This window comes from Microcaecilia unicolor, chromosome 6, assembly GCF_901765095.1.
Source record: "Microcaecilia unicolor chromosome 6, aMicUni1.1, whole genome shotgun sequence".
Lineage (NCBI taxonomy): Eukaryota > Metazoa > Chordata > Amphibia > Gymnophiona > Siphonopidae > Microcaecilia > Microcaecilia unicolor.
In genome coordinates, this window is record NC_044036.1 from 210785433 (window position 1) to 211938865 (window position 1153433).

At 46.0% G+C, this 1153433-nt stretch overlaps 5 protein-coding genes across 9 annotated transcripts in view; 3 read left to right on the forward strand and 2 right to left on the reverse strand.

The window, feature by feature from the left end:
• Positions 1-29073: 29073 nt before the first annotated feature.
• Positions 29074-29598, reverse strand: FAM78B (family with sequence similarity 78 member B). The gene has a single exon (XM_030206795.1). It carries the CDS (start codon positions 29338-29340, stop codon positions 29074-29076), a length of 267 nt encoding a protein of 88 aa, XP_030062655.1. The 5' UTR covers positions 29341-29598.
• A 48622-nt stretch (positions 29599-78220) lies between these two features.
• Positions 78221-833080, forward strand: LOC115471985 (histone acetyltransferase KAT2A-like). The gene is given in 19 exon segments (XM_030205993.1): positions 78221-78485; positions 101341-101464; positions 137408-137553; positions 184720-184809; positions 192910-193091; positions 286992-287183; positions 363537-363643; positions 405947-406060; positions 443729-443865; positions 497644-497852; positions 548105-548231; positions 550465-550575; positions 601016-601159; positions 633482-633596; positions 672968-673004; positions 723347-723410; positions 831528-831612; positions 832352-832486; positions 832489-833080. Coding segments are annotated over 19 exon segments (2394 nt in total). The 5' UTR covers positions 78221-78266; the 3' UTR covers positions 832545-833080.
• A 37329-nt stretch (positions 833081-870409) lies between these two features.
• On the forward strand, positions 870410-927362 carry HDHD3 (haloacid dehalogenase like hydrolase domain containing 3). 2 transcript variants are annotated; one of them, XM_030207151.1, is made up of 2 exons: positions 870410-870607; positions 925818-927362. In XM_030207151.1, exon 2 carries the CDS (start codon positions 925837-925839, stop codon positions 926554-926556), a length of 720 nt encoding a protein of 239 aa, XP_030063011.1. In that variant the 5' UTR covers positions 870410-870607; positions 925818-925836; the 3' UTR covers positions 926557-927362. The 2 variants fall into 2 exon arrangements, with proteins under 2 accessions (XP_030063011.1, XP_030063012.1); XM_030207152.1 differs by lacking the exon at positions 870410-870607 and adding an exon at positions 876464-876618.
• Positions 927363-943767: 16405 nt separating this feature from the next.
• Positions 943768-1142961, reverse strand: POLE3 (DNA polymerase epsilon 3, accessory subunit). 4 transcript variants are annotated; one of them, XM_030206000.1, is made up of 6 exons: positions 1142497-1142754; positions 1115879-1115959; positions 1072072-1072157; positions 1043789-1043907; positions 1006777-1006965; positions 943768-943836 (listed from the first exon to the last, which is right to left on the reverse strand). In XM_030206000.1, the coding sequence occupies exons 2-5, from the start codon at positions 1115942-1115944 to the stop codon at positions 1006796-1006798; spliced, it is 441 nt and encodes a 146-aa protein (XP_030061860.1). In that variant the 5' UTR covers positions 1115945-1115959; positions 1142497-1142754; the 3' UTR covers positions 943768-943836; positions 1006777-1006795. The 4 variants fall into 4 exon arrangements, with proteins under 4 accessions (XP_030061860.1, XP_030061861.1, XP_030061862.1 ...); XM_030206001.1 differs by lacking the exon at positions 943768-943836 and adding an exon at positions 1132982-1133027 and having other exon boundaries at positions 1006282-1006965; positions 1142497-1142756; XM_030206002.1 differs by lacking the exons at positions 943768-943836; positions 1142497-1142754 and adding an exon at positions 1142815-1142961 and having other exon boundaries at positions 1006282-1006965.
• Positions 1141049-1153433, forward strand: part of LOC115471989 (tubulin beta-4B chain) — a 123275-nt gene continuing 110890 nt past the window's right edge. Inside the window, exon 1 of the mRNA XM_030205997.1 lies at positions 1141049-1141065. The gene's annotated coding sequence lies outside the window, so the exon portion shown is untranslated. The remainder of the gene's footprint in view (positions 1141066-1153433) is intronic.

Below are 1153433 nucleotides of genomic sequence, written 5' to 3' on the forward strand. Positions count from 1 at the left end.
TTTTCTCCAGAAAAATATATTATATTCCTAAAACAAGAGAAGGAGGGCAAGGCTCTGAGAAAAGTATTCCTGACTTACAAAATATTTCTGATATTCTGGAACAATCCTCGGACATTATAATGAACAGAGCTACATTGGTTGTTTCTATGGTTTTTGAGCAGGACTACAATGCTATTCTAAGACTCTATTTTAGAAATTTGAAAGCTCAATTCTATGGCTCAAAAGTGTGGATATACCCAGACGTCACCAAGTCCACTCAACAAAAAAGGAAATTATTTCTTGCTTTAAAACAAAAGACAATAGATATTGGCGCTTCCTTTTTTCTTGCTTACCCGTGTAAATGTGTAGTTAAATTGGGTCAAACTAAATATATTTTCTTTTCACCGGAACAACTTAAATCATTTGTAGAATTGAAACAAGTGAAATGAAATTGTTTTTTTTTTCTGCAAACATCTTAATATCCTGATTTAATAGGGATATTGGGCGATATGACCCAAGCTGCTCCTTATCCCTTCCCGGTTTGGGTAGTACTATTATTGAGGCATGGGTCAAAGTGCCCATGGACTGACCCAAATCACTGAATGGACCCATTATATGGGGCCCCAGAAGCTTGTAGTACTCAGGACCCAGCCCATCTGGACCAGGCGCCTTCGCTAGTTTGAGCTTCTTAAGAGTAGCTTGAATTTACGTACCCTTTATAGGTGCATTCAGAGTGGACAGTTGGTCTGGGGTCAGAGTCGGGATATGGCGCCCCTGAAAAAAAGCTGCTCTCTGTGCTATGTCACAATGCCCAGAGCCATACAATGATTTGTAAAACTCAACAAATACTGCCTGAATCTCTGACTCCGTTGCTAGCATCTTTCCCAACAAGGACTTAATACGGGTAATCACCTACTGTATTTCTCAGGTCTATTGCACACTAAAGTTGCTAGTAACCTACCTGCCTTATTTCCCCATCTGTGGAGTTTGTGTTTATATAGTTGGATATCTCTCAGGGCCCTTTTGATTCAGGATTTCATTAATTCTAGCTTTCAAAACCTTATAGATGTCTCTCGCTACTGAATCTCCCCGCAAGACCACCACTCTAACACCTTGAAGTTGCTTTAACAGAGTGAGCAGTTCCCCATCTCACTTCTTTTGTGTATGGGCCGTGTATTCTATGATTTTGCCCCACATCACCGCTTTCCCCGCTTCCCAATGTGACTGGGTCTGTGTCCTTAGGGTCGTTATCCCCAAGGTAATGCTGCCATTCCTCCAGTAAGTATGGCATAAACTCAGGGTCCAGATATAATGTAGGGTTCATACACCACCCCAACGACATCTTCCCCTTCAGAACACCCAGATCTACCCATACCATGCTGTGATCTGACACGGCACCCGCTTCAATGTCTGCAGAGCGGGCCGCCAAGAAAAAAGACGGAGATATCAATATATAGTCTAGCCTAACCTGGACCTTGTGCACATAAGAATAAAATGTGTAGTCTCTAGTGTCCGGGTGGAGCACCCTCCAAATATCCACCAATCCCAACTCCTGATGCAGTAAACCTATGCCTTTTCCCTCCATCCCCTTAGACCTCTTTTTTGTAGGGTTGCAGTCAACAAAAGGGTCCGCTGTAATATTAAAGTCCCCTCCCACCATCAAGTGATAGTCGCATATGGGCACCAATGCAGCCAGCAATGAGGAAACAAATCTGAGAATACACATTAGGGGCGTATACAGAACACAGGGCCATCCTTCTTCCCTGCAAAACACCAGCCCATATTACAAACCGTCCTTCCGGGTCTTGTACAATCTTATTGTAATATATGGTAACATATATTAAATGTTTTTTTTCTGGGGCTCTGGGGGGGCTTGTTCCAGGGTTTTTGTGGAGGCTGCTGGCTGGAAAAGGTTTAAAGTTTAGTTTGGGAATTTTTAATGGAGTTAGCTGAAGAAAGTGTGAGATGTTTCTTAAATGTGGTTTTATTTTTCAAGAAATAAACCATGATGTGGTGGGGATTGTACTTTAAAATGTTCCTTTCTGTTTTGGGTACAACTCAAGTCAGGTTAAAATTGACTTTGAAATTCTCTGTATAGGACAGTGATGGGCAACCTTTTGAGCTTGGTGTGTCAAAATTCACCAAAAAACCGAGCCTAACTCAGGTGGTGTGTCACTTCAAGAAAACTCACTGCTACTAGGAACGCCCCCCGGGCCCCCCCTACCCGAGATCGCTGCCCACCCGAGGTCGCCGGGCCCCCCTCCACCCGCTACCGGGCCCGGAACTAACCTTAAAGCCTCCTTTCACGTTGCAGCAAGCAGCAGCAGGGCAGACCTCTCCTCCTTTCTTCTGTGCTCCGCCCTCACGGACGTTACGTCAGGCGAGGTCAGGACACGGAAGGAAGGAGTGGCATGCCCTGCTGCTGCTTGCTGCGACGTGAAAGGAGGCTTTAAGGTTAGTTTCCGGGAGCGAGGAGGGAGGGCGGACCACACTGCGGTGGCACCGCGTGTCATCCAAAATGGCTACGCGTGTCAGTGCTGACACGCGTGTCATAGGTTCGCCATCAGGGGTATAGGAAGTTTTGCATTTACTTCTATGGGGGAGGGAGATTCTAAACAGATCAGAAAAAAAACTGTCTTTCTCTGACAAGCTGATTGGTTGAGTGATGTCAGATCCTCTAGGGGTGGGGGGGGGGGGGGGTGAGTTGCCAGGGAGACTGGAGTGAGCAGAGAGACCAGGGCTGTGAACATGGATTGAGAAAGAAAAAACATATAGTGTGTGTCTGTGTAAAAGTAAGAATAAAAGTATGGATTTTGTGAGTTTAAAAGTGAAATGTGATATTGAAAAAGGGTACTTTAATATTGAAAGTGAGTGAAGGTGAGCTTTGGTGCTGAGAATGAGATCATTTGAGCTTAAAAGTGAGTACTTCTGTTGCAGGAATTGATGCATGAATTACCCCTATTGTTAGCAGAATCTGTGGTACTTCAGGAGTCAAACAGCACACACCAGAATGAGGGAGAAATCTTCTTTATTTGCCAGCAAACAAAGTAGGACATCAGTTCTAGCTCTCTTCTCTCTCACTCAGCTCTCTGGATGTTATGGCTTCTGTCTCAGCTGCTTCTCTTCTTCTGCTGTCTGTCTTCCTTCAGCTCTCCTTCTTCTGTCTGTTCCTTCTGACGTAAGCTGCTTCTGCTCCCACCTATATACCGTTCTATCTCCCTCCTAGCCCCCCTTACTCTCCAGATGGTAAAGAATAGATTAATTACCTTGTTTCAACCAATCATCTCTATACATGTGTTCAAAATATCAGTTACATAGGTTCCAGACATATCCTAAACTGACCTATGACCTGGGGCCTCTCACACTAGACATTGTGGCTCCCATCTCTTACATTTTCATTATGATTAATTTCTCAGCTATAGCTTAAACTGAGTTCATTTAGGGGCTAAGGGACATTCTCATATTCCTAGTCAACTTCATACTAACTGCTAACTGAACTCTGGCATTCATTAAGGGGTCAAGGGCCAGTCTTACTTAATAGCATACAGATATAGTCTGTTATTACTTTCAGGACCATTCCTATACTTAGCTAATCAATCAAGGAGAAGAGAGTTGACTTCTCTGACCTCTTTCACCTATTAGCTTCACACACTGAACTAGCTAGGACTGTGGCTAAGTCAAACCATATGCTGACCTTTTCACTGCAGTCCTACTCAGAACGTAAGGCAAAGAGTTGAACAAACATTCTACACAGAATAAAACATATTCTAAAATAAGCATCCTTATAAGACATATTCTAAAATACACAGAAATCAGAATTCCTTATAACAAAATCTACATATCAAAAATATCTAGTATTATTTAAACAGCATTCAGCCTACTTTTAAACTACAGTATGTCTGGCTCATGCCTTGTTCATAATAGTATACAGATGTATGTGCTAGCATTAGCAATCCATCACTCACAAGGTGTCAAAGAAAGTTTCTGTCTCTGACCTTTCTAACCTTTAGCTTAGCCAAAGCTAGACTTTCTAAGTAATTAAATCCAGCTGGCATTCCTTCACTTGCAGGGTGAAAAAGTTGAATTCAAACACCAAGCTTTTAAACCCCAGATTTTTAAACAGAATTAACAATTAATATGATTTCTTATATATGTATAATTATGCCCATGCCGCCTCACTTCAATAAACAGACTGCCTTTTTCATGATTGTGTTGCTGAATACATGTGGGGGAAAACGGATGTATTTTAGGTGGGAGAGAGCTGTACTAATAGAAAGCTGTGAAAAGTTTTAAACCAAATTTAGTTTGGTTTGGAGTGAAACAGAGGTATGTATGTCCCAGCATGCAGTGAATGGAATGGTTAAGTTCTAAGGGAATTTAAGGTCATGGAAGGTGGAATGAGAGTCTGTAGGCTCAGGTATTAAGTGGACACATGGCTGCCTATTCTTTTTAGAATAGGGGAAAACAGTTGAGACTCAGGTTCTGAGAGACTGTGATTTCTGCTGGTAGTTATACTAAGTGAAAGAAACTATAAGGGTGTCAGGAAAAAGTGTGTAAGGATTTTAACTCTGACACAGGGGAAGGACTGAGAGATGAATCTGTGATTTGAAGAAAGAAGCCATTAAGCTGTGTCTGGGGGGGAAGGTGTGTTGTTTGTGAGAGTTCTGAGTTCAGTGCAAGCAAGGTTTGGAATCTGACTTCAGAATAAAGAAAATCCAGCACTTCTGTTGTCTGAGTGTGCTGTATTCTCCAGATTGATCTGATAGCTGTGAAGGGAAAAGTTATGCTTTTATGTGAAGTCTGTGAGATGGAATGTTGAAGCCTGCTGGATCATTTTAGACTAGGGAAACAACAATGAGAAATAGGTTTTGTAGTGAGAAAACCTTTAACTTATTTTATTTCAATTAGAGAGTTTGGCCACAGTATTGAGAATTGGTTAATAGTCACCAGAGCCTGAACAAGAACAGAGGGAGTTCAAGGGTCTTGCCTCCATTTATTTTCTTTATAAGTGAGGTTTAGGGAGAAGAAATCTGGGGGAGTCATCCTCTGAAGGGTTCCAGATGAGCTCCAACGCAAGAAAGACATCACCTAAATAAATTCAACCACAGCTAAGTGACATTGCCAAGGGTGTTGAAAGAAATATATTATTTTTTTCACAACATTTTAAGGGAAAACAAAGGAACAGACCATCAGATATTAAAAATCCATGAGATCCCTGCAAAAACACCAATAGTGCACACAAAGAGACCAATTTCTACATCAGGAAAGAGAATAACCACAAATATCTGATTTTGATAAAAGACAATTTAAATACTTATCTGAAAAGGTTCTTTTCCGCCTTTTTAAGTGAAACAGACAAAGTTAAGGGTATACATGTAGTTCTACATTTGAATGTTGAATATGTTATTGCAGTTCTATTAAGCTTCACACTAATTGTGAATTTGAGTTTATTTGAATGAAAATTTGCTTGCATTTGTATTCAATAAAGAAAGAGATAATTTGCAAATCTGAAAGTTTGGTCCTTCCATTTCAGGAACAAATCCTAAATTTAGATTCTTTTCCTCCTTTATTCTTTGAGAGTAAAGGACGAGGTTAGTTTATTTGTTCCACTCCCTCGGCTGTGAGTGGGTGTTCCCTGGATATTCGCCACGACTGCAAACATCAGGTATCTGGGAGCACATCACTACAGTCCAGCCGAGAGGGGTGGTAACATTATGGTGAGTAGAATCGAGACCTTTGTTAATCAGTATAGCCACTCCCCTCTGTCTATTGCTAAAAGAAGCAAAAGCAATCTTTTCTACCCAACCCTGTTTCAACTTGGCATGTTCCAACGGGGAAAGATGGGTTTCCTGAACCAAAAGGAAATCCACTTTCAAATGCTTGCTGTATTTTAATATTTTGGTTCTTTTAATTGGTGAGTGGCCACATTCAAGGTGGCCACCCGCAAACTACTCATTCCACCAATCCCCTGCCCCAACTGTGTAGAAATGAGCCTCTGCACATCTCCTCGGGGCAGCGTCCCAACTGAACCACCCCACAGGAGTAGACATTCTGATTTGTTGTTGTAGAACTGTCTCCCATAAGCCACTCCCCATCTGAGTACTCAATCAGCCACTTATTTATTTATTGCATTTGTATCCCACATTTTCCCACCTTTTTGCGGGTTCAGTGTGGCTTACAATATATTATGAATCACCACCCAGCCCCCCTACTTAGATTTGCTCCCAACCCCTGAATGCGAACCCTCTCCTCATCCACCCACAGCTCCCCATCGACCCCCTCCCCCCCAAAAACATCCCACCCCCTCCCTTAGCCCACTCCTCCCCCACTCTCACAACCATACACCAACCAATCAACTCCACACTTTCATACCTCCCCTCACCCCGCACTAAGTATTTCACCTCACCCTCAAAGTATCCCCAGAAACACAACGTCCCTTCCCCCCTCCTCCCTCTCCTCACTGAAACAACATGGCTTGCTTCCTCTTTCACAGCGAACAAATCCCAATGGGTGAGTTAACCAACACAAAACATTTCAAGCTGAACAACATGCCCCAGTACCCAAATGAGCACCGGAGTCATCGTGGTCAACACTATCGCCACACTGGGGCCTCAGTTCACAGCTGCGGGGATCCTTCAAGCTGTCAGTCTGTAGTAGGGAAGAATATCGCCATATTCCCAACCCCTCCAGCCCCCCATAGGACCCCACTCTAACGTAAGTTTGATCCGCAGCTTATAAACAATAACCGTAATTACTGAGATCTACTAACTCCCTACATCAGCAAAACACAGTTCCATTCATAAAACAGAGCCTCAAACCCGCTATAGCTGGATGATTTTGTGCAAATCCTTCCTACGCAGGCGGGATTTTCTCCAAGAATGCTTTTAGCTCTTCCACTTTAGTCAGTGTAACTGTGCGGTTGTCATGAGTGATCCGGATCCGAGCAGGGTACAGGAAAGCAAACTTGATTCCCCTTGCAAACAGCTGGGAGCAGTAAGGCGCCAGAAGTTTCCTTTGTTCCATTACTTGCACCAAAAAGTTTTGAAAGAGCCAGGGCCGCCAAGAGACTAGGCCGGGCCCGGTCAAAATCCGCCCTGCTGCCCCCTGCCGCTCCCCCCGTCGCTGCAGTCCACGGTCTCACCTGCCTGCCTCCACGGCTCTGGGCCCCCTGCATTCAAGGCAGCAGTCGCAGATCACCTCTCTTCTGGCCTTCCTTCCCTGTGTCCCGCCCTCGTCTGATGTAACTTCCGGTTTCCGCGAGGGCGGGACACAGGGAGGGAAGGCCCGAAGGGAGGCGATCTATGACTGCCGCTTCGAATGCAGGGGGCCCGGAGCTGAGGAGGCAGGCAGGTGAGACCAGGAACTGCAGCACCGGCAGCCTAACTCAGGCGCCGGGCCCGGGGAATTTTGTCCCCCCTGCCCCCCCCCCTCTCAGCGTCTCTGGAAAGAGCAACAAATGTGTGCCCTTGTACTCAATCGAACATTGCTTTTGTACAGTTCCAGCAGCTTGGCTTTAATTGCATAATTTAAGTACCCGGCAATGACTGGTCACGATTTCCCAGCCTCATCTCTGCGAACTCAGATCCGATGTGCGCGCTCCACATGTACGTGGCCTACTTCTGAGGAGAGCCCCAAGGCCCGTGGATGCCAACTCTCAGCCAGTTCTCGAAGCTCATTATCAGGCACGCTCTTGGGAACATCAATAATACGTAAGTTGTTTCTGCGGCCCCTATTTTCCTGATCTTCCACTCTGTCGATTAAAGTGTGAACTTGTATTTCCAAGGTTCCAATTCAATTCTCTGCTGCAGACAATAGATCTTCCTGGGCAGAGATGCGTTCTTCCACCTGCTGAATCCGCACCGCGTGGCCCGCGACATTGTTTTTAATCTCCTCCACTCCTGCGTGGAGTTTAGCTAGTTTATCATTCAATAGCTGGGATAAATGTCTCATCTACACTTGCACAGTATCTTCGTGCAAGACCGGTGGTGTCACAGGGAGCTGTGGCGGCGGAGATGATGACGCCTTCTTTTTCAGGGCTGTGTTCCCGCCCAGGCTGCAATGATTTTACTGGCATCCCGTAACCACCGCATGAAAAACACCAAGCACCTCACCACAAACGTCCCCCAATCTTCATGAAACACGAATATTAGGGCAAGCCAAACCATGAGAAATCGTCATTTAAGCAGGTTTAAGGAGAGAAGGGGAGAGGAGACGAGTCAACAGACGTCCGCTCAGGTTGCAACCTTCACGTGACCCCTGGACTCTCCAAACCTTTTTAAAATGCCGCTATGATAACTGCATTTACCACATTCTCTGGCAATGAATTCCAGAGTTTAATTACACGTTGAGTGAAGAAAAATGTTCTCTGATTCGTTTTAAATTTGCTACTTTGTAGATTTATTGCATGCCCCCTAGTCCTAGTATTTCTGGAAAGAATAAACAAGCGATTCACATCCATCCATTCCACTCCATTCATTATTTTATAGACCTCTATCATATTTCCCCTCAGCAGTATTTTCTCCAAGCTGAAGAGCCCTAGCCGCTTTAGCCTTAACTCATAGGGAAGTCGTCCCATCCACTTTATCATTTTCGTTACCCTTTCCTGCACCTTTTCTAATTCCATTATATCTTGTTTGAGATGCGGTGACCAGAATTGAACACAATATTCAAGGTGTGGTTGAACCATGGAGCGATACAAAGGCATTATAACATGCTCATTTTTTATTTCCATTCCTTTCCTAATAATACCTTTCTATTTGCTTTCTTAGCCGCCGCAGCTCACTGAACAGAAGGTTTCAACGGATCATCAACGACGACACCTAGATCCCTTTCTTGGTCAGTGACTCCTAACGTGGAACCTTGCATTATGTAGCTATAATTCGGGTTCCTGTTCCGGGGCAGAGAGAGCAAGGAACCAGCGGAGCCGACGCAGTTCCCAGCAACGACGTGCACTCGGGGCGGAGCGCCAGTGGTAAGAATGTGCTCCGAGGGAGGGTGCGTGTGCCGAGGAGGGGGGTGCGCCGTGCTGCACCCGGGGGGGGGGGGGTGCATAGCGGTGACTCGCCCCGGGTGTCAGCCGCCCTCGCTACGCTACTGCATGTACCAAGACATCCGGCTCCTCCCCAGTACTATCTAAAATCCTATCTAGGTGACGCGTGAGGTCTGCCACCTTCACACCAGGCAGGCAAGTCACCAGGCAATCCTCATGTCCACCAGCCACCCAGCTATCTATATGCCTAATGATCGAATCATCAACTACAACTCTGTCCTAACCCTTCCCTCCAGGGTAGAACTTGGAGACATATCCTCAGTGCTAGAAGATAGTATATCCCCTGGTGTGCAGGTCCTGGCCACAGGAGTACTTCCTACTTTACCAGGGTGATGCTCCTTCTAGGAGACCTCCCTCCTCCAAGGTAGCACAGGGGCTACCAGACTGGAGGTGGGACTTCTCTACAATATCCCTGTAGGTCTCCTCTATGTACCTCTCTGTCTCCCTCAGCAGTACCAAGTCTGCTAACCCTAGCCTCAAGAGAATGGACCCGTTCTCCAAGAGCTAGGAGCTCTTTGCATCGGGCACACACATATAACCGCTCACCAACTGGGAGGTAATCATACACGTAACGCTCAATGCAAAAGACTGGAAAGCACCCCTCTCACTGCTGGACTGCTGACTCCATCTTAGTATTTTTGAATCTTTCAATAATTTAATTTATTGCCAGCTATATTTATGACTGGTTTCCTGCTGGATATTCCTTTTCTGGTTTTGAATATATAGTCTAACTCATAGCGGCTAAATCTGGCAACAGGTATTTGAAGCTGCTATAATTCATATTTGAATGTTCTCTCACTTACTTTAAATTTATTTGACATTTTCTGGCATTATTCTTCTTTCACAGTCAAGTTTCATAGTACTATTCATTTGGTGGGCTATGGTAGGCATTGGGGAGGGATGGGGTTCGAGCACATGATGACTGTTGTGACTGTGGATCACTGTGTTTTTACTGTTGGGGTGTCTTATTGTGTAACTATTGATTCTGTTAGGCATTAGCTTATAATACCTCAACAAACATATGGGGAAAATAAAGCCATTGTCTAGACAAATCAGTGTCTCTGTTAAACTTCCAGTTTAACCTTTCACGGTTTTCAATTTTTGACTGCTATATTTGAGCTACCTGGAATGCAGTATCATCCATGTCTTTTCTATGGTGGCAGTACAACCAGCTACACCAGATGAAAAAGGTGGCAGAGCAGAGGTGGCAGAGAAGACGGCAGCTATTCCTGGCATCTCTCCAGGCATAGCCTCAAGGACAAGCCCCAGCATCGGAGACATAGGTACAAGGCCCACAGGGTGTATGGGCTCAGAGTAAATTACCTCCAGCTTACAGAGGAAGAGGTATTTCAGAGAACCAGGTTAAATACGACCACCATTCCTGACCTCTGTGAACTGTTGAGAATTGATATTGAGGCCCCTACCCTGAGGAGCCATGCCTTGTCCTATCCTACCTGGCAGTTTCCAGCATGTAGTTGGGGTTTCCATGAGCATTACATAATCTGCCACTTGCCATTGTATAGACTCCTTCCTACGAGCTCTGCTCAGGCACCTGTGTCACTATGGAGCTCATTTTCAAAGCACTTACACTTACAAAAAAAGTCCCATAGGTTACTATGCAAAGCCTCTATCCAGCTTATTTTTGAAAGAGAAAGACGCCCATATTTCGACCCAAATCGGGAGATGGGCGTCTTTCTCCCATGGGCGAACAAATCGGTATAATCGAAAGCCGATTTTGGTCGTCTTCAACTGCACTCTGTTGCAGGAATGAACAAAGTGGACGGGGGCGTATCGGAGGCATGGTGAAGGCGGGACTGGGGCGTGGTTATCGGCTGAGGAGAGATGGCCGTCTTGAGGTGATAATCGAAACAAGAAGGGCGTATTGGACGAGAAATTGGTCCGCTTTATTTGGACCCTTTTTTTCAGGTCTAAGTCCCCAAAAAGTGCCCCAACTGACCAGATGACCACCGGAGGGAATCGGGGATCACCTCCCCTGACTCCCCCAGTGGTCACTAACCCCCTCCCACCAAAAAAAACCCCACTTTACAAACTTTTTTCCCCAGCCTGTATGCCAGCCTCAAAAGCCGTACCCACCTCCATGACAGCAGAATGTGTTCTATCCTCTGACAGCCTTTCCCTGGTTCTGATGTGGCTCTCAGGTGAGTGTGACACCTTTTCTGTTATGCGCACTGCAGAGTCACATCAGCAATGCATTGTGCTGGGTGTAGGGTATTGGGCTCTGTGATTCCAGTAGCTTGTGTTACATGCTCACGATGTTGGTAGTTGGTAGGCTCTACTCCCATGGTGTTTTTCCTTCTGCTTACTGGGTCAAAACGTGTCCTGTTTTGTTTCCGGTAGTCCATGAGGTAGTGGCCATTTTTGTAAGCCAGTTTTAGCTCCCTTTCATGTGTTACCCACGTTACTGAAAGTGGGCATTGTACAGCATTCTGCCAGCTCTGACCTACTGCTAATCTCAGTACCAGGGAGACTCTTTGCCAGTGGGGCACAACCTCTGATCTGCAGTTAACTATGAGTAAACGTGCTTATTCCAATAAAGGATGTTTTCGGAGACATTAGTGTTCAGGTGTCAACTGGTGTGCCAAGGTTCTACAGCAGCAACAAGTCCTAGAGGCCTGCGTATATGCAGGTCGCTAGAGCACTTTTAGTGGGTACTGCCGTGCACTTCAGGCAGGCGGACCCAAGCCCATCCCCCTACCTGTAACACTTGTGCTGGTAAATGGGAGGCCTCCAAAACCCACTGTACCCACATGTAGGTGCCCCCTTCACCCCTAAGAGCTATGGTAGTGTTGTACATTTGTGGGTAGTGGGTTTTGGGGGAGGGGGTTGGGGGCTGCATGTGGGAGCTGTTTCTGAAGTCCACCGCACTGACCTCTAGGGTGCCCAGTTGGTGTCCTGGCATGTCAGGGGGGCCAGTGTACTACAAATCCTGGCCCCTCCCACGACCAAATGGCTCGGATTAGGACGTTTTTGAGCTGGCCGGTTTTAGTTTCCATTATTGCTAAAAAAAAACCCGCCCAGCTCAGAAACGAACAAATCCATGGCATTTGGTCCGTACAAGCCATATTTTTGAAAAAAAAAAAAAGACGTCCATTTTTTTCAAAAATATGGTCTGTCCCTCCTCTTCATGTACCCGTTTTCGGACATAGACGCCCATGGAGATAGGCGTTCGCGTTCGATTATGCCCCTCCATGTCACTTTCCATGCACCCCTGAGCAGAGGTAGCAGACCAAGAGGGAGTTTTATGCCATTGCTTAGTTTCTTTCAATGTTGGAAGCAATAGACTGCATGCACATACCCTTAAACCACCTGGGCAGCTGAAGATAGCATACAGGAACAGAAAAAATGTTTGTCTATGAATATGCAGGTAGTCTGCAACACTAGGCTTCTCATAACAACATGTGTGCCAGATTCCCTGCTTCATGCCATGATGCCTTAATTCTGGACCAGTAAAGACTGAGGCCCAGATGCACTAAACCTAATGAGCCAGCAATGTGGTTTTTACACCAGTTCTAACCTGTTTAGAGAGCAAGTAGAAAATGAGTCATGTACAAAAGGGTTCTCCGAGCTATTTTTCTGTCACGGTAGCAGCTAATGAAAATGCAATGCACAGCTGTTTTCTGACCTGATTCATAGAAGCAGCCCCTAAGTTTAGCACTGACATTTTAACTGAAGGTCTGGAGCTGTCGGTAATGCTTGGCTGGAGCTCATTCAGCGTTGGAAATACTGATTGGCTGCTCCACTGTCCACTCTGATAGCGGAGTTGAAAAGAGGCTTTTCCATACCACCTCCCCGACCAAACATTTCTCTGCTTCCTATTTAAACTATAGCTGGGGGGGGGGGGGGGGAGGAATGCTGGGTTGGCACTGCGCACTGGAGGAAACTGCTGGTACTGAAAGAACTACAGCAGCTGCACTCTGCTTGTATCCAGAGCTGTGCTCAAGCCACCCGGAACATTCTTTTATTTTATGGCCGGGAGTTAGGCAGTGACTTTTTAAGTGGATCACTCTCTTTTGCCCTGGGTTCCTGGAGATTTTAAATTAGACACTTTGCCTGCTCTTTTTTTAAATATTTATGTATCTATAGTTTTGCTGGATGGGAGTGACCTCGGGTCTGCTGCCTCCTTTTCTCCGATTGCCAGACAGGACCCTTCACCCAGACACACTCACCAGCTAGGAACCCACTTGCTACTCATCTGGTGCTGGGAGCTACTGAAGCTGTGCTGAGCCATATGCTATGCACTCTCTCCCTCCCCCCCCCTAGGGTTACCATATGGCTCCAGAAAAAGGAGGACGGATTGAGCCAGCCGGGTTTTACTTCTATTGCTTTCAATGGAAGTAATTGAGCCAGCCGGGTTTTACTTCTATTGCTTTCAATGGAAGTAATTGAGCCAGCCGGGTTTTACTTCCATTGCTTGGAAAGCAATGGAAGTAAAACCCGGCTGGCTCAATCCGTCCTCCTTTTTCTGGAGCCATATGGTAACCCTACCCCCCCCCCCCCCCCAAAAAAAAAAAAAAAAGGTAACCTCTGCTTTCATATGCACAGCTAACAGTTGTCCACCTCTAATCTCGCCCATCATCCTGTGCTGCCGTAACAACAGCATTAGTCAACCATATGACACTGGATGGAAGGGTAGGAGAGAAAGAGGAAACATTGTATGGAAGGATGCAGAGAGAAAGAGGGAGAGACAGTGGAAGGATGGAGAGAGAAAGAGGGGAGATGCTGGATGAAAAGGGGGAGAGGACAGAGTTAGTGAAAGACTGGAGAATAAGAGGAAGGGGCATGGGGAGAACAAAAGTGAGGAAAAGATGAAAAGCCATTGGTAGATTAAGTAAAAAGAGGGAAATTAAAAAATGGATAGTAAGAATGAATTAAATCTGGACAGAGAGAGAGAGGCAGAAAAATACATTGAAGAAAACAAAAAGGAGAGAGAAAAATTACAAATGGCCAGGAAACCCTGTGGCAAGAGAAGAGAAGGAAAGCAGAATCAAGAGACTGGGACCAACACAATTAGAAAAAGTAAATGGCCAGACAACAAAGGTACAGAAAATAATTTTATTTTAAATTTAGGATAAAGTAATGTGGTAGCTGAGTTAATAATGCAAACAAAACACAAAATAGAAAATAAGGCAATACTTTCTCTGATTTTAAAAACATTTTTGATTAGCATTCAGGGACCAGCACTTCCTTCCTTGCTTTCAATGGAAAGCAATGGAAGTAAAACCCGGCTGGCTCAATCCGTCCTCCTTTTTCTGGAGCCATATGGTAATCCTAGGAAAGGATACCATAACAGCATTATACTGACCTGACCTGAGGCAGGAGGTTTTGGCCTCTGAAAGCTAAATGAAAAGGGCATTAGGCTATTAAATAAAATATTTTCTGAAATGGCCATGGGATTGAGGTGTACCAGGGGGTGAAGCCATGTAAAGTAGGTGGATCCAAGGCAGAATGGTGCAGGGCTGGGGATGTGTACTAAAATCTCCCTCTCAAAAATTGGGACCCCTTGGCAACTCTGCATTCCTCAACTACCTCTGACAATGTGTCATGCCTCTCACCTGTTCTCTGTAGTCTCCAGCAGCATTCCATACCAAGAAGGATCTGTTTACTTCCTAGAAACCCAGCACTTCCTTTATAGCCCTGCAAGAGGACTCTGGCTATCATCACTTCCTGTCTGGAAATACATAAGGAAGGCCCTGTCTCCCAGCTAGTGCCTGTGCTACATGTCTCCTAGAATTGTCTAGGGTGTGTTGTAGTCTGTTCCAGTTTATTTCCTGTTCCTGCCTGTGTCTTGTTCTGCTCCTGTGTTCCACTTTGTTCATGCCCTGCCTTCCAGCTCCAGCCTTGTCTTCCGCTCCAGCTTGTCCTAAGGCCTGGCCGATAGTGCCTAGTTCAGTCTGTTCTGTGCCTAGCCCAGGTGATTTGCCTGCCACAATTGGGGCCTAGTTAATCCTCAGGTTAGCCAGGTAGCATCAGCTCAGCTGTGGTTCAAGGGCTCACCTTCCCGAGCCGTGGCACATTGGTGTACTATGCCTGCCATAGGAAATCACATGGTGTGAATATATGTAGGGGTATGCAGGGCATGGGTGCTAGGTTCCTACAGGTAACCCACTGTATCATCCAACCTCCCCTAAGACCAATAACTGCCAATGCATATGCTATGTCAAACAATTATTTATTGTAATGGGACCTGATAAATCTGCTCTGCTCTCTTATAGGTGTCCTATAATGCTGCCTATCCTGACACACCTTAGCACTCCAGGTATACTATCTAAGCTGAATACAGTTCTCCACTGGGTGTGGTATATGCCAATGATGAGGCAATTGTGGCCCACAGATGGACCATGCATGTCCATACACTGTGCACTGCTGCTGCATAAATCCCCCGGTACCCATACTTTTGCAGTTCACACAGCCTGCATTTTCACACACCCAAGAAACATGCACATCTATAGGCATGTGCCATCAGTGGCCCATTACCCACAGAAGCTGGGATAAGACATAAGCATCGCCACACTGGGACAGACCAAAGGTCCATCTAGCCCAGCACCCTGTCTCGGACAGTGGCCAATCCAGGTCACAATCACCCGACAAGATCCACGGAGCAAAGCATTTTGTACTGCTTGTCCCAGGAATAGTGGATTTTTCCCTACGTTCCTTTAATAACATTCTATGGCCTTTTCCTTCAGGAAGCCGTCCAAACCTTTCTTAAACTCTGCTAAGCTAACCGCCTTAACCACATTCTCCGGCAACGAATTCCAGAGTCGAATTATACGCTGAGTAAAGAAACATTTTCTCTTATTTGTTTTAAACTTACTGCACTCCAGCTTCATCGCATGCCCCCTTGTCCTAGTATTATTGGAAAGCGTAAACAGATGCTCCATATCTATCTTTTCCACTCCACTCATTATTTTATATACCTCTATCATATCAACCCTCAGCCGCCTTTTCTCCAAGCTGAAGAGCCCCAGCCGCTTTAGCCTTTCCTCATAGGAAAGTCGTCCCATCCCCTTAATCATCTTTGTCGCCCTTCTCTGCACCTTTTCCAATTCCACTATATCTTTTTTGAGGTGCAGCGACCAGAATTGAACACAATACTCTAAGTGCGGTCACACCATGGACCGATACAGTGGCATTATAATATCCTCATTTTTGTTTTCCATTCCTTTCCTAATACCTAACATTCTATTTGCTTTCTTAGCCACAGCAGCACACTGAGCAGAAGATTTCAATGTATCATCAATGATGACTCCCAGGTCCCTTTCTTGTTCCGTGACTCCTAACGCTGAACCTTGCATGACGTAGCTATAGTTCGGGTTCCTCTTTCCCACATGCATCACTTTGCACTTGCTCACATTGAATGCCATCTGCCATTTAGACGCCCAGTCGCCTAGTCTCGCAATATCTTTTTGCAACTTTTCACAATCTTCCTGCGATTTGACGACCTTAAACAACTTTGTGTCATCAGCAAATTTGATAACCTCGCTAGTTACCCCCACCTCCAAGTCATTTATGAAAATGTTAAAAAGCAACGGTCCCAGCACAGATCCCTGAGGGACCCCACTAACTACCCTTCTCCATTGCGAATAGTGACCATTTAACCCTACTCTCTGTTTCCTATCTTTCAACCCCAAATCCCATGACTCTCTAACTTCCTCTGGAGCCTTTCATGAGGGACTTTGTCAAACGCTTTCTGAAAATCCAGATACACAATATCCACCAGCTGGGATGTATCTCTGTCACACAGCAATCTGAAGGCACATTTCACAGTCTCACTTATAGCCAGTACATGGTCTATGCCTAAGTTTTGATTAAATAGGCAATGATAGCCAGTACACAGCAAGAGATGTGCAGTAGCAGGTGAGACAGAACAGTCTTGCTCATGGTAACTTACCAGCCGCCTCAGGCTGTGAGCTGTCGTGTCCAGCTACACTTCTACTGCCATCTCCTCCACGGTAACCAAGATCCTGTGCTCCAGGTCTGTCAGTACTGCTGGGCATCTGGTGGGAGCCTGCCATTATCAGCATGTTTCTTTTTTTTATGTCTGGCAACCCTCTGCTTATTTTTTTTTTTTATATCTTCCACATCCCTGTGATGGTGGTGGCTGGCCTTGACCTCTGTAGTGATGTCCTGCCACACCCCTTTTGGTGGGTATCCTTACTGATGGAAAGAGTGAACACCAGGTCAAGCACCAGTTGCGTCTCCTGGGGGGAGAAATTAGACTTCTATGAGCCTGGCATATTCTGCACCATATAAACAGCTTTCCAACGTAGCAGCTATCATGAACAGATGGCTGGTTAAATTGGGACTAATTAAGTAGTTCTAAGTGGTTATGTTTTGAATATCGGCCGCAGCTGAAATCACTTACCTGCGTGTTACACAGTTAGCACCCTCTAACCGCCAATATACAGAATGCAGCTGTGGATATGGGAACCAGCTATCACTGAATATTGGCGCTTAGTAGTTGGCTCATTGCTTTATGGGACAAGCTGCAGTATCCCTACCACAGTGTACTTTTAGGTTCTCACCAATAATAAATGTGGCATGTGGAAGTACAAAAAATCAGGAGAGAGGGTCTAGATATTACAAATCAGTTGTGAGGATGTGATTGTGATAAATGGCGTTGCTAGACGAGTATTAACACCATATTCCCACAAACCAGACAATTTTCAAGCATAACAAATGTTAGGCAGGGTTCCTCATCGATGCTGATCCCAGATTACTTCAAGGAAATTCAAATTGAATCATAATCTTCATCAGTCCCATCAATCACTTATTTCTTCATTCATTTTGTTCATCACAACTTACTTCATAATCAATTTTCTTATCTGAACAGTTGAATGTCATAGGGGAATCAGTGCCGCCACATGTTTTGCCATAAAGCTGTTTCAAGACGCTCCCCTTTCACCATACGCCACACTGGTTAAGTGATTCCCCTTGAAACAGCTTTATGTGTCAGCACTGATTCCCCTATGGGATTCAACTGTTCAGATAAGTGTTGTTGCATTTTTATTCTAAAAGATAATTGATTATGAAGTAAGCTGTGATGAATAAAATAAATGAAGAAATAAGTGATTGATGGAACCGATGAAGGTTATGATGCCATTTGAATTCCCTTGAAGTAATCTGGGAACAGCTTCACTGAGGAACTATACCTAACATTTGTTATGTTTGAAAACTGCCTGGTTTATGAGAATCTTTATGTATTAACTAGTAAAAGAGGCCCGTTTCAGAGCAAATGAAACGGGCGCTAGCAAGGTTTTCGTCGCCAACACCCCCCACTCCCTCCCTGGCCAACCCCTTCATTGTTCTGCCATAGCTCCACCCCCAACATCATGACGTTTGACGCGAGGGCAGGGCCCAGAGCGATTTCCCACCCAACCCCCCGCCTCCCTCCCTGCCAACCCCTTCATTGTTCTGCCATTGCTCCACCCTCGAGAGTGGGGCCCGGAGCGATTTTGGTGGCTTCACCACCACGAACCTTCGAACCTTTTCAAGGAAGTCAGGGCTTGGCTTTACTGACGTCAGTGTCCTCAGAACATTGAGGGTGAGTTTTATTATAGTAGATATTTATGTATATTTGATCCCTACAACCTCATATATTTCTACTTAAATTTGCAGTTTGTGGATATTGCTAGATGAATGGCATTGCAAACAGCTGAGGCTCAGAAATTAAGGCATGCCACTCCAGGTGCACCAGTGATGCTCACGTCTCACACTTTTCCATCTCGAAGATGTATGTCAATGGAGATGCCGAACCAACATTCATTACCCTGTTGGAGCTGTGAGTCTCAAATTCCACAAAGGAATGAGCTTGTGAGACAGTACAGCATCTCAGGCAGATTACACCCAGGATGTGGAGGACATGAGCAGTGTTTCTACTCTTGATAGCATCAATACTCACTGATGACAGCTATGAGCAATGTCTAAGGTCCACTGTGGTGAACTATGGGCAAAGGTTGGCAGATACTATGTAGAGGTAAGAGCTAGATGTAGAGGTCATCCATGCAGTACACCACCAGTATACAAATGCTGACATCCAATATTGGCCAGGTGTAATGTGAGGGACACGGGATGTGCATATGGCAGCAGAGGTAACACCATATTCCAAACCTGTCATATAGACATATGAGGTTATGTGGGTGCATAACCTCAGGGGTAGAACAGAGGAATGAGGCAGCACAGAGAATCGGAGCTTTGCTTTGGACAAGCCCATGTGTTTCGGGAGTGACATTTCAGGATTCATGTTCCTTTTTGTATAGTGAAGCCTCCCAGTTCACTGAAATCCCTATTGTCCCCCAATGAACAGCAGTCCAATAGCCTTAACCCTTTAGTGTCCAATGTTCCCATAATAAGCCTTATGGGAACATTGGACACTAAAGGGTTTTAATTAAACCCTTGCTGTTGTATGAAATATTAGCAGATAGTACAGTAGGTTATTTATTATTCCAGGCAAGGCTCACACAAAGCCCAAAAATAATAATTTTCAAAACCTTGGAGAAAAGTAGGATTTGAACATGGTTGTTTGCACTAGTTTTTAGACAGCTTCTCTATACAGTTGGCTATATCTGTCTGGGGTTATCAGTGAGGACATTTAAGGCTATGGTAATTAGTTGCTGTCATACTTTGGACATTGTGATTTGTCACACTGGATGTATTGATGCTGCATACAGCCACATCCATGTGTCAGATATTGAAGAACAGGCTATTTTTTGGGAGATTCCTTTAGGGAACTACATGAGGTATGCACTTGCATATGCTGACAACACTCAGCATGAAAATCCATTGTTGAAAAAGTCAGTAAACAGGGACATGGAGGGCTATGTGACTGCAGATGAACGTTCTTTATATATGTGAGCTGCATATGTTTCCATATGGAACTATGCCCTAATGGTAAAAACAGTTGCCATTCACCCAAATCTGTAAAACAAAGGTTGTGGTTTCACCTTCCATCCTTTTTTGAAGGGTGATACTAGCAATTCTTTTTTTGGCCAAATGTGGTAAGCCCTGCATCAAAACTAATGCTACCTACTGTACCCAACGTTTCACAATTCAGCAGTGCTGTTCAGTAATAGGGGAGTGTGCTCAACCGTGAAGGCTCAATAGCCAATCAGATCAATTTGGCACTGGCACTACAATTGTTGAGCAGCTAGCTGACAAACAGCATGGAAAACTAGAAGATGCCTGGTCTAGTGCCAGTGTAGTTTTGGTTTAGTTGAGTTCCATATGCTTAGGTACACTGAGCCCTTGCAGTAAACATAAATCCCTATCATCCATCAATGAACAGCATATCAATAACCTTCACACTTGCTGCTTTCTTACATATTTGTGGACAATAGGTCATTTCCCATTCCATACAGGTCTCAACCCATAACAGAGAGAAAACAATACTTAGAAAACAACCAAGGGAAAAAAGTGGGTTTTGAACCAACACCAGAGGTTCTTCATTGGGGTTTTTTAGGCTGTTGTTTTACCCATTAGGCCACAGCTCCAAGTTCTTAGCTAGGTTTGTGTTTTAGACTATTGATGTTCCTCTGCTGCTACACAGGCCTTCATGTATTCCAGGGGAACATCTGTTCCAAATGTTGAAAAGTGTTCACACAATATCTGAAACGAGCAAAATTCTGTGAACTTTATTTATAATTATCTTGTGCAGAATTCAACCATTACAATGGCTGGCATCTACCCCCAGGTGAGATATGCCCTCTTCCCTACCATGGTGGTTTCCTATGTACCTTCCTAGGGACCTCCAATCTATTTCCATGGCACACACACCTCAACCACCTTTGTCCAGCCTCCCCCCATGCTCCATCCACCGTTTCCTCCAGCCGCCCCCGCTCCCGCCCTGCATGCACAGACCATGGCTGTCTCCCTCCCTCCAAACTCATCTCTGTAGTGAGACAAGAGGAGGAGCAGTGCAGCCACAGGTTGGCCTGCATCCTGCTCCTCTGCCATCCCAGGACCAACTAATCTTTTGAGCCATACAGGCCTCCATGCAACTGCATGGCTCAAAAGAACCATTGAGACCTGGGACAGCAGAGGTGCAGGGCACAGGCCAACTTGTGGCTGTGCTGCTCCTCTTCTTGCTGCTCTAAAGAGGTGAGCATGAAGGGAAAGCTGGAAAAGCTCTGTGCTGCATGACAAGCAGACTACACAGAACTCTATGCAGCAGTGGCGTAGCAAGGGTGGGGCGGTCCGCCCCGGGTGTCGACGCGTGGGGGGTGCTCCGTCCAGAGCCGACAGCTCTCGTCTGCTGCCGCTACCCTGTTTTTTTTTTAATCCATTGCAGCGACGCAGGCAGCGCTTCCCGTCTGCCCTGTGAAGGAGAAAATTGCATCGCTGGCGTCGGGCCTTCCCTCGTTGTGTCCCGCCCTCTTCTGAGGTAACTTCCTATTTCCTCGAGGGCGGGACACAACGAGGGAAGGCCCGACGCCAGCGACACGATTTTCTCCTTCACAGGGCAGACGGGAAGCGCTGCCTGCGTCGCTGCAATAGATTAAAAAAAAAAAAGCAGGGTAGCAGCAGGAGACGAGAGCTGTCGGCTCTCAACGGAGGGGGCACAGGACGAGACCGGCTCGAGGGAGGGGGAAGCTCAGAGGGGAGGAGGGTTCTGAAGCTGAAAAAGGGGGATGCAAGGCATGTGGTGGATGAAGAGGGCTGAAAAGAGCGGGCAGAGAGAGAGAGGGGACAGACCCTGGATGGAAGTGGGGAGTGTGAGGGAGGGCAGACCCTGGATGGATGGGAGAGGGAGGGCAGACGGATTGAAGGGGCAGAGAGAAAGGGCAGATGGTGGATGGAAGGGGCAGAGAGCGAAGACAGCTACTGGATGGAAGGAAGACAGTGAAAAGAAGATGAGGAAAGCAGAAACCAGAGACAAAAAACTGTAAATAAAATATATATTTTTATTTTTTTGCTTTAGGATATAGTATTGTAGCTGTGTTAAATGTTTATAAATAGAACATGTAAATAAGGTAATCTTTTTATTGGACTAATTTTAATACATTTCGACTTAACTTTCAAAGAAGAAAACCCCCTTCCTCAGGTCAGGATAGGTTACTGTAACAGTACTATATTGTATTGACCTGAGGAAGGAGATTTTGGCCTCTGGAAGCCAAATGTATTAGTCCAATAAAATGGTATCATCATAGGCGGTCGGTGGCCCAACTGTTTGGGGAGGCTAAAGGGGGCGGGGTTGTGGGTGGAGCTTACATCCATAGTTGTCTGATAGACCATATGTAGATCCATCAAGAGGTAGTGTGTCATGATTTAGGCTCTACACCCAGTGGTGTGCTGGGAAATTTTTAACAGGCTCTCTTTCTGGGTATAGCAAGCCTTGCAATTTTGGGGGGGGGGAGGGGGGCAATGCATTCCTCCCTCTCCCCTCCCACCATTCAGATACGCAAGGTATACGTTTGCTGTAGGGATGCCGAGCCCCATCAGCCAAATAAATGGATTACTGCCACTCTCTGCTGGTTGTTTCTGGCTCTGAGCAGCATGCCAGGAATTCGCGCACTGAGAAGTCCTGGCATTCTGCTCGGAGCCAGAAACAAGCAGCAGAGAGCAGTGGCAGTTCATTTATTGGCTGGCAGGGCTCGATATACCTGTCAGCAAAGGTGAAGCAGTTCAGAGATGCCAAGGGTGGCCCATCTCAAAGCTGGAGATTTACCTCCACTATGCTGGAGATTGAAGGTCAATGAGTGAGGTTTTTCTTATGAGCCCCAGCCATGCCTAAAACCAGATCTGGCAGACGCACATTAAAAAAACTGACATATTCTAATCAATAAATAAAAAATAAAATTATTTTTTTCTACCTTTGTCTGGTCATTTTATTTTTCTTATTGTGTTGGTCCCAGTCTCTGGTGTCTGATTTCCTCTTTCTTCTCTTAACTGTTTTGACAAAGCCTCCTTGTACATTTGGCACTTCTTTTCTCTTCAAGTCCGCCATCCATCTTCTCTCCCAAGTCCAGCACCTCTTTCTCTCTCCGTGCCCTCTCCCTTCCATATTTCCCCCAATGAATCTTTCTTCCTATCCAGCACCTCTCTTCCTCATCCCCCCCCCCCAATGCAGTACCACTGTCCCTCCTTGCCCCCACCCACAGCACCTCTGTCCCTCCCTACCCCTCCTGATACAGCACCTCTCTCCCTCCTTGCCCTCCCATGCAAAATCTGTCTCCCCTGTGTTGTTGCCCACTGCCCCAATGCATCACTTCTCTTCTTCCTTGACCCCCATCATGCAGCACAAATATCCTGCCTTGCCACCCCATGCAGCACCTCTCTCCCTCCTTGCCCCCCTCCCCGTGCAATACCACTTCCCCTCCCTGCCTCTTGATGCAGCAAATCTGTCCCTCGCTCCCTCCCTACGCCCCGAGCCAGAACCTTAGTGTCTCGTCTTCTCTCTGCCACCCGGTCTTTAAAAAGAAATGTCAGACGCGGTGGCGAGGTGCAGTGCCTCGCATTTGCAAGTAAAAGAAGCGGATCTTCTCATCAGGCCTTCCCTCACTGTCCCGCCCTTGCGGAAATAGAAAGTTGCATCAGAGGAGGGCAGGACAGAGTGAGGGAAGGCCCAATGAGATGATCCACTTTTACTTGCAGACACGAGGTGCTGCGCCTCGCCACCGTGTCGGACATTTCTTTTTAAAGGCCTGGTGCGTGGTGTTTCATTAAGAAGAGGAGCGAGTAGCGGGAGCGGCGGAGCACCCCCCCCCCTCCCCAGGGTCGGTCTGTCAGGGAGCTGAGCTGCTGGTGAGGGAGCTGTAGTGGGAGGGCGCTGCCAGTCTGGGAGCTGAGTCAGGAGGGAAGCAGGGTAAGGTCACGGTTGGGCTGGGGAGGCTTAGCCTCCCCAAGCCTCTTATACGGGGCGCCTATGGGTATTAGAAATAAAACAAATACAGAAAATTATTTGTTAATTTGTAAAGTGGTGATTGGTATTTGTTAGTTTTTTTTTTTCAAATTTACATCTGCTGTCTTTATATTTTGCACAGTACTAGGGGACATTTTCTTGTTTCTGTGGTGTTGCATTGTATGCAGAGTTTGGCATCTTGGGGGTTCAGTTTAATTTTTGTCTAAATAGAAAGTTTATGATTACTTGTTCTATAGTGGATTAGGATGTATGTGTTTGTGAAAAAGACATGGCTTTCGGTTGGCATTGACTGTGCAGGATTGATGATCTGTACTAATCTATTTTCGTTTTACAGTAGGTGAATTGATGTTCTAGTGCTCACTGTAGTGTTTAAGATGCTTTCCTTTTCCTTGTGTGACTCGTACAAATTACTGTTTATGGTATGGTAGAATTGCTCTATAGTTCCTGAGTGTAGTCTCGGAATGCCTAGTACTGGATTTTTTTTTTTTTTTGGGGGGGGGGGTTAAAAAAAAATGACCGGCCGCGGGTGTCAACTACCCTAGCTACGCCACTGCTATACAGTCTGCAGAGGGGGAAATTCTGCACATATTCTGCATTGCACAGTAGTGCAGGTTACCTCAGGTCTATCTCCATGTCCCTGTTTTGTGTCCTTGTCTACTTGGGTTGTGTCATGTTCAGCAAAGGATGTTCCTGGAAGAAATCTGTCAGCAAGTACATTTGGCTAGAACAGGATCTGTCAATATTTATGCTGTTCCCATTCTAAATCAGCTGCACAAGTAGGCACATGGTTGGAGCAGGTGTTTGTGTACCAGGCCTGAAAGGGTAGCAGTGGTGGGGTAAGAGGTTCAAGTCCCACAAATTTTTTTCCTTAACTGTGTTTTCTGGATGTTGAGGCTACCAGGCACAGGCACGTACCTACAGTCATTTTTCTTAGTGTATTCAGTGGAAAACTGCTCAGTAGCAGCACCTTTATTCCTACCTGGAGGTGAGAGATCCCATGTCTAATAACAGACATCCACATCTATTTATTACAAGATGGATGTCTGTTTTCATTCTGTATCTGTGACTGGATATTAATGTTTTTTTGAGGTCCTTCCCCATTCCCATCCAAAGCACATCCATACCAAGCTCTCTTGATATTTGGACTGACTGCTGTTATAGACCTCCATATCCTGATTTCATCACAGGATATGGATCTCTACCCAATATGGTGTGTTTCACATGGCCCAAACAATAATAGAGATAAAATAGATGACTATCTCTCAGGACACAAAATGGGTAACACTATATGTTAACACTGTAAGCTATTTAGAATGGGGGCACACAAATGGAAAATGAGCGCATCACCATTACAGGGATCAAATTGAAACAAGCCATTTGTAGGACTGTGAAAAAATGGCCTTGACACATGAGAAAGACACACCCAAGTTTAAGCAGAAGCCCATTTATCTCCACCTAACTTTGGATCTTTTATCCTTATACTATAGGGTCCAAGGTTTTATGTTGAAACCTTTTCCTAATACCCAAAACAATTACACAGAAAACAGATAGGTAACAATGTAGAAAAATGTATTGCATAAAAATTTTATTTGATCAAAATACAATTTTGGCTATCTTGCCTTGAGGGAAACAACAACACATGATCATTAACTTAGGGGGAGGGGGAATAAAACCAACAAAAAATATATATTAACATATTGGGAGAGGGTGGGGAATAGGGTGCTGCTTGGTGGCAAGATCCTGCTGGATGACATCAGTTAATTCACACACTGCCATGGCCAGCCCATCTACAGTGACCCTCAAGTCCCGCACTTCTATTACCAACTCCCTGGCAACAGAGGGCTGAACTACAGGGTCACTACAAGGGGCTAGACGTGACAGGTGATGGGGTGCCCTTGCCTCTGTTTCATCTTCTCCTTCTGACTGGGAAGAAGAGGATGAATCAGAAACAGGGGCACTCTGATCCACCCCCTGCAGCTGCTGTAGTGGTGGGACTCTGTCTGGTGGTGGTGGTGATGGTGCTGGCAGCTGGGCCTGGCACCGGTCTGCCACCCTCACTGCTGCACCCTAAACTGCAACCTCTGTAGACAAATATGAATGAGAAAAATGTACAGTAAGTGTTTTCATACGATATAGTGCTTTCTGTGAAGGTATGCCCCTTAAAAGCAACTGACCCAGCCTAATGATCCAGGGTTTAACCTGATCACTTGTACCCAATGTGCCATATTTGCACCATTCTGGTCACTCAGGTTGACACATAAGACTATATACCATATACCACACATCCACAATGTAGCTAAGACATCTGTAGTTCAATTCTCACCACAGCTCCTTGTGACTCTGGGCAAATTACTTAACACTCCATTGCCAAGGTACAAAATAAGTAACTGTATATACATATAGTATGTAAAGCACTCTGACTGTAACTACATAAAAGCAGTACATGAAATCCCATCTCTATTCCCTTTAATAGCAAACATACATAATCAGTCTCTTACCTCTCTCCACAGCCACCTATTTCCAGAGCTGCCAGTACAGGCCAGGGTTCTGTTTGGAGACTTTGGACTTGAACACCTCCAACTCACGCTTCACACCATATTGTCTGTGGGGACAAAACAGTACAGATTTCACCCTGTGTCTAGAATCCTGTCTCAATTGTCTGCCTCCATGACTTCTCACCACCTCCCATAAATGTTTGTCTGGTCCACACTGATGAGTGATAGCACTCATTACCCACCATCCCAAGGCTGTACAAAAGGGCTTGATGCCATATCTAGTTGGCTTGTGGCTGATCTGCACATTACAGCACACTGTCATACCTAGTTTGTACCCTTTCTATTTGTGCATATATGCGGTTTAAGTTGGTCTCTCTGCATAGAGGCAGGCACACGTTTGGAATCCACACAGCTTTGGCAAGCATGTACAACACATTCAAAAGATACCTGACCAGCCACACAACTGAGAGGACAACAGTGGTTGAGACAGCAGCAGTTAGCTGACGGCATGCAGGTTCTTACACTTGCACACAACGGCCCCAATATTCAGACGCTGCTGGGTTTGAACATTTTAGCACCCAGGTGCTTATCCTCCATCATTTGGCACTTAAGATCAAGCTGATTTGGGTGCCTGACTTTTCTGCTGCAGTTAATCTTACTTGTTAAAGAGAGGCGAGGATCCTAAATAATCACCTGCCATTTGTAAGCCTACATTTCTGATCCTAATTGATGAGCCAAGTTATACACATCTGTGTTGAGTTCTTAATTTTTCTTCCCAGCCCAATCCCTACCCCTGCTGTGACCACTGTTTAAACTCCTCAATTAGAACGTAGGGATTTGTTTTCATCAGAGGTTTATGCACTCAGGACTAGCCAGTATTCTAAAGGAACAATGTAAAGGCAAATTAGTGAAAGTTGGGAAGGAGATTTGATTGGTCCACCATGACTTACCCAACCTGGGCATTGTGAGGCCTACATGCACACCAGGGGCAAAGGGTGTAGCAATATTTCTTACCTCTCAAGGCGGCTCTGGAACCTTCTCCTCAATCGATTGGAGGTTCACAGGCCAGCCCTCCAGTTTTGGAGTATAATTCCTGCTCATGCCTGAGGGCTAGCCTGCACAGCTCCACTGCCTCCTCCTGCCAGCCATCTTTCTGCTCTGAAGCTCCCAGCCATAGAGGGCGCTAGAAGAAAGGCAAGCAGGCTCTGCACTGTATATACCCAGTTAAATAGCTGATATACCCAGTTTACATATATAGCCGGTTACCCTACTCTTATACATAGTTGGCTGCCATGCACCATGTATGTGGGTGTGATGTCGATGGGAAACCAAGAGGCTGCAGCTGGCTGTTTAAGGTGTGTAGACTTAAACAGGTTGTTGCACAAACTAGTTGTGTGAAGTACTACTTTTGTGATGTGCGATAAACATGACAGGGATGATATTGTTATACCGCATGCTGGAATATAACAACAAAATTTCTAGAGCACACAATACATCTTAGCCTAAAAAATGTTACAGGTGCTGTGTTAAATTCAAATTGTTATTCAATCTCCATGGGCAGCCCAAGCCAGGACAAAATTTCTTAATGTCCAAGAAAAAAAATAATAATATTTTATATCAGGTTTTTCCATGTAGCTGTGCTGTTAATCTCATGACTTTTGAAAAAATAAAAAATAAAAAAAAAGTTAGGAAGCTTTAGAAGTAGTCCACATTATTTTTGTTATTCTGACATTGATTTGATGACATGTAACAAAGGGCCTCTTTTACCAAAATGTGCTAGCCATACGGTAATGCTGACAAAGCCCATTCACTTTGAATAGACTATTAGCATTGCTGTGCAGGAATCACTAGCACGGTTTGGTAAGAGGCCCTAAGTTAACAGCAATAATATAATCTATGAATAATGGCTTTCACATGAAAAAATCTAAATACAAGAACTGCTTTTGTCAAAATATTTGTGATTTATCATGTTTTTGTGCAATGCCCTTCCATTTAGCCAGCGACAGCATTTTTTAAAATGTGAACAGCCACCGGCTGAATATTGACCAACATTTTTAAATTCCAGTGCATTTTATAATCCCCCCAACTACCTCCACCCACTAATTAGTTTTGATACAATATAAAATAATCAAAATAATATGAAAATAGTCACGTGTGTGTCTATTATTCAAACTCAGATCAGATTTCATAATGGAAATTAAACAAATGCTAATTAATCCAGCTGTCTTAATTATTGGAAAAGACAAATAGTAAAATAGTTACTAGAAATTCTCACATCTCTGCACTATTTCCAAAAAAGAAAAGATTCCAATCATTCTGTGAATAAGTTTACTAGTAAAATCAACTGGTAATCACATCTCATTGCTTCTAGCTCAGTCTACAATCAAATTGATCAAAATGTATACCATAACACATGAAAATCAAAGTAAATATGATTTGTTGGATAATGCAGCTAGTGCTATTGTTACCCAGTATTTTAAGATCATTGTATCATGCACTGAAAACAAAAAGGAAACACGTTACTTATTCTGGTTCAGGAGAATGCAGCAAATTAACATTTTTAAAATGTTATTTAAAAGAAACACCCTGGTGGAATTTGACAGAGCCATTCCCTATTCCTAGCCTTGCTTTATTCCAGAGGATATTTAACTAGAAATTGACAAATGCTTCATTGCTTACATGCCCAGGTCACTGTAAGTGTTGAAGAATTCCATTTGGTTGCAGGCTTGGATCCAACCCACCACCCAGGTCTCATTTCTCGGGACTGGAGGCATCACTACCCGGGCTGATGCTTTGAAGTATGGGGTCTTGTACCTTAAAACGATGGGTGAGCTCTCTTCAATTAGTGTAGGGCACTGGTCAATTATAGCACACACATCATATACCACAATATTCTCTCTCCGAATCCGGGACTTGCAGGTGATGCTCTGGATGCAGCCCATCTCTTTGCAGCAGGGATACACCCACGGAAAACTGAACTGGTCATAAATAAAATCTCATTGAAGAACTGTGTTAAAAGTCAAACAGATATTTAAAAAATTAAGACTGTGGAAGAAAGAAAATACAACGCTTTCAGTACTAAGAATAAAAAAAAAATCTTCCTTGGAGACGTCCTTGATCATTTTTGCTGCTGAGAAACCAGGAAAGACAGGCATCCTTTATCCTTCCTCCATTGTCCCCTGCTAAGCCATTGACGGGAAACTGAGCTGCTGGTGTTCCCACCTGTTAGGTCCCAAAGGGCAGGAATCTGACAACCGAGGAAGAAAAGAGCTAGATAGCAGGAACAGCATGGTGTGTGCAGGCAGCGGGGGCAGAGGAGAGGGGCTGAGCTGCTGCAGTGCTGCGAAAACAGTGGGAAAGGCTGCTTTACATAACCTTCCTGTTTACTGCAGCTGCAGATTGTTCAATGATGGTGAGATCTCTCTTTAGCAACAACTAGAGGCAACTCACTCACTGCTCAATATCCAAATGAGGGTGGTGAGTTCTGACATCCCCCACTTTAACCCTGATATTCTTCTGCCAGAACCAAAAAGCATGTGGATGCCTTAGCCCGTTCTGGTGCCATTTGCTGTCCATCTTCCTTCTTTCAGGCAGGAAAATGCACTGCCATACAGAAATACAGGGCCTGAATACTGCTATGTGTTTAGTCTCCCTTGGCCCTTAAGGAGGAGGGCACTTAAATCTTGTGGTTTTGCACTGTCAACTGTTCTTGATTACTCAGCCATAAATAAATCAAAGGCAATTGGAGTAGGGGGTTATTTCAATTGTTCCTGTGTGGAGATCTCTAAGGTTCTATGTGAATAGCAGAAATCTCTAGTGGATCTATTGGACTTTGAGAGGGTGGTGGATGCCTGGAATACCCTTCCAGTGGAGGTGGTGGGGAGAAAAAAAAATATGGAATTCAAAGATAGGTAGGATAAACACAGAAGATACCTATATAGAAACAGGATGGAATCAAAGCAAAACTTAACCTTAGCATTTTAAACAGGGCAGAACAAAACTGAGAATGTTATAATGTTTTAGTATTGCTCCATGGTGCAACTGCACCTCCAATGTGTGCAGTTTTGGTCACCACATCTCCAAAAATATATAGCAGAATTAGAAAAGGTACAGAGAAGAGTGATGAAAATGATAAAGGGGATGGGATGACTTCCATATGAAGAAAGGCTAAAGAGGCTTAGGCTCTTCAGCTTGATGAAAAGATGGCTAAGTGGAGATATGACAGAGGTCCAAAAAATCCTAAGTGAAGTGGAACAGATAGACATGAATCACTTGTTTACTCTTTCCAAAAATACAAGGACCATGGGACATACAATGAAGCTACTATTAAATAGTAGATTTAAAACAAATTGGAGAAAATATTTCTTCACAATGTGTAAATAAACTCTGAAATTCCTTGCTAGAAAATGTGTCAAAAGCAGTTAGCTTAGCGGGGTTTAAAAATGGTTTGGCTAAGTTCAGTACTTCTCAATCTTTTCCTGACTGTGACCCCATGATTACTGCCAAATAAAATTGTGTGCCCCCCCCCCCCAGAGATGTAGAACAACGATGAAACTATGGAGAGCCCACCTAGGTTGTGACCCCAATCTTATGGTTTGTGATCCCTTTGGGGTCCTAACCCACAGTTTTGGAAGCTCTGGATAAGTTCCTAAAAGAAAATTCTATAAACCATTATTAAAATGGATGAGAACATCCACTCCTTATTCCTTGGATAAGCAGCATAAAATCTATTTTATGCTTTTGGGATCTTGCCAGGTACTTGTGACTTGGATTGGCCAGTGCTGGAAACATGATACTGGGTTTGATGGACCTTCGGTCTGTCCCAGTATGGCGATGCTTATGTACTTATGTACATAGAGGGGTGTAACCTGCATTGATCAGCAGATTCAACTCTGGCCACTTTGTTGGGCAGACTTAATATACCATATAATGTCTTTATCTGCCTTCATTTACTATGTTACTATAACTGTGATTGTTATAAAACCACAACTCTGTTTGAATTTTTTGTCTTTGGCTCCTGTATCCTCCGAGTGAGGGGAAGGATCTTTGGCTCTGATACCCTAGCTATTGTAACAAGTTACAGAAAAGGATCAAGGACATGAGCAAGCCCAGCCATGGTGCCAAGAGAAGAAAAGTGGTGAGCAGTGAGCGAGTTGCTAAGGCTTCTGCACTTGCTTGGAGGTGTAAGCTGGAATGAGGAATCAGCCCACTAAGGCTTCTAAGAAGAAGAACGGGGGGGGGGGGGGGGGGGGAGAAATCAACATTCAGTATGATTTAAATGAGCAAGAGAGGCTCCTGCCCGCTTAAATCACACTGATATTCAGCAGCACTTTGGGGGGGGGGGGGGGATTTTCAATGTGAGCTACTATTAAGACATGTTATTTACTGTTAACCCTCGTTACTAAGTAATTGGGTCTGATTGCATAAAATTGCATCCTCATAACATCTGAGTAGCAGCCTGAATATCATTTTGTTCTCCCACACCGATAACCCTCTCATCAGCATTCCCCTCCCAATAACCCATCTAAAGAGCTTACTCCCCTCCCAAAGAGCAGTGCCCCAAGAGCAGCCCTCTCCCAGGCTCCAAGCCGTTGACCCCCCTACCCTATCCTCTCACATCTCCAATCTCTTCCCTTCCATCTCGTCTTCTGAATCTGTCGACACGGCTGTCTCTACCTATAATGAAATTCTCGCCACTGCTCTGGATACCCTAGCACCATATGTCCCTCGCCCCACTAAACGCATTAATCCTCAGCCCTGGTTAACCCCTTGCATCCGTTACCTTCGCTCCTGCACCCGATCTGCTGAATGACTCTGGAGGAAATCTCACACCCTGTCAGACTTCACCCATTACAAATTCATGCTATCCTCCTTCCGGTCCTCCCTATTCCTTGCCAAACAGGAATATTATTCTCAACTAACCAATTCTCTTGACTCCAACCCTCATCGCCTCTTCGCCACCCTCAACTCCCTACTTAAAGTGCCCTCCGCTCCCACTCCCCCCTCACTCTCTCCTCAAACACTAGCTGACTACTTCCGCGATAAAGTGCAGAAGAGAAACCTTGAATTCACTTCCAAGCCTTCGCCTCCCAGTGACTTCTTAACACACTCCCTCCACCAACCTAACCTGGCCTCCTTCTCCTCCTTCCCTGTGATCACCAAAGAGGAAACTGCTCGCCTTCTTTCTTCCTCTAAGGCACGACCTGTTCCTCTGATCCCATTCCCACCAATCTGCTTAACAGCATCTCTCCTACAGTTAACCCCCATAGGCGTAGACTGGGGGGGCGAGGGGGGGCAATGCCCCCCCAAACGACGAGGACGTGGACTGGCGCTAGAATGAAAAAAAAAAAAAAAAAACAAGCAGGCACGCGCTCGTCTCCGTCCGCTTCGCTGCTTCCCTGCCCTCTCTGTCTGCGTCCCGCCTGAAAGGAAATGACATCAGAGGAAGGCGGGACGCACACAGAGAGGGCAGGGAAGCAGCGAAGCGGACGGAGACGAGCGTGTCTATCTACCCCCTCTCTTCCTACCCTCCGGCGCAGGTAGCACCAATCTTCTCTAAGTCTTTCTTGTTCCTGGCAGCGGTAGCGACGTACACGCTGCCTTCAGCTCTGCCCCGAAGCCTTCTCTTCAAGTTCCTGTTCCCGCATAGGTGGGAACAGGAACTTGAAGAGAAGGCTTCCGGGGCAGACCGAAGGCAGCGTGTATACGTCGCTACCGCTGCCAGGAGCACAGAAAGGTTGAAGAAGACTGCTGCCTGCACCGGAGGGAGGGAGGAAGAGAGGGGGTAAACGGAGTCACGATCCTGGACCTCGCGGGGGGGGGGGGCAGCAGAGGGAAGATGAATGGGACGGGGAGGGGGGAGAGCAGAGGGAAGGAGTAAGAGATGGATGGGACTGGGAGGGTGGGAAGCAGTGGGAAGGAGCAGGAGATGGATGGGACTGGGAGGGGTGGGAAGCAGAGGGAAGGAGCAAGAGATGGATGGGACTGGGAGGGGTGGGTGGGGAGCAGAGGGAGGACCAGGAATTGGATGGGACTGGGAGGGTGGGAAGCAGAGTGAAGGAGCAGGAGATGGATGGGACTGGGAGGGTGGGAAGCAGTGGGAAGGAGCAGGAGATGGATGGGACTGGGAGGGGTGGGAAGCAGAGGGAAGGAGCAAGAGATGGATGGGACTGGGAGGGGTGGGTGGGGAGCAGAGGGAAGGACCAGGAATTGGATTGGACTGGGAAAGGAGGTGAGCAGAGGGAAGGAGCAGGAGATGGATGGGACTGGGAGGGGTGGGGAGCAGAGGGAAGGAGCAAGAGATGGATGGGACTGGGAGGGGTGGGTGGGGAGCAGAGGGAAGGACCAGGAATTGGATTGGACTGGGAAAGGAGGTGAGCAGAGGGAAGGAGCAGGAGATGGATGGGACTGGGAGGGGTGGGGAGCAGTGGGAAGGAGCAAGAGATGGTTGGGACTGGGAGGGGTGGGGAGCAGAGGGAAGGAGCAAGAGATGGATGGGACTGCGAGGGGTGGGGGGCAGAGGGATGGACCAGGAGATGGATGGGATTGGGAGAGGTCAGGCACAGCAGAGGGAAGGAGCAGAAGATGGTGAGCAGAGGGAAGGAACAGAAGATGGATGGGACTGGGAGGGGTGGGGAGCAGAGGGAAGGAGCAAGAGATGGATGGGACTGGTAGGGTGGGGAGCAGAGGGAAGCCTACTGGAAAGAAGACACTGCATAAAACAGAAGACACTGGGATCAAAGCGAATAGAAAAACTACATGATCAGACAACAAAGGTAAATAAAAGTTTATTTTATTCATAATTTATTAATTGAAATGTGTCAGCTTTTTGAAATGTGCATCTGTGATATTTTGCCTGTAAATTTCATTTCCTTCCTCCATATTAGCATATTCATTTGCATATGTATATATGCAAATGATATGCTAATATGCTCCACCCATTTTTTTTTTGCCCCCCCCAAATGAAACAGTCAAACTACGCCTATGTTAACCCCTCAATCTGTCACATCCTCAACCTCTCTCTCTCCACTGCTACTGTCCCCGACACCTTCAAGCACGCTGTAGTCACACCACTTCTCAAAAAACCATCACTTGACCCCACCTGTCCCTCCAACTACCGCCCCATCTCTCTTCTACCCTTCCTCTCCAAACTACTTGAACGCGCCGTCCACAGCCGCTGCCTTGATTTTCTCTCCTCTCAGGCCGTCCTCGATCCGCTTCAATCCGGCTTTCGCCCACTTCACTCGACAGAAACTGCACTCTCTAAAGTCTGCAATGACCTGTTCCTTGCCAAATCCAAAGGTCACTATTCCATCCTCATCTTCCTCGACCTATCTGCCACCTTTGACACCGTCAATCATAATTTACTTCTTGACACACTGGCCTCATTCGGGTTCCAGGGCTCCGTCCTCTCCTGGTTCTCTTCGTATCTTTCCCAACGCACCTTCAGAGTATTTTGTAATGGCTCTTCTTCCACCCCCATCCCACTCTCTGTTGGGGTTCCTCAAGGATCTGTCCTTGGACCGCTTCTTTTCTCGATCTACACCTCTTCCCTGGGCTCGCTGATCTCATCACATGGTTTCCAGTACCATCTCTATGCTGATGACACTCAGCTTTATCTCTCCACTCCTGACATCACGGTCGAAACCCAGGCCAAAGTTTCGGCCTGCCTTTCAGACATCGCTGCCTGGATGTCCAACCAGCATCTGAAACTGAACATGGCAAAGACTGAGCTCCTTGTCTTTCCACCCAAACCCTCTTCTCCTCTTCCCCCACTTTCCGTCTCTGTTGACAACGCCCTCATCCTCCCTGTCTCTTCAGCCCGCAATCTCGGAGTCATCTTCGACTCCTCCCTCTCCTTCTCTGCCCATATCCAGCAGACAGCTAAGACCTGTCGCTTCTTCCTCTATAATATTAGCAAAATCTGCCCATTCCTCTCTGATCAGACCACCCGAACCCTCGTGCACTCGCTCGTCACCTCTCGTCTTGACTATTGCAACCTTCTTCTCGCTGGCCTCCCGCTTAGCCATCTATCCCCCCTTCAATCTGTCCAAAATTCCGCCGCACGTCTTATCTACCGCGTGAACCGTTACTCTCATATCACCCCCCTCCTCAAGTCGCTTCACTGGCTCCCAGTCCGCTACCATATACAGTTCAAGCTCCTCCTATTGACCTTCAAGTGCACTCAATCTGCAGCCCCCCATTACCTCTCTACCCTCCTCTCCCCGTATGTTCCCACCGTAACCTCCGCTTTCAGGACAAATCACTCCTATCTGTACCCTTCTCCACCACCGCTAACTCCAGACTCCGCCCCTTCTGCCTCGCATCACCTTATGCCTGGAACAGACTTCCCGAGTCCATACGCCATGCGCCCTCCCTGCCCATTTTCAATTCCTTACTCAAAGCCCATCTCTTCTCCCTTGCTTTTGGCACCTAACCACCTTCCCCAGTCATGATACCTACACTGACTGCATAGTTTGTAACCTTTAGATTGTAAGCTCTTTCGAGCAGGGACTGTCCTTCCCCGTGTTAAACTTGTACAGCGCTGCGTAACCCTGGCAGCGCTATAGAAATGCTAAGTAGTAGTAGTAGTATCTTCCCAAAAGCTCTCCCCCCACAAAGGTCATAGCCACCATTTTGTGTCTGGAGCTGGCACGACAGGAGCAAATGGCGTTTACTCCTGCCTGGCCTACAGTCCTTGACCACCAGGGACCCTAAGGTAGGTATGGGGAGGCCTAAAGAAGGTGGAATCCTCTGGAAGGGGGTCTGCTTTTCGGTGAGAGAATTTGGAAGGGGCTGATCTGGGGGTGGGGTGTTAGGAGGGTCGCAGTTCTTGGACAGAGGGATTCAGGAGGAGGGAAGTGCTCTGGAGGGTTCAGGAGGGGCACCTCAAGAGCATTTCCCTCCTTCTGAATCCCTCTGTCCAAGAGCTACAATCCTCCTGTCTGCTACAACCTTCAGTCCGCTACCCAGTTAGCTAACTTGGTAGGGACCTGAATATCACACCTACATGGTTGCATTTTGGGCATGGGCATAGCTCAGATATTCATTGCTGATACCCAGCCTGCAGTGGTCAGCATTTAAAAAAATGGTGACTGCAACTGGCTGACTTTTGACTGGAGGAGAAATAATAGGGGATCCCGGTCCTCAGAAGCAGGAGGGGTCAGAAAGGTTCTGGAAGCCAAATTTAGGCTCTTAGGTAGAAAGCTCAAATCCAGAACCCATGGGCGTAGTTTGGGGGGAGCGAGGGGGGGCATTGCCCCCCCAAACGCAGGGGCACAACACGCTCTCGGTCCCTACTTCCCGCCATCCTCTCCCCGACAGCCCTCCTCTCCAGGAAATGCGTCATCAAGGAAGGCGGGACACTGTCTGTGTGAGGGAAGGGAAAGGCTGGAAGGGATTCTGCTTGCTGTTCTGGTTTCTTCACTGTCGTCGCTGCTGAAAATAAAAGGTTTAAACGCACGAGGGGGGGGGGGCAGGAAGGAACGGAGAGGCAGAGGAGGGCTGTCGGGGAGAGAGGCAAAATCACTGGACATGGAGGAAAGGGGCAGAGGGGAATTGCTGGAAGGGAAGGGGACAGAAATTGCTGGACATGGAGGGGAAGGCAGAGGAGTGAGGAGAATTGCTGGACAGATGGAATGGAGGGGGCAGGGGGAGAGGACATTTGCTGGATATGGATGGAGGAGAGGGCAGGGGACAATAGAGAGTTGCTGGACATTGATGGAGAGGAGGGAACTAGAACTCAGGGACTGAAAAGGGGGCGCTGGGAAAGTCACTGGATATGGATAGGGGGAGGGTGGGGTCAAAGGAGAATTGTTGGACATAGGGAGAGGGCAGAGGAGAATCGCTGGACATGGATGGATGGAGGGGGCAGGGGAGAGGAAATTTGTTGTATATGGATGGATGGAGGAGAGGGCAGGGGAGTTGCTGGACATGGATGGATGGAGGGGAGGGAAGTCAGGAAGGAGATGCACATGGATAGAGGGGAGGGAAGAGAGGAGAAATGCTGGACATGGACGGAATGGAGGGCAGGGAAGAGAGGAGAAATGTTGGACAAGGATGGAGGGAAGGAAAGACAAAGGAGATGCACACGGATGGAGGGGAGGGGAGAGAGGAAAAATGCTGGATATGGATGGAGGGGAAACTGCTGAATTTAAAGGCTGGATCGGAACACTTTGAGGGCAGATGCTGAAACTTGAGGAAGGATAGGGACAGGGCTACAGATGGTAGACAGGAGGACACAGGAGGATGGTGAGTGAAAAAATATCAAATGGAAAGAAGTCACTGCATAAAACAGAAGACAATGGGACCAAAGCGAATAGAAAAACTAAATGTGTTTTTCATGTGTGATCAAGGTGCAGTATTCTGCTAGTGTGTAGTATTTGCAGCCCTTTTTGTTTTTTTCACTAGGTAGTGTACTGGTGTTTTAGAGCCCGGTGTAATTACAGTGGTGCCTTTCCACGCATAAGGTTGTTGCTCGTTCTGTCCTTGGAATTAGTGCTGTTATGGTTTGGTAAGCTTATGAGTGTGTTTTTGCACAAATTTGTGTATAGTGTTTTGCAGTGGAGAGATTGTGGGTTGGCCTTACTGAGGTGGCACCAAAACATCAGAAAGGGTTTTAGAGTCTAAATCATGACACACTACCTCTTGAAGGATCTTCATATAAAGCTTATGCATTTCTAAGGTCTACACTGGCATGGTATGGGAAAGGGGGTGGGGAAATACTACTGGAGAGGAAGAGGGAGCGCTGGGTAAGAAGGAAGGAAGGGAGAAAGAGCTGACCTTTTTGGGAATAACCATAATGTATATGTATGAGATCTCATACATATTCATTATGGTTATTCCCAAAAAAGCCAGCTCTTTCTCCCTTCCTTCCTCCATATTACCATATTCATTTGCATATATATATGCAAATTAATATTCTAATATTCCTCACCCCATCCTTTGCTCCCCCAAATGAAAAAGTCAAACTACGCCCATGCCAGAACCTCTAGGGTAGCATTTTACAAACTGCTCCCTGTTCCACGTGCCGGGCCCAAGAGACAGGCAGAGCTCCAGAGTCTCAATATGTGGATGAGGCGATGGCGCAGGGAGGAGGGGTTTAGATTTGTAAGGAACTGGGCAACATTCTGGGGAACCTATTCTGGAATGATAGATCCTACCTTAACCAGGGTCAGGGTGGGACCAGGTTGCTGGCATCGGCATTTAAAAAGGAGATAGAGCAGCTTTTAAACTAGAACCTGGGGTAAGGTTGACAGTCGTTCAAAAGCGCATGGTTCAGAACAGGGGCGTATCTGCATGGGGCCACAGGGGCCTGGGCCCCCGCAGATTTTGCCCTGGCCCCCCTACCGCCGTCAACCCTCCCCTCCGTCGCTTACTTTTGCTGGCGGGGGACCCCTACCCCCACCAGCCGAGATCTGCTTCCTCCTCCGAGTCCTACCTTTAAAAATATTTCTTCAGCTGGCGGGGGACTCCAACCCCCGCCAGCCGACCCGAGATCTTCTTTAACTTTCTTCTATCTTCGTCTTCCGCGTGGCCGACGTGTTGCTGCTGTTGTGCAAAGCTGAAATCCAGTTTTGGAGTCTGACGTCGCAGCACGTTACGACGACGTCAGTCAGACTCTGAAACTGGATTTCAGCTTTGCACAACAGCAGCAACACGTCGGCCACGCGGAGGACGAAGATAGAAGAAAGTTAAAGAAGATCTCGGGTCGGTTGGCGGGGGTTGGAGTCCCCCGCCAGCTGAAGAAATATTTTTAAAGGTAGGACTCGGAGGAGGAAGCGGATCTCGGCTGGCGGGGGTTGGGGTCCCCTGCCAGCAAAAGTAAGCGACGGCGGGGAGGGAGGGTTGGCAGCAGGAAGGGAGGGGGGTGTCCGGCAATGGCGGGGAGGGGGGGCGGCGGGGGGGCTAAATGTGCCCCCTCCCTCTGGCTCTGGCCCCCCCTACCGCCGGAGTCCAGATACGCCCCTGGTTCAGAACAAGGTATCTTTCAGATAGGGTATCCCAATAGCAAGGTTGCAAAAGAGACCATAGTAGACCAGGTGTCTTTAAATAAAAATCAGACAAAAGACTGCAAATTAACACTGTCAACTGCTGTGCAAGATGTCAATAGGAACAACGAACATAGTTTGAAATGTTTACATGTGAATGCCAGAAGCCTAAGAAATAAGATGGGAGTGTTAGAATCTACTGCACTAAATGAAAAAATAGATATAATAGGCATCTCTGAGACCTGGTGGAAGGAGGATAACCAGTGGGACACTGTTATACCAGGTACAAATTATAATGTAGCGATAGGGTGGATCAAAATGGTGGAGGGGTAGCACTGTATGTTAAGGAGGGCCTTGAATCAAATAGAATGAAAGTTCTGCAGGAAACAAAACATATCTTGAAATCCCTATGAACTGAAATTCCATGTGTAAAGGAGAAAAGGATAGTGATAGGAATGTAATACCATCCACCTGGCCAGGATGAACAGAAGGATGTAGAAATGTTATCAGAAATTAGGGAGGCTAACAAACTGGGAAATTATAATAAGGGGTGATTTCAATTACCCTGATATTGACTGGGTAAATATAGGGAGGTAAAATTCCTTGACGAAATCAAGGACTGCTTTGTGGAGCAGCTGATACAGGAGCCAATAAGAGGAGGAAAAATTCTAGATCTAGTGGAGCATATGATCTGGTGCCGCTTGACAACAGTGATCATAACATGATTAGATTTGATATTGGCTTTGGAGTAAATACACACAGGAAATCCAATACATTAGCATTTAACTTTCAAAAAGGAGAGTAAGATAAAATTAGAAGAATGGTGAAAAAAAACAGAAGAGCAGCTGCGAAGGTCAAAACTTTACATCAGGCGTGGATGCTGTTCAAAAATACTATCCTGGAAACCTAGGCCAAATATATTCCATGTATTAAAAAAGGAGTAAGGAAGACCAAACGACAGCTGGCATGGTTAAAAAATGATGTGAAGAAAGCTATTAGAGCTAAAAGAAAATCCTTCAGAAAATGGAAGAAGGATCTGACTGAAACAGGATAAGGAATGGCAAGTCATATGTAAAGCGCTGATAAGGAAGGCAAAGAGCGACTTTGAAAAAAAGATGCATTGGAGGCAAAAACACATAGTAAAAAACTTTTTTAGGTATATTAAATGCAAGAAGCTGGCAAAAGAATCAATGGACCACTAGATGACCAAGGGATAAAAGGGGCACTCAGGGAAGACAATGCCATAGCGGAGAGATTAAATGAATTCTTCGGTCTTCACTGAGGAAGATTTGGGAGAAATACCAGTGCCAGAAAAGATATTCAAAGTGACGAGTCAGAGAAACTGAATGAAATCTCTGTAAACTTGGAAGATGTAATGGCGCAATTTCACAAAATTAAAGAGTAGTAAATATCTTTGACAGGATGGTATTCATTCCAGAGTACTGATAGGTGTGACTTGTTTAGAAGCAGAAGCGCATGAGTTAGCTTTCTGAGGCACCAGTAAAAGGAGGAGCGGTTCACATCGCAGGTAAGCCATTATGTATTGAACAAGATGTTATGAGATTGGGATATAAAAAAACATAGTAACATAGTAGATGACGGCAGAAAAAGACCTGCATGGTCCATCCACTCTGCCCAACAAGATAAATTCATATGTGTATACCTTACCTTGATTTGTACCTGTCTTTTTCAGGGCACAGACCGTATAAGTCTTCCCAGCAGGATTCCCCGCCTCCCAACCACCAGTCCCGCCTCCCATCACCGGCTCTGGCACAGACCGTATAAGTCTGCCCTCCACTATCCTCGCCTCCCAACCACCAACCCCTCTTCCCCCCACCTGCTCCGCCACCCAATTTCGGCTAAGCTTCTGAGGATCCATTCCTTCTGCACAGGATTCCTTTATGTATATCCCACGCATGTTTGAATTCCGTTACCGTTTTCATCTCCACCACCTCCCGTGGGAGGGCATTCCAAGCATCCACCACCCTCTCTGTGGAAAAAATACTTCCTGACATCTTTCCTGAGTCTGCCCCCGTTCAATCTCATTTCATGTCCTCTCGTTCTACCGCCTACCCATCTCCAGAAAAGATTTGTTTGCGGATTAATACCTTTCAAATATTTGAAAGTCTGTATCATATCACCCCTGTTCCTCCTTTCCGTAAGATGAGGGAAGCTTGCTACATTTTTTGCATTGTGATTTTTTTTATTTTTTAACATATGTTGTTTTGTTTTTAGTTTAAGTTTTCTTGAGGACACCTAGCAAGGTGAAACATGGACACCATGTAGAGAACAAGGTTGAGGGATTAAGAACAATGTTGAGAGACTACATCAGAAGAAGATAGCAAATAAGAGTATTAAAACACCACGGGATTTTTGGAACACTTGTTGCACATTTTGTAGGATCCTTCTCTGAACATGCACTAATACATTGGAAGACACAGCCTGGGAGTACCATCCCTGCAGATAAGTGAAGTTATTGAGTTTATTATGATCACAGGACATTGTATTTTATTAACATTTGGCAGGCAGGGAGGACTCAGTGCAGTGATGGTTTGAGGAGTGAATTATGGAGGCGCTAGATCCTATATTGAGTATTGAATAATGCACTTGGTCTGAGCACTATTAAAATATTTAAATATATTTTTGTTATTTTTTTTAATATAATATTTTAGTTTCCATAAGAGTTGAATAATATTGGGGAAACTGGACTTTGTTACCCCAGATATACAGTTGTGACTAAATCTCAGTTAACAATTATTGGATAATTCTTCAAGCTTCACTAGATCCTTCCTCATGCCATCCACACCCTCTGGGGTGTCCACCCTATTACAGAGTTTGGTATCATCCGCAAAGAGACAAACCTTACAAGATAGTCCTTCTGCAATATCGTGAACAAAGATGTTAAAAAGAGCTGGCCCAAGGACCGATCCCTGCGGTACACCACTGATAACATCCCTTTCCTCAGAGCAAGCTCCATTTACCACTACCCTCTGTCTCCTTCCATTTAAACAGTTTTTAACACAGTAAGTCACTTTCCAGCTTATTTTCGAAAGAGAAGGCCGGCCATCTTCCGACACAAATCGGGACATGGCTGGCCATCTCTCAAGGCTGGTGAAATCGGCATAATTGAAAGCCAATTTTGGCCGGCCTCAACTGCAGTCCGTCGCGGAGCCGGCCAAACTTCAAGGGGGCATGTCGGAAGGGTAGTGAAGGCAGGACAGGGGCGTGCAGGGGTGTGCTTAAGAGATGGGCGCCCTCGGCCGATAATGGAAAAAAGAAGGGTGTCCCTGGCGAGAATTTGGTCCACTTTATTTGGTCCCTTTTTTTCAGGTCCAAGTCCCCAAAAAGTGCCCTAACTGACCAGATGACCACCGGAGAGAATCAGGGATCAGCTCCCCTGACTCCCCCAGTGGTCACTAACCTCCTCCCACCCTCAAAAAAACAACTTTAAAAACTTGTTTTGCCAGCCTCTATGCCAGCCTCAAATGTCATACTCGGGTCCATCGCAGCAGTATACAGGTCCCTGGAGCCGTTTTAGTGGGTGCAGTGGACTTCAGGCAGGCGGACCCAGGCCCACCCCCCTCTACCTGTTACACTTATGGTGGAAAATGGGAGCCCTTCAAAACCCACCCGAAACCCACTGTACCCACATGTAGGTGTCCCCCTTCACCCCTTAGGGCTTTGGTAGTGGTGTATAGTTGTGGGGAGTGGGTTTTGGGGGGCTCAGCACCCAAGGTAAGGGAGCTATGCACCTGGGAGCTATTTTTATTTTTAATTTTTAGAAATTCTCTCTAGGGTGCCCGGTCGGTGTCCTGGCATGTCAGGGGGACCAGTGCACTACAAATGCTAGCCCCTCCCAAGACCAAATGCCTTGGATTTAGCCGGATTTGAGATGGCTGGCGAAAACCGAGGCCGGCCGTCTCAAACCCTGTCATCTCTGACATTTGGCTGGCCCCAACCGTATTATCGAAACGAAAGATGGATGCCCATCTCGTTCAAAAATACGGTTGGCCCCGCCCCTTCATGGCGCCATCCTCGGAGATGGGCGTCCCCGGTCGAAAATGCCCCTCTTTAGGTCCCATTCCGAGGGCACTCACGAGGGTACTCAGTTTATCAGTTGCCCGTGCAGAACCGTGTCATAGGATTTGCTAAAATCCAAGTACACCACAACTAGCACCCTTTCCACATCCAACTGTTTGGTCACCCAGTCAAAGAAATCAATCAGATTTGTCTGACATGACCTGTCTCTAGTGAAGCCATGCTGCCTAGGGTCCTGCAGTATATTAAATTCGAGAAACTTCACAATCTTCTGCTTTAGAAGCATTTCCATTAGTTTACCCACCATCGAGCTCAGACTGACAGGTCTCTAATTCCCAACCTCTTCCTTACTTCTGTTCTTATGCAGAGGGACCACATCCGTCCTTCTCCAGTCCTCCGGGACCACTCCAGACTCTAAATAAGCATTGAAGAGGTCAGACAGCGGAGCCACAAGAATTTCCTTGGATGTATCCCATCAGGCCCCATCACTTTGTCCACTTTTAGTTTAGCTAGCTCCTCATAAACACAGTCTTCTGAGAATCAGTCTTACTCTACTATACATCCATCCCCATTAGCATTTGTTTTCTGCGGTCCTACCCCCGGCCTTTCATCCGTAAACACAGAACAGAAATAATTGTTAAGCAGTTCAGCTTTATCCTTATCAGCTTCTATATATTCCTCCCCCTCAGCTTTGAGCCTGACAATGCTATTATGGCACTTCCTCCTGTCACTTACATATCTAACTAATGTCTTGTCCCCCAATTTTACTGTATTGTCTATCCTTTCTTCCATTTGCCTCTTTGCTTTCCTGACAACTTTTCCAGCTTCTCTTAGCTTTTCTAGGTATTTTTGCCTGTCTTCCTCTTTCTGAATTGTTTTGTAACGTATGAAGGCTAACCTTCTTTCCCTTACCTTTTCAGCTACTGTGTTTGAGAACCAGTGCGGCCTTCTTTTCCTCTTACTTTTATGTAATTTTCTAACATAAATATTTGTCACCTTTAAAATAGCTCCTTTCAGTTTTGCCCACTGCTGTTCTACTTCCTTCAGCTGTTCCCATTCAACTAACTCTTCCTTGAGAAATTCCCCCATCTTGACAAAAGTTAGTTCTTTCAAAATCTAGGACCTTCAATCTTGAATAAGCCCTCTCCTCCTTTGTCTTAATTTTGAACCACACCATTCGGTGATCACTAGATGCCAAATGATCTTCCACTATAACATCAGAAACATTCTCCCCGTTTGTAAGCACCAGGTCTAGAATAGCTCCATTCCACTTTGGTTCTGTTACTCACTGCTGAAACAATTCTTCCTGTAGAGAATCCAAGATTCCTTTGCTTCCAGACGACCCTGCAGCAGGGATGCCCCAATAGACGTCCGGCATTAAAATCACCTATCATTTGTACTTCCCCTTTTCTAGCTATTTTGTGGATGTCTTCAATTGTCCATTTCTTCTGATTGTGAAGGTGACTTTTATAATACACCAAAATCTTTCCCTTCCTGCCTAGCTCTGATAGTACAGAGGATAAGTTTTTCTAACTGCTTCTTGTCCTACACCCTGCTAACTCTTGCTGTAGCATTCTAACTTTGTGGACAGGTTCTGCCAATCCTAGGCAAAAAAAAGAAAAAAGCAGCCATGGAGGGGCATAATCGAACGCGAACGCCCATCTCCATGGGCGCCTATCTCCGAGGACGGGTACGCGAAGGGGCGGGACAGACCATATTTTTGCAAAAGATGGGCGTCCATCTTTTGCCAGGCAAATGCATTGGATTTGTGCGGATTTGAGCTGGGCTGTATCAGTTTTCAGCGATAATGGAAACCAAAGGCACCCAGCTCAAAAACGAACAACTCCAAGGCATTTGGTCGTGGGAGGGGCCAGGATTCGTAGTGCACTAGTCCCCCTCACACGCCAGGACACCAACTGGGCACCCTAGGGGGCACTTGTAAAAAGTTTAAAAAAAAATTAAAATACCTCCCAAGTCCATAGCTCCCTTACCTTGTGTGCTGAGCCCCCCATATCCCCCCAAAACCCACTCCCCACAATTCTACACCATTACCATAGCACTTATGGGTGAAGGGGGCCACCTAGATGTGGGTACAGTGGGTTTTGGGGGTGGTTTGGAGGGCTCCTATTTACCAGCACAAGTGTAACAGGTAGGGGGGGGGTGGGCCTGGGTCCACCTGCCTGAAGTCCACTGCACCCACTAACAACTGCTCCAGGGACCTGCATACTACTGTGGTGGAGCTGGGTATGACATTTGAGGCTGGCATACAGGCTGGGGAAAAAACGTTTTTAAAGTTCTTTTTTTTGGTGGGAGGGGGTTAGTGACCACTGGGGGAGTCAGGAGAGGTCATCCCCGATTCCCTCCGGTGGTCAGCTGGTTAGTTGGGGCACTTTTTGGGGACTTGTTCGTGGAAAAAAAGGGTTCAAAAAAAGCGGCCCAAATTCTCGCTTCTGCCGCCCTTCTTTTTTCCATTATCGGCCGAGCACGGCCATCTCTCCTTGGCCGATAAACATGCCCCAGTCCCGCCTTCACCACACCTCCAACACACCCCTGCCAACTTTGTTCGTTTCCGCGACAGACTGCAGTTGGAGGCGCCCAAAATCGACTTTCGATTATACCAATTTGGGCGCCCATGAGAGAAAGGCGCCCATCTCCCGATTTGGGTCGAAATATGGGCATCTTTCTCTTTCGAAAATAAGCTGGATAGTCTCCCAACTGGTTATAAATTTGCATTTTACATTGATAAAACTGCTGTAATTAGTGGCAGGGCCACTGAGAGGGAGGGCAGGGGGAACAAAATTCCCCGGGCCTGGGCCTCCAAGGGGGGCCCGACGCTGCAGTTCCACCCGTCCGCCCTCGGCTCCGTCGACCATCCGCCACTGGGCTGGGCCCCGTCTATTCAAATCACAGCACCTCACTACCTCGCTCCATGTGAAAATGCAGCAGCAGCAGTCTGCAGATTGCCTCCCTTCGGGCCCTCCATCCTTGTGTCCCGCCCTCGTCTGACGTAACTTCCGCGAGGGTGGGGCACAGGGAGGGAAGGCCCGAAGGGAGGCGAGCTGCAGACTGCCGCTGCTGCACTTTCACATGGAGTGAGGTGCTGTGATTTGAATTCAGGGTGCCCAGCCCGGTGATGGATGGAGGGGGGCGGCGGTGACAACAACCTCGAGGGATGGTGGTGGTGGTGGCGGTGCCCCGGGTCCGGCCCAGTCTTTCTGTGGCCCTGATTAGTGGGAATATTTAGATTTACTAAAGGAAAATTATACTCTAGTCGAATCTGATTGTTGAATCAAATTGAATTTATCAGACTGTATCATTGCTGACCCCACCCACAGAACTTTGTTTTTGATACAGCACCTTTCTGACTCACTGGGACTTATAGTCCCACCCACCCCAGGGTTTAACCAGTCATATATAGACAAGCCAAAAATCATTAATTTTACTCCTCAGTCACACACAGGCAATCTTGCAGACTGTTAACCCTATCATAGTACACCTGTTCATACCCATTTCAACCAATCAAGATGACTTTTATTGTCTGTAATAATTGTGGTGCTTTAGTTCCAAGGCAAACCATCTGAAGACTTAAGGCTTGTCCTATCTGTCTTCAGCTTGCTAGTTTAAAACAGGAGCTCAATAAACTAAAGCAGGAATTGGATGCACTTAAAGCAGCTTCTATGACTGCACAGAATCATACCAACTTTTCACCACTGCCTCAAAGGATAAAACCACCTGAGGCAGAATAGATGGTTCACAGTAGGCTCAGGAAGACTACGTTATGTAGCACAGAAGCATCTGTCCTCACAAGTATTGCCCGTACAGAATTCTTTTGCTCCATTACAGCACTGTGATGTCCCTGAAAATAGAACTGAGACAGAACAAAATGTGGTGAAGGTGGAACAAAAAGCAATGAAGGTGCCCAAAGAGAAAAGTCACCCCCATAGCACTAATATTGAAACTCATACCAGGAAACTGTTGCTACTAGGAGATTCCATCATCAGAGGCATTAACTTTGAAACACAGTTCAAGGGGCCATGCAAAGTGAAATGCCTTCCAGGCTCCTCAGCTACCAGGAGTACCAAGCAAATAATCTCTATAATCAGAGAAGAAACTAAGGAGACAAACACTGATGTTGCTATCTACCTGGGAACAAGTGACTTGTCCACTAATACCCCACTTGAGTAGAGAGAGCTTTTTAGGAGCTGGGGGAGGGGTTAAACCTTTGGTACAAACAATAGCTTTTTCTGAAGTACTACCTACCTTTGGGAAGAGTGAGAAAAGATTGCAAAGCACTGAAAATTTCAATTGCTGGCTCAAAGCCTGGTGTCACCAAGAAGGATTTAGGTACATAGGAGGATGGGGCAATACATGGAATAATAAAAGACTATATTGTAATGACGGGCTACATCTCACTGTGGCAGGAAAAAAGTCCTTGGGGAGAAATTTAGACAATATGCTTGTAGGCATTTAAACTAGATGGCGAGGGTGGCATATGGAGTCAGGTCACTTCAAGTGATCACCCACCCCCAGCTAAAGCTAAAGATAAGATGTGACACTAGAAAAGAAAGCAATGAAAACAACAATCTTAGTAAATCACTTCTTATCAACACAGCAGAAAGTGAGACTAAACAAAAAACTAAACAGAAGACAAAAATGCCACTGAAATGTAGATGGAAAGCGATGACCACAAATGCTTGCAGTCTAAGCAACAAAGTTCATGACCTGCAAGCCCTGATGTTAGAGGCAGACTTAGACGTTGTTGCAATCACGGAGACATGGCTCAATGATTCCCATGAATGGGATGCAAACATACCAGGCTATAATCTATTTAGGAAGGATAGAGATGGTCGTAGAGGAGTAGCTCTGTATGTGAGAAATGATATCGCAGCGACTGAAATGACAGGGGCCTGGGGAAATGAAGAAGCGATATGGATCATCTTAAAAAGAGATGATGGAACCTCTGTCCACATGGGTGTGGAACTAGGTAAAGATCTGGTCACAGATATCTATAAGTTGGGAAAGAAAAGAGAGGTGCTGTTGCTGGGAGATTTCAAAGAAGCCAAGAGAGAGATACGTCTGGCAAAAGCGCAAGCAGAAGAACAAATGGCTAGAAATGTAAAGAGGGGTGGCAAAAATTTCTTCAGGTATATTAGTGAAAGGAGGAAGACTAAAAATGGAATTGTGAGACTCAAAGATGCTGTGAACCGCTATGTGGATAATGATGAAGGAAAAGCAAATTTGCTAAACAAATACTTTTGTTCGTTTTCACTGAAGAAAATCCTGGAGAAGGACTGTGATTGATTGGCAAAAGTACACATGAGAATGGAGCGGATATAGCACCGTTCACGGAAGCGATTGTGTATGAACAACTTGAAAATCTAAAGGTGGACAAAGCCATGGGACTGTACGGGATCCACCCCAGGATATTGAGGGAGCTCAGAGAGGTTCTGGTGGGTCCTCTTAAATATTTGTTTAATAAATCTTTGGAGATGGGAGAGGTTCCATGGGATTGGAGAACAGCAGATGTGGTCCCTCTTCACAAAAGTGGTGATAGGGAAGAAGCTGGAAACTTCAGGCCAGTAAGCCTCACTTCAGTTATTGGAAAAGTAATGGAAGTGATGCTGAAGGAAAGGATAGTGAATTTCCTGGAAGCCAATAAGTTGCAAGATCCGAGACAACATGGTTTTACCAAAGGTAAATCGTGCCAAATGACTGGAGAATTGAATCAGGAATGTGCTATAGAGGTAATCTACTTAGATTTCAGCAAAGGTTTTGACATGGTTCCCCACAGGAGACTCTTGAATAAACTTGACAGGCTGAAGATAGGACCCGACGTGGTGAATTGGATTAGGAACTGGTTGACGGACAGATGCCAGAAGGTGGTGGTAAATGGAATTCACTCGGATGAGGGAAAGGTGAGTAGTTGAGTGCATCAGGGATCGGTGATGGGGCCTATTCTGTTCAATATATTTGTGAGTGACATTGCTGAAGGTTTAGAAGGTAAAGTTTGCCTTTTTGCGGATGACACCAAGATTTGTAACAGAGTGGACACCCGGGAGAGAGTGTAAAACATGAAAAAAGATCTGCAGAAGCTAGAAGAATGGTCTAATGTTTAGCAATTAAAATTCAATGCAAAGTGATGCACTTAGGGAGTAGTAATCCACGGGAGACGTATGTGTTAGGCGGTGAGAGATATGTACAAACGGGGAGAGGGATCTTGGGGTGATAGTATCTGAGGATCTGAAGGTGACAAAACAGCGTGACAAGGCGGTGGCTGTAGCCAGAAGGTTGCTAGGCTGTATAGACAGAGGTGTGACCAGCAGAAGAAAGGAGGTGAGGCCCCACTTGGAGTATTGTGTTCAGTTTTGGAGAATATATCTTGCTAAGGATGTAAAAAAAATTTGAAGTGGTGCAAAGAAAAGCTACAAAAATGGTATGGGATTTGCGTTACAAAAGGTATGAGGAGAGACTTGCTGACCTGAACATATATACCCTGGAGGAAAGGAGAAACAGGGGTGATATGATAAAGACGTTCAAATATTTGAAAGGTATTAATCCGCAAATGAACCTTTTCCGGAGACGGGAAGGCGGTAGAACTAGAGGACATGAAATGAGGCTGAAAGGGGGCAGATTCAAGAAAAACGTCAGGAAGTATTTTTTAATGGAGAGAGTGGTGGATACTTGGAATGCCCTCCCGCAGGAGGTGGTGGAGATGAAAACGGTAATGGATTTCAAAAATGCGTGGGATAAACATAAAGGAATCCTGTTCAGAAGGAATGGATCCTCAGAAGCTTAGCGGAGATTGGGTGGCGGCACCAGTGGTTGGGAGGTGGGGCTAGTGCTGGGCAGACTTCTATGGTCTGTACCCTGAAAATGGTAGATACAAATCAAGATCAGGTACACATATAAAGTAGCGCATATAAGTTTATCTTGTTGGGCAGACTGGATGGACCGTACAGGTCTTTTTCTGCCGTCACCTACTATGTTACTATCCAACTTATTTTCGAAGGAGATCGCCGGCCATCTTCCGACACAAATCGGGAGATGGCCGGCAATCTCCTGAACCCAGCCAAATCGGTATAATCGAAAGCCGATTTTGGCCGGCGCCAACTGCTTTCCATCACAGAGCCGGCCAAACTTCAAGGGGGCTTGTCGGTAGGGTAGCAAAGGCGGGACGGGGGCATGCTCACGAGATGGCCGGCTTCGCCCGATAATGGAAAAAAGAAAGCCGGCCCTGACGAGCATTTCGCTGGCTTCACTTGGTCTCTTTTTTTTCAGAGCCAAGCTTTAAAAAGGTGCCCCAACTGACCAAATGACCACCAGAGGGAATCGGGGATCACCTCCCTGACAGCAGTATGCAAGTCCCTGGAGCAGTATTTAGTGGGTGCAGTGCACTTCAGGCAGGTGGACCCAGGCCCATCCCCCCCTACCTGTTACACTTGTGGTGGTAAATGTTAAGCCATCCAACCCCCCCAAAATCCACTGTACCCACATGTAGGTGCCCCCCTTCATTCCTAAGGGCTATGGTAGTGGTGTACAGTTGTGGGGAGTGGGTTTTGGGGGGGTTGGGGGGCTCATCACCCAAGGTAAGGGAGCTATGCATCTGGGAGCTATTTTTGAAGTCCACTGCAGTGCCCCCTAGGGTGCCCGGTTGGTGTCCTGGCATGTCAGGGGGACCAGTGCACTACGAATGCTGGCTCCTTCCATGACCAAATGCCTTGGATTTGGCTGGGTTTCAGATCGCTGGCATTAGTTTCCATTATTGCTGAAAACTGATGCTGGCCATCTCAAACCCGGCCATCTCTGACATTTGGCCGGCCCCAACCGTATTATCGAAATGAAAGATGGCCGGTCATCTTTTTTGATAATACGTTTCAGGACTGCTCTTTGCAGCGCCGGCCAAATAGATGGCTGGCCATCTATGTGGCCGGCGCCGCTCAATTATGCCCCTCTATGCTATTATGTTTGCCAATGAAAATAAATTTTCCTTTCCCTCTTACCAGTTTAAACCACAGTGCTTCTTCCTTACTCCATATGTCCTGCTGTTCTGACACTTTAATATTATTCGTAACATATAGTGCCACTCCTTCACACTTTTTCCCTACCCTGTCCTTCTTGAATAGATTATAGCCAGGTATAACTATATCCCAGTCATGTTCTCCGTAAACCACATCTCAGTGACCGCCACTATACACAAGTCGGCTTCTATCATTGCAGCCACTAGATCTAGATATTTGTTTCCCATACTATGGGCATTGGTATACAAGGCTCTCCAGATGCTACTCTTTTTTTTCACTTTCTATAAGAGTATTTGATGTCTTACCTTCCTGAGGGTTATTAATGACTTTGGGGCTTTTCTCACCCATCCCCAGCAAATGTAGTTGATAAATCATCTTTAGTACCTTAGCCATATGCATGCAAGGTCTAGATACATGAATTTAAACACACTATTAGCCATCAAGTTCATACAAAGTTAATTATGTTCAGAGAAAAAAAATCTGTTGGCTGCCTACTATGTGGATATTCCATCACTGTTTCGTGTTTAAGGCATATGCCCTAAATATGTAATACTTGGTAGCAATAATGAAACAGTGATGGAATATTCACAAAGCAAGCAGCCAAGAGATTTAATTTCCACTTAAAATAATCAACTTTGTATGAATTTGGTGGCTAATACTGTGCTGCTTCCTATTTTGTATGTTGGCGGTGTATTGTTTGCTTACATAATAAAATAGCACTTGCATATATTTTTCTGCCAAAATTTTAATTAACAAAAGCTGTTGAAGAAAGGGCTTTGATGGAAACCTAAGCAAAGAACATGTGACAGTTACCAAATTGTGGACTGCAACTAGTATTGTATGAATGGGTTACCCTAACTACCATTAGAGGCAGACATGGTCATATAATTAACATTATAATTGTGTTCACATTTGGGTAATAACTGAGAAAACGCTATTATCAAATCATATTAGGAAGCTTGACGTCAACTTGGTTAACTTCTGCTGAATATCAACCAGCTAATAGTTTTAAGGCTAGATTTTGTTTGCTGAACTCATGCTTACTCATGTCCTCTCCACCAGATTTGTTCCTCCTTGATTAATTTTAAACAAGAAGCTAAGAAATGATTTACTCTGGTCTTAAAACAAGTACATCAGATCAAGTTATGCATCACCATTTGGAAAAATATAAATGCCATTCAGCTCCAACAGTTGTACTGCTGCTTTCCCTTAGCCATAATTTTTTCTGGGACTCATCTATATACAAACACATCTATATACAGCTGGGAAACAAAGATTACCCCCCCCCCCAAATGCCTATTACAATCAAACAGTCTGGAAAAGGAAAATATTTGCACATTTAGATTGACTCTGGACTTCTGCATGAAGGTAGCTCTATCCTCATTATTATAAAATCACTCACTGGACCAGAAAGGAAAAAAGAGGCGGAGGCATAGTGCTCATATACCGATCCCATTTCACCATCAAAACCACAGGTGAATCCATAACAACCCAACTCGAAATAGCCTTGATCAGATCCAACACAAAACCTTACTCGACCACCTAAACTGTGTCCTGTTTTACAGACCACAATGCAATTGGAATGAAAGCCAGTCAAACTTCATGGACTTCATCTCAAACACATGCATACCCAACTCCAATGTAATAGTACTAGGAGACATTAACCTTCACCTAGAAAACCCAAACTCCACCAATGCACGAGAATGCAAAGACTTCCTCCATCTATGTGATCTTAATTGGCCACACACGCAACCAACCCATACGAAAGGGCATACACTCACCCTCATCTCAAACAAATTGGCCACGGACCAGAACCTAATAATTACAGAAACTAAATGGACAGAAACACCATGGACCAACCATTACAAACTATACCTATCCCTAAAATGGCGGGAAAAAGGTTCTCTCCACACACGGAAACACACATCCTACACCACAAGAGGCCAAATAGACGTGGAAACATTCTGGAAGCAGATATACAATAATAATTGGCCAACACAAATGGACTCCATCTACTACCTCTCAGAATGGGACAAAAGATGTAAACACATATTAGACGAAATAGCACCCTTACAAACCAGAACCTCACGTAGACACAACTCGATACCCTGGTTCAACGAAGAACTGAAAAATAATAAAACACAATCCAGGAAATTGGAACATGCATGGAAAAAAATAAAAGACGAACAGAGAAACTTACTGAATTCACGATAAACCTGGAGGACGTAATGGGCAGTTCAGCAAACTGAAGAGTAGCAAATCTCCTGGATCGGATGGTATTCATCCTAGAGTACTGATAGAACTGAAAAATGAGCTTGCGGAGCTTCTGTTAGTGATATGCAATTTATCCTTAAAATCGGGCATGGTACCGGAAGATTGGAGGGTGGCTAATGTAACGTCGATTTTTTTAAAAGGTTCCAGGGGAGATCAGGAAATTATAGACCGGTGAGTCTGACGTTGGTGCCGGGGAAAATGGTAGAGGCTATTATTAAAAACAAAATTACAGAGCACATCCAAGGACATGGACTAATGAGACCAAGTCAGCAGGGCTTTAGTGTGGGGAAATCTTGCCTGACCAATTTACTTCAATTCTTTGAAGGAGTAAACAAACATGTGGACAAAGGGGAGCCAGTTGATATTGTGTATCTGGATTTTCAAAAGGCGTTTGACAAGGTACCTCATGAAAGGCTACGGAGGAAATTGGAGGGTCATGGGATAGGAGGAAAAGTCCTATTGTGGATTAAAAACTGGTTGAAGGATAGGAAACAGAGAGTGGGATTACATGGGCAGTATTCACAATGGAGAAGGGTAGTTAGTGGGGTTCCTCAGGGGTCTGTGCTAGGACCGCTGCTTTTTAATATATTTATAAATGATTTAGAGATTGGAGTAACTAGCGAGGTAATTAAATTTGCTGATGACACAAAGTTATTCAAAGTCGTTAACTCACGAGAGGATTGAGAAAAATTACAGAAGGACCTTATGAGACTGGGAGACTGGGCAGCTAAATGGCAGATGACGTTTAATGTGAAGAAGTGCAAGGTGATGCATGTGGGAAAAAAGAACTCGAATTATAGCTACGTCATGCAAGGTTCCACGTTAGGAGTTACGGACCAAGAAAGGGATCTGGGTGTCATCATTGATAATACACTGAAACCTTCTGCTCAGTGTGCTGCTGCAGCTAGGAAAGCGAATAGAATGTTGGGTATTATTAGGAAAGGTATGGAGAACAGATGTGAGGATGTTATAATGCCGTTGTATCGCTCCATGGTGCGACCGCACCTTGAGTATTGTGTTCAATTCTGGTCGCCGCATCTCAAGAAAGATATAGTAGAACTGGAAAAAGTGCAGCAAAGGGCGATGGGACGACTTCCCTATGAGGAAAGACTAAGGAGGCTAGGGCTTTTCAGCGTGGAGAAGAGATGGCTGAGGGGAGACTTGATAGAGGTATATAAAATAATGAGTGGAGTGGAACAGGTGGATGTGAAGCGTCTATTCACGCTTTCCAAAAATACTAGGACTAGGGGTCATGTGATGAAACTACAGTGTAGTAAATTTAAAACAAATAGGAGAAAAGGTTTCTTCACCCAACGCATAATTAAACTCTGGAATTTGTTGCCAGAGAACGTAGTGAAGGCGGTTAGCTTGGCAGAGTTTAAAAAGGGGTTGGACGGTTTTCTAAAGGACAAGTCCATAGACCGCTACTAAATGGACTTGGGAAAAATCCACAATTTTCGGGAATAACGTGTATAAAATGTTTGTATGTTTGGGTAGCTTGCCAGGTGCCCTTGACCTGGATTGACCGCTGTCGGGGACAGGATGCTGGGCTTGATGGACCTTTGGTCTTTTCCCAGTATGGCATTACTTATGTACACTCAACGCCTGAAAACAATTATAAAGGAAATACAAATATGCAATAAGACAAACCAAAAGTTCATACACAAAACTAAAATAGGGCCGGATTACAAAGACACGAAGAAATTATACCATCTCGTGAACAAACTACTAGACACAATGACGATCACCACAACCAATACTGACCTTCCATCTGCAGACAACCTCACTAAACACTTCAACTAAAAAATTGCAAACCTAAGCAAAACGCTACCTCAGGATAACACAGGCATCGAAAACTTCATCAATGAAGTGGACCCATCCCCTGGTGAACACCCAGCGGACTGAATCTGGTCAAATTTCGCTCTCCTCACCACCGATATAGTTACCCAATTGGACACCTGCCCCAGCTACCTAATAAAATCCGCCCCCACCGCTTCATAACAGACCTCACATCCCACTTAAACTTCATGCTTCAACAAGGTACCTTCCCTAAAGAAAAAGGCAACATCCTACTCACCCCAATACCAAAAGACACCAAGAAAAAACAAATGACATTATCATCTACCATCCAGTAGCATCTATCCCACTGGTAGTCAAATTAATGGAAGGCTTGGTAACCAAACAACTAAATGATTACATAGACAAATTCAAACATGCGTGGGATAAACATAAAGGAATCCTGCTCAGAAGGAATAGATCCTAAAGAGCTTAGAGGAGATTGGGTGGCAAAGCCGGTGGCGGGAGACGGAGATGGTGCTGGGCAAACTTATACGGTCTGTGCCAGAGCCGGTGGTGGGAGGCGGGACTGGTGGTTTGGAGGCGGGGATAGTGCTGGGCAAACTTATACGGTCTGTGCCAGAGCCGGTGGTGGGAGGCGGGACTGGTGGTTTGGAGGCGGGGATAGTGCTGGGCAGACTTATACGGTCTGTGCCCTGAAAAGGACAGGTACAAATCAAGGTAAGGTATACACGAAAAGTAGCACAGGTGAGTTTATCTTGTTGGGCAGACTGGATGGACCGTGCAGGTCTTTTTCTGCCGTCATCTACTATGCTTCTATGTTACTATAGACAAATTCACAATACTACACAAATCACAATCAGGATTTCGTCCCCAACACAGCACCAAAACAGTATTACTTACAATTTGACATGTCCAGTGCATTCGACATGGTCAATCATAATATATTACTAAGACTTCTAGATTGCTTTGGAATCAGCAGAAATACACTCAAATGGATCAAGGGCTTCCTATCCACAAGAACATATCAAGTGAAAGCTAACACAAAGAAACAGGATATTGAGGGAGCTCAGAGAGGTTCTGGCGAGTCCTCGTAAAGATTTGTTTAATATATCCTTACAGACGGGAGAGGTTCCGAGGGATTGGAGAACAGCGGAGGTGGTCCCTCTTCACAAAAGTGGTGATAGGGAAGAAGCTGGAAACTACAGGCCGGTAAGCCTCACTTCGGTTCTTGGAAAAGTAATGGAAGCGATACTGAAGGAAAGGATAGTGAATTTCCTGGAAGCCAATAAGTTGCAAGATCCGAGACAACATGGTTTTACCAAAGGTAAATCGTGCCAAACGAATCTCATTGAATTCTTTGATTGGGTGACAGGAGAATTGAATCAGGGACGAGCTATGGATGTAATCTACTTAGATTTCAGCAAAGCTTTTGACACAGTTCCCCACAGGAGGCTCTTAAATAAACTGGATGGGCTGAGGATAGGACCCAAAGTGGTGAACTGGATTAGGAACTGGTTGACGGACAGAAGCCAGAGGGTGGTGGTGAATGGAATTCGCTCGGAGGAGGGAAAGGTGAGTAGTGGTGTGCCTCAAGGATCGGTGCTGGGACCGATTCTGTTCAATATATTTGTGAGTGACATTGCCGAAGGGTTAGAAGGTAAAGTTTACCTATTTGCGGATGATACTAAGATCTGTAATAGAGTGGACACCCGGGAGGGAGTGGAAAACATGAAAAAGGATCTGGGAAGCTAGAAGAATGGTCTAAGGTTTGGCAATTAAAATTCAACGTGAAGAAATGCAAACTGATGCACTTAGGGAATAGAAATCCTCGGGAGACGTATGTGTTAGGCGGGGAGAGTCTGATAGGAACGGACGGGGAGAGGGATCTTGGGGTGATAGTATCTGAGGATCTGAAGGCGACGAAACAGTGTGACAAGGCGGTGGCCGTAGCTAGAAGGTTGTTAGGCTGTATAGAGAGAGGTGTGACAAGCAGAAGAAAGGGGGTGTTGATGCCCCTGTATAAGTCGTTGGTGAGGCCCCACCTGGAGTATTGTGTTCAGTTTTGGAGGCCGTACCTTGCGAAGGATGTAAAAAGAATTGAAGCGGTGCAAAGAAAAGCTACGAGAATGGTAAGGGATTTGCGTTACAAGACGTATGAGGAGAGACTTGATGACCTGAACATGTATACTCTGGAAGAAAGGAGAAACAGGGGTGATATGATACAGACGTTCAAATATTTGAAAAGTATTAATCCGCAAACGAACCTTTTCCAGAAATGTGAAGGAGGTAGAACGAGAGGACATGAAATGAGATTGACAGGGGGCAGACTCAAGAAAAATGTCAGGAAGTATTTTTTCACAGAGAGAGTAGTGGATGCTTGGAATGCCCTCCCAAGGGAGGTGGTGGAAATGAAAACGGTAACAGAATTCAAGCACGCTTGGGATAAACATAAAGGAATCCTGTTCAGAAGGAATAGATCCTAAGGAGCTTAGCCGAGATTGGGTGGCACAGCCGGTGGCGGGAAGCGGGGATAGTGCTGGGCAGATTTATACGGTCAGTGCCAGAGCCGGTGGTGGGAGGTGGGGCTGGTGGTTGGGAGGCAGGGATAGTGCTGGGCAGATTTACATGGTCTGTGCCCTGAAAAGAACAGGTACAAATCAAGGTAAGGTATACACAAAAAGTAGCACATATGAGTTTTTTATCTTGTTGGGCAGACTGGATGGACCATGCAGGTCTTTTTCTGCCGTCATCTACTATGTTACTATGTTACTATGTAACATATCATCACCTTGGAAACCTGACTGTGGAGTACTGCAAGGATATCCACTATCACCGATCCATTTCAACCTCATGATGACCCCTCTAGCCAAGTCCTTATCCACTCAAGGCCTTAACCCATTCATATATGCTGATGATGTCACAATATACATCCCCTACAAACACAACCTGGCAGAAATCACCAATGAAATCAAGCTCAGTCTGAACACCATGGACTCATGGGCAAACGCATTCCAATTAAAACTCAATACAGAAAAACACACTGTCTCATTATCTCATCCCAATACAACACATACAAACCTACTAACATAAACACCCCAGGATACACCCTTCCTATCGCAGACAGCCTGAAAATTCTCGGAGTAATAATTGACCAGAACCTCTCACTAGAGAACCAAACGAAATCTACCATAAAAAAAATGTTTCACTCATTGTGGAAACTTAAACGTGTGAAACCATTCTTCCCGAGGGAAATATTCTGCAACTTGATACAATCAATGGTACTGAGCCATGTAGACTACTGCAATGGAATCTATTCGGGCTGCAAAGAACAAATCAAAAAAGAAACTTCAGACTGCTCAAAACACAGCAGCCAGACTTATATTTGGAAAAACACGATTTGAAAGCGCCAAACCCCTCCAAGAAAAACTGCACTGGCTCCCAATCAAAGAACGTATTGCGTTCAAAATCTGCACCCTGGTTCATAAAATTATCTATGGTGAAGCCCCAAGATACATGACAGACCTCATAGACCTGCCAACCAGAAACGCAACAAGATCAGCACGAAATACCTAAATCTTCACTACCCAAACAGCAAAGGACTCAAATACAAATCAACGTATGCATCCAGCTTTTCCTATTTAAGTGCACAACTATGGAACGCACTGCCAAAAATAGTAAAAACGTATGACCACCTAAATTTCCGGAAAGATCTGAAAACAAACCTGTTCAGAAAGGCATATTCCACCGACCCAACATAAAAACCTGAGCACCTGCAACACAACATCAAAAATCAAAAATCGTAATGGACACATCCCAACTCCCCTCTTCCTCCCTAAGTTCCCTAATTTACCTACCTTACATGAACCTATTCTACTACAATAACACCTTTGTTTCTTTAATTTTTTTTAATTAGTTTCAATAAACAGCTTTACAACAATCAAATCTTTCAGAAAGCATTGAAATAAACTTTTACATAGTAAAGAATCATTGCGTATACAAGATCTTCATTTCAACACCGGCCCTCCACCCCTCTATCTTTCCCTCTTTGTCCCCCTTCCCTCTCCCTCCCTCCCTCCCAATCTCCCCTTCCCAATTTATTCTTCCCTACCCACCCATCCCTCCCTCCCTCCCCCTTGGTTCATCTATGTGAAATATCTGAGGTAGTGCCAGAGGATATCCACTGTTCGTACTGTTCCCATGTTTTATAATGGGTAGTCAAGTGTCCTGTGCGCAAAGCTGTAAGTTTTGATAACAAACAAATATTATCCAATTTGCTTAGGATTGCCCACTGGTCCGGGAGAGAAGGCCGTTTCCATTTTGCTGCTAGGACCAGCTTGCTCGCAGCAAATCGATGTATTGACATCTGCACTCCTGGGGGTCTAGCATGTAGTAGACAAAAATCCAGCTTCATTGGGTATCGTGTCCCTGTGATCTCCCATAGAAAATTCAACACATCTGTCCAATATTGCTGTGCATACCTACACACCCACCAAATATGGACCATATCTCCTACTAATCCACATCGGCGCCAACATAAATCAGAGCCTTTATGAAACATTTTGACTAGGCACTGTGGCGTATAGTACCAGCTGTATAACATTTTATGTCCATTCTCTACCAACGCGCTGGAGACTGATACCTGAAGTAGTGACCTATATATTAGTTTCCACTGGGGAAGTGTGTATGTCGTCCCTATAACTCTCTCCCATTTAGATAGATAATATTTTACTGGGTTCCCATGTTGTAACACGGCTTTATATATTGTCCATATGCCCCCCCCCGGCCTCCCCCTCCCATCCTACCCTTTTCGATCTCTGTCTCTGATAGGTGAAGGTCCCCCTGTGCCCTACGTATAATAAAATCTTTGACTTGATAGTATTGAAAGGCCTGTAGGGGGGAGAGCCCATGTTCCTGACACAATTCCTCAAATTTTACCGCTGTATTTTCTTCCCACATCTGCCCCAGTGTGCAAAGTCCCATTCCCTCCCATGCCCGATAGGCCGCATCTTGAAGTCCCGGTCCAAACTCAGGAGCAAAGCGAAGATACATATGTTTAAAATATCTTCGTCCAGGAAGAAATTTTTCTCTTAATTTATTCCAGATTCTCAAAGGTCCCTGAATCGGTGTGGGGGGGGGGGGGGGGGGGGAGGACTTCTCCGCATAATCTCTCCTAGCATCTATTTAGGTAAAGGGTATTGCCTGCAATGGAAAGGGACCCATCCACCCCTGTTCCAGTCTTGTCCATAATTTCTCCGTTCCCTGAAGCCATGTTGCTAAGATTCGAAGGTGTGCTGCATGGTAGTATGACTGAAAGGAAGGAACCCCCATATGTAATACATGAGATTGAGGGTCAGCTGGGGATGGAATGAGTGGAATGTTTTGGCTGTAATTATGTGTTGATATTCTCTATTATGGGAAACAGGCTAGTTGTTTAAGGGATGCCAGCACGTATGGGAAAGGCACCTTCAGCCTGTGCAGGTCTGGGGGAGTTATTCTCTGTTATGGGAAACAGGCTGGTTGTTTAAGGGATGCCAGCTTGTGCAAGTCTGGGAAAGGCACCTTCAGCCTATGCAGGTCTAGGGGAGTTATGAGCTAGCTCATCGTCACACGCACAGTTGTTTGTTTCACATTATAAAAGAGGGGGGGAGCACGAGACTTTCTTTAGAAGCTTGCCTGAACATAGGGACGCCTTGTTCAGTGAAGGGTATTTCCCTGCAATCTCTGAGGAGAGCCAGTGCTTCCCTGGTGGTCTTCCGAGATGCTGACTGAATTGCGGGTGCTGTAAGTATCTTGGTGTATGTGTTCACATATGTATCACCAATAAAAGCGATATACCGCATATTGTGTCTGGTGGCTTTTGTGTTGTCATAAGCACAGCGCCCCCTAGTGTTACAGTTTGGCGTAGTCGGCAGGATATCGCATTGTTGTTACGGTGATTACATTTGTGAATATATACTTGTTTTATTGTTTTGTGAATATGTTGAAGAAAGGGAAGAAGAGCAAATCTCATCAGGAGGCTGTGCAGGCACAGCTTCCGCAGCTGTTTGCAATTCCTGGATGGGATAAATACCCATATCAGGCATTGGCAACAGAATGGGCGACAGATACGGGGTTGAGTGAGAATTGGGAGGTATGTTTAGGAGAGGGAACGTGTGAGGATGTGTTGAAATGTTTACAAAATGCCCCTGTGGTTAAAGGGAAAGAGTTAAGAATGGTGGGTCGGAGAGGGTTGATTTTGTTGTCGGCATATCGCCTGATGCACCAGCAGAATCTGTTATTACCACAGAAGCTGTTGGAATCACAGGCTGAGATTCTGACATTGAAAAGCGACTTGGTAATGTCACAGTGTCAGGGCAAATAGATGATGGATAAGTGTACGGGGTACCAGCAAATTGCTGAGCGGGCGGCGGTGCGAGTAGCGCAGTATAAGTATCGGAAAAGGAGAGGGCGTGTGAGTAAGGTAAAGGTTGCAAAGGTGATGGCTACTGCCACACAGAATCCTAACGGATGGGATCCTGAGACGTGGGATGGGGATATCTGGTCTTCCACACCCGAGAGTGAGTCAGGGGGTGAGGAAAGTGCTGCTCCGGAAATGAAGCCGATAATTCGGCGACGAGCACAGTTGGGTGGGGCAGCACCAGTGCGCATGGATTTAGCAGAAGACTATGCGCAACAAGAAACTCTCAATATCATGCAGCAATTCCAGCAGCGTCCAAATGAATCCCTTATTGCTTGGTGTGTAAGGCTGCATGATACTGGGGCAATGGGGATACGGATGGACAATGAGGACTGTTTGAAATTTATACCTTTATCTCGAGAGGCTATAATTCAAAGTGCATTTCGGGAACATAGTTTAGCAATGCCTGATGGGAATGGGTCAGAGGCTACTACTCTGATTGAGTTAGTGGGAACAGGGTGTTGTAAAAAGTACCCTTTAGAATCAGATTGGCCTGGGGATGACAAGCCTTGGTATACTTTGAAAGATTGTATCCAGCGATTAAAGGAAGAGGCAATGAAAGTGTGTATTGTCACAGGACAGATGGATACACTTACCCAAGTGCCTATGTCAGCGGCAATTAGAAACAAAGTAATTAAAGGGTCTCCTCCAATGTATAAACAAGTTATTTTGACTCTGTTGATGAATGAAACAGATAACCCGTTGGAGGGCATTATGGATAAAATCGAGCAATTAGGAGATTTGGGGGATTGGAGTCTGAAGCTGACAGATAGGAAAAATAATGAGGGGCAGAGAATTGGGGAAGGGCCGAAGGGGCAAGGTTCAGAGGTAGAGCGAGTATCTCGTAAGGATATGTTTGCCGCTCTACTACAAGCGGGGGTGGCTCGGGAGAAAATAGATGGAATTCCCACTGGAGAGTTATGGCAGCAATATAAAAAATTAGGATTGGATAAGAGAGGGATGAAACCGGTTCAAAAAACCCGGACAGTGGGAAAAGAAAAACTTCCTTCAGCCCCACCTGTGGAGGGTCCGGACTATTCAGATTTGTATCAAGAGGTCCGTACTCTCCTGCAGAGAATGACACTTCCATCTACTACTACTCTGCCCCCATCTAAAGCAGAAACCAATCCGTTGAGAGAGGATTGACTAGTACGGGGATGCAATGTAAAAATTGATCTGCGTCCCTATATTGATGTTGTAATACAATGGAGTCCGGGAAATTTTCAACAAGTACAAGCTTTGATAGATACCGGAGCAGAAGCAACGATTATAGCTGGTAACCCTTCCAAGTTTAAAGGACCAAAGTGTAATATTGTAGGACTAGGGGGGAAGAGTATTCCTGCAGTGGAAACACAATTGGCTATGCAAATTGGGGATTTACAGCTCCAAAAGTATGCTGTAATGATTACACCAGTGCCAGAATATATAATTGGGATGGATATTCTGAGAGGTTTAAAACTTATTATTGAAAGGGGAAGTTGGCAATTTGGAATGTCTCCCGCAGTTCCCTGGCGTTTGAAGTATATTTCCACTTATAATATTCACGCAGTATTAGTGGGAAAAATTGTTGATGAGCCTCTCACCATACCAGCCGCCACTCAATTAGTTGCACAAAAGCAATATCGGATTCCTGGTGGTATTGCAGAAATTACGCGAACAATACAGGAATTACAAGAGGTAGGGGTCATTGTCCCAGTTACTACCAAATGGAATAATCCAGTATGGCCAGTGAAGAAATCTGATGGATCCTGGCGGATGACAGTAGATTACCGTCAATTGAATAAGGTTACACCCCCGTTACATGCTGCAGTCCCCGACATTGTGACTTTAATTGAGAACATACAAAATAGAAAAGGAAAATGGTATACAGTGATAGATTTAGCAAATGCCTTCTTTACAATAGCCTTAAAAGAGGAATTTTGGGAGCAATTTGGATTTACGTGGCAGGGAAGGCAGTACACTTTTACACGGTTGCCACAGGGATGGTTGCATAGTCCTACAATTTGTCATAGGGTGGTAGCGCAACATCTAGATGCACTATCGTTGCCACCAGGTCTAGAGTTAACCCACTATATTGATGACATACTAATCCAAGGGGATACAGAGGAGTTAGTGGCCTCTGGGCTAGAACAACTAGTACAACACATGAAGAATAAGGTTGGGAAATTAACCCGGCAAAAATCCAGGGACCCGCCCAGACAGTGAAGTTTCTGGGAATTACCCAGGAAATTACTGAGAAAGCACTAAACAAAATAGCAGAATTTCCGGTACCGGTTACCAAACAGCAAACACAGAAATTTATTGGGTTGTTTGGATTTTGGCGTAAACATATCCCACACTTGGGGCAGGTGCTACAGAGCCACAGGCTTTTGACCAAGCCAAGTTAGTAGTACAACAAAGTGTCAGTCTGTGGCCAATACGTGCCAATGATCCAATTGAATTACAAGTATCAGTGCATGCAGAGTATGCCAATTGGAGCATGTGGCAGAAACAAGATGGGAAACGTTGTCCGTTAGGATTTTGGACACGTAGATTACCCGATGCAGCTCAACGATATATACCCTTTGAGAAACAATTGTTGGCTTGTTATTGGGCTCTTGTGGAAAGTGAACAACTAACTTTGGGGCATGAAGTAATTTTGAGACCAGAAATTCCAATTTTAACTTGGATTAAGAGTGAACCACATACCCATAAAATTGGCCATGCACAGGAGGCATCTATTATAAAGTGGAAGTGGTACATCCAAAATAGGCAGACTAAAAGTGGTCCCAATGGGGTCTCGCAATTACATGAACAAATTGCTCAGATTCCCGTAGGTGAGGGGGAGGAAGTATTAGTGTCTGGGGGTGGTAGTGGTAGTGCCACCCATCGTGTTGCTAAATGGGGAGTACCTTACGACCAATTAACTATTGACCAACGTCAGTATGCCTGGTTTACTGATGGTACAGCCAAGTATACTGATGGTAAGCGGGCATGGAAAAGTGTGGCCTACAATCCTCATACACAACAAATATTGCAGAGCACGGGCCCAGATGGGAGTAGTCAATATGCTGAATTATATGCAGTCTATCTGGTACTTAAACAAAATGCGCCAGAGGCATACATATATACTGATTCATGGGCTGTGGCAAATGGATTAACAACCTGGTTACCTACATGGAAACAGAATGATTGGTATATTCATACTAAACTGGTTTGGGGATCACAGTTATGGCAAGAAATTAGTGAATTTCTGCAATCTACTTCTGCCTGTGTCTATCATGTTGATGCACATGTTTCCCCTATAACCTCTGATCATATTTTTAATCAGACAGCAGATTCCTTAGCTACTATTCACACGAATGTCATCACTGGAACAGATGATTCTACTATTCATCGGGGTGAAGAAGAGACCGGTATTGCAAGCTGGGCACATCAAAAATGTGGACATCTCGGAGAGCAAGCCACCTATCACTAGGCGCGGCAGCGTGGGTTAGCATTGTCTCTTTCTACCATTAAAAATGTTATTGCTCACTGTCCTGTTTGTCAACATTTGACTAAACGCCCTATACCACACCCAGTCAAAGGTACACTTGCTCGAGGTAAGTTACCTGGCCAAATTTGGCAACTAGATTATATTGGCCCTTTACCAATTTCGCAGGGATGTCAATATGTCTGTGTTGCCGTGGATACTTATTCCGGATTTTTGCTAGTCCACCCTTGTCGTAGAGCTACAGCTCAGCAGACTATTGTTCTTTTGGAATCCATATGTAGACATTATGGCGTTCCACTGCAAATTCAAAGTGATAATGGCTCTCATTTCAAAAATCATCCTGTTACTGCCTTTTGCGCCCAATTTAACATTGAATGGGTTTTCCATATTCCCTATTATCCACAAGCTGCTGGTCTTGTGGAACGTATGAACGGTCTGTTGAAAACACAGATCCGGAAATTAACTCCTCCTCACACTCTTGCGCAATGGCGCAAATATTTGTACCCAGCAGTTACTATCCTCAATAATCATCCAATAGGGGAGAGTGAAACACCATTGATGCGTATGTTGACTCCCCACCTTCAAGTCTTGCCCAGTACACATGTCACCCTGGGAGTTAAGCTCTTACATCCGAAAGCTGTTATACCACTCCGTCATACGATTGACGCTGCTGGTTTTGATCTTGTAGCCCTCTTTGACACTCTTTGTGCGTCCCGAGTGGTGACAAAATTTCCAGCCGGGTTTGCTTTATCTCTCCCAGCTGGCCATTATGCTCAGATTGTGGCCCGTTCCAGTTGGGCTCTTCGTGGCTTACATCCTGTGGGAGGTGTCATTGACAGAGATTATCAGGGGGAGGTCATAGTCCTTCTGATGAATCACACTGAGGAGGATGTAATGGTGCAGGCTGGGGATAGGATAGCACAATTGTTGATAATTCCTGTCAATTCCTCCTCTTTTACTCAAATTTCTGATTTTGTGGGAGTCACTGAGCGAAGTACACAGGGGTTTGGGTCTACTGGGAGGGGTGTGGGTAGTCGGGTATGGCATCAGGACCCTGCATACCCAGGTCCTCCTCAACCTGCTGAAATTATAGCCCGAGGGGAGGACAATACTGTTACAGTAGTTCAGCCAGGACAACAGAGTTGGACGAATGTTCCTGCTGATCATTGTTATTTAAGGGAATAGGATTTATATGTGTTTCTCTATTTCTTTTTGTTTCAGGGCATACTGTTTCTCTGTTTGGGTTGGGAACTCGATGCCCGTACTCCCGGCGAGCGGGTGCTGGGAGTGACCTCGCGTGTCCACTATTGGTGGAGCAACAAAAATAACTCGACCTTACAGCAAGATAATTATACATGTCATACTGCATGTCCGGTATTGAACGTAACTGCTTCCCAAGCTGTGTTTCATAAAACTGAACAGTGCTTTGTAGTTGTTTCATCCAGTTTTGTGAATGTGACTATCCATAATGCTACGTCCTGGGTTATGTGCATCAGCCTATGGGATTCCGGGACCAGATTTGGAGACTATGGAATCGGACACGCAAAATGCAGTTCCTCCAAACTTGTAACAGCTCTATAGTAAATATTACTTTGAATCGAACTGCTGAATGGATTTTCACTAATGCTACACCAATTGCAAACCGTTTTGCACCCTGGATGGACTTCTTGCATGTGTTGCTTGTTGTTAGTAATATGACTAATCCTGCTCCACTGTCACGCATTCCCACTACATGCAAAAACATGTCTATGCAGTATAGAAAGACAGTATTAACTTACAATGTTACATTTCCACACTTGCCTCGCTGTACTAGGGTACGGCGAGCATGGTATGATACTATTTTGGGGGGTGCGGGAACTGGACTGAGAATTCTGAATACTGTAGATACAGATACTCTGTTTAGTACTTGCATACTGAACTGAATATTTTAGCCACTTGGTTACCTGCCATTCCAGGAACAGGACAATTAATGGTGCCTGCGATAGCAGACATTAATCATTTATTAGCCCAAACTTTTAAGTTTGAAAATTATACTGACACTACTTTGACAAAAGCATTGAATTATACTTGGTGTTCATTACAGACGTTGTACGCTTTGCATCAGCGGGACAGAGTCCAGATGGCTCTACAATTGGGGATGCATACCCAGTTGCAGACCCTTTTCGCTGGATATATTCCGGTTGATAAGTGGTTGTTCCCACATTCAGAGAGTACAGTCTGTACTGATCAATTCTGTACAGGGGTTTTATCTTCATATAAGATTTTCCATACTCATATAGTATGTAAGTATTATATATCTCCAGTATTAGTGAATGTTTCTGGTATCGTAACCTTTTGGGCCCCGCATATGAATGGGGAGTATATAACTGTATATAATGAGACATATAAATTGGATATGTGTAATGAGCAGGGAAATCGCATGATTTGTCCTTTCCAGCCACCACAATTTGAACCTTGCTTATCCCCACGTTTTGGGGAATGCACATTTACTGTTTTCCCTGCCAACTATGAGTTCTTTGTAGAAATTAGTCCGCGGACATTATGTATTTCCACAGCTAATTTCACAACTTTGTCAAATAATACCTTCCTGACCGATCTGTCAGGAGTCAGTTCCTGTTTTACTAGCATATCAGTATTTTGGTGGAAAGGACAAAAGTATGTATTATATCCGGATTTATTTAATTCTGCTTTCATACAGTACAATTATACCTTCTTTACGGAGCCAATTTTAGCTGTAAATTATAGTAAGTTGACCCACATGTTGCATATATCCTCTCTTATTAATCAGTATATTCAAGGTGTGAATCACACCTTAAGAGTCATGCAAGTAGATGCTCAATTTGACAATCACACTGTTCGTATAGTGGCGGAAAATATTCGAAGTAAATTACATCATAATTGGTGGGATCCATTATTGGGACATTCTCCTAGTGCAGATGCTTTCCTAAAATGGATCACTCATCCTTTACTTGTAGTACTATTAGTTAGCATCTTGCTAGTGATTTGGAATTGTATTTTGACTTGTAAAATTTGGAAACGACCTACGGTGGTCCATAGGAGACATGTATACTTCTGTCTCCTCATAAGCAGAGAATATCAAGGGGTGGAATGTAATACATGGGATTGAAAGTCAGCTGGGGATGGAATGAGTGGAATGTTTTGGCTGTAATTATGTGTTGATATTCTCTATTATGGGAAACAGGCTAGTTGTTTAAGGGATGCCAGCACGTATGGGAAAGGCACCTTCAGCCTGTGCAGGTCTGGGGAAGTTATTCTCTGTTATGGGAAACAGGCTGGTTGTTTAAGGGATGCCAGCTTGTGCAAGTCTGGGAAAGGCACCTTCAGCCAATGCAGGTCTGGGGGAGTTATGAGCTAGCTCATCGTCACACACACAGTTGTTTGTTTCACATTATAAAAGAGGGGGGAGCACGGGACTTTCTTTAGAAGCTTGCCTGAACATAGGGACGCCTTGTTCAGTGAAGGGTATTTCCCTGCAATCTCTGAGGAGAGCCAGTGCTTCCCTGGTGGTCTTCCGAGATGCTGACTGAATTGCGGGTGCTGTAAGTATCTTGGTGTATGTGTTCACATATGTATCACCAATAAAAGCGATATACCGCATATTGTGTCTGGTGGCTTTTGTGTTGTCATAAGCACAGCGCCCCCTAGTGTTACACCATACCACCTTGCTCCCTTGTCTGGTACATCATCTCTCTACGAACCCATGGGGGTCTCTTTTTCCAGATAAATGAGAAGATTTTACTCTGCAAGTCCCGTAAAAATTTGTTCGGTAAAGCTATTGGAAAGGCCATAAACAGATATAGAATCTTTGGAAGGAGAACCATTTTTACCGCATTAATCCTTCCTATCCAGGACAGAGTCAGGCCCTCCCACCTATTAAGATCCTTAAAAAGCCTCCTTGTAATTTCTGGGAAATTTACCTGAAACAGCTCTTCAATTTGTTGAGGAATGTTGGCCCCCAGGTACCTAATATATCGGGGAGCCCAGCGAAATGGAAAGGTAGTCTGGAGAAGTATCTTTTGTTGATCAGAGATGTTTATATCTAGAGCCTCTGATTTATCAAAATTGATCATAAAGCCCAATATTATCCCATAAGCCCGCAGCTCTTCCTGCACCACAGGGAACGAGACCAGTGGCTCTTTTAACATAAGCAAAATATCATCTGCAAAAATGAGGACCCGAGTCTCCTGTCCCCCTAATCTCGGACCCCGAATCTCCGGATGTTTTCAAATTTTTACTGCCAGGGGTTCCATTATTATAGCAAATAACCTGGGGGGGGGGGGGGGGGAGACAGGGCACAACCCTGTCTCGTCCCTCTATGTAATCGAAATGGCTGAGACAGGGTTCCATTGACCCGCACCGCAGCCGATGGCCTCTTATAAATCAATCAGAGCCAGTGTACAAATTGGCCCGAAATATCCATCTTCTCTAGTACTGCGAAAAGAAATGGCCAGCTAACACAATCGAAGGCCTTTTCTGCATCTAAAGATAGAATACACAGTGGAATTTTGGCCTCCTGTACATGGTATACCATATGCAGAGCTCGGTGAATGTTATCAAATGTCTGTCGCCCATGGACAAAGCCCGCCTGATCCTCATGCACCAGAGATGGGAGATATCTCTGTAACCGGCCAGCTAAAATTTTCATAAACATTTTATAATCTACTCCTAAAAGAGAGATGGGTCGATAAGAGCCGCATTGCTGAGGATCTTTGCCCTGTTTATGGATGACTGTAATAATAGCCAAATTCCAAGTAGGGGGAAGCTCTGAACTCGCTCCGAGGGAGTTAAAGACCCTCAGCAGCAGCAGGGCCAAGTGTTCACCAAATATTCTATAAAACCTAGTAGTAAAATCGTCCGCTCCTGGGGCTTTACCTGGTGGTAGCTCCTTAATCGCTTATCGCTTCCAATTCGAAAGGGTTTGAGAGATATTTGTCAGCACTCCCAGTAGATAAGGGAGGTCTATGCCCTCCAAATAATTCTCCAGTGCTTCCCTAGGGGGCTCAGATTCCGGAGTATACAATGTCTCATAATATTCTCTAAATGCTAACTTTATGTATTCTGAATCTGAGTGAGTCACCCCTCCCCTATCTTGTATACCTGTTATCATATTCCGACTACTCTTTTGATTCAACTTATAGGCCAAATGTTTACTGGCTTTATTTCCAAATTCAAAGTGGGACTGGTGGACTTGCTGGAGCTTTTTAGCCAAATCAGAAAGTTCAAGATCGCACAACTGGTTACGGATCCTGCGGGCTTGGTCTTGTAGGGATACGGATGGCCAGGTTCCCTCTCTATGTAACTGAGCCTTTCCAGCTCTTCCCTCAGTTTGGCCTCTGTGCATTTTCCTCTTATGCGCGCTCAGTGCAATTAAATGGCCTCGCTTGACCGCTTTGAGCTCCTCCCATAATGCAACAGGGGCTAGGTCTCCATTATCGTTAAATTGAACATACTCTTTAAGATGTTGTTCTAAAGTTGCTACATTAGCCGGATCTTGTAAGAGTCCATCATCTAGTCGCCAAGCTTGTATCCCATTCCGAGGCCTCAGAAGGTTCAATTGAAGAAGAACCAAAGAGTGGTCCGACCATGTACAAGGTAGTATCTGAGTAGTTCCTACTTGACTATTAAGAGTCACGTCCCCCAGCCAGAAATCAATCCTAGAGAATGAACAATGAATAGAAAAATGCATATTTTATTTTTGTTACATTTGTACCCCGCGCTTTCCCACTCATGGCAAGCTCAATGCGGCTTACATATTGTATATAGGTACTTATTTGTACCTGGGGCAATGGAGGGTTAAGTGACTTGCCCAGAGTCACAAGGAGCTGCCTGTGCCTGAAGTGGGAATCAAACTCAGTTCCTCAGTTCCCCAGGACCAAAGTCCACCACCTTAACCACTAGGCCACTCCTCCTTCGTGTAAGGGGATTTAATCTATTAATTGCCACTGTACAACAAATTCCTTCAATTTGCGTCTATCTCTCTTGGCATAGCGTATGTTGTGTGAGGAATTATCTAGATTTGGTTGCAATGTGAGGTTAAAGTCCCCCCCTCCCCCCAAAGTAATGAGCCCTCTATATTCTTAGAGAGAAGACGATCTAGGTCCTCTATGAATTCCCCTTGATTTACATTTGGCCCATACACATTTATCACAGTATAAACCTGCCCTGCTAAGGAAAGGACCACTAATAAATATTCCATGGTTTAGACCCATTAAACATTATCATTACTCCCCTACTTTTATCTGTATTAGAGGCAAAATGTATAATGGAGAAGTTTCTTTGATGACATAGATACTCATGCTTGGGTTTAAAATGGGTCTCCTGTATCAGAGCCACATCCACCCAAAGGCGGAGTAGCTCACGAAACAGGAGTTGCCTCTTCCTGGGAATATTCAAACCCCTCACATTTAAAAGCAATAGCGTAATGTCAGACATAGTGCGTTATCCAGACCACTCTCCGCCTTTGTCCCCACTGCTTACCTTTACCGCTCCCTTTATGTCTCTGAAAGTAACAAAAGCACCTCTCCACCTCCCGCATTCCTCCCATGAACCCAGCCCTTGGTTCCTGTACCCTTTTTTACTCTTTCCCTCCCCTTCCCACATAAACCCTACCCCTCCCCATGCCCTCCTAGGTATTTTAGACTCCCCACTTCTTTTACCGTGGTTAGCCTTTAGAGGAAGTGTTGGCCAAACATCCGTCCCTGGTGACAACCCACAAGTCTCTAAAGACACTTATTTAATACCCGATTTCTCCCTCCCCAACTTTCATATTGATATAAATAACATATCATACAATCTCTAAACTGCATCAAACATAACTTTCAAACCATCTTAATATTGTGCCACTTTCTTCTGTTTCACACCGATACAGCACCTATTGAAAAGGATCAAAATCCCCAACTGGCTCTCAGTTTGCACTTAGGCCACACGGCTAGCCTTGGGTGTCTCAGCATTAATCCTGCTTCTTGCCTCTTCGTCGTCAGGTAATTCGCACTGTTGATTGCTGCCGTTGTAGCCTCTTAGGTCCCTTACCCACTTGCTGCCATTTTGGCGGATCCACTCGAGCGGGGCCACGTAGTCCAGTTGTTGAAGAGCCTGGTGTTGCTGACGTGCCCTCCTCTGGAAGTATCACTCTTGCCTCCGCTATGAATTTGATCAACTGCAATTTTCCATCTTTGTAAAAGGCAAGAGCAAAAGGATGACGCCACCTATAGCGAATGCCCATCTCTTGCAAGCGCCTGGTGACTGGCTTCAATTCTGCTCTTCGTTTCAATGTGGCCATTGCTAGATCCTGATAGATCTCCACTCCATAGGAATCCCATTGAAAATTGCTACTCTGGCGAGTTGCTTTTACTACTTGTTCTTTTATTTTGTAGTCCTGGAAGCATGCCACTATGTCTTTAGGCAGATTAGCACGTGGTGAGCCCATAGCTCTGTGGGTGTCACGTCTGTGGCCGTGACCCCTCTCAGACTCACCTTAGGTCCTGTGGTCAGCTTCTGAGCTGGCTTCTGTCTGTTCTTTGTGAGTTAGTTCTGTCTCTGTTTCTGTGTGCTGGCTGCATTAGATTGTCTGTGTGCTGTCACCCGTTCCAGATTTCAGCACAGACCGGTCCGGATCTTCCAGACTGCCAGACTTGCTTGTTTTGTTTGAACCTGCACAGCACCCTTAGTTGCTTGGTGATTGCTGCAGCTGAGTCTCAGCTGCTGCTGGGCTTATTAGCCATTCTGAAATCTTTCTGCTTTGCCTTTGCATCGCCTAAGGCCCTGGTATGTTGGTGCTTGTGGCACTTCTGCCTAGTTTAGTTTCTGATTCAAGTTCTTGCCTGATTCTAGTTTAGTCTTTGTGTAGCTTCTTGTATTGTATTGCTTGTTTCCCAGTCTTGTTTCTTGTTTGTATGTCTTTGTCTAGTTCTAGGTTCTCTGTGTTTCTTGTTCAGTGGCTGCCTGGCAGCTTTCAGTTTTGTCTCTTGTCTACCAATGTTTGTTCCCTGTTTTAGTGGCTGCTTGCAGTTTTCAGTCCTGCCCTTTAGCTTTCCCTTCCTTGCCCTGCTGCCCCTGTACGTTCCTTTCCCCTCTGACCCTCAGTCCTGGTTCAGCCTAGTGGGTATCCAGTCCTGCCTTGCCCAGTAAGTCCTGCTGGCCACCTGCAGCCAGGGGCTCAACTCTTGGTGAAAAGCGGCCAAGCGCAGGTGAAGTTTAAGTGTGCCTGCTCTGCTTATTCCTGCTTGTTTGCTTCTGCTGCAACTCCAGTCCAGGGTTCCAGTCCTGTTCTGCCTAGTCTCAGGTGTGGGGTGGTTTTGCCTGCCACTGCCACTCCTCGGCAGTGGCCCAAGGGCTCACAAACCTAGTTCCAGCTTTGAAAATGTGACAATGCTTTTAAATCCGCTCTCATTTCTTGGAGCCATTCTCTCCAATCGACGGATCCTTCCTCTCCAGTGCCCCACGAATCTGCTAACGAGGTCTGAGGATCAGTGGCTGCTTGAAGTCTCTCTTGTTCCTCTTGCCGCTTCGCGTCTGCCTCCATTTTGTTCTTCCCACATGGCGTATTTCCACCAGGGAAGGCGAAACGAGAGAGGTCTGCTGCTCCCTGCCTTGCTGTCATCAAGCAGTATCGACCCTCCGCATTTTCGCTGCCCGCTACCTGTCTGCTCGGTGGATGAGGTTCGCTTATTTTGGGCTTGTTGCTGGTTTTCCCCGTGGGCTATCCAGAGCTTCTCTTTCAGGCGGCCATTTTGTCCGACGACGTCACTTCCCCCTATATAATAACACCTGTATTTGTTATTCCGGAACTGGCGAACGCCACTACGGTCCTATGTAAGTCACATTGAGCCTACAAATAGGTGGGAAAATGTGGGATACAAATGTAACAAAAAAATAATAAATAAAATAAACAAATTATTCAATACCTCTCTTTTAAATAGTAGTAATAAAAATATTAAGGGCATTTTTATACTATACCACTGCATTCTACAAAACAAAGGAGTAAGTTCACAGAAACCATATTTCTTTTGATCTAGGCTCAGGAAAACTTTTTTTTTTTTTTTTAAAAGGTCCCAGGTTTCAATCAAATTCATGTTTAATGTGGGATATAAATGTCATAAATAAGTACATAAATAGATAGATAGAAACTCTGAAGGATGAGCACCTGATTCTCATAACATAATGTCTGTTTTAGTGGCCCTTTACAAGGAGAAAGAAAAAATTCTCTGCACGACTATAACACGTGCTAGGGTGTCCCTATAACCAGCCTCTACAAATGACACACTGATTACGATTTAAAACAAATTACTACTCTACCTATAAGAAGTTATTTCGTTATACTTCCTCTGTATACATCCGTATACTACAGAAGCTGGCATGTTTGAAAATATAAGTGAGATTAAATAAAAATGCTACCAACAATAAAGAACGAGAAAGTAGATGCAGCAGCCCTTGCTGATTTCTTACACTTTAAGTTCATGCTGACCTCCTTCCAATCTGCTCTTTTATGCGCCAAACAGGATTATTATATCCAACTGACCAACTCTCTTGGCTCTAACCCTCGACTTCTCTTCACCACATTGAACTCTCTCCTCAAGGTGCCCCCTCCCCCAACTCCCCCTTCATTATCTCCTCAGACCCTTGCTGAATTCTTTCACGACAAGGTTCAAAAGATAAACCTTGAATTCTCTACCTCGCCACCTCTCCCTCCACTAGTCCGTTCCCCTCTCTCTCCTTCTCCTCATTCCTTTTCCTCATTTCCTGAAGTTACTATAGAGGAAACTACACTTCTCCTTTCTTCCTCAAAATGTACCACCTGTTCCTCTGATCCCATTCCCACCCACCTTCTTAATGCCATCTCACCTGCTCTTATTCCTTTTATCTGTCACATTCTCAACCTCTCACTTTTCACTGCAACTGCCCCTACTGCCTTTAAACATGCTGTGGTCATACCTCTCCTTAAGAAGCCTTTACTCGACCCTACTTGTCCCTCTAATTACTGACCCATCTCCCTCCTCCCTTTTCTCTCCAAATTACTTGGCGTGCTGTTCACCACCGCTGCCTTGATTTTCTCTCCTCACATGCTATTCTTGACCCACTACAATCTGGTTTTCGCCCTCTCCACTCAACCGAAACCGCGCTTACTAAAGTCTCCAATGACCTATTACTGGCTAAATCCAGAGGTCTCTATTCCATCCTCATTCTTCTTGATCTTTCCGCTGCTTTTGACACTGTCAATCACAGCATACTTCTCGATACCCTGTCCTCACTTGGATTCCAGGGCTCTGTCCTTTCCTGGTTCTCTTCCTACCTCTCCCTCCACACCTTCAGTGTTCACTCTGGTGGATCCTCTTCTACTTCTATCCCTCTGCCTGTCGGCGTACCTCAAGGTTCTGTTCTTGGTCCCCTCCTCTTTTCTATCTACACTTCTTCTCTTGGTTCGTTAATCTCATCCCATGGCTTTTCCTACCATCTCTATGCTGATGACTCCCAAATCTACCTTTCTACCCCTGATATCTCACCTTGCATCCAAACCAAAGTTTCAGCGTGCTTGTCTGACATTGCTGTCTGGATGTCTCAACGCCACCTGAAATTAAACATGACCAAAACCGAGCTTCTCATTTTCCCCCCAAAACCCACCTCCCCACTCCCCCCGTTTTCTATTTCTGTTGATGGCTCTCTCTTATTCTCCCTGTCTCCTCAGCTCGAAACCTTGGGGTAATCTTTGACTCTTCTCTCTCCTTCTCTGCTCATATCCAGCAGACCGCCAAGACCTGTCGTTTCTTTCTTTACAACATCTGTAAAATCTGCCCCTTTCTTTCTGAGCACTCTACCAAATCCCTCATCCACAGTCTTGTCACCTCTCGTTTAGACTACTGCAATCTGCTTCTTGCTGGCCTCCCACTTAGTCACCTCCCCCCTCTCCAATTGGTTCAAAACTCTGCTGCCCGTCTTGTCTTCCGCCAGGGTCGCTTTGCTCATACTACCCCTCTTCTAGGGTTACCATATGGCTCCAGAAAAAGGAGGACGGATTGAGCCAGCCGGGTTTTACTTCCATTGCTTTCAATGGAAGTAATTGAGCCGGCCGGGTTTTACTTCCATTGCTTGAAAGCAATGGAAGTAAAACCCGGCTGGCTCAATCCGTCCTCCTTTTTCTGGAGCCATATGGTAACCCTACCCTCTCCTCAAGTCGCTTCACTGGCTCCCTATCCGTTTTCGCATCCTGTTCAAACGTCTTCTACTAACCTATAAATGCACTCACTCTGCTGCTCCCCAGTATCTCTCCACACTCGTCCTTCCCTACACCCCTTCCTGTGCACTCTGCTCCATGGATAAATCCTTCTTATCTGTTCCCTTCTCCACTACTGCCAACTCCAGACTTCGCGCCTTCTGTCTCGCTGCACCTGTTAATATATGGCCTGGCTTTAAGGCTACCACTGGAATAGTGATGGCCAAAGCTATGCAGCCTAAAACAACTGAAAAAGTACTGACTAGGCCAAACAACAAGTAAATGATTTAATATTTGAGAATCTGCAAAAAGCAGGTCTGAACAATGAGTCCTGCCACAAATTGGTACAATTTTTAAATCAAATACAGCACCTGTAATGAAAGAATGATGGATCAGATGAATAAAATGGGGCTTATTATTTTTGTATAAAATGATACAGAGGTCATACAGAGTTCATAAGATGGTATGAAAAGTATTGCAACAGGGAGATGTGACACTGGTATCTCAACCGCAAGATAAGAAAAACAACTTGTTCCCAAAACATGCTGATAAGACCGCATGGGAAAGTATCATGTAAGAAATTGAGAGCAAGGTATCTCACCATGTACTTCTATGGAGAGGTTTGTGTATAAAAGAGGGGAGATTTTGCCTTAGTTTCGGAGTCCTCCCCAACGCTTCTCTCAGACGGCAGGGCGCTGTGCAGATGAACCCAGAATCTGTCTGATGTCTGTATTGGTATTAACTTGAAGACTTGTCTTAGGGTAAGGAATAAAATGTACCTATCTATTTAAACCTATCTCTGTCTCTATTTTTATTGATTCTATCTTCTCTTTACCTTACATTTAGCCTACAAGGTAGATCCCATACAAGTGACACTCAGTTTTGGACAGAAAGCAGTAGTTATGGGAATTAGTTTTCAATTACGGCTCCTAATGCCACCCCAGAACAGACCCCCTTGTGATTGGGTGACAATGGAGGTTAGCGAAACTATACAGAACCTGTTATATGAAATAAGTACCTTTAGTCCCCCAGTGTGAAAGGGGCAGAAAGAGGTCTTTAAGAAAGGGACATTTAAACACACCCTACGCCTGGAATAAACTTCCTGAGCCCATACGTTTTACCCCATCCTTGGCCACCTTTAAATCTAGACTGAAAGCCCACCTCTTTAACATTGCTTTTGACTCGTAACCACTCGCCTCCACCTACCCTCCTCTCCTCCTTCCTGTATACATTAATTGATTTGATTTGCTTACTTTATTTTTTGTCTATTAGATTGTAAGCTCTTTGAGCAGGGACTGTCTTTCTTCTATGTTTGTGCAGCGCTGTGTACGCCTTGTAGCGCTATAGAAATGCTAAATAGTAGTAGTAGTGTTAAGTGTACGTGGATGACGGCTGCGCTGGTGAGAGGAAACAGAGAGCAACCTAATTGGCTTCACCTGTTTGACGTCATGACGCCTCCTGTTCTCACTCTAACTTTGTTGCTAGCTACCGAGGAAGTTAAACCTCCTTGCTGCTTGTTACAGTAGATCCCGTGACTATGTGAAAAAAAAATCTTTATTGATATCCGGAAAAACTTGACAGCAGTTAGTTGGCATGGCGGAGCCGGCACAGGCTTTTCAGGGTCGATGTGTGCAGCATCCTCAAGCTGGTGGAGCAATAAGTATGGGCCCCGCTGGTTCTGGCAGCAATAATTGCGACCCAGCACGTCCAGGCTTGAGTCAGCAGCAGAGAGCCAGCCAGAGGAAGGCACAAGTGCGATCCTTCCCCCGAGCCAAGAAGCTGGAGAAACTTGGGGTGTTCTCAGCGTGTAAAGTAAGGAGAACCGGGAGGTGGGGGGTAACTGCCCATTCTCTTTTTTTTCAGTTTTTTAGGAGTTGCCTAAAACCAGAGTTGTCCGGATGCATGCTTTCCGTGGTAGCACGGCCTACCTGGCTACAGAAGAACATCAGCTTCTTTTTAGAGAGCAGGCAGCTGCATCAGCCGGTGGCATGGAAGGTTCAATTTGGACAGGCTTTCCCGCTTTACAGTACTTGAAGAAGAGAAGGTCTTTCTGTTTCCAGGGTTTCAGTTTTGCGGTAGGGCTAAGCCAACTTATTTGCTTCGTCTTCTCGCATCTTTTGTGGTTTTAGCTTCTAGTGTCTGCTGCATTTGTCTCTTTTTATATTTATTTAAAAAAATATACGTTCCGCACAATTCACTGTTCTAGGCGGTTACAATTTTACACGCATAAAAAAATCAAATCACACAAATTATATACTGTATACAGATTATATACAGACACAAACAACTTTCTGATAGCTACTATTCAGATACCACTACAAGTAATATTTATTTATTTATTTATTTGCTACATTTGTACCCCACATTTTCCACCTACGTATTTGCAGGCTCATTGTGGCTTACATTATATTACAAAAGATATTGTTATGAACAGAGTAAGAGGTTTGTTCTAAGTTAACATATTACTATGTAAGAAATAAGGAAGATATGTCTGTAGAATAATTTACATAACACATAATAAAAAACAATAACATAACATAGTAACATAGTAGATGACGGCAGAAAAAGACCTGCATGGTCCATCCAGTCTGCCCAACAAGATAACTCATATGTGCTACTTTTTGTGGATACCCTATCAGGGGCGTAGCTACGGGTGCACCCAAACTATACTCAGGCCCACCCAGTTGCCCTGATAGGATGTGCGCTTTGGCGCCTTTCTGCCACGGCTCAGTTGAGCCTCCAGAACGTGCAGTGTTTCGGTAGCCAGCAGCGCTCCAGTCCTACTCCCGCTCCTACTAGACTTAACTTTTTTTTTCTTAATTCGGGTCCCCTTTCCTGATCTAGACCTGGCCAGTCTAGCGCTACATTCCCACGACGCTACTCACTATGAGGTCTGACTCTATCTTCACTCTGGACTCTGCTGCTTTGCCTTGCCCCCCCCCCCCCCCGTGTGCACGCTGGCGCCGCAGTGCACTGCAGACCCGGGAAGCTGTGAAACCTGTACTCATCCTTTCAGCACAGTGCAGAATTTGCTTAGGTAACTGCTTAGTAAATCAGGAAAATTCCTTTTGAAAACTACCTTAATTTCTGCCTCCGCTTTCTCTTTCTCTTTTCAGAGGCACTTCTATGTTGCTTCTTTCATTTGCAAAGCGACTTGGTGCTTAAATTAGTGTTGCTGCTGCTCCTTTACTGTGCCCTCGCTAGAGCAATATCAGCCTTTTCTTGACCCTCCCCCTCCCCGGCCACCCTCAGCACTGCCGTGTGGCCCCAGGCCAGAACAGGCATAGGAGCCAGCACACACAGAACAGAGCACGGTGCTCGAGTCTGCACTGCCTGCCACCACATGCAAGCCAGCTGTCGTCCTCCAGGTAAAATAAATAAAATGTTTTAATTTTAATGTGTACAGTGTAATGTATGATGACCAATAATGATAATATGGCTAATATAATCAATTCAGAGGGATCAGTAGGTGGTTGGTTTAGCTATAGCATAATCAAGTTCTTAAGGAGGTTTCTTATTTGTAAGTTTTTTTTGAACAAGTGCATTTTCAAGTTATGTGTTATTTTTATAGTGTTCGGTAGTTTGTTCCATGCTTTTGTGCAGAGGTATGTGAAGGTAGATGCATGTAGTGATTTGTATTTGAGCCCTCTACAATTAGGGTAGTGGAGGTTTAGGAAGGTACGTGATGAACTGTTGATGTTTCGTGCTGGTAAGTCAATTAGGTCTGACATGTATGACGGAGCTTCTCCATGGATTATTTAATGGGTTAAGGTGCAAATTTTGAAATCAATACGATCTTTTAGTGGAAGCCAATGCAATTTTTCTCTGAGGGGTTTGGCGCTCTCATTTTTCGCCTTTCCGAATATGAGTCTAGCTGCGGTATTCTGTGCAGTAATAGTTTTTTCTTTGCATCCTGCGAAAATGGAGTTACAATAATCCAGGTGGCTCAGTACTAATGACTGCACCAGCGTACGAAATACTTCTCTTGGGAAAAAAGGCTTCACTCTTTTTAGCTTCCACATTGAAAAAGACAGGTACAAATCAAGGTAGGGTATACACAAAATGTGGCACATGTGAGTTATCTTGTTGGGCAGACTGGATGGACCGAGCAGATCTTTTTCTGCTGTCATCTACTATGTTACTATGTTACATTGCAAAAAACATTTTTTTTGTCACATTCTTCGCATGGTTGTCAAGGGTGAGATTTCGATCAATAGTAACACCCAGGAGTTTCAAATTATTCGCAACAGTGAGAGTGTGGGATGGTGTGTTTATATTAGCGTAATTAGTCTTATTAAACTGTGATGATAAGATAAGACATTGTTTTTTTTTTCTGCGTTTAGTTTAAGTAGGTAGGCATCCGCCCATGAGTTCATAATTTGGAAGCTGGTATGAACTTTATCTGTAATTTCTGATAAGTTGCTCTTAAATGGAATGTATATTGTGACATCGTCCGCGTAAATATACGGATTTAGGCCTTGATTGGATAATAATCTGGCTAGTGGTAACATCATTATATTAAAAAGAACTGGTGAAAGCGGCGAGCCTTGAGGTACTCCACATCCGGGTCTCCATGGTGAGGATACTACTACTATTTAGCATTTCTATAGCGCTACAAGGCATACGCAGCGCTGCACAAACATAGAAGAAAGACAGTCCCTGCTCAAAGAGCTTACAATCTAATAGACAAAAAATAAATAAAGTAAGCAAATCAAATCAATTAATGTGAACGGGAAGGAAGAGAGGAGGGTAGGTGGAGGCGAGTGGTTACGAGTCAAAAGCAATGTTAAAGAGGTGGGCTTTCAGTCTAGATTTAAAGGTGGCCAAGGATGGGGCAAGACGTATGGGCTCAGGAAGTTTATTCCAGGCGTAGGGTGCAGCGAGACAGAAGGCGCGAAGTCTGGAGTTGACAGTAGTGGAGAAGGGAACAGATAAGAAGGATTTATCCATGGAGCGGAGTGCACGGGAAGGGGTGTAGGGATGGACGAGTGTGGAGAGATACTGGGGAGCAGCAGAGTGAGTACATTTATAGGTTAGTAGAAGAAGTTTGAACAGGATGCGAAAACGGATAGGGAGCCAGTGAAGGGTCTTGAGGAGAGGGGTAGTATGAGTAAAGCGACCCTGGCGGAAGATGAGATGGGCAGCAGAGTTTTGAACCGACTGGAGAGGGGAGAGGTGACTAAGTGGGAGGCCAGCAAGAAGCAGATTGCAGTAGTCTAAACGAGAGGTGACAAGGGTGTGGATGAGGGTTTTGGTAGAGTGCTCAGAAAGAAAGGGGCGGATTTTACGGATGTTGTAAAGAAAGAAATGACAGGATACAGTCGACTTGGATATCACTTGATAAGATCTTACAGTTAGGAATTTGTAGAACCAATTCAATACGTTTCCACCTAGTCCAAAGTATTCGAGGATGTTTAATAGAACACTATGGTTAACCATGTCAAACGCACTAGACATGTCGAATTGGAGGAGTGGAACGTTATTGCCAGCTGCGATAATTTGTTTGAATTTAGTTAGAAGTGTAATAAGAACTGTTTCAATGCTGTGATTGGCACGAAATCTGGATTGGGATACATGTAATATTGAAAATTTACTCAAGTAATCATTAAGTTGCTTAGTTGGCTTTCCATCAATTTGACTACTAAAGGGATGGATGCAACTGGACGATAGTTACATTGTTTAATTTTTTCACACAAAACAAACTAGAATTACCCATGCTTCAACAAATAATAATGTATTTTCTCTCTTGAAATCTGCCAGGGTTTTGGTTTATCCGATTTGTTGTGGGATCTTGTTCCACAATATTGGACCTACAATATAGGAAATTCTATTTCTGTAGTCCTCCAATTTAATCATATAAGTTGTTACTTCAAACAAGCATTGTTCTCCAGATCTTAGTGATCATTTAGGCTGCTGCAAATGTAAAATCTTTAACATCTGCCATAAAACTTTGAGTTTAATTCTTTGTGCAATTGGTAACCAATGTGGCTCTCCTAAAACCGGACTAGTGTGTTCAAATCTAGATTTTCCTACCAACACCCTTGCAACCGCATTATGTGCAACTTGCAAGGCTTGGCAGAGCTGGTGGTTGGGAGGCGGGGCTAGTGCTGGGCAGACATATACGGTCTGTGCTGGGGCTGGTGGTTGGGCGGCGGGGATAGTGCTAGGCAGACTTATACGGTCTGTGCCAGAGCCGGTGGTTGGGAGGCGGGGTTGGTGGTTGGGAGGCGGGGTTAGGGCTGGCCAGACTTATACAGTCTGTGCACTGAAGAGGACAGTACAGATAAAAAAGTAGCACATATGAATTTATCTTCTTGGGCAGACTGGATGGACCGTGCAGGTCTTTTTCTGCCGTCATCTACTATGTTACTATGCAACTTAGTCTTTCTTTTTTTTAGACCATTCATTAGACCATTACAGTAGTCAAAATGTGGGGTAACAGTACTCTGAATAACTTTTCTAAAATTTTATTGTTTTAGAAAGGTTTTAAGCCTTCTCAATACATGTAATTTCTGTACATGCCATTTTAAATTCAAAGCAGTCTTATCAATCTCAAATTCTGAATCTTCTGTAAAATCTTAATTTTAGCAGAATCATATATAAATTCTAATGGTACATCACTATCTTTCTTACTAGATAATAAGAGAATCTGAGTTTTTTCTACATTCAATTTTAGGTGATTTGCCTTCATGCAAATCTGAATGGATTGCAGATATGATCTTAACTTTGGCAAAAGTAGTGTCCATAGTAGCTTCAAAAGGTACAAGAAATTGATTTCAAGATATATGCAGATGATATACAATCTTGAAATCATTCAATAATCTATAGAGAGGCAATAAAATAATATTGAACGAGATCGCAGACAGACATGATCCTTTTTGTAATACCTTTCGCATAGCTTAATGGGCAGTATAGTGGTCTGAATACCAAGCGAACGGGGCTCGGTTCCCACTGAAGCACCTTGTGACCTTGGGCAAGGCGCTTAATGCTCCACTGCCCCAGGTACAAAAAACAAACCAAATGAAAACGGATTGTGAGCCCACAACGGACAGGAAAAGTACCTCCTGCCAGGTTTTATCCTCCACTTTCTCCCTTTTTCAGAGTCAATACCTATGAATGTCCAACGAAAACCTGTTTTACTCAGTATGACAATGATTATTATGAGAGCTAATTTCTTCTGTCGTAAAAAGATTATTTGAGCACTGACTTTTTTTCTCTTTTGGGGTTTCAAATTTTCGTCTTGCTTCCTGTTACGTTTGTCTGTGAATTTTCCTATGTTTCTGCTAGTTCAGTTCTGCTCTCTTATTGTTTATGGTTTATAGTTTATTTAAATTTGTTATACTGCCTTTACTAACTAGGGGCCCTGTTTACTAAGGTACGTTAGCGTTTTTAGCGCGTGCTAAATGTTAGACACCCATATATTCCTATGGGTGCCTCTAGTTTTTAGCGCATTCTAAAAACGCTAGCGCAGCTTAGTAACTTAGTAAATGACTGCAGATAAAGACCTGTACAGTCCATCCAGTCTTCCCAACAAGATAAACTCATTTTACATGGTATGTGATACTTTATTTGCATACCCAAGTTTGATTTCTCCTTGGCTTTCTCAGGGCACAGACTGTAGAGGTTTGCCCAGTACTGCTCTTGTACTAAGTTCTGAAGCTAACGTCGAAGCCCCTTAAAATTTACACTCCAGCCTTATCCCTATCTGTTCAGTCACGATCAGGGCGTAGACTGTAGAAGTCTGCCCAGCTCCCGTTTTGTTTCCTAATTACCGGCGTCGCCACCCAATCTCCACTAAGATTCCATGGAACCATTCCTTCTAAACAGGATTCCTTTGTGTTTATCCCACACATATTTGAATTCCATTACCGTTTTCATCTCTACCACCTCCCGCGGGAGGACATTCCACATAGCCACCACCCTCTCCATGAAAAAATACTTCCTGACATTAGTCCTCAGTCTGCCCCCCTTCAACTTCAATTTATGCCCTCTAGTTCTACTGCCTTCCCGTCTCCAGAAAAGGTTCATTTGCGGATTGATACCTTTCAAATATTTGAACGTCTGTATCATATCTCCCCTGTTTCTCCTTTCCTCCAAGGTATACGTGTCCAGCAAGTCTCTCCTCATATGGTTTGCAACGCAAATCCCATACCATTTTTGTAGCTTTTCTTTGCACCGCTTCCAGTCTTTTTACATCTTTAGCAAGATACTGCCTCCAAAACTGAACACAGCACTCCAAGTGGGGCCTCACAATGACTTGTAGAGGAGCATCAACACCTCCTTTCTTCTGCTGGTTATGCCCCTCTCTATGCAGCCTAGCATCCTTCTGGCCACGGCTGTTGCCTTGTCGCATTGTTTCTTCACCTTCAGATCCTCAGACACCAACACCCCAAGGTCTCTCTCCTGAGTTGAGCTTACTAATCTCTCCCCTCCTATCCGGAGGGTAGGAGGGGAGTAAACAGGACCCAAGCAGAACAAGGCAGTTTATAATCCAAAAAAATATAGTACAGGTAGAAAAGAACTACAGTGGACAGGAAAGTGTAAAGAACAGTCATCCCGAACATTCAAAAACTAGGGTAAAGAGGCACAGAAAAGGGGGAAAGGGAGAACGGAGAAAAGGAGAGAAGAGCTAGGGAGCAAATGAAGGACAGTTATGAGTGTCAATTGCAGAAACACAAATCCCTTAGGTATTATCGAATGCTTGGTGAAAGAGCCAGATTTTTAGTGCAGTTTTGAAATGTTTTAACTCTGACCGAATAGGTAATGGAAGATTATTCCAAAAAAAGCAGTGAAAAAGATAGCACAATGCTTCATTGATTATAGTGAGGGATGCTAGATAAGAAGGGAAACACAACTGAAAAGTGCTGAAGATGAGAAAAAGGATTTTAAAAAGAATACTGTTCATTTGGTAGCCAGTGATACTGTTTGAAGTGGGGGGGGGGGGGGGGGGGAACACGATCGGTTCTATGGGCATGACATAACAGTCTAATAGCTGTATTCTGAAGAGATTGAAGTTTCCTCAGGATTGCACAAGAGCACCAGAATAGATCATATTACAGTAGTTTAATCTGGAGACTAAGAGAGAGAGCTAGATCAAAGGAATCTAGTCTGGAGACTAAGAGAGAGAGAACGAGAACAAAGGGGTGTAGTCTGGAGACTGAGTGAAAAGTATGATTACTGATCTGGATACCAGTAATTTAATGTAACTGCTGTGAGGATAGAAACATATGGGTAACTGAGAAACATTATTCTTCAGAGGGTAAGAGTTTTGCTGCTCTTCCTTTGCGCAAATTAGCACTACCATATCCAGCTAGTAGATGTTCAAAAACATCATCCTGGAAGCCCAGGCCAAATATATTCCGCGTATTAAAAAAGGAGGACGGAAGACCAAACAACAGCCAGCGTGGTTAAAAAGTGAGGTGAAGGAAGCTATTAGAGCTAAAAGAAAATCCTTCAGAAAATAAAAGAAGGAACCGACTGAAAATAATAAGAAACGGCATAAGGAATGTCAAGTCAAATGCAAAGCGCTGATAAGGAAGGCTGAGAGGGACTTCATTGGAGGCAAAAACACATAGTAAAATTTTTTTTTAGCTATATTAAAAGCAGGAAGCCGGCAAAAGAATCAGTTGGACCGCTAGATGAGCGAGGAGTAAAAGGGGCGATCAGGGAAGACAAAGCCATAGTGGAGAGATTAAATGAATTCTTTGCTTTGGTTTTCACCGAGGAAGATTTGGAAGTGATACCGGTGCCAGAAATGGTATTCGAAGCTGACTAGTCGGAGAAACTTAATGAATTCTCTGTAAACCTGGAGGATGTAATGGGGCAGCTCTACAAACTGAAGAGTAGCAAATCTCCTGGACTGGATGATATTCATCCCAGAGTACTGATAGAACTGAAAAATGAGCTTGCAGAGCTATTGTTAGAAATATGTAATTTATAGTTAAAATCGAGTGTGGTACTGGAAGACTGGAGGGTGGCCAATGTAACGCTGATTTTTAAAAAAGGTTCCAGAGGAGATCCGGGAAATTATAGACCCGTGAGTCTGACGTCGGTGCCGGGCAAAATGGTAGAGAATATTATTAAGAACAAAATTACAGAGCATATTCAAAAGCATGGATTAATGAGACAAAGTCAACATGGATTTAGTGAAGGGAAATCTTGCCTCACCAATCTACATTTCTTTGAAGGAGTGAACAAACATGTGGATAAAGGTGAGCTGGTTGATATTGTGTATCTGAATTTTCAGAAGGCGTTTGATAAAGTACCTCATGAAAGACTCCAGAGGAAAATGGAGAGTCATGGGATAGGAGGTAGTGTTCTATTTGTGGATTAAAAACTGGTTAAAAGATAGAAAACAGAGGGTAGGGTTAAATGGTCATTATTCTCAGTGGAGAAGGGTAGTTAGTGGGGTTCCCCAGGGGTCTGTGCTGGGACCGCTGCTTTTTAACATATTTTTTCTTGTCATCAAGCAGATGAAGCCATTACGTATGGGTTGTGTCCATCAACCAGCAGGGGGAGATAGAGAGCACTCAACTTTTTACAGTGCCTCATGGCCAGCCAGCTCCACTGCCTCTTCAGTATTCTCTATCTCCCCAAGCAGGGTGGCTGCAGCTTCTTCGAGCTCCATCAAAAATCTGCCTGGGGGTGGCTCCTGGCTTGCCAGTTGTTAGCCGGGGTGTTAGAGGCTATAGCAGCTTCACTTTGAAGGCACATAGGTCAGCCCTTTCCCAGCCTTACCCATGCCCCCGTGGATGTGGACATATTAGCTTGCTTTTCCCTGTCCTTTCCCACTCATCTGAGCTTCTGGAGTTCTCTGATTTCCTCACAGCGTTAAAAAAAAAAAAATAATGGAACAGAGGTTTTTCCTTTGATTCTTCTATGGGACCGGAGCTGTGATACTCGGTCCGGTGAGGTAAGAGTGTTTTCTAACTCCTCCGGGGTGGGCCCGCGATTGGGGCGTTTTTTGCGCGAAACCGCCATTTTGAATTTTCCCGCCGTTTTCGGCGATGGCTGCTGCAGAGAATGTAAAGCGCTGTTCCCGGTGTGGCAAGCGCAATCAGCAGCGGGGCTCTGTAAATCATGCTGTACAGGTGTACGAGCAGGCCCGAGCATGGCGAGCGATGATTCTTCCCGCTCAGAGCTGGCAGCGGACGCCATTTTGAATTCTCCGCATGGCGCGGCCTCCGTAGAGAGAGAGCCCTTAGCCCGGGGGGGGGGGGGGGGGGGCTCGAATTGAGGCTGTTCAGAGAGCGGCTAGCCCCGGACGGGATCTGGGTGCCCAGGGTGAGTTTTTCTCCCCTGATTTTGTGTTGTTATTGCATAAAGCATACATGCTGAAAAGGATCGTCTGAGGCCCCTTCTATTGTCCCCCCCGGTGGATTCTGGCCTGGGACTGCCCGCTGAGGCTATTTTCCCTGATAATTGGCATAAAGAAAAGCGTAGAAGGGCTAATTCCCCTTCAGATTGTGGTGCACCTCCTTCCCCCCCCCCCCCCCCCCCCCGTGGTCGGGCTGTGAGGATTTGGAGAGTTCTGGTAGGCCTTTGTGGTCTAAGGAGCCAGAGTCAGGTGCAGAATTACCACAGGATCTGGATGATCCTTCCGTGGTGAGGATTTTCCACCGTGATGAGCTGCCAGCGCTTATTTCAGATGCCCTACAGGTTCTTTCTATTGAAGAGCCTGACAGTGGCACTGCCTCCTCTGTGAATCCTAGGATGGCTAGTACCAAAAAGCCTGCTCGAGCCTTTCCTTTGCATGACTCCATCCAAGAGCTTATTTCCGCTCAGTGGGCTGACCCCGAGGGACCTTTGAAAGTTTCCAGGGCTATGGGACAATTATACCCTCTGCGTGAGGAGCATTTGGCTTGCTTTGCAATGCCTAAAGTAGATGCCCTAGTCACTGCGGTGACAAAGAGAACTATCCTCCCTGTGGAAGGAGGAGTTGCCCTGAAGGATATACAAGACCATAGGCTGGAAGCAGCACTTAAACGGTCCTTTGAAATTGCAGGTCTTACTGTTCGGGCGTCTGCATGCAGTTGTTATGCTGCTAGAGCCTGCCTGGCGTGGTTGCAACAGGCAGTGGAACAGCCCGGAGATGGAGTGGAGCCCGGAGATGGCTGGAGTCGGCCTTGTCCTTTTTGGCTGATGCCCTTTATGATATTGTCAGAGCTTCGGCTAAACAAATGGCAGTAGCTGTGGCGGCTCGCCGTCTTATTTGGCTATGACATTGGGCAGCGGACATGGCCTCTAAGCAAAGGTTGGTGAAGTTGCCCTTTCATGGCCTTCTCCTATTTGGTGAGGAGTTGGAAAAAATAAAATTGTTAAAGGCCTGGGAGATCCTAAACCCCAGCGCTTGCCCGAAGATAGGCCGAGGCCTTCCTCCAAGGGCCAGGCAGTCCACTCCTCTTATAGACCTTGCTTCCGTGAAGCTAGAAGGTACCGCCCGGGGCGTTCTGCTGGGTTTACTTCTCGTGCCCGTTTTTCAGCAGAGGAACTCCTTTCGCTCGGACAAGCGTTCCGCAGCCACCGGCTCTAGGCCTGGAGTTCAGGGGCGACCCTCTCAATGATTGTGCGCCGGCCCCCTCCTCGCTTCCTGTCATCAGAGGACGTCTTTCCCTCTTTGCCGAGGAGTGGGCCAATATTTCCTCAGATCAGTGGGTTCTGGACCTGATCAGCGATGGCTACAGAATAGAATTCAACGCCCCAGTAAGAGACGTGTTTGTGGAGTCCCGATGCGGTTCTGCCGCCAAACGGGCGGCGGTAGAGGAGACTTTGCAAGGTCTGATTCAGTTAGGGGCCATGTCCCCGGTACCTCCTGCCGAACACGGCTACGGCCGATACTCCATCTACTTTGTGGTGCCATGAAAAGGTGGGTCTTTTTGCCCTATTCTGGACTTAAAAGAATTAAACAAGTGCCTGAGTGTGCGGCATTTCCACATGGAAACCCTGTGCTCCGTCATTGCTGCGGTACAGCCAGGAGAGTTTCTCACGTCTCTAGACCTGAAAGAAGCTTACTTGCACATACCAATTTGGCCCCCGCACCAGAAGTTTCTGAGGTTTGCGGTGTTGGGAAAACATTTCCAGTTCCGGGCCTTGCCTTTTGGCCTCGCCACAGCTCCCCGAACCTTTTCGAAGGTAATGGTGGTATTAGCTGCTTTGCTCAGGCGAGAAGGTATCAGGGTTCACCCGTACCTAGACGACTGGCTCATCAGAGCAGACTCTGTAACAGAGAGCTATCAAGCTACAGCCAGAGTGGTCTCAGTACTTCAATCTCTAGGCTGGGTCGTCAATATGGCCAAAAGTCACCTGACCCCCTCGCAATCTGTAGAATATTTGGGGGCCAGGTTCGACACAGACTCGGGCTATGTATACCTACCCGAGCTAAGGCGGTGCAAGCTTCAGAATCAGATCCGTCTGCTCCTGAGGATGCCCCGCCCGCGAGCTTGGGACATTGTCCAGCTGCTGGGATCGATGACAGCCACATTGGAAGTGGTGCCCTGGGCGAGAGTTCACCTGAGACCTCTGCAGTATTCCCTGCTTCAACGATGGTCTCCAGTATCTCAGGATTATCAGTGCAGACTCTCTTGGCTCCCTGCGGCCCGACTCAACATGGAGTGGTGGCTCTCACAGCATGCTGCGGCGAGGAATGCCGCTGGCGCTCCCCGATTGGTGTCTAGTGGTGACAGATGCCAGCCTGAAGGGCTGGGGCGCACATTGCAAGGGGAAGCATGCCCAGGGTCTATGGACACCCGAGGAGTCGGAGTGGTCCATCAACCGCTTGGAGTTGAAAGCGGTGTTTCAGGCGCTTCTGGCCTTTCAAGTGACCCTGGAAGGATTGGCTGTCAGAGTGATGTCGGACAACACGACAGCAGTGGCCTACATAAATCGACAAGGTGGCACTCAGTGCAGAGCACTAGCCGCGCAGTACGAACAGATTTGCCACTGGGCCGAGCTGCATCTTCAGTTTCTGTCGGCAGCTCACATTGCAGGTAAGAGCAACGTGCAAACCGATTATCTAAGCAGGCATCAGATCGATCCAGCAGAATGGGAACTAGCAGACGAAGTATTCCTGCAGATATGTGCCAAATGGGGCAAGCCCGTGATGGATCTTATGGCGACAAGTTCAAATGCCAAAGTCCCGTGCTTCTTCAGCAGACTGAGAGATCCTCGCTCGGCAGGGTTGGATGCCTTGACTCAGCCCTGGCCTCCGGGCCTACTATATGTGTTCCCTCCATGGCCCTTGATAGGGCGTGTGCTCCTGCGGATTCGGCTGCACCCAGGAGAAGTGGTCCTCATCGCCCCGGATTGGCCCAGGAGGCCTTGGTATGCGGACCTTCGACAGATGCTAGTGGAGGTTCCCCTTCCATACCTCTGGTACCGAACCTGTTGTCACAGGGCCCGGTAGCCATGGAGGACGCCTGCCGCTTTGGTCTTATGGCATGGTGATTGAGAGGGCGCAATTGAGGGACAAAGGCTATTCATACACAGTCATTTCCATTCTCCTGCAGGCCCGCAAGCGTTTCACTTCCGTGGCTTATGTCAGGATTTGGCGCCAGTTTGAGTCTTGGTGTGCTTCAAAAGCGATCACACCCATGCGGGCTCCTGTCTCGCCGATTCTGGACTTTTTGCAGGATGGTGTACAAATAGGCTTGGCCTATAATTCCCTGCGGGTGCAAGTGGCAGCGTTGGCCTCCCTTCATGGTAAGGTTGAAGGCGTGTCTTTAGCTGCTCATTCAGATGTGGCACGGTTTCTTAGTGGGGTGCTTCGGCTCTGGCCTTCCGTGCGAGCACCCTGTCCAGCTTGGAACCTGGGGCTAGTTTTGAAGGCCCTGCAGGCTTCTCCTTTTGAGCCGCTTCGGCGAGCATCGGAGAAAGATTTGACACTAAAGGCCGTTTTTCTTGTGGCCATTACTTCGGCGAGACGGGTGTCAGAGCTCCAGGCGCTGTCCTGTAGAGATCCATTTCTGCAATTCTCAGAGTCCGGGGTCACGGTTCGGACCGTGCCTTCCTTCATGCCTAAGGTGATTTCAGCGTTTCACCTAAACCAGCCTATTTTCTTGCCCTCCTTTTGATAAGGAGGAGTTTCCAGAATCTTTTGGGCAGTTGCACCTGTTGGATGTGCGCAGGACTCTGCTGCAGTATCTGCGAGTTACTATCTCTTTCAGGATCTATGATCATCTGTTTGTTTTGCTATCAGGTCCTCGTAGAGGGTCTCCAGCGTCCAAAGCCACTATTGCCCGTGGCTCAAAGAAACTATCTTTTCAGCTTATCTGCTTGCCGGCCGGTCTCCGCCTGTAGCCTTTAAGGCGCATTCTACCAGAGCGATTTCTTCCTCTTGGGCTGAAACTGGAGCACTCTCTTGTCAAGAGATATGCAGTGCAGCAACATGGGCTTCTATGCTGTCTTTTGCCCAACATTACAGGCTGGATGTGGCTGCTAGGAGGGATGCGCGTTTTGGAGCACAAGTGCTAGCGCGTGGTGTGACCTGTTCCCACCCTATATAGGGATTGCTTTGTTACATCCCATACGTAATGGCTTCATCTGCTTGATGACAAGAAAGGGAAAATTAGGTTCTTACCTTGGTAATTTTCTTTCCTTTAGTCATAGCAGATGAAGCCATGAGCCCTCCCTGTATGATTGTCTGTATGCTGTGAATCTGTTTCAGGTTCTGTTCTTGTTTCCTGAAGTTCCTTCCTTGGGAGAAAGTTGGAAAACAGTCTTCAGGATTCACGTTCACTTATAGGAGGATGAGTCCATTCCCTCCAGTTTGTTTTGGAGGATGAGTTTATTCCCTCCAGGAGGTTGCGTGTATCCCCTCCAGTTATACAATAAGGAGGACAAGTTTATTCCCTCCAGGAGGATGTGTTCATTCCCTCCTTTTGAGTTCATGCCCTTGTTAAGGGGCCATCGTTCGCTGTGAGTTAAGGTCATGTTATTCCCATTGCGGTTTGCCATACCGCTTTGGAAGCTTCAAATACTGAAGAGGCAGTGGAGCTGGCTGGCCATGAGGCACTGTGAAAAGTTGAGTGCTCTCTATCTCCCCCTGCTGGTTGATGGACACAACCCATACGTAATGGCTTCATCTGCTATGACTAAAGGAAAGAAAATTACCAAGGTAAGAACCTAATTTTCCCATAAATGACCTAGAGATGGGAGTAACTAGTGAGGTAATTAAATTTGCTGATGACACAAAATTATTCAAAGTCGTTAAATCGCGGGAGGATTGTGAAAAATTACAAGAGGACCTTAGGAGACTGGGCGTCTAAATGGCAGATGACGTTTAATGTGAGCAAGTGCAAAGTGATGCATGTGGGAAAGAGGAACCGGAATTATAGTTACGTCATGCAAGGTTCCACGTTAGGAGTCACGGACCAAGAAAGGGATCTAGGTGTCATCGTTGATGATACGTTGAAACCTTCTGCTCAGTGTGCTGCTGCGGCTAAGAAAGCAAATAGAATGTTAGGTATTATTAGGAAAGGAATGGAAAACAAAAATGAGGATGTTATAATGCCTTTGTATCGCTCCATGGTGCGACCGCACCTCGAATATTGTGTTCAATTCTGGTCGCTGTATCTCAAAAAAGATATAGTGGAATTAGAAAAGGTGCAGAGAAGGGCGACGAAAATGATAAAGGGGATGGGACGACTTCCCTATGAGGAAAGGCTAAAGCGGCTAGGGCTCTTCAGCTTGGAGAAAAGGCGGCTGAGGGGAGATATGATGGAGGTCTATAAAATAATGAGTGGAGTTGAACGGGTAGATGTGAAGTGTCTGTTCACATGCTCATCTTCCAATGTGGTATATATCATTTGGTGTAAAAAATGTAACGAAGGATGCTATATTGGAGAAACAGGCCAGATGCTTAAGACAAAATTCAATTTACATAGACACAACATGAAGAAAGCTGGTGCCAGTCAGATTCCCACCCCTGTGGGCCAACACATTACAGGACCAGGACACTGCACCAGTGATTTCACAGTAAGAATCCTGAAAGGTAACTTTAAAACAATACAGGAACGTAAGACCTTTGAAGTCAGAATAATTGAATATTTTGACACCCACAGACAGGACTTAACAAGGATCTGGGTTTTCTAGCCCATTATAAACCATAAAGTTGTATTTCTCTGTTTATCACTCTCCTCTCACCTACCCACACCCATCCTGTTAGACTATCAATGAAACGAAATGCTTTGATGTACCTATGCATAACTCCTACCCACCCCCACCTTGCTAGACTGTCATTGAAATGCTTTGAAGCTTCACTTATATATACTATCAACTAATACATTTGCTTATTTCCGATCTGACGAAGAAGGGCAACCTTCGAAAGCTAATCAAGAAATGTATTAAGTTATGTCCAATAAAAAAGGTATCATCTTATTTTCTTTTCCATGTTTTATTTTATTTGATTTCTATTGATAACCTTTAAGAGTGGACTAACATGGCTACCACACCTCTCTACTTAATATTTTTATGTAAACCACTTTAATATGCATGCAAAGAAAGTGGTATAGAAAATTTTAATAACCGATAAACAGTTTTGACCCCCAGCAACTAAAAGTGTTCAGCTGCTCCTGTTACAAAGTGCAGGGTACATGAGCAGCAGCTCTTATACATAGGGGCATATTTTCAAAGCACTTAGTGCTCTGTTTACTAAGCCACGTTATAGGCGCGTTAGCATTTTTAACATGCATTCTCCGAGGACAAGCAGGCTGCTTGTTCTTACTGATGGGTGTCGTCCACGGCAGCCCCTCCAATCGGAAACTTCACTAGCAAAGGCCTTTGCTAGTCCTCGCGCGCCCATGCGCACCGTGCATGCGCGGCCGTCTTCCCGTCCGAACCGGCTAGTGTTCGTCAGTCTTCTTTTGTCCGCGCTCGGGACGGTCGTGTTTTACCGCCGTTTCGCGCCCCTTAAGTTGACCCTCGCGCATCTTCGCGATTTCGCAAAAAAAAAAAAGAAAGACCTCGGTCTTTGTCCCTTCCCGTGTGTCCAGTTTGTTTTCCCCGACGTAAGTTTCCTTTCGCTTTCGGGGTAGGCCTTTTTTGTGGCCTCGGTACGGGTTTTTCTCTCTCCCTTATTTTTGGTGCCCTTCGTCACCATCGCGAATTTTGATTTCGCCGGCGTGATTTTTCCGCCCATGTCATTGAAGTCTTCCAGCGGCTTCAAGAAGTGCACCCAGTGTGCCTGGGTAATCTCGCTCACTGATAGGCACGCGTCGTCGTGTCTTCAGTGTCTGGGGGCTGGGCATCGCCCGCAGGCCTGCAGTCTTTGTGCTCTTTTACAGAAGAGGACTCAGGTAGCGAGATTGGCCCAGTGGAACGTGTTGTTCTCGGGCTCTTCGTCGACAACAGCACCGGAGGCATCGAGTGCATCGATGTCGACAGAATCAAGACCTTCGACCTCGGCATCGACTGCATCGAGGTATCGACCCTCTGCATCGTCGGTACCGAGACATCGGAAGGCGGCATCGGTGGTACCGGGACCTCCGCTGTTGCTGTTGTTGTCAGACGGTGGTGCTTCGACTGGAGTGCAGGTGAGGGCTGTCCATTCCCCTGCTGGTGGCGGTGAGCCTTCGGGTGGGTCTCCCCCTACCCTGAGGGCTCCTGCGGTACAGCCCCCCCGACACCGACCTTCTTCGGCCTCGGCCCCGAGGAAGAGACGGCTGGATTCTACGTCCTCCTCGTCGGTACCGGGAAGCTCCGGTGACATGCTTCATTTGAAAAAATCAAAGAAGCATCGACACCGGTCACCTTCCCGCATTGGTACCGAGAGCTCTGGGTCGCCGAGGGAGTCGGCACCCAGTAGGCATCGGCACCGGGAGGACCGCTCACCCTCTGTTCAGGAGGTGTCGATGCGCTCCACCTTGGACAGCCCGGAACAGCCTCCACGCCTGGAACAGACTCTGACCTCGATGCCTGCATCGGCTTCCATGTCTTTCTCCACAGCCGCTCTGCACGAGAGTCTCCGGGCCGTTCTCACGGAGATCCTGGGAGAGCTGTTGCGCCCTTCCCCTCCGGTACCGGGAGTGCTTGCGCCACCGGTACCGTCGAGTAAGGAGCCGGCTGGCCCCTTGCCCGGGGTGAGGTCTCCGACATCGGTACCACTTGCGGCCGCCTCCCAGGAAGGCTCCCCGACGACGTCGGCGGAGGGAGCTTCGCCGGTGCTGGCGAGGGAGTCTACCTCTCGACGCTCCCACCATGGCTGTGATTCCATGGAGTCGAGTCGGGCACGGCTTCAGACACAGGTCCGTGAACTTGTGTCTGATACCGATGGTGAGGCCTCGTGGGAGGAAGAGGAGGACATCAGATATTTCTCTGACGAGGAGTCTGATGGCCTTCCTTCTGATCCCACTCCCTCCCCTGAAAGGCAGCTTTCTCCTCCCGAGAGTCTGTCTTTTGCGGCCTTTGTCCGGGAGATGTCTACGGCCATCCCCTTCCCGGTGGTCGTGGAGGATGAGCCCAGGGCTGAAATGTTTGAGCTCTTGGACTATCCTTCTCCACCTAAGGAAGCGTCCACAGTACCCATGCATCATGTCCTAAAAAAGACATTGCTGGTGAACTGGACCAAGCCTTTAACTAATCCCCACATTCCCATGAAGATCGAGTCTCAGTACTGGATCCATGGGGACCCAGAGCTGATGCGCACTCAGTTGCCTCACGACTCTGGTGTGGTGGATCTGGCCCTAAAGAAGGCTAAGAGTTCTAGGGAGCATGCTTCGGCGCCCCCGGGCAAAGACTCTAGAACCTTAGACTCCTTTGGGAGGAAGGCCTACCAGTCTTCTATGCTCGTGGCCAAAATTCAGTCCTACCAGCTCTACACGAGCATCCATATGCGGAACAATGTGCGGCAGTTGGCGGGCTTGGTGGACAAGCTCCCTCCTGAGGAAGCCAAGCCATTTCAGGAGGTGGTCAGGCAGCTGAAGGCGTGCAGAAAATTCCTGGCCAGAGGGTTATATGATACCTTTGATGTCGCGTCCAGGGCCGCTGCTCAAGGTGTGGTGATGCGCAGACTCTCATGGCTGCGTGCCTCCGACCTGGAGAATAGAATCCATCTGCGGATTGCGGACTCCCCTGCCGAGCGGACAACATTTTTGGAGAGAAAGTCGAACAGGTGGTAGAGCAGCTCCACCAGCGGGATACCGCTTTCGACAAGTTCTCCCACCGGCAGCCTTCAGCATCTACCTCCTCAGGTAGACGTTTTTATGGGGGAAGGAAGACTGTTCCCTACTCTTCTGGTAAGCGTAGGTACAATCCTCCTTCTCGGCAGCCTGCGGCCCAGGCTAAGCCCCAGCGCGCTCGCTCTCGTCAGCAGCGTGCGCCTCAGCAAGGCCCCACAGCTCCCCAGCAAAAGCAGGGGACGAGCTTTTGACTGGCTCCAGCAGAGCATAGCCGACATCAACGTATCAGTGCCTGGCGATCTGCCGGTCGGGGGGAGGTTGAAAGTTTTTCACCAAACGTGGCCTCTCATAACCTCCGACCGTTGGGTTCTTCAAATAGTCCGGCAAGGATACACCCTAAATTTGGCCTCGAAACCTCCAAATTGCCCACCGGGAGCTCAATCTTACAGCTTCCAGCACAAGCAGGTACTTGCAGAGGAACTCTCCGCCCTTCTCAGCGCCAATGTGGTCGAGCCCGTGCCATCCGGGCAAGAAGGGCTGGGATTCTATTCCAGGTACTTCCTTGTGGAAAAGAAAACAGGGGGGATGCGTCCCATCCTAGACCTAAGGGCCCTGAACAAATATCTGGTCAAGGAAAAGTTCAGGATGCTTTTCCTGGCACCCTTCTCCCCATGATTCAGGAAAACGACTGGCTATGCTCTCTGGACTTGAAGGACGCCTACACGCACATCCCGATGCTGCCAGCTCACAGGCAGTATCTGCGATTTCAGCTGGGCACATGTCACTTCCAGTACTGTGTGCTACCCTTTGGGCTTGCCTCTGCGCCCAGAGTGTTCACAAAGTGCCTGGCTGTAGTAGCAGCGGCGCTTCGCAGGATGGGAGTACATGTGTTCCCCTATCTCGACGATTGGCTGGTGAAGAACACATCCGAGGCAGGAGCTCTACAGTCCATACAGATGACTATTCGCCTCCTGGAGCTACTGGGGTTTGTGATAAATTATCCAAAGTCCCATCTTCTTCCAGTACAGAGACTCGAATTCATAGGAGCTCTGCTGGATTCTCGGACGGCTCGTGCCTATCTCACAGAGACGAGAGCCAACAACTTGTTGTCCCTCGTCTCTCGGGTGCGAGCTTCCCAGCAGATCACAGCTCGGCAGATGTTGAGATTGTTGGGCCACATGGCCTCCACAGTTCATGTGACTCCCATGGCCCGCCTTCACATGCGATCTGCTCAATGGACCCTAGCTTCCCAGTGGTTTCAGGCTGCTGGGGATCTAGAAGACGTGATCCACCTGTCCACGAGTTTTCTCAAATCCCTGTATTGGTGGACGATTTGGTCCAATTTGACTCTGGGACGTCCTTTCCAAATATTTCAGCCACAAAAAGTGCTGACTACGGATGCGTCTCTCCTGGGGTGGGGAGCTCATGTCGATGGGCTTCACATCCAGGGAAGCTGGTCCCTCCAGGAACGCGATCTGCGGATCAATCTTCTGGAGTTACGAGCGGTCTGGAACGCTCTGAAGGCTTTCAGAGATCGGCTGTCCCACCAAATTATCCAAATTCAGACAGACAACCAGGTTGCCATGTATTACATCAACAAGCAGGGGGGCACCGGATCTCGCCCCCTGTGTCAGGAAGCCGTCAGCATGTGGCTCTGTGCTCGCCGTCACGGCATGTTGCTCCAAGCCACATATCTGGCAGGCGTAAACAACAGTCTGGCCGACAGGCTGAGCAGGATTATGCAACCTCACGAGTGGTCGCTCAACTCCCGGGTAGTGCGCCAGATCTTCCAGGTGTGAGGCACCCCCTTGGTAGATCTCTTTGCATCTCGAGCCAACCACAAAGTCCCTCAGTTCTGTTCCAGACTTCAGGCCCCCGGCAGACTGGCATCGGATGCCTTCCTCCTGGACTGGGGGGGAAGGTCTACTGTATGCTTATCCTCCCATACCTCTGTTGAAACTCAAGCAAGACCGAGGCACCATGATTCTGATTGCTCCGTTTTGGCCGCGTCAGATCTGGTTCCCTCTTCTTCTGGAGTTGTTCTCCAAAGAACCGTGGAGATTGGAGTGTTTTCCGACCCTCATCTCACAGGACGAAGGGGCGCTTCTGCATCCCAACCTCCAGTCTCTGGCTCTCACGGCCTGGATATTGAGAGCGTAGACTTTACCTCTTTGGGTCTGTTAGAGGGTGTCTCCCGCATTTTGCTTGCTTCCAGGAAAGATTCCACTAAGAGGAGTTACTTCTTTTTATGGAGGAGGTTTGCCGTCTGTTGTGACAGCAAGGCCCTAGATCCTCGCTCTTGTCCTACACAGACCCTGCTTGACTACCTTCTGCACTTGTCTGAGTCTGGTCTCAAGACCAACTCTGTAAGGGTTCACCTTAGTGCAATCAGTGCATACCATTACCGTGTGGAAGGTAAGCCGATCTCAGGACAGCCTTTAGTTGTTCGCTTCATGAGAGGTTTGCTTTTGTCTAAGCCCCCCCGTCAAACCTCCTACAGTGTCATGGGATCTCAATGTCGTTCTCACCCAGCTGATGAAACCTCCTTTTGAGCCACTGGACTCCTGCCATCTGAAGTACTTGACCTGGAAGGTCATTTTCTTGGTGGCAGTTACTTCAGCTCGTAGAGTCAGTGAGCTTCAGGCCCTGGTAGCCCAGGCCCCTTACACCAAATTTCATCATAACAGAGTAGTCCTCCACACTTACCCTAAGTTCTTGCCAAAGGTAGTGTCGGAGTTCCATCTGAACCAGTCAATTGTCTTGCCAACATTCTTTCCCCGTCCTCATTCCTGCCCTGCTGAACGTCAGCTGCACACATTGGACTGCAAGAGAGCATTGGCCTTCTATCTGGAGCGGACACAGCCCAACAGACAGTCCGCCCAATTGTTTGTTTCTTTTGATCCCAACAGGAGGGGAGTGGCTGTGGGGAAACGCACCATATCCAATTGGCTAGCAGATTGCATTTCCTTCACTTACGCCCAGGCTGGGCTGGCTTTTGAGGGTCATGTCACGGTTCACAATGTCAGAGCCATGGCTGCGTCAGTGGCCCACTTGAAGTCAGCCACTATTGAAGAGATCTGCAAAGCTGCGACGTGGTCATCTGTCCACACATTCACATCTCATTACTGCTTGCAGCAGGATACCCGACGCGACAGTTGATTCGGGCAGTGCTTCAGAATCTGTTCGGGGTTTAGAATACAACTCCACCCCCCTAGGCCCATGTTTATTCTGTTCCAGGCTACACTCTCAGTTAGTTGGATAAATTGTTAGGTCAATCTCAGTTATGTCCTCGCCGTTGCGAGGCCCAATTGACCATGTTTGTTGTTTTGAGTGAGCCTGGGGGCTAGGGATACCCCATCAGTGAGAACAAGCAGCCTGCTTGTCCTCTGAGAAAGCGAATGCTACATACCTGTAGAAGGTATTCTCCGAGGACAGCAGGCTGATTGTTCTCACAAACCCGCCCGCCTCCCCTTTGGAGTTGTGTCTTCCCTTGTCTTTGTCTTGCTACATATGGGACTGACGAACACGAGCCGGTTCGAGCGGGAAGACGGCCGCGCATGTGCGGTGCGCATTGGCGTGCGAGGACTAGCAAAGGCCTTTGCTAGTGAAGTTTCTGATTGGAGGGGCTGCCGTGGACGTCACCCATCAGTGAGAACAATCAGCCTGCTGTCCTCGGAGAATACCTTCTACAGGTATGTAGCATTCGCTTTAAGCATGCACACGTGTTAACTGTGTACGTGTCTACAATATTCCTACAGGTACCTACACAGTTAGCGTGCGTGCTAATTGTAGGCGCGTTAAAAATGCTAATGCCCCTTAGTAAACATGGCCCTTAGACTTACAAGGGTCCATAGTAATCTATGGAACTTTGTAAGTCTAAGGGGGTCTTTTACTAAAGCTTAGTTCAAGTTATCTGCAGCAAGGCCCATTTTATTCCTAAGGGCCCTGCTGCAGATAACTCAAGCTAAGCTTTAGTAAAAGACCCCCTAAGTGTTTTGAAAACGAGCCCCATGGCCTTCTAGTTGGGCAGGCAAATGTGCAGGAAATTATGAATAGTGGTATAGGAAATTGAAATAAACATAAACAATAGCATCAAGTTTGAGGACAAAGGTTGAGCCTTTCTAAATTTTTTTTTACAGACCAGCTGAATGGTATTTGGCCAGAAGCAAAATGGAAGGGTTCCTTTGGCTGTGCAACAGAACTTTTATATTATCTGATTGGTTTCTGTGTGTGTAGGATCTTGAATGGTTTGGGGTGGAGAGACCTATTGTAAATTTAATTGTATTGTCAGAAAAACACTGAAGTAGCAGAAGCTGTGATTGTTGATTGTGCTGTATTGTCTATGTAATTCTCACAAAAAGTAACTGAAATGTGTGTCCATTCACATATGTGTGCATGCGGTTTTATGGTTGTACTTTTGGCATTGAAATGCACATATGGTTTACGCATCCATTTGGTATAAAGACAACCTTTGTCCTTGATGTAAATTTTCTTGGCTTGGTTTTGTGTTGCACACAGCTGGTTGCAATAACATTCATTTTTTATGATATCTTTAGGTCAGTGATTCTTGTAAGTGTAATGGCTGGAAGAATCCTAATCCTCCAACTGCCCCCAGAATGGACCTTCAGCAGCCTGCAGCCAGTCTCAGTGATCTGTGCCGCAGCTGTGAGCATACACTAGGTAATAATTTGTTTTCTCTCATGTTATATTCTTCAATCGATAGTTCTGCATGCAGTACAATAATTTGATATTCACTATAAGTGCTTGTAAACTTCCAAGAGAGAATTTTTGAATTAGCGGATAGATTTCCAGTTCCAGTAAGTGCAGGATCAAGGTGGTAGAGCTCTAACTTTGGAAATAATAGAGGTGGAACGATCCGGATTCTACAAGCCAGTGGCTGAAAATGACAGGCAAAGCAGGGAGAAGGATTAAAAAATATGCAATACAGCTACAGGTTTTACTTTCTACACTCACTCTATATATATCAGTATAACATCACCAGAGATGGGCAAAGGTATAGCTGTGGAGCAAGAAACAGTGTAGTAGCCTGGTCTAGACCTGGTACTTTGTGACATACAAGAATCAAAAGTAGAAATTATGGCTAGAGTGCAGTAACTGTTTGAAGAGAAATTTAAGTCCTTTGGCAACTGTCATACAAGACTCAGGTATACACGCATTCTATTATGTCACATGACATTTTCCTTCTACACTGAGTCAATCTCCTCTGTCCTTATTTGTCCAAACTCAGTTCATCATTATCATTATGCTCACTGTGCTGTATCCTCACTGGGCAGAGCCCCCAGGACCAGTCAGCATCAAACCCAATACCAAGGGCACGAGGATTCGATGTTGTCCTCGTTGACACTGTGGAGTGTTGATGCTTGGCGTTCGGCGAAGGCTAAGAAGCACAAGCATCGATCCCCCTCAATGCAGGGAGCACCAGGGTGCTAAGAGTTCTGAAGTGTCAGTGCCTGGAGGAGTGCTCTCTCTCCATCGAGGAAATGCTGACATGGGGAACTCCATGCAGCCAGGACCAGGCTCGTGCACTGACCCTGATGGTTCAGCAGGCTGTCTCTGACCAGACGCCCCAGACTTTGCCGATATTGGCCCTCAATGAGTGCATCCAGGCTGTGCTTCAGGCGCATCTAGAAGGGCTTCTTCAACACAGTGCGTTGGCATTTGGGGTGTTTGCACCAGCCATGCCTCAGCCTGCTGCTCCGCAAGGCCCTCAGCCTGTGTTGAGGTCTCTGATGCCAGTGCTGCCTGTGGTATTAGTGTCTACAGCCGCCCATGCTGGCACCCCCTCGACATAGATGGAGGAAGCTTTGCCGGAATCAAGGGTGGAGCCTACACCTCGATGCCCTTCCAGACAAAGACATAGTTCTCTCTGTTGAGGCAGTCTCGGCCCTCCCATGAGGAGTTCTTTGCTGATACCAGCACGGAGTGCTCATGGGCGTCTGAGGAGGAACCACTGTACTTCTTGGAGGAGGAGTCCTATCATATCCCTTGTGACACCTCTCCACCTGAGGAAAGGAGAAAATCTCCACCTGAGAACCTTTCATCCCAGCTTTTGTCATGGAGATGGCGGGCTGCTATCCCTAGTCATTTGGAGACTGAGGACGAGCCCGGGGCTGAGATGTTCAAGGTCCTGGACTATGACTCTCCTCCTAGAGTGGTTGTGACGGTCCTGTTTCACAAGATCTTACAAGATATTCAGGTGACGAACTGGGAGTCCCCTCTGTCTGTCCCTGTCCTCCCCAAGAAGATAGCATGTATCGGATCCAGAGTTCCCCTGGGTTTGATAGGCCACAGTTGCCTCATCATTCCCTGGTGGTGGAATCCGTGCTCAAAAGAGCCAGGAGTTCTAGAGACTTTGATTCAGCACCCCCAGGCAGAGAAGCTCAAACCCTGAACTCTTTTGGGCAGAAAATGTTTTGGGCCTCTTTGCTCATATTCCTAATGCAGTCATACCAACTCTGTATGAGCCTTTACTTGGGGAACTTGGTGCACAGTATGACTGATTTGGTGGACTCTCTCCCACCGGAGCAGGCTGAATCTCTTCGCCAGCCAGCCGAGCAGCAGAAGGCATGTCGTATGTTTTTGGCCAGGGCACTTACGATACTTTTGATGTGGCATCCAGGATGTCTGCCCAGAATACAGCATTGCACAGACTGTCATGACTGCGTGCCTCTGACTTGGACCCCACAGTCCAGCAGAGATTGGCACATACCATGTGCTGGGGGAGTGGGGTTAACCTTTTTTGGAGAGAAGGTGGAGGAGGTCGCTGACCTCATAAAAAAGCATACCGATATCATCGATACTCTCCCCTGCTGGATGCCTTCTGCAGCTTCCTGATCCAGGAAGTTTTCAGGTAAGATGAAGAGAGCTCCCTACTACTCAGTGGTGCAAAGTTCGCGCCTTCTTGCCAGGCTCAGAGCCAGCGTGCTTGTTCTTGCCAGCAGTGTGCGCCCTAAGGCGCAGCCGGCTCCCCAGTCAAAACAGGGATGAGTTTGATTGGCACCAGCAGAGCATAGCCGCCTTAACAGTGACCATTCTGGATGACCTACCGGAGGGAGAGAGACTGAGTTTTTTCCAAGAAAGATGGCCCCTTGTAAACTCCAACTGGTGGGTTTTTCAGATTGCCCGATTCGGTTATGTCCTTCATTGACATCAAAGACCACCAAATTGCCCTCCGAGAGCATGTTCCTTCAGTTCTCAGCACAGGTAGTATTTGCAGAGGAACTCTTCACCCTTCTAAAGGCCAATGCAGTAGAGCCCGTTCCACCAGGGAGGAAGGGAAAGGATTCTGTTCCAGGTACTTTCTTGTCCCAAAGAAAACATGGGGGATGCGTCCCATCCTAGACCTAAGGGCCCTGAACAAATTCCTGGTCAAAAGAAAAGTTCAGGATGGTTTCCCTTGGCACCCTTCTCTCAATGATTCAGGCTCAATATTGGCTATGCTCTCTGGACTTAAAGGATAGCTACACTCGCATCCCATGTTGCCGTTTGGTCTCGTGTCCGCTCCCAGAGTTTTAACCAAGTGTTGAGAGGTAGTTGCAGTGTCGCTATGCAGATGTGGGAGTCCATATGTTTCCCTACCTGGACAATTGGCTGGTAAAGAGCATGTTGTAGAATGGTGCTCAGGAATCCATACAGAGAACTGTTCGGGTGCTGGAGCTACTAAGGTTTGTTTTAAACTATCCCATGTCCCATCTGCTCCCGGCTCAGCAATTGGAATTCATTGGAGCCCTGCTAGACACACAGCAGTTATGAGCCTTTCTCCCTGTGTCAAGGGCGGACGCTCTAGTTGCACACGCCAGTTGGGTTGGAGCCAGCCAGCAGGTCACAGCTCAGCAGATGTTGAGGTTACTTGGCCAAATGGCCTCCATGGTGCATGTCACTTCCTTGACACATCTGCACATGAGAACCACCCAGTGTATTTTGGCTTTCCAGTGTTGTCTGGCCTCCGGGAACATAGTAGATGCTATCCGACTAACACCAGAGTTGGTTCAGTCCCTCTGGTGGACAGTTTAATCCAATTTGACCATGGGACTTCCATCCCAAATTGCTCAGCCCCAGAAGGTGCTGACGATGGATGCGTCCTGTCTGGGATGGGGAGCTTATTTGGATGGGCTTCACACCCAGGATGTTTATGGTTTTTACAAACTTGATATACCGCCTTTTCTCACAGAAGATCAAAAAGGTGTACAATAACAAAATGTAAAATAGAAAGGAACGCTATTAATGAAGTGACATTCATACATAGGGGAAAGGAAAAAAAAAAACAAGAAAGGAGGGGGTAGAGAGTAAAGAAGGGAAAAAGTACCGTCTCTGAATTTTCCCAAGGGCCACTATTTAGGGGAAAAACCAAAGGCCCTCTGGAAATAAAAACTTAAGCTTTATTTTAAATCTGGGTATGGAGAGTTTAGATCTAATGTCTGGAGGTAAGCTGTTCCAAAGACAAGGAGCCAATAGAAAACAATGCAGCATGATGGGAGACTTATAGTGGGCTTGCTTGGGGGAGGATAATTCTTGGTCAGCTGAAGAAACAGATCTTCAGATCAACCTTCTAGAGCTACGGGCAATCTGGAATGCTCTAAAGGCTTTCAGAGATTAGCTGTTCAACCAAATTGTACTTATTTAAATGGACGATTAGGTTGCAATGTATTACTCCAGCAAGGAAGGGGGTACCGAATCATACCTTCTGTGTCAAGAGACCATCCAGATGTGGCACTGGGCTGTCCAGAACAGGATAGTTCTCAGGGCCATATAACAGGCGGGCAAATCCAACACCTTGGTTGACAGACTTGAGTTGGGTCATGCAACCGCACGAGTGGTCATTCAGCATGGGCGTTGCCCTTGAGATTTTTCAAGAGTGAATCTTTTTTCCATGTCTTACAAACACAAAGTGCCTCAGTATTATTCCAGGCTCAGAGCACATGACAAACTAGCATTGGATGCCTTCCTCCACCATTGGAGGAATGGCCTTTCTGTATGCATATCCTCCCATTCCTCTTGTGTGGGAAACTTCATTGAAGAAAGACTGGGGAACCATGTTCCTGATCACCCCATATTGGCCCAGGCAAATCTGATTCCCTCTTCTTCTGGAGTTATCCTCTGAAGAACGTTGGAGATTGGAGTGTTTTCTGACCCTCATAACGCAGAACGAGGGATCTCTTCTACATCCCAACCTCCAGTCTCTGGCCCTTTTAGCTTGGATGCTGAGAGGTTAGAATTTACTTCCTTGCATCTTCCAGAGGATGTCTCCAAGTTTTTGCTGGCTTCCAGGTAAGATTCCACAAAGAGGTGGTGGTCTTTCAAATGGAGAAGATTTGCCGTCTGGTGTGAGGGCAAGGCCCTAGATCCTCTTTCTTGCCCTACACAGAGCCTGCTTAAATACCTTCTGCACCTCTCTGAGTCTGGCCTTAAAACCAGTTCTATAGGGGTTCACCTCATGAGAGCTTTGCTTTCCACAAAGCCCCCTGTCAAACCTCTGCCTGTGTCATGGGACCTCAACGTTGTCCTCACTCAGCTGATGAAAGCTCCTTGTTTTTGGTGGCTGTTCCTGCGAGCTGAAGTGTCGGTGAGCTTCAGACCTTAGTAGTGGATCCACCTTACATGAAATTTCATCATAACAGAGTAGTACTCTGCACACACCTTAAGTTCCTGCCTAAATCTGAATGAATCTTTCATCCTTCCAGCATTTTTCCCCAAATCTTGCGCCCATCCTGGTGAAAATGGACGGCACACTTTGGACTGTAAGCAAGCATTGGCCTTTATTTGGAGCGGACTAGGCCCTGCAGACGGTCCACCCAGCTTTTTGTTTTTTTTTATCCCAACAGGTTTGGGGTCGCCCTCGGGGAAACGCATAATTTCCAGTTGGCTGGCAGATTGCATTTCTTTTACTTATGCTCAAGCTGGGCTGTCTCTTATTAATTTTTCACATTTTTATCCCGTTTTTGACCAAAGCGCATAACAAATCAAGCAAATATAATGACATCAGACTAATAACATCAAAGCTGTCTCTTAGCAATATCGACTGAGACACACATGCTCTCTAACTGAATTCTTATCATTCCTCTAGATAAGTCCTGAAGAAAAAAAAAGAGTTTTTAATAAGCGCTCAAACTGTTGAACATTATCGCATGATCTCATATAACTAGGAAGGCTATCCCACATACCAGGGCTAGCACAACTGTTTCCAGCCTCAAGTATTGAGACAGCTGATACTTTTGGGTGTTTTAAAGGGATTGAAAACAAAAATAAGGATATTATTATGCCATTGTATTGCTCCATGGTGCGACCGCACCTCAAATATTGTGTTCAATTCTGGTCGCCGCACCTCAAAAAAGACATAGTGGAATTGGAAAAGGTGCAGGGAAGGGCGACAAAGATGATACAGGGGATGGGACGATGGCAAGATGGCTGACGGACAGGAGCTCAGGTGAGAAGCTCCCGAGCTGGAAGTGCTCCTGGGCTGGCATAGCCCCTGGGCCACAACTTGGAGAGCGACCTGGGTCGTCCATCGGTAGGGAGAAAACAAGGGTGAGCCATAGCTGGTAGTTCACAGCTTTGCGCGGCCACCCCAGAGACACCAATGCCTGGTTGCAGCGCTGCGGGCAACTGTGCCTGACCACGCGGCCACGCTGATCGGACCACCGGACAAGACGAGAAAAGCCGCCGTGCACAAGTCACGACTCCCCTCTCGCCAGAGGTCTAACGCCGCACTGCAGAGCTCGACGTCCGACAACGGCGAAGCCCAGGCAGAGCACGGACCGCCGAGGAGCGTGTGAGAAGATTGAACGGAACGTGGAAGGACGGGCCGTCCCACAGACCTCCATCTCGAACAAACCGCCTTACCCCGCTCCCACTGCCAGATCACACAGTGCGAACTACCGGACCGCGGCACACCGCAGAGTCCACCCAGCCCAATGTCGGAACGGAATCAGCCTTGCCCAGTGCAAGCTCTCTCCCACTCCTGTAGGCCGGCTTGCCGCCGGAAAACACTGTGCGAGCCCACGGTTCCGAGCGCCCAAGCTTAGCGCTTGCCTGATTACCACCCACATACGAGTGACGCTACACTGCCAGCGCTCCACCGAACTGGAGCAACTATCCTGCCACCCAACCACGCGAATTGAACACCTACTAAGCCCCATCAAAGCACTGAGGAAACCATTCTGCGACCTGCAGGGTTATCGAATCTGGCCTTGAGAGTGACCACGCGAGTAAGCGACCGTGCTGCGCAGCCTGAACTGAACAACTACCAGGCTCCATCGGAGCACCGGGTAAACCATTCCACGAACTGCAGAATTGTTGACTCTGTCCTTGAAGGTAACCATGCGAATAAATTAACCTGACCTTGATGAATGTAGAGCGAGCCCAACTAGGCGAGCCAGTGCAAAGGACTCCAATAGCTTCTGCAGAGGACTCGTGTACCTCCTCCCCCCTTAGCAGAGGCCTCTTAAACCTCCTCTCTTCTCCCGTAAAACACCTTTCAGCACAGTATTACTCTGTTATTCGACCTATAATGCTGTTAAAACACTGTATCTGTAGCATAATTTGTTTAAATTGCAGGCTTTGTAGCATGTCTGAACTGTAATTTCATAGCATGCTATTGCTTTTAGAACTGTAATCCGCTTTAAATGCCTGTAATTTGCACCGAGAACTGTTATCTGCACCTAGAACTGTAATCTGTGTATCTTTCATCTCATAGCACCCCATAAGGACTACTACTAACAACTCTGTCTACTCCCCTTGGACCAAGTATCAGGACAACTAGCTCATGAGTTCTACTCAGCTTAGTCCAGTCCGTCCGTTCTAGCTTGTCCCAAGCTGTCTGTTCCAGCTCGTCCCAATCCGTCTGTACATGGCCCCTATTCACATTCTCTTCCTTGCCCTGTCCCTTCCTAACCTTGTCCCCCTCCCCCTACTGCTGCCTACCGCAGGAACTCACTGCCCATCCATGTCCTCTTCCGTCCTGCTCACTACTGCAGTACCCTACCCACCCCTATCCCCCACCACCTCACCATCTCTCCTGTCCTCCTCCTCCTTCCTAGCTCTCAACCTTCAACACCTCCTTCCATATCATCATGCTGATCAATCCATAGACTGGTGGGTTGTGTCCATCTACCAGCAGGTGGAGATAGAGAGCAATCCTTTTGCCTCCCTATATGTGGTCATGTGCTGCCGGAAACTCCTCAGTATGTTCTCTATCTCAGCAGGCTGCTAAGCCTACAGTGGCAAGATGGGTCAAGGAAGCCATTGCAGCGGCTTATGTGGCCGCAGGGAAGGTGCCGCCTATCCGGCTGAAGGCTCACTCCACTAGAGCTCAGGCGGCCTCGATGGCGGAGGCCGGGTCCGTCTCCTTGGAAGAGATTTGCAAGGCGGCAACTTGGGCATCGGCTCATACCTTCTCCAGACATTACCGCTTGACTGTGGCTGCTTGGGCGGAGGCCCGGTTTGGAGCTTCAGTGTTGCGGTCAGGGATTTCTATGTCCCGCCCTGGGTGAGTACTGCTTCGGTACATCCCACCAGTCTATGGATTGATCAGCATGATGATATGGAAGGTAAAATTATGTATCATACCTGATAATTTTCTTTCCATTAATCATAGCTGATCAATCCATAGCCCCTCCCAGATATCTGTACTGTTTTTATTCTGGTTGCATTTCAGGTTCAAGTTTAGTCTTCAGTTCCTGTTCAGGAGGACTTCGTGTTCAAGTTTTTTCAATTGGATTCTTCAGGAGTTGAGACTATTTTGTGTTACAGTGAGCTGCTGCATTCCTCTCCCCTCCGTTTTACGGGGCTGGATTGAGACCTAAATTCTGCCGGCGCTCCCTCCCGCTTCGTGCGGCTGTAGAGCAGCTTTGTACCCCTCTCGCTTCGGCGGTGTTAGGGTCAGTCAGCTCCTCCCGCGGTTGCGGTTGCCTGATAAGCCAGATCCCCCCGCATCGGCGGGGTGGTGTCCCTCCCCCGCTCCGCGGGGATGAGCTGGACGGATTCCCCTCCCCCACTTGTGTGGGGATGAGCTGGGTTAATTCCCCTCCCCCGTTTTAGCGGTGGTGAGCTGGGCAGAGTGTCCCTTTGTGGGTGTAATTCTCTAAGTGCTGAGTCCTGCGGATGGAGCTTTGATATCGACATACTGAGGAGTTTCCGGCAGCACATGACCACATATAGGGAGGCAAAAGGATTGCTCTCTATCTCCACCTGCTGGTAGACGGACACAACCCACCAGTCTATGCATTGATCAGCTATGATTAATGGAAAGAAAATTATCAGGTATGATACATAATTTTACCTTCCTACCATTAACCCCTCCTCATTCCTCCTAAGCGCATCCCGTATTCGTCGCCTTTGTCGCCCCACCTCCCCCACCCTCCTACGCACTTTCTTTCTCCTTCTCCTGCTATCCGCGGGAGACATCAATCCCAACCCAGGTCCCCCACACCTGTCCTCATCTTATCCATGCAAACGATTCCGCGATGTCTCCAATCTCATCTCTATTCCCCTTCTCGTGTGCCCTGTGGAATGCCCGCTCGGTCTGCAACAAACTTTTTCATCCATGATCTCTTCATCTCCCGTTCCCTTCAACTGCTCGCTCTAACTGAAACCTGGCTCACCCCCGACGACTCTGGCGCAGTCGCGGCCCTATGCCATGGAGGTTACCTTTTCTCCCACTCTCCCTGCCCAGTTGGCCGCGGAGGAGGCGTCAGGTTACTACTTTTGCCCTCTTGCAGCTTTCAACCCCTCCTCCTACCGCAGTCTCACTGCTTCTCATCCTTTGAAGTTCACTCCATCCATCTATTCTACCCGCTGCCGCACAGCGTTGCTGTTATTTACCACCCCCCCTGACAAGTCCCTCTCCTCCTTCCTTACCGACTTCGATGCCTGGCTGTCCGTTTTTCTTGAACCCTCATCCCCGTCCCTCATTCTTGGAGACTTTAACATACACGCTGATGACCCATCCGACTCTTAAGCTTCTCAGTTCCTCACTCTGACCTCCTCCTTCAACCTCCAACTGAGCTCCACCACCCCTGCTCACCAAACTGGCCACTGTCTTGACCTCGTCCTCTCCTCTACCTGCTCACCCTCCAATTTCTGCGCCTCAGCTTTTCCTTTCTCAGACCATCACCTGATCACCTTCACACTTCATCATCCTCCCCCTCAGTCCCGCCCAACACTAACCACTACTTTCAGGAATCTCCAGGCTGTTGACCCTCCCACATTATCCTCTAGTATCTCTAATCTCCTCCCTTCCATCATGTCCTCCGAGTCTGTTGACAAGGCTGTCTCCGCTTACAATACCACTCTCTCCTCTGCCCTGGACACCCTTGCACCATCTATCTCCCGTCCCACAAGGCGTACTAATCCCCAGCCCTGGCTGACCCCTTGCGTCTGATACCTTCGCTCCTGCGCCCGTTCGGCTGAACGCCTCTGGAGGCAATCTCGCACCCATACCAATTTCATTCATTATAAATTCATGCTATCCTCTTTCCAAGCCTCCCTATTCCTTGCCAAACAGGATTATTATACCCAATTGACTAATTCTCTCAGCTCTAACCCTCGTCGTCTCTTCGCCACCCTTAACTCCCTCCTCAAAGTGCCCTCCGCTCCCACCCCCCCTCACTCTCTCCTCAATCAGTGGCTGACTACTTCCGCGACAAGGTGCAGAAGATCAACCTCAAATTCACTACCAAGCCTCCTCCTCCTCTTCACCCTTTAACCCACTCCCTCAACCATCCAACCCAGGCCTCCTCCTCCTCTTTTCCTGATATCACCGAGGAGGAAACCGCCCACCTTCTTTCATCCTCGAAATGCACCACCTATTCTTCTGATCCCATCCCCACCAACTTACATAACACCATCTCTCCTACTGTCACCCCTGCCATCTGTCATATCCTGAACCTCTCTCTCTCCACTGCAACGGTCCCTGACACCTTCAAGCATGCTGTAGTCACTCCACTCCTCAAAAAAACCTTCACTAGACCCTACCTGTCCCTCCAACTACTGCCCCATTTCCCTCCTGCCCTTCCTCTCCAAGTTACTTGAACGTGCCGTTCACAGCCGTTGCTTGATTTTCTCTCCTCTCATGCCATCCTCGATCCGCTTCAATCCGGCTTTTGCCCTCTACACTCGACAGAAACGGCACTATCTAAAGTCTGTAATGACCTGTTCCTTGCCAAATCCAAAGGTCATTACTCCATCCTCACCCTCCGCGACCTATCTGCCACTTTTGACACGCTGTCCTCATTTGGATTCCAGGGCTCTGTCCTTTCCTGGTTCTCCTCTTATCTCTCCCACCGCACATTCAGAGTATATTCTCATGGATCTTCCTCCACCCCCATTCCACACTCTGTTGGAGTTCCTCAGGGATCTGTTCTTGGACCCCTTCTCTTTTCAATCTACACCTCTTCTCTGGGCTTTCTGATCTCATCCCATGGTTTCCAATATCATCTTTATGCTGACGACACCCAGCTTTATCTCTCCACACCGGACATCACTGCGGAAACCCAGGCCAAAGTATCGGCCTGCCTATCTGACATTGCTGCCTGGATGTCCAACCGCCACCTGAAACTGAACATGGCTAAGACCGAGCTTATTGTCTTTCCACCCAAACCCACTTCTCCTTTCCCTCCACTCTCTATCTCAGTTGATAACACCCTCATCCTCCCCGTCTCATCTGCCCGCAACCTCGGAGTCATCTTCGACTCCTCCCTCTCCTTCTGTGCGCATATTCAGCAGATAGCCAAGACCTGTCGCTTCTTCCTCTATAACATCAGCAAAATTCGCCTGTTCCTCTCTGAGCACACCACCCGAACACTCGTCCACTCTCTCATTACCTCTCGCTTTGACTATTGCAACCTACTCCTCACTGGCCTCCCACTTAGCCATCTATCCCCCCTTCAATCCGTTCAGAACGCTGCTGCACGTCTTATCTTCCGTCAGGACCGATATTTCCATACCACCCCTCTCCTCAAGTCACTTCACTGGCTTCCGATCAGGTACCGCATACAGTTCAAGCTTCTCCTACTTACCTACAAATGCACTCAATCTGCAGCCCCTCATTACCTCTCTACCCTCATTTCCCCTTACGTTCCTACCCATAACCTCTGCTCACAGGCCAAATCCCTCTTCTCAGTACCCTTCTCCACCACCGCTAACTCCAGGCTCCGCCCTTTCTGCTTCGGCTCACCCTGTGCCTGGAATAAACTCCCTGAGCCCATACGCCAAGCCTCCTCCCTGCCCATCTTCAAATCCTTACTCAAAGCCCACCTCTTCAATGTCGCCTTCGGCACATAACCATTCTCCGAGGACAAGCAGGCTGCTTGTTCTCACTGATGGGTGACGTCCACGGCAGCCCCTCCAATCGGAACACTTTCCTAGCAAAGGCCTTTGCTAGTCCTCGTGCGCCGATGCGCACCGTGCATGCGCGGCCGTCTTTCCGCTCGAACCGGCTCGTGTTTGTCAGTCTTCTTTTGTCCGCGCTCGGTACGGTCGTGTTACGCCGTTCGCGCCCCTTAAGTTGACCTCGCGCGTCTTTTTGGACTTTTCGCTAGTAAAAAAAAAAAAAAAAGGGGAAAAAGGATTTCGGAAGAAGGCCTTTTCGGTCTTTTTCCTCTTCCTGTATTTCCAGTTTTTGCCCCGTTAAGTTTCTTTTCGTTTTCGGGGTAGGCCCTTTTGAGGCCTCGGATCGAATTTTTTTTCTCCCCCTCTTTTTGGTGCCTTACCGCAATTACGAGTTTTGATTTCGCCGGCGAGATTTTTCCGCCCATGTCATCGAAGTCTCCCAGCGGCTTCAAGAAGTGCACCCAGTGCGCCCGGGTAATCTCGCTCACTGACAGGCACGCGTCGTGTCTTCAGTGTCTGGGGGCTGGGCACCGCCCGCAGGCCTGCAGTCTTTGCGCCCTTTTACAGAAAAGGACTCAGGTAGCGAGATTGGCCCAGTGGAACGTTTTGTTCTCGGGCTCTTCGTCGGCATCGGCACCGGGAGTATCGAGTGCGTCGACGTCGACACCGTCAAGACCTCCGTCCTCGGCCGCGACTGCATCGAGTGCATCGAGGCATCGACCCTCTGCATCGGGGCCGAGACATCCGAAGGCTGCGTCGGCGTCGGTGGTACCAGGACCTCCACTTCTGCTGATGTCGTCGGACGGTGGTGCTTCGTCTGGAGTGCAGGTGAGGGCTGTCCATTCCCCTGCTGGTGGCGGTGAGCCTTCGGGTGGGTCTCCCCCTACCCTGAGGGCTCCTGCGGTACAGCCCCCCGACACCGATCTTCTTCGGCCTCGGCCACGAGGAAGCGACGGCTGGATTCTACGTCCTCCTCGTCGGTACCGGGAAGCTCCAGTGACATGCTTCGTTTGAAAAAGTCAAAGAAGCATCGACACCGGTCTCCTTCCCGCATCGGTACTGAGAGCTCTGGGTCGCCGAGGGAGTCGGCACCCAGTAGGCATCGGCACCGGGAGGACCGCTCACCCTCTGTTCAGGAGGTGTCGATGCGCTCCACCTTGGACAGCCCGGAACAGCCTCCACGCCTGGAACAGACTCTGACCTCGATGCCTGCATCGGCTTCCATGTCTTTCTCCACAGCCGCTCTGCACGAGAGTCTCCGGGCCGTTCTCCCAGAGATCCTGGGAGAGCTGTTGCGCCCTTCCCCTCCGGTACCGGGGGTGCTTGCGCCACCGGTACCGTCGAGTGAGGCGCCGGCTGGCGCTTTGCCCGGGGTGAGGTCTCCGACATCGGTGCCGCTTGCGGTACCGACTGCGGTCGCCTCCCAGGAAGGCTCCCCGACGATGTCGGAGGAGGGAGCTTCGCCGGCGCGGGCAAGGGAGTCTACCTCTCGACGCCCACACCGTGGCCGTGGTTCCATGGAGTCGAGCCGGGCACGGCTTCAGACACAGGTCCGTGAACTTGTGTCTGATACCGATGGTGAGGCCTCATGGGAGGAGGAGGAGGAGGACATCAGATATTTCTCTGACGAGGAGTCTGATGGCCTTCCTTCGGATCCCACTCCCTCCCCTGAAAGGCAGCTTTCTCCTCCCGAGAGTCTGTCTTTCGTGGCTTTTGTCAGGGAGGTGTCTACGGCCATACCCTTCCCGGTGGTTGTGGAGGACGAGCCCAGGGCTGAAATGTTTGAGCTCCTGGACTATCCTTCTCCACCTAAGGAAGCGTCCACAGTACCCATGCATCATGTCCTAAAAAAGACATTGCTGGCGAACTGGACCAAGCCATTAAGTAATCCCCACATTCCCAAGAAGATCGAGTCCCAGTACCGGATCCATGGGGACCCAGAGCTGATGCGCACTCAGTTGCCTCACGACTCTGGATTTGGCCCTAAAGAAGGCTAAGAGTTCTAGGGAGCATGCTTCGGCGCCCCCGGGCAAGGACTCTAGAACCTTAGACTCCTTTGGGAGGAAGGCCTACCATTCTCCTATGCTCGTGGCAAAATCCAGTCTTACCAGCTCTACACGAGCATACACATGCGGAACAATGTGCGGCAGTTGGCGGGCTTGGTGGACAAGCTCCCCCCTGAGCAAGCCAAGCCATTTCAGGAGGTGGTCAGGCAGCTGAAGGCGTGCAGAAAATTCCTGGCCAGAGGGGTGTATGACACCTTTGATGTTGCGTCCAGGGCCGCTGCTCAAGGTGTGGTGATGCGCAGACTCTCATGGCTGCGTGCCTCCGACCTGGAGAATAGGATCCAGCAGCGGATTGCGGACTCGCCTTGCCATGCGGATAATATTTTTGGAGAGAAAGTCGAACAGGTGGTAGAGCAGCTCTACCAGCGGGATACCGCTTTCGACAAGTTCTCCCGCCAGCAGCCTTCAGCTTCTACCTCTACAGGTAGACGATTTTTTGGGGGAAGGAAGACTGTTCCCTACTCTTCTGGTAAGCATAGGTACAATCCTCCTTCTCGGCAGCCTGCGGCCCAGGCTAAGCCCCAGCGCGCTCGCTCTCGTCAGCAGCGTGCGCCTCAGCAAGGCCCCTCGGCTCCCCAGCAAAAGCAAGGGACGAGCTTATGACTGGCTCCAGCAGAGCATAGCCGACATCCAAGTGTCAGTGCCGGGCGACCTGCCGGTCGGAGGGAGGTTGAAAGTTTTTTACCAAAGGTGGCCTCTCATAACCTCCGATCAGTGGGTTCTCCAAATAGTCCCGCAAGGATACACCCTCAGTTTGGCCTCAAAATCTCCAAATTGTCCACCGGGAGCTCAGTCTTACAGCTTCCAACACAAGCAGGTACTTGCAGAGGAACTCTCCGCCCTTCTCAGCGCCAATGCGGTGGAGCCCGTGCCATCAGGGCAGGAAGGGCTGGGATTCTATTCCAGGTACTTCCTTGTGGAAAAGAAAACAGGGGGGATGCGTCCCATCCTAGACCTAAGGGCCCTGAACAAATATCTGGTCAAGGAAAAGTTCAGGATGCTTTCCCTGGGCACCCTTCTCCCCATGATTCAGGAAAACGATTGGCTATGCTCTCTGGACTTGAAGGACGCCTACACACACATCCCGATACTGCCAGCTCACAGACAGTATCTACGATTTCAGCTGGGCACATGTCACTTCTAGTACTGTGTGCTACCCTTTGGGCTCGCCTCTGCGCCCAGAGTGTTCACGAAGTGCTTGGCTGTAGTAGCAGCGGCACTTCGCAGGCGGGGGGTACATGTGTTCCCATATCTCGACGATTGGCTGGTGAAGAACACATCCGAGGCAGGAGCTCTACAGTCCATGCAGATGACTATTCGTCTCCTGGAGCTACTGGGGTTTGTGATAAATTATCCAAAGTCCCATCTTCTCCTAGTGCAGAAACTCGAATTCATAGGAGCTCTGCTGGATTCTCGGACGGCTCATGCCTATCTCCCAGAGGCGAGAGCCAACAACTTGTTGTCCCTCGTCTCTCGGGTGTGAGCGTCCCAGCAGATCACAGCTCGGCAGATGTTGAGATTGCTGGGCCACATGGCCTACACAGTTCATGTGACTCCCATGGCCCGCCTTCACATGAGATCTGCTCAATGGACCCTAGCTTCCCAGTGGTTTCAGGCTGCTGGGGATCTAGAAGACGTGATCCACCTGTCCACGAGTTTTCTCAAATCCCTGTATTGGTGGACAATTTGGTCCAATTTGACTCTGGGACGTCCTTTCCAAATTCCTCAGCCACAAAAAGTGCTGACTACGGATGCGTCTCTCCTGGGGTGGGGAGCTCATGTCGATGGGCTTCACACCCAGGGAAGCTGGTCCCTCCAGGAACGCGATCTGCAGATCAATCTCCTGGAGTTACGAGCGGTCTGGAACGCTCTGAAGGCTTTCAGAGATCGGCTGTCCCACCAAATTATCCAAATTCAGACAGACAACCAGGTTGCCATGTATTACATCAACAAGCAGGGGGGCACCGGATCTCGCCCCCTGTGTCAGGAAGCCGGATCTCGCCCCCTGTGTCAGGAAGCCGTCAGCATGTGGCTCTGGGCTCGCCGTCACGGCATGGTGCTCCAAGCCACATATCTGGCAGGCGTAAACAACAGTCTGGCCAACAGGCTGAGCAGGATTGTGCAACCTCACCAGTGGTCGCTCAATTCCCGTGTAGTGCGACGGATCTTCCAGGTGTGGGGCACCCCCTTGGTAGATCTCTTTGCATCTCGAGCCAACCACAAAGTTCCTCAGTTCTGTTCCAGGCTTCAGGCCCACGGCAGACTGGCATCGGATGCCTTCCTCCTGGACTGGGGGGGAGGGTCTGCTGTATGCTTATCCTCCCATACCTCTGGTGGAGAAGACTTTGTTGAAACTCAAGCAAGACCGAGGCACCATGATTCTGATTGCTCCTTTTTGGTCGCGTCAGATCTGGTTCCCTCTTCTTCTGGAGTTGTCCTCCGAAGAACCGTGGAGATTGGAGTGTTTCCCGACCCTCATCACACAGGACGAAGGGGCGCTTCTGCATCCCAACCTCCGGTCTCTGGCTCTCACGGCCTGGATGTTGAGAGCGTAGACTTTGCCTCTTTGGGTTTGTCAGAGGGTGTCTCCCGCATTTTGCTTGCTTCCAGGAAAGATTCCACTAAGAGGAGTTACTTCTTTCTATGGAGGAGGTTTGCCGTCTGGTGTGACAGCAAGGCCCTAGATCCTCGCTCCTGTCCTACACAGACCCTGCTTGAATACCTTCTGCACTTGTCTGAGTCTGGTCTCAAGACCAACTCTGTAAGGGTTCACCTTAGTGCAATCAGTGCATACCATTACCGTGTGGAAGGTAAGCCGATCTCAGGACAGCCTTTAGTTGTTCGCTTCATGAGAGGTTTGCTTTTGTCAAAGCCCCCTGTCAAGCCTCCTTACAGTGTCATGGGATCTCAATGTCGTTCTCACCCAGCTGATGAAACCTCCTTTTGAGCCACTGAACTCCTGCCATCTGAAGTACTTGACCTGGAAGGTCATTTTCTTGGTGGCAGTTACTTCAGCTCGTAGAGTCAGTGAGCTTCAGGCCCTGGTAGCCCAGGCCCCTTACACCAAATTTCATCATAACAGAGTAGTCCTCCGCACTCACCCTAAGTTCTTGCCAAAGGTAGTGTCGGAGTTCCATCTGAACCAGTCAATTGTCTTGCCAACATTCTTTCCCCGTCCTCATTCCTGCCCTGCTGAACGTCAGCTGCACACATTGGACTGCAAGAGAGCATTGGCCTTCTATCTGGAGCGGACACAGCCCAACAGACAGTCCGCCCAATTGTTTGTTTCTTTTGATCCCAACAGGAGGGGAGTGGCTGTGGGGAAACGCACCATATCCAATTGGCTAACAGATTGCATTTCCTTCACTTACGCCCAGGCTGGGCTGGCTCTTGAGTGTCATGTCACGACTCATAATGTTAGAGCCATGGCAGCGTCGGTATCCCACTTGAAGTCAGCCACTATTGAAGAGATTTGCAAAGCTGCGACGTGGTCATCTCTCCACACATTCACATCTCATTACTGCCTGCAGCAGGATACCCGACGCGACAGTCGGTTCGGGCAGTCAGTGCTTCAGAATCTGTTCGGGGTTTAGAATCCAACTCCACCCCCCTAGGCCCATGTTTATTCTGTTCCAGGCTGCACTCTCAGTTAGTTGGATAAATTGTTAGGTCAATCTCAGTTATGTCCTCGCCGTTGCGAGGCCCAATTGACCATGGTTGTTGTTTTGAGTGAGCCTGGGGGCTAGGGATACCCCATCAGTGAGAACAAGCAGCCTGCTTGTCCTCGGAGAAAGCGAATGCTACATACCTGTAGAAGGTATTCTCCGAGGACAGCAGGCTGATTGTTCTCACAAACCCGCCCGCCTCTCCTTTGGAGTTGTGTCTTCCCTTGCCTTTGTTTTGCTACATATGGGACTGACGAACATGAGCCGGTTCGGGTGGGAAGACGGCCGCGCATGTGCGGTGCGCATCGGCGCGCGAGGACTAGCAAAGGCCTTTGCTAGGAAAGTGTTCCGATTGGAGGGGCTGCCGTGGCGTCACCCATCAGTGAGAACAATCAGCCTGCTGTCCTCGGAGAATACCTTCTACAGGTATGTAGCATTCGCTTTATACCTCCATCCAGGATATCTAGACTGCCCCAACTTGAGATTTTGTCCTTTAGATTGTAAGCTCCTGTGAGCAGGGACTGTCCTTCGTTGTTAAACTGTACAGCGCTGCGTAACCCTAGTAGCGCTTTAGAAATGTTAAGTAGTAGTAGTAGTAGATAGGCTGAAGAGGCTGGGGCTCTTCAGCTTGGAGAAAAGGCGGCTGAGGGGAGATATGATAGAGGTCTATAAGATAATGAGTGGAATGGAACGGGTCGATGTGGAGCGTCTGTTTACGCTTTCCAAAAATACTAGGACAAGGGGGCATGCAATGAAGCTGCAGTGTGGTAAATTTAAAATGAATCGGAGGACATTTTTCTTCACTCACTGCGTAGTTAAACTCTGAAATTCGCTGCCGGAAAAGGTGGTTAAAGCGGTTAACTTAGCGGACTTCAAAAAAGGGTTGGACAGCTTCCTGGAGGAAAAAGCCATAGAATGTTATTGAATGGGCGAGGGAATAATACAGTATTTCTGGATGGGTGGGACAAATTGCTTGTTCTTTTGGCCGCTGTCGGTGACAGGGTGTTGGGCTCAATGAACCCTTGGTCTTTTCCCAGCATGGCGATGTTTATGTACTTTATATAAATTCTTGATGGTCATGTCAAGGCTCACAATGTCCAACAGATTAGCTTCTGTTGAAGAGATTTGCAAGGCGGCCTTCATTCCACTCATCTACATCCTAATATTGCCTTGAGCAAGATACCTAATGCGGCATTTGGTTTGGACAGACAGTCTAGAATCAAACCCTCCCCCCCCCCCCCCCCCCCCCCCAGGTCCATTTTGTTCTGTTACAGGCTGTACTCTCACAACCAGTATGTACATAGTTTAGGTTAATTGAGTTTTGAACTTGCCACTGCGAGTTTCTATTGTGCTAATGTTGTTTTTGGTGAGCCTGGTAGCTAGGGATTCCCACATGTGAGAATCAACTGGCCTACTTGTCCTCGGAGAAAGCAAAGATACTTACCTGTAGCAGATATTCTTTGAGGACAGCAAGCCATTAATTCTCTTATACCCTCTCACTTCCTGTTGGATTTATCTTGTTTAGCTATATTACTATACCAGTGGTTCCACACTCGTGAGGCGAGCGGGAAGGCACTTATGCATGCGTGGTGGTGGCACTGCCACAAGCTCTTAAAGCTGTATTACGCTAGGCAGCATTCTATTCCATGGATGATGTCACCTACATGTGAGAATTAGTGGCCTGCTGTACTCGGAGAATACCTGTGTCACGACCCACGGTGAGCCCTTGGGCCGCAGCCAAGTTGACACTGGTTGACTAGGTCCTGATTGACGGCGGGCAAGACACCTCACCGGGGCTGCAGCAAGGCAGGAAGCAGGGCAGGAACAAATCTAGAACACAGAGCAGGGCTGGAACAAGATACAGGCAGGAACAGGAGGCAAACTGGAACAAGGCTGCAACACATACTAGACAACTCTAGGAGACCTGTTGCAAAGGCACTGGCTGGGAGACAGGAACTTCCTTAAATACTACCCAGACACAAAGTGATGACAGCCAGCGCTCTCTTGCAGAGCTATAAAGGAAGTGCTGGGGTTCTAGGAAGTAAATAGATTCTGGGCATGGAATGCTGCTGGAGACCACAGAGAACAGGTGAGGGGCGTGACAACCTGCTACAGTTAAGTATCTTTGCTTTTCATGCTTAAAAGCCTCTCACAGAATTTACTTTAGAAGTATAAGAAGGTAGGTACTTTTATGCGACCTGTATGTAGGCCTGTTTTGGGGGCAGAGTTTGGACAGAGTGTGGGTGGAGTTGTGATTTATACATACTGTTTATGAGATATGTTTGTACTTGTGAACATTTACACCTGCTCCCATAAATGTCTATAGCTTAAATCTAGGTCTAATTTCTGCTGGGGTGTTTTTTTTTTTTGCTCTAGTATTTTATGTTTAAATCCTCTTTACTGTCAATGAAGATAAACTGGACAAACACTGTCAAACAATATGACACACAAAGCAATGATGAAGCATCATATACATCTTGTCATGACCAATATTTTTTCACCCCTCCCCTCTTTCCCCAATACAGCACCTTCCCCTCCCTCTAGAGATACTAAAATAGTCTACTTACGCATTAAATAAACTCAACAGGGGAACACAAGAAAGTGCCACAATCTAAATTTCCAAATAATTAAGAAAACCAGACCAAATCCTAGTATGTAATGTATGTAAATATGGAGTCCATATTTTAAGAAACTGTTTCTTTGCCTTTTGAACTCTATCCTCCATAGAGAGTCATTCTATGCTTAGGAGCTCATGAATCTGATTGCGCCCTTGAAGCAGGGAAGGAGGTTATCAGGAGGCTACCTTGGGACATATGTTCTGGACCAGTTCAGCCATTGCACATCTATGGTAGCAATGACTGAACTGAGGAGTGTATCCATTGGATCATTAGGCATGTTTTAGCTATCCAACAAGCCTTCTGTTAAAAGAGTACAGATATCGCAGTCCATTTTGTAATGCCATCCATAAACAAACAACAATGGGACATGGCTTCCCCGGTGTGAGAATGCATCCAGGTCAGGTGGGACCAAAATGTTTGTCAAATTTGAAAGATCTGGGGATGCATGTACCTGTGTGCCATGATAAAATAAGCACCTACTTATCCTTCACACATATACTACCCTTCAAGAGTTTACAAGCAGGGGCATTGTATTGAGCTACCCTTATGGAGTGCTACTGTCTCATTTGTGATCTTAAGAGCTCTACCTGAGTATCTAAAAAATAACCTACTGAGCGAAAAGGTACCAAAAGTGGGGTTGCAAATAAAAGAGATAAAGACTATAAAAATTTGGAGGGGAAACTTTCATTTTTGAAGGTTTTGTGTTCTATAGGGTCAGTAGAATGAGACTGCAATTTTTTGTACAAGTTTGATGTTTTTCATGTTCTACAACCTAAAAACAGCAGGTACCTAAAGTGAGGTATGTGATTTAGTCCATATTTGAGGCTGAAAGTTTGCAAGATTATACAGTTGATATCCCTCTATTTTATGGTATATATTATGTGTCATCACATGGCTCACTTTCTGTACCTTTTCGTTCAGTGGGTCAGAAATGTAGAAATGATTGTTTGCCAGCTGAATGTCACCACTAAACAGAATTTATTTGCCCACCCTCTCTCCACTGTAATCCCAGCACCTCCTTATTCTGTATGGATAGTGTTGGGACATTCAATCCGGTGTTTGGCTTGGTGCTACCTAATATAGGTTTTGTGATTGTTGTTATATCTTTGCTGGTAGTCAATGAATGTACAATTTCTTTTCAGTGTTGGGTGTGTGTCTTACCAAACCCATTTCATTTTTTAAAAATGTTTTAAAGCATGACTGTTCTGATGTGATGCCATAAGCTTGTTGAAAGTTAGCTTGTGCCTTTCCCACCTTTTAAGAAGATATGATTGGAGCTGGTTAGAATGTATTTAAGGAAACTGGTTTAAGCACTGTAATAGCATTTTGATTAGTTGTACACAGAATAACTGTTCAACTTCAGTTTTTATTTTCTGCTTTATTCCTAGAAGATCCAAAGTGTTTAAAAAGCAGTAATGCACATAAACAGTAAGTCACAGAACAAAACAAACAAAACTGCTGTGAAAGAAAGACCAAGTCATGCACTAAGGCTCTTTTACAAAAACACAAGATCCCTACCACCCCCCCCCCCCCCCAAACTAAAAACCCCTATCCCCAACTTCTATAATAGATGCCCTCCTGTAGTATGAATCGATCATTTAAGATCTGACTGTGTGCTGTTGGAGTGACTATGTTCCAAAAAGGTTCCCAGATGGCTTGAAAGACCATACCCTGCTGAGAAGCTAAGTCTTGAATCTTATGATGATCCAGGGAGAGAATCATAATCATTTGGTAACGCCATAATTGTTCTGAGGGCGCATCTGAAGAGAGCCAGTGTAACAAGATCACTTTCAGAATTATCAAAACAGACCCTATAAAAAAGGCAAAAGCCCCCTCCTCGATGGTCTGGGTGGAGAAAAACTCCAAATAACAAACCAGGAATTAAACAAGTCAGAACCTTACAATTACTGGAGATAAAATGTAACACATTCTACCATAGATGTGCAATGACTGAACTGGTCCAGAACATATGTCCCAAGGTTGCCTCCTGGTATTCACTTCTAGGACAATTGGCATTGGGTCGTAATTTCAACAAGCATGCCTTCCTGGAGAAATATATAGGCGCATAGGAGGAGATTCTGTATATGGCGCCTAAAAAAATCAGTGCTGAAATCTGTGCCAGCTAAGCATATTCTATAATTGACACTTAGATTTAGGCTCCGATTATATAATATGCTTAGTTGATATTTTAGTGCTGATATCTGCGCGTATCCATTTACGCCAACGAAAACTTGGTGTAAATCTTGGCACGTAGGTTTAGGTGCACTGGCCCACATTCTATAACTGTTGCGTCCCTCACCTGAACGGCGGTCCGCGCGGCCGATTCGCCGCTGAGCCTCGTCCTGGCAGCAGTAGCTGGCCATGCGGGTTGTCGGCGGCAGTCCTGTGGGGTCCGGTGCCGATGGCCGGCTATGTCGCTCTGGCCGTGGGTGCGGGTCCAGCTGATTGATTGGACGGCCATCGTGCGGTGGCCGGCCAAGCTGGCCATGCGGTCGGGCAGCGTTCCGGAAGCCATGCCAGTTTCCGGTGCGGGTAGCTCGCATGGCTTGGTTACACGGGATTGGGCGCCTTTTCCCAAGGTTCCACCTTTTCCCTTGCAGGCACCAGTCTGGAGCGTTCGTGGCAGCTGTCCGTGGTTACTGCTGATACGAGGACTACTTGATGGCTTGATGGACCCTTGGTCTTTTCCCAGTATGGCGGTGCTTATGTACTTAAGGCCGGCAGTTCCTTGCATACCTTGCTTCAGCTTCTATGCTTATAGAGGTTTGGTGCTCATCTCGTGCGCTTCATTGCTTGACTGGCTTATCGTTAGCTGACCCTTGGACTGAATCTGGTATTTCTCGCTTGCTGCCTGCCCTGACCTTGGACTGAATCTGGTACTTCTCGCTTGCTGTCTGCCATGACCCTTGGACTGATTCTGCTACTTGTTGCTTGCTGTCTGCCCTGATCCCTGGACTGTTCCGACTCACCCTTTGAGTGTTCACCCGCCTTGCTTCTAGCCTGGTTTGGGCGGCCCAACCCCGTCCGGTTCCCGAAGTCCTGGTGGCCACCTGCACCTGGGGGCTCAACCCTTGGGGAATGGTGGTCGTTTCACAGGTGAAGGTAGGGGTTGTCCGGCTGCGTGACCGAGCGCGGCGCGACTCTACACACCGTGCTCAGTCGGGGCACAAGAGCTCACTGCCCAAGTTCCAACAGGATCATAACAATAACTAGGCGCCTAAATTTTGGAATGCCCATGAAACACCCATAATCACGCCCCCTTTTTGCCTCTGCACGTTAGAAGTTCGGCACACATTGTTACAGAATATGCTTAATCAGTTTGTTAGTGCTCATTAGTGCTTAAGTGCTGTTATCAGCTCTCTTTAGCTTGTTAAGCCAATTAAGTTGTGCATAGTGTTATAGAATCCGTGTCGATTTCTGCACCTAAATCTAAGCGCACTGTATAGAATCCGGAGGGTAGTGAGTTCATATTGCATCTCCGAAAATGACGTGTTATCTGTGTGAGAGTGAAGTCCCTTGACCAGCAGCAAGCCACACCTCCAATGGCACTCCCAGATCAATGAACCAAACCTCCAGTATCTTCCTTAAATCCACATTAGGCCTGTGATCCTGAAGATGTTTATGGTGAAATTTCAGAGGGACCGTCCTTTGTGAATTTAAGGTATATGCCGTTCAGAGCAGTTCCTATTTGTCCGTGTAAATGGCCAGAGGATATTGTAGCTAAGTAATGCTAAGTTGCAGTAAGCATATAGCTCTCATCGGGGTAACTTTAACTTCTCTTGCAGTGAAGCAAAATCTTTCTTCAAGTGTCTCCCATCTGTTAGGACATGAGATAGAAATTGGATTCCCTTAGCCTCCCAAGTTACAAAAAGCAGACGAGTCAATACCTGGAAGAAATGCATCGTTATTTTGAATAGGTAACATCGGAGTCCTTTGTGAATCAAGGCAGTGAAATTTACAGACCCACTTCCAGATCATCCATAAGGGTTTAGCACAAGATGGGGTCCTTGATTTAATAGCATGTAGATAAGCACTAAAAGGTTCTTTATGGAACAAAGCATACTCAAGAGAAGTAGAAAAAAAAAATAGGGGTACCCCTGAACTAGTCATTGATATGCTGCATACGACATCCAATGGTCAAGTATCTTAAATTTAAAAGATCCATACCTCCTTTGTCTTTGGGAAATGCAGTGATTTCAGAGAGAATCATGCCTGTTCCTCTGCAATAAGTCTGTATCAGTTAATGGAGGTGTCTTTCATCCTTAACTTTGAGGTACAATGGTAACATTTGAAAAATATATAACCAGCATGATGTTATTAACATAGTAAATGATACGTCCCATCAATGACAATGGATAAGCTCTCCAAAGATGTAATTTAGCCTCAGTGGATCTTAACAGGGGACTCGTATTTAAGTCATATAAGTCTGATGGAATTATCACTCTCAAATATTTAAAACTACCCTCCTAATATTCCCATACTGCTGGAACCGTTGATAGCTAGTGATTTATCATTTATTATTTACTTAAATTTAAAGTAAACCCTGACAAAAACCCATCGTCTTCTTTGAGTTCAATAGCCATGAACAGTAAACTCTCTGGATGAGTCAGTATTAATAAAATATTATCAGCAAAAGCCAAGGTTTGCAAAATTATGGGACCTATCTGTAATCCATTCACTTGTTTCTCCTGTCATAAGGTACATAAGAAGGGTTCTAAGGTGAGAATGAACAATAAAGGGGGGAGAGGGGGGCATTCCTGTCATTCCTCTGTTTATTCAAAAAGAATCAGAACAAACACCATTCACCAGTAAAGATGCTCTGGTCCAAGTTTACAATATTTTAACACCCCTGAATTCCTGCATAAGATGGATTATGAAACATGAAAGTCCAGCTAACTCTATCAAAGGTCTCTATCCATGCTTACCAACAATGTTATATATATTATTCCTTTGACTGTGCCAAAGCCAGAAGTACCTTACAAACATTAAGGACAGACCACCTCCCCCTGACAAAACCAACTTGATCCTTGTGAATCACTGAAGATAAATGAAGAGACCTTCTGCCAGTATACAAGAAAAATATTTTAAAAGTCCACATTAATTAGAGAGATGGGGCGATACGAATCAGGGATCTCACTGGGCTTTCCCCGACTTTAAAAGTGTAATGACTAATGCTTCATTAGCATACTTAGGAAGTTCCCCACAACTGACAGCAGTATTATAGTATGCCAACAATGGACCACAAAGTTATAAACTCAACATTTTGTAAAACTCATCTGAGTACCCATCAGGACCCGTGGTCTTAAAGTTCCTGGTAATTTTTATCGCTCTTTGGAGTTCCTTTGCCTGCAATGGACCATTCAGGACAGCATTTACCTCTGGAGAGAAACTTGGCATACCAGAATGCTGCAGAAAATCAACAAATTGATCTGTGGAAAAGTCCTATATATCCCTTAAAATAATCTACCAATAACCCCACAATCTCATATAATAAAGTATAAAAACAAAACAAGTAAGCATCTTCAAAAAATCATGAAACATGCAATTCTCCTCCTCCATGCAGCTTTCAAAAAATTAGTGATTGAGGACGTGACAAAAATCGCACATAATAATATTATAATCTTACTAGAGAAGAGTGGGCGGCATTGAAATCTTTAAGAATGGATGACAATATTATCATCTGTAGAGCGGATAAGGGAGGAGCATTGGTCCTCCTGGATAAAACTTATTATGAAACAGAAATCTTGAATCAATTAGCAGATATTTCAGCATACTTTCTGCTAACAATGGATCTGACGGGAGAAATACAAAATATGATATTGGAAACATGCAAAGCAGGTTTAGAGGAAGGGTTCTTAACACAACATGAATATGCTTTTCTGAATAAACAACATCCTTTGGTACCAATACTGTCCCAAAAATTCATAAAAACCTAACTACTCCACCAGGAAGACCTTTAGTAGCTTCCATAGATTCATTGTTAGAGCCACTGTCTCAATATATCGATTGGTTCTTACAATCGCTAGTTCAACAAAGCGATTCATATTTGAAGGACAGCACACATTTTTTGAATATTCTAGAAGCAATTACCAATATAGATTGCCAATTTTTGATGGTGACTGGATATAATATTTCTTTATACTTCACTCCCCCAACAAGATTGTTTACGGATCCTGGAACAGAGTCTAGAAATGAGACCACGTCCCCACCAAGTGCCAACTTCGTTTTTGATCACATTGGCCACAATTGCTTTAACAATGTTTTTTTTCTTTTCAAAGACCAATTCTACCAACAAAACAAGGGAGTAGCTATGGGCATGACCTGTGCCCCTTCTACAGCATGCTTATATATGGTCAGCTTTGAGGAATGCTGGTTAAAAAATAATCCTTGGTCTCCTCCTACGACCAAATGGCTTGGATTTGGTCGTTTCTGAGATGGGCGTCCTCGGTTTCCATTATCACTGAAAATCGGGGACGACCATCTCTTAAGGACGACCATTTCTAAGGTCGACCTAAATGTTGAGATTTGGGCGTCCCCGACCGTATTATCGAAACGAAAGATGGCCGCCCATCTTGTTTTGATAATATGGGTTTTCCCGCCCCTTCGCGGGGGCGTTCTGCAAGGACGTCCTCAGGAAAACTTGGGCACCCTGTTCGATTATGCCCCTCTATCGGTTCAGCTCTTTAGGAAGCACCAGTGAAACACTCTCTCTCCTACTGTTATCCCATTTATCTGTCATATCCTCAATCTTTCACTGTCCACTGCGACTGTTCCTGATGCCTTCAAACATGCCATAGTCACACCACTTCTTTGGACATTACCTGTCCTTCCAGCTATCGCCCCATCTCCCTCCTCCCTTTCCTATCCAAGAAACTTGAACGTGCTGTTCTCCGCCGTTGACTTGACTTTCTTTCATCTCAAGCTATTCTTGATCCACTTCAGTCTGGCTTTTGCCACCTTCATTCAACTGAAACAGCGCTTGCTAAAGTCTCCAATGATCCAAAGGTCTCTATTCTATCCTCATCCTTCTCGATCTATCTGCTGCTTTTGACACTGTTGATCACAGCTTACTCCTTGATATGCTGTCCTCACTTGAATTTCAGGGCTCTGTTTGTTCCTGGTTTTCTTCTTATCTCTCCCAGCATACCTTTAGTATATACTCTAGTGGATCCTCGTCTACTTCTATCCCACTGTCAGTTGGTGTACCTCAGGGATCTATCCTGGGACCTCTTCTTTTCTCCATCTATACTTCTTCCCTTGGTACTCTGATCTCATCCCATGGTTTTCAGTATCACCTTTACGCTGATGACTCCCAGATCTACCTCTCCACACCAGAAATCTCAGCCGAAATCCAGGCCAAAGTATCAGCCTGCCTGTCTGACATTGCTGCCAGCGCCATCTGAAACTAAACATGACCAAGACTGAGCTTCTTATCTTTCCCCCTAAACAAACCTTTCCTCCTCCCCCATTCTCTATTTCTGTGGATAACACACTCATCCTTCCTGTCTCATCAGCTCGTAACCTTGGGGTCATCTTCGACTCCCTCTCCTTCTCTGCACATATTCAGCAGACTGCTAAAACCTGTCGTTTTTCTCTATAATATCAGCAAAATTTGCCCTTTCTGAGCACACTACCAGAAACCTCATCCACATCACCTCTCACTTAGACTACTGCAACTTGCTTCTCACAGGTCTCCCACTTAGCCATCTCTCTCCTCTTCAATCTATTCAAAATTCTGCTGCACGACTAATATTCCGCCAGTGTCGTTATGCTCATATTAGCCCTCTCCTCAAGTCATTTCACTGGCTTCCTATCCGTTTCCGCATACAGTTCAAACTCCTCTTATTGACCTATAAGTGCATTCACTCTGCAGCTCCTCAGTACCTCTCCACTCTCAACTCTCCCTACATTCCTCCCCGGGAACTCCATTCACTGGTTAAATCTCTCTTATCTGCACCCTTCTCCTCCACTGCTAACTCCAGACTCCGTTCCTTTTATCTTGCTGCACCATATGCCTGGAATAGACTTCCTGAGCCGGTATGTCAAGCTCCATCTCTGGCCGTCTTTAAATCTAAGCTAAAAGCCCACCTTTTTGATGCTGCTTTTAACTCCTAACCCTTATTCACTTGTTTAGAACCCTTAATTTATCATCCTCACTTTAATATTCCCTTATCTCTTGTTTGTCCTGTTTGTCTGTCCTAATTAGATTGTAAGCTCTGTCGAGCAGGGACTGTCTCTTCGTGTTCATGTGTACAGCGCTGCGTACATCTAGTAGCGCTTTAGAAATGATAAGACGATTATAGTAATGATTAAAACTACTTCTAACTAAAACTGAACACAATGTTTACCGCATATGAGACTTTGCATCACCCAATTTCATTGCAAGTGAAATCTGCTTCCAAGCACACGGCTCTATGGATTTAAATGCCGGTCTGCTCTGAAAGCACTGTTTACATGAACCTTCACTGCAATTGAAATTTGCTTATAAGTGCACTGCTTTATTGAACCAGATGCTGCTCTGCTCTGAACGCAATGTGTATATTGATCTAAATTCGGCTGAAATAGATTAGTGCACCGCTTACATGGACACTATTGTAGATACAGTGTTAAATTCTACTGCTATATTGAGTGTACTGTTTACAGGGACCCAGCTGTAGACACCGTGCCGTATAGATACCGTACCCTATTGTAGATACCGTGTTAAATTCTACTGCTATATTTTGTGCACTGCTTACAGGGACCCAGTTATAGACACCGTGCCATAGGTGCATATTGTACTCTACATCCTATATACTGTTGTTTAGAAATTGCTGTAGAGTCTTAAAAGCTGATATGAACCCCAGCAAAATACCCTTAACTATCTACTGTTTCATCCTATTCATACACGTACATACAATCCACGATACATATAACAACAACCTCACAACCTACAAACCACACACGTACAAACCATGCCCTTCCAGAACAACAATAAAGACCACAACAAACCTAATACCCACAGACACCAACGAGGGATATCAAAAAAAGAAAATACCAAACCCACACATCAAGAAAACAGACAACTGATAAAAATCACCACAAACCCGAACCCAGGGGAGCAATACCAATTAATACAAATAGGCTACTCTAATGCTAGATCAATAATAAAAAAAACCACATTGATAACTGATTGGATAACAGCAGATCACCTTGACTTCCTTCTCATTAACAAAACTAGGATGAATGACTCTAAGGACTCAATAATCCTAGAGCTTTGCCCACCAGGGTACAAAATCACCCACTGGACAAGAGAAGGAAAAAGAGGCGGAGGCATAGCTATAATTTACAAATCTCAATTCACAGTCACAACAACAGCTGAATCCATCCTCCCCCATCTCGAAATAGCCTCAGTCAGAATCAACCACCCTAACCTGCATGATCAACTAAATATAATCCTATTTTACAGACCCCCGGCTAAATGGCAAGACGCCCAGATACACTTCATGGACTTCATCTCAAATACCTGTATGTCCTCCCAAAATATTCTTATAGCAGGAGACATCAACCTTCATCTTGAAGACACTAACACAAACAATGTACACGAATGCAAGGAATTCCTTCAACTCTGGGAGATCCACTGGCCTAACATGCAACCCACCCACAAGAAAGGACACACATTAGACATCATAACCTACAAATTTTCATCAGAAGCGAACCTCACAATCAATGGTACAAAATGGACAGCCAAACCATGGTCAGACCACTACAAGGCAAACACCTCCCTCCTCTGGAAAACAAAAGAGACACAACAAAAACAAGAAAAAAGAACATACACTACAAGAGGCAAAATAGACCCTCTAACATTCTGGCAACAAATATACACCGACGAATGGACAACAACTACAGACTCACCCAATTTCTACAAGAATGGGACAACAGATGCAAAACAGTTCTAGACAAGATAGCACCACTCCAAACTAGAACTTCACACAGGAAAAACTCAATCCCTTGGTTCAACGAAGAACTGAAGGAACTAAAAACACAGGTTAGAAGACTAGAAAGAGCTTGGACCAAAAAAAAAGACGAACACACACTCAATGAGTGGAAACAGTTACAAAGAAAAAACAAATACAAAATCAGACAAACCAAAAGAACGTACTACAGAACTATAATAGGACCAAATTACAAGGATACGCATAAACTCTTTTCACTTGTAAACAATCTCCTAGACACCACACAGGTCACTTCGAATAGCATAGAAACCCCATTGGCAACCAACCTAGCGAACTATTTCAAGGAAAAAAATCATAAAACTCCGACGCATGATACCAAGCAATACCACTGAGTACACAAGCATCCTTGAATGCTTAGACCCAAAACCCGGGGAATATCCAGCCGATCAATCATGGACCAACTTTGATCTGATCTCAGTTGACGAATTCACACACTGGCTCAGAAAATATGCCAAAACTCATTGCAAACTTGACACCTGCCCTATTAGCCTAGTAAAAGCCGCCCCCAAACAATTCAAAAAAGACCTCACGAACCAAGTAAATTACAGACTCCTAAATGGTCTTTTTCCCACGGACAAAGGAAATATCCTCCTCACTCCACTGCCAAAAGACGCTAAGAAAAGCACAATGGACCTAACCAATTACCGACCAGTTGCTTCTATCCCGCTCATAACAAAATTGATGGAAGGCATAGTGACGAAACAACTCACGGAATACCTAACCAAACACTCAATTCTACATGAGTCTCAATCAGGATTTCGCTCAAATCATAGTACTGAAGTTGTACTAGTGTCTGCAATGAAGTCATTCAAAAAAAGTATTGCAACCGGCAAGAACATACTCGTACTACAATTCGACGTGTCTAGTGCCTTCGACATGGTAGATCATGGAATATTACTACACCTGTTAGAATACTTCGGAATCGGAGGCCCAGTTCTCAAATGGTTCAAAGGATTCCTCACCACCAGATCCTACCAAGTAACAACGAATAATGACAGATCACCACCTTGGACACCGGAATGTGGAGTTCCCCAGGGATCCCCCCTTTTGCCATCTATCTTCAACCTTATGATGATACCACTAGCCAAACTTCTAGCCATCACAACCTCAACCCCTACATATATGCGGATGATGTCACGATCTACATCCCGTTCAAAAGTAACTTAAACGAAATAACCAACGAGATCAACCAGAGCCTCCAAATCATGCATTCTTGGGCGGATTCATTCCAGCTAAAACTGAACCCAGAAAAAACTCAATGTCTAGTTCTCACTTCCCAATACAACACAAACAACTACATTTACCATAACCACACCATACGGCACACTTCCCATCTCAGAAAATCTGAAAATTATTGGAGTCACTATTGACCGAAACCTCACACTCGAGACCCACGGGAAGAATATAACGAAAAAAATGTTCCACTTGATGTGGAAACTTAAGAGAATAAAACCTTTTTTCCCAAGAAACATCTTCCACACCCTAGTACAGTCATTAGTGATAAGTCACCTGGACTCCTGTAACTCTTTATATGCAGGCTGTAAAGAACAGACCATTAAAAAACTCCAAACAGCCCAGAACACCGCTGCCAGACTCATCTTTGGAAAAACTAAATACGAAAGGGCGAAACCTCTAAGAGAAGAAACTACACTGGCTACCACGCAAGGAACGAATTGAATTCAAGATCTGTACAACCGTCCACAAAATCATCCACGCAGATGCCCTACTCTATATGTTAAACCTAGTGGACCTACCGCCTAGAAACGCCAAAAAATCGACCCGCAGATTCCTCAATCTGAACTTCCCCAGCTGCAAAGGAATTAAATACAAACAGGCATACGCTACTACTTTTGCGTATAAAAGCACACAGATCTGGAACGCGCACTACCCATGGCCCTAAAAACTATGGACAATCTAACCAGCTTTCGCAAAGCTTTGAAGACACATCTCTTCAACAAAGCCTACTAAATACATCCTAATAAACCATTCCTCAAACTACTCAGGTGCATCAAAACACCTTTCACAATACCTTACCTAGCACCTTACATCTAAACCATACACCTTCAACCGATTATTGAATGTATTTAAGATAATGTAATGACTGCACCATAACATCAACCTTACATCTAAACCATACACCTTCAACTGATTATTGAATGTATTTAAGATATTGTAATGACTGCACCATAACAGCACTCTGTAAGCCATATTGAGCCTGCAAAAAGGTGGGATAATGTGGGATACAAATGCAATAAATAAATAAATAAGTAGTAGTAGTAGTACCCACTAGTTCAGTGCAACAGCAGCTAAGTGTGAGTTTATTTTCATTATAAAATATAAAACTCGATAAATAAAAATGATAAAAATGAGTTTTGAATATTGAGCATAAAAAATGAGGTTTTTGACTTATGAGGATGCTCGCCAGCTGGTTTACAAAAGAAAAAGTTAAATTTCAAAAGTAAACGCTGAGCAGCGCGGTCCACTGTTCAGTAAAAAACAGTGAGCACCGAGTATCTGAAGTCTTTTCCTCGTGGTTCGCACAACAACATAGAGAGATAATTACTTGCAAGTTGTGGACTTACAATAATTCAGATGAGGCAAAGTCATTGCTTGTACTAGTCTACCTGAGGTTCAAGAGTTAGTTAAATCTAGGAGCACCCCTAAAATTTTCACTGTGGTTTCAAAAAGGATAACTATTCCCAAAATGATTGGATTATTGAAAGATTTAATGTTTAAACTATTTCCCATCCATAATAATTTGGTCTTACCTGCATTCAGTGGGAGGTGGTGGCCAGAGAAGCAAACAGAATGTTAGTAATTATTAGGAAAGGAATAGAGAATGAAAGAAATAATCTCTCATAATGCCTGTGTATTGCTCTATGGTGCGACTACACCTTGAGCATTATATGCAATTCTGGTTGCTACACTTCAAAAATGATATAGTGGAATTAGAAAAGGTACAGAAAAGGATGACTAAAATGAACAAGGGGATGGAATGACTCTCATATCGGGAAAGGCTGATGAGGTTAGGGCTCTTCAACTTGGAGAAGAGATGGCTGAGGGGGAGATATGAGGTCTTTAAAATCTAGAATAGAGTGGAATGGGTAAATGTGACTCAATTGTTTATTCTTACAGAAAGTGCAAAAACTAGGGGACAAGCCATGAAGTTAGTAATAGTTTCAGAACAAATGGTAGGAAATATTTTTCACTCAATTCATAGTTATCTGGAACTTGTTGCCAGAAGATGTGGTAAAAGCAGCTAGTGTAGCGGAGTTAAAAAAAAAAATCTTTGCACAGATCTCTAGAGGTAAAGTCCATAAACGGTAACGGAATTCAAACATGCGTGGGATATACATAAAGGAATCCTGTGCAGAAGGAATGGATCCTCAGAAGCTTAGCCGAAATTGGGTGGCGGAGCAGGTGGGGGGGGGGGGGGGGGGGAGAGGGGTTGGTGGTTGGGAGGCGAGGATAGTGGAGGGCACACTTATACGGTCTGTGCCAGAGCTAGTGATGGGAGGCGGGACTGGTGGTTGGGAGGCGGGGAATGATAAGTTACCTCCAAAGAGCACAGATACCGATAACACCGGGAGCAGACCCGCTAGGTCAACCAGGTGGAGATGGTAACACTTCGGTGACCTCTGGGTTGGAGCTATCGCCCAGCCCCGATGTTAAGAGCGCCTCCCCCGCAACCCTTGGGAACGAGCACATTGACGCCGGTTTCCATTGTGACGCCACCGAAGAGTGAAGCAGTTGAGTAGTCCAAATGCCTCAAGTATCCAGTAGGAGTGGCAGTATGCCACCATTGTCAGGATCAGGATTAAGTCCGCCAGATATTTGTTTCTTGTCCCTGAGAAGCTGAGGAGTCACAGAGCCTGGGAAGGAATTTTCCCTGTAACATTTACTTTGGAGTCCATCTGGCTGGCTATTGTAAAGTAAAAGAGTGGGCCATGTAAATTCAGATTTAAGTGCTCTTACAACCCGTGTGACTTAAATGGAGTCTAGAGTTCTAGACTATGATAACTTCTATTCAACCTTTTTATTATCCTTACCTGTACAAGAGAGACAAGCAAAAATAATACAAGATTGCACTTCATGTCCTAACAAGTGCAAAATGCTTGAAAATAGTTTGAGGAGCCATAATTTGTGAGTGTTAAATTTTCCACAAGTGGTACTATTGGCTCCAAGAGAGCTTTTTAAGAAATATCTAATGGAGGTTTCAAAATCCCTTCTGAGTAGATGATGATGACAGCAGAAAAAGACCTGCATGGTCCATACAGTCTGCCCAACAAGATAAATTCATATGTGCTACTTTTTATTTGTACCTGTCCTCTTCAGGGCACAGACCGTATAAGTCTGGCCAGCACTATCCCTGCCTCCCAACCACCAGCCCCGCCTCCCACCACCAGCTCTGGCACAGACCGTATAAGTCTGCCCAGCACTATCCCCGCCTCCCAACTACCAGTCCTGCCTCCCACCACCAGCTCTGGCACAGACCGTACAAGTCTGCCCAGCACTATCTCCGCCTCCCAACCAACAGCCCCACCTCCCACCACCGGCTATGGCACAGACCGTATAAGTCTGCCCCGCCTCCCACCACCGGCGCTGCCACCTAAACTCAGCTAAGCTCTGAGAGTCTTCTTCCTATGACAAAAATATATTATCTACCATATAAGAAAAGAAAGAAGTATGAAGAATTGGAAAGTGAGGATTTCTGTCTTTCCGGACAGTCTAAATGTCATCAAGCTGTTGGATACTTCTCTGGATGGTGTTGTAGATTGCATGATTCTCCTTGTGTCTTTTGTATTTTCAAATATAAGATATCAGCTTAAGTTAATTATTGATAATAAGTTTCCATTACAGCTTGTAGCTGATGCCTAAGGTTGACAATAAGGTATTTTGCAGGGATTTCAGGTTGAAATTAAAGTTAGTATTGGGTTCTTTTTGATTTTCTTCCTTGCATCCTCAAGATTTATATTTTCTAGTATCCTTCCCTTTTATTGAGGACTTAAAGAAGTTAGTATGGTGGTTTTGGATATTTCTTTGTATTATGATTACTTTTGATTGCTCTGTCCCATACATTCCTATTTCTGTACACGTTTTTCAGCTTGATTATGTTTAAATTGCAAATAAAAATAAGGCACCTCATCTTCATTTTTTCTCACTTTTTTGACCTTATAATATCTGAGTCATAAATTCCTTCAACCTGTTTTAGGGCTGTAATTAGTCTTACTAATTTTATTTTTTTGTTTTAATTTTAAGTTTGGTTAATATTTTATAATTTTGTTGCTGTATATGTTTTAATGCTTATAATCGTGTTTTAAGACTTTTTATTGGCATGTAATAAATTGGTAAATGGTATCTGCTTGGTATCAAAATTGCTTACCTGTAATGGATGTTCTCTGAGTAGAACGGCATTCATACAGTTTACTTGCTTCCTTGACAGAGTTAACTTGCTTAGGGCCCTGTTTACTAACTGTGCTATAGGTGCACTAGCATTTTTAGCAGGCGCTAAAATCGCTAGTGCACCTTAGTTAACAGGGCCCTAAGTCACCTTTGTCCTTCATTTTCAATTTTTTCTTTGTGAAGATTGGCTAAACAATGAACTAAAAAATACTATATGCAGACAGGAGACCCTGCACAGGCAGGGAAAACATTCTAAAAATGTTCTGAATACTCTGGGACCTGTTCTGCATGGTACATGTGATGGTCACCTATCCTAGATAGGTGACTTGTTTTGTTGCTATCAGAGAGTATCTATTATGGGTAAGCAATTTTGTTTTTCATTGGGAAATGAAGGTCCTTTTAATGTTACTGAATTCAGTTGAATAAAGTTAGAAAAAGATCAGCCATCTAATGCCAAAATTAACTAGCTAGAATACTGTTTCTGTACCGGTGGACCTTTGCACTCATTTTATTTGAATGTTTTCACATACAGCTGACCATGTTTCTCACCTGGAGAATGTCTCCGAAGATGAAATTAATCGCTTGTTAGGGATGGTTGTGGATGTCGAGAATCTCTTTATGTCTGTGCACAAGGAGGAAGACACTGATACTAAACAAGTTTACTTTTATTTGTTTAAGGTAAGGCAATGTATAAACTATGGAAAGATGATTAATTAAGGAAATGGTAAGAGACAGTATTTGGTACGTAGAGGATTGGTACTATAAATTAATAACTGATGAATTCATCAGGTACAATTGGCTTGATTTCTGGGTAAGTCATGTCCCTTCCACTTATCTCTTTTGCTATGGACCTCTAGTTTGCCACTGTTCAATGCTAAAGAATTTCCTCTGTTGTGTAGAAATAAGACACCAAGGCACTCATTTTCAAAGCACTTAGATTTACAAACTTCCATAGGTTACTATCAGGCTTATTTTCGAAAGAGAAGGACGCCCATCTTTCGACACAAATCCGATTTTGGGTGTCCCTAACTGCTTTCCGTCATGGGGATGACCAGAGTTCCTGGGGGTGTGTCGGAGGCGTAGCGAAGGTGGGACTTGGGCGTGTCTAACACATGGGCATCCTCGACCCATAATGGGGAAAAAAAGGGGTGTCCCTGACGAGCATTTGGATGACTTTACCTGGTCCAGTTTTTCTTACGACCAAGGCACAAAAAGGTGCCCGAACTGACCAGATGACCACCGGAGGGAATCAGGGATGACCTCCCCTTACTTCCCCAGTGGTCACTAACCCCCTCCCACCCTTAAAAAAGAACTTTAAAAATATTTTGTACCAGTCTCAAATGTCATACTCAGATCCATCGCAGCAGTATGCAGGTCCCTGGAGCAGTTTTAGTGGTTGCAGTGCACTTCAGGCAGGCGGACCCAGGCCCACCCCCCCCTACCTGTTACACTTGTGGTGGTAAATGTGAGCCCTCCAAAACCCACCAGAAACCCACTGTACCCACATCTAGGTGCCCCCTTCATCCGTAAGGGCTATTGTAGTGGTGTACAGTTGTGGGGAATGGGTTTTGGGGGGCTCAGCACACAAGGTAAGGGAGCTATGTACCTGGGAGCTTTTTGTTTTTGAAGTCCACTGCAGTGCCCCCTAGGGTGCCTGGTTGGTGTCCTGGCATGTCAGGGGGATCAGTGCACTACAAATGCTGACTCTTCCCACGACCAAAGGGCTTGCATTTGGTCGTTTCTGAGATGAGCGTCCTTAGTTTCCATTATCGCCGGAAATCAGGGACGACCATCTCTAGGGATGACCTAAATGTCAAGATTTGGGCGTCCCCGACCGTATTATCGAAATGAAATATAATACGGGTTTCCCCACCCCTTGGCCGGGACGTCTTGAGGAAAACTTGGCTGTCCCTTTCGATTATGCCCCTCCACATTACTTTGTACGTCTAAGTGCTTTGAAAATACGCCTCCAAGTAAATTATAGGTCCTGTCTTTTTGATGGACTAATGTAAAACAGGGGTTGGCTTTAGAAGGGTTTGGTGGCATTTGTATATGTAAATAGCACATGTACATAAACAGCAATTTTAGAAAAACCACCATTGAAATGTGTATACTCATGGCAGGCACAGATTTGAATGCATCTTGTCACCATCATGTTTTGGGCAGGTCTTTGAGGAAAAGGTGGCTGAGGGGGAGATATGATAAAGGTCTATAAAATAATGAGTGGAGTTGAATGGATAGATCTGAAGTGTCTGTTTACGCTTTCTAAAAATACTAGGACTAGGGGGCATGCGATGAAGCTACAATGTAGTAAATTTAAAACGAATCGGAGAAAAATTTTCTTCACTCAATGTGTAATGTATTTATTTTATTTATTACATTTGTATCCCACATTTTCCCGCATAGCAGTAGGCTCAATGTGGCTCACAGGTTCCGGAGAGGAGAGTACTAACTCCGGGAATATATACAGAGTGGAAAATAGAGTAACAGTAGGTGCAAGGAAGCTGATAAGGTTCCGGAAAAGAGAAGACAACTCTGGGACGAATAAATAGTAGCATATAGAGAAAAGTAATCCCAATGAGGCTGATAAGTCTCCAGGGATGGGACTACAGCTTCTAGTGAGCAATACAGAGTAGGATAAGGGTAGAAGTACACTTAATTATAACTGGAGTGGTAAAATTCGTACAGTTTGAAGTAATAGGATTATGTGGAAGGGGTATTGTTCATTTCTTAGATCGAAAGATGTGATGCATTGTTCATGAATTATTTCGGGTCTGCTGGGTAGGCTTTCCGAAAGAGGTGACTCTTGAGGTCTTTTCGAAATTTTAGATGGGTGTTCGTAGTTCTTCTTTTTTTTTTTTTTTTTTTTAATTTTAAAGTTTTATTAAATCTTCACAAACCATCTTATACAGCAGTGGGGTATTACCCCTCATAATCTCTTACATTTCCTCATATGTTTCAATTTCTCATCTAATACATCCCCCAACTGACCTACATCCCTCCCCTCCCACCCATCCCCGTATCATGGTGGCGCTGCGCACTGTGCTTGCAAGAGTTCATAAGGTTGCCAGATTTTGTTAAAGGTTCCCAACCGACCTTTTTATTGCAGTCAACTTTGACATTTGATATATATAGTCTGCTTTTTGAGTTACCCCCTGTATCTCCGGCGGCTTTTGCTTTTTCCAGGCTCTGGCTATAGCTAATTTTGCCGCTGACAAGTACTGAATAGCCAGCTTATGCTTTATAGTGTCAATTGAAGCCGGCTTAAAATGTAGAAGGCAATTTTCTGCTTTCCTTGCTGAAGTTATTTGGCTTATCAGAGTGATCACTTCCCTCCAATACTCTTGTATCCTTGGACAGTCCCACCAAATGTGCATAAATGTCCCCCTGGCACCACATGCCCTCCAACAGTCTGCTGATGACTCTGGGTATATACGTTGCAGCCTGTCTGGCGTATAGTACCACCAGTAAAACACTTTAAATCCATTCTCAATCATAGACTGTGCCATGGAGGGTTTAAACAAGTAACGATATCCTCTCTTCCAAGTTTCCTCTGGAAATGTGCTCTGTAGTGCCGTCTCCCATCTGTGCACATAATATACCTGGGGGTCTGTGCGCTGTAGCAGTGCAAGGTACAGACGGGTAACGCTTCCCCTGCCTTCCCCCTTCCTCAATGCCCTTTCCAATGAGGTTTCCCCATCCCTAATTCTTCCCGTGCCCAGGTGAGTATATAATTACGCACACAGCAATAGAACACTTGATCTCTTTCCTGCAATCCATACTCCTCCTGCAGGTTTTCATATCCAATTACCTTGTCATTGTCCCATAATTGGCTCAATGTATATAGCCCCACTCGAGCCCACTGCCTATATAGCAGCTCAGTTTCACCTAGTGGAAAGCCCGGGGCCCTGCATATAGCGGTCTGCAGAAAATACTTTCGCTCTGGGAACCACTGTTTCCTAATTTGATACCAGGTGGACAGTATGTGACTTACGCCTATCGGTACCCTTTGCCCTATTTCCCTCAGGTCCTTTCCCGGTAGCCATAGTACATCCCCCACCGAGCGCATCCCCAGCCAGGCTCTTTCCCAATGCAGCCAATTTTTGTTAATGGTAGGGTGCCAATCTGCCAATATTCTCAGTTGGGCAGCTTGATAGTATGTAGATGTTTGGGACTCCCATCCCTCCCCTCCCCTGAGGTTGGAACAATATAGCTCTCCGCACCCGCAGGGAATGCTTCCTCCAGATAAAGGCAAATAGCTTTCGATTAAGTCGGGCAAAGAAGCTGCGGGGGATTGGTATGGGAAGTGCCATAAAGAGATATAACATTTTCGGGAGCATCATCATCTTTACTGCACTGATACGTCTCATCCAAGAAATATTCAATCCCTCCCATCGATCAAGTTCCGCTAATATCTCCGCTACCATTTTTTATGGGAAATTTGCCTCAAAAAGATCCTCCAGGTGTTCGCAGCTCTAATGTTTCTAGGTAAAGCGTTCTAGAGCTGGGTGCAAATGTAGGAAAAGCTGGATGCATATGTTGGTTTGCATTTTAGTCCTTTACAGTTTGGGTAATGCAGGTTTAGAAACGTTCTTGATGATTCGATGATGTTTCTAGTTGGTAAGTCGATAAGTTCGGTCATGTAGGTTGGGGCCAGACCATGGATTATTTTGTGGACCAGAGTGCAAATTTTGAAGGCTGTTTGTTCCTTGATTGGTAGCCAGTGCAGTATTTCACGTAGGGGTTTAGCACTTTCGAATCTTGTCTTTCCGAAAATGAGTCTAGCTGCTGTGTTCTGCGCAGTCTGGAGTTTTCTTAAGATTTGTTCTTTGCATTCCGCATATACGGCATTACAGTAGTCAACATGTGATAGTACCATTGTTTGAATTATGTTACGGAAAGTTTCCCTTGGGAAGAATTGTTTGATCCGTTTTAGTTTCCACATTGCATGGAGCATTTTCTTCATGGTGGCAGAGGCTTGGCTCTCCACAGTTAGGTTGGTGTCAATAGTAATTCCAAGGATCTTCAGTTTGTCCGATATTGGGAGAGTATGTTCTGGGGTTTTTATGGATGAAGGGAGGTTTGCTTTGTGGTAAGAAGAGAGAATAAGGCAGTGAGTTTTTTCCTTGTTGAGTTTGAGTTTGAATGCCGATGCCCAGGCATCCATTAAACTTAAACTAGTCTTTATTGTAACAGTGATTTCTGTTGGATTAGAGTTGAATGGTATGTAAATGGTGACATAATCCGCATACAGAAAAGGATTAAGATCATGCTTGTATAGGGAATGAGCAAGGGGGATCATCATCAGATTAAATAATTTGGGTGAGAGAGGTGAACCTGGGGGTACTCCGCAATCGGTACTCCATGATGGTGATATGTTTGAGTTTGCTTTTGCTTGATAAGATCTCATGGTTAGGAAACCCTTGATCCATTTCAGTATATTTCCTCCTATGCCTATCTTGTCGAGTATTCTTAATAGTATATAGTGATCAACCATATCGAATGTGCTTGACAAGTCGAATTGCAAGAGAAGTATGTTTTTACCTAATGCGATTTCCTTTTTGAACTTGGCTAGGATGGTTTCCGTACTGTGGAGAGATCTGAAGCCCGACTTTGATTCATGAAGGATTGAGAAATTGTCGATGTATTCAGTAAGTTGTTTAGCTACAATGCTTTCGATCAGTTTGGTTGTAAGTGGGATGGATGCCACAGGTTAGTAGTTGGTGATATTGTTAGTTTTCTTTTTGGTGTCTTTTGGTAATGGTGTGAGTAGTATATTACCTTTGTCTTTGGGGAATATGCCATGCTGGAACAAAAAGTTGAGGTGGGAGGTAAGTTCAGGGATGAATCGAGTGGGGGGGGGGGGGGGTTATTAGATAATTGGGGCAGGTGTCCAATTGATAGTAGGCTGTAGAGATCTTATTTTTTGCTAGTGCTATTGTTGTGTGATCTGGGCGAAATTTGTCCAAGTTCGGTCGGCTGGGTATTCTGAGTGTGGGTCTAGCTGATTAAGGAAGGTATCAAGGTTGGTGTAGTCCTGTGACATATTTTTGCTTAGATTGACAATGTTGCCTTTGAAGTAGTTAGCAAGATCGTCTGCTGTTGGGATTCCTGATTTTGTTGAGGACACTGGTTTTGTGTGTAGTAATTTATCCAGTAGCTTGTATAACTTTTTTCATGTCTTTGTAGTCAGACCCTAGTTGTTCATTATAGTAGTTCCGTTTGGATTTCTTGATTTCATATTTGTATTTTCTATGTGATTCTTTCCAAGTGTTTAGATTTTGATCGTTTTTGTTTTTTCTCCAGGCTCGTTCGAGTTGTCTGGTTCTAGATTTTAATTGTTTCACATTTTCGTTGAACCATGGGGTCCTGTTTGGTTTGTGAATGTTTTTTCTTTGTAAAGGAGCTAATTCATTTAGAACGGTGATACATCTTGATTCCCAATCTGCAAGGTAGCTGATGGAATCAGATGGAATAGACCAATTGTTGTCGTAAATTGATTGCCAGAATGCAGTTGTGTCCACTTTACCTCTGGTTTGGTAAGATTTTTTTTCATCAGCTTTGAGATGCCCATTCTTCAGCCAATGTAGGGTCAGATTTAATTTGAAGTGATCTGACCATGGAATTTCTGTCCATTTGTGGTCAATGACTTTAATGATTTGGTGTGATGCAAATTTATGGGTTAGCAGGTCAAGTGTGTGGCCTTTTTTGTGGGTGGCATTCGGATATGGCCATTCGAAATCCCATAGTTGGAAGAATTCCTTACAATCTTGGACACCAGTTGAGTTTGGGTCTTCTAAATGAAGGTTTATGACCCCAATGACTAGTATGTTTGAGTTAGATGTACAAGTGGCCGATATGAAATCCATTAGGGTTATATATGCTTCGCTCCAAGTGCCTGGCGGTCTGTAGAATAGGACGCAGTTTAGATTGCCGGCTACACTTTTATGTTGCAATCTGATTGAGGCAATTTCTAGTTGAGGTGTGATTGATTCAGCAGTGGTTTCTAAAGTGAGATGGGATCTGTAGATTATGGCAATGCCTCCGCCTCTTTTACCTATTCTGGTCCAGGGTGTAATATTGTATCCCGGAGGGCAAAGGTCCAGTATTATGGGATCTTTTTGGTCATGGATCCAGGTTTTGCAGATGATGAGTAAATCTAAGGTTTCCGATGTGATCCAATCTTTTATAATTTCTGTTTTGTTTACTGTTGATCTGGCATTGATGTAACCTATTTGAATTGTAAAGTATGGATCTTCTCTAATGGTGAAAGTGGGAACCTTTTATTAGTTGTCGTTTGTATGTCAATTTGGATTTATTAGAGCTTTTTTGTGTTGGTTGTGCAGTTTGTGGGATAATGATTTGCTATTGTAAGTTCTGTTGCCGGTTTGGTTGAGGTTGATGTGTCTGGTAATCCTGAATCGGCTGTGTAGTATTGGTATGGTGTTATAATCATTGAGAGGTGTGACTAAAAGTATTTGGACCAATGTTAAGGAGTAGATTCCTAAGAGTAATTTCATTACGTTCATTCTGGCTCCTTTGTGTAATAGTGTGCTTTCGGTTTTGCACTTTCTCAGGGGATCCTATGTGATCTGTTGCGTGTTAAATGACTTTATGTATTTATTTATTTTAGTACATTTATATCCCGCATTTTCTAAGAATGAACTCATGAGGGAGAGTGGAGTGCTGTTAGGGGTAATGTTTTTTATGAAGTGAGGTTTATCTGGACTAAATTCGTGAAGTAAAGAAGGAGTGTGTGTGTAAAAGTATGAGAATGATGAAGGAAGAGGGTATATGAATTTGTGGGTGTTTATTATATGGTACCCAGTTATGCTCTGCTTCTTTTTCTCAATGATGTATCCAGTCGACTGGTAATTGTGCCATTTAGTGTGTGAATGTATGAAGGTGAGTGTATGTTGGAGTGTTGATGTGATTCATGGACTTTGCTCGTGGGTCCAAGGTCGTAGGCTCCAATTGCAACTTGGACAATCCTGCAAGTGTCAGACCTTCTATTTTCAGGTCTTCCCTTCTGTTTTCTCTATGACCTTGGTAGAGATCTGTCCCATAAGGAGTAAGGATCCTGTCCTCTGATTTGGCACTTTTCCCACCTTTTGCAGTATAGTGGTTTCTTTGCCTGGCCTGCTTTCCGATTCGGTTGGGGAGATTTGCTACATTTGATTAGCAGCTTAGGGTTCTTGTATCTTTTTCTCTCACCACTTCTGAGGCCTGTCCCACTATGATTTCACTTTGCTACCTTCATTAGGATGATGGGGGCTCCTCTCCTCTTTCTTTATGAAATGCAGACTCAACTTAATGGAACACTGTAATGTTACAGGAGTCTTCAAATACATTCAAGATATTTCCATATCTATTGCCTTCATATATACATTGCTTTCTTAACTGGGAGCAGTCAGTTGTCCGTAAACCAGATACATGCCCCAGCACTGTCAGATATATAGTATCTGCTTTACAGAGGCCGCTTTCTCCTTGTTCTGAGTGCTGGAGACTGCTCTCCCAATGTACAAAGGAGCAGAGGACTTGAAGCAGGTGAAGAGCTCAGAAGGCAGCACACATTCAAATAACAATGCAGTTAGTGATGTCACCCACCAGTATCTGCTTTACAGAGGCCGCTTTCTCCCTGTTCTGAGTGCTGGAAACTGCTCTCCCAATGTACAAAGGAGCAGAGAACTCTGGAATTCGTTGCCAGAGAATGTGAAAGGGGCGGTTAGCTTAGCGGAGTTTAAAAAAGATTTGGACGGCTTCCTAAAGGAAAGCCCATAGACCATTATTAAATGGACTTGGGGAAAATCCACTATTTCTGGGATAATTAGTATAAAATGTTTTGTACTTTTTTGGGATCTTGCCAGGTATTTGTTACCTGGATTGGCCACTGTTGGAAACAGGATGCTGGGCTTCATGGACCTTTGGTCTTTCCCAGTATGGCAATACGTATGCACTTATGTAAGTATATTTATAATTTCTGTTGACAAACAGAATGTATTTGTCTATCTGCTTGTTTAATTATTTATTTTATGAAGAGATTCACCAGGGTGATCTTCTGGGCAGTTGTATTGGTAGCTAAGTTTAAGTTGTGACATCCTCCCTTGAAGCATTCTCACCTTCAAGGGGAAGGGAGGAGGATTATGTAGGGCAGTGCCTAGGCAACCTTTTTGTGTGCATATAATGATGCCTGACTCAAACGCTTCTATTACTACTACTACTACTAACAAACATTTCCTTGTCATCAAGCAGATGAAGCCATTACGTATGGGTTATGTCCATCAACCAGCAGGGGAGATAGAGGGCACTCAAACTTTCACAGTGCCCTCTTGGCCAGCTAGCTCCACTGCCTCTTCAGTATTCTCTATCTCCCTTAGCAGGATGGCTGCAGCTTGTTGGAGCTCCAGAAAAATCTGCCGGGAGGTGGTTCCTGGCTTGCCAGTTGTTAACCGGGGTGTTGGAGGCTATAGCAGCTTCACTTTAAAGGCACATAGGTTAGCCCTTTCCCTGCCTTACCCATACCTCTGTGGATGTGGACATATTGCCTTGCTTTCCCTGTCCTTACCCACCAACAGTGGATGCAGGCATATAGGTTCGCCCTTTCCCTGCCTTTCCCACTCATCTGAGCCTCCGGAGTCTTCAATACCTCTGCTTTCCTCACAGCTTAAAAAAAAAAAAAAAAAAAAGTCGCGTCACGTTTTTAAACGCAGAGACGCTGGAACAGAGGTTTTTGACCTGATTTTCAGGAGGATCGTAGTTGTACACTAGATCCTTTGAGGTAAGAGTGTTTTCCAACTCCTCCGGGGTGGGCCCGCGATCGGGGCGATTTTGGCGCGAACTGCCATTTTGGATTTTACCGCCGTTTTTCAGCGATGGCTGCGGACAATGTAAAGCGTAGGAGCCGGCCCGAGCATGGCGAGCGATGTTTCTTCCTGCTCTGAGCTGGCAGCGGGCGCCATTTTGCTTACACCGCATGGCGCGGCCTCCGTGGACACGGAGAGACCTGAGCCGGGTGGGGCACCTCGAGATGAGGTTATTTCAGGAGTGGCTAGCACCGGACAGGATTTGGGTGCCCAGGGTGAGATTTTCTCCCCGGATTTTGTGCTTTTGCTGCATAAAGCATACATGATGAAAAGAGCCCTTCTTCAAGGGTCGCCTGAGGCTCCTCTGATTGCCCCCCCCAATGAATTCTGGCCTGGGACTGCCCAGTGAGGCTTTTTTCCCGGATGCTTGGCCTAAAGATAAGCAGAAGGGTTAATTCCCCTTCAGATTGTGGTGCACATTTTTCCCCCCTGTGGTCGGGGTGTGAGGATTCGGAGAACTCTGACAGACGTTCTTGGTCTGAGGAACCAGAGTCAGGTGCGGATTTACCACAGGGTCTGGATGATCCCTCCGCGGTGAGGATTTTCCACCGTGATGAGCTGCCAGCGCTTATTTCAGATACCCTGCAGGCCCTCTCGATTGAAGATCCTGACAGTGGCATGGCCTCCTCGGGTAATCCCAGGATGGCTAGTACCAAGAATGCTGCTCGGGCCTTCCCTTTGCATGACTCCATCCTAGAGCTTGTTTCGGCTCAGTGGGCTGACCCCGAGGGACCTTTGAGAGTTTCCAGGGCTATGGGGCAGTTATACCCTCTGCGTGAGGGACATATGGCTCGTTTTCAAATGCCTACAGTGGATGCCCTAGTCACTGCGGTGACAAAGAGAACTACCCTCCCTGTTGAAGGAGGTGTTGCCCTGAAGGACGTTCAAGACCGTAGGCTGGAAACAGCGTTGAAACGGTCCTTTGATATTGCAGGTCTCACTGGTCGGGCGTCTGCATGCAGCTGTTATGCTGTGAGAGCCTGCCTAGCTTGGCTGCAACAGGCAGTGGCTCAGCCCGGAGATGGAGCGGAGCCCTTCTTGGATGTGGCTCCGCGGATGGAGGTGGCCTTGTCCTTTCTGGCTGATGCCCTTTATGACCTTGTCAGAGCTTCGGCTAAACAAATGGCAGTAGCAGTGGCGGCTCGCCGTCGTCTGTGACTACGACACTGGGCAGCGGACATGGCCTCTAAGCAAAGGTTGGTGAAGTTGCCTTTTCAAGGACTTCTCCTATTTGGTGAGGAGTTAGAGAAAATTGTGAAAGGCCTGGGTGATCCAAAACCCCAGCGCTTGCCCGAAGATAGGCAGAGGCCTTCCTCTAAGGGCCAGGCGGTCCACTCCTCGTACAGACCTCGCTTCCATGAAGCTAGAAGGTACCGCCCGGGGCGTTCTGCTGGGTTCACTTCTCGTGCCCGTGGTCAGCAGAGGAACTCCTTTCGCTCGGACAAGAGTTCCGCAGCCGGTGGCTCAAGACCAGGAGTTCAGGGGCGACCCTCTCAATGATGGTGCGCAGGCCCTCTCCTCGATGCCTGTCATTGGAGGACGGCTTTCCCTCTTTGTCGAGGAGTGGGCCAAGATTTCCTCAGATCAGTGGGTTCTGGACCTGATCAGAGATGGATACAGAATAGAATTCAACGCCCCAGTAAGAGACGTGTTTGTGGAGTCCCGATGCGGTTCTGCCGTCAAACGGGCGGCGGTGGAGGAGACTTTACAAGGTCTGATTCAGTTAGGGGCAGTGACCCCGGTGCCTCCCGCTGAGCAAGGCTGCGGCCGATACTCCATCTACTTTGTGGTGCCACGAAAAGGTGGGTCCTTTCGCCCTATTCTGGACTTAAAAGAAGTGAACAAGTCCCTGAGAGTGCGGCATTTCCACATGGAATCCCTGTGCTCCGTCATTGTGGCGGTTCAGCCAGGAGAGTTTCTCACGTCTCTAGACCTGAAAGAAGCTTACTTGCACATACCGATTTGGCCCCCGCACCAGAAGTTTCTGAGGTTTGCGGTGTTGGGAAAACATTTCCAGTTCCGGGCCTTGCCTTTTGGCCTCGCCACAGCTCCCCGAACCTTTTCGAAGGTAATGGTGGTAGTAGCTGCTTTTCTCAGGCGAGAAGGTATCAGGGTTCACCCGTACCTAGACGACTGGCTCATCAGAGCAGACTCTGCAACAGAGAGCTTACAAGCTACAGCCAGAATGGTCTCAGTACTGCAATCTCTAGGCTGGGTCGTCAATATGGCCAAAAGTCACCTGTCCCCTTCACAATCTCTAGAGTTTTTTGGGGCCAGGTTCGACACAGTCTCGGGCTATGTGTTCCTACCCGAGCTAAGGCGGTGCAAGCTTCAGAATCAGGTCAGTCTGCTCCTGAGGATGCCCCGCCTGCGAGCTTGGGACATTGTCCAGCTGCTGGGATCGATGACAGCCACGATGGAAGTGGTGCCCTGGGCGAGAGCGCACCTGAGACCTCTACAGTATTCCCTACTCCGGAGATGGTCTCCTATTTCTCAGGATTACCAATGCAGACTTACTTGGCTCCCTGCGGCCTGTCTCAGCATGGAGTGGTGGCTCTCGGACAGCATGCTGCGGCGAGGAATGCCGCTGACGCTCCCCGTTTGGTGCCTAGTGGTAACAGATGCCAGCCTGAAGGGCTGGGGCGCAAGGGGAAGCATGCCCAGGGTCTATGGACACCCGAGGAGTTGGAGTGGTCCATCAACCGCCTAGAGTTGAAAGCGGTGTTTCAGGCGCTTCTGGCCTTTCAAGTGACCCTGGAAGGATTGGCTGTCAGAGTGATGTCGGACAACACGACAACGGTGGCCTATATAAATCGACAAGGCGGAACAAGGTGCAGAGCACTAGCCGCGCAGGCCGAACTGATTTGCCACTGGGCCGAGCTGCATCTTCAGTGTCTGTCGGCAGCTCATATTGCAGGTCAGAGCAATGTGCAGGCCGATTATCTGAGCACGCATCAGATCGATCTAGCAGAATGGAATCTGGCAGACGAAGTATTCCTGCAGATCTGTGCCAAATGGGGCAAGCCCGTGATGGATCTAATGGCGACAAGTGCCAATACCAAAGTCCCGTGCTTCTTCAGCAGACGGAGAGATCCTCGCTCGGCGGGGTTGGATGCCTTGGCTCAACCCTGGCCTCCGAGTCTACTTTATGTGTTTCCCCCATGGCCCTTGATAGGGCGCCTGCTCTTGTGGATTCGGCTGCACCCAGGAGAAGTGGTCCTCATCGCCCCGGATTGGCCAAGGAGACCTTGGTATGCAGACCTCCGACAGATGCTCCTGGAGGCTCCTCTGCCGTTACCTCTGGTACCGAACCTGTTGACTCAGGGACCGGTAGCCATGGAGGACGCCGGCCGCTTTGGTCTTACGGCATGGCTATTGAGAGGGCGCAATTGAGGGATAAAGGTTATTCCAATAAAGTTATTTCCACTCTCCTGCAAGCCCGCAAGCAGGTCCACTTCCGTGGCTTATGCCAGGATTTGGTGCCTGTTTGAGTCTTGGTGTGCTTCCAGAGCCATTGTTCCAATGCGGGCTCCTGTCTCGCCGATTCTAGACTTTTTGCAGGAAGGTGTACAAAAAGGCTTGGCCTATAATTCCCTGCGGGTGCAGGTGGCAGCGTTGGCCTCCCTTCGTGGTAAGGTGGAAGGCGTGTCTTTGGCTGCTCACCCAGATGTGGCACGGTTTCTTAGAGGGGTGCTTCGGCTCCGACCTCCAGTGCGAGCACCCTGTCCAGCTTGGAACCTGGGGCTAGTTTTGAAAACCCTGCAGGCATCTCCTTTTGAGCCGGTTCGGCGAGCATCGGAGAAAGACTTGACACTGAAGGCCGTTTTTCTGGTGGCCATTACCTCGGCGAGATGGGTGTCAGAGCTCCAGGCGCTGTCCTGTAGAGACCCATTTCTGCAGTTTTCAGAGTCCGGAGTCACGGTTCGGACCATGCCTTCCTTTATGCCTAAGGTGGTTTCAGCCTTTCACTTAAACCAGCCTATTTTCTTGCCCTCTTTTTCAGAGGAAGAGTTTCCAGAATCTTTTGGGCAGCTGCACCTTTTGGATGTGCGCAGGACTCTGCTGCAGTATCTGCGAGTTACTAACTCTTTCAGGACTTCTGATCATCTGTTTGTTTTGCTATCCGGTTCTCACAGAGGGTCTCCAGCGTCTAAAGCCACTATTGCCCGTGGCTCAAAGAAACTATCTTTTCAGCTTATCTGCTGGCCGGCAGGGTTCCGCCTGTAGCCTTTAAGGCACATTCTACTAGAGCGATTTCTTCCTCTTGGGCTGAAACTGGAGCACTCTCTCTTCAAGAGATATGCAGTGCAGCAACATGGGCTTCTAAGCTCTCCTTTGCCCGACATTACAGGCTGGATGTGGCTGCCAGGAGGGATGCGCGTTTTGGTGCACAAGTGCTAGCGCGTGGTGTGGCTTGTTCCCACCCTTTCTAGGGATTGCTTTGTTACATCCCATACGTAATGGCTTCATCTGCTTGATGACAAGGAAGGGAAAATTAGGTTCTTACCTTGGTAATTTTCTTTCCTTTAGTCATAGCAGATGAAGCCATGAGCCCTCCCTGTATGATTGTCTGTATGCTGTGAATCTGTTTCAGATTCTGTTCTTGTTTCCTGAAGTTCCTTCCTTGGGAGAAAGTTGGAAAACAATCTTCAGGATTCATGTTCAGTTTAAATTTAGGAGGATGTGTTCATTCCCTCCAGTATGTTTTTTTGGAGGATGTGTTGATTCTCTCCAGGAGGCGCGTGTGTTCCCCTCCAGTTCTATAAATAGGAGGATGAGTTCATTCCCTCCAGTGTGTTGGGAGGATGTGTGATTCCCTCCAGGAGGCGCGTGTGTTCCCCTCCACTTATACAATAAGGAGGATGAGTTTATTCCCTCCAGGAGGATGTGCATTCCCTCCTTTATGAGTTCATGCCCTTGTGATGGGCCATCGTTCGCTGTGAGGAAAGCTCTTGTGATTCCCATTGCGGTTTGCCATACTGCTTTGGAAGCTTCAAATACTGAAGAGGCAGTGGAGCTAGCTGGCCAAGAGGGCACTGTGAAAGTTTGAGTGCTCTCTATCTCCCCTGCTGGTTGATGGACATAACCCATACGTAATGGCTTCATCTGCTATGACTAAAGGAAAGAAAATTACCAAGGTAAGAACCTAATTTTCCCTTTTAATTTAGGGTTCAGAGACCCCTAGGTTTTGTCTGGTACTGGAGCTCAGCTGTCCAGTGGCAGAGAGAGCCCCCCCAAGAAGGCTGGCGTGACCTTAAATCTGACTCATCTCTAAAAAGCACTAGTACTGAGGTAATCAAGAAGTTGTGAAGTTCTAAAAGGAATTGCCACTGAGAGAGACGTTAGTCCGCCTCTCAGCACTGGCAAGGGAAAGATACCAGCCTTATGACAAACTGGATTTAGGCTACAGGTTATACAATGCAGCGAGAGAGAGCCTGATAGAGCAGAAGTGGAGGAGTGGCCTAGTGGTTAGGGTGGTGGACTTTGGTCCTGAGGAACTGAGTTCGATTCCCGGCACAGGCAGCTCCTTGTGACTCTGGGCAAGTCACTTAACCCTCCATTGCCTGCCGCATTGAGCCTGCCATGAGTGGGAAAAAGTGCGGGGTACAAATGTAACAAAAAAAAAAAAAAGCATCTATACTTACAGCCTTTGATCATTAAGTGAAGTCCACAGAACATCATTTGGGATAAGGAGTTTATTTGCCAAGATACAAGTCAAATCAGTGATTGACAACAGGCACGTACAATCAATTAATTATAGGAATATAATAATCCAGCTGCAAACAGGTGTTAATTAGTTCCTAATCTTTTATAATTTCTTTTACCAATTAAAGGTTTTACAAGGGAAAGCAATTAGGTAATTTGTCAACTCTGCTGGTCACATTGGTTTCCCTTGGAGAGAGAGAGTGGCAACCCTTCTCTCTAGCTTAAACCAGGAAATACTCTGATTTTTATAGGTGCCCTCAGGATATGGATAATGTGACAGTAGATATACCTGATTGGATCTATGCTAATGTCATGGTTACCACTGATTGGCTCATGCTAATGAGTAGCTTTTATCTTGCTAACATGGTTTTGTCTTTAGCTCGCTTGACCACAAATCTTAAGCAAGACCATGGCTGACCACAATGTCAATCTGTCCTTTGGACCCCCACCTTTGTGTTTCCTGTTGTTCTTTGCAGTGCTCCAACACTGGGAGTTCAAACAAGAGCCACACAGGCCTGTAAGCTTTTCCCTCATTTTAAAGCCTGAACCAAAGTCTAGGCAGGGGACCAAGGCTCATAGCTGTAGCATTTTTATACATCTCCTGTATCACATTCTCTGGCAACAAATTCCAGAGTTTAATTACACTTTGAGTGAAGAAAGATTTTCTCCGATTCATTTTAAATGTACTACTTTGTAGCATCATCAAATGCCCCCTAGTCCTAGTATTTTTGAAAAGAGTAAACAGGTGATTCATGTCTACCCTTTACACTCCACTCATTATTTTATAGACCTCTATCATTTCTCCCCTCAGCTGTCTTTTCTCTAAGCAGGAGAGCCCTATCCGCTTTAGCCTTTCCTCATAGAGAAGTCGTCCCATCCCCTTTATCATTTTCGTCGCCCTTCTCTGTACCTTTTCTAATTCCACTTTCCATATCATCAAGCTGATCAATCCATAGACTGGTGGGTTGTGTCCATCTACCAGCAGGTGGAGATAGAGAGCAAACTTTTGCCTCCCTATATGTGGTCATGTGCTGCCGGAAACTCCTCAGTATGTTCTCTATCTCAGCAGGTGGTGGTCACACACAGCAGCAGCTCTGGCTAGGCCTCCAAGCCTAATTTTTAGGTTTTGTTGAGTGCCTGGGGTTGAGGGCTCTTTTGAGCAAGGGCAAACCTGGTGGTGCCAGGTCCCTCCTTTTCTCCCCCCTCCCGCTGGCTCCGTTTAAAAAAAAAAAAAAAAAAAAATTGTGAACGTCCTTAAAGGCGTTTATTTCGACGTTCATTGCAGCTACTCACTGGGACACCAGATCGTTACAGCTCGGAGCGGAAAGCAGGTAATTTTTACCTTTTTATAGCGGGCAGGGGGTTCCCCGATTTATCTCCACGTGGCATATGGCGTCAGAGGGCGAGGGCGTAAAGAGTCGCTCCCCGGATCGCTTGGGCGCTTTTAGAGGGGATGCGGGGGTCTTAAAGTCTGATTCGCCCTTGTTGGGTGACAGTTTTGTGACCGATGAGTGTCCCGGTCCTTCCTCCAGTGTGGCGGTTTTTCCCGCCATAAACGCCCATCCCCCGCTCCTCGCCTCCGCCATCTTGGCCGGCCACGCGGCTCGGACGGCTTCTTCTTGGGCCGCCCTTGAGGTAGGAGACATTAATGCCATGAACGCCCTTAATTTGGGCGACGGCACAAAGGCGGCTAAAATTAAGCGCCGTTTTTCCCGCGCGGCTCCTTCGCGGAGTGTCGCGCTGGACGCCATCTTGGATGCGCAGCATGTCTCTCTCCCGCTCTTGCGAGCGCCGGTTGAGGGTGCGTCTAGGGCTGTTGCCCAGGCTGCGGAAGTGCACAGTCTGGGGGGTTTCTCCCCCGAGTTTATTTTGCTGCTGCATCAGGCCTTCCTTATGCAGAACGCTGCCCCTGCTCCCTCGTCAGGTAAAGAGGTTGAGGCCCCCGGAGGTAAACGCCCTCGGGTTGATTCCCAGGCCTTGGAGGACTTTGTCTCCTCCGATGTAGATGAGGGCAGCGTATCTGAGTTCTCCCAACGGTCCTTTGCGGATTCCTTGGAGGAGACGGATCCCCGCTCGGATGGAGCGGATGACCCCTCTGCAGCGCTACTTTTTAGCTCAGAGGATTTGCCCAACCTGTTTGTGCAGGCCATGGGCATTTTGAAGATTTCCTCTCCGGAGGACGTCTCTCCCTCAGCCCCTGTTGGCTCTGCCATTATGCTGGGGACGAAACGCCCGTCTAGAACCTTCCACGTGCATGATGCCATGCACACCTTAATTTCGGCTCAATGGGATGTCCCGGAAGCGAGCCTTAAAGTGGCTAGGGCTATGTCCCGCCTCTATCCTTTGCCTGTAAGTGAACGTGAGGCCTTTCTGTGGCCTACCGTGGATTCTTTAATCACTGCGGTGACTAAGAAAACGGCGTTGCCGGTGGAAGGTGGCACGGCCCTAAAGGACGCCCAAGACAGAAGATTGGAGGCGGCCTTAAGGTCGTCCTTTGAGGCGGCTGCTTTAAGTTTGCAGGCCTCAGTTTGCAGCTCCTATGTGGCCAGGGCGTGCCTGACTATGGTGCAGCGGGCTTCCCCCTCGGATCATTCCTTGAGGGCTGATTGGCCGGCCCTGGAATCGGGCTTAGCCTATTTGGCAGACTTGCTGTATGATGTCTTGAGAGCCTCAGCTAAAGGCATGGCTCAGACAATCTCTGCGCGGCGGTGGCTTTGGCTGAAGCATTGGTCTGTTGACCACGCCTCTAAATCCCGCCTGGCTAGATTGCCTTTTAAAGGCAAGCTGCTCTTTGGGGTCGAGCTGGACAAAATCGTGACCGATCTCGGCACGTCTAAGGGCAAGAAGTTACCAGAGGTCAGGGCTCGGGCTAGTACTCGCCCTGGTACCTCCAGAGGACGGTTTCAGGAAGCCCGTCGGTACCGCCCGGGCAGGTCGGGCTCCTCTGCCCCCTCTTCCTTCAAGAGGAACTTCTCCCCCAAGCAGCATTCCTTTCGCAGAGACCGCCGTCCCGGAGGTGCTCCCTCCGGTTCTCCCCCAGGGTCTCGTACCCAATGACGGGGCCTTGGTCCACGCCTCAGTGCAGATTGGAGGACGGCTGTCCTCGTTTATGGGCGAGTGGACCACAATAACTTCAGACGCTTGGGTGCTGGAAGTCATCAGAGAGGGCTACAAGCTAGAGTTCTGCCGACCCTTAAAAGACGGGTTTGTACTCTTTCCCTGCAAGTCTCCGGTCAAAGCTGTGGCAGTGCAGCAGACCTTGGACAATCTGATCCGCCTGGGGGCGGTCGTTCCGGTGCCAGAAAATCAGCTTGGCAAGGGACGTTACTCCTTTTTCTTTGTGATACCAAAGAAAGGAGGTTCTGTACGGCCTATCCTCGACCTCAAAGGGGTCAACTGGGCCTTGAAAGTTCGGCACTTTCGCATGGAGACCCTCCGCTCTGTTATAGCGGCAGTGAAGGCAGGAGAGTTCCTGGCATCCTTGGACATCAAGGAAGCGTACTTGCATATTCCCATCTGGCCTCCTCATCAACACTTTCTGCGTTTTGCAGTACTGGGCCGACACTTCCAGTTCAGAGCCCTCCCGTTCGGGTTGGCTACTGCTCCGCGGACCTTCTCCAAAGTAATGGTGGTCATCGCGGCCTTCCTGAGGAAGGAAGGAGTTCAAGTCCATCCTTATCTGGACGACTGGTTGATCCAAGCCCCCTCTTATGCAGAGTGCGGCAAAGCTGTGAACCGGGTGGTTGCTCTTTTGAGCTCCCTGGGGTGGATCATCAACTGGGAGTAAAGCCAGCTGCGCCCGACTCAGTCCCTGGAGTATCTGGGAGTTCGATTCGACACCCAAGTGGGCAGAGTGTTCCTGCCAGACAATCGGATTGTCAAGCTTCAGGCTCAGGTGGACCAGTTCCTAGTAGCCTCTCCTATTCGGGCTTGGGACTACGTGCAGCTATTGGGCTCTATGACGGCCACGATGGAAGTAGTGCCCTGGGCCAGGGCTCATATGAGACCACTACAACAATCTCTGCTGCTGCGCTGGACTCCGATGTCGGAGGATTATGCTGTGCGCCTTCCCTTGGACCCAGCAGTGCGCAAGGCGCTGAGCTGGTGGACGCAGACAGACAAGTTGTCTGCAGGAATGCCTCTGGTGACCCCGGAGTGGATTGTCGTCACGACAGACGCCTCTTTGATGGGCTGGGGAGCCCACTGCTTGGGAAGGACAGCGCAGGGGCTCTGGTCTCCTGCAGAGGCAAGTGGTCTATCAACCTCCTGGAACTCAGAGCCATTCGGTTGGTGTTGTTGGAGTTCATCCCGGTACTGGTGTTGAAGCCTGTACGGGTCCTGTCGGACAATGCCACGGCTGTGGCCTATGTCAACCGCCAGGGAGGTACCAAGAGCGCCCCTCTAGCCAAGGAGGCTATGAATCTATGCCAGTGGGCGGAAGCGAACCTGGAGCAGCTTTCAGCGGCCCACATTGCCGGAGTCATGAATGTCAAGGCGGACTTTCTCAGTCGCCATACCTTGGAGCCCGGAGAGTGGCAGCTATCTGCTCAGGCGTTCTTGGACATCACGAAGCGCTGGGGCCAGCCGAGCCTAGATCTGATGGCGTCATCGGCCAATTGCCAAGTGCCGCGCTTTTTCAGCAGAGGACGGGACCCTCGATCCCTGGGAGTAGATGCTCTTCTCCAACGGTGGCCGACACAAGAGCTTCTCTATGTGTTCCCGCCCTGGCCCATGTTGGGCAGGGTGCTAGACCGGGTGGCAAAGCATCCCGGCAGGGTAATCCTGGTGGGTCCGGATTGGCCCAGACGTCCCTGGTATGCGGACTTGATCAGGCTCTCAGTCGGCGATCCTCTGCGGCTGCCAGTGGAGCAGGGCCTGTTACATCAGGGTCCCGTGGTGATGGAGGATCCCTCCCCCTTTGGTCTTACGGCCTGGCTATTGAGCGGCAGCATCTGAGAAAGAAGGGCTTCTCAGACAAGGTCATCGCCACTATGCTGAGAGCGAGGAAGCGCTCTACTTCTACTGCTTACGCCAGGGTTTGGCGTATCTTTGCAGCGTGGTGTGAAGCAGGCTCACTTTCTCCCTTCACTGCTCCAATTTCTTCAGTGTTGGCGTTCCTGCAAGAAGGTCTGGACAAAGGCCTGTCGCTCAGTTCCCTGAAAGTTCAGGTAGCGGCTCTGGCTTGCTTCAGGGGCCGCCTGAAGGGTGCTTCCCTGGCTTCGCAGCCAGATGTGGTGCGCTTTCTCAAGGGAGTTAATCACCTGCGCCCTCCTCTGCACTCAGTGGTGCCTGCGTGGAATCTCAACCTGGTGCTAAGAGCATTGCAGAAGCCGCCTTTTGAACCCTTGTCGAGGGCATCTCTGAAAGACCTGACGTTGAAAGCAGTCTTTTTGGTGGCTATCTCTTCAGCCAGAAGAGTTTCCGAGCTCCAGGCACTCTCATGTCGAGAGCTTTTTCTGCAGTTCACTGAGGCAGGAGTGACTATTCGCACAGTGCCTTCCTTCCTGCCCAAGATTGTTTTTCGCTTCCATGTGATTCAGCAGCTCTGTCTCCCTTCCTTTCGTAGGGAGGTCTACCCAGAGGAATACTCTGCTCTCAATTTCTGGATGTGAGATGAGTCATCATCAGATACTTGGAAGTGACCAATGATTTCCGGAAATCGGATCATCTGTTTGTCCTGTTTACAGGTCCTCGTAAGGGTCTGCAGGCTTCTAAGCCTACAGTGGCAAGATGGGCAAGGAAGCCATTGCAGCGGCTTAGGTCTCCGTCTCCTTGGAAGAGATTTGCAAGGCGGCAACTTGGGCTTCGGCCCATACCTTTGCCAGGCATTACCGCTTGACTGCGGCTGCTCGGGCGGAGGCCCGGTTTGGAGCTTCAGTGTTGCGGTCAGGGATTTCTATGTCCCGCCCTGGGTGAGTACTGCTTCGGTACATCCCACCAGTCTATGGATTGATCAGCTTGATGATATGGAAGGTAAAATTATGTATCATACCTGATAATTTTCTTTCCATTGATCATAGCTGATCAATCCATAGCCCCTCCCAGATATCTGTACTGTTTATATTCTGGTTGAATTTTAGGTTCAAGTTTAGCCTTCAGTTACTTCAGGAGGACTTCGTGTTCAAGTTCTTCTTTCACTTAGATTCTTCAAGAGTTGAGACGAGTTTGTGTTACAGTGAGCTGCTGCATTCCTCTCCCCTCCGTTTTACGGGGCTGGATTGAGATTTAAATTCTGCCGGCACTCCCTCCCGCTTCGTGCGGCTGTAGGGCAGCTTTGTACCCCTCCCGCTTCGGCGGTGTTAGGGTCAGTCAGCTCCTCCCGCGGTTGCGGTTGCAGGATAAGCCAGATCCCCCCACATCGGCGGGTGTGGTGTCCCTCCCCCGCTCCGCGGGGATGAGCTGGACGGATTCCCCTCCCCCACTTGTGTGGGGATGAGCTGGGTTAATTCCCCTCCCCCGTTTCGGCGGTGGTGAGCTGGGCAGAGTGTCCCTTCGTGGGTGTAATTCTCTAAGTGCTGAGTCCTGCGGATGGAGCTTTGATATCGACATACTGAGGAGTTTCCGGCAGCACATGACCACATATAGGGAGGCAAAAGTTTGCTCTCTATCTCCACCTGCTGGTAGATGGACACAACCCACCAGTCTATGGATTGATCAGCTATGATTAATGGAAAGAAAATTATCAGGTATGATAAATAATTTTACCATATCTTTTTTGAGATGTGGCAACTAGAATTGAACACAATATTCGAGTAAAACATACTTGTACAGAAAATCGGCCAACCATAAAGATATTACAAAAGAAAATAAAAGAAGAAATGATATATAAATATGGTAACCAAAACAGTCCTCAAAACTGAGCGAGACAAGAGATAATCAAAAAGAAGAAAATATAAATGAATTAGATAAATATTAGTCCACTAAGACAATGAAATAAACCCCTAAAGGCAGGAATTCTCAATACATTTTAGCGAAATAGCTAGTACTATCACAGTTGGGGGTCCTCCATCCTAGAAGTAGAACCCTGACCAGTAGCAACAAACTTATAACTCGAAAACATACCTTCCTGTTTACTAAGCTTCGCAGCAATGCCAGCACAGCCCCTTCAAAGTATATCATTTGAGGATGATATTTCATTATACATTTATAGGGAAATTTAAAAAACAAACAAACAAAAATGTCCCAGAGGCAAGACTCTAGAGTGCATTAACAGAAATTGTGCCTATGATTTTGTGTAGCTTTTGCAATATCAGGAAATATTTGAACTTTCAAGGAACAACATGTGGAAAGACAATACTTAAAATACAGTTTTAAGAGCCAGTCTCTATCATAGTCCACAGTCATTGTAACCAAAAGAGTAGAGGGTATAGCTACCCCCTCTTTTGATGATTCTAAAAAAGCTGTTAAATCCAAGCTGTCCTGAGATACAGGGGACAGGTGGTGTACTCCAACAACACCTTCTTTCTTTTTAAAGCACCTTCTTTCTTTCAAAAAGCCGGTAGGTGAACTCTGGAAACCAGAGGCAATGATTGTGAAGGTACCTTTGATACCTCCAGCATATATCGTTTAAACATTTCTTCAGGGGAGATACCAGGAATTTTAGGAAACTTTTTTTTATCAAACTGATTCCTCCTTCAAACAGAATTTTCTAAGTTCTCAATTTTAAATTTCAAATTAGTCGGACCTTTCACCAAAGAAGCTGACAGAACTTAGTTACTTTCCGTATCCAAACCCTGAAGATAATTCTGTACAATTACTACTACTACTTATCATTTCTAAAGCGCTACTAGACGTACGCAGCGCTGTACACTTGAACATGAAGAGACAGTCCATGCTCAACAGAGCTTACAATCTAATTAGGACAGACAAACAGGACAAACAAGAGATAAGGGAATATTAAAGTGAGGATGATAAAATAAGGGTTCTGAACAAGTGAATAAGGGTTAAGAGTTAAAAGCTGCATCAAAAAGGTGGGCTTTTAGCTTAGATTTGAAGATGGCCAGAGATGGAGCTTGACGTACTGGCTCAGGAAGTCTATTCCAGACATATGGTACAGCAAGATAAAAGGAACGGAGTCTGGAATTAGCAGTGGAGGAAAAGGGTGTAGATAAGAGAGATTTACCCAATGAACAGAGTTCCCGGGGAAGAATGTAGGGAAAGATGAGAGTGGAGAGATACTGAGGAGCTGCAGAGTGAATGCACTTATAGATCAATAAGAGGAGTTTGAACTGTATGCAGAAATGGATAGGAAGCCAGTGAAGTGACTTGAGGAGAGGGCTAATTTGAGCATAACGACACTGGTGGAATATTAGTCGTGCAGCAGAATTTTGAATAGATTGAAGAGGAGAGAGATGGCTAAGTGGGAGACCTTTGAGAAGCAAGTTGCAATAGTCTAAGCGAGAGATGATGAGAGTGTGGATGAGGGTTCTGGTAGTGTACTCAGAAAGGAAAGGGCGAATTTTGCTGATGTTATAGAGAAAGAAACGACAGGTTTTAGCAGTCTGCTGAATATGTGCAGAGAAGGAGAGGGAGGAGTCGAAGATGACCCCAGGGTTACGAGTTGATGAGACAGGAAGGATGAGATTGTTATCCACAGAAATATAGAATGGGGGAGGAGGAGAGGTTGGTTTAGGGGGAAAGATGAGAAGCTCAGTCTTGGTCATGTTTAGTTTCAGATGGCGCTGAGACATCCAGGCAGCAATGTCAGACAGGCAGGCTGATACTTTGGCCTGGATTTTGGCTGAGATTTCTGGTGTGGAGAGGTAGATCTGGGAGTCATCAGCGTAAAGATGATATTGAAAACCATGGGATGAGATCAGAGTACCAAGGGAAGAAGTATAGATGGAGAAAAGAAGAGGTCCCAGGATGGATCCCTGAGGTACACCAACTGACAGTGGGATAGAAGTAGAGGAGGATCCCTAGAGTATACATTAAAGGTTCGCTGGGAGAGATAAGAAGAAAACCAGGAAAGAACAGAGCCCTGAAATCCAAGTGACATGACTCCTGAGAATCCACTAATTGCTCCAGTGCTACAATCCTGATCTGATCTGAGGTCATCTGGACAGTTAGAGATTATCCCAAAGCCACTATCGTGTTCCATATTTCTTGAAGAGAAAAAACTGTGGGTCTTACCGGTGAAAAAGAGGCCAAACTGGCCTGTGCACTCGATACTTCTTACGGGGGAACTAACCCCCTCCTGCATTGTAGTAGCTGTTTGAGGTGTCATGCTGCCGCTGAGAAAACTTTCTGCTTCACTTTGGCCACTGTGTTGTTGGACAGTGGCACCCGCAGTAGTCTCAGCTTCTAGAAGAGTAGTCGATGGAATCATTGCCTCAGAACCTTGTCACGACTTCTTTGACGGCCGTCTTTCTATGCCCAGCTGGATCCAGCAGTGGCTCTTGCAACTTGGGAACAGCAAGATGCTTCTATCCAGGGGCAGAGAAGCAAGCACTTTTACTCCACCCACTCACAGGAGATTCCCAGATGATGGTAATCGCTGTAAAATCCTCCAATCTAGTTTGGATTTATTTATTTATTTATTTGTTACATTTGTATCCCACATTATCCCACCTCTTTGCAGGCTCAATGTGGCTTATAATTCAATTGTGGAGTTGAGATAAGAGGTGCCAAAGCAACCGGAGTAACTTTCCTGCAGCTTTTCTTAGGCATGGTGAAGAAAGATGGAGGAGCGACTAAACAGTCCTGCCTCTAGGGTGACATCTTCCCCCCCCCCCCCCCCCCCCCCCAAAGAAGAATAGTTTTCTATCATTGATAAACCTCATTTCCTAGGCTGGAATGCGACGGGATGATCGATCACAAGAAGGCTGTTCTGTTTCTATAAAATCGACTGCACAGGCCAGAAGAGATCAGATTTGAACAGTTTAAAGGATACTAATAGGAAGGAGAAAAAACTTGGACACCAACAGGAACTTCAGACCCTAGCAGAAGGAACCAAGCAAGCCTGAGTGGGGATAGTTCGGATTGACTGCTTGTCCAGTTAACTGGTGGTCTGTAGAACAGCACACAGACTAGGTGACCATGAAGAGAAGAATGACGAACGTTGACTGCAGTGTGATAGCTGAGGCTTCTGGGTGAGAGACTTCCAGTTTTTTAATGAGCCATTTGGGGGTTGCATAAGTTGTCAGGGAACACAGTGGTTGGTACCTTGTGGTCATATACTCTAGCAGATATTTGTGTGCAATGTACTAACTCTGAATTGTCTATCAATAAATATATTGTCCCAGGGGAAAGCAGTGCCTTCGTGGTATATCCATATGGGAAAGAACCCAGGAAATGTAAGAAGAGGCTTCCTTCTCTTGCAAGTGAGCTCTAGGCCCTAACTGCTGATCCATCAGTGTGGTCTTGCGCACACGTCCTAAGTTCTTTTCTAAGGTAATGTCAGAATTAACCATTCGATTGTTCTGCAAACATTCATTCCTAGATCACATGTCCATAAAGGTGAAAGAGCACTGCATACTTTGGACTTCAAAAGAGCCTTGGCTACTTTTTTGAAGCAGTCTGAAGCCTATAGAAAGTCCACCCAGCATTTTGTTTCTTTTGACCCAAACAGAATGGGGGCTGCCATTGGTCAACACGCTCCTTTGAATTGGCTGACAGACTGCATTTCCTTCACATATGCCCAGGCTTAGAAGATCATGTCTTGGCTCATGATAGAGCTATGTCTGTGTCGGTAGCCCGTTTGAAATCAGCCTGTAGAGTTGCAGAGCTGTAACATGGTCTTCAGTCCATCCATTCACACCTTGCTACTGTTTGGAACAAGACTCCCGAAGTGACAGTCAGTTTTGGCCATAGTTCCTCAGAATCTTTTTTGGGTCTAGAATCCAGCTCCTTCTAGGCCCGTTTCTTTCAGTTCCTGCTGCCTTAAAAAAAAAAAAAAAGAAGTACATGGCAAATAACAAATGTTACTAATTTTAGAAATCTGTTAGCCATGCCGGTGTTGTCCCCTTTTCTTGTTCTCTACTTTTTGTTTGAGGCAGCCTGATTGTAAGGGATTCCCAAATGTAAGAATATATTTTCCTGCTTGTTCTTGGAGAAAACAGTTATTTACCTATAGCAGATGTTCTCCAAAGACAGCCAGGTTAGTCTTACACACCTGCCTACATCTCCTTAGAGTTGAATTCTATAAGCTATACACTAGACTAGCTAGGCCTCACGTGACAGCGGTCGGCAAGAAGGTGTGCACATGCACACTCTAAAGATTTGTGGTAAACCACCTCGTGAACATTTGTGTAGTTCCATCCCTTGCCCCTGGGTAGGGGAAAACACTTCAGCCCTAGAGTCTGGAATAAGAGAGACAATTAGACTTAGGTATAGGCGCAACCAGTAAAAATCTTTGTTGGTATCTCACTAAGCCAATACAAAATAATTGTTCTCTCTGGAGCAGGTTGTCACATGGAAAAGCCAGACGCAAAGACTGAATAACAAAAACTTTCTCAGGTATCATATATATACTGTTCTAGATTTCGTTTCTCCTAAATCGTGTGATTTCTCCTAAACTAACTTATGATCATATATGGATTTTCCTGTTTCCTTCCATTACACATATATGGTAATATTCCGTTATTTTTTATATGTATTCAAAAATGGCAATTTCCTGTATTCTATCATCCTCTCTTGCTTGTGTTGACATGCACACTTAGTGGCTATTGGCTAATCCCTTATCAGTAAAGCGTGCTCCCAGCGTGCCAAAACCATGTAGCAAACTAGTATGAAACACCTAGTGTTCTGCTCTTTGAACACATTTTTCCGGTGGAACATCTTGGACTTTGCAGGGTCCTCAGTCTCTCATCACCATCAAGGTTATATCCATGTGTATCTGCCATATTATGGGCTGCATAGCTTCAGTTCCTCCTGAGTTTGCACTCTGCTTACATGCAGCTGCAGGGAGAAAGTAAAATTATGCTGATGACAGCAAAACTAGGAAATCTGAGGGCTAGCAGGGCCATCTTGCAGGCCCAGTATAGGGAGGAATATACACGTTCCTTTGTGGCTCCATCAGATGATGTCATTCCATATATTAGAATGTTTATGTTTCTGCTTCACTGGAAATCGCTGCAGTCAACGTTCGTCACTCTTCTCTTCATGGTCACCTAGTCTGTGTGCTGTTCTACAGACCACCAGTTAACTGGACAAGCAGTCAATCCGAACTACTGGACTTTATTTCACACATCTGTTTGGCCAGTTCGAACATAATCCTACTAGGTGATCTCAACCTCCACTTAGATCGCTGTAATTCGCCAGATACTATTCAATTCTTAGACTTTCTTTGTCTTTGGGACCTAAACTGCCCATCTCACAACAAAGGGCATTCTTTGGATCTTCTCTCTTTTAAATTTTTAGATGATACCACCTTTCTCCTGCATGACATTAGATGGTTTGAAACTTCCTGGTTGGACCATTACAAATTACATTTCACCTTACGATGGCTAACCTCAGGTCTCCCCCAGCCTCACAAGATTAACAAGTACTATTCCAGAGGTATCATTGACCCCCGTCTATTCTGGAAGTCTTTTTATAGTAGTGACTGGGAGTTGCAAACATGCTCACCCCACTACCTTACTGACTGGGAAGAAAAATGTAAGGTCATGCTAGATTTTATTGCGCCACTACATCTCAAAACTTTCTATATCCGCAGCTCAACACCATGGTACTCCGCTCATCTAAAAACCTTAAAAACCGAGACTAGAAGACTAGAAAGAGCTTGGCGTAAACGAAAAACAGATTTAGCACTAGGAGCCTGGAAAAACTGTCACTGTAAATATAAGGCAAGCAAAACGTGCATACTTTTCATCTAAGTTACAGTCTGCAGGCCGGGACATAAAAAAGGTGTATCAACTTCTAAACTCCTTCCTTGATACCCGAAAGTTAGAAGTCTCTAGTGACGATCTTCCATCTGCCACCCAACTTGTCACTTACTTTAGAGAGAAAATCTTAACCTTACATTCAACATCTGTAAGTAATATTTCTGCTGTGGATGACTTCTTAGAATCCTTGACCATATCTGCGGATTTCTGTCCAGCTGATCGTACATGGACCAACTTTAAACATCTGTCACTTGATAGCGTATCAAATGCTTTACAAAAGTTCTCCAACAAGTACTGTACACAGGATGTTTGTCCGTACCATCTTTTAAAAGTCGCCCCAAAATGCTTTGTTGAAGAATTGACTTGCTACCTAAACTATATGTTAAGCTCTGGAACTTTCCCGCCAGAACATGGTAATATTCTCCTCACACCCATTCCAAAGAACCCTAAGATTAAATCTGATATTATCTCAAATTACCGCCCAGTGGCTTCCATACCATTGGTTACCAAGTTAATGGAGAGTATGGTTAACGTACAGCTCAATGATTTCCTGGCTGACTTTGATATCCTTCACCACTCGCAGTCAGGTTTCCGTGCTCAGTATAGCACAGAGACAGTTCGTCACCCTCTTATCAAACTTCAAACGAGAACTATCTATTGGACAGAAGGTACTACTGCTTCAATTTGACATGTCAAGCGCCTTCGACATGGTGGACCACGACCGACTACTTCATCTACTAGACTCATTCGGCGTAGGAGGGTCTGTTTTACACTGGTTCAAGGGCTTATTGACCATAAGAACTTACCAGGTCACAGTGATTTCTGCTACTTCTGTTCCATGGAATGCCTCTTGCTGGGTACCCCAAGGTTCACCCCTTTCACCAACATTATTTAATATCATGCTGATGCCATTAGCCTCAGCTCTAGCAAAATTAGACCTAAATCCATTCATCTATGCTGACGATAATACCATCTACATCCCCTTTCATACCACCTTATCCGAAATCGCTAATCTCATTGAAGCTAGCTTCTCCACTATTGAACACTGGGCTCAGGTGTTTCGGTTTAAACTGAACAAGGATAAAACTCAATGTCTCATACTCTCGTTCCCCCATCACAAAATAACCGATACAACGCTTCCCGTTAAGGACTATGTTCTTCCAGTTTCCAACAGTCTGCGGCTTTTAGGTGTGAATCTGGACATGCACCTACAGTTAGATAATCACGTGCATTTGGTCTCCAAAAGAATGTTTAATGCTATGTGGAGGCTCCAGCGCATAAGATATTTCCTTACCAGAGAGCTGTTCCATACCCTTGTGCATTGGTTAGTCCTCTCCCACCTAGATTATTGCAGCGGGATATATGCGGGCTGCAAGGTCACTTTATTGAGAAAGTTCCAGACAGTCCAGAACACAGCTGCAAGACTGATTCTGGGGAAACAACGATTTGCGCATGCTCAGCCTCTGCGCCACAACCTACATTGGCAACCTGTAAAGGAACGTATTATTTTTAAAAGCTGCTCCTTAACCCACAAAATCATCTATGGCCTTGCTCCGGACTATATGCTCAACTTGATTGATCTTCCACTAAGGAATGCCACGGTTGCAGCACGGTCATATCTCCAACTACACTTCCCAAACTGCAAGGGCGTCAAATATAAGCTGATTTTCACCTCTTCTTTCTGCTACTGGAGCCCTAAATACTGGAATGCTCTTCTGCAGCACCTCAAAACGCAAATGGACCACATCCTCTTCAAAAATTGCTGAAAACTTACTTCTTTGTTAAAACGTACTCCCCTAGTTCCTCTGCTGATTAATATTTCCACCGCACTCCCCCATCCTGCTTAGTTCCCCATTGTTAGCTACTGCTCCCCTTGTCTATCCTTTGTCAACTTTACCTATATTTTCTCAATTTGTAATTTTTCCTAATTTTGCTGTAAGCCACATTGTGCCTGCATGTGTGGGAAAATGGGGGATATAAATGAACCATAAATAAATATCTTATTGTCCTCAGAACACCTGCAGATTCCTTAACAGCAGTAGGAACCCCTATCATCTCTCCATTAGGATTAAGTTCTTAAAGTTAGAGAGTGGGTAAATTTAAGGGTCCTCAACTGGACAGCTAGCTAGAAGGAGGACCTGGACAGAGAAGAATTCTTCTTTAAAATGTCTTGTTCTTAAAGTGTAACCTAGCAACTTATCCAACAATATTAAAGTGTAACTTAGCAACTTATCCAACAATATAAAACAATATGAAAAAATAAGAAAATATTCTGGTTTTAAAGAATAGCAGGCAGGCAAGCTGTTAAAGTTAGCAAATTACCTCTGTTTGAAATGAGCCTCTCCAAAAAAGACCTTTTCTGTTGTGGGCAGTAAGAAGGCAATTCTAAAACTGGGTGCTTATTGTTATGCATGCCTTGTGCACTTATGTGTGCAAATGCACTACATGGTTTTTTGAAAGGGAGGGTGTAAGTGTTATAGCATTTCTCCGAGGACAAGCAGGCTGCTTGTTGTCATGATTGGTCGTCGTCCGCGACGGCCCAGGAGACCGGCAAAATCTCTAAAGCAAAACAAAAAACTCTTGAGCACGCTCTGGCGCGCGTGGGCGGAGCGCACTGCGCATGCGCGAACAGCTTCCCACCCATGGCACGAGTGTGACATTGTCAGTTTCTTTTCATTCGTGTCTGAAGTGACATGGTGTTCAGCTGTGTTCCTTTTGGCCCAGGAGACTTTTTGCGCGTTACCGCTTCCTTGTTCTTTTTTTTCTTCTTGTTTTTGGTTTTGACAAAATTAAAAAAAACAAAAAAGAAGTTTATTTTCTCTTTATTTCTTTAGTTTTTCTCACTAAAGTTTGTTTCCTTCTTTTTTGCCGCGGCCGTCTTTTAGGCTGCTCGGCCGGGTTTTGTTTTCCTTTTTTGTGCCTTTTTATTGGCATCATCGAGTCTTTTAATTTCACAGCCGCCGTTTTTCCGACTATGTCATCGAGAACACCCAGCGGCTTCAAGCGTAGTACTCGCTGCAACCGGACCATCTCGGGTACCGACCCCCACTCGTGGTGTCTCCAATGCCGTGGGCCCAATCATCTTCCAGCTGCTTGTAAACTGTGTCCTTTAATGAAAAAACGGACCCAAGTGTCTCGGGAGGCTCAACGGGAAAAACATTTTGCTGATCGGTCCGGTCCTTCAACGTCTGCTTCGGTACCGAGGTCGCCGGCGTCGATGTCGAGGGAAGCATCGACTTGAAGACCGCAGGTAATGGCTGCCGAATGACCATATTGTGCTGGGAGCAGCGAGGCATCGAGTGGGTTTCCACCTGTCTCGAGGCCTACTGCTATGCAGGCCCGTCTGACCCGAACCGAGGAGGCGTGAGGATTCCACATCCTCCTCTTCGGTACCAAGGAGTCTCGATGACGGGCGTTGAGCGAAAGCTAAGAAGCACTGTCATCAATCTCCTTCCATGCGCAGTACCGAGAGCTCCGGGGAGCCAAGGGATTCGGCACTCAAGAAGTGTTGGCGTTTAGAGGACCACTCACCCTCTTTACAGGAGGTGCCGATGCGTCCGAGCCCCCTCAGATTCTGCCACCAACACCTGCACCAGCCCCCCCAGCCTTTTCCGATGGAAGCTCTCAACGAGCGCATCAGGGCCCTTCTTCCAGAGCTTTTGGAGGGATTGCTGCCCCAGTCTACTTTGGTGCCAGGGGTGCTTGCGCCTTCTGCACTGACTGTTGAAGCGGCATCTGGTCCTTTACCTGTGGTGAGGTCCCCGTCCTCATTGCCGCTTGTGGCATCGGCGTCGGCTGCCACCCGGGTCTACTCTTCTTCGACGTCAGTGGAGGAAGCTTCACCGCAGTCCAGGCAGGGGTCGACTTCTCGACATCCCCCTTGAGGTAGTCGTTCCTTGACGTTGAGACAGACTCGGGTTCGGGCTGCTCTTAGAGAGCTTTTGTCCGATACCAATGATGAGCACTTGTGGGAGGAAGAGGAATATCCCAGATACTTTTCTGAAGAAGAGTTATATGGGGGTCCCCTCTGATCCTACTCTACCAGTTGAAAGAAGGATGTCTCCGCTTGAGAGTCTTTCTTTTCCCTCCTTTGTTCGGGAAATGTCTAAGGATATTCCCTTCCCTATGGAGGTTGTGGATGAGCCCAGGGCCGAGATGCTCGAGGTCTTGGATTATCCTTCTCCACCTACAGAGGTTGCGACGGCTCCCTTGCATAACACACTCAGTGAAGTTCTTATGCGAAACTGGTCGTTCCCTCTCTCTAATTCAGTGGTCCTCATAAAAGCTGAGTCCCAGTACAGAGTCCATGGAGAGCCGGTAATGGTGAAGTCTTGACTACCTCACAATTCCATGGTGGTGGATTCTGCTCTCAGGAGAGCCAAGAGTACTAGGTACTATGCCTCGGCGCCCCAAGGCAGAGAGTCTAAGATCTTGTATTCTTTTGGGAGAAAGACGTATCAGGCCGCTATGCTCGCATCCAAAATTCAAACGTACCAGCTCTACACGAGCATCCACTTGCGGAACTTGGTGAGGCAACTGTCCAGTTTGGTCGAAGCACTCCCTCCGGATCTCGCTGAACCTTTTCACCAGGTGGCCAGGCAGCAGAAGGCGTGTTGAAAATTCCTGACCAGGAGTACTTATGACGCTTTTGATGTGGCATCCCGAGTAGCTGCTCAAGGTATAGTGATGCGCAGACTCTCATGGCTGCACGTCTCTGACCTGGATCATAAGACCCAGCAGCGAATGGCGGATGTTCCTTGCCGGGGGATAACCTTTTTGGCAAAAAAGTAGAGGATATGGTTGATCAGATCAAGAAGCACCATGATGCTATGGATTCTCTCTTCCGCCGGGCGTCTTCTGCTACCACCTCCTCATCTAGGAGGTGTTTTGGTGGGAAGAGGAGTGCTCCCTATTCCTATAATAGGCGTAGGTACACTCCTACTTCTCGGCAGTCTGTCCAGGTTCAGTCCCAGCGCGTTCGTTCCCATCAGCAGCGTGCGCCTAAGGCCCCTGCGGCTTCCCAGCAAAACAAGGGACGGGCTTTTGACTGGTTCCAGTGCAGCATAGCCTCAGAAAAAGTGTCTGTGCCGGACGACTTGCCGGTCGGAGGGAGGTTGATATTTTTTCACCAAAGGTGGCCTCTCATAACCTCTGATCGGTGGGTTCTTCAAATATTCCGTTCAGGATACACCCCCAATCTGGAATCCAAACCTCCGAATTGCCCACCGGGAGCTCATTCTTACAGCTCCCAGCACAAGCAGGTACTTGCAGAGGAACTCTCCGCCCTTCTAAAGGCCAGTGCGGTTGAACCCGTTCCACCAGGGGAAGAAGGGCTGGGATTCTTTTCCAGATACTTGTGCAAAAGAAAACGGGGGGGGGGGGGGGGGGGGGGAATGCATCCCATCCTAGACCTAAGGCCTTGAACAAATTCCTAGTTCCACAAAAGTTCATGATGGTTTCCCTAGGCACCTTTCTTCCCATGATTCAGGAAAATGATTGGCTATGCTCTCTGGACTTAAAGGATGCCTATACCCACATCTCGGTACTCCCAGCTTACAGGAAGTATCTTCGATTTCAGTTGGAAACTCAGCACTTTTAGTACTGTGTACTGCCCTTTGGTCTCGCGTCTGCGCCCAGGGTTTTCACAAAGTGCCTGGCAGTTGTTGCAGCATCGCTACACAGACTGGGAGTGCATGTGTTCCCTTATCTCAACGATTGACTGGTGAAGAGCACCTTGGAGGCAGGCGCTGTACAGTCCATGCAGATGACTATTCGGGTGCTAGAATTTCTGGGGTTTGTGATCAATTATCCCATCTGGTCCCAGTTCAAAAATTGGAGTTCATTGGACACACAGACATCCCGAACTTATCTTCCCCAGGCAAGGGCAGACAATCTCCTAGCCCTAGTGTCCATGGCTTGAACATCTCAACAGATCACAGCTTGGTAGATGTTGAGACTCTTAGGACACATGGCTTCCACAGTTCATGTAACTCCTATGGCACACCTACATATGAGATCAGCTCAATGGACTCTAGCTTCCCAGTGGTGCCAGGCCACAAGGGATCTAGAGGATGTGATCCATCTCTCCACCGACTTTTGCAGTTCCCTTTAGTGGTGGACCATTCGCTCCAATTTGACCTTGGGACATCCATTCCAAATTCCTCAGCCACAAAAAGTGCTGACGACGGATGCATCCCTCCTGGGGTGGGGAGCTCATGTAGATGGACTTCACACTCAAGGAGCTTGGTCCTTTCAGGAAAAGGATCTTCAGATCAACCTCTTGGAATTACAAGCGATCTGGAGCGCTCTAAAGGTTTTCACAGACCGGCTGTCCAACCACATCATATTGATTCAGACAGACAATCAGGTTGCTATGTATTACACCAGCAAGCAGGGGGGCACCGGATCTCGCCCTCTGTGTCAGGAAGCCATTTGGATGTGGCTTTGGGCATGCTGTCACGGCATGTTTCTCCCAGCCACATATCTGGCAGGCGTAAACAACAGTCTGGCCGACAGATTGAGCAGGGTCATGCAACCTCACGAGTGGTCGCTCAATCCTCACTTGGATTCCAGGGCTCTGTCCTTTCCTGGTTCTCTTCCTACCTCTCCCTCCGCACCTTTAGTGTTCACTCTGGTGGATCCTCTTCTACTTCTATCCCTCTGCCTGTCGGCATACCTCAGGGTTCTGTTCTTGGTCCCCTCCTCTTTTCTATCTACACTTCTTCCCTTGGTTCATTAATCTCATCCCATGGCTTTTCCTACCATCTCTATGCTGATGACTCCCAAATCTACCTTTCTACCCCTGATATCTCACCTTGCATCCAAACCAAAGTTTCAGCGTGCTTGTCTGACATTGCTGCCTGGATGTCTCAACGCCACCTGAAATTAAATATGACCAAAACCGAGCTTCTCATTTCCCCCCCCCCAAACCCACCTCCCCGCTCCCCCCCGTTTTCTATTTCTGTTGATGGCTCTCTCATTCTCCCTGTCTCCTCAGCTCGAAACCTTGGGGTCATCTTTGACTCTTCTCTCTCCTTCTCTGCTCATATCCAGCAGATTGCCAGACCTGTCGTTTCTTTCTTTACAACATCCGTAAAATCCGCCCCTTTCTTTCCGAGCACTCTACCAAACCCTCATCCACACCCTTGTCACCTCTCGTTTAGACTACTGCAATCTGCTTCTTGCTGGCCTCCCACTTAGTCACCTCTCCCCTCTCCAGTCGGTTCAAAACTCTGCTGCCCGTCTCGTCTTCTGCCAGGGTCGCTTTACTCATACTACCCCTCTCCTCAAGACCCTTCACTGGCTCCCTATCCGTTTTCGCATCCTGTTCAAACTTCTTCTACTAACCTATAAATGTACTCACTCTGCTGCTCCCCAGTATCTCTCCACACTCGTCCTTCCCTACACCCCTTCCCGTGCACTTCGCTCCATGGATAAATCCTTCTTATCTGTTCCCTTCTCCACTACTGCCAACTCCAGACTTCGCGCCTTCTGTCTCGCTGCACCCTACGCCTGGAATAAACTTCCTGAGCCCCTACGTCTTGCCCCATCCTTGGCCACCTTTAAATCTAGACTGAAAGCCCACCTCTTTAACATTGCTTTGACTCGTAACCACTTGTAACCACTCGCCTCCACCTACCCTCCTCTCTTCCTTCCTGTTCACATTAATTGATTTGATTTGCTTACTTTATTTATTTATTTATTTTTTTGTCTATTAGATTGTAAGCTCTTTGAGCAGGGACCGTCTTTCTTCTGTGTTTGTGCAGCGCTGTGTATGCCTTGTAGCGTTATAGAAATGCTAAATAGTAGTAGTAGTAGCGTTGTCCACAAGATTTTCTGAGCGTGGGGCACCCCCTCGGTGGATCTGTTTGCCACTCAGATCAATCACAAAGTCCTTCAATTCTGTTCCAGACTTCAGGCCCATGACAGACTAGCGCCTTCTGTATGTGTATCCTCCCAAACCTCTAGTAGGGAAGACTTTGCTGAAACTCAAGCAAGACCGTGGAACAGTGATCCTGATTGCTCCCTTCTGGCCTCGTAAGATCTGGCTTCCTCTTCTTCTGGAGCTGTCCTCCGAAGTACCGTGGAGATTGGAGTGTTTTCCGACCCTCATCACCCAGAACGAGTGGTCGCTTCTACATCCTGATCTCCAGTCTCTGGCTCTCACAGCCTGGATGTTGAGAGCTGAGAAGTTGCCTCCTTGGGTCTTTCAGAGGGTGTCTCCTGAGTCTTGCTTGCTTCCAGAAAAGATTTCACGAAAAAGTGTTATTCTTTCAAATGGAGGAGGCTTGCCGTCTGGTGTGACAGCAAGGCCCTAGATCCTTTTTCTTGTCCTACATGGACCCTGCTTGAATACCTTCTACACTTATCAGAGTCTGGTCTCAAGACCAACTCCGTAAGAGTTCACCTTAGTGCAATTAGTGCTTATCATCAACGTGTAGAGGGTAAGCCTATCTCTGGACAGCCTTTAGTTGTTCGCTTCATGAGAGGTTTGCTTTTGTCAAAGCCCCTGTCAAACCTCCACCAGTGTCATGGGATCTCAACGTCGTTCTCACCCAGCTGATGAAAGCTCCTTTTGAGCCACTGAATTCCTGCCATCTGAAGTACTTGACCTGGAAGGTCATTTTCTTGGTGGCTGTTACTTCAGCTCTTACAGTCAGAGAGCTCCAAGCCCTGGTAGTGCATGCACCTTATATCAAGTTTCATCATAACAGAGTAGTCCTCCGAACTCACCCTAAGTTCTTGCCGAAGGTGGTGTCGGAGTTCCATCTGAACCAGTCAATTTTCTTGCCAATATTTTTTCCCCATCCTCATACCTGCCCTAGTGAAGACAAGTTGCACACCTTGGACTGTAAGAGAGCATTGGCCTTTTACGTGGAGCGGACAAAGCCCTATAGACAGACCGCCCAATTGTTTGCTTCTTTCGATCCCAACAGGAGGGGAGTCGCCATCGGAAAACGCACAATCTCCAATTGGCTAGCGGATTGCATATCCTTTACTTACGCCCAAGCTGGGTTGACTTTGGAGGGCCATGTCACGGCTCATAATGTCAGAGCCATGGCTGCATCAGTGGCTCATCTGAAGTCAGCTTCTATTGAAGAGATTTGCAAGGCTGCGACGTGGTCATCAGTCCACACATTCACATCTCACTACTGCCTACAGCAGGATACCCGACGCGACAGTCGGTTTGGGCAGTCGGTGTTACAGAATCTGTTTGGAGTTTAGAATCCAACTCCACCCTCCTAGGCCCATTTCTATTCTGTTCCAGGCTGCACTCTCACTGAGTTGTTTGTTTTCAGGTCAATCTCAGTTATGTCCTCGCCATTGCGAGGCCCAGTTGACCAATGCTCATTGTTTTGAGTGAGCCTGGCTGCTAGGGATACCCCAATTGTGAGAACAAGCAGCCTGCTTGTCCTTGGAGAAAGTGAAGATACATAACTGTAGCAGGTATTCTCCGAGGACAGCAGGCTGATTGTTCTCACAAACCCACCCACCTCCCCTTTGGAGTTCTAATTCTCTGGTTGTTTTTTTATTAAACTGATGATGTCATGCTCGTGGCGCGGGCGGGAAGCTGTTCGCGCTTGCGCGGTGCGCTCTGCCTGCGCGCCGGAGCATTCTAGAGAGTTTTTTGTTTTGCTTTAGAGATTTTGCGGGTCTCCTGGGCCGTCGCGGACGATGGCCAATCATGAGAACAATCAGCCTGCTGTCCTCGGAGAATACCTGCTACAGGTATGTATCTTCACTGTATCTGCAAGGGGCAGTCACATGGGTAGAGCATGGGTGGGACATGAGCATGATTTTTACTTATGCACACAACTTATAGCATACTAGAAATGCATGTACTGCGTGGAGGGGCATAATCGAATGGGGACGACCATCTCTAAGGGCGCCCATCTCTAAGGACGTCCCGGGAAAGAGGCGGGGAAACCGCTATTATCGAAACAAGATGGGTGTCCATCTTCCGTTTCGATAATACGGTCGGGGACGCCCAAATCTCAACATTTAGGTCGACCTTAGAGATGGTCGTCCTTAGAGATGGTTGTCCCCGGTTTTCGGCAATAATGGAAACCGAGGACATCCATCTCAAAAACCACCAAATCCAAAGCATTTGGTCGTGGGAGGAGCAGCATTCGTAGTGCACTGGTCCCCCTGACATGCCAGGACACCAACCGGTCACCCTAGGGGGCACTGCAGTGGACTTCAGAAATTGCTCCCAGGTGCATAGCTCCCTCACCTTCAGTGCTGAGCCCCTCAACCCCCCTCCCCCCAAAACCCACTCCCCACAACTGTACACCGCTACCATAGCCCTAAGGGGTGAAGGGGGGCACCTACATGTGGGTACAGTGGGTTTCAGGTGGGTTTTGAAGGGCTCACATTTACCAACACAAGTGTAACAGGTTGGGGGGGATGGGACTGTTGTCTGCCTGCCTGAAGTGCACTGCACCCAGTAAAACTGCTCCAGGGACCTGCATACTGCTGTCAGGGAGCTGGGTATGACATCTGAGGCTGGCAAAAAAAATTAAGTTTTTTTTTTTTTTTTAGGGTGGGATGGGGTTGGTGACAACTGGGGGAGTAAGGGGAGGTCACCCCTGATTCCCTCCGGTGGTCATCTGGTCAGTTTGGCACCTTTTTGAGGCTTGGTCATGAAAACAAATGGACCAAGTAAAGTCGACCAAATGCTCGTCAGGGACGCCGTTCTTTTTTCCATTATCGGCTGAGGACTCCCATCTCAACCACGCCCCTGGGACCTTTGGTTGTCCCCGTGACGGAAAGTAGTTGAGGGCGCCCAAAATCGGCTTTCGATTATGCCGATTTGGGTGACCCTGAGAGAAGGACGCCCATCTCTCGATTTGTGTCAAAAGATGGGCAACCTTTCGAAAATGCCCCTGATAGTGAACCTAGGTGTTCCATCTTACGACTGCAATAGACCTGGTGTAAGTAGGCATGCCTAAATGTATTCGAATCTTGGTGTCAATATGCTGTTATAGAATTGGCACTCAATGCACTGGGGTCCCTAATTTGAGGCACCAAGTTACAGAATATATACGATAAGGGATGCAGCTAGCAGTAGATAAATTTTGGATTTTGAAACAAGCTTTTTAGAACTGTCAGTTGAGTACTTATCTTGGGTACTAATTATTGGGGATTAAAAGCATGACCTCTGATTTATTGAAACCTGCTTGTAGACAACTTAAAAAAAGTCCATATAACACCGAACGCAGAAGACCCATATCAAACAATTCAAGTCGGCTACGTCAATGTCAGATCCGTGACAAATAAAACAATAATAATAACAGACTGGATCACGTCAGAGAAACTCGATCTAGTTTTCATCACTGAAATTTGGATCCATAACCAAGAGGACCCAATCATCTTAAACCTTTGTCCTCCAGGATACAAAATCACTCACTGGACCAGAAAAGAAAAGAGAGGAGGGGGTATAGCGCTCATATACCGATCTCACCTCACTATTGAAACCATTGCCGAATCTGTAACAACCCACCTTGAAATAGCCTCAATCAGAATCCACCACACTACCCTGCTCGACCACCTAAATTGTGTCCTGTTTTACAGACCTCCATGCAACTGGAATGAAAGCCAAGCAGACTTCATGGACTTCGTCTCAAACACATGTGTATCCAACTCCAATATACTACTATTAGGAGACATTAACCTTCACCTAGAAGGCCCAAACTCTACAAATGCACGAGACTGTAAGGATTTCCTTCAATTATGCGATCTAACATGGCCGCACATGCAAACAACCCACACGAAGGGCCATACACTTGACCTCATCTCATACAAACTATCCACTGACCAGAACCTAACCATAACACAAACCAGATGAACAGATAAACCATGGACAAACCAGTATAAATTAAACCTATCCCTAAAATGGCGGGAAAAAAGGCTCTCTCCACACACGAGAACACACAACCCACACCACGAGAGGCCAAATAGACCCGGTTACTTTCTGCCAACAGATATACAATAGCGACTGGACAACACAAATGGACTCCATTCACTATCTCTCAATCTGGGACAAAAGATGCAGACACATACTAGACGCAATAGCACCCCTACAAACAAGAACCTCACACAGACACAACTCGATACTATGGTTCAACGAAGAATTGAAAAAATTAAAAACACAATCAAGGAGACTAGAATGCGCATGGAAAAGAATAAAAGATGAACACACACTCAACGCATGGAAACAAATACAAAGGAAATACAAATATGCAATAAGACAGACCAAAAAGGTCATATTACAAAATCAAAATCGGGCCGGACTACAACAACATGAAGAAACTATACCATCTCGTGAACAAATTACTAGACACAACACCAGTCATCACAACCAACACCGACATCCTATCTGTAGACAACCTTGCTAAATATTTCAACGAAAAAATTATTAATCTACGCAAAACCCTACCTCTGGACAACACGCATATAGAAAACTTCATAAATGGGCTGGACCCCACCCCTGGTGATACCCGGCGGACCGATTATGGACAAACTTTGTTCTCCTCAGCACCGACATAGTTAGGCGATTAAAAAATACTCCAAAAGCCATTGTCAATTGGACATCTGCCCCAGCTACCTAATACAATCTGCCTCCCACCGCTTCATAACAGATCTCGCATCCCATCTAAATTTCATGCTTCAGCGGGGTATTTTCCCTAAAGAAAAAGGCAACATCCTGCTCACCCCAATACCAAAAGACACCAAGAAAAAAAACAAATGACATCACCAACTACCGCCCAGTAGCATCTATCCCATTAGTAGTCAAACTTATGGAAGGACTGGTGACCAAACAACTCAACGATTACATAAACAAATTCACTATACTACATGAGTCTCAATCAGGATTCCGACCCCAACATAGCACTGAAACAGTACTACTCAGTCTCCTATCCAGATTCAAACAGGAGATAGCAATAGGCAAAAGCATTCTCCTCCTTCAATTTGACATGTCCAGTGCGTTCGACATGGTTAAACATAACATATTGCTAAGACTCCTAGACTATTTCGGAATTGGTGGTAACACTCTCAACTGGATCAAGGGCTTTCTAACCACCAGAACATACTAAGTGAAATCAAGCACCAACATATTGTCACCCTGGAAACCAGACTGTGGATTACCACAAGGATCACCACTATCACCGATCCTTTTCAACCTCATGATGGTCCCATAAGCCAAAGCCTTATCCACACAAGGCCTTAATCCATTCATTTACGCTGATGACATCACACTATACATCCCCTACAAGCATGATTTAGCAGAAATCACCAATAAAATCAAGCTCAGCTTAAACATCATGAACTCATGGGCAAACGCATTCCAACTAAAACTCAACACAGAAAAAACACACTGTCTCATCATCTCATCCCAATACAACACATACAAACCCACAAACATTAACACCCCAGGATACACCCTCCCTATTAAAGACAGCCTGAAAATTCTTGGAGTAACAATCGACCGAAACCTCCAACTAGAGTCCCAAGCTAAACTCACCATAAAGAAAATGTTCCTCTCAATGTGGAAACTAAAATGTGTGAAACCATTCTTCCTGAGGGAAATATTTCGCAACCTGGTACAGTCAATGGTACTAAGCCACGCAGAGTATTGTAACGGAATCTATGTGGAATGGAAAGAACAAATCATAAAGAAACTTCAAACCGCCCAAACCACAGGAGCACGGCTAATATATGGAAAACGCATTTTGACAGCGCCAAACCACTCCGAGAAAAACTGCACTGGCTTCCAATTAAGGAACACCGCATTCAAAATCTGCACGACAGTTCACAAAATCATTTACGGCGAGGTACTGGGATACAAGACAGACCTTATCGATCTACCACTTAAAAACACCATAAAATCAGCACGATCATACCTAAACCTCCACTACCCAAACAGCAAAGGGCTCAAATATAAATCAACGTATGCATCCAGCTTTTCCTACCTGAGCGCACAATTGTGGAACGCACTACCAAAAACAGTAAAAACCACACTCGACCACATGAATTTCCGGAAAGCACTGAAAACAGAACTGTTCAGAAGGGCATACCCCACCGACCCAACATAAAACCTGGACATTTGCGACGCAACGTAACCAAATATCGTAACGGACTTATCCTAAATCTTCCTTTCCCTCACTAAGTTCTCCCCAATTGTCTTTTACCATACACGTATCTCACTGTACCATAATATCACTTTGATATTACTTGCAACTTGTATTTGTTCACACCGGAATCGGTTAACGCCGATTACAGTACTAGGTAAGCCACATTGAGCCTGCAAAGAGGTGGGAAAATGTGGGATACAAATGCAACAAATGAATAAATAAAGTATTGTGACCATAATGAAAGCTAGTTTGGGGAGGAGTTGAGGAGCCTCCTTCCCTATACCCGCTCTTTTGTCATCCCTGTGCAGTTTATATCTCTCTTCTTTTTTTTTTTTTCCCCCTGTTGTCTCAATGCTTGAGTTTGACTTAATTAGTTTTCTGATTTCTGTTAATAAAGCTGAAGAGTAGTTGGTCAAACAGATGGAAGGTTGTATTGTTATCAGGCTAAAGAGTTAGCAGCTCTCCTCTGTTTTCTTTGCAGTAAGGATGGCATACGTAGACAGCTTAATGCCTAGCCAGCTCTCTCTCTCTTTCTTTTTTTTTTTTTTTTTAACCCAGTGTAACACTGCTGTTTTCCTAGATGACCTGTGAAAGTTAATTATAAGCATTTTGAGTTAGTCTAATATTTTATTTACCATATTTACTGCATTATCTGAAAGTCTAAGTGATGCTGCAGGCTCTTTTTTGGACAACATTCAACCCCAGAATAATAAAAACGTCCTTTTTTTTGCCGTGCTTCACTCAGCTGAGAGACCAGGAAGTCTCTGAGCCAATCACAGCGTGTTTAGCTGGCTGACCACGTTGTGATTGCTAAACACGCTGTGATTGGCTCAGGGACTTCCAGGTCTCAGCTGAGTGAAGCAGTGCCAAAAAAGATGTTTTATTATTGCAAAGGTGGAAGGCGACCAAAATGGGCGCCCATCCAAAAAAAAAACAAAAAAAACGTCTGTTTTGGCCCCCTTAATAATAAAAACGTCTTTTTTGGCAGTGCTTCACTCAGCTGAGACCTGGAAGTCTCTGAGCCAATCACAACGCGTTCAGCCGAGCTAAACATGCTGTGATTGGCTCAGAGACTTCCAGGTCTCTCAGCTGAGTGAAGCATGGCCAAAAACGACGTTTTTATTATTCCGGGGTCCAAAAAAGAGCCTGCAGCATCGGAGCCTGTTTGATTTTTTTATTTTTATTTTATATAGTGAAGAATGTCCATAAAGGACGCTCCTGATGAGCACTGGGCTGTTTTTTGGGTGGAGCACTCCCATAATGGCCATCCATGATGAGCACTTGGCCGTTTTTGCCCCCCCCCCCCCCCCCCCCCCCCCCCCCCCCCCGATTTTTTATTATTTTTTTACAATTTATGAAGTTTTCGAATCCTGCGCAGCCCCAACGAGAGAGGTACAGACCTCTCGTTAGATTTTCCACCGTTTTCCGGCATTAAGGCAATCTGAAAAGGTTAGTGCATCTCATCACAATAGGGGTTTCTACACAATGTGCTCATCTGCATTCCGTTTTCATTAGCTGCACCCATCGTCGGAAAAAAGTATTTAGTGCATGCCAGGGTTTACTACTTGCTCGTTAAGGGCTTGTTAAGTTTAGTGCATCTGGCCCTAAGTCACAAACTGCTTGGGACAGGGTGAGGGCTCAGAGACTGGTGGGGAGAAACACGGATGGCAGCTGTGCAGTTAACCTCCTCTCATTCTCTAATACCTTCTTTCCTAACATAGTACAAGGGGAGGTTCAGAGACTGGTGAGAACAGGGTAGGGAAGAAAGTATTGGGGTCACTACCTCACCAGGGGAACTCTCCCCAAAAAGGGCAGGAAACTGAATTTCAATATGCCCTTGAAAAGAAGGCTGTGTTTTGACAGGAAAACGATGAAAGTCAAATGACAGGCACTTGCTAGATTGATAGAAACAACTAATCAAGAAAATCAACCTAAAAAAATTGATCGGAAAAGAAAGGTTAGTGCTAGGTAGGGATCCAGTCTCCACATTTTCTGATTTAAGGGAGTATTAAACTCAGTGTTAGTCACCCTTTCTCACACACCCCTTCTCAAAACACCCCACTGACACTCACCCATTCTCACACATCCCACTCACACTCATCCATTCTAATACAGCACTCAGCAAAACAACCCCACTCACACATAACAGAATAGCACACCCCCATTCAATTTCATCTGTTCTCACACACCCCTCAGTAAAACACCTCCATTCACACTCACCCATTCTTACACACCCCTCAGCAAAACACTCACTTTCAGTCATTCTGACACACCCCTTGCACTAGACGTCAAACAAAATGTAACAACCATCAAAAACGAGTTAAAAATATATACTTATACAGTGTTATCACACACAAATAAACCTTGCTTATCTCAGTTACAAAGTACTAACCTATCGCTGGGCAATGCCAGCGGGGACAGCTAGTTTATAATAAAATCGAACAAATAAATATGTAAAAACAAAATCTACATAAAAACTAATAATCTAAAATATATAACTAACATAAAGCTGCATTTAAGACTGTAATAAAATTCACAAATTAACCATTTTCTTTGAATGACTATTTGTAAAAATAGGTACATAAGTACATAAGTACATAAGTAGTGCCATACTGGGAAAGACCAAAGGTCCATCTAGCCCAGCATCCTGTCACCGACAGTGGCCAATCCAGGTCAAGGGCACCTGGCACGCTCCCCAAACGTAAAAACATTCCAGACAAGTTATACCTAAAAATGCGGAATTTTTCCAAGTCCATTTAATAGCGGTCTATGGACTTGTCCTTTAGGAATCTATCTAACCCCTTTTTAAACTCCGTCAAGCTAACCGCCCGTACCACGTTCTCCGGCAACGAATTCCAGAGTCTAATTACACGTTGGGTGAAGAAAAATTTTCTCCGATTCGTTTTAAATTTACCACACTGTAGCTTCAACTCATGCCCTCTAGTCCTATTATTTTTGGATAGCGTGAACAGTCGCTTCACATCCACCCGATCCATTCCACTCATTATTTTATACACTTCTATCATATCTCCCCTCAGCCGTCTCTTCTCCCAGCTGAAAAGCCCTACCCTTCTCAGCCTCTCTTCATAGGAAAGTCGTCCCATCCCCACTATCATTTTCGTCGCCCTTCGCTGTACCTTTTCCAATTCTACTATATCTTTTTTGAGATACGGAGACCAGTACTGAACACAATACTCCAGGTGCGGTCGCACCATGGAGCGATACAACGGCATTATAACATCCGCACACCTGGACTCCATACCCTTCCTAATAACACCCAACATTCTATTTGCTTTCCTAGCCGCAGCAGCACACTGAGCAGAAGGTTTCAGCGTATCATCGACGACGACACCCAGATCCCTTTCTTGATCCGTAACTCCTAACGCGGAACCTTGCAAGACGTAGCTATAATTCGGGTTCCTCTTACCCACATGCATCACTTTGCACTTGTCAACATTGAACTTCATCTGCCACTTGCACGCCCATTCTCCCAGTCTCGCAAGGTCCTCCTGTAATCGTTCACATTCCTCCTGCGACTTGACGACCCTGAATAATTTTGTGTCATCGGCGAATTTAATTACCTCACTAGTTATTCCCATCTCTAGGTCATTTATAAATACATTAAAAAGCAACGGACCCAGCACAGACCCCTGCGGGACCCCACTAACTACCCTCCTCCACTGAGAATACTGGCCACGCAATCCTACTCTCTGCTTCCTATCTTTCAACCAGTTCTTAATCCATAATAATACCCTACCTCCGATTCCATGACTCTGCAATTTCTTCAGGAGTCTTTCGTGCGGCACTTTGAAAATCCAGATATACAATATCAACCGGCTCCCCATTGTCCACATGTTTGCTTACCCCCTCAAAAAAATGCATTAGATTGGTGAGGCAAGACTTCCCTTCACTAAATCCGTGCTGACTTTGTCTCATCAGTCCATGTTTTTGTATATGCTCTGCAATTTTATTCTTAATAATAGCCTCCACCATCTTGCCCGGCACCGACGTCAGACTCACCGGTCTATAATTTCCCGGATCTCCTCTGGAACCCTTCTTAAAAATCGGAGTAACATTGGCTACCCTCCAGTCTTCCGGTACTACACTCGATTTTAGGGACAGATTGCATATTTCTAACAGTAGCTCCGCAAGTTCATTTTTTAGTTCTATTATACTCTGGATGAATACCATCAGGTCCCGGTGATTTACTACTCTTCAGCTTGCTGAACTGACCCATTACATCCTCCAAGGTTACAGAGAATTTGTTTAGTTTCTCCGACTCCCCCGCTTCAAATATTCTTTCCGGCACCGGTGTCCCCCCCAAATCCTCCTCGGTGAAGACCGAAGCAAAGAATTCATTTAATTTCTCCGCTACGGCTTTGTCCTCCTTGATCGCCCCTTTAACACCATTTTCGTCCAGCGGCCCAACCGACTCTTTGGCCGGTTTCCTGCTTTTAATGTATCTAAAAAATTTTTACTATGTATTTTTGCTTCCAACGCTAATTTCTTCTCAAAGTCCTTTTTTTGCCCTCCTTATCTCCGCTTTGCATTTGGCTTGGCATTCCTTATGATCTATCCTGTTACTTTCAGTTGGTTCTCTTCTCCACTTTCTGAAGGATTGTTTTTTGGCTCTAATGATTTCCTTTATCTTACTGTTTAGCCACGCCGGCTGACGTTTAGTCTTTTTTCCCTTTTTTCTAATACGTGGAATATATTTGTCCTGAACCTCCAGGATGGTGTTTTTAAACAGCATCCACGCCTGATGCAAGTTTTTTACATCAGTCTTAAGTCTTAAGACTTTTGCAAAAAATTGATCATGATGGAACCTTTCTTAATTCAGATGGTGGTGAATTCCACAACAGAGGCCAAGTAATTCCAAATAGAATATCTTCTTGAATTAAAGAAAAAGGACGGTACATTCACATCTAAGAATCTAGCATTCATAGGTCTTGGCATTCAAGAAGGTTTATACATTATTTAAACTGTGTTGTATATAGTTTTAACACCCTTGTCCAGATTCATTAAAGGTGGCACTAAACATTCAAAGTGCACTGACTTTACTATTGTTCTTAAACGCTGCGTATGCCTTGTAGCGCTATAGAAATGCTAAATAGTAGTAGTAGTAAACTAAAAGACTGGACAAACACAGAAAACACAATGTTTGCTTAAGTGTTTACTCTTAAAACATATTGTCAAGTATGAATACAATGCAGGCTCATTACTGTTAATTAACCTTTCTCACTGCCCAATTTATATTTTAAATGAGGTTTTTAACTTGTATCGTGTGTGTGTATGTGTGTTTGGTTTTTTTTTTAGCTTCTGCGGAAATGCATTTTGCAGATGAGCTGCCCTATCGTAGAAGGCTCCCTTGGAAGTCCTCCATTTGAGAAACCTAATATTGAACAGGTAGTTCTACCAGTAGGAAACTGAACCTTAAATACTGTAATTAATGCTTTTGTTATAATGCAGCTCTTTAACTGTACACTGATTTGGGTAACTTTATTGCCATGACCGGCTACCAAAGAAACAGTATGGTCTTTAAAGAAAAGCGCAGAATCCTGTAGCCCTTGTGCTCTTGTGGGAGTGCATTATACTACTCAGGTGCTGAGAGTGCCTTATTTTGCTATATCACTGTCCTTATTGTTCTCATTTTAAATCCAGATATTAGTGCTATTATCCATGTAGCAGTGCCATTATCCATGTATGCAGTGGTATGATTATACCAGTAGTATAGCAACCATATCGGCACTAACCTGGTCCCAGAGAGAAGGGGACAAGACTTCAGTCAGTGACCTCTATCAAAATTGTCCGTCGTGAGAATTTTATCTTGGACACTTAGGAAATTGAATATTCTCTGAGGACAAGCAGGACTGAGAATTTCCACTCATGCGTAATGTCACTGACAGAGACTGTTGCAGGCCTTCTAAGTTGTGCAAGAATCCTCCAACTGCATTGCTGGCAGTGGGGGGTTCTTTTTCACTATTACATTTTCAATGGCAAGAGATAGTCAAGTTCTGCAGGATTCTAGAGGACATGACTGTCCTTAGCAATTGAAAATATAAAATACAATATTGAAGCAGCACCCTCAACTGGCAGCAGTGTGGTTGGAGGACTCCTAATCAGCTTAGAGAGAACAGTGCTCACCACTCATGCATGCCTTTTCCCATCTGCTGCTGTCTTGTAGGATGAGCAGGAAGAAAGTGTAAGTAACCTCTCTCCGCCTGCTCATCCTAGACTCAGCAGGCTTTCTCGCTCTTGTCCCAGATAACAGAGGGCCCTTAAGTCTGTCTGCATCACATGTTAGAAAAGAGACAGATGAGGGGAGATATGATTGAGGTCTACAAAATCCTGATTGGTGTAGAACGAGTAGAAGTAAATTGATTTTTTTTACTCGTTCCAAAAGTGCAAAGACTAGGGGACACTAGAGGAAGTTACATAGAAATACTTTTAAAACAAATAGGAAGAAATATTTTTTCACTCAACAAATAGTCAAGCTTTGGAACTCGCCGGAGGATGTGGTAACAATGGTTAGCGTATCTGGGTTTAAAAAAGATTTGGACAAATTCCTGGAGGAAAAGTCCATAGTTTGCTGTTGAGACAGACATGGAAGCAACTGCTTGCCCTGGGATTTGTAGTATGGAGTGTTGCAATGATTTGGATTTCTGCTAGGAACTTGTGACCTGGCTTGGCCACTGTTTGGAAAACAGGATACTGGGCTAGATGTACCATTGGTCTGACCCTGTATGGCTACTCTTATGTTATGTTCTTATGTTCACATACGGCTCTCATGGATTTCTACTTCCCAAATGCATCACTTTGCACTTCTTTGCATTAAAGTTTAATGCATTTTTCCATATCATCAAGCAGATCAATCCATAGACTTGTGGGTTGTGTCCATCTACCAGCAGGTGGAGATAGAGAGCAATCTTTTGCCTCTCTATATGTGGTCATGTGCTACCAGAAAAGCCTCAGTATTCTCTCTATCTAGCAGGTGTGTGGTCACACGCAGCTACTCTGGCTTGGTCTCCACGCCTATTTACTTAGGCTTTGTTGAGTACCTGGGGTTGAGGGCTCTTCGTGAGCAAGTGCAAACCTGGTGGTGCCAGGTCCCTCCCTTTCTCCCCCCTCCCGCTGGCTCCGTTAAAAAAACAAAACATAACAATCTTGAAGCAGAAAAGATTTTACTGCAGCTGCTCACTGGGACACAATTCGTTGCAGCTCGGAGCAAGAAGCAGGTAATTTGACCTTTTCCTAGTGGGCAGGGGGTTCCCCCAACGTTTCCCTCGTGGATCATGGCGTCGGATGGTAAGGGCGTGAAAAAGCGCTCCCCGGACCGCGATCGCGCGGCTAGTGGGGAGGCGCGGGGATCGGAGGCAGAGAAGCCCTTTTTGGGCGCCCTTCCGGACTTTGCTGATTTTAGCTGGTTTTTCCTCCACTGGGGCGTCGGCGGCCTTTCCCGCCTTAGGCGCTCATCCCCCGATGTCTGCCCTCCCGACGTCGGCGGCCCATGCAGCTCGGATGGCCTCTGGTATGGCTGCCTTTGAGTTGGGCGGCGGTAAGAAAATGGCGAAGTTTAAGCGCCATGCTTCCCGCGCGGCTCCTTCGCACAGTAACGCGCCGGACACCATTTTGGATGCGCAGCGCGCCTCTCCCCGCTCTATGGAGTGGAGGTTGAGAGTTCTTCTAGGTCTGTGGCCCAGTTTGCAGAGGTGGACAAACAGGGGGGTTTCTCTCCCGAGTTTATTTTGTTGCTGCATCAGGCCTTTCAACTGCATAACGCTGCTCCTGCTCCCCTGTCAGATAAGGGGGATGAGGCTTCCCTGATCAAGCGCCCTCGGTTGGATCTTCAGGTCTTGGGGGACTCTGTCTCCTCTGATGTAGATGAGGGCAGCGTTTCTGAGTTCTCCCAAAGGTCCCTTGGGTATTCTTTGGAGGAGGCTGATCCTCACCCTGATGGGGGACATGACCCCTCTGCAGCGCGGCTTTTTCGCTCAGAGGAATTGCCTAACCTGTTAGTTCAGGCTACGAGTATCTTGAGTATTTCCTCTGGAGGAAGGCCCTCCTTTAGCCTCAGCGGGTTCCGCTATTATGTTGGGAACCAAGCGCCCTTCCAGGACCTTCCACATCCATGAAGCCATGAAAACTCTAATTTCGGCTCAATGGGATTCTCCTGAGGCGAGCCTCAAGGTAACCAGGGCCATGACTCATCTGTACCCTCTGCCAGAGGGTGAACAGGAGGCCTTGCGCTGGCGGCAGTGGTCTCTCTAATCACTGCTGTGACAAAAAAGACGGCTTTACCGGTGGAAGTTGGCTCTGCCCTTAAGGATTCACAGGACAGGAAATTGGAAGCGGCCTTAAAGTTAGCTTTTGAAGCGGCCGCCTTGAGTTTGCAGGCCTCTGTTTGCGGCTCCTATGTGGCCAGGGCATGCCTGATGGTGGTGCAGCGGGCCTCCCCCTCGGATCCTTCCTTGAGGGCGGATTGGCTGGTCCTGGAGTCGGGCTTGGCTTACTTGGCAGACTTGCTGTATGATGTTTTGAGAGCCTCGGCAAAGGTATGTCTCAGACAGTCTCTGCCCGTCAATGGCTATGGCTTAAGCATTGGTCAGCTGACCATGCCTCCAAATCCCGCTTAGCCAAGTTGCCTTTTAAGGGCAAGCTGCTCTTCGGGGATGAGCTGGACAAGATCGTGATGGATCTCGGCAGTTCTAAAGGCAAGAGGTTGCCGGAGGTCAAGGCAAGGGCCAGCAGTGCTCGCCCTGGCTCCTCTAAGGGCCGTTTTCAAGAAGCCCGTCAGTATCGTCCGGGCAAGTCGGGCTCCTCCTCCTCCTTCAAGCAGAGGTTCTCCCCGAAGGTGCATTCCTTTCGCAGAGACCGCAGCTCAGGAGGTTCTTCCTCCAGTCCTCCCCCAGGGTCTCGTACCCAATGACGGGGCCCTGGTCCATGACCCAGAGCAGATAGGAGGAAGGCTGTCCTCTTTTCTGGGCGAGTGGACCAGGGTAACCTCAGACGCTTGGGTTCTAGAAGTCATCAGAGACGGCTACAAGTTGGAGGTCCCTGAGAGACGGGGTCGTGAACTCTCCCTGCAAGTCTCCCCTCAGAGTGGCAGCAGTTCAGCAGACTCTGGACAACTTGCTGCACCTTGGGGCGGTGGTCCCAGTGCCCATAGAGCAGCGTGGCACAGGACGTTACTCCATTTACTTTGTGGTGCCAAAGAAAGGAGGCTCTTCTCGGCCTATTCTCGACCTCAAGGGAGTCAATCAGGCCTTGCAAATACGGCATTTCCGTTATGGAGATACTCCGCTCCGTGATTTGCTGCGGTACAAGAAGGAGAATTCCTGGCATCCTTGGACATCAAGGAAGCTTATCTGTACATTCCCATCTGGCCGCCTCATCAGCGCTTCCTGTGCTTTGCAGTTCTGGGCCGGCACTTCCAGTTCAGAGCCCTCCCGTTCGGGTTGGCTACGGCTCCGCGGACCTTCTCCAAAGTGATGGTGGTCATTGCGGCTTATCTCCGCAAGGAAGGAGTGCAAGTCCATCCCTACCTGGACGACTGGCTGATTCGAGCTCCCTCCTTTGCAGAGTGTGGGAGAGCGACGGACAGGGTCATTGCTCTTCTGAGCTCCCTGGGATGGATCATCAACTGGGAGAAAAGTCAGCTGCGCCCGACTCAGTCCCTGGAGTATCTGGGTGTTTGGTTCGACACCCAAGTGGGCAGAGTGTTCCTGCCGGACAACCGGAGCCTCAAGCTTCAGGCCAAGGTGGGCCAGTTCCTAGCCTCCTCAGCTCCTCGGGCTTGGGATTATGTGCAACTGTTGGGCTCCATGATGGCCACGATGGAGGTAGTGCCCTGGGCCAGGGCCTATATGAGGCCACTACGCACTCTTTCTGCGGCGCTGGTCTCCGGTTGTGGAGGATTACGCAGTTCGCCTCCCCTGAAACCGGCTGGTGAGAAGGGCGCTAAGTTGGTGGATGCTGTCAGGAACAAGTTGTCAGCCGGTATGCCTCTCATGTCCCCGGAGTGGATTGTGTGTTACGATGGACGCCTGCTTGACGGGCTGGGGAGCCCACTGCCTGGGAAGGACAACGCAGGGGATATGGTTGCCGGCGGAGGCGAAGTGGTCCATCAACCTCTTGGAACTTCGGATCATTCGGTTGGTGCTTCAAGCGTTTCTTCAGGTACTGATACTGAGGTCAGTTCGAATCCTGTCAGACAATGCCACGGCCGTGGCCTATGTCAATCGCCAGGGATGGTTACCAGGAGCGCCCCACATTAGCCAGGGACGGCCATGAAGTTATGCCAGTGGGCAGAGGCGAATCTGGACCAGCTGTCGGCGGCTCACATTGCGGGAGTCCTGAATGTCGAGGTGGACTTTCTTAGTCGCCATACCTTGGATCCCGGAGAGTGGCAACTGTCTGCTCGGGTGTTCTTGGAGATCACGAAGCGCTGGGGCATGCCGACCTTGTATGTGATGGCGACCTCGGCCAATTGCCAAGTGCCGCGGTTCTTCAGCAGAGGACAGGACCCTCGATCTCTGGGGGTTCGATGCTCTTCTCCAGCAGTGGCCAGTACAGGAGATTCTCTGTTTGTCCGCCTTGGCCTATGCTGGGCAGAATTCTCGGCCGGGTGGCAAAAACCACCAGGCCGGGTGGTCCTGGTGGGTCTAGACTGGCCCAAATGCCCTTGGTATGCGGACCTGATCCGGCTTTCTGTAGACAGTCCTCTGTGGCTTCCAGCGGAGCGGGGCCTCTTACATCAGGGTCCCGTGGTGATGGAGGATCCCTCCCCCTTTGGTCTTACAGCCTGGCTCTTGAGCGGAAGCGGCTGAAGAAGAAGGGCTTCTCGGACAAGGTCATCGCCACTATGCTGAGAGCACAGAAGCGCTCTACTTGTACTACGTACGCTAGGGTATGGCGTACCTTTGTATCATGGTGCGAGGCAGGATCCCTGTCGCCCTTCACGGCGCCAATTGATTCAGTGTTGGCGTTCCTGCAAGAAGGTCTGGAGAACGGCCTGTCGCTCAGCTCTCTTAAGGTCCAGGTAGCGGCTCTAGCTTGCTTCAGGAGTCGCCTGAAGGGTGCTTCCCTGGCTTCCCAGCCAGATGTGGTGCGTTTTCTCAAAGGGGTTACTCACCTACGCCCTCCTCTGCACTTGATAGTGCCTACGTGGAATCTCAATCTGGTGCTGCAGGCCTTGCAGAAGGCGCTCTTTGAGCCATTATCGCAGCTGTCTCTGAAGGACCTGATGTTGAAAGTGGTCTTTTTGGTGGGCAATCGCTTCAAGCCAGGAGGGTTTCCGAGCTCCAGGCAGCTCTCGTGTAGAGAGCCGTTCCTGCGGTTCACGGAGGCCAGGAGTGTCTGTACGCCCAGTGCCTTCCTTCCTGCCCAAGATTGTTTCTCGCTTCCATGTGAATCAGCAGCTTTGTCTACCCTCCTTCCGTAGGGAGGATTATCCAGAGGAGTATCGTGCTCTCAGATGCCTGGATGTTAGACGAGTTATCATCAGATACTTGGAAGTGACCAACGATTTCCGGAAGTCGGATCACCTGTCGTGCTGTTCGCAGGCCCCCGTAGGGGTCGCAGGCATCTAAACCTACTCTGGCACGTTGGGTCAAGGGAAACGATGGTCGGCTTATGTGGCCGCAGGAAAGGTGCCGCCTATCCAGCTGAAGGCTCATTCTACTAGAGCACAGGCGGCTTCGATGGCAGAGTCCGGGTCCGTTTCCTTGGAGGAGATTTACAGATCGGAGACTTGGGCGTTGGCTCATACCTTCTCACGGATTATCGCTTGGACGTGGCAGCACGGGCCGAGGCCCAGTTGGAGCTTCAGTGTTGCGTTCTGGGATTTCCATGTCCCGCCCTGGGGGAGTACTGCCTTGGGTACATACCACCAGTCTATGGATTGATCTGCTTGATGATATAGAAGGTAAATATGTATCATACCTGATAATTTTCTTTCCATTAATCATAGACAGATCAATCTATAGTCCCTCCCAGATATCTGTACTGTTTGTTCTAGTTCAGTATATTTCAGGTTCAAGTTTAGACTTCAGTTCCTGTCAGGAGGACTTCGAGTTCAAGTTCTTCCACTTGGATTTCCCTGGAGTTGGGACGACTTTGTGTTACAGTGAACTGCTGCTGCTTTCCCCCCGTTTCAACGGTGGTTGGATTCATAACTAAATTATGCCAGTGCTCCTTCCCGCTTCGTGCGGTAGTAGGGTAGCTTTGTTTCCCTCTCGCTTTAGTGGTGATGGGTTAAGCCAGCTCCTCCCGCGGTTTGCTGGTAGCAGGACATAGAACATAGTAGATGACGGCAGAAAAAGACCTGCATGGTCCATCCAGTCTGCCCAACAAGATAAATTTATATGTGCTACTTTTGTGTATACCCTACCTTGATTTGTATCTGTCCTCTTAAGGGTACAGACCGTATAAGTCTGCCCAGCACTGTCCCCGCCTCCCAACCACCAGCCTCGCCTCCCACCCCTCCGGATCTGTCCACGACAGCATAAGTCTGCCCAGGCATTATCCCCGCCTCCCAACCACCAGCCCCGCCTCCCACCACCGGCTCTGGCACAGACCGTATAAGTCTGCCCAGCACTATCCCCGCTTCCCAACCACCAGTCCCGCCTCCCACCACCAGCTCTGGCACAGACCATATGTCTGCTCAGCACTATCCCCGCCTCCCAACCACCAGCCCTGCCTCCCACCACCGGCTCTGCCACCCCGCTTCCCAACCACCAGTCCCGCCTCCCACCACCAGCTCTGGCACAGACCATATGTCTGCTCAGCACTATCCCCGCCTCCCAACCACCAGCCCTGCCTCCCACCACCGGCTCTGCCACCCATGCCAGTTCCCCCCGCGTTGGTGGGTGTGGGTGCCCCCCCTCCCCCCCGCTTCGGCGGTGGTTGGGTGGCGGAGTGTCCCTTTGTGGGTGTAATTCTCTATGTTTGGTGATTCCTGCGGATGGAGCTTTGATATCGACTATACTGAGGATTTCCTGGTAGCACATGACCACATATAGAGAGGCAAAAGATTGCTCTCTATCTCCACCTGCTGGTAGATGGACACAACCCACCAGTCTATGGATTGATCTGCTATGATTAATGGAAAGAAAATTATCAGGTATGATACGTAATTTTACTATACTCACCAATGAAGTTTTCTTCCCCTTAGCAGGTCCTCTCAGTATCCCTTCAGGAGGTTCTCCCCATAGTAACCTGATTTTTGAATGTCCGGTGAGATGGGTATATTTCAGAGGTCATCAGATTGGCTTTAATGAGGGAGGGAGTGACTATTACTTCATAGGTGGCCCTTGATAGGAGCAGTTCTTCAGTGTTAGATATCTAGTCATGTTATATTATTCTTAGTTGGTTTTTTTTTTTTTTTTTTGGAGGTGGGAGAGGGATACAAAATGGGTAAGGACAGACAACAAGTAAAGCAGGTACCCATTCCTGTTAGTAAAATGTTTTATTTTTCCATTGTGTTTTTGTATGTTTTTTTCTCTGTAGGGCGTTTTGAATTTTATACAGTACAAATTTAGTCACCTGCCACCAAAGGAGAGACAAACCATGAATGAACTTTCTAAAATGTTCTTGCTTTGCTTGAATTACTGGAAGCTGGAGACCCCATCCCAATTCAGACAAAGGTCACTGAACGATGATGTTGCTACTTACAAAGTCAATTATACCAGGTACATTTTAACATCTCATTCTAATAGTTACCATTTGTATAGTGACATTGAGAGTACCCAGAGCTGTATAGGTATATGCCAGGTATTGCAAAAAAAAAAAAAAAACCCACAAAAAAAATCATATACTAGTTTGTTGAAGGTGATAGATAAATATAAATAAATTATACAATAAAATTTGTATAATTGATTTTGTTTTAATATTTATTTGAACTGGTGTAGGGTTTTGCTATTTTTTGTTAGACACATGTAAGACAGAGTCCTTGCACTATGGAGCTACAGTCTAGTCAGGATAAAAAGACATTTGCAATAAAAGGTTTCAGGAAATGAACTTTTTAATTTTCTTTTACATTAAGGATAGTTAAATAGAAAACACTAAAACTTAAAAGATCCAGGATTTAAGGTATAAAAGGAACCTTAAGAGTGAAGATTTCTAGCCAGAAAAGGAGCATGGTGTACCAACTAGAAAGCTGTTCGAGGTATACAGCTAGGCAAGGTTGAAAGTGTAAAAATTATTTCTTAGAAACAGAAAATGATGGCAAGTACAGACTATACAGTCATCCAGTCTTTCCATCCACACCAACTACTAAGCTCTAAAATACCTTCCTCTTCCTTGAAGATCCTCTGTACTTGTCCAGTGCTTTTTTAAAATTCAGATACAGTGCTAGTCTCCTCCATTATTGCCAGGAGCGTTCCATGTATCCACCACATGTTCTTTAAAGAAATATTTGTTTAGATTGCTCCTGAATACATCCCTTTTCACCTTCATCCTATAACCCTTCAATTCAGAACTTCCTTTCAACTGAAAGAGGTCTACCTCCACGGTGCCTTCTAAGCAGAGTGGGAGTCCTCCACCAACAGTTCTGCTGTTTACTATCATGTTTTCAGTAGTGAAGGCCAGGCAAGCTCTGCAGGAGTCCAGGAAACCTGCCTGCTCCTAGCAATTGAAAACACAGTATTAAAGCACCATCCTTCACTAGCAGAAATGCAGTTGGAGGACTCCCGCTTAGCTTACAGAGAACACTGCTTGCCTCCTGTGAATTAATACCACAGAGGTGTAAATATCTCTATCATATCTATTCTCTCCCATCTTTCTTCCAAAGAATACATATTGAGATCTTTTGTCTATCCCCATCTGCTTTATGATTGACCACGAACCATTTTAATGGAAGAGAATGGTACAGACCATGTTAATGAAAAATAACAGTATAGGGCAGCCTACTTCATAAATAGAGATCACAGGAAGGGTTGTGAGAGGAATAAGAGGAGGTAATGAGCTGAAGAGTGAAAGCATAAGGAGGTACAAATGAGAAACTTGATATGGAAGTGGATGAGAAGAAATGTAATAACATAAGATTGGGATGGGTTACATGATTATAATTTTGAAAGATAAAGCTGCTGAGATTCACAGGCAGATGATCAAACCTCGGTGCTATTTTAGATAGCACTCTGGAAATACCGCTCTTCCAATGCCGTAGTAGCACGGTGTTGCGCTATGGCATGATCAGAAATTAATGTATGCAGATATATGCAGCGGTGTAGCGGCGCTTCAGCGTAGTTAAATGAAGCTAAGTAGCTGGGACGCATGCACACTAATCAGACGCGCTAGGCTACGAACAGCATGCATGTGCGTAGGGCTGCTTGTCGTTTGTCTTTGCGTCCTGTCATAAAGCGGGGAATAATCGAACGGCACCGGCCATCTGCAACGGCAGTTGAGGACGTCCTTCCCTGTGAAGGCAGTTGAGGACGTCCAAAATGTGGATGTTTGTGAGAAGGACATCCATGCCTGCTATGCCTCCAACACCTGCTTTATTTATTTGGATTTTGGATCACAAGTAGCAGCAGTGGGATTTGAACCAGCCACCTCTGGATTGCAAGACCAGTGCTTTAACCACTAGGCCACTCTGCCACTCCTCCACTCTACTCCACTCCCTTGAAATTTGGCCATCCCTGTGGGGGGCAGTTGAGGACGTCCAAAATGTTTGAAAGAAGGATGTCCATACCTTCGTTATGCCTCCACTGACACACACATACCTCCCCCCCCCCCCCAGGGGTCTGCATACTGCCCCCCCCCACAAGAATGGCCTAATTTCAAGGGAGTGGAGAGGAGTGGCAGAGTGACCTAGTGGTTAGAGCACTGGTCTTGCAATCCAGAGGTGGCCGATTCAAATCCCACTGCTGCTACTTGTGATCCAAAATCCAAATAAATAAAAAGGGTGTCGGAAGCATAGCAAAGGCATGGATGTCCTTCTCACAGGAACATCCACATTTTGGACGTCCTCAACTGCCGTCGCAGGGAAGGATGTCCTCAACTGCCGTCGCAGGGAAGGAGGCATAGCGAAGAATATACTTTAAAAAAAAAGACAAAAGTTTTTGAAGTTTTTTTTTCGGAGTGGGACCTGTGCCACAAGAACGCCAGCTAGGACCTGGCATTATTCTGCGGCGCTGTTTTTCAGCATAGCGGCGTTCAGCACCTCTGTTCATGAGGTACTAGCTTTCGATCATCCAGGAGGAACACGAAATGACCTTATTTACATGAGATTGACTACATTTAAATGTCATGTGTGCAAGTGCCTGGCGCACTTGCAGTTTATGGCGGTAACCACGTTGATCATTCCACGTTGTTAAAAGCGTGCGCAAAAATGGCACTAATGGGCTTGCGCGCTCGCGTTGACTTTTGATCATCCCCCTGTCAGTCAGACTAGTGAATATAGGTGGTTCAGTGATGAGATTGAAGTCACAGTAGGAGATGATTGGATAATGGTTTTGTTAGTATGAAGAAAGAAAGGGATAGATTTTGAAGTGGTAGGATAGAACAGGCACACTAACCACTTCAAGGGACGTATGCAAACTTTTTTTTTTCCAGATTGCTCCTCCTCCAAATTATGCATCTGGTAACCACTTAATTACCTCCCAAGGCACAATTATCTTTAAATTTGTACTCTTGTCATATTGAAAATCTTGAGAAATATCACTATTTCTATGCATTCACACTCCATGGTTACTTCCCTGATGGAGCCTATGTGCTTGAGTTCTCCTTTAGCTCAGAGAAATGAGTCTGAGTAGGGGTTTCCATTTTTCTACACAGTGCCGCCTCCCTCCAATCTAGATCACCTCCCTAGGGTTTTAGATAGATAAAGCTATAATTTTCTAATTGACTATTTAAATAAACTAACTGGGAAAACCTGCTGGGCCCAGTTCAGGGCTGACAGTTGCTCTTTCTATCAAAGCGGCAGAAGCATCTTCTTTTCCAGCAGCAATATTATTTGGTAGAGCACAATTCCCGCAGAACCAGAACAGTTGCTCTTCCCCTACCCCTCCAATTTCAGAAATTACACTTCTTTTAGTCAGCCATGAGTGGTCCAAAAGCAGTTAAACTGTCCTTTAGGCAAGTGTTTACCTGCCCATGTGAACCTAGAAATAGACTAAAAAGAAAACTTCTTAGAAGGCTTCTCAGCTTCAGGGAGACCAGGGAGTTGAACACACAGGTCACAGCATTGGGGGGCTGATACAAAAGCTAGCGCAGACGGGTAGCATGCACTTAGTGTGACATCTGTGCACACGTTTCTGGATCCATGATGTGGAAAGGATTTTGCTTAGAAGCTATGCCTGCATAAAACCTTGCATATGACACCAGTTCATGGCATATTAAAATGAAGGGTATTCAGGCTATTTAGTTGTTCCACCCCAGTGTAGAAAAATGTGCAGAAAACCTTTAGGGCAAATACAATACGAATTTGAATGCCAGGTCTGAGAAACCATAGAAGCAGTAGCATCTGTGAGGATATAATCTAACAATTCTGTGCATAGGTCTGAGCAGAAAAGGTTCTCTACATATACATATATACATATATATATATACATATATACATATATATATATATATATATATATATATATATATATATATATATATATATATATATATATATTTACATAAATACATAAGTATTGCCATGGAATTCGCTCGGAGGAGGGAAAGGTGAGTAGTGGTGTGCCTCAAGGATCGGTGCTGGGACCAATTCTGTTCAATATATTTGTGAGTGACATTGCCGAAGGGTTAGAAGGTAAAGTTTGCCTATTTGCGGATGATACTAAGATCTGTAATAGAGTGGACACCCGGGAGGGAGTGGAAAACATGAAAAAGGATCCGAGGAAGCTAGAAGAATGGTCTAAGGTTTGGTAATTAAAATTCAATGCGAAGAAATGCAAAGGGATGCACTTAGGGAATAGAAATCCTCGGGAGACGTATGTGTTAGGCGGGGAGAATCTGATAGGTACGGACGGGGAGAGGGATCTTGGGGTGATAGTATCAGAGGATCTGAAGGCGACGAAACAGTGTGACAAGGCGGTGGCCATAGCTAGAAGGTTGTTAGGCTGTATAGAGAGAGGTGTGACCAGCAGAAGAAAGGAGGTGTTGATGCCCCTGTATAAGTCGTTGGTGAGGCCCCACCTAGAGTATTGTGTTCAGTTTTGGAGGCCATACCTTGCGAAGGATGTAAAAAGAATTGAAGCGGTGCAAAGAAAAGCTACGAGAATGGTAAGGGATTTGCGTTACAAGACGTATGAGCAGAGACTTGATGACCTGAACATGTATACTCTGGAAGAACGGAGAAACAGGGGTGATATGATACAGACATTCAAATATTTGAAAAGTATTAATCCGCAAATGAACCTTTTCCGGAGGTGCGAAGGAGGTAGACCGAGAGGACATGAAATGAGATTGACGGGGGGCAGACTCAAGAAAAATGTCAGGAAGTATTTTTTCACGGAGAGAGTAGTGGATGCTTGGAATGCCCTCCCGCGGGAGGTGGTGGAAATGAAAACGGTAACAGAATTCAAACACGCGTGGGATAAACATAAAGGAATCCTGTTCAGAAGGAATGGATCCTAAGGAGCTTAGCCAAGATTGGGTGGCAGAGCCGGTGGCGGGAGGCGGGGATAGTGCTGGGCAGACTTATACGGTCTGTGCCAGAGCCGGTGGTGGGAGGCGGGGCTGGTGGTTGGGAGGCGGGGATAGTGCTGGGCAGACTTACACGGTCTGTGCCCTGAAAAGGACAGGTACAAATCAAGGTAAGGTATACACAAAAAGTAGCACATATGAGTTTATCTTGTAGGGCAGACTGGATGGACCATGCAGGTCTTTTTCTGCCGTCATTTACTATGTTACTATACTGGGATAGACCAAAGATCCATCAAGCCCAGCATCCTGTTTCCAACAGTGACCAATCCAGGTCACAAATACCCGGCAAGATCCCAAAAAGGTACAATACATTTTATGTTGCTTATCCTAGAAATAAGCAGTGGATTTTCCCCAAGTCCATTTTAATAATGGTCTATGGACTTTCCCTTTAGGAAGCCGTGCAAACCTTTTTTAAACACCGCTAAGCTAACCGCCTTTACCACATTCTCTGGTAATGAGTTCCAGAGTGTAATTACATGTTGAGTGAAGAAATATTTTTTCTCTGATTCATTTTAAATTTACTACTTTCTTCCTTCATTGCATGCCCCCTAGCCCTAGTATTTTTGGAAAGAGTAAGCAAATGATTCACATCTACCCGTTCCACTCCACTCATTATTTTATAGATCTCTATCATATCTCCCCTCAGCCGTCTTTTCTCCAAGCTGAAGAGTCTTAGCCGCTTCAGCCTTTCCTCATAGGGACGTCGTCCCATCCCGTTTATCATTTTCATCGCCCTTCTGTATACCTTTTCTAATTCCACTATTGGGCTCATTTTCAAAAGATTAAAACGTCCAAAAAATGGCATAAATCTGCATTTGGACATTTTTCTCACAAAAATGTCCAAATTGGTATTTTCAAAACCAATTCTTAGACGTTTTTTTATGAAGACCGTCAGAAGTGTTTTCAAATCACAAGGGGGCTTGTCAGGGGCATGTTAAGGGTGGGAATTGGGCGTTCCTAACACTTAGATGTTTTTCAGCCATAATGGAACAGAAGAAAACCGTCCAAGACTAACACTAAGAATAAGGCACAAAAAGTTGCCCTAAATGATCAGATGACCACTGGAGGGAATCAGGGGTGACTTCACTTTACTCCCCCAGTGGTCACTAACTCGCTCCCACCCCCCAAAAATGTGATTAAAAACATTACTTGCTAGCCTCTATGTTATACTCGGGTCCATTAGAAAAGCATGCAGGTCCCTTGAATAATCTAGTGTTTGGTGCAGTGCACCCAGGTCCATACCTCTCCCTACCTGTTACACTTATGGAGGAAACTGTGAGCCCTTCAAAGCTCACCAGAAACCCACTGTACCCATATATAGGTGCCCCCTTCACCCGTAAGGGTTATGGTAGTAGTGTATAGTTGGGGTACTGAGTTTTGGGTGGGTTTGGGGGAGCTCAGCAGACAAGGGAGCAATGGTGAGATGTGTACCTGGGTGCATTTTATGAAGTCCACTGCTGTGCCCACTTGGGTGCCCTATTGCTTTCCTGGGATGTCTGGGGGACCAGTCTACTAAAAATGCTGGTTCCTCCTACATCCCAATGGCTTGATTTTGTGCGTTTTGTACTTGGATGTTTTTTGTTTGAAAATGGACCAAAAATCAAATCTTCCAAATCACAAAACCTTGTTCAAAACAGTATTTTTGAAAACAAAAGATAGACATTTTTCTTTTTTGAAAATGACCTTCCCTATTCAGATTTTGGATGTTTTTTGCAAAATGTCCAAAGTTGGCTTAGACGTCATATCGAAAATGTCCCTCTACTTCTTTTTTTGAGATGCGGTGACCAGAATTGAACACAATATTCAAGGTGCGGTCACACCATGGAGAGATACAAAGGCATTATAACTTCCTCATTTTTGTTTTCCATTCATTTCCTAATAATACCCAACATTCTATTTGTTTTCTTGGCTGCCGCAGCACACTGAACAGAGGGTTTCAACATATCAGTGATGACGCCTAGATCCCTTTTTGGTCGATGACTCCTAACATGGAACCTTGCATTACGTAGCTATAATTCGGGTTCCTCTTTCCCACACGCATCACTTTTCACTTGCTCACATTAAACGTCATCTGCCATTTAGATGCCCAGCATTATCCCACATTATCCCAGCAACCTAAGTTCAATGTTTTTTTTTTTTTTAATATCTATTGAGTGATAGAGGCAAATACAGTGAAATATAAGGGGGAACATACCAGGCTCCCACAACACATTATTACTGAGAAAGAATTCACAAACGAAGGGTAGGATGACCGGCCCATACAAAGAACTGTGCACTTAAGTGGTACAAAAGCGAAGTCGCCTCTAATACATTTTTACTTTAACTATACAAAAGTGAAATAAAATAAAATAAGGTTCCCCCCTTCACCCCCCTTCCCCCACTGCCCGTCCAGAATAAGATCAACAAGCATCATCTACTAAGCACTCTGTTGAGAGCGAAGAGAGCACGCTACCCCACAAAATTAGAAAACTTAAGGGAGGTGAGCACCCAGCTGACCATCTCCCTCATAACACCATGCCAGTGGGCCATCGAAGGGGGTTCAGGATCTACCCAGGCCTGTAAAATGCATTTTTTAACTAACAAGGTGGCTAGCAGTATGAATTTACACTGGGCCACTCCCAACCCCTGCTCTCGAAGAAAGGATACACTTCCCATCAGCACAGCTGTGTACCCCCATTCTACTGAGCACTGCAAATATTTCAATGGTACCCAACGCATCGGACCACAACAGGAGCAGCATGGGACATTCCATAAAGGAGTGTAAAACGTGCCGAAGTGTCTCTTGCACATATTGCAGATGTCTTTATCCCATAAACCCATGACCCTCCCTTTTTGTTTGGTGATGTGCACTCTGTACAAGATTTTATACTGAATATCCTGTAGTGCTCCGTTAGGGGTCACATGATGGAAATTCTCGAACACCTCCCCCAGTCTCCTCTCTGTTATGGGTTCAGCTGCGTCCACACTCCAGACTCCCATCATCGACCATCAGATAGGGGGCCCTCTTAGAGTCCTGTATCAGCTGATACCACTGTGACAACTTTTTAGACTAGGGGGCAGCTGCAGAAAAACTTGATCCAATTGTGTGAAGGCTACCTGCCCCTTAAGTCTACACTCCACACTTAGCACATAATCCCTTACTTGAAGGTAAGTGAAAAATTGTGATTTAGGGATTGCCCCGTGCACGCTCTGACTTGTTCAAAAGAAGGGAAATCTGTCCCCCCCCAACTGTCTTAAATGCCCCCAGTATCTACACCCCCTACCCTTCCACTGACTGAACACCGATGCCCCCAACCCAGCAGGGAAATGAGCATTGCTCATCAGTGTTAAAAATGGGCTGGACCTTTATATGCCCCTCCATGCTCCCTTCCCACCACATCCAAGTGTGTTGAGGACCCCACCTGGAGTAGTGTGTTCAGTTTTGGAGGCCGTATCTTGCGAAGGATGTTAAAAAAAATGGAAGCGGTGCAAAGAAAAGCTACGAGAATGGTATGGGATTTGCATTACAAGACGTATGAGGAGAGACTTGTTGACCTGAACATGCATACCCTGGAGGAAAGGAGAAATAGGGGTGATATGATACAGACGTTCAAATATTTGAAAGGTATTAATCCGCAAACAAACCTTTTCCGGAGAGGGAAGGCGGTAGAACGAGAGGACATGAAATGAGATTGAAAGGGGGGCAGACTCAAGAAAAATGTCAGGAAGTATTTCTTCACGGAGAGAGTAGTGGATGCTTGAAATGCCCTCCCGCAGGAGGTGGTGGAAATGAAAACGGTAACGGAATTCAAACATGTGTGGGATATACATAAAGGAATCCTGTTCAGAAGGAATGGATCCTCAGGAGCTTAGCTGAGATTGGGTGGCAGAGCCGGTTGTGGGAGGTGGGGCTGGTGGTTGGTAGGCGGGGATAGTGCTGAGCAGACTTATACGGTCTGTGCCAGAGCCGGTGGTGGGAGGCGGGACTGGTGGTTGGGAGGCGGGGATAGTGCTGGGCAGACTTATACGGTCTGTGCCAGAGCCGGTGGTGGGAGGCGGGGCTGGTGGTTGGGAGACGGGGATAGTGCTGGGCAGACTTATACGGTCTGTGCCCTGAAGAGGACGGTACAAATCAAGGTAGGGTATACACAAAAAGTAGCACATATAAGTTTATCTTGTTGGGCAGACTGAATGGATATGCTAGGTCTTTTTTCTGCCGTCATCTACTGTGTTGCTATGTAAGGCTAGGAATAATGGGTTCCCCAATCAGGCCCCCCTGCTTTCCGAAGCCTCCGTGGCTCCAGAACAACGAATGGGTCATTCGGAGTGCACCAGTTGCTCAAAAAATCAGTGGGGGCAAAGAAACTAGCTCGGAGTGCAGTTAATGTATCCCAATGTAGGAGGGCCGCAACATTGTAAGCCCTTAGGTCTGGCAAGCGGAGTCCCCCGTGGGCCCTACTATAAGTTAGTTTAGCAAAAGATATCCTGGGATGTTTAGCATGCCAAATAAAAGAGCCAATCATACTGCGACATATTGTCATCCTCAGGTTGTGAAACCCAGCTCAGTAGCATCTGCAGGGGGTATAGCAGTTTGGGCAGCAAAAACCATTTTAACTAATGCGATCCGGCCCATAAAGCTCACAGGAAGATCCCTCCACTGATGACAAAGCTTTTTGACAGCTTCTAACCTCACAGGCTTGGTCTGCACTGAGATATAAGCAGAGATATTTATGCCCACCCTAGCCCAGGTAGAGGAAAACTTTGCAATGGCAGCGCTGGCACAAGGGCAATTTATAGGCAATGCCTCTGATTTCCCAAAGTTTATATTTAAGCCGGAGAATGCACCAAAATCCTGTATGATAGCCATTACCAATGGGAGGGTCGAGGACGCATTGTCCAGCAGCAATAACATATCATCAGCAAATAGGTTTATACGGTACTCCCTGCCTCCCGAAGAAACTCCCTTAAAAGCTGGATCCTGCCGAATTCTAGCTGCCAAGGGCTCTAAGGTGAGAATGGATAAAAGGGGAGACAGGGGACACCCTTGTCTAGTGCCACCACTCAAGGACAGTACTTCTGTAAGAGAATCGTTAATAATAATCTGGGCCGTGGGATTGCTATAGAGAACCCGAATCCAGTTCAGAAAGTCCCCCTGAATGCCATTAGCGCTGCAACACCCAAAATAGTCCCACACTACTTTATCAAAAGCTTTTTCAGCGTCCAAACTGGCCAAAATTGCATCTCCTGCCTGACGACTCCCCTCAAACAGGATGCGGCTCACCTTTTAAGATGTTGGCGGAAGCAGACCTGCCTGGCACAAAACCCAGTACGTTCAAGTGGGACGCCAGCACTGCTGCCATGATCTTAATGGCTTGATTGAGCAAAGATATTGGTCTATAGGAGCCCACTAACGCTAGCTACATCCTTTCCTGGCTTCGGGAGAACTGTAATGTATACGTGATTCAATGATGGGCCCATTACTCTAGAAGCCTTCAGATCGTCACACATTGAAACAAAGGACGGGAGTAGCAAATCCTGTAATATTTTATAAATTCAGTGCCCAGGCCGTCCGGCCCTGGCACCTTGGCTAATTTCAGTTTCATGATAATTTGTTGTACTTGTTTCCCCTGCAGCGGTGCATTGAGATATGCTAGCTGGTCCGCAGTTAAGGAGGGAAGGTTCAGCTTGGCAAAAAAAATCATTACATTTGTGAGCGGAGAAAGAACCCTTACTATAAAAAGAGGAGTAAAAACTGAACAAATTCTCATTTTATAGTCTCTATCCCCGTGTGGTTAGTTCCCTTCGCATCTCTATTCTGCTGATATATTTTATTTTGCTGAGCTCTGTTTCACCAGCGAAGCGAGTAGCTTGCCCTTCTTATTGCCCCACTGGTGCAACCTATATTCTCCGAGGACAAGCAGGCTGCTTGTTCTCACTGATGGGTGACGTCCACGGCAAGCCCCTCCAATCGGAATCTTCACTAGCAAAACCTTTGCTAGCCCCTCGCGCGCCGATGCGCACGCGCATGTGCCGGCCAGTCTTCTTTTGTCAGTGCACTGGTACGGTTGTGTTACGCGTTCGCGCCCCTTAAGTTGACATCGCGCGTCTCTTTTGACTTTTCGCTAAAAAAAAAAAAAAAAAAGGATTTCGGAAGAAGACCTTTGCGGTCTTTTTCCCTTTCCTCTATTTCCAGTTTTTGCCCCGGTAAGTTTCTTTTAGTCTTCGAGGTAGGCCCCTTTTGAGGCCTCGGGTCGAATTTTTTTCTCCCCCTCTTTTTGGTGCCTTACGCAATCACGAGTTTTGATCTCGCCGGCGTGATTTTTCCGCCCATGTCATCGAAGTCTCCCAGCGGCTTCAAGAAGTGCACCCAGTACGCCGGGTAATCTCGCTCACTGATAGGCACACGTCGTGTCTTCAGTGTCTGGGGGCTGGGCACCGCCCGCAGGCCTGTAGTCTGTGCGCCCTTTTACAAAAGCGGACTCAGGTAGCGAGATTGGCCCAGTGGAACGTTTTGTTCTCGGGCTCTTCGTCGGCATCGGCACCGGGGAGTATCGAGTGCATCGACGTCGACAGCGTCAAGACCTCCGTCCTCGGCCGCGACTGCATCGAGGCAATCGACCCTCTGCATCGGGGCTGAGACATCGGAAGGCTGCGTCGCCGTCGGTGGTACCGGGACCTCCACTTCTGCTGATGTCGTCGGCGGTGGTGCTTTGACTGGAGTGCAGGTGAGGGCTGTCCATTCCCCTGCTGGTGGCGGTGAGCCTTCGGGTGGGTCTCCCCCTACCCTGAGGGCTCCTGCGGTACAGCGCCCCCAGACACCGACCATTCTTCGGCCTCGGCCCCGAGGAAGCGACGGCTGGATTCTACGTCCTCCTCGTCGGTGCCGGGAAGCTCCGGTGACATGCTTCATTCCAAAAAGTCGAAGAAGCATCGACACCGGTCCCCTTCCCATATTGGCACCAGAGAGCTCTGGGTCGCCGAGGGAGTCGGCACCCAGTAGGCATCGGCACCGAGAGGACCGCTCACCCTCTGTTCAAGAGGTGTCGATGCGCTCCACTATGGACAGCCCGGAACAGCCTCCACGCCCGGAACAGACTCTGACATCGACGCCTGCATCGGCTTCCACGTCTTTCTCCACAGCCGCTCTGCATTGAGAGTCTCCGGGCCGTCCTCCCAGAGATCCTGGGAGAGCTGTTGCGCCCTTCCCCTCCGGTACCGGGGGTGCTTGCAGCCACCGGTACCGTCGAGTGAGGCGCCGCGCTGGTCCCTTGCCCGGGTTGGAGGTCTCCGACATCGGTGCCGCTTGCGGTACCGACTGCGGTCGCCTCCAGGAAGGCTCCCGACGACGTCGGCGGAGGGAGCTTCGCCCGTGCGGGCGAGGGAGTCCTACCTCTCGACGCTCCCGCCGTGGTTCCAAGGAGTCGAGCCGGGCACGGCTTCAGACACAGGTCCGTGAACTTGTGTCTGATACCGATGGTGAGGCCTGTGGAGGAGGAGGAGGCAAATCAGATATTTCTCTGACGAGGAGTCTGATGACCTACTTCTGATCCCACTCCCTCCCCTAAAAGGCAGCTTTCTCCTCCCGAGAGTCTGTCTTTTGTGGCCTTTTTCCGGGGAGATTTCTACGGCCATCCCTTCCCGTTGGTGTGGAGGGACGAGCCAGGGCTGAATGTTTGAGATCCTGGACTATCCTTCTCCATCTAAGGAAGCGTCCACAGTACCATGCATCATGTCCTCAAAAAGACATTGCTGGTGAACTGGACCAAGCCATTAAGTAATCCCCACATTCCCAAGAAGATCGAGTCCCAGTACAGGATCCATGGGGACCCAGAGCTGATGCGCACTCAGTTGCCTCACGACTGGAGTTGTGGATTTGGCCCTAAGAAGGCTAAGAGTTCTAGGGAGCATGTTTCGGCACCCCCGGGCAAGGACTCTAGAACCTTAGACTCCTTTGGGAGGAAGGCCTACCATTCTTCTATGCTCGTGGCCAAAATCCAGTCTTACCAGCTCTACACGAGCATACACATGCGGAACAATGGTGGCAGTTGGCGGGCTTGGTGGACAAGTTCCCCCCTGAGCAAGCCAAGCCATTTCAGGAGGTGGTCAGGCAGCTGAAGGCGTGCAGAAAAATTCCTGGCCAGAGGGGTGTATGACACCTTTGATGTCGCGTCCAGGGCGCTGCTCAAGGTGTGGTGATGCGCAGGACTCTCATGGCTGCGTGCCTCTGACCTGGAGAATAGGATCCAGCAGCGGATTCCGGACTCGCCTTGCCGTGCGGATAATATTTTTGGAGAGAAGTCGAACAGGTGGTAGAGCAACTCCACCAGCGGGACACCGCATTCGACAAGTTCTCCCGCCGGCAGCCTTCAGCTTCTACCTCTACAGGTAGACGATTTTTTTGGGGGAAGGGAAGACTGTTCCCTATTCTTCTGGTAAGCGTAGGTACAATCCTCCTTCTCGGACAGCCTGCGGCCCAGGCTAAGCCCCAGCGCGCTCGCTCTCGTCAGCAGCGTGCGCCTCAGCAAGGCCCCTCGGCTCCCCAGCAAAAGCAAGGGACGAGCTTTTGACTGGCTCCAGCAGAGCATAGCCGACATCCAAGTGTCAGTGCCGGGTGACCTGCCGGTTGGAGGGAGGTAGAAAGTTTTTCACCAAAGTTGGGCCTCTCATAACCTCCGATCAGTGGGTTCTCCAAATAGTCCGGCAAGGATACACCCTCAATTTGGCCTCAAAACCTCCAAATTGTCCACCGGGAGCTCAGTCTTACAGCTTCCAACACAAGCAGGTACTTGCAGAGGAACTCTCCGCCCTTCTCAGCGCCAATGCGGTGGATCCCGTGCCATCCGGGCAAGAAGGGCTGGGATTCTATTCCAGGTACTTCCTTGTGGAAAAGAAAACAGGGGGGATGCGTCCCATCCTAGACCTAAGGGCCCTGAACAAATATCTGGTCAAAGAAAAGTTCAGGATGCTTTCCCTGGGCACCCTTCTCCCCATGATTCAGGAAAACGATTGGCTATGCTCTCTGGACTTGAAGGACGCCTACACGCACATCCCGATACTGCCAGCTCACAGACAGTATCTGCGATTTCAGCTGGGCACACGTCACTTCCCAGTACTGTGTGCTACCCTTTGGGCTCGCCTCTGCGCCCAGAGTGTTCACGAAGTGCTTGGCTATGGTAGCAGCGGCACTTCGCAGACTGGGAGTGCATGTGTTCCCTTATCTCGACGATTGGCTGGTTGAAGAACACATCCGAGGCAGGAGCTCTACAGTCCATGCAGATGACTATTCGCCTCCTGGAGCTATGGGGTTTGTGATAAATTATCCAAAGTCCCATCTTCTCCCAGTGCAGAGACTCGAATTCATAGGAGCTCTGCTGGATTCTCGAACGGCTCGTGCCTATCTCCCAGAGGCGAGAGCCAACAACTTGTTGTCCCTCGTCTCTCGGGTGCGAGCGTCCCAGCAGATCACAGCTCGGCAGATGTTGAGATTGCTGGGCCACATGGCCTCCACAGTTCATGTGACTCCCATGGCCCGCCTTCGCATGAGATCTGCTCAATGGACCCTAGCTTCCCAGTGGTTTCAGGCTGCTGGGGATCTAGAAGACGTGATCCACCTGTCCACGAGTTTTCTCAAATCCCTGTATTGGTGGACGATTTGGTCCACATTTGACTCTGGGACGTCCTTTCCAAATTCCTCAGCCACAAAAAGTGCTGACTAAGGATGCGTCTCTCCTGGGGTGGGGAGGTCATGTCGATGGGCTTCACACCCAAGGAAGCTGGTCCCTCCAGGAACGCGATCTGCAGATCAATCTTCTGGAGTTACGAGCGGTCTGGAACGCTCTGAAGGCTTTCAGAGATCGGTTGTCCCACCAAATTATCCAAATTCAGACAGACAACCAGGTTGCCATGTATTACATCAACAAGCAGGGGGGCACTGGATCTCGCCCCCTGTGTCAGGAAGCCGTCAGCATGTGGCTGTGGGCTCGCCGTCACGGCATGGTGCTCCAAGCCACATACCTGGCAGGCGGTAAACAACAGTATGGCCGACAGGTTGAGCAGGATCATGCAACCTCACGACGTGGTCGCTCAACTCCCGAGTGGTGCGACAGATCTTCCAAGCGTGGGGCACCCCCTTGGTAGATCTCTTCGCATCTCGAGCCAACCACAAGGTCCCTCAGTTCTGTTCCCAGGCTTCAGGCCCACGCAGACTGGCATCGGATGCCTTCCTCCTGGATTGGGGGGAAGGTCTACTGTATGCTTATCCTCCCATACCTCTGGTCGGGAAGACTTTGTTGAACACTCAAGCAAGACCGAGGCACCATGATCTGATTGCTCCCTTTTGGCCGCGTCAGATCTGGTTCCCTCTTCTTCTGGAGTTATCCTCGAAGAACCGTGGAAATTGGAGTGTTTTCCGACCCTCATCACACAGAACGAAGGGGCGCTTCTGCATCCCAGCCTCCGGTCCCTGGCTCTCACGGCCTGGATGTTGAGAGCGTAGACTTTGCCTCTTTGGGTCTGTCAGAGGGTGTCTCCCGTGTCTTGCTTGCTTCCAGAAAAGATTCCACTAAGAGGAGTTACTTCTTTTTATGGAGGAGGTTTGCCGTCTGGTGTGACAGCAAGGCCTTAGATCCTCGCTCCTGTCCTACACAGACCCTGCTTGAATACCTTCTGCACTTGTCTGAGTCTGGTCTCAAGACCAACTCTGTAAGGTTCATCTTAGCGCAATCAGTGCATACCATTACCGTGTGGAAGGTAAGCCGATCTCAGGACAGCCTTTAGTTGTTCGCTTCATGAGAGGTTTGCTTTTGTCAAAGCCCCCCGTCAAACCTCCTATAGTGTCATGGGATCTCAATGTCGTTCTCACCCAGCTGATGAAACCTCCTTTTGATCCACTGGACTCCTGCCATCTGAAGTACTTGACCTGGAAGGTCATTTCTTGGTGGCAGTTACTTCAGCTTGTAGAGTCAGTGAGCTTCAGGCCCTGGTAGCCCAGGCCCCTTACACCAAATTTCATCATAACAGAGTAGTCCTCCGCACTCACCCTAAGTTCTTGCCAAAGGTTGTGTCGGAGTTCCATCTGAACCAGTCAATTGTCTTGCCAACATTCTTTCCCCGTCCTCATTCCTGCCCTGCTGAACTTCAGCTGCACACATTGGACTGCAAAAGAGCATTGGCCTTCTATCTGGAGCGGACACAGCCCAACAGACAGTCCGCCCAATGTTTGTTTCTTTTGATCCCAACAGGAAGGGAGTGGCTGTGGGGAAACGCACCATATCCAATTGGCTAGCAGATTGCATTTCCTTCACTTACGCCCAGGCTGGGCTGGCTCTTGAGTGTCATGTCACGGCTCATAATGTTAGAGCCATGGCAGCGTCGGTAGCCCACTTGAAGTCAGCCACTATTGAAGAGATTTGCAAAGCTGCGACGTGGTCATCTGTCCACACATTCACATCTCATTACTGCCTGCAGCAGGATACCCGACGCGACAGTCGGTTCGGGCAGTCAGTGCTTCAGAATCTGTTCGGGGTTTAGAATCCAACTCCACCCCCCTAGGCCCATGTTATTCTGTTCCAGGCTGCACTCTCAGTTAGTTGGATAAATTGTTAGGTCAATCTCAGTTATGTCCTCGCCGTTGCGAGGACCAGTTGACCATGGTTGTTGTTTTGAGTGAGCCTGGGGCTAGGGATACCCCATCAGTGAGAACAAGCAGCCTGCTTGTCCTCGGAGAAAGCGAATGCTACATACTGTAGAAGGTATTCTCTGAGGACAGCAGGCTGATTGTTCTCACAAACCCGCCCGCCTCCCCTTTTGGAGTTGTGTCTCCCTTCTCTTTGTCTTGCTACATATGAGACTGGCCGGCACGAGCGGTTTTCGGGCGGGAAGACGGCCGTGCATGCGCGGTGCGCATCGCCGTGCGAGGGCTAGCAAAGGTTTTTTGCTAGTGAAGATTCCGATTGGAGGGGCTGCCGTGGACGTCACCCATCAGTGAGGACAATCAGCCTGCTGTCCTCGGAGAATACCTTCTACAGGTATTTAGCATTAGCTTTATACAACTTTACATTTTAAAGTGCCCTAGCGTCCAGCAATACTTGCATTTGTTTCTTGCTCTCTAGGTAGGCTTTGCGCGTGGCCTCCATGGGGGAAAGGATAAAAAGCCTTCGGGCATCTCTCAGTTTATACGTGAGGGTCCCGGATTTTAGACTCGCAACGCTTATTTAATGATACTATATAAGCTATGATTTTACCCCGAAGCATGGCCTATAATCGCCTCCCAGTATGTTTCTAGGCCCGACAGAATGCATGTCATTTTCAGCCCACATAATCAAGCAAGCCGTGATCTCAGATATGTAGGGAAAATCTGTCCTTGTATAAAGCAGGGTTCATTCACCATCGGAAAGAGCCCCGCCCTTCCCCCATTGCATGCTGGTCCACACGGGGGCATGTTCAGAGACACCAGTTCCCTATTCCCACTTGGGCACCTGGATCAGTGAGTGGGACAGAGTATATAGTCGAGGCGTGCATGGACCATGGGGATGTGAAAAAAAGTATAATCGCGCTCATCCATGTGGAGGAGGCGCCACACGTCCATCACCTCCATACTCCTAGCTACTAAGTTCACCCCCGCCCATCATGATCTTTGCTAGTCCTTTTAGGGGGTCGACAATCTATCAAAGGGTCACTGGTAATGTTGAAGTCGGCCCCCTAGTATAACTGGGTAGTCGTCGAAGGTCGCTATGTGGGCCGTCAGGAGCGGTAAAGAATCTAGGGAGTAGTTTGTTAGGCGTATAAATGCTACAAAGTGCCACCTTTACTCCTTGCAAAGATCCCACCACAATTACAAAGCGGCCCTCTGGATCCTGAAATAGCCTGTGCATAGTAAACGCAATAGTTTTCTTTATCAAGATGGCTACTCCTCTTTGCCTGCTATTGTAAGCCGCAAAGGAGAGATCTTCTACCCAAGCCCTTTTCAATTTAGATGTCTGATTTCCTTAAAGCATTTCCTGTAGCAGTGCTAGGTCAGCATGCTGTCTCTTAAGGGCTTGCAAAATCTTATGTTCACTTTAGGGGAGAGTGCACAACATCAACATTTAGAGACACTATTTTGAGACTAGCCATAGGCCCTATATCAGCTGAATAGCATACAGGGTAAGTTGGAAACATACAGGCGCCTAGGAGGTCCTCCCAGCGGGCCCCCGGCAGTCAAATAATTATTAGGGCAAAGCACCATACAAATTGCTCTTCCTATAGCAAAAATATTCACACACCCACTTCAGTGGACTAATAGCCCGTAATGAAAATGGATCGGATAGTCCCTCCCAATCCCCCTGACCCCCCCCCCCCCCAGCCTCCCCAACGCAAACTCAACCCTTTCCCTACTGAAATACACAGAACTATAAGAAATACGCATACAAACTGCCCGAATCATACCAGTTCACATCATCATTCCCCCTCAGCACCAACCTCATCGCACTCCTCGCCCCCCCACCCACCCCTACTCAGTCACAACTCCCCCCCCCCCCCCATTGGCAGGATACCCCAGGAGACATTGCTTAATACATGCCCTATAATAGCTGAAATGTACTTGCGAGCGAGAGAGAGAAAAGGGAAGAACAACATGTTATGCTCTGGAAAAACAACACTAGAGCTTCCTGACCCCATGCAACATCCAGAGAGGCACCTAGTCCCTCCAACAGAGTTAGCAACTGGTAGCGCAGGTGCAAAGAATCAGGCCTCTGCTTAAGTTGCAAAGCAAAGTAGTTGAAAAAGTTCTAGGACTTCAAATTCACCGACTTGGTAAGCTTCATCACTCGCAGGAGCTCATAGTGTCACTGTAATTTGTCCACAAAAGTACCCAGATCCTTGGGATCAGTGAAATAGAGCAGCTTGTCATGCAAAACACGCACTTTAGGTATAAAAGCGTGAAACGGATTTCTTTATCGAAGAGGCGCTTGCAATGGCGCCCCATCTGTTTCCGTTGATCAGAACAAGCATGGAATAGTCCTGGAAAAGCAATATTTTCTGGCCTTCATATTCCACGTTATTATTTTCCTCTGTATGCCTGCAATATTTTATCTTTGTTGGAATAGTTAAGAATCCGCGCCAGCACCTGTCACAGCCTCTGTTCACGCTCTCGCGCGGTGCCAACTCTATGGACCCTCTCAACGTGCAACACGTTGTCAGCTAGCTGCAGGCCCAACTGCGCAGGCAACCATCGCTCCAGAAGGTTCCACCGGTCCTTGTCCTTCACTGATTCGAGGACTCCAATAATCCTGAGGTTATTATGCCCGCTTCTATTTTCCTGGTCTTCCACTTTCTGGGCTAGCTGCGTGCATTTCTGCTCCAGCTCTGTAATCCTCGCATTCTCAGTGCAGTCCTCTTGGCGCGATGTGTGCTCCTCAGCTTGTTGTAAACGCACGCACCTGCCACTCCAGAGAGTCACAAATGTGATCCACGGAGGTTTGGAGCTTGGACAGCTTCTCCTCAAGGATCCGCTGAGATCTGCTGGACTAAATCTCTTACTATGTCCGCAGGTAAACTAATCGCAGGTGAGGCCTCGTCCGCCACCGCCATTTTGGACTGCGAGCCTTGTATGCAATGCTTTTTCCCCCACGGGGTCTTCGTGGGCATAACCACCGTTTCCCAGGTTGTTGAGGCTTTACACCCTGCCACAAGGAGCACTCGGGCCTCCTGTCTTCAGCCGTTTAGCTTTAGAGCCTGCTGGGAGGCTGAAGTGCTGATAATTAGCAGATTTTAGGGTGGTAGGAGCGGAGCCAGGTAAAGAAGCGTCCATTCAGCTCACCAGCCTCATGTGACCCCCCACCTAAGTTCAATGTGGCTAACAGTACAGTGAAGTTACATCTAGTAAACATACTACTAGACTATAGTACATAGTTCATTGCAAAAGAAAGAGAAAGTAAAAAAACAATACAGAATAATGAAAACAAAGATTCAGTAACCAAAAATTGACTTGGCAGGGAGATCAGTATCCACACCTAAACAATTTCCAAAGGCGAACGTTTTTAACATTTTACAGAATATTATGTAATCACACTGACCCCTAATTGACTTCTTCAAGGAGTTCCAACATTTCATGCCCTGATAAGCAAATCCCACTGCAAGAACTGATTTGTAAACAATTTTCTTACATCTTGGATAGTGAAACACTAGATAATATCTAGACCCAAGAACATCATTAAGTGGTGAAAGATCAACAAGAGATATAGCAAGGGGCCATACCATACAGTATTTGGTAGATAAGTGCTGGGCAGACTTATATGGTCTGTGCCAGAGCCGGTGGTGGGAGGCGGGGCTGGTGGTTGGGACGCGGGGATAATGCTGGGCAGACTTATACGGTCTGTGACAGAACCGGTGGTGGGAGGCGGGGCTGGTGGTTGGGAGACGGGGATAGTGCTGGGCAGACTTATACAGTCTGTGCCCTGAAGAGGACAGGTACAAATCAAGGTGCACAAAGTTTAAAAGTGACCCTTGCTTTTATTGGGAGCCAGTGCAGCTGAGATAGCAGTGGAGATGCTCTCTCTAAACGTGAAACTTTACAGACAATCCGAGCTGTGGTATTTTGGCCAGTTTGGAGTTTTCTTAAAAGCAGTTCCCCGCAGCCAGCAATGAATTGCAATAGTCTAATTGTGACAAAATGAGCATCTGCACTAAGAGTCTGAAGATCACAGTAGGAAAGAAGGAACTAGTTCTCAGTTTCCATAGGGTTTTAAAGGATTTGGACACAACATTGGATACTTGTGGCTCAAAAGTTAGGTGACAGTCAACAACCACTCCAGTACTCTTAGTGCAGAATCCAACGGATAAGCATTGTGGTTCATCGCAAAACTTTATAAAGGTGTATGATCAAAAGGGTTAGTGAGGACCAGGAATTTTGTTTTGTCCCCATTTAATTTTAATTTGAAATCAGATGCCCAAGATGCCATCTGGTCTAAATCTGATCTAACTACTAACAGAATTTCTTGAGTCTTGTGTAAAAGAGATGTAAATTGTGACATCATCGACATAAATAAATTAATGGAACCCTTGTGCCTCCAATAACCTACCTAAAGGTGCCATCATGATATTAAAATGGGAGACAGAGGAGAATCCTGAGGTACCCCACAGTCAGAGGTCCAGGGGGATGAGAGAGAACCAGACAATTTTACCTGATAGGACCTAGCCCTTAGGAAATCCTGGAACCACTTAAGGGCATCTCCACAGATTCCAAAGTGACCTAGAAAGTGAAGTAGTATGGCATGGTCACTACATCAAAAGCACTTGACATGTCAAGCTGTAACACTAAAACTCTTCTCCCTAAACTAATTTCTTTCCTCAAATTTGCCACAAGAGTGGTTAAAACTGTTTCAGTACTGCAGCATGGTCTGAATCCTGATTGCGAGCTGTGTGAAAGGGAAAAGGTGGAAAGATTCCATGAGTTGAAGCCCAACTAATCTTTCCATTACCTTCGTCGGTAATAATAATAAAAACTTATAGCCCACTCCTTTCAGTGCTCAAGGCAGATTACAAATGTACATACACAATATTTAAAACAATACAAACACATTAAGAGGCACATTTTCAATGCACATAGACTTACAAAGTTTACATATGTTACTATGGAACGTTGTAAGTCTATGTGCTTGAAAATGAACACCAAAATGACATAAATTTCAGCATTATATAGGGACAGGCATGTTACTATGAGATTGATTTGCACACACTACCTTCTTGGTATGCAGATCTATCTCATGTATATTCATTGTGGATATCCTAAATACTTGACTGGCTGGGGTTTCCCCCAGGACAGGTTTGGGAATCACTGCTGTAGCATTTCATGCTCCCACCAGTGGAAGTTGGTACTAGAAGTCCTGAGCACCTACAGTTTTTGACAGATGAATCAGTAGTGGACTGTTCATACCCTAAACTCTTAATGGTCAGTATTCAGTGGGCAGTGGCCAGTGTTTTCTGCTATCAGTTGCTGGCTAAATTAGACCTGAATATCCAATGCCAGGTCATATCTTGGCACCAGCATTGACTATCTGTGTCTGACCACACATGTAATGTCTGCCAGAGCTTGTGCAGATTCCGGCCTGTATTCAGCCAGGACCTGTATAAGAGAATGGGTCAGGTCCCCACAACCTCCTTTCTGTGGTTTAGATCACCTGTTTCTGATTCACCATTTTATTCCCCAACCCTATCCTCAAACATCGTTCTGACCCCTTCCCTGGTTCTAATCTGCTCCTCAATCCTTCTCCCTGGTTCAGATCGCTTACCTACATCCTTGTTCTGATGTGCTTCTCGATCCCTAACCCCCCCCCATCCCAACACAATTGATCCCTTCATCCCCAGGGCATACCTGGAGGTGGTCCCTGGAGTCTAGTGGGATGGGACTGGCATGGTCCACTTTCCACTCCTGCTCAATTGACTCTGTCCTCAAAATGGTGGCACTGACTCCTACTGGTATTCTTTTGGTGGTACAACTAGGGGTCAGTCTTCCATATAAGGGTGGGACCACTCGCCTCCACCTACCCTCCTCTCTTCCTTCCTGTTCACATCAATTGATTTGATTTGCTTACTTTATTTATTTTTTGTCTATTAGATTGTAAGCTCTTTGAGCAGGGACTGTCTTTCTTCTATGTTTGTGCAGCGCTGCGTACGCCTTGTAGCGCTATAGAAATGCTAAATAGTAGTAGTAGGATCAGGGGAGAGGGTTTGGTGGGAAGATCTGGACCAGGGAGCAGGATTGGGGAAACAGATCAGGACCAGGAGGCTTGGAAAGGAGATTGGGTTGGGGGAAGGGTGGGGGGTGGAGGCGACAGATACAGGTGGTATGTTGGGAAATCAGAGCTTTCAGGTAGCAACCTGGAAGTTGTACAGATGCTGGCTGGTAATAGTGCTGGCACCCGTAAAGCTAACTAACCAAAGTTAGGATAGTCTTTTGTGTGGTCATGTTTGGTCACTTAACTGTGAGGGCACCTGCACTGATTATGGCTGGTGCCTGCATACCTCCTGGCGTCTCCCCTGACTCTGCCCTCGAAATGCCTCTCTAGTGCCTGGATTTAGTTTATGTGGTTAAAGCCAATGTTCAGCCTCTCATGCACGGTTAAATCACTTTGATCAATGATCCTTTATATGTTCTAAAGCACTTTTCATTCATGCTCCAGCTGTAGCGCTTCAAGAGAAATAGCTTTACCAGGACTCCAAATCCTTCAAGATCTACAACCTTCTATCTGAAAAACTTTCCCCTGTATCCTTCCCACATCAAGGTGATTAGAGCTCAAATATAAAGTCCTTTTAGTGTCAGAGCATAATCAGAAACAACTTCCTCATCAGTCACTGCTGTCTAAAGTGGCTTTAAAATGAGTCAGTCTTATGCTGCTTGCTTTGTTAAGCAGCCTCACATTGTATTATGCTTGTTTATACTTTTTCAATAAAAAGAGCTTTACAAAAATAAAAAAGTGAAGACATTGAACGCTTAGTGCTACACCCCTCCGGGAAAGGATCAAAATATTCTGGATGGCATGGGTACATAAGTATTGCCATACTGGGACAGACCAAAGGTCCATCAAGCCCAGCATCCTGTTTCCAACAGTGGCCAATCCAGGTCACAAATACCTGGCAAGATCCCCAAAAGTACAAAACATTTTATACTGCTTATCCCAGAAATAGTGGATTTTCCCCAAGTGCATTTAGTAATGGTCTATGGACTTTTCCTTTAGGAAGCCGTCCAAACCTTTTAAAACTCCGCTAAGCTAACCGCTTTACCACATTCTCTGGCAACGAATGCCAGAGTCTAATTACATATTGAGTGAAGAAAACTTTTCTCTGATTCGTTTTAAATTTACTACATTGTAGCTTCATCGCATGCCCCCCTAGTCCTAGTATTTTGGAAAACGTAAACAGACCCTTCACGTCTACCCGTTCAACTCCACTCATTATTTTATAGGCCTCTATCATATCCTCCCGTCAGCCGCCTTTTCTCCAAACTGAAGAGCCTAGCTGCTTTAGCCTTTCCTCATAGGGAAGTCGTACCATCCCCTTTATCATTTTCGTCGCCCTTCTCTGTACCTTTTCTAATTCCACTATATCTTTTTTGAGATGCGGTGACCAGAATTAAACACAATATTAGGGGTGTGGTCGCACCATGGTGTGATACAAAGGCATTATAACATCCTCATTTTTGTTTTCCATTCCTTTCCTAATAATACCTAACATTCTATTTGCTTCCTTAGCCGCAGCAGCACACTGAGCAGAAGGTTTCAACGTATCATCACAGACGACACCTAGATCCCTTTCTTGGTCGGTGACTCCTAACGTGGATCCTTGCATGATGTAGCTATAATTTGGGTTCCTCTTTCCCACATGCATCACTTTGCACTTCCTCCCATTGGACGCCCAGTCTCCCAGTCTCGTAAGGTCCTCTTGTAATTTTTCACAATCTACTACTACTTAACATTTCTAGAGCGCTACTAGGGTTACGCAGCGCTGTACAGAGCAACAAAGAAGGACAGTCCCTGCTCAAAGGAGCTTACAATCTAAAGGACGAAATGTCAAGTTGGGGTAGTCTAGATTTCCTGAGTAGAAGTATAGTGGTTAGGTGCGAAGGCGACATTGAAGAGGTGGGTTTTGAGCAAGGATTTGAAGATGGGCAGGAGGGGGCCTGGTGTATGGGCTCAGGGAGTTTATTCCACGCATGGGGTGAGGCGAGGCAGAAAGGGCGGAGCCTGGAGTTGGCGGTGGTGGAGAAGGGTACTGAGAGGAGGGATTTGTCCTGAGAGCGGAGGTTATGGGTAGGAACGTAAGGGGAGATGAGGGTAGAGAGGTAAGGAGGGGCTGCAGATCAAGTGCATTTGTAGGTTAGTAGGAGATGCTTGAACTGTATGCAGTATCTGATTGGAAGCCAGTGAAGTGACTTGAGGAGAGGGGTGTATGAGTATATCGGTCCAGGCGGAAGATGAGACGTGCAGCAGAGTTCTGAACGGACTGAAGGGAGGATAGATGGTTAAGGGGGAGGCCAGTGAGGAGTAGGTTGCAGAAGTCAAGGCGAGAGATAATGAGAGAGTGGATGAGAGTTCGGGTGGTGTGCTCAGAGAGGAAAGGGCAAATTTTGCTAATGTTATAGAGGAAGAAGTGACAGGTTTTGGCTATCTGCTGGATATGTGCAGAGAAGGAGAGGAAGGAGTCGAAGATGACTCCGAGGTTGCGGGCAGATGAGACGGGGAGGATGAGGGTGTTATCAACTGAGATAGAGAGCGGAGGGAGAGGAGAAGTGGGTTTTGGGTGGAAAGACGTAAGCTCGGTCTTGGCCGTGTTCAGTTTCAGGTGGCGGTTGGACATCCAGGCAGCAATGTCAGATATGCAGGCCGATACTTTGGCCTGGGTCTCCGCAGTGATGTCTGGTGTGGAGAGATAAAATTGGGTGTCATCAGCATAGAGATGATATTGGAAACCATGAGATTGAGATCAGGGAGCCCAGTGAAGAGGTGTAGATTGAAAAAAGAAGGGGTCCAAGGATAGATCCTGGAGGAACTCCAACAGAGCGGGATTGGGGTGGAGGAAGAGCCATGAGAATGTACTCTGAAGGTACGGTGGGAGAGATAGGAGGAGAACAAGGAGAGGACAGAGCCTGGAACCCAAATGAGGACAGTGGGCAAGAAGTAAATTGTGATTGACAGTGTCAAAAGCGGCAGATAGGTCGAGGAGGATGAGGATGGAGTAGTGACCTTTGATTTGGCAAGGACAGGTCATTGCAGACTTTAGATAGTGCCGTTTCTGTCAAGTGTACGGGGCGAAAGCCGGATTGAAGTGGATCGAGGATGGAATGAGAGGAGAGAAAGTCAAGGCAGCGGCTGTGAACGGTGCGTTCAAGTATCTTGGAGAGGAAGGGTAGGAGGGAAATGGGGCGGTAGTTTGGGGGACAGGTAGGGTCAAGTGATGGTTTTTTGAGGAGTGGTGTGACTACAGCATGCTTGAAGGTGTCAGGGACAGTTGCAGTGGAGAGAGAGAGGTTGAGGATATGACAGATGGGGGGTGGGGTTGACAGTAGGAGAGATGGTGTTAAGTAAGTTGGTGGGATGGGTCAGAGGAGCAGGTGGTGCATTTCGAGGAGGAAAGAAGATGGGCGGTTTCCTCTTCAGTGATGTCAGGAAATGAGGAGAAGGAGGCCTGGGTTGATTGGTTGAGGGAGTGGGTTAAAGGGTGAAGAGGAGGAGATGGCTTGGTGGTGAATTCAAGGTTGATCTTCTGCACTTTGTCACGGAAGTAGTCAGCCAGTGATTGAGGAGAGAGTGAGGGGAGGTGGGAGCGGAGGGCACTTTGAGGAGGGAGTTAAGGGTGGCGAGAGAGACGACAAGGGTTAGAGCTGAGAGAATTAGTCAATTGAGTGTAATAGTCCTGTTTGGCGAGGAATAGGGAGGACTGGAAGGAGGATAGCATGAATTTTTGTATGGAATGAAATCAGTGTGGGTGCGAGATTTCCCAGAGGTGTTCAGCCGATCGGGCACAGGAGCGAAGTATCGATGGCAATGGGGTCAGCCAAGGCTTGGGGATTGGGTACGCCTTGTGGGACGGGAGATGGATGGTGCAAGTGTGTCAGAGCAGAGGAGAGAGTGCATTGTAAGTGGAGACAGCCTTATCGACCAGACTCGGAGGACTGATGGAAGGGAGAGATTAGAGATACTAGAGGATAAGGCGGTAGGATCGACAGCATGAGATTCCTGGAAGTAGTGGTTTGTGTTGGGCGGGACTGAGGGGAGGGTGATGAAGTGTGAAGATGATCAGGTAATGGTCAGAGAGAGGAAGAGCTGAGGCGCAGAAGTTGGAGAGTGAGCAGGTAGAGGAAGGACGAGGTCAAGACAATGGCCAGATTGGTGAGTAGGGGTGGTGATGCTCAGTTGGAGGTTGGAGGAGGTCAGAGTGAGGAACTGAGAAGCATAAGATTCGGATGGGTCATCCGTATGTATGTTAAAGTCTCCAAGAATGAGGGATGGGGATGAGGGTTCAAGAAAAACGGAGAGCCAGCATCGAAGTCGGTAAGGAAGGAAGAGAGGGATTTATCAGGGGGGGCGGTAAATGACACAACTCTGAGTGGCAGCGGGTAGAATAGATGGATGGAGTGAACTTCAAAGGATGAGAAGCAGTGAGACTGTGGTAGGAGGAGAGGTTGAAAACTACAAGAGGTGAAAGTAGTTACCCGATGCCACCACCGTGGCCAACTGGGCGGGAGAATGGGAGAAAAGATAACCTCCATGGCATAGGGCTGCGACTGCGATTTAACGACTTTGAATAACTTTGTGTCATCAGCAAATTTAATTACCTCACTAGTTACTCCCATCTCTAGGTCATTTATAAATATGTTAAAAAGCAGCAGTCCCAGAACAGACCCTGGGGAACCCCACTGACTACCCTTCTCCATTGAGAATACTGACCATTTAACCCTACCCTCTGTTTTCTATCTTTTAACCAGTTTTTAATCCACAATAGGACACTACCTCCTATCGCATGACTCTCCAATTTCCTCTGGAGTCTTTCATGAGGTTCTTTGTCAAACGCCTTCTGAAAATCCAGATACACAATATCAACTGGCTCACCTTTATCCATATGTTTGTTCACTTCTTCAAAGAAATGTTGTAGATTGGTGAGGCAAGATTTCCCTTCACTAAATCCATGTTGACTTTGTCTCATTAATTCATGCTTTTGAATATGCTCTGTAATTTTGTTCTTTATAATATCTCTACCATTTGCTCGGCACCGATGTCACTCACCTGTCTATAATTTCCTGGATCTCCTCTGAAACCTTCTATAGGCCTGGAATTATATGCAGGCTTACAGCGCACCTCAGAATTAGAAAACCAAGCGGTGGCGATCCGAGCAGATCATAAGGCCCTAGCACAACGTGGCAGATATGGCAGCTAAGATTGATGACTTAGAAAACCGCAGCCGAAGAAATAATTTGCGGTTAGTAGGTCTACCAGAGGAATCCTAGATAAGGACTTAACAACATTTCTGGAGACCTGGCTGCCGAAAGAATTACAAATCGAATCACACTTGGCGCACTTCTGCCTAGAGAGGGCCCATCGTATAGGACCGAAACGACCGGCAATGACCCGACCCAGAGTGGTTATATTTAAAAGCATGAATTTTTGTCACAAACAACAAATATTGACGGCAATGCGAAATGGCCGCCAATTACAATATCAAGGACAAAAAATTCTATGTTTTCAAGACTACTCCCCGCAGGTACAGCAGATGCGGAAAGCATTTTCGCCGTTATGTACGGAGTTATACCAGAAGAAGATTCGATTCGTATTACTCTACCCCCTAAACTAAGAATTATGGATAACGGAACAACTAGGATTTTTGAGAAAGTAGCGGAAGCCAAAGAATATCTACAAGGGAGAGATGCAACTGAAGCGAGGGAGGATAAAGATCGACCAATTGAGCTGGCGAGAAGACAGAGACTGATTAATGAATCGAAGTGAGGTTGATAAATTGGCAGCCGATGGGCGGCTGCCACATGGAATGCGATGTGAGTAAGGACTTAATATGCAAAGAATGACTGTTTAAGAACAAAGGGTGGGTAAGATCACTTGATATATGGGCACATTGCATAGAGGGGGCAAATAGATAACTAAAGGAAGTATATAATGGATTACACTATGCGATATAGTGATAATCGATGTTGGGGAGATGTGGGTGACAAAGTGCCTCACTAACCGAAGGAATGGGTTGGAGATATGGGAAAGTGGAGGATGGGGGGGAGGGGAGAGACAGAAAGGGAAGGTAGAGAGGTGGGGGGGGCAAGAGGGGATGTCTAACAGATACTTACAAACTAAAATACACTCAGACTGTTGTGCAGACAGGACAGAATAGATATGTACACATGATAACACAAAATGGAGGCATATACGAAAATGCGGGAAGGCTGAAGCTGGGACAGCGGACCGCAATATACTGGATGACTAGGCTGCTAATGAGATATATAAAGAAGGGCTAACATGAAAGGTATGACACTGTATTCCTGGAATGTGGGAGGCATTGGGTCACCCATTAAGCGAAAGAAAGTACTGGGGGGCTGAAAAAGAAAGAGACATCTGTAGCAATGTTGCAGGAAACACACCTATCATCAGAAGAACATGCAAAACTTAAGTCCTGGTGGGTGGGTACATTGATAGAAGCTCCAGCGGTGGGGAAAAAAGCGGGTGGTGATATTATTCCATAAAACATTGCAGGTGGACCAACACTATATATATTGTGACCCCGCAGGTAGATTCATAATAGCGAAGCTGACGGTTAATGGTATAAAGATGCTATTGGTAAATGTATATGCCCTTAATGTATATAGCAAAAACTTCGTTGGGACATTAATAGCAAAAATTCAAAATATCAAAGTACAAGACCCGCATATTAGAACTATAATAGGGGGAAACTTCATATAGTGGCAGACCCCAATATGGATAGATCATATAACTCAGGGGGCAAGTTGGGAGACCAAACGAAAGGAATTCCACTGATATGCGATTCACTAGAAGTAGTAGATGTGTGGCGAATCTTACACCCAGATATTAGAGATTACACCCACTACTCTCGGGCACATCAAACACAATCCCGAATTGATTATCTATTGGTCAATGAAGGAGGAGTTACAGACATACAAGAGGCAGGAATAGATCCTACTATAATATCGGATCATGCGCCGATATTTCTAATCTTTAACAAAAAAGGAGCAACAAAACAATCTAAATGGGTGTTTCCCCTAGAGCAGTGATGGGCAACCTTTTGAGCTTGATGTGTCAAAATTCGCCAAAAAACCGAGCATAACTCGGGTGGTGTGTCACTTCGAGAAAAATCACTGCTACTAGGACCGCCCCCGGGCCCCCCCCCCCAGATCGCTGCCCACCCGAGGTCGCTGGGCCCCCCCTCCACCCGCTACCGGGCCCAGAGCTAACCTTAAAGCCTCCTTTCACGTCGCAGCAAGCAGCAGCAGGGCAGACCTCTCCTCCTCCCTTCTGTGCTCCGCCCTCGCGGACGTTACGTCAGGCGAGGGCGGGACACGGAAGGAAGGAGTGGCCTGCCCTGCTGCTGCTTGCTGCGACGTGAAAGGAGGCTTTAAGGTTAGTTTCCGGGAGCGAGGAGGAGGGCGGACCCAGTGCATTTTTTGTAGAAAAAAAGGTGCCGGTACTCATTATGGTTGGGGTCACCACATATGGCTCCAACCCTATGATAGCCATACCCACATTAGCCACACCCCTTATATCAGCCATGGCGCATATAAACAGACATCATTGAAAATATACTAGTATAGGAGAAAAACAATAACTTGTGATTTTTTTCATTATAAATCATTTCTGTAAGATGTTACAGCTCCAGTATACCCAGTGCAAAATAAGACAACAGATGTAAATTCTGAAATTGGACAAATTCCAAACACTAAAATGAAAATAAAATAATTTTTTTCTACCTTTGTTGTCTGGTGACTGTTTTCTATCCATACTGGTCCAAGTGTCTGATTCTGCTGCTCTCTATCTGTTCTCTTAACTCCGTTTCCAGGGCTTCCTTTCCATTTATTTCTTTACTTTCCTCCTTTCTTCTTCCATGTCCAGCATTTCTCCTCTCTCCCCGCCAACCCCTCCATCCATCCATGTCCAGCAATTCTCCTCTCTCTCCTGCTCTCCTCTCCATCCCTTTCCAGCATTTCTCCTTCCTCTCCTGCCATCCCCCATGTGCATCTCCTTCCTATCTTCCCTCCCCTCCATCCATGTCCAGCATGTCTCCTCTCCCCTCCCCTCCCATGTCCAGTGATTCTCCTCTCTCCCCTGCCCTCCTCTCCTATCCAAGTCCAGCAATTCTCTCTTCCCTGCCTTCCCCTTCCATCCATGTCCCGCAATTCTCCATTCTCCTCTCTCCCCCCTACCCTACTATCCCATCCCTCCCCCCATGTCTAGCGATCTCTTTTGCCCCCTATCCTCCCCCTCCCTTCAATGTCCAGTGACTCGCCCCAGCCTCCACCTGCCCCTGAGATCATTCAAACCCCAGCCCCACTTGCCCAGCCCCCCAGCCCCACTTGCCCATACACACATCCCCCCAGCCCTACTTGCCCACACACACCCAGCCCCACTTGCCCACACACACACACACACCCAGCCCCACTTGCCCACACACACCCCCAGCCCCACTTGCCCCCACACACACCCCCAGCTCCACTTGCCCCCACACACACACCCCCAGCCCCACTTGCCCACACAACCCCCCCAGCCCCACTTGTCCACACACACCCAGCCCCACTTGCTCACCCCCCCTGCTGTTTGCACCGATCCCTGCCTCGTAAAACTTATTTTTTCGCGAACCGGCAGACTGAAAAATAAACAAACAGCTGACAGGCTTGCCTCCTTCGATCGCGTCGGCCGCTTCCTTTCCCTGCATTCTCAGCGTGTCCCGCCCTCGAGGAAAGGAAATGACATCAGAGGAGGGCGGGACGCGCTCAGAATGCAGGGAAAGGAAGCGGCCGACGCGATCGAAGGAGGCAAGCCTGTCAGCTGTTTGTTTTATTTCTTCAGTCTGCCGGTTCGCAAAAAAATAAGTTTTACGAGGCAGGGATTGGTGCAAACAGCAGGGAGCGAGCAGGGGAGCACTGGGCGGACCACACTGCGGCGGCGCCGCGTGTCATCGAAAATGACTACGCGTGTCAGTGCTGACACACGTGTCATAGGTTCGCCATCAGGGCCCTAGAGCTTTACTATGATAGTGCTTTTTTGCAATACATAAGAGAAAATGGATGAACTATAAACAACATAATGAGATACATGCATCAGAACCTATATTGTATTGGGAGGCAGCTAAGGCTGTGCTCCGAGGAGAATAATTGCGTATTGTAGCCACAAGAAAAAAAGTAGAGAGAAAGAAATACTTAGGTTGGGTAAACAATTGATTCAACAAAGACGAAGCTATGGAGATAAAAGCCAGAGTATAGTACGAGAACAATTATTAGCCACACAAGCTAAGCTCAATATGCTAATTCATCAAAGAGCACATAAATCAGCTATATATTATCGTTACCAGTTATATAAATTTGGAAATAAACAGGGCAAATTCTTAGCAAGGCTGATCAAAAAAGGAACAGGGCCTCGGAAAATTGTCTCTCTGCAACATTCATCTGGCAAAGTGATGCATACAGATGATGCAATTAAGCAAATATTCCAGGCCTACTATACAAAACTCTATAGATCTACAACAGAGGATCAACTAGATCCAGCAATGTACCTATTCAACACAACATTGCCCCAAGTAACAGAAGACCAAAAGGCGAGGTTAAATAAACCTATTAATTTAGATGAACTTACTAGAGCAATCAAAAATAGTACACTACATAAAGCCCCAGGACCAGACGGATATCGGGCGGAGTTTTATAAATTATTAGAGGCAGATATAGGTAAACCGATTTTACAATCATTTAATTGGGCGGTGGAATTGGAGGAATTTCCAGTGACATTGAGAATGGCGGACATAGTGGTATTTCCTAAACCAGGGAAAGACCCGGTTAAGCCAGAGTCATACAGACCGATATCCCTAATTAATTATGAAGCTAAACTATTTGCAGGGATTTATGCCAGCCGACTGGCAAGGATACTACCAGATTTGATAGCATCGCCGCAGGGAGGGTTTATTAAGGGCAGACAAATAGTGAAGAACATCAGGGAAATTTTAGCATCGCTAGAATGGGTAGGAAAGAAGAAGGAAGATTCACTACTTATAAGCTTCGACGCTGAAAAGGCATTCGATAGAGTAGACTGGGGATTTATGTTTAGGGTAATGGGTGCGTATGGGTTGGAAGGAATGTTTGTGAAAGCCATCGCCACATATATAAAGATCCAATGGCACGACTTATAGTAAATGGAGAGTATACGACACCGTTAGAGATATGCAGAGGAACACGGCAGGGGTGCCCGCTGTCTCCCCTGCTATTTGCTTTGACACTAGATCCATTAATTCGGACAATTCTAGAAGATCCAGAGATCACTGGGGTTAGCATGAGTTCAAGAACTTGGCCTTTGCCGATGATCTATTAGTGCACTTGACTAAGCCAAGTATAGCACTACCAGTACTACTGGAGAGATTTAAAGAGTATGGATCGTTCTAAGGATTTAAACTAAATATGCAGAAATCTGAAAGTATGCCCACTAATGATAAGGTGCAGGGGAGATGGGAAGGAGACTTTCCTTTGCGTTGGACAATAGGAGAATTTAAATACCTAGGAATAATATTGACGGCAGATCCCCAAAAGCTGTATAGGCGGAATGTGGACAATCTCCTACAGCATACGAGACAAAAGTTGGCTCAATGGCAGAATCTACCGTTAACATTAAGTGGAAGAATCAGTATGTTTAGTATGGTCCTCTTCCCTAGGTGGCTCTATGTTCTTAGGCAATTACCAATATACATACAAAACATAGAACTAAAACAACTAAGAAAGATGATTTCTCACTATTGCTGGAGGGGGAAAAAAACCAAAAATTAAACTAGAGAAACTGTTTGGAGGGTTGCGAATGGGAGGGATGGGGCTGCCTGATTTAAGAAGATATAATTGGGCATGTTTAATGAGACACCTGGCAGATTGGATATTAGGAACAGATGACTATACACCGTGGGAGATGGAAAGAACCTTGTTTAGGCCATATCACCCGTATTATCTACTACATGCAGTTGGTAAACGGATTCCTGCACAGGGAAGAAACATGTTTTACTAGAGTCAATGAGAAGAACATGGTGGTATGTGGTGAAGCTTATGGGGAAAAACCCAAGATCTACTGATATGATTCCACTAATTGGGAATGCTGAATTTGAGCCCGGACTTATATCAACTAGATATGAGAAATGGGCACAAGAAGGGATAGTAGTAGTGGCGGACATAATTCACGACACAGGAAGGATTAGGACTAAAGAAGAGATAGGGATGATAGTGGGGGATAACATTATAGATTGGTACTCGTACTTACAGGTGAGCACCTATGTAACTAGAGTGTTAAGGTCGGGGTGCTCCAAGGGGCTATTCCAGACCCTAGAAACCTTCTTTCTGCCCCCGGGATATCAGCGGGTGACAGTATCAGGGCTATATGGAGCAATAATGAAGGCAACACCACCTAAAAAATACGATGGGATAGCACAAAGATGGGCAACTGAATTGGGAACGGAGATCAGGGATGAAGATATCCTAGCATACATAAAAGAAATTAAAGATAACATACATAGTGCTAAACATAGAGAAACCCAGTATAGAATAATCACAAGAGCATATTTTACACCTAAACAAGCATTTTATGCGGGGCGGATACCGATAAGTAAATGCCCTAAATGTGAAAATACAGAGCCGACTTTGATACATATGTTATGGGAATGCACGCATGTGAGGAAGTTTTGGACTAGGATTCAAAGATACTATGAACATATAATGAATAAACCAGTTTATTTGACACCTCTGCACTGCTTACTAGGTAATAGAGGAAGTAGGAGTAATCTTAGATGACAGGAACGCCAATTTATGTATAAAGCATGTATAATAGGGAAACAATGTATAATGCAATACTGGATACAAAAAGAAGAGCCATCATATTGGCATTGGCGCAATAGCTTACATTTATTAGTAACGTGGGAAGCTAAAGAAGCCAGAGGAACTTTAAACCGGAAAAAAGAATTCTGGGCAATATGGGAACCTTATGTTCAAGCCTTAAGTAGCAGGGCGTGAAGTTTAGTAATGAACACCTTACAAGAGTAGTATAATAATATCATGGAAGTCTTGAGAGTGAATTGGATGTATAGCAGTATGAGGGGAGAGTGAGCTATAGAATATTAATGAGACGAGGGGAGGAGGGGGAAGAGATGAACAATTCTAAGGTATGCAGTTATATAATAAGCTAGATTGTGTAATGTATATATCTGAATATGTTGATATCACTGGTGAGCTCAATGGGGGGGAGGGGGGAAAGGATAATGGTTAAAGTTAATGACGAACTATAACCTCTAATCAAGTGGTCATGACATTTTTTTTGAACATCGATGTATTAAGGTTAATGGAAACACCCCTTTTTTTTGAAGTGTCAATAAAATGGAACTAGGTGAAGGGGGAGGGGTTAAATGTGAAAATTTGATGACTATTAATAAGGATGTGTGTCTGTGGAGTTCATGTTAAACTCTTAATGTTATAGTAAAGTTGTATTTTCTGATTTGACATCAATAAAAACTGTTGGAACTAATTTGCATTCTTTTGTCTGCTTTTTATTTTTTATTTAAGGACACCTGATCTACTATGGTCTCTCTTGCAACCTCACTATCAGGATACCCTATCTTCCCTGTTTTGGTGATGTGATATGTGCTTTTGAGCAGTAGTCTAAACAAGAGATCCAAGGGCGTGGATGAGGGTTTTGGTAGAGTGCTTGGAAAGAAAGGGGCGGATTTTACGAATGTCGTAAAGAAAAAAACGACAGGTCTTGGCGATCTGCTGGATATGAGCAGAGAAGGAGAGAGAAGAGTCAAAGATGACCCCAAGGTTTCGAGCTGAGGAGACAGGGAGAATGAGAGAGCTATCAACAGAAATAGAAAACGGGGGGGGGGGGGGGGGGGGGGGGAGTGGGGAGGTGGGTTTGGGGAGAAAAATGAGAAGCTCGGTTTTGGTCATGTTTAATTTCAGGTGGCGTTGAGACATCCAGACAGCAATGTCAGACAAGCACGCTGAAAGTTTTGTTTGGATGCAAGGTGAGATTCAGGGGTAGAAAGGTAGATTTGGGAGTCATCAACATAGAGATGGTAGGTAAAGCCATGGGATGAGATTAATGAACCAAGGGAAGAAGTGTAGATAGAAAAGAGGAGGGGACAAGGAACAGAACCCTGAGGTACACCGACATGCAGAGGGATAGAAGTAGAAGAGGATCCATCAGAGTGAACACTAAAGGTGCAGAGGGAGAGGTAGGAAGAGAACCAGGAAAGGACAGAGCCCTGGAATCCAAGTGAGGACAGGGTATCGAGAAGTATGCTGTGATCAACAGTGTCAAAAGCAGCAGAAAGATCAAGAAGAAAGATCAAGAGAATCAGTATGTGGTTTAAAAGTTAGGTGGGAATCAAATGTGACACCAAGAATCTTGATAGTCTCTCGGAGAGGAATAGGAGTGCTGTCCAAAGTGGTGCAAGGGGGTGGTGGTGAATGAAGCCATGTGAAAGTGATAGGTTCACAGTTGGAAGTGGTTAAAACAAGTGATTGTCCCTAAGCCACGATGAAACCTTAGACAAACAAGTATTAAGAATAGATGAGGCTGAGGAGAGATTTGGAAGTATGGTTAAGGATCTGGATATCATCTTTGTAATTAAAGGTGTGCAACCTTGCACTTGAATAAGAGTGAAAAAGGGAGAAAGAGGTTAAAGTAGGGACCAAAATGGAGCTCTGAGTTACACCAGTTGATAGACAGGAGAACGGGAATTTTCATGACAGGTCTGGAATGTGTTCAGAGAGAGAGAGAAAAGTTAGAAAACCAGGAAAGGACAATGCCATAAATACCAAGAGATTGGAGATGAGAAACCAGCAGGGAATGAGCTACAATATCGAAAGCAGAGGAAAGGTCTAAGGAAACAACATTGACAGATGCTGGTCAAGAGAAACAAGTATCGCATCATTTAGGGCTACTAGGAGAGTTTCATTACTATGAAGACCGGTGGATGCTGGCTTGATAGGGATGTAGAGCATTGTGTGTCCTAGAAAATTGTCTAACTGAGATGAAACAAGCTTCTCAAGAATCTTTGAAAAGAGAGGCAAATTGGATATAGGGTGGTAATTAGCAGCAGACGAGGGGTCCAGATGAGGTTTCTTAAGTAAAGACGAATGAGAGCGTGTTTCCAGACAGGCGGAACAATACCATTTTAAGAGACTGTTGCAAAGAAGAGGAAGGATGTGAGGAGCAAAAGAGGAAAGGAAGCAAGTAACCAGGTGAGTAGGCCAAGGATCTGCTTGGGAAGAGGTGGGATTGTGTGTCTGTACTATACAGAGTAGGAAGGTTGAGAAGGAAGGTTGAAGAAGTGCTGAGATGTGCATAAAGTTGGGGAGGAAGAAGAAGCAACAAGTAACGGAGGCTTAGGTGAAATGGGGAATTACTAGGAAAGGGATGGTGAATAAAACCGAAAATATTATAATGCCCTTGTATTGCTCCATGATGCGTCCACACCTTGAGTATTGCATTCAGTTCTGGTCGCTGTATCTCCAAAAAAGATATAGCGGAATTAGAAAAGGTTCAAAGAAGATCAACTAAAATGATAAAGGGGATGGAACTCGTCTCGTATGAGGGAAAGCTAAAGAGGTTAGGGCTCTTCAGCTTGGAAAAAAGACGGATGGGGAGATATGATTGAGATCTGCAAAATCCTGAGTGGTGTAGAATGAGTAGAAGTAAATCAATTTTTTACTCGTTCCAAAAGTACAAAGACTAGGGGACTCGAGGATGTTACATGGAAATACTTTTAAAACAAATAGGAGGAAATATTTTTTTCACTCAACGAATAGTTAAGCTCTGGAACTCTTTGCTGGGAGGTGGTAACAGCGGTTAGCGTATCTTTGTTTAAAAAATGGTTTGAACAAATTCCTGGAGGAAAAGTCCATAGTCCGCTATTGAGACAGACATGGAAAGCAACTGCTTGGCCAGGGATTTTTAGTATGGAGTGTTGCCACGATTTGGGTTTCTGCCAGGTACTTGTGACCTGGCTTGGCCACTGTTAGAAACAGGATACTGGGCTAGATGGACTATTGGTCTGACCCAGTATGGCTACTCTTATTTTCTTATGTTCTTATGAGGGTTGAAGATGGTGAGACATGAGGAGGGGGATGGAAGAGACTGGTGGAGGGTAGAAATTTTGAAGAGCCAAAAGTTGGCCAAAGTATTAAGAGGATGCAGGGAAGGGTTATAGGGGAAACGGTATGTGCTAGGGTGAGTTCTTTAAGTACACGAAAAGCAGCCTGTGGACAGTTAACAAAGGCCAAAATGTGTTGAGTAAAATATACATGCTTACAGACAATTTGAAGAATTTAAAATTTTTTTTATTTATAACTTGTTTAGCAATTGACAGAGATAATTTGAAATCCATGATCTTTTTATGCTCTTAAATGCTCTGTTTCTTCCTCTCTTGAATATTCCATATTCTGAACCATGTGCTTCTGAGCTGTTCTGCAATACATTTTGCTTTTGTAAACCCATCAGTGATTGGAAGACGCATCTTTTAACCCTACTTTTCTGCTACCTAGTGTGCACTTCATATGGGTTCTTATGTTCCTCCACTGTGGTAATTTTTTTTTTTCCTGTGCTACTGAGCTTTCTCCCAGTTACAGTTTAAAAATTAGTTTATCTCATGGCCAGGATACTGGGCTGGATGGAACTTGGCCTGACTTAGCATGACTTTGCTTTATGCCTGACTTGTTGATTGAACTGGGCACCTTTAACTTGGCAGTGCATTTGAGCCCCCAAGACCATATAAGGAAGTCTGTTTTGATCTTTCCTATTTTATATACTCTCATGAAGTTAAATGTCTGTTGTACCAACCGGCTTTTGGAATCTTGTATAACTCATAAGGGGGAATTATATGTTGCCAGGGTTAGTAAAGTACCTAAGGGGCTCTACCATTCACATTACCAGATAGTTGTTTTACCCCTTTGGAGTAAGTTCTGGCTAATATATGAAATTAAGTGCTCGTCCTGCCATGGCTTCTGGGATCACACTGCCCATACCCCAGCCTTTAAAATGTCTGGAGGAGAAAATTTTCTCTGAGAACCAGTAGTATGATAGTTTCTTACAACTGAGTGATGTCATACAGAACCTGCATAGGAAAGGCTAAGTTTGTAAGGTTCTAGAAGCTTTGCTTTGAACCTTCCCTCAGTCATTTGTCTTTTGCAGAGCCATTTGGGTTTTCTACCATACTTTCCGACCCCACAGCAGAGACCGTTATTAGAGAAGCGCATTCACAGATGTGAGCCTACATTCTCCTGATGAGGTTTTAGGGTCTTGTTTTATTTTTTTTCTAAACTTTTTTCATGTCTACCTTATTGTTATTGGTGTGGTAACAGGTGTATGGTGGCTCGGTTGGGCAATTTTCTTCCAAAATGGAGTTTTCTTATTGTTATTCTCTTTAAATATACTTAACTGAATCCCCCAGCAGCTTTAAAAAGGTCAAGATGTGCAGCATAATTAGTGCTGTGCTGTGTCCAGATCACAAGGCCTCGGTCATATGGCTTGATCTGTATTGTTGGTTTCAAATATGCATTTAAAATTTGTTTTTTGTAGCTTGTAAATGATCCAGAGTTGCCATTGTGTCAACAAGGCAGTATAGAAACATATGAATAAAATAAATAAAAGGTTTTATGGCAGTAAAATGTAGAAAGGAAGGCTCTTCCGGATTAAACTCAAAGAAGCGAAGAGGGAAATACGACTAGCGAAAGCGCGAGCGGAAAAAAAAAATGGCTAAAGATGTAAAGGGAGGTGACAAGTCCTTTTTCAGATATATTGGAGAAAGAAGAATAGATAGGAATGGAATTGCGAGACTGAAATGATAATGAGAGTGACTGTGTGAGAATGATGATGATAAACTAGGAAAGAGAGGAAGTACAACTGGGTATGACCGGACCCAACAGACGACACCCAGAAAGGTACTCTTAACAACGGAAATTCATCAATGCCTCATTTGCAATAAAATTTACCTAACTCAGAGAGACTGACACACTACCACTACACTACACCACACATACAATCACTACCACAATTCCCAGAACCACAGAGCCACTGGATCCTGGGACAATACTCAACATATCTAACTGGTATTACACCTACATGAAAGACACCACACCATAGGACATCACCACTGACCATCTCCTACCTCCAAATTACAGCGAAATGAATATAACCCAAATACTACTCCTAGCAACATACTCCCCAGCACTAATTCACCTAACACTGTCCATCCCATTCGCAAACAACAACACCATTACCATCCTGCTAACATACCCCCTATCACGGAGCCACCTAACACTATCTACCCCATTCGCAGACAGCAAAACCACATCCATCCTACAAAACCACAAAAAGATGATCAGGCAATCCACACCCCACCAAACAAACAATCACCAAATCAAAGAAAAAACACCTACATACAGACAGCATCTTCAACACAGAATGAAGAACCAAAACAAACAGACACTAATTAAGGAACGACAACTAACAGAAATTCACACATCACCAAATGTAATAACCCCATACCAAAACATTCAAGTGGGCTACATCAACGCCAGATCCGCAGTTAATAAGACAACAACAATTACAGAGAGGATCACATCAGAAAACCTCGATCTTACTTTCATCAACAAAACCTGGATCCACAATCAAAAAGATCCCATAATCCTAGATTTATGCCCCCCAGGATACAAAATCACTCACCGAACCAGGAAGGGAAAGAGAGGCGGAGGTTTAGCACTAATCTATCGCTCCCACTTCACCGCCGAAATCACAGCCGAATCTATAACAACCCAACTTGAAATAGCCTCAGTAAGAATCTCCAATAAATCCCTGCTTGATCACTTGAACTGCATCCTGTTCTACCGACCACCCAGTAACTGGAACGAATGCCAATCTCACGTTATGGACTTCATCTCAAACTCTTGCGTAACCAGCACAAACATACTAATACTAGGGGACATAAACCTGCACCTAGAAGACCCAAATTGTACCAACGCACTAGAATGTAAGAATTCTTCTACTTTTGGGATCTCATATGGCCACACATGCATGCTACCCACATCAAAGGACATCACTATAAACTAAACCTATCGCTAACTTGGCGGAAGAAGGGACCATACCTCAAACAAAAACCACACAGGACAAGAGGCCAAACAGACCCAGCAGCATTCTGGCAAAAAAAATATACGAAAATGAATGGACAGCACGTACGAACTCCACACACTACCTCCCTGACTGGGAAGAAAAAATGCAGAAGTGTACTAGAAGATATAGCGCCCTTAAGAACAAGAACTACAAAAAGACAAAGCTCGATCCCATGGTTCAATGACGAACTAAAAGAGCTTAAAACACAAACCAGAAGACTCGAGAGAGCATGGAGGAAAGTGAAAGATGCACACACTCAACGCATGGAAACTAACACAGAGAAAATACAAATACACAATAAGACAAACCAAAAGATCATACTACAAAACCAAAATAGGGCCAGAATACAAAGACACGCTTAAACCTTTTCAACTCGTGAATAAACTATTTGATACCGCACCAGTCACCACAACTAACACAGACACTCCATCAGCAGAAATCCTTGCTAAATACTTCAATTAAAAAATTATAAAGCTCCTAACCACACTCCCAACTAATACCACTGAATCTCGAAAATTTCATTGATTGTCTGGACCCAATCTCCGATGAATATCCAGCAGACCGAACCTGGACGAAGTTCACGCTACTCACAGATGAAACCATCACCCAAGTGATCAACAGGTTCACCAAATCCCACTGCAAACTGGACATATGCCCTACCACCCTAATAAATCTGCCCCCCAACGCTTCATAACAGACCTCACAATGCACCTAAACTTTATGCTACAACATGGACTCTTCCCTAAGATAAAGAAAATATACTACTCACCCCAATACCCAAGGATTCAAAGAAAAAAAACAGACGACATAACCAACTACCGCCTGGTAGCATCGATTCCCCTAGCAACCAAACTAATAGAAAGCATGGTAACCAAGCAATTCACCGACTACCTAAACAAATTCTCTATACTACACGAATCACAATCAGGATTCCGTTCCAACCACAGCATTGAAACAATACTAATCTCCCACCTAGCCAAATTCAAACAAGCAATAGCAACCGGCAACAATGTACTCCTCCTACAGTTCGACATGTCTAACCATAAAATACTATTAAACATCCTAGAATACTTCGGGATTGGAGGAAACGTACTTAACTGGTACTTTAAGGCTTTCTGACCACAAGAACATACCAAGTAATATCCAAGTCGAACATATCTTCACCATGGAAACCAAAATGCGGAGCACCCCAAGGATCACCGCTCTCACCAACCTTGTTCTACCTAATGATGACACCTCTAGCCAAATCACTATCCAACCAAGGCCTAAATCCTTACATCTACGCAGATGATGATGTTACGATCTACATCCTGTTCAAACATGATCTAACAGAAATCACAGAGGAAATCAACCACAGTTTCCAAATTATGAATTCATGGGCGGATGCATTTAAATAAAAACTCAACGCAGAAAAAACACAATGTCTCATCCTCTGTCTCATCCTCTCATTACAATAAACATGATAAACTCACCACTATATACTCCCCAGACTTCTCCCTTCCTGTCTCAGACAACCTGAAAATTCTCGGAGTAACAATTGACTGAAATCTCACACTAGAAAACCATGTGAAAAATACAACAAAGAAAATGTTCCACTCAATTTGGAAACTCAAAAGAATAAAACCTTTCTTACCAAGAGAAGTATTCCGTAGCTTGGTACAATGAATGGTGTGAAGCCACCTAGACTATTGCAACGCATATATGCTGGATGCAAAGAGCAAATCAAAAAACTCCAGACTGCCCAAAACACAGCAGCCAGACTCGTATTCGGAAAAACAAAATTCGAAAGCGCCAAACCCCTAAGAGAGAAATTACACTGGCTCCCAATCAGGGAACGTACTGCATTTAAGATATGTGCTATAGTTCACAAGATTATTCACGGCGAGGCCCCGGCCTACATGTCAGACCTCATAGACTTACCATTCCTGAATCTTCACTACCCCAGCTGCAAATGACTAAAATATAAATCAACATATGCGTCAAGCTTCTCATACATATGTACACAACTATGGAATGCACTACCATTTGCCACAAAACAATGCATAACTTAACTAACTTCCGAAAAAAACTAAAAACCAACCTGTTCAATAAGGCATACCACAATGACCCATCTTAAATTCCAGTCAACGAAACTTATACCAGAATGGGACATAACCTAACTCCATACACCTGATTGCCATAACGATGGTTACGAATGAACTTTAGCACTACAACACTATATCTCTGATCCTGATAACGAACTCTTTATAATCTGCTTTCCTCTTATGAACATGTATGCATTACCAACTTGTATTTCCTCATACCGGACATGGCGATCGCTATTACCGAATAACGTAAGCCACATTGAGCCTGCAAATAGGTGGGAAAATGTGGGATAAAATGCAATAAATAAATAAATAAAGCGAACATGCTGAACAATTATTTCTCTTCGGTGTTCACGGAGGAAAATCCTGGAGAAGGACCGCGGTCGGCTGCCGAGGGAACGTCTGGGAATGGGGTGGATACTGCGCCGTTTACGGAAGAAAGAGTTTATAAACAGCTTGAGAATCTGAAGGTGGACAAAGCTATGGGGCTGGATGGGATACATCCCAGGATACCGAGGGAGCTCAGAGAGGTCCTGTCGGGACCTCTTAAAGATTTATTTTATTTTTTTTTAATTGTTTTATTTATGTTTAAATCTTTTTATTGGTAATCCAATACATATATTGCAGGTACATATCTCAACACAGAAACAACACATATGTGCTTCAAGATGCCACGTGCTTAAGGATTACATCAAATTTTGCATTCCCCATTTCCCCTCCCCCCCCCCCTCCCCTGTACCGGCAACCAGACAAACTAAACAAGTAGAACTTTAAGAAACCATTTACACTTTATAAGTCAAGGACTAGTTCCACACGTAAGACCAGAGGCTTGGTTCTTATGGCCTCCAGCCCACTTCCCCGACCACTAACGTGGGATAGGACCCTCACAATCGATCTAACCAGATGTATGCACCCCCAATATCAGGACAACTCCCCTGTCCCCCTGTCAATGAGTGGAGCCGACTGCTCTGGAGTCCCCGTCGTCTCCTCCCTCTCCCCTACCTACTCTAGCACAGCACAGAAACCCACTCCCTCTATCCCATCCCACCCAACTCCCCCCCTCCCTACCCATCCTCCCTTCATGCGTGATGATTAAATGTTTAAGATGTAACTTCTCCCTTTAGGTGGCAAGTGTTCCACACTGGCTCCCACATTTCTCTAAACCTGGCGCCTGGAACACTATCCATTTTTGCACCCCACACCTATCTATTCTCATTTGGTGGATTAACTGTGATCTCCACCTCCAGATGTGAGGGCCCTGCGGCATCATCCAGGCTGTCAAGATGGCATGGATGGCGCAAAAAATTGCTAATTGCACGAATCTCTTAAACCCCGCCGGAGGTTGTGTTGTAAATTTAAAGCTATTAAATAGCAGCAAGGGGTCACAAGTGAGAGTACATCCCCACCACAAATCTATAATCTGTAGCACTGTCCCCCAGAAGCTCTGTACCGCCGGGCAGAGCCAGAACATATGCCCTAAGGAGGCCATAACCGCCCCACACTTTGGACAGACCCCCGAACTGGAAATTTTTGCCTTAAATGCCCGCAGAGGAGAGATGTGCAGTCTTAACAAGAATCTATATAGTTTTTCGCGCTGTACTACTGACAAACGCCGCGCATATAATTGTTTTAAGTATGCTTTGCACATCTCCTCCGTCACCTCACAGTTTAAATCTTTGGACCAGTCTGCTGCCAAGGATGCATAATGCAGCTCTACAGTCGTGTCCTTCAATTGCTGGTGATGAAATCTTAATGGCACACACAGCTGAGCTCCCAACGTATAAGCCTCCGAGAGAATGTCGGACACATCCTCCGTCAGGTCCGTCCAGGGTAAAGTCTGGACATAATGTCTTAATTGGAGATACGCAAAAAAATGCCTCGCTGGGATCCCATATGTTGTTGCAAGGTGGCAAAAGGCCGGATCTTACCCTCCTCATCTATGATGTGCACCAAATATATTATACCCTTCTTTTCCCATTGTTGGAACACACTATTTCCCTGACCTGGTGGGAAATCCGGATTATTGCAGATTGAGAGATATGGCGTTACTTTAGCGGAAAGCTGATGACGACGGCAAAGCCACCTCCAGGTCGCTCGCAGGGATCCCAGCAATGGATGGCGTTTCAGCGCCGCCTGAGGTAAGTTACCCCCAGTATGTAACAGGTGACTAAATTGGGTCTCCGGAAAAATAGAGGTCTCTATAGCCGTCAGGGAGAAGTCCGAGGATCCTCGGAACCAATCACTTATGTGGCGCATAGAGCATGCTACCGTTAACGAGCGAAGGTTTAACATTCCCATACCCCCATATTCTCTAGGTGTCAGATCATAGAGAGCTTTAGTCTTGGGCGTTTCCCTTTCCATAAATATGTTTGTAACATTTTCCCCAGTTTATTCTCATCCTTTTTTTTTAGAAAGAGCGGGAGCTGCTGAAAACATAACCCATTTCGGCACTACCAGCATATTGAACAGCGCTATCCTTCCCCACAGAGATAATGGTAGTGCCTGCCATAGCAGCAGCTGTTTTTTTCGTCATCTCCATGAGTGTTCTGATATTTTGTTCGTATAGAAGTGTCAAATCTTAGGTATTAAATCCCTAATATTTTAGCGCTACATCTTCCCGACGTAACGGAATTGACCTCTCCAGTCATGGAACGTATCGTCATCCGGTGCCATCGCACATGACTTTTGAAGATTAAGGGAAAACCCTGACACCGCACCATATTGTTCCACTACCTGTAAAACATATTCTAAAGAGGCTTGGGGGTCCGCGAGCAAAAGCATGATGTCATCCGCATACGCCAGTGCACGAAGCTCCTCCCCCCCTACACTAATGCCCTGTATCTTACGTGTCTTAAGTATCCGCAGCAAGGGCTCTAGAGAAAGGTCAAATAAGAGCGGGGACAATGGGCAGCCCTGCCGTGCCGCGTTGCACTTCAAAAGGTGCCGACCTACTCCCATTCACTACAATCTGCGCCAACATGCCTGAATAGAGCGCCTTAACTGCTCTCAAAAACCCCTCAGGGATCCCCACCCATTCCAAGACATGGAACAAATATTTCCAGTCCACCTGGTCAAAAGCCCTAGCAGCATCTAGACTTGCCACTAGTAACGGTGACTGTGTATATTGCTCTGTGCCATAGCCAGTAGGATTCTGCGGACATGCAATACTGATTGTCTGCGAGGAATGAAGCCCACTTGTGCCACATCCACCAACTCTGCAATCCGGGCAGCCAGTCTGTTGGCCATTACCTTTGCAAGGAGTTTGATGTCCACATTAATCATGAGATAGGCCTGTATGATGCTGGATCTTCGGGTGGCCGACCCGGTTTTAGTATGAGTGAGATGAGGGCTGTATTTTCCCTGCCCCTCCTGTACGATTGCCTGCAGATAATCAAGCAATGCTCCCCCCATAGGAGCCTGCATCAATTTAAAGAACTCTCCCGAGAAGCCGTCTTCACCTGGAGCTGTCAACGGCCGCAATCCCTTAATTGCTTTCTGTAACTCTCTCATCTGTAGCGGCATGTCCAACTCCATTACCGCTTGATCTGACAATCTGGGCATATCCGCCCGATTTAAAAGGTCATTCATTGAGTTCCTATCTGCCCGGTCTCCCCCTCTGTAAACTGCCTGGAAGTGGTCTTGTAATACCTGCAGCAAACGTTCCGGTCGGTTTACCACCACTCCTGTACTATCTTTCAAAGCCGTGATGGTCCGTGTACCCGCTTGCTCTTAACCAAACGAGCTAATAGCCCGCCTGTGCGGTTCCCAAATCTATGAAAGCGGAACTTTTGAAATAACCACCTACGCTGTGTGTGCTCATGCAGCAAAGTATTAATAGACACTTGCAATGCTACATATGCGTCCTTATTAGCTGAGTCGGGGAGTGAGAGACTTAAGAGTTTGGGCCTTCTCATTGTCGTTGTAATTACAAGGCTCGCGGCCATCTTCTTTCGACGAGCCGCCATATATGATATTATCTCCCCTCTCAGGTACAGCCTTCGCAGCACACACCAAAATAATTGGGGGTTAGTTTGATGCTGCCATTGTGGGATACATATTCCTCCCATCGACCCCTCAGGAATTCCTGAATCTTTATCCTAATTAGTATCCGGGAATCTCCAGGTCGGGACAGGACTAAAGCTCCCCGGCGGTTTCCAATTCTACCCAAACAGGTGCATGGTCCGCGACGACCACCTCCTCTATATGGGATGCCATTACACAGGGGAAGAGCACTGATGATACAAATATATAATCTAGTCTGGACCAGGATCCATGGGCCCGGGACCTGTGAGAAAAATCTCGCTCCCCAGGATGTAATACCCTCCAAGCATCTATCAAATCCATGAGACTGCAAACTCCTCCAATACCCCCTGCGCTGTTCTTCCTATATTCCCGTCGCTACGGGAGCCTGTGCAGTCAATCTCAGTATCTATTAAGAGGTTCATATCACCTGCAAGAATAAGGTTTTTACCTTGATATGGTACCAAAGCCCTTAATAGCTCAGGGAAAAAAATTCCTATCATAGGGCGTGGGGGCGTATATTGCTAGTAGATATAACTCTCTACCTTGCAGCCACATCTTTATCAATATATATCTGCCTAAGGGGTCCTGTAAGAGTACCTCGGAAGTGACCATCAACCTCTTATGAAGCAAAACAGCCACTCCGCTCCGTCTCCCTCCCGATGATACCGAGTGGAACCCGGCCCACCCAGGATTTGCACAGCTTTGCATGCTCTTCCTCTGACAATCTTGTCTCCTGAAGACATGCTATATCTGCCTTAAGGCGCCTCAGGTGAGCCAAGATTTTCGTTCTTTTGATCGGGGGATGTGATTCCCCCCATGTCCAAGTTACTAATCTGCAATTAGGAATCCCATCCCAAAGTGGCTGGCGCAAACCAAGGTTCCCTGCTGCTGTGAATCCAGGGGCCCAGCCTCCCCCCGGATCCCATGTGTAGCACAGTTGCCTACCAAAGCTGCCACAAGAATTGACATATATAACATCCCCTTGAAAAGCATAATACACACATGATTCTCCCCCCTCCCCCAACCCCTCATATCCATCTCCGCATCCTCAATGTCAAGATACTATTATTTCCCGCCCCAAGTTCCCTCCTCCCCCCTCCCACCCACCCTTCCTCCCTTCCGCCCCCTCCCCCCCGCTTCCCCCTGCTGTTACCCTTAACTTGAGTGGAACTTTGTCCCATCTCAAAGGTAGTCACTAAATGCTGAGGCCCCCACTCCACCGTCCATCACTCTGTTCTCCAGCCGGTATCAATATTCAACAGTTAAACTTAATGCAGTCAGTGTATTCCCCACCATCTGCACAAAGCAGCAAATCCTCTGTAACGATCTTCTGCCTCACTTATCTGTTATAGGCACCACCTTCCCCGTTGCGATTCAGGAACTCCGTTGCCCCTTGTACCGAATCAAATGAAGACCACGTTCCCTCACGCAACACCTTCAGCGTGGCAGGATACAGTAGCATGAATCTTATTTTCTTTTCTACTAGAGAAGTGCAGAGCGGGTGGAAAACGGCGTCTCCTTTCTTGCACCCCTGCAGAGTAGTCCTGAAAAATCTGGATCTGCGCACCATCGTATTTTAATGTGTCTCTCTTTGCGCGGTACCCAAGCAATATTTCCTCTTTGTGGGGAATAATTATGGATTTTAATGATGACAACACGTGGCTTTTGGTTCTCAGGTTTCAGCCGGCCCAGCCTGTGAGCCCGTTCATGCACAGGGGGCCATAGCTATCAGACAAGGCAAATTCCGTGTTAAACCACTGCTCAAGCAGGAAACTTAAGTTCTTTTCCGGCAACTTTTCCGGCAGGCCTACAATGCGTAGATTACTCCTGCGTGCCCGGTTCTCTAGATCTTCAATCTTGTCTTGTTGTACTCGCACAGTCTCTTTTAGTTGGTCGAGCTCTGGCGCCACGCGGTTCCACGTGTCTTCCATGTCTGAAACTCTCCGCTCTGCCTCTGTCAGCCGCTTGTTGGAATCCAGCAGTAAGGCATCTAGCTTTTCAAACCGCCCATTCAGTTCAACAAATTTGGGCTCCAGTGCCGCTCCCATCGCGGCTGTGATCTGATTCATTTGTTTGGCGGAGAATTCTTCATCCGCGCTCGGCGTTCCGCCCGCCATCTTGGATTCGCTGATGGTCGGCGTCACCTTTTCCTTCTCTGCTTTCGCAGTCTTTCTGGAGCTCCCTGCCGGCATCGGGATAAGATATTGTTCCATACACTGTTCCCACAGCGTATCGCAGGTAAAAATCCCGCCGATTTGGCTGGTAGACGGTCACAATTATCGATATGTAAAGCAGGGGCCTCGGAGCGACGCTGCAACGCACCTTTCACTCTCAGCGCATCACGTGACTCCACCTAATTGTTTTATTTATAAGTTTTAACAAATTATTACAAGAACACTTGTAATGGAAAAATGGAAGAAATTATACATCATTTTCATAGGAAATTCAAAGTCTAAAGAAACTACTTTATCTCATCCATTTCAAGTCCACCATTTGAGAGGAGAAACAAGGTAAAATTCCAGGAATCTTATTCTCATTAATACATAAGATAGAAAAAAAAAAGAAGAGAACATAATATGCCTGTTACTATCCCTATTTACGGAGTAGATGTAGACAGAGCCTGCAAATGCTGACTAGGATTAGCTGCAAACTAGAATCAAGAAAATTGCTCAATTGAGTTGCATCATAGAAAATATATTTAACTGAGCTAACTTTTATCACGCATTTACATGGAAAGTTTAACCAGAATAGTCCTCCCAACTGTAGGACCCTTGGACGGAGCTTCAAAAACGCTTGGCCTCTCTTTTGTGTTGCTCTAGCAATGTCTGGAAATACTCTGATTTTATTATTCATAAAGAGTTCATCTCTATGACGGAAAAATTGTTTAAGGACCCAATCGCGGTCGGGTTCTAACACAAAAGAGACAATCAATGTTGCTGGAATCGTCGTCATTTCTTCTTTTTGAAATTCTTGTGTCAAAGACGCCGAGTGCTTCCTGCCCCTGCTGTAGACCCCTTGCCGGCATCATCGGAGGGCTCCGCTGTTCGGGGCTAAAGGTGATATCGGCCTCAAGCTGAGGGAGCGAGGAACCTCCCATCGCACCCTCCTGCAGCGAGGAATCCTGCCCCGTACCTCTCACAGGCATCGCAAAACGGTCCATTGGTCCCGAAACCACAGCAGCTGTGGAGGGAGTCACCCGCTGCTTGCCCCTCCGCTTCGGCATCTCCAGGTAATAATTGTTAAAGATTGAGGGAAAACGGGTGATGAGCCGTCTGGCTAGCGTTCCCTTCCAGACTCCATCTTGTTTCCCTGGACCTCTTAAAGATTTATTTAATACAGACAGGAGAGGTTCCGTGGATTGGAGACGAGCGGATGTGGTCTCTCTTCACAAAAGGGGAGACAGAGAAGAAGTGGGAAACTACAGACCAGTAAGTCTCACGTCAGTGGTAGGAAAAATAATGGAGTCGCTGCTGAAAGAAAGGATAGTTAACTTTTTAGAAGCCGACAGGCTACAGGACCCTGAGGCAACATTTGGCTTTACCAAAGGAAAATCCTGTCAAACAATCTTATTGACTTCTTTGAGTGGGTGACCAAAGAACTGGATGAAGAATGTGCGCTAGATGTTATCTACTTGGACTTCAGCAAAGCCTTTGATACGGTTCTCCAGAGAAGACTCGTGAATAAGCTGAAAGGGTTGAACTTAGGACCAAAAGTGGTGAACTGGATAAGAAATTGGTTGACCGACAGGTGGCAGAGGATGGTGGTAAATGGAATCTGCGCGGAGGAAAGAAAGGTGAGCAGTGGAGTTCATCAGGGATCGGTGCTGGGGACTATTCTGTTTAATATATTTGTGGGAGATATTGCTGAAGGGTTGGAAGGTGGTGCCCTTTTGTGGATGACACAAAAATAGCCAATAGAGTGGATACCCTGGAGGGAGTAGAAACGATGAGACTGGATCTCCGAACATTAGAAGAATGGTTGAGGGTCTGGCAGTTAAATTTTAATGATTATCATCAAGTACTCCAGATTTTTAAGATTTTATACTTATTTTATTGTAACAACTAACATTGGTACTAATATTATCCTAAAGCTCACTCAGAACTCACTCCGCATTCGTCGCATCATTCAGAAATATACGTCAGCATTGCTTCATAAATTCTTCTTGTTAAATTATGGCATCACATATCATCATATATATATTTTCTCCGAGGACAAGCAGGCTGATATTCTCACATGTGGGTGATGTCACGTCAGCCCCGGAGGATTTTCCGGCAAAAGTCGCCTCCAGAGTGTTCTGTCGCGCGAGAGGATCACACTGCACATGCGTGCGCACGATTTCCCGCTCGCCGCGTGGACACGCTCCTCAGTTGGTTTCTTTCCGCGTCCTGAGGAGACACAGAGTTTCGCTTCACGCACTTCGCGTTTCTTTGGGTCCTGGAGTGAAAGTTTCTTCGTCGAGGGAATTTCGCTTGTATTTTAAAAAAAACAAAACAATTTCCCTTATTTTCTTATTTTTTCTTCGTTAAAGTTTCCTTTTTTTTTCGTTGCGACCGTTCTAGGTCACTCGGTCGGGTTTTTCCCTCCCCTTTTGTGTTCTTCTTTTACTGACACCATTGCGTCCTTTGATTTTGCGGAGGCCATTTTTTCCGCGATGTCATCGAAGACGCCCAGCGGCTTCAAGCCTTGCGCCCGCTGCAACCGGACCCTCTCTGGCACTGATCCGCACTCCTGGTGCCTGAAAAGCTGTAAGTTGTGCCTAAAAATGAAAAAGCGCACTCAGCTTTCTAGAGCGGCCCAAAGAGAAAAGCTTTTTGGGTCCGGTACCTCGACGTCTGCGTCGACATCGGTGACGTCGAGGGTAGCGTTGGCATTGGGAGACTGGTCGTGAAGGCATTCTAGAGTAAGGATTGGGTTATTGCAATAAAAGCATTTATTAAAGAAATGTGAAGGTTTTGTACATGGTAGAGACCAGGTATATTGCTGTGGGCCTCCAATGGGGAACATAAGAAAAATGAGGGTGTGGGGATCTGTTTCTGAAAAATATTTGGAGCTGAAGTACTTTGTATCTACAGAGACAAGGAAGGGTGCTATATATTGGTTAATGTAAAATTTGAAGTCCGCAAGTACACTCTGGTAAACATGCTCCTAATAGCCAGCAGTGAGCATTTTATGATTTAGGGCCCTGTTGACTAAAGAGCTTACATGGTAATGAGCGTTAAAGACGCTAATGCGCCTATAACGCAGCTTAGGAAACAGGGCCTTAGTTTTTCAGAAGATTCTAGAATTTCAAGATGTGATATCTGTCTCACTCTGGACCCAAATTTTGATAACTCACATGGCCATCGAAAATTATGGGTAGGGAGCATGGTAAAAAATGGTTTCCTGGAGACGTTCCATTTAGTGGATGAATGATAGTTGTTATACCCAAAAGAATGAGAATATACTGTTTACTTCCCCAGCCCATGAATCATATTCCAGAACTTGAAATACAAAAGATGCACTTTACAGAAAGAAAACAGCTACAAGAGGAAATTAACTTAGTCAGACAAGAAAAAGAAAACTCATGTAGATCTAAAAACACCCCACTTTCAAAGGAGAAGGGGTGCAAAGAAAATAAAGGAAGTGAGGACTTTGTTTTAAAGAAAACAAAGAAAATCGTACTAAATGGAAGTCAGCAAGACAATAAATTCAATATGCAAGATTCATCCATTCCAGGCTAACTTTGGGAACCATAAAGTATGTAAGAAGTTACTGGGGGGGGGGGGGGGGGGGGGTGTCCTTGTCTTGCTGCCCAAAAATTTTTTAAATGGTCAGAATCAAGAAACATATATCTTATCTTCAAGTTTAACTACATATTTACATGGAAACTGTATAACCAGTAGCTGAGACCTCACAGGCAAAAAAAGCTTTGCATCTGAGCTACATGACCTTAGAGAGGACAAGAAATATCTAATAATCTGACCCAGAAAATTCTATTCTTAAAGTGAAAATATAAATGTTGGAAACAATTTCAGTTGGTCTCCAAATTAAATGTTGCCACTGCTTCAGACCCCTCAAGAAACCCTAAGAGGTCAAAATATTGACCCTAAACCCCTTACCATTATAATGTGTTCCATTGCTTATCCAGTCAACATCCTAGGCTCTGGTAATTGGTAGTATCTAATCTTGAGGAATGTGCAAGTTCTCAATTACTTTTTCAACTTATCCAAGGAGGGGACATCAACAAAGATTAAGGAAAGTTAGGATGCATAAGTTCAAACGCTGCTTAAATTACTCTAGAGCTTCCAATTTCCTATGAGCTGACATATTATTTTTCAAAATAACTACTTAAGTTGATTGCATCCTTTCCAAAGTTTGTTGCATCTCCTTCAGTCTCCTCTCCTGCTTCCCCAAAGTTTCTCCTTTGAGCTGAATTTGATTCTAGAGAGATTCAAGCGCCTCAAACAGATTATTGTTAGAGCTACAAGGACTTCTCCCATACCCCAGTAGCAGACCAAATTTTCCCCAAGGTAACTGTTTTGGTGTTTATCTTCTCTCCAGAGCTGGTCAATATTCCAGATTTTTTTCACCATAATATCAAGTCTGTGTAACTGCCTTCCATATTCTGTAATTTTCAGAGTAGTTGTCAAAGTGGATAAGCCCTGTGTTTGAGATCTCAGTGAATGAAATACCTACCTGGCCAGCTATGCCTGTTCTCATATCTTGGTTTGAGTAGTGGGAGGCAGTTTTTGGCAGCTGAAGTTAGACTTGTCCTCTAATTTTTTTGTTACATTTGTACCCCCGCACTTTCCCACTCATGGCAGGCTCAATGCGGCTTACATGGGGCAGTGGAGGGTTTAAGTGACTTGCCCAGACTCACAAGGAGCTGCCTGTGCCTGAAGTGGGAATCAAACTCAGTTCCTCAGTTCTCCAGGACCAAAGTCCACCACCCTAACCACTAGGCCACTAATTGGCTGCATGCCTTGCATGCATGGAGTCCCACTGCTCTGATGTTTCTGATCTGAGCAAGAGCTGTGTGACTGGCATCCATGCTGACAGTGACTGTCAGAATCCATCTTCTGCTCCATTTCTGTAATCTACTGGGGCTTGTGGCCAAGGAGAGGTGTGTTAAAACGCGCACACCCAGAGCATGAATTGGCTGCCACATATCTGTATGTGTTTGAGTTCATGGGTCTGCCATGCTGGTGATTGACTTCTGTGTCGTCAAATTGGCTTCTTTTGGGTCTGATAGATACTGCTAGGAGAGGACATACTTCCTCAGCACCCAAGACTCTTTCTGAGTCTTATTGCATTTGGACTTTTGCCTGCTCTGTCTCCAAGTTTAGAACATTTTCTTTGGTGTGATGTGTAGGATATACCACTGGGATGTGGCGTACCTGATTCTTCCTGCCATCCTGCTCATCAGCTTCTGTGAGTGCCCTAGCTTGGACATCAGCAACGGCTGCTTTTTCTTTTGTTGCAGTTCTGCCCGTGCATGCTTCTGTTCTGATTCTCACCAGCTTCAGGACAGCCTCATCTTTGTGAATTAGAAATACATTTCACAGCTTTGCATCAGCATGCAATTTGATAGCAACTGCATTCATCTCAGACTGTTTAAGTGTACTGATCTTTGTGATCTCAGAGACCCTGGCATAGATTTAGTGTCATGGGAAAGTTGGCACATGTAATCTGTTATGAGCTCTTTTCCCTTCTCTGCCATTGTTATGGTGCCTGTCATCTGTTGCATACCTGATACCATTCTTGAAGGCATTCTTTAGTGTTTATTAAGGAGCTCATTATTTTTCTGCTCCAAGTTGATGACAATTGTAACTGGCTTGTAAGTGCTCTATGTATTTAAGGTTGGCAGAAGTTTTTGAGACTCTGGTTAGGTTCTTTTCTATGCCATGCCAAAGACAAAGCTTTAGAGGTCAACTTTTATGTTCTCATAGGTCTAGTTTCATGCTGTGACTCACCAAGGTTTGTGTATTCTGTATCTATATTATTTTTAGACTCTATTTCTGTGTTTATTTCCAAATTTTCCTTGATTAAATTACCTTGTAATACATTAATCCCTGCCATGGTGAGGTCTACTTGAGAATGCAGTACTTATAATCAAACTACAAACAAAGAACTAGGCAAACCCAATAAGGGGAAGCTGCCCACAAACGGGCCGAAGGCCAATGAAGACACGGGGTTGGGGGGGGGGGGGGTCGGGTTAGTGAGAGGGACGAGATGAACAGCAAGGGAGCTAAGGTGAGGAAAGAGTTAAAGAAAAGAGGTAGGGGGAAGAAATGAGGAGCGAGGGACGAGGAAAGAAACAGAAGGAATAGGCAATTGGAGATCTGGGAGTGAAGGAAGAGCAGCTCTGCACGGTAGTTCCCCCTGCCCCCCAGCTTCGAACCTACAGGACAAAAGAAGAATACTTGTTCTCTGGTTTTCCACCCTCAGCTCGACTTACCTCATCTGCGGGAGTCCACGCGGTGAACTTCCGGTCTGTAGAGCCGGGCTTAATCGGAGGTGCGGTGGACGTCAACCGGCGATTTAAAAAAAAAAAAAAGATTCCCACTCTCGGCTGCACTGCCTGCCAGTTCTCCTGGCACCCATCTTTAAAAAACACTGAGTGCTTTGTCACTGTGACAGGGTAAATCCATCAGTACAAAGATAGAGAGATCCTGCCAGCATGTAATGGGTGCCAAGCGTCCCATGTCATCGAAGGGGAGGGCCAAGGAACCACACATTTCCGCTACTCCATCCAGCCGCTGATGGGCCTTCCAAGGACAGGAATTGGTGGGTAGAATAGACACAGGGTGCTTAGACGGCACTCCTGTGAGGCAGTAAGAGGTGGCGGGTAATGAAAGCTGTGTACCCAGGCAGGAGCTAAAATGTTAAGAATATGACAAGTGATTTAATATTATACGTATTTATATTCTCAAATATAATGTTAGATGTCCCTGGCTGCGGCCAAAATAAATCCCATTTCCTGTCGAAATGGACTCTTCTGTATTGGTATTTAATTAAAGGAAGGTATGCCTGAGTATGTGCCGAGTGCCCGAGTTGAGTCCCTAAGGATCAAATTCCAATGGTCAGTAAAGAGCAATCCTGAAAATATTGTAGCATTAACAGATAGAATCTAACAAGCACTGCAGGATCTAGTTTAGTATTAAGGGGAAATAAAAGAGAGAGAGAGGGAAAAGCAAGCAGGACCTAGTTTAGTGTTAACGGGGGACTAAAAAGAGAGAGCGAGAGAAAAGCAAGCAACATTAACTAGTTGCCATGGTGTACAAAGCCTTTTCCCATAGTTTTAAACTGAAATTTTCTCTAGAAATAGGCATTTTCCCCATAGTTTAAACTGAAACCTTTTCTAGAAGTAGAAACTAAACAGCCAAAACTCTTGTTCTAAACGGCAGTTATTTTTTGTTCCTTGGCTGCTGGAGAGGTAGCTCATCCAGCAACCTCAATTAAGTGTTAACTAAGATATGGGGAAGTAGAATACTAGCATAGGTTGCTGAATCAGCTTCAAAGAGCCTGTTTAAAAGAGGCCCCTTAGATTCAAAACTATATAAAGAGGAAAGGTCCCACTGAACTTTCTTTCTGAGAAGTTCTGAGAGAAGAGGACATTTCTCTGATAAGTGAATGCTACTTTGCTTTGTGAACTTAAAGATTGGGGTTTAAAGGAGGAATTGTAGCAAAATAAAAAAAATATAAAAAGCAAATTTTAACAACTAATCGCCATAGTCTTTTCCACTTAGTTTTAAAAGCTTTGTACCACAGCATTAACAGATATAATCTAACAAGCACTGCTGGATCTAGTTTAGTCTTCCCACCCACCCCTAGGACAACTCTTCAATTATAGTCAGTTATTGTAATTAGGGTAACAAGCAAGGAGTGCTCTTACAGAGTTTTAAATACATTTCATTACCATCTAAGAAGGAAACACTAAATAAATCATACAATATACTATATAAACTAAAAGACACTTTTATTTTAGGCTAATATCCTTAATACTGTAAGTTTTAAATTATTGAAAAACTCAAAAACACTAAGATGGCGTCAGCAGTCCAGCAGCGAGAGGGGTGCTATCCAGTCTTTTGCGTTGTGTCGCATGTATGATTATCTCCCAGTTGGTGAGATGTCATATGTGTGTGCCCGATGCAAAGAGCTCCTAGCTCTTAGAGAACATGTCCGTTCTCTTGAGGCTAGAGTAGCAGACTTGATGGAGCTGAGGGAGACAGAGAGGTACATAGAGGAGACCTACAGGGATGTTGTAGAGAAGTCCCACCTCCAGTCTGGTAGCCCTTGTGCTACCTTGGAGGAGGGAGGTCTCCTAGAAGGAGAGCATCACCCTGGTGAAGTAGGAAGTACTCCTGTAGCCAGGACCTGCCCACTAGTGGATGTACTATCCTCTTGCACTGAGGATATGTTTCCAAGTGCTGCCCGGGAGGGAAAGGTTAGGACAGCTGTTGTAGTTGGTGATTCGATCATTAGGCATATAGATAGCTGGGTGGCTGGTGGACGTGAGGATCGCCTGGTGACTTGCCTGCCTGGTGCGAAGGTGGCGGACCTCACGCGTCACCTAGATAAGATTTTAGATAGTACCGGGGAGGAGCCAGCTGTCTTGGTACATGTGGGTACCAATGACATAGGAAAATGTGGGAGAGAGGTTCTGGAAGCCAAATTTAGGCTCTTAGGTAGAAAGCTCAAATCCAGATCCTCTAGGGTAGCATTTTCTGAAATGCTACCTGTTCCATGTGCAGGGCCAAAGAGAAAGGCAGAGCTCCAGAGTCTCAATGCGTGGATGAGACGATGGTGCAGGGAGGAGGGTTTAGATTTGTTAGGAACTGGGCAACATTCTGGAGAAGGGGGAGCCTATTCTGAAGGATGGGCTCCACCTTAACCAGGGTGGGACCAGGCTGCTGGCATCGGCATTTAAAAAGGAGATAGAGCAGCTTTTAAACTAGAAATGGGGGGAAGGCCGACAGTCGCTCAAAAGCGCATGGTTCGGGATAAGGTATCTTGCAAGGATACCTCACAAACAAGGAAGATAGGGTTTCTGGATAGTGAGGTTGCACAACAGACCGTGGTAGGCCAGGTGCCCTTAAATACAACCAAAGATCAGATTAAAGATGGCAGATCATTAGTGTCAAATACTAAGCATCATGCAAATAGGAACAAACATACTCTGAAATGTCTATATGCAAATGCTAGGAGTCTTAAGACATAAGATGGGAGAATTGGAATATATTGCACTAAATGAAAAATTGGAATAGGCATTACTGAGACATGGTAGAAGGAGGATAACCAGTGGGACACTGTCATACCGGGGTACAAAGTATATCGTAGTGATAGGGTAGACCAGACTGGTGGAGGGGTAGCATTGTATATTAACGAGAGCCTTGACTCAGATAGATTACAAATTCAGCAGGACACAAATCACACCTTTGAATCATTGTGGGTTGAAATTCCATGTATAAAAGGGAAAAGGACTGTGACAGGAGTGTACTACCGTCTGCCTCGCCAGGATGAGCAGGTAGACGCAAAAAATGATAAAAGAAATCAGACGCAAACAAAATGGGCAATGTGATAATAATGGATGACTTCAATTATCCAAATATAGACTGGGTAAATGTAACATCGGGACACGCTAGAGAGGTACAATTCCTTGATGAAATCAAGGACAGCTTTATGGAGCAGCTGGTGCAGGAGCCGACGAGAGAAGGAAAAATTCTAGACTTGGTCCTTAGTGGAACGCATGATCTGGTGAGGGACGTTATGGTACTGGGGCCGCTTGATAACAGTGATCATAATTTGATCAGTTTTGATATCAACCTTGAAGTATTATACACAGGAAGTCAAATATGTTAGCATTTAACTTTAAAAAAGAAGACTATGGTAAAATGAGAAGAACGGTTAAAAAAAAAACTTAGGGGGGGCAACTTAGAGGGTAAAAACTGTACAACAGGCATGGACGCTGTTCAAAAATACCATCCTGGAGGCCCAGGCCAAACATATTCCGCGAATTAGAAAAGAAAGACGGAAGTCCAAAAGACAGCCGGCGGTTGAAAAGTGAGGTGAAGGAAGCTATTAGAGCTAAAAGAAACGCCTTCAGAAAATGGAAGAAGGAACCGTCTGAAAATAACAAGAAGCAGCATAAGGAGTGTCAAAGCAAATGCAAGGCGCAGATAAAGAAAGCCAAGAGGGATTACGAAAAAAAGATAGCATTGGAGGCAAAAAAACATAGCAAAAATTTTTTTCGGTATATTAAAAGCAGGAAGCTGGCAAAAGAATCAGTTGGGCCGCTGGATGACGGAGGGGTAAAAGGAGTGATCAAGGAAGATAAGACGTAGCGGAGAGATTGAATGAATTCTTTGCTTTGGTCTTCACTGAGGAAGATTTGGGCGGGATACCGGTGTTGGAAATGGTATTTCATCGGACGAGTCGGAGAAACTTACTGACTTCACGGTAAACTTGGAGGACATAATGGGGCAGTTCAGCAAACTGAAGAGTAGCAAATCTCCTGGACCGGATGGTATTCATCCCAGAGTACTGATAGAACTGAAAAATGAGCTTGCGGAGCTTCTGTTAGTGATATGCAATTTATCCTTAAAATCGAGCGTGGTACCGGAAGATTGGATGGTGGACAATGTAACGCCGATTTTTAAAAAAGGTTCCAGGGGAGATCCGGGAAATTATAGACTGGTGATTCTGACGTCGGTGCCGGGGAAAATGGTAGAGGCTATTATCAAAAAGAAAATTACAGAGCACATCCGAGGACATTGATTACTCAGACCAAGTCAGCACGGCTTTTGTTTGGGGAAATCTTGCCTGACCAATTTACTTCAGTTCTTTGAAGGAGTAAACAAACGTGGACAAAGGGGAGCTGGTTGATATTGTGTATCTGGATTTTCAAAAGGCGTTTGACAAGGTACCTCATGAAAGGCTACAGAGGAAATTGGAGGGTCATGGGATAGGAGGAAATGTCCTATTGTGGATTAAAAACTGGTTGAAGAATAGGAAACAGAGAGTGGGGTGAAATGGGTAGTATTCACAATGGAGAAGGGTAGTTAGTGGGGTTCCTCAGGGGTCTGTGCTAGGACCGCTGCTTTTTAATATATTTATAAATGAGTTAGAGATGGGAGTAACTAGCGAGGTAATTAAATTTGCTGATGACACAAAAGTTATTCAAAGTCGTTAACTCGTGAGAGGATTGTGAAAAATTACAGAAGGACCTTGCGAGACTGGGAGACTGGGTGGCTAAATGGCAGATGACGTTTAATGTGAGCAAGTGCAAGGTGATGCATGATAAAGAACCCAAGTTATAGCTACGTCAGGCAAGGTTCCACGTTAGGAGTTACGGACCAAGAAAGGGATCTGGGTGTCGTCGTCCATAATACACTGAAACCTTCTGCTCAGTGTGCTGCTGCGGCTAGGAAAGCGAATAGAATGTTGGGTATTATTAGGAAAGGTATGGAAAACAGGTGTTATAATGCCGTTGTATCGCTCCATGGTGCGGCCGCACCTTGAGTATTGTGTTCAATTCTGGTTGCCGCATCTCAAGAAAGATATAGTAGAAATGGAAGAGGTGCAGCGAAGGGCGACTAAAATGATAGCGGGGATGGGACGACTTCCCTATGAAGAAAGACTAAGGAGGCTAGGGCTTTTCAGCTTGGAGAAGAGACGGCTGAGGGGAAACATGATAGAGGTATATAAAATAATGAGTGGAGTGGAACAGGTGGATGTGAAGCGTCTGTTTACGCTTTCCAAAAATACTATGACTAGGGGGCATGCGATGAAACTACAGTGTAGTAAATTTAAAACAAATTTATTTGCTGGTATGGAAGTCACCTGTTCGACACGGCCATGTTTCAGCTTGCACCTGCTTCAGGAACATATGATGTTACTATAATACAAATCATTCAAGAAATACATAATACATGAATAAAAGTGTTTTGACAAACTCATAAGGATTACCATACTGTATTCACTTATACCTTGTGCTGAATTAGTATTTCAGTGTGTGTGGGGTTTTTTTTTTCCTTCCGGTTTCCCTGGTTAAGAATCATACCTTGCTGCTCTCCCTGCATTACGGGTGATTGGTCATGTGACCAACTTGTTCTCTATGCTGACGTTTCCCTGGTCAAGAATCATACTTTGCTGCTCTCCTTGCATTATCGGCTGATTAGTCACGTAACCAACTTGTTCTCTGTTCTGACGTAAGCTCCTCTGGGTCTTTAAATTTTTCACATTGGCAACATCCCACATGTCTCACTTATACCTTGTGTTGAACTAGTATTTGAGTATGTGTGTGTGTGTTTGGTTTGGTTTTGTTTTTTTTTAACAGGTTTCCCTGGTCAAGAATCATACCTTGTGTTGAACTAGTATTTGAGTATGTGTGTGTGTGTTTGGTTTGGTTTTGTTTTTTTTTAACAGGTTTCCCTGGTCAAGAATCATACCTTGCTGCTTCTTGCATTTCCTGCTGATTGATCACGTGACCAACTTGCTCTCCGTGCTGACGTAAGCCCCTCTGGGTCTTAAAATTTTTCACATTGGCGTCTCATGCTGCCGGCACGCTCACAAGGAGCAATACTTGCTCCTTGGGATGATCTTTGGGGGCAATCCTTGACTCCAAGTATGTAAAAAGTTTTTTCCTTTTTCTTAACTCTGGTTTTCCTTGGGTTTTTTTCTTATTGTTCCACAGTGCTCACTAAACATGGATTCGTTCTGCCAGTCGATCCTTGTTCGTATCACTAACCATCACTTTGACTATCCTGTTTGTTTCTTTTTCTGTAGTAGGACTTGGGGCTCATCTGTGTGTCCCGTTTTCATCTTGTCTCTTTCTCATACCTCTTTTCGATTTGTCCCGGGGTCTGTCCAGCCTACCTCCCCCCTTGACCCCGCTGTTTAGCTCTTTCTCCTTTGGTCTCCTAAACTGCCATTCATTATGGGCTAAAATGTCATTGGTTCATGATCTTTACTGTGAATATTAACTCAGCCTGCTCTGTCTTTCCGAGACTTGGCTGTGACTTGGAGAAGAGTCATGCCTTTTTGAGTCCCAACCTCTGAATTTTCTAAGCGTGGAGGAGGAATTGCAGTGTCACTAGCATCTTCTTTTACTGTTTGTAAACTATCTACTGTTCTCTTCGTATATCCAGAGGTTCTTGGTTTTCATATTTCTGCTCCTTTTTCTCTCTGGTAGTCTTTTACTGCCCTCCTTCAATCTCTGCAGATCAGTAGGATAAATTAATCTAGACTTTATCTGTTATTTCCGTTAAGTTTCCTAACTTATTAATCCTTAGTGATTTCATTGTACATGTTGATTCCTATTCGCCAAGATCATCTTCATTCCTATCTCTCCTTTCAGATCTTGTTTTTTCACAACAGGTTCCTTTTGCAATGTATGTTGCTGGTCATATTCTTGTCTTGATTTTTTCTAGCATCAGTACAGTTTTTCTCTTCACAATTTCTCTTCTGTCTTGATCCAACCATTTCCTTGTTTGCTTCTCTTTTAAGCCTTTTATTTTCTCTTCCTGTATTTCAAGGAAGGATACTACTGTCTCTTGTCTTTCTACATAGTGTAGTATTTCCTTCAATATTCACGCGTTAGATCCTACTACCTGCTCTTCATTTTCATCCAGTTCTGGCTGCTTTTCTAGCCTAAGGAAGGCCGTTGATTCCTACTCTGTCTGGTTCAGTTTTATCATACATTTGTCCTAAATTCCCCTGGTATAATCCAGAACTCAGATCTTTCAAACAAAGATTCAGATGTGCTGAATGTCTTTGGTGTAAGTGTCGTACCTCTGAAGCACATTCTCTCTGTAAACAAGAGCTTCACATTTATAACAACCATCTCAGTAAAGCAAAGAAATCTTATTTTCAAGGGCTTTTGAAATCTCCAGGTAATCCTACAAAAAACATTTTCAGACTCATTTCGGATCTCACCACCTGGCGCTCCAATTTCGACTCATCCCTGTATCCCTCTGCTGTTCTTGCTGTTGCTTTTTCACAAAAGATCTCCTCACTGTTCATTTCTCTCTCACAATCTACTATTGACATAACACTCCTGAAAACACTTTCTTCTTTGACTAGGGATCAGTCTGCTTCTATTTTTACTTCTTCTATTTCCTCATTCCCTGCTTTCTCACTGTCCTCTTTTAAACAGCATTTTTCCAGTACCAAATATACTTTCGGTCCGCTTGATCCTTATCTGTTCTGTCTCCCCTTTTGTTCAACATCTTTTCTTTCAGGGCACACTTTTTCTGTTTCTATAGGATCGTCAATATTAGCCCCATACCCCTTCTTTGTGGAGTTCCCCAAGGTTCTGTTCTGTCTCCCCTTTTGTTCAACATTTTTCTTAGTCCACTTGCATTTCTTCTTCAAAATGGTGCGTTTGTTACCTACCCTTTATGGGGAATCTCAAATTCAATTGTCAAAATTTCAAACATCCAGCAGTGAGATCTAATCAATTCCCAAAAGATACGTAATGCATTAGTTTTTTAATTATTGAAGGGTCATTTTACAAAGGTGCGCTAGCAGTTTTAGGCTGTGCTAATCAGCGTGCGCTAAATGCTAGAGATGTCCATAGAAATATATGGGCGACTCTAAAGTTTAGTGCATGTTATTTTTAGCGTGTGCTAAAAATGCTAGCTCCCCTTTGTAAAAGGACCCCTGAATGGGTTGGGTATTTTCATTATATTCAGGAACATTTGATTTTGTTGTAGTTTAATATAGCAGCTCAAATTCTTACATAATAGCATTTGATAAATTATACAAACTGAACATAAGAAAAGCCATACTGGGTCAGATCAGTGGTCCATCTCCCAGTATCCTGTTTTCAACAGTGGCCAAGCCAGGTCACAAGTACCTGGCAGAAACCCAAATAGTGGCATCATTCCATGCTACCAATCCCAGGGCAAGCAGTAGCTTCCCCATGTCTGTCTCAATAGCAGACTATTTCCACATATTAATTTTCAAGAGTAGGTCTTTAATGCAGTATGGCAATCCTTATGAGTTCGTCAAACTCTTTTATTCATTTATAATGTCATGTGTGATGTATTTTTTCAGGGGCCCTTTTACTAAGCAACAGTAAGCCCACTGCGGGCTTACCATGCACCAATCTGGAGATACTGCCGACAGAAGTTCCATCCCCAGCGCACGGCATTTTCGGCGCTTGCGGAAATATAAAAAAAATATTTCTGCGGGGAGTTACCCGGCGCTAATTGGGCAGCACTGTGCGCTACCCGGTTACCATTGGGTTAGCATGGGAGCCCTCACTGCCACCTCAGTAGGTGGTGGTAAGTGTTCTCTCCTGCATGGCCACGCAGTAAGAGTAATCTTAACGTATGGCCATGGTTTTTCTCGGCCTTTTTACCTGCTGCAGTAAAAAGGGCCTCAGCGCGTGGCAAAAATGGCTCCCGCCATATAGTGCAGGGCCCATTTTACTGCAGCTTTGTAAAATGGCCCCTCAGTTATTATTTTCATTATGTATTTCTTGTGTGATTTGTGTTAGAGTAACATATGCCCCTGAAGTAGACGCATGCAAAACATGGCTACGTCTGGCAGGCGACTTTTTTGTACTAGCAAATGAACTATATATTATTAAAGAAGTTTAAAAAAATTTTTTTAGAGGTCTTGATAAAATACCCAAACAAAAGGAACAATAAAATGAGTATCATTATACAGGATAGCAAACATGGAAATGAACACAATAACAATCCACAATGATACAGCGCAAAGAACAGCTGCAAAATACAACAGAGGAATATGGTAAATGGATCATAAAAGGTTACCTCTAATTATTTGAATTTTTATACACTAACCCCCTCCATCCCCAACCAAACCCCGATCCAATAGAGGAACATACATAGTAACATAGTAAATGATGGCAGAAAAAGACCTGCATGGTCCATCCAGTCTGCCCAACAAGACAAACTCATATGTGCTACTTTTTGTGTATACCCTACTTTGATTTGTACCTGTCCTCTTCAGGGCACAGACCGTATAAGTCTGCCCAGCACTATCCTCGCCTCCCACCACCGGCTGGCTCTGCCACCCAATCTCGGCTAAGCTCCTTAGGATCCATTCCTTCTGAATAGGATTCCTTTATGTTTATCCCACGCGTGTTTGAATTCTGTTACCGTTTTCATTTCCACCACCTCCCGCGGGAGGGCATTCCAAGCATCCACTACTCTCTCCGTGAAAAAATACTTCCTGACATTTTTCTTGAGTCTGCCCCCCTTCAATCTCATTTCATGTCCTCTCGTTCTACCGCCTTCGCACCTCCGGAAAAGGTTAGTTTGTGGATTAATACTTTTCAAATATTTGAACGTCTGTATCATATCACCCCTGTTTCTCCTTTCTTCCAGAGTATACATGTTCAGGTCATCAAGTCTCTTCTCATACGTCTTGTAACGCAAATCCCTTACCATTCTCGTAGCTTTTCTTTGCACCGCTTCAATTCTTTTTACATCCTTTACATGGGAGATAGGCAACAAGTCAACCACCTCATACCTTAAACCATTACCTTAAACCAGTGGCTTCCAAAACTGGTCCTGGAGGTACCCCAGCCAGTCAGGTTTTCAGGATATCTACAATAAATATTCTTGAAAGAGATTTGCATTTACTGCCTCCACTGCATGCAAATCTCTCTCATGAATATTGCTTTTTTTTTTTTCATAACTATTTTATTGATGACATTTGTTCACAATACATCAAACAATATACGATATCAGGTTACAGGCCATTTGAGGAACACCACAAAAGGAATGTCATCGATTTTACAACATTTCCCCCCCCCCCCCCCACTCTATCTCCCCACCCCAACTACCCTACTCTCCCCACCCCCCCCCCCCCCCGAAACCGTCCTTTAACAGTTCAAAATCTTGCTTCTCGCAACGGGCGTTAGGGTGTCCCAAAAAGGTAGCCAAATTTTGCAGAAGTGGTCTCCCCTCCCTGAAGCCAGGTCTCCCACTTTCTTCTTTTCCAGCATACAACATTGCATCATAATTCTTCGCCACTGTGGTATTCCAGGTGGTTCTGGTTTCAGTCACAATTGTAGTATACTCCTTTTACCAATCAGGACTGCTTGTTTCAAAAAGGCTTTAAGGCCCTCCTGCGGTTTGCCGCAAACATTGTAAACATCAAACAGCTGTCCTGGTGCTGGCTGCCATTGCACCTTCCACATTTGTGATATTTTTTGTCTCAGTTCTGCCCAGAATGCGGTCACCACTGTACAAAACCAGAACATATGAGCTAGGGAGGCACCCGCCTGACCACATTTCGGGCAATCATCCGTGGTCCTCAGGGTCGCTCTGTAAGCCCTATGTGGTGAAATGTATAGTCTTATGACAAATTTGTATTTCATTTCCTGCCATGTCACGTTCTCTGTCACCTGATACACACTATTCAAGTAAAGTTTGATCTGTTCTGGGTCAGGTTTCCATCGCAGCTCTTGGTGCCACTGGTGCGACACTTGTGTATAATCCAAAGGTTCCTGCAGATCTCTAAGGTGGCAGTGAAAGTACCGAAGCGGCACTTTTAACTGGGCTTCCAGTCCTAGTAGATCACTCATAGAGTCCCATGTTTTCTGCGTGCGATCTGACGCAGGCAGTGTCTTAACATATTGGCTCAACTGCATATATTGAAAAAAGTCTTTCTGCCCTAGCCCAAACTCTTCACACATGTCCTGGAAAGTTTTGATGGTCCCCGCATCGGACACCACCTGGAACAAATATTTAATACCACAGGTATCCCACTTCTTAAACAAAGCAGATTTACCCCCCTCTGGAAATGCTAAATTGCCTTTGATAGGAAGTAATGGGGAAATCGCTCCATTCCACCCATAAGTCCTACCCAGCCATTTCCATGTTTTGTGTAAGGGGTTCAAAATAAATCCATACGGTCCCAGTGCTGGTAGTTCCTCAGTCGGGGCGTGACGCCAGTAAGCAAATCCTATTGGGGCCATCAGGGAAGTCTCCACCCCAGAGCAAGAAAAAAAACTCTCTCGAGCGAAACCAATCAGACAGGTTGCGCGGGCAGCATGTAGTTGCCATAAGTTTTACATCAAGCAGTCCCAATCCCCCTTCAAACAGGGTCTCGTGATTTTCTTTAAACCGATTCGCGCCCTCTTGCCCTGCCAGAGAAAGACAATGAGGGTTTTGTGTAGCCATCTCCTCCCTAAACCCCAGTGTAGCGGGGATCATCTGGAAGACGTATGTCCATCTAGGGAAGATAAACATATTATACATAGTGATTCTCCCCCTCAATGACAATGGTAGGGCCTGCCATCCCTGCAAAACCTCATGTGTACGTTTCTTCAGGGGCTTCATGTTTTCCTTGTACAAGTTTGCTAGGTCTCTCGGGATATAGTCCCCCTAGATATTTAAGTGCCCCTGTAGCCCACTGGAATGGAAACAAACCTCTCCACTCCAACTTTACCGCCTCCTGTATTGGAAGAGCCAATGACTTCTGCAGGTTTAATTGCAAACCTGAAAAAAATCCAAACTCATCTATGGCTTCTAGATGAATATTGCTTTTAAGCTACTGACTTGCCTGCTTGTTCCCACTCTTCTGACAACCACTGATTGGGAAGAGGAATTTAATACCTGCCCAGGCTGCTTGCTATTTTGCCTTCCTTAAATCTCATCTCTTTAAGTGACTCCCAGATTCATCTATGGAAGAGCTAGTCTTGATAGAACATCACAGTCAGCTTCCTCGGTGAAGACCAAAGCAAAGAATTCATTTAATCTCTCCGCTGTGGCTTTGTCTATGTCTTCCCTGATTGCTCCTTTTACCCCTCGGTCATCTAGCAGTCTAACCAGTTCTTTTGCTGGCTTCTTGATTTTCATGTACCTAAAAATTTTTTACTGTGTGTTTTTGCCTCCATCGCAATCTTTTTTTCAAAGTCTCTCTTTGCCTTCCTTATCAGCGCTTTGCATTTCACTTGCCATTCCTTATGCTGTTTCTTATTATTTTCTGTCGGATCCTTCTTCTGTTTTCTGAAGGATTTTCTTTTAGTTCTGATAGCTTCCTTCACCTCACTTTTTAACCATGCCAGCTGTCGTTTGGTCTTCCTTCCTCCTTTTTTAATAGAATATATTTGGCCTGGGTTTCCAGGATGGTATTTTTAAACAGCATCATTAATAGTTATGTCCTAGATAAACAAAACCAAAGTACCAAATATTGTCTAATAAAATATAATCAGTATCTATTTGATCTACTATATATATGATAATAATATAGATAATTGGGTTACAAGTTGCCTCACCCAACAAATGGAATAAAATCTCCATACGTATCAGATGACGATCCCATCACCAACTGGATGAGCCAAACCACAATCCTCACAACAAACAAGAGACCAAGATAGCAATCAATAGCAAAAAGACAAACCTGAACAACAATCAACACAACCACAATCTCAAAAAAGACAGACCACACGGACAGTTACAAACTGTTAAGCATACAAACATAAAACATGAAAAATACGCCCCAATTCCTATAGGATACATTTAATTACCTCACTAGTTACTCCCATCTCTAGATCATTTATAAATATGTTAAAAAGCAGCTGGCCCAGCACAGACCCCTGGGGAACCCCACTATTTACCCTTCTCCATTCACTGCAAGGTCAGCAGTTTATAAGTCAATGATACTCAGAGATTGGATAGAAACGGAACAACTAGAGTTACTGTTCATAACAGAAACATGGTTCCATCTTGAAGATAACCCAGTACTGCTTGACCTATGCCCATTTGGGTATAAAATAACACACAACAACAGAACAAACAAAAAGGAGGTAGGGTTGCATTAATATATAAAACCTCCACAGTAGATCTAGTTGCTAAACATATAACTTCAGTGATTTAAATCATGGCATGTAAAATCACAGATACAACATTAGCTGGCTAACTATGTTTCATATTCTCTACTGCTCCCCAGGAATCTGGTCAAACGTGCAAGACTATTTCCTGGATTTTGTATCAAACATCTATGCAAACCAATCTGATGTCCTTCTACTAGGAGATATTAATCTGCACCTAGAAAAACAGCACAACACAAACACCAGAACTTTAATGAATTTCCTAAACCAATGGAACTTCAAAATATTACAAGCCACCACATCCCATGCAAAAGGTCACCTATTAGACATACTAGCTCATAGGTTCTCAGTTAACAATAACCATATACTAGGAAATCATAACTGGGAAGAAGGTACTATGGTCAGACCATAAAAAGTTCATATTCACACTTCAATGGAAAGAGAACAACAAGGACAGAAAGACAAGGACAGAAAAACAAGAACACCACACACCTTCACAACCAGAGGAAAGGTGGATAATCACACCTTCTGGTCGACAGCGATAAATGACCAAAGAAACATATCACCCAATAATACCCACCATGAAAAATTGGGATGAAGTAAGCAAAAACATGATGAACAAAAAAGCACTACTCCACAAGAAATTAGGAACCAGAAAACCAATCACGTCCCTCCTTTAGTGATGAGCTCCTAAAAAACTCTGTAGGAAACTAGAATGAAAATGGTCCAAAGACATAAACAAAACCATATGGAGGAAAGCTATAAGAACATACAACAACAACAACAACATTAAAAAAAAAAGCTAAAGCAGAACACCATAGCACATATGTGAACCCAGAACAAATCGGTAATTAAAAAAATATTCAAACTTATGAACAGCCTACTAAAAACACAAACTGTACTAGCATCAAATGAAACACCACCAACTGTGAGTGAACGTGCACTACATTTTGGACAAAAACTAGTAAAAACAAGATCAACCTTGTGATAACACAAACATCCATCACAGAATTTCTACATGACTGTGAAACTGACAATATGCACATCAAGGCAGACAGAATCTGGTCCTCCTTCAAGACACCCACAACCAGCACAGTCAAGACATTACTGATAAAATACACACATGCAAACTGTCTACTAGATAACTGCCCTAATAACAATATGATGAAACAGCCACCAGACTGGTTTATCGAAAACTTTACAAAACACATCACATAGATGTTTTTGAATGGCCAGTTCCCAGCAGAAAAGGGCAACATTGTACTGACCCCAATACCTAAAAACACCACTAAGTAAGATCAGCAGTGTTGCAAGCTACAGACCAGTGGCCTCAATACTACTACTGACTAAAATGATGGAGAGTCTGGTAGCAAAGCAACTGATAGAATACTTGACACAATTTTCAGTCCTCCACACCTCTCAATCAGGTTTCAGACCACTACATTGTACCGAAACGGTTATAACCACTCTGATAGCAAAATTCAGAAGTCTAATATGCCAAGGACAGAAAGTCTTACTACTACAATTCGATTTGTCAAGTGCGTTCGACCTAGTTGAACACACAACACTAATGACCCTGCTCAACAATACGGGTATTAGCGATGTAGTGGCAACATGGTTCAGTGATTCTTTTTATTTTTATTTTTTTTAAGGACCAGATCCTATATTGTAAAGATGTCTAACCAGCTCTCAAGCTCCTGGATCTCTGAGTGTGGGGTGCCACAAGGGTCTCCAATATCACCTATATTGTTCAATGTTATGATGGCTCCACTAGGCAAAAAACTGGAATTAATGGGCTTCAACCCATTCATCTGTGCTGATGACGTTACCATCTATGCACCTTTTAACAGCAGCATCACAGAAATATTGGACAAGATTAAAATAGGTCTGGACCTTATGGAAAACTGGGCCACAATTTTCAAACGTAAGCTAAATAGAGACAAAACCAAATTCCTGGTTCTATCTAGTCCACACAATCCCAATACAATACCAAAAATTTACAATCGACAACAAACGTACAGAATCGAAACACAACTAAAAATACTGGGAATTCTACTTGATATACATCTATCTATGGACAGTCAAGTATTAGCAGTCACAGTAAAAAGCTTCAAAACCCTATGGAAACTGAGAAGGATCAGAGACTATTTTTCTAGACAATCATTCCGACTAGTAGTGCTATCAGTGATATTGTCACAACTATACTAATGCAGCTTCCATATCATCAAGCTGATCAATCCATAGACTGGTGGGTTGTGTCCATCTACCAGCAGGTGGAGATAGAGAGCAAACTTTTGCCTCCCTATATGTGGTCATGTGCTGCCGGAAACTCCTCAGTATGTTCTCTATCTCAGCAGGTGGTGGTCACACACAGCAGCAGCAGCTCTGGCTAGGCCTCCAAGCCTAATTTTTAGGTTTTGTTGAGTGCCTGGGGTTGAGGGCTCTTTTGAGCAAGTGCAAACCTGGTGGTGCCAGGTCCCTCCTTTTCTCCCCCCTCCCGCTGGCTCCGTTAAAAAAAAAAAAAAAAAAAAAATTTTAAACGTCTTTAAAGGCGTTTATTTCGACGTTTATTTAAGCGTCTATTGCAGCTACTCACTGGGACACCAGGTCGTTACAACTCGGAGCGGACAGCAGGTAATTTTACCTTTTTATAGCGGGCGGGGGTTCCCCGATTCTTCTCCTCGTGGCACATGGCGTCGGAGGGCGAGGGCGCAAAGGGTCGCTCCCCGGGTCGCTTGAGCGCTTCTAGAGGGGATGCGGGGGTCTTAAAGCCTGATTCGCCCTTGTTGGGTGGCAGTTTCGTGACCGATGAATGTCCCGGTCCTTCCTCCGGCGTGGCGGTTTTTCCCGCCATAAACGCCCATCCCCCGCTCCTCGCCTCCGCCATTTTGGCCGGCCACGCGGCTCGGACGGCTTCTTCTTGGGCCGCCCTTGAGGTTGGAGACATTAATGCCATGAACGCCCTTAATTTGGGCGACGGCACAGAAGCGGCTAAAGTTAAGAGCCGTTCTTCCCGCGCGGCTCCTTCGCGGAGTTTCGCGCCGGACGCCATTTTGGATGCGCAGCAGGCCTCTCCCCCGCTGTTGCGAGCGCCGGTTGAGAGTGCGCCTAGGGCTGTTGCCCAGGCTGCGGAAGTGCACAGTCTGGGGGGTTTCTCCCCCGAGTTTGTTTTGCTGCTGCATCAGGCCTTCCTCATGCACAACGCTGCCCCCGCTCCCTCGTCTGGTAAAGAGGTTGAGGTTCCCAGAGGTAAACGCCCTCGGGTTGATTCCCAGGCCTTGGAGGAATTTGTCTCCTCCGATGTAGATGAGGGCAGCGTGTCTGAGGTCTCCCAACGGTCCTTTGCGGATTCCTTGGAGGAGACGGATCCCCGCTCGGATGGAGCGGATGACCCCTCTGCAGCGCGGCTTTTTCGCCCAGAGGATTTGCCCAACCTGTTGTTACAGGCCATGGACACTTTGAAGATTTCCTCTCCGGAGGACGTCTCTCCCTCAGCCCCTGTTGGCTCCGCCATTATGCTGGGGACGAAGCGCCCGCCGAGAACCTTCCACGTGCATGATGCCATGCACACCTTAATTTCGGCTCAATGGGATGTCCCAGAAGCGAGCCTTAAGTGGCTAGGGCTATGTCCCGCCTCTATCCTTTGGCTGTGAGTGAACGTGAGGCCTATCTGTGGCCTACCGTGGATTCTTTAATCACTGCGGTGACTAAGAAAACGGCATTGCCGGTGGAAGGTGGCACGGCCCTAAAGGACGCCCAAGACAGGAGATTGGAGGCGGCCTTAAGGTCGTCCTTTGAGGCGGCTGCTTTAAGTTTGCAGGCCTCAGTTTGCGGCTCCTATGTGGCCAGGGCGTGCCTGACTATGGTGCAGCGGGCTTCCCCCTCGGATCATTCCTTGAGGGATGATTGGCCAGCCCTGGAATCGGGCTTAGCCTATGTGGCAGACTTGCTGTATGATGTCTTGAGAGCCTCAGCTAAAGGCATGGCTCAGACAGTCTCTGCGCGGCGGTGGCTTTGGCTGAAACATTGGTCTGCTGACCACGCCTCTAAATCCCGCCTGGCTAGGTTGCCTTTTAAAGGCAAGCTGCTCTTTGGGGTCGAGCTGGACAAAATCGTGACCGATCTCGGCACATCTAAGGGCAAGAAGTTACCAGAGGTCAGGGCTCGGGCTAGTGCTCGTCCCGGTACCTCCAGAGGACGGTTTCAGGAAGCCCGTCGGTACCGCCCGGGCAGGTCGGGTTCTTCTGCCCCCTCTTCCTTTAAGAGGCATTTCTCCCCCAAGCAGCGTTCCTTTCGCAGAGACCGCCGTCCCGGAGGTGCTCCCTCCGGTCCTCCCCAGGGTCTCGTACCCAATGACGGGGTCTTGGTCCACGCCCCAGTGCAGATTGGAGGACGGCTGTCCTCGTTTCTGGGCGAGTGGACCACAATAACTTCAGACGCTTGGGTGCTGGAAGTCATCAGAGACGGCTACAAGCTAGAGTTCTGCCGACCCTTAAGAGACGGGTTTGTACTCTCTCCCTGCAAGTCTCCGGTCAAAGCTGTGGCAGTGCAGCAGACTTTGGACAACCTGATCCGCCTGGGTGCGGTCGTTCCGGTGCCAGAAAGTCAGCTTGGCAAGGGGCGTTACTCCATTTACTTTGTGGTACCAAAGAAAGGAGGTTCTGTCCGGCCTATCCTCGACCTCAAAGGGGTCAATCGGGCCTTGAAAGTGCGGCACTTTCGCATAGAGACTCTCCGCTCTGTTATAGCGGCAGTGAAGGCAGGGGAGTACCTGGCTTCCTTGGACATCAAGGAAGCGTACCTGCATATTCCCATCTGGCCTCCTCATCAACGCTTTCTGCGTTTTGCAGTCCTGGGCCGACACTTCCAGTTCAGAGCCCTCCCGTTCGGGTTGGCTACTGCTCCGCGGACCTTTTCCAAAGTAATGGTGGTCATAGCGGCCTTCCTGCGAAAGGAAGGAGTACAAGTCCATCCTTATCTGGACGACTGGTTGATCCGAGCCCCCTCTTATGCAGAGTGCGGCAAAGCTGTGGACCGGGTAGTTGCTCTTTTGAGCTCCCTGGGATGGATCATCAACTGGGAGAAGAGCCAGCTGCGCCCGACTCAGTCCCTGGAGTATCTGGGAGTTCGATTCGACACCCAAGTGGGCAGAGTGTTCCTGCCAGACAATCGGATTGTCAAACTTCAGGCTCAGGTGGACCAGTTCCTGGTAGCCTCTCCTCTTCGGGCTTGGGACTATGTGCAGCTGTTGGGCTCTATGACGGCCACGATGGAAGTAGTGCCCTGGGCCAGGGCTCATATGAGACCACTACAACACTCTCTGCTGCAGCGCTGGACTCCGATGTCGGAGGATTATGCGGTGCGTCTTCCCTTGGATCCAGCAGTGCGCAGGGCGCTGAGCTGGTGGATGCAGGCAGACAAGTTGTCTGCAGGAATGCCTCTGGTGACCCCAGAGTGGATTGTCGTCACGACGGACGCCTCATTGTCGGGCTGGGGAGCCCACTGCTTGGGAAGGACAGCGCAGGGGCTCTGGTCTCCTGCAGAGGCGAAGTGGTCTATCAACCTCCTGGAACTCAGAGCCATTCGGTTGGCGCTTTTGGAGTTCATCCCGGTACTGGTGCTGAAGCCTGTACGGGTACTGTCGGACAATGCCACGGCTGTGGCCTATGTCAACCGCCAGGGAGGTACCAAGAGCGCCCCTCTAGCCAAGGAGGCTATGAGTCTATGCCAGTGGGCGGAAGCGAACCTGGAACAGCTGTCAGCGGCCCACATTGCCGGAGTCATGAATGTCAAGGCGGACTTTCTCAGTCGCCATACCTTGGAGCCCGGAGAGTGGCAGCTATCTGCTCAGGCGTTCTTGGACATCACGAAGCGCTGGGGCCAGCCGAGCCTAGATCTGATGGCGTCATCGGCCAATTGCCAAGTGCCGCGCTTCTTCAGCAGAGGACGGGACCCTCGATCCCTGGGAGTAGATGCTCTTCTCCAACAATGGCCGACACAAGAGCTTCTCTATGTGTTCCCACCCTGGCCCATGTTGGGCAGGGTCCTAGACCGGGTGGCAAGACATCCCGGCAGGATAATCCTGGTGGGTCCGGATTGGCCCAGACGTCCCTGGTATGCGGACTTGATCAGGCTCTCAATCGACGATCCTCTGCGGCTGCCAGTGGAGCAGGGCCTGTTACATCAGGGTCCCGTGGTGATGGAGGATCCCTCCCCCTTTGGTCTTACGGCCTGGCTATTGAGCGGCAGCGTCTGAGGAAGAAGGGCTTCTCAGACAAGGTCATCGCCACTATGCTGAGAGCGAGGAAACGCTCTACTTCTACTGCTTACGCCAGGGTTTGGCGTATCTTTGCAGCGTGGTGTGAAGCAGGCTCACTTTCTCCCTTCACTGCTCCAATTTCTTCAGTGTTGGCGTTCCTGCAAGAAGGTCTGGACAAAGACCTGTCGCTCAGTTCCCTTAAGGTCCAGGTAGCGGCTCTGGCTTGCTTCAGGGGCCGCCTGAAGGGTGCTTCCCTGGCTTCCCAGCCAGATGTGGTGCGCTTTCTCAAGGGAGTTAATCACCTGCGCCCTCCTCTGCACTCAGTGGTGCCTGCGTGGAATCTCAACCTGGTGCTAAGAGCATTGCAGAAGCCGCCGTTTGAACCCTTGTCGAGGGCATCTCTGAAAGACCTGACGTTGAAAGCAGTCTTTTTGGTGGCTATCACTTCAGCCAGAAGAGTTTCCGAGCTCCAGGCGCTCTCATGTCGAGAGCCTTTTCTGCAGTTCACTGAGGCAGGAGTGACTATTCGCACAGTGCCTTCCTTTCTGCCCAAGATTGTTTCTCGCTTCCATGTGAATCAGCAGCTCTGTCTCCCTTCCTTTCGTAGGGAGGACTACCCAGAGGAGTACTCTGCTCTTAAATATCTGGATGTGAGACGAGTCATCATCAGATACTTGGAAGTGACCAATGATTTCCGGAAATCGGATCATCTGTTTGTCCTGTTTGCAGGTCCTCGTAGGGGTCTGCAGGCTGCTAAGCCTACAGTGGCAAGATGGGTCAAGAAAGCCATTGCAGCGGCTTATGTGGCCGCAGGGAAGGTGCCGCCTATCCAGCTGAAGGCTCACTCCACAAGAGCTCAGGCGGCCTCGATGGCAGAGGCCGGTTCCGTCTCCTTGGAAGAGATATGCAAGGCGGCAACTTGGGCTTCGGCCCATACATTCTCCAAGCATTACCGCTTGACTGTGGCTGCTCGGGCGGAGGCCCGGTTTGGAGCTTCAGTGTTGCGGTCAGGGATTTCTATGTCCCGCCCTGGGTGAGTACTGCTTCGGTACATCCCACCAGTCTATGGATTGATCAGCTTGATGATATGGAAGGTAAAATTATGTATAATCATACCTGATAATTTTCTTTCCATTAATCATAGCTGATCAATCCATAGCCCCTCCCAGATATCTGTATTGTTTTATTCTGGTTGCATTTCAGGTTCAAGTTTAGTCTTCAGTTACTTCAGAAAGACTTCGTGTTCAAGTTTTTTCACTTGGATTCTTCAAGAGTTAAGACGAGTTTGTGTTACAGTGAGCTGCTGCATTCCTCTCCCCTCCGTTTTACGGGGCTGGATTGAGACTTAAATTCTGCCGGCGCTCCCTCCCGCTTCGTGTGGCAGTAGGGCAGCTTTGTACCCCTCCCGCTTCGGCGGTGTTCGGGTCAGTCAGCTCCTCCCGCGGTTGCGGTTGCAGGATAAGCCAGATCCCCCCGCATCGGCGGGGTGGTGTCCCTCCCCCGCTCCGCGGGGATGAGCTGGACGGATTCCCCTCCCCCACTTGTGTGGGGATGAGCTGGGTTAATTCCCCTCCCCCGTTTCGGCGGTGGTGAGCTGGGCAGAGTGTCCCTTCGTGGGTGTAATTCTCTAAGTGCTGAGTCCTGCGGATGGAGCTTTGATATCGACATACTGAGGAGTTTCCGGCAGCACATGACCACATATAGGGAGGCAAAAGTTTGCTCTCTATCTCCACCTGCTGGTAGATGGACACAACCCACCAGTCTATGGATTGATCAGCTATGATTAATGGAAAGAAAATTATCAGGTATGATTATACATAATTTTACCATATGTAGGATGTAAAGAGAACACATTAAAATCGCTACAAACCATCCAAAACACGGCAGCAAGACTGATATTTAAAAAGTTGAAATATGAAAGAGCAACACCACTGCTTGAAATGCTACACTGGCTTCCAATCAAGGCAAGACTTTGTTTTTTAAAACCAGCACCCTCATTTTCAAAATAATATTTGGAATGGTACTTGAATATACGTAGATTTGATTGAACTATCCCCAAGAAATGCAAGCCCAGAAACTAGAAACTACGTACTTCTTCACTTACACAACTGTAAAAACATAACTTACACTACAAAACCATATACTCCATTGCCCCATGTAAGCCGCATTAAGCCTGCCATGAGTGGGAAAGCGCGGGGTACAAATGTAACAAAAAAAAAAAAAATTAGTTATCTGGGCTCCAAATGGTGGAACTTGATACACAAGACTACAAGAAGCATTATTAACTATCTTCAATTCAGAAAAGAACTGAGGGACCTCCCTTTTCAAAACATTCTATAGTTAAATAATGGAATCGATGTCCCATACCACTTTGTAACTGTAATACACAACTGTAACTTTGCCTAACTGTAAATTGTAAGCCACTTTGAACCAAAACCTGTTTTTGGATAATAGTAGGATACAAGAATGCATAAATAAATCTGACCCACAGCTTATAAACCAAACAATTTTATCTAATCCGTGATCTCTGGGAGTTTACATAACCAAACCATATGACCTTTTAGTGACAGCTCTGAACCAACTCTGGTTCCATGCTGGTGGCTGAAATGTGTTGCCTTACACCAGATTTAGTTGATCTGGTATTGGTTAGCAAGCAGAGATGGACAGAGGTGCAGATAATCAGCAAAATACAATGACCAATGATGTCCTTGTTACAGGCTTGCTACCAAGGATGGCAGTTCAGTTAATATTGCCCTTTAATGTCCTGAGCCAAATGCCTGTAGGAAAAGCAAAGGCAGGATGTCAAAACAGCAATACTAGTTCTCGGACAAAGCATAATACTTAAAAGTATGGCAAAAGCATGCACAGACTTTGTCTCTGCAAAACAATTATTAAGTTTTAGTAATTGGTGCTGTTAATCCATGCTTTGAAAACAGTTTTTGTGATTGGTTTGATTGGATCACATTTATGCTGGCAGATCCAATCTGACAGGTGCTCCCACTTAGTATTCAAGGTACGGTGTCTCAGAAATACTATGACAGAGTTCAATTAAGGAATGCAGTGTTGTGTTTCCCACTTCTAGCATGTCACAGATAAAGGCTAGCTTCAGGCTAGAAGTCTCAGGCTGGTTCAAGCCATCACATAGAAGGGGAATAAATACATTATCCATGATCTTTTCTACACAAAACAAGCAGAATAGAAAACTGCCACAGGTCCAAGGTGCTTTGCAGGCAGTAGTGACTCACAGAAGAGACTTCTATCCCCTGAAGACACTGCCAAATCTAATGAGGCTATTTATTTATTTATCTTATTTATAGCCCGCCTTTATCCAATATGGGTAATACATTTACATACATAAAAACATAAACAGTCAAGATAATCAAAACCACAGCAGTCTATTTCATTCTTCAAAGAAGGCCTTTACAAAATAGTGAGTTTTCAAAAAAACATTTAAATTGTTGAATATTTTCACATGTTCTCAAATGTCCTGGTAAAGCATTCCATAATGATGGACCAACAGTTGAAAAGGCATTTAATTTTGTCTCCACCTAATGATATGATTTTGGAGAAGGCAGGCAAAGCTGCTGAGAAATATCATATCTTAAAGCGCATCCTAGTTTATACACCTTCAATACATTTCTAAAGTATAAAAGTTAATTTTAAACAAAGCAAATAAACCTCTCAATAGTATGCTACTGAAATTTATGTTTCTGAAATTTATAAGGAGGAAAAGACTTCAGATGCTCAACCTTCTCTGTTAACGATTAGATTAACTGTATGTGGTTGACGCCTACAGTATTCACCATTGAAGGAGTTTTCTTCTTGAAGTGGATATCGGGCGAGCTCATCAGTCAAAAACCTCCTTGTTAACAGAGAAGGTTGAGCATCTGAAGTCTTTTTTATTTTTTTATTTACAACCATTTAAATTTTTACATGTGATAAAACAACTTGCTGGAAATACAGAGAAAGTAATATGTAGGAATTATTTCAGTCAGGTAATTCTATTCTCTTCCTTAGACCACTAAATAGGGAGAGTGAAACAAGATAAGGAGATCAATTAAACAGTAAACAGAAAAAAAAATCGTGATATTAACCTGATTATCCCCAGATATTACTCGTCTAATTCATTATTCCACATTGATTATCTGGTTGGCTTCTTCAAGGCCAATACGGTGTATAGTCAAATCATTTCATTGAAAACATACTTATTGTTCAATATTAGTTAGAAATAATACATCTGATTACATTCTTTCTCTTTTAAAAACCAGAAGTTATTTAACAATGCATATACTTAAGTCTCTAATTCAAATCCCACTGATTAAAGTAATCCCAGTTTTCACAGGCTTCACTCCTTTTAAAGTAATAATTTGAGGAAATATTTCTGAGGAAAACTTTGAGTCATACCAGGAACTCTGGGAAAAACAATAATCTCGATATTAATCATCTATAATAATATTCATTTTGTTATTCCAAATTTCTGGTCTGTTATCATTTTCAAAATCATAACCACTTGCTCATGTAGAATCATTTGTTATATCAATTTTTACTCTCAAAGGGTTCAGTTGAATTGTCCATGTAACTCTCTAATAAAATTATATCTGAAACAAAATTATTTACTTCCATCGTTAGGTCCCGAAGCGCCTTCCAGATGGTATTCAATGTAACCTCCATGGGAGCCAAAAACTCCAAGTTGATTTCTCATAGGTGTTTAGGAGTGCTTCCGCCATTCGGGTTCTGCTGTAAACGTCCTCCGTTTCAGTATATACCTCTAACTCACTCCTCCACTCCTTTGGGCATGGTGGTTGCATAATTCGGGAGCGATGGAGTTGTTTTTTCCAGGTCCAAGAGCGTCAATGCTCCTTCGCCAGTGCTAATCAAAGGACTCGCCAACCCTTTCATCTGTGGGCAGTTCGTCGCGCAGCGGTCCTGCACTTGCTGCTCAGGGGATAAAACGCTGCCCATTGGAGGCTGACCGCCGGTTGTCCCCTTCCTCTCAGTTAAGGTAACTGCAATTGCAGAGAGGAAATTTACGTAAAGAAGACGAAACTTCAGAGGGCAGCTGGGCCATTGGGCATACGAACTTCAGGTCACCATCTTACCACTCTCCCAGTTTGGGACACTCTCTTTGTTTGGTTTCTCCTCAGAGGCCTGTCTGATATGGGTAACCCTTCAGCATAGCCCTCTGAGTCATTGAAACACACAAGCCCCTCCACCCCTACAAGGTGGTGTCCCTTCGGAGGGGTGAAGTCTTTTCCTCCTTATAAATTTCAGCAACATAAATTTCAGTAGCATACTACTGAGAGGTTTATTTGCTTTGTTTAAAATTAAACTGTGGTTAATTAGCAATATACCATCTGTAATCTAAAAAATATATATATAAAGGTACAATCCCATATATAAAAGCACTTTAAACAAAACTCTGTATGTAATAGGTAGCCAATGTAATTCTTTTAACGCTGGTGTTATAGTTAAGATTTTGAAACTCCTTTAGTTGTTCAGCTTCATTCTGAATGACCTGCAAAACCAGAAGTTGAAAAGATGAAATATCTAAGAACAAAGAATTTTAAAAAATCAAGCTTACTTAAGACCAGGCTTTGCATGATCATTTGGAAATCCTACCATTCCCTTCAATTTACTTAAAACTTGGAGTTGAAAGAAAGATGTAGAAATTACATGATCTACATGTTTTTGCATCATCAAATTATTATCCCCAAGAATTCCAAGACTACTAAAAGATGATTTGATTGCAGTCTTCTCTCCTTTATAATCAAAATTCATCAACAAAGTTGTATCTAATATTCTACCCACATATATTATCTCTGTTTTTGCAACATTCAGAGCCATTTTATGTTTTCATCCAACTCGCAATTTCATCCAAAATTTCCTTCAATTTTAAAGATGGATCATTAGACCCTCTCTCAAGTGGAAAGAAGAACTGTACATCATCTGCATACGTTCACGGGAGAGAGTGTGTATCAACAACTTGGAAAGCTAAAGGTGGACAAAGCCATGGGACCAGATGGGATCCACCCCAGAATATTGAGGGAGCTCAGAGAGGTTCTGGCGGGTCCTCTTAAAGATTTGTTTAATAAATCCTTGGAGACGGGAGAGGTTCCGAGGGATTGGAGAATGGTGGATGTGGTCCCTCTTCACAAAAGTGGTGATAGGGAAGAAGCTGGAAACTACAGGCCGGTAAGCCTCACTTCAGTTATTGGAAAAGTAATGGAAGCCATGCTGAAGGAAAGGATAGTGAATTTCCTGGAAGCCAATAAGTTGCAAGATCCGAGACAACATGGTTTTACCAGAGGGAAATCGTGCCAAACGAATCTCATTGAATTCTTTGATTGGGTAACTGGAGAATTAAATCATCGACGTGCTATAGACGTAATCTACTTAGATTTTAGCAAAGCTTTTGACACGGTTCCCCACAGGAGGCTCTTAAATAAACTCGATGGGCTGAAGATAGGTCCCGAAGTGGTGAACTGGATTAGGAACTGGTTGACGGACAGACGACAGAGGGTGGTGGTAAATGGAGTTCACTCGGAGGAGGGAAAGGTGAGTAGTGGAGTGCCTCAGGGATTGGTGCTGGGGCCGATTCTGTTCAATATATTTGTGAGTAACATTGCCGTAGGGTTAGAAGGTAAAGTTTGCCTATTTGCGGATGATACTAAGATTTGTAACAGAGTGGACACCCGGGAGGGAGTGGAAAGCATGAAAAAGGATCTGAGGAAGCTAGAAGAATGGTCTAAGATTTGGCAATTAAAATTCAATGCGAAGAAATGCAAAGTGATGCACTTAGGGAGTAGAAACCCAAGAGAGACTTGTGTTAGGCGGTGAGAGTCTGATAGGTACTGCGGGGGAGAGGGATCTTGGGGTGATAGTATCTGAGGATCTGAAGGCGACGAAACAGTGTGACAAGGCAGTGGCTGTAGCGAGAAGGTTGCTAGGCTGTATAGAGAGACGTGTGATCAACAGAAGAAAGGAAGTGTTGATGCCCCTGTACAAGTCGTTGGTGAGGCCCCACCTGGAGTATTGTGTTCAGTTTTGGAGGCCGTACCTTGCGAAGGATGTTAAAAAAATGGAAGCGGTGCAAAGAAAAGCTACGAGAAAGGTACGGGATTTGCGTTCCAAGACGTATGAGGAGAGAGTTGCTGACCTGAACATGTATACCCTGGAGGAAAGGAGGAACAGGGGTGATATGATACAGACGTTCAAATATTTGAAAGGTATTAATCCGCAAACAAATCTTTTCCGGAGATGGGAAGGCGGTAGAACGAGAGGACATAAAATGAGGTTGAAGGGGGGCAGCCTCAGGAAAGATGTCAGGAAGTATTTTTTCACGGAGAGGGTGGTGGATGCTTGGAATGCCCTCCCGCGGGAGGTGGTGGAGATGAAAACGGTAACGGAATTCAAACATGCGTGGGATATGCATAAAGGAATCCTGTGCAGAAGGAATGGATCCTCAGAAGCCTAGCCGAAATTGGGTGGCGGAGCAGGTGGGAGGAAGAGGGGTTCGTTGGTTGGGAGGCGAGGATAGTGGAGAGCAGACTTATATGGTCTGTGCCAAAGCCGGTGATGGGAGGTGGAACTGGTGGTTGGGAGGCGGGAAGTACTGCTGCGCAGACTTGTACGGTCTGTGCCCTGAATAAGGCAGGTACAAATCAAGGTAAGGTTTACACATATGTTGTCTTGTTGGGCAGACTGGATGGACCGTGCAGGTCTTTTTCTGCCGTCATCTACTATGTTACTATTCTATAAGAAATTTTCAATCTCTGAAACAGTTTCCCAAGAGACACCATAAACAAACTAAACAAAACTGCCGAAAGAGTAGACCCCTATGGTACTCCTTGTGAAATTGCAGAACTAGTAGAAACTACTTATACTCTTTCATTTTTCTTAGGCTGAGATGATGAAGGTATGGTGGTGGGTTTATTCTGCCTATTTCCAGCATGTTAATTGCATGATTGTTATATAGAGGGAAAATATAGAGGGCGAGAGAGAGAATATTTTGTGTAAGGAGGTGAATAAATGTTTATGAAATTTATGAAGTTTATGAGATTGGGTGGCAGAGCCGGTGGCGGGAGGCGGGGATGGTGCTGGGCAGACTTATATGGTCTGTGCCAGAACCGGTGGTGGGAGGCGGGGATAGTGGTTGGGAGGCGGGGATAGTGCTGGGCAGACTTATACGGTTTGTGCTCTGAAAAGGACAGGTACAAATCAAGGTAAGGTATACACAAAAAGTAGCACATATGAGTTTATCTTGTTGGGCAGACTGGAGAATTCCTTTATTAAATGAAAGCGGAAAATCAAATTTCAATACATTACACTGTGCAGTTATAAAGCCAGCCCCTCTATACTTTTATACAAAAATGCAAATTTTACACAAAAAACCATCCCCCCCAACCCCCCCCCAAACATTCAACTCAACTTCAAGCGTACATGCTTCCACCAAACCCCAAAGGTCTTTACCCCCACCTCCACCCGTTCCCATCGGGCCACTTCCTGGACAGCTCGGACAACGTCCCAGGAGACCTGCTCAGCAGACCTGCACTCCTGGCCCAGGGACACCCCGCAGCGAGCCATCCATAGGCAGTATCTGATGATAACTGAGATTAGAAAGGCGGTACCTGGCTCTAGCCGCCCCGTCTCCCCCTGCCTCCCATACACCCAGTCCGCATAGGTGTAGGACGTGAAGCTGGGGATGGCCAGCAAGGCAGCCACTCTCCGGCAAACCGCTATGGAGAATGGACACTCCTTCAGGAAGTGGTCCATGGTCTCCAGCCGGCCAGCACACTCCCCCCTCGGGCAGTCTCGGTCCTGCTGGTTCCTACACCGAAGGTTTGCCCTAACATACAACCTGCCATGTAGGGACAGCCAAGCAATGTCCCTGTACTTGTGTGGGATGCGTTTGGATGAAATAAACCGCAGGCCCTGCCTCAGCACGGGCTCCGGAGCATCCCTAAGAGCCAGGGGAGAGGAGAAGCGTTGGGAGCGAACCCGCTCCACCCAGATCTCCCTCTGTCCTGCCCTAACTTCCTCCCATGTAATGTCCCACAGCCGAACCAGCTTTACCAAAGATTTATAGTAGCCTACCCCCTCCGGGAACCCTTTCCGCAACCGTCCCACCCTACCTCCCCCCAACCAAGGACCCCAAAATCCCTCCCACCACTGGACAACACTGTGTACCCATCCTGGGGCATTCAGACCCCCCGCCCGCCCCAGGTTAAACTGGATGAAGAGGGAGGAGAATAGCAAGACTGGGTTTACCATTCCCACCCCCCCTTCCTCCCGCGACCGGTAAGTGAAATTACGTCGAACTGGGTTCATCCTGTTCCCCCACAGGAGTTGAAAGAACACGCTGTAAATTGCCGTGAAACAGCGTTCCGGCAGGAGACAGATGTAGCTCAGGAACAGGAACATGGGGACCACCTGGCTCTTCAGCAACCGGACCCGGTCCTCCATGGGCATCCGCCACCCCTTCCAGCGGTCCACCTTCTCCCTCGCCTCCGCTATCCTTTGTTCCCAATTTTCCCGCCCGTAATCCCCTCCCCCAAAATACACTCCCAAACCCTCATTTTCTCTATCCCATCCGGGAACCCTCCACCTAAATTAAACCGCCGTCCCTCTGGCCCCACCCACAAGCTGGTGCTCTTGCCCAGGTTTACCCGAGACCCCGAAGCCTGGGAGTATGCTGCAAGGGTCTCCTGCAGCCTCCTCCCCTCCCTGCGATCCGCCACCCAGACGGTGATATCGTCCGCATAGGCGATGACTCGCAACACATTCCCTTTGCCTACTTCCACTCCTCTGAGCCCGTCCTCCCCCCCCCCTTCCAGCCTCCTCACCAGGGGATCAATGGCGAAAGCGTACAGCAGGGGGCTCAACGGGCACCCCTGCCGCACCCCCGCCGAGATCCCCACCTCCGCCCCCCTCCATCCATTCACCAGGGGAAAGAATCGCGCCCCCGCATACAATAACTGAAGTTGCGCGATCCATTCCCCCGGGAATCCATAGTGGTCTAGGACCTTCCATAAAAAACCCCACTGCACTCGGTCGAAAGCCTTGTCCTGGTCCAAGGCCACGACCAGCCTGCCCTCTCCCACCCGACTACGTTCCAGGCCCTCCCTCACCCAGGCCACTGCCTCTAGCACCCCCCTTCCCGGGACCCCACACCCCTGCGGGGCTGCCAGCACTTCCCCGGAGATCTTCCTCATGCGGGCAAGGAGCATGTGAGCAAAGATCTTCCGGTCGGTGTTCAGAAGTGCAATCGGCCGCCAATTTGCCACATCCTGGGGGTCCTTGCCTTTGCTAAGAAGGACCAAAGCTGATGCCCCCATCGACTCAGGCAAGGATCCCCCTGTTCGTGCCGCCTCCCAGATTGCCAACAAGACTGGCGCCAACTGATCCCTAAACTGCTGGTAGAACTCTGCCGGGAGTCCGTCTGGCCCCGGCGCCGTCCTGCGCCGCAAGGCCCCAATGGCCTCCTGTACCTCCCGCAGCGTCCACGGCCGCAGCAAGGCCCGAAGATGAGGCCCCCCCTTACCCACCCCTGGGGTTTCCTCAATGTACCTCGCCATGGCCTCCTCCCCCAACCGTTGGTCCAAAAAGGCCCGCCCAAAGTGGGTCCCCACCACCTGCAAGATACCTTCCCTAGACTGCTGGAGCGTCCCCCCCTCATCCCTTAACCCCTCTACCACCCTCCTCTCCCTTCTTTCCTTACAGCAGTCATAAGGGTTCGGGCTGAGCAGCTTCCCGAAGTCCCGCTCATAGACGAGGGAAGAGTACCGATTGTATTGTACCCGTTCCACCTCCTGCTGCAAGGCCTCAATGTCCTCCCTCTTCCCTCCCCTGGAAATCAAATTGTCCCTTCGCTTCCTCAGAGCAGTTCCTAGCCGGGTGACCTCCCTCCCCTGCCTCCTCGCCTGACGGAGAAAGAACCCCCTGGTGCGGTGTTTCAAAACTTCCCACCAGTCCCCTAGGGAAGGGAAGACACCCTGAATGGATACCTGGTCTGCCAGAAACTCCAAATACTCCTGGTACAACACCCCCTCCCTCAACCATTTCTGATTTAAACGCCACAATCCTTTCCCCAATCCGTGAATCCCCCCTCCCCCCAGCTCGACCAGCACCATCTTGTGGTCTGAGAAATCAACCTCTACCACCCTTGGTGCCTTCCCACACGCCCCTCCCCGAACTAAAAACCGGTCGATTCTACTTCTACAAGTGCCCCGGGCAAAAGTGAAACCCTGCGTCCCACCACCAAACTCTATGTGCGCGTCCACCAATCCCGCTCCCTTCATGATCCCTGCTAGCCGTACCCCATCGTAACCTACTTGCGCCGCCCTCCTCCCCCTATCCTCCTTCCTCAGGACTGTGTTAAAATCCCCCCCCCAAACTAGCTGCCGTGAGGTGTAAAGGTACGGCCGAATTTTCCCAAACAGTGCTGCCCTTCCCCGTTTGCTTTGCGGCCCGTAGATGTTAATCACCCGCAAAGCCACCCCCCGCAATCTCACATCTAACACCAGACACCTCCCAATTCCCAGCTCCACCACCCTCTGGATCTCTACTTTAAATGTTTTGAAGAGGATGCCTATCCCCCCATACCGTTCCCCTGCCAGACCCCAAATAGAGGGCCCCCATCTCCAGGCCTGCTTTGCCCGCCGAACCTCCTCCAGCGTTCGCAGCCTGGTCTCCTGCAGAAGAAAACAGTCCACCGCCACGGCAGAGAGGCCATCGAACGCCAAGCATCTCGCCCTCTGGGAGGCGACACTAGCCACATTAAGTGTGGCGAATGTTAACAGCAGTCCAGCCATCATTGTGCCGTTCCATACCCCCCGCCCTCCTGGCTACCTTCCCTCTGCTCCATACTACCTCCAGGGATCCCTTCCCCTTCACCCTCCCCTTCCTCGTCCGCCCAGTCCCGGACCCCTAGCTCAAAAAGCCCCCCCCCTTTCCTTACTTTCTTCCTCCCCTTCTTCCTCTTTTCTTCGCCCACCTCCCTCCCTTCTTGGGAGTCGTCCACTGACCCTCCCCCCCCTGCCTCCTCTCCCGCCCCTTCTGCCCCTTCTTCGACCCCCTCCATCAATCCTGCCTCCAGCCCATCCTCCCTCTCCTCTCTTGCCTTCATCCCTGCCTCCTGTCCTACCCTCCTTTTCTCCCCCACCCTCCCTTCAGCCCCCCCCAATCTGCCCCCCACCTCCCCGACCTCCTCCACTACCATTTCCTCCTCTTCGTCCCTCAAAACCTTCTCCCTCTTCTTCTTCTTCCTTTTACCCGCTGTTCCCTTTCCAGCGTCTGCCATGCTTTCCAATCCATCCTGCCGGCTCATCCCATCCTCTCCTTCCTCTCCTGCCAGTTCGTCACCCCCTTCCTCATCTTCCAATCCCCTAAATCTGTTCTCTACTTCTATCCCCATTCCTGCCTCCCCTCCCCCTTCCTCCCGTACCCCCGTCACCTTCCGTTGTTTTTTTGACACCCGCGTCCAACCCTCATCTGCCCCGTCCTGCCGCTTCCGCCCTTCCCCCAACCCTTCCCCACCTCCCACTCCCTGTCCCTCCGCAGCTCCTTTCCCCCCCACCCCGGGAACCTGATCTCGCCCTACATTCACTCCCCCCCTCTCCCTCTGAACTGGACCGCCCCCTCCCATGTCCTCCTCTCCCCCGTTATGGGAGGCCCAAGGGCAAGCTCTGAATGCATGCCCCAGACCCCCACACAAATTACACCGGATAGATGCACAAGACTCCGTAGGATGCTCCTTAGACCCGCACTTCCCACACTGCCGTACTGGGCACGACATACTAAAATGTCTGAATGACCCGCACTTGTGACATTGCCGCGGCTGCCCCTTGTAAAAGCAGAGGATCCGATCCCTGCCAATGAACGCCGCGGAGGGAATGTGCTGGGTCACGTGTCCTGCCTGCTTCAGCCTAACCTGCGCACACCATCCTCCCGCCCACACCCTACTGGGGTCAGGGAGTTTGGACAAGGGGGTACGCAATTCTGCGTACCGCTGTAGCCAGAAGGCCAGGTCCGCCCCTGAAATGGATTCATTTCGGACCAGCAGGGTTACCTGCACCAGGTCAGGTCTGCTGATCGGTACGGCCCTAAAGTTTCTCCAATCCCCTTTCCCCCTTACCCCCTCGTATTTCTCCCAGAAGACCTCCATGCCTCGCTGGGTCAGAAAACTAACATCATACTCTGGGATATTCACCGGGTGGATACAGGCATAGAGGTCCTCTGGGAGAAATCCTAAACCCAAGACCAACTTCAGGGCCTCATCCCTACTTGGCATCCCCCCCTCCCCCACCCACCTTAACTGAATCACATTCCTCCTTTTGGGAACCTGGCCCCCCCACCCTCCCCCCCATCCTTCCCCAATGCTTCCTGCCCCCCCATTCCCCCTGCGCCCGCCCCTCCCACCTACTACCGCCGCAAAGGATGGAGCACCCCCCCACCGTCCCCCTCCTCCATCTCCTGCACTGAGACCCCCCTGCTCCTGCTGCGCCGTACCCCCCCTCTCTCTCTTGCCTCCCCTCTCAGCCTCCCTCCCTTCTCTCCCTTCTGTCAGCAGACTTTGCACATCCCCTGCCTTCACAGTGTGCTTCTGTACCATTTCCCCTGCAGCAAAAAACCTGCCATTGTCCCCTTCAAAACGTTCACTAGAGACAGTGAGAGCAGGTTCCCCTAAATACTTGTTCCCCTCCCAATGCCCCTGACCCCCTCCCCCGCCCACCGAGCCAACCCTCCCCTCCCGGCCCGAACACTCCCCCCTGGCTCGCACCCCTGCAGCCTGGCCAACTGCAAAGTCAAAGGTACCAGTCAAGTTTCCTTCTGGCGCACACTGCAAGGCAAACACCTCCCGCTCCTCCCCCCCTCCTTCCCCCCCGGAACCTGCTCTCTGTGCTGGGTCCCTCCTTGCAACGTGCTGCTCCAGCTTTCCCTGTGCGGGCCCGCTGTTTTCCTGGGAACTGGTCTCCCCTCTGGCGTCCTGCTTCGTTGGGACTTCCTGCTCTGCCGTTTTGCAAAGTAAGAGTGGCTTCCCGCACTCCAGCACCACTCGCTCTCCCAAACATGGGGAATCCTCCTGCGCTGTAGCATTCTCCTCTGCGGCCATCCCTGCTCCTCCAGCCCGATTGGCTGGCGCCTCCTGCTCCAATGTGCTGGGCGGGCATGGCATCCCGCCACCCGGCAGCGCAGTTCCTTGCCATTCTGAACCTTTATGTGGGGAACACTGTGTGGCCTCCTGTGCTTTCTCTATGGAAAACCACTCCTTGTCTTCACCTGCTTTTCTTCCTGCATTCTCCTTTAAGAGGCAGCTCCCTGCAGGAACATCTCCACTTTCAGTCCTTAGCCCTGCTGCAGGCTGATTGGCTGGAACATCCTGCTCCTCAGAGCTTTGTGGGTGAGGCCTCCCAGGCATTTTTTCCTTGCCGTCTGCTTTTACTACAGGCAATGGGAACAGGACAACCTCCTCTTCTCCAGGTAAGTTCTCTGTTTCAACTTCCACCACCACTTCTGTGGAAAAAGGTCTCTCTCCTGAAATTGCAGCCTCTGTTTCAACAATGTGAAAAGTCTTAGTGTTTAAGTTTTTTTCCTGTTCTGTTCTCCCACACTCAGGTGCTCTCAATGAGGCTTCCACAGCCCCACCTTCAGTCCTGCTTACTCCAGAAGCTGCCTGCAGAGGCCCTGACTGACTAGCAAGGTATTGCATGAATTTCAATGTATTTTGGGTGCTAGTTCCTGGCAGCTCCCCTGATGCTTCAATGTTCTGGGGTCCAAAGCCTGGGCTGATTCCCTCCTGCTCTGTTTGTTGCTTCCACTGTACCGAGGCTGACGGGGCCTGTCCCCCCGAGGCCATCCTGTCTCTGTTGATATAGAGTTCTCTCAGAGGATTTCCAGGGCCTTTCCTCAGGGCCCTCAGCAGCTGTTCTTTTCTCTGGAGAAGCCTAAGCAGCCTGGTTTCCTCTTTCATATAGGTTTTGCGATGCTCTGCTGGGGCCAGCTTGCTCAGGGCTTTTGCCATTTTGACTCGCTTCCCCAGGTCCACCACCTCCTTCTCCGTACTTTTAATTCTCTTCACCACTTTAATTATGCCACTGGCCGGGTCCTCTGGATCCTGGCAGTAGTCCACAAGCTCTTCCTCCTCTAGATCGTCACTATCCTCACTGCTTTCCTCCTCCACCTCCGGCAGGGCCTCTTGACAGATCTCCATTACCACTCTTTCCTTCTCAGACCAGCTCTTCTCTAGGGTCTCCGCCAGCTCTCTCTCCCCCTCACCTGCTGGACGTCGTGCGGCCGCGAGGGGGGTACCAGTCCGGCTTCCTCCCTTGGAGTCTGGCCCTCTTCTATCCACAGGGCTCCTTTCCCTCCTCCCTGCGGCACTGCAAGGGAGGAGACCGCTTTTCCTGACCCTCTGGTCCCTGAGCCCAAGAGGCCCCATGGCCTGGGCCTGTCCTGGGGAACGCTCCCCAGAGGCCCTCCACATCCTTGGGGAGGGAGTTAGGCCTCACTCTCCTCCCACTGGAAGTCTGCAGAGCTCTCTGAAACACCTCCTTCCACCTCAGCAGACTGGATGGACCGTGCAGGTCTTTTTCTGCCATCATCAACTATGTTACTATCTATAATAATAATTCTCACCTGGAAACATTTTGAAGCTCACTCTGTGGGAGGGAAACACTTAAGGCTAGGCTCTCAGCTCACTCAATCTCACTCATGCACCACTCACTGTCACTCATAGACCCGCCCTCAGCCATGCCCCTTCCGGACATAATTTGCGACCCCAACGTTCTAAATGAAGCCTCCAAACCGCTCCAAACCGGAAGTGTGAGGCTCTAGAGATATCTGTTTTGCCTATAGCTCAAAAACGGAAGTGTGAGCCGTCCTGTGTCCTGCCCTCCCCTCAGAACGTCATCACGAGGAGGGCGGAGCACATTCCAGGAAACGAGAGGTCCCCCTGCCCACATCTTCTATATACTCACCCTCATTCTCACCCTCAACGTACTATGAAGCCTCAACTGGAACTGTGAGGCTCGGAGGTATCCTTTTTGTCCATCAGGACGGGGAAACAACACGATGACGTCACCGGTGGGGCAGGGAAGGCACAAGCCTCAGAGAATTGGCAACAACAAAAAACAAAATGTCATCCTCAACGGCGGGGCGGGGAACACAGTCACGCAACACGATGACGTCGACGGCGGCCCGGGGAAGGCACAAGCCACGGAGAATCGCTAACAGCAAAAAAAAAACAAAAACCTGTCACGGGGGACCGAATGACCCAAACAACTTGCGCCTGGAAGGTAGTGGGGGGGGGGGGGGGGAGGAAGAAAGCTGCAACTAAGATGACAGGAAGGACAAGGAAAACCTTGCTAGTGCCCGTTTCATGCTTTCTTACTAGTGTTACTGTGTTACTTCTTGAACTTTAACATGAAATGTTCTACCTTGTATATAAAAATGAAACTATGACATCTGCTCACAAATATCAAAATCAAATAATACATTAAGTAAAAGCTGATGATCAATAGTGTCTAATGCTGATGCAATATCTAGTGTAACTATGCAAAAACACAAATTCTGATCCTTACCAATTCTTCCCTAGTATCAAGTAGTGAGGGACAGGAGCAATCTCCAGTTGTTCCTCCTTCATAGGCCTGAGGCATCAAAATGGCACCTCTAACCCCTTGTGTTAGTCTTATGGTACTACTGCTAGTGGTCAAGCTTTCAAATAAGGGCAAGGCTGCTTCTCCCTCAGTGGTAGTACCATGAGGCTACTATTAGGGATCAGAAGCACCGTTTTGATGCTGGCAGGGATAGCCCTGATAGATCTGGGGGTGTTTTTCAGTGCCTGGGGGCAGGTGGGAACTTTCTGGTTAAAGGTGGATGGTGTTTGTTATGGAGTGGTCTCTGATTGGGGATGGGAGTGATTTTTGCTTGGGAGGGGTCAGGGAGTATGGGAATAAATTACCTCTGGCCCCTTTAAAGAATAATGGGCCAGCTTGGGGCAAGCTGTGCTTTATTGAAGCTGGGTTTGCACAATGATTCTGGTTGAAACCATGCCATTTCATATTTACTGTGACAATCTAGTGACTCTAATGGTAAATTATACTGCAGAAAAATGTGATATTTCACTGTAGCTTAGTAAGTACCCCTTTAGATATCATTGTCAATTTTAAAGGATGTATGTAACATTAAAACAATAGGATGCCACTGGCAACAGATATTGCTGTTCTTCCACCACTAGGAGGCTGTATACATAGGAACAGTGGAAACTACTTGGTTCAGACACTAGAAGGTCAAAAAGGTATGCCTATATTTAGGTTCCTATTCTATAAAGAAATGTAGGCACCTACTTTTATTTATGGAACACTAGCATAAGCTTATATGTTTTTAGGTGCGAGCAGTTAGGCTAGCCACAGAGCTCTGCTTAGACTGTGACCATATGAAGGCTCACCTGCAAAATATGCACTATTGAAGATGTATGTATTATTAGAGAATAGCAAGTAGCCGGGTTACTGTTATTTATGCATGTGTGTTCACATAGATACAAAAAATGACTATAATACCAACATTTATGTATGCTTTCAGCACTAACTTTAGGCTGATCCTTATAAAATTACTTCCTAGGTGTCATTTTATATAACAGCCATTAAGAAAGCCATAAAGTTTGTTCATTAGGTTTCATAGTAGAGTTTACAAAAAAGAAAATGAAATACACATTTGAATCATTGAGTCAGTCCACCTGGTATAGAGGAAAGCAGGTGGAGCATGTCTCATGGAATAATTTCCAGCCCCTCTGAGTTTTGTGTGTGTATCTCTGTGCATATGTGCTTGCATGCATGTGCATATGTGTAGATCCCTGTTTTCTCTTTTTCTGTTACCTGATGGGGAGGGGCAGTTTGAATGCAGTAGTTCCCAAACATTCGATTAGTTTGGAAAAAAAAATAAAATTAGACCAAGTGATACCAAGTCATGATAATTTTGAATATTAGATGTCACTGTAAACAGATTTCAAAAATGTTACAGTTTAATCACAGATGCCAGTGTCCTATAGCAACAGATATTGCCATGCTTCTCGATTACTAGGAAGGTCTTATACATAGCGGTAGCTTAGCTGGCTAGCTGAATGGTTTGGTCACTAGGTGGGCTATTCTATAAAGACCCCCTACTTTCTTTTATAGAAGTTAGCACATTCGGATATATATGTGTGCATGTTTAGGAGCAAGCACATAGCCATCCATAGTCATCTATATTTGAGAGAGGTGCACGTTCTTATAGAGTAACCTAAATTTAGATGGGTTCACCATACACTAGTAGGTTTCAGAGTAGAATTTACAGCAAAGAAAATGAAATACACATTTGAATCACAAACAGTTGGACCAGCAGCAGGTTGAAAGATCATTCATAATGGGGAAAATATGCTTTCTCTCATGTAATAATTCCCAAGCCCCCTCCGTGTGTATGCATCTCTCTCTGCCTGTATGTGTGGGTGTTTTTATCTACCCTTCAAATCTCATGCGTCATGTAATCTATTTCTGAGATCTCATCCATTATCCCTTCATTTTCTGTACTATTCAGAAGGTCTCTTATTGAGCAGTAGCACTCATTCTATATACAGTGAGCCAATATCAGATTCTTTAAGCAGATACTTCATAATTCTTTGTATCAGTAGAAGCAGTCAAGGATATAAAGACACTATAGATGAAAGATGGAAATATAAAATGTGATGGCAAATAAGGATCATAAGGTCCATGTTACCTGTCCAGTTTATTTGTGGTGCCATGTTGGTATCAGAATAGTAAATAGAAGAGATGTTTCAAATTACATTGAGGCTGAGTATTCTCTTTGTTCTTAGTGTTATAACTATAGAGACAACCCTCACAAAATTTCTTAGGATATCTAAAATTGACTGCATTGGGTTTGTGTAGGTGGCTGTGTTACTGTCACGTCCCACAGAGCTGTGACAGCCTCCCACGTTATGAGACAACACACATCTTTGGCCGCAGTCTCCTGAAGTCCATCTTTTCAGTCACTCGCCGGCAGCTATTGGAGAAGTTCCGTGTGGAGAAGGAGAAGCTTGTGCCTGAGAAGCGAACACTCATCCTAACACACTTTCCAAAGTAAATTACTTTTCTATTTTGGTAACTACAGAGGGTTTCTGATTGTTTTTTTCATATGATTTTCATCCAGTTAAAGAACTGTATATGCAAGTACCTTAAATGCCCTAAACTTGACAACAGAATGCTTTATATCTCAGTTGAAAACTGTACAGTACAATTATAATACTAAAAATAAACATTATGTCAAAAGATAACCACCTTCAATTTACTAGATAAGGGTGGCCAACTGGTAACTTGTTAGCCACACGTGGCTTACTGAAGGAGAAAATGCAACATGCTAAACATCAGTGGAGGCAACATCATTGGCCTATGCAGGCCAAAGGGAGTGGAAGACTAGTGAGCATGAGAGAGGGATGGGAAAGAGAGACGTGGGGTCAGGGAGGGAGGATTGAAATACTGTAGAAACTCGATAGGGATATTAAGGGGGTTAACAGAAAAAAAACTGCTGAGGATTGAGAGGATGAGACTGATAGGAACAGAGTGAATGAGTTTTATTTCATGTCATTTATATCCTGCTAAATGGTTCAAGGTGGGTAAGAGAAAACATACCAAATCAATGTATACTTAAAGTGAAACGCAATAAACTAAGATTTAAACAACAATAACAAAACTGCTGGAGGGCAGAATGGGAGGTAGGGACAGTGAAGGGTGTTAAATGAGAGTCTGCTGCAGACAAGGAGGGGTTTGAAAGAATATGCAGCTTTTGGTGCTTTCTTTGGAGATAGCACAGATAGACCTCTCCCCTAATCTTCACAAGTTGATATCCCCTCCCTTAAAGATGTGAGGTTCTTTGATACACTGCATTCTGGTATCTGATATAGTGGAAGAAGTAAATGGTGCAAGGGGACAAGTTTTATCACAATCACAGAAGTATAAAAGATAACAAATGATATACCCTTAGATCTTTTTGATATAAGATCTGGTTAGGTTCAATACTGAGGGGTAGATGCATCAAACAAACGTAAAAAAATCAGAAACGTTAAAACCTTTACCGAATCTCAAATAACGAAGCATGCTCCAAAAACACAGCCCCAAAAAGTTTGGTGCGGTATTGCAACCCCTGATTCCCGAAACTTTCGCAAATGCTGCCGTAGCAGCGTACGGAACGCATGCGCACTGGTCTATTCGGAAAGCGTGTGTTGTAGGCGTGGCTGTCGCACGCCTGTGATGTCATAGGCGTGCGTCGATACTGAAAAAGAAGTCGCTGCACAGTTTTGTTTTATGGTTCCTGCCGAGTACTAGCGGAGCTGATTTCACGCAGCTTTTCCTCAGATACAGATTTTCAATCTGTAAGTGTGAAATGTTGTTAGCAAAAATTCAGCTGTTCATCCCATTTAGCAGTGTTTAACGTCTTTTCCTCATGGTGTTTTGTTTTAGGTGTTCTTTGTGTGCCACCTTCCTTCTTGCACGTGTTAATATTTTGGTAAGAAGTTCACATGAGCGTATGGTTCTTTACCAATGTGATTTTATGTCATCCTATTGCTGTTAGGTACTCCGTGTGTGTGGTGTTTGGCTACCTTTCTGTTGTTTTCACCTTTCTGGTTTCCAGTTCTCATTTCTATCGGTGTGGCAGGGTGGTGGCGGATTGATATGTGTTCAATTTCTAGCTCTTAACTTCTCCAAATTTATGTCTGTGGAAGCAATGGAGGATAATGTCTCGTGGCGTGAGGACCAGGAGGCAGTTGGCAGTGAGGGGCATGGTAAGCGGAAGTGTGCTCCCAAATTTACGGAAGAAGAGCTGGAGGTGTTGGTTCGTGGTGTATGTGCCGACTTTGGGAGGCTTTTTAAGAAGGGCAGGCTGACGGTTGGACAAAAGAACAGGATATGGCGGAACATCGTGGCAGAGGTGAATGCTCTGGGTGTGCGTGTGCGCACTGTACAGCAATGTAAGCACCGTTGGCACGACTTCAGGGGCATGGTCAAAGTGAAGGCACAGCGGAAGTGGGAACATGCAAGGGGTACAGGGGGTGGTCCTCCATGTGATGTGGAGCTGACCCCCCCCTGGAGGATGCTGTGTTGTCCACCCTTGGTCAGGCGCAGGTTGTCGGACTTCCTGCTGGTGGCGACACGTCGGAGGATGCCAGTGGTGTGCTGGAAGGTGAGTATGTATAATGTTGCGCAAGCAATGGAATATGTGTGTGTGTGACAACTTCCGTTGTGGACTGTTTGTGTCGACCTCCTCTCTGTCTATGTTTACAGGTGTACCTCTGGAGGAGTCCGCATTATCATGCCCCACGCCAGAGGACACAGACAGTGGTGCGTTGTGCTGTGATGTCCAGCCGGTGTGCTGGAAAGGAAAATAGGTACAAAAGTATTGCCATAGTGGGAGACACTGAGGGCCATTGAGCGTGTGTTCTTTTGTTCCCTGTATTACAGTGTGTGCGAGAAGCCAACCCCCCTCTGCCCCTTCCTGTTCTTTCGGCATTGCTCAGCTAGGAACAAGGAGGGTCACCTCTTCCCCTTCCTCGGCTAGTAGTGACGTGGTTCCGCGTAAGTATTGTGACCGAACTGCTGGTTGTTTCCTTTCCTTCTTTTGGCTTTTTAAGGCGATTGAAGCCTACATTGCAAATTACACCATAGGTTGTAAACCTCTATCATATCTCCCCTCAGCAACACCATGTGCCACACGACGTCCGGTACAGGGAGATTTTACATTCTCAACATTTTCACCAGGGCCTGCAACACCATGTCCCACGCAACCCGATGGAGCGGAATCACGTGTGTAGTTTCTTCTGATTGTATGTTGTGGCAAGATGAGAACATTTGTGTAACTTAGTTGCAGTTCTCCCTTTTCTACTTTCTATTTTTAGGTGTTTGTTTGTTGACGCCGACACAGGGGGGAGATGAGGTGGATGACGATGAAACAGTCACGCTACACCTACTTGATGTCACACCCCCACTGGATGGTCATGCCACCCCCCTTTCTGCCGCTACGCAGATGTCCACGGCCCGTCCGCGCAGAACGCCCATGGAAGAATGGCAGGCTCGTCGTCGTTTGTGGGAGATGCAGGGCAAGTGGAATGACGGGATACATTCTCTGCTAGGAAAAGTGGCAGAGGGTCTCGAGCGTTCCTCTAACGCAATATGTGCGCAGGTGCAGAAGGTGATGGAGAGCACCAGCGCACAATCAGATAAGACCATTGCCCTCTTGGAGAAAATGTATGCCGTTATGGAAAAAAACAACGCCCTTATGGAACAAAGCAACACCCTTATGGAACAGAACAACACCCATCTCCGTGAGCTGTGCATGAGAGAGTATGGCCAGCAGTATCGGCAGGAGCTCGGGGGGAAGGAGCTTGACATATCGCGTGATGACTCTGCATGCAGCTCTCGCGCCGCTGGTGGTATTTTTTCCTCGTGTATTACCCCCCCAAAAAACCCCGGTTACTATGTGTTCATCTAATGTGTCTCCTCTTTTCCCCTTATATCATTTCAGCCTCTACGTCGGGACTGCCCTGGGCTATAAACCATTCGCATTCAGGTAAGTATTGGTGCTGTTTGTGAAATCCAGTCCAATCCTACACATGCATGCGCACAAATGTTACATATAATTATTGTCCAACACGGAGGACGACAACTGTTCCTTCTACGCTCCCTTCCTTGTACAACATGACTCACTCCGCTCATACAGCTCATACCAGTAGTACACCTCTTGAAAGTACGTATAAATTTTCGGTGCTTCTTCTGTTTCTGCTATTTTATTTTTTATTCACTGTCCCACGTATTGTTGTGCTTCCTTTTTGCAGCCGCCGCGGGGCAAACCATTGTCTCGAGGGACCCCTTCCATGAGTAAGTGTCACGCGTTACGATGTGTTTGCCGTTAGCCCGCCCATATAGAATATATACCTCGGTGCGGGGCCACGTTTACTTGACTGTTCAATTATGGTTTCTTAACACAGGCTGTGCCACAGTACGCCACGGACAGGACAACGGGACATCAGGACAATCCCCTTTACCACCCCTGTGTGGCACACACCCTCTCATTTGTAAGTATGGCATACAAATATACTGGAATCTAATGTTCGCCGACTTTAATGTTTCACTTCTTTGTTATACAATTTCTACTGTCCAAATTGCAAGTGTTTGGTATCATAATGTGTAACTTTAACGTTTCTGTTTTACATTGCAAGTTTTGTTTTGGATTTCCCTTGCAGCCACAGAACAGCAGGAGACCCCTTTGTTCCTCCCACGTTTGGCGGGCATACTATGCATGGTGAGTTTCATGTTGGCATCTATTATTTTGTTCCATTTCTATCCATACCATGACACGGCTACCACTGCTCTGTCCTTCAGGTGTACAGATATGTACTCCGAAACAATGTTGAAGAATGCATTGCTCACGTGTAAACTTCTGTGTCCGTTGTGCATTTCCTGGGCGATACTGATGTTCCCATCCCCCTTCCGAACTTCCCCATTAGAGCACACTGAAAAAGTTAGAATTCTTAACATTACTTTTATTTTCGCATAGATGCAGAGAGACAGCAGCAGCATCCTGTGTTCCAGCGCTAAGAACACACCTAGAGGACACACAGTCTACCTGCTTGCCGGTGCATGGGTTCTACCTCGTTTGTAATATGTAGAAATAAGCATTCTCTGTGCTTGGCTTCCAGGCCTTGTATGTGTGGGTAACATCTTATGGAGACGATTTCAATTTTTTTTTGCACGTATGCTGTAATAAAAAATCAACGCCTATTCATTTGAAGGTATTAATTGGTATTGTTGGAATTGGTTTCTTGAATTATGTAAGCATTTTATGTGTTTGGCTTTCTGGCAACTTATGTGTACCTAACATCATATGGACACGATTTTTCTTTGTTGATGTATGTTGTAATAAAGAATCAAAGCTTATTCATTCGAAGGTATTATTTTCCTCCATGTTTAACAGCTTATGTAAAAATTAAAATGGTCACATGCTGACAGTCCGTGGACCTTGAATAAATGGGCAAGCACAACAAAAAAGGGAACATTTGTTAACCGCATATCAGTAGAGACCATGAAGGGAGGGTTTAATGTAGGTTGTGAGAAAGACAGAATAGCTTTCTTCTTGCTCCTCAACATAAGATGGTATTTTATTGCAATTATAGACTAGAGCACATTGTTATCGTGCAAATGTTATTGTTGACATTACCAACAATAAGAACCCAAAAACATTTCCACAGGGCTGCAAGGGCAATGCTGGTTCGGCGTTCACATGTTACACCTTCACGGCGGGAATATAACTTTCACTTTTTAAAAAGTGACGGTAAGGGCATGTGTGACCTGTCCACCAACATTTAAAACATTTAAATGATTAGCACCCAATTCGATGACGCACAAGGATGCGGTTCTCTGCACATATGCAAACTGTTTGTTAAACCATATAACTGTAACGTGGCTACAGTACCTTGCGGGGTTGCGAAAACCATTCCCTGATCACCTGCCTGCGCACAGCATTGCCCTTGCTTACGTCAGATCCGGTGGCCAAGGGGGTTATGTCAAGTTCAGGAGGGACTACAATGTCGATGTCAATGTCAAGGTTATGCCTCAGCGCTATGTTATGAAGCATACAGCATACAAGCACTATATCAGCAACCTTCTCTGGGGAATATTGAAGGGATCCACCGGAAATGTGCAGACAGCGAAACCTGCTCTTCAGTACTCCAAAAGTACGCTCGATCGTACATCTTGTCGAGATGTGTGACTCGTTGTACCGCTTCTCAGCATCAGAACGGGGGATCGGTATAGGTGTCAGTAGCCATGTTTTGGATCCATAACCTGCATCCCCTGCATGGAGACAACAATAAATTGTAATCATGGTAAAAGTTTTTTCTTCTGCATATTTGTTGATGTGCCCTAACATGTCCTAGTGAAAGAGGGTCATTTTAGTTTTGCAAAGTGCACTCAGCAGAATCACGGCTATAGCGCAAGTAGTAGAGACACTGCCATGCTACCTTGAAAATGCAACCACCCTGAACCGCTGACGTGTGTATTATGAATAACGGGCACTTACCAAGAAGCCATCCTTGGGCAATCCGCCCCTCGGCAAACTTCCTCCCCAGCGCACTGTTCGACAAAATGTAGGAGTCATGACAGCTGCCAGGATAACGTGTGACAACATCCAGGATCTAAGGCTAGCATCGCACACCGCCTGCACATTCAACGAGTATCCCATCTTGCGGTTGCGGTATTGCATCTCTTGATCGGCCGGGGGGGTGAAGGCAACATGTGTGCAGTCAATAGCTCCCAGGACGTTAGGCATACCAGCGATCTTGAAAAATCCGGTCTTGATCTTCCTATGCTTCTCTACCCCCATTGGGAAAGCAATGTGCTTACGGACGCACTTTTTAAGTGCGCGCAGAACCTGAAACATATATGTGAAAGGTGTGTATTTGGCAATGCAGTAATGGAAAAAAAACATTTTTTGGGAGGTAGGAGGTGGGAAAGGGAACACATTGGTGGTGTGCAGTGGCTGGGGGACTGGGAATTCCCAAAAGAGTTGTACCTGTGTAAGATGTCGCGAAACAGTGGACTGGTCAACGCCACTGTTCCCCCCTAATACATGCTGGAATGTCCCTGTTGCAAGAAACTGCAGAACAGTCAGCAGCTTGACTATGCCAGGTACTGCGTGAGATCTTGCAGTGGTAGGATCAATATCCTCTCTAATTTCCTGATATAGCTCATAAATGGCTGTTCTTGATAGGCGGTAGTCATCAATGATTTTCCTGTCCGATATCTGATCTAGCACCAGCCGTGTTCGAAACACACGTGGCCTTGGGAGCCGGCGAGGGAACAGTGGGGGAAGCTGTTCAACATCGGGTCCCCTTTGATCCTGTCCCTGCCTGTCAGTGACGTGATCATAAACCATGTCAGGGCAAAAGTCCAACTGTGCCAGGAAAAAACCACCATCCATTTCGTTATTGCAGCGGCACAACAAACAACCCAAAAGAGGATCCACCGTTCGTTTCCGTCGCGCACTGTGTGTACGTCACACATATGCGCCGCTGTGTACGTCAAACATATGCGCCGCAAAGCAACCCTGTCTCACGTGTACACAGCGCACATTTGTGACGTCGCACTTGTACGCGGCCAACCGCAAACAACAAATCCCCAGCTACATAATTCTTACCAAGGAAGCGGAGCACACTGCCGTTTCATTCACCGTATGTCTGTCAAGAACCCCAACACAATCATTATGGTATGCATGACACAGAGGACATAGTTTAAAACACATAGCTTTTATATAACAGCAGATAATATAAATTGTGAACAGAATGTATAAACTAAACAGTGGTAGATTTACAAGGGGTAGAACAAGGAAAAAGACGCGGAGGACAGACCTCAAGGACGCTGCACAAGGGAGGACAGGTACAGGACAACCCGGGAGAGGTCTTCCAATGCCTGCCCTCCCATGTGCAGGGTCTGTGCCATTTCTTCCAGCTCGTGGGGGGGAAGGTTGATCAGGGCGAGTGGGATATGGGGAGATGTGGCCCGATCTTGCACAGTGGGGAGAGTGGTGGAGGTGCTTCGGTCGCGGGTGGGAGTGGGGAAGGTACATGTCCCACGGGTTACAGTCGGAGGAGGGGGCATGGGAGAGACACTGCGGTTCATAGTTTGGGGTGGTGGGGGGGGGGGGGTCGGTAGTGACTGGAGATCACTGTTGTCCTCCCCTGTGAGGTCCACAATGGCACCTGTTACAAAAGACAATGGAAGAACTGTCAGAAAACATCACCACGAACTGCTGTAAAACAGAAACACACAGTGATATGCAATAATAGCCAACATTATTATTATGAACCTTAATAGAGCGCTTACAGGTGCACGCGGCGGCAGAGACATCAGCAAAAAATTTGACAAGTATAACGAGGCCAGAGATGAGTCATGCCGCAGACTTTGGTAACTCACCCTGTTCGTGCATCTGGAACATCTCAAGGACAGGGGTGACTTCCTCTGCGGAGGTGGATGGGACGGCATGGCTTAGGGAAAGAGGGAGGGAGGTCAGATGGGGAGCGTGAAAGGAGGTACTAGGAGGGCTGGTGGGACTATGCGGCGGAGGGGGGGAAGCGGGTGAAACGGGGGCTGGTGGGACTATGCGGCGGAGGGGGGGAAGCAGGGGAAACAGGAGGGCTGGTGGGACTTTGCGCCTGGGGTGGGGTGACAGGGGGACTGGAATGTAGACGGGGAGGAGGAGAGGAAAGGTGGGAAGGGCCATACCTGGGAGCAGGGAGGCGCAAGACAATGGACTGGCGGGATCTCTTAGGGGGGGGGGGCTGGAGACCTGAGGAGGGGCCGGGACGGCAACGGGCATAAGGCAGGAGGTGGGGACCAGGGGTAGGAGTGGAAGGGCGGGGAGGTGCGACAGCAGCCAGGGACCCTCCAACGATGTCATCCTCCTGCTCCTCCTCCTCCTCCTGCTCCTCGTCCTCAGAAGATGACAATTCTGCACGGACAAACATTGTCTATCACATAAAAGCACAAGGCCACTATCAAACCTGTAATGTGGCAGACTCATGTCAAATGAACCAATACCTGGGCTGTTGTCAAGGTTTGCCTTCACCTCTTGTAGCCATTCCGGGTGGTCCTTGCGCAACGCCCGCGCACGTTTTTTTAGCTCCTCAACCTGTAAACCCAAAAAAAGGGAAATCAGATGTACATTAAAAACTGGAAATAGGCATGCACTGTCGATGTCAGTAACTGGACCACCTTTGTTTTTTCATGCACATGCAAAAATCAGTTATATGTAATGAGTGGTGTTCATAGGGGGGGCAGACAACAGGGACGGATCTCCGATGCGCCCTGCCCCCAACGGTGTGCCCCCCCGGCCCCCCACGAACGGACACCCTCTGTGAATAGGATGACCGCCCCCACCCCCTTGGTACGACACTGTGCATAGAGCCCTATATACTGCCAACTTACAGATCTGGGAAAGGAGGAACGCTTATTAAAGAGGCGTTGCAGAGTCTCCCAGCCCTTGTCCATCCTCCCGATATTCCTCCTTCTCCCTGCGCGGGGGAAAAGACGCTTTTCATTTATGATAAAAAGTTGAGCGAGCCAGAGGACATCCAGGTCTGCAAAGTTAGGCTTTCTCCCTCTGGCTGCCATAACTGCTGCACGTAAATTTACTGCGTATGTCATGCACGCGCTATATGAACGTGGTTATGACACGTTTTCTATAAGCTTTATTAAAAGCAAAACAATACAGGTGCAACGTGTTTTGTCCAATCACAGCGCGTCTCGCGTATCGTCTACGCTGCAATTGGTTCTTTTTTGTGTTTCACATTACAGTTCTTTAGCCGGAGAGCCCTAACGACAGGTACAGACCTGTCGTTACATTTCTCGGCGTTGTCTTTCGTTAAACCAATCGGAAAAGGTTAGTGCATGTCATTTGAAAAGGGTTTCTACACTGATTGCTTATCTGCATTCCATTTTCATTAGCTGCTACGGTCGTCGAAAAATGGGCTTTAGTACATGAAACGGTTGGCGATTTCTTTGCAAAATGGTCTGTAAAGGGTTGTTAAAGTTTTGTGCATCTGGCCCTGAGTGAGTAGAGTAAGATAGTTAAAGGGATAGACCTAAACATCCTTGTTATACTTTTCTGTGGTTAGTTTGAGGACAGTATCCTGAACTAACATAAGGATTGCATTTGCTGACTTCTGGGACTAGGAGGATTCAACTCATTTTTATAGTGTGTTTTACAGCAGAACACAGAAATAACTGGAGTCAAAAACTTTTGACAGGTAGAAAGGAAATGTGGGTTGTTGATTTTAGCTCATACCAGAAGCTGCTCAAGGCAAGTTACATTCAATTAAAATAGATATTTTCCTGTCCTCAGAGGATTTACGATCTGTTTGTACCATCTGATGCAATGGACAATAAAGTGATTTCTCCAAGATCACAAGGAAAGACAGTGAGATTTGAACCTGACTTCCCTGGTTTTTGGCCTGCTGTTTTAACCTTTAGGCTACTCTTCCACTTACTGGAGGAATGGATCCTTGCCCTTAGATGAATGATTGAGAAAGGTGGGAAAATACCACTGAAATAGATTTATTTTCAGACTCAGAAATGAAGCACACCTTTTTCTTATTCAAGTGCATAAATGTTGGCAAGCCAGATAAGATATTGAAATACATAATTTGGATTTGAGTGTCTTCTGTTTCTATTGAAGAGAATTTTGAATATCATGTAAACCAAGTTAATTTTTCTAGAAAATAGAATTTTATATTTTTCTTAGGCTGAGATGATGAAGGTATGGTGGCGGGTTTGTTCTCCTTATTTCCAGCATGTTAATTGCATGATTGTATATATAGAGGGAAAATATAGAGGGCGAGAGAGAGAATATTTGTGTAAGGAGGTGAATAAATGTTTATGAAATTTATGAAGTTTATGAGATTGGGTGGCAGAGCCGGTGGCGGAGGCGGGGATGGTTCTGGGCAGACTTATACGGTCTGTGCCAGAGCCGGTGGTGGGAGGCGAGACTGGTGGTTGGGAGGTGGGGATGGTGCTGGGCAGACTTATACAGTCTGTGCTAGAGCCGGTGGTGGGAGGCGGGACTGGTGGTTGGGAGGTGGGGATAGTGTTGGGCAGACTTATTGGTCTGTGCCAGAACTGGTGGTGGGAGGCGGGGCTAGTGGTTAGGAGGCGGGGATAGTGCTGGGCGGACTATACGGTCTGTGCCCTGAAAAGGACAGGTACAAATCAAGGTAAGGTATACACAAAAAGTAGCACATATGAGTTATCTTGTTGGGCAGACTGGAAGGACCATGCAGGTCTTTTTCTGTCGTCATCTACTATGTTACTATGTTATGTATGTTTTTCAAAATTTGACTTGCCAACAATTTATATACTGAAAGTGTGCCACATTTTTTAGTTTGGTTGTTCATGTTTGTATGGCATTTACAGCGTAAACATTTTTTTAAAACAGATTTATATTGCCAGCTGAAAGCAGAAACCAGGAAGCCTATAAAAGATGGGGGGGGTGCTTTTATTACTGTCTGTTATTAATGAAAAATAGATGCATACTTTTCACCCAAAAAACTGTGTACTGAGATTTATACCTGCTATTTAGTGGCATAAATGTTTCAGGGAAAACTGTGCTTTTGAGAAATCAAATATATGTGCATATTTCCAACCTTACCTGGCAATGCCTCTGTTCACTGCAGATACAAGTGTATGTATACAGGCACTGCCACCAACATTTAGAAATAAGTGGGGGTGCCAAACGATGCAAATACTGGTTCCTATACATGTGGAGCTTGCTGAATATTGGGAGGGGGGAGCCTTAGCACTCATAGGCACCCACAGGGCTGGCTCCTATCCATGCAGTCTACATCTGTACCTGTACCATATATTCATACCAGGCAGGCAATTTTGTAAAAGCCCATAGTTTGAAAATTACCCTGGAATGAAAGTGTGATTTATTTATTTATTTATTTTACTTATTTTACTTTATTTGTATCCTGCCTTTTTCCAAAGCAGGTGACAAAATCAACATACATAATAAAACATAAAACATAATTAACAACAAAAAACAAATAATAAAATTTCAGAACGAGCTAATTAAACTAAAGATAAGCAAAGTGATGGGGCCAGAAGGGATACATCTGAGAGTACTGAAGGAACAGGGAAGTTCTGGTAGCTCCACTATCTGACCTTTCCGTGCTTCTCTAGAGTCTGGAGTGGCCCTTGAGGACTAGAGAAGGGCAGATGTGATCCATCTCCACAAAACAAACATAAGGAGGAAATTGGGAACTACAGGCCCTCCGTTAGCCTGACCTCTGTGACAAGTAAATTAATGGAAATATTTCTCCATTGGATTGCAGGACCTGAGACAGCTTGGTTTTACTAGAGGCAGGTCTTGTCAGACAAGTCTATGAAAAGATAGTATCCTGAGATCAGACAAACTGGAGCTGGGATGGTGAAGACAAAGATAAGGGTGCCTGCTGGGAAAAGCAGAGTGCAGCGTGGGACATAAGGAATGAGAAAGTCACCCAGATAATTGGGATCTCCTGGCCTGCTCCTTCAGAAATATGCTCCTCAAATACATTACTAGCACTTTCTTTGTACTGAATCTTAATTGACAAGCATTTTTACTTTACTTTTGGGCTCATTTTCAAAGAGAAAAACGTCCCAAAAGTGGCATAAGTCTGCATTTGGACGTTTTTTCTCACAAAAACGCCCAAATCAGTATTTTTGAAACCTATTTTTAGACGTTTTTCTCTGAAGTCGCCAGAAGTGTGTCCAAATCTCAAGGGTGAGTGGCAGGGCTGTGTTCAGGGCAGAACTTGGGCATTCCTAAGACTTAGACATTTTTCAGCCATAATGGAACAAAACAAAACTGTCCAGGACTAAGACGTTTTGAGCTAGACCTGTTTTTATTATGAACAAGCAAAAAAGCCCTTTTTGCTAAAAAATTAAATGGGCACTAGCAAGGCTATCAATGTAGACCATGTTGGAGTGTCCCTCTGCTTCTCCTCTCTCCCCTGCCTTCCCCTCCATGTCCTGCGATTCTGGCCTCCCCTCGATGTCCAGCGATTCTCCTCTGCCCTGCCCTCCCCTCCGTGTCCTGCGATTCTTCCCTCACCTCCCATCCATATCCAGCGATTCGCCTCTGCCCTGCCCTCCCATCGCTTGTGATGTACAATACGTTGGAGTGTCCCTCTGCTTCTCCTTCTCCCCTGCTCTCCCCTCCATGTCCAGCGATTCTCCTCTGCCCTGCCCTCCCCTCAGTGTTCCTTGATTTTGGCCTCCCCTCGATGTCCAGCGATTCTCCTCTGCCCTGCTCGCCCCTCTCATCCATGTCCTGCGATTCTCCCCTTGCCTCCCATCCCATCGATATCCAGCGATTCGCTTCTGCCATGCCCTCCCATCCATGTCCCAGTGATTTTCCCCTCCCCTTCCCTCCATAGCCATGACTCTGTCCTTCCTGCCGCCCTGCTTTTAAGCCGTTCATCGTACCTGAGGAGTGCAGCGGCTAGCAGGCTGTGCTCGTGTCGCCTCCAGCGGCCTTCCCTTGCCTTCCCTCTCAGTGTTCCGCCCTCCTCTGAAGTCATTTCATCTTTACACGAGGGCGGGACCTGAGAGGGAAGGGAATGCTGGAGGCAAGCTGACGTCAGCATGCTGTTACGAATCCAGCCAGCCAGCCATCCAGGGAAGCAGAGTTACAAATTATTATATAGATAAGGCACAAAAAGGTGCCTTAAATAACCAGATGACAACTGGAGGGAATCAGGAATGACCTCCCCTTATTTCCCCAGTAGTAACTAACCCCCTCCCACCCCCCAAAAAATGTGATGAAAAATTACTTACCAACCTCTATGCCAGCCTCAGATGTTGTACTCAGGTCCATTAGAACAGCATGCATGTGGGAGTAGTCTAGTGTTGGGTGCAGTGCACTGCAGACAGGTGGACCCAGGCTCCTTCCTCCCCTTCCCTACCTGTTACACTTGTGGAGGAAACTGTGAGCCCTCCAGAACCCCACTGTACCCACTTATTAGGTGCCCCCTTCACCTGTAAGGGCTATGGTAGTGGGTTTGGGTGGGTTTTGGGGGGCTCAGCACACGTTAAGGGAGCAATGGTGAGATGTGTACCTGGGAGCAGTTTATTTTGTCAACTGCAGGTGCCCCCTAGGGTGCCCTATTGCTGTCCCGGATGTCAGAGAGACCAGTCTACTAAAAATGCTGGTTCGTCCTACATCCCAATGTTTTATTTTGTGCGTTTTGCACTTGGACGTTTTTGTTTTTTTTCGAACATGGACCCAAAACCCAAAACATCAAAATCACAAAATGTTCGGAACAGTATTTTCGAAAACAAAGAGAGACATTTTTTCTTTTTTGAAAATGACCTTTCCTATTCAGATTTTGGACGTTTTTTTTTTTGCAAAATGTCCAAAGTCAGACTTAGACTCATATCGACAATGCCCCCTTTTGACACTTATACCCCACATATACCTCTAGAGTTCAATGTGCCTTACAAAAACTGGTCAAAAAGACAAAGTAGATAATATATATTACAAAAACAAGTATACAATAGTATAAAAAGTAGATATTAACATTTAGCTAAAAATTTTTATATAAAAAGGATTTCAACATCTTTCGGAAGACAAAAGACTCCTTTGAGGACCTAGTTTCCTGTGGAAGAGAATTCTACCATTTTGCAGATTGAATAAGGAAAAACCAGTAGAATGAATAGATTTATGCAACAACTTTGAATAAGAAGGAAAATGCGGCTTCAGATCTTAAGAAAAAGTTTTTGATATATTTTGCTTGACAGAGATGTTGACCAGGGAAGGGGGATGTTTCTCTTTGTGCAAGCTTGCCAGAGGCCATTTTCTTTTCAAGTAATCAAATTGGCAGGCAGGTAAGTAGGGTTGCTTGTCTTTTCATAGCTCACTCTCCCTTCCAGTTCTCTGGGGCTCTTCTGGTGCAGCTGCAGACAAAACTACTACTTCCACTTCTTTTCTCTGTTGACTTTCCTTATTCATATTCACCTGGTTTTTGAGGAACTCATAAATATATTTTTGCCACTCATTTGTTTTTAATTGAAGATTTCAATTTGCATGCTGAAAATCATCAACTCCTCTTGAAAATGAGCTTCTCAAGTCGTTGAGTTTCATTGGGTTTTGAGCAACATGCTTCATTTTCAACCCATGTGGCAGGTCATTCCTTGGATTTGGTTTTCTCTTCTCAGTCCATCACATTGTCACCATTTTCAAGCTTGCCACTTTTATGGACACTCATTTTATTCCTTGTTCACTGTGTAAGAAACCTGCTCAGAGGATAAAGCATGAAGATTAAGAATATTATATGTCTGACTCCTGAGTCTTTAGCTAGAATCCTTTCTTTTTTATTCAAAGATTTTGCTAACCTTGTTCATGGATGACCAGGGTTTCATGTGGGATGCTGGTCTCCTTAACACTGTAGATAGTTAGTACCTCAAGACAGATAACTATGGTATCATCAAGGTCTGTGACTTCGAAGAGGAAGGCTAGGTAAACAGAGACGAAATGGCATAAAATAGCCTGAAAATCATCTGTTGTTATAGACCAATCTAGATATTATCTCAAGGAAGTTGTTCAGGCCAAGAAAGTATATTTTCAAAACTAATACAATCTAGTAGATCTCAGCCTAAGAGGTTATTAAAAAATAATTATATATATATATTATATTTTTAAATGGATATAGAAATGAACAGCTCCGATTCGAACAGTCAGTCAGTTTAAAGACTGGAGATGGCCAAAGGAAAAGCAGTTGCATGCCAACAAACTTTAACACTTCATCGACCGAATGTGGGCCGTGTTCCGGCAAATTGCTCTGCATCAGGGGTCCAGCAGTCTGAGAAACATAAAACATAGCAAACATTAAATATCACATAAATATAAAAAAAAACCCCTTATAGACAACATTTAAAGCTTTGCATGAAAAACTGAAACTACAACATTAATGAATGTAAAAATAATAAAATATACATCCAATCAAAATGCATCATGATCTGTCCATCACGTGTCCTTTAGATTGTAAGCTCTTTGAGCAGGGACTGTCCTTCTGTGTTTAAATTGTACAGCGCTGTGCAACCCTAGTAGCGCTTTAGAAATGTTAAGTAGTAGTAGTAGTATTAATAAAATGAAACACATTTTTGACTTTCTTATACAAAAATTTTATGTAAGTATCCAAATCACATACAATAATAAACAAAGGCTTAGAATAGACATTATATCATGTCTAACATTTATCCTATAAAAAGGCAAAAAACAAATTTTACAAGGGTATGCCATGAAATCACCATACATAATTCTATGCTATAAAGCCAAACTAGGCAAATAGTTTTATTGCCATTATGAACTGTAACAACATGGGAGTCATTTTAGAAATGCTCTTTGTGATTTACATTGTGAATATGCCACAGTATGCAAGTGTAAGTGGCATCTACATGAAATTTGCTCCTTTGGAAAGTTTATACATGGATAAATTCCTGGTTAGAAAGGTGGCATGATGGGGACGGTGTTATGGGCGGTGTTGTGCTATGTTTGTAGAACCATTTCTATATGCTATCTCTGCATCAGGTATTTTAAGTTTATCAAGAGCCTTTACATTTTTGTTGTACACTGAGCAGCAGTTTTGCCTTTTTATAGTAAAATATTTTTCATTAGCTTTTGACACTTTATATGTAATTTTGAAGTTTTCTTGGCAGAAATCAGCCCTTGGGTTCTTCTTTGACAGTGGGGGTTGACCATTTCCATTTATGGGAAAATCGTCTCTTTAAAGAAATATAGCAGTGCTGCGTTTTTGTTTTAACTCAGGTGAATCTGTGTGATTTGATTAAGTATGCTGGCCAGTAAGCTGGATTTTAATTTTCTGTTTTAAAACAAATCCTACAACAGTCTTATTTGTGGTTTAAGAAAAAAGGTTATTGTCCTTGTTTTTTAGCACGACAAGGAAGCTTTCTGTTGATTTGGTCTCCTTGTGACCAAACAGGTAGCAGAGAGACTGTCGTGTTCATGTACTTTACTACCATTTGCTGACACAGTAAATATTGCTTTTGAGAGTTTGTATTTTATGCTTTTCCCAGATGTTTTTAAAGATGCTCAGGCCATTTTAGATCATGAACATGTTTAAAATACATGTGCGAAGTAACAGCATGTAGATTGGAGCCTTGTGTAGATCTGATGTGAAATTGACTCATTACCACCCCTTGGATTAGAAGAATAAAAAAAAATTGTGGAAAAGATGCACATGCAAGTGTTTAAAGTAGGTAGACTTTTAATATGTGTAAAAGAACCATGTAATGCAGAGGGAGAAAAGGCATTAAGTTTGCGGCAAAACTGAGATAGAAATAGATGTGTAAATGTACATGGACTGTGGTCAGAGACTGGAATGTGTATACCGGAATTGGCGAACGCCTTTACGGTACTATGTAGCCACATGAGCCTGCAAATAGGTGGGAAAATGTGGGCTACAAATGTAACAAATAAATAATATGTTGTCATTTTTCAACAGATAGGCATCTAGGTGGCATGCTGGCTGCTACTTATACATGCTTCCCTGCATTGCATGTGGCCTGGCACAGTGAGCTGTTCGAGTTGCAGTGACATTTTTGGTCCTTCACAGCACAGCTGCCTCTAGTGATTCCTGTTCATACATGATCAACATGGGAGCACAGCATTTCCCAGGATGAGAGTAATCTCCTGCCAGTGCTGATCATAGTCAATGAGGTCAATTTTTCAGCCCAGGTGGGCCAAAGCATGTAGGGTCTGGGGGAGAATCTAGATGGCCCTAGCAAGTAAGTTTCAACATGTTTCTCGATGGCCCCATTTGCTAGTAAGTTAGCAATGGATGGTAGTTAGGGGGATGCCACATAGGCGCACCCCTTGTTGAAAGGCTCTGCCACACTGTGGCATACCTCCCCTACCAAAATACAGTACTAATGTTGCACAGGTTTAGAAACGCACCACCCCTCAAGCAGTGCATTAGGGACTATGTGGTAAGGAACCAGGAGTACAGATGCTACACACATGCTGTCAGCCATCAGCCATGGCTGCCTAATTACCAAGGCTGGTAGCCTAAACCTGTCCAGCCTCTCTCCCCTCTCCCCAACAAAATTAATGTTGATGAAAAAGACATAACACACTGACCTTTAAATACATTGCTGTTTTGTTGTTCATTCATTATAATATTATAGCACACAATTCTTCTTGTGTTTGATTTTTTTGTTAAAAAGAAATAAAATCTTTGGTAAGTGTTTGATCAGGGATTAATTCTGAGATCACACCAGATGAGTTGACATCATTACATGTTTACATTTCTAATATTTTATCTGCAGGCAGTAGAGCAAAGTTTACTCTGCCATTTGGGTAAGTTGAATGCTGAGGAAGGAACCTGTTAGAAATAGTTAATGTCAGCAATAGTGGGGGTGGGGGGGAATTGTGTTGTTGATTCCGGAAAGTAGGACATGGAAACAATGTCTTTTGCTGACCGGAGGCATCCTGGAGTGAGATCACTGATCATTTTGGTCAGCGTCTTTAAGAACATTGCCACGTTTGATGATACAGATAGGTCTTTCAGTTATATATTTAGTACATACTCTTGTGGGATTTAAATTTAGAACTGTACCAAATAGATATTTTTACTATTCGGCTGCATATGAATAATGAAAATATTGTTTGACCAGAGTAATGGACATTGAGTTTTAACGTAACAATAATATAGGAAGCAATGTGCAGTCAGAGGTCAAGTGTTTATTTCAGAAGGGTTTAGCCAGTAGAGCTCTGGATTATTCGTATTCGAATTTAAATCACGGCCGAATATGAACAATGTATTTGGGGCCGAACGAATATGAACAATGTATTTGGGGCCGAATCAAATTGAATGGAAATATTCGTTACAGCCTAGATTTAATTGAAGCATATATTTTGAAGCACTGACGCACCCAAATGCTCTTTTTTTTGGACATATTTTTTTATAACGGTTGGATACTGATGATGATAAATAATTCCTACACTGATACCTGACCCCTTCACGACTCAGTGATGTGATCTGTCTTTTCCATTGTCATTGTAGTGACTCCTTACCAAGCTGGCTAGTCCATGTGAAGTCTCATGTATATCATCATGTTGCATGATTTGTATAGAAGTACCACATGCTTGTTTATTATGGCTTGATATACTGCCTTTCAAATAAAAATCAAAATGGTTTACAATAAAATCAATAAAATTAAAGACAGAAAAGGGAACTACATATCTAGTACAGGATAGTAAGACAGAATGATACAGGAGGGAACATTTAGAGGGTTTTCAAAAATTGCTGCTGCCATGACACGGGACACCGCTGAACCACTAGTTGGATCACACCACAATCCTCTCAAAACTTTTCAAGGCTGATCTAAACTTAGGGTAGGGCTGATACATGTGATTATGTGGCCACAGATTCCATCTATTTTCAGTGCTCATCTGTGATAGCAGTTGTGAGAAACTTGGGCTAAGTACCTAACGAAGCAGTGGATTCTGGGAAATTTTACCCAGGAGTGTGGATGTCAACTGTTGGTCTCCACACATACACAATATTATATCATTAGGTACTTTTTAGGAGATTTTTATTGGATATTTTGATGCTTTATCATTATGCTTACAAGAGCTAGGTCCTTAAGCACTTGCATTATGAACCTAGCTGTTATTGGCACATGGTAAAGGTATGGCCAGGGGTGCAAGACACCAATGCCACAAAGGCAAACCACATGGGCTGTCGGTGGCTTGAACAGGATTTGAACACAGGCTCTCTACATGACACATCTCTCATCTATTAATTATACCAGTAGCAGTCCTTTCCTTTGCCATGCCTTTGTGGAACTCTGATATCTGCTTGGAGGGAGGCTAGGAGCTACATGTGGGAGATGGCTGGGCAGTAAAATGTCAGTGTTTCACGTCTAGGGTGCTTTTGAGTTGAGCGAGACATTGACCAGTGTCCTGGACAAACAGAGAAGCCAGCTTGAATTGTTGCTTCTGGTGCCATCTAGCTGCTACTTGACCACCAAGTGACTGTCACTGACCTGAAAGATGTGACAAAGGCAAATGGCACCTAATGAAAAGGTTAAGAGGACTACAAATTGTTAGGTAGACTCCTGTTTATAAGACAGGAGATGCTACAAATCCTGTATTTGATTACAGAGGGTACACAAAGGGAACTTCACAAAAATGGATGAAAAAGGAAAAGTCCAGAGGGAAGTTTTCTTTGATATGATGCAAGTACTACTGCAAGCATTAGCAGGAGTGAGGTTCATTTTTGTCATGGTATGTGCAAACTATCCCTTCTGGAGATATTGCCTCTGAAAACAACCTATATGGTCAGGCAAAGTCCTTTGCAGACGCAGAGGGCTCCAATTTCACTTGCAATCAGATGAATTGTACACTGACAGTCTCCCCACACATCTCAATAATGTGATCTGTCTTTAAGTTGCCACCTGCCACTGCCATTGTAGTGACTCCTAACCAAGCTGGCTAGCCCATATGAAGACTCATGTATATCTGTCCATGTACGTGTTTGAAGCCCTGTTTAAGGGGGTACCACATATAGTATATGGCCACAGACTACGTTATGTACAGCACACATCCACAAATGTTACTCCAACTTTGAGTCTGGAAAAGGGAGTAGCCAGTGTTGAACCACAAACACATGCACTCATCCCTTCTCTCCAGAACTCATGGAATCAGAAACAATAGCAGAGGACAAGCAGGCTGCTTGTTCTCCAGGTGGGTGCTCCATGGCAGCCCCAGGTCCGGAAACTGTTCCTAGCAAAAAAGCATGCTAGAGCCTCGAGCGCGCGGTGTGCGCGCACATCTTCCTGCCCGTCGCGCGAGAGTCCCGTTTCAGTCTTCTTTTTTTCCGCGGTCAAGAGTGGCTGTTTTACGGTGGTTCTGTTGCCTCAGGAGAAGAAGAGCCTTCACTTCGCCGGCTTTTTCGCCGATTTTCTTCGTGTTCGTTCGTGTGCAGCTCGCGTTTGAGCTGTTCCGTCTTTAAAAAAAAAAAGATTTTCCTTTATTTCTTAGTTTATCCCTAAGTAAGTTTCCTTTCATTTGCATGTGCGGCCTTTTTTGGTCGCCCGTATGGTTTTTCCCCTTTTTGTGCCCTTCTTTTGGCACCATCGCGAGTTTTGATTTCGCCGCCGCTATTTTTCCGTCGATGACATCGAGGATCACCAGCGGCTTCAAGATGTACACTCAGTGCAACCGGGCAATCTCAGGCACTGACCCTCACGCGTGGTGTATCCAGTGCCTTGGGGCCAAACATCGCCCCGACGCGTGTAAGTTGTGTCTTAGCCTTAAAAGTGGACACAGGCGTCAAGACAAGCTCAACGGGAACATCTGTTTGGAGCTTTGCCCGGTACTTTGGCATTGACGTCGATAGCTGGTACCGAGGTCAGCGGCGGTGTCGATGTCTGCACCGGAGAGTGCATCGACCTCAGGAGCGCAGGTAATGGCTGTCCAGAGACCATCTTACGCTGGCAGCAGTGAGCCATCGAGTGGGTCTCCACCTGCTTCGAGGGCTCCTGTGGTGCAGGCCCATCGGGACCGACCCCTTTCGGACCCGACCCCAAGGAGGCGTGTGGATTCCACGTCCTTCTCGTCGGTACTGAGGGGTACCGGTGACGTGTCTTGAGCGAAGGCGAAGAAGAAGCACTGTCATTGGTCCCCTTCTCGTCATGGTACCGAGAGCTCCGGGGCGTCGAGGGATTCAGCAACCGTGAAAGCATCGACGCCAGGAGGACCGCTCACCCTCCATACAAAGAGGTCGATGCGCCGGTCTCCGGACAGCCGATACCGCCTCCTCTTCCTCGGCAGATTCTGGCTTCTACTCCTGCACCGATCCCACAGCCTTTCTTGACAGACACTTGACGAGCGCCTCCGAGCCACCAAGTTGTTTCCCCCGTCGACCATCGATGGAGGGAGCTTCATCGCCGCCGACAGGGGAGTCGACTTCTCGACATCGCCATCGAGGGCATAGCTCCTCGGCGTTGAGATGGGCTTGGCTTCGGACTGCAGTCAGAGAACTCCTGTCCAATACCAAGGGAGAGGGCCTGGTGGGAGACAGAGGAAGACCCAAGATATTCTCTTCTGAGGAGTCCTTGTGGCTTTCCCTCTGACCCCACTCCTTCGCCAGAGAGAAAGCTTTCTCCCCTGGAGCGTTGTCTTTCTCGTCCTTTGTGCGGGAAATGTCTACGGCCATTCCCTTCCTGTGGTAACTGAGGATGAGCCCAGGGCTGAGTTGTGCGAGGTCTTGGGACTATCCTTCGCCAACTAAGGAGTCATCCATCGTCCCTCTACATAATGTCCTCAAACAGGACATTGTACAGGAACTGGATGAAACCATTCTCTAATCCCACCATTCTAAGAAGGTGAGTCCCAGTATCGGATTCACGGGGGACCCGGAGTAGATGAAGTCCCAGTTGCCTCACGACTCTGCGGTTGTGGATTCCTCTCTCAAGAGAGCCAAAGTACGAGAGATTTTGCCTTGGTGCCCCCGGGACGAGAACCTTGGACTCTGGACTCTTTTGGGAGGAAGGCCTACCAGTCCTCTATGCTAGTGTCCAAAATTCAGTCCTACCAGCTCTACACGAGCATCCACTTGCGGAATAATGTGAAGCACGTGGCGGACTTGGTCAATCAGCTCCCATCGGAGCAGGCCAAGCCTTTTCAGGAGGTGGTCAGGCAGCTGAAGGCGTGCGTAAATTCCTGTCTAGGGGTGCTTATGACTCTTTTTGATGTGGCAATCCAGGGCCGCTGTGCAAGGTATAGTGATGCGCAGACTGCCATGGCTGCATGCCTCTGACCTGGAAAATTGAGTCCAGCAGCGGCTTGTGGATGTTTCTTGCCGGGGGGGTTAATATTTTCGGCGAGAAGGTTCGAGCGTGGTGTTAGAGCAGCTCCACCAGCGGGAAACTGCACTCGACAAACCTCTCCCACCAGGCGCCTTCAGCATCTACCTCAATCACTACTATACTACTACTACTATTTAGCAATTTCTATAGCGCTACAAGGCATACGCAGCGCTGCACCAAACATAGAAGAAAGACAGGCCCTGCTCAAAGAGCTTACAATCTAATAGACAAAAATAAATAAAGTAAGCAAATCAAATCAATTAATGTGAACGGGAAGGAAGAGAGGAGGGTGGGTGGAGGCGAGTGGTTACGAGTCAAAGCAATGTTAAAGAGGGTGGGCTTTCAGTCTAGATTTAAAGGTGGCCAAGGATGGGGGCAAGATGTAGGGGCTCAGGAAGTTTATTCCAGGCGTAGGGTGCAGCGAGCAGAAGGCGCGAAGTCTGGAGTGGCAGTAGTGGAGAAGGGAACAGATAAGAAGGATTATCCATGGAGCGGAGTGCACGGGAAGGGGTGTAGGGAAGGACGAGTGTGGAGAGATATTGTGGAGCAGCAGAGTGAATACATTTATAGGTAGTAGAAAAAGTTTGAACAGGATGCGAAAACGGATAGGGAGCCAGTGAAGGGTCTTGAGGAGAGGGTAGTATGAGTAAAGCGACCCTGGCAGAACAGATGAGACGGGCAGCAGAGTTTTGAACGCCGACTGGAGAGGGGAGAGGTGACTAAGTGGGAGGCCAGCAAGAAGCAGATTGCAGTAGTCTAAACGAGAGGTGACAAGGGTGTGGATGAGGGTTTTGGTAGAGTGCTCGGAAAGAAAGGGGCAGATTTTACGGATGTTGTAAAGAAAGAAACGACAGGTCTTGGCGGTCTGCTGGATATGAGCAGAGAAGGAGAGAGAAGAGTCAAAGATGACCCCAAGGTTTCGAGCTGAGGAGACAGGGAGAATGAGAGAGCCATCAACAGAAATAGAAAACGGGGGGAGCGGAGAGGTGGGTTTGGGGGGGGGAAAATGAGAAGCTCGGTTTTGGTCATATTTAATTTCAGGTGGCGTTGAGACATCCAGGCAGCGATGTCAGACAAGCACGCTGAAACTTTGGTTTGGATGCAAGGTGAGATATCAGGGGTAGAAAGGTAGATTTGGGAGTCATCAGCATAGAGATGGTAGGAAAAGCCATGGGATGAGATTAATGAACCAAGGGAAGAAGTGTAGATAGAAAAGAGGAGGGGACCAAGAACAGAACCCTGAGGTACGCCGATAGGCAGAGGGATAGAAGTAGAAGAGGATCCACCAGAGTGAACACTAAAGGTGCGGAGGGAGAGGTAGGAAGAGAACCAGGAAAGGACAGAGCCCTGGAATCCAAGTGAGGACAGGGTATCGAGAAGTATGCTCTGATCGACAGTGTCAAAAGCAGCAGAAAGATCAAGAAGAATGAGGATGGAATATTGACCTCTGGATTTAGCCAGTAATAGGTCATTGGAGACTTTAGTAAGCGCAGTTTCGGTTGAGTGGAGAGGGCGAAAACCAGATTGTAATGGGTCAAGAATAGCATGTGAGGAGAGAAAATCAAGGCAGCGGCGGTGAACAGCACGCTCAAGTAATTTGGAGAGAAAAGGAAGGAGGGAGATGGGTCAGTAATTAGAGGGACAAGTAGGGTCAAGTGAAGGCTTCTTAAGGAGAGGTGTGACCACAGCATGTTTAAAGGCAGCAGGGACAGTCGCAGTGGAAAGTGAGAGGTTGAGAATGTGACAGATAAAAGGAATAAGAGCAGGTGGGTGGGAATGGGATCAGAGGAACAGGTGGTACATTTTGAGAAAGAAAGGAGAAGTGTAGTTTCCTCAATAGTAACTTCAGGAAAGGAGGAAAGGGAATGAGGGGAAGGAGAGAGAGGGGAACAGACTAGTGGAGGGAGAGCTGGTGAGGTAGAGAAAGCAAGGTTTATCTTTTGAACCTTGTTGTGAAAGAATTCAGCAAGGGTCTGAGGAGATAATGAAGGGGGAGTTGGGGGAGGGGGCACCTTGAGGAGAGAGTTCAATGTGGTGAAGAGAAGTCGAGGATTAGAGCCAAGAGAGTTGGTCAGTTGGATATAATAATCCTGTTTGGCACGTAAAAGAACAGATTGGAAAGAGGTCAGCATGAACTTAAAGTGTAAGAAATCAGCAAGGGCCCGAGATTTCCGCCAGAGGCGTTCGGCGGAGCGGGTACAGGAACGTAGGTAGCGGATATTAGAAGTCAGCCAAGGTTGGGGTTTTGTACGCCTTACAGGGCGGGTCATCAAAGGTGCAAAAGTGTCTAAGGCAGAGGATAGAGTATTGTTGTAAGAAGAAACAGCCTCGTTGACAGACGTGGATGGTGCCACAGTAGAGAGGAGGTTTGAAACATGGGAGGATAGAGATGAAGGGTCAATATCGTGAAGATTCCTAGATAAATTAGATAGGATAGGACGGGACTGGGAGGGAGGAGATTTAAGTGTGAAAGTTATAAGATGGTGATCAGAGGAGGGATGATCAGAGGCAAGGAAACTAGAAGGTGAACAGTTGGAGGAGAAGATGAGATCAAGACAGTGACCATTTTGATGAGTGGGGGAGGTGGAGCATAGTTGGAGATTAAAGGACGACGTTAAAGCGAGAAACTTGGAAATATAAGAGTTGGAAGGATCATTAGCAGGAATATTAAAGTCACCAAGGATGAGAGAGGGGGAGGAAGGATCATGGAAGAAGGCAAGCCAGGCGTCAAAGTCACTGAGAAAGGATGAAAGGGACTATCAGGGGGACGATAAATGACCGCTATTCGAAGAGGCAGAGGAGAGAAAAGGCGGATAGAGTGGACTTCAAAGAGAAAAAACGGTGAGATTGAGGTGGAAGAAGGGGTTGAAATCTGGAGGAGGGAGAGAGAAGTAGTCCAACACCGCCCCCACGGCCAGCAGGGCGAGGAGTATGTGAGAATAGATAACCGCCATGGCACAGGGCTGCGACTGAGGCAGAGTCATCTAGGGCAGAGCCAGGTTTCGGTTATGGCGAGCAGATGGAGGTGACGTGAGATAAGAGGGTCCCTGGATATAGGGGAGTTTGTTACAGATAGAGCGGGGCATTCCATAGGGCGCTAGAGAAGTCAGAGAAGAGGAGGGGGAGTAGAGGAATAGAGATGAGGTTAGAGAGGTCACGGTGAGATCTGTAGAGTTTGGATAATAGTTGGTTGAGGAGGGCCAGGATTGGGATTGATGTCACCAGCTGAGAGTAAGAAGAAGGAGTAAAAGAGAGCGGAGGAGAGTAGGCGAGGGTGTGGCCACGAAGGCGTCGAAGGCGATTGTTTTTATGGGGGAAGGAGGCATGCTCCTATACTTAATAAGTGTAGGTACAATCCACCTTCCCGCCAGCCTGCTTCAGGCTCAACCCAGCGCGCTCGTTCACGTCAACAGCGTGCGCCTCAACAGGCCCCTACAGCTCCCCAGCAAAAGCAAGGGATGGGCTTTTGACTGGCTCCAGGCGAGCATAGCCACAATAAAAGTGTCCGTGCTGGACGATCTACCGATTGGGGGGTGGTTAGCATTTTTTTTTACCAAAGGTGACCTCTTTTAACCTCCGAACGGTGGGTTCTTCAAATAGTCTGGCAGAGATACTCCCTCAATTTGATCTCCAAACCTCCAAATTGCCCACCGGGAGCTCAGTCCTTCAGCTTCCAGCATAGGCAGGTACTTGCAGAGGAACTCTCCGCTCTTCTCAGTGCCAATGCGGTCGAGCCGTGCCACCGGGGCAAGAAGGGCTGTGATTCTATTCTAGTTTTCCAAGAGGAGGACATACGGCACAATTTCTTTATGGAGAGACAAACAAAAATTGATTTTTAAGTGGGGCACGATGGAGCTGGGTGGACTCAATAGGAAGTTGAATGGTGTGCCTTTCTGTACATTTTTACCCAAAGCTCCAATAGCGCTGCACAGAATGAGTCTCGTGTCCTCCCCAGGGATTTAAATGTGGGTGGACCTAGGTAGAACTCAATCTGGTGTCTTTCATCGCGTTGAGAGGGTTCCATGAGTTCTCTCTACCCTTCCTCTGTCCATACAGCTATCGTTACATTTGTATTATTTATATACATATAAAATTCAGTTATTGACTGAAGTTTTACATTTTCAGAGACTGAAAGAGATATTTTGAAGTATGTTTATTTGGGTTCCTTGAGAAAGCAAATGCGAAACATGCTCCATGTTGGCTCAGGACCCTTACTGAAGATAAGTACTCTTTACAGTTTATGAATTTATTTTAAAGAGTATTTACTATGGGTGGCATGAATGCAGTGATTTTAAAAAAGTGTGCAATGATTAAACTTATGAGGATATAGTTGACCTTTTGGTCAGTGGCAGTCTTTTGAAAGCCTATGAGCACACCACAACAAATATTTTCACTTATTTTTGATTATTTCTGAGTTTGCATTCTGAATATGATAGTTCTCCATGGGATTCGCTATCTATACTGAGTATTAAATTTTAACTGCCAGACCTTGTGACCATTCGTCTAATTTTGGAGATCTCTTCTCGTGGTTGCTACTTCCTCAGGGGTGTCCACTCTAAGGCTTTGTGTTATCTGCAAATAGACAAACTTTTCCTTCTAACCCTTCAGCAGTGTCTCTCACAAATATGTTAAACAGAATCTGCCCCTGGTACCGACCCTGAAACACTCCACTACTTACTACCTTCCTTTCCTCTGAGCAGAAGCATGTTGCCTGGGATCCTGCAACCTATTGGATTCTAGAAAGTTAACTATCTTTTTCTTCAGCAGTGAGTCCATTATTTTTTCCTACCACTGACTTGAGGCTTAGCGGCCTGTAATTTCGCACATCTTCCCTGTCCCCACTTCTGTGAATAGAGACCACATCTGCTAATCTCCAATCCTGCGGAATCTCTCTCCCATCTCTAGAGATCTATTAAATCCTTAGAGGTCCCACCAGGATTTCTCTGAGTTCCCTCAGTATCCTGAGATGTATCTTATCTGGCCCCATAGCTTTGTTTTCTTTCAGATTTTCAAGTTGTTTATAAACACTTTCTTTCCGTGAACAGTGCAACATCCCACTCCCTTCCCAGATATACACTCGACAGCCGACCATGGTCCTTCACCAGGATTTTCATCTATGAACACCGAAGAGAAGTATTTGTTTACCACGTTTGCTTTATCCTCATCACTTTCCAGATAGTTATTCTCCGCATTTTTCAGTCTACTCTCCGCATTTTTCAGTCTACCAATTCCATTCCTAGCATTTCTCTTTTCCCCAGTATATCTGAAAAAGGTCTTGTCACCTCTCTTTACATCTTAGCCATTTTTTCTTCCTCCTGTGCTTTCGTTAGCCATATTTCCTCCTTCACTTCTTTGTGTTTATTCTGGTAAGCTTTTTCGTGATCCTCTTGTTCTTCTGTACTTCTTGAACGCAGACCTCTTTTGTTCTTTATTTTTTTTTCAGCACTTGTTTGGAGAACCAGATAGGCTTTCCCATTTCTCTTGTTTTGTTTATTTACCTTTTATAAAGATCTGTTGCCATATTTATGGAAGTTTTAAGCTTTGGCCACTGTGTTTCCACTTCTCAATGTCTATCCCTGCCATCAGCTGCTTCTTTAAGTATTTTCCCCATTTTACCAGTAGTATGTCAGAAATCTAGTATTTTGAGTTTTGTGTATCTGTGCTTAGCTTTTGCTCATATATCAAACCATATTGTGTGATCACTGTTGCCTAGGTGGGCACCCATCCAGATGTTGGGAACACTTTCTCCATTTGTAAGCACTAGATCCAGCATCGACCCTTCCCTCTTGGGCTCGGTCACCATTTGTCTGAGCAAAGCACTTTGACAGGCGTCTGCAATCTCTCTGCTTTTTTACAGTTCTGCCGATGGGATGTTCCAGTCCACATCAGGCAAGTTGAAATCTCCCAGCTATAGCCTCTTTTTTCATTCAAAGCTCATGGATGTCTTTGATCGAATCTTTGTCCAGCTTCTCCATTTTTACCAGAGGTCTGTAGATAGAACCTATGGGATACAGGCTCCATCTTCTGTTTCGAGAAACTATCTATATAGCTTCTTCCTTTCCTCAGATCCCCTGCATTTCAGCAGTATATTTTCATATACAGCGCCACTCCTTCATCTCTTTGGTTTTCCCTATCCTTAAAAAGATTATAGCCTTTTCATGAGAATCCTTGATCCATTTCTCTCTGTATTAGCAACAATATCCAAGTCTTCCTCAAACATCAAGGCTATCAAATCTTGAACCTTTTTACTTAAACTACGAGCATTGTGCTCATTGCTTTCCATGTGTTAAGTGAGTGTAGATGGTTTTCTGTATTTAACAGTACCCTTCCCCACTACTGAAGGTGGCTTTCTGAATTCCCTTGCTTCTTATTGTCACCCCTACCCTCTAGTTTATGGGCCTTGTTTAGTAAGCCGAGCTAATGTTTTTGGCACACACAAAACACTAGTCACCCTTATGTTCCTATGAGTGACTTAGCATTTAGCACATGCTAATTATTAGCGCGAGCTACAAACGCTAACGCACCCTTAGCGCTGCCTTAGTAAACAGAGCCCTAAATGTCTAGAATCATGCCGTCTGAATTCGTCCCCAAGGATCCTTTTTCCTGTCACATGAAGATGTAGCCCATCATTACAGTGCAGCCTGTTATTTTTCTATGTACTGGCCTAAGCTTCAAGCCATTTATTTTACTCCTCTGTTTTATGTAGTCTTTCCTCTCCCTTCCCATATGTACAGATAACCAAATGCTTGAGTCCCTCCCCGAGCTTCTGGAATACTCTGTGTTCCAACATTGCTATTGTCAGAAGAATAGAAATACAATAACATATAGTAATCAGTAGATCTCCCAATCAGAGGAAGAAAGTTATTTTAGGTTAAACAAAAAAAAAAAAGTAAAATATAGGACAGAGGTAGTGTCAGCAGATTACAACAAATAATATGAGAAAGAGGGACACATAGGGAAGAGAGCAGTTTAGAATTTATGAAACAGTCCAGAACACAAATTTGAAAATATATACATTTAAAATAGCTTCAGACTTGCACTTTGTTTGAAGATTCCAGCTCTTCAGGAAGCAGCCCCTCCTTGAAAGTCAGACACTTACTAGGTACCAGCTACCATGGGAGCCAAAACAAAAGCCACAGATCTGGAAGTACAGCAGTACAGTACCCTTATTAATCAATTCTGGGATAAAAAATAAAACACAAGGCAAAATTACAGTTATAAAGTCAGAAGGACAGAAATTTAGTAACTTATAAGAACCAGTAGATTGTCGCGTTCTCGAGGACCTTGGCATACTGTCAGGCTTCTTCCCCGGGAGCACTGGGTTCGTGAGTCCTTGGGCCACTACCGTGGAGCGGCAGTGGCAGGCAAGATCACCCTTCAAGGTAGAGATGAGACAAGACTGGACCGGAACCCCTGACTGGAGTTCTACACAGGAATACACGGAACTGGAACGCACTGGATGGGTGCGCACTGGAGTGGAGCCCCACTGGACTGGAACATACAGGAGTGAAACCCGCTGGACTGGAACACACTGGAGCGGAACCCATGGGACCGGAACCCGCTGGACTGGAACACACTGGACTTAGGCTTCACCTACGCTTAGCCGCCTTTCCCGAGGGTTAAGCCCCCAGGTTCGGGCAGCCGGCAGGACTTACAGGAAAGACCGGAACTGGAACTTGCAATCAGGACAGCAGGAATCAGGATCCAGAAGTGCCCCCAGGCACCTAGGCGAAAGCAAGGCAGACAGGCAGAGAATGTCCGTGGTCCGGCAGCAGGCAGGTTCAAAGCAATGGTCAGGTCAAGGAACAAGACTATGGCTGGAGCCTCAGTATCAAGGAGTACTGGCAACAGATTGAACAAGGGCTGAAGCTCCAGAAGCAAAAGAAAACACACACGGAAAACCAGCAGGCTAAACACAAGAAGACTAGTCAAACTGTACATAAGCTAGTAGGAAAGCTATGCCCAAGCAAACCAGTCATACACAAGAAACATACACTAAGCAAACACAGGAAAGCTGCACACAGGCTGACAAACAAAGCTGTGCCCAAGCTAACAAGTCATACACTAGGAACATACACAGAGCAATCTCAGGAGAACTAGTAAAGCTGTACACAGGCTAACAAGCAAAGCTGTGCCCAGCTAGCTAGTCAAACACTAGGAACATACACAGAGCAATCTCAGGAGAACTAGTAAAGCTGTACACAAGCTAACAAACAAAGCTGTGCCCAAGCTAACAAGTCATACACTGGAAACATACACAGAGCAAATTCAGGAGAACTAGTAAAGCTGTACACAGGCTAACAAGCAAAGCTGTGCCCAAGCTAACAAGTCATACACTAGGAACATACACAGAGAACTAGCAAAGCTGTACACAGGCTAACAAGCAAAGCTGTGCCCAAGGTAGCTAGACAAACATAGAAACTCACCAGAGCAAACAATGTAGCAGTGTACAGAGCACTCTACATACCAGGGCCCTTAGACGAAATGCAAAGGCAAGGGCTGCAGGCTCTAAGTGATTAATAAAGCCTTTCAACAGCAGAGGCACAGCTGCAGCAATCTCCTTGCCTCCAAACAGAGGCTTGACACACAGAAGTCAGCCCACAGGAAGGAACAGTGGGAGCCATCTTGGATACTGGCATAGAGGAGTCGGCAGCCATCTTGGAAGAGGTATAGCCCACACAGGTGAGGTTCAGTAGGGCAATCAGCACACAGAGCCAGAGAGAAACTAAGACAAGGAAAAGACACAGAGACAAGCAGAAGCCAGCACAGCCACTGACTCCCAGAAACAGGGTAAGATTGAGGGTGATCCCGGCCACAGACGTCGAATAGATCTCAAGTCAGCAGAAAGGAAGTTTTTTTTTTTTTTTTTTGTAAATATAGAAAGATTACAGATATCTATTGAGAAAGAGAAGAAGAGCAGTTTAGAATCTGTGAAACAATCAAAACACAATTTGAAAATATATAAATATATAAAGATGGATTTTGGAAATTCCACTACCTATTCCTGAGATGCGTAATATAAAGTCTGTTCTTTTTCTCTATATATCTACTTTATTACAAAAAAGTTGTATATCTAGACGTCACAGAGGGCAGACAATTACAAATTGTTGTGAATTCTGCTATTCCAGGGCTACATCTAACAGTTGCTGACGTATTGCCATGCCCCTTCCCAGGCCACAAAGGCACGTGCCATTTGTACTCTCCTTGCTTCATCATTCATACAACACAGGTGCCACGTGTAAAAAAACAAAACAGCACAGCAACAAGAGTGAAGCATGGTAACACCAAGAATACTTAGGGTGGCCCTCTGCAACCTATCAGCACATCATGTTTCAAGTGGCATTTTGACACTTCTCTAGTAGGAGTAGCCATTCCACAGTGCATGATTTTACATTTCAGGTTTATGGACATTTATTATAATGCCCATTTCAAAATCTTTTTCCTTGTATACCACATTGAACTGGTAACTCTGGGAGATTGTGGTCTATAAGAATTATATTGTATTGCATTGGTTTATAATATCAAAACCAAAATAGAATTGTGATAGTAAAAATGTTTATAATATGAAAATTGAAAGTTTAAATAGAGAAGATAGTTAACAAATATAGGGCCCTGTTTACCAAGGTGTGCTAAAACTTGATGTGTGCTAACCGTGTAGATGCCCATAGGAATACTATGGGTGTCTACACGGTTAGTGCATGTCTGAAAGACTAACGCACCTCTAGTGTGGCTTAGTAAACAGGGCCCATAGACATTCATACTAGAATTCATCTGATTTGGAAGCTGCTACAACTTTTCTCAGCCCCCATACATAGGTTGACCTTGAAGTCTCCTAATAAAAGCCAAATCCTCAACGTTCTGAAGCTGACTCCGTGGCTTCAGTGAAGGGTTTGAAGCTTCTGAAGCTCAGGCTCCATCTGTCTGCTCCGCCCTCGCATCAAAACGTCATGACGTTGAGGGCGGATAACAAAAACACACCAAGCCACTCCTATGCCCACAACAAATGACCATCTGTCTGCTCCGCCCTCGCGTCAAAACGTCACGACGTCGAGGGCGGTAATGAGTTATACTGGCATTAAAGAATCGCGCTCCCCAACTTGCGTGAACACAGGCGAGCGCCTTTAACTCCACTCACATAACAACACAAAGCGCGCCTGTGTCTCGCTACAAAAAAAATGCCAATCGAATCCCGAGCCCACAAGCACGCCTGCGCACCGGCTACGATCACTCAGACAGTCCGCTAACGCACAGCAGCAGCTGTCATTTTACCACAGTGGAGCAGAAAAACGGACGGGATTATTTCAATGCACAAAAAGTAGATCATGGTGAGTGCCCACACTCTCCCACACAGACGCTGCTACACTGTCCCCCCCACCCCCCCCCCCCCCACAATCATACACAAACTCTGACAACCTCCCCACCAAACACACACCCCCCCCAACATCATAAAGAAATATCCAAAGGAAAACAGCATCTGGCTGCACACAGACATACATTCCTTCAACCACCAAAACCCCTTCCTACAAGCATCATACAACACTGTGCCACTGGAGAAACACACTCACTCAGACCACCACCACCCACCAACCACCCCACAACAGCAGACACAAACCCTGCCACGCTGTCTCTCACTTACACCCACACACTGCTTCCCCCCCCAAAAAAACAAAACACAAGCTCTACCATGGAAAACCAGCTTATCTCACTCTCACTCACACCACAAACACAACCAAACTACACCACCCCAACCCACACTACAACATACACACACTCTGCCATGGAGAGACAGCATCTCTCTCTCTCACACTCACACACACACTCTCACACACTCTCGGTCTCACACATTGTCGCACTCAGACACACTATGTATCGCACACATACTCTCTCACACTATCTATGTGAAACACACTCTCACACTCACTTTGACTCACATCACTTTGAGTCACATACGCACTCGCACACACATTCATTCAAACAAACACAATCTCATTCTCACACACACACACTCTCTCTCACACACACTCACACCCAGACTCACTCTCTCACACACACACACACACATAGACTCGCACATTCACTCTCTCTCTTTCACACAGACACTCACACACACTCGGCAAGAAATAATCACGAAGCACGCGTGCACACAACATCCTATTTGTAGGATGTAGTATTTCGTAACTTCTTTATACTACATCCTACAAATACAAAAAAAAAACACTACTACAAAAACATAAAAATTAAAAAAAGAAATTGCACATAAAGCACAAATTATAATTATTCATTATCAACACAACACAATTATAATAAAAAACTATTACAACACATTCATGGCAGAAAACAAATACCATGCTAGCGCCCGTCTCATTTGTTTCAGAAACGGGCCTTTTGTACTAGTACGTAATAATACCTGAATACAGCTGCCCCAACCATCCATACACATGGATAAAAGCAGTCTTGTTCTCCCCACAGCTCAAATTTTAAAATAAAACTACTGCCTCACCTTCTTTATACACATGGATAAAAGCCATCCTGGACTGCCCCCTCCCTATTTAAAATACAGCATACATTTTACAATAAAATCACTGCCCACACCACCATATATACATTCATCCTTAAAGTGGTCCTGTGGGGGACCCATGAGGGGGTAAAACAAATGCTTACAGAGAGAGGATCTTGGGAATGGGCTTCTGTTCTTTCTAAGAAAAAGATACAGAAACGCTTGTCAGTTCATCTTATAGACCTCATGTGATACCTACTTCTGTTTCTGTTGGCCTTGACTGGCATGGACTCCCCCACCCACAGTCATTATTTGGCAACGTCACCACCTAGCTGTGTGTGGGAGAGGAACATCATCCAATTAGTAATTGATTCTGTCGGAAAAGACAATATTGACACAGGATTGAGTGGTAATAGGGATCTGATAGTGCTACACAAGATCCAGCAATTAGTAGGTAAGTGCTACCGATGTAGATAGCAGTTTATAGTTTATGACCCATGTTCATCATATACCTGTATAAAACCCTTTTCCATGCAATTAGTTTCCACGTGCACAGCTGCCAGTCATTTTGGAAAGAAGCAAAAACACTGCCTTTTCCATATTGAGAAAGAGGTCATTTTAGATGTCTGTGGTCATTTTAGAAACCCTGACATCTGTGTATCTACACCAAGAGATTTCCAAGCAGCAAACCCTTAACAGAAAGATGAATCCCTTCAGAATTCCAGTAAATAAATAAAAACTACAAATATTCAATTCCTCTGTGAAACCCATAGTAATAGAAATAGAAACTGAAATGCAGGATATCAGAGGTACACGTTGCCCAAAGCTGATATATTACAGTTAATAAATTCAGAAAAAATACTTTTTCTACCATTGTTGTCTTGAGTATTGCTTTAGTTCCAGCGTCTCTCTTCTGCTTTACTATATTTTCTTTTCTTCGCTTTCTTTCCAGGGACTCCTTTCCTTTTGACACTTCTCTCTGTGTCCACAACCATCTTTCCTTTCTCCCTATCTCTCACCTTGTGTCCAGTATTGTCTCTCTGTGTCCCTGTCCCTTCCCATGTTGAACTTTTCCCCTCTCTTCCCTTCATCCTGTACTGTGTCATCCCTGACCCCCCCCCCCCCCAATGGCCCAGCAACTCCCTCCCTCCCTCCATTGGTCCTTCGTCTCTCTCCCTCTCCCCCCACACCCCTTTTGCTTCCCTCTCCAAAGTCCTGGCATCTCTCTCCCTCTCTTCCTCCTCCCATTTGCTCCAGGTCTCTCTCCTCCCCCCTCTGCTTTCCTCCACCCCAGATCTGGCACTTCTCCTCTTCACCTGACCCCCCTCCCCTGCAAGTTCAGCATCTCTTCCTTCTGCCCCACTTCTGTTGCAGGTTCATCTTTTCTCGATTCCCCCCCCCCCTCCAGCATTGTCTCTCTGTGTCCCTGTCCCTTCCCATGTTGAACTGGAGGAGTAGCCTAGTGGTTAGTGCAGTGGACTTTGATCCTGGGGAACTGAGTTAAATTCCCACTGCTGGTCCTTGAGACTCTGGGCAAGTCACTTAACCCTCCATTGCCCCTGGTACAAATTAAGTACCTGAATATATGTAAACCGCTTTGAATGTAGTTGCAAAAACCTCAGAAAGGCGGTATATCAAGTCCCATTTTTTCCCCTTTCCCCTCTCTTCCCTTCATCCTGTACTGTGTCATCCCTGACCCCCCTCCCCCCCAATGGCCCGGCATCTCCCTCCCTCCCTCCATTGGGCCTTCGTCTCTCAACCTCTCCTACCACACCCCTTTTGCTTCCCTCTCCAAAGTCCTGGCACCTCTCTCCCTCTCTTCCTCCTCCCCTTTGCTCCAGGTCTCTCTCCTCCCCCCTCTGCTTTCCTCCACCCCAGATCTGGCACTTCTCCTCTTCACCTGACCCCCTCCCCCGCAAGTTCAGTATCTCTTCCTTCTGCCCCACTTCTGTTGCAGGTTCATCTTTTCTTGATTTCCCCCCCCCCCCCCCCAACGAGCTAGTCTTCCAAACACATAGTAAGTTGCTGGCAGAGGCAGCTCTGAAAAGACACTGCTTCTGGTTAGTCTCACTAGGGCCTTTCCTCCACCATGTACCACCATTCATATGCTGCTTCCTGTGGGCGGGATATTGCAGAGGAAAGGCCCTGGCAGAGACTACCTATTTTCAGTGCTGATTCTGTTGGTGACTCACTGCATTTGGAGGACTGGTGTGGCATGAGGCGGGAGGAGGGCTGCAGAGATGCCAGATACAAGTGAGGGGGGCTGGAGAGATGCCAGATACATGTGAAGGAAGGGAAGGATGCTGGACTTTTGGGAGGGAGGGTTCAATTCCTGCAGCCAGTTCTACCGGGTAGCCCTTGCCATTTTATTGGCTTTCTCAATGATAGCCACATCCCTGCTTGGTTGATCAAGCAAACCTCAGTCCTGTGTTGGCAGCTATCACAATATCTGTTCTGGCCTGCAACTTCTGACCTGCTTGCTGTCGATATGGCCCTTCAGTGTGTTCCATAAAATTGGCTGTTGTGAGTGCTGTCTGACCTGTGGGCATACTTGGGTGTGCAATGGTAAGGAATTGCATTAGAACTGGTTTTTGGCCAGGTATCAAACTACTGCTAGGCAGCCCATGACAGTTTATTTTAAATGCATTGGGAGGTAAATGTTATTGGATAATGAGAGATGGAAGAAAGGGTGCATGGCTATGAACATCTCAGGTCATGTTCTCTGTAGACATCAATTGCATTCGTATAATAATGGTGTTTAACTGTTTCCTTAACTGCAGATGAAGCCATGGTTTCTGATTGAAAGGAGGGTCTGAGCAGCCATCCCACAACACTGGAGGACAGACAATATCAAAGGTTTGCCATATGAGGAGCATCTGGAGGAGGAGGCGGTGACTGGAGCACATGGTACCACAACAGTAGATGTGGAGGCTGCAGATGAGGAGACAAACATTCTTCTGCCACCCCCTTGCCTTTTGAAGACCAAGCAGGAATTTGCAGAAAGTGACATGTGGTATAGGAGGGGAATTCCAATATGCACAACGATGTAGCCACCTGCGAGCAGAACAAGCAGCCCATCAACCAGTGGAAGTTGTAAATGTAGGAGCAGTTACTTGCATTCATTGAGTTCAGGTGGAACTGAGTAAGCAGAGAGTGAATGGGATGTGCCCCCACACCCTTGAGGACCTGGCCATTCATGAGAAGGTGAGCAGTCAGTGGAGGGAATATTTGAGACACCAGATGCCCCACTCCTCCACCTGCTGTCTGTTTTGCCTGCATTATCAAGAAGAGCAATGTCTGCTGACTTGTTCACCTGTCAGAAAACAAGCCTTCAAAGCTGTGCCAGGCACCTCCTCTAGCTTCCTGCTGCCCGGTATATGACCCCCCCCCTCCCCCAGCATAACAGTCACTGCCAGCACTGTCCAGTGCATGCATGGGACTGCACGTTGTTCTGGACTGCTGAATGATGCATCATTAAGCTCATCTGAATGCAGTGGCCTCCTTTCTAGCAGCACAGAATATCACGTTGAGTTTGCAAAAGGTGAAGAGTTGGGATAGGGAAGGGGAAAACAGTAGTTTGTTTATATGTGGGGAGGTGGGATGGGAAGAATGTAGAGCACAGCTGTCTCAATTAAGATGGGGAATGGAATGATGAGTATTGTATGTACCATTTTCTTAAAATATAATCACATATGCTCACTGAAAATGCCTGTGTATGAGTTGATTTCTTTCTATCAGCCCCTGTTGATATGGCTGGAACAGCCTGTCCTTTGTGCTTGATATGGTATCCTCTGTGTCCTGGTCTTTCAACTCTGCACTCTCTGGAAGGGGTTGTCTGTGCCAGATTATATCGTTTCCTGAATTCTGTGAATATCTGACATACTTGTATGCCTATAGAGCGGTTCTCTCCCAGATTAGTCAAGAGAAGAGAAGTAGCTTTTGAGTAGGCCAGAGGTCCTCTCAATGGCCTCTGTTGGCCAGCGGGCCCTGTTGTAGTGCCTTCCTCCATCTGAACCACTTCCTTTGAGGGTAGCCTCTATCACCTATGTGGGATGAAATGAAGCAGACAACGGCAATAATGTGTGAAAGACTATGAGCTGTGGGATTAGTCACTGCCAGGATTCCTCTGTTTACTGTGGGTTTAGAGAGGCAGCAGGGACCTCATCACTTGTGCACACACAGTTGTTTGTGTGTATATGTGCAGGGCTTACTGAGCAGCCAGCCACTAGTGATCTGGCCACTTTCAAACCTCTCGTAGATTGCAGAGTGTGAGAGGATGCAGGAGTCATGACAGGAACCTGGGAAGCAGAGGAAGACATCTGTAATCTTTCGCTGAGCATTGTAGATGACAAACCTGCAAATTGAGGGAGTGAAAGGCTATCCTGTTGAAATAGATGGCCTCTCTCCCTCTTGGGGGCCTGATGGGTACACATGAGGGAAGGCTTGTATGCTCAGAGGCTGAATGAGAAAGACTGTGGAGGAACTACATGATGCACTGATATGGCAGACTGACTGAGGCCCACAGTGGCAACCGGTACAGACTGGAAACTGCCAGTGGTGAAAAAGGCCAGGGCAGAGGTGACATATAGGTGAATGGCACAGTTTGCCCCCTGTGTATGATAGACTGGAGGAGAGGCTCTAGCTCTTGGCAGAGATGGTGGATAGTCTTATGGAAACAGAGCCTGGTAAAGCACTGCTCATCTGTGAGGTCTAGGAACTGGGTCCTGGGCCTATATATCCTTTGATATAGGTGCCTTCTGGTAGTCCTCCTTTCTTCATGTGTGCCTCATACAGTTTGACCTGCACAGCCCATTGGTTCAAGTTAGATATGACTCTTGGCTCCCACCACCAGCATTTCATCAGCACACATACACTTTGCAAGAGACCCAGGCAAGCGAATACTGACACACACACACACACAGACAGACAGACAACAAGCAGAGCTGGAGAATACCAGACAGCAGGGCACATTTACATACAGACTGGGGCAAGTTAAGCTCACAGATGGCGGTTGAGATGACCACAAGTGGGTTGGGAGGGGGGAGGCAAGATATGCGTAGAGCTTTGCAGGACGATGATATGTTACTGAGAGGGTTAATACCCAGTGCAAGGCAATAGAGAGTGAGCAGTGAGTGGAGGAGTAGCCTAGTGGTTAGTGCAGTGGACTTTGATCCTGGGGAACTGAGTTCGATTCCCACTGCAGCTCCTTGTGGCTCTGGGCAAGTCACTTAACCCTCCATTGCCCCTGGTACAAAATAAGTACCTGAATATATGTAAACCGCTTAGAATGTAGTTGTAAAAACCTCAGAAAGACGGTATATCAAGTCCCATTTCCATTTCCCCTTTCCTTATGTGGACAACAGACAATTGGAACATAAAAATAACAATACTGGGTCAGACCAGTGGTCTGTCTACCCCATTATCCTGTTTCCAACAGTGGCCATGCCAGGTCACAAGTACCTGGCAGAAACCCAAATAGTGACAACATTCCATGCTACCAATCCCAGACCAAGCAGTAGCATCCCCATGTCTGTCTCAATAGCAGACTATGGACTTTTCCTCCAAGAACCTGTCCAAATCTTTTTTAAACCCAAATGCTCTAACTGCTGTTACTGCATCCTCCGGCAAAAAGTTCCAGAGCTTAACTATTTGTTGAGTGAAAAAATATTTCTTCCTATTTGTTTTAAAAGTATTTTCATGTAACTTCCTTGAGTGTCCCCTATTCTTTGTACTTTTGGAACAAGTGAAAAATTGATTTACTTCTCATTTTACACCACTCAGGATTTTGTAGACCTCAATCATATCTCCACTCATCTGTCTCTTTTCTAAGCTGAAGAGCCCTAACCTCTTTAGCTTTTCCTCATATGAAAGGAGTTCCATCATTTGGTCATTTTTCTTTGAACCTTTTCTAATTCCACTATATCTTTTTTGAGATATGGCGACCAGAACTGAATGCAATTCTCAAGGTGAGGTCACACCATGGATTGATACAGTCATTGTAGTATTTCCGGTCTTATTTACCATCCCTTTCCTAATAATTCCTAGCTCCTGTTTGCTTTTTTGGTCACTGCCACACACTGAGCAGATTATTTCAATGTATTACCTACAACAACACCTAGATCTTTTTCTTGGGTGCCGACCCCAAGGTGGACCCTAGCATCAGGTAACTATGATTTAGATTATTCTTTCCAGTGTGCATCACTTTGCATTTGTCTACATTAAATTTCATCTGCCATTTGGATGCCCAGTCTTCAAGTTTCCTAAGGTTTTCCTGCAATTTTTCACAGTCTGCATGTGTGTTAACAAACTTGAACAGTTTTATGTCATCTGCAAATTTAATCACCTCACTTGTTCTGATTTCCATTCATTTATAAATATGTTAAATAGCACCGGTCCCAGTACTGATCCCTGCAGCACTCCACTATTCACCCTCCTCCATTGAGAGAAATGACCATTTAACCCTACCCTCTGTTTTCTGTCCAATAACCAATTCCTAATCCACACAGAACATTGCCTCCTATCCCATGACTCTCTTTAATTTTCTCAGGAGTATCTCATGAGGAACTTTATCAAAAGCTTTCTAAAAATATAGATACACTATATCAGCGGGCTCACCTTTATCCTCATATCCTCGGACAACCTCAACAGAAGGGAAACAAAGGTCATAATAAACCCACACAAACAAAGAAACGACAACTGACAAGAATCCACATAACACCAAACACAGAAGACCCATACCAAAAAATTCAAGTGGGTTACATTAAAGCCAGAAACGTAGTAAACAAAACAACAATAGTAACATATTGGATCATGTCAGAAAACCTTGATCTACTCTTCATCAATGGAACCTGGATCCATGATCAAGTCGACCCTATAATCCTAAACCTATGCCCTCCAGGATACAAAGTCACTCACTGGACCAGAAAGGAAAAGAGAGGTGGAGGCATAGCACTAATCTATCGATCCCATTTTACCACCGAAACCACTGCCGAGTCCATAACAACCCAACTTGAAATTGCCTCAATCAGAATCCACCACAAAACCCTGCTTGATCACCTAAACTGTGTCTTGTTTTACAGACCACCAGGTAACTGGAACGAAAGCCAGTCGAACTTCATGGACTTCATTTCAAACACTTATGTAACCAACTCCAATATACTATTATTAGGAGACATTAACCTTCACCTAGAAGACCCAAACTCTACCAACGCACGAGAATGCAAGGAATTCCTCCACTTATGGGATCTTAAATGGCCATAAATGCAAGCAACCCATGTGAAAGGGCACACACTCGACCTCATCTCACACAAATTGTCCACAGACCAGAACCTAATAGTAACAGAAATTAAATGGACAGAAACACCGTGGACCGACCACTACAAACTAAACTTATCCCTAAAATGGCAGAAAAAGGGTTCACACTGCATACAAGAATAAACAACTTACAGCACAAGAGGCCAAATAGACTTGGAAACATTCTGGCAACAGATATACATTAACGATTGGGCAACACAAACGGACTCCATATACTACATCTTAGAATGGGATAAAAGACGTAGAAGCATATTGGACGAAATAACACCCTTACGAACAAGAACCTCGCATAGGCATGACTTGATACCATGGTTCACCGAAGAACTGAAAGAAAATAAAAATACAATACAGGAAACTCGAACGCGCATGGGAAAAAATAAAAGATGAACACATACTCAACACATGGAAACATATACAAAGAAAATACAAATACGCAATAAGACAGACCAAAAGGTCATACTATAAAACTAAAATAGGGCCAGATTACAAAGACACGAAGAAATTATACCAACTCATGAACAAACTGCTAGACATCACCTTGGTCACCACAACCAATACAGACATCCCATCTGCAAACAATCTTGCTAAATACTTCAATGAAAAAATTGCAAACCTACGTAAAACGCTACCTCAGGACAACACCGATATCGAAAACTTCATCAATGGCTTCGACCCAACCCCTGGTGAATACCCAGCAGACTGAACTGGTCAAACTTCACTCTCCTCACTGCCAAAACAGTTACCTAGGCGATTAATAGGTTCTCCAACACTCACTGTAAATTGGATACCTACCCCAGCTACCTAATAAAATCAGCTTCCCACCGCTTCATAGCAGACCTCACATCCCACTTAAACTACATGCTTCAACAAGGTATCTTCCCTAAGGAAAATGGCAACATCCTACTCACCCCAATACTAAAAGATACCAAGAAAAAAAACAAACAAAATCACTAATTACCACCCAGTAGCATCTATCCCACTGGTAGTCAAACTGATGGAAAGCATGGTAACCAAACAACTTATGGATTATATAAACAAATTCACAATACTACGTGAATCACAATCAGGATTTTGCCCCCTCCACAGCATTGAAACAGTACTAATTACTCTCCTAGCCAAATTCAAGAAGGAAATAGCAACGGGTAAAAGCATACTTCTCCTCCAATTTGACATGTCTAGTGCGTTCGACATGGTAAACCATAAAATACTACTAAGACTCCTAGATTACCTTGGGATTGGCGGAAATATACTTAATTGGATCAAGGGTTTCCTAACCACTAGAACATATCAAGTGAAATCAAGCTCAAACATATCATCACCGTGGAAAGCAGACTGCGGAGTACCTCAAGGATCACCACTATCATCGATCCTTTTCAACCTAATGATGACCCCACTAGTCAAGTCCTTATCGAACCAAGGCCTTAACCCTTACATCTATGCAGTCGAAGTCACAATATACATTCCTTACAAACATGATCTGGCAGAAATCACTAACAAAATCAAGCTCAGCTTGAACATCATGGACTCATGGGCAAATGCATTCCAATTAAAACTCAACACAGATAAAACACACTGTCTCATCATCTCATCCCAATACAATAAGAACAAACCCACAAACATAAACACCCCAGGTTACACCCTTCCTATCTCAGACAGCCTGAAACTTCTGGGTGTTACAATCGACCGTAATCTCTCACTAGAGAACCAAGTGAAATCTACAACAAAGAAAATGTTCCACTCAATGTGGAAACTCAAACGTGTGAAACCATTCTTCCTGAGGGAAACATTTTGCAACTTGATACTATCAATGGTACTAAGCCATGTAGACTACTGCAACGGAATTTATGTGGGATGCAAAGAAGAAATCATAAAGAAACTTCAGACCGCTCAAAACAAGGCAGCCACACTTATATTTGGAAAAACGCGATTTGAAAGCACCAAACCCCTCCGAGAAAAACTGCACTGGCTCCCAATCAAAGAACTTATTGCTTTCAAAATCTGCACCCTGGTTCATAAAATTATCTACGATGAAGCCCCGGGATACATGACAGTCCTCATAGACCTACCAACCAGAAACTCAACAGGATTAACACGAACATACCTAAATCTCCACTTCCCAAGCTGAAAGGACTCAAATACTAATCAATTTATGCATCCAGCTTTTCCTACATAAGCACACAACTATGGAACACATTACCAAAAGCCGTGAAAGCAACGTGTGACCACCTAAAATTCCAGAAATCACTAAAAACTAACCCGTTTCAAAAGGGCATACCCTACCGACCCAACTTAAATGCCTGAACCCTGTAACACAACGAAACCAAAGCTCGTAATGGACATAACTTCTTCCTCTCTACGATTCCCTAATGTGTCTGTTACACATGAACTTTATTCTACCACAACATCACTTTGTATTTGTTCATACTGGAATTGGCGAACGCCTTACGGTACTATGTAAGCCACATTGAGCCTGCAAGTAGGTGGGAAATTGTGGGATGCAAATGTAACAAATAAAATAAATAAAATGTTTATTCACGCCTTCAAAGAAATGAAGTAACAACATGCAAAAAGCTCTCCTCCACTCATCACCAATACAAGCAGTCCTAAAAGACATATGGAATTGGTGTTTGTATATGTTTTATAGCAGATGTAAATGCCAATATTTGTGCTGTTCGAATAAGATGATACAGAACAACCCATGCCATGCTCCTAATATGCCTACTTCATACACAGGGGCTTTTGCATTTTGCCAGAAAATCCATATGTAATCACAGCTCTTCCAAAATGGAAATACACACATGGATGCCACTTAATATGGATATGCCATTGTATCTTCTGTGTAAATTGTAAATATTATGTCTAAAATGACCCTCATATTTCTTTTTAGTTTTATTGTTGTTATGAAGTATATTTGTTTTTAAAAGTGTTTTCCTTTTATATTAAATTTTTTTATAGATCACGATGCATTTTGATTGGAAGTATGTTATTGATGATTTCAGTTTTCATGAAATGTTTTTTCCCCGAGGAAAAGCAGGCTGCTTGTTCTCAGATGTGGGTCGACGTCCGCGTTGGCCCGGGATCTGGCATTTTGGAAGCAAAAAATCAAAAAAGTTTGTCAGAGCCTTCTGGCGCACGAATCGCGTGGACAACTTCCCACCCGTCGAATGAGCGTTCCCGCTCAGTTATTTTTTCTCCACGGTGAGGTGTGGTCGAGATTTTTCCCTGCTCCTCTCTGACCCGGGAAAGAGTTCTTCGTGTGGCTTTTGCCTTATTTCTTTTCTGGTCGGGTTGTTCCCTTCTTTTCATGCCCTTTTTTCTTTTAGCAGGCGCGATCGCATCTTTTGATTTCGCCGAAGTCGTTTTTCCTTCCATATCATCGAAGACACCCAGCGGCCTCAAACGTTGTACTCTGTGCAACTGGACCATCTTGGGTACCGATTCCCACGCCTGGTGTATCCTGTGCCTTGGGCCCGACCATAGCCCAGCCGCTTGTAGTCTGTGTCTTTGCATGAAGAAACGGACTCAAGCGTCTCGAGAGGCCCAACGAGAGAAGCTTTTTGGGGCTTGGTCTGGTCCTTTGACATTGGTACCGAAGTCGGCGGTGTCGACATCGAGGGACCCATCGTCATCGAGAGCAAAGGTAATGACTGCGGAGTGACCAACTCGTGCTGGGAGCAGTGAGGCATCGAGTGGGTCTCCACCTGTCTTGAGGCTTTCTGTTATGCAGGCCCCCCAGGACCGACCTTCGTCGGACCCGGCCCAGAGGAGACGTGAGGATTCCACGTCTTCCTCATCGATACTGAGGAGTCTCGATGATGGGCGTCGAGTGAAGGTGAAGAAGCACCATCATCGTTCTCCTTCGACACATGGTGCCAGGAGCTCCGGGTCGTCGAGGGATTCGGCACCCGAGAAGCGTCGGCGCCGAGAGGATTGCTCTCCCTCTATTCAGGAGGTGCCAATGTGTCGGTCTAGCAGCCCGGTACCTGCTCCCGAGCCTCGACAGATTCTGCCACTGGCTTCTTTACCGACCCTGCAGCCTTGTCTGATGGCGGCTCTCGACGAGCACATAAGGGCCTTGCTTCCAGAGCTTCTGGAAGGGTTACTGCGCCAGTCTGCTTTGGTGTCGGGGGTTCTTGCGCCGTCCGTACCGTCTGCTTCATCGGTATTTGGTCCTTCGCCTGTGGTGAGGTCCCCGACCACGGTGCTACCTGTGGCATCGGTGTTGGCTGTCACCCACGTCTACTCCCCTTAAATGTCGATGGAGGAAGCTTCACCGGAGTCCAGGCTGGCGTTGACTTCTCGGCACCGCAATCGAGGACGTCATTCCTCGACGTCAAGGCAGGGTCAGTTTCGGACTGCTCTGAGAGATGTCTTGTCCGATACTGAAGATGAGCGTTCATCTATGGAGGTTGAGGATGAGCCCAGGACTGAGATGCTCGAGGTCCTAGATTATCCTTCTCCGCCTAGAGAGGCTGCAACGGCTCCTTTGCATAATGTACTCAAGGAAGTCCTTATGCGAAACTGGCCGTTCCCTCTGTCTAATCCCATGATCCCGAAAAGAACTGAATCCCAATATCGGATCAACAGGGAGCCTGGATTGATGAAGTCTCAGCTACCTCACAATTCCATGGTGGTGGACTCTGCTCTCAAAAGAGCCAAGAGTACTAGGGATTATGCCTCAGCGCCCCCAGGCAGAGAATCTAGGACCTTGGACTCTTTGGGGAGGAAGGCGTATCATGGCTGCTATGCTTGCTGCCAAGATTCAAACATACCAGCTCTTCACGAGCATCCACTTGCGGAACTCAGTGAGGCAACTGTCCAGCTTGGTTGATGTACTCCCTCCGTAGCAGGCCGAGCCTTTTCGCCAGGTGGTCAGGCAGCAGAAGGCGTGTCAAAAATTCCTGGCCAGGGGTACATTCGACACTTTTGATGTAGCATCCAGGATTGCTGCCCATGGTATAGTGATGCGCAGACTCTCATGCCTGCATGTCTCTGACCTGGATCATTTGGTCCAGCAGCAGATGTCGGATGTTCCTTGCCGGTGGGGGGGGGGGGGGGGGGATAGCTTTTTTGGTGAGAAAGTAGAGGATCTAGTTAACCAGCTCAAGAAGCACAATGATGCTATGGATTCTCTCTCCCACCGGGCATCTTCTGCTTCTACCTCCTCATCCAGGAGATTTTTTGGAGGGGGGAGGAGGAGTGCTCCCTATTCCTATGCTAGGCGTAGGTACACTCCTGCTTCTCGGCAGCCTGTCCATGCTCAGTCCCGATGCGCTCGTTCTCGTCAACAGCGTGTGTCAAAGGCCACTGCGGCTCCCCAGCAAAAGCAAGGGACGGGCTTTTGACTGTCTCCAGTTCATTATAGCCTCAATAACTGTGTCCGTTCCGGACGACTTACCGGTTGGGGGGAGGTTAATGATTTTTCACCAAAGGTGGCCTCTTATAACCTCTGACCGGTGGGTTCTTCAAATTGTCCGGTTAGGATACACCTTCAATCTGGAATCCAAGCCTCCAAATTGCACACCGGGAGCTCACTTCTACAGCTCCCAGCACAGGCAGCTACTTGCAGAGGAACTCTCTGCCCTTCTACAGGCCCAAGCAGTCGAACCCGTTGCACCAGGAGAAGAAGGGTTGGGATTCTATTCCAGGTACTTCCTTGTGCAAAAGAAAACGGGTGATGCATCCCATCCTAGACCTAAGGGCCCTGAACAAATTCCTAGTCTTTTAAAAGTTCAGGATGGTTTCCCTGGGCACCCTTCTTCCCATGATTCAAGAAAATGATTGGCTATGCTTTCTGGACTTAAAGGATGCTTACACCCACATCTCGATACTTCCAGCTCACAGGAAGTATCTTCGATTTCGGTTTAGGAACACAGCATTTTCAGTACCGTGTACTGCCTTTTGGCTTGGCGTCTGCGCCCAGAGTGTTTACCAAATGCTTAGCTGTTGTCACAGCATCGCTACGCAGACTAGGAGTACATGTGTTTCCTTATCTCGAAGATTGGCTGGTGAAGAGCACCTCGAAGGAGGGTGCTCTGGAGTCCATGCGAATGACCATTTGGGTGCTAGAGCTACTGGGGTTCGTCATAAATTATCCCAAGTCCCATCTCACCCCAGTCCAAAAATTGGAATTCATTGGAGCCCTGTTGAACACTCAGACAGCTTGAGCATATCTTCCCGAGGCAAGGGCGGACAACCGTCTGTCCCTGGTGTCCATGGTTCGAGCGTCTCAGCAGATCATGGCTCGGCAGATGTTGAAACTTCTGGGGCACATGGCCTCCACAGTTCATGAAACGCCCATGGCACATCTACATATGAGAACAGCTCAATGGACCTTAGCTTCCCAGTGGTTCCAAGCTGCGGTGGGATCTAGAGGATGTAGTCCAACTGTCCATCAGCTTTCGGAATTCTCTTCAGTGTTGGACAATTCGATCCAATTTGAACATGGGGTGCCCATTCCAAGTCCCTCAGCCAGAGAAAGTGCTGATGATGGATGCATCTCTCCTGCGGTGGGGAGCTCATGTAGATGGACTCCACACTGGTCTTTTCAGGAAAAAGGTCTGCAGATCAACCTCCTGGAATTAAGAGTGATCTGGAACACTCTAAAAGCTTTCTGAGATCGGCTGTCGAACCAAGTAATCTTAATTCAGACAGACAGTCAGGTTGCCATGTACTACACCAACAAGCAAGGTGGCACCGGATCTCGCCCTCTGTGTTAGGAAGCCGTCCAGATGTGGCTTTGGGCACGCCGTCGTGGCATGTTTCTCCAAGATACTTATCTGACAGGCGTAAACAACAGTCGGGCCGACAGGCTGAGCAGGATAATGCAACCTCACGAGTGGTCACTGAACATTGGCGTAGTCCGTAAGATCTTCCGAGCGTGGGGCACCCCCTCGGTGGATCTTTTTGCTATTCAGATCAATCACAAGGTCCCTCAGTTCTGTTCCAGGCTTCAGGCCCATGACAGACTAGCGTCAGATGCCTTTCTCCTACATTGGGGGACAGGCCTTCTGTATGCATATCCTCCCATACCTCTAGTAGGGAAGACTTTGCTGAAACTCAAGTGAGACTGCGGAACCATGATCCTGATTTCACCCTTCTGGCCGCGTCATATGTGATTCCCTCTTCTTCTGGAGTTGTCCTCCAAGGAACCGTGGAGATTGGACTGTTTTCCATCCCTCAGAACGAGGGGTCGCTTCTGCATCCCAACCTCCAGTCTCTGGCTCTCACGGCCTGGATGTTGAGAACTTAGAATTCGCCTCCTTGGGTCTTTCTGAGGGTGTCTCCCGAGTCTTGCTTGTTTCTTGGAAAGATTCCATAAAGAGGTGTTACTCTTTCAAATGGAGGAGGTTTGCCGTCTGGTGTGACAGCAAGGCCCTAGATCCTCTTTCTTTTCCTACACAGACCCTGCTTGAATACCTTCTACACTTGTCAGAGTCTGGTCTCAAGACCAACTCCGTAAGGGTTCACATTAGTGCGATTAGCGCTTATCACCGTGGTGTAGAGGGTAAGCCTATCTCTGGACAGCCTTTAGTTGTTCGCTTCATGAGAGATTTGCTTTTGTCAAAGCTCCCTGTCAAACCTCCATCAGTGTCATGTGATCTCAACGTCATTCTCACCCAGCTGATGGAAGCTCCTTTTGAGCCACTGAATTCCTGCAGTCTGAGTAGTCCTCCGCACGCACCCCAAGTTCCTGACAAAGGTGGTGTCAGAGTTCCATCTGAACAGTCAATTGTCTTGCCAACATTCTTTCCCCGTCCTCATACCTGCCCTGGCGAAAGCAGTTTGCACACCTTGGACTGCAAGAGAGCATTGGCCTTTTACGTGGAGCGGACAAAGCCCTTTAGACAGTTCGCCCAGTTGTTTGTTTCTTTTGATCCCAACAGGAGGGGAGTCGTCATTGGAAAACGCACAATCTCCAATTGGCTAGCAGATTGCATATCCTTCACTTACACCCAAGCTGGGCTGACTGTGGAGGGCCATGTCACGGCTCATAATGTTAGAGCCATGGCTGCGTCAGTGGTTCACTTAAAGTCAGCCTCCATTGAGGAGATTTGCAAGGCTGCAACGTGGTCATCAGTTCACACATTCACATCTCACTACTGTCTCCAGCAGGATACCCGACGCAGCAGTCAGTTTCAGCAGTCGGTGCTGCAGAACCTGTTCGGGGTTTAGAATCGAACTCCACCCCTCCAGGCCCATTTTTGTTCTGTTCCAGGCTGCACTCTCAGTTAGTTGTTTATGGTTTCAGGTCAATGTATGTTACGTCCTCGCCACTGCGAGGCCCAATTGACCAATGTTTATTGTTTTGAGTGAGCCTGTTTGCTAGGGATACCCCACATGTGAGAACAAGCAGCCTGCTTGTCCTCGGAGAAAGCAAAGATATATACCTGTAGCAGGTATTCTCTGAGGACAGCAGGCTGATTGTTCTCACAAACCCGCCCACCTGCCCTTTGGAGTTGTTGTTTGTTTATTATTTGCTTTTTGATTAAACTGAGTGAGAAGTCATCTGCGCATGCGCGGTTCGCGCACCAGAAGGCTCTGGCAAACCTTTTTGATTTTTTGCTTGCAAAATGCCGGATCCCAGGCCGAAGCGGATGTCAACCCACATGTGAGAACAATTAGCCTGCTGTCCTCGGAGAATACGTGCTACAGGTATGTATCTTCGCTATATGTTCTCTCTGATTTTTTTTTTTTAGATATATTTTTTGTAGTGGGTTAAATTTGCCCAAATACTACTGTGTCACTTTGTTAACATAAGAGCATTAGCACTGCCATACTGGGACAGACTGAAGGTCCATCAGGCCCAGTATCCTGTTTCTAACAGTGGCCAATCCAGGTCACAAGTAACTGGCAAGATCCCAAAACAGATTTTATGCTGCTTATCCTAGAAATAAGCAGTGGGCTTTCCCAAGTCCATCTTAATAATGGCTTATGGACTTTTCTTTTCAGAAATTATCCAAACCTTTTTTAAACTCTGCTAACCTAACTAATTTTACCATATCCTCCGGCAATGAATTCCAGAGATTAATTACACATTGTGTGAAGAAATATTTTTTTCTGGTTTCTTTTTAATTTACTACTTAGTAGCTTCATTGTGTGCCCCCTAGTCCTAGTATTTTTGAAAAGAATAAACAAATGATTCATGTCTACCCGTTCCACTGCACTGAGTATTTTATAGACCTCTATCATATCTCCCCTCAGCCATCTCTTCTCCTAGCTAAAGGACCCTAGCTGCTTTAGCCTTTCCTTTTAGGGAATTCATCCTATCCCCTTTATCATTTTTGTCTCTCTTCTCTGTACCTTTTCTAAATATGTTAAACAGTGGTCCCAGCACAGACCCCTGGAACAACTCCACTATCTACCCTTTTCTATTGAGAATACTATCCATTTAACCCTGCTCTCTGTTTTGACTAGTTTTTAATCCATAATAGGGCATTACCTCCTATTTCATGACTTTCCTATTCACTCAGGAGTTTTCCATGATGTACTTTGTCAAATGCCTTTTGAAAATTTAGATATTGAATATCGACTGGCTCAACTTTCTCTACATGTTTGTTCAGCCTTTCAAAGAAATGTAGTAAATTGGTGAGGCAAAATTTTCTTTAACTAAATCCTTTGTCTCATTAATATATGCTTAAGTGTATGCTCTGTCATTTTGTTTTTTTATAACAGTGTCTACCATTTTGCCCTGCACTGATGTGTGAGACACACCGGTCTATAATTTCCCAGATCACCTCTGGAACTCTTTTAAAAAATTGGCGTTACATTGGGCACCTTCCAATCTTTTGGTGCCATGCTTGTTTTTAAAAATGATTATTATTATTTATTGCATTTGTATCCCACATTTTCCCACCTATTTGCAGGCTCAATGTGGCTTACATAATGCCGTAATGATGATTGTCATTTCCGGATTGAGAAATACATAATGGTTCTTAAGTGATAGAGTAGATTAAGCAATCAAGTGTAGAGAGTTTGTTTCTGGAATGAGAAGTCGAGTGGTATAACGATAAAGTTCATTAGTGCCAAAGTACAGTTAAGTAATCCAGTGTCGAGAGTTCAGTTTTGTCCCGTTCTGGTATGGGTTTTGTTGTCTGGTATTTAGGATGGATCATTGTGGTATGCCTTTTCGAACAAGTTGGTTTTTAATAACTTTCGGAAGTTTGTTAGGTCGTTTATTGTTTTGATGGCAGTCGGCAGGGCATTCCATAGTTGCGCGCTTATGTAGGAGAAGCTGGATGCATAAGTTGATTTATATTTTAGTCCTTTGCAGCTAGGGTAGTGAAGATTCAGGAACGTGCGTGCTGATCTTTTTGCGTTTCTGGTTAGTAAGTCTACGAGGTTTGTTATGTATACCGGGGCCTCGCCGTGAATAATATTTATGAACCAGGGTAAGGATTTTGAACGCAATACGTTCTTTAAGTGGGAGCCAGTGTAGTTTTTCTCTTAGGGGTTTGGCGCTTTCGTATTTTGTTTTTTCAAATACGAGTCTGACTGCAGTGTTTTGGACGGTTTGGAGTTTCTTAATGATTTGTTCTTTGCATCCAGCTTAGATTGCATTGCAGTAGTCTAGGAGGCATATTTTCAAAGCACTTTGGGAGGCTAAGTTCCATAGGTTTCTATGGAACTTTGGGAGGCTAAGTGCTTTGAAAATGAGCCTCTAGGTGGCTTAGCACCATTGATTGTATCAGGCAGCGGAATATTTTCCTTGGGAAGAAAGGTTTTACTCTTTTGAATTTCCACATTGAGTGGACTATTTTCTTTGTTGTATTTTTTGCTTGGCTTTCTAGTGTGAGATTTCAGTCGATTGTGACTCCGAGGATTTTCAGGCTATCTGAAACAGGGAGGGTGTAGTCTGGGATGTTTATGGTGGTGGGTTTGTTTGTGTTGTATTGTGACGAGAGGATGAGACACTGTGCTTTTTTCTATGTTGAGTTTTAATTGAAATGCATCTGCCCATGAATTCATGATTTGGAGACGGTGTTTGATTTCATTTGTGATTTCAGTTAGATCGTGTTTGAACGGGATGTAAATTGTGACATCGTCTGCGTAGATGTAAGGGTTGAGGCCATGGATAGATAGAGATTTCCCTAGAGGTGTCATCATTAAGTTGAAAAGGGTCAGTGAAAGCGGTGATCCCAGGGGTACTCCACATTCTGATTTCCATGGTGGTGATGTGCTCGAATTTGATATCACTTGGTATGTTCTTGCGGTTAGGAAGCCCTTGATCCAACTTAGTACGCTTCCCCCGATCCCGAAGTATTCTAGGATGTTTAGTAGTATTTTGTGGTTTACCATGTCGAACGCACTGGACATGTCAAATTGTAGGAGAAGTACACTATTGCCAGTTGCAATTTCTTGTTTGAATTTGGTTAGGAGAGTGATTAGTACTGTTTCGGTGCTGTGGTTGGTTCGAAACCCTGATTGTGATTCGTGTAGAATTAAGAATTTGTTCAGGTAGTCAGTAAGTTGCTTAGTTACTATGCTTTCCATTAGTTTGACTGCCAGAGGGATAGATGCTACCGGGTGGTAGTTGGTTATGTCATTTGCTCTTTTTTTTTTAGTCTTTGGGTATTGGGGTGAGTAATATCTTTCCTTTGTCCTTAGGGAAGAGTCCATGTTGTAACATGTAGTTGAGGTGTGACGTGAGGTCTGCTATGAAGCGTTGAGGGCGGATTTTATTAGGTTGTTAGGACAGGTGTCCAGTTTGCAATGGGATTTGGCAATCTGTTGATTGCTTGGGTGATGTTTTCATCAGTAAGTAAAGTGAAATTTGTCCAGGTTCGGTCTGCCGGATATTCACTGGGGATTGGGTCCAGGCAATCGATGAATTTTTTGTCTTCGGTGGTGTTAAGTGGTAACGTGTTTTGTAGCTTTATAATTTTCTCGTTGAAGTATTTGGTAAGGTTGTCTGCTAATGGGGTGTCTGTGTTGGTTGTGGTAGACGGTGTGATATCTAGTAGTTTATTCATGAGTTGGAAAAGTTTGTGTGTGTCTTTGTAGTCTGGCCCTATTTTGGTTTCTCTTATTGCATATTTGTATTTTCTTTGCATTTGTTTCCATGCGTTAAGTGTGTGTTCATTTTTTATTTTATTCCATGCTCGTTTGAGCCTCCTAACCTGTGTTTTTAGTTTTTTCAGTTCTTCATTAAACCATGGTATCAAGTTGTGACTTCATGGGGTTCTTGTTCGTTGTGGTGCTATTCTGTCTAGTATGCTTCTGCATCTGTTGTCCCAGTTTAGGAGATAGTGTTTTGAGTCTATTTGTGCTATCCATTCATTCTTGTAAATCTGTTGCCAGAATGTTACAGGGTCAATTTGGCCTCTCTTGGTGTAGGTTGTGCATTCTTGTTTGTGGTGCGGGCCTTTTTTTTGCCATTGTAATGATAGGTTTAGTTTGTAGTGGTCTGACCAAGGGGTGTCTGTCTATTTTGTATCTGATGGTATTAGGTTTAAGTCTGGTGATGTCAGGTTCTCAGGTTCAGAGCCCGCGGGGACGGGCTCTGGAGCAAACGTGAGCCCTTGGGCTGCTGACGAGGAGCGACAGCAGCAGGCAAAACCCACCAACCAACACTGGGCTAGCACACCGGCACAGGCAAGGACTGCAGGCACCGCCCAGCGAGCCGGAACACATGGACTGGAACCCCCTGGACTGGAGGACACTGGACCGGAACACACTGGACTGGAGTACACCGGACTGGTCCGCACTGGACTGGAACACACCGGACTGGAACACACTGGACTGGAGTACACTGGACTGGTTCGTACTGGCCTGGAACACACTTGACTGGAACACTCTGGACTGGAATACACCTGACTGGTCTGCACAGCTTCACCTGCACTTAGCCACTGACCCCCCCAGGAGTTGAGCCCCTGGGTTCGAGCGGCCGGCAGGACTTACCGGATACAGGATAACACAGGGACCAGGATACTAGAACAAGCTTGAAACAGGAGTGCTCCTAGGTACTGAACTTAACAGAAGTGCTCCTACGCACTAAACTAACAGGGGTGCTCCTAAGCGCTACACTAACAGAAGTGCTCCTAACAGTAAATCAACAGAAGAGCTCCTAGCAGTAAACCAACAAAAGTGCTCCTAAGCACTGAACTATCAAGGGTGCTCCTACTACTACTATTTGGCATTTCTATAGCGCTACAAGGCGTACGCAGTGCTGCACAAACATAGAAGACAGTCCCTGCTCAAAGAGCTTACAATCTAATAGACAAAAAATAAAGTAATCAAATCAATTAATGTGTACAGGAAGGAGGAGAGGAGGGTAGGTGGAGGCGAGTGGTTACGAGTCAAAAGCAATGTTAAAGAGGTGGGCTTTCAGTCTAGATTTAAAAGTGGCCAAGGATGGGGCAAGACGTAGGGGCTCAGGAAGTTTATTCCAGGCGCAGGGTGCAGCGAGACAGAAGGCGCGAAGTCTGGAGTTGGCAGTAGTGGAGAAGGGAACAGATAAGAAGGATTTATCCATGGAGCGGAGTGCACGGGAAGGGATGTAGGGAAGGACGAGTGTGGAGAGATACTGGGGAGCAGCAGAGTGAGTACATTTATAGGTTAGTAGAAGAAGTTTGAACAGGATGCAAAAACGGATAGGGAGTCAGTGAAGCGACTTGAGAGGGGTAGTATGAGTAAAGCGACCCTGGCGGAAGATGAGACGGGCAGCAGAGTTTTGAACCGATTGGAGAGGGGAGAGGTGACTAAGTGGGAGGCCAGCAAGAAGCAGATTGCAGTAATCTAAACGAGAGGTGACAAGGGTGTGGATGAGGGTTTTGGTAGAGTGCTCGGAAAGAAAGGGACGGATTTTACGGATGTTGTAAAGAAAGAAATGACAGGTCTTGGCGATCTGCTGGATATGAGCAGAGAAGGAGAGAGAAGTCAAAGATGACCCCAAGGTTTCGAGCTGAGGAGACAGGGAGAATGAGAGAGCCATCAACAGAAATAGAAAACGGGGGGAGTGGGGAGGTGGGTTTGGGGAAGCACCAAACTACCAGAAGTGCTCCTAAGCACTACACAACATAAGTGCTCCAAGCACTAAAAGGAAAAGCAGGGGAGCCACAAGGAAAAAGCAGGGAAGCTAAACACATCGACTAACAAAGGTGCTCCTAAGCACCAAGCTTCATCAGTGCTCCACAGCACTAAATTAACCAGGGGAAAACAGTGGAGCCACGGGGAGAAAGCAGGGAAGCTAAACACATAGACTAACACAGGTGCTTCTAAGCACCAAGCTACAGCAGTGCTCTACAACACTAAACTAACCAAGGTGCTCCTAAGCACCAAGCTACAGCAGTGCTCTACAACACTAAACTAACTAAGGTGCTCCAAAACACCAAAACTACAGCAGTGCACTACAGCACTAAACTAACAAAGGTGCTCCTAAGCACCAAACTACAGCAGTGCTCTACAGCACTAAACTAACAAAGGTGCTCCTAAGCACCAAACTACCAGAAGTGCTCCTAAGCACCAAACTACCATAAGTGCTCCTAAGCACTACACAACAGAAGTGCTCCTAGCACTAAAAGGGGAAGCAGGGGAGCACAAGGAAAAAGCAGGGAAGCTAAACATATAAGTCAAAAGTGCACACTGCACCAACACTCACCTGGACCTAAAGCAGAACGGAAATGCAAACGCTGCAAAGGCCCCGAAGGGAAGAACACAACTTCCTTATCAAGGCCCTACCTGATGATGTCACAACTACCAGACACAGGCAGCCAGCATACTGAAACACAGAGAGGCTTAACCCACACTGCTGCAGTATAGTGAAGCAATTAGAGCCATGCTTGGAGCAGCCAGCACACAGAGACAGAGCTAACTCAGGCAACCCACACAGGTGCAGTATAGTGAAGCAATTAGAGTCATGCTGCTGGAAGCAGCCAGCACAGAGAGACAGAGCTAGCTCATAAAGGACAGACAGAAGAAACAGAAGCAAGCACAGAAGCTGACCCCCAGAAATAAGGGGGGGGGGGGGCACGGCCACAGTCATGACAGGTGACAGTTTTGTTTGTGATAAGTTCGAGTGTGTGTCCTTTTGACATGGGTTACTTGCATATTTGGCCAGTTGAGGTCCCATAGTTGGAGGAAATCTTTGCATTTGCATGCATTGGTTGAGTTAGGGTCTTCTAGGTGTAGGTTTATGTCCCCTATTATAAGTAGATTGGAGTTAAATACACAGGTATTTGATATAAAGTCCATGAATTGTGATTGGCATTCGTGCCAGTTACCTGGTGGTCTGTAGAATAGGAGAACGTTTAGGTGGTCAAGCGAGGTTGTATGGTGGATTCTAACTGATGCGATTTCGAGTTGGGGTGCTATGGACTCGGCTATTGTTGTTACTGTGAAGTGGGATCTATGGATTAGTGCTATGCCCCCGCCTCTTTTTCCTTTCCTTGTCCAGTGGGTGATTTTGTAGCCTGGGGGCATAGATCTAGAAATATGGGGTCCTTGTGATCGTGGATCCTGGTTTCACTGATAAGGAGTAGGTCTAGGTTGTCTGCCGTAAGCCAGTCTGTTATTATAGTTGCTTTGTTGATCTGGCATTTATGTACCCCACTTGAATTATTTGGTAGGGGTCAGTTAGGTTTGAAATTGTGTTGATTTTTGTTAGTTGTCTATTCTCTTGTAGTATGGGTTTGTTGTGAACTTTTTCCTTTGTGTTGGTTTTGTCTGCGTATTGTAGGTCTTCCATTGTTTTGATGTTATTTTGGTGAGATATGTTGTATCTGAATAATTTGGTGACCTTGTGTATTGTGGGTATGTTGTTGGTACCTGTGAGTGGGGTGGTTAGTGTGTGGTGAATTAGGGATAAGGAGTAGATTGTTGGAGTAGTTTGGCAGTGTTCATATTGGTGTTGGTTCACTTTTTGGATTAGCGGGTTCCATGGTTGTGTTGTTGGGCCTTGTTCTTCGGATGGTATCTATGTGGTCTGGAGTGGTTTTAATGCTCTGTGGTAATGGTGAGTGGTTTGATTGGTTAAGAGTGACTAGGTTTACTTATAGTTAGGTGTACATATATTTTCCCATGGTACTAGAGGTAGAGCTGTTTCAGTATTTGGAGGCAAAATCCGTTGGAGAGGTTGTTTTCTGCCGATCCACTGTGTCGGTTGAGTTGTTCCATCAGGCGGTGACCGGTGATGGGGGTCAAGGGGCGGCCGCTACCGATCGCCTCCGCTTCGTGCGCTTCTTTCACTCTGCTGCTCCGTGTGGCCAGCCACAAAACAGCCAGAGCCCAAGCAGCTCTTGAGCTCCAACGCATGAGATCCCAGCACAGCAGTTGTTAAACAAATCCAGTCAGAGATCCTTGGTGGAGACTCCTCTTTCCGGTTTCCCCTGCCCTTCCACTTGTAATCGTTTCTCCAAGGGAGGATCTACTAGGGCAATTGCGGTAATTCCTTTTTCCCCTAGTGCCGGAGATTCCCTGCAGCTGTAGCCGCGTGACACTGCTGGCCGTTTGGCCTACCCCTCTGCGGCACTCGAGCAGCGACACCGGTTCAATCTGCGGTGTCGGGGTCTGGAGGTACGCTGGCGTTAGGCCAGGGCCGCAGACGCCGTCCCCAGCGTCTGTCCTGGGTTGTCTCGAGGCGTCCCGGCATTGCCAGCTCGCCACTAAGATTGGGGCCGTGTACGAGTGTCGAGCCTGATCCGATCTGTGTCACGGGGTCTGGGGGCACGTTGGCGCCTGGTCAGACGCTGTGTCCTGCGTCTGTCCTGGGGATGCCTCAAGGAGTCCCGGTGCGGCCAGCTCACCTCCGGGCTCCAGCGAGGTCGCGCGCGGGTACGGGGTCCGATATGGGTAGTGCCGCGGCCACAAGGCAAGGTGGGGAGCTGCGTCTCCGGTGCTCAGTGACGACCCCCTTGTGCAGATGCTCCGAGGCGTCCCGGCAGGGTCGTTCATCTCCGCCACACGGATGCTCCGAGATGTCCTGGCAGGGGCCGTCCGTCTCCAATTTTCGGTGAGGCCCTGTGTGGATGTTGGGTCAGCCAGGTCGTGCCATGGCCACGAGGTGAGTGTGGAGCCACGTTCAGTTCTTGCACTGAGTCTCCAGCACCGAATTCCTCACACTGAAGCTCCTGGGGTGCTGCAGCGCAACCCGCACTCCGGTCCTTGTGGGTGCGGGATAGGCAGTTGCCCAGTCTTGGCTGTGGTCGTCCTTCGTCCGGGGTCACTGGAGCAGCGGCTCCGTGAACCTCTGGTCAGCGGCCATCTTACAGTAGTCAAAAATAAATTGCATATTACTAACAATAGCTCTGCAAGTTCATTTTTCAATTTTATTAGTATCATGGGACGTATACCATCCAGTCCAGGCGATTTGCTACTCTTCAGTTTGTCAGATTGCCCTATTATATCTTCCAGGTTTACAGAGATTTGTTTCCATTTCTCTGACTCATCAGCATTGAATAACATTTCTGGCACTGGTATCTCTCCCACATCTTCCTCAGTGAAAACCAAAGCAACAAACTCATTTAATCTCATTACTGTGGCTTTGTCTTCCCTGAGTGCCTCTTTTACCCCTTGGTCATTTAGTTTTCCAACTGAATCCTTTACTGGCTTCTTGCATCTAATACTGTATACTAATTTGTGTTTTTGCCTCCAACACAATCTTTTCAAAGTCTCTTTGCCTTCCTTATCAGCGCTTTGCATTTGACTTGTCATTCCTTATGTTGTTTCCTGTTATTTTCAGTTTGATCCTTCTTCCATTTTCTGAAGGATTTTCTTTTAGCTCAGCTTCCTTCACTGCATCTGGGCTGGGCTTCCAGGAAGGCAATTTTGAATTGTATTTACACCCAATATAAATTTTTGATCTTTGCATCTGCTCCTCTAATTTTTTTTGACCATTCTCTTCTTTTTATCAGTCTCCTTTTTGAAATTTAAATGCTAATGTATTGGATTTCCTGTGTATACTTAGTCCAGAAATTATATCAAATCTGATCATGTTATGATCACTGTTATCAAGTGGCCCCAGCACCATTACCAAACAAACCAGAGCCGACCACTATATTGGAGAAGCTAAAATTTGTTGGCCAAAACTGCCCGACGTGGCCCCATTTTGCCTTCCAAGAGGCTGCATCAGGGGCTACATTGTTCAGTCAAAACACATATATATTAAAATCATATAAACCATTCTCAAGATCAAATGGATTAAACCATATACATATAAATGTTGAACATACAAATAAATGGACAAATAATAGATCATTTATATTAACTCATAAATCAAATAAATAATAAAGGTGTTAATACACATATAAGTTAGCCAATACTAAATGAAAAGCATAAACCTTAAAAAGCACACCAAACCAAAACAACCATGAATCAAGATAAAGGTTAATACATTTAAAAGATAAATAGAAATCATAAATCTAAGAGCTGAAACGTAAATAAATTAAAAAGTCATACTTAAAGATACATATAAAAGGGCACTTACACCTAATAGTGAGTATAGTAGTCAAAACAAATAACAGCAATATCTCAGCAGTTCCTAAAAGCAGCAGTCATGGAGTAGTTTTAAAAGAATAATTGTTTAAAAGAATTTTTAAAAATAACATAGAGCCAATAGTTTTTTTTTTTCAGAGAAGTGGAAAGGCAAGTAGTTAAAGACAGCAGCAGACACTCTTGACTTTCAGAGTTCCTCCTCTCTGATGAGCATGTAAGCAACTACATAGTAACATAGTAGATGACGGCAGAAAAAGACCTGCACGGTCCATCCAGTCTGCCCAACAAGATAAATTTATATGTGCTACTTTTTGTGTATACCCTACTTTGATTTGTACCTGTCCTCTTCAGGGCACAGACCGTACAAGTCTGCCCAGCACTATCCCCGCCTCCCAACCACCAGTCCCGCCTCCCACCACCGGCTCTGGCACAGACCGTATAAGTCTGCCTAGCACTATCTCCGCCTCCCAACCACCAGTCCCACCTCCCACCATCGGCTCTGCCACCCAATCTCGGCTAAGCTCCTGAGGATCCATTCCTTCTGATCAGTGTGTCATTTGGAGGGGTTAGTTATAGGGACACCCTAGTATGTATTATATTCGTTCAGACATTTTTTTCCCTCCTGGTAAAGGCCCACTAAAACAGACATCATGTTATGAGAATCAGGTGCTCAACATTCAGAGTTTCCATCTATTTATTTACTTATGGCTTTTTATTCTACATTAAACATCAATTAGATTGGAACCTGGAAGCATTTAAAATCTTCTTTTTTTTTTTTTTTTTTTTGCTGAAGAGAGTAATGCATTGCCCCCTCCCCCATGCTCTCTCCTTGGGTATAGCCAGCCCTGCAATTTGAGGGGCATGCAGAGGCCTCGTCCACCTCTGCATGCTCCCCCGCCCCAAATTGCTGGGCTGGCTATACCGGGGGAGAGAGCCTGTTGTTAAAAATTTACCAGCACTGTTAAGACTGAGTAGTGAGCCCTTGTGCCACGACTGAGCACGGTGGATGAAGAGCAGCGCCGCACTCGGTCAGGCAGCCGGACAACCCCTAGCTTCACCTGGGAAGCGACCACCGTTTCCCAGGAGTTGAGCTCCCAGGTGCAGGTGGCCACCAGGACTTCGGAATCCGGACGGGGTTGGGCAGCCACTGACCTGGCTAGTGGTAAGAGCGGGCGTAACTTGGCGGGTAGTCAGGTAGAGTTCAGAGATCAAGGCAGGCAATGGAAGTAAAACCCAGCTGGCTCAATTACTTCCATTGAAAGCAATTGCTTTCCATTGAAAGCAATGGAAGCAAAACCCGGCTGGCTTAATCCGTCCCCCTTCCTCTAGAGCCACATGGCAACCCTACAGGCAGCACTACAGTGGGAAATCAGGTATGGTCCAAGGGTCAAAGCAGGCAGCAACACAGTGGGTAATCAGGTCCGGTCCAAAGGTCAAGGCAGGCGGCAACACAGTGGGTAGTCAGGAACCGTCCAAAGGTCAAAGCAGATAAAGCAGACGAGTAGTAGTGAAGCACACGATACGAGCACCAAACCTCTAAATCAATAGAAGCTGAAGCAAAGAGGGTGGCTCAGGCCAGCTCTTAAATAGGCCTCCAATCAGAGGATCCTGGTCTCAGCTGTGAGGCAAGAGCTCCCATAGGGCACGCCCAAAAGATACTCAAGATGGCTGCCTCCTAGTGAGCTACCTAAGATGGCTGCTCCACGAATGATCCTTCCAAGATGGCTGCCCCTCAGATGATCTTCCCAAGATGGTTGCTGCTCAGATGATCCTTCCAATATGGTCGCCGCCAGAAGAACAAGGTAGGGTTGCAACAAGCACATCACAGACCCTCATGGACCATTTGGTCTGACAGAATATGGCAGTTCTTATGAATTCAAATGTAAACAAGCTCAGCAACCAAAAGCCCTATCTTCCTATCTGCCCTATTTCCCCCCAATAATAGGTGCAGATCAGAACTAGCGTATTTCTCCATGGAAGTTACCATATAAAAAATATTCTGATTCTCATGTCATCTGAGTAATAACAATATAAATCTCTCCACTACCAGGCACATTGCAATATAAAACAAAACCTGAAAAATTCCTAACATGACATACATGTATTAAACCTACCATATAGCAGTAGCATTAATTCTGATCCAATGAATAGGCAGCACTACAAATACTACACTGGGCCTTAAAATACCAATACACCTACTACTGGTAAAACAGAACAAGTGGAACTGTTACAGAACAGTGTTCTACAAAGAAACTAGATACAAACAGGAAACCACACCTCAGTCACACACAAACCACAGACAGATCCAGTGGCGTTCCTGGGGGGGGGGGGGGGCGGTAGGTGCGGTCCGCCCCGGGTGCACGCCGCTGGGGGAAATACCTGTTCCGGGGCAGAGAAGAAGCATGGAACAACGGAGGACAGGGCGGTGTGCATCCGGCGGGGGGGGGGGGGGGTTCCTTCATGGGGGTGTCCTTTCGCCGGGGGGGGGGGGAGTCCGCGCTGCATCGGGGGGGGCGGGGCGCATCGGTGATCCGCCCCGGGTGCCAGCCCCCCCAGGAACGCCACTGGACAGATCCTCACCAAATACAGAAGAAGTGATCACAAATTAGAAACTGAAATACGAAGACAAAAACTGAACAGGGAACTCCAACTACATGTGAACAGGTTTAAATGCTTCAGTGCTGAGATCAAAGGTGCCACAATTCGATTTCATTAAAAAAAAGCTTCCAAAATACCATATAAAATCACAAAAACAATAAAAAGATTTCAGTCAGAAACCAGAAGGCGCAGTTCTTCAAAAATTAAAAATTATGCTGATTTTGAGACATTTGATATCAAAACGGATCTATCCATATAAAATTTTAAAAACGCAGAACTGATGATAAAAATCACTAAAGCAACCTCTTCTATTTATTTTTTATCTTGATTTATGGGTTCAGTTTTGATTGGTTTGGTGTGCTTTTTAAGGTTTATTCTTTTAACACCTTTATTAGTTATTTATGAGTTAATGTAAATGTTCTAATTATTTGTCCATTTATGTGCATGTTCAACATTTATATGTATATGCTTTTAAATAATCCATTTAATCTTGAGAATGGGTTATATATTTTAATATGTTATGTGTTTTGACTGAACAGTGTAGCCCCTGATGCAGCCTCTTAGAAGGTGAAATCTGGCCATAGGCAGGTTTGGTCAGTAAATTTCTGCTTCTCAAATATAGTAGTCTGGTTTGTTTGGACTGTCTATGTACAGATCGCCGCCTCTGTTCTAGTGCATCCCAGCACCATTACCTCCTATGCCAGATCATGCCATCCACTAAGGACTAGGTCTAACATTGTTCCCCCTCTTGTTGGTTCTGAACCAGCTGATCCGTGAAGTAATCCCTGATTTCATCAAGGAATTTTACCTCCTGAGCATGCCATGATGTTACATTTACCCAGTCAATATTGGGGTAATTGAAAATTGCCCATTATTATTGTTTTTTAGTCTCCCTAATTTCTGATGACATTTCTGCATTTTGTGTGTTCATCCTGGCCAGGTAAACGGTAGTACACCCTATCACTATCCTTTTTCCCTTTACACATGGAATATCTATCCATAGGAATTCCAAGATGTGTTTAGTGTCCTGTAGAAGTTTTAGTCTATTCGATTCAAGTCCTGGCCCCTCATTATCTTTTAGTGCTGCTCCTCCATCAATTCGATCCACCCTATCACTGTACTATAATTTGTACCCTGGTATGACAGTGTCCCATTGATTATCTTCCACCAGGTCTCAGAGATGCTTATATGTATCTTTTCATTTAGTGCAATAGATTATAACTCTCCCATATTATTTCTTGGGTTTCTGGCATTTCAAACAGTGTTTGTTCCTATTTACAGCTTGCTCAGCAGTTGACAGTGATAATGTGCAGTCTTGAAAATCTGTTTGCTCTTTATTTAAAGACATCTGTGGGCTCATTTTCAAAGCACGTAGACTTACAAAGTTATTTAGGTTACTATCGGGCTCATTTTCAAAAGAGAAGGACATCCATCTTTCGACATAAAACGAAAGACGGACATCCTTCTCACAGAGACGTCCAAATCGGTATAATCGAAACCCAATTTTGGATGTCTCCAACTGCAGTCCGTCGCAAGGAAGTCCAAATTTCAAGGGGATGTGTCGGAGGCGTAGTGAAGACGGGACTTGGGCATGCCTAACGCCTTTGACCCATAATCTAAAAAAGCAAGGACATTTGGACGTTTTCACCAGGACATATTTTTTTTTATGAATAAGGCACAAAAAGGTGCTCGAAATGACCAGATGACCACCGGAGGGAATCTGGGACGACCTCCTGTTACCCCCCCCCCCCCCCAGTGGTCACTAACCCCCTCCCACCCTCAAAAAACATTTTTAATAATATTTCGTGCCAGCCTCAGATGTCATACTCAGGTCCATGACAGCGCATGCAGGTTCCTGGAGCAGTTTTAGTGGGTACTGCAGTGCACTTCAGACAGGCGGACCCAGGCCCATACCACCACCCCCACCACACACACACACCTGTTACGTTTGTGGAGGAAACAGCGAGCTCTCCAAAACCCACCACAAACCCACTGTACCCATATATAGGTGCCCCCCTTCACCCGTAAGGGCTATGGTAGTGGTGTACAGTTATGGGTAGTGGGGGGTTTTTTTTTGGGGGGGGGGGTTGGGGGTTCAGCACACAAGGTAAGGGAGCAATGTTCCTGGGAGCATTTTATGAACTCCAGTGCCCCCTAGAGTGCCCGGTTGGTGTCCTGGTATATCAGGGGGACCAGTGCACTAGAAACGCTGGCTTGGACGTCTTTGACTTTTGGCGATTTTTGAAACCAAAGATGTCCATGTCTAGGGATGTCCAAATTTAAGGACGTCCTTGGATTTGGATGTCTCTGACAGTATTTTCAAAGCGAAAGATGGATGTCCATCTTGTTTCAAAAATACGGCTTTCCATGCCCCCGGATTTCGACGTTTTGCAAAGACATCCAAATCACAACTTGGACGTTTCTTTCGAAAATGCCCCTCTATGTAACTTTGTAAGTCTGAATGCTTTGAAAATATGTCTTCTGGTCTTACTATGGTTTCATTTTCAAGCTTGCTATTGGGATTCCCTGTCTTCCCTGCTTTAGTGCTATCTTTTAAAGATACCTTCCTTGTCATCAACAGCAGATGAATCCATTAACTGATGGGTTGTATCCGCCTACCAGCAGGTGGAGATAGAGAACACTGAAAACACATGTTGTTCCTGGACGCCCAGCCCCCCTCTGCCTTCAGTATATCTCTATCTCCCAGCAGGTGTGGACGTCTCTTTCTCAGCTCCTGGATTTCTGCCTGGGGTAGCTCCTGTGTTTTGCCAGTAGAGCGGGGGGGGGGGGGGGGGGTGTTGTGGCTGGTGGTGCCCACTTTAAAGGCATACTTGGTTTTCCCTGTCCCTGCCTTATCCCATTCCCCCTCCTCTCGGAGTTCCTCTGTGGCTGCCTGACTCTAACTTTCCTCACAGTAAAAAAAAAAAAAAAATCTGAGGCTTTCTCCAGAGCTCCTGGTTCGGTGCAGCTTGACCGAAGCTTGTTTGATTCGGTCTCCTGAGGTGAGAGTGGTGCCCAGCTCCTCCGGGGAGGTTCCCGCTGACAGCGCTTTGTGCAGGGTAAGTTTTGGTGCGAAGGCGCCATTTTTTTTTTGTATTTGATGGCTGCTGAAGGGGTTAAGCGCTGCTCCCACTGTGGGAAGCGCAGATCAGCAGTGAGGCTTTGCAGCACATACTGCCTAGATGCTAATGCTGGCACGAGCATGGCAGATGGCGATTCTTCACGCCCGACGGAGATGGCAGCGGGTGCCATCTTGGAGGCGCCGCGTGACTCGACCCTCGTGGTTGCGGGGGTATCTGAGTGCAGGGGAATGCCTCGTTTCGAGGTTTCTAGAGGAGCTATTGTCTCCGCTCCCCCCAACGTGGGGGCGGATGTACAGGGTGAGTTTTTCTCCCCTGAATTTGTGCTGCTGATGCATAAGGCTTTTATGTTAAAAAGAGCTCTGTCTGAGGCTCCTGACAATTCCTTTCGGACTGGATTGCCTCCAGTTCTTGATAGCCCAGCGTCTGCAGGGGACTTTATTTCTTCCCCCGACCTTTTGGCTGATGCTAAAGGTAGACGAGTGAATACCCCGTCTGAGGAGGACTGTTCTCCCCCGTGGTCTAGTTTCGGGGAGTCTGAGGGGTCTGGCAGGCCCTCACGGACTGATGATCCAGACTAGGGTGGCTGCAGCGGTTCGGATTTTCCACAGCGACGAGCTGCCAGCTCTCATTTCTGATGCCTTACAGGCCCTTTGTATTGAAGAGCCTGACGAGGGCTCTGCCACTTCTATTAATCCTAGGATGGCTAGTACTAAGAAGCCTTTTCGGGCTTTTCCTGTGCATGCTTCCATCCAGAGCTTATTTCAGCTCAATGGTCTGACCCTGATGGTCTCTTGAAGGTGGGCAGGGCTATGTGCCACCTTTACCCTTTGAGTGAAAGTCAGTTGGCCCTCTTTGGGGTGCCTAAAGTGGATGCGTTAGTCACGGCTGTGACTAAAAAGACTACTCTCCCGGTGGAGAGAGGGGTCGTTTTGAAAGAAATGCAGGACCGGCGGCTGGAATCCACGCTGAAGCGATCCTTTGAAATCTCGGACCTTTCCTTACAGGCGGCTATTTGCAGTTCCTATGCAGCCCAGGCCTGCCTTTCCTGGTTGCAGCAGGCGGTTGAGCAGCCTGCCGATGGAGCGGGGTCCCTTGCTGAGGTCGGCCAGCGTATGGAGTCTGCCCTGTCTTTTTTGGCTGATGCCCTTTATGATCTGGTCAGAGTTCAGCTAAGCAGATTTTGGTGGTGGTTGCTGCCCGCCACCTTCTTTGGCTCTGGCATTGGGTGGCTGACATGGCCTCTAAACAAAGGCTGGTGAGGTTACCCTTTCGGGGCCTTCTTTTATTTGGGGAGGATTTGGAGAAGATTGTTAACAGAGAGTTAGGGTTAAATGGTCAGTCTTCTCAATGGAGAAGGGTAGTTAGTGGGGTTCCCCAGGGCTCTGTGCTGGGACCGCTGCTTTTTAACATATTTATAAATGACCTAGAGATGGGAGTAACTAGTGAGCTAATTAAATTTGCTAATGACACAAAGTTATTCAAAGTCGTTAAATCGTGGGAGGATTGTGAAAAATTACAAGCGGACCTTACGAGCCTGGGAGACTGGGCGTCTAAATGGCAGATGACGTTTAATGTGAGCAAGTGCAAAGTGATGCATGTGGGAAAGAGGAACCCGAATTATAGCTAAGTCATGCAAGGTTCCACGTTAGGAGTCACGGACCAAGAAAGGGATCTAGGTGTCGTCGTTAATGATATGTTGAAACCTTCTGCTCAGTGTGCTGCAGTGGCTAAGGAAGCAAATAGAATGTTAGGTATTATTAGGAAAGGAATGGAAAACAAAAATGAGGATGTTATAATGCTACTACTACTAACATTTCTAAAGCGCTACTAGGGTTACGCAGCGCTGTACAATTTAAACATAGAAGGACAGTCCCTGCTCAAAGAGCTTACAATCTAAAAGACAAGAGACAATAATGCCTTTGTATCGCTCCATGGTGTGACTGCACCTCGAATATTGTGTTCAATTCTGGTCGCCCCATCTCAAGAAAGATATAGTGGAATTAGAAAAGGTGCAGAGAAGGGCGACGAAAATGATAAAGGGGTTTGGGATGACTTCCCTATGCGGAAAGGCTAAAGCGGCTAGGGCTCTTCAGCTTGGAGAAAAGGCGGCTGAGGGGAGATATGACAGAGGTCTATAAAATAATGAGTGGAGTTGAACAGGTAGATGTGAAGCATCTGTTCACGCTTTCCAAAAATACTAGGACTAGGGGGCATGCGATGAAGCTACAGTGTAGTAAATTTAAAATAATCGGAGAAAATATTTCTTCACTCAACATGTAATTAAACTCTGGAATTCGTTGTCAGAGAATGTGGTAAAGGTGGTTAGCTTAGCGGAGTTTAAAAAAGGTTTGGATGGCTTCCTTAAAGGAAAAGTCCATAGACCATTATTAAATGGACTTGGGGAAAATCCACTATTTCTGGGATAAGCAGTATAAAATGTTTTGTAGATTTTTGGGATCTTGCCAGGTATCTGTGACCTGGATTGGCCACTGTTGGAAACAGGATGCTGGGCTCGATGGACCTTTGGTCTTTCCCAGTATGGCAATACTTATATACTTATGTCACTGACCTATAGGTTAAGTTAAGCTGGCCCAGAGCTTACCTGGTGACATTGCATGTGCAGGGAAAAAAAAAAAGAAGAGCTAGCAACCCCCTTCCTCTTTCTATCTCAGTTCACCTTCCTCCATCTACCTTTAAAGGCAGTTTTCTTCTGCCAAACATAGTGTTTCACCTAACATTACCCACATCAGCCCTGGTGTCTTCCTTCTGCTGTGCCCCAGTCCCTCCTTTGACATAACTTAATGTTTCCACAGGGGCGCGGCAGAGGGAAGAAATGAGTTTATCTTGTTGAGCAGACTGGATGGACCATACAGGTCTTTATCTGCCGTCATTTACTATGTTACTATGTTATATTAGACAGGGGCTGATGCGGATAGCGTTAGGTGAAATGCTGTCACTATTCAAGATGGAGAGACTGCCTTTAAAGGTAAGCCGTCAGGGAGGATGGCCTGAGGGGAGGACATTCAAATGGGAGGGCACCAAATCAAATGTTGGCTTAGGGTACCAGAATCCTTTGAACTGGCCCTGGCAGCGGGTTAGTGAGTACAAGGGGGAGGGATGAGGTAAGTATATGAGTGAGATTGGAAGGAGGAGCCAGAGTCCATCCAATTTGAACAGTTCAAGTTTAAAAGTCTCCACCATTTTCCCTCACTCACTGCTCAGCTGCACTTATGGATGAAATGCACCCTACTTTAATGCAACTTAATGCAAACCTAATACACCACACACTCACACACCCTTCCAAGTTAATATCTATAAAATCTCACAGTCACATAACTCACCCGTCCAGTGAGATGCCTAGTTGCAATGCATCTGGTATACACTTTATTTAAAACGTTTATATCCCAAATTATCTTAGAATTCTAAGCAACTTACAACACTAACCCAATATTAACACAAAGCATAAAAATACTGCTCCTATCATGGGGGTCCTTCTACTAAGTGTAGTACTCCATGGAATAGGTATTACTAGGGTGATAGATTTCTCCAGAGCCCTGGAGGAAGGGAGGTCCTTGCCCGAGGGTTGGCGTGGTAGGGTGTTTCTGGGTGGGAGGAAGCCCAGCCCATGGGAAGTAGTTTGAAACAGAATACAGAGAAATAGTGCCCTGATACTGAAAAGTTACTGGGGGGTGGGAGGGGGAGGAGTTTGGAAGGCGATAAAGCTGAAGTTACGCCCTTTAGTGGGTCTTTGGTTTCCTGCAGGTCTTTGGGTTGCCTGATGGCCCCTGCCAAGAGACCAGGAGGAGAAAAGGTAAATCCTAAGGCGGAGTGAGATCACTGGATGTAAAGGAGGGTTGTGGCTCCTGAAAGCGACAGCCGGGATACTGTGTGTGCTACAGGTGGGCAGAGGAGAGACCCAGCTTGGGAGCAGGGGATTGGAGTGAGGGAGATCTTAGTCCCAGGACTAGGGTAGATCCAGAGGGGGGGGGGGGGTCACTTGCTGGAAGAGGGTCAGACCAGAGGAGGGTCTGACCCTGCGGAGACTGAATATGTGCTGAGAGAAAGAGAAGCAACCATTGAGATTAGCACTTCCTTACAGGATAGGCATGGATAGGTACAGTGGGGGAAATAAGTATTTGATCCCTTGCTGATTTTGTAAGTTTGCCCACTGACAAAGACATGAGCAGCCCATAATTGAAGGGTAGGTTATTGGTAACAGTGAGAGATAGCACATCACAAATTAAATCCGGAAAATCACATTGTGGAAAGTATATGAATTTATTTGCATTCTGCAGAGGGAAATAAGTATTTAATCCCTCTGGCAAACAAGACCTAATACTTGGTGGCAAAACCCTTGTTGGCAAGCACAGCGGTCAGACGTCTTCTGTAGTTGATGATGAGGCTTGCACACATGTCAGGAGGAATTTTGGTCCACTCCTCTTTGCAGATCATCTCTAAATCATTAAGAGTTCTGGGCTGTCGCTTGGCAACTCGCAGCTTCAGCTCCCTCCATAAGTTTTCAATGGGATTAAGGTCTGGTGACTGGCTAGGCCACTCCATGACCCTAATGTGCTTCTTCCTGAGCCACTCCTTTGTTGCCTTGGCTGTATGTTTTGGGTCATTGTCGTGCTGGAAGACCCAGCCACGACCCATTTTTAAGGCCCTGGCGGAGGGAAGGAGGTTGTCACTCAGAATTGTACGGTACATGGCCCCATCCATTCTCCCATTGATGCGGTGAAGTAGTCCTGTGCCCTTAGCAGAGAAACACCCCCAAAACATAACATTTCCACCTCCATGCTTGACAGTGGGGACGGTGTTCTTTGGGTCATAGGCAGCATTTCTCTTCCTCCAAACACGGCGAGTTGAGTTCATGCCAAAGAGCTCAATTTTTGTCTCATCTGACCACAGCACCTTCTCCCAATCACTCTCGGCATCATCCAGGTGTTCACTGGCAAACTTCAGACGGGCCATCACATGTGCCTTCCGGAGCAGGGGGACCTTGCGGGCACTGCAGGATTGCAATCCGTTATGTCGTAATGTGTTACCAATGGTTTTCGTGGTGACAGTGGTCCCAGCTGCCTTGAGATCATTGACAAGTTCCCCCCTTGTAGTTGTAGGCTGATTTCTAACCTTCCTCATGATCAAGGATACCCCACGAGGTGAGATTTTGCGTGGAGCCCCAGATCTTTGTCGATTGACAGTCATTTTGTACTTCTTCCATTTTCTTACTATGGCACCAACAGTTGTCTCCTTCTCGCCCAGCGTCTTACTGATGGTTTTGTAGCCCATTCCAGCCTTGTGCAGGTGTATGATCTTGTCCCTGACATCCTTAGACAGCTCCTTGCTCTTGGCCATTTTGTAGAGGTTAGAGTCTGACTGATTCACTGAGTCTGTGGACAGGTGTCTTTCATACAGGTGACCATTGCCGACAGCTGTCTGTCATGCAGGTAACGAGTTGATTTGGAGCATCTACCTGGTCTGTAGGGGCCAGATCTCTTACTGGTTGGTGGGGGATCAAATACTTATTTCCCTCTGCAGAATGCAAATAAATTCATATACTTTCCACAATGTGATTTTCCGGATTTAATTTGTGATGTGCTATCTCTCACTGTTACCAATAACCTACCCTTCAATTATGGGCTGCTCATGTCTTTGTCAGTGGGCAAACTTACAAAATCAGCAAGGGATCAAATACTTATTTCCCCCACTGTATACTGTATATATGTGCCCACAAAGTATACCTATAAATATATCTGAGAGGAGAAGTAGTATACGAGTTCCCCTGAGGAACACCAGAAGGATTAGATCTAAGTTGGAGTTTATATGCTGTTTGCGTTGTTTGATAAAGGTTTGAAGTACTGCCTGTTGCAGAGTTAGAAGAAATAAATGGTTTGAGTTTGCATAAGCTTTGACCACAGTGCATCCTTGTGCACGAGGGTGCAAGTGCCTCCCAAACCTCTGGATCGCTATTCCAGACCATAGACCCACTCTCAAGCTCAACTGCAGGTGATCTGGAACGGATGAGTGAGGTGAGAGTGGCCCTGAATATGAAACTGAACTGAACTAATCTGCTTTGTGGCTCGGGGCCAGAGCTAACGCAAGGGTGAGACGTGGTTACACAAAAATGGCGCCTAACAAGGAGCCTCTGGGAGACTGAAGTGAAGATCATCATTACCAGTAGATTACAAAATTTGGGGGGGGGGGGGGGTCTGTTACTAAGCCGCGGTAGTGTTTTTAGCTTGCGTTAGAAATCAGCTGCTGGTAAACTCTGAAACACCCATTATATTTCTATGGGCGTCTCGATGTTTACCACCAGTTGATTTCTACCGCAAGCTAAAAATGCTACTGCGGCTTAGTAAAAGACCCCCTTGGTGATTTATTATTGCGGCCGGAGAGAAAGGACTCTCCATGTGAATTACAAATACCTGAAAAGCTGATTTTTCAGACCTGGGATTTACATTTGTTATTTAAATCCGGGAGTAAGATTGTTGGTATCAACCCAGTACAAGTTTGAATTTTCCTGCCCAGTAAAAAGACTGTGCAAATGGATCCTAGAGAATCCCGCCAGAACTGTCAGTACCTAGGAAAGGGTGGGAAGGAAGTGCTGAGTCATCATGGAAGTGGTTCCCTCGCCAGCTGGGGAGGACAAGGCTAGAATACTTCAATAGAGCGCTGCAAAGAATTTTGGGAGCAGATTTCCATTGAACAGTTGGGATGTCTGATGTCACACACCCTCGAGAGCAGAGGGCACATGCATGGGTTGGATGCAGGCCCCCACCATAAAAAAGGAGAGGAGTACCTGCCTGGAGATTTGTAGAACGTGGTGGATGAGTTGGAGAGACAGCTAGAAAGGATGGCTCACCATCTACAAGTGATTGCTGAGTTGTGCGTGAAGGAGAGTACAGTGGTGGGGTGCATTGTTTGTCTGGATGCCCTTACCGGAGCGAGCCAGCGCTGGTCAAGTTATGCTGCCCAGCTTTCGGGACTGGGTTTTACCGGCAAGAGGGGAACAATGTGTCATCTGGCAGCATGAGCCCATTGCCATTTAAGAAGGGGGAGACATGACCCAGGAGGTGAAGAGCGAGGATTGGGCTAAGTCACCAGAAGGTTTGGTTGAAGGACCAGCTGTGGAGGACATCTCGGGGGAGAACCCTGGGGCAGAGCCAGAGGTGCCAATTAGTCCTGCAACTACCGGGGAGACCTCACTGGATATTCCATTTGAGGGGTTGCCAAGGCGATTCCTGAAGTAGAGGCCCCATCTACTTTGGAGCCGTCCAGAAAGGCTGGGGGAACATGGGTGAGGACGAACCAAGTGATAGTGCTTCCACCACGTCATCTTCCATATCTGAGAGCAGCCTCGAGCCCCTGGCAAGTTGGACCCCTGCCCAGGGATGAAGACAACATACTGTGGATGCGGAAATAGTCCTGGCCTGGGAGGGGAACCACTGTAATATCAAGGAGAGCTGCGCCAGTGCCCAAGTTACTGAGGGGTGGAGGTGGAGCCCCCGAATAAGCCTCCGGAGTTCCTGCATCCTCGTTGGAACTTCCTGATGTGGAAAGTACCAAAAGATCTGGAAACGGGACTGCCAATGCAAGCTTTGATGCTGGACTTCTTATGCTTAGCTACTGGAGAGCTGGATGCCAGCATACCAGTGAATCTGGACTCCGAATGGAACAGTCTGGCTATGTGAATTCAGGGGAGGGTGATGAGAGACAGGGATGGGGCTGACTTTGTGTGTGAGAGGAGGGAGCAGAAAAAGATTGCAGATAAGTGAACAAGCTGGCTTTGTGTAGGGGTGGGGGGAACAGGCTGGACATGTGCACATGTGGAACAAAGGAACGATTTTGTTTTACTGCTTTATGTAGTAAATCCTGCCATGGATCTTACACTCTTCTGTACACTTTAGTTTAAAGTGCATTTTCTGACACTTCACAGATATGTGAACAGTGCCCAATGACTAGCAAATTTGACAAATTTGTGAAATTTGGTTTAGTGTGCCACGAGGATCAGGTGAGATTGAAAGTGTGCCCCAAAATAAAATTAAAAAAAGGTTGAGAACCACTGATTTAGGGCATTGCCTTTTTGTAGATAGGGTCTTCGTTTTAGAAGTTGGTGCTGGCATGGTAGATTTGATCTAGGTTCTGAGTGACTTTTTTGTAGAGTTATGACTTCACAGTATGCGTGGAAATGAGAATGTTTTTGTTGATGTTAGCAAAATTACACTAAAATCAGAAATGTTTCTATATGGTAAGTTTTATGGGGAAATTTTCTATCTCTGCACCCATTGTTGGGGGAGGGCCAAGGTGGTTTTGTGGATGCAGAACTTGTTTGGCTTTATGGGATTGTGTCTCTTTGCTTCACCCATCAAGGTGGTGCTGTCACACAGCTGATAGCATGTTTTGGGAAGGGACACTGTGGGCTTCTGGGACTGATTTTCTGAAATTGTTTTGCTCTTAGATACAGAATAGGAAAAGAGTCTTAGGGCCCTGTTTACTAAGGCACTCTAGCGTTTTTAGCGCATGCTAAAAATTAACGTGCACTAACACTAGAGACAACCATATATTCCCATGGGTGTCTCTAATGTTAGCGCACTCTTAAAACAGTGCACCTACAGCATGGCTTAGTAAACAGGGTCCTTAGTTAATCATTTTCTAAAAGAGCGGTTGCTGTTCTGGCAGGGGATTCTCGTTCCTCCTTGCCCCCCCCCCCCCCCCCCCCCCCCCAGAATTCACTGTGAACAGTATTGGAGGGGTGTTGAAGAAGAACCGAGAGAGGTCTTGACTGCTGGCTCCTAAGTTTTAATAAAAATTTGTCAAGGCATGCTTTAGTATCCTTGGATATATGCCATCCAGCCCTATCACTTTTGCCACCTTTACTTTAGCTATCTCCTCACAAACATGGTCTTCTGAAAATCGTTCAGAGTCCACCACACCTCCATTCCTATACTGCTTTTGCACTTCCTCCTATCACTAAAATATCCAAGGCTTTTTTTGAGGGGGTACTTGGGGGTATTGAGTACCGGCACCTTTTCCATTGTCTGCTAAAATTGACCCATGGTCACCAAGTTTTAATGAAAGAGCTCAGGCTCTTCACAACAATTCTGCCTTGCCATAGATTCTGTGACTGGTTGCAGGGGGCCTGGCTATTGTGGGGTGGGTTCCTCTTTCTGTGATCTCTTGTACTTTATGAAGGCTAACATCTTTTTCCTACCTTTTCAGCTACTACTTATCAGGGGCGTAGCCAGACAACAGATTTTGAGTGGGCCTAGACAAGAAGTGGGTGGGCACCAAGTGTTCTCCCCTTCACCCACCACCAAAACAAAATCTCAGCTGGTGGGAAAACGCTTCTTTCCACCTTAGCAGTCTGCTGCAGGCATGCGCTGAAAACTGAGCATGCACAGATGCTGGTATTGTGGAGAATAGCGTTTTCATTACCATCAGGGGGAAGTCTTCAGCTAGTGGAGCTTGGGATCCCCACCTGCTACCACTAATACGTGTGCTACTGTTGGGTGGGCCTGATCCCTAATTGGGTGGGCCCAGGCCCACCTGTGGCTACACCACTGCTATTTATGGGAACCAAAGCAGACTTCTTTTCCACTTACTTTTATTTACTTTCTTTACAAAAAGGGTTGTTGCCCTTACAATAGCTTCTTTCAGTTTTGCCCACTGCTTTCCACTTTGTGACGTTTAGTAGATCTTGAATCACCACACGGCTACGTGGAGTGACAATAGGTGGAATAAGTCCATGTTAGTTACAGTGGGTGCTGACGGGAGATAAAAAAATGCTGTGATATTATGCGGAGTGTGATTTTAACTGAAGTGACATTAAACGGGTTTTACTGTATTTGGAGGGGTGCCTAGCAGTATCATTTGTGGCAACAACATGGATGAGCAGCACTGGATAATAGTCATTAGGCTTGATGAGCTTTGGCATGTTTTGGCACCTGGCAGACACTTCCCAGGACATCATGACTAATCTGTAGATGGATGCCTCTGTACCCCTCAGAAGGGAGTTCCCAACCACCACTACCATCTGCCTCCTAGTGGTCATTGTTCCTGCAACTTTGGTTATATAGATGTTAGTGCAGTAATGCCCACTATCTGCCCATGACACGCACTGGAAAAAAAAATTCTGCAGCGCACAGTTAGCATTTGTATGTTTTGAAGTTATTGCAGGATGCCTGACTGCATCCCACAGTACTCCACTTTTAGCTGTGTTAGAGAACAAAAATAAAAACAGCAACCATCTCCATCATCATTATTAGATTTTTATCCAAACTCTTGAGCACCTAGGCACCAGCAGGAATTTTTAGAAACCAGGTGGATACCCAGTGAAAGTTTTTGAGTTTTGCTAGCTGGCCAGATTTTTTTTTTTTTTGGTTAGACAACCTATGCAAATTTGCCTGGTTAATGGATCAAATGTTTACAGACATATTTTATGAATATTTATATTGGAAATACTGAATACCAGGTAAACCTGTTCATGCATCAGCCCTGCATAGGTTGGGAAGAAACAAGTCCTGCCTCGCCAGGTCTGCTTCTGTGAAGTGAGGTGGAGAAGTACAAATACAGAAGAGTCTGCCCATTTTCAAGCTTGGGCGCCCTCATAGAGGTTTTAGGTAATTGGGAATTTGAGAAATTCCATCCCAGCAAATATTTATTTATATGTAGAAGGAAAGTTTTATGCATTCCTGTAAGGTGGCTGTTTGATGACCTTTTAAAGTTCAAGTTTTGTAAGATAATTTTTGGGATCCTTCTGTCACAACTTTTTATTAAGAATCAAGGCATGCAAATTAATTTGTCAATGCTGTTATGCACATTTGGCCATGGTGCAGGGTGGGCAACCCTGGTCCTCGAAGGACACAACTCACTCAGATTTTCAAGATTTCCAGAATGAATATGCATGAGATTGATTTGCATGTAGTGCTTCTATGGTATACAGATAGATCTCATGCATATTCAATATGGAAATCTTGAAAACTCGACAGGGTTGTGGCCCTCGAGGATCTTGGATTCCCACCCCTGGTTTAGGGGCTAGAGTTGGTTACTCCATCCATGTGTTAATTGATATATGTCAACCCTCTGTTTACATAGGTTCCTTTCCATGTTGGAAGAAGAAATTTATGGTGAGAGCTCTCCAATCTGGGAACTGGATTTCAAAGTGCCTACCACTGAAAGCACACAGCTAGTGTCTAATCCAGGTATTGTACTTCATTGTAATGATATGTGAGGCATCGAAAAGCCAGTTACTAAATGCCATTTATCTAAGCCAATGTCGTTTTACATAGGTAAAAGAACTTTTTGAAAATTGCTCACCCTGTGTATGTGGGTAAAAGTAGATGTGTTCCGTAGTGTGCTTAATGTTATCCTTATGTTTTGGACCTAAGTGGGAATAAGCCAAGGAAAGCAACAGTATATGTAGTTATGCATTTTCAAAACTATGTGCATTATTTTGGCTAGAGAAAAGGTTCACAGAAAAGCAGATACAAATCTCTGTGGCAGTTTTTGAAGGAAAGGTATGCATACCCTTCATTTGAGAATTGGGTAAAACTACTCAGAAGCTTTGCATATTCCTAAACAGATTTGAAAATTGTCTGGTATAGTTGCTGAGAGGAGTTTGTAAGAAATGTTATATACACAGATTTATACTTTTTGTGATTTCCCTAAAATTTAACCTGAACAATTGTTTCAGAAATTAGAAAGAATTATGCAAAAGAGGTCTAAAAATGTCTGTCTGTATGGGGACAAAATTAAATGAAAATTAGAGTGGGATGAAACTTGGCCTTGGGGAAAACATAAAAAGATAGATCACGTTCAAAAATGGTATAGATCAGTCTGCTGATTCCAGAGAAAAAAGCCTCCTGCCCCCCCCCCCCCAAAGGTCCAGTGCATTTCTATAGGAGAAGTAGTTTCAGATTCTGCAACATAAATGATCATCGTTTAGTTATTTCAAATCCCAAACAAGCCCAGTTAGAATTCACTCGCCATTGCACTTTCTATTTCCAGGTATCTTTCTGCTGGAATACTCTCTACTTTCTATCTGCTCGGAATTTTTGAAGTACTTAGATGGGCAGAAAATCACTTATACAGTAATTACTCTGGACTCGTTTGCTAGGAATATGACAGTACCTCTTAGGTGGCACTAAGCTCGGCTGACAGGCTGCACCAATGAAAGGAATAATGCCACAATGGAAGTATATTTATTATATATATAAAAATAACAATATGGCAAAATGGAAAGCAAATTACAAAAATAGACTTTGCACTACAAAAATACTGATTACCAATATATATATATATATATACTAGTAAAAAAGGCCCATTTCTGTATGAAAGGAAACGGGCGCTAGCAAGGTTTTCCTCCCCCCCCCCCCCTCGCTCTCTCCCTCTGTCCCCTCCAAGTCCCACGGTCCCCTTTCCTCCCCTCCAAGTCCCACAGCTTCCTTCCTCCCTCTGTCACTCTCCTTCAGTCTGTCCTCCCTCCGAGTTCCAGTCCCCCCTCCCTCCCTCCCTCTGTCATTCTCCTTCGCTCTGTCCTCCCTCCGAGTTCCAGTCCCACCTCCCTCCCCCCATCCCCCAATGTGCACATCGCCCCCCTCTCCCCCTCTGTAACCGGGGTCCAGGCGGCAGCATTGAAGAGCGAGCAGGCTAAGCGACTCTGCTGCCTTCCCTTCTCTTCGCTCTGAGCTCTGACTGGTCCCACCCTCATTTCCTGTTTCAGCAAGGGCGGGACCAGAGTCAGAGCTCAAAGAAGGAAAGGCAGTAGACTCGCTGAGCCTGCTCGCTTTTCAATGCTTCCGCCGGGACCCCGGTAAGAGGAGAAGGAGGAGGGGGGTAGGGAGCCTCCTGCACGCAGGGACGCTGCTTCCGACAGTTTTGTTTTTCGCTTGTGTTTCAGCTGTTCCGGTGGTGGCAGGACCACAGGAACAGCTGAAACAGAAGTGGAAGAAAAGGCTGTCTGTAGCGGTGGCGTCCCTACGTGCAGGAGTTAAGAACTTTTAAGCAGGTGGCTGTTAATGGAGGGGAGGGCGAGAGAAGGGTGGAGTGGGAGTGGTCTGCTGGGAGCACATCAGAATGCAGCCAGTGACGTCAGTGTGATCTACTGCACCTAGCAGACCACCTCCAGCGGAAGCCACAGTCCCAGGCAGCTTCAGAACGTTGGAGGTGAGAATTATTATATAGGATACACCACTATAATATCCTAAGAAGATTACACACTTAGCAGCAAAGTTAGGCTAATCACAGATCCTGTTATAACCAAAGTTGCAGGGAAAAACCATAAACTCGCTAAACCAGAATTATAAGGAAAATTCTGCTTCTCTCACCCTTTGCAATCCGTATGTTCCAGACTTCCAGCAATGAATCAGATTCCCCCTTCTAGACTCCAGTAGAGTACCTACTACTACTACTTATCATTTCTAAAGCGCTACTAGACATACGCAGCGCTGTACACTTGAACATGAAGAGACAGTACCTGCAAGTCTATCCCCTGCTCAGGAATAAAGTCCAAGGTCTTTGCTCCGTGCACCAGTTACACAGTCTTTTGGGAATCAACAGAGCTGCAGCTGAACTAATCTTGTCAGCTTTTACTGGTGTTCAGGTCAAAAAGTCAGCCTCTAACTCCTCTGAGACAGAACCAGTAGGCGAGGAGGTCGACTGAGAAGGACGCACAGTGAGGAGCTCCGCTGAGAACCACCGAAATCGGTCGTCCCAACGCTCCCACTGCCTCATTGCCGTAACCCAACCTCGAAAGATCCCTAGGCAAGGAATCCCCAGGAACGGAATCACTCTTGAGCACTGTCCTGGCCGAGCCTGAGGACTTACTCACCGCCAATGCACTCCCCAGCAGGAACGGCCCAGGAACGAATCAGCGCGGAGAAGAAAAGATCCCAGCAGAGACCTCGGAAATCAGGAATCTAGCGGCACCATCGGGACAACCGCGCCAGCACCGAGCGGGTAAAGAATACATAGAACCCACAGCCCCCAAACGCAAACGTCCTGTTCGTGCAACGATAGGCCCGGACCGAGGGAACGACTCCTCCTGGTAAAGACGCCAAACCTCCAGCTCACCCGACCGGCTACAGCGCACACTGGCCCCTCATGCTGTCCAGGAGGACTAGGAAATGGATGGTCGGTGACGCGAATTCGACGACCTGAACTGATTTGAAAAAACCTGGCCGGGTGGATTGAGAGGCCTACCCTAGCGAAACCTTCCCAGGCCTAAAAATCCGGCGCCTCCAATATCAAGTGAGCCACGTGGACGCGACAAGCACGCCGTATAGAACCGAAGCAGGCCCTTCCAGTAAAAATTATGAGACCAACCCGTCTTAATTTACCTCGGACCTGATCGAGTGCTCCCTCGCCAACCAACATCACACATCTGAGACCGGACACCAACGGAACACTCTACAACCCAGACGCCGCCGAACAACTAAGAATCTTCGCTGCACAGCAACTGCGGCCAAAACCATAACTCACAACCTGGAGGAACATCTATGAGAATTAAGGGACAGTGCACGAAGACACCAGAGGAGGTAGACTCAGTCTTCTTGACCAGAATAACAGCACCACAACACACCAAAATGTGAGTAAACCACTTGTTTAGAAAAAAAAAAAAAAGATCCTCCCCAAAAGAACTGCTCCAACAGACTTGACGACAACATAGGAGATTGAAAACAAAGACTGGCAAAAGCCAAAGCCACTCAGGCCGGTCTAAGACCTCTAACGCCTGAACAGCTTTTGCTGTGATCTTTTGAACCTCTAATTCCCATGCTCTTTCTCATAATAACCTGCTGCATCGTAGCAAAAATTACTCTGATACTTGTATTGCATTCTGATACCTGTAATGTATTAACAGCTTTGCAACGAACTCTCTAACACTTGAACTCTCGAATTACTCTGTTACTTGTACTGTATTCTAATACTTGTATTGTATTATTAACAGCCTTTGCTGTGAACTTTGAACCTCTAATTCCCACACTGTATCTCACTGTATCTGCACTGTAACACCGAATTTTTTCTGATACCTGCATTGTATTACTAATTATAATTGTAATATTGAATTATCCTAAACTGTTATAATAACTTATACTGATCTCCTCCAACCAACGACCACTGTAAAGACACCCTATCATACTTCACCATACTGCACTGCTGACCGTAAAACTTCGTCAGCTAACACCGTCACACACCGCCAACCAACACTCTTAACCAGATTACTGTACTACGCTAATCAATACCAACATGAACATTAACAAGCTGCTTTTAACAATCTATTTTCTTCCCCTAATCTACTACGCCTGGACAACCCCCCACACAGATAATAATCTACCCACTGCACACAAAACCTTCAGACAACTCAACCATAGTACGACAGGACAAAAGAATAACAACCAATTAAAAGGAAAAACAACCATGCACAGAAATAACCAACAGAAAGGGAAGAAAGGAAACAACAAAACCAAATACCAAGAAAACAGACAATTAATAAAAATCAACACATCCCCATCCCAAACCGAACCCTACCAAGCTATCCAGCTAGGATATATAAACGCTAGATCAGCAGTTAACAAAACAACAACAATAGACTGGATCACAACAAACAAACTCGATCTCCTACTCATTACTGAAACCTGGATTCATGACCTTAAAGACCCCATAATTCTAGATCTATGCCCCCCAGGATACAAAATTATCCACTGGACAAGAAATGGAAAAAGAGGAGGAGGAATAGCCATAATCTACAGATCCCAGTTCACCATCACAACTATAGCCGAAACCATGCTGCCCCAACTCGAAATTGCCTCAGTTAGAATCAACCACCCAAACCTAATGGAACACTTTAACATAGTCCTGCTCTACAGACTGCCAGGTAATTGCCAAGACTGCCAAACACACTTTATGGACTTCATATCGAACATATGTGTCTCTACCTCAAACGTACTTATAGTAGGGGATATTAACCTACACCTTGAAGATCCTACCTCAACAAACGCCCAAGAATGTGAAGAATTCCTTCAACTATGGGATTTTCACAAGCCAACTACGCAACAAACCCACTCTAAAAGACATGCACTAGATATCATCACACATAAATTCGCCCCTGACTTAAATATGGCACTAAAGGATATAAAATGGACCCCCATACCGTGGTCCGACCATTATATAGCAAACTTCTCCCTTCTATGGCAAATGAAAGAATCAACCTACAAACAAGAACGAACTACCTACACTACGAGAGGAAAAATTGATCCGTTAACATTCTGGCAACAGTTCTATGATAATGGATGGTCTACAGAGGCAGATACAAACCAATTTCTCCAAGAATGGGACAATAGAAGCAGAAACAGAAACACACTAGACAACATAGCTCCACTTCAAACCAGAACCTCACACAGAAGGAACTCAATACCATGGTTCAACGAAGAACTGAAAAAACTAAAAACGCAAGTTAGAAGGCTAGAACGAGCATGGGAAAAAAAAGAAAGACGACTCCACATTCACTGACTGGAAGCAAATACAAAGAAAATATAAATACACCATAAGACAAACCAAAAGAATATATTATAAAACTAAAATTGGACCAGACTACAAGGACACACACAAACTCTTCCAACTAGTGAGCAAATTACTAGGTACTACACCAGTAACTTCAAACAGCACAGATAAACCAGCAGCAGACAATATCACAAAATACTTCAATGAGAAAATCACAAAACTACGTCTCCTGATACTTGTCAATACCATAAATTACGCAGAACTCCTTGACTGTCTAGACCCAAACCCAGGTGAATACGCAGCGGAGAGAACTTGGACCAACTTTGAGACGTTATCAGAGAACAACATCTCCCAAAAGCTCAAAAGGTTCGCCAAATTTCACTGCAAACTAGACATATGTCCTAACAACCTAATAAAGTCTGCCCCTCAACAATTCATTGCAGACCTTACGGAACACCTGAACTATATGCTACAAAATGGTCTCTTCCCTAAAGAGAAAGGAAATATTTTACTCACCCCTATACCCAAAGATGCAAAGAAAAGTGGAAGCGAACTAACCAACTACCGCCCAGTAGCATCTATCCCTCTGATAACCAAACTAACGGAAGGAATGGTGACCGATCAATTCACCAATTACTTAAATAAATTCTCCATACTGCACAACTCCCAATCAGGATTCCGATCTGACCACAGCACCGAAACAGTACTAGTTACTCTCACGACTAAATTTAAACAATTAATCGCAACTGGCTATAACATACTGCTTCTACAATTCGATATGTCCAGTGCTTTCGATATGGTTGATCATGGAATATTACTACACATCCTTGAATACTTCGGAATCAGAGGCAGCGTCCTCAAGTGGTTCAAAGGCTTCCTAACCACACGATCTTACGAAGTGATATCTAACTCGACCACCTCAGACACATGGACACCTGATTGTGGAGTCCCCCAAGGATCCCCCCTCTCGCCGAGTCTCTTCAACCTAATGATGACACGCTTGGCCAAATTATTATCCAATCAAAACCTCAATCCATACATATACGCAGATGATGTAACGATTTACATCCCGTTTAAACATGATTTAATGGAAATTACCGATGACATCAATCAAGGTTTCCATATCATGCACTCATGGGCGGATGCATTTCAGCTGAAACTCAACGCAGAAAAAACGCAATGCCTTATACTTACCTCCCAACATAACACGAGCAAATTAACCACCTTAAACACACCAAAACTATCCCTTCCCATATCGGACACCCTGAAAATTCTTGGAGTTACCATTGATCGACATCTTACACTTGATACTCATGTGAACAACACAACTAAAAAGATGTTCTATTCAATGTGGAAACTAAAAAGGATAAGACCTTTCTTCCCAAGGATCATCTTCCATAACCTGGTACAATCAATGGTGCTTAGTCACCTAGATTACTGCAATGCACTCTACGCTGGCTGTAAAGAGCAAATCATTAAGAGACTACAAACCGCCCAGAACACCGCAGCTAGACTCATATACGGAAAAACAAAATATGAAAGTGCTAAGCCCCTGAGGGAGAAACTACACTGGCTTCCACTCAAAGAACGTATCACGTTCAAGGTATGCTCTCTAGTTCATAAAATTATTCACGGAAATGCTCCTGCCTACATGTCAGATCTAGTAGACCTACCACCCAAGAACGCTAAAAGATCATCCCACACATTCCTTGATCTTCACTTCCCCAGTTGCAAGGGCCTAAAATACAAACTAGTGCATGCATCCAACTTTTCTTACCTGAGTACACAGTTATAGAACGCATTGCCGCGTAACTTAAAAACTATTTGTGAACTAATCAACTTTCGCAAATCCCTGAAGACCCACCTATTCAACAAGGCATACCAACAAGATCAGTAACTATAAATGTAAAACATCGCAACCTTACCTACTATCAGCAATGTTTTTTGCCCACATCTACTTGTTCGAATTTCGATAACATTATCTTCTATGGCATCTCCACCATACCTATTATCAGAACTGTTTTTTACTTATATCTACTTGTTTAAATTTCGATTATGCAGTTCTTTTATGTAACACTAACTGTTATCTCTCATTCTACTATCTACTATTAACGACACATTGTAAGCCACATTGAGCCTGCAAAGAGGTGGGAAAATGTGGGATACAAATGCAATAAATAAATAAATAAACCATACACCAGGCAAATCTTCTTCTTCTCCTTTCTCCTGCCTTCATTCCTTTTGATTTCTCTCTCATCCCTTATCCTTGGCCCTGCTCTCGGTCAGGTTACACATGGATATATCACCAACCGGGTATCTCTGTCCAGCAGATAACCCACGGTCATGACAAAAAGGGCTTGTGAGTGTCCACCTAAAATAACTTATCAGTCATGAGTCTGATTGTAGCAAGCTCCCCTCCATTGCTCACAGTTGTTACTGGAGACACTGTTCCTGAGAAATTCACTTCTCTGCATGCTCCCAGGAGCCAAGATGGACGGCCAGTGCACATAGACATGTCCTTGATGAAGTCAGCAGCACAGCTGTGCCAAAAATTAGTTTTCCTTAGTAGAAAGCTAGTTTCTATTGTATTCAGGCCACAGATTGTAGAATCCATAGTAGCTCTTCAAAAGATGGTTCAGGCTTGAACAGGCCTCTGACCAGCAAAGGTGAGATATTAGGAAAATACCCCTGCAGCTCCCCCCCTACCCCCGGAAGTGGAATTAACTACAAGGGAATCCATTCCATCTCCAAACTAACTAACAATACAACTAGACAGGTTAGAACCAGCACTCATGGTCAAGACTATAGAGGTGCATCAAAATATGAATATAACAGCAAACTCCAAATTAACACTCTGAATAATTGAAAACTAGAAGCATATACTTCATATAGCAATGTTCAAAAGTAATTTCAAAAATGCTAATACAGCAGATGAATGAATACTAGAACAAATAATATTGTGTTAGTAAATTGTCTTAACACATGAAACTATAGCCAAAATCAAATCATATGGTACTACTTAATGCATGGCATAAGCATCAGCAAATTAGTACATGACATAGTACTGAAAACAGAGACAGCAGGAGTGGATGAGTGGTCTAGTGGTTAGAGCACTGGTCTTGCAATCCAGAGGTGGCTGGTTCAAAACCCACTACTGCTCCTTGTGATCTTGGGCAAGTCACTTAACCCTCCATTGCCTCAGGTACAAACTTAGATTGTGAGCCCTCCTGGGACAGAGAAATATCCAGAGTACCTGAATGTAACTCACCTTGAGCTACTACTGAAAAAGGTGTGAGCAAAATCTAAATAAATAAATAAAATAAATAAACAGAGACAGCAGGAGGTCACGTGATGGTCTGAGAAAGGAAGTCGCGTCTTTCTTCTCTCTGGGGTTCCCCTTCCTTTATCCCCAGAAAAACGAGTGAAACCCGAACGGAACCATTCCGAAATTGAAGGCTTAACTACTGTTCATCGATGGATCCTTTTGTTACAAAAGAGACTCGGGCATCCGCGCTGAAATCCGGGAAAAAAAGCGCCGATTAACAGCGTGGAACAGGGGAAGCCAAAATGGCGCCTGACCCGACAGCGGACTCCCCTCCGAGATTCCACCCGCTACAGGTGCAGCAAATTACAGAAGCCGTGAAAGCGGCATTACAGCCTGAGCTAACAAAACTTTCTGCACAGATGGCGGGTGTGGAGTCGCTGCTAGGAGAAACAACTAGAAGAACGGGGGAACTCGAAGTGCGTGTGTCTGAGTTGGAGGACTCGAGCAGGGACAGAGAATCCGCGGTACAAGACCTGCAGACAATGCTGCGAATGCAAACAAAACACTTGGATGACTTAGAAAATAGATCTCGGAGGTCTAACCTCCGCTTGATTGGGATTCCGGAGTCGGTGTCTGATCGTGCCCTACCTACCCAGCTGGAGAATTGGTTGAAATCAGAGTTCGCGCTTTCGGACAGCGTTGGCCCGCTGTGCCTGGAGAGAGCGCATCGCCTGGGTAGGAAGATTGTAGGAGGCAACCGGCCAAGAGTGGTTATAATTAAAATACATAACTTCCTGCATAAGGAGGAAATCTTGAGAGGGGCCCGCTCCAAATGGGATTCATTGTCATTCGACGGAGCAGCTGTAAAAATTTTTCAAGATTATTCTGCGGCCCTGCAAGAGCGCAGGAAGGCGTTTGGGCCAGTGTGCCGCCATCTGGCATCGAAAAATCAAAGATTCATGTTACTATATCCGGCCCAGCTTGAAGTGCTGGAAGCAGGAGGCTGGAAAATGTACCACTCGCCAGAAGAGGCTCAGGGCCTATTAAGGGAGAATTCTCCCTCTCCTCCGGGACAAAATGGCTGATGGAAATCACAGAAGGAGGGCCGAGGTGGAGCCCGAGGATAGGTAACAGTTGCACATTGACAGTTGGTAAATGGTGCACCCAGTTGGCATATGTTATGTTATATTGCCATTGAAACCAGTTTGTTTGGGGACTGTTATGTATTATGCACAAATTGTATTTGAATGTAAGGGTAAAAAGGAATGGATGTTACAGGTGCGAGTGATGGGGCGGGGAAGGGGACCCCTGCCATCAATAGACCAGCACTCTTCTGGTAGATGTTGCGAAAGAAGAGGGCATGGGTAGATGGGAGGGGGGGAATTAAGGGAGGGCGGGGGGAGGGCAAGGGTGGGAGGAAGAGGGGGGAGGGAGGGATTAAAAAACATCAGTGGGTTAAGAGTCAGGGAGTAGGCATAGGGCCACAGGTTAAGATAGAGGGAGACTCAGGTGGAGCTGGGCGCCTGGGCTACCCGTACGTTATTAGATATTTTACTTATGGAACGTACTATATTGATGACCAAAGGGTGCCCGGACTAGATTTATAACTTGGAATGTAGGGGGCATAACATCTCCAATTAAGAGGACAAAGATCTTGCAGGCTTTAAAGAGACACAGGGCTGATGTGGCCTGCATACAGGAAACGAGATTATCACAGGAGGAACTGAAGAAATTGAAACGTGCTTGGGTAGGAGAGGTATACGGGGCAGAGGCTGAAAACAGGAGAAGTGGGGTGGCAATTTTAATACGAAGGGGGGCAGTGGCTAAGGCGCACTTGGTGGGTAGTGACCCTGCGGGGAGGTATGTGGTGGTACGTCTTTGGCTCCATCATGTTGAATATTTGGTAGTAGCGCTATACGCCCCCAACCAGCATGGTAGACCTTTTTATGACCACCTGCTCCAGTTGTGTCTTCCACATAGATCATTACCTTTACTTGTAATGGGTGATTTTAATCTAGTAGCCGATCCCACTTTAGATAGCTCCTCCTCTGGGAGGGCTACCCGGAGGGGCCCAGAATCACGAATTTTAGCTCAATTCATGCAGGCTCTTGAAGTGGTGGATTCTTGGCGTGTTTTACACCCAGGGGAGCGGGATTATACCCACCTTTCGAGGGCTCACGGGACTCTCTCCCGATTGGATTATATTTTGGTAGACCGAAGGGTATTCCCGCATGTGAGTGCAGTAGAGATTGGCCCGGAAGAAATATCGGATCATTCTATGGTCTGGCTGGACTTAGAAGACCGAGATCCAGGGGTGGGGGGAAGAGGGTGGAGGTTTCCCACATACCTGGCTACTGACCCTGCGTTTAAACAGTATTTGTTAAAGAGCTGGGGGGAATACGTACGATTTAATGGGAGACACAAGGATGACCCTACACTGTTCTGGCAGGCAGCGAAAGCGGTTATACGGGGCGCAGTGATTGCATTTACGGTGAAGCGGGAACGTAGAATTACAGGGGCGATCTTTAATTTGGAACGTAATTTGGGGAAAGCTAAGCGTAGGTTCGCCGCGGCCCCAACAAATTACAACCGGGAACAGATGAAAATAGCCCAAATAGCTTTAAACTCCCTATTACATGAAAGAGCCTCCAGAGCTTTAGTGACCAGAAAATTTCGTTTCCAGAGATACGGGAATAAGGCCGGAGCAATGTTAGCAAGGGTGGTTAAGTCCTGGGATGGGCCTAGAGTGGTAGTGGCGGTAGAGGATCAGGCTGGCCACATTCAAAATGGGAGGGAAGGAGTGCAACAGGTGTTCTATAAATTCTATAGGGATCTATATAAAAAGCTCCCCTCCCCATCCTTAGTAACTATTACAGATTATTTGAGAGAAGCCGGCATGCCAGCGCTGACGGCATTGGAAGTGGAGGAACTAAACGGCCCTATTACAGGAAAGGAACTGCAGGGAATTATTCGGACTCTCCCTTCAAATTCAGCTCCAGGCCCGGACGGGTTCACTAGCGAATTCTATAAGATTTTGAGTCCGCACCTGGTGGGCCCCTTACATTCATACTTTGAAGAGGTAGTAGCTCAGGGGCAATTCCCAGCTTATGCTAACGAAGCCCTAATAACATTATTGCTTAAGCCAGGGAAATCCGAAAATCAAGCGGGCTCATACAGACCGATCTCATTAATTAATATAGATGTAAAAATTCTCGCAAAGCTGCTGGCTAATAGATTGCAGGAGTGCCTACCTGGGCTCATTGGCCAGGAGCAAGTGGGATTTGTCCGTGATAGACACTCAGGAACCAATGTGCGGCGATTGTTATTGGCCCTGGCTCAGACTCAGCATGCGGGCTGCGAAACAATGTTGGTCAGCCTGGACGCTGAAAAAGCGTTCGATAAGGTGGGATGGGACTATATGTTTGAGGTACTACAGTTCGTGGGTGTGAGAGGCTGGGCCTTAGGGGCCATTAGATCACTGTATTCTAACCCCAAAGCAGCTGTGCTGATTAATGGAGGGAGAACTAAACAAATAACTATAGAGAGAGGGACTAGACAAGGATGTCCCCTGTCCCCACTACTTTTTGTACTTGCTATAGAGCCATTGATTAGAAGCATCCAGCGGGGGGAAGGGGTGGCAGGGGTGTCAGTGGGAGGAGCTCGGGTAAAGACATTTGCCTTTGCAGATGACTTGTTGATCATTTCTACAGATCCAAGGGTAGCCCTACCAGCCCTCTTGAAGGAGATAGAAAGTTTTAGTGACATATCAGGATTTCAAATTAATCGGGAAAAGTCTCAAATGATGAGGCTGCACGATCATGGAGATGGCCCTTTCCCCAAGGATTTTTCACTGCAGAAGGCGGGGTCAGAGATGAAGTATTTGGGAATATTAATTCCTCGGACATTAAGCTGTCTATATGAGGTGAACATTCGAAAGCTAATGAGGGATACAGCTAGAAAACTGGAGCAGTGGCGGGGTCTGCCAATTTCCCTTTTGGGGCGAGTCGCGCTTTATAATATGATGGTTATCCCATGCTGGTCATATATGTTTCAAACGCTACCACTACACTTTACTAATAAGGATGAAAGGCGATTGAATAGTTTGTTAAGGAAATTTCTGTGGCGGGGAAAGAAACCTAGATTCCCATTAGACAAAATGTATGTTCCCAAAGAGTATGGAGGGCTGGGCTTGCAAAGTGTGCGACACCTGGCGGTTGCAAGTGCTATGAGACATGTAACGGACTGGTTCCGTAACACTGTGGATTTTTCAGCAACAGCCATGGAATTGAATTTATTTGAACCAATTCATTTCAGTAGCTGCCTCCATGGGAGTGGGGGGGCTTCCCCGCTTTTGACCATTTCCAACATCCTGCCCCAGGCGCAGAAGGCATGGCACTGGATATGCAGATTGCACCACTTCTCACCAAAGGTTACTCCATTGCTGCCAATGTGCGGGAACCCGGAATTTCCCCCAGGAATGATGTATAACATCTTTAAACAATGGAAAGAGCGAGACATTACTTACTTGCAACAGATTTTAACCAAAGAGGGGAAACTACAATCATTCCAGGAATTACAAAAAAGAGGCCTATTTCACCCTAAAGACTATTTCCATTACTGGCAGTTACTACATTATACAAGGAGCCTACCATGGGAGTTGCTGGCGGAAGATGTACAAGAGGAATTGTCAGGGGCATTTACCTTAGGATCACAACTAAAAGTCCCATTGAGATTCCATCTCAGACATATCAGAGATACAATTACAGAACCGGATTTCGGCAAATACGCAGAGGCTTGGAGCAGAGACTTATCGGTAGAGGTGTCACCGGGCTTACTCAAAGAACATGTGTTATCACTGCATGGAGTGTCTTCCCTGGCGGATCATTGGGAGCTACAGTATCGATTTGCTTTCCGGATGCACATGCCACCCAGACGAGCATTCTATGCAGGGGCCTCTCCAGATGGGAGGTGCCCCAAGTGCTATGCTGAAGGGGCGACATTAGGTCATATGTTTTGGGCCTGTCCAAAAATTCAGAACTTTTGGACGACTCTGCTTGCAGGGGTCTCGGCTCTGTGGAGAACTCGGTGGTCTGGCTCGCCGCTCTTGCTGTTTGGGAAGCCTTGCTTAAGTAACCCAAGGTCGAAAGGCCTCACTAGCTTTGTTGGACGAGTTATTTTGATCGCCAAAAAGTCCATTCTTGCAGTGTGGTTATCGTCGGAAGGCCCATCTCTTCAAAGTTGGCGAATGCGGATGATACAATGTCTGCGAACTGAACGTATGATGATAAAAGAAGGTGACATGAATGAGTTTGAAAAATTTTGTCTGCGCTGGGGCCCGTTTTTGGACTCTTTGCCCCCTAGAGCGAAAAGCTCCCTTTTGAACATTTGACTGATAGAATAACTCTGACTGTTGTCCTATTGACTTACACCTAGTGTTTTGGCGGGGAAGGGGAGAGTAGAGGGGTGGGAATAAGGGATAAAGTGTAGACCTTGGGGGGGGATCTCGGGGGGCCATCAGAGTACAGGCTCTTCGAGCTACTCTCTTGGTAGATGTTGAGTGTTATAACAGAAGAAGGGGATGGGAGATAATGAAGGGGGGAAAATAACTGATGACAATGACTTTAAGAACTAATGTGGTATAACTTGCATGCTTATTGTGCTTAGTATTCAAATGTTTCTTATCTTGCTATAAGTGAATCTTTTACTGTGGATGTTCATCAATAAAAATTATTGAAATATAAACAGAGACAGCAGAAATCATGCAATCTCAGAGTCAATGGTGATGGACCGTCACGAATGATGCAGCGTAGATAAACTTCCCACACAAAAAAGATAGCAAACAGGAACAAGATGGTCTACAAGATGGTGATGATAGAGAGAGTCTTAAAACATAAGGACTGGACACAATTCAGGAATAATGTCAATAAGATGTCCATGAAACACATCCAGTACGTCAGTTTCAGGAACAACTGGATCTGTGTCAAGGTAAAATAGAGAAATCTCCCCAACATGAACGTCAAAATTCTTGGGAAAAGGAATCCGAGAGTCAGAGCTAGACCATGGAAAAACATAAGGGATCAAGGGAAACAAATGTTCAGAAACACAAGTGGACTGAGTATGCCGAAAGTGAGGAACATCTTGAAAACAACACCAGGTATGAGAACAGGGTCAGTCAATTTGGGAACTGTTCCAATGAACATGGAAACCAAGAATAGAATCTGCAACATTCGTTTCTCTAGCTGAAAAACAAAAGAAGAAGAAGCTATTCTGCTTCATGGTTAGTTTGGGCTATGCCAACAATTCGTACATCTGGGACAAAGTGACTGGAAAGACACGGTCTCAAGATTGATGTGGACCCATGTAAGGGAATCTTCACCTTGAGAATTTTTCATTAGGCAAATTTGGTAAGCCACAGGTGAAGCCTACAAGGGAATGGACCATGCCAACAGGGCACAATTTTCATTTCTTTAGCCTTGTTTCTGGGCAAAATTGAAATAGAATACCTTGTCATCAATTTGGTATTCCTTGGAGGTAGTCCCTTGATCATAGTAGGCTTTTCTACCTCTAGCGCTACTGTCCAAATTATTTTGGGCAAAGGCAAATGCACTCTGCAAATGTTGGCGTCAATGGTGACGTATTCATGGGAGGTAGTAGCACTGGATAAGTTCAAATCATTAGTCCTGTACAACAAATGAATAAGTAACAACACTTCTGTGGAACAATTGAGAAGTGGCAGAAATGGCCATGAGGTCCAACATTAACTTCATACTCGATCCTTGTCAGAAGGTACCAATACTTCATCAGGATGGTAATGATGGTATGGTTGGCAATGATGGTAACATGCAGGTCAATAAACCTACAATCATAGGAGATCCTTGTACTGGTATAACAAACAACTCAGTCAAATGTGCCTTCTTTTCTTCATCAGTAATACAAGCATCAGCCTGTTCAAACTGAACTTTTACCATGGCAGCAAACTCAGAGAATGGCTGGTTGAATGGAATCTCCACTTGCTCTTCAGTGCTCTTCTGAAGAGTTGAAGTTGCAATGGAATGGACCATACTAGGAGTCTGGATTAAAGACAACCTTCTAGATAAAATCATAAAGTCCTCCTGAAGAGACATTTGTATCATATGGCCTGACTAACTCAAAAGAGCTAAGGCCTCTGGGAAAGATAAAATCACAGTCAGGTGTCTCCCCCCCCCCCCCCCCCCCCCCGGCAGAAGTCCTAAGAGGAAGGCAGTCTGTCACTGATAGACAAACTCACCCCTACTGCAGGTAAGGACTCTCCCACCGGAAATCCAAAAGGTTCTCCCAAAGAAAAAAACAACTTCAGGCTGAGGATTGGTGACCAACAAGTGAAAAGAGGATGTAGTCATCTCCAGGCATAGCAGAGCATCAAGAGACAGGCTCAAGTCCCAGAAGTGTGCATGAGGAGTGAAGAACACCATCTTGTCTAGGAGTCTGGCCATGTTTCAGGCAGAGCTTGAGAGAAATGTCTTCCACCTTCCCCAGCATCCAAACATCTTCAGTGCACATCACCTCACAGATCTGAGGTTTGATCAGTTCAGACTTCAGGCTGGCACCCGCCTTCTGGGATTCCAAAGGGGAACCTTGTATACCCTCCCAAAGGACGTGACTCACCAAATCCACATATACTCCCTGTCTGAGAAGGCAATCCAAACCCAAACATGAGGTCCATTGCAAGCCTCGGACAATAGAGAAGTGGTAGTCGAAAGTTGTTATACCCACGGTTAAGGGTAAGCTGCAGATCCCCATGAGAGGCGTGGCACCTTGCCAAGGTACCTGCACAAAAGTGGAAGGACACTTCACAGATGGAATCTGCACAAACTTCACAAGACGTCAGTAAAGTGGTTCACCAATCCAGGAGATGTCACTGAGTAACAGCAGATAGGCTTAGAGAGGCTGAGTTTCATCCAAATGGACTGTGACTATCAAATCATCTCTCTCTGTGTGAAGGTTGGCAATCTACTACTACTACTTAACATTTCTAAAGCGCTACTAGGGTTACGCAGCGCTGTACAATTTAACATAAAAGGACAGTCCCCGCTCAAAGAGCTTACAATCTGAAGGACAAGTGAATAGTCAGTTCGATAGGGGCAGTCAAATTGGGGCAGTCTGGATATCCTGAAGGTAAGAGTTAGATGCCGAAGGCAGCATTGAAGAGGTGGGCTTTAAGCAAAGACTTGAAGATGGGCAGGGAGGGGGCTTGACGTAAGGGCTCAGGAAGGTTGTTCCAGGCATAGGGTGAGGCGAGGCAGAATGGGCGGAGCCTGGAGTTGGCAGTGGTGGAGAAGGGTACTGAGAGGAGGGATTTGTCCTGTGAACGGAGGTTTCGGGTGGGAACATAAGGGGAGATGAGGGTAGAGAGGGGTAGTGAGGGGCAGCAGACTGAGTACATTTGTAGGTAAGAAGGAGAAGCTTGAATTGAATGCGGTATCGGATTGGAAGCCAGTGAAGTGACCTGAGAAGAGGGTGATATGAGTATATTGGTTCTGGCGGAATATAAGATGTGCAGCAGAGTTCTGAACAGATTGAAGGGGGGATAGATGGCTAAGTGGGAGTCCGGTGAGGAGTAAGTTGCAGTAGTCAAGGCGAGGGGTAATGAGAGCGTGGACGAGAGTTCGGGTGGTGTGTTCAGAGAGGAAAGGGCGAATTTTGCTGATGTTGAAGAGGAAGAAGCGACAGGTCTTGGCTATCTGCTGGATGTGTGCCGAGAAGGAGAGGGAGGAGTCGAAAATGACTCCGAGGCGGGCAGATGAGACGTGGAGGATGAGGGTGTTATCAACTGAGATAGAAAGTGGAGGAAGAGGTGAAGTGGGTTTTGGTGGAAAGACGATGAGCTCAGTCTTGGACATGTTCAGTTTCAGGTGGTGGTTGGACATCCATGTAGCAATGTCGGTTAAGCAGGCTGATACCTTTGCCTGGGTCTCGGCGGTGATGTCTGGTGTGGAGAGATACAGCTGGGTTTCGTCCGCATAGAGATGATACTGGAAGCCATGAGATGGGATGAGGGAGCCCAGGGAAGAGGTGTAGATTGAGAAGAGAAGGGGTCCAAGGACAGATCCCTGGGGAACACCAACAGATAGCGGGATGGGGGTGGAGGAAGATCCATGAGAGTGAACTCTGAAGGTGCGGTAGGAGAGATAGGAGGAGAACCAGGAGAGGACAGAGCCCTGGAAACCCGAATGAGGATAGTGTGGCAAGGAGTAAATCATGATTGACAGTGTCAAAAGCGGCGGATAGATCGAGGAGGATGAGGATGGAGTAGTGGCCTCTGGATTTGGCAAGGAAAAGGTCATTACAGACTTTAGAGAGTGCTATTTCTGTCGAGTGTCAGGATGTGTGTCATGTCAGGATGTGACATGTCGGGACTGAAAAGAGCAGATGAGGGCAACTGAGGTATGTCCTTTTCAGCATTCGGCAGATCACATGCAGCAGGCAAGTCTGTCAGAACAATCTCCCAATTGTCAGCCTTAAGAGCATTTTCAGCCATCAGATTATTCTTGACTCTGATTACTTCCATATGCTCCTCCCCACCACCCCAGACGGAGCTGTCTGCACTCAGAGCTCCAAAAAATTGTGGGTCTGCTGAACGCTGAAAATGTATTCAAATGGAAGTATCCTTAAGCTCTATGGAGCTAGAACCTCCAACTCTGCACAAACATTTAACTCTCCCATAAGGAATTGGCCAGTTAACTTGTGACCAGACCACTTCCTGGCCATAATCCAAACTAGGCCATAGCCAAGTGATCATTTCCAATTAAAAAGTCTTCACGTGAACTTGTGGTGATGATGACAGGGTGTGTGACAGTCCTTGTTTCAATCTGTAAAGAAATCCAAACCTGATCCACTGTTCCAGTGCTCTTATTGCCAAAAGCCGTAAGTGACATATCACCAGGTATATCCTGGTCCCCACCCTGGAAAGCCTCAAACTTCAGACACCTGCCCTGGGTAGCGAAAGTCATCCCAGAGGCTGTATCAAGCAGACTCTGATGTGGGAACACATGTCGGAGCAACAAATGCAATACATACCTGGGGCCCCTAGGCATAAGGTTACCTAGCAAATACTTGTGTTCCCTGATGGAGTCAATTGAGGAGTCCAATGAAGGAAGCCACTTCTGGTCTGTAGACAGGGTCCCTGCGAATGCAGCAAGAATTGTCTGAATGGCAGCAGATGTAGTACTTACTTGCACAGTAGAGACACCAGCCTGTGAAAACAAAGGAAGAGCAGTCAGTTAGTCCATGTCCTTCTCTGAAGAGGACAGAGTGACCACCTCTACAGAATGGACACTAGGCCCCGCAGGAAGGTTGGGCTTAGAAGATTTATCCTCTGGTTTCTGGAATTTCCTTCCCCTCTTCTGTGAAGAGGGCGGCTTCTACTGGGAACTAGTGTCAGAAGTATGTTGTTTTGCCTCTAGTTGGGCACGCTGTGCTTCTAGAGTTTGGAGCTTCTCTAAAGCCCAGTTCCTTATGTGGGAACACTTCTTTTTGGGTAGATGCAAGCCATCCCCTTCCTTTGGGGTAGCTGTGCCTGCAGGCTGGCATTTTGGGAGATATCCAGCAGGAACCTGTAAAGAAAATACTGAAACATTATTCTCAAAAGACAGAGAAGATGGAACAGCACAAGCACTCTGATGATTTTTCTTAGGCTCAGCCTCAGGAGTAGACATAATAGTAAGCTCTGCTGACAGTCCAGTAAAGCTATCCATTGCTTGCCCAAGAAGTCTGGGAAAAAGTGCTTTCTGTTTTTCCAAACCATAATATTTCTCATTGGCTGTGCCACATTTGGGAAGTCCAAAGATAAAGGATCTCCCTGTTGTGGTGGCTTGTGGGAACTGTGCTCAGGATAATAAAGCATCCATCCATATTTACTGACTCAGGGTATGGCTTGATATCAGGTTTACAGCCAAAAGCAGGAAATGCAAAACTAGACCATGAAGGGTGTGGTTTGAGGTCTGCTGCCATCCTATCAGGAGAGGGTAAGGTAAAACCTTCATAGGAAGGCACCATCCCCCACCCCTTCCAGGGAAGCGACCCAAAGGCAGCTGAACATGGAAAACTCAGTGTAGCTCCAAGACAGAAGGAGACTGCAGAAGAGACGATCCCCTAGAAGAGACAGGAGCTGACTGAGCAGAAAAATCAAGGCAGGCAAAATGAGAACCAGGACCATAAGCACAATGCAGGCGCAGAGTGTCAAAACCCCCCACAGAGACAGAAATGCACAAGGCACAACTGTAAGCTCAGAGCCAAAAGCAGGTGTCATGGACTGTCATGGAGTCCGGAGTAGTGAGCCAAACAGGAAGTGAGGCTGAATACAGACAGGCTGGTACAAGCAGGACCAGAACTAGCAGGATGGGAACTGAAGCAGTAGATGAGCAGGGCTGGAATAAGCAGGACTGGAACAACCGGATTCTGGAACGAGCTTGGCTTGGCTGGAAATGGATTCTGGAACCGGCTTGGCTTGGCTTGACTGAACCAGATTCTGGAACGGGCTTGGCTTGGCTTGACTGGAACCAGATTCTGGAACAGGCTTGGCTGGAACTGGATTCTGGATTCTCAACCAGGATTCAGGATTCTCAAACAGGCTTGGCTGGAACAGGATTCAGGATTCTCAAACAGGCTTGACTGGAATGGAAGCTGAAAGCAGACAAGGTTGGAACAAACAGTGGAGGAACTGAAGCTGAAGACAAACAGGGCAGACACAAGCAAGATTAGAACTGAAGCTGAAGGCTTGCAGGGCTGGAACAAGCAGGGTTTGGAGTAGAAGTTGAAGACTGGCAAGACAAGAACTAGCAGGGCTGGAACTGCAACAAACACACACAGACGAAAACTCATCTGAAGAGATGATAGAACCTCTGTCCACGTGGGTGTTGTCTACAGACCTCCGACACAATTGGAGGAATTAGATAAAGACCTGATCGCAGATATTCAAAAGTTGGGAAGCAAGAGAGAGGTGCTGTTGCTGGGAGATTTCAATCTGCCGGATGTAGATTGGAAGGTTCCATCTGCGGAATCGGAAAGAAGTAGAGGGATCGTGGATGCTTTCCAAAGTGTTTTGCTCAGACAAATGGTGATGGAACCCACGAGGGAGGGAGCGATACTGGATCTGGTGCTCACAAATGGGGATAGCGTGTCAAATATCCGAGTGGGTGCCCACCTGGGCAGCAGTGACCATCAAACGGTTTGGTTTGATATAACAGCTAGAGTGGAGAGCGGCCACTCAAAACTCAAAGTCCTGGATTTCAAGCATGCTGACTTTAGTAAAATGGGGGAATACCTGAGGAAGGAGATAATGGGCTGGGAGGAAGTACGAGAAGTGGAAGGACAGTGGTCCAGGCTGAAAGAAGCTATAAATAGGGCCACGAACCTTTATGTAAGGAAAGTAAATAAAAGCAAGAGAAAAAGGAAACCGATATGGTTCTCCAAGCAAGTGGTTGAGAAAATAAAGGCTAAAGAGTTGGCTTTCCAGAAATACAGAAAAACTCAAGAAAAGGAACACATGGAGGAATACCAGATGAAAATGAAAGAAGCCAAGAGAGAGATACGACTGGCAAAAGCGCAAGCGGAAGAACAAATGGCTAGAAATGTAAGGAGGGGTGACAAAAATTTCTTCAGGTATATTAGTGAAAGGAGAATGGCTAAAAAGGGAATTGTGAGACTAAAAGATACTGCGAACCGCTATGTGGAAAATGATGAAGAAAAAGCAAATTTGCTAAATAGATACTTTTGTTCTGTTTTCACAGAGGAAAATCCTGGAGAAGGACCGCGATGGACTGGAAATAGTACAATTGAGAATGAAGTGGATAGAGCACCATTCATGGAAGAAAGTGTGTATCAACAACTTGAAAAGCTAAAGGTGGACAAAGCCATGGGACCGGACGGGATCCACCCCAGGATATTGAGGGAGCTCAGAGAGGTTTTGGCGGGTCCTCTTAAAGATTTGTTTAATATATCCTTGCAGACGGGAAAGGTTCCGAGGGATTGGAGAATGGCTAACTTCTGATTTGCGGCTAAACTGATTGAATCCATTAGTCCACATTCAATTATTCAACTTTACCAGCAAGACCCATGTTCTTCATCCCAACCAAACTGCCTTCCACCCACATCACATCATGGAAACAACTCTCTGGGTCTTACCACGTTCATCTGTTCTCATCTAAGCCAAGGTAATTCCATTATTCTCCTTTCTGTTGACCTTACAGTTGCTTTTGACATGATGGACCATTCTCTTCTGTTACACAGGCATTCTCAGATCGGGCTGGAGGGCAATGTTCTTACCTGGTTTTCTCCCTATCTTATCGACCACCCTTACACTATTCACCTTCAAGACTCTCAGTCCAAGCCTTTCTGTTTAGCTTCTGATGTACATCAGGGCTCGATCCTTTCCACTCATTTGTTCAAAATCTTTTTAGCCTCGCTGCTGTTTCTCCTTCAATCTCTTGATTTTGTTTCTTTTGTATACTCAGATGATATACAAGTTCTTAGTGTTATTGATCCCTCTGACCTTTCATAAATAAATTTAATTAACCAAAAACTCGCTGCTGTTACTTCATGGCTTGAAAAACATAAACGTCTTCTGAATCTTGACAAGTCACAGGTAGTGTTATTCACTGCCTGCTCCAAAAAGATACTGGCTACATCTGTTGTCCTTGGCTCTGCTTCTATCCATTTAGTTGATAGTATGAAAATACTAGGGGTCATCATTGGCTTTTTTACATTTATCCCCCAAATATCCTCTGTGGTGCACTGTACCTTCTATCAGCTCAGACGGATCCATTCGATCAGATCTTTCCTTCTTCCTCTTGCTTTGAACATTCTCATTCATTCTTTCATCATTTCTCAGGTGGATTACTGCAATGCCCCTTATATAGGAATCAACCAACGAGAACTGAAGCGGTTACAGCTTATCCAAAACATGGCCATTAAGCTGATCACAGGACATAAAAAGTACAATCACGTTACCCCACTTTTGAAGGACGGCCACTGGCTATTGCTTTCCCATAGTATAACCTTTAAACTTCTTGTCCTGCTCTACAAAATCCACCTTACTGATGAACTCTCCTTTCTCTCATGTCTCCTTACACCGTACCACCTGTCCCGTGCTCAATGTTCATCACGGCAAGATTGCCTTGTGGTTCCCTCCTCCCATCTTTTCATTTCAAGGCCTCATTTCAAGGCGCATTCGACATGGTGAACCACCAAATACTCTCAAACATCCTAGATTACTTCGGGATTAGAGGAAACGTACTAAGTTGGTTTCAAGACTTCTTAACAACAAGAACATATCAAGTGATTTCAAACTCAAAAACGTTGACACCATGGAAACCTGAATGCAGAGTACCACAAGGATCTCCGCTCTCACCAACCCTCTTCAACTTAATGATGACACCTTTAGCCAAATCGCTATCCAATCAAGGACTCAACCCGTACATCTATGCAGACGATGTCACGATATACATCCCGTTCAAACACGATATAACAGAAATCAGAAATGAAATCAAACACAGCAACCAAATAATTAACTCATGGGCAGATGCATTCCAACTAAAGCTAAACACAGAAAAGACACAATGTCTCATCCTATCCTCACAATATGCGACCGCACCTTGAGTATTGTGTTCAATTCTGGTCGCTGCATCTCAAGAAAGATATAGTGGAATTGGAAAAGGTGCAGCGAAGGGCGACTAAAATGATAGCGGGGATGGGATGACTTCCCTATGAAGAAAGACTAAGGAGGCTAGGGCTTTTCAGCTTGGAGAAGAGACGGCTGAGGGGAGACATGATAGAGGTATATAAAATAATGAGTGGAGTGGAACAGGTGGATGTGAAGTGTATGTTCATGCTTTCCAAAAATACTATGACTAGGGGGCATGCGATGAAACTACAGTGTAGTAAATTTAAATCAAATCGGAGAAAATTTTTCTTCACCCAACACATAATTAAACTGGAATTTGTTGCCGGAGAACGTAGTGAAGGCACTAAGCTTAGCAGAGTTTAAAAAGGGGTTAGACGGTTTCCTAAAGGACAAGTCCATAAACCGCTACTAAATGGACATGGGAAAAATCCACAATTCCGGGAATAACATGTATATAATGTTTGTACATTTGGGAAGCTTGCCAGGTGCCCTTGGCCTGGATTGGCCGCTGTCGTGGACAGGATGCTGGGCTCGATGGACCCTTGGTCTTTTCCCAGTGTGGCATTACTTATGTACTTATGTACTTATAAACAAACCCGTAACTATAACATATAGTAACATAGAGGCATATTTTCAAAGCACTTTGGGAGGCTAAGTTCCATAGGTTTCTATGGAACTTTGGGAGGCTAAGTGCTTTGAAAATATGCCTCATAGTAACATAGTAGATGACGGCAGAAAAGGACCTGCACGGTCCATCCAGTCTGCCCAACAAGATAACTCATATGTGCTACTTTTTGTGTATACCTTACCTTGATTTGTATCTGTCTTTTTCAGGGCACAGACCGTATAAGTCTGCCCAGCACTAGCCCCGCCTCCCAACCACCAGCCCCTTGATTTGTATCTGTCTTTTTCAGGGCACAGACCGTATAAGTCTGCCCAGCACTAACCCCGCCTCCCAACCACCAGCCCCGCTTCTGCCATCCAATCTCCGCTAAGCTCCTGAGGATCCCTTCCTTCCGAACAGGACTCCTCTATGTCTATCCCACTCATGTTTGAATTCCTTTACCGTTTTCATCTCCACCATCTCCCGCAGAAGGGCATTCCAAGCATCCACCACTCTCTCCGTGAAAAAATACTTCCTGACATTTTTCTTGAGTCTGCCCCCCTTCAATCTCATTTCATGTCCTCTAGTTCTACAGCCTTCCTATCTCCGGAGAAAGTTTGTTTGCAGATTAATACCTTTCAAATATTTGAACGTCTGTATCATATCACCCCTGTTTCTCCTTTCCTCCAGGGTATACATGTTCAGGTCAGCAAGTCTCTCCTCATACGTCTTGTAACGCAAATCCCATATCATTCTCGTAGCTTTTCTTTGCACCACTTCAAATCTTTTTACATCCTTAGCAAGATACAGCCTCCAAAACTGAACACAATACTCCAGGTGGGGCCTCACCAACTACTTATACAGGGGCATTAAAACCTCTTTTCTTCTGCTGGTCACACCTCTCTCTATACAGCCTAGCAACTTTCTACTTACGGCCACCGCCTTGTCACACTGTTTCGCCACCTTCAGATCCTCAGATACTATCACCCTAAGATCCCTCTCCCCGTCCGTACCTATACCCTAGACTACACCCTTCCGGTCTCAGGCAGTCTGAAAATTCTGGGAGTCACAATTGACCGAAATCTCACACTCGAAGACCATGCAAAAAATACCGCAAAGAAAATGTTCTACGCAATGTGGAAACTTAAAAGGATCAAACCTTTCTTCCCAAGGGAAGTATTCTGCAGCCTGGTACAATCAATGGTACTCAGCCATCTAGACTACTGCAATGCTATCTATGCCAGATGCAAAGAACAAATCATTAAGAAGCTTCAAACCACACAAAACACAGCAGCCAGACTCGTATTTGGGAAAGCGAAATACGAAAGCGCCAAACCCCTAAGAGAAAAACTGCACTGGCTCCCATTAAAAGAACGAATTGCGTTCAAAGTTTGCACCCTGGTCCACAAAATCATTCACGGGGAAGCCCCAGCCTACATGTCAGACCTTATAGACTTGGCTACTAGGAACGCAAAAAGATCAGCACACTCATTCCTCAATCTCCACTACCCCAACTGTAAAGGGCTAAAATATAAAACCACATACGCAACCAGCTTCTCCTACATTTGCACGCAACTATGGAATGCACTACCGAAGGCCATAAAAACAACGCAAGACCTCGCTATCTTCTGAAGGCTACTGAAAACTGAACTGTTCAAGAAGGCATACCAATAACACCTATCCTCAAAACTAAATAATAAGATTGCACATGAACTAGAATAATCGGACTTTTTACCACTTGAATAAGTAACCTCTCCGTTAATAATGATCAAGCACTATCACTTTAATCCTTATGTCAAATAAGGTCTATCTATAGTCGATGACCTGATGTATGTTACAATCCTATCTATCACTCAGGAACTTATAAGCTATACCATAACGTATTCTTCTTTCTCCGAGGACAAGCAGGCTGCTTGTTCTCACTGATGGGTGACGTCCACGGCAGCCCCTCCAATCGGAACACTTTTCTAGCAAAGTCCTTTGCTAGCCCTCGCGCGCCGATGCGCACCGCGCATGCGCGGCCATCTTCCTGCCCGAACCGGCTCGTGTTCATCAGTCTTCTTTTGTCCGCGCTTGGTACGGTCGTGTTTACGCCGTTCGCGCCCCTTAAGTTGACCTCGCGCGTCTTTTTTGGCTTTTCGCTAGAGAAAAAAAAAAAAGATTCGGAAGAGGACCTTTCGGTCTTTTTCCCCGTCCTATATTTCCAGTTTTTGCACCGTTAAGTTTTCTTTCGTTTTCGGGGTAGGCCCTTTTGAGGCCTCGGGTCGAATTTTTTCTCCCCCTCTGTTTGATGCCTTACCGCAATTACAAGTTTTGACTTCGCCAGTGTGATTTTTCCGCCCATGTCATCGAAGTCTCCCAGCGGCTTCAAGAAGTGCACCCAGTGCGCCCGGGTAATCTCGCTCACTGACAGGCACGCGTCGTGTCTTCAGTGTCTGGGGGCTGGGCACCGCCCGCAGGCCTGTAGTCTTTGCGCCCTTTTACTGAAAAGGACTCAGGTAGCAAGATTGGCCCAGTGGAACGTTTTGTTCTCGGGCTCTTCGTCGGCACCGGGAGTATCAAGTGCGTCGGCGTCGACAGCGTCAAGACCTCCGTCCTCGGCCGCGACTGCATCGAGTGCATCGAGGCATCGACCCTCTGCATCGGGGCCGAGACATCGGAAGGCTGTGTCGGCGTCGGTGGTACCGGGACCTCCACTAGTGCTGATGTCGTTGGATGGTGGTGCTTCGACTGGAGTGCAGGTGAGGGCTGTCCATTCCCCTGCTGGTGGCGGTGAGCCTTCGGGTGGGTCTCCCCCTACCCTGAGGGCTCCTGCGGTACAGCCCCCCCGAGACCGCCCTTCTTCGGCCTCGGCCCCGAGGAAGCGACGGCTGGATTCTACGTCCTCCTCGTCGGTACCGGGAAGCTCCAGTGACATGCTTCGTTTGAAAAAGTCGAAGAAGCATTGACACCGGTCTCCTTCCCGCGTCGGTACCGAGAGCTCTGGGTCGCCGAGGGAGTCGGCACCCAGTAGGCATTGGCACCGGGAGGACCGCTCACCCTCTGTTCAGGAGGTGTCGATGCGCTCCACCTTGGACAGCCCGGAACAGCCTCCACGCCCGGAACAGACTCTGGTATCGACTCCTGCATCGGCTTCCATGTCTTTCTCCACAGCCGCCCTGCACGAGATCCTGGGAGAGCTGTTGTGCCCTTCCCCTCCGGTACCGGGGGTGCTTGCGCCACCGGTACCGTCGAGCAAGGCGCCGGCTGGCCCCTTGCCCGGGGTGAGGTCTCCGACATCGGTGCCGCTTGCGGTACCGACTGCGGTCGCCTCCCAGGAAGGCTCCCCGACGACGTCGGCGGAGGGAGCTTCGCCGGTGAGGGAGTCTACCTCTCGACGCCCACACCATGGCCGTGGTTCCACGGAGTGGAGCCGGGCACGGCTTCAGACACAGGTCCGTGAACTTGTGTCTGATACCGATGGTGAGGCCTCGTGGGAGGAGGAGGAGGACATCAGATATTTCTCTGACGAGGAGTCTGATGGCCTACCTTCTGATCCCACTCCCTCTCCTGAAAGGCAGCTTTCTCCTCCCGAGAGTCTGTCTTTTGTGGCCTTTTTTCGGGAGATGTCTACGGCCATCCCCTTCCCGGTGGTTGTGGAGGACGAGCCCAGGGCTGAAATGTTTGAGCTCCTGGACTATCCTTCTCCGCCTAAGGAAGCGTCCACAGTACCCATGCATCATGTCCTAAAAAAGACATTGCTGGCGAACTGGACCAAGCCTTTAAGTAATCCCCACATTCCCAAGAAGATCGAGTCCCAGTACCGGATCCATGGGGACCCAGAGCTGATGCGCACTCAGTTGCCTCACGACTCTGGAGTTGTGGATTTGGCCCTAAAGAAGGCTAAGAGTTCTAGGGAGCATGCTTCAGCGCCCCCGGGCAAGGACTCTAGAACCTTAGACTCCTTTGGGAGGAAGGCCTACCATTCTTCTATGCTCGTGGCCAAAATCCAGTCTTACCAGCTCTACACGAGCATACACATGCGGAACAATGTGCGGCAGTTGGCGGGCTTGGTGGATAAGCTCCCTCCTGAGCAAGCCAAGCCTTTTCAGGAGGTGGTCAGGCAGCTGAAGGCGTGCAGAAAATTCCTGGCCAGAGGGGTGTATGACACCTTTGATGTTGCGTCCAGGGCCGCTGCTCAAGGTGTGGTGATGCGCAGGCTCTCATGGCTGCGTGCCTCCGACCTGGAGAACAGGATTCAGCAGCGGATTGCGGACTTGCCTTGCCGTGCAGATAATATTTTTGGAGAGAAGGTCGAACAAGTGGTAGAGCAGCTCCACCAGCGGGATACCGCTTTCGACAAGTTCTCCCGCCGGCAGGCATCAGCTTCTACCTCCACAGGTAGACGTTTTTATGGGGGAAGGAAGACTGTTCCCTACTCTTTTGGTAAGCGTAGGTACAATCCTCCTTCTCGACAGCCTGCGGCCCAGGCTAAGCCCCAGCGCGCTCGCTCTCGTCAGCAGCGTGCGCCTCAGCAAGGTCCCTCGGCTCTCCAGCAAAAGCAAGGGACGAGCTTTTGACTGGTTCCAGCAGAGCATAGCCGACATCAATGTGTCAGTGCCGGGCGATCTGCCGGTCGGGGGGAGGTTGAAAGTTTTTCACCAAAGGTGGCCTCTCATAACCTCCGACCAGTGGGTTCTCCAAATAGTCCCGCAAGGATACACCCTCAATTTGGCCTCGAAACCTCCAAATTGCCCACCGGGAGCTCAGTCTTACAGCTTCCAACACAAGCAGGTACTTGCAGAGGAACTCTCCGCCCTTTTCAGCGCCAATGCGGTCGAGCCCGTGCCATCCGGGCAGGAAGGGCTGGGATTCTATTCCAGGTACTTCCTTGTGGAAAAGAAAACAGGGGGGATGCGTCCCATCCTAGACCTAAGGGCCCTGAACAAATATCTGGTCAAGGAAAAGTTCAGGATGCTTTCCCTGGGCACCCTTCTTCCCATGATTCAGGAAAACGATTGGCTATGCTCTCTGGACTTGAAGGACGCCTACACGCACATCCCGATACTGCCAGCTCACAGACAGTATCTGCGATTTCAGCTGGGCACACGTCACTTCCAGTACTGTGTGCTACCCTTTGGGCTCGCCTCTGCGCCCAGAGTGTTCACGAAGTGCTTGGCTGTAGTAGCAGCGGCACTTCGCAGGCTGGGGGTACACGTGTTCCCATATCTCGACGATTGGCTGGTGAAGAACACATCCGAGGCAGGAGCTCTACAGTCCATGCAGATGACTATTCGCCTCCTGGAGCTACTGGGGTTTGTGATAAATTATCCAAAGTCCCATCTTCTCCCAGTGCAGAGACTCGAATTCATAGGAGCTCTGCTGGATTCTCGGACGGCTCGTGCCTATCTCCCAGAGGCGAGAGCCAACAACTTGTTGTCCCTCGTCTCGTGGGTGCGAGCGTCCCAGCAGATCACAGCTCGGCAGATGTTGAGATTGCTGGGCCACATGGCCTCCACAGTTCATGTGACTCCCATGGCCCGCCTTCACATGAGATCTGCTCAATGGACCCTAGCTTCCCAGTGGTTTCAGGCTGCTGGGGATCTAGAAGACGTGATCCACCTGTCCACGAGTTTTCTCAAATCCCTGTATTGGTGGACGATTTGGTCCAATTTGACTCTGGGACGTCCTTTCCAAATTCCTCAGCCACTAAAAGTGCTGACTACGGATGCGTCTCTCCTGGGGTGGGGAGCTCATGTCGATGGGCTTCACACCCAGGGAAGCTGGTCCCTCCAGGAACGTGATCTGCAGATCAATCTTCTGGAGTTGCGAGCGGTCTGGAACGCTCTGAAGGCTTTCAGAGATCGGCTGTCCCACCAAATTATCCAAATTCAGACAGACAACCAGGTTGCCATGTATTACATCAACAAGCAGGGGGGCACCGGATCTCGCCCCCTGTGTCAGGAAGCCATCAGCATGTGGCTCTGGGCTCGCCGTCACGGCATGGTGCTCCAAGCCACATATCTGGCAGGCGTAAACAACAGTCTGGCCGACAGACTGAGCAGGATTATGCAACCTCACGAGTGGTCGCTCAATTCCCGAGTAGTGCGCCAGATCTTCCAGGTGTGGAGCACCCCCTTGGTAGATCTCTTTGCATCTCGAGCCAACCACAAAGTCCCTCAGTTCTGTTCCAGGCTTCAGGCCCACGGCAGACTGGCATCGGATGCCTTCCTCCTGGACTGGGGGGAGGGTCTGCTTTATGCTTATCCTCCCATACCTCTGGTGGGGAAGACTTTGTTGAAACTCAAGCAAGACCGAGGCACCATGATTCTGATTGCTCCTTTTTGGCCGCGTCAGATCTGGTTCCCTCTTCTTCTGGAGTTGTCCTCCGAAGAACCGTGGAGATTGGAGTGTTTTCCGACCCTCATCACACAGGACGAAGGGGCGCTTCTGCATCCCAACCTCCAGTCTCTGGCTCTCACGGCCTGGATGTTGAGAGCGTAGACTTTGCCTCTTTGGGTCTGTTAGAGGGTGTCTCCCGCATCTTGCTTGCTTCCAGGAAAGATTCCACTAAGAAGAGTTACTTCTTTCTATGGAGGAGGTTTGCCGTCTGGTGTGACAGCAAGGCCCTAGATCCTCGCTCTTGTCCTACACACACCCTGCTTGAATACCTTCTGCACTTGTCTGAGTCTGGTCTCAAGACCAACTCTGTAAGGGTTCACCTTAGTGCAATTAGTGCATACCATTACCGTGTGGAAGGTAAGCTGATCTCAGGACAGCCTTTAGTTGTTCGCTTCATGAGAGGTTTGCTTTTGTCAAAGCCCCCTGTCAAACCTCCTACAGTGTCATGGGATCTCAATGTCGTTCTCACCCAGCTGATGAAACCTCCTTTTGAGCCACTGAATTCCTGCCATCTGAAGTACTTGTCCTGGAAGGTCATTTTCTTGGTGGCAGTTACTTCAGCTCGTAGAGTCAGTGAGCTTCAGGCCCTGGTAGCCCAGGCCCCTTACACCAAATTTCATCATAACAGAGTAGTCCTCCGCACTCACCCTAAGTTCTTGCCAAAGGTTGTGTCGGAGTTCCATCTGAACCAGTCAATTGTCTTGCCAACATTCTTTCCCCGTCCTCATTCCTGCCCTGCTGAACGTCAGCTGCACACATTGGACTGCAAGAGAGCATTGGCCTTCTATCTGGAGCGGACACAGCCCAACAGACAGTCCGCCCAATTGTTTGTTTCTTTTGATCCCAACAGGAGGGGAGTGGCTGTGGGGAAACGCACCATTTCCAATTGGCTAACAGATTGCATTTCCTTCACTTACGCCCAGGCTGGGCTGGCTCTTGAGGGTCATGTCACGGCTCACAATGTTAGAGCCATGGCAGCGTCGGTGGCCCACTTGAAGTCAGCCACTATTGAAGAGATTTGCAAAGCTGCGACGTGGTCATCTGTCCACACATTCACATCTCATTACTGCCTGCAGCAGGATACCCGACGCGACAGTCGGTTCGGGCAGTCAGTGCTTCAGAACCTGTTTGGGCTTTAGGATCCAACTCCACCCCCCGAGGGCCCTGTTTGTTCTGTTCCAGGCTGCACTCTCAGTTAGTTGGTAAATTTTTTAGGTCAATCTCAGTTATGTCCTCGCCGTTGCGAGGCCCAATTGACCATGTTTGTTGTTTTGAGTGAGCCTGGAGGCTAGGGATACCCCATCAGTGAGAACAAGCAGCCTGCTTGTCCTCGGAGAAAGCGAATGCTACATACCTGTAGAAGGTATTCTCCGAGGACAGCAGGCTGATTGTTCTCACAAACCCGCCCGCCTCCCCTTTGGAGTTGTGTCTTCCCTTGTTTTGTCTTGCTACATATGGGACTGACGAACACGAGCCGGTTCGGGCGGGAAGACGGCCGCGCATGCGCGGTGCGCATCGGCGCACGAGGGCTAGCAAAGGACTTTGCTAGAAAAGTGTTCCGATTGGAGGGGCTGCCGTGGACGTCACCCATCAGTGAGAACAATCAGCCTGCTGTCCTCGGAGAATACCTTCTACAGGTATGTAGCATTCGCTTTACTAGTTATGTATGCACTTTAATGCAATGCCTTTGTAACTCTGCTACCCGGAAATGTCAACCGCCATTACGGCAAATGTAAGCCACATTGAGCCTGCAAATCGGTGGGAAAATGTGGGATACAAATGCTACAAATAAATAAAAACTATGGAACGGACTCCCAAATGCTGTGAGAACAATCCGTGACTACTTAAACTTTAGGAAAGCACTTAAAACTCACCTCTTCAAAAAGGCCTATCCCAACGATTCAACATAAATCCCAGCACCCAGCAACACAGCATAACTAATGATCGTACTGGACAACTTATAATCTTCATTTCCTTCGACCCCTTGATGCCTGATCCACACCTACCTCATCTGACCACAATATAACTTTGTATCTGTGATCAACCGAATTGGCAAACGCCTCTACTGTACTATGTAAGCCACATTGAGCCTGCAAATAGGTGGGAAAATGTGGGGTACAAATGTAATAAATAAATTATTGGAATCAACTGCCACTTAATCTTAAGATTCTCTCCTCTTTCACCCAATTTAAAGCAGACTTTTCTCTTGTTACGTAAGTACATAAGTATTGCCATACTGGGACAAGCCCAGCATCCTGTTTTCAACAGTGGCCAATCCAGGTCACAAGTACCTGGCAAGATCCCAAAAAAGTACAATACATTTATCCTAGAAATAAGCAGTGGATTTTCTCCAAGTCCATTTTATTTTATTATTTTTTTATATTATTTATTTATTAATTCAGTTTAATCAAATTTATACAACATCTTGATTGGTAAAGCATCATAAAAATAAAATTTGTAACAATTGAAATTAACATTCATTTAGGTAATTATTGACACTCAAGTCCATAAATAGCAGATTGAAAATTTAGGACTTCAGGGAGAAAAAAAAAAAAATATCAGTATATATAAATGGCAAGTGTCGTACTCACTCGCAAATGCGCAGTAAAGACCCTCTCTGCCCCGCCCCCGCGTCAATAAGTGATGACGAGGGCGGAACAGAGAGGGTCTCTACTGCGCATTTGCGAGGGACACCGCAGTCGCTAACGCTCCTTCCACCCGGAGTCACCGCCGCCGCCGCCACTCACCTTCCACCCGGTCGAGCCCTCGCTCCGCTATTGAAACAGTGAGGGCACACAGCTCTGCTGAGCTGCCATCGGCCTTCCTTCTTCTTCTCTGCCTGTGTCCCACCCTCGACGACGTTGCGTCACACGAGGGTGGGACACAGGCAGAGAAGTAGGAAGGCCACGGCAGCTCAGCAGTAGAGCTGTGTGCTGCGTGCCCTCGCTGTTTCAATAGCGGAGCGAGGGCCCGACCGGGTGGAAGGTGGGTGGCGACGGCTCCGGGGGGGGGGGGGGGGGGGAGACGAACTCATAGTAGATGATAGCTGAAAAAGACCTGCACGGTCCATCCAGTCTGCCCAACAAGATAACTCATATTTGCTGCTTTTTGTGTATACCCTACTTTGATTTGTACCTGTGCTCTTCAGGGCACAGACCGTATAAGTCTGCCCAGCACTATCCCCGCCTCCCAACCACCGGCTCTGGCACAGACTGTTTAAGTCTGCCCAGCACTATCCTCACCTCCCAACCACCAGCCCTGCCTCAGACCGTACAAGTCTGTCCAGCACTATCCCCGCCTCCCAACCACCAGTCCCGCTTCCCACCACTGGCTCTGGCACAGACCGTATAAGTCTGCCCTGCACTATCTCCGCCTCCCAACCACCAGCCCCGCTGGAGGGGGAGTGTCAGCGGCGAACTCGGCGACGGGGTGGGGGGCCTTTCAACCCCCCCTCCTATACTAGCCCGTTTTTACGGGCTGAACGGCTAGTATATATATAAAGTATTAATAAAGGATAACGCAAACTCTACTAAGGTGAGTTAATTATTTCCTTATTGCTTGTCCTTTTTTTGCCGAGGCTATCAGAGCCGATGCATGTGCTGGTTCTGTGAATACATATTTCTTCTCAACAAGTCTTACTATGCACTTGCAGGGGTATCTTAAGAAAAAGGTACCCCCCCAAGTGCAGTACTTCGGGCTTAAGGAGCAAGAATTGTTTCCTCCTTCTCCGTGTCTCCTTGGAGACATCAGGAAATAGTAATATTTTATAACCCAAAAAGGGTTTATCTTTATTACGGAAAAACAGACGGAAGATCCAATTTTTATCAGGTAATAATGCAGCGGTCGCTACCAGAGTTGCGGCCGTTGCAAGTTCAGAATCAGAAGTCTCAAGCAAAAGAGATACATCCATTGAAGTTTCAGGCATTTGATTCAGTTCCTTTCCTGGGATATAATATGCCAAGGTAAATTGTGGTATATTCTGCTCTGGTACTTTCAAAATGTCCTGCATATAACGTTTTAACATATCCAGAGGAGCAACAGTCTTTATCCTGGGAAAATTAACAAATCTTAGATTATGATTTTTAGTATAATTATCAAAGATTTCCATTTTTTTCCTAAAGATTTGTTAAATCATTTGTCATTAAAGGTTGTAATGTTTCCAGTTTCATAGTTCTTTGATCCATTTTTAAAATTTTGTCATCAATAACTTTAATCTTTTCCTCTGTCTTTTGTAGGTTATTTTCTAATAAGTTTACTTTAGATACAATTTCATTAAACTGCTTCAGGAAAGTTTGACCGAAGTTAGAAACTAAGTCCCATAACGCGTCCAGTGTTACCTCCTTTGGTTTAATCACCAATTCCTTCAGTATATCAAACATCTCAGAAGTCTTCACTTGCTTCTCACTCTGTCCTTCGGCTCCTCTCTCCTCAATCTGTGGTGACGTCTCTTCTTTCTGTGATGAAAATGAGTCCTCAATTCGACACTCTTCTGGGACCATAGTACCTTCACAGGGAGGCCCCGTCGAGTCAGCGAGAAAAGAGCTTGCACCTACTGGTTGGGGAGGTGGCTTGCGCATAGCGGGGCTCAAGGTGGTCCAGGCCAGGGGAGACCAATTCTCCCAAAATGCCGGAACTCCCTACTGGCAGCATTCCGCTATCTTGAGAAACTCCCTGTGGTCTCAAACATCGATCGATAGGACCAGGTAAGGAGGGAGTTAGCGGCGAGGTTCTGACCGCTAATCTCCCTTGACGCTTTGGCATTTTTTTTGTCTTCAAGGAATACGAGACCCGCAGCGTCTCAGTAGAGTGCGGCCATCTTGGATCGTAATGCTCCAAGTCCATTTTAATAATGGTATATGGTCTTTTCCTTTAGGAAACCATTCAAACCTTTTTTAAACCACGCTAAGCCAACGGCTTTTACTACATTCTCTGTCATAAAATTCCAGAGTTTAATTACATGTTGAGTGAAAAAATATTTTCTCTGATGATTTGTTTTAAATTTACTAATTTGTAGCTTCATTGTGTGCCCCCTAGTCCTAGTATTTTTGGAAAGAATAAACAAGCGATTCACATCTATCCGTTCCATTCCACTCATTATTTTATAGACCTCTGTCATATCTCCCTCAGCCATCTTTTTTCCAAGCTGAAGAGCCTAGCCACTTTAGCCTTTCCCATCCCCTTTATTGTTTTCGTTGCCCTTCTCTGTACATTTTCTAATTCCACTGTATCTTTTTTGAGATACAGTAACCGGAATTGAACACAATATTTGAGGTGCAGTCGTACCATGGAGTGATACAAAGGCATTATAACGTGCTCATTTTTGTTTTCCATCCCTTTCCTAATAATACCTAACATTCTATTTGCTTTATTAGCCGCCGCTGCCGCACACTGAGCAGAGGGTTCCAACGTATCATCAACGATGACACCTAGATCCCTTTCCTGGTCAGTGACTCCTAATGTAGAACCTTGCATTATGTAGCTATAATTCATGTAGTACACAAGAAGTAGAGGCTGACCACAGACTAGACCAACTCGGGGGATGATTTTGAAAAACTTTATTGATAATTCAAGGGACCCGACATGGTCCGTGTTTCGACGCACAAAGGCGTCTGCCTTAGGAGTCACACAGTATGTTCACAGAGTACCCACGTTAAGCAGAATTATAAAGAAAGGTGAACTCTATAAAATTCAAACCAAGTATCCTGCACATATCAATTCTACTGGTAGAGAAGAAAACCAATATTGACTAGCTCACCTTTATCCACATGTTTGTTCACCCCTTCAAAGAAATGTAATAGATTGGTGATGCAAGATTTCCCTTCACTAAATCCATGTTGGCTTTGTCTCATCAATCCATACTTTTGAATCTGCTCTGTAATTTTGTTCTTTATAATAGTCTTTACCATTTTGCCTGACACCGACATCTAGCTCACTGGTCTATAATTTTCCGGATCTCGTCTGGAACTTTTTAAAAAATTGGCATTACATTGGCCAACCTCCAATCTTCCAGTATCATGCTTGATTTTAAAGATAAATTACATATTACTAACAATAGTTCCGCAAGTTCATTTTCAATTCTATCAGTACTCTGGGATGAATACCATCCGGTCCAGGAGATTTGCTGCTGTTAAATTTGTCAAATTGCGCCATTACATCCTCCAGATTTATAGAGATTTCATTCAGTTTCTCTGACTTGTCAGCTTTGAATACCATTTCTGGCACTGGTGTCTCTCTCAAATCTTCCTCGGTGAAGACAGAAGAAAAGAATTAATTTAATCTCTCCTGTACGGCTTTGTCTTCCCCGAGTGCCCCTTTTACCCCTCAGTCATCTAGCGGTCCAACTGATTTTTTTGCCAGCTTATTGCTTTTAATATACCTAAAAAAATTTTACTATGTGTTTTTGCCTCCAACGCAATCTTTTTTTTCAAAGTCCCTCTTTGCCTTCCTTATTAGCGCTTTGCATTTGACTTGACATTCCTTATGTTGTTTCTTATTATTTTCAGTCGGATCCTTCTTCCGTATTGTGAAGGATTTTCTTTTAGCTCTAATAGCTTCCTTCACCTCACTTTTTAACCATGCCAGCTGTTTGGTCTAATCTAAGCAATGGGGGGAGGGGGGTTACCAGTGTTGTTTACAGTACTAGTCCAAAGAGAAGTCTATAAGTCTTTGAGCAGGGACTGTCTTTTTTGTGTATGGTGTACAGCACTGCGTATGCCTTGTAGCGCTATAGAAATGATAAGTAGTAGTAGTAGTCATTATTAAAATAGACTTGGGAAAATCAACTGCTTCTGGGATAAGCAGTATAAAATATATTGTACTGTTTTGGGATCTTGCCAGGTACTTGTGACCTGGATTGGCCACTGTTGGAAACAGGATACTGGGCTTCAGGACCTTCAGTCTGCCCCAGTATGGCAACACTTATTTACTTATAATGGTGTGGCTGGGACTATTGCTGCTGAATAGCCTGTACCAAATCAGGAAGCTCAGGTTTGTCTGACAAACTCATGGCCTCAGCTATCTGTCATGGTCAGTCAGAGTCCATCATGATAGTCACGGTGACAGCCACCGGTTGTGAGCCCTTGTACTGTTTCAAGACCAGAAGTACCATGCCAAAAAGTGTGAATTCTGTTCCAGGACTAACAGTTGGAAAGTCCAGTTCTTTGCCTGCGATGACCGCCGTTCGCCAGCGGTTGAGCCCCAGGATGCTGGCGGCCGACAGGACTTGAGGATGGTCTGGGCAGGATAGTCTACCTGGAAAGGTGCCAGAGACAGGAGTAGTCTAGGCAGCAGAGGAGCAAGACAGGGCAGTTACCTCAGCCGGAGGGCAGCTACCAGTAGAGGTAGGCAGCAACAGAAGGCACAGATGGGCCCAGGCTTACAGGATCAGACAGGCAACTGGCTAGCAGAGAGTAGAGTCAGGTTCAGGCTACAGGTTCACGCAGGCAGCTAGCAGAAAGCAGAGTCTTCAGACCTACAGGTTCAGTTAGGCGTCTAGCAGAAAGCGAAGTCAGGTTCAGGCAAACAGGTTCAAGTGGGCAGCTAGCAGAAAGCAGAGTCAGGTTCAGGCAGACGGCTAGCAGAAAGCAGAGTCAGGTCCAGGCTAACAGGTTCAGGCAGATGGCTAGCAGAAAGCAGAGTCAGGTCCAGGCTAACAGGTTCAGGCAGATGGCTAGCAGAAAGCAGAGTCAGGTTCAGGCTAACAGGTCCAGGTGGGCATCTAGCAGAAAGCAAGCAGAGTCAGGTCCAGGCTAACAGGTTCAGGCAGGTGGCTAGCAGAAAGCAGAGTCAGGTTCAGACTTACAGGTTCAAGCAGATGGCTAGCAGAAAGCAGAGTCAGGTCCAGGCTAACAGGTTCAGGCAGGCGGGTAGCAGAATGCAGAGTCAGGTTCAGACTTACAGGTTCAAACAGATGGCTAGCAGAAAGCAGGGTCAGGTTCAGGCAGGCAGCTAGCAGAAAGCAGAGTTAGGTCCAAGTTATCAGGTTCAGGTAGGCGGCTAGCAGAAAGCAGAGTTAGGTCCAAGTTATCAGGTTCAGGTAGGCAGCTAGCGGAAAGCAAGCAGAGTCAGGTCCAGGCTAACAATGTTAGACAGCCGCAGAATCAAACGGGAAGCAACGAAAGAAGAAACACACCATTGTAGCCAACATGGAAGTAGCTGAAGCAGTGAGCCACGAGCTGGCTCTCCCGTAAAAGGTGAGGGCATCTGTCTTCAGCAGTAGCCGCGCTCTCACCCGGTGTAGAGAGACTCCAGAGAGGGAGGAGACAAGTGTGCTGCGTCAGTATCATTGTGGCTGAACGGTCCCAGGGATAGGTTGAGCCATGTTCCTCTATGCTGGCATGTCGGGGAAGGAGGGGCTAAGTGCACTAGTGCCGTTGGGGCTGCACACGCCCGGTGCGCCGTGAATGACCCCGGGATTGTGACACCTTCTCTGAGCTTTGTCTGATAGTGTATCTCAGGTTTGTTTGCTTCTAGAAGAGCATCGATTGTGAGGTTGTATGTTTTTAAATGGAAAAGATTTGCTGTCTGATGTGAGGGCATGGCCTTAGATCCCTTTTCCTGTCCCATACAAAAACTGTTTGAACACCACCAACACCTTTCAGAGTCAGGCTTCAAGACCAACTCTGTTAAGGTTTACCTTTGTGCAATTGGATCTTATTGAGTAAAAGGTAAATCCATCTCTGCACAGCCTTTAGTTATTTGATTCATGCGGGACTTGGGTTTTTTTGAAGCCTCCCATTAAGCCACCCATAGTGTTGTGGGACGCTAATGTTGCTCTCACCCAGCTGATGAAAGCTGCTTTTGAGCCACTAGGTACCTGCCATTTGAAGCAAAAAAAACCTGGAGAATCTTAGTTTTGCTGACTGTTACTTTAGCTCGCGGGATTAGTGAGTTCCAGGCTCTAGTAACAATCCACCTTACATAAAGTTTTTCTACAATACAGTGGTTCTGTGTACCCATCCAAAGTTCATTCCAAAGATACTGTCAGATTTCTGTCTTAACCAGTCAGTAGTCCTGCCAGTCTTTTTTTCCACAAAGATGAAAAGCATACTGCATGCTTTGGACTGTATGAGAGCCTTGTGGTCTTCTAACTGGAGTGAGCTAAAGCCCATAGAAAGTCCATCTAACTTTTCATTTGTTTTGAGCTTAACAGGATGGGGGCTGTTGTTGACAAATGCACACTCTCCATTTGGCTAGCAGACTGCATTTACCCAGGCAGGTCTAACATTAAAGGGACATATCACAGCTCATAATGTCAGAGATATGGCAACATTGGTAGCCTACTTACTACTACTACTTAACATTTCTAAAGCGCTACTAGGGTTACGCAGCGCTGTACAATTTGACATAGAGGGACAGTCCCTGCTCAAGGAGCTTACAATCTAAAAGACAAGTGAACAGTCAGTCAGAAAGGGGCAGTCAAATTGGGGCAGTCTGGATTTACTGAACGGTAAGAGTTAGGTGCCCAATGCAGCATTGAAGAGGTGGGCTTTAAGCAAAGACTTGAAGATGGGCAGGGAGGGGGCTTGACGTAAGGGCTCAGGAAGGTTGTTCCAGGCATAGGGTGAGGGGAGGCAGAATGAGAGGAGCCTGGAGTTGGCGGTGGTGGAGAAGGGTACTGAGAGGAGGGATTTGTCCTGTGAACGGAGGTTTCGGGTGGGAACGTAAGGGGAGATGAGGGTAGAAAGGTAGTGAGGGGCGGCAGACTGAGTGCTTTTGTAGGTAAGAAGGAGAAGCTTGAATTGATTGCGGTATCTGATTGGAAGCCAGTGAAGTGACCTGAGGAGAGGGGTGATATGAGTATATCGGTTCTGGCGGAATATAAGACGTGCAGCAGAGTTCTGAACAGATTGAAGGGGGGATAGATGGCTAAGTGGGAGACCGGTGTGGAGTAAGTTGCAGTAGTCAAGGCGAGAGGTAATGAGAGCGTGGACGAGAGTTCGGGTGGTGTGTTCAGAGAGGAAAGGGCAAATTTTGCTGATGTTAAAGAGGAAGAAGCGACAGGTCTTGGCTATCTGCTGGATATGCGCAGAGAAGGAGAGGGAGGCGTCAAAGATGACTTCGAGGTTGTGGGCAGATGAGACGGGGAGGATGAGGGTGTTATCAACTGAGATAGAAAGTGGAGGAAGAGGAGAAGTAGGTTTTGGTGGAAAGACGATGAGCTCGGTCTTGGCCATGTTCAGTTTCAGGTGGCGGTTGGACATCCAGGCAGCAATGTCGGATAAGCAGGCTGATACCTTTGCCTGGGTCTCGGCGGTGATGTCTGGTGTGGAGAGATACAGCTGGGTGTCATCAGCATAGAGATGATACTGGAAACCATGAGATGAGATCAGGGAGCCCAGGGAAGAGGTGTAGATTGAGAAGAGAAGGGGTCCAAGGACAGATCCCTGGGGAACACCAACAGAGAGCGGGATGGGGGTGGAGGAACTCCCATGAGAGTGAACTCTGAAGGTGCGGTAGGAGAGATAGGAGGAGAACCAGGAGAGGACAGAGCCCTGGAACCCAAATGAGGACAGTGTGGCAAGAGGTAGACCTTCATAGAAGAAATTTACAGGGCTGCAACTTGGATTTCAGTCTACAGATTCACTTCTCATTACTGTCTAGAATAGGATTCCTGATAATGATGATAGGTTGGCTAAACAGTTCTTCACAATCTATTTGGGGTCAAAATCAAAATCCATCTTACCCTTCAAAAAAATAAAAATTAAAACGTATAAAATAAGACTTGTTGCTGTCTAAAATACTTTGTTGCAGCAACCTCTCGGTTCTGTTTTCCCCATTTTTAATGTGGAAGGCAACATATAGCTAGTTAGTTCCATATATGAGAATTCAGCTATCCTGCTTGTCATTGGAAAACACAGTTAACCTGTGGCTGGTGTTCTTTGAGGGCAGCAAAATAGGAATCATCACAACCCATCTTCTGTCTGTGGAGTTGTATTCTAAGAGCAGGTGGGAACAGGCACACGTGCACGGTGAGAAATTATCCAATTTTTGGAAAGTGCTGTAAAAACAACTTCTTGGGTGAGCGCCATCGAATGACATCACCTATATGTGAAGATTCCTATCCTGCTGTCCTCAGAACACCTGCTACAGGTGAGGAACTGTGTTTACCCACCAAAATGGGCTTTTTGAAAATTGACCATCTATAGGTAAGTGCCTGTATGCGCATAATTGAAGAGGTATCCTGACTACAGAATTTGATCGGGGTCCCACCTATGCGTGTACTTACACACACATTTCTGAAAACATATATTTTTCATTCAGAAAGCTATGTGTACACATTTAGCAAGTGAGGCATGTGTAACTTTACTTTGAAAATTAGTGTACAATTTGTGGGTAAAAGACACAGGTGTTTACAAAATTCTCACCTAAAGTACCAAATAGCTGCAAAGCTTGTATATACTTTTAAACCATGGACTCTAAATCAATTTTCAAATTGAAAGTACAAATATATTACTAAGCCATGCTCTAGGCACACAAACATTTTAGCGCACGCTAACGATAGAGACACTCACTATGGATGTCTCTATCTTTAGCATGCGCTAAAAAGTGCGTGCCTACAGCACGGCTTAGTAAACAGGGCCCAAAGCTTGTTGATTTGAAATGAAATCACATATGTACCCTTCTCTTGAGAAAAGTATGCTCTTCATCCCAATAACCACCTACCTTTTACCTGGCTAAAAGTACGTATGCTGTTGGGCCATGTTATGTTCTTTTAACCAGGTAATAGCTGGGCACATTAGACTTCAGTTTACCTGGATAAGTTGGTAATTACCCCTGTAAATAACTTCTTAAAATTACCCTAATGGCATCCTACACAGTTCCATCTAAATCTGTCTTACAGTAAGTACAGCACATGGTAAGTAGTATACTATACCACTTTGTATTGTTATCTGAATATTTTTACTGCTGTAATTGTCTATTGCTTATGTTTGATTTATTCTTACTGTACACTGTCTTGAGTGAATTTTTTTAAAAAGGTGGTAAATAAATCCTAATTAATAAATAAATGGTGGACACTGGGAAAAAAAAGCATATTTACTAAAAACCTGTTTTCTGATTATTATTTCTAAGGTCTTAATTTTTATTTTCTTATCTAGAAGTTGTGAGCACGGCCACAGTACCTAGTACTCCTTTGTTCAGCAAAACCCTCAGTAATGGTTCATCTTTAACCTCCATGAATATTGATACCAGTGCTTCAGAACCAATGCCAGGTATTGCAGATTAAACATAACTGTTGTGTTTCTCAGAAGACAGAGATTGAGCTGCACTTAGTTTCAGTTACTAGGATTGGATTTTTCCCACCAACAATATCAACTTTCTCAAAGTAGTAAGTACCTATGGGCATAACTGCAAGAGGAGAACATTCACCAGGATTGCTTTTCCCTGCAATTGTTGCAGTCAAAAACAGTAGTATAATGTATGGGATAAGCACAGAGATTTCTGAATGGAAACCAGAAATGAACCAAGGGCTAAGCACTGAAAGTTGGGTAGACTGGAAGGAGGTTGTTTGCTATCATATTCTCTGCTTCTTTGTGTCTTCTGCCCTTTTCAGGTGGTACCTTATTCAGTCTTTCATCTTCCAATATAAAGAGCCTGACCAAGGGTATCTGTTGCCCTAAGCGAACCATGAGCTGTGTGGCGTCCACCCCCATGGTCCATTTCCTGTTCCCTTCTCCTATCCTCCCCATAGTCCAGCATCTCCCCTTCTTCTCCCTCTCCCTATCTTCCCTCCTTCCCATAGTTCAGCATCTCCCCATCTCTTCCTCCCCTTCCTCCCAGTTGGCCTGCTTCCCCCTTTTCACTCCCTACCCTTCCATCCCCCCAATCCCATGTTCACAATCTCCCACTCTTTCTTGCTTCTACCATTCCTACTTCTTACTGGATCTGGTCCAGCATCGCAAACACTGAGCGCCAGTGTAGGACGTTTAGACACAGGTTCACATTTGTGCTATTGTGTCCTGTCTTCTCCCCGACACAAGAGTTTTTCTTGTGCTTAGCCGAGATTGGGTGGCAGAGCCGGTGGTGGGAGGCGGGGCTGGTGGTTGGGAGGCGGGGATAGTACTGGGCAGATTTATACAGTCTGTGCCCTGAAAATGACAGATACAAATCAAGGTAAGGTATACACAAAAAGTAGCACATACAAGTTTATCTTGTTGGGCAGACTGGATGGGCCGTGCAGGTCTTTTTCTGCAGTCATCTACTATGTTACTATGTTGTGTGAAGGGTGGCATACGGCAGTTATGTGAGCATGGGCCTGCATTTAAAGGTCCCATGCCAGTGCTGAGTGTTGCTACATCAGCCTGGATCCAGTAACAAGCAAAGTTGTGATGGCAGGAGCAGGAAAGGGGGAAATGTTAAACGCAGGATATGGGGAAGGGAGGATAGGGAAGCGGGGAAGAGATGCTGCTATCTTTCTGCCCATCAGATGCTGCTGCCATAAGTAGATGCCTAACCTGCTTAATGGCTGGGCCAGCCCTGACAATATGTATGTTATGGTACATTCCCCAGTAGTCCGGATTATATGACCCATGCCTTTTGGGAGTGTAATAGACCAAGAGAATGCAAGAATTTGAATTGCATTAGTTCCTGACAGGGGTTCTTCTCTTACTATCATCTAGTCCAATACTTTTCAGACCTCTATTGGAGGCACATCTAGCAGGTCAGGTGTTCAGAAAGATATGCATATATTAGAAGCAATACATGCACATTTATTGCATGGTTATTCATCATTGTAACCCTGATAGGTTAGGTGTGCATCCAACAGAGGATTGAGAAGCACAAGCACTTATCTGTCCCCTTCCCCAGTCATCTGCTGATATCAGCTGGGCAGGACATTCAACAGTGAGCTAGCATGTAAGTGTAGGAGTACTCAGACCTGTTCAGAGCAGCCGCATCTCTCTGATTAGTGCAGTCCTAAAGGGGGGACCAGGTAGAGCTGTCCCTTCTCCCAGTTTTGTTGGAAAAGTTTCAGGCTGTGTACCTGTGGGCATTACCTTGGCCCCCATTATTTTTTTATGCTGCAAATTGACAATTTTCCTTTGCTGATGGTTTTATATTGTGCTTAGAGGGGGTCTTTTACTAAGGCACACGTTCTTTTTTTAGCTCGCAGTAAAAATAGGTGCGTGCTAAATGTTAGAGACACCAATGCATTCCTATGGGCGTCTCTAATGTTTAGCGCATGCCCAATTTTAGGGCGCTCTAAAAACATGAGCGTGCCTTAGTAAAAGACCCCCAGAATTTTTATGCCAGTCCAGATTCTGAACATAGTTGGTACTTGTGTCAGAACAGTGTGTTTTAAGCCTGTAAAATTGCCTTTATTAATTCTGAAATGCATTTCCTTAGTTTGGCCAGCAGGCGGCGCATATTTATGTTAAAGCTGTTGTAGAAAATTGAATGTCCCATTTCACTCAGTGAAGAAGTGAATCTACAGTACTTTGAGCAGTATACTTCTAAAACTTGTTGACCGGGCTCTGATTGGCCTGGAGTTTGAAATTACCCAGCAGCTGTTGCTGGTTGTTGCTTCAGTCTTAGCCCGGGAGAAAAGAGAGACAGATCTCTTTGCTGAGGTTGGCGAATTATTGGTCCTTATCTTCCCAGGCACTGTTTAGACTGTATGCAAATGTTTAGTTAGTGTTATAATTGATCCATATTTCAGTTACCTGTTATTGTTTGTTAAATGCACTTTATTTGTTCCACTGTTCAATTTTTAAGACAATAAACAATATTTAGTTTATTGTCTCTCTGTCTGGACTGATGAAGCATCCTGCTGGTTTGTGTATTGGGTCTGTGAGTGCTTTCTGGGAATTGAGGGACCATTGGGAGTGTGGCCTCCAGGAACCTAGAAATCACTGGGGATAATTTGGGAGTGGGACACTCGCCCAGAGGCGGTTGTGACCCAGTTAGTGGGAGGAGGGTGCTAGTGTAGAGCACAAGTGGCAAGTACAGACGGACCTGAGCTGTGCTGGGGATAGACCTTCTAAGTGGCCGTGGGGTAACCCCAGGTGGGTGGCTAAGACATTGCCCTTCTTTTTTGGTGGCAGCATGGTGGGATTGTCAGACTCAGTGTGTGGTTTGAGGGTCACCATCCACTGAGTGGTTCAGAGTCTCTGTAACTTCCATACACAGAGCACAGTGAACAAGTGCAGCACTAACAGGGTCACTTTCCTGTTCAGTTTTTTCTTGGTAGTGTTAGGAGATTAGCAGCATGCTGATGGAGACTAGTAGCAGCCCGCAGACACTGGAGATGCCTGACCTAACACAAGGGCAACCGGATAGCCTCAGTGGTGAGGACCTGCAGAACTGGCCTGCGCAGAGTTCTCCTGTGGGGAGAGCAGACCCCTTAAGGGCAGAGGCCTGGAAGTTAGCAGGGCTGGACGCCACACTAGCTGAAATCCAGCAGATCTATATGCTAGAGTGACAGTGGCTAGATGAACAGCAGTTGCGAGAGCGATAAGAGGAATGGGAAGAGCGACAGTGGCGAGAGGAACGGAAAGAGCGACAGCGGCAAGAGGAACAGGAACAGCAGCTTAAGGAGTGGGAGTTCCAGCTGCAGAAATTAAAGGTGGAGATCGAAGTGGCTCGTATCCAAAGCTCCAGCCAAGCCCCTGTGCCCGAGGCAGGATCCACAGCCTAGTTCAGGCCCAACTTGTTTTCGCAATTTGATGATGTTTGAGGTGACACAGATGGATACCTAACTGCCTTTGAAAAAATTTTCCACCTCAGTGAGATTGCTCAGAAAGACTGGGTGTGCTATCTGGAAGGAAAGTTCATTGGTAGAGCACTTGAGGCATTCTAAGGACTGTCCATGGAGACATGCTCCCAGTTTGAGGAGGTGCACAAAGCTTTATTGAACCATTATGCCATTACCCACGAGACCTACGGACTAAATTTTTGGACTTTGCAAAAAGGGGGTGGATGATACAGCGAGTTTGTGATTCAGCTAATATACTAGCATCAGTGGTGGCACAGTGGAGCTGAAGTTAAAAACCTGGAGGACTGCCAAAACCTGATGGCCCTGGAGCAGTTTCTTCAGTGTTGTTGTCCAGTAGTGAGGGAACATGTTCAAGATCATCAGTCCCAAACTCCAGAGAAAGTGGCTGAGTTGGTTGACCATCTGTATGGCTAACCGTCACCTAGATAGGATTTTAGATAGTGCTGGGGATGTAAATAATGAGCACAAGTTATGCATTATGAAATAGGTTAAAAGGTTAGAGATTGATAAAGTCTGTACAACTCTGGAGTCCGTCAGAGATGTATGACTCTGAAGTCTGTTAAAGATTGATGAGCCTGCATGATCTCTGGAATTTATGGTATCCCTACAAGCAGGCCTTGGGAAAAGAAACTAGTGTAAACAAGAGAATGTAAATTTGGCGACCTGAGGGAAAATTGATGATGAGAACAGAGAATCTGAATGATCCCTGAAGAAGATAAGTGCTGAAGCCTTGCTTAACACAAAAGGTATATAAACAATTGAACTAGAGCATTACGATGGGGAGAGGCAGAGGTAAACCATATGTTTGGGTCCCCTGCACTCCCCATGAGAAACTAGCATTTGTAATTGTAACTTACTCTTGGTAATTAAAGAATTGCTTTTCTCATATGCCGGCCTTCCTAGTCTTTTATCTCCCTAAATTGTGGGTGGCTGGTGAGTACTAATTTGGGAGGTGATACAAGCAGCCTAAAAACAGGGAGGAGCTGGCTGTCTTGGTACATGTGGGTACCAATGACATAGGAAAATTTGGGAGAGAGGTTCTGGAAGCCAAACTTAGGTTCTTAGGTAGAAAGCTCAAATCCAGTACCTCGTTGGCCGGCCTTCCCTCAAGTCCCGCCCTCTGATGTAACTTCCGCAAGGGCGGGACTTGAGGGAAGGCCGGCCAACGACGAAGCAAGTTTTCTTCCCTCAGACGCGAGGCACCGGCACCGCCGCTTGGAGGTTTTTTTTAAATGCTGGGTCGGGTCAGGTGAGGTGCGGGCGACAGAAGAGGGTCGTTTGGCGGGTTGGGGAGGGGGGGTCAGACGGGAGATGTCTCAGGTGGCTGGAGGGAGGGGGAGCAGCAGGGGAACGAGGAGACTCGCGTTGCGGGACATGGGTGGAGGGCAGGGGGGACGGGGGGGGTGTTACTGGACATAGGTGGATGGCAGTTGGGCAGGAGGGTCGCTGGACATGGTGTGGATGGAGGGGAGGAGGGCTTCTGGACATAGGGGGATGGCAGGGGATTGCAGGGGGCACAGGAGGGTCACTGGACATGGGTGGATGGCAGGGGAGGGCATAGGGGACAGGGGGGTTGCTGGACATGGATGTCAGGGGGGACAGGAGGGTCGCTGGACATGGGTGGATGGCAGGGGAGGGGGGTTCTGGACATAGGTGGAGGGCAGGGGGCACAGGAGGGTCGCTGGACATGGGTGGATGGCAGGGGAGGGGGTTTCTGGACATAGGTGGATGGCAGGGGAGGGCAGGGGGCACAGGTGGGTCGCTGGACATGGGTAGATGGCAGGGGAGGGCATAGGGGACAGGGGGGGTTGCTGGACATGGATGGCAGGGGGGACAGGAGGGTCGCTGGACATGGGTGGATGGCAGGGGAGGGGGTTTCTGGACATAGGTGGATGGCAGGGGAGGACAGAAGGGACAGGGGGGTTGCTGGACATAGATGGATGGCAGGGGGGACAGGAGGGTCGCTGGACATGGGTGGATGGAGGAGAGAGAAGAAATGCTGGACATGGATGGAGCGAGGGAAGAGTGAGGAAGGAGATGAGGTGAGGGAAAAGGAAGAGAGAAAAAGTGCACATGGATATAGAAAATAGGCAGAAGCTGGATCCACTGGACAGTCAAGTCTGCAGAGGACCCAGCTTTTAATTACGGATGTAGGGCAAGAAATGAAGAAGAAAGGCGGAAAGTAAAGAAATAAATGGAAAGGAAGCCCTGGAAACAGAGTTAAGAGGACAGATAGCAGCACAATCGGATACTGAGCCAGCATGCTCGCCTACCAGCAGAGGGAGACTGAGAACACTAACTTCAACTATGTACATATAACCTGTGCCCATCCCACAACAGCCAGTATACACTTAGCAAAGCAGAGAAAAACCCCCTGCAACCTGAACTCTGAATCTAGAAAACCCCTGTACCTGGAAAACCAATAGTCAACACCAACAGTGTGCTCAGACAGACGGAACGACAAGCGCCCCACGCTGTCAAGTATTATGGGCGAAGAAAACTCTCCGGCCCAAAGAAAGAAAAGGAATAGTCATAGCAGAACACGGCTCAAATACTTCTGATACGAACAAGATCTCTGAAAATCCATAGGGCGGGCTCTTGACCGGTCTGGAGGGTCTAGAGGAAAGAAAATTAGCAGGTAAGGCCTAATTTCACCTTCCTCAGCGACCCTCCAGACCGGTCAAGACGCGCGGGAAGTACCAAAGCAGTAGAAACTTAAGGGTGGGACCCTCGAAACGCAGAAGACAGCACAGCCGCTCCAAAACATGCATCCTCCTTTGCCTGAACGTCAATCCTATAATGCTTCACAAAGGAATGAATGGACGACCATGCCGCTGCCTTACAAATATCCAGCGGAGGAACAAAACTACTCTCCGCCCAGGAAGCAGCAACCCCCCGAGTTGAATGCGCCTTAAGTAACGGGGGCACCGCACGCCGCCTCAACAAATAAGCCGAGGCAATAGCCTCCTTCAACCACCTAGCCAGAGTCCCCTTGGAGGCCGCAGCCCCTCTCTTGGGACCTCCAAACAAAACGAACAACCTATCCGAAGCCCGGAATTCTCTCGTTCTGCTCAAATAGGACCGCAAGGCGCGCCGAACATCCAACTTAGCCAACCGACGCTGAGAGGCATCCCCCGAACGATCCCCCAACACCGGTAACGAGATCACTTGATTTACATGGAACGCTGAAACCACTTTAGGAACAAAGGAAGAAACCGTCCTCAAAGTCACTTTCTCTTTCGCAAAGGACAGAAAAGGTTCCCTACAAGACAAGGCTTGCAAAACAAAGTCACCAGACAACAAAGGTAGAAAAAACTATTTTATTCAGGATTTATTAATTGGAATATGTTAGTTTTTGGAAATGTGCATCTGTGATATTTTTCATGTAAGTTTTAATTTTTGTAGTATTGCTACATACTGAGTCTGACTTCTTGAGGTAACTTTCCAGTTCAGTATTTTGCATTCATGTGTTTTTCAGGTGTGATCAAGGAAGGTGCAGTATTCTGCTAGCGTATAGTTTGCAGCCCTTTTTGTTTGTTTTTTTTCACTAGGTTGTGCACTGGTGTTTTAGAGCCCGGTGTAATTACAGTTGCCTTTCCACGCCACGCATAAGGTTGTAGCTCGTCCTGTCCCAATTAGTGCTGTTTATGGTTTGTTAAGGTTATGAGTGTGTTTTTGCACACGTTTGTGTATAGTGTTTTGCAGTGGAGAGATTGTGTGTTGGCCTTACTAAGGTGGCACCAAACATCGGAAAGGGTGTAGAGCCTAAATCATGACACACTCTCTCTAAAAGGGTGTTTTGTGGCTCTACATGAGAATTGTGATATTATGATCCCTTGCTAGCTTCATATTGTTGATAATCTGCATTTTCCGTATGGCTGGTATATTGGTGTATAAGGTATTAATTGTGACTTTTTTTTTTTTTTACTTATTTTTTTCTGTGTGTTGTCAGACAATTATGGATGACAGAGTCGGAGTCTTCTTGAGTCAGAGAGTTGTGGTATATATTTTAAAACAATTTTAATACCTTGGTGGTCTATATGTTTTTATATTGTACATTATATTTTACATATCACTTAATTTTATTGTATATCTTTTCATTTCATTTTTATTTTATTGCATATATGGGTTACAGAGTAATAGGGGAATTTGAAAGTACTGAATCTTTTCTTAATATTTTTCCTTTATTCTCCTTTGTTATGAGAATTGGAACTACTAATTGTAGTGGACTTGAACTGAATAATTTCTGGGGAAGGGAGGTTTCATGATAGCATTGTGCTTATTATTTCAATCAGTTTTTTGTACAAGTTTAGCTTCATTTGTCTTTGACTGCCCCGATCGGACCGACCGTTCACTTGTCTATTAGATTGTAAGCTCTTTGAGCAGGGACTGTCTCTCTTTGTTAAATTGTACAGCGCTGCGTAACCCTAGTAGCGCTCTAGAAATGTTAAGTAGTAGTAGTAGTAGTAGTATTTGAAATTTCATAAATAAAAAAATGTTCTAAAAATGGAATAATTTTATCAATGGGGTAGAGCTAGGGTGGGGGCGGGGCTATGGTGGGGATGGGGCTAGGATGGGGCCCCACCAAATTGGTCTGCATAGGGCCCCGCACTTGCTAAGACCGGCCCTGTTAGAGGCTCTGCAGATAACACGAGCTGCAGTGTTCTGTATCATCTGTAAACATTTTATATTTATCTTTGTAAGACCTGCATAAATACTATTACAGTAGTCAAAGCGTGTTGTGATATATGCATGTGTTAGTGTGCATAGTGAGGCTTTATCAATTGAATTTCTAATTGAGCGTACTTTTCGAAGATGTTAGAAAGAGTTCCTGACTACCACGGATATTTGTTTGTTAAATGATAAAGCTGAGTCAATAATGACTCCTAGATATCTAAACGATTGTACTGTTGGAATCGGTTTATCAAATAAGGTAGGTATAACAGCGGGAATAGTATCACGGCCTGTTATCCACGATGTAACATAGTAACATAGTAGATGACGGCAGAAAAAGACTTGCACGGTCCATCCAGTCTGCTCAACAAGATAAACTCACATGTGCCATTTTTTGTGTATACCTTACCTTGATTTGTACCCGTCCTTTTCAGGGCACAGACCGTATAAGTCTGCCCAGCACTATCCCCGCCCCCCAACCACCAGCCCCGCCTCCCACCACCGGCTCTGGCACAGACCGTATAAGTCTGCCCAGCACTATCCCCGCCTCCCAACCACCAGTCGTGTCTGGATTTAAGACTAGATGATTTGATTTAAGCCAACTAGCTACTACTTTGAGATCATTCTGAATTTGCATAAGTTGAATATCTAGTGGCTTGACATAATGGATCAGGAGAAAATCATCGCCGTAGGAGTAAAAACTAATACCCAATGATTGGATAAGTGAAGCAAGAGGGCTGACATATATGTTAAACAGAATTGGTAATAAGACTGATCCTTGCGGTACCACACATGAAATGGGATACATTTTTGAAGTAGAACTGTTTTGGACTACTTTGAAAGACCGATTTGCAAGGAAGGAGGCAAACCATTCATAAATTGTACCTGCAATACCAATTTCTTTTAGCCGATATAATAAGAGAACATGATCTATCAGGTCAAATGCAGCTGATAAGTCCAATGAAATAACTAAAGCAAAGTAACCCTGCTGTAGTCTAGCGTGTATTTCACTTAGAAACGAGGTATTAACCGTTTCAGTGCTATGTCCCTTCCTAAAACCTGATTGTCTAGGGTGTAAGATGTTTTTAGATTCAATATAGGATTGAAGTTGATTAAATACAACCGTTTCTAGTACTTTTGATAAAAATGGAAGATTAGAAACCGGTCGATAGTTCCCAGGAGAAGATGGATCCAAGGTAGGTTTTTTCAAGATAAGCTTTACCAGTGCCTCTTTAAGTGTTGTTGGAACTGTTCCTTCTGTAAGGCTTTTTATAATGTTTAGATATAAGTGCACTTGTAGTTTTACTGAAGAACTTTTCAGCCAGTTAGATGGAATCGGATCTAAAGCACTGTATGTTGGTGAAATATGTGATATCAGCTTTTGAAATATTAATGATGGGATCTCGAATTGATGCCATGTTCCTGATAGGGCTAGAGGTGAATTTAGAGCAAGTAGTTCTCTATTTTATTTTGGCTTATCAAACTGCAGCCTTAAGTCATCAGTCTTTGAAATAAAGAATTTTGCCAAAGTTTCAGATTCTATACATACTGTCTCTGTATGTAAACCTGGTTTGGATGTTAAGTATTTCAGAATACGAAAGAGCTGTTTAGATGAGTTTGAGGCATCCTGTATTTGTTTTGAAAAGTAATTTGTTTTTGCCAATTTCAGCTGCTTGATATAATAGCGTTGGCATTTTTTACATTTATCTTTTAATTCTATTGTTTGTCGTTTATGCCATAGTCGTTCAGCTCTTCGTACTTGCTGCTTGCATAATTTCAGCCCAGAATGATACCATGGTTGAGATCTTTTTATCCTTGGTTTCATTGTTTGCAAAGGGGCAATATTGTCAAGTGCCTCTGAAAGAACCTGATTCCAGGTAGTAATTTGTTCTTCTAGATCTAAATCAGGGAAAGATAGTGGGAATCTTTCTGATAAAGAGGGCAAAGTAGCAGGATCTATCTTTTGTAATCCTCTCGTTTGAAAGGTCTTCACAGTTAATCTCTGAATTGGTCTAGGTAGTATTAAATTAAATAGACAAAGGAGTGATCCGACCAGGAGACTGGTACTGTTTTAATCTGTGTACATGTGAATGCTTGTGGCATACACATCATAACCAAGTCCAGTGTATGACCAGCGTTAGGAACTGGGCAACGTTCTGGGGAAGGGAGAGCCTATTCGGAAAGGATGGGCTCCACCTTAACCAGGGTAGGACCAGACTGCTGGCATTGAGATAGAGCAGCTTTTAAACTAGAAACTGAGGGAAGGCCGACAGTCGCTCAAAAGCGCATGGTTCGGGATAAGGTATCTTTCAAAGATATCACCAAAACAGCGAAGATAGGGTATCCCGATAGTGAGGTTGCAAAAGAGACCATAGTAGATCAGGTGTCCTTAAATAAAATAAAAATCAGACAAAAGATTGCAAATTAATACTGTCAAGTACAGAGCATGATGTAAATAGGAACATAATTTGAAATGTCTATATGCGAATGCCAGGAGCCTAAGAAATAAGATGGGACAGTTAGAATATATTGTACTAAATGAAAAATTGGATATAATAGGCATTTCTGAGACATGGTGGAAGGAGGCTAACCAGTGGGACACTGTCATACCGAGGTACAAATTATAGCATAGTGATAGGGTAGATCGAATTGGTGGAAGGGTAGCATTGTATATTAAGGAGAGCCTTGAATCAAATAGATTGAAAATTCTGCAGGAAACAAAACATTTCTTGGAATCACTATGGATTGAAATTCCATGTGTAAAGGGGAAAAGGATAGTGATAGGAGTGTACTACCGTCCGCCTGGCCAGGATGAACAGACGGATGCAGAAATGTTAAAGGAAATTAGGGACGCAAGCAAACTGGAGAACACAATAATAATGGGTGATTTCAATTACCCCGATATTCAGTGGCTGAATGTAACATCGGGGCATGCTAGGGAGGTAAAATTCCTTGATGAAATCAAGAACTCCTTTATGGAGCAGCTAGTACAGGAACCGACGAGAGAAGGAAAAGTTCTAGACCTAGTCCTTAGTGGAGCGCATGATCTGGTGCGGGAGGTAATGGTGCTGGGGCTGCTTGATAACAGTGATCATAATATGATCGGATTTGATATTAGCTTTGAAGTAAGTATACATAGGAAATCAAATACGTTAGCATTTAACTTTAAAAAAGGAGACTATGATAAAATGAGAAGAACGGTGAAAAAAAAACTTAGAGGAGCAGCTGCAAGAGTCAAAAATTTACATCAGGCGTGGATGCTGTTCAAAAACACCATCCTGGAAGCCCAGGCCAAATATATTCCGCATATTAAAAAAGGAGGACGGAAGAGCAAACGATAGCCGGCATGGTTAAAAAGTGAGGTAAATTAAGCTATTGGAGCTAAAAGAAAATCCTTCAGAGAATGGAAGAAGGAACCGACTGAAAATAATAAGACACAGCATAAGTAATGTAAAGTCAAATGCAAAGCGCTGATAAGGAAGGCTAAGAGGGACTTCGAAAAAAAGATTGCGTTGGAGGCAAAATCACATAGTAAAATTTATTTTAGGTATATTAAAAGCAGGAAGCTGGCAAAAGAGTCGTTTGGACCACTAGATTGACTGAGGGGTAAAAGGGGCAATCAGGGAAGACAAAGCCATAGCGGAGAGATTAAATGAATTCTTTGCTTTGGTCTTCACCGAGGAAGATTTGGGAGAGATACCATTGCCAGAAATGGTGTTTGAAGCTGACGAGTTAGAGAAACTGAATGAATTCTCTGTAAACCTGGAGGATGTAATGGGGCAGTTCTACAAATTGGAGTAGCAAATCTCCTGGACCGGATGGTATTCATCCCAGAGTACTTGTAGAACTGAAAAATGAACTTGCGGAACTATTGTTAGTAACATGTAATTTATCCTTAAAATTGAGCGTGATACTGGAAGATTGGAGGGTGGCCAATGAAATGCCGATTTTTAAAAAAGGTTCCAGAGGAGATCCGGGAAATTATGTTATAAAGAACAAAATTACAGAGCATATTCAAAAGCATGGATTAATGAGACAAAGCCAAGATTAATTTAGTGAAGGGAAATCATGCCTCACCAATCTATTATATTTCTTTGAAGGGGTGAACAAACATGTGGATGAAGGTGGGCCGGTTGATATTGTGTATCTGATAGATTTGGATGGGTGGAGCCTTCAGGGGCTTCAATGACAACTTCAGAAGTTTTAGAACAAGGACAGTGCCAGGTACATAAGTATTGCCATACTGGGACAGACCAAAGGTCCATCAAGCCCAGCATCCTGTTTCCAACAGTGGCCAATCCAGGTCACAAATACCTGGCAAGATCCCAAAAAAGTACAAAACATTTTATACTGCTTATCCCAGAAGTAGTGGATTTTCCCCAAGTCCAATTTAATAATGGTCTATGGACTTCCTTTAGGAAGCCGTCCAGACCTTTTTTAAACTCTGCTAACCTAACCGCCTTTACCACATTCTCTGTCAACGAATTCCAGAGTTTAATTACACATTGAGTGAAGAAAAATTTTCTCTGATTCGTTTTAAATTTACTAATTTGTAGCTTCATCGCATGCCCCCTAGTCCTAGTATTTTTGGAAAGCATAAACAGATGCTTCACATCTACCCGTTCAACACTCATTATTTTATAGACCTCTATCATATCTCCCCTCAGCCGCCTTTTCTCCAAGCTGAAGAGCCCTATCCGCTTTAGCGTTTCCTCATAGGGAAGTCGTCCCATTCCCTTTATCATTCTCGTCGCCCTTCTCTGCACCTTTTCTAATTCCACTATATCTGTTTTGAGATGCAGCGACCATAATTGAACACAGTATTCGAGATGCGATCGCACTGTGGAGCAATACAAAGGCATTATGACATCCTCATTTTTGTTTTCCATTCCGTTTCTAATAATACTTAACATTCTATTTGCTTTCTTAACCACAGCAGCACACTGAGCAGAAGGTTTCAACACAACAACTAGATCCCTTTCTTGGTCTGTGACTCCTTACGTGGAACCTTGCATGACATAGCTATAATTCGGGTTCCTCTTTCCCACATGCATCACTTTGCACTTGCTCACATTAAACGTCATCTGCCATTTAGACACCCAGTCTCGTAAGATCCTCTTGTAATTTTTCACAATCCTCCCGCAATTTAATGACTTTGAATAATTTTGTGTCATCAGCAAATTTAGTTACCTCACTAGTTACTTCCATCTCTAGATCATTTATAAATATGTTAAAAAACAGTGGTCCCAGCACAGACCCCTGGGGAACCCCACTAACTACCCTTCTCCATTGAGAATACTGACCATTTAACCCTACTCTCTGTTTTCTATCTTTTAACCACTTTTTAATCCACAATAGAACACTACCTCCGATCCCATGACTCTCCAATTTCCTCTGGAGTCTTTCATGAGGTACTTTGTCAAACGCCTTCTGAAAATCCAGATACACATTATCAACCGGCTCACCTTTATCCACGTTTGTTCACCCCTTCAAAGAAATTTAGTAGATTGGTGAGGCAAGATTTACCTTCACTAAATCCATTTTGGCTTTGTCTCATTAATCCATGCTTTTGAATATGTTCTGTAATTTTGTTCTTTATAATAGTGTCTACCATTTTGCCCGGCACCGACGTCAGACTCACTGGTCTATCATTTCCCGGATCTCCTCTAGAACCTTTTCTAAAAACCAGTGTTACATTGGCCACTCTCCAATCTTCCGGTACCACACTCGATTTTAAGAATAAATTACATATTACTAACAATAGCTCCGCAAGTTCATTTTTCAGTTCTACCAGTACTCTGGGATGAATACCATCCGGTCCAGGAGATTTGCAACTGTTCAGTTTGTAGAATTGCCCCATTACATCCTTCAGGTTTATAGCAAATTCATTCAGTTTATCCGACTCCTCAGTTTCGAATAACATTTCTGGCACCGGTATCTCACCCAAATCTTCCTCAGTGAAGACCAAAGCAATGAATTCATTTAATCTCTCTGATACGGCTTTGTCTTCCCTGATCGCTGTCACAGTTGTGGCCGTGCTCTTATGTTCAGACCTACTGTTTCTCTGTATCTAGCTCTTTGACCTCTGCCTTTTTTTCTGGTGTTGTTCTTCCTGTTAGCCAAGCCTCACTTTGTTGTCCCTGAAGCCAAGCCTCACTTTGGTCTCCCTGCTTCTGCTTCATTTCCTACTTGTGAGATCATCAGCCTAATCCTTTATAAGGACCCAGGGAGCTTTCCTGCATTGCCTTTGCTTCATGTCTATTTTTCTTTTTCTTGTACTTTTGTATGATTCTAAGGGAACTGGTCTTCTTGTCATGCTATGCCTTTGGGCACAGGCCTGAGCCCTGTGTGAGTGGTTTTGGTTTGAATCTGTATGGATTACTTTCCTGTTAGGTTTGCTCTCAAGCAAAGCCCTCTTTTGTTTCTTTGTGTGTGTTGTTCTGCTTTAAAACTGTATGGATTACTAACTTTACTTCCAAGCAAAGCCCTGTTCTGTTTTTCTGAGTGTGGTTCTGGTTTCAACCTGAATAGATATCTTCCTTCCTTGTTATCTAGGGTCTCCAGCATAAGCCCTGTTTCCTTGTGTGGTTTCCCTTGTTACCTTTCATTGTTCAGAGAGCCGGTTGTTGCCAGTCTAGCTTCTTTCCTCAATTACTTTGCTTCCACAGCCTAGCTGCTTTTCTTGATTACCTTGCTCCCATGCAGCTGGGTGTACTCTGTCTCTGCCTGCCTTTTCGTTCCCTGCCTGGCTCTGTGTGCTGGCTGAGTTCTGATAAGAACATTGTTTTTCCCTTTGTTTGCTTTAAACCTTTGACTGCAGTGTAAGCCCTGCTTCTTGCTGATTTGTGTTTTAGAAGCAGCCTTTCCCTTTACCCTGCTGTAACCCTTTGTTTGCTGTGTCTGTCTCCTGATTCTTGTGAGCATTGCGCCTTATATGATTTATGTATGTAAAGGTAGCTTTCCTTGTTTGCTTACTTTTCCCTTTGTCTCTAGTGTCTGTTATTTGACTCTGTGGCACAGCCTTGTGTATTCTTATGAGTGGCTTCCTTTTCTCCGAGGACAAGCAGGCTGCTTGTTTCACGACTGGAGTTGACGTCCACGGCAGCCCCCACCAACCGGAACAAAAACTTTGTGGGCGGTCCCGCACGCAGGGCACGCCCACCGCGCATGCGCGGCCGTCTTCCCGCCCGTGCGCGACCGTTCCCGCTCAGTTTTTTTTCGATTCCGCGCTGGAGAGAGACGTGTTATTGTCTCTCTGTCAGCCCAGGAAACCGGATCGCGACCTAGCCGCGAGTTTTTTCTCTTTTCGTGCGCGTTCGCGCCTCTTTTCTTTCCTTTTTCTGTTAAAAAAAAAAAAAAGAAGTTTGTCCCCTCATCATCTTTAGCCGCGGGGGCGCCTCGTTGCGGCCTTGTGGCCGCGCGGTCGTTTCTTTTTTTCGGGTGTGCTTTTCACCGCCACCATTGACGACTTTGACTTCGCCGACGTGATTTTTCCGTTCATGTCCTCGAAGGTCCCAAGCGGATTCAAGAAGTGTGGTCATTGCGGCCGGCAGATCTCGCAAACCGATACCCACGCTTGGTGCCTCCAGTGCCTTGGGCCGGAGCATAATACCAAGACGTGCACCTTGTGTCTCGGTTTGCGGAAGCGGACACAGGTGGCGAGGCAAGTTCTTCGGGACTGTCCTTTTGGAACTTGCGCTGGCCCCTCGACGTCGACGGCATTGGTGTCGACGGCCGGATCTTCGGTACCGGTACCGATGTCGATGAAATCGGCACCGACGATGGCACCGACCCCTTGGAGTACAGGTACCGTTGGCCCGCCGGTCCACCGGCGACAGCGGGGGTGAGCGGCCGCAAGGGCAATCGGCCCCGGCCACTCCCTCTACCCAGGGCCATCGGGACCGAACCCTGTCAGACCCGATCCCTCGAGGCCGGGAGGGGGGGGGGTTCTACCTCCTCTTCATCTCTGCCGCCGAGCGTCGATAACGGGCACCGAAAGAAGACAAAAAAGCACCGTCATCGGTCGCCCACAGCGCAAGGGACTACCAGCTCCGGCGCCTCCAGAGATGATTCGACGCCGAGCAAGCGGCAGTGCCGAGAGGAGCGTTCCCCCTCGGTTGAAGAGGTGTCGATGCGTCAGTCCATGGGTACTTCGGTACCATCTCCTGGACCCGAGCAACTTCCAGCACTGACACCCACACCGGCCCCCCTGCCTTTCCCGACAGCGGGCCTTGACGAGTGCCTCCGAGCCATCCTTCCAGGGATTCTGGAAGGGCTGATGCGCCAGGCTTTGCCGGCACCGGGGGTGCTTGCGCTCCCGGCGCCGTTGATGGAGGTGCCGGCGTGCTCTAGCCCGATGCCGAGGCCTCCGACGCTGACGCCGCTTGCGGTACTGGTGTCGACCGCCACGCAGGTGGAATCCCTGTCGACGTCGATGGAGGGAGCTTCATCCCCGCCGGCACGGGAGTCCACCGCTCGACACCATCATCGAAGACATGGTTCTTCGCAGTCAAGACGGGCCCGGTTCAGGTCTGAGCTGCAAAAGCTCATGTCTGACACCGAGGAAGAGGCCTCGTGGGAGGAGGAGGAGGACCCCAGATATTTCTCCTCAGAGGAGTCTGAGGGCCTTCCCTCCGACCCCACTCCTTCACCGGAGAGGAAGCTCTCGCCCCCTGAGAGCCTCTTCTTTGCCTCCTTCGTCAGGGATATGTCTATTTGCATTCCCTTCCCCATGGTCTCTGTGGATGAGCCGAGGGCTGAGATGCTCGAGGTCCTCAACTATCCATCACCACCTAGAGAGTCTTCCACGGTGCTGTTGCACAATGTCCTCAAACACTGCTTCGGAACTGGCTGAAGCCCTTATCTAACCCCACCATCCCCAAGAAAGCGGAGTCCCAATACAGGATCCCCTCTGACCCAGAGTTGATGCGGCCCCAATTGCCTCATGACTCGGCGGTCGTGGACTCTGCTCTCAAGAGGGCATGGAGTTCAAGGGATACCGCCTCGGCGCCCCCGGGGCGGGAGTCTCGCACTCTGGACTCGTTTGGGAGGAAGGCCTACCAATCTTCCATGCTCGTCACCCGCATCCAGTCATACCAGCTCTACACGAGCATTCACATGCGGAACAATGTGAAGCAACTGACGGACCTGGTCGACAAGCTCCCTCCGGAGCAGTCCAGGCCTTTTCAGGAGGTGGTCAGGCAGCTGAAGGCGTGCAGAAAGTTCCTGTCCAGGGGTATCTATGACACCTGTGATGTGGCATCTCGAGCTGCGGCCAAACGTATAGTGATGCGCAGACTCTCCTGGCTGCTTGCCTCTGACCTGGACAACCGCACCCAGCAAAGACTGGCGGATGTCCCTTGCCGGGGGGATAACATCTTTGGCGAGAAGGTCGAGCAGTTGATGAACCTTGAGCTACCTCTCTGTGTGATTTCTGTTTGACTTAGTTAGGATTATTCGTTTATAGCTGTGGTTCTAAGCCCAGCCCTGTGCTGCCTCCCTGTGTGGTTTTCTTATCTTTTACTTGTGGTTTCTACCATGTGAGTCTAAATGGGGTTGCCTTTTCCCCTTCAGTTTCTTTGTGCCTGTGTGTAGGGTCTTTTGACCCCTTATTTGTGGCTCTGTTTAGTGCAGTGTGTGTGCACTGCTTGAGTAGTACTTGCTCAAGAGATTCCTTTCTGTTTCTTTTCCCTTCCCTCTGGCATGATTCGGTTCCAGTTCGGCCGTGAGGCCCGTACGCTTGGACTCTGTATGCGTGGGTTTCGGATCGGCCGTGAGGCCTGCCTGAGTCTTCTATCTCCCTTTTCTGCTGATGCTTGTCTTGAGTGTGCTGTCTATTTCTCATGTCTGGTAACCTGTGTGTATTCAGTGCCTGGTTCGCCTCTGCTCTGCGCCTCTCCAGAGAACTTGTCTGATGCAGCCCAAGGGCTCACCATCCCGGGTAACGTGACAATTGCCCCTTTTACTCCTCGGTCATCTAGCGGTCCTGTTTTTATTATACCTCAAAAAGTTTTTACTATGTGTTTTTGACTCCAACACAATTTTTTTTTGAAGTCCTTCTTAGCCTTACTTATCAGAGCTTTGCATTTGACTTGACATTCCTTATGCTGTTTCTTATTATTTTCAGTCGGTTCCTTCTTCCATTTTCTGAAGGATTTTCTTGTAGCTCTAATAGCTTCCTTCACTTCACCTTTTAACCATGCCGGCTGTCGTTTGGTCTTCTATTCTAATTTTTTTAATACGCGGAATATATTTGGCCTGGGCTTCCAGGATCGTGTTTTTGACCCTCTCAGCTGTTCCTCTAAGTTTTTTTTCACCGTTCTTCTCATTTATCATAGTCTTCTTTTTAAAAGTTAAACGCTAATGAATTTGATTTTCTATGTATATTTACTTGAAAGCTAATATCAAATCCGATCATATTATGATTACTGTTATCAAGCGGCCCCAGCACCATTACCTCCCACACCAGATCATGCGATCCACTAAGGACTAGGTCTAGAACTTTTCCTTCTTTCGTCTGCTCCTGTACTAGCTGCTCCATAAAGTTCTTGATTTCATCAAGGAATTTTACCTCCCTAGCGTGCCCTGATGTTACATTTACCCAATCAATATCGGGATAATTGAAATTCCCCATTATTATTATTTTGCACAGTTTGTTTGCGTCCCTAATTTCCTTTAACATTTCTGCATCTGTCTGTTCATCCTGGCCAGGCGGATGGTAGTACACTCCTATCACTATCCTTTTCCCTTTTACACATGGAATTTCAATCTATAGTGAATCCAAGAAATGTTTTGTTTCCTGCAGAAATTTTCAATCTATTTGATTCAAGGCTCTCCTTAATATATAATGCTACCCTTCCACCAATTTGATCTACCCTATCACTACGCTATAATTTGTACCTCGGTATGATAGTGTCCCACTGGTTAGCCTCCTTCCACCATGTCTCAGAAATGCCTATTATATCTAATTTTTCATTTAGTGCAATATATTCTAACTGTCCCATCTTATTTCTTAGGCTCCTGGCATTCGCATATAGACATTTCATATTATGTTTGTTGTTCCTATTTACATCATTGCTCAGTACGTGACAGTATTAATTTGCAATCTTTTGTGCGATTTTTATTTTTTATTTAAGGACACCTGGGTGATACTCTCCTTCTAGGAGACTTCCAAGGTAGCACAGGGGCTACCAGACTGGAGGTGGGACTTCTATACAACGTCCCTGTAGGTCTCCTCTATGTACCTCTCTGTCTACCCTTAGCACCACCGAGTCGGGTACTCTAGCCTCAAGAGAGTGGACCCAATCTCTAAGAGCTAGGAGCTCTTTGCATCAGGCACACACATATAACCGCTCATGCACTAGGAGAGAATCATACATGTGACACTCAATGCAAAAGACTGGATAGCACCCCTCTCACTGCTGCACTGCTGACTCCATCTTAGTATTTTTGAGTTTTTCAATAATTTAAAACTACTACTACTACTTAACATTTCTTGAGCGCTACTAGGGTTACGCAGCGCTGTACAGTTTAACAATGAAGGAAAGTCCCTGCTCAAGGAGCTTACAATCTAAAGGACGAAATGTCAAGTTGGGGCAGTCTAGATTTCTTGAGTAGAGGTATGGTGGTTAGGTGCCGAAGGCGACATTGAAGAGGTGGGCTTTGAGTAAGGATTTGAAGATGGGCAGGGAGGGGGCCTGGCGTATGGGTTCAGGGAGTTTATTCCAAGCATGGGGTGAGGCGAGGCAGAAAGGGCGGAGCCTGGAGTTAGCGATGGAGGAGAAGGGTACTGAAAGGAGGGATTTGTCTTGAGAGCAGAGGTTGTGGGTAGGAACGTAAGGGGAGATGAGGGTAGAGAGGTAGGGAGGGGCTGCAGATCGAGTACATTTGATGGTAAGTAGGAGAAGCTTGAACTGTATGCGGTACCTGATCGGAAGCCAGTGAAGTGACTTGAGTAGAGGGGTGATATGAGTATAACGGTCCAGGCGGATGATAAGACGTGCAGCAGAGTTCTGAACGGACTGAAGGGGGGATAGATGACTAAGTGGGAGGCCAGTAAGGAGTAGGTTGCAGTAGTCAAGACGAGAGGTAATGAGAGAGTGGATGAGAGTTCGGGTGGTCTGCTCAGAGAGGAAGGGGCGAATTTTGCTAATGTTGTTGAGGAAGAAGCGACAGGTCTTGGTTATCTGTTGGATATGCGCAGAGAAGGAGAGGGAGGAGTTGAAGATGACTCCGAGGTTGCGGGCAGATGAGACGGGGATGATGAGGGTGGAGGGAGGGGAGAAGTGGGTTTGGGTGGGAAGACAATGAGCTCGGTCTTGGCCATGTTCAGTTTCAGGTGGTGGTTGGACATCCAGGCAGCGATGTCGGATAAGCAGGCCGATATTTGGCCTTGGTTTCCACAGTGATGTCTGGTGTGGAGAGGTAAAGCTTGGTCTCTTCGGCATAAAGATGGTATTGGAAACCATGAGATGAGATGAGGGAGCCCAGGGAAGAGGTGTAGATTGAAATAAGAAGGGGTCCAAGAACAGATCCCTGAGGAACTCCAACAGAGAGCGGGATGGGGGTGGAGGAAGAACCATGAGAATGTACTTTGAAGGTATGGTGGGAGAGATAAGAGGAGAACCTGGAGAGGACAGAGCCCTGGAACCCAAATGAGGACAGTGTACCAAGAAGTAAATTGTGATTGACAGTGTCAAAAGCGGCGAATAGGTCGAGGAGGATGAGGATGGAGTAGTGACCTTTGGATTTGGCAAGGAAAAGGTCATTGCAGACTTTAGATAGTGCTGTCTCTGTCGAGTGTAAGGGGCGAAAGCCAGATTGAAGCGGATCGAGGATGGCATGAGAGGAGAGAAAGTCAAGGCAGCGGCTGTGAACGGCGCGTTCAAGTATCTTGGAGAGGAAAGGTAGGAGGGAAATGGGGTGGTAGCTGGAGGGACAGGTAGGGTCAAGTGATGTTTTTTTGAGGAGTGGTGTGACTACAGCATGCTTGAAGGTGTCAGGGACAGTTGCAGTGGAGAGGTTGAGGATATGACAGATGGGGGGGTGATAGTAGGAGAGATGGTGTTAAGTAAGTTGGTGGGGATGGGGTCAGAGGAACAGGTGGTGCATTTAGAGGAGGAAAGAAGATGGGTGGTTTCCTCTTCGGTGATATCAGGAAACGAGGAGAAGGAGGCCTGGGTTGGTTGGTTGCGGGAGTGGGTTATAGGGTGAAGAGGAGGAGATGGTTTGGTGGTGAATTCTAGGTTGATCTTCTGCACCTTGTCGCGGAAGTAGTCAACCAGTGATTGAGGAGAGAGTGAGGGAGGGGTGGGAGGGAGTTAAGGGTGGCGAAGAGACGGCGAGGGTTAGAGCTGAGGGAAGTAGTCAATTGGGTGTAATAATCCTGTTTGGCGAGGAATAAGGAGGACTGGAAGGAGGATAGCATGAATTTGTAATGAATAAAATCAGTAAGGGTGCGAGATTTCCTCCAGAGGCGTTCAGCCGATCGGGCGCAGGAGCGAAGTTATCGGGTGCAAGGGGTCAGCCAGGGCTGGGGATTAGTACGCCTAGTGGGACGGGAGATGGATGGTGCAAGGGTGTCCAGAGCAGGGGAGAGAGTAGCATTGTAAGTGGAGACAGCCTTGTCGACAGACTCGGAGGACATGATAGACGGGAGGAGATTAGAGATACTAGAGGATAAGGTGAGAGGGTTGACAGCCTGAAGATTCCTGGAAGTAGGGGTTAGTGGTGGGCGGCACTGAGGGAGAGGGTCGTGTAGTGTGAAGGTGATCAGGTGATGGTCAGAGAGAGGAAGAGCTGAGGCGTAGAAATTGGAGGGTGAGCAGGTAGAGGAGAGGACGAGGTCAAGACAGTGTCCAGATTGGTGAGTAGGGGTGGTGGAGCTCAGTTGGAGGTTGAAGGAGGAGGTTAGAGTGAGGACCTGAGAAGTGTACAATTCGGATGGGTTATCAGTGTGTATGTTAGAGTCTTCGAAAATGAGGGATGGGGATGAGGGCTCAAGAAAAACGGAGAGCCAGGCATCGAAGTCGGTAAGGAAGGAAGAGAGGGATTTATCAGGGGGGGCAGTAAATGACAACAACTCTGAGTGGCAGCGGGTAGAATAGACGGATGGAGTGAACTTCAAAGGATGGGAAGCAGTGAGACTGCGGCAGGAGGAGAGGTTGAAAACTGCAGGAGGGCGAAAGTAGAAACCCGACGCCGCCACCGCGGCCAACTGGGCGGGGAGAATGGGAGAAAAGATAACCTCCATGACATAGGGCCGTGACTGAGGCAGAGTCGTCAGGGGTGAGCCAGGTTTCAGTTAGGGCGAGCAGTTGAAGGGAACAGGAGATGAAGAGATCATGGGTGAAGGAAAGTTTGTTGCGTTCTTGGGTACTTGTTGCGCTGTTATCCTCAAGGTGTAGGTTGATGTCTCCTATTATGATGAGGTTTGAGGAAGAGATACAGGTGTTCGAGATAAAGTCCATGAAGTGTGTTTGGGAGTCTTGCCAGTTGCCTGGTGGTCTATAAAGTATAACTGCGTTGAGTTGTTCATGCAGTTTTGGGTTGTTGATTCTTATTGAGGCAATTTCGAGTTGTGGCAGAATGGATTCAGCTGTGTTTGTGATTGTAAATTCAGATTTGTAAATTATGGCTATTCCTCCTCCTCTTTTGCCATTTCTTGTCCAATGGGTAATTTTGTATCCTGGTGGGCATAACTCTAAGATGATAGGGTCGTTGAGGTTGTGTATCCAGGTTTCTGTGATGAATAGGAAGTCAAGGTTATCTGCAGTGATCCAGTCTATTATAGTCTGAGTTTTGCTTACCAAAGATCTGGCGTTTGCGTATCGGTTCCGGACGTAGATGTATTAATTTTTATTAGTTGTCTGCTTTCTTGGTATCTAGTTTAGTTTTGTTTTGTCCTTTCTTTCCTCTCTTTTGGTTGTATCTATATATGTTTGTTTTTCCTTTTAGTTGGTTATTATTCTTTTGTTCTGGTGAGTAGTGCATATGTTGTATGTAGGGTGTGTGCATTGTGGGTAAATTGGTATTAGTGTTGAGAATAGTCCATGCCTAGTGTATTAGGGGGAGGAAGTAGATTATCATGAGCAGTTTGTTTGTATTCATGTTGGCTGATGTGCCAAGATGTGTGATATGTATTTAGAAGTAAGTGGCAGATTTAAAGCATTTAGAACAGGGTATCTAAGACCGTTAGATTGTTTAAGACATCTATGTTTAGCAATTCATTTAAAGGTATGGCATTGGAAAGCATTTAGAAGCAAAGCATTTACAAAGCTTTAAAATGTTTTTAAAAGTAGCGTTGCATTTGAAACATTTAAAGGCATGGTATTGGAAAGCATTTAGAAGCACAGCATTTACAAAGCTTTAAAATGTTTTTAAAAGTAGCGTTGCAATTGAAACATTTAAAGGCATGGTATTGGAAAACATTTAGAAGCAAGCATTTACAAAGCTTTAAAATGTTTTTAGAAGTAGCGTTGCATTTGAAACATTTAAGCTAGCAAGTTTTCTCAAGAGTTCACTATCACTATGTTTCAAACCTCCCTCAATCGTTCAGAGCAGTCTCTCATGCGACCTTCTCGCTCCGCGAGGTGTCGTGGCGATAGGCCACGAGCTGAGTCAGTCCCAGGAGACTCGATGAGGTCATTGTTGTTGCGATCGGGTATGACCTCCCTGACAAATAACGCTTCTCTTCGCTCCTGGATCTCGGCGGCACATGCTCCTGGGTCTCGGCACCACAGGCTCCCCGCAGGTTCCCCACTGCGTCCAACAACAACACTGGGAGTTGTGTCTGGAGGGGGGCTCTCCGTGTTCCCGGCCAACTTGGGGAACCGGTGGTCCGGAGCCCGTTTGGATGCGCGGCGCCTCACTCCGCCTCCTCGGACCACGCGGTCGGCGCTTCTCCTTTTTCTCGTCTTCCGGGCGCGGCGATGCCCCAGTGGCCTTTTCAGTGTGCTGAGCCTGATCCGTGGGAGCGTGACCTCTTGGCAATCTCCGCCAGAGGCCATCAGTTAGGGCGGTCGATCGGCCTTGGCACGGTTTCGTCACGGCTGGTCTTCCACTCGGTCGGGTCAGGCCACAGGCCTTCCACTCGGTCGGATCGGGCCACGAGGTACGCCGCGCAAACAGCCGTGATCAACTTTGGAATCGCTCAATCGACCGTCCTTAGTGCGGCCTTAATACGGCTAGATTTCCACCGGTTGCGGATGGGTCGAGGCCTCAAGATGGGCAGACTGCTGCATTTGGCTTCGGGTTCTTTCACCTGTGTGCGGGATCTATGAGGCTGTCGCGGTCCAGTATTCCACTGGTCTGTTTTGAATTTGTTCCGGTCCGTTCCAGTCCGGATAGAGGGTCACTCAGATGGCTTAGGTGGGTCTGTTCCCTTGGGGTCCCAGGAGCTCGTTGCTGGGCTCCTTACCTGTCGGCCATCTTAGGAGATAAGATATATCTTGCTAAGTATGTAAAAAGAATTGAAGCGATGCAAAGAAAAGCTACAAAAATGGTATGGGATTTGCGTTACAAGACGTATGAGAAGAGACTTGTTGACCTGAATATGTATTCCCTGGAGGAAAGGAGAAACGGGTGATATGATACAGATGTTCAAATATTTGAAAGGTATTAATCCGCAAATGAACCTTTTCCGGAGACGGGAAGGCGGTAGAACTAGAGGACATGAAATGTGGTTGAAGGGGGCAGACTCAAGAAAAATGTCAGGAAGTATTTTTTCATGGAGAGAGTGGTGGATACTTGGAATGCCCTCCCGAGGGAGGTGGTGGAGTTGAAAATGGTAACGGGAATTCAAAAAAGCATGTGATAAACATAAAGGAATCCTGTTCAGAAGAAATGGATCTTCAGATGCTTAGCAGAGATTGAGTGGCAGCACTGGTGGTTGGGAGGCGGGGCTAGTTATGGGCAGACTTCTACAGTCTGTGCCCTGAAAATGGCAGATATAAATCAAGATCAGGTATACGTATAAAGTAGCACATATGAGTTTATCTTGTTGGGCAGGCTGGATGGCCCGTTCAGGTCTTTTTCTGCCGTCACTTACTATGTTACTAAAAATGATCAGACCAAGGGATGGGGTGTGCACAAGTAACTCAGAACAGCATGAGAGGTGTGGAGAGGTAAAAATAAAATCAAGAATGTTACCAGCCTTATGGGTGGATTGAATCATGTGCTAAGTAAGAGACAGACTAGATGCTAGAGTGAGGAAGGTTTCACTATTAGAGTTTGGGAGGTTAAAATCTCCAAGCAAAAGGAGAAGATAAAAGGATGCGGAACATTCAGAAATAAAAGCCAACAGTTCATCGAGGGAGATCGTTGAAGGAGGTGGAGGATGGTATAGTATGGCCATAAAGATTGACGATGGTTTGAGATAAACACGTAGGATCAGAACCTCTGATATAGCAAGAGGCTTAACCAGAGCACTGAGTAATCCATAGCAAAGCCACACTACCGCCTCAATGTGCGGGCAAGGGAACATGAAAGGCATGAAAGTTTGGAGGACAAGTGTCCAAGATAGCGGCCATGTCACTTGGCTGAAGCCAGGTTTCCATCTCAAAAATAAGGTCTAAAGAGTGACATGAGAAGGTTGGCCACAAGCGGGGACATGTAGTGGAGTGAGCATACATTAAGAAGGCGAATTTTCAAAGTATCCATTGCAATGGTGGACAAGTGATAGGACAGCTATGTGAGATTGGGACAAAAGTTCTAGAGGAGGACACCATATTGTAGGGGGTCAGGGGTGAAGAAGGACAAGGATAGGCAAGGGAGAGGGAAGTGAGTCCAGGGCAGCCATAACACTGAACGGAGCACTAGGGAAGGTGAATGCATGGAATTGAAAATAAACCATCAGAAAAACGAAAAGCAAAAGGACAGGGCTACCAAGGAGGCTCCCCAAGGAGTGCACAAGGATCATGACCTGCTCCTTGGTTGCGCTTCTTCAGTGTGCACCAGCAGCGGAAGCACCTTGCACCAGGAGCAATTAAGTAGAGGCGGGAAGATGATGTCACCTTGTTAGCGATACTGTAGCAGCAGGGAGGGTTTGGGGATAGTAAAAAGTTGCTAGAAAAACCTGCAAACAGAGGGCAGAGACAGAGGAGCATCAGAGAAGCAGTCCTACACATTACAGAGATTACAAAATTAGAAGCGTCTTGCACCAGGAGCAATTAAGTAGACAGGAAGATGACATCACCTTGTTAGAGATACTATAGCAGCAGGGAGGGTTTGGGGATAGTGGAAAGTTGCTAGAAAAACCTTGTTAGCGATAGTATCGCAGCAGGGAGGGTTCAAGGATAGCAGAAAGTTGCCAGAAAAACCTTGTTAGCGAAACTATAGGAGATGAGGGGATGGGTCTTGATAATACCACCTTTTCTGTGGTTACAGCCAAATCGGTTTACATATTATATTTATTTTCTACCTGGGGCAATGGAGGGTTATGTGACTTGCCCAGAGTCACATGGAGCTGCAGTGGGAATCAAATCCAGTACACCACTGCACTAACCACTAGGCTACTCCTGTAGCAGCAGGGAGGGTTCGGGGATAGTGGAAAGTTTCCAAAACAACCTTGTTAGCGATATTGTAGCAGCGGGGAGGGTTCGGGGATACTACTACTACTACTATTTAGCATTTCTATAGCGCTACAAGGCGTACGCAGCGCTGCACAAACATAGAAGAAAGACAGTCCCTGCTCAAAGAGCTTACAATCTAATAGACAAAAAGTTGCTAGAAAAACCAGTGAACAAAAGGCAGAAACAGAGGAGCATCAGAGCAGGAGTTCAACATATTACAGAGATTACAAAATTAATCAAAACTATTCAAAACAATAGTTTGTATTAAAGAGTCAGATGCTGGTAGGGAAGGTTTTAATTTACTTAACATTCTAAGTTTGAAAAAAGAGTTCCTTATTAGAGAATGACTTGGGGATGGGAACTCATGGTAAACTGCGGTAATAGAACAAAATTTGGGCTGTTTATCACGAGTGTAGGAGCAAAACTTTTTACTGTCCTGTGGGAACGGTAAAAAGCCTTGCTCACATGAAAAAAAAATTGCAGTTACTGCTCCAGCATCTGTACCTTCCTCCACCATCACCCCTCTCTACCATATGGAGCTGACAGTGATCCTCACAGGCCTGCTCTGGGGCCTTCCCTCTGTCAGTTTCCGCCTTCTGATGCAACTTCCTGTTTTTGTGAAAATAGGGAGTTGCATCAGAAGGTGGGATGGGCAGCCAGCCAGCCAGCCCACTTTAATTTAGCCCCAATATTGAGTGCTGGTGCCTGGACATGGTCCAGCATTGAATACTGGGGGATAAAGTAGCTGGTGTAGGTGTTTAAAATAAAAGCTCACCAGAGGAATCACATGGTTTAATGATCTGAGGAACAATATTTCCTCTGAGCTCCTGATTCACTCCATTTAATCCTACCCTGAGTTGCTTTGATTGACCTGAGCTTTGCCTTGTATAATAATCTATTGGTTCAGCTTTTATGGACAAATTTGTAAGTAAACTGCCAAGAGATATGTCCTCTAAACCTGGGAAGCTGGAGAAAGAGAGAGTGTTGTAAGCTCTTTGAGCAGGGACTGTCTTTCTTCTATGTTTGTGCAGCGCTGCGTACGCCTTGTAGCGCTATAGAAATGCTAAATAGTAGTAGTAGTAGTAGTAGTGTGGCCCTCAGCAGATTCTCAGAAGGCAACTGGTGATCCTAAGCAGGCAGAAATGTTGGATCACATGCTGTCTCAGCTTAAAGCTATTGTTATGGTAGCTTTGGACGTGTGCTTGACCCCTATCGAAGACATCTTGGTGTACTTAATCGGTAGCAAATTTTAACAAATGAGTAGTTGAGATGGAGACCCTGATTAGTGGGACCGAGGACAGCGTGACGGATGCCATGGATGAGTTATGTTGTCTGCAAGGTTTGGTGACTGCTTGTGAAAGTATACTTGATGGCCTAGAAAGCAGATCGCACAGGAATAATCTTTGATTTGTACGATAATCTGAGACCCTGAATGAGATGAACTGCTCGGAACCTTGGAAAAGAGACTTACCATAGAATTTTTGCAGAGCAATCACCTGAGCCTCCTGAGAATTGAGCGTATGCAACTGGCTGGGAAGAGCTCCAATGGAAGGCAGTAGACCCAGGATTGTGATAGTAAGGATCCTTAACTTTGCTCAAAAGGAATTTATTATGCGGCAGTATCGTCAAAAAAAGAGCTCACATTTGGTAACCAGCGAGTGCTGATATTGCAAGGTTATTTTGTCACACTTGTGGAGAAGCAGCTTCGTTTCACATTGCAATTTCCTGCCTGTCTGAGAGTCTATCAGGAGGGTAAGATGGTCTTCTTTGACTTTCTGGAGGCTGCAGCAGAGGCAGTGTGATCTTGATTTGCAGTGTCTTCAGACGTCAGTAGCGGTCCATGAACGGCGGGACCTTGTTGGAAATCTGGACACGTGCAGCGGCTTTGTTCTGGATTGTGCTCATGGTACTTTGAGATGGTATGTTATTTGCAGTGTAGATTTTTCACTGGCCTTGCTTTTTTGTTGATGGTGCAGACACATCACAGTTGGCTGTTATGTCTGGAGCTGCGCTGCCCAGTTGGTTCAGGTAGAACACCTACTGTATGAGGGAAGTGTACCATGGACGCTGTGGGCCTGGCTCTGTTATTGGGGCCTTCTTCAGACTGGTACATCCTTTCTGTGGAATCACCTTTGAAAGTTTTGTGGTGTCCCTGGCGACTTTAGTATCTGGCTACTTGGACTGGTATGTTATTCTTTGGTGTCTGCCCATAGTTGATTGCGTATGACTGGAGACTTGGAGTTGCGCCCTGCTACTGTGTGTGGACAGATGAGACTTTGTTACTAGGGACACTTTTCATTTTGTTAGACTCACAGGGTTTCTGTGTGTTCTTGTACTGTTTATTCTTGTTGAAGTTTGGATTTTTGGTGTCTGCGGGGTTGTTAGGCCTTATTCTTCTTTATTCTTATTACTATTATTATTTGAGGGGAGAAATGGATTGACGGTATGTGCTAGACGTAATCTATGGGTGTGAGTGTGAGAGATGATGATACTTGGACAAGTTACTAAGGATAGGGGTGTTCTGGGGGAATTTTGATAGGAAGGGTGGAGGGAGGGTTGGGTTTAGAGTGGTTGAGGGATGGCTGGATAGGATGAGGAATGGTGATCCATTTACTTGCTGGTAGCACTGCTGCTGCTTTGCTGAGATGGTGGAAGTGAGGGCTGGGCACTCCTGCTGTAGTGCTAAGTATGGAACTTATTTGCTATTGTGAGCCTTTATTTTTCTGTATGACCATGGCTAATATAGCTTTAAAAATCTCTTTTTGGATTATGTCTGGAATCAATTCCCCGATTAAACAAACTAAGATTCTACAGACACTGAAAAGATATAAATTTGATATTGCCTGTTTACAGGAAACCAATCTCTCCTCACTGGAACATTGCAAATTTAAAATAAGTACATAAGTAATGCCATACTGGGAAAAGACCAAAGGTCCATCGAGCCCAGCATCCCGTCCCCGACAGCGGCCAATCCAAGTCAAGGGCACCTGGCAAGCTACCCAAACGTACAAACATTTTATACAAGTTATTCCCGAAATTGTGGATTTTTCCCAAGTCCATTTAGTAGCGGTCTATGGACTTGTCCTTTAGGAAACCGTCCAACCCCTTTTTAAACTCTGCCAAGCTAACCGTCTTCTCTGCGTTCTCCGGCAATGAATTCCAGAGTTTAATTGTGCGTTGGGTGAAGAAAAATTTTCTCCTATTTGTTTTAAATTTACTACACTGTAGTTTCATCGTATGCCCCCTAGTCCTAGTATTTTTGGAAAGCGTGAACAGGGCTAGGTATGGGTAAAGCATTGTTATTATGCATCCTCCCCTAACAAGAAGTTGGGTACTGCTATTCTCATAGGTAAAACAGTAAATTTAAAACTTCACAGGGTAGTACATGATGTTGAGAGGAGGTATGTAATCCTTCATGGCTTGTTGAACGGTACTTTGGTAACAGTTGCCTCCATTTATGCACCTAACACAGCGTATAAAACTTTCTTTCAATCATTGTTTCCTGTGTTGTCTACATTTATGGGTACCCTTTTTACTCTGCAGGTGATTTTAATTCGGTCTTATCACCTGACCTGGACACTAGTGCAGGTTCCTCCAGGGTTCATCCCAGATCAGATATAGGTCTGAAGCTATCGTTATGTAGTCTGGACTTGGTGGATCCTGGGAGACTACTTCACCCTCAGGAGAGGGACTGTACTCATATCTCCAAGGTACAAGGGGGGGGGGCAAGGGGAAGGAGGGGGATTAGGGAGGTAACATTGGAGGATGGAGTATATGATTGTTTGAGTGATGTGTGTGAGGGTGATGAATGGAGGGTATTTCTTTAAAAAAAGGTCAGGTGGATTATGTTAGCAACGACGTGGATTATGTTCAGTTTATAAGTCTTCCAAACTTAAGATGGTAACATGTAAATTGGTACCTCTTTATTTCAAAACGGATGTTTCATGGGTTAGCCGCCGCAGCCATAGGTACCTTGGTTATATCAGATCACACTTTATCAATTTCAATTTTTTCACAAGCATTTACATCTTGAATAAGTAAAGTGGTACATATTAAATAATATAACCATAAATAATAAAGCAAAAATTGTATCACTTGCATTAGACCACCATGAGGTGGGGGGGTTAAGCAGTTACTCAGGAGATGAGATTCAAATTAAGAAAAATAGTACAACATAATCTCTAACAGAAAGGCTTAGCCTAATTTAAACCAGTTATTTACGTTGTGTCTCTTTAGATCTATTACTTGAGGCAAATTATACCTGTTAGTCACAACATGTATTAAATTATCTTTTTCTGAGCAATGAATTGTTTTAAATGTTCAGGATTTAAGAAAACATATTTAACCCCAAGATATTTGATGTTGCATTTGCATGGATAGTTCAGGTTGAAAGAGGCTCCTAGAGCCAATGTTGCAGTTCGAAGTGCCAAAAACTCTTTTCTCCTGGCTTGCGTCTGCTTTGTAACGTCTGGAAATACCCAGATTTTGCCCCCATAGAATGGGATTTGTAAGTTTCTCAGCGCAATTTTCCTAACATTTTCCAAGTCCTGATGAAAAATAAATGATACCAGAAGAGTTTGGCGCTCAGTTAACTCTGTTAATGAAGATTCCAATAGTTCTGATATGTTGAGATCATTTCCCTCCTGTTGAATATCGCAATCTTTTTCCTTCACTTTTTTCATTGGAAGATAATATATTTTATTCAGGGGAGGTATTGTCTTCAGAAAATTTCAAATTTTCTATTACATATCTTTTGAAAATTTCATGCGGTGGGTAGATTGGAGTCTTGGGGAAAGTCAAAAAGCGTAGGTTTAATTTCCTATTAAAATTCTCAAAATATTCCAACCTCCCATGTATCAAAGTATTATCTTGTATTAATTTTACAGTGGTTTCCTTCAACTTAATATTTTCTTCAGATAAATGATTTATCTTATCTGCAACATCGTTTTTCATAGTAGTAAGAGATGAAGTCAAAGTCTGAACATTTACTACTAAAGATTCTATCTTATTTGTTGATGCCAAAACAGTCTGGAGCGTCCCCCATATTGCCTCAAGTGTTACCGGCGCAGCTTGAGCCTCCGATGGTAGAAGGACCTCGGGAGAGGTTTCAGCTATAGGGCCCAGATGAGATACCAGTCCTCCACTTTCGTGGGTTCGTGATTCACCTCTAGAGCTGATCTCTGCCAGTTGCGGCGGAGGAGAACGCGTTGGGGGGGGGGGGGGACAACGATATGTTCTGGCCCTGGAGTACGGCTTCTCCTTGCGCACGTTGCTCTGTGGGAACTCCCAACGCCTAAGTGGTTCTCGCGAGATATCCCTCGATTGTTTGCTGGGTTGGTGTCAATGTAAGAACCGGCTGGGCTCCCGTTCTAACAAAAGCCTTTCTCTTAGTATTAGGCATCGTGGCAAACAAGTAAGAAGTAAAACATTGTTTTAACAACAGTAGAAACACTTGAGAAAGGTTTAACTCCGGCAAAGTTTCTCGTGGTTATTCGCGGTAGAGTATTGCGGTCGCCATCTTGCTTCGCCCCCTCCCGATCACACTTTAATTTTCCTAGACCTGGAGGTTACGGACCCCGGGTTGGAACAAAGCCCAGATGGCGTATTTATATCAGGATAAGGGATTTGCTTCTTATTTAGCTAGGAAATAGAAAGAGTATTGTACCTATAATGAAGAGCATATGAGTAATCCGCTTTTATTTTGATATAGTGCAAAGATAGTTCTTCAGTGTGATTTAATCACCTGTGTTAACATGAGGAAGAAGCCGGTTGCAAGCCAAATTGTGACTCTGGAGGGTTTGTGCAGGAAGTTAAAATCTAGGTAACAGCAGTCCCCAAATTCTACTAATAAGGATTAATGGTTTTGAGTGCAAATGGTGCTAAAATCCATGAGCAACGATAAAGCTTTGTGGGATCCTTCATTTTGTAAATTTAAATTATTTAAGTTTGGTAACAAGCCGGGAAAGCTTTTGGTGAATTTGACTAGGGCTTGGGGAGGTCCCACTGTTATCACCACAATGAAGAAACCAGAGGGTGCTCTTACATCTTCCCAAGTAAAGTTGTCAATAGAAATCAAACAAAATAAAACATGGAAAAGAAAATAAGATGATACCTTTTTTATTGGACATAACTTAATACATTTCTTGATTATATCTTTGTTAGACAATGTTAGGCCAGGTTTTGATAAGGGAAATAAGTTTTTGTTAGTTACCTTGGATATTTCTGCAGCTTTTGATACCATTAATCATTCAATTTTGCTGAATCAGTTACAATCGATTGGATTATCTGGTATTGTGCTATGTTGGTTTAAATCTTTTTTGAAAGATAGGAAGTTCTGTGTGTTTGATGCAACAGAGAAATCCGAACTTTTGGTTTGCCCGACAGGAGTTCCTTAAGGCTCCTGTCTTTCAGCGGTTCTATTTAATCTTTTTCTTTTACCATTATGTACATTGTTGAGATGTCTGGGGGTGCAGTACAGGCGGTATGCTGATGACATACAGGTTGTATTACCTCTTGAGAACTCTTTTGAAGATACTGTTGTCAAATTGAGATTTTAGCTTACAAAAATAGTTCAATGATGGAGGGAAATCGTTTGAAATTGAACATTTCGAAAACTCAAATTCTTTTCCTTTCTGGTAGAAAAGGAGTGGATTGTCCAACAGGTTAGAAATTTGGGGGTGCAACTTGACACTACCTTCTCTATGAAAAATCAGGTTGGAAATATAATAGCGAAGGTTTTTTAATTAAGGATTATGAGGCGTATTAGATCACTGGTTACAGTTGAAAACTTTTGTAAAACTGTCCAGTCTGTAGTCTGTCCATTGTTAGATTACCGAAATGGTTTGTTAATGGAAATTACAGGTAACTTGTTGAAGGTGTTGCAAGTTGTTCAAAATTCCATAGCCAGAGTGATTAAAAGAGGATCATGCAGCTCCAGTTTTGAAATTGTTGCATTGGCTCCCTATAAAATTCTGTATTGAGTTTAAAATTAAATTAGTTTTTAAAATATTGAATGGTAATATTTCCCCAGCACTCAGTGCCTCCTCACCCCCGAGATCATCTCAGAAACAGCTACTTGAAGTGTCTTCATTTCATTAGGTCTATTTGGAAGAATGTAGATCCTATTTTTTTTACATCAAATTCCGAAATTATGGAATGCATTGCCCATTTAATTTTGTTCAGTACAGAACATTGTTCATTTTTAAAAAAGCTTTAAAATCTTATTTATTTTTTCAGGTTTTTGGTTCCTTTAATGTATGATATTATTTTGCTGTTAATAGCTTTTGAATTTAATTTGTAGTATGCTTTATTTTAAGAGTAACACAGCAAATTACTGTATAGCATTGAGGAAAGAAATCATTTTTATTGTTATGTTTTATTGTATTGTGTATGTGGTTTGTTCCCCGCTTAGATTTTTATAGATATAGCGGGCTATAAATAAAGTTTTGTTATTATTATTATTATTGAAGTCTGTCACGGTTGTGCCCAGGTTCCTTGCTGTCAGTCACCTTGCCCCCTGGTGGTTAGACCTGGCGGCTGCTGTGAACTGATGGCTTGCCGTTTCCCATGTTCCAGAAGATATGCTGGTCCGGTCCAGACCTTCCAGCCTTCCAGATTGTTTTGTGAGTTTTTTGGAACTAAGCAGTACCCGTACCTGGTGAACTCCCTTGTATGCTGCCTTTATTAACCACCTGGGAAGGTTTCTAGTTTGCCTTGCAGCAGAGGTCCTCAGAGGAGTTTCCTTTGGTGAGAGTTGTTGCAGTGCTGCTGTGCTATTTCCTGATTGTGGCTTTGACCCTGCTTGACTTTTGGTTTATTCTTCTGTCTGCTGCCTGCCCAGACCCGGCTTGTTTTCTGGTTTGTTCTACTACTTGCTGCCTGCCTGGAACCCCGGTGTGTTTTCTGGATGTGTCCTGCTGTCCACCGGCCGGCTGCTGTTCCTGCAGTTCTGCCTTCTTGCCCTGTCCGGTAAGTCCTGTCGGCCGCCTGCAACCAGGAGCTCAACTCCTGAGGAATGGCAGTCAACTGCAGGTGAAGTTTGGGCTGAATTCCTGTCCTGCTTGCTCCAGCTTGCGTTGCCTCGGCTGCAGTCCTCGCCCGGTAGTTCCAGTCCTGAATTTGCTGGTACGTCTGTTCTGCCTTGTCTGTGTTTGGGTGATTTCTCCTGCTGCTGCCGCCCCTCGGCAGTGGCCCAAGGGCTCACTAACCCCGAGGTTCCACGAGAAGCGTGACAAGTCTTACCGCCCCATCTCCTTTATTAATGTGGACTTGAAACTCCTATTCTGCATTATGACAGAATGGCTGGTTCATGTTTTGCCTCAGTTTGTGGGGGAGGAGCAGGCGGGATTTGTAGCCGGAAGACAAGATGTGGTCTATGTCAGGAAATTGGTTTTGGCCCTAGAGCACTGCAATGTGATTTCTACACCTGTGTTGGCCATCAGTTTTGACTGAGAAGGCCTTTGACAGGATAGAATGGTCCTTTTTGTTTCCGCTCCTGGCCAGGTATGGCTTATGTGGATTTTTTGTGGCTACCTTTCATTCCCTTTATGCTGCTCCTACCGTAGCAGTCTTAGTTAATGGGAACCTCTCCGAATCTTTTCCACTTTGTTGGGGTACTAGGCAGAGACATCCTTTGTCCCTTCTGCTCTGTCTTCTAGTTTTAGAATTCCTGTTGCTTTGGCTTAAGGAGGATGATAGGATTCTGGGTTTATCATTTATGGGGAGATCTGTTAAATGTGTTGCATTTGCAGATGACATTATGATAGTTCTTACGGAGCAGATTCAATCTCGCTCCATGGTGCGACCGCACCTCAAATATTGTGTTCAATTCTGGTCGCCACATCTCAAAAAGGATATAGTGGAATTAGAAAAGGTGCAGAGAAGGGCGACGAAAATGATAAAGGGGATGGGATGACTTCCCTATGAGGAAAGGCTAAAGCAGCTAGGGCTCTTCAGCTTGGAGAAAAGGCGGCTGAGGGGAGATATGATAGAGGTCTATAAAATAATGAGTGGCGTTAAATGGGTAGATGTGAAGCATCTGTTCGCTTTCCAAAAATACTAGGACTAGGGGGCATGCGATGAAGCTACAATGTAGTAAATTTAAAACTAATCTGAGAAAATTTTTCTTAACTCAATGTGTAATTAAACTCTGGAATTCGTTGCCAGAGAATGTGGTAAAGGCGGTTAGCTTAGCGGAGTTTTAAAAGGTTTGGACGACTTCCTAAAGGAAAAGTCCATAGACCGTTATTAAATGGACTTGGGGAAAATCCACTATTTCTGGGATAAGCAGTATAAAATGTTTTGTACATTTTTGGGATCTTGCCAGGTATTTGTGACCTGGATTGGCCACTGTTGGAAACAGGATGCTGGGCTCGATGGACCTTTGGTCTTTCCCAGTATGGCAATACTTATGTACTTACTAGTAAAAAAGCCCCATTTCTGATGCAAATGAAACGGGGGCTAGCAAGGTTTTCTTCAGAGTGTGCATGTGGGAGTGTGTGTGTCCCTGCCCTCTGTCCTCTCTCCCTTCCCCTGTGCTGTCTGTCCCCTCTGCTCTCTGTCCCCTCCCCCCTCCCCTCGGAGTCGAGTCCTTCAGTGTTAAGTTTCCTGCTGTGCTGTGTTTGTGTTACAGAGATAGTGAGGGCTTCTGCCCTCTCTCCCCTCCCCCCTCTGAGTCCTTCACTGTTACAGAGAGAGTGATTTGATTTCGTGCTGTGCTGTGTTTTCCTTCACTGTTTGTGTTACAGGGAGAGCGAGGGCGGGGCAGAAACTCATGGGGAAACCGGATATCTCTGCCGCTTCACACTTCCAGCTGGAGGCTTCATTTAGAACGTTGGTGGTGCCTTTTATATATAGAGATGTACAGGTAAATAATAATAATAAAACTTTATTTATAGCCCGCTATATCTATAGAAATCTAAGCAGGGAACAAATCACATACACAATAAAATAAAACACAACAATAAAAATTATTTCTTCCCTCAAGGCTATACACTAATTTGCTGTGTTACTCTTAAAACTGTCTACTTTTGAGGGCTTTGGATCCATATCCAGCTTAAAATTAAGTTTAGCTAAATTTGAAGCTTTACCTTTAGATGTGGAGGTGGTGAGGAGGTGGATCTGCTTTCCTTTGAAGGCGGCAAAGGATCTATCTACTATTTGGAGGTGAACATATGAGCAGAATCTCGCTCACTTTATGGGGATAATATTGCACCCCTCCTGAAGTCAACCCTGGAAAGACTTCAACTCTGGGAGTGTGTATATTGCCTTTATAGATAAGCATAACATAGTGCACCTTCACTGTCTTGATGTCCTGTTATAGAATTTCCCCATCACCAACCTGAAAATCAGTGTAGAGTATGTAAGGAGCAATATTCAGCCTGCAGTGGTCAATGTGTTTTTAAACGCTGGCTGCTGCGGGTTGCTTTATACCTGGATACTCAGTGCTGGGCCATCCCCAGATATTGGTGGCACTGATTATCTTGGTTATGTAGGCACCAGAATTTATCTGAGTACTAGCAATACTGAACCCAGTCTCTGGATAACTAACTGGATAAAGTTAGGGCAGCCATTTGCTAACTTTGTTACAACTTCATCGTGATAGTTACCTGCTTATCAGACTGACAGTTGCTACTAGCCAGGTAAATTTTGGCTCTGCCCAGAGTCTTCCCCTGGGCCACCCGAGCCCTGCCCAGATAGCGCCAAGGCAGTCTGCCCAAATATTACTACTACTACTACTAATCATTTCTATAGTCAAAGCTCTTTTTAAAATTTTCTGTGTTGAAAGTTGGTATACTGCGGTATTTGCCTGAGTAAGAAAGGGAGGGAAAGAAGTCTTTATTGATGATATGATGCCAGGGGAGAACAAAACCTGCCGTTGAAAAAATTTTCAGCGCTGTTGATTATGCTCTTAAATCACTGAACAGGAGAGAAAAGGAAGTTGCCTGAAGGCTTAACACTAGAGGATGCAAAGAGGATCCGTGTGATGGGTGATATTCCAGTGGAGTTGGTCAATGAAGTGATGCTAACAATCACAGATCCAGCTGCTATGCTGGGACCAGAGGTAATGAAAATGGCATGATATGGATATAATTTATGCACTGTAAGTCTGCATATTCCTTGGCACAAGGAACTTCTGTTGAATGTCTGTTGCCTTATAGTCTCTTCTGATCTAGACTTATTTTTCCTTGACTTCTGTTCCATAACCATTTTGCTGGAAGTTTTCTTTTGGTTAATTCACACTTTTGCATGTTTCATGTTTTGAAACCCTTTTACCTTTCCTTAAAAAGACAGAGGGACAGAAGATGTGAATTTGGACATCCCCTCTGCAGAATCAATAGCAGGCAGATGTGTTATTTTTCAGACCAATGATTCTGGAACATGTGAGGAAGGAAGTGATAATGGGCCGAGTACTTAGAAATGATGATAGTATTATAATGTCCAGGTGTGTGGTTACCTGATTTCCAGTGAACATTGGTCAGTGCAGATCAATGCAGGAGTCAACACAGAGAGGAGACACAGAGAAGTTAAAGTCCTGGACTTGGAGTATCAGCTTTTTTGAAGCAGTGATATTAGTGGGATACTAGCACAGTGGAAAAATTCTTATGAGGAAGAACAGTAGACTAAGAGGAAATCAAATCTTTGGTTTAAATTTCCTTTTTATTTATTTATAATTATTTTACATTATTTATCAAGCATTCCACTTCAACAGAAAGGTACTTCATCAAGAAAAGGAACAAAAACAAATACATTCGTTTAATTTTAAGGTTATAATTTATCAGATTTAAGTACTCTCAAGTCCTCAATTAATGATCCAAGAATTTCACATGTGGAATATTAAGGAAAAATAATACGAAGACTTATTAAACCTGTCTAAACAAAGAGTTCTTACTTCATTCTGGGCTCTATTTCTGTTAATATTATCTCACTTAACATATAGTCCTCAAGATCTTCTGGCAGCAAGAAATTCTGTAAGTTGTGAGGATTCATAAAAAACATACTTCGCTGACTGGTAACAGATTACACACTTGCAGGGATAATGCAAGTAGAAAGTGGCTCCCAGCTGGAGGACACCTGTCTTTAAAAGCAAAAATTGTCTGTGTCTTCTTTGTGTTTCCTTAGAAACATCAGGAAATATGCATATTTTTAATCCCATAATTTCTTTGTCTTTATTTTTAAAAAATTTTCTCATAATCCAAATTTTATCCGGAGGAAAAATAACTGTTACCAACAATGTTGCTGGGGAAACTAATTCCACAGTTGGAGCCTCTAGTATTGCGGAAACTTCTAACGATTGATCCACCTGTTGAACAGGATCAGAAGAAATTCCGGGCGCCTTAGTTGGTAAATAATACGCCTAAGTTAAGGGAAGAAGAGAATCCTCCGGCATCCCCAGGGTCTCTTTTAAATATCTTTTCAACAGTTCCCTAGGAGCAGTTGTTATTGTCCTAGGGAAATTTAAGAATCTCAAATTATTAGCCCTCTGAGAGTTTTCCAGAAATTCAATCTTCCTTCTCATGTTAATACAGTCTTTAGTTACAGTTGTTTGTATCTCCTGTGTTTTCTCTATAAGTTCCAGTTGATTCTTTATATTTTTTGATATTTCTTTCCTTTCATTTTCCGCAATTACTACTGTTTCTTCTAATTTCTTTACTCGGGATTCTAATACTTGAACTTGAGGACATAAGACTTTACCTAAATTGACTATCAAAAGCCACAAATTTTCCAGGGTCACTTCTGCTGGTTTAACTTCTAAAAACGCAAGAGTGTTTAATGTCTGTGCCCCTTCAGCAAAAGTACTTACTGGTTGCATTCCTGTTGCACTCAGAAGATCTCCCGCAGGCAAAGTTGTAGACTCCTGGGCTAAAGAAAGGCTGAAGCTTCCTTCAGCACTTTTATTCTCCGGTGAGCTTTCTATGTTCCCCTGTAGCTCCACTGCTGAAACACTTCCTGGTTGCAGTGGAGATGCCGCCGCCGGCGGAGAGAGGACGCCCAAGGGCTGCGGGGGATGAGCACATAGGTCGGGACTCAGGGAGATGTCATGCACTAACGACGTCTCAGAGCTTCCACCTATTCCAGGCGTCGCAAGCGTGCTATTCTCCGACCTCAATGGAACTCCGGATCTCTGCAAAAAGGTATCTAGCGTACCCGATGTCAGAGTGGTAGGTCGGCTTAGGGGAGCTGCGGCTGCCGATTTCCCTCTGCGTTTCGGCATAGCGGACAATCATGGAGCGTGGAGATCAGCGTCAAGTTCTTTCCGCCATCTTGGATCCTGAGCCTAAATTTCCTTTTATATAACAGAAGGAAGTATATTTTATAGACCAGGGGCTCATTAATTTCCCATAGATCTCCTCTAAATATTGGCATGGGGGATAATAAATAAATAGAAATCAAACAATAAAAGAAAAATAAGATTACATCTTTTTATTGGACTAAGTACATTTCTCGACCAGCTGAAGGCCAGAACTCCTTCCTCAGGTCAGGACAGTGTGAGCAAAAGAAGCCAATTTCAGACTATTTAAGCAAAATATGAAACATTCCAGTGAGAGTCTTAAGGTGAATGGTAGGGGGTGAGTGATCAGACGGTGAAAAAGCACTGTAATTTTATGGTTTATAGTGTAATAGGAAGTCCAGATTTATGTTAAGAGTTATTTTGTTCATGTCAAAGTATTTAATCATCTAAAATTCTTATATTTTTGAATTGTTTTTAAATTTCCTTTTCTGTTCTGACCATGAACTCATTAATGGAGTGCTCTGGTCCTGAAAACTTTTAACCCACAAAGGTGTCATCTTGGTTTGTTTTGGGGACAATGAGGGACATAATCAAACAGGGCTGCCCATCTATAAGGGCGGCCGTCTCTGAGAATGGCGCCGCGAAGGGGTGGGGCATCCCGTATAATCGAAAAAGATGGGCGGCCATCTTTCGTTTCAATAATACGGTTGGGGCTGGTCAAATGCCTTGGATTTAGCCGGGTTTGAGATGGCCGGCCTTGGTTTCCGCATTTGGTCATGGGAGGAGCCAGCATTCGTAGTGCACTGGTCCCGCTAACTGAATGGAAAAAGCCCTTCCCTTACCGATCCGGAAGGGAACGGGCATGCATGATGGAAATTGCATGCAAATGAGCTGCTTGCTGTTAGCTCATTTGAACATGATTTCCTTCCTAAGGAGGGGAAGCGATGCCAGTTGAGGACGTCCTTCCCTGTGACGGCAGTTGAGGACGTCCAGAATGAGGATGCTTCTGTGAGAAGGACATCCATGCCTTCGCTATGCCTCCGACACCCTCTTTATTTGGATTTTGGATCACAAGTAGCAGCAGTAGTGGGATTTGAACCGCCACCTGGCCACCTCTAGATTGCAAGACCAGTGCTCTAACCACTAGGCCACTCTGCCACTCCTCCACTCTATTCCACTCCCTTGAAATTTGGCCGTCCCTGTGGGGGGGGGGGCAGTTGAAGATATCCAAAATGTTTGAAAGAAGGACATCCACGCCTTCGTTATGCCTCCGCTGACACATACATACCTCCCTCCCCCAGGGACCTGCATACTGCCCCCCCCCCCCCACAGGAATGGCCAAATTTCAAGGGAGTGGAGAAATTTCAAGGGAGTGGAGTGGAGTGGCAGAGTGGCCTAGTGGTTAGAGCACTGGTCTTGCAATCCAGGGGTGGCCAGTTCAAATCCCACTGCTGCTACTTGTGATCCAAAATCAAATAAATAAATAAATGAAGAGGGTGTTGGAGGCATAGCACAGGCATGGATGTCCTTCTCACAGCAACATCCTCATTTTGGACGTCCTCAAGTGCCGTCACAGGGAAGGACGTCCTCAACTGCCGTCGCAGGGACGGAGGCATAGCAAAGGACATACTCTAAAAAAAAAAAAAAAAGACAAAAGTTTTTGAAGTTGTTTTTTTCGGGGTGGGAGGTGGTTAGTGACCACTGGGGAAGTCAGGGGAGGTCATCCCCGATTTCCTCTGGTGATCATCTGTCAGTTCGGGCTTGGTTGTGAAAAAAAATGGACCAGTAAAGCTGGCCAAAATGCTCGTCAGGGACGGTTTTTTCTTTTTTCCATTATCGGCCGAAGCCAGCCATCTGTTAACCATGCCCCTGCCCCGCCTTCACTACCCTGCCGACACGCCCCCTTGAACTTTCGCCGGCTCCGCAACAGAAAGCAGTTGATGGCGGCCAAAATCGGCTTTCGATTATACCGATTTGGCCGGCTTTAGGAGAAGGCCGGCCATCTCCCGATTTGTGTCGGAAGACAGCCGGCCTTGTCTTTCGAAAATAAGCAGGAATGTCTCTAAATGGATTAGGGAGTTTTTGATTCACAGATATTATCCTGTTAAAATGAACAGTAAACGTTCAGCTCAATGGGTGTCTCCTTGCTTTGTTCCACAAGGGTCTCCCCTTTCCCCGACGCTGTTTAATCTCTATATGACTTAATTTTGTCACAGCTTTCTTTCTCTGGGGGCTAAGGTTTTTTCCTATGCAGATATGTTTTTGTTATTACCCGTAGAGAAGTATATTGGTTCCATGGTGCCTAGTATTATATCATGTATGGAAAGGATTGAAAAATTAAGTGTTGCATATGGTTTCAAATTAAATAAAGACAAGATTTTGAGTTAGGGAGTTTAGGGACAAGTTCTGGTTTCGTTAATAAAAAAAAAACATAGTAACATAGTAACATAGTAGATGACGGCAGAAAAAGACCTGCACGGTCCATCTAGTCTGCCCACGATAAACTCATATGTGTATACCTTACCCTGATTTGTACCTGTCTTTTTCAGGGCACAGCCGTATAAATCTGTGCAGCAGTATTTCCCATCTCCCAACCACCAGTCCCTCCTCCCATCACCGGCTCCGGCACAGACCCCGTATAAAAAGTCTGCCCTCCCCCATCCTAGCCTCTCAACCACCAACCCCTCTTCCCCCTGCCACCCAATTTCAGTTAAGCTTCTGTGGATCCATTCCTTCTGCACAGGATTCCTTTATGCTGTCCCACGCATGCTGAATTCCGTTACCGTTTTCATCTCCACCACCTCCCGCGGGAGGGCATTCCAAGCGTTCACCACCCTCTCCGTGAAGAAATACTTCCTGACATCTTTCCTGAGTCTGCCCCCCTTCAATCTCATTTCATGTCCTCTCGTTCTACTGCCTTCCCATCTCCGGAAAAGATTTGTTTGCGGATTAATACCTTTCAAATATTTGAACGTCTGTATCATATCACCCCTGTTCCTCCTTTCCTCCAGAGTATACATGTTCAGGTCAGCAAGCCTCTCTTCATACGTCTTGGAACGCAACTCCCATACCATCCTCGTAGCTTTTCTTTGCACCGCTTCCATTTTTTTAACATCCTTCGCAAGGTACGGCCTCCAAAACTGAACACAATACTCCAGGTGGGGCCTCACCAACGTCTTATACAGGGGCATTAAAACCACCTTTTTTCTGCTGGTCACACCTCTCTCTATACAGCCTAGCAACCTTCTCGCTACGGCCACCGCCTTGTCGCACTGTTTCATCGCCTTCAGGTCCTCAGATACTATCACCCCAAGATCCCTCTCCCCGTCCGTGTCTATCAGGCTCTCCCCACCTAACACATACGCCTCCCTTGGATTTCTACTCCCTAAGTGCATCACTTTGCATTTCTTCGCATTGAATTTTAATTGCCAAACGTTAGACCATTTTTCCAGCTTCTTCAGATCTTTTTCATGTTTTCCACTCCCTCCGGGGTGTCCACATCTGTTTGCAAATCTTGGTGTCATCCGCAAAAAGGCAAACTTTACCTTGTAACTCTTCGGCAATGTCACTCACAAATATATTGAACAGAATGGGCCCCAGCCCCGATCCCTGAGGCACTCCACTACTCACCTTTCCCCTCCTCCGAGCGAACTCCCATTTACCACCACCCTCTGGCGTCTGCCCGTCAACCAGTTCCTAATCCAGTTCACCACTTCGGGTCCTATCTTCAGCCCTTCTAGTTTATTCAAGAGCCTCCTGTGGGGAACCGTGTCAAAAGCCTTGCTGAAATCTAAGTAGATGACGTCCATAGCCCGTCCTTGATTTAATTCCTCCCGTCACCCAGTCAAAGAATTCAATGAGATTCGTTGGCAACGACTTCCCTTTGGTGAAACCATGTTGTCTTGGATCTTGCAACTTATTGGCTTCCAGGAAATTCACTATCCTTCCTTCAGCATGGCTTCCATTACTTTTCCAATAACCGAAGTGAGGCTTACCGGCCTGTAGTTTCCAGCTTCTTCCCTATCCCCACTTTTGTGAAGAGGGACCACCTCCGCCGTTCTCCAATCCCTCGTAACCTCTCCCGTCTCCAAGGATTTATTAAACAAATCTTTAAGAGGACCCGCCAGAACCTCTCTGAGTTCCCTCAGTATTCTGGGGTGGATCCTGTCCGGCCCCATGGCTTTGTCCACATTTAGCTTTCCAAGTTGTTCATATACACTCTCTTCCGTGAACGGTGCTTTATCCAGTTCATTTCAGGTGTACTTTTGCCAGTCCCTCTCGGTCCTTCCCCAGGATTTTCTTCAGTAAAAACAGAACAAAAGTATCTATTATGCAAATTGGCTTTTTCTTCATCATTTTCTACATAGCGTTTTGCTGTATCTTTAGTCTTACAATCCCCTTTTTAGTCTTTCTCCTTTCACTAATATACCTGAAGAAGTTTTTGTCTCCCCTCCGTACATTTCTAGCCATTTGTTCTTCCGCTTGCGCCTTCGCCAGACGTACCTCTCTCTTGGCTTCTTTCAGTTTCATCCGGTATTCCTCCCCGTGTTCCTCTACTTGAGATTTTTTGTATTTCTGGAACGCTAACTCTTTAGCCTTTATTTTCTCAGCCACTTGCTTTGAAAACCATATCGGTTTCCTTTTTCTCTTGCTTTTATTTACCCTCCTTACATAAAGGTCTGTGGCCCTGTTTATTACTTCTTTTAGCCTGGACCACTGTCCTTCCACTTCTCGTATGTCCTCCCAGCCCCTCAGCTCCTTCCTTAGGTATTCTTCCATTTTGTTAAAGTCAGCTCGACAAGTTCTGGTTTCGTTAATAAAGATTGTCTACAGGTTATATTAACCATGTATAATACAATTTATGGCGATACGTTCTGTTACAAGGAAATGTATTGGTATTGTATGCTAATATCATTATATAACTGTGGAAGAAATAACATACCTGAGGAGGGGAGGAAATGGGATAGGGGGGATGGGAAAAAACTTGTTAAAAATGCAAGACTGGTGGCTGGTATGTCTTTGATTCAATTCTGGTTCATGAGAGGATGTCAGCACTTTATTCAAATCAGCAGTTGTATGTTTATCAGTTTTTTGTCATCAATAAAAATATTGAAATATAAATAAAGACAAGACTAAATTATTATGGTTAATCAGTGGTGCATCCACTGCTGTTAAGCTTGTATTGAGCAATGGCTTAACATTGGATGTAGAACCAGTCTTAAGAGTGTTGGGAGTTTATTTGGATACCTATCTTTGGTTGCCCAGATTAACTCTGTGGTTGTCAGTTAAGAAACATTCGAAAAATATTTTATGATTCTGATTGTCTCATCTAGATTATTGTAATAGTCTGTACTGTGTTGCAAGATCCCACAAATACCTGGCAAGATCCCAAAAAGCACAAAACATTCCATACTGCCCATCCCAGAAACAGTGGATTTTCACCGTCCATTTAATAATGGTCTATGGACTTTTTCTTTAGGAAGCCATCCAAACCTTTTTTAAACTCTGCTAAGCTAACCGCCATTACCACATTCTCTGGCAACGAATTCCAGCTCTGCGTGCTCTCCCTTTGTTCCTGGCCTTTCACTCACTCTCCTAGGCCCCCAAGCACCCCTCCCCCTTCCTTCCCTCTCTCCCCACACGGTCCGGTGTCTTATCCCCCACTCCCAGCCCTGCCAGCTTGCTCTGTCTCTAAACTGTCCTTAAGTTTTTGCAGCACCAGCAGAAGCCTTACTCACTGGCCTTCTCCAGCATGCACCAGGCCATTCCCCTCTGACCTTTCCCCTCCCCCCCTTTTGATGCAACTTCCTGTCTTCAGAAGGGGCGAGACAGGTCAGAGGGGAAATTCCTGGTTTATGCTGGAGGCAGCCAGTGAGTAAGGCTGCCATTAGCATAGGAAAATGTATTTAGGAAAATGTATGGGGGTATAATCCGTTGGGTTGGTCGTGAGCCCTTGGGCCCTGGCCGAGGCCAGCAGGGCGCCGACCCAGGCCAAGGGGAGACCGACCCACCACCACACACCCCAGCTACACAAAGCCCCTAAGCTACCCCTCCCCGCAGTCCCTCAGGAAGAAGGGAAATAGGCATACAGGTGGGCCTCGCGGCCGAACCGGAACCCACGCACATAGAGCCACTCGTGTGGGCCGAACAGGAACCCAGACACACACAGGGAGGGGTGAAAGAACCCAGAGGGCCCCCCCGGGACCCTAAGATGCCAGACACGCGCTGAACACCAGCAATAGGGCAGAGGGAGAAACAAAAAAGAACCAGGGCGGGCCACGCTCACCCAGGGGACTAGCGCAGGACAGGGAACTACCACAGCAGCCCCCAAAAGGGTAGGAAGCCCCCCAGGCAGAACCCAGAGGAACCAGCACAAAAAGGAAGGCAGGAAGCCTATGCCTTACTCCCACAGCAGACAGAGGTACAGCACACAAAGGGTTAAGCTTGCAGGGCCAGCACAGGAGGGAGAGAGAGAGAGAGCTCCTATAACAACAAGAAGCTCCCCGCAGAGGGGAAGCACAGCCCTACTAAACAACACACCGAAAGAGACAGGGACACAGCCCACACAGAACACAAAGGGTTACTCACTGCACACAGGGAGAGAAATCCTTCAAACAAACAAACAATGGAGATAATGCTCTCACTCAGCCCAGAGCCCCGGAGGCTGAACAACGCCCAGCCCCCACTAGCAAATGAGCAGCTGGCCCTGATTACAGAGCTACACACACACACACACACACACAAAACACACACACACACACACACAAAACCACACACACACACACACACAAACACACACACACACACAAAAAACACAAACACAGATCCCTGTCAGAACCCGAAAAACACAAACACAGATCCCTGTCAGAACCCAGAGCACGTTCAAAGAGAAAACTATCCAGAATTGAAACAGGTGGGAAATCAGGAGACGAAAGGCAAACTTTGGTTCCAAACAAGGCAACTTTATTGCTAGCAAGTGAACAGCACCGAGTAGTCTCGGGACACTGTGTGGTCATAAATCATCTGACACTTACATTTATACTTCCCTACTGGGCCTGCGCATTTGGCCCGTACACATCACACTGGCATGCGCAGTGAACATTTGTAGTTCTTACAGTACAAAATGTAGTCCCAGTACATACTCACGTCATAACACTGAAATGATACTGGCAAGAAAAACGAAACTTAGCAGCTTATTCTTCACACACACACACAATGCTCCTTTCTAGCACAGGAGATAAGGTTCGGCTCAGGAATGCAGGGGGTGTCAGCACCCTCCAAGGTCGCGTTGCTACATGCAAGCTGGTCTTGTATAGGCCTTGCAAACTACTGTTACAAGCATATGTCTAATAGTCCTGCATTCTGTCCTTACATTAGTAAACAGCAACCTTCTTTCGTTAGTAACAGTAAAACTGGATAAGGCACAAATGTCCAGTGCAGTAATAAGGTGTGGCTAACCAGCCAAAAGCAGAGGTAGAGTGCATAAGTATACGTCCATCAGTAGGCACAAAAACATGAGGTTGTCCTGTTGTTCAGCAGTATTCGGGTAGTATTCGGCGTTCCACTCCTTCATTCCCCCCTTTTGATACTTGAACATCCATTCTGGTGGAGAGTATCACCTCCATGAACCCTGAAAAGGAAAGAAAGGACAAGGATAGTCAGCGAGGGAGGCAACAAGCGAGCCCTAAGCCCTTGCGCAAGCCGTTGGTTGCTTCGCCGGGTTGAGACGGAGGGTCCCTAGAGGAATCCCCCCCCCTTTGTAGCCGGTCTTTGCTGGCACAAGGGTAATGGCCCATGAAGTGACTCAGGGGGTTCAAAGTGCACATCAGCCACAAGTGCTTCATCGTAAGCTTCATCAGACTGGGAATGGGGGAATACATCTGGAGAGCCATGAGCTGGGCAGCAGCCCGGCGGTCAGCGATGCTCTCCATGGTGGAGCGTAGACACCTGAAAACAAAGGGAAGAGATAAAGGAATTAGTAAACAGGACAACAAAACAGGCCACCCATGACAAGGAGGCCTTGCAGGCTCCCGGAGGTTGGCAACCAGCTGGTTAGGGAGGAAGTCCAGTCCCGCGCGCTGTTCCAGGTCTGGACGGGGACGTGGGCTAATTTGACCATCCGGTCAGTTATCTCTTTGATGACATGGCTCTGGTCATCAATCTGTAAGCAGCAATTACTGAGGTTAAACTTGCCACACACCCCGCCCTCTTGGGCTAGGAGGTAGTCAAGAGCCAAGCGATTTTGGTAAACTGCGGTAATGAGCTTAGTGTTTTGTCGGGCTAGGATATTGAGGGCAAAGGCCGAATCGTTAGTAAGGATTTCGAGCACGGCCTGTAGGCGAATAATGCGATTCAGCATATAGATAGGGGTTCGGTACCCGTATGTACCATCTTCAGCCCATGTGGCCGGTCCATAGTAATGAATGATGCGTTCTGGCGGCCACTCGTTGTCTTTCCAGTCTCCAATTTGGACTTTGGGCTGGTATTAGAAAGGACCGTTTACGTTCTGGAGGGTTATCTGGCCCCTTTTCCACGTATAGGGGGATACCCAAAGTTTCGCCAACTCGCAGGGGCAGAAGGAAAAAGCTAGGTCGAACAGTGCCCAAGAGACAGGTACCGTACCAGCGGGCCGGGAGCTGTTCGTAGGCCCTGCGCCCGCAGATATAGTAGTAGCCCTCCGGGGCTACCCACTTGAGGGAGGCGTTTCCTCCGCATGTCATGTCGTGTCAAGGTGGGTTCTGTCCAAATAGGCTCCGGGGCGGGCAGGTTATCCGTTTGCCACCAGGTCGTCCGGCTTCCATTATACTGAAGGACCCCCGTGCAAGCAGAATCTCCCACTGGTACAGAGTACCGCTTCGATGGCGCTCGACTAGCGCAGAGGGTACCTATGATATTTGTTTCTCAGGGCCCATTCGTACGGCTTCGGCCGTTGGGGAAAGGTAATGTTAGTGGTGTTGAGTGCATCCCATGTTTGCTGTCGGATCTCTCTCGCTTCCCAGGGCCATTGTTCACCCATGTCGGTGCCTCCACAGACGAAACAGGTTGGCAATTCCCAGGGAGAGGGCAATGTTTTCGGCCAAGTTGAGGAACATATTCCGGGCTTCTGGGAAATGGGGAATTTAGTCTCGGTCGTTCAGCACGAGCGATTTCATCGAATACCTCTTGGTAGCCGACGACAGTAGTCTGGTAGTGCGTAGGAGGCTTTGTTTCGAGGCTCTGATATATGGTAATATATGTCAACGGATCCATTCCTCCTCCGTCAATGCCAAGGCCCCACGTCCCTCTCCATGGCATATCGTGTCCTCGAATGGGCCAGTCTAGGGACACATAGTTACCAGAACCTCGACGAAACTCGCCCAGGCCGGTGCATCCGGCATATCCTCCACCCGTATAAGCACATACTCGGTCCCAGCCCGAGGCTCGAGTGTCACCGGCACATGGGAGCCAAACCCACGGAGAGCAGCATCTCATGTCTGGACTGAAGGGGCAGACATACTTGTGGTCGTTCACATATGCCTTACGCCAACTCTGGCTGCCACATTTGCGAGACCAAGGGTGTTTGTCCATGGCGACACAAACGTCGAAGGTTAGGGTTGCTACCGTTTGGATGCCACCGACAAGGATGCGAGTGGAATTTATGTAATACAGAATGCCATCTCCCTCGACTCCCGGAGGCCCGGCCACATACGCAGGGAGTCCTACGCTGAGGGTGACATTGTAGTATCTTGGCTTGGTAGGGCTATGGCAGATAGTGAGATTGCCTTGGAGGCATCTGTGGAACTGTTGGAGGCCATTCGGGGTTATGAGGGCACAAGTCGGGAGAAGCCGGCAATCGCCTTCCGGGGGCTGCGTCTGGTGAATGAGGGTGGTAACCAGGTGATATCCTCCCTCTATACGATGGCGCACCAGGCGCAAACATTCAGTGCAGTTCAGGCTCAGGGTGGCAGGATAGCTCGGGACTGCGCACAGGAGAAGGAAGATGCTCAGCATTATAGATTTGGTGGGAGGTATCCGAGTTTTTGCAGCAAGAAGATAATGAGGCCTACAATGAAGGCTGCGATAAACAGGGAGCCAAAAACGCAGTGGGTCCAGAAGCTGAGTTCCTGTTGCTGGGCAGGCATGAATCTGGTGGTTCACGTCTTTCTTAAGGTCAGCCGTAATGGAGCGTCTGGATGGTGATGAGCAGTCCAACGCTTCGGGGTGCTGTTAGTGGGAGCGGCAGGTTTCAGTCGGGTCCAATGTATCCACACCGAGCTTCCTGCAATTTTAACAGCGGTTGGGGTCGTTAGGAGAACAAGGGAGGGCCCCTTCCATTTGGGCTTTAGACAGTCAGATTCATCCCACTCTTTTACCCAGACCTCATCTCCTACCCTGAACCGATGTGTGGGATTGGTGAGAACCAAGGGAGCTACTCTTTCAGTGTATTGCTGGATGTCTTGCACTACCTCGTGTAATGCTTTCATCTGTCTCACTAAGGAACTCTCGCCCTGTACCTGCAAGGAGTCGGGAAAAGAGGGTAGTGGTGGTGGCCTAGCATACATCATCTCGTAAGGAGTAAGGCCGGTAGCCTTGGGGGTACACCTAAGATGTAGCAAGGCCAGTGGAAGCAGATCGGGCCATTTGGCTTTGGCTTCTTGGCATAGCTTGGCTAGCTGGTTCTTCAGGGAACGGTTAGCTCTCTCCACTATTCCACTGCTTTGGGGTCTCCAGGCACAATGTAACTTCCAATCGAGGCCCAGTCTCGTACTGAGCTGTTGAGTTACTTCACTGGCAAAGGCAGGACCGTTGTCGGAGTTTATCTGCTTGGGGAGACCGTATCTGGGTAAGATTTGATGAAGCAGTAGGGAGGTGACTTCTTTAGCCATTTCCGTTCTAGTGGGCTGGGCTTCAATCCATCCGGTGTAGGTACACACAGCGACGAGGATAGCTTTGTAGCCCCGGGCCGGGGGCATGTGTGTAAAGTCAATCTGGCAGACTTGGAAAGGGCTAGTGCCTCGGAGAACATGTCCTGGCATAGGACCGGGCCCCGTTCGAGGGTTGTTCCGGGCACAAGTTGCGCATCGGCTGGAAGCACTTTTGGTCCACAGGGACAGTTTGTTGATGTAGTAAGTTTTCTCGAGTAGGCGCCCCAGGGCGTCCCTGCCCAGGTGGGTGCGATCGTGAGCCTCCTTGGCCACCGTCCAGGCCAAGGCTTCGGGTATCCATATGCGCCCATCCTGTAGTACCCACCAGCCATTGCGTGACTCCAGGCCTTCTTGTCGGGCCCATTCCGTTTCTTGGGAGGTGTAGATGGGGATTTCTGTAGGGAGATGGACGACGAGTACAGGGTCAGAAGAGTGAGTAGAGCAAGGGAGCAGACTTGCCCTTTTTGCGGCATCATCCGCTCGTTGGTTACCGCGGGCAATAGGGTCCGTCCGGCCGGTGTGGGCCCTACAATGCATTACAGCTACTTTCTTTGGCTTCCACACCGACTCGAGCAGTTGGCAAATCTCAGTGGCATTTGCAAGTCCTTTTCCCTCAGCGGTCAGAAATCCCCTCTCCTTGTACAAGGCTCCATGCACCTGGAGGGTGAGGAAGGCGTATTTGGAGTCAGTGTAAATGTTAACAACTTTTCCTTCAGCCCACAGGAGGGCTTTGGTGAGGGCGATCAGCTCCGCTTTCTGGGCTGACGTTCCGGGCGGCAGGGCCATAGCCTCGATCACGTGGTCCTCAGATACAACAGCATAGCCAGCTCTTCGACTTCCCTCTATTACTTGGCTACTTCCATCGGTGAACAGGGTGATGCCCCCTTGCCAGGGTTGGTCCTTGAGGTCAGGTCTGCTAGAATGCACTGTGGCCATTACCTCCTCACAGTCGTGTAATGGCGGTTCAGGGGCCGGGAGGAGGGTGGCAGGATTGAGGTTGGTCGTGTCCAGGATCCGCACCTCCGGATTTTCGCACAGGAGGGCTTGGTATTTAACCAATCGGGAGTTGGTCATCCATCTAGGTCCGTGGCTCTCGAGTAGGCCGCGGATGGTGTGGGGTGTGGTCACAAAAAGTGTTTGGCCAAACGTGAGTTTATTGGCCTCATGTATCAGCAGACAGGCCGCTGCAATGCTTCGGAGACAGCCCGGCCATCCTCGTGCCACGTTGTCCATGCTCTTGGAGAGGTATGCTACAGGGCGTTGCCAGGTGCCGATCAGTTGGGTGAGGACTCCAAGTGCCAGTCCCTTCTTTTCGTCGACGAACAAGTGGAACGGCTTAGTCACATCTGGCAGTCCGAGCGCTGGTGGGGCCACAAGGGCCTCCTTGAGGTCCTGAAGGGCTTTCAGTTCGTTTTTCTCCCACTGGAGGTTTTGGCCCTCGAGTTCAGGTCCTTTTAGCTTGGCGTACAGATCATGGGTCAGAACAGCGAAGTTGATGATCCATATCCGGCAGTATCCAGCGGCTCCGAGGAGTGCTCGCAATTCCTTCTTATTCACAGGGGTGGGTTGATTGCGGATAGCTTGGGTTCGGGGGATACCGAGCCTTCGGGTTCCTTCTCGGAGGCGAAACCCCAGATACTCGACTTCGATCTCGCATATCTGGGCCTTTTTGCGACTGGCCCGGTACCCCTGGGCTTCCAGGGTTTTCAAGAGGTAAAAAGTAGCTTCTGCACAGTCCGTGTACGTTTCCCGGGCCACCAACAAGTCATCCACGTATTGGACGACCGGCCCGTACTCATCTTGGTACATTTTCAGGTCCTGGGCGAGCTGGTCACCAAAGAGGGTAGGGGAGTTCTTGAATCCCTGGGGGAGTCGGGTCCAGGTAAACTGCTGCTTATTACCAGTCTGTAAGTCTTCCCACGTGAAGGCAAACAACTTTTGGCTGTCGGCAGCAAGAGGGATGGAGAAGAAGGCGTCCTTCAAATCAATGACACTGTACCACTTGGTCTGGGATGGCACTTGGGCTAGGATGGAGTAGGGATTCGGTACGAGGGCAACTATGTCGGCCACCTGGTTGTTAACTTTCCTTAGGTCCTGGACGGGTCTGTATTCGGATGTTCCTGGCTTCTTAACGGGCAACAATGGGGTATTCCACGCGGATCTGATCGGTTTAAGGACCCCTTGTTGGAGGAGTTTCTGTAGATGAGTTTGCATACTATGCCGGGCTGCATAGGGGATGTGGTATTGTCCTTGGTTGACAACTTGAGCATTTGGTTTGAGTTCAATCCAGATGGGGATAGCGTTAACGGCCAGTCCTCCGGGGTTCACTTCTGCCCATACATCAGGCACTTCATCCATTATGGCTCGCCTCTGCTGGGCAAAAGGGGTATTCTGGTCGTAACGGCAGCTGCCAAGCCCTACGGTTGGGGGAGCGTGTAGTCTCCATTCATCCCTTACCGGGCAGATAAGTGTCACTGGCCGATCTTCAAAGCGAGCTTCCACTTCACCCGTGGTCTTGAACTTCAAGGTGGCCTGGAGCTTACAGAGTAGGTCTCGACCAATCAAGGGGACTGGACATCCAGGGATGTGTATGAACTGATGAGACACCATTGTCCCTCCGATCTGGACTTGGCGTTCCTTGAGGAGGGGGGCTGCAAGGGATTTCCCGGAGGCTCCCACAATTGGTATAGTTTCTTTCGTGGCTGGGGCTATGGCGGTGGTGATAACAGATCGTTGGGCCCCCGTGTCTAGTAAGGCCTTCATAGACTCTGTCCCCACCCGAATTTCCACCAGAGGGTCAGTGGGGACTCTGCCCTCCCGGTCTCTTCATGCGGTACTGTCTCGGGTAGCCTCCATAGCCATCTGCCATTCCCTCCGGTCATCCCGTCCCCTGTCTCTTCGACCCCGGCTCCGGCCTCGTCTGGGGGCCCCTGCACGGTCGTCCGTCTCCTCCTCTCTGGGCTGGTCCCATGTTTCTTCTTCTCTCGGGTGGTCCCGTATCTCCTCTGGGCAGTCAGCCCACCAGTGCCCTTCTTTTCTACAATTTGCACACTGGTTATGTCCTATGGGGGACCGTGCTCCTCTTGTCTTTCTGCCCCTCCCCCTTGGTCTAGACCTCAAGCGTTCTTCCAGTACCGTGGCCAACACATCTGCCTTCTCCCGCATCCGTCTAGTCGACTCCTTCCGGGCCTCTGTCTTCTCTTCTTGGTCGCGATACCCGAATACGCGGTCAGCTATAGCTTTTAATTGGCTGAGGCTCATCCCTTCAAACCCTTCCGTTCTCTGCAGCTTTCTTCGTATATCCGGTGCTGACTGGCTAACAAAACTCATAACTACGGTTGGGAGGTTCCTGGGGTCTTCGGGGTTTATCGGGCTGTGCCTTCTAAATGCCTCCATAAGCCGTTCCAGAAAATCCCCCGGACTCTCGTCCTTTTGTTGGACCACACTGTGAATTTTCCCCATATTGGTAACCTTCTGTTTCCCCTTCTTTAAGGCGGCCAGGTACGCCTGCTGGTATCGGCGGATAAGGGTTTGGCCTTCAGCGGTTCGGTAGTCCCACGCAGGGGCAGCGAGGGGCGCCTCCGTCTCTATTAGATTCTGTAAGTTGGCATGGGTGGGGTTCGCATCCCGGACAGCTTGCTCCATATTTTGTTGTAAAAGGCGGCGTTCTTCAGTGGTCAGGATGTGGGCGCTCAACTGCCTAAGGTCTCCCCAAGTCGGATTATAACTGTATATAATGCCTTCCACCAGCTCCACCAACTGCTCGGGTTTCTGGTCGTAGGACGGCCCATGCAATTTCCAGTTATACAAGTCGGCGCTCGAGAAGGGAACGTGGCTATAAACTGTTGATTCAATGGGCTGGCCCCCCCCTTCCGCCGGGTTAGGGGTATAGGTGGTAGATTGTCGAACTGGGAATAGGTTAGTGGCTCCCTCTTTCCTGCTCGAAGGGAGGGCATTGCGCGGACTCGATTGGGGGAACCGAGTAATGTTCTTCACAACCCGTTTACTCTTCCGTATGGTTGTGGGGCCCGGTGACTCAGGTGAGTCTGGACGGGACGTCTCTCCGGCCTCCGACTCTGACCCGGAAGCATCAGCGTTATCCGGGCCCTCCTCCAGGCTCGCGATGTCGGGGTATATCGGGGCATACGGCGGTGGCGCGATGTCGTCTTCGTATGCTTCCGCCGTAGCAAGTATCGGGGCCTTTGGAGGCTTCTTTTTGGGCAACCCCTGAACTTTCCCTAGGGTTTTCTTTGGGGGTTTCATTCTAGGAAGTGTGCTGGTCGTACTGGGCGTAGCTCCTACCTTACCAATGGTAGCAGGGGGCGTGGTCTCAGTGGCTTCAGCGCTAGGGGCGGTAGGCCGTATGGGGGCGGTCCCTGCGGCCTTCTGAACGGCAGCGGTTGCCGAGCTTTGGAGAGCAAAGGCATGGGTCGGCAGGGCCTTAAGTTTAGTTTTCCGGCCCTTTCTCTGCTTTACCACCATGAGGGCGGCCTTTTCTACCTTCCGTTGGGCCCAAGCCGGCGGGTCCCGGACTACATCCAACCACGCTTCTATGTATGGGATGTCCTCGGGACAGCCTGGGTTTCCCTCAACTATAACAATATTCATGACCGCCGCCACTTTTTCATACTCGAATGACCCTCCCGGGGGCCATTCGGCAATTCCTAGCCCTGGCCACATAAATTGACATCTCTGTATCATCCCGGCCCTGCTACATTTATCTTGGTCGAACACTTCGCTAAAGTGTTCCGTCATTAAGTCTAACGGTGAAGACCCACCCCCGCCCATCCTAACCTGAGTGCCAAAGGACAGGTGACGGACAAAGGGGGAAGGGGCGGTGGAGGAGTAAGGGGTCTCGTTCCACCAGACACAAAAGGGTCAACACTCGGCCTGACCAGGACGCGGTCGCCCGGCCTGGAACTGCAAGCCCATCCACACACTTTCATACGCCACAAGAAACCCTCCCGTTCGCCGCTCGGTTTCGTCGCCGGAGCCTAGTGAGTTTCGGGACCTAGTCGTATACCAATAGTCCGTATTAGTCACTGGCTAAAAGAGGGTGATCACGCCTCTTCTTCGGTCCTTACTGGGCCGGTCACTACGTAGAGTATACTCGCCTGTCCGCCGGGGGTCGCAGGCTGCGCCGTCGTACGCTTCTTTCTGAAATAGAAAAGGTGCCTTGCCGGAACCACACAGCCCCCTCTACAGTCAGGCGGAGTTGATCGACCCTCCTCCGGGAGATGGACGCTGAAATCAGCGGTGGCCACTCACCACCTTCTCGGGTGGGGATCGATAACCCGACTCGACCGCAGTGGGGGAGGGGAAGAATATAATCCGATTCCCCTTTCTACTTCTGTCCCATCTGGGTCGCCAATGAAACAGGTGGGAAATCAGGAGACGAAAGGCAAACTTTGGTTCCAAACAAGGCAACTTTATTGCTAGCAAGTGAACAGCACCGAGTAGTCTCGGGACACTGTGTGTCATAAATCATCTGACACTTACATTTATACTTCCCTACTGGGCCTGCGCATTTGGCCCCTTACACATCACACTGGCATGCGCAGTGAACATTTGTAGTTCTTACAGTACAAAATTGTAGTCCCAGTACATACTCACGTCATAACACTGAAATGATACTGGCAAGAAAAACTTAGCAGCTTATTCTTCACACACACACACAATGCTCCTTTCTAGCACAGGAGATAAGGTTCGGCTCAGGAATGCAGGGGGTGTCAGCACCCTCCAAGGTCGCGTTGCTACATGCAAGCTGGTCTTGTATAGGCCTTGCAAACTACTGTTACAAGCTATATGTCTAATAGTCCTGCATTCTGTCCTTACATTAGTAAACAGCAACCTTCTTTCGTTAGTAAACAGTAAAACTGGATAAGGCACAAATGTCCAGTGCAGTAATAAGGTGTGGCTAACCAGCCAAAAGCAGAGGTAGAGTGCATAAGTATACGTCCATCAGTAGGCACAAAAACATGAGGTTGTCCTGTTGTTCAGCAGTATTCGGGTAGTATTCGGCGTTCCACTCCTTCAGAATCATAACAGGGGGAGGAGGGAAAAAGACATTACACGATGTGAAACCCACAAGCAAGCCTTCTCCAGAGTAGCCTTCACACTCTGGAATGTTCTCCCTGAAAGGCTTCACTTAACACAAGACTATCTGTACTTCAGGAAGCAGGTGAAAGCTTGGCTCTTCAACCAGGCTTTTAGTAACCTTATTTTCTAATTCCTCTTATTCTCTTACCTATCTATATGTTCCATCTTTGCTTATACCATATGCTGTCTATTAAAATGTTCTAATATCATACTGTATTGACATTATAAGTAGTTTATTATGCCCAGTGCTTTTTTTTGTGCCGGTACACTCCAGTGCGGTGTACCGGCACCTTTTTTACCTAAGGCCAGCTCACCTGCCCGCCCTTTGCTCCCCAGCTCTGCTTTCTGTTCCTGCTGCCCGTGTCGCATTTAAATCTGTTTTTTTTTTTTAATCTAGTTGCAGCACTGGCATTAGTGAAAGGACCAGGCTCGCCTCCTCCAGCCTTCCCTTCATTCCCTCTCAGTGTCCCACCTTCCTCTGACATAGTTTCCTGTTCCCGCGAGGGCGAGACACTGAAAGGGAACGAAGGGAAGGCTAGAGGAGGCAAACCTGGTCCTTTCACTAACGCCGGCACTTCATCTTCAGGATTAAAAAAAAAAATTTTCTAATGCATTGCGGTGTGGCAGGAACAGAAAGCAGAGCTGTCGGGGAGCTAAGGGTGGACACTGGGCAGGTGGGGCTGGGGTACTGGAACTCGACGGGGGCTTAAAGGGGGGCAGGTGGAGGCTGGGGCGAGTTACTGGACATGGAGGGGAGGATAGGGGCAAAGGACAATCGGATATGGAGGGGAGGGCAGATGAGAATCACTGGACACCGATGGGAGGGCAAGGGAGAGAGGAGAATCACTGGACACAGATGGGAGGGGAGGGCAGAGGAGAATCTGGACATGGATGGGAAGGGAGGGCAGGGGAGAGAGCAGAGTTGCTGGACATGGATGGATGGATGGAGGGAAGGGCAGTAGAAATTCTGGACATGGATGGAGGAGAGGGAAGACAGGAAGGAGATGCACATGGATGGAGGGGAGAGAGGAGAAATGCTAATCATGGATGGAGTGGAGGGAAGACAGGAAGGAGATGCACATGGATGGAGGGGAGAGAGGAGAAATGCTGGACATGGATGGAGTGGAGGGCAGAGAAGAGAGGAGAAATGCTGGAGGGAAGGAAAGACAGAGGAAGGAGATGCACACGGTTGGAGGGAGAGGGGAAGGGAGAGAGGAGAAATAGTGGACAGGATGGAGGGGAGGGAAGAGAGAGGAAGTGAGATGAACATGGATAGAGGGGAGGAGAGAGGAGAAATGCTGGACATGGATGGAGGGGAGAGGAAAAATGCTGGACATAGATGGAAAGAGGAAGGCTGCTAATCACTACTAAGGTAAGGCGCTCAGTTAAGGAGCTCCTCAGGTCAATAGGTAACAGACCTACCTGAACCATCCAACGCCGTCCAAAACCCGACCGAAGTGGACCAGAACTAACCTGGAGCCGACGAGGGAACAGCAGGAACTTCGGGGCAGCATTGCTGAGCCCGAGACCGGCTGAGGCGATCTGCCTGTTGTACCACGAGGCTGCGCCACATTCCCGGACCAGACTAGACCACACGTGGGCCTAGCTGAACTTCCCAGGTCAGCCTGAACCATCCGGGCTGAACCAAACTAGAACGGGGCTAATCCGAGGATCCCGGACCCCGCAGCATTCTGAAGCGAGCGAGCAAGAGCTCCCGAGGCTGACCAGAGTTTAACTGCCGTAGCTGCCTACTTGCCACATCCTAGACCGGACCGACCGAGCTGCGCCGAGACCGACCAGCCTTACCGAGCAACGGCGCTCACAAGAAGCCGCTGAGGTAATTAGTGCTCCCTCGGTCCGAGTCCGGTGCACCACTGAAGCCGCTTGGTCCACTCGAGTTCTGGGACGCCAGGGAGAGTGGAGAGACGCCGATAGCCTGAATTCCAAGATGGCCGACGGGTAAGGAGCTCCGAGACTGAGCTCCCGAGGTCTAGGGTGTTTGTCTGTCTGGACCGCGCCGCACTGTCTCCGGTCGGGCCGGAGGGAGCCGGGGGCCGACCGGCTGCTGGGTGGGGGACCGCAGGTTCGTGGCGGCCTGGCTGGACTCTGCGCTGCATGGCGGTGGGCCGGGTCTGGTCGCGGGGTCGGTCAGGGTTGATCGCGGCAGCGGGCCTGCTTCGTGGTCGCGCTGCATCCCCAGCTGCCTCTCCGCCGTGGTCTGATCCCTCCGGGCAACCCCCAGTGCCGGGCGGACGGAGATCCGGCGCGTCTCAGTGTGCTACCACCGCACTCCCCGGCTGGAACGGCCCGGGCGCGGACTCACTGAACACGGATCGGGGGCGCACCGTCGCGGGAGGATTGCCCGTGGGACCGGACCAGATCGAGGTGAGCCGTGATAGCACCTTCTGCGCCCATAGGCCGACTCCTGCGGCGTGGCGGATCACCTTGTCTGACCAGACCCGACCACGTTATGGCGTCATCCAGGGCCTGAGGGTCTGTCGTTGGGCCCTCCTAGCCTCGCAGCCCATGTCTGTGCTGCAGTTCCTGTGTGCCCCAGATTGTCCCAGCCCTGCTGCTCGGCTGCTCTTTCCCTGCTCTGGCTGCTCCGGTCCACCTGACCCAGCGTGTCCCATATACCTTGCCCATTCTGTTTCAGTGTGTTACAGTCCACCTGTCCCCGCCTGTTCCAGTCTGCTTGACCCAGCTTGCCCTAGCGTGTTCCAGCTTCTGCAGTCCATCGGCCCCAGCTTGTTCCAGCCTGCCTGATCTCCAGCTTGTTCCTGTCTGCCGATTCCAGCCTCTTCCTCCAGTCCAGTCCGCTGATCCGGCTTCTCCCTGCATGTTCCAGTCCGCTGATCCGGCTTCTCCCTGCATGTTCCAGTCCGCTGATCCGGCTTCTCCCTGTTTGTTCCAGTCCATCTGCTCCAGACTATACCAGTCCATCTGCTCCAGCGTGTACCAGCCCGCCTGATCCAACTCTCCAGCTTGATCCTGTCTGCCAACTGCAGCCTGTTCCTGATCCAGCTTCTCCAGCTTGTTCCTGTCTGCCGATTCCAGCCTGTTGCTCCAGTCCAGTCCGCTGATCCGGCTTCTCCCTGCATGTTCCAGTCCGCTGATCCGGCTTCTCCCTGCATGTTCCACTCAACCGATCCAGCTTCTCCCTGTTTGTTCCAGTCCATCTGCTCCAGATTGCACCAGTCCATCTGCTCCAGCGTGTGCCAGCCCGTTTGATCCAGCTTCTCCAGCTTGTTCCTGTCAGCCGACTCCAGCCTGTTCCTGATCCAGCTTCTCCAGCTTGTTCCTGTCTGCCGATTCCAGCCTGTTGCTCCAGTCCAGTCCGCTGATCCGGCTTCTCCCTGCATGTTCCAGTCCGCTGATCCAGCTTCTCCCTGCATGTTCCACTCCGCTGATCCAGCTTCTCCCTGCATGTTCCACTCAACCGATCCAGCTTCTCCCTGTTTGTTCCAGTCCATCTGCTCCAGATTGCACCAGTCCATCTGCTCCAGCGTGTACCAGCCCGCCTGATCCAGCTTCTCCAGCTTGTTCCTGTCAGCCGACTCCAGCCTGTTCCTGATCCAGCTTCTCCAGCTTGTTCCTGTCTGCCGATTCCAGCCTGTTCCTCCAGTCCAGTCCGCTGATCCAGCTTCTCCCTGCATGTTCCAGTCTGCCGATCCAGCTTCTCCCTGTTTGCTCCAGTCCATCTGCTCCGATCCGGCTTCTCCAGCCCGCCTGATCCAGCCTCTCCAGCCCATCTGATCCAGCTTCTCCAGCCCGTTGATCCAGCCTGTCCTATCCGCCTATCAGTGCGTCTGCTCCAGGTTGTTCCTGCCTGCCTGCTTGCCTGCTAGCCAATCAAACCAACCTCCAAAGTGCTACAGCCTGCTCCAGTCCTGTCGCCTGCTCCAGTCCATTTACCTCAGCGTGTTCCAGCCCATCCGTTCCAGTTTACTTCAATCCGTCTGCTCCAGCTGACTCCAGTCCTGCTCCTGCCTGCCTGCCTCCCTGTTAACCCACCAACCTGCCTGCCTGCTTGCTACCTTGTCAGCCATTGACTTACTTGCCTGCCAACTTGTCCTGCTAACTCAAGTCCTGCTCCTGCCTGACTGCCTCCCTGCTAACCCACCAACCTGCCTGCCTGCTTGCTAGCTTCTCAGCCATTGACGTACTTGCCTGCCAACTTGTCAACCATTAACTTAACCGCTCTCCAGTCCATCAATTCCATCAACTCCAAGCCTCCAGCTTTTCAGCTCTTTCTATCTGCTTCACACCTCAGTCACTACACATACACCTGTTACACCTCAATCTCTACTTATGGCCCCTGTCCACATTCTCTTTCTTGCCCTGTCCCTTCCTAATCTTTATCCCCTCCCCCCACCGCTGCCTACCGCTGGAACTCATTGCCCACCCATGTCCCCTCCCATCCTGCCCGCTACGGCAATACCCTACTCACCCCCTTCCCTCACCACCTCACCATCTCTCTTGTCCCCCTCCTCCTTCCTAGCTTTTAACCTTCATCGCCTCCTTCCTGCCATTAACCCATCACCGTTCCTCCTAAGTGCACCCCGTCTTTGTTGCCTTCGTCGCCCGACCTCCCCCACCCTCCTCCGCACTCTCTTGCTCCTCCTCTTGCTATCCGCAGGAGACATTAATCCTAATCCAGGCCCCCCTCACCTGTCCTCCTCCTATCCATGCAAACGATTCCGTGATGTCTCTATCCCCCTCCTTCCCCCCTCTTCCCTCCCCTTCTCTTGTGCCCTCTGGAATGCCCACTCGGTCTGCAACAAACTGCCCTTCACCCACGATCTCTTCATCTCTCGTTCCCTTCAACTACTCACCCTAACGGAAACCTGGCTCTCCCCTGACGACTCGGCTTCAGTGACGGCCCTTTGCCATGAAGGTATCTCTTCTCCCACACTCCCTGCCCAGTTGGCCGCGGTGGAGGCGTCGGGCTAGTACTCTCGCCCTCCTGTAGTTTCCAACCCCTCCTCCTACCGCAGTCTCACTGCTTCTCATCCTTTGAAGCACACTCCATCCGGCTATTCTACCCATTGCCACTCAGAGTGGCAGTCATTTACCGCCCCCCTAATAAATCCCTCTCTTCCTTCCTCACCGACTTCGATGCCTGGCTTTCCGTTTTTCTTGAACCCTCATCTCTGTCACTCATTCTCGGAGACTTTAACATACACGTTGATGACCAATCCGACCCTCACTCAAACATCCTCCTTCAACCTCCAGCTATGCTCCACCGCCTCGACTCACCGAGACGGCCATTGTCTTGACCTTGTCCTGTCCTCCTCCGGCTCCCCCTCCAATTTCCACACTTCAGCTCTTCCTATCTCGGATCATCACCTGATCACCTTCACACTTCTTCACCCCCCACCTCAACCCCATCCAACTCTAACCACTACCTCCAGGAATCTCCAGGCTATTGACCCTCCCACCTTATCCTCTTGTATCTCCAATCTCCTCCCCTCCATCTTGTCCTCCGAGGCTGTCGACAAGGCTGTCTCCGCATACAATGCCACTTTCTCCTCTGCTCTGGACACCCTCGCTCCATCCACCTCCCGTCCCACAAAGCGTACTAATCCCCAGCCTTGGCTGACCCCTTGCATCCGCTACCTTCGTTCCTGTGCCCAATCTGCCGAAAGCCTCTGGAGGAAATCTCGCACCCATTCAGATTTCCTTCACTACAAATTCATGCTATCCTCCTTCCACTCCCTATTCCTTGCCAAACAGGACTATTACACCCAACTGACCAATTCTCTCAGCTCCAACCCCCATCATCTCTTTGCCACCCTTAACTCCCTCCTCAAAGTGCCCTCCGCTCCTACCCCCCCTCACTCTTTCCTCAATCACTGGCCGATTACTTCCGCGACAAGGTGCAAAAGATCAACCTTGAGTTCACTACCAAACCATCTCCTCCTTTTCACCCTTCAACCCTCGACCAACCAACCCAGGCCTCGTTCTACTCCTTTCCTGACATCACCGAGGAGGAAACTGCTCGCCTTCTTTCCTCCTCGAAATGTACCACCTGTTCCTCTGATCCCATCCCCACCAACTTACTTAACACCATCTCTCATACTGTCACCCCCTCCATCTGTCATATCCTCAACCTCTCTCTCTCCACTGCAACTGTCCCTGACACCTTCAAGCATGCCATAGTTACACCTCTGCTCAAAAAACCATCACTTGACCCTACCTGTCCCTCCAACTACCGCCCCATCTCCCTCCTACCTTTCCTCTCCAAAATACTTGAGCGTGCCGTTCACAGCCGCTGCCTTGATTTTCTCTCCTCTCATGCCATCCTCGATCCACTTCAATCCGGTTTTCGCCCTCTACACTCGACAGAAACAGCACTCTCTAAAGTCTGTAATGACCTGTTCCTTGCCAAATCCAGAGGCCACTACTCCATCCTCATCCTCCTCGATCTATCCGCCGCTTTTGACACTGTCAATCATGATCTACTCCTTACCACACTGTCCTCATTTGGGTTCCAGGGCTCTGTCCTCTCCTGGTTCTCCTCCTATCTCTCCCACCGCACCTTCAGAGTTCACTCTCATGGATCTTCCTCCACCCCCATCCTGCTGTCTGTTGGTGTTCCCCAGGGATCTGTCCTTGGACCCCTTCTCTTCTCAATCTACACCTCTTCCCTGGGCTCCCTCATCTCATCTCATGGCTTCCAGTATCATCTCTATGCGGACGACACCCAGCTGTATCTCTCCACACCAGTCATCACCGCGGAGACCCAGGCAAAGGTATCGGCCTACTTAACCGACATTGCTACATGGATGTCCAACCACCACCTGAAACTGAACATGTCCAAGACTGAGCTCATCGTCTTTCCACCAAAACCCACTTCTCCTCTTCCTCCACTTTCTTTTTTTTTAAATTCTTTATTTATAAGTTTCAATTTTACATTCATGCATTAAACATAAATATATGGAAATATAGAAATTTACAAATACACCAATAAACAAAGGTAAATTATCCAATAATTAGTCCCCAATATGATCCAAGTACAAAGAAATTAATAAGAAAAAAGGTTAGCAAAACAATGCTAGAAACAGAAGCATGCATTTTGAACGCGGCCGGTACATAGTATATATTATTCAGGTATTAAGAGCTCGCTCTTTACTACAAATAAATTCAAGTAACTTTACTGGGTCAAAAAAAAGATAATTTGAGGAATCATATACTATCATACAGCGGCAGAAAAGTTCCACTCAAATTATCTGAGGAAATAAGTAAAACTTCCATTAGATATTTTCTAAACATGTCCAAGGGTGAAATCATTGGAGACTTTGGGAAGCCTAACAGCCTCAGATTATTCCTTCGTATCTGATTTTCCAAATATTCAGTTTTGCGGGACTGGAAATATTTGTCCTTAGCAACAACTGCTGAAAAGTTTTTAAAAGTCTGTATTTCATTTTCCAGTACCTGAACTTTGGTTTCCATAGTCTCAATCCGAAGTACAGCTTGTTCCTGTGTTTGTTTAACCTCCGCCATTTCTCCTCGCATACTAACCAAATTTTGCTGAAGAGTGAGTGAGACTCATACCTTGAATTGCTTCCCAAATACTGTCAAGGGTTATCACAGCCGGTCTTTTTATCCCTCGAAATTCTTCGGTGGTTTCACCCTGTTGTGGAAGCGGTAAGGATACTAAATTCATATCCTGTCCTCCCGTTTCTGAAGATCTCACAGGGGAAGAAGTGGCAACGGGGCCTCCAACACGAGCGGCCAGGGCTAAACCACTTCCGGGTGTACCTGGTTGCTGCTCCTCCGATGCCTCTCTTTCGCCGCTGGGTCGCGGGGGGGGGGGGGGGCCTGTGTGCGAGGGAGGACTCAACGTCGCTTCCTCTACACTATGTTCCCGATCTTGTGGGTTTACCGAAGCGTTCAACGTGGATGCCGGCGCTCGTAGCACCATCGTATCCAGAGTCGCCTGTCGCATGGTTGAGGAGTCTATGCGGCCTGAGGAGGTAGATACCGCAGACTTTCCCTTCCTTTTCCCCATCACGGGATCCAAGGAAGCCCCAGGCTATTGGTTATTGGTAGTCAGGAGCTAAATGAGCGCACGTCTGTTTCAGACGCCATCTTGGATCGCGTTTAAACCACTTTCTATCTCAATTGATAACACCCTCATCCTCCCCGTCTCATCTGCCCGCAACCTCGGAGTCATCTTCGACTCCTCCCTCTCCTTCTCGGCACACATCCAGCAGATAGCCAAGACCTGTCGCTTCTTCCTCTTCAACATCAGCAAAATTTGCCCTTTCCTCTCTGAACACACCACCCGAACTCTCATCCACGCTCTCATTACCTCTCGCCTTGACTACTGCAACTTACTCCTCACCGGACTCCCACTTAGCCATCTATCCCCCCTTCAATCTGTTCAGAACTCTGCTGCACGTCTTATATTCCGCCAGAACCGATATACTCATATCACCCCTCTTCTCAGGTCATTTCACTGGCTTCCAATCCGATACCACATTCAGTTCAAGCTTCTCCTTCTTACCTACAAATGTACTCAATCTGCTGCCCCTCACTACCTCTCTACCCTCATCTCCCCTTATGTTCCCACCCGAAACCTTCGTTCACAGGACAAATCCCTCCTCTCAGTACCCTTCTCCACCACTGCCAACTCCAGGCTCCGCCCATTCTGCCTCGCCTCACCCTATGCCTGGAACAACCTTCCTGACCCCTTACGTCAAGCCCCCTCCCTGCCCATCTTCAAGTCTCTGCTTAAAGCCCACCTCTTCAATGCTGCCTTCGGCACCTAACTCTTACCTTCAGGATATCCAGACTGCCCCTATCGAATTGACTACTCACTTGTCCTTTAGATTGTAAGCTCTTTGAGCAGGGCCTGTCCTTTTATGTTAAATTGTACAGCGCTGCGTAACCCTAGTAGCGCTTTAGAATTGTTAAGTAGTAGTAGTAAGGAGATGCATACTAACGAGATGAGGGAAAGGGAAAAGAGGAGAAAAACTGCACATGGATGGAGAAAATAGGCAAAAGATGGATCCACTCTATACCTCCTCCAGTCAAGTCTGCGGAGGACCCAGCTTTACCTATGGGATGTAGGGAAAGAAATGAAGAAGAAAGGAGGAAAGTAAAGTTATAAATGGAAAGGAAGCCCTGGAAACGGAGTTAAGGGAACAGAGAGCAGCAGAATCAGAGACTGGGACCAACATGATCAGACAACAAAGGTAGAAAAAATCATGTTATTCTCATTTTAGTGTTTGGAAGATGTCCAATTTGAAAATTTATATCTGCTGTCTTATTTTGCACTGGGTATACTACTAGAGCTGTAACAGCTTGTAGAAATTATTTATAATGAAAAAAAAATCACAAGTTATTTTTTTCTCTATGCTCTATGCTGGTATAGTATTTTCAATGATACTGCTTATATGCGTCACGTCTGGTATAAGGGATGGTAGCTACTGTGGGTGTGGCTACCATAGGGGCGGAGCCATAGATGGTGACCCCGCCCATAATGAGTACCAGTACCTTTTTTCCTACAAAAAAAGCACTGAGTATGCCATACTTTGTATTGTTATTTGAATATTTTTACTGCTGTAATTGACTATTGCTTATATTTGATTTACTCTTACTGTTCACTGCCTTGAGTGAATTCTTTCAAAAAGACGGTAAATAAATCCAAATAAATAAATACAGGGCAGGGTATAGAAAGGGAGAGAGAAAGGCTGCGTAGTAAATTGACAGGTGTGATGGGTGCGAGAGAATGATGACAGGATGATTTCCAAATAGTTAAGTCCATTCCCACCTGTAGTCTGCCATAAATGCTTTTTCCCTATTCCAAGTTTATTCAAGTTTATTTATTTATGCATTCCTGTATCCCACTATTATCCAAAAACAAGTTTTGGTTGAAAGTGGCTTATGATTTACTAACCCATCCAATAGTGCAAAACATCTGGGTGGTGCACAGACTGAAATAGTAGAAAAAAAAACGACAGTTAGACATTACACACAAGGCAAAGAGGGTGAACTACAATTTTAATAGGATAGAAAGGTAGAGAAAAAAACATGAAGGTAAGAACATAAGAATAGCCATACTGAGTCAGACCGGTGGTCGATCTAGCCCAGTATCCTTTTTCCAGCAGTGGCCAATTCAGGTCTCAAGTCCAAAAGCTCTGTGGTGGAATCAATCAGGTCTCTAGACAGATGGGTGGATGGAGGAACCTTGTATATGACGTACAATTAGGAATAAGCATCTTCAAATAGGAAAGATTTAAGTTCAGTTTTGAATTGGGCCACAAATGAAAGCTGGTGCAAGTGTTGTGGGAATAAGTTCCAAAATGCTGGGCCCTGCACAGAGAATATAGTGTGTCTAGAGTGTTCATGAATAATTTCCCTATAAGTTGGCACATTTAAATGGTGAAGTTGCGCTGATCTAAGAGCTTGAGGGGTACAGTAAGGTACCAAATGTCTTAAGAGATAAGCTGGTTTTTCCTTAGCAGCAAATGAATCCAGGAACTGTTGGGTTGTATCCGCCTACCAGCAGGTGGAGATAGAGAACACTGAAGAGAAAGCAGTGACTTTGGACATCCAGCCCCTTATCACTTCAGTATATCTCCAGCAAGTGGTGGACGGATTCCTTCTAGCTCCTGGATTCTTGGAGGGGGGCTCCTGGGCACTTCTGCCAATAGAGCTTGGGGTGTTTGGCTGATAGTGCCAACCTTGAGGACATATTCCAGACCCCTTTCCTACCCCATCTCCCCCTGCTCTCTGTGGGCTCCCTGGACTTCCTTTTCCAAGCTGCTATAAAAAAACAAAAAAGAGAACTCCTCACAACGTTGCAGCTTACAGCCGGCAAAAAAAAAAAGTAAACTCTAGGAAGAACTGTTTGCTCTCTTTGGTAAGAGGCTGCCAGGCTGTGGGGTCGGGAGCACCGTTTGGGCTCCCTCTGAGAGCTGCCGCTGCGTTCAGGGACTCCTTTGTAGCCCTGGTGAGTAAATCTTTTGCCTTTCCTATTACTAGGTTGAGTGTTTGGTTCCAGTGGGGTGGACTGTACTATGGCAGCGGAAGTAGTTGAGATGTTCCCATTGTGGCTCTTGCCGTTCCACAGCGGGTGCATGCATAGCTCGGTGCGCCGACACAGTCTCTGGTACTGAGAGGCCTAGGGATCCTATGGGGGTGTCTTCCCGCGCATCAGAAGGTGCTACTCACGTCATGGTAGCCACGCCTGAAGCAGTTGTGGAGCCTGTGCCTTTTTCTTCTTCTGAACCTTCCCATCTTTCCAGTTCTGCAGGCGCGGGTGTCTTCAGCACAGGGGCGACTTCTGGTACTGTTTTTGATTCTTCTGGCGCTGGCATGTCAAGCATGGATTTCTCCCCAGATTTTATCCTTCTCTTGCATCAAGCTTATTTGATGAAGAGGGGATTTTCTTTTGTGCCCCCCCCTTTCCTCAATCGTCCTTGGAGGGCAGAGAGACCCTTGCTAGTCAGCGTGACTTTGAGTCATCTCTACAAATTGAGGACCCTGCTGTAAAACGCAGGAGGTTAGCTTCTTTACCTGAGGGAGGGTCTTTATGTTCCCATTCTCCTCCACCTTCCATTTTGGCGGGATCTGGGGACTCAGCACACACTTCTAGGCATGATGAACTAGAGGATGGTGAACTTCTCCAAGGTGAGCAGGATGATCCGATGGTGGTTTGGATTTTTCATCTTGATGAGCTACTCTCTCTGATTTCAGAAGCCTTGGAAGCTGTGAATATGTCAGACATGGAGGAACAAGCTACAGCTTGTATCAAGATGGCGAGCACGCAGAAGCCATCTAAGGCCTTCCCGATGTATGAATCCATTCAAAAAAAATCTCCGCTCAGTGGTCTGACCCTGAGAGTGGGTTGAATGTGGCTAGACACAAGACTCCTTCTCTTCACCTAAAGTGGACGATTTAGTTACTGCAGTCACAAAGAAAACCACTCTTTCGTTGGAAGGGGGAGTCACGCTTAAAGACATGCAGGATAGGCATCTCGAAGCCTCTCTTAAACATTCCTTTGAGGTGGCGACCTTGGCCTTACAGGCCTCCATCTGTAGTTCCTATGCAGCCAGAGCTTGTCTTTCCTGGTTTCAGCAGACTTTGGAACAGGACTAGGATTCAGCTTCTATTTTGGTTGCTGGTGCTCTGATGGAGTTGGCTCTTGCCCTGTATGATTCGGTCAGGGCTTCTGCTAAGCAGATGACTTTGGCGGTTTCGGCTTGCCAACTATTGTGGTTGCACCACTGGTTGACAGACATGGAGGGGGATAATCGAACGGGGATGACCATTTCTAAGCGTGCCCATCTCTAAGGACGGCGCTGCGAAGGGGCGGGGCATCCCGTATTATCGAAACAAGATGGGTGTCCATCTTTCGTTTCGATAATATGGTCAGGGATGCCCAAATCTCCACATTTAGGTCGACCTAAGGAGATGGTCGACCTTAGAGATGGGCGACCTCAGATTTCGCCGATAATGGAAACCGAGGACGCCCATCTCACAAACGACCAAATCCAAGGCATTTGGTCATGGGAGGAGCCAACATTCGTAATGCAGTGGTCCCCCTCACATGCCAGGACACGAACCGGGCACCCTAGGGGACACTGCAGTGGACTTCACAAATTTCTCCCAGGTGCATAGCTCCCTTACCTTGGGTGCTGAGCCCCCCAAACCCCCCCAAAACCCACTCCCCACAACTGTACACCACTACCATAGCCCTTAGGGATGAAGGAGGCACCTACATGTGGGTACAGTGGGTTTGTGGTGGGTTTTGGAGGGCTCACATTTACCACCACAAGTGTAACAGGTAAGGGGGGGGGATGGGCCTGGGTCCGCCTGCCTGAAATGCACTGCACCCACTAAAAACTGCTCCAGGGACCAGCATACTGCTATGATGGAGCTGGTTATGACATTTGAGGCTAGAAAAAATGTTTTTTTAATTTTTTTTTTTGAGTGGGAGGGGGTTGGTGACCACTGGGGGAGTAAGGGGAGGTCATCCCCGATTCCCTCTGGTGGTCATCAGGTTAGTTCGGGCACCTTTTTGAGGCTTGGTCATGAAAAAAAATGGACCAAGTAAAGTCGCCCAAATACTCGTCAGGGACGCCCTTCTTTTCTCCATTATCGGCCGAGGACGCCCATCTCTTAAGCAAGCCCCCGTCCCACCTTCGGTACGCCGCCGACACACCCCCAGGAACTTTGGTCGTCCCCGCGACGGAGTGCAGTTTAGGGCGCCCAAAATCGGCTTTCGATTATGCCGATTTGGGCAACCCTGAGAGAAAGACGCTCATCTCCTGATTTGTGTCGAAAGATGGGCGCCCTTCTCTTTCAAAATGCCCCTGATGGCGTTGTATGAGGCTTCCCTTTAGGGGAAAGTTGCTTTTTGGCGAGGATCTTGAAAAGAGTGTGAAAGCTTTGGGAAAATCAAAATCCCAGCATCTTCCAGAAGACAGGCCCAGGGTTAGTGCAAGGCCAAGTTCTTCAAGCCTTGTTTCTGTGACACTCGCCGTTATCGCCCTGGTTGTAGTTCATCCTACTACTACTTAACATTTTTAAAGCGCTACTAGGGTTACGCAGCGCTGTACAGTTTAACAGAGAAGGACAGTCCCTGCTCAAGGAGCTTACAATCTAAAGGACAAATGTACAGTCAGTTAAATAGGGCAGGCAAATTGGGGCAGTCTAGATTTCCTTAATAGAGGTATAAAGGTTAGGTGCCGGAGGCTACATTGAAGAGGTGGGCTTTGAGCAAGGATTTGAAGATGGGCAGGGAGGGGGCTTGGCGAATGGGCTCAGGAAGTTTATACCAAGCATAGGGTGAGGCGAGGCAGAAAGGGCGGAGCCTGGAGTTGGGATTTGTCCTGTGAACGGAGGTTTCGGGTAGGAACGTAAGGGGAGATGAGGGTGGAGAGGTAATGAGGGGCAATGGATTGAGTGCATTTGTGTGGGGTAGGAGGAGAAGCTTGAACTGTATGCGGTACCTGATCGGAAGCCAGTGAAGTGACTTGAGGAGAGGGGTGATATGAGCATATCGGTCCAGGCTGAATATAAGACATGCAGCAGAGTTCTGAACGGATTGAAAGGGGAATAGATGGTTAAGTGGGAGGCCAGTGAGGAGTAGGTTGCAGTAGTCGAGGTGAGAGGTAATGAGAGAGTGGATGAGAGTTCGGGTGGTGTGCTCCAAGAGGAGAAGCAGATCAAGGATGGCACGAGAGGAGAGAAATTCAAGGCAGCGGCTGTGAACGGCGCGTTCAAGTATCTTGGAGAGGAAGGGTAGGAGGGAGATGGGGCGGTAGTTGGAGGGACAGGTAGGGTCTAGTGATGGTTTTTTGAGGAGTGGTATGACTACGGCGTGCTTGAAGGTGTCAGGGACAGTTGCAGTGGAGAGAGAGAGGTTGAGGATATGACAGATGGGGGGGGTGACAGTAGGAGAGATGGTGTTAAGTAAGTTGGTGGGGATGGGATCAGAGGAACAGGTGGTACATTTCGAGGAGGAAAGAAGGTAGGCAGTTTCCTCTTCGGTGATATCAGGAAAAGAGGAGAAGGAGGTCTGGGTAGGTTGGTTGAGGGAGTGGGTTGAAGGGTGAAGAGGAGGAGGTGGCTTGGTAGTGAACTCAAGGTTGATCTTCTGCACCTTGTCGCGGAAGTAGTCAGCCAGTGATTGACGAGAGAGTGAGGGGGGTAGGAGCGGAGGGCACTTTGAGGAGGGAATTAAGGGTGGCGAAGAGACGACGAGGGTTGGAGCTGAGAGAATTAGTCAATTGGGTGTAGTAGTCCTGTTTGGCAAGGAATAGGGAGGACTGGAAGGAGGATAGCATGAATTTGTAATGAAGGAAATCGGTGTGGGTGCGAAATTTCCTCCAGAGGCATTCGGCAGATTGGGCGCAGGAGCGAAGGTATCGGATGCAAGGGGTTAGCCAAGGCTGGGGATTAGTACGCTTAGTGGGACGGGGGATGGATTCCAGAAGGACCTTACGAGACTGGGTGGCTAAATGGCAGATGATTTTTAATGTGAACAAGTGCAAGGTGATGCATGTTTGGGAAAAAAGAACCCGAATTATAGCTACTTCATGCAAGGTTCCACGTTAGGAGTTACGGACCAAGAAAGGGATCTGGGTGTCGTAGTTGATAATACACTGAAACCTTCTGCTCAGTGTGCTGCTGCGGCTAAGAAAGCGAATAGAATGTTGGGTATTATTAGAAAAGGTATGGAGAACAGATGTGAGGATGTTATAATGCCGTTGTATCGCTCCTTGGTGCGACCGCACCTTGGAGTATTGTGTTCAATTCTGGTCGCCGCATCTCAAGAAAGATATAGTAGAATTGGAAAAGGTGCAGCGAAGGGCGACAAAAGTGATAGCGGGGATGGGACGACTTCCCTATGAAGAAAGACTAAGGAGGCTAGGGCTTTTCAGCTTGGAGAAGAGACGGCTGAGGGGAAACATGATAGAGGTACAGTGGGGGAAATAAGTATTTGATCCCTTGCTGATTTTGTAAGTTTGCCCACTGACAAAGACATGAGCAGCCCATAATTGAAGGGTAGGTTATTGGTAACAGTGAGAGATAGCACATCACAAATTAAATCCGGAAAATCACATTGTGGAAAGTATATGAATTTATTTGCATTCTGCAGAGGGAAATAAGTATTTAATCCCTCTGGCAAACAAGACCTAATACTTGGTGGCAAAACCCTTGTTGGCAAGCACAGCGGTCAGACGTCTTCTGTAGTTGATGATGAGGTTTGCACACATGTCAGGAGGAATTTTGGTCCACTCCTCTTTGCAGATCATCTCTAAATCATTAAGAGTTCTGGGCTGTCGCTTGGCAACTCGCATCTTCAGCTCCCTCCATAAGTTTTCAATGGGATTAAGGTCTGGTGACTGGCTAGGCCACTCCATGACCCTAATGTGCTTCTTCCTGAGCCACTCCTTTGTTGCCTTGGCTGTATGTTTTGGGTCATTGTCGTGCTGGAAGACCCAGCCACGACCCATTTTTAAGGCCCTGGCGGAGGGAAGGAGGTTGTCACTCAGAATTGTACGGTACATGGCCCCATCCATTCTCCCATTGATGCGGTGAAGTAGTCCTGTGCCCTTAGCAGAGAAACACCCCCAAAACATAACATTTCCACCTCCATGCTTGACAGTGGGGACGGTGTTCTTTGGGTCATAGGCAGCATTTCTCTTCCTCCAAACACGGTGAGTTGAGTTCATGCCAAAGAGCTCAATTTTTGTCTCATCTGACCACAGCACCTTCTCCCAATCACTCTCGGCATCATCCAGGTGTTCACTGGCAAACTTCAGACGGGCCGTCACATGTGCCTTCCGGAGCAGGGGGACCTTGCGGGCACTGCAGGATTGCAATCCGTTATGTCGTAATGTGTTACCAATGGTTTTCGTGGTGACAGTGGTCCCAGCTGCCTTGAGATCATTGACAAGTTCCCCCCTTGTAGTTGTAGGCTGATTTCTAACCTTCCTCATGATCAAGGATACCCCACGAGGTGAGATTTTGCGTGGAGCCCCAGATCTTTGTCGATTGACAGTCATTTTGTACTTCTTCCATTTTCTTACTATGGCACCAACAGTTGTCTCCTTCTCGCCCAGCGTCTTACTGATGGTTTTGTAGCCCATTCCAGCCTTGTGCAGGTGTATGATCTTGTCCCTGACATCCTTAGACAGCTCCTTGCTCTTGGCCATTTTGTAGAGGTTAGAGTCTAACTGATTCACTGAGTCTGTGGACAGGTGTCTTTCATACAGGTGACCATTGCCGACAGCTGTCTGTCATGCAGGTAACGAGTTGATTTGGAGCATCTACCTGGTCTGTAGGGGCCAGATCTCTTACTGGTTGGTGGGGGATCAAATACTTATTTCCCTCTGCAGAATGCAAATAAATTCATATACTTTCCACAATGTGATTTTCCGGATTTAATTTGTGATGTGCTATCTCTCACTGTTACCAATAACCTACCCTTCAATTATGGGCTGCTCATGTCTTTGTCAGTGGGCAAACTTACAAAATCAGCAAGGGATCAAATACTTATTTCCCCCACTGTATATAAAATAATGAGTGGAGTGGAACAGGTCGATGTGAAGCGTCTGTTCACACTTTCCAAAAATACTAGGACTAGGGGGCATGCAATGAAACTACAGTGTAGGAAATTTAAAACAAATAGGAGAAAAGTTTTCTTCACCCAACGCATAATTAAACTCTGGAATTCGTTGCCGGAGAACGTGGTGAAGGCGGTTACCTTGGCAGAGTTTTAAAAGGGGTTGGACGGTTTCCTAAAGGACAAGTCCATAGACCGCTACTAAATGGACTTGGGAAAAATCCACAATTTCAGGAATAACTTGTATAAAATGTTTGTACGTTTGGGTAGCTTGCCAGGTGCCCTTGATCTGGATTGGCCGCTGTCGGGGACAGGATGCTGGGCTCGATGGACCTTTGGTCTTTTCCCAATATGGCATTAGTTATGTACTTATGGAATGATCAGTAAGATATGATATAAACTGATCAAGGACAGTGTCCTTGATAACAATCTCCTATAGGTGCTAGATAGCAGGTCCAAACAAATACCCAGAAACAATCTAATACAGGACCATTGTAAAAGAGAAAATGACAGAATTCCCCTGGTTGTCACCTAAAGCTCCTAGGTATCAAGGATCTACAACCTATCCTGAACAATGTCACCCTCTCACAGGCCTTGGTGGCACTCTTATCCTGGCATACTACAGCTCTCTAACCTCAAACAGAAACTCACCAGCAACCACAGACTGTCTAATAACTACATCCACTCACGGACTAGACCCTACCAAGAATCTCAGTTGCCAACTCTCTTCCCACATTCAATCAAGTAATACTATAACAGAACCCAATAACATCAAGTACAGTAGCTGGGTCTCATTTACCTTCTGTTCCTCCTATGTAATATATGGGTTAGAGGTCATGGATGTCTCTAGTGGGCTCACAATATAAGTTTTTGTACTTGAGGCAATGGAGGGCTAAATGATTTGTCCAGAGTCACAAGAAGCTGTTCCCCAGGTTCTTAGCCTACTGCACGCCATCTGCCAACAATGTCCTTCTGCTGTTTACATAGGACAAACAGGTCAATTACCACGAAAAAGAATAAATGGGCACAAATCTGAGATTAAGAATAGTAATATTCTTGAACATTTCAACCTTCTAATACACTCTGACCTTAGGTTTGACGTACTCCTATACAGCAGTTTCAAAGGGAAACTCCAGTGTGAAACTGCTGAATTGGAATTCATCAAAAAGCTTGATACCACCTCCCTACTGGTGTGAATGGACTTATTCTGAGATCATCCTGTTTTTGTTCTCTCATCCACCACAACTGTTAACTAAACTGTGCAGTTATTATCTCTCCCTTTGCACACCCTGGCCTGCACATTCCAATATTTTGACCCTCTCCCTCCCCCATACATCTTCAAGTATATGTACACACACTTCTGGTTGAGCTGCCGGCCAAGATGGCTGCAACACGCTAGAGCTCCGGGAGTTTCAGCCTGGGAAAAACCCCACGCCTCACCCCACGAGTTTACCTGGCAGAGCAGGGCAGTCGGGACTTATGCTGGCTCAGTGGGGAGGAGGAACGGCTGCGTTTTGGACCCGGGAGGTGATCGCAGAAGTGGCGGTCGGAGAAGACTTCTGGCGGCAGCGGGCCTCAACGGTCGAGCCGAGCCATGTGTAGGAAGGGCTAGATTGTGGAGGTTTCGCTGCCCTGCCTTCAAGATATTGTTCGGTGGCGGGAGGCAGTCGTGTGAGGCTCAGCATTGGTGGACCGGTAGAGAGAAAGTGCCTGCAGTGGCTGGAGCGGAGGCATGACGGTAGTGGCAGGTGGAGCGGACCGGTGTTGTCTGCCCTCCCCCCCCCTCTCAGAGGACATTGTGGAGAAACGGCGGGGATGGTTGGAGACGGAGAGGAAAGGTACCCGAACTGTGGACAGAGTGCAAACAGGGTTGCCAGGTAGAATTTTTTTTTCCAGCCCAATCCGGGCCAGAAACCAGCCCAAAACCCGCCCAAACACAAACCCCGCCCCTGACACCCCCACCCCCGCGTCACCGGCCCCGCCCCCGCCGTCACCGGCCCCGCCTCCCACGTCATCGGGCCCGCCTCCCACGTCATCGGGCCCGCCTCCCCGTCATCAGCCCCGCCTCCCCGTCATCGGCCCCGCCTCCCACGTCATCGGCCCCGCCTCCCACGTCATCGGCCCCGCCCAAAACGTCACTAACCCCGCCCAAAAACGTCACTAACCCCGCCCCCCGCGGCCGAAAAAAATCAAAAAGCCGCCCAAAAAGCCGCCCGGAAGCTTAAAAAACCGCCCAAAAAACCGCAACCCGCCGCGGGCAAAAATTTCCCGCGGCGGGTCGCCGAAAACCGCCCAATTGGGCGGTAAAACCGCCCACCTGGCAACACTGAGTGCAAAGTGTGGCATCGGGGCTGAAAGTCTGTAGTGCATGCAGTTGAGCAGGGGAGGGCAGAAGCTCTGAAGCAGAGTGAACACGTGCTGAGTAAAGACGTGGAGGAGAGGGGAGATTTGATTTTTCCAAAGCCTTTTAAAATTTACGGGACTGAGAAGAAGGTTTGACAATTGGCCTGAGAGGTAACGGATTGGGGAGAATGCTGCCGAAGAAGGGATTAGAGAAATTTAGTTTTACATCGGTACCTAGCAAAAAATTGCCTGAGCAGGATGGGTCTAAAATGGCTGCGGCTGTGACGGCATCTGTGACGGACCAAGTAGAAGTCGGGGCAGAAGAGATGGGCGAGTTAGTCCAAAGTGGAGGTGGTAAGCTGGTTTAAGGATTTGAAAGCGGACTTGGCCGGGGTCAGAGGAAAGATACAGAAAACCCTTAGAGAAATACGAACGGATCACAGAGACTTGGGGATGCGTGTTGGAGATGTTGAGGAGGGCATGGAATCCCTTCAGCAGGACATAGGAGCTATTAAGAAATGATGTGGTGGAGCTGCAACAACTCAGGGATCAGGTGGAGGACCTGGAAAATCGGTCCCATCGTAATAACCTGTGGTTTAAAGGGATTCCAGAACTGGATCTGTTCAGTAATATTGATGCTGTGATTCGTGAGTTATGCGGATATATATTACAGCCAGATGAAAGTGGTCTATTGCCGGACTCGGGTATCCAGAGAGCACATAGAGTGGCAGGTCTGCAAAGGGGAACAACTCCAAGAGATATAGTGGTGTATTTTGCGGACTACTTTGAAGGAGAAGATCTTGACATGGGCGAAAAAGCATAAGGAAATTCATTATAAAAATTGTAAGATAGGAGTTTTTCAAGACCTAGCATGGACTACTTTACAGAAACAACGTTCCTTCAGAGAGGTTACACTCTTTATGCAATCGAAGGGGATGCGATACAGATGGCTCTTCCCCTTTGCGATGTGGCTTACGATGGAGGGGAAGTCTCGTAGAGTGAAGACTTCAGGAGAAGTGTGGTTGGCGTTGAAATATCTGGGGTGTAAAGGGATTCCGGATCAATCGGAGGCATCAGGAGAGGCATGTGAGATCCAGAAGGCGTCGACAGGACAGACGGTGGAGTTTCGCAGGAAGCAGTTGGCTCAGCAAGCTACTTGAAGGACAATTGAAGGGTGTTAGATTGTCTATTGCACTTATGTTTGCTATGGGCTATTTACAGTTAAGGGAGTTGACCGTATGGGATGGATGTGGGTGGAGTGGGGTTTGGGGGTGGGCTGAAGGGGGCCTTAATTTGGCCTTAATTCCGGGGGCGTGTGGCAGTTCTTGGAAGGGTGGCTGATCTCGTGGGAGAGGGGTCGGTAAGGGGGGAAGGGGGTGGGTTTAATGGAGGGGAGAGGGGGAGACAGGGTGGGGTTGGGGGGGAAGGAGTATAGGGGACATGAGGAAATTCGGTCAAGAAGAAGGTATGGGGGAGGGGTGGAGGAGAGGGGGATGGGGGACGAGGCTCTTGTAGTGGGTACCTGGAATGTGTATAATTATAGTACAGCAAGAGGCCCTCACTGGATGCCCACCGGAAGGGTGGAAGGCCAGATTTTAGGACTCAGGCTGTAAAAATACCAGCTAGGTTTAAAAATCTATGACTGGCTGAGCAAGGACTTGCTTTTCCTGCAAGTTAATATGCGTTCTAGTTTAAGATCTATCCACTGGAATAGTGGTGCGCCAAGCTACATAGCTTTGTACAGCTGAAAAGCACTGACTAGGCCTGATAACCTACTAATGGCCTTATAGATGAGTCTTAACAAAATCAGATACAAATTGAATGTAGCACTTATTAAAAGGGAGTTTGTCTTTCTATAAGATGAAACTGAGATCATAAGATGAAAAAAAAAAGAGGAAGTGAAACTGATATGCTAAAAATAAGATGTTCTGGCAGAAGAGAAAAACATGTTGACAAAAGAGGAAATTGCGAAATAACTTGCAATAGCTAGAACGGAAGGAGTTGGGTACAGATGTACATCTGGCCGGATGCGAAAGTATGATCTCAGAAATTGAGAAATATTAGAAAAAAATGTTCCTCACAATTGACTTCTATTGAGAGCTGTGGGTATAAAAGAAGGGAAATTTTGGCTTAGTTTCGGAGTTCTCCCCAACGCCTTGGAAGCAGCGAAGCTCTGTCCGGTTATATCCAGAATCTGTCCAACTTCTGTACCTAACTGAAGACCCTACTTGGGGTGAGCTGTCCTACTGAATCTGTAATTTGTACCAACTTGAAGACTTGTGTTTGGGTAAGAAATAAAATGTATTTATCTTCCTAAAACAGTGTTTGTCTTAATTTCTATCTAACCTTCATCTCCTACTAATTCTACAAACTAATCTACACATATACCTGACACCCATTCTGTATACAGAATACTTTTATATTCTAATAGAATATATGTGGGAACATAAATTCCCCAAGATTCACCTAGATCCTAATAGACAGAAAGCTGTGGTCATGGGAATAAGATTTGAACTACGCCTTCTGATGCCTATATTTGAAGACCAAACCCTCTGTACACCTCCGTGTGGAAGGATCCCACGGGGGTCTATAGAGGGGTGGATTAAACATTGGTGACCCCGACGTGATTCGAACACGCAGCCGATGGTTAAAGAAATTACAGGACATTACACTGGGCTCCACCTTGTCAGTCGGTGATATGAAAGCGCTTTTGGGCAGAACCCCACACGCCAGTGTCACTGACATATTCACTCAATCAGGCTATGCCAAATTTGTAACCGATACCCAGTATGATGGCAACCCTTTGACAGAAATTCAGACCAAAGTATTTCAGGAAATCCGGACCATGTATCCGGCTCTTAAAGATTTTTCTGTTATCACTTCCCAAAGATGGGAAATGGATTCAGAGCCTATTGAGGCGTACTTGCTCAGACTCCAAGATCTCTTTAAAGAAGAGACGGAGGAAAAATTTGACTCTGATAATGCCCTTCCAGTGTTCTACCATTTACTTAAGGGAACATTACCTGCAGAGATTAAAAATAAACTGGAGAATACAGTTGGTCTCCAATTGGAAAAATGGCCAAAAATTCGTGAACACATCCTTCATCATTGCAGACGGCTTATTAAAAGCAAGCAAGATGAAGCTCAACATCGTAAGACAGTACACACTAACTTAGAAGTGCTACAAACTGAAGATCTCAAAGAGAAAAGAGCATCCAGGAGCTCTGACACAGATCCCACAGGTCCCAATACCCCCGAGACCTCTCCCCCTGTTATTGTTATGTATGCTGACCAACGCTATGACAATAACACCCGAAATCAGGGCCCACGGCCCTACCGCCCAGACCGTAGAAATGATTACCCTGAAGAAAGAGGTCGTCGCGCTCAACCTCAGCGAGGTCCCCCAAGGGGCCCGCCTGATTTCAATAGACGACCAAGAGACTACCGTTCCCGGCCTAGTCCTGATCGCTTTCCTGATGTCCTATGCTTCCGCTGTCAGGAATACGGTCATTATGCACGTGAATGTCCACAACCACTACAAAACAGGCCCCGACATGTAGTACGGCAAGAGCGGCAAGAACGGCAGTCATTCCCTTCGTGAACCCAGATCAACGCCGTCCGCAGTGACCACAGCCCTAGGGATCAATATTACCCACCCCATAATGACAAGGTGTAATCCGAACCCGATCTGATTTTGTTGCTCTCAGTTACTCATACTACTCAGCTCCTCATTTAGTATCCAGAAACCATTTCTCGGTATATGTGTTCGTGTGGTGTTTCTGTTTCTATTACAGGTGACATGTTTTTATTTTATATTTCTCTTGGTTTCATTGCATTTGTATATTTATGGTACCATACAAATGACCTAACTAAGTCAGCAAGTTATTTATTTGCTTCTATGCATACCTTCCCTGGGGAGTTCTTATCAACTGCAGGGATGAGCGATCCCCAGAGGGTGTTCATTTTATGTTTATTTTTATATATATATGAACTGACTTAATTATGCCATTTTACTTTATGCGGGATCCCTTTTAAATAAAAGCTATGTATTGCTCATTGTTCAAATGTTTACTGCTTTGATTGTTGCGCTATTTAAATTGATGTGATATTCACTTCTTTAGTTTTTGTCATGAATATAAAGCCTTTATTTTTGAAATCTCTTTATGGTATGTGTGATATCTGAAAGCTTCTCATTATTTCCTTGTCTAAGAAAGAAGCAATATTTAATAACCATTATCCGTTATATGGAATAAATGCGAGAAATACTCCCTTGAACTGGCCATTTAGGGGAAGCATTTTGCGCTGATCATAGAATTTGTAGTATTCTTGAACGGAGAATTGGTGAAGCTTTCAGACATAAATAATAAAAATTATGCACTCCACTTTTTAATTCCTTTGTATTTAAAACAGGTTATCACAATAACCCCTGGAATGCCAACTATTGCACTTTTTATCTCTCTGTCTTTAACTGCGAGTGCTAGTGAAAAAAACTGGTGTAGATTATTTGTGTGCAACGGTCCTGGAATTTATGCTTTCTGTATTTAATTAACACCTTGCTTCAACTAACTCTTGCCACGTAGTGCTTTTGTCTTGAAGCGATATGCTTCTTCCTACTTTTTTGATTGATTGAAAAGGGTTACTTAAACTCTATGTGAAGGTCAATCAAGGGTGGCTGCACTTTTGAAAGTTTTTTCTTCAATTTATCTTTTTCAAGGAACCTTTTTCTTGCATTGCCATCTGAATATGCCTTGCTGCAATTCAGATGTATAATATTTTGTTTTATTTTTATTTCTTTTTATCCTATTTTTATCTTACACCCCTCAGGGTGGGTTTTTTTAAAAAATTTTTCATTTTCGATGCTTTTTCATTTTGGGACGCACCATACTTGGGATACACCTCACGGCCCTCCTCTCTGATGCTCTACCGACTCTTGCACCTTTTTATTTTGTTCCCTGCCCTCCTCTCTGATGCTCTCCTCTTACATAATTTATTTATTTTCCTCCTTCCAATTGCCCCTCATATCCTCCTCCCTGGCCCCCATTTATACCCACGACCCGCCTCCTAACCCCTTGTCTAATTCTTGTATTTACGCAATGGTTCTTCATGACTCCCGCTAGCATTATGACTTCTTCCAATAAATTAACCGCATTAATTGCACTACTGGTCTATTTAAGTTTTGCCTTTCCCCAGATGGATACAGGAATTCCGTTGACGTCCCTCACCGAGGAGACGACTGCTAGCAAAGAAGAGCTACCCGATAATGTATCTGATCTGAAGGCTATATTGCAGCAAAGAATCACTAGATTGAAGGACAGATGCACAAACCCCAACATTACCCGGTGTGAGAAACGAGACATTATTGAGCATGAGTTTCAACAGATGCATCAATTGGTCCATGAGCGAAAAAGACAGGCTCTCCACTTACTGGAGTTGCAAGAAGCTTTGGCCTCTACCCTTCTTTCTGAATCATCTAACTCGTAAGTCCTGCTGGCCTCCTGCAGCTGAGGGCTCAACCCTTGGTGAATGGTAGTCAACACAGGTGAAGATTCCATACCTACTGGACATAGATTGCAACGCATTATCCGTGCCTTTATACTATTTTTGTTCACCATATTTTTGACCCTCCATACATCAATAACTCGAACAATCAATTTTATTATTGTTAGTTCATTTGTACTCTTTTCGTTTGTTCCATATATTTTACCATAGTTATTTGATCATCTCTTTGTGATAATTACCAATCTGTCTTGCACATTATGCAAGCCAGAAGTGGGGATATATTATGCAAATCCCAATTCCTAGTATTAAGAGGGTTTAAGTTGAAGCTCTGACCCCTACCAATCAGGAGATATTATTTCATATATACTATTGCTATTTATGTAAATTGGCTTTTCATTATTGAACCCTTATGGTTTCGCTTTTGCTTTTGCACTTAATTAGCACTGTTTTCTCCATGTTTACATTGTCTTTCATGTCTCTTGACATCTATATATTATTTTTGCTGATTATGCCCACCAAGATAAAGCAATGTATCATTCAGGCATACAGTCATTTTGCTTATTCCTTTGCCAAACTCTGACTCTTGATGGACTAATTATGATTGTGCATGCCTAGAATAAAGACTTGGAAAGATCCAAGTTTGTACACCACAAGTAAGTCTTCAAGATCTATCCAGGCCCAAATGATGTTAGATCCCCAAGGTTGTGGCAATGATCTTTACACCTTGCAAACTACTGGACCACAAGTTTTGGGTCCATGTGACAGATATACGGGTTTACTCAGCCGCAGAACCAGATGTTACCAGCCTAACCATCTCAAGACCGGCCACTTCCTTCAGCACGCCAGCCTGAAAACCCAGATCTCCGTCCAGATTCTTCAGCGCTTCCACCGCCTCAACCATGATCGATGAAAGAGACTTTAGAACTGATACTTAATTTGAGAATTACTGTTGCTGTTTATGGACATTATAGATTCATATTTTGTTTTATTTTCAGTTTAGCAGTAATCCTGTCTATATATTGAAAAGGTTTTGTTTTTATTTTCCTATTATGTCCTTTATTGTTCTAATTGTTTTTCTAAGAGTTTCCCCGTTATTTCTGTTTATGTAATTTAAATTGAAGTTGATATTGCTCAGATACAAGGGTAACATCAAACCCTAATACTGGCTATGATATCATAATGTAGGTATAAACCCTGTTAGTATCAACCACATATGCAATTGTTTAACTTTGGTGTAGGCTTATTTAAGCTGCATGTCTTTCTGTAGGTTTGACTGAGCTCCAAGTGGGGTAACGGATATATAAAATGCTTCCCATACTTCCAGGTCATTATGCATATGTCAAGATCCATGCATGACCTTTGTTAATATAAATTTTCCTAGGATTGACCCTTTTTGCTGTATAAGACAACCTCATACCTGTTTAAGGAGTATGAATACCTACAACCTGAAACAGTCTGCAGTCTGAGTGCTAACCATATATTTGTTGAGCCACCATAACAATGCTTAATCAAAACCACTATTCCTTCCGAGGACTACTGAGATAGATACATTAGATTATCTCCCCATGTGCTATGCAACAGATATAATAGAAGCCATAGAAAGACCTGAAAGTGTTTATTAGTATGATCCACCTGAAATTGCTATTATCCATATATCTATACTTCATGAGATTTTGTAGAAGAACTCATGGATTTGTCCTATTCATAAAACCTCCCTCACTACGGGTTTGAGTAAGTCTCAAGAGAGATGACATCAGGATAAAGCCCAAGGGGTTGGGTAATATAAGGGGAATTCCATATGCCCAAATAATATATCACCTGAGGATGAAGTTTCCTATCTTGTACCATACCTTCTAACAATTTGTAAGACCAAAACTCCCCCTCTCGTTTGATAGCTTACCACCTTCTGGAATGGATGATGACAAGTTCGACGAGCTTTGTGTCACCCCTCTCCAGAGGGGGTGACAAGTGGGGAATGTATAATTATAGTACAGCAAGAGGCCCTCACTGGATGCCCACCGGAAGGGTGGAAGGCCAGATTTTAGGACTCAGGCTGTAAAAATACCAGCTAGGTTTAAAAATCTATGACTGGCTGAGCAAGGACTTGCTTTTCCTGCAAGTTAATATGCGTTCTAGTTTAAGATCTATCCACTGGAATAGTGGTGCGCCAAGCTACATAGCTTTGTACAGCTGAAAAGCACTGACTAGGCCTGATAACCTACTAATGGCCTTATAGATGAGTCTTAACAAAATCAGATACAAATTGAATGTAGCACTTATTAAAAGGGAGTTTGTCTTTCTATAAGATGAACTGAGATCATAAGATGAAAAAAAAAAGAGGAAGTGAAACTGATATGCTAAAAATAAGATGTTCTGGCAGAAGAGAAAAACATGTTGACAAAAGAGGAAATTGCGAAATAACTTGCAATAGCTAGAACGGAAGGAGTTGGGTACAGATGTACATCTGGCCGGATGCGAAAGTATGATCTCAGAAATTGAGAAATATTAGAAAAAAATGTTCCTCACAATTGACTTCTATTGAGAGCTGTGGGTATAAAAGAAGGGAAATTTTGGCTTAGTTTCGGAGTTCTCCCCAACGCCTTGGAAGCAGCGAAGCTCTGTCCGGTTATATCCAGAATCTGTCCAACTTCTGTACCTAACTGAAGACCCTACTTGGGGTGAGCTGTCCTACTGAATCTGTAATTTGTACCAACTTGAAGTTTGGGTAAGAAATAAAATGTATTTATCTTCCTAAAACAGTGTTTGTCTTAATTTCTATCTAACCTTCATCTCCTACTAATTCTACAAACTAATCTACACATATACCTGACACCCATTCTGTATACAGAATACTTTTAGATTCTAATAGAATATATGTGGGAACATAAATTCCCCAAGATTCACCTAGATCCTAATAGACAGAAAGCTGTGGTCATGGGAATAAGATTTGAACTACGCCTTCTGATGCCTATATTTGAAGACCAAACCCTCTGTACACCTCCGTGTGGAAGGATCCCACGGGGGTCTATAGAGGGGTGGATTAAACAAATGTTAACGGTTTGAATAACCAGGGAAAACGTAGTAGAGTGTTCAAGGAGTTGGGTAGATTGAAATGGGATGTAATTTTCTTGCAGGAGACGCATTTGAGACCAAGAGACACCCATCTGCTGCATAGGAAAGCTTTTCGGGAAGTGGTGGTACATCAGGGAAGGGGGGTAAAGAGGATGGGGGGTGGCAATTTTGATATATCAAAATTGTGGGTTTATGATTGAAAAGGTGTTTCGGGATACTAGTGGGTGGTGTGTGGCGCTTCAAGGGGGGTTGCAGGGTGCAGAGGTCACCCTGGTAAATGTTTATGCACCAAATGTGGGGCAAAGACAGTTTTTTCATAAGCTCAAAGAGGAACTTGGGGGATTTACTAGAGGGCAGGTAATAGTGGGAGGGGATTTCAACATTGCCCCTGAGGCTCAGTTAGATCACTCGGCAGGAGGGGGGCAGAGCAGTAGGCCTGGGAGGAAAGCTCTGTTGCAATTTCTGAGGAGCTTGGAGGTGGTGGATTGCTGGAGGTTGATGCATGGGGTACAGCGGGATTATACATACTACTCACACGCAGCACAGACATACTCTAGGATAGATGGGATATGGGTACATCGTAACGGGTGGCCTCTGGTGGAGGCTGCAGAGATAGAAACAATCTGTATTTCTGATCATGTGCCTATGTGGATGAAACTTAAGGGGGTGGGGCACCGCAGAAGGAAGGGAGTGTGGAGACTTAATGAGTCGCTGCTTGGGGATGAAAAAGTGCGGGAGGATGTTAAACATAGTATTCAAGAATACATTAGCTTTAATGATAATGGGGAAGTTTCTGATGGAGTGTTATGAGATGCGTTGAAGGTGGTGGTAAGGGGGATTCTGATTAAGTGGGGAGCACGCAAGAAAATGGAAAGGGGGAACCTCTCATTAACCTTGTTTTGGAAGTTGTTGTATATGGAGCAGATGCATAAACAGAACCCCTCCCCTAAGAATTGGGAGGGCCTTAAGCAAGTGAGAGGGGAACTTGCTCAGCTTCAGATGGAGGAGGTAGAATTTATGAGAACTAAGCTGAAGCAGCAGTATTTTGAATTTGCAAACAAATCTAGTGGATTGCTGGCCCGTTATTTGAAGGTGAGGAAGGGGCGATCCCTTTTTCAGAGGTTGAAGAATGAGGGAGGGGATTGGTGTTATACTGATTCTGAAATTAGGCATTTAAAAATATTATCAGGAGTTATATAGTGCAGCTGAGACTAAATCGGATGCTGATATTGCCTGTTATTTGGATCGGATCTCATTACAAAGTTTGGATGAGTCTGAAAGAGTGCAGCTTGGGGGGCGCATTAGATTGGGGGAGGTTCAGGGAGTGATTAGGCGGATGCCCAATGGAAAGGCTCCTGGTTTAGATGGGTATTTGGTAAGATTTTATTAATGGTTTGTAGAAGAGTTGAGAGATTTATTGGTGAGAGTGGGTAATGGGGTGCTGGAAGGTCAAGGTGTACCAGTTTCTATGTCTGAAGCTGGTGTTACGCTGTTACCTAAGCCGGGGAAGGATCCCACTGTTTGTGGGTCCTATAGACCTATATCGCATATGAATGTGGATGCTAAGATTGTGGCCAAGATGTTAGCTAACCGGCTGGCTAGGGTGTTAGATAAATTGATCCATTTTGATCAGTCAGGTTTTATACCCAGGCGGCAAATGGGGGATAATATTAAGTGCACCCTTCATTAACTCTGGGAGGCACAGAGGTCACGATCTAGCACAGCTTTGTTGGCTATCGATGCGGAAAAGGCATTTGATAGGGTTAGTTGGAGGTTCCTATGGGTGGTGCTGCAACGTATGGGTCTTGGGGAGAAATTTGGTGCGTGGTTGGCAGTACTTTATGATAATCCGACAGCTTGCCTCAGAATTAATGGGGGTTATACTTCCTTTTTTTCAGTTGGTAGAGGGACTAGGCAGGGATGCCATTTGTCGCCTCTCCTCTTTGCCTTATATATGGAGCCTTCGGTGGAACTGATCCGTCATCATCCGGGGATTAGAAGAATCAGGGTTGGGGGAGAGGAGCATCGTATAGCACTGTTTGCTGACGATGTGTTACTCTATGTGGCGGATCCTGAGCAGACGCTGCCTAGTGTGATGGCGGTCCTTGGGGAGTTCGAGGATTATGCTGGCCTAAAGGTAAACATGGATAAAAGTGAGCTATTGGGGGTCCTTTTGAGTCAGGAGGAAGAAAATAGGTTAAAGGACCACTTTACATTCAAATGGGCAAAGCATGACATCAGGTAGTTGGGAATTCAGATCCCCAGGGACTTGGGACGGGTATACAGTCATAATTATGGGAAAATAGGGGAACAGTTAAGGGCGGACCTTTCTAGATGGAAGGTACTGTGGTTATCTTGGTGGGGGCACATGGCAGTAGTGAAGATGAATGTGCTGCCTTGGTTACTATTTTTGTTTCAGGCGTTACTGGTGAAGGTGCCGAAAAGAGTGTTGAAACAGCTGCAGGGATCTATTTCCCAGTTTATTTGGGAGGGCAAACATTCTAGACTGGCAGAGTGGGTGTTGTGGGGGGGCTCCTGAGAGGGGGGGGGGGGGTAGGGCGGTGCCTAATGTAGAATGGTATTACTTGGCAGCTCAAGTGCGACTCATTATGGATTGGGAGGGGGAACATCGAAACCAGCTGTACAGGCGGAGAGGTCCTATAGTCCTCATAGGCCTCTGGGTTCCTATTTGTGGACTACGGATGGGATGGGAGGTGTTGTGGGTGGGGTTCAGAATCTGTTTATGAAACATCTAATGGAGTTCTAGGAAGGGTTACGAAGGAGGTGGGGTCAAAGAGACAAGGTTTCTACATTGGCATCTTTGCGCTGGGAACCGAAATTTGGTGGAAGGAGAGAGAATGCAGAATTTGGGAGATGGGAGCGGGTAGGAATTCAGAATTTCAGAGCTGTGCTGTGTGGGAGTAGGGTTAAAGAATTTTGAAGTGCTGTGCTCTATGTATGGCCTGCTGGAAGGGGAGGGCATTGCCTATTTACAGATTAAGCATTTTGTGGGATCTGTAGGTTGGTGGGGGGGGGGAGCGTCCTCAAGAGCGGGAAAGTTTGGAGAATTTGTGGCTCTTATTAAAGAAGGTGCCAAGACCTATAGCAGTAATCTACAAATTCTTTAGGGGTAATGATCCTAGGTCTTACGGTTTTCAGGGGGCTTGGTGTAATGGAAGTGAATTTTAAAGATTGTTTTTCAACTCTGTCTTGAACGACTAGTGCACTCGGGATCTGTATTAGAAGTAATTCTGTTTAAACATGATTGTTTAAGTGTTACCTTAAAGGATTGCTTCTCAATCCTGCTTTTGTCCGATAATGAACTCTGAAGTCTTGCCTTTGACCAAAAGTAACTTTTCTTGTAAATACAAAGACAAGAGGCTGGAATGCTCTTGAAGCCAGCTTGGGGGGGGGGGGGGGGGGGGGGAATGCAGGATGAGCTTGAGGTTCAGGAGGAAAACCACCTGGCCAGTGTTTTTTGTTGTCTGAAACCAAGAGCATGTGACTGCATCTTCCTGTTCATTCTGGTAATTTTCCTCTGCTCTGAAATTTCTTTAAAGGAGGTCATGCTGCAGCGAGAGCTTTGAGGTCATCTGCAAGCAGACGTGCTGTGCAGAAGTAGAGATCAATGGATCCATTCCTGTGTTCAGACTTCAAGCTCTCGCTGAACCTGGCTTCCCTAGCTGATGATAAGAGCCTGAAATTCCTGACCAGTGATGATTGTATGTATATAATGTATTGTTTCTTTTCCTGGTCTAATAGATGCAAAGACCAGTGATGTAATTAATGATTGTTTATAATCATTGTGTTTGCTCCTTTCCTGGTCTAAAGAATTCTTTGCATGGCTTAGATGTAGAGACCAGTGATGTAATTACACAGTTAATAATTGTGTTCGCTTCTTTTCCTGGTCTAAATAGAGACCAGTGATGTAATAATTGTTTATACAGCTAATCTTGTATATGTGCTAACCGTTATATCTATCTATACTATCTATACTATATATATATATATCTATATATCTATCTATACTCTCTCTCTCTCTCTCTCTGTATGTATATATGTGTATATATATATATAGATATATAGATATATATATATATAGTAACCAGGTACCTCTCTTGTGCAGCCAAGGATAGAACAATCTCCTTCGGCCACAGGCTCCCGGTACAATGAAGAAATAGATGTCCACCAGTAACTTCAATCTTAAGGACTTTTATTCCATGCAGGTTTCTAGTACACAGTTCCAACAGCAGCATAGCACATACCAGGATTCAATACATGCTTACAGGCTCCAGTCTGGGCTCTTTATCCAGTGCACAATAAACAGTAATTCAATTCCCAAGACAAACTTCTTTCAGTTCATCATCACAGTTCAGTCCCCAAGCAGCATTTTCTACCTTCTGTCCTCTTTACCTTCAGGAGAGTTCAATATTTTAGGGACTGCTTCTACCCAAGGGTTTTCCCCTGCCTCAGCTTCACAGTGAATTCAATACTTTTGGGTCTTCCTCTCACCCAAGGAATTTCAGCCCGCTTGAGTACTTTAGGGACCTCCCTGCCCAAGGATTTTCAGCCTGTAACTGCCAGTACTTTAGGGACCTCCTTGCCCCAAGGGTTTTCAGCCTGCAACTCCTTCTCTCCTTCTGCTTCTCTCTCCTGAACTGAACTCCACTGTTGGGACTCCTTCCCACCTGCCTAATCAATCCCCGGCTTCAGCTACCACCACCAATCATTCTCCTTCCATTAGCTTCCTCACACCCAAACCAGCTGAGTTAAGCATTAGACTAATGAGACCAATGATGAGCTCCTGCACACAGGGTTTCCTAACTCTCTTTCTGCCCAGTGGCAGCCACTCTACACAACCTGCCAGCTTAAACCCATGTCTTCCCTGATTGCAGCTAGGAGTCCAGTCTGGGTTCTTCATCTCCCCCTCTGGCTCCTTGCCTGCAATGCCTTCTGGGACTTGTATTTCAGACTGAAACTTTCTTAACCCAACTATCCTGGAGGTGACTTTATAAAAAAAAAATATATATATATATATAATCTGTATTATAGCTTTCTTTTAGCTAGATGGTTTAATTAGTGTGTATAGCTCCTAATTTGACTCAATCAGCGTGTATGTTTCTTAATTATTGGATAGACTGAAGTAATAATGATTTATACACTCTCCATTTGAATAAAGAGTTTCATTTACCCAATACGAATCCAAAAGAATCTGCATTATTTCATTCTTTGAGCAGTCTGTGGTAATTAGGTGAGCAGGCTGCAATACCAAGGCAAAACACTTGGGAAATAGATTTGCATTGCAAATTTTCTGATCAGGAATGGGGGGCTATTTGTGGGGAGATTTATCAAGCTTCGGTCTGTGTGCTGGTGCAGGAAAATGCTTATAAGGTGCTGATGAGATGGTACTACACTCCGGACAGGTTGAAGCGCATGTTTCCGAATGCGTTGGATTTGTGCTGGAGGTGTGGGGCTCAGGTGGGAACCTTTTTACACATTTGGTGGGCATCTCCTAGGGTGGTGCCCTTTTGGCAGGAGGTTATGAAGGCGTTGGTGAAATTAACAGGCCGGTCTCTGGTGTGCAACCCCCTGGAATGTTTGTTGGGTTTACATAATGAGAGGGAATCTTGGGAGGTGAGCAAATGGTTGCGGTGGGGTTTGGCAGCGGCTAAATGTCTTATAGCTAAATGCTGGAAGAGTCCAAACCCTCCGACATTGAATTATTGGAAGTGTAAGTTGAGTCAATTAATGCAGATGGCGTGTCTTATGAGGTATCGCAGGGAGGGGACTAGGCAGCATGAGGGGGGTTGGCTTCGTCTCAAGGACCGATTAACATGTATTTGAGCTGTAGGGGTCCAATGGGTTAACGGGGAAGAGGTTGGGAGGGAGTGTTGGTAATGGGGGGGAGGTTGGGAAGAGTTTATATATAGAGTTTGGGGGTCTCCCTAAGTTTGGAGGGGGGTGGTTGAGATGGGAGGGGAGGGGGTGATATAGTGTGTTTTATTTATATTGTAGTTTGGTTGAGTGGGTGGTTGGTTTTGGGAGGGGGAAAGGGGTACATCTGCATATGTTGTATTTTTGTTATGGGGTCGGTCAGGTGGGTTTCAGTGTATGTGAGCTTATAGTTTAAAAGATTCTCACCCCCATGTGGGACAAAAGGGAATTGTTGTGTTATGTATTACCAATCTGCCTGTTCTGATATTGTGGTTATAAATAAAATAAATTTAAAGTGAAAAAAAAAAAAGTATATGTACACAATTCTTGAACTTCATGTCATGCATCTGACAAAGTGAACTCTGGGGTTCAAAAGCTCATGCCTCAATAAATTGATCATTCTATAAGATGGCACCTGACTCTGTCAGTTTTGTTGTGCGAAACTTACATGGCTACCCCTCTTAAAATAATTATGCATTACTAATGAACTCACTTTCCTTGCATTTTTTTAAATCAATTAGCAGTTTGCATTTTATAATTGCTATATGATGTATTTAGACTTCATCACCATTAGGTTAAGGCTAAAACACAGACTCCTATCAGTCTTCAGTACAGAGGTCTCCTTGTAATATCTAATGAAGGATCTCCTCTTCCCTTTGTAATTCATAGACCAGTTTATTATCCGCTAATGCTGCCAGAGATGAGACAGCTCGCTTAGAAGAAAGAAGAGGAATCATTGAGTTCCATGTGATTGGAAATTCCCTTTCACAGAAATCAAACAAGAAGATTCTGATGTGGTTGGTAGGATTGCAGAATGTCTTCTCCCATCAGCTGCCTAGAATGCCGAAAGAATACATCACCCGACTAGTGTTTGACCCGTAGGTAGCCCTTTTATATCTCTGATTTTATTATGTGTATGTGCATGTGAAAAACAAAATATTTGAGTCAGCATTCAAAAAGAAATGTCCATAATTACATCAGTTATCTGGATGTTTCCCTTAGCTACAGCTATCTAGGGATATTTTATTTATTTATTTATTTATTTATTTGATACATTTGTACCCCACATTTTCCCACCTATTTGCAGGCTCAATATGGCTTACATTATATTGCAAAAGATATAGTTATGAACAGAGTAAGAGGTTTGTTCTAAATTAACATATTACTATGTAAGAATTAAGGAAGATATGTCTGTGGAATAATTTACATAACACATAATAAAAAAGAAAAAATATGATAATACGGCTAATATAATCAGTTTAATATAATCAGCAGTGCTGTTGAGATAGTGCCACTTAATATTCTTCTAGACATCCTTGGCACTATCCGGAGTATGTGAGTGTGGTCTTGGCACCTTTCCAGTTAATGGCAGTATTCAGAATAAGTACTGTCCTAACTTTTTTTTGTGTGTCCCTGTATATTTACCAAACCCACAGTGTTATCTCTTGCATTTCAGTTGGTTTACTATTGTTAAATGCTACTTTCTCCCTTTTTTCTTCATAGCCAACTTTTCAAAATGATTGGGGGTGCTTTTTTTTTTTTTTTTTTTTTTTTTTACAGGTGGTGCATTTCCCCCCTCCCCCCTCCATTCATATCCAGCAATCTCTCCTCTCCTGCCCTCTCCTCCATTTCATATCCAGCAAACTCTCCTCTCTCCCCTACCCTCCCCTCTCATCCATGTCCAGCAAATTCTCCTCTCTCCCCTGCCCTCCCCTTCCTCCATCCATGTCCAACAAGTCTCAGCTCTCCCCTGCCCTCCCCTCCATGCCCAGCGATTTCTCCTCCCTCCCCTCCATGTCCAGTAACTCGCCCCAAACCCCACCTGCCCCTTTTCAGCCACCCAGTCTGCTCTGAGTTCCAGGCCCCCCTTTCCTTTGACTACTACAACTTGATCATTTCTATAGCGCTACAAAACGTACGCAGCGCTGTACACTTGAACATGAAGAGTTCCAGGCCCTCCTTCTCTTCTGAGTGCCAGTCCCAACCCCAGCTCGACCTCTTCTCCCACAACAGTCCTCCGTCCTCACCTTCCAGCCGCCCAGAATTTAAAACTCATGTTACCTCGGTCCGGGCAGCAGTGAAAGGCGAGCAGGCTCGGCTTCAGCCTTCCCTTCTCTCTCAGCTCTGGTCCTGCCCTCATTTCCTGTTTCCGTGAAGGCGGGACCAGAGCTCAGAGAGAAGGGAAGGCTGAAGCCGAGCCTGCTCGCCTTTCACTGCTGCCGGGACCCGAGGTAAGATGAGTTTTAAATTCTGGGCGGCAGGAAGACGAGGATGGAGGACTGTTGAGGAAGAAGAGGTCGGGCTGGCTGGGGTTGGAACCGGAACCGATGGCGGGTTAAAATATTGGGGGTGCTCGAGCACCCACAACACCCATGGAGTGGGCGCCTATGATCTATCCTTCCTGAATAAATACTAGACCATTATGGCTACCTCCCAGTCTTGGGACTCATGGATCCACACCTCTGTGTGTCAAAAAATGTTGTCTTTCTCTTTGAGGAAAAGCAGAATAAAATCAACCACAAAAATAGTAACATCATACAACAGCACCATAGTAACATAGTAGATGACGACAGAGAAAGACCTGGACAGTCAATCCAGTCTGCCCAACAAGATAAACTCATATGTGCTACTTTTTGTGTATACCTGACTTTGATTTGCATCTGCCATTTTCAGGGCACAGACCGTAGAAGTCTGCCCAGCACTAGCCCCACCTCCCAACCACTAGCCCCGCCTCCCACCACCAGCTCTGCTACCAATCTCCACTAAGCTTATGAGGATCCATTCCTTCTGAACAGGATCCTTTATGTTATCCCACACATTTTTGAATCCCGTTACCGTTTTCATCTCCACCACCTCCCACAGGAGGGCATTCCAAGTATCCACCACTCTCTCTGTGAAAAAATACTTCCTGACATTTTTCTTGAGTCTGCCCCCCTTCAATCTCATTTCATGTCCTCTAGTTCTACCGCCTTCCCATTGCCGGAAAAGATTCGTTTGCGGATTAATACCTTTAAAATATTTGAACGTCTGTATCATATCGCCTCTGTTTTTCCTTTCCTCCATGGTATACATGATCAGGTCCGCAGGTCTCTCCTCATATGTCTTGTAACGCAAATCCCATATCATTCTCGTAGCTTTTCTTTGCACCGCTTCAATTCTTTTTACATCCTTAGCAAGATACGGGCTCCAAAACTGAACACAATACTCTAGGTGGGGCCTCACCAACAGGGCATTAAAACCTCTTTTCTTCTGGTTACACCTCTGTCTATACAGCCTAGCAACCTTCTGGCTATGGCCACCGCCTTGTCACACTGTTTCGTCGCCTTCAGATCCTCAGATACTATCACCCCCAGATCCCTCTCCCCGTTTGTACATATCAGACTCTCACCGCTTAACACATACATCTCCTGTGGATTTCTACTCCCTAAGTGCATCACTTTGCATTTCTTCGCATTGAATTTTAATTGCCAAACCTTAGACCATTCTTCTAGATTCCGCAGATCCTTTTTCATGTTTTCCACTCCCTCCCGGCTGTCCACTCTGTTACAAATCATAGTATCATCTGCATAGGCGCCCCGTATAAGAGGCTTGGGGAGGCTAAGCCTCCCCAGCCCAATGGTCTACTTCCGGGTGTTCCGCCCGCCCTACCCGCCCCCCTCGCACGTGCGGTTTAATTGTTTTAGTTCCGTGGCAGCGATGTCATTGACGTCGCTTCCACGGAGAATACGGAGGTCAGCTCCGCCCTCTTGGCAGCGACGCAACGTCATTGACGTTGCTACGGAGGTAAGCTCCGCCCCTCCGCCCCCTTGGCAGCGACACAACGTCATTAACGTCGCTACGGAGGTAAGCTCTGCCCCTCCGCCCCCTTGGCAGCGACGCAACGTCATTGACGTCGCCACAGAGGTAAGCTCCGCCCCCTTTAGCCTCCCCAAAACAGTTGGCTACCGACCGTCTATGATCATCTGCAAAAAGGCAAACTTTACCTTCTAACCCTTCGTCAATGTCACTCACAAATATGTTGAACATAATCGGCCCCAACACCGAGCCCTGAGGCACTCCACTACTCACCTTTCCCTCATCCGAGTGAATTCCATTAACCACCACCCTCTGGCGTCTGTCCGTTAACCAGTTCCTAATCCAGTTCACCACATCGGGCCCTATCTTCAGTCTTTCAAGTTTATTCAAGAGCCTCCTGTGGGGAACCGTGTCAAAATCTTTGATGAAATCTAAAGTAGATTACGTCCATAGCACGTCCATGATTCATTCTCCAGTCACCCAATCAAAGAATTCAGTGAGATTGTTTGGCATTTACCTTTGATAAAACCATGTTGTCTCTGATCTTGCAACTTATTTGCTTCCAGAAAATTCACTATCCTTTCCTTCAGCATCGCTTCCATTACTTTTCCAGTAACCGAAGTGGGGCTTACCGGCCTGTAATTTCCAGCTTCTTCCCTATCACCACTTTTGTGAAGAGGGACCACCTCCGCCGTTCTCCAATCCCACGGAACCTCTCCCATCTCCAAGGATTTATTAAACAAATCGTAAGAGGACCCCCCAGGACCTCTCTGAGCTCCCTCAATATCCTGGGGTGGATCCCGTCCGGTCCCGTCCACATTTAGATTTTCAAGTTGTTCATACACACTCTTCCGTGAACGGTGCTCTATCCACTCCATTCTCATTTGTACTTTTGCCAGTCAATCGTGGTTCTTCTCCAGGATTTTCTTCTGTGAAAACAGAACAAAAGTATCTATTTAGCAAATTTGCTTTTTGTTCATCATTATCTACATAGCGGTTTGCAGCATCTTTCAGTCTCACAATTCCCTTTTTTGTGTCCCATAATCATTTGCATTGTTCAAACGTAGTTTCAAAAGGCTAATACAGCAAACTACTAATACTAGAACACTCTTAGGTGTTAGCAGCTATGTCTTAACACATGAAATTAGAATCAACATTAAATCTTCATGATACTATAAAATGCATGGCAAAAGCATCAGCAAAATTGGTACGGAATATGAAAATGTATACTAAGATGTTGCATAGTGGAGTTACTCATGGTTGACCTCCACAAAGTCTAACAAAGTCAATAGTATGAGAGTCTTTATTTTTTTTTTTGTTACATTTGTACCCCGCGCTTTCCCACTCATGGCAGGCTCAATGCGGCTTACAAGGGGCAATGGAGGGTTAAGTGACTTGCCCAGAGTCACAAGGAGCTGCCTGTGCCTAATGTGGGAATTGAACTCAGTTCCTCAGGACCAAAGTCCACCACCCTAACCACTAAGCCACTCCTCCACTGTAAAAATGGCATAATGTCCAAACCAAAGTCAATAGGGTGGACCATGATGAATGATGAGGTGTAAATGGACAACTTCTCACATCAAGAAGACATCAAACAGGAACAAAATGGTCCACGTAATGGTGATGATGAAGAAAGTCTTCAAACATAAGCATTGGACACAGTTCAAAAAGAAAGTCAATGAAATGTCCCAAACAGACAAACACATCCAAAACTTCACTTTCAGGAACACTGGATTGGTTGAAATAAAAATAAAACCAAACAAATTCCCCCCCAGCAAGAAGAATGATTCTTGGGCAAAGAAAATCCAACAGTCATGACTAAACAATGGAAATCATGAGTAACAAGGGGAAGGAATGTTGAAAACCACCAATGGATTAGGAAGCAGGGCGTCAGGAACATCTTGAAGAACGACATCAGGAACGGAAACAGGATCAATCTGTTTGGCAACTGCACTGAATCTTCAAGGTTTTGTTTTTTCTCTGTAGCTGAAAAACAAAAGAAAACGAAGCTATTCTGCTTCACGGTTAGTTTGGGTCATTTCAACAATGCATGTATCTGGAACCAAATGACTGGGATGACATGGTCTCAACTGATTGATGTGGACCCATTTAAGGTTATTTTCACCTTGAGAATTTTTCCTGAGGCGAATTTGGTAAGTCACAGGTGAAGCTTTTTCCACTATAGGGAAAGGACCATGCCAACTGGGCAGAAATTTCTTCTCTTTTACCTTGTTTCTGCCAAAATTGAAATAGAATACCTTGTCGCCAATTTGGTATTCTTTGGAGGTAGTCCCTTGATCATAGTAGGCTTTTCTACCTCTAGCACTACTTTCCAAGTTCTTTTGGGCAAAGGCAAAGTCACTTTGCAAATGCTGACGCAAATGGGTGATGTACTCATGAGAAGAAGTAGCACTGGACAAGTTCACATTATTAGTCCTGTAAAGCAAATGAATTGGTAACATCATTTCCCTACCTGTCATCATCTCAAAAGGTGACACTCCTGTAGACCGATGAGGTGAGGCACGGATGGCCATGAGGACCAATGGTAACTTCATGTCCCAATCCTTACCTGAAGATGACACATACTTCTTCAGAATGGTGACGATGGTACAATTAGCTCTTTCCACTTGTCCTGAGGACTGCGGTCAGTAGGCAATGTGTAGTTTACTCTTCACTCCTAGCATCTTCCACATGTCTTGGATCACTTCTGCGGTAAACTGAGATCCTTGGTCTGAATCCACTCGCATTGGCAAACCCCACCGGCTGAACACATGATTCAGTAGTAAGGTAGCCGTAGTCTCAGCGGTGCAATTGGGTGCAGGTAGGCACTCCACCCACTTGGTGAACATGCAGGTGACAGTAAGCATGTACTTGTTGCCTCGGGTAGATCGAGCCACAGGTCCAACCCAATCAATCTGGATATCTGACCAGGGCATAACAATACCCTTCTTCCTGGGGGGGTGCCCGATGGGATGGTGAAGATGGTTGGAAACGACAACCGGTCAGGCAACCTCGAGTATACAGCTGCACATCCTGACGCATGTGGGACCAATACGTGACTTGCTTCAAGGTCTCATAGGTGATGCCTTCACCTCTATGTCCTGCACATGGTTCATCATGAGCATGTTGCAACATGATGCCATGATACGTCTGAGGCACAACCCATTGCTCAATGCCATGCTTACTTGTCCGAATAAGCAGGTCCTGGCGGATCTCAAACTTCTCTCTAGATGTATAGAGTATCCTCAGTTCTTCAGTTTGACACTCCTCTTCTGTCAATGGATGTTCTTGCGGGTTCTGGATGTACTCATAAAATCTTCCAACCACCGGATCTGATTTCTGAGCCGTGACAAGATCAAAGGATGGGACTTCACTGCTCCACTGTAACACTGGAGTCTCACAGAGCTGTTTAGTTTGCCGTCGGGTGACAGCCTGAACTGCCAATGTATCAGGTTCTGAGAACCGCCATAGTTCTCCTGTGAGCGCACCTTCCTTCGCGAGTAGGTCTGCCAGATCGTTCCCTATCTTGTCAGGACTATCAACTTTTGCATGACCCTTGACCTTCTTCCAATAGATGGTCATGTCATGGTCCCGTACCAGTTGATCCAGAGCCAGAATCAAATTTCCATGATGTACTGGTTTTCCCTTAGAATTTAGCATGTTGTTCTGCTTCCAAATGGGCAGATGAGAGACAAAGTTCTGTCTCACATAATCTGAATCAGTGCATATGACTAGTTCCCTAATTCCTCTCTGAACTGCAGACTGTACGGCCACCAGGGCTGCAACTATCTCAGCATACTGGTTTGTCTGAGAACCTAAGCTGTGCTTTAAAGTCTCTTCAGGAATGGCTGGATTCCATATCACTCCCACACCTGCAACCAACTCATGGTCTGTGTCCCGGCGGTAGGCACAACCATCCACATAGACCTTGGGCATTGTATCACAGATCTTCTCATCATACAGATGGTGCAGATGAGGTTCTCTCTCCTGTGGGGGAACATCTGTTTCAGAAATACCTGCAAGGGAATCATGTCCTGCACAGTCATGCAGCTCAGCCATACCTTGGGCTACTACATTATGATGTTTCTGAGCATACCTCACCTCTAAAGGCCATCCTTGGAGAGCCAATGTCCAGGATACTATCCTGCTGTTGGACACCCGACCGGATTTGATTCGGTCGCTCCCCAGGAAACTGACAATTTGATGACACGTTTCCACGATTAGCTTCTCACCTTGGATGTAACTCCGGAAATGTTGCAGAGTCCATACCGTGGTCCACAAGGATTTCTCAGTCTGAATACTTCTTTTCCACTTCCAATAGGCCTTTGCTAGCATAGGCCACAACCCGCTTATCAGAGTCATATTTCTGATACAGGACAGCACTCATGGAGTGATTGGAGTATCCCAGGTCGACGTAGAACTCACGACCCCCCTCAGGGTACGCGAGGCATGGAAAGCAGCTAAGCTGATCCTTCAGCTCCTGCAAAGCAGATTCCTGCTCTGGACCCCACGCCCAGGGTGTATCTTTCTTCAATAGCTTGACCAAGGGTCGGGTGATCTCCGCATAATCAGCTATGAACTGTCTGGAATAATTGCATATTCCCAGAAAGGAACGAAGTTCTGTGAGATTGGTGGGTTGTTTCAGCTGTTGTAACGCCTGCACTCGCTTCTTCTGAGGTCGCAGACCCACCGCAGAAATTTCATGCCCTAGGTAATTCAGCGATTTCCTGCACCATTGTCCTTTGGCTAGTGTTAGTTTAGCTCCAGCATCTGTCAACTGTCTGAAAACATGTTCAATCTCTGCCACGTGATCTTGAAAGGTAGGGCTTTTGATCAGAATGTCATCCACGTAGACCACAGTTCCTCGAGCTTCAGCATCTGGAAGTGCTTTATGGAGGAAGATGTTGAATTCAGCAGGTGAATTGAGAAAGCCAAAGGGCATTCTGTTCCACGTATACTGTGTCTTCCCAAAGGTGAAGGCCAGTTTATACTGATCATCAGGATGCACAGGTACGGTCCAAAACCCTGATGCCAAGTCTAAGCTGGTGAAATATTTCGCCCCTTTAATGGTAGCAAGACTCTGATCCAGCGGAGCCATCGGCCACCTGGACAACGGCACACGCTTATTCAGCTGACGGTAGTCCAGTGCAATTCTCCAGCTGTTGTTCTTCTTCAGGATGGGCCACAGAAGGGAGTTGTATGTGCTGTTGCATTGCCTAATGATGCCCCTGGCCTCTAATGTGTTGAGAATCTCTTGCACAGATTCATAGGAAGCTAACGGGATCTTGTACTGGCGCACAAAGACAGGCTTACTATTTGGGTCTGTAGGCACTCTGGTGACATGCAGGTCTGTAAGGCCACAGTCATACGAGTCTACAGCAAAAAGTTCCTTGTATTTGTACAGCAACTCAGTCAACTGCATCTTCTCTGTGTCAGTAGTACAAGCATCAGCCTGTTCAACTTGCTCTTTCACCATAGCATCAAACTCTGAGCAAGGCTGGTTGGATGGAATTTCCACTTGCTCCTCTATCTCCTCCTGCAAAGATGAAGTTTCAACAGAATTCACCAGTCTGGACTTCTGGGGTAAAGGTATCCATCTGGACAAAATCAAGAAGTCGTCTTCCAACTGCACCTGTGAATCCGTTGCATCATATGGCCACATGAACTCCAGAGATATGAGGCCTCTGGGAGAGGTAAACAGACAGTCAGTTGTCTCCCCCCCCCCCCCCCCCCCCCTGGCAGGTGTTCCAAACTTAGGGCAACCTGCCAATAATAGGCAAACATACCTCAACATCAGGAAAAGACGCTTCCACCAAAAATCCAAACGGGTCTCCTTTGGACACCACAACTTCCTCTGACTGCAAATTGGTGACCAACAGGTGAAAAGGAGCATCCGTTGCCTCCAAACATGGCAGAACACCGGTGGACAACCCTAGGTCACGAAAATGTGAATGAGGGTTGAAAAACACCATTTTATCCAACAGGCGCTGTCCCTGCGCAAGGCGGAGCTTGATGGAAAAGTCCCTCACTCTTGCCGGGATGATCACCTCTTCTTCACAATCTACTTCACAGACCTGGGGTATGGTCTGTCCAGATTGTAAACTAACAGGCGTTGACTCAGATTCCACTGGGCTGCCGTCCAGTCTGCTCCACAGGACAAGATTCACCAAGTCCACATAAACTCCCAGTCGCACAAGGCAATCGGAGCCCAGACATAAGGGCTGTGGTACGCCTTTGACCACAGAGAAGTGGTGGGTGAACGACTTCTGTCCCACCGTCAAAGGAAGACTGCACTTTCCCACTAGCGGCCTAGCACCTAGTCCAGGTACTTCTATCGAAGTGGAGGAACTCTTGCTGAAGGGAAGTGGCATAGACTTGCGGAGACGGTAAACAGGGTGTCCACTGATGAAGGAGACGTCACTAGGCACCAGCAACTTGGACTGGAGTGTTTGGCTGTCAGCTATCTGGACCAGAATGGTGTAAGCAGCATCCTTCAGTTGGATGTCAGTCAACCTGGTCTCCTGGCTTGAGTCGCATAACAGAGGCCTTTCCTGGTCCACGGGCTGGGCATCAGCTTTGGGCAACGTGGGCTCCTCACGGACGGATGATAGAGCATCTACATGAACAGTGGGCATGTTGGTAGGTGACGCCGGAGCCAAGCCTAGTCATGCTGTTTCTACTTCTGCAGACTCGGGTGTTCCAAGATTTCAACGGACTTGACACTGGGCCCGGTTCTGAGTGGTTGGACCAGGAACCTGGTCCTTGTTCCTGGGTAAGGGTTTCCTCTCTTTGAGAAGATGAGTGATATTGCGAGGCTCCAGAATTTGAACCCTGCTGTTTAGCCCACAGTGCTTTTATTTGGCCTTCTAGGGCCCTAATCTTCTCCTCAGGGTCGGGACTCCGATGCTTAGCTATCGTTTGATCAAGCTGTGCCTGCAAGTTCCTGATCTTCTCCTGAGCCCACTGTCTCTGATTATTACGCCTCCTCCAATAATGGGGTTGATCCTCGTGAGCAGTAGGAGGCGTTGTGTCCCTCGGCTGGTGTGGTTGGTTACTGCCCGCCACGGGACATGGGCAGGTGGGTTTGCCACTTGTTTTCCAGAGGAAAGTGTGGAGGTAACAGCACAAACACTGGGTTGGGCCCCCGGGCTGCGGTTCTTTGATGTGGGTCTGGGTGTCGCCCTGTGGGTGCTGTGCGACACATATCAAAAACCTCCTCTGCCCCGCTTCAACAGAACGGCGAAAGGTTCTTTCTGGTAACCTGCTAAAGACACTTTCACGTGGTTGGGCAGGCCTTTCACAAAAAGGGTCTTAAAATCACCAATTCAAGGTCTTTGGTATCTGGGTCCGCCCCCCCCTTCATAAAATACCTCCTTCAGGTGATAGGCCCATTCATGTGGGACTCTCATTTGGGCCACAGCACATATTATATGCTGCCCTCTTGGCCTCTGTGGGATCCCGTGAACTGTCCATACCGCTTCTTCAGGGCCTGTTCCACTGTGGATAGATCATTATGCTCGGCCAAAATAGCTTTTAAATATGTTTGGCACTCAGCCGCAAATGTCCAGTTCAGTAGAGCTCTTTTATCTGATTCGGCATGAACCTGTAATTCGTCAAAAAGGTCACACGCTATCCAGGTGAGCGTGTATGGTTACGCCTGAAGACTCTTTAAAAGGTACAATCATAGAGCGAAGTGTTCTCATTGTTTGGTTGTGCTGATCTCTAGATAAAGGAGTAACTTTGGGAGTCTGAGTGGAATTCCGCTGTTCACCAGTAGGGGTAGTGTACAGGGATGCGGGTGTGCTGCTGATGTCATCAAGTATGGCCGGGGGCTGTGACCTCCTTGGGAGAGGCACCAGCCCACGCTTACTGGTGACCTCATCGGATTGGGCAGAGAGCTGTGCCCTTCCTGGGCGGAGCATGTGTGTAATGGTACCGGTGTCTACCTCAGATAGTGCACTAAGCTGTGTCCCTCTTGGGCGGGGCATAGGTGTCTCCACCCTGTGGGCCTCACCAAGGGATACAGTGTTCCTTGACCGGACTGGGCGGAGTCTAGGCTCCTGCATGCCGTAGTGAGTCTTAGGAACTATGGTACTGTACCGGGGAGGGGCTGACTTCGACTGATCCCTGGAGCCTAACTGGAAGCTCTGAGGGTCCAGCTGCTGATCATATCTCGGGTACCGATCAGGCAGTCTGGCCGGTTCCAGCGCAGGACTGGGGAACTGGGAATCATCACTGTCTAACAACCCAATAGGCATTACAGTAGATTCATAGTGCAGACTATCTATCACCTTACTCATAGCATCCAACTCTCCTTTGTACAATTCTAAGGCATTAACACAGTCATCAACTGAGCTTCTCATTTTCCCCCCCAAACCTACCTCCCCGCTCCCCCCGTTTTCTATTTCTGTTGATGGCTCTCTCATTCTCCCTGTCTCCTCAGCTCGAAACCATGGGGTCATCTTTGACTCTTCTCTCTCCTTCTCTGCTCATATCCAGCAGATTGCCAAGACCTGTCGTTTCTTTCTTTACAACATCCGTAAAATCCGCCCCTTTACATAAGTACATAAGTAGTGCCATACTGGGAAAGACCAAAGGTCCATCTAGCCCAGCATCCTGTCACCGACAGTGGCCAATCCAGGTCAAGGGCACCTGGCACGCTCCCCAAACGTAAAACATTCCAGACAAGTATACCTAAAAATGCGGAATTTTTCCAAGTCCATTTAATAGCGGTCTATGGACTTGTCCTTTAGGAATCTATCTAACCCCTTTTTAAACTCCGTCAAGCTAACCGCCCGTACCACGTTCTCCGGCAACGAATTCCAGAGTCTAATTACACGTTGGGTGAAGAAAAGTTTCTCCCGATTCGTTTTAAATTTACCACACTGTAGCTTCAAATCATGCCCTCTAGTCCTAGTATTTTGGATAGCTGTGAACAGTCGCTTCACATCCACCCGATCCATTCCACTCATTATTTTATACACTTCTATCATATCTCCCTCAGCCGTCTCTTCTCCAAGCTGAAAAGGCCCTAGCCTTCTCAGCCTCTCTTCATAGGAAAGTCGTCCCATCCCACTATCATTTCGTCGCCCTTCGCTGTACCTTTTCCAATTCTACTATATCTTTTTTGAGATACGGAGACCAGTACTGAACACAATACTCCAGGTGCGGTCGCACCATGGAGCGATACAACGGCATTATAACATCCGCACACCTGGACTCCATACCCTTCCTAATAACACCCAACATTCTATTCGCTTTCCTAGCGCAGCAGCACACTGAGCAAGAAAATTCAGCGTATCATCGACGACGACACCCAGATCCCTTTCTTGATCCGTAACTCCTAACGCGGAACCTTGCAAGACGTAGCTATAATTCGGGTTCCTCTTACCCACATGCATCACTTTGCACTTGTCAACATTGAACTTAATCTGCCATTTGCACGCCCATTCTCCCCAGTCTCGCAAGGTCCTCCTGTAATCGTTCACATTCCTCCTGCGACTTGACGACCCTGAATAATTTGTGTCATCGGCGAATTTAATTACCTCACTAGTTATTCCCATCTCTAGGTCATTTATAAATACATTAAAAAGCAACGGACCCAGCACAGACCCCTGCGGGACCCCACTAACTACCCTCCTCCACTGAGAATACTGGCCACGCAATCCTACTCTCTGCTTCCTATCTTTCAACCAGTTCTTAATCCATAATAATACCCTACCTCCGATTCCATGGCTCTGCAATTTCTTCAGGAGTCTTTCGTGCGGCACTTTGTCAAACGCCTTCTGAAAATCCAGATATACAATATCAACCGGCTCCCCATTGTCCACATGTTTGCTTACCCCCTCAAAAAAATGCATTAGATTGGTGAGGCAAGACTTCCCTTCACTAAATCCGTGCTGACTTTGTCTCATCAGTCCATGTTTTTGTATATGCTCTGCAATTTTATTCTTAATAATAGCCTCCACCATCTTGCCCGGCACCGACGTCAGACTCACCGGTCTATAATTTCCCGATCTCCTCTGGAACCCTTCTTAAAATCGGAGTAACATTGGCTACCCTCCAGTCTTCCGGTACTACACTCGATTTTAGGGACAGATTGCATATTTCTAACAGTAGCTCCGCAAGTTCATTTTTTAGTTCTATTAATACTCTGGGATGAATACTATCAGGTCCCGGTGATTTACTACTCTTCAGCTTGCTGAACTGACACCATTACATCCTCCAAGGTTACAGAGAATTTGTTTAGTTTCTCCGACTCCCCCGCTTCAAATATTCTTTCCGGCACCGGTGTCCCCCCCAAATCCTCCTCGTGAAGACCGAAGCAAAGAATTCATTAATTTCTCCGCTACGGCTTTGTCCTCCTTGATCGCCCCTTTAACACCATTTTCGTCCAGCGGCCCAAACGACTCTTTGGGCCGGTTTCCTGCTTTTAATGTATCTAAAAAAAAATTTTACTATGTATTTTTGCTTCCAACGCTAATTTCTTCTCAAAGTCCTTTTTTGCCCTCCTTATCTCCGCTTTGCATTTGGCTTGGCATTCCTTATGATCTATCCTGTTACTTTCAGTTGGTTCTCTTCTCCACTTTCTGAAGGATTGTTTTTTGGCTCTAATGATTTCCTTTATCTTACTGTTTAGCCACGCCGGCTGACGTTTAGTCTTTTTTCCCTTTTTTCTAATACATGGAATATATTTGTCCTGAACCTCCAGGATGGTGTTTTTAAACAGCATCCACGCCTGATGCAAGTTTTTTACTCTGCGAGCTGCTCCTTTCAGTCTTTTTTTCACCATTTTTCTCATTTTGTCGTAATCACCTTTTCTATAGTTAAACGCTAGCGTACTTGATTTCCTAGTTTCACTTCCTTCAATGCCATATCAAAACCGATCATATTATGATCACTGTTATCAAGCGGCCCTCGTATCGTTACCCCCTGCACTAGATCATGAGCACCACTAAGGACTAAGTCTAGTATTTTTCCTTCTCTTGTCGGCTCCTGAACTAGCTGTTCCATGAAGCTGTCCTTGATTTCATCAAGAAATCTTATGTCCCTTGCGTGTACATTAACCCAGTCTATATGCGGGTAATTGAAATCCCCCATTATTATTGTGTTGCCCTTTCTTTCCGAGCACTCTACCAAAACCCTCATCCACACCCTTGTCACCTCTCTTTTAGACTTCTGCAATCTGCTTCTTGCTGGCCTCCCATTTAGTCACCTCTCCCCTCTCCAGTCGGTTCAAAACTCTGCTGCCCGTCTCATCTTCCGCCAGGGTCGCTTTACTCATACTACCCCTCTCCTCAAGACCCTTCACTGGCTCCCTATCCGTTTTTGCATCCTGTTCAAACTTCTTCTACTAACCTATAAATGTACTCACTCTGCTGCTCCCCAGTATCTCTCCACACTCGTCCTTCCCTACACCCCTTCCCGTGCACTCCGCTCAATGGATAAATCCTTCTTATCTGTTCCCTTCTCCACTACTGCCAACTCCAGACTTCGCGCCTTCTGTCTTGCTGCACCCTACGCCTGGAATAAACTTCCTGAGCCCCTACGTCTTGCCCTATCCTTGGCCACCTTTAAATCTAGACTGAAAGCCCACCTCTTTAACATTGCTTTTGACTCGTAACCACTTGTAACCACTCGCCTCCACCTACCCTCCTCTCTTCTTTCCCGTTCACATTAATTGATTTGATTTGCTTACTTTATTTATTTTTGTCTATTAGATTGTAAGCTCTTTGAGAAGGGACTGTCTTTCTTCTATGTTTGTGCAGCGCTGCGTACGCCTTGTAGCGCTATAGAAATGCTAAATATTAGTAGTAGTCATCATTATCCTGTAGGGCTTGGTGTAGCCTCTGCGTGAGCTCCCTATTTTTCTCTCATAAATCAATCACTTCTAGACCAGCTTTGTGCTTCTTCTGCTGGGCAGAACTAAGGCCATCTGTTTCCTGCTTCAACTCTAGCCGCAGAGCAGTGAGAGACTCCTGGGAGTTTACTGTCTCTTTCTGGTAAAGAAACTGAAGCCAGTCTATCTCTTGCTGCCTCACGCCCAACTCGTGACCCATATCAGCTACCCGCTGAGCTTGAGAGCACAGAGAAGACTCTTTCTGCTTAAGTTCTTTACGCAAGGAGAGGGCATGTTTCTTCCCATTTCAATTTTTCAATCTGAATAGCAGAGCATTTTTCTGTGAGCACAACACATTCGAGGCATGCCTGATCTAGGGTGCCTTCCGCACCTCCCTTCTGCTTATCAGCTGCCTGTGCAATTAACTCAGCCTTCTCCCATTGCAGACCCTCAATCGAGTCCTGCAACTGTTTTAAATTCGCACGGAGGGATAGACGGAGGTGTGAGTCATACTCTTTAATTGCCAGGAGGATACAGCTTAATTCAGCTAGCTCTGGGACAGTGAGGCGGGCTTTATTTGTTATGACCCGGTTAATTGCTGCCGAGTAAACTGCTGAACTGTTTTGATCCTCTTTATGAAACAGATTAATGCTGTAATGGTCAAGTCTTGTTTTGGTTTAGTTTTCACCAAAGGAACCAGAATTTCCAGAGCTTGTAATTCAACTTCACTTAACGTAAGTTTAGGAGCTGTCATGATAACTGCTGTGTGAGCGAACGTAACACTCTAAGATTTACTGCTCAGCTTCAGCAGATAGACTTCCCACAGAAACCTGATCCAGCCAAGATTTATTGCACTGCTTCAAGTAAGCAGACTTCTCTCACAGAGAAATCTGACTCAGCGTAGCTTCTCCCCCCCCCCCCCCCCCCCTCCTGCACGTCTGTGAGAAATACTTTAACAGCACAGTTCAGTGAAACAGAGAGGAGAGAAAAAAAAATCACAGTGAATGACTTCAGCTTGAAATACCAGAGTTCAGTGAAATTAGACAGACAAATATGCACAGAAGCAAATCTCTCTCACAGAAGAAAAACAAACCGGAAACTTTTTTCTCAACTTTTAGAGATCCCGTAGGGTCGAGCCCCCATATCTGTAGGATCGTTATCATAGACAATAAATTATCTGCGTCCAAAATTCCCAAACAACGCTATCTGCAGACAGACTGCTCAGCACTTGGTCTAGGGGGCGGGAACCTTGGATTAGAGCCTATACAGTTCTTCCGAGAGAAAGGAATGCGACTAGAAAAGCAAGCTGAATATATATATATATATTACATTTATTATGGTATATCAGGTAAGAAAATAGAGCTAAGGTATATAAAATAGAACTCTGCAAAGCTTTGGCTGAATACAAAATTACTGGCTGATAAAAATTACACTCATACGTCACACTACTAAACACTAATTCTTATTGGTTACCAGATAAAATTACACCACTGATCAGTCACACTTTGTTATGAGGTAGTACAGTTATTAGCAGCTTTTCCTGATCACAAGTATGACGGCACCAGCCTTCTGCTCAGGTAAATACCACTAACTAGCCCCCGACTGATAGGGAATAGATCACTGTGTCTCTCACCAAGCCGACCTTTGTGGCAGTCTCTCAGGATTTGCACAGGATACTCCTCAGACTCAAGCTGGATTCACAGCGAGTCTCAGTCACAGCTGGAAGGGAACTCTGCAGCAGATAAGGAGGTCACAGGTCACTCAGGGCAGGTACAGCTGAACCACCATACTTTCCTCCAGATACCCAGTTCATCAGTTGGTGGGCCTTATTAGGTCTCACTGGTCTTATTTTCACCTCCACCTTCTTCCAAGGCTTCCGAATAACTCCTTTCTTTGTTCCCACTCTCCCCGTACCTCTTGGTCCGGTGACTGCAGGAACCAATCTGCATCTTCCTCGGTTCACTGCATGGCAAGAACAGTTCGTTGTTCTTGACCTTCAAGTTGTTACATTTTGGTATGCATTTTCTGTTTCTCACCCGCCTTGCTGGAGCCAGCCTCTCAGGGAGATAAGGGGGCCTGCTTTGGCCACACATGTCCTTGGTGTTGAGCTTCTGCTGTAATTTTCCACAAGCTGCAAAGCTGTTTCTTGCTGACACAGAGATGTGTGGGTCAGAGTTTACAGCCTCCATTTTGCTGTCATAGGATTATACAGGCCAAGGCCCGCAAGGTGAGACACACAGGGAAATACTCCTACAGTGCATTTGCCACACTGGGAATTGCTAGTACAGTTTAGTAAAAGAGGTCCTTAGTTTGTAAGTTCACCTTAGATTTGTCCAGCCTAAATGGGGAGACTGATATTCTAGTTTCCATTCAAAAAGTAAATGGTGGATTAGATAGCCCATTTTAAATAGAATCCTCTGAATTTCAGGCAACCAGTGCAATTTTCCAAAAATAAAGAAGAAAAGTGTTCTTTTAACAAGCATTTCCCAAGTGGTCTTGCTGCTGTGTTCCTGATCTGAAGCAATCTTAACACATTCTTATGTAAACCTAAGTATAAGAAGTTAAAATAATCAGTTTTACTTAATACTATTAATTGTAGAAATAAACAGAGTAAGTCTCAAAGCTTATACAACACTCACAGTTGGAAAAAAAGTTAAGTGAACAGTCGAATTAATCCACTCAATACTTGTAAGTTAGCTATCATTCCTTTTTTTTAAGTTCAAATATTTTATTGAACCTTTTTGAATAATACAAGTACATAAGTACATAAGTAATGCCATACTGGGAAAAGACCAAGGGTCCATCGAGCCCAGCATCTTGTCCACGACAGCGGCCAATCCAGGGCAAGGGCACCTGGCAAGCTTCCCAAACGTACAAGCATTCTATACATGTTATTCCTGGGATTTTGGATTTTTTCCAAGTCCGTTTACTAGCGGTTTATGGACTTGTCCTACAAATAATAGTAACAATAACACAGCACAAAATACCGTTGAATGGGCAGCAAATAATACATAGAATCCAGGGAGAAACACAATATATATTATAACAAAAAAACATGTGACACCAGTGAAAAAAGCAAAACTTAATATGAAGGTATGATGACACCCCTATACATTTGTAGATTATAGTTAGAACCTGTAAACATTTATAGGTGAATGTTGTTCCCTGGATAAAGTGGCAGGTTTGGGTGTCTGAGTGTAGTCCCGCCACTCACCAGCAGGAGGCGAGAGCCGTGGCATGGATGTGTTGCTGAGGGCAGCAGGTAGTACCGTGTTTTGTGTCCTGAGTGGGTGGAGTCTGTGCTCCGGCCTACGGTCGCAGGCCTCAGAAGCTAAGGAACTATACCGGGGAGGAGCGGTCAGGGGGCGATTTTGAGGACTGAGCTTGGACCTGCTAGGTTCCCACACAGGGCTAGAGGGCCTTTCCTCATCCCCTGTCTCTCCCTCACCGTCGCTATCTATAGGCTCAGGGTCATCACATATATTCTGCACTTGCTGACGCATGATGTCTAACTCCCCTTTGCAATGCTGTAAGGTCCAAAAGCAAGAATTTTTCTCTTTTAGAGCCTGATCTAAGCGCTGCAGGAGAGATTTATTCTCCTCCCCTATCACATTCAGCTCCTCCTTGGCGCTGTGCCATGTCTCTTGGGCAAAGCTGCATCTCTCCTGCTCTTGCTGTAACTCTCGTCGTAGAGCAGACAGAGAACCCTCTGATCTATCTCTCATTGTGTGCTGGAAAGACTGTAATCTAGCAACTTCTTGACACCTTAGTTCAAGAGTTTCTTCAATGTCAGCCAGCTGCTGAGTTTTCAAACTTAGATTGGCCTCTTTCATCTTTAACTCACACTGCAGGGAGCGGACATGTTTTTCACACTGGACTATCAGATCCTCTAGAGGGGCAATTTTCTCTCTAAGTACAGGGCAATCAACACACGTTGCCTGACCTTGGGTGCTGCTTCTCAAGCCTTCTCTTACAGCGGTTGCCTGAGCCAGTCTGTTTTCCCACTTACGCTGTAAATCAGCTTTTTCTGTGGTTAGAACAGTCAGTGATTCGCACGACCTCTGCAAGGCTACCTGAAGCGAGGCACATCATTGTCTTTAATAGCTAGAAGGGTGCAAACTAACTTTGCTAGATCAGTTAGAGCGAGCTTAGCCTTGCCCTGTACAATATTGTTCAAAATTGTGGTATATGTCGCTTGGCTATCGGCAGATTCTTTTTTAAACAAGGCAATCCATGATTGAACTGTACCATGCCTCTGAGACTTGCTTTGAGCAGCCTCAATAAGAATTTCAAAGACATCCAGCTGTAGCTTTGTGAGCTACTGGTGAGTGATGTCATCCTACCTGAGCTGCCTGCAGAAACAGCTAATGTAAACAAAACCAGCAATAAAACTCTTGCCTCTGCTTATAAGTGAGCTGTAAATCTTGAATAGCAGCTTCAACCTGACTCCTTTAAGTTCCTCCCCCCCTGCAGTCTCTGAAACAATGTCAGAGAGACAGCAAGGAAACGAATTAGTGAATGGATACAGACTTTAACAGCATGAGAGATCACAGGAAAGCAGGGATACACACAGAGACCTTCCTCTAGCAGTTCTCTATACAGAAAACAATCGGATTCTCCTCTCAACTCTCTGAGATCGCGGCACGAGCCCCCACTTATGTAAGCATTTATAGGTGAATAACTCTTCTGGGCAAAGCTACCCAATGAGTAATTCCCAGGTTCCGTTTACAGAAGTCTGGCTAAACCAACTTCCTAGCTCTCTGTCCAGGGGTGGTTATTATAAAGGAACCTGGCTGTTCTGGGCCTACACCAGAACTTTTCTTCTGTTAGAGAGAACTGGAATAAAGCAAAGTCACTGCTGAAATATATTAATTTATTATATAGGTAAGAAATATAAATAATACACCCTACACTACGGCTTAGCTGTACAAATGTAGCTCCCTTATGCTGATAAGCAAACTATAGAGTGTATTGTCTAACTAAAACACTGATATCACTGGTTACTAGGTTATTACACAATCCTGATTAGCAATACTGACTAGGTCATGAAGTAATACAGTTAGCAGCACATCTTCCTGATCACAGTTCTGACTAACCCGCCTTTGCTGAGGCAAGAACCTACTAGCTAATCCCTGACTATTAGGAAATAAACCTCTGTAATCCTCACCTAGCTGACCCTGGGTGGTCGCTCAGATGAAGTGGACACCGGTTTTCCTTTTAGACTCCAGCTGTCTTCCACAGCGAGTCCCCGTCTTAGGAAACAGCACAGGCTCCTTGCAGCATGCAGGATTACAGTCCCTTTGGCCGGTACAGCTGAACCAACAGGTACTTTCTTCAGATGGTCAGGTCACAAGGTTGTGGACCACTTCAGGTCTCGCTGGTCTGCTTGCCAGCTACCCTTCTTCCAGTAGAACCAGACAAATTCTCCCTTTCTTTCTTCTTCCTTCTCTCTCGTCTGTCCTTGTTCTCTGTCCTTTTTTTGGTTCCCGCTCTCTGGCCCCTGATTCCCAGGTGACCAGACAGCAACTAATCAGGATCTTGTCCAGCTCCTTCCCTGAGCAAGAAAAACCTTTTTGATCTTCCAGTTGTTACATTGTGGTATGCATTCCTGTCTCTCATCAGACTCGCTGGCACCATGGCCTTACCTCCTGTAGCTCATCAGGGAGGTGCAAGGGTCAGGTAGCCCACTGCATATCCTTGAGTTTTTCCAGACCTGCCAGTTATTTACCACAAGCAGAGCTCTGCCACAAACAGAAAGTTGAATCTGCTTGGTCACTGAAGTGCAGGGTCTTAGTTCACAGACTCCATCTTGACATAGTTGTATACACAGGCTGAGACTAGCAGATTGAGGCTCACAGGGAAATAGCCCTACAAACCTAAGCTGTTTATGTACATCCTGGAACACTATTAAAAAAATGGAAGATACAAATCAAGGTAAGGAATACACAAAAAGTAGCACATATGAGTTTATCTTGTTGGGCAGACTGGATGGACCGTGCAGGTCTTTTTCTGCCGTCAATTACTATGTATGTTACTATGAATAGGTAGATATTGTCACATCTGTGGTCGTGACCACCCTCAGACTTACCTTGTTTCTGGGGGTCAGCTTCCTAGCTACTACTACTACTACTATTTAACATTTCTAGAGCGCTACAAAGTGTACGCAGCGCTGTACAAACACAGAAGAAAGACAGTCCCTGCTCAAAGAGCTTACAATCTAATAGACAAAAAGTAAAGCATTTAAATTTAAAATATTTAAGCAGTCAAGCACAAGAGAACAGTCACAGAAGGACAGAAGATGTTGAAGGGTGGTCAGTGTGATTAGGTGTAACTCTGGTTGGAGTAGTGGGAGAAGGTGATAGAAGAATAGAAGCTGGCTCCTGTTTCTTCTGTCTGTCCTTTCCGAGCTAGCTCTGGCTCCCTGTGCTGGCTACATCCAGCGGCATTACTACTACTACTACTATTTAGCATTTCTATAGTGCTACAAGACGTACGCAGCGCTGCACAAACATAGAAGAAAGACAGTCCCTGCTCAAAGAGCTTACAATCTAATAGACATGCTAGCAGTCTCCCCATTTCCCCCAATATACCCCCCACAGGAGGCCGCGACCCCTCCACCCCAAGCCAGTCCCCCCAAGCCCCCCCCCCCCCTAGTTCACGAGGGGCTATGTACCTTTGTAAAATAATAATTTGCTCAGTTGGAATAGATTTCAAGCGGGAGCAATCAAACACTATATATTAGAATCCCAGCACTCAACCAATTTTTGTCACTCTCGGCACTTAAGAATTTACACAAAGTTAAACCCAACAGATGTAGCTTTTTGAATCTTCTGAGCCATTAGTGGCAACTTGTTTTATATGAGTTATTACTCATAACCTGCCTTACTCTTCATTGGCTCCTAATTTGGTTGTTGTGCATATTTAAGATAAGTGCCTTGATGATTGGTTTTATCTAGTTGTTTTAAGAAATATGCAAAAATGGTTATAGATAGTGAAGATTAAAAGTATATTTAAATGATAATCAGGCTTATTTTCGAAAGTGATCACCGGCCATCTTCCGACATAAATCAGGAGATGGCCTGCGATCTTTCAAAAGCGGCGAAATCAGTATAATCGAAAGCGGCTTTTTTGACACCATCGCCACTTTCCCGTCGCCGCCCAGCAAAAGTTCAAGGGGGCGTGTCGGGAGCGTAGCGAAGGCGGGACATGGGCGGGCATGGGTGTGGCTACCAGATGGCCGGCTTTCGCGGATAATGGAAAAAAAAACAGCGTTAATCAGTATTTCACCGGGTTTACTTGGTCCTTTTATTTTCATGACCAAGCCTCAAAAAGGTGCCCCAACTGACCAGATGATCACCAGAGGGAATGGGGGATGACTCCCCCCCCATACTCCCCCAGTGGTCACCAACCCCCTCCCACACTAGAAAAAATAAAAATAAAAACCGTTTTTTACCAGTCTGTATGCCAGCCTCAAATGTCATACCCAGCTCCCTGACAGCAGTATGCAAGTCCCTGGAGCAGTTTTTAATGGGTGCAGTGCACTTCAGGCAGGCAGACCCAGGTCCATTCCCCCCCCCCCCCTATCTGTTACACTTGTGGTGCTAAGTGTTGAGCCCTCCAAACCCCCCCAAAACCCACTGTACCCACATGTAGGTGCTCCCCTTCACCCATAAGGGCTATGGTAATGGTGTAGAGTTGTGGGGAGTGGGTTATGGGGGGGATATCAGGGGCTCAGCACCCAAGGGAAGGGAGCTATGCACCTGGGAGCTATTTGTGTATTTTTTAAAAATTTTTTAGAAGTGCCCCCTAGGGTGCCCGGTTGTGTCCTGGCATGTGAGGGGGACCAGTGCACTACAAATGCTGGCTCCTCCCATGAAAATGCCTTGGATTTAGCCGGGTTTGAGATCGCCGGCATTTTTTTCCATTATCGCTGAAAAACAAAACCAGCCATCTCAAACCCGGCGAACTCTGGCATTTGGCCGGGCTAAACCGTATTATTGAAAAAAAAGATGGCCGGCCAGCTGTTGCGCTGCCTCCAAAATAGATTGCTGGCAATCTATTTTGCTGGCGACGTTCGATTATGCCCCTCAATGTGAAACAAGTTTCCACTGATGGCTCAGAACATTCAAAAAAGGTACATGTGTTAGGTTTAACTTTTGTGTAATTAAGTGTTGAGAGTGATAAAAATTGGTTGATCACTGGGATTCTAATATATACAATTTGTAAAATAATAATGCACAAATGCCAACATATTTACACCTGCCTGTAGGTCTAAAAGTGTGTATATACTCTACACATGTACCCAGGTATTTTATAAACTAAGCATGCACTTCACAACGCTGTCTCCACTCTGCTCAAGCTACGCTTTGGGGAACACTTAAGCATGACAAACATAATACATGTGTGTAATTGTTTTAGGCACGCATACATTTACATGCATAAATGGCCATCCAGTTTTATACAATGCCTTTTCCATGTATAAAAGCAACTTTATACATAGAGAAACCTTTCTAAATTTACCTCTGAATTAAGTAAGTATAATATTCTTATGTTCTAAAATTACCTTAACATATGTTCTATATGGATTACATATCGAGAGGCTAGGCAATCCTTGGGAATTAATATCAACATAGCAAAAAAACAATTTAAATAAACATAAGTAATATTTTCTAAAATAAAAAGCTTTAAGAGCTTTTCTAAATAACACATAGTACCTAAGAGTTCTATTTGACTTAGGAGAGAATTCCATATCTGAGCTGCTAAATCTTCTTGAAGTTGGAAACCTTTAGGATTAGGAAATCATAATAATAGCGGGTTCCACAGTCTGGTTTTTCCACATACTATTAGGTTAAACAATCAAATCTAACATATATTTAGGAGCTTGACCATGAAGTATGTTGAAAACCATTACACATAGCTTAAATTGAATCCAAGCTTCTGTAGGCAGCCAATGTAATCTAATAAATAGAGGCATGACTCTATCCATCTTATGGGCAGAAAATATCAACCACACTGCCGTATTCTGGATAATCTGTAACTTTTTTAAATAGAAATTTAAGGCAACCTAGATAAACTATATTGCAATAGTCAAGTTGAGTCAGCAAGAGATTCTGCACTGTTATTCTAAAAGCTGAAACCTCCGGGTATCCTCTTATCTGTCTCAACTTTTTTAATAATAAAAAATATCTTTTAGTGGACTTGCGGTTTGGTAATGGAGGAGTGAAGACAGAAGTTCGAGAGCTCCAGCCTACTGTGCTCTAAAGTGCCTCCGCTTATAGTACTACTACTACTACTTCTTAACATTTCTAGAGCGCTACTAGGGTTACGCAGCGCTGTACAGTCTAACAAAAAGGACAGTCCCTGCTCAAAGGAGCTTACAATCTAATGGGCGAAATGTCAAGTAGGGGCAGTCTAGGTATCATGAGTAGAGGTAAGGTGGTTAGGTGCCGAAGGTGACATTGAAGAGGTGGGCTTTGAGCAAGGCTTTGAAGATGGGCAGGGAGGGGGCCTGGCGTATGGGCTCAGGGAGTTTATTCCAGGCATGGGGTGAGGTGAGGCAGAAAGGGTGGAGCCTGGAGTTGGCGGTGGTGGAGAAGGGTACAGCAAGGAGGGATTTGTCTTGAGAGCGGAGGTTACGGGTAGGAACGTAAGGGGAGATGAGGGTAGAGAGGTAAGGAGGGGCTGCAGATCGAGTGCATTTGTAGGTTGAGGAGAAGCTTGAATTGTATGCGGTACCTGATCGGAAGCCAGTGAAGTGACTTGAGGAGAGGGGTGATATGAGTATATCGGTCCAGGGGAAGATAAGACATGCAGCAGCGTTCTGAACGGATTGAAGGGGGGATAGATTGCAAAGTGGGAGGCCGGTGAGGAGCAGGTTGCAGTAGTCAAGGTGAGAGGTAATGAGAGAGTGGATGAGAGTTTGGGTGGTGTGTTCAGAGAGGAAAGGGCAAATTTTGCTAATGTTGTAGAGGAAGAAGCGACAGGTCTTGGCTATCTGCTGGATATGTGCAGAGAAGGAGAGGAAGGAGTCAAAGATGACTCCGAGGTTGCGGGCAGATGAGACGGGGACGATGAGGGTGTTATCAACTAAGATAGAGAGTGGAGGGAAGACAGTAAGCTCGGTCTTGGCCATGTTCAGTTTCAAGTGGCGGTTGGACATCCAGGTAGCAATGTCGGATAAGCAGGCTGATACCTTGGCCTGGGTTTCTGCAGTGATGTCTGGTGTGGAGAGATAAAGCTGGATGTCATCAGCATAAAGATGATATTGGAAACCATGTGATGAGCTTATCGGCTTAGTTCCTGCTGAATGTCGATCCCGAACCATTTTGGCATTGTTTCCCCCTCTGAGAGGATTCAGTCTCATTTTGGAAGCCAAATGGCATATAGATCTGCAAAAAAAGACCGTGAGAGAAGCCATGCGCCAGACCCTATAATGGCGGATAAGAGTGCGCCTCCGTCTCCATCACCAATGAAGAAAAGGCTAGACGAATTTTACATTTAATATAAAATGTTTATTCACCTCTTAGTTCACAATTTACTGTATAGCATCAATGGTCTATACAGGAAGCATATCTGCACAAGCAAGAAAATGTACAGGCAAAGAAGTCAGAATGCTTGCTACATCTTTGTTCTACCCTGCTTATATACTGTTTTTCTTTGCTATATGATTAATCTTCTCCTGACATCACGTGCATGCTGTACCATACCACAAATCCTTTAATCTTGAGCAAACATGCTTCGCCTGTTCCCCTTCACCTTTTCTTTTCTCACAGACAGTCAGGCGCCTTGCCCTTTTTTCTTCATACTTCAGCACATTCTTTCTCCAGGCATGGGGGAGGTTGCATTATTCACTGTCAGCACTTCCTGCTGCTGTGACCTTTTCAACTCTTTCCACTTTATATTTCTTACAATCCTCCCTTGAGACCTGCGCTGTCAGGTCTCACACTCTCTTATGTGCGTGCAAGTATTTTATTTCATTCTTTTGGGTCTGGTACTGGCTTCCTTTTGTCTGCGAGATTAAAAAATGGGACATTCATATACACACCTCTTCTAATCCTCCCCCTCATTATTTGTGGTATGTTGTGCCTGCAAGCTCTGTCTTTCCATCATCTTTATCATACGTCTTTCAATATTTTCTGCTGACATATTAAACTTCTGTTCATTTTTGATTTGAGTTACCATTGTCATTTTGAACGCACCTTGACACATTTTTCTAAAGCAAGCTAGTATGCATGGTACACAACCTAGGATAATACAGATCGTTTCTTTCGCGTCCCCAAATTTGAATTATTCAAAGGAATTATCAAATTAAACAGATTTAGTTGCACTAAGGTGCAAAATTTATATCCCTTGGCAATGAGGTATATAACTTATAATCACACCACAAATAATCTCCTAATCGTAACTGATCCAAAGAAGTGAGATTTGAATATGGACAGTGAGCTTCATCAAAGGGAAATACACTGTCGTTCTTAGTTTTCATACATGAGCAATTATAAGGGTAATGACCAATTGCATTAGCTGAGGTGGCATTAAAATTACACAAATTAAAAGCATATTCCAAGGTGCTAACATTCATTGAATCAGTTGTTACATACCATTGAGTTAAAGTCTTATTGCAGCTTGTTTTATTGCCACACTTTTCTTTGGTGGCTGTGACATTTATAATCACTGTACTTCCTCCTATAGACCAATTACCTGTTACAACATCGTGCATGTAATTGCACTTTATCGGGGGGATGTTTCCAGTCGTCGTACTATTAATCAGACACCAAAATGATGTCTGTGGATACTTGTCCATAAGCAAGGCTTGCTTATAAATAGTCTCATTTGTCCAATGAAGGTTTCCATCATCCCTTACACAGGTATTATTGGGATAACAGACATGGTGCCCACCCAACTTTATCATTGTAGTCCCATATATCATAGCTGGCAAGGACAAGGATGATGTCAGTCGGTGGGCACATATGATACAATCAGTCAAATTCAACATCTTGGCCGCTGTAACAAGTCTATTCTCATATGTGTTCATTGTCCACCCTACTGAGAAGATCAACAAGCAACAACATCCCAATACCATCATGTTTAGGGACATGGTGTTTGTTTATTCTTTGTCCACTTCAATATTATTAGTTCGTCGAATATCTGATAAATGTATCCAAGAAGTATGACCTTCCAGACGGGCAGCGGTCTGAGTAAGGGCCGTAATAGCAAAAGGCCCTACATACACAGGATCCTTCCACGTTTTATGTGTAAAGTTCTTTCGTAGTACTAGATCACCTACTTTAAAAGCACAAACATCATTATCATTCCCTACCTGATGTGACACATTGGTACGAATCATGTCACTGGTCAAATTTAGCATTGGTTGTAGTTTTTGCCAATACTGCGTAGTGTTTTCCACATCTACAGTTTGCATGGGAAAAAATTGACGCCCCGTCTGTATCTGGAATGGGGACAATTTTGTACGCCCATTGGGTTGGGCCCTTATTGTCATTAATGCTAATGGCAATACATCAAGCCATGTATATAATTTTCCCACCATTTCTTTATTGAGAGATTTTAGTAAGACTCTCAACTTTGTTTTTAAAATGCCATTGTAGCGCTCCACCAAACCATTGGAGGTGGGGCGATACACTGATACTTTCCTGTGTGTTAAACCCATAATCGTTTCCATTTCTTTCAAAATACTGTTATTGAAATGTGTCCCGTTATCAGAAATTATTCTAGACGGACACCCATGTCTTGGCATAATGTGAGTTACTAGGCATTGTACCACCTCATGTGCTGTCTCCCTTTTACATGGAAATGCTTCTATCCACCTTGAGAAAGCATCCACCCAAACTAACAAATATCTTTTTCCCTGCACTGGAACAATCATATCAGTGAAATCAATGTACCATTCCTTAGCTGGGCCTTCTGGTATTGGAAGTGTCCCAGGCGATATTTTAGGACCTCTTTTAGGTATGTTAATATTACATACCATGCAATTCTGCACAACCTGTTGAATCAAGTTATCAATTTTCAAAGACCAAAATTTTTGCTCAAATTGTTGTTTCATAGTTTTTGTTCCAATGCATGGTTGCATGCCACTCAGTCAATACCCTAATCACCTGGCTCATTGGCATGCAAGGTAATCCTTCTTCCTCATTAAACCATTCACTTCCCAATTGCATACATCCCTTTTTCAACCATTTGTCACTTTCTATCTTCTCTGGTTGCCACATTTCTATTTTACCTACATCCGTAGGCGGCCCTTCCTGTTTCTGCCTAGTATGATACAAGATCTTTTCACTTTGCTTAACCACCTCCGTTGCTGCTGCATCAGCCATTGCATTACCTAGTGCCTCAAAGGTTGGCCTTTCAGTGTGGGCCGGGGTCCACACAACTGCCGTTTTCCTACCTTCTCGTTCCCTTCTCGCCAAAATTTCAAACAGCAAATTCCAATATGTGTAATGTTGTAGATTTTTACCTGCACTGGTTATCATCCCCCTACGTTGCCATTTTAATATATGATACTGTAGTGAACTTGCAACGTAACCACTATCAGTATATATGGTGACATTTTGAGTCATATCAGTTTGTTGTAAGGCCGTAATAACGGCCAATAGTTCAGCATGCTGTGTAGTATGGCCAGGAGGGGTTTTATATTGTACTTGTGTTATCTTTGTTAGATTCTCATCCACCTGCACGCAGGCAAAGCCTGCAACAGTCCTTTCACAAGCTCCATCTGTAAACCATATCAACCCATCAGACAAGGGTTCAAAAGTAAGACAGTGAAATGTAGGGATTTCTATAGTATCGATCTCAACCTCTTGATTGACAGGAAAAAGCAGATCTATCTTATTTCTCTGATCTTTGGTTAATGGTATTATTCTTATATCTTGTCCTAAAAGTACTGCTTGATATTTTCCAAATCTAGTGGCTTTCAATGCCGTCTGGCTAGGGCTCAACAGCGTTTTAATCGTGTGGTTGGTATGTATTATAATAGGAACAAAAGGCATTTGTGCCCTCCATTTGCCTACCGCAGCCACAATAGCTGTCAATAACTTTGGTATTTCTTTCATTCCCTTTTCCACATGATTAAAAGAGCCTGATAAAAAAGCTACTGGTGTATTTACTTCATTATTTTGATTAATCATGGCTGCCCAACTGTTTCCCATGTCTTTTACCCATAGATGCACAGGTGATTGGATATCTATTACTGCTAAGGGTCCTGGGGATAACAAATCCTTCACTATCTTAGCCAGTACTATCTTATCCTGCTCTTCCAACACAATCAGTGTATTCTTTGGTGTGGCTGCGGGCAGTTTCAAATGTTTATAAAGTCTCATTACTTTTTGTGTATAATTTGGTATCCATTGTCTACAGTAATTTAACATTCCCAAAACAGCACGTAACTGGGTAACTGTTTGCGGTACCGGGGTCTCATTCAAAATAGATATAACTTCCGGAATAATGACCTTATGTTCTGCTGAAACATTTTGTCCTAAAAAGGTGACAGTAGACTGAGCTACAACACATTTCTCCTTATTACATTTATATCCTAACTCTCCTAACAACAAAAATAATTTTCTAGTCCATTCTAGGCATTCTGCTTCAGTCTCAGCAGACAGTAGAATATCATCTACATAGACAAACAATGACACCGTGTCAGGCAATCGACTCATGAAATCCTTTAAATCCATCATTATTTGTTTCGAGAATACCGATGGACTATCAGTAAAGCCTTGCGGCATCCTAGTCCACCGGTATGCCTCATTCTGTACTATAAATGACGTCAAATCCCTAGACTCTGGATGAAGAGGTATTGAAAAGAATGCATTAGACAAGTCAATGACAGTATTGTACGCATATATATTCTGGGTATGCAAAAGAGTAGCGGGGTTCGCACAAATCGGAAATTGATTTTTTGTAACCTCATTTAGCTCTCTTAAATCATGTACTATCCTTACATTGTTTCCCCTTTTGGGACCGGAAACAATGGGGTATTGTACGGGGATACTGAAGGTTCAATAATACCACATTTCAATAATTTACCAATGTGTTCCAGGGTTTTGGATACTAATTTAGGTCGTATGGGGTAAGGGTCTTGCTTCGGCCCCTGTGCCCCTTCTATTAATTCTATCTTATGGGGTTTTGCATTTACGGCTAGTCCATATGGTGAATCACTTGTACTCCAAATATGTTGCGGTAATTCTTCCATAACCCTTACTTTATTTTCATTATTCAACTGTTGGACCATGGTGAGCAAACTTGGTATTTCTTTATCTCCAAAATCTAAACACAGTCCTAATCGAGACGACAAGTCTCTACCACACAAATTTACTGGGCAATCGGGTGCCACTAGGAAGGGTACCACAACCTCCCTTGAACCGTGCGGTTGGCATTCCAGGCGCACCAGAGTCGGCTCCGTTAGCCTTTTTCTTTGTTCTATCCCCGTAAATCCCACTGTTGTTCTATACTGATTTGAAAGCTTAACTCCCTGTGGTTTTGCACATAACACAGAGGTACTCGCCCCTGTATCTATCAAAAATCTCACAGGAGTTCCATATTTTCCAATTGTCAATGTAATAAAGGGCTCCCTTGTGTCTAACCTGAAAATCATTCCCTCTTCCTGACACGGGTCCGCTTCCAGTCAATAGCATTGGTCTGGAGTATTCTGCCAAGTTGGAAAGGCATTCACAGTGCCCTGTCCCTGTACTGCCGCCCCTGGTCCCTGTGATTGCGTCGCCGGCTGCTGTATTGCAGTCTGCGGGGGCACTCGCAGGTATCCCTACTACTTGGGGCATCAATCCTTGCTGCGTCTGCATTTGCACTTGGGGCATTCCTGTATTCTGATAACATTCTGAGGCATAGTGACCATATTGCTGACATCCCCAACATTGTACATGTGCCCTCCTATTAGGTGATGGTCCTGATCCTTGCATCCCTCGACCTCTACCCCTTCCTCTAACCATGCCTCGTCCCCTTGGTTGGTACGGCCGGCTATATCCCGGTTGTACATAGTAAATGACCTGTGGAGGTGGAGCAGAGGGCGTCACAATTGTTTCCTGTTTTTTGTTTCTATCCTGTTCCTTGTTTTCCAAATCCTTTAACTGCATAGTCATTAACTTAGAAGTTAATTTGGCCTGTTCTTTCTGTGGGGTCTCTCTCAGTTTACGATGCACATTACTAAAATGCATCAACGTCTCTCTTATTTCTGGCCACGGCTTTGAGGACAGGGCAATGACAGCGTCTAAATTCTTACGCATATTATCAGGCAGTGTGGACATGAATAGGTGTAAAAATACTGCTACATTATGGTCCACATCCGCATCTTGCCCTGTTTGAGCCTTATACAAATTTATACATTTTGTCAAATGCGCCGAAAAATCAGTTTTAGGATCCCATTTATTTGCCGTTATGGCTGAAAAATCAATCGGGGTTGGATACATCACATGCAGAGCTGCAGAAAGAGCAGCCTTAATATTCCCTACGTATACATCCCCATCCGCCGTATGCGACGGCAGGCGCTGATATCCACACTGCACTGCCAGTTGAGATATACTAATACCTGATGCCGCACACAGGGCTTTAAAATCTCCAATAGTCAATTGAGTTCCTGCTGTTGCCTGTTCTATTCCATCCAACCACATACGGGCTCCCTTCACTATACTGGGAATTTTTGCAACTAAAGTTGTAACATCTACGGGGGTGTATGGTTTGTAATGCCGGACTCGATTGCCGGCTGCATCCAAACGTGTCATGACTGGGAAAGCATCAGATTTAAGACTGGAGTCCACAGTGCCCCATGCCCCCTGTTGCTGTTCTTCTTCTGTCTCAGCCTTTCGTAAATTGTGGAACCACATATCCCAAAACTCCAACCCAGCCTTAATGAAATTAAAACTACCCATTTGGGTACCGAACTTGTCTACTGCCCTTTTTATATTCTGTATATCTTCAGATGAGGTTGGTCCATCCTCATCACAGGGTAAAGGAAGTCCCTGTACTTGCAATACATTCTTTACAGCTCCCCACCATTCTAGTCCATAATGTACTTTGTCTTGTCGGACAAGTTCAGCAGCCACATGTGTTCCTCTAAAAATTGCCTTTGACGGTCTGGGTGTCAATTTGGGCGGTGTTTCCCTGATTTTAGACGTGGGTGTCTGAGGATCCATTTCAATGGAAGGTTCAGGGGTGGCTCGGTACATAGCCGAAGCCGTCCCTCAACCGCAAATTGTGTGGCTTGGTCATATTGCTCTGATGTAATTAACGTTTTCAAATCAGGGTAAGTGCCTGATTTTGCACAAGATTTTCCTTTTTCTTTCTGTCTCACCCATTTTCCCTCCTTTTTTTGTTCCTTAGTCCCTACATCACTGACCTCATTATCCCCTCCCTTTGAACCGTCTTCATCACTGGAGGGGTCGTCTAAAGCAGAAAATCCCTCACACGGTATAGGGCGCTTCTGCTCTCCTTTCAATCCTTTGTCCCTTATTGGGCAAAGGGTTTCTCGTGTAATTCCGCCACCTGACTCATAAGGAAGTGGCCGTTTTTTATAATTTTCCTGTTCTTGCTGTATTTTTTCTACATCTGCATGGAATAAATCAGCCTCGACTGAAATAATAATTCCAAATAGTAAGATGTTTTTCTAAACTTTCTGCTTTTTCTTATTTTCTTGTATGTATCTCAATAGAGACAACAATTTTGGGCGATCAAACGATCCATACTGAGACCAGCTCAAAAAAGGATCTTTTGCATCATATTTGACCCATTTCACATGTGTTTTTTCAATCTGTTTTTTGTCTAACGGGAATAATTCTATGACGTGCTGCAAAGGGGTGCATTTTTTTGAACTATCTAAATCTAAATACAAAGTGTATACAGGGGGCTTTTCTTTCTTATCTGCCCTTTCCCTTCCATTTTATTCTGACTATTACAATTTCTCCGATATAACCACAACCTACAAAAATATACTAGGGTGCTTAAGCAAAAAATATATACAAAAAAGAGAACTACAAAGGAAAACAAATATACAAAAAGAAAAGTCAGTGTGCACTATTACTCACGCGTCTTCTTATTTCTTTTTAGCAAGCACAGGAGTCGTCGCCCGTATGTCCACTTCAGTAGGTTGATCACTCCCACGTCAGTGGTGCACAAGAAGTCAGGCTAGACAACGCTTGCTCTCAAAATCCTGTAAAACTTTCGTTAACAACAAACACTTAATTTGTCATTCGTCTCGCCCTTTCGTTCCATGTGCGGCATAAGTCCTGCCGCGGTCGCCACTTTGAAGAATAGGCTAGACGAATTTTACATTTAATATAAAATGTTTATTCACCTCTTAGTTCACAATTTACTGTATAGCATCAATGGTCTATACAGGAAGCATATCTGCACAAGCAAGAAAATGTACAGGCAAAGAAGTCAGAATGCTTGCTACATCTTTGTTCTACCCTGCTTATATACTGTTTTTCTTTGCTGTATGATTAATCTTCTCCTGACATCACGTGCATGCTGTACCATACCACAAATCCTTTAATCTTGAGCAAACATGCTTCGCCTGTTCCCCTTCACCTTTTCTTTTCTCACAGACAGTCAGGCGCCTGCCCTTTTTTCTTCATACTTCAGCACATTCTTTCTCCAGGCATGGGGGAGGTTGCATTATTCACTGTCAGCACTTCCTGCTGCTGTGACCTTTTCAACTCTTTCCACTTTATATTTCTTACACCAAGCTCCGTGTGTGCTGCAGAAATAGTGTCAGAAGTGAGCGCAGCTATGGAATTTTCCATGGAACACCAATTTCAATTTATTTATGGACAAACTGGACACTATGGAATCAATTTTGCTACCATCACTAAAGATGTCCAGATTACTGCCGCAGCAGGTGAGTGCCGTGGAGGACTCGGTGAGGGCTTTGGAGGACTGCCAATGCAGTTGGACATACAATACCTCAGTCTCAAAGCTAAGTTGGACAAACTGAAAAATCATTCTCGAAGGAATAATCTCAGTTGGTCGGCCTTCCGGGACAATGGCGTGAACCCTCAACACGGCAAGAGTGGTTATAATTCGTCTACTTAACTACATGCACAAAGTAGAAATCTTAAAGCATACATTCAGGAAAACAGCTCAAATATGAGGAACAGTACTCTGTTTTCAGGATTATTTGGCGGAGGTTTCCTCCGCAAGGAAAGCATTTGCCCCCATCTGCACAGACGTGGTGAAACGCTGTATTAGATTCAGTTTTGCGTATCCAGCAAAGCTTAGGATCTTCATAATGGAACCACACATGTTTTTCAACTCTGCAACGGAAGCCTCACGATTCATAGCGAGGATCTCAACTTCTTCTTCTCGCTGCACTTGCAATCTGGAACCCTTGTGCTATTCTGGAGTTAATATTGGTGGAGCAGTGAAGTGACAGATGGTGAGGATCTTTTAGTTGTGTTTGGTAAATCATCCAGGTTTTATGCAGCAGACAGACGGGGAACTGGATATTATTAACTTTATTAACTGTGACCTGCCCTACTTTAGTAATTTGAGTTACATCAACCTATGTTTCTACTTATTAGGCTTTAATAACTGGTAACCCCTTGGGGTCAGCAACAATACAAGGGGGCACTAGTATTTTACCATTCCATAGGACTACTTGACTTTTTCTATGCAAATATCTGCTGGAGGAAGAAGAGGACGGGTTGGTGGGGGTTATAGTGGTTGCTTGGTTGAGCCTTGTAAGATGTTTTTTACATTTAGAGTTCTCTTCAGTGTCTCTCTTATCAGCCCCTTAATAAGTTCCCAGTATGGACTATAATTAATGCTCTTAAGATATTGGGGAAGGGGCGGAGAGGTTGATTTCGGCATCATATTGTGGGTGTTGTGCCCTGGGTGGGGTTTGTTTCACAAGTAGAGTATATATTGTTTTGAGTTACTGGTTTCACACCATCCTTGTCTCCTTGGAGGGGCAGCTATTGGCAACTGACCTGGACATCTTTGATACATTTGACCAGGTCAAGGAGAAGTGGGATCTGGCAAATAACAATCTGCTGCAATATCTTCAGATTAGACATTACTTGTCCTCCCTGAGGGCAGAATATGGGGAGGCGTGGACATGGGGTCCCCTAGACAAGATTCTCCTCAAGATCCCATACCAGCTAAATGGCCTGTCAACCTGGTACAAAGTTTTAAACATGAACAGACAGGTGGGAGAGATGGACACGCTGGCAGATAAATGGAATGGGGACTTGGGCACCACCTATACTAGCCAAACGTTTAGGATGCTATTCTCAACATTATATGAAACGGTTAAGGCGGCTGATTTGCAGGAGACACAATATAAGATCTTACATAGAGCATACATTTCCAAGGCGAAGGGGGTACACATGGGACTCTGGGAAGATGACAGATGCAACAAATGCAGGAAAGGGGGGGGGGAACGTTGTTCCACTCCTTTTTAGAATGCCTGGCTCTGGTGCTGTGGAATGAAGCCATTCAGGTGATCAACACTGTCATACAGAGGACAATAGAGTGGGACTATATAACTTTGCTGTTAGGGGATCAGTCCCTTTTAATAGCACAAGGCCTGTCACAACCTTGCAGGAGGTTGGTGTATGTCTCACTCCTGTTGGTCAGGAAAACCATTCTACATTTTTGGATCTCTGAAGAGGGTGCATTAGGAGTGGTGTGGAGAACGAAGATGAGGGAAGTAGGCACACATGAGAAGCAAATCTATTCTAAGACCATTAGACCAGACAATAGGCAGTATGCCATGCTGTGGACAGACTGTTTGAATGTGATCACCTAAGTAGAAAAGAGAAAGAGAAGACGGGGAAGGAGAATGAAGGGCTGAATGGGGGGGGGGGTTCGAATGATGAGACTGGGAATGGAGAGTCTTGAGAAGTGCAAGGTAGAATGAATGGGGGGGGGGGGGGTTAAATAATTAAAATACTTTAGATCCTCTTATTCGGGAGATTGTAACTCACCCAGAGATACAAGGAGCGCAGTTTCAATCCCACACCTTTAAAATTTTGGCCTTTTCTGATTATCTATTAGTTCATCTAGCTGAGCCACAGCGTTCACTGGCGGCTTTGCTTGAATTATTGCAGGAATACGGGGGCTATTCCAACTTCCATCTCAATTTCCAAAAGTCTTTAGCATTTGCTTCTTCCGAACAAGTTCGCAGAAATTGGGTGGGATCGTTTCCCCTGAGGTGGGCACCCCATTCTTTTCGTTACCTGGGGATACAGCTTTCTATGTGGCCTATGGAACTATATGACCTTAATGTTTCTCATCTATTGGACTCTACTATAGGTATATTGAAGGGCAGGCAGGCTTTGTCTCTTGGGCTTCATGGGTGCATTTGTTTGTTTAAAATAGTGGAATTCCCAAAATGGTTATATATGATGCAATTATTACCTCTTAAACTGAGGAGGAAAGACCTTCATGCTCTAAATCGGTGCATATCTAGATTTTGCTAGGGGAAGAAGAGACCCAGGATCTCGTTGGTGTATCTACTGGGCCCTTGGCGGACTGGAGGAATGGGTCTTCCTGACTTATATAAATATAACCTGGCTATCTTGTTTAGACACCTGGGAGACTGGCTTTTGGACCAAGATTATACTCCTTCTGGGGTAGAAAAGGAATTTTTCACCCATACCATTTTAATTATCTGCTTCATTCTCCCACCAAGACATTGCCAATGCTAGTGAGGAATAATGCCTTGCTAAAGCCCCTAAGAGATCTTTGGAGGATCTTTTCAAAGGCATGGGGTGTTTCTCCATTCACTTCCCCTCTATTACCGATTCAGGGTAATAAGCAGTTTTTGCTGGGTCAAGAGAATATTACTTTTCAGAAATGGGCGACACTGGGATTTTGCGATTAGAGCATATTCTAAATCCGGATGGATCTTTGCTTTCTTTGAGAGATCTGAGGAAGAAGGGCAACCTTCGAAAGCTAATCAAGAAATGTATTAAGTTATGTCCAATAAAAAAGGTATCATCTTATTTTCTTTTCCATGTTTTATTTTGTTTGATTTCTATTGATAACCTTAAGAGTGGACTAACACGGCTACCACACTCCTCTACTTTGAGAGATCTAGAAGAGGAGATATCCACACACTTAGCAGATCAGTTTGCTTATCATCAATTAAGTCATTTTGTTTGCTCCTTAGATAGAACTGCTTTGACTGCAACGCTTTTGGATCGATTGCTCTCTTTCTTCGCTTTGGAAGATCGAGACTGTCTCTCAGTATCCTCTCTCCATAAGGTCTTATTGCAACTGCTTCCCATTAGTCCTCATGAACAGGTGAAAGGCAGATGGGCAGCAGATTTACATAGGTCACCGGATTCATTAGATTTGGTAGCTTTGGTAGCCCGTATCCCACAGGTAACAACAGCAGCTTTAAAAGATTGTATCGTTCATATATCTCTCAGACTCAATTGTTTCACATAGGTGGCATTGGTATGAGGTGTTATCTTTCCAGAGAGGAGGCCAGCAGAGATTTCTCCGTAAGGCAATACTAATAGGCAGGAAGGAAATCCTTAAGGTTTGGACCACCTCCACTCCCCCGTCCTTTTGGGGATGATGGGATTTGCTACACCAGCATATGTTATGGGAACACAGAATGATGGCACATCCCTTAGATGCAAAAAAGAGTTTCTGTCCATCTGGGAGCCTTATATTTTTTCCTTGGGTCCTAGGGTGCGTAGTTTTATCTTAAACTCTTTGTAGAATGCTTAGGCTTTAGGGGGTCTCCCAGGAATTTTTTTTTTTTTTTTTGGTATAGGAGGTGGATTTTCATCTGCTGTTTGACATCTTAGCTTCTCGTTGGAGGAGGACTATAAATGTCTAGGCTGCTCCCCCCTAAATTAGACTTATTTTAGTGTAATCACATTGCCTTTCACTTCAAGGGTGGTGTATTAGTTGCTATCTTGTCTGACTGTAAGTGGGAGGGAAGGGATGGAAGGATAAGGGGTTGGAATAGGTGTTGGGTTTCAGACTATTACATAGCAGAGTTACATTACAGTATAACAATTGTTGGCATTCTCTCTTTGCAGTTTATTTTGGTCAGAAAACAGAGGGTTGAGAGAAGCTAAGGTAGGGAGGAAGGGGTTATATTTCCGAAAATGTTTGGTGATGGCAATTTGTATCCTGCATTGTTTTTTTCTGTACCTGTTTCAACTGCAGTTTTGTTTGTTATATTAACAGAGTGTACCCTTACATATGTACATAAGTATTGCCATACTGGGAAAGACCAAAGGTCCATCAAGCCCAACATCCTGTTTCCAACAGTGGCCAATCCAGGTCACAAATACCTGGCAATATCCCCAAAAGTACAAAACATTTTATACTGCTTATCCCAGAAATAGTGGATTTTCCCCAAGTCCATTTAATAATGGTCTATGGACTTTTCTTGATAGAATTTATGGCCTAGGGAACTCATAAGGATATTAAACAGTGCTGGAGATAGGGGGGGATCCCGGAGGAACTCCACCAACAGGCTTTCAATAATCTGATTGAGAAACGTGAGATTTCACCTTATGTGATCTTAAAGACAAGAAACCCCTGAACCAACTTAAAACATTTCTGGTAATACCAATCTCATTTAAAATGAATAATAAACTTTCATGGTCCAGTAAGTCAAAGGCACAGGATAGATCAAACTGCAGCAAGATAGCCCTATGTCCTTTATTCAGTAAAGATCTTCCTTCTGACAGTAAAACTTCTAGTACCTTTTCTGTATTATATTGTTTACATAGACCAGATTGTGTAAAATGAATATTAAGCGATTCCAAATATAATTGTAACTGATTTGTAACTAAACCTTCCACAATTTTAGTAAATACTGGTATTGATGCAACTGTTCGATAATTTGTAACATCATGTAAACCCATGTTAGGATTTTTAGGAATTGGAGTTAACATTATTTCTCCACCATTTATAGGAAATAGGCCTTGGGAAAATAAATGATGCATCCAGGACCTTCTAGAACTTAAGAAAAATTGAGGAACTGTTTCTATTAAATATGGAGGGCAAGTGTCCAAAGAACAAAAGGATGAATTATACTTCTTAAAAGCTCTGGTTATCTCTTCTTCAGAGCAAAGACAAAAATCTGTTCAAAATCTATCCGCAGGGATTGCATCTACATTAATGAATTCTGTATCTTGATTCTATATGGGTAAAACTGTTAATAAGTGCCAATGAATAGTTAAGACATTTTCTGTAAAATATGTACTAATGCCTTTGCAAAGGGAAGAACTATCATTGTTATTTCCAGTAATTGAATTAATTCTTTCTAATGATTTATTCATTTAAAATCTGAGAATAGTACTGCTTTTTATCCTTCAATAAAGTTTTGTATTGATTTATAGCAATTCTCCAATTAGTTCTATATTAGTATTTTCTTTTCGCCACTTCCTCTCCAAGCTCCTACAAATTTGTTTCTGGATTTCCTTTTCCAACTACTCTTGTCCTTCATTTCATCAGAGCCAGGTCATGAATACTGGCAGAGCTGATCGAATTCCAGTTATCTAACAATGTGATAGAATCATTTTGTTCTCACCACAATTCAATCCTATTCCAAAACTCATCCAAGGCTATTCTACCCCTTGTTGAATACGTACGTTTAGATGGTGGTTTTTTGTTATTTTTTCCTTCCAGTTCAATGAGAAGTCCAACATAAAATGCTATGACCAAACAATAGGTTGCCAATTTATATTTTCAAATATGAAGTAAGTGAAGAATTAGAACATGCTGGCAGATCTAAATGATGGCCCAATACATGAGACTTTTGAGAGGAAAGATACTTAAAATTAAGGGATTGGAAAAAGTCAAGTACATCAATGATCTTGGGATCTGACGAATCTTCAAGGTGCAAATTTATCAGCAGTTAATAGAAAATACTCATACACCATTGTAACCTTAGCTATAAAGTAGAGAATCCACAAACGTGGAGAACTCAGCGAAATCCCATGGATAATCTCAATAATACAGGGCAGTGGGTAAAAAACCAGGAGTCCCAGAGTGAAGATGAACCAAATTTTATTAATCACTATATCGACTCGACACAACGCTGTGTTTCGGCCAAAAGGCCTACATCAGTCAGGAGTCTAAAAATAAAGACCATATATAAAAATAATGTAAGCAAAATATATAAAAGACAGATAATGTGTAAAAACAGTAATAAAACAAAATACATATATAATCTGGAATGTAAAATGAGGACCAAAACAGCAAAAACATACATATTGTAATAGTCATGTGTATGAAAAATAAAACAAATACATTTTAACAGTCACTAAACTTTAAAACATTTATATGAGAAATTAATTAATATCTCTCTATATAAAACGCACCTCCAACATTCTAATGAAGCCTCACTTTCCCAACGTTCTAAAGTGAGGTGGCAGAGACCACTTTTTGAACATCAGTGTTTGCCCCGCCCACGCGCTGCTGATTGGCTGTGCCTCAGGTGATGCACACAAAGTACGGTTCCACCTCCCAAACACTCACATGGACTTAGAAACCACCAAGCCTTTGAATGGGACCGGTGCTGCAGAGGAGCAGGAGTGGGACAGCGAAGAAAATGCAGCGGCGTTCAGGAAAAAAAAAAAAACACACACAAGTCCCACCCCTTCCTGAGGAGGGGGTAGCTACCAGCACGGGGACCAACCGCGAGGAAAGCACGGACGAAGAACGCCACTAAACAACCACTACATTGCGGACCTTACTCTGCAAGCTGTTCATGCGGTGAGTCTCCAAGCCGGCGTTCAGTGCCTACAACAGAGACTTCCAAACACATGCGCCCTCAGCCCCGCCCCCCCTACAGAACGCCACCCACATTCCACACTAAAACCAAACCAACCCCCCCCCCCCCCCAAAAAAAAACCACCCAAACGGAAACCTCCGGCGCCCAACCCCCCCTAAAAAAACGGATCACAGCCCACCTGAGTGCCCACCTGAAATCAGTGCCTACAAGGAGACCTCCAGACACATGCGCCCTCAGCCCCGTCCCCTCCAACAGAACACCACCCACATTCCACACTCGAAAAAAACCCATATCTACTCCTACTGCCTGCCTGCAACGGATCCCTCTGGTTTCAACAAAAATACAAGTGCCTACAAATACCACATCAGAGTGCCCTGCTGAATTAAGATTACTGTATCACACTCACACGCAGAGAATCACCCCCTACCAACCACAAAAAAAACCCACATCTAATATGGACAATCAGCATCACTCACTAACACACATACATACAACCAAACTGCCCACCACCCAAAATGCCACACACTGCCATGGACAGACAACATCTTGCTTTCACACTCATACACACACACTCCCTTCCCCAACCCCCTTAATACAAAAACTGAAACAGTAAAAACCTATATCTCTCTCTTACAAACACCCACAGAATCCCATAATCCCCCCCCCAAAAAAACACAAACACTCATACAGAACAACCCTACCCCACAAACACCCCCCCACAAAATGGCACACACACCCACAACCCCCCTCAAAACCACAAACACTCATACAGAACAACGCTACGCTACCCCACAAACACCCCTCCCCCCCCAAAAAAATAGCATACACCCATAGACCCCCACAACCCCCCTCAAAACCACAAACACTCATACAGACTTTACAACTTAAAAAAAAAAAACTCTTTTCCTTTAAAAAAAAAAAATATATCCCTTAATATCAAACAGAAAAAGAAAACAAAAACAAAAAAAACACATGCTAGCGCCCGTTTCATTTGTTTTGGAAACGGGCCTTTTTTACTAGTATATATATATTGTTGATAATAGCAATCACAACGGTTAATGAATTATGAAACATATATATCTAAAATTACTGTGTCCAAAAAAATGATGTTAGATATATAAAATATGAATAAACGCTAACTGCTTTTTGGAATAATGCGCAGAAACAGAAAATAATAAATAACAAAGAAAAAAACAAACCTAGATGCAGGAATGGAAATTGATCACAATGATCCTGATTCAGGCAATATTGGAAGTTGCAATCTGTTTTGCAGAGGTCTGCAAGAAAGGCATACTGTAGTAACTGAACAGAACAAAACAATGTAGCTGAACAAAGTAAATTGACACTATAGTGTAAAGTCAGTGGTGTGCTGGTAAATGTTTAACAACAGGCTCTCTCCCCGGTCCCCCTCTGCGCCCCCCCACCCCAGATTGCAGAGCTGGCTATAGCCGGGGAGAGAGCCTGGGGGGGGGGGGGCAATGCATTACTCCAGGAAAAAAAAATTAACTGATCCCAGGTTCCAATCTAATTCATGTTTAATGTGCGATAAAATGCCATAAATAAGTAAATAAATATAAACTTTTAATGTTGAGCACCTGATTCTCAAAGTGGACATATTCCAAGCACTATAATGAAAATAAAATGATTTTTTTTTCTACCTTTGTTGTCTGGTGACTTTTTCTGATCATGCTGGCCCAGTATCCGATTCTGCTGCTATCTGTCTCTTAACTCCGTTTCCAGGGCTTCCTTTCCATTTATTTCTTTCCTTTCCTCCTTTCTTCTTCATTTCTGGTCCTTAGGCTTCTGTCTATTTTCTTCATCCATGTGCAGTTTTTCTCCTCTCTTTCTTTTCCCTCATCTCATCTCCTTCCTCACGCTTCCCTCCCCTCCATCCATGTCCAGCATTTCTTTTCTCTCTCCCCCTCTCCATCCACCCATGTCCAGTGACCCTTCTCTCCCCCTGCCCTGCATGCACCCATACCCAGTGACCCTCCTCTCTCCTGCCCTCCATCCACCCATGTCCAGCAGTGACCCTCCTGCCTCCTCTCCCCTGCCCTGCATGCACCCATGTCCAGCAGTGACCCTCCTGCCTCCTCTCCCCTGCCCTGCATGCACCCATACCCAGTGACCCCCTTTCCCCTGCCCTCCATCCACTCATGTCCATCAATGACCCTCCTGCCTCCTCTCCCCTGCCCTGCATGCACCCAGCCATACCCAGTGACCCTCCTCTCCCCTGCCCTCCATCCACCCATGTCCAGCAGTGACCCTCCTGCCTCTTCTCCCCTGCCCTGCATGCACCCAGCCATACTCAGTGACCTTCCTTTCCCCTCCATCCACAAATGCCCAGCGACTCCCTTCTCTCCACTGCCACCTCCTCCCGAGTTGTTGGCAAATTCTCCTCCCCTGCTCCCTCCCGATCCGATTCGGTCCCTCCCTCCCGATTCCTCACGTCACCGACCCGACCTGACTCTTCGCATTCTTTGAGGCACCCGCTGCCAGAACTGACTCTCCCCCGCTGGCGCTGCCGGTTCACGCTTCAAAATGGCCGCCGAGACTTCAGCAGAAGTCTCGCGAGGCCGCCTCTGGAAGTCTCGGCGGCCATTTTTAAAGTGCGAACCGGCAGCGCCAGCGGGGGAGATAGCCAGATCACTCGTGTGAGCGTCTTGGCATTGAAACTGAAGAAACAGCTGATATGGGAAACAAACCTTTTGTACTGGAGCAAAAAGGGGGAAAAACGCGGGAAAGGCAGTTGAAATACCTAATTGGTGACGTGGGTGGCCTAGTACAATGATTAGTAATAAGTCATCTGGACTACTGTAATACTTTGTATGCAGGCTGTAAAGAACAGACCATTAAAAAATTCCAAACAGCCCAAAACACCGCAGCCAGACTCATCTTTGGCAAAACTAAATTCGAAAGAGCAAAACCGCTAAGAGAGAAACTACACTGGCTACCACTCAAGGAACGAATTGAGTTCAAGATCTGCACAACTGTCCACAAAATCATCCACGCAGACGCCCCTCTCTATATGTTAAACCTAGTGGACCTACCACCTAGAAACGCCAAAAGATCGGCCCGCAAATTCCTCAATCTGAATTTCCCCAGCTGCAAAGGAATTAAATACAAACAGTCATACGCTACTACTTTTGAGTACAAAAGCACACAGATCTGGAACGCACTACCCATGGCCCTGAAAAAAATGAACAACCTAACCAGCTTTCGCAAATCTTTGAAGACACATCTCTTCAACAAAGCCTACTAAGGACATCCTCACTAACTATTCCCCAAACTACTCAGATGCATCTAAAACACCTCTCACAACACCTACCTAGCACCTGCATGTAAATTACCTACCTTAGCTTATTATCGATTGTATCTAAGATCATGTAATGACTGCATCATAACAACACTCTGTAAGCCACATTGAGCCTGCAAAAAGGTGGGATAATGTGGTGTACAAATGCAATAAATAAATAAATGATTGGAGGACCGACAGATGGTGAATGACAGTTCCACTCTAAAAAGTATACAGTACAGACGGAAGAAACCGCCTGATGGGTAATGTGTGCTGTAGAAGAAAGCGAAACTAAAAAATAGATTCAATCCAAAAAGATCAATGGGATAAAGAGATGAATGTTGAAAAACGCATATTAAAAGGGGCATGTATAATAAATGTACAGCATATTTACAAATATGACGTCACCGGATACTAAAACCAGCAGATGTATTGGACGCGCACTGGACCATTTCTCCACCGCGTCTGGAAAAAAAGGGGGGGTTGGGCCGGGAAATGGGCATGCGGCAAAATGAAAACCAGCACATGTCTATTTATGCCCTGAGCCCTTAACGCCATCCATTGACTTAACAGTAAGGGCTCACGCATTACCCACGTGGTAACTAACCAGTGTGCACCAACTGCCAATTACCGCCGGGAATGCCCTCGCGGTAGAAAATAGAAAATTATTTTCTACCATGTGTTTTTGGTGCGCACCAAATGCGGAATTACTGCCCAGGGCACATGGTAGCCAGGCGGTAATGCCAATTAAGTGTGTGCTGCACAAGTGTAGGTCCTTACACACCTTTGTAAAAGGGCCTCTAAAAGCATTATTTGAAATCTCACATGCTAAAATTTGAAATGCAGGACTAGAAATAGCGTCCAGAAATCTAATCAATAAATTAGAGCAATACCCCTTCCCCATTAGCCCTCTCTATGTTTACATACTATTTTATATCCTAAAGGACATATATTCCTAATCGATAGATCATCATATGTGGATAATCATGTTTCTGTAATCAAAGCAAATCCTAACTGAGCCTGTCCTATCCAGTCCCTGATTATGTCTGCCTTATCTCCTACTGATCTGGTATTTACATACAAGAAAGGAATCAGAGTATAGTTAACAGGAATTAAATGTGAGTGATTAATGGGGACCAACTGTTTGGTTCTGTTTTTTTACTGCTGAAAAATAATGATTATGTTTCTGCTTATATAATCTACTTCTCTGATTAATCACCTAAATTTCATTAGGCAATACTTTATTCAATGCAGAAATAGTTTTCAAAATTGCCCTTAATGTGTATATCTTTAAAATGTGTACCCTACATTTTAGTTTTCCAGATTTATTTTATAATCCTGACATTTGCATATAGACACCTTAACATGTTTTAGGCCAGTATTCAGAAGCATGTATCCAAACAACCATACCTGCTATTCAAATAAGTGCTGCTGACGGGGATATTCAGAGGTGCTATTTGAATAGTGCCTCTGAATATTTTTGCTGACCATCTCTGCACTATGTGGATAGTGCCTCAGCAGAGTGCTAGTGAAGCCAGGGTGGTTCTGGAACTTATCCAGATGTTGGCAATATTCAGTCATCTATTTGGTTAACTTAGTATAGATAGAAGGCTATCCTAAGTTATCCGAATAGCAGAATGAACATTGCCACTATGCGATTAAGTTTTAGTGCTGACCACCTTATCCAAATATTCAGCGCTGACCACTATCTGGATAGTGATGCTGAATATCCAGAAATATTTTTATTACTGTAGCTGATGTTTAAAAAAACAAAAAGTGACTGCTGAGTTGACCTGTTTGTTTATACTGTTAACTGTCTGCTTGTTATTAATAGTTCAGGTAATATGAAATCATTTTTATTTTTCTGCTCTTCATTTAAGTCCACCTAAACATCTTAGGTTTTTTGCACATCCTTTCAGGATATTCACTTTCTTTGAGGACAAGCAGAACAGCACTTACTACATATGGGTGACATCATCCAACGGAGCCCGACATAGATACTACCTAGTGTTCTAGGTCTTTATGAACTTTTGGCAACACTGTACTGCACATGCACAGGTGCCTTTCAGCCTGACATGAGTATGTAGTCTTTTTTTTTCTTCTATGGAGCTAAGCAGTTGAGTTCTGACTAGCTCTCTTCAGCACGAGATACTTTATTTTTTTCTAGTGCCTTCTCTTGGTACATGGGATCTTCTTACATATTTTTCTTCATTTTTTGTTGTTCCTCAAATTCCATTTTATTTTCCACAGGCTTTTCAGCCTCTTAGGCCTGAGCACCCAGTCGGGATCTTTTTTGTTTAAAAAAATAAAATAAAAAATTAATTGAACCATTTGATTTCACTTCAGCTATTTTTGCCCCGATGTCCCTTAAAACTCCCAGTAGTTTTAAGAAGTGTTCTACAGGTAGCAATGTCATTTCTGTGACTGACCCTCACAATTTGTGCTTGCCGTGCCTAGTACTTGACCACAAGGCCTCTAATTGAGTCAAAAGGCCCAGCACAAGAGACTTTTTTGCACTTCTAAGTCCAGTCCATCTGCATCTAAGGCATCAGTCCCCATGGCTGGTGAAGCTGCATTGGACAGTGGAGGTGCTCTTGGCATTGAAGGATCTTCCCCTGCCTCAACATGAGGCACCAATAGGACACCATTGGACCAACCAGCATCAGAATCAACACCACAGATGCATCATGTTTGACATCAGCCTCATTGGCACCGAGGGATCCAAATGAAGGCGAAGGAGCACAGACATCAGTCCCACTCAAAGCATAGTGCCAAGAGTTCCAGGTCATCAGCACCTCCAACCGAGAAGTGTTGGCACTGAGAAGACCACTCCTCTTCCATGAAGTTGGTATTGATAAGCAATCTCCTTGATCCTGAGACTAGCCTTCCAATTTGGCTTCATCATCGTCACAATCTATTCCCATATTGACACCGGCCCCACCTTTGCTGATGCCTGGGCCCTGAAGAGTGACTCCGGGCCCTCTTGCACAAGGAGCTGGAGCGGATCATGGCACAGTGCAATGCCAAAGCCTCAAATGTGTCAATGTTGACCGTGGCTCTGCCCCAACCAGTCCTCGAGGCCCATGCCCTATCTGTCACCCATTTATCAGCACTGTTGCCTCAATGGGTTCTGTCACGACTGTGGTCATGACTCCACTTTCAGTCTCACCTTGTCTTCTGGTGGTCAGCTTCAGAGGTGGCTCCAGTCTGTTCTTTTCCTTTGCATTCTTGCCCCTTCTGCCACTTCCTGTGTGTTCCAAGCCTCATTCTGGTGTTCAGGGTGTTTCAAGCCTCTTTCCTGTTGTGCTTCCACTTCCTGTATGTTCCAAGCCTCACTCTGGTGTTCAGTGTGTTTCTTGCCTCTGTCCTGTAGTTGTGACATCATCAGTGAGGGCCTTTATAAGGAAGTTGAAGACATTCATTCAGGACCTTTGCAAAGCCAAAGGTCTCCAGGTTTGTCGGTGTGCTTGTTAGCACTTCTGCCCTGTTTCCCATTTGGTGTGCTTGTATTTCGCCTCTGTCCTGTTTCCTAGTTAGTGTGCCTGTGTGGCACTTCAGCTTTAGTTCTTCTGTTTGTGTGCTAGGGTTAGACCTTCTGCTTAGTTCTTCAGTCTGTGTGCTGGGGTTAGCACTTATGCCTGTGTTCTTCTGTTTGTCTGTGTGCAAGGCTTAGCACTTCTGCCTTAGTTCTTCAGCTTGTCTGTGTGTTGATGTTGGCACGTCTGTCTTGGTTTGCCTATTTTTCCTCTTGTGTATTTGTGTGGCCATGTAGCCCAGCCTTGAGCTCTGCCTGGTCTGTCTCACCTTGAAGTCTACCTAGTCTGTCCAGCCTTGAGCTCTGCCTAGCCTGCTTGTCCCAGTCCTGCCTGCCTACAGCTTCAGCTCCAGTCCTGTTGTTCCAGTCCTGCCTGCTTTCAGCTCCAGTCCTGCTTGTTCCAGTCCTGCCTGCCTACAGCTTCAGCTCCAGTCCTGTTGTCCCAGTCCTATTTGTTCCTGTCCTGCCTGCCTACAGCTTCAGCTCCAGTCCTGTTGTTCCAGTCCTGCCTGCCTACAGCTTCAGCTCCAGTCCTGCTTGTTCCAGTCCTGCCTGCCTTCAGCTTCAGCTCCAGTCCTGTTGTTCTAGTCCTGTTTGTTCCAGTCCTGCCTGCCTACAGCTTCAGCTCCAATCCTGTTGTCCCAGTGCTGCTTCTTCCAGTTCTGCCTGCCTACAACTTCAGCTCCAGTCCTGTTGTTCTAGTCGTGCTTGTTACAGTCCTGCCTGCCTTCAGTTTCAGTTCCAGTCCTGTTGTTCCAGTCTTGCTTATTTAGTCCAGTCCTGGTTGGAGGGTTTTGCCTGCTGCTGCCGCTTGTTGACAGCAGCCCAAGAACTCACATTGTTCCTGAGTCCGTGACAGTTTGCTTAGAGCCTGAGACCGTGACAGGTTCTAGTATCGGCATCAGAAGAGAATAGTGCTCCTCTCTAGCTTATTGAGAGATGAAGCTCCCCTAATGTCCAAGAAAGGGCCTGTTATTCGGCTCTCTCGCTTACATGAGTCCAGTAGATTAGGGCAGACACAGACTCGGCTTACTCAGGAGGAGTATTTTGTTCAGTCTGACTTAGACCCCTCCCCACCTCAAAAACGTCTTGGATACCTTCCACACATTTCTGAGTCTGGTCTCAAAACCAACGCTTAAGAATTTACATCAGTGCAGCTGTTGCTTACCATCACTGTGTAGAAGGTAGGCCCATCTCTGTACAGCCTCTAATTGTTTGATTTATGAGAGGTTTGTTTTTGACTAAACCTGCAATTAAACCTCCCATCGTGTCATGGGACCTCAATGCCATCCTCATCTATCTGATAAAAGCTCCTTTTGAGCAGCTGGACACTTACCTGAAGTTCTTGATCTGGAAGGTTTTGTTTCTGGTGGAGGTCACTTCAGCATGCAGGGTTAGCAAGCTTCAAGCCCTAGTAGCTGATTCACCTTACACTAATTTTCATCATAGCAGAGTGGTTCTTCTGAAGGTCAGGGTCAGATTTCCACCTTAATTAGTTAATTGTTCTACCAACTTATTACTACTAATCCTCATGCCCATCCTGGCAAAAGTGCACTGCACACCTTGGAATGCAAGTGAGCTTTAGCCTTCTGTCTGGAGTTGTCTAAAACCCATAGACAGTCCATCCAGCTTTTTGTTTCTTTTGACCTAAACAAAATGGGGGCAGCTGTAGTTAAATGCTTTTTATGCAGTTGGCACTTTATTCCAGAAGCCTGCTCTGTCGTCCCTCACAAGCACCACCTGGGGCAGCCCACATTGCCCTTCTGCTCAAGGATCCCCGGATAGAGGAAATAATAGATTTGGCATCCAACATTCCAGTGCCCAAAATTCTTGTGGGTATAAGTCCTGCACCCTAACAGAGGTACTGATGTGGTGATGTCAAAACAGCAACAACCAAAAGTTCAGCATCAGTCGGGTAGGAAGGCACCTGCTCATGTGCAGTACAGCTCTGCCAAAAGCTTCAGAAAGTCCTAGTACTTTGGGTAGCATCCATGCTAGGCTCTGTTGGAAGTTGTCACCCATATATGATAATGTGTGTCAGAGAACACCTGCTAAAGGTGAGTAGTATAGCCATACTGGGTCAGACCAATGGTCCATCTAGCCCACTATCCTGCTTCCAGCAGTGGCCAATCCAGGTCACAAGTACCTGGCAGAAACCCAATTAGTAGAACCATTCCATGCTACCAATCCCAGGACAAGCAACGGCTTCCCCCATGTCCATCTCAATAACAGACTATGGACATTTCCTCCAGGAACTTGTCCAAACCTTTTTTAAACCCAGATATGCTAACCGCTGTTACCACATCCTCCAGCAACGAGTTCCAGAGCTTAACTATTCGTTGAGTGAAAAATTATTTCCTCCTATTTGTTTTAAAAGTATTTCTATGCAATTTCATTAAGTGTCCCCTGGTCTTTTTACTTTTTGAATGAGTGAAAAATTGATTCACCTCCACCTGTTCCACACCACTCAGGATTTTGTAGACCTCAATCATATCGCCCCTCAGCCATCTCTTTTCAAAGCTGAATAGCCACAATCTCATTAGTCTTTCCTCATATGGGAACAGGTCCATCCCCTCTATCAATTTGGTCGCTCTTCTTTGAACCTTTTCTAATTCCGCTATATTTTTTGGAGATACAGCAACCAGAATTGAATGCAGTACTCAAGGTGAGGTCACACTATGTAACGATACAGAGGCATTATAATAATTCCTAGCATCCTGTTTGCTTTTTTGGCCGCCACCCCACATTGATTAACTTCGCTTTACATTGTATGAACAATGTGCAACTCAGTATCTATTGCATTCCCTCAGAATCTAAATTAGAAACTGCTGTAATAAAATTCTTGAAATCTGATTCAACTACCCATGCCTGGTATTAAGTAATCATTTTTATTTTTATTTTATTTTATTGGTGATGGGGCGGGGACTTAAGCAAACACAAGACACTTGCTCTGATTAAAGATGGTCGAGTAATTGGTGGCATTTGCTTCCGAATGTTCCCGACGCAAGGATTCACAGAAATTGTGTTTTGTGCAGTGACATCAAATGAACAAGTAAAGGTAAGCAGTTTTTCTTGGAATGCTGTTCTTCCTTTGCTATAGAAAATAATGTTCAAAATTATGCTGGTGCCTTTTATACACAGACTTTGCACCAGTTCTAAAGAGAAAAAATATCTAGAGAAAAAGTACCCACAGAGATTTTTAGCTACTTTTTATGCATGAAAATGTAAAACTACCTGTTTTGCTTCCTCCAATCAACCCAGCCTTGGAACCCACCTACTTTTCCCATGAGTAAAAGTATATGAATTATTTTCCAAGTATAAGTACATAAGTACATAAGTAGTGCCATACTGGGAAAGACCAAAGGTCCATCTAGCCCAGCATCCTGTCACCGACAGTGGCCAATCCAGGTCAAGGGCACCTGGCACGCTCCCCAAACGTAAAAACATTCCAGACAAGTTATACCTAAAAATGCGGAATTTTTCCAAGTCCATTTAATAGCGGTCTATGGACCTTATACTTGAGGGAAAAGGTAGACACTTTTTTCCTTTAGGTAAATGGCTGTTGAAAATTACCCCCAGATTTCTCTGTGACTGTTCTTTTGTCTTTTGAGCCATTATATTTAATCTGTTTTTATGGGGGGGGGGGGGGGGGGGGGGTCCATAATCTCTTCCCATTTATAAACCTAGAAGTGTCTTTTTTCATAGAAGAAACTGATGTTTGTAAAAAACTGATGAGCAAGCTTGCAAATCAGGTAGTTGGAAGACAACTTTTAAACCGGGCAAGAAGTTAATTGAGCAACAAGATTTAGAGGGTAATAGTCAACGGTTTATCCTCATGCAAAGAGAAAGTAATTAATGGGATAACCTCTCTTCTCAGTGTCTTTATGAATGATGTTAGAGATAGGTGAGAAAGAAAATTGTGCCTTTTTGGAAGTGATGTGAAAATATTAGAATCAGAGTATACATCCTGGAGATGGTAACTAAGAAGACAATTTAAAAAAAAACTGGAAAAAGATAAATAAATGTGGCAACTGTGTTTAATCCCAAGGAAATGTAGCCATTAATCATTAAAGAGATCTGAAGGCTGTTATCTCTAATCCTACAGTAGCCAGTCAGTATGATAAGGCATTTGGAATTATAATAGACTCAGAAAGCTAAAGATGTACTCTGAAGAAAGGCAACAGTAAACTATGGTACAAACATTCACATACCTAAGAAGCTGCAATAAAGTCCCAGAAGGTATCATTTTCCATATAATGAAAAGGTCAGTGACAAGGAATCATCACTTGAAGCTGAAGGGAGATAGGTTTCAAAGGAATATAAGAAACCTCTTCCATTAAAATGGTGATGAGCACCTGTGCCTGGAAAAGACTTGCAGCAGAGATTTTAGGAGCCATAATAGTGGTAGAATTCAAATATGCACGGAACTAGAACAAAGGGACCTTAGTGACCAAGGGAGGGAATAAACCACAAATTAATAGAACATCTGAGAGCACAGTAGAGATGCACAAGTAGGCAGACTCAGTGGATGAAGTAGTTCTTGGTGGCTGACAAAAATAATTTTTTAGAGCAACATGTAACTCACTAGGGAATTGCATTCATTTATGTTCTTTGAAGAATAGGAGATTTTCCAATTTGTGGATAAGGTTTTTTTTTTTCTAGGTATAGGTTTCTAGCTTTCTGTTCTCTAGTGAAAATGTTAATCAAATAATCATACTGGTTTTAGGAATCTTGACACTTTCTAATGATTGCTGAAATTTTTTCCCAGCTTGATATTGTAAGCATAGAGGTCAATATTGAAAATGATTTAGCCAGGGAGGAGAGGCTCCTGCCTGGTTAAATTGCGCTGACCAGCCAAAGAATGGATATGCAGCAGGATTGAACCAGACAGTGCCACCGAATATCTATTCTGACCACCATGCTTTTAATGCTGGAGCGATCCAGGGGTGTAGTCTGTGTGGAAATAGAACTAACTATGCCCAGTTAGCTATCGTACTGAATATCAGCCATACCTGGATAGCTTCCATGCACTGCCAGACGCTTGGATATTCCGTCCTACTGCCCAGCACTGAATATTCAGGTCTAATTTAACTAGCTATGTTCAGAATTTAAAGAATAACTGACTGCCACCATCTGAATAGTGACCCAATAGTTTGACCAACTACCTTAATGGGAACCTGCAGTCATGGTTTTATAAATATATCAGGGGAAGCAAAATAGTAAATTGTGATTAGAACAGTACAAATGGTGCTTCTTAGCCAGTACCTGACCTGTATATTTTATTCCTCAAGGGCTATGGCACACATCTGATGAATCACTTAAAGGAGTATCACATAAAGCACAATATCCTGCATTTTCTAACCTATGCTGATGAGTATGCTATCGGCTACTTCAAGAAACAGGTAAATATCTTTATTTAATTTATTTATTTGTTACATTTGTATCCCACATTTTCCCACCTATTTGAAGGCTCAATGTGGCTTACATAGCGCCGGAGAGGTGTTTACAGGCTCCGGGGTAAAACAATTACAGATTTATGTTGAGGTAGAATAGGATCATGTGGTATAGCCACATAAAAGATTCGTTTAGCTGATGAGTTACGATCTTCAGTCATGTTGTGTCGCAGGAATCAGTCATTTATGTTGGGTCAGAGGGATATGCATTTCTATTACCTTTCTATTCTACTGGCTTGCTCACACTTTTGCCTTAGATTTAGCTACAGCACTGATTTTACAAATAAGTTGTACGTCTTTTATTGTATATCTTTTTAAACTGAAAATCTCCTTCCAGATAAGAACTCTATTGATGAAAAACATAAAGTGTAATGCCAATATGGAGTTGAAGATAGATGTTTCTGTGGGGAGCCATTTGGGATGTTTCTGGAGCCCAACAGAAGAGTTAGCAGTGTGACTGGACCTGCTGAGGGCAGTGCTCTGCCCTTTTTGACATCATCAGAGGCACAGGCACTAGGAGTAAAATTCACCTAGTTTCCCCACGGTGCAGCTGTGGGCTCTTTGAGCAGGGACTGTCTTTCTTCTATGACCTATAAATGTATTCACTCTGCTGCTCCCCAGTATCTCTCCACACTCGTCCTTCCCTACACCCCTTCCCGTGCACTCCGCTCCATGAATAAATCCTTCTTATCTGTTCCCTTCTCCACTACTGCCAACTCCAGACTTCGCGCCTTCTGTCTCGCTGCACCCTACGCCTGGAATAAACTTCCCGAGCCCCTACGTCTTGCCCCATCCTTGGCCACCTTTAAATCTAGACTGAAAGCCCACCTCTTTAACATTGCTTTTGACTCATAACCACTTGTAACCACTCGCCTCCACCTACCCTCCTTTCTTCCTTCCCGTTCACATTAATTGATTTGATTTGCTTACTTTATTTATTTTTTGTCTATTAGATTGTAAGCTCTTTGAGCAGGGACTGTCTTTCTTCTATGTTTGTGCAGTGCTGCGTATGCCTTGTAGCGCTATAGAAATGCTAAATAGTAGTAGTAGTAGTAGTTGTGCAGTGCTGCGTACGCCTTGTAGCGCTATAGAAATGCTAAATAGTAGTAGTAGACCAAACGTAAATGTCCCTTTGGGGCTCCTTCAGTACCACTGAGGTTCCCTTGGCTGCTCAAGTCTATTGGCAAGTGGATGGTCCTGTATGAGAAAATGAAGATGAAAAGCAAAGCCTCCATTGTAGATTTAGGTACTGTTCCTAGTGTTCTGATGGGCAAGTATGTTTGACCTTTACCTTCACAGCATAATGCTGTATTGTTTCTCCTTTACTTTCAGGGACCTTTCTATGTCCCACTTCAAAGATCCCTCTGGTTGCAGGGAGCATTTGAAGGTCTGGCTCCAGGGATAGGGCAAAACTCTAACTTTCTTAGTATTCCTACATCATCTGTCCTCTTAGCAAACACCCCTTTGAGTGAGATTGTCCCTCCCCAGAGTGATTAATGTTTCTGGAGTTAAGCTCAGTTCTGAGAATGCTATAGGGACTGAAATGTCTCTTAATGACATTTAGTCTGTTTCAGATACCAACACAATTTTTCAAGGTTTTTTTTTTTCAACTGTCTCCTCTTTCTCACAGGAGACAGTTAGTAAACTATCTGATCAGGACTCTTAAGGTTGTGCAGATAGAGCCAAAGACATTATTACTGCTGTTTCTTACATTAAAGATAGTTTGTGTCTTTGTAGACAAGATGATTTCTGGAGAGTATGATTAGAGAAAAAAGCTTTTGAACAGAGGAACAGTCTACTCCCTGATTTATCAAGAGTAACTCAAATTCATAGGCAACAGTATCTTCAGTAACATAGTAACAAAACATAGTAAATGACGGCAGATAAAGACCTGAACGGTCCACCCAGTATGCCCAACAAGATAAACTCATTTTAGATGGTATGTGATACTTTATATGTATACCAGAGTTCAATTTGTCCATGCCTTTCTCAGGGCACAAGACCGTAAAAGTCTGCCCAGCACTGTTCCTTTACTAAAAGTTCTGAAGCTAACGTCGAAGCCCCTTAAAATTTACACTCCAGCCCATCCATATCTATTCAGCCACGATCAGGGCATAGACTATAGAAGTCTGCCTAGCATTGGTTTTACTCTCCAATAACCGGCGGCACCAACCAATCTCCACTAAGATTCTATAGATCCGTTCCTTCTAAACAGGATTCCTTTGTGCTTATCCACGAATGTTTGAATTCTATTACTGTTTTCATCTCCACCACCTCCCGCGGGAGGGCATTCCATGTATTTACCACCCTTTCCATGAAAAAATACTTCCTGACATTACTGGTGAGTCTGCCCCCCTTCAACCTCAATTCATGTCCTCTGGTTCTATCACCTTCCTGTCTCTGGAAAAGGTTAGTTTGCGGATTAATATCTTTCAAATATTTGAACGTCTGTATCATGTCACCCCTGTTTCTCCTTTCCTCCAAGGTATACATGTTCAGGTCAGCAAGTCTCTGCTCGTATGGTTTGAAACACAAATCCTATACCATTTTTGTAGCTTTTCTTTGCACTGCTTCCAGTCATTTTACTTCTTTAGCAAGATACGGCATCCAAAACTGAACACAATACTCCAAATGGGGCCTCACCAACTACTTGTAGTGGGGCATCAACACTTCCTTTTTTCTGCTGGTTATACCCCTCTCTATGCAGCCTAGCATCCTTCTGGCCACAGCCATCACCTTGTCACATTGTTTCTTCACCTTCAGATCCTCGGACACCAACACCCCAAGGTCTCTCTCCTGAGTCGAGCTTACTAAACTCTCCCCTCCTATTCGGTATCTCTCTTTTGGGTTTCTGCACCCCAAATGCATCACTCTGTACTTCTTGGCATTAAATTTTAAATTAGTCCTAATAGGGGATATGCATACAATAGGAAGTACCTAAAACATTAATAGCAAATAGTACTGTTTGCTATTAAATTTTAACTGCCAGACCCTCAACCATTCTTCTAACTTTTGGAAATCCCTTCTCATCGTTTCTACTCCCTCCAGGGTATCAACTCTACTGGCTATCTTCGTGTCATCTGCAAAAAGGCAAACCTTTCCTTCCAACCCTTCAGCAATATCTCTCACAAATATATTAAACAGAATAGGCCCCAGCACCGACACATGAGGAACTCCACTGCTCACTTTCCTTTCCTCCGAGCGGATTACATTTACCACCACCCTCTGCCACCTGTCGGTCAACCAGTTTCTTATCCAGTTCACCACTTTCGGTCCTAAGATCAGTCCTTTCAGCTTATTCACGAGTCTTCTGTGGGGGACTGTATCAAAGGCTTTGCTGAAATCCAAGTAGATTACATCTAGTGCACGTCTTTCATCCAGTTCTTTGGTCACCCAGTCAAAGAAGTCAATGAGATTTGTTTGGCAGGATTTTCCTTTGGTAAAGCCATGTTGCCTCGGGTCCTGTAACCTGTTGGCTTCTAGTAAGTTAACTAGCCTTTCTTTCAGCAGCGACTCCATTACATTTCCTATCACCAACGTGAGACTTACCGATCTGTAGTTTCCCACTTCTTCCCTGTCTCCACTTTTGTGAAGATGGACCACATCCACTCATCTCAAATCTCACGGAACCTCTTCAGTCCCTAAAGATCTATTAAATAAATCTTTAAGAGGTCCCGCCAGGACTTCCCTGAGCTCACTCAGTGTCCTGAGATGTATCTCATCTGGCCTCATAGCTTTGTCCACTTTCAGAGTCTCCAGCTATTTATAAACTCTTTCTTCCGTAAACGGCGCAGTATCCACTCCATTCCCAGATATTCTCTTGGCAGCCAACTTCGATCTTTCTCCAGTATTTTCCTCCGTGAATACTGAAGAGAAGTAATTGTTTAGCACGTTTGCTTTATCTTCATCACTCTCCACATAACCATTGTCATTATCCTTCAGTCTCGCAATTCCATTCCTATCTTTTCTCCTTTCTCCAATATATATGAAAAAAGTCTTGTCACCTCTCTTTACATCTTTAGCCAAGGTGTTATTGCTGGAGGATTCATTTTTTCGTAGGTTTTCTTGCAAGTGCGTAATGACTCATCAGGGGACTAGATGTGTGTTTTTTGATAACATAAATTCATAAGTGTTGTCCTACTGGGTTAAACAAAAGGTCCATCTGGCCCAGTGTCCTGTTGGCAACAGTGGCCAATCCAGATCACAAATACTTGGAAAAGTCCCAAAAAGTAACAAGATTCCATTCTAATTAACTTCCGAGATAAGCAGGGAGTTCCCAAGGGCTGTGTTAATAATGATTTGTAGACTTAGTACATAAGTACATAAGTACATAAGTAGTGCCATACTGGGAAAGACCAAAGGTCCATCTAGCCCAGCATCCTGTCACCGACAGTGGCCAATCCAGGTCAAGGGCACCTGGCACGCTCCCCAAACGTAAAAACATTCCAGACAAGTTATACCTAAAAATGAGGAATTTTTCCAGTCCATTTAATAGCGGTCTATGGACTTGTCCTTTAGGAATCTATCTAACCCCTTTTTAAACTCCGTCAAGCTAACCGCCCGTACCACGTTCTCCGGCAATGAATTCCAGAGTCTAATTACACGTTGGGTGAAGAAAAATTTTCTCCGATTCGTTTTAAATTTACCACACTGTAGCTTCAACTCATGCCCTCTAGTCCTAGTATTTTTGGATAGCGTGAACAGTCGCTTCACATCCACCCGATCCATTCCACTCATTATTTTATACACTTCTATCATATCTCCCCTCAGCCGTCTCTTCTCCAAGCTGAAAAGCCCTAGCCTTCTCAGCCTCTCTTCATAGGAAAGTCGTCCCATCCCCACTATCATTTTCGTCGCCCTTCGCTGTACCTTTTCCAATTCTACTATATCTTTTTTGAGATACGGAGACCAGTACTGAACACAATACTCCAGGTGCGGTCGCACCATGGAGCGATACAACGGCATTATAACATCCGCACACCTGGACTCCATACCCTTCTTAATAACACCCAACATTCTATTCGCTTTCCTAGCCGCAGCAGCACACTGAGCAGAAGGTTTCAGCGTATCATCGACGACGACACCCAGATCCCTTTCTTGATCCGTAACTCCTAACGCGGAACCTTGCAAGACGTAGCTATAATTCGGGTTCCTCTTACCCACATGCATCACTTTGCACTTGTCAACATTGAACTTCATCTGCCACTTGCACGCCCATTCTCCCAGTCTCGCAAGGTCCTCCTGTAATCGTTCACATTCCTCCTGCGACTTGACGACCCTGAATAATTTTGTGTCATCGGCGAATTTAATTACCTCACTAGTTATTCCCATCTCTAGGTCATTTATAAATACATTAAAAAGCAACGGACCCAGCACAGACCCCTGCGGGACCCCACTAACTACCCTCCTCCACTGAGAATACTGGCCACGCAATCCTACTCTCTGCTTCCTATCTTTCAACCAGTTCTTAATCCATAATAATACCCTACCTCCGATTCCATGACTCTGCAATTTCTTCAGGAGTCTTTCGTGCGGCACTTTGTCAAACGCCTTCTGAAAATCCAGATATACAATATCAACCGGCTCCCCATTGTCCACATGTTTGCTTACCCCCTCAAAAAAATGCATTAGATTGGTGAGGCAAGACTTCCCTTCACTAAATCCGTGCTGACTTTGTCTCATCAGTCCATGTTTTTGTATATGCTCTGCAATTTTATTCTTAATAATAGCCTCCACCATCTTGCCCGGCACCGACGTCAGACTCACCGGTCTATAATTTCCCGGATCTCCTCTGGAACCTTTCTTAAAAATCGGAGTAACATTGGCTACCCTCCAGTCTTCCGGTATTACACTCGATTTGTAGACTTTTCCTCCAGGAATTTGTTCAAACCTTTTAAAAATCCATCTATATTAACTGCTTTTACCACTTGCTTTGCATTGAGCTCCAGAGCTTAACTACACATTGAGTGAAAAATCATTTTCTCCTATTTGTTTTACATGTGCTACTGTGTAATTTCATGGAGTGTCCCCCTAGTCTTTGTACTTTTTGAAGGAGGAAACAATCGATTTTGCATTAACTCATTCCACTCCATTCATGGTTTTATGGACCTTTATCATAACACCACTTGGCTGTCTTTTTTTCAAAGCTGAAGAGCCCTAAACTCTTCAGTCTTTCATCATTTGAATCATTCCATCCCCTTAATCATTTTGGTTTCTTCTCTGCACCTTTTCCAGTTACACTATCTTTTTTGAGATGTGACAACCAGAATTACACACAATACTCAAGATACAGTCTCACCATGGAGTGATGGGTGAGATGGCACTCTCATTCTCCCTGTCTCATCTGCTCGTAACCTTGGAGTCATCTTTGACTCCTCTCTCTCCTGCTCTGCTCACATTCAGCAGATTGCCAAAACCTGTTGTTTCTTTCTCTATAACATCAGCAAAATCCGTCCCTTCATCTCTGAGCACGCTACCAGAACCCTTATCCACACTCTTATCACCTCTCATCTTGATTATTGTAACCTGCTTCTTACCGGCCTCCCTCTTAGCCATCTCTCTCCTCTTCAATCAGTCCAAAACTCTGCTGCGTAACTCATTTTCTGCCAAAGTCGCTATGCTCACATTAGCCCTCTCCTTAAGTCACTTCACTGGCTCCCTATCCGTTTCCGCATTCAATTCAAACTTCTCTTACTGACCTATAAGTGCTTTCACTCTACCGCTCCCCAGTACCTCTCCATTCTTGTTTCTCCCTACGCCCCTCCTCGGGTACTCTGTTCTGTTGATAAATGTCTCTTATCTGTTCCCTTCTCCTCTACTGCTAATTCCAGACTCCGTTCCTTTTATCTTGCTGCACCTCACGCCTGGAATAAACTTCCCAAGCCTGTACATCTAGCCCCCTCTTTGGCCGTTTTCAAGTTCAAACTTAAAGCCCACCTCTTTACCACTGCTTTTGACTCCTAACCACTGCTCACTTGCCCTATCCTTTATCCTCACCTCTTTATTCCCCTACCCTTAATTGTTCTGTCTGTCTCCTGTCTTATCTAGATTGTAAGCTCTTTGAGCAGGGACTGTCTTTTTGTGTATGGTGTGGAGCGCTGCGTATGCCTTGTGGCGCTATAGAAATGATAAGTAGTAGTAGTGATACAGAAGCATTATGATGTTCTTTGTTTTATTTTCTATTCTTTTCCTAATTCCTAAAATTCTGTTTACTTTTGGCTGCTGCACATTGAGCAGATGTTTTCAATGTATTGTCCATAGTGAGACCTAAATCCTTTTTATCAGTGGTGACTCCTAATGTAGAACCTAGCATCATGTAGCTATAATTTGGGTTATTCTTCCCAAAGTGCATCAGTTTTCATTTGTCTGTATTAAATTTAATCTTCCATTTGTATGCACATTTTTCCAGCCTCCCAAGGTCCTCCTGCAATTTCTACAGTCCATATGTGATTTAACAAATTTTAATAGTTTCATGTAATTTGCAAATTTGATCACCTCACTCATTGTTCCCATTTCTAGATCATTGATAAATATGTTAAAAAGCACCAATATCAGTACAGATCCTTGCAGCACTCTACTATTCACCTTTCTCCATGTGGAGAACTGGCCATATAAGCCTACTCTTTGATTTAACCAGTTTTCAGACCACAGCAGAAAAGTGCCTCCTATCCATGGCTCTTTAATTTTCTCAGGAGTATCTCATGAGTGACTTTGTTAAAAGCTTTCTGAAAAATTAGGACACTACATCAACTAATACTACTACAAATGAGATAGGCCTTACCTTTAAGATCGACACTACAACAAAGAATCAAACCAGGATCCATATTGAAATATCACTTACATGCATCACATGTTCACTGTTGGATCAAGATACTGGACTAGATAGACCATTCGTCTGACCCAGTATGGCTATTTTATGTTCTTATCCTCAGGTATACGATGCAGCAAACTCTCTTCTTCTTACCATTTCTTACCTGAAAAGCATTCTAAAAACTTAAAAACCAACCACTGTACAATCAATAAAGTTTTTTTCTTCCATTTATATACAATTTGATAACCTCCTCCCTGGATATTGGTACATTCCCACAAGTATGGGAACCACTATAAGACCAAACATCATCAAAGAGTTAAAAATTGAATCAACTACCTTATCAAAGTACCAACCTGTTGCAAACCGACCATTCATATCTAAATTGGCAGATCAAAATGTAGCAGACCAACTAACAAAATTTGTGGAAGACACTGACTACCTTCACCCACATCAGGCAGAGTTCAGGCCACATCACAATACAGAAATTACTCTTTTTGTCATTAACACTTACAATATATCCATACTAACATAAGAACATAAGCATCACCACACTGGGACAGATCGAAAGTCCATCAAGCCCAGTATCCTGTTCCCAGCAGTGGCCAATCCAGGTCACAAGTAGCTGGCAAGATCCCAAAAGAGAAAAACAGATTTTATGCTGCTTATCCCAGGTATAAGCAGTGGATTTTCTCAAGTACATCTTAATAAAGGCTTATGGACTTTTCTTCTAGGAACTTGTCCAAACCTTTTTTTTTTTTAACCCTTCTATACTAACCGCTTTTTCACATTTTATGGCAATGAATTCCAGAGTTTATGTTTCAACGGTTTTTATTGATGACAAGTCAAAAAGTACAAATCCACCTTAACATGGCGGCATCAATGCAGTTTTACAGAACTCAGCGAAGTAACATTTCAAGAATACAGCATTGTGTACAGTCATCAAATTTTTATATATAACTTTTATCCCCTCCCCCTTTTTACTGTACTCTATATTTAACTTTTAATATTTCAACAATTATTATTGATGAGATCACATGGTAGACAATTCTGTATCCATCAGCATAAATCTAATAACAAATAATTCCGTCATATATTAATGAACCTAAAACTTCTATCATCCAATATGAATTCCAGAGTTTAATTACACATTCATTTCATGTCCCCTAGTACTTGTATTTTTGGAAAAAGTGAACAAGCAATTTACATCTACCCGTTCCTCTCCACTCAATATTTTATAGACCTCCAAGCTGAACAGCTCTAGCCTCTTAAACCTGTAAGTCATCCCATCCCCTTTATCATTTAGTTGCCCTTCTCTGTATCTTTTCTAATTCCGCTAGATCTTTTTTTAGATGTGACCAGAATTACACACACTATTTGAGGTGTAGTTGCATCATGGAGAAATACAAAGGCATTAAAATAACCTCATTTATGTTTTCCATTCCTTTCTTAATTTTATTTTATTTTTGTTACATTTGTACCCCGCGCTTTCCCACTCATGGCAGGCTCAATGCGGCAGGAAATGGAGGGTTAAGTGACTTGCCCAGAGTCACAAGGAGCTGCCTGTGCCGGGAATTGAACTCAGTTCCTCAGTTCCCCAGGACCAAAGTCCACCATCCTAACCACTAGGCCACTCCTCCACATTCTATTTGCTTTCTTAGCCACTGCTGCACACTGAGAAGATAAAACAGTGGCCCTCATTTCCCTCAATCTGTCTTCAGCATTAGAGCTTGTTGACCCATTCGCTTCTGCTCAGTAGGCTTCAGAAGATAGACACAACACATGCCTGGGTCTGCTCATACCTGAATAAGGGTCATTTACTAAGTTGTGGTAAAAAGTGGCCTTAGCATACCCTTATATGGATGACGGCAAACAGGAAGAACCTCTAGGACAGCAGCACAGACAGGAGAAAGCAGAAGCTGGCGAAAGGACTGTCCTTCTTAGGAAATGTTACTTAAACACACTTTATTCACAGCATCAGGTTAGGGATCTGATATGCTCTATATTTCAGCGGAACAGACCACCTGCCTCAGGGCAGCCAGGAAACAGCCACCTTGTCATGTCATTTATTCCTAAGTGACGAGGTGGCTGTTTCCTGGCTGCTGTTTTATTTATGCTGATTGATTTTATTTGCTTCCCTGTGTTTTACAAGCATTTGTGCACCAGCATTTTGTATACCTTTCTTGCTTTCAGAAAGTATGATTGTGACCCCTGAGGCAGAAAGTCTGTTCTGCCGAAACACAGACTGTGTCGGGTCCCTAAACTGGTGCTGTGAATAAAGTATATTTAAGTAACATTTCCTGTGGTGGATCATCCTTTGCCCAGCCTCTACTTTCTCCTGTCCATTCTCTAATGTTGCCATTAGCAAGTATGAACTTACCAACACCTATTTTGTAGTTTAAAATATTTTTTAGCGCATGGGTACTGCACACAGATTTGGAAACTACTGTAGGATACTTGAGCGTGTCCCACAGTGTCACAGCCATGGCCATGCATGGAAGTGCCAACTTGCCTCCCTTATCCCAGGACAGGGTCCCGCAGTTTCTTTGGGTGTTGGACAACCCTTCCCGCTGAATGGGGTTGCAGACTTGATCGTCCCCAGCATTCTGGAGTGCTCTTTGGCCTAGCGTCCTATCTTCAATGCTGCTCTGGTGGGGGTTTACCCTACTAAGCATGTGCGCACAGGAAGCCCTACTTTTAAAGAGCCAGTGACATGAACCTCTGGGACACCTTTCTTAGACTTCTGAGGCAGTACCCTTGATAAGGGGGTCTAGGACGCTGCTACCTTGCCTTTGCAACAGGTCACTTGAGTCTTCTTCTACCTCCAGCCTTGCCTTGCCTGTTTGTCTCCAGCCAGCCCTGCCTGCCTGTCTCCAGTTCCAACCTTGCCTCCAGCTCCTGCCTTGCCTCTCTTGTCTCCAGCCAGCCTGTCTCTAGTTCCAGCCTCGCCTGTCTTGCCTCTAGTTCCTGCCTTACCTCCAGCTCCAGCCTTGCCTGCCCAGTCTCCAGCCAGCCTTCCTGTCTTGTTACCACTTCCAGCCTGTTCTCCAGTTCCTGCCAAGTCTGTGCCTAGCCCGGGTGATTTGCCTGCTGTCATTCTGGACCTGGCTAACCCTTGGGTTGACCAGGCAGCACCAAACCAGCTGCGGCCCAAGGGCTTACCTTCCCTGAGTCATGACATGCAGTAAGCCATTTTAAGGTGTGGTAAACTCGCACTAGTGCTTGCTTCAGTTTAGTAAGAGGACTCCTAATGGACCCTATTCAATGCTATTTAAGAGCTAACTATCATCTCCATAGTCACTCAGCTGCGGTATTCCTCAAGGCTCAATACTGCCCCTCCCACACACACACACACAAGCAGGACACATACAAACATTAAGATTTATCATTGTTCATCCACGTATACAATATAAAAATATTAACATTTGACCCTACACAAATGCTCAAGGTTTTGGCAATCAATAAGCAGCTCACTATCATTGCAAACTAGTTACAGTCTCACAAACTTAAACTACATCAAGCTAAGAAAGTGCTAATTTTTTCTCAACAATCTAGAATTGTGTTTCCTATCCCTCTATCCGTAGCCAATACAAGAACTGAACTCACTGAGTCATTAAAGATATTAAGAGCACCTTTAGATCAGTGAACCTACTAGCAACAGCCTCATTTTGACAAAAAAATCTCTGCAAATTCTAATCCATTCCCTCATATTAAACCAACTTGTCTACTGTAATGCTCTTTTTCAAAGTTTGTGGGTCACTGATATCAAGCACCTTCAATTTATCCAGAACACGGCATTCAATCTCTTAACAAGTGCACATGAATGAGATCATGTCACCCCACTTTTAAAACAAGAACACTGGTCACCAGTCACATCCAGGATTCCAGTTAAAATTCTGACCCTGGTCTATAACATACAAAATTCTGGTCTTCCACCATTTTTATCAATTCTTGATTCCTTACCAACTTTTAAAATCTCTATGTTATCAAAATCAACACCTTTTACTGGCCCCCTCTTTCTGTCAGAACCAGTACAATTTTGTTTGCAAGTTCTTTAGTACTGTAGGCCTATAACTTACCACTACTGTACTTTTACCTTGAATCCTCGCTATTAAAATTCAAAGCAAGTCTAAAAACTTATTTTTTGGAAAAAAAAACTTCCAATAAGAAACCCTATTCTTTTTTTCTTTTTCTACCAAAATGACAATGTGGTCAGATTATGGGATTGGAAGACTGATGCTTAATATTAAATCTAACCTGTTCTATTTTCCCTTTGTTTTGTCATTGATACAATGTAACATCTCTGCTTGTAGTCTACCCTTTTTCCCTATGCTCATTTTCCTTCTATAACACTCTGTATATTTGTTTTTATAATGACTGTAAACCACTTAGCTGAGCTGGATACCTTATCGGTGGTGTATCAAAATAAATTAAAAAACTAGAACTGGCTCACTTTTATCCAAATTTTTATTCATGCCTTCAAAAAATGTAGAAAATTGGTGAAGCAAAACTGTTCCATTAAACCATGTTTGCCTATATTATAAGTAACATAGTAGATGACGGCAGAAAAAGACCTGCACGGTCCATCTAGTCTGCCCAACAAGATAAACTCATATGTGCTACTTCTTGTGTATACCTTACCTTGATTTGTATCTGCCATTTTCAGGACACAGACCGTAGAACTCTTGCCCAGAACTAGCCCCACCACCCAAACACCAGCCCCACCTCCCAATCTCGGCTAAGCTTCTGAGGATCCATTCCTTCTGCAGAGGATTCCTTTATGTTTATCCCTTGCATGCTTGAATTCCGCTACCGTTTTCATCACCACCTCCCGCGGAAGGGCATTCCAAGTATCTACCACTCTCCGTGAAAAAATACTTCCTGACATTTTTCTTGAGTCTGCCCCCCCTTCACTCTCATATCATGTCCTCTCGTTCTACTGCCCTCCCATCTCCGGAAAAGGTTCGTTTGCGGATTAATACCTTTCAAATATTTGAACGTCTGTATCATATCACCCCTGTTTCTCCTTTCCTCCAGGGTATACATGTTGTTCTGTCATTTTGCCTGGCAGTGACTTGGGTTTACCAGTGTGTAGTTTCCTGCATCAGCCCTGGAACCCTTATTAAAAATTGACATCATGTTGGCCTCTTTCTTTAGGTATCTTCATAGATGATCCAGTCTAGTTGATTTACTGCTCTTTAACTTGTCAGTTTAGCTTATTACATCTTCCAGGTTCACCTAGATTTGTTTCCGTTCCTCTGTATCATCACCATTTCTGTCCCAGATAGATATCTTACATCTAAAGCAAAGAATTCATTTACTCTGTCTGCTATGGCCTAGTCATCCTTGAGTACAGCTTTTACTCCTTGGTGATCTATTCGTCCAACCAACTCCCTCAAGGGCTGTCTGCTTCTAATGTACCTGAGAAAGTTTTTACTATGAGTTTTTGCCTCTATAGCAAGCTTCTTCTCAAATTCTCTTTTAGCGTTCTTTATCAATGCTTTGCATCTAAATAGGAGATAGAGCAGCTTTTAAACTAGAAATGGGGGGAAGGCCGACAGTCGCTCAAAAGCGCATGGTTCAGGAAAAGGTATCTTGCAAAGATACCTCACAAACAGGGAAGATAGGGTTTCTGGATAGTGAGGTTGCACAACAGACCGTGGTAGGCCAGGTGCCCTTAAATGCAACTAAAGATCAGACAAAAGATGGCAAATCAATAGTGTCAGGTACTAAGCATCATGCAAATAGGAACAACAAACATACTCTGAAATGTCTATATGCAAATACTAGGAGTCTAAGAAATAAGATGGGAGAGTTGGAATATATTGCACTAAATGAAAAATTGGATATAATAGGCATTACTGAGACCTGGTGGAAGGAGGATAACCAGTGGGACACTGTCATACCGGAGTACAAAGTATATCGTAGTGATAGGGTGGTCCGGACTGGTGGAGGGGTAGCATTGTATATTAACGAGAGCCTTGACTCAGATAGATTACAAATTCAGCAGGACACAAATCACACCTTTGAATCATTGTGGGTTGAAATTCCATGTATAAAAGGGAAAAAATCGGTGATAGGAGTGTACTACCGTGCGCCTCGCCAGGATAAGCAGGTAGACGCAGAAATGATGGAATCAGAGACGCGAACAAAATGGGCAATGTGATAATAATGGGTGACTTCAATTATCCAAATATAGACTGGGTAAATGTAACATCGGGACACGCTACAGAGGTACAATTCCTTGATGAAATCAAGGACAGCTTTATGGAGCAGCTGGTGCAGGAGCCGACGAGAGAAGGAAAAATTCTAGACTTGGTCCTTAATGGAGCGCATGATCTGGTGAGGAACGTTATGGTACTGGGGCCGCTTGATAACAGTGATCATAATATGATCAGTTTTGATATCGACCTTGAAGTAACTGTACACAGAAAGTCAAATACGTTAGCGTTTAACTTTAAAAAAGGAGACTATGATAAAATGAGAAGAACGGTAAAAAAAAACTTAGGGGGGGAAACTGAGAGAGTAAAAACTGTACAACAGGCGTGGACGCTGTTCAAAAATACCATCCTGGAGGCCCAGGCCATACATATTCCGCGAATTAGAAAAGAAAGACGGAAGTCCAAAAGACAGCCGGCCTGGTTGAAAAGTGAGGTGAAGGAAGCTATTAGGGTTAAAGAAACGCCTTCAGAAAATGGAAGAAGGAACCGTCTGAAAATAACAAGAAGCAGCATAAGGAGTGTCAAAGCAAATGCAAGGCGCAGATAAAGAAGGCCAAGAGGGATTACGAAAAAAAGATAGCATTAGAGGCAAAAAAACATAGTAAAAAGATTTTTCAGTATATTAAAAGCAGGAAGCCGGCAAAAGAATCGGTTGGGCTGCTGGATATCCGAGGGGTAAAAGGGGCGATCAAGGAAGACAAAGACGTAGCGGAGAGACTGAATGAATTCTTTGCTTCGGTCTTCACCGAGGAAGATTTGGGTGGGATACCGGTGTCGGAAATGGTATTTCAAGCGGAAGAGTCGGCGAAACTTACTGACTTCACGGTAAACCTGGAGGACGTAATGGGGCAGTTCAGCAAACTGAAGAGTAGCAAATCTCCTGGACCAGATGGTATTCATCCTAGAGTACTGATAGAACTGAAAAATGAGCTTGCGGAGCTACTGCTAGTGATATGCAACTTATCCTTAAAATCGAGCGTGGTACCGGAAGATTAGAGGGTGGCCAATGTAACGCCGATTTTTAAAAAAGGCTCCAGGGGAGATCCGGGAAATTATAGACCGGTGAGTCTGACGTCAGTGCCGGGGAAAATGGTAGAGGCTATTATTAAAAACAAAATTACAGAGCACATCCAAGGACATGGATTACTGAGACCGAGTCAGCACGGCTTTTGTGTGGGGAAATCTTGCCTGCCCAATTTACTTCAATTCTTTGAAGGAGTAAACAAACATGTGGACAAAGGGGAACCAGTTGATATTGTGTATCTGGATTTTCAAAAGGCGTTTGACAAGGTACCTCATGAAAGGCTACAGAGGAAATTGGAGGGTCATGGGATAGGAGAAAAAGTGCTATTGTGGATTAAAAACTGGTTGAAGGATAGGAAACAGAGAGTGGGGTTAAATGGTCAGTATTCACAATGGAGAAGGGTAGTTAGTGGGGTTCCTCAGGGGTCTGTGCAAGGACCTCTGCTTTTTAATATATTTATAAATGATTTAGAGATGGGAGTAACTAGCGAGGTAATTAAATTTGCTGATGACACAAAGTTATTCAAAGTTGTTAAATCGCGACAGGATTGTGAAAAATTACAAGAGGACCTTATGAGACTGGGAGACTGGGCAGATGACGTTTAATGTGAGCAAGTGCAAGGTGATGCATGTGGGGGAAAAAAAAAACCCGAATTATAGCTACGTCATGCAAGGTTCCACATTAGGAGTTACGGAGCAAGAAAGGGATCTGGCTGTCGTCGTCGATAATACGCTGAAACCTTCTGCTCAGTGTGCTGCTGCGACTAGGAAAGCGAATAGAATGTTGGGTATTATTAGGAAAGGTATGGAAAACAGGTGTGAGGATGTTATAATGCCGTTGTATCGCTCCATGGTGCGACCACACCTTGAGTATTGTGTTCAATTCTTGTCGCCGCATCTCAAGAAAGATATAGTAGAATTGGAAAAGGTGCAGCGAAGGGTGACTAAAATGATAGCGGGGATGGGACGACTTCCCTATGAAGAAAGATTAAGGAGGCTAGGGCTATTCAGCTTGGAGAAGAGACGGCTGAGGGGAGACATGGTAGAGGTATATAAAATAATGAGTGGAGTGGAACAGGTGGATGTGAAGCGTCTGTTCACGCTTTCCAAAAATACTAGGACTAGGGGGCATGCGATGAAATTACAGAGTAGTAAATTTAAAACAAATCGGAGAAAATTTTTCTTCACCCAACGTGTAATTAAACTCTGGAATTCGTTGCCGGAGAAAGTGGTGAAGGCGGTTAGCTTAGCAGAGTTTAAAAAGGGGTTGGACAGTTTCCTAAAAGACAAGTCCATAAACCGCTACTAAATGCCATTTCCTCCCCTCACCCTCCCCACTGACAGTTTGAACTTCGTGGGTGTGGCTTGGATCTCTTTCAGGGAGAGAAAACTAACAACTTATAGCAGCAGCTTCAGAGAGCATTTTCCATCTCACAGATAGGCTGCAGAGAATACCTTCTCCTGCTTTAGACTTACCCCTCTACCCACCCACCCCTAGAGTGACATGTCTTATATAACCTCCCTATCAACCCACTCATTACTTTACCTCACCCATTTCTATTCTTCTATCACCTTCTCCCACTACTCCAACCAGAGTTACACCTAATCACACTGACCACCCTTCAACATCTTCAGTCCTTCTGTGACTGTTCTCTTGTGCTTGACTGCTTAAATATTTTAAATTTAAATGCTTTACTTTTTGTCTATTAGATTGTAAGCTCTTTGAGCAGGGACTGTCTTTCTTCTGTGTTTGTACAGCGCTGCGTACACTTTGTAGCGCTCTAGAAATGTTAAATAGTAGTGTTAAATAGTAGTAAATGGACTTGGGAAAAATCCACAATTCCAGGAATAACGTGTAGAATGTTTGTACGTTTGGGAAGCTTGCCAGGTGCCCTTGGCCTGGATTGGCCGCTGCCGTGGACAAGATGCTGGGCTCGATGGACCCTTGGTCTTTTCCCAGTATGGCATTACTTATGTACTTATGTACTTATCCAGTGCCTATGCTGCTTCCTGTTTTCTTCATTTGGAAGCTTTTTCTTGAAAGATGTTCTTTGTCTCTAATAGCCTCTTTCACCTCACCTTTTAACTATACTGGCTATCATTTGTCCTTCCTTTTACCTTTTTTTAATACGTGGCATACATCTAGTCTGGGCTTCCAAGATGGTATTTTTAAACCATGTCTGTGCCCAATTTAGACTCCTGAATTTTACAGCTGTTCCTTTTAGTTCTTTTTTAAAAAAAACATTTTCTTCATTTTAGTTGCCCTTTCAAAAGTTAAATGTTGACTTTAGCTTTCCTTAGAGTTTTCACTCCAGTTTAACTTAATTGTGATCTTGTTATTGTCACTGATACAAAGTGGTCCCAACACCATTATCCCTCACAGTAAAACTTGCATTCCACTAAGGATTATTCTAAACTCTCCTTCTTGCCAGTTCCTCAACTAGCTGCTCCATGAAGCAGTCTTTTATTTCATCTAGAAACTTTACCTCCCTAGCATTTCCTCTTGTGACATTTATGCAGTCCATATTGGGGTAATTGAAATCACATGCAAAGTATTGTTTTTTTGTGACATTTTTTCTGCCTTATTCCACATTGCTGATCTCAGAGAAGAAGTGGAAAACTACAGGCTGGTTAGCCTCACTTTGGTGGTTGGAAACTAATGAAGATGCTGCTGAAGAAAAAGTTATTGAACTTCTTAGAATGCGACTGGTTGCAAGATCCAAAATATCATGGTTTTACAATGAAAACTGTTCCAAACGAATCTTATTGATTTCTTTGACTGGTTTACTCGCTTTAACGTCCTCCTTTAATCTCCAGCTATGCTCCACCTCCCCCACTCATCAAAATGGTCACTGTCTTGATCTCATCTTCTCCTCCAACTGTTCACCCTCTAGTTTCCTTGCCTCTGATCTTCCCTCCTCTGATCACCATCTTATAACTTTCACACTTAAATCTCCTCCCTCCCAGTCCCGTCCTATCTTATCTAATTTATCTAGGAATTTTCACGATATTGATCCTTCATCTCTATCCTCCCATGTTTCAAACCTCCTCTCTACTGTGGCACCATCCACGTCTGTCAACGAGGCTGTTTCTTCTTACAACAATACTCTATCCTCTGCCTTAGACACTCTTGCACCTTTGATGACCCGCCCTGTAAGGCGTACAAAACCCCAACCTTGGCTGACTTCTAATATCCGAAACCTACGTTCCTGTACCCGCTCCGCCGAACGCCTCTGGCGGAAATCTCGGGCCCTTTCTGATTTCTTACACTTTAAGTTCATGCTGACCTCCTTCCAATCTGCTCTTTTATGTGCCAAACGGGATTATTATATCCAACTGACCAACTCTCTTGGCTCTAATCCTCGACTTCTCTTCACCACATTGAACTCTCTCCTCAAGGTGCCCCCTCCCCCCTTCATTATCTCCTCAGACCCTTGCTGAATTCTTTCTCAACAAGGTTCAAAAGATAAACCTTGCTTTCTCTACCTCACCACCTCTCCCTCCACTAGTCCGTTCCCCTCTGTCTCCTTCCCCTCATTCCCTTTCCTCCTTTCCTGAAGTTACTATTGAGGAAACTACACTTCTCCTTTCTTCCTCAAAATGTACCACTTGTTCCTCTGATCCCATTCCCACCCACCTTCTTAATACCATCTCTCCTGCTCTTATTCCTTTTATCTGTCACATTCTCAACCTCTCACTTTCCACTGCGACTGTCCCTGCTGCCTTTAAACATGCTGTGGTCACACCTCTCCTTAAGAAGCCTTCACTCGACCCTACTTGTCCCTCTAATTACCGACCCATCTCCCTCCTTCCTTTTCTCTCCAGATTACTTGAGCGTGCTGTTAACCGCCGCTGCCTTGAGTTTCTCTCCTCACATGCTATTCTTGACCCATTACAATCTGGTTTTCGCCCTCTCCACTCAACCGAAACTGCGCTTACTAAAGTCTCCAATGACCTATTACTGGCTAAATCCAGAGGTCAATATTCCATCCTCATTCTTCTTGATCTTTCCGCTGCTTTTGACACTGTCGATCACAGCATACTTCTCGATACCCTGTCCTCACTTGGATTCCAGGGCTCTGTTCTTTCCTGGTTCTCTTCCTACCTCTCCCTCCGCACCTTTAGTGTTCACTCTGGTGGATCCTCTTCTACTTCTATCCCTCTGCCTGTCGGCGTACCTCAGGTTTCTGTTCTTGGTTCCCTCCTCTTTTCTATCTACACTTCTTCCCTTGGTTCATTAATCTCATCCCATGGCTTTTCCTACCATCTCTATGCTGATGACTCCCAAATCTACCTTTCTACCCCTGATATCTCACCTTGCATCCAAACCAAAGTTTCAGCGTGCTTGTCTGACATTGCTGTCTGGATGTCTCAACGCCACCTGAAATTAAATATGACCAAAACCGAGCTTCTCATTTCCCCCCACCCCCCAAACCCACCTCCCTGCTCCCACGTTTTCTATTTTTGTTGATGGCTCTCTCATTCTCCCTGTCTCCTGAGCTCGAAACCTTGGGGTCATCTTTGACTCTTCTCTCTCCTTCTCTACTCATATCCAGCAGATTGCCAAGACCTGTCGTTTCTTTCTTTACAACATCCGTAAAATCCGCCCCTTTCTTTCCGAGCACTCTACCAAAACCCTCATCCACACCCTTGTCACCTCTCGTTTAGACTACTGCAATCTGCTTCTTGCTGGCCTCCCACTTAGTCACCTCTCCCCTCTCCAGTCAGTTCAAAACTCTGCTGCCCGTCTCGTCTTCCGCCAGGTTCGCTTTACTCATACTACCCCTCTCCTCAAGACCTTTCACTGGCTCCCTATCCGTTTTCGCATCCTGTTCAAACTTCTTCTACTAACCTATAAATGTACTCACTCTGCTGCTCCCCAGTATCTCTCCACACTCGTCCTTCCCTACACCCCTTCCCGTGCACTCCGCTCCATGGATAAATCCTTCTTATCTGTCCCTTCTCCACTACTGCCAACTCCAGACTTCGCGCCTTCTGTCTCGCTGCACCCTACGCCTGGAATAAACTTCCTGAGCCCCTACGTCTTGCCCCATCCTTGGCCACCTTTAAATCTAGACTGAAAGCCCACCTCTTTAACATTGCTTTTGACTCGTAACCACTCGCCTCCACCTACCCTCCTCTCTTCCTTCCCGTTCACATTAATTGATTTGATTTGCTTACTTTATTTATTTATTTTTTTGTCTATTAGATTGTAAGCTCTTTGAGCAGGGACTGTCTTTCTTCTATGTTTGTGCAGCGCTGCGTACGCCTTGTAGCGCTATAGAAATGCTAAATAGTAGCAGTAGGTTGACCAGAGAACTACATGAGCTAGATGTAGTCTACTGCTCTTCACAGGAGGCTCATGAATAAACTGAATAGTCTGAAGTTAGAAGCCAAAGTGGTATGGCCAACTGACAGATGACAGAGGGTAGTGGTAAAGGAATCCGCTTGGAGGAAAGAAAGGTGAGTAGCAGAGTACCTTAGGGATTGGTACAGGGGCCAATTCTATATTTTTGTAAATGACATTGCCTAAAATTTTGCCTTTTTGCAGATGACACTAAGATTTACAACAGAGTGGACATCCCAGAGGGATTTGACAACATGAGAAAAGATCTACAAAAATTAGAAGAAGGGATAAGGTCTTGTAGTTAAAATTTAATGTGAGGAAATGATGCACTTAGGGTGTAGAAATACCAAGTAGCTGTATGTGATGATTTGGGAGGGAAAGGCTGATAATCATGGATCAGGAGAGGGACCTTGAGATTGTTTTGCCATCTTGAGATCCTCAGACACTATGTGATAAGGCAGTGGCCAAGGGCTAGACACAGAGGGCCAGATGCACTAAACATTAACGAGCCATTAACGAGCAAGTAGTAAACCACGGCATGCACAAAAAGCTTTTCCGAGCCATTTTTCAATCACGGTAGCAGCTAATGAAAATGGATGCAAAACGAGCAAACTACTATAGTAATGGGGATGTGTCGCGATGCACTACTACCGATACCGATGAATGCACCAAAGGATTCCGAATCCTTTTCCGTGATATATTGAACGTGTGGTCAGAGGCTGCCGGTAAAGGTCCAGAGCTGTCATAAAGCACGTCATAACACGTCTATATAGTGCGTGCATAACCTTCGACGTGCTATATATGCGTGGTACGTGCATGTGCACATTTGTCAGAGAAGTCATTGCTGCAAGAGGGAGAAAGCCCAACTTCTCCGACATGGACGTGCTGTGGCTGGCCCAGTTGTTCACAATCAACCAAAAACGGCTTTTCCCCCTTCCGGGGAAAAAGCGAAACATAAATAGGATGGACCAAGGGTGGAAAATATTGGCAACGCCTATTAATAGGCGTTCTTCATATCCCAGATCCGTAAGTATTGGCAGTATATATGGACATTCGTATGTGCGTGTAAAAACAGGTATTTGACAAATTACCATTAGAGGAATAGGCCGTGTTTGTCCTCATTTTTCCTTTAGCCTGCAAATATGAACGTTCATTATGTGCGTGTACAAAAGAAGTGTTTTCTACAAGGTGGGGTGGAGCTGGTGAGCATGACAGTACATCATTGCTTTTTTTATATATATATTTATTTTTGTTTTACAGGTTTAGGAGCTGAAAACACGGGCAAGGTCCTTAAGAAAGGACAACAAAGAATGGCTCCAGGAGGTCAAGGCTAACCTTGACAACAGCCCAGGTATTTGTTAGTTTCACATGAGTCTGTAACCACAACCTGAGATTTCATAATGCTCTTGGGGTACTGATATTTCTTTGTCTCTGCAGAATGTCATCTTCTGACGATGAAGGCGAAAGTGACAATGATGGGGACGAGGGGTCCCTGGCTGGTCCTGCTCCTCCCCACCCTTCCTATCCTACCCCTGGTCCCCATCCCTTGCCTTATGCCCATGTCTGTCCCGGCCCCTCTTCTGGTCCCCCACCCAAGAGATCCCGACAAACTCCAGTCATGCGGCTCCCCGCCCCAAAACATGGCCCTTTTCTCCTTGCCTCTCCTCCTCCCAAAACAGACTTGAGCCCCCCTGCCTCCCCCCCAGCCGCACAGTCCATCAAGCCCTCCTCCCCCTCTGCCTCCCCCCCAGCTGCACAGTCCCACCAGCCCTCCTCCCCCTCTGCCTCCCCCCCCCCAGCTGCACAGTCCCACCAGCCCTCCTCTCCCCTCTGCCCCCCCCCCAGCCGCACAGTCCCACCAGCCCTCCTGTTCCCCATCCTACCAGCCCCACCACCACCCCTGCTACCCCCTCCCACGCTCTCCCTCGGACTTCCCTCCCCCTTTCCCAACGCCTTGCCGGGGCCTCCACCTCCGCTTCCCCAGAGGAAGTCACTCCCCTCCTGGAGCGATTCCAGATGGAGGTGCTCGTTGTACATGGTGAGTTTCAAAAGGATTATTGCATACAACGGTGTGTGCATGTTAAAGCTGTCCGTAAGGAAGCCTTCTAACTGCCCTTCTTTTGTCTTTACTGGCAGGTGCCGTGGTGGACCTCACAGGGGAGGACTTATAAGAATTCCCCTCTCTTCCCCCTCCCCTTCCCCTGCAACACTTGATCGCGCTGTCTCCCCCCTGCCCCCTGCTCCCACCCTCGCCAGATCCACCGCCCCTATCCCTCCCACTCCTACCCTTGACCGATGAACCTCTCCCATTCCCCCTGCTCCCACCCACACCCAATCCAGCTCCCCTATCCCTCCCACCCTTATGGACCGCACCTCATCTCCCATCCCTCTTGCCCATATCAACCTTTCCCCTGAGGAGCTCCAGGAGATGGCCCAGACCCTGCACCTGGGAGGAGAGGCACTGGAGGACCTTTCCCGGTGCTCCTGTATCTGTGCTCCCAGGTACAGCTTCCTTGAGACCATCTCCTCCCCCTTTCCCCCCTATCCAACCCCCCGTGTATATAGTTCCCCTCCCCCAATATATTTTTGTATATATTCTGTATATTTTTAATAAATTTATAAAGTTCTGTGCTATCACTATTCTGTGAGTTTTTGTGGTGTGTTTTCAAACTGGCTGTGTGGGGGGTGGGACAGAAATAATAGTAAGTGTAATACAGGGGTGAAGAGGTAGGATATCAAGGGGTACTTCTACTAAGCTGCAGTGTGGTCATTTATGGAGGGAGCACTTACCACCACCCAGGAGGAGAGGAGGAAGAAGAAGGAGGAGAAGGAGGAAGAAGAAGAGGGTAGAGAAGGAAGAGATTTGAGGCTGTAGCTGCCCTCCAAACCCAACATCCCCTGTCGTTTAATATATCATTCTACATCTACAAACTTTTTTAGGGGTAAAGACTATTCTGTGTGTTCTTGTGGTTGAATTTTTCGAAGAGGTTGTGTGGGTGCTGGGTTATTAGACAGCCATTGGACAGGAAAAAATATAAACTGTAGTATTACATCAGAAATTGATATACAGCATGAAGCAACGTGAATTTCCAGACGCGGTGGGCAGGAGAAAGAACACAGACAAACGAATCAGCTTCTAATTTCATGATCCAGGTATCCACGCATTGGCTGTGTATGTGCGCATGTATATGACATACATATTGTGCGTCATTAACAAGCGACGCACAAATCTGCGTGCTGCTATTACGTTTGTCTTACATGTGTCTCGCTCGCTACAACAAGGAAATGGATGGCAGATTTTTCCTGGCACAGTTGGACTTTTTTGCTGGCAGGCAACAAGCTGGCCGGCGAAAAGCTGTCAGGTTCAGGACAGGAGCCAAGGTGACCCGTTCATGAAGACGTTCGCCTTCGCCTCCACCCCCACCCACGTGTGTTTCGTCCACAGGTTGTTTTGGAAGACATGTCAGACAGGAAAATAGTAGATGACTACCGCTTATCCAGAACGGCTATATATGAGCTGTATCAGGAAATACGAGATGATATTGACCCAACCACTGCAAGATCTCATGCAGTACCTGGGCTGGTGAAGCTGCTGATTGTTCTGCAGTTCTTTGCCACAGGGACATTGCAGCATGTATTAGGGGGTAACAGCGGCGTGGACCAGTCTACTGTTTCAAGACATCTAACACAGGTACTACTCAATTTTTCATCTGCTCTCCTCCACCTTTGTTACACCCCCTTCTCATATCTTTATTGTTTACAAAAGTGCATGACCAAATACACCCCTTTGCTCTATGTTTCAGGTTCTGCGCGCCTTGAAAAACTGTGTTCGCAGGCACATTGCATTTCCTACGGGGGAAGAGGAGGGGAAGAGGATCAAGCAGGACTTTTACAAGATTGCTGGTATGCCCAACTTCCTGGGGGCTATTGACTGCACATATGTTGCCTTCACCCCGCCTGTGGATCAAGAAATGCAGTACCGCAACCATAAGATGGGATACTCGCTGAATATGCAAGCGGTGTGCGATGCAAACCTTAGGATCCTGGATGTTGTGTCACGTTATCCAGGTTGCTGCCATGACTCTTACATCTTGTCTAACAGTGCGCTGGGAAAGAAGTTTGCAGAGGGGCAGTTTCGACAAGGGTGGCTTCTTGGTGAGTGTTTTTGGGTTTTCTAACAGATGTGGCATTGTTTCTGGAGGGTTTGCATATGACACCCGTTTTAAAAGTGACACTACACTTTTAAGGTGAGAGGCCTGTGTTTGGCATACTGTTATGCACTGATAGCTATGTCTTGTTGTGTTCCTGCAGGGGATGCCGGATATGGATCTAAAACATGGCTACTGACCCCCACTTGCAATGCCCCGGTCAGAGGCAGAGAGGCGCTACAACGAATCATACATCTCAATTAGATGTACTGTTGAGCGGACTTTCGGGGTACTAAAGAGCAGGTTTCGCTGCTTGCACATTTCTGGTGGATCCCTGCAATATTCCCCTGATAAGGTGGCGGATATAGTGACTGTGTGCTGCATGCTTCATAACTTCGCACTGAAGCATCACCTTGACATCGAGATTGTAGTCCCTCCAGAAGTGGACATAACCCCCTTGGACAGAGGATCCGATGTAACCAGGGGAAATGCCGTGCGCCAGCAGCTGATCTGGGAGTACTTTTCAAGAGTTCCTCAGTCTGTGTAGCCACCTGTTATGATTGTGGCCGTGCCCTCTCCCAGACTTACCTTATTCTGGTGGTCAGCTTCTGTGCTGGCTTCTGTTTCTTCTTTCTGTGTTACTAGAGCTGGCTCTGTGTCTGTAGGCTGGCTGCTCCCAGCATGAGTCTAATTGCTTTACTATACTACAGCTGTGTGTGTTACCTGAGCTAGCTGCCTCTGTGTGCTGGTTGCTTCCAGCGTGGCTCTAATTGCTCTGCTATGCTGCAGCTGTGGGGCTTAAGCCTGAGTTAGCTGTAGCTCTGTTTCAGTATGCTGCCTGCCTGTGTCTGGTAGTGGTGACATCATCAGGCATGGCCTTGATAAGGAAGTGGTGTTCTTCCCTTCAGGGCCTTTGCAACGTTTGCATTTGCGCTTGCTATAGGGCCAGGTCAGTGTTAGTGCAGTGTGCACTTGTGACTTGTGTGTTTAGCTTTCCTGCTTTTCCCTTGTAGCTCCCCTGCTTCCCCTTTTGGTGCTTTGGAAGCTCTTCTGTGTTTGGGGCTTTGGAAGCTCTTCTGTGTTTGGTGCTTAGAAGCACTTCTGGGTTTGGTGCTTCTGTGTTTGGGGCTTTGGAAGCTCTTCTCTGTTTGGTGCTTTAGAAGCACTTCTGACTTCTGTGTTTAGCTTCCCTGTTTTTTCCCTTGTGGCTCCCCTGTCTTCCCTTTTAGTGCTAGGAGCTCTGCTGGTAGTTTGGAGCTTAGGAGCACCGTAGTTAGTTTAGGGTTGTAGAGCTGTTGTGCTTGGTGCTTAGGAGCACCTGTGCTAGTTTATGTGTTTAGGTTCCCTGCTCTTTCCCTGTGGCTCCCCTGCTTAGTGGTGCTACTGGTAGCACTTCTGTTAATATAGGGCTTAGGAAGTCTTTTTGTTGGTTCATTGTTAGGAACACTTTTGTTGGTTTCTGTTTGGAGTTCTTCTGTTGGTTAGGGCTTGGGAGCACTTATGTCAGTTTAGGATTTAGGAGTACTGCTGTTTCCAGCTTGTTCTATTCCTGGTCCCTGTGTCATCCAGTAAGTCCTGCTGGCCACTCGAACCCAGGGGCTCAACCCTTGGGGGGCGGTGGCTAAGTGCAGGTGAAGCTGTACGGACCAGTCCAGGGTGCTCCAGTCCGGTGTGTTCCAGTCCCGTGTTCCAGTCCTGTGTCCTCCAGTCGGGGGATTCCAGTCCAGTGTTCCAGTCCTGTGTCCTCCAGTCCGGGGGATTCCAGTCCAGTGTTGCAGTCCAGTGATCCAGTCCTGTGTCCTCCAGTCCGGAGGATTCCAGTCCGTGTGCTCCGGCTCGCTGGGCGGTGCCTGCAGTCCCTGCTGGTGCCGGTGTGCTTGCCCAGCGTTGGTTGGTGGGTTTTCCCTCATGCTGTCACTCCTCGTCAGCAGCCCAAGGGCTCATGTTTGCTCCAGAGCCTGGTCCCGCAGGCTCTGAACCTGAGAACCTGACACCACCTACCACTAATATGAGTTACCAAGGTAGAAAATAGAAGGCAAATATGCATAGATTTATGTAAACCACAGCTGATATGTAATTCATCATACAAGACAATACAATCTGTATGAGTACTTGAAATGTTCATTTATTTATATCCCACAAATAAAAGCTTGCGATTAAAACCTTCAATAAACAAACTTTGATTTTCAAGGTGTTTCACTTACAGCGTCACACAGGATCTTGCTGTTTCACTGCACCTTTAAAACAGAAAAAAATTCTGTTGTGAATGCGCGTGTATCAGTGAATGTTGTTAGGGGGGGTGGGAACTGTGACATAGCACAGGTGGTAAGTGGGGCTGCAAGAAAACAACAGAAAAAAAACATTAAATATTGAACATGTACTAGTTTGCTACAGAGAAATGGTGGAACCAAACACATAAAAAATGAGGGACAATTGGGTGAACAAATGTACAAAACAAATAAATGCATCCGTGAACATTTTTTTTTTTGTATATCTGTCAATGATACTTACTATTGAGTGTGAGGCTGCCACACAGGGGAAGTACAGGAGGGTGTTCTGTGGTCCTGCCTGTGATTTAAAAAAAAGGAATGTTTGAGATTGACATAATTGTGCATTAAAGAATATAAACTATCGAGACAGTTGAGATACTTGGAAAAGCAGGCCCGGGAGAACAGGATGAGAAAGGGGGAGGTTGCCTTGTCCAGGCTGTAAGAAAAAAACATTAGAGGTTTGACTACATGTGGAAGGATAGTGAGGAGCACACTAACTGTGCCCCAGAGGATATGACAAACAGGTATAAAAACACAAAGCATGAGATTACTACTTACTCAGAAGAGCAGGGCTGGGAGTCCAGGAATGGAGAGCATGGCTGGGAGACAGTGGGTGGCTTGTCGCCCAGGCTGTAGGAAACAAACAAGGTAGGTTTCAGTACATGTGCAGGGATACTGAGAACACACACTGTGCCGCTGACAATATGAAAAACAGGTATAAACAGATGAAGCACCTAAGATTACTACGTACTTTGAAGAGCAGGAGTGGAAGGAACACCAAGACTGGGAGACCAGGAAGTGACCGTGGGAGGTTGACTTGTCGCCCAGGCTGAAGAAAAAAAAATACAAGGTAGGTTTCAGTACATCTGTAGGGATAATGAGGAGGCTGCAGTCCCTGCCTGCGAGGATTAAAAAAACAAGTCTGAACACAACAAGCACCTGAGATACTATACTTACTTGGAAGAGCAGCGCTGGTAGTGCATGAAGGGACAGAGGTGGGCTGGCTTGTCGTCCAGGCTGTAATAAAAATAAAAAAAACATTTAAAGTGCACTAATACGTGTGTTGTGCGTTTGGTGGCTAGCCACAGGAGATACTAACAGAGAAGTACTGGGAGACGAGCGTAGGGGGAAAAAAAAGATGACAAAGGGGATAGAGAATATGTGACTGGGGAAGAGATGTATATAGGGAATACATAATGAGAATATACCATTTGCAGAGCGGGAACTGATGGCGGGGTCATCACCCAACACCTCTCGCCGCATCCCCCTAATCTCCTGCCGGAGATCCAGAAACATATGCTGTTGCAGATGATTTTGCTGCTCAAAATGCCTTTCTGCTTGCTCGTAATTCCTTCTCATTATGTCGCAGAGCTCGCTCAAAAGGGCGTTGGTCTTCTCCAACTCACGCATTGATGCATTGCCCTACTGACATATGGCATCTGTGGAATGCTGGACACACACTGCCACTTCTTTAAGCAGTGTGTTGATCCCCTCATTCCACTTCGCCTGCATCTCCCACAACTAGCGACAATCCTCCCATTCCTCCATTGGGGGTGTCTGAGGACCGTCATTGGGCAACTGCATAGCAGAAGATAGGGGGGCGACATGAACATCAAGGGGGGTTGTGACATCTACCAGCTCAAGGGTCACAGTTTCCTCGGCCTCCCCATCCCCTCTGTAGGTGTCATCAACCATAGACCTAACAAATAGAAAGGCAAGTAATTAAACACACGAACACAAACAACGCCAATGTCCTAGTGTAACTTCATGCAACACACAATGACACCTCAGTACTCACGTGCTTCTCATTCATCTTGGCTGCAACATGGTGCTGCAGCCTCTGACACCTCTGTGGAAGTGCCTGCAACTGGATGGCCACCTACCAAAAAAAAAAAGGCCAGCCGATTAACAACCAGCTGCTGATCCCACTGATACTGGTCCCTTCCAGCACCCCACATCACATTACTCACCACTTTCTGTGTCCTCAGTTGTGGGACCTGGGGTCGCACCTGGCAATCTGGTGTCATCTTCCAGATGTTCACCTACAAAAACAAACACAAACGAGTTTGAGCCAAACCCACCCATCACCACAGTTCTTACCGCCACCACACTGTCTTAAATACGTAAAACAAACTCACCCTCCATATCACCAATGGCCTCCGACGTGTCGACACCACTACACAGGCCGACTACCTGCTCACACCCAAGGGTGGGCAACACAGCCTCCTCCAGGGGAGTCAGCTCCAATGCACAGGGAGGGCCACCCCCTGTACCCTTTCCATGTTTCCACTTCTTCCGTGCCTTGGCTTTGACAATACCCCTGAAGTCTTGCCAACAATGCTTACACTGCTCCACAGTGCGCATCTGCACACAGACAGCAGTCACATCATCCGCAGTGTTCCTCCATATTTTGTTCTTTTGTCCAAGCAAGAGCCTGGACTTTTTAAAAAGCCGACCAAATTCTTCGCATACACGACGCACCAGAACTTGTAGCTCGTCCTTCGTGAATTTTGGCGCACGCTTCCGCTTAACATTGCCATCAGGGACCTCATTTTCCAGCACTGTTTCCTTATCCTCCTCACGCTGTGGCACATTATCCTCTATTGCTTACAGAAAAATAAAATGGAGGAGATGTTAACATCTTGAAAATGCACACTTATCACCCTGCCATAAGCACATCTCTAAGCTTCAAATGGCACTTACCAGTGAAAAGTTGAAAACAGAAAGGAACAACCAACGTGGCACACACCACACACCTTAAATAAAATAAAATGGAGGAGAAGTCAACAACAGGAAAATGCAAGAAAAATCCCATTAAACACCATTCATAAGCTCATGGAAACGTCTTACTTACCTATGAAAACTTGGAAGCAGAAAGGGAAAAACAACAGAAAATCAAGCACGAATCAAGCAACGAGGCAGACACAACTCGCCAGTAGCCGTTGTGATCAAAAAATCACTCACGCGCCTATAAGGTCCGTATAGAGAGTGACGTGTATTACTACTACTACTACTACTACTATTTAGCATTTCTATAGCGCTACAAGGCGTACGCAGCGCTGCACAAACATAGAAGAAAGACAGTCCCTGCTCAAAGAGCTTACAATCTAATAGACGAGCTTACAAGTGTATCTTACACTCCCTGGACGCACATCTATGATGTGTGAAGTGCGTACACTAGCCGCGGTGATACCGTGTGTTTCCTGAATGAATGTTGTGCGAATGCGTTTCCTACACTGCTAACGGGGATTTCACCAGATTATCTAAGATTATGTAATGACTATACCGTATTAACACCCTGTAAGCCACATTGAGCCTGCAAAAAGGTGGGATAATGTGGGGTACAAATGCAATAAATAAATTAGCAATACTTTTGAATACCTCGCCGAACATTTTCCAGTTGTTTTTTTTTTTAGAGCATCCATCATTTTTTTCTAAATCGGTAAGTCTACTATGTGACTTTTACGTTTTCGGTTCTTTTACGTTTTGTTGATGCATCTGGCCCAGAAGAGGCATAACTAGCAGAAGAATGGAGGTGTTAATGCTTCTGGACAAGTTATTGATGAGGCCCCATTTTAGAGTATTGTCTTCAGTTTTGGAGGCTATATCTTGCTAAAGATATAAAAAGACTTGAAGCAGGTCAGAGGAAGACAATAAAAATGGTAAGGGATTTGTGCCCCCCCAAAAAAAGGATGAGAAGAGAATTGAAGATCTGAATATGTATACCTTAAAAGAAAGGGGGTGGGGGACATAGAAACAGAGACAATGATGGCAGATAAAGGCCATATGATCTATTCAGTTTGCCTATCCATATCATCCACTATCTCTTCCCCCCTCTAAGAGATCTCACATGCCTGTCCCATGCATTCTTGAATTCAGAGACAGTCCTCGTCTCCACCACCTCCACCGGGAGGTTGTGCCTCACATCCACCACCTGTTCCGTATAGAAGTATTTCCTTAGATTAATTTTGAGTCTATCCCTTTTCAACTTCTGCTTATGGCCTCTTGCTGCATAGCTTACTTTAAGTTGAAAAAGACCTGCCTCCTGTGCATTTATACCATGGAGATATTTAAATGTCTCAATCATAACTCCTCTCTCTTATCTTCCAAAGTATAGTTGGGTACGAGGGCTCTGGTGCTGTCAGTCTCCCTTATTCCTCAACACAAGTTTGCAACAGACCTGAGAGCCACACTTCTTTAAAGCTGTTAAACACTCTTTATTATCTCCAGGTATAGGATCAACTTAAATAGAGCAATTTTTGTTTCTTTTAACATAGGGCATGTCACTTATGGCAGCTTGAGAACATGAGTATATCCTCCTTTCCAATTACCTCGTCTTCCAAGCCTCCCCCGGCCAGACCTATGCTCTGCTCAGGGCTTCCCAGGTAGACAGACTAGCTAACACGCAGCTTCCCTGCTCTCTTCTGTCTGAAACCTTCCTTTCCCAGTTCCTTTTAAACAGCCTAGGACATGTGTAGCCTTCTCCCAATTAATCAGGCTTCTGACTTCCATACTTGTCTCTTGAGATATAACTACTTGTATTCTTCTGAGAAGGGCTGAAACTTTCCAAGCCCTGTTCCAATAATATAACTTAGCCATCTGTACAGCTCCCTTTCCCACCTTGTCTTACTAGACTCCTGGGGAAACTGTGGGTCTACACTCCTGTCAGCTAACAGGGACAACCATTCCTTTTCACTATCACTACCAGCCTTTCTGCCCCTCCTTGGAATTAGGGTTACCATCGGGCTCATTTTTGAAAGAGAAGGATGCCCATCTTTTGTCATAAATCGGAAGATGGACGTCCTTCTCACAGGGACGTCCAAATCGGTATAATCGAAAGCCGATTTTGAACGTCCCCAACTGCTTTCCGTCTCAGGGATGACCAAAGTTCAAGGGGGCATGTCGGAGGCGTAGCAAAGGCAGGACATGGGTGTGCCTAACACTTGGACGTCCTCGACCCATAATTGAAAGAAACAAGGACGTCCCTGATGAACACTTGTACGCTTTACCTGGTCGTGTTTTTCTTACGACCAAGGCACAAAAAGGTGCTCGAAGTGAACAGATGACCACCGGAGAGAATGGGGGATGACCTACCCTTACTCCCCTGGTGTTCACTAACCCCCTCCCACCCTCAAAAAATATCTTTAAAAATATTTTGTGCCAGCCTCTATGCCAGCCTCAGATGTCATACTCAGGTCCATGACAGCAGTATGCAGGTCCCTGGAGCAGTTTTAGTGGGTGCAGTGCACTTCAGGCAAGCGGACCCAGCACCATCCCCCCCCCCCCCCACCTGTTACGTTTGTGGAGGAAACAGTGAGCCCTCCAAAACCCACCACAAACCCACTGTACCCACATCTAGGTGCTCCCCTTCACCTGTAAGGGCTGTGGTAGTGGTGTACAGTTGTGGGTTTTGTGGGGGCTCAGCACACAAGGTAAGGGAGCTATGTACCAGGGAGCAATTTCTGAAGTCCACTGCAATGCCCCCTAGGGTGCCCGGTTGGTGTCCTGGCATGTCAGGGGGACCAGTGCACTACAAATACTGGCTCCTCCCACGACCAAAGGGTTTGCATTTGATCGTTTCTGAGATGAACGTCCTTGGTTTCGATTATCAACGAAAATCAGAAATGACCAAGTCTAGGTACGACCAAATCTAGGGATTTGGACGTCCCTGACGGTATTTTCTAAAAGAAAGATGGACGTCCATCTTGTTTCGAAAATACGGGTTTCCCTGCCCCTGGATTGGGACGTTTTATGAGGACGTTCATATCAAAACATCGATGTCCGTTTCGAAAATGCCCCCTTCATATGTCTGGTTTTACCTGGACATGTCCTCTTTTTGAGGACACTGTGGGGCATCTGGGTGGGTTTTTCCAGCCTGCCCGTTTGTCCATGTTTGCGGATGGACGGGCAGGTGGGCCTCAAGGTCCTATCCTCCCGTCCCCTCCTTTATCTTATTATCGTGCCCTGGTGATCTAGTGGTCTCTTCGTAGCAGGATTTTCCCAAGTCCATGTTAATAATGGCTTATGGACTTTTCCTCCAAACCTTTTTTTAAACCCCACTAAACTAACTGTTTTTACAACATTCTCTGGCAACGATTTCCAGAGTTTAATTGCACATTGTGTAACACCAAATGTCTATTCTTTTCTTATTTCCATTATCCATGATGTATTGTAAGCCACTTTGAGCCTGCAAAGAGGTGGGAAAATGTGGGATACAAATGCAACAAATAAATAAATATTTTCTCCGATTTGTTTTAAAATTACTACTTTGTAGCTTCAGTGCATGCTCCCTAGTCCTAGTATTTTTTGAAAGAGTAAACAATCAATTCACATCTACCCGTTTGTACTGCTATGGATTTTTAGCCTGCTTCACTGACATAGACTACTCAATAATTACTGTGGATTCTTTTGGATTCGTATTAGGTAAATGAGACTTTTATTAGAGGTGCTAAAATCTACAATGATTAAGATATATACAATGATTAGCTATATAACTATCTATAAACAATCACAGCGAAAGCCAGGAGTTTCTTTGACCAGGAAACATGGTTCTCTGCACAGTTCGTACGTTACTCACAGATAAGCTCCCCATTTCACTGAAAGAAACTCCCCTTTTTATTAGGCTTAGAACTCATGTTCAGAGTTAAGGAAAATTACAGGATGCTTCCCTATTTAGGTAAACATTACATAAGTAATGCCACACGGGGAAAAGACCAAGAGGCATATTTTCAAAGCACTTTGGGAGGCTAAGTTCCATAGGTTTCTATGGAACTTTGGGAGGCTAAGTTCTTTGAAAATGAGCCTCCAAGGGTCCATCGAGCCCAGCATCCTGTCCACGACAGCGGCCAATCCAGGCCAAGGGCACCTGGGAAGCTTCCCAAACGTACAAACATTCTATACATGTTATTCCCGGAATTGTGGATTTTTCCCAAGTCCATTTAGTAGCGGTTTATGGACTTGTCTTTTAGGAAACCGTCCAACCCCTTTTTAAACTCTGCTAAGCTAACCGCCTTCACCACGTTCTCCGGCAACGAATTCCAGAGTTTAATTACGCGTTGGGTGAAGAAAATTTTCTCCGATTTGTTTTAAATTTACTACACTGTAGTTTCATCGCATGCCCCCTAGTCCTAGTATTTTTGGAAAGCGTGAACAGACGCTTCACATCCACCTGTTCCACTCCACTCATTATTTTATATACCTCTATCATGTCTCCCCTCAGCCATCTCTTCTCCAAGCTGAAAAGCCCTAGCCTCCTTAGTCTTTCTTCATAGGGAAGTTGTCCCATCCCCGCTATCATTTTCGTCGCCCTTCGCTGCACCTTTTCCAATTCCACTATATCTTTCTTGAGATGCAGCGACCAGAATTGAACACAGTACTCAAGGTGCGGTCGCACCATGGAGAGATATAACCGCATTATAACATCCTCACACCTGTTTTCCATACCTTTCCTAATAATACCCAATATTCTATTCGCTTTCCGAGCCTCAGCAGCACACTGAGCAGAAGGTTTCAGCATATTATCGACGACGACACCCAGATCCCTTTCTTGGTCCGTAACTCCTAACATGGAACCCTGCATGACGTAGCTATAATTCGGGTTCTTTTTTCCCACATGCATCACCTTGCACTTGCTCACATTAAACGTCATCTGCCATTTAGCCACCCAGTCTCCCAGTCTCGTAAAGTCCTTCTGTAATTTTTCAAGATCATGTCGTGAGTTAACAACTTTGAATAACTTTGTGTCATCAGCAAATTTCATTACCTCGCTAGTTACTCCCATCTCTAAATCATTTATAAATATATTAAAAAGCAGAGGTCCTAGCACAGACCCCTGAGGAACCCCACTAACTACTCTTCTCCATTGTGAATACTGACCATTTAACCCCACTCTCTGTTTTCTATCCTTCAACCAGTTTTTAATCCACAATAGGACTTCTTCCTCCTATCCCATGACCCTCCAATTTCCTCTGCAGCCTTTCATGAGGTACCTTATCAAACGCCTTTTGAAAATCCAGATACACAATATCAACCGGCTCCCCTTTGTCCACATGTTTGTTTACTCCTTCAAAGAAATGAAGTAAATTGGTCAGGCAAGATTTCCCCACACAAAAGCCGTGCTGACTCGGTCTCAGTAATCCATGTCCTCGGATGTGCTCTGTAATTTTGTTTTTAATAATAGCCTCTACCATTTTCCCCGGCACCGACGTCAGACTCACCGGTCTATAATTTCCCAGATCTCCCCTGGAACCTTTTTAAAAAATGGGCGTTACATTGGCCACCCTCCAATCTTCCGGTACCACTCTCGATTTTAAGGATAAATTGCATATCACTAGCAGTAGCTCCGCAAGCTCATTTTTCAGTTCTATCAGTACTCTAGGATGAATACCATCCGGTCCAGGAGATTTGCTACTTTTCAGTTTGCTGAGCTGCCCCATTACGTCCTCCAGGTTTACCATGAAGTCAGTACGTTTCTCCGACTCGTCCGCTTGAAATATCATTTCCGACACCGGTATCCCACCCAAATCTTCCTCGGTGAAGACCGAAGCAAAGAATTCATTCAATCTATCCGCTACGTCTTTGTCTTCCTTGATCGCCCCTTTTACCCCTCGGTCATCCAGCGGCCCAACCGATTCTTTTGCCGGCTTCCTGCTTTTAATATACCGGAAAAAATTTTTACTATGCTTTTTTGCCTCTAATGCTATCTTTTTTTCGTAATCCCTCTTGGCCTTCTTTATCTGCGCCTTACATTTGCTTTGACACTCCTTATGCTGCTGCTTGTTATTTTCAGACGGTTCCTTCTTCCATTTTCTGAAGGCATTTCTTTTAACCCTAATAGCTTCCTTCACCTCACTTTTCAACCAGGCCGGCTGTCTTTTGGAGTTCCGTCTTTCTTTTCTGATTCGTGGAATATGTTTGGCCTGGGCCTCCAGGATGGTATTTTTGAACAGCGTCCATGCCTGTTGTACAGTTTTTACCCTCTCAGTTGTCCCCCTAAGTTTTTTTTCCACCGTTCTTCTCATTTTATCATAGTCTCCTTTTTTAAAGTTAAACGCTAACGTATTTGACTTCCTGTGTATAGTTACTTCAAGGTCGATATCAAAACTGATCATATTACGATCACTGTTATCAAGCGGCCCCAGTACCATAACGTCCCTCACCAGATCATGCGCTCCACTAAGGACCAAGTCTAGAATTTTTCCTTCGCTCGTCGGCTCCTGCACCAGCTGCTCCATAAAGCTGTCCTTGATTTCATCAAGGAATTGTACCTCTCTAGCATGTCCCGATGTTACATTTACCCAGTCTGTATTTGGATAATTGAAGTCACCCATTATTATCACATTGCCTATTTTGTTTGCGTCTCTGATTTCTTTTATCATTTCTTTTATCATTTCTGCGTCTACCTGCTCATCCTGGCGAGGCGGACGATAGTACACGCCTATCACCGTCCTTTTCCCTTTTATATATGGAATTTCAACCCACAATGATTCAAGGGTGTGATTTGTGTCCTGCTGAATTTGTAATCTATCTGAGTCAAGGCTCTCGTTAATATACAATGCTACCCCTCCACCAGTCCGGACCACCCTATCACTACGATATACTTTGTACCTCGGTATGACAGTGTCCCACTGGTTATCCTCCTTCCACCAGGTCTCAGTAATGCCTATTATATCCAATTTTTCATTTAGTGCAATATATTCTAACTCTCCCATCTTATTTCTTAGACTCCTAGCATTTACATATAGACATTTCAAAGTATGTTTGTTGTTCCTATTTGCATGATGCTTAGTACTGGACACTACTGATTTGCCATCTTTTGTCTGATCTTTAGTTGTATTTAAGGGCACCTGGCCTACCACGGTCTGTTGCGCAACCTCACTATCCAGAAACCCTATCTTTCCTGTTTGTGAGGTATCTTTGCAAGATACCTTATCCCGAACCATGCGCTTTTGAGCGCCTGTCGGCCTTCCCCCCATTTCTAGTTTATAAGCTGCTCTATCTCCTTTTTAAAAGCCGACGCCAGCAGCCTGGTCCCACCCTGGTTAAGGTGGAGCCCATCCTTTCGGAATAGGCTCCCCCTTCCCCAGAATGTTGTCCAGTTCCAAACAAATATAGAACCCTCCTCCCTGCACCATTGTCTCATCCACGCATTGAGACTCCGGAGCTCTGCCTGTCTCTTGGGCCCTGCGCGTGGAACAGGTAGCATTTCAGAAAATGCTACCCTAGAGGATCTGGATTTAAGCTTTCTACCTAAGAGCCTAAATTTGGCTTCCAGAACCTCTCTCCCACATTTTCCTACGTCATTGGTACCCATATGTACCAAGACAGCCGACTCCTCCCCAGCACTATCTAGAATCCTATCTAGGTGACGCGTGAGGTCCGCCACCTTCGGACCAGGCAGGCAAGTCACCAGGCGATCCTCACGTCCACCAGCCACCCAGCTATCTATATGCCTAATGATCGAATCACCAACTACAACGGCTGTCCTAACCTTTCCCTCCCGGGCAGCACTTGGAGACATATCCTCAGTGCGAGAGGATAGTACATCACCTGGTGGGCAGGCCCTGGCTACAGGAGTACTTCCTACTTCACCAGGGTGATGCTCTCCTTCTAGGAGACCTCCCTCCTCCAGGGTAGCACAAGGGCTACCAGACTGAAGGTGGGACTTCTCTACAACATCCCTGTAGCTCCTCTATGTACCTCTCTGTCTCCCTCAGCTCCACCAAGTCTGCTACTCTAGCCTCAAGAGAACGGACACATTCTCTAAGAGCTAGGAGCTTTTTGCATCGGGCACACATACAAGCCATACTGTGGGAATGTGGTCACATGTTTCCTAGTCCAGGTGGCCAGTCTGAACTTGAAAACAGGCCCCATCTTTCCCTTTACATAACAAATTAATTAGAGCTGTGTCTTATCTTCTACATTCCAACTTATTTTCATACAATCAAAGTTAAACAATCAGTTTTAAACAGAATTACTTCTAATCACAAATAGAGACCTCGAGTGCACTGGTCGGTCAAGGCAGAGCTGAAAAACAATCTTTAAAATTCACTTCCACTACACCGTTCCTCTCATTCGGTTAAAAACCTCTATCATATCTCCCCTCAGCCATCTTTTCTCCAAGCTGAAGAGCCCTAGCTACTTTAGCCTTTCCTCATAGGGAAGTCATCCCATCCCTTTTATCATTTTTGTTGCCCTTCTCTGTACTTTTTCTATTTCCACTATATCTCTTTTGAGATGCAGTGACCAGAATTGCACAGAGTACTCGAGGTGCGGTGGCACCATGGAGCAATATAAAGGCATTATAACATTCTCATTTTTGTTTTCCGTTCTATTCCTCAAAATACCTAACATTCTATTTGTTTCTTAGCTGTCGCCACACACTGAGCAGAGGTTTCAACGTATCAACGATGACACCTAGATCCTTTTCCTGATCGGTGGCTCCTAACGGGGAACCTTGCATCACATAGCAATAGTTGGGTTCCCGTCTTCCCCACATGCATCACTTTGTACTTGCTCACATTAAACATCATCTGCCATTTGGATGCCCATGTCTCCCAGTCTCATAAGGTCCTCTTGCAATCCTTTTCCAATCTAACAACTTTGAATAATTTTTTTGTCATCAGCAAATTAATTACCATCACTAGTTATTCCCATCTCCAGATCATTTATAATATTTTAGAAAGCAGCGGTCCTAGTACAGACCCTATGGAACCCCACTATCTACCCTTCTCTATTAGGAATACTGACCATTTAGCCCTACTCACTGTTTTCTCTCTTTTAACCAGTTTTAATCCACAATAGAACACTACCTCCAATCCTATGACTTTCCAATTTCCTCTGAAGTCTTTCATGAGGTACTTTGTTCAAATGCCTTTTGAAAATCCAGATACACAATATTCCAACCGGCTCACGTTACCACATGTTAGTTTACCCCTTCCAAGAAATGTATAGATTGGCGAGGCAAGATTTCTTCTCACTAAATCCATGTTGGCTTTTCTTATTAATCCATGCTTTATGTATGCTCTGTTATTTTGTTCTTTATAATAGTCTCTACATTTTGCCCGGCACCGACGTCAGGCGTACCGGTCTATAATTTCCGGGAACACCTCTAGAACCTTTTTTAAAATCAGTGTTACATTGGCCACTCTCCATCTTTTGGTACATGCTTGATTTGAAAGATAAATTACATATAATATTACTAACAATAGTTCCACAAGTTCGTTTTTCAATTTTATCAGTACTCTGGGATGTATACCATCCGGTCCAGGCAATTTGCTGCTCTTCAATATGTCAGATTGCCCCATTATATCTTCCAGGCTTACAGAGATTTGATTCAGTTTCTCTGACTCATCATTTTTATTTATTTATTTATAGCATTTATACCCTCTCTTTCCCACTCAATAGCAGGTTCAGTGCGCTTACAAGGTATGGTACAGGTAACATAGAAATAGCACAGTATATTGCAAAGTATAACAGTGAAAGTCCAAGTTGTGTAGAGTAGGACAGTGGAAGAGACGTGGGAATAGGATTGGAGTATGGGTAGTGTTAGTGGTATGGATTGGGTTCGAGTTTTAAGTTGGGTGTTTGGGTAGGCTTGTTTGAAGAGGTAAGTTTTCAGCAGCTTTCGGAAGGGTAGGTGTTCATTGGTTGTTCGGATGTGTCCGAGGTATTGCGTTCCAAAGTTGGCTGCCTATAATGGAGACATTGGAAGCGTAGTAGGTTTGTATTTCAGGCCTTTGCAGTTGGGAAGATGAAGATTGAGATATGTTTGAGAAGATTTGGTCCTGTTCCTGGCTAGAAGATCGATCAAGTTGTTCACGTAGCTTGGAGATTCGCCATGGAGGATCTTGTGGATCATTGTGTGAGCTCTGAAGTTTATGCGTTCCTTGATGGGGAGCCAGTGAAGTTTTTCACGAAGTGGTGTTGCACTTTCAAATCGTGATTTGCCAAAAATGAGTCTGGCTGCTGTGTTTTGGGCGGTTTGGAGTTTTTTCATGATTTGGGACTCTTTAGCCTGGAGAGAAAGACAGCTAGGACTCTTTAGCCTGGAGAGAAGGCGACTGAGAGGTGATAAGATAGAGGTTTACAAAATAATGAGCGGGATAGAGCGGACAGATGTGAAGCGTTTGTTTACGCTTTCTAACAATAATAGAACCAGGGGACACAAGATGAAATTAGAATGTAGTAGGTTTAAAACAAATTGGAGAAAGTTTTTCTTTACTCAGCGCCTAGTTAGACTCTGGAACTCATTGCTGGAGAAGGTAGTGACAGCAGCTGGCCTTGCTGAGTTTAAAGGGGGTTTGAACAGATTTCTGAAGGAAAAGTCCATTGATCGTTATTAAATTTTGGGTTTTTTGCCAGGTTCTTGGGGCCTGGATTGGCCGCTGTCGGAGACAGAGTGCTGGGCTTGATGGACCTTTGGTCTTTTCCCAGCGTGGCAGTGCTTATGTGCTTATGGGTTTTGCAACCGATGAAGATGCTGTTGCAGTAATCAGCATGGGTGAGTGCTGTGGATTGTACTAGATTGCGGAAGGTTTTCTGTGGGAGGAATGGTTTTACTCTTTTCAGTACCCACATCATGTTGAACATCTTCTTTGTCGTGGCTTTTGCATGAGTTTCAAAAGTTAGGTGGTTGTCCAATGTTACTACTAGTATTTTTAGATTGTCAGATATTGGGATTGTAACTTTGGGGGTACTCAGGGTGGTTGGGAGCAGAGTAGCATTTTGTGATGAAAGAATTAAGCATTGAGTTTTTTCTTTGTTCATTTTCTTCTTGAAGGCGTTAGCCCAGGATTTTAAGATGTTCATGGCAGTGACAATTTTCTCTGTGATTTCTGTGAGGTTGGATTGGAAAGGGATGAATATAGTGACATCATCGGCAAGGGGTTAAGTCCGGACTTGGATAAGGATTTGGCCAGAGGAATCATCATAAGGTTGAAGAGGATCGGGGATAGAGGTGAGCCTTGGGGGACTCCACATTTTGATGACCACGTAGGCGTTATTGATGAGATTGATTTGACCTTATATGATCTGGTGATGATAAAACTTTTTATCCACTTAATGATGTTTCCTCCGATCTCTAGTTTGTCTAATAGTTTTGTGAGAATATTGTGGTCTACCATGTCAAATGTGCTGGATAGGTCGAACTGCAGAAGCAGTATTTTGTTGCCAATTGATATTTCCTGTTTGAACCTGGATATCAGGGTGAGCAGTACTGTTTCTGTGCTGTGTGCAGGTCGAAAACCCGATTGTGATTCATGTAGAATGGAGAACTTTTGGATGAATTCATTAAGTTGGGAGGTCACTCTATTTTCCATCAATTTGGTTATAAGAGGGATGGAAGCCACAGGTCGATAATTAGTGATGCCATTCGCTGGTTTCTTGGGGTTTTTCGGTATTGGTGTTACTAGAATGTTGCCGTGTTCGGAGGGGAAGGAGCCTTGTTGAATTAGGAAATTTAAGTGGGTGGTGAGTTCTGTGATGAATCATTCTGGGGCATTTTTCATAAGATAATTGGGACATGGGTCCAGGTGGCAGTGAGACTTGGAGAGTTTGGATAGTGCCGAGGAGATTTCCTTAGTGCTGAGGGGGGTGAAATTTGTCCAGTAGCAATCTGCTGGCATCTCTTCAGAATCGGGGTCCAGTTCATCAAGAAAGGTGTCAATATTGTTATCATCATGGGGAATAGTGTTGCATAGATTAGTGATTTTAACATTGAAGTATTTGGCCAGTTGTTCCGCGGATGGACAATTTGCAGGTGAGGTTGTTACTGGGTTCATGTTAAGAAGATTCTTTATGATATTGTATTGTTTTTTTATGTCTGTTCCGGTGGCTGTGATTTGTTTTGTGTAATATGTTCTCTTGGCTCATTCAATTTCATTCTTGTATTTCTTTTGTGTTTGTTTCCATGTATTCAGGGTGAGCTCTTCTTTTGATTTGCTCCAAGCTTTTCTAGTTTTCTGGTTTCTTTTTTTAGTTTTTTTTAATTCTTCATTGAACCATGGAGAGGGGTTTTTCTTTTTTTATTTATTTATTCATTTTAAACATATGGTTTACAAAGATATATATCTTTGAGGAAATATTACAGGGCATATGATACACTTAGTTTCAAAAAATCATTTTCAAATACATACATCAGCTGACTCAAAGCTCTGAATTAGTCCACTTATTGAGACCCAAGATGTCCTAAAGAATAATCCAAGAGGAGTTGGAAATTAACAAAATTAGCAAAACAAAAATTTAGGCTTCTTATTTATACAATCCCTTTAAACTATGAGGAATGCCCAGATTGCCTCCTGGCCTTTATAAAATCAGAAAGTTGATCAACCTCATAGAAAATAAATTTCTTGTCCCCATATATTACAACACATTTGCACGGGAAGCGCAATTGAAACATGGCCTGCAATAATATCACATCTTGTCTTAATTCAAGAAGCTTCTTTCTTTGCATTTGTGTCCACTTGGATACATCAGGAAAAATAAGAATTCTCCCTCCTAGAAAATCTATCTTAGATCTCTGGAAATAAAGTTTCAATATTGCGTCCTTATCTTGGAGGCAAGGGTTTTTTCTTTGTGCGTAGGGTTTTGGAGTGTAGCGGAGCAATTTCATCCAGAATGAGTTTGCATCTGTGGTCCCAATCTGCAAGGAAGTGGTTTGTGTTTGGGTCTATTGACCAATTATTGTCATAGATAAGTTGCCAGAAGGTATCTTTTTCAATTCGTCCTCTGGTTGTAATTGTTATGGGTTCCGGTGATTTGGGTTGGTCTTTTTACCGCCATTGTACAGATAGGGTTGCTTTATGGTGGTCAGACCAGGGAGAGGTGACCCAGTGGATGTCTGATATGAGGAAGTTTTGATCAGTAGAATGTTTGTGTGTGATGATGTCGAGTGAGTGGCCTTTATTATGGGTTGGTACTATTGAAGGGAGGTTGAAATCACATTGTTGGAGGAAGTCTATACAATCCCAGGTGTGGGCAGAGTTGGAGTCTTCAAGATGGAGGTTTAAGTCCCCTAGTAATAGTATGTTGGAGTTGTTGACGCATGCATTTGATATAAAGTCCATGAATGTGGTTTGGTTATGGTTCCAGTTGTTGGGAGGTCTGTAGAACAGTATGCAGGTTAAATGTTCATATAACATGGGGCTATATAGTTTTATAGAGGCAATTTCAAATTGAGTTGAGATGGATTCTGAGGTGGGTTCTGTGGAGAAATGTGATCTTTAGATGAGTGCAATTCCTCCTCCTCTTTTGTCTTTCCTAGGCCAGTGTGATATTTTGTAGCCCGGAGGACATAGGTCGTTAATGATAGGATCTTCTGATTGACGGATCCAGGTTTCTGTGATGAAAAGTTAGGTCTAGGTTCTCTGAGGTGATCCAGTCTGTGATGATTTCGCTTTTATTTACCACTGATCTTGCATTCGTGTATCCTATTCGGAGAGATAGAAGTGAATCAGTGGTGTGCGAAGATGGGCGGATTTTGATAAGTTGTCTTGTTTTTTGTGTTTTGGTATTGTGAAGGTTTATTTCTGTTTTCAAGGGTGGTATCCTGGACAGTGGGAGGTTTTTAAGGTTGTTGTTGGTTTGTGAGGGAGTGGGTGTTGTGTGGGTGTTAGGGTGGTAATGGAGGAATGATGACATGGTGAATTCAGTTGAAAATGTTGTGAGAGTTGCGTGCGTTATGTTGATTGAGTGGATGGTGATTGATAGTATCAGGATGATCATGATGGTGAGATATTTAGGTTGGATGATGAGTGATTGTGTGTGGTGGGATAAACATTTCAATATGTCAGCATACATACAATTGAAAGATGGTATAGTAACTATAATATAACTAAATAACTATGTTATAGTACTACTATATTATGTTAACAAGGCAGCCTCAGCAAGTGCTGTTAATAGGATAACGGTAGAGGATACGTCACTGCATATATGCAATTGAAAGATTTTATCCTGTATAAACAGTGTAGAATGCTGATCTAATGGAGTTGTAGGTTTAGAGTCATCATATAGTAACAGTGGTATTCTGGCTTATTGATTTTATCCTATATAGACTACATCAAGACAGTATTGAGCTAGAGAATGCTAAGCTAGAAAGTCATTGAACATTTCAATGGTACAGTAAGTTACTGATTGTACCCTGCATAAATTAGAAAAAAAAATACTGAGGTAAGTAGGGTGTCCTAAGTAGTCAGTTAGCTTGTATCAAAACAAGCAACAAAGCAAAACAAGCCTTGTGGGTCTACAGTCAGCAGTCGACGGATTAGACTGAGTCTTGGTAGGTCCCTATTTCCACTCTCATGTGTTGTCTTTAAATCAGAGCGATGCAGGCTGTAAGTGTGATTTATTCCCCCCTTTCCCGTTCTGGGCTCACCTGGATGCTGTAAGTCCTACCATCCACTGTGGTCTGGCTGGGCTGAAAGGAGCTTCTTCGGGAGTCTGCAGTGTCGGTGGCCTTCTGATGTTCCAGTGTGAGCCTCTCGCTGTGTGGTCACCAAGTGTAGTTTTGACTGCGATGGTCGGCCACACGGTCGAGTCTAATCTTCCTTCCTAAGCGCTCCTTGCTGCTTTGGTGTACGCTCGGCATTCCGTTCTCTGCTCCGCACTGCTACCTTCACTAAATCCAGTTTGGATCCTATCTCCGCTCCTACGTATAAAGATCTGGGGAGTTCTGTCTCGTTGGGCGAGCGTTATGTTTGGCGTTGATGCGTTCTTCAATGGGGGAAGTGGCGCGAAACAGCTGATAACTTGTAGCGGGCAGGCTCCATCGGATTTGAACAGCCTTCCCAGAGTTATTTAGCTTCACTAAATTCGGAGCTAGTATCGGTAGGGTGCCCTTTGGTTGGATATCGCTTCATCGGTTGTTACCCCTGTTGGTCTCGCCAGTTGGAGCTAGTGTTTGTGGGGTACCTGCTGGTTGAGTATTTCTCCGTCTATCTCATCGGTTGGGGCTGACCATATCGGACCACGTGTTCGGGCGCCTCAGGGGAAACTACTGGTCGCCGCCTCGTATGCCGCTTCGGATGGATTCAGTGCCCTCTTCGTGTACCTCGTATTCGGGTGAGGTGAGCCAATGGGTTGATTTAGCGATTTGGCTGTCGGTACCTCAGTGGTCGATTCCGTTGGCTGTCTCAGGATCGGTGCCGAGGGATGCCGAGTGGGGGACGTCTAGGCCACACACGTGTGTTCCCCAGGTCGGAGAGCCTGCCAACCGGGTCCTCGGGGAAGTTTGCAGATCCAATACCGGTCCGCCTTCTGTCCACTGCCTTGCACTGGCAGTTGCGCTAGGTCGGCTACTGATTGTAGACTCCAAAGGTGGAGATCTCCGATATCTCTCCCACATCTTCCTTGGTGAAGACCAAAGCAAAGAATTCATTTAATCTGTCCGCTATGGCCTTGTCATCCCTAAGTGCCCCTTTTACCCCTTGGTCATCTAGCGGTCCAATTGATTCTTTTGCCGGTTTCTTGCTTCTAATACACCTAAAGTTTTTACTATGTGTTTTTGCCTCCAAGTCTCTCTTTGCCTTCCTTATCAGGGCTTTGCATTTGACTTGCCATTCCTTACACTGTTTCCTATTATTTTCATGCGGATCCTTTTCCATTTTCTGAAGGATTTTTTTTAGTTCTAATAGCTTCCTTCACCTCACTTTTTAACCATTCCAGCTGTTGTTTGGCCTTTTTTCCTCCTTTTTTTTAATACACAGAATATATCTTGCCTGGGCTTCCAGGATGGTATTTTTGAACAGTATCAATGCCTGATGTTAATTTTTGACCTTTGCAGCTGCTCCTCTAAGTTGTTGGGGTTTTTTTTTTTACCATTCTTATTTTATCATAGTCTCATTTTTGAAAGTTAAATGCTAAAGTATTGGATTTCTTGTTCGTACTTCAGAGATTATATCAAATCTGATCATGTTATGATCACTGTTATCAAGCGGCCCCATCACCATTATTTTCTGCACCAGATCATGCGCTCCACTAAGGACTAGGTCTAGAATTCATCCTCCTCCTCTTGTTGGCTTCTGAACCAGCTGCTCCATAAATCAGTCCTTGATTTCATAAAGGAATTTTACCTCCCCAGCATGCCTGATGTTACATTTACCCAGTCAATATCGGGGTGATTGAAATCACCCATTATTATTGTGTTCTCCAGTTTGTTAGCCTCCCTAATTTCTGATAACATTTCTACATCTTGTCTGTTCATCCTGACAGGTGGAGGTAGTACACTCCTATCACTGTCCTTTTCCCCTTTACACATGGAATTTCAATCCATAGGGATTCTAAGATATGTACATAGTACATAAGTACATAAGTAGTGCCATACTGGGAAAGACCAAAGGTCCATCTAGCCCAGCATCCTGTCACCGACAGTGGCCAATCCAGGTCAAGGGCACCTGGCACGCTCCCCAAACGTAAAAACATTCCAGACAAGTTATACCTAAAAATGCGGAATTTTTCCAAGTCCATTTAATAGCGGTCTATGGACTTGTCCTTTAGGAATCTATCTAACCCCTTTTTAAACTCCGTCAAGCTAACCGCCCGTACCACGTTCTCCGGCAACGAATTCCAGAGTCTAATTACACGTTGGGTGAAGAAAAATTTTCTCCGATTCGTTTTAAATTTACCACACTGTAGCTTCAACTCATGCCCTCTAGTCCTAGTATTTTTGGATAGCGTGAACAGTCGCTTCACATCCACCCGATGTTTCTTGTCCTGCAGAATTTTCAATCTGTTTGATTCAAGGCCCTCCTTAACATACAATGCTACCCCTCCACAAGTTCGATTCGTCATGAAGAAATGAAACCTGTACACCTCTGGCCACCTTGTTGGGCAGAGTGGGTGGACTATGCAGGTCTTTATCTGCTTCCTTTGTTTCACTAAGATACATTACATTTCATTTCATTTTTCTATATAATTGAGTGACCAGTATTGAAACATACTGGGCTAGCCATAAGCTTTACATTTGGCTGAATTGGCATTATAGCCATGCAGTTGATGGTCACAAAAATAAATATGTATGTTTGTTTTTCTGCATACAGTTGTTATACCTGACTGTTGAGAAGGTGTTATTGTGTTTGGTCTTTTTCTGCTAACATTTACTATGTTACTATGTGATTATTTTTAGTGCTATTCTGTAAATACCTACTTAGCTTACGTATTTCATATTTGCAAGGGTATACACAAGGACGGAGCATGGGCGGGACATAGATGAGGCTCCTACTTAATGCACATAAGTTACAGAATACTGTTTGTTATGTGTGTAGTTGCTGTACTTTAGTGCCTGCACGTACACCAGCTCCCATGCGTAAATGTTAGGTGTGTATTTCAAGAATAAAATGTTGGGCTGCTTGATGTGATCAGAAATTTAATACTGAAAAAACATCAGTTTTATGGCTTTGGCCGCCTTCTGTTGAATTGACTAACCACAAGCTTTTGGTTCAAAATAGGAAATTTATATTAGAATCATCTCTTAAGATATTGGGAGTTATGATAAATCTACATTTGACAGTGATGATACATGTTAAACTGCTGGTTAAAAAAGTATTTATTAGAATGTGTCAGCAGTGTTAGAAAATATTTTAGGCAAGAACACTTTCAATTGGTAGCTCAAGCAGCCATATCATAGCCAGACTATTACAATCTGTTATATTTAGGTTGCACTAACATAATAATTCACCGACTACAGCCAATGCAGAATATTGCAACCAAATTATCTTTGGAAAATATAAATTTGAAAGACGTACCCCATTGTTGATTGCGCTCCACTGGCTCCCAATCAAAGCATGGTGTTATTTTAAAATATGTATTTTGGTTTTTAGAAATTTTCAAGGCCATGCGCCAGTCTGTATACCACCACTGATTATTTGTCCACCTTCTGAAAGGCTATTCTGTTCGAAGATGTTTGAATTTTCAATATCCTTCTCTGAGACAAGTAAACTTTAAAAAGTTCATACTGCTATCTTTGCATATCAGACTGCGAAGTGTTAGAATACCCTTCCAATAAATATTAGATCAGAACTGTTATATGAAATTTAGGGCCCCTTTTACCAAGCTGCAGCAAAGGGGGGCTTGCACTGGCATCAGCATGTGTTTTCCACAAGTGCCGAGGCCCCCTTTTACCACAGCGGATAAAAGGGAAGTCTCTCTTTCCTGCAGGAAATCGCCGTGCGACAAGTAAAGCATTTGCTGCATGGCCATTTCGAGGGGAGCCCTTACCGCCACCTATTGAGGTGGCAATAAGGGCTCCCGCGCTAACCCGGCGGTAACCGGGCAGCACTGCCCGATTACCACTGGGTACACTCTGGTGCTACAAAAATAAATAAATATATATATATTTTGTAGTGCCAGATATGACAGGGTGCTAGGGGTTGGAAGTACTGCCAGGCTGCCTCAGTAGCGCCAGATATGACAGCGTGGTGGGGGGGGGGAGTACTGCAGCAGCCCAGCAATACTTCCTGCTTACCACCGCTTAGTAAAAAGGGCCCTTCGGAATCTACTGAAAGCTTTTCTTTTTTCAAAAAATTTTAATGTAATTTAGCTATTTTAGTATGTTCATTTGAGTTTAGCCATGGTTTTTGTATGTTGCTAGCAATTGCTGGTTATCTTTTATTGTAATCCGCAAAAAGCCAATGGGTGTGTAGCGGAATATAAGTTTGAATTGTAAGTATTCTATAAAGAAATAGGTTCTTACTTTACTTTATAGAATAAGCTCTTACTGGATGCCCTCTGGGTGTGCCTAATTGTAAGCACTGAGGGCCCCTTTTACAAAGGCGTGATAGCGTTTTTAGTGCACGCTAAAAATAAGCATTCGTTAAATGCTAAAGATGCCCATATATTCCTGTTGGTGTCTCTAACGTTTAACATGTGTTAAAAACGCTAGAGCACCTTTGTAAAAGACCCCCTTTGTCCTATAGTTTCTCTTCACAGGTACAGTAAAGAACAATCTCTATAGTGCACAGCCATCAATGTGCACTTACTTCACATTACTAAAATGTAGTAAACATTTTGTATTTACTGTGCATTTAGAGCTAGATTCTATATATGGTGCAAAAAAATCTGGTGCTGAAAAAAATCGCTATTCTGTCAGCTGCACTTAGCAGTTGACAGAATAGCGCTTACGCCCGGGGATTGCGCCTAATTTTAGGTGCAGCTATTTGCACCAACTGAACTGGGGTAGAAATGTACGCATGTACATTAGGCATGTATCCCCATTATTCTGTACCAACGCGCATTAATTTTAGGAACATCCCCATTACGCCCATAACCTTCCCATATCTGTACCCCCTTTTTCAGATCATGTGTAAATTAAAGGTGTATAAATGCCAATTAAATCTAATTGATGCCAATAATTGCTTAAGCCAGTTGGCGCTAATTAGCTCATTATTCAATTAAACTGTGTACAATTTTTGGCATCTTTTATAGAATTAGTGGGTAAATGCAAAAATTAAACAGGCCCCTCAATTTATTTTATTTATTGCATTTGTATCCCACATTTTCCCACCTATTTGCAGGCTCAATGTGGCTTACAGAGTTTTGTTATGACATTGTCATTCCAGGATATCAGATACAATTAGTAATGCACAGAGATTAAGTATGGGAAGAGAAAAAGGATAGTGTTAGACGGGTAGGTATAGAAGGTGAACATATCTGAAATAATGGTGATTTGATACATTTTAAGCAAGATCTTTAACATGATTTATATTATTGGAGTTACATTATGGTAATGTGTTCTGGTAGCACAAATGATAATCTTGTTGTCATGCTAGATTTTTGTTTTTACAAGTTTTTGTTTTATATTTTTACTGTTAATTTAATGCTATTCTGCTATTCTTATGTTTGCAACCTTTTATTGTTTTATGGTCTTTGTACATCACCTGGAGCTTCTCAAAATTGATGTGATTTTGAAATTAATAAATAAGCAAGCGTGCTCAATCTTATAGAGTAAAATGACGACATTGAAACGATCTACCAGTTGCGTTGGTAGAAACCAGATTATGGGCATGTGAAGAGCTATGTTAGGGTTGAAAGTTCAAAAATAGACACGTGTTTAGGAGCTGGTTTTGGGTTGAGTAAAATTTATATACTTATCCACCTGAAGTGAAAGTTTCTTAACTAGACAGACTGGTTAGACCTGTTTAAATTGTTTCTTCTTTGCTTTGATTCATAATGGTGAAAGCAAGGGAATAGTAGTAGCTTTCAAAACCTTTAAACACCAATATTTCATTAGCAGTGAGCTAAAAATCTAATTTAAAAGAAATACAAGCCTTTTGCTTCAAGTATCAACTTAATTATACAGTTTTTATTATACATCATTTTTTAAAACATGGCAGGAAAAGACCATTTATTTCTAAAATGCTCACTGATGTTTCAGGCGTGAATAGGATTATTGAAAACAGTACAATGAGAAAATGAAAGATAAAGTGAAGGAAACTTTTAAATGTATTTGGCTATGGATTTTCTGATAAAAGGAATGGTTATGTGGTATGGGCATATACATTCTTTGTTGGCTTAACAAAATTTAAGAAAACTTAAGAGTAAAAACAAAAGCAATATATTGTCTTCATTTTTGTCTATGCTAGGGTTTTTCTAAAGACATAAAAGTTCCCAAAAGCCGGTACCTGGGATATATCAAGGATTATGAAGGAGCAACTCTTATGGAGTGTGAACTTAATCCTCGAATACCATATACAGAGCTGTCTCATATTGTCAAGAAGCAGAAAGAGGTATGGTCGGGGTTCCTTGGACCTCATTGTGATCTCACTTGTTAAGAGCATATATAAACCGATAAAAGCATTGATCTGGAAGTCAGGACCCAGGCAAACTCCTGGGATGCACATTCAGATCATCTGTACCAATGATATGTTGTGTGACCTTATGCAAGTGACATCATCTTACTTTTATTTATTTATTTATGTCAATTTATATACCGTATCTTATTGCAACTGCAAAACAGAACGGGTTACAATTTGTAAAAAAAGAAAACATTACAACATTATATGTACAATAAAACAGACAATGGAACTCCAATCGTGACAGGAAAGCACAGCAAACCAGAGTTAACTACATAGTATAAAACAATGCAGGTTATGCTTCAATATACGGACAGCACCGCATGACAAAATTAACTAAAAATTTTTTTAAAAAATGAATGAAACCATGTTTCCCTTATTCTAAATTCTGTTCTACATAGGTGATAAAGTAAAAGGTTTTAAGAAGTTTCCGAAAATCAATGTAAGATTTGTCTAGTCTGATCTCTTTTGGAAGGCTATTCCAAAGAGAAGGTGACAAATAGAAAAAAGCCGATTTCCGAGTAGATTCCCATCTGGCTCTAGCAAGAGGAGGAATGACTAGCCTGTTATCAGAGATCTAAGGGTTCGCGTAGCGGTGTAAGGAATTGTTAAATTTGACAGATAATCCGGGTTTAGTGTATGAAAGGCCTTATGAGTTAAAACTAAGGCTTTAAACTTGACTCTTGCTTCAACCGGAAGCCAATGCAGTTGATGCAGTAAAGGTGTTACTCTGTCATCCCTCCGGGCCCTACATATCATACATGCCGCTGTATTCTGTATTCTTTGTAATCGTTTCATGTTAGCTTGAGTGATCCCTGCATATACAATATTACAATAGTCTAAAACGTGAGGTAATGTATGCAGAAGTCAATGTTTTAAGAGAATCTTTGTTAATTGAATTTCTAATTGACCTAAGTCTCCTTAGATGAAAGAAAGATTTTTTCACTACGTCGGATATTTGTTCCTCAAAAGTCAGAGCACAGTCAATTATGACCCCAAGGTATCTAAAAGACTTAATTGTAGGGATATTTTGGCCAAAAAGCATAGGTATCACTGACGGACATGTTCCTTGCCCTACTATTCAAGATGTTACGGTCTTATCTGGGTTTAATACTAACTGATTTGTCGTCAGCCAATTTGCCACTTTATCCAGACAGATTTGAAGCGGTGTAAGATCTGTATTCAAAGGTTTAACATAATGAATAAGAAGAAAATCGTCTGCATATGAATAAAAGCTAATACCCATTGTTTGGATGAGAAGTGCCAAGGGGCTAACATATAAATTGAACAGTAATGGAGACAAGACCGATCCCTGTGGGACCCCACATGATAAATTGTATGATGTAGAACAAGATTGTTGCTGAACTACTTTGAATGGACGATCGGTAAGAAATGATGTAAACCAATTCATAATTTTCCCTGAGATACCAGTCTCACCTAATCTATCAAGAAGTAATTTATGATTGATTAAGTCAAAGGCTACAGATAAGTCAAGTGAAACAACCAATGCAATATAGCCATGTTCTAATTTTGCATGGATCTCACTTAGCAGTGAAGTCAGGATAGTCTCTGTACTATGGCCTTTCCTAAAGCCTGATTGTCTAGGATGTATTAAATTTTTAGAGTCGACATAGGTTTGCAATTGTCTGTACACTATTGTCTCTATCACTTTGGATAGGAACGGAAGATTAGAGACTGGTCTGTAATTGTTGGGTAGTAAAGGATCCAATGAGGGTTTCTTCAGAATAGGCTTTACTAGAGCTTCTTTCAGAATAGCAGGGACTCATCTGCATTCTCAAGAGCAATATGTTTACTTCTCTATTAGTGCATTTTAGAGTTCATATACAATTATGGCTTTCAGAAATGTAGTATTGGACCATCAGGCTCATTTTCGAAAGAGAAGGTCGCCCATCTTTCGACACAAATCGGAAGATGGGCGTTTTCACAGGGTTGCCCAAATCGGCATAATCTAAAGCCGATTTTGGGCATCCCCAACTGCTTTCCGTCGCAGGGATGACCAAAGTTCATGGGGGGGAGGGGTGTCGGAGGCATAGCGAAGGCAGGACTTGGGCATGCCTAACACATGGGCGACCTCGACCCATAATGGAAAAAAAGGGCGTCCCTGACGAGCACTTGGACGACTTTACCTGGTCCTGTTTTTCTTACGACCAAGCCACAAAAAGGTGCCCGAACTGACCAGATGACCACCAGAGAGAATCGGGGATCACCTCCCCTTACTCCCCCAGTGGTCACTAACTCCCACCCTCAAAAAAACTCTAAAAAATCTTTTGTGCCAGCCTCAAATGTCATACTCAAGTCCATCACAGCAGTATGCAGGTCCCTGGAGCAGTTTTAGTGGGTGCAGTACACTTCAGGCAGGCGGACCCAGGCCCATCCCCCCTACCTGTTACACTTGTGGTGGTAAATGTGAGCCCTCCAAAACCCACTGTACCCACATCTTGGTGCCCCCTCTTCACCCACAATGGCTATGGTAGTGGTGTACAGTTGTGGGTAGTGGGTTTTGGGGGGCTCAGCACACAAGGTAAGGGAGCTATGTACCTGGGAGCAATTTCTGAAGTCCACTGCTTTGCCCCCTAGGGTGCCCGGTTGGTGTCCTGGCATGTCAGGGGGACCAGTGCACTACAAATGCTGGCTCCTCCCACTACCAAAGGGCTTGCATTTGGTCATTTTTGAGATGGACTTCCTTGGTTTCCATTATCGCCAAAAATCAGAAACGACCAAGTCTAAGGATGACCAAAATTTCAAGATTTGGGCGTCCCTGACTGTATTATTGAAACGAAAGATGGACGTCCATCTTGTTTCGATAATATGGGTTTCCCCGCCACTCCACCGGGACGTTTTGCGAGGACGTCCTCAGCAAAACCTGGGCGTCCCTTTCGATTATGCCCCTCCACGTGTCTCAATAACGACTATGTACATATATGTATATTTCTGAAGTGTTACACTGGCAAAATGTGTTGGCAGTTTATTTGAAAGATATTGTAAGCAAACAGATATTTGCTGTTACCTCTATAGTTATTCCAAGGTAAGACTGAAGTTCAGTACAAGGCAACTCCAGTTGGCAACAGCCAATTCTTAATTTTTGTTTATTTATTTGATGTTTATATACATACAAGATTATTTTTATCAACCTTTTTCTACTTGTAAAATCTGTTTTATACACAGAAAAGGGCTTTTGTATTTCTATTTTAGCACTTGTAAGTATATTTGCCAAAGGATCATGCATACTTATATGTGTACCATGTGTAGGCATTCCCAATGATGTAGTTGGGCAGTAAACGGGCAGAATTAGAGGAGCGACTGCGAGGGTCAAAACTTTACATCAGGCGTGGATGCTGTTCAAAAACACCATCCTGGAAGCCCAGGCCAAATATATTCTGTGTATTAAAAAAGGAGGACGGAAGACCAAATGACAGCCAGCGTGGTTAAAAAGTGAGGTGAAGGAAGCTATTAGAGCTAAAAGAAAATCCTTCAGAAAATGGAAGAAGGAACCGACTGAAAATAATAAGAAACAGCATAAGAAATGTCAAGTCAAATGCAAAGCGCTGATAAGGAAGGCTAAGAGGGACTTGGAAAAAAGATTGCGTTGGAGGCAAAAACACATAGTAAAACTTTTTTAGGTATATTAAAAGCAGAAAGCCAGCAAAATAATCGGTTGGACCGCTAGATGACCGAGGAGTAAAAGGGGCAATCAGGGAAGACAAAGCCGTAGCAGAGAGATTCAATGAATTCTTTGCTTCGGTCTTCACCGAGGAAGATTTGGGAGTGATACTGGTGCCAGAAATGGTATTTGAAGCTGACAAGTCGGAGAAACTTAATGAATTCTCTGTAAACCTCGAGGATGTAATGGGGCAGTTCTACAAACTGAAGCGTAGCAAATCTCCTGGACCGGATGGTATTCATCCCAGAATACTGAAAAATGAGCTTGCGGAGCTATTGTTTTTTTTTTTTTTGTTACATTTGTACCCCACACTTTCCCACTCATGGCAGGCTCAATGCGGCTTACATGGGGCAATGGAGGGTTAAGTGACTTGCCCAGAGTCACAAGGAGCTGCCTGTGCCTGAAGTGGGAATCGAACTCAGTTCCCCAGGACCAAAGTCCACCACCCTAACCACTAGACCACTCCTCCACTCCATTGTTAGAAATATGTAATTTATCCTTATAATCGAGTGTGGTACCGGAAGACTGGAGGGTGGCCAATGTAACGCCGATTTTTTAAAAAGGTTCCAGAGGAGATCCGGGAAATTATAGACTGGTAAGTCTGACGTCGGTGCCGGGCAAAATGGTAGAGACTATTATTAAGAACAAAATTACAGAGCATATTCAAAAGCATGGATTAATGAGACAAAGTCTACATGGATTTAGTGAAGGGAAATCTTGCCTCACCAATCTACTACATTTCTTTGAAGGGGTGAACAAACATGTGGATAAATGTGAGCCGGTTGATATTGTGTATCTGGATTTTCATAAGGCGTTTGACAAAGTACCTCATGAAAGACTCCAGAGGAAATTGGAGAGTCATGGGATAGGAGGTAGTGTTCTATTGTGGATTAAAAACTGGTTAAAAGATAGAAAACAGAGAGTAGGGTTACATGGTCATTATTCTCAGTGGAGAAGGGTAGTTAGTGGGGTTCCTCAGGGGTCTGTGCTGGGACCACTGCTTTTTAACATATTTATAAATGGCCTAGAGATGGGAGTAACTAGTGAGGTAATTAAATTTGCTGATAACACAAAGTTATTCAAAGTCATTAAATCGCGGGATGATTGTGAAAAATTACAAGAGGACCTTATGAGACTGGGAGACTGGGCGTTTCAATGGCTGATGACGTTTAATGTGAGCAAGTGCAAAGTGATGCATGTGGAAAAGAGGAACTGGAATTATAGCTACGTCATGCAAGGTTCCACGTTAGGAGTCACGGACCAAGAAAGGGATCTAGGTGTCGTCGTGGATGATACGTTGAAACCTTCTGCTCAGTGTGCTGCTGCGGCTCAGGAAGCAAATAGAATGTTAGGTATTATTAGGAAAGGAATGGAAAACAAAAATGAGGATGTTATAATGCCTTTGTATCACCGCACCTCGAATATTGTGTTCAATTCTGGTCGCTGTATCTCAAAAAAGATATAGTGGAATTAGAAAAGGTGCAGAGAAGGGCGACGAAAATGATAAAGGGGATGGGACAACTTCCCTATGAGGAAAGGCTAAAGCGGTTGGGGCTCTTCAACTTGAAGAAAAGGCGGCTGAGGGGAGATACGATAGAGGTCTATAAAATAATGAGTGGAGTTGAACGGGTAGATGTGAAGCATCTGTTCACACTTTCCAAAAATACTAGGACTAGGGGGCATGTGATGAAGCTACAATGTAGTAAATTTAAAACGAATTGGAGAAATTTTTCTTCACTCAACGTGTAATTAAACTCTGGAATTCGTTGCCAGAGAATGTGGCAAAGGCTGTTAGTTTAGCGGAGTTTAAAAAAGGTTTGGACGGCTTCCTAAAGAAAAAGTCCAGAGACCGTAATTAAATGGACTTGGGGAAAATCCACTATTTCTGGGATAAGCAGTATAAAATGTTTTGTACTTTTTTGGGATCTTGTCAGGTATTTGTGATCTGGATTGGCCACTGTTGGAAACAGGATGCTGGGCTTGATGGGCCTTTGGTCTTTCTCAGTATGGCAATACTTTTGTACTTATGTACATATGAAAGCACTTATTTTTTAATTTTTAATTTAAAACAGTTTTCTTATATTTTGCAACTTTTGGCCAAAGACTATACTAACAGAAAACAATTATCACACATTGTTGTGCCTTTTTCAGAGCAAGAAGAAGAGTAAACTTGTGTCCTATTCAGGCTGTTTCTAATTGCTTATTTTTAAATACACACAGGTGTGTATATTGCCTTTATAAAATAATCAAACCAAAACCTGAAAGTCAGTTAAAGAATCGAAAGAAACCCAAACTAAAATGTGATAGTGAAACCATCGGATCAAAGAGCTCAATTGCAAGCTTTAGTTTTGGCTATTAAAAGAGCTCGTCCCACCTATCATCATTCCCATATTATTGAATGCTGGTCCTTCATTGTTAGAACATTATATTTTTATGTGCAGCATAAAAAGCTCTAAATTAGAGACTGACCAAATTTTGGTTTCAGCACTGAAACTGGGCCAGAAGTTTGGTTTTGGTGCCAAAACTGGTCCAAAATTCAGCTAAAACTGAATCACCCCTGACCAAAAGCACCACCCACTCTTTCACATACCGCCACCCAAACCAGAACCATTGCCCTCCCACCACCCCTTGGGCCTCCCCAGGCCTACCTTAGACGCTATGGTGGTCTAGTGGCCTAACTGGGGCAGGCATGATCCCTAGTCAGTCCTGCCCCTGAAGTCTCTATCAAAATGACTGCCAAGACCTTCAGAGGCAGTCTCGCAAGACTAAGGATGAAGGTCTCAGCAGCCATTTTGATAGTAAACATGACAGGGGCATGAGTCTCGGTTAGGCCACTGGACCTCCAGAGTTTAAGGTAGCTTTGGAAAAGGGGAGCCCTCTATCTGGTCGCAGAGTGAGGGAGTGGGTACCATTCGGTTGGTGGGGCTGGGTCAGTTTCAGCTTCAGTTTTGGCCAAAACCAAAAAACCTGATTTCTGTCCCGTCCCGGGTCCTTACCTGTGCTCCCGCGGGTGGGAGCGATAGTTGGCGGGGCTCGCGGGGTCCAGGGCGGCGGGGACGAGCCGCCGACGGGGCCGGCGCTGCCGCGGGTCGGCCCGAGGCCGGCGACCCGCTGGATCGAATGCCGGCCTCGGAGAGGGGAACACGCCGGCCAAGATGGCGGCGCCGGCGTCGTCGTCTCCCTGGCCCGGAGCGGACCAGCGAGCAAGCTCCGCCTACTCGCGCCGGATTGGCGCATTGATGTGGAGACTCCGCCTGCAAGGCAGGCTGGCCAATCAAGGCGTCCCTTGCCTGCCAAGGCCGGGGGGATTGGCTCCTCTTCCTGAGAGGGGATGGACTGGCGGGAGATTTAAACAACGGAACGGGAAGGGGCCAGGGCTTCCGTTTCAGATGTCAGAAGCCGACACAGTGGATCTCGGAGTGTTGCACCTTCAGAGACTGTGTTCCTCTTCAGGCTAGCCGTCCTTGCTAGCCACCTTCAGAGACTGTGTTCCTCTTCAGGCTAGCCGTCCTTGCTAGCCACCTTCAGAGACTGTGTTCCTCTTCAGCGCTAGCCGTCCTTGCTAGCCACCTTCAGAGACTGTGTTCCCCTTCAGCGCTAGCCGTCCTTGCTAGCCACCTTCAGAGACTGTGTTCCTCTTCAGGCTAGCCGTCCTTGCTAGCCACCTTCAGAGACTGTGTTCCTCTTCAGCGCTAGCCGTCCTTGCTAGCCACCTTCAGAGACTGTGTTCCCCTTCAGCGCTAGCCGTCCTTGCTAGCCACCTTCAGAGACTGTGTTCCTCTTCAGCGCTAGCCGTCCTTGCTAGCCACCTTCAGAGACTGTGTTCCCCTTCAGCGCTAGCCGTCCTTGCTAGCCACCTTCAGAGACTGTGTTCCTCTTCAGGCTAGCCGTCCTTGCTAGCCACCTTCAGAGACTGTGTTCCTCTTCAGCGCTAGCCGTCCTTGCTAGCCACCTTCAGAGACTGTGTTCCCCTTCAGCGCTAGCCGTCTTTGCTAGCCACCTTCAGAGACTGTGTTCCTCTTCAGCGCTAGCCGTCCTTGCTAGCCACCTTCAGAGACTGTGTTCCCTTTCCGTGCTAGCCGTCCTTGCTAGCTGTCTGCAGAGACTCTGTTCCTCCTCAGTGCTAGCCGTCCTTGCTAGCTGCCCTTCAGAGACTGTGTTGCTGACTACCAGCCAGGCCGGCCGTCACCCCGCGGTTCCAGCAGTCCTGCTGGCCGCCTGCAGCTGGGGGCTCAACCCTTGGTGAACGGCGGTCGCCGCGGGTGAAGATTCGGGGTGCGCGGCTGTCCTCTGAGGTCTTGCGGGGCCTCAGGGAACCTAAGGGCTCACCTATAACCGAAACAGGACAGGAAACGGAAGCCATGAGCTCGCCTACGCAGCCTGATCTACGGGACCTAGCCAAGGTACTTCAGCAACAGCAGGAGCAGTTGAACGCCCTATCAGGGGCGCTCCAAAACGTGTGCTCTCAACTTTCCACGCTTCAGGTACAGAACCAGGCCGCTGCGGCCCAGGGGGCCACAGCGACTCCCCGTTCGGGAGGGTTCCGCGCGGGACCTCGGTTCCCTGAGCCGGCACGATATGATGGGGCCCCCGGAGGGTGTCGGGGGTTCCTCAATCAGTGCAACCTGGCCTTCCGGATGCAACCGGAGGCATTTGCTTCAGACCAAAGCAAGGTGGGATTTATCATGGGCCTGTGCGAGGGGAAGGCCCTGGCATGGGTGTCACCGTTAAATGAACAACAGGACCCCATCTTGGATGATTATGGCGAATTCCAGCGCCGCTTCCGCATGGTGTTCGACCTTCCGGGCAGACCGTCTTCTGTGGCGTCGGAACTGCTGCGGATTCAACAGGGGGAGGGGATGGTGGCGGACTATGCCATTCGTTTTCGGACCCTAGCCACGGAACTGCGCTGGAATCAGGAGTCCCTGGTGGCCATATTTATGGAAGGCCTGCAAGAGCGGATCAAGGACGAATTGGCAGGAAGAGAGGTTCCGGGGCAATTGGATGCACTGATTTCGCTCTGTATACGAGTAGATACCCGGTTCCAGGAGCGAGCTAGAGCCCGGGCGGAACGGCAAAAGTGGGCGCAGGGCGCCTCCCGGACCGGTAAAGGCCCGTCCCCCCGCTGTGGGAACCGGGACTCCAAGGGGAATGGGGAGGAACCGATGGTGATTGGCCGGCAACGGCTGACTCCCTCAGATCGGAAAAAGCGCTTGTGGGACGGACTGTGCCTCTATTGTGGTGAGGCAGGGCATTTTGTCCGTACTTGTCCCGCTCGGGCGGGGAAACGCCTCCCCCAAGGCACATTGAGGGGAGGGGTCTTGGGGCATTCCGCTCCCCTACCGGCTTCCCTGATAATACTGCCAGTAACTCTACGTTGGCACGAGACCATGATCCAGACCCAGGCCCTGGTGGATTCTGGGTCAGGGGGCAACTTCATTGGTCACGAACTACTACTACAGATGGGCTGGCCCACGCTTCCTCGTCGACCGGCGTTGCAAGTCACCTCTATTCAGGGAACTACCTTACCGCAGCCGGTCACGGACATTACCCCCTTTTTGGAACTTCAGGTAGGGGAGGATCACCAGGAGGAGGTTCAATTCCTGGTGCTGCCCCGGACCATTCACCCGGTGGTCCTAGGGTTGCCCTGGCTACGGTGTCATAATCCCGTGGTTGACTGGATCGGGGGAAGGATCCGGTCTTGGGGTGACACTTGTCTGGAGACGTGCTGCAGGGGCCGGACCGGCGGCTGCCCCGCATTAACTATGGCGCCTGAGGGGGCCCGGGCGGATCTAGGCTCCCTGCCAGTGGCCTATCGGGACTTCATAGACGTATTCAGCCCCGTGGAGGCTGAGAGTCTACCGCCTCACCACTCATTTGACTGTGCCATTAGATTGATGGCAGACACTATGCCACCCCGGGGCCGACTGTATACCTTGTCCCGGGGAGAGTCCAAGGTGATGCAGGAGTACATCCGGGAGAATCTGCAGAAGGGGTTCATCCGTCCCTCTACGTCCCCTGCCGGGGCCGGATTCTTTTTTGTTACCAAAAAGGATGGCTCCTTGAGGCCCTGTATTGATTATCGAGGATTAAATGCCATCACCATAAAGGATCGGTTTCCTCTACCGCTCATTCCTGAACTCTTTGACAGGCTGCAAGGAGCCCAAATATTTACTAAGTTGGATCTGCGGGGGGCCTACAGTCTGGTTCGGATCCGGCAGGGGGACGAGTGGAAGACTGCATTTAATACTCACGAGGGACATTTTGAGTATCGGGTGATGCCGTTTGGACTATGCAACGCCCCCACGGTGTTCCAGCGATTCATCAATTTTGTGCTCGAGGATTTATTGAACTCCACGGTGATAGTATACCTGGACGACATCCTGATCTACTCCAAGGATCCCGCCGAACATGTGGGGCATGTTCGTGCGGTGCTGCAACGGTTACGGCGGTCTCGCCTGTTCGCCAAGCTCAGTAAGTGCGCTTTTCATCAGCGGTCTCTGCCATTTTTGGGACATATTCTCTTACCCGAGGGGTTGCGAATGGAGCCTGACAAACTCCGCGCTATTCGGGAGTGGCCGCAACCGCTGGGATTGAAAGCGCTACAGCGTTTTTTGGGATTCGCAAACTACTATCGCCAGTTTATTCCTCAGTATTCACAACTGACGGCGCCGTTGACGGCGCTCACTAGGAAAAACGCGAATGTCCGGGATTGGCCGCCAGAGGCGCAAGTGGCTTTCCGCCAGGTAAAGGAGGCGTTCAACTCAGCGTCCATCTTGTCAGCCCCGGATCCAGAGAAGCCCTTTATTGTGGAAGTGGACGGTCCGCTTTGGGAGCCGGGGCGGTCCTCTCTCAGGTGAATCCCAAGGGCCGGCGCCAACCTTGCTCTTTCTTCTCTCGTAGATTCTCCCCGGCGGAACGTAATTATACAGTAGGGGATAGAGAACTCTTAGCATTAAAGTTAGCCCTGCAGGAATGGAGACACCTGCTGGAGGGAGCTGAACACCGGTTCACGGTGATCACTGACCACAAGAATCTGCTGTATCTTCAAGAAGCTCAACGGCTCAATCCCCGACAGGCCCGTTGGTCATTGTTTTTTGCCAGATTTCATTTTCAACTGGTCTTTTGGGCTGCTGCTCAGAATACCCCGGCGGACTCTCTCTCCAGAGCATTTGAGGTTCCAGAGGAGACCAGGGAGATCCATTCCATGTTAGATCCGGCATGCCTCAGCGCGGCCGTGGGGGAAGTCGCTCCCACGAAAGAAGTAGTGCCGGCCGCCGATCGAGCGAAGGTAATGCAATGGGGGCATTCGGCCAGATGGGCCGGGCATTTCGGGTATCAAAAGACTCTTCGTCTCATTGCCCGACAGTATCGATGGCCTCAGATGAGGCGAGACATTCTTCAATTCGTCACCACCTGTCCTGTGTGCGCCCGAACTAAACCAGTAATCGGGACCCCCATGGGGAAGTTACAACCACTGTCCGTACCGACAGTCCCCTGGACAGAGCTATCCATGGATTTTATCACCGATCTCCCCAGCTCCCGGGGACACACGGTGATTTGGGTGGTAATTGACCGTTTTTCCAGGATGGCCCATTTTGTTCCCTTGCCGGGACTTCCTTCGGCGGTCTCCTTGGCCCAACTCTTCATTCAACACATTTTTCGACTTCATGGGCTGCCTCTTCGGATTATTAGTGACCGAGGACCACAATTCACCTCACGTTTCTGGAGGGCCTTGTGCACAGCATTGGGGGTTAAGACCCATTTTTCATCAGCGTACCATCCTCAAACCAATGGCATGGTCGAAAGGACGAACCAAACATTAAAGGGGTTCTTGCGAGCCTTTGTCAACAAGCGTCAAGACAACTGGGTCTCCCTGCTTCCTTGGGCCGAGTTTGCATATAACCATAGCGTCCACTCGGCCTCGGGAGACTCTCCATTCTTCTTGGTATATGGACGACATCCTCGGCTTCCAGCACCTTTCCCGTCTGGATCTCCAACCCCCATGGTGAATGTAACTCTGGCAGATCTGCAAAGGGTCTGGGAGATGGCCCGAGAACAGTTGCAGAGGGCAGCTGCCAAATACAAGATCTTCGCAGATCGTCGCCGGCGAACCGCTCCAGTCTTACAACCAGGGCAGAAGGTGTGGTTAAGCACGAAATACCTCCGACTCCGGGTGCCCTCTCGGAGATTGGGACCTCGGTATATTGGACCATTTGCAATCCAATCGCGAATTGGAGCTGTGACATATCGGTTGCGATTACCTAGTACCCTGCGGGTGCATAACGCCTTCCATATTTCCCTATTGAAAAGTTTTCGAGGATCTCGATGGTACCCCCAACGGCAGGAAGCCGAAGCTCTAGAAGCAGATCCCGATCCGGAGTATGAGGTGGAGGATGTGCTGGATTCGAAGAAGCGGCGGGGAAGGCTATATTATTTATTGTCCTGGAAGAATTTTGGTTCCGAAGACAACTCCTGGGAGCCTGCGGCGAATGTACATGCGCCAGAGTTGATCAGAGCCTTCCACGCCCGGTTTCCTTTCAAACCCGGGCCCGGGGAAAAAGGGGCATCCGGGGAGGATACTGTCCCGTCCCGGGTCCTTACCTGTGCTCCCGCGGGTGGGAGCGATAGTTGGCGGGGCTCGCGGGGTCCAGGGCGGCGGGGACGAGCCGCCGACGGGGCCGGCGCTGCCGCGGGTCGGCCCGAGGCCGGCGACCCGCTGGATCGAACGCCGGCCTCGGAGAGGGGAACACGCCGGCCAAGATGGCGGTGCCGGCGTCGTCGTCTCCCTGGCCCGGAGCGGACCAGCGAGCAAGCTCCGCCTACTCGCGCCGGATTGGCGCATTGATGTGGAGACACTCCGCCTGCAAGGCAGGCTGGCCAATCCAGGCGTCCCTTGCCTGCCAAGGCCGGGGGGATTGGCTCCTCTTCCTGAGAGGGGATGGACTGGCGGGAGATTTAAACAACGGAACGGGAAGGGGCCAGGGCTTCCGTTTCAGATGTCAGAAGCCGACACAGTGGATCTCGGAGTGTTGCACCTTCAGAGACTGTGTTCCTCTTCAGGCTAGCCGTCCTTGCTAGCCACCTTCAGAGACTGTGTTCCTCTTCAGGCTAGCCGTCCTTGCTAGCCACCTTCAGAGACTGTGTTCCTCTTCAGCGCTAGCCACCTTCAGAGACTGTGTTCCCCTTCAGCGCTAGCCGTCCTTGCTAGCCACCTTCAGAGACTGTGTTCCTCTTCAGCGCTAGCCGTCCTTGCTAGCCACCTTCAGAGACTGTGTTCCCCTTCAGCGCTAGCCGTCCTTGCTAGCCACCTTCAGAGACTGTGTTCCTCTTCAGGCTAGCCGTCCTTGCTAGCCACCTTCAGAGACTGTGTTCCTCTTCAGCGCTAGCCGTCCTTGCTAGCCACCTTCAGAGACTGTGTTCCCCTTCAGCGCTAGCCGTCCTTGCTAGCCACCTTCAGAGACTGTGTTCCTCTTCAGCGCTAGCCGTCCTTGCTAGCCACCTTCAGAGACTGTGTTCCTCTTCAGCGCTAGCCGTCCTTGCTGGCCACCTTCAGAGACTGTGTTCCTCTTCAGGCTAGCCGTCCTTGCTAGCCACCTTCAGAGACTGTGTTCCTCTTCAGCGCTAGCCGTCCTTGCTAGCCACCTTCAGAGACTGTGTTCCTCTTCAGCGCTAGCCGTCCTTGCTAGCCACCTTCAGAGACTGTGTTCCTCTTCAGCGCTAGCCGTCTTTGCTAGCCACCTTCAGAGACTGTGTTCCCCTTCAGCGCTAGCCGTCTTTGCTAGCCACCTTCAGAGACTGTGTTCCTCTTCAGCGCTAGCCGTCCTTGCTAGCCACCTTCAGAAACTGTGTTCCCTTTCCGTGCTAGCCGTCCTTGCTAGCTGTCTGCAGAGACTGTGTTCCTCCTCAGTGCTAGCTGTCCTTGCTAGCTGCCCTTCAGAGACTGTGTTGCTGACTACCAGCCAGGCCGGCCGTCACCCCGCGGTTCCAGCAGTCCTGCTGGCCGCCTGCAGCTGGGGGCTTAACCCTTGGTGAACGGCGGTCGCCGCGGGTGAAGATTCGGGGTGCGCGGCTGTCCTCTGAGGTCTTGCGGGGCCTCAGGGAACCTAAGGGCTCACCTATAACCGAAACAGGACAATTTCAGTCTGCCTCTATAATGGGCCTGTATTTAATAATCTTGCAGTGGCGTTCTGACCCTAGCTGACACCCGGGGCGGAACGCCGATGTGCCTCCCCCCCCCCCCCCCCGGGTGCAGCGCGACCCCCCCCCCCTCCCCCGGCGAAATGACACCCCCAGGTGCACGCCGCTGGGGGGGGTGCCGCGGCGCGCGCCTGTTGCCCTGTCTCCGAGTTCGCAATTCGCATGTGTTCACTGCTCCCTCTGAGTCTGCCCCGGAACAGGAAGTAACCCACCGCGCCCCCCCCCCCCCCCCCACTTGGCACACCACTGTAATCTGGGACTACTGAATGGTGGGACAAGTTCTTTAATAGCCAATATTAAAGCTAACATGCTGAGCTCTGTGGTCTGATGGTCCCACTTTATCACCACATTTAAGTCTGGAGTTGTTTTGATTTTTTTTTGTTTTTTGCATACATAAGCATAAAATAGTGCCTTTTTGCAACTTCAATCTAGGCACCTTTTATAAAATTACCCCAACATTGCCTTGCAAAATATTATTTCCTGTCCTAGCTATATATTGTAGCTGTTTTCCAACTATTTTATGATTAGTTTGTAAACCACTCTGATTGCTTGCTTGAAGGGGTGTATATTAAGAAAGATAGGGGCCCTTTTACTAAGATGTGTAGGTGCCTAAGCGCGTCAGTTTGAAACTTCTATCCAGCTACTGCAAGCCCCAGGCAGTAATTCCATTTTTTACACGCGTCCGATACATGCTGCAGAAAATACTTTTTTTTTTTCTACCGTGTGGCACTAACCGGGTGGTAATCGGCAGTGTACGCACACTGATGATTACCACCTGGTTAACATGTGAGACCTTACCGCTAAGTCAGTGGGTGGCATAAGGTCTCAGGCCCAAAATGGATGTGTGCCAATTTTTATTTTGCCATACATCCATTTTCGGACAAAAAAAAGGCCTTTTTTGCAGGCACGCTGAGAAATGACCTGCATACGTCCAATACACACACCTACAACAGCGCAGGCCATGAATAAACATATAAACATTTACCCTTTGCAAATTTTTCATATTGTGCTGCCTAAAACTACAGTCCAAACAACATGTTCTATAATGTCAGGGGGTAATTTTATAAAGGGTTTTCTATGTATAATGCCTGTTTTACACACAGAAAAGGAATGTTTATTATTTTGTGTGATAGCAGGTGAGCATGAAAAGTATGCACATTGAAAGTGTGTGTCTACTTGTACGGAATCTGCATGCAGGTATTCCTGGGGGCACAGTTTGGGCAAATGGAGGTGGACTTGCAGTGTGCACACGTATTTTATAAAGCAGGTGAGTTATGTGGAAGCATTTAATCAAGCCATCCCTCCAAAGTCAGTAACCATGGACCAAGAAAACTGTAAGGATGGTCACTGTGAGGCCTGTGATTGCTGTAAACAGAGCTACAGAGGCCTGTTCAGATTCCTAATACCATTACTCTGTCTTTGGGTAATGTATTTTCAGTTGAGGTAAAATCTAGGGTGGTAGGTGCTATCTTCGATTCTTCTCTATCATTTGAAACCCAAATAAATCATAAGTACATAAGTACATAAGTAGTGCCATACTGGGAAAGACCAAAGGTCCATCTAGCCCAGCATCCTGTCACCGACAGTGGCCAATCCAGGTCAAGGGCACCTGGCACGCTCCCCAGACGTAAAAACATTCCAGACAAGTTATACCTAAAAATGCGGAATTTTTCCAAGTCCATTTAATAGCGGTCTATGGACTTGTCCTTTAGGAATCTATCTAACCCCTTTTTAAACTCCGTCAAGCTAACCGCCCGTACCACGTTCTCCGGCAGAAAACCTTTTGTAGGATGAGACAACTACGATTGGTGAAGAGTTATTTTGGTAAGTCTTCTTTTGCCTTGTTAGTTCAAATGTTGATCCTTCCTCATCTGGACTATTGTAACATCCTATATTTAGGTTTATCATCTAGGTTATTGAACCAACTACAACTTATTCAAAATACTGCAGCGTGGTTGATCTATAGAATTAAGACATTTGACAGTATTTCTCCATGCCTGATAGCATTGCATTGGCTTCCTATACATAAGTGAGTGATTTATTTATTTATTTTTGTTTATAACAAGTTTATATTACGTCTCAAGTAAAACACTTGACAACAGAAAATGCTATCTATTCCAAGAAACTAACATCAATCAACAACAACAAAAAAATTCAAATACAGACTTAGCTTAATAAAGTTAAGCAAAACAGCTGCCCTAACTTGTGCTGAGTTAATCGGGCACCAGTCTGAATTTCCCCCCACGGGGGACAGCAAGAGGCGTGCGGTGAACGGCACCACTATCGCCCTCGGAGCAGGGAGAGGCATCTGAACCTCTCCCCAGGGGGACCGCACGAGGCTCACAGGACAGCAACCGCGCGCCCGACTCTGCCTCCTCACCCACCCACCCTGGACGATCGAGCCTCTCCCACGGGGCACCACACGGGCTGTGTGGAAGCGGTCATGCGCCTGGCTCTGCCTGCTCGCCCGCCCGCCGGTTCCTCAGACGGTAGCAAGAAAGGGGAGCACTGTCCAGTGGAGCTGCCCCAGGAGCATGGGAGTTATGAAGGAGTGAGGACATTCTCGGAGGGAACCACCAAGGGCTCATTCAACAGCACCGAGACCAGAGTGCAGCAGCAGCGACAAGAGGAAAAGGGGCAACGCGGCGGAGGCCCCGGAGACAGGTTCCGAGGGGCTCAGAACAAAGCAGTAGTGACAGCCTGAGACTGCTGCCCCCCCCCCCCCCCCCCGGTGTCTACCTCCAACATAGACACAGCTCCCAGGGTTGCGGAGTCTCTGTGCCCTGGCAACGTGTCCGATCACCAGACCGTGAGTAAAGTGCCTATTATATTTCAAGATATTGAGACTTTACAACTGACAAGGCTTGAAAGGCCTGACAGTAAAAACTAAAGTAAAAACTGAATAAGTGCTAGTGAACTGAAGACACCTTCAGCAGGACGGGCATGCCTGAGAGGGAACCTTTTGCACTGTATTTGATCAACCGGAGAAGGCAGGCTTGTGAGGAGAGCAGATTGGGGCAACACGGTCTTAATAGAAACCACAGGAAATATATACCATAATGATTACCCTCAAACTACTCCTAATAATCTACTCCCTAACACGGATTCACTTAACACTAACCACCCCACTTGCAGAAAACAACATTATACCCATACTACACAATCATCATAGATTGATCAAATACACCACACCTCACCAAACTGATAACAACCTAAACAAAGGAAGAACGCTTACATGCGAACAACCACAACAGAAGGGAAAGAAGGGCCCAAACAAACTCACCTCAACAAAGAAACGGCAACTAACAAAAGTCCACTTAACACCATATACAGAAGACCCATTCCAAACAATCCAAGTGGGCTACGTCAACACCAGATCTGCTGTAATAAAACAGCAATACTAACTGACTGGATCATGTCAGAAAACCTCAACCTACTCTTCCTCACTGAAACTTGGATCCATGACCAAAAAGGACCCTATAAACCTAGACCTGTGCCCTCCAGGATACAAAATCTTACACTGGATCAGAAAAGAAAAGAGAGGTGGAGGCATAGCACTAATCTATTGGTCCCACTTTACCACCAAAACCACTGCCGAGTCCATAACACCTCAACTTGAAATTGCTTCAATCAGAATCCACAACAAAACCCTACGCGATCATTTGAATTGTGTTTTGTTTTACAGACCTCCAGGTAATTGGAACGAAGGCCAGACCAACTTCATGGACTTCATTTTAAACACACGTGTAACCAACTCCAATACATTACTACTAGGAGACATCAACCTTCACTTAGAAGACCTGAACTCTATCAACGCACGAGAATGTAAGGAATTTCTCCATTTATGCAATCTCAAATGGCCACAAGTGCAAGCAACCCATGTCAAAGGGCACACACTTGATCTCATCTCACACAAACTCTCAACAGACCAGAACCTAACAATAACAAATACGAAATGGACAGAGACACCCTGGACCAACCACTATAAACTAAACTTATCCTTACGTTGGCGGAAGAAGGGTATACAATGAATACTAGAACATACATCCTACAGCACAAGAGGTCAAGTAGACACGAAAACATTCTGGCAACTAATATACAATAACGAATGGGCAACGCAAACAGACTCCATATACTACCTCATAGAATGGGACAAAAGATGCAAAAGCATACTAGATGAAATTGCGCCCTTATGAACAAGAACCCCACGCAAGCATAACTCGACACCATGGTTCAACGATGAAATGAAAAAGTTAAAAACACAAACCAGGAAACTCGAACGAGCATGGAATAAAACAAAAGATGAACATACACTCAACACATGGAAACAAATTCAAAGAAAATACAAATACGCAATAAGACAGGCCAAAAGATCATGCTATAAAACCAAAATAGGGACAGATTACAAAGACATGAAGAAATTATACCAACTCGTTAACAAACTCCTAGACACCAACTTGGTCACTACCATGAATACAGACATCCCATCTGCAGATAAACTTGCGAAGTACTTCAATGAAAAAATTGTAAACCTACGCAACACGCTACCTCAGAACAACACCGACATTGAAAACTTCCTTAATGAATTGGACCCAACCATTGGAGAATACCCAGCAGATCAGACCTGGTTAAACTTCGCCCTCCTTACCGTCGAAACAGTTACCCAGGCGATTAGTAGGTTTTCCAACACTCACTGTAAACTAGATACCTGTCCCAGCTACCTAATGAAATCCACCCCTGACCATAGCAGACCTCACATCCCACCTAAATTACATGCTTCAGCAAGGCCTCTTCCCTAAGGAAAATGGCAATATCCTACTCACTCCAAAACCAAAAGATACCAAGAAAAAAACAAACAAAATCACTAACTACCACCCAGTTGCATCTATCCCGTTGGTGGTCAAACTGATGGAAAGCATGGTAACTAAACAACTTACAGATTACATAAACAAATTCTCAATTTTACACAAATCACAGTCAGGCTTTCGCCCCCTCCACAGCACGGAAACAGTATTACTCTCCTAGCCAAATTCAAGCAGGAAATAGCAACAGGCAAAAACATCCTTCTCCTCCAAGTCGACATGGTAAACCATAATATATTAATAAGATTACTAGATAAGTTCGGGATTGGTGGAAATATACTTAACTGGATCAAGGGCTTCCTATCCACAAGAACATATCAAGTAAAATCAAATTCAAACATCTCATCACCATGGAAAGCAGACTGTGGAATACCGCAAGGATCACCGCTATCACCAATCCTATTCAACTTAATGATGACCCCACTTGCCAAGTCCTTATCCAACCATGGCCTTAACCCTTTCGTATATGCAGATGATGTCACAATATACATTCCTTACAAAACCAAACTGACAGAAATCACCAATGAAATCAAGCTCGGCCTGAACATCATGGATTCATGGGCAAATGCATTTCAACTAAAACTCAATAAAGAAAAAACTCATTGTCTCATCCTCTCATCCCAACACAGCGCGGACATCCCCACAAATATCAACACCACAGATCACACCCTTCCTATCTCAGACAGCTTGAAAATCCTCAGCGTTACAATGGACCATAACTTAACACTAGAGAGCCAACTGGCATCCACAACAAAGAAAATGTTCCACTCAATGTGGAAACAAACGCGTTAAGCAATTCTTCCCGAGGGAAACATTTCGCAACCTGATACAATCAATGGTACTAAGCCACTTAGATTACTGCAATGGAATTTATGCGGGATGTAAAGAACAAACCTTAAAGAAACTTTAGACCGCTCAGAACACGGCAGCTAGGCTTATATTTGGTAAAATGCGATTTGAAAGCGCAAAAACCCTCCGAAAAACTACACTGGCTCCCAATCAAAGAACGCATCGCCTTCAAAATCTGCACCCTGGTTCACAAAATCATCTGTGGAGAAACCCCGAGTTACATGACAGACTTGATCGACTTACTAATTAGAAATACATCCACTTTCCAAAAATACTAGGACTAGGGGGCATGCGATGAAACTACAGTGTAGTAAATTTAAAACAAATCGGAGAAAATGTTTCTTCACCCAACGCGTAATTAAACTCTGGAATTCGTTGCCGGAGAACGTGGTGAAGGCGGTTAGCTTGGCAGAGTTTAAAAAGGGGTTAGACGGTTTCCTAAAGGAAAAGTCCATAAGCCGCTACTAAATGGACTTGGGAAAAATCCACAATTCCAGGAATAACATGTATAGAATGTTTCTACGTTTGGGAAGCTTGCCAGGTACCCTTGGCCTGGATTGGCCGCTGTCGTGGACAGGATGCTGGGCTGGATGGACCCTTGGTCTTTTCCCAGTGTGGCATTACTTATGAACTTACGAATCAACACGATCTTATCTAAATCTGCATTACCCATGCTGCAAAGGAATGCAAAACAACTTATGCATCTAGTTTTTCCTACATAAGCACACAACTGTGGAACGCATTACCAAAAGCCTTGAAAAACAACGTATGACTGTCGCGTTCTCGAGGGCCTTTGCATTCTGTCAGATCCTCGAGGCAGAACCGGGAATCGTGAGCCCTTGGACCCCTGCCGAGGAGCGGCAGAGGCAGGCAAGACCACCCTGGAACGGGAGACAAGGAAGGACAGGACTGGACCTCTGGACTGGAGTCATGACTGAGGCAGGCAACTGGAACCAGCAGAACAGGAACAGCTTCACCTGCACTTGACCACCGTTCCCCTGGAGTTGAGCTCCAGCGTGCGGGTGGCCGGCAGGACTTGCAGGACGAGGCCAGAACTGGAGATCCAGAGGACCCACCCTGGGTCTGGGAAACACGAGGAAGCTAGACTAACTACTAGACTCAGACTGAAAGCTGCTACGCTGCCACTAGCAAGAACCACAAGACATACCGAGGGGACAAGACATATAGAAGCGTAACAGGAGCAAGGACTAGGGCACGCAGCAAGCCAGGCAGAACAGGATACAGGGAATACCCACCGGTAAACCCACTAGCTAGGTAGAGGCAGGATACCGGATAAACACCCAGGAAATACACAGTAGCTAGACAGAGATAGGATTCAGGAAGTACACTCAGGATATACAAACAGGGTTCAAGATATACACGCAGGGTAACCGCCCTAGCTAGGCAGAGGCAGGGTTCAAGAGAACCCTCAGGGTAAACGCCCTAGCTAGGCAGAAGCAGGGTTCAGGATATACCCTCAGGATAAACGCCCTAGTGTCGCGTGCTCAAGGACCTTGGCATACTGTCAGGCTTCTTCCCCGGGAGCACTGGTTTCGTGAGTCCTTGGGCCACTACCGTGGAGCGGCAGTGGCAGGCAAGATCACCTTCAAGGTAGAGATGAGACAAGACTGGATCGGAACCCCGGACTGGAGTTCTACACAGGAATACACGGAACTGGAATGCACCGGACGGGTGCGCACTGGAGTGGAGCCCGCTGGACTGGAACACACTGGAGTGGCCCCACTGGACTGGAACATACAGGAGTGAAACCCGCTGGACTGGAACACGCTGGAGCGGAACCCACGGGACCGGAACCCGCTGGACTGGAACACACTGGACCTAAGCTTCACCTACGCTTAACCACCTTTCCCCGAGGGTTGAGCCCTCAGGTTCGGGCGGCCGGCAGGGCTTACAGGAAAAACCGGAACTGGAACTTGCAAGCAGGAACAGCAGGAATGAGGATCCAGGAGTGCCCCCTGGCACCTAGGCGAAGGCAAGGCAGACAGGCTGGGAATGTCCGGGTTCCGGCAGTAGGCAGGTTTAAAGCAATGGTCAGGTCAAGGAACAAGACAAAGGCTGGAGCTTCAGTATCACGGAGTACTGGCAACAGACTGAACAAGGGCTGAAGCTCCAGAAGCAAAAGAAACTCACACGGAAAACCAGCAGGCTAAACACAAGAAGACTAGTCAACTGTACATAAGCTAGTAGGAAAGCTATGCCCAAGCAAACCAGTCATACACTGGAAACATACACAGAGCAAACTCAGGAGACTAGTAAAGCTATACACCAGCTAACAACCAAAGCTGCGCCCAAGCTAACAAGTCATACACTGGAAACATACACAGAGCAAACGCAGGAGACTTAGTAAAGCTATACACCAGCTAACAACCAAAGCTGTGCCCAAGCTAACAAGTCCTACACTAGGAACATACACAGAGAACTAGCAAAGCTATACACAGCTAACCACAAAGCTGTGCCCAAGCTAACAAGTCCTACACTAGGAACATACACAGAGAACTAGCAAAGCTATACACAGCTAACAACACCGCTGTGCCCAAGCTAACAAGTCCTACACTAGAAACATATACAGAGAACTAGCAAAGCTATACACAGCTAACCACAAAGCTGTGCCCAAGCTAACAAGTCATACACTGGAAACATACACAGAGAACTAGCAAAGCTATACACAGCTAACAACACCACTGTGCCCAAGCTAGCTAGACAAACATAGAAACTCACACAGAGCAAACAATGTAGCAGTGTACAGAGCACTCTACATACCAGGGCCCTTAGACGAAATGCAAAGGCAAAAGCTGTAGTCTCTAAGTGATTAATAAAGCCCTTCCACACCAGAGGCACAGCTGCAGCAATCACCTTGCATCCAAACAGAGGCTTGACACACAGAGAAGTCAGCCCAGCGGGAGCCATCTTGGATACTGGCATAGAGGAGTTGGCGGCAGCCATCTTGGAAGAGGCATAGCCCACACAGGTGAGGTTCAGTAGGGCAATCAGCAGACAGAGCCAGAGAGAAACTAAGACAGACACAGAGACAAGCAGAAGCCAGCACAGCCACTGACTCCCAGAAACAGGGTAAGAATGAGGGTGGTCACGGCCACAGCCGTGACACCTAGCTAGGCAGAAGCAGGGTTCAGGATATACCCTCAGGATATACAAGCAGGGTTCAGGATATACACTCAGGATAAACACCCTAGCTAGGCAGAAGCAGGGTTCAGGAACCGGCAGAGGTCAGGGCTGGCCGCAAGCTAGGATAGACAGGAACAAGCAGTGGTCAGGGCTGGCAGCAAGCAAGGATAGTCAGGAACAAGCAGTGGTCAGGGCTGGCAGCAAGCGAGGATAGTCAGGAACAAGCAGTGGTCAGGGCTGGCAGCAAGCGAGGAAAGTCAGGAACAAGCAGTGGTCAGGGCTGGCAGCAAGCGAGGAAAGTCCAGAACAAGCAGTGGTCAGGACTGGCAGCAAACAATAGAATAACCAGGGACTAGCAGAGTCAGGCTGAAGCTACAGACTCCCACCACAAACAGAGGGAGAATGGCTGAAGACTTCAGACTCCAAACACAAAGCAAGGGAGTAGAAGGACAAGCAGTCCACAGACACAGAGTAGCAGGGCAGAGACCCCCCACGGAAGGACTAGCAGTCCACAGACACAAAGAGAAGCTGGGCCAGAACCCAGAGAAAGGCTAAGCAGTAGTGCAGCAGAACACTAACTAACCTGACCTGGCCTGAAGGCATAACACCATGCAAAGGCCCCACATGCAAGCACAGCACTTCCTTATGAAGGCTCTCACTGACGATGTCACCTGCGTAGGACAGGAGCAGGGAACACACTCCCACCAGAGAGAGGCTTGACACACATAAGAAGTGAACACACAGGAAAGACAAGCAGGAGCCATCTTGGAAGCTGGCACAGAGCAAGTGGGAGCCATCTTGGAAGCTGGCTCTTCAGAGAAGCATAGCCCACACAGGTGAGGTCCAGTGAAGCAATCAGCACTCAGAGAAACTAACACAGAGATAGACAGAAGCCAGCACAGACGCTGACCCCCAGAAACAAGGTAAGTCTGAGGGTGGTCACGGCCACAGACGGGACAACGACCACCTAAACGTCCGGAAATCACTAAAAACCAACCTGTTTAAAAAGGCATACCCTACCGATCCAACTTAGTACTACTACTACTTAACACTCCTAAAGCGCTACTAGGGTTACGCAGTGCTGTACAGTTTAACAAAGAAGGACAGTCCTTGCTCAAAGGAGCTTACAATCTAATGGACAAAATGTGCGGTCAATCAAATTGGAGCAGTCTAAATTTCCTGAATAGAGGTAAAATGGTTAGGTGCCGAAGGCGACATTGAAGAGGTGGGCTTTGAGCAAGGATTTGAAGATGGGCAGGGAGGGGGCTTGGCGTATGGGCTCAGGAAGTTTATTCCAAGTATAGGGAGAGGTGAGGCAGAAAGGGCGAAGCCTGGAGTTGGCGGTGGTGGAGAAGGGTACAGAGAGGAGGGATTTGTCCTTTAAGCGGAGGTTTCGGGTAGGAGTGTAAGGGGAGATAAGGGTAGAGAGGTAATGAGGGGCTGCAGATTGAGTGCATTTGTAGGTTAGTAGGAGAAGCTTGAAATGTCTAATCTCTGCAACACAACCAAACTAAAGCACGTAATGGACATAACACAACTCTTCCGTTCTCCGATTCCCTAATGTGGCTGTTCCACGTGAACTTGATCTTACCACATCACCCTGTATTTGTTCACACCGGAGCCTGCAAAGGCCTCTCCGGTACTGTGTAAGCCACATTGAGCCTACAAATAGGTGGGAAAATGTGGGATACAAATGTAACAAATAAATAATAATAAAATATACAACCTCAATGAATAGAAAAAGAAAAAGGAGAGAGAGAGGGGTAAAGGAAAATGGAAAGGAGGAGAAACCTATTCCAATATGGAAAGGTGGAGAACCTATTCCTCTTCCAGAGGCTACAATTACATTCACATTCACTATGGGAGAGGATACATAGTAACATAGTAGATGACCGCAGAAAAAGACCTGCATGGTCCATCCAGTCTGCCCAACAAGATAAACTCATATGTGCTACTTTTTGTGTATACCTTACCTTGATTTGTATCTATCATTTTCAGGGCACAGACAGTATAAGTCTGCCCAGCACTATCCCTGCCTCCCAACCACCGGCTCTGGCACAGACCGTATAAGTCTGCCCAGCACTATCCCTGCCTCCCAACCACCGGCTCTGGCACAGACCGTATAAGTCTGCCCAGCAATATCTTCGCCTCCCAACCACCAGCCCCGCCTCCCACCACCGGCTCTGCCACCTAATCTCAGCTAAGCTTCTGAGGATCCATTCCCTCGGAACAGGATTCCTTTATGTTTATCCCACGCATGTTTGAATTCCGTTACTGCTTTCCTCTCCACCACCTCCCGTGGGAGAGCATTCCAAGCATCCACCACTCTCTCCATGAAAAAATACTTCCTGACATTTTTCTTGAGGCTGCCCCCCTTCAATCTCGTATCGTGCCCTCTAGTTCTACCGCCTTCCCATCTCCGGAAAAGGTTCGTTTGCGGATTAATACCTTTCAGATATTTGAACGTCTGTATCATATCACCCCTGTTTCTCCTTTCCTCCAGGGTATACATGTTCAGGTCAGCAAGTCTCTCATACGTCTTGTAACGCAAATCCTGTACCATTCTCGTAGCTTTTCTTTGCACCACTTCAATTCTTTTTACATCCTTCGCAAGATACGGCCTCCAGAACTGAACACAATACTCCAGGTGGGGCCTCACCAACGACTTATACAGGGGCATTAAAACCTCTTTTCTTCTGCTGGTCACTCCCCTCTCTATACAGCCTAGCAACCTTCTACTTACGGCCACCGCCTTGTCACACTGTTTCGTAGCCTTCAGATCCTCAGATACTATCACCCCAAGATCCCACTCCCCGTCGGTACCTATCAGACTCTCCCCGCCTAACACAAACGTCTCCTGTGGATTTCTACTCCCTAAGTGCATCACTTTGCATTTCTTCGCATTGAATTTTAATTGCCAAACCTTAGACCATTCTTCTAGCTTCTGCAGATCGTTTTTCATGTTTTACACTCCCGGGTGTCCACTCTGTTACAAATCTTAGTATCATCCGCAAAAAGGCAAACTTTACCTTCTAACCCTTCAGCAATGTCACTCACAAATATATTGAACAGAATCGGTCCCAGCACCGATCCCTGAGGTACTCCACTACTCACCTTTCCCTCCTCCGAGCGAATTCCATTTACCACCACCCTCTGGCGTCTGTCCGTCAACCAGTTCCTAATCCAGTTCACCACTTCGGGTCCTATCTTCAGCCCGTCCAGTTTGTTCAAGAGCCTCCTGTGGGGAACCATGTCAAAAGCCTTGCTGAAATCTAGGTAGATTACGTCTATATCACATCCCTGATTTAATTCTCCAGTCACCCAGTCAAAGAATTCATTGAGATTCGTTTGACACGATTTCCCTTTGGTAAAACCATGTTGTCTCGGATCTTGCAACAGTCGGAACTGGCAGTTTCCTAGCCTCTACAAAATTACTTAAATGTCCTGGGTCAACAAAGGAATAAACCTTAGACCCAACTTTATAACACATTTACAAGGAATTTGTAAGAAATAAGTAGTTCCCAAGGCCAAAACTTGAGGTTTAAGAGCCATAAAGGCCTTTCTCCTCATTTGTGTGGCCCTGGATAAATCAGGAAATACACAAATTTTTTTACCAAGAAACATTTGATCCTTAAAGCAGAAATATAAACGAAGAACCCAGAACCGATTTGGTTCAAAGGCAAAAGTGACAAGGTGGCTTTGTGACAACCTCTCCAGAACTCTCCAAGAATTCTGTTAAGTTAAAACTCTGACAAGCCCCAACTTTATTGCCATCAACTCTCAGGACCTGAACAGAATCTCCAACATAATGTGCTCTAATAATAGGTGGTATAGAGTCCACAGTTATTTTCAGGACTTCAGTCAAATATTTCTTTAACATCTCGAAAGGTGAGAGTATAGGTGACCTTGGAAAATTTAAAAATCTCAATATTCAGGCGTCATTCATATTTCTCCAACACCTCCATTTTTTTATGAGACACAAGATTGTCTTTTACTAAACCAGCCTGAACAGACTTCAGTTCTAAATTTGAAATCCTCTCCTCTTGTTTCTTATCAGCCTCTCCCTGGGTATGTATCTGTGTTTGGAGAAAGTTAGGACCTTCCAAAGTTCTATCAAACGTATGCAGCATAGTACTTTCCAAAGATCCGATAGCAGCCAGCACCTCTCAATTCTGTGGGTACACTCACTGCAAGCTGTCCCAAGCGTTCAAGTTGTCCAAACTCCTCCTCTCCCAGCTGAGCTTCCAGATCACCTCCGTCAGCAGCCACTGCCACCTCTAGAGGAATCACCTGAAGAGAGGACATGCAAGCTCCTGCTGCACCATCGAGTGGGTTCACCATGGCTGCACTTCCGGCTTCGGCGGTGTTCCCTTGCAACACTGAGCCAACCGCATTACCGGGTCTGGGAGGAGTCTTCAACGATGCTGAACTCAGCGTGGTGTCTAACGCTGCAGGAAAGAGCTCTCCAATGCCCAGCTCCTGTTCTCGGGTCGCTACAGTAACCAAAGTCACAAAGCTTGTCAGCATCTGTTGTACCAGGTTTGGCACAGGTGAGTCTGTAGACGGAAGCATCCGCACCTTGCTCTTGCATTTCACCATTGGTGTTCCCGCAGAAAACTGTTCCAAAATCCAGACGCTAAAGGAGCGATGTTAACAAGCCTCCAATGTCAGCCATCTTGCCCCCCGTCAACCAAGTGAGTAATTTTTAAATCAGCCTGTGTACTGTTTCAGTTTATCTGTGGGTGTACATCGGAACTGTTGGGGAACCTATTCTCTGATTTCCTAATTAGTCTGTCTTCTCAAATACTAGCATTGTTATTATTTGGTTTACTTAGTTCTAGAGGGGTACATTTTTTGAAAACTTTTAATACTTGGTTCCCTTTTGCTGTAATATCTGTACGGAACTCTAGGTTGGAGAGCACCTACTTGATGTTCCAAAAGAAATTGAAACTTTGCTGTTCAAAAACTGACTATGGTTATTTTCTTCTACATGTAGTTTTGGGTGATTTATTGTTCTCTGTAATTTATTTATCTTTTGTAAACCATTGTGAACCTGTGAAGGGATACTGCGATATATAAATGACACATTGACATTGACTGGGGAACATGTAGACTATTCATCGATTTCTAGACTATTCACTTCAACTTTACAATCCTGTCCTTCACCCCCTGGCTGTTAACATCAGAATCTTACTTCAAGGCTCCTAGTGTTCCTTCCACACTGGCCAAATCAAAGTTCCGTATCCTTCCCATTATTCTGGACTTCTGGTAAGTACCTTGTCTTTCTTTAGAGATCCTCCTTTGGGGTCCAAGCCCCAGGGTTTCCAGCCTGTTGTTATGGATTCTTTCCTTTGGTGTCCAGTTATCAATTGCTTGGCAGCCTTCATTCTTCTTGGAGGGCTCCTTCCCCTTCTCCTTATCTTCTTGGGAAAAGGCATTTTTAAAGGGCTGCTTCCTACCAGCCCCACCCTTCCTTGGCTCCTCCTATATTCTAGAACCTTCTCCAATGGGCTTGCCTTCTGAAGGGAACTATTCCCATCTTCGGACATGGGTCCTCCTCTTCAGCTTAGCACAAGGGTAGCCTCCTTCCCTTCCCTAGCTATCTGTGTCAGGGCTATTGTTGAGGCAGGACTCCCCTTAGTGCCTCTACAAAATTATACAAGGACCCTCTAGTGGCTCCCTTCAGGTCATTACAGCAGTCTTCCACCATAAGAGCGCCCTCTGGTGGCTATGTCTTGTTGAGTTAGGATATTTTGCAGCAGCAGTGGGCAGGGAACCTGATTATTAAGGGAAAACTGAATTCTGCAAAGTACAGACAGATCCTGCAAGAAAATCTGTTTGTCTACCAGAGACCTAAGACTGGACCTTTCAGTAGGAAAGCACAGAATAAAAGCAACAATGAAGTGGCTTAACAAAAAGAAAGTGATGTCTTTGAATGGCTCAGTGATAGCCCAAACCTGATAGAAAATATGTGTTGAGATTTGAAGACTTCAGTCTAGAAACCATCCCAAAGCATCCTAATATTAAATGGTCCGTCAAGTCCTAATATACTTTTTGTAACAGTGGTCAATCCATGTCGCAGGTACCTGACAGGATCCCAAAGGATAGATTCCATGCTCTTTATACACATAGAAAAACAGTGATTTTCCCTAAGTCTACCTAGCTAATAATTAGTATATGAACCTTTCCTGCAAGAATTTGCCCACATCTTTTTTTTAACTCAGCTAAGCTAACTGTTTTTATCACATCCTCTGACAGTGAATTCTAGATGTACATTTTATGTTCATTAAAGAGCCTTAATCTCTTTAGCCTTTCCTCATAAGAGAGCCATTTCATTTTCTATATTGTTTTGATTGCTCTTCTCTCACCATGGAATCATACAGAGATGATATAATATGCTGCATTTTATTCTTCATTCCTTTCCTACTAATACCTAACATCCTTGGTTGTATTCAATAAATAAATCCAAATAAATAAAAATATAAATTCTATTTGTGTTTTTGACTGCAACCACTCATTCACCCGAGGATCCAATGTAGTGCTGATGATGACACATAGATCTTTTTCCTACTATGGAACCTGTCATTTAACTACTATATTCTCCTAGGATAGGCAGGCCATATTCTCACATTTGGGTGACGTCATCCTTGTCGCCTGGTGTGGAGCTTAAACAAGCTAGTATAGCTTTAAGAACATACACAGCGTCCCCACCGCTTATGTACGAGTGCCTTCCCACTCGCCATGACAGTGCAGGACCAGCAGTCTCTTCTTATCTTCAGGGAAAAGAAAAAGTAATTACCCCGTGCTCCTCACAGAGTCTGGTGCATGAGCATTATTTTTTTTTATTTTGTGCCTTCCCTTCAGGGTTTTTTGCCCTGATTTTTGTTTTGTTTTATTTAGAAAATTCTCCCCTCATGTCCTTTATAATTTAGTTCACTTTTTCCCAACTTTTAAATTTTCTTTCTTTTTTTATACCACACTCAGTAGGCCCTCTTAAGCCTGAGCTCTGGTTGTGCTCTATTTTACAGGTGCTTGCCCCTTTTTTCAGTCACCATTCGAGCCATTTGATTTGGCCAGAACTGTTTTCCCTTCCATGTCATTGAAGTCCCCAGTGACTTTAAGTGCTGTACCGGTGCTATAGGGACTATCTGTGGCAATGACACTCATTCTTGGTGTCTTTTTATTTATTTATAACATTTGTATCCCACATTTTCCCACCTATTTGTAGGCTCAATCTGCCTTACATAATTCCGTAAGTGGTGATTACCAGTTCCGGATAGGAGAAATACATAGTTGGGGTAAAGGGACAAATTAGGTTAGGTTACAAGAGGAAAGTGTTTGGGGCCTTAACATACCCCTTCCAGCTTTCTATGGAGAATAGAACCAAACTGCCCAGAAAGAGAAAACCTTTGGAGCCCAGTCTGAAACCTTGGCTTCGGTATCAACATCGACATTGGGAGTTGCATCAGGTGCATCAGACACTGTTAGTGGAGTGCATCAAGTGGGTCTCCACTTGCCTCAATGTCAACCCATGTGCAGGGCTCCCAGGATCAGTCAACATTGGACCTGACACTGAGGCAGCATGGGGATTCAACGTCGTTATCGTCAGCACTGAGGAGCATCGATGACTGGCGTTGGGCAAAGGCAAAGAAGCATCGATATCGATCCCCCTCGACACACGGTGCTGAGAGCTGCTGGGCACCGAGGGATTTGGTCCCCAAGAGCATCGGCGCCAGAAGGTCCACTCCCACTCCATGGAGGAGGTGCCATTGTGCAGGTCTTCATATAGCCAGGACCAAGCACCTATCTCAACCCCTGCAGTTCAGCAGTCTGTCTCTGAACCGACACTCCAGTCTTTCCTGATGTTATCTATCGATGAGTGCATCCAGGCATGCTCCCTAAGCTCTTGGCCTAGTTTTTACATCAGTGTGCATCATGTCTGGGGTACTTGCACCCAACATGTCTTTTCTGAGAAGTTCTGAGAGAAGAGGACATTTCTCTAATAAGTGACATTATTTTGCTCTTTGCTTGGTAACTTAAAGATTGGATTTACAAGAGGAATTGTAGGATATTGATAAACACAGAATTAAAAAAAAAAAAAAAACAACCTTTATTAGCTAGTCTCCATACCCTTTCCCCCATAGTTTTAAAACTTGAATTTTCTGCCACAGCATTAACAGATAGACTCTAGAAGGAACAGCAGGGCTTAATTCAGTCTTAGATAAAAAATAAAAGAAGAGAAGCAAGCATTATTAACTAGTTTTTATAGCATACATCCCTTTTCCCCCTAGTTTTAAACTGAAACTTTCTCTTGAGGTAGAAGTTTAATAGCCAAGAGTATTAGAAAGGAGGCTAAAACTGTCCTAAAAGAAAGTTATTTTCTGTTCTTCGCCTGTTGGAGGGGTAGCACTGCTGCTGACCTGGAAGGAACAGCAGGGCCTAATTCAGTCATTCCTACCCACCCTCCCCAGCTCCCACCCACCCCTAGCTCAACTCTTCATTTATAGTCAATTTTTCTAATTAGGACAACAAAAGGAGAGTTTGCATTAGAGTTTTAATTATTTTCTGAGAAGCAAACACTAAATAAATTACATATTACACCATATAATCTTAAGGCTCTTTATATTCATCTGATATCCCTAGTACCTTAAGAAGTTTTAATTAAACAACTCTATAATACTAAGATGCAGACAGAAATCCAGCAGTGAGAGGCGAAAACCTACCAAGTCATGCTGATCTGACACCATGTCTTTAGTCTTTAGTGCAGTCTTGCAAGGAAGTTTTAATAAGCCAGGCTCTGAGGTGTAGTGCCATATATTATAACACTATATAGTAGTACTATATAGTGTTACTATAGGGGGTGTTATCCATGCATGTTCCTTTATGTTGGCCATATAGAGTTTGTTAATCAGTGAATTAGCTTCCTAATTTAATGCATTTTCAACTGTATTTTTCAGACCATAGAATGTGAAAAGTATGCAAGGGTGTGAAGGATTTTGCAAGGCATTGTATATATGCACACACAAACACATGCGCTCTCATTTTTTTTAGAAATTGATTGATTAATCATATATTTCAGTTTATCTACCATAAACCATAACTGACTCAAATATGGTGCCTGGGTGTGCACTCAGAACTAGCTCCTGAAGGACAGTTTTTGCATTTGCTGGATAAATGTCATAAAATGCTTATGAAAGTTCTAATAATAATAAGTAGTGTCAAACTTTCGATCCCTTTCAAAAAGTAGGTTTGTTTCTGGTTACACTTCTGAATGTATCCAGAATGTTGGAATGTGGAGAGTTCTTTCTCTTTTGTTGTGCCTTACCAGCAGTTTAGTTTTCTAGCAGCTGTTTTGTACAATGTATGTGATTCATAGTGTCCTGTCATTGTCCACACAACCATCCTAGGCACATGAAATGAGTGTCAGTTATAGCATAGATAATTTGTAATCCTTCATTATGTTTGTCAAGTCCAGTACAAGATCAGTATTACTATTTATGCAATTATCATTTTATTAAGATAATCAAGAAATTGATTGAACGAAAACAAGCACAGATTCGCAAGGTTTATCCAGGACTCAGCTGCTTCAAAGAAGGAGTTCGTCAGATTCCTGTTGATAACATACCAGGAATACGTATGTTGCTTTTTCATATATTCATCTCATGAGTCCAGTATCAGGTTGAGATTAGTGTTTTGCTATATTTTAGATTGTCCAATGATCCTGAATTATTAGTTAGCTCTGGTTTCTCTCTCTTCTCTTTTTTTCTCTTTTATTTAGTTTGATTTGGTTGATTTACTGGAGATCTAAGAAGGCTTGAGAAGTAATTGAGTGCTTGGTGAATAAGATTCAAAACAAATTGTGGTGTGAGAGATCAAAGGAAACAGTACATGAAATACAGGTCACCTCTTTGTTTTCTGACTTTCTCAAAGTACCAATACATTTTGAGAAGGACAGTGGTTAGAACCAGAGTAATGTTATGGTGCATAATGAGGTATAACAAGCACACAAATGCAGTCAATTCCATTCTAGGAGGTATAATTAAGCTGAAATTTTATTCCATGATCACAAAGAATGAGGGGCGGAGGGGTTCCATCTCATCCATCTCAGTGTTTCAAGAAAGTTAAGAATTGTTCCCTGGACACCTTGATACCCTTTGTTTGAAAAGGAGATTTGCAACTTAAAAACACAAGCCAATGTAAAAATATAAATGACAAATAAAAGAATGGTAGAATATGTATCAAAATACACACAAAGGAGTAGTGTGATCAGCAGGGCACTTCCAAAAAACAACAGGAAGACAAAGCTGCAGTAGAAAAATCTTTATTCTTATAATGCCCGACACGGCACCGTGTTTCAGCCAAGTGCCTGCCTTAGGGGCCTACAATAAACAAACACAATCATTTAAAAGAATGATTTAAAACAATCATATAAATATATACATATATATTAAAAAGGAAATAAAAATGACATGTATACTTCTGTGTAAGAAAAAATTGTTTAATGGTATATTAATATAAAAAGACAAAAATATACATGTAATAGGTGTGGCTTTTGTAGTACAACAGTGTTATATTAAAAAAGCATTACATAAAAAAAGAGAAGAAGGAACCACAATGTGATTAGACATAAAAACATGTTGATATAATCATAAATACCATCAATATGAGTTATAAAATGAATGTGGCATTTATAATACAGACATATTTAAATAATCATAACAAAGGAAGCAAAAGCGGAAAAAACGCACCTTGGTATGAATGTATATGGGCGTGGGAGTTTTAAGCACTTGCTGTCTGTAATAGGGAAAAGGATATATCTGAGAAAGAGGTATAAAACAGGTGAGCGGAGCAAAGAGAAGAATAATCATCAGCAAAGAAACCGGGGTGGTGAAAACACGAGAAGAAAAAGTTGAGCGGGACAAAAATTTGTTAGAGATAAGGAGGATGGAGAAACACCATCAAATAAGAAATGCCATCAGAAAAAATCCGTGAGGAGGAGAAATAGAAGTGATGTAATCCATGAGGAGGAGAAAAAAAGGGGGGTTGAAGAGGCATCGCATCAGCGAAGAGAAATTTAGCGTGACAAGATAAAAAGAAGAGACGGTGCTAAAGACACTACTTGTATATAAGAGCACAGAAACAGTGCAAGAGATACTAGCCATATATTTTCTCCTCCTCACGGATTACATCACTTATTTTTCTCTGCTCACTAATTAGCATTTTTATCTGATGGCATTTCTTATTTGATGGCGTTCCTCCATCCTCCTTACCTCTAACACATTTTTGTCCCGCTCAGCTTTTTCTTCTCATGTTTTCACCACTGTTGTATTACAAAAGCCACACCTATTACATGTATATTATTGTCTTTTTATATTAATGTACCATTATACAATTTTTTCTTACACAGATGTATACATGTAATTTTTATTTCCTTTTTTATATATACGTATATATTTATATGATTTTAATCATTGTTTTAAATTATTGTGTTTGTTTATTGTAGGCGGGTACTTGGCCAAAACACGGTGCTGTGTCGGGCATTATAAGAATAAAGGTTTCTCCGAGGACAAGCAGGCTGCTTGTTCTCACTGATGGGTCGGCAATTTTCCATAGCAAAATAAACAAAAACTTTGCGAGACCCTTCCAGCGCACGGGGCGCGCGCACCGCACATGCGCGGCTGTCTTCCCACTCAGTTTCTTCTTTTTCCGCGGTGGAGAGTGGCTGCTTCGTCGGTCTCTCTCCTCAGCCCAGAGAAAGAGCCTTCGTTTTTGCTAACTTTTTCGGAGTTTTTTCTCCCTCTTTAGTCTTATTTTCTTTACCCTGTCTACAAAACTTAAAAAAAAAAAAAAAAGTCCCTTATTTCTTAGTTTGACCCCTTTAAGTTTCCTTTCATTTTCGTCACGGCCCTCTTAGGCCGTGCTTACGCGCTTTCTCATTTTTGTGCCTTTTCAATTGGCACAATCGAGAATTTTGACTTCGCCGCCGCTATTTTTCCGTCCATGTCATCAAGGACTCCAAACGGCTTCAAGAAGTGTATTCGGTGCAACCGGTCGATCTCAGGTACCAATCCCCACGCGTGGTGTCTTCAGTGCCTTGGGCCCGACCATCGCCCAGACACATGTAAGTTGTGTCTTAGCCTTAAAAGGCAGACACAAGAGTCGAGAAAAGCTCTTCAGGACCGTCTTTTTGGAGCTTCGACCGGTTCTTCGGCGTTGACGTCGACAGCAGTACCGAGGTCGGCGGCGTCAATATCGGCATCAAAGATGCCATCGACTATAGGAGCGCAGGTAATGGCTGTCCGGAGACCACCACACGCTGGGAGCAGTGAGCCGTCGAGTGGCTCTCCACCTGCCTTGAAGTCTCCTGCTGTGCAGGCCCCCCGGGATCGGCCTCTCTCAGACCCGACCCCAAGGAGACGTGTGGATTCCACGTCCTCCTCGTCGGTACCGAGGAGTATCGATGACGTGCATCGAGCGAAGGCGAAGAAGCATCGTCATCGGTCTCCTTCCAAGCATGGTACCGGGAGCTCCGGGGCGTTGAAGGATTCGGCACCTGTGAAGCGCCAACGCCGGGAGGACCACTCACCCTCCATTCAGGCAGCCTGATACCGCCTCCTCGACCTCCATAGATTCTGACGCCGATTCTTGCACCGACCCCGCAGCCTTGCTCAACAGCGACTCTAGACGAGCGCATCCGAGCCATTCTTCCAGGTCTTCTGGAGGGGTTGCTGCATCAGTCTGCTCCGGTACCGGGGATGCTTGCACCCTCCGTACCGTCAATGGAATCGGCAGCTGGCTCTATGCCTGTGGTGAGGTCTCCAATGCTGGTGCCGCCTGCAGCATCGGTGTCGGCTGCCACCCAGGTCGACTCCCCGTCGACATCGCTGGAGGGAGCTTCATCGCCGCTGGCATGGGAGTCGACTTCTCAACATCGCCATCGAGGACATGGTTGTTCGGCATCGAGACGGGCCCGGTTTCGGACTGCAGTTAAGGAACTCTTGTCCGATACCGATGAGGATGCCTCGTGGGATGAAGGGCAAGATCCCAGGTATTTCTCTTCTGAGGAATCTTGTGGTCTTCCCTCTAATCCTACTCTTTCACCAGAAAGAAAGCTTTCTCCCCCGGAGAGTCTTTCTTTCTCTTCATTTTTTTCCAGGAAATGTCTGTGGCTATTCCCTTCCCTGTGGTATCTGAGGATGAGCCCAGGACTGAGATGCTTGAGGTCCTTGACTATCCTTCGCCACCTAAGGAGTCATCCACGGTTCCTTTGCATAATGTGCTCAAGGAGACACTTATGAGGAACTGGATGAAACCACTAAGTAATCCCACCATTCCCAAGAAAGCTCAGTCCCAATATTGGATTCACGGAGAACCTGAGCTGATGAAGTCGCAGTTACCTCACGACTCTATGATTGTGGATTCCGTTCTCAAGAGAGCCAGGAGTTCTAGAGACTTTGCCTCGGCGCCCCTGGGGAGAGAATCTAGAACCCTGGACTCTTTTGGGAGAAAGGCGTATCAGGCCTCTATGCTCATGGCCAAAATTCAATCTTACCAGCTCTACATGAGCATTCACTTGAGGAACACGGTGAAGCAACTGGCGGACTTGGTTGATAAGCTCCCTCCGGAGCAGGCCAAGCCTTTTCAGGAGGTAGTCAGGCAGCAGAAGGCGTGTCATAACTTCCTGTCCAGGGGTGCTTACGATTCTTTTGATGTTGCATCCAGAACCGCTGCCCAAGGTATAGTGATGCGCAGACTCTCATGGCTGCGTGCCTCTGACCTGGACAATCGAGTCCAGCAGCGGATTGCGGATGTCCCTTGCTGGGGGGATAATATTTTTGGTGCGAAAGTCGAACAAGTGGTTGATCAGATCACTCAGCGGGAAACCGCTGTGGACAATCTCTCCCACCGGGTGCCTTCTGCTACTACCTCATCAGGTAGACGATTTTTCCTGGGAAGGAAGAATGCTCCCTATGCTTATAACAAGCGTAGATACAATCCTCCTTCTCGACAGCCTTCTCAGGCTGATTCCCAGCGCACTCGTTCTCGTCAACAGCGTGCGCCAAGGCAGGCCCCTGTGGCTCACCAGCAAAAGCAAGGGACGGGCTTTTGACTGGCTCTAGTTGAGCATAGCCATTGTAAAAGTGTCCGTGCCAGACGACTTACCGGTCGGAGGGAGGTTAAAACGTTTTCACCAAAGGGTGGCCTCTTATAACCAATCGGTGGGTTCTTCAAATAGTCTGGTTAGGATACTCCCTCAGTTTGAAATCCAGACCTCCAAATTGCCCACCAGGAGCTCAATCTTTCAGCTTCCAGCACAGGCAGGTACTTGCAGAGGAACTCTCCCCCCTTCTCAGCGCCAATGTGGTTGAACCCGTTCCACCAGGGAAGAAGGGCTGGGATTCTATTCCAGGTACTTCCTTGTGCAAAAGAAAACAGGGGGAATGCGTCCCATCCTAGACCTAAGGGCCCTGAACAAATTCCTAGTCCCACAAAAGTTCAGGATGGTTTCCCTGGGTACCCTTCTTCCCATGATTCAGGAAAACGATTGGCTATGCTCTCTGGACTTAAAGGATGCTTATACACGCATCCCGATACTTCCAGCTCACAGGAGGTATCTTCGATTCCTCTGGGAGCGCAGCACTTTCAGTATTGTGTGCTGCCCTTTGGTCTGGTGTCTGCACCCAGGGTCTTTACAAAATGCCTGGCAGTAGTTGCAGCGTTGCTATGCAGACTGGGAGTGCATGTGTTCCCTTATCTCGACGATTGGCTGGTGAAGAACACCTCAGAGGCAGGAGCTCTACAGTCCGTTTTAGATGACTATTCAACTGCTGGAGCTACTCGGGTTTGTTATAAATTACCCCGTCCCACCTGTTCAGAAACTGGAATTTATAGGACCTCTGCTGGACTCACGGATGGCTCGTGCCTATCTTCCAGAAGCGAGAGCAGACAATCTTCTGTCTCTAGTTTCCATGGCCAGGGCATCTCAGCAGATCACAGCTCAGCAGATGTTGAGACTTCTAGACCATGTGGCCTCCACAGTCCATGTGACACCCATGACCCGTCTTCACATGAGATCAGCTCAGTGGACCCTAGCTTCTCAGTGGTATCAAGCTGCAGGGGATCTAGAGGATGTAATCCAGCTGTCCACCGATTTTCACAATTCTCTTCAGTGGTGGACAATTCGATCCAATTTGACCTTGAGACGTCCCTTTCAAATTCCTCAGCCACAAAAAGTGCTGACAACGGATGCATCGTTCCTTGGGTGGGGAGCTCATGTCGATGGGCTTCACACTCAAGGAGTTTGATCCCTCCAGGAAACAGGTCTTCAGATCAATCTCAGAGATCAGCTGTCCAATCAAATTATCCAAATTCAGACAGACAATCAAGTTGCCATATACTACATCAACAAGCAGGGGGCACCAGATCTTGGCCACCTGTGTCGGGAAGCCGTCCAGATGTGGCTTTGGGCTTGCCGTTTCGACATGTTTCTCCAAGCCACTTATCTGGCAGACGTAAACAACAGTCTGGCGGACAGATTGAGCAGGATAATGCAACCTCACGAGTGGTTGCTGAATTCGGGCGTCGTACGCAAGATCTTCCGAAATGGGGCACCCCCTCGGTGGATCTTTTTGCCACTCAGATCAATCACAAGGTTCCTCAGTTCTGTTCCAGACTTCAGATGACAGACTAGCGTCTGATGCCTTTCTTCTTCATTGGGGGAAGGGTCTTCTGTATGCATTGTGAGCTGGTCACCCTTCCAGACTCCGGCCAGGGCTGCCCCTGCTTAGCTTCCTCCACACACACACAGTCACTGCTGGGCTCTAGCCTTCGCGGTAACTCACAGGATTCTGTCTCAAGCACTGGGGAGCTTTCTGCCTCCTCTTCTCCCCTCACAAAACGCTCATCAACATCAGGCTTCTTGTAATTAAGGGTTTTATTAATGGCCATTTAACATATTCCTCATGGCTTATTTCTTCTTTAACATCAACATTTCTTCTTCTTTAACATAAACATTTCTTCAAGTCAAACATAACAAAAAGGCACTTTACTCAGAGCCTGCTACTTAAACCCTTCTCAAACTTAAGACAGTTCCTCAAACTCAAACAGTCAGACACAAGCATCTACTTTCCTTTTCCAACTGTCACCTTTTCCAAAGAAAGCTTCCCCAGTGTTTCCATCTACTCCCTACAGCTTTCCACCACTCTCTTAATAAAGCTGCCTGCAACCCTCTCACACCTGGTTCAATTTCCCAATCAACTGCTGGCTTCTCACTCTCCTGCCTAGAGTCCTCCCCCTGACTCTGATTCCCTTGCTGCTGCAGTGCATTCTGGACCTTGTAGTTCCCTGCCTCCTCACAGCATATTCTCCCATACCTCTGGTGGGGAAGACTTTACTGAAACTCAAGCAAGACCGTGAGACCACGGCCTGGATGTTGAGAGCGTAGAATTCGCTTCCTTGGGTCTCTCTGAGGGTGTCTCCCGTTTTTTGCTTGCTTCCAGGAAAGATTCCACAAAGAGGTGCTACTTTTTCAAATGGAGGAGGTTTGCTGTCTGGTGTGATAGCAAGGCCCTAGATCCTCGCTGTTGTCCTACACAGACCCTGCTTGAATACCTTCTACACTTGTCCGAGTCTGGTCTCAAGACCAACTCCGTAAGAGTTCATCTTAGCGCAATTAGTGCTTATCATCAACATGTAGAGGGTAAGCCTATCTCTGGACAGTCTTTAGTTGTTCGCTTCATGAGAGGTTTGCTTTTGTCAAAGCCCCCTGTCAAACCTCCACCAGTGTCATGGGATCTCAATGTCATTCTCACCCAGCTGATGAAGCCTCCTTTTGAGCCACTGAATTCCTGCCATCTGAAGTACTTGACCTGGAAGGTCATTTTCTTGGTGGCTGTTACTTCAGCTCATAGAGTCAGTGAGCTCCAAGCCTTGGTAGTGCATGCTCCTTATCTCAAGTTTCATCACAACAGAGTAGTCCTCTGCACTCACCCTAAGTTCTTGCCGAAGGTGGTGTCGGAGTTCCATCTGAACCAGTCAATTGTCTTGTCAACATTTTTTCCTCGTCCTCATATCCGCCCTTCTGAACGTCAGTTGCACATCTTGGACTGCAAGAGAGCATTGGCCTTTTACATGGAGCAGACAAGCCCCTTCAGTCAGTCCGCCCAAATTTTTGTTTCTTTTGATCCCAACAGAAGGGGAGTCGCAGTCGGGAAACGCACCATTTTCAATTGGCTAGCAGATTGCATTTCCTTCACTTATGCCCAAGCTGGGCTGGATCTTGAGGGTCATGTCATGACTCATAGTGTTAGAGCCATGGCAGTGTCGGTGGCCCACTTGAAGTCAGCCACTATAAAAGAGATTTGCAAGGCTGCGACGTGGTCATCAATCCACACATTCACATCTCACTACTGCCTTCAGCAGGATACCCGATGCGACAGTCGGTTTGGGCAGTCAGTGCTGCAGAATCTGTTCGGGGTTTAGAATCCAACTCCACCCTCCTAGGCCCATTTTTATTCTGATCCAGGCTGCACTCTCAGATGTTTCTGCTTTAGGTCAATCTCAGTTATGTCCTTGCCGTTGCAAGGCCCAATTGACCTTCTTTGTTGTTTTGAGTGAACCTGGGTGCTAGGGATACCCCATCGGTGAGAACAAGCAGCCTGCTTGTCCTTGGAGAAAGCAAAGATACATGCCTATACAGGTATTCTCCGAGGACAGCAGGCTGATTGTTCTCACAAACCCACCCACCTCCCCTTTGGAGTTGTTGTTCTCCTTGCTATTGCTTTTTGACCTAACTGAGCAGACACTCTCGCGTGATGGGCGGGAAGACAGCTGCGCATGTGCGGTGTGCGCCGCGCGCTGGAAGGCTCTGGCAAAGTTTTTGTTTATTTTGCTATGGAAAATTGCTGTTCCTGGGCTGCCGTGGACGCCGACCCATCAGTGAGAACAATCATCCTGCTGTCCTCGGAGAATACCTGCTACAGGTATGTATCTTCACTTTTTCTACTGTAGCTTCGTCTTCCTGTTGTTTTTTGGAAGTGCCCTGCTGGTCACACTACTCCTTTGCATGTATTCTTATACATAGTGGATCTCAGTCTTCCGCTTCGGCGGTCTTCCTTCCTCTCTAGATAATGTCTCATAACACGATATTTATATAGACAGTACTATAATAACAGACCACATGAAAAGAATGCATTAGTTTGTGTTTTAAAGTTGCGATTCATATGTTGTGTTCTGTATGTTCTATTTTTTAGTATTATCCCACAAATTTTGTAAAAGTCACACCCAATTTGCATGCACAATTTAATTGAATAACAAGCCAATTAGTACTGATTGAGATTTTAACAAGCAATTATTGGTGCTAAATAGATTTAATTCAAATTTACACATGTAAATTTAGGCACGAGATTCGGGTCCAAAAAGAGGGTGAGGCCATGCTAGGGTCATGGGTGAATCAGGGGTGTTCTTTTAATTTATTCGCATTGTTATTGAATAAAGGTGATTTTTACACCAAGGTTTTGTTGGAGTAAATAATGGTTATGTCTAAATGTAGTCACGGTTCCCAGCACCAAGTATTATTCTTTAAACTGCACCTGACTTTAAGCGCCATTTATAGAATAGCACTAAGCGCTGTTTTATTCAGTGCCAATTTTTTTAGGTGCCTTTTAAAGAGTTTAGTCCTATATGTAATTGTGTTAATATTTTGGAATCAGTTATGGTATTGTAATTTTTATATATTTTGTTGTAATGTTTGTCCCTTGTTTTAAATAGAACCTCAGATGCAGGCACACACTGAAACACAGGCCTGTCTGGTTTGTGAATGAATAAATATTAATTTGTTTCCTGCAGCACACTAATCTTCATTTAGCCTTCTCGAGTCTTTGTTTCCCTTTCATTAGCTCCTGAGCTGGTGTAAATGTCTATGGCTTCAATCTAACTGCAACTTTTGCTGATCTTTATAAAATAGTCTACATATAGATGCCCTCTTGCCCTCTAGGCCTAGTTGATGTTATAAAATTACCTCCATAGGATACATTACAATTTGATTGGAAGGCCCGAGTCGACGTCAAGACGAGGAGAAGGAAGGAGATTTGATTTTTTTTTTACAAGCAGGGCACGAGGCGCTGCCTGCGACGCTGCTTCGCCGGTTTTAACGGGACTGAGGTGGGGAAGGAGAGGGGCGAAAGGGACTCGGGTGGGGGTGTTCAGAGGGGAGAAGGGGACTGGGGTGGGGGTCTCAGACAGGGGAGGGGAGAAGGGGACTGTCTCAGAGGGGAAAAGGGGAGGGGAGAAGGGGACTGGGGTGGGGATCTCAGACGGGAGGGGGAGGGGAGAAGGGGACGGGTGGGGATCTCAGAGGGGAGAAGGGAAGGGGAGGGGAGAAGGGGACTGGGATGGGGGTGTTCAGAGGGGAAAAGGGGAGAAGGGGACTGGGGTGGGGGTGTTCAGAGGGGAAAAGGGGAGGGGAGAAGGGGACTGGGGTGGGGATCTCAGAGGGGAGAAGGGGACTGGGGTGGGGATCTCAGAGGGGAGAAGGGGAGGGGAAAAGGGGACTGGGGTGGGGATCTCAGAGGGGAGAAGGGGACTGGGGTGGGGGTGTTCAGAGGAGAGAAGGGGACTGTGGTGGGGGTCTCAGACAGGAGAAGGGGAAGGGGACTGGGGTGGGGGTGTTCAGAGGGGAGAAGGGGGCTGGAACTGGGGGCTGAAAAAAGGGGCAGAGAGAGAGAGGGGACAGATCCTAGATGGAAGGGGGAGCGAGAGGGAGGGCAGACCCTGGATGGATGGGAGAGGGAGGGCAAATGGTGGATTGAAGGGGCAGAGAGAAAGGGCAGGCAGTGGATAGAAGGGACGGCAGAGAGGGCAGACACTGGATGGCAGAGAGAGAGAGAGTGAAGACAGATGCTGGATGGAAGGAAGACGGTGAAAAGAAGATGAGGAAAGCAGAAACCAGAGACAACAAACTGTAAATAAAATATATTTTTTTATTTTTTTTGCTTTAGGATAAAGTATTGTAGATGTGTTAAATGTTTATAATAGAACATGTAAATAAGGTAATCTTTTTATTGGACTAATTTTAATACATTTTGACTAACTTTCGGAGAACAAAACCCCCTTCCTCAGGTCAGGATAGGATACTGTAACAGCACTATACTGTACTGACCCGAGGACGGAGGTTTTGGCCTCTGAAAGCTAAATGTATTAGTCCAATAAAATGGTATTATTTTACTTTCTATATTTGTTTTATTTCTATTTGTTAATTTGTAAAGTGGTGATTGGTACTTGTTAGGTTTTTTTTTCAAATTTACATCTGCTGTCTTTATATTTTGCACAGTACTAGGGGACAGTTTCTGTTTCTGTGGTGTTGCATTGTATGCAGAGTCTGGCATTGGGGGTTCAGTTTAATTTTTGTCTAAATAGAAAGTTTATGATTACTTATTCTATAGTGGATTAGGGTGTATCTGTGTTTGTGAAAAAGACATGGCTTTCAGTTGGCATTGACTGTGCAGGATCTATGATCTGTACTATTCTGTCTGGTTTCGTTTTACAATAGGTGAATTGATGTTCTAGTGCTCACTGTAGTGTTTAAGATGCTTTCCTTTTCCTTGTGTGACTCGTAGAAATGACTGCTTATGGTATGATAGAATTGCTCTATAGGTCCTGAGTGTTTTGTATTCTCGGCATGCCTAGTACTGGATTTGGGGGGGGGGGGGGGGGTTAAAAAATGACGGGCCCCGGGTGTCAACTACCCTAGGTACGCCACTGCTCAGTATATCCTTTCTTCCCTGTAAAGAACGACAATCTCAGCCCTGGTACCACCCTGGCCTAAGACTATGCAAACAGCAGGTTCGAAAAGCAGAACACCAATAGTATAAGTTACAAACTACTGAATTGAGGAAAAACTGTAGACAGTGTCAGTACTACTTCTTGACTCAACTTAGGATGGCCAAGAAATCTTTCTCAAGCTTCCAACTCATCAAAGCAGTTCTTCTGTATTAAAAAAAAAAAAAAAAACGAACGGAGGTCACAAGATGCTTTGAGAGAGCAGGACGCAGAGTGCTAGTTCTCCGAGGCCCCAAACTCAAAATCATAACTTTCACTTTCGACATTTGACTTGGCGACTCACCCCTGACGATTGAACGAGTGTGGAGTGGATGGACAAGTATTTGGAAAGTTCCCAGAGCAGCATGGTGGGCAAGGGATTGAAACGAGAGAAAGAAAAGACCAAGGCGCCGGGAACAAAGATGGAGGAGAAACAGCAACACGAGAGCACAGCCTTCACGGACGAACAAGTACTACAAATAACAACTGCAATGGGGAAAGCCCTAGAACCACAGCTTGCCGGTTTAGCTGAGAAAATTGTAAATGTCGAAGCGCTACTCACGGACAATAACAAGAGAGTGGGAGAACTTGAACAACATGTCTCAGCCTTGGAAGATGCGGCGCCGGCAATGGAGTCGGAGGTAGAAAAATTGCAAAAACAAGTGAAAGGAATGGTGGAGAAAATAGATGATTTAGAAAATAGATCCCGCAGGGCAAACCTTCGCATTATTGGATTCCCAGAAGAAGTAGGAGACAGGGATCTCTCGACTATCTTGGAGAAATGGCTAGCGGAAGAACTCGCGCTGTCGGACACTTTTGGGCCCCTATGTTTAGAGCGGGCACACTGCGTGGTCAGAGCACAAGAAGGCCGCAGAACGCCAAGAGCGGTGTTAATAAAAGTCCACAATTACATACACAAAGTGGAAATATTGCGGGGTTACCGCATGAAGAGGGACACCCTACAATACAAATGTAATAAGATATTAATCTTCCAAGACTATTCACAAGCACTCCAGGAGCAACGCAAACAGTTTACTCCATTATGCAAACAACTACATGAGAAGAACATTAGATTCATGATGCTGTACCTGGCAACTCTCAAAGTACAAAATAATGGGCAGTGTTAGACCTTCACTACTCCAGAAGCAGCAAAAACCTATGTGGGACAATTATTGGATAAATGAGACTGTTTCTATATAACAGCCAGAAGGGTAATCTGTAAGTGAAAGGGACTTAAGGTTTGGTTAATTCATGTTTTGGTTGAACGGATGGTTCTTGGGAAAGCATGTTAAACGGGCAGGGGATGAGTGATATATTATACAATGCTGAAGGTTGAATATTTAATGCATTTGTTTAGAATGGGGTCTCGAGCATTAAACATGACCTTGATATCTGACTCACTAGTGGGTTGGATGCAGGATGGGGGTAATGAACAGGGGGGTAAAGAAAGGGGGGAGGGTAGGGGGGTGGTAAGGGACAGGGCTAAGCGGCATCTCGATAGAATTAGTAAGCAATGCTCACTTTGGGAGAGAAGACTGGATGAGACAGTGAATGGTAACTGGGTGTGGTGGAGCAGTGATCAATCTGAGTTAGGCAGGGGAACTGATAACCCTCGGGGGGGAGGCTGGGCACCCTGGGGTCAGAACATAAAGTAACACTTCTTGTTGACACATATCAATATCATGCCAAACATAGAGGAGTCCGAATCTTGTCCTGGAATGTGTGTGGAGTTACTTCACCGGTTAAGAAAGCGAGAATTGTGCAGGCGCTGAGGAGGCAGGGTGCCAATATAGCATGCCTGCAGGAAACGCGACTCTCTGCAGAAGAACATAAAAAGTTGACTCTCCTGCAGATGGGCGTCGGGGAGGCGTAGCGGTCTTATTTAATAAATCATTGCCATACACTGCTAAATTGTTATTTAAAGACACGGGAGGTAGATATGTGGGACTTCAGGTAAACATACAGGGACGAGAACTCCTGCTGGTGGCGATATATGCTCCAGTAGGGAGTAAGACTGCTTTGTTAGCACGCATTTTAAGTGAGTGTCAACGTTATCCGAACCTCCAAATAGTGCTGGCGGGTGATATGAATGCGGTGGTTGATCCAATATTAGACCGAACAGGAGGAGGGCCTCGTCGAGTGACATCCCCTACAGAACTAGAGATGTTTATGGTATTGGCTGGGGCAGTAGACCCGTGGAGGCTTCTACACCCGGAAGAACAAGACTTTACGCATATTTCCCGGGTACATAAAACTCAATCTAGAATAGATTATATCTTTGTAGCACAAACTATTTTTCCACAAATACTGACAGCTGCGATGGTTTCTGAGGGCATCTCAGATCATGTGATGATATGGGTGGATTTGGCGGCGCCAACTGATTTTCAGGGCATGTCTGGTTGGAGGTTTCCTACATACCTATCGTCCTCAGCAGATTTTAGAGCCTACTTAAAATCTAAGTGGAAAGATTTTGAGTCCGCGAATAGTCAGCATTTAGATGAACCCATGCTGTTTTGGCCAACCGCGAAAGCGGTAATACGAGGAGATATAATTTCGTATGTCAGCGGGAGAAATCGGAGAATAACAGCTAAATTGGTGGAATTAGAAAATAAATTGCGGGCTCTAAAAAGGAGATATACGAGAAGTCCCACACAGGCAGTTTATGACACAATAGCAACGAGAGTGGCTCTGAATAGTTTAATACATGAAAGAACAACTAAAATGTTGTTTTATCAGAAATACAAGTTCTTTAGGTTTGGAGAGAGAACTGGAGGCATGATGGCACGTTTGGTTAAACGGATGAGGAGATCTCATTATATTTCGGTGGCCAGAGATGAAAATGGAGCTCTCTCCACAAACTTATCTGAGATTGCGGGGATATTTCGGACTTATTTTGCTACTGCATACGAGCCGGAGGCCCCACAGAGGTCAGAGGTAGAAATGAGGAAATACCTAGAAACAGCTAGAATGCCATGCCTGTCAGGGAAGATGGCAGAAGCACTTAATGCACCAGTGTCAGCAAAGGAAATCCAACGGGCCATAAAGGCGTTGAAATTTTCTTCCGCTCCTGGCCCGGATGGCTACATGGGAGAGTTCTTTAAAATCTTACAAAGCCAGGTTACAGGGCCACTGCTAGATTACTATACGGCGGTGGTGGAGGAAGGGACCTTCCCTCAGCATGCTAACGCAGTGCTGATTAGCCTCATCCCAAAGTCTGGAAAAGACCCATCGCGACCAAGCTCTTATAGGCCAACCTCTTTGATTAATGTCGACATTAAGATACTGTCTAAAATTTTGTCAGAGAGATTGGCCTTATTGATACCCCAAGTGGTGCTTAGTGATCAAGTGGGGTTTGTGAGGGGTCGACAATCTGTCATTAATGTACGAAAATTAATAGCTGCAATGTTACAAGGGAAGGCCACCCAAAACCCATATTTAGTAGTGAGTCTGGATGCAGAGCGTGCATTTATAGGGTGGGGTGGGTCTTTCCTGTTCACAACCTTACAATGGGTAGGGATCCAGGGTGGTTTTATGAGGCGATAAAAACAATGTACTGTGAACTGCAAGCTAGCCTGTTGGTGAATGGGGTAAGAACGGATCTCTTTCCCATTAGATGTGGCACCAGGCAGGGATGCCCTCTCTCTCCGCTACTGTTTCTCTTAGTGTTAGAGCCACTATTGTGTGTGATACGAGCGGATGAGAGCATAAGAGGTGTGTGTATGCATGCGCATGGTTTGAAAGTCCTAGCATATGCATACGATCTCCTAGTGCTATTGAGTGACCCACAGGAGTCGTTATTAAGATTATTGCAGGTCATAGGAGAATATAGTACCTATTCGGGATATAAGTTAAATCCTACGAAATCCTTAGCTATGCCTCTGCAAGAGAAGATCCGAACTAGCTGGAAGGGGGTGTTCCCATTGACGTGGGCCGATGAGCAACTTGTTTACCTGGGGGTGACCATACCTGTTGATCTCACAAAATTGTATGCTAAGAATGTACTTCCATTACTTATAGAAACAAAACGAGTGTTGGGGCTTTGGAGTAGCTGCCCCTTAACGCTGGTGGGACGAATTTCATTATTTAATATGATGCTGGCACCTCGCTGGCTTTATATATTCCAAATGTTGCCACTAGCATTGAGGAGGAGAGAAGAAAGGGAATTGCACAGGGCATTACAGGGATTTTTGTGGAGGGGGAAGTGACCCAGATTACCCATTTCTATTTTACAAAAACCAAAAGAACAAGGAGGTATGGGTTGTTAAACGTAAAATATTTAACAGTAGCCAGTTCTATGAGACATATGCGAGACTGGATAGTAGAAGCTAGTGACTTTTCCGATAGGCTTGCGGAGGAGGCCCTAGTGCCGACAATTCATCTTGGATGGCTTCTACATACAATACCAGGCAGACAAGTTAAAGAATTGGTACGTAACCCATTTCTGCTATCGGCAAGAGCAAACTGGAGATGGCTGTGTCGGAGGCATGGATTCTCCGCAGCGAGCACCCCATATTTGCCCATACATCGGAACCCAGATTTCCCAGCCAGTAAGAGCTCTATAGTATTCCGATGCTGGGAGTCACGGGGGATAAAATATCTGAGTCAAGTTATCACGGAAGAAGGGGTTATAAAACCTTTCTCGGAACTTAAGCAGTTATATAGACTATCATCTACAGACTGGCTGGAGTACTTGCAGCTACAGCATTATATTCACTCGCTAGGTTGGACAAATTTGACTGAAGATGTGCAAGACGTGTTAAATGATGCATTCACACTGAGCGCCAGTAATGTTGTACCTTTACGATTCCATCATAAATACCTTAAAGACTCAACAGAGGATTTGAACTTTACACAGTTAACGTGCGTGGGCAGAGGATTTACACACAACCCTGACAGAAGAACAGTTCCGTGCACATATCAACAATATTCAAAGACAAGAGACATTTATGAGGCATTGGGAATTGCAATATAAGTTTGCCCTAAGGCTCTATATATCACCAAGGAGAGCTTTCCGGGCAGTTTTGGGCTCCAATGGTGAATGTCCTAAATGCTCACAGGAATTAGCTACACTAGCACACATGTTCTGGCACTGCTCTTACATACAAGCATTCTGGAAGCAGGTCATGCATACAACCTCTCAGCTCTGGAAGCAAAAAATTGCAATCTCATCTTTACTTCTTTTTGATTAATTCCAACTTGGAGACAGACCCCCCTCAGGCTTGAAACAATTCCTGCACAGGTCGACGCTGATGGGAAAGAAAGTGATCTTATAATGGTGGAGAGAAGTTCATGGACCTTCCCTGAGTGTATGGTGCACAAATACGATAGACCTCTTAAAGCTGGAACATTGTGGTGTGGGCCGGGCCTCCTCCATAGCCATAAAGAAAAAATTCTATAGTACTTGGCATAGATTTTTGACTACACTACACCCAGTGGCACGTAAGAGACTGCTTCAATTCTAAGAATTCTATCACTGTTGATTTCAGGGAAGAGGGGATTGGTGGGATGGATAGGGGGGAGGGGAGGGGAGTGGGATAGGGGAGAAAATTGATGTAAAATGAAGCACGTGATTCTGATGTTATTGCATGTGTTATGGTTTAATAAAATGTTTAAACAATTTAAAAAAAAAAGGAACATCAAAGTCAGAGGTGAAGTCTACCACACCTTGTTTGGACTCAGATGTATTAGCCGCTTTCTTTGTTTCCAAAACAGACAATCTACAAACAAAGTTTCCTTCCATTGCAGCAACATCATATGATACTCCTGTCTCTAATTTATCTGCCTCCTGGCACTCCTTTGATCTCCCTTCTATTACCTCGTTCCAAAAATTACTGTCAAATTTGTCTACCACCTGCTGTCCTCTAGATCCTATACACTCGAATTGGTTAAAAATACCTTTCTCTGGGACCACTACCTTATCTCTATTCTGTAATTGTAAATAGTCTTAAAGAAAGAAGCATTGGTTAGAACAATCCTAAATAAATACTCACTTGACCCCCTCCTTCCAAATAATTATCGTCCAGTTTCAAATCTCCCATTTATGACTAAGATACTAGAAACCAGGGCCCGCCCGGGCCCGCCCACCCACCCAACATCCCTCCCTGTCGCTGCCTTTTCTCCCGCTGCTCTGGGTACGGCCATCCGGGAGTGTTCAGCGTTGTCTGCGTGCCTGCCTGCCCTGAAATTCTTCTCCTCCCCGCCGCTGCCTCAGTTCCTGCAGCATTCTTTTTTTTCACCCGTCGCCAACAGCACTGCCATTCACACAGGCAGCTCTGCACCCCCCGCCGCGTCCATCTGTCCCTTCGTAAACAAGAAGTGCATCAGAGAGGGCCGGATGGACGCGCAAAGGGGAGCAGAGCTGCCTGTGTGAATGGCAGTGCTGCCGGCGACGGGCGAAGAAAAGAATGCTGCAGGGACCGAGGCAGCAGTGAGGAGGATAAGAATTTCAGGGCAGGCAATGCTTCCGGAGCCACGGGAGAAAAGGCAGCGACAGCAAAGGATGTTGGGTTGGGGCAGGATCAGGAAGGCAGAACCAAGTGCTTGACTTGTGGGGGGGAGGACGGGGGGTGGAGGGAAGGGATAGTGCTGCCGGACTTGTGGGAGGAAGGGGATTGGAGGGAAGGGAGAGAGCTGCTGGATGTGGGAGGAAGAGGAGGAGGGGATCTGAATGGAAGAGAGAGAGTTGCTGGAGGTGGGAGGAAAAGGAGGAGGGGATCTGGATGGAAGGGAGAGAGCTGCTGGACATGGGAGGGAGAGGAGGAAGGGGCTGGAGAGCTGCTGGACAAGGGAGGAAGAAGAGACTGGAGGGAAGGGAGAGAGCTGCCGGACATGGGAGGAAGAGGAGGAGGGGACTGGATGGAAGGGAGAGAGCTGCTGGAGGAAGAGGAGGAGGAGGATCTGGATGGAAGGGAGAGAGCTGCTGGATGTGGGAGGAGGAGGGGGTTGGAGAGAAAAAGAGCTGCTGGATGTGGAAGGAAAAGGAGGAGGGGATCTGGATGGAAGGGAGAGAGCTGCTGGATGTGGGAGCAAGAGGAGGCTGGAGGGAAGGGAGAAAGCTGCTGGACAGGGGAGGAGAACTGGAGGGAACGGAGAGAACTGCTGGTACAGCACAAGGGGAAGGGAAACAGAGATACCAGATCAAGGAGATGAAGGAAAAGGGAACAAATACTAAACCTACAGCATGAGGGAGGAAGGGAGGACGGGGTGGGTGGGCAGGCAGGGAATCAAGCAACCAAACCAGATGCTGGAAAGGGGAGGGAGTGAGAGGAAGAGAAGCTGGATGGGGTAGGGTCAGAGAGGGTAGATATATATTGGCACTGGAGATGAAGAGAGGGGAGAAGCTGGACAGAGAAATATAGGGACACAGAGAAAGGGAGATAGTAAACATGGAGGAAGATAGAGGTACAGAGATGGAAGAAGATGGATAGTGGACATTGAGAGAGACAGTAGAAATATCAAATGGACATGAGACCTTGGTGAGTGAGTTAAGAGAAGACAGAAGGATGTAGAAACCAGAGCCTGGGACCAACATGACTTGAAAATAAAATGAGCAGACAACAAAAGGTAGAAAAAAGAATTTTATTTTTCTATTTTGTGACTAGAATATGTCAGATTTGAAATGTACATCCTGCTAGATATGGCTTGGGCCCAAGGCAGAAATTTGGGAGGGGACACAAAACCTTACTAACAGGCTGCACCTTATTCAGCTTCCAGCTTGCCTGGGGTTCTCTCTGCCTAGGGGGCCAAATGCAGTTGCCCTAGTTGTACCTCCCCTAACACTGTCTGTTGCATGTGCTATCATATTTTGCACAGTATAGGAGAAAATGCCTCTCTTTGTATTCTCTGTGCTGTGCTAAACGCAAGGTCTGGGCTCTTGGGATTTGATTTGTTTGTGGTCACTTATTCTGTATTTGGCATTTGTGTTCTGTGTGTGTGACCAAAGTATTCTGTTAGCATCATTTCTATGTAGTATTCTATAGTACTTTGGCTTGTTCAGTTTTCTTGATAGATGTATTGATATTTTAGGGCCCACTGTAATATTTAGGGCATATTTGGGGGAAGCATATGTGGGTTGGCGGACAGTGGCTCAGTGGAGAATAAAGAGTGCACCCTCTTATATTTCCTCAAGCTCTCAATGTGGCCTGCAGCCACTGAGGCCAGTACTGCTACTCCCAATGAAGTTATTGAGAGTGGGGTAGGTGTGCGGGATGTGGGCAGGGCATATCAGGTGGCAGGTATTTTTCTAGTGCCCATCCATCCAACCTGTTGGCCCACCCAAAAATTGCCTTCTGGCTATGCCACTGCTAGAAACAATTGTATTCTCACAACTTCAATCTATTAATGCACTCCATCCGTGACAATCTGGCTTCAGGCAAGGTTACAGTAAAGAGACGGTAATAACAGCTCTTCCTAGTGAATTACACTTATGGCTAGAACAAGGCCAAATTTTGCTGGTCATTTCCCTAGACTTATCCGCAGCATTTGATCTAATTGATCACAACCTTCTTTTACAGCGTTTACGTTCACTTGGTGTTTCTGGTACTGTGTACAAATGGTTTTCCTCTTTTTTTGGATGATCGCTCTTTCAGAGTGTTACAGTGTGGCTTCTCCTCACAATCCCACTCCAGGGCTCAGGATTGTGCCCCAGGGCTCAGTTTTATCACCATTACTGTTCAATCTATTTGTGAGTCCTTTGGCACTACTCATTCAGTCACTCGGAATTAGTTTATATTCTTAAGCTGATGATTTTCTGTTACTTCAGTATAGGAATGCATCCTTTATTGATTTGAAACCAGTTCAGGATTATCTCCAAGAGGTAGCTAGATGGCTTGCTGAACATCATCTGGATTTAATTCCACAAAAGACAATAGCCTCATGGATAACAGGCCACAGTCCAATACCCTCATGAATCCCAACATTGTTCGATAGACAGGTTACTTCTTTATCTCCTTTAAATATCTTGGGTGATTATTTATTTTGCCCTCTCTTTCAGTAATCAGATCTTGGACGTTGTGAAGACCTTGATCTATTTTCTTCGACAGTTACATTCGTTTAAAAATTCATAAGATCAAAACTCGCTATGTACTTTATCATATGCTTAGCTTACCACACACTATTACTACTGTAATATTATTTATTCTGGCATCACCAAATCCAATCTGAAACGTTTACAAACTATTCAGAATACTGTGGCCTGCGTCAACTGTCAGGCCTCTATATACGATAGGGCCGTTGTAAGAGAGGAGTGTCCCTATCATATTTAGAGGCCTGACAGTTGACGCAGGCCACAGTATTCTGATCCTTTGTGTCTTCACTGGATGCTTATAGAATTTAGAATAAAATTAAAAATTCTTACATTGACACATAAGGCACTTCATACTGCCACCCCATCTTATCTTGCGGCTTTGATCATTCCATACACACCCATAAGTACATAAGTATTGCCATACTAGGACAGACCAAAGGTCCATCAAGCCCAGCATCCTGTTTCCAACAGTGGCCAATCCAGGTCACAAATACCTGGCAAAATCCCCAAAAGTACAAAACATTTTATGCTGCTTATCCCAGATATGAGCAGTGGAGTTTCCCCAAGTCCTTTTTAATAATGATCTATGGAATTTTCCTTTAGGAAGCCGTCCAAACCTTTTTTAAACTCTGCTAAGCTAACCGCCTTTACCACATTCTCTGGCATCGAATTCCGGGGTTTAATTATACGTTGAGTGAAGATACATTTTCTCCTATTCGTTTTAAATTTACTACTTTGTAGCTTCATCGAATGCTCCCTAGTCCTAGTATTTTTGGAAAGAGTAAACAGACGCTTCATGTCTACCCTTTCCACTCCACTCATTATTTTATAGACCGCTATCATATCTCCCCTCAGCCATCTTTTCTCCAAGCTGAAGAGCCCTAGCCACTTTAGCCTTTCCTCATAGGGAAGTTGTCCCATCCCCTTTATCATTTTCGTCGTCCTTCTTTGCACCTTTTCTAATTCCACTATATCTTTTTTAATATTCAAGATGCGGTCACACCATAGAGCGATACAAAGGCATTATAATGCCCTCATTATTGTTTTCCATTCCTTTCCTAATAATACCTAACATTATATTTGCTTTCTTAGCCGCTGCAACACACTGAGCAGAAGGTTTCAACGTATCATCAACGACTACACCTAGATCCCTTTCGTGGTCGGTGACTCCTAACGTGGAACCTTGCATGATGTAGCTATAATTTGGGTTCCTCTTTTCCACATGCATCACTTTGCACTTGCTCACATTAAATGTCATGTGCCATTTAGACGCCCAGTCTCGTAAGGCCCTCTTGTAATTTTACACAATCCTCTTGCGATTTAACAACTTTGAATAATTTTGCGTCGTCAGCAAAATTTAATTACCTCACTAGTTACTCCCATCTCTAAAAAGCAGCAGTTCCAGCACAGACCCCTGGGGAACCCCACTAACTACCCTTCTCCATTGAGAAGACTGACCATTTAACCCTACTCTCTTTTTTACTTTTTAACCAGTTTTTAATCCACAATAGGACACTAACTCCTATCTCATGACTCTCCAATTTCCTCTGGAGTCTATCATGATGTACTTTGTCAAACACCTTTTGAAAATCCAGATACACAATGTCAACTGGCTCACCTTTATCCACGTTTGTTCATTCCTTCAAAGAAATGTAATAGATTGGTGAGACACGATTTCCCTTCACTAAATCCATGTTGGCTTTGTCTCATTAATCCATACTTTTGAATGTGTTCTGTAATTTTGTTCTTTATAATAGTCTCTTCCATTTTGCCCAGCACCGACGTCAGGCTCACCGGTCTATAATTTCCCGGATCTCCTCTGGAACCTTTTTTAAAAATCGGCGTTACATTGGCCACCCTCCAATCTTCCGGGACCATGCTTGATTTTAAAGATAAATTACATATTACTAACAATAGTTCCGCAAGTTCATTTTTCAATTCTATCAGTATTCTGGGATGGATACCATCCGGTCCAGGAGATTTGCTACTCTTCAATTTGTCAAATTGCCCCATTACATCCTTCAGGTTTATACAGATTTCATTCAGTTTTTCCAACTCGTCAGCTTTGAATACCATTTCTGGCACAGGTATCTCCTAAATCTTCCTCGATGAAGACCGAAGCAAAGCATTCATTTACTCTCTTCACTATGGCTTTGTCTTCCCTGATTGCCCCTTTTACCCCTTGGTCATCTAGCAGTCCAACTGATTCTTTTGCCAGCTTCCTACTTTTAATATACCTAAAAAAACATTTTACTATGTGTTTTTGCCTCCTTTTTTTCAAAGTCCCTCTTTGCCTTCCTTATCAGCACTTTGCATTTGACTTGACATTCCTTATCCTGTTTCTTACTATTTTCAGTTGGTTCCTTCTTCCATTTTCTGAAGGATTTTCTTTTAGCTCTAATAGCTTCCTTCACCTCACTTTTTAACCATGCCGGCTGTCGTTTGGTCTTCCTTCCTCCTTTTTTAATACACGGAATATATTTGGCCTGGGCTTCCAGGATGGTATTTTTGAACAGCATCCAGACCTGATGTAAATTTTTGACCCTCACAGCTGCTCCTCTAAGTTTTTTTTTCACCGTTCTTCTCATTTTATCATAGTCTCCTTTTTGAAAGTTAAACGCTATCGTATTGGATTTCCTGCGTATACTTGCTCCAAAGCTAATATCAAATCTGATCATATTATGATCACTGTTATCAGGCGGCCCCAGCACCATTACCTCCCACACCAGATCATGCTCTCCACTAAGGACTAGGTCTAGAATTTTTCCTTCTCTTGTTGGCTCCTGTACCAGCTGCTCCATAAAGCAGTCCTTGATTTCGTCAAGGAATTTTGCCTCCCTAACATGCCCTGATGTTACATTTAAGCAGTCAATATCGGGGTAATTGAAATCACCCATTACTGTTGTGTTGCCCAGTTTGTTAGCGTCCCTAATTTCCTTTAACATTTCTACATCCATCTGTTCATCCTTTTCCTCTTTACACATGGAATTTCAATCCATAGGGATTTCAAGATGTGTTTTGTTTCCTGCAGAATTTTCAATCTATTTGATTCAAGGCCCTCCTTAGCATACAAAACTACCCCTCCACCAATTCGATCCACCGTATTACTATGATATAATTTGTACCCTGGTTTGACAGCTACCAACTGGTTATCCTCCTTCCACCAGGTCTCAGAGATGCCTATTATATCTAATTCTTCATTTAGTGCAATTAACTCTCCCATCATTTTTCTTAGGCTTCTGGCATTCGCATATAGACATTTCAAACTATGTTTGTTGTTCCTATTTACATCATCATGCTCAGTACTTGACAGTATTAATTTGCACTCTTTTGTCTGACTTTTATTTAAGGACACCTGATCGACCATGGTCTCGTTTGCAACCTCACCATCGGGATACCCTATCTTCCCTGTTTTGGTGATATCTGTGAAAGATACCTTATTTCGAACCATGCACTTTTGAACAACTGTCGGCCTTCCCCCAGTTTCTAGTTTAAAAGCTGCTCTATCTCCTTTTTAAATGCCGATGCCAGCAGCCTGGTTCCACCCTGGTTAAGATGGAGCTCATCCTTTCGGAATAGGCTCCCCCTTCCCCAGAATGTTGCCCAGTTCCTAACAAATCTAAAACCCTCCTCCCTGCACCATCGTCTCATCCACACATTGAGACTCCGGAGCTCTGCTTGTCTCTTGGGCCCTGCGCGTGGAATGGGTAGCACTTCAGAAAATGCTACCCTAGAGGTTCTGGATTTGAGCTTTCTACCTAAGAGCCTAAATTTAGCTTCCAGAACCTCTCTCCTACATTTTCCCTATGTCATTGGTACCCACATGTACCAAGACAGCCAACTCCTCCCCAGCACTATCTAGAATCCTATCTAGGTGAAGCGTGACGTCCGCCACCTTCGCACCAGGCAGGCAAGTCACCAGGCGATCCCCATGTCCACCAGCCACCCAGCTATCTATATGCCTAATGATTGAATCACCAACTACAACAGCTGTCCTAACCCTTCCCTCCTGGGCAGCACTTGGAGACATATCCTCGGTGCGAGAGGATAGTACATCCCCTGGTGGGCAGGTCCTGGCTACAGGAGTACTTCCTACTCCGCCAGGGTGATGCTTTCCTTCTAGGAGACCTCCCTCCTCCAAGGTAGCACAGGGGCTACCAGACTAGAGGTGGGACTTCTCTACAATGTCCCTGTAGGTCTCCTCTATGTACCTCTCTGTCTACTCTCAGCACCACCAAGTCTGCTACTCTAGCCTCAAGAGAACGGACCCGTTCTCTGAGAGCTAGGAGCTCTTTGCATCGGGCACACACCTATAACCGCTCATCAACTGGGAGATAATCATACATGTGACACTCAATGCAAAAGACTAGATAGCACCCCTCTCACTGCTAAACTGCTGACTCCATCTTAGTATTTTTGAGGTTTTTTTTTTTTTCAATAATTTAAAACTTGCCCACTTAGGGCTCAGGCCCACTCAACAATAGCACACATTTAGCAGTAGCTGGTGGGGATCCCAAGCTCCGCCAGCTGAAGACTTCCCCGATGGTAATGAAAACGCTACTCCCCACATTACCGGCACCTGCACAAGCTCAGTTTTCAGCACGTGCTTGCTGCAGACTGCCAAGGTGGAAAGAAGCATTTTCCCAGCAGCTGAGATATTTTTTTGGCAGTGGAGGGGGGGGGGGGAGAACACTTGGTGCCCACCCACGTCTTGCCCTGGCTCACCCAAAATCTGTCATCTGGCTACGCCCCTGTATCCTAATTACAATAACTGACTATAAATGAAGAGTTGTGCTAGGGGTGGGCAGGCGTTGGGGAGGGTGGGTGGGATGAAGACTAAACTAGGTCATGCAGTGCCTGCTAGAGGCTATCTGTTAATGCTGTGGTACAAAGTTCAAGTTTTAAAACAAGGGGGAAACGAGTTTGGAGATTAGTTGATAAAGTTTCCTGTTTTATATTTTTATTCTGCCTATCACTAACCTACAATTCCTCCTTTGAACCCCAGTCTTTAAGTTCCCAAAACACAAAACAAAATAGTGTTCACTTACCAGAGAAATGTCCTCTTCTCAGAACTTCTCAGAAAGAAGGTTCAGTGGGACATTTTCTCTTTATATAGTTTTGAATTTAGGGGGACTTTTTCAAAAGAGGCTCTTTCAAGCTAACTCAGGAAGCAGATATTCTACTTCCTCACACCTTAATTAGCCATACTCTTTGTTCATTAACCGATAACAGACTGGCTCTACTCCCGCCTTCCAAGGCTAGATGGGAATCCACTCGCAGTTCAGCTTTTTACTTTCTGTCCCCAGCACTATGGAATTTGTTACCTCAGCCAGTTAGATTGGAAGAATCTTATTCTCATTTTCTTGTAGCACTCCAAACCCACTACTACCAATCAGTTTTCATCACTTGCTTAATTTTTGGTTGGTCGACTACCCAGGTTTCCTAAAGTTTTTGAGATGTTTTTGATTTATGTTATTGTTATGATGCTGATTATTTTTAATTTTATTGTTTTCTCTAGTAAGAAAGATTTGTCTGTCTTTCCTATTTTTAAATGGAGTACGTAAATAATTTTAAATTATGCCAATTTGTATTGTAGTATTTGCTATGTGAACCACTCTGATTTGCTATGGAATAAGTGATGGTATAATAAAATAAATAAACAATACACACTCCTCAGCTCACAAATCCTTATTCCAGGCATCGGCCACAGTTTCATAGTCCTATGGGGGCACCAAGCTACACAAACTGAGGTGAAAAAAAGATGAGCCCGGCCTTAGTTTGCCTGGTCAAAAGTAAAGTTTCCTAAGCAGGTTGGCTGCATCCTCATTTAAAGTTGTAGCATCAAGGGAAGCAATGGAATGATGAACCTGGCAATAAGCAACCAATTAGAAGGTCTTAAGCTACTCTCCGTCTGATGAGTCTCAAAGGATCTCATGGTACCCTCCTGAGGTACCAAATCCCGAGCATAGATCAGGCCTTTCTGAAACCATCTCTTCAAGTAACATTTCTTGGTGTCAGGATTCAAGTCTGTATTACCCCACAATGGGAGTAACATGGTAGAATGAGAAGAGAGCTTACGTTGCTTACAAAATATTCAACGCCAGCCCTGTTGCATTGTTGTTGTTGTTGTTCCAAAGTAAGCAGAGTAAAGTAAGTGGTACCCTTAATCCAGTCCGCTAAATGTCTGATTATACAGGCCACATTATAACGCCTCGTCAGGTAAAGCCAGGCCACCACGGCCAAAAGATAATAAAACTGCTGTAAAGAAACTCACGTCCTTTTATTATTCCTCAAAATCTTACACAAGCTTATCTGAAAAAGATTGATATCACAGTTAGTGAGATACATTGGAAAGGTCTGTAACACATACTACCATTTGGAAAATAACATCATCCTATATAATAAAACTCACCCTCAACGTTCTGAGGACACTGACTTCACTGTCAGTTCCTGCGGGCACTTCCTTCCGGTTCAAAGGGTTCGTGGTGGTGAAGCCACTGAAAACACTGTGTCTGGGCCCCGCCCTCGCGTCAAACGTGATGTCATCGAGGCCGGAGCAATGACACTCCAGGAAACGCCATCAACGAGGGCGCAGCGCTGACACTCCCTTTCCGATTGGCTATGACTGCCTACTGCCGCTCCCTGGCCCGCCCTCCCTCTCTCCCCTCCAACTTCCAGCCCCGCCCTTGGACCACTCTCCAAAGTGGCCGGCGCCGCTGGACATCACCCCACCCTCAGCCCTCCCTCACTCACCCTCCTCCCCGATGTTCACTGCCCACATGCTCTGGCTGCTCAGCGACCCGTACTCTCCGCCCGGCTACTGGTCCCACCTACAACCACTCGAACGCGGCACAAGCGCCACTGCCTCAGTTCCCGCATCAAGCCTCCCAACCAAGGATCTTAGTAAACCCTTCTTCCTACTGCTAGCCTCTCCCCTTTCTCCCCAACTTCCCTCCATCAGGGTTGCGAAGGAGGTGTAGCACCAGCTTATGCGGAAAGGCAAGGGAATTAAAGGCAGCCAATCACGAGCGCCGAATGGGAGGTGTGTGTGCGAGCTGACACTGTCTGCTGGGAGCGTCGTTTCCAGTACCTGCGTGGACACAAACAAGGGTGTGCGACTCAGTAACTGATGTGCCGACAGCTGTTGTCCTTGCTCCGCGGGAGATAGCACCAGTTGCCTCTTCGGCAGGCAGTGGCTATTCTCCGCTCCCGCACAACGTAAGGCTGCTCCCAACTTTTTCTGTCGGAGGGAGGGGAGACAGTTGAGCGCAGCGTGAACAAATCTAACAAAGAAGTCTTATAGTTCTCCAGATTGCACGTGTCGGGACTCCCTGGCACCCTTTCTGTGAGCGACGCTTCGCTGTGGTACGGTCGCATGGTTTACATCTGCCAGAAACTTTCCAGGATCCCCATTGTGGGGGGAGGGGGGAAGGGAGATGGGGGGGGGGGAAGGGAGGAACAGGACGGTGGGGGAAAACGGGAAGACTAGGGGTGGGGGAAGGGAGAACGGTAGAAAAACACACTCTCTCTCACACTCGCTGTGTCCCACATACCTACTCGCACACACTCATTCTGAAACACACACACAGATACAGAAGCACCCACTCTCATTCCTTCTCTGACACACAATCCACAGTCACACTCTCTCTCTCACACTCACTATCACACACACACTCACTCAAACATACACACTACAAGGAAAACCTGGCTAGCGCCCGTTTCATTTCTTTCAGAAACGGGCCTTTTTTACTAGTTTTATATACTGTAACGCAATATGCTCACTAAGGGACAATGGTGAAGATGTCAAAAGGGCTAGAACATCCAAAGATTTTTTTAAGCAGAACAGTATAATTTGCCCCATAAGCATCCGTTGTCACAAACCTGGAGTGTAACATGCGGAGCCAGACATACATGCCCATACATTCCTGACCCAGACGCTATGCACGTAGATTCCTTCCCTCATGTATGAGTTATGAGAATCCTGGAGGGCCCAGCTTTCACTGAAAAATCAAAAGAGGTTTTTAATGGTTTGGGGTCTTTATCTACAGCACTTATCTCCCAGAGCACATAGGTCTTAAATCATTTTAGTGCAGATCTCCCAGTTTAATATTTTTCGGGGCTTCCCTTGATGAGGGGATTTCATGGGAGGGCACAGATGGGTGGGGTTGGAATAGAAGACTCCACGCCTCAGCCACAGACGTTCTTTTGTCCATTTTTCTTGGTGTGGATTATTCTTTGTTTTCTGTACTGTTCTATTATCCGGGGGTGGGGTGAATTTTGTGGGATTGAGTTGTATGTCTCTTACTACAATTTTCAATAAAAAAGATTTTCAAATAAATAAATAGCAAGATTCCATAAACCTGTGCAACAGAAAAGCCAAGAGAAAAAAATTGTCTCTATGAAAGCACATTTTGTTTTCTGTAGCGATGTGAATTCTGATCATTTCATTATATAAACATTAGTTTTATCAAGCAGAGCTAGTTTTGAAGTAAAAAGATCAGACTCAAACAATACTTCAACAATATATGTTAGAGACTTTGGACTGACCCAGTATGGCAATTCTTATGTTAAAGTCCCTTTACCCAACACAGTAGATCAGCCTAATGGATTATGCAGGTTTTTGGAAACTTTACATTCTAAATAGCATACTAATTTTTAATGAATTGTAATATTTTGCTTGAAATGCAGATAGTGTTCCCTTTAATTACGCACAGTTTAGCATTTGACTGTGTCAAGTTTCTGATTGGCTTTTTTTGTATTTCAGCATTCTGATTGGATAAGCACAATTGAAAGTTTGGATAAAACGTTGGGTACCATTTTTCTCTGATCTAGGCACAAGAAGATCATCACTGTGTGTGACTTGAGGCCATGAAAAGCAGCAATTAAGACCCCTGATGCTGCAGCCGATTCGAAATGAAGGCCTCCATTAGGTGTATTAAGATAAATGCCTGTGATGATGCTTGATATATTTTTGAATTATAAGAATTAAATACATTGAAGGAATCTATATAATGTGCTATTTGGACTGATGAATGAGAAAGTTAGAGCCTGTAACTGTCTCTTTCCTCCTCTTTCTTATGCACTTTATGGCAGCATTTTGATTCACAAAAGAGGCAGAAGTGACTGTATTCTCCCTATACTTAATAAAGGGGGGGGGGGGAATTACACAAATTAGAAATAGGATCAACTACAACAAATAAAATGGATGAGGGATCCAAATGAGCAAACATCTCCAACAAACACCAAAGATTCCTTCGGATAAACAAAACTTGGGTGTCCCACAGTAACAATGTTGAATAGTTAAATATCGGAAGGAAAAAGCCTCAAACAGCTCCAGATCACAAGATCTATAGAGCTGAAAGGATCGTAAACGATCTGCAATTCATCATTGGCTGAAAAAACCTTCCATGGACAGATATAGGAAGCACATTGTCAATTCTTTATGTGCATCAAAATAATACAGTTTCAAAATAACACAGTTTTGCAAAGAAAGTGCTTAGCTTTCAAAAGCTCTAAATCACTTCCGGCAGCTCGAGTGGCTATCTTCTGTGTCCGCCAACACCCACAGACCAACGTTGGCCAGCATTTCGCTCGGCTCACATTCGCCCTGCTGCTTCAGGGTCTTTTAGTGCGGGGTAAATGCAGATGGCCACTTCGACCTATAAATAGAAATATTCAACTGAATCAGTAAGCCATATGTCATTCACATCTGATAAAATAATTTGAACATAGTAACCAAGGATGGACTGACAATGATCTGGACCCCCAGGCATCCACAATCTTTCTACTTTCTGATTCTGCACATAGGACAAACTATATCTTCCAAGCTGAAGTTTTGCAGCAACAGCATCCCTCCTTTCTTTCCCAGCTTCTGAATATCTTCAACCAGATCTTTATCTAAAAAATATGACAGGCTTCACCTGTGTTGATGAGGTTTCACTGGCTTTCATTTCAAGGTCATACAGTTCTTAAAAATTCTGTGTATTGTTTTTTCTCCGAGGACAAGCAGGCTGCTTGTTCTCACTGATGGGTGACGTCCACAGCACCCCCTCCAATCGGAATCTTCACTAGCAAAGACGTTTGCTAGCCCTCGCGCGCCGATGCGCACCGCGCATGCACGGTCGTCTTCCCGCCCGAACCGGATCGTGTTCGTCAGTCTTCTTTTGTCCGCGCTCGGGACGGTCGTGTTTTGCCGCCGTTTCGTGCCCCTCAGAGGACCTCGCGCGTCTTTCGTGTTTTTCGAAAAAAAAAAAGAGAGAGAGAACCTTTTTCCCGTATTTCTAGTCTTTTCCCAGCGTAAGTTTTCTTTCGCTTTCGGGAGCGGCCTTGTTGGCCGCCCGCACGGGTTTTTTCCCCCTTTTTGTATCGGTGCCTCTTGTCATCATCGCGAATTTTGATTTTGCCGGCGCGATTTTTCCGCCCATGACATCGAAGCCTTCCAGCGGCTTCAAGAAGTGCACCCAGTGCGCCCGGGTAATCTCGCTCACTGATAGGCACGCCTCGTGTCTTCAGTGTCTGGGGGCTGGGCACCGCCCGCAGGCCTGTAGTCTTTGTGCTGTTTTGCAAAAGAGGACTCGGGTACCGAGATTAGCCCAGTGGAACGTTCTGTTCTCCGGCGCTTCGACGGCATCGGCATCTAGAGATTCGTCGGGCGCATCGGCGTCGGCAGCACCGAAGTCTTCGGAGACCGCATCGACATCATCGAGGCGTCCTCCTCCTGCATCGTCGGTACCAAGGCTTCGGAAGAGTGCGTCGGCGTCGGTGGTACCGGGACCCCCTCTGGTGCTGATGTCGTCGCACGGTGGGGCTTCGTCTGGAGTGCAGGTGAGGGCTGTCCATTCCCCTGCTGGTGGCGGTGAGCCTTCGGGTAGGTCTCCTCCTGCCCTGAGGGCTCCTGCGGTACCCCCCCCCCCCCCCCCCAGGGATCGACCTTCTTTGGCCCCGGCCCCGAGGAAGCGACGTCTGGATTCAACGTCCTCGGTACCAGGGAGCTCCGGTGACATGCTTCGCTCGAAGAAGTCGAAGAAGCATCCTCATCGGTCACCTTCCTGACTGGGAACCGGGAGCTCTGGGTCACCGAGGGAGTCGGCACCCAGCAGGCATCGGCACCGGGAGGACCGCTCACCCTCCATCCAGGAGGTGTTGGTGCGCTCTACCCCGGACAGCCCGGTACCGCCTCCATGCCCGGAACGGATTCTGACCTCGACGCCTGCACCAGCTTTTCAGTCTTTTTCTACAGCCACTCTGCACGAGAGTCTCCGGGCCGTTCTTCCTGGCATTCTGGAAGAGATGTTGCGTCCTTCTCCTGTACGGGGGTGCTTGCGCCACCGGTGCCGTCGAGTGAGGCGACAGCTGGCTCTTTGCCCGGGGTGAGGTCCCCGGTACCGGTGCCGCTTGCGGTACCGGTTTCAGCTGCCTCCCAGGTGGACTCTCCGACGACGTCGGGGGAGGGAGCTTCGCCACTGCCGGCCAGGGAGTCCACCTCTCGACGCTCCCACCATGGCCGTGGTTCCACGGAGTCGAGACGGACACGGCTTCAGACACAGGTCCGTGAACTTGTGTCTGATACCGATGATGAGGCCTCATGGGAGGCAGAGGAGGACATCAGATATTTCTCTGACGAGGAGTCTGATGGCCTTCCTTCTGACCCCACTCCCTCCCCTGAAAGGCAGCTTTCTCCTCCAGAGAGTCTGTCTTTCTCGGCCTTTGTCCGGAAGATGTCTACGGCCATCCCCTTCCCGGTGGTTGTGGAGGATGAGTCAAGGGCTGAAATGTTTGAGCTCTTGGACTATCCTTCTCCACCTAAGGAAGCGTCCACAGTACCCATGCATCATGTCCTGAAAAAGACATTGCTGGCGAACTGGACCAAGCCACTAACTAATCCCCACATTCCCAAAAAGATAGAATCCCAATATCAGATCCATGGGGACCCAGAGCTGATGCGCACTCAGTTGCCTCACGACTCTGGTGTGGTGGATCTGGCCCTGAAGAAGGCTAAGAGTTCTAGGGAGCATGCTTCGGCGCCCCCGGGCAAAGACTATAGAACCTTAGACTCCTTTGGGAGGAAGGCCTACCATTCTTCCATGCTCGTGGCCAAGATTCAATCTTACCAGCTCTACACGAGCACCCATATGCGGAATAATGTGCGGAAGCTGGCGGACTTGGTGGACCAGCTCCTTTCTGAGCAAGCCAAGCCATTTCAGGAGGTGGTCAGGCAGCTGAAGGCTTGTAGGAAATTCCTGGCCAGAGGGGTATTTGATACCTTTGATGTTGCGTCCAGGGCCGCTGCTCAAGGTGTGGTGATGCGCAGACTCTCATGGCTGCGTGCCTCCGACCTGGAGAATAGGATCCAGCAGCGGATTGCGGACTCCCCTTGCTGTGCGGACAACATTTTTGGAGAGAAAGTCGAACAGGTGGTAGAACAGCTCCACCAGCGGGATAACGCATTCGACAAATTCTCCCGCCGGCAGTCTTCAGCATCTACCTCTTCAGGTAGACGTTTTTATGGGGGAAGGAGGGCTGTTCCCTACTCTTCTGGTAAGCGTAGGTACAATCCTCCCTCTCGACAGCCTGCGGCCCAGGCTAAGCCCCAGCGCGCTCGCTCTCGTCAGCAGCGTGCGCCTCAGCAAGGCCCCACAGCTCCCCAGCAAAAGCAGGGGGCGAGCTTTTGACTGGCTTCAGCAGAGCATAGCCGAGATCAAAGTGTCCGTGCCGGACGATCTGCCGGTCGGGGGGAGGTTGAAAGCTTTTCACCAAAGGTGGCCTCTTATAACCTCCGACCAGTGGGTTCTCCAAATAGCCCGGCACGGATACGCCCTCAATTTGGCCTCCATGCCTCCAAATTGCCCACCGGGAGCTCAGTCTTTCAGCTTCCAGCACAAGCAGGTACTTGCAGAGGAACTCTCCACCCTTCTTAGCGCCAATGCGGTCGAGCCCGTGCCACCCGGGCAAGAAGGGCTGGGATTCTATTCCAGGTACTTCCTTGTGGAAAAGAAAACAGGGGGGATGCGTCCCATCCTAGACCTAAGGGCCCTGAACAAATATCTGGTCAAAGAGAAGTTCAGGATGCTTTCCCTGGGCACCCTTCTTCCCATGATTCAGGAAAAAGATTGGCTATGCTCTCTGGACTTAAAGGATGCTTACATGCATATCCCGATACTGCCAGCTCACAGACAGTATCTCCGATTCCGTCTGGGAACGCGTCACTTCCAGTACTGTGTGCTACCCTTTGGGCTCGCCTCTGCGCCCAGGGTGTTCACGAAGTGCCTGGCAGTGGTAGCAGCAGCGCTTCGCAGACTGGGAGTGCACGTGTTTCCTTATCTCGACGATTGGCTGGTGAAGAACACATCCGAGGCAGGAGCTCTACAGTCCATGCAGATGACTATTCGACTCCTGGAGCTACTGGGGTTTGTGATAAATTATCCAAAGTCCCATCTTCTCCCAGTACAGAGACTCGAATTCATAGGAGCTCTGCTGGATTCTCGGACGGCTCGTGCCTATCTCCCAGAGGCGAGAGCCAACAACTTGTTGTCCCTCGTCTCCCGGGTGCGAGCGTCCCAGCAGATCACAGCTCGGCAGATGTTGAGATTGCTTGGCCACATGGCCTCCACAGTACATGTGACTCCCATGGCTCGTCTTCGCATGCGATCTGCTCAATGGACCCTAGCTTCCCAGTGGTTTCAGGCTGCTGGGGATCTAGAGGACGTGATCCACCTGTCCACGAGTTTTCTCGAATCCCTGCACTGGTGGACGATTTGGTCCAATTTGACTCTGGGACGCCCTTTCCAAATTCCTCAGCCGCAAAAAGTGCTGACTACGGATGCGTCTCTGCTGGGGTGGGGAGCTCATGTCGATGGACTTCACACCCAGGGAAGCTGGTCCCTCCAGGAACAAGGTCTACAGTTCAATCTCCTGGAGTTACGAGCAGTCTGGAACGCTCTGAAGGCTTTCAGAGATCGGCTGTCCCACCAAATTATCCAAATTCAGACAGACAACCAGGTTGCCATGTATTACATCAACAAGCAGGGGGGCACCGGATCTCGCTTCCTGTGTCAGGAAGCCGTCAGCATGTGGCTGTGGGCTCGCCGTCACGGCATGTTTCTCCAAGCCACATATCTGGCAGGCGTAAACAACAGTCTGGCCAACAGGTTGAGCAGGATTATGCAACCTCACGAGTGGTTGCTCAACTCCAGAGTAGTGCGCTGTGTCTTCCAAGTGTGGGGCACCCCCTTGGTAGATCTCTTCGCATCTCGAGCCAACCACAAGGTCCCTCAGTTCTGTTCCAGACTTCAGGCCCACGGCAGACTGGCATCGGATGCCTTCCTCCTGGATTGGGGGGAAGGCCTGCTGTATGCTTATCCTCCCATACCTCTGGTGGGGAAGACTTTGTTGAAACTCAAGCAAGACCGAGGCACCATGATTCTGATTGCTCCTTTTTGGCCGCGTCAGATCTGGTTCCCTCTTCTTCTGGAGTTGTCCTCCGAAGAACCGTGGAGATTGGAGTGTTTTCCGACCCTCATCACCCAGAACGAAGGGGTGCTTCTGCATCCCAGCCTCCAGTCTCTGGCTCTCACGGCCTGGATGTTGAGAGCTTAGACTTTGCCTCTTTGGGTCTGTCAGAGGGTGTCTCCCGTGTCTTGCTTGCTTCCAGGAAAGATTCCACTAAAAGGAGTTACTTCTTTTTATGGAGGAGGTTTGCCGTCTGGTGTGACAGCAAGGCCTTAGATCCTCGCTCTTGTCCTACACAGACCCTGCTTGACTACCTTTTGCACTTTGAGTCTGGTCTCAAGGCCAACTCTGTAAGGGTTCACCTTAGCGCAATCAGTGCATACCATTACCGTGTGGAAGGTAAGCCGATCTCGGGACAGCCTTTAGTTGTTCGCTTTATGAGAGGTTTGCTTCTGTCAAAGCCCCCCATCAAACCTCCTACTGTGTCATGGGATCTCAATGTCGTTCTCTCACCCAGCTGATGAAACCTCCTTTTGAGCCACTGAATTCATGCCATCTGAAGTACTTGACCTGGAAGGTCATTTTCTTGGTGGCAGTAACTTCAGCTCGTAGAGTCAGTGAGCTTCAAGCCCTAGTAGCTCATGCTCCTTATACCAAATTTCATCATAATAGAGTAGCCCTCTGCACTCACCCTAAGTTCTTGCCGAAGGTAGTGTCGGAGTTCCATCTGAACCAGTCAATTGTCTTGCCAACATTCTTTCCCCGTCCTCATTCATGCCCTGCTGAACGTCAGCTGCACACATTGGACTGCAAAAGAGCATTGGCCTTCTATCTGGAGCGGACACAGCCCAACAGATAGTCCGCCCAAATGTTTGTTTCTTTTGATCCCAACAGGAGGGGAGTGGCTGTGGGGAAACGCCCCATATCCAATTGGCTAGCAGATTGCATTTCCTTCACTTACACCCAGGCTGGGCTGGCTCTTGAGGGTCATGTCACGGCTCACAATGTTAGAGCCATGGCAGCATCAGTGGCCCACTTGAAGTCAGCCACTATTGAAGAGATTTGCAAAGCTGCGACATGGTCATCTGTCCACACATTCACATCTCATTACTGCCTGCAGCAGGATACCCGACGCGACAGTCGGTTCGGGCAGTCGGTGCTTCAGAATCTGTTTGGGGTTTGAATCCAACTCCACCCCCCTAGGCCCATTTTTTATTCTGTTCCAGGCTACACTCTCAGTTAGTTGAAGAAGATGTTAGGTCAATCTCAGTTATGTCCTCGCCGTTGCGAGGCCCAATTGACCATGTTTGTTGTTTTGAGTGAGCCTGGGGGCTAGGGATACCCCATCAGTGAGAACAAGCAGCCTGCTTGTCCTCGGAGAAAGCGAATGCTACATACCTGTAGAAGGTATTCTCTGAGGACAGCAGGCTGATTGTTCTCACAAACCCGCCCGCCTCCCCTTTGGAGTTGTGTCTTCCCTTGTCTTTGTCTTGCTACATACGGGACTGACGAACATGAGCCGGTTCGGCGGGGTGCGCATCTGTGCGTGAGGGCTAGCAAACGTCTTTGCTAGTGAAGATTCCGATTGGAGGGGGTGCCGTGGACGTCACCCATCAGTGAGGACAATCAGCCTGCTGTCCTTGGAGAATACCTTCTACAGGTATGTAGCATTCGCTTAAGGTTTTCCGTGGTCAAATAACATCAGAGGCATTGCAGACCACCTGCATCTTAAAGGAACAGTAGGATTCTCAGTTCTTATTAATGACCTCCTTGCCTGTAGGTGATTTGATGGCAATGTGTAGGCAGTCTGTTTCCTTGAGCACCTAGGGGGAAATGTGCCAGCTCAAAGAATTCTGTTGCGATTTGTTGTTGCTGCTACTCATGCTCAGGGAAGAAGAATGTGTTGAGTGTCTGTCCTGAGAAAGGCCTGCAGAAACTGAGCAATCTAGCGTGAGGTGACTGACTGGACTGGCTAGGCCTGTCCCCTCCAATCAGTGAGCTATAGGTCTTCCTCTTGCTGGTTACACAGGTGCAATATAGTCTTCTTATTAAACCTAAACTTGTGCATGCAGTGCTCCTCTGTCATGTCTAAGAACTATAGGGGCCGCCCTCCTTTATTATTGTCTCTGTCTCCTGTGAGCCAGTACCCACAAGAGCAGCACCTTGCTTCTGCTTCTGCTTGATACCACCACCAGTTGCGCTCAAGACCAGTCACCAGCTATGATACCGCATTATACACCCACATGATAAACAGAAACAGTCAGATATAGAGACAAACTGTGGTAGATGGGCACAGCCAAATGTGCACACACACACACACACACACACACACACACACACACACACACACACACACACACACACACTGGCTTTTGCATTTAGAGAGAAGGTGGAGGAGCTGAGAGGAGGTCCTAAAAAACAGATGGGCAAGGGGTCCATTCCATTCTGCTGGGGCTGAGGGGAGGAGCAGGTATTTGGTAAAAAGGGGCAATATAGAGCAGAATGGGTGTTAATGGGGCTGTGGAGGGTTGAGTGAGGGCAGAGGGGTTACTAGAGAATGAGTGAAGCCTGACTACGCACTGAGAAACCAAACAGCAGCACAACAAACCAACCAAAACCCCAGGTCAAAAGAAACATTTCTCCTGTTTGGTTGCTTTTTGTTGAAGGTGTACATGTGGGGTGCATCCATTTGTAGCCATCTGGACTCATGACATTTAAGAAATACATCATGAGTGCATAGTTTCTGGTCCCGTCCAATGTGAACCAAATCTCTGCCCCAGACATGCCCTTTTAAGGTGCAAGACAGAAAACAACAAGGCAAGCGGTCTGCCAAATCCAACATGAAAGATAAAACCAAGAGGCAGACCTTGTGAAGAACACAGTCTTTATTTCTAAATTAAAGGCTCCAAGAAGTTCAATATTCAGTGCCCGATGTAGCCACTGGTCCAACTGATAAAACGTGGTAGCCAAGATGACATTTGAAGTTTTACACCAGCTGGTAACCACAGCCCCTGACGCAGCCTTTATCTCTGGCGAAACATGGCCATGTCGGGCACTGAATGTTGAACTCCTAGGAGCTTTTAATTTACAAATAAAGACTGAGTTCTTCACAAGGTCTGCCTCCTGGTTTTATCTTCCTTTCAAGGTGTGTACATTTACACACCATGCTGCATGGTTGTTTTGCCTTTATAGACTAGTGCTTAGCATGTTCCCAACTTTTGAGTGACCAGATGGTGTTTTTGGCTGTCATACTGGCAACTAACTTATATTTTAAAAATATATTTATCATATGTAGCATTTATATGGAGTATATACATAGTAATTTTTAAATATAGTGTTTATCTTATTGAATGATATAATTTTGAATGTTTTATTTAAGTTTTTTTTTTTTTTTTTTTGGGAGGGGTTAAAGTCTGTTGGTGCAATTGGTAGATCATTTGCCAGCTGTATATATGACCTGAGTGTGAATTCCACACTGGGATTTCTGTCAGGTTGTTGGCCTTTTGGCAACTCCAATCATCCATCCATTTTCAGTCAGTAAATGAGTACCTGGCCTTAGGCAAAGATGACTGGGGAAGGCAATGGTATCCTTCTAATAGTCTGCCAAGAAACTGTCACACAAGTGGCAAACTATATAAGCTGTTCACAGTACTTGCTTACAAGTGATAACATACAAAAAACAGGTATAGATAATTAGATACTATGCAATTATATGGATTTATTTCATTTATTTATGTTTGATTTTTTTTTGTTCTGTATATAATTACTAACTTCTGATTTATGCTGCAGGCAAAACATGGCCATATCTGGTTTTTAACTTTTGGATGTATTTTTATCAAACATTTTTTTATCACAGTTCTTTGGTATTACCTTTCTGATTTCGCCCTAGTTTAAAATTATATATTATTGTGACCTGTTTACTAAGGTGCGCTAGCATTTTTAGTGCATGCTAAAAATGAGCACACGCTAATGCTAGAGTCACCCATAGGAATATATGAGTGTCTGTAGCATTTAGCACATTCTAATTTTAGCATGCACTAAAAGCACTAGCGCACCTTAGTAAACAGGGTCCTTGCAGTCTAATGGTGTTTACTAACCCTTGAGAGATTTGACCAAGGTATTAAGAAATTGGTGTTTGACTTTTTTTTCTTTATGCAGCTTTACTTCTGAATAAATGAATTCTTTCTAACATCTTGGCTTTTCTTGTCTAGCTATGTAATTTTAGTTTAATCTTCTGAGTAATTAGGGACTCCTTTTACAAAGGTGTGCTAGTGTTTTTAGTGCACACTAAAAATAAGCGTGCGCTAAACACTAGAGATGCCCATATGGGTGACTGTAGTATTTCATGGACTAATCATGAGCGCACACTAAAAACGCTAACACACCTTTGTAAAAGACCCCCTAGTTTTGTTATACTGATTATTTAAAAGTTTGTGTGTTTTAAAAATGAGTCTCCAAATGTGAGAAAATAAATCATGTTTAGAGCCTCAGCTGTTTGGCTTCATTTTATTACTAATTTTCATTCAAAAAGTCTGAAGCCCTCTTTTCCAAAATGTAGTTATGGCCTTCTTTCTTGTGAAATCAATCTTTTCTGAATAATGTGTATTTTGCTGCATTTACCAACTAGTTTCATTCTTTAGAAATTTTGCTGAATGAAGAGGTTGATATTGCTGATTTTTGTATTCAGAGAGCATAAATGTTGTATTTATTTTTAGGAGAAACAGGATGGAAGTCCTTAGGAAAAGAAAAAGGGTGAGTGGAAAGTTACCATATCATAACATCTGTAACATGCAGTGTACGGTGAAATTTGTCTTCTGCAGAGCATGTATTCAAAGTGCATTAAGTTATGAAGGGCTTGATTGCTGATCACATAAGGATAAAATCTGCCTGTACAAATAAATTAGTATTTCCATTTACCATTTCTATAATACTATTAAACATGCACAGTACTACATATGTAAGAAGCAGTCACTCACTACTCTTTAGAGGTTTACAAACTAGATGAGAGTGGAGGAATAGCCTAATAGTTAATGCAGTGGGCTGAGAACCTGGGGAATTTATTTATTTATTTATTCATTTATTTTGACATTTTTTATCCCACATTAGCTCAAGATAATCTCAAATTCAATGTGGCTTACACAACAAACATCAAATTCATGAAATACAGTTATAGGGACTATTAACATTCATGAAAATACATTAAACAGGTTGAAACCCCTAATATGTAAACACAATAAAAGTTTGTGTAGATAAGGAACATGAAATAGTCAGTATTTAAACTGAATTATGAAATGAAGTAGATATGAACTATTGGTGTGAATACAATCAAATCAATGAACAGTTGCTGAGCACTTGGAGTCTAAACATAAGAGTGTGATAAAAAGGAGTATTCATTTAGGGCCCCTTTTACCAAGCTGCAGCAAAAGGGGGCCTGCGCTGGCATCAGCATATGTTTTTCACTTCCGCCAAGACCCCCTTTTACCGCAGCGGGTAAAAGGGAAGTCTCTCTTTCCTGCAGAAAATAGCCGTGTGACAAGTAAAACACTTTCCATGCGGCCATTTTGGCGGGGAGCCTTTACCGCCACCCATTGAAGTGGTGGTAAGGGCTCCTGCGCTAACCCGACAGTAACCAGGCAGCACGCAACATTGCCCAATTACCGCTGGTTACACTCGCGCTACAAAAATAAATATATTTTTGTTTTGCCGGATATGACGGTTCGGTAGGGGTGGGAAGTACCGCGGTAGCCCAGCGGTACTTCCTGTTTAGCAAGCGGTAAGCCCACATTGGGCATACCACTGCTTTGTAAAAAGGGCCCTTATTTATTTAAGAATAGTTCTTTTCTTTATTAAATGTTGAACTGAATAGATGAATTTTCAGTAGGCTACAAAACAACATGTAGTCATTTGTGTGTCTGAACTATTTGGTAAGAGAATTATATATTTTAGTGCTCTGATATGAAAAGTTAGCAGAATGGATGGTTTTGTAGATTAAGTTCTTACAGTTTAGGAAGTGTAGGATTAGATAATCTCTTGATTTTGTGGAGGCATTGCATAGTGATAAGTTGTTGAGATTATTCATGTAGGATGAATACATACCATATAGAATCTGGTAAACAGATACACAGGGGTCCCTTTTAGTAAGGTGCGCTGAAAAATGGCCTGCGGTAGTGTAGACTCGTGTTTTGGGTGCACGCAGAATCATTTTTCAGCGCACCTGCAAAAAATGCCTTTTTATTTTTAACAAAAATGGACGTGAGACAAAATGAAAATTGCCGCATGTCCATTTTGGGTCTGAGACATACCGCCAGCCATTGACCTAGCGGTAAAGTCTCACACGGTAACTGGGCAGTAATGACCTACACACGTCAAATGCCACATGGTGAGCACCCAATACGCACTGTCACGTTATGTGAATGTTTCCTTGGCTGTGCTCACCTCGCCCGCTGGTGGCCAGGACCGGTGGCTGCTGTGGACTGTCACCCGTTCCAGACTTTGGCCCGGCCCGGTCCGGTCTGGATCTTCGAGGCTGCCAGACTTCTCTTGTTTGGGCCTGAACAGCACCCATAGCTGCCTGGTGATTCCTGTAACTGAACTTCAGCAGCTGATGGGCTTTATTAATCACCTGGAAACTTCTGTGTTTGCCTTTGCATCGTCTAAGGTCCCTGGTTTGTTGGTGCTTTGCTGCACTTCTGCCTATTCTGGTTTCTTGTTTGAGTTTCTTGTCCGGTTCTAGTTAGTCTGTGTGTAGTTTAGCTTAGGTTTATTGATTATTTCCTAGTCTTGTTTCTGGTCTGTATCCGTAGTCTAGTTTCTATTTGTCTCTGTCTCTTTCTTAGTGGCTGCGTGGCAGCTTTCAGTCCTGACTCTTGTCTGACAGTATTTGTACCCTGTTTCAGTGGCTGCTTGGCAGCTTTCAGTTCCTGTCCTTTAGCTTGTCCATTTCCTGCTTTGTGTAGTATTGTCTGTCTGTGAGTCCTAGCCCTGTTTCCTGCCTTGCTGCCTATGTATATTCCTTTCCCCTCTGACCATTAGTCCCTGTTCAGCCTAGTTGGTATTCAGTTCCTGCCTTGTCTGGTAAGTCCTGCCAGCCGCCTGCACCCAGGGGCTCAACTCCTGAGGAACGGCGGTCAAGTGCAGGTGAAGGCTAGCTGTTCCTGTCAGAGTTCTGCCTTGGCTCTGGCGTGGGGTGGTTTTGCCTGCCACTGCAGCTCCACGGCAGTGGCCCAAGGGCTCACCAACCTAGTTTCTGCCATGAAAACCTGACACGCGCATCCAAAAATAAAAAATTATTTTCAGACAGATGTATCGGACGCACTCCAAAAATGAAATTACTTCAACAGCCACGAGGTAGCCGGGCGGTAACTCGATTTTAGCACGCATAGACGCTTATACAGCTTAGTTAAAGGGCCCCTTAGTTTAAAAGATATTGTTTATTTTTTTGGGAGCCAATGTACAGTAAACCAAAAAGAAGAGGTGATGTTTTTGTATAGCATGGTGATTTACAGATAAGACAAGCTGCTGTGTTTTGAGCACTTTGTAACTTTTTAAGACGACAACATCGTACCTGCATATATGGAATTGCAGTTGTCCAATTTTGTTAAGACTAATGATTGGACTAAGGTACAAAATGCTGATCTTGTGAAGAATGGTCTTAGTCTTTTTCATTTCAATAGCATACTGAAGATACTTGAAACTACTTTGATCAAATGTTATCCCCAGAATTTTCATAGTAGATTCTAAGGTATAGGTTATGTCATCAATTGTAAAATTTTTGATAGTCATAGGATGTTGAGGATTTGTTACTATTAAGAACTTTGGGGGTCTTTTACTAAGGCACGCTCACGTTTTTGACGCGCGCTAAAATTGTAGGTATGCTAAACGTTAGAGACGCTAATGCTTTCCTATGGGCGTCTCTAACGTTTAGCACACCCACAATTTTAGCATGCGCTAAAAACGTGAGAGCACCTTAGTAAAAGACGCCCTCTGTTTTTTCTTTATTGAGTTTTAATTTGAAGTTGGATGCCCAAAATTCCACTAAAGTTAGGCCTAGTCTTATTCTGGTTGTAATTTCATTTAATTCCTCGACAAATGAAATATATATTGTGACATCATCGGCATACATATATATGAAAAATCCATGAGCTTCTAGTAGGTTGCCTAAGGGGATTATCATAACATTGAATAAGATAGGTGATTGAGGGGAGCCCTGAGACACTCCACCACAAGAGGACCATGGTGAGGAGATTATACCTGACTGTTTTACTTGAAAGGACCTAGATTTTAAGAAACCAGAAAAACATTTTAGAACAACTCCACATATACCGTAATAATCCAGAAGATTTAATAGAATCTTATGATCAACAGTGTCGAAGCCACTAGAAAATTGGAGAATTATAAGTTTATTACCTATATTTAATTCCCATCTGAAGTTAGCTAAAAGAGTAGTGAGAACTGTTTCAGTGCTTTATGAGGGTCTAAAGCCAGTTTGAGAATAGTGTAAAATGGAGTGATTTTGAAGATAGTACATTAGCTGGTGGGCAACCCAAACCCTCTATCACTTTTACTAACAGAAGGATTGTGACTACTGGCCTATAGTTGGATACAACACTTCTGTTTATCAAAGAACGCATTGCCTTCAAAATCTGTACTATGGTTCATAAAATCATATACGGTGAAGCACCGGATTATATGACAGATCTAATCGACCTACCAGCCAGAAACTCATCCGTATCAACACGAACGTACCTAAATCTACACTACCCAAGCTGCAAAGGACTCAAATACAAATCAACTTATGCATCCAGTTTTTCTTACATCAGCACACAACTATGGAACACACTACCAAAAGATTTGAAAACCATATACGACTATCTACACTTCAGAAAGACACTCAAGACCCACCTGTTTAAAAAGGCATACCCTACATATCCAATGTAAATGCCTGATCTCTGCGACACAACAGTGCAAAAGTTCGTAATGGACATCACCGAACTCTCCCATCAAACGATTCCTCTATGTGGTCCTACCACATGATCCTTACCCTATCACAACTTCACCTTGTATTTGTATACACCGGAGTCTGCAACTGCTCTCCGGCACTATGTAAGCCACATTGAACCTACAAAGAGGTGGGAAAATGTAGGGTACAAATGTAACAAATAAATAAATTATCTGAGTATTCTTCGAGATAGATTAAGAATAATGCTACCATTTCAAGAAGGGAATGATCCCTGAGATGACATAAAAGTGTTGAGTAAACATTGTGATGAAGTGTATTTTTGTAGGAGGTGTTTGACCGAATCTGCCGTGAGTGGGTGGAATGTTGACCAGATTCTGTTTGCTATTGAACATGAAGATAATTGACCATGAAGTGTATTTTCAAAGCACTTAGACTTACAAAGTTCCATAGTAACCCATGGAACTTTGTAAGTCTAAGTGCTTTGAAAATGAGCCCCCATATGTACTAAGGAAGTGATCTGTTGTTGTTAAATAGCTTTCCAATTCCTGTCTTATTTTGGTTATTTTCAGCTCAAAATAATTTGCCAGCATTGAAACAGGGTGCTGATTTCTTACTAGGTCTAGATTTGACTTTTTCTGGCACCATCTCATCTAGAACTATCTATCAGAGCCGGTGATGGGAGGCGGGGCTGGTGGTTGGGAGGCGGGGATGGTGCTGGGCAGACTTATACGGTCTGCGTCAGAGCCGGTGATGGGAGGCGGGGATAGTGCTGGGCAGACTTATACGGTCTGTGCCAGAGCCGGTGGTGGGAGGCGGGGCTGGTGGTTGGGAGGCAGGGATAATGCTGGGCAGACTTATACAGTCTGTGCCCTGAAGAGGACAGGTACAAATCAAGGTAGGGTATACACAAAAAGTAGCACATATGAGTTTATCTTGTTGGGCAGACTGGGTGGACCATGCTGGTCTTTTTCTGCTGTCATCTACTATGTTACTATGTTAGATGTTTTATCCCACTGTTGAATAAAGTTTAGAGATGGAGTGGAGGAGAGCAGATGGTCAAATTGTTCATTAGATCAGAAATCTATAGGATCAATTTTACCCCTAGTTTTAAAGGTGAGTGGATTATTGTCCACTTTAGTGTTATTGTTAACTTCCTTCCAATTAAGTATAAATGTAAATCTACTGTGATCCAACCAAGGAATAGGGGACCATACTGGCTTTGATATATAGACGTTTATTGAATACCCAAATTTACTTGCTAATATGTCTAATTGATGACCTTTGACATGGGAGGACAATCCTGTAAAAAGTGAGAATTGTCAGAGGTTGAGGAAGTCGAGAAAGTTTTTAGTATTGTGATCATTGGGGTTTTCAAGATTTAAATTAACGTTGCCAACCAGTACAATGTCATCATTATTAATAGAAGCTGTAGCAATGAATTCAGTAAGCTCTGCTTCTGCTGCATTCCAGTTTTCTTGAGGACGATATAGTAGCAATAAACAAATTAGCTTGGATAAGGTGACATCTTTTATTGAGCAAGCAACTATTTCTAATTCAGGTGTATGTAGCTCAGAGAGTAATTTTACATAAAAGAAAGATTTATAAATGATTGCAATACCTCCCCCTCTTTTCTTGACCCTTGGGAAATGAATAATAGTGTATTCTGGAGGACAAATGTCTAGAATAGTTGCATCATCTTTCGCTTTAACCAGGTTTCAGCAATTATTGTTCCATATCATCAAGCTGATCAATCCATAGACTGGTGGGTTGTGTCCATCTACCAGCAGGTGGAGATAGAGAGCAAACTTTTGCCTCCCTATATGTGGTCATGTGCTGCCGGAAACTCCTCTGTATGTTCTCTATCTCAGCAGGTGGTGGTCACACACAGCAGCAGCTCTGGCTAGGCCTCCAAGCCTAATTTTTAGGTTTTGTTGAGGCCTGGGGTTGAGGGCTCTTTTGAGCAAGTGCAAACCTGGTGGTGCCAGGTCCCTCCTTTTCTCCCCCCTCCCGCTGGCTCCGTTTAAAAAAAAAAAAAAAAAAAAATATATTTTTAAACGTCTTTAAAGGCGTTTAATTCGACGTTTCTTTAAACGTTCATTGCAGCTACTCACTGGGACACCAGTTCGTTACAGCTCGGAGCGGCAAGCAGGTAATTTTACCTTTTTATAGCGGGCAGGGGGTTCCCCGATTCTTCTCCTCGTGGCAATGGCGTCGGAGGGCGAGGGCGCAAAGGGTCGCTCCCCGGATCGCTGGAGCGCTTCTAGAGGGGATGCGGGGGTTTTACAACCTGATTCGCCCTTGATGGGTGATAGTTTAGTGACCGATGAATGTCCCGGTCGTTCCTCCGGCGGGGCGGTTTTTTCCCGCCATAAACGCCCATCCCCCGCTCCTCGCCTCCGCCATCTTGGCCGGCCACGCGGCTCGGACGGCTTCTTCGGGGCCGCCCTTGAGGTTGGAGACATTAATGCCATGAACGCCCTTAATTTGGGCGACGGCACAAAAGCGGCTAAAGTTAAGCGCCGTTCTTCCCGCGCGGCTCCTTCACGGAGTTTCGCGCCGGACGCCATTTTGGATGCGCAGCATGTCTCTCCCCCGCTATTGCGAGCACCGGTTGAGAGTGCGTCTAGGGCTGTTGCCCAGGCTGCGGAAGTGCACAGTCTGGGGGGTTTCTCCCCCGAGTTTGTTTTGCTGCTGCATCAGGCTTTCCTCATGCAAAACGCTGCCCCTGCTCCCTCTTCTGATAAAGAGGTTGAGGTTCCCAGAGGTAAACGCCCTCGGGTTGATTTCCAGGCCTTGGAGGACTTTTGTCTCCTCCGATGTAGATGAGGGCAGCGTGTCTGAGGTCTCCCAACGATCCTTTGCGGATTCCTTGGAGGAGATAGATCCCCGCTCGGATGGAGCGGATGACCCCTCTGCAGCGCGGCTTTTTAGCCCAGAGGATTTGCCCAACCTGTTGTTACAGGCCATGGACACTTTGAAGATTTCCTCTCCGGAGGACGTCTCTCCCTCAGCCCCTGTTGGCTCTGCCATTATGCTGGGGACGAAGCGCCCGCCTAGAACCTTCCACGTGCATGATGCCATGCACACCTTAATTGCGGCTCAATGGGATGTCCCGGAAACGAGCCTTAAAGTGGCTAGGGCTATGTCCCGCCTCTATCCTTTGGCTGTGAGTGAACGTGAGGCCTATCTGTGGCCTACCGTGGATTCTTTAATCACTGCGGTGACTAAGAAAACGGCGTTGCCGGTGGAAGGTGGCACGGCCCTAAAGGACGCCCAAGACAGAAGATTGGAGGCGGCCTTAAGGTCGTCCTTGGAGGCAGCTGCTTTAAGTTTGCAGGCCTCAGTTTGCGGCTCCTATGTGGCCAGGGCGTGCCGGACTATGGTGCAGCGGGCTTCCCCCTCGGATCATTCCTTGAGGGCTGATTGGCCGGCCCTGGAATCGGGCTTAGCCTATTTGGCAGACTTGCTGTATGATGTCTGGAGAGCCTCAGCTAAAGGCATGGCTCAGACAGTCTCTGCGCGGCGGTGGCTTTGGCTGAAACATTGGTCTGCTGACCACGCCTCTAAATCCCGCCTGGCTAGATTGCCTTTTAAAGGCAAGCTGCTCTTTGGGGTCGAGCTGGACAAAATCGTGACCGATCTCGGCACGTCTAAGGGCAAGAAATTACCAGAGGTCAGGGCTCGGGTTAGTACTCGTCCCGATACCTCCATACCGCCCGGGCAAGTCGGGTTCCTCTGCCCCCTCTTCCTTCAAGAGGAATTTCTCCCCCAAGCAGCATTCCTTTCGCAGAGACCGCCGTCCCGGAGGTGCTCCCTCCGGTCCTCCCCCAGGGTCTCGTACCCAATGACGGGGCCTTGGTCCACGCCCCAGTGCAGATTGGAGGACGGCTGTCCTCGTTTCTGGGCGAGTGGACCACTATAACTTCAGACGCGTGGGTGCTGGAAGTCATCAGAGATGGCTACAAGCTAGAGTTCTGCCAACCCTTAAGAGACGGGTTTGTACTCTCTCCCTGCAAGTCTCCGGTCAAGCTGTGGTAGTGCAGCAGACCTTGGACAACCTGATCCGCCTGGGTGCGGTCGTTCCGGTGCCAAAAAATCAGATTGGCAAGGGACGTTACTCCATTTACTTTGTGGTTCCAAAGAAAGGAGATTCTGTCCGGCCTATCCTCGACCTCAAAGGGGTCAATCGGGCCTGGAAAGTGAGGCACTTTCGCATGGAGACTCTCCGCTCTGTTATAGCGGCAGTGAAGGCAGGAGAGTTCTTGGCTTCCTTGGACATCAAGGAAGCGTACCTGCATATTCCCATCTGGCCTCCTCTCCAACGCTTTCTGCGTTTTACAGTCCTGAGACGACACTTCCAGTTCAGAGCCCTCCCTTTCGGGTTGGCTACTGCTCCGCGGACCTTTTCCAAAGTAATGGGGGTCATAGCGGCCTTCCTGCTAAAGGAAGGAGTACAAGTCCATCCTTATCTGGACGACTGGTTGATCTGAGCCCCCTCTTATGCAGAGTGCGGCAAAGCTATGGACCGGGTAGTTGCTCTTTTGAGCTCCCTGGGATGGATCATCAACTGGAAGAAGAGCCAGCTGCGCCCAACTCAGTCCCTGGTGTATCTGGGAGTTCGATTCGACACCCAAGTGGGCAGAGTGTTCCTGCCAGACAATCGGATTGTCAAGCTTCAGGCTCAGGTGGACTAGTTCCTAGTAGCCTCTCCTATTCGGGCTTGGGACTACGTGCAGCTGTTGGGCTCTATGACGGCCACGATGGAAGTAGTGCCCTGGGCCAGGGCTCATATGAGACCACTACAGCTATCTCTGCTGCTGCGCTGGACTCCGATGTCGGAGAATTATGCTGTGCGCCTTCCCGTGGACCCAGCAGTGCGCAAGGCGCTGAGCTGGTGGACGCAGACAGACAAGTTGTCTGCAGGATTGCCTCTGGTGACCCCGGAGTGGATTGTCGTCACGACAGACGCCTCTTTGATGGGCTGGGGAGCCCACTGCTTGGGAAGGACAGCGCAGGGGCTCTAGTCTCCTGCAGAGGCAAGTGGTCTATCAACCTCCTGGAACTCAGAGCCATTCGCTTGGTGTTATTGGAGTTCATCCCGGTACTCGTGTTGAAGCCTGTACGGGTCCTGTCGGACAATGCCACGGCTGTGGCCTATATCAACCGCCAGGGAGGTACCAGAGCGCCCCTCTAGCCAAGGAGGCTATGAGTCTTTGCCAGTGGGCGGAAGCGAACCTGGAGCAGCTTTCAGCGGCCCACATTGCCGGAGTCATGAATGTCAAGGCGGACTTTCTCAGTCGCCATACCTTGGAGCCCGGAGAGTGGCAACTATCTGCTCAGGCGTTCTTGGACATCACGAAGCGCTGGGGCCAGCCGAGCCTAGATCTGATGGCGTCATCGGCCAATGGCCAAGTGCCGCGCTTTTTCAGCAGAGGACGGGACCCTCGATCCCTGGGAGTAGATGCTCTTCTCCAACAGTGGCCGACACAAGAGCTCCTCTATGTGTTCCCGCCCTGGCCCATGTTGGGCAGGGTGCTAGACCGGGTGGCAAAGCATCCCGGCAGGGTAATCCTGGTGGGTCCGGATTGGCCCAGACGTCCCTGGTATGCGGACTTGTTCAGGCTCTCAGTCGACGATCCTCTGCGGCTGTCAGTGGAGCAGGGCCTGTTACATCAGGGTCCCGTGGTGATGGAGGATCCCTCTCCCTTTGGTCTTACGGCCTGGCTATTGAGCGGCAGCGTCTGAGGAAGAAGGGCTTCTCAGACAAGGTCATCGCCACTATGCTGAGAGCGAGGAAGCGCTCTACTTCTACTGCTTACGCCAGGGTTTGGCGTATCTTTGCAGCATGGTGTGAAGCAGGCTCACTTTCTCCCTTCACTGCTCCAATTTCTTCAGTGTTGGCGTTCCTGCAAGAAGGTCTGGAGAAAGGCCTGTCGCTCAGTTCCCTTAAAGTCCAGGTAGTGGCTCTGGCTTGCTTCAGGGGCCGCCTGAAGGGTGCTTCCCTGGCTTCGCAGCCAGATGTGGTGCGCTTTCTCAAGGGAGTTAATCACCGGCGCCCTCCTCTGCACTCAGTGGTGCCTGCATGGAATCTCAACCTGGTGCTAAGAGCATTGCAGAAGCCGCCTTTTGAACCCTTGTTAAGGGCATCTCTGAAAGACCTGACGTGGAAAGCAGTCTTTTTGGTGGCTATCACTTCAGCCAGAAGAGTTTCCGAGCTCCAGGCGCTCTCATGTCGAGAGCCTTTTCTGCAGTTCACTGAGGCAGGAGTGACTATTCGCACAGTGCCTTCCTTTCTGCCCAAGATTGTTTCTCGCTTCCATGTGAATCAGCAGCTCTGTCTCCCTTCCTTTCGTAGGGAGGACTACCCAGAGGAGTACTCTGCTCTTAAATATCTGGATGTGAGGCGAGTCATCATCAGATACTTGGAAGTGACCAATGATTTCCGGAAATCGGATCATCTGTTTGTCCTGTTTGCAGGTCCTCGTAAGGGTCTGCAGGCTGCTAAGCCTACAGTGGCAAGATGGGTCAAGGAAGCCATTGCAGCGGCTTATGTGGCCGCAAGGAAGGTGCCGCCTATCCAGCTGAAGGCTCACTCCACAAGAGCTCAGGCGGCCTCGATGGCAGAGGCCGGATCCGTCTCCTTGGAAGAGATATGCAAGGCGGCAACTTGGGCTTCGGCTCATACATTCTCCAAGCATTACCGTTTGACGGTGGCCGCACGGGCGGAGGCCCGGTTTGGAGCTTCAGTGTTGAGGTCAGGGATTTCAATGTCCCGCCCTGGGTGAGTACTGCTTCGGTACATCCCACCAGTCTATGGATTGATCAGCTTGATGATATGGAAGGTAAAATTATGTATAATCATACCTGATAATTTTCTTTCCATTAATCATAGCTGATCAATCCATAGCCCCTCCCAGATATCTGTACTGTTTTTATTCTGGTTGCATTTCAGGTTCAAGTTTAGTCTTCAGTTACTTCAGAAAGACTTCGTGTTCAAGTTTTTTCACTTGGATTCTTCAAGAGTTGAGACGAGTTTGTGTTACAGTGAGCTGCTGCATTCCTCTCCCCCCCGTTTTACGGGGCTGGATTGAGACATAAATTCTGCCGGCACTCCCTCCCGCTTCGTGCGGCTGTAGGGCAGCTTTGTACCCCTCCCGCTTCGGCGGTGTTAGGGTCAGTCAGTTCCTCCCGCGGTTGCGGTTGCAGGATAAGCCAGATCCCCCCGCATCGGCGGGTGTGGTGTCCCTCCCCCGCTCCGCGGGGATGAGCTGGACGGATTCCCCTCCCCCACTTGTGTGGGGATGAGCTGGGTTAATTCCCCTCCCCCGTTTCGGCGGTGGTGAGCTGGGCAGAGTGTCCCTTCGTGGGTGTAATTCTCTAAGTGCTGAGTCCTGCGGATGGAGCTTTGATATCGACATACTGAGGAGTTTCCGGCAGCACATGACCACATATAGGGAGGCAAAAGTTTGCTCTCTATCTCCACCTGCTGGTAGATGGACACAACCCACCAGTCTATGGATTGATCAGCTATGATTAATGGAAAGAAAATTATCAGGTATGATTATACATAATTTTACCTTATACTGTATTGTAGAGAATGACGGGAGCGGATAATCACGGTAAACTGCAGTAATCCGCAGTAAAACCGCAGGAATGGGGAAATTTTTCAAAGTTTTACCACCGGTGCAAAAAGAGGTTATTTCCCCGCCCCGCAGGAGCAGTAATAACCCCTGCACCCGCGGTACAACAGACGCCTACCTTTTTCTTGTCCTCCCTCCCTTCCTTCCAAGTCCGGTGTTGTTCGCTTGCTCTCCCTGCCCCCCCCCCCACGCCACCGCTGTCTGGTCCTGTATCGCACTCTCCGTCCCTCTCTGCAAGCTCCGGTGTCACTCCTGCACCTCTCCACTGTGCTCCTGCTGCAGCCGTATCATCTTCTGGGCTGCCGGCAGCGTTAGTAATGTAAGCACGCTGCCTTCGCAGAGCTCTAAAGCCTTCTCTCTATTGTGACTTCCTGTTTCTGCTCGCTGCAGAGAAGGCTTCCCAGCACACGAAGGAGGCGTGCTTACAATGCTGACGCTGCTGGCAGTCCAGAAGATGGAAAGGCTGCAGCGGGAGCACAGCGGAGAGGTGCAGGGAGAATGGGATACAGGACCCGATGGCGGCAGCGGCGGGGGGTGGGGGTGGGAGAGCAAGCAACACTGGACCCTGTGGGAACGGAGGGAGGGAGAGTGACACCGACCCTGTGGGGTGGGGGGAGGCAGGAAGATTGGGAGAGTGACACCGAACTTGGGAGGGGGAGGGAGGGAAAGCGACACAAGAACTTGTGGGGAGGGGGGGGAGTGAAAGCGGCACCAGACTTGATGGGGGGGCGGGGTGGTATGGAGGGAGAGCAACACCAGACTTTGTGGAGGGGGAGAGGGAGGGAAAGTGACATCAGACCTTGGAGGAAATGAAGAAGGGAGGGAGGGAGAGCGACACTACCTTGCAAGAGGGGAAGAGGAAGGAAGGGCATGGGGTATAGGGCTTTGGAAGCAAGGGAATGAAAGAGAGAAACGTATGGAGCTGGGGACTGATAGGGTGATGAGATCCAGTGGAGGGTAGATGAGGGAGATAGGGGTTTAGAAGACTGGATATTAAGTGAGAGACAGAGGGAGCAATGGTAAAAGCTAGTAGGTAGATGAGAAGTGAAACAGAGACTAAGGTGAAAGAAAGGAGGATAAACACAAGGGGGGGGACATGAAAGGTCACTACCAGACAGATGTAGAGAAGGAAAGGACAAAGCCTAGAGGAGAGAGAGGAAATGGAAACGTCAACGTCAAAAAGAATTTAGAGAAGACGGACACTTGGAAAGTGGAAAAGAGACTGGGACCATCCCAATTAGAAAAATAAAGTGCTCGGACAACAAAGGTAGAAAAGAAATATTTTTATTTAATACTTTTTAAGGACTGAGATGTGCCTGCTTTGTGAAATGTACGTTTTTCTATTTTTGTATTTTGCAAGAGAAAATACATTTCTGTTTCTCTTTTACGAGTGCTTACCTGGCTTTCTTGAGGGAGATCTCTATTTCAGTTTTTCTGTGGTTTCTTGTTTTGTATAGTGAGAAAAGAATTAAATGTGCTTGGAGTTGTAGAATGATTAGAAAAATTAGTGTTCATTATTGCTTGTTATGTGAATGAATATTCCATCACTGTTTCATTATTGCTTGCCAGACCAGTCCAGCATTATTACATTTTAAGGGCATTTGTTTTAATTCGTGTATGCAGTCCTTACATGCACATGATTTTGCTTTTTAAACCCAAAGGTAAATCTTAAGTGTGGTTAAACAGCGAGGCTTCTGTGGCTAGGGACAGAGTTCACGGGGACAGGGACAGAGTTCGTGGGGGACAGGCACAAACTTTGTCCCCGCGTCATTCTCTACTGTATTGGGCTTTGTCTATCCAATCTTTGATAATTTCAGCTCTATTAACAACCGAACGAACATTAACATAGCCTGTTGCTAGGTAAATAAGAGTGGCTGTTAAGGTTGGATGGTGTGCCACCCCTTTAGTAAAAGGGTCCCTAAATCTGTTAACACACCTTAGTAAAAGGACCCCTAAGTTGATTTATGTTTAGCATATCTGAATCTAATGTATATACTTAATATTGCTATATTGTTTTGTTATAAATTATTCCAATGCAGCCATAGGGTGAAATATGGCCATATTTTCAATTTGCAACTTTTACTTGTTTAAAAATATTTAATGAACTCTATTTGTGTTGATTTTCCTCACTGTTGCCTGTTTTTGCCATTATTTTATTTATTTATTTGCTGCATTTGTACCACACATTTTCCCACCTATTTGCAGGCTCAATGTGGCTTACATTATGTTGCAAAGGCATCATTATTAACAGAGTAAGCTTCGGCATAATATTACAGATAATCATAATGGTAATATGATTGAAATAATCAAATTAGAAGGGTTCAGTATTAATTAGTTCTGGCATAGACTGGAATCACGTCATTAAGGAGGATTCTATTTGTAAGACTCTTCGAACAGGTGCATCTTCAGTAATTTTTCCGGAAGGTTGTCAAGACGTGTGCTGTTTTTATAGTATTCAGTAGTTTATTCCATGATTGTGTACAGAGGTATGTGATGGCAGATGCGTGTATTGATTTGTATTTAAGTCCTCTGCAATTGGGGTAGTGGAGGTTTAGGAAGGTACGTGATGAAATTTTGGTATTTCGTGCTGGTAAGTCAATTAGGTCTGACATGTATGATGGGGCCTCTCCATGGATGATTTCATGAGTTAAGGTGCAGATTTTGAATGCAATTCGATCTTTTAATGGAAGCCAATGTAATTTTTCTCTGAGGGGTTTGGCGCTCTCATATTTCGCCTTTCCGAATATGAGTCTGGCTGCGGTGTTCTGGGCAGTCTGGAGTTTCTTAATGGTTTTTGCTTTGCATCCTGCGTAAATAGAATTGCAGTAATCCAGATGGCTTAGTACTAATGATTGCACCAGCTTGCAGAATACCTCCCTTGGGAAAAAAAGTTTCACTCTTTTCAGCTTCCACATTGCAAAAAAGATTTTCTTTGTAACATTCTTCGCATGGCAATCTAGGATAAGATTTCTGTCAATAGTAACACCCAGAAGTTTCAGGGTATCCACAACAGGGAGAGTATGGCTTGGTGTATTTATTATGGCATAATTAGTCTTGTTAAACTGCGATGATAGGATAAGACATTGTGTCTTTTCTGTGTTAAGCTTGAGCAGGAATGCATCCGCCCATGAGTTCATTATTTGGAAGCTGGTATTAATTTTATCAGTAATTTCTGATAAGTTGTTTTTAAATGGAATGTATATCGTAACATCGTCAGCGTGAATGTACGGGTTTAGGCCTTGGTTGGATAGTGATCTGGCCAATGGTAACATCATTAAGTTAAAGAGAATCGGTGAGAGCGGCGATCCCTGAGGCACTCCACAGCCAGTTCTCCATGATCGACTTAGATATCACTTGATAAGATCTTATAGTTAGGAAGTCACGAAACCAGTTCAAAACATTTCCGCCCAATCCAAAGTTTTCTAAGATGTTTAATAGAACATCATGGTTAACCATGTCGAACGCGCTGGACATATCGAATTGGAGGAGGAGAACATTATTGTCAGTTGCAATAATTTGTTTGAATTTAATCAGGAGTGTTATAAGAACTGTTTCAGTACTGTGATTAGCACGGAATCCAGATTGAGATGCATGTAATATTGAGAATTTACTCAAGAGTCAGTTAGTTGTTTAGTTACCAGGCATTCCATCAATTTGACTACAAGAGGGATGGATACAACTGAGTGATAGTTGGTTATATCATTTAATTTTTTCTTCTGGTCTTTGGGAATTGGTGTAAGTAATATATTGCCTTTATCTATATGCTTTATATAGGAGGTGAGATCAGTTAGGAAGCGTTGAGGAGCAGATTTTATTAAATGACTAGGGCATACGTCTAATTTGCAGTGGGATTTGGTGAGTCTTTTGATCGTTTGTGCGACTGTATCCTCAGTTAGAGAGTTGAAATTTGTTCATATTCGGTCTACTGGATATTCATCGGTGGTTGGATCCAAGTGATCAATAAATGTTACGCAATTAGAGGAATTAGTTGATAAGGTGGATCTTAGTTTGATGATTTTTTTGATTGAAGTAAGTGGCTAGATCATTTGCTGACGGGGTGTCTGAATTAGTTGAGGTGACCGGCGTAACATCTAGGAGATTATGTACAGATTGGAATAACTTGTGTAAATCTTTATAATGTGGTCCAATTTTGGATTTGTAGAATGACCTTTTAGTCTGTCTGATGGTATATTTGTATTTTCTTAACAGTGAATGTTTGTTCATTTTTTTATTTTATTCCATGCACATTCAAGCCTTCTTGTTTGTTTTTAATTTTTTCAGTTCATCGTTAAACCAAGGAAGTGAGTTATGTCTTTGCGAAGTTTTTGTTTGTAATGGTGCTATTGAATCAAGTATGTACTTGCATCTATTATCCCAATTTGAAAGGTATTGATTGGAATCTGTTTGTGCTGTCTAGTCGTTCACGTACAAATGTTGCCAGAAAAGTATCGAGTCGATTTGGCCTCTTGTGGCGAAAGTTTGTCATTCTTGTTTCTGGATCAGATTTTTTATCCGCCATGGCATGGATACATTTAATTTAAAGTGGTCTGACCATGGTACTTCTGACCATTTTATATTTCTTATTGTAAAGGTTTGATCAGAAGAGAATTTGTGTGTGAAGAGGTCAAGCGTGTGTCCTTTAACATGTGTTGCTTGAGTATTAATCCAGTTGAATTCCCATAGTTTGAAAAAATCCTTGCATTCTTGCATATTCTTTGCATTGATGTCTTCTAGATGCAAATTTATGTCACCCAATATGAGGAGATTAGAATTAGACACGCAGGCATTCGAGATGAAATCTATGAAATGTGGATGGCATTCTTGCCAGTTTCCAGGTGGTCTGTAAAATAAGATGATGTTTAGATGATCAAACAAGGAAGGATGTTTAATACTAATTGAGGCAATTTCGAGCTGTGGTGTCATGGATTCAGCCATAGTTGTTATTGTGAGATGAGATTTGTGAATTATTGCAATGCCTCCTCCTCTTTTTCCAATTCTTGGCCAGTGAGTAATTTTATAGTCTGGAGGGCATAGATCTAGTAATATTGGGTCGTTAAGATTATGAATCCATGTTTCATTGATAATTAGTAGGTCTAGGTTGTCGTCGGTGATCCAATCTGTTAATATAGTTGTCTTGTTGACAGCTGATCTTGCATTTGTATATCCTATTTGGATTATTTGATAGGGATCAGTAAGATTAGGGACAATGTTGATTTTTCTTAGTTGCCTATTAACTAGTAGTGAAGGTTTATTGTGCTCATTTTTTTTCTTTGTTTTGATGTTGTTCAAGTGAAGTATAAATTCCATTTTTTTTATTGTTATTATGGCGAAGAGTATTATGCTTAGAAGGTCGGTAAGGTATGTAGATTGTAGGAATGCTGCTAGTTTCCGGTAAAGGGGTGGTAAGCATGTGGTGAATTAGGGTAAGTAAGTAAATAGAGATGAAAAGTTTAGTGGTAATCATCTTGATGTTATATCCCTGAAGATGATGGATTGATTGGTATTCAACAGTAAAGGTGACCAGAGATAGGTTTTTGAAGTCGTTTTCGATGAGTAAAGTTTTTGGTTAACAATTCTTGATAGTTGATGAAAGTAATTAGTTGTGAAGAGTGATCATTGAAAAGAATGCAGTGGGTGTCTTAATCATCAGTCCAGGACTGTCCCAGGTATTCAGAGACTACTCGTGATAGTCACTCATTACTTGGTTGTCAAGTGCTATCTTTCTTCTGATGCCTCTTTAGCTCACTCGCAAAAACGAAAGCGGTGCACAATTTCCACAAAAACAGAGCAAAACAACAAGAAGTAGAAAAGAACCAAGTCCAAGAGATCAGTCCAGACAGCAGGATAAGATGTTCCAAACACAACTTTATTAGGATCCTACACAGTCCATGTTTCGGCTATAGAAGCCTTCAACAGGGGTCAATCGATAAGTGCTCAGCTTTATATCAGCTGATGGTGGAGCGCAGTTGATTGTAAATCTCTATGAGAAGACAACCATATATCTCTGAAGCAACAGTCCTTGCTGGTCACATCAAATGGCTATGTGCTGAGGGAGGTTCAAAAACAGAAAACCTGAAGGAGAATCACTGCACAAAACATAGCATGAGAGATCGGCGTCCACAAAGTTATAAGATTATGACATGGCTCCTGCTGTAGATATTTAGATTTCTAACCACAAAAGCTATTCAGATTTCTAACCACAAAAGCTGATAACGCATTAATAGTTAATTCAATGCATTCTGCAATGGGCAATCCCTGGGAAAAACTACCCCCGCCCAATTTTGGTGAAGTTCCTAGGTCATGATCAGGTGATGTTAATCCTGAAGGCTTTCAGAGCAAAAGCCCCAGTGTACCATAGAGGGGCACAGCTTCTACTGGTTCCTGATTTTTCAAAAGAAACTGTAAAAAAACAGAAGCTGTTTCTGGCCATGCGCCCCCCCCCCCCCCCCCTCCACTTGAAAGCAGCAGGGGCTCAGTTTAGTCTTTTGTACCCTGCCACTATGAGGGTAGTATTAAAAAACAACACAAAGCACTTCACTGACCCTGCAGAGTTGCAGAGCTTCCTTAACAGTGAGGCTAGTTCAAATCATTAACTCTTTGTGGTCCAACATGTCTGCAGCCTTTCATTGCTTACTTCCCTGACCCTGCAGAATTGCAGAGCTTCCTTAACAGTGAAGCTAGTTCAACTTATTAACTCTTTATGGTCCAAGTTGTCTGCAGCCTTTCATTGCTTCTCTGGCTCAGTCCTTATGGCTGCTGTGTGAATTTTCTTGGTTTGGTTTGATTTGGTTTGTAAGGTGGCTCCAGCCTCCTCAAGTGTCTGCACTGGTCATATGGGCCACAGTCTGTCAGGATTTGCTTTTACCCTTTTTTTTTTCCTCTCAAAGGAGCATGCTTATTTTTACTGTTTTGTGCTCCTTATATCCCTCTATTTTTGTCCACCCTTGCTGGAGATTACAATCCTTTCTTGTTACCTTATATATTTTCCCTGAGTGCATATCGCTTTATGCGTTCTGGCAAATTGGATTAATAACTCATTATTCTAATGGTGAATTTGCGTATTCTATCCCTTAATGTAAAGGGAATTTCAGCCCCCATGAAAAGGAAAAAAAATGCTGGTATATCTGAGGAACAAAAAAGTGGATATTTGTTTTTTACAGGAGACTCATCTTGATGCTGAGGAAAGCTTAAAATTTTGGGGTAAATGGTTTGACAAGGGTTTCTTCAGTCCTGGAACTAGGCGGAAGAATGGTGTTATTACCCTCCTTAAAAGGTCCTTGTCTTTTCAATTACTCTCTCGTGCCCATGATAGTGCTGGGAGATGGTCCCGTCTTGAAGGTACTCTAGAGGGCAATCCCATTGTTTTGATAAATGTCTATGCTCCAAATGCTGATGACCCCGAATTTTTCCACGCAGTTACTACCTCAGGGCAAATTGCGCTTACCTGTCACACCATAATTGGGGGTGACTTCAATTTTCCAATTGATCCTTTTTTGGATAGATCTTCAACCTGCAGACTTGCCAAGCTCAGGATTAGAAGCACTCTCAATAGCCTCATGCAAGCTCATGGTTGGGCTGATCTTTGGAGGTTGCTGTACCCGCAGTCCAGAGACAATACTTTTTACTCAGCGCCGCATTGCACTTACTCCAGAATAGACTACCTTTTGGGATCAAGGACTTGATTCCTATGCTGACAGCTGCAAAAATACATGAAATCTCAGTTTCCGATCATGCTGCCATATCTTGTGACTTTGCTTGGACAGCCAGTAGGCCTAGATCTTCTTTATGGAGACTCAATGTCGCCCTGTTGTCGGAGGCTTCAGTTCTGCAGCATATCTCTCAAAAGATGGCTGAATTTTTTAATGACAATAAAGACTCTGTACCCTCTTTTATAGTAGTCTGGGAGGTGTTTAAGTCCTGGCTTAGAGGGGAAGTTATCAGCTTTTCATCTCATGTCCGCAAAGTCAATAGTGCCAAAGTTACCGGTATGGAAGAGGAAATTCATCACCTTGAAGCGTCGCTCTACACCTACTCATCCAAGTCCTCTTTACAACAGCTTCAGTCACTTAAACTGCAGTACAACTCACTGTTGTCAAATATATCTACTGTGATAACCTTTAAGCAGAGTGCTGTATATTATTCTGAAGCAAACAAAGCTGGTAAATTGCTTGCAACCTATCTAAAGGGCAGGAAAACTAGTCAGAGGATTGCAATGGTTAACTCTCCTGCAGGGTTATCACTGACTTCCTCTCCTCAAATTTTGGAGGCTTTTGAATTCTTCTTTAGGTCCCTGTACTCTTCAGAATCTGTGGCTCCAGATAATGATATTCATTGTTTTCTTTCATCACTACAGCTACCACGTGTGTCGGACAGGTACATCAGGCAACTCAGCAAACCTATCTCCCGGGATGAAATAATCTCTGCAATCAATAAACTTAACTCTAGGTAAAGCGCCAGGCCCCGATGGCATACCTGCAGAATTTTATAAGGCCTTTTCTTCCGCTCTATCAATTCATCTGACTTATTTTCATGCGCTGTTAGAGGCTACTTTTTCAGGACGCTTTCTGGATGCCAGCATAATAGTGCTGCCCAAGCCCAACAGAGACAGCACCCTTGTACAGAACTACAGGCCAATTTCGCTCTTAAATACTGATTATAAAATTTATGCAAAGATGTTATGCTGTAGAATTGAAAACATTATTCAGTCTCTTGTACACGGGGACTAGGCTGGTTTTGTTAGGTTCAGAAGTGGTACTCTGTCATGTGATCCACTTTGCTTAGTCAAGGGATTACCCCATACTGTCTGTTTCCCTTGATGCGGAAAAGGCCTTTGACCGGGTAGAATGGAAATACTTGTTTATTGTTCTTAAGCAATTTGGTTTCCCTGATTCGTATGTTCATATGGTGCAATTGCTATACTCCCATCCTTCGGCCCGCATAGTAGCCAATGGTGAAGTCTCTAACTCCTTTGTTCTTCATAGAGGCACTAGGCAAGGCTGTCCTATCTCCCCATTGTTATTCAGTCTGGCTCTTGAACCTCTCCTAGTGGCAATTCGCAAATCAGTTGGGTGTGCATATGGGCTCGGAGGAGTTCAAGCTCTCAGCATATGCGGATGATGTCATGTTATATCTCACCAACCCTCAGTCATCCTTGAAAGCCCTCTTTAACCTAATATCTAGATTCTCAACAATCTCAGGCTATAAAATTAATTGGGATAAAACAGAAATGATGCCTTTGAACGACGTATGTACTCCCTTCACTGTCCCAGAGCTGCCCTGTAAATGGTTATCCTCTTCCATAAAGTATCTTGGTGTCAAAGCACTTAGATTTACAAAGTTCCATAGTAACCCATGGAACTTTGTAAGTCTAAGTGCTTTGAAAATGAGCCCCCATATGTACTAAGGAAATGATCTGTTGTTGTTAAATAGCTTTCCAATTCCTGTCTTATTTTGGTTATTTTCAGCTCAAAATAATTTGCCAGTTGGTTGACTGATGGTGTGGGTTCATTGGTAATGGTTATGGGCTGGGTGTTCAATAGATTATTAACTAGTGTAAATAATTTTCTTGAATTGATTGTCATTTCACCTATGAATTTTGAGTAGTAAGTAGTTTTCGCTTGACTGATCATGTCATCTTTTCTTCTGATTAGACGAATTTTCTTTTATTTTTGTTTTGAACCACATTCTCTCCTGTCATCTACATTGATGTTTCATCTTTAAAAGATCAGCATTGAAACAGGGTGCTAATTTCTTACTAGGTCTAGATTTGACTTTTTCTGGCACCATCTCATTTAGAACTATCTATCAGAGCCGGTGGTGGGAGGCAGGGCTGGTGGTTGGGAGGCGGGGATAATGCTGGGCAGACTTATACGGTCTGTGCCCCGAAGAGGACAGGTACAAATCAAGGTAGGATATACACAAAAAGTAGCACATATGAGTTTATCTTGTTGGGCAGACTGGATGGACCGTCCTGGTCTTTTTCTGCCATCATCTACTATGTTACTATCCAGCTTATAATTGAAAAAGAAAAACGCCTATATTGTGACCCAAATCGGGAGATAGACGTTTATCTCACAAAAACGAATAAAGCGGTATAATCAAAAGCCGAATTTGGACGTTTTCAACTGCACTCCGTCGCGGATGCGGACAAAGTTGATGGGGGCGTGTCAAAGGCGTGGTGAAGGCGGAACTGGGGCGTGGTTATCGGCCGATCAGAGATAGGCGCCTTTCGCCGATAATGGAAAAAAAATATGCGTTTTTAGCGAGAATTTAGGGCACTTTTCCTGGACCCTGTTTTTCCACGAATAGGGCCCCAAAAAGTGCCCTAAATGACCAGATGAACACTGGAGGGAGTCGGGGATGACCTCCCCTGACTCCCCCAGTGGTCACAAACCCCCCCTCCCACCACAAAAATATGCCGTTTCACAACTTTTTATGTTCACCCTCAAATGTCATACCCACCTCCCTGGCAGCAGTATGCAGGTCACTGGAGCAGTTATTAGGGGGTGCAGTGGACGTCAGGCAGGTAGACCCAGGCCCATCCCCCCCCACCTGTTACACTTGTGCTGGTAAATGGGAGCCCTCCACACCGCCCCCCAAACCCACTGTACCCACATGTAGGTGCCCCCCTTCACCTCTTAGGGCTATAGTAATGGTGTAGACTTGTGAGCTGGGTTTTGAGAGGGATTTGGGGTGGCTCAACACCCAAGGGAAGGGTGCTATGCACCTGGGAGCTCTTTTACCTTTTTTTTTTGTTTTGTAAAAGTGCCCCCTAGGGTGCCCGGTTGGTGTCCTGGCATGTGCACTACGACTCCTGGCCCCTCCCACGAAAAATGCCTTGGATTTATTCATTTTTGAGCTGGGCGCTTTCATTTTTCATTATCACTGAAAAACAAAAACGCCCAGCTCACAAATTGTCGAATAAAACATGGACGTCTATTTTTTTTTTCGAAAATACGGTTCGGTCCGCCCCTTCACGGACCCGTTCTCGGAGATAAACGCCCATGGAGATAGACGTTTTTGTTCGATTATGCCCCTCCACGTCTTCTTTGATAGAGACCTCAACACCACCATTAAAATTAACTCAGACAACGTAATCTCACAGATTGAGGCCTCACTGGCGACTTGGTCCCCATTACACCTCACTTGGTGGGGAAGACTAGATACTATTAAAATGATGTTAGTCCCTAAAATCACATACACATTGAGTATGATCCCTCTTCTCTTCCCTTGTGCCTTTTATAGGCGTCTGGAAAAGATGCTTGCCAACTTCTTGTGGAATTTTAGGTTGCCCAGAATTTCTCTGAGTAAGCTTAAGCTTCCAAAAAAGGCATGGAGGAGTGAAATCTCCTGCTTTATCGCAAAGCCTTCCTTATGCGGCAGGGTATGGAATGGATCGCTCCTGTAAATGTTATCTCCCCGCCCAGATGGTTCACCTTTGAACAAGCCCTTATCGACCCGTTGGAGCATTCCCATGTGATTGGCATGCACCTTACCAAAAGCATTATTTCTAATCCGATAATTAACACTGCATATAAATTAATGGTATCCTTAGATAAATCGATGGATATCCCTTGGTCTGCAACGCCTCTCACCCCTATATGGAATAATCCTGATTTTAAAATTGGCAATAAGCAGGTTTCGTGGGCTCAATGGCAGCGTATAGGAATTTGGTCCTTAAAGGATCTGATCCACTTGAGTGGACAGACTTGGAAAACTTTCTCAGAGCTGAAAACAGAATTTGCATTATCAGACACCCAATTTTACCAATGGCTTCAGGTTAGCTCCATGTTAAAAAAGAAATTTACCGGTAGGTTGCAAACACAGTTCCTGGCCCAAACCCCAGAGCTTCTAGATATTAATTTGAAGCTTCAGCATACTGGTCACACTGCTTCCCACATTTACAAATACCTTCTCAGCAAATCCCGCACTGCATGTACAGGGTTGCCTAGATGTTGGGAGGAAGACATACAGCACCCTATATCCGATAGCCTGTGGGAACGGCTTTGGAAGTCCCTTTTCAGATGCTCCTACTCTTCTACTATCACGCAGCCTATGTATTTCTTTATGCATAGATCTCTTTGGACGCCACATTATGTTATGTCTCCCTCTCATCCTAGTGTATGCTGGTCTTGCCACTCTCGTGGGTAATATAAAGCATCTTATATTTGACTGTCTTTGCCTTCGTAAATACTGGCTAGAAATATGGTCACAACTGGTAGACATCTTCCACTTTCCTGGCTCAATCACTTATAAATTTGTGATTCTTCGGGATCAGTGCTATAGACGTTTGCTGACTCCTAGTGAAGGGTCTCTTGTTAGCACCATGGTACAGTGGTGGAAATAAGTATTTGATCCCTTGCTGATTTTGTAAGTTTGCCCACTGACAAAGACATGAGCAGCCCATAATTGAAGGGTAGGTTATTGGTAACAGTGAGAGATAGCACATCACAAATTAAATCCGGAAAATCACATTGTGGAAAGTATATGAATTTATTTGCATTCTGCAGAGGGAAATAAGTATTTAATCCCTCTGGCAAACAAGACCTAATACTTGGTGGCAAAACCCTTGTTGGCAAGCACAGCGGTCAGACGTCTTCTGTAGTTGATGATGAGGTTTGCACACATGTCAGGAGGAATTTTGGTCCACTCCTCTTTGCAGATCATCTCTAAATCATTAAGAGTTCTGGGCTGTCGCTTGGCAACTCGCAGCTTCAGCTCCCTCCATAAGTTTTCAATGGGATTAAGGTCTGGTGACTGGCTAGGCCACTCCATGACCCTAATGTGCTTCTTCCTGAGCCACTCCTTTGTTGCCTTGGCTGTATGTTTTGGGTCATTGTCGTGCTGGAAGACCCAGCCACGACCCATTTTTAAGGCCCTGGCGGAGGGAAGGAGGTTGTCACTCAGAATTGTACGGTACATGGCCCCATCCATTCTCCCATTGATGCGGTGAAGTAGTCCTGTGCCCTTAGCAGAGAAACACCCCCAAAACATAACATTTCCACCTCCATGCTTGACAGTGGGGACGGTGTTCTTTGGGTCATAGGCAGCATTTCTCTTCCTCCAAACACGGCGAGTTGAGTTCATGCCAAAGAGCTCAATTTTTGTCTCATCTGACCACAGCACCTTCTCCCAATCACTCTCGGCATCATCCAGGTGTTCACTGGCAAACTTCAGACGGGCCGTCACATGTGCCTTCCGGAGCAGGGGGACCTTGCGGGCACTGCAGGATTGCAATCCGTTATGTCGTAATGTGTTACCAATGGTTTTCGTGGTGACAGTGGTCCCAGCTGCCTTGAGATCATTGACAAGTTCCCCCCTTGTAGTTGTAGGCTGATTTCTAACCTTCCTCATGATCAAGGATACCCCACGAGGTGAGATATTGCGTGGAGCCCCAGATCTTTGTCGATTGACAGTCATTTTGTACTTCTTCCATTTTCTTACTATGGCACCAACAGTTGTCTCCTTCTCGCCCAGCGTCTTACTGATGGTTTTGTAGCCCATTCCAGCCTTGTGCAGGTGTATGATCTTGTCCCTGACATCCTTAGACAGCTCCTTGCTCTTGGCCATTTTGTAGAGGTTAGAGTCTGACTGATTCACTGAGTCTGTGGACAGGTGTCTTTCATACAGGTGACCATTGCCGACAGCTGTCTGTCATGCAGGTAACGAGTTGATTTGGAGCATCTACCTGGTCTGTAGGGGCCAGATCTCTTACTGGTTGGTGGGGGATCAAATACTTATTTCCCTCTGCAGAATGGGCACAATATTCCCTTGGGCACAGTTTTAGATATTTTTAGATGTTAATATACATTTTTAGACTCATTTTTTTCAATATTCCGTGTTGATAGTATTGTTTCACATTGTCTTCATATGCTCTCATATGTATTAACGGGTTCTTGTGTATGATAAGCATTTTTATCGATTTCTCCTCTGCCTTTCCAACTTTCATTAAGTCTTCACTTAAATTAGTGCTGATTTAGTGCAGTTATTGGGTTTAGCATGGTGCCTTACATAAACTAGCGTACTTTTCAGTACTCAGTATTAACTTTGGCGTTTTCATGGCTCGATCGCGTTGTATCGCTGATAGCTATGCTGGCTGCTGTAATAGCTTATAGCATGCCCCACACCCATTATTTTTTCTTATTTATTTTTTCTCATTTCGATTGGCATTTACCTTTTATTTGTAATTTTGCCCCCTTTTTGATTTACACTGAGGATATTTATGTCATCATTCCTGTGGGCACAGCTTTATTTATCTTTACATGCCAATATACTTTTGCTGACTCTTATTTTATATATATTTTTTATGGTGACAGTATCGTCTAAACATGGCCTTCAGGTGTACTCTGCCAGCATGTTACGTGGTTCTTTATGCACTTTTGCAAAGGTAATATTATTTTTCAGTTAGGTGGTTCCCCTATGTTATGGTCCATTTTTCTTAGTAGTTTATGGTCTTCTTTTAAATATATGCTATTTTTCACAGTAATATTAGGCAATTCTTTTTTCTGTTTCTCCCATCCTTATCATTTTATGGTTCATCACCTTTGACATTTGCTGATTCATTTGGCAGCCGTGCCTTGTTTTCATTTTTTTATTTTTATTTTCATACCCGTGTGGTCTTCTTCATTATTCTCCATCATCAAAACAATTTTTTGGGATCCCTGTCCATATATTCTATGTTTCACTTTTTTCAGTATCATTTCATTTTGTTGTATATGTATGTATGGAGAGTATGTAGTGATTTATGCCTTCGCTTACATATTTATTATAGATATCGTTGTTAGCAGCTTTAGTGCTTTTTTTCATCTGATCTACAAGGTACTTTTTTCTACAGATAATACTAGGTATGTCCTCTATATTTATACTTTATTATGTTGTGTATTTTATTCCATGCCTTGTCCTCATTATCTCTATGTGGTATAATTTCATATTTTATCATATATTTTTTATTATACAGTGGGGGAAATAAGTATTTGATCCCTTGCTGATTTTGTAAGTTTGCCCACTGACAAAGACATGAGCAGCCCATAATTGAAGGGTAGGTTATTGGTAACAGTGAGAGATAGCACATCACAAATTAAATCCGGAAAATCACATTGTGGAAAGTATATGAATTTATTTGCATTCTGCAGAGGGAAATAAGTATTTGATCCCCCACCAACCAGTAAGAGATCTGGCCCCTACAGACCAGGTAGATGCTCCAAATCAACTCGTTACCTGCATGACAGACAGCTGTCGGCAATGGTCACCTGTATGAAAGACACCTGTCCACAGACTCAGTGAATCAGTCAGACTCTAACCTCTACAAAATGGCCAAGAGCAAGGAGCTGTCTAAGGATGTCAGGGACAAGATCATACACCTGCACAAGGCTGGAATGGGCTACAAAACCATCAGTAAGACGCTGGGCGAGAAGGAGACAACTGTTGGTGCCATAGTAAGAAAATGGAAGAAGTACAAAATGACTGTCAATCGACAAAGATCTGGGGCTCCACGCAAAATCTCACCTCGTGGGGTATCCTTGATCATGAGGAAGGTTAGAAATCAGCCTACAACTACAAGGGGGGAACTTGTCAATGATCTCAAGGGCAGCTGGGACCACTGTCACCACGAAAACCATTGGTAACACATTACGACATAACGGATTGCAATCCTGCAGTGCCCGCAAGGTCCCCTGCTCCGGAAGGCACATGTGACGGCCCGTCTGAAGTTTGCCAGTGAACACCTGGATGATGCCGAGAGTGATTGGGAGAAGGTGCTGTGGTCAGATGAGACAAAAATTGAGCTCTTTGGCATGAACTCAACTCGCCGTGTTTGGAGGAAGAGAAATGCTGCCTATGACCCAAAGAACACCGTCCCCACTGTCAAGCATGGAGGTGGAAATGTTATGTTTTGGGGGTGTTTCTCTGCTAAGGGCACAGGACTACTTCACCGCATCAATGGGAGAATGGATGGGGCCATGTACCGTACAATTCTGAGTGACAACCTCCTTCCCTCCGCCAGGGCCTTAAAATGGGTCGTGGCTGGGTCTTCCAGCACGACAATGACCCAAAACATACAGCCAAGGCAACAAAGGAGTGGCTCAGGAAGAAGCACATTAGGGTCATGGAGTGGCCTAGCCAGTCACCAGACCTTAATCCCATTGAAAACTTATGGAGGGAGCTGAAGCTGCGAGTTGCCAAGCGACAGCCCAGAACTCTTAATGATTTAGAGATGATCTGCAAAGAGGAGTGGACCAAAATTCCTCCTGACATGTGTGCAAACCTCATCAACTACAGAAGACGTCTGACCGCTGTGCTTGCCAACAAGGGTTTTGCCACCAAGTATTAGGTCTTGTTTGCCAGAGGGATTAAATACTTATTTCCCTCTGCAGAATGCAAATAAATTCATATACTTTCCACAATGTGATTTTCCGGATTTAATTTGTGATGTGCTATCTCTCACTGTTACCAATAACCTACCCTTCAATTATGGGCTGCTCATGTCTTTGTCAGTGGGCAAACTTACAAAATCAGCAAGGGATCAAATACTTATTTCCCCCACTGTATATACTTTGCATCTTTCATTCTGATGTTTTATTTGTCTAAATTTGTACAAGAAATTGTATATGGATGTTCAAGTTTTTATTCATGTTTTTAATCATAATTGTATTTTTATGCATGTCTTTGTATATTATATTATTTTATAGACCCCTGACGCAGGCCTCACGGCCGAAACACGTCACGTGTCGGGTCATTTCTGCTACTGTCAATAAAGACCTTGTTCAGGAAGACACTCATTGTGAGAGGACTTTTTTGGATCCACTGTGTGTTTTGCCTTTCATTGGTTTTCCTGTGGAGAGTTCACCTTCTGTGGGTGTTTGCTTCGTGGAACTTAGTGCTCCAAATCTACAAATACAAATCACACCTTGCAAAGACATCTTCTCGCTTTGCTGCATATCAGGAGAAATGGCTACCACTTGTATCATATTTCGGCATTGTACAGCGATAAGCACTTCCCTAGATGTATTTTATGACCTATGCATGTTTTCTATTTTGATCTGTACTCTCCAGCCCCCCCTCCCTCTTTCCCTACTTTTTCTCTTTTCTGCCTATCTCTTTTCTTCTTAATTTTCAGCCTAGATATAGATAGCTACTTCTTACATGTGAGCTCCGGTATTGCCTTACTTTGTAAAATGTTACTTGTTGTTATGTTGTGAGCTCTTGATTGTATCAAAAATCAATAAAAGAAATTAAACTAAAAAAAAATAGTTAATTCAATGTAACTGAAAACAAAAACTGCACAAAACATAGCATAAGAGATCAGCATCCACAAAGTTATAAGATTATAACATAGCTCCTGTTGTAGATGATCAGATTTCTAACCTCAAAAGTTGATAGCGCATTAAATAGTTAACTCAATGTGATTGAAAATAAAGAGAACTTTCCAGAATCCTCTCCATTTCTGCATCTGGTTGCTATGCTGATCTTCCCTCTGTGGCAACCATGGAATCAGAAGTAGTTACGGTACATAATCAGCTGATCTGAGAATTTATACCGATAGTGTCAGATGAAGAATCTTTTGACGAATCCAGTAAAGGATTTTCTCGATTCTCCTATTATTAATTAATAACTGAGCAAATTTGCGAAGCTTAGCTAGATCCTACGTTGAGCATCATATCAGGAAATTGGGCACTCAGCCACAGCGGATCTTTAACAACTGCTCAGTTCCACTCCCGAATTTTAAGACTCCGCACTTCACTCTTCCACGCAATTTGATCAGAGCCCGTTTTCCTCTCTGTTTGCCTGCCCTCCCTATTGAGATCAGCACCGAAAGCAGCCTAATTGGCAGCCACCCAGGTGGGCCCGATGGTAGACAGTCGCCTAGAAGAGGGAATTAGTTGGCAAACAAACCTCTTCAATTCGGTGATCTTCGGTGTACTCTGGTGGGTTGAGATTACGGTGAAGGGTCAATCGTAAACGAGCAGTCCATGGGCGGCAATAGAGGTAAGATTAGCTGGCGATAATGGGGTAGGCCGCCGTCGCGCCACAGTGCGGTCGAGCATCGGGTTCCACATGGCCTGGGTAGGTCCAGATGATAGTTCTATTCGGCTCGATCTAGATCGAGACACCGGGTGTTGAAAACAGCTCCATGGTAGTCTCCGCTACCCGCTCCGCAACCTGAGCTGACTAGATAGCTATTAAGCCAACATCCCAGCTGGAAAATCGCCAGAATTCTTTGTGGTTCTTGGAGAAGCCACTCCTGCTGCTTTTCTAAATCGCGGCCAGTTGATATGAAAGTGGCGGTCAATAAATCTCGTGCAGGTGCGCCGATCCTCAGTGAATACACCGCCACAGACACGGTGCACAATTTTGAGTCATGCCTGACCTCGTGGCACAGGCAGAGGATCAGTGATCATGGGCCCCACGGAAATAACCACCAAGCGTGGCGCATGTAGTGGAGGGGTCCCCGCCGTAATCCCTCAGACTATGGGCTAAAGACGACACTTCCACAGCCGAAGATAGCCAAGATCGGGTCAGGAACCGCAAGCGATCGGATCGTTACCCACCTCACCGGTCTTACACATTTGGGATTGCTGCAGCTATCAATAGGTAAGATGAGGCTATTATGGGATGATAAAAGCGTTGCTGATGGTGGGAAAGAAGCCTCGATCGATCGATCGGACAGTTGTTGCTCGGAGCTCCTCCTGAGTCAGATTTTAGGGTCTCAGGTTTTTGTTCTCGATTCGGAGCTCACATTGGTCTGACCGTTGTAGTCAGACGCCATCTTTCCGTGAGTCTACCTCCAGGTCCACCTCCAGCAATTTGATATCGCTTTCTCAATCTGTCCTTCCTCCTGATACTATTAGGATTGTTTTTCTTCTGTTTGCATCTTTGCTCTTCTGACTATACCCAGTTTCTTTTATTTTTTTTCCCAGATATTATCTTTCTTTTTCTCTCTGTGATATCTTGTAGCGTATGGGTGTTAACCTTTCCGCCGTACCTTTTCAGCTACTTCCTTAGAAAAAATAAGATTACTTGCCTGTAACGGGAGTTCTTCATGGACAGCAGGGGAATAAAGCCAGAGCTTCGATAACTACATCCTGAGTCATTTTGCAGTGGATTGTGTTGCTCTCCTTAAAGCTCAGGAGTGCATACATGGGCCCTGTTGAACATGTGCAGGGTTTCTCACACCACAAGAAGTCAGCCATATAGCTTAAGATGTAGTTTTGGAGATGAAGATCGGGATAATGCATTCTCCTGCAATCCACAGAGAACTCCCATTACAGGTAAGAATTCTGCTTTCTACATGAGCAAGCAGGTGGAATTGGGGCCAAAGCTTGGGTAAATCCAAAGATGAGTATTGCTGGCATTAATTGAGTGGTGACTTGGGAGTAGTAGGAGGGTGGAAGTCATGCATAAAGTTTTGGTCACGCCGAGATGAGACATCCAAGCAGTAATGTAACGTGGAGGGGGATAATCGAACGGGGACGCCCATCTTTCGTTTCGATAATACGGTCGGGGACGCCCAAATCATGAAATTTAGGTCGACCTTAAAGATGGTCGTCCCCGGTTTTCGGCGATAATGGAAAGCGAGGACACCCATCTCAGAAACGACCAAATCCAAGCCATTTGGTCGTGGGAGGAGCCAGCATTCATAGTGCACTGGTCCCACTAACTGAATGGAAAAAGCCCTTCCCTTACCGATCCGGAAAGGAACGGGTATGCATGAAGGAAACTGCATGCAAATGAGCTGCTCGCTGTTAGCTCATTTGCACACGATTTCCTTCCTAAGGAGGGGAAGCGACAGCAGTTGAGGATGTCCAAAATGTGTATGTTTTTGTGAGAAGGACGTCCATGCCTTTGCTATGCCTCCGACACCCTCTTTATTTATTTATTTGGATTTTGGATCACAAGTAGCAGCAGTGGGATTTGAACTGGCCACCTCTAGATTGCAAAACCAGCGCTCTAACCACTAGGCCACTCTGCCACGCCTCCACTCCACTCCCTTGAAATTTGGCCATCCCTGTGGGGGGGGCAGTTGAGGTCGTCCAAAATGTTTGAAAGAAGGATGTCTACGCCTTCGTTATGCTTCCGCTGACACACACATACCTCCCCCCCCCCCCCGGACCTGCATATTGCCCCCCCCCCCACAGGGATGGCCAAATTTCAAGGGAGTGGAGGAGTGGCCTAGTGGTTAGAGCACTGGTCTTGCAATCCAGTGGTGGCCAGTTCAAATCCCACTGCTACTACTTGTGATCCAAAATCCAAATAAATAAATAAAGAGGGTGTCAGAGGCATAGAAAAGGCATGGATGTCCTTCTCACAGAAACATCCACATTTTGGACATCCTCAACTGCCGTCACAGGGAAGGATGTCCTCAACTGCCGTCACAGGGAAGGACGTCCTGAACTGCCGTCGCAAGGAAGGACGTCCTGAACTGCCGTCACAGGAAAGGACGTCCTGAACTGCCGTCGCAGGGAAGGACGTCCTGAACTGCCATTGCAGGGAAGGATGTCCTCAACTGCCGTCGCAGGGAAGGACGTCCTCAACTGCCATCGCACGGACGGAGGCATAGCGAAGGATATACTCTTTAAAAAAAAAAAAAAAAAGACAAAAATTTTTGAAGTTGTTTTTTTCAGGGTGGGAGGTGGTTAGTGACCACTGGGGAAGTCAGGGGAGGTCATCCCTGATTCCCTCCGGTAGTCATCTGGTCAGTTCAGGCACCTTTTTGATGCAACAAATTGGACCAAGTAAAGTCGTCCAAATGCTCATGAGGGACGCCCTTCTTTTTTCCATTATCGGCCGAGGATGTCCATCTGTTAACCACGCCCCGTCCCGCCTTCGGTACACTGCCGACACGCCCCCTTGAACTTTGGTCGTCCCCGCGACGGAAAGCAGTTGAGGATGCCCAAAATCGGCTTTTGATTATGCCGATTTGGGCGACCTTAGGAGAAGGACGCCCATCTCCCGATTTGTGTCAGAAGATGGGCGTCCTTCTCCTTCGAAAAGCAGGATAGTAACATAGTAGATGATGGCAGAAAAAGACCTGCCCAACAAGATATATGTGCTACTTTTGTGTATACCTTACCTTGATTTGTATCTGCCATTTCAGGGCACAGACTGTAGAAGTCTGCCTAGCACTAGCCCCGCCTCCCCCCACCGGCTCTGCTTTGTATAGGTGTGCTCTGATGTTCATGTATGGCTTACAGATGTCACTGATCAAAGTGGACCTGAATGCACTACAGTGGAACCTATTAGCTTGTAATGAAGGCTATGAATCAACTGCTGTTAAGCTTATCCATAATGCACACCGTTTTGATCATGTCACTCCCTTCCTCTGTTTAGAACACTGGCTTACTGTGATGGCATGAATCAAATACAAAATTCTCCTTCTGGTATATAGTGGCAGGCTTTCCTCAACAACCCCCCCCCCCCCCCCCCCCCCCCCCCCCGGTTCATTAACAACCTCTTAATTCCTTATGTCCCCTCCTGCAGCCTTTGCTCCAACTATCAGCTACTTCTCCATTTGCCATCTCCCTCAATATTTTGCCTTACAGTATCCTGGGAAACAGCTTTTAGCTTTAGAAACATAGAAACATGACGGCAGATAAAGGCCATATGACCCATCCAGTCTGCCCATCCTCTGTAACCCCTAATTCTTCCTGTTCCTAAGCGATCCCACATGCTTATCCCAAGCCTTTTTAAATTCTGGAACAGTCCTTGACTCCACCACCTCCACCGGGAGGCCATTCCACGCCTCCACCACCCTTTCTGTGAAATAATACTTCCTTAGGTTACTCCTAAGCCTATTCCCTCTTATCTTTGTCATATGCCCCCTCATTCCAGAGTTCTCCTTCATTTGAAAAAGGCTCTCTTCCTGTACATAAATGCCCTTGAGATATTTAAACATTTCTATCATGTCTTCTCTCTCCCTCCTCTCTTCCAGCGTATACATGTTGAGGTTCATAAGCCTGTCCCTATAATTTTTGCATTCAAGACCGCTTACTAATTACATAGCCGCCCTCTGGACCGACTCCATCCTGTTTATATCTTCCATAGGTGCGGTCTCCAGAACTGCATGCAGTACTCCATATGAGGCCTCACCAGAGACTTATACAACGGCACTATCACCTCCTTTTTCCTGCTGGTCATGCCTCTCTTTATGCACCCAAGCATCCTTCTGGCTTTGGCCATCGCTTTTTCTACCTGTTTGAAAGCTTTAACTTCGTCTAACACAATCACCCCTAAGTCCCGCTCTTCCTTCGCACACTGAAGCACTACGCTCCCTATACTGTACCGGTCCCTCGGATTTTTGCGACCCAAGTGCATGACCCTGCATTTTTTGGGATTAAACCTTAGTTGCAAAATATTGGTCCATTCCTCCAGCTTCGCTAGGTCCTTCCTCATGTCATTCACACCCTCCAGGGTGTCCACCCTGTTGCAGAGTTTAGTATCATCCGCAAAGAGACAGACCTTACCAGACAGCCCTTCCGCAATATCGCTCACAAAGACGTTAAAAAGAGCCGGCCCCAGGACTTATCCCTGCGGTACTCCACTGACGACATCCTTTTCTTCAGAGCAAGCTCCATTTACCACCACCCTCTGTCTCCTACCATTCAACCAATTTTTTACCCAATCAGTTACTCTAGGTCCCACGCCGAGGGCACTCAATTTATTTATCAGTCACCTCTGCAGAACCATGTCAAAGGCTTTGCTGAAATCAAAGGATACCACATCAAGCACCCCTCCCACATCCAACTGTTTGGTCACCCAGTCGAAGAAGACAGATTCGTCTGACACGACCTGCCACTAGTGAAGCCATGCTGCCTCGGGTCCCGCATTCCATGTAGTTCAAGAAATGTCACAATCCTCTTCTTTAGAAGCGTTTCCATTAGCTTACTCACCACCAAGGTCAGACTGACAGGTCTGTAATTCCTTACCTCCTCCTTACTTCCACTCTTGTGCAAAGGAACCATATCCGCCCTTCTCCAGTCCACGGGGACCACTCCATTTTCTAAGGAAGTATTGGTCCGTCAGCGGAGCCAACGGAACTTCTCCAAGTTCCTTAAGCACCCTCGGGTGTATCCCATCAGGTCCCATCACTCTGTCTACTTTTAGTTTGGCAAGCCCCTCAAGAACACAGTCCTCCGTAAACAGGTCTTAATCTCCCATACATCCATTCCCTTTAGCCTTTGCTTTCTGCAGCCCTACCCCTGGTTTTTAATTTGTGAACACAGAGCTAAAATACTCGTTAAACAGTTCAGCTTTATCCTTATCATCTTCCACATATTTCTCTCCCTCAGCTTTGAGCCTCACAATGCTATTATGGCACTTCCTCTTGTCACATATCTGAAAAGGCCTTGTCCCCCAATTTTACCATATTAACTATCTTTTCCTCCATTTGCAGCTTCGCTTTCCTGATAGCTTTTCCAGCTTCTCTTCGCTTATTTAGGTATTCTCTTCTGTCTTCATCTTTCTGAGTCTTCTTATAACGAGCAAAGGCTAGCCTCCTTTCCCTTATCTTTTCAGCTACTATATTCGAGTACCAGAGAGGCCTTCTTTTCCTCTTACTTTTATATACTTTTCTAACATAAAGGTTAGTCGCCTTTAATATAGCTCCTTTCAGTCTTGTCCATTGCTGTTCTACATCCTTCAGCTGTTCCCATCCCGCTAACTGTTCCTTGAGAAATTCCCCCATCTCGGCAAAGTTAGTTCCTTTGAAATCCAAGACCTTCAGTCTCAAGTGAGCCTTCTCTTCTGTTTTAATATTGAACCATACCATACGATGATCACTAGATGCCAAATGGTCCGCCAACTTGACGTCAGAAATGTACTCTCCATTCATAAGCACCACATCCAGAACAGCTCCATCCCGCATCGGTTCCGTCACCCACTGCTGGAACAATTCTTCCTGTAGGGAATCTAAGATCTCTTTGCTTCTAGACCCCGCAGCCGGTACACCCCAATCAACATCCAGCATATTGAAGTCACCTATCTGTAGTACTTCCCCTTTCCTAGCTATCTTGCGGATGTCTTCAATTAAGTCCCTGTCCAGTTCCTCCGACTGTGAGGGAGGTCTGTATATCACTCCAATATAGATACATTTTCCTTTCCCTCTTTCCAGTTTAACCCACAGCGCTTCTTCCTTACCCCACATGTCCTGCAGTTCTGTCACTTGGATATCATTCTTAGCATATAATGCCACACCTCCTCCCTTTTTTCCTACTCTGTCCTTCCTGAATAGATTATAGCCAGGTATAGCAACATCCCAGTCATGGTTCTCCGTGAACCACGTCTCCGTGACCGCCACTAAATCCAAGTCCGCTTCCATCATTGTAGCCTCAAGTTCTAGAAGTGGGACCAGGCTGCTGGCATCGGCGTTTAAGAAGGAGATAGAGCAGCTTTTAAACTAGAAATGGGGGGAAGGCCGACAGTCGCTCAAAAGAGCATGGTTCGGGATAAGGTATCTTTCAAAGACATCACCATAACAGGGAAGATAGAGTATCCTGATAGTGAGGTTGCAAAAGAGATTGTAGTAGATCGGGTATCCTTAAATAACAATAAAAATCAGACAAAAGATTGCCAATTAATACTGTCAAGTACTAGCATGATGTACTTAGGAACAACAAACATAGTTTGAAATGTCTATATGCGAATGCCAGGAGCCTAAGAAATAAGATGGGGGAGAGAGAATATATTGCACTAAATGAAAAATTAGATATAATAGGCATCTCTGAGACCTGGTGGAAGGAGGATAACCAGTGGGACACTGTCATACCGGGTGTATAATTATGGTACAGCCAGAGACCCCCCCCCCACTGGAATGGTGGAGGGCCCAGTCATAGAGCTCAGGCTGTTACAGACCTTGGCTGAGTCAGAAATCTGATGGCTGACATAACTGGGAGCTTACTGGAAAAGTATGGCCTAGTTTGTAGCCCAGATTGAGGCCTTAAAGTTAAGTTATTATAGTTACAAAGTGGAATTTTCTCTAATGTAAGTTAGAAAAACAAGTTGAGCAATGAGTGAGTCATGCCAGGTGCAAAGAAAATAGGGAACTAGCTGTTCAAGAGAGGAGGGAGACTTTCCTGTGAGCAGCTGGTGTGAGAAAGGAAAGGCGTAGCAAGATAGAAGCTACTCATTAGCATGAACCAATCAGTGACAACCATGACATTAGCATAGATCCAATCAGGTATATCTACTGTCATATTATCCATATCCTGAGGGCACCTATAAAAATCAGGGTATTTCCTGGTTTAAGTTAGAGAGACAAGGGTTGCCACTCTCTCTCCAAGGGGAACCAATGTGTCCAGCAGAATTAACAAATTACCTAATTGCTTTCCCTTGTAAAACCCCTAATTGGTAGAAGAAATTATAAAACATTAGCAAATAATTAACACCTGTTTGCAACTTATTATATTCCTATAAATAATTGATTGTACATGCCTGTTGTCAATCACTGATTTGACTTATACCTTAGCAAATAAACTCCTCATTCCAAATGATGATTTGTGGGCTTCACTTAATGATGAAAGGATGTAAGTATAAATGCATTGTATAACTTGTAATCTAAATCTCCCTTAGAGGCAATAACTCCTTGATTACCCCAGTACTAGTGTTATTTAGAGAGGGAGTCAGATTAAGGTCACTCAAGCCTTCTTGGGGGGGCTCGGGACCCCTAAATTCTCAACACGGGGTACAAATTATATCGTAGTGATAGGGTGAATCGGATTGGTGGAGGGGTAGCATTGTATATTAACGAGAGCCTTGAATCAAAATAGATTGAAAATTCTGCAGGAAACAAAACACTCCTTGGAATCACTGTGGATTGAAATTCCATGTGCAAAGGGGAAAAGGATAGTGATAGGGAGTGTACTACCGTCCGCCTGGCCAGGACGAACAGACGGATGCGGAAATGTTAAAGGAAATCAGGGACGCAAACAAACTGGGCAACACAATAATAATGGGGGATTTCAATTACCCGCATATAGACTGGGTTAATGTAACATCTGTACACGCAAGGGACATAAGATTTCTTGATGAAATCAAGGACAGCTTCATGGAACAGCTAGTTCAGGAGCCGACAAGAGAAGGAAAAATACTAGACTTAGTCCTTAGTGGTGCTCATGATCTAGTGCAGGGGGTAACGGTACGAGGGCCGCTTGATAACAGTGATCATAATATGATCGGTTTTGATATTGGCATTGAAGGAAGTGAAACTAGGAAATCAAGTACGCTAGCGTTTAACTATAGAAAAGGTGATTACGACAAAATGAGAAAAATGGTTTAAAAAAGACTGAAAGGAGCAGCTCGCAGAGTAAAAAACTTGCGTCAGGCGTGATGCTGTTTAAAAACACCATCCTGGAGGTTCAGGACAAATATATTCCACGTATTAGAAAAAAGGGAAAAAAGACTAAACGTCAGCCGGCGTGGCTAAACAGTAAGATAAAGGAAGTCATTAGAGCCAAAAAACAATCCTTCAGAAAGTGGAGAAGAGAACCAACTGAAAGTAACAGGATAGATCATAAGGAATGCCAAGCCAAATGCAAAGCGGAGATAAGGAGGGCAAAAAAGGACTTTGAGAAGAAATTAGCGTTGGAAGCAAAAATACATAGTAAAAAATTTTTTTAGATACATTAAAAGCAGGAAACCGGCCAAAGAGTCGGTTGGGCCGCTGGACGAAAATGGTGTTAAAGGGGCGATCAGGGAGGACAAAGCCGTAGCGGAGAAATTAAATGAATTCTTTGCTTCGGTCTTCACCGAGGAGGATTTGGGGGGGACACCGGTGCCGGAAAGAATATTTGAAGCGGGGGAGTCGGAGAAACTAAACGAATTCTCTGTAACCTTGGAGGATGCAATGGGTCAGTTCAGCAAGCTGAAGAGTAGTAAATCACCGGGACCTGATAGTATTCATCCCAGAGTATTAATAGAACTAAAAAATGAACTTGCGGAGCTACTGTTAGAAATATGCAATCTGTCCCTAAATCGAGTGTAGTACCAGAAGACTGGAGGGTAGCCAATGTTACTCCGATTTTTAAGAAGGGTTCCAGAGGAGATCCGGGAAATTATAGACCGGTGAGTCTGACGTCGGTGCCGGGCAAGATGGTGGAGGCTATTATTAAGAATAAAATTGCAGAGCATATACAAAAACATGGACTGATGAGACAAAGTCAGCACGGATTTAGTGAAGGGAAGTCTTGCCTCACCAATCTAATGCATTTTTTGGAGGGGGTAAGCAAACATGTGGACAATGGGGAGCCGGTTGATATTGTATATCTGGATTTTCAGAAGGCGTTTGACAAAGTGCCGCACGAAAGACTCCTGAAGAAATTGCAGAGTCATGGAATCGGAGGTAGGGTATTATTATGGATTAAGAACTGGTTGAAAGATAGGAAGCAGAGAGTAGGATTGCGTGGCCAGTATTCTCAGTGGAGGAGGGTAGTTAGTGGGGTCCCGCAGGGGTCTGTGCTGGGTCCGTTGCTTTTTAATGTATTTATAAATGACCTAGAGATGGGAATAACTAGTGAGGTAATTAAATTCGCCGATGACACAAAATTATTCAGGGTCGTCAAGTCGCAGGAGGAATGTGAACGATTACAGGAGGACCTTGCGAGACTGGGAGATTGGGCGTGCAAGTGGCAGATGAAGTTCAATGTTGACAAGTGCAAGTGATGCATGTGGGTAAGAGGAACCCGAATTATAGCTACGTCTTGCAAGGTTCCGCGTTAGGAGTTACGGATCAAGAAAGGGATCTGGGTGTCGTCGTGATGATACGCTGAAACCTTCTGCTCAGTGTGCTGCTGCGGCTAGGAAAGCGAATAGAATGTTGGGTGTTATTAGGAAGGGTATGGAGTCCAGGTGTGCGGATGTTATAATGCCGTTGTATCGCTCCATGGTGCGACCGCACCTGGAGTATTGTGTTCAGTACTGGTCTCCGTATCTCAAAAAAGATATAGTAGAATTGGAAAAGGTACAGCGAAGGGCGACGAAAATGATAGTGGGGATGGGACGACTTTCCTATGAAGAGAGGCTGAGAAGGCTAGGGCTTTTTAGCTTGGAGAAGAGACGGCTGAGGGGAGATATGATAGAAGTGTATAAAATAATGAGTGGAATGGATCGGGTGGATGTGAAGCGACTGTTCACGCTATCCAAAATACTAGGACTAGAGGGCATGAGTTGAAGCTACAGTGTGGTAAATTTAAAACGAATCGGAGAAAATTTTTTCTTCACCCAACGTGTAATTAGACTCTGGAATTCGTTGCCGGAGAACGTGGTACGGGCGGTTAGCTTGACGGAGTTTAAAAAGGGGTTAGATAGATTCCTAAAGGACAAGTCCATAGACCGCTATTAAATGGACTTGGAAAAATTCCGCATTTTTAGGTATAACTTGTCTGGAATGTTTTTACGTTTGGGGAGCGTGCCAGGTGCCCTTGACCTGGATTGGCCACTGTCGGTGACAGGATGCTGGGCTAGATGGACCTTTGGTCTTTCCCAGTATGGCACTACTTATGTACTTATGTTTCCCATACTACGGGCATTGGTATACAAGGCTCTCCAGATTTTACTCTTTTTATTCCCTTCTATAGAGGCATTAGATGTCCTACCTTCCTTTGGGGTTAATTATGGCTTCACAGCCTTTTATACCCATCCCCATCAATTTTAGTTTAAAGTCCTCTTTAGTACTTTAGCCAGCCTGTTGCTGAAGACACTCCTTCCCTTCTTTGACAGATGGACACCATCACCGCTCAGTGCCTCTTGGAAAATCATCCCATGGTCTATGAAACCAAAGCACTCTCATCAGCACCAACCACGCAGCCACGCATTTATCTCCAAGATGCGAGCTTCTCTCATTCGACCTTTACCTTCGACAGGGAGGATCGATGAGAACACCATCTGCGCACTTAGATGCTTCACCCTCTGACCCAAAGCCACAAAGTCTCGTACGATATGTTCAGTAGGATACTTATCTGTATCATTTGTGCCAACATGGATGAGTAGCTTAGGAGCGTGGTCCGTAGGCTTGATGAGTCTAGGCAATCTTTCCACAATATCGCGAATCTTGGCACCCGGCAGACAGCACACCTCTCTGGACAACATATCCGGCTGGCAGATGGCCACTTCGGTACCCCTTAGAAGTGAATCTCCAACCACCACTATCTTTCGCTTTCTTTGGGCCAATTGTCCGGCTGTGATGGCATTTTTGGTCATTGTTTCCTCCTGTTTTTTTAGATGTTTCTAGCTCTTCTACCTCCAGGGCTGTGAACCGATTCTTTAGCTGAATAGAAGGTGAAGTTGGAGGATTGATCTTGTGGGACTTGGTGACCTGCTTCCAGCTGTGCTCTGTCTGCCCAAACTCTGGAGCTCACTTCCCTTTCACATTAAGTCCCAGCCCTCAGTTACCCTTTTCAAAAGGTGTCTCAAGACTTTTCTTTTCAACGAAACTTTTGGCTCCTCAGTTAACCCCCTAGCCTTTAGGGTTCTTTTAGTTAGCCCTCAGACATTTTTTATCCTATTTCACTATCTTCTCTTCCCTGCCCCTTTTCTTCTCCTTCTCTCCTTACCTCTTTATCTTGGTTTTAACTTTGTAAACCACCCTAAAGCCCTGCCAGGCCTAGTATGGTTATATTAAGAGGCTGATTTTCATAGCACTTACAATTAACAAAGTTCCATAAGTTACTAGGAGGGGCATTTTCGAAAGAAACGTCTATGTTTGGATTTGGACGTCTTTGTAAAATGTCCAAATCTGGGGGCGGGGAAAATCATATTTTTGAAAAAAGATGGACGTCCATCTTTCATTTCGAAAATACTGAGAACATCCTTAGACATGGACGTCTTTGACTTTCGGCGATTTTCGAAACTAAAGACATCCATATCAAAAACGTCCAAATGCAAGCCATTTGGACATGGGAGTAGCCAGCATTTCTAGTGCACTGGTCCTCCTGACATGCCAGGACACCAACCGGGCACCCTAGGGGGCACTGCAGTGGACTTCATAAAATGCTCCCAGGTACATAGCTCCTTTACCTTGTGTGCTGAGCCCCCCAAAACCCACTACCCACAACTGTACACCACTACCATAGCCCTTACGGGTGAAGGGGGCACCTAGATGTGGGTACAGTGGGTTTTGGAAGGGTCGCTGTTTCCTCCACAAATGTAACAGGGAGGGGGGAGTATGGGCCTGGGTCCGCTTGTCTGAAGTGCACTGCAGTACCCCACTAAAACTGTTCCAGGGACCTGCATGCGCTGTCATGGACCTGAGTATGACATCTGAGGCTGGCATGAAATATTTTTAAAGATGTTTTTTGAGGGTGGGAGGGGGTTAGTGACCACTGGGGGAGTAACGGAAGGTCATCCCCGATTCCCTCCGGTGGTCATCTGGTCATTTTGGGCACCTTTTTGTTCCTTATTCTTAAAAAAAAACATCCGGGTGAAAACGTCCAAGTTTTACTTTAGGATGTCCTTGCTTTTTTTGATTATGGCTCAAAGACGTCCAAGTCTAAGGCACGCCCAAGTCCCGCCTTCACCACGCCTCTGACACACACACTTGAAACTTGGACATCCTTGTGACAGACTGCAGTTGAAGACGTCCAAAATCGGGTTTCGATTATACCAGTTTGGACATCCCTGGGAGATACATGTCCATGTTCCGATTTATGTCGAAAGATGGATGTCCATCTCTTTTCGAAAATGATCCTGTGTGGAACTTTGTAAATCTAAGTGCTTTGAAATTACACCTCTAAGTGAAATAAATGAAATGAAAATTCTTTCTGGCAATGTTTTTCCCGGCTTGAAGGTAACTGAAGTCATGTAGTCTGTGATTCAACAAGGGTCTGTTTTGAGACTGCCCAACCTGGGTTATTTGGGTTATAGGAAATAAATAGTTGAGAATCTTTTCTAATTTGTAGGGTGGAATCTAAGTAGTAGAGTAAAGTTTTATTGTAGTCCACTGTGTAGAGGGTGTTTTCTACTGGTATGGAGTACAGCTTTGGAAAGAGGACCAAAAGGAAGATGATACAGCCGAAACTACCTTTGGGATTAAGGTGGGGTGTAAAGAGTTGTAGAATCATTATAATGTTCAAATAATGGCAGCTAGACAGAAATTTTACTCTGATATTTTCTGTAAAGCAAATAATTCATCAAAGAGATTGTTCTCCCTAGTATCAGAACTACAAAGAGGTTCTAATATAATTAAATTGATGCCAACTGCTGATTGTTTGGCCACATTCTTTCATGAGAAAATAACCAAGTTGCAAGTTTCCTTATGTAGCTATGTCATAACAGATAACTAGCACAACTTCTGTTATGATTAACTATACTGTATATCAGGGGAAATCTATATTAGTTGGCAGACTTTTAGGCTAAAGACATCACTTTCTAAAATTATTTTCCTCTTTGAATATAACATTGTCAATTGGATCCCCTCCCATCTCAGTGGTTGATGATACCACTCATGGATTCTTACCATTACTTTTAATAATGGTAAATCAGAATCAGTCTACTGGAAGAATTCCATCAGAATGGAAAAAGGCAGTTTTTTTGAACTATTTTAGAGAACTGTACATCAGATCTTTTGTATCCTTTAAGCTATAAACCTATATTGAACTTATATTCTATGTCAAAGCTGGTAGAATAGTATTGGTGGACCAATTAACAAGTTGTGCTAAATCTTCTAATTTGTTACATCCAAGGCAATTGGGTTTCCCTGCTGGTTACAGCACAGAAACTACATTGGCAGCATTTTTTTTTTTACTATACAAGAAAAAAGATTTCTTGAACAGAAAGAACAATGTCACAAATCCTTAAAGGAAAATTATTATAGTTAACATATACTCTTAAGTAACAAATGTTCTTAAGTCCACAAATTATCGAAGGCAAGGCACAATTCAAGGAATCATATTTAAATAATAAAGGAAAAAAAGTGAGGGAAGAACCCCCCCCCCCCCCCCCCCCCCAGGTTTTACAATTTATTTTACGGCGTAGATATTGTAGGAGCTTGTAACAGAGGAGGTGAGACCGGGCTTTGTTTAGAGTCCAGAAAAGACACCAAATGCTCACTTTCAAAAAAAACATATTTAACTGACTGCAATTTAATAACACACTTACAAGGAAAATTAAGCCAAAAGGTTCCCCCTAATTGAAGGACTTGTGGGCAAAGTTTTAAAAAGGGTTGGCACCTTTTTTGAGTTTGTCTAGATACATCAGGGAAAGCCTTAATTTGTAGTTCAAAAATAATGCTTGTCTATAGTGAAAAAAAGTCTCTAGAATCCAATCACGATCTGGTTGAAGAACAAAATCTACTATTAAAGTAGCAGCTTGTACTCCCAAAGATTCATCTTCTATGGTCTGAGACAGATTTAACTCATCAAATGGTATCTCAGGGTTCGTTGTTAATAATTGACCCGTAGATTTCTTAACATAGGGTAAAAGATAATAAATTTTTAATACCGGAGGGTAAAGTTGCTCTGGTATTTTCAAAATTTCTGTTAAGTATCTCTTAAAGGTGATTAAAGGATCCACAGCTGGCACTTTAGGAATGTTTATAAATCGCAAAGTTTTCATTCTTTGCTGATTTTCTAGACTTTCTATTTTCCTTTGTAACAATAAGTTCTCTTTGATTAATGCAACTTGTCCATCTTTAATTTTATCAGTATCAGACTTAATTGACTGTTCAAAAGACTTGTTGTATTTTTGTTTCCAATTCCACCATTTTTTCAGGTAATACATGAGTAAGCATCAACATTGAATTAATCTTATTAGAAAAAGTGTTCTCCAAACTCACCAAAGCGTCCCAAATCGTCTCCAAAGTAATTTTTTCACCATTGAAATACCTGATTGAGCTGTGTCTTTACTTGAACTCTTCCACTGCTCAGATCAATCATTTCCTCAATATCTGCTCGACGATCCCCAGTGGAAAGCTGAGCAACGCTATCCTGTGTTGCTACACTCAGCAAACCATTGCTTAGGGCTGCCCCTGCTCCCAGGTCAGACGACCCCTCCATAGGTTTCAACGATCCAGGATGCCCATTCTGCAGGGCTGCCAGCATCACCAGATCGCTCCGCATGTCTGGGCTCAAAGAGATGTCACCTTCAAGTGGGGAAAGCGGTTCACCTCCTGCTGCTACACCCCGCAGCGAAGAAGTCTGCCCAGCGAAATCACCTGAGGTTGTGACGCGATCCATCGGACCCACCATGGGACTAGCAGAGGAAGCAGGGAATACCCTCTGCTTTCACCTTCCTTTGGGCATAAGAGGACAAACGAAAATGAACAAACTCGAATGAAGTTAAGGTGGGTTGGAGGAGCAGCTTCCAACGCTTCCTACACAGACGCCATCTTGCCCATTGGCAGCATTTTTTAATGAAGCATACTGGGCCTGATTCTAATCTAAGCTAAAAACCCACCTTTTTGATGCTGCTTTTAACTCCTAACCCTTATTCACTTGTTCAGAACCCTTATTTTATCATCCTCACTTTAATATTCCCTTATCTCTTATTTGTCCTGTTTGTCTGTCCTAATTAGATTGTAAGCTCTGTCAAGCAGGGACTGTCTCTTCATGTTCAAGTGTACAGCACTGCGTACGTCTAGTAGCGCTTTAGAAATGATAAGTAGTAGTATATATGGCACCTAAAATTAACACGTGCTAGGCAATTACGCCTAATCGTATTTTAAATACCGCACATAAATCTACACATGGTATATAGAATATGCTTAGGTGTAGTTAATGTGACAATGTACGCGCGTCCATTTATACCAACGAAAAGCTGGTGTAAATCCCTGTGCGTAGATTTACACACACTGGCCTATATTTTATAACAACAGTAAATTTTGGAACACCCACAAAACGCCCATTTCCATGCCCCAAACCACACCTCTTTTCCCTGCACACATTAGGATTTAGGTGTAGTACATTACAGAATACTCTTAGCAATGTACGTATGTAAATTCTAATTTTTGCCAATTAGTGCTCTTTATTGTTAAGAGCTGTTAACGCTTAACAGCTTGTTAAACAATTAATCTGTGCATGTAGTTCGTGCTATGTAGAATCCAGGTGACAGTGCATTAGATTCAGGCCAAACTGTTTTAGTTCTGTCCTTAGACTTGGTAGCTGCCTTTGATCTGGTGGACCACAATCTTCCATTATCATAATTGAAATCTGTTAGTTGTGGTGGGGCAGTACTGGAACGGTTTGTCATTTTTGTCAGACTGCACTTTACTGGTTTCAGTAGGATCAGATCTTTCTCCATCATACAAATCGAAATGCAGGATCCCTCAGGGATCATCTCTATCACCTATCTTATTTAACATTTTTCTTAGTCTTTTATTGTGTTCCAAGAATTTGGAACACGATAAAAGACTATTTTATTTAGTGTTCAAGGGTGCATCTTATATAATAGAATGGTTTAAATGCTATCTCACATTGGTTGCAGGATCATTTACTTATTCTGAATAGCTCAAAAACAACAGCCTGTTGGATTACTGGACAAACAGATCACTTGTCATTAATTCCAGATCTGCTAGGAGTTCCTGTTAAGTAGTGGATACATTTAAATATGTAGGTATTGTTATTAATTACTGGCTTACATTTATAGAACAGGTTTCTAGCATTATGGAGAGAGTTTTTTTCTTTTTTATTAGGGCAACTTAAATCACTAAGATCTTTTTCTAATGGAAAAAGTTGACAGTTTTCAACGTCATCTTACAGATCTACAGAAGATCTACATGGGTGTGGAATTCACGGCCTTATTAACAAAATGAGGACTTCTCCAGATGGTTAGATTTGCATTTTGTCAATTTTCCTAAATCTGCAAATGTATCCCTGTTGGAACTTTTGAGAAAATATTTCTTGGAAGTTCTTAGTATTCCAGAGGAAGCTCTACCACATACTTCACGGGTTTACTATTTGCCAGAGAAAAGACTTCAAGATATTAGTTGGGAACGTCTTACTGAAGATGGTTTGAATGTCACACCAATGCTAGAAACATCTTTAAAGGAAGAGTTGGCGAGATCTACTTTTCTAGTGACATTTGTGTTAGAACCTGATAAAGACTGGGACATGAAATTATATTTTAGGAATCATGAGATGCTCTACTTGGGGGCGAAAGTTTGGGTCTTTCCTGATGTCTGCGCTGAGACACAGGAAAAGAGAAAACAGTTTTTGCTGATGTTGCCTGAGATTTTGCCTTGGGTACACATTTCGTTTTGCATTTTCCTTGTAAATGCTTGATACAATTAGATCATAACCGATATTTGTTTTATCAGTTTATATTTGGGAAACTGCACTATTCATGTATTTCAAGAAAACCTTAGAGCTTTTCTTGAAAATACACGAATAGTGCAGTTTTCCATTGTCCAGAGGATGTCATTAATATAGCTTTTGTAAGTCATAAGAACGTTTGTGTCCTTCTTGTTGCCTTCTTTTTCTGTTTGCCACATTATTGGAATTGTATGCTCTAATAGCCTGGTTTTCCTAAAGAATCTCTCCCTCTTTTTTGTGGACTTATAGGGAGGCTATTGTACTTTATTTTATTTCTTTTGTATTTTTCTTATTACATTTTCTTAAATGTGCTTGGCTTTATTCCTCATGCATGTTTAATACAAATAAAATATAAAAAAATATGACAAGTTATTTTCTAACATCATACACATATCAACAAGCACCACAATCTTGTATGATTTTCCCATACACCTCTTATACAGATGATAAATGTCTCTTTCACATTGCTTGTTTTTCTTAAACAGTCTAAAATCTTAGTCTCAGAATCAGACGCATGAAAAATAAGATTTTGTTTACATTTATCAGCTTGGCCCTTTCTAGTACTTACAGTCTGTTCCAGCTTGGTGATAGCTTTCCAGATGGACTCTAAGGTAATCATAGAGGGAAGACATCCAGCCTAGCCTAGCTTCCAGATGGAATAGGAGCAGGGCTCGATATCCTGTTGTGGCTTGACCCCAGTCCTGGCAGTATCTCAACACTTCCAGTTTTCCCAGGAGCTCCGGGTCACTCCATGTGCATCCAAAATGTTGAAGGCTGGCCCTAGGCCTTCCCTTAGAATGGTCATCAACACCTCCAGGGGACTTGGTTCCTATGCTTGCCTCAGGGATTTCCTGCTAATTGGCTGCAGAAGGGTCTCCAGACAGGCAGATTCTGCGACATAGAGGTAACCACATATTGATCTATCAAACTTTGAGTACTTGATAAGACAGTTGAGGTGACATTCTTCACCTTTACCTTCTGTTTACCCATATTTGCACTTCTAACAATAGTAATAGAAAATTAAACACAGGAGCTTTTGATATGAGTGTGCCCAAACGTCATGCACTGGTGGCCATCTTGGATCCCCGTAAAATCTTATATTCTTATGTTTTTCGTCTTACCTTTATTTACATTCCTAAAAAAATATTTGTTGTGCTTATAATGCTTCCTTTTAGTTTTGCCCACTGCTCTTCTACTTCCCATAAATATATCCATCTAATGATTCCTCGAGGTACTCCCCCATCTTAACAAAATTAGTTCTCGTGAAGTTTAGGACCTTTCCCTGAAATTGAACCATGCTCTACTCCCAAATCACACCATCCAACGATTACTAGATACCAGTTGATTACCTACCATGACATTAGAAACACTCCAGCCGATATTCAGCCACCAGTGGTCAACATTTTTTTTAAATGTTGATGGACAAGATCAAGCAGTGGTGAGCTAAATTAGCTTCATATATTCAGTGCAGGGCCTTGTACAGGCACTGGCACTGAATATCTAGGGCTATTTATGGAAGCAGAGGCCGCTGAAGCTTATGTGGGTACCTGCCAATATTCAGCGGGGCCTACCTAAAACAGTTATGTGGGCCCCGGCTGAATATCAGTGACACCAAGCCTCTCTCCTACTCCCCCTCCCCCAATCATGCTACACCCCCACCCCCATGCATGATAGCCTACCCCCTAGGCCTTCCGACAATCCCGGTGGTCTAGCGGGGACGATGGCAGGAGCAAACCTCACTTGCTCCTGCTCCTAGCAGTCTGCGCCAGGAAAATGGCTGCAGCATTTAAGCAACCTCTCGCTTAAATCGCTTTGCATATTAGACAGACTTATAAGTACATAAGTATTGCCATACTGGGACAGACCAAAGGTCCATCAAGCCCAGCATCCTGTTTCCAACAATGGCCAATCCAGGTCACAAATACCTGGCAAGATCCCAGAAAAGTACAAAAAGATTTTATACTGCTTATCCCAGAAATAGAGGATTTTCCCCAAGTCCAAGTTAATAATGGTCTATGGACTTTGCCTTTAGGAAGCCGTCCAAACCTTTTTTAAACTCTGCTAAGCTAACTATCTTTACCACATTCTCTGGCAACAAATTCCATTGTTTAATTACATGTTGAGTGAAGAAAACTTTTCTCTGATTTGTTTTAAATTTACTACTTTGTAGCTTCATTGAATGCCCCCCTAGTTCTAGTATTTTTGGAAAGAGTAAACAGAGGCTTCACGTCTACCTGTTCAACTCCACTCATTATTTTATATACCTCTATCATATCTCCCCTCAGCCGCCTTTTCTCCAAACTGAAGAGCCCTAGCGTCTTTAGCCTTTCCCCTTAGGGAAGTCATCCCATCCCCTTTATCATTTTCGTTGCTCTTCTCTGTACCTTTTCTAATTCCACTATATCTTTTTTGAGATGCAGTGACCAGAATTTAACACAATATTTGAGGTGCAGTCGCACCTTGGAACGATACAATGGCATTATAATGTCCTCATTTATATTTTTATTTGGGTTACTGATGGGCAAATTTTCAGACAGCCCTTTTACCTTGGTAAATGGCTTTTGAAATTAGTTCTTTCCAACAGTAGTAAGAGGTCTTTGTTGCAAGCAGTTGATGCTTACAAATTAGCCTGAGTTTATGCTATGCCATTGAGGTACAAGGGTATGCTAAATAGTTCATAACCTATTAGCATAGCAAAAATGTACATGTACTAAAGTGTGTAAAATGACATACAGTGAGGTGTAAAGGTTTTGCTTTACTGGCCACATTAACATATGCTTTTATTTGCATACTTCAACAACTGCAGTAACACATGCCCCACTTCTGTTTTGTTAATGTTATCCATTAATGTGTGCATAATTATAAAACACTACATTTCTGCACATTTAGGGCCCTGTTTACTAAGGTGCGCTAGCATATTTAGCACGTGCACAAAATTAGTGTGCGCTAACTGTATAGGCGCCCATAGGAATATTGTGGGCGCCTACACAGCGCACGCTAAAAGCACTAACGCGCCTCTAGCGCAGCTTAGTAAACAGGGCCCTTAATATCAGTATTAACAGTTTAGTGCAATAACCTACTACCTTAATCTTAGAGCCCTTATTTGACTTTGGTTTAATATTTATAAATATATTAATAATCGTGTAGACATAGAACATGATCTGTATGATGAGACACTATCATGGTTGGACTTTCATTTGTACCTAAAAATGAAAAAGCGAGTTGCTGGCCATAATCGCATGTGCTTATGTTTACCTTTCTTTTCAGAAAAGAAATAAAGGACTTGGACCAGCTCTATAATACTCTGAAGAACCTTCTGGCACAAATTAAGGTAATATTGTACTTGGAGAATAGCATAGGTTATTTTCATCACTTCTGCTTGAATACCGTTCTAATCTAAAGTTGTAATTGTAGTTCTACTTTTGTCAGAAAAATTTGTAATTAATTTCAAGATGTGTAAAAATGACAACTTTACTTTAGAAGCTGAGGTGTTACACTTTTTTGGGTGGACGTATGGCAGTAGATTTTAAACACTCAATCTCACTGGTTTCGATATCCACATTGTGTCAATCAAGTCCACTCAACAAAAGTCACAAACAATTTATTAATTAATTAAATAATAAGCTATGCTGGAAGCTGTCACTGCATGGATGGTAATTAAATTTCAACCGTTTCTGAGTCAAGCTTATGAATACCGCCCTTTCTGGGGAAACTTATTTATGCTTCATATGCATCATTAACTTACCAGCAACTGTAAACAAACTTGTGATAAACATAAATTAATGTACATCTGTGTGATTAAAATTCAGACAAAAAATGTGGCATTTCACTGTCTAATATTCCCTCTGCACCGTTTATTTTTAGTAAAACTTACTATACTACAGTGGAAAACTGTAAGAGGAAACATCTTAGCTGTGGACTATGACAGATCTGCCAAATATTTTTAGGCCAGTGTCCAATTTGCCATTTTTATCTAAAGTTTTAAAAAAGGTGGTTTTAACACAGTTTAATCAGGCATTTACATTTGTTATAAAGCAAAGTTTGATGAATATGTGCCATTGCTATAATTATTTTGCAGGATACTGTGATGTGTGTTGAGATGTTTGCCATTATAGTAGACTTATGTCTGGTCAAGTTTAAGTGCTGTTTGTCTAGTAATTGCCTAGAATTGTGGGATAGTGCAGGATAGAAATTTTTTAAATGGTGGTGTTCCATAAAGTATATACGCGGTTTATGTTGACACAGGACAACTGTTGGGCAGATTATTTACTTATCCTTCATCAAGTGCACTCTAAGGCATTATTTTGTAATATCCCATGAAACACTACTCATACCTGTATACATAGTGCCCACCCATATTAGCTCTGGGCCCACCCAAAATGTCAGGTCTGGCTACGCCACTGCACTGCAGACAGGTGGACCCAGGCCCATATCTCTCCCTACCTGTTACACTTGTGGAGGAAACTGTGAGCCCTCCAAAACTCACCAGAAACCCACTGTACCCAGATATAGGTGCCCCCTTCACCCGTAAGGGCTATGGTAGTGGTGTACAGTTGGGGGTAGTAGGTTTTGGGTGGGCTTTGGGTTGCTCAGCAGACAAGATAGGGGAGCAATGGTGAGATGTGTACCTGGGTGCATTTTATGAAGTCCACTGCAGTGCCCCCTAGAATGTCGTATTGCTTTCTTGGGATGTCTGGGGGACCAGTCAACTAAAAATGTTGGCTCCTCCTAAATCCCAATGGCTTGATTTTGTGCATTTTTCACTTGGATGTTTTTTGTTTGAAAATGGACCAAAAACCAAAACGTCCAAATCACAAAACCTTGTTCAAAACAGTATTTTCGAAAACAAAAGAGAGACGTTTTTCTTTTTTGAAAATGACCCTCTTATCTATTCAGATTTTGGACTTTTTTTGCAAAACGTCCAAAGTCGGACTTAGACATCATATCAAAAAAATGCCCCTCTATGGAGGAGGGCGGGCACAGGAAGAAGAAAGAGACATCGGAGGAGACAGAAGAGATCAAGAACAGCTGATACATCCCGTGCAGCGCCTTCAAACATAGGTGAGAGGCGCTGCACCGGCCATTATGGTGGAGGGGGGGTCCGGTGAAGGGGGGGAGCGGCGGGGACGAACTCGGGGGGGGCGGGGCACGGAGGTGGAGGAGGGCAGGAGGCGGAGCATTGCTGACTGAAGAAGAGAGAGACAGGAAGGGAGGGAGAACCCAGCAACTGAAAAGGTTTCATTTTTAACAGCTTTTATTTCACAAACGGAGCTGCGGGGACTTTGGGGGGGGGGGGAGCAAGGCAAGGCCGTCCATACAGGACGCTGCTGATGAGCGCCTTTGCCCCCTCCCGATCCTTTAATGTTTGTGGAGACATGCAGGGGAAAGTGGGGAGCCACGTGTTTGTGTTTTCTTTTTTTTCTTTTACGTTTCTGGCATGCGCAGAGCAGCCAGCATAACGCTTGGCTGCTCTGCGCATGCTTTACAAGCCGATTACCGACGGGAATTAGTGCATCATTCTTTACAATACCGCACCGAACTTGTGCGACTTGTTTTTTTGGAGCATTGGTCGTTTTTTAAAATTCGGTAATGGCTTTAACGATTTTGCTTTTTTTACGTTTGGTTGATGCATCTGGGCCTAAGTGTCTTATTTCAAGGTATCTGAAAATCTAAACACAGCCTCTCACTAGCTATGTATATGTAGGATTAAACACTCACCCTGTTATCAACCTTATCTCACCTATTGCTAATAAAGATGGAGAAAAAAAGCTTCAGTATCACCACCCAGCCAACCCAACACTGCAGGCTATAAGGAGTAGGCTCGGCACGCCATCATATAGCTTAAAAAAACTCCATCAATTCTTCTTAACCGCTAACACTCAGGTTGCTTCTCTCTAAGTACTAATCAGTCACAGATAACAGTCATGTGTCTCTAAAGTTGTTTAGATCAATGATTAATATTTCTCTGATACAATCTCTGGCTTTTGTATTATAACTTTAAGTATAAATCCGGTATGCCCATCAGAAATCACTTAGCTTAATCACGTCGCTGTAGTGTTCTGCTCACAGCAGTGCTACCGGCTTCTCAATCTGATAGGGAGCCCCCGTTTCACTAGTGCTGCGTCAGGGGTTATGCATATACAGTGCTTTTTTTGTAGAAAAAAAGGTGCCGGTACTCATTATGGGCGGGGTCACCACATATGGCTCCACCCCTATGATAGCCACACCCACATTAACCACACCCCCTATACCAGCCATGGCGCATATAAACAGACATCATTGAAAATATTATAGTACTATAGGAGAAAAAAATAATGTGATTTTTTTTCATTATAAATAATCTCTGTAAGCTCTTACAGCTCCAGTATACCCAGTGCAAAATAAGACAGCCAATGTAAATTCTCAAATTGGACATAATTACAAACACTAAAATGAAAATAAAATGATTTTTTTCTACCTTTGTTGTCTGGTGACTGTTTTTCTTTCCATATTGGTCCCAGTCTGTGATTCTGCTTTCTTTTCTTTTCGCTTAACTCTTCTGTGCCATTTGTCATTTTTGTCTCCTTTTTCTTTGCTTTCTTCAATATTTTTCAGGCTCTCTCTCTGTCCAGATTTAATTCATTCTTACTATCCATTCTTTAATGTCCTTCATCTACCTGTGGCTTTTCATCTTTTCCTCACCCTTGTTCTCCCCATGCCCCTTCCTCTTATTCTCCAGTCTTTCTCTATTCCCCTTTTCCATCCAGCAGCTCTGCTTTCTCTCCCCATCCTTCCAGTGTCTCCCCTATTTCTTTCTGCATTCTTCCATCCAGCATCTTCCCTCTCTCTCTCCCCATCCTTCCATCTGTTTTCCCCCTCTCTCTCCCCATCCTTCCATCTGTTTTCCCTCTCTCTTTCCCCAATCCTTCCATCTGTTTTTCCCTCTCTCCCCAATCCTTCCATCTGTTTTTCCCTCTCTCTCCCCATCCTTCCATCTGTTTTTCCCTCTCTCTCCCCAATCCTTCCCTGTTGTTTTCCCTTTCTCTCTCTCCCCAATCCTTCCCTCTGTTGTTTTCCCCTCTCTCTCCCCAATCCTTCCCTCTGTTGTTTTCCCTCTTTCTCCAATCCTTCCCTCTGTTGGTTTCCCTCTCTCCCCAATCCTTCCCTCTGTTGGTTTCCCTCTTTCTCTCTCTCCCCCAATCCTTCCCTCTGTTGGTTTCCCTCTTTCTCTCTCTCCCCCACCCTTCCCTCTGTTGTTTTCCCTCTCTCTCCCAAATCCTTCCCTCTGTTGGTTTCCCTCTTTCTCTCGCTCCCCAATCCTTCCCTCTGTTGTTTTCCCTCTTTCTCTCTCTCCCCAATCCTTCCCTCTATTGTTTTCCCTCTCTCTCCCCAATCCTTCCCTCTATTGTTTTCCCTCTCTCTCCCCAATCCTTCCCTCTGTTGTTTTCCCTCTCTCTCCCCAATCCTTCCCTCTGTTGTTTTCCCTCTTTCTCTCTCTCCCCAATCCTTCCCTCTGTTGTTTTCCCCTCTTTCTCTCTCTCCCCAATCCTTCCCTCTGTTGGTTTCCCTCTTTCTCTCTCTCCCCCGAATCCTTCCCTCTGTTGGTTTCCCTCTTTCACCAATCCTTCCCTCTGTTGTTTTCCCTCTTTCTCTCTCTCCCCAATCCTTCCCTCTGTTGTTTTCCCTCTCTCTCCCAAATCCTTCCCTCTGTTGTTTTCCCTCTTTCTCTCTCTCCCCAATCCTTCCCTCTGTTGTTTTCCCTCTTTCTCTCTCTCCCCAATCCTTCCCTCTGTTGTTTTCCCTCTTTCTCCAATCCTTCCCTCTGTTGGTTTCCCTCTCTCCCCAATCCTTCCCTCTGTTGGTTTCCCTCTTTCTCTCTCTCCCCCAATCCTTCCCTCTGTTGGTTTCCCTCTTTCTCTCTCTCCCCCAATCCTTCCCTCTGTTGTTTTCCCTCTCTCTCCCAAATCCTTCCCTCTGTTGGTTTCCCTCTTTCTCTCTCTCCCCAATCCTTCCCTCTGTTGGTTTCCCTCTTTCTCTCTCTCCCCCCAATCCTTCCCTCTGTTGGTTTCCCTCTTTCACCAATCCTTCCCTCTGTTGTTTTCCCTCTTTCTCTCTCTCCCCAATCCTTCCCTCTGTTGTTTTCCCTCTCTCTCCCAAATCCTTCCCTCTGTTGTTTTCCCTCTTTCTCTCTCTCCCCAATCCTTCCCTCTGTTGTTTTCCCTCTCTCTCCCCAATCCTTCCCTCTGTTGTTTTCCCTCTTTCTCCAATCCTTCCCTCTGTTGGTTTCCCTCTCTCCCCAATCCTTCCCTCTGTTGGTTTCTCTCTTTCTCTCTCTCCCCCAATCCTTCCCTCTGTTGGTTTCCCTCTTTCTCTCTCTCCCCCAATCCTTCCCTCTGTTGTTTTCCCTCTCTCTCCCAAATCCTTCCCTCTGTTGGTTTCCCTCTTTCTCTCTCTCCCCAATCCTTCCCTCTGTTGTTTTCCCCTCTTTCTCTCTCTCCCCAATCCTTCCCTCTGTTGTTTTCCCTCTCTCTCCCCAATCCTTCCCTCTGTTGTTTTCCCTCTTTCTCCAATCCTTCCCTCTGTTGGTTTCCCTCTCTCCCCAATCCTTCCCTCTGTTGGTTTCTCTCTTTCTCTCTCTCCCCCAATCCTTCCCTCTGTTGGTTTCCCTCTTTCTCTCTCTCCCCCAATCCTTCCCTCTGTTGTTTTCCCTCTCTCTCCCAAATCCTTCCCTCTGTTGGTTTCCCTCTTTCTCTCTCTCCCCAATCCTTCCCTCTGTTGTTTTCCCTCTTTCTCTCTCTCCCCAATCCTTCCCTCTATTGTTTTCCCTCTCTCTCCCCAATCCTTCCCTCTGTTGTTTTCCCTCTTTCTCTCTCTCCCCAATCCTTCCCTCTGTTGGTTTCCCTCTTTCTCTCTCTCCCCCCAATCCTTCCCTCTGTTGTTTTCCCTCTTTCTCTCTCTCCCCAATCCTTCCCTCTGTTGTTTTCCCTCTCTCTCCCCAATCCTTCCCTCTGTTGGTTTCCCTCTTTCTCTCTCTCCCCAATCCTTCCCTCTGTTGTTTTCCCTCTCTCTCCCAAATCCTTCCCTCTGTTGGTTTCCCTCTTTCTCTCTCTCCCCAATCCTTCCCTCTGTTGGATTCCCTCTTTCTCTCTCTCCCCCCAATCCTTCCCTCTGTTGTTTTCCCTCTTTCTCTCTCTCCCCAATCCTTCCCTCTGTTGTTTTCCCTCTCTCTCCCAAATCCTTCCCTCTGTTGGTTTCCCTCTTTCTCTCTCTCCCCAATCCTTCCCTCTGTTGTTTTCCCTCTCTCTCCCAAATCCTTCCCTCTGTTGGTTTCCCTCTTTCTCTCTCTCCCCAATCCTTCCCTGTGTTGGTTTCCCTCTTTCTCTCTCTCCCCAATCCTTCCCTCTATTGTTTTCCCTCTCTCTCCCCAATCCTTCCCTCTGTTGTTTTCCCTCTTTCTCTCTCTCCCCAATCCTTCCCTCTGTTGGTTTCCCTCTTTCTCTCTCTCCCCCCAATCCTTCCCTCTGTTGTTTTCCCTCTTTCTCTCTCTCCCCAATCCTTCCCTCTGTTGTTTTCCCTCTCTCTCCCCAATCCTTCCCTCTGTTGGTTTCCCTCTTTCTCTCTCTCCCCAATCCTTCCCTCTGTTGTTTTCCCTCTCTCTCCCAAATCCTTCCCTCTGTTGGTTTCCCTCTTTCTCTCTCTCCCCAATCCTTCCCTCTGTTGGATTCCCTCTTTCTCTCTCTCCCCCCAATCCTTCCCTCTGTTGTTTTCCCTCTTTCTCTCTCTCCCCAATCCTTCCCTCTGTTGTTTTCCCTCTCTCTCCCAAATCCTTCCCTCTGTTGGTTTCCCTCTTTCTCTCTCTCCCCAATCCTTCCCTCTGTTGTTTTCCCTCTCTCTCCCAAATCCTTCCCTCTGTTGGTTTCCCTCTTTCTCTCTCTCCCCAATCCTTCCCTCTGTTGTTTTCCCTCTCTCTCCCAAATCCTTCCCTCTGTTGGTTTCCCTCTTTCTCTCTCTCCCCAATCCTTCCCTCTGTTGGTTTCCCTCTTTCTCTCTCTCCCCCCAATCCTTCCCTCTGTTGTTTTCCCTCTTTCTCTCTCTCCCCAATCCTTCCCTCTGTTGTTTTCCCTCTCTCTCCCAAATCCTTCCCTCTGTTGGTTTCCCTCTTTCTCTCTCTCCCCAATCCTTCCCTCTGTTGTTTTCCCTCTCTCTCCCAAATCCTTCCCTCTGTTGGTTTCCCTCTTTCTCTCTCTCCCCAATCCTTCCCTCTGTTGGATTCCCTCTCCCTGCCAAGTTTGACGCGAACGGCGCGAAGACGCGACGCACGCGGCACCAGCCCCTATTTCCGGCCGCTGCTGCTTCTCCTGTTGTTGAGCAGCAGCGGCCGCTACACAAAGAAAAAGAAGATTGAAAAAAAATTGAAACCTGGCTGAAACGCGGCACCCCGGCACTGTAGACAGCCATTAGGCATTGGCTGTTGCCCCGCAACCGCTCCTCCTCTTGCCTCTACGTCACTGCCCCTGGAGGAAGACCCCGGAGGAGCGCAGTGACGTAGAGGCAAGAGGAGGAGCGGTTGCGGGGCAACAGCCAATGCCTAATGGCTGTCTACAGTGCCGGGGTGCCGCGTTTCAGCCAGGTTTCAATTTTTAAAAAAATCTTTTTCTTTGTGTAGCGGCCGCTGCTGCTCAACAGGAGAAGCAGCAGCGGCCGGAAATGGGGGCCGGCACTGCGTGCGGGACATGGACTCACGGGGCGGGGGGAGCAAAAAAAAAAGGTGCCGGTACGCCGTACCGTTGCGTACCGGCACAAAAAAAGCACTGTGCATATATCTCTAATTGTATCCGCAATTTTGATCCAGTGTTTTACTGTGCTGCATTCGAAAAAAAAACTCACTGCCATATGTCTTTTTGGTAAAGACCTGTTGTGCCCCTGATGCAGGCAATTACTTACCAAACCATGTTGAGCTTTCATTATTATCACAAGACTACACAAGCACTTTTTTTAAAATCAAAGATTGCTTTTAATAAACTTCATTTGGCTGGTCAACCACTGGTTGGTTCTTCTTGGCAGCTTTTCCTTCTATTTCTGGGTTTGTGCTGCAGCTTTGTGCCGCTTTTCTTTGGATTGGACCTGGGAGAGGCATAGAGGCAGGTCAGGTGTGTGCCTAGCACTTACGTGCACAGGTTACAGAATATTATCAGTTAGGTGCCTGACTAACAACAGGCGAGAGCATTTACATCAGCTTTTCAGCTGGTGTTAGTGCTTGCACCTAAAAGTTAGGTGCATAACTACGAACTTATACTAGAATTCTATAACAATTATGGACATAATTGCTGATTTAGAATTCACGCTTAGTGCAGCATCCCAGCACCCAACTTTAGGGGACTGTACAGAATTACTCCCTAATAGCACAATGGGAGAGTTGAGATGAAAAACATAACATAACAGAGCCACAAAATCCATATTGAGTTTGATTCCCACTATGGTTCCTTATGAACCTGGGCAAGTCACTTAGCTTTCCATTGCCCCAAGTACAAAAAAACGTAGATTGTGAGCCCAATAGGGATAGAAAAAACCTACAGTACCTGTGTGTGATCTGTAGATCACTTTGGTTGTACCACAGAGAAGTGGTCTATCAAGAATTAACAAACAGAAAACTTATCAAGTGTCGAAAGCGGCAGATAGGTCAAGATGGATGATGGTTGAGTAAAGGCCCTTGGATCTAGCCAGGAACATGTTATTGAAGACTTTGGCAAGGGCTGTTTCTGTACAATGTAGAAAGCAGAAGCCAGATTTGTAGTGGATCAAGAATTACTTAAGATGAAACAACATGAAGACAGTGGCAGTAAACAGGATATTCAAGTAGCTTGGATGCAAAAAGGATGAGGGAGATGGGACAATGGATGAAAGGGCAGGAAGGGCCCAGTGAAGTTTTTTGAAAAGTGATATAACTACAGCATGTTTGAAGGCATCAGGAACAGTTGCATTGTAAAGGCTAAAAGGGATGATAGTAGGATAGATAGAACTGAGAAGATGGGTGTGAATAGGATCAGAGGAGCAGGTAGTGAGTTTGGAGGAGGAGAGAAGATGTGAAGTTTCATTTTCTGTAATTTTAGTAAAGGCAGAAAGGGTGGTAGGGGTTGAAGGAAGATTATGAGAATGAAGTGGGGGAAGGGAAGATGTAGGAGACCTGGAAGAGAACTCAAGCTAAACCTTATGTACCTTCTCATGGAAGTGCTTAGCTATTGTCTTGGTAGAAAGGGGAGATCAGAGGTAGAGTAGAAATTGGTTGAGTAGGAGGCAATAAAGGTAGTAAATGAAGTTCACTCAGAAGAAAAGAGCATCACAGGTGATATGTTATAGGGATAGATCCTTTATCCAAGTCTTTTTAACATTTTTTGTAAGCAATATTGTGGAAGGGTTGTCACATTAGGTTTGCCTATTTGTCGTTGATGACAAAATCTGCAATAGGTTAGATAGAAGGTGTGGATAACACAAGGATTCTAATGAAACTTAAGAATGGTCTAGAACTTAGCAGCTAAGATTTTTGCTAAAAAAATGCAAGGCAGAGCGTACTGATCAGACCTCTTAGGATGCTGTGGAGAGAATTAGGCCGAGCATGGGCGTTTGATGCACAGCGCAGTGGATTGTTGCCCATTACCGGGAATAGAGATTTCCTCCCAAGTATGGACAATTCCAGATTTCAAATTTGGCGGCAACGGGGGATAGATGTTGTACAAGATATAGTGGATTCTGAGGGAAATATCAGGAGCTTGAACTCATTGGGGCTCAGAACAGTAACATGGGCGGACACATTCGCACATCATCAGGTCTCTCACTATATTGCAGGGATACCCAAGCAATCTTTGGTTGTTGACGTGCCCAACCAAATAGCCCAGTTTTACGACACACCTACTGAAAAAGCAATATCAATCTCATTGCTCCACAAAAGACTATTGCAGAGGGAAAGGCACAAAGATCTGCAACATTTCGCAAGGAAATGGTCAGGTGATTTCCAAAAAATGGTTACGCCGGCAAACGTTAATGAGCTGTATGAGGAAAATTCCCAAGAGAATAACCAGGTCAGAGCTGAGGGAGTGTTAGGGGAGGGTGTTATTTCGAGCATATACATCTAAAACACGGCTATATAATATAGGAGGAGTGGAAACTCCAGACTGTGGAAAATGTGGGAGGGCCCCAGGCATGTTCTACCACGCCTTGTGGGGGTGTCAGAGAATCCGGACATTTTGGGCAACAATATTTGGATTCCTAGGGAGACTATTGAATGTACAGGTTACATTACAACCGGACCAGGCACTATGGGGGATGGATGTTCTGCGGGGGGGGCGGATGCAGTTCATCACAATAAGTTAATATATAAATCATGTTTAATTGGGAAAAAATGCATCATGGTCAACTGCGTTGAACCCGAACCCCCATCATATTGGCAGTGGCATAATAGATTCCATGCATTGCTATTAATGGAATTGAGAGATGTGCAGTTGACATTTAAGACAAAAAGACTTCTACCTTGTTTGGAAAGCTTATATACAGGTGCTAGCGCCACGCGTGCGTAGTTCGATTCTTAATCAGCTGGGAGACCCCCGCATCCCTGAGTAACAGCAGATATATTGGACATAGTGACAATAAATCCCTACACTTAAGAGCAAGTTCATTCTGATGGGTTGGGGGGGAAGGGGGGGCTTTGGGGGAGGGGGGTTAGGGGAGGAAGGGTGTGTGACGCATGGGTCAACGGATAATCTCACATGAGAAGGACGGAAATAATAGGGAGCTTCATAATCACTATAATGACTAGGGGGGGGGGGGTTGAAGATGAGCTGACAGATATTTGATCACACGGATGTATTCCAAGTAGGATAGAGCAAAAGACAAGAAAACAACCGTGGGTCATAAGCGTTAACTAGCCTTACTTGTAATCGTATAAATAATTGAAACAAATGTGTTAGAGATTTCTCAGAAAATGTTGTAAATGGGGTTGTTTGTCATTAATAGGAAAGTTGACCTTTATAATGGTACAAAGTGGAAGAACATTTAGAGGAAGGGGTGGGGATAAAATGATGAAAAACATTTGATGACTGTTGGCAGCATACTGTTTTACTAGTTTATTTGACCCAGATTGAATTTCTGTATAATCAGAATGTGGACTGTGAGTTCTGTTTTGAAGTGTCATCAATAAAAATGTTGAAACATAAAAAAAATGCAAGGGCTTGCATTTGCACTGCAAAACTCCAAGGGAGCAGAATAGTATTATGGTGTGTAGTACATCTGTGCATCAAAGAACAGCAAATTTTGGGGTGATCACACTTGATGATCTGAAGGTGTGGCCGAATAGGTAGAAAATGTGATGGCAGAAACCAAAAGGATGCTTAGGTTCCTAGGGAAAGGAATAGCCAGCAGGAAAGAGGTGGTGATTGTTTCTCTGTTAGGTCTCTGATCAGACTTCATTTGGAATGTGTACAATTCTGAAGACTTCACCTTCAAAAAGATATAAACAGGATGGAGTTGGTTCAGAGAGTGGCTACTAAAATGGTGAGTGGTATTCATCATGTTTATCCACTCCTACTCTAGCTGAGATAACATTTAACCATTTCTCTGACCTCATGTGCAACTTTCTTTAAATCAATCACCTTAGTTTCTAACTCTTCCTACTTTCTTACCCTTCTACAGTGGGGGAAATAAGTATTTGATCCCTTGCTGATTTTGTAAGTGTGCCCACTGACAAAGACATGAGCAGCCCATAATTGAAGGGTAGGTTATTGGTAACAGTGAGAGATAGCACATCACAAATTAAATCCGGAAAATCACATTGTGGAAAGTATATGAATTTATTTGCATTCTGCAGAGGGAAATAAGTATTTGATCCCCCACCAACCAGTAAGAGATCTGGCCCCTACAGACCAGGTAGATGCTCCAAATCAACTCGTTACCTGCATGACAGACAGCTGTCGGCAATGGTCACCTGTATGAAAGACACCTGTCCACAGACTCAGTGAATCAGTCAGACTCTAACCTCTACAAAATGGCCAAGAGCAAGGAGCTGTCTAAGGATGTCAGGGACAAGATCATACACCTGCACAAGGCTGGAATGGGCTACAAAACCATCAGTAAGACGCTGGGCGAGAAGGAGACAACTGTTGGTGCCATAGTAAGAAAATGGAAGAAGTACAAAATGACTGTCAATCGACAAAGATCTGGGGCTCCACGCAAAATCTCACCTCGTGGGGTATCCTTGATCATGGGGAAGGTTAGAAATCAGCCTACAACTACAAGGGGGGAACTTGTCAATGATCTGAAGGCAGCTGGGACCACTGTCACCACGAAAACCATTGGTAACACATTACGACATAACGGATTGCAATCCTGCAGTGCCCGCAAGGTCCCCCTGCTCCGGAAGGCACATGTGACGGCCCGTCTGAAGTTTGCCAGTGAACACCTGGATGATGCCGAGAGTGATTGGGAGAAGGTGCTGTGGTCAGATGAGACAAAAATTGAGCTCTTTGGCATGAACTCAACTCGCCGTGTTTGGAGGAAGAGAAATGCTGCCTATGACCCAAAGAACACCGTCCCCACTGTCAAGCATGGAGGTGGAAATGTTATGTTTTGGGGGTGTTTCTCTGCTAAGGGCACAGGACTACTTCACCGCATCAATGGGAGAATGGATGGGGCCATGTACCGTACAATTCTGAGTGACAACCTCCTTCCTTCCGCCAGGGCCTTAAAAATGGGTCGTGGCTGGGTCTTCCAGCACGACAATGACCCAAAACATACAGCCAAGGCAACAAAGGAGTGGCTCAGGAAGAAGCACATTAGGGTCATGGAGTGGCCTAGCCAGTCACCAGACCTTAATCCCATTGAAAACTTATGGAGGGAGCTGAAGCTGCGAGTTGCCAAGCGACAGCCCAGAACTCTTAATGATTTAGAGATGATCTGCAAAGAGGAGTGGACCAAAATTCCTCCTGACATGTGTGCAAACCTCATCATCAACTACAGAAGACGTCTGACCGCTGTGCTTGCCAACAAGGGTTTTGCCACCAAGTATTAGGTCTTGTTTGCCAGAGGGATTAAATACTTATTTCCCTCTGCAGAATGCAAATAAATTCATATACTTTCCACAATGTGATTTTCCGGATTTAATTTGTGATGTGCTATCTCTCACTGTTACCAATAACCTACCCTTCAATTATGGGCTGCTCATGTCTTTGTCAGTGGGCACACTTACAAAATCAGCAAGGGATCAAATACTTATTTCCCCCACTGTATATGTTACATCTTTGCTTTACCCTTCGCTATCACCTATAATATTCTATTACGTATTGTGTTTACATTGTAAATAGTATACCATGCCATACTTTGTATTGTTTTTGAATATTTTTACTGCTGTAATTGTCTATTGCTCATGCTTGATCTATTCGTACTGTACACCGCCTTGAGTGAATTCCTTCACAAAGGTGGTAAATAAATCCTAAATAAATAAATGAAGCATATAGAGACAGACATCAAGATTTTAATATCTGGAAGCAGGCAGGAGAGGAGAGATATATTATAAATACTTAAATATCTCCATGGCATAAGTGCACAGAATGCAGGGCTCTTTCAGTTGAAAGGAAGCTCTGTAATAAGGGGGCATAAGATGAGAGTAAAAGGGGTTAGACTCAGGAGTAATCTAAGGAAATATTTCTTTACAGAATGGGTGGTGGATACGTGGAACAGCATGCGTGGTAAAGACAAAGACTGCTTCTTGTTATAATCAGCCCTCAGATAACCTGAGAACCTATACAAAACAAACTTATAAAACCAGATTGGTGAAGAAAGTCTTAATTACCGTATTTTTCGGACTATAAGACGCACCGGACCATAAGACGCACCTAGGTTTTAGAGGAGGGAAAGAGGAAAAAAAAATTTTCCTCTTTCCCTCCTCTAAAACCTAGGTGCTCCGGTGCGTCTTGTCCGGGTTTTGGACCTCCGTCCCGTACTTACAGGATTCCGTGTTCCCTGGTGGTCTAGTGACGTCGGGGCAGGAAAGAGCCCCCTCTTTCCTGCCCATCGCGCTGCTCTCCGTGCTTCTCAATGCTTTCCGACGGTCTCGGCGAGATTCAAAATGGCCGCCGAGAATCTCGGCGGCCATTTTGAATATCGCCAAGACCGTCGGAAAGCATTGAGAAGCACGGAGAGCAGCGCGATGGGCAGGAAAGAGGGGGCTCTTTCCTGCCCCGACGTCACTAGACCACCAGGGAACACGGAATCCTGTAAATACGGAACGGAGGTAAAAAAAACCGCTACCTTCGGACTATAAGACGCACCCCCCATTTTCCTCCCAAATTTTGGGGGAAAAAGTGCGTCTTATAGTCCGAAAAATACGGTAGTTTGTTATTTCAAAAATACACTCTTGCAAGAATGAGTGTCTCTGAAAGCAAGCAGGCACACCTTTCCTTAATGTTTACAGGTTATATAGTCTTTCTTCTTGGTTACATTTAAGTGTCTAACGCCCCTAAGTTTCTCATTGGATATTGATCATATTTACACCCCCCCCCCCCAGTACATCATTGCTAATTATCATATGATGGCCCTCTTTGAAAATTTTCCATCAACCAAGCCTGAGCCTCTATCCATTGTTAGTTCTTCTGCTTGGTTTGCATTTTCTTATCTTCAGACTTCCATGTGAGAGCTCTGCCTTAGCAGTCTCGCACATGGCATGTTTCACCTTCCCCCCAACTCCCCCCTTCTAGTCCCTTATACAGTATCTTGCAGATGTTCAATCATGATCTCATGCCTGGCTACATTTTTATCTTAGCTCTAAGGCCTGTCCTTGAAGCTTTCATGCTCCTCTGAGTCTCAGCAGTTTGGGCTTTTTACCCCCCCCCCCCCCTTTCTCTCGTCTCAGCTTCTTATCAATTTGCACGTCTCTTTAAACTAACAGAGTTGCTTTGTTAGTAATTCAGAAAGTTATAATGTGATGATCGCTGTTCGAAAGGGCCTAAACTATATATTCTATCTTTGCAATTATGTTAAGTTAAAAAGCAATATATTTACACATTTCTCACACTTCTAAATTCAAAACAGCATGGCATTAGCACAGAAGATCTCTAAAAGAGAAGAGGGAATTGTAGACTAAGCAGTTAATATGGATGGACAGACAGAATAGTAATAATGCTGACTGATACTGAACTGCAGCAGTCAGCATTTAAGCAAAATACCATCCACCATGGTTAAAATAAAACCAGATATTCAGCACTGGTACCTAGATACCAGCCAGTGCTGAGTATCCAGTTTCAGCATCGACCCAGCAGTGCTATCCGGTTAACAGCCATATTCAGACCATCAACTGGATAGTCTGGACAGCCTTTTTTGTTGTCCTAACTTTCATTTGTTATCTGGTAAGTGGTCTAAATATGGCCACTGACCAGATAAACCTCTGACTCTTTTCAAGCTCCACCCATGGAATGCCCAGCACTTCAGATAGTGCTGAGATGGTCAGAGAAAATATTCAGTGTCACTGTTTTCTTAGTACTGGCTGAATATCCTTATCGCCAGATAGGTAGCCTTTGAATATCAACCCCATGGTTTTCTATATTTTTATGTAATGCTAAAGTGGAATTAAGGTCTGTAGTTTTCATTACTTTTTTGGTGTTTTTCTTGGAAGCTTTATAGTGTAGCCAATAGAAGGTTGGAGGAATGAGTATGTTGGTAGATTTTTTTTTCTTTCCCTAGTATTTGAGTAGTTTTTATTTTCTTCTTTTGTAAGGGAAGGAGGAAAAACAGAAACAGCACAAAAAAAGCCCAACAATAAAATAGATTTGTGATTATTTATTCAAAGTGTAAAAAATCACAAGATAAAAACTGTCATGGCCACATTTTGTCATAGACTGTATCAAAAGTTAATGAACATGCATAACTATAAAACAAAAAGAAAGAACAAAGAAATGTGAATAACTGCATACATAAAAATGTGAAAACACAAGTGACTAAATACATAAGTAAATCTCAATAAAACAAACTTTATGAATACAAAATATTTATGTATTTATGTATTTATTTATTTAGATTTTGCTCACACCTTTTTCAGTAGTAGCTCAAGGTGAGTTACATTCAGGTATTCTGGATATTTCTCTGTCCCAGGAGGGCTCACAATCTAAGTTTGTACCTGAGGCAATGGAGGGTTAAGTGACTTGCCCAAGATCACAAGGAGCAGCAGTGGGATTTGAACCGGCCACCTCTGGATTGCAAGACTGGTGCTCTAACCACTAGGATTATTACATAAAAAATTAAAAATAATGCATGAAAGAATAAAAACAACATTAAAAACAAACACACATTTGTTAAGGCAAACATAAAAATCTCAATCATTTTGGACTATTTTAAATATTTGTAAATTATAAATAAATCATCAAAGAACATTGGTGTTTGCCAGTGTACTTAGGGTTTTTTTTTTTACTAAGGCGGGCTAGCATTTTTAGTGCACACTAAACATTAAAGACATCCATATATTCCTATGGACATCTCTAACATTTAGCGCGTCCTAAATATTAGCATGCACTAAAAACACTAGCATGACTTAGTAAGAGACCCTTAGAACTTTAATAAAAATAACTGTCTAGAACCAAGATGTGCTACATAATGCACATACCAGGATATATTGTAAACCCACATCTGATGTCCAATGTTTTTGCATAAAGAGATCAATGAAATATTTAAAAAATATATAAGTACATAAGTAATGCCGTACTGGGAAAAGACCAAAGGTCCATCGAGCCCAGCATCCTGTCCCTGACAGCGGCCAATCCAGGTCAAGGGCACCTGGCAAGCTACCCAAACGTACAAACATTTTATACAAGTTATTCCCGAAATTGTGGATTTTTCCCAAGTCCATTTAGTAGTGGTCTATGGACTTGTCCTTTAGGAAACCGTCCAACCCCTTTTTAAACTCTGCCAAGCTAACTGCCTTCACTACTAGAACTTGGGGGAAGGCTGACAGTCATTCAAAAACGCATGGTTCGTAACAAGGTACCTTTCAAAGATATCACCAAAACAGGGAAGATAGGGTATCCTGATAGCGAGGTTGCAAAGGAGACCATAGTAGATCAGGTGACCTTAAGTAAAAATCAGACAAAAGATTGCAAATTAACACTGTCAACTAATGAGCGAGATGTAAATAGGATCAACAAACATAGTTTGAAATGTCTACATGCAAATGCTAGAAGCCTAAGAAATAAGTACATAAGTAATGCCATACTGGGAAAAGACCAAAGGTCCATCGAGCCCAGCATTCTGTCCCTGACAGCAGCCAATCCATGTCAAGGGCACCTGGCAAGCTACCCAAACGTACAAACATTTTATACAAGTTATTCCCGAAATTGTGGATTTTTCCCAAGTCCATTTAGTAGTGGTCTATGGACCTTAGGAAACCGTCCAACCCCTTTTTAAACTCTGCCAAGCTAACCGCCTTCACTACGTTCTCCGGCAACGAATTCCAGAGTTTAATTATGCGTTGGGTGAAGAAAAACTTTCTCCTATTTGTTTTAAATTTACTACACTGTAGTTTCATCGCATGCCCCCTAGTCCTAGTATTTTTGGAAAGCGTGAACAGACGCTTCACATCCACCTGTTCCACTCCACTCATTATTTTATATACCTCTATCGTGTCTCCCCTCAGCCGTCTCTTCTCCAAGCTGAAAAGCCCTAGCCTCCTTAGTCTTTCTTCATAGGGAAGTCGTCCCATCCCCGCTATCATTTTATGTGGCGACCAGAATTGAACACAATACTCAAGGTGCAGTCGCACCGTGGAGCGATACAACGGCATTATAACATCCTCACATCTGTTCTCCATACCTTTCCTAATAATACCCAACATTCTATTCGCTTTCCTAGCCGCAGCAGCACACTGAGCAGAAGGTTTCAGTGTATTATCGACGATGACACCCAGATCCCTTTCTTGGTCCATACCACCTAACGTGGAACCTTGCATGACGTAGCTATAATTCGGGGTTTTTTTTTCCCACATGCATCACCTTGCACTTCTTCACATTAAACGTCATCTGCCATTTAGCCGCCCATAACATACAAATCCAAGTTCACTTCACAACCACAGCTGAATCCATTCTACCACAACTTGAAATTGCCTCGGTAAGAATCATTCACCCAAACTTGCAAGAACACCTCAACGCAATCCTACTTTACAGACTACCAGGCAACTGGCAAGACTCCCAAACACACTTCATGGACTTCATCTCGAACACATGTGTCTCTACCTCAAACCTTATCATAATAGGCGATATCAACCTGCACCTTGAAGATCTTACCTTAACAAGCACCCAAGAATGCAAAGAATTCCTACAGTTATGGGACCTCCACGTACTAAAGACACAACCAACTCATACTAAAGGACACACACTAGACATTATCACACAGAAATTTGATCCAGTCGCAAACCTTATTCTAGTAGTTACAAGATGGATACCCACACCATGGTCAGACCACTATAAAGCATACATCTCCCTCCTATGGTGAACGAAAGACACAATTAACAAACAAGAACAAAAAACCTACATCACGAGAGGAAAAGTAGACCCGGTAACATTATGGCAACAGATCTACCACAATGGATGGACAATAAAGGTAGACACAATCCAATTTCTCCTAGAATGGGACGATAGATGCAGAACAATACTAGACAACATTGCCCCAACTCAAACCAGAACCTCACACAGGAAGAACTCAATACCATGGTTCAATGAAGAACTGAAAAAACTTAAAACACAAGTTAGAAGGCTAGAACGTGCGTGGAATAAAAAGAAAGACGATACCACACTTAACGCCTGGAAACAACTTCAAAGAAAATATAAATATACCATAAGACAAACTAAAAGACTATTTTACAAAACGGAAATTGGACCAAACTACAAAGACACACATAAACTCTTCCAACTCATGAATAAATTACTAGATACCACACCAATCACAACCAACAGCAAAGACACACCAGGAGCAGACGAACTCGCGAGATACTTCAATGAGAAAATCATACAATTGCGATTTAAAATACCAGTCAGCACCACCGACTATGACGCTGTCCTTGACTGCCTAGATCCAGATCCTGGTGTATACCCAGCACACAGAACCTGGACCAATTTCGAGATATTATCGGAGGATCTTATATCACAAACGCTCAAAAGATTCGCAAAATCTCATTGCAAACTGGACATATGCCCAAACAACCTTATGACAATGGCCCCTCAACAATTCATAACAGACCTCACGAATCATGTGAACTATATGTTACAAATTGGACTCTTCCCAAAGGAGAAAGGAAACATTCTACTCACCCCCATACCCAAAGACGTAAAGAAGAGTGCTAGTGAGCTAACCAACTACAGGCCAGTAGCATCCATCCCCTTAATAACCAAACTAACGGAAGGGATGGTAACTAAGCAACTCACAAATTATTTAAACAAATTCTCAATATTACATGATTCCCAATCAGGATTCCGGTCTAACCACAGTACGGAAACGGTACTAGTTACTCTCATGAACAAATTTAAACAAACAATCGCAACTGGCAAAAACATACTACTTCTACAATTTGATATGTCTAGCGCCTTTGACATGGTTGATCACGGAATACTACTACACATCCTCGAGTATTTCGGAATTGGAGGCAACGTTCTCAATTGGTTCAAGGGGTTCCTAACCACACGATCATACCAAGTGACATCTAACTCGACTACTTCAGCCACATGGATACCTGAATGCGGAGTCCCACAGGGATCCCCCCTCTCACCGACTTTATTCAACTTAATGATGATCCCCTTGGCAAAACTACTATCAAACCAAAACCTCAACCCGTACATATATGCAGATGACGTAACGATCTACATCCCATTCAAACAGGATTTAAAGGAAATTTCCAATGATATCAGCCAAAGCCTACATATGCACACATGGGCGGACGCATTTCAATTGAAACTCAATGCAGAAAAAACCCAATGCCTAATACTCACCTCGCAACACAACACGAACAAATTCACTACCATTAACACACCAAAATTGAATCTTCCAATTTCGGCCACCCTAAAAATTCTTGGAGTTACCATTGATCGACACCTAACACTTGAGAATCAAACGAAAAACACTACCAAGAAAATGTTCCACTCAATGTGGAAATTAAAAAGAGTAAGACCTTTCTTCCCAAGGAATGTCTTCCGCAACCTGGTACAATCAATGGTACTCAGTCATCTAGATTACTGCAATGCACTCTACGCTGGCTGCAAAGAGCAAGTAATCAAAAAACTTCAGACAGCTCAGAATACTGCAGCTAGACTCATATTCGGCAAATCAAAATATGAAAGTGCTAAACCCCTCCGAGAAAAGCTACATTGGCTCCCACTCAAAGAACGCATCATGTTCAAAATATGTACCCTAGTTCACAATCATCTACGGAGACGCTCCAGCCTACATGTCAGACCTGATAGACCTACCACCCAGAAATGCCAAAAAATCATCCCGCACATTTCTTAATCTTCACTTCCCCATTTGTAATGGTCTAAAATACAAACTAACGCATGCGTCAACCTTTTCCTACCTGAGCACACAATTCTGGAACGTGCTACCGCGCAACTTTAAAACGCTCTATGAACGAACTAACTTCTGCAAACTACTAAAGACCCATCTCTTTAGCAAGGCATACCATAAAGACCAACAAATATGAACCCAATACAAGAACTTGTAAACTACTAAAATGTTTTATCATGATCATGTTTACTTGTTAAACTACTATTATGTTCTATCATTATCATGTTACCCAAAATCTTTCTATAATGCTAAATGTATCTTTTCCTATATGCTTCCACTATTCATGATTTATTGTAAGCCACATTGAGCCTGCAAAGAGGTGTTTGTTTACTCCTTCAAAGAATTGAAGTAAATTGGTCAGGCAAGATTGCCCCACACTAAAGCCGTGCTGACTTGGTCTCAGTAATTCATGTCATTGGATGTGCTCTGTAATTTTGTTTTTAATAATAGCCTCTACGATTTTCCACGGCACCGATGTCAGACTCACCGGTCTATAATTTCCCGGATCTCCCCTGGAACCTTTTTTAAAAATCGGCATTACATTGGCCACCCTCCAATCTTTCGGTACCACGCCCGATTTTAAGGATAAATTGCATATCACTAACAGAAGCTCCGCAAGCTCATTTTTCAGTTCTATCAGTACTCTAGGATGAATACCATCCAGTCCAGGAGATTTGCTACTCTTCAGTTTGCTGAACTGCCCTATTACGTCCTCCAGGTTTACTGTGAATTTAGTAAGTTTCTCTGACTCGTCTGCTTGAAATACCATTTCCGACACCGGTATCCCACCCAAATCTTCCTCGGTGAAGACCGAAGCAAAGAGTTCATTCAATCTCTCCACTACGTCTTTGTCATCCTTGATCGCCCCTGTTACATTCCTCACCTGCGGTGCAATCCGCACGGTCGATTCGCCTCCGGACGCTATCTCGGTAGCGGTGGCCGGCCATGTTGGCGGTCAGCGTCGGTCATGTTCGCTTCAGTCGCGTGGCCGGCCATACCGATTCGGCCCTGAAGGTCGGCACGCGGACTATCGGCATCTGTGAGGTGGGGCTTCCTTCTGGTGCGGTCCTTCGTCTCGCCTGTTGGTGTGGGATTGGCCACTTCTCGCTACTGCTCCACCCCTTTCCAGCAGCCGACCAACCCGGGATCATTCTCCCCAGCTGACTGATGTTGCTGCCGACGAGGGAACTATTTAAGGACTGCAGTCCCCTTCATACTTTGCTTCGGCTTCTATCGTTGTAGAGGTCTGGTGCTTGTGATTGAGCGTTCTGCTGTCTACTTTCCTGCGTGACTTGACCCTCGGATTGTACCTGACCATTCTCTGCTTACTGCCTGCCCTGACTGTCGGATTGAACTTCGACTATTCTTTGCTTTGCTGCCTGCCTTGACTCTCGGATTGAACCTGACCATTCTCTGCTTTGCTGCCTGCCCTGACTCTCGGATTGAACCTGACCATTCTCTGCTTTGCTGCCTGCCCTGACTCTCGGATTGGACCTAACTATTCTTTGCCCAGCTGCCTGCCCTGTCCTGGGTGTCGGACTTGCTCTTCATGGTACTTCCTTCTCCTGCCTGCCACGGCCGGCGGCTGCCTGACCCCGTTCGTATCCAGAAGTCCTGGTGGCCACCTGCACCTGGGGGCTCAACTCCTGAGGAACAGTGGTCGCTCCAAGGTGAAGCTGGGGTTGTTCGGCTGCCCAACCGAGTGCGGCGCTCCTCTTCTGTCTACCGTGCTCTGTCGGGGCACAAGGGCTCACTACCATCATTTTGACAGCCCCGTTTACCCCTCGGTCGTCCAGCGGCCCAACCGATTCTCTTGCCGGCTTCCTGCTTTTAATTTACCGAAAAAAAATTTTACTATGTTTTTTTTTGCCTTTAATACTATCTTTTTTCGTAATCTCTCTTGGCCATCTTTATCTGTGCCTTGCATTTGCTTTCACACTCCTTATGCTGCTTCTTGTTATTTTCAGACGGTTCCTTCTTCCATTTTCTTTTTTTTTTTTAAACCATATTTTATTAAAGATTTTATGAAAATTTTACACCAATATGGAAACATCACCGATCAAACAGTCACACAAGGAATAACTTATTATTAGAAAACATCATTTATCCAACCTTACCAACATAATATAATTCCTTCTTCACTTCTATTCCATCTTTTCCTCCCCTCCCTCCTCCCCCCCATTACGATCCCCTCCCCCCCGGAGCCATATTTTCTCTCGTTTCTCCTCATATGGGCCCCAAGTTTTCTGGAACATCCCTAGCAAACCCTTCCTCATCGCAGTCAGTTTTGCCATTTGGTATATATATTCTACTTTATATCCCACTCTGTGCAAGGGTGGAGTTTCCAGTGTTTTCCACGCCCTCGCCAGCTGCATTTTGGCCGCAGCAAATATCTGAACAACAAGCTTATGCTCTTGCACTCTGGTTTTTTTTGGGCGGGCATGTAGCAGGCAGTATTCTATCTGGCGTGTATAGCCCCCTGTGCCCAGCTCATTGACTATCTTTATAATTTGTTCCCAAAAGGTACATACCTTGGGGCACTCCCACCAGATGTGTAAAAAGGATCCCTGTCCCCCACACTCGCGCCAGCAGTCCTTGGTTATCTTTGGATAGATCTTGTGGAGGCGTAGTGGCGTATAGTACCACCAGAACAATATCTTGTAACCACTTTCAATCATCGGCTGAGTGATTGATGAGCGCACCAGGAACCTGAAGCTATTGGCCCACCAACCTATAGAAAAGTTCTTTTGTATCGTTTTCTCCCATCTGTCTGTGTAAAAGTCAATCGGGGAGTACATGAGCAAAAGAGCTTTATAGAGTCTAGTTATACATCCCTTCCCTCCTCCTTCCCTTAGCGCCCGCTCTAAGCCCGTCTCTGCCAGCTCCAGCTCATCCCTTGCTTTCCTCTGAATATAGTCTCTCACACAGTGGTAGTACACAAGGTCCCTGGGGGATAAATCGTATTCTTCCCTCACTATCTCAAAGTCTTTTACCGCATTCTCATCCCATAACTGACCCAACCTATATAGCCCTTTGCGGGCCCACGTTTGATAGGTTTTTTCCTCCGTCCCTAGAGAAAACCCCGGGGCGTCACTTATAGCCGTTTGTAAGAAATATTGCCTTTCGGGAAACACTCTATGTCTAATTTGTAGCCACGTGTTAAGCAGATGAGCTAGTCCCACCGGCACCCTGCGGAGAGCTGTCAGGAGCTGTTGTTTCGGTCCCCATAACACATTGCCTAAATACTTAGTGCCCATCCATGCCCTTTCCCAGTGTAGCCATTTCTTGTTATTATTGGGCTGCCATTCGGCCAAAATTTTTAATTGGGCTGCTTGATAGTATAAAAAGAAATCAGGGACGCCCATCCCCCCCAATGCTGGGGGGTGGTGCATTGCTCTCCTACGGATTCTCGGTGGTTTCTTTTTCCAGATGTAGGCAAATACTTTTCTATGCAATTGCTGGAAAAAGGAACGCGGTATAGGCACCGGTAAGGCCGTAAACATATATAATAACTTGGGTAGTATAATCATTTTTATTGCATTAATTCGACCCGACCATGACACTGTCATAGCTTCCCATCTATCTAGTTCCAGAAATAGTTCTTTACTTTTTTGGGGGTAGTTTGCCTGATATAGCTGATCTATTTTTGCTGTTATCTGCACTCCCAAATATTTAATTGAGTTTTGTGCCCACACAAATGGGTAGCGCTGTTGTATCTCTCTCATATCATCTTGGTCTACAGAGAGGTTTAGAATCTCAGATTTTGTCATATTTATCTTGAATCCTGACATCCTCCCATATTGCTCAAATATCTCCATCACCCTCTGCAATGACCGCACCGGGTTCGAAACAGTCAGTAAGATATCGTCTGCGAAGAGCATTATCTTATGCTCACGGGAGCCCCGAACCACCCCTCTAATATCAGCATGTTCTCTAATTTTCCTGGCCAGTGGCTCTATCGACAATGCAAACAGCAAGGGAGACAGAGCACACCCCTGTCTCGTGCCTCTATGCAATTGGACCGGCTCGGTTAGCCCCCCATTGATCTTTAGTAGGGCTAGAGGTTTATCATATATAAGATTTATCCACTTATCAAATCTCTCACCCATGCCCAGCCTCCCCATCAAAGACCGCAGGAAGGTCCAGTCCACACGGTCAAAGGCCTTCTCCGCGTCTATCGACAGCAGCAGGGCTGGGCTCCCTTCTTCCTCAATCTGTTGGATCACATGTAGCAGGGTTCTTATATTGTCACTGCCTTGACGTCCCTCAATAAACCCCGCTTGATCCTGATGGACCACGCGCGGCATTATCCCCCTCAATCGATTGGCCAGAATTTTAGTGAAGATTTTATAGTCATTGTTTAGCAGGGATATGGGTCGGTATGACGCGCACTTCTGCGGGTCCTTCCCTGGCTTCAAGATCAGTACTACCTCTGCCATCCTCCAAGAGTATGGCAGTGAGTGTTCCTCGTCGAAGGACCTAATCGCCCGCAGTAGCAGGGGGGCAAGCCATTTCTTAAACATCTTATAAAATCTGATTGGGAAGCCGTCTGGGCCTGGAGCCTTATGTGTAGGCATCCCTGCTATCGCCTCCTCCACTTCTTCTATTGTTATTAGCGCTGAGATGTCCTCCCGGTCCTTCTCTGAGACCCCCTGTAAGCCCAGGTCCTTTATATATTCTTCCTGCTCTTCCCTATTTACTGTTTGCTCCCTCTCATAGAGTTGGCCATAGTATTCCCAAAAAGCGTGTTGTATAGCCCCTGTGGAGGTACACATCTCTCCCCTCTCAGACTTTATAGCAGCTATAGAGTTACGTTGTGCTCGCTTTTGTAGTTTACGGGCCAATAACCTGCTAGCTTTGTTCCCGAACTCAAAGTGCTCTTGCTGCGCTGCTTGTAACTGAATTGCTATTTCAGCTAGTTGGGTCTCATTAAGTTGTCTACGTATTTGTTGTATCTGCCCCTCTCGCGCACTATCCGTGGGGTCTGCCTTATGTGCCTTTACCAGATTGTCTAATTGCTGTCGCATTGTGGCCTCACCCTGTTTCCTTTCCTTGTCTATATGAGACTGCAGCGCAATAATATGACCTCGCACAACCGCTTTCATACCTTCCCATACACTCACCGGACGTGCTTCCCCATTGTCATTCAACCTGATGTATTCCTCAATGCATTTCTCCACTGTACTTGCATGCTGAGGGTCCAACAAAAGTGCTTCATTCATACGCCAATTCCTTTGACCCCTCTTCTCTCTTATAAGGCTTAGCTCTAAACTGACCGAGCAGTGATCTGACCAGGAACAAGGCTCAATCCTGGTCTTACAAATTTTGCCTCGAAAGGCTTCCTCCCCCAACCAGTAATCTATGCGTGAGTACGTTTTATGCTTAGGGGAGAAATATGTATAGTCCCTTTCAGTCCCATGGATTTCCCTCCACATGTCCACAAGGCCCTCGCGGGCCATCCATTCATTCATTGCATCTCTATCCCTTTGGGCATATCCTGCTGCCCCCCCCCGAGTTATCAATAGAAGGCCCTTGGCTCTCTTCCGAATCACTCCCTCTAGTTCTTTTATGAACCCCCCTTGGTCTTCATTGGGAGCGTAAACATTCATCAAAGTGTACTGCACATTTAGCACTGAGGCCACCAGAATCAAATACCTCCCCCCGGGGTCCCGTATCACTTCGTTCACACTCCATGGGCACGCACTGGAAAGCGCTATTAAGACCCCTTTACTTTTGGTCCCTGCAATGTTAGATGCATAGTATATTGAGGGATATCGTTTATGTTTGACCAATTTTTCATGCCCGCGCTTCAAGTGCGTCTCCTGGAGGAACACAACATCTGCCTTCAAACGTAACATTTCTCTAAACATCTGGTTGCGTTTCTGCGGGGAGTTAAGCCCTCTCACATTCAACGTTACACAGTTAAGAGCCATGGCATTTGCTTTCATATTGTTCGTACATCCTGGTTCCCTCTTGCCTTCCCCACGAGATCTCCCCTCGTTTGGTTATATCATATCTGTCTGCTCCTCCCTCCCTCCCCCTTCCCCCTCTTCCCTCCCCCTCCCCCACCCCCTCCTCTTCATACATTTTAAGCACCCTTCTTCTCCTAGTTTGCTAGGTGCTACCCGTGAAGGAAGTGGCTCCCCCACACCCTATTGTCGTTTTTTCCTAGCGTTAATACATAACTTCAACTATATACATGTGAGTTTAATACTTTAAGCATCTCAATCCCTCCCCCACGCATTTCTATATACCCCTCTTTTTATACCACTCAGTCATCTTTTCAGTCCTCTCAGCACGCCACGGGGGCTGTATTCTCCAACCGCCGAGTTTACTTGCTGCTGCCCCGGGTAACTCAAGTCAAACGATTTGCTGATTGTTGTCTCTGCAGCCTGTTGCGCCCTGCTCGCTGCCATTTTGGCTGGGTAGCCCTCCCTCCCGAGTGTCCTCTTTTTCCTCCTGCACTCGGTGGGATCTCGGCCATCCCCTCTGGAAAAAATTGCTGCGCCTCTGCTCTCGTTCGAATCTGCTGCATTTTGCCTTCTTTATAAAATACCAGTGCAAAAGGATGTCTCCATTTGTAGCGTATGCCCATCTCTCGTAGCTTCGCTGTGACCGGTTTCAGTTCAGCTCTCCGCTTTAATGTCGCCGCTGCCAGATCTTGGTATACCTCTATGCGGTGGGTGTCCCATTTAAATTCTGTGCTTTTGCGAGCTGCTTGTAACACTTTCTCCTTCATCCCATATTCTCGAAAGCACACGATGATATCTTTGGGCAGATTCTGTCTTGTCGGGCCCAGTGCCCTGTGTGCCCTTTCCAGCTTGATGTCCTCTGGGCTCACCTCAGTTCCATCCATCAATAGTATCGCACTAGCCACTTTTTGTATCACATTCTCAGCTTCGCGGTAGGCAGGAGTCTCTGGTAGGCCTCGAAAACGGAGGTTGCAGCGCCTGCTCCTGTTTTCTAAGTCCTCAAGCTTGTCATTGATTTGTTGTTGCCCCAAGCTAATATCAGAGACTTGCATTTCAACTGCTGTCAAAGCCTCCGTGTGGTCTTCCATTCGCGTTTCTACTTCTTCTACTCTCTGGCCAATCTCCGCGATTTCTCCTCGCAGGCTGGCCCCCAGGTTCGTGAGTTCCTCCCGGACCACCTTCAGATCAGATCTTATTTCCTGCAGCCAGTCCCGTAACTCGGGTAGGATTTCTCCCAACCTGTCTGTTTGTTCTTGGGAAGTGAATAGTTCTGGCGCCGTGTCTTGTGTGCACGAGGTCAGTGCAGGCTGGTCCGCCATCTTTTTTTTCTGCGTCGCACTGCCTTCAAACGCGAATTGCGTGAGATTTACCGCTCCTCCGTTCGCCTGCATCCCAAATTTTTCCTTACCGCCACCTGGGTATCTCTTATATCTCTGTTGGTTATCAATTCGCCACCGTGGGGGAGAGAGAGATTGCTTTCTAGTCGCGGGTGCGCTGGAGCTCAGCGTTTAAGCAGCCATTCGCTTCGCTGACGTCACTTCCCCCTCCCTTCTTCCATTTTCTGAAGGCGTTTCTTTTAGCCCTAATAGCTTCCTTCACCTCACTTTTCAACCACGCCGGCTGTCTATTGGACTTCCGTCTTTCTGTTGTAATTCGCGGAATGGTACTTTTGAACAGCATCCACGCCTGTTGTACAGTTTTTACCCTCTCAGTTGCCCTCTACATTTTTTTTTTTACTGTTCTTCTCATTCTATCATAGTCTCCTTTTCTTGAAAACTAATAATGATTACTCTTCTGACCTCAACTCAGTGTTAAACACTTAAGTCTATTCAGAGATTTCAACCTGGGGCTTCTTTTTACCAAGTATAGACACCAATCTTTAATCCCATTCTTACATAAGAACATAAGAGTAGCCATACTGGATCTGACCAATGGTCTATCTAGCCCAGTATCCTGCTTCCAGCAGTGGCCAAGTCAGGTCACAAGTACCTGACAGAATCCAAAACAGTAGCATGATTCATGCTACTAATCCCAGGGACAAGCAGTGGCTTTTTAATACAGTTGGTGACAAAATTTTAAAAAATCAATCATTTGCATTGAGACTGATTAGGGATTCTGTACATACAGAGTGTGTCCCGAAGAGGGGGAACTGTCAGTCCCTGGTAATGTGAATACTGAACTACAGGACTAACAGTGAATTTAGAAGCAGCCACAACATTAATCGTAGCATCAACAACAGGTAAAAAAAAATCACTATGGATTACTACCCTGAGAGAAAAAACAAGTAGTAGTCTACTGCCTCAGCATGGAGAGATCAAGCACTCTTCACACTGGATCTATGACATAGGTACAGCTACCATTTCTCTCGATTACTTCAAGAGAGCAATCGTAGAGAGGGGGGAATTCTGTTTCCCCCAGCATTCCTAGAGTCAGGCAGTAACAACAAAACTTTAAAAGACACTTGAGAACAGAGGTGCTCATAATGGCTAATCACAGAGGACTGTAGAAATACAGGGACCTGGTCCACTCCATATTGTGAACTGGTCACCCTTCCAGGACCTGGCCAGGGCTGACCCTGCTTAGCTTCCTTCACAAATGTTCACCAACACCAGGCTTGCTTAGCTTCCTTCACAAATGTTCACCAACACCAGGCTTCTTATAATCAAAGGTTTTATTAGTTGCCATTTAACATAATCTTCATGGCTTATTTATGCTTTCACTCAAACATTTCTTCTTCAACTTAAACATAGCAAAAAGGCAGTTACTCAGAGTCTTCTAATTAAACCCTTTCCATACTTAAAGCAGTGCCTCAAACTTTCACAGTTCAAACAGCCAAACCAAAGCATTTACTTTTCATTTAAAGACTTTCTCAGCTGGTATTGCAGCTATCCCCTTTTCAGCAGATAGTTTCAAAAAGTCCACAGAGTTCAGCCAGCACCTTCAAAGGGGATCTTCTTCCTTAAGCTGCCAGGTCCCAGCTTCTCTCTTCTCTTTCCCTACCCAGGCAGGTATAAGGTGGTTAATTAGCTTCTTCACCCCTTCAGGCTCTTCCCCCTAATTCCAGGCAGGACCCAGCCCATAACTACCTACACCTGTTTCTAGCCCAGGACTCTCCTTGGTCCTAGCAACCTCCAACTGGACATTCCCCTACTGGCTCCCCTGGTGGACTCCTCAATAATGACATGACCTGGACCTTTTCCCCCATTTCTATGGGAACAGCACCACCTAGTGGCCTACCTAGGACAGGACAGCCCCTTACTCTTCACAATATACACAACTTAAAATATATGTAATCTGTTACACACAGATAGCACAAACTGCCCCATATAATGGGGGCAGAACAATTACCATAAATAACAGTTTGCCAAAGGTATTTTGGAATACTGAAAAAAATCAATAAAAGCAAAAAGGAGCTATAAGAAGCCATTATTTAACAGATGAGATGATTCCACTATGTAATTGGCCGGGCCAGTCACAGCTCTGCAAGCAGGAGAAGATGAGGATTAGCTTATGTAGGAAACCTAGCAGACCCTGAGTTTTCCTGAAAAATGCAGAATGTAAAGTAGAAATACTTTCTTACCTTAAAGGTTCACATTGCAGGCACCGAGAAAAGCTGTACTGTCATGCTGTACAGAGGTTTTGGGGGAGGGGAAAGAGAAAGCACATACTAGCAGCAGACAACCCGGGGCAGAAATCAAGGCTTAAGTTCTGGAAGAGATAGTTCTAGCCCTCTTTCCTCTACAGGTGAGCTGCTAGCCTCATTAACTCTCTAAGCAGTTGTAGTAAAGGGGCATGGCTGCCAGCCTTTACATGGTAGCAGGCTGTATATTAGAAGCCTGCAATCAGAGAGGCGAGCCCAGTGTATGAGTGCTTAGCCTGCAAGCAGAAGGCTTGGAAGCAGGTTGTTTCCTTGTACCTGTGGCAACAGAGGGTTAAATGACTTCCCCATAGTCACAAGGAGCTGCAATGGGAATCAAATCCTGTTCCCCTGGTTCTCAGGGCACTGCACTAACCATTAGGCTAGTCCTGTATCCAAAATCATATATTGCTATATTGAAAAGTAAATTGGAGGGGAAATGTGCTGAGCATGGTTACATCTTAAACCTGTTGTCACTTCTTTTAAGAGGCAGTGTACTACAAAAAATTATGCTTGCTATAAGAATCTGTGAGGCTGATAGTTGTCTCTGTCCATCTTTCACTCCTACCCATGCCACAGTTCCTCTGGAACCCATCTCCCACCCCTCTGCCCTGCCTGTGGTAAATGCAGGGAGCATGCCCAGTATCTGCCCTGCATTTACTGCACAAGGCAGACCCTTAGCACATGCCTCAGTGGATAGCACAGATCCACATTGTTGGCCCAGAGTAAAGTGGCCTTGGCACTACACTTGACAAACTCTAGAAACCTGTGGTAGCGCTACCCAATTCTCCCCACTTTGCTTCCATCCCCACAATCTGATCTCCACTAATCCTCCTCTCAGACCACCAATCCAATCCCCTTATGCTTCTCTCAGACTCCTCCTTTCAGTCCCAGAAACTCTCTGTATCCAGTCCTACTGAAAAGACACTTCCCAAATCAAATTCTTACAACAACCTAGGGGGAAAAGTGGAACTTGAACCTGCACCCCAGGTTCTCTGCTTCAGTTCATAGGCAGCTGCTCTAACCATTAGGTTATGGTTCTATGTGGGTGTGTGGTTTTTTTATATTATGCCTGTCCCTCTGCTGCCACACAAATAGGCATGTTTGTCCCTAGTCGAACTTTGGACATTGTAGTTGGTCAAATTTGTGCATGCAGGCAGCTCTTGGATATCCATGTATCAGCTACTGAAGAACAAAATATTGGTCAAAAAATCATTTTTGGGAAATAGATGAGGAATGCACTTTCATATAATGAAGACATCCAGCATTGAACAACCATTGTTGAAAGTGGCATACCTTAATCTGAACAGGACAGTAATTAGGGACATGGAGGTCTGTGTGGCAGAGAAAAACCACAAGGAGTGTGGAGGTGCACATGATCCCCACAGGACAAAAAAGCGAAAACAAAAAAAGGGGTGGGGAAAATAGGCTCTATTCAAACAATGGGGCAGACGTATAGATTAGTTAAAACAATGATTTTTATTGTGAATAGGTGACTCAACACAGCCGTGTGGCAGCACATGAACCGCCATAGTACAAAAGACCCACCAAGCTACAAAAATGGAGGCAGAACCTAATGTTTAAAGTAGTTGCTTATAAACTATAACAGGGAACCTAAGGTTACAGGTTCAAGTCCCTCTTTTTTACTAGGTCATTAAATGGGTTGTTTTTTTTTTTTTTGTTTTCTTTTGTTTTGTTTTTTGGTAGTTTTGGCTGCACCCTTCACTGAATGGAAAATAAACTAATGTCCCCAAATGTTTAAGAAATCAACAAGTTTTAAAGGCTATCGGAGTGTAGTTCATTGAGAGATGATAGGGGTTTTAGAGTACCGGGAGGATTCACTATAGAAAGATGAACATGAATCATGATTTTTCACTCCAAACTACAGCGGGATTGACAAAAGCAAATCTCTGGTTCTCTGTGCTGTCTCAGTCAGCTGCTCTAACTCTTAGGCTATGCCTCCACATGGATCTTAGTTACCTGATACTAGGGTCCACCTTGGGGGTCAGCACTCAAGAAAAAGATCTAGATGTCATCATAGATAATACTCTAAAATCTTCTGCTTAAGGTTCAAAGAAAAGCGACCTCAATGATAAAGGGGATGGAACTCCTCTCATATGAGGAAAGGCTAAAGTGGTTAGGGCTCTTTAGCATGGAAAAGAGACGGATAAGGGGAGATACGATTGAGATCTACAAATCCTGAGTGGTGTAGAATGAGTAGAAGTAAATCAATTTTTAAGACTATGGGACACTCAAGAAAGTTACGTGGAAATAATTTTACAACAAATAGGAGGAAATATTTTTTCACTCAACGAATAATTAAGCTCTGGAACTCTTTGCCAGAGGAGGTGGTAACAGCGGTTAGCATATCTGAGTTTAAAAAATGTTTGGACAAGTTCCTGGAGGAAAGTCCATAGTCTGCTATTGAAACAGACATGGGGAAGCAACTGCTGCCATAAAGACATGTCATGTCCCTCACATTTGGCCTGACCAATATTGGATGTAAGAGTTTGTATACTTGTGGTGAATGCTGGCTATAGGCAGTGCATGGATGACCTCTATATCCACCTCTTGCCTCTACACTGTTTCCTCAAACCTTTGGGTATCATCTACCACAATGGACCCCAGCCATTGATCATAGCAACAATACTCACAGTACAGCATACAACAGATGATCGCACCTCAAAACACGCACAGTGATGACAGAAGTTACTGTCTACAAACCATTGCTCATATCCTTCAGACCCTCATCATCTATCAGAGCAATTGTTCCAATTTAAAGCCTCATAACAGACATAGACTACTTACACCCTCTCTCCTGATTTATGTATATCCAGATGACACTATTACTGTTGGCTAGAACCTTCTGTGTGTGACATACTGGAGCTTGTCCCATAAAGCAGTGACCCAACTGCTTACAGATAAGTGCCAATATTCAGTGCTAATCGTTTACCATATCCACAACTGTATTCTGGATATTGGCAATTAGAGGTGCTAATCATGGGGTCCACGGATAAGCGGTTATAGCTGTAACGGAAATTCAGAAGATAACCGGTTATATATTGACCACATAATTAGACCCAATTTAACAGAAAACCCATCCGGGTTAATGGCAGATTGCAGTTCTTTGGCCTGCAAAGGGGCAGTTGCAGGGTATTTTTTAACACATAGCTAGTGTACCTGGATGTATAACATGTCCTGGAGTGCTAAGGTGTGTCACAAGTGCCAGCACTACAGTACACCTATAAGAGAGCAGAACAGATATTTTAGTTCCCAGTACAATGCATAATTCTGTGTGTCTTAGCATACACATTGCCAGCTATTGATCTTAGGGGAGTTTGTGTGATACTGTAGGTGGCATGTGAGAACCTAGCACATGAGTCCTGCATAACCCTACACACATTCACACCATGTGGTTTCTTATGACAGGCACACTTTGTCACAGGTAGCCTAGGAATGTGTGCAGAAGTCAAGAAAATTTGTCAACATTGTGTGGAATGTATATATGGTCTACTTATGCTACTGTTACAGTATCTCTGAGTTATGGGCGAGGTCATGGGTAGACAACTGTTACCCATTTGAACTTCATAATGATATTTCAAGTGTGCTATGCCACAAAGGAGGCTCATACAAATGCTACAAATAAATAAAATAAAAAATATATGTTCCATCTGCTCTGCACTCAGGTGAGCCACAGCCAGGACCAGAGGGAGGCATTGCCACTGCCTGCAAGGCCTAAGCCTGTTGAGGAGGAAGAAGAGGAAAGGCAGCAAGAGTTGCACAGAGCCCTTGAGCCACTGGGTACAGCGACACCAACCACAGGGCACAGTGACAACAACCACAATGCACAATGACACCAGCCCCAGAGGCATAGCAACTGCTGCAGAAGCCTTGAGAGCCAGGGGAACACCATTCATTCATTCATTCAAGTATTTATATACCGCTTATACCTAAGTGGTTTACAGTTTCATTTTACAGGTACTGGGTCTTTCCCTAGTGGGCTCACAATCTAAGTAGTACATTGCACTACTGTTGTACCTGGGGCACAGAGCTACAGGACACCCTTCCAGAGTTTGCACTCCTGGAAATCCCAATTCCAGATGAATTTGAAGAGGAAGAGTTGGATGCAGGCCAGGCCCACATTGACCAACAGAAGATGCTGCAACTGAAGACAATTTGATAATGCAAACTGAATATATACTGCACCAGGCCTATGCACTGCAGATTTTTGGCCCCAATAGTAACAGACAGACCAATTTTCTGTCTTCCATATCAGCCTCCTTGAAGGAGCTGGTTAGGATCTCACCTATTCCCTGAAGGAGCTGGTTTGACTCTTACCTATTCTACCAACCCAGCCAACAACCTCCATGGAGGTCATTCCAGCTTATGCCCCTAGCACCCCAGCACCTGCCTCGCAGCAGCAGGAAGGAAGCAAGGCTATAAGAGGAGGAGGAAAGCACAGCCTCCAAGACAGTGCCTCTGTGTCGTAGCATGCGAGCCCATAAAGGGACTTTTTTGGGCATCACGATAAGGGAACGAAGGGCCATTGAATGTGTGGTGGAGGTGGAAAGGGGGGATTTACAGCACAGAAAAAAGGGGATGAGGGTGGGTCACAGCAAGGGTGAAGAGGGTGTGAAGTCACTGTTTTGTTCCCTGGACATTTTGTTTATCCCCTGCTTTTCTGTCACTTCCCTGAACACTTTATTTCACACACTGGCTATGTAAATAAATTCTCACCTTTTCACCTAAAATACCTCTCGTATCAATCTCTGCCTGGCTACTTCAGCTGCAAAGTTGGATGCTGGTTTCACAATGGGTGCTGTTTAATCATGGCAGAAGGTGGCACCTCTGTCATAGTCTTCAGTGACCTCCTGATCTGGCAAAGCTCTTCTCCATTGAGTGACTATGTTATGTACTATTCAGCAAGCTTTAAACATGTCACACAGCTTTTCTAGGCTGTAGAAGAAATCACCACCTGTTCTATCAGGGCAATGAAATCTGTATTTCAGTAGGCCAAAGGTGCACTCTATTATAGAGCATGTCTGCTGGTAGGCAGCATTGTAGCACTCCTTCTGGGGTGTATGAGGGTGCCGCACAGGTGTTAAGGGATACCCCCTGAAAAGGTGGCTGCTATCACCTAGTGATTCAGCCCATATGTCTGCCTCCGCCAACCTTTGTGAGGATGGACAGTTACTAAATACAGTTTGTGCATAGGTGTGGTGCATACTTCAGCCCTGCGATACCACTGTGTGTGTCTTCATGCATTCTCAATACTGAGGTGATTGGTAAACACCCTATTGTTGCCGGTACTTACCTAACAATTAGGCATCCCCCAGTAAACCATTGGCACAGTCCTGGACCAAGCCTAGACTGGTTCAGAATGAAAGCATCGTGGCATGAACCTAGGAATCTGGCACACAGACATCTGTTATGAGGAGCCTAGCATTGCAGACTACCTGCATGTTCATAGAATGGAACATCTTTCTCTTCCTTTATGCTCTCTCATTCTGTCCGAGTGGTCTTAGGTTGACGTATGTGCTATCTATGGCTCACAATACTGAAGGAAAGTCAGCGATACCATAAAATCCCTTATGATCTGCTCCCTCTGTTCTGGGGTATTTGGCAAGGTGACATGGGGGCTCATTTTCAAAGCACTTAGACTTACAAAGTTCCATAGGTTACTATCAAACTCATTTTCAAAAGAGAAAAACATCCAAAAAGTGATATAAGTCTGCATTTGGACGTTTATCTCACAAAAACATCCAAATCACTATTTTCAAAACCTCTTTTTAGACGGTTTTCTCTGAAGTCCGTGAGAAGGACATCTAAATCTCAAGGGGGCATGTCAGGGGTGTGTTTAAGGTGGGACTTGGGCATTCCTAGGACGTCTTTCAGCAATAATGGAACAAAACAATTTGAGCTAGACCTGTTTTTATAACGAATAGCTGCAGTGGGAATTGAACCCACTTCCCCATGATCAAAGTCTGCTGCACTAACCACTAGGCTACTCCTCTACTCCACACAAGAGATGCCCCAAATGACCAGATGACCACTGGAGGGAATCGTGGATCACCTCCCCTTACTCCCCCAGTGGTCACTATCCCCCTCCCACCCACCCCCAAAAATATGATTAAAAATATTACTTGCCAGCCTCAGATGTTATACGCAGGTCAATTAGAATAGAATGCAGGTCCGTGGCGTAGTCTAGTGTTGGGTGCGGTGCACAGCAGACAGGTGGACCCAGGCTCCTACCACCCCCTACCTGTTACACTTGTGGAGGAAACTGTGAGCCCTCCAAAACTCACCAGAAACCCACTGTACCCACATATTTGTGCTCCCTTCACCTGTAAGAGCTATGGTAGTGGTGTACTGTTGGGGGTTTTGAGGGGGTTGGGGGGCTCAGCAGACAAGGTAAGAGAGCAATGGTGAGATGTGTACCTGGGAGCATTTTATAAAGTTCACTGCAGTGCCCCCAAGGATGCCCTATTGCTTTCCTGGGATGTCACTTTTCCACTATTCTACTTGATGCCAAGCTTTCTATTTTTTTTATAACTTCTGAGCCTTGTGCCTATTGATTATCATTAGATTTGGGCTTTGAATTCAGATCTATAGCCCACCTCTTCAATGCTGCGTTCGGCACCTAACTCTTACCGTTCAGTAAATCCAGACTGCCCCAATTTGACTGCCCATTTCGGACTGACTGTTCACTTGTCTTTTAGATTGTAAGCTCATTGAGCAGGGACTGTCCCTCTATGTTAAATTATACAGCGCTGCGAAACCCTAGTAGCGCTTTAGAAATGTTAAGTAGTAGTATCCCCCTTTCAATCTGTTCAGAACTCTGCTGCACGTCTTATATTCCGCCTGAACCGATATACTCATATCACCCCTCTTCTCAGGTCACTTCACTGGCTTCCAATCAGATACCGCATACAGTTCAAGCTTCTCCTTCTTACCTACAAATGCACTCAGTCTGCAGCCCCTCATTACCTCTCTACCCTCATTTCCCCTTACGTTCCCGCCCATAACCTCCGCTCACAGGACAAATCCCTCCTCTCAGTACCCTTCTCCACCACCGCCAACTCCAGGCTCCGCGCATTCTGCCTCGCCTCACCCTATGCTTGGAATCAACTTCCTGAGCCCTTACGCCAAGCCCCCTCCCTACCCATCTTCAAATCCTTGCTCAAAGCCCACCTCTTCAATGTTGCTTTCGGCACCTAACCTTTATACCTTTCAGGAAATGTAGACTGCCCCTATTTGACTGACTGTACATTTGTCCTTTAGATTGTAAGCTCCTTTGAGCAGGGACTGTCCTTCTATGTTAAATTGTACAGCGCTGCGTAACCCTAGTAGCGCTTTAGAAATGTCAAGTAGTAGTAGTAGTTAAGTAGTAGTAGTATAGATGAAAAGGAAGTCTCATTACATATATCTAAATACCGGAGTGCTATTTTTCCATACTTCATAGTAAGAGTGTACATTCCCTAATTACCTGTCCCAATGCAACTGAAGCTTTTACCTCCTGAGTGCATGTAAATGGTTTCATCCCTGTGTGGATTCTCTGATGCCATGAGAGGCTTTCTTTCCAACCAAAGCATTTACCACACTCAGGGCATGTAAATGGTTTCACTCCTGTGTGTATTCTTATTTATTTATTTATTTATTTATTTGTTGCTTATATCCCACATTTTCCCACTCGTGCAGGCTCAATGTGGCTTACAGTAAGTTAAATAAAAGTACAAACTTAAAGGTTATGCAAGCATCTAACAGAGTGAACTAGATAGGGAAGGGGACAAAGGATACATTAATCAACATTGTAAGTTGAGGAGTAAGTCTTAGCAAAGAGGAATGTCTTTAACAACTTCTTAAAAAGGCCATGGTCTTCTTGAGTTTTAAGGTGATGAGGTAACAAATTCCAGTGTTTGGGACTCCAGTAACGGAAGGACGAGGCAAAGATTTTCTTGTACTTTACTCCCTTACAGGTCGGAAAATGGAGGTAGAGATAGGACCGAGCAGCAGGATTGGCATTTCTAGGCGGAAGGTCAATCAAGGGGAGCATGTATTCCGGTGCAGTCCCATAGATGATTTTATGTGTCAGGGAACAGATCTTAAAAGCAATTCGCTCGTGTACAGGCAGCCAATGAAGTTTAAAGCGCAGGGGTTCGGCATGTTCAAAACGCCTTACTCTAAGGATGAGCCTCGCCGCAGTGTTCTGAGCCGTTTGGAGCATTTTCAATAAGGAGGCCTGACAACCCACGTAAATACCACTACAATAGTCCAGATGGGATAGGACAAGCCAGTGGACAAGGGTTCGAAACAAGTCTCTTGGAAGGAGGTATCTGATGCGCCGAAGCCTCCACATTGCCTGGAACATTTTTTTGGTGACCAAATGTACATGATCAACCAGCTGGAGATGTGAGTCCAGATGTATTCCTAAAAGTCTCAGGCTGTTGGCAATCGGGAGGGCCGAGCCCAGAACTGGAAGCATAGTGTCAGATACATGAGCGTACGTGGACGAGAGGATGAGACAGTGAGTTTTTTCCCTGTTGAGCCTGAATCGGAACACCTTGGCCCAGTGTTCTAAAGTGGTGAAACATGCATCTATGAGGTTGGCAACTTCTGATATTGAGGATTGAAAAGGGATGTAAACTGTAATATCATCCGCATAGATGAAAGGTTGAGGTTTAAGTTTGCAAGTGCTGTGGCTAACGGCATCATCATAATATTGACAGGGTAGGTGAAAGAGGAGAGCCCTGAGGGACCCCACAGGAAGCATTCCACGGTTCTGAAGTGTGGGAGTTCACCATGACCTGATAGGACCTTGAAGTCAAGAAACCCTTGAACCAATGCAAAACTGGCCCTCCTATACCGAAAGAATCCAGTAGATGGAGCAGGAGTTCGTGATCCACCATATCAAAAGCACTAGACATGTCAAATTGTAGTAGAAGAATCTTCCGTCCAACCGATAGTTCTCGTCTAAAGTTAGATAAGAGAGTGACCAGGACTGTCTCCGTGCTGTAATGAACTCGAAATCCTGATTGCGAATGGTGGAGGATATCAAAATTAGTCAAAAACTCGTTGAGCTGAACATTGACCAGACTTTCCATCAGTTTGATAACTAGAGGTATCGAAGCCACTGGACGATAGTTGGAGATGACATCTGGCTTGATCTTAGGATTCTTTGGGATTGGGGTGAGAAGGATGTTTCCATGGCCTGACGGGAAAAAACCTGCGTTTAACATATAATTTAGGTAACAAGTCAATTCTTCAATGTAACATTTTGGTGCAACTTTTAGGAGGTGGGTTGGACTACATCTAATCTGCAGCTTTTATTTGTGAATTTACGTAAAGCCATAGTCACCTTGTCAGGCAACAGGCGATTGAATTTGATCCAATAGCGGTCCTGCCGGGCAAGCGCCCAATGGCATGACCAGGGATGCCAGGAAGTCGTCCACCTCAGAGAGGTTACTGACGGTTGAAGACCGCAGGGTAAGGATTTTCTCCTTGAAGTAAGATCCTAGTTGTATAGCTGAAGGAGGACTAACACTGGAGCATTCTAACTTGCGAGTATCTAGAAAGGTGTTTAGTAGCTGGTATATCTGTCGGATGTCCCGGCCTGCCACCTGCATCTTAGATGAAAAGTAGGTGCGCTTTGCAGATCGGATAGCATATTTATACTTGCGATGACTACTTTTCCAGGCCTCCCAAGCCAGATCGGTTTTGCATTTTCGCCAAGTTCTTTCCGTACGTCGTACCTCACATTTCAAAGCTCTCAGTTCTGTTGAGAACCAAGGTGATAATCTACGATTGTACGAGGATTTAAGACGCAGGGGTGCAATTGTATTCAATACTGTTTTGCAAGTGTGGTCTCTGGTGCATTGTGAGGTTTACCTTCTGACCAAAGCTTTACCAGACTCTATACAGGCAAATGGTTTTTTCTCCCGTGTGGACTTTCTGATGCAGTTTGAGATTTACCTTCCAACCAAGCTTTACCACACTTAGTACATGTGAATGGTTTCACTTTACTGTGGATTTTCTTGTGTATTTTGTACGTTTTGCATTTGGATGTATTTGTTTGAAAATGGACCAAAAAATAAAACATCCAAATCGCAAAACGTTTTTCCAAACAGCATTTTCAATAGGAAAAGATAGACTTTTGATAGACTTTTTTTGTAGAAAATGACCTTTCCTGTTCTGATTTTGGATGTTTTACAAAAAATGTCCAAATTCAGACTTAGATGTCATATCCAAAAATGCCCCTTGCCCAAAGTCACAAGGAGCAGCAGTGGAAATTGAACCCATGTTTGCCACGATCAAAGCCCGCTGCACTAACCGTTAAGCCACTCCTCCTCTGTTTTGGATGTCTTTTGTTCAAAAATGGACCAAAAAAAAGGATGTCCAAATCACAAGACATCCATAGCATTTTCGAACACAAAAGATAGACGTCTATCTTTTTCGAAAATGACCTTCTTTCCTGTTCAGAAACGTCCAAATTCTGATTTAGACATTCTATCAAAAATGCCCCTCCATGTAACTTTGTAAGTTGAAGTGCTTTGAAAATACACCTCATAGTCAGCCTCCTAAGCAGAGCTCACAGGAAGGAGTCTATACAATGGTTGGTGGCAGACTGTATAATGCCTGTGCCAACCCCAATGACATGCTGGAAACTGCCAGTAGCCAGGAAGGACAAGGGCTGTGGTAACCCTCACAGCTACTGACATGGCTGCTCATGGTTGGGACCTCCAGATCATTTCTTAACAGCTCACAGAGGTCAGCAATGCTGGGCTTATTAAATCTGGTTCTTTGAAACACCTCTTCCTCAGTGAAAGTCACTCTGGGCCTGTACACCCTTTGTGCCCTGTACCTGCATCTCCCACGCTGGGCCTGTGCTGGGGCTTGTCCCTGGGCCTCTGCTGGGACCTGACGCTGAGTCTGTGTCAAGACCAGCTGCTGTCTCCACCACCACCACCTCTGTTCCAGCACCCTTGCCCTCCTATGCACCGATTGTATTGCCTCACCAAATGAGGAAAACCGGTGGCCAGATATTGAAAGCAACTATATCACTGCTCAAATTATTGCTGGATATTCAAACCCGCTAAAGCTTGTCTGCCAAAAAAGCTGTCCTAAATATAGCTGGTCAACCATCAGATGTCCACAGATGCGGCGCTGAATAGCGACATCTGCCAGACACATAAGTGCCCCTAGCACATCCCGACATGTCTCCAAGCTTAGCCAACCTTCTGGCAACAGGTTCCACTAGTATCTATTTATCTGTTGCTGGCTGAATATTGGATTTGTCCAGTTACATCTTTGGTGCCCACATAAGTGCCATGTATGTCCACTTATCTGCCATCTAAGTTTCTGAATATCAGCCAGAAAAATTTTTGAAAGTTACAAAACAAAATTGACAACTTTTGATGTTTGATCACAGGATCTATTTAGAGAAACTAGTGTACAACTCCTTAACACAGATGGAAACCACAGACTATCACACAAATCCCCCTAAATTCATGATCTTTATAGGTTCCCACCTCACTTGTACCCAACCCCCACCCACCCATGCATTATGGCAGAATCTCATGTAAATGAACTATTAATAAAACACTCTGGGAGATCACGTGACGTCATGACTAGGAGCGGTTGAAAAAAGTCTCCGCTCCTACTAACCTGCCCGTTAAACCCTCGAAATCGCGGAAATTGACCTGAAAACAGATCGCTGAACTCACCACCACACACAAGAAGTTAAGGTACACAATCGGCGCGAAGCATACAGAGAATCAATGGCGGCGAAGAACGTTAGAAAAGAAAGAGAAAAAACGCGAGCCGGTGAAGAAAAAATGGCGGCTCCGGCGAGCCCGACTGCGACTGCCATGAGCTCAGTGTGGGTGGCGGAAGTGGCGGCGGAGGTGACAGCCGCTATGGAACCCTTACTTGAGCGACGATTAGGGCCAATAGATAACAAAATAACGGCAGTACAAGAAAATCTAGGGCAGCTAACCAAAGAACTGATGGAATATCAACAACGGCATGGGGCCCTGGAAGACAAGGTACTCAAGATGGAGGAGGAAAACACGAAGCTCAGAACCATGGTGGAAGGCTATGAAGAGAAGCTTGAAGATCTTGAGAACCGTTCCCGCAGAAATAACTTAAGATTTGTGGGACTGCCTGAAGCATTAGAAACAACAAATTTGCGAGTGTTTTTAGAAAATGGCTGTCAGAACAACTACAACTCCCAGAAGGCCTTGGAGCCCTTCAGGTAGAGAGAGCGCATCGAGTAGGGCCTAAAAGTGCAGAAGCAACACGCCCGAGAGTGGTAATTTGCCGCATCTTAAATTTTGCACACAAAGAAGCAACTACTACAAGCTTTGCGGAAAGAACAAGAACTGCACTATGGGAATAAGAAGATTTTATGCTTTCAAGACTATTCTGCATCAGTGGCGATGCAGAGAAGGAAATTTTCTCCCATATGCTCAAAACTCTATGAAAAGAAAATTCGATTTGCACTCCAGTATCCAGCCAAATTAAGAGTCACTTACCAGGCGGCCACGCAAGTGTATAATACAGTTGAGCAAGCGCAAGCATTTTTGAACTCTGTTGAACTTCGATAACTGGGAGGCCATATGCAGGAACTATAGATATATTATGGAAGACGGATAGAAGAAGGTAAATCACAACAGGCGTTGGATTATAAAGATTTAAGTGAATCTGAAGGATCTCAGAATCCAGAATGAGGATTTAGAATTGTTGGATTGGCAAGAGAGGCAAAAGCTGGAGAAAAATCTTAGGAGAACACGAAGAATAACCAAACCCTCCGGACTTTATGTTGGATTGCATTTTGAAAGATAGGCCGGAATAATTGAACAAAATGCTATTGAGGATTGAGATAAATGTACAAGAGACCTGCAACAAAGTTATATTGTAGAACTGGGATAATCTGCTAGAAAGCCCTGGATGATCGCAATGTAACAAGGCTGGAGAAAGACCCAGAAGTGTCATTAAGGAGAGGCGCAGAGGAGCCAGCTTTTGGTTTGGAGGGACATCTGGAAACTTTGAAATGAGAGTTTTCTTTTCTTTTCTTTTCTCCTTTCTTTCCTCTTTCTCTCGTTTCTATTTGAAGTTGTTACTGATGTTAACAGAATTAAGTTGATATGTTAAGCGCATATATGAGAAAGATATACTGGAGGGAGGAGGGGGGAAGGAAGAGTATATACATGCCTCCTAGATTGTAAGAGGGAGAGGGTAGGAGGCGTTATACGTGATGGTCTTATGTCGAGACCTAGACTCCGTAGAAGGGAAGTTGGGATTAAAGGGGGTAGAGGAATGTAGAAGGGGAGCAGCGGGAGGGAATAGGGGACGGGGAGGAAGGGAGACCTGGGAGAGACGATTAATTAGACCTAATAAGGATTACATATGGCTTAGGTTGGAAAGGGAGGAGGGGTGGGGGCTGGGACACCCCTTATCCTTGAATAAGTGGTATACATATCAGAAACAGGGAACACATATGTTATGGGACCTCTAAAAGTAGTTACATGGAATGTGGGAGGGATCTCGTCCCCTATAAAACGCTCTAAAATCCTGCAACACTTGCAAAGACACAAAGTTGATATAGCCATGCTACAAGAAACCCACTTATCGACAGAGGAACATGCCAAACTTCGAACTTGGTGGGTGGGGGAATGTGTATCTGCAGCAGCACAGGGGAAGAAAGGAGGGGTCGCCATCTTGTTCCGAAAGGGAATAGCAGACAAAGTTAAAGTGCATTTTACTGATCCTGGGGGTAGATTCATACTATGTGAGGCTCATATCCAACGCCAGATGGTGCTGTTTGGTAATGTATATGCCCCGAACCAATATGAGAGGAAGTTCTACAAGATGATCACCTCGAAATTATTAACAAATAATTCGTTACCTATAATAACAGGGGGGGGATTTTAATATGGTAATGGACCCATTGATGGATTGTACGGGAATAAGGAGACAAGAGCTTAATCAGACATCCAGAGGGCTGCCTAATCTTTGCCGACAGGTGGGACTGGTAGATGTATGGAGGATATTAAATCCACAGGGGAAAGACTACACACACCTTTCGCGGGCGCACAGCTCACAGGCACGAATTGATTATCTGTTGATCTCAGAACAGATGTTTAGTTCAGTGACGAAGTCGGTTATAGGAGCAGCTGTGATATCTGATCACGCCTGGGTGGAGATGATTTGGGCGCCCAAAGAGGAGAAGGGAGGGGAAAAGAGATGGGTTTTTCCTGCAGAGCTATACCGAGATCAGAGTTTTAAGGCTGTTATACAGCAGAGTTGGCAAGACTATAAACAACATAATGTCATACACGCGGAAAATCCAGTTTTGTATTGGGAGGCGGCTAAGGCAGTATTTCGAGGAGAGATTATCAGCTACACAGCACATAAACGCAAAACTCAGAATAGAGAGATATTGAGATTAAGTCAATTGGTGTGTAAAGCTCGGAGGAGGTATGGTCAACAGGCCTCCACCGAGAATAGACAGCACTTAATGCTTTTACAGACGAAATTAAATGAAATACTTCATTATAAAGCTGCGAAATCGCAAACATATTACAAATATCAGTTATATAAGCATGGAAACAAGTGCGGTCGTTTAATGGCGCGCTTGATTGCAGCTAAACAGGGCAAAGCTAGGATCTTGACTATGAAGAAGGGACAGGGAGAACAAATTCATACGGATAAGGAAATAAGTGAGAATTTCTACCAATATTACAAACGGCTATATGAGGCCCCACCTGATGATGGCCTAGAGGGTGGTTCATATCTAGATCAGATCAGATTGCCAAAATTATCTCCCCAGGAAGGGCAATGGCTTAACACACTTATCACGCCAGATGAGGTGTATCTGGCGATTAACCAAAGTGAACTACTTAAAGCGCCGGGAGTAGATGGGTACCGAGCGGAATTTTATAAAATCATGGGAGAAGAAATAACAGAACCCTTGGCCGCAATGTTTAACACTCTAATAGAGAAGGAAAGGATGCCTCCGGATCTAAATACAGCTTGTATTATAGTAATTCCAAAAAAAGGGAAGGATCCGGAGCTAGCTGAGTCATATAGACCTATTTCGCTCCTGAATTATGAAGTGAAATTGATGGCTAAGATTTTAGCAAACCGATTAGCAAGATTCTTGCCGAAACTTATACATGACTCCCAAGTGGGGTTTGTGAGGGGACGGAAAATTACGAGGAATGTCCGCAAAGTCCTGGCATCATTAGAGGCCAGAAATCGAGGAAAGAAACAGTCTTTGTTAATAAGCTTTGATGCTGAAAAAGCCTTTGACAAAGTAAAATGGAAATTTCTATACGCGGTTCTTCAGAAATATGGAATCACGGATAGATTTTTGTCAGGGATAAAAGCTTTATATGCAGAACCGAAGGCCAGAATATCAGTCAATGGAATAACAACTAGAGATTTTGAAATAAATCGGGGAACTAGACAAGGTTGCCCTCTATCGCCTCTATTATTTGTCTTAACTTTGGACCCTTTGCTGAGAGACATTGAGGAGCAACAGGCGGTAGCGGGGATATCAATAGGGGGAGAGGTCTTTAAGGCGGCAGCATTCGCCGATGATATTTTGGTTCACTTATCAGATCCCCAGAACTCTCTGGAGGCTTTGCTGGAGATCTTCTCCGAATATGGAGATTATGCGGGCCTTAGTTTAAATTTAGAGAAGTCAGAGGCTCTGGCCTCTTCGGAGGAAGTATGGCAACAGTGGAGAGGCGAGTTTCCCTTGAGGAAAGCACAAACTTTTTTCAAATATTTAGGAATACTGATGCCCATAAATCCAACAAGGCTGTATGACCTTAATATCAATAGGCTGCTGCAGGAAACTCAGAAGGTGTTACAAGGATGGCTGGATCTACCACTATCAATGCTAGGTAGAGTGAATTTGATTAAAATGGTGTTATTTCCTAGGTGGCTTTACGTAATGCAAACCATCCCGATGTGGCTTAGAAGAAAAGACTTATAGAATTTCTATAAATTAGCATCAAAGTTTTGCTGGAGGGGCAAAAAACCAAGAATTCGCTTCGCGACCTTAGTAGGTACTTGGAGTCGAGGAGGGGTGGGTATGCCAGATCTAGAACTATATAACCAGGCATGCCAATTGCGCTATCTGGGAGATTGGTGCTTGGACACACAACGATACACCCCCACTGTGCTGGAGGCGGCACTCTGGGAACCTTATCAATTATTCTCACTCTTACATCACAAAGCAGGGGATTACCAGAAGGGCTCAGTAAGTGTGTGCTGTTGCGACCCCGCTCAGGGAGATGTGGAAAGTACTTATACGACACCTAGGGGGAGACCCTGAAGTAACAGATCTATTAACCATACGTGGAAACTGTGAATTCTTACCAGGCTTGTCGAGCCGATATTTTGTAGCTTGGGCAAAGAAGGGGATTTCCAATCTGGCGGATGGAGGTGGGCAGCCCTACAGAAGAAGAAATACTGGAGAAAGTGGGTGATTCCTGGGGTAATACATTTGCCTTAAGACAGGTGCGACATTATGTGGCCTCTCTCCCGGGAGACCCATTGAGAACTCGGATGGGGATAGGGTAATAAATTTTTTTCACTCTTTGGGTGAAAATGAACCTACGATATCCCTGCTCCATAAAACAATATCAGGATGGCGACCCCCCAGAGATTATAGCAATTTGAAGAGCGCATGGGAAAAAGAACTAGGGACTAGAGTAGTTTCGTGGGACCATTACTAAATCAATAGCAAGAATACCTTTGCTAGTAGCTGATGCTCGCTTAAGAGAATGTGCCTATCGTTGTATTCACAGGGATATATAACTGCAGTCCAATTAGCCCATATGGGAGAGAATCGGAGACCAATGTGTCTTAAATGTGGAAAAGACCTTGGCACAATGTTGCATATGTTTTGGAGATGCCCCACCTTAAAAAGATTTTGGGCACAGGTCCGAAGGTTTTGGAAGGAGCGACTGGGGCTTCGGATTTTGGGGACAGCGGAGCAGTTGATTTTGGACATCCCCGGGGCCTTCAGAGGGCAAAATAAATTTGAAGCAATATTGCTCAGAAAGATGAGTTTACTAGCCAGGAAATGTATTTTACAGTCCTGGACAAGCAAAGATCCTCCAGCATATTGGCACTGGAGGAATCAATTGCACCAGATGGCTTCTTGGGAGACTAGGGAATCCCGGCTCTCAAAGAACAAGAGAGTCACGTTCTTGGCTGTTTGGGGGCCTTATCTGAAAAATCTAAGCCAGAGAGGTCGAAGTTTGCTCTTAAATGAAGGATAATCCATAGATTACAATGAATAACTCCCAGGTCGCGAGGGGGGTGGGAGGAAGGGAGGGGGAGGGAGGGGAAGGATAAATGGGATAAGAGCAATAAAATAAAGGCTGTATCATAACATGTATAAATGCCAGAAGTTTATTGACAAATGGTTGTATAATCAGTTTGAGATATGTTAAAGGTTAACTGCAGAGCCTTGTATGGCTGTGATTATATTTGTTGCAAATCTAATAAAAATCGTTTAAATATATAAAACACTCTGGTTTGTTATGTGTTAACTAATCCCCAGAGTTGTGGGACACCATTAACAAATTTTCTGGCATATTGCATGCATACTTCCCAGTAGACATAATTTAATATTACTGTGACCAGTATAGGATTTAAAAAATCTAATTAGACCAGAGTAGCATCAGTTTTAAGATGTAATAATATCAAATTATGTACTTGATAGATATAGGAACGGACCAAGAGAAGGAGATCAAACTATTCTACTTGTAATAAAAATGTTTCGAGAACATAAAATAGATACCTAAAATGTGTTATAATCCTAAAGGTACAGTGGAATTCATTAGAATTAAGAGCTTGTAGAAGTTTAAAGTTTGCCGTCAAGTTTATTCACTATAGATTAGGCTGAACTGTAGCACATCAGAGTTATATAGTAAATGCCACACTGGCACCTGCTGCCACAAGTTTTTGATAGTCAAGGTGGGGAGAACAGGAGTCTGGGTACCTGTACAGCAGTGTATGTTAGGTAACATACAAGCTAGACAAAGACCAGCATGGCTTATCCAGTCTGGCCAGAAGGTGCCTAAAGTTGTACCTACTGCTCCATGCAGGTTTATTGCCCCCCCCCCCCCCCTTTTTTTCTTGGCTGGTTATTCCCTTCTATGCCTTTTTAAAGTATGAAAGTCATTAAAGTTTTGCTTTGAGTGGAAATGCTCTAGATTTAATATTCCCTCACTGACCACATTCTATAAGGTGGTCAAGAATCAGCTCTTGTAGAAAGACTATCTAGCTTATTTTCGAAAGGGAAGGACGCCCATCTTCCGACACAAATTGGGAGATGGACGTCCTCCCGAGGTCGCCAAAATCGGCATAATCGAAAGCCGATTTCTTGCGTCCTCAACTGCTTTCCGTCGTGGGAACAACCAAAGTTCGGGGGGGCGTGTCGGCAGTGTACCGAGGGCGGGACAGGGGTGTGCTTAAGAGATGGGTGTCCTTGGCCGATAATGGAAAAAAGAAGGGCGTCCCTCACGAGCATTTGGTCGACTTTACTTGGTCCCTTTTTTTCACAACCAAGCCTCAAAAAGGTGCTCGAACTGACCAGATGACCACCGGAGGGAATCGGGGATGACCTCCCCCCCCCCCCCCCCCCCCCCCAGTGTTCACCAACCCCCTCCCACCCTAAAAAACAAAATTAAAAAACATTTTTTCCAGCTTCTATGCCAGCCTCAAAAGTCATACCCAGCTCCATCACAGCAGTATGCAAGTCCCTGGAGCAGCTTTTAGTGGGTGCAGTGCACTTCAGGCAGGTGGACCCAGGCCCATCCCAACCCCACCACCTGTTACACTTGTGGTGGTAAATGTGAGCCCTCCAAAACCCACCTGAAACCCACTGTACCCACATGTAGGTGCCCCTTCAATCCCTAAGGGCTATGGTAGTGGTGTACAGTTGTGGGGAGTGGGATTTGGGAGGGTTTGTGGGGCTCAGCACCGAAGGTAAGGGAGCTATGCACCTGGGAGCAATTTCTGAAGTCCACTGCAGTGCCCCTTAGGGTGCCCGGTTGGTGTCCTGGCATGTGAGGAGGACCAGTGCACTACAAATGCTGGCTCCTCCCATGACCAAATGGCTTGGATTTGGTCGTTTTTGAGATGGGCGACCTCAGTTTCCATTATGGCTGAAAACCGGGCACAACCATCCTAAGGTTGACCATCTCAGCATTTAGGTCGACCATCTCTAAGGTCGACCTAAATGTTGAGATTTGGGCGTCCCTGACCATATTATCGAAATGAAAGATAAAGGTCCATCTTGTTTTGATAACATGGGTTTCCACGCCCCTTCGCCAGAATGTCCTTAGCAATGGTCGTCCACGTTTGATTATGCCCCTCAATGTGTCCTTTGGATCCTATTCCATCTTCTTGGCTCTCAATTCCAACTCATGGTCTTCTACCATTAGCCATGGCTGGTTTAATAGTAGCACACTTCCAGACAGAGGGAACCTCAACATGTTAAGACTTATATTAATCATAATCTTGAAAAATCCAACTACTGATCCTTCTCTTGTAAACTACAGACCAAACGCTAACGTATCTTTCTTGGGAAAAGTTATAGAACGAGTTGTATTCGCTTGACACAACATGCTGAGTATTTCCACTTGCTTCATCCATTCGAATCTGGATTTTGATCAGGTCACTCTGCTGAGACAATCACTTCTTAATGACATTCACTCTGCTTTGGAAAGGGTAATGTAGTTCTTATTTCTTTAGATTTGCTACATTTGACTTTGTAAGTCATTCTCTTCTTTTTTTTATTATTTTATTTATCAATTTACATTTTAATTCAAGTGTACAAGTCATTCTGTTCTTTTGAGGTGTGCTTTTGGAATTTCTGGTTTGGTTCTTAAATGTTTTTCTTCTTTTCTATCAGGTCACACTTGTCAAGTTTAAAAAGACTTCAGATAGTTCAAAATACAGCTATACCGCTTCTTGCTTATGCACTTAAATTTGATCATATTAATGTTTAAATATTTAATGTTTAAAAAGAGGCTTGATATACCATCTTTCTTAAAAGAAAACCAAAGTGGTGTACAATAATAAAAATATATCAAAGGAAGAAAAGAACTACAATAATCAGACAGGACAGAGAGAGGAAAAAAAAAAGAGAAAAAAAATCACAAAACCGGAGGAGGGCTGTCTGCTGGACCAGCAGCCTAACCACTGGAGGGGAAAGTGAGGGAGAAAAGATGTGTTTTAAGGGTGGCATAGAAGTTAAGGTAAGCAGATCTAAGATCAGATGGAAGGCTATTCCAAAGGGATGAGGCCTGGCAGAATGACGCGGAATGGTTTGTGGATTTGAGACAAGAACAGTGAAGAGTTGGGGTTGATAATCTGCTATCAAAGCATCCAAGAGGGGGTTTAGGGAGTAATAACAGAGGAGAGGTAACAAAGGATACCAGAATAAAGAACCTTGATAGCCATGGTTAAGATTTTGAATACAAAACTAAATGGATAGCCAGTGGAATTCAACAAAAAGGGGGGAAACTCAGTCAGAATGGTGTGCACATACCAAGAGTCTAATGGCAGTATTTTGTACTGTTTGTACTCTTTTTAATGAAGAGAGCAGAAGGCCAGAAAAAATGATGTTGCAGTAGTCAAGATGGGAAGCAGCGAGTGCATAGAGTAATGTAGCACCTGAAGAATCATCCAAGTAATAGCATAATGAGTGAATAAGCTATAAGGACAAAAACAGGATTTGACAGTTGAGGAAATGTGGGAAGTGAAGGAAAGCTGGAGATCTAGGATAACACAGAGGTATTTCATAGTATCCACGAGCATTAACAGAGATCCTCTTAAGGATGGGGAAGAGAGATGGCTAGAGACCCAAAGGGCTGGAGTTTTAGAGGGATTCAAAATTAGATAATGAGAGGAGAGCCAGAAGTCAATTGCCTCTTAGCATTTCTGTAAAGGGGACAAGTCAGGAGTGAATGGACCTTGAGGAAATACTAACAAGATATCATCTGCACACATATAAAATCACACAGAAGTGACTGGATAAGAGACACCAAAGGACTGAGAAAAAAATTAAAGAGAAGAGGAGACAGCTCTGAGCCCTAAGGGACTCCAGACGAGGAAGGAAGAATTACCTGAAATGAAAGTCCAGAAAGAAAAGAAACAAACCGCTAGACCATGTCACCAGAGATCCCAAAAGCAGAAAGTTGCTGGAGGAGGAGAGCATGATCGACAAGATCAAAAGCTGCAGTTAGATCCAAGGAGATCAGCAGGGCACTGTTCCCTTCTCAAACATATCAAGAGAAGATAAAAACCGTAAATTGTTGGATAAAGATTTCCAGAACTTCGCTGATACACAAACAGATGCATAAAATATCTCTTCAAAATAGTACCCTTTAGGGCTCAGAAAATCAAGCAGGAGAGAATTTTGAGTGTTATACAATTTTTCACCTGATGCATAATGAACAAGAGATATCAAATAAGGCATAATTTCCAATTTTAAAAGTTATCCTAGCCTCAACTGGGTTTGATCCAGTAAACTGTTATTTTGTCTGATTTTCAAAGAAAATAGATCAGATGAACTGCCACATTCTGGATTGTCTGTAATTTTCTCAGGTATTTTGGCAGTCCTAAGTAAGCAATATTACAATAATCCAACTACTAAGAATCAATGATTGGACTACAAGTCTGAACTGACCAATCGATAGAAATTTATGAACAACCCTTAATCTTCTCATGATATAGAAGGAGTTCTTAAGAGAATTTATCTGAGGTTCCAAAGTCAATCTGTTATCCAAAATAATGCCTAATATCTTTATAGATTGATCTAGTGTAAAACTTTCACCATCAATAGTCAACTTAGGTTTCACTTCCTAGACTGATTTTGTCCCTATTAATAAAAATTTTGTTTTTTCTTTATTAAAATTTAATTAGTGAGAAGACATCCAATTGGAAGTAAGTGAAAAAATAGCAGGAAATTGAACTATACACATCTTGTAGATTGGTAGAGAAGGGAATATAATAGTAATATCATCCGTATATTTATAGTTCTTATAGCCTTTTTTTCTCCAGGAGTCTACCTAGTGATGACATTAGGACATTAAACAAAATCGGTGACAAAGGTGAAACTTGTTAAATAAAGATTGCTCAGAAGAGAAGCCATGATAGTGATGTGACTGAAAGCAAGACTGGAAAGGGTGAAGTAAATGAGAAGTTTCAGCATGGTGTGACAGTTGAGAAAATACCACTTTATCGATTTAGAGGCAAAAGGGAGATTGGAAATAGGTCTATAACTAGCAAGAGAATTTGAATCCAAGGATGGCTTCTTCAGTTGAGCTCAAACGACTGCTGATTTCCAAGGAAAATGGAACCAGTCTAGAGGAAAGGCTATTGTAAATCATGCCTAGAAAGTGACAATTAGGAAGAAGGGATGGGGTCAAAAGAGAAGATAGTGTTATGCATTGAAGTGAACATATTAGTCAAGGCTCTCAATGAAGGAAGATTGAACTGATTCCAGATAAAAGAACTGTGAGACAAGGAATGGGCAGGAGAGAAAAAAGGAGGAGAGGATGGAGAGAGCAAGAGGGGGTAGGGGCTAACAGAAGAAGGGTGGGGGGAGAAAGGAACATGCTAAAGAAGAGAGACCTGAAGAGTTTGAGTTTTAGAAACAAAAAAGGAGGCAAAATCCAAAGCTTGATATATTACTAGTGGAGGGGGGGAATGAGGCATTCGAAATAGAGGAAAGTTTGGAGACTATAACGAACAACTTTTTGAGGTGATTGTTCGATTCTTGATCAGGTTCTTATAATAGTAGTGACGCTGATATTTCAAAAGTGACGGAAACTGGCAGGCCAGTAACTTATAGTGCCGAAGAGTGTCTGAAGAATGGAGTTTGCACCAGAGACGTTCTCAACGCAACTGCTGTTTGAGGAGCCAACAGATCCCATGCTACCAGACTATGAGAGGAATTCAGAACAGAATAAGAGCCAGTGAATCGAAAAAGAGATGAGGACAAAGAAGAGTTCCAGAAATGGAAGTCATCAGGAAGCGAAGTACATAGCAGGGGAATAAGAGCCGTAACTATTGCAAGATGAGGCATAGAATGGGCAATTTAAAAGTAAACACAAGAAAGAGATTTCTGGAAGGTAAATGAGAAAGCAAGGAGAAGTGGTCTGACCAGGGGCTGGGGATACCAACAAAATTATGCAAAATAATAGGGGTCAGGAAGGAAATATATTGGGTAAGACCAAGTTCAGTAAACAGTGAAAGATATATCAAATGCCCAAAGAGTCATGTCGGGATGAATATTAAAATCACCCAGCACCAGAAGGTTTGGAAAGCACGTAACTGCATCAGAAAGGCAGTGAAATAGGGAATCCTGAAGAGAGGGATCAGGTGCCGGGGGAACATAGAAGAGCAGAAAATTTAAGAAAGGTGAGGAGTTAAGATGAAGAAGAAGACAGTTGCCGGAAGACATTTAGCAAGGATAGCGTGTTCAACCAAACTTAACCAGGTTTCAGTCAGAAATAGTAGAGATCATGGGTGTGAATCTAAGATATCATATACAGCAGATGTTTTAGTGCATAGCAAATGGCAATTCAGAAGCAGAAGAGAAAAGAAAAACAGAGCCAAACGCCGAGGGACATCAGAAGGGGGGCAGGGACAGGAAATAGGACAGTCCAAAAGAACTTGGGGATGAAAAGAGATGGGAGGGGGTGGGGGATGCCTGCCCATTATTACGGGGATTGCAGACATAACAGAAAATAGTAGGAAAGGAACAAACCACGAAGAACACACCAAAATTAGCGGAAAAATTGATGGTCTACAAGAAAAAATAAACACAAAGTCATCTGGGACTTGCTCCAAGGATCATGACTTGCTCCTTTGTGCGCTCCGGTGCACGTGACCTGGATGCCACCAGTAGGATCAAACAAATAGTCAAGCTATCATCACTCACGAGACACTCAGATAAGTGGGCAGAACTTGTGGGTGAATCGGGGAGGCACTGGTCCAAGCAAAGCGAGACTGTAACAAAAAAAAAAGACAAAACCACAAACACTTCAAATACAGCTAGATTAAAATCCAGAGAAAATGAGTCAGAGTGGACACCACCAGTGGGAGCAAACAAATAGTCGAGTTGACATCACTCACAAGACGCTTGGGTAGGTGGGCTGAGCTTGCTGGTGAATCGAGGGAGGCACCGGTCCAAGCAAAGTGACTGAGGGCTAGATGAACTAAAGTTAACGAGCCAGCAACGTGGTTTTTAAACTGGTTCAAGCCAGTTTAACGCGCAAGTAGTAAACCAGGACAGGCACAAAAGGGCATTGACCTGTCACAGTAGCAGCTAACGAAAACGGAATGCAGATGAGCAAATTAGTATTATAATGAGTATAATTCATATTACAATGAGATGCACTACCGTTTTCCGATCCCCTTACTGTGGCAATCCTAACAAGAGGTCTGCACCTCTCGTTGGGGTTGCTGTGAGGGAATCAGAAGGGAAAAAAAATTCTTGCAGAGCTGAACAACCCCCGAGCTCCAAAAATGTCTGAGAAGGACGACAATCTGAAAAAAAAATGTCCAAGTGCTCGTCAGGGACGTCCTTCTATAGTGCCTAACATGGACGTCCTTCACTCGCAAAACAAAAAAGGACGTCCCTGACAAGCACTTGGACGCTTGCCGCTTTCTCCAAGTGAAGGGCTACTAATCATTGCTTTAAAAGTTGAACAAAGTTGAACGAAGGAGCTTACATTTGTCCCCCTTCCTCATCGCCAGTTGAAGCTCCTTGAGAGGGTTAATGGACGATTGTGAGCCCCCCCCCCCCCCCACGGCCTCTCAGCCAATCACAGCGCGTTTAGCTGACACCAGTGACAGCTAAACATGCTGTGATTGACTGAGAGACGTGGAGGAGGGAGCTGTGCCTAAGGAGGAATTGTTTGGGGTTTTTTTGGTTGGCATCGTGGGGCTCTTCAGCTGCTGTTTTCCTTCTGAGGAGTATGGGGAAGGGGCTGGAGACTGCGAGCTGGCGGGGCTACATCCTACAGATGTTTTTCTTACCTGCCCTGGCCATCCTGAGCGCCAGCAGCACTTCGGCAGCTCAAGGTAAGAGAGAAACCCAGGCGGAGGCTTTGGGTTTGTGCTTGCAGGGTGGACAAGTTGTGAGTTTGAAGAAAAGGATGTCCTTTTTTTTTTTTTTTTTAGAGTGAAGGTCGTCCATAAAGGACATCCTTGGCATGCTCAGAGCAGCCAACATAACGCTTGGCTGCTCTGCGAATGCTCAGCTGGCAGACTGGCTTGGAAGGAAATCGCATGCAAATGAGCTAGCAGCGACCAGCTCATTTGCATGCAATTTCCTTGATGCATGCCCGTTTCTTACCGATTCGCTAAGGGAAGGGCTTTAACAATTTTTTAGTGCATCTACCCCAAGACAGTTGGGTAAGTGGGCAGAGCTTGCGGGTGAATCGGTTGAGGCGCTAGTCTAAGCAAAGTAACTGAGATGCTCAGGTAGATGGGCGGAGCTTGCGATTGAATCAGGGGAGTCACCAGTCCAAGCAGAGCAACTGAGATGCTCGGGTAGGTGGGTGGAGCTTGGTAGCCAACACCATTACTTACCAATCGCTTATTGTATTCAACATAAGATTTTGACACTAGCTCATAAGGTCTTGCACACAAGTGTTTCTTTATATCTCGCCTCTTACATTATCCCTTATGTCCCTATAAGTACATTGCGGTCTTTAGTCGCTCATTGTCTGGCTACCCTAGCTATTCAGTGTACCAGACTGGAATCAACTCATCACTATTTTTCTATTTCTTCACCTTGTAATTCTGTGCCCCTAGAAATTCACTCAGAGCAATCCTATTTAAAATTTAGGGTCCTGGTGAAAGCTCATCTGTTCACTCAGGCTTTCTGTGAGAGGGCCGGGATCTGACGGGACTGGTAGGCTATTTTGTGTTTATGTATGGGGGGGGGGGGTTCTCTGCTTTGTGTTTTATCCTCTGTTTCTCTTTCCTGTTAAATTTGTAGTTCCTTTTTCATTTTCATTCTTAATTTTAAAATTGTATAACGCTTTGATGTTTTCTTGAAAGATGGTGTATCAAGTTCTCAATAAACATATACATCCTCTTGCCATATATGGATCTTCTGTGTTTATCCCATGCCTTTATGAATTTTTTCACTGCTTTTATCTCCTCCACTACCTGGAAAAGAGCATTCAAGGCATCAACCACCCTTTGTATGAAAAAGTATTTCCTGATGTTGCTTTGAAGATGGTCTCCTTGCAGCTTTATTTCAGGTCTAAACCTATAGCTTCCTTATTTTTGGAAAAAAGTTTATTTTTGAGAATTAATTATTGTCTTAGTAGTTATTGAGAATTAACCCCCTGCTTACTAAGCCATGCTAGAGGCTGCTGTGCGCTGATGCCAGCACAACCCATTCACTTTGAATGGACTGTGTTGGCATTGCCTTGTGGCTTAATAAATGGGGATAAATTAATTATTGGTGTGACCATAGGCAGTCGGTGGCTCGACTGGGGAGACTAAAGTGGGCGTGGCCAGGCATAGGGCCTGAGTCTATAAATATGTATCAAATTCCAAAGAATAAAGTGGCAAGAAAATTAAACACTGTAACCTTATATATATATATATATATATATATATATATATATATATATATATATATATATATATATATATGTCTCTTAGGCAATTGAATTAAAGCGGCTTGAAAAAAGTAGTCGTAGATAATGCCTACGCCTCCATAGAGACCTGCAGCCAGTCTGCCTCTCTTCTCTCTTACACATCCCATTTGCCCTCAGCCAGCACGCCTGTGGAAACAATTCAGCTGTATTTAAAGATTACTCAAGAGGCATTGTCTATTAATTTAGACTCTAAAACTCTTTCTGATGTTTTGGTTTCACCTCAGTAAGTCTGATTGCCTAAGACCCCATCAGGGCAGGTTAAATACCTGGCTCTTTACTTCAATCTCTAAGAGGCCAAAGGAAAGCAATCAACAAACTTACTGACTTCACGGTAAACCTGGAGGACGTAATGGGGCAGTTCAGCAAACTGAAGAGTAGCAAATCTCCTGGACCGGATGGTATTCATCCTAGAGTACTGATAGAACTGAAAAATGAGCTACTGTTAGTGATATGCAATTTATCCTTAAAATCAAGCGTGGTACCAGAAAATTGGAGGGTGGCCAATGTAACGCCAATTTTTAAAAAAGGTTCCAGGGGAGATCCGGGAAATTATAGACCGGTGAGTCTGACGTCGGTGCCGGGGAAAATTGTAGAGACTATTATCAAAAACAAAATTACAGAGCACATCCAAGGACATGGATTACTGAGACCAAGTCAGCACGGCTTTTGTGTGGGGAAATCTTGCCTGACCAATTTACTTCAATTCTTTGAAGGAGTAAACAAACATGTGGACAAAGGGGAGCCGGTTGATATTGTGTATCTGGATTTTCAAAAGGCGTTTGACAAGGTACCTTATGAAAGGCTACAGAGGAAATTGGAGGGTCATGGGATAGGAGGAAATGTCCTATTGTGGATTAAAAACTGGTTGAAAGATAGGAAACCGAGAGTAGGGTTAAATGGGCAGTATTCACAATGGAGAAGGGTAGCTAGTGGGGTTCCTCAGGGGTCTGTGCTAGGACCGCTGTTTTTAAATATATTTATAAATAATTTAGAGATGGGAGTAACTAGCGAGGTAATTAAATTTGCTGATGACACAAAGTTATTCAAAGTCGTTAACTCGCGACAGGATTGTGAAAAATTACAGAAGGACCTTACGAGACTGGGCGGCTAAATGGCAGATGACGTTTAAAGTGAGCAAGTGCAAGGTGATGCATGTGGGGAAAAAAGAACCCGAATTATAGCTACGTCATGCAAGGTTCCACGTTAGGAGTTACAAACCAAGAAAGGAATCTGGGTGTCGTCGTCGATAATACACTGAAACCTTCTGCTGCTGCTGCGGCTAGGAAAGCGAATAGAATGTTGGGTATTATTAGGAAAGGTATGGAAAACAGGTTTGAGGATGTTATAATGCTGTTGTATCGCTCCATGGTGCGACCGCACCTTGAGTATTGTGTTTAATTCTGGTCGCCGCATCTCAAGAAAGATATAGTAGAATTGGAAAAGGTGCAGCGAAGGGCGACTAAAATGATAGCGGGGATGGGACGACTTCCCTATGAAGAAAGACTAAGGCTTTTCAGCTTGGAGAAGAGACGGCTGAGGGGAGACATGATAGAGGTATATAAAATAATGAGTGGAGTGGAACAGGTGGATGTGAAGCATCTGTTCACGCTTTCCAAAAATACTAGGACTAGGGGGCATGCGATGAAACTACAGTGTAGTAAATTTAAAACAAATCGGAGAAAAAGTTTCTTCACCCAACGCATAATTAAACTCTGGAATTCGTTGCCAGAGAACGTGGTGAAAGCAGTTAGCTTGGCAGAGTTTAAAAAGCGGTTAGATGGTTTCCTAAAGGACAAGTCCATAAACCACTACTACATGGACTTGAGAAAAATCCACAATTCCAGGAATAGCATGTATAGAATGTTTGTACGTTTCAATGACGAAACTCACACTGAAGGTGTGCGTGAGTTCTATATTTGACATCAGGAGGTGTGCGTTCAGCTATATATTGTATAACATCTGGAGGTATATATTATAGACAACTTTGGAAATCACCAGTTGTTTGAAATTTGTCTGTAGCAGCCTCCGCGTCATTGACCCCTGATGCAGGTGCGGTAGCGCCAAAACACGGCCCATGTCGGGTCTTTCTTCAATCAAGTTCACTATTAAAGGATTTTTTTAAATGAAAAAAACTGTCCCTTCTGTTTTTAAAGGCCCTTTGTGCTCTTTTTTTTTTGTTCGGACTTTTTTCGTACTTAGTTCCCTCTCTCTGTTACATGATTTTAAGTTTACCTCCATGTAGCTTCATTTCATATCACTCTTTGATAAAGGTTTGTTCATCTGTTCCATATCTTCCCCATCTTTCTTGTATTCTGTGGTATACATATTCAGGTCTCTTGTTGTACATCTTCTGGAACAGATTCTGTACCATAAAGCTTGTATTCCCCTTGCAAATGAGGACAGAACAGCGACTTCCTTTTCATCCATACCATATGAGTTCAGAACAAACGGGTTATGTATGCTGATGACATTACCATTCTGCTTGTTAGACCACAAATATGGGGATAAAGAGATAAACTGGAGTAAAATATACCATAAAACTATTTAAACAGAAATACTCCAGACAATTATTGAAACAGTATCAAAAATATTTATTAATACACATAACACTCCTACCACATTCATACCACTCACTATAAGTGCGTAGCCTAATTGCTGAAAATAATAATACAAATGCATGAGCTCATTGTCCAAAATAATAATCTTTTGGGAAAAAGAATGTTATTTTCAAAACCAGTCTGTCCACCATGTCCCAGGAATGCAGGTAAATTGCAGCAAGGTCCCAAACAGGATATCATCAGTCAACCAGTAAATGATAACTCCCACACTATAAATGCTGAAACTGTCATCTTTCAAAGCTGTTGATTTGCAATAAGTCCTCCCATTGGACTTGGTTTCTTCAAATCCACCAAAGTGGGCAAATGATACCAGTACTGGCACAACAGGCGTTGAACAACAATTAGGCCAGCAGTTTATGTTTAAATCTTTTTTATTAAAGAGTATAAGGAATACAATACAGAACCCACAATATTTTGAAGATACAATATGTGATACAAAGTTTTGAATTCTCAATAAACCTGCTATTTGAAATTCCATATGTTGTCTTCTTTGGAAGTCATTAAGTTTAAATCTGTTTATTGACATATTATATGAAACCTGTGTATTTATTGTCCGGTATAAAGCCTTACTGATATCACAGACAACTTGTAATCCTTCCACATACATCAAATCATTTTCTTCTTTTATCCCTAGACCCCCCCTCCCCCCACCCTTCCTTCCTTGTAGTTTTATATATTAATCTTGTTTATTACCAGACGTAATGAACCATTCACTGAAACTTATCAAAGAAACTACACTACAGGAGATGTTCTCTGATGTCATATCTTCAACAAATAAGTTACCATTTTGCATTTATTTATTCCTCCCTTAATCACCCTCCCTCCCTCCCTCCTTCCCTATATTGTCAACCAACATTTTAGGGCAGTGTCACAGCTCTTTTTATTTCCAAGATAACATGTAATTAACTGTCTGTACATCAGAATATGAACCAGTCTACGCCTTGCTGTAAAGTACTGCCCTACCTGTCACACTGTCTTAGTCTCCCTAACTGATGTAGGGCCAAAGAGTACCAGATTAGAAGTTCAGCAGCAAACTTCGCGCTCTAGGCGGGAGGGTGTCCCACAATGGCTCCCATTGCGCCCTGAACCTATGGCCTGCTGAACTGTCCAGGTCCTGCACTCCACATCTATCAATTCTCATTTGTTTCACTAATTGGGATCGCCATATCTGCAGAGGGGGAGCTTCTTTTACTCTCCAATATTGCAATATGGCTGTTATTCCAAAATAGATTGCTATCTTTGCAAATGTCCTGAATCCCTCTGTGGGGTCTGCGGTGTATCTAAAAATATTGAATAAGATTGTAGGTTCCCGCACAAGGGTGCAGTGCCATAATTGATCTATCCCTCCTATGACTTGTTTCCAGAACTTTTCAATACCGGGACAGCTCCAAAACATGTGGCCGAGTGAGGCCTCCTCATGGTCACATTTAGGACATGCCCCCGTTGTATCAAATCCCGCTTTCCGCGCTCTGTGGGGCGAAATGTGTGTTCTAAGCATCCACCGATATAGTCGTTCCCTCTGAGGAACAGAAAGCCTCTGTTTGTAAATAGATTTCAATTGTGTTCTAAACTCTGCCTCAGTGAGTGTGCACCCTAAATCTTTTGACCACTCTTGCGCTAGCCGCCGGAAGTCTATCTCTTCTGTGGAATCTTTGAGTTGCTGGTGGTGGAATTTCAGGGGCACCCTAAGCTGCGCTCCCAGGGTAAACTCCTCCGATAAGACTTCCACCACATCTTCCGTAAGGTCTGTCCAGTCCAGGGAGGCCACATAATGGTGTAATTGATAATATGCAAACTGATGTGTCTTAGGAATCCCATATCGTGACTGAAGTTCCTGATACGTGTGCATGTGTCCCTCTTCTGTAACTATATGCGCCAGGTATATAATCCCCTTTTTTGCCCATCTGCTAAATATACTGGGCCCTTGGCCTGGGGGGAAAGCAGGATTATCACAAATTGACATCCAGGGGGACACTCGGGGGGAGAAGCGGCGGCGTCTACACACCCATCTCCAAGTTTCCCTGAGAGATTTCAATAATGGGTGTATCTGAAATGCTGATAGGGGTAAGGGGGTTCCAGAGTGTAGTAAATGGCTAAAGTGGATATCCCTGAACATCGAGGTCTCCACTGATGTAACGGAGAAATCCGATGTTCCCCGGTACCAATCGTTTACGTGTCGCATGGAACTCGCTATTGCCAGGTATTTTATATTCAGAAGTCCCATGCCGCCCCCCTCCCTTGGGGCTGCTATCTGGTGATAAGGTATCCTAGGCCTTTTACCCTGCCACAGGTATGCTTGTATTAAACGCTGTAACTGCCTGTCATCTCTATTTTTCAGGTAAAGTGGTAACTGTTGGAAGACATAGAGCCATTTGGGAGCTATCATCATGTTAAATAATGCTATTCTTCCCCAGATAGAGAGTGGCAGCTCCCTCCACATCAACAGTTTACTCCTAGTCATTTCCAATAATGGGGAAATGTTTTCTTTATACAGGGAGGTTCTATCATTTGTAATGTATACCCCTAGATATTTCAGCTTCGTTGCCTCCCATCTAAGTGTGGCTTTTCCTTTCCATTGTAAATTAGTACCTGTGTCCATATGCATCGCACAAGATTTGGATAGATTAAGGCTAAACCCCGATAACATTCCGTACTCCTCTATCAGAGTCAAGGCCATATTAAAAGACTTTTGCGGATTAGTCAGCACTAGGAGGACATCATCGGCATAAGCCAGCGCACGAACCTCCTGTTCTCCCAACTGTACACCGCTGATTCTAGGGTCAGAATTTAGCTGTCGGAGTAGTGGTTCTAATGTTAGATCGAACAGTAGTGGTGACAAAGGGCATCCCTGTCGTGTTCCTCTGCCTATCTGAAATTTTTTCGAGAGCCCCCCGTTCGCTGCTATTTGCGCCTCCATGTTAGTATATAAAGCCTCAATTGCTTGTTTTACTCCAGGAGGAATCCCAATCCAGTCTAGCATATAGAATAGAAAGTCCCATCCTACCCTGTCAAAAGCCTTGGTAGCATCTAAGCTTACCAAGATTCCAGGAATCTTCTCGGTTCGGCAACGTGCCATTGCGAGCAAGACTCTCCGGGTGTGCAACACGGAGTGTCTATTAGGCAGAAAGCCTACCTGTGCAGGCTCGATCACGTTGGGTAAGAACTTATTGAGTCGTGTGGCCAAAATTTTCGCAAGAAGCTTAATGTCAACGTTAATTAATGATATGGGCCTGTAAGACTCCGGTTCCTCTACGGCCTTCCCTGGTTTCAACAATAATGATATACATGCAGTATTTTCGTGTATTGGGAATCTCCCTTCCTGAATTACCGCTTGATGATATTCAAATAGGGGCCGTATCAATTGGGGTTGTAACATTTTGTAAAATTCTCCGGAATACCCATCCATCCCTGGTGCTGAATATGCTTTCAGCCCTTTAATCGCTTCTGACAGTTCTTTGGGCAGGATGGGAGCCTCCAAAGTAGCAATATCAGTTTCTTTGAGCCTTGGCATTTGGGCCCTTCTGAGAAATTCCTCCATGTGTGCCTCCCTGGATGTATGCTCGGCAGTGTATAGTTGTGTAAAGTGTTCTTGAAATATTTGAAGAATCTCATCTGGACTGTTAGTAATGCTTCCTATTTGTCTTTTCAGGACTGAAATAGTTCTACCCCCTCCCCTTCTCCGCACCACCCGAGCCAACATGCTTCCCACTCTATCTCCGAATCTGTGGAACTTATATTTTAGGAAAGTCCTATTTTTTACCGCTCTTTCCTGTAATAATGAGTTTATAGCAGCCTGGACAGATAAATATGCCTCCCTGTTTCCTGTGGTTTGCTGCTGCATATATCGGCGCTTAGCTTTCTGCAGTCGCTTATTCAGATGTAAAAGGCTAGCTGCATTCTTTCTCCGTTTTCTTGCTACATAGGCAATTATGTCTCCCCGGAGCACCGCCTTACCAGTACACCAATACAGTTGCGGGTCAGACTTATGTTCTTTGTTAAATGAGTCATATTCTTCCCATTTTTTGACCATGTATTTTAGAAAAGATTTATCTTTCACTAAATGATTGGGAAATCTCCATTGTCTGTGTATTTGGAAGTTGCATGGCGCCCCTAATTCTATCCATACCGGACTGTGGTCAGAAATCAATATTTCTTCAATCTTTGTGTCTCTTATGCACTGAAATAAAGCTGATGATATCAATATATAATCCAGCCTTCCCCAGGTCCCATGTGCTCTGGACTGATGTGTATACTCCCTTGAGTCTGGGTGCAAATTCCGCCATGCATCTATCACTGAGAGGGAGCTTCCAAACTCCTTCAACATCCGAGTGCCCTTCCTACTCTCCATTCCCTTGTGTCCCTCCCCTGAATAATCCAATTTGGGGTCCATAAGCACATTCATGTCTCCCACAATTATCAAGTGCTTGTCTTCATATGGAAGTAGCTGTCTGGACAGTTCAGGAAAGAAAATACTGTCAGGGGGGGTGGGTGCGTATACATTTAACAAGTATAATTCCCTCCCTTGCAGCCACATTTTAACCAAAATGAATCGCCCATTGGGATCTTGCAATACTGTCTCTACCGTGCAAGCGAGTTTTTGATGTATGCAGATTGCCACCCCTCCCTTCCGCCCTTCGGAGGACGCGTGGATCACCTGACCTACCCAACCCTGCTTGAGTTTTTCATGCTCTGGCGCTGTCAATTTTGTCTCTTGCAAGCAGGCAATGTCTGCGTTGAGGCGTTTTAAGTGTGCTAGGATCTTTTTCCTTTTTATGGGAGACGTAATGCCTCCTACATTCCAGGTGACTACTTTACAGTGTGTTACCGCCAAGACATATTATCTTCATATCAGTATACCAGAAAAAACTCAGCTCCTGGGTCCCAGCCCTTTCCCAGAAGCTGTAAATGTTGCCTCTGCTTTGTGTTTCAATATTCTGATTTTGACATCCTACCCATTCGTTGGTCTTGTGTATAATCTGAGTGAAAGACCTGCCCTTTGTGTTTCTATGTGCCCCTTTCCCTAAGTATTGAATCCCATTAAGTCCCCATTCCCCCCCGCCCATTACCCTTCTCTTAACGAGAACCCTTTCCCTCTAGTTTGAACTTCCTCTTACTTGTGGTGTGAGACCGCTATGTGACTCATCTCCCCTCGCCTACCCCTCTCCCCCCTTCATAAGGGGATCCCCCCCATCCCTCGGCGATATCTCTAAAGCCACCCCGGTTCTACTACCGGAGGGGCTCTTCAAATAGACAACAACAATACAGTTATAACTTTTTAACCCATCATTTCTTAATCAACATTTTCTTTGCTATAGACTTATCTTGCATATTGTGTCCTCGTCATATGCAGGGAACCATAAACAGGGTTAAGACATTGTTCTTTCTGCCTTTTGCCAAACATAGAGTCAAGTTGGTGCATCAGCTGGTGCATGTAGTTCGGTTTCTAGAAACTGTTGGGCCTCCTGGACAGAGTGAAACGATCGCCATCCGTTTTCATGTTGAATCTTCAATATGGCTGGGTAGATCAGCATAAATCTTGTTTTTCTGCTTACCAGTGCCGTGCAGAGGGGGTGGAACCGGCGACGTTGCTCTTGTACCCCAGCCGAATAGTCTTGAAAGATTTTTATCGATGCGCCATCGTATTTTAAGGTGTCTCTTTTCAGTCGAAAGCCTCTCATGATTTCTTCCTTGTGTAGATAATTGTGAACTTTGATTATCACCAGTCTGGGTCTTTGCTGCCCTGGTTGCCGACGGCCAAGCCTATGGGCCCGTTCTATGCACAGTTCCCCATAACTGTCCGACAGGGCAAGTTCTTTTTTAAGCCAGCTTTCCAAAAGATGTCCTAGTGATTTCTCAGGAATTGCTTCAGGAAGACCCACAATGCGGAGATTGCATCTCCTTGCTCTATTCTCCATGTCCTCAATCTTGTCTTGCTGTGCTTTAAGTTGCTCCATCAAGCGCGTGACATCTTGAACATTCTGCGCTCCCCTGTCCTCTGCCGTTGATATTCTGCTCTCCGCTTCACCCATTCGTCTCACCGTGTCAGCCATGGTGGATTCTAAACTGCTCATTTGGCGTTCTAGCAAGTCAAATCTGGGGTTCAATGCGGCGCTGACCGCCATGGTGATCTGTGCAAGTTGTTTGTCAGAAAAATCACCAAGCTTTTCAAGTTTACCTTCTGCCATCTTGATCCCAGTGGGTGGTGGGGAGTTTTTCCCTTTGTCGTACTTAATACCGCTTCTAGTTGTTCCTGCTGATTTGGGCCTCAGAAATTGCTCCATGCAGAGGGTATTACAGTTTCTCTCTGGCCTCTTCGTCACTGATCTTGCTTGTTTAGTCCTTTTGCCCGGGGGTAATTCGATGGTATTGTGGGTCTGGTTTTTACCCTCTTATCAACGTGATCAGTCCAATTCTAAAAGTCTGGAGAGTCGCTCCCCGCGTTGATCCAGCCCGTATATTTTATTCGCTGTATGAGTTCTCCCCTGGTTAGCTGTCCAGAACAAGGCCGCAGACACCAATTGTCTATTAACACCCGGCGTTGCCCTCTCTTTTCAGCCAGCGTGTTGTGGTAATAATCTTTATTAACTATCCCTACTATGGTGAGACAGCGTCTTTGCACGCTGGAGCATGAATTAGTGTACTCAGCTCTTTATATTGAGATGTTTCCAGAGAGTCTCTCGTCATTTCTGTAAATGGCCCCGTTTCTGTGCGCCAAGGGGGGGAGGGGGAAGAAAAATGGAAGCATCATCGACTTTCTCCCGCTTCCTATTGCCCTGCCACGTCTCCGATTTCCCCAACAATCATCCCCTACGTACTTGTTCTGCTCGCCTTATTACCGCGGCACGAGTGCTCTGCACGCTCTCACTCTGCATCTTTGGCCGCCATCTTGCCACTTTGCCGCGTGCGTCGCGATCATCTGTCGTTCCCGCTTTATAAGGCGTGTTGGGTGTCTTTCGGCGGAGTCCTCCGATACTGGAGGGCTTTAGGCATCTTCTGGGCGTTGCATGGTGAGTCTGGGGAGCAAAGAGCCCGACAGCGGAGTTGCGGAGCTCCTCTAGACCGCGGCCATCTTGCCGCTCGGCTCCGCCGGAAGTCCTAGGCCAGCAGTTTAAAAGTAAAGTTCAATTGCTCCTCTGCTCCCCAATGCGAGACCACATTTCGTAAATCTTCCTCAGAAGAAGCAAGAAAAATCACTGTAAACAAAAATAAACTTACCAACTAACATAAAAATTACAGTCAATCAATCATAATAATCAACCCTTAAACATAAAGAAAAATATAGGCTGCATTCCGGAGGGACTGCATCCAGATCATGCCGTCAGCGTCCTAACCTCTAGGCAGAAATTCCCTTACAATTTGCCTCTGGGTTTAAAAAGAAGCCTGGCACACTGATACAAACAATGACAATAAATTACAAAATTCCAATCACAGTTCCACTTCCAAATTTAACCCCCATGGTATGAATGTATTCCAATAAAAAAATAAATCTTTGTCCTAAGGTCAACAAAACATCGCTGACATCATCACCTCTACTTAAGACCACCTATGACAGAGCAACAAATCGCAAGTCATCAACCACATGGCTGAAAGATACCCAATGGGCCACCAAGAGGGGCATAATTGAAAGGGACGCCCAAGTTTTGCTGAGGATGTCCTCGCAAAACATCCCGGTGGAGGGGCGTGGAAACCCGTATTATCGAAACAAGATGGGCGTCCATCTTTCGTTTCGATAATGCGGTCGGGGATGCCTAAATCCTGAAATTTAGGTCGTCCTTAGAGATGGTCGTCCCTAGACGTTTTCGGCGATAATGGAAACCAAGGACGCCCATCTCAGAAACGACCAAATGCAAGCCCTTTGGTCGTGGAAGGAGCCAGCATTCGTAGTGCACTGGTCCCCCTGACATGCCAGGACACCAACCGGGCACCCTAGGGGCACTGCAGTGGTCTTCATTAATTGCTCCCAGATACTTAGCTCCCTTACCTTGTGTGCTGAGCCCCCCAAAACCCACTACCCACAACTGTACACCACTACCATAGCCCTTATGGGTGAAGGGGGCACCTAGATGTGGGTACAGTGGGTTTGTGGTGGGTTTTGGAGGGCTCATATTTAGCACCTCAAGTGTAACAGGTGGGGATGGATGGGCCTGGGTCTGCCTGCCTGAAGTGCATTGCACCCACTAAAACTGCTCCAGGGACCTGCATACTGCTGTGATGGACCTGAGTATAACATTTGAAGCTGGCACAAAATATTTTTAAAGATTTTTTGAGTGTGGGAGGGGGTTAGTGACTACTGGGGGAGTAAGGGGAGGTCATCCCCGATTCTCTCCGGTGGTCATCTGGTCAGTTCGGGCACCTTTTTGTGCCTTGGTCGTAAAAAAAACAGGACCAGGTAAAGTTGGGGATGCCCCAAATCGGCTTTCGATTATACCGATTTAGGCAACCCTGTGAGAAGGACGCCCATCTTCCGATTTGTGTCAAAAGATGGGCGTCCTTCTCTTTCGAAAATGAGCCTGCAAGGGAGCTTCCAGTATCAAATTTGTAATATTGCTAATATGCTCTGTTATTCACTGGTTTAACTTCCTTTTTGTCTGCCCAATATAATACAAATGGCAGGGGCATATGATGCAATAAACTACTTGTGAGCTGTCACAGGTAGTATTATGTCTAAAATATAAAAAATTTAATAGTACCCGGAATGGGTAAATAATTGGTGTTAAAAGAAAATTTACAATAAACACATTTACCACTGGGAGAGTGTCCACCAAACAAATGGTTATTACGGATTTCACCCATATTAGCTCGTCATTTAGATGCTATTTTAGGATGTTCACGAAGAGTAGGGTGCACAGCAAGCATATTCCAATGCTTATGAATAATGCTACCAACAGCAGTAGCTCGAGTTGAATATGGAAGAACACATACTGGGGGACTTCTAGTCTCATGTTTGGATAAAAAAAGCCATGTGCGATCAGCATATAAAGCCCGCTTATAGGCTTTCTTGACCACACCAATGGGACAACCCCTTTGAGTGAACCGTTCAGCCATTTCCACTGACTGAGATTTAAATTCCTCAACAAAGGAACACAGACGCCTCATTCAAAGAAACTGACTTACAGGAACACCCCTCTTCAGTGAATTAGAATGAAAACTAGCATAATGTAATAGGGTGTTCCTGTTAGTCTGTTTCCAATAGATAGTGGTATTAAATCCATATCCAGATGATTTCAAGATCTTGATGTCCAAAAAATCTATTTCTGATTCATGAACTTTAGTTGTAAAAGTAATATGGGGATCCACATGATTAATGTGGTCAATGAAAACCTGCAACACATCCAAAGGCCCCCTCCAAAGCATGATAACATCGTCTATATATCGTTTCCATAAGACTATATGGTCTTTATAACAAGAATCATAGATATACTGATTTTCAAATCTTGTCGTATATAAACATGCTATGGAGGGCGCTATAGTTGCACCCATGGCTACCCCTTTAGTTTGAACATAAAACTACTGTTGGAATTCAAAATAATTATAACAAATAACATTAGTCAACAATTGGCATAATACAGATATTTTAGAATCTGGAATAGCTGCCAGATGAAAATAAGCTATATCCACCACCTCCAATTGCAGTATATTCGTATAAAGCCCCACGACATCAAGAGTTACCAAAAACACATTGTCATCATCAGCAAGCTCCACATTATCCAGTAATTGAATAAAATGCATAGAATCTCTTACATAAGAAGAGGCCTGAATCACAAGAGGATGTAAAATTCTATCCACATATTACTACTACTACTACTAACTAGCATTTCTAAAGCGCTACTAGGGTTACGCAGCACTGTACAACTTAAACATAGAAGGACAGTCCCTGCTCAAAGAGCTTACAATCTAAAAGACAAGAGAACAATCTAGAGACAAGTGAACAATCTAGAGGACGAGTGAACAGTTATTCTATATATCTCGAGCAGTTAGGCGCCGAAGGCAGCATTGAAGAGGTGAGTTTTAAGCAGAGATTTGAAGATGGGTAGGGAGGGGGCATGGCGTATGGGTAAAGGAAGATTGTTCCAGGCATAAGGTGAGGCAAGGCAGAATGAGCGGAGCCTGGAGTTGGCAGTGGTGGAGAAGGGTACTGAGAGAAGGGCTTTGTCCTGTGAGCGGAGGTTATGGGTGGGAACATAGGGGGAGATGAGGGTGGAGAGGTAGTGAGGAGCCGCAGACTGAGTGCATTTGTAGGTAAGGAGGAGGAGCTTGAATTGTATGCGATATCTGATCGGAAGCCAATGAAGTGATTTGAGGAGAGGGGTGATATGAGTATATCGGTTTTGGCGGAATATAAGACGTGAGGCAGCGTTCTGAACTGAATGAAGGGGGGATAGATGGCTGAGTGGGAGGCCGGTGAGGAGTAAGTTGCAGTAATCAAGGCGAGAGGTAATGAGAGCGTGGACAAGAGTTCTGGTGGTGTGCTCAGAGAGGAAAGGGCGAATTTTGCTGATGTTGAAGAGGAAGAAGCGACAGGTCTTGGCAGTCTGTTGGATATGCGCAGAGAAGGAGAGGGAGGAGTCGAAGATGACTCCAAGGTTGCGGGCAGATGGGACGGGGAGGATGAGGGTGTTGTCAACAGAGATAGTGGAGGAAGAGGAGAAGTGGGTTTAGGAGGGAAGACGAGGAGCTCGGTCTTGGACATGTTCAGCTTCAGGTGGCGGTTGGACATCCATGCCGCAATGTCGGATAAACAGGCCGATACCTTGGCCTGGGTCTCCGCGGTGATGTCAGGTGTGGAGAGGTATAGCTGGGTGTCATCAGCATAAAGATGATACTGAAAACCATGAGACGAGATCAGCGAGCCCAGGGAAGAGGTGTAGATTGAGAAGAGAAGGGATCCAAGGACAGATCCCTGGGGAACTCCAACAGATAGTGGGATGGGAGTGGAGGAAGATCCATGGGAGTGTAGCCTGAAGGTGCAGTGGGAGAGATAAGAGGAGAACCAGGAGAGGACAGGGCCTTGGAACCCAAAAGAGGACAGCATGGCAAGGAGTAAATCATGGTTGACAGTGTCAAACGCGGCGGAAAGATCGAGGAGGATGAGGATGGAGTAGTGACCTCTGGATTTGGCCAGGAGCAGGTCATTGCAAACTTTAGAGAGTGCTGTTTCTGTCGAGTGCAGAGGGCGAAAACCGGATTGAAGTGGATCGAGGATGGCATGAGAGGAGAGAAAATCAAGGCAGCGGCTGTGAACGGCGCACTCAAGTATTTTGGAAAGGAAGGGTAAAAGAGAGATGGGGCGGTAGTTGGAGGGGCAGGTAGGGTCAAGTGAAGGTTTTTTGAGGAGAGGTGTGACAACGGCATGCTTGAAGGCGTCAGGGACAGTTGCAGTGGAGAGAGAGAGGTTGAGGATGCGACAGATGGCGGGGTGACAGTATGGGAGATGGTGTTGAGTAGGTTGGTGGGGATGGGATCAGAGGAACAGGTGGTGCATTTCGAGGAGGAAAGAAGGCGGGAAGTTTCATCCTCGTTGATCTCTGGAAAAGAGGAGAAAGAGACCTGGGTAGGTTGGTTGAGGGAGAGGGTTAAAGGGTGAAGAGGAGGTGGTGGCTTGGTCGTGAACTCAAGGTTGATCTTTTGCACTTTGTCACGGAAATAGTCGGCCAGTGATTGAGGAGAGAGAGAAGGGGGAGTAGGAGCGGGGGGCACTTTTAGGAGGGAGTTAAGGGTGGTGAAGAGACGACGAGGGTTGGAGCTGAGAGAATTGGTCAATTGGGTGTAATAGTCCTGTTTTGCACGGAATAGGGAGGAGTGGAGGGAGGATAGCATGAATTTGTAATGGAGGAAGTCTGAAAGGGTACGAGATTTCCTCCAGAGGTGCTCAGCGGATCGGGTGCAGGAGCGAAGGTAACGGATGCAAGGAGTCAGCCAGGGCTGGGGATTGTTGCGCTTTGTGGGACGGGAGATGGATGGCGCGAGGGTGTCCAAAGCAGAGGAGAGAGCGGTATTGTAAGCGGAGACCGCTTTGTCGACAGTTTCGGAGGACGTGATGGAGGGGAGGAGATTAGAGATAGTAGATGATAAGGTGGAGGGGTCAATAGCCTGGAGGTTCCTGGAGGTGGTGGTTAAAGTTGGACGGGGTGGGGGGGGGGGGGGTGAAGAAGTGTGAATGTGATCAGGTGATGGTCGGAGAGAGGAAGAGCTGAGACGTGGAAATTGGAGGGTGAGCCGGAGGAGGAGAGGATGAGGTCAAGACAATGACCGTCACGGTGAGTAGGTTGGATGTTAGGATGAGGAACTTAGAAGCATGGGGTTCGGATAGGTCATCAGCATGTACGTTAAAGTCTCCGAGAATGAGGGACGGAGATGAGGGGTCAAGAAAGACAGAGAGCCAAGCATCAAAGTCGGTAAGGAAGGAAGGGAAGGATTTATCAGGGGGGCGGTAAATGACTGCCACTCTTAGTGGTAGCGGGTAGAATAGCCGGATGGAATGGGCTTCAAAGGATGAGAAGCAGTGAGACTGCGGTAGGAGGAGGGGTTGGAAACTACAGGAGGGTGAGAGTAGTAGCCCAACGCCTCCGCCGCGGCCAATTGGGCGGGGCGTGTGGGAGAAGAGATAGCCTCCATGGCAGAGGGCTGCAACTGAGGCAGAGTCTTCCGGGGAGATCCAGGTTTCGGTTAGGGCGAGCAGTTGAAGGGAGCGAGAGATAAAGAGATCGTGAGTGAGAGACAGTTTGTTGCAAACTGAGTGGGCATTCCACAAGGCGCATGAGAAGGGGAGGGAGGAGGGGGGAAGGAGGGGAATAGAGATAAAGGTTCCAATATGGAGCCATGAGTACAGACAATAGGACACCCAGGATGATTCTTGAGGAATTTATGTACTTTTGGAATAAAGTATATGTATGGAATCTTTGGGAAAGTATTGCATAGGAATCTTTGTTCACCATGAGACAAAGTCCCCTCATCCACTTTGGTGGATTTGAAGAAACCAAGCCCAGTGGGAGGACTTATCACAAATCAACAGCTTTGAAAGATGACAGTTTCAGCATTTATAGTGTGGGAGTTATCATTTACTGGTTGATTGACGATATCCTGTTTGGGACTTTGCTGCAGTTTACCTGCGTTCCTGGGATGTGGTGGACAGACTGGTTTTGAAAATAACATTCTTTTTCCCAAAAGATTATTATTTTGGACAATGAGCTCATGCATTTGTATTATTATTTTCAGCAATTAGGCTAGGCAGTTGGTGGTATGATTGAGTGGTATGAATGTGGTAGGAGTGTTATTATGGGTATTAATAAATATTTTTGATATTGTTTCAATAATTGCCTGGAATATTTCTGTTTAATTACTATTCTGCTGCCAATATCTTCCATACTAGAAGGAATGAGATTGAGAATTCAAGAGGGTATTTCTTTAATAGAAAAATGAATGGTTAAACATCTTTTTTAAGTTAAATAAGGAGAAAGCTAAATTTTTATTAATAGGGCCAAATGGAATTGTGAATTCTAATCATTCTTTTATATTAGATAATAATGTGGCTAACCATCTTCAGCCAGTTTTGAAAATACTTGGCATAATCATTGATGCTCAAGTGAATTCATTGATTTACAAAAATCTTTTCTAATCTTAAGAAAATTAAGAAGAATTCAAAAGTAATAATAATAACAATCCAGCTTTTATATCCAGCTTAACCAATGGTTCTAAGTGGGTTACGGTAAGAGGAAAAAAAGGACAGTCAGATAAGATCAAATTCTAGAACAAATTACAATAAAAGTAAAAAAACAATTCACTTGAAAGTCATATTTATAATACTCCCTCTAACGCATTGGTTAGAAAATATCCTGTCAGATCAACTTGAAGATATTTTTGGAATGACCATGTTCTTATAGCATGTCAAAATTGCATATAATCTGTAATTTTTCTAATCCCTAATGGAAGGTTATTCCATAAATCTGGGGCTTTACCAAATAAGGTTTTATTTCTAGTTGTCACTAATTGACAGGATGAATAAGATGGAGGTACCAGAAGTAATTCATTTGAAGATCTCAGTAATTGAGATGGATGATGTATTGATATTATTGCAGTTAAATAGGTGGGGCATACCGATGCAATATCTTAAATACAAACAACAACACTTCTGACACCAACCAGAAGCCAATGTAGTTCACATAACAATGGTTTAGCATGGTCAAATTTTCTGCCTCCCAGTATCAACTTTGCTGCTACATTCTGAATAACTTGTAATCTCTGAATTTGTTTCACAGGAAGTCCCAACAAACGAGCATTACAATAGTCCAGCAGAGATAAAATTGTGGCCTGAATGGCTATTTGTATCTGTTGTTTATCCAGTACATATTTCAGCCTTCGCAAGACTTCTAATTTAAAAAAGGCTTTCTGAATCAAATTATTTGCATGAGTACCCATAGTTAACCTACAGTCCACCCATATCCCCAACAATTTAATCTCTTTTTTTACAATAACCTGTACACCTTTCAATGTCACAGTGTTCAACTAATCGTCTTGTTTAGATTGAACATATAAGATATATGTTTTATCAGGATTAATTTTAAGTTAATGTTGTAACATTCAGTCATAGAGTTCCAGGAAAACAGTATCCATTAATTGCAAGGTGATCCTTAGGTCTGATTTAACAGGAAACAGTATCACAATATCGTCTGCATGGAAAAATAATAACTCTTCCTATTCTGTAGAACAACTCCCATGGGAATAAAAATGAACCCCTGTGGTTCTTGTTTCATACTCCAAATATCTGAAAAGACTCCCTGCCAGTACACCTGAATAGATCTCATCCCCAGAAAGTTTTCAAACCATTTCAAAACAATGCCTTCCCTCAGTTTTTCTAATAGGACTTGATGAAGGTGGACAAAGCCATGGGGCCGGACGGGATTCACCCCAGAATACTGAGGGAACTCAGAGAGGTTCTGGCGGGTCCTCTTAAAGATTTGTTTAATAAATCCTTGGAGACGGGAGAGGTTCCGAGGGATTGGAGAATGGCGGAGGTGGTCCCTCTTCACAAAAGTGGTGATAGGGAAGAAGCTGGAAACTACAGGCCGGTAAGCCTCACTTCGGTTATTGGAAAAGTAATGGAAGCCATGCTGAAGGAAAGGATAGTGAATTTCCTGGAAGCCAATAAGTTGCAAGATCCGAGACAACATGGTTTCACCAAAGGGAAATCGTGCCAAACGAATCTCATTGAATTCTTTGACTGGGTGACAGGAGAATTAAATCAAGGACGTGCTATGGACGTCATCTACTTAGATTTCAGCAAGGCTTTTGACACGGTTCCCCACAGGAGGCTCTTGAATAAACTAGAAGGGCTGAAGATAGGACCCGAAGTGGTGAACTGGATTAGGAACTGGTTGACGGGCAGACGCCAGAGGGTGGTAGTGAATGGAGTTCGCTCGGAGGAGGGAAAGGTGAGTAGTGGAGTGCCTCAGGGATCGGTGCTGGGGCCCATTCTGTTCAATATATTTGTGAGTGACATTGCCGAAGGGTTACAAGGTAAAGTTTGCCTTTTTGCGGATGACACCAAGATTTGCAACAGAGTGGACACCCCGGAGGGAGTGGAAAACATGAAAAAAGATCTGAAGAAGCTGGAAAAATGGTCTAACGTTTGGCAATTAAAATTCAATGCGAAGAAATGCAAAGTGATGCACTTAGGGAGTAGAAATCCAAGGGAGGCGTATGTGTTAGGTGGGGAGAGCCTGATAGACACGGACGGGGAGAGGGATCTTGGGGTGATAGTATCTGAGGACCTGAAGGCGATGAAACAGTGCGACAAGGCGGTGGCCGTAGCGAAAAGGTTGCTAGGCTGTATAGAGAGAGGTGTGACCAGCAGAAGAAAGGAGGTTTTAATGCCCCTGTATAAGTCGTTGGTGAGGCCCCACCTGGAGTATTGTGTTCAGTTTTGGAGACCGTACCTTGCGAAGGATGTTATAAAAATGGAAGCGGTGCAAAGAAAAGCTACGAGGATGGTATGGGAGTTGTGTTCCAAGACGTATGAAGAGAGACTTGCTGACCTGAACATGTATACTCTGGAGGAAAGGAGGAACAGGGGTGATATGATACAGACGTTCAAATATTTGAAAGGTATTAATCCGCAAACGAATCTTTTCCGGAGATGGGAAGGCGGTAGAACGAGAGGACATGAAATGAGATTGAAGGGGGGCAGACTCAGGAAAGATGTCAGGAAGTATTTCTTCACGCAGAGGGTGGTGAACGCTTGGAATGCCCTCCCGCGGGAGGTGGTGGAGATGAAAACGGTAACGGAATTCAAACATGCGTGGGACAGGCATAAAGGAATCCTGTGCAGAAGGAATGGATCCACAGTAGCTTAGCTGAAATTGGGTGGCGGGGGGAAGAGGGGTTGGTGGTTGAGAGGCTAGGATGGGGGAGGGCAGACTTATACGGGGTCTGTGCCGGAGCCAGTGATGGGAGGCGGGACTGGTGGTTGGGAGGCGGGAAATACTGCTGGACAGACTTATACGGTCTGTGCCCTGAAAAAGACAGGTACAAATTCAAGGTAAGGTATACACATATGAGTTTATCGTGGGCAGACTAGATGGACCGTGCAGGTCTTTTTCTGCCGTCATCTACTATGTTACTATGTGATGATTAACTAAGGGGGTCTTTTACTAAGGTGCACTAGCATTTTTAGTGCATGCTAAAAATAGGTATGCGCTAAACACTAGAGACACCAATGTATTCCTATGGGCATTTCTAGCATTTAGCGCGTACCTATTTTTGCGGGCACTAACAATGCTAGTACACCTTAGTAAAAGACCCCCTTAAAAGCTGCAGGTAAGTCAAGCTGCATAACTAGGACTTCAGTTCCTTGATCTAAATATTCTCATATATTTGACAAGAGCACAGCCATACCTTTTCAGTACTATATAGAGTTTGAAAACCAGATTGTTGTGGGTCCAAAATATTATAGTAATTTAGGTATATAGAATTAGAGCAATTTAGATTGATAGTTCAGTCCTTACTACTATACCGACTGGATTATTTTAACATCATTTATCTAGGCTGTTCAAAGTGTCTACAGAAAAGATTACAAACAGTACAAAATAAATTAATCATCATCAGATGGACTTATTATTCATTAACCAGATATGATTGTGTGTCCTCTTTCTACTTTCAGTCACATTGGTTGCTAATAGAAGCTAGAATTTTATTTGTTATATTGTATGATTTTTAAGATTATACATGGTGTTGCTCCCTCTTATATGTATAGGTTAATTCATGTTCTTTCTGTCAAGGGTAGACATCTAACACATAATCATCTAATGCTGCAATTTCCAAGTCCAAAAGGTGTTGGATTTAAAAGTCATCTTGAGTATTGTGTTCAATTCTGGTCACCATATCTCAAAAAAGATGTAACAGAATTAGAAAAGGTTCAAAAAGGGTGAACAAAATGATAAAGGGGATGGAGCTCCTCTCATATGAGGAAAGGCTAAAGAGGTCAGGACTTTTCGGCTTGGAAAAGAGACGGCTTTCCTTGTGCCCAAAATCCTGAGTAGTGTAGAATGGGTAAAAGTGAATCAATTTTTAACTCCTTCAAAAAGTACAAAGGCTAGTGGACACTCAATGAAGTTACATGGAAATACTTTTAAAACAAATAAAAGAAAATATTTTTTCACTCAATAAATAGTTAAATTCTGGAACTCTTTGCCAGCGGATGTGGTAACAGCGGCTAGCATATCTGGGTTTAAAAAAAGCTTTGGACAAGTTCCTTTAGGAAAAGTCCATAGTCTGCAATTGAGACAGACATGGGGGAGCTACTGCTTGCCCTGGGATTGGTAGCATGGAATGTTGCCACTATTTGGGTTTCTGCCAGGTATTTGTGACCCAGATTGGCCACTGTTGGAAGCAGGATACTGGGTTAGATGGACCTTTGGTCTGACCCAGTATGACTATTCTTATGTTCTTCTTTTCCTTATCTAGCAGCAAAAGTGTGGAATATTCTACCAATTGATACAAGATTTCAGTATAAATTTGACATTGTCCGAGAACACGCAGACCAGTTGTATTCTCACATCTGGGTGAAAACAGAGCCTGGTGCGGACGCTGACTAGCGAGATGATTGTAGAAATTTCTAGCAGTGTCCCAATGCACATTTGCCAATTCCTTCCTGCCCAACATGCAAGCGTGGGTCCCTCAGTCTTTGTTTTTCCATGGAGCAGGGAAGATGCATCTTCGTGTTCTCCTCAAAATGTGTTTTTTCTCTGCTATTGCAGTGCCTTCCCGTGTGGATATTTTTGTCCCTTTCACAATTCTTATATCTTTAAACTTTATTTTACTTTCGGGCTCATTTTACTGGCGGACTTCAGAGAAAAACGTCCAAAAAGTGACATAAGTCTGCATTTGGACGTTTTTCTCAGAAAAACGTCCAAATCAGCATTTTTGAAACATATTTTTAGACATTTTTCTCTGAAGTCCGCTGGTAGTGCATCCAAATCTCAAGGGGGAGTGCCAGGGGCATGTTCAGGGCAGAACTTAGGCGTTCCTAAGACTTAAACATTTTTCAGCCATAATGGAACAAGACAAAACCGTCTAGGACTAAAATGTAGACATTTTGAGCTAGACCTGTTTTTATTACAAATAAGGCACAAAAAGGTCCTAAATAACCAGATGACACTGGAGGGAATCAGGAATGACCTCCCCTTATTCCCCCAGTGGTCACTAACCCCCTCCCACCCCCCCCAAAATGTGATGGCAAACACATCTCTGTGCCAGCCTCAGATGTTATACTCAGGTCCATTAGAACAGCATGCAGATCCCTGGAGTAGTATAGTGTTGGGTGCAGTGCAATGAAGACAGGTAGACCCAGGCTCCTACCACCCCCTACCTGTTACACTTGTGGAGGAAACTGTGAGCCCTCCAAAACTCACCAGAAACCCACTGTACCCATATATAGGTGCCCCCTTCACCTGTAAGGGTTATGGTAGTGGTGTACAGTTGGGCATGGTGGATTTTGGGGGGCTCAGTACACAAGGTAAGGGAGCAATGATGAGATGTGTACCGGGGAACATTTTATGAAGTCAACTGCAGTGCCCCCTTGGGTGCCCTATTGCTGTCCTGGAATGTCAGGGGGACCAGTCTGCTAAAAATGCTGGCTCCTCCTACATCCCAATGGCTTGATTTTGTGCGTTTTGCACTTGGACATTTTTTTTTTTCAAAAATGGACCAAAAAACAAAACGTCCAAATCACAAAACGTTGTTCAGAACAGTATTTTCAAATACAAAAGATAGACCTTTTTCTTTTTCAAAAATAACCTCCTTTCCTTTTCGGATTTTGGATGTTTTTTGCAAAACGTCCAAAGTCGGACGTAGACATTATATATAGAAAAATACCCCTCTTTGTTTCCTTTTAGTTTTTTAGTATTTTCAGCTCTTCAAGTTTCCTTTTTTTTTTTCCCGCAAATTGCTAGGCCCGCTAAGGCCGGAGCACCGACCTCAATTTGAATGGTGCCTATTTTTACAGTTCACAATTGAGGAGTTTAATTTTGTCATGATTCTTTTTTCGATGTCTGAGAAGACCCCTAGTGGCTTCAAGTGCGCCCATTGTAGTTAGGTGATTAATGTAATGGACCCACACTCATGGTGCATCGGGTATTTTGCGCCTATCCACGAGCCTACCTTTCATTCTCTCTGTTTGAAAGTGCAGTTGAGGACGCAGAGGGTGCTGCAGGTCCAGCAGGAGAAACGTTTTGGGTCCTCGAAGGCTGGTCCATTGACATCAAAACCAGAAACATCAACCTCAGAGGCTGCTCAGACTTTGACTACCACTGGGAGTGCACCAGCACCAAGAAAGGCTCCACCTCTCTCAACATTGGGCACTGAAAGTAAGCCCTGGGATCGTCAGCATTGGACGACACCGAGGGCGCATACAAGTTTGACATCATCCTTGTCATCACTGAAGGACCGTGATACTGAGCACTGAGGGAAGCTCAAGAAGCATAAGCATTGGTACTCTTTGGTGCACGGTGCCAGGAGTGCTGAGGCATCAGCATTACTAGTATCCAAGAAGCACTGCAACCAGGAAGAGCACTCCCTCTCTGGTAGAAGTGCCGTTGCTCAAGTCTTTGAACAGCCAGGTTCCCGCTTCTGGTTTGGCACCAACTCCTTGTCTGCCTGTTTCCTGGCTTTCTTGCCTTTTGCTGATGTCTTCCTTTCATGAGCGGTACCAAGCCATGTTCGGGAAGTAGCTGGCACAGATACTGCAGTTATATTCTGCTCAGGCATTGAGGGCATGTGTGCAAACTACAAATCATCCCCAGATTCTTCCTGAGGCTCCTACCATGCCTGTGGAGAGATCCTCAGCACCAGCACTTCAAAGGGTGTCAAAGACATCAACCCATGCAGTACCGCTCTCGACGTAGGGAGAAGAAGCTTCCCTAGAGTCTGAGGGTATGACTATACCCCAGCGCCCTCCGGGGCATAGATATGGTTCCACTGAGCAGGGGCAGACACAGATTCACTCAGTCAGGTCTGAGTATGGTGAGGAAACTCAGAAGAAGATCTTCATTACTTCTCTTAAGATGGAGGAGGAGCCCAGGGCACCCTATCCTTAAAGATGCACTGAAGAATAACTGGGAATCTCCCCTCTCAGTACAGGTCACACCAGTACAGGTGGATACTCAGTATCATATCCAGAAGGCTCCCAGATTTGAGAGGACACAACTGCCTCACCACTCTCTGGTTGTCAAATCCACCCTCAAATGTGTTAGGAGATCCAGGACTCATGCCTCAGCTCCCCCAGGTAGAGAGGCTCAGACACTAGATTTGTTTTGAAGGAAGGTTTATCAGGACTCAATACTTATTGCCAGCATCCAATCCTAGCAGCTCTACAAAAGCCTTTATTTGAAATCTTTGCTATGCAATACACTTAGTCTTGTGCTTTCTCTCCCTCAGAAGCAGGCTGCAGAGCAGGCTCCAGTAAGCAGCTGGAGTTCAGAAAGTATCTGGCCAGGGTCACTTACAATTCTTATATTGCATCCGGACTCTCTGCCATGGGTGTGGGGATGCGCAGACTCTCATGGCTGCCTGTCTCTGACCTAGAACCAATGGTTCAAGAGAAGTTGGCGGGCATACCTTGCTGAGGAGACAATCTTTTTGGACACAAGGTGGAGGAGGTCGCTGACTTCATAAAGAAACATATGGATACGATCCAATCCCTGTCCAGCTAGAGCCTTCTCTTCTAGGAGGTTTTCGAGTGGGCCTGGGTGGTGACCCTATTACTTTCAAAGGCATAGGTTTCCACTGTCTTCTTGCTCTGCCCAACAGCCCCATGCCCATTGCTCTCAGTTTCACCAGTCCCATCCTCAGAAGTCCTAGCCAGCTTGCCAGTCAAAGAAAGGGATGAGCTTTTGACTAGCTCCAGGAGAGCATAACCGCAGTCCATCCCAGACAGCCTACCAGTACGGTGGAAGCTGAATTTTTTCCAGCAAAGATGGCCCTTCTAACTTCCTACCAGTGGGTTCTTCAAATAGGCTATCTCAGTAATGCCCTGCATTAGCATCAAAGACCACCAAATTGCCCACCAAGAGCAACATTCATCAGCACAAGCAGGTACTTGTACAGGAAATCTCCACCCTTCTACAGGCCAATGCGGTCGAACCCACTCCACAAGGGGAAGAAGGGATTCTATTCCATGTATTCCCTTATGCCCAAAAAGATTGGGGGATTTCGTCCCATCCTAGATCGAAGGGCCCTGAACAAATTCCTTGTCAAAGAAAAGTTCAGGATGATTTCCCTGGGTACCCTACTTCCCATGATTCAAGAAAAAACTGAATATGCTCTCTAGACTTAATGGATGCTTATATCCATGTTTTGATACTTCCCAGTCACAGGAAGTATCACACATTCCAAATCGGAAAACACCACTACCAGTATCGCATTCTGCCATTTGGCCTCATGTCAGCTCCCAAGGTATTCACCAAGTGTCTAGCGGTAGTTGTAATATGTTTGCACAGACTGGGAGTATATGTGTTTTCCTATCTAGATGATTGGCTGGTCAAGAGCACATCACAGGAGGGAGTGACAGAGTCAAAGCGCCCAACTATTGGGCTGTTGGAGCAACTAGGGTTCGTTATAAACTTCCCCAAGGTTTACCTACTCCTGGTTCAGTGATTGGAGTACATAAGAGTCCTGCCTGATACACTGCAGGCTCGGGCTTTTCTTCCCCAAATGAGAGCAGAGTCCAAAGTACCAAGCAGGTCACAGCTCAGCAAACTTTGAGATTAAAGGGCAACATGCTCAATAGTGCATGTCACTCCCATGGCCCATCTCCATTTGAGAGAGGCCCAGTGGACCCTAGCTTCCCCGTGGTCTTAGGTGTCGGGGAATCTAGTGGATGTAATCCAGATTCCTCCAGAGTTGACTCATGCCCTCCTCTGATGGACAATTCAGTCGAATTTGACTGTAGGACTGTCATTCCAAATTCTACCTCCTCAGACGGTGTTAACAATGGATGCATCCAACTTGGGATGGGGAACATATGTAGATGGGCTTCACACCCAGGGTACTTGGTCTGCTCAGGAAACAGCTTACCATATCAGCTTTCTCTAGCTCAGGTCCATTTTGGAACACTCTAAAGGCTTTCAGAAACTGGCTACAGAACCAAATTATTCTCATTCAAATGGACAACCAGGTTGCAATGTTCTGTGTGAACTAGCAGGGGGGTACAGGATCCTACCCCTTCTGTCAGGAGTCAGTGGGGAAGTGGACCTCAAAGCAACATACCTAGCAGGAAAGGACAACTGCCTGGCGGACAAACTGAGCAGGGCTTTGCAACTGCACAAGTGGTCTCTTAACATGGGTATAGCCTGCAAGACCTTCAGAGAGTGGGGCACCCCCTCGGTTGATCTTTTTGCCACTCATCTCAATAACAAGGTCCCCCAGTTCTGTTCCATGCTCAGATCACATGTCAGACTACCATCAGATGCCTTTCTTCTTCCAGTGGGGGGAAAGTTTTCTCCATGTGTATCCTCCAGTACCTCTCATAGAGAAGACTTTGCTGAACTCAAGCAAGACCAGGGAGCTATGATCCTGATTTCCCCTTATTGGCCAAGACAGATCCACTTCTTCTGGAATTGTCCTCCAAAGATTCATGGAGGTTGGAATGTTTTCCTACCCTCATCATGCAGAAAGAGGGATCCCTTCTGCATCCCAGCCTCCAATCCCTGACCCTCACGGCTTGTATGTTGAAAGTGTAGAATTTGAATCCTTAGATTTGCCGAAGGGTGTCTCTCACATCTGACTGGCTTCCAGGAAAGACTCCATTAAGAGGTGTTACTCATTTAAGTGGTGGAAGTTTGCCTTCTGGTGTAAGGGCAAGATTTTAGATCCCCTCACTTGTCCTACATAAAAATGCTTGAATACCTCCTTCATCTCTCTGACTCTGGTTTGAAAACAAACTCTGTAAGGGTTCATCTCGGTGCAATTAGTGCTTATCGTCTCCATGTAGAAGGTAAGCCCATCTCTGTACAGACTCTAGTTGTTCACTTCATGAGAGTTTTGATGATAACAAAGCCTCCTGTAAAACCTCCATGTATGTTATGAGACCTCAGTGTTGTCCTTATCCAGCTGATGAAAACTCCATTTGAGCCACTTGATTCCTGTCATCTGAAGTATTTAACCTGGAAAGTTGTGTTTTTGGTGGCAATCACTTTAGCTTGCTGAGTCAGTGAGCTTCAGGCCCTAGTAGCTAATCCACCTTTACACTAAGTTTCACCACAATAGAGTAGTTCTACACACACACACCCTAAGTTCCTTCCTAAGGTAGTGTCGGAGTTCCATCTTAATCAGTCAATCGTTCTGCCAACATTTTTCCCCAAACCACGTGCCCATTCTGACAAGAGTGTACTGCATATGTGGAGTGGTCTAAAGCCCATAGACAGTCTACCCAGCTTTTTCTTTTGAGCCAAACCAGATAGGGGTAGCCATCGGTAAATGCACAATTTCTAATTGGCCAGCAGATTGCATCTCCTTCATTTATGCTCAGACTGGGCTGACTGTAGAGGCTCATAATGTCAGAACCATGGCATTGTTGGTAGCACACTCAAGGTCAGTCTCCATAGAGGAAATTTGCAAAGCTGCGACGTAGTCTTCTGTCCACACATTCACATCTCATTACTGGCTTGAGCTGGGTACCCAACACGACAGCCGGTTCAATAAGGCAATCCTGAAGAATTTGTTTGGTATCTAGAATCTAACTCCATCCCCCTAGGCCCAGTTTTCTTTGGTTTCAGTCTGCACCTTGTTGTGGGTCTAAGGCGAACAAAGCCTTCTAAGACCCTAGGTTCGTAAACCTGAACTAAATGGGATCTACAAAAAATATAATTAATCAAATCAAGCAAGATTTATTCAGTCGTTTCAAAGGTTACAGAAATTAAGAAGGAATTAATAAAGGCTCAAGAAGCAAATATGTGAAGGTTCTTGAGGGAGCATTGCATTTCCTACTCACTAATCAAGGAATCCAGACACGAAATGCCCGAATCCTAGTGCTAGGCACTTAGTTATATACTAAAATTTTTACTTGATTTCCTTATACGCGTTTCCCATACGTGTTTCCTTTGCTAGCCGTCTCCTCAAAACCCGTTCAAACTGGCTCTGTAAAAATGCCTTTACAGCAGCACTTCTTTTTAAGCTTAAAGGTTGTGACTCTTGTGTTACAGGAAACATAAACCACAGCCTAGTCCTGCACCTGGGCCTGTGTCTCACCTCTATTTCTTGAGCTTGCTCTACAACCTTCATGTCTAATATATAGCGAAAGCTACATACCTGTAGAAGGTATTCTCTGAGGACAGCAGGCTGATTGTTCTCACTGATGGGTGACGTTGACGGCAGCCCCAGGACCGGAATTCTCCCTAGCAACAAAGAGTTTGCTAGCCTCGCGCTCCCATGCGCATCGCGCATGCGCGACCGTCTTCCCACCCGAACGCGAGCGTGCTCCTCAGTCCAGTAAAAATCAAAGAAAGGGAAGACACAACTCCTAAGGGGAGGTGGGCGGGATTGTGAGAACAATCAGCCTGCTGTCCTCGGAGAATACCTTCTACAGGTATGTAGCTTTCGCTTACTCAGAGGACAAGCAGGCTGCTTGTTCTCACTGATGGGGTATCCCTAGCCCCCAGGCTCACTCAAAACAACAAACATTGGTCAATTGGGCCTCGCAACGGCGAGGACATAACTGAGATTGACCTAACTTATCCAACTAACTGAGAGTGCAGCCTGGAACAGAACAAAAATGGGCCTAGGGGGGAGGAGTTGGATTCTAAACCCCAAACAGATTCTGCAGCACTGAATGCCCAACCGACTGTCGCGTCGGGTATCCTGCTGTAGGCAGTAATGAGATGTGAATGTGTGGACAGATGACCACGTCGCAGCTTTGCAAATCTCCTCAATAGTGGCTGACTTCAAGTGGGCCACTGACGCAGCCATGGCTCGAACATTATGAGCCGTGACATGACCCTCAAGAGTCAGCCCAGCCCGGGCATAAGTGAAGGAAATGCAATCTGCTAGCCAGTTGGATATGGTGCGTTTCCCTACAGCCACTCCCCTCTTGTTGGGATCAAAAGAAACAAACATTTGGGCGGGCTGTCTGTGGGGCTGTGTCCGCTTCAGATAGAAGGCTCTCTTGCAGTCCAATGTATGCAGTTGACGTTCAGCAGGGCGGGTATGAGGACGGGGAAAGAATGTTGGCAAGACAATTGACTGGTTCAGATGGAACTCCGACACCACCTTCGGCAAGAACTTAGGGTGAGTGCGGAGGACTACTCTGTTATGATGAAACTTGGTATAAGGAGCATGAGCTACTAAGGCTTGAAGCTCACTGAATCTGCGAGCTGAAGTAACTGCCACCAAGAAAATGACCTTCCAGGTCAAGTACTTCAGATGACAGGAATCCAGTGGCTCAAAAGGCAGTTTCATCAGCTGGGTGAGAACGACATTGAGATCCCATGACATTGTAGCAGGCTTGATGGGGGGGGGCTTTGACAAAAGCAAACCTCTCATGAAGCGAACAACTAAAGGCTGTCCTGAGATCGGCTTACCTTCCACACGGTAATGGTATGCACTAATCGCACTAAGATGAACCCTTACAGAGTTGGTCTTGAGACCAGACTCAGACAAGTGTAGAAGGTACTCAAGCAGGGTCTGTGTAGGACAAGAACGAGGATCTAGGGCCTTGCTATCACACCAAACAGTAAACCTCCTCCATAAAAAGAAGTAACTCTTCTTAGTGGAATCTTTTCTGGAAGCAAGTAAGATTCGGGAGACACCCTCTGAAAGACCCAAGGAGGCAAAGTCTACACTCTCAACATCCAGGCCGTGAGAGCCAGGGCCAGGGACTGGAGGTTGGGATGCAGAAGCGCCCCCTCGTTCTGAGTGATGAGGGTTGGAAAACACTCCAATCTCCACGGTTCTTTGGAGGACAGCTCCAGAAGAAGAGGGAACCAAATCTGACAGGGCCAGAAAGGCGCAATCAAAATCATGGTTCCGGAATCTTGCTTGAGTTTCAGTAAAGTCTTCCCCACCAAAGGTATGGGAGGATACGCATACAGGAGGCCCTCCCCCCAATGAAGGAGGAAGGCATCCGACACTAGTCTGCCGTGGGCCTGAAGCCTGGAACAGAATTGAGGGACCTTGTGATCTGAGTGGCAAAAAGATCTACCAAGGGGGTGCCCCACGCTTGGAAGATCTTGCGTACCACTCCCGAGTTGAGAGACCACTCGTGAGGTTGCATTATCCTGCTCAACCTGCCGGCCAAACTGTTGTTTACGCCTGCCAGGTACCTGGCTTGGAGGAACATGCCATGACGGCCAGCCCAAAGCCACATTCTGACGGCTTCCTGACACAGAGGGCAAGATACTGTACCCCCCTGCTTGTTGATGTAATACATAGCAACCTGGTTGTCTGTCTGAATTTGGATAATTTGATAGGACAGCCGATCCCGGAAAGCCTTTAGAGCGCTCCAGACCACTCGTAACTCCAGAAGATTGATCTGAAATCGTCTTTCCTGGAGAGACCAAAATCCTTGGGTGTGAAGTCCATCGACATGAGCTCCCCACCCCAGGAGAGACGCATCCGTAGTCAGCACTTTTTGTGGCTGAGGAATTTGAAAAGGATGTCCCAGGGTCAAATTGGATCGAATTGTCCACCAATGTAGGGATTCGAGAAAACTCGTGGACAGATGGATGACGTCTTCTAGATTCCCGGCAGCTTGGTACCATTGGGAAGCTAGGGTCCATTGAGCTGATCTCATGTGAAGGCGGGCCATGGGAGTCATATGAACTGTGGAGGCCATGTGGCCGAGCAATCTCAACATCTGCCAAGCTGTGATCTGCTGAGACGCCCGCACCTGAAAGACGAGAGCCAGGAGATTGTCGGTTCTCGGCTCGGGAAGGTAGGCGCAAGCTGTCTAAGAGGCCAGCAGAGCTCCTATGAATTCTAGTTTCTGGACTGGAAGAAGGTGGGACTTTGGATAATTTATCACAAACCCTAGTAGCTGCAGGAGTTGAATAGTCATCCGCATTGACTGTACAGCTCCTGCTTCTGAGGTGTTCTTCACCAGCCAATCGTCGAGATAGGGGAACACGTGCACTCCCAGTCTGCGAAGAGCCGCCGCTACGACAGCCAGGCACTTTGTGAATACTCTGGGCGCAGAGGCAAGACCAAAGGGTAGCACACAGTACTGAAAGTGCCGTGTTCCCAGACGGAATCGAAGATACTGTCTGTGAGCTGGCAGTATCGGAATGTGAGTATAAGCATCCTTTAAGTCCACAGAGCATAGCCAATCGTTTTCCTGAATCATGGGAAGAAGGGTGCCCGGGGAAAGCATCCTGAACTTTTCTCGGACCAGGTATTTGTTCAGGGCCCTTAGGTCTAGGATGGGACGCATCCCCCCTGTTTTCTTTTCCACAAGGAAGTACCTGAAATAGAATCCCAGCCCTTCCTGCCCCGGTGGCACAGGCTCGACCACATTGGCGCTGAGAAGGGCGGAGAGTTCCTCTGCAAGTACCTGCTTGTGTTGGAAGCTGAAGGACTGAGCTCCCGGTGGGCAATTTGGAGGTTTGGAGGCCAAATTGAGGGCGTATCCTAGCCGGACTATTTGGAGAACCCACTGGTCGGAGGTTATGAGAGGCCACCTTTGGTGAAAAAATTTTAACCTCCCTCCGACCGGCAGGTCGTCCGGCATGGACACTTTGATGTCGGCTATGCTCAACTGGAGCCAGTCAAAAGCCCGTCCCTTGCTTTTGCTGGGGAGCTGCAGAGGCCTGCTGAGGTGCACGCTGTTTACGAGAACGAGCGCACTGGGGTTTAGCCTGAGCCGGCTGTCGGGAAGGTGGATTGTACCTGCGCTTATTAAAAGCATAGGAAGCATTCCTCTTTCCCCAAAAAAAACGTTCACCAGTTGAGGTAGATGCTGAAGGCGCCTGGTGGGAGAGCTTGTCGAATGCAGTGTCACGCTGGTGGACCTGTTCTATCACCTGTTCGACCCGCTCACCAAAAATATTATCCCCCCGGCAAGGCGCAAACGCCACTCGCTTCTGGACTCTACTGTCTAGGTCAGTGGCAGGCAGCCATGAGAGTCTGCGCCTTCCAAAAGAGATCAGACTTGAGAAATCTTACTTTCATTTTCGGAAACTTTTGAAAACCTTCTACTTTATCGAGTATGTAGATCAGAATTTAGAATAATGGAAGAAAGGTTATAAATGGGCATCTGTAATATATACTAAGTCAAAACTGTATTATCTGTCTGTGTAGATTATATTATGTATTTAATTTTGTATCTGCAGTGTTCTCCTGTGTATTAATCATGAGTTATATTGTTTTCATCTTATGTAGCTAGTTTGTTGGGTTTGCTGTGCTTTCCTGTAATGATTGGAGTTCTAATGTTTGTCCAATTTGTACTTATTGTACTGCTTTTTTTTTTTTTTTTTTTTTTTATAAATTGTAAACCGTTCTGTCTTGCAGTAGCAATAAGATACGGTATATAAATTGATGTAAATAAATAAAAATAAATAAATAAATAAATCACTATACCCTGAGCAGCGGCTCTGGATGCAACATCAAAAGTATCGTAAGCACCCCTGGACAGGAATTTATGACATGCCTTCAGCTGCCTGACCACCTCCTGAAAAGGCTTGGCTTGCTCAGAAGGGAGCTTGTCCACCAAGTCCTCCAACTGCCTCACATTATTCCGCAAGTGAATGCTCGTGTAGAGCTGGTAAGACTGAATTTTGGACACGAGCATAGCAGAATGGTAGGCCTTCCGCCCAAAAGAATCCACAGTTCGACTCACGCCCAGGGGGCGCCGAGGCGTAATCCCTAGAACTCTTGGTCTTCATAAGGGCCAAATCCACCACCCCAGAGTCATGAGGTAATTGGGTCTTCATTAACTCTGGGTCCCCGTGGATTCGGTACTGGGACTCAATTTTCTTGGGAATGTGGGGAGTAGTTAATGGTTTCACCCAGTTCGTCAACAATGTCTGCCTAAGGACATTCCAAAGAGGAACTGTGGTGGATTCCTTAGGTGGAGATGGATAGTCCAGGACCTCGAACATCTCAGCCCTGGGCTCATCCACCGTCTCTACAGGGAGGGGAATGGCCGTAGACATTTCCCGGACAAATGAAGAGAAAGAAAGACTCTCCGGGGGAGAAAGCTTTCTCTCAGGTGAGGGAGAAGGATCGGAAGGCAGACCACAGGACTCCTCATCCGAGAAATACCTGGTGTCCTCCTCCGCTTCCCACGAGTCCTCTCCATCGGTATCGGACATGAGTTGGTGAACTTCGGTCCGAAGCCGGGCCCGTCTCGACACCGAGGAACGATGTCCTTCATGGCGTTGTCAAGAGGAAGACCCCCGAGCCGCAGGTGATGAAGCTTCCTCCAGCGACGTCGGCGGGAAGTCAACCTGGGTGATGGCCGATACCCTCACCACGGGCGACGAGCCAACTGCTGCTTCTCTCAACGGTACTGACGGTAAATGATCCCAGGTTCCAATCTAATTCATGTTTAATGTGCGATAAAATGCCATAGTAACCTTCACATCTGGCTTAAAACACCAATTAGTTTTTTTGTTTTGGTGGGTGGGGGGCAGTGGTGTGCTGGTAAATGTTTAACAACAGGCTCTCTCCCCGGTCCCCCTCTGCGCCCCCTCCCCAAATTGCAGAGCTGGCTATAGCCGGGGAGAGAGCCTGGGGGGGTGGCAATGCATTCCTCCAGGAAAAAAAATTAAATGATCCCAGGTTCCAATCTAATTCATGTTTAATGTGAGATAAAATGCCATAAATAAGTAAATAAATATAACTTTTAATGTTGAGCACCTGATTGTCAAAGTGAACATATTCCAAACACTATAATGAAAATAAAAAGATTTTTTTCTACCTTTGTTGTCTGGTGACTGTTTTTCTGATCATGCTGGCCCAGTATCCGATTCTGCTGCTATCTGTCCTCTTAACTCCGTTTCCAGGGCTTCCTTTCTGTTTATTTCTTTCCTTTCCTCCTTTTTTCTTCATTTCTGGTCCTCAGCTTCTGCCTATTTTCTTCATCCATGTGCAGTTTTTCTCCTCTCTTCTTTTCCCCTCAACTCATCTCCTTCCTCACTCTTCCCTCCCCTCCATCCATATCCAGCATTTCTTCTCTCTCCCCTCCTCTCCCCTGCCCTCCATCCACCCATGTCCAGCAACCCTTCTCTCTCCCTGCCCTGCATGCACCCATACCCAATGACCCTCCTCTCCCCTGCATGCACCCATACCCAGTGACCCTCCTTTCCCCTGCCCTCCATCCACCCATGTCCAGCAACCCTTCTCTCTCCCTGCCCTGCATGCACCCATACCCAACGACCCTCCTCTCCCCTGCACGCACCCATACCCAGTGACCCTCCTTTCCCCTGCCCTCCATCCACCCATGTCCAGCAGTGACCCTCCTCTCCTCTGCCCTCCATCCACCCATGTCCAGCAGTGACCCTCCTCTCTCCTGCCCTCCATCCACCCATGTCCAGCAGTGACCCTCCTCTCCCCTGCCCTCCATCCACCCATGTCCAGCAGTGACCCTCCTCTCCCCTGCCCTGCATGCACCCATACCCAGTGACCCTCCTTTCCCCTGCCCTCCATCCACCCATGTCCAGCAGTGACCCTCCTCTCCCCTGCCCTGCATGCACCCATACCCAGTGACTCTCCTCTCCCCTCCCTCCACCCATGCCCAGTGACTCCCTTCTCTCCCCTGCCACCCCCTCCCGAGTTGTCAGCGAATTCTCCTCCCTCCCTCCGGATCCGGTCCCTCACCGACTCCTTGTTCTTCTAATTCTTCGGGGCAGGCAGTCTTGCCTGCCCGCTGCCAGCGCTGACGCTCCCCCGCTGCCGATTCACGTTTCAAAATGGCTGCCGAGACTTCAGTAGAAGTCTCGCAAGGCCGCCTCTGGAAGTCTCGGTGGCCATTTTTAAAGCGCGAATCGGCAGCGGGGGAGAGTCAGCTGGCAGCGGGCAGGCAAGACTGCCTGCCCCGAAGAATTAGAAGAACAAGGAGTCGGTGAGGGACCGGATCCGGAGGGAGGGAGGAGAGCCAGAGCCGGCTCGCGATATTTAATAACCGGCTCGCAAGTCGGTAGAAAGATTGCGAGCCGGTGCGAGCCGGCTCCAGCACACCACTGGTGGATGGACTCCCCTAAGCTGAATTTCTTTCATTCAAGCTAACATAGTGCCCATTTCTTGGAGGTTTTTAAAAAACGTAATTCTTCTGTATTAGTCATTATATTTCACATATACAACATTTCAATGTCGTTTCTTGACTGCACTGTTGGTTGGTAATTCAAAATGAGTTCTATATGTTTCTCCTCCTCTTATTCATTTATTGATTGATTGATTGATTGATTTATGTATTAGGATTTATTTACCGCCTTTTTGAAGGAATTCACTCAAGTCGGTGTACAGTAAGAATAGATCAAACATGAGCACAATAGTCAATTACAGCAGTAAAATATTCAAATAACAATACAAAGTATGGCATGGTATACTACTTACAATGTCAACACAATACGTAATAGCACATTTTAATTGATAGTGAAGGGTAAAGCAAAGATGTAACATATAGATAGGTAAGAGAGTAAGAAGAGTTAAAGTAAGGTGACTGATTTAAAGAAAGTTGCACATGAGGTCAGAGAGCTGGTTAAATATTAGCTAGGGTAGGAGTGGATAAACATGTCCTGCTGCAGTATATGGAGCCTGAGTCACTCCTTGTGTGTGTCCATTAAAGGCATTAAAGGCCTGGTTGAAGAGCCAAGCTTTCACATGCTTCCTGAAGTAGAGAGTCTTGTGTTAAGCAGAGTGTGGGGGCTACTCCGGAGAAGGCTCGCTTGTGGATATCACATTGTGTAATGTCTTTTGGAGAGGGTGTGGTTAGTGATAATCCTTGGGAGGACCTTAGTGTCCTTGGCGGTGTGTGGAGGATCATCCTATTCTTCAGGTGCTCAGGGCCATTCCCTTTTAGGGTCTTGAAGATCAGACTTAGGGTTAGGTTTACTAAGCGGCACTATGGGTGCATTAGCATTTTTAACGCATAAATGGTTTATGCTCGTTAAACACTAATGCACCCACAGAAATGTTTAGGTGCGTTAGCGTTTAAAGCGCCTTAAATTTACAGGCATGTTAAAAAACACAAACACACCTTAGTAAACATACCCCCATAGAGTTTTGAATTCAGCCCTGTATTGTACTGGTAGCCAATGAAGTTTTTGCAAAAATGGTGAGTTGTGGTCACGTCGCTTGCAACCTTCTATGAATCTTGCTGCTGCATTCTGAATCAACTGAAGCTGGTGCAGGCCCTTTGTAGTCGGACCATTGTATATTGCATTGCAGTAATCCAGTCTTAATGTTATCATGGCATGCACAACCAGGATAAGGTTTAGCTTCTCGATGTAAGGAGAGAGGCAGCATAGCTGTCGCAAATAGTAAAAGCAGCTCTTGAAGGTTGCTTGGATTTGGGGAATCAGAGTTACTGTTGAATCTAACTGTATTCCAACGTTCCTGACTTATTTGTTTTCCAAGGTAGGTCATATTGCTATTATTGCCTGCTTCTACATGCTGTGTAGATGAAGAAGGTGGTTTTCTTCTGAGTCATTCTCAGCTGGAATCAGCTACGTCTAACTTGTTGACCAATGATGATTTCAGTCTTCTTCCTTTTTGCACACACTTACTCATTCAGTTGTGCTACATTCCTGCTATAGACAGAGATTGTAAGCACTGCTCTCTTGTATTGCATACATGTAGCATATCCCTTAGTTAAAAGGTTTATCATCCTTAGGTTTATTCAGTGCAAACTTCTGTTGTTATTCTTTTACACCAGCTTCCTATATCAATAGTCGCAGCCATCTCCTCAGCCATGCTCTGCTAGCAAACTCTTTCTAGCAGCTGACTGTGCTGTGTACTTTCAGCAACCTTCAGTACTGCTTAGTGAAAGAATTCTTCTGTTCTGCACAATGGCAGCAACCTCCTGGACCGGACAGTAGTACTGTTCTCCTAGACTGCTCAATGACAATTGTTGAAAGGGTAGCCTAATGATTAGAACAGCCTCTTGAGACAACAGCAGAAAATCAAGTTCCTGGTTGAAGTCCTTTCGCAATAAAATAATTATTATTATTTATTGCATTTGTATCCCACATTTTCCCACCTTTTTGCGGGCTCAGTGTGGCTTACAATACATTATGATTGGTGGAAATACAATATGTTACAATTCAGGTTATGGATTACATTGAGGAATTAAACGTGGCAAAATCAAAATCAATAAGGAATAAATCAATTGAAAAGAACATTGGGACATTGGAAGGGAACAACAGGAAATTAAGGGCGTTTTCTGTGAGTAGAGGTGTGAGTGTGGTGAGATTAGGGGTTGAGGGTTATAAGTGGATATGTTGATGTATTAATGAGCAGTGAGTGTGAGCTTTAGGTGTTTTGGTTCTTTCCGTAGATTTTATCAAAAGATGTGTCTTCAATGACTTACGGAAGTTGGTTTGTTCATAGATCGTTTTCAAGTTCCGCGGCAGTTTGTTCCAGAACTGCGTGCTCATGTAAGAAAAGGTTGATGCGTGCAGCTTCTTGTATTTCAGGCCCTTGCAGTTAGGGAAGTGGAGGTTGAGGAAGGTTCGGGATGATCTTCTAGCGTTTCTGGGTGGTAAGTCAATTAGCTCAGACATGTAGGTTGGGGCTTCACCTTGGATGATTTTGTGGACTAATGTACATATTTTGAAGGTAATACGTTCCTTGAGTGGAAGCCAGTGTAGCTTCTTTCGTAAGGGTTCAGCACTTTCATACTTTGGTAATCCGAAGATGAGTCTGGCCTCTGTATTCTGGGCTGTTTGAAGTTTCCTCAGGATGTGTTCTTTGCAGCCTGCGTACAGTGAGTTACAGTAATCCAGATGGCTGAGTACGAGGGATTGAACTAGGTTGCGGAAGACGGATCTTGGGAAGAATGGTGTCCCGTCTGTGGCCGTGCCAACCCTCAGACTTACCCTGTTTCTGGGAGTCAGTGTCTGTGCTGGCTTCTGCTTGTCTCTGTGTCTGTGTCTGTCTTAGGTTCTCTCTGGCTCTGTGTGCTGATTGCCTTACTGAACCTCACCTGTGTGGGCTTTGCCTCTTCCAAGATGGCTGCCGCCGCCTCCTCTTTGCCAGTATCCAAGATGGCTCCCGCTGTTCCTTCCTATGGGCTGACTGCTCTGAGTGTCAAGCCTCTGTTTGGTCACAAGGTGATTGCTGCAGCTGTGGCTCTGGTGTTGATGGGCTTTATTAGTCACTTGGAGACTACAGTCCTGGCCTTTGCATCTCATCTAAAGGTCCTGGTGTATAGAGTGCTCTGTACACAGTTTCAGTGTTTCTCTGTGTGAGTTTCTATGTTTGTTTAGACTAGCTAGCTTAGGCACCGTGTGGCTGGTAGCCTGTGTATAGCTTTGCTAGTGCTCTGTGTTTGTGTAGACTAGCTAGCTTAGGCACCGTGTGGCTTGTAGCCTGTGCATAGCTCTGCTAGTTCTCTGTGTTTGTTTCCAGTGCATGACTAGCTAGCTTAGGCACCGTGTGGCTTGTAGCCTGTGCATAGCTCTGCTAGTGCTCTGTGTTTGTTTCCAGTGCATGACTAGCTAGCTTAGGCACCGTGTGGCTTGTAGCCTGTGTATAGCTTTGCTAGTGCTCTGTGTTTGTGTAGACTAGCTAGCTTAGGCACCGTGTGGCTTGTAGCCTGTGCATAGCTCTGCTAGTTCTCTGTGTTTGTTTCCAGAGCATGACTAGCCAGCTTAGGCACCATCTGGCTTGTAGCCTGTGCGTAGCTCTGCTAGTTCTCTGCGGTTGTTCCTAGGGTTAGACTAGCCGCCCTTGCTAGCCACTATCCCAAGACTGTGTGTGTTCCTAGTGTTAGACTAGCCGCCCTTGCTAGCCACTATCCCAAGACTGTGTTTGTTCCTAGTGTTAGACTAGCCGCCCTTGCTAGCCACTATCCCAAGACTGTGATTGTTCCTAGTGTAGACTAGCCAGCTTAGGCACCGTCTGGCTTGTAGCCTGTGCATAGCTCTGCTAGTTCTCTGTGTCTGTTCCTAGTGTTAGACTAGCTGCCCTTGCTAGCCACTATCCCAAGACTGTGATTGTTCCTAGTGTAGACTAGCCAGCTTAGGCACCGTCTGGCTTGTAGCCTGTGCATAGCTCTGCTAGTTCTCTGTGTTTGTTCCCAGTGCAGACTAGCCAGCTTAGGCACCGTCTGGCTTGTAGCCTGTGTAAAGCTTTGCTAGTGTTCTGCGTTTGTTTCCAGGGCATGACTTGTTAGCTTGGGCACAGCTTAGTTGTTAGCTGGTGTATAGCCTTCCAAGTCTCCTGAGTTTGCTCTGTGTATGTTCCTGTGTATGACTGGTTTGCCTAGGTATAGCGTTCCTATTAGCCTGGGTACAGTTTACTAGTCATTGTGTTGATTCCTGCCGACTGCCAGAACCCGGACAGTCCCTGCTTGTCTGCCTTGCCTTCGCCTAGGTGCCAGGGGGCACTCCTGGATCTTCATTCCTGCTGTTCCTGTAAGTCCTACCGGCTGCCAGAACCTTAGGGCTCAACCCTCGGGGAAAGGCAGTCAAGTGTAGGTGAAGCCTAGGTCCAGGGTGTTCCAGTTCCGTGGGTTCCGCTCCAGTGTGTTCCAGTCCAGCGGGCCCCACTCCAGTGCGCACCCGTCCGTTGCGTTCCAGTTCCGAGTGTTCCGGTGTAGAACTCCAGGCCGGAGTTCCGGTCCAGTTTCCTCTCTACCTGGAAGGTGATTTTGCCTGCCACTGCCGCTCCACGGTAGTGGCCTATGGACTCACAAACCCCGCGCTCCCGGGGAAGAAGCCTGAAGGTATGCCAAGGTCCTCGAGAGCGCGGCAAGCGCGAGAGACGCGACAGGATGAAAGGCCATGAGTTCGGCGAGATCATCAGTCCAGGTGGGCTTCATGCCCATAAGTTCGTGCCCTACGGACAATCTGAGGTGAACTTCCGGATTTTTTTTTTATTCCAAGGACAGCCTAGTTTCTTTTTTGGGTCCCTATTTAGGGCTGTGGGAGTACCGAGAGGATTTCAAGGACTGCCCAGTTTCTTTTTTACAGTGGGGGAAATAAGTATTTGATCCCTTGCTGATTTTGTAAGTTTGCCCACTGACAAAGACATGAGCAGCCCATAATTGAAGGGTAGGTTATTGGTAACAGTGAGAGATAGCACATCACAAATTAAATCCGGAAAATCACATTGTGGAAAGTATATGAATTTATTTGCATTCTGCAGAGGGAAATAAGTATTTGATCCCTCTGGCAAACAAGACCTAATACTTGGTGGCAAAACCCTTGTTGGCAAGCACAGCGGTCAGACGTCTTCTGTAGTTGATGATGAGGTTTGCACACATGTCAGGAGGAATTTTGGTCCACTCCTCTTTGCAGATCATCTCTAAATCATTAAGAGTTCTGGGCTGTCGCTTGGCAACTCGCAGCTTCAGCTCCCTCCATAGGTTTTCAATGGGATTAAGGTCTGGTGACTGGCTAGGCCACTCCATGACCCTAATGTGCTTCTTCCTGAGCCACTCCTTTGTTGCCTTGGCTGTATGTTTTGGGTCATTGTCGTGCTGGAAGACCCAGCCACGACTCATTTTTAAGGCCCTGGCGGAGGGAAGGAGGTTGTCACTCAGAATTGTACGGTACATGGCCCCATCCATTCTCCCATTGATGCGGTGAAGTAGTCCTGTGCCCTTAGCAGAGAAACACCCCCAAAACATAACATTTCCGCCTCCATGCTTGACAGTGGGGACGGTGTTCTTTGGGTCATAGGCAGCATTTCTCTTCCTCCAAACACGGCGAGTTGAGTTCATGCCAAAGAGCTCAATTTTTGTCTCATCTGACCACAGCACCTTCTCCCAATCACTCTCGGCATCATCCAGGTGTTCACTGGCAAACTTCAGACGGGCCGTCACATGTGCCTTCCGGAGCAGGGGGACCTTGCGGGCACTGCAGGATTGCAATCCGTTATGTCGTAATGTGTTACCAATGGTTTTCGTGGTGACAGTGGTCCCAGCTGCCTTGAGATCATTGACAAGTTCCCCCCTTGTAGTTGTAGGCTGATTTCTAACCTTCCTCATGATCAAGGATACCCCACGAGGTGAGATTTTGCGTGGAGCCCCAGATCTTTGTCGATTGACAGTCATTTTGTACTTCTTCCATTTTCTTACTATGGCACCAACAGTTGTCTCCTTCTCGCCCAGCGTCTTACTGATGGTTTTGTAGCCCATTCCAGCCTTGTGCAGGTGTATGATCTTGTCCCTGACATCCTTAGACAGCTCCTTGCTCTTGGCCATTTTGTAGAGGTTAGAGTCTGACTGATTCACTGAGTCTGTGGACAGGTGTCTTTCATACAGGTGACCATTGCCGACAGCTGTCTGTCATGCAGGTAACGAGTTGATTTGGAGCATCTACCTGGTCTGTAGGGGCCAGATCTCTTACTGGTTGGTGGGGGATCAAATACTTATTTCCCTCTGCAGAATGCAAATAAATTCATATACTTTCCACAATGTGATTTTCCGGATTTAATTTGTGATGTGCTATCTCTCACTGTTACCAATAACCTACCCTTCAATTATGGGCTGCTCATGTCTTTGTCAGTGGGCAAACTTACAAAATCAGCAAGGGATCAAATACTTATTTCCCCCACTGTAGATCCCTCTATCAACCCAATTTTTTCTGTGAATCGTTTTATGACCCTCCGCGACTTCCGGAAGAGACTTTTGTCTGATCCAACCCTGAGAGATACCTTTGAAGCGGCGGCTGAGAGAAAGCGTCTCCAGGAGTATGGGGTCTGCCATAGCCCAGTTTCGGATATTGATCCTTTGATTGAGGTTGAGAGATATCGCCACAAACTTCTTGCGGAACCAGCCCTGTGGGATACTCTAGAAGCGGAGGCTGAACGAATACGCTGTGGAAGCCCCACGCTTGGGGGCTCCCCAGCGGGTGGTACCGAAGAATCGGAGAGCCCCTCGCAGTTCAGTTCCTGTTCGGGATATCCAGTCCAGCCAAGCTCCTAAGCCGGTACGAGGGGTACTTCCTACCAAGCCCCGGACCCCAGTTCAAGTAGCGCTGCCTCTGAAGCGCGTGAGTCCAGTCCGGGGAATGCTTCATACTGAACCTCCAATTCCAGTCCAAGTAACGAGGAAGCTTAAGTCTCCGAGGCCAGTCCAAGGAAGGCGGTCGATGGAGCCTCGGATTCCTATGCAAGTGGCGCTCCAGGTCGAGCCTCCGGTCCTCGTTCAAGTGGCACGCCCCTTGAAGTCTCCGAGTCCAGTCCGAGGGAAGCTTTCTATGGAGCCTCAGATTCCCGTGCAAGTGGCGCTTCGGGTCAGGTCTCCGGTTCTTGTCCAAGTGACCCGTCCAGTCAAGACACTGAGTCCAGTTCGAGGGGGGCTTCTAACCAAGTCTCCGGTGCCAGTCCACAGGGTGGTTCAGGTGGCACCTCCGCTTCCAGTCCTGAGGGCACCTCCAATCAAGCTCCGAAGGCCAGTTCGAGGGGCACTTCAGATCGAGCCGCCGATCCCTGTCCAAAGGGTGTGTTTTGCCAAGCCTCAGTTAAAGTTCCGTCCCTGCCAGGAGGCAGAGGGCGTCTCGAGTTGCAGTTCCAGTCAAGATGCTGAGTCTGGATCGAGTTGCAAGTCCAGCCAAGATGTTGAGTCTGGACCGAGTTGCAAGTCCAGTCAAGATGCTGAGTCTGGACCGAGTTGCAAGTCCAGTCAAGATGCTGAGGCTGGATCGAGTTGCAAGTCCAGTCAAGATGCTGAGGCTGGATCGAGTTGCAAGTCCAGTCAAGATGCTGAGTCTGGACCGAGTTGCAAGTCCAGTCAAGAGGCTGAGTCTGGATCGAGTTGCAAGTCCAGTCAAGATGCTGAGTCTGGATCGAGTGGCAAGTCCAGTCAAGATGCTGAGTCTGGATCGAGTTGCAAGTCCAGTCAAGATGCTGAGTCTGGATCAAGTGGTAGTTCCACTCAAGATGCTGAGTCTGCACCGAGTGCAGAGGCCAGCCGAGATATTGAGTCTGCTTTTGAGGATGAGATGACATTCCAAGGGCACCGTGATAAACTTTGTTCTGATCCTGCCCTGGGGAATATTCCTGAAGCTAAGGCTAGAGAGACGTCCCAGTCCGGTCAGAGGGGTGCGTCCAGCCTTGCAGCTAAATCTCTTCCCGGTTCCAGGTCCGACCAAGATGTTGAGGTCGTCCTAAGTTCCAGTGTTCGTCAGGAGGCTGACTTTCTGCGGAGTGCCCGTGCCAGTCAGGCTCCTGAATCCAGTTCCAGTCAAGGGGTTGAGGCCAGTCCGGGTCCCTATCCCGGCTCCGTGTTGGATGCCAACCCGGGGGCTAGTTCCAGATCCATTTTTGTTCAGACTTCTAGCTCCTGTCAAGATGGGAATGCCACTTCGAGCCTCAGCCCAGCTTCTGATGTCAGCTGGGGTAGTGACTCCAGCTCTGTTCCTGTCATTTCATGGATTTGCCAAGAGGTTCAGGACATTGTGGGTTCCCTCAGGGGAGGGTTACTTTTGAATTGTGTTCCTCTTGATGCATCCATGTTCCTGAGGTTGCCCCGTGGTGACTCGAAGGAGCTTCCTGGTCACAAGTTCTACTTTTGTCTGCCAGTTTTGAACTTCATTGTGACTTCCAGCCCAGTGATCTATGTCTGGCTTTTGAGACCTATCAGGAAGTTTCACCATAGTTACCCCTGGATACCCGACCGCCTCCGGGAGACCGAGAGGGGGGTCTTGAGGAGGGGATACTGTCCCGTCTGTGTAGGGTTACCATTTTGTGTCCTCTGAAAAAGAGGACACATGTCACGCCCCCTACCCTGCCACGCCCCCTTCAGGTCCGGGTTCCGCCCCTATTCCCCCCCCCCCCCCGTCACATAGTCCCCTCCCCCCCATCACATACCCCCCCCCTCACTTACTGTCTAGCCCTGGTGGTCTAGTAGCATCTTCTCTTCGGGGCAGGAAAGAGCCCCCTCTTTCCTGCCCGGAGCGCTGCCTGCCCTTGCCTGCTGCATCCTCCTCGGTATGGCTGGGGATTCAAAATGGCCACCGAGAGTTGAAGCGGCCTCGCGAGAGTTCAACTCTCGGCGGCCATTTTGAATCCCCAGCCAGACCGAGAAGGATGATAGACAGGGGAGGCAGCGCTCCGGGCAGGAAAGAGGGGGCTCTTTCCTGCCCCGAAGACGTCACTAGACCACCAGGGAACATGGTAAGGAAGGGGAGGGGAGGGGACGGGAGACCATGCGCCGATCGCCCGCCCACACGCCCACCGCACGCACGCGCCTGCCCGCACCCGCGCCCACGTTTGTCCAGAAATCCGGACAAACGTGGGCGGGGGCAAAATCCGCCGGACGCCCCGGACATGCCCTCAAAAAGAGGACATGTCCGGGGAAATCCGGACGTATGGTAACCCTACGTCTGTGGCCGTGCCAACCCTCAGACTTACCCTGTTTCTGGGAGTCAGTGTCTGTGCTGGCTTCTGCTTGTCTCTGTGTCTGTCTTAGGTTCTCTCTGGCTCTGTGTGCTGATTGCCTTACTGAACCTCACCTGTGTGGGCTTTGCCTCTTCCAAGATGGCTGCCGCATCCTCCTCTTTGCCAGTATCCAAGATGGCTCCCGCTGTTCCTTCCTATGGGCTGACTGCTCTGAGTGTCAAGCCTCTGTTTGGTCACAAGGTGATTGCTGCAGCTGTGGCTCTGGTGTTGATGGGCTTTATTAGTCACTTGGAGACTACAGTCCTGGCCTTTGCATCTCATCTAAAGGTCCTGGTGTATAGAGTGCTCTGTACACAGTTTCAGTGTTTGCTCTGTGTGAGTTTCTATGTTTGTTTAGACTAGCTAGCTTAGGCACCGTGTGGCTGGTAGCCTGTGTATAGCTTTGCTAGTGCTCTGTGTTTGTGTAGACTAGCTAGCTTAGGCACCGTGTGGCTTGTAGCCTGTGCATAGCTCTGCTAGTTCTCTGTGTTTGTTTCCAGTGCATGACTAGCTAGCTTAGGCACCGTGTGGCTTGTAGCCTGTGTATAGCTTTGCTAGTGCTCTGTGTTTGTGTAGACTAGCTAGCTTAGGCACCGTGTGGCTTGTAGCCTGTGCATAGCTCTGCTAGTTCTCTGTGTTTGTTTCCAGAGCATGACTAGCCAGCTTAGGCACCGTCTGGCTTGTAGCCTGTGCGTAGCTCTGCTAGTTCTCTGCGGTTGTTCCTAGGGTTAGACTAGCCGCCCTTGCTAGCCACTATCCCAAGACTGTGTGTGTTCCTAGTGTTAGACTAGCCGCCTTTGCTAACCCACTATCCCAAGACTGTGTGTGTTCCTAGTGTTAGACTAGCCGCCCTTGCTAGCCACTATCCCAAGACTGTGTTTGTTCCTAGTGTTAGACTAGCCGCCCTTGCTAGCCACTATCCCAAGACTGTGTTTGTTCCTAGTGTTAGACTAGCCGCCCTTGCTAGCCACTATCCCAAGACTGTGTTTGTTCCTAGTGTTAGACTAGCCGCCCTTGCTAGCCACTATCCCAAGACTGTGTTTGTTCCTAGTGTTAGACTAGCCGCCCTTGCTAGCCACTATCCCAAGACTGTGATTGTTCCTAGTGTAGACTAGCCAGCTTAGGCACCGTCTGGCTTGTAGCCTGTGCATAGCTCTGCTAGTTCTCTGTGTTTGTTCCCAGTGCAGACTAGCCAGCTTAGGCACCGTCTGGCTTGTAGCCTGTGTAAAGCTTTGCTAGTGTTCTGCGTTTGTTTCCAGGGCATGACTTGTTAGCTTGGGCACAGCTTAGTTGTTAGCTGGTGTATAGCCTTCCAAGTCTCCTGAGTTTGCTCTGTGTATGTTCCTGTGTATGACTGGTTTGCCTAGGTATAGCGTTCCTATTAGCCTGGGTACAGTTTACTAGTCATTGTGTTGATTCCTGCCGACTGCCAGAACCCGGACAGTCCCTGCTTGTCTGCCTTGCCTTCGCCTAGGTGCCAGGGGGCAGTCCTGGATCTTCATTCCTGCTGTTCCTGTAAGTCCTACCGGCTGCCAGAACCTTAGGGCTCAACCCTCGGGGAAAGGCAGTCAAGTGTAGGTGAAGCCTAGGTCCAGGGTGTTCCAGTTCAGCGGGTTCCGCTCCAGTGTGTTCCAGTCCAGCGGGTTTCACTCCTGTATGTTCCAGTCCAGTGGGGCCACTCCAGTGTGTCCAGTCCAGCGGGCCCCACTCCAGTGCGCACCCGTCCGTTGCGTTCCAGTTCCGAGTGTTCCGGTGTAGAACTCCAGGCCGGAGTTCCGGTCCAGTCTTGTTTCCTCTCTACCTGGAAGGTGATTTTGCCTGCCACTGCCGCTCCACGGTAGTGGCCTATGGACTCACAAACCCCGCGCTCCCGGGGAAGAAGCCTGAAGGTATGCCAAGGTCCTCGAGAGCGCGGCAAGCGCGAGAGACGCGACAAATGGTCTTATTCTTTTCAGTTTCCACATGCTGTAAAACATTTTTTTGGTTGTGTTGTTTGCATGGGTTTCGAGTGTTAGGTAGCGGTCGATAGTAACTCCAAGGATTTTTAGCGTTTCTGAGATTGAAAGGTTTAGGTTGGGTGTAGTTATAGCGGTAAATTTATTCGTGTTGTATTGGGAAGTATCAGGCATTGAGTTTTTTCTGCATTTAGTTTCAAACGAAATGCATCTGCCCAGGTGTTCATGATACGTAGACTTTGGTTGATCTCCTTGAGGATAAAACAAAAAAACAGCCTGTTCAGCTACACAGTGTCATCTGAAGATCAGGCCTTCATAAGTAGGGCTCTTGTTCATCTGCCCAAGATGGTAGAAGACAGGGGGGAGGGGATACTGGTCTGGCTAAGGAAAGCAGTGGATATGTTGTGCAGACAGGATGGCCTTTTAATCTTTCTGTAAGACACTTGCAGCCGGATGCGAAGAGATTAATTCTTTATTACACCAGACCCAACATGGGACCATGTTTCGATGCCATCAGAATGGCATCTTTTAATACTGCAGAGTATAGCAGTTCCAGTATTTTTGCAGTTTTGACTCTTGCACCGACTCACATAAATATCCTTTTTGGAGTGTGTGACCCCTGAGGCAGATAGGTGTTTCCATCAAAATACGGTCCCATGTTGGGTCTTGTGAATGAGTGGTGCCTAATAAAGAACTGATCTCTTCCCATATGGCTGCAAGTGTCTTTTTTATTTCACCCCTACTTTATGGTCTGACTGTTCTATATGTAGGGATTCCTTTTTCTTTTGGTTTTATTATGACTTTTACTCTTTCTGCCATTCATGCACATCATCTTTGGGAAATTCTCAAATTGGTCCCATGGGAAGACATTACAGTTTGCATTGAATCTGGGTTTCTCTTGGACTAATATAATTATAAGAACTCTACTTGCAAGAAGTCCTAGATAGAATGTTTACACCCTTATTATATCCACCTTAAACATTCTATGTAGGACTTCTTGCAAGTAGAGTTCTTATATTAGTGACTTTTTGTTTAAAGGCACTCTGATATGTCAGCTTGTGGAGAGGAGACCATTGCAATGGTTGGGAGGGCCTGCTCTAGTTCTCTATCGGGCTCATTTTCAAAAGAGAAAAACATCCAAAGAATGGTACAAGTCTGCATTTGGACGTTTTTCTCACAAAAACATACAAATAGGATTTTCGAAACCTATTTTTAGATGTTTTTCTCTGAAATCCGCCAGAAGTGTATCTAAATCTCAAGGGGGCAAGTTCAGGGCAGAATTTGGGCGTTCCTTAGACATTTTTCAGCGATAATGGAACAAGATAAAACCGTCCAGAACTACAACTTAAATATTTTGAGCTAGACCTCTTTTTATTATGAATAAGGCACAAAAAGGTACCCTAAATAACCAGATGACCACTGGAGGGAATCAGGAATGACCTCCCCTTATTCCCCCAGTGGTCACTAACCCCTTCCCACCCCCCAAAAATGTGATGGCAAACATTACTTACCAACCTCAGTGCCAGCCTCAGATATTATACTCAGGTCCATTAGAACAGCATGCAGATCGCTGGAGTAGTCTAGTGTTGGGTGCAGTGCACTGCAGACAGGTGAACCCATGTTCCTACTGCCCCCTACCTGTTACACTGTGGAGGAAAATATGAGCCCTCCAAAACTCACCAGAAACCCACTGTACCCACATATAGGTGCCCCCTTCACCTGTAAGGGCTATGGTAGTAGTGTACAGTTGGGGTTTTGGGGGGCTCAGCACACAAGGTAAGGGAGCAGTGGAGAGATGTGTACCAGGGAGCATTTTATGAAGTCCACTGCAGTGCCCCCTAGGGTGCCCTATTGCTGTCCTGGGATGTCAGGGGGACCAGTCTACTAAAAATGCTGGCTCCTCCTACATCCCATCGGCTTGATTTTGTGCGTTTTGCACGGGCATTTTTGGTTTTTTTTTTTTTTCAAAAATGGACCAAAAAACAAAACGTCCAAATCACAAAACGTTGTTCGGAACAGTATTTTCGAAAACAAAAGATGTTTTTCTTTTTTGAAAATGACCTTCTTTCTTGTCGGACTTAGGCATATCGAAAATGCCCCTCTATGTTAAGTAGTAGTAAGTAGTACTCAGAATTTTGATTGCAAGAACCATGCACACACAGTTGCAAAATTGGGAAAATAGAATATGGATCTTAAAAGTAGGCTGTCTGTCCTAATCCTTATCCCTTACTTGTCCTGTCTGTCATAATTACATTGTAAGCTCTATTGAGCAGGGACTGTCTCTCCAAGTTCAAGTGTGAAGCGCTGCGTACGTCCGGTAGCGCTATAGAAATGATAAGTAGTAGTAGTAGGCTAGTCATTTTTTTTTTAATGTCAGCACACTGTTCTAATTTGGTTTTAAAATGCCATCCTGAGCTTTTCAGGTTCTTTTTTGTAAAGCAGGGATGGACAAACTACAGTTCACTGACACTTTATTTTTTTGGCCTGCATTCATGCATGTTAGCTTGGTATAATAAGCATTAATAAACTGACGTGTTTGGCAATCTAGCCCCAACTTGAAGGTCTTAAGATTTCCACTGCCCTCCCCCATCCTCCAACCAGTCAAGGATCTCATGTAACCCTCAGGCCAAAGTTTATCCACCTGTTCTAAAAGTATGTAGTGATTTTATCATTGTAAACCGCTTAGACTTTTATTTATATAAGCAGTATATCAAATTAATTGAACTTTGAATAGAGTTCACTTAGCAGTAGAACCTTGAATCTGCCCTTTATTCAGCGCAGTGACAGATACTTTTTTTCTTCACAGTGGCAGCATCTTTTTGTGCTGTACAATAGTAGCAACCTTTCTGCTGACAGCAACCTCCTATAATGTGCATCTTTTTGTGCTATGTCATGGCAGCAATCTCCAGTGAGACGTAGTAGCAGAATCTTCCTATGCTACGTAATGTCATCATTCCCCTGTGATGAGTAGTATTAGCATCCTTTTGTGTGCTGCATAATAGTGGCAGCCTCCTGTACTGCATAATGGTGACAACCTCCCATGCAGCGTAGGGGCGGTAGCCTCTTGTGCAGCATCGTGTGGCAGCTTCCTATTCTGCACAAGGGGAATCAGCCTCTTGGACTGGATAGTGGCAGCAGTCTCATGTGCTATGCAGTGACAACTTCCTTCTAGCACACACAGTAGTGGCATTCCCTTGTGTTGCACTGTAGTAGCATTCACACAGGGGAACCTTCCTATGGTTGGCGGGGTGATAACTTCCTCCTGTGTATGCACAGAAGTCGTTGTTACACAGTGACTAAAACCTCCTCAGTTTTGTGGTTGCAGTTGTCTCCTGTGCTCCATAACTCCACTGGCTACCTATATGGCCCACCTGCGGCATCACTAATCCGTTTTTTCTTGGCTACTTTTGGTGTTGCTCTTCTATTTTGCTTACCTGCAACATTCACGATGGCTTTATGGCTACCACGCTACCAGCTGTGGCAGTGGAATACAACTGAAATACCAGTTGTGTGGCATATCATAGCTACTCGAATCAACTGTATGTCTTGTTCCAGGAACTAGCTGTATATCATGGCAGTTTTTGGATGGCCTATATGATGCTCTGGTTACGTTGGTCTCTAGGGTGACTTTTTGCCTTTAGGGCTCAGATGTAGCGGCCATAAATTATGGTTCTGATGGATCAGTTGCCTGTTTGGTACACATGTATTATTCACAGGTGTGGTTTTAAATGCAATATCCTTAGGCATGGCTTCAAGATGCTCTTTCCTCGGGTGTTGCTTTGAATAAACATGCTCAAGGCAGTTTCTTACACAGGCATAGTTACAGATATACCTTTCACAGACATGGCTATGACTGCAGCATTCGCAGGCGTGGCTTAGGATGCAGCATACACAGATGTGACTTCAGTTCCAATAGACATGGCTTGGGCCTCAGGTATAGCAGCCTCAGCTGTAGCTTCAAGGCAGCAGCTACAGGCATTCTTTCAGATGCAACAGCCACAACCGTGCCTTCAGGTGTGATGTTTACAAAGTAGCTTCAGTTACACCCTTCAAAATTCTGCACCAGATACATTAGCCAACTCTATGGCACTAGTTACCATTTTTATTATATCGTTCAACAGCAGTCGCCTGTATGTAACCTGTTGCTGCAACCAGTTGTACGCTACCAATTTCTATGGCGTTCTCTACAACATCAGCTACCGTGCCCGCCTATTTGGAACATCTCCTGTGCCTACATGTTTGGAACTAGTTCCTACTATTGTTTTTTCACTTCAGATGATGAGGTCGTATATTTATTGCCAACCCTTACAGTGGTCTCCATGTTTACTCCTACTGTAACCACCTCTAGGATACTAGGTATAGCAGCCGCCAGTATGGTTCCGGCTGCATACTTTCTCCTTGTTACCTCCTACAGTAGTAACCTGTATCTGTCCACTTACAGCTCTGTGCTTCTATAGCTCCATTTGTCACTCGCACTCTCTACTCTTCTATTCTCCACTCATCTGAAGTCTTCCATTCTGCAAAGGCGACTGAAGGCTACTACAAGATTGTTGACTTGTTGCTGGTTGTATAAATGATTTATTTATGCTAGTTGCTTATTTAGCAGCTTCGCAGATCTACCATGTTGAGTTTCTTGCACAGGCCACCTATAGTGTGTGTGTGTGTACTTTTGCTGCTTTGCACAGCTTTTTTTAAGACAGTAGCATTAGCCATCAAAGTTACATGGCTTCAAGTCTTCAGTTTTGGGGCACTCACTTTACCCTAGTAGGATTTCATCCTTGTTTATCTTTTTTTATGTCTTTCAGTTTTTCATGAGATATTTCAGGGTATCATGCTATCTTTTGCTCTTAGTTGGACATTAAGGATTTCATAGCTTTTTATGTCAATGGGTCAGTCTCTAGTCATTTTACTCAGTCTCTGTTGGCTAAACTTTCCTTATCCTCACCTATGGTGACTTTTTCAGTTGTTGGATTTTTTTTTTTTTTTAGCTCTTATTAGCTTACTTTAATTTTTCCTTTCTGCATTCAGCTCTTCTAGTGCTTCCTTAGGGGATGCTGTGTTCCCTTACTAAGTTTTTCCTTGGTTTTATATGGTTCCTTTCTGAAGATCCATGCATGAAACCTTCAGTTTGAGCCTGATTTGATTCTCTCTTATCTTGCATGTTCTTGTTATTCATCCATTCCAGAAAGTAATTAACATATTTCTAATTTCCACAGATTTATCTATTTTCTTCTAGAATTTTTAGTCCCACCCAAATAGGGACACTGCTTTGCTGCATCCTATTCATTCTGGACTGGCCTGGAATAGACAAAAAGGAAGGAAAAATTATGATTTACCTGATAGTTTTCCTTCCTTTAGTCCTACCAGACCAGTTCAGAAGCCTTCCCTAATTGGGTTTCATATGAACTATATTTATTTCAGCTATCATTGCTTCTGCTTTTCCATCTCTGTAACCTAATTGTCACATGTTTTCTGACTCAATGAAATACCTGCATGTCAGTGGGGTATATGCCTCAAGTTCATCAAACTAAGACCTGATTAAACATTTGATCTTTTTTTTCTGTACCAATATAAGGATGAGCACCATTTCTTTGATAATCAAATAATTGAACATTCTGGGCTGCACGATACCCTTAAGGGGTGAATCACTTGGAACTATTTTTTTCTCTGTCTCCATCTGCTGGTAGACGGACATAACCTGTTCATTCTGGGCTGGTCTAAAGGACTAAAGGAAAGAAAATTGTCAGGTAAGACCTAACTTTTCCTTCCCATCCTGCATACTTAGACATAGGAGAAGAGAGAATAAAGAGAAATGGTTATCAAAAAAACTGGTAGCATAGGCAGGTACTATAGACTAACAGAAAGAAAATGATAGTGTTTAGGCATGTTGCTGGATAGATAATAAAAAAGAGTGGATGTGGCCTGAGGGATAAATACTAAACAGTGAGTTCTCTTTGTTTTACAGACCCATCCCAGTGCATGGCCATTCATGGAACCAGTGAAGAAGTCAGAGGCTCATGATTACTATGAGATCATCCGTTTTCCCATTGGTATAATCTCTAGCTTTTAATTTAAGCATTTCAGAAAAGCTACAAAAGATATACAGGCAATGATCATAAGATATACCACACTGAATCAGGGCAAAGGTCCATTAATCCCAGCATCCTGCTTCCATCACTAGCCAATCGTAATCATAAGGTTTAGTTCCATTCCGTATTTCTCAAACCCAAAAATGAGACTTTCCATGCCTGTATAGAAGATAAAAACGTATGGACTGTTTTCTAAAACTTGACTAAACCCTTTTTAAACCCAGCAATTCTAACTGTTTTGACTACAGGGTAAATTCTAATTGATTCATTAGCAGGCCTAATCATATGTAGTTAGAATAAATGGAATATTCAGAGCATGTTCTGTTCTAGAAATGTACTATACACAGCTGCAAATCATTTTGTATAATTTTAGTTTTAAAGGAAATGCAGGCAGCCGTTATAAACACAGCACTCTCAGTGGCAAGATGGTATTGGACAGATAAAGAGCTGAGAAAATTTAATTTTAATTACATTCACTTATAGTACAATATAAATAAAATTCAACTACAGAATCCATTAACCTAAAATCCAACCCATCCAATATATATCTGATTCAGATTCAATAGGATTGCTTTAATTCACTTCTAATCCTTGGGTCAGCCGGAATTGATGATATTGTCAAGTGTTAACCACTAGGCCACTGGCCCGTAGTTATTTATAATCTGTTAATACTTATAGCAATTTATTTTGTGTGTTCCAGACCTGAAGACCATGACAGAGCGCCTTAAGAACCACTATTATGTCACTAAGAAGTTATTCATAGCTGACCTTCAACGTATCATTACCAACTGCCGGGAATATAACCCACCAGAGAGTGACTACTGCAAATATGCCAACACCTTAGAAAATTCTTCTATTTCAAACTAAAAGAAGGTGGACTTATAGAAAAGTGATACAAATGGGAAAGACTTCTTTGACTTTCAACCAATCCAGAGAATCATTTGAGAATCATGAACCAGAGATGAATTTTTATATTTTAGGTCTGCGCTCTGCTGATTCAGTGACCACTTTATTGTTCTTATGTAGCCAAACTGATGGTCAATGGACAATATGCAGCAATTAATACATTTACAGAACCAGGCATGGGTCAATTCATCCTGCATAAAAGAGCTGATGTGTAGGTGTTCCTCATGCCAACAAATATTTTTAATAAGCTCAAAGACCATTATTTTCTAAAGTATTATACTAAAGTGGAATAGATATAACAGCTCTGGGAGGTAGTGTGGTTGATCTTGCTTCTGTTACTCAGAAACAGTCGTACATCTGTCTTGAACTGTTGGAGCTTTACAAAATCCAAGGACCAAAATTGTCCAAGCACATAAATGGAATGGAAATACATAAATTTGAGTGTATGTCATATTAAGGGAAAGTATCTCTTACTAGTGACTAATGAATGCTTCTTTACTACTGTTAAATAAATATGCTCCTTTTCCAGGGTCTGTGTCTGGAAGTTGGTGTCCTGATATATAAAGTTTTACACATGGCTGTTATAAAATTCTACAGGGGTGTATATACATAATACGTAGACATACGCAATGTAGCATCTACGTTTATGCGATCTGCATTTAGGCATTCCAGGAACAATTGTTTGGGTTAAGCAGGGAGTGGAGTTGGAAGGTATATGTGTACCTTATAAAATAGCAAGAAAAAGGGAGAGACTCCCCTAAGCACAAGTCCAAAAACACCAAAGTAGGGGCATCAAACAGCCTTCCAAAACAAATCCAAGAGGAGATTCCAAAGGTAAACACAAAAGTCAACCTTTATTTGAACATCAAGTTAAACCAGGACTCGATATAGAGCCATGTTTCAGCATGAAATGCCTGCCTCAGGAGTCAAAACTTCTTGGTGATTCCTCTGTAAAATTATTGCTGGTAATGCACTGAAAATGCTAGCAGGTATTACAGCAAAAAGGAGCAACGTATGAGCAGGGTCTTTGGAGAGAACCAGTGGTGTGCTGGAGCTGGCTTGCACTGGCTTGCGAGAGCCGGTTGTTATTTTTTTCAGGATTTTGCAACCGGCTCCCAAATTTGGGCCCTGGTCCCCTCCTAGCAGTGTCTGCAGCGTCCCCTGTGGCTTTGAGCATCTTCTTCTTTCACACAACACTTCTCCCTCTCTCTTTCTTTATCCTCCCCTCCCCCCCCCCCCCTCGGACATTTCTTCTTTTGCTGCGTGCGAACCCGCGCTTAATTTTTTTTAAGCAGTGTTGTCTGGAACACGTCAGCAGGAACAGGCTGCTTCAGCCAAACCCAGGGGCCTTCCTTCAGCCCTCGGGGGTGGGACACACTGAAGGAAGGCCCCGGGATTGGCTGAAGCAGCCTGTTCCTGCTGACATGTTCCAGCACTGCTTAAAGAAAAATTAATTGTGGTAGTCGGCAGAAGATGGGCAAGAGGCAAGGAGGTGCAAGAGGAGAGAGCAGAGAGGTGCTGTTTGGGGGGGGGGGCGACATACTGCATTGTGGAAGGGAGGGGGAGAGGTGCTACTTGGAGGGAGGGCAACGAGGGAGACAGATACTGCATCATGGTGGGGGGGAAACAAAGGAAACAGGCCAGGTACTGCATGGGGGGGAGGTGGAGGGAGGGAGAGAGGTGCATGGGGAGCAAGGAGGGAGAGAAGTGCTGCATGGAGGATAAGGAAGAAGAGAGGTACTGCAATTGAGACAGGTACTGCATGGGGGGTCAAGGATGGAGAAAAGTGCTGCATCAGCAAGGGTAGGGAGAGACAGAGGTGCTGAATAAGGGGTGGGTCAATGAGGAACAGAGGTGCTGCATCAAGATGGGTACAAAGAAGCAGAGAGGGTGCTGGACAGGGAGGTTAGGTAACAAAGAAAGAGGTGAGGGGAATGAGGAAGAAAACGGGCCAGAGAGAGGGAAAGAGGTGCTGGACTTTGGGGGTGGGGGTTTAGAAGGCCAAGAAAAGAGAGAGGTGCCAGGAACTGCGGGGAAAGAAGGGAGAAGTGCTGACCCTGCAAAAAGGAGACAGAACAGGAGTGAGGAAAGAGAGAGGAATACTTGCTGGACCCCTGGGGGGAGGAAGAGAGAAGGGAGATGCAGGGGGCATAGGGACACAGAAGAGATATGTTGAACCGGCCAAGAATAGGAACACAGAGATGGAAGATGCTCAACATGGTAGGAAGACAGGGGGGTGATGCTGGGTCAGACAGATAGGGGTTCAGAGAGAAAATGGATGGTGGACATGAAGAGAAAGGAAGTGCCAAATGGACAAGGAGACTCTGGCAAAACAGTTACAGAAGAAAGCAGAAACTGGGACCAACACAATAAGAACAATAAAATGACCAGACAACGAAGGTAGAAAATGACATTACTTTCTATTCATTGTTTAGAATATGTCAGTTTTTGGAATGTGCGTCTGCAAGAACTGGTTTTAGACATGACTCTGGAGCTGGGGCCCACAAGAAAAACCTTACTCATTGGTCTTCAATGAGCAGAATAGCAGTGGTAAATCTCCAGCTTTGAGATGGGCCACCTTTGAAATCTCTGAATTCCTTTACCTTTGCTGGCAAGGATACCAAGCCCCGCCTGCCAAATTAATGGAGTGCCGCTGCTTGTTTCTGGCTCTCAGCACCATACCAGGACTTCTCGCACAAGCATGCGTGAGAACTCCTGGCATGCTGCTCAGAACCAGAAATAAGTAGTGGGGAGTGGCGGTGGTCCATTTATTTGGCTGGTGGGGCTCGGCCTCCCTGACAGCAAAGGTATGCCTAGCATGCCCGCGAGGGGGGGGAGAGAGGAATGCGTTGCCCCCAGTCCACCCCGCCCCCCCCCCCCCCCCCCCCCCAAATTGCAGGGCTGGCTATGCCCAGAGAGAGAGCCAATTTTCCAGCACACCACTGTGGAACCCACGACTCCTCATGTACTTGAACAAAACCAAGTTTTACTTACCTGTAACAGATATTCTCCATAGCCAGCAAGGTGTAAATCCTCTCAGCAGAGCGATGTCATCAATGGAGCCAGGGGTGGACTGACAGTGATCTGGGCCCCTGGGCAGAAAGGGTCCTTGGCCCCCGCTGCTGCCACCCCATCTTTGTTTCCAGCACCCCCCACTAGTCTAGTGGCCTCTTCAGGGAGCAGGAAAGAACCCCACTCTTTCCTGCCCACCACCACTGCTCTACCTGGCGCCACTGCTTCCTAATGGCTGCCAAAGCTTCCTGCATTAGCGTCAGCGACCATTTTGAAGACATGGCAATGCCAGACAGAGCGGTGCAGTGGGGGTTTTCTTGCCCCACCAGGGCCCCTCAAAGTAGGCCCAGGGAGGACCCACTGAGGTTCAGGGACTGTAGTGCAGGGGGAGAGAGAGGCACTGAGTCCTTTAGACACAGCCCTCAGGCACTGCCCAGTTTGCCCATATGGTCAGTCCACCCCTGAATGGAGTCCATGCATGAAAGCTTATCTAGCTTAGTATGTACTATTTATTTATTAGGATTTATTTATCAGTTGCTTTACCATTCATGTGCACCACTACCTGACTGCTGCCATCACGCCAGACCACCTCAGACCAATAATATACCTTGAGTAGAATTCAACTCAATTCGGAGGAATACTCTAGTGGTTAGAGCACTGGCCTGACAACCAGGAAAATGCAGTTCAAATCCTGCTGCTGCTTGTTATCTTGGGCAAGTCACTTAACTCTCTATTACCTCAGGTACAATTCCCTTCTGCTGTAATTCTCCTCTACTAAGTTATAGCCCTTGGTAACTTGAAGAATAAAAATGATTTAAGCTGTTTCCTAAACATTGCTGTATCTGTAAGTAATCTTAAGATACCTATTATGATCTCATTCCATTTGCTTGGGCGTGCAAAAGAAAACGCAGTGTCTAGTCTCTTCATAATGTGTGGTCCAAGTGCTGGAATCATCAAGTATTTGGCACTCTCACCGCAGAGATCTTGATGGTTTATAAATCTTTAAAACTGTCAACGCCTGTGTTTGGGGAGGGGGGTGCAAACTCCACTGATGGGATTTGAACTGCACTACTGAGGATCAAAGTGGAAAATGCTGGCAACCATGGGGGGGGGGGGGGGGGCAGTCAGGTGAAACAGCTGAATTCCAAATGTGTTAGTTACCTGCCACTCAACCTCCCTTTCGCTTACCCGCCCCCCCCCCCTCCCTTGTCTCCATACAGATGGAGGACCTCTGTAAGAAGGCCCACTACCTGTGGCAGCGCAAGCCAGAGTTTCTCCAGGGGGGTACAGGCTGAGCTGGATGCTGAGGCAGATGAGCAAAACTGTAGTCTCCGATGACCTTCTCTACTTCCTGCTCATCTTAATGGCACCCTTTCTGTGCAAATGTGTAATCGATAGGCAAATGTTGGTCCTTAACCCCCATGCTCAACTCCCAAACCTCAATGGACAGAATGGTTGTAACCAATGTCTCTCTTTCCCACCTTTAAACCTCAGGCACAAACTGTCCCACCCCCTGGAGCTGCTGGTGCTGTCACAGGGCCAGCAGCGGAGAGGAGGAAGATGATGCCATGGAGCAGGAGGAAGAGGAAGATCAGGGCATGGAGGGGGAAGAGGAGGATGAAGATGATGACAGTAACAGTGATAGTGACAGCAATGACCGAGACGTCACCCCTCAGACTCCCCCACCTCTGGTTATGAAGCTGTATGAGAGGAGATGGCATACATGTGGGACGCTGCTGACCACCGATTAAGAGCCGTGGAAGCTGGTCAAGCCAGGGTAGAAGCTAGTCAGACCAGGCTGGAGATTGCCCCAGATCAGATAATGGCAATCCAGACCATAATTTTATCTGCTCTAGGGCATCCTGCCATCCCTGGACCCTCCACCTCCCATGACCCTTAGTCTGCCACACCTCCTGAGGCAGTTCATGCTACTCTTGGGGTCTCCTTCTCCCCTTCCCTATTGAACTTGACACTGAAACTCCGTTGCTTTGAGTCTCGGAGATTTGCCAGCTTCACAACTCTCCTCAACAAAACCATTCTTGCTTCAAGTGGTACTGACTGTACACTTTAATATATGGGATTGAAGTGCAATTGGGGAAGAGCAATCTGCTGAAGATGAGCCTCCAGAACATCTGTTTATTCATAGGAGACACACTGCCAAGATTTTTTATTTCATTTTGAATACTAATGAACCTTGGGTTATTTGCTTATTCTCCGAGGACAAGCAGGCTCCTTGTTCTCACATGTGGGTCGATGTCTGCGCCGGCCCGGGAACCAGCAAGCAAAATATTTTAAAATCTTGCCAGAGTCTTCTGGCGCACATGTGCGGATCGTCTTCCCGCCCATCGTGTGATCGTTCCCGCTCAGTTATTTTTTCTCCACGGTGAGTTGCGGTCGAGTTTTTTCCCCGCTCCTCTCAGGACCGGGAAAGAGTTTTCTGGGTTTGTCCTTATTTCTTTCTTTTTCGTTAAGTAGGATTACAGTTTTTTTTTAAATTCCCGTAGTTTTCTTTACTTTTTTTTTTGCCCCTTTTATAGTCTCCTTTGTTTTTCGACGCAGCCGGCTTAGGCTGCGCAGTCAGGTTGTTCCCTTCTTTTCGTGCCCTTTTTTCTTTTAACATGCACGATCACGTCTTTTGATTTCGCTGAAGCCATTTTTTTCTTCCATGTCATCGAAGACACCCAGCGGCTTCAACCGTTGTACTCGGTGCAACCGGACTGTCTTGGGTATCGATACCCACGCTTGGTGTATCCAGTAGCTTGGGCCCGACCACAGCCCAGCCGCTTGCAGTCTGTGTCTTCATATGAAGAAGCAGACCCAAGCGTCTCGAGAGGCCTAATGAGAGAAGCTTTTTGGGGCTCAGTCCGGTCCTTCGACGTCAACATTGGTACCGAAGTCGGCGGCGTCAACATCGAGGGATGCATCGGGAGCGAAGGTAATGGCTGCGGAACGACCAACTCGTTCTGGGAGCAGTGAGGCATCGAGTGGGTCTCCACCTGTCTCGAGGCCTCCTGTTATGCAGGTCCCCCGGGACCAACCTTCGTCGGACCCAGCCCCGAGGAGACGTGAGGATTTCACGTCTTCCTCATCGGTACCAAGGAGTCTCGACAGGCGTCGAGCGAAGGCAAAGAAGCACTGTCATCATTTTCCTTCGACACATGGTGCTGGGAGCTCCGGGGCGTCGAGGGATTCGGCACCTGAGAAGCATTGGCACCGAGAGGATCGCTCTCCCTCTATTCAGGAGGTGCCGATGCGTCGAGTCTAGCAGACCGGTACCTGCTCCCGAGCCTTGACAGATTCTGCCACCGGCTCCTTTACCGACCCCGCAGCCTTGTCTGACAGCGGCTCTCGACGAGCACATCAGGGCCTGCTTCCAGAGCTTCTGGAAGGGTTGCTGCGCCAGTCTGCTTCAGTTTCGGGGGTGCTTACGCCTTCCGTACCGTTGGCTACAGCAGTCTCTGGCCCTTCGCCTGTGGTGAGGTCCCCGACCTCGGTGCTGTCTGCCACCCAGGTCGACTCCCCTTCAACATCGGTGGAGGAAACTTCACCGTAGTCCAGGTGGGCATTGACTTCTCGGCACCGCCATCAAGGACATCGTTCCTCGGCTTCGAGACAGGCTCAGTTTCGGACTGCTCTGAGAGATGTCTTGTCCGATACTGAAGATGAGCGTTCGTGGGAGGAAGAGGAGGATCCCGGGTACTTTTCTTCTGATGAGTCCTATGGGATTCCTTCTGAACTTTCCCCTCCACCAGAAAGGAGACTTTCTCCACCGGAGAGTCTATCCTTTACCTCCTTTGTCTGGGAAATGGCTGCGGCTATTCCCTTCCCTATGGAGGTTGAGGATGAGGCCAGGGCTGAGATGCTTGAGGTCCTGGATTATCCTTCTCCACCTAGAGAGGCTGTAACGGCTCCTTTGCATAATGTACTCAAGGAAGTCCTTATGTGAAACTGGCCGTTCCCTCTGTCTAATCCAGTGATCCCGAAAAGGACTGAATCCCAATATCGGATCGACGGGGAGCCTGGATTGATGAAGTCTCAGCTACCTCACAATTCCATGGTGGTGGACTCCGCTCTCAAAAGAGCTAAGAGTACTAGGGACTATGCCTCGGTGCCCCCAGGCAGAGAATCTAGAACCTTGGACTCTTTTGGGAGGAAGGCGTATCAGGCCGCTATGCTTACTGCCAAAATCCAAACATACCAGCTCGTCACGAGCATCCACTTGCGGAACAAGGTGAGGCAACTGTCTAGCTTGGTTGATGCACTCCCTCCGGAGCAGGCTGAGCCTTTTTGCCAGGTGGTCAGGCAGCAAAAGGCGTGTTGAAAATTCCTGGCCAGGGGTACGTTCGACACTTTTGATGTAGCATCCAGGATCGCTGCCCAAGGTATAGTGATGCGCAGACTCTCATGGCTGCATGTCTCTGACCTGGATCATTCGGTCCAGCAGCGGATGGTGGATGTTCCTTGCCGGGGGGATAACCTTTTTGGTGAGAAAGTAGAGGATCTGGTTGACCAGCTGAAGAAGCACAATGATGCTATGGATTCTCTCTCCCGCTGGGCGTCTGCTACTACCTCCTCATCTAGGAGGTTTTTTGGAGGGAAGAGGAGTGCTCCCTATTCCTATGCTAGGCGTAGGTACATTCCTGCTTCTCGGCAGCCTGTCCAGGCTCAGTCCCAGTGCGCTCGTTCTCGTCAACAGCGTGCATCTAAGGCCTCTGCGGCTCCCCAGCAAAAGCAGGGGACGGGCTTTTGACTGGCTCCAGTTCAGCATAGCCTCAGTAAACGTGTCCATGCCGAACAACTTGCCGGTGGGGGGGGGAGGTTGATATTTTTTCACCAAAGGTGGCCTCATAACCTCCGACCGGTGGGTTCTTCAAATTGTCCGGTCAGGATACACCCTCAATCCGGAATCTAAACCTCCAAAATGTCCATCGGGAGCTCATTCTCACAGTTTCCAGCACAAACAGGTACTTGCAGAGGAACTCTCCGCCCTTCTACAGGCCCAAGCGGTCGAACCCGTTCCACCAGGGGAAGAAGGGCTGGGATTCTATACCAGGTACTTCCTTGTGCAAAAGAAACAGGGGGATGCGTCCCATCCTAGACCTAAGGGCCCTGAACAAATTTCTAGTCCGAGAAAAGTTCAGGATGGTTTCCCTGGGCACCCTTCTTCCCATGATTCAGGAAAACGATTGGCTATGCTCTCTGGACTTAAAGGATGCTTACACCCACATCTTGATACTTCCAGCTCACAGGAAGTATCTTCAATTTTGGCTAGGAACATAGCACTTTCAGTAACGTGTACTGCCTTTTGGCCTGGCACCTGCGCCCAGAGTGTTTACCAAATGCCTAGCTGTAGTCGCAGTGTTGCTACACAGACTGGGAGTGCATGTGTTTCCTTACCTCGACGATTGGCTGGTGAAGAGCACCTCGAAGGAGGGTGCTCTGGAGTCCATGCGAATGACTATTTGTGTGCTAGAGCTACTGGGGTTCATCATAAATTATCCCAAGTCCCATCTCACCTGTCCAAAAATTGGAATTCATTGGAGCCCTGTTGAACACTCAGACATCTCGGGCTGATCTTCCCGAGGCAAGGGCGGACAACCTTTTGTCCCTGGTGTCCATAGTTCAGGCGTCCCAGCAGGTACGGCTCAGCAGATGTTGAGACTTCTGGGGCACATGGCCTCTACAGTTCATGTAACTCCCATGGCACGTCTACATATGAGATCAGCTCAATGGACCCTAGCTTCCCAGTGGTTTCAAGCTGCGGGGGATCTAGAGGATGTAATCCAACTGTCCACCGGCTTTCAAAATTCTCTTCACTGGTGGACGATTCGATCCAATTTGACCATGGGATGACCATTCCAAGTTCCTCAGCCAGAGAAAGTGCTGACAACGGATGCATCTCTCCTGGGGTGGGGATCTCATGTAGATGGGCTCCACACTCAGGGAGCCTGGTCCTTTTAGGAAAGACGTCTGCAGATCAACCTCCTGGAATTAAGAGCGATCTGGAACGCTCTAAAGGCTTTCAGAGATCGGCTGTTGAACCAAGTAATCTTAATTCAGACAGACAATCAGGTTGCCATGTACTACACCAACAAGCAGGGGGGCACCGGATCTCGCCCTCTGTGCCAGGAAGCCGTCCAGATGTGGCTTTGGGCTCGCCGTTACGGCATGTTTCTCCAAGCCACTTATTTGGCAGGTGTAAGCAACAATCTGGCCGACAGGTTGAACAGGATAATGCAACCTTTCCGAGCGTGGGCACCCCCTCGGTGGATCTTTTTGCCACTCAGATCAATCACAAGGTCTCTCAGTTCTGTTCCAGACTTCAGGCCCATGACAGACTAGCATCAGATGCTTTTCTCCTACATTGAGGGACAGGCCTTCTGTATGCGTATCCTCCCATACCTCTAGTAGGGAAGACTTTGCTGAAACTCAAGCAAGACATTTTTGTTATTGGACTATCTCATCCATACAGGTAAAAGAAAGCAGTAATAAAGATTAGAAAACAGCAGTCACAGTGGAGCAGAAACACTCACATGTAATATTCTGCCAAAGACAATATATTATGATACACTGGATATGAAATCTAGTTGGCCTGCTGGAGAGCACATACTATGGTTTCATGAAATAGACACAGACACTTTTCACCAATATTCACGAGCACACATTATTGCAGCAAACACGTACAAATTTATCTTGCCAATTGACAATAGGAACACGTCACTGAGACTTAAGATCTATAAGGATAAGGACATAGATTTTCAGAATGCATCTTTTCCCAGAGTTCCTTCTGGAGACTGTTAGATTCACCTGTCTTGGACAGATCCAGCATTTGCCACAAGTAGACATGCCCAAGGTACCTTATGGAATTACGATTCTTTCAGTTCACCAGTTAGACTGAATCCCTTGGTAGTTTTGTCTACTTCATCAACACATGTTATATTGATCAAACTATATTTGACTGGATTATATATGTCTCACAGGAATACAAAATGCATACCTATCACCAGACTAATAGAAGGCATAATGGACATACTTACTACAGGATTAGTACGTGGAAAAAATAACAGGCTGTGCTGTAATGATGGGCTACACCTTTCGGTGACGGGAAAAAGGATCCTTGGGGAGAAATTCAGACAGTATGTTTCTAGACATTTAAACTAGAAGGTGGGGTGACAAAAGGAAACAAGGGAATTCTTAAAGTCCCCCAGAATAAACCTGATGGCAGAGGGAAAGGTCATCTAGATATAGAAAACCACCTAAACTCACTATGCAGATGGAAAGCAATGAGCACAAATGCTCAGTCTAGGTAAAAAGGTTCAAGACCTGCAAGCCCTGATGTATGAAGAAAACTTGGATATTGTTACTATTACAGAGACGTGGTTCAATGATTCCCATGAATGGGATATGACTATACCTGGCTATAATCTTTTTAGAAAGGCTAGAGAGGGCTGAAGGGGTGGAGGAGTGGCGCTGTATGTGACAGACAATATCAGAGCGGCTGAAATTTGGGGCACCTGGGGAAAGGAAGAAGCTTTAAGGATCATCCTGGAAAGAGAAGACAGAGCCTATATCCACACGGGGGTTATCTATAGACCTCCAGCACAAATGGAGAAGCTAGACAAGGATCTGATAGAGGATATTCAAAAGATTGGTATGAAAGGGGAGGTGCTACTGTTGGGAGATGTCAACGTGTCTGATTTGAATGTCCCATCTGCGGAACCGGAAAGAAGTATGGAGATTGTGGACACCTGTCAAAGTGCCTTGCTCAGACAAATGGTGACGGAACCCATAAGGGAAAGGTCGATGCTGGATCTAGTGCTCACGAATGGAGGAAGTGTTTTTAATATCCGGGTGGGTGCCCACCTATGTAATAGGGATCATCACACAATATGGTTTGATATATGGGGGAAGGCGGAGTGTGGACAAACAAAACTAAAACTACTGGATTTCAGACGTACTGATTTTGATAAAATGGGGGAATATCTGTAAAAGGAGCTGTTGGAGTGGAAAAACGTAGAAGTGGAACATCAGTGGTCAAAGCTGAAGACTGATATAAATATGGCGACTGATCTTTACGTGAGGAAAGTAAACAAAACCAAGAGAAACAGCAAGCCTTTATGGTTCTCCAACCAAGTAGCTGAAAAAACAAGAGCAAAAGAGGCTTTGTTCAAGAAATACAAAAGAACGCAACAACAGGATCATGGAAAAGATTATCGGATTAAACTGAAAGAAGCGAAGAGGGGAATACGGCTAGCAAAATCACGAATGGAAAAAAATGGCTAAAGATGTAAAGAGAGATGACAAGACCTTTTTTCAGATATATTGGAGAAAGGAGAAAAGATAGGAATGGAATTGCGAGACTGAAAGATAATGAGAATGGTTATGTGGAAAGTGAGGAGGATAAAGTGAATCTGCTAAACAATTACTTCTCTTCGGTGTTCACAGAGGAAAATCCTGGTGAAGGACCGCGGTTGGCTGCTGAAGGAATATCTGGGAATGGAGTGGATACTGCGCCTACGGAAGAAAGAGTTTATAAACAGCTGGAGAATCTGAAGGTGGACAAAGCTATGGGGCTAGATTGGATACATCCCAGGATATTGAGGGAGCTCAGGGAGGTCCGGGCGGGACCTCTTAAAGATTTATTTAATAGATCTTGATCTCATCTTCTCCTCCAACTGTTCACCCTCTAGTTTCCTTGCCTCTGATCACCATCTTATAACTTTCACACTTAAATCTCCTCCCTCCCAGTCCCGTCCTATCTTATCTAATTTATCTAGGAATCTTCACGATATTGACCCTTCATCTCTATCCTCCCATGTTTCAAACCTCCTCTCTACTGGGGTACCATCCACGTCTGTCAACGAGGCTGTTTCTTCTTACAACAATACTCTATCCTCTGCCTTAGACACTCTTGCACCTTTGATGACCCGCCCTGTAAGGCGTACAAAATCCCAACCTTAGCTGACTTCTAATATCCGCTACCTATGTTCCTGTACCCGCTCCGCCGAACGCCTCTGGCGGAAATCTCAGGCCCTTGCTGATTCCTTACACTTTAAGTTCATGCTGACCTTCTTCCAATCTGCTCTTTTACGTGCCAAACAGGATTATTATATCCAACTGACCAACTCTCTTGGCTCTAATCCTCGACTTCTCTTCACCAGATTGAACTCTCTCCTCAAGGTGCCCCCTCCCCCAACTCCCCCTTCATTATCTCCTCAGACCCTTGCTGAATTCTTTCACAACAAGGTTCAAAAGATAAACCTTGCTTTCTCTACCTCACCACCTCTCCCTCCACTAGTCCGTTCCCCTCTCTCTCCTTCCCCTCATTCCCTTTCCTCCTTTCCTGAAGTTACTATTGAGGAAACTACACTTCTCCTTTCTTCCTCAAAATGTACCACCTGTTCCTCTGATCCCATTCCCACCCACCTTCTTAATGCCATCTCTCCTGCTCTTATTCCTTTTATCTGTCACATTCTCAACCTCTCACTTTCTACTGCAACTGTCCCTGCTGCCTTTAAACATGCTGTGGTCACACCTCTCCTTAAGAAGCCTTCACTCGACCCTACTTGTCCCTCTAATTACCGACCCATCTCCCTCCTTCCTTTTCTCTCCAAATTACTTGAGCGTGCTGTTCACCGCCGCTGCCTTGATTTTCTCTCCTCACATGCTATTCTTGACCCACTACAATCTGGTTTTCGCCCTCTCCACTCAACCGAAACTGCGCTTACTAAAGTCTCCAATGACCTATTACTGGCTAAATCCAGAGGTCAATATTCCATCCTCATTCTTCTTGATCTTTCCACTGCTTTTGACACTGTCGATCACAGCATATTTCTCGATACCCTGTCCTCACTTGGATTCAAGGGCTCTGTCCTTTCCTGGTTCTCTTCCTACCTCTCCCTCCGCACCTTTAGTGTTCACTCTGGTGGATCCTCTTCTACTTCTATCCCTCTGCCTGTCGGCGTACCTCAGGGTTCTGTTCTTGGTCCCCTCCTCTTTTCTATCTACACTTCTTCCCTTGGTTCATTAATCTCATCCCATGGCTTTTCCTACCATCTCTATGCTGATGACTCCCAAATCTACCTTTCTACCCCTGATATCTCACCTTGCATCCAAACCAAAGTTTCAGCGTGCTTGTCTGACATTGCTGTCTGGAAGTCTCAACGCCACCTGAAATTAAATATGACCAAAACCGAGCTTCTCATTTTCCCCCCCAAACCCACCTCCCCGCTCCCCCCGTTTTCTATTTCTGTTGATGGCTCTCTCATTCTCCCTGTCTCCTCAGCTCGAAACCTTGGGGTCATCTTTGACTCTTCTCTCTCCTTCTCTGCTCATATCCAGCAGATCGCCAAGACCTGTCGTTTCTTTCTTTACAACATCCATAAAATCCGCCCCTTTCTTTCTGAGCACTCTACCAAAACCCTCATCCACACCCTTGTCACCTCTCGTTTAGACTACTGCAATCTGCTTCTTGCTGGCCTCCCACTTAGTCACCTCTCCCTCCTCCAGTCAGTTCAAAACTCTGCTGCCCATCTCGTCTTCCGCCAGGGTCGCTTTACTCATACTACCCCTCTCCTCAAGACCCTTCACTGGCTCCCTATCCGTTTTCGCATCCTGTTCAAACTTCTTCTACTAACCTATAAATGTAGTCACTCTGCTGCTCCCCAGTATCTCTCCACACTCGTCCTTCCCTACACCCCTTCCCGTGCACTCCGCTCCATGGATAAATCCTTCTTATCTGTTCCCTTCTCCACTACTGCCAACTCCAGACTTCGCGCCTTCTGTCTCGCTGCACCCTACGCCTGGAATAAACTTCCTGAGCCCCTACGTCTTGCCCCATCCTTGGCCACCTTTAAATCTAGACTGAAAGCCCACCTCTTTAACATTGCTTTTGACTCGTAACCACTTGTAACCACTCACCTCCACCTACCCTCCTCTCTTCCTTCCCGTTCACATTAATTGATTTGATTTGCTTACTTTATTTATTTTTTTGTCTATTAGATTGTAAGCTCTTTGAGCAGGGACTGTCTTTCTTCTATGTTTGTGCAGCGCTGCGTACACCTTGTAGCGCTATAGAAATGCTAAATAGTAGTAGTAGTAGTAGTAATCTTTAGAGATGGGAGAGGTTCCGTGAGATTGGAGACGAGCGGATGTGGTCCCTCTTCACAAAAGTGGAGACAGGGGAGGTAATGTGATGCAGTTGGGGCAGTAGCAACGTTTTTGTGCTGCTCCGTGAACCCTACTCGCTCCTGGCGCCCTATGAGCTGAACTGGCCTCAGAAATACTGACCCGGTCCGTTTGGAGTGTTGCGGAAGGTGTATGGACACATTCCTCGTTCCCATGCCGCTTGGAAGCACAAGAAAGAGCTCAAAAAACGAAAAAGAAAAGCTCCCAGCAGCGCGTGGCAAATCCAAGATGGCGGCCGCGTCGCAGCGAGGCGAAGCTGAATTTACCACCCGACAGCTTGCGCAGTTAGTAGCAGCGGTGAGTACCACATTGGAACCCCTATTCCTCGCTTTGGAGGGGCAGCTGGAGAAACTAGATGGCCGGCTGACAGAGATCGCCAGCAGAACCACGGAGGTTGAAAAGAGTGTCTCCGAGCTGGAAAAGACCTGGCAACAGCATGAGCCTGAACTCTCCACCCTCAAAAAACACCTGGCTACCCAAGCGGAGAAGCTACATGAGCTGGAGAACAGAGCTAGGCGATGTAACCTCAGACTGGTGGGCCTGCCTGAAACAATCTCTGATAAAAACCTGGGCACGCTGCTTGAAGGCTGGCTTTCTAAAGAATTTGCTATATCAGACAGCAGGAGCCCCTTATGCATTGAATGGGCACACAGGCTGGGGAAACCACGCCAGAATGGATCAAGACCCAGAGTGGTAATTATTAAAGTTCACAACCATATTCACAAAGAGGAAATCCTACAGGGGTTCCGCCAGAAAAGGGATTCCCTAACTTACGCGGGTGCCCAGATCCGCATATTTCAAGACTAGCCGTTGAGCCCGTGAAAACGGGCTACTTTTGGAATGGGGGGCGTGTTCCGAGCCCCCCCCCCCCCCCCCGGAGTCACCGCCGCCCCTCCACCCGGCCCGAGCAGCACTTTAAACTTACATAAGCACACAGCAGCAGGCACATCAGCAAAGCTGCCGTCGGGGCGGGCTTCCTTCTCTGCCTGTGTCCCGCCCTCATGTGACGTAACGTTGGCGAGGGCGGGACAAAGGCAGAGAAGGAAGCCCGACGGCAGCTTTGCTGATGTGCCTGCTGCTGCGTGCTGATGTAAGTTTACAGTGCTGCTCGGGCCGGGTGGAGGGGCGGCGGCAACTCCGGGGGAGGGGGAGCGGTTATGACGTCTGCAGCACGCCAGTAGAGACTTCCCTCTCTGTCCCGCCCCCATATTGAAGCGGGGGCGGGGCAGAGAGGGAAGTCTCTACTGCGCATTTGCGAGTGAGTACGGTCAGTCGCCGTTTATATGTTTGATTACTCAGCCAATGTACAAGAAAGAAGACGGAAATTCCACCCGATTTGTGCGACTTTGATTGAGAAAAACATCAGATTTATGCTACTTTATCCTGCCACATTAAAAATTATGAAAGACGGGAAATGGTTGTCCTTTACATCGGAACACTCAGCATTGCAACATATCAACCAAGAGCTACATGGACAAGAAGCACTGCCTTGATCCGGTTTTGGGCACATTGTGGTGAGCAAAACTTGTGATTGACTGAACTATCCTGACGGGATAAATAATATTGCAAAGATTTTATACACAGAGGTTATAACTTAACAGGTTCAATTGTAACGAAGAGGGGCCTGGGGGGGAGCAGGGGACCAGCATGTTGTGACTACGCCTAGTTGGGGATATCCCTCTCGAGGTATTTTTGGGAACAAGGGGGGGGAGGAAAGGGGGTTAGGTATAGGGAGGAGGGGAGGGAGGGGGTGGGGGAGGATGGGAGGGGGGTGACAGGAGTGGGGATAGGTAGTAGAGTAGAGGGGAGGTTCCTAATGGTATCTGTTCTTGTGCAGGAAGTGTCAGGGATGACCCATGTTCTTCCACATATTATACCACATATCCTCTGGGGGAGGCTGGGCTCCCGGAGGGTCACCCTGATGATACTCACAATAGTACCAATGAGACAGAGAAGAGATTAGTCGATCTGGAATAAAAATCTTATCATGGAATGTATCAGGCATTACAGCACCTGTAAAGCGCTATAAAATCCTGACCCAGATAAAGCGGCAAGGTGTAGATATTGCCTGCCTGCAGGAAACAAAATTGTCAGATATAGAACATGGGAAACTCTGTCAACAATGGGTGGGTGAAAGCCACTTCTCCTCTTCGGGTAATAGGAAGAGTGGGGTCGTAATACTCGTCCGAAAGGGACTACCTTGTGCAACCAAATTAGTCCACAAAGACACTGAAGGACGTATTGTGCTCTTACAGATAAATTACCAAGGGCAGAAGTTTTATATCTGTGCAATATATGCCCCAAACGCTTATAGCCCAAGTTTTTTCCAGACCCTTATAGCACTAGGGCTGCAATATAATGATGCTCCCTGGATATAGGCGGGAGACTTTAACCAAGTACTAGACCCGAGTTTGGATAGATCCTCACCCACAGCTATCCCAGGGTCGGGTAAAGGGAAAGGGATACCAGCACTCTGCAAACATCTCCAACTAATTGACCCGTGGCGTACCCTCCACCCTACCACAAAGGATTACACGCACCAATCTAAGGTCCATCGCTCCTAGTCCAGAATTGATTACATATTAATATCACAATCCTGGTTTTTTAAAGTCCAGAGGGCCACTATTGGCCCCATGATGATATCAGATCATAATATGATTTGGGTGGAACTTAACCTAGGAAGGGGGGGTGGAGAGGGTAGCCAATGGAGATTCCCTGCATATTTGTATCATGATAAACAACTATTAACTCACCTACAGGAGAAATGGCAATTATATGAGGACACAAACCTGACATTGTGTGAGTCGCCCATAACATATTGGGAGGCTTCCAAGGCGGTTATGAGGGGGGAAGTGATAGCATTCCAGTGTGCTAGGAAAAAGCGCCTGGCAGCTGGGATACTGCGCTCAGAGACGGCATACGTGAAGGCAAAGAGGAAATATTTAGGTGGCCCTACAATAACTAACAGAGATTCAATGTCAGCAGCTTTAGTAGCATTAAACTCCCTTATACACGAACAAGCCATGAGACAACTAGTGGTGCGGCGCCTAAATTTTCAGCGATTCGAGAATAAATCTGGGAAGCTGTTGGCCAGGGTGGCAAAAGCAACTACTGCACAGCGATTTATCCCAGTGATCGAGAACTCTAGGGGGGACAAACACCCAATTACAAGATATAGTAACTACATTCTATCAGCACTTTATGCAGATGTATACTCCCAGAAACAGGGTTCAGGGCCCCCAGACTAAAGATTACTTAGAAGACGCAAAAATGCCACAGTTGTCAGAGGAGGCCCGCCAAACATTGTCTGCGCCACTACAGACACAGGAAGTATTTAAAGTAATAAAAGCCTTGCAATTAGGCTCGGCACCAGGATTGGACGGCTTTTCCAATGAATATTATAAAATGCTGACGCCACAACTGTGCGGAGCTTTGGTGGATTATTTAGACGCAGTAGTGGCTAGGGGATCCTTTTCGCCCAGAGAGAACGAGGCGTTGATTACATTAATCCCTAAGCCGGGTAAACCTAAAGACCAAGTAGAATCTTATAGACCCATCTCCCGAGGGGATCACGTGGTGCGATGAGAGGGTGAGACGTGCTTCTGCTCTCTCCGAGGCCCCTACACACTAAAATCTCAAAATAACCCTACAGCGCTGGAATTATAACATCACTTGAGCAGCGGAGGCCAGGTGAATATATATGGACAAATATCTAGAAACGCCAGCTAAAGGTATGGCGAACAAAGGGGCTAAAAAAGAGAAAGAAAAGCCGAGAGCGTCGGAAGTTGTGGCAGAGAAGTCGCCATCTTGTGCTGGGCCGACTTTCTCGGCAGAACAACCGGCGCAGATGACGGAGGTGATTATAACAGCGCTGGAGCCCAAGTTTGAAAAATTGGCCAGTCAATACGAAGCCTTTGAAGCGCGACTCACGGAGACCACGAAGAGGACCGGTGAATTAGAAAAGAGGGTATCGGATCTAGAAGACACTACAAACCCGATGCAGACAGTCCTCAAAAAACTCACTGGCACGGTAGAATCCCTGTCTACAAAATTAGATGATTTAGAGAATAGATCCCGACGATCGAATTTGCGGATTGTGGGACTGCCGGAGTCAATTGGAGATCGCATACTGGCAACAACACTAGAGCGCTGGCTGGCTTCGGAGTTCGCCTTGTCGGACTCGTCAGGGCCGCTCTGCTTTTAACGAGCGCACCGCGTGGGACGAATCAAAGATGGCAGACAACTACCTCGAGTGGTGATCTTAAAAGTCCATAACTACCTACACAAAGCAGAAATCTTACGTGGGTATCGGTTAAAGAGGGATGAGGTAAAGTTCGATGGGCACCTTATACGTATATTTCAAGACTATTCCACCCAGTTACAAGACAAACGGAGGCAATTTACTCCAGTATGCAAGCAGCTGGCCGCGCTGAATGTCAAATTTATGCTCCTATATCCAGCCATACTAAAGATCAAGCAGGATAACAATTGGAAAAGTTTTGAGACAATTCATGAAGCAAAGGATTTTGTCTACAGCATTGAAAGAGACCAAAGAGAAACAAAGAACAGCCCAGCAGGAGACTGAAAGCTGTTGCATTAAGGTTTGACTGGCTGAGTATACAGGCTAAAGCTGTAGATAATACAATGCTGAGGGTTGTGTAAAATTATGTTGAAGTAAACGAAGTGGTGGGGGCCTCGAGCAATGAAGTGTCCCCTAATGTTACAGTTGGGGAAGTGTTTAAGGGGGGGGTGGGCAGTGGGAAGGAATTTTGGGAGGGAGGGGGGGAGGGCGAGATATGGGAATAGACAAAAAGGAAGAGTCAGGAAGAAGGAATATGGAAGATTAGACTATTGGGGGGTAGAGAGGGGCAAGGTTAAAGAACGCAAAGGAGGTAAAGCGGAACAGAGGACCCTAAGGGTGAGGCTGGGCGCCCTGGGGTGGTGTGTACTAAATAAGCTGAACGTAACTTCTGGAAGGGGACCTGGCTAAATCAGGACTCAAAAAGGTACGCCTGGTTTCATGGAATGTGTGTGGTATCACATCCCCAGTAAAACGCACAAAAATTTTAGCGGCCCTTAAGCATCATGGAGCGCAGATAGCCTGCCTACAGGAAACGAGGCTGTCACGGGAAGAACACAATAAATTAAAGAGGCATTGGGTAGGAGAGATGTTCTGTTCCCCAGCAATGGGACGAAAAGGTGGGGTTGCAATCTTGATACATAAATCCCTTGCGTGCACAGCCAAGCTGAGGTTTAAAGATGGGGAGGGGAAGTACCTGGGAATTCAAATAAACATGCAAGGAAAGGAGTTATTATTGGTAGCAGTTTATGCACCTCTGGTGAAAAGCAGAAGTTTTTACACACAGCTGTTGCATAGATGTCAGCAGCAATACGCACATCTGCCTCTGATAATAGCAGGAGATATGAACCAGGTATACGATGCACAGACAGACAGGTCCAGTGGGATGCCACAGGGTGATAAAAGGGGAGAGACCATATTAGAATCCTTCTGTACATTAGCAGGGATAATAGACCCCTGGAGGTTATTGCATCAGGAAGAAAGAGACTATACGCATACATCCAGAGTACATCGAACGCAGTCCAGACTGGATTACATATTTGTGTCCCCAACCCTGTTCCCTCAAGTGTTAGATCCCAAATAGGCCCAGAGGAAATCTCCGATCACGCAATGATATGGGCAGATTTAGAAGCACAGTCTTTTTTTCAGAAGTCCTCAGGCTGGAGATTCCCTGCGTATCTTTATTCCTCCCCAGACTTTAAGAAATATATCTGTGAGAGATGGGAGGAATACCAGAGAAATAACGAATGCCATTTGGAAGACCCGGGCCTTTTCTGGTCGGCGGCAAAAGCGGTGTTAAGGGGAGACATAATAGCTTATGTGTGTAAGCGTAATCGATGTATTAATCAACAAGTTATTGCTTCCGAACGCAAATTGAGGGAGATGAAGAGAGCATATACTAAAACCCCCACTCCAGCACGTTATGATGCTCTTTTGGTGGCACGGACGGCGCTGAACAGCCTCTTACATGAGAGAATGACACATTCCCTTATGTATCGGAAATTTAGGCTCCAGAAATTTGGAGATAAAGCCGGAGCATATCTGGCCAAAGTAGTGAAAAACACTAGGAAACAACACTTTATCACAGCATTGCGCACACGAGAAGGCGGGATTTCCGCTAATATAGAAGTGTTACAAGAAATTATTTATTTTGGGGAAAATAGCTCTAGAGCAACTCGCTACTGTTTATAATTTAAGAGCAGGTGCTGTATTTATATTGATTTCTCCACCAATCACCAAAGGTGATAATTGCAGTAAATTAAATAAATTAAGTATACTCAGAACACAAAGAGACCGTATTTTTAGCTTCAAAAAAGGTTGATTTAATATACAATTGCACACGAGAGGTAGGTTTTAAGAAGATCTTTACAGGTAATCTGTGCTTAAAATAGAACAAAGTAGCAGGTGGGTTAACTTACAAGTCCTTGTTACAAGCATGCTGTGGTCCAGCTGATTGATGAGCACATGTTTCAGGAGCAAGGCATCAGCGGACCCCAAAAAGAGCAGCAGGTCCCAAGAGAGGAGGCAGGTTCCAAGAGGAGGAGGCAGTTGATGAGAATCTGACTTTCTTGCAGTGAAGAGAATCTGACTCTTGGGAAACAGCTTGTCCTTTTATATCTTGCAAGCTGCAGGAGGATATGCCATGTGGATCTTTGTTCTGATTTCCTGGTTTCCACACGACCCTTGGGCATTTGCAAAGCATTGTGGTATCTTGGTCTCATGTCTGCACACGACCCCTGAGTTGGTCTCATGTCTTATGACATCACGAGACTTGCTGTCTGGCAAATGGTCTTTTGATGTCCTGTTCAGTCTCTGGGGCAGATACACATTACAAGTCCTTCCTTTCTGCACATGTCTGGAAGCTGATGGGAGGGGCAGATATACCTTTGACAAGCAAATGTCCTGTTTATGCTTCCTCTGAGTTCTTTGTTTTATTCAGGTGTCCACCTTAGTCCATCTTTTGTTAGGTGGGAGGGCAGAGGAAGCTCTTTTGTGCTTGTTAAGTGTTTGTGACTAACCATCCCTGCTCTCAGAAGTTCCCAGAAAAAGGAATGGAGAGAGAGGGGCTTGAAATGAAACCATTCTCTCTGCTGCCGTGTCAAATATATATTTTTAAAAGATACACAAATATATTGGTGTATATATAATCCAGCAAATATGCTACATATTTCAGTAATAAACTGATACCATTACAGAAGAGGTAGCCGAACTATTTAAAGAACATTTTGCAACACTCTATAAAGAGGCAGGGGAGAAAGAACCATTAGAGACCAGAACATCAGACTATCTAAAGATCTCGGGAATGCCTAAATTTTCAACAAACGCGATCGAGGCCCTAAACGCTCCAATAACTGCGAAAGAAATTATACAGGGCATTAAAACACTCAGGCTTCATACTGCCCCTGGGCCAGATGGCTATACCACTGAATTTTATAAGATGCTTCAAAACCAGGTGGTGGGACCATTAATAGATGTATATAATGAAGCGGTTCAACAGGGTACCTTCCCCCGACATGCGAATTCAGCTTTGATTAGCTTGATCCCTAAACCAGGGCGAGACCCCTTGCAGCCTGGCTCATACAGGCCAATATCACTAATCAACGTAGATATAAAAATTTTATCCCGAATCCTGGCAAACAGACTGGCTTTGAGCCTGCCTCATGTTGTACACACAGACCAAGTGGGGTTCGTTAGAGGGCGGAAATCTGTACTTAATGTGCGGAAGCTGCTAGCAGTACTGATACATGCGAAAGGAACAGATACAAACAGGCTAATGGTCAGCTTAGATGCGGAACGAGCATTTGATGTAGTCAGGTGGCCGTTTATGCTCGAGACACTGCGTTGGGTGGGAGTCCAAGGTTGGTTCTTTGAAGCAGTCAAGGCACTTTATACATCGCCAACAGCTGTCATTTTGGTCAATGGTATTTGGACAGGAGAGTTTAAGATTGAGCGGGGGACGCGTCAGGGTTGCCCGCTCTCCCCTCTACTATTCGTGCTCACATTAGAACCACTGTTATGTGTAATTAGAAACACCAAAGTAATTAAAGGAGCACAACTCCCTGAACATATGATTAAATTATTGGCATATGCAGATGACCTTATGCTCCTTTTAGATGATCCCCAAGCGTCACTGGAGGCCTTACTTAAAGAGGTAGGAGAATATGGAGAGTTATCAGGTTTCAGGCTTAATCTCACAAAATCCTTGGCTGTGCCGATGAGCGAAGAGGTTCACACAAGGTGGCAGGGGCAGTTTCCTTTGAAATGGGGGACTGATAAATTGAAATATCTGGGGGTTGTGATACCCGTTGACCCTTTACGGCTTTACAATGAAAATGTATTACCACTTCTCACTGAGACCAGGCGTACACTTCGAAAATGGGGGAAGGCCCCGCTTTCTCTGACCGCTAAGATCGCCCTGTTTAATATGATGGTGGCCCCTCGGTGGTTATACACCTTTCAAATGCTCCCGTTGTATTTAAGACAGAGAGATGAAAGGGTCCTGTCCAGAGCGATCCAAATATTCTTGTGGCGAGGCCTGAGACCGAGGCTCCCAATTGATGTTCTTCACAAGCCTAAAACGTATGGAGGAATGGGCCTATTAAGTATAAGATACCTCACGATAGCCAGCTCCATGAGACACATAAGGGATTGGCTGGTGGGGGGCCAGGAATTCACAGCAACCTCCATAGAAGCATCGGCTTTTCCGATGGTGTACCTCGGCTGGCTGCTGCACTCGGGCAAACAAAATCCAGACATTAAGATCTCTACAAACGTGTTCTTAACATCTGCTAGAGCAACTTGGAGATGGCTATGCAGACGGCATGGCTTTTCAGCGAGTTCCACGCCGTTTTTGCCAATATATCATAATCCAGACTTCCCGGTGGGAACAACCTCAGGAGTGTTCGCTCGTTGGCGGCAGAAAGGTATTCAATTCTTGTATCAAATAATTACTGAAGAAGGACAATTGCAACCTTTTAAAGATCTACAAAGAGAATACGCACTGCCAGCTTCAGATGTGTTTGCTTATTTGCAAGTGAAACATTATGCCACATCAGTGGGCTGGATCAACCTATGTGAGGATGTTCAAGACACGCTGAGCACAGCCCTGACACTGGGATCTCAAAATGAAGTCCCGCTAAAGTACCATCATAAACATTTGTTAGACACCATGGAGGACATAGACTACAAGAAAAAAGCACAGGACTGGTCCGCAGACCTGGCAGCTGAGGTGACAGATAGTATGATACAAAACTTTTTGTTGTCTGTTCTCCGCACCTCGCCATTCACACGACATTGGGAGCTGCAATATAAATTTATACTCCGTTTATATGTATCGCCACACAGAGCCCAGAGAGCAGGATACGGAGCAACTGGAAATTGTCCAAAATGCATTGCCCCAATGGCCACCTTGGGACATATGTTCTGGGCATGTTCGAGAGTGCAAAGATTTTGGAAGCAAGTGCTTGAAGCAGTATGGATATGTTGGCATAGAAGGACAGTGTTACAGCCATTAATGTTATTCGAAGTCTACAGATATGCCAAGCCGGCATTGCCGGGATATCGCAGATTTCTACAACGCGCAATATTGACAGGAAAGAAAGTGATCTTAAATGGTTGGATGGACCGGAAAGGACCGAACATTACTCAATGGAGAATACTGATGATAGATCTATCCAAGCTGGAACGATGCGCAGTCCGAGACCTAAACTCAGAGGAAGGAAGGAGGCTGCAACAGACTTGGGGCAAATTCTGGAATACGCTACAACCATCAGCAAAGAGACATTTACTTGCCACCTAACTCCTAATGCTCTTCCTTACTGTATATCTAGAAGTTAATAAGGGAAGGGGAGAAGGGGTGGGGGGGGGGGGTTGGGAAAGAGGGGAGGGAGTTGAATAGTTATATAATGTTAGATAGCAAAGAACTAACATATAAGTTTCCAGATGGATGTAACTGTATTTGATTTGCTATCAATAAAAATTATTGAAACATAGACCCATCTCTCTCATTAATGTTGATGTTAAGATCCTGTCCCGAGTACTGGCAAATAGACTGATGCCCCATATACCAGTGCTGATCGGAGAACACCAGGTAGGGTTTGTTAAGGGTCGTCAGGCGGTTCAGCAAGTACGGAAAGCCCTCTTGGCAGTGGCATATGGGCAAGCTACGGGAGACCCCCTCCTATTAGTCAGCTTAGACGCAGCCAAGGCGTTTGACAAAGTCAATTGGGATTACCTGTTTCAGGTGCTTGAATACACTGGATCGGGCGGATGGTTTTTAGATGCCATACAAGCACTATATAAGAATACCACAGCACAAATATTAATAAACGGCACCAGATCTATGCCTTTTCGGGTAGAGCGCGGCACTAGGCATGGCTGCCCATTGTCTCCCCTACTGTTCCTTTTATATTTAGAGCCGCTTTTGCGTACAATGTTGCTAGACCCGGATATACAGGGAGTCACACTACACGGGAGTTTAATAAAAACGCTGGCTTTTGCTGACGATATGTTCCTTACCCTCACCCAACCGAAGACCTCAGTCCAACGCTTACTAGAAGTCATAGACGAATTTGGGTTCTATTCGGGATTGCAATTAAACTTACAAAAGTCATTGGCCCTCCCGATACAAGAAGCAGTGCAAAAGGAGTGGGAAGGCCCGTTCCCCTTTCAATGGGCTGTGGGTATACTTAAATACCTAGGGGTCTATATCCCGAGGGATTTAACAAATTTGTATAAAGAAAATATGGACCCCCTGAAGAAGCACACAAAAGAGGCTTTGCAGGGATGGCAGGGCTTACCCCTGTCTTTGAGGGGAAGAATCGTTATGTATAACATGTTTATTTTTCCCAGATGGACATATGTCTTTCAGATGATCCCTGTCATATTGGGGTATAAAGAGGAGAGGTGGCTACACAAAACCCTTACAGTGTTTTTGTGGCAGGGAAAGCGAGCACGTATTGGATTAAACAAACTTATGAGACCCTGTCTAAAAGGGGGGCTGGGGCTACTTGACCTAAAACTTATAACAATGGCATGTAGTTTGCGGCATTTATCAGATTGGTTTCGATCGAGGGAGTTTTTCTCCTGCACTAGAGTGGAAACCTCACTGATGGCCCCAATGGGATTTGCTTACTGGCTTCATGCCTCATCTGAAGAACTACCAACTCTGGGCCCATATGGGTTTCTTTTGAACCCTTTGCGGAAAGCATGGAAATGGTTGAGCAGGAAAAATAATTGGAACAGTGTAGTGTCCCCGCTATTACCCATTAAAGGTAACTTAGCATTCCCAGAGGGGGGAAACTCTGCTTTGTTTAAGAAATGGGAGATTTGTGGTATTAAATATTTATTTCAGGTAGTATCCGAGACAGGGACCATCAAAACATTCCAGGCCTTGTGTGCAGAATTTGGACTCGGACAGAAAGACCATTTTCAATACATGCAACTTAAGCACTACATACGAACACTGCCCACATCAGATCTCACTCAGCAAGTATGGGAATCTATGAGCGATATGCTGGGTCTGGAAGCACAATTAAAAGTACCACTTAAGTACTTCCACCACCACCTCAGAGACTTACAGGGGACCCTGGACTACACACAAGTGTCGCAACAATGGCATCAAGAGTTGCGGTGGAAACCGGACCCAGAACAGATCAAACTGTGCTTGATGAGTGTGTATCAAGTGACAGAAAGTGTGGCATGGCAGGAAATGCACTATAAATTTATTATGAGGCTGTATATATCACCACACAGGGCTTATAAGGCGACCCTGAGGACAACGGACGACTGCCCAAAATGTGGAATTGTGGGAGCTTCTCTAGGACATATGTTTTGGTATTGCACAAAGGTGACCCCTTTCTGGACAAAACTGGGACAACAAATATCACAAATGTGGAGCGTACACTGGCAGCCAGCGCCGGGACAACTCTTTGATGTCTATAATGTTCGTGGCAAGTCACCAGAGGGACTCAAAGCGTTTTTGAAAAGAGTGGTCTTGATGGGCAAACTGTGTATACTACAACTGTGGCTACAATCAGAACCGCCTGGAGTACCACAATGGCGAGGAGCCATGATGCAATGTTGCATGCTGGAAAAGAAAAAAGTGGGAGACTTGGCCTCGAAAAAAGGAGACCAGTTTTGTAAAGTCTGGCTACCATTTTGAGACACTCTGACACCTGTTGCGAGAAGTAGGATATTGAACTGTTAACAGAACCGGTAGTGGGGGTAGAGTTGAGGGTGGGGATAGAGGGGGGGGGGAGTTAGGGGAAGAGGGGAGAAAATTCATAAACCTGATGACATTTCTTATGTGCTGTTTGCTTTATTTGCTGTATTGTGTCTAAGTGTCATCAATAAAAATCGATATAAAAAAAAAAAGTGGAGACAGGGAAGAAGTGGGAAACTACAGACCGGTAAATCTCACGTCGGTGGTAGGAAAAATAATGGAGTCGCTGCTGAAAGAAAGGATAGTTAACTCTCTAGAAGACAACGGGTTACAGGATCTGAGGCAACATAACTTTACCAAAGGAAAATCCTGCCAAACAAATCTCCTTGACTTCTTTGAGTGGGTGACAAAAGAAATGGATGAAGGCCGTGCACTAAATGCAATCTACTCAGGAGCGCTAGATGCAATCTACTCAGGAGCTTAGCGGAGATTGGATGGCAGAGACAGGGCTGGTGGTTGGGAGACGGGGTTAGTGCTGGGCAGACTTATACGGTCTGTGCCCTGAAAAAGACAGATACAAATCAAGGGGCTGGTGGTTGGGAGGCGGGGCTAGTGCTGGCCAGACTTATACAGTCTGTGCCCTGAAAAAGACAGCTACAAATCAAGGTAAGGTATACACAAAAAGTAGCACATATGAGTTATCTTGTTGGGCAGACTGGATGGACCGTGCAGGTCTTTTTCTGCCGTCATCTACTATGTTACTATCCAGCTCATAATCGAAAGTGATCGCCGGCCATTTCCCGACACAAATCGGGAGATGGCCGGCGATCTGGGAAAAGCGGCGAAATCGGTATAATTGAAAGCTGCTTTTTTTGACAGCATCGCCGCTTTCCTGTCGCCTCACTGGCGAAAATTCAAAGGGGTGTGTCGGCGGCAAAGCGAAGGCGGGACATGGGTGTGGCTACCAGATAGCCGGCTTTCGCCGATAATGGGAAAAAAATACGGCGTTAAGCAGTATTTCACCGGGTTTACTTGGTCCTTTTATTTTCACGACCAAGCCTCAAAAAGGTGCCCAAACTGACCACATGACCACCGGAAGGAAGCGGAGATGACCTCCCTGTACTCCCCCAGTGGTCACTAACCCCCTCCCACCAAAAAAACCCCACTTTAAACACTTTTTTTTCCAGCCTGTATGCCAGCCTCAAATGCTGTACCCACCTCCATGACAGCAGAATGTGTTCTGTCCTCCGACAGCCTTTTCCTGCTTGTGATGTGGCTCTGGGGTGAGTGTGACACCTTTTCTGTTATTTGCACTGCAGAGTCACATCAGCAATGCATTGTGGTGGGTGTAGGTATTGGTAGTTGGTAGGCTCTACTCCCCTGGTGCTTTCCCCCTGCTTACTGGGTCAGAGTGTGCCCTGTTTTGTTTCCTGTTGTAGTCCATGCGGTAGTGGCCATATTTGTAAGCCAGTTTTAGTTCCCTTTCCTGCGTTACCCACGTTAGAGAACTTAGTTATTACCTTGAATGGTGCTGAAAGAGGGCATTGTACACCATTGTGCCAGCTCTGACCTACTGCTAATCTTAGTACCAGGGGACTCTTTGCCAGTGGGCACAACCTCTGATCTGCAGTTAACTGTGAGTAAACGTGCATATTTCAAGAAAGGACTTTTTCAGAGAGATTAGTCTTCAGGTGTGAACTGGTGTGCCAAAGTTATACAGCAGCAATAAGTCCTAGAGGCTGTATGCAGGTCCCTGGAGCAGTTTTAGTGGGTGCAGTACATTTGTGGGTAGTGGGTTTTGGGGGGGGGGGGGGTTGGGGGGCTCAGCTCCCAAAGTAAGGGAGCTATGCACGTGGGAGCTTTTCTGAAGTCCACCGCAGTGACCCCTAGGGAACCCGGTTGGTGTCCTGCCATGTCAGGGGGGCCAGTGCACTAAAAATGCTGGCTCCTCCCACGGCCAAATGCCTTGGATTTGGCCGGGGTTTGAGATGGCCAACATAACTTTCCATTATCGCTAAAAAATGAAGCCGACCATCTCAAACCCCGGCCAAATCCAAGGCATTTGGCTGGCCAGAACCGTATTATCGAAACAAAAGATGGCCAGCCATCCTTTTCGAAAATACGGGTCTGGCCAGCTGTTTGTGGCACCGCCAAAATACATCACCGGCCATGTATTTCGCCGGCGCCGTTCGATTATTCCCCTCCACGTTACTTAGATTTCAGCAAAGCCTTTGATACGGTCCCCCACAGAAGACTCGTGAATAAGCTGAAAGGACCAAACTACAAGGATACACACAAACTTTTTTCACTCGTAAATAAACTACTACACACTAAACCGGTGACCACCAACAACACAGACACCCCATCTGCTACCAACCTCGCAAATTACTTTAAAGAAAAAATTATAAAGTTGCGACACATGATCATTACCAATACAACCGACTATACAGACCTCCTTGAGTGTTTAGATCCAATACCCGCGGAATACCCAGCAGACCGATCATGGACCAACTTTGACACACTCTCACCCAACGAAATTTCTCAATCAATTGGGAAATACGCCAAGTCACAATGCAAGTTAGACATCTGCCCTACCAGCCTCATCAGATCTGCCCCTCAACAATTCACAACAGACCTCATGAATCTCCTAAACTACATGCTACAAAATGGCCTATTTCCCTCAGATAAAGGAAATATTCTACTCACCCCTCTACCTAAAGACGCTAAGAAAAATACAATGGACCTAACCAACTATCGCCCAGTAGCATCTATTCCACTTATAACTAAACTCATGGAGGGTATAGTGATGAAGCAACTCACCGACTATCTAGATAAACACTCAATCCTGCATGAATCTCAATCAGGTTTTCGGTCGAATCACAGCACAGAAACTGTACTAGTGTAATGAACTCATTTAAACAAACAATTGCTACTTGAAACAACATACTCCTCCTACAATTCAGCATGTCTAGCGCTTTTGATATGGTTGATCATGGAATATTACTACATATACTTGAATACTTCGGAGTCGGCGGTAAAGTTCTCAACTGGTTCAAAGGATTCCTGACCACAAGATCATATCAAGTAACAATGAACGCAGATATATCAGCCCCATGGACACCCGAATGTGGAGTCCCCCAAGGATCCCCCCTCTCACCAACCCACTTCAACCTGATGATGATACCCCTAGCTAAATCTGTCACGTCTGTGGCCGTGACCACCCTCAGCCTTACCTTGTTTCTGGGGGTCAGCCTCTGTGCTGGCTTCTGTCTGTCTCTGTGTTAGTTTTGTCTCTGGCTCTGTGTGCTGGTTATTTCACTAGACCTCACCTGTGTGTGCTATGCCTCTCTGGGGAGCCAGCATCTAAGATGGCTGCCGCCTACTGTGTGCCAGCTTCCAAGATGGCTCCTGCTTGTCTTTCCTGTGGGTTCACTTCCTATGTGTTCCCAGCCTTCCCTTGGTGGTGTGTTTCCTGCCCTTTTCCCGTGCAGGTGACATCATCAGTGAGGGCCTTCATAAGGAAGTGCTGTGCTAGCATTCAGGGCTTTTGCATGGTGTTATGCCTTTAGGCCAGGTCAGGTTAGTTAGTGTTCTGCTGCACTATTGCTTAGCCTTTCTCTGGGTTCTGGCCCAGCTTCTCTTTGTGTCTGTGGACTGCTAGTCCTTCTGTGTGGGCTCTGCCCTTCTGTTTTGTGTCTGTGGACTGCTAGTCCTTCCGTGGGGGGCTCTGCCCTGCTACTCTTTGACTGTGGACTGCTAGTCCTTCCGTGGGGGGCTCTGCCCTGCTACTCTGTGGACTGCTTGTCCTTCTACTCCCTTGCTCTGTGTTTGGAGTCTGAAGCCTTCAGCCACTCTCCCTTGGTTTGTGGTGGGAGTCTGTAGCTTCAGCCTGACTCTGCTAGTTCCTGGTGTATTCTATTGTCTGCTGCCTGTCTCTGACTATTGCCTGAACCCCGATATTCTCTGCTTGCTGCCTGCCTCTGACTATTGCCTGAACCCAGATATACTCTTCTGCCTGCTGCCAGCCCTAAGACTCGGTTAGTTCCTGGTTTCGCCTTCTGTTTTCCTGACGAGTTTTACTCCTGCTTCTTCCTGACTTTCCTCGCTTGCTGCCAGCCCTGACCTCTGCCGGTTCCTGTCGAACCCTGCTTCTGCCTAGCTAGGGCATTTTCCCTGAGGGTTATCCTGAACCCTGCCTCTGCCTAGCTAGGGCGTTTACCCTGAGTGCCTATCCTGAACCCTGCTTGTATATCCTGAGGGTATATCCTGAACCCTGCTTCTGCCTAGCTAGGGTGTTTACCCTGAGGGTTATCCTGAGCCCTGCCTCTGCCTAGCTAGGGCGTTTACCCTGAGTGTATAACCTGATCCCTGCTTGTATATCCTGAGTGTACACCCTGCATCCTGTCTTTGTCTAGCTAGTGTGTATTTCCTGGGTGTTATCCTGTATCCTGCCTCTACCTAGCTAGTGGGTTTACCCTGTGGGTATTCCCTGAACCCCGTTCTGCCTAGCTTGCTGCGTGCCCTAGTCCTTGCTCCTGTTACGCTTTTGTTCGTCTTGTCTCCCTGGTCTGTCTTGTGTTCCTTACTAGTGGCAGCGCAGCAGCTTTCAGTCTGAGTCTAGTAGTTAGTCTAGCTTCCTCGTGTTCCCTGACCCAGGGTGGGTCTTCTGGATCTCCAGTTCCGGCCTCGTCCTGCAAGTCCTGCCGGCCACCCGCACGCTGGAGCTCAACTCCAGGGGAGCGGTGGTCAAGTGCAGGTGAAGCTGTTCCTGTTCTGCCGGTTCCAGTTGCCTGCCTCAGTCCCAACTCCAGTCCAGAGGTCCAGCCCTGTCCTTCTGTGTATCCAGTTCCAGGGTGGTCTTGCCTGCCACTGCCACTCTTGGCAGTGGTCCAAGGGCTCACGTATTCCGGTTCTGCCTCGAGGACCTGACAGCATGCCAAGGCCCTCGAGAACCCGACAATCACTAGCTAACCAAAACCTTAGCCCCTACATATATGCAGACGATGTCACGATTTACATCCCATTTAAACATGACCTAAAGGAAATCACCAACGAGATCAACCAAAGCCTTCAAATCATGCACTCCTGGGCGGATGCATTCCAGTTAAAACTCAATGCAGAAAAAACACAATGTCTTGTACTCACCTCACAATATAATACAAACAACTTCACCTCAATAACCACACCAAACTTTTCTCTTCCCATCTCAAGTAATCTGAAAATTCTTGGAGTTACCATTGACCGAAACCTCACGCTCGAAACCCACGTGAAAAACACAACGAAAAAAATGTTCCACTCCATGTGGAAACTCAAAAGAGTAAAACCCTTTTTCCCTAGATCCATCTTCCAAATCCTGATACAGTCAATGGTATTAAGTCACCTGGACTATTGCAACGCACTCTACGCTGGCTGCAAAGAAACTCCAAACAGCCCAGAATACCGCCGCCAGACTCATATTTGGAAAACCAAAATTTGAAAGTGCAAAACCCTTAAGAGAAAAACTTCACTGGCTCCCACTTAAAGAACGTACCACATTCAAGATCTGCACGATTGTACACAAAATCATCAACGGAGACGCCCCGACCTACATGCTAAACCTTGTGGACTTACCTCCCAGAAATGCCAAAAGATCAGCTCGAAAATTTTTGAATCTACACTTCCCCAACTGTAAAGGACTAAAATACAAGTTTATACATGCGACTTCCTTCTCCTACATGAGTACGCAGCTATGGAACGCATTACCAGCTGACCAGAAAACAATCGAAGAACTACCTAACTTTCGAAAATCCTTGAAAACGTATCTCTTCAACAAAGCCTACAAAAAGGACCCATAGCTTAACTCTACAACCACACCAATCCTTACTAGTCTGAAACTTATCTCTCAATATCTATTCTCTTAGAACTTTTTTTCCTTTCTCAATCTACATCACCAATTGTATCTGACTCCCTGGAATGGCAATGCCATAACAGATCTCTGTAAGCCACATTCAGCCTGCAAATAGGTGGGAAAATGTGGGATACAAATGCAATAAATAAAATAAAAATAACTTTGGATCGAAAGTGGTGAACTGGATAGAAAACGGGTTGACCGACTGGTGGCAGAGGGTGGTGGTAAATGGAATCCGCTCGAAGGAAAGGATGGTGAGCAGCGGGGTTCCTCAGGGTTCGGTGCTGGGGCCCATTTTGTTTAATATATTTGTGAGAGATATTGCTGAAGGGTTGGAAGGAAAGGTTTGCTTTTTTGCAGATGACACAAAGATAGCCAATAGAGTGGATACCCTGGAGGGAGTAGAAACGATGAGAAGGGATCTTCAGGGGAACATAAGTTCCAAACTTATAAACAGCTCTCTTGAAAATCAAAATCGTGGTCTCTCAGGGAGGCAGAATTGCTGCAAGCTCCTCCCTGCAACCAGAGCTCTAGCTGAGAGACCACGATTTTGATTTTCAAGAGAGCTGTTTGTAAGTTGGAACTTATGTTCCCCTGAAGACTCCGTTAAGGTGAAACATGGCCCTACGTTGGGAACGATATTAGAATCTACAGAATTCTTTTTAAAGCACTTATGAGCACTGACACATGTGGTTGAGAGTAACAACAGCAGCACACAACAGCACAGGACTTGCCTAAGATAAGTGATGCAGTTTGCCTTCATTGAAAATTTAAATCGATAAGAGACTGTATGTTATGCTTAGCAGCACTTAGTGAGAGAGGAAGGGTAGGCAGGTCCAGTGCTATGATGGTTTGAAATTGTGCTATAAGCTGTTACCGAGACAAATGGTAAACGGACACAGCAACACATACTGAACACTGCATATTTAAAAATTTTAAAAATTGAATAGTTCTGATTATTTAGGACACTGGTGTTAATTGTGAACAGCATTGTAATAACCAGCCAGGCTGGCTGAAAACTAACTAGCTGGCAACTCTACTCACTGTAAAGGATGCAGGTGGCTTGTGTTGCCAGTGGGGGTAGGAAAGAGATCAACTGCCAGAGCAGAGAGTGACTTCATGTTCACTAGGGGAAGAAACCCCTTTTCTCCCCATAACAGCAAAATGTGGATGCAGTTCACGAATGAAAACATGGGCATTCATTGGTCCCTGGACCACTATAAATGTTGCTACAGGGTAAGACTTGATTCTAGCTTTCCACTTGACCATCTATGAAAAAACCAGCACCACAGAAGCTTCTTGCCCAAGTGTCCTCTTATGGCACCATCTTGACATGCCCCCCCCCCCCTTCCCCTTGTATGTGGATTTTAAAAGAAGGTATTTGACAAAATGCCTAATGAGAGACTTCAAGAAATTTAAAAAGTTATAGGAAAGAAAGCAATTTCCTATTGTGGATTGGGAAATGGCTAAAAGATAGGAAACAGAGTGTCAGACTAAATAATCAGTTTTCTCAGACCAGAAGACTAAATAGAGGAATCTCTCCCTCTATCTTCTCTCCCTCCTGCCCTCCTCCCCTTCAGCATCTCTCCCTTTCTCTTGCCCATCTCCCCAGGAATTCAGCAAGTGTGCCGCTCTTCTCTCTCTCCTGGTTCCCTCCCTCCCACAGAGTCCAGTATCTCTCCTGCTTCTTCCTTCCCCCGCAGGTCCTGGCAGCATTTCCCCTCTTTCCCCGCACCATTCCTCCCTTGTGGGTCCAGTATCTCTCCCTCTTTCTTTACCTGCAGGTCCCGGAATCATTTAGCTCTTTCCCCCTACCCCCAAGTCCTGAAATCCCTTCTTCTTCCCCCTCATCCTGGGCTCTTTTAAACTCACTTAGATTCCTGCCCCACCAGAAATAGGATGCAGAAACAGAGGAGGTGGGAATGGCAGAGGAAAAGCCCTGCAGACTGACCAGAGGCAGCCTGTTTTCAGCACTGCTGCGGCACTGGCAACCTAGGAATTTAAAGGACCCAGAAGAGAGGGGAGAGTGAGTGAGAGATGCTGAACCATGGGAAGGGTGGGTAAGGGAAGAGAGATGCCTACTGCAAGGGTGGTGAGCAAGGAGCCAATGTCGTGGGGGGGGGGGGGCACTTTGGAATTTGAGCTGCAGAAGGGGGTGGGGGAGTCAAAGGTGTGTGACCTGGCATATCTGGCATTCTAAGCCTCAGTCCTGTGTTCTGGCTGCTTCCCTGTGCAAGGAGGTTTAATGACAGGAGACGTCAAGATGTCAAAAAGCTGACGTCTGTTCCTCCAGCAGCTGCCATCTTGGTATGTCCAAAACAAACTATCAGCCGCTGCATCCTTGTTGTCATTATGCATTATTTTATCAAAGTTATATTTAGAAACATGCAAACTTGTGCAACATAGGGATGTACACAGAGGAACTACACATGGCAGTGATTCCCAAACCTGGTCCTGGAACACCCCAGCCAGTCAGGTTTTCAGGATATCCACAATGAATATTCATGAAAAGGTTCTGCATGCACTGCTTTCACTGTACGCAGATCTCTCTCATGAATATTCTTTGTGGATATCCTGAAAACTTGACTGAAGATTTGGGATGGGAACCGCTGACATATGGGAACCCTTCAAATACATAAAAAAAGCTGTCAGAGAGCACATGGCGTGATGAAAGGCTTCCAGGAGGAAGGGGGCTCTATGTGTGAGACACTGAACAGAATCGTGGAGAAAGAGGAAGACGGAAACTTGCCGGTCAATATTCAGCCCACATCCCAAGCAATTTAACCTGGGCCATGTGTTGCTGCTGTTGTTGTCTTTTTGAGATGGATGGATAGATAAATAAATAAATAAATAAATAAAGGTATATAGCACAGCACTGAAATCCACAATACAGCATTGCAAATAAGAAAAGGGGCTCACCACATTCAGCTTTTAAGGAGTACAAGAATGCTACGGGATTGCAGGAGAGTCCAGGAGAACAGTCCACAGCAATAAAAACCTAAAAGTACAAAATGGAAGGGAAAGGGAATGGGACTTAATATACCGCCTTTCTGTGATTTTTACAACTACATTCAAAGCGGTTTACGTGGAGGGGCATAATCGAACACGAACGCCCATCTCCATGAGTGTCTATCTCCGAGAACGGGTACGTGAAGGGGCGGGGCAAACCGTATTTTTGAAAAAAATGGGCGTTTATCTTTTTTCCGATAATACGGTTTGTGCCAGCCAAATGCATCGGATTTGAGCTGGGCGGTATCGTTTTTCAGCGATAATGGCAACTCCGAAGGCGCCCAGCTCAAAAACAAACAAATCCAAGTCATTGGGTTGTGGGAGAGGCCAGGATTCATAGTGCACTGGGCCCCCTCACATGCCAGGACACCAACCGGGCACCGTAGGGGGCACTTGTAACAATTAAAAAAAAAAAAGTTAACTACCTCTGAAGTCCATAGCTCCCTTCCCTTGGGTGCTGAGCCCCTCAAACCCCCACCAAAACCCACTCCCCACAACTCTACATCATTATCATAGCACTTATGGCTGAAGGGGGGCACCTAGATGTGGGTACAGTGGGTTTTGGGGGCGGTTTGGAGGGCTCCCATTTACCACCACAAGTGTAACAGGTAGGGGGGGATGGGCCTGGTCCAACTGGCTGAACTCCACTGCACCCACTAACAACTGCTCCAGGGACCTGCATACTGCTGTGATGGAGCTGGGTATGACATTTGAGGCTGGCATACAGGCTAGAAAAAAAAAAGTTTTTAAAGTTGTTTTTTTTGGGTGGGAGTGACCACTGGGGGAGTCAGGGGTGGTCATCTGGTTATTTAGGGCACTTTTTTGGGACTTGTTCGTGAAAAAAAGGTCCAAAAAAAGTGACCCAAATTTGCGCTAAAAACGCCTTTCTTTTTTCGATTGGCCGAAGAGGACGCCCATCTCTCCTCAGCCGATAAACACGTCCCAGTCCCGCCTTCACCACGCCCCCGTCAACTTTGGCCGTTTCCGTGACAGATTGCAGTTGAAGATGCCCAAAATCGGCGTTCGATTATACCAATTTGGGCGCCCATCTCCTGATTTGGGTAGAAATATGGGCGTCTTTCTCTTTCGAAAATATTTGTACCTGGGACAATGGAGGGTTAAGTGACTTGCCCAGAGTCACAAGGAGCTGCAGTGGGAATTGAACCCAGTTCCCCAAGATCAAAGTCCACTGCACTAACCACTAGGCTACTCATGTAAAAATTTGCATCTCAACGATTGTGGAACAAAAAAGAGAACTTTTAAAGGTTTACTAAGAGGATCCGTTAATAGCATGAGAATTCTGAAGTATCCTTCGTTTACCTTTTGCTGCTCTGGCACTGAGGAAAACATTAACCCTCCCACCTTTCACAGATCCCTCAAAAACTCCCCACCACCCGCTCCCAACTTCCCTTTCATCCCCCTCCCCCGATCCCCTCCTAACAGCAAATGCAAAACCCTTACCCAGGTTTTAGTAAAGCAATATAAACCTTACAAGTTCGCTATTGAGGTTGGACAAACCAATATGGCGGCAAACTCCGCCCAGTGACTTCAGCCCAGATAAGCCAGACAGGCTGAAGAAGGTTTATAGGAGACGTCGTGACTTCAAAACGTTGAAGCAGCCTCCCCCTCCCCCCCCCCCCCCCCCCCCATATTGGTGACACCAAAACAAACTATCTTCTGCCGCATGCTTATTGGTAGCATTTATATTAAATCTCATGCCAGCTTGAGCAGCATATAGAGGAGGAATAGACACACAGAAGAACAGACAGAACGGAATAACCTTTCATCGGTTAGAATAATAATTAGTTGTAAACCGTAATCAGTGTGTCATTTTGAGAGGCTGGTTATAGGGACTACCTAGCATTTTCACAGGGGAGACGGGGGGTGGGGCTAGCCGACTGCGATTTGGGACATGGCGAACACGGGGGGGGGGGGGCGGGGAAGAGAAGGCAGCTGTGGGGGCTCAGTGTGGTGAGTTACCAGCTCCAGGGTCTTTATCTACTGCTGTCTAGGGGAAGGAAGGATCATGAGTTGGCTTCCAAGGGTTTCTTTGGCTTATTATTCTGAAACCACGGCAGCGTATCGCTGTGCTGGGGGACAAAGTTAAGAGTTCCACTCTACACCCCCCTGGCCCCAGTCCTACCGCTTCTTTTGTGGTCAAAGCTGCTGCTGTTTTTATGTATCATAAGCAAAAAGCACTGACAAATACATTTTGAATATAACCCTCCTCCCCACCACCACTTCGCAGACCCCTTGAAAACGCCCCAGCCCCAACTCCCCTTGCATGTTTCCCCCCACCTAACAGAGAGAATGCAAAACCTAGGAAGTTTAAAAAAACAATATAAACCTCACAAGTTTGCTATTGTTTTCAATAGCGATTACTATTGTTTTGCTGTGGCCAATATGGAGGCAAGTTCCGCCCACTAGCTTCAGCCCAGATAATGAGCCTGATAGGCTCATGTCGTCTCCTGTCATTAAACTTGCATTCCAAGCCTCAATCTGGTGTTCTGCCAGCCTCCCTGTGCATTCCAAGCCTTACTCTGGCGTTGCTACCTACTTCTTTCTGGGCGTTTCAGAGCACCTTATGGTGATTTCTTAATCTTCACAACGCAGGCCTTGGAGGCTATAAAGCAAAATGTCAGAATAAGCTGTTTCTTCTGCATAAAAAAAAACTGGTCCTTGTGAGGTTGTAGCTCCACACATCAAATGAGAAGTAAGGACAGCTGGATATTTTTCTTGGTATATAAACTTATGTACAAGTTTAATTGGTTTTATATATGGTGCAGAATTTGAAATGCTAAGTTTCCCAGTTTCAAGCTGCAGAGCCAGTGGTGGGAGGCGGGGCTGGTGGTTGGGAGGTGGGGCTAGTGCTGGGCAGAAGACTTCTATGGTCTGTGCCCTGAAAATGGCAGATACAAATCAAGGTAAGGTATACACAAAAAGTAGGATGTGCACGTAGCACATATGAGTTTATCTTGTTGGGCAGACTGGATGGACCATGCAGGTCTTTTTCTGTTGTCATCTACTATTTTGTCTCACTTCCCAACTTAGCAGCACTCATACATGTACGAGGGAAAAGTCTCAATTACTACGGCAATAAATCTTGTTTGATTGCACGTAGAAAAAGTCATCACAGACTTTTTCTACGTGCAATCAAACAAGATTTATTGCCGTAGTAATTGAGACTTTTCCCTCGTACATGTATGAGTGCTGCTAAGTTGGGAAGTGAGACAATCTATTGTTATTAGCAGTGGACATCTACTATTTTGGCCACTTTTGGTTTTGAACCCAAAGCACTGTGTACATGTAGTAGCGTGATAGAAATGATAAATAGTAGTAGTATTTGTAGTGCTTGATCCTGCGTATTGACTTCAGAAATCCAGCCTGGAACTGGGTAACTAGTTAGTATCTCTGTATGGTGTATGGACATTTCATCACGTGATAGTTCATCACTGAGAACAGCACACCAAGCCAGGTCATCATGTGACACTTCAAGTATTCAAACTAAATGTATTCAAATTCTATAAATGGAAAACTTGTGACAAATAGGGAGGGGAAAGGGGCATGCCGGCACACATCCATGCCTGTTCTTTTACACTTAAATAAGAGCCTTGCTAAAACTTTCTTAAACATAAAGTTTTCTAAAGGCTCATATTTAGAGACAGAAGAACAGTTCTATTTTCATGACTTTAAATTGCTGCTGTATCACATGAAACTTTACCACCGCAGACCTTTCAACACGTGACAGTGGTGTTCCTAGGTCGACTGCCACCTGGGGCAGATCGCCACTGCGCCTCTCTCCTGGTGCATCACCCCCCACAAGCGCATTGCTTTTACCTCCTGGGGGTGCAGGGAGCAGTCGCACAGCTGTTGGCTCTGCCGGTTCCCTGCCCCGGAACAGGAAGTAAAGTCAGAGGGAGCAGGGAACCGGCAGAGCCGACAGCTGCTCCCTGCACCCCCTTTCAGCATGCACCCAGGGCGGACCACCCCCACTGCCCTGCCCTTAGTACACTACTGGTGACACTTCATCACATATTCAAGCATGGATAACTTGTAGCAAATAGGGGAGAACGTAGTGGTAATTGGAGCTTCTTTGTGCATACATTGGCACCTGTTTTTTAAGCCTAAATATGAGCCTCACTAAACACATATTAAAGCCACACATACTCCTGATTGTCTTTACTGTTTTATTTACACAGGTCGCCAAGATGCTATCTCGCTACTTCTCCTCAACCCATTCCCATCCTCTGCAACCCAACTGTGTTATGTGCTATGTAATTGCTTGCTGGTGATTAAATGTTGTGGTTTTGTCCTTTCATTAGACTATCAGCATTGCTATACTGGGACAGACTGAAGGTCCATCAGGCTCAGTATTGTATTTTCAACAGTAGCCAATCCATCTTACCAGATCACAAGTACCTGGCAAGATCCCCAAAATAGTAAAACAAATTTTATGCAGCTTATCCTAGAATTAAGCAGTGGATTTTCCCAAGTTCATCTTAATAATAGCTTATGAACTTTCATGAAATTATTCAAACCTTTTTTAAACCCTGCTAATCTAACTGCTTTTACCACATTCTTTGACAATGAATTCCAGAGTTTAATTATGCATTGAGTAAAGAAGTGTTTTCTCTGGTTTGTTTTGAATCTACTACTTAGTAGCTTCATTGCATGCCCCCTAGTCCTTTTTGGAATGGGTAAACAAGCAATTCATGCCTACCCATTCATTCCACTCAGTATTTTATAGACCTCTGGAAGCCAAATTTAGGCTCTTAAGTAGAAAGCATAAATCCGGAACCTCCAGGGTAGCATTTTCAGAATTTTATAGACCTCTATCATATCTCCCATCAGCTGCCTTTTCTCCAAGCTGAAGAGCCCTACCCGCTTTAGCCTTTCCTCATAGGGAAGTTGTCCCATCCCCTTGATCATTTTCTTCGCCCATCTCTGTATCTTTTTCTGATTCTGCTGTATCTTTTTTTGAGATACGGTGACCAGAATTGCACACAGCATTTGAGGTGCAGTCGCACCATGGAGTGATACAAAGGCATTATAAAATTCTCATTTTTGTTTTCCATTCCTTTCCTAATAATTCCTGACATTCTATTTGCTTTTTTTCCATAGCGTCCCACAGATCAATCCAGAGACTTGTGGGTTATGTCCCTCTACCAGCAGGTGGAGATAGACAGAACTTCAGAGCATTGCTATACGTAGTCATGTGCAGCCAGTTTAACCTCAGTATTATTGCTGTCTAGCAGGTGGAGGGTCATAGCCATGCAGCTCTGGATTGAACCATTTCCTGGCCCGTCCCCCGGCCCAGTTGAGCCTCGGTTGGGGTTGAGATTCCCGGTACTGGGATATTTGGGTACACCTGGTGGTGCCAGGTTCCTCCCTCCCCCCAATGACCCCTCTGTTCTCCCTGGGCTCTGTGCCTTGGTTTTTCTGGCTCCGGCTATTTCTCTCCTGCCTCTAAGTTAAAAAAAAAAACAAAAAAAAAACCCCAAAACAAAAGACAAGCGACTAGTGAAGAAAGCTTGTGAAAAATTACAAGAGGACCTTACAAGACTGGGAGACTGGGCATCCAAATGGCAGATGACATTTAATTGGAGCATGTGCAAAATGATGCATGAGGTAAAGAGGAACCCGAACTATAGCTACATTGGAAGTTGAACTCAGGAAGTTTCTGGTGTTCCTTTGGGGTCATCCTGTGCGCGTCCTTTTAGACAATGCAACGGCAGTATCTTACATGAACAGAAAAGGGCACCAAGAGTGCTCTGGGCAGAGGTGCACCTGGCCCTCCTCTTGGTGGCACACATGGCAGGGTCTGCAAATGTACGGGTGGACTTCCTCAGTCGGAACGAATTGGACTCAGGAAAATGGGAACTCTCGATGAAGGCTTTCGAACAGATCACAGATCGTTGGGATATTCCAGTGATGGACCTCATGGCAAACAAAGCCAATGCGAAAGTACCCTGCTTCTTCAGCAGAGACAGGGAGTTCGGGTTGGAGGGGATCGATGCCCTTCTCCAAAGTTGGCCCTTGGGTTTTCTCTATGTCTTCCCACTGTGGCCCATGGTGGGGCAAGTGGTGGACCACATCACAAGACATCCAGATTGGGTGATCCTGGTAGCTCCAGATTGGCCCAGGAGCCTGTGGTACGTGGATCTCATCAGACTCTTAGTCGATCGCCCATGTTTGCTGGTTGTCTCAACTTGGAGTCTGAACCTTGTTTTGTGCCAACTTCCCTTTGAGCCTTTGGATCATTTGACTTTGAAGAACCTCACTTGAAGATGGCCTTCCTGGTGGCTATCAACTCTGCTAGGCGAGTATCAGATCTGCAGGCCTTGTCATGCAGAGATCCCTTCCTCTGGTTCACGGAGGCAGGAATCTGCCTTCGGATAGTACCTTCCTTTTTCGCTGGGAGGACTATCCCACTGATTTCAGAGCACTACGGTACCTTGATGTCCGGCACATCCTTATTCATTACCAGTGACTTCCTCCATTCTGACCATCTTTTTGTTCTTTTTGCTGGTCGCAAGAAAGGCACAGTGGCCTCGAAAGCCACTGTGGCCCACTGGCTGCTGGAGGAGATTGTTTCGGCTTATTATAACCATGGGGAGATCTCCTCTCTTGCAGGTTCGGCTGCGCTCCACGAGAGCACAAGCAATTTCTCACACCAAATCGTGTTTGGTTTCACTGGATGACATTTGCAGAGCCGCTACATGGGCTTCGGTGCATACCTTTGCTAAGCATTACAGATTGGACGTAGCAGCCCGTTGGGACGCGGCGTTCAGTGCATCTGTTCTATCTTCTGGGTCGGTTCTGGCCCACCCTACTTGAGGACTGCTTTGGTTCATCCCACAAGTCTCTGGTTTGATCTGTGGGACACTATGGAAGGAAATATTCGTTTTTTTCCTGATAATTTTCTTTCCATTAGGCCCAGCAGATCAATCCAGAGGCCTGCCCTTTTTATTTCTGTTGTTGGCTACGAGTTACTCAAGTTTGTTTAGTTCCTAGTCATGAATAGGTTCCTTTGTTTAGTTTGTTAAAAACAAAAATAAAATAAAGCATGTCAAGAGAAAGAAGGAAGACAATTGATGGGTATAGTTAGGCCTCCCACTTTTGCGGTTGAGGTTCCTCATTGAGTTTCAAAGAGGCAGGACAGTGTTTCATCTTGTTTGAATCTGGCTGCACATGACCACATATAGCAAACCTCTGAAGTTCTCTCTATCTCCACCTGCTGGTAGAGGGATACAACCCACAAATCTCTGGTTTGATCTGTTGGGACTAATGGAATGAAAATTATCAGGTAAGAACTAATTTTTCCTTAGCTGCTGCTGTACACTGAGCAGAGGGTTTTAACTTATTATCAACGATGACACCTAGAACCTTTTCCTGGGTGATAATGTGGAACCTTGCATCAGGTAACTATAGTTTGGGTTCCTCTTTCCCACTTTCATCACTGTGCACTTGCTCACATTAAACGTCATCTGCCATTTGGATGCCCAGTCTCTATTGTAACCTTGCTGTCGGGGTGCCCTTTCATCCCTGTTTTGGTGATATTTTTTAAAGATACCTTATTCCGAACCATGTGCTTTTGAGCAACTATCAGTCTTCCCCCAGTTTCTAGTTTAAAAGCTGCTTTTTAAATATTGATGCCAGCAGCCTGGTTCCACCCTAGTTAAGATGGAGGCCATCCTTCTGGAATTTGTAGCTTCCTGATTGGTTCAAGGGCCTATAAATCAGAGATCAGGCCAGGGGTGGTTGAGAGGGAATTAAAGTCTAAACTGAGGCTTCCTGTGCCTATTAGCTGTTCTTTATACTGATACTATAGTAACAGCAAAATAGTCCCCTTAAGTGCTAGCCTATGGAACTGTAACTGAGACATTATATGCTAAGAAAAACTATCCCTTAAACTCCTTTGCTAAGTAAGTAAAGTAACTTAAAATAAAGTTCCTGAGGTTACCTATTTAGTTTAAAAACAATTTCCCAGCAAATTCTTACCAGTGAAGCCCTCTCCTTCTCTGGAAGTCCTCTCACAGCACCTCTTCTGGAGGTTTTCTATGCATATTCATTGTGCATTATGTGGTATGTGCTATTTTAAATGTAAATGCCTTTGCTCAAGTTTCCATGCATATAATTGGAGTACATTTAGCCTTCTGCACATAATTAAGTGTCAGGTGATGAAAATGCTGTTCTTCCACCATAAATCTTTTGGTTGCAGAACTGTGGTCTGCAACTACTTTGTCTCACAGCAGGGGCATTGCCAGCTTTCAATTTTTGGGAGGGCCCAGGGGTGGACTTGTAGGGCAACACATTTCTTGTCTGCTCTGCTCCCCCCACCTACCCACCACGTTAATGAGCATACCTTTGCTGAGTGAGATTTGTTGCCAGAACAGTCCCAGTGCTGTCTCAGCTGCAAAGAATTTGGTGGCTGAGCAGCATGCATGTCTCTTTAACAAGGCAAGCAGCCTCTTGTCTATCAGTGCTGGCATTCGGTGCCCAGCATGATGTCAACATTCCTTGGGGTGGGGGACAGGTCTTTGCAGATAGTAGCAGTGACAGGTATTTGTGCAGGAGAGGAGGAGTGGGAGCAGCAGCAGAATGAGAAAGAGGCGAAGTAGAAGAAGGTCCAAATGAGAATCTGTAGTTGTTGCCCTGGTAGCAGCAGCAGAGCAGCAAAACGGTCGGGGTGGAACATGTGCAGAGGAAGAGTCTCCAACTTTGGTATACCTTTTTAAAACTTTCAGAGTCTAGCCTAAGCGTAAAAAGCAATTTTTGCTGATCTGGGAACCTTACTTTCAAACTCTCCACCCAAGGGGTAGGGGGGGGATTGAGTCTAAATAACTTATATTCACACGTACTGTCTAGCCTTTGCCTGTTCATGATGTCCTGCTTTCTATTGAGTGTGGGGGTGGGTGGAGTGTTATGATCCTCTGAGACAAAATCAATAGAACAAATATACCTCCAGACCCTCTGCAGTTGCTTATGGTTGCATTACTAGGATTGGAGTACATGGGGTTGGGGAGGGTGGGGAATGGGGGACTGGGGAGAAGGAATGTATTACTGCTTGTAATATTTGCACAAAATTATGGCTCCTCTGATGGTGTGTTTCATTTGTTTATTAATAAAATTGTTTAAGGATAAAACTTTAAGAGTTCCTTTGGTGGTAGTTGGGGGGATGTGAGAGAGACTACTATGTGGAATGGAGGAGGGCATGAGAGATTATGTGGAATGTGGTTGGGGGAGAGAGACTACTGTGTGTGGTGTGGGGGTTGGGAGAGAGATTAATGCATGGGGTAGGGGCGTGGATTGAAAATGGCTATTTCTCTGAGGGGAAGGTGGAAGAAGTTAGGAGTTGAAAGAGGCTACGGGTTGGGGTTTGAAAGAAGCTTCCACTCATGATAAAGGTGATGAAGCTCAGGGTGTGGTTAAATAGGCCGCCATTTGGGAGGGGGGTGAAGGAGTGATTGAGAGGCTACTGCTGCAAGGGGTGTGATGCCAAGGTTGCTACTGTAGTGGTGAGCAGTGGAAGGAGGCTAACGGTGTGTCTGTTGGGAGCAGGTGGGGAATGAGTGAGCTTTGGGGAGAGGCTGAAGCTGCTGTGGGGGCAGGTGGGAGTGAGTGGGTGGGTGGGTGGGTTTATCCACCGCAAGTATCCATAGCCATAACTGTAGCCTTTGCCATTGCCCTCCCCTCCAGCAGCCACATAATAAAGCTTCTCTCCATCCTAGACAGGCTGTTGAGGCTATGGGTGGTTGGTATCGAAATCCATCCCGTTGTTTCTTAACATGCTAAGAACATTCTTATCCACTCCTTTCCTAATTATTCTTCACTCACACTGCTGTAGTCAGCTACACATAGGTCTCTCAATGAACCATTGACTACCATAGTTCACTAAAATCTATTCAAAATGTAGATTTTAGCTTCCGTCTCCTGTGGTGTTACACGATACAACCTTCAAATCACTGCATTGGGCCCCATATCTACTTCCACATACAGCTGTAAAGTACAAGTGCATTAATTCTGCACCTCCTTACTGTTCTTCTTTCTCCCCACACCCCTCCCTTGTGAATGCTTCACATCAGCCAAATTATGCCCTTCTCCATGGTAAACAGTTGGCGCTATGCTTTCCACCTTGTTGTGCCCTGTGCTTGAAGTAGATTTCTATAGGTCATTATTGATCTGCCAAGTCAGCATAGTTTTTAAGTGCCAGCCGTGGTAATTAGAAAAAAAAAATCCAGATATTCATTACTAGTATCCAGATAGTGGCTAGTGCTGAACATCAGGATAGAGCAGTGAAAATTAGCAGCAAGATTCAATTAGCTATCCAAATACCATTAGGGCAGCTGTGGCAGTCTGTAAGGATGTTCGCACCACTATATGGATAGTGCTGCTGAATATCCTGATCAGGCACTTATCTGGATACGTATTGTTGAATACTGACCCCCTTTGAGTTTGTACATTCTGCTGTTTCTCTGGTCTTATTCAAATCCAATCTGAAGCCTCATCTTTTTGAGACAGCTTTTACATCTTAACCTGTTGTTCTCCTGATCACAGCCTTAGTTTTTGACCGTAATCTAATGTAGTTCTCAAATGTTTCTTTTGCCCTGTATGATTATCTTGACTTATGTGTATTGTAAGGTCTGCATAAAAGGGACTGCTTCTTGTGTATTTGTATATTAATCTATATACATGTAATTATAATATTTCAGAAGTGCTAAAGAAATACTAGCGAGAGGCTGAGGGAGTTCAGGTTTCAGGCTTATTAAAGGCAATTCTGTCTCACACATCAAAAAATATCTATGTGGCTTACAATACTAGAATACATAATAAAATATAGGAAATTTAAGAGAAATAAGTAATCAAATGGGGAAGGGCAGAAAAAGAACTATTATTCAATAGAAAGATGGGTAAAAGATGGGTCGGGAGGGGGGAGTAAATCTAAACTGATTGACAGGCTTAGTCTCAGGATAGTGCCTAGGATAGCATGAAGGCATTCTCAAACAGGTAGGTTTTAAGGAACGATGGTACAACCAATAGGTATTGTTGGCATGAGCGAAGGATGCGTGTGGGAGCATACAGGGTTGATAGTCTTGCCAGAAAAGGAGGAGATCCAGAGTTTTTAACTTTGAAGACCAAGATAAGAATTTATTTATTTATTTATTTGTTACGTTTGTACCCCACATTTTCCCACCTATTTGCAGGCTCAATGTGGCTTACATGATACTGGAGAGGTGTTAATAGACTCCAGAGTAAAGCAAATACAGATAATGGTTAAGTTGGGGTAAGAAGGGTAGGGACCACATGAAGGAACATGTGGTGGGGCCGTATAGAGGATAGCAAGAACAGATGAGATTGTTTGGTGATCAGTACGAACTGTGGTGGTGTAGTGTCGCTGATTTCAGGCATTTAAGTTTAGTCGGGGGGGGGGGGGTAAGCCTTTTGGAACAGGTGGGTTTTTAGATTTTTTTCTGAATTGGAGGTGGTCATAGGTGTTTTCATGGTTTTTGGTAGTGCGTTCCATAGCTGTGTACTGATGTAGGAAAAACTGGATGCGTAGGTTGATTTATATTTTAGTCCTTTGCTGCTTGGGTAGAATGAATAAATATGTGGATAAAGATGACTCCTGAGGAAAATTAGAAAACCATGAGATATGAGGCAGTAGGTTAAGAACTGGTTAACATATTGAGAATGGTTAATATTCTCAATGGAGAAGGGTAGAAGTGGTCTCTGCTGGGACCACTGCTTTTTAACATTTATAAATGATCTGGAAATGTGAATAACAAGTGAGGTGATTTAATTTGCTGATGATCGTTATTTAAAGTTGTTAATTTACAAGAGGACTGTGAAAAATTGCAAGAGGAGACTGGTCATCCCAAATAGCAGATGACATTTTAATGTGAGCAAGTGCAAAATGTTGCTATGCTGCCTTTCTCCTTACATCAAGAAGGTAAATCGTATCCCAGTTGTGTATGCCATGATAACATCAAGACTGGATTACTGCAATGCACTATACAATGGTCTGACTACAAAGGCTGTTCAGCTTGCAAAAGAGACAGCTGAGGGGGGATATGATGGAGGTCTACAAAATCCTGAGTGGTGTGGAGCGGGTGAAGGTGAATCAATTTTTCACTCATTCGAAAAGTACAAGGGAAACTCAATGAAACTAAACTGGAATACTTTTAAAGCAAATTGGAGGAAATATTTTTTCATTCAGAAAATAGTTAAGCTCAGGAACTCGTTGCCGGAGGATTTGGTAACGGCAGTTAGCGTATCTGGGTTTAAAAAAGGTTTGGACAAGTTCCTGGAAGAAAAGTCCATAGTCTGTTATTGAGATGGACATGGGGGAAGCCACTGCTTGCCCTGGGATTTATAGCATGGAATGTTGCTGATAATTGGGTTTCTGCCAGGTACTTGTGACCTGACTGGCCACTGCTAGAAGCAGGAACCTGGGATAGATGGACCATTGGTCTGACCCAGTATGGCTATTCTTATGTTCATTTTTGCAAAAACTTTATTGGCTACCAGTATAATACAGGGCTAAATTTAAAACTCTATGTCTAATCTTCAAGGTCCTTAAAGGAAATGGCCCCGAGTACCTGAAGAATAGGATGATCCTCTAAACATTGCCAAGGACACTAAGATCCTCTCAAGGACTTTCACTAACCACACCCTCTCCAAAAGACATTACATGATGTGAAACCCGCAAGCGAGCTTTCTCCGGAGTGGCCCCCACACTCTGGAATGCACTGCCTGAAAGGCTCCGCTTAACACAAGACTATCTCTACTTCAGGAAGCCTGGGAAAACTTGGCTCTTCAACCAGGCCTTTAATGGAAGAAGTAACTAATTTGCTAGTCTCACACACACAAAGAGTGACAGGGGCTGCACATCCTGCAGCAGGACATGCTTATCCACTCCTACCCTAGCTGACGTAATATGTAACCATCACTCTGACCTCATGTGCAACTTTCTTTAAATTATATAGATGATCCTACATAAGTGGTAGCCAATGTGCATTTTTGAGAAGTGGTGTTACGTGATTAAAGTTCCCTGATCCTGTGATTAATTTGATACAAGTGTTTTGTATCATTTGTAAGTGACGCAGATTTTATTTTTTGTCTCAAACCTTTATAAAGCGAGTTACAGTAGTCAAACTGTGTAATTAACAGGGAATGAACCAATATGTTAAGGGTTGATGAGTGTAGGAGTGAGCTAATGGAACAAATCAAACACAGTTTAGAGAAACAGCATTTAATAAGAGAAGAAAGTTGCAGCTGAAAGCTGAGAGAGTTATCAAAAAACATTCCTAATAGCTGTAAAGAGGAGACTAAGGGGATCTGGACTTTATAGAAAAGGAGTGGCTTAGGAAGCATCTTACTAGGAGGATCTGAAAACAAGAGTACTTTAGGTTTCTCTGGATCGAGTTTGAGCTTATTTTCGTTTAGCCATGTAGTTACTTGTAAAATTTTTTCTTTGACGGAGCAGATTTCTTGTGAATTAGTTGGATCTAATGGTGTCAATATTTATATGTCATCTGCATAAACAAAACCTGTAAGATCGATGAACTGTAATAACGTTAGGAGAGGTGCTAGTGGGAAAGCGCGGGGTACAAATGTAACAAAAAAAAATAGAGTTCAGAGGCTGTTGATACTGCTTGGAAGGGGGATTGAGAAGTTGCCACCTTCCAATTTTCTTTCCTTTTCTAAAATAATTTAAGAGGAAACTACACAACCTCCCTCCTCCAAGCTCACTACCTGTTCCTCTGATCCCATTCCCAGGCATCTACTCAGCATTATCTCTCCTACTTCCATCCCTTCAATCGGTCATATTCTCAATCTTTGATTTTCCACTGCAACTGTTCCTAATGCCTTCAGACATGCTATGGTTACACCACTCCTTAAAAAGCCCTTACTGGACTGTACCTACCCTTCCATCTATCGTCCCATCTCCCTCCTCCTTTTCTTATCCAAGCTACTTGAACATGCTGCTTCACCATGTTATGTTGACTTTCATGGCGTAGCCAGACCTTGCAGTGGGAGGGGGCCAGAGCCCGAGGTGGGGGCACATTTTGGTCTGTTGCAGCAGATACCTTGGCTGGCGGGGGTCCCCAACAGTGGAGTAGCTAGGTGGGACCCAGGACCCCAAATGGATTTCTCAAAATAAACATAGTAACATAGTAGATGACAGCAGAAAAAGACCTGTGTGGTCCATCCAGTCTGCCCAACAAGATAAACTCATATGTGCTACTTTTTGTGTATACCTTACCTTGATTTGTATCTGTCATTTTCAGGGCACAGACCGTATAAGTCTGCCCAGCACTATCCCTGCCTCCCAACCACCGGCTCTGGGACAGACCGTATAAGTCTGCCCAGCAATATCCTCGCCTCCCAACCACCAGCCCCGCCTCCTACCACCGGCTCTGCCACCTAATCTCAGCTAAGCTTCTGAGGATCCATTCCCTCGGAACAGGATTCCTTTATGTTTATCCCACGCATGTTTGAATTCCGTTAACGTTTTCCTCTCCACCACCTCTGGCAGGAGAGCATTCCAAGCATCCACCACTCTCTCCATGAAAAAATACTTCCTGACATTTTTCTTGAGTCTGCCCCCCTTCAATCTCGTATCGTGCCCTCTAGTTCTACCGCCTTCCCATCTCCGGAAAAGGTTCGTTTGCAGATTAATACCTTTCAGATATTTGAATGTCTGTATCATATCACCCCTGTTTCTCCTTTCCTCCAGGGTATATATGTTCAGGTCAGCAAGTCTCTCCTCATATGTCTTGTAACGCAAATCCCGTACCATTCTCGTAGCTTTTCTTTGCACCACTTCAATTCTTTTTACATCCTTAGCAAGATACAGCCTCCAGAACTGAACACAATATTCCAGGTGGGGCCTCACCAACGACTTATACAGGGGCATTAAAACCTCTTTTCTTCTGCTGGTCACTCCCCTCTCTATACAGCCTAGCAACCTTCTACTTACGGCCACCGCCTTGTCACATTGTTTCGTCGCCTTCAGATCCTCAGATACTATCTCCCCGTCGGTACCTATGAGACTCTCCCCGCCTAACACATACGTCTCCCGTGGATTTCTACTCCCTAAGTGCATCACTTTGCATTTCTTCGCATTGAATTTTAATTGCCAAACCTTAGACCATTCTTCTAGCTTCCACAGATCCTTTTTCATGTTTTCCACTCCCCCCCCCCCCCCCCCCCCCCGGGTGTCCACTCTGTTACAAATCTTAGTATCATCCGCAAAAAGGCAAACTTTACCTTCTAACCCTTCAGCAGTGTCACCCACAAATATATTGAACAGAATCGGTCCCAGCACTGATCCCTGAGGTACTCTACTACTCACCTTTCCCTCCTCCGAGCGAATTCCATTTACCACCACCCTCTGGCGTCTGTCCGTCAACCAGTTCCTAATCCAGTTCACCACTTTGGGTCCTATCTTCAGCCCGTCCAGTTTGTTCAAGAGCCTCCTGTGGGGAACCGTATCAAAAGCCTTGCTGAAATCTAGGTAGATTACGTCTATTATCACATCCCTGATTTAATTCTCCAGTCACCCAGTCAAAGAATTCAACGAGATTCGTTTGGCACGATTTCCCTTTGGTAAAACCATGTTGTCTTGGATCTTGCAACTTATTGGTTTCCAGGAAATTCACTATCCTTTCCTTCAGCATCGCTTCCATTACTTTTCCAATAATCGAAGTGAGGCTTACCGGCCTGTAGTTTCCAGCTTCTTCCCTATCACCACTTTTGTGAAGAGGGACCACATCCGCCATTCTCCAATTCCACGGAACCTCTCCCCTTTCCAATGATTTATTAAACAAATCTTTAAGAGGACCCGCCAGAACCTCTCTGAGCTCCTTTAATATCCTGCGGTGGATCCCGTCCGGTCCCACGGCTTTGTCCACCTTTAGCTTTTCAAGTTGTTTATACACACTCTCTTCCGTGAACGGTGCTTTATCTACTCCATTTTCATGTGCACTTTTGCCAGTCCATCACGGTCCTTCTCCAGGATTTTCTTCTGTGAATACAGAACAGAAGTATCTATTTAGCAAATTTGCTTTTTCTTCATCATTATCTACATAGCGGTTCGCAGCGTCTTTCAGTCTCACAATTCCCTTATTTGTCTTCCTCCGTTCACTAATATACCTGAAGAATTTTTGTCACCCCTCCTTACATTTCTAGCCATTTTTTCTTCCGCTTGCGCTTTCACCAGACGTATCTCTCTCTTGGCTTCTTTCAGTTTCCTCCGGTATTCCTCTCTGTGTTCGGCTTCTTGAGTTTTGGTGTATTTCAGGAACGCCAACTCTTTAACCTTTATTTTCTCGGCCACTTGCTTGGAGAACCATATCGGTTTCCTTTTTCTCTTGCTTTTATTTACTCTCCTTACATAAATGCTTGTGGCTCTATTTATAGTTTCTTTCAGCCTGGACCACTGTCCTTCCACTTCTTGTTCGTTCTCCCAGCCCATCAGCTCCTTCCTCAGGTATTCCCCCATTTTACTAAAATCAGCATGCGCTGCTGCCTTCCCGTGCGCAGTCCACGGTGCCATAACAAACAGGATGCGCTGCCGCTGGATTGTTGTCGTCGCCTGCCAGACCCAGACTGTGACGCCTAGAGTGCCTGCTGCTGCTCTCATACAGCACCGGGAAAGGAACAGACTGCTGAGCTGCTAAGCCACAATAGACAATCAGCTCTCAGTGCTCTCGAGTCTTGACGACATTCCGACCTTGTCACCTTCTCAACTCTTTTTTTCTCCGACATGACTCCAACTTAAGCAGCACTGTGGGGCAGAGCCAGCCAGGCCAGCCCCAGGGGTCCTCCTCAGGCACAGTGCCATGGTCAGCGTGATGTTAGGCACCAGTGCAGCCCCGATGCAGCCAGATCGTTGTTGTCGCCTGCCAGACACAGACCGTGACGCCTAGAGTGCCTGCTGCTGCTCTCATACAGCACCGGGAAGGGAACAGACTGCTGAGCTGCTAAGCCACGTTAGGCACCAGTGCAGCCCAGATGTTCAGCGCTCGGTCGCAGAGCCTCTCGGCCTCAGCTTCATCTTCAGCTGTGTGAGCTGAGCTCTTCTCTGACGGCTGTGTGGGGTAAGGGACTGCACGTGCTGTGCTGGCTGGCTGGCTGACTGACTGTGTGTATGGGCTGGGGATTGGAAGGGTTCCTCCTCTGCGGTACTAGGTGTTTCAGCTAAAAATAAAAATATCATTCTCAGGGCCGGGGAAAGGGGAGGGGTGGTGAGGCACAAACACACTCTTCTTCAGCTCATAAAATAAATTTAAAAAAGGGGACATAATGGAAATAAAATACACTGTGTGTGGTGTGGGAGGAGGGCAGACCAAGATAGTCAAAACAAGAGGGGTCATCAAGGGAAGTAAGAGGAAGATTTCAGAGGGGGGGGGGGGGAAGCAAGGGAGACCCAGAGAGGAGGGGGGCCAGGGAAGCAAGGGGCAATGTCCAAGGAGATTGAAGAAATTAGGAGATGGGGTGTTCCTATCTAGTCCATTATACGGACTTTAGTTCACTCAAAACAATAGCAAATGCTAAAGCCTCCGTATTGCCTGCCCTGCTCTGTCTTTCCCTCATGTCCGGCATGCTCCTTTTCATGAAATCGAGTATGCTCAGTTTCACTAAAAGGAGCATGCTGGACGTGAGGGGAAGACAGAGCCGGGCAAGCAATGTGGTGGCGCGGGAGACCGGTGCTGGACAACGCTTCAGCTGGTGGGGGTTGGAGACTCCCGCCTGCAAAACCAGGGGCCCAGAGGAAATTTTGGGGGGCCTAGGCCCCCATGGCCCCACCTAGCTACGCCACTGTACCACCTACTCCTTGATACGCTGTTCTCACTTGGATTTCAGCTTGATTTTTTTCTGATCTCTCCCATTGCACTTTTAGTGTATGCTCCACTGTCACAGTCACCCCAGCGCTTCCTTACATCTGCATCGGGGCCTCATGTGACACGCTCCACTGCCCTCCATGCTGCTCCTTTCTCCGGCCTTCCGACAGTTCGACGTGCTCATTTGAGGGAGGCTAGATTCGGGTTGATGCTGCTCGAGCCCACCCCTCGCTGACATCACCACCCTTGGTCATCTTCTGCAGTCGCTGCTCTCTGCCTCTTTGCCTTGCAAAAGGTCGCCCTGGTTCCAGCATCCAGCTCAGCTTCAACCTCCAGTCCTGGTTCTATTTTCTAGCCCTGATTCCAGATTCCAGCACAGCTTCCAGCCCTGGTTCCAGCCTCCAGCAAAGCTTCTGTTTCCTGCACAGCTCCTGCTTCCAGTTCCAGCTCCAGCACAGCCTCAGCTTCCAGCATAGCTCCTGCTTCCAGTCTTGTTTCCAGTTCCAGCACAGCTTCTGCTTCCAGCATAGCTCCTGCTTCCAGTCCTGTTTCCAGTTCCAGCACAGCTTCTGCTTCCTGCACAGCCTCAGCTTCCAGCATAGCTCCTTCTTCCAGTCCTGGTTCCAGTTCCAGCACAGCTTCTGCTTCCTGCACAGCCTCAGCTTCCAGCATAGCTCCTTCTTCCAGTCCTGGTTCCAGTTCCAGCACAGCTTCAGCTTTCAGTTCTGGGTCTAGCTTCCTCTTCCTTCGACGCCTCTAGTGGAGCAATGCCCTCTGTAGGGACTCGCCTACCGCTTGCTACAATCTGTCTGTCCCCTGGGCAGGCAGGCAGACAGTACTGTTCCACTGCAGTCCAAGGGCTTACTCACACTGAAACATGACATTTCTCTTCCACTGTAGTTGGTGTACCTCAGGGCTCTCTCTTGGGACCACTTTTTTTCTTTCTATATACTTATTCCTTTGGTACTCTGATTTCCCACCATAGTTTTCAGTATCATCTATATGCTGATGATACCCAGATCTACCTCCCCATACCAAAAATTTCAGCAGGGTCCAGTCCCAAGTCTCAGCTTGCTTTTCTGACATTGCTGTTTGGGATTTTCACTGCCATCTGAAAGTGAACATGGCCAAAATTGAACTTTATCTCTCCCCCCCCCCCCCCTCCTCTTCTCCCATTTTCTATTTCTATGGATAACACTCTTATCCTCCCTGTCTCATCAGCTTGAAACCAAGGAGTCATCTTTTGACTTCTCTCTCTCTCTTTTTGCACATATGCAACAGACAGCTAAAACCTGTAAGTTCTTTCTCTATGAGGAGAGAAAGGACTTTTTCACCAAGGAGAAAAAGTCCCTTATGAGAAAATATAGAAGAAAGGAAGTAGGGAAGGACCAACAAAAAGTAGAAAAAGGAAATCTTGGAGTCAAACTTTTTATTTTTATTATAATAAACTTTAAGCTTCCAGGTCTACATATAACAAATCCCCAAAACAGGAGGAGTTCAGAAAAAGGACTTGACATGGTTCCTTGTTTCAGCGTAACTGCCTGCATTGGGAGTCGCAACAATCTAGAGCCACAGATGATAGCAAACATTTATAATGGTGGTTTAAGATTGATCATGTCATAATCCCTTTTAATTTCCTTATGAGGATTATTTAACCCCAACAACAGACACTTGTGTTTGAACCATTCAGGTATGTGCAGTAATGATTTATACATCATGGGTTTATGATTTTTGTTTACTTAACATGAACAATTGATATATAAATATACATACATATTTTTATTGCTAACTACCGCTAAGTAGAAATATAGTTAAATGTCTGTTTTAATAATTAGCTTGTTGTGGACTAATACAGTCATTCAGTATGTCTAGGTTTAAAACTTTTTACAGTTTATTTAAATGTAATATCTATATGCACTGGAAATTGTACAGTTTATTGTGTTTTATATGTTTACAGATTTGTAAGTTTGTTGTGGTTTGTTTTTATCTGTGGCTCTAGATTGTTGTGACTCCTGAGCCAGGTGGTTGCACTGAAACATGGCACCATGTTGAGTCCTTTTTCAGAACTCCTGCTGTTTTGGGGGATTTGTTTTACATAGACCTGGTGGCTTATTTTGTTTAAGGTTTCCTTTTTTCTACTTTCTGTTGGTTCTCCATTACTTACTTTTCTTTTCTACTTCTTTCTCTATAACATCTCCAAAATTTGTCCCTTCCTTTCTGAACAAACTACCGAAACCCTCCTCCACACTCTTAATCCCCTCACACTTAGATTACTGCAACTTGCTTCTCATAGGTCTCTCACTAAACCATCTCTCTGTCATTCAATTGTTTCAAAATTCTGCTGCATGATTTATCTTTCACCAGTGTCGTCATACTCACATAAACCCTTTTTTCAAGTCGCTTCAGTGGCTTCCTATCTGCTTCGGTATACAGTTCAAACTCCTCTTACTGACTTATATTTATTCTGCATCTCCTCAATGATCTCTCGCTGCACTTCGTTCAGCAGGTAAGTCTCTTGTTATCTGTATTCTTCTCCTCTACTGCTAACTCCAGACTCCATTCCTTTTATCTTGCTGCACCTTATGCCTGGTATAGACTTCCTGAGTTGGTATGTCAAGCTCTGTCTCTGGCTATATTAAAATCTAGGCTAAAATCCCACCATCTTGAGGCTACTTTTAACTCTCGATCCCTGTTCAGTACCTATATGTGTTTTATGTTTAAACAATTTTTATTGAACAAACAATAAAATAACAATCCAGATATCACTCATGAGTTGTTCTTCATTTTCAATACATGTGTGCCCACCCCCTACCTTCCCCCTATGATTGCTCCTGAAACAACAGTTTTTCTTGATAACACATTGGTATTATACACCAAACAACAAACAATGTAGTAAGTGGATACCAACAGTCCATCTAGAACATTATTGCATATCTTCCAACTGATAACTGTCACCAATGTTATTTAACACCGCCCTATCCCAACCCCTCATCCCTCCCTCAGCTCTCCAAAGCGAAAGAAAAGGAAAGAAGAAAAGAAAGAAGAAGAGAAAAAGAAAAAAAATAATAATTAACTGTACGAGAGAAGGGCCCAAAACCAGGGCAGGACCCACCCAACTGATCCTGTTCATTGCCTATCCCATCTCACAGCAATGGAGCATCCCAATCCTGCTCTTTCCATCAACAGACTAATCAGTATTCAATAACAGACGCCTGGCTGTATGCGAAAGGGACTCAACATACACCCCCATACTGCATGAACATTTTTTAATCGTTTCGGGGTTTGTCTAGCATACTGTCATTTGTAAAAGCATCAGTGCATGCAATCGGTTCCTCCATGTCCAAAAGAATGGAGCTTCCCCCCCCCCCCCCAGGATCACTTTCTTGCCCAATACCCCTGCTTTCCTATGTGATCGAATGCGAAAAATTTAATAATTATCTAACAATACCACAGCCGGAGAAATCGGTAAGTCACAACTCAACAATCTTCCCAGATTTGCCAGTGCCGCTCTCCAGAATACCTGTACCTTCCAACACTCCCAAAAGGAATGGAAAAAGGAATTTGGCCCTTGCTTGCACTTTTGACACTCCGGGGTGCCTACCGCCCCGATCTTAAACATTCAATCTTGGGTAAAATACGCCCTATGCAGTGTTCAAAACTGACACTCCCTCAGCTCAGCACTCACCGAGATTTCAGGGATCCGCTTGATAAGCTTTAGTGACTCTATAGCAAAACCCACACTCCCTAAATCTCAATCCCACTGTACTGTAAGATCATCATATGACCCAGACTGAGATTTCATCTATTTGTGCAACCCAGAAACCGAAAGGTCCCCCTCCTGAAATTTATCAAAAAACTCCTGCAGTCCCTCCCCCATGGATGGAGTCAATCAATGCCTCCCGCTCAAGCGAAGATACATAATGACGTAACTGAAGATAAGCCAACAAGTCCCGCATCTCCGCTATCCCTTTTGCCAACAAAACCTCCCAAGCAATCATCTTAGCCTCATTATCTAAAACATGCATTAACAAAGAGACTCCCCTGGACGCCCAACGCACGAAGCTAGCATTGTCTCTCCCCGGGGAGAACTGAATATTTCCCCCAATCGGAAGTTGATCAGAAATGTTGTACCACCCTCCTATCTTCGCTGTCAGAAACCGCCAAGTCAGATGCAGCGATCTGAGTACTACACTCTTTCGTAACCATCTCGGAAGGGAATCCTGTGAACAATGTAAGAGAGAATTAACATGCCAAGGGGAATAAAATGCCACCTCATATTCTCTTGGAATATAACCCTGTTCTTCCAACACCCAGTCTCCCAGGTGACGAAGCAGACATGTATAATTATACAAGGAGACATCGGGGAGACCCAAACCCCCTTGTTTCCAAGAACCTAACAACTGCATCCTTGGCTTCTGGCCTCCCCAGCAAAAGTAAGATAACATCCAACGTAGAGACCTAAGATCTTTTTTTAGTAACTTTATTGGTAAAGTTTGAAGAGTATATAACCATTTCGGGAACAATACCATAGTAAACAGCTGAATTCTGCCATGAAGCGAAAGAGGGAGTTGCTGCCATCTAGACAACACAGACCTACAGTGATCTAACAAAACTGAGATGTTCACTTTATAGAGCATCCCCATACAACATGGCAACTGAATACCCAAATACCGAAACGATGTGAATTCCCATTTTAACGGAAAGGGACGTACCCAATTTTCTCGAACCGCTGATCCCTTGAGCATAGCTAGGGACTTATCTAAATTTAGGCTAAAACCTTAAAAGTCGCCATATTCCACAAAACACTCCATTAATGTTTCCAAAGAAACCTGAGGGTCCACAATATGCACTAATAAATCATCCGCGAACGCCGAGATCTTAAATACGTGAGAACCTATATTTACCCCTTCAATGTTAGGATTCCCCATTATATCTCTAATCAAGGAATCCATAGATAGCACAAAAAGCATGGGCGATAAAGGGCAGCCCTGCCTAGTTCCTCGATGTATCTCGAACTCCAAGGATGAAACGGCATTTACCTGGATCCTTGCCCGAGGGGAACTATACAACGTGTTAAGTGCATCCAAAAAAAACCCCGAAAACCCATATCTTCGCATAACCGTAAAAAGAAATTCCCAGTGTACCCAATTGAATGCCTTCTCTGCATCAAAGCTAACTAACAAAGAAGGTGCAGCTACCTTCTCTACCTGCTCCATGGATATTAAAAGTTTTCTCATGTTATGTGCCACTGTGCGCCCTGCAACAACCCCTACTGTGCTGTTCCAGTAGCACTTTAGACAGCCGATTGGCCAGAATTTTCGCAAATAACTTAGTTTCCATATTCAACAGGGAGAGAGGCCTATACGAGGAAGGCTTTTCTGGGCTCCTTCCTAAATACAGATTAGCCCAATTTAAAAGAAACCAAACCATTGATCTGTAGGCATCAGGAAGCCGTCCCAGCGAGCAGCTCCCCAACCACCACTCCCCACATAGCCATCTGATCTCCAGGCACACAGGTCCCACCTCTGGAAAGGGTCCCCCCCTCAAAACAAACAAAAAATAGAACCCCCCCTCCCCAAAACCCTCCTCCCCCTATTTCCCTATCTCCACAAAGAAGAACAAAATGTACCCCATCAGACAACCCCCCACTTCCCCCCTCGTCTGTATAACCCTCTGCAATCCCCCCCTACCCTATTCTGCCCAACACACTCGATGGACAGTGGCCCATGTGGGATCTTCCCCCCCCTTCGGATCCCCTCCCCCACCCTCCTAACTCAAGACCCATAGTATACCAAGAACAAAGTATACATACAATTTCCCCCTTGATGACCCAAAGTAACAGAGAACAACAATACCCAGATCACAACAGTGTATCTTTCATGATAACATTCTTAATGCTTCTTAAGTTTTTTATATAAACCCCTTTCTTACAAGTATTGACCCGCCCTCAACAAAGAAAACTTAGAGGAGCGACTGCGAGGGTCAAAAATTTACATCAGGGGGGTTACGTGATGGTAAGAGCCTGAGCGGACGCCTGTCGGCTCGGCTCCTCTCCCCTTCTTCAAGCATATTTTTTTCTGAAGACATTCCGCGCTGAAAAATAAACCAAACTGCGGGAGAGTGGTGTGGAACGGCTGGGACTCAAAGATTGAGAAGGAGGAGGAGAGGGGATGCCGGTGAAATCGTTGCGGCAGGGACGCGAAAAGTCGAGCGTGGCTGCAAAGAAAATGGCGTCCTCGGCTTCTTCTTTCTCTGCCTCCCCCTCCAGCCTGGCTCCCTCACCGAAGGTACCGCTAATAGCGTTGGGACTACAGGAGGACATGGTGCACGTTTCCATGAGACATTTGTCCCAGCTATTAGATGACAAACTGGCTAAACTCCATGAGGGAGTAGAAGAAATCAAAGATAGCATCGCGGGGCACGCGGTGCGGATCCAGCACGCTGAGGAGTGCATTTCGGCGCAGGAAGACCTTTTATCAGATGCGGAAACCCGGATAGGAACGCTGGAGGCACAGGTTTAAACTCTCCTTGACCGGGTAGAAGACCAAGACAATAGGGGCCGCAGAAATAATTTGCGCATTATAGGAGTCCGTGAGACGCTGACTGAGAGTTGGTTACCGAAGGCCCTGGGGCTACCATCGGAGGCGGGCGGTGTTCAAGTAGAACGAGTGCACAGAATTGGAATCCGCAGAGAAGAATCTGGAAAGGCGAGACCTGTTATCACCAGGTACTTAAATTATACGATCAAAGCTAAGATCTTGGAACTCTTCAAAAAGCAGAGAATGCTGGAATATAAAGGAGCTAGGATCCTACTCTTTCAAGATTTCTCGGTAAGAGTAACGGAGCAGAGGAAGCTTTTGGCACCATATTGCTCCAAATTGTATGCCAAAGGAATTAAGTTTGCTTTCCAATACCCAGCCAGGGTGAGAGTTGCGCATGAAAACCGCACGATTACTCTCACTAAGCCGGAAGAGCTACAAGCGTTCCTGGACAAGCTACCTCCAGATCCATAGGAGCCGATGAGGGCGGCCTGTGCTTCAGCGTTCATTTGGATCTAGATGCCAATATGTTGGAGGCACAGTGTGCGGGGAAACGCTGTGGCGATTTCAAAACTGTTCAGGTTTAATTCAGAAATGACTGTTTACGTACCAGATGCGGCGGGGAACCAAATTTCTGTGTGATGAGCATTGAGGGCATAGAGGAACAGAAGAAAGGCAGCGGAGCCTAAGCAAGAGACGCAAATTGAAAGTCGGGCTCGGCAAGCTTGTGGAGAGCCTTTTGTCTCATCAATACCACAACTGGTACCCTTATCTCTGATATTACACTGCAAGCTCTGAGTATCGAACTTTAAGCTGTTTACAATGCTGATTTAGCTGACCATGATGTGGGGAGAGACACAGATGGTCGTCTGGAATTGCTGCACACGTGGAGAGTACAAAGAGATGGGCAGAAGTGGTTTCCCGCTGTGCAGTGAAGTTAAGATATGCATGTTGGGGACATGCTGTTTATTGGTTTATTAGTTAATCTGTTGTTTCCCTAGCCTGTAGAAAAAAAAACACTGTAAGGCGGAAGAACGATTTAACAGAGGTGCTGTGGGGGGGGAGGGGGCGGGGACATTGTGTTAGTGGGTATACATAAGGGGAGTGTGGGGACAGAGGAAAGAGTGTGAAGGGGGAGTGAAAGGGGGGCAAGTGTGCGAGGGGGGCTGGCTGTGTGGGTGGATGGAAGAGGAGGAGGAGAGACTGGAGGGGGAGGGGGGAGGGAGGGATAGGGGGAGGGGAGAGCATGGGGGAAGAGCTGTGGGAGGGGATAAGAGGGAGGTCGGTTGCAGGATAACAGTTTTAAGGTCAGTGGAAATAAGGGGATGGAAGAGGGGAGGGATAGGAGGGAAGAAGCGGAACTAGTGCTGAACGGTAATGAACCTGAGAAGTATGGTGTGAGGATTGTGGAGGAGACAATTTTTGTGCTGATGTTGCTAACAAGTGTTCCCGTGGCGGTCAGCTGGGACGCCGCCAGGGGGAAAGGTGGACAGATCTATTATTGCAATGGCACGATGGGTGGGGTTAAATGACTAGCTTAAGGGTGGCTACATTGAATGTAGACAGCATCCATTCGCCTATTAAAAGATCTAAAATCCTTCAATACAGAAAGCACATGAAAGTGGATGTATTATTAGTACAGGAAACACACTTATCGTCTTTGGAGCATTCCAAACTAAAACAGAAGTGGGTTGGAGAACTGGTGTTTGCATCCTTTAGTAGCCGGCAACGGGGGAGGGGGGGGGGGTGGCCATACTAATCGATAAAGGTTTAGACTCCAGCTGACACAAGATCATACAAGACCCAGAAGGGCGGTTTGTCATTTGGGCAGGGGTTCTACAAGGTAGTAAGGTAGCTCTGTGGTCGGGATATGCGCCCAATGTCTATTCACATAAATTCTTTTCTTCTCTACTGGCGGCCCTGGTCCCAGTTAGTGACTACCAACTGATAGTGGGGGGAGATTTTAATATTACAGCAGACCCTCTAGTGGATTGTAACCCTCCAAAGAAAAGGCCCAAGGACTTTGATGGGAAAGGGGTGAGATTCTTACAAAATGAGCTGGGGTTGGTGGACATATGGAGAGCCATGCACCCGGACGATAGGGACTACACTTATTATTCTCATGTGCATAGAGTCCGGGCATGACTGGACTATATACTGATATCTCCTTCCCTTTTCTCGCAAACCCGCAAGGCAGACATTGAGGCGGGAGCGGTATCTGATCACAGTATGGTATGGGCTGACCTGGGCAGCTTAAAGGGAAGGGTAGTATCCAGATGGAGAATGAATCCTACGTTACATTTGGATAAGGAGTTTTAAGCCCTTTCTAATCAAAGAGTGGCAGAATTATTTGGTGGATAATAACCCACAAGACACTGACCCCGTAGTATATTGGGAAGCAGGGAAAGCAGTAATGAGGGGTAAAATCATAGAATACACTTCACGAATGAGGAAACAACGGAATGGGGAGCTCCTCTTTAAGCTTAAACAACTACAGGATTCTCGTGTAGAGGCTATGAGAGGGGACCAGGCAGCGAGGGATAGCTTCAAAGAATTAAAAGACAAAATTAATTCTATCCTGAACCAAAGAGCTATGAGGGATATTCAGTTATACAAACACAAGCTCCACAGATGGGGAAATAAGGCGGGGAAGCTGTTAGCGAGTTTAGTACGCAATAGGCCTGCGAAGCAAGTGATCTCTCGTATCAAGCTGAGGACGGGTGTGTGAAATAGAAGCAGAAATTCAGGCGGCATTTGTGGATTTCGATCAATCGCTATACGACGCGGGAACTTGCGACGCAGCCCAGCGAGAGGAGTTCTTTAAGGGTCTCCACCTCCCGTTCTTGGCTCCGGAACACCTAGATGCTCTGAATGCACCCACACAGGGAGAGGAAATTCAAGCCGCCCTCAAGAGACTTAAACTAGCGAAGGCCCCCGGGCCGGATGTGCTGGGACCCGAGTTTTATAAGATTTTGGGGGAACACATGATGGGCCCTTTCAGAGAATTGGGGCAGGCTCTGATGTCACCAGGACAAGCAGTGGTCGACCTGACTCATGCCACCATAGTAGTGTTGCCCTAGCCAGGACGGGACAAAGAGCAGCTGAGGTCATATAGGCCGATTTCTCTATTAAATCAAGACATTAAGGTGTTTGCTAGTATCCTGGCTACTAGGCTGGGAAGAGTTCTTCCCTCATTGATTCATAGTGATCAGACTGGTTTTGTTCCCGGTAGATATGCATCCAAGAACATTCTGAGGGCATTGAGTGCCATAAAGAATACGGGAGGGAAACCTGGAGAAGCTATTATTGCAAGCTTAGACGCGGAGAAAGTGTTTGATAAAATACTGTGGGACCACTTGTTTTGGATCCTACCGCAGTTTGGCATCTTTGGGGAATTCCTATCCGGAGTGCGTGCTCTCTATAGCAGGCCAACAGCCCAGATTTTGATCAATGGAATTTTGTCTCAATCATTTGCCCTGGAAAGGGGGACCAGACAGGGCTGTCCTCTCTCACCCATGCTCTTTGTTCTAGCTCTAGAGCCAATTGCCTGCAAAATCCGGCAGTTAGCAGCACTACGGGGGATCCAAGTGGGGAAGCAAGATTATAAGGTCAACCTCTTTGCAGATGACATGCTCATCTTTCTGGGCTGCGAGTCCAAGGGCCTTCCCCTACTTATTGATTTAATAAAGCAATTCGGGTCCTTTTCGGGACTTCAGATCAACTTTGAAAAATCGGAGGCGATGGCGTTATCCTCAGATTGTGTATGCAGGCAGCTTTCGAACTTTCCTCTGGCGTGGTCTACAGGAACCTTAAAGTACCTGGGAGTATATTTAAACCTGGATTTCAATTTAATGTACAGAAGAAACGTCAGCGATAGGCTGGAGGCTATTCGAAAACTATGTGGCAGGTGGAGGGATTATCCTATATCTTTTCTAGGCAGAGTGGCATTGGTGAAAATGGTGCTCTTTCCCAAGGTTTTGTATCCGCTTCAGATGATGCCTTTATGGATCAAGAGCAGGGATGAAAGTGCATTCCGGGGAGTAATTTCTTCCTTTATTTGGGGTCATCGGAGGGCGCGTATTGGTTATCATAAGTTGACAAGGGATAGGAAGGAGGGAGGGGTCAAGTTACCGGACCTTCGGCTCTATAATGTTGCATCATTACTAAGATGGATACATGAAATGCACACGGGGGCACGAGTGTTCGCATCTGAAGAAGTGTGGGAGAACGAGGCTGCGCCGTTTTCGCTTTTTTCAGTTATCCATAATTTATGAGCATCTGTTAAGGTATCTCCGCTTTTGAGGCCGTTACGTCTGGCCTGGCAGTGGTAGAGGGGGAGGGTCGGTGGGGCGGGAGGACCCTCCCCTTTCCTAGAAGTGCGGAACAATCCTAGGTTTCCTGCAGGGCAGGGGAAATCGCACATGCAAAAATGGGTACAATTGGGGTGCCAGTATGTAGGTCAGTTAACTGCAGTGGAAGATGGTAGGCCTCCTTCCTTCTCTGCATGTCAATCCAGGTGGGGGCTGCCTCAGCAGCTAGCTTTCTCTCACCTGCAACTCGTTCATTACATGCACTCTTTGAAAAGTCCAAGCAATGAGTACCCGACTTTCACAAAGCTAGACAAGGAATTCGTGCAACTCTCGTCAGACAATAATAGGTTGTCATACTGGTATGGGTTGGGGCAGGCTTGGCGCCCAGCGCCTTTCTATGCTTAGTTGGCACAGCAATGGAGCATGCTTATAGGGAAGGAGATATCAGAGCGGGCACTATCCAGATGCTTCTATTTGGCTTTCAAAATCACACCTAACGTGGGACTCCATGAAACACAATTCAAAATTCTCCATATTGCCTATGTCACCAGATGCAAGGGCAAGAGGCTGGGTCTCTGGGATTCGGACGGCTGTGAGAAATGCCACAGGGGCAAAGGTACAATCATACACCATTTTTTAGAATGTTGGGTGCTGCAAGGTTTTTGGAAGGGTGTTCTGGCGCGGCTGGAGGGAACTCTCCAGGCTCAGTTAGAATGGTCATATGATATATTAATACTAGGCTCTGATGCTGGCCTTGTGGAACAGGGGCTATCGGTATCTCAATGTAAGTTTGTCCTTCTGGCTTTAGTGCTAGCAAAAAGAGTTATCTTACAACACTGGATTGACATAACACTGCCCCCCCCCCAGCTAAATGGCAGGCCAGTATGACACAGATGGCGGAATGGGAACAGGGGGACATGGATACGGACACACACCGTATAAGGGATGCTGTCTATACAGGATTATGGAAGAAATGGAGGGTGCTGATATCATAGGCGCCCACTCTATCGTACTCGCACACTAGAGGAATTATACTAACATTGCACAATTCAAGCAGACCTAGTACCAGATCTGAGGAGAGGGGATAGGTAGTGGGGGGAGGGAATAGGGCAGGGGTGGGGAGGGACAAAACACAAAAAGAAGAGGAGAAGCAGCCTGTTTCAGTCTCATGATAAGTATCTGGTCCACGAACAGGGAGGAGTGAATACAAGCAGAGCGTTTTCGTTATGTTAGTTTATGGTCAGAGGTATTCACCAATGTATAACACAGTTTTGTATTTGTATATTTGGACTATGGAAATTGACTTTGCTGTCTGCACTATTGGTAATGTGTGCTTTACACTGTTGTATGGTATGTTTAATTCTGACCTCTAAATCCCAAACTTCTCAACTGTCTGGCTTTAGGTGAGATACCTGATAATCTCTTTAATTTTAATGCTTATTGCTTAATAAATTTAATTAGCACTGTGAACCTCTTTCTTTCTTTTTCTTTCTTTCTTTGTTTTAATTCAGGGGTCAGAGACCCCCAAGAAGGCTGGAGTGACCTTAAATCTGACTCCATCTCTAAATAGCACTAGTACTGGGGTAATCAAGGAGTTGTGAAGTTCTAAAAGGAATTGCCACTAAGAGAGACGTTAGGTCTAAGGAAAAGATACCAGCCTTATGACAAACTGGATTTAGATTACAAGTTATACAATGCAGTGAAAGATAGCCTGATACAGCAAAAGCATTTATACTTACAGCCTCTGATCATAAAGTGAAGCCCACAGAACATCATTTGGGATGAGGAGTTTATTTGCCAAGATACAAGTCAAATCAGTGATTGACAACAGGCACGTACAATCAATTAGTTATAGGAATATAATAATCCAGCTGCAAACAGGTGTTAATTAGTTCCTAATCTTTTATAATTTCTTTTACCAATTAAAGGTTTTATAAGGGAAAGCAATTAGGTAATTTGTCAATTCTGCTGGTCACATTGGTTTCCCTTGGAGAGAGAGAGTGGCAACCCTTCTCTCTAACTTAAACCAGGAAATACCCTGATTTTTATAGGTGCCCTCAGGATATGGATAATATGACAATAGATATACCTGATTGGATCTATGCTAATGTCATGGTTGTCACTGATTGGCTCATGCTAATGAGTAGCTTTTATCTTGCTAACATGGTTTTGTCTCTAGCTCGCTTGACCACAAATCTTAAGCAAGACCCTGCATCCAGCTACACCTTTCCTTTCTCACACCATGGCTGACCACAATCCTGCTCACAGGAAAGTCTCCCTCCCCTCTTGGACTGCTAATTCCCTATTTTCTTTGCACCTGGCATGACTCACTCATTTCTCAACTTGTTTTTCTAACTTACATTAGAGAAAATTCCACTTTGTAACAGATACGGCTTCCATTTTGTGCTGAAATCCTCCATTTTGTTTCCATATCTATTGACCTAACTTTTCCTAATTTAGCTTATTTAGGCCTCAATCCGGGCTACAAACTAGGCCATACTTTTCCAGTAAGCTCCCAGTTATGTCAGCCATCAGATTTCTGACTCAGCCAAGGTCTGTAATGGCCTGAGCTCTATGACTGGGCCCGCCACCATTCCAGTGGGGGGGGGGGGGGGGGGGTCTCTGGCTGTACCATAATTATACATTCCCCACTTGTCACCCCATCTGGGGGGGGGGGTGACACAAAGCTCGTCAAGCTTGTCATCATCCATTCCAGAAGGTGGCAAGCTATCAAACGAGAGGGCGAGTTTTGGTCTTACAAATTGCTAGAAGGTATGGTGCAAGATAGGAAACTTCATTCTCAGGTGATATATTATTTGGGGCGTATGGAATTCCCTTTATATTACCCAATCCCTTGGGCCTCAATCATGATGTCACCCCTCTTGAGACTTGCTCAAACCTGTGGTAAGAAAGGTTTTATGAATGGGACAGACCTATGGGTTCATCTACAAAATCCATCAGGCTTATCCTATTGATTTTTCAAGCATAGTTCCATGAAATAAGTGTAGGTATCAATGTGAGCAGATTGTACATAGCCTCGCAGGTTATATATGGATTAGCATTGATGAGCCTGTTCAATATTCATTTGTTGATAGTAGCAATCCTAGGTGTATCATACTACTATATAGTTGCAGGTCTTTCTATGGTTTCCATTGTATCTGTTGCATAGTGCATGGGGAGATAATCTAATGTATCTATCTCAGTGGTCTTGAGAAGGAATAGTGGTTTCGATTATGGGCTCAACAAATATATGATTAGTACTCTGATTGTAGTCTGTCTTAGGTTACAGGTATCCAGAATTGCTAAGCAGGTTGGAATTCTTGGGCCTAACTTTACCGTCATAGCCATGCAATTATGAGCACTAAGAAGCAAATAGTAGTCATAAGGTTGCATTATACAACAAGGTGGTAGCAACAATTCTATGGGTCAATCCCATGTATATTTATAATTATGAAACTGTACAGGAGAAGAACTTTGGAAAATTATACTAAGGGCATAACGATGGGGGAGCATGGGGTTTCCCCATCCCAGGGTACGTTTATATCCCTTACTATAACCCCACTTGGAGCTTGGTCAAACCTACAGAAAGACATGCAACTGAGTCTATTAATATCTACTCTGTTATGCCATAGTATTATAGGTTTTGGTGTTATCCTGATTGAAGCTATATCAATTTGAATTACATAAAAAGAAATAATGGGGAAACTCTTAGAAAAACAATAAGAACAATAAAGGAAATAATAGGAAAATAAAACCTTTTCAATATATAGACAGGATTACTGCTAAACTGAAAATAAAACAAAATATGAATCTATAATGTCCATAAACAGCAACAGTAAATCTCAAATTAAGTATCAGTTGGTTCTGAATTTTCATTCATCGATCATGGTTGAGGCGGTGGAAGCACTGAAGAATCTGGACGGAGATCTGGAAGATCTAACAGGGCTGGATTTTCACAGTGACTTGGGCAAGGAATCAGTAGAAGTGACAGTCACTGCTGACCAGCTGAAGGAAGTGGTTGGTCTTGAGATGGTTGGGCCGGTAACATCTGGTTCTGCGGCTGAGTAAACCCGTATATCTTTCACATGGACCCAAGACTTGTGGTCCAGTAGATTGCAAGGTGTAAAGATTATTGCCACAACCTTGGGGGATCTAACATCATTTGGGCCTGAAAAAAAAAAAGTGTTGTCTTAATACTAGGAATTGGGATTTGCAGAATATATCCCCACTTCTGGCTTGCATAATGTGCAAGACAGATTGGTAATTACTACTAAGAGATGATCAAATAACAATAGTTAAGTATATGGAACAAAAGAAAAGGGTACCAAAAAAAAAAAAAACAATAAAAATTAAAATTTTGAGATGATGTTGATTGTTCAAGTTATTGATGTATGGAGGGTCAGGAATATGGTGCACAAAAATAGTCAAAAGGCACGGCAATGCATTGCAATCTATCGCCAGTAGGTATGGAATCTTCACCTGCGATGACTACCATTCACCAAGGGTTGGGCCCTCAGCTGCACGAGGCCAGCAGGACTTACGAGTTAGATGATTCAGAAAGAAGGTTACCTTAGGAAATAGTCATAGTCAAAGCAGAAGACTAATGTGCAGAAATTTAAAACTCATAACTAGTCCAGGTGATGGAAGTATCTTCTGAAATCATGGTCACTGTCTGTTGTAATAGAGAGCTCATATGTGAAGTGCCATGTAGGTTCTGGAAAAGATGCGCAGCCTGCAAAAATATTTAATACAATAGAATATTTAAGAGCATAACCAAGAAGGTCTAAATTAATGACATCATTTGGACAAAAAAAATTCTCATTGGAGGAGGTGGCGCTTCTTTTTCTTGCCAGAGGTCAGTGGTAGCAGAAGTACCAAACTGGAATGGAGGCGGTAGATCAGGAATTGGATTAGCAGTCTTCAGTCAACCTACAGGACTTAATAAATAGAGCTGATATACAAGTAATGCCTAGTAGTTAAATCTTAGCACAGGATCAATAGAAAGAAAAGTCAAAGAATGCACTGTTAGTTCCATGGGGCACCAGTAGGTGGAGCATAGTCTCAGTATATAAAATCACAAGTTACAAGTAGAAAACAATTTGAAAAAAACTATATATTTATATGAGGCCTCCTCACGTGACCTTTACAAGGTTTAAATAGGTCAGATGAGAAGGACAATAACCTATAGTCCTCTGTAATAGTTCAGAGCCAATTTGGAAAATGAAAATTATATTAAATTGTAATCTGATCCGTCTCATGCTCGCATAATTCGGGCCCTGAATTACTGGAGCATATTAGGATACAGAGAAAAAGCCAAAAATAAGCTTATATATCCCCAGAAATCTAATCATAATTTGGAGTATATTTTAAATACAGAGGAGGAGCCGCTTTATAAGCAGGAGACAAGTAGGAGCATTTCTTAAAACATTTTAGTAAAATTCAAAAATCAAGGATATAATAATAATTTTTATTAATGCAATAAATGCACAAGTTGACCAGTAGGATATGTTCATATAGACCAGTATGATAAATGGAACAGCTTTTAAGCCTACATTGTAAATTGAATTCTAAACAAAGAGTAGCAAAGATAACACAGAATCATAGAATAACCCATATAGTCATTAAAATTCTGAAGCACATAATTAATTCCTGTATCATGTAAAGTCTAAGTTTAAAGCTTTCGTATAAATAAACTTCAGAGAAAATAAGAACTACAAGGGTTAATCTCTGTCATTCGGTCCTAAGGAAATCACGAAATAACCTCACAGACTTTTCACAGGCTAGAGCCGATGTATGGTGGTATTGTGGAACCCACACCATCCACCATACACTTCACAGAAGTTGGACAGGCAGATGTGCCCTAGTCAAATTGGTAATTCCAATCATTATAGCATCTTTGATTCCTCCCCATAGCAGCTCTTCCTCACGAGTGAAGAGACATGCAATGCCTGGATCTTTTGATGATCGAGTCTATATAGATGCAATTGGAGTTCCAAGAGAGGTCCCTGATGAGTTCAAAGCCAGAAACCAGATTGCTGCAGGATTCGAATCTGCCTTCTTTTGGTGGTCGACAATCAATAAGAACGTAGATTGGATTAACTACATATATTACAACCAGCAGAGATTTGTGAATTATACTAGAGATGCGGTTCAAGGAATTGCAGCGCAGTTAGATGCCACTAGCAGAATGACGCTTGAAAATCGATTAGTGCTTGACCAAATGCTAGCGGCAGACGGCGGCATATGTCGCAAAATAGATACACAGTGTTGCACCTTTATCCCCAACAACACTGCTCCAGATGGGTCAATTACCAGAGCTTTGAAAGGCCTTACCTCACTGTCAAAGGAATTGGCTGAGAACTCAGGTGTTGATACATCCTGGACTGGTTGGATGGATAAAGCATTTGGTAAATGGAAGACATTTATCATCTCTGCAGCCACCACCATAATCATAGTGGTTGCAGTTTTTGTATTAGTAGGATGCTGCATAATCCCTTGTGCTAGAGGCTTAATAGAACGCTTAATTGAAACTGCCATAACCAAGAAAGCAGCTAAAGGACAATATGTCCTGTACGAAAATCTCCTTCCCAATACCACAGGAGACAACACATTGGACTATCTCCCTATGAGATGGACCAATCACTATGCAAATGTTAGAGACACTGTAGAGATGTCTGCAACTGTATAATCGATTAAGAGCACACAGGGATGCAATATAATGATGTAAGGCTTTATAAAATGATGTGATCAAGAATCAATATGACTATGTAATCAATGCAAACGTATACTTAGCATATAATCAGTATATAACCAAAGAATTAATGATTGTTAGCAATATATATACATACATATGTAAAAGTAAGATTTAACCTGCATATTAATAGGTTGAAAGATATTATCTTTGTAATCATAGTATGTTACTTAATCGCAGATATGGGTAAGCCCCAGGAATGGTTAGAATAACAGAAACAGTGTCTATGTTGTGACCTGAATTCCAAAATCTTGGCCATACCGGTTTTCAATTAGACTCTCTAATCCGATAGTTTTACAGGATACCTTCTGGAATGGATGGTACCATAGTAAGATAACCCTGGTGTCACCCTATGAGATAGGGTGAAGAGGGGAATGTTAATATGTGTCCCAGCTTGAGACCCATCCACTGGAATAGTGGTGGGCCAAGTTACATAGCTTAAACAGCTGAAAAGCACTGACTAGGCCTGAAAATCAGATGATGGCCTTATAGCTGAGAGCCTGCAAGAGCAGGACTGCTTGGTGAGTCTTATTGAAACCTGGTACAACTTTCAAATTCAGTGTAAGAGTTAAGATGAAGGAATTAATGGCAGAAATGGTAAAAAGGTTGGTTCATAAGATGGAGTCTGTCCTTATAAGATGGCTCCCAGATTCACAAGATACAAAGAAACTGATCTCTCTATATTAGGAAAGATGTTTACAAGTCCGGAAATTGGTGTTATGAAGTAATCTCAGAAAGGAGGGGCAGGTGGGCACCTGACCTGCGGTTAAGTATGATTCATAGATGAAAAAAAAATTAGAAAAAAAGGTCTTTCTCCATTGAGTTGTATGGACTGCAAATGCTATATAAGGACTGTGCATCTGAGATAGAGTCGGAGTCCTTCCCCAACTTGAGTCGGATGACGGCGAAGCTACGGTCCGTTGAACCCAGAATTTGACTGGTGTGTGTAACAGCTGGCAGATTCATTTGGTGAGAATAAAGACTATTTCTATCACTAAACTTCTCTAGTCTCAGTTTCAATCTGTTCCTTCTCTTCAAACTGTTACACATAAATAATATACACATAAGTAAATTATCTTTCACTCATGTAGACTTTATGTGGGAACATAAATGGCCAAAGATTCACTTAGATCCTGGAAGACAGAAAGTTGTGGTCATGGGAATTAGATTTGAACTGCGCCTTCTGTCACCCCCCCCCCCCCCCCTACACCTCCGTGTCCGAAGGCACTCCTTTGGACCCCTTTTCACCTCACCGTGGAAAGGGGTTCCGCGGAGGTCTAGAGAGGGGTGGATAAACAGACTCCTCAAAAAAACACTTTCTTTCTTTCTTTCTGTTCCTGCCGAGCTCTGATAGAGAGGAGAGGCATTTTACATTACTGAAACTGCTATAATTATTGGGAATATTTAGATTTATTTAAAAGGAAAGTTAGTAATATCTAGGGCAGTTTTAAAAGTTAAATCAATTGAAAATTCTTTGACCAGACTTTACCATTTGGGTCCATTCAGCTAGAGAATTCCCTTGATAACAGCACTTAGCTGACACTTTGGGACTTATAATCCCACCCACCCACCCTAGGGTTTTCCACTCATTTATAGACAAACCAAACCTCATTAACTTTACTCCTCAATCATACACAGGCAGTCTTGCAGGCTGTTACTCCAACATAGTACACCTGTTCATACCCATTTCAACCAATCAGGATGACTTTTATTCTCTGCAATAATTGTGGTGCTTTAGTTTCAAGGCCAATCATCTGGAGACTTAAAGCTTGTCCTATCTGTCTTCAGCTATCTACTTTAAAACAAGAGCTCTGTAAAGTAATGCAAGAATTAGATGCAATTAAAGCAACTTATAGGACTGTGCAGAATCATAACTTCTCACCACTGCCTCAAAGAATAAAACCACATAAGAACAGATGGTTCACAGTAGGCTCAGGCAGACTTCGTCATGTGACACAGAAGCATCCGCCCGCACAAGTGTTGCCACTACAAAATTCTTTTGCTCCACTACAGCACTGTGATGTTCCTGAAAATAAAACTGAAGCGGAAGAAAAAGAAAAAGCAAGGAAGGGGGAACAAAAAGATGAGAATGTACCCAAAGAGAAAGGACACTCACAAATCACTAAAACCAAAACACATACTAGGAAATGTAGATGGAAAGCAATGACCACAAATGCTCGCAGTCTAAGCAATAAAATTCATGACCTTCAAGCCCTGATTTTGGAGGCTGACTTGGACATAGTTGCAGTCACAGAGACATGGCTCAATGGTTCCCATGAATGGGATGTAAACATACCAGGCTATAATCTTTTTAGGAAGGATAGAGAGGGACGTAAAGGTAGAGGAGTAGCTCTGTATGTGAGAAATGATATCGCAGCGACTGAAATGACAGGGAACTGTGGAAAGGAAGAAGCGATATGGATCACCTTAAAAAGAGAGGATAGAACCTTGGTCCACGTGGGTGTTGTCTATAGACCCCGACACAATTGGAGGAACTAGATAAAGATCTGATCGCTGATATTCAAAAGTTGGGGAAGAAAAGAGAGGTGCTGTTGGGAGATTTTAATCTGCCGGATGTAGATTGGAAGGTTCCGTCTGCGAAATCGGAAAGAAGTAGAGAGATTGTGGATGCTTTCCAAAGTGCTCTGCTCAGACAAATTGTGACGGAACCCACAAGGGAGGGAGCCACGTTGGATCTGGTGCTCACGAATGGGGATAGTGTGTCAAATGTCCGAGTGGCTGCACACCTGGGAAGCAGTGACCATCAAACGGTTTGTTTTGATATAACGGCTCATGTGGATGGCGGCCACTCAAAACTCAAAGTCCTGGATTTCAAGCGAGCTGACTTTAACAAAATGGGGGAATACCTGAGGAAGGAGCTGATGGGCTGGGAGGACATACGAGAAGTGGAAGGACAGTGGTCCAGGCTGAAAGAAGTAATAAACAGGGCCACAGACCTTTATGTAAGGAGAGTAAATAAAAGCAAGAGAAAAAGGAAACCGATATGGTTCTCAAAGCAAGTGGCTGAGAAAATAAAGATTAAAGAGTTAGCGTTCCAGAAATATAGAAAATCTCAAGAAGAGGAACACGGGGAGGAATACCGGATGAAACTAAAAGAAGCCAAGAGAGAGGTACATCTGGCGAAGGCGCAAGCGGAAGTACAAATGGCTAGAAATGTAAGGAGGGGAGACAAAAACATCTTCAGGCATATTAGTGAAAGGAAAAAGACTAAAAAGGGAATTGTGAGACTAAAAGATACAGCGAAACGCTATGTAGAAAATGATGAAGAAAAAGCCAATTTGCTAAATAGATACTTTTGTTCTGTTTTCACTGAAGAAAATCCTGGGGAAGGACCGAGAGGGACTGGCAAAAGTACACCTGAGAATGAAGTGGATAGAGCACCGTTCACGGAAGAGAGTGTGTATCAACAACTTGGAAAGCTAAAGGTGGACAAAGCCATGGGACCGGACGGGATCCACCCCAGAATTCTGAGGGAGCTCAGAGAGGTTCTGGCGGGTCCTCTTAAAGATTTGTTTAATAAATCCTTGGAGACGGGAGAGGTTCCCAGGGATTGGAGAATGGCGGAGGTGGTCCCTCTTCACAAAAGTGGTGATAGGGAAGAAGCTTGAAACTACAGGCCAGTAAGCCTCACTTCGGTTATTGAAAAAGTAATGGAAGCCATGCTGAAGGAAAGGATAGTGAATTTCCTGGAAGCCAATAAGTTGCAAGATCCGAGACAACATGGTTTCACCAAAGGGAAATCGTGCCAAACAAATCTTATTGAATTCTTTGACTGGGTGACAGGAGAATTAAATCAAGGACGTGCTATGGACGTAATCTACTTAGATTTCAGCAAGGCTTTTGACACGGTTCCCCACAGGTGGCTCTTAAATAAACTAGACGGGCTGAAGATAGGACCCGCAGTGGTAAACTGGATTAGGAACTGGTTGACAGGCAGACGCCAGAGGGTGGTGGTGAATGGAGTTTGCTCGGAGGAGGGAAAGGTGAGTAGTGGAGTGCCCCAGGGATCGGTGCTGGGGCCGATTCTGTTCAATATATTTGTGAGTAACATTGCCAAAGGGTTACAAGGTAAAGTTTGCCTTTTTGCATATGACACCAAGATTTGCAACAGAGTGGACACCCCGGAGGGAGTGGAAAACATGAAAAAAGATATGAAGAAGCTAGAAGAATGGTCTAACATTTGGCAATTAAAATTCAATGCGAAGAAATGCAAAGTGATGCACTTAGGGAGTAGAAATCCAAGGGAGACGTATGTGTTAGGCGGGGAGAGTCTGATAGGAACGGATGGGGAGAGGGATCTTGGGGTGATAGTATCTGAGGACCTGAAGGCGACGAAACAGTGCGACAAGGCGGTGGCCGTAGCTAGAAGATTGCTAGGCTGTATAGAGAGAGGAGTGACCAGCAGAAGAAAGGAGGTTTTAATGCCCCTGTATAAGTCGTTGGTGAGGCCCCACCTGGAGTATTGTGTTCAGTTTTAGAGGCCGTACCTTGCGAAGGATGTTAAAAAAATGGAAGCGGTGCAAAGAAAAGCTACGAGGATGGTATGGGATTTGCGTTCCAAGACGTATGAAGAGAGACTTGCTGACCTGAACGTGTATACCCTGGAGGAAAGGAGGAACAGGGGTGATATGATACAGACATTCAAATATTTGAAAGGTATTAATCCGCAAACGAATCTTTTCCGGAGATAGGAAGGCGGTAGAACGAGAGGACATGAAATGAGATTGAAGGGGGGAAGACTCAGGAAAGATGTCAGGTGGACGCTTGGAATGCCCTCCCGCGGGAGGTGGTGGAGATGAAAACAGTAACGGAATTCAAACATGCGTGGGATATGCATAAAGGAATCCTGTGCAGAAGGAATGGATCCTCAGAAGCTTAGCTGAAATTGGGTGGCGGAGCAGGTGGGGGGAAGAGGGGTTGGTGGTTGGGAGGCTAGGATAGGGGAGGGCAGACTTATACGGTCTGTACCAGAGCCGGTGATGGGAGGCGGGACTGGTGGTTGGGAGGCGGGAAATACTGCTGGGCAGACTTATACGGTCTGTGCCCTGAAAAAGACAGGTACAAATTCAAGGTAAGGTACAAATTCAAGGTAAGGTATGCACATACGAGTTTATCTTGGGCAGACTGGATGGAACATGCAGGTCTTTTTCTGCCGTCATCTACTATGTTACTATGTTTCTCTTCACAATAAAAACATTTAAAAATAAAAATTTACATCAGGCGTGGATGCTGTTCAAAAACACCATCCTGGAAGCCCAGGCCAAATATATTCCGCGTATTAAAAAAGGAGGACAGAAGACCAAACGACAGCCGGCATGGTTAAAAAGTGAGGTGAAGGAAGCTATTAGAGCTAAAAGAAATTCCTTCAGAAAATGGAAGAAGGAACCGACTGAAAATAATAAGAAACGGCATAAGGAATGTCAAGTCAAATGCAAAGCACTGATAAGGAAGGCTAAGAGGGACTTCGAAAAAAAGATTGCGTTGGAGGCAAAAACACATAGTAAAAAATTATTTTAGGTATATTAAAAGCAGGAAGTCGGCAAAAGAATCGGTTGGACCGCTAGATGACCGAGGAGTAAAAGGGGCAATCAGGGAAGACAAAGCCATAGCGGAGAGATTAAATGAATTCTTTGCTTCGGTCTTCACTGAGGAAGATTTGGGAGTGATACCGGTGCCAGAAATGGTATTTGAAGCTGATGAGACTGAGAAACTTAATGAATTCTCTGTAAACCTGGAGGATGTAATGGGGCAGTTCTACAAAATGAAGAGTAGTAGATCTCCTGGACCGGATGGTATTCATCCCAGAGTACTGATAGATTGCTTAATTTACTTTATCACCATTGAACTTTAATGCAATACCACTTTATTTGTCATTCCGGAAATGAACTCTCTATACCTGACTGCTTATGAACTTTAATGCAATACCACTCTGTATTTCTCATTCCAATAATGGCGTGTATTTCTCATTCCGATAATGGCGCTCGCCACTACGGCATAATGTAAGCCACATTGAGCCTGCAAATAGGTGGGAAAATGTGGGAAACAAATGCAATAAATAAAATAAATAGAACTGAAAATTGAGCTTGCAGAGCTATTGTTAGAAGTATGTAATTTATCCTTAAAATCGAGTGTGGTACCGGAAAACTGGAGGGTAGCCAATGTAACGCCAATTTTTAGAAAAGGTTCCAGAGGAGATCCGGGAAATTATAGATCCATGAGTCTGACGTCAGTGCTGGGCAAAATAGTAGAGACCCTTATTAAGAACAAAATTACAGAGCATATTCAAAAGCACGGATTAATGATACAAAGTCAACATGGATTTAGTGAAGGGAAATCTTGCCTCACCAATCTACTACATTTCTTTGAAGGGGTGAACAAACATGTGGATAAAGGTGATCCGGTTGATATTGTGTATCTGGATTTTCAGAAGGTGTTTCACAAAGTACCTCATGAAAGACTCCAGAGGAAATTGGAGAGTCATGGGATAGGAGGTAGGTGTTCTATTGTGGATTAAAAACTAGTTAAAAGATAGAAAACAGAGAGTAGGGTTAAATGGTCATTATTCTCAATGGAGAAGGATAGTTAGTGGGGTTCCCCAGGGGTCTGTGCTGGGACCGCTGCTTTTTAACATATTTACAAATGACCTAGAGATGGGAGTAACTAGTGAGGTAATTAAATTTGCTGATGACACAAAGTTATTCAAAGTTGTTATATCACGGGAAGATTGTGAAAAATTACAAGAGGACCTTACGAAATTGGGAGACTGGGCGTCTAAATGGCTGATGACGTTTAATGTGAGCAAGTGCAAAGTGATGCATGTAGGAAAGAGGAACACGAATTATAGCTACGTCATGCAAGGTTCTACGTTAGGAGTCACGGACCAAGAAAGGGATCTAGGTGTCGTCGTTGATGATACATTGAAACCTTCTGCTCAGTGTGCTGCTGCGGCTAAGAAAGCAAATAGAATGTTAAGTATTATTAGGAAAGGAGTGGAAAACAGAGATGAGGATGTTATAATGCCTTTGTATCGCTCCATGGTGCGACCGCACCTCGAATATTGTGTTCAATTCTGGTCGCCGTATCTCAAAAAAGATATACTGGAATTAGAAAAGGTGCAGAGAAGGGCGACGAAAGTGATAAAGGGGATGGGACGACTTCCCTATGAGGAAAGGCTAAAGCAGCTAGGGCTCTTCAGCTTGGAGAAAAGGCTGCTGAGGGGAGGTATGATAGAGGTCTATAAAATAATGAGTGGAGTTGAACGGGTAGATGTGAAGCGTCTGTTCACGCTTTCCAAAAATACTAGGACTAGGGAGCATGCGATGAAGCTACAATCAGGGCCGTGCCAATGCGGTAAGCGGAGTAAGCAAGGCGAGGGGCGCTGCTGCCCTGCCTTCCACTCACTTGCAAAATCTTTTACCTGAAGTTGCGATCGCCCCTGCCCTCCTTTTCATGGCAAACCAGAAGTGAAAGCAACGCAGCAATATTCACTGAGGCAGGCAGGCTCTTCAAGTTATTTGAGAGAATGCAACCAGATTGCTATATATGCTTTGATTTGGGGATAACTCCTCACTCAGGGTGAGCTTCAGAGCTTGAACAGCATCCAAATTAAAGATAACCTGAAATTTTAAAAGTGCTAAAAATAAGTTTTAAAAGTATTTGTATTAAATCTAATTGCAGAATTCAGGTGCTGGGAGTCTGTACTTGGTTGTCATATGCTCAGATTTGTTTAAATCATATGCAAATTAGTCCGTTTTTGGGAGGTTCTCATTTGCATATTTATGAATAAAAAATGATGGAAGTGTTTACAGCCTTAATGTTAGGGCATGGGTCTGATCAAAAGTGTGAAGTTTGGTCCAAAAACGAAGGGTTTATCTAGTGTTTTTCACTAAAAATTCCCATTACAGTGTCTGTATGTTAATCTGCATTCAAATAGAGCTCTCTGATTGGATGATCAGCTTCTGTTAGAAATCTGCGGGGAAGGGGAACAGAGTGAGACAGCAACTGACCGTGGGTTTGGCCAAGAGAGACATGCAGCTGTGAGTTCCTGTGTGTGTTGACTGAAATTATAAAAGACTGCCAGATTATGTGGTAAATGAGAAAATATAAATGAAAAGAGGTTGGTGGAGATTGAAGTTTGAGGTTTCTCCAGTGAAAAAGGATCTGAATATTTCAGGATTACTTGAAGTTTATGAAGAATAGAAAAGGGTGAATTTCAGTTTAAGAGTGTTTAAATACTATAAGCTATATAAAGGCTAGGTAGATGTAAGTGACTCCTAAGCAAGGAAACCTTAATATTTGATCTGAAATAAATATTTGATCTGAGATAGTTGATCAGAGACAAATGTTTGATCTGAATTACATCCTTTGGTGCAAAGGAGAATAGAAAAAGAATCTTTGGAAACTAAGAGGACTTTGCTCACATTTTGAATTAGCATACCTTTGAAGTGTTATGAAAATACATTTTGTTTTAATGAAATTGCTAAACTTTAGAGTCAGAGACTTATCAATGAGGGATACATACAGTGCTATTTTTTCCTGAGGTCCGGCTTACTTGCTTGCTCCCTTCTGTTCCTGCTCTGCTAGACGGAGGGGGGGGGGGGGGGCGCCAACTGATAGTCTGCAGGGGGGCACGGCCCTGGCTACAATGTAGTAAATTTAAAATGAATCGGAGAAAATCTTTCTTCACTCAACATGTAATTAAACTCTGGAATTCGTTGCCAGAGAATGTGGTAAAGGCGGTTAGCTTAGTGGAGTTTAAAAAAGGTTTGGACGGCTTCCTAAAGGAAAAGTCCATATACCATTATTAAATGGACTTGGGGAAAATCCACTATTTCTGGGATAAGCAGTATAAAATGTTTTGTACTTTTTGGGATCTTGCCAGGTATTTGTGATCTGGATTGGCCACTGTTGGAAACAGGATGCTGGGCTTGATGGACCTTTGGTCCTTCCCAGTTTGGCAGTACTTATGTAAGGCTCAACGCTCTAATCCCTTCCCTTATCACACCCAATCATTCTTACCTGTATCACATATGCCCAAACATTACATTCAAGCATTCCCCTTCCTTCTACTCACACCCTCCCCTCCCCCCATCTCTCACACCCTCCCTTAGACATCCTCAGACACTCCACTGGATGGCACCAACTCCCCTGAAATAAACACATATCCCCATCCCCCCCCCCCCCCCCTTATCTCACAATCCACATACATACTTCCTAACAAAAAGACTCCATCTGAGCAATTACAATACAGAAACAAACACTTTTTAACCTCCATGAGGGCTCTAGCGCATTCTGACCCTCTCCTATGAAGCAACTGGGCTTCGATGTGGTCCATATCTTCAAAATATTCGAACTCCTCTAGTGCCCAAGTCTTAACTCTGATCCAGTCTATAACAATGATTTGATCCATGCGAACCTTCACCGGCTTAGCCTGCAACAGACATCAACTGAATAAGCTGTGTAGTCCACATATTACTATCCCGCTGTATCTTTACGGCTTAGCTGAAGACGATAGCCCTGCAGAAAAGTTTTAGCCAAATTAGGCGAATCAAAGAAATGGGCTTTGCCCTCCTTGAAAACCTTGAGGCGCGCTGGGTAAAGCAAAGCAAACTGTATATGATGACTGTGGAGTTTTGAGCAAATTGGTGCATATGCCTTTCTTAAGCTCAAGACCCGGGCCGAGAAATCCTGAAAGCACAAAATTGTTTGGTTCTCATACTCTAAAGGGCCCTTCGCTCTAATCTGTCTCAAAATATCCAGCTTATGTGCATAATTCAGGATCTTACATATTACCATCTGAGGACGTTCCTCTGCTGCTCTTTTGGGCCCCAGCCTGTGCACCTGTTCTATGCACAGGGGTCCCGCTGCTGACTGCAGCCACAAAGCAGATATTCAGGTAGGCCCACAAGCTTTAAATTCCCCCTCCGGGAGTGAAAACAACACAGCAGTATTCACTGAGGCAGGCAGGCTCTTCAAGTTATTTGAGAGAATGCAACCAGATTGCTATATATGCTTTGATTTGGAGATAACTCCTCACTCAGGGTGAGCTTCAGAGCTTGAACAGCATTCAAACTAAAGAGAACCTGAAATTTTACAAGTGCTAAAAATAAGTTTTAAAAGTATTTGCATTAAATCTAATTGCAGAATTCAGGTGCTGGGAGTCTGTACTTGGTTGTCATATGCTCAGATTTGTTTAAATCATATGCAAATTAGTCCGTTTTTGGGAAGTTCTGATTTGCATATTTATGGATAAAAATGATTGAAATGTTTCCTTAATGTTAGGTCATGGCTCTGATCAAAAGTGTGATCCAAAAACGAAGGGTTTATCTAGTGTTTTTGACTAAAAATTCCCATTACGGTGTCTGTATGTTAATCTGCATTCAAATAGAGCTTTCTGATTGGATGATCAGCTTCTGTTAGAAATCTGCTGAAGGGAACAGAGTGAGACAGCAACTGACCGTGGGTTTGGCCAAGAGAGACATGCAGCTGTGAGTTCCTGAGTGTGTTGACTGAAATTATAAGAGTGCCTGATTATGTGGTAAATGAGAAAATATGAATGAAAAGAGGTTGGTGGAGATTGAAGTTTGAGGTTTCTCTAGTGAGAATATTTCAGGATTATTTGAAGTTTATGAAGAATAGAAAAGGGTGAATTTCAGTTTAAGAGTGTTTAAATCCTATAAGCTATATAAAGGCTAGGTAGATTTAAGTGACTGTAAGCAAGGATACCTTAATATTTGATCTGAAATAAATATTTGATCTGAGATAGTTGATCAGAGATAAATGTTTGATCTGAATTATATCCTTTGGTGCAAAGGAGATTAGAAAAAGAATCTTTGGAAACTAAGAGGACTTTGCTCACATTTTGAATTAGCATACCTTTGAAGTGTTATGAAAATACATTTTGTTTTAATGAAATTGCTAAACTTTAGAGTCAGAGACTTATCAATGAGGGATACATACAGTGCTATTTTTTCCTGAGGACCGGCTTACTTGCCTGCTCCCTTCTGTTCCTGCTCTGCTAGACGGAGGGGGGGGGGGCGCCAACTGATAGTCTGCAGGGGGGCACCAGAGACCCTTGGCACGGCCCTGCATGTGTTAAGTATGCCCCAGTCCCGCCTTCGCTATGCTTCCGACACGCCCCCATGAACTTTGGTCGTCCCCGCGACGGAAAGCAGTTGAGGACGCCCAAAATCGGCTTTCGATTATGCCAATTTGGGCAACCCTGTGAGAAGGATGCCCATCTTGCGATTTGTGGCGAAAGATGGGCGTCCTTCTCTTTCAAAAATAAGCCTGTGTTACAGATTTAGCTTGTGAAGTAAATTATTGCTGGCTGCATTCTGGGAATATACAGTGATATGAAAGATTTTGCCCCCCTCCTGATTTCTGCTATCATTGCATATATTTCGCACTGAACAGCGTCTGATTTTTAAACAAAATGTAGTATTAGAGAAAGGGAACCTGAGTAAATATATAACATTGAAATGTAAACTAATTAGTGTGACATGTATGCATGCATGTGTTGTATGTAGTATTGTATAGTAACTAAATAAATGTAATTACTGTTCTTAAAGGTTTTGTCACTTTTATATGTAAAGAAGTACAGAAAACATTTGTTACTTTTACCAAAGTAATAATTTCACCAATTTTTACTCAGTTATATCTGGTTTTTGCAGTTAAAAGTAAAAGCAGAAGCAAGACTTAAATGATGATTCCTTGATAATCCAAATGAAACAGCAAAACCTGGAACAGGAGTTTGGTATTTTGCAAATCTCATCACGCAAACAGTGGATCATCTCATCTTATGTTTTGCTGTTCAGTCAATACAGCCCATGAGAACAGTGGAGTTGCCTGTGTTTGTTGAATTGGTTACTGGTCTCCAGCCAAACTGAACAGTGATGAATTAGGTCACTTTGAAGCAGAGATGAAGCTGAAGCTGGTTGCAATTCTTGGTGAAGAGACATATGTCTCTACCACAACAAACTGCTGGTCAGCCCATGGAAAAGTTTACATTGGGCTGACAATCCACTAAATTGATAGTCTGTAAATAAGTAATGCCACACTGGGAAAAGACCAAAGGTCCATCGAGCCCAGCATCCTGTCGACGACAGCGGCCAATCCAGGCCAAGGGCACCTGGCAAGCTTCCCAAACGTACAAACGTTCTATACATGTTATTCCTAGAATTGTTGATTTTTCCCAAGTCCATTTAGTAGTGGTTTATGGACTTGTCCTTTAGGAAACCGTCTAACCCCTTTTTAAACTCTGCCAAGCTGACCGCCTTCAACACGTTCTCCGGCAATGAATTCCAGAGTTTAATTATGCATTGGGTGAAGAAAGATTTTCTCCGATTTGTTTTAAATTTACTACACTGTAGTTTCATCGCATGCCCCCTAGTCCTAGTATTTTTGGAAAGCGTGAACAGACGCTTCACATCCACCTGTTCCACTCCACTCGTTATTTTATATACCTCTATCATGTCTCCCCTCAGCCGTCTCTTCTCCAAGCTGAAAAGCCCTAGCCTCCTTAGTCTTTTTTCATAGGGAAGTCGTCCCATCCCCGCTGTCATTTTAGTCGCCCTTCGCTGCACCTTTTCCAATTCTACTATATCTTTCTTGAGATGCGGCGACCAGAATTGAACACAATACTCCAAGGTGTGGTCGCACCATGGAGCGATACAATGGCATTATAACATCCTCACACCTGTTTTCCATACCTTTCCTAATAATACCCACCATTCTATTAGCTTTCCTAGCCGCAGCAGCACACTGAGCAGAAGATTTCAGTGTATTATCGACGACGACACCCAGATCCCTTTCTTGGTCCGTAACTCCTAACATGAAACCTTGCATGACGTAGCTATAATTCGGGTTCTTTTTTTCCCACATGCATCGCCTTGCACTTGCTCACATTAAACGTCATCTGCCATTTAGCCTTCCAGTCTCTTAAGGTCCTTCTGTAATTTTTCACAATCCTGTCGCGAGTTAACGACTTTGAATAACTTTGTGTCATCAGCAAATGTAATTACCTCGCTAGTTACTCCCATCTCTAAATCATTTATAAATAGTTAAAAAGCAGCGGTCCTAGCACAGACCCCTGAGGAACCCCACTAACTACCCTTCTCCATTGTGAATACTGTCCATTTAACCCCACTCTCTGTTTCCTATCCTTCAACCAGTTTTTAATCCACAATAGGACATTTCCTCCTATCCCATGACCCTCCAATTTCCTCTGTAGCCTTTCATGAGGTACCTTGTCAAACCAGGGGCATAGCCAGACACTCAATTTTGGGTGGGCCTGGGCCCAAAATGGGTGGACAGAAGAACTCCACTCTATCCCACAGTGATTTGGTCTCTCCCTCTCTTGCCTGCATGCCATATGGTCTCTCAAGCATCCCCCCTCCCACGCATACCTTTTAAATAGATTTTCACCGGAGTGAGCAGCAACTAATACACACTGCTCATGTTCGCCCCATAGCCTTCCCTCTGATGCAACTTCCTGTTTCTGCATAGGTGGGAATACATCAGAGGGAAGGCTGTGGGGCCAGTGCACAGTATGTATCAGTCGCTGCTCAATGCAGGCAAAGATCTGCTATTTACAAGGTATGCAGGAGGGACAGTTGTTGGGAGTGTTCAGGTGGTGTGGCTTGGAGATCCCTGACTGCCAAATCATAGATGTGCTGCTACTGGGTGGGCCTGGGCCCACCCGAGCCTACCCTTGGCTACGCCACTGTGTTAAACGCCTTTTGAAAATCCAGATACACAATCTCAACCGGCTCCCCTTTGTCCACATGTTTGTTCACTCCTTCAAAGAATTGAAGTAAATTGGTCAGGCAAGATTTCCCCACACAAAAGCCATGCTGACTTGGTCTCAGTAATCCATGTCCTTGGATGTGCTCTGTAATTTTGTTTTTGATAATAGCCTCTACCATTTTCTGCTTGTTTGGCCTTAAAGATTTCCAGACATTTAATGTTCTTGCATCATTTCTTGAAGATATTAAAACAGAGTTTGCCATCAGATGAAAAATTGTTAGAAAAACAACAATGATTCCAAATTTGTGAAAGCTTTCTCTGTAATTGGACAGCATGACAATGAATTTGAAGATGCAAGTGAGGAGTTATACAGCACTACTTTTAATGCAGATGATAATGATAATGATAACAATGATGATAAAGCATTCTTTGTTATGTGGAAGTCAAGTGTTTTGGACAGAGATTCCCTTGATCAACACCTGCTGACCTTTTCAGAAGACATCAGTAGTTTTTCAGCCTGGTCTGATTTGAAGGAATTTTTTTTTTTTTATCAGATTGAACATGCCACTTCCTGCCAGTGCAGTTGTTGAACACCTTTTTAGCAATGCTGTATTAATGGCTCATAAGTGCACTCGCATGAGTGACTGTCATTTTTAAAATTTAGTTTTACTAAAAGCAAAGTGGATTGAATACTAAAGCAATAAGGTTTATGGGATAAAAACATTAACAATAGTTGCATTCATTGTAGTTGCGATATGAGAATGGTATGGGATTTGCGTTACAAGACGTATGAGGAGAAACTTGCTGAGCTGAACATGTATACCCTGGAGGAAAGGAGAGGTGATATGATACAGACTTTCAAATATTTGAAAGGTATTAATCCGCAAATGAACCTTTTCTGTAGATGGGAAGGCGGTAGAACTAGAGGACATGAAATGAGATTGAAGGGGGCAGACTCAAGAAAAATGTCAGGAAGTTTTTTTTTTTCACGGAGAGAGCGGTGGATACTTGGAATGCCCTCCCGCGGGAGGTGGTGGAGATGAAAACAGTAACGGAATTCAAACATGCGTGGGATAAACATAAAGGAATCCTGTTCAGAAGGAAGGGATCCTCAGAAGCTTAGCCGAGATTGGGTGGCGGGGCTGGTATTTGGGAGGCAGGGCACGGGCAGACTTTTACGGTCTGTGCCATGAAAATGGCAGATACAAATCAAGGTAAGGTATACACAAAAAGTAGCACATTTGAGTTTATCTTGTTGGGCAGACTGGATGGACCGTGCAGGTCTTTTTCTGCCATCATCTACTATGTACTATGTTACTTTACTTTTTACTCAAAAAGTATTATATCAGGCAACAACGTTTTTACTCAAGTACATTTTTAAATGTATTCTTCACAGGAGCGGACAAAAATTTTTTACATCACTGTGGGCCTCTTTTACTAAACTGTGCTAGCAGTTCCTGTGTGGCAAATGCGATGCAGCACATTGAAACTGAATGGGCTGCGGCGCATTTGCCTTGCTGGGAATCGCTAGCGCAGTTTAGTAAAAGAAGCCCTGTATTTACTATTTTTTTACAACTTTGTTGTATTTTTCTATGTTTAAACTGCTGCTGTAATAAGTAGTCTGTTGTATGGGCGATCCATAAATATGTATAAATAAATAAATTCAAATTGTTCCAAGTCTGGCTCCTAGATCCTAAGAAAATTTGTCAAAGTCTGTATTAGGTTATATACTGCAGTCTTGTCCAACCTATGGCCCACCTGTCCCATCAAGTGCTTTTATCTGGCCCTTGGAAGCTTGGCAATTCTTGTGTTTACAGTAGGATTTGTGGTTCCCCACCATGACTCAGCTCTCTGTGGCTCAAGCTTCCAGAGAGGCAAGTCATAGCGGGGAAGCAGGAATCCCACTGTTTTCTTCTGCAGCCAAAGCCAAGTGAGGGAAAGAAAATTGGGTGAAGGCTGGGGGGAGGGAGTTATATTAGTGAGAGAAACTGGGTGGAGTTATGTGAGTGAGAGAAAAATTGGGTGAAGGCTGAGGGGGGGTGTTTACATGAGCAAGAGTGAGACTGGGTGAAAGCTGGAGAGGGGATGATGCACCACCATATTTTGGCCCTTTTTGATGAAACATGCAGCAAAATACAACAGTTCATGTTTTGGCTGTCTGAATGTTATAAAATATAAATTCCTTGTCATCAAGCAGATGAATCCATTACGAATGGGTTGTGTCCACCTACCAGCAGGGGGAGATAGAGAGCACTGAAAAACCATTGTGCCTCTTGGCCAGCTAGCTCCATCTGCCTCCCAGTATTCTCTATCTCTCCAGCAGGGTTGGACGCAGCTTATTCAGCTCCTTCAAAAATCTGCCTTGGGTGACTCCTGGGCTTTTGCCAGTTGTAGCAGGGGTGTTGTGGCTATTGCAGCTTCACTTTAAAGGCACATAGGTTAGCCCTTTCCCCGCCTTACCCTTCCCCCTATGTGGATGCAGGCATATAGGTTTGCCCTGTCCCTGCCTTTCCCACACTCTTCTATGTGGATGCAGGCACATTGGTATGTCCTTTCCCTGCCTTTCCCACACTCTTCTATGTGGATGCAGGCACATTGGTTCGTCCTTTCCCTGCCTTTCCCACTCTCCTGGACCTCCAGAGTGCCTCTAACTTTCCTCACAGCATTAAAAAAAAAAAAACGTGACGTGCTTGTTAGCGCTGCGATTCTGAGGCTTCCTTCTGTCTGTGCACCGTGACCGGAGCTCTGTGACTTGGTCCGGTGAGGTAAGAAAGTCTTGTAGCTCCTCCGGGGAGGGCCTGCGATCAGGATGTTTTGGCGCAAATCCGCCATTTTGAAATTTTCCGCCGTTTTCAGCGATGGCTGCGGAGTTTGTTAAGCGCTGTTCACGTGGCAAACACAGATCTGCAGCGGGGCTCTGTAAATCATGCTCTTCAGACATCAGGGCCGACCCGAGCATGGCGAGCGAGGTTTCTTCCCGCTCAGTGGAGCTGGCAGCAGACGCCATCTTGGATGCGCCACATGGCTCAATCCTCGCAGGAGCGGAGGGGTCTGAGGCCGAAGGGGAGCCTCAGGTGGAGGCTACCAGAGGAGCTGTTTACCCCGGATTGGAACCGGGAGGCCAGGGTGAGCCTTTCTCCCCTGAGTTTGTGTTGCTTTTACATAAAGCGTTCATGTTAAAAAGAGCTCTGCTGCAGATGTCTGACTCTGCGTTGCTACCTGGTTCCCCTCCGGTGGAGACCGGCCCGGGATTGCCGTCGGGGTTTTTTCCCCAGACAGTTGGCCGCAAGACAAGCGCAGAAGGGTAAATTCCCCTTCAGAGAGTGGCGCTCCCCCCCTCCCCCCCCCCCCCCCCCCCCCCCCGTGGTCAGGCTGTGGGGATTCTGAGGGGTCTGGCAGGCCGTGGTCTGAAGAGCCAGAGGAAAGGTGTAGGATTGCCACTGGATCCGGATGATCTCACTGCGGTTAGGATTTTCCACCGCGAGGAGCTGCCAGCGCTTATTTCTGATGCCTTACAGGCTCTCTCTATTGAAGATCCTGTGATGGGCGAAGCCTCCTCTGGTAATCCGAGAATGGCAAGTACTAAGAAGCCTGTTCGAGCCTTTCCTTTGCATGACTCCATCCAAGAGCTTTAGGCTCAATGGGCTGACCCTGAGGGCCCTTTGAAAGTTGCCAGGGCAATGGGGCACTTATACCCTCTCAGTGAGGAGCACTTGGCACGCTTGGCCATGCCTAAAGTGGATGCCCTAGGCACGGCTGTGACAAAGACTACCCTCCCAGTAGGGAGGGGTCGCCCTGAAGGACATGCAGGACCGACGTCTGGAATCAGCAATCAAACGGTCCTTTGAGATTTCAGGCCTAGCCTTACGGGCATCTGTGTGCAGTTGTTATGCTGCTGGAGCCTGCCTCGCTTGGTTGCAACAGGCAGAGCAGAGCCCCTTGCGGAGGTGGCACCGCGGATGGATTCGGTCTTGTCATTTTTGTCTGACGCCCTCTATGATCTGGTCAGAGCTTCGGCTAAACAGATGGCTGTGGCGGTGGCCGCTCGCTGCCTTCTATGGCTACGGCATTGGGCGGCTGACATGGCCTCTAAGCAAAGGCTGGTGGAGTTGCCCTTCTAGGGCCTTCTCCTATTTGGTGAGGAGTTTGAGAAAATTGTTAAAGGCCTGGGGGAAACTAAACCCCAGTGCTTACCCGAGGATAGGCCGCGGCCTTCTTCCAAGGGTCAGGCGGTTCCCTCCTCTTCCAGACCTCGCTTCCGTGAAGCTAGAAGGTACAGCCTGGGGTGTTCTGCTGGGTTTACTTCACATGCCCACTTTCAGCAAAGGAACTCCTTTTGCTCGAACAAACGTTCCGCAGCGGCCGGCTCAAGGCCTGGAGTTCTTGGGTGACCCTCTCACTGATGGTGCGCCGGCCCTCTCCTCTATTCCTGCAGTTGGAGGACGTCTTTCCCTCTTTCTCAAGGAATGGGTCAAGATTACCTCAGATCAGTGGGTTTTGAACCTGATCAGAGATGGCTACAGATTAGAATTCAATGCCCCGGTGAGAGACGTGTTTGTGGAGTCCCGATGTGGCTCTGCTGTCAAACGGGCGGCGGTAGAGGAGACCTTGCAAGGCTTGTTGCACCTCAGAGCGGTGGTCCCTGTGCCTCCTGCCAAGATCGGCTAAGGTCGTTACTCCATTTACTTTGTGGTGCCGCAAAAAGGAGGGTCTTTTCGGCTCATACTCGACTTAAAGGAAGTCAACAAGTCACTAAGAGTGCAGCATTTTTGCATGGAAACCCTGCACTCTTTCATGGCGGTGGTACAGCCAGGAGAGTTTCTCACGTCTCTGGACCTGAAAGAAGCTTACTTGCACATTCCTATTTGGCCCCCGCACCACCGGTTTCTCTGGTTTGCGATGTTGGGAAAACATTTCCAGTTTTGGGCCTTGCCTTTTGGCCTCGCCACAGCTCCCCGAACCTTTTTCCAAGGTAATGGTGGTAGTAGCTGCCTTTCTCAGGCGAGAGGGTATCCGGGTTCACCAGTACCTCGACGACTGGCTCATCAGAGCGGACTCTGCAGAAGAGAGTCATCATGTAACAGCCAGAGTGGTCTCAGTACTTAAATCTCTGGGCTGGGTCGTCAATATACCCAAAGTCACCTGACCCCCTTCACTCTCTAGAATGTTTGGGGTCCGGTTTGACACAGCCTCGGGGTTTGTCTTTCTACCCGAGCAAAGGCGGTGCAAGCTTCAGAACCAGGTCCATCTGCTCCTGAGGATGCCTCGCCCGCGAACTTGGGAAATAGTCCAGCTATTGGGGTCGATGTCAGCCACCTTGGAAGTGGTGCCATGGGCGAGAGCACACCTAAGACCTCTGCAGTGTTCCCTGCTTCAATGATGGTCTCCAATATCTCAGGATTACCAGCGCAATCTTGTGGCTCCCTGCAGCCCAGCTCAGTATGGAATGGTGGCTCTCAGACAGCATGCTGCGGCGAGGAATGCCGCTAGCGCTTCCCAATTGGTGCCTGGTGGTAACAGATGCTAGCCTGTAGGGCTGGGGGCACATTGCCTGGGAAGGCATGCCCAGGGTCTCTGGACACCCGAGGAGTCGGAGTGGTCCATTAATCGCTTGGAGTTCAAAGCGATATTCCAGGCGCTTCTGGCCTTTCACACGACCCTGGAGGGGACTGGCTGTCAGAGTTCTGTTGGACAATACGACAGCAGTGGCCTACATAAATCGACAAGGTGGCACTCAGTGCAGGGCACTGGCTGCGCAGGCCAGATTTGCCACAGGGCCAAGCTACATCTGCAGTTTCTGTCAGCAGCTCGCATTGCAGGTCAGAGCAACGTGCAAACCGATTATCTAAGCAGGCATCAAATCAACCCAGCGGAGTGGGAATTGGCAGACGAAGTGTTTTCAGATCTGTGCCAAATGGGGGATGCCCGTAGCGGATCTTATGGCGTCAAGCGCAAATGCCAAAGTCCCGTGCTTTACAGCAGACGGAGAGATCCTCGCTCGGCAGGGTTGGATGCCTGGCTCAACCTTGGCCTCAGGGACTCCTGTATGTGGTCTGTTCTGGGCCCTTGATAGGGCGAGTACTCCTGCGGATTCTGCTACATCAAGGAGAGGTGATTCTCATTGTCCCAGATTGGCCCAGGCGGCCATGGTATGCGGACCTCCGGCGGATGCTGGTGGAGGCTCCCCTTCCTTTGCGTCTGGTACCAAACCTGTTTTCACAGGGGCCGGTAACCATGGAGGACGACTGCCGCTTTGGTCTTACGGCATTGGCTCTTGAGAGGGCGCAATTGAGAGACAAGGGCTATTCCAACAAGGTCATCTCCACTCTCCTTCAGGCCTGCAAGCGTTCCACTTCCGTTGCCTATGCTCGGATTTGGCACCAGTTTAAGGCTTGGTGTGCTGCTAAAGCGATTACACCCATGCGGGTTTCTGTCTCGCCGATACTTGACTTTTTGCAGGATGGTTTACAAAAAGGCTTGGCCTATAATTCCCTGCGTGTTCAAGTGGCAGCCTTAGCATGTTTCGGGGGAAGGTGGTTGGCCTCTCCCTGGCTGCTTATCCGGAGGTGGCACGGTTTCTTAGAGGGGTGCTTCGGCTCTGTCCTCCCGTGCAGGCTCCGTGTCTGGCCTGGAACCTGGGGTTAGTTTTAAAGGCCCTTCAGTGTTCGCCCTTTGAGCCGCTTAGGCGAGCTTCGGAGAAGGATGTGACCCTAAAGACAGTCTTTTTGGTGGCCATTACTTTGGTGAGATGGGTGTCTGAGCTCCAGGCGCTGTCCTGTCGAGACCCATTTCTGCATTTGGACCTTCTAGATGTGCGAAGGGCTCTGTTGCAGTATCTGCGCATGTCAAGTGCTTTCAGGGCCTTTGATCACCTTTTTGTTTTGTTGTCAGGTCCTTGCAGAGGACCTGACAACCAGCGTCTAAGCTACTCTGGCTCGTTGGCTCAAAGAAGCTATTTTTTTCAGCATATCTGCTATCTGGCCGGCCTCCGCCTGAAGCCTTTAAGGCACATTCCACAAGAGCGATTTCCTCTTCTTGTGCTGAAACTGGAGCACTCTCTCTTCAAGAGATATGCAGTGCAGCAACATGGGCTTCTAAGCTCTCATTTGCCCGACATTTCAGGTTGGATGTGGCAGCCAGGAGGGATGCGCATTTTGGAGCACAAGTGCTGGCGCGTGGTGTGGCCTGTTCCCACCCTATCTAGGGATTGCTTTGATACATCCCATTCGTAATGGATTCATCTGCTTGATGACAAGGAAAGGAAAATTAGGTTCTTACCTTGGTAATTTTCTTTCCTTTAGTCATAGCAGATGAATCCATGAGCCCGCCCTGATTGATTGATTGATTGATTGATTGATGTTGTTTTGGGTTCAGTTTTTCCTGTAGATATGATCCCTCATTGGGCGAAGTTGGAAAACAGTCTTCAGGATTTCTGTTCTGTTACAGGAGGTTGAGTTCGTCCCTCCTTTGAATTACTGCTCCGGTTCTGGGGCATTCGTTCGCTGTGAGGAAAGTTCATGTTATTCTACTTTGTGGTGTAACACTGCTTTGGAAGCTTCAAATACTGAGAGGCAGATGGAGCTAGCTGGCCAAGAGGCACTATGGTTTTTCAGTGCTCTCTATCTCCCCCTGCTGGTCGGTGGACACAACCCATTCATAATGGATTCATTTGCTATGACTAAAGGAAAGAAAATTACCATGGTAAGAAAATGAATTCAGGAATATGCAAAACATATTCTAAAAATATACTTTAATTCTTGAAGAGTTTAAGACCTATGAACCTTTCTAAAAGAAATGCAGTCTTGTGCAGTTTGTGGTAGTGAGGAGACTGACCTTAAGCATTGTCTGAGGTAGTCAAGTTTTTCCTCTTTATTTATATGAAATATAGTGCATATCAGAGGTGAGTTTAGAGGGGATAATCACCATTTTATACATGTAAAAATGATCTTCATTTGTTAATATCTATTCCTAGATCAGTAGTGGTTTTAGAACAGGCATTTCTTATGTAGAAGTAGCAGCAAGGAAAGCTGTTTTGCAAAGTATATATGTATTCTGTATTTTATGATGGGAATACAGGTATACCCCCCCCCCCCCCCAAAAAAAAAAAAAAAATTCCATGCTGACATTTACACTTGCTTTCAGTCATGTGTAACTGTCAGTTAACTTCTTGTTTAGAGCTTGCTTGAGTTTTGGAGGAGAACTTCAGGGCGAAACTGTACTTCTCTCTTATGTGTTCAAAAGCACCTCAGAATGCCGAAAGTTTGCATTTCAGTTCACAGTTTAGCTCTCCTCCATATGGTTTTTAAAAATCTGATATCTACATATATATGCTGCACCATTTATACCTGTGTTAGTACTTAAATGTGCATAACCTGAATAATGCTGCTCTTTTACTTCATTTGGTTTTTTTTAATGTATGCTTTTCTAAAATGGCTTTTTCTAATCTTATTTAAATATATGTTGTCAGTAGTGTTGTTGTTGTGTTTTGTTGTTTTTGGGTTTTTTTTTGCTGTGCTATGTATGTTTTTTATAAAAGGATTTGACTTCACTGGCTTTTTATAAATTGCTGTCACAATTTGCATGCATGGACCTAAACAGCTTTTTTTCTGACCTAGACAAAGTTACCCTCATAGTCTTATTTTAAGTGTAGTAATTTGTATTTGATCTGGATACCTTGTGTCATCTGTATGTTTTCCTGTTATTACAGGATTTTGTTAACAATAAGAATGAAGTTGAGATTGTTGACCTGGGATGTGAAGGACACTTTAGTTCGACTTCAGTGCTCTGTGGGGGAGCAATATTCTGCTGTGGCCAAGAGTTTTGGAATTCAGTTGGATCCTAAGGTGCTTGAAAACTCCTTTCATAAAGCATACAGAACTCAAAGCAAACTATTCCCTAACTATGGACTGGACAAAGGGCTCGGCTCCCAACAGTGGTGGGCAGATGTTGTCAAGCAAACATTCAGGCACTGTGGAATCAATGAAGACTGTGCCCTCAGTTCCATAGCAGAACATCTATACAGAGACTACTCAATGATGAAGAACTGGGAAGTTCTTCCTGGTGTGCAAGAGACCTTATACCAGTGCCGTCAGCTTGGTCTTCGTTTGGCAGTGATATCCAACTTTGATCGGCGTTTAAACCAGGTTCTTGAACATTGTAAACTTGGACACCATTTTGAATTTATACTGACTTCTGAAATGGCTGGTGTCGCTAAACCAGATGTACGAATTTTCCAGAAAGCTCTGTTCATGGCTAAAGTGATGCCACAGCACTCAGCCCACATTGGTGACAATTATATAAATGATTATTTGGGAGCCAGAGATGCAGGAATGCAGAGTTACCTAATTCAGCAAGATGGATATCATGATAGTTATGAAAGACATGTGCCAAAAAAACATATCCTTCAGTCTCCTTGCCATGTATTGACCATTCTTGAAAGAGCATAAAGTTGACACAACAGCTCAACTTTGCTGCAAATGCTTATGCACCTGATACAATGGAGTGGAAAAGTAGTTTAGAATTTGAAGAAGGAGGTAGTGAACCTGGGAAACAAAGGTTGAAATCCCGCTTCTTCCATTGATACAACATTTGTGATCTTGAACAAGTCACTTCACTTTCTATTTCATCAAGTATAACTAGATTGTATGCCCATTTGTCAGGGAAATAACACCCTAAATATGTGACTTCCCTTGAGCTCAGATTTGGAAAAGGAGAGAAATAAATCTAAACTCCAAATCCATGTTCTGATAGTAGGTTTGTGTAGGGCTAATATGTAGCATTATGTATTTTATGGAAAAAGTAATCAAAGATTTCTTCCATTAAAAAATACCTATTTCAAGAAATGAGTTGTTTTATTAATTCCCAATTAATATTGAAACACAATAGTAGTAGTAGTGTTTTTTTTTTTTTTGTTTTACATTATTTCATAGTAAATACAAAATTATTAAAGGATAGTGCTTATGTTTTGGGGCAGGAGTATGATATCTAGGACAAATTCCACTTCTGTAAAAGATAAGATATTCTTCTGAATGGGACTCTGTAATGCATCAAGTCCAGCTGCCCCAAACATAGTAGTGAAGGCAACCAGCTTCAAGGTGTACAAGAAACTAGAAAGTACTCTGATTTTTAAAATATGTACTTTGGCATTCTAATAATTATGAATATAAATACAAAGGTTTTTGTGTTGATTCTCCTCAGAACTCCATGCAGGTATCATACTGATATGTGAAAAATGTAGGGCTGCACATTGATTCAAAATTGAAATCACATAACCGTGATTAAAAATTTTAATCGCACAGTTGATTGCATGAAGCGTCCTCCCCTCCCATTTCTTCCTGTACTGTGCAGAATATAGACAACAGAAGTAAATTTCAGAATTGACAGGTTTCAATTACTAAACTGAAACAAAATCATTTTCATACTTTTGTTTGGTTATTTTCTAATCATCTTGTTCCCCGTCTCTGGTTCTGCTTCCCTCTCTGTGTGCTTTGAACTTTGTTTCCACGGCTCCCTGTCCATTCACTATTTCTTTTCTCTCCTCCTTCACTCCCTGCCCTATATCCATCTTTCACATCCAGCTTTCTGTCTTAAATCTATCTAGTTGCCAGCTCTTCCCTTTCCTTCATCCATGGGGCGGCATCTCCTCCTTTCTCTCCTGTTCCCTCCCATCTATGTGTATTTTCCCTCTCTTCCCTTCTCTTACCTTCTGTTCATGTCAGAGGCGTAGCCACGGGTGGGCCTGGGCCCACCCATTTGGGGTCAGGCCCGCCCAGCAGCACAGCGATTCCGGAGGCTCCGGTCCCCATCATCGTCCCTTCCCATGTGGTGTGCCGCAACTTTCATCCCCATCTTCCCTCACCCTCGCAGGCCCGCCCAGCAGCGATTCCGAACGCAGGCAGCTCCTTCGGCTTGCACACGCTGCCTGCTGGCTGCCGCTCAAATCTCCTTGCAGCTACTAAGCAGCAGCGCTAACCCGGAAGCCTCACCTCTGAGCTTCCGGGTTAGCACTGCTGATTAGTAGCTGCAAGGAGATTTGAGCGGCAGCCGGCAGGCAGCTTGTGCGAGCCGAAGGAGCTGCCTGCGATCGGAATCGCTGCTGGGCGGGCCTGCGAGGGTGAGGGAAGATGGGGGTGAAGTTGTGGCACGCCATGGGGGAAGGGATGATGGGGAAAAGATGTTGGATGGGGGAGAGAAGACAGGGACAGCAGCTGCACGGGGGGGGGTGGGGGGGGGAAGAAGATGGAAGGAAAGATGCTCCACAGGGAGGAGGGAAGATGGAATGGTGGGGGAGAAGCTGCATGGGGAAGAAGGGAGAGATCCAGTAAAGGGGTGGAGGGGTCAGGAAGGGAGAAGCCTTGGCTGCATATGAGGTGGAGGAGAGGGAGACATGCTGCATAGAGGTGGTGAGAGGGGGAGAAATGTTAAACATAGGGGTGGAGAGGAGGGCAAAATGGTGGGCATAGGGGTGGAGGGAAGGGAGAAATGTTAGACATGCTGGTAGAGGGGATGAAGGTAGATATGCTGTATGGGAAGGGGAGAGAGATGTTGGACAGTGGCATAGGCGTAGTTTGACTGTTTCATTTGGGGGGGCAAAGAATGGGCGGAGCATATTAGCATATCATTTGCATATATAAATATGCAAATGAATATGCTAATATGGAGGAAGGAAATGAAATTTACAGGCAAAATATCACAGATGCACATTTCAAAAAGCTGACACATTTCAATTAATAAATTATGAATAAAATACTTTTATTTACCTTTGTTGTCTGATCATTTAGTTTTTCTATTCGCTTTGATCCCGGTGTCTTCTGTTTTATGCAGTGTCTTCTTTCCAGTAGGCTTCCCTCTGCTCCCCACCCTCCCAGTCCCATCCATCTCTTGCTCCTTCCCTCTGCTCCCCAACCCTCCCAGTTCCATCCATCTTCTGTTCCTTCCCTCTGCTCACCATCCCTCCGTCCCATCCATCTTCTGCTCCTTCCCTCTGCTGTGCCTGACCTCTCCCAATCCCATCCATCTCCTGGTCCATCCCTCTGCTCCCCACCCCTCGCAGTCCCATCCATCTCTTGCTCCTTCCCTCTGCTTCCCACCCCTCCCAGTCCCATTCATCTCCTGCTCCTTCCCTCTGCTTCCCACCCCACCCAGTCCATCCATCTCCTGCTCCTTCCCTCTGCTTCCCACCCCACCCAGTCCCATCCATCTCCTGCTCCTTCCCTCTGCTCCCCACCCCTCCCAGTCCCATCCATCTCTGCTCCTTCCCTCTGCTTCCCACCCCTCCCAGTCCCATCCATCTCTTACTCCTTCCCTCTGCTCTCCACCCTCCCAGTCCATTCATTTCTTGCTCCTTCCCTCTGCTTCCCACCCCACCCAGTCCCATCCATCTCCTGCTCCTTCCCACCCCTCCCAGTCCCATCCATCTCTTGCTCCTTCCTTCTGCTCCCCACCCCTCCCAGTCCCATCCATCTCCTGCTCCTTCCCACTGCTTCCCACCCTCCCAGTCCCATCCATCTCCTGCTCCTTCCCTCTGCTCCCCACCCACCCCTCCCAGTCCCATCCATCTCCTGCTCCTTCCCTCTGCTCACCTCCTTTCCCAGTCCAATCCAATTCCTGGTCCTTCCCTCTGCTCCCCACCCACCCCTCCCAGTCCCATCCATCTCTTGCTCCTTCCCTCTGCTTCCCACCCCTCCCAGTCCCATCCATCTCCTGCTCCTTCCCACTGCTTCCCACCCTCCCAGTCCCATCCAATTCCTGGTCCTTCCCTCTGCTCCCCACCCACCCCGCCCAGTCCCATCCAATTCCTGGTCCTTCCCTCTGCTCCCCACCCACCCCCTCCCAGTCCCATCCATCTCCTGCTCCTTCCCACTGCTTCCCACCCTCCCAGTCCCATCCATCTCCTGCTCCTTCACTCTGCTCTCCACCCTCCCAGTCCCATTCATCTTCCCTCTGCTGCCCCCCCCCCTCCCGCGAGGTCCAGGATCGTGACTCCGTTTACCCCCTCTCTTCCTCCTCCCTCCGGCGCAGGCAGCAGTCTTCTTCAACCTTTCTGTGCTCCTGGCAGCGGTAGCGACGTATACACGCTGCCTTCGGTCTGCCCCGGAAGCCTTCTCTTCAGTTCCTGTTCCCACCTATGCGGGAACAGGAACTTGAAGAGAAGGCTTCGGGGCAGAGCCAAGGCAGCGTGTACAACGCTACCGCTGCCAGGAACGCTGGAAGACTGCTGCCTGCGCCGGAGGGAGGGAGGAAGAGAGAGGGGTAGACGGACACGCTCCTCTCCGTCTGCTTGGCTTCCCTGCCCTCTCTGTCTGCGTCCCGCCCGAAAGGAAATGACGTCAGAGGAAGGCGGGACGCAGATAGAGAGGGCAGGGAAGCCAAGCGGACCGAGAGGAGCGCGTGCCTGCATGTGGTTTATTTTTTTTTTTTTAAACTAATGGCGCGGCGGTGCCTCGCGTCGTTTGGGGGGGCATTGCCCCCCCTCGCCCCCCCAGTCTACGCCTATGGACAGTGGGAATGAGAGGGGGAGATAGACATGGGGGTGGATGAGAGGGAGGGAGAGGTACACAGTAGGTGGTGAGGTGGGGAAATGCTGGGCCATGGGGAGAGGACTACTACTATTACTATTTAACAGGAATGAAGAGAGAAGGGGCAGGAAAATATAAGGCTACCATGGTGGGGTGGGGTGGGGTGGGGTGGGGATCAGATGCTGGTTAGAAGGGTGAGGGAGAAGATGATGGGAATGGTGGAACCCTGTGGGAGAGGGCAAGGAAATGAATGACAGATAGTGATTACAGAGGGTAAAAATATGGTAATGGGAAGTAGATTAAAGATAAAAAGAGAAAGTAGAGATGGGGAGGAGTAAGATGGGGAATGGGAGAGCAAGAAAGTAGAGATGGGGAATGGGAGAGCTAGTGGGTGAAAGAAGAAGATGGAAATTTGATAGGTAGTTGAAAAGTAAAAAGGAGACTAAGAAGGGTGAGAGAGAGGCAGAAAAGAGCTACAAAGGAATGATCAAAATGTCAGAGGCAGGAATAGTGAGGGAACAGACAGGAGAGAGGAGAAAAGACAAATGGACTACAGCCGCTTGAAGAAGAATTAGCAGACGGCAGAGAGGAAAGCAGAAAAGAGAAATTGGAACCAGCAAGATGGAAAAATAAAATGTCCAGACAACAAAGGTAGAAACAAAGCATTTTATTTTGAATGTTTTAAATGGAATATGTTAGCTTTTGGAAATGTGCATAGGAAATGTCTTTGTATTATGTTCTGTAGAAAAGGAAATGCATGTTTTATGTCTCCAGTGTTGCAGTAATGCTATGTTTAACTTCTTGGGGTTCCTTTTCAATTTTTGTCTAAATATTTTTATTTCTAATTTGTGATCCCTTGTTCTGTATTTGGTGAGGTTCTGTTGTGTGATAGTAATGGCAGGTGGGAAATTGGAAGGGAGGCAAAGAGGAGGGGGAAATCGGGGAGGGGGAGCCCTCCTTTATTTTCTGACCTGGGCCCAAGCAGGTCTAACACCAGTCCTAACCCTTGCTGTATAGCTGGTGAGGATTCCCAGACATCCCCAGCTAAGGACCTCCTCCAAAGGCGGCCAGAACTCCCTTCTACCAAGCTCTGGCAACAGCATCCTTGAGCCATAGACAGCTAAGCATGTGTGGGGTGCTGGCATCAGTGGCTTAAGGTCATTGCTGCTGCCTGCCAAGCTTGGTAAAAGAGAGTTCTGGCCACCTTCAGAGAAAGTCTTCAGCTGACTGAGCTTGAGGATCCTCATTAGCTAAAGTATTTATATTTTGAGGTGGAGGTAGGGCGGAGCAGAGAAAATTTTGTGCCCACCCACTTTGGGCTCAGGCCCACCCAAAACTGGCTGTCTGGCTACGCCACTGGTTCATGTTCACCATTTCCCTTCCTTCCTTCCTTCCTTCCTTCCTTCCTTCCTTTCTTTCTTTCTTTCTTTCTTCCATCCCCCATTTCCAATATCTGTCCCTCTTCCCCAACCATCCAACATTTCTCCTCTTTCCATCATCTACCATCAACACATTTCTTTCTCTTCCCCCTCACCATCCAGTATCACCCATCTCTGTCCTGCCCCCCCCAACCATCTAGTATCAGTCTGTCTCTCCTCCTCTCTCCACCACCACCACCACAAAAACAAAACCATTATCCCTGGATCTATTGCCTTGTCTCACCCTAAAACCTACATTTCCCCATCCACCTCCTATTCTGCATTGCACTGTCTGCCCTTACCCCCCATATTCTGTATTGCCACATCCCTTTTCCATCATATTATGCATTGCTTTCTTTCTCCACCCCATATCTTACATTGCCCCATCTCTTTCCCCCACCCTCATGGTCTACATTGCTCCATCTCTTCACACCCTCCATATCCTGCATTGCTCCATCTTTTCCCCTCCCCATAGCCTGCACTGCTCTGTCTCTCCCCACCCTTCTTATCCAACTTTGACCCATCTCTTCCATTCCCCCCATCATCAAGCAGTAACTTCCTGTTTCTGGGTCCCATAGAGCCATCGGCAGTGCTGAGAGGGGAACACCCCTGCACCTGCCATGTGCTTACTGCTGCTGCCACTGTTACAGCCACAGTGAAAACAAGCAGCAGATTGGTGCAGGAGCTTAAGCCTACCTAAAATGAGTGGGAAGAGACAGAGCAGTGCAGTCATAGTTGCTGGAATCTCCCCATTAAAATAAATGGAGATATCCTGACATAGCTGAGGAGCTATATAGCTAATCATGCAAGGTTCCACGTTAGGAGTTACGGACCAAGAAAGGGATCTTGGTGTCGTTGATAATACACTGAAACCTTCTGCTCAGTGTGCTGCTGCAGCTAGGAAAGCGAATAGAATGTTGGGTATTATTAGGAAAGGTATGGAGAACAGATGTGAGGATGTTATAATGCTGTTGTATCGCTCCATGGTGCGACCGCACCTTGGAGTATTGTGTTCAATTCTGGTCGCCGCATCTCAAGAAAGATATAATAGAACTGGAAAAGGTGCAGCGAAGGGCGACAAACATGATAGCGGGGATGGGACGACTTCCCTATGAGGAAAGACAGGAGGCTAGGGCTTTTCAGCTTGGAAAAGAGACGGCTGAGGGGAGACATGATAGAGGTATATAAAATAATGAGTGGAGTGGAACAGGTGGATGTGAAGCGTCTGTTCACACTTTCCAAAAATACTAGGACTAGGGGGCATGCGATGAAACTACAGTGTAGTAAATTTAAAACAAATCAGAGAAAATTTTTCTTCACCCAACGTGTAATTAAACTCTGGAATTCGTTGCCGGAGAAAGTGGTGAAGGCAGTTAGCTTAGCAGAGTTTAAAAAGGGGTTGGACGGTTTCCTAAAGGACAAGTCCATAAACCGCTACTAAACGGACTTGGAAAACTCCAAAATTCCAGGAATAACATGTATAGAATGTTTGTACGTTTGGGAAGCTTGCCAGGTGCCCTTGGCCTGGATTGGCCGCTGTCGTGGACAGGATGCTGGGCTCGATGGACCCTAGTATTTTTGGAAAGTGTGAACAGACGCTTCACATCCACCTGTTCCACTCCACTCATTATTTTATATACCTCTATCATGTCTCCCCTCAGCCGTCTCTTCTCCAAGCTGTATAGCCCTAGCCTCCTTAGTCTTTCTTCATAGGGAAGTCGTCCCATCCCCGCTATCATTTTAGTCACCCTTCGCTGCACCTTTTCCAATTCTACTATATCTTTCTTGAGATGCGGCGACCAGAATTGAACACAATACTCAAGGTGCGGTCGCACCATGGAGCGATACAACGGCATTATAACATCCTCACACCTGTTTTCCATACCTTTCCTGATAATACCCAACATTCTATTCGCTTTCTTAGCCGCAGCAGCACACTGAGCAGAAGGTTTCAGTGTGTTATTGACGACGACACCCAGATCCCTTTCTTGGTCCGTAACTTCTAACGTGGAACCTTGCATGACGTAGCTATAATTCGGGTTCTTTTTCCCACATGCATCACCTTGCACTTGCTCACATTAAACATCATCTGCCATTTAGCCGCCCAGTCTCCCAGTCTCGTAAGGTCCTCTTGTAATTTTTCACAATCCTGTCGCGATTTAACGACTTTGAATAACTTTGTGTCATCAGCAAATTTAATTACCTCGCTAGTTACTCCCATCTCTAAATCATTTATAAATATATTAAAAAGCAGCGGTCTTTGTCTTCCCTGATCGCCCCTTTAACACCATTTTCGTCCAACGGCCCAACCGATTCTTTAGCCAGCTTCCTGCTTTTAATGTATCTAAAAAAATGTTTACTATGTATTTTCGCTTCTAACGCTAACTTTTTTTCAAAGTCCTTTTTTGCCCTCCTTATCTCCGCTTTACATTTGGGTTGGCATTCCTTATGTTTTATCTTCTTATTTTCAGTTGGTTCTCTTCCCCACTTTTCTGAAGGATTGTTTTTTTGGCTCTAATGGCTTCCTTTACCTTACTGTTTAGCAACGCTAGCTGACATTTGTTTTTTTTTTTCCTCTTTTTCTAATCCGCAGAATATATTTCTCCTGTACCTCTAGGATGGTGGTTTTGAACAGCATCCATGCCTGATGCAAGTTTTTTACCCTGTGAGCTGCTTCTTTCAGTCTTTTTTTTCACCGTTTTTCTCATTTTATCATAATCACCTTTTCTAAAGTTAAACGCTAGTGTATTTGATTTCCTAAGTTCACTTACTTCAATGCCAATATCAAAACTGATCATATTATGATCACTGTTATCAAGTGGCCTTCGCACCGTTACCCCCTGCAGTAGATTATGAGCTCCACTAAGGACTAAGTCTAGTATTCTTCCTTCTCTTTTCGGCTCCTGAACCAGTTGTTCCATGAAGCTGTCCTTGATTTCATCAAGAAATTTTATCTCCCTGGCGTGTACCAATGTTACATTAACCCAGTCTATATCGGGAAAATTGAAATCACCCATTCTCCGAGGACAAGCAGGCTGCTTGTTCTCACGACTGGGTGACGTCCGCGGCAGCCCCCACCAACCGGAAGAAGCTTCGCGGGCGGTCCACACGCAGGGCACGCCCACCGCACATGAGCGGCCGTCTTCCCGCCCGTGCGCGACTGTTCCCGCCAGTCTTGTTTTTTCCGCGCTGGAGAGAGTCGTGCGTCGCCGCTTTCTCTTGTCAGCCCTGGAAAACCGTTGCGTTTTTCGCGAATTTTTATTTTTTTGTTTCTGGTTCCCGCGCGTTCTGGACCTTTTCTTTTTCTTGTTAAAAAAAAAAGAGTGAACGCGCTTGTTTTTCCCTCGTTTTCTAGCGGGGGCGTCGCGTTGCGGCCTTGTGGCCACGCGGTCGATTTATTTTTTGAGGTGTGATTTACCGCCACCATCGACGACTTTAATTTCGCCGACGCGATTTTTCTGTCGATGTCCTCAAAGGTCCTGAGTGGATTTAAGAAGTGTGATCGGTGCGGCCGGCCTATCTCGCAGACCAACACCCACGCTTGGTGCCTCCAGTGCCTCGGGCCGGAGCACAATATCAAGTCGTGTTCTTTGTGTCTTGGTCTCCGGAAACGGACTCAGGTTGCGAGGCAAGTTCTTCGGGACCGTCTTTTTGGAAGTTGCGCCGGCCCCTCGACGTCGACCTCAACGGCATCGACGGCCGCTTCTTTGGTACCGGTATCGATGTCCGCGAAATCGGCACCGATGGCATCGACCCCAGGAGCACAGGTCCCGCCGGTCCTCCGGTGATGGTAGGGGTGAGAGGCCGCGTGGGCAATCGGCCCCGGTCACTCCCTCTGCCCATGGCCCTCGGGACCGAACCCTGTCTGACCCGGTCCCTCGAGACCGAGGGGGATCGACCTCCTCCTCCTCCGTTCCACCGGGCGCCAATGACGGGCACCGCAAAAAACAGAAAAAGCACCGTCATCGGTCCCATCGGTGCGCCCGGCTCTCGGTGCTGGCGAGGAGTCGACACCGAAGCGTCAGCGTCGAGAGGAGAGGTCCCCCTCGGTAGTGGAGGTACCGACGCGTCAGGGTCCCAGCACTTCGGTGCAGTCTCCTGGACCCGAGCAGCTTCCGGCACCGACACCTCTACCGGCCCCCCCGTCTTTCCCGACAGCGGGCCATGGACGAGTGCCTCCGAGCCATCCTTCCGGGGATCCTGGAAGGGCTGATGCGCCAGGCTGTGCCGGCGCCGGGGGTGCTTGCGCCCTTGGCGCTGTTGACTGTGGCACCGGCGAGCTGTAGCCCGGTGCCAAGGCCTTCGACACCGCCGCCGCTTGCGGCGCCGGTCTCGACCGCCACGCAGGTGGAGTCGACGTCGATGGAGGGAGCTTCGTCCCCCGCCGGCGCGGGAGTCCACCGCTCGACGACACCGAGGCCTCGGTGCCTCGACGTCGAGCCGGGCCCGGGTTAAGGACTCAGCTACATGAGCTTATGTCCGATACCGAGGAAGAGGCCTCGTGGGGGGAAGAGGAGGACCCCAGATATTTCTCCTCAGAGGAGTCTGTGGGCGTTCCCTCTGACCCCACGCCTTCACCAGAGAGGAAGCTCTCGCCTCCTGAGAGCCTCTCCTTTGCCTCCTTTGTAAGGGACATGTCCATTTGCATTCCCTTCCCCGTGGTCTCTGTGGATGAGCCGAGGGCTGAGATGCTCGAGGTCCTCGACTATCCATCACCACCTAGAGAGTCCTCCACGGTGCCGTTGCACAATGCCCTCAAAGAGACACTGCTTCGGAACTGGATGAGACCATTATCTAATCCCACCATTCCCAAGAAAGCAGAGTCCCAGTACAGAATCCACTCGGACCCAGAGTTAATGCGGCCCCAATTGCCCCATGACTTGGCGGTCGTGGATTATGCTCTCAAGAGGGCACGGAGTTCGAGGGATACCGCTTCGGCGCCCCCGGGGCGGGAGTCTCGCACTCTGGACTCGTTTGGGAGGAAGGCCTACCAATCTTCCATGCTCGTGACCCGCATCCAATCTTACCAGCTCTACACGAGCATCCACATGCGGAACACTGTGAAGCAACTGGCGGACCTGGTTGATAAGCTCCCGCCGGAGCAGTCCAGGCCTTATCAGGAGGTGGTCAGGCAGCTGAAGGCGTGCAGAAAGTTCCTGTCCAGGGGTATCTATGACACCTGTGACGTGGCATCTCGTGCTGCGGCCCAAGGTATAGTGATGCGCAGGCTCTCATGGCTGCGTGCCTCTGACCTGGACAACCGCACCCAGCAGAGACTGGCCGACGTCCCTTGCCGGGGGGGATAATATTTTTGGCGAGAAGGTCGAGCAGCTGGTGGACCAACTGCATCAGCGGGAAACCGCCCTCGACAAGCTCTCCCAGCGGGCGCCTTCAGCATCCACCTCAGCAGGTGGACGTTTTTCCCAGGCCCGGCAGGCTGCGCCCTATGCTTTTGCCAAGCGTAGGTACACCCAGCCGGCCCGAAGGCCTCGACAGGCACAGGGACAGCCCCAGCGCGCGCCTAAGCAGCCCCCTGCGCCTCCACAGCAAAAGCCGGGGATGGGTTTTTGACTGGATCCACGGGAACATAGCCGCCCTCAAAGTGTCCGTGCCGGACGATCTGCCGGTCGGAGGGAGGTTAAAATTTTTTCACCAAAGGTGGCCTCTCATAACCTCCGACCAGTGGGTTCTCCAAATAGTGCGGTGCGGATACGCCCTAAATTTGGTCTCCCTTCCACCAAATTGTCCTCCGGGAGCTCAATCCTTCAGCTCCCATCACAAGCAGGTACTTGCAGAGGAACTCTCCGCCCTTCTCAGCGCCAATGCGGTCGAGCCCGTACCATCCGGGCAGGAAGGGCAGGGATTCTATTCCAGGTACTTCCTTGTGGAAAAGAAAACAGGGGGGATGCGCCCCATCCTAGACCTGAGAGGCCTGAACAAATTCCTGGTCAAAGAAAAGTTCAGGATGCTTTCCTTGGGCACCCTTCTGCCAATGATTCAGAAAAATGATTGGCTATGTCCCCTGGATTTAAAGGACGCATACACTCACATCCCGATACTGCCAGCTCACAGACAGTATCTCAGATTCCGCCTGGGCGCACGGCACTTTCAGTATTGTGTGCTGCCCTTTGGGCTCGCCTCTGCCCCACGGGTGTTTTACAAAGTGCCTCGTGGTGGTGGCGGCGTATCTACGCAAGCTGGGAGTGCACGTGTTCCCATATCTCGACGATTGGCTGGTCAAGAACACCTCGGCGGCAGGAGCCCTCCGGTCCATGCAGTGCACTATTCAACTCCTGGAGCTGCTGGGGTTTGTGATAAATTACCCAAAGTCCCATCTCCAGCCAACCCGTCTCTGGAATTCATAGGAGCTCTGCTGAATACCCAGACGGCTCAGGCCTTCCTTCCCGAAGCGAGGGCCAACAACCTCCTGTCCCTGGCTTCGCAGACCAGAGCATCTCAGCAGGTCACAGCTCGGCAGATGTTGAGACTTCTGGGTCATATGGCCTCCACAGTCCATGTGACTCCCATGGCTCGTCTTCACATGAGATCTGCTCAATGGACCCTAGCTTCCCAGTGGTTCCAAGCCACCGGGAATCTAGAGGATGTCATCCGCCTCTCCACCAGTTGCCGCACTTCACTGCTCTGGTGGACCATTCGGACCAATTTGACCCTGGGACATCCATTCCAAATTCCACAGCCCACGAAAGTGCTGACGACGGATGCATCTCGCCTGGGGTGGGGAGCTCATGTCGATGGGCTCCACACCCAGGGTCTGTGGTCCCTCCAGGAAAAGGATCTGCAGATCAACCTCCTGGAACTCCGAGCGATCTGGAACGCACTGAAGGCTTTCAGAGATCGGCTGTCCTGCCAAATTATCCAAATTCGGACAGACAATCAGGTTGCAATGTATTACACCAACAAGCAGGGGGGCACCGGATCTCGCCCCTTGTGTCAGGAAGCCGTCGGGATGTGGCGTTTGGCTTGCCAGTTCGGCATGCTCCTCCAAGCCACATACCTGGCAGGTGTAAACAACAGTCTGGCCGACAGGCTGAGCAGAGTCATGCAACCGCACGAGTGGTCGCTTCATTCCAGAGTGGTACGCAAGATCTTCCGAGAGTGGGGCACCCCCTCGGTGGACCTTTTCGCCTCTCAGACCAACCACAAGCTGCCTCTGTTCTGTTCCAGACTTCAGGCACACGGTAGGCTAGCGTTGGACGCCTTTCTCCTTCATTGGGGGACCGGCTTCCTGTATGCTTATCCTCCCATACCTTTGGTGGGGAAGACCTTACTGAAGCTCAAGCAAGACCACGGCACCATGATTCTGATAGCGCCCTTTTGGCCCCGTCAGATCTGGTTCCCTCTTCTTCTGGAGTTGTCCTCCGAAGAACCGTGGAGATTGGAGTGTTTTTCCGACTCTCATTTCGCAGAACGACGGAGCGTTGCTGCACCCCAACCTTCAGTCCCTGGCTCTCACGGCCTGGATGTTGAGGGCGTAGACCTTCACTGCGTTGGGTCTGTCTGAGGGTGTCTCCCGTGTCTTGCTTGCCTCTAGGAAGGATTCCACTAAAAAGAGTTACTTTTTCAAGTGGAGGAGATTTGTCGTTTGGTGTGAGAGCAAGGCCCTAGAACCTCGTTCTTGCCCTGCACAGAACCTGCTTGAATACCTTCTGCACTTATCAGAGTCTGGCCTCAAGACCAACTCAGTAAGGAATCACCTTAGTGCGATTAGTGCTTACCATTATCGTGTGGAAGGTAAAGCCATCTCTGGAGAGCCTTTAGTCGTTCGATTCATGAGAGGCTTGCTTTTGTCAAAGCCCCCTATCAAGCCTCCTACAGTGTCATGGGATCTCAACGTCGTCCTCACCCAGCTGATGAAACCTCCTTTTGAGCCCCTGAATACCTGCCATCTGAAGTACTTGACCTGGAAGGTCATTTTCTTGGTGGCAGTTACTTCAGCTCGTAGGGTCAGTGAGCTTCAAGCCCTGGTAGCTCATGCTTCATATACCAAATTTCATCACAACAGAGTAGTGCTCCGCACCCACCCAAAGTTCCTGCCGAAGGTGGTGTCGGAGTTCCATCTTAACCAGTCAATTGTCTTGCCAACATTCTTTCCCAGGCCGCATACCCGCCCTGCTGAACGTCAGTTGCACACATTGGACTGCAAGAGAGCGTTGGCCTTCTACTTGGAGTGGACACAGCCCCACAGACAGTCCGCCCAATTGTTTATTTCTTTCGACCCTAACAGGCTAGGGGTCGCTGTCGGGAAACGCACCTTCTCCAATTGGCTAGCAGATTGCATTTCCTTCACTTATGCCCAGGCTGGGCTGACTCTTGAGGGTCATGTCACGGCTCATAGTGTCAGAGCCATGGCAGCGTCGGTGGCCCACTTGAAGTCAGCCACTATTGAAGAGATTTGCAAGGCTGCGACGTGGTCATCTGTCCACACATTCACATCACATTACTGCCTCCAGCAGGATACCCGACGCGACAGTCGGTTCGGGCAGTCGGTGCTGCAGAATCTGTTTGGGGTGTAAATCCAACTCCACCCTCCAGGACCCGCATTTATTCTGGTCAGGCTGCACTCTCAGTTAGTTGTTGTTCGTAGGTCAATTTTCTGTTGTATCCTCGCCGTTGCGAGGTTCAATTGACCTGGGTTCTTGTTTTGAGTGAGCCTGAGAGCTAGGGATACCCCAGTCATGAGAACAAGCAGCCTGCTTGTCCTCGGAGAAAGTGAATGATACATACCTGTAGCAGGTGTTCTCCGAGGACAGCAGGCTGATTGTTCTCACCTACCCTCCCTCCTCCCCTTTGGAGTTGCGTTTTCATCAGTTTTGGCTTGTCATTCAACTGGCGGGAACGGTCGCGCACGGGCGGGAAGACGGCCGTGCATGCGCGGTGGGCGTGCCCTGCATGCGGACCGCCCGCGAAGCTTCTTCCGGTTGGTGGGGGCTGCTGCGGACGTCACCCAGTCGTGAGAACAATCAGCCTGCTCTCCTCGGAGAACACCTGCTACAGGTATGTATCATTCACTTTATTATTACAGTGCCCATTTTATTTGCTTCCCTAATTTCCTTTGACCCTGAATTCATTCTAGTCTCACTCTCAATGTCACATCTATAAACCCATTTACACCATGAAAGCTGCAGCACAGATTGGGCCTGTATGAGTTTCACCTTGGGCTACAGCAGAATGACAGTGCAGTGGTTCCCAAACCTGGTCCTAAAGGCACCCCAGCCAGTCAGATTTTCAGGATATCCACAATGATTACTTCTGAAAGAGGTTTGTATGCAATGTCTCCACTGCACACATATCTCTCGCAAGAATATTCATTGTGGCTATCCTAAATACCTGACAGGCTGGGCGGTGCCTCCAGGACCAGGTCTAGAAAACACAGATAGTGTGTATACAATAGTAAACATCGGAGTAGTGAAACTGAACACCAACATAGCCAGGTTTTTCAAGTCCTCAGCTAAAGTGGCAACAAAGCAGGGTATGTCATCTCAACATTCTACTTTAATTGTATCACAACAAGGACACATTGCACTGTAGACAGTGTGCTCATCTCTCTATATAAAACACACCTCCAACGTTCCATGAAGCCTCCACAAGACCCAACGTTCTAAATGCATGGTGGTGAAACCCAGAATTCGCCCATGAGTGTTAGCTCCACCCCCAAGTCAAACGTCATGACGTAGAGGGCGGAGGAAAGGCACTCAACCAACCACATTTGACATGAAGGCAGGGCAGGGGGAGGAGTACCTACTCCTCTCCCTGCCTACAAATCACCTCACTAAGCAACCCCCAGCCCCCCCCCCCCCAACAACAAAGCCCCTCCGTGCAGGCGCATCACAGAAGCCCCTCCCCCGGCGCATCACCTCACAGAGCCTCCCAACCCCCAACAGCAAAACCCCTCCGTGAAAGCGCATCACAGAAGGCCCTCCCCCCCCCCCCCCCCCGGCACACCGACCAACCCCCTCCCCATGGCGCAACAACCAAGCCCCTACCCCCCCCCCCCCCCCCCTCGACCACATCAAACCCCTCGCCACCCGCAGCCACAAATGCTGAACGGCTGCTGCTGCTTCTCCTGTTGAGCAGCAGCGGACTGTACAAAAAGGAAAAAAACAACAAAAAAAAACAGAAAAAAAAGCTCCGTACACAGCCAGCTAGCATTGGCTGTTGTCTCTTCAGCTGCTCCTCCTTTGCCCTGCACACTGCCCCTGCAGGAAAACCCCGGAGGAGTGCAGCAACGTCACAGGGGAGAGAAGGAGCAGCTGCAGAGACAACAGCCAAAGCCAGCTGGCTGTGTAGGGAGCTGTGTTTCAGGTTTCAGGCACAAAATGTGGGACTGCAGGTAAACTGTCTTAGCATAGGAGAGCAAGGGAAGGAGAGGGTCATGGAAAACGGGGGCAGGGCCAGCAACACAGACACAGGGACTGAGCAAGGGAAGGAGAGGGTCATGGACATCGGGGGCAGGGCCAGCAACCGACATAAGGAGTGCAAGGGAAGGAGAAAGTCATGGAAATCAATTCACCACACACAATCTCTGTATCTCGAGGACAAACACACATGCTCCATCAGACACACACACACAGACACACTCTTCAAATCCCTCTGTCTCACTTGCACACACACACACTATCGTGAAAACATTGCCAGCTGGGTGTCTACCGAGCCGTGTTTCAGGTTTCAGGCACGTGTACGGCAGTGGTTGAAAAAGATGTGGGACTGCAGGTAAACTGTCAGCATAGGGAGAGCAAGGGAAGGAGAGGGTCATGGAAAACAGGGGTGGGGCCAGCAACACAGACATAGGGACTGAGCAAGGGAAGGAGAGGGTCATGGACATCGGGGGCAGGGCCAGCAACAGACATACGGAGTGCAAGGGAAGGAGATGGTCATGGAAATCACTTCACCACACACACTCTCTGTATCTCAAAGACACACAAACAAACATGCTCCATCAGACACACACAGACACACTCTTCAAATCCCTCTGTCTCACTCACACACACACACACTATCGTGAATACCTTGCTAGCGCCCGTTTCATTGCCTACCGAAACGGGCTTTCTAATATATATTTATTGTAATGAAAAATAAATATAACAAAAATAGGTTAACTTCGTCAAAACAAACAAACCAAAAACAATAAAGTCAACACAACAGACAGAAACATAAGTTAAAATAATGGCTGCAGCCCGCTTAAGGATTCAATTTTGTGATCTGTCAGGGCTGTGGTGGTGCTAGAGGTGCAGGGTGTGGGGGTGATGATGTTGCTGCCGCAGGCCTCTCTCCCCTTGTCAACATGGCCTCAATTCCCTGTTGTACTGCTTCATTCAGAGCTCCAAATCTGGTCAAAGTGGCCTCCTGGATCCCCTGCAGCTGGTTTCTGATGGCAACAAGGTGACCCTCCGCCTCCAAGCCCTCCTGTTGTATGTTCTGCCTTGTCTCCATAGCCTGCAGGATTTCTATCACAGCTGCAGCTGGTGGCTGAGGTCCCTGTCTCCCATCCCCAAGTACCTGGGACTCTGGAGCCTCTGGCCCCTCCCCCTCAGCCTCTTCCTGTGTCCATAGGGACACAGAGTCTAGAGACATGCTCCTCTCAGAGCTTCTTTCTTCTGTAGAGAGGAGAAGAATTACAGGCTCCCCCTACTCCTGCTCCTCTTCTCCTCCCTCTTCCTCCTTATGCTCATCCTCCTGCTGCTGCAGGCCTTTTCAGGCTGTGCTGAGTTGAGTATGGGTAGGCCTGCAGTTAGGCTGGGCCTTGCTGCTCCAGGTGTTTCACCACTGGGTCCTATAGAGGAAAATGTAAAACACAACTTTCAGGCCTCAAAACAACTGTTTTGGGTAATTACTTGCATAACATATTTCTGGGTACTGCTCATATATAAGTAAGGTAACATATGGTCTGTTATCACTGGATTAGCAGGTAGATAAGGACTGACTGTTTTTGGGAGTCACTGACAATGTCTTCAAAAACAAAACATTGATTATTGGAAACTGAGCAAGAGCAAAGTTATCTAAGTTGCCATTGTACACAAGGAGCAGCAGGGAAATTGAACCCAGGTGGCCAAGGTCAGAAAATGTTGTGCTAGTCACCTGTGCTATGCTTGCAGTCCCTTTGTGTTAATGCTCCAAGTGGATATCTAGAACAGACATTCAATATGCTACAAGCAGGGAAGATTCTGGAGTCTGGGTTCATTCATCAGAATGACAAGCATTAACAGATCCCCCATCTAACTTGTGAGGTGCTATTTCATGTTTGACACCTGACCACCTTGAAGGGCTTTGGGGGAAGGGTGTGGCCACAGGTTATTCATATTCTGGGCCTGGTGTGGGAGTCAGGAAGGCTGTTCCCAAGGTAGGGCGTGGCAAGGTTTTCAGCTCATTCTACTATGTATGTGAAATAGGTGGTGGAAATGAAAACGGTAACGGAATTCAAACATGCGTGGGATAAACATAAAGGAATCCTGTTCCGAAGGAATGGATCCTCAGGAGCTTAGCTGAGATTGGGTGGCAGAGCCAGTGGTGGGAGGCGGGGCTGGTGGTTGGGAGGTGGGGATAGTGCTGGGCAGACTTATACGGTCTGTGCCAGAGCTGGTGGTGGGAGGCAGGGCTGGTGGTTGGGAGGTGGGGATAGTGCTGGGCAGACTTGTACGGTCTGTGCCCTGAAGAGGACAGGTACAAATCAAGGTAGGGTATACACAAAAAGTATACAAAAAGTAGCACATATGAGTTTATCTTGTTGGGCAGACTGGATGGACCGTGCAGGTCTTTTTCTGCCGTCATCTACTCTGTTACTATGTTAGAGTAATGTGGGGGGTATAGGCCTTTCATGCTTAGGATCAGTGCCATGTTTTAACCCTTTTTATGTTTTTCACTTCCCTCACCTCACTTTCAGCTTAGATGGTGTGCTGGTAGGTGTGACCTTGTGGGTGTTTGAGAGGCACCTACACAGGTGAGAAGAATGTTTGAGGTAAAGTGCTTTAATTACTGTTTGGGACAATGACTGTGCATGTTGGTAGGTGTGCCTTGGTACTTCTAAACCTACTCGAATACTCTTTCACTTCCCTGACCAAAGAACGTGCCAAGAAAATCTTTACAGTGACCTAGGTAGCAATGAGTGTGGTAGTAAGATAGAAAATAGGTGTGGAAATGTTAATGTGTTGTGATTATACTCTGTGACTAACCTTTCCATCTGTTAGGATTTGTGGTACAAAGTAATGTGTAAGTATGGGAGTTGTGGTGATGAGTACATGGATGGTACAATAAGTAATGGGAAAGGGAGGTGTTAAATTGTAGGGGTTTGTTTGCTGGGCACAAATCTTAATGGATTTTTTTTTTCCTTAACAGTACTCATCATGAAAGTAACAAGTTAAATACATTGCTGTGCATTTTACTGTTTGGCAGCATTAAACCATGTGACCAACACAAAGGCAGTAATGCATGGATCTTCAGTGTTGAAATGTTGAACTATGCAATTGGAGGCTGGTAAGGTATGTAAATGCAGTTTGGTATGTGGGATAGGTACTGTAGGTCTCACTAAATGTCAAGAAAGTGTATAGAATGTGTCAACATTTGATTGTCTCCCCCTCAGAATGCTGTACTGAAGTAACGCTCCTCTTTTATTCTATGTAACATTGGTATGAGGTGTCATGGTAGTCTAGCATTGATGCCCAAATGTGAACCACTTTCTGACCTAGGTGGATTAGCAGGCTAAGCAGTATAGTTTGTGTGCTTTAATTAGCAACAGATGGTGCCACAGAGTTTAAGGGAGTGAGGCTATGAAGCTATCCCATTTCTTATCATAATGAGCTAGAAAAGCAGGACTGTGGGAAACCTGTGTCACTACTGATTTCAAACAGTATTTCTGTGGACTAGGATACCCCACTTGCCATAATGTGAGTGAAAGATGACCATCTTTATTAGGTGTGAGACTCTCCTTCCTGAGTGTTAATCATTTACACCATCCCCCACTGGCAAAACCTCAAGTTCAGGAGTGGCACACAGCTTAATGCTCACATAATACCATGAGGCCAGGCATAACTCCAATGTCAGGGTACTTAGCAGAAAAGTGGTTTGGTGGTGTGTATTTTAACCAAATGTCTCACCTGTGTCCATTTATTGATCTGGCATGAAGTGAGTGGCTTGGTGAAGAATTACTGCCACATGGATGAAGATAGAAAAGATGTACTACAGGCCCTTGCCTGCCCCCCCCTGCAGCACTTAAGTAATTGGCAATGGAATTGTTAATTGGAGTACAGATGGTCTGACCCCTCCCTCCACCACCTGTGCAGTCATTGCCAGATGGAATTGTTACTTGGAGTGATTAGCATCTGTTAAGAATTGTCAGGTGCTGGTGCTGTCTTCCACTCTTTACTTTGGTTCCTAGCAGGGCTGTTGAATAAAGGTTACAATGAACTGTGTGTAGTATGCGTGATTTGTTTCCAGGGCCAAAGGCCCTTTTTTTTTTTTTTACCCCATTTGAGAAATCTTCAGTGTGTGCTTTAAAGCACCTTGGAGTGATTTATCTGAGAACACCAGTGAAACAAGTCTAGTCTGGTGGGGTAAGTTAATGATTACAGAAGCTGCCTACTAGTGTATGATACAGGGGCGTAGCCAGACAGCAGATTTTGGGTGGGCCTAGGCAAGAAGTGGGTGGGCACCAAATGTTCTTTCCCCCACCCCCACATCAAAAAAATATCTCATATAGAGAGCTGCACGGCTTCCGTCCCCGCGGGAATCCCGCGGGATTCCCGCGGGGACGGAGGCAGTTCCTGCGGGGTTCCCGTGGGGATGGAAGCTGTTCTGCGGGGTTCCCGCGGGGACGGAGTCAGTTCCTGCGGGGTTCCCGCGGGGATGGAACCAGTTCTGTGGGCTTCCCGTGGAATTGTATGCTCCACCTGCACCAGCCTCTCATCTACCGAATACCAATTTCTTTGAGTGCTGTCTCCTCCTCCTCCTCCTCTTCCTCCTGCTTTAACAGCATAAATGTGGAAAGTCTTCCATTAAGGAGGTGGTAGAGTCACAAATGATGACGGAATTCAAAAGGCATGGGATGAACACAGAGGATCTCTAATTAGAAAATGGAAGTTATAAAAAACCTAACCTTAAATGGCTGCATGTGTGTGGATGTGTCAAGTGACGCTTAGATGGCGACTCTGGCTGTGATGAACTAGAGCTGATACCTGGCAGACTTGTATGGTCTGTGTCTCATACATGGCATCTGGTGTAGGATGGGCTGGAAAGGGCTTAGACAGCAACTTCAGTGGCTGGAACATGAGGACAGTGCTGGACAGACGTTATGGTCTGTGTCCCACAAATGAGAACATGAATAGGCTGGAATGGGCTTCGATGGCAACTCCAGCAGTTGGAACATAAGGATGGGGCTAGATAGACTTCTGTGGTCTTTGTTCCAAAAACACGAAAGAAAGACCATAATCAAATATATAATATCACACTCGTTGATTTAGTGATGAATTGATCATGAGTGTGACTATTGGGCAGAGTGGATGGACCGTTCAGGTCTATTTGCTGTCACTTACTATGAGATTCTCATAGTAACATAGTAGATGACGGCAGAAAAAGACCTGCATGGTCCATCCAGTCTGCCCAAGATAAACTCGTATGTGTATACCTTACCTTGAATTTGTACCTTACCTTGAATTTGTACCTGTCTTTTTCAGGGCACAGACCGTATAAGTCTGCCCAGCAGTATTTCCCGCCTCCCAACCACCAGTCCCCGCCTCCCATCACCGGCTCTGGTACAGACCGTATAAGTCTGCCCTCCCCTATCCTAGCCTCCCAACCACCAACCCCTCTTCCCCCCACCTGCTCCGCCACCCAATTTCAGCTAAGCTTCTGAGGGATCCATTCCTTCCTGCACAGGATTCCTTTATGCCTATCCCACGCATGTTTGAATTCCGTTACTGTTTTCATCTCCACCACCTCCCGCGGGAGTACATTCCAAGCGTCCACCACCCTCTCTGTGAAAAATACTTCCTGACATCTTTCCTGAGTCTTCCCCCCTTCAATCTCATTCATGTCCTCTCATTCTACCGCCTTCCCATCTCCGGAAAAGATTCGTTTGCGGATTAATACCTTTCAAATATTTGAATGTCTGTATCATATCACCCCTGTTCCTCCTTTCCTCCAGGGTATACATGTTCAGGTCAGCAAGTCTCTCTTCATACGGTCTTTGCACCGCTTCCATTTTTTTAACATCCTTCGCAAGGTACGGCCTCTAAACTGAACACAATACTCCAGGTGGGGCCTCACCAACGTCTTATACAGGGGCATTAAAACCTCCTTTCTTTGCTGGTCACTCCTCTCTCTATACAGCCTAGCAATCTTCTAGCTACGGCCACCGCCTTGTCGCACTGTTTCGTCGCCTTCAGGTCCTCAGATACTATCACCCCAAGATCCCTCTCCCCGTCCGTGCCTATCAGACTCTCCCCGCCTAACACATACGTCTCCCTTGGATTTCTACTCCCTAAGTGCATCACTTTGCATTTCTTCGCATTGAATTTTAATTGCCAAATGTTAGACCATTCTTCTAGCTTCTTCATATCTTTTTTCATGTTTTCCACTCCCTCCGGGGTGTCCACTATCTCAACTAGTGGGAAAATGTTTCTCTCCAGTATCCACCTTAGTAGTCTGCAGCAGGCATGCGCTGAAAACTGAGCATGCGAAGGTGCCAGTATTGTGGAGAGCAGCATTTTCATTACCATGTGCTACTGTTGGATGGGCCTGAGCCCTAAGTGGGTGGGCCACAGCCCACCCAGGCCTACGCCACTGGTATGATATTTCAGGAGCTGACTCTTCAGTTAATGTTAGTGTGGTGTAAGTACTTGCAGGTCCATCCACAGCAACTGGGGTGAGTCCATCGTAAGACTGGAGCCTTTAACCTAAAATTCTTGTTCTTTAAGGGTGTCTTCAAAAGCAGTACATTCAGTTAGGAAAGGATTGAACTGGCAGATCTTATAGGGTACAGCATTACTCCAATTCCTAGAGAGTAACATTATCCTGACACCAGGGGGGGTTAGGCTGATGCCAGTGCCTTACTTGGGCAGTTAAGTTTTCTTGGTTCCATTGTAGGAATCTACGTACCATTATACATATTTAAATTACTTAAAGGTTGGGCATGTATATTCACTGTAGGTGTCCATAAACTCATTGATAAGTGTCTTGGGTGGTCCCCATGACAAAATAGAAACACTGTACCCTTGCCCTGTATGATCACTACATTCTAAGTGCAGAAGAGGAGTAGCTTGGTGGTTTGGTCCTAGACACCAGAGTTCAGTTCCCAGTGCAACTCGTTGTGACTCTGGCCAAGTCACCCTACCCTCTATGGCCCCCAGGTACAAACGACATACTGTATCTGAAAGGAAAAGAACTTTGATTGTAAATACAGAAAGGTGCTATATCACATCATGTCTCCTTTCCCTTTCTTATAGTCCTTTGCAGATATCTATTATGACCTTTCCTTTTAGCTGAAAGGCAATGATGTGTGAAATAGCCTTTCAAAGCCACATTTTTGTGGTCCGTTTTTTTTTCTTGCCTTCCCTGTTTTACATGGCAGATGGCTTTGATGTAAGACCTGGGTCTGGTGCTGCTATTTTTCTAGTGCAGGCACACAATGTGGTGCTGCTAAGATAGGGAAAGGGTTCTGAGGCCTCTCAACAGTTAGTCTTTGATGTGCGCTAGCCCTAAGGGACCAAAACCCCATTCACCTCCATATGTATAGAAAAACCCATTCCAATCTTGTCCTTTCTTCTAGTGGTGGCATGAAAGTACAACATTCTCCGAGGACAAGCAGGCTGCTTGTTCTCACTGATGGGTGACGTCCACGGCAACCCCTCACAATCGGAACACTTTCTAGCAAAGTCCTTTGCTTAGTCCTCGCGCGCCGATGCGCACCGCGCAATGCGCGGCCGTCTTCCCCGCCCGAACCGGCTCGTGCCGGCCAGTCGTCTTTTGTCCGCACTCGTTACGGTCGTGTTCGCCGTTCGCGCCATCAAAGTTGACCTCGCCCCGTCGTTCTTCGACTGTTCTAAAAAAAGAAGAAGAAAAAGGTGTCGGGAGGAGGCCTTTTGGTTTTCTCCTTCCCGTACTTCGAGTTTTTTGCCCCCCGGTAAGTTTCTTTCGTCGTCAGGGTAGGCCCTATTTAGGCCTCGGTCGAAGTTTTTCTTCCCCCTATTTTTTGTGGTGCCATTTTCGCCATTTCGAGTTTTGATCTCGCTGGCGCGATTTTTTCCGCCCATGACATCGAAGTCTTCTAGCGGCTTTCAAGAAGTGTGACCCCAGTGCGCCCGGGTAATCTCACTTACTGACAGGCACGCGTCGTGTCTTCAGTGTCTGGGGGCTGGGCACCGCCCTCAGGCCTGTAGTCTGTGTTCCCTCTTACAAAAGCGGACTCAGGGTAGCGAGGTTAGCCCAGTGGAACATTTGTTCTCGGGCTCTTCGTCGGCATCGGCACCGGGAGTATCGACTGCCTCGACGTCGTCGGCGCCCGGACCTTCATCCTCGCCCCCGATTGCTTCGAGTGCATCGAGGCATCGGCCCTCTGCATCGGGGCGACATCGGAGGGCTGCGTCGGTGTCGGTGGTATCGAGACCTCCTCGTTTGATGTCGTCAGACGGTGGTGCTTCGTCTGGAGTGCAGGTGAGGGCTGTCCATTCCCCTGCTGGTGGCGGTGAGCCTTTGGGTGGGTCTCCCCCTACCCTGAGAGCTCCTGCGGTACAGCCCCCCCCGAGACCGACCCTCTTCGGCCTCGGCCCCGAGGAAGAGACGGCTGGATTCTACGTCCTCCTCGTCGGTGCCGGGAAGCTCCGGTGACGTGCTTCGTTCCAAAAACTCGAAGAAGCATCGTCACCGGTCCCCTTCCGTGTCGGCCACCGAGAGCTCTGGGTCCGCCGAGGGAGTCTGCACCCAGTAAGCATCGGCACCGAGAGGACCGCTCGCCCTCTGTTCAAGAGGTGTCGATGCGCTCCCCCTTTGGACAGCCGGAACAGCCTCCACGCCCGGAACACGTTCTGACATCGACTCCTGCATCGGCTTCTATGTCTTTTTCCACAGCCGCTCTGCACGAGAGCCTCCGGGCCGTTCTCCAGAGATCCTGGGAGAGCTGTTGCGCCCTTCCCCTCCGGTACCGGGGGTGCTTGCGCCTCCGGTACCGTCGAGCGAGGCGCCGGCCGGCCCATTGTCCGGGTGAGGCCTCCGACATCGGTGCCGCTTGCGAGTACGACTGCGGTAGCCTCCCAGGAAGGCTCCCCGACTACGTCGGCGGAGGGAGCTTCGCCGGTGCGGGCAAGGGAGTCTACCTCTCGACGCTCCTACCGTGGCCGTGGTTCCACGGAGTCGAGCCGGGCACGGTTGCTGACACAGGTCCGTGAACTTGTGTCTGACACCGATGGTGAGGCCTCGTTGGAAGAGGAAGAAGACATCAGATATTTCTCTGACAAGGAGTCTGAGGGTCTTCCTTCCGATCCCACTCCCTCTCCTGAAAGACAGCTTTCTCCTCCTGAGAGCCTGTCTTTCGCTTCCTTTGTCCGGGAGATGTCTACGGCCATTCCCCTTCCCGGTGGTTGTGGAGGACGAGCCCAGGGCTGAAATGTTTGAGCTCCTGGACTATCCTTCTCCACCTAAGGAAGCGTCCACAGTACCCATGCATCATGTCCTCAAAAAGACATTGCTGGCGAACTGGACCAAGCCATTAACTAATCCACACATTCCCAAGATCGAGTCCTAGTACCGGATCCATGGGGACCCAGAGCTGATGCGCACCTCAGTTGCCTCACGACTCTGGAGTTGTGGATTTGGCCCTAAAGAAGGCCAAGAGTTCTAGAGAACATGCTTCGGCGCCCCCGGGCAAGGACTCTAGACCTTGGACTCCTTTGGGAGGAAGGCCTACCATTCTTCTATGCTCGTGGCCAAGATTCAGTCCTACCAGCTCTACACGAGCAATACACATGCGGAACAATGTGCGGCAGTTGGCGGGCTTGGTGGACACGCTCCCCCCTGAGCAAGCCAAGCCATTCAGGAGGTGGTCAGGCAGCTGAAGGCGTGCAGAAAATTCCTGGCCAGAGGGGTGTATGACACCTTTGAGTTGCGTCCAGGGCCGCTGCTCAAGGTGTGGTGATGTGCAGACTCTCATGGGCTGCGTGCCTCCAACCTGGAGAATAGAATCCAGCAGCGGATTGCGGACTCGCCTTGCCGTGCGGATAATATTTTGGAGAAAATGTCGAGCAGGTGTAGAGCAGCTCCACCAGCGGGACACCGCATTCGACAAGTTCTCCCGCCGGCAGCCTTCAGGCCTTTACCTCTACAGGTAGATTTTTTTTTTGGGGAAGGAAGACTGTTCCCTACTCTTCTGGCAAGCGTAGGTACAATCCTCCTCCTCGACAGCCTGCGGCCCAGGCTAAGCCCCAGCGCGCGCGCTCTCGTCAGCAGCGTGCGCCTCAGCAAGGCCCCTCGGCCTCCCCAGCAAAAGCAAGGGAAGAGCTTTTGACTGGCTCCAGCAGAAGCATAGCCGCCATCCAAGTGTCAGTGCCGGCGACCTGCCAGTCGGAGGGAGGTTGAAAGCTTTTCACCAAAGGTGGCCTCTCATAACCTCCGATCGGTGGGTTCTCCAAATAGTCCGGCAAGGATACACCCTCAATTTGGCCTCAAAACCTCCAAATTGTCCACCGGGAGCTACAGTCTTACAGCTTCCAGCACAAGCAGGTACTTGCAGAGGAACTCTCCGCCCTTCTCAGCGCCAATGCGGTCGAGCCCGTGCCATCCGGGCAAGAAGGGCTGGGATTCTATTCCAGGTACTTCCTTGTGGAAAAGAAAACAGGGGTATGCGTCCCATCCTAGACCTAAGGGCCCTGAACAAATATCTGGTCAAAGAAAAGTTCAGGATGCTTTCCCTGGGCACCCTTCTCCCCATGATTCAGGAAAACGACTGGCTATGCTCTCTGGACTTGAAGGACGCCTACACGCACATCCCGATACTGCCAGCTCACAGACAGTATCTGCGATTTCAGCTGGGCACACGTCACTTCCAGTACTGTGTGCTACCCTTTGGGCTCGCCTCTGCACCCAGAGTGTTCACCAAGTGCTTGGCTGTAGTAGCAGCGGCACTTCGCAGACTGGGAGTACACGTGTTCCCATATCTCGACGATTGGCTGGTGAAGAACACATCCGAGGCAGGAGCCCTGCAGTCCATGCAGATGACTATTCGCCTCCTGGAGCTACTGGGGTTTGTGATAAATTACCCAAAGTCCCATCTTCTCCCAGTGCAGAAACTCGAATTCATAGGAGCTCTGCTGGATTCTCGGACGGCTCGCGCCTATCTCCCAGAGACGAGAGCCAACAACTTGTTGTCCCTCGTCTCGCGGGTGAGAGCGGTCCCAGCAGATCACAGCTCGGCAGATGTTGAGATTGCTGGGCCACATGGCCTCCACAGTTCATGTGACTCCCATGGCCCGCCTTCACATGAGATCTGCTCAATGGACCCTAGCTTCCCAGTGGTTTCAGGCTGCTGGGGATCTAGAAGACGTGATCCACCTGTCCACAAGTTTTCTCGAATCCCGTATTGGTGGACAATTTGGTCCAATTTGACTCTGGGACGTCCTTTCCAAATTCCTCAGCCACAAAAAGTGCTTGACCACGGATGCGTCTCTCCTGGGATGGGGAGCTCATGTAGATGGGCTTCACACCCAAGGAAGCTGGTCCCTCCAGGAACGCGATCTGCAGATCAATCTTCTGGAGTTACGAGCGATCTGGAACGCTCTGAAGGCTTTCAGAGATCGGCTGTCCCATCAAATTATCCAAATTCAGACAGACAACCAGGTTGCCATGTATTACGTCAACAAGCAGGGGGGCACCGGATCTCGCCCCCTGTGTCAGGAAGCCGTCAGCATGTGGCTCTGGGCTCGCCGTCACGGCATGGTGCTCCAAGCCACATATCTGGCAGGCGTAAACAACAGTCTGGCCGACAGGTTGAGCAGGATTATGCAACCTCACGAGTGGTCGCTCAATTCCCGTGTAGTGCGACAGATCTTCCAGGTGTGGGGCACCCCCTTGGTAGATCTCTTCGCATCTCGAGCAACCACAAAGTCCCTCAGTTCTGTTCCAGGCTTCAGGCCCACGGCAGACTGGCATCGGATGCCTTCCTCCTGGACTGGGGGGAGGGTCTGCTGTATGCTTATCCTCCCATACCTCTGGTGGGGAAGACTTTGTTGAAACTCAAGCAAGACCGAGGCACTATGATTCTGATTGCTCCTTTTTGGCCGCGTCAGATCTGGTTCCCTCTTCTTCTGGAGTTGTCCTCCGAAGAACCGTGGAGATTGGAGTGTTTTCCGACCCTCATCACGCAGGACGAAGGGGCGCTTCTGCATCCCAACCTCCGGTCCCTGGCTCTCACGGCCTGGATGTTGAGAGCGGTAGACTTTGCCTCTTTGGGTCTGTCAGAGGGTGTCTCCCGCATCTTGCTTGCTTCCAGGAAAGATTCCACTAAGAGGAGTTACTTCTTTCTATGGAGGAGGTTTGCCGTGTGGTGTGACAGCAAGGCCCTAGATCCTCGCTCTTGTCCTACACAGACCCTGCTTGAATACCTTCTGCACTTGTCTGAGTCCGGTCTCAAGACCAACTCTGTAAGGGTTCACCTTAGTGCAATCAGTGCATACCATTACCGTGTGGAAGGTAAGCCGATCTCAGGACAGCCTTTAGTTGTTCGCTTCATGAGAGGTTTGCTTTTGTCAAAGCCCCCTATCAAGCCTCCTACAGTGTCATGGGATCTCAATGTCGTTCTCACCCAGCTGATGAAACCTCCTTTTGAGCCACTGGATTCCTGCCATCTGAAGTACTTGACATGGAAGGTCATTTTCTTGGTGGCAGTTACTTCAGCTCGTAGAGTCAGTGAGCTTCAGGCCCTGGTAGCCCAGGCCCCCTACACCAAATTTCATCATAACAGAGTAGTCCTCCGCACTCACCCTAAGTTCTTGCCAAAGGGTGAGTGCGGAGTTCCATCTGAACCAGTCAATTGTCTTGCCAACATTCTTTCCCCGTCCTCATTCCTGCCCTGCTGAACGTCAGCTGCACACATTGGACTGCAAGAGAGCATTGGCCTTCTATCTGGAGCGGACACAGCCCAACAGACAGTCCGCCCAATTGTTTGTTTCTTTTGATCCCAACAGGAGGGGAGTGGCTGTGGGAAAACGCACCATATCCAATTGGCTAGCAGATTGCATTTCCTTCACTTATGCCCAGGCTGGGCTGGCTCTTGAGGGTCATGTCACGGCTCATAATGTTAGAGCCATGGCAGCGTCAGTAGCCCACTTGAAGTCCGCCACTATTGAAGAGATTTGCAAAGCTGCGACGTGGTCATCTGTCCACACATTCACATCTCATTACTGCCTGCAGCAGGATACCCGACGCGACAGTCGGTTCGGGCAGTCAGTGCTTCAGAATCTGTTCGGGGTTTAGAATCCAACTCCACCCCCCTAGGCCCATGTTTGTTCTGTTCCAGGCTGCACTCTCAGTTAGTTGGTAAATTTTTTAGGTCAATCTCAGTTATGTCCTCGCCGTTGCGAGGCCCAATTGACCATGGTTGTTGTTTTGAGTGAGCCTGGGGGCTAGGGATACCCCATCAGTGAGAACAAGCAGCCTGCTTGTCCTCGGAGAAAGCGAATGCTACATACCTGTAGAAGGTATTCTCCGAGGACAGCAGGCTGATTGTTCTCACAAACCCGCCCGCCTCCCCTTTGGAGTTGTGTCTTCCCTTGCTTTGCTACTTATGGGACTGACGAACACGAGCCGGTTCGGGCGGGAAGACGGCCGCGCATGCGCATCGGCGCGCGAGGACTAGCAAAGGACTTTGCTAGAAAGTGTTCCGATTGGAGGGGCTGCCGTGGACGTCGCCCATCAGTGAGAACAATCAGCCTGCTGTCCTCGGAGAATACCTTCTACAGGTATGTAGCATTCGCTTTGCTGCATCCACCTCATCCTAAATGGACTCCCTCATATGGCAAAGATTACAGCACAGCCTGTTCTTTGCAGATATTAAAAACAGAGCTGCTAAGTTACCCATTCCATGAAGGAGACTTTAGCCAGTCCTGGTTTTAAACTTATATTCCAAAGTAGTCTGGGATTTGTAGCTCATGATTGTCTCCATGAAAAACAGTGCTGCAGGTCCCATTGTGCACCACAGTGGCAGAAATCCAGGACTGGCCAAAAAAGTCTCCCTCCTGGAATGGGTAAGTTGGAAGCTCTGTAAGAACTTTTCAGCATCACTCAGCAATTAATGTGAAATGTGGATCCCTCCTCCCATGTGCTTGGAACTTGATTGATACATTGCTAAAAGAATGTATCTAACTAACCAACAATCTTCCCCTGTCAGTGTGATAGGCTGAAGGTCAAATGGCAGGGCCTATCTACAATGCCCTCTGTGGCTTACTAAACAATTGACCATGTTTCCAATGTTTCAATGCAGAGCCTTGCTCAATGAATGTGGCTGATTTATAGTGAAGGTGGTGCACCCCTATCCATATGCAGCAAACCATCACTGTCTCATATGAACACAAATGTCTGCCATTGGAGTCTACACAATATCTAAGATATGGCAATAAAATAAAGGCACAACTTCCCATACACTTACACCCCCTCCCTGAGGGGGGGGGGGGGGGGATAATAGACAGAGGCTGATAGAACTCTAGGCAACCTTGGCTGCTGACTGCAGCATGTGTATCGTGGAACCACAGCATCAGCACTGGTGATGTGTCCACTACATTGTGGAGACCACGTCAACCCTCCAGCTAGCATTATAGTGACAATTGCGCTACGTGAGATATGGATGATTATCCTCACCGTCTGCTTGAGCTATGTGAGATATGGATGGTTATCCTCACTGTCTGCTGTGATCACTGGTAAGAGTGCAAGGCACTGAGTCCCTATGCAAGGAGCATCATGCCATCCTCCACACTCCCAGTTCTCTCCCTCCATTCCCCAGCCCCTCCAAACCTACCAGTTTCCTATTCTACTTCCTGACCTGAAGCCTCTTCCTTCCCCTTACTCACACACATCATCACTTCCTAATACTTGGGGGTTCCCTAGAGGCAAACCTCTGTCTTCCCCCTTCTCACCTAGAAGCACAAGCTCTTTCTTAATGCCTTCTCCAGGTCAAACATCATCCTCTCACTCTCACCTCCCTGTGGATGTGCCATGCCTATTCCTCCCAAGGTTTCCAGCATGATTCACACATGGAGATGGTGGGGGTGCAAGTGACATATCACTACTGCCCTGCTATGTTACATGTAAAGCACTATCAGTACTATGATTGTAGATTCTGGCCATTCACAAAGACACTTGGATAATGTCTATGTGCATTGACACTGTATCGCCCCATGATGGTGAAATGCAGCTGTTTGGAGAGATGAAACAAAGCATAATCATGTAGAAAGAGAGAACTATGTGGATCACATTTTAAGAGAGAAAGATGGGGGTGGGGGATATGCATGCTGTGTAAATGGCAAGGTTGCATCCCATGCATGTGGACATAGGTGAGGGTGTGTCACAATGTTTCCTAACCACCTGCAGTTGTCAACTTACACAGTTGCTGTCTTCCCTAGACCTGCCCAAATTTATCAGAAGTAGCTGTTTGACTGAGGGGTATAAGGATGGAAGAATGAATTTAAAAGGTGGTGTGGCACTTAGAGCAAGTGAGTCAGGATGAGTATCAGTACACAATGGCCACTGTGCACACATGTGAAGACATAAATTAGTGCTATTGCCTTTGTTACACGCATATTCCAAGATGATGTCCTGAGGCTAGAATTCCAAAGTAGCAGCTGCTTGGTGAACATTATGGAGATGAAAATGCAGCTTCAGGAAAACTGTAAGGAGCTCAGGAAAAGATTGATGCTCTAAAGGGGCGGTTTTCCAAAATGTCCACGGTCAACTTTTTTAAATTTCAGCAAAGGTCACTCTGGGAATTAAAACCACAAAGTTGAGATGATAAAGCTGATGTCTTTAACCCCTAAGCTAACACAAGCCATAGCAGTTTGATTGATTCACATACCTTACCAGGCCCTCACTGACACATTATCTACATGTGAAATAATGGTGTAATTGTCTTGAAAGTTTCAAACAGTTGGTACCATGGTGGGGCTAGAGAAGATCATTTCTGTAGGCAGAACAACTTCATGTTCTGTTTGTGGCTTACAGACTGCAGTGTGCAAAGCAAGATGTCTGACACAGGTAGTGTGTTGTGATCCTAAAATGGAGTTCAATTCAGACACTGCCTATATGGACCCAGATTGTTGGCAAATGCCAGTAAAATAGAAGGTGTAGATATATCTGCTGGCCCCACACACCTCCAGGAATTGTGACTGCACTCACACATTAGCCAACATACAGTATTCCCATGGAACACTTGACATGGATACCCAGAAAGTCATGAGTTATGGTGACTTCAGTCCTGTGCTATGGAACAGTCACCACATGATGTGAAGAGAAGGGAGGTTAAGGTGGCCTGCTAGACTCATGGTTAGTGCGGTGTTCGAGGCAAAATGATGTGGGTTTGATTCCCACCTTCCCTCCTTGTGGTGATAGCCAAATCACGTGTTACATTTTGTATTTGACACAAGGGACGGGCATCCTGCTGTTATCTACACATTATTGACTAGCATTACATGATGTCATTCTAGTGCACCCACACACCATTGGAGGAGCCACAGTGCTAATTGTTTTCTTTGCCTGAATGTGCCATGTGGATGTTGTGTTGCCTCAAGTGCAAAGGTGTGTGTGTGTGCATCACATATATTCTGTCATTATGTTGCGTGACCCTCAATCATGTTGTGCTACTACCAGTGCTTTTTTTGTAGGAAAAAAGGTACTGGTACTCATAGGTGGGGTCACCATCTATGGCTCTGCCCATATGGTAACTACACCCATAGTAGCCACACCCCTTATACCAGTCATGGCGCATATAAACAGTATCATTGAAAATACTATACCAGTACAGGAGAAAAAAAATAACGTGATTTATTTTCATTATAAATAATTTCTGTGAACTGTTACAACTCCAGTATACCCAGTGCAAAATAAGACAGCAGATGTAAATTCTCAAATTGGACATATTCCAAACACTAACATTAAAATAAAATGATTTTTTTTCTACTTTTGTTGTCTGTTGACTTTGTTTTTCTTATCATGTTGGTCCCAGTCTCCGATTCTGCTGCTATCTGTTCTCTTAACTCCATTTTCAGGGGTTCCTTTCCATTTATTTCTTTACTTTCCTCTTTTCTTCTTCATTTCTTGCCCTACATCCATAGGTAAAAGCTGGGTCCTCCGCAGACTTGACTGGAGGAGGTATAGAGTGGATCCAGCTGTTGCCTATTTTCTCCATCCGTGTGCAGTTTTTCTCCTCTTTTCCCTTTCCCTCATCTTGTCAGTATGCATTTCCTTCCTTTCTTCCCTCCTCTCCATCCTTATGAATCTTCTTCCTCTTATTTTCCTCTCCTCCATCCATGTCCAACATTTTTCCTCTCCCCTTCCATGTTCAGCATTTCTCCTCTCCTTCCCTCCATCTATGTTCATCTCACGTCCTCTCTTTCCTCCCCTCCATGTCCAGCATTTCAACTCTCCCCCTTCCTCTCCATCCGTGTGCATCTCCTCCTCTTTCCTTCCCTCCAACATTTCTCCTCTCTTCCCTGCCCTCCACTCCTTCCATGTCCAGCATTTCTCCTCTCACCCCTCCCCTCCATCAATGTGCATCTCCTTCCTGTCTTCCCTCCCCTCCATCCATGTCCAGCATTTCTCCTGCCCTCCCCATCAATGTCCAGCAACTCTCCTCTCTCCCCTGCCCTCCCCTTCATGTCCAGCGATTCTCCTTTGCCTCTATCCTCCCCTCCCATGTTCAGCAATTCTCCTCTGCCCTCCACTCCATGTCCAGTGATTCTCCTTTGCCCCCTATCCTCCCCTCCCATCCATGTCCAGTGAATCGCCCCAACCTTCACCTGCCCTCCTTTTCAGCCCCCATTGAGTTCCAGTTCCAATCCCAGCCTCACCTGCCCACCCTGATCTTCACGATAGCCCTGCTTTCTGTTCCTGTGTTTAAATTTTATTTTTTTTTACCTGAAGTCGCAGCGCTGGTGGAAGAGGTAGTGAAAGCAGCAGGCTCACCTCTGCGGAAACAGGAAACGACATCAGAGGAAGCCAGGAGGCGAGCCTGCTACTTTCACTGCCTATGCTGCCGGCGCTTCGACTTCAGGTAAAAAGATTTAAACATGGGGCGGCAGGAGCAGAAAGCAGGGCTGTCAGGAAGATGAGGGCGGGCAGGTGAGCCAGCCCTGGGAAAAAAAGGCGCCGGTACATCTATATATATTGAGTGTGGTGATCCTGAATTCTATTCTATCCTGTCATATGTTACAGTGGTTAATGGTGCTGTTTAGACCAAGATGGTATTGGCCCTTCACACACCAAGGTTGTTAGGCATGGTGAAAGAACTGCTCCACAGAGGTGAGTGTGACATATGCAGAGTGGTGTGCTAATCAGAAAATGCTTAAAGTGAGGTCTCTCAACTGTGCACGAGTAGTATTGGCAGGCTGAGTTATTATAACTGTTAATGATGTGAGGTGTACCATGCAGCTGAATGTTAGAAGGGGTGCTCAGGTAGTGGACTTGGAAAGACTGATGTGCCGTAGGCAGTGTATTTGTACATCTGCCTCATCCCGCATGCTGATTAAATTATATGTACAAGTGGTAATTTGGTGTGCTTACAAAATGCATGTGCAGGTGTGGTTTTTACTCTCACAAACCATGCAACAATATATGTACAGGTGGCCACAGAGCAAGGAATCAATGCTGTAGGATAACTGGCATGTAAATGCCAGGTATATAGAGGTGAACGTTTGTGGTCCAAAAATGGGTGTGGCAGGCCTCATTGTCCTAGTTGGCTATTGAGACCTCTGTGTCAATCTTGATAGAACTGTTTCCTGGGACAGTGTTTCCCAAGTCCAATCCTGGAGTACCCCTTGCCAGTCTGTTTTCCCAGATATATGCATAAACCTGATTTGTATACACTGTCTCCATTAAATGGCAATTTCTTTCATGTATTTTATTTACTATGTTATTTATTTATAGTTTTTCAACATTTACATAACAATAATAATACATTGAAATATAAAGATTTGAAATATAATTGGAGATAATTATACAAGAAGGAAAAAAAAAATCCTAATTTATTTGTCCACAACGAAGGGGTCCAAGATTAAAGAAATCTAACTTTAAACTTATAATCACAAATAAACTGGAAGGACATCAAGATCCTGCAGCCTAGACAGTACAATTAAGTAAGAGAGGACATCACAGGGGTATCACGTATACCTTCTTTAGATATAATAAAATCTCTTAATTTAACAGGGCAGAAAAAAAGATAATTAACTTCATTTAAGGAAATTGTACATCTACACAGATATCTAAGGAAAAAAGTTCCACCCAGGGAAAGGATTCTCGGTTTAAGTGCCAATATCTCCCTTCTCCTGGCCTGAGTCTCTTTAGCAAAATCTGGAAAAATGCGAATTTTCCCACCCATAAAATTAATATTCATTTTCCTGAAATAGGAACGCAAAATTAAACTTTTATCAGAGTCCAGGGCAAACGTCACAAGCAAAGTAGCTCGGTCTGGGATTTCAGACCGCTCTAGAAAATCAGTCAGATTATCTTGAGGAATTTCTGGTTCAATTGTAGCAATTGGAGATTTTTTTATATATTGCATTTTAGTCACCAAAGGGTGGCTTTCAACAGGAATGTCCAGAACTTCCAAGAAATACTTTTTCAATAGTTCAACTGGTGTGGTAAATGCGGAAATTGGAAAATTAAGCACTCTAAGGTTATTTCTCCTGCTCTGATTTTCTATATACTCCAATTTCCTTGCCTGGATTTTATTTTCTTTTATAACAGCCACCACTGTTGTTTTCATAGATTGCAGTTCAAAGTCAAAAGTTTGCTGTTTCTCTTGATAAGATTCCAGTCTAGTGGTAAACTGATCAGATTTTTCCTTTAATTGTCTTATTTCAGTTTGAGTAGAATTAAACATACGCTGCAGGGATACATTCACCCTTTGTATTGCCTCCCAAATCACATCCATAGTGATTATTGCTGGTTTTTCCACACCACCTCCCAACCCAGAAACCAACGCTTCGTGGGTTAAGGCTGAGGGCAAATGCCCCCTTTCCGATATATTCGTACCTGGGGTAGATGCAGACACTGGACCTCCTACCGCCGATAGGTCGCCCTCCTCGGACGCCTGCTCGAACAGCGCTTTCTCCGGTCCGCTACTCCTTCCAGGCTGTGGCGGAGTTAATCCTGCAAGAGGGCTTAAAGTAGCGCCCTCTGTACTGTGCTCCATTGTTGTCGGTTCGGAGGTTCTAGAAGCAGGATCTGTCAGTCCCGGTGGACGGAATCCAAAGTTTCCAAGCGTGGGTTGTACCAAGGCGGGACCAGAAACAGCGCTCGAGGAGGTAGGAGCTACTGTTTTTCCTTTCCTCTTCCCCATTTCTCCTGGGGAGCGCTCCGTGGCACGAACCCAAAGCGAGAAATCTCCGGGGCTCTCGTTCACACATCCAGTACGGCAGCCATCTTCTCTTTCATGTATTTTAATAGTATCTGACTGGCAAGGGGTATTCCTGGATCAGATTTTGTAAACACTGTCCAAGGACTGCTGAGAATCTGGTTGTGTGCCTAATAGTCCTTGGGTGAAGCTTATCATAATGCTGTCTTGCGTGGTCTCCAGCTGCTACATGTGTAACACTTATCAGGTTGTGTGGTGTGGGTTGCTCTGCTTCTCTCCACTGGCAGTACTTGGAATGAACCTTTTAAGGTAATCTGTAGATACTATCCTACATTCTTAATGTTATACTGTAACAATGGGTATGCTATGATAACAATGTATACTCTGAGGGACTACATCTATATAAATAATTCTCACCTCCAAGTTCTGAAGCTCACTCTGTGGCAGGAAAACACTGAAGCCCTGTACTGTTGGTAAGCTAGGCTGTCAGCACCACTCACTCTCACTCATTGACCTGCCCTTAGCCACACCCCATCCAGACATAATTTACAACTCCAACGTTCTAATGAAGCCTCCAACATTTCAACGTTCTAAATTTGTAGTTGTGTAGATCCCATGAGTGTCTGCCCTGCCCTCACGTCAAACGTCATGACGTTAGGGTGGAGCACAGACACTCAACAAATCAAGGAAGCACATTGGTTAATCTCTGTTTCCACTCCCCAACGCAGCCGTCATTCCCATACACTCAAAACCAAACAATCGCCGCTGCACCCCATCCCCCCGCCCACAGTCCCCCTCACCCACCCTCCCGCAGCCGCTCGCTCACTGTTCTGCCGCACCCCATCTCCTCTGCGACTCTGGCTATGCAGCAGGACGATTACTACACATGAGTGGAAGTGACTACTACTACTATTAAACATTTCTATAGCGCTACTAGACTTACGCAGAAGTGACCCAGTCAACTACACTGTAAGCAAGGAAGCCCATTGGTTAATCTCTGTTATCACTCCCCAACACAGCTGTCATTTCCATACACTCAAAACCATGCACACCTAGGAGCTGCTGATCCACATTGTCGGTTTTTTTTTTCTCTTCTTACATCTGAAACACGTCTAAAGCTGTTCCTACTGGATAAACTGCACCTTAACAGGTAAAGGACAAAAGGTTTTTGTTTTTTTGGTTTCTTACTGCACACCTTTTTAATTTATTTGAAAGCTACCCATCTGTACATATGAATATCATCAAATCTAAATTAAATATCACTAAAACAGCTTTACAAATTATTCTACCTGGTAGAAACAGCAATTTTAAACTTTGTATTTTCACATCATTTGTCAACAATACAAAGTTTATCCAGGGTGCCGTGGCTGCGTCAGCCCCGCCGTTGCCTGTCAATGTGTGTCACTGAAAGAGTATGAGGGGAGCTCCAGCTGCCTGTGGGTCAGGACAGAACTTAGCTGCTGGACGCCAGAAGCAGTGTCTCTCCTTAGGTAGACAGCAAATAGCAACCCCCCCACCACCACCAAGCACCTCGGAGGAAGGTAGGGGACAGGACCGTGGAACTGGGAGGGAGGGGAGGGACCCTTGAACTGGGACGGGGACTATGGAACTGGGAGGATGGGGACCCTCAAACTCTGAGGGAGGGTGGGAGGGACCCTGAAACTGGAAGGGACCCTGGAACTCGGAGGGAGGGATGGAGGGGGGGGGGACCCTGGAACTGGGACAGAGGAGGGAGGGGCCCCTGGCACACACTCTGATTCTCACACACACACTCTCACCCAGTCTCACTCTCTCTCTGTCACACACACACACACTCTCACATTCAATCTCACACACTCTCTCTCAAACATACACACTCCGAGGAAAACCTTGCTAGCACCCGTTTCATTTCTGTCAGAAACGGGCCTTTTTCACTAGTTGTCTATAATAATGTCTTTTGGGCCTTACACTGTTTGAGAGTGTCCAGATCTGTGGGAATACTGTTAATCCTTCCAGTGGGGCACTCCATCTCAGGCCATCTCCTTGGTTGTGAGTCAATGGGTCAGGACACTCATCTTGCCCTTCCAGCTTAAGGTTATCCAGAAAACAAGAAGGTTTACCTTAAAGCAACATTGTTTCTTGTATGTAGGTACTAGCCGTTGAGCCCGTAAAAATGGGCTAGTAAAGGATGGGGGGGGGGGTTAAAAGACCCCCCCAGATAGGTCGCCGCCACCCCTCCACCCGTGCCGGGTACCTGGCTTCACTATTCAAACCGCCAGAATGCAGCACACAGCTCATCTGAGCTGCGTGCCGTCGGCCTTCCTTCTCTGCGTGTGTTCCGCCCTCGTGTGACGTAATGTCGGCGAGGGCGGGACACAGGCAGATAAGGAAGGCCAACGGCAGCTCAGATGAGCTGTGTGCTGCGTTCCGGCGGTTTGAATATTGAAGCCAGGTAGCCGGGCCGGGTGAAGGGTGGGTGGCGGTGGTGACTCCGGGTGGGTGGGGGGAGCGGTAGAGGCAACCCTGGGGGGGGGAGAGCGGTGGCGACGGCGGTTCCCTCACTCGCAGGTGCGCAGGTTCCCTCTCTGTCACGCCCCCATCATCACGTATTGACGCGGGGGCGGGACAGAGAGGGTCTCTACTGCGCATTTGCAAGTGAGTACGCCTCTTGCCATTTATATGTTTGATTTATTGTTCAAACTTCTATACTGCTTAAATTTAAGCGTTTGATAAAATACTCACCAAATCGACATTAAATACAAATTACAATACACTCAACCCATACACCAAAAAAATATGATCTCTGTCTCTCAAATCTACTGCTGTAGTGTGGAGCTTTTGGTGCGTTTTTGGTCTGAAACCTGAGTGAAGGTTTTATTACACACTAACATGTATATGTTTTTTCTCCATTTTGCCTCGGTGCCTTTTCAGTTCTGAAAGCTGAGTGAGACTTCTCTTGTCCTCTATGTAAATCATTTTTTCTTGTGTGTGGATCATTTGGTGGCTTATTATGAAAACCCAGAAAAGCATTTATTACATTCTGTACATGTAAATGGTTTCTCTCCAGAGTAGAACATGTGATGTCTTTTTAGCTCTGAAAGCTGAGTGAAGCTTTTATTACACTCTGGACAATCAATGTCTCTTAGGTGTGGGTCATTTAATGGCTTTCTAGTTCTGAAAGCTGAGTAAAGCTGTTATTACACTCAGTACATATGAATGGTTTATCTCCTCTATGGATCATTCTGAAGACAGTGTTTGTAAGGTTAGCTTGTGGAGGACAAATGGTAGGTATGACCTTGTGAACTGTACCCTCCACTTATGTACATGCAATTATCTAAGGAATTGGTCTGGAGGTGGTTACAGCGAACCGCTATGTAGATAATGATGAAGAAAAAGCCAATTTACTAAATAGCTACTTTTGTTCGGTTTTAACTGAAGAAAATCCTGGAGAAGGACCGCGAGGGACTGGCAAAAGTACACCTGAGAATGGAATGGATATAGCACCGTTCACGGAAGAGAGTGTGTATCAACAACTTGGAAAGCTAAAGGTGAACAAAGCCATGGGACCGGACGGGATCCACCCCAGAATATTGAGGGAGCTCAGAGAGGTCCTGGCGGGTCCTCTTAAAGATTTGTTTAATAAATCCTTGGAGACGGGAGCGGTTCTGAGGGATTGGAGAACGGCGGAGGTGGTCCCTCTTCACAAAAGTGGGGATAGGGAAGAAGCTGGAAACTACAGGCCGGTAAGCCTCACTTTGGTTATTGGAAAAGTAATGGAAGCCATGCTGAAGGAAAGGATAGTGAATTTCCTGGAAGCCAATAAGTTGCAAGATCCCAGACAACATGGTTTTACCAAAGGGAAATCGTGCCAAACGAATCTCATTGAGTTCTTTGATTGGGTGACAGGAGAATTGAATCAGGGACGAGCTATGGACGTAATCTATTTAGATTTCAGCAAAGCTTTTGACACGGTTCCCCATAGAAGGCTTTTAAATAAACTGGATGGGCTGAAGATAGGACCCAAAGTGGTGAACTGGATTAGGAACTGGTTGACGGACAGACGCCAGAGGGTGGTGGTGAATGGAGTTAGCTCGGAGGTGGGAAAGGTGAGTAGTGGAGTGCCTCAAGGATCGGTACTGGGGCCGATTCTGTTCAATATGTTTGTGAGTGACCTTGCTGAAGGGTTAGAAGGTAGAGTTTGCCTATTTGCGGATGATACCAAGATCTGTAACAGAGTGGACACCCTGGAGGGAGTGGAAAACATGAAAAAGGATCTGAAGAAGCTAGAAGAATGGTCTAAGGTTTGGCAATTAAAATTCAATGCCAAGAAATGCAAAGTGATGCACTTAGGGAATAGAAATCCACGGGAGACATATGTGTTAGGTGGCGAGAGTCTGATAGGTACAGACGGGGAGAGGGATCTTGGGGTGATAGTCTGAGGATTTGAAGGCGACGAAACAGTGTGACAAGGCGGTGGCTGTATCTAGAAGGTTGTTGGGCTGTATAAAGAGAGGTGTGACCAGCAGAAGAAAGGGAGTGTTGATGCCCCTGTATAAGTCGTTGGTGAGGCCCTATCTGGAGTATTGTGTTCAGTTTTGGAGGCCGTATCTTGCTAAGGATGTAAAAAGAATTGAAGCGGTGCAAAGAAAAGCTACGAGAATGGTATGGGATTTGCATTACAAGACGTATGAGGAGCGACCTGCTGACCTGAACATGTATACCCTGGAGGAAAGGAGAAACAGGGGTGATATGATACAGACGTTCAAATATTTGAAAGGTAATAATCCGCAAACAAACCTTTTCCGGAGATACGAAGGCGGTAGAACGAGAGGACATGAAATGAGATTGAAGAGGGGCAGACTCAAGAAAAATATCAGGAAGTATTTCTTCACGGAGAGAGTGGTGGATGCTTGGAATGCCCTCCCGCGGGAGGTGGTGGAGATGAAAACGGTAACGGAATTCAAACATGCGTGAGATAAATATAAAGGAATCCTGTTCAGAAGGAATGGATCCTCAGGAGCTTAACCGAGATTGGATAGCAGAGCCGGTACTGGGAGGCGGGGCTGGAGGTTGGGAGGCGGGGATAGTGCTGGGCAGACTTATACGGTCTGTGCCCTGAAGAGCACAGGTACAAATCTAAGTAGGGTATACACAAAAAGTAGCACACATGCGTTGTCTTGTTGGGCAGACTGGATGGACCGTGCAGGTCTTTTTTTCTGCCGTCATCTACTATGTTACTATGACTTGTCAGCAAAGCAGTGTGCCAGTTGAATGGTAGATGTACACAGAGATATGATGAATGTAGTGGTGGTCACCTGAATCTTTTGCTAATGCAAAACACAATTAATTAAATCTGCAGACACAGATGAGTGTCTCATACAGTTTGGCCTGGGGATCTTATTTACAGATCGGGCATAAAAGCACTGTCTCCCTCCCATGTCACTAGGGAGTCATTTGGCAATTAGGACAACAAAAACAATATGCAGTCCACAGGGTGAGGTGACAAACATTTGCTCACCCTACAAATAAAGTGGAGCTGTTATGGTGTTCTGGTGAGCACTAGTAGATGGCCCAGCATACAGAGGTAAAGGAGCTACACCTTTGTTCTACACAATCTAATGGCTTATTCCACAGCTATTTGCCTACTATATAACATGTAGGTTCAGGTTGGTTTCTGGTGGTCCCCTCTCATCTCATACATGAATACCTGTCCACTTGTCAAGACCTCCTCCACTGACTATACAAAGGAACAACAGCTACACTTTCCATATGGACTAGCATTTGGTAGCTCACAGCAGCAATGTGTTAATCGTGGAGTAGCAGTGTTGGAGGAACTTAAGGCCACTAGAATTGCTATTCTATTCTATCAATGCTACTGGCCTAAAGTTCCCGACATACTGCTACTCCACATTTACCACATTGCTGATGTGACTGACAGCCTGAGAGCACAGGCCTGCTGCAGTGTTAACTCCCTGTGCAGCCCCAGCTGGCCAATGCTAAGATAAATCAAATTTAGGCCTCAGTGTGTGACACCAGACATCTAGCTCCCAGATGGGCTAGTGGTTCCTACAGTGCACCAACAATTGGTTTCTTCCACTGCCACAGCCATACTATTCCTCATATCACACATGCTAAATGTCACTCACTATGTAGGACAGTTAACTGGGGCCCTTTCCACATTTCAATGAAACACTATATTCAGTGTGGCTTCAGCCTCATGGGGCCAAGGCCATTCCGAAAGGCTCTTCTTTCTCATACAGCCATGTTTTGCATATGCAGCAGCACCAGCCCTGTCAAGCTAATCTGCAACTCTTTTGTGTCAGTGTGAGTTGTAGATAAAATCCATGACTGTATGAAAAAGAAGAACCTATCGGAATGGCCTTGGCCCCATGAGGCTGACACCACACTGAATATAGTGTTTCACTGACAGGCAGAAAGGACCACAACAAGCTGTCACTCGTGGGTGACAGTTATCACTCCCTTCCCTGTGTGCCATTGTGCACATGTAATAAGAGCCAGAGTCTAGGATACACTGTTACATGCCACTGTACATTTCCCTGCAGCACGTGGCACTCTAACATTATGATCTGTATCTGGGGGTAACATTGGGGCTGTGTCTGGGGTTGACAATAGGCATGTGGGCTTGACGTGGTATAGCAGCCATAATACTTATTACCAAAGAGACAGCATACACATTTTGAGGCTAAAAGGTAACTATTATGCAGCACCTTGGCTGGATCTCTTCAGCCAGGGGCCAAATAAATCCCACAAAAACAGCAAACATATTTGATAGACCAAAGGGCCACTCATTCCTATCACTAAGTCCTTCACTGGTGCATGGATCCTGTAAGGGTCTGCAATTACCCAAAGGATACATATTCACACTAGTACAGCTCAACCTAGCTCACGCTCCTGATCAACTCTTTGATTGTAGCAATGTCTGAGCCTCCTCCACCTTCTGTTGTACTACTCCTTATTGTATGTTTTGGAGGAGCCTAGAAATAATGTGTCCTCATGTTTGAAGACAAGGTTGGCCAGGAGGTGGAAATCATGCAGGGTGAACCTTGGCATCCTACTGCTCTTCTGTCTGGCAGACATTTTCCCAATGTGTTGTGTTGTGAAAACAAAAGTGAAAGTAAATTGCAACAGACATGCATCTTTTATGTGCATACAGTGTCCTACAGTACACACATGCATATAATCCCTGTACACCTGTAAACATCTATGAAGATGACTCTCTTTGCCCTCATTTCGGTTTTACGCCCTGAGTGAGCCACCACTTTCAAGCAGAGCCCAAGAAGCTGGAGTGGGAATCAAACCCAGAATGTTGGTTTTACAGAGCAATGCATTACCCATTAAACCACTGAAGAGGTCCTTCCTGTAGATATATGCACCACTGCTGAATGTTGTACAAATAGTGGAGGGTCATGGGACTTGGACCAATGAATTCTACAGTCATGTTCATTCACATACAGTCTCACTGTGTATTCCCAGAATCTGCTGTCCAAAAGCCTACATCATAATACACCAGCACCCACAGACCACTGAGCGCTACATCAGCACCTCTCTACTTTAGCCATGTATCATCAAGTTCTCACAAACTGATCTTTCCAGGTGTACCTTTCACCTAAGCGTCATTAATGGCCTCCTTTATTCCTGCAAAGATGTTCTGATTTCCCACTGTATCTTCTTGGTGTTCTGTTGAAAGGTCAGTGGGTTTCTTTTTCCAAAGAAGTATACCCCCTCCAAACACTACCTTTATATAATGTGAACAGCACTGCACATGTTGGAGGAGTGGCCTAGTGGTTAGGGTGGTGGACTTTGGTCCTGGGGAACGGAGTTCAATTCCCGGCACAGGCAGCTCCTTGTGACTCTGGGCAAGTCACTTAACCCTCCATTGCCTGCCATGAGTGGGAAAGCGCAGGGTACAAATGTAACAAAAATAAAATAAATAAAATGTTGATTACTGCTGAGGAGATATGAGGTAGTACTAGGGTACACATACTAATTAAGAATGAACCCGTATCATTTTACAGGGTGTAGGATGAGCTTTGTCAGACTTCAGCATTCCAGAACAGTGTTTGACCTTTTCTGCTGAACTTATTGCGTGGCATTTACAGTACTTTACAATAGAAGCTATTTTAGATCCTGTGTGAGGAGGCCTGGCCAGTGCTCATCGGCTTACAGGCACCAGTCATGACACAATGCCTACTTGGCACCAGAGTGGTATGTGAGCCTTTACCGTCTAGTGACTGTTGGGCAGGAAAGAGGGACAAACGCAGAATTAGCACATAGTCATTTGTATATCGTTCACCTAGCCCCCAATAAGGCGGGGAACACCTGCCTTAGCCATTTAGCAATTCCATAGGCCCAGCCTATTGCAGGACACCTCTTTCTCCCAGCTTGGTGATAGGATACCATACACCGATCCCAACAATCCAAACTCAGATGCTGCATGGAACTGTGCCAGAATTTTACCGCCACATCAGCACCCTGACATTACGCCCTCACGATCCAACCTAATAGTATGCAAATGATAAGGGCACTATTAGGTTTCACCATGAGGGAGCAAAGCGGGCCGATGCTGCCTAGCGCATGCGTTCAAATGTTGTGTGTTACAAGCACAACTTTTGAACACATTCCTAGGATATAGGGCTGGGTCAGCCAGGCTGTCAACTGTCAGCAGAGGCTGATACCGACAGCCCCCTCCCCCCATCAGTAAAGCCCTGGATGGGGGTTCCCTCCACCACTAGGCCACCAGGGAAAACATTCCAGGGCAGAGCACATCAGGTGCCCCTGTAACAGATCACACTGTACCCATAGCAGGGGCAGGGAGTGAGTACAGGGATTCCACTGGACCACTTTTCCAGGGGATCACTGGAGTTGACACTGCAGGCCAGGCTGCTTTGTCAGAGCAGGGGGAGGCTCTCCCCTTAACACTGCCAGCTCTAAGCTAGCATAGGCAGTAGATCTGCCTCTGCTTGAGAGCCTAACTCTCTGCTAATGAGGGGAGGGGGGGGGGGGGAAGAATCTCTCAGAGCTCATTAAACTGTTATTTAAGGGGCCCTTTTAGAAAGGCGCAAGAGGGCTAAACCCATAGACTGGGTGTGCCAAACTGACAGTAAAGCCAGGCTAGCGAATGCACTTGATGATAATTCTAAATTTGCCACACAACATATCCCACAGTAGAATAATGTTATATTTTTTTTCCAAAGGGGGCATTCCCAGCGGTAATCGGCAGCTGACACACACTGCACAGTTACCGCACGGGTAGCACAAGAGCCCTTACCACTAGGCCAATAGGTGGCAATAAGGGTTCAGGACTTAAATTGACATGCACTTGTATTGATTCTTACTGTACACCACCTTGAGAGAATTCCTTCAAAAAGGCGGTAAATACTAATAAATATTAATTTGACTGCACATTCATTTCCCAGCACATTAATGAAATTTTTCCACAGTAATGAAAGAGCCCAGTGCATGTCAAAAATATGCACCAGCACTACCGCAGGCCACTTTCATGAAAGGACCCGAGGGCACCTTTTACAAAACAGCAGTAAGCCCAATGCGAGTTTACCATTCGCTAAACAGGAAGTAGTGATAGGCTACCGCAGAAGCTCGGTGGTACTCCCCACCCCCAGTGCGCCATCATATTTGGCAATACCTACCCTTTTACCAGCTGCGGTAAAAGGGGGCCTTGGTGCACGTGAAAAACATGTGCCAGCACAGGCACCCTTTTGCCATAGCTTGGTAAAATGGGCACTGAACGTTGTAGTATTCACTATCACATTCAGCATTTGTCACACTAGAGCCTTCTGATCATTCTGCACAGGTAAATGCTGGTGATAGTGTGTCACTAGTCACCTCTAATGCATGCATTTACCTTTGATCATCTCTATGACACAGCATTAGTTTCCCTCATACAGCATTCCCAGTAGTACAGCAGTTGATCTACAGGACTACTTTCATGCATGCATTGGAACATGAATGTGCATTGAGGCCATTCACACGCGTTACTGAGGCACAAGCACTATTTAACACACCAGTGTCAGTAACGTGCGTGTAACGCACCTCAACCATGGTAGTGTACAAGCGCCACTGCCGCCATGCATTCATGGTTGCCTGTAGGCACGTACACATGTGCGCTTGCGCTATTTTCCTTATCGCACCTTAGTAAACATGCTCCCTAGAGTATTAGGGGTATTATTTAATGCTTCTCAGAGTATGGAACTGCAAGTCAATGCTGTAATTAGAAAGGCTTCTTGTTCAGTTAACAATTTTATCGTAATTAGATTATTGTAATGATCTGGGAATTCAAACCAAATTGATGTCAACCTTACAGTTAATCCAAAATACTGTAAGTTGACATGTAAGAAGTTTAAATATGATTACATTTCTCCCTTGTTGATAGAGCTTCACTGGTTGCCTGTTGAGGCTCAAATTATGTTTAAGCACCGGTGTTTAACTTTTTAAATGTTACATAGATTTTCAGTGGTTCAGTTGCTGGGTAATGGTAATAGTTGTCAAAATGCTGATAGTCATCTTCTAGCATTTTCTTCTGTGAAAGGAGTGAGTAAAATCTGTTCATGATAAATCCTTTAATTATCTTTCAGTGATATGGAACTTCTTTTCTTGCCTTTAAATATTCAGCTGTCTTCTAGTTGTATTAATTTTCAAAAGATACTGAAAATGTATTTCACAAATCTTATTTTTTAATGGTACTTCATCTATTTTATATTGCATTGTTTTATTGGCAATACTTTTATTACAAAAAATGAGAATCTAAACTGCTTTGATTTTTTTTTTAAAGGAGGTATAACATGCATATTGGGACAGACAAGAGCTGTTGGCAAATCCAGGTCACACCTACATGACAGGATACAAAAAAAGGAGCAAGATTCCATGCTACTTAACCTAAATAGCTTACCCCAGGTCTATCTGAACCTTTCTTGTCCAAGCTTTCTTTAAACCTTGCTGCCTCAACTGCTTTTGCCACATTCTCTGGTAACAAATACCAGAGTTCAAGAATATATACTGTCCACATGTTGTCCAGGATATAAAATGTACCCCACTAATAGCTTATTTTGTTTAACTTGTGCTTTTTCAACAGTAGCTCAAAGGCAAGTTGCAAGTTGTAGTGCAGGCATTTCCATGTCACTTCAAGACTCAATCTATTATGTACCTAAGGAAACAGATGGTTAAGTGGCTTGCCAAAGATCACAGGAACAGTAGAGAAATTTGAATCCTGGCTCCCCTGGTTGTTAGGACCAAGGAAACAGAGCAAATGATCCACAAAAATCCAAAATGGCACTGTGAAAGAGCAGATCACACAAGGAAAAGTTCCTTTAAAATGCTTTCTTCATGTGAGGTCTAAAACTAAAATAAGCCCGACACTGGTCATGTTTCACTCACTCAGGGGATGTGTCAGGGGCTAATGGACCAATCTAAGACAAAATAAATGGATCAATGAAATAAATAATACATAAAATGTACATAAATATAAATCTATAAACTGTACACATCAAAAATTGTAAAACAGCGACACTTACCTAAGAGGTGTACAACTAAAAACTAAACAGAAGGGGGAAAAAAAACTTAGAAAAAACTCAACTGCTATATATAACAGGGAGACTCCTTCTAAAGATGGTAGCCTTACACAGCAATACTTTGCACCACAGAAATTACTTACCCGTATAAGCCAAAAGATGGCAGCCTTGCACAACAGTTCAGCAGCACTTCTGCGCTTTATAGTAAAAGGTGCCCTTAAATGAATCCAGGTCATAGGTCACAAGACCTCAATTACAGGGGCAAAATGCATAAAATAAGCTATAAATAACAACAAAATTATGAATAAACCATGCTGAACACCAGACACACAATGATTAAGAATCTGCATTTAGACCACATAAAATTTAAAACCGGTGCCAAAAAGGGGAAATTGCTGCGGATCAAAGCCAATTAAAAATATGAATAACTAATAGGTTCCCAAGCCGAATCACTGAAAATTTGCTTTCAAATTATGTATAATGAAGAAAGAGAGCTCTTAGAGGCTAGGTGATGTCACTGCATTCCAGTGCCATTACCACTGCATTTCAACATCGAGAAAGGAGGGTTCAATGAATAAGCAATCCCGTATGAAAAATAAATAAATATTGGAGATAAGCTTATAGAAGAGGGCTCATTTTCAAAGCACTTTGTAAGTCTAACTGCTTTGAAAATGAGCCCCCTAGTGTGTCCATATTTTACTTACAATTCTTAGGTATACTGTCATGTTAATATCCATATTTAGACCACATGGGGAATGGGTATTAAAATAAAAAATGAACCTCTATTCCATGCTGAGTAGTTGATCATCCATGATAAACTTGGTGCTGACAACACACAAAATTTATATTCTTCAAAATACATCCAGCTATCAGTGTATGTTTCACCAATGGTTTTTCCTTATGTTGTCCTTTCATAGCACTCTTATGTTACATAATTCTAACACTCTGGGCGCAGATGCCAGGCTGTGTTCCCAGGCAAAATCGAAGATACTTCCTGTGAGCTGGAAGTATCGAGATGTGTGTATACGCATCCTTTAAGTCCAGAGAGCATAGCCAATCGTTCTCCTGAATCATGGGAAGAAGAGTGCCCAGAGAAACCATCCTGAACTTTTCTCGGACTAGGAATTTGTTCAGGGTCCTTAGGTCTAGGATGGGACACATCCCCCGTTTTCTTTTGCACAAGGAAGTACCTGGAATAGAATCCCAGCCCTTCTTCCCCTGGTGGAACGAGTTCGACGCATGGGTCTTTAGAAGGGCGGAGAGTTCCTCTGCAAGTACATGCCTGTGCTGGGAGCTGTTAAGAATGAGCTCCCGGTGGGCAATTTGGAGGTTTGGATTCCAGATTGAGGGTGTATCCTAACCAGACTATTTGAAGAACCCACCGGTCAGAGGTTACGAGAGGCCATCTTTGGTGAAAAAAACATTAACCTCCCTCCAATCGGCAAGCCATCCGGCACGGACACTTTTACTGAGGCTATGCTTAACTGGAGCCAGTCAAAAGTCCGTCCCTGGCTTTTGCTGGGGAGCAGCAGGGGCCTTAGGTGCATGCTGTTGATGAGAACGAGCGCGCTGGGGCTGAGCCTGGGTAGGCTGCTGAGAAGTCAGAGTGTACCTACGCCTAGCATAGGAATAGGGAGTACTCCTCTTCCCTCCAAAAAACCTCCTAGTTGAGGAGGTTGTAGCAGAAGGCGCCCGGCGGGAGAGAGACTCCATAGCATCATTGTGCTTCTTGACCTGGTCAACAAGATCCTCTACTTTTTCACCAAAAAGATTATCCCCCTGGCAAGATGCATCCGCCATCTGCTGCTGTACCAAATGATCCAGGTCAGAGCCACGCAGCCATGAGAGTCTGTGCATCACTATACCCTGAGCAGCGATTCTGGATGCCACATCAGAAGAGTCGTAAGTGTCCCTGGCCAGGAATTTATGACACGCCTTCTGCTGCCTGACCACCTGGTGAAAAGGCTCGGCCAGCTCCAGAGGGAGGGCATCGACTAAGCTAGACAGCTGCCTCACCGAGTTCAGCAAGTGAACACTTGTGAAGAGCTGGTAGGACTAGATACAGGCAGCGAGCATAGCAACCTGATACGTCTTCCTCCCAAAAGAGTCCAAGGTCCTAGCTTCTCTGCATGGGGGTGCCAAGGCATAGTCTTGAGGGCGGAGTCCACCACCATGAAATTGTGGGGGTAACAGACCTCATCAACTCAGGTTCACCGTGGATCCGAACTTAGGGTGCATGTGGAGGACTACTCTGATATGATGAAATTTAAGGTAAGGAGCATGAATCACTAGAGCCTGAAGCTCAATGCCCTATGAGCTGAAGTAACAGCCACCAAGAAAATGACCTTCCAGGTCAAGTACTTCAGATGGCAGGAATTCAGTGGCTCGAAAGGGGGTTTCATCAGCTGGGTGAGAACGACGTTGAGATCCCATGACACTGGTGGAGGTTTGACAGGGGGCTTTGACAAAAGCAAACCTCTCATGAAGCGAACAACTAAAGGCTGTCCAGAGATAGGCGGACCTTCTACACATTGATGGTAAGCACTAATCGCACTAAGGTGAACTCTTACGGAGTTGGTCTTGAGACCAGACTCTGATAAATGCAGAAGGTACTCAAGAAAGGTCTGTGTGGGACAAGAAAAAGGATCTAGGGCCCTGCTGTCACGCCAGATGGCAAACCTCTTCCATTTAAAAGAGTAACATCTTTTAGTGGAATCTTTCCTGGAAGCAAGCAAGGCTCAGGAGACACCCTCAAAAAAACCCAAGGAGGCAAATTCTACGCTCTCAACATCCAGGCTGTGAGAGCCAAGGACTGGAGGTTGGGATGCAGAAGCACCCCCTCGTTCTGAGTAATGAGGGTTGGAAAACACTCCAATCTCCATGGTTCTTCGGAGGACAACTCCAGAAGAATAGGGAACCAGATCTGACGCGGCCAGAAAGGCGCAATCAGAATCATCATGCTGCGGTCTTGCTTGAGTTTCAGCAAAGTCTTCCCCACCAGAGGTATGGGAGGATACGCATATAGAAGGCCTGTTCCCCAATGAAGGAGAAAGGCATCCAACGCTAGCCTGCGGTGGGCCTGTAGTCTGGAACGGAACTGAGGGACTTTGTGATTGAATTGAGTGGCAAAAAGATCCACCGAGGGGGTGCCCCACGCTCGGAAGATCTTTCTGACAACAGCCATGCTCAGTGACCACTTGTGAGGTTGCATTATCCTGCTCAACCTGTCGGCCAGACTGTTGTTTAAGCCGGCCAGATAAATGGCTTGGAGAAACATGCCGTGTTGGCGAGCCCAAAGCCACATCTGCACAGCTTCCTGACACAGAGGGCGAGATCCGGTGCCCCCTTGCTTGTTTGTGTAGTACATTGCAACCTGATTGTCTGTTTGAATCAGAATAATTTGGTTTGATAACCAATCTCTGAAAGCCTTTAGAGCGTTCCAGATCGCTCACAACTCCAGGAGGTTGATCTGAAGAAACTTTTCCTGAAGGTACCAAGCTCCTTGAGTGTGAAGCCCATCTACATGCGCTCCCCAACCTAGGAGGAATGCATCCGTCGTCAGCACTTTTTGTGGCTGAGGAATTTGGAATGGGCGTCCCAAAACCAGATTGGATCGAATTGTCCACCACTGAAGTGAATTCCGAAAATCGATGGACAGCTGGATCACATCCTCTAGATTCCCTGTAGCTTGAAACCACTGGGAAGCTAGGGTCCACTGAGCGGATCTCATGTGAAGACGTGCCATGGGAGTTACATGAACTGTGGAAGCCATGTGGCCTAGAAGTCTCAACATCTGCCGAGCTGTGATCTGCTGAGACGCTTGAACCTTGGAGACTAGAGACAGAAGGTTGTCCGCTCTTGGCTCGGGAAGATAGGCACAAGCTGTCTTCGTGCAAAACAGGACCCCAATGAATTCCAATTTTTGAACTGGGTTGAGATGGGACTTTGGGTAATTGATGACAAACCCTAGTAGCTCCAGCACTTGAATAGTCATCCGCATGGACTGTAAAGCCCCATTGTGGGAGGTGCTCTTCACCAGCCAATCGTCTAGATAAGGGAACACATGCACTCCCAGTCTGCGTAGAGACGCTGCAACAACTGCCAGGCACTTGGTAAAGACCCTGGGCACAGACGCCAAGCCAAAAGGCAGCACACAGTACTGAAAGTGCTGTTTTCCCAGCCGAAACCACAGATACTTCCTGTGAGCTGGAAGTATCGAGATGCGAGTGTAAGCATCCTTTAAGTCCAGAGAGCATAGCCAATCGTTTTCCTGAATCATGGGAAGAAGGGTGCCCAGGGAAACCATCCTGAACTTTTCTCGAACCAGATATTTGTTCAGGCCCCTTAGGTCTAGGATGGGACGTATCCCCCCCTGTCTTCTTTTCCACAAGGAAGTACCTGGAATAGAATCCCAGCCCTTCTTGCCCTGGTGGAACGGGCTCGACCGCATTGGCGCTGAGATGGGCAGAGAGTTCCTCTGCAAGTACCTGCTTGTGCTGGGAGCTGAAGGACTGAGCTCCCGGAAGGCAATTTGGAGGTTTGGTTTCCAGACTATTTGAAGAACCCACCAGTCGGAGGTTATCAGAGGCCACCTTTGGTGAAAAAATTTTAACCTCCCCCGACCGGCAGATCGTCTGGCACAGACACATTTATGGTGGCTATGCTCAACTGGAGCCAGTCAAAAACCCGTCCCTGGTTTTTGCTGGGGAGCTACAGGGGCCTGCTTGGGCGCACGCTTTTGACGAGAACGAGCGTGCTGTGGCAGAGCCTGAACCGGCTGTCGAGAAGTAGGAGTGTACTTACGGACCCTAGAGGCGTAAGGCGCACTTCTCTTCCCTTTGAAAAACTTCCTGGATGAGGAAGCAGATGCAGAAGGCGCCCGGCGGGAGAGAGAGTCCATTGCGTTATCACGCTGACAGAGATGATCAATCAACTCTTCGACCTTCTCACCGAAAAGATGATCCCCCGACAAGGGATATCCACAATTTTCTGCTGAGTTCGTTCCTCCAGGTTAGAGGCACACAGCCATGAGAGTCTGCGCATCACTATACCCATAGCAGAAAACCTGGATGTCACATCGCAAGTATCATAAATGCCCCTGGACAGGAACTTGCGACGCCGTCTGCTGCCTGACCACTTGGCAAAAAGGCTCGGCCTGCTCCGGTGGAAGTGCATCAACCAAGCTCTCAAGCTGCTGCACTGAGTTCCGCAAATGAATGCTTGTGAAGAGCTGGTACGACTGAATTTTGGAAGCGAGCATGCCAGCCTGGTACGCCTTCCACCCAAAAGAATCTAAGGATCTATGCTCTCGCCCTGGGGGCGCTGAGGCAAAGTTCCTAGAACTCTTAGCGGAATCCACCACCAGAGTCATGAGGCAACTGAGAAACTGGGTTCCCCGTGGATCCAATACTGGGATTCAGCCTTTTGGGGAATAGTTGGACAAGAAAGAGGCTTCTCCCAGTTCCTCATCAGCACTTCCCTGAGTGTATCATGAAAAAGAGCTGTGGTAGAAGTCTTAGGTGGAGATGGATAATCCAGGACCTCGAGCATCTTGGCCCTGGGCTCATCTACAGTCTCCACAGGGAAGGAAATGGCCTCAGACATTTCCCGCACAAAAGATGAAAAAGACAAGCTCTCCGGAGGGGAGAGCTGTCTTTGAGGTGAGGGGGTCGAATCAGACAGAAGACCTAGAGAATCCTCGGCAGCGCTGCGTATGCCTTGTAGCGCTATAGAAATGCTAAATAGTAGTAATAGTAGTAGTAGTAGAAAACTCCATGACCCCCATCTTCATCAGATGAGCCATCATCGGATGGGGCTAACAACTCAGAAAGAGCAGCCCGGATCCGAGCCCGTCTCGACAGAGGTGCGATGACCTCGATGACAGTGTCGAGAAGTCGACTCCCCAGTAGACTCCGGTGACGCTTCCTCCACCGAAGGCAATGGAGAGTCGACCCGGGAGGCAACCGACCCCGATACCGGAAGCGGTACCAGAGAAGGAGACCTCACCACCGGCAAAAGACACGGTGCCACAGGAGCCCCCGGCACCGTCGGTACCGGTACCTCCGGTGCAGGGCGCAAATGGTGCAGCACCACTTCCATGAAATCAGGAAAGATAGCCTTGATGCACTCATCTACAGAAGCTGTCGGGGAAGGCTGCGGTGCCGATGTGGGCGTCAGAGGCAGAATCTGCAGAGGCTAGGGAGCCAGTACCAGGCTGCCAGACGACCTGCGCGTCGATACCTCCATAACAGAGGGAGAGCGATCCTCCCGGCATCGACGCTTCTCGGGTACCGAATGTCTCGATGACCCGGAGCTCGCGGTACAGTGTCGAGAAGGAGAACGATGACAATACTTCTTGGCCTTCACCCGACGCCCATCATCGAGACTCCTCGGTACCGGTGAGGAAGATCTGGAATCCACACGCTTCCTCGGGGCCAGGTCCGATAGAGGTTGGTCCCGGGGGGCCTGCAAAGCAAGAGGCGCCGAGGCAGGTGGAGACCCACTCGATGCATCACTGCTCCCAGCGTGCATCAGTCTCTTGGCAGCCTGTACACCGTCTCCCGATGCCAACGCTGCCCTCGACATCAACGGTACCAATGTTGACGCTGACGTCGAGGTACCGGACCCAAAAAGCTTTTCTCTTTGGGCCTCTCTAGAAAGCTGAGTGTGCTTTTTCATTTTTAGGCACAACTTACAGCTTTCCTGCAGATGGTTGGGCCCAAGGCACTGAAGGCACCAGGAGTGCAGATCAGTGCCAGAGATGGTCCGGTTGCAGCGGGCACAAGGCTTGAAGTCACTGGGCATCTTTGATGACATTACGGGAAAAATGGCCTCCGCAAAATCAAAGGACGTGATGGTGTCAGAAACAAGGACACAAAAAGGGGAAAAACCAACGAAAAAGAAAGGAAACTTTAACGAGAAAATTAAAGAAAATAAGGGAAATTGTTGTTTTTTTTTTTTTTAAAACAAGCGAAAATCAATTCGATGAAGAAACTTTCACTCAGGGACTCGAAGAAACGTGGAGCGAAACTGTGTCTCCTCAGACGCGGAAAGAAAACAACTGAGGAACGTGTCCGCACGGCAAGCAGGAAATCACGCGCGCGCTTGCGCGGTGTGATCGTCTTGCGCAACGGAACACTCTGGAAGAGACTTTTGGCGATTTTGCTAGAAAATCCTCCAGGGCCGACGTGACATCACCCACATGTGAGAATATCAGCCTGCTTGTCCTCGGAGAAAAAGGGGTACAAAAATAGGGAGAAAGCCTGCCGCGTCGAAAAAGAAAGGTAACTTAAAATTGGACAAAAAAGACTAAGGATTTTAGACAAAAGGAAATCCAAATTTTTTTTTTAAAGAAAATAAGTAAAAAAAATATGCGAAAAATTTGCTGAGAATAATTCTTTCCCAGGCCAAAGGCGAGAAGCAAAAGGAGGAACCTGCTGCACCTCAACGCGGAAAAAAAGTGACTGAGGTACGCGCTCACGCAGCGAGCAGGAAGTAAGTCCGTGCTGCACACAAGCCAGACGACTCTAGCAAAGCTTTTTGTCTTTGCTATGGCAAAATGCCGGCTCCCGGGCAGCCTGCTTGTCCTCGGAGAATACTTAACTTAAACATTGTCCTATGGTATCCAACACATAATGCACTCGTGCTTCTGAAGTCTCTGGGAAGGGAGTTTCACCATTTAGTGCTTATGTAGGAGAATCCAGTTGAATGAAATGACTTGTATACGAGATTCTTACATTTTGGGTAGAGTAAGGTAATTTCTGGCATTCATGTTGGCATTTTTTTGGTGGTAGCGTGATCAGATCATTCATATAGTTTGGGGCAGTGCTGAAGAGGATTCTGTAGACCATGGTGCAGAGTTTGAACATTATTTGTGCCTTAATGGGGAGCCAGTGTAGGGCTTGCAACAGTGGGCTGGCTCATTGTATCATGAGCATCTGAAGATTACACTGGCTGCTTTGTTCTGTGCTGTTTGCAATCCGTTTAGTAGTAGTTCTTTCCACCCTACATAGATTCCGTTGCAGTAGTCTATGTGGGTGAGTACCATTGATTGCACTAGCATATGGAATATGGACCTCGGGAAGTACCCTCTAATTCTTCTCTGTTTCCACATTGAATGGAACATCTTGGAGGTGACACTTTCCACTTGTTTATCAAAGGACAATTTTTGGTCTAGTATTATAAGTACATAAGTAATGCCATACTGGGAAAAGACCAAGGGTCCATCGAGCCCAGCATCCTGTCCACGACAGCGGCCAATCCAGGCCAAGGGCACCTGGCAAGCTTCCCAAACGTACAAACATTCTATACATGTTATTCCTGGAATTTTGGAGTTTTCCAAGTCCGTTTAGTAGCGGTTTATGGACTTGTCCTTTATGAAACCGTCCAACCCCTTTTTAAACTCTGCTAAGCTAACCGCCTTCACCACTTTCTCCGGCAACGAATTCCAGAGTTTAATTACACGTTGGGTGAAGAAAAATTTTCTCCGATTTGTTTTAAATTTACTACACTGTAGTTTCATCGCATGCCCCCTAGTCTTAGTATTTTTGGAAAGCGTGAAGGTAAAATTATGTATAATCATACCTGATAATTTTCTTTCCATTAATCATAGCTGATCAATCCATAGACTGGTGGGTTGTGTCCATCTACCAGCAGGTGGAGATAGAGAGCAAACTTTTGCCTCCCTATATGTGGTCATGTGCTGCCGGAAACTCCTCAGTATGTCGATATCAAAGCTCCATCCGCAGGACTCAGCACTTAGAGAATTACACCCACGAAGGGACACTCTGCCCAGCTCACCACCGCCGAAACGGGGGAGGGGAATTAACCCAGCTCATCCCCACACAAGTGGGGGAGGGGAATCCGTCCAGCTCATCCCCGCGGAGCGGGGGAGGGACACCACACCCGCCGATGCGGGGGGATCTGGCTTATCCTGCAACCGCAACCGCGGGAGGAGCTGACTGACCCTAACACCGCCGAAGCGGGAGGGGTACAAAGCTTCCCTACAGCCGCACGAAGCGGGAGGGAGTGCCGGCAGAATTTATGTCTCAATCCAGCCCCGTAAAACGGAGGGGAGAGGAATGCAGCAGCTCACTGTAACACAAACTCGTCTCAACTCTTGAAGAATCCAAGTGAAAGAAGAACTTGAACACGAAGTCCTCCTGAAGTAACTGAAGGCTAAACTTGAACCTAAAATTCAACCAGAATATAAACAGTACAGATATCTGGGAGGGGCTATGGATTGATCAGCTATGATTAATGGAAAGAAAATTATCAGGTATGATTATACATAATTTTACCTTCCATATCATCAAGCTGATCAATCCATAGACTGGTGGGATGTACCGAAGCAGTACTCACCCAGGGCGGGACATAGAAATCCCTGACCTCAACACTGAAGCTCCAAACCGGGCCTCCGCCCGTGCAGCCACAGTCAAACGGTAATGCTTGGAGAATGTATGAGCCGAAGCCCACGTTGCCGCCTTGCATATCTCTTCCAAGGAGACGGATCCGGCCTCTGCCATCGAGGCCGCCTGAGCTCTCGTGGAGTGAGCCTTCAGCTGGATAGGCGGCACCTTCCCCGCGGCCACATAAGCCGCTGCAATGGCTTCCTTGACCCATCTTGCCACTGTAGGCTTAGCAGCCTGCAGACCCTTACGAGGACCTGCAAACAGGACAAACAGATGATCCGATTTCCGGAAATCATTGGTCACTTCCAAGTATCTGATGATGACTCGTCTCACATCCAGATATTCAAGAGCGGAGTACTCCTCTGGGTAGTCCTCCCTACGAAAGGAAGGGAGACAGAGCTGCTGATTCACATGGAAGCGAGAACCAATCTTGGGCAGGAAGGAAGGCACTGTGCGAATAGTCACTCCTGCCTCAGTGAACTGCAGAAAAGGCTCTCGACATGAGAGCGCCTGGAGCTCGGAAACTCTTCTGGCTGAAGTGATAGCCACCAAAAAGACTGCTTTCAACGTCAGGTCTTTCAGAGATGCCCTCGACAAGGGTTCCAAAGGCGGCTTCTGCAATGCTCTTAGCACCAGGTTGAGATTCCACGCAGGCACCACTGAGTGCAGAGGAGGGCGCAGGTGATTAACTCCCTTGAGAAAGCGCACCACATCTGGCTGCGAAGCCAGGGAAGCACCCTTCAGGCGGCCCCTGAAGCAAGCCAGAGCCGCTACCTGGACTTTAAGGGAACTGAGCGACAGGCCTTTCTCCAGACCTTCTTGCAGGAACGCCAACACTGAAGAAATTGGAGCAGTGAAGGGAGAAAGTGAGCCTGCTTCACACCATGCTGCAAAGATACGCCAAACCCTGGCGTAAGCAGTAGAAGTAGAGCGCTTCCTCGCTCTCAGCATAGTGGCGATGACCTTGTCTGAGAAGCCCTTCTTCCTCAGACGCTGCCGCTCAATAGCCAGGCCGTAAGACCAAAGGGAGAGGGATCCTCCATCACCACGGGACCCTGATGTAACAGGCCCTGCTCCACTGACAGCCGCAGAGGATCGTCGACTGAGAGCCTGAACAAGTCCGCATACCAGGGACGTCTGGGCCAATCCGGACCCACCAGGATTACCCTGCCGGGATGCTTTGCCACCCGGTCTAGCACCCTGCCCAACATGGGCCAGGGCGGGAACACATAGAGGAGCTCTTGTGTCGGCCACTGTTGGAGAAGAGCATCTACTCCCAGGGATCGAGGGTCCCGTCCTCTGCTGAAAAAGCGCGGCACTTGGCAATTGGCCGATGACGCCATCAGATCTAGGCTCGGCTGGCCCCAGCGCTTCGTGATGTCCAAGAACGCCTGAGCAGATAGTTGCCACTCTCCGGGCTCCAAGGTATGGCGACTGAGAAAGTCCGCCTTGACATTCATGACTCCGTCAATGTGGGCCGCTGAAAGCTGCTCCAGGTTCACTTCCGCCCCCTGGCAAAGACTCATAGCCTCCTTGGCTAGAGGGGCGCTCTTGGTACCTCCCTGGCGGTTGATATAGGCCACAGCCGTGGCATTGTCCGACAGGACCCGTACAGGCTTCAACACCAGTACCGGGATGAACTCCAATAACACCAACCGAATGGCTCTGAGTTCCAGGAGGTTAATAGACCACTTGCCTCTGCAGGAGACTAGAGCCCCTGCGCTGTCCTTCCCAAGCAGTGGGCTCCCCAGCCCATCAAAGAGGCGTCTGTCGTGACGACAATCCACTCCGGGGTCACCAGAGGCAATCCTGCAGACAACTTGTCTGTCTGCGTCCACCAGCTCAGCGCCTTGCGCACTGCTGGGTCCACGGGAAGGCGCACAGCATAATCCTCCGACATCGGAGTCCAGCGCAGCAGCAGAGATAGCTGTAGTGGTCTAATATGAGCCCTGGCCCAGGGCACTACTTCCATCGTGGCCGTCATAGAGCCCAACAGCTGCACGTAGTCCCAAGCCCGAATAGGAGAGGCTACTAGGAACTAGTCCACCTGAGCCTGAAGCTTGACAATCCGATTGTCTGGCAGGAACACTCTGCCCACTTGGGTGTCGAATCGAACTCCCAGATACTCCAGGGACTGAGTCGGGCGCAGCTGGCTCTTCTTCCAGTTGATGATCCATCCCAGGGAGCTCAAAAGAGCAACTACCCGGTCCATAGCTTTGCCGCACTCTGCATAAGAGGGGGCTCGGATCAACCAGTCGTCCAGATAAGGATGGACTTGTACTCCTTCCTTTAGCAGGAAGGCCGCTATGACCCCCATTACTTTGGAAAAGGTCCGCGGAGCAGTAGCCAACCCGAAAGGGAGGGCTCTGAACTGGAAGTGTCGTCTCAGGACTGTAAAACGCAGACAGCGTTGGAGAGGAGGCCAGATGGGAATATGCAGGTACGCTTCCTTGATGTCCAAGGAAGCCAAGAACTCTCCTGCCTTCACTGCCGCTATAACAGAGCGGAGAGTCTCCATGCGAAAGTGCCTCACTTTCCAGGCCCGATTGACCCCTTTGAGGTCGAGGATAGGCCGGACAGAACCTCCTTTCTTTGGAACCACAAAGTAAATGGAGTAACGTCCCTTGCCAATCTGATTTTTTGGCACCGGAACGACCGCACCCAGGCGGATCAGGTTGTCCAAGGTCTGCTGCACTACCACAGCTTGACCGGAGACTTGCAGGGAGAGAGTACAAACCCGTCTCTTAAGGGTTGGCAGAACTCTAGCTTGTAGCCGTCTCTGATGACTTCCAGCACCCACGCGTCTGAAGTTATAGTGGTCCACTCGCCCAGAAACGAGGACAGCCGTCCTCCAATCTGCACTGGGGCGTGGACCAAGGCCCCGTCATTGGGTACGAGACCCTGGGGGAGGACCGGAGGGAGCACCTCCGGGACGGCGGTCTCTGCGAAAGGAATGCTGCTTGGGGGAGAAATTCCTCTTGAAGGAAGAGGGGGCAGAGGAACCCGACTTGCCCGGGCGGTACCGACGGGCTTCCTGCAACCGTCCTCTGGAGGTACCGGGACGAGTACTAACCCGAGCCCTGACCTCTGGTAATTTCTTGCCCTTAGACGTGCCGAGATCGGTCACGATTTTGTCCAGCTCGACCCCAAAGAGCAGCTTGCCTTTAAAAGGCAATCTAGCCAGGCGGGATTTAGAGGCGTGGTCAGCAGACCAATGTTTCAGCCAAAGCCACCGCCGCGCAGAGACTGTCTGAGACATGCCTTTAGCTGAGGCTCTCCAGACATCATACAGCAAGTCTGCCAAATAGGCTAAGCCCGATTCCAGGGCCGGCCAATCAGCCCTCAAGGAATGATCCGAGGGGGAAGCCCGCTGCACCATAGTCCGGCACGCCCTGGCCACATAGGAGCCGCAAACTGAGGCCTGCAAATTTAAAGCAGCTGCCTCAAAGGACGACCTTAAGGCCGCCTCCAATCTTCTGTCTTGGGCGTCCTTTAGGGCCGTGCCACCTTCCACCGGCAACGCCGTTTTCTTAGTCACCGCAGTGATTAAAGAATCCACGGTAGGCCACAGATAGGCCTCACGTTCACTCACAGCCAAAGGATAGAGGCGGGACATAGCCCTAGCCACTTTAAGGCTCGTTTCCGGGACATCCCATTGAGCCGCAATTAAGGTGTGCATGGCATCATGCACGTGGAAGGTTCTAGGCGGGCGCTTCGTCCCCAGCATAATGGCAGAGCCAACAGGGGCTGAGGGAGAGACGTCCTCCGGAGAGAAAATCTTCAAAGTGTCCATGGCCTGTAACAACAGGTTGGGCAAATCCTCTGGGCTAAAAAGCCGCGCTGCAGAGGGGTCATCCGCTCCATCCGAGCGGGGATCTATCTCCTCCAAGGAATCCGCAAAGGATCGTTGGGAGACCTCAGACACGCTGCCCTCATCTACATCGGAGGAGACAAAAGTCCTCCAAGGCCTGGAAATCAACCCGAGGGCGTTTACCTCTGGGAACCTCAACCTCTTTATCAGAAGAGGGAGCAGGGGCAGCGTTTTGCATGAGGAAAGCCTGATGCAGCAGCAAAACAAACTCGGGGGAGAAACCCCCCAGACTGTGCACTTCCGCAGCCTGGGCAACAGCCCTAGATGCACTCTCAACCGGCGCTCGCAATAGCGGGGGAGAGACATGCTGCGCATCCAAAATGGCGTCCGGCGCGAAACTCCGTGAAGGAGCCGCGCGGGAAGAACGGCGCTTAACTTTAGCCGCTTTGTGCCGTCGCCCAAATTAAGGGCGTTCATGGCATTAATGTCTCCAACCTCAAGGGCGGCCCACGAAGAAGCCGTCCGAGCCGCGTGGCCGGCCAAGATGGCGGAGGCGAGGAGTGGGGGATGGGCGTTTATGGCGGGAAAAAACCGCCACGCCGGAGGAACGACCGGGACATTCATCGGTCACTAAACTATCACCCATCAAGGGCGAATCAGGTTGTAAAACCCCCGCATCCCCTCTAGAAGCGCTCCAGCGATCCGGGGAGCGACCCTTTGCGCCCTCGCCCTCCGACGCCATTGCCACGAGGAGAAGAATCGGGGAACCCCCTGCCCGCTATAAAAAGGTAAAATTACCTGCTTGCCGCTCCGAGCTGTAACGAACTGGTGTCCCAGTGAGTAGCTGCAATGAACGTTTAAAGAAACGTCGAATTAAACGCCTTTAAAGACGTTTAAAATTTTTTTTTTTTTTTTAAACGGAGCCAGCGGGAGGGGGGAGAAAAGGAGGGACCTGGCACCACCAGGTTTGCACTTGCTCAAAAGAGCCCTCAACCCCAGGCCTCAACAAAACCTAAAAATTAGGCTTGGAGGCCTAGCCAGAGCTGCTGCTGTGTGTGACCACCACCTGCTGAGATAGAGAACATACTGAGGAGTTTCCGGCAGCACATGACCACATATAGGGAGGCAAAAGTTTGCTCTCTATCTCCACCTGCTGGTAGATGGACACAACCCACCAGTCTATGGATTGATCAGCTTGATGATATGGAACAGACGCTTCACATCCACCTGTTCCACTCCACTCATTATTTTATATACCTCTATCATGTCTCCCCTCAGCCGTCTCTTCTCCAAGCTGTATAGCCCTAGCCTCCTTAGTCTTTCTTCATAGGGAAGTCGTCCCATCCCCGCTATCATTTTAGTCGCCCTTCGCTGCACCTTTTCCAATTCTACTATATCTTTCTTGAGATGCGGCGACCATCTTCCTAGCACCTTAAGTTGATCGGCAATGGAGGTATGTAGATCCTCTATGATGACGTTTGGGAACAGTGTGTTGCAGTAGGGTGATATCATTACTAGGAGTTGTGTCTCCCTGTTGCCCAGGATTCCATTCTGTTGAGACCTAATTTGATTGTATCTATAATTTTGTTTAGGTCTTTCTCAAAGTGGATGAATATGGATACATTGTCAGCATAATTGAACGTTTGGAGGCCTTTCTTTTCTAGTGATTTTGCTAACAGGATCATTATATTAAATAAGGTGGGTGAGATCAGGGATTTTTGGAGCACTCCACAGGCCACTTTCCAGGGAGGGGAGATTGTGTTATTCATATTTACTTTATGATCTTGTTGTAAGGAATCCTTCGAACCAGCTTTGTACCATTCCCCTGATCCCTATTTCGTCTAGAAGCCTTAACAAGGTGGGGTGGTCCACCATGTCAAATGCTGAGGACATACCAAACTGTAATAAAAGGATCTTTTTGCCTAGGCTTATTTGTCTTCCAAAATTAGCAACTAATGCCCAATGTTCCCACCCTTCTTCCAATGTTCACTCCTCTCCTACTCCCTTCACCCTGTCCTTCTCTACCTACCTATTCTCTTTTATCATTCTGCTATACTTAACTTGATTGTCTTTATCAATATTCTGTAATCCCTATTACTATGTAAGCCGCATTGAACCTGCTTTTAGTGGGAAAGTGCGGGGTTCAAATGTAATAAATAAATAATAAGCCATATGGGAATAAATTGATTTCTTTCCATATGTGAACATCGGGCACTAATGGGTTAAACTGTGCATATCTCACTGTTGTACTGTTTTGGGATCTTGCCAGGTACTTGTGACCTGGATTGTCCACTGTTGGAAACAGGATGCTGGGCTTTATGGACCTTTGGTCTATCCCAGTATGGCAATACTTAATGTACTTTCTTTCAGATTGAAAAGGCAGAAAATAAATCCTGAGATTAAAATTAAATATTGCAGTCATTTCTCCTGAACAATTTAATTTCTAGACTCCCACCTGCCACATACCCTTCTCTTGCTGCTAGCTAAAATACCTTATTAACTTAATCTCAATTACCTCTACATGTAGGTTTTGAAAATGTATCTGCATGCATTGTCAACCTAACATGTTTTAACATGCCTTGAGCTCTTGTTATGGTATTGGAAAAGTGTGAAAAATAAAAATGATATATCCATATCAGCAGTGGTGTGCTGGTAAATGTTTAACAGGCTCTCTCCCTGGTCCCCCTCTGCGCCCCCCGTCTCCCAAATTGCAGAGCTGGCTATGGCCGGGGAGAGAGCCTGGGGGCGGGGGGGGGGGGGTGGCAATGCATTCCTCCAGGAAAAAAAATTAAATGATTCCAGGTTCCAATCTAATTCATATTTAATGTGCGATAAAATGCCGTAAATAAATATAAACTTTTAATGTTGAGCACCTGATTCTCAAAGTGAACATATTCCAAACACTATAATGAAAATAAAATGATTTTTTTTCTACCTTTGTTGTCTGGTGACTTTTTCTGATCATGCTGGCCCAGTATCCGATTCTGCTGCTATCTGTCCTCTTAACTCCGTTTCCAGGGCTTCCTTTCCATTTATTTCTTTCCTTTCCTCCTTTCTTCTTCATTTCTGGTCCTCAGCTTCTGCCTATTTCCTTCATCCATGTGCAGTTTTTCTCCTCTCTTCCTTTTCCCTCATCTCATCTCCTTCCTCACTCTTCTCTCCCCTCCATCCATGTCCAGCATTTCTTCTCTCTCCCCTCCTCTCCCCTGCATGCATCCATGTCCAGCAGTGACCCTCCTCTCCCCTGCCCTGCATGCACCCATGTCCAGCAGTGACCCTCCTTTCCCCTGCCCTGCATGCACCCATGTCCAGCAGTGACCCTCCTCTCCCCTGCATGCACCCATGCCCAGCAGCGACTCCCTTTTCCCCCCTGCCACCCCCTCCCGAGTTGTTTGGCAAATTCTCCTCCCTCCCTCCCGATCCGGTCCCTCACCGACCGCTTGTTCTTCGAATTCTTCGGGGCAGGCAGTCTTGCCTGCCCGCTTCCAGCGCTGACTGTCCCCTGCTGCCGATTCGTGCTTCAAAATGGCCGCTGAGACTTCAGCAGAAGTCTCGGCGGCCATTTTTAAAGCGCGAACCGGCAGCGGGGGACAGTCAGCGCTGGCAGGCAAGACTGCCTGCCCCGAAGAATTCGAAGAACAAGCGGTCGGTGAGGCGGTGAGGGACCGGATCAGGAGGGAGGAGAGCCAGAGTCGGCTCATTGTTTTCAACAACCAGCTCGCAAGCCGGAAGAAAATCGAGCCGGTGTGAGCCGGCTCCAGCACACCACTGCATATCAGTATAAAACATCAAACTACCACAATACACACATTTTGTTAGCACTTTTATTAGAGTGTATCTCACTTCAGACTCTTGAAAAAGCATGTAAAAAATATACTAAACAAATATACATATACAGAACAGAGATTGAGCAATTCCCTCATTTTTAGAGTGCCTCTATAAGAAAGCTGAGGCATCTTAGCAGGGCAGTACAAATATAAGTAGAAGATTCCCTGGTTAGGAGATTAACTATTTTATCTATGAGGTGCCTTAGGTTAGATGTTCAACACATTTTTAATGTGCTTGAAAAAAGCTAACAAAAAAGAAATTCAAGCTACATCAAGGATTGTTCTTATGTGAGAAACAACTTGGATAAATGCAGTTAAATTTACAAATATCAAACATACACAGCATAAAACAAGCTAGTTTATCAAAGTGAAGACAAAATTCTAAGAACTTTCGAAAGAATGTCATTACAAGGGGCAGTAAAGGCCTCAGCCAGAGAAATGTTCCAGTATTTTAGAAGGATTATTTTTCAGAATGTTTTGGCTAGTTTTCTACATTTATTTTAGAAAAACGTATTTAAACCAGCATTTTTATGTATATAGATTTTATCTGGTTCTCTGGCTATACATCTACAGCTTCTAAATTGGCTGCTTCTAGGAATTCAGAGCTTTGGAAGACCTTGGGACTTATTAAGACAGGTTAGTAACATAATGGACTGTGAAATCTGGAAATCTACTTTCTTGCATGAGAGTAGTCTATATGGTTTATTTTAAATTGTACTACTGATAATGGAAGTATGTTTTTCTCCTTGGGGAATTCTACACAACTGCACAGCACAGAATTTCCCATCTCCGAAGAAGATGCAGAATTCTGCACTTGTGCAGAATTGTGCAAAAATGCCAGCATCAGGCTGGTCTCCAATCTCTCTCCCCCTTCCCCACAGATATTGCACAGAAAGAGAAGTGAACTGCTGCTTATTAGCCATTTTCTCCTCCTCTGCCAGTCTAGAACCAGTGGTGTACCAAGGGTGGGGCGGTGGAGGCGGCCTGTCCCAGGTGCAGATCATAAGGGGGTGCTTCCTCCACCATTCCGTTCCCTCTTGTGTGGCCCCAAAGCAGTTCCACAGTGGTGTGGCATCACTGAGTGCAGCCTCCATCCCAACACTGCTTCTCTTCCAGAGTCCAGTAGCACTAGCGGTGGTGGCGGTGGGAGCAGCGACTTGAACGGCACTTAAGCATCTTCTTGATGACTGATTGCGGGGGCTGCCAGTCTGGTGTCACTTCCATTTCCAGAGCGGAGTGGAGCAGAGCTGGTAGGTGCAGGCCCCGTAATCATTCTGTTCTTCTTACTAGTGTTTCAGCTTTTTAAAATTGTTTTTTGCAGCATTGGGGCGGTGTGGGGGGGGGGAGGGGGGGAGGGGAACAGAGTGAGGAAAATCGGCTCAGAATCAAGTGGACTGGACTTACTGGAGATATAGAAAGATTGTGGGGGAAATGCTGGATCAAGGAGGGGGCAATATGCTGGCTGTAAGGTGCAGACGCTGGACGGAAGGGAGAGGGAGGGCAGATGCTTGATGGAAGGGGCAGAGAAAGAGGGCAGATGCTGCCTGGATGGAAGAGAGTGAAGAGAAGATGAGGAAAGCAGAAACCAGAGACAAAACTAGATAAAAGGTTTTTTTTGTTTGTTTTAGGATAGTTTTGTAGCTGTGTTAATAAATATTTATATAAAGGAAATGGAAATAAGGTGATCTTTTTATTGAACTAAATTTAATACATTTTGACTAACTTTCAGAGACCAAAATCCCCTCTCTCAGGTCAGGATACTGTAAACAGAAGTATACTGTACTGACCTAAGGAATGAGGGCTTGGCCTCTGAAAGCTAATTGAAAAATAGCTTAGTCCAATAAAATGGAATCTTATTTTCCATTTTTGTTTTATTTTTCTTTCTTAATTTGTAAAGTGGTGATTTACATTTTTTAAGTTTTTACATTTACATCTGCTATCTTTTTATTTATATTCTGACAGGACTAGGGGAAATGCATCACTGTTTCTGTTGTGTTGCATTATTTGCAGAGTGGCTTCTTTGGGGTTCAGTTTAATTTTTGTCTATATATTTCTATTTTTAGTTTGTGGTAACTTATTCTATATTGGGTGAGGGTGTGTTTGCGTTTTGTGTGTGTAAAGATATGGTTTTCTGTTGGCAATGATTGTGGAGGATCGATCTGTACTCATCTGGCTTGTTAAGTTTTACAAATGGGTGTACTGGTGTTTTAGTGCTCACTGCACTGTTTAAGATGATGCCATTTCCTAGGTACACCCTTGTTGCTTGACTCGTGGATTATCACAAACGTTTTTCACACCAAGGAGAGGGTGTCACTGGCCCCGGGCATCATGCCACTGCCTAGAACAGACTGCCCATGTGAACCAGCAGGCCTTGCAGTGTGCCATAAGGGTGGGGAGCAGAAATACAATAGTAGCTATGCAGGGAAGGAGAAAAATTGAGAGGCGAGGGTGTGTGTGTTTGAGGGGAGGGAGAATGAGAGGATGACTGAGGGCAGACAGAATTAGAGGATTTGCTCGGAGTTACAGGGAGGGAGAACTGCAGTTGGAGTGAGAGGGGGAATTCGGAAGGCTGGAGCTAGAGGGGGGAAAATGGCACACCTGATGAGGTAATTATTTGAAAAAGAAATGATAAACAATGCATATTTTTAAAACATTGTGTGTAGAATTCTCCCAGGAGTAATGTTTTCAGTAAGAACTATGAAATGAGTACTGTAAAAGCTGGAATGAACAGCCATAGAGTACTGACTTACTGGGGTGCTGTCCATGCCATAAATAAACTAATTCCTTGAACAGAATATAAAAACACATCCCAAAAACATATACAAGCTCATGTTGTTAATACTAAAAGAAGAGGTTCATTTTCATCTTTTCTCATTTTTTTTTAAATAAACCAACTCTGCTGAAGTTTATTTGTTGAGCTTATGAAAAGAAATGTCATAAGGGTTAACTCTATTTGAAATAATGACAAAAATTACAGCTAAACCAAAAGAAGTGTCATTGGGGGGGGGGGGGGGGGGGAGGTTCCACTTTTCAAAACATTTAATCATTTAAATTCAGGCAAATTGTTGGCACGTTTGGTTCACCAGAATAGGGGCGCTAGGCGAGTGTTAGCTGTTCATAGTGCGTCGGGACATATGGTCAACACTGATGAGGAAATTGTTCAGGTATTTCGTAATTATTATCAATCCTTATATAGTTCTGACTTGGCACAAGAAATGGATTTGGATGTCTACTTACATAGTTTAGATTTACCTAGAATTTCTGATAGCCAAGCTGTAGGCTTTAATGCACCTATTGGAATAGATAAGTTGCATGGGTTGTGGGTCAGAACGCGCGTTATAAGGCTCCGGGCCTAGACGGTTATAGAGCTGAATTTTATAAATTATTATTATCTGATATTCAAACTGTTCTGGCTCGTTTGTTCAATAGAGTAATAGAGGGTCAGCGTTTGCCTGATTCTTTACACTTGGCAGAGATTGTAGTGTTTCTAAAACCGGGAAAAGACCGGAAGTGATCAGGCGACCCTCAGGGGGAGGAATGCTGGCTTCGGCCTAACCCCTGGTAAGCCTTTCCTCAACTGAGAGGTGCCCAGCTCTACCACCGGCTGCCTTTCAGGTGCTGTGGAGGACTTGCAGCTCATCTGCATATCCTTACAGCCTCCTCCGGGGTGACACCCAGGTCCACTCCGATCCACTCAGGGCCTCCGCTCTAGGTGCCCAGCGCTCCCCCCAGGTGCTGTGGAGGACTTGCAGCCCTTCTGCATTTCCTCACAGCTGTATCCAGGGTGACTCCAGGTCCACCCCAAACTTCCCAGGGCCCTCGCTCCAAGTGCACAGAGTTTCCAGGTGCTTTTTGGCTAGGATCAGGCGACCCTCAGGGGGAGGAATGCTGGCTTCGGCTTAACCCCTGGTAAGCCTTTCCTCAGCTGAGAGGTACCCAAGCTCTACCACCGGCTGCCTTTCAGGTGCTGTGGAGGACTTGCAGCTCATCTGCATATCCTTATAGCCTTCTCCGGGGTGACATCCAGGTCCACTCCGATCCACTCAGGGCCTCCCCTCTAGGTGCCGCGCGCCGGGGCATTTTTCTCTTTACATCTAATCTTCTTCACAGTTGCTAAAGTACCTCAGTCGTTTATGGCCCCTATTCACATTCTCTTCCTAGCCCTGTCCCTTCCTAATCTTTTCCCTCACCCCCTACCTCTCTCCGCTACAGGAACTCACTGCCCATCCATCGACTTCATCACCTCACCTTCTCTCCTACCCTCTTCCTCCCTCTTGGCTTTTAATCTCCGTCTCTTTCTTCCCTCCATTTTGCCTTCCCCATTCCACCTAAATACCTCTTGCCTTCGACGCCTTTGTGGCCACACCTCTCCTACTCTCCTCCGCTCTCTTTTACTCCTCCTCTTACACTCAGCCGGTGACATCAATCCCAATCCTGGCCCTCCTCACCAACTATTATCCCAACTCTACAGATCTCACCGTGACCTCTCTAACCTCATCTCTATTCCTCTACTCTCCTCCTCTTCTCTGCCCTTCTCTTGCGCCCTATGGAATGCCCACTATCTGTAACAAACTCCCCTATATCGAGGACCTCTTTATCTCGTGTCACCTCCATCTGCTCGCCATAACAGAAACCTGGCTCTGCCCTGATGACTCTGCTTCAGTCGCAGCCCCCTGCCATGGCGGTTATCTTTTTTCACATACTCCTCGCCCTGCTGGTCGCGGGGGCGGTGTTGGACTACTTCTCTCTCCCTCCTCCAGATTTCAACCTCTTCTTCTACCTCAATCTCACTGTTTTTCCTCCTTTGAAGTCCACTCTATCCGCCTTTTCTCTCCTCTGCCTCTTCGAATAGCGGTCATTTATCGTCCCCCTGATAAGTCCCTTTCATCCTTTCTCAGTGACTTTGATGTCTGGCTTGCCTTCTTCCATGATCCTTCCTCCCCCTCTCTCATCCTTGGTGACTTTAATATTCCTGCTAATGATCCTTCCAAACTCTTATATTTCCAAGTAACTCGCTTTAACATCCTCCTTTAATCTTCAACTATGCTCCACCACCCCCACTCATCAAAATGGTCACTGTCTTGATCTCATCTTCTCCTCCAACTGTTCACCCTCTAGTTTCCTTGCCTCTGATCTTCCCCTCTCTGATCACCATCTTATAACTTTCACACTTAAATCTCCTCCCTCCCAGTCCCATCCTATCTTATGTAATTTATCTAGGAATCTTCACGATATTGACCCTTCATCTCTATCCTCCCATGTTTCAAACCTCCTCTCTACTGTGGCACCATCCACGTCTGTCAATGAGGCTGTTTCTTCTTACAACAATACTCTATCCTCTGCCTTAGACACTTTTGCACCTTTGATGACCCGCCCTATAAGGCGTACAAAACCCCAACCTTGGCTGACTTCTAATATCCGCTACCTACGTTCCTGTACCCGCTCCGCTGAATGCCTCTGGCGGAAATCTCGGGCCCTTGCTGATTTCTTACACTTTAAGTTCATGCTGACCTCCTTCCAATCTGCTCTTTTAAGCGCCAAACAGGATTATTATATCCAACTGACCAACTCTCTTGGCTCTAACCCTCGATTTCTCTTCACCACATTGAACTCTCTCTTCAAGGTGCCCCCTCCCCCAACTCCCCCTTCATTATCTCCTCAGACCCTTGCTGAATTCTTTCACGACAAGGTTCAAAAGATAAACCTTGAATTCTCTACCTCGCCACCTCTCCCTCCACTAGTCCGTTCCCCTCTCTCTCCTTCTCCTCATTTCCTGAAGTTACTATAGAGGAAACTACACTTCTCCTTTCTTCCTCAAAATGTACCACCTGTTCCTCTGATCCCATTCCCACCCACCTGCTCTTATTCCTTTTATCTGTCACATTCTCAACCTCTCACTTTCCACTGCAACTGTCCCTACTGCCTTTAAACATGCTTTGGTCACACCTCTCCTTAAGAAGCCTTCACTCGACCCTACTTGTCCCTCTAATTACCGACCCATCTCCCTCCTCCCTTTTCTCTCCAAATTACTTGGGCATGCTGTTCACCACCGCTGCCTTGATTTTCTCTCCTCACATGCTATTCTTGACCCACTACAATCTGTAGTTTGCCCTCTCCACTCAACCGAAACTGCGCTTACTAAAGTCTCCAATGACCTATTACTGGCTAAATCCAGAGGTCTCTATTCCATCCTCTTTCTTCTTGATCTTTCCACTGCTTTTGACACTGTCGATCACAGCATACTCCTCGATACCCTGTCCTCACTTGGATTCCAGGGCTCTGTCCTTTCCTGGTTCTCTTCCTACCTCTCCCTCCGCACCTTCAGTGTTCACTCTGGTGGATCCTCTTCTACTTCTATCCCTCTGCCTGTCGGCGTACCTCAGGGTTCTGTTCTTGGTCCCCTCCTCTTTTCTATCTACACTTCTTCCCTTGGTTCATTAATCTCATCCCATGGCTTTTCCTACCATCTCTATACTGATGACTCCCAAATCTACCTTTCTACCCCTGATATCTCACCTTGCATCCAAACCAAAGTTTCAGCGTGCTTGTCTGACATTGCTGTCTGGATGTCTAAACGCCACCTGAAATTAAACATGACCAAAACAGAGCGTCTCATTTTTCCCCCCAAACCCACCTCCCCACTCCCACCGTTTTCTATTTCTGTTGATGGCTCTCTCATTCTCCCTGTCTCCTCAGCTCGAAACCTTGGGGTCATCTTTGACTTCTCTCTCCTTCTCTGCTCATATCCAGCAGATCGCCAAGACCTGTCGTTTCTTTCTTTACAACATCCGTAAAATCCGCCCCTTTCTTTCCGAGCACTCTACCAAAACCCTCATCCACACCCTTGTCACCTCTCGTTTAGACTACTGCAATCTGCTTCTTGCTGGCCTCCCACTTAGTTACCTCTCCCCTCTCCAGTCGGTTCAAAACTCTGCTGCCCGTCTCGTCTTCCGCCAGGGTCGCTTTACTCATACTACCCCTCTCCTCAAGTCGCTTCACTGGCTCCCTATTCATTTTCGCATCCTGTTCAAACCTCTTCTACTAACCTATAAATGTACTCACTCTGCTGCTCCCCAGTTATCTCTCCACACTCGTCCTTCCCTACACCCCTTCCCATGCACTCCGCTCCATGGATAAATCCTTCTTATCTGTTCCCTTCTCCACTACTGCCAACTCCAGACTTCGCGCCTTCTGTCTCGCTGCACCCTACGCCTGGAATAAACTTACTGAGCCCCTACGTCTTGCCCCATCCTTGGCCACCTTTAAATCTAGACTGAAAGCCCACCTCTTTAACATTGCTTTTGACTCGTAACCACTTGTAACCACTCGCCTCCACCTACCCTCCTCTCCTCCTTCCTGTACACATTAATTGATTTGATTACTTTATTTTTTGTCTATTAGATTGTAAGCTCTTTGAGCAGGGACTGTCTTTCTTCTATGTTTGTGCAGCGCTGCGTACACCTTGTAGCGCTATAGAAATGCTAAATAGTAGTTGTAGTGGTAATAGTAGTAGCTCCTCGCCCTGAAATACTATTATCAGTGTTTCTCCGGTCATAAGTTGCAGCAATAAGTCGACCGCGGCGGGGAAAAAGGAGTTGCGGCGGCTTTCGGGGTGCTCTACCAGCAAGGCGCGGGGCAAGCCACGTGCCAACACCGCCATTGCAAGTCTCCCCTCCGACTCCGATTCAGCGCTGTCTTTGGCTGAATCCAAGCTACCTCCGTCCCAGAAGGGTGTTTCATCTGAACTTAGGAAAAGTCTCTCCTCAATACAAGCTGATATTAACACTTCCAGAGTAGAGATTCTTGAACGTATTGAGATGCTTAGTTCGGACCTTCGGGAATTAGGAGGGAGGGTTGAAGATATCGAGCAGCGGATGGATGAATATGCGGACTCACTGTCTACTCAAGCCACTAAAATTAAAGATTTAGGGGCTCACTACGAAGATCTTTTGATTAAATTGGACGACCTGGAACAGAGGTCGTAGGAATAACCTTCAATTTCGTGGTGTACCGGAGGGGGGTGCGTCGGAGGATGTTCCTGCCATTGTTAAATCTCTGTGCCACCCTGTTGGGAGCCGAGATGAGCGGGGCCTCGATGGATTTGGAGCGCACTCACCGCTCCTTAGCCCAGCGATCGGATGGCAGTCTGAGGGACATCATAGCGCGCTTCTTTCGCTATGTAGACAAAGATCTGATCTTAACGCGTGCTTGTCAGACACAGGATTTGGATTATAATGGTGTTCGGGTGACAGTTTATCAGGACATCTTCCAGTTTACGTTGCAAAAGCGGAGAGAGATGAGACCAGCACTGGAGATTTTGACTAAAGAACAGATTCGTTACAGATGGGGATTTCCATTTGCTTTGAATTTTACTTGCAAAGGAAAGAATCACCGTGTTCATTCGCTGGCTGGAGCCTGGAAAATCTTGCAGACAGCAGGATTGACAACTTCACCTATTCCCCAGCCTGGTTTGGCACCCGCAATGAAGGCCAAGCTCCAGAAATGGCAGAGAGTTCCAGAGGCTTCTAAAAAGCAATAATGTACTGAAATTGTCACTGTTGTCTGGCTTTAAATATGAGGATCCTTATGCTTGGGGGGGGGGGGGGGGTTCTTAGGTGCTACCCTCCCTTTGACAGTAGCCCTCAGGATATGAAAGTGTTTGGCTGGTGATTAAGGTTTTGGTTCTAGCTATGGTTATAGGATGTGTTAACAGTGAGTTATGATGTATGAAGTTGTGTTGGGGGGTTAGGAGGCGGGGAGGGGTTTAGGAGTGTGTGGGGATGAACATAGGGGGCTAGACTGGAGAGCTAGGGAGAAGTGTCTGTTGATGCAGGCTCTGGGGCTGACAACTTATAGTATTTCGGTGAGACATATTTGGGTATTATATGTAGGGTGGTATGGTGGGGCTGGGGATGTTTGGACTGGGCTGTTTGTTCCTCATTTTCCCATTCATGGGGGGGGGGGGTGCCTAGTTGTGGGGTCTTTGCCTCCCTTGTTTGGTGTACTCTATGTGGGGGGTGGAACGAGAGGATTTTGTAGGGGGAGGGTCGGGGGAGTGGGGTGGGGTTTGGTTTGGGATTTTTTTCCCCTTCTTTTCTCTTCTCTCATTCTCCAACTCGTTTTGGCTTATATGGGTCCCAGTTTCTCTTCTAGTTCATCAGCTGGAACTATGAAGTTCAAATGAATGTAGATTTAAAGTTGACATAATGTTAAGGGTCTGAACTCTCCTCAGAAGCGTCAAAAGCTGTTTAAGGAACTGAAGTACCATAAACCTCATGTTGTATTTTTGCAGGAGACTCATTTAAAGAGGGCCCATGAAAAATATATGTCTCATCATCATTATCCAAACGTCTATTGTGCTTCTGCTGCTGATGTTCCGAGGAAACGGGGGGTTGCAATTTTGCTCCATACTTCCTTGCAGGTTCAGGTGTTGAAGACTAGACGTGATCCTACGGGTAGGTATTTGCTTCTTCATGTTTTATTGAATAATTTAGCTTTTACTTTGGTTGCGGTTTACGCGCCCAACGAATCTCAGGGGGAATTTTTTGTCAGGCTTGATGGAGGCATGGATAGCTGTGATTCCGAAACCAGGTTAGGATAAGAGTGATTGTGCCTCATATCGCCCGCTCTCTATTCTCAATTCTGATGTTAAAATTATAGCTAAGGTTCTTGCGAATCAACTGGCGAAGGTACTTCCAGACCTAATTCACCCCGACTAGGTTGGGTTTGTTCCTCAGAGATAGGCTAAGGATAATGTTCGTTGAATGGTTAACTTGCTACACGTAGCTACAAAATCAAATACTTTGACTGTGTCCACTGGCCTTTTATGATTAGTGTCATGGAGCGTTTGGGATTTGGGGTGGACTCAGGCTCTCTATAATTCCCCTAGAGCATGTGTCCAAATAAACGGTGGTAACTCTCCTATGTTCCCTTTGTCTCGGGGTACTTGCCAAGGTTGTCCTCTTTTGCCTATGCTATTTGCTTTAGTTATGCAACCCCTTGCTATTGCGATCCGCTGTAATGTCAATATCTCGGGTGTTGTGGTAGGGGGACGGGAGTACAAGTTGGTGATGTTTGCTGATGATATTTTGCTTTCCTTAACTAAACCATTACTTTCCATGCCTAATTTAATTCAACTTCTAGTGGAGTATTCTGCAGTATCAGGATTTAAGCTTAATATGAATAAATCGGAAGCAATGGCTATTGGTATCCCTAGCTCGATTTTACAGTCCTTACAACAAGCTTTTTCTTTTAGGTGGGTTACTCGAAGCATTACAGTACTTGGGGATCTCCCTTACAAAAAAATTTTCTGAATTATTTTCGGTTAATTGCCCGCCTCTCTTGGACGCTTGGGGTCACATTGAGTTATCATGATTCGGTAGGATTGCTACTTTGAAAATGAATGTTATGCCCCGCTTGTTGTATCTTTTTCAGGCTCTCCCATTTCGCTTATCTCGTGAGTTTCTTTCAGGTCTCCAGAATCGCTTGTTTAGCTTTATATGGTTTAACAAGAAACCACGGCTTTCCAGGAAGGTGCTGCATCGGGATCAGAAAAAAGGGATCTCAGGGTTCCCAATGTATTTTGGTATTACAAAGCTGTTCAGGCCTGAGCCACTATTGAATGGTTTCATGCGAGTTCTCAGAAGAGGTGGATTCGTTTGGAACAGGTTTCTGCGGGGTCTTGCCCTTTGCGTTCCTCTATGTGGATCCCAAGGAGATATCATTCTGTGAGTAAAGATGTTTGCCCTTCGATACTAACGACTTTTTACTATTGGGATAGTTTATTTTCCAAGCCTGATTTGGTTCTTTCCAAACTCACTCCGGTAACAAACAATCCCCTTTTTCCCCCCAAGTCTTGAAACGGGGCCTTTTTCAACTTGGTTTTCTAAGGGTTTGGCGACATGGAGCCAATGTTTTGATGAGGATGCATATATTTCATTTGATACATTGGTTGAAACATATGCAATTTTGCCTAAGGATTTTTTTTTGTATACTCAAGTGAAATATTTCCTTTCTGTAGCTGCAATAAAGGACAAGGTGATAAGGGAGGCCTCTTTTTTGGAAGACCTGTGTGCAGACTCTTGAGGTATGTGGGGACTTATCACTTGCCTATATACTTATCATCATTTACATTGGCATCGGGAGCTGGGCTTGACAATGGATGATGATGATTGGAATTTTATGGAAAATGCTTTAAATCAAGGATCTCTATCTCTGTCCCTTTTGAAGAAAATGCCGTAAAAGTGTTATACAGGTGGTATTTGACTCCACCGCGCCTTCATCACATGTTTTTGAAGGTATCCTCATTGTGTTGGAGGGAGTGTGGGCAGAAGGGAATTATGGGCCATCTCTGGTGGTCATGTGTTAAGGCTCAGGCTTTCTGGAAAGCAATTCAACACAGACTCCAGAGTTGGCTCTCTAAGCCTATAAAGTGGTCACCTGAATTTTTTATTTTTCCTAAAAAACCACCTGGCCTAACTACATCCCAGTCCTTACTGGTTCGCCACGCTATGTCAGCTGCAAGGGTCACTCTGGCCGCTCACTGGAAGTCTAATCAGGTCCCTTTGGTAAAATGGTTAAATAAGCTGTGGTACATTTGTGAAATGGAGAGGCTTTGGGCTATACGTCGCAAAACTCTGTCCAAGTGGGAAGCCAATTGGGGACCCTTTGTGTTACATTGTTCGTGTTGAGAGTGTGTGGTTGGAGGATGGGAGGGAAATAGGGGGAGGGCCTGGGGGGGAGGGTTCCCCCCCTTCTTCTTTGGGGCGGGGGGAGGTATCATGTAAAACCTTGGTATAAATCTTAGAAGTACTTTGTAAGTGAATAATCTACAGTGGGGGAAATAAGTATTTGATCCCTTGCTGATTTTGTAAGTTTGCCCACTGACAAAGACATGAGCAGCCCATAATTGAAGGGTAGGTTATCGGTAACAGTGAGAGATAGCACATCACAAATTAAATCCGGAAAATCACATTGTGGAAAGTATATGAATTTATTTGCATTCTGCAGAGGGAAATAAGTATATAATCCCTCTGGCAAACAAGACCTAATACTTGGTGGCAAAACCCTTGTTGGCAAGCACAGCGGTCAGACGTCTTCTGTAGTTGATGATGAGGTTTGCACACATGTCAGGAGGAAGTTTGGTCCACTCCTCTTTGCAGATCATCTCTAAATCATTAAGAGTTCTGGGCTGTCACTTGGCAACTCGCAGCTTCAGCTCCCTCCATAATTTTTCAATGGGATTAAGGTCTGGTGACTGGCTAGGCCACTCCATGACCCTAATGTGCTTCTTCCTGAGCCACTCCTTTGTTGCCTTGGCTGTATGTTTTGGGTCATTGTCGTGCTGGAAGACCCAGCCACGACCCATTTTTAAGGCCCTGGCGGAGGGAAGGAGGTTGTCACTCAGAATTGTACGGTACATGGCCCCATCCATTCTCCCATTGATGCGGTGAAGTAGTCCTGTGCCCTTAGCAGAGAAACACCCCCAAAACATAACATTTCCACCTCCATGCTTGACAGTGGGGACGGTGTTCTTTGGGTCATAGGCAGCATTTCTCTTCCTCCAAACACGGCGAGTTGAGTTCATGCCAAAGAGCTCAATTTTTGTCTCATCTGACCACAGCACCTTCTCCCAATCACTCTCGGCATCATCCAGGTGTTCACTGGCAAACTTCAGACGGGCCGTCACATGTGCCTTCCGGAGCAGGGGGACCTTGCGGGCACTGCAGGATTGCAATCCGTTATGTCGTAATGTGTTACCAATGGTTTTCGTGGTGACAGTGGTCCCAGCTGCCTTGAGATCATTGACAAGTTCCCCCCTTGTAGTTGTAGGCTGATTTCTAACCTTCCTCATGATCAAGGATACCCCACGAGGTGAGATTTTGCGTGGAGCCCCAGATCTTTGTCGATTGACAGTCATTTTGTACTTCTTCCATTTTCTTACTATGGCACCAACAGTTGTCTCCTTCTCGCCCAGTGTCTTACTGATGGTTTTGTAGCCCATTCCAGCCTTGTGCAGGTGTATGATCTTGTCCCTGACATCCTTAGACAGCTCCTTGCTCTTGGCCATTTTGTAGAGGTTAGAGTCTGACTGATTCACTGAGTCTGTGGACAGGTGTCTTTCATACAGGTGACCATTGCCGACAGCTGTCTGTCATGCAGGTAACGAGTTGATTTGGAGCATCTACCTGGTCTGTAGGGGCCAGATCTCTTACTGGTTGGTGGGGGATCAAATACTTATTTCCCTCTGCAGAATGCAAATAAATTCATATACTTTCCACAATGTGATTTTCCGGATTTAATTTGTGATGTGCTATCTCTCACTGTTACCAATAACCTACCCTTCAATTATGGGCTGCTCATGTCTTTGTCAGTGGGCAAACTTACAAAATCAGCAAGGGATCAAATACTTATTTCCCCCACTGTAGCTTTGAAAGATTCACACATTGTGTATTTGTTTCTGTTCTTTTGAAAGCGCATAGTTCTATTTTGGCCTTTTATTTGCCTATGTTTTATGGCTGTGACTCACTTGCTTCTGTAATGTTTCTCAAAACTCAATAAAAACTTATACAAATTTAAAAAAGAAAAAAACAAGGGAAAAGACCCTGGATTTCCCGAGTCTTATAGTCCAATCTCCTTGACTGGATATGAAGCAAAGTTGTTAGCTGGGATTCTGGCAAATCGCTTGGCTCGTGTGTTGCCGTCGGTGATTGCGGAGCCGCAGGTAGGCTTTATACGTGGGAGACAGGCAGTTAAGAATATTCGGACTCTATTGGCTACAATGGAGAAGGTCCAAGAATTACAAACGCCATCGATTATAATTCGCATTGACGCGGAAAAGGCCTTCGATAGGGTCACTTGGAATTTTTTGTTCGCAGTGCTACGTAAGTACGCTATCGAGGGCTTTTTTGCACAAGCTATCCAGACACTATACGCAAAACCAATGGCTAGAATTGTGGTTAACGGATTGATCTCTGAAGCTTTTCCCATACTGAGAGGTATTCGACAGCGCTGCCCATTGTCCCCATTGTTATTTGCTCTTACTTTAGATCCCTTGATAAGGGAAATGCTGCATAATTCGGACATTAGAGATATTGGGCTGGGAAGCTATGAGTTTAACATCTCAGCTTTCGCAGATGACCTGCTAGTGCACTTGTCTTGGCCAGAGAGATCCCAGTCAGCCCTGTTGGAGAGCTTTAGAGAGTATGGCTCCTTCTCGGGATTTCGACTTAACATGCATAAGTCGGAGGGCTTGCCGATGAGTCCAGAAGTATGCACTAGTTGGGAGGGAGAGTTTCCCCTGAAGTGGGCATCGGGGTCCTTCCAATAATTGGGAATTCTGTTGCTTAGTGATCCCAGGAATCTCTACAGAATAAATATGGATTATTTGATAAGAACCACCAAGCTCTTATGGAAGCTAGAGACGCGCGTCTGACTCCAAAACGAAGGAAAAAATTCTGGTCCATTTGGGAACCCTATATAATGTCTATCCTCGAGAGTTCGCAGTCTTCTCATGAATCAAACCTCGATATAATCTTCTAAAGAATAAGAGTAGGTATCGGGTCTTTGGGGGGGGGGGGATGGGATTAATTGGGGGAGCTGGGGGTAATTTGGGATATAGGGGGGAAGGTCAGCTTGCGGGTTGGGAATGGAGGGGAGTTTACGTGAACTAAGTGATCTAATGTGTAACTACATAGGTAGGGCAAGTAGTTCTTATGGCTGAAGTTGTTAAAACAAGAGGGGTAGGAGAGTGGGGGGAAGGGGATGGTTTTCAAGGAAGGGTTTATGCTTAAGCTTGATAGAAGGTAGGAGAGCTTGTGATCTTGGGTTATGAATACACGAGGTATAGATCTTGGATAATACAACAACCTATGGATGTTTGTTTTCCATTGTATGTTGTGGAAATATTACGTTAAGAAAATGCTGGATTTGCTGTTATAGTATTCTGCCATTATGCTTATAATAAAGATTATTTTACCCTAAATTCCAAGAGTTAGTTTAGTAATTCTCAAACCCCAGCCAGTCAGGATATCCACAATGAATATTCATGAGATCAAAATGCACACACGGCCTTCTTGGTATGCAAATCTCTCATGCATATTCATTATGGATATCCTGAAAACATGACTGGCTGGAGTTCCCCAGGACAGGTTTGGGAACCCATGAGTTAGCTGGTAAAATCTTGCTTTTAAAAATTCCCTCCCCACCAACCAGTTAAAATTTATCCTCAAAGTCACAAGGCAGCCAAATTTAACTGGTCAGGGGAAAGCTCCACAAGTGTTATTGGGAGGCAGGGGGGTTATGACTTAGCTAGTTAGAAGTGATTTTCTGTACTAATTCACTACGGGGCTCATTTTCAAAGCACTTAGATGTACAAAGTTCCATAGTGTTATTATGTAACTTTGTAAGTGTAAGTGCATTGAAAATATGCCTCTTCATATAACTAAGCAAACTAACAAAATGGCAAGCATAAATATGGTAAAACCATCAAATTTTGACCAAAAAAAAATTTAATGGGTTGGGTTTGGCTGAAAATTCACTTAAACTTAACCAGATAAAAATGGAAGCAATTTTAGCTCTTCAGCAGGATAAAAAAAAAAACTGACCCATTTCTTTTGCTAGTGCTCATTTATCCACTTCATTCTCATCATTTGGATTTTCCTCCTCTAATCTGTCGTCATCTTCTACAGTTTCTTCCTCCCGGTTCTTCTCCTGATCAGAGTCTGTTTTTTTGTCTTTATCTTTTCTCTTTTGCTCAGTGGCTTCCTTCTTGCCTCTCTGTTCACGCCTATATGCTACAATCATGTAAGAATACAGAATAGTTGCTACATAACAAGACACAGAAACATATACAGTACATAAAAAGAAAAAAGGGCCTTCCTTCAATTCCATTGTGCTTTCCTAAAATTCTATGTAAAAAATTAAGAGATCAGATTTAATCCTTAAGTTATATATGGAATACGTTTTCTATTATATTAAAATGTGATTTCATGGCACAAATTTGGGAATGCTATGTTTTTCTTATCATGTATGGTTTTTCTTTTCTCTCCTTCCCATTGAAGGCCTGATGCTCGAAACTCAAAGCCGGCGCAAGACCAATTAATGCCAACTTTGTGTGTATGTTCTCCTAATGCTCTAATGATTTCAGCGCATATGCTTTTTCATCCAAAAGTTTGTTCGTTTGCTTTTTCATAGCGCATATGCTGAAACTATTAGCACAGACTGAATTTAAATGTAATCATACACCTTGCAGCAATGGTAAAAAAAAAAAAAAGGAAAAGAAAAGAAAAGAAAAAAGTTTCCCTAAGCACATTTAGTGCGGGAAGCGTTATGCCTAAGCCAGTGAAGCTTTGGTACAGAATAGGTGTCGAGCAGCACCTTCTCTCCTTTCAGCCTGCCGACCTCCCCCCAAATATTGGCCCCCTCCCATTGTCGCCCTCTTCCGACCTGAGCATTGGCACCCCCCTTCCCCCTTGCATTAAATATTCCCTGGTGGTCCAGTGCCCCCCTCCCCCCTGGACAGGTACAGCCCTCCTAGTCATAACTTCAGCCTGGTAGTCTAGTGAAAGCCCACCCATCCCCGATCATCTCTCCTTTTAGCCCGCTGCCCCACCTCAAAATATTGGCCCCCCTCCCATTGTTGCCCTCTTTTGACACGAGCATTGGCACCCTCTTCCCCCTTATAATAAAACAATATGCCCTGGTGGTCCAGCCCTCCCCCAGGTCCGGCCCTCCTAGTCATCACTTCAGCCTGGTGGTCTAGTGAAAGCCCATCCCCCTCCTCGACTTCTTGTAGGAGACAGAAGACATTCCCACTCATTCCTTGTGCATCCTGGGATGTACTGGGTGGGGGTCTTTGTCCCATTTAAGGGACAAATTAACTAGACCACCAGGTTGAAGTGATGACTAGACGGGCCTGACTTGGTCTTGCCTAGCCGGGGGGGACCACCAGGCCATAAAGCGAAGTTACTTACCTATAGCAGGTATTCTTCGAGGACAGCAGGCTGATTGTTCTCACATATGAGTGACGTCCATGGCAGCCCTAGGTCCGGAAAATCTTCCTAGCAACAAAGGTTGCTAAAGCCTTTGAGCGTGCGGGTGCACGCACCGCGCACGCATGGCCATCTTCCCGCCTGTAGCGCTAGAGTCTCGCTTCAGTCAACTTATGAAGCAAAAAGAAAGAAAGGAACAACTCCAAAGGGGAGGCGGGCGGGTTGGTGAGAACAATCAGCCTGCTGTCCTCGGAGAATACCTGCTACAGGTAAGTAACTTCGCTTTCTCCGAGGACAAGCAGGCTGCTTGTTCTCACATATGGGTATCCCTAGCCCCCAGGCTCACTCAAAACAACAAACAGGGTCGATTGGGCCTCGCAACGGCGAGGACATAACAAAAATTGACCTATGAAGAAACATCTGAGAGTGCAGCCTGGAATAGAATAAAAATGGGCCTAGGGGGGTGGAGTTGGATTCTAAACCCCAAACAGATTCTGCAGCACTGACTGCCCAACCCGACTGTCGCGTCGGCTATCCTGCTGAAGGCAGTAATGAGATGTGAATGTGTGGACTGATGACCACGTCGCAGTCTTGCAAATCTCTTCAATAGTGGCTGACTTCAAGTGGACCACTGACGCTGCCATGGCTCTAACACTATGAGCCGTGACATGACCCTCAAGAGTCAGCCCAGCTCGGGCGTAAGTGAAGGATATGCAATCTGTTAGCCAATTTGAAATGGTGCGTTTCCCGACAGCCACTCCCCTTCTGTTGGGGTCGAAAGAAACAAACATTTGGGCGGACTGTCTGAAGGGCTTGTCTGCTCCACATAGGCCAATGCTCTCTTGCAGTCCAATGTATGCAACTGACGTTCAGCAGGGCGGGTATGAGGACAGGGAAAGAATGTTGGCAAGACAATTGACTGGTTAAGATGGAAGTCCGACACCACCTTCGGCAAGAACTTAGGGTGTGTATGGAGGACTACTCTGTTATGATGAAATTTAGTATAAGGAACATGGCCTACCAAGGCTTGAAGCTCACTGACTCTACGAGCTGAAGTAACAGCCACCAAGAAAATGACCTTCCAGGTCAAGTACTTCAGATGGCAGGAATCCAGTGGCTCAAAAGGAGGTTTCATCAGCTGGGTGAGGACAATGTTGAGATCCCATGACACTGGTGGAGGTTTGACAGGAGGCTTTGACAAAAGCAAACCTCTCATGAAGTGAACAACTAAAGGCTGTCCAGAGATAGGCTTACCCTCTACACGATAATGGAAAGCACTAATTGCACTAAGATGAACCCTTACGGAGTTGGTCTTTAGACCAGACTCTGACAAGTGCAGAAGGTATTCAAGCAGGGTCTGTGTAGGACAAGAGCAAGGATCTAGGGCCTTGCTATCACACCAGACGGCAAACCTCCGTGGAATCTTTCCTGGAAGCAAGACTCGGGAGACACCCTCAGAAAGACCCAAGGAGGCGAAATCTACACCCTCAACATCCAGGCCATGAGAGCCAGAGACTGGAGGTTGGGATGCAGAAGCGCCCCCTTGTTCTGAGTGATGAGGGTTGGAAAACACTCCAACCTCCACGGTTCTTCGGAGGACAACTCCAGAAGAAGAGGGAACCAAATCTGACGCGGCCAAAAGGGCACAATCAGAATCATGGTTCCGCGGTCTTGCTGCAGTTTAAGCAAAGTCTTCCCCACCAGAGGTATAGGAGGATACGCATACAGAAGGCCTGACCCCCAATGTAGGAGAAAGGCATCTGAGGCTAGCCTGTCGTAGTCCTGAAGTCTGAAACAGAACTGAGGGACCTTGTGATTGATATGAGTGGCAAAAAGATCCACCGAGGGGGTGCCCCACGCTCAGAAGATCTTGCGAACAACTGCCATGTTGAGAGACCACTCATGAGGTTGCATTATCCTGCTCAACCTGTCAGCCAGACTGTTGTTTACGCCTGCCAGATACGCGGCCTGGAGAAACATGCTGTGATGGCGGGCCCAAAGCCACATCTGGACGGCTTCCCGACACAGGGGGCGAGATCCAGTGCCCCCCTGCTTGTTAACATAGTACATGTCAACCTGGTTGTCTGTCTGAATTTGAATAATTTGATTGGACAGCCGATCTCTGAAAGCCTTTAGAGCGTTCCAGATCGCTCGCAACTCCAGTAGATTGATCTGAAGGCCTGATTCCTGAAGGGACCAAGCTCCCTGAGTGTGGAGCCCATCCACATGAGCTCCCCACCCCAGGAGCGATGCATCCGTAGTCAGCCCTTTTTGAGGTTGAGGAATTTGGAAGGGACGTCCCAAGGTCAAATTGGATCGAATCATCCACCAGATCAGGGAGTTGTGAAAAGCGGTGGACAACAGGATTGCATCTTCTAGATCCCCTGCAGCTTGATACCACTGGGAAGCTAGGGTCCAATGAACAGATCTCATGTGAAGGCGTGCCATGGGGGTCACATGAACTGAGGAGGCCACATGGCCCAGAAGTCTCAACATCTGCCAAGCTGTGATCTGCTGAGACGCTTTGGTCAAGGAAACCAGGGACAGAAGGTTGTCCGCCCTCGCTTTGGGAAGGTAGGCCCGAGCTGTCTGAGAATCCAGCAGAGCTCCTATGAATTCATGGGACTTTGGGTAATTTATAACAAACCCGAGCAGCTCCAGGAGTTTGAGAGTCATCTGCATGGACTGTAGAGCTCCTGCCTACGAGGTGTTCTTCACCAGCCAATCGTAGAGATAAGGAAACACATGCACTCCCAGCCTGCGTAGCGACACTGCAACGACCACCAGGCATTTGGTGAACACCCGGGGCACGGAGGCGAGCCCAAAGGGCAGCACACAATACTGAAAGTGCTGTGTCCCCAGATGGAATCGAAGATACTGCCTGTGAGCTGGCAGTATCAAGATGTGAGTATAAGCATCCTTCAAGTCCAGGGAGCATAGCCAGTCGTTTTTCTGAATCATGGGAAGAAGGGTGCCCAGGGAAACCATCCTGAACTTTTCTTGAATCAGATATTTGTTCAGGGCCCTTAGGTCTAGGATGAGATGCATCGCCCCTGTTTTCTTTTGCAAAAGGAAGTACCTGGAATAGAATCCCAGCCCTTCTTGCCCTGGTGGAACGGGCTCGACCGCATTGGCGCTAAGAAGAGCGGAGAGTTCCTCTGCAAGGACCTGCCTGTGCTGGAAGCTGAAGGACTGAGCTCCCGGTGGGCAATTTGGAGGATTGGAGATCAAATTGACGGAGTATCCCTCCCGGACTATTTGGAGAACCCACCGATCGGAGGTTACAAGAGGCCACCCTTTGGTGAAAAAATTTCAACCTCCCCCCGACTGGTAGATCGTCCGGCACGGGCACTTTTATTGTGGCTATGCTTGCCTGGAGCCAGTCAAAAGCCCATCCCTTGCTTTTGCTAGGGCGCTGCAGGGGCCTGACGAGGCGCACGCTGTTGACGTGAATGAGTGCACTGGGGCTGAGCCTGACCAGGCTGGCGGGAAGGTGGATTGTACCTATGCTTATTGTAAGCATAGGGAGCATTCCTCCTACCACCGTAAAAACATCTACCTGAGGAGATAGATGCTGAAGGCGCCAGGCGGGAGTTTGTCGAAAGCGGTGTCCGGCTGGTGGAGCTGCTCTACCACCTGTTCGACTTTCTCGCCAAAAATATTATCCCCCCGGCAAGGAGCATCCGCAAGCTGCTGCTAGACTCGATTGTCTAGGTCAGAGGCATGCAGCCATGAGAGTCTGCGCACCACTATACTCTGAGCAGCAGCTCTGGACGCCACATCAAAAGAATCCACAACCCCCGAGTCATTAGGCAACTGGGCCTTCATCAACTCTGGATCCCCGTGAATCCTATACTGGGACTCAACCTTCTTAGGAATGGTGGGGTTAGATAGTGGTTTCATCCAATTCCTCAACAGTGTCTGCTTAAGGACATTATGTATAGGAACAGTGGATGACTCCTTAGATGGCGAAAAATAATCCAGGACCTCGAACATCTCAGCCCTGGGCTCATCATCAGTGACCACCGGGAAGGGAATGGCCGTAGACATTTCCCGGACAAAGGACGAGAAAGACAAACTCTCCGAGGGAGAAAGCTTTCTCTCCGGCGAAGGAGTAGGATCAGAGGGAAGGCCACAAGAATCCTCAGAAGAGAAATATCTTGGGTCCTCCTCTGCCTCCCACGAGTCCTCCCCTTCGGTATCGGACAGGAGTTCTCTGACTGCAGTCCGAAGCAGAGCCCATCTCGATGCCGAGGAGTTCTGTTCTCGATGGTGGTGCCGAGAAGTTGATTCCCGTGCCGGCGGCGATGAAGCTCCCTCCATTGACGTCGAGTCAACCTGGGGGGCAGCCAAGGCCGATGCCGCAGGCGGCACCGACGTCAAGGACCTCACCACAGGCAAGGAGCCAGCCGCCACAAGCACCTCCGGTACCGGAACAGACGGTCGCAGCAGCCTTTCCAGGATCCATGGAAGAATAGCATTGAGGTGCTTGTCAAGAGTGTCTGTTGAGAAAAGCTGTGGCATTGGTACAGGAGTCAAGGCTAGAATCTGCCGAGGAGGCGGTACCGGGCTGTCCGGAGACTGGCGCATCAACACCTCTTGTATATAGGATGAGCGGTCCTCCCGATGTCGACGCTTCATGGGAGCCGATTCCCTCGACACCCTGGAGCTCTCGGTTCCGTGACAAGAAGGGGACCGATGATGGTGCTTCTTTGCCTTCGCTCGAGGTACGTCACTGGTACCCCTCGGTACCGACGAGAAGGACGTGGAATCCACACGCCTTCTCGGGGTCGGGTCTGAAAGAGGTCGGTTCCGATAGACCTGTACCGCAGGAGCCCTCGAAGCAGGTGGAGACCCACTCGATGGTTCACTGCTGCCAGCATGCGATGGTCTCTGGACAGCCATTACCTGCACTCCCGAAGTCGATGCACTCTCCGGTGCCAACATCGACACCACGACCTCCGGTACCGCTGCCGAAAGTACCAGGCAAAGCTCCAAACAGGCGTTCCCGTTGAGCTTCTCTCGACGCTTGTGTCTGCTTTTTAAGGCTAAGACACAACTTACAGGCATCTGGGCAATGGTCGGGCCCAAGGCACTGGATACAACATGCGTGAGGGTCGGTGCCTGAAAGGAAACTTGAGGCAAGAAACTAAAGGAAAAACTCTTTTTTTTTTTTTTTTTTAAGAAAAACTAAACAGCTCATGCACGAGCATGATGAAGAAAAAACCGGCAAAAAACCGACTAAAAACGAAGGCTCTTCTTTTCTGGGGCACAGAACCGCCGTAAACAGCCGCTCTTGACCGTGGAAAAAAGAAGACTGAAGCGGGACTCTCGCACTACGGGCGGGAAGATGGCCGCGCATGCGCGGTGCGCGCACCCGCATGCGCCAAGGCTTTAGCAACCTTTGTTGCTAGGAAGATTTTCCGGACCTGGGGCTGCCGTGGACGTCACCCATATGTGAGAACAAGCAGCCTGCTTGTCCTCGGAGAATATTTTTATATGGGGGGGGGGGGAAGAGGGGTCTATGCTTGGGTTGGGAGGGGTGGCCTGGACTAGCCAGGGGGTCACTGTGCCAGGCTTAGCAAGGTGGGGCCACTGAACCACCAGGCATTATATTTTCGGTTTTGGGGGTGGGTCCAATGCTCAAGGGGTGGAGATGGGGGAGTTGGGTTGGAGCCATGGCTTTTTTTTTCTTTCATGTTACTGCCTGAGCCAATTGTGGCTCAGGCATTGCCAGGGAAGTTGACATTCTGCACTAAGCTGCAGATTACTGCTGTGATTTTAACATGGCAGTAATTTGCATGCTTATTAAATATGAACATGCCTTGGCAATTTTTCAGTGCTAGAATTGTGGTAGAGTTTCTGTCTACAGCAACTTTTTTGAGCATCGGACCTTGAGTTCTCACATCTACTTAATATGGAAAGGCTCCAGTATTCTTCTCATCTCTTTCCATATGAAGACTGAGGACTGCAGAAAGCTAATTTCCTCCAGGGTTACTTCCTAAACTATGCCCTTGCTAATCACTAATAATTGGTTGTCTTCATGGTTCACTTCAGCAACTAGTGCATGGAACACATTTGAGGTCTACTAGATTTACTTGTGTACTATCACATTTCTGCATGTTGAAGTTATTACTGTACATTATCAATAAATAAGCCCAACAGTATACAATTGAACTTGCAAAATATATATGTTAATGTATATGTAACACATGTAAATCGCTTCTGGACTAGTGATAGAAGCAATAAACCAACGTAATTAAACAGCATTAGCATACATTAATGCAGTAGTATACTTCAGAATAATCTGCAAAAAGGAAAGAATCGAGGGTTAAATTTACTAAAGTATACAAGCAGCTATTTACTAATGACAGTTGTCACAAGTTGTTCCCTTCTTCAGTCCTGTGATATCAACAAAAACTCATTTGCAAATCCAAATATAACAGGCAATACACCATCTTGTAACAGCAGGGAAAAAAATGCTTCTCACCTTTAGCGGGTGTTCTCAGCAAGTTAATTAACCATACAAATAACTTTAGTAGCTATGGTTAATAACTGAGATTCACTTAGATCTAGGTATTTATTTACCAAAATGTAATATACTGCTCATTTAGGATAAACCTTCTTTCAGCAGTTTATTGAATACTGCTAGCACCCGCATATCGCCTGGTTCCTCCCAAACTCAAAATTGTTATAAAGTCTCGATCTTAAAAAATGAGAAAATGGCAGATTTCTTTTGAGACCAGTAGTATGGCAGCTGTTGTAATACAAAAAAATGATTCATCAGTTAATTTTCTATATAATGTAGTACTGAAAGCAAAAGTATTCAGCATGAGCATATCATACATCCATACCTCATTTTCACTAAATATAGAGGGATTATGAAAAGTGCTAAGGTCACAGGTGCAGTCACTATTCACATGAGACTGACTGAAGGAGAGCCATCATCACACTAATCAAGTTCTCAGATACGCTCTCAAATGGACCTATTAAAATAACAAATCTAAATGGCATAAAACAACTAACAACCTCTGCAATTCTGCCTATATACTACATAAAGTAGAATAAAATCATGAAGAAAGCTGTACTTATCTCAATGTTCTTGATTAATTTGGATAAAGGGTCCAGGCTGTTCGTGAATCAGCAAAAACACTGAGCTTGATAACTTTGTAATGACTTGTCAGTCCAGTCCCCAAAACCTTTTTTACTCATCATTCTCCCAAAGTCCTCCATTTCTTCTACTCAGGTCTGAGTTTCACATGCACTCCTTTAGGAGGAACTATACATATCCTGCAATAGAATATCATTCACAAACACCCCAAAATTCTTTGCACACTCAACTCACTCACTACAAACTAACCACAAAATCAATACATAAAACTACGTACGAAACTACCTGAAAACTACGTACGACCACCTAAACTTCCGAAAAAACTAAAAACTAACCTGTTAAAAAAGCTTACCCTACCGATCCAACATAAATGCCTGATCTCTGCAACACAACGTAACCAAAATATGTAATGGACATAACACAACTCTCCTGATGTACGATTCCCAAATGTGGCTGTGCCACATGAATTCTATCTTACCACAATATCACTTTGTATTTGTTTACACCGGAGTCGGTAAACGCCGCTCCGGCACTATGTAAGCCACATTGAGCCTACAAATAGGTGGGAAAATGTGGGGTACAAATGTAACAAATAAAAAAATAAATAAATACATCGAGCTCCCTTTGCGTAATGCTACTTATGGAGCAAGGGATTACTTAAGACTTCTCTCTTCCCAAACTGCAAGAAAATCATATACAAATCGGTTAATTCAGCAGATTTTTCTTATCAGGGTACCAAGTGGTAGAACTCTATGCCTAAACCAATTAGATATCAACAAAACTATTTAAAGTTTCACAAAATTCTAAAACATTCCTCCTCAAAAGTTCCTACTCATGAATTATAATCACTAGCTCCAATTGATTGGACTGTATTCTCATACTTGGTTTATGCCTACTCTTGTTTACTTTCTATTCTATATAAACATACAAGCCGTTAAGCCCATTAAAACGGGCAATATTTCTTATTTCTGACATATGATGTAAAATTTGATGAACGTAATGTGTAGTGCTTGAAAGGGTGCGGTGAAAAGTTAGGGGTTCAGAGAGTGACAGTGTGTATGTGTGTGTGACAGAGAGAGCTGCTAGGAGTCCCTGTGACAGTGGAGGGTCACTTGCTCCTTAGCCAGTTGTTTGAGGCAGCAAAGCAGGGCTCGTTTTTGAGTAGCCCCCTCACCCATGTATCTCCCTGTAACCTATATGGGTATGGAGCGGTATTGTTGGACTTCAATGAGTTCACTGTATGTGTGGTGTGTGTGAGCGACGTGCCTGGGATCCATTCCCGGCGTCGCTGTCCCGCTGTGTGTGAGAGAGAGAGAGACACACACACACAAAGTGTGTGTGTGCTCCCCTCCCTCCCATCTTCAGGCCCATTCCTTCCCTCCCAGTTCCAGGGCGTCTCCCTCCCTCCGAGTTCGCCGCTGGCGCTCCCCCCCCCTGAGGTCGCCGCTAGCCCTCTCTATTGAACTCACAGCGCCTCACCTCCAAAAGTGCAGCGCAGCAGACAGCGGCAGATGAGCTCCCTTCGGGCTTCCTTCCCTCCCTGTGATGTAATTTCGGCGAGGGCGGGACACAGGGAGGGAAGGAAGGCCGAAGGGAGGCGATGTGCCGCTGTCTGCTGCGCTTTCGGAGGTGAAGCGCTGTAAGTTCAACGGAGAGGGGCCGGCGGCAACCTCGGGGGGGGGGGGGGGGGAGCGGTAGCAACCTCTGCGGGGCAGGGGCGGGGATCCCAGCTGCTGGGGCGTTTGGTAACTGGCTTTCTGCGCTCCTTTGTTCGCGTTGTAAAAGTGCGGGGCTGCGGGCATAGGAGTTGGGTGTGGTTAGGACTAAGACTAACGACGTTGGGAGACAGCTGTGACGTACCGCTGGTCCTGCCTCTACGTGTTGGTGCTACTGCTTGTAAGTTCTAACAATGTAGGGAGAGATTTGTGACCTGCCGCACACTCTTCATTTATATAGTAGGATTGTGTAAATTATAATCAAATTGCAATGTACTTTGAATTACTCTGTACTTCTCACAACTGAATTGTTTTCTTCTTCATGGCTTATAATGTACACTTAACATTTGTTTTGAACTTCTTATAGGTTAGTCACATTGAACCCAAAATGATTTAGGATAATGTGGGATATAAATGTCATAATAAATAAAATAAATGCACAGAAAATATGAGATTGCAATCTATAGTATTAAGCCACTCATGAAATTGATGCAGTCTGTCTAAACTGCCCTTCCATAGCATAAAGACACCCTCAACATATCTCTACTACATACGTACTTCATCCTGAAAAGGATAGGCCTCCAGAAAGTTGCTTTCAAACTGGCTATGTATAAATGATCTATATCCAGAGCCACAGTGCCTCCCCCCTTCAGTGCCTTTAATCCAACTACCAATATTTTAATGGTATATATTTGGGAATAACAATTATTTGCCACTTTTATACAATTTTTTTTTTTTTGGGGGGGGGGGGGGGGGGGTCATTAAAGTTTTTTGGGCTGATGAATGGGTTTGGCACCAACAGGCCATTAACAGTCGAGCCATTTGAAAAACAGGATGAAGATTTGTGTAATTCTTGGGACGATAGCTCACCATTTTTTTTTCCCAGTATTTTCGCTTTTTGTACATTCGATCTTGTTTCAATATGTCTGATGTCATTATTGCATTTAAATACGGTTTGAGACATACGTGGAAGGTTCACTTCTGTTGCTGCTGTGCTGGTTTGCAAAAAAAAAAAAACCTCAGGAATGTACAAGACCTTGCTATTTCATTACAACTCTGATGACATGACATTTTGCATTGCGATGCTTTTAAAAACTACACTGATAAGATTAGCTTTAGTATTATTGATAGCTTGCTCTCTAGCTGCTAAATTGTGATGTGTGCATAATAGGCTGAAATAAGACTTACAGATTTTTTTTTTAAACCGGCAAATGCTTTATAAGCCAAGTATAGTTTTAGCAGTCAGCTTCTTACTGGTATATATCCTTTATATTGGAATAGCATTAATTTGTCCCAATGCTTGCATATTGATTCTGGGAACAGTTTTAAAAACTTAAGGCTAACAAGGTTTGGGCACCAAAAGACTTAATGATATTAGTATTGTCTCATTTGTGCTTCTTATTTATTTAGCTCTTACCGGCACCGCACATTTTATCGGCACATGGTATACTAGCAAGTGTATTTGTTTTATTTTATTTTCCTCGACATCTGGGTTGACAGGGGTCTTTTTTTTTAGCTGGGTATTATGTTAACTGTTAAGACCGCTTTTACCTGTGCCTGTGATCCATCACACAATCTTTTGATCTTTGCTATCTTTGCTGTTTCAATCATTTATTTTTATGTTTCAGCAATTTTTATTGAAGATTCGCAAAGATAGCAGTAGTCAGGAAAGTACAACTAAACAGTTGAAATTCAATGCTCGTAATAGGAACAAGATACACCCAACAGAAAAGTCATCATCAATATTTTTGAAGGTTACAGTAAGAACCCCCCCCAACCCCCCTTCAATACCTCAACAGGACTTATAACGGTAACAGTACAAACAACCAATTATCTACATAACCTAAAGATGTAATGCATATTAAGGTCAGCTAATGGCGCTTGTAAAATATTAGATAGAAAAAACAACAATGGTTACGCCCCATTGGTAGCAAAGTCCTACCCAAACCAAAGAACCTTAATGCTCTACCCCCTACCACCCAACTAAATCCCTCCCTCCCCCCCCCCCCAACAAAAACGTACACAAGCCTGAGGTGCCTGCTACCTGAAGTCTCTAAGCAGGCGAGGGTGTCTCACTCTTCTACAAAATAAGCAGTAGTTCAAAAAGAATTTAAAATTAAGCTCCGGGCCCTATGTGAAAGGGACTGGATGTACTTCTCCCACACCGCAAGAAACAATTTCCTTCGTTTAGGTAGGCACTTGGTGTACTTCTGCTCTAAAAGCATTAAGGCATGCATATAGTTTCTCCAGGACCAAAAGGAAGGAACATCTTCTCTGACCCACATACCCAGAACACCACCCATGGCTCCTGCCTTATGAATAAGCAGAGCCTGTGAACGATTAGATATGTGAAAAACCTCATATTTTATCAATCAATAACCCTGCCGGAGAAAAAGGCAAATCTTGACTCAGCAATCTCTCAAACTAAGTTAAGATAGCTCTCCAGAATGGCTTTATCTTTGGACAACTCCAAATAGCATGAAAAAAAAAAAAAAAAAAGAGTTATGGCCTTGTTGACATTTTTGGCAAATTGGAGTCTCCACAAGAACACTTGTTCTTGTGTAAAATATGCCCTATGTAGTGTGGGGAACTGACACTCCCACACCTCAACACTCACTGATATCTCCAGGATACATTTAACAAGTGCCTGCAGGTCCAGGGAAGTAGCAGATATACCTAAGTCACGACATTTGTAAGAAGCATACTGCCGAACTTGGGAGATTAATTGCAGTGCTTTATGGAGAGCAGAGACAGACAAACCCCATCTCTAAATATGTCAAAGAAAATCTGGAGGCGTTCACTCAAGGAAGGTTACAGGGCGGACGAGTCTAATGATCTAATATAATGCTGTTAATTGTTGATATGCCAAAAAATCTCTAGGTTTCAATCATTTATTTTTAATTAAAGTATAAATAAAGACTAACCCCCCGTTTACTAAGCCGTGCTAGTGGCTGCCATGTGCTAATGCCAACAAAACCCATTCACTTTGAATGGGCTGTGTTGGCATTGGCACGTGGCTCAGTAAACAAGGGGGATAAGTGGGTTTTTAAAATTTAAAATAGAAAAACCACACAACATCAGTAGAAAAAGCTTAACGTAACATTAATCTCAAAGAAGCAACAATTATAAATACAAAAAACATTTGTACTCCAGTCATCAAAATTGAATGAATCCCAAGCTATGCATATGTATCTCCTTACAAGGGAGTCTGACTCCCTTGTAAGAAGATACTACTACTACTACTTATCACTTCTATAGCGCTACAAGGCATACGCAGTGCTGTACACCATACACATAAAGACATATGCAAACCTTTAGATTCATTCAATTTTGATGACTGGAGTATAAATGTTTTTTTGTATTTATAATTGTTGCTTCTTTGAGATTAATGTTACTACATTAGAAGCTTTTTCTACTGATGTTATTGTGTGGTTTTTCTATTTTAATATTTACTTATAGCACAGTATGACAGGTTTTATGTACTTTATTCATCATGTTAAAAGTTGTGTATTTAATCTAATATTGATCATGTTAATATTTTTTAATTTATATTTCTTACAGTATATTGAATATAATATTTTTACTGTGGACTTGAAATTTAGGAAGCTTTGTGTTTGATCTACTGGAATGACAATTTGGTATTTATGTTGATTTTTATTCATGCACTTTCACTTAGGTGATACCACATATGTTTTCTTATATAAGCCTACAATGCTTTTATGTTTGGCATGCAATTTAATTATTTTTATGCATTTTATGCGTATAGACCCCCAACATGGGCATTTGCCAACACTAGCCGTATTGGGTCCAATAAAATCTGCTTCCTCCGATCCTGGACTCCATTTTGTTGTCTCATCTGCAGTCAACTACACTGTTTCTGTTGTAAAATCAAAACAACAACAAAACAAAAACCAAAATAAACAAACAAAACCCATCAGTTTGCCTTAAATCAACATTTCTGGTAAGCCAATTAGTCACATATTGACCTTGAGAATCACTCAAGAAGAAACAATCAATCTTATTTTCCAAATTCCAGGCCACAGGTTTTGAAGCATTCAGGTGCTGCATCAATCCTATCATATAAATCCTGGATTTTTTTTTTAATCTTCTGCAGCCTCCACTGCCGCAACTTAGGTTGTGATCTCCACTGCCACAGGCTTAACAGAATGGCTCAATGGGCCAGGTATAGCTGCCATCTTGCTGTTCTGCACTTTTGGACTTTTTTCCCTCCATGGGGTTTTTGAGGCCACACCTTCCACCTTCATCTCATGCACCCTCATGCCCAAACTTCCTTTCAGTTTAAAAAGTCACCTTCTGTGTATTTATGCCACAGAAGTATTTAAATGTTTATCATTTCACTCCTACCTTTCTTCCAAAGTTTACATATTGAGATCTTTAAGTCTGTCCCCATATGCTTTATGACAAAGACCACTGATTATTTCAGTAGTCGCTCTCTGGACCCACTCCATGCTGTTTATATATTTGTGAAGGTGCAGTCTCCAGACTTGTACAGAGTACTCTAAATGAGGTCTTGCCAAAGACTTAATCCACAGGTACTATCACCTTTTTCCTGCTGTTTTCATAGCCATTTTTTCTACCCATTTGGCCACCTTAAGATCATAAGTATGATCACACCCAAGTATCGCTCTGTTGTGCGCAGATTTACTTCATACCCTATACTGTACCTCTCCCTCAGGTCCATCCAGCCAAGTACCCTATTTCCAACAGTGGCCAGCCTTGGTCACAAGACCTAGCAAGCTCCCAAAAAGTTGCAAGATTTGATGCTAGTTAGCTCCAGGGATAAGCAGTCACCCTCCCCAGGTCTACTACTACTACTATTTAACATTTCTACCATAATAATGGCTTATGGACTTTTCCTCAAGGAATTTGCAGAAACCTTTTTTAAACCCAACTACTTTAATTGCTTTAACCACTTGCTCTAGCAATAAGATCCACAGTTGAACTAGATGTTGAGTGAAAAAAATATTTTCTCCTATTTGTTTAAAAATGTGCTACTATGCATCTTCATTGAGTGTTACATAGTGTTTGTACTTTTTGAAAGCATAATCAATTTGTGTTTACCCATTCCAATCCATTAAGGATTTTATAGACTTCTATCATATCTCCCCTCAGTCATCTCTTGGAAGAATTACAAGACCAGGGGTAGCTCAGCACCTCAATCCACACTCATGGTAATGGCACTGAGGATCTTTGTGTCTTAATAAAGGTCACTATTACTTCAGAGCCATAAACAAGGTGAACTAAATTTTGCCTATTAAAAAGGCCAGGTAATAAGCCAGAAGGGGCTTAGATCTTCTAGGAATACCAGACTTTTGACAGTGAAGACCTGGCTCCCTGGGCAATAGAAAGAGTGGCTATACCAAAAACAATGTGGCTATATTGTGCGTCACTCGGTCAATCAGCGGCCTTGGAAGGAAGTCTTGATGAGGCCAAGGCTGGATTAAGATATAAGTACCCACTGCTCCCTCTCCTTTTCTGCAAACGAAAGTGGTGGGACACTTGCCCAGCCTGACATGTCATCACCAACACCCCAGCAGGTGAACTGGATAACGACATCAGAAAAGCTCACACTGAACTGCTGCGACTTTGGGGACCAGTGGGACAAGAGCCTGTTTAAGGGAATGAATGTGCACCCTTTACCAGAAAATCACCTCCAGAGTTGCAGCCACGGAGCCCAAAAGTTGCAGACAGTCCCAGGCTCTGAGAACCCAAAGTAAAATAAAACAAGAGCAATGGGAGAGGAGCTTGTCTTGAGTCAAAAAGACCTTGCCCTGCTCCATATGGAAGAGGACCCCCAGGTAATCCAGGGTCATGGGTTGTAACCAAGTGACTCTTGCCATAGTTTACCAAACAGCCAAGAATCTCCAACAGCTAAATCACTCTCGCTGTTGCCACATGCAAGTCCAAATCTAAGTCTGCTCAAATGAGACAGTTGTCCAGATAAGGATGGACCCAGATGCTCCACTTGCGGAGGAAAGCTGCCATGACTAATCCAAAGGGAAGGTAACTGTGATTTAGTACACAGCATCGCAAGAAATCTCCTGTGTGGTTCCCTGATAGAAATACACCTCTGACAGGTCCACCAATGTGAGAAACTCTCTTAGTTTCACAGAGGCAATCACCGACTGAAGTGTCTCAATGTGATGGGAACTCACAGAGAGTCATTCACATCTTTTAGATCCAAGATAGGGCAAAAGAAGCCTCTTTTTGGGCACAACAATGCAGATGAATAACGGCCTGTGCCTCACTCAGCTGTAGAGGTAGAGGTTTGACTGCTCCCTGGGAAAGCAAACATTTCCAGACCACCAGCCTTTTTACCAGAAAACTGTAGAGAGATACCATAAAGGCATTTGAAACAGGCATCTGTGAACTCCAGGACAAAAATCTGATTGACAACCTGTAGAACTTACTGGTCACCAGGACCCACTCCTTGAAGACCAAACAGAGCAGACACCTAAATGATAGTTTAGGAAGTCAATTAAAAGCAGCTTTTCCCTATCAAAGGCGAGACACTCCAGCAACGAGTTTCAGAGCTTAATTATAATTTGTGTGAAAAAATATTTTCTCCAATTTATTTTAAATATGCTATTATGTAACTTCATGGAGTGTTCCCCTAGTCTTTGCACTTTTTGAAACAGTAAAATCAATTTGCATTTTCCTGTTTTGTTCCATTCAGGATTTTATAGACCTCAATCCAGTGCTTTTATTGTAGGGAAAAAGGTACCGGTACTCACACAGTGCCAACCTTAAGGGCGGGGTCACTATCTATGTGGAGTGGAGGAGTAGCCTAGTGGTTAGGGTGGTGGACTTTGGTCCTGGGGAACTAAGGAACTGAGTTCGATTCCTGGCACAGGTAGCTCCTTGTGACTCTGGGCAAGTCACTTAACCCTCCATTGCCTGCCGCATTGAGCCTGCCATGAGTGGGAAAGCGCGGGGTACAAATGTAATAAAAACATAAAAACCCCATTAGCCACACCCATTTTACCAACCATGGAGCATATAAAAAGGTATTATTGAAAATAGTACACTTCCCTAAGCCTAACAAAAGAACACCCAAGACTGACCATAAACTAATAAAATATGTAGACAAAAAAATCATCTGAAACCACCCCATAACAAACCTCTAGCATGCAGGATAACACCAGAACAAAAAAAAGTATTTTCCCCTTGCTATAAAAATAGCAGATATATTTCAAATATTCCATTCACTACATTACAAATCAACTACAAATAAAACAAAATTAGCACAGATACCACAATACTTTATCTTAAAATTCTTTTTTCTACCTTTGTCGTCTGGCCATGTACTTCTTTTCATTTGTGTTGGTCCCAATCTCTAGTTTCTACTTTCCTCATCTTCTCTTAACTGTATTGCCAGGATTTCCTGTTTGTCATTTTTCTCTCCTCCTTTTCCTTTGAGCTTTCTTCTGTTTTCTGCCTTTATCTATATTTAGTTCTTTCTATCCAATCTTCAATTTCCCTCTTTTGACTGTGGCTTGCCCCTCTCTCTCCTCCCATCCCATCCAGCATTTGCCCCTTCGGTCCCCCCCACTCTCCCCAATTCGGCATGTCTCCGCTTGCCCCCCCCCCCCTCTCCCCAATCCGGCATGTCTACCCTTGCCTCCCCTCCTCCCAATCCGGCATGTCTCCCCTTGCCTCCTCTCTCCCCATCCAGCAACTCTCCTAGGGCCGCTGTTGCTTCTCCCATTGAGCAGCAGCGGTGGGCAAATCAAGGAGTAAAAGGTGCAAGCCACGTTGTTCAGATGTGCGCTGTCAGCTCTGCTGATCCCCTACCCTTCTGATGTCAACTTCCTGTTCTGGGGCAGGGGATTGGCAGAGCCAACAGTGCATGCAGCCCCATGCCTGCTACTCCTTGCTGTACATCCAGCAAGCTGCTGATCATTGGGAAAAGCAGCTATAGCAGTGGGAGAGAAGCGGAGATGAGCGGGAAAAGGAAAATAAGGTGCTGGCACACTGTACCGGCACAAAAAAAAGCCCCGTCTCTATCATATCTCTCATCAGCTGTCTTTTCCAAGCTGAAGAGCCCTAACTTCGCTAAACATGTTATCAAGTATGCCACACCCCGATATAGATGTGGAAATGGAAAGCCTAGCTGTACCGTGGTGCTTGGCAGTCAGACTGGAGCTGGCTGGCAAGACACTGGAGGCATACTAGCCTACCTGGAATAATGTGTTCTGTCTTATGCAGCGCATCTCACAAATGACTGAAGTTACAGAATATAGACACCAGAGAAACTCAGAACATGATAAAAGTAGGCTATCATTTCGAAGGTGGACAGTAGACTTGTGAGATACATTATTCACCCTGGAAATGAATAATGAGGAACACAAGTACATAAGTATTGCCATACTGGGATAGACTGAAGGTCCATAAAGCCCAGCATCCTGTTTCCAACAGTGGCCAATCCAGGCTACAAGTACCTGGCAAGATCTCCAAATAGTACAATACATTTTATGCTGCTTATCCTAGAAATAAGCAGTGGATTTTCTCCAAGTCTATTTTAATAATGGCCTATGGACTTTTCTTTAGGAAGCTATCCAAACCTTTTTTAAACCCCGCTAACTGCTTTTACTACATTCTCTGGCAGGGGCGTAGCCAGACTTCCGTGGGAGGGGGGTCCAAAGCCCGAGGGGAGGGGGCACATTTTAGCCCTCCCCCCGGCGCCGCCCCCCCCCCCCCCGCCACCATTGCCGCCCCCCCACGTCTTTTCCAACCCCCCTCCCGCCGCGAACCCTCCCCCGCCGCCGCCTACCTTCACTTTTGCTGGCGGGGGACCCCACTACCCGCCAGTCGACGTCCTCTCCGTCCTGCACGTTGTAGTGCAGGACGTCAGACTCAGAGAACAGAGTTCTGTTCTCTGAGTCTGATGTCGCACGTACAACGTGCAGGACGTCAGCAATGCATGCAACAGCAGGAGCAGGATGGAGAGGACGTCGGCTGGCGGGGAGTGGGGTCCCCCGCCAGCAAAAGTGAAAGTAGGCGGCGGCAGGGGCGGGTTCGCTGGGAGGGGGGGTCCAGGCTGGAATCTACGGGTCCCAGGCCCCCTCAGGCCCCACGTAGCTACGCCACTGTTCTCTGGCAATGAATTCCTGAGTTTAATTACTTGTTGTGTGAAGAAATATTTTCTCAGAGTTGTTTTAAATTTATTACTTTGTAGCTTCATTGTGTGCCCCCTAGTCCTAGTATTTTTGGAAAAAGTAAACAAGCAATTCACGTCTATCCATTCCACTCTACTCATTATTTTATAGACCTCTTATCATATCTCCCCTCAGCCGTCTTTTCTCCAAGCTGAAGAGCCCTAGCCACTTTAGCCTTTCCTCATAGGGAAGTTGTCCAATCCCTTTTATCATTTTCATCACTCTTCTCTGTAACTTTTCTAATTCCACTATATCTTTTTTGAGATGCAGTGATCAGAACTGCACACAATATTCGAGGTGAAATATAGCGATACAGAGGCATAATTTCTTCATTTTTGTTTTCTATTCCTTTCCTAATAATACCTAACATTCTATTTGCTTTCTTTTCTTTTTTAAACTTTAAATTTTTATTGAAATATTGAAACTTCAGAATCATCCAGACATTAGCCCATTAACATAAATAGCCTTTATCAGTCCACACAGGAGCCATTGCTTACCTCGGCACATAACAAACCCCATAAGCTAATAATAACAATATACATAACCTGTGCTCCCTTCATCTGCCCCTCCAATTTATATATAATATTCTTTCCCCCCATTGCAGAACATCCCAATCCCCCCTAACCCTCTCCCCTCTATCCCCCAACCCAATCCCCATTCCCCCCTCCCACTCCCCCATTCCCCCTCTACACCCCTAGTAGTAAGCATCTATATACTCTTTACCCCTGCTTTAAAACAAGCCCACCCCCCAGGTCACATGATGTTGAGCTAAGGAAGCAGACGTCGGAGAGAGAAGCTCCCACTTCAACCCGTAAGAACCCACCACTCCATACTCATTTGAAATGACTACGAAGCAGTTTGTGTGGTGGAGACATATTGGCAAGTTGTGAGGAAACTAAGAAGCCCTCCACTAGCACTTATGACGACAAAAACGGCAAGGAGGAGAAGGAGAAGCTAGCAAAAAGTGAATCCAAGATGGTGGCGGGTAGCGAGGGAAGTCCGTCGTCGGTCAGCTCTGGGTGGGTGGCTGAAATAGTCACTGAAGTAACCCAGGCCATTGACCCTTCGTTGGACAAAAAGATGCAAATGGTATCTGCTAAATTAGATAGCGTGGAAGGGAAACTTGAAGCGCTAAAAGGAGAATTCTTGGCCTGTTGTCAGCGGGTTTCTGATCTAGAAGATCAGGTACAACAACTAACCACGCTGACGACAGCACTACAAGACAAAGTGAAATCCCTTGAAGAAAAATCAGATGATATGGAAAACCAATCAAGGCACGGGAATTTACGGCTGGTAGGCCTACCCGAGTCCATTCCAGAGGCTGAGCTGCGGAGGTTTTTGGAAACATGGCTAGGGTCGACGTTGAAATTACAGTCAGCTACGGGACCGCAAAGAATAGAGCGGGTGCATCGACTGGGTCCTAAGAGACCAGCTGGAGAACGACCGCAAGTGGTTATTTATAAAATCCTGAACTATGTGCATAAATCGGATATCCTACGTGAAATACGAGCGAAAGGCCCTTTAAAATATGACAATAAAACAATACTATGTTTCCAGGATTTCTCGGCTCGGGTATCCAGTTTGAGGAAAGCATATGCGCCAGTGTGCACGGATTTGCACAATCATAGTAACCTAATAGATGATGGCAGAAAAAGACCTGCACGGTCCATCCAGTCTGCCCAACAAGATAACTCATATGTGCTACTTTTTGTGTATACCTTGCCTTGATTTGTATCTGTCTTCTTCAGGGCACAGACCGTATAAGTCTGCCCAGCACTAGCCCCGCCTCCCAACCACCAGCCCCTTGATTTGTATCTGTCTTTTTCAGGGCACAGACCGTATAAGTCTGCCCAGCACTAGCCCCGCCTCCCAACCACCAGCCCCTTGATTTGTATCTGTCTTTTTCAGGGCACAGACCGTATAAGTCTGCCCAGCACTAACCCTGCCTCCCAACCACCAGCCCCGCCTCTGCCATCCAATCTCGGCTAAGCTCCTGAGGATCCCTTCCTTCTGATCAGGATTCCTTTATGTTTATCCCACGCATGTTTGAATTCCATTACCGTTTTCATCTCCACCACCTCCTGCGGGAGGGCATTCCAAGCATCCACCACTCTCTCCATGAAAAAATACTTCCTGACATTTTTCTTGAGTCTGCCCCCCTTCAATTGTCATATCCAATTTGCGCTCCTCTATCCTGCATGCCTTAAAGTTTTCCAGGAAGGCAAGGCAACATTTTTTGAGTCACCGGAATCGGCTAACACTTCATACAGGGGCTGGCTGGCTCCGCTAGTCCATGAGGCTGCAGAGGAGAGAGTATGCATAGACACTGCTACCCGAGTGGCGGTCAACAGCATTGAGACTTGGCTGAGAAAGTCGGCAAAAATTGAAGATGACTAAAATAGGGAGCAGCACAGTGTGATGGAAACTGGAAACAGAAACTTGGCTGGAGTTATAACATAATTGGATTTTCATTGGCAGCAATGGCGAATGGAAGTGAGACTCGGGACCCCTGCGATAGACTACAGGCATATTTTACAGACACTATGTATGAATGTTGGATCAGAATATGGTATGCACCAGGAGTGGGAAGATAAAAATGAAAGAAGAGGGGAGGGAGTAGAAAATGGTTGGGTTTGAAATTTAAATGGGATATTGCTAAGACAGTGGACAAATGAAGATTTTAATCAGAGATTAATAGATGGTAGAATGGCAGTTGAGTATTTCACTCAAGCGAATGAGAGCGGCAGGGGAGGGTGCATAAAACGTATGTAACAGAGAATTAATGCCTGAGATATGAATGAGAGTGCGAACATGAGAAAGGGAGGGAGAGTGTGAGTTGGAAGAGTGAATGGAACAGGCAGAATGGGCGTGCAAGGATCAAAAATCAACCCACGGGTGGGGTAAGTAGGAAATGTATTGCTAAAATTAGTGCTGCATAGCAGATAGTAGGGAAGTTTCATGGTGTTAAAAGAATGTTGGTTCCTTTTTCTCTTATGTGTTAAGATCAATACGGGAACGACTGCAGAGGGTGGGGGAGAGGGGAGTGGAGAAAGGAGGTCTCTCTCATGGACCTCAGTCCACTGAAGGTTGTGGACAAATTCCAAAGGGTGGGTTGGAAAATGGGGAATGGAACAAGGGGGAGGAATGGGATAGGTTTAATTCTGTTGTTATGGTGCATGACGACAATGGGGGGGAAGGGAGGGGGCTGAGAGAAAAAGGGATGGTACATTTCTATTATGGTTTTCTTTTAGTTTGGTTTTGGGGGTTTTGGGGGGGGGGGGGCCTGGGACAGAAGGCCATTAGACATGCAATGGATTGGCTGGGAGGCCGCTTGCTACTACTACTACTACTACTTAACATTTCTAGAGCACTACTAGGGTTACGCAGCGCTGTACAGATTAACAAAAAAGGCCAGTCCCTGCTCCAAGGAGCTTACAATCTAATGGGCGAAATGTCAAGTAGGGGCAGTCTAGATTTCCTGAATAGAGGTATGATGGTTAGGTGCCGAAGGCAACATTGAAGATGTGGGCTTTGAGCAAGGCTTTGAAGATGGGCAGGGAGGGAGCCTGGCGTATGGGCTCAGGGAGTTTATTCCAGGCATGGGGTGAAGCGAAGCAGAAAGGGCGGAGCCTGGAGTTGGCGGTGGTGGAGAAGGCTACTGACAGGAGGGATTTGTCTTGAGAACGGAGGTTACGGGTAGGAATGTAAGGGGAGATGAAGGTAGAGAGGTAGGCAGGGGCTGTAGATCGAGTGCATTTGTAGGTTAAAAGGAGAAGCTTAAACTGTATGCGGTACCTGATCAGAAGCCAGTGAAGTGACTTGAGGAGAGGGGTGATATGAGTGTACCGGTTCAGGCGGAAGATAAGACGTGCAGCAGAGTTTTGAACAGACTGAAGGGGGGATAGATGGCAAAGTGGGAGGCCAGTGAGGAGTAGGTTGCAGTAGTCAAGGCGAGAGGTAATGAGAGAGTGGATGAGAGTTCGGGTGGTGTGCTCAGACAGGAAGGGGCAAATTTTGCTGATGTTATAGAGGAAGAAGCGACAGGTCTTGGCTATCTGCTGGATATGCGCAGAGGAGAGGGAGGAGTCAAAGATGACCCCGAGGTTGCGGGCAGATGAGACGGGGACGTTGAGGGTGTTATCAACAGAGATAGAGAGTGGAGGGAGAGGAGAAGTGGGTTTGGGAGGGAAGACAATAAGCTCAGCCTTGGCCATGTTCAGTTTCTGGGACGGCTTGCTGGCGATCAAAGTATATTGGATCGAGAATAGGATATGTAGAGAGAAATGTTATGAAAAAGGTTAAATTAATATCCTGGAATGTAAATGGAGTATCTTCACCTATTAAAAGACAGAAAATGATGCAGACATTAAACTGCAATAGGGCAGACAGAGGCATATTTTCAAAGCACTTAGCCTTCCAAAGTTCCATAGAAACCTATGGAACTTTGGAAGGCTAAGTGCTTTGAAAATATGCCTCATAGTGTTCTTACAGGAAACTCACCTACCGACTGTTGAACACCTGAAGTTCAAACGATGGTGGGTAGGGCAGATAGCAGAATCACTGGCCATGGGCTGAAAATCGGGACTTTTGGTGCTGGTGCGGAGGGGGCTAGACTTAGTAATACAACAGATGTGGAAGGATCCCCAGGGCAGATACATGATACTTAAAGTGCTCTTGAATAAAAAACTATTAATATTATGTAATGCATATGGGCCAAATGTATGACAAGAAATGGGTGAGGGGGTTGATCAGTAAACTAGCAGGGATGATGGACATACCTATTGTTATGGGGGGGAGATTTAAACATGGTGCATGACCCCTCTTTGGATAGATCTAGAGTGGAAGGAAAAGGGGGTAATACAGCGGATACGGGGATTGAGCGGTTATGTATTAGTTTGGAGCTGTTAGATGTTTGGAGAGCATTGCACCCAAGTGACAGAGATTATACACATCATTCTAGAACTCAGGGAACTCAGTCCAGGATTGACTACTAGTTACTCTCGAGGGGATTATTCATACAGGTAGTGGATGCAGGAATAGGCTCGTAGGCTTTATCCGATCATGCCTTGGTGTGGTGCGAATTAGAATATGGGGAAGAGGGAGGGAAACAATTTATGTGGCGCTTTCCTCAGAAGCTCTCTATAGGGACTAGAGTTTAAGGAACATTTATTGAAGAAATGGGAAGACTATCAATTTCATAACAACCAGTCTTAAACTGGGACGCTGCAAAAGCAGTATTGCGTGGTGAGGTGCTGGTGTCTTCATCCTTTAAAAAGAAATCCAGGGATAGGGAGATTCTGTGCTAGAAAAACAGGTAGCTAAGATTAGAGTTCAATGTGGGGAACGACCCACAACATAGGTTCGTAGCCTATTACTTACTCTTCAGACCACTCTAAATAAGTTGTTGCATGAAAGGGCGAAGAAATCAATGAGATATTATCAATATCAACTATTTCTGCATGGCAATAAAACAGGAAAGCTTATGTCACATTTGATAAGGCAATCGGGAAGGACACGTATTATTGCTCAAATAGAGCCTGCAGGCTCATACTGATTGCAATACTGCAAATTGTGTGTATGGTATAAAATGTCCCTGCAAGTTATGGTATATTGGGCTAACCACTAAAAAGATTGTTAGAATAGCACAGCATCTTAGTAATCTTCGTATAAAACGAATGGAAGCCCCACTTGTTTTACATTGGGTAGATGTTAAACATGAAGTTCAGGATCTTCGTTTTGTAGTTTTAAGTCAAATCAGTCCTGAAAGGGGAGGGAATATGCCTCGCATGCTATTGAGAAAAGAGCAAAGGTTAATTTACCTTTGGAATACTGTGAGCCCTAACGGGTTAAACAAGGAGGTGGAGTGGTTAAACTTGTGAGAGGGTATTTAAACTCAGTCTCTTTGAAGCCTCGGTATGCGCATGTGTGGACGTCTTTTGAGACGTTGCCACCGGCACATCCATGACTGCTGAATGTTTGGCCACCTGTAGAGCCGGTAAGAGTTTATAGTATTGGTTTTTAAAGGGATGAAATAATGTTTGTGAAAAATAAATGGATGTTATTATTGTTGCTTATTTAGATTGCTGACCCCTGAAGACGCATTTTTTGCGAAACACAATCGTGTAGGGTCTGTGCAATACTACCTCAGTGAGCAAATGAGATGATAGCTCCTGAGAAGCAGCTCGAAGTTGAAGGAAAGAATTACTGATTTAAGATTCAACAGTAGTTCTGTGAAGATTGGAGTCACGCTGAGAGAGAATCTGTGTATAAGCTTGTCACAATAGAAAACAGTGAATCAGCAGTGGTTTACGCTGAAAAACAAGACTCTGGTCTGAGCCTGGTGTGGTGGAGAATTGTTATACGAGTAATGGATTGATCTTTAAAAGGCATAACAACATCAGATATACAGAGTATTTAAAGACTGGTTAAGAGTGGATCAAGTGAAGATCGTAATGAAGAAAAGGTGCCTTTGATTGACTATGTAATTGACAAGCTTCACACTAACATTGTTATTGAAAAAATATTTTGTGATGAAATTATGAGTGACACAATCATTCTGGGTACTGTAATGATATAGTTTTTGATACTAGTTTTAGAGATTTAAGAATGTGTGAGTGGATGAATGAATGATAGGTATATTGGGATTTTAGATAATAATTGTTAGATTTATGAGATTGAAAGATGTAATAAAGATGAATATAATTGCAACAGTTAAGTATATGAAATTGATAGTCTTCCCATTTCTTCAATAAATGTTCCTTAAACTCTAGTCCCTATAGAGAGCTTCTGAGGAAAGCGCCACATAAATTGTTTCCCTCCCTCTTCCCCATATTCTAATTCGCACCACACCAAGGCATGATCGGATAAAGCCTACGAGCCTATTCCTGCATCCACTACCTGTATGAATAATCCCCTCGAGAGTAACTAGTAGTCAATCCTGGACTGAGTTCCCTGAGTTCTAGAATGATGTGTATAATCTCTGTCACTTGGGTGCAATGCTCTCCAAACATCTAACAGCTCCAAACTAATACATAACCGCTCAATCCCCGTATCCGCTGTATTACCCCCTTTTCCTTCCACTCTAGATCTATCCAAAGAGGGGTCATGCACCATGTTTAAATCTCCCCCCCATAACAATAGGTATGTCCATCATCCCTGCTAGTTTACTGATCAACCCCCTCACCCATTTCTTGTCATATACATTTGGCCCATATGCATTACATAATATTAATAGTTTTTTATTCAAGAGCACTTTAAGTATCATGTATCTGCCCTGGGGATCCTTCCACATCTGTTGTATTACTAAGTCTAGCCCCCTCCGCACCAGCACCAAAAGTCCCGATTTTCAGCCCATGGCCTGTGATTCTGCTATCTGCCCTACCCACCATCGTTTGAACTTCAGGTGTTCAACAGTCGGTAGGTGAGTTTCCTGTAAGAACACTATGAGGCATATTTTCAAAGCACTTAGCCTTCCAAAGTTCCATAGGTTTCTATGGAACTTTGGAAGGCTAAGTGCTTTGAAAATATGCCTCTGTCTGCCCTATTGCAGTTTAATGTCTGCATCATTTTCTGTCTTTTAATAGGTGAAGATACTCCGTTTACATTCCAGGATATTAATTTAACCTTTTTCATAACATTTCTCTCTACATATCCTATTCTCGATCCAATATACTTTGATCGCCAGCAAGCCGTCCCAGCAAGCGGCCTCCCAGCCAATCCATTGCATGTCTAATGGCCCTCCGTCCTGGGCCCCCCCACCCCCAAACCAAACTAAAAGAAAACCATAATAGAAATGTACCATCCCTTATTCTCTCAGCCCCCTCCCTTCCCCCCCATTGTCGTCATGCACCATAACAACAGAATTAAACCTATCCCATTCCTCCCCCTTGTTCCATTCCCCATCGTCCAACCCACCCTTTGGAATTTGTCCACAACCTTCAGTGGACTGAGGTCCATGAGAGATACCTCCCCTCTCCCCCACCCTCCGCAGTCGTTCCCATATTGATCTTAACACGTAAGAGAAAAAAGAACCAACATTCTTTTAACACCATAAAACTTCCCTACTATCTGCTATGCAGCACTAATTTTAGCAATACATTTCCTACTTACCCCACCCGTGGGTTGATTTTTGATCCTTGCACGCCCATTCTGCCTGTTCCATTCACTCTTCCAACTCACACTCTCCCTCCCTTTCTCATGTTCGCACTCTCATTCATCTCAGGCATTAATTCTCTGTTACATACGTTTTATGCACCCTCCCCCGCTGCTCTCATTCGCTTGAGTGAAATACTCAACTGCCACTCTACCATCTATTAATCTCTGATTAAAATCTTCGTTTGTCCACTGTCTTAGCAATATCCCATTTAAATTTCAAACCCAACCATTTTCTACTCCCTCCCCTCTTCTTTCATGTTTATCTTCCCACTCCTTCTGGTACATATACTGATCCAAAAAAAAACAAAAAAGGAGGTAAAAACCCTCACGGAACCGTGAGATATAAAACAAAAAGTGAGGAGAATGAATGAGGATACCAAAAAATATTTATTCACATGAAAAATAAAAATTAAAAAGTAACATAATATACATAAAAATGACCTGACACGGCCGTGTTTCGGCCCAAAGGCCTGCCTCAGGGGTCTTTGTAACCTAAGTAAAACAATAAGACAAATGAAGAATATTGTTACAAATATATCATAGACATGAATATGGTGAATGAAACAACAGACATTGGCTGAATGTATAGCATAAATGAACAGACAAAACGAACGGAAAATTGTCTGTGACTCAATCTAATAACATGACATTGAGTAATAAACGTCAAATATATATGTGAAGTTTAAAAAAAAAATTTTAAAACAAATATGGATTATTAAAAATTATTATTATGGATTATTAAAACGCATGGATTATACTTTAAACAATACATCAATCTGTAAAAATGAACAATGTTTGTATGCAAATTATAAAAAATGAAAAATGTATATTATCTATGTAATTAAAAAATATAATTAAAAGTATATAGATTAATATGTGAGTATATGTATTTAAAAAAGAATATAAGAATATTTATACATTTATAGTAAACATATGTTAGTCTTAAATAATCATGACAATGAACCAAATCTTATGTATTTTTCACAACGAAATCTAATTGCTACTAAATAGCAAATGAATATAATAAGTTAATTATACCCAAAAAATTTTTTAGAATGAAATAAATGAATTGTAAAGTACCTCAGAAAATATAACTCGGAATGTGTGCTCCAAGGGAAATAACAAGACAAAACTCTCTTGGGTCTGTGTGTATAAGAATAAAAGTGATATAAAAAATAATCAATAAAATACAGAGAAAACAAAATGCTTGTGTAGAATGAAACATGTAAGATAATGCTAAATAAAACAATAGAAAAGGTATATATTGTGATATCATGTACCTGAAAAAACGTAAATGTAAAACAACGCAGGTATTGAACAGAGCGCTAAAATGAAGGAGCTAAGCGCTAAGTTAAGAGACATTGAATAAGTGACAATAAATATTATAAACTCTATATTGAAAACTGAATGTAATGAAATTTCTGTATACGAACGGAAAATTCTATGTATGAATATGCTAATGATGTGATTAATCAAATATATAGAGGCTGGACGAGCTTACCTCCTCTCTTCTAAAAAATATATTAAAAAGCAAAACGAACTTGTTATACTGCAAGAAAAACAAAAACCATGAACTTATGGTAAAATGAGTTTAAAAGTTTAAAATGGCATGATTTTATAAAATAAGCAAAAGAACGTAATATAATGGGCACTGAAATCTCTATTGTAACATCTATAGAATCGATGCTACTATGTTATTTATATATTAACCACCGTTAGAATCTGAATCACCCAAGAAATTATCTGTATCAAGCTGCCCTTAATATATAAATGGTTTTTGTTTTTCTTGCAGTATAACAAGTTTTTTGTTTCTCTTGCACTGAGCGAGATTACCCGGGCGCACTGGGTGCACTTCTTGAAGCCGCTGGGAGACTTCGATGTCATGGGCGGAAAAATCGCGCCGGCGAGATCAAAACTCAAAATGGCGAAAATGGCACCACAAAAATAGGGGGAAGAAAAACTTCGACCGAGGCTGAAATAGGGCCTACCCCGACGACGAAAGAAAACTTACCGGGGCAAAAAACTCGAAGTACGGGAAGGGAGAAAACCAAAAGGCTTCCTCCCGACACCTTTTTTTCTTCTTTTTTTTTTTTTTTTAGAACAAGTCGAAGAACGACGCGCGAGGTCAACTTTGGGGCGCGAACGGCGAAACACGACCGTACCGAGCGCGGACAAAAGAAGACTGGCCGGCACGAGCCGGTTCGGGCGGGAAGACGGCCGCGCATGCGCGGTGCGCATCGGCGCGCGAGGACTAGCAAAGGACTTTGCTAGAAAGTGTTCCGATTGGAGGGGCTGCCGTGGACGTCACCCATCAGTGAGAACAAGCAGCCTGCTTGTCCTCGGAGAATATACATTTTTCATTTTTTATAATTTGCATACAAACATATTGTTCATTTTTACAGATTGATGTATTGTTTAAAGTATAATCCATGCGTTTTAATAATCCATAATAATAATTTTTAATAATCCATAATTGTTTTAAAAAAAATTTTTAAACTTCACATATATATTTGACGTTTATTACTCAATGTCATGTTATTAGATTGAGTCACAGACAATTTTCCATTCGTTTTGTCTGTTCATTTATGCTATACATTCAGCCAATGTCTGTTGTTTCATTCACCATATTCATGTCTATGATATATTTGTAACAATATTCTTCATTTGTCTTATTGTTTTACTTAGGTTACAAAGACCCCTGAGGCAGGCCTTTGGGCCGAAACACGGCCGTGTCGGGTCATTTTTATGTATATTATGTTACTTTTTAATTTTTATTTTTCATGTGAATACATATTTTTTGGTATCCTCATTCATTCTTCTCACTTTTTGTTTTACATATACTGATCCAACATTCATACATAGTGTCTGTAAAATATGCCTGTAGTCTATCGCAGGGGTTCCGAGTCTCACTTCCATTCGCCATTACTGCCAATGAAAATCCAATTATTTTATAACTCCAGCCAAGTTTCTGTTTCCAATTTCCATCACACTGTGCTGCTCCCTATTTTAGTCATCTTCAATGTTTGCCGACTTTCTCAGCCAAGTCTCAATGCTGTTGACCGCCACTCGGGTAGCAGTGTCTATGCATACTCTCTCCTTTGCGGCCTTATGGACTAGTGGAGCCAGCCAGCCCCTGTATGAAGTCTTAGCCGATTCCGGTGACTCAAAAAATTTTGCCTTGCCTTCCTGGAAAACTTTAATGCATGCAGGATAGAGGAGCGCAAATTGGATATGACAATTGAAGGGGGGCAGACTCAAGAAAAATGTCAGGAAGTATTTTTTCATGGAGAGAGTGGTGGATGCTTGGAATGCCCTCCCGCAGGAGGTGGTGGAGATGAAAATGGTAACGGAATTCAAACATGCGTGGGATAAACATAAAGGAATCCTGATCAGAAGGAAGGGATCCTCAGGAGCTTAGCCGAGATTGGATGGCAGAGGCGGGGCTGGTGGTTGGGAGGCGGGGTTAGTGCTGGGCAGACTTATACGGTCTGTGCCCTGAAAAAGACAGATACAAATCAAGGGGCTGGTGGTTGGGAGGCGGGGCTAGTGCTGGGCAGACTTATACGGTCTGTGCCCTGAAAAAGACAGACACAAATCAAGGTAAGGTATACACAAAAAGTAGCACATGTGAGTTATCTTGTTGGGCAAACTGGATGGACCGTGCAGGTCTTTTTCTGCCGTCATCTACTATGTTACTATGTTATATCTGCATAACATTTATAAAACTTCCCTGAGAATCCATCCAGTCCCGGAGCTTTCCCATTTGGCAACCGCTTGATCACCCCCCTGTACCTCTCCCAATCTAATAGGCTCCCCAATTCTAGCCTTTTCCTCCGCGTCCAACTGCTGCAGGGGGATCCTGTCCAGATACTGGGCCCAACCCTCCTCACTAACCCCACCCTCTGTTCCAAACAATTCTCTTAATATTTCAAAAAACATTCCCCTATCTCCTTATCCGTAAACTTCCACCCACCCCCCCCCTGAATATTTTGGATATTAGAGCGCCCCTCAAATATCTGGCTAACATTTTGCTAGATTTATTTGCAAACTCAAAAAATTGTTGCTTTAATTTATAGCGCATAAACTCCACCTCCTCCATCTGCATTTGCATCAATTCTCCTCTCACCTCCCTTAACTCCCTCCAAACTTGTGCATCAGGATTCCTCGTGCACCTGTTCCAGGTATAGCAACCTCCTCCTCATTTCTAAAGAACGCTTTCCCCTCTCTCGCTTCCTACGGGCTCCCCATTTTATCAAGACCCCCCTCACCACCACCTTCAAAGCATCCCACAGAGTACTATCAGACTTCTCCATTATCGTTAAAATGTCTAAATTCCTGAATAGCCTGTCTGACATTCTCCCTAATATCCTTATCTCCCAAAAGAGTCTCATTCAATCTCCAGATCCCCCTGCGATCCTCCGATCCCATATCTCATAATTTATCCAGGCTGGCGCATGATCTGAAACACTGTTTCTATTTCCGCCCCCTCCACCATATGCCACACATTGCGATGGATCCATATCTCATCCAATCTTGAATACGACTGCGCTGCATGGGAGTAAAATGTATAATCTCGCTGGGTTCCATGTAGCAATCTCCAGCAATCTATCACCTCTAACCCTTTCATAAGTTGCAACAAGGCTTTTCTCCCATGCCCACAGTGATAACTTCCCCCTTTTGAGTGGTCCAGCCTAGCATCTGGGCCCAAATTGAAATCCCCCCCCCCCCCCCCACTATATGGCCTCCCACAAAACCCAACAGCTCCTTCTTTAGCTTTTGGAAAAATTCCTTGATTCCCATTTGGAGCATAGATATTAATCAGCGTAAGTTCCTTACCTTCTAACCAACCTCTAAGGGCCACACAACTCCCTTCCTTATCCCTAAACACCTGTTTAGTAACAAACCCACAATTTTGCCTAATTAGGATAGCTATCCCCCCCCCCCCACCCTCTTCGCCCCTCCCCCTGATGTGTCACCACTTTGATACTGCCTACGACGTAACATATGGGTGTCCTGTGGTCGCAGGTGAATTTCTTGCGGAAATGTAATCTCCCATTTCAATCTCTCCAGTTCTTTAAACACTCTACTACGCTTCCCATGATTGTTTAATCCATTCACATTCCATGTACCTACCACCAAAGATACTCCCTTCCCCACCCCCCATCTCTCCTCCCCTTCCCCCCCACCACTTCCCTCCCCAACCCTCCCCTCCACTAGTGCCGGACCCGCCCACCCGCAGACCAGCCATCAACCAAGGAAATGACTCGCAGACCCAGGGCCTAAAACATCCCTTATTAATGACCCAAAGCCCTAACTATCCTCCAACCCCCCTCTCCCCCCTCCTCCACCCCTTAAACTACCCCTTCCGCTCTAACCCACCTTCAAGTCCCTCCCCAGAACCCCAATTATTTCCTTTATACTACCCCAGTCCTCTTTTACAGGATGCCATTCACGTGCTGTTCATCTCTGCTCCTCAAGAAATGGACTTCACAGTTGTCTTCCCTCTCACCCCCTCCTTCTGCCATTTCGTGACCGGAACAGAATCTTTGACCCGCTCAGCCATCTCCCTCCGATTCGGAATTCCTTTGCATCCCAATGCACTCAAAGCTGACCACGCCTCCTCCGGGGTCTTGAACTTGCGGGACTTGCCCTACACCGTTAGCCACATGGCAAAGGGAAACTGCCACCTCTACCGTATCCCTTTAGCTCTCATAAAAATAGTAACTTCCCTAAAGGATCTGCGTTTCTGCAAAGTGCTCCAGGCCAAGTCTTTATACACCCCAATTTTGCAGTTTTTCCACTTGATTTCTCCTTGTTGTCTCACCTTGGCCAAAACCTTCTTTATAGGGAAATCTGCAAAACAGACCACAATATCCCTCGGAGCAAAGTCACGCTGTGGCCCTGGCACCCTGTGAGCTCGCTGGATTTGCAAATCAGACCTTCCACTCCTCCCATCTGGATATAAAATGAACTCGCACAGCTACTCTATCACTGCCGAACAATTGACAAAGAGATCATACTCCAGAATTCCCTTAAAACATAAATTATTTCTTCGGGACCTGTTTTCCAGGTCTTCCAACTGCTCCTTAACACCTCCTGTTCATCTGTGAGTGCTTGGCGCACCAAACCCACTTTTCTCTTGAGGGTCTCTACCTCTTCCTCCACCTCACCAACCTGAGACCACAAATCTCTCAGTTCCACATGAATGTCTCTCAGAGCCATATGGATATCCCTCCGAACTCCAGCAAAGTCCTCCTTCAGATCATGAAACTGTAGAAATATGCTAGCCCTTGCTCTCAGCAAAATACAGGCCAATGGCTCAGGATAAGAGCTAGGCCTCTTAAAAATCTAAATCATCTCTGATAGAAAATACATTTCACTGCAGCTCAAGCTGAAGTGAGTTCCCAGAGAGCTGGCAAGGAAGGGGGCATTTGCTCTTGTAAACAAGCTTAGGACTGGCACCTGTGAGAAGTCATGAGCAAATTGTTTTGGCTAATATAAGTTGAAAGAGGTACGTAGGATGAGAATACCCAAGGGGAGGGGGGAGCTGAAGAGAGCAAGATGACCTGTGAAGTCATCTCACAAGATGGGCTCTGAACTTATCTTGTTTATACTTAGAGCTTCAGAATATGTGAAGTCATTTCTTATCAACTGATAAGGGCCAAGAGCTCTGATGAGAAAGCTGGGGCCCACTGGAATCAATAGGGCCAAAATGGTATAAAAGGAGCAGTCTGAGGGGTATTAAATGAGAACAGAGAAGAGAGAAGGCAGGTGACAGATGTGTCATGAACTGCTGCTCCACCATATGAATGACTGAACTGCTTGTACTGCCTTTGGGTAAGATATCAATGCTAATAAACTTTATCTACCAAATACTGAGTTCCTTTCTACTTACATAGGTTTATACTGCCTTGACTGTGTAACCCTGTCATGAGCAGATACAAGGTTGGGGTAATTCAGATATGCAATTCTGTCCAGGATAGGGAAAGGGCCATAGCTCCACTGCCCCCAAATAGAGATGGCAGACCTAATAAATATGCAAAATCATGCTTGTAAAGCTCTATTCACCTGCACCCCCATCTCAGTTTCTCTCTCCTCCAGCTGACCAGGCCTCACTTGGTCCTCTGACCCCACCATTTCCAAACAGCATCTCGTGCCCTGCTGCTCCCCTCGGTCACTGACCCCCCCTCCCCCCCAATCTTAGAGAAACCACACCTCCAGCTGCTTCCTCCTCTGAAGCGTTCACTTCAGCCCGTCCCGCCAGCTGAGTCACAATGCACTCCGGATCACTCTGCTCATCCCGGTCCCTGAGCTCCTCCACTAGACCCACGGTTTCTCCAGCCATGCTCACCTCCGGATCACCTTCTGAGCCTCGCAGTTCTCCCCTTGCCATCGAGATCGCCGCCAATCTTCCAACGCAGCATCCCCATCCCTGCTCCTCAACCAGTTCAGGTGCCAACACCTACAGGACCGCCTTATTCACAGCAGGGCTCTCCTCTAAGCCCGCCTCGCCAGTCTGCTCTACGCACCGTGGAACTGACGGCGTCGCCATTTTAACTGAGCCCCGCTCCAACCCCGCCAACAACGCCGCCATTTTCGCTCCTGGGGTCACGGAAAACTTGAATTTTTCTAGTCCCCACTTCGGAGGCATCTTTGCCCCTAACTCTTATCACTTTTACCCCCTCAAATCTTTGAAAGGAAAGGGTTTAAAGCTTAATTGCTAGCTTGCCCTGATGGAGCTCGTTTTTCAAGCTGCCATTGTTCTGCGTGATGTCACTTCCTCTCTATTTGCTTTCTTAGCTGCTGCCGCACACTAAGCAGAGAGTTTCAACTTAACAATGACATCTAGATCCCTTTCTTGGTCAGTGACTCAATGTAGAACCTTGCATTACATAGCTATAGTTTAGGTTCCTCTTTCTCACATGCATCGCTTTGCACTTACATTAAACGTCATCTGCCATTTGGATGCCTAGTCTCCCAGTCTCGTAAGGTCCTCTTGTAATTTTTAACAATCCTCTTGTGACTGAATAACTTTGAATAACTTTGTGTTGTCAGCAAATTTAATTACCTCACTAGTTACTCCCATCTCTAGATCATTTATAAATATGTTAAAAAGAAGCAGTCCAGATACTTTGAGCCTACATAACTAAAGCACAGCCCACCCATATGAACCTGCAAGGTGGGGGCAACCTGCAATAAGTGTAACCAATACAGGCATACGTTTTTCCACGCAACATGGGAATGCCCCAAGATACAGCAATTTTGGGAACACGTGCGGTGGTTTTTGGCCAGTATTTTGGGTGAGAGGGTCAGTGGAACAATTCGTCTTAGACAAGCCAAAATCATATTATCCGATGAGGAAACAGGCAGCCCTTTTGAGTCGTAAGCTGACCCTAGTGGCTCGGAAAGTCATATTACAAAACTGGGTGTCAGAGGAGCCACTGGCATACTGGCACTGGAGGAATCAGGTGCATTTGTTGGCAACATGGGAAGCTTGGGATGCTAGGGGTTCCCCTAGGCGGGGAAAGGATTTTTTGGCAATATGGAATCCCTGTCTAGATTGAGCCCCAGGGGGAGAAGCTTTATTGTCAATACCTTATGAGTATTGGAAGAGATACCTAATGTTAGAGATAAGGGATGTGGGGAGGTGGGGAAGGGGGTAGGGAGGGGAGATGGGGGAGGTTTAACAATCATTAATGGATGGCTTCAGAGAATCAATGTATTCAGTACATTTGGGTAGCAGGGGGGTAAGAGGGTATGTAAATGTTAAACATTTGATGACCATATGTACTGTTATAGCTTCATTAGGTAAGCTTTGGTATTGGCATTCCTGTTGTACTGCTGATGGTTGTGTTACATTGGTATGTCATCAATAAAAATTGTTGAAACATAAGAAGCGGTCCAGGCACAAACCCATGGGGAGCCCCACTAACTACCCTTCTCCATTGAGAATACTGACCATTTAATCCTACTTTTTTGAGATATACCGACTTATAAATGAGCTGCTGCTTCAAAGAAATCAATTGCTCTACTGTCAAAAAAGTTAATGGTTGATATTAGTTGTTAGGAGATGAGCTGGTATCAGTGGGTTAGTAGCAGTGCTTGACCAAGTACTAAAATCCTTCAACATCTTTGGAATGTGCCAGCAAATGTACCTGTTAAAATTTGTCAAGGTGTAAGGGACTAATGAAATCTTTCAGAAAGTGTTGCGTAGGGGGAAGGGGTGCTGCTTTGATGTCATGCTGGCTGGTTTAAAATGCCAGTATTGTGAGCTCTCGTAATTCAAGAGCTGACTGTGCCCATTTTAAGAATCACAAAAACAGAGCCAGCCCATGAATTCTAAAAATATTCATCATGTCACCTGTCTAGATTAGTCAGAATAGCACATAATATAAAATATACTTCTGTGCTACACCTTTCACAATCCTACTGAGTACAGAACAGACAAAATACAGAGGCACAATTACCTTCTAGAGATTCTTTTAAAGGAGTCACAAATCGCTGAAACTCCATTTCTTCCATGGCTGCTAACACATCTCCAGAGTTCAGGGTTTTCCGCTTCCCCTTCATTGCAAAATTGTTTGCACTGTAATGGGAAAAAGTTGCATTAAAAAGGTGAATACAAATGAGCCATACACAAATAGCCCTCCTGTGCCCTTTGAAGAAAGCAAAGAGAGTAGTTAAAGATACTTTTTTAAAAATGATTTTCCATTTTATCTGTGCCTTAGCCAGTTTACATCTTGTTAGCAAGAGTTGCCCCAGGATATTATGAAGTAATATGCATTTGAATTTTCCATTACTTGAGAAACACTGCCAGTGTTAAGAACTTAAAGGCACCCTATCATGTTTCTAAGGAATGACGTATGTATGTATTACAGTGGACAAAAAGTTGGGAAGTGCATCCTTACAAGTGACATAATGAATGGTATGTTTCTCCTTTCCACATTTTTAGATTCAAAGTGTGGTTATGCAGGGTTTGTCAGTATATAGAGAGTGTATATATATTACAGGAGGGAAAGTAGGTATTTAAGTGGGAAGGGTCTGGGAAGACTGTGTATGGATCTGCGTGTAAGGCTGGAAGTGTCAGGGGATATACCTAGCTGTGGAATATGAAGAAAATTGGGTACGATGTGGCCTGTAAGAATTGGGTATGTGTAGAGAGGAAGAAAGATGTATGTGTGTGGAGGGTGGAAGTAAATGTAAGGGAAATGGATGAAAATACACGGCTGTTTGAGTGGATTGTATCTCTGAGGCGATAGAAAGGTATGGAGAAGAATGTGTTTGTTGGAGTGGTAAGTATGCTTGGATGTTTGGGTATGTGTGTGGGTACTGTTGCTTGTTGGGTGTTTGGGTATATATGGTCTCTGTGACGGCACCTGTAGTTTATGCTCCGTCACGTTCTACCCCCCCCTTCTCCTCCCTTCCAAGCTTCACCAAACCCCCTTCATCTTTCATGTTGCAAGTGTAAGTAAAAGCCCTTTGGTAATCAAAACCAAGTCACTTTGGCGTCAATGTGAAATGATAGGAAATATGGTTCATATTTGGTGGGCCTGTCCCCATGCTCAACAGTATTGGGCGAGGGTTGTGAAATTGATTGCCAGTATAACGAAAATAGATCTTCCCATGAAAATGGAACATTGCCTTCTACATGTGCGGCCCCAGGGTACTAAAAAATATGCATTTCAACTGGCCACACAGATACTGGTGGCCAGCAAATTGGTGCTGGCGGCGGCTTGGAAGCAACAAACTTTGCCGGGACTACGAGTGATCCTACGGAAACTGGACTACATCCAGCTGATGTCCAAGCTAACAGCAATGCGACAAGGTAGCCTAATAGTGTATCATCATGTTTGGGATCCATATACTGAGTGGTTGGCGCAGCCCGACCCTACCTTGCCAATTGTTTAGGGGGGGGGGGGTGAGGGGATGGGGAAGTGGGAAGGGGGACATACAAAGGGGTTAAAGAGTAGCAAAAAAAACAAAAGTTTTGATATTTGCAGTTGGAAGTATTTGTACTGTGTGTTTGATCTCATTTTTGTATGCTATGTTAATACTCAATAAATATAAATAAACTGGAAAAAAAAAAAACAAGTTACTTACCTGTAGACAGTAGGATAGACATATGTGGGAGCCTAAAAAGGAAAAAGCCTTTTCAGCCTATTATCTTGTTGTCTGTACAGATCCCTTGCTATAAGTAATTTGGTTTCCTCCAAGGACAAACTAGGAGGATAAAGACTCACTAGTTTGAACAGAAAGAATGGGAAGGAACGGGTCCTTGCATAACAATACCTGAATCTCCAACACGTTGACATCATTGCCACTAGGAACATTGCCTTCAGCTTAAGATCTTTTTCTTAAGCCTCAAGCAACAGCTCAAACAGTGCCTGCTGCATAGCTTTAACAACCAAATTAAGGCTTCAGTTCAGACCTGGACGATTAAGCGGAGTCCAAAGACGATTCACTCCACAACTTGAACCCGTAGCAAATTAAAAGCTAAGCCTTTCTGAAGCACATCCTGTAGGAACACGAGCAACTGACCCAAGGATATCCGCAAGGGATCCCACAGCCATAATGCGCACCACGCCTCAAAAGTGCGCCACAACACATTGTAGTCATCGATCTCTTCTGAGCACTGTGTCTGAATAACCCTTTCATCACAGTCTCGACTTCTCAAGAGTCAGGCCGTAAGACCAAAGTGGGAGGGTTCCTCCATCTGCATGGGCCCCTGCTGCAGCAGTCTGGGAGCCACCAGGAAACGAAAAACAAAACAGCTTGTCCACCAAATCCGTCTTGGTACATGTGGGTACTAATGACATAGGAAAATGTGGGAGAGAGGTTCTGGAAGCAAAATTTAGGCTCTTAGGTAGAAAGCTGAAATCCAGATCCTCCAGGGTAGCATTTTCTGAAATGCTACCTGTGCCACGCGCAGGGCCCAAGAGACAGGCAGAGCTCCAGAGTCTCAATGCGTGGATGAGACGATGGTGCAGGGAGGAGGGCTTTAGATTTGTTAGGAACTGGGCAACATTCTGGGGAAGGGGGAGCCTATTCCGAAAGGATGGGCTCCATCTTAACCAGAGTGGGACCAGGCTGCTGGCATCGGCGTTTAAGAAGGAGATAGAGCAGCTTTTAAACTAGAAATGGGGGGAAGGCCGACAGTCGCTCAAAAGAGCAATGGTTCGGGATAAGGTATCTTTCAAGATATCACCATAACAGGAAGATAGAGTATCCTGATAGTGAGGTTGCAAAAGAGATTGTAGTAGATCGGGTATCCTTAAATAACAATAAAAATCAGACAAAAGATTGCCAATTAATACTGTCAAGTACTAAGCATGATGTACTTAGGAACAACAAACATAGTTTGAAATGTCTATATGCGAATGCCAGGAGCCTAAGAAATAAGATGGGGTGAGTTAGAATATATTGCACTAAATGAAAAATTAGATATAATAGGCATCTCTGAGACCTGGTGGAAGGAGGATAACCAGTGGGACACTGTCATACCGGGGTACAAATTATATCGTAGTGATAGGGTGAATCGGATTGGTGGAGGGGTAGCATTGTATATTAACGAGAGCCTTGAATCAAATAGATTGAAAATTCTGCAGGAAACAAAACACTCCTTGGAATCACTGTGGATTGAAATTCCATGTGCAAAGGGAAAAGGATAGTGATAGGAGTGTACTACCGTCCGCCTGGCCAGGACGAACAGACGGATGCGGAAATGTTAAGGAAATCAGGGACGCAAACAAACTGGGCAACACAATAATAATGGGGGATTTCAATTACCCGCATATAGACTGGGTTAATGTAACATCTGTACACGCAAGGGACATAAGATTTCTTGATGAAATCAAGGACAGCTTCATGGAACAGCTAGTTCAGGAGCCGACAAGAGAAGGAAAAATACTAGACTTAGTCCTTAGTGGTGCTCATGATCTAGTGCAGGGGGTAACGGTACGAGGGCCGCTTGACAACAGTGATCATAATATGATCGGTTTTGATATTGGCATTGAAGGAAGTGAAACTAGGAAATCAAGTACGCTAGCGTTTAACTATAGAAAAGGTGATTACGACAAAATGAGAAAAATGGTGAAAAAAAGACTGAAAGGAGCAGCTCGCAGAGTAAAAAACTTGCGTCAGGCGTGGATGCTGTTTAAAAACACCATCCTGGAGGTTCAGGACAAACATATTCCACGTATTAGAAAAAAGGGAAAAAAGACTAAACGTCAGCCGGCGTGGCTAAACAGTAAGATAAAGGAAGTCATTAGAGCCAAAAAACAATCCTTCAGAAAGTGGAGAAGAGAACCAACTGAAAGTAACAGGATAGATCATAAGGAATGCCAAGCCAAATGCAAAGCGGAGATAAGGAGGGCAAAAAAGGACTTTGAGAAGAAATTAGCGTTGGAAGCAAAAATACATAGTAAAATTTTTTAGATACATTAAAAGCAGGAAAACCGCCAAAGAGTCGGTTGGGCCACTGGACGAAAATGGTGTTAAAGGGGCGATCAGGGAGGACAAAGCCGTAGCTGAGAAATTAAATGAATTCTTTGCTTCGGTCTCACCGAGGAGGATTTGGGGGACACACCGGTGCCGGAAAGAATATTGAAGCGGGGGAGTCGGAGAAACTAAACGAATTCTCTGTAACCTGGAGGATGTAATGGGTCAGTTCAGCAAAGCTGAAGAGTAGTAAATCACCGGGACCTGATGGTATTCATCCAGAGTAGTAATAGAACTAAAGAATGAACTTGCGGAGCTACTGTTAGAAATATGCAATCTGTCCCTAAAATCGAGTGTAGTACCGGAAGACTGGAGGGTAGCCAATGTTTACTCCGATTTTTAAGAAGGGTTCCAGAGGAGATCCGGGAAATTATAGACCGGTGAGTCTGACGTCGGTGCAGGGCAAGATGGTGGAGGCTATTATTAAGAATAAAATTGCAGAGCATATACAAAAACATGGACTGATGAGACAAAGTCAGCACGGATTTAGTGAAGGGAAGTCTTGCCTCACCAATCTAATGCATTTTTTTGAGGGGGTAAGCAAACATGTGGACAATGGGGAGCGGTTGATATTGTATATCTGGATTTTCAGAAGGCGTTTGACAAAGTGCCGCACGAAAGACTCCTGAAGAAATTGCAGAGTCATGGAATCGGAGGTAGGGTATTATTATGGATTAAGAACTGGTTGAAAGATAGGAAGCAGAGAGTAGGATTGCGTGGACAGTATTCTCAGTGGAGGAGGGTAGTTAGTGGGGTCCCGCAGGGGGTCTGTGCTGGGTCCGTTGCTTTTTAATGTATTTATAAATGACCTAGAGATGGAATAACTAGTGAGGTAATTAAATTCGCCGATGACACAAAATTATTCAGGGTCGTCAAGTCGCAGGAGGAATGTGAACGATTACAGGAGGACCTTGCGAGACTGGGAGATTGGGCGTGCAAGTGGCAGATGAAGTTCAATGTTGACAGTGCAAAGTGATGCATGTGGGTAAGAGGAACCCGAATTATAGCTACGTCTTGCAAGGTTCCGCGTTAGGAGTTACGGATCAAGAAAGGGATCTGGGTGTCGTCGTCGATGATACGCTGAAACCTTCTGCTCAGTGTGCTACTGCGGCTAGGAAAGCGAATAGAATGTTGGGTGTTATTAGGAAGGGTATGGAGTCCAGGTGTGCGGATGTTATAATGCCGTTGTATCGCTCCATGGTGCGACCGCACCTGGAGTATTGTGTTCAGTACTGGTCTCCGTATCTCAAAAAAGATATAGTAGAATTGGAAAAGGTACAGCGAAGGGCGACGAAAATGATAGTGGGGATGGGACGACTTTCCTATGAAGAGAGGCTGAGAAGGCTAGGGCTTTTAGCTTGGAGAAGAGACGGCTGAGGGGAGATATGATAGAAGTGTATAAAATAATGAGTGGAATGGATCGGGTGGATGTGAAGCGACTGTTCACGCTATCCAAAAATACTAGGACTAGAGGGCATGAGTTGAAGCTACAGTGTGGTAAATTTAAAACGAATCGGAGAAAATTTTTCTTCACCCAACGTGTAATTAGACTCTGGAATTCGTTGCCGGAGAACGTGGTACGGGCGGTTAGCTTGACGGAGTTTAAAAAGGGGTTAGATAGATTCCTAAAGGACAAGTCCATAGACCGCTATTAAATGGACTTGGAAAAATTCCGCATTTTTAGGTATAACTTGTCTGGAATGTTTTTACGTTTGGGGAGCGTGCCAGGTGCCCTTGACCTGGATTGGCCACTGTCGGTGACAGGATGCTGGGCTAGATGGACCTTTTGTCTTTCCTAGTATGGCACTACTTATGTACTTATGTACTTATGCCAGGGCCTTCAGGGCCAGTCTAGTGCCACTAAAATGACCAGTACCCCATGACACCCTATCCTGTGCACAGTCCGACCAACCAACGGCTATAGTGGAAAGATACAGCAGTTCCAGCTCCGGCCATGGCTGGAAAAGTGCATTGAGTCCCTTGGACTCAATTCTCCCTTTTTGGGCTGAAAAACAGGGGCAACTGTGCGTTTGTCCAGGTTGCCATGAGATCCATATGCCTGTGGTATCGTGGATACATAACATTAAACCTGCAGTGTCTGATGCTTTACAATACAGAGACTTTTACTACAGTTAAAAGCAAAAGTATAACATGTCCGGGTATGCATGCCTGGAAGGACCAGTGACCCTGGCTGATGAAAGGATAAGGAATTTCAGTCATGCTGACTCCAGATTACTGTAGTCTAGAAAGCATCCAGAGTGATGTCCAAGACATTCATGTGGTTTCTCAAACCAATCACCTTCTGAGATGTTATCAGATGAAGACATTTTTTATACCATTCTGTTATCAGCAGAGAAGCATCAGCATTGAAGGACAGTTAGATCTACAACTTATCTCATCGAACACCTGAGCACATCAGGGCCAGCACTGCCATCTGCAACTTCAGTTATCCCGGAGAAAGACTGGTGATACACGCAGGCTGTATAGTCAAAATCTGTAATCAGTTTGGGATAACAAGCAGACATGTATTGTGTGTCTAGGGAGTAGTGTGTTTGTTTTAACTAACGTCAATTAATGTGCAATCTAGTTGTTTTAAATTACCCTCTCCCTCCAATATTCTGCTGGCAGCAGTCAGTGTATTTTTAAATGCTAACTACTGCTGACTAGATTAGCCCCCAATATTCAGTGCTGGACCACATCCGGGCATAGGCATTGAATATTGGGGGCTAAATGTCATAGGGATGGACGCTGGAGCTATATATTAAAGAGGGAATTGAGTCAAATAAAATATTCCACGACACAGATAGCAGTGTGGAATCATTATGGATAGAAATTCCACGTGTGAAGGGAAGGAGTATGCGTATAGGGCTGTACTACCATCCGCCAGGACAGAATGAACAGATGAAGAAATGTTTACAGAGATTAGGAAAGCTGGCAACTTGGGCAACCCTATAATAATGGGTGATTTCAATTACCCCGATATTGACTGGATAAAAGTTACATTAGGAGTGCCAGGGAGATAAAATTTCTAGATGTAATAAACAACTGCTTCTTGGACCAGCTGATCCAGGAACCAACGAGAGAAGGAGCCATTTTGGATCTGCTCCTTGGTGGCATGCAGGGCATAGTGCAAGAGGTGGCGGTGTTGGGTACCCTTGGAAACAGTGATCACAACATGATAAAGTTTGAGCTACTATCTGGGATGAACCCACAAAAGAAATCTACTGTAGCTGCATTTAATTTTCGAAAGGGTGACTAGAATAAAATGAGGAAAATGGTTAAAAAGAAACTAAAATGATTGGCTGCAAAGGTTAGGACACTAAATCAGGCGTGGATGTTATTCAAAAATACCATCATGGAAGCCCAGGCCAGATGTATTCCAAGTATTTGCAAAGGTGGAAAGAAGAGAAAACGTCAGCCAGCATGGTTAAAAGGTGAAGTAAAAGAGGTCGTTACAGCCAAAAGATTGTCCTTCAAAGAATGGAAAAAGGACCCAAATGAAGAAAATAAGAATCAACATAAACACTGGAAAGTCAGATGCAAAGCATTAATAAAGAAGGCTAAAAGAGAATATGAAAAGAAACTTGCCACAGAGGCTAAAACCCACAGTAACAACTTTTTCAGGTACACCAGAAGCAGAAAACCTGTGAGGGAATCTGTGGTACTATTAGATCACAAAGGAGTAAAAGGGGCGCACAGGGAAGACAAGGACATAGTGGAGAAACTGAATGAATATTTTGCTTGTCTTTACAGAACAAGATGTAAGAGATCTGCCTGTACCGGGAATGGTTTTCAAGGGTGATGATGCAGAGGACTTGAAAGAAATCTCAGTGAACCTGGAAGATGTACTGAACCAAACTGACAAATTAAAGAGTAGTAAATCACCTGGACCGGAATGGCATACATCCAAGGGTACTCAAAGAACTCAAGTATGAAATTGCTGATCTGCTGTCAGTAATATGTAACCTGTCGTTAAAATTGTCCATAGTACCTGAAGATTGGAAGGTGGCCAATGTGACACCGATTTTTAAGTTTGCTTCATTTCTTTGAAGGTGTGAATAAACATGTGGATAAAGGTGAGCTGGTTGATGTAGTGTGTATCTAGATTTTCAGAAAGCTTTTGATAAAATTCTTCATGAGAATCTCCTGAGAAAATTAGAGAGAGTCATGGGATAGGAAGCAAGGTTCTGGTGTGGATCAGGAATTGGTTATTGGACAGAAAACAGAGGGTAGGGTTAAATGGCCATTTCTCTCAATGAAGGAGAGTGAACAGTGGAGTGCTGCAGGGATCTGTACTGGGACTATTTTTTTTTTTAATTTTTTTATTTATTAATTTTTAACTTTATAACAAGAATTCACTTGTTACTGAAATACAGCATGATTCAAAAACACATTAGAAATTTAAACTGATCCAACAATAAAAATAAAGTTACATCACTTTAATCCAACAAATAAAATTATTGCTTCCTTAGACCCCGTTAAATAGGGAGGCGGTAGGAATTAGAGAAGTTAAACTTAAATAATACAAATAATAATTAACATAGGGCGTATTATTCCCACAGATATCTTATATCATTTCAGCTGCTTCAACTCAAGAAATGATTTTAAATGTTCTGGTAAATAAAAAGTATATTTAACCTGGCCCAACTTAACAATACATTTACATGGAAATGCTAGAAAGAAAGTCCCTCCTATATCCAGTGTTTGTGATTTCAATGCCAGGAAGGCTTTCCTTCTATGTTGGGTTGATTTCGTTACATCAGGGAAAATGTGAACCTTGACTCCACCGAAACAAGTTTTTAAATTTTTAAAGTACAATCTCATTATATTATTTAAATCTTGTTCGAAAATAAATGATACAACCAAAGTGGGTCTTTCAGAGTTTTCATCTAACGTTTGTTCCAAAATTGCTGAGATATTTTTTAAATCCAAATTGGCATCTCGAGGGCCTTGTTTTTCCCCCACCTCACCTTTGGGATTAGGAATATAAAATAACTTATTTATAGGCGGAATTGCATCAAGTGGTATCTTCAATACTTCATGTAAATAACGTTTAAACATGTCATAAGAATTAATCCCAGGAAGGTTAGGGAAATTTAGCAATCGTAGATTTAATCTTTGGTTGAAATTTTCTATCTGCTCAACCCTTTTCCGGATATAAAGATTGTCTTTAGCAACAGATATTTTAAATTCTTGAAAAGAGTCCACATTCGTTTGAATATTTTGAATTTTTTCAGCAATTTCTTCATTAATTACATCCACTTTAGCATTTAATTCTTGAAATTTAGTGTTAAAGGCTCTAACCTCTCCTGATGTCTGCTGCAGGGTAATATCCATTTCATTCAGTTTCTTCCAAATCATCTCGAGGTTAATCCCCGGTTCTTTCTTAGAGACCTCTGTCTCTCCTCCAGGTGTCTTCCGCGGTGCTACCTGACCCTCACTGGAAGCAACAGTCAAAACACTTCCGGTAGACTGATGCAATCCATCCAGGCACGCCGCCGACGCTGGGCACGGGGGGTTCAGTGTTGATGGAGGTGAAAGAGAGACTTCCTCTCCCGGCAGGGTCTCCGCTTCTCTCAGCTGCCCCGCAATGGGATCCGCTTCTCCACGAGTGTGGGAAATTGGCGCGAAGAAGCGCTCAAGGCCCGAATGGAACGGCGAGGATGTCGAGGTAGGTGGGGGAACTAACCTCGTAGCCCCCTTTCGTTTAGTATGAGGCATTTGAATTAGGAAATAGAACATCTCCAAACGGACCCCAGAGCTGCCTATCAGCGCAACCAGCTACGCCGCCATCTTAGTTCCGCCCCCTGGGACTGGTACTATTTAACATATTTATAAAGGATATGGAAAATGGAACGAATTAGGTGATCAAATCTGCAGATGATACAAAACTATTCAAGGTTGTTAAAACATGCGTGGACTGTGAAATATTACAGGAAGACCTTAGGAAATTGGAAGACTGGGCGTCCAAATGGCAGATGAAATTTAATGTGGACAAATGCAAGGTGATGCATATTGGAAAGAGTAATCCGAATCACAGTTACCTGATGCTAGGGTCCAACTTGGGAGGGGGGGGGGGGGTGGTCAGCGCTAAAGAAAAAGATCTGGGTGTTGTTGTAGAAAGGACGCTGAAATCTTCTGCTCAGTGTGCGGTGGCGGCCAGAAAGGAATTATTAGGAAAGGGATGGAGAATAAGACCGAAAACACTATAATGCCTTTGTATTGCTCCATCGTGCGTCTGCACCTTGAGTATTGCGTTCAGTTCTGATTGCCGTATCTCAAAAAAAAGATACAGCGAAATTAGAAAAGGTTCAAAGAACTGCGACTAAAATGATAAAGGGGATGGAACTCCTCCTGTATGAGTAAAAGCTAAAGAGGTTAGGGTCTCTTCAGCTTTGAAAAGAGAATGATGAGAGGAAATATGATTGAGGTCTACAAAATCCTATGTGGTGTAGAATGAGTAGAAGTATATCAATTTTATACTCCTTCCTGGAAGCCAATAAGTTGCAAGATCCGAGACAACATGGTTTTACCAAAGGGAAATCGTGCCAAACGAATCTCATTGAATTCTTTGATTGGGTGACAGGAGAATTGAATCAGGGACGAGCTATAGATGTAATCTACTTAGATTTCAGCAAAGCTTTTGACACGGTTCCCCACAGGAGGCTCTTAAATAAACTGGACAGGCTGAAGATAGGACCTGAAGTGGTGAACTGGATTAGGAACTGGTTGACGGACAGAAACCAGAGGGTGGTGGTGAACGGAATTCACTCGGATGAGGGGAAGGTGAGTAGTGGAGTGCCTCAGAGATCGGTGCTGGGGCCGATTCTGTTCAATATGTTTGTGAGTGACATTGCTGAAGGGTTAGAAGGTAAAGTTTGCCTTTTTGCAGACGATACTAAGATTTGCAACAGAGTGGACACCAGGGAGGGAGTGGAAAATATGAAAAGGATCTGCAGAAGCTAGAAGAATGGTCTAAGGTTTGGCAATTAAAATTCAATGCGAAGAAATGCAAAGTGATGCACTTAGGGAGTAGAAATCCAAGGGAGACGTATGTGTTAGGCGGGGAGAGTCTGATAGGTACGGACGGGGAGAGGGATCTTGGGGTGATAGTGTCTGAGGATCTGAAGGCGACAAAACAGTGTGACAAGGTGGTGGCCGTAGCGAGAAGGTTGCTAGGCTGTATAGAGAGAGGTGTAACCAGCAGAAGAAAAGAGGTTTTAATGCCCCTGTATAAGTCGTTGGTGAGGCCCCACCTGGAGTATTGTGTTCAGTTTTGGAGGCCATACCTTGCTCAGGATGTAAAAAGAATTGAAGCGGTGCAAAGAAAAGCTACGAGAATGGTATGGGATTTGCGTTACAAGACGTATGAGGAGAGACTTACTGACCTGAACATGTATACCCTGGAGGAAAGGAGAAACAGGGGTGATATGATACAGACGTTCAAATATTTGAAAGGTATTAATCCGCAAACGAACCTTTTCCGTAGATGGGAAGGCAGTAGAACTAGAGGACATGATATGAGATTGAAGGGGGGCAGACTCAAGAAAAATGTCAGGAAGTATTTTTTCACGGAGAGAGTGGTGGATGCTTGGAATGCCCTCCCGCGGGAGGTGGTGATGAAAACGGTAGCGGAATTCAAGCATGTGTGGAATAAACATAAAGGAATCCTGTTCAGAAGGAATGGATCCTCAGAAGCTTAGCCGAGATTGCTCAGACTACACCTCCCAAAATGCAAAAAGGTGATCTACAAAACTGTCCACTCTGCAGACTTCACTTACTTAGGAACCTCAAGTCACTAGTTGAGTTGATTTGGCCAATGGACACTCAGTTCTACATCTATGCAGATGATGTGTAGCTACTCATACCCACAGAACCTCACTTACCTACAGTCCTGAATAAACTGATTACCTAACACCAATTCAAGAATGGGCCAAACACAACAAACTTTCCTTGAACCCAAGTAAAACTGAGCTTCTCTGGGTCCCTAACATCAAAATCTCTTTTAGGAAGTTGTGATAAGGCTAGCACCCGTGGCCCCAAAGAGAAGCAGCTAATCCCCAAACTACAATCTCCAGAATCCCTTGCAAGAAGGAAAGAGACGGGTGGACCTAAAAGTGTGGAAGGGGAGAAGTGGCTCAGTGCAAGGTGAGCCAGTTACTCCCTTCCCCACTAGAGGGAGAAGAAGGGAAGAAGCCCAGTTCTCTTGGCTGCATAGGCAGTATATAATTCCCCCCAGCTGTGAGAAGGGAGGGTCAGATTTCCTGGAAGCTCCCAGCAACCAGGAGGGAGAGGAGCCTTATTCAGAGAAAGAATCCATGGAGTACGTGGAGGAGGGAAAGAGCCTGCCACTAGAGCTTCCCTGCCTGGAAGAGCAAACTACCATGGAGTGAGAGAATACAAATGCAGCCCTTTCCAGCACATAAAGGCAGTGTGGGAGGCCACAGACGTTGAGGTGCTGTGAAGTGGGAGGTGAACTGCCAGGCCTGCTCACTACAAGGCACCATCCGTGCTAAGATGAGGAAAGGTGAATTAAGTATTGTTTTCCTTTGAAGAGATTTTTCTCTGAGGGTTTGTTTGAACTGTGCTGATATAGAGAAAAGTGGGTGGAACTGTTGGATGCGCCCTTCTTAAGGGAGGGGGGGGGGGGAAGGTCCCCTCCTGGACAGAGGAGGGCAACCCCCACCTGGCCTTTGGGAGTCAGGGAGCGAGGCAAATGAATTGGGCCGGTGCTGTTTGAACCAGGCCTGAACTTTTTGGAACTGCATTGTGATCCTGTTTGTGGAACTGAACTTGAAATAAAACTTTTTGCCCTAAGTCCTAATTGCAGTATCGTACCTTACCGGAACCCTGTGCCCGGAACAGGACTTCCGGCTACAACCCAGAGCGGAAGAAGCGGACCCCTTTACAAAGTATAAACTCCTCCTCAAATCACAAATCAGGAACCTTGGAATACAGTTAGATTCAACACTTAAATCTGATTCCCCAACTCCAAGCAACCTTCAAAAGCTGCTTCTACTATTTGCAACAGCTACGCTGCCTCTCTCCTTACATTGAGAAGGTAAATCTTACCCCAGTTGTGCATGCCATGAATACATCACTTGACCCTACCAGTCCCTCCAACTACCGCCCCATCTCCCTCCTACCCTTCCTCTCCAAAATACTTGAGCGTGCTGTTCACAGCCGCTGCCTTGATTTTCTCTCCTCTCATGCCATCCTCGATCCGCTTCAATCCGGTTTTCGCCCTCTACACTCGACAGAAACGGCACTCTCTAAAGTCTGTAATGACCTGTTCCTTGCCAAATCCAGAGGCCACTACTCCATCCTCATCCTCCTTGATCTATCTGCTGCTTTTGATACTGTCAATCATGATTTACTTCTTGCCACACTGTCCTCATTTGGGTTCCAGGGCTCTGTCCTCTCCTGGTTCTCCTCCTATCTCTCCAATCGCACCTTCAGAGTACACTCTCATGGATCTTCCTCCACCCCCATCCCGCTCTCTGTTGGTGTTCCCCAGGGATCTGTCCTTGGACCCCTTTTTTTTCAATCTACACCTCTTCTCTGGGCTCCCTGATCTCATCTCATGGTTTCCAGTATCATCTTTATGCTGATGACACCCAGCTATATCTCTCCACACCAGACATCACCGCGGAGACTCAGGCCAAAGTATCGGCCTGCTTATCCGACATTGCTGCATGGATGTCCAACCGCCACCTGAAACTGAACATGTCCAAGACGGAGCTTATCGTCTTTCCACCAAAACCCACTTCTCCTCTTCCTCCACTCTCTATCTCAGTTGATGGCACCCTCATCCTCCCCGTTTCATCTGCCCGCAACCTCGGAGTCATCTTCGACTCCTCCCTCTCCTTCTCTGCGCATATCCAGCAGATAGCCAAGTCCTGTCGCTTCTTTCTCTTTAACATCAGCAAAATTCGCCCTTTCCTCTCTGAGCACACCACCCGTACTCTCGTCCACGCTCTTATTACCTCTCGCCTTGACTACTGCAACCTACTCCTTACTGGCCTCCCACTTAGCCATCTATCCCCCCTTCAATCTGTTCAGAACTCTGCTGCACGTCTTATATTCCGCCTGAACCGATATACTCATATCACCCCTCTTCTCAGGTCACTTCACTGGCTTCCAATCAGATACCGCATACAGTTCAAGCTTCTCCTCCTTACCTACAAATGCACTCAGTCTGCAGCCCCTCATTACCTCTCTACCCTCATTTCCCCTTACGTTCCCGCCCGTAACCTCTGCTCACAGGACAAATCCCTCCTCTCAGTACCCTTCTCCACCACCGCCAACTCCAGGCTCCGCTCATTCTGCCTCGCCTCACCCTATGCTTGGAATCAACTTCCTGAGCCCTTACGCCAAGCCCCCTCCCTACCCATCTTCAAATCCTTGCTCAAAGCCCACCTCTTCAATGTTGCTTTTGGCACCTAACCTTTATACCTTTCAGGAAATGTAGACTGCCCCTATTTGACTGACTGTACATTTGTCCTTTAGATTGTAAGCTCCTTTGAGCAGGGACTGTCCTTCTATGTTAAATTGTACAGCGCTGCGTAACCATAGTAGCGCTTTAGAAATGTCAAGTAGTAGTAGTAGTAGTAGAATACAGTTAGATTCAACACTTAAATCTGATTCCCCAACTCCAAGCAACCTTCAAAAGCTGCTTCTACTATTTGCAACAGCTACGCTGCCTCTCTCCTTACATTGAGAAGGTAAATCTTACCCCAGTTGTGCATGCCATGATAACATCAAGACTGGATTATTGTAATGCATTCTACAATGGTCTGACTACAAAGGGCCTGCACCAGTTCCAATTGATTCAGAATGCTGCAGCAAGACTAATAGAAGGTTGCATGCGACATGACCACATCACACCATTTTTGCGTAAACTTCACTGGTTACCAGCACAACACAGATACAAATTTAAAATTCTCTGTTTGCCCTTCAAGGCCCTTAAAAGAAATGGCCCTGAGTACTTGAAGAAGGTCTTCCTCTACACACCTTCAAGGTCACTAAGGTCCTCCCCCAAGGATTCCCTAACCACACCCTCTCCAAAGGACATCACATGATGATATACCCGAAAGCTAGCCTTCTCTGGAGTAGACCCCACACTCTGGAATGCACTCCCTGAAAGGCTTTGCTTAACCCAAGACTATCTCTACTTCAGGAAGCAGGTGAAAGCTTGACTATTCAACCAGGCCTTTAATGGAAGAAGTAACTAACTTGTTAGTCTCACTCACACATACGAGTGACACGGGCTGCACATACTGCAGCAGGACATGTTTATCCATTCCTACCCTAGCTGAGATAATATTTAACCATCTCTCTGACCTCATGTGCAACTTTCTTTAAATTAGTTACCTTACTTTCTAACTCCTCTTACCTATCTATATGTTCCATCTTTGCTTATACCCTACACTGTCAATTAAAATGTTCTATTACTTATTGCGTTGACATTGTAAGTAGTATACTATGCCATACTTTGTATTGTTATTTGAATATTTTTACTGCTGTAATTGTCTACTGCTCATGTTTGATTTATTCTTATTGTACACCACCTTGATTGAATTCCTTCAGAAAGGTGGTAAATAAATCCTAATAAATAAAATAAATGGTGGAACTCCTTACTACCTAAAGGAATATACTAGATTCCGAAAAATCCTAAATTGTTCCTATTCAAACAAAACTTCACAAAGAACCACCAAATCTCAAACAACTAATTATTACCTGAATTGGTTAATAGTCTATTTACCATTAACCTTCTCTTTGTTTCATGTAAAATTTCTCATTCATAGTAGATTTTCTAAATGTTAAAAATACATAGCTATCCCAGTACATTTATGATACTATGTTGTAAAATTGGATTCTTACATCAAATTACTTTCTTAGGCATTATTCTTTGTTATGTATCCTATACTGTTTATTGTAAGCCACACTGAACTGATCGCGTGGCCGCGACCTGTCCCCTCGCCTTGTCGTCCGGCCGTCCCAGGACTCCCGCTGCCTCTCTGCCGGGGTCCGAACACTCCGGAGGGATCCCGGACTTGAGGTTCCCGCGTCGGCAGACCGAGCAAGCCGTGGTCTGCCGTGCACGCTGAGCCCCGAGGTCCTGTGTGCCGCCGCTGTGCTCCCCGGCCGGAACGGCCCGGGCGCGCGTTGCAGTTCACAGGGCTTGGATGCAGATCACGGGCTGAGACGCTCACTGGCCGACCAGGGCGCGGGGGACGGCGGCCGAGTTCGGGCGTCCCTTGTCTGAACAGCGGAGGGGCGTCCAACGGTGACCAGTGCTGTACCCGGCGGAGCTACACTGCTGGAGATCCCCGTGTTCGGGATTCAGCAGGGCCGGTGCACAGAGCGGTGAGGTCAGGAACCACAGGGCGGCATCTGTCTGGGAGGCTGATTCCCCCTGAACTGCTGCTGCATAGCCATCGGGCCGGGGATCGCGCCTCAGCGGAGGACTCCACGGGATGCTCAAGCCCAGCCAATTCTGCAGCGTGCCTCCGCCTGATCCAGCTTCCTCTTGCCTGCTCCAGTCCGCCTGATCCAGCTTCTTCCTGCTTGCTCCAGTCCGCCTGATCCAGTTTCCTCCTGCTTGCTCCGGTCCGCCTGATCCTGCTTCTTCCTGCTTGCTCCAGTCCGCCTGATCCTGCTTCTTCCTGCTTGCTCCAGTCCGCTGATCCAGCTTCTCCCTGCTTACTCCAGTTCGCCTGATCCAGCTTCCTCCTGCTTGCTCCAGTCCGCCTGATCCAGCTTCTTCCTGCTTGCTCCAGTCCGCTGATCCAGCTTCTTCCTGCTTGCTCCAGTCCGCCTGATCCAGCTTCCTGCTTGCTCCAGTCCACCTGATCCTGCTCTCCCTGCTTGCTCCAGCCCATCCTGCTTACTCCAGTCCGCCTGCTCCAGCTTCTTCCTGCTCGTTCCAGTTCACCTGATCCAGCTTGTTCCAGTCCGCCCGATCCTGCTCTCCCTGCTTGTTCCAGTCCATCTGCCTCAACCTGTCCCAGTCCACTTGATCCAGCGCGTTCCAGCCTGCCTGCTCCAGCTTCTCCCTGCTTGCTGCAGTCATTCTGCCCCAGCTTGTTCCAGTCCACCTGATTCAGCTTCTCCCTGCTTACTCCAGGCCCTCTGCTCCAGCCAGCTTGCTCCAGACTGCCTGATACAGCCTGTTCCAGTCCGTCTGCTTCAGCTTCTCCCTGCTTACTCCAGGCCCTGCTCCAGCCAGCTTGCTCCAGACTGCCTGATACAGCCTGTTCCAGTCCGTCTGCTTCAGCTTGTCCCAGCCTGTTCCAGTCTGTCTGCATCAGCTTGTTCTAGTCCTCCAGCTCCTGCTTCAAACCATTCCAGCCTGCCACTCAACCTGCCTACTAGCCAATCACCTGACTGACCACCAATCACCTGACTGACTACCACCCACCCTGAAACCTGCCTACCTCCCAGCCCATCTTCCTACCAGCTCATCACTCCCCTGCTCGACTGCTCACCCTCACCTGCCTGCCTCCCAGCTCACCTACCTTCCCTTTGAACACCTCAGTCACTACCCATGGCCCCATTCACGTCCTATTCCTTGCCCTGTCCCTCCCTAATCTTTTCCCCCTCTCACCGCTGTCTTCCACACGATCTCACTACCCATCCCTGTCCTCTTCCGTCCTCCCCACTACTGCAATACCCTACCTACCCCAGTCCCCCACCACATCACCATCCCTACTGTCTTCCTCCTCCTTCCTAGCTCTCAACCTTCAACACCTCCTTCCTGCCATGAACCCTTCCCCTTTCCTCCTAAGCGCATCCCGTCTTCGTCACCTTCGTCGCCCTTCCTCACCCACACTTCTCCGCACTCTCTTGCTCCTTCTCCTGCTATCCGCGGGTGACATCAATCCCAACCCAGGTCCCCCACATCTGTCCTCGTCCTCATCTTATCTATGCAAACGTTCCAGCGATATCTCCAATCTCATCCCTATTCCCCTCCTCCCTCCCCTTCTCGTGCGCCCAGTGGAACGACCACTCAATCTGCAACAAACTTCCCTTCACCCACGATCTCTTCATCTCCCATTCCCTTCATCTGCTCGCCCTAACTGAAACCTGGCTCACTCCGGAAAACTCTGCCTCAATCGCAGCCCTATGCCACGGAAGTTATCTTTTCTCCCATTCGCCCCGCCCAGTCGGCCGCGGTGGTGGCGTCGGACTACTACTTTCGCCCTCCTGCAGTTTTCAACCTCTCCACCTACCTCAGTCTCACTGCTTCTCATCCTTTGAAGTTCACTCCATCCGTCTATTCCACCCACTGCCACTCAGAGTTGCAGTCATTTACCGCCCCCCTGATAAATCCCTCTCATCCTTCCTTACTGACTTCGATGCCTGGCTCTCCGTTTTTCTTGAGCCCTCATCCCCATCCCTCATTCTCGGTGACTTCAACATTCACACTGATAACCCATCCGATTCATATGTTTCTCAGTTCCTCACTCTTACCTCCTCCTTCAACCTCCAACTGAGCCCCACCACCCCTACTCACAAATCTGGCCACTGTCTTGATCTCGTCCTCTCTTCTACTTGCTCACCCTCCACTTTCTGCGTTTCAGCTCTTCCTCTCTCCAACCATCACCTAATCACATTCACACTTCAGCACCCTCCCCCTCAATCTCGCCCAACACTAACTACTACGTCCAGAAATCTCCAGGCTGTTGACCCCTCCACCTTATCCTCTACTATCTCTGATCTCCTCCCTTCCATCATGTCCTCCAAATCTGTTGACAAAGCTGTCTCCACTTACAATGCCACTCTCTCCTCTGCTCTAGACACCCTTGCACCGTCCATCTCCCGGCCCACAAGGCATACCAATCCCCAGCCCTGGCTGACCCCTTGCACCCGATACCTTCACTCCTGCGCCAGTTCGGCTGAACGCCTCTGGAGGAAATCTCGCACCCTTACTGACTTCATTCACTTCAAATTCATGCTATCCTCCTTCCAATCCTCCCTATTCCTCGCTAAGCAGGACTATTACATCCAATTTACTAATTCCCTCAGCTCTAACCCTCGTCGTCTCTTCGCCACCCTCAACTCCCTCCTCAAAGTGCCCTCCGCTCCCACCCCCCCTTCACTCTCTCCTCAATCTCTGGCCCACTACTTCCGTGACAAGGTCCAGAAGATCAACCTCGAATTCACTACTAAACCTTCTCCTCCTCTTCAGCCTATATCCCACTCTCTCAACCAACCTACCCAGGCCTTCTTCTCCTCTTTTCCTGCTATCACCAAAGAGGAAACCGCCCATCTCCTCTCCTCCTCGAAAGCCACCACCTGTTCCTCAGACCCCATCCCCACTAACCTACTTAACACCATCATTCCTACTATCACCCCCCACCATCTGTCAACCTCTCTCTCTCCACTGCAACTGACCCGGACACCTTCACGCATGCTGTGGTCACTCCACTCCTCAAAAAACCATCACTTGACCCTACCTGTCCCTCCAACTACCGCCCCATTTCCCTCCTACCCTTCCTCTCCAAGATACTTGAATGCGCCATTCACAGCCGCTGCATTGATTTTCTCTCCTCTCATGCCATCCTCGACGGCTTTCGCCCCCTACACTCGACAGAAACAGCACTATCTAAAGTTTGCAATGACCTGTTCCTCGCCAAATCCAAAGGTCACTACTCCATCCTCATCCTCCTCGACCTCTCCGCCGCTTTTGACACTGTCAATCACAACCTACTTCTTGACACACTGTCCTCCTTTGGGTTCCAGGGCTCTGTCCTCTCCTGGTTCTCCTCTTATCTCTCCCATCGTACCTTCAGAGTACACTCTCATGGTTCGTCCTCCCCTATCCCGCTCTCTGTTGGAGTTCCTCAGTGATCTGTCCTTGGGCCCCTTCTTTTTTCAATCTACACCTCTTCCCTAGGCTTCCTGATCTCTTCTCATGGTTTCCACTATCATCTTTATGCTGACGACACACCCAGCTTTATCTCTCCACACCAGAAATCACTGCGGAAACCCAAGCCAAAGTATCAGCCTGCTTATCCGACATTGCTGCCTGGATGTCCAACCGCCACCTGAAACTGAACATGTCTAAGACTGAACTTATTGTTTTCCCACCCAAACCCACTTCCCCTCTCCCTTCACTCTGTATCTCAGTTGATAACACCCTCATCGTCCCCGTCTCATCTGCCCGCAACCTTGGTGTCATCTTCGACTCCTCCCTCTCCTTCTCTGCGCATATCCAGCAGATAGCCAAGACCTGTCGCTTCTTCCTCTATAACATTAGCAAAATTCGCCCCTTCCTCTCCGAGCACACCACCCGAACTCTCATCCACTCTCTCACCTTGACTACTGCAACCTACTCCTGACCGGCCTCCCACTTAGCCATCTATCCCCCCCCCTTCAGTCCATCCAGAACTCTGCCGCACGTCTTATCTTCCGCCTTAACCGATTTACTCATATCACCCCTCTCCTCAAGTCACTTCACTGGCTCCCAACCAGATACCGCATACAGTTCAAGCTTCTCTTACTCACCTACAAATGCACTCGTTCTGCAGCCCCTCCTTACCTCTCAACCCTCATCTCCCCTTACGTCCCTACCCGTAACCTCCGCTCTCAAGACAAATCCCTCCTGTCAGTACCCTTCTCCACCACCTCCAACTCCAGGCTCCGCCCTTTCTGTCTCGCCTCACCCCATGCCTGGAACAAACTCCCTGAGCCCATACGCCGAGCCCCCTCCCTACCCATCTTCAAATCAATGCTCAAAGCCCACCTCTTCAATGTCGCCTTCGGCACCTAATCACTACACCTCTTCTCAGGAAATCTTAACTACCCCAACTTGACATTTCGTCCTTTAGATTGTAAGCTCTTCTGAGCAGGGACCGTCCTTAATTGTTAATTTGTACAGCGCTGCGTAACACTAGTAGCGCTCTAGAAATGTTAAGTAGTAGTAGTAGTAATAATATAAATGTCACAAATAACTAAATAAATAAATATAAGCTTCCTCTCTTGTTCTTTACTTTAGTTGCATAAAGATCCGTTTACATATTTATAGCAGTTTTCAGCCTGGACCACTGCGCTTCCACTTCTCCAATTCCTATCCCTGCCGTTAGCTCCTTCAAGTATTCTCCCATTTTACCAAAATCAGTATGTTTGAAATCCAGTACTTTTGTGTGTCCGCACTCCGCTTTTGCTCAAACCATATCGTGTGATGATCACTATTACCTAGGTGGGCACCCGCATATCTATACATAGTGTTTATGATACACTATCAGACCCATATTCATACACTTACCATCTCATCTTTTAATCCATTATTACTTTTTAATTTATCTGCTTGACCATGTTTTTACAGTTAATAGGATTTTCAAAACCTTTAAGTTATGTAAGTCATTTATTACTATTTTAGTGGATATATTTTGCTTCTGGTCCTGTTTTTAATTACTCATCCTTCTTTGTGGCTAAAATGTATATATCCATTGACATTTTATTAGATATCTCTGTGTTACTATGAGATTTTTATTGTGCTTTTTTGTTTATAAACTTTTGTCTTACATGGTATTTATCTGCATAATTGATATGCATTGTATTCTTGTGTTTAACGTTAACCTTTGTTTTACATATTGTATATTGATCAGCACAATTTATATGGGAAAATTAGGTTCTTACCTTGGTAATTTTCTTTCCTTTAGTCACAGCAGATGAATCCATTAACTGATGGGTTGTATCCGCCTACCAGCAGGTGGAGATAAAGAACACTGAAAGACACAGTGACTCTGGACAGCCAGCCCCTTCTGCCTCAGTATATGAAATTTCCAAAGCAGTGAATAAGAAAGGCAACATAACAAACTTTCCTCACAGTGAACAAACGACCCAGAACCGGAGAAATAACCAAATAAAGGAGGGACGATCTCAACCTCCTGCAATAGAACAGCATGTAGAAACTCTGAGAACTTGTCTTCAACTCCTCCCGAGGAGCTACAATATCTAAATGAAAGATCTGAACAAAAAACAAAGTCAGACAGGGAGGGATCATGGATTAATTTGCTGTGACTAAAGGAAAGAAAATTACCAAGGTAAGAACCTAATTTTCCCTTCCATGTCATCAACAGCAGATGAATCCATTAACTGATGGGATATACAAAAGCACTCCCTACGTAGGGTGGGAACAGGCAACTCCGCGAGCAAGTACCTGCGCCCCAAAATGTGCGTCCTGCTTCGCTGCAACATCCAGCCTGTAATGCCATACAAACGAGAGCTGAGAAGCCCAAGTAGCCACACGACAAATCTCCTGAAGAGAAAGAACACCCGTCTCAGCCCATGAGGAGGAAATCGCTCTCGTGGAATGCGCTTTAAACGCTTCAGGAGGAGACCGTCCTGAAAGAAGATACACAGAAAAAAATGAGTTCCCTGAGCCAACGGACTGTAGGGGCCTTAGACGCCGGACCCCCGCGTCGAGGACCTGTCAACAAAACAAAAAGGTGATCAGAAGTCCTGGTCTGTAGATACTGCAACAGAGCCCTGCAGACATCCAAAAGACGCAATCACCCAAAGGAATCTGGAAAGTCCTCCCTAGGAAAGGAAGGTAGAAAAATGGGTTGATTCAGGTGAAACGTTGAAAACACCTTGGGCAGGAAGGAAGGCACTGTCCGTACTGTTACCCCGGACTCCGAGAACTGTAGAAAAGGATCCCGACTGGAAAGCACCTGAAGCTCAGAAATGCGTCTAGCCGATGTCATGGCCACCAAAAAGACTGCCTTGAGAGTCACATCCTTCTCAGAAGCCCACCTAAGCGGCTCGAAAGGCAAACGCTGGAGAGCCTTCAACACCAGCCCCAGGTTCCAGGCCGGACACAGCAATCGCACGGGAGGACGGAGCCGAAGCGCCCCTCTGAGAAATCGGACAATATCCGGATGCGTAGCAGGGGACAAGCCAGACTTTCCCTCGAAAGCATGCCAATGCTGCCACTTGAACTCGCAGGGAATTGTAAGCCAGACCTTTCTGTAAGCCGTCCTGCAAAAAGTCCAGAATCTGCGAGACTGTAGCCTGCATGGGTGTGATCGCCTTTGAAACACACCACGCCTCAAACTTGCGCCAGATCCGAGCATAAGCTGCGGAGGTAGACCACTTGCAGGCCGGCAAGAGAGTAGAGATGACCTTGTTAGTAGCCCTTGCCTCTCAATTGCGCCCTCTCAAGAGCCAGGCCATAAAACCAAATCGGCAGGAGTCCTCCATTATCACCGGACCATGAACCAATAGGTTCGGCACCAGAGGTAAAGGGAGAGAAGCCTCCACCAACATCCGACGGAGATCCGCATACCACGGACACCTTGGCCAATCCGGAGCGATGAGAATTACGAAGTCTCTGTGCTGTTGAATCCTCAGGAGGACTCGCCCTATCAAGGGCCAAGGAGGGAACACATACAGGAGGCCTGGGGCCAGGGTTCAGCCAGTGCATCCAACCCTGCCGAGCGAGGATCTTTCCTTCTGCTGAAAAAGCGAGGGACTTTGGCATTTGAACTTGACGCCATTAGATCCAATCCGGGAATCCCCCATTTGGCACAAATCTGAAGAAAACACTTCTGCCAGTTCCCATTCCGCCGGGTCGATTTGATATCTGCTGAGGAATTCGGCCTGCACGTTGCTCTGACCTGCTATGTGAGCTGCCGACAGCAGATGCAAGTGGAGCTCGTCCCAGAGGAAAATCTGAGTGGCCTCTGCGGCCAGTGCCCTGCACTGCGTGCCGCCCTGGCGATTGATGTAGGCCACCGCTGTTGTATTGACTGACAGAACACGGGTAGGAAGCCACTTCAGAGTCTTGTGGAAGGCCAGAAGAGCCTGGAATATCGCTCTCAGTTCCAAGCGATTGATGGATCACCCCACTTCCAAGGGTGTCCACTGACCCTGAGCATAGCTTCCCGGGCAATGAGCTCCCCAGCCCGAAAGGCTGGCATCTGTTATCACCAAGCACCAAGAAGGAAGTGCGAGCGGCATTCCCTGTCGCAGCATCCTGTCGGAGAGCCGCCAATCCATACTGTCCCGGGCCGCAGGGAGTCACGTAAGTCTGCGTTGGTATTCCTGGGAAATTGGAGACCATTGCTGGAGCAGAGCAATCTCCAGTGGCCTCATATGAGCTCTCGCCCAGGGAACCACCTCCATGGTGGCCGTGATCTATCCCAGGAGCCGAACAAAGTCCCAAGCTTGAGGGCGAGGCATCCGCAGGAGCAGACGGTGTCCTGTTTCTGTAATAAGTGAGCCCTTAGGTTCCCTGAGGCCCCGCAAGACCTCAGAGGACAGCCGTGCACCCCGAATCTTCACCCGCGGCGACCGCAGTTCACCAGGGGTTGAGCCCCCAGCTGCAGGCAGCCAGCAGGACTGCTGGAACCGCGGGGTGACGACTGGCCTGGTAGGTAGTCAGCAACACAGTCTCTGAAGGGCAGCTAGCAAGGGCGGCTAGCACTGAAGAGGGTCACAGTCTCTGAAGACAGCTAGCAAGGACGGCTAGCACTGAAGAGGGTCACAGTCTCTGAGGACAGCTAGCAAGGACGGCTAGCACTGAAGAGGATCACAGTCTCGGGAGACAGCTAGCAAGGGCGGCTAGCACTGAAGAGGACCCAGTCACTGACAGCAGCTGGCAAGGACGGCCAGCAAGGATGATGACCCAGTCTCTGAAAGCAGCTGGCAAGGACGGCCAGCAAGGATGATGACCCAGTCTCTGAAAGCAGCTGGCAAGGACGGCCAGCAAGGATGATGACCCAGTCTCTGAAAGCTGCTGGCAAGGACGGCCAGCAAGTCAAAGGAACACAGTCTCTGAAGAGTCAAGCCTTCCAGATCCGCTGCGTCGGCTTCTGACAAAAAGAACCGGAAGCACTGGACTCCTCCAGTCTCTCCGTTTAAATCTAGCGCCAATCCGCCCCGCCCACGGAAAGAGAGCCAAACAAAGGAGCGCTCGATTGGCCGAACTGCCCCGCAGGCGGAGTCCCAGCGCCGGCGCACCAATCCGGTGCGAGGGGGCGGAGCTCCCGCGCTGATCTGCTCCTAGCCAGGGCGATATCGACGCCGGGGCCGCCATCTTGGCTGGCGTGCTTCCTCCTCCGAGGCCGGCGTTCGCTCCAGCGGACCGCCGGCCTCGGTCCGACCCGCGGCAGCATCGGCTGCAGCAGAGGTCCATCTCCGGCCCCCTGGACGCCGCGATGCCCGAGGGCCATCGCCTCCCCCAGCGGGGGCACAGGTAGGGGCTGGAAACATGACAGACGGACCTGATTCTGAAGCTTGCATCGCCTGTGGTTGGGGAGAAAGACAAACCCCGAAGCCATGTCGAACCGGACCCCCAAATACTCGAGAGACTGACTTTTGGGCAAATTGATCACCCAGCCCAGAGTCTGAAGAACCGTTATAACTCTGGATGTGGCGAGCTGGCTCTCGTCCACCCGGATGAGCCAGTCGAGATAAGGGTAAACTCCGATACCCTCTCGCCTGAGAAAAGCAGCTACCACCACCATCACCTTGGAAAAGGTACGGGGAGCTGTGGCTAGGCTGAAAGGCAAGGCCCGAAACTGGAAATGTTGGCCCAAAACTACAAACCGGAGAAACCGCTGATGCGGAGGCCAAATAGGTATGTGCAAATATGCTTCTTTTAAGTCCAGAGACGTGAGAAACTCTCCTGGTTGTACCGCCGCAATGACGGAGCGCAGGGTTTCCATGCAAAAGTGACACACTCTTAGGGCCTCGTTGACTGTTCGTAAGTCGAGGATCGGTCTGAAAGACCTGCCTTTTCGAGGTACCACAAAATAAATGGAGTAGCGACTGCAGCTGCGTTTGGCAGGAGGCACCAGAATCACCGCTCCGAGGTGCAGCAAGACTTGCAAGGTCTCCTCTACCGCCGCCCGTTTGATGGCAGTGCCTCATCGGGACTCCATAAAGGCATCTCTCACCGGGGTACCGAATTCCAATCGGTAACCTTCTCTGATCAGGTCCAGGACCCACTGATCCGAAGAAATCTTGGTCCACTCCTCAAGAAAGAGGGAAAGACGACCTCCTACTGCAGGAATCAACGAGTGGACCAGAGTCCCATCATTGTGGAGGACGCCCCTGAACTCCTGGACGTGTCCCGGCCGCTGCGGAACGTTTGTCTTAGCAAAAGGATTTCCTCTGCTGAAAAAGGGCATGTTGAGAAAACCCAGCAGAGTGCCCTGGGCGATATCTGCGAGCTTCGCAGAAATGTGGCCTGGAAGAGGAGGGAAAAACAGGGCTTTTGGAAAAAGGCCTCGGCCTATCCTCAGGTAACCGCTGGGATTTAAGAGTCCCCTAGGTCTTTAACAATCTTCTCCAATTCCTCACCAAACGACAGAAGGCCCCGAAAGGGTAACCTCACCAGCCTTTGTTTAGAGGCCATGTCAGCCACCCAATGTCACAGCCAAAGAAGGCGGCAGGCCGAAACTGCCACAGACATCTGTTTAGCCAAAGCTCTGACCAGATCATAAAGGGCATCAGCCAAAAAGGACAGGGCAGACTCCATACGCGGGCCAACCTCAGCGAGGGACCCTGTACCATCAGTGGGCTTATCAACCGCCTGCTGTAACCAGGAAAGGCTGGCCCGGGCTGCATAGGAACTACAAATAGCTGCCCTTAAGGAAAGGCCTGAGATTTCAAAGGACCGCTTCAACGCGCATTCTAGCCGCCGGTACTGCATATCTTTCAAAGCAACCCCTCCCCTCCACTGGGAGAATGGTCTTTTTAGTCACAGCTGTGACCAATGCATCCACTTTAGGCATCCCAAAAAGGGCCAAGTGATCCTCACTCAGAGGGTAAAGCTGACCCATAGACCGGGCTACCTTCAAAGGCTCATCAAGGTCAGACCATTGAGTTGAAATAAGCTCCTGGATGGAGTCTTGCACCGGGAAAGCCCGAGAAGGCTTCTTAGTACTATCCATCCTACGATTAAAAGAGGAGGCATCACCCGCGGCTGGATCATCAATAGAAAGGGTCTGCAAGGAGTCAGCAATGAGAGCTGGCAGCTCATTGCGGTGGAAAATCCGTACCACCTTAGGATCCTCCAAGTCCTGTGGCAAACATGCACCCTCATCTGGATCATCCGTCTGTGAGGGCCTGCCAGATCTCTCAGAATCCCCACAGCCTGACCACAGGGGGGAAAAGGGAGCGGCACCACTCTCAGACGGGGAATTTACCAGTCTACATTTAGCGTCAGTCTAACGCTCGGGGGAAGCCGTAAAATCAACAACCAACACTGGGCTATCAAAACCTGGAGGGAATCCAGTCCGCAACGAAGAATCACCGCTCGCCATGCTCGTACTAGCACGAGCATCTAAGGAGCACGTACTGCAAAGCCCGTGCTGACCTGCGTTTACCACTGCGGGAGCACCGCTTAACTCCTTCAGCAGCCATCGCCCGACTGGACGGAAATATAAAAATAAAATGGCAGCTTCGCGCCAAAACTTACCCCACACAGAACGCTGTCCGCGGGAACCTCCCCGGAGGAGCTGGGCACCACTCTCACCTCAGAAGACCGAGTCAACAAGCTCCGGTCAAGCTGCACAGAACCAGAATCTCTGGATAAAGCCTCAGAATAGCTGCGCTGTAAAAGCGCACCCCCCCTTTTTTTTTTTTAAACACTGTGAGGAAAGTTGGAGGCAGGCAGCAACAGAGGGACTCCTGGAGGATGGGGGTATGGGGTAAGGCAGGGACAGGGAACAAAACCAAGTATGCCTTCAAAGTGGGCACCACCAGCCACAACACCCCTGCTCTACTGTCAAAGCACAGGAGCCTCCCCAGGCAGAAACCCAGGAGCTGCTAAAGCGACGTCCACACCTGCTGGGAGATAGAGATATACTGAGGCAGAAAGGGCTGGCCGTCCAGAGTCACTGTGTCTTTCAGTGTTCTCTATCTCCACCTGCTGGCAGCCGGACACAACCCATCAGTTAATGGATTCATCTGCTGTTTGATGACAAGGAAGTAATTTTTTGAATTAAAAACAAAATCTGTATAACATTACTATAGACTCCTGAGACATGCGGTTACGCGGCCCTGTGTCGAGCATTCAAGGTGTATCTATAATAATAAACACTATGTGCAACAGACTGTCGACTCCTTGGTTTATGTTAGAAGAGCCATCCCTTTATCCTACTTCCCTAGACTATACATAAATCTTCAGCAACACCTGTGCACAGGCCATCAATCCAAGGATTTCCATGAGGATCTACAGAGCCCTGTCTTGTATTCACATCATAAGCTATCCCTCTGATTAGTGAATACTTACCATGATGTTGCATATAGAACAAAGACACTGGCAGCTCGAGATATGGCACTACGTGCTTCTTTGGAAATATTTACACCTTCAGGAAGCTGAAACAGAAAAGGAGACAAAGTGCATAATAAGTACCACCACCATCATCATCATCATCATCAATAAGTGTATTTTATCCATGTGTCATGAAAGTTTTCCTCTTAAAAGGTCTCTTCCCCTAGTTGGATGGGAAGCAGCTACCACTTAGTTATAAGATATAACTAAGGTTTTGCTTTTAGGTTTTAACCGATTAATACCAATAAATCTCCGCTGATGAAACAGATGTTTATGAGACAAACACTGGAAAAGACCATTTCCCCTAGTAATCTCTCAACCATCTCTGGCTTGTCTTATCTTTCAGATTTTCTGCCTTTTTCAAGCTGATTCCTAAGTGATACAGAATTATATTCTTGATTCCATCTTATTTTTGGCATCACTAGCAGTCTTGTACATACCACACAGGCCACTGACATCTCAGGCAGATCACAGGATGATAATTTGTGCTCTTTTAGCGTGTCGAGCTTTCACAAGGAAGAGGGCTTTTTGGTGGTTCCTTCATTATGGAATCGTTTACCAATTTCTCTTTGTGGGGTGGAGTCATTTATTATATTTAAGGTGTTGAAGAATCATTTTTTTGTTCAGCTTTTAATTTAACATAATTTGTATGATAAATTTATTGTAAAGTGCTAAGGGTGGTCTCTCTCAGTATTACCAAGGCCCTTTTTAGGGTAGTTGATTATTTATGTAATATTGTACCTCTTAGAATGAATGGATTCTGTCCTGTTTGTAATGGAGTTCTTTTCTATTCATTTACTATTTTATGACACTTTGCAAGCCGCTGTGATCTCTTTTTTTTTTTTTTTTTAGGTAAGCAGTATAGTAAATTGTAGAATAAACAAAGAGAAAAAGGTACCCAGTAATTAATTGGAAAACAACTTAATTTACTGTTTATGATCACCTAAGAATATAAGACCTACCCTTAACTTGGGAGTTATCAATGCATACACAGATTTCAACCATCAGAAGCAGCTCCTTCTTTCAAAGAAAGTGAATGATACATACCTGTAGCAGGTGTTCTCCGAGGACAGCAGGCTGATTGTTCTCACGACTGGGTGACGTCCGCGGCAGCCCCCACCAACCGGAAGAAGCTTCGCGGGCGGTCCGCACGCAGGGCACGCCCACCGCGCATGCGCGGCCGTCTTCCCGCCCGTGCGTGACCGTTCCCGCCAGTTGAATGACAAGCAAAAAGATGAAAACGCAACTCCAAAGGGGAGGAGGGAGGGTAGGTGAGAACAATCAGCCTGCTGTCCTCGGAGAACATCTGCTACAGGTATGTATCATTCACTTTCTCCGAGGACAAGCAGGCTGCTTGTTCTCACGACTGGGGTATCCCTAGCTCTCAGGCTCACTCAAAACAAGAACCCAGGTCAATGGAACCTCGCAACGGCGAGGGTATAACAGAAAATTGACCTACGAAGAACAACTAACTGAGAGTGCAGCCTGACCAGAATAAATTCGGGTCCTGGAGGGTGGAGTTGGATTTACACCCCAAACAGATTCTGCAGCACCGACTGCCCGAACCGACTGTCGCGTCGGGTATCCTGCTGGAGGCAGTAATGTGATGTGAATGTGTGGACAGATGACCACGTCGCAGCCTTGCAGATCTCTTCAATAGTGGCTGACTTCAAGTGGGCCACTGACGCTGCCATGGCTCTAACACTATGAGCCGTGACATGACCCTCAAGAGCCAGCCCAGCCTGGGCGTAAGTAAAGGAAATGCAATCTGCTAGCCAATTGGAGATGGTGCGTTTCCCGACAGCGACCCCTAGCCTGTTAGGGTCGAAAGAAACAAACAATTGGGCGGACTGTCTGTGGGGCTGTGTCCGCTCCAAGTAGAAGGCCAATGCTCTCTTGCAGTCCAATGTGTGCAACTGACGTTCAGCAGGGCGGGTATGCGGCCTGGGGAAGAATGTTGGCAAGACAATTGACTGGTTAAGATGGAACTCCGACACCACCTTCGGCAGGAACTTTGGGTGGGTGCGGAGCACTACTCTGTTGTGATGAAATTTGGTATATGGAGCATGAGCTACCAGGGCTTGAAGCTCACTGACCCTACGAGCTGAAGTAACTGCCACCAAGAAAATGACCTTCCAGGTCAAGTACTTCAGATGGCAGGTATTCAGTGGCTCAAAAGGAGGTTTCATCAGCTGGGTGAGGACGACGTTGAGATCCCATGACACTGCAGGAGGCTTGATAGGGGGCTTTGACAGAAGCAAGCCTCTCATGAATCGAACGACTAAAGGCTCTCCAGAGATGGCTTTACCTTCCACACGATAATGGTAAGCACTAATCGCACTAAGGTGATTCCTTACTGAGTTGGTCTTGAGGCCAGACTCTGATAAGTGCAGAAGGTATTCAAGCAGGTTCTGTGCAGGGCAAGAACGAGGTTCTAGGGCCTTGCTCTCACACCAAACGACAAACCTCCTCCACTTGAAAAGGTAACTCTTTTTAGTGGAATCCTTCCTAGAGGCAAGCAAGACACGGGAGACACCCTCCGACAGACCCAACGCAGCGAAGTCTACGCCCTCAACATCCAGGCCGTGAGAGCCAGGGACTGAAGGTTGGGGTGCAGCAACGCTCCGTCGTTCTGCGAAATGAGAGTCGGAAAACACTCCAATCTCCACGGTTCTTCGGAGGACAACTCCAGAAGAAGAGGGAACCAGATCTGACGGGGCCAAAAGGGCGCTATCAGAATCATGGTGCCGCGGTCTTGCTTGAGCTTCAGTAAGGTCTTCCCCACCAAAGGTATGGGAGGATAAGCATACATGAGGCCGGTCCCCCAATGAAGGAGAAAGGCACCCGATGCTAGCCTGCCGTGTGTCTGAAGTCTGGAACAGAACAGAGGCAGCTTGTGGTTGGTCTGAGAGGCGAAAAGGTCTACCGAGGGGGTGCCTCACTCTCGGAAGATCTTGCATACCACTCCGGAATGGAGCGACCACTCGTGCGGTTGCATGACTCTGCTCAGTCTGTTGGCCAGACTGTTGTTTACGCCTGCCAGGTATGTGGCTTGGAGGAGCATGCCGAACTGGCAAGCCCAACACCACATCCCGACGGCTTCCTGACACAGGGGGCGAGATCCGGTGCCCCCCTGCTTGTTGACGTAATACATTGCAACCTGATTGTCTGTCCGAATTTGGATAATTTGGCAGGACAGCCGATCTCTGAAAGCCTTCAGTGCGTTCCAGATCGCTCGGAGCTCCAGGAAGTTGATCTGCAGATCCTTTTCCTGGAGGGACCACAGACCCTGGGTGCGGAGTCCATCGACATGAGCTCCCCACCCCAGGCGAGTTGCATCCGTCGTCAGCACTTTCGTGGGCTGTGGAATTTGGAATGGACGTCCCAGGGTCAAATTGGTCCGAATGGTCCACCAGAGCAGTGAAGTGCGGCAACTGGTGGAGAGGCGGATGACATCCTCTAGATTCCCGGTGGCTTGGAACCACTGGGAAGCTAGGGTCCATTGAGCAGATCTCATGTGAAGACGAGCCATGGGAGTCACATGGACTGTGGAGGCCATATGACCCAGAAGTCTCAACATCTGCCGAGCTGTGACCTGCTGAGACGCTCTGGTCTGCGAAGCCAGGGACAGGAGGTTGTTGGCCCTCGCTTCGGGAAGGAAGGCCTGAGCCGTCTGGGTATTCAGCAGAGCTCCTATGAATTCCAGAGACTGGGTTGGCTGGAGATGGGACTTTGGGTAATTTATCACAAACCCCAGCAGCTCCAGGAGTTGAATAGTGCACTGCATGGACCGGAGGGCTCCTGCCTCCGAGGTGTTCTTGACCAGCCAATCGTTGAGATATGGGAATACGTGCACTCCCAACTTGCGTAGATACGCCGCCACCACCACGAGGCACTTTGTAAACACCCATGGGGCAGAGGCGAGCCCAAAGGGCAGCACACAATACTGAAAGTGCCGTGCGCCCAGGCAGAATCTGAGATACTGTCTGTGAGCTGGCAGTATCGGGATGTGAGTGTATGCGTCCTTTAAATCCAGGGAACATAGTCAATCGTTTTTCTGAATCATTGGCAGAAGGGTGCACAAGGAAAGCATCCTGAACTTTTCTTTGACCAGGAATTTGTTCAGGCCTCTCAGGTCTAGGATGGGGCGCATCCCCCCTGTTTTCTTTTCCACAAGGAAGTACCTGGAATAGAATCCCTGCCCTTCCTGCCCGGGTGGTACGGGCTCGACCGCATTGGCGCTGAGAAGGGCGGAGAGTTCCTCTGCAAGTACCTGCTTGTGATGGGAGCTGAAGGATTGAGCTCCCGGAGGACAATTTGGTGGAAGGGAGGCCAAATTTAGGGCGTATCTGCACCACACTATTTGGAGAACCCACTGGTCGGAGGTTATGAGAGGCCACCTTTGGTGAAAAAATTTTAACCTCCCTCCGACCGGCAGATCGTCCGGCACGGACACTTTGAGGGCGGCTATGTTCCCGTGGATCCAGTCAAAAGCCCGTCCCCGGCTTTTGCTGTGGAGGCGCAGAGGGCTGCTTAGGCGCACGCTGTTGACGAGAACGAGCGCGCTGGGGCTGTCCCTGTGCCTGTCGAGGCCTTCGGGCCGGCTGGGTGTACCTACACTTGGCAAAAGCATAGGGCGCAGCCTGCCGGGCCCGGGAAAAAACGTCCACCTGCTGAGGTGGATGCTGAAGGCGCCCGGTGGGAGAGCTTGTCGAGGGCGGTTTCCCGCTGATGCAGTTGGTCCACCAGCTGCTCGACCTTCTCGCCAAAAATATTATCCCCCCGGCAAGGGACGTCGGCCAGTCTCTGCTGGGTGCGATTGTCCAGGTCAGAGGCACGCAGCCATGAGAGCCTGCGCATCACTATACCTTGAGCCGCAGCACGAGATGCCACGTCACAGGTGTCATAGATACCCCTGGACAGGAACTTTCTGCACGCCTTCAGCTGCCTGACCACCTCCTGATAAGGCCTGGACTGCTCCGGCGGGAGCTTATCAACCAGGTCCGCCAGTTGCTTCACAGTGTTCCGCTTGTGGATGCTCGTGTAGAGCTGGTAAGATTGGATGCGGGTCACGAGCATGGAAGATTGGTAGGCCTTCCTCCCAAACGAGTCCAGAGTGCGAGACTCCCGCCCCGGGGGCGCCGAGGCGGTATCCCTCGAACTCCGTGCCCTCTTGAGAGCAGAATCCACGACCGCCGAGTCATGGGGCAATTGGGGCCGCATTAACTCTGGGTCCGAGTGGATTCTGTACTGGGACTCTGCTTTCTTGGGAATGGTGGACTCATAATGGTCTCATCCAGTTCCGAAGCAGTGTCTCTTTGAGGACATTGTGCAACGGCACCGTGGAGGACTCTCTAGGTGGTGATGGATAGTCGAGGACCTCGAGCATCTCAGCCCTCGGCTCATCCACAGAGACCACGGGGAAGGGAATGCAAATGGACATGTCCCTTACAAAGGAGAGGCTCTCAGGAGGCGAGAGCTTCCTCTCTGGTGAAGGCGTGGGGTCAGAAGGGAGGCCCGCAGACTCCTCTGAGGAGAAATATCTGGGGTCCTCCTCTTCTCCCCACGAGGCCTCTTCCTCAGTATCGGACATAAGCTCATGTAGCTGAGTCCTTAACAGGGCCCGGCTCGACGTCGAGGCACTGAGGCCTCGGTGTCCTTGAGCGGTGGACTCCCGCGCCGGCGGGGACGAAGCTCCCTCCATCGACTCCACCTGCGTGGCGGTCGAAGGCCTCGGCACCGGGCTAGAGCTAGCCAGCGCCACAGTCAACGGCGCTGAGGGCGCAAGCACCCCCGGCGCCGGCACAGCCTGGCGCATCAGCCCTTCCAGGATCCCCGGAAGGATGGCTCGGAGGCACTCGTCCAGGCCCGCTGTCAGGAAAGACGGGGGGGGCCGGTAGAGGTGTCGGTGCCGGAAGCTGCTCGGGGCCAGGAGACTGCACCGAAGTGCTGGGACCCTGACGCGTCGGTACCTCCACTACCGAAGGGGACCTCTCCTCTCGACGCTGACGCTTCGGCGTCGACTCCTCGCCGGCACCGATAGCCGGATGCATCGAAGGCGAACGATGACGGTGCTTCTTTGATTTTTTGCGGTGCCCGTCATCGGCGCCAGGTGGAACGGAGGAGGAGGAGGTCGATCCCCCTCGGTCTCGAGGAACCGGGTCAGACAGGGTTCGGTCCCGAGGGCCATGGGCAGAGGGAGTGACCGGGGCCGATTGCCCACGCGGCCTCTCACCCCTACCCTCACCGGAGGACCGGCGGGCCGACGGGACCTGTGCTCCTGGGGTCGATGCCATCGGTGCCGATTTCGCGGACATCGATACCGGTACCGAAGAACCGGCCGTCGATACCGATGCCGTTGAGGTCGGAAGGGCATAGTGACCCCGCCAACTGTTCTCTTTCTCAATTGATTTTCTGCGCTGGAGATTACATTGCACGAATCGTGAGTATATTTTCATTTATTGTATGTGTTGCTATTGAGCTTGACTTTGTATACTTTCATGGCCTATTGGATTAGCTCTAATTTAAATGTTTTATTTTTTACCAAATTTAGGATTAAGATTTTGTCCTCAATACACAGGGACACCTCTGTATGTGGGACAATAACTGTGTCTGTGTATGAGTGTGGTTTTCCTTTTCTGTCTGTGTGCTGTGACTTATGATTGGCTACTGGAATATTTATTTTTATATTTTTTGTTTTAAAACCCTAAGGAATTCCTTAACCGTGCAAAATTCAAATGATTGGTTTTGAACTACATTTAGAAAGATCTTGCTTCCTCTTCTGAGCTTTAAGTTTCCTACTTATCAGGGTTAGGTTACTGTTTTAATTTTATGTCTATATGTTCCTGTGTGTCCTGTGGTAAGTGGCATAAACTAAACCAGCTAGTTATTAAGGAATCATTTCTTTAGTTTTAAATTAGTGCTTTAAGGTTACCCCGCGAGATTGCCTATCAACTGCAGTGGTAGTAAATCTCAAAGGAGTGTTTTTTTTTCCAGGATTGTATAGTATTTCATTTAAGTAATGTTTGTTTAATTTGTGACATGAGATTAAATAGATTGTTATTTACTTCCGGTAAATTGCTTTCACTAGATATGCAAGCACTTTTTAGTTCTAGTAGCTATAAATAGACTAAGGGTTTACGATAATTTATCTTTGTTGGCTCCGGTACTCACATCCGGATTCTAAATCTGGATAAGACAGATATACCGGACATGATACTTATTCCGGTATCATATGACAGACTTTTTAGTAAAAGAGATCCACTTACAGTTTTAATTTTATAGGTGTGCGTCCGTGTATGTGTTCTTTGAAAATTGCATAATTATTCCAGATATTTACTATAAAAGGTTCTATATTATATGCCATCTAAAACACTGTTTATTTGTGACGTTGTTTAAAATAACTAGTGCTGATGTTCACTTCCTGGCTCTCTATTGGGGATGTATTCCGTAATAATGAATTAACTGTTTTAATTTTTCTTTTCACGTCTTATCTACTACTTACAAACTTCCTTCCCTGCCTCTTAAAGATTTATAGTTTTAAGATAGAGTTTCAGCATTTTTAGTTCTCAAACCCCAAATGGCGCAGTTAAATTTCATTTCCGGAATTCATAATATTACAGTGCCTGCCTTCTTGCCTTTGCAATAGGGTTTAAAGATTAACCCTTGCATAACATAACTAACTGGTAAATCAGAACTAAAGAAATTCAGGTTGCTATTATTTCAGAGCTATATTCGGATAAGACTAGCTACAATTGAGAACCGTACCTCTGGAAGCAGATAAAGTAATAACCTTCTTTTCTTCCTTTTCCTCTCCTGAAGTATTAATTCTATGAAGACTAATTACACCAGCATAAAGTTTTAATACGAAAACTTGAACTTACTGTTTTTATTTTGATGTATAGTCCTATTTTCAGTCATCATAATGTCTAATGCTTGCGGTGAGCAGTAAACTCAAATTAGACACAGGAAGCACCGTTATTTCATGATTTCCTTAAGACCGAATAACAGAGATTAACCCTTGTAGTTCTTATTTTCTCTAAAGTTCATCTTTACAAATGCTTTGAACTCAGTATATGATACAGGAATTCATTACGTGTTTCAGAGTTTTAATAACTAGATGGGTTTTTCTATGATTCCGTGTTATCCTTGCTACTTTTTGTTTAGAATTCAATTTACAATGTTGGCTTACAAGCTGTTCCATTTATCATATGAACATATCCTACTGGTCAATTTGTGCATTTATTGCATTAATAAAAATTGTTATTATATCCTTGAATTTTTGAATTTCACTAAAATGTTTTAAGGAATGCTCCAACTTGTCTCCTGCTTATAAAGCGGCTCCTCCTCTGTATTTAAAATATACTCTAAATTGTAAATTGATTCCTGGGAATATATAAGCTTATTTTTAGCTATCCCTCTGAATGTGAATCTTGATATGCTGTCATGATTTAGGGCCCAAATTGTGAAAGCATAGAAAGGATCAGTTTAAAATTTAATATAATTTTCATTTTCCAAATTGGCTCTGAACTATTACAGAGGACTATAGGTTATTGTCCTTCTCATTTGACCTATTTAAACCTTGTGAAGGTCACATGAGGAGGCCTCATAGAAATATATAGTTTTTACATCTTTCTTTTCTGATATTGGCTTTTCTCTCTCTCTCTAAATATCATATTAAAAGCTGCATTTTCCTGGAGCAGACTCTGACCACAATGTTTCCTCAGACTCTGCTGACTTCCTGTGCTAGCAAAATCTAATCGACAGAGAAAAATTGTTTTCTACTTGTAACTTGTGATTTTATATATTGAGACTATGCTCCACCTACGGGTGCCCCAAGGAACTAACAATGCATTCTTTGATTTTTTCTTTCTAATGGTCCTGTACTGAGATTTGACTACTTCTTATATCAGCTCTATTTATTAAGTTCTGTAGGTTGAGTGAAGACTGCTAATCCAATTCCTGATCTACCGTCTCTATTCCAGTTTGGTACTTGTGCTACAACTGACCTCTGGCAAGAAACAGAAGCGCTAACTTCTCCAATGAGAATTTTCTTTTGTCCAAATGATGTCCTTAATTTAGACCTTCTTGGTTATGCTCTTAACTATTCTGCTATATTAAATATTTTTGCAGGCTCATCTTTTCCAAAACCTACATGGCACTTTACATATGAGCTCTCTATTACAACAGACAGCGACCGTGATTCCAGAAGATACTTCCATCACCTGGACTAATTATGAGTTTTAAATTTCTGCACATTAGTCTTCTGCTTTGACTATGACTATTTCCTAAGCTACCCTTCTTTCTGAATCATCTAACTCGTAAGTCCTGCTGGCCTCCTGCAGCTGAGGGCCCAACCCTTGGTGAATGTTAGTCATCGCAGGTGAAGATTCCATACCTATTGGCGATAGATTTCAATGCATTGCCTGTGCTTTTTGACTATTTTTGTGCACCATATTCCTGACCCTCCATACTTCAATAACTTGAACAATCAACATCATCTCTTAATTTTCAATTTTTATTGTTTTTTTGTACTCTTTACTTTTGTTCCATATACTTAACCATTGTTATTTGATCATCTCTTCGTAGTAATTACCAATCTGTCTTGCACATTATGCAAGCCAGAAGTGGGGATACATTCTGCAAATCCCAATTCCTAGTATTAAGACTGTCACTTCTACTGATTCCGTGCCCAAGTTGCTGTGAAAATCCAGCCCTGTTAGATCTTCCAGATCTCCGTCCAGATTCTTCTGCACTTCCACCGCCTCAACCATGATCGATGAAAGAGGATTAAGAACTGATACTTCATTTGAGATTTACAGTTGCTGTTTATGGACATTATAGACTCATATTTTGTTTTATTTTCAGTTTAGCAGTAATCCTGTCTATATATTGAAAAGGTTTTATTTTCCTATTATTTCCTTTATTGTTCTAATTGTTTTTCTAAGAGTTTCCCCGTTATTTCTGTTTATGTAATTTAAATTGAAGTTGATATTGCTCAGATACAAGGGTAACATCAAACCCTAATACTGACTATGATATCATAATGTAGGTGTAAACCCTGTTAGTATCAACCAGTTATGCAATTGTTTAACTTTGGTGTAGGCTTACTTAAGCTGCATGTCTTTCTGTAGGTTTGACTAAGCTCCAAGTGGGGTAAAGGATATATAAAATGCTTCCCACACTTCCAGGTCATTATGCATATGTCAAGATCCATGCATGACCTTTGTTAATATAAATATTCCTAGGATTGACCATTTTTGCAGTATTAGGCAACCTCATACGTGCTATCCACTTTTTAGTGCTCATGATTGGATGCTAATGATGAGTAATAGTAAGGTCCAGGAATTCCGACCTGTTTAAGGATTCTGAATACCTACAACCTAAAACAGCTTGCAAACAGAGTACTAACCATATATTTGTTGAGCCACCATAACAATGCTTAATCGAAACCACTGATCCTTCCCAAGACCACTGAAATAGATACATTAGATTATCTCCCCATGCACTATGCAACAGATATAATAGAAGCCATAGAAAGACCTGAAAGTGTTTATTAGTATGATCCACCTGAAATTGCTATTACCCACATACCTTCTAGCAATTTCTAAGACCAAAACTCCCCCTCTCGTTTGATAGCTTGCTACCTTCTGGAATGGATGATTACAAGCTTGACGAGCTTTGTGTCACCCCTCCCCAGAGGGGGTGACAAGTGGGGAATGTATAATTATGGTACAGCCAGAGACCCCCCCACTGGAATGGTGGTGGGCCCAGTCACAGAGCTCAGGCCAGTACAGACCTTGGCTGAGTCAGAAATCTGATGGCTGACACAACTGGGAGTTTACTGGAAAAGTATGGCCTAGTTGGTAGCCCACATTGAGGCCTAAATAAGCTAAATTAGGAAAAGTTAATAGATATGGAAACAAAATGGAGGATTTCAACACAAAATGGAAGCCCGTATCTGTTACAAAGTGGAATTTTCTCTAATGTAAGTTAGAAAAACAAGTTGAGAAATAAGTGAGTCATAGCAGGTGCAAAGAAAATAGAGAACTAGCTGTTCCAGAGAGGAGGGAGACTTCCTGTGAGCAGGATTGTGGTCAGCTGGTCAGCTGGTGTGAGAAAGGAAAGGCGTAGCAAGATAGAAGCTACTCATTAGCATGAGCCAATCAGTGACAACCATGACATTAGCATAGATCCAATCAGGTATATCTACTGTCATATTACCCATATCCTGAGGGCACCTATAAAAATCCGGGTATTTCCTGGTTTGAGTTAGAGAGAAAAGGGTTGCCACTCTCTCTCCAAGGGAAACCAATGTGTCCAGCAGAATTAACAAATTACCTAATTGCTTTCCCTTGTAAAACCTCTAATTGGTAAAAGAAATTATAAAAGATTAGCAAATAATTAACACCTGTTTGCAGCTTATTATATTCCTATAATTAATTGATTGTACATGCCTGTTGTCAATCACTGATTTGACTTATACCTTAGCAAATAAACTCCTCATTCCAAATGATGATTTGTGGGCTTCACTTAATGATCAAAGGCTGTAAGTATAAATGCATTGTATAACTTGTCATAAGGCTGGTATCTTTTCCTTAGACCTAACGTCTCCCTTAGAGGCAATAACTCCTTGATTACCCCAGTACTAGTGTTATTTAGAGATGGAGTCAGATTAAGGTCACTCTAGCCTTCTTGGGGGGGCTCGGGACCCCTCTATTCCCAACACACCCCAAACAGATTCTGCAGCACCGACTGCCCGAACCGACTGTCGCGTCGGGTATCCTGCTGGAGGCAGTAATGTGATGTGAATGTGTGGACAGATGACCACGTCGCAGCCTTGCAGATCTCTTCAATAGTGGCTGACTTCAAGTGGGCCACTGACGCTGCCATGGCTCTAACACTATGAGCCGTGACATGACCCTCAAGAGCCAGCCCAGCCTGGGCGTAAGTAAAGGAAATGCAATCTGCTAGCCAATTGGAGATGGTGCGTTTCCCGACAGCGACCCCTAGCCTGTTAGGGTCGAAAGAAACAAACAATTGGGCGGACTGTCTGTGGGGCTGTGTCCGCTCCAAGTAGAAGGCCAATGCTCTCTTGCAGTCCAATGTGTGCAACTGACGTTCAGCAGGGCGGGTATGCGGCCTGGGGAAGAATGTTGGCAAGACAATTGACTGGTTAAGATGGAACTCCGACACCACCTTCGGCAGGAACTTTGGGTGGGTGCGGAGCACTACTCTGTTGTGATGAAATTTGGTATATGGAGCATGAGCTACCAGGGCTTGAAGCTCACTGACCCTACGAGCTGAAGTAACTGCCACCAAGAAAATGACCTTCCAGGTCAAGTACTTCAGATGGCAGGAATTCAGTGGCTCAAAAGGAGGTTTCATCAGCTGGGTGAGGACGACGTTGAGATCCCATGACACTGCAGGAGGCTTGATAGGGGGCTTTGACAGAAGCAAGCCTCTCATGAATCGAACGACTAAAGGCTCTCCAGAGATGGCTTTACCTTCCACACGATAATGGTAAGCACTAATCGCACTAAGGTGATTCCTTACTGAGTTGGTCTTGAGGCCAGACTCTGATAAGTGCAGAAGGTATTCAAGCAGGTTCTGTGCAGGGCAAGAACGAGGTTCTAGGGCCTTGCTCTCACACCAAACGACAAACCTCCTCCACTTGAAAAGGTAACTCTTTTTAGTGGAATCCTTCCTAGAGGCAAGCAAGACACGGGAGACACCCTCCGACAGACCCAACGCAGCGAAGTCTACGCCCTCAACATCCAGGCCGTGAGAGCCAGGGACTGAAGGTTGGGGTGCAGCAACGCTCCGTCGTTCTGCGAAATGAGAGTCGGAAAACACTCCAATCTCCACGGTTCTTCGGAGGACAACTCCAGAAGAAGAGGGAACCAGATCTGACGGGGCCAAAAGGGCGCTATCAGAATCATGGTGCCGCGGTCTTGCTTGAGCTTCAGTAAGGTCTTCCCCACCAAAGGTATGGGAGGATAAGCATACATGAGGCCGGTCCCCCAATGAAGGAGAAAGGCACCCGATGCTAGCCTGCCGTGTGTCTGAAGTCTGGAACAGAACAGAGGCAGCTTGTGGTTGGTCTGAGAGGCGAAAGGGTCTACCGAGGGGGTGCCTCACTCTCGGAAGATCTTGCATACCACTCCGGAATGGAGCGACCACTCGTGCGGTTGCATGACTCTGCTCAGTCTGTTGGCCAGACTGTTGTTTACGCCTGCCAGGTATGTGGCTTGGAGGAGCATGCCGAACTGGCAAGCCCAACACCACATCCCGACGGCTTCCTGACACAGGGGGCGAGATCCGGTGCCCCCCTGCTTGTTGACGTAATACATTGCAACCTGATTGTCTGTCCGAATTTGGATAATTTGGCAGGACAGCCGATCTCTGAAAGCCTTCAGTGCGTTCCAGATCGCTCGGAGCTCCAGGAAGTTGATCTGCAGATCCTTTTCCTGGAGGGACCACAGACCCTGGGTGCGGAGTCCATCGACATGAGCTCCCCACCCCAGGCGAGTTGCATCCGTCGTCAGCACTTTCGTGGGCTGTGGAATTTGGAATGGACGTCCCAGGGTCAAATTGGTCCGAATGGTCCACCAGAGCAGTGAAGTGCGGCAACTGGTGGAGAGGCGGATGACATCCTCTAGATTCCCGGTGGCTTGGAACCACTGGGAAGCTAGGGTCCATTGAGCAGATCTCATGTGAAGACGAGCCATGGGAGTCACATGGACTGTGGAGGCCATATGACCCAGAAGTCTCAACATCTGCCGAGCTGTGACCTGCTGAGACGCTCTGGTCTGCGAAGCCAGGGACAGGAGGTTGTTGGCCCTCGCTTCGGGAAGGAAGGCCTGAGCCGTCTGGGTATTCAGCAGAGCTCCTATGAATTCCAGAGACTGGGTTGGCTGGAGATGGGACTTTGGGTAATTTATCACAAACCCCAGCAGCTCCAGGAGTTGAATAGTGCACTGCATGGACCGGAGGGCTCCTGCCTCCGAGGTGTTCTTGACCAGCCAATCGTTGAGATATGGGAATACGTGCACTCCCAACTTGCGTAGATACGCCGCCACCACCACGAGGCACTTTGTAAACACCCATGGGGCAGAGGCGAGCCCAAAGGGCAGCACACAATACTGAAAGTGCCGTGCGCCCAGGCAGAATCTGAGATACTGTCTGTGAGCTGGCAGTATCGGGATGTGAGTGTATGCGTCCTTTAAATCCAGGGAACATAGTCAATCGTTTTTCTGAATCATTGGCAGAAGGGTGCACAAGGAAAGCATCCTGAACTTTTCTTTGACCAGGAATTTGTTCAGGCCTCTCAGGTCTAGGATGGGGCGCATCCCCCCTGTTTTCTTTTCCACAAGGAAGTACCTGGAATAGAATCCCTGCCCTTCCTGCCCGGGTGGTACGGGCTCGACCGCATTGGCGCTGAGAAGGGCGGAGAGTTCCTCTGCAAGTACCTGCTTGTGGTGGGAGCTGAAGGATTGAGCTCCCGGAGGACAATTTGGTGGAAGGGAGGCCAAATTTAGGGCGTATCTGCACCACACTATTTGGAGAACCCACTGGTCGGAGGTTATGAGAGGCCACCTTTGGTGAAAAAATTTTAACCTCCCTCCGACCGGCAGATCGTCCGGCACGGACACTTTGAGGGCGGCTATGTTCCCGTGGATCCAGTCAAAAGCCCGTCCCCGGCTTTTGCTGTGGAGGCGCAGAGGGCTGCTTAGGCGCACGCTGTTGACGAGAACGAGCGCGCTGGGGCTGTCCCTGTGCCTGTCGAGGCCTTCGGGCCGGCTGGGTGTACCTACACTTGGCAAAAGCATAGGGCGCAGCCTGCCGGGCCCGGGAAAAACGTCCACCTGCTGAGGTGGATGCTGAAGGCGCCCGGTGGGAGAGCTTGTCGAGGGCGGTTTCCCGCTGATGCAGTTGGTCCACCAGCTGCTCGACCTTCTCGCCAAAAATATTATCCCCCCGGCAAGGGACGTCGGCCAGTCTCTGCTGGGTGCGATTGTCCAGGTCAGAGGCACGCAGCCATGAGAGCCTGCGCATCACTATACCTTGAGCCGCAGCACGAGATGCCACGTCACAGGTGTCATAGATACCCCTGGACAGGAACTTTCTGCACGCCTTCAGCTGCCTGACCACCTCCTGATAAGGCCTGGACTGCTCCGGCGGGAGCTTATCAACCAGGTCCGCCAGTTGCTTCACAGTGTTCCGCTTGTGGATGCTCGTGTAGAGCTGGTAAGATTGGATGCGGGTCACGAGCATGGAAGATTGGTAGGCCTTCCTCCCAAACGAGTCCAGAGTGCGAGACTCCCGCCCCGGGGGCGCCGAGGCGGTATCCCTCGAACTCCGTGCCCTCTTGAGAGCAGAATCCACGACCGCCGAGTCATGGGGCAATTGGGGCCGCATTAACTCTGGGTCCGAGTGGATTCTGTACTGGGACTCTGCTTTCTTGGGAATGGTGGGATTAGATAATGGTCTCATCCAGTTCCGAAGCAGTGTCTCTTTGAGGACATTGTGCAACGGCACCGTGGAGGACTCTCTAGGTGGTGATGGATAGTCGAGGACCTCGAGCATCTCAGCCCTCGGCTCATCCACAGAGACCACGGGGAAGGGAATGCAAATGGACATGTCCCTTACAAAGGAGAGGCTCTCAGGAGGCGAGAGCTTCCTCTCTGGTGAAGGCGTGGGGTCAGAAGGGAGGCCCGCAGACTCCTCTGAGGAGAAATATCTGGGGTCCTCCTCTTCTCCCCACGAGGCCTCTTCCTCAGTATCGGACATAAGCTCATGTAGCTGAGTCCTTAACAGGGCCCGGCTCGACGTCGAGGCACCGAGGCCTCGGTGTCCTTGAGCGGTGGACTCCCGCGCCGGCGGGGACGAAGCTCCCTCCATCGACTCCACCTGCGTGGCGGTCGAAGGCCTCGGCACCGGGCTAGAGCTAGCCAGCGCCACAGTCAACGGCGCTGAGGGCGCAAGCACCCCCGGCGCCGGCACAGCCTGGCGCATCAGCCCTTCCAGGATCCCCGGAAGGATGGCTCGGAGGCACTCGTCCAGGCCCGCTGTCGGGAAAGACGGGGGGGCCGGTAGAGGTGTCGGTGCCGGAAGCTGCTCGGGGCCAGGAGACTGCACCGAAGTGCTGGGACCCTGACGCGTCGGTACCTCCACTACCGAAGGGGACCTCTCCTCTCGACGCTGACGCTTCGGCGTCGACTCCTCGCCGGCACCGATAGCCGGATGCATCGAAGGCGAACGATGACGGTGCTTCTTTGATTTTTTGCGGTGCCCGTCATCGGCGCCAGGTGGAACGGAGGAGGAGGAGGTCGATCCCCCTCGGTCTCGAGGAACCGGGTCAGACAGGGTTCGGTCCCGAGGGCCATGGGCAGAGGGAGTGACCGGGGCCGATTGCCCACGCGGCCTCTCACCCCTACCCTCACCGGAGGACCGGCGGGCCGACGGGACCTGTGCTCCTGGGGTCGATGCCATCGGTGCCGATTTCGCGGACATCGATACCGGTACCGAAGAACCGGCCGTCGATACCGATGCCGTTGAGGTCGACGTCGAGGGGCCGGCGCAAGTTCCAAAAAGACGGTCCCGTAGAACTTGCCTCGCAACCTGAGTCCGTTTCCGGAGACCAAGACACAAAGAGCACGACTTGATATTGTGCTCCGTCCCGAGGCACTGGAGGCACCAAGCGTGGGTGTCGGTCTGCGAGATAGGCCGGCCGCACCGACCACACTTCTTAAATCCACTCGGGACCTTCGAGGACATCGACGGAAAAATCGCGTCGGCGAAATTAAAGTCGTCGATGGTGGCGGTAAATCACACCTCGAAAAATAAATCGACCGCGCGGCCACAAGGCCGCAACGCGACGCCCCCGCTAGAAAACGAGGGAAAAACAAGCGCGTTCACACTTTTTTTTTTTTTTTTTAACAAGAAAAAGGGGTCCGGAACGCGCGGGAACCAGAAACAAAAAATAAGAAATTCGCGAAAACGCGACGGTTTTTTGGGGCTGACAAGAGAGAGCGGCGACGCACGACTCTCTCCAGCACGGAAAAAACAAGACTGGCGGGAACGGTCGCGCACGGGCGGGAAGACGGCCGCGCATGCGCGGTGGGCGTGCCCTGCGTGCGGAACGCCCGCGAAGCTTCTTCCAGTTGGTGGGGGCTGCCACGGACGTCACCCAGTCGTGAGAACAAGCAGCCTGCTTGTCCTCGGAGAACATAATTGTCACACTGGGTTAGGCCAAAGGTACATTAAGACCAGTGTCTTGTCTCCAACTGTGGTTAATCCTGGTCACAAATATTCGGCAATAACCCAATAAGTAGATAGCTTCTCTAGGAAGAAGCAGTGACTTTACCTAGGTCTACCTTAATAAACATTTATGGACCTTTTCTCCAGGTATTTTTAAACTTTTTAGAAATCCAGCTATGCTAACTGCTTCTGTATTATCTGGCAAAAAAGTTCTAAAACTTAACTGTGTAGTAAGTAAAAAGCGTTTTTTTCTGGTTTTAAATGCACTACGTCAGAACTTCACACTTTTAAAATCAATTTTGTTTACCCATTCAACTCTACTGAGGATTTTATAGACCTAATAGTCTTGATATACCGCCCATTGAGAGCAGTTTACAATTCAAATAATGTTAGAAGGAAGAAGCCGAGTATAGAAAAAGAACGGCATCAATAGATAAAACGACTTCTTTATTCTTTCCTATGAGGCAGATCCAAGCACTGCACCCTTGAGCACATCCACCAGCAAGAAGGATAATTGGGTACATAGGGAGAGGAATGGCCAGTAGGTAAAAGAAGGTGATGATGCCCTTGTATAAGACTCTGGTGAGACCTCATTTAGAATATTGTATATAATTCTGGAGACTGCACCTTCACAAAACTATAAACAGGATGGAGTTGGTCCAGAGGGTGGCTACTAAAATGATTGGGGGTCTTCGTCATAAGCATATAGGGTCAGACTTAAAGATCTCAATATGTATTCTTTGGAGGAAAGGAGGGAGAGGGGAGATATAAGACATTTAAATACCTATGCAGCATAATGCACAGGTGGCAAGTCTTTTCAATTGAAAGGAAGCTCTGGAATGAAGGGGAATAGGAAAGGTGAAAGGGAATAGACTCATAAGTAACCTAAGGAAATACTACTTCATGGAAAGGGTGGTGAATTTGTGGAACGGCTTCCCGGTGGAAGTGGTGGAGACAAAAACAGTAACTGAATTCAATAGAGCTTGGAACAAGTACATAGGATCTCTAAGGGAGTGATAAGAGAGTAGATGACATGGATGGACAAGACCTGGATAGGCCATATGGTCTTTATATGCCTACATTTTTCAATGTTTCTTTATTTAGGACCAGTGGAGAGCCCAACTGCCAAATATCAGTAAAAAGGAAATCCTTTAATCCAGTTTTGAATTTGTTTCCATGTCCAGATCATTTATAAATATGTTAAGTCGAGGAGTGTGGTAGCCGTGTTAGTCCACTCTTAAGGTTATCAATAGAAATCAAACAAAATAAAACATGGAAAAGAAAATAAGATGATACCTTTTTTATTGGACATAACTTAATACATTTCTTGATTAGCTTTCGAAGGTTGCCCTTCTTCGTCAGATCGGAAATAAGCAAATGTGCTAGCTGACAGTGTATATAAGTGAAAACATTCAAGCATTACTATGACAGTCTGACAGGGTGGGAGGATGGGGGTGGGTAGGACCAGGACACTGTACCAGTGACTTCACAGTGAGAATCCTGAAAGGTAACTTTAAAACCATACAAGTACGTAAGACCTTTGAAGTCAGAATGATTGAATATTTTAACACCCAACAGAAAGGACTTAACAAGGCTCTGGGGTTCCTAGCCCATTATAAACCATAAAGCTGTATGTCTCTGTTGATCACCCCACCCCTCACCTATCCACACCCATCCTGTTAGAATATCAATGATATGCTTCGATGTCCCCATGCATACCTCCTACCCACCCCCATCCTCCCACCCTGTCAGCCTGTCATAGTAATGCTTGAATATTTTCACTTATATACACTGTCAGCTAGCACATTTGCTTATTTCCGATCTGACGAAGAAGGGCAACCTTCGAAAGCTAAGGTAAAATTATGTCTTACCTGATAATTTTCTTTCCATTAGTCCCTCAGATCAATCCAGAGACTTGTGGGTTATGTCCCTCCTCTAGCAGGTTAGATAGAGAGAACACCGAAGTTCGCCACAAGAGGGCATGTGCAGCCAAGCTAACTTCAGTATGCTTGGAACAACCTTCCTGAACCCTTACGCCAAGCCCCCTCCCTGCCCATCTTCAAGTCTTTGCTTAAAGCCCACCTCTTCAATGCTGCGTTCGGCACCTAACCCTTACCGTTCAGTGAATCCAGACTGCCCCAATTTGACTGCCCCTATCGGACCGACCGTTCACTTGTCTATTAGATTGTAAGCTCTTTGAGCAGGGACTGTCTCTCTTTGTTAAATTGTACAGCGCTGCGTAACCCTAGTAGCGCTCTAGAAATGTTAAGTAGTAGTAGTAGTAGTATAATGATACCAAAGCAGTAAGAAACTTCCATTGAACTATAAAACACTCTCCTGCCTCTGCAAAAGCAGCGGAAACTTGGAAGAAAACTTCTGATCTGCTGTACAAATATAATTAAAGTATATTGAAAAATATAACCCATATTAACTCCATAACCATTGTAACAACGGAACGTGAACAGAACAGAGTAAATCAAAATGAATTATAATGAATCCGAGCAAAACTGTCGAAACCCAGGGAGGGCCTCTGGATTGATCTGAGGGACTAATGGAAAGAAAATTATCAGGAAAGACATATTTTACCTTCCATAGCGTCCCCAGATCAATCCAGAGACTTGTGGGATGTACAAAAGCAATCCTCATCAAGGGTGGGGCCCGAGAATCCCAGCAGATAAGCCTGAAGTGCCGAAAGTCGTGTCACGACGCGCCGCTACATCAAGACGGTAATGCTTCGCGCAAAGGTATGCAACGAAGACCAGGTCGCCGCCTTACAAATATCCTCCACCGGAACCCAACTACACTCCGCAAAGGAAGCAGCTTGAGCCCTAGTTGAATGAGCTCGAACGTGAAGAGGGGAAGACTTTCCCATCAACTGGTAAGCAGACGCAATCACCTCCCTAAGCCAACAAGCGATAGTAGCCTTAGATGCCATGCTGCCTTTCTTTTGTCCTGCAAAAAGAACAAACAAATGATCTGACTTCCGAAAGGAATTAGTCGCTTCCAAATAACAGAGCACTGCTCTCTTAACATCAAGTCATCGTAAAGCTTGAAAATTGTGAGGATAATCTTCTTTTTTAAAAGATGGCAAGAACACTTCCTGGTTAATATGAAAACGGGAGACTACCTTAGGAAGAAATGATGGAACCGTCCTCACCGACACACCTGCTTCCGAAAAACGGAGAAATGTGTCTCTGCAGGAAAGTGCCTGAAGCTCCAACCCCGCCTGGCTGACGCCATTGCCACCAAGAATATCGTTTTCAACGTAATGTCCTTTAATGAAGCTTTTTTCAAGGGCTCAAAAGGAGGCCGTTGGAAGGCCCTCAGCACAAGGTTCAAATTCCACTCCGGAACCACCTAAAGACAAGGAGGCCGAAGATGTCCTACACCTCGAAGAAATCTCACCACATCCGGATGCGAAGCTAAAGAATGTCTACCCAAAAGACCTCTAAAACACGCTAAGGCCGCCACCTGGACCTTTAAAGTATTTAACGATAATGCCCTATCCATTCCCTCCTGCAAGAAAGCCAAAATGGATCCTAGTGGAGCCGAATGAGGAGAAATGCCTGCCGAAGAACACCAAGCAACAAAGGTCCTCCAAACTCTAGCATACGCCATTGAAGTAGAACGTTTGCGGGCCTGCAACACTGTTGCAATCACAGCCTCCGAAAAACCTTTACGCCTCAGACACGACCTTTCAATAGCCAGGCCGTAAGCCCAAAGTGGGCGTGATCGGTCATGATTACTGGACCTTGATGGGGAAGATCTTTCAATGGAGACAGGTGAAACGTATCGTCGATGAGTAGGCGAATCAAATCCGCATACCAAGGATGCCTTGGCCAATCCGATGCAATTAGAATCACCGGACCCAGATGCCGAGAGATCTTGTTTAGTATTCGACCGACCATCGGCCAAGGAGGGAAGACATACAGAAGTTCTAAGGGCCACGGCTGAAGAAGAGCGTCTATGCCTTCGGACCCGACCTCTCTGCCTCTGCTGAAGAAGCGGGCACCTTGGCATTGGAAGAGCAAGCCATCAGATCCAACACCGGGAGTCCCCAACGCTCTGAGATCAGATGGAACGCCTGTTGAGAGAGTTCCCACTCCCCGGCATCCAAGAGATTCCGACTGAGAAAGTCGGCCTGAATATTTAGCACCCCTGCTATGTGAGCAGCTGACAAGAGGACTAGACGCTTCTCTGCCCAACGACAAAGAACAGCCGCCTCTTCCACCAGCGGAGCACTGCGAGTTCCCCTCTGACGATTGACATACGCCACCGCTGTGGCATTGTCTGAGAGAACTCGAACTGAATGATCTGTCATGAGATCCTCGAAGGCTAAAAGAGCCAACCGGATCGCTCGAAGCTCCAGAAGATTGATCTGCAACTTGGATTCCGAAGGAGACCAAGTGCCCTGAGCTGAATGTCCGAGACAAAGAGCTCCCCAACCCGACAGACTCGCATCCGTCGTGACTACACGCCAATTTGGAGTTGCCGGAGGCATGCCTCGCGTTAAATTCTCCAGCCTGAACCACCAACGTAGAGCAAACCGAGCTCGAGGTGTCCAGAGCAGCCCAATTGTGTAATCCTCTGAAAGAGGAGACCACTGGCTGAGCAGGTGCCATTGCAGCGGACGCATGTGACTTTGGGGCCAAGGAACGACCTCTATCGTCGCCGCCATTGATCCCAGGACTTGAACATAATCCCATGCTGACGGAGTCAGCCTCTGCAGAATTGAAGAGAGTTGCTTCAGCAACTTCAACCGTCGCTGATCTGGAAGGAAAACTCGACCCTGACTGGTATCCAATTGCACTTCCAGGTACTCCAGAGTTTGAGTTGGAACAAGATGACTCTTTTGAACATTTATCACCCAACCCAAAGACTGTAAGAGATGTATGACTGTCTGAGTCGCCTGAGTGCATTGGTTGAGAGACTGAGCGCGAATCAGCCAGTCGTCGAGATAAGGATGAACTTGCCATCCTCTGGCCCACAGAAAGGCTGCCACCACCACCATCACCTTGGAAAACGTGCGTGGCGCCATGGCCAGACCAAAGGGCATGGCTCTGAATTGGAAATGCTGCCCTAACACTGCGAAACGGAGAAACCTTTGATGAGGGGGCCAGATAGGAATGTGTAAGTAAGCTTCCTTTAAATCGAGAGAGGCCAAGAATTCTCCTGGCTGAACCGCCACCAGCACCGACCGGAGCGTTTCCATGCCGAAATGCCGCACTTTCAAGGCTTTGTTGACCGCCTTTAGATCTAACACAGGCCGAAAGGACCCACCTTTCTTTTCCACTACAAAGTAAATAGAGTAGCGACCTTGACCTACTTCGTCTGCAGGTACGGGAATCACTGCCTGAAGACGCAGCAATTCTGCCAAAGAGTCTCGAACCACAGCTCTCTTTACCAGAGATTTGCATGAAGAGTCTAGGAAACTGTCCGCTAAAGGGCAAGCAAATTCTAGTTTGTAACCATCTCGTATAATGTCCAGCACCCATTCGTCCGTAGTCACCCTGGTCCATTCCTCCCCGAATTGGGCCAGCTGCCCCCCTATCGGCGGAAAGGACTGGACCAGGGCCCCATCATTGTGTACCTCTGGTTCCTTGTTGATTTCGGGGACCAGAGGGGGGAAGTTTGCGCTCGGAATGAAAGGACTGCTGCTGCTTCTGAGTAAAGCGTGGCTTTTGAAATCCTCCGACCCTACCGGGTCTATATCGCTTTGCGTCTTTAAAGCGCGGACAAATTGATTTTGTCTGAGATTTAGACTTATCCTCCGGCAAGCGACCTTTAGAATCTCCAAGGTCCTTAACAATCTGAGCCAACTCTTGACCAAAGAGGAGCTTTCCTTTAAAGGGTAGTCTAGCCAGCCTGGACTTCGAGGGCAGATCCGCAGCCCAATGCTTTAACCAGATCCAGCGGCGAGCAGAAACCTCCAACAAAACTCCTTTAGCAGAAGCTCGAAGGATATCGTACAACAGATCCGCCAAATAAGCCAACCCAGACTCCAAAAGCGGCAGAACATCAACCAACTCATCCAGCGAAGCTGCCTTCTGCACCCAAGAGAGACAGGCTCTGGCAGCATAAGAGCCGCAGACCGAAGCCTGCAACATCAAGGCCGCAAGTTCAAACGAAGCTTTAACCGCAGTTTCAAGCTTCTTTTCCTGCGGATCTCTGAGAGCTGCGCCTCCCTCAACAGGTAAAGCAGTCTTCTTTGCCACTGCCGAAATCAATGAAGCTACCACAGGGAGATGCAAAGAATCTAAGTCCTCTTGTCTCAAAGGGCAAAGCTTGGCCAACGCCCAAGCCACCTGCAAACTAGCCTCTGGGGAATCCCACTGCGCCTGAATGAGTACTTGCATAGCCTCATGAATATAAAAGGCTTTAGAGGGTGGTCTGGTGCCAGACATAATGGAAGGGCTTACCGCAGGGGAGATAGCGGATTCTGGGGGAGACAAATTCAGAACTTTTAATGCCTGAATAATAAAAGGAATGAGCTCTTCTCTTCTGAATAGCCTTGCCGCGGTGGGATCATCCCCTTCACCTGCAGGCAACTCCCCCTCTTCCAATAAATCTGGCAGAGATTCCCCAGATTCAGGATCCCCATCCGAATCTGAATGTTCAGAATCAACGGGCCTAGAATTCTCTAACTGCAAGCACGACCTTTTAGCCGGCTTCTGAAACAACTCTGAGCACGAGGGAATGGAGCCCCCCAAAATGGCTGCCGACTGACCCTCTCCCTCGGAACGCATCAAAAAGGCTTTGTGCATTAAAACCACAAATTCTGGAGAAAATCCCCCCATATTTGCTTTCTCCGAAAGAGAAGGCACTGAACTATACCGTACCGACGAAACGCCAGCTGATTCTACCGCTACACACTCCTGTGAAAGCGGCGGTAAGTCAAAAATGGCGCCGGCGGACACACGCGCTGCCCCAGACAGAAGTTTTCCCGCCGACCGAGAATCGCTTCCCTCATGCGGTTCGCCGCTCGACCCGCGGTCTGCCTGCTCCAAACCCGTTTTCCCCATCGTGGAACAAGCCTCGCAGGCCCCGGACGCCGACCTCCGTGCCCCGCAGCGCGAACAGCGCTTAACAGTCTCTGACGGCACCGACATAACAGCAAAATCGTACCTTAAATCCACTCAGCCCTGCTCACGCTCTCAAGTTAAACAGGAAAACTCTTTGAAGAGAAATTCAGACCCAATGCGGCTGAAGAGAAACTGTTTCGTCAAAATTTCTTGTCAGCTTTTTTTTTTCTCTTTTTTTTCCCAAGAGGCAGGAGAGGAAAATAGCTATAATCCTTAGAAGAATTAGCTGCCAGCTGACAGGGGGAGAAGGGTAGGGACCTGGCACCACCAGGTGTATCCCAAACTGTGCTCCAGCACCTCAACCCCAACGCTCAACACACCCGAGGGAACGGGATAGGAGCCTCACCAACAGAGCTGCACTTTATGCACCCTTCTACCTGCTAGATTGAATACTGAAGTTAGCTTGGCTGCACATGCCCTCTTGTGGTGAACTTCAGTATTCTCTCTATCTAACCTGCTAGAGGAGGGACATAACCCACAAGTCTCTGGATTGATCTGGGGACGCTATGGAATCAAGAAATGTATTAAGTTATGTCCAATAAAAAAGGTATCATCTTATTTTCTTTTCCATGTTTTATTTTGTTTGATTTCTATTGATAAATATGTTAAAAATCACTAGTCCCAGTACAGATCCCTATGGTGCTTCGTTATTCAATATCCTCCATTAAGAAAATTGGCTATTTAACCCTACTCTCCATTTTCTGTTTTAACTTTTCAACCTAATGATGGCACCTCTGGCCAAATCATTATCCAATCAAGGCCTCAATCCATATATCTACGCAGATAATGTCACGATCTACATCCCGTTCAAACACAATCTAAAAGAAAATCACTAATGAAATGAACCACAGCCTGCAAATCATGAACTCATTCATGGACGGATGCATTTCAATTAAAACAATACAGAAAAAACACAAGATCTCATTCTCTCATCAAAACACAACACGAATAAACCTGCTACTATAAACACCCCAAACTACACCCTTCCTGTTTCGGAAAGCCTGAAAATACTAGGAGTTACAATTGACCGAAATCTCACACTAGAAAGCCATGTGAAAAATACAACAAAGAAAATGTTCCAATCAATGTGGAAACTCAAAAGAATAAAACCTTTCTTCCCAAGGGAAATATTTCGCAGCCTGGTACAATCAATGGTGCTAAGTCACCTAGATTACTGCAATGCACTCTACGCCGGATGTAAATAACAAATCATCAAGAAGCTCCAAACAGCTCAAAACACAGCAGCCAGAGTCATATTTGGAAAAACGATATATGAAAGCGCCAAACCCCTAGGAGAAAAACTACACTGGTTCCCACTTAAAGAACGTATTACGTTCAAAATATGCCCTCTGGCTCATAAAATCATTTACGGAGAGGCCCCGGTCTACATGTCAAACCTCATAGACTTACCACCCAGGAATACTAAAAGATCAGCATGTACATTCCTGAATCTCTACTATCTCAGCTGCAAAGGACTAAAATACAAATTAACATATGCTTCCAGCTTCTCCTACATAAGCACGCAGTTATAGAATGCATTACAACTCGCCGTGAAAAAAATGCATGACCTAATCAATTTTCGGAGATCACTGAAGACCAGCCTGTTCAACAAGGTATACCACCACACTGATCCATCCTAATCACCAGATAACGAAAACTCAACCCTGAACTAGATAAAACCTACTCTCTGCACGTGACTACCAAAGTCTACTCAACCACGAAAGAACTTTAACGCAATACCACTTTATCTCTTATTCCGAATATGAACTCTTTATACTTGACTGCTTAATCTACCATGTCAATCATGATCTTAATGTAATGACACCTGTATCTCTCACTCCGGAATTGGCGGTCGCCATGACAGAACAATGTAAGCCACATTGAGCCTGCAAATAGGTGGGAAAATGTGGGATACAAATGCAATAAACAAACAAACAAACAAACTAGTCAAACAGGACATAGTCTCATCCCAATACTTTAATTTCCTCAGATTCTCTCATGAAGGAGACAGTCAAATACTTTCTGAAAATCCAGATACACTATACTAACTGGCTCTCTGTATCCACAGGCTTATTTATACCTTCAAACCATATGTAGCAGATTGGTAAGGAAGGTTTACCTTGGCTGAATCATGGTTGACACTGTCCCAGTAAACCATTTTATATGCCAACATTGACTATATTTTGTTTCGGACTGCACATTTGATTCGCTAATGAGATTAAGGAGTTAAATGCTTAATGTATGTTAAAAATTTTAATGTTAACAAGTCTGGCTCCCTCATCCATTGCTCCCTTCGTGGGCTTAAATGGGCTGCAGAGACCAGCTACTGGGTCCTGGTGTGCTCCCAAACGGTGTGGGGAAGGTGACCTGGAAGTAACCATGGAGGTACGAGCCTGCAGCACTTCGGGTCCGGGGTACACAGATGTACGGGGACAGAAATCTAACCTGTCCCCACCCATCCCCGCTGGAATCTTAACCTTCCCCACAAGAATTTAACCCATTCCCACCTGTCCCCACAATAATTTAATGGTACCTAAAAAAAATTCCAGTTCGCTCTCTTTGGGTTTCAGCCGCAGAACAGGCAAGGAAGGAACAGAAGTTCTAACTTAGAACACTTTGGTGCGCATTGATTCGCTGGCACTGTGCTGAGAGGTTGACACAGCAAGCGCCAGTAGGTCAGGTAACCTCTGATGCCCATGCCTGTGTCAGGGCTGAGGCCTGCGCATCAGCCCGGGAGCAGAGAGGATTAATGGAAGACTTTCCGCATCTGTGTTAAAGCAAGGAGGAAGCAGTGACACTCAAAGAACTTATAATATTTTTCCCGTTGTATTTTAATGAGTCCCTCTTAATTCGAAAGCCGTGTGAAATCTTCAGTTTGTCTATAGTTCAATATTTTTGCAACTATTACTCGTGGCCTGTTTTGATTTTCCAGTCTTCTGCCCACCCGGTGAGCTCTCTCTATCACAATTTGTCCCATGGAATCCGTTAAAGCCAGCTCCTTGGACAGCCATTTTTCAAGCCAAACCTCCAGGTTGAGCTCCGGAAGCGATTCCGCCAGGCCTACTATGCGCACATTATTCCTGCGGGAACGGTTCTCTAAATCTTCCATTTTACTCGCTTGTTCTTTTAGTTGGAGCTGTAGGCTGGCAATGTTTGGGCCGTATCCTCTAGAGTCATCCTCCAACTTCCATGTCATTCACGCGGGTTGTTAGTCCATCCAACACAGCCTGGAATCCTTCTAACTTGCGATTGAGCGCTGCCCATTTCGGTTCCCACGCTTTTGCTATCACCGTAGTTAGTTGTTCTAACTGTGTGTCCAAAAAAGCTGCTGGCACCAAGCTCATTTCGTCAGCCATCTTGGAATCGCCACTCCCCGATTTGCTTTTCTCTCTTTTATTCGTCCACTGCCTTAGCAATATCCCATTTAAATTTCAAACCCAACCATTTTCTACTCCCTCCCCTCTTCTTTCATTTTTATCTTCCAACTCCTTCTGGTGCATATACTGATCCAACATTCATACATAGTGTCTGTAAAATATGCCTGTAGTCTATCGCGGGGGTCCCGAGTCTCACTTCCATTCGCCATTACTGCCAATGAAAATCCAATTATTTTATAACTCCAGCCAAGTTTCTGTTTCCAATTTCCATCACACTGTGCTGCTCCCTATTTTAGTCATCTTCAATTTTTGCCGACTTTCTCAGCCAAGTCTCAATGCTGTTGACCGCCACTCGGTGTCACGGTTGTGCCCAGGTCCCTGGCTCGCAGTCACCTCGGTCCCCGGAGTTTAGACCTGGGGAATACTGCGAAGTGATGGTTTACCGTTTCCCATGTTCCAAAGGATATGCTGGTCCGGTCCGGATCTTCCAGCTCTCCAGATTGTTTTGGGAGTTTTTTTGGAACCAAGCAGCACCCATACCTGGTGAACTCCTTTGTGACCTGCCTTTATTAACCACCTGGTAAGGTTCCTAGTTGCCTTGCAACAGTGTTCTTCAGAGGCGTTCATTTGATGTGAGTTGTTGCAGTGCCTTTGTGCTTTTCGTTTTGGTGACTTTTACTCTGCTTGTCTACTGGACTATTCTTCTGCCTGCCACCTGCCTAGACCCGGATGGTTTTTGGATTTTTCTTGTGCCTGCTGCCTGCCTAGACCCGGATTGTTACTGGACTATTTATGCTGCCCGCCTAAGGGACCTTGCCTGGATTTGCCGGTATGTTTGTTCTGCCTTGCTTCTGGTGTGGGGTGGTTTTGCCTGCCGCTGCTGCCCCTCAGCAGTGGCCCAAGGGCTCACTAACCTAGGTTCCAGCTTTGTAAACATGACAGAATGCAAAGGCCATGAGCTTGGAGGTATCATCCCTCATGCAGGCGCTGCAGGAGCATGCCAGGCTACTTCAAGGGTTGGGAGCACGTATGGAGCAGCTAGAGAGACTGATGGCGGCCTCTATGGGGGCCGCAGCGGACGCCTCAGGTTCAGGTCCAGCACCAGCAAGACCTCCGGCCACATCAGGAAGGTCTGAAGTCACCTCCTAGATATGACGGTAATCCCAAGGGCTGTAGAGGGTTTCTTAACCAGTGCAAAATAATTTTTGAGCTCCAGGCCCAACATTTTCCTACGGAGAGAACCCGGATAGCGTATATGATATCCCTGCTGTCCGGCCAAGCCTTAGATTGGGCGTCCCCGCTTTGGGAAAAGAACGATCTGGTGCTTCAGGATTTCCGGGGCTTCGTGGACCACTTCAAACGAGTGTTTGAAGAACCAGGGAAGGTTACTTCAGCTACTTCGGCACTCCTGAGACTCAAACAGGGAACCCAGACCTTAGGGGATTATGCGATTAGGTTCCGCACCTTGGCCTCTGAATTGGACTGGAATAATGAAAGTCTGCTCGCAACCTTTTGGCAGGGGCTGGCACCGCAGATTAAGGATGAGCTGGCCGGACGCGAACTTCCCACCAGGCTGGATGACCTGATTAAACTGTGTACTATGATTGATATTCGATTTCAGGAGCGGGGCAAAGAACAGCAGTCCATTGAAAGGATAGGTATGAAGACGCCGAGTCAACAAGGGTTACCACCGGCTCCTCGTACACGGGAGACTCCCCCGCAACCACTGGCAGAACCCATGCGACGTCGGACCCTCAACCTCTGCTTGTATTGTGGTGAGACGGGACACTACGCGGTCAACTGTCCACAGAAACCCGGCTCTTTAGGGCCAGGATTAACTGCAGGAACTGTAGTAAGCCAATCCTCTAACCTTCTGCGCACTCAGTTTCTCATGCCAGCGGTACTTGACCTAGGTCATAAACAGGAACATACTGAGGTCTTTTTGGATTCTGGGGCAGGTGGAAGCTTTATAACCGCATCTCTAGTCCAGCAACTGAACATTCCTACACAAGAACTACCTAAGACCATCCCGCTTTTTTTTGGTGTATGGTAGTATCCAAGGCTATGTAAATACTCAAACGGTGCCTGTGAGCCTACAGATCGGTGATCACAGGGAGGATCTCTCTCTATATGTCCTTCCTTCAGCAGTACAACCCATCGTTTTAGGTCTTCCCTGGCTACAGAGACACAACCCGGTCCTAGACTGGGGTAAAGGTGAGATCGTGGACTGGCGCGAGTCATGCCGAAAACTTTGTTTCATCCCTGACACCGATAGTGTGGTCGGCGAACAGTTGGACCAGGATTCAGATGCATGGACGGATGTCAGTGACTCTCCGGACTTTTAAGACTTTTACAAGGAGGATGACCTGTGCATGTGCCTTACCCCCGATCAGCCAGTGCCAAGTGGAATCCGGTAACGGGCCCAGGTCTCAAGATCTGGCCAACAGGACTTCTGAGACGCCTCCTTGAGGCCAGGGATCCCGCACTTTACGTAAGAAGTCGACCCCAGGACCTAATCTTCAGGACAATCCGGAGCACCAGAGATCTAAGAATCAAAAGACTAGTTTGCAGCAAACCATGGCCCATAGCTTCACTCCAGTGCCAGGCACTCAAATTGGTAAACAAAGCCCAGTCTCGCCCTCAACCGGCCAGCTCCCGGCCAGCACCTAAGGATATGGACACTGGAAGACTACCTAATCGTGCCAGCCGATTTCACCCAGAAGATCCAGAGAAACCCAGACCTCCCGAGAAGCCCGGTGAGGCCTTAAGGGAGGGATACTGTCAAGGTTGTGCCCAGGTGTCTGGCTCGCAGTCACCTCGGTCCCCGGGGTTTAGACCTGGGGAATGCTGCGAAGTGATGGCTTACCGTTTCCCATGTTCCAGAGGATATGCTGGTCCGGATCTTCCAGCTCTCCAGATTGTTTTGGGAGTTTTTTGGAAACAAGCAGCACTCATACCTGGTGAACTCCCTTGTGACCTGCCTTTATTAACCACCTGGTAAGGTTCCTAGTTGCCTTGCAACAGTGTTCTTCAGAGGCGTTCCTTTGATGTGAGTTGTTGCAGTGCCTATGTGCTTTTCGTTTTGGTGACTTTTACTCTGCTTGTCTACTGGACTATTCTTCTGCCTGCAGCCTGCCTAGACCCGGATGATTATTGGACTTTTCTTCTGCCTGCTGCCTGCCTAGACCCGGATTGTTACTGGACTATTTATGCTGCCCGCCTAAGGGACCTTGCCTGGATTTGCCGGTATGTTTGTTCTGCCTTGCTTCTGGTGTGGGGTGGTTTTGCCTGCCGCTGCTGCCCCTCAGCAGTGGCTCAAGGGCTCACTAACCTAGGTTCCAGCTTTGTAAACGTGACACTCGGGTAGCAGTGTCTATGCATACTCTCTCCTCTGCGGCCTCATGGACTAGTGGAGCCAGCCAGCCCCTGTATGAAGTCTTAGCCGATTCCGGTGACTCAAAAAATTTTGCCTTGCCTTCCTGGAAAACTTTAAGGCATGCAGGATAGAGGAGTGCAAATTAGATATGACGACTGAAGGGGGGCAGACTCAAGAAAAATGTCAGGAAGTATTTTTTCATGGAGAGACTGGTGGATGCTTGGAATGCCCTCCCGCGGGAGGTGGTGGAGATGAAAACGGTAACGGAATTCAAACATGCGTGGGATAAACATAAAGGAATCCTGTTCAGAAAGAAGGGATCCTCAGGAGCTTAGCCGAGATTGGACAACAGAGGCGGGGCTGGTGGTTGGGAGGCGGAGTTAGTGCTGGGCAGACTTATACGGTCTGTGCCCTGAAAAAGACAGATACAAATCAAGGGGCTGGTGGCTGGGAGGCAGGGCTAGTGCTGGGCAGACTTATACGGTCTGTGCCCTGAAAAAGACAGATACAAATCAAGGTAAGGTATACACAAAAAGTAGCACATGTGAGTTATCTTGTTGGGCAGACTGGATGCACCGTGCAGGTCTTTTTCTGCCGTCATCTACTACGTTACTATGTTACTTGGTAGATGAGAGGCTGGAGCAGGTGCAGCTTACACTTCCACAGGAACCCTGCAGGAACAGGTTCCATCCCCATGGGAACCTCACAAAACTGATTCTGTCCCCACAGGAATCCTGCGGCCCCAGAGGGTATTCCCGCAAACCCCATTCCCGTGCAGATTTCTAGTCCAGGGCAAGGCTGGAGCGGATCTAAGCAGGAGCACTGGGGACCAAATGAGGTGGACCATGATTTTTCTCTCTCCTTATTTCTGCTCTTGTCCCTCCACTTTGCCTACAGCACTGAAGGATGCTGCTTCTTTCAGCCTCCCAAAGCCTCTCTGTAGCGTCCCGCCGGGAATGAGGACGTTCCATCAGAGAAGGCAGGATGCTACAGAAGATTCAGGCAAAGTCAGACAGCCAAGAGGCGCAGGTATAAGGAGAGAGTGCAGAAAGTGGACCACGGGGGGGGGGGGGGGGGGGGGGGGAGGTTCAGGAGCAAACGATTTGGGGGGGGGGGAAGAGAGAGAGCGTGAAAATGGGGGACAGTGGGGGGGGGGGGGGGCGGCTCAGGATCACAAGAATATTTGCGGAGAGAGAGAGAGAGAGAGAGAGAGGTTTTTGAGAGGGACAGATGCTGAAATAGGTGATGGGAAAAACAAGGGAGAAAGTCCCGTCTTTAGGGTCACAAACTTCTATGAAGCTTGCCTAAGCGACTCGAAGGGCGAACCCTGAAGGGCCTTTAAAAGTAACCCCAGGTTCCAGGCCGGACACGAAGCCCGCATGGGAGGAGGGAGCCGAAGCACCCCTCTAAGAAACTGCCACATCCGGATAAGCATCCAGAGAGAGGCCAGCCACCTTCCCCCGAAAACATGGTAAGGCTGCCACTTGAACACACAGGGAATTATAGGCCAAGCCTCTTTGTAAACCATCCTGCAAAAAGTCAAGTATCGGTGAGACAGAAGCCCGCATGGGTGTAATCGCTTTAGCAGTACACCAAGCCTCAAACTGGCGCCAAATCTGAGCATAGGCAACAGAAGTGGAACGCTTGCGGGCCTGAAGGAGAGTGGAGATGACCTTGTCGGAATAGCCCTTGTCTCTAAATTGCGCCCTCTCAATACCCATGCCGTAAGACCAGAGCGGCAGGCGTCCTCCATGGTTACCGGGCCATGTGACAACAGATTTGGCACCAGAGGCAAAGGAAGGGGAGCCTCTACCAGCATCCGCCGGAGGTCCGCATACCACGGCCTCCTGGGCCAATCCAGGGCAATGAGAACCACCTCTCCTTGGTGTAGCCGAATCCGCAGGAGTACTCGCCCTACCAAGGGCCACAGAGTGAACTCATATAGGAGGCCCTGAGGCCAGGGTTGAGCAAAGGCATTCAACCCCGCCGAGCGAGGATATCTCAGTCTGCTGTAAAAGCACGGGACTTTGGCATTGGAGCTTGACGGCATACCATTATGGGCTTTCCCCATTTGGCACAGATCTGAAGGAACACTTCGTCTGCCAATTCCCACTCCGCTGGGTCGATTTGATTCCTGCTTAGATAATCGGCTTGCACGTTGCTCTGTCCTGCAATGTGAGCTGCTGACAGAAACTGCAGATGTAGCTCGGCCCAGTGGCAAATCTGCGCGGCCTGCGCGGCTAGTGCCCTGCACTGAGTGCCGCCTTGTCGATTTATGTAGGCCACTGCTGTCGTATTGTCCGACAGTACTCTGACAGCCAATCCTTCCAGGGTCAATTGAAAGGCCAGTAGCGCCTGGAATATCGCTTTCAACTCCAAGCAATTGATGGACCACTCCGACTCCTCGGGGGTCCAGAGATCCTGGGCATGCCTTCCCCAGCAATGTGCACACCAGCCCTTCAGGCTGGCATCTGTTACCACCAGGCACCAATTGGGGAGCGCTAGCGGCATTCCTCGCTGCAGCATGCTGTCTGAGAGCCACCACTCCATACTGAGCAGGCCGCAGGGAGCCACGTGAGTCTGCATTGGTAATCCTGAGATATGGGAGACCATCGTTGAAGCAGGGAACACTGCAGAGGTCTCAGGTGCGCTCTCACCCATGGCACCACTTCCAATGTGGCAGTCATCGACCCCAACAGCTGGACTACGTCCCAAGCTACCGGGCGAGTCATCCTCAGGAGCAGACGGACCTGGTTCTGAAGCTTGCACCGCCTTTGGTTGGGTAGAAAGACAAACCCCAAGGCCTTGTCGAACCGGACCCCCAAATATTCTAGAGATTGAGAGGGGGTCAGGTGACTTGACTAAATTGACGACCCAGCCCAGAGATTGAAGTACTGCGACCACTCTGGCTGTGACCTGATGACTCTCTTCTGCAGAGTCTGCTCTGATGAGCCAGTCGTCTAGGTACGGGTGAACCCGAATACCCTCTCGCCTGAGAAAGGCAGCTACTACCACCATTACCTTGGAAAAGGTTCGGGGAGCTGTGGCGAGGCCAAAAGGCAAGGCCCGAAACTGGAAATGTTTTCCCATCACCGCAAGCCGCAGAAACCTTTGGTACGGGGGCCAAAAAGGGATGTGCAAGTAAGCTTCTTTCAGGTCCAGAGACGTGAGAAACTCTCCTGGCTGTACCGCCGCAATGACGGAGCGCAGGGTTTCCATGTGAAAATGCCGCACTCTCAGGGACTTGTTTAATTCTTTTAAGTCCAGAATAGGGCGAAAAGACCCTCCTTTTCGCGGCACCACAAAGTAGATGGAGTAGCGGCCGCAGCCGTGTTCGGCAGGAGGTACCGGGGACACGGCCCCTATCTGAATCAGACTTTGTAAAGTCTCCTCTACCGCCGCCCGTTTGGCGGCAGAACCGCATCGGGACTCCACAAACACGTCTCTTACAGGGGCGTCGAATTCTATTCTGTAACCGTCTCTGATCAGGTCCAAGACCCACTGATCTGAGGAAATGTTGGCCCACTCCTCGGCAAAGAGGGAAAGACGTCCTCCGATGACAGGAATCGAGGAGAGGGCCGGCGCACCATCATTGAGAGGGTCGCCCATGAACTCCAGGCCTTGAACCAGTGGCTGTGGAACGTTTGTCCGAGCGAAAGGAGTTCCTCTGCTGAAAACGGGCACGAGAAGTGAACCCAGCAGAACGCCCCGGGCGGTACCTTCGAGCTTCACGGAAGCGAGGTCTGTAAGAGGAGTGAACCGCCGCACCCTTAAAGGAAGGCCGAGGCCTATCTTCGGGCAAGTGCTGGGGTTTAGCCTCACCCAGGCCCTTCACAATTTTCTCCATCTCCTCACCAAACAGGAGAAGGCCTTGAAAGGGCAACTTCACCAACCTTTGCTTAGAGGCCATGTCAGCCGCCCAATGCCGTAGCCAAAGAAGGCGGCGAGCTGCCACCGCCACAGCCATCTGCTTAGCTGAAGCTCAGAGCAGATCATAAAGGGCGTCAGCCAGGAAAGACAAGGCCAACTCCATCTGCGGTGCCACCTCAGCAAGGGGCTCCATCTCCGGGCTGTTCCACTGCCTGTTGCAACCAAGCGAGGCAGGCTCGGGCAGCATAAGAGCTGCATGCAGACGCCCGTCAGGATAGGCCTGAAATTTCAAAGGACCGTTTCATAGCTGATTCTAGGCGTCGGTCCTGCATGTCCTTCAGGGCAACTCCTCCTTCCACTGGGAGGGTAGTTCTCTTTGTCACAGCTGTGGATACTTTAGGCACTGCTAGGTGCACCAAATGCTCCTCACTTAGAGGATATAATTGCCCCATTGCCCTGGCAACTTTCAAAGGCCCCTCAGGGTCAGCCCATTGAGCAGAAATAAGCTCTTGGATGGAGTCATGCAAAGGAAAGGCTCGAACAGGCTTCTTAGTACTTGCCATCCTCGGATTACCAGAGGAGGCTTCGGCACTCCCAGGATCTTCAACAGAGAGGACCTGCAATGCATCAGAAATAAGCGCTGGCAGCTCATCGCGGTGGAAAATCCTCACCGCGGAGGGATCATCTGGATCCGGTGGCAATCCTGCACCTTCCTCTGGCTCTTCAGACCACGAGGGCCTGCCAGACCCCTCAGAATCCTCACATCCCGACCACAGGGGGGAAAGGGGGGTGCGCCACTCTCTGAAGGGGAATTCACACTTCTGCGCTTGTCTTGCGGCCATCTGTCAGGGGAAAACGCACCTGATGGCAATCTGAGGCCGGACTCCACTGGAGTGGAAACAGGTAGCAGGGCCGAATGAGACCCTTGTGGCACAGCTCTTTTTAACATGAATGCTTTATGCAGCAGCAATACAAACTCAGTGAGAAGGGCTCACCCTGACCTCCCGGTTCCAGTCCGGGGATAGCAGCTCTCGTTAGCCTCCATATGAGGCTACCCTCCAGGCTCAAACCCCTCCGCTTCTGCGGGGGTCGCGCCATGCGGCGCATCCAGAATGGCGCCCGCTGCCAGCTCCACTGAGCAGGAAGAAACATCGCTCACCATGCTTGTGCCAGCTCTGATGTCTGAAGAGCACGATTTACAGAGCCCTGCTGCTGATCTGCGCTTGCCACAATGGGAACAGCGCTTAACAACCTCCACAGCCATCACCAAAAACGGCGGAAAAGCGCCAAAACCGTCCCGATCGCAGGCCCTCCCCGGAGGAGCTACAAAACGCTCTTACCTCACCAGACCAAGTTCCAGAGCTCCGGTCACGCTGCACAATCAGAAGAAAACCTCTTTTCTGGAATTGCAGCGCCAAATCGCGACGCGACTTTTTTTTTTTTTTAACGCTGTGAGGAAAGTTAGAGGCAACAGCAATAGAGGCAAATTTCCAACTCCGGAGGATCAGTAGCGTGGGAAAGGCAGGGAAAGGGCAAACCTATGTGCCTGCATCCAAAAAGTAGAGTGTGGGGAAAGACAGGGACAGGGTTAACCTATGTGTCTACATCCACATCGGGGGCCGGGTAAGGCAGAGAAAGGGCGATCCTATGTGCCTTTAAAATGGCCACCACCAACCTCAACACCCCTGCTACAACTGGCAAAAGCACAGGAGCCACCCCAGGCAGATTTCTGAAGGAGCTGAATAAGCTGTGTCCACCCTGCTGGGGAGATAGAGAATACTGAAGAGGAAGATGGAGCTAGCTGGCCATGAGGCACTATGGTTTTTCAGTGCTCTCTATCTCCCCCTGCTGGTTGATGGACACAACACATTCGTAATGGATTCATCTGCTCGATGACAAGGAAGTAGAGGACTTCTGGGAACAAAGCAGCATGGAAATCACCACAAGAAAGTACCCCTGCCTCTCCAAGTGCTTCCTTTCAATGGCCAAACCGTAAGCCAGAAGGTATCCAGGTCCACTATTGGTACCGGTCCCTGCCAAAGGAGATCCCAACCCCTTGGAAGAGGAAGTTGCATCAGAAGGCATGTTCCAGCAGAGAGAAGGCCCCGGAACAGGTCGTGGAGATCGATGTTGGCTCATCTAGCTGCTGCATAAGACAGCTACTGTAGTGGGAAGGGGGGAGAAGACAAAAGTTCCGGACCCACAGGAGGAGGGGGAACTGGAAATGATGGAGGAGGCTGCTGGACCCAAAGGTATGATGCTGGAGGAGAGGCTGGAGGAAAGGGAGAGAGAGATGCTGGACCCATGGGGGTCTGCTGGAGGGAATGGACAGAGGTGCTGGACCCTTATCCGGGCTGCTAGAAGGAAGGGAGCGGGTATATATGGATACAGAGGGAAGACAGACATGGGAGCGAATAGGAATGCAGAAGGGGATGCTGGACTTGTGGGGGTGGGGGCACAGGGACACAGGATTGATGCTGAACATAGGTGGAAGAGATAGGGACAAAGTGGTGTTGATGAATGCAGGGAGATGTACACAAAGAAGAAACTGGACAGGGAAGTATATGGGACACGGAGAAGAGGGATGCAGACCATGGGGAAAGACAAATGCACTAGGATGGAAGATGGATGGTGAGCATAGAGAAAGAAGAAATGTCAAATGGCGAGTGTATTGAGAAGACAGAGGGAAACAGAAACCAGAGCCTGGGATCAACATGATTTTTGAGAAATAAAATTAACAAAAAGTAGAAAAAAAATATTTTCTATTTTGTGATTAGAATATGTCACATTTAAAATGTGTATCCTATCCATGATGTGGCTAGGGCCCGGGGCAGAAATTTGGGAGGGGACCCCCAAAGCCCACAACCAGGCCATGCCTTCTTCAGCTTCCAGCAGGCTTAGGGCTTTCTCCGGCCAAGGGGCAGCTGTCCTAGTTGCACCCCCTCTAACATGTATGATCTTTATTTTTTGCACGGTATAGGAGGAAATCCATATCTTTCTATTTCTGTGGTGTGGCTTCTTGTGGTTTTAGGTTAATACATGTATCATTTTTGGTCAGCTATTATATATTTGACATTTGTGTTCTGTGTGTGTGTGTGACCGAGATATTCTGCTAGCATGAATTTTCTATGTAGCATTCTGTAGTAATTTAGTTTGTTCAGTCTTCCTGATAGTAGAGGGGATATCTGTGAGGGGAGACAGGGATTTTGTTGATCTTTGTTCTTTATTCTTCCACCTATGTACTGGATGGACCGTGCAAGTCTTTCACCTATGTACTGGACGGACCGTACAAGTCTTTCTCTGCCGTCATCTACTATGTTACTATGTATTGTTTGTGATTTATAAGGGAAAATTAGGTTCTTACCGTGATAATTTTCTTTCCTTTAGTCATAGCAGATGTAGCCATTACAGATGGGTTGTGTCCATCAACCGGCAGAGGGAGATAGCACACTTTTTTCAGTGCCTCATACCAGCTTGCTCCACTGCCTCTCTTCAGTATTTGAAGCTTCCAAAGCAGTATGGCAAACCGCAATGGGAATAACATGAGCTTTCCTCACAGCGAACGATAGCCCTACAACCAAGGGCATTAACTCAGAATGGAGGGAATGAAACATCCTCCCGGAGGGCATAAACTCATCCTCCACTGAGACATAACTGGAGGGAATAAACTCATCCTCCAAAACATGAAACTGGAGGGAATTAAGTCATCCTCCGTGACCCCGGACTCTGAAAACTGCAGAAAAGGGTCTCTACAGGACAGCGCCTGGAGCTCTGACACCCGTCTCGCCGAAGTAATGGCCACTAACAAGATGGCCTTCAGTGTCAAATCTTTCTCTGAAGCACGCCGAAGCGGTTCAAAGGGAGCACACCCTGAAGGGCCTTCAGCACTAGCCCCAGGTTCCAAGCTGGACAAGGTGCACGCACAGGAGGACGGAGCCGAAGCACTCTTCTAAGAAACCGTGCCACATCCGGATGAGCAGCTAAAGACACGCCTTCAACCTTGCCACGCAGGGAGGCCAATGCTGCCACTTGCACCTGCAGGGAATTATAGGCCAAGCCTTTTTGTACACCATCCTGCAAAGAGTCCAGAATCGGCGAGACAGGCGCCCGCAAGGGTGTGATCTCTCTGGAAGCACACCAGACTTCAAACTGGCGCCAAATCCTGGCATAAGCCACGGAAGTGGAACGCTTGCGGGCTTGCAGGAGAGTGGTAATTACTTTATTGGAATAGCCTCTGCCTCTCAATTGCGCCCTCTCAATCGCCAGGCCATAAGACCAAATCGGCCGCCGTCCTCCATGGTCACCGGACCCTGTGACAACAGGTTGGGAACCAGAGGTAACTGAAGGGGATCCTCTACGAGCATCTGTCGGAGGTCTGCATACCAAGGCCTCCTGGGCCAATCCGGGGCGACGAGAACCACTTCTCCTGGATGCAGCCGAATCCGCAGGAGCACTCGCCACGGAGGGAACACATACAGTAGGACCGGAGGCCAGGGTTTGAGCCAAGGCATCCAACCCCGCCGCACGAGGATCTCTCCGTCTGCTGAAGAAGCACGGGACTTTGGCATTGGAGCTTGTCGCCATTAGATCCATCACAGGCTTGCCCCACTTGGCACATATCTGCAGGAACACTTCGTCTGCAAGTTCCCACTCCGCTGGATCGATCTGATGCCTGCTTAGATAATCGGCTTGCACGTTGCTCTGACCTGCAATGTGAGCTGCCGACAGAAACTGTAGATGCAGCTCGGCCCAGTGGCAAATTTGTTCGGCCTGCGCGGCTAGAGCTCTGCACTGAGTGCCACCTTGTCGTTTTATGTAGGCCATTGAGCAGAAATAAGCTCTTGGATGGAGTCATGCAAAGGAAAGGCTCGAACAGGCTTTTTGGTACTAGCCATCCTAGGATTCACAGAGGAGGCTGTGCCACTGCAGGGTCCTCAATAGAGAGCCTGCAGGGCATCAGAAATAAGCGCTGGCAGCTCATCCCGGTGGAAAATCCTCACCGCGGAGGGATCGTCCAGATCCTGAGTCACTTCTGCACCAGACTCTGGCTCCTCAGACCATGAAGGCCTGCCAGAGTCCTCCGAATCCTCGCAGCCCGCCCACGGGGGGGGGGGGGGGGGGGGGGGGGGGGGGAAGGAGGTGCAGCACTCTCTGAAGGGGAATGAGCCCTTCTGCGCTTCATATTCTGCCAATTATCAGGGAATAACGCCTCAGAGGGCATACCCAGGCTAGCATCCACCGGAGGGGCATTAGAAGAGGCCCGTGGCAGGCTTTGTGGGAGAGCTCTTTTAAGCATGTATGCTTTATGCATTAATAAGACAAAATCAGGGGAGAAAAACTCACCCTGGGCACCCAGATCTCTGTCGGGGCTAGTAGCTCCCATATCAGCCTCACTCCGAGGCCTCCACCCGGGCTCAGGACTCTCCGTCTCAGCGGAGGTCGCGCCATGTGGTAAATTCAAAATGGCGCCCGCTGCCAGCTCAGAGCACGAAGAATCGTCGCTCGCCATGCTCGAGCCGGCTCTAACGTCTGTACAGCACGATTTACAGAGCCCCGCTGCTGATCTGCGCTTGCCACACTTGGAACAGCGCTTTACTGTCTCCACAGCCATCGCCGAAAACGGCGGTAAAATTCAAAATGGCGGTTCGCGCCAAAAGCACCCCGATCGCGGGCCCACCCCGAAGGAGTCAGAAAACACTCTTACCTCACTGGACCGAGTATCACAGCTCCGGTCCCACAGAAAAAGGCAAGGAAAAACCTCTGTTCCAGCGTCTAAGCGCCAAAGTGCGACGCGACTTTTTTTTTTTTTTTTAAACGCTGTGAGGAAAGCAGAGGTAAATAGAACTCCAGAGGCTCAGGTGAGTGGGAAAGGCAGGGAAAGGGCAAACCTATGTGCCTGCATCCACTGTTGGTGGGGAAGGACAGGGAAAGCTAAGCAATGTGTCCACATCCACGGAGGTATGGGTAAGGCAGGGAAAGGGCGAACCTATGTGCCTTTAAAGTGAAGCTGCTATACCCTCCAACACCCCTGCTAACAACTGGCAAAAGCACAGGAGCAACCTCCAGGCAGATTTTAGATGGAGCTCGAAGAAGCTGCAGCCACTCTGCTAGGGGAGATAGAGAATACTGAAGAGAGGCAGTGGAGCAAGCTGGTATGAGGCACTGAAAAAAGTGTGCTCTCTATCTCCCTCTGCTGGTTGATGGACACAACCCATCTGTAATGGCTGCATCTGCTTGATGACAAGAAAATGACAGTTGTACAGAATATTGTTTCTTTTTATACTTTAATAAAATGATACATAAAATCAGAACTGTTTGAGGCTTGTACGGATGGGATCTGACAGAGCTCACGGGAACAAACTTTGTCCCCACATCATTTTCTACTAGGTACAAACAAGTCTGTAAACCTAGGAGTGGCTCAACCATGTTGTGCAGCCGTGACCAGCAAAGTGGGGAGCTAGGCCAGGGACTCAGGAGCATAGAACAGAAATCTATCACCTGTGAATAGAGAGAAAAATACTGCAATCTCCAGGGGGCACCACAGCTTAAATACCAATGAGGTCACTGGTAGAATTCAGTCTCTCTACCTCCATCTCCTGGTAGGAAGGGATAACAACCCATTCATGCAGAAAGGTTGAGCTGATTCTCAGAAACATGTATAATTAGAGCTGTACCGAACAGTATATTTTACTATTCAGCCAAATACGAATAATGTAGGATTCCTGACAGCTACATCATACCAAGTAACAACTAAAACGGCGATATCAGACCCATATATACCTGAATGTGGAGTTCCCCAAGGATCCCCCCTCTCACCAACCCTCTTTAACCTAATGATGATACCACTAGCCAAGCTATTAGACAATCAAAACCTTAACCCATACATATATGCAGATGATGTCACGATCTATATCCCATTCAAACAGGACCTAAAGGAAATTACCAACGAAATCAACCAAAGCTTCCAAATCATGCACTCCTGGGCGGATGCATTCCAGCTAAAACTCAATGCAGAAAAAAAACAGTGTCTTGTACTAATCTCACAACATAACACAAATAAATTCACCACCATAACCATCCCCAACGTTTCCCTCCCCATCTCAAACAGCCTGAAAATTCTGGGAGTCACCATTGACCGAAATCTCACACTTGAAAACCATGTGAAGAATACAACGAAGAAAATGTTCCACTCCATGTGGAAACTCAAAAGAGTAAAACCTTTCTTCCCTAGGGTCATCTTTCGAAACCTGGAACAATCCCTGGTACTAAGTCACCTGGACTATTGCAACTCACTCTACGCTGGCTGTAAAGAACAGACCATCAAGAAACCCCAGACGGCCCAGAATACCGCAGCTAGACTCATATTTGTCAAAACAAAATATGAAAGTGCAAAACCCCTAAGAAAGAACCTACACTGGCTCCCACTGAAAGAACGTACCATGTTCAAGATATGCATGATTGTTCATAAAATCATTCATGGAGAAGCCCCGGCATACATGCTAGACCTAGTGGACCTTCCACCCAGAAATGCTAAACGATCTTCCCGCACCTTTCTCAACCTACACTTCCCCAGCTGTAAAGGGGTCAAATACAAACTAACACATGCGTCCAGCTTTTCTTACATGAGTACGAAGAAGTGGAATGAACTACCAACTCACTTGAAAATGATCAACGAATTAAATAGCTTCCGCAAAACTTTGAAAACCTCTCTTTAACAAAGCCTACCACGAGAACCCATAACCACTCGAACACAACCCTTACACTCCTTTATTCAAAATGTCTCACTATACAGCTGCATAACCAGATCTTCTTGTCTTCTTCTATCTCTTTGATACACCAATTGTATTTCTTACCTGTTATGGCGCTGCTATAACAGATCTTTGTAAGCCACATTGAGCCTGCAAATAGGTGGGAAAACGTGGGATACAAGTGCAATAAATAAAATAAATTTGACCAAATACAAATAATGGGCATTGAACTTTAACGTAACAAATAAAAGAAGCAACATGAAATCAAAGATGAAGTGTTTATTTCAGTAGAACTAAGCACAGTAGAGCCCCAGATTATTTGCATTCAAATTTAAATTGCTATTAGGTCAAATAAGAATAAATGTATTCAGGGCACTATTCGGGACTGAATTGAACAGAATACGAATAAAGACCTAACGTATGTAATAGGCAAATATTACAGAGGAAATCTATCAAGTTTATCTCATTTAAAAAAAAAAAAGACACCCACGACAACATCAGATATTTTCTTTTATGGGGTGGAGGGGGAGAGACCATCAGAGGGCTCTATCTCCAAAAGATCTCATAATGATGACTTTTCCAACCTGTATCTTCATAGGTCCATTTTTGCTTTGTCCCCGCCTCCCCCTTATTTAGGATACTGTTTCTTCAAATATAAAACAGTAATCTAACTCCTCAAATAATTTGCTACATTTCTATAAAGATATGGGTTGGAAATATCACCATAAGTGTTCTTTTGGTGACAGAACTCTCTGATGGAGATAAAACCCTCAGAGGTCTCTTTAGCAAATAAATATCATGCATATTAAGGACATTCTGAACCACAACCTGTTTGCAGCCCTCAAAAACTGCTGGAATCCTACCAGGTATTTATGACTGAGACTGGCCATTGTTAGGGGCAGAATGCTGGGGCCTGATAGACCCTTGGTCTCAACCAATATGGTATTTCATATATTAGGTTAAATTACAGCTTAACTATAAAAGTTTTGATTTCTTTTTTGTCATCCAGATCAACCTTCCCCTCCAATACACACTACTAAGAATACTTACTGCATCTTTAATTATCCTAGTGATGACAGCATTGGGCAAGTTCAAGTCCTCTGGTCTCTCTGCCATTGCTAACACCTACAACTAAATACAAAAATTTAAGGCAATATTAAGTGTCTTTACTAATCAAATTTTGCTTTAGAATTACTTTTCATTATTATAATTAGATGGGGAAAAATAATGCATGAAGAAGCTACAATATGTTAAAAGTATACTATGGTTTATGAGGTATTTAAGGCTGAACAGTATTTTTTTTTTTTTATTCAGGATCAGAATAACCATACAGCAAACTGCAGGACACTAATACTTGACAAGGGAAAATTAGGTTCTTACTTTGGTAATTTTCTTTCCTTTAGTTACAGCAGATGAATCCATTACGAATGGGTTGTGTCCACCTATCAGCAGGGGGAGATAGAGAACACTGAAAACCATAGTGCCTCTAGGACGGCTAGCTCCATCATCCTCTCAGTATTTTGAAGCTTCCAAAGCAGTGTTAAACCGCAAAGTAGCATAATATGAACTTTCCTCACATCGAACGAACGCCCCAGAACAGAAGCAATAACACAAAGGAGGGACGAACTCAACCTCCTGCAACAGAACAGAAATCCTGAAGACTTTTTTATAACTTCTCCCAATGAGGGAACATGTCTGCAGGAAAAACCGAACACAAAACAGAGTCAATCAGGGAGGTATCATGGAATCATCTGCTGTGACTAAAGGAAAGAAAATTACCAAGGTAAGAACCTAATTTTCCCTTCCTTGTCATCAGCAGCAGATGAATCCATTACGAATGGGATGTATCAAAGCAATCCCTAGATAGGGCGGGAACAAGTCACACCACACGCCAGCACTTGTGCTCCAAAAAGCGCGTCCCTCCTGGCAGCCACATCCAGCCTGTAATGTCGGGCAAAAGAAAGCTTAGAAGCCCAAGTTGCTGCACTACATATCTCTTGAAGAGAGAGTGCTCCAGTTTCAGCCCAAGAGGAGGAAATTGCTCTTGTGGAATAAGCCTTAAAGGCGTCAGGCAGAGGCCAGCCAGACAGCAGATATACAGAAAAAATGGCTTCCTTAAGCCAACAGGCTATAGTGACTTTAGACGCTGGAGACCCTCTGCGAGGACCTGACAATAATACAAAAAGGTGCTCAGAGGTCCTGAAAGCATTTGACATGCGCAGATATTGCAACAGAGCCCGACGCACATCCAGGAGGTGCAACTGCCCAAAGGATTCTGGAAACTCCTCCCTAGTAAAGGAGGGCAAATAGATAGGCTGGTTTAGGTGAAACGCTGAAACCACCTTAGGCATGAAGGAAGGCACAGTATGTACCGTTACTCCGGAATCTGAGAATTGCAGAAAAGGGTCTCGACAGGACAGCGCCTGGAGCTCAGATACCCGTCTCGCTGATGCAATGGCCACCAAAAAGACCGTCTTTAGAGTCACATCCTTCTCCGAAGCTCACTTCAGCGGCTCAAAGGGCGAACAATGAAGAGCCTTTAATACTAGCCCCAGGTTCCAGGCCGGGCAAGGGGCCCGCACGGGAGGCCGGAGCCAAAGCACCCCTCTCAGAAACCATGCAATGACCGGATGTGAAGCCAGGGAGAGGCCAGCGACCTTCCCCCGAAAGCATGACAATGCTGCCACTTGAACACGCAGGGAATTATAGGCCAAGCCTTTTTGTAAACCATCCTGCAGAAAGTCAAGTATCGGCGAGACAGAAGCCCGCATGGGTGTGATCGCTTTAGCACACCAAGCCTCAAACTGGCGCCAGATCTGAGCATAGGCAACGGACATGGAACGCTTGTGGGCCTGCAAGAAAGTGGAGATGACCTTGTTAGAATAGCCCTGGTCTCTCAATTGCGCCCTCTCAATAGCCATGCTGTAAGACCAAAGCGGCATGGATCCTCCATGGTCACCGGGCCCTGCGTCAACAGGTTTGGAACCAGAGGCAAAGGAAGGGGAGCCTCCACCAGAATCCGCCGGAGGTCCGTATACCATGGCTGCCTGGGCCAATCCGGGGCAATGAGGATCACCACTCCTTGATGTAGCCAAATTCGCAGGAGGAGCCGCCCTAATAAGGGCCAAGGAGGGAACACATACAGGAGGCCCGGAGGCCAGGGTTGAGCCAAGGCATCCAACCTCGCCGAGCGAGGATCTCTCCGTCTGCTGAAAAAGGACGGGACTTTGGCATTTGTGCTTGACGCTATAAGATCCATTACAGGCTTTCCCCATTTGGCACAGATCTGAAGGAACACTTCGTCTGCCAGTTCCCACTCCGCTGGGTCGATTCGATGCCTGCTTAGAAAATCGGCTTGCACGTTGCTCTGACCTACTATGTGAGCTGCTGACAGAAACTGCAGATGTAGCTCGGCCCAGTGGCAAATTAGAGCGGCCTCCGCGGCCAGTGCTCTGCACTGAGTGCCACTTTGTCGATTTATGTAGGCCACTGCTGTCGTATTGTCCAACAGATTTCTGACAGCCAGTCCCTCCAGGGTTTTGTGAAAGGCCAGATGCACCTGAAATATCGCTCTCAGTTCTGAGCGATTGATAGACCACCCCGTTTCCTCGGGTGTCCATAGACCCTGGGCATAGCTTCCTTGGCAATGTGCTCCCCAGCCCTTCAGGCTGGCATCCGTTACCACCAGGCACCAATTCGGAAGCGCTAGCGGAATTCCTCGCCACAGCATGCTGTCAGAGAGCCACCACTCCATACTGAGTCGGGCTGCAGGGAGCCACACGAGTCTGCATTGATAATCCTGGGACATCAGAGACCATCATTGAAGCAAGGCAAGCTTCAGAGGTCTCATATGCGCTCTCGCCCATGGCACCACTTCCAATGTGGCCGTCATCGACCCCAACGGCTGAATAATGTCCCAAGCTCGCGGGCGAGGCATCCTCAGGAGCAGACGGACCTTATTCTGAAGCTTGCACCGCCTTTGGTCAGGTAGATAAACAAACCCCGAGGCCGTGTCGAACCGGACCACCAAATATTCTAGAGATTGTGAGGGGATCAGGTGACTTTTGGGTATATTGACGACTCAGCCCAGAGATTGCAGTACTGAGACCACTCTGGCTGTGACATGATGACTCTCTTTTGCCGAGTCCACTCTGATGAGCCAGTCGTCTAGGTACGGGTGAACCCGGATACCCTCTTGCCTGAGAAAGGCAGCTACTACCACTATTACCTTAGAAAAGGTTCGGGGAGTTGTGGCGAGGCCAAAAGGCAAGGCCCGAAACTGGAAATGTCTCCCCAACCCCGCAAATCGGAGGAACCGTTGGTGCAGGGGCCAAATAGATATGTGCAAGTAAGCTTCTTTTAGGTCCAGAGACGTGAGGAACTCTCCTGGCTGTACTGCTGCAATGACGGAGCGCAGGTTTTCATGTAAAAATGCCGCACTCAGAGACTTGTTGACTTCCATCAAGTCGAGAATGGGCCGAAAAGACCCGCCTTTTCGCGGCACCACAAAGTAAATGGAGTAACGACCGCAGCCGTGTTCGGCGGGAGGCACAGGGATCACCGCCCCAAGGTGCAACAAGACTTGTAGGGTCTCCTCTACTGCTGCCCGTTTGATGGCAGTACCGCATCGGGACTCCAAAAACACGTCTCTCACCGGGGCATTGAATTCCAATCGGTAACCTTCTCTGATCAGGTCCAGGACCCACTGATCCGAGGTAATCTTGGTCCACTAGAAAGAGGGAAAGGCGTCCTCCTACAGCTGTAAAGGAGGAGTGGACCGGCGCACCATCATTGAGAGGGTCGCCCTTGAACTCCAGGCCTAGCACCGGCCGCTGCGGATCGCATGTCCGAGCGAAGGGAGTTCCTCTGCTGAAAACGGGCACGTTGAGTAAACCCAGCACAGCGCCCCGGGCGATACCTTCTAGCTTCACGGAAGCGAGGTCTAGAGGAGGAGGGAACCACCTGACCCTTGGAAGAAGGGCGCGGCCTATCCTCAGGTAACCGCTGGGGTTTAGCATTCTCCAGGTCTTTAACAATCCTCTCCAAATAACAGAAGTCCCTGAAAGGGCAACTTCACCAGCCTTTGCTTAGAGGCCATGTCAGCCACCCAATGCTGTAGCCATAGAAGGCGGCGGGCGGACACCGCCATAGACATCTGTTTAGCCGAAGCTCTGACCAGATCATAGAGGGCGTCAGCTAAAAATGACAAGGCCGACTCCATGCGCGGTGCAACCTCAGCGAGGGACTCTGCACCATCCACGGGCTGTTCCACTGCCTGTTGTAACCAAGAAAGACAGGCTCGAGCAGCATAAGAACTGCAAACAGACGCCCTTAAGGTTAGGCCCGATCTCAAAGGACCGTTTTAGCGCTGATTCCAGGCGCCGGTCCTGAATGTCCTTCAGGGCGACCCCTCCCTCTACTGGGAGGGTGTTCTTTTTTGTCACAGCTGTGAATAGGGCATCCACTTTAGGCATCCCAAAACGGGCCAAGTGATACTCACTCAGAGGGTAAAGATGCCCCATTGCCCTGGCCACTTTCAAGGGCCCCTCTGGGTCAGCCCATTGAGCAGAAATAAGCTCTTGTATGGAGTCATGCAAAGGAAAGGCTCGAGCAGACTTCTTAGTACTCGCCATCCTCGGATTACCAGAGGAGGCCTCGCCTTGAACAGGATCATCAATAGAGAGGGCCTGTAAGGCATCAGAGATCAGCACTGGCAGCTCATCGCGGTGGAAAATCCGAACCGCAGTGGGATCATCCAGATCCAGTGGCAAACTGGCACCTTCCTCTGGCTCCTCAGACCATGAAGGCCTGCCAGATCCCTCAGAGTCCCCACAGCCCGACCACGGGGGGGGGGGGGGGGGGGGGGGGGGGGTGCGCCACTCTCCTATGGGGAATTTACCTATGTTTAGCGTGCATCCAACGCTCAGGGGCATCCACTTCTGACATCTGCCCCAGGTCATCATCAGTCGGAGGGAGACCTAGTAGTAGGTAGCAACGCAGTGTCAGACACCTGCGGCAGAGCTCTTTTCAGCATGAAGGCTTTATGTAAAATAAGCACAAACTCAGGGGAGAAAAACTCAGCCTGACCGCCCGTCTCCGAATTAGGAGCTACGCGGAACAGAGCTCTTCTGGTAGGCTCGGCCTGAGGCGCCCCTCTGCTCACTGACTCCTCCGCAACCGCGGGGGTCGAGCCATGCGGCGCTTCCAAGATGGCACCCGCTGCCAGCTCCATTGAGCGGGAAGACTCATAGCTCGCCATGCTCGTACTGGCTCTACCGTCTATACAGCACGTTTTACAGAGCCCCACTGCTGATCTGCGCTTGCCACAACAGGAACAGAGCTTAACTCCCTCAGCAGCCATCACCAAAAAACGGCGGAATAAAATACAAAATGGCGGCTTCGCCCCAAAATCACCCCGATCGGAACGCCGTCTGCGGGCCCTCCCTGGAGGAGCTAAGTACCGCTCTTACCTCAAAGGGCCGAGTCCACCGAGCTCCGGTCACACTGCACGTCAATAAAAGCCTCAGAATAGCAGCGCATAAAAAGCGTGTTTTGTTTTTTTTTTACGCTGTGAGGAAAGTTGGAGGCAAACAGCTACAGAGGTTCTCCGGAGACAGTAGAGGGTGGGAAAGGCAGGGACAGGGCGAACCTATGTGCCTGCATCCACAATGGGTAAGGCAGGGAAAGGGCGAACCTATGTGCCTTTAAAGTGGGCACCACCAGCCACAACACCCCAGCTCAACTGGCCAAGCACAGAAGCCTCCCCAGGAAGAAATTTTCAAGGAGCTGAACAAGCTGCGTCCTACCCTGCTGGGAGATAGAGAAATACTGAGAGGCAGACGGAGCTAGCCGTCCTAGAGGCACTATGGTTTTCAGTGTTCTCTATCTCGCCCTGCTGGTAAGTGGACACAACCCATTCGTAATGGATTCATCTGCTGCTGATGACAAGAAAAGTCAATAGTCTATTGCATAAAAATGAAAAAACAATTAACAAGCATCATACAGTATAAAACAGCAGAAATGTATGATCCCACCTTTGTGAACATCCCACCATCACCCAACCCCATAACCTTCATTCCTCGAAAATACAATTAAGACGGCCCGTTGTCTGGACTCTTATGACTCCAGACCATCTATTAAAATGAGTGTCTAATATTCTCTAACCCCCCTCCCCACCTAACCCAGGTAGAGGACCCCGAGACAGCCTATTGAGAGACAATAATAAAGTCATGATAAGCTGTGGAATGTGTTCAAGACTGTGCTTCTGGCCTTATGTGAGATATTTTGTAAATAATTCCAAAACAGACAAAAAAAAAAAAGCCTTGTTTCTTCTTTGGATAGCTTGGGCAGCCCTCGCCTCTCATAACATTAAGGCATGTAACCTGCTCCTCCAAAACCAAAAAGAGGGAGGCTCATCCTTCAACCAATGGTTAAGTATACACTTCTTCCCCAATGCATAGGCTTTACTAAGAAATAAGCGAGAAACTTTACCAGGAATCCCATAAGCTTCCCACTTAGCCAAAAATACTCCCTTCCAAGAAAAGGCTATATGTTGAAAGTATCTATGAAGTGTCCTACAAAAAGCCTGGATACTATTACAGCTCCAGAAGGCGAGAAAGAAAATATTGTCCTCCCAAGCATGTGGAATATTAAGCTAGAGGCGCCCAACCCACTCTAAAGGCCTGGAACTGTGATATATAATGCTCTATGAATTACATGGTATTGACTCTCTTGGAGTTCAGCACTGAAGACCTGCTTCGGGATAGCCTTGAGCAATTTAGGAAAGTCCAACCCCTCCAAGTCATACCCAAGATCTCTACTCCAAGCCTCCTTAAGAGGACCATACTCCCACAGTGGGAGAAGAGAAGCGAAAGCTTTATGTAGCCCAGTTAAAGTTTATGAGGTTTTAACATATCAACTTTCAAAGGAAAGTAGCAAACAAAGCAGTTAACAATACTCCATATTAAGCCAGACAGAATTCCATCATAATGATAAAAAGCATACAAAAACAATTACAGGACAGACTCACTATGCTTACAGACACTTTGGTTATGTTCTTTCAGATTTAACTGAATGGTAGAATAGTCATTAGGAAATGGTGGTAATACAACCACCATATAATTTGTTTACATTTCATATTAAGTGGCATCTCAAGGAAAAGTGCAAATTTAAATACTGAACGCAAAAAAATAAAATAGGTATTTTATTTCCATCACACTGAACAATGACTATTAAATAAACAAACAAAGGCCAAACATATCAACACAAAATATATAGCTGTGTTTCTCAGCCAGTGTGCTAAGACGCTGCTGGCTTGTTCCTTTTTGTCTTCTGCTGTCTCAATTCTTAAGTTTGAACATATAGCCAAAGTTGTATAGTCGACTGTATTGTACAATCAAATGTAAAAAAAAAAAACTAATGGAAGAGAATAAAGATGCAGATTCCTGTTTTTCTCCTATCAGCCTTAACGGAGAGGGATGCAAGAGAGGAGGAGGAGACTAAGGAGAAAGAGTACAATCAGCACAATGGCCACTCACCTCAACACTGCTAATATGACCTTCACAAAGGGCCCTGCAGGCCAACATGCTGCCTCTTCCAAAATACCACCACTATAATACACCAGGATTTCAGACTGCATAGCAACATGGAAGTTGAATGTATGCTAAATGGGCTCCTCCCATTGAATGAGCAGAGATATTGTTGTAGGCTACACTGAAGGGCTCTAATAAATGTTTATTTATTTTAGATAATTTATACACCGCTTTTTGCCACGTAACACAGCCCCAAAATGGCTTACAATGAATTAAGGAAAAAAGAATTACAATGACAGTTGAAGGCAAAAGGGAAGGGAATATAAATACAAAACATTAAGCAAATGAGCAGCAGGTAGGGAAAAGAACACAAAAAGAAAAGAAAGGAAAGAAAAATAGGACAGAATCAGATCTTGACTCGCCGAGACACAGATCATCAGATCTTGCGGGAGGCCAATGATGAAGATTGTCCCATCATGGCTAGGAACCGTTCTCCAGGTACTCCAGCAGACGAAACAGTGAAGGCAGTAGGAAAGAGCTCATCAGCTGTTAGTCCATTGTAGAGCTCGGTGCTGGACGAAGGACGAAATGAAGAGGGCTCAACCAATTCGGGATACCAGAGGCGATCGAAAGCCAGGCAGCCCCCTTCAGCTGGGCGTCGTCAGTACCAGGAGGCAACGCCGACAGAGATTGCCCCGACTGCAAAAGCGTACCGGTCAGGCCTCTGATAGTAGGCGGTTGGGTTGCAGCAACGTCGATGAGGAGCAGGGCAGACTAGGCCAGTCAATGGTTCTGGGATCACTCAGTCCTCCTTCTATTCCACCACTCCATGCTCCACTCCCGCTGACAGGATCGCGACTCCGTGGCCGCTGGCCTTCCTGCGACGGGACCACAGCATTAAGCGCAGCTAATGAACCCTGCACTGAGCCCCACCAATGAGTTTTTCCACGGTGCTTCAGGCCTGGACCCTCCCGGCATCGGCCTCCCTCAGTGTCACTAACGGTGACAGAAAAACAAGCAGGAACCGACCCAAAGATGATCAGAGCTCCGCAGCAGCCCACACGGGGTAGTGGTCGAAAAGATCTGGCCAGATCACGGCCACGCAACGGACGATTGCGGCGATGGCATCAGGAGCCAACGGCTCCTGCGTCTGCTATACGGCGGCCATCTTAGAAGTGGGAAAGGCAATTGTTGGAAGGTGTAAAAGCCTGAAAGTGTCATAAGGAAGGAAGGTGCAATTTTTAATCCACAATAGGACACTACCTTCTATCCCATGACTCTCCAATTTACTCTGGATTTTTCATGAGGTACTTTGCCAAATGCCATTTGAAAATCCAGATACACAATATCAACACATTCACCTTTATCTACATTTGTTCACGCCTTCAAAGCAACGAAGTAGATTGGTGAGGCAAGATTTCCATTCACTAAATCCATGTTGGCTTTCTCTCATTAATCCATGCTTTTGAATATGCTCTGTAATTTTGTTCTTATAATCGTCTCTTATCACTTTGCCCAGCACCAACATCAGGCTCATCAGTCTATAATTTCCCAGATTACCTGACATTGGCCACCCTCCAATCTTCCTGTATGTTGCGTTCTCGAGGGCCTTGGCATTCTGTCAGGTCCTCGAGGCAGGACTGGATTTCGTGAGCCCTTGGGCCACCGCCGAGGAGCGGCAGCGGCAGGCAAGACCACCTCGGGACTGGAAACACAGAAGAGCAGTACTGGAACTCTGGACTGGAGTAGTACAAGGCAGTCAACTAGAACAGATGAGACAGGAACAGCTTCACCTGCACTTAGCCACCGTTCCTCCGGAGTTGAGCTCCAAAGTGCAGGCGGCCGGCAGGACTTGCAGAATAAGGCAGGAACTGACGATCCAGAGGACCCACCCTGGGTCTGGGATACATGAGGGCGACAGGGCACGGAACTAGACTCAGACAGGGTGCTGCTGCACAGCCACTAGCAAGACCCAGAAGACAGACCAAGGAACACAAGGCGTACAGAAGCTAGCAGGAGCAAGGACTAGGGTAGCAACACACTAGGCAGAACGGGGATCCGGGAATACCCACAGGGTAAACCCTCTAGCTAGGTGGAGACAGGATACAAGAATAACCACCCAGGAAATACACACTAGCTAGACAGATACAGGATTCAGGATATACAAGCAGGGTAGGCACACAGGCTAGGCAAGGCAGGGTTCAGGGTAAAAGAGAGCAAACCAGGAATAACAGGCCAAGGGTCTTGGGCAGACTGGAGAACAGGCAGAGTAAGCCAGGAACAGAGGCTTCACCCCAAACACAGAGTAAGCCAGGAGCAGAGGCTTCCCTCCAAACACAGAGTAAGCCAGGAACAGAGGCTTCACCCCAAACACAGGATAAGCCAGGAAGGACCCACAGTCCACAGACACGCAGAGGCAGGGAAGAACCCCCCACAGGAAGACAACAGACACAGAGCGAAGCTGGGCTGGAACCCAGAGAAAGGCTAAGCAGTAGTGCAGAAGACACTTACTGACCTGACCTGGCCTAAGAGCATAACACCAATGCAAAGGCCCAGAATGCCAGCACAGCACTTCCTTATGAAGGCTCTCACTGATGAGGTCACCAGCAGCAGGAAGTACCTTGACCCCAAAGAGAGGCTTGGCACACATAGGAGTGAGCCCACAGGAAAGACAAGCAGGAGCCATCTTGGAAGCTGGCACAGAGCCGGTGGCAGCCATCTTAGATGCTGGCTCCCTAGAGAGACATAGCCCACACAGGTGAGGTCTAGTGAAGCAATCAGGTTCATGCTGGAAGCAGCCAGCACACCAGGACAAAGGCAAGACTAACACAAACACAGACAGAATCCAGCAGAGCTGCTGACCCCCAGAAAGAAGGTAAGGCTGAGGGTGGTCACGGCCACAGACGTGACACTGTACCATGCTTGATTTTAATGATAATTAAACTATATATTGCTTACAATAGTTCTGCAAGTTCATTTTTCAATTCTAATCAGTACTCTGGGATGAATAGCATCCAGTCCAGGCAATTTGCTACTCTTCAGTTTGTAAAATTGCCCCATTACTTTTTCCAGGTTTACAGAGATTTCACTCAGTTTCTCTGACTCATCAGCTATGAATATCATTTCTAGCACTGGTATCTCTCCCAAATCTTCCTCGGTGAAGACTGAAGCAAAGAATTCATTGAATCTCTCCGCTATGGCTTTGTCTTCCCTCATCGCCCCTTTCACCCCTCGGTCATCTAGAGGTCCAACAGATTCTTTTGCCAGCTTCTTGCTTCTAATATACCTGAAAAGTTTTTACTATGTGGTTTTGTCTCCAATGCAATTATTTTTTCAAAATTTCTCTTTGCTTTCCTTATCAGTGCTTTGCTTCTTATGCTGTTTCTTATTATTTTTAGTCACATCCTTCTTCCATTTTCTGAAGGATTTTCTTTTAGTTCTAATAGCTTCCTTCACCTCACTTTTTAACCATGCTGGCCGTCGTTTGGCCTTCATTCTTCCTTTTTTTTAATACATGCGATAAACTGGCCTGAGCTTCCAGGATGGTATTTTTGAACAGCATCCACGCCTGATATAAATTTTTGACCATCACAGCTGCTCCTCTAAGCTTTTTTTTTTCACTATTCTTCTCAATTTATCATAGTCTCCTTTTTGAAAATTAAATGCTAATGTATTGGATTTCCTGTGTGTACTTACTCCAAAGCCAATATCAAATATGATCATATTAATGACCACTGTTATGAAGCGGCTCCCAGCACCACTACCTCCTGCACCAGATCATGCGCTCCACTAAGGACTCGGTCTAGAATTTTTCATCCTCTTGTTGGCTCCTGTACCAGCTGCTCCATAAAGCAGTCTTCCGTCAAGAAATTTTACCTTCCTAGCATGCCCTGTTACATTTACCCAGTGAACATTGGGGTAATTGAGAACACCCATTATTATTGTGTTCCCCAGCTTTATCTCTCCACACCAGACATCACTGCGGAAACCCAGGCCAAAGTATCGGCCTGCTTATCCGACATTGCTGCCTGGATGTCCAACTGCCACCTGAAACTGAACATGGCCAAGACCGAGCTTATTGTCTTCCCACCCAAACCCACTTCTCCTCTCCCTCCCTCCACTCTCTATCTCCGTTGATAACACCCTCATCGTCCCGCAACCTCAGAGTCATCTTAGACTCCTCCCTCTCCTTCTCTGCGCATATCCAGCAGACAGCAAAGACCTGCCGCTTCTTCCTATATAACATTAGCAAAATTCGCCCTTTCCTCTCTGAGCACACCACCCGAACTCTCATCCACTCTCTCATTACCTCTCGCCTTGACTACTGCAACCTTCTCCTCACTGGCCTCCCACTTAGCCATCTATCCTCCCTTCAGTCCGTTCAGAACTCTGCTGCACGTCTTATCTTCCGCCTGGACCGATATAGTCATATCACCCCTCTCCTCAAATCACTTCACTGGCTTCCGATCAGGTACCGCATACAGTTCAAGCTTCTCCTACTAACCTACAAATGCACTCGATCTGCAGCCACTCCTTACCTCTCTACCCTCATCTCCCCTTATGTTCCTACCCGTAACCTCCGCTCTCAAGGCAAATCCCTCCTTTCAGTATCCCGTCTCCACCACCGCCAACTCCAGGCTCCGCCCTTTGTCTCGCCTCGCCCCATGCTTGGAATAAACTCCCTGAGCCCATACGCCAGACCCCCTCCCTGCCCATCTTCAAATCCTTACTCAAAGCCCAACTCTTCAATGTCACCTTCGGCACCTAACCACTATACCTCTATTCAGGAAATCTAGACTGCTCCAACTTGACATTTCGTCCTTTAGATTGTAAGCTCCTTTGAGCAGGGACTGTCCTTCTTTGTTAAACTGTACAGCGCTGCGTAACCCTAGTAGCGCTCTAGAAATGTTAAGTAGTAGTAGTAGTCTGCCGAATCCGCCCTGACGAGCCAGTCGTCGAGATAGAACTCTGATACCCTCTCACCTGAGAAAGGCAGCTATCACCAACATCACCTTGGAAACGGTACGGAGAGCTGTGGCTAAGCCGAAAGGCAAGGATCGAAACTGGAAATGTTGGCCCAACACCACAAACCGGAGAAACCGCTGATGCGGAGGCCAAATAGGAATGTGCAAGTACGCTTCCTTGAGGTCCAGAGACGTAAGAAACTCTCCTGGCTGTACCGCCGCAGTGACAGAGCAAAGGGTTTCCATGCGAAAGTGTCGCACACTTAGGGCCTCGTTGATTCTTCGTAAGTCAAGGATCGGTCTGAAAGACCCGCCTTTTCGAGGGACTACAAAGTAAATAGAGTAGCGACCGCAGCCACGTTCGGGGGGAGGCACCGGAACCACCGCTCCAAGTTGCAGCAAGGCTTGCAAGGTGTCCTCTACTGCCGCCCGTTTGACGGCAGTGCCGCATCGGGACTCCATAAAAGCATCTCTCTCCGGGGCATCGAATTCCAATCGGTAGCCTTCTCTGCTCGGGTCTAGGACCCACTGATCCGAAGAAATCTTGGTCCACTCCTCGAGGAAAAGACGACCCCCTACTGCAGGAATCGACGAGTGGACCAACGTCCCGTCATTGTGAAGAATGCCCATGAACTCCTGGCCGGTGGCCGGCCGCTGCGTAACGTTTGTCCTAGTGAAAGGGGTTCCTCTGCTGAAAACGGGCACGTTGAGGAACCCCAGCAGAGTGCCCCGGGCGATACCTGCGAACTTCGTGGAAACGTGACCTAGAAGAGGAGGGAAAAACAGGACTTCTGGAAGACGGCCTCAGCCTATCCTCTGGTACCCATTGGGACTTAGAGTCCCCCTAGGTCTTTAACAATCTTCTCCAATTCCTCTCCAAATAAACAGAAGGCCCCGAAAGGGTAACCTCACCAGCTTTTGCTTAGAGGCCGCCCAATGCCGCAGCCAAAGACAATGGCGGCCAGAAACCGCCACAGATATCTGCTTAGCTGAAGCTCTGACCAGATCAAAAAGGGCATCAGCCAAAAAGGAGAGGGCAGACTCCATATGCGGGCCAACCTCAGAGAGGGCACCTGAACCATCCTAGGGCTGATCAACCACCTGCTGTAACCAGGACAGACAGGCCCGAGCTGCACAGGAATTGCAAATAGCCACCCTTAAGGAAAGGTCCGAGATTTCAAAGGACCGCTTCAGCGTGGATTCTAGCCGCCGGTCCTGCATATCCTTCAAAGCGACCCCTCCCTCCACCGGGAGAGTGGTCTTTTTAGTCACAGCCATGACCAACGCATCCACTTTAGGCATCCCAAAAAGGGCCAAGTGATCCTCACTCAGAGGATAAAGCTGACCCATAGCCCTGGCTACCTTCAAAGGCCCATCAGGGTCAGACCATTGAGCTGAAATAAGCTCTTGGATGGAGTCATGCACAGAAAAAGCCTGAGAAGGCTTCTTAGTACTAGCCACCCTAGGATTATCAGAGGAGGCATCGCCCTCGGCAGGATCTTCAATAGAAAGGGCCTGCAAGGCGTCAGAAATGAGAGCTGGCAGCTCATCGCGGTGAAAAATCCGTACCGCTTTAGGATCATCCAAGTCCTGTGGCAAACAGGTACCCTCATCTGGATCATCCATCCATGAGGGCCTGCCAGACCCCTCAGACTCCCCACATCCTGACCACTGGGGGGAAAAGGGAGATGTGCCAACCTCAGACGGGGAATTTACCCATCTACGTTTAGCGTCAGTCCAACGCTCGGGGGAAGAAGTAAGCTCCGCAGCCAACACAGGGCTATCAAAACCTGGAGGTAATCCAGTCTGCATCGTAGTGTCAGACGCCTCCGGCAGAGCTCTTTTTAACATAAAGGCCTTATGCATCAACAGCACAAACTCAGGGGAGAAAAACTCACCCTGGCCCTCCGCCCCCAAATTAGGAGAAGCGGGGGAAGGAGCTCCTCTAGCAGCCTCGGAATGAGGCATCCCCCCGCACTCAGACTCCTCCGCAACAGGGAAGTTGGAGGCAGGCAGCAAACGAGGGACGGATGGAGTAAGGCTGGGACAGGGAACAAAATGAAGTATGCCTTCAAAGTGGGCACCACCAGCCACAACACCCCCGCTCTACTGGCAAAGCACAGGAGCCACCCCAGACAGAGATCCAGGAGCTGATCAAGCGACGTCCACACCTGCTGGGAGATAGAGATATACTGAAGGCAGGAGGAGCTAGATGTCCAGGGTCACTGTGTCTTTTCAGTGTTCTCTATCTCCACCTGCTGGTAGGCGGATACAACCCATCAGTTAATGGATTCATTTGCTGCTGCTAAGGAAACTGAGGTTTACTTGGCTGCACAGGTCCACATATAGCAAACCTTGGAGGTTCTCTCTATCTCCACCTTGCTGGTAGAGGGACACAACCCATAAGTCTCTGGATTGATCTGTGGGACAATATGGAAAAGAATTTGAAAAGAAGTACCTTGAAAAAGACGCTCAGTATTTGACAAGGATGAAACGCTGGTATTCCGCAATTACTGCTGAACAGGATACACTGTATGAGCCGCGGCTAAGAACAAAGGGTTATTTAAAGTGAAAAGCACGCCAAACAGAAGGATGGTGACATGTATGAATATTAAAAGTTAGAGTGACGTATAAAGGATGACATGGAGGCGTGAGGTTACGGTAGTGAAAAGAAATATAATATGCAATAGCAACCCAATGGTGGATGTGACAAAAATGGTAAAAAAAAAGTAAAAAATGTTTGAATGTAAAAAAGAGACACGGATAGGGAATGTGCATGTATAGTGTTGAATGGAATGTAACCATTGTTTAAATACTACTACTACTTAACATTTCTAAAGCGCTACTAGGGTTACGCAGCGCTGTACAATTTAACATGGAAGGACAGTCCCTGCTCAAGGAGCTTACAATCTAAAAGATAGGTGTACAATCTAAAGAGAAGTGTGGAGTCCATCTGATAGGGAATATTATATTTCACGAAAGGTTAGGTGCCGAACGCAGCATTGAAGAGGTGAGTTTTAAGCAGAGATTTGAAAATGGGTAGGGAGGGAGCTTGGCATAGGGGTTGAGGAAGATTGTTTCAGGCAAAGGGTGAGGCAAGGCAGAATGAGCGGAGCCTGGAGTTGGCAGTGGTGGAGAAGGGAACTGAAAGGAGGGATTTGTCCTGTGAGCGGAGGTTACGGGCGGGGACATAGGGGGAGATGAGGGTAGAAAGGTAGTGAGGAGCCGCAGACCAGATGCATTTGTAGGTAAGGAGGAGAAGTTTGAATTGTATGCGGTATCTGATCGGAAGCCAGTGAAGTGACTTGAGGAGAGGGGTGGTGTGAGTATATCGGTTCTGGCGGAATATAAGACGTGCGGCAGCGTTCTGAACGGATTGAAGGGGGGATAGATGGCTAAGTGGGAGACCGGTGAGGAGTAGGTTGCAGTAGTCAAGGCGAGAGGTAATGAGAGTGTGGATGAGAGTTCGTGTGGTGTGCTCAGAGAGGAAAGGGCGAATTTTGCTGATGTTGAAGAGGAAGAAGCGACAGGTCTTGGCAGTCTGTTGGATATGTGCAGAGAAGGAGAGGGAGGAGTCGAAGATGACTCCGAGGTTGCGGGCAGATGGGACGGGGAGGATGAGGGTGTTATCAACTGAGATGGAGAGTGGAGGAAGAGGAGAGGTGGGTTAAGGTGGAAAGACGAGGAGCTCGGTTTTGGACATGTTCAGCTTCAGGTGGCGGTTGGACATCCAGGCACAAATGTCGGATAAGCAGGCCGATACCTTGGCCTGGGTCTCTGCGGTGATGTCTGGTGTGGAGAGATATAGCTGGGTGTCGTCAGCATAAAGATGATACTGAAAACCATGAGATGAGATCAGTGAGCCTAGGGAGGAGGTGTAGATTGAGAAGAGAAGGGGTCCAAGGACAGATCCCTCGGGAACTCCAACAGATAGTGGGATGGGGGTGGAGGAAGATCCATGAGAGTGTACTCTGAAGGTGAGGTGGGAGAGATAAGAGGAGAACCAGGAAAGGACAGAGCCTTGGAACCCAAAAGAGGACAATGTGGTAAGAAGTAAATCATGATTGACAGTGTCAAACGCAGCGGATAGATCAAGCAGGATGTGGATGGAATAGTGGCCTCTGGATTTGGCGAGGTGCAGGTCGTTGCAGACTTTAGCGAGTGCTGTTTCTGTCGAGTGTAGAGGGCGAAAGCCGGATTGAAGTAGACCTAGGATGGCATGAGAGGAGAGAAAATCAATAAAACATATAGGTGACTATGCAAGATGCAGAAGAACTTCTTACATTCAACGGAATGTAACAACTGTGAAAAGGAAACCATAAATGATTATGCAAAATGCAAAGGGACAAGTTAGCACAGCCAGACTGGAATGAGTGGTATTTAGATTGTACAGCAATAATGTGAAAAACATATACTACTTGCAAAAGTTACCAGTAATGAGAAGTACAGGTCTTATCTATAAATCAAAGATCACTAATAGAACTTGATAATCTATACACTTACAATGTAATACAAAATAATAATGTAAATCGATTGTAAAAAAAAAAAAAAAGGTTTAGAAATCATGACGACAATGTAAATCTATTGATGATCATTGCCAATTAGGAATCAGATAAAATCTCTGAAATACCATACCACCACTTTGTAATTGTCCATACCAGAATTGGTGAACGACGATACGGTACCATGTAAGCCACATTGAGCCTGCAAATAGGTGGGAAAATGTGGGATACAAATTTAACAAATAAATAAATAAATAAATAAATAAAAAGTTAATGCTGAAAATTGAGATAATGAAACAAAAAGACCTTAAAAATCATAATGTAGTTATATACAAAGTATACACAGATTATATATCCATCATAATGGAAACCTATCAATATAAACACAATGCTGTATGGCTGCAAGTAAAAAAAAAAATTCATATAACACTTCGAATAAATGTGTATGACTTTTCTCATGTGTATTACTACTACTACTTAGCATTTCTATAGCGCTACAAGGTGTATGCAGCGCTGCACAAACATAGAAGAAAGACAGTCCCTGCTCAAAGAGCTTACAATCTAATAGACAAAAAATAAAGTAAGCAAATTAAATCAATTAATGTGTACAGGAAGGAGAGGAGGGTAGGTGGAGGCGAGTGGTTACGAGTCAAAAGCAATGTTAAAGAGGTGGGCAATCAGTCTAGATTTAAAGGTGGCCAAGGATGGGGCAAGACGTAGGGACTCAGGAAGTTTATTCCAGGCGTAGGGTGCAGCGAGACAGAAGGCGTGAAGTCTGGAGTTGGCAGTAGTGGAGAAGGGAACTGATAAGAAGGATTTATCCATGGAGCGGAGTGCACGGGAAGGGGTGTAGGGAAGGACGAGTGTGGAGAGATACTGGGGAGCAGCAGAGTGAGTATATTTATAGGTTAGTAGAAGAAGTTTGAACAGGATAAGAAAACGGATAGGGAGCCAGTGAAGCGACTTGAGGGGTAGTATGAGTAAAGCGACCCTGGCTGAAGACGAGACGGGCAGCAGAGTTTTGAACCGACTGGAGAGGGGAGAGGTGACTAAGTGGGAGGCCAGCAAGAAGCAGATTGCAGTAGTCTAAACGAGAGGTGACAAGGGTGTGGATGAGGGTTTTGGTAGAGTGCTCGGAAAGAAAGGGGCGGATTTTATGGATGTTGTAAAGAAGGAAACAACAGGTCTTGGCGATCTGCTGGATATGAGCAGAGAAGGAGAGAGAAGAGTCAAAGATGACCCCAAGGTTTCGAGCTGAGGAGACAGGGAGAATGAGAGAGCCATCAACAGAAATAGGAAACAGGGGGAATGGGGAGGTGGGTTTGGGGGGAAAAATGAGAAGCTCGGTTTTGGTCATGTTTAATTTCAGGTGGCATTGAGACATCCAGACAGCAATGTTAGACAAGCACGCTGAAACTTTGGTTTGGATGCAAGGTGAGATATCAGGGGTAGAAAGGTAGATTTGGGAGTCATCAGCATAGAGATGGTAGGAAAAGCCATGGGATGAGATTAATGAACCAAGGGAAGAAGTGTAGATAGAAAAGAGAAGGGGACCAAGAACAGAACCCTGAGGTACGCCGACAGGCAGAGGGATAGAAGTAGAAGAGGATCCACCAGAGTGAACACTGAAGGTGCGGAGGGAGAGGTAGGAAGAGAACCAGGAAAGGACAGAGCCCTGGAATCCAAGTGAGGACAGGGTATCGAGGAGTATGCTGTGCTCGACAGTGTCAAAAGCAGTGGAAAGATCAAGAAGAATGAGGATGGAATAGAGACCTCTGGATTTAGCCAGTAATAGGTTATTGGAGACTTTAGTAAGCGCAGTTTCGGTTGAGTGGAGAGGGCGAAAACCAGATTGTAGTGGGTCAAGAATAGCATGTGAGGACAGAAAATCAAGGCAGCGGCGGTGAACAGCACGGTCGAGTAATTTGGAGAGAAAGGGAAGGAGGGAGATGGGTCGGTAATTAGAGGGACAAGTAGGGTCGAGTGAAGGCTTCTTAAGGAGAGGTGTGACCACAGCATGTTTAAAGGCAGTAGGGACAATCGCAATGGAAAGTGAGAGGTTGAGAATGTGACAGAAAAGGAATAAGAGCAGGAGAGATGGCATTAAGAAGGTGGGTGGGAATGGGATCAGAGAAACAGGTGGTATATTTTGAGGAAGAAAGGAGAAGTGTAGTTTCCTCAATAGTAACTTCAGGAAAGGAGGAAAGGGAATGAAGGGGAGGAGAGAGAGGGGAACGGACTAGTGGAGGGAGAGGTGGCGAGGTAGAGAATGCAAGGTTTATCTTTTGAACCTTGTCGTGAAAGAATTCAGCAAGGGTCTGAGGAGATAATGAAGGGGGAGTTGGGGAAAGGGGGCACCTTGAAGAGAGAGTTCAATGTGGTGAAGAGAAGTCGAGGGTTAGCGCCAAGAGAGTTGATCAGTTGGATATAATAATCCTGTTTGGCGCGTAAAAGAGCAGATTGGAAGGAGGTCAGCATGAACTTAAAGTGTAAGAAATCAGCAAGGGCCCAAGATTTCCACCAGAGGCGTTCGGCGGAGCGGGTACAGCCAAAGCTGGGGTTTTGTACGCCTTATAGGGCGGGTCATCAAAGGTGCAAGAGTGTCTAAGGCAGAGGATAGAGTATTGTTGTAAGAAGAAACAGCCTCGTTGACAGACGTGGATGGTGCCACAGTAGAGAGGAGGTTTGAAACATGGGAGGATAGAGATGAAGGGTCAATATCGTGAAGATTCCTAGATAAATTAGATAAGACGGGACTGGGAGAGAGGAGATTTAAGTGTGAAAGTTATAAGATGGTGATCAGAGAGGAGAGGATCAGAGGCAAGGAAACTAGAGGGTGAACAGTTGGAGGAGAAGATGAGATCAAGACAGTGACCATTTTGATGAGTGGGGGAGGTGGAGCATAGTTGGAAATTAAAGGAGGATGTTAAAGCGAGTAACTTGGAAATATAAGAGTTGGAAGGATCATTAGCAGGAATATTAAAGTCACCAAGGATGAGAGAGGGGGAGGAAGGATCATGGAAGAAGGCAAGCCAGGCATCAAAGTCACTGAGAAAGGATGAAAGGGACTTATCAGGGGGACAATAAATGACCGCTATTCAAAAAGGCAGAGGAGAGAAAAGGCGGATAGAGTGGACTTCAAAGGAGGAAAAACAGTGAGATTGAGGTGGAAGAAGAAGTTGAAATCTGGAGGAGGGAGAGAGAAGTAGTCCAACACCACCCCCGCGACCAGCAGGGCGAGGAGTATGTGAAAAAAAGATAACCGCCATGGCAGAGGGCTGCGACTGAAGCAGAGTCATCAGGGCAGAGCCAGGTTTCTGTTATGGCGAGCAGATGGGAGGTGACGCGAGATAAAGAGGTCATGGATATAGGGGAGTTTGTTACAGATAGAGCGGGCATTCCATAGGGCGCAAGAGAAGGGCAGAGAAGAGGAGGGGAGTAGAGGAATAGAGATGAGGTTGGAGAGGTCACGGTGAGATCTGTAGAGTTGGGATAATAGTTGGTGAGGAGGGCCAGGATTGGGATTGATGTCACCGGCTGAGAGTAAGAGAAGGAGTAAAAGAGAGCGGAGGAGAGTAGGAGAGGTGTTGCCACGATGGCGTCGAAGGCGAGAGGTATTTAGGTGGAATGGGGAAGGCAAAATGGAGGGAAGAAAGAGGCGGAGATTAAAAGCCAAGAGGGAGGAAGAGGGTAGGAGAGAAGGTGAGGTGATGAAGTCAATGGATGGGCAGTGAGTTCCTGTAGCGGAGAGAGGTAGGGGGTGAGGGAAAAGATTAGGAAGGGACAGAGCTAGGAAGAGAATGTGAATAGGGGCCATGAATGATTGAGGTACTTTAGCAACTGGAAAAAGATTAGATATAAAGAGCGGAGGCCCTGAGTGGATCAGAGTGGACCTGGGTGTCACCCCGGAGAAGGCTGTAAGGATATGCAGATGAGCTGCAAGTCCTCCACAGCACCTGAAAGGCAGCCGGTGGTAGAGCTGGGCATCTCTCAGCTGAGGAAAGGCTTACCAGGGGTTAGGCCGAAGCCAGCATTCCTCCCCCTGAGGGTCGCCTGATCCTAGCCAAAAAGCACCATGTGTATGTTACCTGTACTGGAATGTGTATATGCACATTATATGAAAAATACAAATTATTTAAAAAAATTAATATTCAAAAGAATTTTAAATAATGAAACTGAAAAATCTTGAACGGACGGGAGGAAAATGAACCACAAAAGTAAAATATGAGTGGATTGTGTCTAGAGTAATGGTGAAAAGTCAATTTCTAAATTAAGGCCTAATGGTGAATGGGTTTTAAAGTAAAATATGAGTCTTTGTTCATCGAGTCAGGTCTCCTCCATTGTTTTTGTCACATCCACCATTAGATTGCTATCGCATATTATATTTCTTCTCACATCTGTAATCTCAAGCCTCCATGTCATCCTTTTTATATCTATACGTCACTCCCACTATACATATTCACACGTCACCATCCTTCCATCTGACGCGCTTTTCACATTAAATAACCCTTTGTTCTTAGCCGCGGCTCATATCGTGTATGTATCCTGTTCAGCAGTAATTGTGGAATACCAGCGTTTCATCCTTGTCAAATACTGAGCGTCTTTTTCAAAGTATTTCTTTACAAATTCTTTTAAAAATGCACCTCTCATTCTTTATTTACACCAGAGCACTTTTTTCTTATTATAACTTTCAATTACTCACGATGCTTTGCTAGACTACATTTTTCAGAAACAGTCACTTGCGATCCTCGCTCACTATGCACTCTCACAACGCTTATGTGCAGGACACTTTCCCCATTCCTCACGATGCACATGGTTTCTTGTTGTTTCAAAGCGCTTATAGCTCCTTCGTTGAAGACCAAAAAGGAAGTGCACAGAACTGATAACACCTCCCCAAAACGGTGACATGAAGGAACCTCTGGTGAGATTGTCGGATAATTGATCCGGAGAGGTAAAGAACTGCCCGCACTGGACAGCAGTAATCATCGACCGTAGAGTCTCCATGCAGAAAGATGGGGCCCACAAGGCCCCGATTCACTCCCTTTAAGTCCAGAATGGGCTGGAAGGAACTCTCCTTCTTGGGATCCATGGAGTAGTGACTTGAACGAGCACCATCACCTGAGGCACCAGAAATCGATATAAGGTGTCCCGAAAAGCTTAGACCTTCCACCATGCTTGGTAAGGAGGCTCCACATATGCGTCTGCCAAAGAATAAGCAAACTCTAAAGAGTAACCTTCCTGAATGACCTCGAGAACCACTGGACTGAGGTAATGTGGGTCCTACCTCTGGTAAACTCCCGTATCCTTGCTCCCACAGGGGCCAAAGGGAATGGAATCCTGACTGCCACTGTGGACCCCTCGAATGGGTTGTGCTCTCTGAAAGAAGTGACTGTGATGCTGCCCTCCATCCCTACCAAGCCGATATTGGTGAGCCTCTCTGAAATGGCCCCTCACCGAAGAGGCCCTAGTCCCCAAACAAAATCTATCCTCCGAAAGACAGGGAACCTTTGTATCCCCCCAAACTCTTGACCAGCCTGTCTATATCCTCGCCAAAAAATAGATCAAACCCCTAAAAGGAAACTTGCTGAGCTTAGACTTAGAGACTGCATCCAAAGACCAGCCACACAACCAGAGACCTCCTAGAAGCTACACTAAGAGTCACGGACTTGGTGGAGGCCCAGAGAAGATCATAAAGGGCATTGGCCACTTCCTGACCAGTCCGCCATATACCGATCAAGGACATGCTCAGCCCAACAAAAACAGGCTCGAACTACTAGACCACCACAAACGGCAGCCAGCACCCCAAGTGCAGCGACTTCAAATCCCTGCTTCAGGAGTGTCTCCATCCGACGGTCCAGCGGGCCCACTGAGACTGTATTCTTCTTAGTGACTTTGGAAACCACCACAGCCACTATGGGAGGATGTAAAGACTCCCGATCCTCCTCTGGAATAGGGTAGAGGCGCACCATAGAATACGCCAGACGAAAAGAGGCATCGGGCACTTTTCAATGGGACTGAATAACATCTCTAATATCTTGATGAATGGGAAAAACTTTTGACGATTTACAGGTGCTCTTCAAATAGGATCCACTGTCCGAGGTGCTTCTTTAGGAACATCCTCAAATTTTAATGTGGCAGAAACTCGGGAAATGAGCTCCTGGAGCACTACCCTCAGAAAAAGGCCGACCATGGATGAGTCCTCACCCGAAGGCAGGTCCCCTGCCCATCAGGAGCGGTCTGGCAAGGAGAACAGATCTGCCACATCCTCCATAGGCCAGTCAGCGTCTTCCTCTGAATGCGAGGACCCAACCTCCCCTAAATCATCCCACTCTACGTGATGTTTCTTGAGAGACTGTAAGCTCCTTTGAGCAGGGACTGTCCTTTTTTGTTAAACTGTACAGCGCTGCATAACCCTAGTAGCGCTCTAGAAATGTCAAGTAGTAGTATAGTAGTAGAAATCCCGAAAAAGACCCCTGAACAGGACCCCGTGGCCAACTCTCACCAGCACCACACTCCTGCAGCTGAAAGGCCTTATACATGGCCAAAACAAAGTCAGGGGGAAAATCAACCTTAGCCAGGCTGCACAGTGTCTCCACGGTGACTGGTTCCAATCATGGCAGGAGCTCCACAGGTGGCAAGGGATTCAAAATGGTGATAGTTCCTGCCTAAATGGGAACTGCCACTCCAGACAGCTTCTCTGAAGAATCCCCAACCTCTGCGGGCGAACTTAGCGGCCCTTTGTCCTAGACTTGTCGACACTGGGTTAGGCGAAGCCTGCTCCCCTGAACAAAAAGAACAGCGGTCTGAAGAATCAACTCTGCAGCGCTGACAGACTGAACAGTGTTTCAGTCATGGTGCCACCATTGCACATCAGACAGCAGGACCAGATACCAAACACAAGAAGGAATCCCTCCAGGACCACGAATAGCAGCTGCAGAGAAAAGTGGCTTCAAAGAACAGTGTCCTATACGCTCTGTTCCTTTGCCAGCTAGGATTCATTTATTTTAAAATCAACCTGTGAGAAGCTGCAGGCAGACCCCTCACTTTAAGACAACCTGTGTGCCCAACGGCAGCCAAGGATAGTCGAGTACAATAAATAAGGCAGACCCAAACTGAGCTACCATAAGGGGGAAGGGACTCGGTCACCCGCATGTGGCAACCTGGAGTTGTGAGAGACCTCCCACGGGACTAAACACCAGTCCAAGAAGCAGGAAACTTGGTTTTATTTATAACATTTACTTTAAACAGGTTCTCTCTGTAATCCTCTTGCTGTGGTTTTACCTCCCCTTTCTGTCTTTGGATCAGAAGTCCCTTAAGAAAAAAAGAACTGCACAGACTTACCACTGCTACCAATCTGCTGAGACTGCAGGGGAGATGCACAAAACTCACTGGTTTAGCGAACACCGTATTCAGTAGATAATTCACAAAGGGGCTCTGCGGGCTTTTTACCATTCACAGTTGCAAAAAACAAAAATCGCATGCCAAACAATGCTAATGAGCTTGCATGACAATGTTAATGATCTGATCAGTATTCAAATATGCATTCTGAGTGATGCACAGTCATTTACGAGCAATGCACAGAAAGGCCCGTCTATCTTTAGTGAGGGATATTTTACTGGAGGTCTGGAGCAGCCATAGCAGGTAGTTCTTTGTGTAAGCAGTGGGATAACACATCTTGGAAGCCAGGATTCTTTTGGCATACCAGGGCAGGCATGGCTGCTGGCAGACCTTAGCCATACTTCGGGGCAGGACCAGCCAAGTTTCCATGTTCCCCTGACAGTGAAAGGCAGAATTTGGGGCTGTGTGCAGCATGTGCACTCCCCGGCCACCCTCAGGTAACTTCACACTGGAATTTTTTTTTTTTAATCAGCCCATTCCTTCTGGCCCTAGCTGTGGTGGCTTTGCATAAAATAAAAAAAATAAAAAAAGTTTGAAACAAAAAAAAGCTACCCACAGTTTTCATACATTGTTTGTACGACAGCCGTGAGTAGCACACGCTGTTCTGAGCATGCGCAGAGCAGCCACTCTTAGTGGTTGGCTGTTCTGCGCATGCACAGCTTAGCGATTGTTTCCCCCTCCCTCCCTCCCCCCCAAGCTGACTTTTACCAAGGATCTCAACAAACACAGATGTTTCCAGGAACTTTCGTGCATCTGCCCCTGAGGACAGACTGACTTTCAAGGGACTACACAACCTCCTTATATGCCTACTTGAAGTTGTGTTTCTCAGTCTTCATCTGCTGGTAGGAGTGCAAGGTTATGTACTCTAGAGTGACGCTGGGGAAAGTAATCTTCCATGTAACATAGCATTGTAAACTGCAGAACTATGCACTTGTGTAATGAATAAAAACTTTAGTTAGGCGAGCAACTACTTTTTTTTTCTTTTTTTACTTTTTAGCAAGTCCTATTTGTAATATTACTTTGTTAATATCTGTTTCCAGTAATTGAGATGGAATTACAGAACAGTACTAAAAGTTCAATAGATGACCAAAGAAATCCTGTTTACTACTAAAAAATGAATACCAAAGAAATTGAGGATGACTCACGACTTCCACATGTGAATGGAGAAGAAATTGTCTTTATTGAAGCATCAAATCAAGACCCAACACACGGCCGTGTTTCAGCAGTCAGTCCGCCTGCATCAGGTGTCTCAAAGACCAATGCAGTGTATATGGTGCTGGAATGGGATATATCACAAAAGGTAACATATGTTTGTGCGCTCTGCTGTGGTTGGCAGTGTATTTCAGTAATTTCTGTTACCTTCTGTGATATATCCCATTCCAGCACCATATACATTGCATTGCTCTAAGATTGATTGAGACCCCTGGTGCAGGCGGACTGGCCACTGAAATATGGCCCCATATCGGGTCTTGATTGGATGCTTCAATAAAGATCATCTCTTCTCCATTCAGTTGATATTTGTTTTGGAGTAGAGGTTTTTTACTACTAATAAATGATCACCTTTAGATGTATGAATTTCTAAAAGGGAGTAGGTAAAAGCCCACTTGGCCCTTGGCCTGAATTGGCCGCTGTCGTGGACAGGATGCTGGGCTCGATGGACCCTTGGTCTTTTCCCAGTGTGGCATTACTTATGTACCTATTCCAGGAAATATCAAATAGCTTAAAAACAGCTTTCTTTAATAAAAAAAAAATTGCCTAGTGGTTCAAACAGCAGGTTATGAACCAGAGACTAGGGGTTCAAATCCTACGAATACTTCTTGTACCCTTTAGACCTTAACCCTCCACTACCTCTTAAAGTTCATACTTTATTTTGAGCCTCTGGGGCCAGGAAAATCCTTATTGTGCTCACATTTAGCACACTTTAAACTGCCACGGGAAAAGCTAAACCTAAAAATAAAACGCCGTACTATGTGAAAACTCACCTTTCTGCTTGCAGGGCAAACACACATAACTTACAACTAAAGCTTGCTTTTTTTTTTCTCTCTCCCCCATTTAACATTTCTTCATTCCCCCTCTCCTAGGGGAACCACCCCACACTAGCCTATCATAACAAGGTATTCCTTCCGCGCCGAAACAAACAGCCTGTATCTAATCACTCTTCAACTCACGACACATCATACAACTTTCAGTATTTCCGCCGCTACTCCTACGTTTAGAAGCCTTACCACGAATCACACTTCTTAGGCCAATTCAACTATCAAGGTTAAATTTACCTGGCAGCGAGGCTTTAAAAACCGTCCGTTGTTGTAAAGGCGGGAGAAAAGCGACCTTTGCTGGAGAGAATACCATACAAAAGGGCTTAGTTCAGTGAAACGCACGCTGTACCTCGCTTATTACTAGGCGGAACCACTAACCAGCTCCGTGTTTACTTAGGTCTTTGTGCTTTACTGTCGATGACGTCCTAACGCTCTAATCCTCTAAATACAAACGTGAGCATTGATACAGAAGGAAGCTGAAGCTAGTGATGAAGTGAAAGCACGAGTACTCTTACAGTTCCCCGTATTTCATGGCAGTAAATGTTTGTGAGCTACCTCATCCCTCTTCGATTTTTTTGTCGTTTTTAGCGTTGGGATTAGGAGCCGGGATTCAGCTTCCGGCGGTAACCTCCTTGCTACTACAGCCTCAACATAGCCATGGCTGGTGGTGAGCTCTGCTTGAAGGAAGCTGATTTAGGCCCAGATGGACGCATCAATTTCCTCCCCTCCCGCCCCGGACTAGTCCCCGCCTAAACCAATGAACGGTAGCGCACTAGTATCTTTGTTTTGATTTTGTTAGGCGCTGGCCTCCAAATGTTTTTATATAGCTGGAACTGATGGACTATCCTGCAGTATGGTTGTTTACTTCTGATTTTCTTGTTTATGTTTATTATAGAACTTTCTATACTATACTGTTTTTTTGTAGGCAGGAATACTACACTTTATATCGTATTCCCAATGTAGTAAGAGTTAAGTGCAACCATTGTACTAAAGAGTACCTGATTGGTTATGCAAAAGAAGTCCAAAAATTGCTTCTGATGTGAAAACATTTTCTAAAATTATGCACGTTTTTTTTTTATGTTGTAAATGTTCACTCCAGTTAGAACTGGAGTAAAGATTGTGGTATGGGAGCAAAGGGTCATTTGATGTGAAGTATAGTGTAATCCTGATTGACAACCTCCCCGAGTCCTGGCTTAAGTGGCAGCAGACACCACCTCAACCCTCCTTGGCCAAAGTCAAAAGTCTCTTGTAGCCTGGGCATCACCCCCCCTCCACTTCCCCCCCCCCCCTTACACACACACAGAAGGCAGCAGCATATCATGATGGTGTGTATACTGTGTTTTGTTTGGTGCATGTTCTTTTAATGACTCTGTAATTTGTGATATTTTACTGCATTGGGTGTAAATAGATTTTTTTTTCTTTATGGGCATTAAAAATATCTGCACTGAAGCTGAGAACATAACTTATTATATTAGTCTCCTAGGTGAACATGGAGTTTAATCTTTCAAGTCATCTTCACTTTTAGCTCTTCTTGTTCTGTGCATTTTACTACTACTACTTAACATTTCTAGAGCGCTACTAGGGTTACGCAGCGCTGTACAGTTTAACAAAGAAGGGCAGTCCCTGCTCAAAGGAGCTTACAATCTAAAGGACTGTGGTAGCCGTGTTAGTCCACTCTTAAGGTTATCAATAGAAATCAAACAAAATAAAACACGGAAAAGAAAATAAGATACCACCTTTTTTATTGGACATAACAATACATTCTTGATTAGCTTTCGAAGGTTGCCCTTCTTCGTCAGATCGGGAAATAAGCAAATGTGCTAGCTGACAGTGTATATAAGTGAAAACATTCAAGCATTACTATGACAGTCTGACAGGGTGGGAGGATGGGGGTGGGTAGGAGGTATGCATGGGGACATCAAAGCATATCATTGATATTCTAACAGGATGGGTGTGGATAGGTGAGGGGTGGGGTGATCAACAGAGACATACAGCTTTATGGTTTATAATGGGCTAGGAACCCCAGATCCTTGTTGTCCTTTCTGTTGGGTGTTAAAATATTCAATCATTCTGACTTCAAAGGTCTTACGTTCTTGTATGGTTTTAAAGTTACCTTTCAGGATTCTCACTGTGAAGTCACTGGTACAGTGTCCTGGTCCTACCCACCCCCATCCTCCCACCCTGTCAGACTGTCATAGTAATGCTTGAATGTTTTCACTTATATACACTGTCAGCTAGCACATTTGCTTATTTCCGATCTGACGAAGAAGGGCAACCTTCGATAGCTAATCAAGAAATGTATTATGTCCAATAAAAAGGTATCATCTTATTTTCTTTTCCATGTTTTATTTTGTTTGATTTCTATTGATAATCTAAAGGACGAAATGTGAAGTTGGGCAGTCTAGATTTCCTGAATATGGTATGGTATGGTGGTTAGGTGCTGAAGGCGACATCGAAGAGGTGGGCTTTGAGCAAGGATTTGAAGATGGGCAGGGAGGGGCCTGGTGAATGGGCTCAGGGAGTTTATTCCAAGCATGGGGTGAGGCGAGGCAGAAAGGGCGGAGCCTGGACTTGGCGGTGGTGGAGAAGGGTACTGAAAGGAGGGATTTGTCTTGAGAGCGGAGGTTATGGGTAGGCACTTAGGGGGAGATGAGGGTAGAGAGGTAGGGAGGGGCTGCAGATCGAGTGCATTTGTAGGTTAGTAGAAGCTTGAACTGTATGCGGTACCTAATCGGAAGCCAGTGCAGTGACTTGAGGAGAGGGGTGATATGAGTATATCGGTCCAGGCGGAAGAAAAGACGTGCAGCAGAGTTCTGAACAGACTGAAGGGGGGATAGATGGCTAAGTGGGAGGCCAGTGAGGAGTAGGTTGCAGTAGTCAAGGCGAGAGGTAATGAGAGAGTGGATGAGAGTTCGGGTGGTGTGCTCAGAGAGGAAAGGGCAAATTTTGCTAATGTTGTAGAGGAAGAAGCGACAGGTCTTGGCTATCTGCTGGATATGCGCAGAGAAGGAGAGGGAGGAGTCGAACATGACTCCAAGGTTGCGGGCAGATGAGACGGGGAGGATGAGGGTGTTATCAACTGAGATAGAGAATGGAGGGAGGGGAGAAGTGGGTTGGGTGGGAAAACAATAAGCTCGGTCTTGGCCATGTTCAGTTTCAGGTGACGGTTGGACATCCAGGCAGCAATGTCGGATAAGCAGGCCGATACCTTGGCCTGGGTTTCTGCAGTGATGTCTGGTGTGGAGAGATAAAGCTGGGTGTCGTCGGCATAAAGATGATATTGGAAACAATGAGATGAGATCAGGGAGCCCAGGGAAGAGGTGTAGATTGAAAAAAGAAGGGGACCAAGGACAGATCCCTGAGGAACTCCAACAGAGAGCGGGATGGGGGTGGAGGAAGAACCATGAGAATGCACTGTGAAGGTACGGTGGGAGAGATAAGAGGAGAACCAGGAGAGGACAGAGCCCTGGAACCCAAATGAGGACAGTGTGGCAAGAAGTAAATTGTGATTGACAGTGTCAAAAGCGGCGAATAGGTCGAGGAGGATGAGGATGGAGTAGTGGCCTTTGGATTTGGCAAGGAACAGGTCATTGCAGACTTTAGATAGTGCCGTTTCTGTCGAGTGTAGGGAGCGAAAGCCGGATTGAAGCGGATCGAGGATGGCATGAGAGGAGAGAAAATCAAGGCAACGGCTATGAACGGTGCGGCGTGTTCAAGTATCTTGGAGAGGAAGGGTAGGAGGGAAATTGGGCGGTAGTTGGAGGGACAGGTGGGGTCAAGTGATGGTTTTTTTGAGGAGTGATGTGACTACAGCATGCTTGAAGGTGTCAGGGACAGTTGCAGTGGAGAGAGAGAGGTTGAGGGTATGACAGATGGGGGGGCGGTGACAGTAGGAGAAATGGTGTTGAGTAAGTTGGTGGGGGGAACAGGTGGTGCATTTCGAGGAGGAGAGATGGGCGGTTTCCTCTTCGGTGATATCAGTAAAAGAGGAGAAGGAGGCCTGGGATGGTTGGTTGAGGGAGTGGGTTAAAGGGTGAAGAGGAGGAGGTGGTTTGGTGGTGAATTCGAGGTTTACCTGCTGTGTTTGTTTTAAAGTGGGATGCAGTTAACATCTAATAATAATTCTTGAAAATCTCTATCAGAGCCTTAAAAGCCACCCAGATTGTTCTTTCTCTGTTTGAGCACAGAATAACTCTGAAAACATTTAATGGAATGGAACCAAATTAGGTATGAATACAGGGTAAAACTGGTAAAATAACTGTGTTTGAAAATGGGCTAGACCATACTGGGAGTTCCAGAGAAATAAGCTCCCCCCAAAAAAGTGGCCACATGTATTTCTATGAAAGAGAGAGCTCTAGCACTTAGTATTATTATCATAAGGGATTTTAGGGCGCGTTTTACTGAGATGCACTATCGGATTTAGCACACGCTAAATGCTAAGATGCCTATAGGAATAAAATGGGCTTCTTAGCATTTAGTGCATGCTAATCGTTATCGTGTGCTAAATCTGTTATCGCACCTTAGTAAAAAGAGCCCTTAATGTCCACATAGTGCACCAAGGACCAGGTTTTTTAAAAATTCTTTTATGAATGTTTTTGGATTGCTACAATGGGTTAGGGGTGGAACTCATGATGGAGGACTTAACTTGGATCTGATACTTTTGAACCAAAGAAATATTGTTGTATTTCCCAGATCTGACCAAGAAAAAGGACTTGTCAAGATCATTTTGAAATTATATTTAGGTTGGATATACTTAAGATTAAGCTTGTAGTACCCCTTCAATACAAATATGTTTCTAGAGCATTGCATAGGATTGACCCAACTAAAATTTCTAATTTATTGACTGTTTCCATGAGAATGCTCTGGAAAAACAGGTATTGATTTGAAATTCAGTGTTACATAAAGATACAATGAACTTGCTCCCTTCCAGAACAGATTTTAGTTGGAGAGCAAACATCAATCATGGTATCATGGTGGTCTTAAATTAATGAAGCAACAGCTCCATAAAGCAAAGTGTATGCTGTAAAAGACACAAACAGGAAACTTGAATCTGTTGCAGGGCATTGAAGAGATGCGATAATAGATCAAGGCTGCGAAGAGATCATTTTATTCACAGTTAATTAAGGCCTCAGTAAACCCTACTTTTTTTTCCAACACTAACAATTTGGTGATTAGAAAGGTGAAGCAAACTGCTGCTCCCTCAGCAAATGAGCGGGTTATTTTGTTGTTAAAGTGACTCGATTAAGAGCAGCATTACTGTCTTCCACATTAACATCTCAATTAGTCTTTAGTGTTGCAGGACCCAGGGATTGGTGATACTGGTTCTTTAGAGGATTCAAGCATAAACTGATCCTAATCACAAAGCGTGTTCATTGAAGACATCTTCAAACAATTTTAACCAGTATTTGGAGAAAAAAAGACCTCAGAATTGTGGCCTGATAATATTAATCACAGAACCATCTTAAGCAGTCATAGGTCATAAAAAGGCTCCACATAAAATCTTTCCAATTCAAGTCAAAATCAAAATCTCTGTTAGAAAGATCGGTGAGTACAGTTTAGGGACTAACACAGATATAGTAGAGATAGTTAAGGGAATATTGGTGACATGGTTAGCGTAGTTCAGGGAATAATGGAATGAACATTTGAGTCATTTAGATTAGATTTCGCACAGTGCTGATCCCTCGTTCTGAAGCTACTGGCTGATGCTATGTGGTTATCCACATAAGCAGGGTAATACAGTAGAGAGGGTTGAGTCGTCTTAGTGAACTCCGAGACGTTGGACGGATCTAACGGTCACTCCCTGTGTTCCTGTCGTTCGTTGACACGTTAGTTGTGGTAACGCTACAGAGTTGGTGATTTTTAGTTGTTTAAATATTATATTAAGAATTCTTTTTGAGATAATAGTGACATAGGTGCTTTATAGGACTAGGTCTGTTAGTACAATTTGCCACAACCCAAATATAAGTGTTTTATCATGCTAGGATTCTAGTACACAATTCATTATGCTGCCTCTTGAGAGAGTGATAAATCACTTTCCAGGAGACCGCAAGAATCTTATTACATTTTGGAATATTTGGTATACCTGGAATAAACTTCAGCCTGAACTCTCCTGGCCCCGTAATGGTACTTTTAATGCTAAAATTATCAAAAGATTATTAAACTTTGTTACTACATACACGCCAGATTCTACCCAGGGTCTACATTTGCTAATTATCGGTAGATGGATTTCCACTATCACTGGGTTATTCCGGACACTGTTGATCTGACATCTTAAAGATCTCTGGTAGGGGCTTTCTGAAACAGCGGCCCATTGAACAGGCTACTGTAACAGACAGTAGCTGCCAAAAGGCCGACCCATCACAACCCCACTTCCGTTGCTCCAACCTACGTCATTCCAACGTTCATTGTTTGCAATGCTTCAAATTTGGCCACTATGCCTATGAATGCAGGGATAGTTACCAGTCCGATTGTGTTGCTCAGAGCACAAGCCACTATACCAGAGCTTTTGCACCTGGTAACTTTAATCATGATGCCGGACCCCATAATCATCAGTCATATGAGAGTGACGTTAAAGGCTTCCCCATGGTACGGAACCCTCCAAGGGATTCTAATTGCCCACATGATCCCCCACGGGCTACTCCTAATCGAGGGTCCTCGGCATGCCCCCCCAAATCGGGGACGACAACCCTCGAGAGATTATCCTGGGGGGCCCCAATGCCACTAATAATAACAGGCGACCCTAGGGACTACCGCTCCTCGCCTAGTCCGAATCGCCGTGCAATTGTTCAGTGCTTTCGTTGTCAGCAGTTTGGCCATTACGCTGCTCAGTGTCTTTCTACCAGTTCAAACACTGGCCCAGGAATCAAATTCGCCCACCCCACCAGTCCGTAGTGACTAGGCCTAATCCGAACCCGAACTGATTTCGAAGACCCCATGATTTTGTTGCTCACGGATACTCAGACTGCTGAGCTTCTCACTTAGTACCCACAACAATTTCTGTGTATGGTGTAATTTTCCTTTTTTTCTGTCTCTACTATAGGTGACATAGGTCTGTAATAACTTTGTTTTTAGTTCTCTATTTATAAAAATCAAATTACCTTTGTAATTATGTATATATGTATATCTGGTGGTACCATATAAATGGCATAACTAGACCAGCTGATTACTTATTTACCTTTTTAAATTGATATATTGCCCTCCTGAGGATTTCCTATCAGCTGCAGGGATAGGCGATCTCCAGAGGATTTCTCTTTTTTGTTTTTTTTACATTCCTTAATTCTGGCTTAGCTATGCTATTTAACTCCATACGGGATCCTTGTAAACAAAACAATGCATTGCTCAATATTGAAATGTTTATATGCTTTAATGAAATTCTGTGTTGGCTTTGTTTGCATTTGCGGAAGTGCTTTATCTATTGCGCAGTATAAATTGACACGACATTCACTTTTCAGTATTATAAATGATTATAAAGCATTAATGTTTGAAGTCTCTTTATGGTGTGTGTAAAATCTGAAAGCTTTCATTAATTCCTTATCTACAGGAAGCAGAAATACTTAGTAACTATTAGAATATGGCATTTAAAGTGCTTTTTGATTGTGACATTATCTAGAATAGCTAGCTCTGCTATTCACTTCCTGATTACGTAAAACTCCTTTTGCCCCTCATAACTACTGGGGAATGAGCTGCGAGAAATACTCTCTTGACCTGGCCGGTCAAGTGAGACTTTTGCACTACTCATGTATGTATCCATCTTTGTTGTTTCATTTCATAGTATTCTTAGATGGAGAAGCTTTCAAACTAATCCCACTTCCAAAAAACTCTAATATGAATTTAAGCTTACATTTTTTGTTTTAGCTCTATAGTAGTTACATGGACTCTGATCACACACCGGAAACCACATTACTTCATTGAGTTTCCTTGGCTGCTGCTGAAGAAAATTAACCCTTGCTGAAATTGTTACTTCCACTATATCTTGAATTCTAACATTTGTACTTTTCTGTCTAGCTTTTGTCAGCATTCACAGGCGAGAAAGGTGGGGGGATCACCACTGGTACTAGGTTGTAATTGTCATAACCACTGCTTTTCAATTTTAAATTCCTTTTTAATTCCTAACTCTTTACAGGATATCTACTTGTTACCGAGACCTGCTTATTTCATAGATGCTTCAAATATTCAATATGAAATATTTTAACCACCTTTCTGATAGTTTTTCCTTTTAACTGCTCACTTGTTTTATGCAAGAATATTACTATTTGTCCTATAACTGTCAAACTCATAGTGTTATCTCCTAACCCCGCCCTTTGTCACTCCCCTTTCCAATCCCCTTGACACCCTCTTTCCACACACCCCCTACTCCTTTTCTGACCCGCTTCCCTCTTATGCTCCGACTCTGACACACCCTCTGACATGCCTCCTACCCCCCCATGACCATATAGCCACACCCTTTGCCCCCATACCCTGTCATGCCTCTTGACCGTCCCCTTTCTGCGACACCTCCCCTTTTCTGAAATCCCTTTCATACTCCTACCCTGGACATCATTCCACCTGAACAGCCCAGTTCTGATTTTTCCTTTCCCGGTAACACAAGCAGACCTAACCATTTGAATTCTTTTAACAAAATAACCACATAATGTGCAGTAATGGTCTGTTTTAAGTCTAATCTTTTCCCAGATGGATACAGAAATCAACCCAACGGAACGGAAGATTATTTACAAGATCTCTAACATACTGAAATTTGAAGTTTCCACCATAATGCTGTATCCTCATCACCATTATATGGACAAGAACTGAAGTGTCTTAAATTCCAAGCTTGCAATAGGCTACCAGAGTGCACCCATATCCCGATTCCAACTATATTCTATTTTCTACTGACTGCTGTAGCATTACTTGGCCACCGGTTTTATCCTACTTGCAAGTCCTGCTGGCCTCCCGAACCTGAGGGCTTAACCCTTGGGGAATGGTAGTCAAAGCAGGTGAAGCTTCCATACTGCTCTAGACCCTTAATTGCACTTCAAATTACTTCTGACAAGAGGATGCTGCAGAACGCCTGGCAACGCTGTAATTCCCATTGAGAATTCTACATCCATATGGACCCTCTTTGACTGCTTGTAAATAATCAATAATTGACTATTTTTGTGTATCTTGATCGCCATAACCGGCATTCCATTACCCATGCCTTACCATGAGTGCACACCTCTGCAACTATTCACATGGACTTTCAATATCATCTTCTCTCTCATCCCTACAGTCCTTTCACCATTTATTATTAGCCGTTACATATCTGTCTTGCTTTATCCAGATTATGCAAGCCAGAAGTGGGGATATATTCTGCAAACCCCAGTTCCTTGAACATAAGACACTTTGCCTATAGGAATTTTACCCTTTCACTGTCGAAGCTGTATTTATGGACTCATATTTTCTTCAATTTTATTTTCCCATTACCCCCTTTTGGTTTTACATTTAATTATCAGTGTACTTCCATGTTAGCATTGTCTTTCATGCACCAAGATATAGCCATGTATTAGCAAATGTAACATGTTTTAGATGCTATAGACATTTAGCTCCCTATTTGGTTATCATTCAGGTATACAATTATTTAGCTGTTGTATAACCAAACTTATCTTATTCAACCATACAATGCCTTGAGACTAACTTTTTCCTCCCTTGACCTCCTGTTCCTCTGCCAACCTCTAATTCCTGAAGGGCTAATTATGATTGCGCAAGCCTAGGATAAAGACATGGAAAAACCCAATTTTGTACACCGCAAGTATTACGTCCTCAAGATCTGTCCTGACCCAAATTATGATAGACCCTTCCAGGTTGTGGCAATATCCGCTACGACTTGCAAGCTACAGGACCACAAGTCTTGGGTCCATTTGAAATATATACGGGTTTATCCAGTTGCAGAACCAGATGTCACCAGCCCAACCATCTTAGAACCAGCCACTTCCCTCATCAGACCAGCAGCAACTGTCACCTCTACTGATTCCTCGCCCAGGTCATTGTGAAAATCCAGCCCTGTTAGATCTTCCAGATCTCCGAGCTCATCCAGATTCTTCAGAGCATCCATTTACTCCAAGTTCATCATCACCACTACAACTCCAACCACAAGCGGCAATAGCAGTTCAAGAGTTGTTACCTCTGCCTTACCAACTTCCACATCCACCTACCGAGTGACGTGCCTATATTGAAAGTATACAGGTTGCGATCGGACAATTGATGGCTCCTGAATCGCCAGATTTCCTTGTACTTCAGAACATCCACATTGAAGTTTCCGACCTGCTTAACAATTGGCACCTTTTCTTTCCCCACCACACGACTCTCATAATCACAGCGGTAGACATCTCAGAAACAGAACCTCCGACAAAATACAGTCAAGCAAAACCAATAGATACATAATTTTGGATTCACAGTTGCTATTTATGGACATTATGGACTCTTATTTTATTTTCAGTTTAGCAGTAATCCTGTTTATATATTGGAAAGGTTTTATTTTTATTTTCTTATTATTCCCTTTTTAGCTAAAGACACATTATTGTCTTTATTTTCGTTTTAGCATTGATTTTGAATATTTCATGAAAACTCTTTTCTGCTATTTCGGTAATTCAAATTGATACTGCTCATACAAGGGTAACATCAAACCCTAATACTGGCCAAGATATCACAATGTAGGTGTAAACCCTGTTTCAGTAGCAGTCAGTTATGCCATTATTTGGCTTTGGTATAACCGAGTGGATTTTTCATAGGCTTACTCAGTTGCATGTCTTTGTCTTTCTGCAGATTTGACCAAGCTCCAAGTGGGGTAATGGTAAGGGATATTTAAAACCCTAGGGTGGCCTCATGCTCCCCAGTCATTATGCTTATTGACTTCACGGTAAACCTGGAGGACGTAATGGGGCAGTTCGGCAAACTGAAGAGTAGCAAATCTCCTGGACCGGATGGTATTCATCCTAGAGTACTGATAGAACTGAAAAATGACCTTGCGGAGCTACTGCTAGTGATATGCAACTTATCCTTAAAATCGAGCGTGGTACCGGAAAATTGGAGGGTGGCCAATGTAACGCCCATTTTTAAAAAGGCTCCAGGGGAGATCCGGGAAATTATAGACCGGTGAGTCTGACGTCGGTGCCTGGGAAAATGGTAGAGGCTATTATTAAAAACAAAATTACAGAGCA

What these genes read in the sequence shown, in the direction of transcription:
- FAM78B (XM_030206795.1), bottom strand. Translation starts at nt 29,340, where the DNA reads ATGGGCTGCATCCAGAGCATCACCTGCAAGTCCCGGATTCGGAGAGAG.
- HDHD3 (XM_030207151.1), top strand. Translation starts at nt 925,837, where the DNA reads ATGAAGTTGAGATTGTTGACCTGGGATGTGAAGGACACTTTAGTTCGA.
- POLE3 (XM_030206000.1), bottom strand. Translation starts at nt 1,115,944, where the DNA reads ATGGCAGAGAGACCAGAGGACTTGAACTTGCCCAATGCTGTCATCACT. An exon ending in CTAGGATAATTAAAGATGCA is followed by an intron (nt 1,072,158 to 1,115,878) that starts GTAAGTATTCTT and finishes TTTCTGTTTCAG; the next exon opens with CTTCCTGAAGGTGTAAATAT. An exon ending in GTTCTATATGCAACATCATG is followed by an intron (nt 1,043,908 to 1,072,071) that starts GTAAGTATTCAC and finishes TTCCCATTACAG; the next exon opens with TGCAAACAATTTTGCAATGA.